Source organism: Lissotriton vulgaris, chromosome 1_1 (genome assembly GCF_964263255.1).
Source record: "Lissotriton vulgaris chromosome 1_1, aLisVul1.2, whole genome shotgun sequence".
Taxonomy (NCBI): domain Eukaryota; kingdom Metazoa; phylum Chordata; class Amphibia; order Caudata; family Salamandridae; genus Lissotriton; species Lissotriton vulgaris.
The window spans coordinates 11,934,126-13,012,699 of record NC_141685.1 but is presented as its reverse complement, the minus strand read 5'-3'; the positions used below and the strand labels follow the sequence as shown (position 1 = coordinate 13,012,699).

The following is a 1,078,574-nucleotide window of genomic DNA, read 5'->3' as shown; positions in this document are numbered from 1 at the left end:
CCAGGTTCTGAGCTGGGATGGTGCAGTGAGCTAAAAAACGGTGTTGGATTAAGCCCTGATCTCTTGACTGGTTGAGAGTATTCTGCTAAATTCAGAAACTCTGTCCATCACCAACCCCTGTTGTTTAATTATTTTGTCCACCAAAAGCATGGAAGGGTATACTCAGACGTGAGTCCCTAGCTCATTGCACCATCAGGATTCAAGCAAGCCGGGCCGAAGACGGCTGAAATGCCAGAAACCGGGACCCGGTAGCTTGTTTCCTTCCCAGTGAAAGAATTGGCTTGGTAGTTTGGTTTGCCCTGTTCCCATGATGCACTGGGCCAGGGACAGACTAATTTGCATATAGCCAGGTTCTGAGCTGGGATGGTGCAGTGAGCTAAAAAACGGTGTTGGATTAAGCCCTGATCTCTTGACTGGGTGAGAGTATTCTGCTTAATTCAGAAACTCTGTCCATCACCAACCCCTGTTGTTTAATTATTTTGTCCACCATAAGCGTGGAAGGGTATACTCAGACGTGAGTCCCTTGCTCATTGCACCATCAGGATTCAAGCAAGCCGGGCCGAAGACGGCTGAAATGCCAGCAACCGGTCCCCGGTAGCTTGTTTCCTTCCCAGTGAAAGAATTGGCTTGGTAGTTTGGTTTGCCCTGTTCCCATGATGCACTGGGACAGGGACAGACTAATTTGCATGTAGCCAGGTTCTGAGCTGGGATGGTGCAGTGAGCTAAAAAACTTAGATGGATCAAACCCTGATCTTTGGACTGGGTAAGAGTGGTCTGCTTAATTCAGACACTCTGTTCATCACCACCCCCTTTTCTGAATCATTTTGTCCACCATAAGCGTGGAAGGGTATACTCAGATGTGATTCCCTTGCTCATTGCACCATCAGGATTCAAGCAAGCCGGGCCGAAGACGGTTATAATGCCAGAAACCGGTCCCCGGAAGCTTGTTTCCTTCCCAGTATAAGAATTGGCTTGGTAGTTTGGTTTGCCCTGTTCCCATGATGCACTGGGACAGGAACAGACTAATTTGCATGTAGCCAGGTTCTGAGCTGGGATGGTGCAGTGAGCTAAAAAACGGAGATGGATCAAGCGCGGATCTGTTGACTGGGTAAGAGTATTCTGCTTAATTCAGAAACTCTGTCCATCACCACCCCCTTTTCTGTATCATTTTGTCCACCATAAGCGTGAAAGTGTATACTCAGATTTGAGTCCCTTGCTCATTGCACCATCAGGATTCAAGCAAGCCGGGCCGAAGACGGCTGAAATGCCAGAAACCGGTCCCCGGTAGCTTGTTTCCTTCCCAGTGAAAGAATTGGCTTGGTAGTTTGGTTTGCCCTGTTCCCATGATGCACTGGGCCAGGGACAGACTAATTTGCATATAGCCAGGTTCTGAGCTGGGATGGTGCAGTGAGCTAAAAACACGGTGATGGATCAAGCCCGGATCTGTTGACTGGGTAAGAGTATTCTGCTTAATTCAGAAACTCTGTCCATCACCACCCCCTTTTCTGAATCATTTTTGTCCACCATAAGCGAGGAATGGTATACTCAGATTTGAGTCCCTAGCTCATTGCACCATCAGGATTCCAGCAAGCCAGGCCGAAGACGGCTGAAATGCTAGAAACCGGTCCCCGGTAGCTTGTTTCCTTCCCAGTGAAAGAATTGGCTTGGTAGTTTGGTTTGCCCTGTTCCCATGATGCACTGGGCCAGGGACAGACTAATTTGCATATAGCCAGGTTCTGAGCTGGGATGGTGCAGTGAGCTAAAAAACCGTGTTGGATTAAGCCCTGATCTCTTGACTGGGTGAGAGTATTCTGCTTAATTCAGAAACTCTGTCCATCACCAACCCCTGCTGTTTAATTATTTTGTCCACCATAAGCGTGGAAGGGTATACTGACACGTGAGTCCCTTGCTCATTGCACCATCAGGATTCAAGCACGCCGGGCCGAAGACGGCTGAAATGCCAGAAACCGGTCCCCGGTAGCTTGTTTCCTTCCCAGTGAAAGAATTGGCTTGGTAGTTTGGTTTGCCCTGTTCCCATGATGCACTGGGACAGGGACAGACTAATTTGCATGTAGCCAGGTTCTGAGCTGGGATGGTGCAGTGAGCTAAAAAACAGAGATGGATTAAGCCCTGATCTTTGGACTGGGTAAGAGTGGTCTGCTTAATTCAGATGCTCTGTTCATCACCACCCCCTTTTCTGAATCGTTTTGTCCACCATAAGCGTGGAAGGGTATACTCAGATGTGAGTCCCTTGCTCATTGCACCATCAGGATTCAAGCAAGCCGGGCCGAAGACGGCTGTAATGCCAGAAACCGGTCCCCGGTAGCTTGTTTCCTTCCCAGTGAAAGAATTGGCTTGGTAGTTTGGTTTGCCCTGTTCTCATGATGCACTGGGCCAGGGACAGACTAATTTGCATATAGCCAGGTTCTGAGCTGGGATGGTGCAGTGAGCTAAAAAACGGTGTTGGATTAAGCCCTGATCTCTTGACTGGGTGAGAGTATTCTGCTAAATTCAGAAACTCTGTCCATCACCAACCCCTGTTGTTTAATTATTTTGTCCACCAAAAGCGTGGAAGGGTATACTCAGACGTGAGTCCCTAGCTCATTGCACCATCAGGATTCAAGCAAGCCGGGCCGAAGACGGCTGAAATGCCAGAAACCGGTCCCCGGTAGCTTGTTTCCTTCCCAGTGAAAGAATTGGCTTGGTAGTTTGGTTTGCCCTGTTCCCATGATGCACTGGGCCAGGGACAGACTAATTTGCATATAGCCAGGTTCTGAGCTGGGATGGTGCAGTGAGCTAAAAAACGGTGTTGGATTAAGCCCTGATCTCTTGACTGGGTGAGAGTATTCTGCTTAATTCAGAAACTCTGTCCATCACCAACCCCTGTTGTTTAATTATTTTGTCCACCATAAGCGTGGAAGGGTATACTCAGACGTGAGTCCCTTGCTCATTGCACCATCAGGATTCAAGCAAGCCGGGCCGAAGACGGCTGAAATGCCAGAAACCGGTCCCCGGTAGCTTGTTTCCTTCCCAGTGAAAGAATTGGCTTGGTAGTTTGGTTTGCCCTGTTCCCATGATGCACTGGGACAGGGACAGACTAATTTGCATGTAGCCAGGTTCTGAGCTGGGATGGTGCAGTGAGCTAAAAAACAGAGATGGATCAAGCCCTTATCTTTGGACTGGGTAAGAGTGGTCTGCTTAATTCAGACGCTCTGTTCATCACCACCCCCTTTTCTGAATCATTTTGTCCACCATAAGCGTGGAAGGGTATACTCAGATGTGATTCCCTTGCTCATTGCACCATCAGGATTCAAGCAAGCCGGGCCGAAGACGGTTATAATGCCAGAAACCGGTCCCCGGAAGCTTGTTTCCTTCCCAGTATAAGAATTGGCTTGGTAGTTTGGTTTGCCCTGTTCCCATGATGCACTGGGACAGGAACAGACTAATTTGCATGTAGCCAGGTTCTGAGCTGGGATGGTGCAGTGAGCTAAAAAACGGAGATGGATCAAGCGTGGATCTGTTGACTGGGTAAGAGTATTCTGCTTAATTCAGAAACTCTGTCCATCACCACCCCCTTTTCTGTATCATTTTGTCCACCAAAAGCGTGAAAGTGTATACTCAGATGTGAGTCCCTTGCTCATTGCACCATCAGGATTCAAGCAAGCCGGGCCGAAGACGGCTGAAATGCCAGAAACCGGTCCCCGGTAGCTTGTTTCCTTCCCAGTGAAAGAATTGGCTTGGTAGTTTGGTTTGCCCTGTTCCCATGATGCACTGGGCCAGGGACAGACTAATTTGCATATAGCCAGGTTCTGAGCTGGGATGGTGCAGTGAGCTAAAAAACGGTGATGGATCAAGCCCGGATCTGTTGACTGGGTAAGAGTATTCTGCTTAATTCAGAAACTCTGTCCATCACCGCCCCCTTTTCTGAATCATTTTTGTCCACCATAAGCGTGGAATGGTATACTCTGATGTGAGTCCCTAGCTCATTGCACCATCAGGATTCCAGCAAGCCAGGCCGAAGACGGCTAAAATGCCAGAAACCGGTCCCCGGTAGCTTGTTTCCTTCCCAGTGAAAGAATTGGCTTGGTAGTTTGGTTTTCCCTGTTCCCATGATGCACTGGGCCAGGGACAGACTAATTTGCATATAGCCAGGTTCTGAGCTGGGATGGTGCAGTGAGCTAAGAAACGGTGTTGGATTAAGCCCTGATCTCTTGACTGGGTGAGAGTATTCTGCTTAATTCAGAAACTCTGTCCATCACCAACCCCTGCTGTTTAATTATTTTGTCCACCATAAGCGTGGAAGGGTATACTCACACGTGAGTCCCTTGCTCATTGCACCATCAGGATTCAAGCACGCCGGGCCGAAGACGGCTGAAATGCCAGAAACCGGTCCCCGGTAGCTTGTTTCCTTCCCAGTGAAAGAATTGGCTTGGTAGTTTGGTTTGCCCTGTTCCCATGATGCACTGGGACAGGGACAGACTAATTTGCATGTAGCCAGGTTCTGAGCTGGGATGGTGCAGTGAGCTAAAAAACAGAGATGGATTAAGCCCTGATCTTTGGACTGGGTAAGAGTGGTCTGCTTAATTCAGATGCTCTGTTCATCACCACCCCCTTTTCTGAATCATTTTGTCCACCATAAGCGTGGAAGGGTATACTCAGATGTGAGTCCCTTGCTCATTGCACCATCAGGATTCAAGCAAGCCGGGCCGAAGACGGCTGTAATGCCAGAAACCGGTCCCCGGTAGCTTGTTTCCTTCCCAGTGAAAGAATTGGCTTGGTAGTTTGGTTTGCCCTGTTCTCATGATGCACTGGGCCAGGGACAGACTAATTTGCATATAGCCAGGTTCTGAGCTGGGATGGTGCAGTGAGCTAAAAAACGGTGTTGGATTAAGCCCTGATCTCTTGACTGGGTGAGAGTATTCTGCTAAATTCAGAAACTCTGTCCATCACCAACCCCTGTTGTTTAATTATTTTGTCCACCAAAAGCGTGGAAGGGAATACTCAGACGTGAGTCCCTAGCTCATTGCACCATCAGGATTCAAGCAAGCCGGGCCGAAGACGGCTGAAATGCCAGAAACCGGTCCCCGGTAGCTTGTTTCCTTCCCAGTGAAAGAATTGGCTTGGTAGTTTGGTTTGCCCTGTTCCCATGATGCACTGGGCCAGGGACAGACTAATTTGCATATAGCCAGGTTCTGAGCTGGGATGGTGCAGTGAGCTAAAAAACGGTGTTGGATTAAGCCCTGATCTCTTGACTGGGTGAGAGTATTCTGCTTAATTCAGAAACTCTGTCCATCACCAACCCCTGTTGTTTAATTATTTTGTCCACCATAAGCGTGGAAGGGTATACTCAGACATGAGTCCCTTGCTCATTGCACCATCAGGATTCAAGCAAGCCGGGCCGAAGACGGCTGAAATGCCAGCAACCGGTCCCCGGTAGCTTGTTTCCTTCCCAGTGAAAGAATTGGCTTGGTAGTTTGGTTTGCCCTGTTCCCATGATGCACTGGGACAGGGACAGACTAATTTGCATGTAGCCAGGTTCTGAGCTGGGATGGTGCAGTGAGCTAAAAAACAGAGATGGATCAAGCCCTTATCTTTGGACTGGGTAAGAGTGGTCTGCTTAATTCAGACGCTCTGTTCATCACCACCCCCTTTTCTGAATCATTTTGTCCACCATAAGCGTGGAAGGGTATACTCAGATGTGATTCCCTTGCTCATTGCACCATCAGGATTCAAGCAAGCCGGGCCGAAGACGGTTATAATGCCAGAAACCGGTCCCCGGAAGCTTGTTTCCTTCCCAGTATAAGAATTGGCTTGGTAGTTTGGTTTGCCCTGTTCCCATGATGCACTGGGACAGGAACAGACTAATTTGCATGTAGCCAGGTTCTGAGCTGGGATGGTGCAGTGAGCTAAAAAACGGAGATGGATCAAGCGCGGATCTGTTGACTGGGTAAGAGTATTCTGCTTAATTCAGAAACTCTGTCCATCACCAACCCCTTTTCTGTATCATTTTGTCCACCATAAGCGTGAAAGTGTATACTCAGATGTGAGTCCCTTGCTCATTGCACCATCAGGATTCAAGCAAGCCGGGCCGAAGACGGCTGAAATGCCAGAAACCGGTCCCCGGTAGCTTGTTTCCTTCCCAGTGAAAGAATTGGCTTGGTAGTTTGGTTTGCCCTGTTCCCATGATGCACTGGGCCAGGGACAGACTAATTTGCATATAGCCAGGTTCTGAGCTGGGATGGTGCAGTGAGCTAAAAAACGGTGATGGATCAAGCCCGGATCTGTTGACTGGGTAAGAGTATTCTGCTTAATTCAGAAACTCTGTCCATCACCACCCCCTTTTCTGAATCATTTTGTCCACCATAAGCGTGGAAGGGTATACTCAGATGTGAGTCCCTTGCTCATTGCACCATCAGGATTCAAGCAAGCCGGGCCGAAGACGGCTGTAATGCCAGAAACCGGTCCCCAGTAGCTTGTTTCCTTCCCAGTGAAAGAATTGGCTTGGTAGTTTGGTTTGCCCTGTTCCCATGATGCACTGGGACAGGGACAGACTAATTTGCATGTAGCCAGGTTCTGAGCTGGGATGGTGCAGTGAGCTAAAAAACAGAGATGGATCAAGCCCTGATCTTTGGACTGGGTAAGAGTGGTCTGCTTAATTCAGATGCTCTGTTCATCACCACCCCCTTTTCTGAATCATTTTGTCCACCATAAGCGTGGAAGGGTATACTCAGATGTGAGTCCCTTGCTCATTGCACCATCAGGATTCAAGCAAGCCGGGCCAAAGACGGCTGTAATGCCAGAAACCGGTCCCCGGAAGCATGTTTCCTTCCCAGTATAAGAATTGGCTTGGTAGTTTGGTTTGCCCTGTTCCCATGATGCACTGGGACAGGAACAGACTAATGTGCATGTAGCCAGGTTCTGAGCTGGGATGGTGCAGTGAGCTAAAAAACGGTGATGAATCAAGCGCGGATCTGTTGACTGGGTAAGAGTATTCTGCTTAATTCAGAAACTCTGTCCATCACCACCCCCTTTTCTGTGTCATTTTGTCCACCATAAGCGTGAAAGTGTATACTCAGATGTGAGTCCCTTGCTCATTGCACCATCAGGATTCAAGCAAGCCGGGCCGAAGACGGCTGAAATGCCAGAAACCGGTCCCCGGTAGCTTGTTTCCTTCCCAGTGAAAGAATTGGCTTGGTAGTTTGGTTTGCCCTGTTCCCATGATGCACTGGGCCAGGGACAGACTAATTTGCATGTAGCCAGGTTCTGAGCTGGGATGGTGCAGTGAGCTAAAAAACGGTGTTGGATTAAGCCCTGATCTCTTGACTGGGTGAGAGTATTCTGCTTAATTCAGAAACTCTGTCCATCACCAACCCCTGTTGTTTAATTATTTTGTCCACCATAAGCGTGGAAGGGTATACTCAGACGTGAGTCCCTTGCTCATTGCACCATCAGGATTCAAGCAAGCCGGGCCGAAGACGGCTGAAATGCCAGAAACCGGTCCCCGGTAGCTTGTTTCCTTCCCAGTGAAAGAATTGGCTTGGTAGTTTGGTTTTCCCTGTTCCCATGATGCACTGGGCCAGGGACAGACTAATTTGCATATAGCCAGGTTCTGAGCTGGGATGGTGCAGTGAGCTAAAAAACGGTGTTGGATTAAGCCCTGATCTCTTGACTGGGTGAGAGTATTTTGCTTAATTCAGAAACTCTGTCCATCACCAACCCCTGTTGTTTAATTATTTTGTCCACCATAAGCGTGGAAGGGTATACTCAGACGTGAGTCCCTTGCTCATTGCACCATCAGGATTCAAGCAAGCCGGGCCGAAGACGGCTGAAATGCCAGAAACCGGTAGCTTGTTTTCTTCCCAGTGAAAGAATTGGCTTGGTAGTTTGGTTTGCCCTGTTCCCATGATGCACTGGGACAGGGACAGACTAATTTGCATGTAGCCAGGTTCTGAGCTGGGATGGTGCAGTGAGCTAAAAAACAGAGATGGATCAAGCCCTGATCTTTGGACTGGGTAAGAGTGGTCTGCTTAATTCAGACGCTCTGTTCATCACCACCCCCTTTTCTGAATCATTTTGTCCACCATAAGCGTGGAAGGGTATACTCAGATGTGAGTCCCTTGCTCATTGCACCATCAGGATTCAAGCAAGCTGGGCCGAAGACGGCTATAATGCATGAAACCGGTCCCCGGAAGCTTGTTTCATTCCCAGTATAAGAATTGGCTTGGTAGTTTGGTTTGCCCTGTTCCCATGATGCACTGGGACAGGAACAGACTAATTTGCATGTAGCCAGGTTCTGAGCTGGGATGGTGCAGTGAGCTAAAAAACGGTGATGGATCAAGCGCGGATCTGTTGACTGGGTAAGAGTATTCTGCTTAATTCAGAAACTCTGTCCATCACCACCCCCTTTTCAGTATCATTTTGTCCACCATAAGCGTGAAAGTGTATACTCAGATGTGAGTCCCTTGCTCATTGCACCATCAGGATTCAAGCAAGCCGGGCCGAAGACGGCTGAAATGCCAGAAACCGGTCTCCGGTAGCTTGTTTCCTTCCCAGTGAAAGAATTGGCTTGGTAGTTTGCTTTGCCCTGTTCCCATGACGCACTGGGCCAGGGACAGACTAATTTGCATATAGCCAGGTTCTGAGCTGGGATGGTGCAGTGAGCTAAAAAACGGTGATGGATCAAGCCCGGATCTGTTGACTGGGTAAGAGTATTATGCTTAATTCAGAAACTCTGTCCATCACCAACCCCTTTTCTGAATCATTTTTGTCCACCATAAGCGTGGAATGGTATACTCTGATGTGAGTCCCTAGCTCATTGCACCATCAGGATTCAAGCAAGCCAGGCCGAAGATGGCTGAAATGCCAGAAACCGGTCCCCGGTAGCTTGTTTCCTTCCCAGTGAAAGAATTGGCTTGGTAGTTTGGTTTGCCCTGTTCCCATGATGCAATGGGCCAGGGACAGACTAATTTGCATGTAGCCAGGTTCTGAGCTGGGATGGTGCAGTGAGCTAAAAAACGGTGTTGGATTAAGCCCTGATCTCTTGACTGGGTGAGAGTATTCTGCTTAATTCAGAAACTCTGTCCATCACCAACCCCTGTTGTTTAATTATTTTGTCCACCATAAGCGTGGAAGGGTATACTCAGATGTGAGTCCCTTGCTCATTGCACCATCAGGATTCAAGCAAGCCGGGCCGAAGACGGCTGTAATGCCAGAAACTGGTCCCCGGAAGCTTGTTTCCTTCCCAGTATAAGAATTGGCTTGGTAGTTTGGTTTGCCCTGTTCCCATGATGCACTGGGACAGGAACAGACTAATTTGCATGTAGCCAGGTTCTGAGCTGGGATGGTGCAGTGAGCTAAAAAACGGTGATGGATCAAGCGCGGATCTGTTGACTGGGTAAGAGTATTCTGCTTAATTCAGAAACTCTGTCCATCACCACCCCCTTTTCTGTATCATTTTGTCCACCATAAGCGTGAAAGTGTATACTCAGATGTGAGTCCCTTGCTCATTGCACCATCAGGATTCAAGCAAGCCGGGCCGAAGACGGCTGAAATGCCAGAAACCGGTCCCCGGTAGCTTGCTTCCTTCCCAGTGAAAGAATTGGCTTGGTAGTTTGGTTTGCCCTGTTCCCATGATGCACTGGGCCAGGGACAGACTAATTTGCATATAGCCAGGTTCTGAGCTGGGATGGTGCAGTGAGCTAAAAAACAGAGATGGATCAAGCCCTGATATTTGGACTGGGTAAGAGTGGTCTGCTTAATTCAGATGCTCTGTTCATCACCACCCCCTTTTCTGAATCATTTTGTCCACCATAAGCGTGGAAGGGTATACTCAGATGTGAGTCCCTTGCTCATTGCACCATCAGGATTCAAGCAAGCCGGGCCGAAGACCGCTGTAATGCCAGAAACCGGTCCAGGGAAGCTTTTTTCCTTCCCAGTATAAGAATTGGCTTGGTAGTTTGGTTTGCCCTGTTCCCATGATGCACTGGGACAGGAACAGACTAATTTGCATGTAGCCAGGTTCTGAGCTGGGATGGTGCAGTGAGCTAAAAAACGGTGATGAATCAAGCGCGGATCTGTTGACTGGGTAAGAGTATTCTGCTTAATTCAGAAACTCTGTCCATCACCAACCCCTGTTGTTTAATTATTTTGTCCACCATAAGCGTGGAAGGGTATACTCAGACGTGAGTCCCTTGCTCATTGCACCATCAGGATTCAAGCAAGCCGGTCCGAAGACGGCTGAAATGCCAGAAACCGGTCCCCGGTAGCTTGTTTCCTTCCCAGTGAAAGAATTGGCTTGGTAGTTTGGTTTTCCCTGTTCCCATGATGCACTGGGCCAGGGACAGACTAATTTGCATATAGTCAGGTTCTGAGCTGGGATGGTGCAGTGAGCTAACAAACGGTGTTGGATTAAGCCCTGATCTCTTGACTGGGTGAGGGTATTCTGCTTAATTCAGAAACTCTGTCCATCACCAACCCCTGTTGTTTAATTATTTTGTCCTCCATAAGCGTGGAAGGGTATACTCAGACGTGAGTCCCTTGCTCATTGCACCATCAGGATTCAAGCAAGCCGGGCCGAAGACGGCTGAAATGCCAGAAACCGGTAGCTTGTTTCCTTCCCAGTGAAAGAATTGGCTTGGTAGTTTGGTTTGCCCTGTTCCCATGATGCACTGGGACAGGGACAGACTAATTTGCATGTAGCCAGGTTCTGAGCTGGGATGGTGCAGTGAGCTAAAAAACAGAGATGGATCAAGCCCTGATCTTTGGACTGGGTAAGAGTGGTCTGCTTAATTCAGACGCTCTGTTCATCACCACCCCCTTTTCTGAATCATTTTGTCCACCATAAGCGTGGAAGGCTATACTCAGATGTGAGTCCCTTGCTCATTGCACCATCAGGATTCAAGCAAGCCGGGCCGAAGACGGCTATAATGCCAGAAACCGGTCCCCGGAAGCTTGTTTCCTTCCCAGTATAAGAATTGGCTTGGTAGTTTGGTTTGCCCTGTTCCCATGATGCACTGGGACAGGAACAGACTAATTTGCATGTAGCCAGGTTCTGAGCTGGGATGGTGCATTGAGCTAAAAAACGGTGATGGATCAAGCGCGGATCTGTTGACTGGGTAAGAGTATTCTGCTTAATTCAGAAACTCTGTCCATCACCACCCCCTTTTCTGTATCATTTTGTCCACCATAAGCGTGAAAGTGTATACTCAGATGTGAGTCTCTTGCTCATTGCACCATCAGGATTCAAGCAAGCCGGGCCGAAGACCGCTGAAATGCCAGAAACCGGTCCCCGGTAGCTTGTTTCCTTCCCAGTGAAAGAATTGGCTTGGTAGTTTGGTTTGCCCTGTTCCCATGATGCACTGGGCCAGGGACAGACTAATTTGCATATAGCCAGGTTCTGAGCTGGGATGGTGCAGTGAGCTAAGAAACGGTGATGGATCAAGCCCGGATCTGTTGACTGGGTAAGAGTATTCTGCTTAATTCAGAAACTCTTTCCATCACCACCCTCTTTTCTGAATCATTTTTGTCCACCATAAGCGTGGAATGGTATACTCTGATGTGAGTCCCTAGCTCATTGCACCATCAGGATTCAAGCAAGCCAGGCCGAAGACGGCTGAAATGCGAGAAACCGGTCCCCGGTAGCTTGTTTCCTTCCCAGTGAAAGAATTGGCTTGGTAGTTTGGTTTGCCCTGTTCCCATGATGCACTGGGCCAGGGACAGGCTAATTTGCATGTAGCCAGGTTCTGAGCTGGGATGGTGCAGTGAGCTAAAAAACGGTGTTGGATTAAGCCCTGATCTCTTGACTGGGTGAGAGTATTCTGCTTAATTCAGAAACTCTGTCCATCACCAACCCCCGTTGTTTAATTATTTTGTCCACCATAAGTGTGGAAGGGTATACTCACACGTGAGTCCCTTGCTCATTGCACCATCAGGATTCAAGCAAGCCGGGCCGAAGACGGCTGAAATGCCAGAAACCGGTCCCCAGTAGCTTGTTTCCTTCCCAGTGAAAGAATTGGCTTGGTAGTTTGGTTTGCCCTGTTCCCATGATGCACTGGGACAGGGACAGACTAATTTGCATGTAGCCAGGTTCTGAGCTGGGATGGTGCAGTGAGCTAAAAAACAGAGATGGTCAAGCCCTGATCTTTGGACTGGGTAAGAGTGGTCTGCTTAATTCAGACGCTCTGTTCATCACCACCCCCTTTTCTGAATCATTTTGTCCACCATAAGCGTGGAAGGGTATACTCAGATGTGAGTCCCTTGCTCATTGCACCATCAGGATTCCAGCAAGCCGGGCCGAAGACGGCTGTAATGCCAGAAACCGGTCCCCGGTAGCTTGTTTCCTTCCCAGTGAAAGAATTGGCTTGGTAGTTTGGTTTGCCCTGTTCCCATGATGCACAGGGCCAGGGACAGACTAATTTGCATATAGGCAGGTTCTGAGCTGGGATGGTGCAGTGAGCTAAAAAACGGTGTTGGATTAAGCCCTGATCTCTTGACTGGGTGAGAGTATTCTGCTTAATTCAGAAACTCTGTCCATCACCAACCCCTGTTGTTTAATTATTTTGTCCACCATAAGCGTGGAAGGGTATACTCAGACGTGAGTCCCTTGCTCATTGCACCATCAGGATTCAAGCAAGCCGGGCCGAAGACGGCTGAAATGCCAGAAACCGGTCCCCGGTAGCTTGTTTCCTTCCCAGTGAAAGAATTGGCTTGGTAGTTTGGTTTGCCCTGTTCCCATGATGCACTGGGACAGGGACAGACTAATTTGCATGTAGCCAGGTTCTGAGCTGGGATGGTGCAGTGAGCTAAAAAACAGAGATGGATCAAGCCCTGATATTTGGACTGGGTAAGAGTGGTCTGCTTAATTCAGAGACTCTGTCCATCACCACCCCCTTTTCGGAATCGTTTTGTCCACCATAAGCGTGGAAGGGTATACTCAGATGTGAGTCCCTTGCTCATTGCACCATCAGGATTCAAGCAAGCCGGGCCGAAGACGGCTGAAATGCCAGAAACCGGTCCCCGGTAGCTTGTTTCCTTCCCAGTGAAAAAATTGGCTTGGTAGTTTGGTTTGCCCTGTTCCCATGATGCACTGGGACAGGGACAGACTAATTTGCATGTAGCCAGGTTCTGAGCTGGGATGGTGCAGTGAGCTAAAAAACGGTGATGGATCAAGCCCGGATCTGTTGACTGGGTAAGAGTATTCTGCTTAATTCAGAGACTCTGTCCATCACCACCCCCTTTTCGGAATCATTTTGTCCACCATAAGCGTGGAAGGGTATACTCAGATGTGAGTCCCTTGCTCATTGCACCATCAGGATTCAAGCAAGCCGGGCCGAAGACGGCTGAAATGCCAGAAACCGGTCCCCGGTAGCTTTCTTCCTTCCCAGTGAAAGAATTGGCTTGGTAGTTTGGTTTGCCCTGTTCCCATGATGCACTGGGCCAGGGACAGACTAATTTGCATGTAGCCAGGTTCTGAGCTGGGATGGTGCAGTGAGCTAAAAAACGGTGTTGGATTAAGCCCTGATCTCTTGACTGGGTGAGAGTATTCTGCTAAATTCAGAAACTCTGTCCATCACCAACCCCTGTTGTTTAATTATTTTGTCCACCAAAAGCGTGGAAGGGTATACTCAGACGTGAGTCCCTAGCTCATTGCACCATCAGGATTCAAGCAAGCCGGGCCGAAGACGGCTGAAATGCCAGAAACCGGTCCCCGGTAGCTTGTTTCCTTCCCAGTGAAAGAATTGGCTTGGTAGTTTGGTTTGCCCTGTTCCCATGATGCACTGGGCCAGGGACAGACTAATTTGCATATAGCCAGGTTCTGAGCTGGGATGGTGCAGTGAGCTAAAAAACGGTGTTGGATTAAGCCCTGATCTCTTGACTGGGTGAGAGTATTCTGCTTAATTCAGAAACTCTGTCCATCACCAACCCCTGTTGTTTAATTATTTTGTCCACCATAAGCGTGGAAGGGTATACTCAGACGTGAGTCCCTTGCTCATTGCACCATCAGGATTCAAGCAAGCCGGGCCGAAGACGGCTGAAATGCCAGCAACCGGTCCCCGGTAGCTTGTTTCCTTCCCAGTGAAAGAATTGGCTTGGTAGTTTGGTTTGCCCTGTTCCCATGATGCACTGGGACAGGGACAGACTAATTTGCATGTAGCCAGGTTCTGAGCTGGGATGTGCAGTGAGCTAAAAAACAGAGATGGATCAAGCCCTTATCTTTGGACTGGGTAAGAGTGGTCAGCTTAATTCAGACGCTCTATTCATCACCACCCCCTTTTCTGAATCATTTTGTCCACCATAAGCGTGGAAGGGTATACTCAGATGTGATTCCCTTGCTCATTGCACCATCAGGATTCAAGCAAGCCGGGCCGAAGACGGTTATAATGCCAGAAACCGGTCCCCGGAAGCTTGTTTCCTTCCCAGTATAAGAATTGGCTTGGTAGTTTGGTTTGCCCTGTTCCCATGATGCACTGGGACAGGAACAGACTAATTTGCATGTAGCCAGGTTCTGAGCTGGGATGGTGCAGTGAGCTAAAAAACGGAGATGGATCAAGCGCGGATCTGTTGACTGGGTAAGAGTATTCTGCTTAATTCAGAAACTCTGTCCATCACCACCCCCTTTTCTGTATCATTTTGTCCACCATAAGCGTGAAAGTGTATACTCAGATGTGAGTCCCTTGCTCATTGCACCATCAGGATTCAAGCAAGCCGGGCCGAAGACGGCTGAAATGCCAGAAACCGGTCCCCGGTAGCTTGTTTCCTTCCCAGTGAAAGAATTGGCTTGGTAGTTTGGTTTGCCCTGTTCCCATGATGCACTGGGACAGGGACAGACTAATTTGCATGTAGCCAGGTTCTGAGCTGGGATGGTGCAGTGAGCTAAAAAACGGTGATGGATCAAGCCCGGATCTGTTGACTGGGTAAGAGTATTCTGCTTAATTCAGAGACTCTGTCCATCACCACCCCCTTTTCGGAATCATTTTGTCCACCATAAGCGTGGAAGGGTATACTCAGACGTGAGTCCCTTGCTCATTGCACCATCAGGATTCAAGCAAGCCGGGCCGAAGACGGCTGAAATGCCAGAAACCGGTCCCCGGTAGCTTGTTTCCTTCCCAGTGAAAGAATTGGCTTGGTAGTTTGGTTTGCCCTGTTCCCATGATGCACTGGGCCAGGGATAGACTAATTTGCATGTAGCCAGGTTCTGAGCTGGGATGGTGCAGTGAGCTAAAAAACGGTGATGGATTAAGCCCTGATCTCTTGACGGGTGAGAGTATTCTGCTTAATTCAGAAACTCTGTCCCTCACCAACCCCTGTTGTTTAACTATTAAAGGAACAGCGCCTTTCCCATACGAAGCCAATTGCTCCTGTGTTAAAAATGTTCAACTCAGAAATTACAGCTTCGGTCCTGTACGGGGCCGAACTATGGGGCTTTAGTAATTTAGGGGCACTGACGACCTCTCAACACAAATTTATGAGGGGCATAACTGGCCTCCCACAATCTACCCCACTATTACCCCTCTACTATGATTTGGGATGTCAGTTCATAGAGGATGTGGCACGTTATAGGGCTGTGGCCTACTGGAGGAGGCTCTGGGCTACCCCCGAGCTCGTCCAGTACGCACAAGCTCTACTTGAGATCAGAGATGCCGATAGTGTGTGTAAAATCTCACGGATCAGGCAGGTAAAAGCACCTACAACGACATGGGCCTTAACTCCTTGTAGCAAAACCCTGTAGAGAATGTGTTTCCATCGAGAAAGGATTTGAAGGAGCTATATTGGAATATGGTCACCTTGAAACGCTTTATGTCATTAACCAGGCCCTCTTTGTCAAGAGATTTTTTGGAGACTAAACAAGCCTCCATCTATGAAGGGTATTGGGATTTTATTACGGTCCCTCAATATCGGAAATCGTACCACCAATTTAGGGTGGGTACCCTCCCGGGTGGGTAACCTCCCAAATAATTCATTCACTGGTAAATGGCGTTGAATGAAATGTCCATTTTGCCCGACTCAGACTGAAACGATAGCTCATATTTTCTTTGTTTGTCCAGTTGGTGTCCACATGGTTGAAGCCCGTCCATTTGATGATGGAGACCAATGCTCGCTTTGGAGCACTAAGGATATCGAAAATGGACAGCAAGGAATCCACTGTAATTGCGGTTGCTTCATTTTTACATGGGATGTGGGTGATCCATGCCCACACGTTGAGCAGGATTTAAATTGTTCTATTGATATACCTGGTCTTTTAAAACAAATTGTTTTTACTTTGGTCACAACCACCTGCTAGTTTACATCGTATTACGCCCTGGCATCTTTTTGGCTCTTTTATTATATTTTAGACTAATTTATTGTATATAGCGATGGAGTAATTGTGGACTTACTTTCTATTATGTCATTTTTCTATTATCACGAGAATGGAATGTTGTTCCTATTTTAAATGTAATGTCTTTCATGATCATGTGCATCGAAATAATGACTTATCGAATCGAATTGAATCGACTCCGAGCTAAACTTTACATCTTGCCTACACAACATGCACGCATGGCGGAAAATAAAACAGATTTGAAACTCAATCCAAAACTGCGATTATCCTTTACAGTTATAACTCCCACCAGGGTGAGAGTTCTGACTAGCTCATCAATGTAGTACTCCTAAATCCAGTCTAAATGGTCTGAAATCTCATAACAATACTGAATAATAGTTAAGGAATCATTTAAAGTATGGTGACTGGACCGCCGGTCAACTAGGTTGGTGAAGGCCAAGGCTTCCATCCCACAGCAGAGGATCACCTGCTGCAGGGCCATAGCCATGGGGCGGGGGCAGTTAAAGGCCGGGCCAACCCATTAAGATCTTTGTCCCTCCAAATGATTGGCAAAGTTGGCCCACTATAGAAGTGCGGGAGTTCAGGAGGTGAATTAGAAATAAAACTTCCTTTAAATGTGGTGGTGTGCGTGTGTTCGGAAGGGTATTGTCCTTGTTTTGTGATGATTTGATTGGGAAGTGTTTCCGTGTCATGCATTATGACCACTGAGGTTCTGTTATCATGCTATCAAATACAGCATATATCAGAGTGGTGCGTAATGAGGTGTGAGAGACACAGACGTACACCTGGTGCTTTTTCAGTGCCCCGGAAGCTTTGAACAGCTCTGCAGGTCCTTTTATGGTATTTTTCATGACTATCGTCTCCTTAGCTGGTTACTGGGCGGGCTTGCCCGATCAATTTTGGGGCAGATGTACTTACATTTCATGCAATGTAAAAACAGCATGGCAACCTGCGGCATTGCTTGCATTAAAGGAAGACACCAGACATGGGCCATATTCACAACGATATTGTGCATGTCTGCTGTAACCTATTGCAGGTACAGTTTGTCATGCCCCGTGCCAATCCGGGCACCCTGAGGAATGGTGCAAGGGTGACTGCATTCTGGGCAAGATTGTTTTGTGCACAAAGGAGCACTTAATGCAGCACACATGGAATGAGGAGGTAACAAGGAGAAATAAACATATTTCCCCTTGTTATGCCTCACTGCATTTTGAAACTTCCCCAGTTTTACTAGCTTTATGAAATCTTGGAATAGATCAAAATCCATGATTGGGTGCATGGAAATGCCAGCGCTTCACAAAGGAATGCATTCACAACGCACGGTAACGCAAGGCACTGATATACACTGGTTCGAGTTACTAAACCACACACAACCATGCAAACTGGCTTTGTATGGCTTAGTAAATATCAAAAATTATTTTGTGCCTGGTATGTGCCACAACAGTGATGCAACCCTGATGCAAATTCTTATTAAATCTGCCCCATACTCTATAGTTCTGGGCCAGAGTTGGCATTGTAGGAGGAAGAGAGAATTGAAGACATCTGCTTTGGGTGTACATTGTTACTTTCATCTCATATCTGAAAGCCACTGAGAGTTGTTAGGAAGCGGCCATGGTGTATACATATTTGAGTCCTACAATCATGGTTTAGAATATAGTTTTCTGATTGACCCGAAGTGTGCAATAAATCTCTTCAGTTATTCCACACCTGTTTATTTAGTGATGGCTGGTTTATTGGCTGCATAGTACTGATGATGGCGAACCCTCCCAGCATTATTGCCTTAATTGAATGTAAGAGGTGTGAGTTGCATTTGGCTGCCGACCACTGAGTATTTTGGTATTGATTTGGGCCAGAAATGTTATGTATGAGGATACAAAACTATTTAATACCCTGGCAAAGAATAGGTCAGCCCTTCATAGCTTACCTGCTTGTTGAAAGTAACTGGTTGGGCTGTTTCCATATGAGGGATTGTAAACTAAAAAATGAGCACGAGGGTGCAACTGGCTTTCCAAGTTCTGTTGCCTGGATCTGTGGTGGTGTTGTTGGCTTGGAAATACCCATGTTTCAACTGTCTTCTGAAGTGTACATGCTTCTGGATGCTTCAAGTGCTGGTTGGTAGTGAGTGCCAGAGTTGTGCTACCTCCTACTGATTTCTTATGATAAGGTGATAAGTGGTGCAAAACTGCAGCACAGTGTCCTGATTTGTTTGTATTGCTTGAACTTAGCTTGAAAGTATAGCAGTCCTTTTCCTTTGAGGCTCTGAGAACAATGCAAAGTGCCTTCAACATTGCCCTTCTTACTTTATGTAACCAGCGGAGTGGTTGCACGACTGGCGTCGAGTCATGTGTTCTCTTGGGTGAAGGGAGTGTAGAGCCGGGCAGCAGCTTTTTCGATGTTATATTTTGCATGTGATGAATGTGGGTGCATCAAGGAATGGGCTGTTGACATAGTCGAGCTTGGAGGTTATGAACGTGAGGAAGGCTCGCAGTTTCTCTTGGTATCGATGGTATGGGAGGCTGAAGCATATGTTTTCATTGTGTAGAAGGGACTCTGTTTCACACTGGTAACATGTGGTATCAAATATAGGTCTGAATTCATGGATATTCATAGGTTTCTGACTTCTCTTGATATTGTTGGAAGGGTCTCATGTTCCTTATGCCATATGGTGGTAGACTGGAATTTTTGGCAATGTACACAGCTCCTAAGCTCTGTCTTGGTGCTATTTAACTTGTGATGGTTTTTCATCATCCATGTGTTTATGGCCCAAAGGCAGTCATAAAGTTTTAAAATGTAGAGGTCTTCCAGAACACTAATTTGTTTTATTATTTCGATGTCATCTCTATGGTTGTAATAGATGAGGTTGAATGATTTAATCAGGTTTGGTAGGAAGTTAGGTAGATGTTGAATTGTAGAGCAAATATGATGGACTCCTGCGGCATGCCACGGAGCTGTGTGTGAGGAGCTGATATGAAAGGTGGTATCAATGCTAGTTTACTGTCACAGTGGAAAGTCCAAGAATTCAATGGGTATTAGCGGAACTTTCTTCTCTTTTTTCACTGACGATATGTCAAACAAGGGATTGATGTGTGAAAAGATTGCTCAACTGTGGAGGACATTGAGTCATGTTGTTGTTCATAAGTCAGCAACCTTCATGATGTTTCCTATTCCTGACACGTGGTCCTTTGTCACAACCTAAACCTACCAATCATTCAGAAGCAATACCCAATCAAGAAACTCCAGATTGTATTATGGCATGGTGCTTTGATCAGTTGTGTATATTTAACAAGGACCCCCTGAGAGTGTGAATCATATGATTCCTAGGTCAGGGAAAACAATATATATGTGAAGTAACAACCTAGGCAATCAACAGTTTTAAATATCTACTTGGTAAAGGATAATAAACAGATAACTACAGCTGGCTAAAAGACATCATATTTTATTCATTAATTAAAACAGAAAACATTTCATTCATTTGACACAAAATTAAAAATCATGCAGTATTGTATTGCAGGTGAAAACACTTTTAAAAAAATACAATGAACAATAAATTCATGAACTAGGTAAGATGAGTGGCGAAATTATTTGACTCTACGCGCGTTTCGGCGGCCAGCGCCTTCTTCCTGGAGTAGCCACGTAATATCTACAAATATAAAAACGTATATCAAACTCACATATTTATATATACATAAAAATTACAGTCTGACATTTATCAGTTTGTCTTTTAGCAGCCGTTTTTAAGACAATATTACATTTAAGAATACATGATTTTATTAAACATATAAATTTATATTTTCCTCTAACGTTGTCATTTCCTTGTTGTTGTTTTTCACAATAAAAAGAATGAGTGATTCAAGATGTGATAGATGGGGAAGTTGGCATAGATATCTATCACGTCAGTTAGGACAAATGAGAATTTTTAGGTTCATGTGCTTGATTTAAATGTATAGTCAGATGTGTTGATTATACCCAAGAGACATATATATATATTTTTTTCTCAATTGGTATTTAATAAGGGTTAACGTTACTTTTTTTGATTACCTAAAGGTTATTGCATTTTGCAGTATTTATACTGGCCATTATCTTGTTGATAGGTACTTACTCCTAAATACAATTCCCCTTTCAAGAAACGATCAAATGCAGTTTAGTTGTCTGCTTCTTTTTGATAATTCTTTGCTGTCAGGAGTCACCTAAGTTATCAAAGAAAAAGCGGAGGAAAAAGGTGCTATTCAATATTATTTTCGGGTAATCCCGCTCTCTTTGGTGTTTGAGATATTTCATTCCTAGTATTTTTACCTAGATAGGGTTGACAAAGGATATTAAGCATCCGCCACCGGAGCCCTTAGTATGATTTCGAGGTCTGTGGAGTTCCCAACTTGGCCTTTCACACAGTATCCTGGGACGCTAGTTTTCCTAGGATATGTCTAAAGAGGAAAGATAAAAGGATATTCCTTTTCAGAAGGTGACAGTGGGCGGATTACTTCTGAGCATGAGACATCTGGGCTTCCATAGTTATACTTCATTTCACTCTTACCTATTCATAATAATACTGTTCTCAAAAACCCGAATTAATCTTCATTGTTTAAAGCGGTGATCAATCGGCAGGATTTTATATTTTTGGTAACTTCCTCCTTGCCTATAAAAGAGGGGGCAATATGACGGTTAATTATCTATTTTTTGTCCCAAGAGTCTAAGTATCTAACTATAATATTCAGCCATCTTACCTATAACGATGGAATCTTTTGTTTCTGAAGCTTCAGTGACTTAATTTTGAGGTACTGGATAAGATGATGAAAATTAAAAGATCTCCCTGTCTGGAAAACAAATATAGAAACAATAGGGTAGGAAAATGTATTATCTAATGATGGGTCGATTTAGGAAAGACTTGTCTCGGGCGTTTTATTCTGCTCTGGAAACTTACCTGAGGATAGTCAGCAGGGCTCGATACGTCCGGTGGCGGGATGATTCGAAACGGCAGCTGCAAGCGCGGGAAAATAATGAGCCTGCGTTTGTTTTAGGTACTGGTATATATATCCGACTTGATTGGTTCTAACTGTCAACACCTGAGCTGTGTTTTGTTTAAGGGGTGGCGATATCTTCGCGGAGTTCGCGTAGTGTTGACGGAGTTTTCTATTTGACTCATTGATTGGTTGAGTATGTCTGCACAGTTTTCTGTGAGGTTGGGCGATTGGTTTAGAAGCAACCAATAGTTTCTTTATGTTTAGTTGGATCGTCTTTTTTCTTTATTAGATATCTTATTACTTTTTGTAATTGCCGAGTGTTAAACAAAAGTATGTTTTTTTGTTTGAGTGATTTATGCGCCCTTTAACAGTTATCGTTCGCCGAATTTCTTTTCAAAAACAGTCGCCTCATTTTGAAAATTGCATGATATTATTTTTCAATCGCGTACTGTTATGGTTCTTTATAACTGAGGGCATCTTATTATATTTTATAAGGGAACAGTAATCTCATTACGTATTTGACAATGAGATTGCCGGATTGTGATTTGACTTTCCTGAGTGGTTACTTTCGTATGTGCTGTTTTGTATATGATCTCGTGGTTGGATAGAACCCTTATATTCAGTTTTATCTAAATCTTAATGTAGAAGTAATATTTCTAGTATGTGAAGGTTGTATATTTTCTTCTGGAGATGTTCTATGTTATACGGGTTGAGCTGCGAATCAAGTTCTCAGATTATTATAATCAGATCTCCCTCCTCCCAAAGTCACTATATATTACTATTCTCACAATGACAGTAACACATATGTGCGTGTTAGCGTAATTGTATTGATAAGTATGCAATCAGCCACCAGTACATACCTTTTCTGTGAACCAACAGGTAGGGATTAAACAGATTTGGAAATTAATATTGTTCTAGACAAGATCCCTTCTAAATTGGAATGCTAGCAATGTATCAACATTACACTAAAGCAAAGAAAATAACAGGGGCTTTAATCTAATTTGGCAAAGAGAAAAATAAACTTTGCTGACCTGTTGCTAAGTCAATGAATGCCACTTGACGGGTCATTCTTTGCACAGTGACATTGTAAACACCTCCAGGGGTCGGTCCCCTCCACTTGACGGGTCATTCTTTGCACAGTGACATTGTAAACACCTCCAGGGGTCGGTCCCCTCCACTTGACGGGTCATTCTTTGCACAGTGACATTGTAAACACCTCCAGGGGTCGGTCCCCTCCACTTGACGAGTCATTCTTTGCGCAGTGACATTGTAAACACCTCCAGGGGTCAGTCCCCTCCACTTGACGGGTCATTCTTTGCACAGTGACATTGTAAACACCTCCAGGGGTCGGTCCCCTCCACTTGACGGGTCATTCTTTGCACAGTGACATTGTAAACACCTCCAGGGGTCAGTCCCCTACACTTGACGGGTCATTCTTTGCACAGTGACATTGTAAACACCTCCAGGGGTCAGTCCCCTCCACTTGACGGGTCATTCTTTGCGCAGTGACATTGTAAACACCTCCAGGGGTCAGTCCCCTCCACTTGACGGGTCATTCTTTGCACAGTGACATTGTAAACACCTCCAGGGGTCAGTCCCCTCCACTTGACGGGTCATTCTTTGCACAGTGACATTGTAAACACCTCCAGGGGTCAGTCCCCTCCACTTGACGGGTCATTCTTTGCACAGTGACATTGTAAACACCTCCAGGGGTCAGTCCCCTCCACTTGACGGGTCATTCTTTGCGCAGTGACATTGTAAACACCTCCAGGGGTCAGTCCCCTCCACTTGACGGGTCATTCTTTGCACAGTGACATTGTAAACACCTCCAGGGGTCAGTCCCCTCCACTTGACGGGTCATTCTTTGCACAGCGACATTGTAAACACCTCCAGGGGTCGGTCCCCTCCACTTGACTGGTCATTCTTTGCACAGTGACATTGTAAACACCTCCAGGGGTCGGTCCCCTCCACTTGACTGGTCATTCTTTGCACAGTGACATTGTAAACACCTCCAGGGGTCGGTCCCCTCCACTTGACGGGGTCATTCTTTGCACAGTGACATTGTAAACACCTCCAGGGGTCGGTCCCCTCCACTTGACGGGGTCATTCTTTGCACGGTGACATTGTAAACACCTCCAGGGGTCAGTCCCCTCCACTTGACGGGTCATTCTTTGCACAGTGACATTGTAAACACCTCCAGGGGTCAGTCCCTGCCACTTGACGGGTCATTCTTTGCACAGTGACATTGTAAACACCTCCAGGGGTCGGTCCCCTCCACTTGACTGGTCATTCTTTGCACAGTGACATTGTAAACACCTCCAGGGGTCGGTCCCCTCCACTTGACGGGTCATTCTTTGCACAGTGACTTGTAAACACCTCCAGGGGTCAGTCCCCTCCACTTGACGGGTCATTCTTTGCACAGTGACTTGTAAACACCTCCAGGGGTCAGTCCCTGACACTTGATGGGTCATTCTTTGCGCAGTGACATTGTAAACACCTCCAGGGGTCAGTCCCCTCCACTTGACGGGTCATTCTTTGCACAGTGACATTGTAAACACCTCCAGGGGTCGGTCCCCTCCACTTGACGGGTCATTCTTTGCACAGTGACATTGTAAACACCTCCAGGGGTCGGTCCCCTCCACTTGACGAGTCATTCTTTGCGCAGTGACATTGTAAACACCTCCAGGGGTCAGTCCCCTCCACTTGACGGGTCATTCTTTGCACAGTGACATTGTAAACACCTCCAGGGGTCGGTCCCCTCCACTTGACGGGTCATTCTTTGCACAGTGACATTGTAAACACCTCCAGGGGTCAGTCCCCTACACTTGACGGGTCATTCTTTGCACAGTGACATTGTAAACACCTCCAGGGGTCAGTCCCCTCCACTTGACGGGTCATTCTTTGCGCAGTGACATTGTAAACACCTCCAGGGGTCAGTCCCCTCCACTTGACGGGTCATTCTTTGCACAGTGACATTGTAAACACCTCCAGGGGTCAGTCCCCTCCACTTGACGGGTCATTCTTTGCACAGTGACATTGTAAACACCTCCAGGGGTCAGTCCCCTCCACTTGACGGGTCATTCTTTGCACAGTGACATTGTAAACACCTCCAGGGGTCAGTCCCCTCCACTTGACGGGTCATTCTTTGCGCAGTGACATTGTAAACACCTCCAGGGGTCAGTCCCCTCCACTTGACGGGTCATTCTTTGCACAGTGACATTGTAAACACCTCCAGGGGTCAGTCCCCTCCACTTGACGGGTCATTCTTTGCACGGCGACATTGTAAACACCTCCAGGGGTCGGTCCCCTCCACTTGACTGGTCATTCTTTGCACAGTGACATTGTAAACACCTCCAGGGGTCGGTCCCCTCCACTTGACTGGTCATTCTTTGCACAGTGACATTGTAAACACCTCCAGGGGTCGGTCCCCTCCACTTGACGGGGTCATTCTTTGCACAGTGACATTGTAAACACCTCCAGGGGTCGGTCCCCTCCACTTGACGGGGTCATTCTTTGCACGGTGACATTGTAAACACCTCCAGGGGTCAGTCCCCTCCACTTGACGGGTCATTCTTTGCACAGTGACATTGTAAACACCTCCAGGGGTCAGTCCCTGCCACTTGACGGGTCATTCTTTGCACAGTGACATTGTAAACACCTCCAGGGGTCGGTCCCCTCCACTTGACTGGTCATTCTTTGCACAGTGACATTGTAAACACCTCCAGGGGTCGGTCCCCTCCACTTGACGGGTCATTCTTTGCACAGTGACTTGTAAACACCTCCAGGGGTCAGTCCCCTCCACTTGACGGGTCATTCTTTGCACAGTGACTTGTAAACACCTCCAGGGGTCAGTCCCTGACACTTGATGGGTCATTCTTTGCGCAGTGACATTGTAAACACCTCCAGGGGTCAGTCCCCTCCACTTGACGGGTCATTCTTTGCACAGTGACTTGTAAACACCTCCAGGGGTCAGTCCCCTCCACTTGACGGGCCATTCTTTGCACAGTGACATTGTAAACACCTCCAGGGGTCGGTCCCCTCCACTTGACGGGTCATTCTTTGCACAGTGACATTGTAAACACCTCCAGGGGTCAGTCCCTGCCACTTGACGGGTCATTCTTTGCACGGTGACATTGTAAACACCTCCAGGGGTCGGTCCCCTCCACTTGACGGGGTCATTCTTTGCACAGTGACATTGTAAACACCTCCAGGGGTCGGTCCCCTCCACTTGACGGGTCATTCTTTGCACAGTGACATTGTAAACACCTCCAGGGGTCGGTCCCCTCCACTTGACGGGTCATTCTTTGCGCAGTGACATTGTAAACACCTCCAGGGGTCAGTCCCCTCCACTTGACGGGTCATTCTTTGCACGGTGACATTGTAAACACCTCCAGGGGTCGGTCCCCTCCACTTGACAAGTCATTCTTTGCATAGTGACATTGTAAACACCTCCAGGGGTCGGTCCCCTCCACTTGACGGGTCATTCTTTGCACAGTGACATTGTAAACACCTCCAGGGGTCGGTCCCCTCCACTTGACGAGTCATTCTTTGCGCAGTGACATTGTAAACACCTCCAGGGGTCAGTCCCCTCCACTTGACGGGTCATTCTTTGCACGGTGACATTGTAAACACCTCCAGGGGTCGGTCCCCTCCACTTGACGGGTCATTCTTTGCACAGTGACATTGTAAACACCTCCAGGGGTCGGTCCCCTCCACTTGACGGGTCATTCTTTGCACAGTGACATTGTAAACACCTCCAGGGGTCGGTCCCCTCCACTTGACGGGTCATTCTTTGCACAGTGACATTGTAAACACCTCCAGGGGTCGGTCCCCTCCACTTGACGGGTCATTCTTTGCACAGTGACATTGTAAACACCTCCAGGGGTCAGTCCCTGCCACTTGACGGGTCATTCTTTGCACGGTGACATTGTAAACACCTCCAGGGGTCGGTCCCCTCGACTTGACGGGTCATTCTTTGCACAGTGACATTGTAAACACCTCCAGGGGTCGGTCCCCTCCACTTGACGGGTCATTCTTTGCACAGTGACATTGTAAACACCTCCAGGGGTCGGTCCCCTCCACTTGATGGGTCATTCTTTGCACAGTGACATTGTAAACACCTCCAGGGGTCGGTCCCCTCCACTTGACGGGTCATTCTTTGAGCAGTGACATTGTAAACACCTCCAGGGGTCAGTCCCCTCCACTTGACGGGTCATTCTTTGCACAGTGACATTGTAAACACCTCCAGGGGTCAGTCCCCTCCACTTGACGGGTCATTCTTTGCGCAGTGACATTGTAAACACCTCCAGGGGTCAGTCCCCTCCTCTTGACGGGTCATTCTTTGCACAGTGACATTGTAAACACCTCCAGGGGTCGGTCCCCTCCACTTGACGGGTCATTCTTTGCACAGTGACATTGTAAACACCTCCAGGGGTCAGTCCCCTCCACTTGACGGGTCGTTCTTTGCACAGTGACATTGTAAACACCTCCAGGGGTCAGCCCCGCCAGTCTGTCGGCTTTCATGTTCTTCTTTGCGCAGTGACATTGTAAACACCTCCAGAGGTCAGCCCCGCAAGTCCGTCGGCTTTCATGTTCTTCTTTGCGCAGTGACATTGTAAACACCTCCAGGGGTCAGTCCCCTCCACTTGACTGGTCATTCTTTGCACAGTGACATTGTAAACACCTCCAGGGGTCAGCCCCGTCAGTCCATCGGCTTTCATGTTCTTCTTTGCACAGTGACATTGTAAACACCTCCAGGGGTCAGTCCCCTCCACTTGACGGGTCATTCTTTGCACAGTGACATTGTAAACACCTCCAGGGGTCAGTCCCTGCCACTTGATGGGTCATTCTTTGCGCAGTGACATTGTAAACACCTCCAGGGGTCAGTCTCCTCCACTTGATGGGTCATTCTTTGCGCAGTGACATTGTAAACACCTCCAGGAGTCAGTCCCCTCCACTTGACGGGTCATTCTTTGCACAGTGACATTGTAAACACCTCCAGGAGTCAGTCCCCTCCACTTGACGGGTCATTCTTTGCACAGTGACATTGTAAACACCTCCAGGGGTCAGTCCCCTCCACTTGACGGGTCATTCTTTGCGCAGTGACATTGTAAACACCTCCAGGGGTCAGTCCCCTCCACTTGACGGGTCATTCTTTGCACAGCGACATTGTAAACACCTCCAGGGGTCGGTCCCCTCCACTTGACGGGTCATTCTTTGCACAGTGACATTGTAAACACCTCCAGGGGTCAGTCCCCTCCACTTGACGGGTCATTCTTTGCACAGTGACATTGTAAACACCTCCAGGGGTCAGCCCCGCCAGTCTGTCGGCTTTCATGTTCTTCTTTGCGCAGTGACATTGTAAACACCTCCAGAGGTCAGCCCCGCAAGTCCGTCGGCTTTCATGTTCTTCTTTGCGCAGTGACATTGTAAACACCTCCAGGGGTCAGTCCCCTCCACTTGACTGGTCATTCTTTGCACAGTGACATTGTAAACACCTCCAGGGGTCATCCCCGTCAGTCCATCGGCTTTCATGTTCTTCTTTGCACAGTGACATTGTAAACACCTCCAGGGGTCCGTCCCCTCCACTTGACGGGTCATTCTTTGCACAGTGACATTGTAAACACCTCCAGGGGTCAGTCCCTGCCACTTGATGGGTCATTCTTTGCGCAGTGACATTGTAAACACCTCCAGGGGTCAGTCCCCTCCACTTGACGGGTCATTCTTTGCGCAGTGACATTGTAAACACCTCCAGGGGTCAGTCCCCTCCACTTGACGGGTCATTCTTTGCGCAGTGACATTGTAAACACCTCCAGGGGTCAGTCCCCTCCACTTGACGGGTCATTCTTTGCACAGTGACATTGTAAACACCTCCAGGGGTCGGTCCCCTCCACTTGACGGGTCATTCTTTGCACAGTGACATTGTAAACACCTCCAGGGGTCAGTCCCCTCCACTTGACGGGTCATTCTTTGCACAGTGACATTGTAAACACCTCCAGGGGTCAGCCCCGCCAGTCTGTCGGCTTTCATGTTCTTCTTTGCGCAGTGACATTGTAAACACCTCCAGAGGTCAGCCTCGCAAGTCCGTCGGCTTTCATGTTCTTCTTTGCGCAGTGACATTGTACACATCTCCAGTGGTCAGTCCCCTCCACTTGACGGGTCATTCTTTGCACAGTGACATTGTAAACACCTCCAGGGGTCAGCCCCGTCAGTCCATCGGCTTTCATGTTCTTCTTTGCACAGTGACATTGTAAACACCTCCAGGGGTCAGCCCCGTCAGTCCATCGGCTTTCATGTTCTTCTTTGCACAGTGACATTGTAAACACCTCCAGGGGTCAATCCCCTCCACTTGACGGGTCATTCTTTGCACAGTGACATTGTAAACACCTCCAGGGGTCAGTCCCTGCCACTTGACGGGTCATTCTTTGCACAGTGACATTGTAAACACCTCCAGGGGTCGGTCCCCTCCACTTGACGGGTCATTCTTTGCACGGTGACATTGTAAACACCTCCAGGGGTCGGTCCCCTCCACTTGACGGGTCATTCTTTGCACAGTGACATTGTAAACACCTCCAGGGGTCGGTCCCCTCCACTTGACGGGTCATTCTTTGCACAGTGACATTGTAAACACCTCCAGGGGTCGGTCCCCTCCACTTGACGGGTCATTCTTTGCGCAGTGACATTGTAAACACCTCCAGGGGTCAGTCCCCTCCACTTGACGGGTCATTCTTTGCACAGTGACATTGTAAACACCTCCAGGGGTCAGTCCCCTCCACTTGACGGGTCATTCTTTGCGCAGTGACATTGTAAACACCTCCAGGGGTCAGTCCCCTCCACTTGACGGGTCATTCTTTGCACAGTGACATTGTAAACACCTCCAGGGGTCGGTCCCCTCCACTTGACGGGTCATTCTTTGCACAGTGACATTGTAAACAACTCCAGGGGTCAGTCCCCTCCACTTGACGGGTCGTTCTTTGCACAGTGACATTGTAAACACCTCCAGGGGTCAGCCCCGCCAGTCTGTCGGCTTTCATGTTCTTCTTTGCGCAGTGACATTGTAAACACCTCCAGAGGTCAGCCCCGCAAGTCCGTCGGCTTTCATGTTCTTCTTTGCGCAGTGACATTGTAAACACCTCCAGGGGTCAGTCCCCTCCACTTGACTGGTCATTCTTTGCACAGTGACATTGTAAACACCTCCAGGGGTCAGCCCCGTCAGTCCATCGGCTTTCATGTTCTTCTTTGCACAGTGACATTGTAAACACCTCCAGGGGTCAGTCCCCTCCACTTGACGGGTCATTCTTTGCACAGTGACATTGTAAACACCTCCAGGGGTCAGTCCCTGCCACTTGATGGGTCATTCTTTGCGCAGTGACATTGTAAACACCTCCAGGGGTCAGTCTCCTCCACTTGATGGGTCATTCTTTGCGCAGTGACATTGTAAACACCTCCAGGAGTCAGTCCCCTCCACTTGACGGGTCATTCTTTGCGCAGTGACATTGTAAACACCTCCAGGAGTCAGTCCCCTCCACTTGACGGGTCATTCTTTGCACAGTGACATTGTAAACACCTCCAGGGGTCAGTCCCCTCCACTTGACGGGTCATTCTTTGCTCAGTGACATTGTAAACACCTCCAGGGGTCAGTCCCCTCCACTTGACGGGTCATTCTTTGCACAGCAACATTGTAAACACCTCCAGGGGTCGGTCCCCTCCACTTGACGGGTCATTCTTTGCACAGTGACATTGTAAACACCTCCAGGGGTCAGTCCTCTCCACTTGACGGGTCGTTCTTTGCACAGTGACATTGTAAACACCTCCAGGGGTCAGCCCCGCCAGTCTGTCGGCTTTCATGTTCTTCTTTGCGCAGTGACATTGTAAACACCTCCAGAGGTCAGCCCCGCAAGTCCGTCGGCTTTCATGTTCTTCTTTGCGCAGTGACATTGTAAACACCTCCAGGGGTCAGTCCCCTCCACTTGACTGGTCATTCTTTGCACAGTGACATTGTAAACACCTCCAGGGGTCAGCCCCGTCAGTCCATCGGCTTTCATGTTCTTCTTTGCACAGTGACATTGTAAACACCTCCAGGGGTCAGTCCCCTCCACTTGACGGGTCATTCTTTGCACAGTGACATTGTAAACACCTCCAGGGGTCAGTCCCTGCCACTTGATGGGTCATTCTTTGCGCAGTGACATTGTAAACACCTCCAGGGGTCAGTCTCCTCCACTTGATGGGTCATTCTTTGCGCAGTGACATTGTAAACACCTCCAGGAGTCAGTCCCCTCCACTTGACGGGTCATTCTTTGCACAGTGACATTGTAAACACCTCCAGGAGTCAGTCCCCTCCACTTGACGTGTCATTCTTTGCACAGTGACATTGTAAACACCTCCAGGGGTCAGTCCCCTCCACTTGACGGGTCATTCTTTGCGCAGTGACATTGTAAACACCTCCAGGGGTCAGTCCCCTCCACTTGACGGGTCATTCTTTGCACAGCGACATTGTAAACACCTCCAGGGGTCGGTCCCCTCCACTTGACGGGTCATTCTTTGCACAGTGACATTGTAAACACCTCCAGGGGTCAGTCCCCTCCACTTGACGGGTCATTCTTTGCACAGTGACATTGTAAAAACCTCCAGGGGTCAGCCCCGCCAGTCTGTCGGCTTTCATGTTCTTCTTTGCGCAGTGACATTGTAAACACCTCCAGAGGTCAGCCCCGCAAGTCCGTCGGCTTTCATGTTCTTCTTTGCGCAGTGACATTGTAAACACCTCCAGGGGTCAGTCCCCTCCACTTGACTGGTCATTCTTTGCACAGTGACATTGTAAACACCTCCAGGGGTCAGCCCCGTCAGTCCATCGGCTTTCATGTTCTTCTTTGCACAGTGACATTGTAAACACCTCCAGGGGTCCGTCCCCTCCACTTGACGGGTCATTCTTTGCACAGTGACATTGTAAACACCTCCAGGGGTCAGTCCCTGCCACTTGATGGGTCATTCTTTGCGCAGTGACATTGTAAACACCTCCAGGGGTCAGTCCCCTCCACTTGACGGGTCATTCTTTGCGCAGTGACATTGTAAACACCTCCAGGGGTCAGTCCCCTCCACTTGACGGGTCATTCTTTTGCGCAGTGACATTGTAAACACCTCCAGGGGTCAGTCCCCTCCACTTGACGGGTCATTCTTTGCACAGTGACATTGTAAACACCTCCAGGGGTCGGTCCCCTCCACTTGACGGGTCATTCTTTGCACAGTGACATTGTAAACACCTCCAGGGGTCAGTCCCCTCCACTTGACGGGTCATTCTTTGCACAGTGACATTGTAAACACCTCCAGGGGTCAGCCCCGCCAGTCTGTCGGCTTTCATGTTCTTCTTTGCGCAGTGACATTGTAAACACCTCCAGAGGTCAGCCCCGCAAGTCCGTCGGCTTTCATGTTCTTCTTTGCGCAGTGACATTGTACACACCTCCAGGGGTCAGTCCCCTCCACTTGACGGGTCATTCTTTGCACAGTGACATTGTAAACACCTCCAGGGGTCAGCCCCGTCAGTCCATCGGCTTTCATGTTCTTCTTTGCACAGTGACATTGTAAACACCTCCAGGGGTCAGCCCCGTCAGTCCATCGGCTTTCATGTTCTTCTTTGCACAGTGACATTGTAAACACCTCCAGGGGTCAGTCCCCTCCACTTGACGGGTCATTCTTTGCACAGTGACATTGTAAACACCTCCAGGGGTCAGTCCCTGCCACTTGACGGGTCATTCTTTGCACAGTGACATTGTAAACACCTCCAGGGGTCGGTCCCCTCCACTTGACGGGTCATTCTTTGCACGGTGACATTGTAAACACCTCCAGGGGTCGGTCCCCTCCACTTGACGGGTCATTCTTTGCACAGTGACATTGTAAACACCTCCAGGGGTCGGTCCCCTCCACTTGACGGGTCATTCTTTGCACAGTGACATTGTAAACACCTCCAGGGGTCGGTCCCCTCCACTTGACGGGTCATTCTTTGCGCAGTGACATTGTAAACACCTCCAGGGGTCAGTCCCCTCCACTTGACGGGTCATTCTTTGCACAGTGACATTGTAAACACCTCCAGGGGTCAGTCCCCTCCACTTGACGGGTCATTCTTTGCGCAGTGACATTGTAAACACCTCCAGGGGTCAGTCCCCTCCACTTGACGGGTCATTCTTTGCACAGTGACATTGTAAACACCTCCAGGGGTCGGTCCCCTCCACTTGACGGGTCATTCTTTGCACAGTGACATTGTAAACACCTCCAGGGGTCAGTCCCCTCCACTTGACGGGTCGTTCTTTGCACAGTGACATTGTAAACACCTCCAGGGGTCAGCCCCGCCAGTCTGTCGGCTTTCATGTTCTTCTTTGCGCAGTGACATTGTAAACACCTCCAGAGGTCAGCCCCGCAAGTCCGTCGGCTTTCATGTTCTTCTTTGCGCAGTGACATTGTAAACACCTCCAGGGGTCAGTCCCCTCCACTTGACTGGTCATTCTTTGCACAGTGACATTGTAAACACCTCCAGGGGTCAGCCCCGTCAGTCCATCGGCTTTCATGTTCTTCTTTGCACAGTGACATTGTAAACACCTCCAGGGGTCAGTCCCCTCCACTTGACGGGTCATTCTTTGCACAGTGACATTGTAAACACCTCCAGGGGTCAGTCCCTGCCACTTGATGGGTCATTCTTTGCGCAGTGACATTGTAAACACCTCCAGGGGTCAGTCTCCTCCACTTGATGGGTCATTCTTTGCGCAGTGACATTGTAAACACCTCCAGGAGTCAGTCCCCTCCACTTGACGGGTCATTCTTTGCGCAGTGACATTGTAAACACCTCCAGGAGTCAGTCCCCTCCACTTGACGGGTCATTCTTTGCACAGTGACATTGTAAACACCTCCAGGGGTCAGTCCCCTCCACTTGACGGGTCATTCTTTGCGCAGTGACATTGTAAACACCTCCAGGGGTCAGTCCCCTCCACTTGACGGGTCATTCTTTGCACAGCGACATTGTAAACACCTCCAGGGGTCGGTCCCCTCCACTTGACGGGTCATTCTTTGCACAGTGACATTGTAAACACCTCCAGGGGTCAGTCCCCTCCACTTGACGGGTCATTCTTTGCACAGTGACATTGTAAACACCTCCAGGGGTCAGCCCCGCCAGTCTGTCGGCTTTCATGTTCTTCTTTGCGCAGTGACATTGTAAACACCTCCAGAGGTCAGCCCCGCAAGTCCGTCGGCTTTCATGTTCTTCTTTGCGCAGTGACATTGTAAACACCTCCAGGGGTCAGTCCCCTCCACTTGACTGGTCATTCTTTGCACAGTGACATTGTAAACACCTCCAGGGGTCAGCCCCGTCAGTCCATCGGCTTTCATGTTCTTCTTTGCACAGTGACATTGTAAACACCTCCAGGGGTCCGTCCCCTCCACTTGACGGGTCATTCTTTGCACAGTGACATTGTAAACACCTCCAGGGGTCAGTCCCTGCCACTTGATGGGTCATTCTTTGCGCAGTGACATTGTAAACACCTCCAGGGGTCAGTCCCCTCCACTTGACGGGTCATTCTTTGCGCAGTGACATTGTAAACACCTCCAGGGGTCAGTCCCCTCCACTTGACGGGTCATTCTTTGCGCAGTGACATTGTAAACACCTCCAGGGGTCAGTCCCCTCCACTTGACGGGTCATTCTTTGCACAGTGACATTGTAAACACCTCCAGGGGTCAGTCCCCTCCACTTGACGGGTCATTCTTTGCACAGTGACATTGTAAACACCTCCAGGGGTCAGCCCCGCCAGTCTGTCGGCTTTCATGTTCTTCTTTGCGCAGTGACATTGTAAACACCTCCAGAGGTCAGCCCCGCAAGTCCGTCGGCTTTCATGTTCTTCTTTGCGCAGTGACATTGTACACACCTCCAGGGGTCAGTCCCCTCCACTTGACGGGTCATTCTTTGCACAGTGACATTGTAAACACCTCCAGGGGTCAGCCCCGTCAGTCCATCGGCTTTCATGTTCTTCTTTGCACAGTGACATTGTAAACACCTCCAGGGGTCAGTCCCCTCCACTTGACGGGTCATTCTTTGCACAGTGACATTGTAAACACCTCCAGGGGTCAGTCCCCTCCACTTGACGGGTCATTCTTTGCACAGTGACATTGTAAACACCTCCAGGGGTCAGTCCCTGCCACTTGACGGGTCATTCTTTGCACAGTGACATTGTAAACACCTCCAGGAGTCAGTCCCCTCCACTTGACGGGTCATTCTTTGCACAGTGACATTGTAAACACCTCCAGGGGTCAGCCCCGTCAGCCCGTCAGGGTGGGTACAGTAGAGCAATGCTAGAACCTAAAATTGATAATTGACAAGTATAGCATTGCTCGATCATCCCCCATCTACCTTGCTTTTATGGATCTTTCATCCGCCTTCGATCTAGTGAATAGATCCAAAATCTGGACCATATTACTGAATTATGGGCTTGACGAGGCTCTTGTTAGCTTCCTGGCTTATCTCCATACTGATCTCAAAGCACAGGTCAGGATTGGGATGGGTGGAGAAGTTTCCGGGGCTATTGATATCGGCAGGGGGGTGAGACAGGGGTGTGTTTTAGCACCCCTGTTGTTCATTATCTACATTAATGGCCTAGCCAGAAGTCTTAAACAAGTTACTAATGACGTCCCGATAATCCTGGGGAAACCTCTACCAGTGCTATTATACGCAGTTGATGCGGTGCTTATGGCCCGCACACCAAATGCCCTCCGCTTACTTGTTCAAAGTTTTGTTCAGTATATGGAGGGATTAGATCTGCGTGTAAATTTAAAAAAATCTTTTATCATGTCATGTGGCCCTGGGAAACGGAAGCTCAATACTATACATATAGGGACAGATAAACTCGAATCTGTTCCTATATTTCCTTACTTAGGATTGGTTTTCGCTGCGAACGGCTCGTGGAGTGGGCACTTGGCCCACTCCACAAGCAAGTTCTCGAAAGCCACCAATTCAATTTTGAGCTTGCCTCGCCCGAAGAAAATAGGTGCCACAAGAGCTATTTAAATTTTTTTTAGATTACAGTGCTTACCAGTAGCCTCATATGGAGCTAAGGTTTGGGGGTTGGGAAGTAGCCCATGCATTCAACGGGAAGAAAGCCGTTTCTACAGGAAAATACTGGGCGCCCCAATCTCTTCCTCTGATTTAATCTGCCATAATGAACTAAACCTTCCCTATGTATGCGATTTTATCAGAGCCAGACCAGCATTATTCTGGATTAGGGTTTGGAGGAACAACTCAGCCACCCTCACACAAAATATTATAAAGGACTGCTGAAATTGTGACCATGGCATGGAGATTCCATGGCTCTCAGGAGTCTTTAAGACACTGAGCGCCGTGGACAGAGGCAATCTATTCTCCGACCCCACCGGGATTGAGCTCAAGGATAATAGTGACGTTAAATATGCACTGTACGCACTTTACAAATCAGAATTGATGGAACGAGAATCATCAAAATCAACTGTTGTAAAATATTTGGGAAACGAACTGTGTAGACACCAACTCCCGCTGTATCTTACTCTACCCGTGACCAGCTGGGAGAGATTACTTTTGTTTCGTTTAAGAGCGGGTTCAGTGAAATTTTTGTTGTCTTTCCCCTTGGGCTACCGACACAGCACAGATTATAATCCATGCCCGTGTGATGGTGTCAGTACACAGGATGATCTGCACTACCGATTCTTCTGCAAATTTTATTTAAGATATATTAAATGGTTTTTAACTCCATATTTTAAGAAACATAGACCCCTTTCGCTTGAGGAGTCTTATATAATGTTGGTTTCCCTGGATTCAGATGAATTAATCTTTCGCACTAGCACTTTTCTGAGACTGATAACACGAGTGAGTAAAACGATGGAAAATCCTTGATGTTAGCCTCACCAGAATTGTATTACATTTTAATCATGAATTTTTGTAATAATGTGTAATGTAAATGAATTGTTTTTATGTGGTACTTTTATGAATTTTATAAATTCGAATAAAGGTCTTTTGAACTTGAACTTTGAACACTCTATGCCACTCCGCTGTACTCTAGACCACTCTACTCTACTCTACACTACTATACAACACTCTACACCACTCTATGCCACTCCAATGTATGCCTGTTTACTCCACTCTCCTCAATACCACTCTGCTCTTCACCACACCACTAACCTTCGGCAATGCTGAACAGCATGGCAAAAAGACATTGGCAAAACTAATATCTCTCACATGTTAAAATAACGTTTTTGACAGGGGAAAAACTTTCCTTTTAAACAAGAATAAGTCCCCTCAAGGTATGCATTTATGGCACAAGGTAGGTAGCAAAGCATTTAAAATTAAAAAATCGGACATATAGAAGTTTAATGTTAACATGTTCCTCCAGCGATAAGCCCCCAAAACCTATTTACATTTTGGAATACTGTCCTATAAGGAAGACTAGAGCTTAGGTTAAAATATTTATATTGTGTCTCAGGATTGGGAGCAGCTAGAAAATAATTTAACCTCTCTTTTTCACTGATTATTAAAAGTTTGATTCAATGGTGAAGTTGGATTTTACATAAAATAAAATAATAATAATAATAATTTATTGTTTTTAGAAAATATACATATACTAAAGAAACCAACAGCGGACCCCACCGAACTCAAGAATTACAGCCCCATCTCGCTCCTCCCGTTTCCAGCCAAAGTCATCGAGAAGACCGTCAACAAACAGCTGGCCGCCTTCCTCGAGACGAATGGATCCCTCGACCCTTCACAGTCTGGCTTCCGAGCCAACCACAGCACCGAGACCGCCCTCATCGCTGCCACCGATGACATCGGAGCCCTGATGGACAACGGAGAAACAGCGGCCCTCATCCTCCTGGACCTCTCCGCGGCATTCGACACTGTCTGCCACCACACCCTAGTGCAGCGCCTCAGCAACGTCGGAATCCAGGAGAAGGCACTGGAATGGATCATCTCCTTCCTCGACGGAAGAACACAGAGAGTCCGTCTACCACCGTACAAGTCAGAGGCCACTGAAGTCATCTGCGGCGTCCCTCAAGGATTCTCGCTGAGCCCCACCCTCTTCAACGTCTACATGAGCCCCCTCGCGGCCATCGCACGCCAACACAACCTCAACATCATCTCCTACGCTGACGACACCCAGCTGATCCTCTCCCTCACCAACGACCCCGCCGCCGCCAGAGCCGACCTTCACGAAGGGATGAAAGACGTAGCCGAGTGGATGACGACCAGCCGCCTGAAACTGAACTCAGACAAGACGGAAGTCCTCATCCTGGGCTCCTCGCCATCCGCCTGGGACGACTCCTGGTGGCCCCCCGCCCTGGGCACCGCACCCAAACCGACAGACCACGCACGCAACCTGGGCTTCATCCTGGTCTCCTTCCTCTCCATGACCAGGCAAGTCAACGCCGTCTGCTCGTTGTGCTTCAACATCCTGCGCATGCTACGTAAGATCTTCCGGTGGATCCCCACCGAGACAAGGAAGACGGTCACCCAGGCCCTTGTCACCAGCCGTCTGGACTCCCTCTACGCCGGAAACACCGCCAAAATCCAGAAACCAGGGTTTGAGGTCAGGTTTAAATTACTGAAACTTTTAACTGGACAGAACGCATTTATGAGTTTCTTACTTTTAGTGAACTTTCATCTAATAATCCACTTTCTTACATTCTTCATTTGTGATTTTAAACTATGAGGCTTTGATTTGCTTGCGTCTTCTCTGCAAATCTGAAATTATTACTTGTGTCTGTTCATGCACATCGGGGGTCTGGGATCCTGCCCCTCGAAGCCGGCACTTTGTTAAATAAGCTGCCGGTCAGTGGTCCTAGAGGAAGTTCCTAAAGCTGTCACTCATGTGTAACAGGATGGCAATGAAGGTTGTAATCATTTCTAGTGTGTTTCTCCTTAGAACTATTGCGTTATTTACTGTGGCTCCCTTTAGAGAAGCTATGGACCAATATTTCCTAATCCTAAATAAAGGTTTGCTTATTGGGGTAGTATATAATGTCCACCAATCTGAATTCACTCCACACACAGGAATGTGAGATAATACATTGGACATAAGAGACACAAGCAAGCAATGCTATCAGTATAATCAATAACCTAATATACCTACTGTTAAGAACTCATCCTGGAATTCCTGCAGTCCTGCTTGGGAGAGTTTCTCCCCCCGCTCTTCCCTATTAATGTTAGTGTATCACTAGCCAGTAGAGTATTCAACAGTTGTTTTCGGACGGAGTTTAGAGATTAGTATCCATACTATGAAGGATTATGGCTCTCATAGACTTCGATGCATTATCGGGTGAGTCACAGATGACCCTAGTCCAGTGACTCCGTAAACAAAGAGGAAGTGGTTCTTTTACTTACATCTTAGCCTAGAAAGGCCTGATCAATTAAATATGGCCTAACCTATTGAGTCAGACACGCAGGAATAATCAAGTGGCATTTTACAACTCAGACTGTTGACTATCATTTTCTATCTTTTCAAGTCCAGACACACAGACACTGGTCATCACTGGGATGTATTTGGGCTGGGTGATACTATCTCACCTGACGAGATCCGTCCCACAACCAGATGAATATACAATAGTTTTTACAGAAAGTCTCTGAATATCAAACCTCAACTGCTTGTTAAGGTGCTCACAGGTTCCCCTGGAGGTGGTGTCCACTGTTTGTAAGCTTTTAAGCTAAAGGGCGCATAGATTCCTCTGTAGGTGACCTCTTTACATAATCTGTATGGACATGTGATGACAATTGTGGATGTGAGCAGGACTCCACTTTGCTCAGCAATTCGAATTTACCAGAGATCAATAATATCTATCAATGTTAGTTTTGTTAAATGTGCTTCTTCACACTGATCAGTGTTGCTTTATTTAAGCACTTTGATTACAATGGAGCCTTTTAATGTTTTGATCAATTCAGCCCATGAGTATTTTGCCTGATGTTGTGAAGTAAGGGCTTCCTCTAAGCTGTGAATGTTTTTTCCCAATAAGAATATGAAAAACAACTTTGAAAAACAAGAAGCACTTCTAGCACTGCACTGTGTATATTTATGGGATTCATACAATCTGTGTGTAAATTACACTAACATACACTCATATAAATATATACCACCACTGGGTAATGCATATAACTGCTTTCTAGTAATTTCGGGGACCATTTTTGAATATTCACAAAACATTCTAAGAAAAGTTAGATTCACCTCTGCTCCTTTCTGGAAAGTTTTGGGCTGAAGCAAGGGCCAAGAAAAACAGGGGCCCAAAACACATTTTCCCAATACATTTTTCCACAGAAATAAATTAATCAGTGATACCAGAAAAACTGCTAAACTGAATTACACCAAATTTGACAGAAAGCCAGACCTTGGTCCAGAAAGACATGTTTAGATAATGCACACCCCAGAAGAGCCATAGAGAAAAACCGATCTAGAGACAAGATCTGATTGGCTGCAACCACATCAACAAAATAGTGGGGGCAGCCATTTAAGGACTCCCCTTTCCTAGAAAAAAATTAAAAAAACATCAAGGGGGTCAGGGTAGAGATACTCTGGCCTCCCGAACCTGGTGAGGAGGGTCCCAAAGGCAAATCTCTGGGCTCAAAAACTGCTTTTTTAGAAGACAGAGCCGCAGAACTGAAAAAAAAGGCAGGGTCCCACCTTTTTTAAAAGAATCCCCCGGATCGGCCAGCGCCTCGGGGGTGGTGTATTGTTTTTTTAGAGGGGGGCATATGGCACTCTTTCTGATAATTCAGAAGGCCCTGGCATCCCATTCCCCAGGGCCCACATTTTTCTAATACAAAGGAGAACGTGCGGCCCCCTTCCCCATGCCTCAAAGATCCCCTAAGGACCCTCATGTCCTGAAGATGAGAGATCAATTATGGGGAAGGTGACGAGCCACCCTCCTCAGCGAGCTAGCATGAGGCCCAGGGAACTCCAGCTCCAGACTTGTATTTTGATAATGGGAAGGAGCATGTGGGTGACCTCACTGAGACGGCATGAGGACCCATGGACCTCACCCCCCAGGGCCACTGGGTATTGTTTGGGGAGAGGTGTGCATGGGGCCTCCCTCCCTGAAGATCAACTTCAGGCACCCACATCCCCCAGAACTTGATTGCAGTGTCTTGGGGAGCCCATTCACTGGGGTACTGCAGTTCCATGCCAAGAAGAGTGTGGCAGGGAGTAGAGAACGGGGTTCTCCCACAGTTCCCAGTGATGAAAACATTGTTGCAGGTGGGCACTGGGGTATCCACCAATAATTAAAATGGCAAAGGGAAGCTGACAAGGGCAGCAAGGTACCTGGGACTCACCTCGTGGCCCCCAACTTAAAAAAAGATGTGGGGGCCCTGAGTGCGCACCAAAGCACCCACCAACTATTTCAAAAATATCACATGAATAATAAATGAGCGGAAGGCCCCCTCATTTATGATTACCTGTCCCAGAGAAGGAGCATCCCATAATGCCCTGCAAGAGCTTTTTTTAAATATTTTTTGGAACTTCTTGGTACCCCAAAAAGGGGCTAGGGCTCCTCAAATATTTTCTTTCAATGTTGAGGGAGGCTGAAGGGAGTGCAGCAGCACCCCGGAAACATGCAAAAACACAGTAACTCATCTGCATCATTGAATCTTGGACTCCAGGAGAGCGTACCATCATTTTTTAAAGTACTCCAACTGGAGCTCTAAGCTCTTTAGATGGGGTGCCGGGACCCCTTGTAGTGGGTTGTTTGACTGCACTTTGTTACCTGAAAAAAGAAAGACTCAAAGACATTTAGATTTTTTTAATAAAGCATCATTAACATTTTTTATGACAATCACTTTTATTAAATAGTATAATTTGTGAATTTATAAAATATATATTTGATAACAACTTTTGATGACTTTTGACAAAAACAATAGGTCTGCTTTATATATGTTGATGTGCTAACCCTTTAATAAAACCAATAGATCCCACATTTTATATTTTGATGTCTGGCCTTTTGACAAAGTCAGTAGGTCTGCCTTACTTAAATAGAGACCCTTTTTTTGTGTGAAATTTTTTAGAGACAGTACGACACAGAAAGCATGTAATACATACACAAATAAAGCTTGAAGGAAAATGCTTAGGTCAATAACGATATACATTGCTTCCGTCTACAACCTTGTACAAAGGGGAATATGATTAAACAGAGTCAGATTTAAAGATGTCAGCGGGCAGAAGGTGATGGGGTGCAGCAGTAGGGGCAACAATGAGTCTCGATAAATAAAGCTTGCAAAAAAGTGATAAGTAGCCCCATCAAATACGAATGTTGGAGCAGGTTATAGTAAGCATACCCAACATAAATAAGGAAGGAGAGGTATAGAAAGAATAGGGAATATGAGGAGACCTCCATGTGGATAACAGACAGTATGAAAAGAGTGATCATGACAGCTTATGTTCGTGGGAGGAATAGAGTGGACCAAGAGGTCATCAACTGATCGTCATAAAGCAATCAAGTGTGTGCCAAATGTACTGAGCAGCGACAGGGTTCCCTATAGGGAGAGATATACTTTTATGTGCGCTTCTAAGGTAAGTGACCCAAGCCCACCATGGCAAACGCTTGCACTTTATCTCATTTTACCATTTTCACTACCTGCGACTCTAACAATCTCTAATATAACATTGCTCCTCTCTAGATGTATATTCAGTGGCACAATAAAGCTCTTCGACTACTAGATAACTATCTATCCTCTAAACTTGCCAAATCTATGACCCTATCAAATGGCTGTTAAAAGGCAGTTATAATGTTTGCATTTTCAGTATGCTGCTGGAGTCTTCCCGGCTTTGCTTGGATAGAAGAGTTTTTTCTCTTCTGTGCCTGAACTATAAAGTGCTCTCTTTTGCTAACTATAGAAATGCATTCATATTTGAGTAGTTTGATCTCTGTCATCTGAGTAGGGTTCTTAGCCTGTCTATAGAGAAATGTCTTCACTGTGATTTATTTTCCCAGCTTGAATAGTGAGTTCTTCATATCCCTGTTCTTCCTAGACATCCAGCTGAAACAAAAGCATCTAGTGGCACACTTTGGAGTGATCCATAATACTACTGGCGATGAGACCAAATTTGTGATCTCCCAGAAAAATTGAGATAATTCTTTGTCTAGCCATATTCTATTTTCGTCAGTGTCTAAGAGCTTGGTATTCATGCACCAGGAACCTTTTTCATTATGCACATGTTGGAAATGGCCCTTTCTGCAAGGTCACCTCCAAACATTTTGCCTTCCTTTTCCCCTTTTTGCTGAATTCGCTTTTGTTGCCTTTAGCACTCGGGGAACTTTACCACTGCTAACAGTGCTAAAGTGTATGTGCTTCTATTTAAAACATGGTAACAGTTGCTTATCCACAATTGGCATATTTAATTTACTTATAAGTACCTAGCAAAGTACACTACATGTACCCAGGGCCTGTAAATAAAATGCTACTAGTGGGCCAGTATCACTGATTGTGCCACCCCCATAAGTAAACCTTAAACCATGTCTCAGGCCTGCATTGCAAAGCCTGTGTGTACAGCTTTAAACTGCCATGTTGACTGGGCAAGTTAACCCTCTTGCCAGACCCAAACCTTCCTGTTTAATACATACGCTACCCCTAATGTAGGCCCCAGGCAGGTAGACGGGCAGGGCGCAGTGTATTTAAAAGTTGGACATGTACTTTTATGTTTTACATGTCTAAGTAATGTAAACCTCCTCAATTAATTTTTCGCTACTGCAAGGCCTATCTCTACCATAGGTTAACATTATAATTTCCAATTGGGAAAAGATGAACATTTTTCTATTTGGTGTCTCTGAATTTAAAATTACAAATATGATAAAGTTAGATTTTAAGTTGCAAGTCCATGAATGCCACTTTTAGAAAGTTGAAAACAACATGGACCTCTATATACAATCAAAAACCAAAACAGTTGATGGTTGGGTTTCTTTCTGTTTTTTGAACTTTTCACACAATATTATTCTATTTAATAAACATGACCTGTAAATCAATTATAACATTGCGCAATATTTAAGAACAGAGAGTGATAACAAAAAGAATCGTAAACCTTTACAAACGTTTTCCATATCCAAAAATAAATCCAACATTAATAAACAAGATGACACATATCAAAAATAGCACCAATCGGTGTTCAACCATTTCAAAGTTATAACCCAGAGCGCCCGCTTTTAATGCTCCTCCTCTTACGTCATATTTGAACATCTAAGGTAGGAGACACTTTTGCCAAAGAAGGGTCCTCTACCTGATTATGATCCTCTTTCTTTGAAAATAATTGTACATATGTAGAAACATTTCTTTTTTCTTTTCTTTAATTTTAGAAATCATCCAGCACTGGTCCTGAGGAGAACCTATTATATATATGTCATGAAACACGTAGACTATTAATTTTGGCATTTTCATGTTCAAACTGCACTAATATGGAGGACGACTAAGAACTTTCTATGAAAAGCAATTCTTTTTCTTTCATCTTCCATATTCGATGATTTTGGAACCCAGTATCGACACCAAGAGCGTTAAAAGGGGGCGCTCTGCACTGGCGCTCCCTAACTTTGACGCTATTGGAAGAGCTGACCTTTGCAAAATGATGGCGCTCCCTAGATTCCTCTACACCCTACAAAATACCCCATTTCCGGTTCCCCCCACCTATTTTAAAGCAATCAAAACTGAAGTAAGCAATATGCCCTGGGACGGAAAACCCGCCCACATAGCGATGCATAAACTGGTAAAGAGTTGGTATGATGGCGGAATCGCCCTTCCAAATATAAAAAACTACTATTGGGCTTCACAGCTAGCTGTGATAAACCAATGGATTCACGCCCAGAAGAGAAGCCGACGTTACGTATGGATAGACATGTACTCAGGGTCGGGGGCGTAATGAGTGTACTCTATAACAAGCATCGGGGGCAACCCTCATAGGACCGGTAGCACACACAGGTCCAATATAGTTCAAGGCACTCCACGCACTTGGCTGGGAGGGGACTTTAACACAAGCCACACCACTCTGGGAAACCCGACGACTGGGCAAATTGTGCAATAGTAAAGGATTTAAACAATGGGACTTAATAGGTATCTTCCCTCACCTGGTCCTGATTAAAGACCCCCACTTTTTTGGGGCTGAAACGTGTAGACCTATTATTGTGACAACTCTGAGCATTTTTCTCCAAAGGTGCCCTCTTTCTTGTTTTAACCTTATCCTGGGCCGCTAAGAATAAAGTGTATTTAGTAAGGACTCCCAAAGATCCTTTTAACTTGCTCCACTTCCCTCACATACACACGAAACCAGCTCTGCCGTAATCAGGCATTGATGCACAACTGGATGGCATTCGGCTCCCCAGTTGGGACCCCAATGATGAAGCATGCCACCAACTAGGTTGGTGGGTGAGGGGTCTTTTAATAAACCTAATGGTTTTCTGGCACCCATTGAAATCTAAATACGAGTGGGTCGCTTTTGCGAGTAGGTCCGTCCACTTTGTTTGATTATACTTTACCTCTGGGGATAAGGACGTACCCCAACATAATCCTCGCTCTCTCCTTTTGTTTACCCATAATTAACAGCGCACATCTGTGACAGCTAATAACTGTTACCATCAGATCGCTAATTCATATTTACCATGGCAGAGAACCCGGGACTTACTTTCACTGAGGATGATGTCACTCTCATCCTCTCAGTTCCACTCCTCCTAGCAGACCTTAATGTAGAAGAAACAATTGCACAGAGTGCAGATTGGGAAAATCTTACTGAGAAAAAGGCCAATCAAATAGGGACTATTCTTCATGGTGCTATCCTCACTGAATACTTGAAAACAACACCGCCCCCAGGGGCTTAATTGCGACCAATGCCCGCGCATTTTCCTCAATGATGCCGTCTTTCATAAGGACTTGGCCCAGATAGCGTGGCACTGTACCAGAGATTGGATGATTCTCATTATACAAACAACAAGAGATTATCCGATGCCATCTTAATTGAGATACAAGCCACGGAGGCCCATTTTAAGACCACACTTATATCATTTAAAAAAAAAGCTTGATGAAGTGAACAGGGAAATGAACGAGTACAAGGAAGGACTCACTCAAGCTAAAATACAAAATTTTTAGAAAGATCTGAAAAAATTCTCATACATGAAGACATATCCAGCAGACGCAGAATACAAACCGACGAGACATTCTGATACATCAGGAGGTTCCTCGGACGAGGATTCTTCCGTGAGCAGTGGCTCAAGTGCAGGGAGCTTCCACAATAGACAACGCAGGAGAGGAAAGAATAGCAACTGGCAACAACCATTGCCCCAATTACCACCAGGGGGCAACTTACTTCATCAGACCTCTTATCCACAGATGAATCCACAACTGATGTACGTTTGGAACCCTCAGTTTGGTCCACCACTGCCCTACATGAATACAAACCAAAGGTTCCCTTTTTTAGGGAGTGGCCGACGCGGAAGAGGCAGACAAAGGCAACAAGCCCAAGTCCCCTGGGAGGAAGACCAAAACCTGGGGCTCAAACAAGGAGCAAGACAAAGGACCATCCACCGGGCCCCAGCAAGAGCTAAGCCTAGTCACATACCTCTCCTCCCACACATTAATGCCCATAGAAGAGACAGTCCTCAACAAAAGCCTGGGCTTTCTCCATCAGCCAAACTCGACCAGTTCCAACTACGCTGTGAACTAGCTGACTTTTTCCACAAACTCAAATTAAAAGCATTTTTTCAAAACATTCCTGACCAGACTAACCCAGAAACAAAGGGGGATAGCCATTCCAAAATCAAATCCAACTTCATTCGCCCCCGTGCCATACCAGTTGAGATCACAGCTTTTGAATAAGCGGTCTTTTACAAAATTGAAACTCTGCAGGAAGACGACCCATTCAAGAACACTAGTGCCAAGGAACACGAACCTCGAAAACGCTCAAGTCCAACGACAGGATTATTATAAAACCAGTGGACAAAGGTGGCAGCATCATCCTTCAGGACAAGGACGACTACCGCACAGAATGTAAACACCTTTTGAATGACACCAAGAACTACCAAAGGCTGGAACCAGACTCCAGTAAAAACATGAAGGCCAAAATCCAGAACCTAGTGGAGGACGCAGAAAACTCAGGCCACATCACCAAACAAGAAGCCCAGTTCCTCACTACTACTGCTGGAAAAATTCCATATTCCTACACAGTCCCCAAAATACACAAAAACAAGACACCACCACCCGAACACCCCATAGTATCGGCCATTGGATCTCTACTAGAGCCTCTCTCACAATACTGTGATTTTTTGCTCCAACCGATAATGCAGTCCACCAGCACTTACTTGAAGGACACCAAGGACTTACTCAGTCACATTAATACCCTTGCATACAATCCTAAGACATCATTCCTAGTCAGTCTTGACGTCGAGAGCCTTTACACCAGCTTACCATAGGATGACACCCTGGCTTTACTACAACTGGCATTGGACACTACCACATGGAATTATAACAAACCCAAATCATTTGTACTTAAATGCGCAGCACTGGTGCTCAAAGACAATTACTTTGAGTTCAAAGGAGATATCTACCTACAAGAGTATGGAACATCTATTGGGAGAGTTTTTGCCCCCAGTGTGGCGGGACTCTATGTCTACAACTTCGAGATGACACAACTTTTTAACCCCAATATGCCGCATGTTGCTAAAACACTACATAGACAATATCCTCCATTGATCCCTGTGCACCCGACTCGACATCCACGCTGCCCTTGGGGCATGATGTGCAGAAGCACCATTGATCACTGTGCACCCCAGACTCGACATCCGCGGTGCCCCTGGGGCATGATGTGCAGAAGCACCATTGATCCCTGTGCACCCCTGACTCGACATCCGCGCTGCCCTTGGGGCGTGATGCGCAGAAGCACCATTGATCCCTGTGCACCCCTGACTCGACATCGGCGGTGCCCCTGGGGCATGCTGTGCAAAAGCACCATTGATCCCTGTGCACCCCTGACTCGACATCCGCGGTGCCCCTGGGGCATGATGTGCAGAAGCACCATTGATCCCTGTGCACCCCTGACTCCACATCCGCGCTGCCCTTGGTGCAAGATGTGCAGAAGCACCATTGATCCCTGTGCACCCCTGACTCGACATCCGCGCTGCCCTTGGGGCATGATGTGCAGAAGCACCCTTGATCACTGTGCACCCCTGACTCGACATCCGCGCTGCCCTCGGGGCGTGATGCGCAGAAGCACCGTTGATCCCTGTGCACCCCTGACTCGACATCCGCGCTGCCCTTGGGGCGTGATGCGCAGAAGCACCATTGATCCCTGTGCACCCCTGACTCGACATCGGCGGTGCCCCTGGGGCATGCTGTGCAGAAGCACCATTGATCCCTGTGCACCCCTGACTCGACATCCGTGGTGCCCTTGGGGCATGATGCGCAGAAGCACCATTGATCCCTGTGCACCCCTGACTCGACATCCGCGCTGCCCTTGGGGCGTGATGCGCAGAAGCACCGTTGATCCCTGTGCACCCCTGACTCGACATCCGCGCTGCCCTTGGGGCATGATGTGCAGAAGCACCATTGATCCCTGTGCACCCCTGACTCCACATCCGCGCTGCCCTTGGAGCATGATGTGTAGAAGCACTATTAATCCCTGTGCACCCCTGACTCCACATCCGCGCTGCCCTTGGGGTATGCTGTGCGGAAGCACCATTGATCCCAGTGCACCCCTGACTCGACATCTGCACTGCCCTTGGGGCATGATGTGCAGAAGCACCATTGATTCCTGCGCACCCCTGACTCCACATCCGCGGTGCTCTTGGGGCGTGATGCGCAGAAGCACCATTGATCCCTGTGCACCCCTGACTCGACATCCGCGCTGCTCTTGGGGCGTGATGCGCAGAAACACCATTGATCCCTGTGCACCCCTGACTCGACATCCGTGGTGCCCTTGGGGCATGATGCGCAGAAGCACCATTGATCCCTGTGCACCCCTGACTCCACATCCGCACTGCCCTTGGGGCGTGATGCGCAGAAACACCATTGATCCCTGTGCACCCCTGACTCGACATCCGTGGTGCCCTTGGGGCATGATGCGCAGAAGCACCATTGATCCCTGTGCACCCCTGACTCGGCATCCGCGCTGCCCTTGGGGCATGATGTGCAGAAGCACCATTGATCCCTGTGCACCCCTGACTCGACATCCGCGCTGCCCTTGGGGCATGATGTGTAGAAGCACCATTGATCCCTGTGCACCCCTGACTCCACATCCGCGCTGCCCTTGGGGTATGCTGTGCGGAAGCACCATTGATCCCAGTGCACCCCTGACTCGACATCTGCACTGCCCTTGGGGCATGATGTGCAGAAGCACCATTGATTCCTGCGCACCCCTGACTCCACATCCGCGGTGCTCTTGGGGCGTGATGCGCAGAAGCACCATTGATCCCTGTGCACCCCTGACTCGACATCCGCACTGCCCTTGGGGCATGATGTGTAGAAGCACCATTGATCCCTGTGCACCCCTGACTCCACATCCGCGCTGCCCTTGGGGTATGCTGTGCGGAAGCACCATTGATCCCAGTGCACCCCTGACTCGACATCTGCACTGCCCTTGGGGCATGATGTGCAGAAGCACCATTGATTCCTGCGCACCCCTGACTCCACATCCGCGGTGCTCTTGGGGCGTGATGCGCAGAAGCACCATTGATCCCTGTGCACCCCTGACTCGACATCTGCACTGCCCTTGGGGCATGATGTGCAGAAGCACCATTGATTCCTGCGCACCCCTGACTCCACATACACGCTGCCCTTGGGGCGTGATGCGCAGAAGCACCATTGATCCCTGTGCACCCCTGACTCGACATCTGCACTGCCCTTGGGGCATGATGTGTAGAAGCACCATTGATCCCTGTGCACCCCTGACTCCACATCCGCGCTGCCCTTGGGGTATGCTGTGCGGAAGCACCATTGATCCCAGTGCACCCCTGACTCGACATCTGCACTGCCCTTGGGGCATGATGTGCAGAAGCACCATTGATTCCTGCGCACCCCTGACTCGACATCCGCGCTGCCCTTGGGGCGTGATGCGCAGAAACACCATTGATCCCTGTGCACCCCTGACTCGACATCCGCGGTGCTCTTGGGGCGTGATGCGCAGAAGCACCATTGATCCCTGTGCACCCCTGACTCGACATCTGCACTGCCCTTGGGGCATGATGTGCAGAAGCACCATTGATTCCTGCGCACCCCTGACTCGACATCTGCACTGCCCTTGGGGCATGATGTGCAGAAGCACCATTGATTCCTGCGCACCCCTGACTCCACATCCGCGCTGCCCTTGGGGCGTGATGCGCAGAAACATCATTGATCCCTGTGCACCCCTGACTCGACATCCGTGGTGCCCTTGGGGCATGATGCGCAGAAGCACCATTGATCCCTGTGCACCCCTGACTCCACATCCGCGCTGCTCTTGGGGCGTGATGCGCAGAAACACCATTGATCCCTGTGCACCCCTGACTCCACATCCGCGCTGCCCTTGGGGCATGATGTGTAGAAGCACCATTGATCCCTGTGCACCCCTGACTCCACATCCGCGCTGCCCTTGGGGTATGCTGTGCGGAAGCACCATTGATCCCTGTGCACCCCTGACTCCACATCCGCGCTGCCCTTGGGGCGTGATGCGCAGAAACACCATTGATCCCTGTGCACCCCTGACTCGACATCCGTGGTGCCCTTGGGGCATGATGCGCAGAAGCACCATTGATCCCTGTGCACCCCTGACTCGACATCCGCGCTGCCCTCGGGGCATGCTGTGCAGAAGCCACATTGATCCCTGTGCACCCCTGACTCGACATCCGTGGTGCCCTTGGGGCATGATGTGCAGAAGCCCCATTGATCCCTGTGCACCCCTGACTCCACATCGGCGGTACCCCTGGGGCGTGATGTGCAGAAGCCCCATTGATCCCTGTGCACCCCTGACTCGAAATCCGCGCTGCCCCTGGGGCATGCTGTGCAGAAGCACCATTGATCCCTGTGCACCCCTGACTCCACATCCGCGCTGCCCCTGGGGCATGCTGTGCGGAAGCACCATTGATCCCAGTGCACCCCTGACTCGACATCCGCGCTGCCCTTGGGGCATGATGTGTAGAAGCACCATTGATCCCTGTGCACCCCTGACTCGACATCCGCGCTGCCCCTGGGGCATGATGTGCAGAAGCACCATTGATCCCTGTGCACCCCTGACTCGACATCCGTGCTGCCCTTGGGGTATGCTGTGCGGAAGCACCATTGATCCCAGTGCACCCCTGACTCGACATCCGCGCTGCCCCTGGGGCATGATGTGCAGAAGCACCATTGATCCCTGCGCACCCCTGACTCGACATCCGCTGCCCCTGGGGCATGATGTGCAGAAGCACCATTGATCCCTGTGCACCCCTGACTCGACATCCGTGCTGCCCTTGGGGTATGCTGTGCGGAAGCACCATTGATCCCTGTGCACCCCTGACTCGACATCCGTGCTGCCCTTGGGGTATGCTGTGCGGAAGCACCATTGATCCCTGTGCACCCCTGACTCGACATCCGTGCTGCCCTTGGGGCATGATGCGCAGAAGCACCATTGATCCCTGTGCACCCCTGACTCGACATCCGCGCTGCCCCTGGGGCATGCTGTGCAGAAGCACCATTGATCCCTGTGCACCCCTGACTCGACATCCGCGCTGCCCCTGGGGCATGATGTGCAGAAGCACCATTGATCCCTGTGCACCCCTGACTCGACATCCGTGCTGCCCTTGGGGCATGATGTGCAGAAGCACCATTGATCCCTGCGCACCCCTGACTCGACATCCACGCTGCCCTTGGGGCATGATGTGCAGAAGCACCATTGATCCCTGCGCACCCCTGACTCGACATCCACGCTGCCCTTGGGGCATGATGTGCAGAAGCACCATTGATCCCTGTGCACCCCTGACTCGACATCCGCGCTGCCCCTGGGGCATGATGTGCAGAAGCACCATTGATCCCTGTGCACCCCTGACTCGACATCCGTGCTGCCCTTGGGGCATGATGTGCAGAAGCACCATTGATCCCTGCGCACCCCTGACTCGACATCCGCTGCCCCTGGGGCATGATGTGCAGAAGCACCATTGATCCCTGTGCACCCCTGACTCGACATCCGTGCTGCCCTTGGGGCATGATGTGCAGAAGCACCATTGATCCCTGCGCACCCCTGACTCGACATCCACGCTGCCCTTGGGGCATGATGTGCAGAAGCACCATTGATCCCTGTGCACCCCTGACTCGACATCCGCGCTGCCCCTGGGGCATGATGTGCAGAAGCACCATTGATCCCTGTGCACCCCTGACTCGACATCCGTGCTGCCCTTGGGGCATGATGTGCAGAAGCACCATTGATCCCTGCGCACCCCTGACTCGACATCCGCTGCCCCTGGGGCATGATGTGCAGAAGCAACATTGATCCCTGTGCACCCCTGACTCGAAATCCGCGCTGCCCCTGGGGCATGATGTGCAGAAGCACCATTGATCCCTGTGCACCCCTGACTCCACATCCGCTGTGCCCCTGGGGCGTGATGTACAGAAGCACCATTGATCCCTGTGCACCCCTGATTCGACATTCGCGGTACTCCTGGGGCGTGCTGTGCAGAAGCACCATTGATCCCTGTGCACCCCTGACTCGACATCCGCGCTGCTTTGTCACTGACCCCCTCTTCCCTGTCACTCACCCCCTCTTCCCTGTCACTCACCCCCTCTTCCCTGTCACTGACCCCCTCTTCCCTGTCACTGACGCCCTCTTTTCTGTCACTCACCCCCTCTAACCTTTCACTGAACCCCCTTCTCTGTCACTCACCCCCTCTTCCCTGTCACTCACCCCCTCTTCCCTGTCACTCACCCCCTCATCCCTGTCACTCACCCCCTCTTCCCTGTCACTCACCCCCTCATCCCTGTCACTGACCCCCTCTTCCCTGTCACTCACCCCCTCTTCCCTGTCACTGACCCCCTCTTCTCTGTCACTCACTCCCTCTTCCCTGTCACTCACCCCCTCTTCCCTGTCACTCACCCCCTCTTCCCTGTCACTCACCCCCTCTTCCCTGTCACTGACCTCCTTTTCCCTGTCACTCACCCCCTCTTCCCTGTCACTCACCCCCTCTTCCCTGTAAGTCACCCCCACTTCCCTGTCACTGACCCTCTCTTCCCTGTCACTCACCCCCTCTTCACTGTCACTGACCCCTCTTCCCTGTCACTCACCCCCTCTTCCCTGTCACTGACCCCCTCTTCCCTGTCACTCACCCCCTCTTCCCTGTCTTCCTTGGCTGCCTGCGCTGGTGCCTCATGCCTAGGGTGACCAACTGGCATAGGTGAAAATTCAGGACGGTGAGTGTAAAAATTCAGGACAAAGTGACAAAAGTCAGGACAAAAATTCAGAACAAAAGGTCAAAATTCAGGACAAAACTTCGGGACAAAAGGTAAGTTTTGCAGACACTTCAGAGGTGGTCGCGCAATAGTATAAAAGTAAGTAAATAGACAACCATCTAAGTGCAAGTCAAAATAAGTTTATATTAGGTTGAGAAAATCGTGCACTTCACGTTTTTTCAGTATGGCCGCAGCTTGCCGCCTTAGACGATTCACAAACTCGCATCTCGCTCCAGCAGGTACATTAATCATCAGACAATGGTGAATCACACCAGAATATAAGTGAGCCCGCTTTTATTGTTGATTGAAAACTACTGGATATACAAGGAACTTTGCAGTGCCAGCCCCCAGTAACAAACCTCCCCCCCCCTTTCCAGCCTCCCAGGAAAACACCTGAGCCCGGTCCGGCCAGTCCTGCCTTGCTACCACCCTTCAATTGTGCCCCTCATCTTCACTTAGACTGTCTCTCATGTGTAGCTAACCTCTTGGATGCTCATGACGAGCTCAGCTCGTCATGAGCCACGGTGCTCCGGTGATCATGACGAGCTCAGCTCGTCATGGCCCGTGGAACGCTCAGGTGCGGGGAGAATTCCCCCGCTGTGCTGAACGTTCCACGGAGTCAATGTACCTGTGACGAGCTGAGCTCATCATGAGCACAGGAGCGCCGTAGCTCATGACGAGCTCAGCTTGTCATGGCCCGTGGAACGCTCAGGTGCGGGGAGAATTCCCCCGCTGTGCTGAACGTTCCACGGAGCCAACGCACCTGTGACGAGCTGAGCTCATCATGAGCACAGGAGCGCCGTAGCTCATGACGAGCTCAGCTTGTCATGGCCCGTGGAACGCTCAGGTGCGGGGAGAATTCCCCCCCTGTGCTGAACGTTCCACGGAGCCAATGCACCTGTGACGAGCTGAGCTCATCATGAGCACAGGAGCGCCGTAGCTCATGACGAGCTCAGCTTGTCATGGCCCGTGGAACGCTCAGGTGCGGGGAGAATTCCCCCGCTGTGCTGAACGTTCCACGGAGTCAATGTACCTGTGACGAGCTGAGCTCACCATGAGCACAGGAGCGCCGTAGCTCATGACGAGCTCAGCTCGTCATGAGCATGGGGGCGCTTTGCCCGCACCCCCTCCCCCCAGCACAGCGGGGGATTAACCCCCACAGCGAAGGGGTTAATTTCTCTGATAGTGTTACTCATCCCAATTATGTAGGGCAGGGTGTCGGAGTGCGTTACATCACACATATATAGACAATGTCTCATATTAATGTGAAAGTCAATGTATAGGAAATGCTACTTAAGATAATGGGTGCCACAAGGTGTAATCATTCTTTCATCCATCATTCAGTCTTTCACCGTTCATTCTGTCCTTCCATTTATGTGCCCATCTATATCCAAACATATTCAACCATTTGCAAACCTATCCAACATATATCCTTCCATCCATCATTTCACTCATCCATCCCTCATCCACCCTTTCACTCATCCATCCATTATTCATCTTCCCACCCTTTCCCCTATCCGTCTGTAGTCATCCATCCACTCTTTCACCCATCCATCTATTCACTCATCCATCCAGCCATTTACCCTTTCAGCCATCTATTCACTTACTCATCCATCCACCCAGTCACGTATCCGTCCATCCATCCATCCACCCTTCCACCTACTCATCCATTCATTAATTCCATCCATTGATCCTATTACTCATCCATCCTTTCACTCTTCCATCCATCCGTTCTCTCATCCATCCACCCTTTCACTTCTTTACTCATCTATCCATTCTTTTGTCCATCTACCCTCTTTCACTCATCCATCCATCCATTCACCCTTTCACTTATCAATTCAATCCATCCATCCTTTCACTCATGTATCCACCCATTCACTCGCCCATCATCTAAGCTTTCACTCATCCATCCATCCTTTCATACACCCATCCACCCTTTTACCCATCCGTCAACCCTTCCACCCATACATCCATCTAGTTACCTTTTCTCTCATCCATACTTCCACTCATTCACTCACTCATCCATCCATCCTTTCATTTATTATCTATCCATTCACCCTCTCATTAATCCATTCAGTAATCCATCCAGCCATTCACACATTCCATCACTTGTTTACTCACCCACCTTTTCACATTATGAGCTGAGCCTTTGTCTGCAGAGTTGCGGACAGAAGAGGCCCATGAAGAACTTCACCCTGCTGTAGTTCCTAAAGCAAGGGGTGGAGTGGGGGAAAGTTCCCTATGCCCCTGCACATAGGCAGTCTGAAAACGCAGAAGTCATGAGTCATGCATGATGCACTATGCCAGGATGTGAGGTGACTGTGACATGGTGTTTCCAGGGCTTGAGTGGTGTACAAAATTGTGGGGGGGGGGGGGGTCTTCAAAGTGGTTGTTTGATGTAATTAATGGCGTGGTTTAAAACAACTAGGCAAAAAATCTGCGCTTAGCGTAGTGTTGCGCCCGACTGGTATTATGTTGTTTCTGTCATTGTATCCAGATATATAATACGCAAGTATCATTGCACCAACAAAAACCAGGACTATTGGCTTTGTCAATGGTTGTTAGTTGCTTAAAATAAAAAAGGCAACAACCATGGCTTTGTTGAATATAATATTGAAAATACTTCCGTTCAAAAATGATGACAGTGCAAGAACGATAACCCGTTCTTTTGAACTTATTTTCCAGTCTTCTTTGTAAGTTGCAGCTTTAGCGTTTTACATTTTATCCGTCAGATGCAGGTGGAGGCCGCCCCATGCTCCACACCCCAGACTGCCCCAGTGTCATTCTGTATGTGGCAATCATCAGCCCCACAAAGAGTGACAGGGGGGGGGGGGGCTGCTCCTGTGCTCCGGGAGGAGTGCTCAGCGCCCCCATCAGGGGGGTGAGGCTTCTCGCAGGGCAGCAGCGCTGCTCCCTGTCAGGCCAAAATTACGGACGGTTGGTCAGCCTACCCATACCCCCCCCCCCCCCACTCCCTTTGGCGCCCTTTCCGCCTCCCACCCCTTGTTCTCTTTGCACCAAACCCCCCTCCCCCCCCCCCCCCCCCACTCGTACATCTCCCCGGGACCCGCCTGATGACGTTCTCTGCATTAATAGCTCCATTTCTCGTCATACACACATTGTTGATAAAATGAAACCCCCCCTCGTGCGCTCTGCTGGGGGCCCCTTTGATGCCACCGAGTTCATTCTCAGATCAATATGATTCATTCACACCAGGAGCAAGAGAATACACCGGGGCCGATTCACAGAACTAATTTAAGACAAAATCCTAACTTCTGTGAATACCAGAAGCAGTAAGTTTAGGATTTTGTCTAAAGTTATTCTGTGAATCGGGGCCCCTGTGTCTGTGAGGCAAAGGGCGGAGCCTGCTTTACCTGCTGCACTGTGGCCTCTCGGACCGAGACATGGATGCTGTCAGGTGTCCGTGTTTGGGGTGGGGGGGGGATGAAGAGTTAAGAATCCGCTTTGAGGCCAAAGGAGCGCAGAAACCTTGAGCACAAATGCAGTGTTTCTGGCTCTCGGGGAGGAATGCGGTCAGACCGGCAGCTCTTCCTGCACCTGCCTTTCACTTTCAGGACCTGCAGAGACCCGCCCGAGTCACCTCTGGGCCCCTGTCATCGGGACGGTCTGTGGACCTCGGGGGTCGTCGAAGCGCTACCCCCCTCCTGTCCCTGCAGGGGCTCTGGACTTCGGGTGTCGTCCCGCTGAGTCGTGTCGGAGTCCACAGGTGAGTGTCCTTCTGTCTCGTCGCCTCTGTGTGTGGCTGGGGTCTCATGGTGTCCGCCCCCTCTGTTCCTCTTTTGTGTCGTCGCCTCTGCCCCCCACCCCCCCCGGGCTCCGACAATCGGTGCTCCGAGGACGGGTGGGGGTGGGGGGGGGGGGGGGTTGGGGGAGGGGGACTCCTCTTTCATGGAGTCTTGGGATAAATGTCCCTCGGATGGGACGGACTTTGGGAACTCTTTACTGCGGGAGCCAGAGGGGTTTATTTATGCAGGGCTGGCTTCAGGGCTGGACCCGACCGCCCGACGGTCTTTTTTGGCTCCCCCTCCCGCCCCCAAGACCTCGAATTCCCTCACTATCTACCCCTCTCCGTCAGTGCCCCTCATGTCTTCATGCTCCCTCTCTGTCGTACGTTTCATATTTTGTAAAGCGCTACTCACAGTGCACTCACACTCAGTTCTGTGAGCTGCATGGTACTTGTTCTCCGCAGCAGGCGCGTTATCCTTTGGCACTACGTTATGAGCAGTCAGAACCGACACCACACAGAAGGCCGATCTCTTACCAGCAGGAACATTAATCACCAGTTATCTTGACTTGTTTATTGCTGCCTGAAACTGCTCCACACACAAGGAAGTTCACCTGCCTTCAAACTCAATTTATTTTTAGAAACAGTGCCCCCACCAAAGCCAGCAGCAGGTGCAGCTGCACCAGTCGCACGCCCCTGAAGCTGGCCCTGAGTTTAAGCACACTCTGCGCACAGCGCCTCTCGCAGCATCAGGCTCCTGCTGTTTCCATGCAAAGGGTATCAATAACAGTCGTTTCTCGCAGAGGTGGGCGAGCCTCTGAAGCCCGAGCCAGGCTCGAGCCAGAAGCCCGGCTCGGGCTCGAGCCTGAAGCCCGGCTCGGGCTCGAGCCTGAAGCCCGGCTCGGGCTCGGCTCGAGGGCCTCTTGGAACCTCGAGCCCATAACGAGCCGAGCTTTCATATGGCTTCTGCCTCCCCCCTCCAAACGGCAGAACTGCCGTCTTTGGAAGTCGGGAAGCAGGCTCGAGTCTCGGTGTCAGCTCAACATCTTGTGGTTCTGGTCAAATCCTTTAATCTCCGATGCCTTCATCAATGCTTGTGACCTTGTGCAACTTAACTGGCGCTGATGTAAAGCGCTCCAATAACTTAGAGTCGAGTTCACACTTTATTTAAAAAAACTGCCAAATAAGGCACTAAGAGGTCAAATCAGATCCTCAACATAAGGAAAGACTAATAGATACCCACTTACTGGCTGACTTGTAGACAGTGAACCCAGGAAACCAGGATAAATCTCAGCTACCCTGCTTATATTGTATGATCCTAGGCCGATATTTTATTTCACCAGCTCTCTTTATTCTTCATTTTCACACATGAAAGCGCTTTTGAGTATGTGAATTCAGAATACCAGCTGTGCAAGACTATCACTTTTAATCAGTGCTTCTCGTGCAGGACTGTAATGCCCCTATTTATGTCAAAACTCCCACATGTAAAATCAATTTATGTTTTTAAAGTTTGAAGATTCTTTATCATATTTTACATGGTTAGTTGCACAAATTATATATTGTAAGGGCTCGGCTCGTGCACAGGCTCTAAGATCCAGACCCTTGGCTCGGCTCTGGTTCGGCTCGTGCACGGCTCTAAGATCCAGACCCTTGGCTGGGCTCTGGCTCGGCTCGTGCACGGCTCTAAGATTCAGACCCTTGGCTCGGCTCTGGCTCAGCTCGTGCACGGCTCTAAGATTCAGACCCTTGGCTCGGCTCTGGCTCGGCTCGTGCTGGGCTCTAAGATCCGCGCAGACCCTTGGCCCGGCTCTGGCTCGGCTCGTGCACAGCTCTAACATCCACGCAGACCCTTGGCTCGGCTCTGGCTCGGCTCGTGCACGGCTCTAAGATCCAGACCCTTGGCTCGGCTGTGGCTCGGCTCGTGCACCGCTCTGAGATCCGTGCAGACCCTTGCTCGGCTCTGGCTCGGCTTGTGCACGGGCTCTAAGATCCGTGCAGACCCTTGGCTCGGCTCTGGCTCGGCTCGTGCACGGGCTCTAAGATCCGTGCAGACCCTTGGCTCGGCTCTGGCTCGGCTCGTGCACGGCTCTAAGATCCGTGCAGACCCTTGGCTCGACTCCGACCCGGCTCGTACACGGCTCTAAGATCCGTGCAGACCCTTGGCTCGGCTCTGGCTCGGCTCTTGCACTTGCTCTAAGATTTAGACCCTTGGCGCGGCTCTGGCTCAGCTCGTGCACGGGCTCTAAGATTCAGACCCTTGGCTCGTCTCTGGCTCGGCTCGTGCACTGCTCTATGATCCACGCCAGACCCTTGGCTCGGCTCTTGCTTAGCTCATGCACGGCTCTAAGATCCGTGCAGACCCTTGGCTGGCCTCTGGCTTGGCTTGTGCACGGCTCTAAGATCCAGACCCTTGGCTCGGCTCTGGCTCGGCTCGTGCTCGGCTCTAAGATCCAGACCCTTGGCTCGGATCTGGCTCAGCTCGTGCATGGGCTCTAAGATCCGTGCAGACCCTTGGCTCGGCTCTGGCTCGGCTCGTGCATGGGCTCTAAGATCAGTGCAGACCCTTGGCTCGGCTCTGGCTCAGCTCATGCACGAATCTAAGATCCGTGCAGACCCTTGGCTCGGTTCTGGCTCAGCTCCTGCACGACTCTAAGATCCGTGCAGACCCATGGCTCGGCTCGTGCACGGCTCTAAGATCAATGCAGACCCTTGGCTCGGCTCTGGCTCAGCTCATGCACGAATCTAAGATCCGTGCAGACCCTTGGCTCGGTTCTGGCTCAGCTTGTGCACAGCTCTAAGATCCGTGCAGACCCATGGCTCGGCTCGTGCACGGCTCTAAGATCAATGCAGACCCTTGGCTCGGCTCTGGCTCGGCTCGTGCATGGCTCTAAGATCCATGCAGACCCTTGGCTCGGCTCTGGCTCTGCTCATGCACGACTCTAAGATCCGTGCAGACCCTTGGCTCGGCTATGGCTCGGCTCGTGCGCGGCTCTAAGATCCGTGCAGACACTTGGCTGGGCTCTGGCTCAGCTCGTGCACGGCTCTAAGATCCGTGCAGACCCTTGGCTGGGCTCTGGCTCAGCTCGTGCGCGGCTCTAAGATCCAGACCCTTGGCGCGGCTCTAGCTCGGCTCGTGCACAGCTCTAAGATCCAGACCCTTGGCTCGGCTCTTGCTCAGCTCATGCATGACTCTATGATCCACGCCAGACCCTTGGCTCGGCTCTGGCTCGGCTTGTGCACGGCTCTAAGATCCGTGCAGACCCTTGGTTCAGCTCTGGCTCGGCTCGTGCACGGCTCTAAGATCCGTGCAGACCCTTGGCTCGGCTCTGGCTCAGCTCGTGCACGGCTCTAAGATTCGTGCAGACCCGTGGCTCGGCTTTGGCTCGGCTCGTGCACGGCTCTAAGATCCGTGCAGACCCTTGGCTGGGCTCTGGCTCAGCTCGTGCACGGCTCTAAGATCCGTGCAGACCCATGGCTCGGCTCTGGCTCGGTTCGTGCACGGCTCTAAGATCCGTGCAGACCCTTGGCTGGGCTCTGGCTTGGCTCGTGCACAGCTCTAACATCCGTGCAGACCCTTGGCTCAGCTCTGGCTCGGCTCGTGCACGGCTCTAAGATCCGTGCAGACCCTTGGCTGGGCTCTGGCTCAGCTCGTGCACGGCTCTAAGATTCGTGCAGACCCGTGGCTCGGCTTTGGCTCGGCTCGTGCACGGCTCTAAGATCCGTGCAGACCCATGGCTCGGCTCTGGCTCAGCTCGTGCATGGCTCTAAGATCTGTGCAGACCCTTGGCTCGGCTCTGGCTCGTGCTCTACTCTAAGATCTGTCCAGACCCTTGGCTGGCCTCTGGCTCATCTCGTGCACGGCTCTAAGATTCGTGCAGACCCTTGGCTCGGCTCTGGCTCAGCTTGTGCACGACTCTAAGATCCGTGCAGACCCTTGGCTCGGCTCTTGCTCGGCTCGTGCACAGCTCTAAGATCTGTCCAGACCCTTGGCTGGGCTCTGGCTCAGCTCGTGCACGGCTCTAAGATCCGTGCAGACCCTTGGCTCGGCTCTGGCTCGGCTCGTACACGGCTCTAAGATCTGTCCAGACCCTTGGCTGGGCTCTGGCTCAGCTCGTGCACGGCTCTAAGATCCGTGCAGACCCTTGGCTCGGTTCTGGCTCAGCTCGTGCACGGTGTTAAGATCCGTGCAGACCCTTGGCGGGGCTCTGGCTCGGCTTGTGCATGGGCTCTAAGATCCGTGCAGACCCTTGGCTCGGCTCTGGCTCGGCTCTTGCTCGGCTCTGGCTGAGCTTGTGCACGGCTCTAAGATCTGAGCCAGACCCTTGGCTCGGCTCTTGCTCAGCTCATGCACGGCTCTAAGATCCGTGCAGACCCTTGGCTCGGCTCTGGCTGAGCTCGTGCACGGCTCTAAGATCCGTGCAGACCCTTGGCTCGGCTCTGGCTCGGCTCGTGCACAGCTCTAAGATCAGTGCAGACCCTTGGCTGGGCTCTGGCTCGGCTCGTGCATGGCTCTAAGATCCGTGCAGACCCTTGGCTGGGCTCTGGCTCGGCTCTTGCACTGCTCTAAGATCCGTGCAGACCCTTGGCTCGGCTCTGGCTCAGCTCGTGCATGGCTCTAGGATCCGTGCAGACCCTTGGCATGGCTCTGGCTCGGCTCGTGCACTGCTCTAAGATCCGTGCAGACCCTTGGCTCGGCTCAGGCACAGCTCGTGCACGGCTCTAAGATCCGTGCAGACCCTTGGCACGGCTCTGTCTCGGCTCATGCACGTCTCTAAGATCCAGACCCTTGGCTCGGCTCTGGCTCGGCTCATGCACGACTCTAAGATCCGTGCAGACCCATGGCTCGGCTCTGCCTCGGATCGTGCATGGCTCTAAGATCAGTGCATACCCTCGGCTCTGGCTCAGCTCATGCACGACTACAAGATCCGTGCAGACCCTTGGCTCGGCTCTGGCTCAGCTCATGCACGACTCTAAGATCCGTGCAGACCCTTGGCTCGGCTCTGGCTCGGCTCGTGCATGGCTCTAAGATCAGTGCATACCCTCGGCTCTGGCTCTGCTCATGCACAACTACAAGATCCGTGCAGACCCTTGGCTCGGCTCTGGCTCGGCTCGTGCACTGCTCTAAGATCCTTGCAGACCCTTGGCTCGGCTCTGGCTCAGCTTGTGCACGGGCTCTATGATCTGTAGTGTAGTTCCTATTTTCCCTATAGGCCCTGCGCATTGGAATAACATAAACAGCAGTGTAGACATAGGACTGTGGTCTTCTAGGTCTCTACTGACTATGTTAGACTTAATTTAGGTTTGCACCCGCTAGCTCAGAGGTCACTGGAAACTTTCTTGAATGAATAGGAAGCGATCAGCTTCCCTGGCTCAGACAAGAAGGGATTCAGCTTCCGACAACCGCATAAACATGACAACTTTGCTCCCCCGAATAAGAGTAAATCTCTTGAGTCGTGTGAAAACAATAGATAATTATTTCACTCAGTCAGACGTGCGTTCTTAGTTTCACCAGAGTGCAGAGAATAGAGAGACGGGCGTTTTCAATAAACGGTATTATTTATTGAGCAGTTTTCCTTCTCATGTAAGAGAAATGAATTGCCACAATTGCAATACTTAATATAAAGTAAAATACGTACAGTAAAAGGAGTATTATGAAATAATACTGTAAAAGCATTGATATGGTTTCTTAGCCATAAGATACTTAAAATGAATAAAATATATACATTCATATATACATTGGCTAACGACTTCAACTGGTGCTTCTAACTACGCCTACCCCGGTGTACCTGACCTAAGCCTAATACGTGGGAGGGAGTAAGTAAGTAGCAGTTTAAGTTAAGTTGGTTTTGCCAAGAGTCTGATCCAAGAATTCTCTCTAAGGGTTTAGTCAGCACCTTACCTTTGGAATAGAATGTAGGAGGTCTAGTATCTCTCTCTCAGGACTCGATATCCCAGTCACCCGCAAGGGTAGGCTGGAAACGCTCGAGCAGGATTTTCTCGGCAGGAGAAAAGACAGCGTCTTTTTCAATGCGTCAAAGAGGAGGGGCAGCGTCCGTGGGCTTCTCGCGTCTGCTGGGCTCTCTGCAAGGGGACAGCTGCTCTGCTCCAGAATTCACCACCGTGTGTTTGCTTAAGGCAACGTTGGCATATTTATACCTGAAAGGTGCCGGGTTTGACGTAAGGTTGGACATAAGACGTCAATAAAAATGTCACTAAGAACTGGCCGTTCTTACTGTGCTTGCAGGAGTTCTATTACAAATCAAAACAAAGCTAACGGGGATTTCCCAGGTTGCTAGAGGTTTGGTATGTTGAAACAACTCGTTGTGCTTTCTAGGAATCTAAGGAAGTAGCTTTCGCCGTGCTTTGGACTGCAAGGGCGATTTACTAATATATGGATCTGATCCTTATGCCGTTATATGGATATTATCGATTATAGTCATGTAAGGGCATAAAAAGGTAATATTGATTATGGTTCCTAGATAAACACACAACACCCACTCCACAATTTTATGTCCATCAATTACTAAAACTAAGCAATAAAGGTGAATGTGTATTTCAACCCACCCCAAAATACATTTTGCATTCGAAATGGTGTATACGAAATACGCGAAAATGATAATAGGTACTGTACGTTTTCAAGCAGTATGATCATTCAGAAAAATTGCTTATGTATATCAGCTGAACGATTTGAGAAAAATTACACATGAAATGTCTCTCAATACAGAAAAGAAGGGGGAGACTATTTCATCACATATAAATATAGTTGCTATAAAATGTGCTAGAGGCTGAAGTAATATTTTGTCTCTAGATCTACTAAAAATAGAAGCTCTGTTCTTTATGAATAGTTCTACTTTAAGCAAAGTACATGTGCCAGAAAAAAGGTAAATATTTTGGAATTTGGAAAACATAATTTCATGAACAAGGGGGGAAAAATAGTTCCAAACGTTTTTCAGTAGCTCTTGTTTATCAAAGCTGAAGGCCGAATTCAGAGTTCATGGGAACGCTGTGTGCCGGATTGTTTTCCAAAAAGTTATTGTTTCTGTTCAGGGGAGAACATCATTTCAGACAGACTCGCAAAAAAATGTTCTACATATTCAGGTGACAGTTTGATCAAGTTTGATAATGCTGTAACCTGTCAGTCGTGAGAAAGATTGCTGTCATCGATTTCAGGATCAGCAATGCTCACAGAGGGTCGTACCTGGGTGATGTTTCTTTCATTTCTTGCTTCACTGCCACCACCTAATCGTAGTGCAGAAGTCTCAACGAATGCCGACATCAGGATTGGTAACCGCTGGGGACAACACGATGCATGAGCCGTTACAGGACTTAGCAAAGTATCGATATCCATTGGTACTGCTGATTGTAGTGCAAGACAGGTGTCTAACACGCATTCTTCTCCGCATAGCATACATCGAAGCACAGGTAAGATGCAGGCCTGCCAAATAGGTCTGAATGAAAGAAACCAGGTCATATTCAGATCTCTTAGCCGGGCTAATCCAAGGACTTTAGTTATGCTGTACCGATAGCGTATAGCTAGGATCGTTTTTTCCATTGTCGCTGGAGTCATGTCTGCATTTTGGCTTGCCATATCGGAGCAGAAGGGTCAAAAATAAAATCCCTGCTACGAGTCCCAAATGTAGTGGTAGGCCGCCAAAGACCGAATGGACAAAATTGGGAAAGATGTCCAGGACTGCTTCAAAGGGTGTTAACAGTCCCGAAAAAATTGTCTTAAATATATATGAGATACCACTGGCATCCGACATATTTAGGATTTGGCTTAACATTTCTATGAAATGCACAGGGCAATTTGTTGATAAAAGTGTATGTATCTCTGCAGTTGTCCTTGCAACTTGGAGATCATACGTCTCTTTTGATGACGTGATGGGCACTGTTGTCTGTAAAAGTACAGACTTCATTCTGCTTAAAGTATCAATTTGTATAGAAGAGATATTCAACGGAGGCCAAAACGGAGCCTCTGAGTCTCCAGGGCCATTTGGATACAATGATTGCATACAGCAAGTGACCATGGAAGTAACTCTTACGAGATATGCTTTCCCTGGCACCATGCCACAACAGCTGTGGTCCGTTATTAGACCGTAACTCCCGTTAGAAAGTTGTATAAAGAGTGGCTCTATCTGTGTTGCAGGTGTGCTGTGCTGGGGGCATGAAAGGTTATTTGAAGTCCTCTCACAGGCCCCATGCAAGTTAATACCTTGGCACAAAAGTATACCGCTTAGTGATTGTTTACAATCATTACCACTAAGAAATACATTTTTGTTATTGTCACTATAACATGTGTGTGTATAAGGTAATTTCCATGATGACTTAATGTACCCTTTACCCAACCTTTCATACTGGCCTGCCGGTATATACTTTTGGCAATTTTTAAATTGGAAAGTTGTTATCGGAATTGTGATTATTCCGTGTATTATCCATTCAATGACAGGTCTTTCTGACATTGTCAATGGTAATCTCTCAAGTTTTTCGATGCTCAGAATTGTATAGTCCGCTCCTTTCTGTGCCAAGCTGATTTCTTTATCAGTAAGGTTAAAGACAGAAAACAATGACGTTATGTTGATTAAACCCCATGGCACATAGCCTGTACGCAGGTTTTGCAACGTCCAGCCTAGCTGTACCATAGAAAGTAATTGGGACTGACCATGTTGTAACATTAGCAAGTCCTGGTCTATTATATCGATAGCAGAGGATACAATACTGTCCAGTGAATATATTCTGGAGGACAGAGTCATTAACCCATTGTCCACAACAGAAAGTGGTTTTTCCAAATATATACGATCAATTTCTCGTATTTTTTCTGCTGTTTCAATTTTCATGACTTTCCATGCCTCGTTGTATGCCGCATATATACTTGCCGCTATGAAACGTTTCTGACGCTGTTTGCGTGGTCCCATTATGAAATCACGCAAGTCAGCACCGTCTTTAAGTAAAGTCAAGTGTTGCTTAATTTCTACCAGTGTGGATGTTTGTAGCCATTCAAGGCATTGTTTCCCTACACTGTATGTTGTTACTATCCCTGGATGTTGTCCCTGGGAGTATCTAGGGTCTGGTCTGGTCATTTTTAACCCCTGTATTTTGTTCAGGAATCTATCTTGACAGTAGTCATGGGCGAATTTTGCGAATCTCGCGTTCGCGAATTTTGCGGATTTGCGAACTCGCAATCCGCAAAATCCGCGAATTCTCGCGAATTTGCGGATTTTTTTTTTTGTGTTCGCGCGGGTTTCTGCCAGGTCGCGAGGGTTTTTGTACAGTTTCGCAAACGCGAACTTACCTGTCGGGTCGCAAGTTTTGCGAACTTGTTGTTTCTACGTGTCCAGCCTGTTTGGGACACTCTTCTTCATCACTGCCACCCTCTGTCACCACATGCCACCGTCTGGCTCACCCATGCCACCCTCTGTTTCATCACAGCACCCTCTGGTTGTCCAGTGTACATTATTGTGGCAAAGCAAAGCACACCTTCCCTGCCTCAAATGACCTGAATTAATTTGGGGCTGATTAATGTGTCACAGAATATTTTTTTAGCTGGCACCTGCTTCCTTAGTGCTTCCTGATTAGTGATCTTTTGCACTTGCTAAGTGCTTTCATTGTTGCAAAATTAGTTACAACACCTGCCCTGCCCCAACTGACAATAATGAATTAGGGGCTGATTAATGTGTCACTGGATTTGAACTTCCAGCCTGGCTCCTGCTTGACTCCCTTAGCTGTAATTCAGGACCTTTGTGGCATATGTGTAACTATTCTGAGGGTCAGAGCAGGGTCACATAATAGTTGCAAGTAGGCAACTGAACTCTGGAGGGGCCCCTCAGGGGGCACTACAGGAAATGGCTACTAATGATGAGCTTGAACTTTTGAACCTGGTAAGTAGTTTCAGTTTTGCTAAGATCGTATTTCTGCAATTTAGCGCTTATTCGCGGGGCGCGAAGTTGAACTGGGAAGCCGCAAACTCACGCGAACAGTGCGAGCAAGCCATAAAATCCGCTGCTCGCGGATTTGCGGATTTTGCGGGAAATTCGCGAATCTAGCGGATTGCGAATTTACCGAAAATCCGCAAAATCTGCAAACGGAACGGATTTTCCGCCCATACTTACTTGACAGTTATTTGTGTCTGTAGGCCAGATTAACCACTTTTTCCAATCAGGATGTGTTCTGTTTTCATGTAAAATTTGGGATACGTCTATCTCAATATCTGTGGTTGCATTATCAGGTATTGGCTTTGGAATAGACGGTTTGTTAAGGTCTTTAATCTTGGCTAGGCCAAGACAGGTAGTTTGTTGAATTGTATCATTCAAGAACATTATTTGTTCTGGGATCATGCAGGCTCGAAATAATGCTTCTAGGCCTTGTACCTGCCACTCTTTTGTACCCCAGATGGTTTTTGTTTTAATGTTATTTTTCCAGAAATCAAAACCAAAAGTAATTATTTTTTCATAAAACATTTCAGAATAAATCAGTTTAGTATTTGTCAGCATTTTTTTCCCTGTCTTATCTAACAGCTTATAATAAAATGTTTCCGCATTACTTGTGTTGAACCCTGAGAAGTATGGAAATTTCTCATAAAATGTTTTTGAACTGCTTTTGGGTGGTGTTGCACAATGTTCCCATTGATTATATTTAAAAACATTCCTAGGTTGTGCAGATTTATGCAAATAGTGGTGTGCATAATGGTTGTAGCAATACATCTGGTCATAGTTTGATGACCCCTGTAAATAATCATGTTCTGTAAATTTTGCTGACAATACTAGATCTGACATCATATTATTAATGCTTTCAAAGTCCCAATCATCAGAAAATGTACTTGGTTTTACAAAGTCACTTAATGAAACCTTGAACTGATGGGGATATTTCAATAGCTCGACCGGGCCATATATTTCATAATCCGTTTTTTCCCAAACTACCCCGCCGGGTATTGGAATGTCTGTGACATTCACTGATGAAAGTTCTCTTTTCTCGATGTGAGATGACTTGTGTGGCTTCAGAACCAAGTTGATGTTCTGACTTGCTGTGTCCATTGTACTGTATTTTCCATCAATGAATTTTCCCAAACATAGAACCATGATGAACCAAAGCAGGAGGAAAAGTACACCTAACACAATCCAAAATTCAATCCATGGAGAAATCAGATATGTTTCTTTGAGTTGAAGCAAGAGTTTTGTTGTTTTTTCTTTAAATGTTTTTATTTTTGGCGTTTCTTTTGGTTCACTTGGATCTTCAGAAAAGTTATCGAAATTGATAAAGTAGCCAGATGCATTTCTGTCAATTTTTGGGCTTGTTTTTCCAATTTGTCTTTCATCAGCACATTCTGATGCTACATCATTGTAGACCGGTGTTTCTCGATGAACTGTTGTAATTTGGGTTTCAAGAGACACAAGTTCCATGGCTTTGTTGCATAGTCCTTTTTTATTCACTGTAGGTTTATCAAATGTGATTAGTCTTTCAGTTTGAACCTCTTGGATTGTAGCAAATTTGGGTATTCTGTTATTTCTTGGGAGTCCACTGGGCCTACTATTTATTATTGGCCACATGATTGTGGTTTTTCCAGGTCGATGGATACAACTCGGTTCTCCTTTTTACCAGCAAGGGGCGGTAGTAATTGTAATTGTAATTGTAACAGTATTTATTGAGCGCGGTTGCTGCCCGCAGGCGTCCAAGCGCTGGGTAGAAGGGAAAGTGACTGGAAAGGAGCTAGGGTACATAGGATTGAGCAAACAGCAGTGTCTTTAGATTTTTCCGGAATGCGAGGAGGTCTGGGTTGGAGCGGAGTGAGATGGGAAGAGCATTACAGAGCCTGGCGGTGTTCAAGGAGAACAACCTGCCTCCAGACCTGGCTCGCTTCACTCTGGGGACAACGGCGAGGAATGCCTCCGTCGACCGAAGGTTCCTCTTGGGGTGATAGGGGGTGACCAGGTCTGTGTTTATGGCAGGGCCCGTTTTCCAAAAGGCGCGGTGCGCCAAGCATAGCGCCTTAAAGGCCACTCTCTGCCTCACTGGCAGCCAGTGGAGACTTTTCAGAGCAGGTTTGGCCGACTGGGTACGCGGAATTTTCAGCAGGGTGCGTGCTGCGCAGTTTTGAACAATTTGCAATTTCCTGAGGGTCATCTCCGGGGCTCCCAAGTATAGCGCATTGTTTGAGTCCAGGCGGGATTGGATAAGACCTTGTACTGCCACCTTTTTGGCCTCTAGGGGAAGTAGCGGGAGCACTTTCCTCAGGATTCTAAGTAGGCCAAAACAGGTGGCGGGCAGCTTTTTGGCCTGGGTGGAGAAGGAGAGTTTGTTGTCCAGCCATACTCCCAGGCTCTTCACACTTTCCTTGTGAGTAGGGGGGGGACCCAGAGCACTGGGCCACAAGGAGGTGAAAGACGCAGGAGAGGCTGGGCCTAGAAGCATGAGCTCCGTCTTGTCTCCGTTTAGTTTAAGGGAGGAGTTGGTCATCCATCCCTTAACGTCCTCTAGGCAGTTTAGCAGGTCTGCTGGGGAATGAGTGTTGTTCTCCGTGGCCAGCGAGACCACAAGCTGGGTGTCGTCGGCATATGACACGATTTTAATGCCATATGGTTCGACAACACCCGCCAGCGGCCTCATGTACACGTTGAACAATACAGGGCTCAGGGAGGAGCCCTGTGGCACTCCGCAGCTCAGGGGTTTCCTGGAGGACACTGTCTTTCTGTCGAAGATCTGAAACGACCTCCCAGACAGAAAGGAGTCAAACCACCTTAAAGCGTCACCTGAAACTCCGGTGTTATAGAGACGGTCCAGCAAGGTGGTATAGCTGACCGTATCGAAGGCGGCACTTAGGTCAAGGAGGATCACTGCCACTGATCCTCCCTGGTCCAGTATCCTTCTAGTTTCTTCGGTGACCGCAAGTAAGGCGGTTTCAGTGCCGTGCTTCGGTCTGAAGCCTGTCTGGGATGTATGTAGTAGAGAGTGGTCCTCCAGGAACTGAACCAGCTGTGCATTTATGTGCTTCTCTAACACCTTGCTAGCCCAAGGGAGGAGTGAGATGTGGCGGTAGCTGGAATGGTCGTCTGGGTCTAGTCTAGGTTTTTTTAACAATGCCCGTACCATGGCCTGTTTCCAAGCCATGGGGACTGAGCAAGCGGATATGGATGTGTTAAGGAGTTCTAGAATTGTAGGCAGGGTGGTTTTGCTAGCCTGCATCAGGATCTCTGGAGGGGCAGGATCACAGGGGGAGCCCGACTTGACTTGTCGTGCCACCTTGTTTAAGGTGTCGAGGTCCAGAGGGTGGAAGTGCTCGAGGGAGGGCTGGTCTGGGTGGAGGGGTGGTCTAGGGGGGAGTGAGTTACTCGAGTCCAGGGATGTGGCTGCAGTTGGGAATGTGGAATACATTTTTTGAACTTTGTCATGAAAAAAGTCCGCGAGCTCGTTGCATTGGTCCTGGGTTTTGTTGGGTGGGGGGACCGTGTTGACATTGGAGCATTGTTTTATAATTTGGAAGATTTCTTTTGGCTTAGATTTTGCTTCTAATATTTTCTCAGAGTAGTGGGTTGCCTGGGCTGATCTGATCCCTTCTTTGTAGCCTTTTTGTCTGGGAGGAAGTCTAAACGCCAGGCTCTCTCTCGTTGCCTGCAAAGGCGTTTTAGCTGTCTTAGAGAGTCGGAGAACCAGGGGGCAGATTTCTGTAGTCTCTTCGAGGAGGACCTACGAAGCGGGAGGATCGCGTCTAGCGAGTGGGTGATCCAAGTCTCATAGTGGGCGTTTGCCACACTAGGGTCTGGGCAGGATAACGGGCGAGTGGAGTCCAGGTTGTGCATCCAGAGCTCCAGTGGGAGTTTTGACCAGTTCCTCCTGGTGGTGGTTTGGGGAGGTAGCTGGGGGGTCTTGTGTTTGACCCAAGTAAATGGGATCAAAAAATGGTCCGACCATGGAAGGGGGATGGGTGGATCCACAGTTAGATTCAGGCAGTTACTGAAAATAGGGTCGAGTAAATTGCCTTTTTCATGGGTCGGGCAGCAACCAGTTGGAGCAGTTGGACAGCTTCCAGGTCCTCTTGTAGTTCTTGAGCAGTGTGGTCTGAGGGGGAGTTAAAGTGAACATTGAGGTCACCTAGGATTGTATGGTTGGCGGAGGAGAGGATTCTTTGCGCTGTAATTTCTGGGAGAGACCTGTGGAATTCTTTTACAGGCTCGGGGGGGGCGATAAATTAGGGTGCCGGAGAAAGTGCTATTGGTGTTAAACTCTATGCAGAATGCTACACTCTCGCATTCAGGGATGGTTTCTGCTGTAATACGGCATCGGTACTGGTTCTTTAAAATGATCGCCAGACCTCCACCTCTCCCTACCGGTCTATCCACTCTGTGGATGTAGTAGCCTACGGGTAGGGCTTTTACCACGTCTGGCTCGGAATGGGCAGTGAGCCACGTTTCTGTCAGGAATGCCGCGTCTGCTTTTTCCTCCTCAATTAGCATGGCGATCTGTGTGCTGTGTTTAGGTAAGGAACGACAGTTTAGCACGAACATGCGATACGTTTGTGTCGCTGTCGACGGGGGTTTGCAGAAGGAGTGTTTGCACCCTGGGCATCGGGCAGGTAGTTCTGTGGGTGCGAAGATATGAGAGCACTGGGGGATAGTCGTCCTCCCTATGCTGTATAAGGTCGCCGAGCTGTAAGTCATGCTCTGGGTGGGGTGGGAGCCAAGGTTTGTGGCCCCGGGTCCCGGCTGGTCGCGGACGGGTGCAGACGGGCTTGCCTTAGGCGCGCCTTCGGCGCGCAAACGGCGCTCCCGCTGCGCTCGTCCGCTGCGCTTCCTGTAGATGCGCATATTTAACCAGAGGGGGGGTGTGGCCTAAGTGGGCGTGGTCAGCGTGCACGCCTCGTCTGATGGCAGCCGCTGGGGCTGGTGAGGAGCGTCAACAGCGTTTTGATCAGCTGTGCGCTCAGTGCAATCAGGTCCTGGCGGTGGTGCAGGTTAAAAGCAACACGTTATGTGACACCACGCAATGTTTAAAAGTAAGCTTGTTTTTTTAAAAATAGATTTTGACAAGTATTTGCCAACACTCGTACCTCCAGCTCCTGGCTTTCCGCCTCAGGAACTGGGTCAGCAGTCTACAGGAGCGCTAGTGCTCAGCGCTTTTGTAGCGCGATCGGGGGGGGCGTGGCCTAAGTGGGCGTGGTCAGCGTGCACGCCTCGTTTGATGGCGGCCGCTGGGGCTGGTGAGGAGCGTCAACAGCGTTTTGATCAGCTGTGCGCTCAGTGCAATCAGGTCCTGGCGGTGGTGCAGGTTAAAAGCAACACGTTATGTGACACCACGCAATGTTTAAAAGTAAGCTTGTTTTTTTAAAAATAGATTTTGACAAGTATTTGCCAACACTCGTACCTCCAGCTCCCGGCTTTCCGCCTCAGGAACTGGGTCAGCAGTCTACAGGAGCGCTAGTGCTCAGCGCTTTTGTAGCGCGATCGGGGGGCGTGGCCTAAGTGGGCGTGGTCAGCGTGCACGCCTCGTCTGATGGCGGCCGCTGGGGCTGGTGAGGAGCGTCAACAGCGTTTGATCAGCTGTGCACTCAGTGCAATCAGGTCCTGGCGGTGGTGCAGGTTAAAAGCAACACGTTATGTGACACCACGCAATGTTTAAAAGTTAGCTTGTTTTTTTAAAATTAGATTTTGACAAGTATTTGCCAACACTCGTACCTCCAGCTCCCGGCTTTCCGCCTCAGGAACTGGGTCAGCAGTCTGATCTGATACAACTGATCTTGTTCCGTTGATGGCTAAGACAGGTACTGCTTTTCTGTAAGAAGGCCCAAATTCCTTCTTCACCGCGATCTTCTCTCTGACCAGATCCCCAATCTTTGGAATCCAGACAGGTCTTGCTGGGACAGGTGGTAGTTCTTCAGTGGTTGTTGCCTCTAGTTTTAATTTTACGTTGCTCAGAGCTTTTCTTGTTTCATTTAAGTCCTGTAAAACAGCCAAACGATCTTTGATGTCAAAGCATTTTTTCTTATCTTCCACCACTGAAGCATGACTATCTAAATCCTGAATATACATTCTAGTTCCGAACAATAGTTCGTACGGGCTGAAACCTTATAGAGAATTTCTTGGCAGGTTATTAAGACTTCGTTGGACACTTATTAAATGCTGGACCCACCCATCACCCGAACCTAATACCTTTGCCGTTATAGATTGCTTTATGTCTCGGTTTTTTCTTTCCACAATCCCGTTTCCCTCAGGATGGAAGGGACAAGAGTATCACAATTCAATACCCATACTTGTCATGGCCTCCTTATAAGCTCGAGAGCTAAAAGCAGGACCCTGGTCAGAATGTAGCATGGCAATTGCGTATGTGCCGATAAAGACTCGCAAATCTTTTATAACAGTTCTGGCGTCAGCCGAGCGCTGGTGTTCTACATTTTTAAATGTGTTTTGTCTTAAAAGAAATTAATTGGATGCCGGATTTTACATAATATTATATGCTATCTACTCGAATGGCCATGGCACTACACCGGTCGGCTCACTGCTACGATCTCTGTTGCAGTTCTGACAGCTCTTTGCAAATTTGTAATGTTACATGCTCATCGCCACCAGTATTCTGATTGTAGTTCTATTAAAGATTCTTTTATCTGTTTGTGCCTTGGACCCAATCCCATGTGTGCGTCTGCTATTAAAAAGATTCTCAATTCGTGTTTGGAATTACCCTATGTGAGAAGGTGGCCTGATATGCAGTGCTCACTATTCTAGTGAACACTATGTATCAGTCCAGCAACCCTTATTGATGATTGGTTGTAAGTCAACCTTATAGACCAGCTATCCTAGTAGCGTGGATACGAGCAGTCTAAGGCTAAAGACTCGAGAGGGCGTGTTAAGCCAGCTGTTTACCACACATATACCCCTTGAATACCAAGTGAAAGGACACCACACAAGTGTTATGAAAATAAACAGTTATTTATTTAAAGATCACAACAGCCCTGTACTCTTTATGAGGACAGGGTACTAAGCACAAACCAAAAACTCTTACAAAATACTTAAGTTAGCACAGTATATACAAATGCCCGAGGGGCACGGAAAACCATATACTCTGGAAGTGGAATGCGAAATTCCTAACAGGTAAGTACAGTACTAATAGCTTTTGGAATCGCTAGGACTTGACTAGGGAATCGTTAGATTACTTCTAGGAGGCCTAGGGGACTCGGGTGCAGTGTGTGCACTCTCACGCGAGATGCGGGACAAAAGTCTATGGTAGCTAGGAATTAGAAAGTTAGTGTTCTCGGGCGAACCCGACCTGGTAGGGAGAAAACGAAAGTAGATTCTGACCCTTGGATAGTGAGGCTATGCTGGGGCACCGAAATGCCGAAGTTACCTAGCCCAGGGGCTGCAGCTGCATAGGTCTGAAAAGACGTCGGGAATCCTCGTAGACGGACCAGGAGCCGGAAGAAAAGATGCTGGCCGGTGACCAGTGAAGAAAGTTCAGTTGGATCCAAGCCTGGATCTCGAAGATAGATGACACCTGAAAGCAGAGGGGACCAAGTTCGAGACTACTAGCCAGTAGTCAGTGGGCACCAGGAGGGCACCGGATGGTAGCCACCTCGACAAGGTGAGTGGGTGACGCTTGACTCGAAGATCTCACGGACCAGGAGGCGTTGTCGGCGACCAGGATGGAGGATCGAGCTGTCCCACGAAGATGGAAGCTGTCGGCGTCGCTGGACCCAGGATTGGGCAACAAAGCCTTGGCAAATTCAAGCCCACGCGGTGGACCTAAAATGGCGTCTGGAGTGGACCAGGAGGGTCCGGGGTGCCTCTCTTGAAAAAGGAAGCAAGGGCCAGCCTGGGGCAACCAGACCAGCAGTCGTGAAGTCGTTGGACGTCGTTCGGAAGGCCACAAGCCAGCCGGCTAGTAGCCAAACAACGCGGTGCACAGCAAACAGCAGAAGGGCCCCACGCCGATCGTGGAGATGCAGGGAGGCTGATCTTGGGTGCTGGAGCTGCGCAGGGTCGGGGCTTCTCGGACCCCAAAGCACTCACCAGTGGAGGACACGGTGGGCTTGCAGTAAAGATGTCGTGCAGTCTTGGCGATCGTCGGTCCCTTGAGGTCTCGTCGCACTCACGGTTCTCAGCTTGGCTGTAGAGGTGAGTAGAGGTCAGAGGTGCCAGGGAAGCCGGGTCTCGTCGAGCTGGGTCGTCGGATTCGTGATGAAGGACTTGCAGCAGACCGCAGTGTTCTTTAGGATGGTGCCTGCTTGATGCAGGGTGACTACTCCTTAGCCACAAGGGAGAATCTTGAAGAAGAAATCGTGAAGTCCTTTCGAAGAAAGTGGTATCTTGATTCCAAAGATGATCTAATTTGAACAGGGGGCCCGCTCCTATCTTTATACTAAAAAAGGGGGCTGACCCGGTGACTAGGTCCTGCCTATGGGTGGGACCAGGAGGGGGGTGGTTACACCCCTCTCCCCTGCCGGACTTCCCCAGGCCAGGGGCTGGTGTGCCCCTGGAACTGGTTCTGACTGGCCTATGCGTAGTGAGCACCGGGGTGCCACTCAGCAGTCACCTTCCTGAAAAGCCCTGCCTACCCAGGATACACAAAACCATGTCTGGGACGGTGCTAGCACCGCCCCTGACAGGAAACCCTTTGTCCAGGCTCCCCTCACTGGGAGGACTCCCAGCTGCAGGGGGTCAGACTCGTGTCTGTGGTGGCAGCATCCATTTTGTGGATCTGAGGCTTCAGTTAACTTTAACCGGGGTTCACAGTTACATACATGTCGTGTCCCTCTAGAAGGGTGGAATGCTAACCCCGTCGCCAGAATTGGCGAGGGGTTAGTATTCCAATTCGTATGACACCTTACTCGACATGTTTTGATAAAGCAATACCAAAGTTAGCATTTAACCGCGAGGATTATAATGCACTTAAGAGTATATGGTATGCGATATCATGGAACAGCTATTAGGACTTGATTCCGCAAGCTGCAGACAGGCTCAGCTCATGCCAGAGCACCATCTCACACGATTCCAAGCACTCTGCCTTCAGGATTGTCAAGGCCTGCCATAGGAGTGACTGATAGGAATCTGTGTGTCCATTTTAGGGTTAGATATAGGTATACTATATCTACAGCAAAGGGTGATTACACGACTTTGCCCCAGCTGTCAAGCAGCCAGTTGTGTCAATTTTAGGAGGCCAGCCAGGGGTGGCATAATACATGCTGCAGCCCCTGGCAGCCCTGGGTACACCCATGCCCTGAGTTACAGGGTCTGATAGGGTGGCCCAGTACCAATTGGAAATGTACCTAGGGTACATGGAATCCATTTTAAAGAGAGAGCAGTAGGCCTGGGGTCCTGATTGGCAGGATCCCAGGTCGACTATGTCCAAAACCAGCTAAAACACAGGGCAAAAAGTTGGGGGCAACCATAGTCAGGATGTACCTTCCTACACAACCCCCCCCCAAACGAAAGGAGATAAGGCTATCCTTGTCCAGGTAAGCCTCTATTACCTAAGTGGCCATATAAGGAAGGACCAGCTCTGGCTTGGTTTCCCCCTGTGCCATGGTCCACTAGGCAACCCCTCACCCTAAGGGTATCTGAGGGTCTCCACCATAGGGAATCTCTGTCTCTGGTGTGTCTTGGGAAAGAAGAAGGCTGATGCTGGGATGGAGTACTGAAGTGAGGCTCCTCTACCTTTGGGCTCAACTTCCTCCAATCACCATCCATCATGTGTGCCTTTCTTTCTTTAGCTGAGATGCACTGAGCTCTCAGGGTCAGCCTCTGGCTACCTAAAGCTGGAGGCTGAGTCCCTCTGTTTGGCTTACTGGAGGGACAGGTCAGGTCTGGGGTTTTTAGGCCCCATGTTTGGCTGTGCCCAACAGTGTCCAGCTGTGGGAGTTCCCTAACTACTTTTAAGGGGGATCCCTCAGGAGTCTGTTCTATTTTCACTTGGCTAGGTTTACCAGCTTCAGTGATCCTAATCTGCTGATTAAGGGGTTCTTTTGGACAGGGGGCCCTTTGGGGTCCACCACTGGCCTCCCTGATCTCTTCAGCCCTGGGCTGACTGAGACAGGGTAGAGAGGTGCAGGTTACCTGCTCCAGACTGGGTCCCACCTGGGAAGGTTCCGCTACCATCAGGGGCTCTGCCAGGCTAGGCCTGACTACCTCTGGGGCAGTTCCTTCAACAGGGGTAGAGTCAGTTCCCTGAGGAGGCTGGCTCTCACCTAGTGTCTGGGAGGGGGAAGACTCTTCTTCCTCCTCAATGCTCTCTGTTTGAGTGGAGTGATCCATTGTTTCAGGCTTCACAACCTCACTATCTGTTTGAGTAGAGGCTGAGACCATTTCAACCTTGCCAACCTTTTCAGGAGGGCACTCAGTTTGTGTTTGGGTTGTGACTGTCACAGCCCTCCTATCCTGTTCTGGAAAGTCTGTCTGAGCCTGGGCAGTGGCTACCACTGCCCTTCCAACCTTTTCAGGGAGGAATGGTGCTTGGACTGGGGCTGTAGCTATTACTGCCCCACTAACCTGTCTGGATAGGCCTATCATCCTGGAGTGAGTTTCTTGCTCCACCTTAGCCCATGCTGAGAGTTCCAGGTCATTCCCCAGTAAGCAATCTACAGGTAGGTTATCTGTCACTGCCACTCTCATGGGCCCTGTGACATTACCCCAGCTGAGCTTGACTACTGCCATGGGATGCCTTCTCTTCACTCCATGAATGTCTGTCACCTGATAAGTAAAACCAGGGGTCAGTTGAGCAGAGGGGACCAGATGGTCACTCACCATGGTGAGGCTGGCCCCTGTGTCTCTGAATGCCTCAACTTTCTGACCATTCACTAAAACTTCTTGTCTATACTTTCCCAAAATGTGGGGTCCAGTAGTGAAGTTGGCAAACCCCATGCCAGTCTCACAGACAAGAGTGTGGTCAGGGAACCTGGCTAGGCCATAGTCCTCCTGATTGCCCAAAGTAATGCCCACCACATTCTTGGGGGCACTCCCACCACCTGGGGGATTACCACTAGTGGTAACAGGAGGTTTAGGAGTATTACCTGGGGGTATGTTTCCCTTATTACCATTTTTAGGGCAACTGACATCACTTTTGTAATGACCCACCTGTTTACAGGTATGGCAATAAGGTTTCTTTTGTTCTGAAGGAGTGTTCTGGGACCCACCACCCTTGTTGGAGTTTTGGGGCCCTTGGGAAGTCTTCTCTGAGGATTTATCCCCACCCTTCTCTTGAGGCTTGGTTGATTCCTTTTTCTGGTCACCACCCTGGTTTTTAGGCCTAACCCTGGTTCTGACCCATTTGTCTGCCCTCTTACCCAATTCCTGTGGAGAGGTCAGATCAGAGTCTACCAGGTGCTGATGTAATAACTGGTTCTGACAATTATTTAAGATTTGCTCCCTCATAATTAGATTATACAATCCTTTAAAATCAGTAACCTTACTACCCAGTAGCCAGCCTTCAAAAGCCTTAGTGGCACAATCAACAAAGTCAGTCCAATCTTGAGACTGAGTTTTCTGGGTGTCTCTGAACAGCATCCTGTATTGTTCAGTGGTTAAACCAAACCCATCAACCAGTACATTCTTCAAGATTTTGTAATTGTTAGCATCCTCCACCCTTGTGGTGAGGAGCTTATCTCTACCTTTACCATCAAAGGAGAGCCACAAGATAGCTGCCCACTGACTTTGGGGAACACCCTGCACAGTGCAGGCTCTCTCCAAAGCAGTAATCCATTTGTGGATGTCATCCCCTTCTTTAAAGGGGGGCACTATCTTATTCAGGTGCTTTTTATCAAAACTCCTTTCCCTATTGCTAGGATTATTGCTGCCACCAGTGGGCTGTAGCCCACATAATTCTTGCTCTCTAGCAAGGGCAAGTCTCTCTTTGGCCAGGGCAAGTTCTTCCCTTTCAATCCTCAGTTTGATTGCCCTTTCTTCAGCTTCATACACTCTCCTCTTAGGGGAAGACATTCCTCTGTGAGAAGAGTTGAGAGAGCCATTGGTTCGAAAGGATCTGTTAGAGCCTCTTGATAGAGACCTAACTCGTCCATTCCCAATGTTAAGCTGACCTGAGAGTGGGCCCAGGGGTCCCCCAGTACCAATCTCATGTCTGCTTAAGTTGGACCTGGTTAGTCTTCTGACTTCTACCTGTCCCTTATCTGCCTCATCCCCAGACAACTCATCCTCCTCCTCAGCATCATCTGCCTCATGGAGGGGATGGATATCAAAGGGACCCTGTAAGGAGGGCAAACTTCCTTCTGGATTAGAAGGGTCTGGGTTACCAGCCCTACTGGCATCATAAGCCTCTAAGAGACCAATCAGAAAGGAAGTGGTGGGGTTAGACCCCTGTTTTAGTTTCCTGAGAGTACACACTTGTCTCATCTCATGGAAGCTAAGAGCAGCATATTTTGAAGTAAGGACCTGTGGAGGGTCCACTGACACAAGGGGATACTCAGAGTTTCCTCCTTTGTCTGACATGCTGATTCTAGTGTGGTGTAAGTGATGCACCTACCTACACTATGTGTTACCTACTGATCCCTTGCTAGAGTTGCAGCCAAGGTGTGCTAAGCCTTGAGGAGCTACAACAGCTGGTTCAGTAGAACTCAGAGTATTCTAAGCTTTAGTTATATGTACCTAACAGTACTTATGTGATCTTTCAACAAGATATTCTTAGGATACGTGTGGTAAAACAACAGCAAGCTCAAATCCCAACCGCTGCTCACCAATGTGAGAAGGTGGCCTGATATGCAGTGCTCACTATTCTAGTGAACACTATGTATCAGTCCAGCAACCCTTATTGATGATTGGTTGTAAGTCAACCTTATAGACCAGCTATCCTAGTAGCGTGGATACGAGCAGTCTAAGGCTAAAGACTCGAGAGGGCGTGTTAAGCCAGCTGTTTACCACACATATACCCCTTGAATACCAAGTGAAAGGACACCACACAAGTGTTATGAAAATAAACAGTTATTTATTTAAAGATCACAACAGCCCTGTACTCTTTATGAGGACAGGGTACTAAGCACAAACCAAAAACTCTTACAAAATACTTAAGTTAGCACAGTATATACAAATGCCCGAGGGGCACGGAAAACCATATACTCTGGAAGTGGAATGCGAAATTCCTAACAGGTAAGTACAGTACTAATAGCTTTTGGAATCGCTAGGACTTGACTAGGGAATCGTTAGATTACTTCTAGGAGGCCTAGGGGACTCGGGTGCAGTGTGTGCACTCTCACGCGAGATGCGGGACAAAAGTCTATGGTAGCTAGGAATTAGAAAGTTAGTGTTCTCGGGCGAACCCGACCTGGTAGGGAGAAAACGAAAGTAGATTCTGACCCTTGGATAGTGAGGCTATGCTGGGGCACCGAAATGCCGAAGTTACCTAGCCCAGGGGCTGCAGCTGCATAGGTCTGAAAAGACGTCGGGAATCCTCGTAGACGGACCAGGAGCCGGAAGAAAAGATGCTGGCCGGTGACCAGTGAAGAAAGTTCAGTTGGATCCAAGCCTGGATCTCGAAGATAGATGACACCTGAAAGCAGAGGGGACCAAGTTCGAGACTACTAGCCAGTAGTCAGTGGGCACCAGGAGGGCACCGGATGGTAGCCACCTCGACAAGGTGAGTGGGTGACGCTTGACTCGAAGATCTCACGGACCAGGAGGCGTTGTCGGCGACCAGGATGGAGGATCGAGCTGTCCCACGAAGATGGAAGCTGTCGGCGTCGCTGGACCCAGGATTGGGCAACAAAGCCTTGGCAAATTCAAGCCCACGCGGTGGACCTAAAATGGCGTCTGGAGTGGACCAGGAGGGTCCGGGGTGCCTCTCTTGAAAAAGGAAGCAAGGGCCAGCCTGGGGCAACCAGACCAGCAGTCGTGAAGTCGTTGGACGTCGTTCGGAAGGCCACAAGCCAGCCGGCTAGTAGCCAAACAACGCGGTGCACAGCAAACAGCAGAAGGGCCCCACGCCGATCGTGGAGATGCAGGGAGGCTGATCTTGGGTGCTGGAGCTGCGCAGGGTCGGGGCTTCTCGGACCCCAAAGCACTCACCAGTGGAGGACACGGTGGGCTTGCAGTAAAGATGTCGTGCAGTCTTGGCGATCGTCGGTCCCTTGAGGTCTCGTCGCACTCACGGTTCTCAGCTTGGCTGTAGAGGTGAGTAGAGGTCAGAGGTGCCAGGGAAGCCGGGTCTCGTCGAGCTGGGTCGTCGGATTCGTGATGAAGGACTTGCAGCAGACCGCAGTGTTCTTTAGGATGGTGCCTGCTTGATGCAGGGTGACTACTCCTTAGCCACAAGGGAGAATCTTGAAGAAGAAATCGTGAAGTCCTTTCGAAGAAAGTGGTATCTTGATTCCAAAGATGATCTAATTTGAACAGGGGGCCCGCTCCTATCTTTATACTAAAAAAGGGGGCTGACCCGGTGACTAGGTCCTGCCTATGGGTGGGACCAGGAGGGGGGTGGTTACACCCCTCTCCCCTGCCGGACTTCCCCAGGCCAGGGGCTGGTGTGCCCCTGGAACTGGTTCTGACTGGCCTATGCGTAGTGAGCACCGGGGTGCCACTCAGCAGTCACCTTCCTGAAAAGCCCTGCCTACCCAGGATACACAAAACCATGTCTGGGACGGTGCTAGCACCGCCCCTGACAGGAAACCCTTTGTCCAGGCTCCCCTCACTGGGAGGACTCCCAGCTGCAGGGGGTCAGACTCGTGTCTGTGGTGGCAGCATCCATTTTGTGGATCTGAGGCTTCAGTTAACTTTAACCGGGGTTCACAGTTACATACATGTCGTGTCCCTCTAGAAGGGTGGAATGCTAACCCCGTCGCCAGAATTGGCGAGGGGTTAGTATTCCAATTCGTATGACACCTTACTCGACATGTTTTGATAAAGCAATACCAAAGTTAGCATTTAACCGCGAGGATTATAATGCACTTAAGAGTATATGGTATGCGATATCATGGAACAGCTATTAGGACTTGATTCCGCAAGCTGCAGACAGGCTCAGCTCATGCCAGAGCACCATCTCACACGATTCCAAGCACTCTGCCTTCAGGATTGTCAAGGCCTGCCATAGGAGTGACTGATAGGAATCTGTGTGTCCATTTTAGGGTTAGATATAGGTATACTATATCTACAGCAAAGGGTGATTACACGACTTTGCCCCAGCTGTCAAGCAGCCAGTTGTGTCAATTTTAGGAGGCCAGCCAGGGGTGGCATAATACATGCTGCAGCCCCTGGCAGCCCTGGGTACACCCATGCCCTGAGTTACAGGGTCTGATAGGGTGGCCCAGTACCAATTGGAAATGTACCTAGGGTACATGGAATCCATTTTAAAGAGAGAGCAGTAGGCCTGGGGTCCTGATTGGCAGGATCCCAGGTCGACTATGTCCAAAACCAGCTAAAACACAGGGCAAAAAGTTGGGGGCAACCATAGTCAGGATGTACCTTCCTACACCCTATCCCCCACTCAGGGATTCGAGCAAAAGGAACGGAGTTTGCATCAATTATGTATGTATAATTGAGTGGATAGTTCATGGGTAGTGCTGCACAGTTGCCTTTTGAAGACGTTTTTACCGCCAGCATGGTTTCTCCGTCTATGTATTTTTCGGAACGCTTTTTTGTGGCTACGGAAGCCGGTTGAGTTGCTTCCGCTGTGGCTGTATTAGCCAATGAATTTCCTGTAACGTGAACGTCATCACGTTGATGACTCGATGTGTGTATCACATGAGTCTTCTGTAGTTCTTTTTGTAAAAGAACTACTTGTTCCCAAAGCAATTTAAGCTTGATTGTGGCACCTGTGTCATCTTTTAACCGTTTTGAACCCATTTCTGCAAATCATTATTGTAAGATTTGACGCAGGAATGTGAATCTCACACTATTAGTGTCGGGAATTCACGATCGGCATTCTCAAGCGCCATCTTTAAAGATCTGATTTCAGCTCGCTTAGCTGAACAATTTGTCAATGATTCAGTTTTCGTTATTTTCGGTCTGAATTTACCGCAGAGCCAGCGACCCTTAACAACCGCGCAGGCTGCATTGTAGGATTTATCATCTACATTGTAATGTTGTAAAAATCTGTCCGCATAGATTATACAAGAGTACTGTTGGAGAGGCAGAATTTCGATTGGCAGAGGATATTCTTCTTCATATTTCAAATCATTCAGTTTTTTCATTTCTGGGACAAAATAGTATGTCACGTCTTCTGCCGCAAGAGAATATTCCTACTATATCCATTTAGGATCTAATGCCACCGTTTTTAGATTGACTGGGCTGAATAGCGCCTCAAAGGCTGATTCTGCTGTAAAAACAGTTATCCCTTTTCCTTGGGCTAGGGCTCTTTCTTTTGCTATAGCAGTTTGTACCGCCTTCACAGTATTTTCTTTAAGACTGAATGTTTTTTCTGTTTGTGTGTACAAATGTGATTTGTAAGCTATTGGTACCGTTTCTCCCTCATTAGAGGTCAGGTACGTGAATCTGCATCTTCCTGGGATGACTCGGATTACACGGTTGCGTGTATTGTCAGGTGTTTCTAATTTTGTTTTCGCTAACATGTCTGTTTGCAGTGATCTTAAAATTTCTGTGTGTGTCTGAGTCCAATGTATTGGTTTGAAATCAGGTTTTATTAATTCGTAGAGAGGTTTAACCCTCTCTGCATAATTTAGAATGTAAGTTCTTCCGAAATTCAGGAAGCCTAGTACTGATTGTAAGTTCTTCAGCGTTTTTGGTGCTTGGAGTACAGCGCACTTCTCTAAAAAGTTGTCTGCTAGGCTCTTCCCTTCACTTGATAATTCGTATCCTAAGAACAGGACCGTCAGATGGGCAATTCGTGACTTTTTAAAGTTGAATTTGTAACCCTCTGCTGCGAACCCAAGTATTATGCTGTTCACTGTTTTTAAGTGAGTATCCAAGTCGTCGTCTGTAAGATAGTTGTCATCGACATAAGACAATGCCTCATCATCATACATTTGTAGTAACTCTGTTACTCTGGCTGAGAATAATCCTGGGCTGTTCTTGAATCCCTGTGGGAGTCGACAGAAATTTTTTCTGCGACCCCATTATTGAGAAAGCGGTTAAATACCTGCTTTCGGGTGCAATGTTTTGACAAAAGAATCCATTAGAAATGTCTAATGTTGTTTTGTATTTTTTGTGAACTATGTTATTCATTAGTGCCGCACTGTGCGAATTTTGTAGCGCAAATGTTTTGCAACACGAGTTAAGGTGTCTGTAGTCCAAGACTAAACGATATGAATTGTCTGGTTTGGAGACAGGAAACAAAGGATTGTTCATTTGAGAGGTGCATGTTTCAATCACCCCCTGGTATTCAAGTTGATCTAAAATCTCCCTGACCTGTTTTTTAGCTTCTTGCTCAATTGGGTACTGCCTTTGTGCAGTTGTTTGACATTTTAACTGGATTTTGTGAGGAGGAGAGTCCTCATCCCATCCTACATGATTCTTATATAATGCAGGAGCTCGGGCTACTGCCCATTTTCTAGCATATACATATTTTCTATGAATTGGAATATGATTCGAGAAGGCAGGCATAATCATTTCTTCGCCATGAGGGCACTCCCTGACAAACTCTGGTGGCCAGTCTTTTTCAGCTAATAAGATGTTATAGCCTTTTGAGAGGTTATCCCAAAACAGACCCCTTATTTTCCTAGTCTTATCTCCCTCTATACGCAGTGTTATTTCGTATATCTTATGAGGTTTGCTAACACTGGTATCTGCAGTTTCCACCTGAATGTATTCATTCGTGTCCACTGTCTCCAGATGATTCATCAGGATCTTGCGAGCTATGCTGATTTCTGCTGCGCTGTCTAGCATTGTCTGTGCCCACTCTCCGTTTTTCAGCTGTGTCCTCAGTATTCTCGGCATGTTCGATTACTCTAATACTGGCTACCTTCTTTCTTGGAAATTGTAATTTTTTACTTTGAGCAGGTTCCTTGTCTTTGGACTTGGAGTGCTCTTTCCTTTGTTCTGACCGTCCTCTTCTTTCTGATTTCTGCGTAAAAGATAGAGAGGGACGTGTTTCATTACTTTGATATCTATCAGGTTTTTTCAAATTATCCCTAATTCTAAGGTTGTATCTTTTCTCAGAGTGCTCCCTTTGGGGAGACTGGTGTTCTCGATTTGGAGTTCTATCTCTCCGCCGAGGAGACCTTCCTCTGGACTGGAATCTTTTTTCTTTGGGACAGGATTGTTTATTTCCATCCCAGCTCTTCTTTGGAGTGTTTAAATAATTTTTAATAAATATTTTTTCAGGATTTTCCAGTAGATGTGGTTTTACCGGTTTACCACCCAAACTATCTCTACCTAGTTCTTCATAGGATTTTTCTATGATTCTGGCAAGTTCAATTGGTTGATCTGTTATATCTGTTTCTTTTAATTTCTGGCGGACCACCACAGATGCTGCTTCTCCCTTTATATTGGCTAATAATATAGCTGAGACCTGCTTAAAGTCTTTTAGCAATTTCATACCAAGAGTTAAAGCAGGCTCTGGACCTTATTCATTTTGAATCTGTCTTAGTACATCTGGTATTACCGCCAGAGACGGAACACCATGCATTTTTGTGTAAATGGAAGCAAAGACTGTACCCCAAGTGTCACAGTCCTCCACATGTGGTGCGACCCCCATTGGAAGGCAGATGGTCAGAATTCTGTGTTTCTCGCTAGGGGTAGTATTTGGGAATACTGCCTCTATCTGAGTTATTTTTTTTGCTAGCCAGAATGGAATTTGTTCCTGTTTTGCAGGTGTTTTACCAAGACATGATTGTATGTTCTGTGGTGTAATTTTATTTGTGTTCCCCTGATGAGGGGTCAGCTGTGGAATGTTAACTGCTGGTTGGACTGTTGCAGTCCTCATTACTTATTGGACTAACTGACTGTGAATTTTAATTAGTAATTTTAGCTCTGCTAAAAGTTCCTTGTCTGTCATTTTTTCAATGTCAGGATGTGATGTGTAGCTGGCTAGAACCGGCCAAGTTGCTCCCGGTCTCCCTAGTGGACCGAGCATGGTGATGTGATCATTATGTTTTAGGGTGCCTTTAAACCAGAGCAGGTGCTCTTGGTATTTTAATGGAATTTCAATCTCCTCGAAAGGAGCGTATTCTTCTGGAGGTTCCTCTATTTTGTAATAGTGGAATTCGTGTGCTATAGCGTTTGCCGCTGGAAAGTTTATCCATGAATAGAATACCTCTCTCTGCCGATATTCGTGTGCCTCTATCACGAAAATGACTGTACCACATGTGCTGTCAGTCCATTTTCTATAAGTTTTAAAGTTATAGTTTTTCTTATGTTGACCGGAATGAGGATATCATTCCGGTTATTCTGTAGGAGACTTGTGTCATCCTCTAGGAGTTGATTTGCTATTCTCAAAGCCTCCGTTTCTTCCGCACTTTCTACCATTTTACTGGAAAAGTTTTTGTTGCAGATCAGGTTTCAAGAAAACAAAAGATTAGGTGCACAATATTTTGGAACACTGTATCCTTCAACGTTGACTAAACCAGAAACTCTACGTAGGAATCTCTTTCTACTAAGTTCCGGCGGATTTTAACCTTTCACCCACTCTAGACGTCTACTGGAGTATTTACGGGAAAAAGGGTCTGTGTGAAAAAGCACGACTGAGTTACTTTAATGTCTTGCGTTAGTTTTATCACCTTACCAAACATTGGGCGCCACGTAGTGTAGTTCCTATTTTCCCTATAGGCCCTGCGCATTGGAATAATATAAACAGCAGTGTAGACGTAGGACTGAGGTCTTCTAGGTCTCTACTGTCTATGTTAGACTTAATTTAGGTTTGCGCCAGCTAGCTCAGAGGTCACTGGAAACTTTCTTGACTGAATAGGAAGTGATCAGCTTCCCTGGCTCAGACAAGAAGGGATTCAGCTTCCGACAACCGCATAAACATGACAACTTTGCTCCCCAGAATAAGAGTAAATCTCTAGAGTCGTGTGAAAACAATAGACAATTATTTCACTCAGTCAGATGTGCGTTCTTAGTTTCACCAGAATGCAGAGAAGAGAGAGACGGGCGTTTTCAATAAACGGTATTATTTATTGAACAGTCTTCCTTCTCATGCAAGAAAAATGGATTGACACAATTGCAATACTTAATATAAAGTAAAATACGTACAGTAAAAGGAGTATTATGAAATAATACTGTAAAAGCATTGATATGGTTTCTTAGCCATAAGATATTTAAAATGAATAAAATATATACAATATATATACATTCAGATATACATTGGCTTACGACCTCAACTGGTGCTTCTAACTACGCCTACCACGGTGTACCTGACCTAAGCCTAATACGTGGAAGGTAGTAAGTAAGTAGCAGTTTAAGTTAAGTTGGTTTTGCCAAGAATCTGATCCAAGAATTCTCTCTAAGGGTTTAGTCAGCACCTTACCTTTGGAATAGAATGTAGGAGGGCTAGTATCTCTCTCTCAGGACTCGATATCCCAGTCACCCGCAAGGGTAGGCTGGAAACGCCAGAGCTGGATTTTCTCGTCAGGAGAAAAGATAGCGCCTTTCTCAGCGCGTCAAAGAGGAGGGGCAGCGTCCGTGGGCTTCTCGCGTCTGCTGGGCTCTCTGCAAGGGGACAGCTGCTCTGCTCCAGAATTCACCACCGTGTGTTTGCTTAAGGCAACGTTGGCATATTTATACCTGAAAGGTGCCGGGTTTGACGTAAGGTTGGATATAAGACGTCAATAAAGATGTCACTAAGAACTGGCCGTTCTTACAGTGCTTGCAGGAGTTCTATTACAAATCAAAACAAAGCTAACGGGGATTTCCCAGGTTGCTAGAGGTTTGGTATGTTGAAACAACTCGTTGTGCTTTCTAGGAATCTAAGGAAGTAGCTTTTGCCGTGCTTTGGACTGCAAGGGCGATTTACTAGAATATGGATCTGATCCTTATGCCGTTATATGGATATTATCGATTGTAGTCATGTAAGGGCATGTGGGCGTGGGAGGTGTGGTGGAGATGGGCGCGGTAACAGAAGGAGGCTGAAAGCCAGTATGTTTTCTCAAACTGGGTTTTATTATCAGGGTACGCCGGGTTCTGAAGGTAAGTCTCTCTCTGGCAAACTCCAGCTTGTCCGTTTTGGCGGAGTCTCTAGGTCGTGGTGGCTCCTGGCAGATATCTTCTCCCTCGTTGCGGATACGCCGTCCCCGGACCCTGGCAGATATCTTCTCCCTCGTAGCGGATACGCCGTCTCCGGACCCCAAGGAAAAAGAAGGCCAACAGAGGGAGCCATTAGTTTACGCCTGATACCGGCTTGCCCGCATTAGGACCGAGTGATTGTGAGGGGGCACCCGTGGTATCTACAAGCCTGACGTGTGCGTGCTCAGGAAGGAGGAGTGGTGTGAGGAACGTGGGAAGGGTAAAGATGGGGGGAGTGGGGAAGGAAAGGACACGGGAAAGGCACACACAGGGGTATTTACAGTATCTACAAAGGGGCGCTCTTTCTCCCCACCCAGGTTGCCCAACGCCGCTGTACCTGGGAAAGCCACACTCCTCCCTCGGCAGCGTGGCACGGCGGATCACGGGGTTGTTGGCCTCCTGGCTCTCCTCCGCTCTCGATTCTCTTGTCCTCTCCGTTCCTCTCTCATGTTCTCCTCGGTCCTTCTTCTCCGGTTCCTTCTCTGCACTCCGGGGTGATGTCACACGCCCTATACAGGACTTCCTGTCCTTTCACCGAATCGGAGCCACCAACGTCAGCCGGGGGCGGGGTCTCGTTGTGGTCATCATACGCCCAGTTAAAGGCGCCGGGGTCGATTTCACCGTCCTGTTCTGAACGGCTGTCCCAATCCGCCCTCGAAGAGTCAGTCTGCGGGTAAGGAGGGGAGTTAGGGTCATGTGTCCACCAGTCCTCGAGGCCTGCCGCCCCGACCCTGTTACACTCCACCCCCCCTGGATTCTCCTGATCGGGGAGAACGGGCACCCTCGACAAATAGTCTGCATTGCCGTTGTCTGTCCCTTTTCCGTGAACTACTCTAAAGGAAAAGGGCTGGAGGAAAAGAAACCATCTAAGAAATCTGGGATTCTGGGCCGTATTCTTTTGCATCCATTGCAGGGGAGCGTGGTCTGAGTATAGAGTAAAAGACCTCCCCTCCAGGTAGTATTGCAGCTTATCCACTGCCCAGCGAATCGCAAGACACTCTTTTTTGACCGTTGGGTATTTGCGCTCCGTAGGGTGGAGCTTCCGACTAATTTAAAGGATGGGGTGCTCTAATCCGTCCTCCCACTCCTGTGACAGTACCGCCCCCACCCCTGTATCAAAGGCGTCTGTTGCCAGAGTGAATGGTTTCTCGTAGTTTGGTGGTATTAACACTGGACTGGACGTGATGGCTCTCTTTAGATCATCGAAAGCCCTTCTGGCTTCTTCGGGTGGGGGTTTTCCCAGGTTGAGTTTGACATTCTTTTTGAGGAGGTCCGTCAAAGGAGCGGCTACGTTTGCGAAGTTCATTATGAACCGCTTGTAATAGCCGATAAGACCCAAGAAGGCCCTTAGTTTTTTCTTGTTGGAGGGAAAAGGGGAGTTAGTTATGGCCCGTATCTTCTCCTCCTGGGGAGCTATCACCCCCTCCCCCAACATGAACCCCTGGTATTTTACCTTGGGATATGCGACCCTTGATTTTTTTGAGTTTACGTGTAGACCTGCATGTAGTAAGGCAGTGAGGATGTGGCCTATGTGTTCTAGGTGTTCCTCCCCAGTCAGACTGAAGATGACTTTGTCATCGAGGTACACTGAACTGTACTCGGTGTGAGGGGCTAATACTGTTTTCATCAATCTCTGGAACGTTGCCGGGGCTCTGTGTAGCCCGAATGGTAATACATTGAATTCGAACAAGCCATCGTCAGTGGCAAAGGCTGTTTTATGCCTGTCTCTTTCTCGCAGCGGCACCTGCCAGTAGCCTTTGGTCAGGTCAAGTGTCGTTATGTATCTGGCTTCTCCTATTCTCTCTATCAGCTCGTTCACTCTGGGTATTGGGACGCATCGAAGGAAGAAATCGCGTTTAATGCACGGAAGTCCATACAAAACCGGGTGGACCCATCTGGTTTTGGGACCATCACGATGGGTGAAGCCCAGTTACTTCGTGATGGACGTATAACTCCGAGCTGATGCATGTCCCTGACCTCTCTCTTTACGTCCGCTCTCCTGGCAGCCAGAATACGATAAGCTCTCTGATTGACCACCTTGCCCTGTTCGGTCTCTATGCAGTGTTCTGCTAAGTGGGTACAACCTGGGGTATCCGAGAACATAGGGGAGAACCATTGCAGCCTTTGCAGGAGGCCCCTTGCTCGGTCGCCGTCAGCTCTGGGTTGATGGGAAGTTGGTCTAGTGTGTTACCTTTGTCCCGTTTTGGCAACACTAGGTGGTTTTTTTGGGCGGGGGGTCCTATCCATTTCTTCAAAAGAATGATATGGAAGGTCTGTTGTCGACTGGGAGTGACCTGTGCCCGGTAGGTCGTTTTGCCTATGGTCTCCATGATCTCATAAGGTCCTTTCCATTCGCTTCTAAACTTTTGTGTGGAAGAGGGGAGAAGTACCAAGGCCCAGTCACCCTTGTTCATCGTCCTCCATTTCTTGCCCTTGTCATAGTATTGTTTCTGTTTGTCCTGGGTTCTCTCCAAGTTGGAGTAGGCCAGGTCTCTCAGTTTGCCTAACTTGGATTTTAACTGTTTGGTATATTCCAAGAGGGATCTTTGATCGGCCGCCTCTTCTCTTTCCCAAGCGTCCTTGGTTATTTCCAATAGCGACCTGGGCCGTCGCCCATATAGGAGTTCAAATGGAGGGAACCCCAGGCTGCTCTGTACTTGTGGCCGCAGAACATAAAGGGCTAGGGGCAACAACTTGTCCCTGTCCTTGTTTTCGGCGGTTAACATTTTCTTGAGGGTTGTTTTGAGCATGCGGTTGTATCTCTCGACCAGACCATCCGTCTGGGGGTGGTAGGCCGAGGTACGAATGGGTCGAAGATCTAGCGTTTTACAGACTTCCGCCATCATTCTGGAAACAAAGGGAGTGCCCTGATCCATGAGGATCTCCCTGGGGAATCCCACCCTCGAAAACAACTCGATCAGATTTTCTGCCACATTCTTGGTAGTAGGGGTGCTAAGAGCAAAGGCCTCCGGGAATCGGGTGTTATAGTCCACCACGACTAGGGCGTAGGTATGTCCCCTGGATGTACGGGGAAGAGGACTAATAAGGTCCATACCCACCCTTTCAAAGGGGTTGCCTATGATAGGTAACAGCTGGAGGGGCACCGCTGGTGGTCTGCTCATATTCTTTTTTTGGCAGACCTCACATTGTTTGCAATAACTCTCTGCCGTCTTGTATATGCCGGGCCAGAAGAAGAGTCTTGTGATGTTCTGAATGGTTTTCTCAGCCCCGCTATGCCCTGCTGTCAGATGGGTGTGGGCATAGAAAAGTATGTGATCCCTGAAAACGTTTGGGACGACTAGTTGTGGGGGATCACCTGCTTTCCCTTCCCTATACAACAGATCGTTTAGGATCCTGAACCTGGGATACCCGTGGGTTGGTGTTGTTTCTGCGATATGGGCTGCTTCCCAGGCGTTCATAAGGGTGGGATCCTTGGCCTACGCAAACTTGAACCCCCGATCCAACTCCCAGGGTTCGGACGTTAAGTATGCTTCCCAGGGCTGTCCTTCTATCTCTCTCCTGAAGAGGGAAAGGAAATCAGGGTTATCTACCCCTATGATCAGGTCCTCGGGGAGGGATTCCACTACTCCCACTTTCACTACACACGGTTCCCCGCCTAGAGGCCGTAGGGTGAGGTGGGCTACGGGGTAGGGTTTCATGTCTCCATGTACACATCTAATGTGCACCACTACGTTGGAGCCTAACTGTGAGGGACGGACCAGTCTTTTCTGTATCACTGATTGTCTACAACCGGAGTCCAAAAGGGCTTTCACACATTTGCTGTTAACGTATACCCTTACGTAAAAGGATGGTCCCATCTCCGCCGTGTACATCACTGCTTTAGGAATATAGCCGACCTCCATCGGCTCTTCTGCTGTTCTTTTTCTTGGACACAGTCTGGCGATGTGTCCCCACTCCCCACTCTCAAAACACTGTGGTCCCCTTGTGGTGGGTATCTCGTATCTCGGTGGTCGTGTTCTTAGGGGTTCAGGGACCGGTTTATTCTTCTTGTCCGGTTTCGCTATCCCTGGGGCCGCTTTGTTTCCCTTGTCGGTTTCCCAAGGGAATGTTCTTGGCATTGCTCGGTTGTAATTGGAGGCCATCTCAATGGCTTGTTCGGCTGTTAAGCCTGAATGTTGCTTCAGCCATCGCTGGGTGCCATAGGGCAGGGCCTCCATGAATTGCTCCAGATAGATGCTGGATATAAGTTCCTCTTTGCTACGGCTCTCAGGCCTCAACCATTTGTCGGCGGCCATTTTCAGCCTCAGGTACAGAGTTTTAGGGTGTTCCCCTGCTATCCCCTTTTCCTTCCTGAACCTGAGTCTATAGGCTTTGGCATCTAGCCCTAAGTGGTCTAGTATCACCGCCTTGATCGTCGGATAGGGGGTTACTCCTGCATGGTTGGCTACTTGGTATGCCGCTTGGGCTTCGCCTGACAACAGGGGGGCTAGAAAGAATGGCCACTTCTCCTCTGGCCATCCGCAGGCTCTGGCCGCCGTTTTGAAGTTGGTGAGGAATGCGTCGGGGTCTTCACCAGGAACGTATTTTTGCAGATGTACACCAGAGGGTTGCGGTCCGTAAGTCCTTCTTTCCATCGGCATAGGCATGCCGGGGCTCTGCAGTACTTTCTGTAGGCCCTCAATCTGGGCTATGATGGTATTCTTAAACATGTCACGGTCAGCATCTGCGGTAGAGATCTGCTGACTGACAGCCCACTCCAGTTTCTACTGTCCCTCTATCAGTTGCTGTATCACCTGTTCCATTGCTGGGTCCGGCAAGGAAGGCGCTGATCATACTTCTGACACCAATGTGGGCGTGGGAGGTGTGGTGGAGATGGGCGCGGTAACAGTAGGAGGCTGAAAACCAGTATGTTTTCTCAAACTGGGTTTTATTATCAGGGTACGCCGGGTTCTGAAGGTAAGTCTCTCTCTGGCAAACTCCAGCTTGTCCGTTTTGGCGGAGTCTCTAGGTCGCGGTGGCTCCTGGCAGATATCTTCTCCCTCGTTGCGGATATGCCGTCTCCGGACCCTGGCAGATATCTTCTCCCTCGTAGCGGATACGCCGTCTCCGGACCCCAAGGAAAAAGGAGACCAACAGAGGGAACCGTTAGTTTACGCCTGATACCGGCTTGCCCGCATTAGGACGGAGTGATTGTGAGGGGGCACCCATGGTATCTACAAGCCTGACGTGTCCGTGCTCAGGAAGGAGGAGTGGTGTGAGGAACGCGGGAAGGGTAAGGATGGGGGGGGGGGAAGGAAAGGACACGGGAAAGGCACACACGGGGGTATTACAGTACCTACAAAGGGGCGCTCTTTCGCCCCACCCAGGTTGCCCAACGCCGCCGTACCTGGGAAAGCCACACTCCTCCCTCTGGAGCGTGGCACGGCGGATCACGGGGTTGTTAGTCTCCTGGCTCTCCCCCGCTCTCGATTCTCTTGTCCTCTCCATTCTTCTCCCGTGTTCTCCTCGGTCCTTCTTCTCCGGTTCCTTCTCCGCACTCCGGGGTGATGTCACACGCCTTATACAGGACTTCCTGCCCTTTCACCGAATCGGAGCCACCGACGTCTGCCGGGGGCGGGGTCTCGTTGTGGTCATCATACGCCCAGTTAAAGGCGCCGGGGTCGATTTCACCGTCCTGTTCTGAACGGCTGTCCCAATCCGCCCTCGAAGAGTCAGTCTGCGGGTAAGGAGGGGAGTTAGGGTCATGTGTCCACCAGTCCTCGAGGCCTCCCGCCCCGACCCTGTTACAGGGCATAAACTGGTAATATTGATTATGGTTCCTAGATAAACACACAACAGATCCACGCCAGACCCTTGGCTCGGCTCTTGCTCAGCTCATGCACGGCTCTATGGTACATGCCGGACCCTTGGCTTGGCTCTGGCTCGGCTCGTGCACGGCTCTAAGATCCAGACCCTTGGCTTGGCTCTTGCTCAGCTCATGCACGGCTCTAAGATCCGTGCAGACCCTTGGCTCGGCTCTGGCTCGGCTCTTGCTCGGCTCTGACTCAGCTCTTGCAGGGCTCTATGATCCACGCCGGACCCTTGGCTCGGCTCTGGCTCAGCTCCTGCACGGCTCTAAGATCCGTGCAGACCCTTGGCTCGGCTCTGGCTCGGCTCGTGCACCGCTCTGAGATCCGTGCAGACCCTTGGCTCAGCTCTGGCTCAGCTCGTGCACGGCTATTAGATCCGTGCAGACCCTTGGCTCGGTTCTGGCTCAGCTTGTGCACAGCTCTAAGATCCGTGCAGACCCATGGCTTGGCTCGTGCACAGCTCTAAGATCAATGCAGACCCTTGGCTCGGCTCTGGCTCGGCTCGTGCATGGCTCTAAGATCCATGCAGACCCTTGGTTCAGCTCTGGCTCGGCTCGTGCACTGCTCTAAGATCCGTGCAGACCCATGGCTCGGCTCTGGCTCGGTTCGTGCACGGCTCTAAGATCTGTGCATACCCTTGGCTCTGCTCTGGCTCAGCTCTCCCTGTCGACTTGTTGGCTCGCACAGGCTTGCAGGATAAGGAATTGAACCCTCCACTCTGGTCGGCGTTGCATACCTGCAAAATCAGGGTGTACTAAGGATGAGAGAGCAGAAGTAAAAATGGGACAGGCACTTGGGACAAACTCAAGGGATCCCTGAAACGATGGGCTGATGGGCTGCACTCCCTTAAGTGTCCACTGGGGGCAGAAGCTCACTCCCTCTTCAGCTTTTGTTATTGTTTCGCTAACAGGATGTTTTATGGCTTTACTACCCCTGTCTGACAGGCAGACACTTTAGAACCATGGTACATCTGACCACAAAGTGCCACAGGGTGCCACAAGTTTCTGGTTTAGCAATGTCTGAGGAATCCCTTAGTAAATGTGTAATTTGTGTGCTTACATGACACTCCAATGATTCATTTCTTACAACACAAACTTTTCATTACCCTTCGCCTGGTGGTAGACAGTCACAGAGTGCGCCTTTCGAGATATCGTCACCTACATATGAAATGCAATATTTGACGTTCAATGATATGATGTTTTATTCCACTGTTCTCAGAAGTAGTGGACACATAACATCATTTAAGTAAGAGGGATTATTGGTTGACGTGTGACAACAACAAGTAATTAGCACTGGATGTTACTTTTTCTGATCAGAAGATAGACAGTTTATTTAGGTATGTGGTATCAGCAACAGTTACTTTTGCTTAATGCTTGAATTTACAAGACAGACAATTCACAGACACTTTGAAACAAACAAATATCTGTGTTACATTTCGGTAAGACAGACCTGGCAACGTAGATTATGTATTTCTGTTAGGAATATGAGTTTAGAGATTTTGGGCCCGATTCACAAAAGTAATCTGAGACTAAATCCTACTTTACAACTTTTGTTATTCACAAAAGGCATTTAGGAGTAGTAAAGTTAGGAATCCTAACTTTACTACTCCTAAATGCCTTTTGTGAATAACAAAAGTCATAAAGTTAGGAATCCGACTTTACTACTCCTAAATGCCTTTTGTGAATAACAAAAGTTGTGAAGTTAGGAATCCGACTTTACTACTCCTAAATGCCTTTTGTGAATAAAAAAAGTTGTAAAGTTAGGAATCCGACTTTAGTAATCCTAAATGCCTTTTGTGAATAACAAAAGTTGTAAAGTTAGGAATCCTAAACTTACTGCTCCTAAATGCCTTTTGTGAATAACAAAAGTCGTAAAGTTAGGAATCCGACTTTACTACTCCTAAATGCATTTTGTGAGTACCAACAGTTGTGAAGTTAGGAATCCGACTTTACTACTCCTAAATGCCTTTTGAGAATAACAAAAGTTGTAAAGTTAGGAATCCGACTTTACTACTCCTAAATGCCTTTTGTGAGTACCAAAAGCCGTAAAGTTAGGAATCCGACTTTACTACTCCTAAATGCCTTTTGTGAATAACAAAAGTTGTAAAGTTAGGAATCCGACTTTAGTAATCCTAAATACCTTTTGTGAGTACCAAAAGCCGTAAAGTTAGGAATCCGACTTTACTACTCCTAAATGCCTTTTGTGAATAACAAAAGTTGTAAAGTTAGGAATCTGACCTTACTACTCCTAAATGCCTTTTGTGGATAAGACAAGTCGTAAAGTTAGGATTTCGACTTTACTACTCCTGAATGCCTTTTGTGAGTACCAAAAGTCGTAAAGTTAGGAATCCGACTTTACTACTCCTAAATGCCTTTTGTGAATAACACAAGTCGTAAAGATAGGAATCCGACTTTACTACTCCTAAATGCCTTTTGTGAATAGCAAATGTATTCAAAGGCCCTTCAAGGCCAATAATCCCCTATGCATACAATACCTAATTACTGTTTTCGTACATGAATCATGAAAACACAATGCCAGGTATATAAAAGAGACATTTAAAGCCCAGCATCCCCATGTAGAAAAGGTATCCCTAGAGGAACAAGTAAAACAACATGCCCTGGAAATGTAAACAGCCGCTTATCACCCATCATCCACCACGTAAAAATGAGCAACCCCCATTTTGATTACTGGAAGCATTAGCTACAGTGGTGTGTGCATTCATCAACCTCTTCATGGCCATAATCTCCAATGAATTTTTGAAACAAAGGGTCTGCTGTTCCGAAGGGGCTGGAAGGGAGGAATAGGGGGGAGGGTACATCACTGGTGGCGGGCGTGGGTAGGTGCTAGAGAGAGCAAAGGAGTTAATGCTCGTCCAGGGATAGCTCCAATTAGGATCAAGGCCCCCTACACACCGAAGGGTGTCATGCTCCATCAATGGGCAGCTCCTCGTTGGTCCGGTGCTGCAATGCCCAATGGGCCTCGCGAGGGGGCTCTTGGCCGGAGGTCTTCTCGGTTTTCCCATCGTGAAGCTGGATGGTTTTATGTTAGGGCAAATCTATGTGAAGTGAGTAGAGGTGGGAATGTGTGTGTTGTTACTGTTCCCCGACAGGAATCATACAAACATGTCGGCATGGATATGTTACACCCATTTAACACCCGTCATTACATGTGTGGGAATCAGGTTTCCTCATTGTCCTAAAAGACCCTGGTAAAGTAGGTAACAGATATATCGAACATCCATTAGAACCATAGCACCCCGTGTTATAAGCATCCCCTGTGCCCTGCAGAAGCATGTACTAACCGGGGCCAGATGTATGATAGAGTCGAGTAACACTCAGAATGTCCCATGAACGAAGGGCCCGATTCACAAAAGTGATCTGAGACAAAATCCTAAAATTACAGCTTTCGGATTCACAAAAGGTATTTAGGAGTAGTAAAGTTAGGATTCCTAACTTTACGACTTTCGGATTCACAAAAGGCATTTAGGAGTAGTAAAGTTAGGATTCCTAACTTTATGACTTTCGGATTCACAAAAGGCATTTAGGAGTAGTAAAGTTAGGATTCCTAAGTGACGCAGGAGCAGCTGAGGTCATCACGGTGTCCTGCAGAGTCTAGGTTCACACATTCCTTCAACAGAGCCTGACCTTGTGAGGCAGGAGCAGCTGACGTCACCATGATATCCTGCACGGTCTAGGTACGCACCTACCTGCAACAGAATCTGACCTCTTCATTTAGGAGCAGCTGACGTCACCTCGATGTCCTGCAGAGTCTAGGTACACACATCCCTGCAACAGAGCCTGACCTCTTCACGCAGGAGCAGCTGACGTCATCACGATGTCCTGCAGAGTCTAGGTACACACATCCCTGCAACAGAGCCTGACCTCTTCACGCAGGAGCAGCTGACGTCATCACGATGTCCTGCAGAGTCTAGGTACACACATCCCTGCAACAGAGCCTGACCTCTTCACGCAGGAGCAGCTGACGTCACCTTGATGTCCTGCAGAGTCTAGATACGCACTTCCCTGCAACGGAGCTTTAACTCTTGATGCAGGAGCAGATGACGTCACCTCGATGTCCTGAAGATCAGTGTTGCCAGACTGGTCGATTTCCGGTACAAATGGCTGCCATTACAATGCATTATACGGTAAGTAATGGAGAATATTAAGTTGTAGGGTGGGTTTGGTTTTTGGGGTAGTTTGGAATAGTAATTTTTACCCCTACGCTATCCAGCACTTTCCCTACTGTTTCATTCACTGGAGTGGATATAGTAATTTTTACTCCTACGCTATCCAACGCTTTCCCTACTGTTGCAATCTCTGGAGTGGGAATAGTAATTTTAACCCCTCCACTATCCAGTACTTTCCGTACTGTTTCATTCACTGGAGTGGGAATAGTAGTTTTTACCCCTACGATATCCAACGCTTTCCAAACTGTTGCACTCTCTGGAGTGGGAATAGTAATTTTGACCCCTAGGCTATCCAATGCTTTCCAAACTGTTGCACTCTCTGGAGTGGGAATAGTAATTTTGACCCCTAGGCTATCCAACGCTTTCCAGACTGTTGCACTCTCTGGAGTGGGTATAGTAATTTTGACCCCTACTCTATCCAAAGCTTTCCCTACTGTTGCACTCTCTGGAGTGGTAATAGTAATTTTGACCCCTACGCTATCCAACACTTTCCCTACTGTTGCACTCTCTGGAGTGGGAATAGTAATGTTTACCCCTCCCCTATCCAGCACTTTCCCTACTGTTGCACTCACTGGAGTGGAAATAGTGGTAGGAAATAAAAGAAATACATTAATGTTTTTACTAGTTTGTGAATATTTGTTTTTTTAAATAAATATTGTTTATAACCGTTTCTCATTATTTTTTTAATATCAAATTTATAGGTTTTTATTATATGTAATTAACATTATAATATGTCTTATTTGTATATGTTTAATATGTTTAATGGCATATTTTTTCAATATTAATTATTTATTTTTAAGAATATATATATATTTTCAACTGTAGAAATGTTATTAGTAATTTTAGTTTTTTTGCTATCCAATACATTCCCTTCTGTTTCAATCACTGGAGCAGGATTAGTCATTTTTTTAACCCCCTCAGCTATACTACGTTTTCCTTACTGTTGTATTTATTGTGTTGCGAAATGTAAAATTTTTTTTTGTCATCCTTCGCCACCAATCCCCCTTCAAATCACACCCTAAATGCCTGTACTCACCCCCAGAGAACTGTAGGGTAAGTGTTGGATAGTGTAAGGGTACTATGCGTTGTAATGGTATGCGTTGTAGTGACATGCGTTGTAATGGTTGCGTTGTAATGCAATGCGTTGTAATGGGTGTTGCTTTGTAAAAGTTTTGTTGTAATGGTAGTGCGTTGTAAAAGTTGCGTTGTAAAGGTTGTTTCCCACTGCTGGCAACTCTGCCTGATAAACTGAGATGATCACTGATGCGGGGCCCTAAATAAAATGTTGCTTTTATGCCGTTATTATTAAAAAACCTGAAATCATAGCTGAGGCCACTTCACATTCACACACAGTTCTAGAACTCTGTTTAAGCTCAGGCCTCCTCACATTGGTGTGCCACTCATTATAATGGTCCAGCCTCACACCTTCGCTCACCCACATTCACTCTGAAGTTCCATACAAACAAACAAGTTAGTATCACTATTCTGTATCACATTGATACACAGGTTAAGGCACATTCCAATATTACAGTTAAAATGGCACATGGCCCAAAACACTTCATATTGAAATATCAGTTTTGCTCACTGCCCACCCTCAAACCGACACACACATTTTCTGGCCAGAAACAACTGATTAATACCTAGGTCAGGATTACTGACCAGGTCTTGAACACTAAGCAGCTTCCTACAGGCATTCACTCACCAGCTTCACACTGGCAAATTCCTAATGGTCACTATCTGACCTCCTAGAAAACATACTAATCTCAGACTTACACACAAGTCCTGATGACAGCATCAAAACCCTGCGCCTGCAAAATAGTGGTAGGAAATAAAAGAAATACATTCATGTTTTTACTAGTTTATGAATATTTGTTTTTAAAATAAATATTGTTTATAACTGTTTCTCATTATTTTTTTAATATCATATTTATAGGTTTTTATTATATGTAATTAACATTATAATATGTCTTATTTTTATATGTTTAATATGTTTAATGGCATCTTTTTTCAATATTAATTAATTATTTTTAAGAATATATATATATTTTCAACTGTAGAAATGTTATTAGTAATTTTAGTTTTTCTGCTATCCAATACTTTCCCTTCTGTTGCACTCACTGGAGCAGGATTAGTAATTTTTTTACCCCCTCTGCTATACTACGTTTTCCCCACTGTTGTATTTATTGTGTTGCGAAATGTACATTTTTTTTTTGTCATCCTTCGCCACCAATCCCCCTTCAAATCACACAGTAAATGCCTGTACTCACCCCCACAGAACTGGGGGGCGTAGGTTGATTGGGGAAAGGGGGACCCACCTACTAGTACCAGAACATCTTGGGGATCAATGAGGTAACCACTGGGATCACTCTTCGGCCGAGCTCTAAGAGCTAGATGACTTCCGTCCGAGAATCTTGCCATGAAATCCGGCAGTCTTCAACCTAGCCCAAAGAGTGTTAATGGCTTAATCATAGGACTCTAGGGGGAAAATAACCAAAACCGCTGTTATTGCAACAACTCGGAACCCCATCGAGCTTGCAAAAGATCCCGACATTCTCTCTTCTTATTGCTGCCTGATCTGTCAAGATCCATTTTGGAAACTGCCAAGACTATGGACTGCCGGTCCATGAAGGTGGGAGGAGATGATTCTGTCCATTTCATGCAAATTTACCTCCTGGCTAGTAAGATAGCATAGAAGAGCAGAACTCCCGGGGGGCCGGGAACATTCTCTGCAGAGCCAAATATGATTAGGTGTAAGTCTATGTTGATGGGGCATCCCAAAGTGTTTGTTAAAAATTCACCCACACTTCCCCAGAAGGCAGCCAGGGATGGACACTCCTTAAACATCTGGATATCCGTGGCAGCAACCTGACCACATTTTTTACCACTCACTGGTGGCCTTTTAGTATGGGGAGTGAAGTAGGCCCTGTGGATGGTGAACAGATGGTTTCTTTTTAAACAAGCTGGTTTGACACAGTTCCTCAGCCAGGCTAAATTCACCATCTACCTCCTCTAACAGAGCTTGGTACCTGAAAGACACTTCCTTCCTCCCTGGGGGTTTTGTTTCGAGCTGGCGTTCTAAAAAACTAGTGCCACCCAATACGTTCTCACAATTTAGTTGTGAGTGAGATTGAGCCCAGCTTGCCAGTTTGAAATATTTAAATCGGAAAAGGCCTGCTTCCACTCTATGTACAAGGTTTTCCCAAGAAACAGAGGTGCCTCCAGGGAGGAGGTCTCCCCAAACCTTCAGACCGGCCTCTCTCAAAGGTTTTGCCAGCATGTCCTTCAGACGCTTTGGGGCTTCAGGAGAATCCCAAAGGGGAGCCAAGCTAGAGAATTACCCCAGTGACACCGAGCCTCTCAGTTTAGCCCAAGATTTAGCCACCCCCTGGAGAACCTTCAGCTTAACTTTTTTTTTAAACGATGGTTTCCCAAATTTAAACAAAAAACCTCTTCTGATAAATGAGCGCCCCTTAGCATAGATAGAAACATCCCTCCGGCACCTGTATTCACGGGCATTCTCAATAGCATGCGGGAATGTGATAGCTGGAAGGCCCAGGCATACAACTGAAGATCTGGTAAAGCTAGGCCACCCTTTTCTCTCCTCCGTCTCAACTTCTTCCAAGCGATCCTAGGTGACTTGAATGCCCAGACAAATGAATTAATTTCACTCTGCAGCTTATCAATCGTAGATTTTTCAAAATACAGAGGAATACCAATAAAGAGGTAACTTTTTCGAAAGGCATGGTGTCAACGTAACCTCTATCCATTCTTCTGCTTCCTCCGCGCTTTCAAAGAAGTGGGCCTTCTGCTCATTTATTAGTTTTAAGCTGATTGGGACGAGGAGAGCATATTTCAAGTTATGGCCTCTTAGTTGCTTTTTAACTTCCTGGAGCGATGCTCCTATTCTATGAACCGTTAATGTAAAGTCGGGCTGCAGAGAGATTTGTTTCTTCTCAAATTGGATCGGGGCCTTTTCATGGGCTGCATGGAGTAGGGTATCCCGGTCTTTAAAATTTAGTATATGTGCTATTATTGGCCTGGGCGGGGCATGAGGGAGAGGGGATCGTGCAGTATTCTGTGGGCTCTCCCCTCACTAAAAACCTTAAGTGAAGCCTTCCGCTGCAATCGTGTCCCGTAACCATTGCCCTATATATTGAGTGGGATTCAGCCCCTCACACCGTTCTGGTAGTCCCGCTATCCGCACGTTATTGCAACGAGCCATCCCCTCAACATCATTCACTCTGTCCTGAAGACTCGAGAGCTGTCGCCGCAATTGACCAAGTTGTTCTGAGTGAGCTTTGTGTTGCGGCATTATCTCTACAATTTTCATTTTATTGGTGCAGGCTGTGTCTGGCAGCGTGCTATGGTCAGCCTATAAAAGCGTGAAACCCGTGGTGAGATCACTCAGTTGCTGCTCAATTGCTTTCCTGGAGTCACGCACCTCTTGCAATATCAAGTCCAGTTTATCAACTTGCCCCTCCGTTGCTGTCAGTGGTATATAATCTGAGTCAGGGGTGCTGCCTGTACCATCTTGATCCATATGGTCAGGTCCTCCTGAGGCCTGGGGCTTTGTTTCCTTCCCCCTGGTGCACCCCATTGTCCACAGTAATTAGTGCGCTGTGTGTGGATTAAAGTATTTATAGACCCCTCTCAGGCAACGCCGCTCCTTCCACGAGAAGCACCCTCAAACCTCTTGCCCCTGTTCTCGGCTCATTTAAATATCCAAACAGGATTTCGCCAGTAAAAAGAATCCCCGCCGCTTTTTTGTCCACCGTATTCAGCCTGGGTGTCTAGGGATAATGTGTACTCAGAAGGCCGTGGTGGAGTGAGGCCCAGGCGGGCACAGTACTCACAGTTCGGTGTGCTCCGAGAGGTAAATAGCCAGTAATAGCCTTCCCGGGCGGGGGCCCTGTGCCAGCCTTTGTTCATTCTGTATTAGACCATTGTAGTTGTCACTGGGACATAGCTGCTCCAATCCTGCTTATTTTCCCCTTGTTGCTCCTCTCGTCTTCTCAGTGAAGTCAGGGCCTTTTCCCGTCTCCACTGCAATCCAGGGCAGGACCAGCTCAGAGTGGCTCACACCGCTGCCAAAGAGTTTTTGCGCATTGGCGGCTGTTGGTCTCTCCAGGTCAGGCCGCCGCTCCTGCCTGTATTGTACCTTCGTTCCAGCAGGGCGGCTCAGCCAGATGGAGTCCGCACTTCTTCCCTGAAGGTAGTCTCCGGCAGGGCTCTCACAGATGAATAGTTAATTAAATGAATTCTATGTCCTTTTGTAAAATGGTTGTGATGAACTTGAAGAAACACAGTAAAAAAGAATAATTTTGTAAAAAAGAATATAAAAAGAGATAATAAAAGCTATAAATATGAAAAAAATATATGCAGTCACCGTGTGTTGAAGGATTTCTCTGAAAGTACAAATGTCGTCAATTGTAAAGTAATTTAGGTCATGAGGGAATCATTTTCTTTGTTGTAGTTGTGTTCCTCTCTTTCCCCTGGCCTTAAAAGTATCTTAAGAGGGGGTCCCGTATATATGTAGATCCGATGTCCACGTATGCGATGATACCGGCAGTAGCAATGTACATATATGCCATAATCTATACCTGCACGACCGCGATGATACCGGCAGTAGCAATGTCCATGTATTCCATAATCTATACCTGCACGACTGCGATGATGCTGGCAGTAGCAATGTCCACGTATGACATAATCTATACCTGCATGACTGCGATGATGCTGGCAGTAGCAATGTCCACGTATGACATAATCTATACCTGCACGACCGCGATGATACCGGCAGTAGCAATGTACACGTATGCCATAATCTATACCTGCACGACTGCGATGATGCCGGCAGTAGCAATGTTCATTGATGTCATAATCTATACCTGCACGACCGCGATGATACCGGCAATAGCAAGGTTTATTGATGCCATAATCTATACCTGGTGCAAATTTAGCATCACAGATTGCTTTAGAATGGGAAGACTGCCTTTAAAGTCATTCTGCATACAAGCTAGCTGCTGAGTGCAAAGCTCTAGAGGCCTCGATTACCCTATGCCAGGAGTCAATAACCAAATATTGAACTCTGTGTCGCCTACATTCACCATGGTTCATACACTGGCTCCTGATTGTTAAAGCTGAGTTCAAATGCCTTTTTATTGGTCCTTGAGACGTCTCAGGGAGGGGTCTGTTGGTCTTTCTCCTTCCTCCCTGCTGCAGACTTGGACAATATTCCCAACTCTCATTCAAACAGAAAACAGTCAACCCTTAATCTACAAATAGATGTCTGTCTTCTGTCGCACTGTGAGACTCCTGGCCTGATTTCAGGCAGGGTCTCGACACACCTTGTTAAGAGTCACACTTTATGCCTCCCAACCAACCTTTACATGGAAGTTTGTAAAGTTTTGCTGCAGAGTTTTTAAGTTTCTGTAATGGCATCTGGGGGTGTTCAACGCAGTATCAAGCCATATTTTTAGAATAACTAAGTAAATAATTTCCTTGTAATTATAATTATTTCCCTTTTCTGGATTTCCTAAAAGTGTAGCACTGATCAAGCCCTTCCGCAGTTACATTGTACTATCTGCTCTAGAATGCACTCTAGATTAGAGTGGACATGATTATATCTAATAGCATGGCAACTACTACAGCTCCAAGATGCCCTACTGGGCTCACAGTAGCGCTATATTAAGTGGAGTTCATCCACTAATTGAAAGACATTGTGCAGATGTGAGGAGTTTGTTGTAATGTGTCTCACTTCTGTGTCTCTTGAGTTTGTGACCAGCCCTCTTTCTTATCCCCCATCTTTGTTTTTCAGACGGAGCCGCCCGTGAGCCATGGGGAACAGAGGGAGCACATCTGGCGACATCCTTCTCCACGCCCTGGAGGATCTCACCGAAGATGAGTTCAAAAGATTTAAAAATAAATTATCAGAAATCAATATCAAAGGAAAGCGAACCATCCCACGAGGATGCCTGGAGAAAGCAGACCCAATTGACACCAAGGACCTCCTTGTACAGTTCTACGGCTCGGACTCGGCCATTGAGGTGACCATCGAAGTCTTCTCCAAGGTCAGCCTGATGGAGGCGGCAGCCAGACTCAGAGAGGCGCGACCGCGAGGTAAGATGGGTGGAATCCATCACCCCAGGGACCACTTTGATGGCCAAATTTAAAGCATTGTCATAGGGTTTTCTTCCTTAAGCATACTACGAAGGATTTTTCTAAGCCAACATTTTTGAGGATTCCACATTGGACCTCCTTGAAAGTGTATTTGGTCTGATTTCAGCAGTAAGCACCTCAGGGAGGCTTCCTTGGAGCCTGCTTTTTGTTGTTTTTGAGTGCTTTTGTGGTGCAGTTGCCCCTCCCATCGCTACCTCTGCTGGGGATTGATCGAACTTCATCAAATATCCTGAGAAGAGTGGGACAACCTGATGCAATCCCAGGTGAAGCGCCGTAAAAGGCCTTGTTGTGCTTTTCCCGCATCCGTAATGTGGTATCGACCTTCATCCAATCCCAGGTGAAGCGCTGTAAAAGGCCTTGTTGTGCTTTTCCCGCATCCGTAAAGTGGTATCGACCTTCATGCAATCCCAGGTGAAGCGCTGTAAAAGGCCTTGTTGTGCTTTTCCCGCATCCGTGAAGTGGTATCGACCTTCATGCAATCCCAGGTGAAGAGCTGTAAAAGGCCTTGTTGAGCTTTTCCCGCATCCGTAAAGTGGTATAGACCTTCATGCAATCCCAGGTGAAGCGCTGTAAAAGGCCTTGTTGTGCTTTTCCTGCATTCGTAAAGTGGTATCGACCCTCATGCAATCCCAGGTGAAGCGCTGTAAAAGGCCTTGTTGTGCTTTTCCCGCATCCGTAAAGTGGTATCGACCTTCATGCACTCCCAGGTGAAGCGCTGTAAAAGGCCTTGTTGTGCTTTTCCCACATCCATAAAGTGGTATCGACCCTCATGCAATTCCAGGTGAAGCGCTGTAAAAGGCCTTGTTGAGCTTTTCCCGCATCCGTAAAGTGGTATCGACCCTCATGCAATCCCAGGTGAAGCGCTGTAAAAGGCCTTGGTGTGCTTTTCCCGCATCCGTAAAGTGGCATCGACCTTCATGCAATCCCAGGTGAAGCGCTGTAAAAGGCCTTGTTGTGCTTTTCCCACATCCGTAAAGTGGTATCAACCTTCATGCAATCCCAGGAGAAGCGCTGTAAAAGGCCTTGTTGTGCTTTTCCCACATCCATAAAGTGGTATCGACCTTCATGCAATCACAGGTGAAGCGCTGTAAAAGGCCTTGTTGTGCTTTTCCCGCATCCGTAAAGTGGTATCGACCCTCATGCAATCACAGGTGAAGCGCTGTAAAAGGCCTTGTTGAGCTTTTCCCGCATCCATAAAGTGGTATCAACCTCATGCAATCCCAGATGAAGAGCTGTAAAAGGCTTTGTTGAGCTTTTCCCGCATCCGTAAAGTGGTATCGACCCTCATGCAATCCCAGGTAAAACGCTGTAAAAGGCATTGTTGAGCTTTTCCCGCATCCGTAAAATGGTATCGGCCCTCATGCAATCCCAGGTGAAGCGCTGTAAAAGGCCTTGTTGTGCTTTTCCCGCATCCGTGAAGTGGTATCGACCTTCATGCAATCCCAGGTGAAGAGCTGTAAAAGGCCTTGTTGAGCTTTTCCCGCATCCGTAAAGTGGTATTGACCTTCATGCAATCCCAGGTGAAGCGCTGTAAAAGGCCTTGTTGTGCTTTTCCTGCATTCGTAAAGTGGTATCGACCCTCATGCAATCCCAGGTGAAGCACTGTAAAAGGCCTTGTTGTGCTTTTCCCGCATCCATAAAGTGGTATCGACCTTCATGCAATCCCAGGTGAAGCGCTGTAAAAGGCCTTGTTGTACTTTTCCCACATCCGTAAAGTGGTATCGACCTTCATGCAATCCAAGGAGAAGCGCTGTAAAAGGCCTTGTTGAGCTTTTCCCGCATCCGTAAAGTGGTATCGACCCTTATGCAATCCCAGGTGAAGCGCTGTAAAAGGCCTTGTTGTGCTTTTCCCACATCCTTAAAGTGGTATCGACCTTCATGCAATCACAGGTGAAGCGCTGTAAAAGGCCTTGTTGTGCTTTTCCCGCATCCGTAAAGTGGTATCGACCCTCATACAATCACAGGTGAAGCGCTGTAAAAGGCCTTGTTGAGCTTTTCCCGCATCCGTAAAGTTGTATCAACCTCATGCAATCCCAGGTGAAGCGCTGTAAAAGGCCTTGTTGAGCTTTTCCCGCATCTGTAAAGTGGTATCAACCTCATGCAATCCCAGGTGAAGAGCTGTAAAAGGCCTTGTTGAGCTTTTCCCGCATCCGTAAAGTGGTATCGACCCTCATGCAATCCCAGGTAAAGCGCTGTAAAAGGCATTGTTGAGCTTTTTCCCGCATCCGTAAAGTGGTATCGACCCTCATGCAATCCCAGGTGAAGCGCTGTAAAAGGCCTTGTTGTGCTTTTCCCGCATCCGTTAAGTGGTATCGACCCTCATGCAATCCCAGGTGAAGCGCTGTAAAAGGCCTTGTTGTGATTTTCCCGCATCTGTAAAGTGGTATCAACCTCATGCAATCCCAGGTGAAGCACTGTAAAAGGCCTTGTTGAGCTTTTCCTGCATCTGTAAAGTGGTATCAACCTCATGCAATCCCAGGTGAAGCGCTGTAAAAGGCCTTGTTGTGCTTTTTTCTGCATCTGAAAAGTGGTATCAACCCTCATGCAATCCCAGCTGAAGCGCTGTAAAAGGCCTTGTTGTGCTTTTCCCACATCCGTAAAGTGGTATCGACCTTCAAGCAATCCCAGGTGAAGAGCTGTAAAAGGCCTTGTTATGCTTTTCCCGCATCCGTAAAGTGGTATCGACCTTCATGCAATCCCAGGTGAAGCGCTGCAAAGGCCTTGTTGTGCTTTTCCTGCATCCGTAAAGTGGTATCGACCCTCATGCAATCCCAGGTGAAGCGCTGTAAAAGGCCTTGTTGTGCTTTTCCTGCATCCGTAAAGTGGTATCGACCTTCAAGCAATCCCAGGTGAAGCGCTGTAAAAGGCCTTGTTGTGCTTTTCCCGCATCCGTAAAGTGGTATAGACCTTCAAGCAATCCCAGGAGAAGCGCTGTAAAAGGCCTTGTTGTGCTTTTCCCGCATCCGTAAAGTGGTATCGACCTTCATTCAATCCCAGGTGAAGCGCTGTAAAAGGCCTTGTTGTGCTTTTCCCGCATCCGTAAAGTGGTATCGACCCATATGCAATCCCAGGTGAAGCGCTGTAAAAGGCCTTGTTGTGGTTTGTGCTTTTCCCGCATCCGTAAAGTGGTATCGACCCTCATGCAGTCCCAGGTGAAGCGCTGTAAAAGGCCTTGTTGTGCTTTTCCCGCATCCGTAAAGTGGTATCGACCTTCATGCAATCCCAGGTGAAGCGCTGTAAAAGTCCTTGTTGAGCTTTTCCCGCATTCGTAAAGTGGTATCGACCCTCATGCAATCCCAGGTGAAGCGCTGTAAAAGGCCTTGTTCTTTTTTTCCCGCATCCGTAAAGTGGTATCGACCCTTATGCAATCCCAGGTGAAGCGCTGTAAAAGGCCTTGTTGTGCTTTTCCCGCATCCGTAAAGTGGTATCGACCTTCATTCAATCCCAGGTGAAGCGCTGTAAAAGGCCTTGTTGTGCTTTTCCTGCATCCGTAAAGTGGTATCGACCCTCATGCAATCCCAGGTGAAGCGCTGTAAAAGGCCATGTTGTGCGTTTCCGGCATCCGTAAAGTAGTATCGACCTTCAAGCAATCCCAGGTGAAGCGCTGTATAAGGCCTTGTTGTGCCTTTCCCGCATCCATAAAGTGGTATGGACCTTCAAGCAATCCCAGGTGAAGCGCTGTAAAAGGCCTTGTTGTGCCTTTCCCGCATCCGTAAAGTGGTATCGACCTTCATGCAATCCCAGGAGAAGCGCTGTAAAAGGCCTTGTTGTGCTTTTCCCGCATCCGTAAAGTGGTATCGACCTTAATGCAATCCCAGGTGAAGCGCTGTAAAAGGCCTTGTTGAGCTTTTCCCGCATCCGTAAAGTGGTATCGACCCTCGTGCAATCCCAGGTGAAGCGCTGTAAAAGGCCTTGTTGTGCTTTTCCCGCATTCATAAAGTGGTATCGACCCTCATGCAATCCCAGGTGAAGCGCTGTAAAAAGCCTTGTTGTGCTTTTCCGGCATCCGTTAAGTGGTATCGACCCTCATGCAATCCCAGGTGAAGCGCTGTAAAAGGCCTTGTGCTTTTCCCGCATCCGTAAAGTGGTATCGACCTTCATGCAATCCCAGGTGAAGCACTGTAAAAGGCCTTGTTGAGCTTTTCCCGCATCCGTAAAGTGGTATCGACCCTCATGCAATCCCAGGTGAAGCGCTGTAAAAGGCCTTGTTGTGCTTTTCCCGCATCCGTCAAGTGGTATCGACCCTCAAGCAATCCCAGGTGAAGCGCTGTAAAAGGCCTTGTTGTGCTTTTCCTGCATCCGTAAAGTGGTATCGACCTTCATGCAATCCCAGGTGAAGCGCTGTAAAAGGCCTTGTTGTGCTTTTCCTGCATCCGTAAAGTGGTATCGACCGTCATGCAATCCCAGGTGAAGCGCTGTAAAAGGCCTTGTTGTGCTTTTCCCGCATCCGTAAAGTGGTATCGACCTTCAAGCAATCCCAGGTGAAGCGCTGTAAAAGGCCTTGTTGTGCTTTTCCCGCCTCCGTAAAGTGGTATCAACCTTCAAGCAATCCCAGGTGAAGCGCTGTAAAGGCATTGTTGTGCTTTTCCCGCCTCCATAAAGTGGTATCAACCTTCAAGCAATCCCAGGTGAAGCGCTGTAAAAGGCCTTGTTGAGCTTTTCCCGCATCCAAAAAGTGGTATCAACCTCATGAAATCCCAGGTGAAGCGCTGTAAAAGGCCTTGTTGTGCTTTTCCCGCATCCGTAAAGTGGTATGGACCTTCATGCAATCCCAGGTGAAGCGCTGTAAAAGGCCTTGTTGAGCTTTTCCCGCATCCGTAAAGTGGTATCGACCTTCATGCAATCCCAGGTGAAGCGCTCTAAAAGGCCTTGTTGAGCTTTTCCCGCATCCGTAAAGTGGTATCGACCTTCATACGCTCCCAGGTGAAGCGCTGTAAAAGGCCTTGTTGAGCCTTTCCCGCATCCGTAAATTGGTATCGACCTTCATGCAATCCCAGGTGAAGCGCTGTAAAAGGCCTTGTTGTGCTTTTTCCGCATCCGTAAAGTGGTATCGACCTTCATGCAATCCCAGGTGAAGCGCTGTAAAAGGCCTTGTTGTGCATTTCCCGCATCCGTAAAGTGGTATCGACCTTCAAGCAATCCCTGGTGAAGCGCTGTAAAAGGCCTTGTTGAGCCTTTCCCGCATCCGTAAAGTGGTATCGACCTTCATGCAATCCCAGGTGAAGCGCTGTAAAAGGCCTTGTTGTGCTTTTCCCGCATCCGTAAAGTGGTATCGACCTTCATGCAATCCCAGGTGAAGCGCTGTAAAAGGCCTTGTTGTGCTTTTCCTGCATCCGTAAAGTGGTATTGACCTTCATGCAATCCCAGGTGAAGCGCTGTAAAAGGCCTTGTTGTACTTTTCCTGCATCCGTAAAGTGGTATTAACCATCATGCAATCCCAGCTGAAGCGCTGTAAAAGGCCTTGTTGTGCTTTTCCCACATCCGTAAAGTGGTATCGACCTTCAAGAAATCCCAGGTGAAGCGCTGTAAAAGGCCTTGTTATGCTTTTCCCGCATCCGTAAAGTGGTATCGACCTTGATGCAATCCCAGGTGAAGCGCTGTAAAAGGCCTTGTTGTGCTTTTCCTGCATCCGTAAAGTGGTATCGACCTTCATGCAATCCCAGGTGAAGCGCTGTAAAACGCCTTGTTGTGCTTTTCCTGCATCCGTAAAGTGGTATCGACCCTCATGCAATCCCAGGTGAAGCGCTGTAAAAGGCCTTGTTGTGCTTTTCCTGCATCCGTAAAGTGGTATTGACCTTCATGCAATCCCAGGTGAAGCGCTGTAAAAGGCCTTGTTGTGCTTTTCCTGCATCCGTAAAGTGGTATCAACCCTCATGCAATCCCAGCTGAAGCGCTGTAAACGGCCTTGTTGTGCTTTTCCCACATCCGTAAAGTAGTATCGACCTTCAAGCAATCCCAGGTGAAGAGCTGTAAAAGGCCTTGTTATGCTTTTCCCGCATCCGTAAAGTGGTATCGACCTTCATGCAATCCCAGGTGAAGCGCTGCAAAGGCCTTGTTGTGCTTTTCCTGCATCCGTAAAGTGGTATCGACACTCATGCAATCCCAGGTGAAGCGCTGTAAAAGGCCTTGTTGTGCTTTTCCTGCATCCGTAAAGTGGTATCGACCTTCAAGCAATCCCAGGTGAAGCGCTGTAAATGGCCTTGTTGTGCTTTTCCCGCATCCGTAAAGTGGTATCGACCTTCAAGCAATCCCAGGAGAAGCGCTGTAAAAGGCCTTGTTGTGCTTTTCCCGCATCCGTAAAGTGGTATCGACCTTCATTCAATCCCAGGTGAAGCGCTGTAAAAGGCCTTGTTGTGCTTTTCCCGCATCCGTAAAGTGGTATCGACCCATATGCAATCCCAGGTGAAGCGCTGTAAAAGGCCTTGTTGTGGTTTGTGCTTTTCCCGCATCCGTAAAGTGGTATCGACCCTCATGCAATCCCAGGTGAAGCGCTGTAAAAGGCCTTGTTGTGCTTTTCCCGCATCCGTAAAGTGGTATCGACCTTCATGCAATCCCAGGTGAAGCGCTGTAAAAGTCTTTGTTGAGCTTTTCCCGCATTCGTAAAGTGGTATCAACCCTCATGCAATCCCAGCTGAAGCGCTGTAAAAGGCCTTGTTGTGCTTTTCCCACATCCGTAAAGTGGTATCGACCTTCAAGCAATCCCAGGTGAAGCGCTGTAAAAGGCCTTGTTATGCTTTTCCCGCATCCGTAAAGTGGTATCGACCTTGATGCAATCCCAGGTGAAGCGCTGTAAAAGGCCTTGTTGTGCTTTTCCTGCATCCGTAAAGTGGTATCGACCTTCATGCAATCCCAGGTGAAGCGCTGTAAAACGCCTTGTTGTGCTTTTCCTGCATCCGTAAAGTGGTATCGACCCTCATGCAATCCCAGGTGAAGCGCTGTAAAAGGCCTTGTTGTGCTTTTCCTGCATCCGTAAAGTGGTATTGACCTTCATGCAATCCCAGGTGAAGCGCTGTAAAAGGCCTTGTTGTGCTTTTCCTGCATCCGTAAAGTGGTATCAACCCTCATGCAATCCCAGCTGAAGCGCTGTAAAAGGCCTTGTTGTGCTTTTCCCACATCCGTAAAGTGGTATCGACCTTCAAGCAATCCCAGGTGAAGAGCTGTAAAAGGCCTTGTTATGCTTTTCCCGCATCCGTAAAGTGGTATCGACCCTCATGCAATCCCAGGTGAAGCGCTGTAAAAGGCCTTGTTGTGCTTTTCCTGCATCCGTAAAGTGGTATCGACCTTCAAGCAATCCCAGGTGAAGCGCTGTAAAAGGCCTTGTTGTGCTTTTCCCGCATCCGTAAAGTGGTATCGACCTTCAAGCAATCCCAGGAGAAGCGCTGTAAAAGGCCTTGTTGTGCTTTTCCCGCATCCGTAAAGTGGTATCGACCTTCATTCAATCCCAGGTGAAGCGCTGTAAAAGGCCTTGTTGTGCTTTTCCCGCATCCGTAAAGTGGTATCGACCCATATGCAATCCCAGGTGAAGCGCTGTAAAAGGCCTTGTTGTGGTTTGTGCTTTTCCCGCATCCGTAAAGTGGTATCGACCCTCATGCAATCCCAGGTGAAGCGCTGTAAAAGGCCTTGTTGTGCTTTTCCCGCATCCGTAAAGTGGTATCGACCTTCATGCAATCCCAGGTGAAGCGCTGTAAAAGTCCTTGTTGAGCTTTTCCCGCATTCGTAAAGTGGTATCGACCCTCATGCAATCCCAGGTGAAGCGCTGTAAAAGGCCTTGTTGTGCTTTTCCCGCATCCGTAAAGTGGTATCGACCCTTATGCAATCCCAGGTGAAGCGCTGTAAAAGGCCTTGTTGTGCATTTCCCGCATCCGTAAAGTGGTATCGACCTTCATTCAATCCCAGGTGAAGTGCTGTAAAAGGCCTTGTTGTGCTTTTCCTGCATCCGTAAAGTGGTATCGACCCTCATGCAATCCCAGGTGAAGCGCTGTAAAAGGCCTTGTTGTGCGTTTCCGGCATCCGTAAAGTAGTATCGACCTTCAAGCAATCCCAGGTGAAGCGCTGTATAAGGCCTTGTTGTGCCTTTCCCGCATCCATAAAGTGGTATGGACCTTCAAGCAATCCCAGGTGAAGCGCTGTAAAAGGCCTTGTTGTGCCTTTCCCGCATCCGTAAAGTGGTATCGACCTTCATGCAATCCCAGGAGAAGCGCTGTAAAAAGCCTTGTTGTGCTTTTCCCGCATCCGTAAAGTGGTATCGACCTTAATGCAATCCCAGGTGAAGCGCTGTAAAAGGCCTTGTTGTGCTTTTCCTGCATCCGTAAAGTGGTATCGACCTTCAAGCAATCCCAGGTGAAGCGCTGTAAAAGGCCTTGTTGTGCTTTTCCCGCATCCGTAAAGTGGTATAGACCTTCAAGCAATCCCAGGAGAAGCGCTGTAAAAGGCCTTGTTGTGCTTTTCCCGCATCCGTAAAGTGGTATCGACCTTCATTCAATCCCAGGTGAAGCGCTGTAAAAGGCCTTGTTGTGCTTTTCCCGCATCCGTAAAGTGGTATCGACCCATATGCAATCCCAGGTGAAGCGCTGTAAAAGGCCTTGTTGTGGTTTGTGCTTTTCCCGCATCCGTAAAGTGGTATCGACCCTCATGCAGTCCCAGGTGAAGCGCTGTAAAAGGCCTTGTTGTGCTTTTCCCGCATCCGTAAAGTGGTATCGACCTTCATGCAATCCCAGGTGAAGCGCTGTAAAAGTCCTTGTTGAGCTTTTCCCGCATTCGTAAAGTGGTATCGACCCTCATGCAATCCCAGGTGAAGCGCTGTAAAAGGCCTTGTTCTTTTTTTCCCGCATCCGTAAAGTGGTATCGACCCTTATGCAATCCCAGGTGAAGCGCTGTAAAAGGCCTTGTTGTGCTTTTCCCGCATCCGTAAAGTGGTATCGACCTTCATTCAATCCCAGGTGAAGCGCTGTAAAAGGCCTTGTTGTGCTTTTCCTGCATCCGTAAAGTGGTATCGACCCTCATGCAATCCCAGGTGAAGCGCTGTAAAAGGCCATGTTGTGCGTTTCCGGCATCCGTAAAGTAGTATCGACCTTCAAGCAATCCCAGGTGAAGCGCTGTATAAGGCCTTGTTGTGCCTTTCCCGCATCCATAAAGTGGTATGGACCTTCAAGCAATCCCAGGTGAAGCGCTGTAAAAGGCCTTGTTGTGCCTTTCCCGCATCCGTAAAGTGGTATCGACCTTCATGCAATCCCAGGAGAAGCGCTGTAAAAGGCCTTGTTGTGCTTTTCCTGCATCCGTAAAGTGGTATCGACCTTAATGCAATCCCAGGTGAAGCGCTGTAAAAGGCCTTGTTGAGCTTTTCCCGCATCCGTAAAGTGGTATCGACCCTCGTGCAATCCCAGGTGAAGCGCTGTAAAAGGCCTTGTTGTGCTTTTCCCGCATTCATAAAGTGGTATCGACCCTCATGCAATCCCAGGTGAAGCGCTGTAAAAAGCCTTGTTGTGCTTTTCCGGCATCCGTTAAGTGGTATCGACCCTCATGCAATCCCAGGTGAAGCGCTGTAAAAGGCCTTGTGCTTTTCCCGCATCCGTAAAGTGGTATCGACCTTCATGCAATCCCAGGTGAAGCACTGTAAAAGGCCTTGTTGAGCTTTTCCCGCATCCGTAAAGTGGTATCGACCCTCATGCAATCCCAGGTGAAGCGCTGTAAAAGGCCTTGTTGTGCTTTTCCCGCATCCGTCAAGTGGTATCGACCCTCAAGCAATCCCAGGTGAAGCGCTGTAAAAGGCCTTGTTGTGCTTTTCCTGCATCCGTAAAGTGGTATCGACCTTCATGCAATCCCAGGTGAAGCGCTGTAAAAGGCCTTGTTGTGCTTTTCCTGCATCCGTAAAGTGGTATCGACCGTCATGCAATCCCAGGTGAAGCGCTGTAAAAGGCCTTGTTGTGCTTTTCCCGCATCCGTAAAGTGGTATCGACCTTCAAGCAATCCCAGGTGAAGCGCTGTAAAAGGCCTTGTTGTGCTTTTCCCGCCTCCGTAAAGTGGTATCAACCTTCAAGCAATCCCAGGTGAAGCGCTGTAAAGGCATTGTTGTGCTTTTCCCGCCTCCATAAAGTGGTATCAACCTTCAAGCAATCCCAGGTGAAGCGCTGTAAAAGGCCTTGTTGAGCTTTTCCCGCATCCAAAAAGTGGTATCAACCTCATGAAATCCCAGGTGAAGCGCTGTAAAAGGCCTTGTTGTGCTTTTCCCGCATCCGTAAAGTGGTATGGACCTTCATGCAATCCCAGGTGAAGCGCTGTAAAAGGCCTTGTTGAGCTTTTCCCGCATCCGTAAAGTGGTATCGACCTTCATGCAATCCCAGGTGAAGCGCTCTAAAAGGCCTTGTTGAGCTTTTCCCGCATCCGTAAAGTGGTATCGACCTTCATACGCTCCCAGGTGAAGCGCTGTAAAAGGCCTTGTTGAGCCTTTCCCGCATCCGTAAATTGGTATCGACCTTCATGCAATCCCAGGTGAAGCGCTGTAAAAGGCCTTGTTGTGCTTTTTCCGCATCCGTAAAGTGGTATCGACCTTCATGCAATCCCAGGTGAAGCGCTGTAAAAGGCCTTGTTGTGCATTTCCCGCATCCGTAAAGTGGTATCGACCTTCAAGCAATCCCTGGTGAAGCGCTGTAAAAGGCCTTGTTGAGCCTTTCCCGCATCCGTAAAGTGGTATCGACCTTCATGCAATCCCAGGTGAAGCGCTGTAAAAGGCCTTGTTGTGCTTTTCCCGCATCCGTAAAGTGGTATCGACCTTCATGCAATCCCAGGTGAAGCGCTGTAAAAGGCCTTGTTGTGCTTTTCCTGCATCCGTAAAGTGGTATTGACCTTCATGCAATCCCAGGTGAAGCGCTGTAAAAGGCCTTGTTGTACTTTTCCTGCATCCGTAAAGTGGTATTAACCATCATGCAATCCCAGCTGAAGCGCTGTAAAAGGCCTTGTTGTGCTTTTCCCACATCCGTAAAGTGGTATCGACCTTCAAGAAATCCCAGGTGAAGCGCTGTAAAAGGCCTTGTTATGCTTTTCCCGCATCCGTAAAGTGGTATCGACCTTGATGCAATCCCAGGTGAAGCGCTGTAAAAGGCCTTGTTGTGCTTTTCCTGCATCCGTAAAGTGGTATCGACCTTCATGCAATCCCAGGTGAAGCGCTGTAAAACGCCTTGTTGTGCTTTTCCTGCATCCGTAAAGTGGTATCGACCCTCATGCAATCCCAGGTGAAGCGCTGTAAAAGGCCTTGTTGTGCTTTTCCTGCATCCGTAAAGTGGTATTGACCTTCATGCAATCCCAGGTGAAGCGCTGTAAAAGGCCTTGTTGTGCTTTTCCTGCATCCGTAAAGTGGTATCAACCCTCATGCAATCCCAGCTGAAGCGCTGTAAACGGCCTTGTTGTGCTTTTCCCACATCCGTAAAGTAGTATCGACCTTCAAGCAATCCCAGGTGAAGAGCTGTAAAAGGCCTTGTTATGCTTTTCCCGCATCCGTAAAGTGGTATCGACCTTCATGCAATCCCAGGTGAAGCGCTGCAAAGGCCTTGTTGTGCTTTTCCTGCATCCGTAAAGTGGTATCGACACTCATGCAATCCCAGGTGAAGCGCTGTAAAAGGCCTTGTTGTGCTTTTCCTGCATCCGTAAAGTGGTATCGACCTTCAAGCAATCCCAGGTGAAGCGCTGTAAATGGCCTTGTTGTGCTTTTCCCGCATCCGTAAAGTGGTATCGACCTTCAAGCAATCCCAGGAGAAGCGCTGTAAAAGGCCTTGTTGTGCTTTTCCCGCATCCGTAAAGTGGTATCGACCTTCATTCAATCCCAGGTGAAGCGCTGTAAAAGGCCTTGTTGTGCTTTTCCCGCATCCGTAAAGTGGTATCGACCCATATGCAATCCCAGGTGAAGCGCTGTAAAAGGCCTTGTTGTGGTTTGTGCTTTTCCCGCATCCGTAAAGTGGTATCGACCCTCATGCAATCCCAGGTGAAGCGCTGTAAAAGGCCTTGTTGTGCTTTTCCCGCATCCGTAAAGTGGTATCGACCTTCATGCAATCCCAGGTGAAGCGCTGTAAAAGTCTTTGTTGAGCTTTTCCCGCATTCGTAAAGTGGTATCAACCCTCATGCAATCCCAGCTGAAGCGCTGTAAAAGGCCTTGTTGTGCTTTTCCCACATCCGTAAAGTGGTATCGACCTTCAAGCAATCCCAGGTGAAGCGCTGTAAAAGGCCTTGTTATGCTTTTCCCGCATCCGTAAAGTGGTATCGACCTTGATGCAATCCCAGGTGAAGCGCTGTAAAAGGCCTTGTTGTGCTTTTCCTGCATCCGTAAAGTGGTATCGACCTTCATGCAATCCCAGGTGAAGCGCTGTAAAACGCCTTGTTGTGCTTTTCCTGCATCCGTAAAGTGGTATCGACCCTCATGCAATCCCAGGTGAAGCGCTGTAAAAGGCCTTGTTGTGCTTTTCCTGCATCCGTAAAGTGGTATTGACCTTCATGCAATCCCAGGTGAAGCGCTGTAAAAGGCCTTGTTGTGCTTTTCCTGCATCCGTAAAGTGGTATCAACCCTCATGCAATCCCAGCTGAAGCGCTGTAAAAGGCCTTGTTGTGCTTTTCCCACATCCGTAAAGTGGTATCGACCTTCAAGCAATCCCAGGTGAAGAGCTGTAAAAGGCCTTAGTTATGCTTTTCCCGCATCCGTAAAGTGGTATCGACCCTCATGCAATCCCAGGTGAAGCGCTGTAAAAGGCCTTGTTGTGCTTTTCCTGCATCCGTAAAGTGGTATCGACCTTCAAGCAATCCCAGGTGAAGCGCTGTAAAAGGCCTTGTTGTGCTTTTCCCGCATCCGTAAAGTGGTATCGACCTTCAAGCAATCCCAGGAGAAGCGCTGTAAAAGGCCTTGTTGTGCTTTTCCCGCATCCGTAAAGTGGTATCGACCTTCATTCAATCCCAGGTGAAGCGCTGTAAAAGGCCTTGTTGTGCTTTTCCCGCATCCGTAAAGTGGTATCGACCCATATGCAATCCCAGGTGAAGCGCTGTAAAAGGCCTTGTTGTGGTTTGTGCTTTTCCCGCATCCGTAAAGTGGTATCGACCCTCATGCAATCCCAGGTGAAGCGCTGTAAAAGGCCTTGTTGTGCTTTTCCCGCATCCGTAAAGTGGTATCGACCTTCATGCAATCCCAGGTGAAGCGCTGTAAAAGTCCTTGTTGAGCTTTTCCCGCATTCGTAAAGTGGTATCGACCCTCATGCAATCCCAGGTGAAGCGCTGTAAAAGGCCTTGTTGTGCTTTTCCCGCATCCGTAAAGTGGTATCGACCCTTATGCAATCCCAGGTGAAGCGCTGTAAAAGGCCTTGTTGTGCATTTCCCGCATCCGTAAAGTGGTATCGACCTTCATTCAATCCCAGGTGAAGTGCTGTAAAAGGCCTTGTTGTGCTTTTCCTGCATCCGTAAAGTGGTATCGACCCTCATGCAATCCCAGGTGAAGCGCTGTAAAAGGCCTTGTTGTGCGTTTCCGGCATCCGTAAAGTAGTATCGACCTTCAAGCAATCCCAGGTGAAGCGCTGTATAAGGCCTTGTTGTGCCTTTCCCGCATCCATAAAGTGGTATGGACCTTCAAGCAATCCCAGGTGAAGCGCTGTAAAAGGCCTTGTTGTGCCTTTCCCGCATCCGTAAAGTGGTATCGACCTTCATGCAATCCCAGGAGAAGCGCTGTAAAAAGCCTTGTTGTGCTTTTCCCGCATCCGTAAAGTGGTATCGACCTTAATGCAATCCCAGGTGAAGCGCTGTAAAAGGCCTTGTTGAGCTTTTCCCGCATCCGTAAAGTGGTATCGACCCTCATGCAATCCCAGGTGAAGCGCTGTAAAAGGCCTTGTTGTGCTTTTCCCGCATCCATAAAGTGGTATCGACCCTCATGCGATCCCAGGTGAAGCGCTGTAGAAAGCCTTGTTGTGCTTTTCGGGCATCCGTTAAGTGGTATCGACCCTCATGCAATCCCAGGTGAAGCGCTGTAAAAGGCCTTGTTGTGCTTTTCCCGCATCCGTAAAGTGGTATCGACCTTCATGCAATCCCAGGTGAAGCACTGTAAAAGGCCTTGTTGAGCTTTTCCCGCATCCGTAAAGTGGTATCGACCCTCATGTAATCCCAGGTGAAGCGCTGTAAAAGGCCTTGTTGTGCTTTTCCCGCATCCGTCAAGTGGTATCGACCCTCAAGCAATCCCAGGTGAAGCGCTGTAAAAGGCCTTGTTGTGCTTTTCCTGCATCCGTAAAGTGGTATCGACCTTCATGCAATCCCAGGTGAAGCGCTGTAAAAGGCCTTGTTGTGCTTTTCCTGCATCCGTAAAGTGGTATCGACCCTCATGCAATCCCAGGTGAAGCGCTGTAAAAGGCCTTGTTGTGCTTTTCCCGCATCTGTAAAGTGGTATCGACCTTCAAGCAATCCCAGGTGAAGCGCTCTAAGAGGCCTTGTTGAGCTTTTCCCGCATCCGTAAAGTGGTATCGACCTTCATACGCTCCAAGGTGAAGCGCTGTAAAAGGCCTTGTTGTGCTTTTCCCGCACCCGTAAAGTGGCTTCAACCTCATGCAATCCCAGGTGAAGCGCTGTAAAAGGCCTTGTTGAGCTTTTCCCGCATCCAAAAAGTGGTATCAACCTCTTGAAATCCCAGGTGAAGCGCTGTAAAAGGCCTTGTTGTGCTTTTCCCGCATCCGTAAAGTGGTATCGACCTTCATGCAATCCCAGGTGAAGCGCTGTAAAAGGCCTTGTTGAGCTTTTCCCGCATCCGTAAAGTGGTATGGACCTTCATGCAATCCCAGGTGAAGCGCTCTAAAAGGCCTTGTTGAGCTTTTCCCGCATCCGTAAAGTGGTATCGAACTTCATACGCTCCCAGGTGAAGCGCTGTAAAAGGCCTTGTTGAGCCTTTCCCGCATCCGTAAAGTGGTATCGACCTTCATGCAATCCCAGGTGAAGCGCTGTAAAAGGCCTTGTTGTGCTTTTCCCGCATCCGTAAAGTGGTATCGACCTTAATGCAATCCCAGGTGAAGCGCTGTAAAAGGCCTTGTTGTGCATTTCCCGCATCCGTAAAGTGGTATCGACCTTCAAGCAATCCCTGGTGAAGCGCTGTAAAACGCCTTGTTGTGCTTTTCCTGCATCCGTAAAGTGGTATCGACCCTCATGCAATCCCAGGTGAAGCGCTGTAAAAGGCCTTGTTGTGCTTTTCCCGCATCCGTAAAGTGGTATCGACCTTCAAGCAATCCCAGGTGAAGCGCTGTAAAAGGCCTTGTTGTGCTTTTCCAGCATCCGTAAAGTGGTATCGACCTTCAAGCAATCCCAGGAGAAGCGCTGTAAAAGGCCTTGTTGTGCTTTTCCCGCATCTGTAAAGTGGTATCGACCTTCATGCAATCCCAGGTGAAGCGCTGTAAAAGGCCTTGTTGTGCTTTTCCCGCATCCGTAAAGTGGTATCGACCCTCATGCAATCCCAGGTGAAGCGCTGTAAAAAGCATTGTTGTGGTTTGTGCTTTTCCCGCATCCGTAAACTGGTATCGACCCTCATGCAATCCCAGGTGAAGCGCTGTAAAAGGCCTTGTTGTGCTTTTCCCGCATCCGTAAAGTGGTATCGACCTTCATGCAATCCCAGGTGAAGCGCTGTAAAAGGCCTTGTTGAGCTTTTCCCGCATTCGTAAAGTGGTATCGACCCTCATGCAATCCCAGGTGAAGCGCTGTAAAAGGCCTTGTTGTGCTTTTCCCGCATCCGTAAAGTGGTATCGACCCTCATGCAATCCTAGGTGAAGCGCTGTAAAAGGGCTTGTTGTGCTTTTCCCGCATCCGTAAAGTGGTATCGACCTTCATTCAATCCCAGGTGAAGCGCTGTAAAAGGCCTTGTTGTGCTTTTCCTGCATCCGTAAAGTGGTATCAACCTTCATGCAATCCCAGGTGAAGCGCTGTAAAAGGCCTTGTTGTGCTTTTCCTGCATCCGTAAAGTGGTATCGACCCTCATGCAATCCTAGGTGAAGCGCTGTAAAAGGCCTTGTTGTGCGTTTCCGGGATCCGTAAAGTATTATCGACCTTCAAGCAATCCCAGGTGAAGCGCTGTATAAGGCCTTGTTGTGCCTTTCCCGCATCCATAAAGTGGTATGGACCTTCAAGCAATCCCAGGTGAAGCGCTGTAAAAGGCCTTGTTGTGCTTTTCCTGCATCCGTAAAGTGGTATCGACCTTCATGCAATCCCCGGAGAAGCGCTGTAAAAGGCCTTGTTGTGCTTTTCCCGCATCCGTAAAGTGGTATCGACCTTAATGCAATCCCAGGTGAAGCGCTGTAAAAGGCCTTGTTGAGCTTTTCCCACATCCGTAAAGTGGTATCGACCCTCATGCAATCCCAGGTGAAGCGCTGTAAAAGGCCTTGTTGTGCTTTTCCCGCATCCGTCAAGTGGTATCGACCCTCAAGCAATCCCAGGAGAAGCGCTGTAAAAGGCCTTGTTGTGCTTTTCCCGCATCCGTAAAGTGGTATCGACCTTCATGCAATCCCAGGTGAAGCGCTGTAAAAGGCCTTGTTGTGCTTTTCCCGCATCCGTAAAGTGGTATCGACCCTCATGCAATCCCAGGTGAAGCGCTGTAAAAAGCCTTGTTGTGGTTTGTGCTTTTCCCGCATCCGTAAACTGGTATCGACCCTCATGCAATCCCAGGTGAAGAGCTGTAAAAGGCCTTGTTGTGCTTTTCCCGCATCCGTAAAGTGGTATCGACCTTCATGCAATCCCAGGTGAAGCGCTGTAAAAGGCCTTGTTGAGCTTTTCCCGCATTCGTAAAGTGGTATCGACCCTCATGCAATCCCAGGTGAAGCGCTGTAAAAGGCCTTGTTGTGCTTTTCCCGCATCCGTAAAGTGGTATCGACCCTCATGCAATCCCAGGTGAAGCGCTGTAAAAGGCCTTGTTGTGCTTTTCCCGCATCCGTAAAGTGGTATCGACCTTCATTCAATCCCAGGTGAAGCGCTGTAAAAGGCCTTGTTGTGCTTTTCCTGCATCCGTAAAGTGGTATCGACCTTCATGCAATCCCAGGTGAAGCGCTGTAAAAGGCCTTGTTGTGCTTTTCCCGCATCCATAAAGTGGTATGGACCTTCAAGCAATCCCAGGTGAAGCGCTGTAAAAGGCCTTGTTGTGCTTTTCCCGCATCCGTAAAGTGGTATCGACCTTCATGCAATCCCCGGAGAAGCGCTGTAAAAGGCCTTGTTGTGCTTTTCCTGCATCCATAAAGTGGTATCGACCTTCATGCAATCCCAGGTGAAGCGCTGTAAAAGGCCTTGTTGTGCTTTTCCTGCATCCGTAAAGTGGTATCGACCCTCATGCAATCCCAAGTGAAGCGCTGTAAAAGGCCTTGTTGTGCTTTTCCCGCATCCGTAAAGTGGTATCGACCCTCATGCAATCCCAGGTGAAGCGCTGTAAAAGGCCTTGTTGTGCTTTTCCTGCATCCATAAAGTGGTATTGACCTTCATGCAATCCCAGGTGAAGCGCTGTAAAAGGCCTTGTTGTGCTTTTCCTGCATCCGTAAAGTGGTATCAACCCTCATGAAATCCCAGCTGAAGCGCTGTAAAAGGCCTTGTTGTGCTTTTCCCACATCCGTAAAGTGGTATCGACCTTCAAGCAATCCCAGGTGAAGCGCTGTAAAAGGCCTTGTTATGCTTTTCCCGCATCCGTAAAGTGGTATCGACCTTCATGCAATCCCAGGTGAAGCGCTGTAAAAGTCCTTGTTGTGCTTTTCCTGCATCCGTAAAGTGGTATCGACCTTCATGCAATCCCAGGTGAAGCGCTGTAAAAGGCCTTGTTGTGCTTTTCCTGCATCCGTAAAGTGGTATCGACCCTCATGCAATCCCAGGTGAAGCGCTGTAAAAGGCCTTGTTGTGCTTTTCCCGCATCCGTTAAGTGGTATCGACCTTCAAGCAATCCTAGGTGAAGCGCTGTAAAAGGCCTTGTTGTGCTTTTCCCGCATCCGTAAAGTGGTATCGACCTTTAAGCAATCCCAGGAGAAGCGCTGTAAAAGGCCTTGTTGTGCTTTTCCCGCATCCGTAAAGTCGAATCGACCTTCATGCAATCCCAGGTGAAGCGCTGTAAAAGGCCTTGTTGTGCTTTTCCCGCATCCGTAAAGTGGTATCGACCCTCATGCAATCCCAGGTGAAGCGCTGTAAAAGGCCTTGTTGTGGTTTGTGCTTTTCCCGCATCCGTAAAGTGGTATCGACCCTCATACAAAAGAATCACCTTCCGCCTCCTCACCCACGCACACAAAGCCCTACACGACCAAGGCCCGAGCTACCTCAACAGCCGAGTCAACTTCTACGCTCCCAAACGCCAACTCCGATCAGCCAACCACGCCCTCGCCGCCGTCCCCCGCATCCGAAGAGCGACTACAGGAGGAAGGTCCTTCTCCTACCTGGCCGCCAAGACCTGGAACTCCCTCCCGACCGACCTGCGCCTGACCCAAGACCACCTCTCCTTCAGGAAGAAGCTGAAGACCTGGCTGTTCGAGCAGTAGCGGCTCCCCCCCCCAGGGCCTTGAGACCCTACGGGTATGTAGCGCGCTTTATAAGTGTCACTGATTGATTGATTGATGCAATCCCAGGTGAAGCGCTGTAAAAGGCCTTGTTGTGCTTTTCCCGCATCCGTAAAGTGGTATCGACCTTCATGCAATCCCTGGTGAAGCGCTGTAAAAGGCCTTGTTGTGCTTTTCCTGCATCCGTAAAGTGGTATCGACCCTCATGCAATCCTAGGTGAAGCGCTGTAAAAGGCCTTGTTGTGCGTTTCCGGCATCCGTAAAGTAGTATCGACCTTCAAGCAATCCCAGGTGAAGCGCTGTATAAGGCCTTGTTGTGCCTTTCCCGCATCCATAAAGTGGTATGGACCTTCAAGCAATCCCAGGTGAAGCTCTGTAAAAGGCCTTGTTGTGCTTTTCCCGCATCCGTAAAGTGGTATCGACCTTCATGCAATCCCAGGAGAAGCGCTGTAAAAGGCCTTGTTGTGCTTATCCCGCATCCGTAAAGTGGTATCGACCTTAATGCAATCCCAGGTGAAGCGCTGTAAAAGGCCTTGTTGAGCTTTTCCCGCATCCGTAAAGTGGTATCGACCCTCATGCAATCCCAGGTGAAGCGCTGTAAAAGGCCTTGTTGTGCTTTTCCCGCATCCGTAAAGTGGTATTGACCCTCATGCAATCCCAGGTGAAGCGCTGTAAAAAGCCTTGTTGTGCTTTTCCGGCATCCGTAAAGTGGTATCGACCTTCATGCAATCCCAGGTGAAGCGCTGTAAAAGGCCTTGTTGTGCTTTTCCTGCATCCGTAAAGTGGTATCGACCTTCATGCAATCCCAGGTGAAGCGCTGTAAAAGGCCTTGTTGTGCTTTTCCTGCATCCGTAAAGTGGTATCGACCTTCATGCAATCCCAGGTGAAGCGCTGTAAAAGGCCTTGTTGTGCTTTTCCTGCATCCGTAAAGTGGTATCGACCCTCATGCAATCCCAGGTGAAGCGCTGTAAAAGGCCTTGTTGTGCTTTTCCCGCATCCGTAAAGTGGTGTCGACCTTCAAGCAATCCCAGGTGAAGCGCGGTAAAAGGCCTTGTTGTGCTTTTCCCGCCTCCGTAAAGTGGTATCAACCTTCAAGCAATCCCAGGTGAAGCGCTGTAAAAGGCATTGTTGTGCTTTTCCCGCATCCGTAAAGTGGTATCGACCTTCAAGCAATCCCAGGTGAAGCGCTGTAAAAGGCATAGTTGTGCTTTTCCCGCATCCGTAAAGTGGTATCGACCTTAATGCAATCCCAGGTGAAGCGCGGTAAAAGGCCTTGTTGTGCTTTTCCCGCCTCCGTAAAGTGGTATCAACCTTCAAGCAATCCCAGGTGAAGTGCTGTAAAAGGCCTTGTTGTGCTTTTCCCGCATCCGTAAAGTGGTATCGACCTTCATGCAATCCCAGGAGAAGCGCTGTAAAAGGCCTTGTTGTGCTTTTCCCGCATCCGTAAAGTGGTATCGACCTTAATGCAATCCCAGGTGAAGCGCTGTAAAAGGCCTTGTTGAGCTTTTCCCGCATCCGTAAAGTGGTATCGACCCTCATGCAATCCCAGGTGAAGCGCTGTAAAAGGCCTTGTTGTGCTTTTCCCGCATCCGTAAAGTGGTATCGACCCTCATGCAATCCCAGGTGAAGCGCTGTAAAAAGCCTTGTTGTGCTTTTCCGGCATCCGTAAAGTGGTATCGACCTTCATGCAATCCCAGGTGAAGCGCTGTAAAAGGCCTTGTTGTGCTTTTCCTGCATCCGTAAAGTGGTATCGACCTTCATGCAATCCCAGGTGAAGCGCTGTAAAAGGCCTTGTTGTGCTTTTCCTGCATCCGTAAAGTGGTATCGACCTTCATGCAATCCCAGGTGAAGCGCTGTAAAAGGCCTTGTTGTGCTTTTCCTGCATCCGTAAAGTGGTATCGACCCTCATGCAATCCCAGGTGAAGCGCTGTAAAAGGCCTTGTTGTGCTTTTCCCGCATCCGTAAAGTGGTGTCGACCTTCAAGCAATCCCAGGTGAAGCGCGGTAAAAGGCCTTGTTGTGCTTTTCCCGCCTCCGTAAAGTGGTCTCAACCTTCAAGCAATCCCAGGTGAAGCGCTGTAAAAGGCATTGTTGTGCTTTTCCCGCATCCGTAAAGTGGTATCGACCTTCAAGCAATCCCAGGTGAAGCGCTGTAAAAGGCATAGTTGTGCTTTTCCCGCATCCGTAAAGTGGTATCGACCTTAATGCAATCCCAGGTGAAGCGCTGTAAAAGGCCTTGTTGTGCTTTTCCCGCATCCGTAAAGTGGTATCGACCCTCATGCAATCCCAGGTGAAGCGCTGTAAAAGGCCTTGTTGTGCTTTTCCCGCATCCGTAAAGTGGTATCGACCCTCAAGCAAACCCAGGTGAAGCGCTGTAAAAGGCCTTGTTGTGCTTTTCCCGCATCCGTAAAGTGGTATCGACCTTCATGCAATCCCACGAGAAGCGCTGTGAATGGCCTTGTTGTGCTTTTCCCGTATCCATAAAGTGGTATCGACCTTCATGCAATCCCAGGTGAAGCGCTGTAAAAGGCCTTGTTGTGCTTTTCCCGCATCCGTCAAGTGGTATCGACCCTCAAGCAATCCCAGGTGAAGCGCTTTAAAAGGCCTTGTTGTGCTTTTCCCGCATCCGTAAAGTGGTATCGACCTTCATGCAATCCCAGGTGAAGCGCTGTAAAAGGCCTTGTTGTGCTTTTCCTGCATCCGTAAAGTGGTATCGACCTGTGGTATTGGGTTCTCCAGGCCTACATACTCCGCAGAATACCCTCTACATCATAACAGATATTGGCACGGAAACTGGAAAATGCAAAAGACAAGTTTATTAAGACCCCATGGGGTGGTGGTACATTCCTACAGCACCCTTCGGCAATGCAAGAAGTATCACACCGAACATCGGTGGGAGCCCTCTTTTATACAGTTTTACAGTAATAAAATGTAGGCGGAACACAGTTACAGAGGTTTAGGTACATATATGGTCATTTTTGGAACACAGCCAACTCATGGGAGGAGTTATGACACCACTGGTCAGTTTGGGGGGACATTCCTAAGCGATGACTGTCCGCTAATACAGAGGGTTTGACTACGCATGTGCAAGCTTGACCAGTACTAAAAATAGCCTGTTGCTGGGCAAACTCGACTGGTCAGTGGTACAGAGGAAGGACAAAGGACATGCTGACCACGAGGCAACGCATTCATATAAGATGGCCTCCGATACATTCAAAATGGCTTCCGTCAACCATAATCAACATAAGGGGAATTCGTGTAGCAAAAGCTTAACGCTAACACGATCACCGTCAAATTACGACAGACGACCCTTTTAGCGTTCAGCTGAAGCTACCTCATAGTGGACGTAATCAGGATATTCATCTTCAATATCAATAGACATAATTTGTACTACTTCTCTATGAATCATTTGTTCATTTTTAGCAATAGCTCGTTTGGATGGAATACAAGCAGAAAGGCACATAGAACATAGCACTGGGCCACACTGGATACAGAGGCATACAAAGAATAATATCCCAATTATTACACATAGAATCGTCAACAACTTCCAACCCCATGTACTAAGTAATGTCCAAAACCATCCCGAGAATGTCCATGTACCATTATCGGGATGTATCTCAGCAGCAATTTTATGTAATTTAGAGATTGCATCATATACAGAAGGTGAATTATCAGGCACGTAAACACAACAACTACTTCCAATAATGCGGCATGCTCCTCCATGATCAGCTAATACTACATCTAACACCATACGGTTTTGGAGCATTACAATTCTAGTAATCTGAAGTTCCTCTGTTATGTTTCCTAAAGCGAAAGCTGTCTCATTAGCAACAGCTTCAACAACACGTGTCAACCGTCTAATTTTTCGACTGTTCAAGGCAGCCCCAACAAATGAAAAGAGGCCTAAATTAAAATCAACATATTGTTGTAACGCAGTGTCCGTTTGGTCGATGTCATCAAGAACTAATGTTCTCTTTACTCTATTCAATATAAAATCGTGATACAAAACATAATTATTATGATACATAGGTGGAGCAATAAACACAGGGGGTAATACAAAGGATATATAGCATGTCCCTAACCATCCTATAGGGAGACGGTGATAACCTTTATTTCCACATATGAAGGACGTATTTCGTGAGGCCACAAATGTAATGCCATTAGGTGTGTCAAAGGTAAGAGTGGTGTTGCATTCACTTCTTCCTTCTGGGATTGTACCTTTATTACGAACGCAAAGATCAGCTTTTGTATCAATAACAGTAATCACATGTAAACTGGACATATTTTGTAGTTCTCTGGTTGCTATAAATTCGTGGTGCAGACACATTGTCTGGGCGGTACTCCTCCCATTCGAACTTAGTTCCTTCAGCTTGCCGATAACCATCTCGATCATTGAAGCAAATTTTATTGAGTCGGAAAAGCAGTCCACCTTTCGTTGGCCATCGCAAAGTGAACAAGAGGGTATACCAAGCATTACAAGAACCATTATGGGAAAACGGGAGTGGGATAAGTGGTGTGCCTCCTTTCTTTTGATGTCCAGGCAACATCCCACATACCCAGCAGTTCGAAGTATTGGTCATATTGTGGGTATGATGCAGAATCTGAATAAAACTGTTATTCAAATTAGTCTGTCTATGTCGTTCTTCATGATAAGGCAGAGTAAAATGAAAATGTTCAGATGGAATCAGGGTAGTTGGCAATAAATGTTCTCTTACTGGCACCAAAAGTTCTACTACCCAAGCTATCACAGCTATCACAACAATTGTCAAAACAAATAGTACTGCTCCAAGAATTCTCTTGTTTCGCATTGCAGAAGATGCCATAGTTCAAAAGTTCAAAAATGTCTCAAGAATAACTAAAAAATAAAAGTATGAGTGCTGAGCTCCGAGGTAGCCGTTGGTTTCTTCTCCGAGATTCAAGACGGGTGTCGCTACACTTGGCACAACAGATCCCCCCCCCTTGATATTCCCGGCTTCCGTTTCACAAACCTGGAGCGGTAACTCAACCAGTCTCGCACAAAACAACTGCTTGTCGTGGTCGTAGGTTGTATCTCTCTCTTCCAGAAACAGTGTGGTCTAGGAAGGCTCCCTCTGATTCAGTAGACGTTACAGCTGGGCTCTTCTCCTCGTCCAAAATGTCTCGATAATCAGACAGCACAGTTGGGTTCACCAGATCCGGAGAGACACAGCGGCAGTGAGTGGAGTGCACCCACCGCTTCCTGTTGGTAACTCGCACAGCCGTACGAGTTGCAAGCAACACCTGCTCGGGGCCACACCACCTCGGCTCGAAGCTGCTTGTTCTCTCAAAGGATTGGACCATTACATAGTCCCCAGGATGAAGATTGTGAGCCTCTCCAATGGAATTGTCGGGGAGCGCTTCTCGAACCTGTTGATGAATGGAAAGTAAATCATTTGTTAATCGTGCCAAATAATTGTTCATCATTATACAAGGCACATCATGTAACAGTCGAGGCTTAGGAACTCCCCATATATTCATAGGCCTTCCAAACACCACTTCATAAGGTGTGAGGCCAGTTCGGGAATGGGGCACTGATCTGATGGATAGCAATGCCAATGGCAGAGCATCCGGCCATTTCAAAGACGTGGATGCCACGATCTTTGCTAGCTTTAATTTCAGAGTAGCATTATACCTTTCCACAAGACCTGCTGACTGTGGATGAAATACAGCATGAAATTTCTGCTGAATTCCCAATCCCTTCATCATGTATTCTACAATTTTCCCAACAAAATGAGGACCATTATCGCTCCACAAAAATTTACAAACACTGTAGCGAGGGAAGTACTCCTTGAGCAAAACCTTAGCTGTTGTCAACGCTGTATTATCCTTCGTGGGGAAGGCCTCAATCCACTTACTGAAAGCACACACCACCACTAAGACATACTTAAGGTTATTGCAACGCTCAAGCTGGATGTAATCCATTTGCAGTACTTCAAATGGTGCAGTAGGTGGAACAAACCCTCCTTTTGGAGTATGAGTCCCTTTTGCAGGATTGTGCTGTAAGCTGTAAGGGGAGAGGTGTGGCGCCGCGGCTAGGGCGACTGACTCTGGAATCTGGGGATCATGGTTCGATCCCCGGCACCGGCGGCAGATTAGCCCAGCACCATGTGACTCTGGGCAATAGCTTGCTTAATCTTCCCGACGGCCCCCAGCGCCTAGAGACCCTTACGGGTGATTGTGCGCTTTACAAATGTGGATTATTATCATTATTATTAAGCATATCAGACAGGTCTGCACTACTCTTTTGGCCGTATTGGCAATCTCCGGATGCTCCCAAACTCGCGTTAGCAATCGAGTAATTGCAAGAGCTCCAACATGTGCCAATCCATGTGTCATCTGGACCATCGCTTGCAAGTAAGCTGCAGGCAACTTCCACCTTTCCATATCTTTGCTTCTCCAACAATCCTCATCATCCAGCACTCCCTCTGCTGCCCAGGTTGCGAGTTCTGCTTCAGACGCTGATCTCTGAATGTCTAGTATCTCCTCTCTAGCATCATGCCATCGCTCAGCCTGTAATTTCACTACATACATTGGCGAGGCATTTCGTAACATAGCAGTTTCTCTCGCTACGCTATCTGCAAAAGCGTTTCCTTGTCCCACTTTGTCAGTGACCTTTTTATGTGCACTGCATTTTATTATCGCCACTTTCTTTGGGCAAAGTAACGCATTCAAAAGATCACGCACTAGTTCTCCGTGCATGATATGTACTCCATGCGAAGTCAAAAACCCACGCTCTCTCCAGAGTAGGCCAAAGTCATGCGCTACTCCGAAGGCATACCGGCTATTCGTGTAGATGTTCACACATAAGCCAGCACTCAATTCACATGCTCTTGTTAAGGCTATCAGTTCTGCTGCCTGAGCCAATTTCTGTGGTATTCGTGCTGCTTCTACCACCGTTTTAAGTGTCGTGATCGCATATGCTGCAGAAGTTGTACCATCTGGCAGCCTCAAACACGATCCATCAACCCACAGTTCCCCATCCACATCTGGAAGTGGCGTATCCTGTAAGTCAACACAACCCTTTGTTTGTTCTTCAGTCAGGAAAACACAGTCATGGTGTTCTTCTTCCTGACCCTCAGCAACCGGATAGGGCAATAAAGTAGCAGGGTTCAGGGTAGCACATCTCTTTAGTGTGATATGTGGCGCCAACAGTGTAAGCTCATATCCTGTTAAACGTGCACTTGTGAGATACTGAGTCTTTGTTTGGTTTAGTAGGGCATCTACCGCATGAGGAACTAACACCAGCAATTTGTGTGGCAAAACTATTCCCTCACTCTGTCGTATGGCCACTGCTGTTGCTGTAACTGCTCTAAAACACCCAGGTAACCCTCGTGCCACAGGGTCAAGTATTGCGGAAAAATATGCGCAGGGCCTCTGCTTATCCCCGTGTGTCTGCACTAGGACTGATAATGCACACCCATCTTTCTCGTGTACATACAATGTGAAAATCTTCATGTAATCTGGTGTACCTAACACTGGTGCAGAACAAAGGGCTTGTCTCAACTGTTCAAAAGCAATCTGACATTCATCTGTCCATTCAAGAGGCATTGATGTAGTTTTGGACAATAATGCTAGCAAAGGTTTTATAATGTGCGAAAACCCCATTATCCACTGTCTACAAAAGGACGTTAAACCTATGAAGGCACGCACATCTCTCTGAGTACGGGGGACTGGTGTATCTAAAATTGCTTGAATTCGATCAGATGTTAATGCACGTCCCTCCTTAGACAAAAGATGACCGAGGTAGGTCACCTTTGGTCTACAGTATTGTAGTTTTTTCCTAGACACTTTGTGATTATTCTGAGCAAGGAAAGAAAGCAAAGCAAGAGTACTCTCCTCACACTGCGCGCACGTGTCTGCAACAAGCAAAATATCATCGACATACTGGATGAGAGCCACTCCAGACTGAAGATCGAAAGCATCGAGTTGTCTTTTCAAAGCCTGGCTATAGATGCTGGGACTTTCTGTATAGCCTTGAGGAACTCGACAAAATCTATATGATTTATTATTTAATGTGAAACCAAATAGATATCTGCTATCGGAATGTATAGTAATGGAAAAGAAGGCGTTTTTAAGATCTATTACAGAAAACGTAGTGGCAGTGGGTGGAATCAAAGTAAGTAAGGTGGTGATGTCAGACACCACCGGGTACTGGGGCACTACAATTTTGTTTATTTCCCTCAAATCAATAATAAATCGGTAGACTTTGTCATCAGTATCTTTCTTTAAGACCGGAAGAATCGGACTATTACAGACATTGTAGAGAACCTCCTCCACTACTCCTGCAATAATCAAATCCTGAACAATGTGAGTGAAGGCAATTTCACCTTCCCTGGAAATTTTTGTATTGTGGTACACGTGGCAAAGACACACCCTCCTTAACAGTTATTCGAATAGGTGGAATGAGCATCTGTCCCACATCCGTTTCCGATGTAGCCCATAACGTATGTGGGAGAGAGGCTAACGCTTCAATTTCTTGCATAGTACATAGTCTTCCTATATCCGGATAATTGTCATTCAAAATAACCTGCACTCCTTCAGGAGCGCAGCGTATTGTTGCTCGAAAGTATTTAAGCAAATCTATGCCCATAATATTGTCTGGAGTATTCGGCGACAATAAAAATGGGCACGGGCCAAAGAATCTGTCAATGTAAAACGTAAGAGGTTGTGACAATGGGCTAAGAGAGGGTGTTCCATCGAACCCTATGGATGTAATCGCTTCGCCAGACAGGGGAGCCCTTGGAACCAAGTTTTTAGACAGAGCACTACGAGTAGCTCCTGTATCAACCAGGAACTGATCAGCAGAACCCAAAACGCCCGCTGATACATATGGACCTCTTTGATCTACTGTAAAAGGCCTTGTTGTGCTTTTCCCGCATCCGTAAAGTGGTATCGACCTTCATGCAATCCCAGGTGAAGCGCTGTAAAAGGCCTTGTTGTGCTTTTCCCACATCCGTAAAGTGGTATCGACCTTCATGCAATCCCAGGTGAAGCGCTGTAAAAGGCCTTGTTGAGCTTTTCCCGCATCCTTAAAGTGGTATCGACCCTCATGCAATCCCAGGTGAAGCGCTGTAAAAGGCCTTGTTGTGCTTTTCCCGCATCCGTAAAGTGGTATCGACCTTCAAGCAATCCCAGGTGAAGCGCTGTAAAAGGCCTTGTTTTGCTTTTCCCGCATTTGTAAAGTGGTATCGACCTTCATGCAATCCCAGGAGAAGCGCTGTGAATGGCCTTGTTGTGCTTTTCCCGCATCCGTAAAGTGGTATCGACCTTAATGCAATCCCAGGTGAAGCGCTGTAAAAGGCATTGTTGAGCTTTTCCCGCATCCGTAAAATGGTATCGACCCTCATGCAATCCCAGGTGAAGCGCTGTAAAAAGCCTTGTTGTGCTTTTCCCGCATCCGTAAAGTGGTATCGACCCTCATGCAATCCCAGGTGAAGCGCTGTAAAAGGCCTTGTTGTGCTTTTCCCGCATCCGTAAAGTGGTATCGACCTTCATGCAATCCCAGGTGAAGCGCTGTAAAAGGCCTTGTTGAGCTTTTCCCGCATCCGTAAAGTGGTATCGACCCTCATGCAGTCCCAGGTGAAGCGCTGTAAAAGGCCTTGTTGTGCTTTTCCCACATCCGTAAAATGGTATCGACCCTCATGCAATCCCAGGTGAAGCGCTGTAAAAAGCCTTGTTGTGCTTTTCCCGCATCCGTAAAGTGGTATCGACCCTCATGCAATCCCAGGTGAAGCGCTGTAAAAGGCCTTGTTGTGCTTTTCCCGCATCCGTAAAGTGGTATCGACCTTCATGCAATCCCAGGTGAAGCGCTGTAAAAGGCCTTGTTGAGCTTTTCCCGCATCCGTAAAGTGGTATCGACCCTCATGCAATCCCAGGTGAAGCGCTGTAAAAGGCCTTGTTGTGCTTTTCCCACATCCGTAAAGTGGTATCGACCCTCATGCAATCCCAGGTGAAGCGCTGTAAAAGGCCTTGTTGTGCTTTTCCCGCATCCGTAAAGTGGTATCGACCTTCATGCAATCCAAGGTGAAGCGCTGTAAAAGGCCTTGTTGTGCTTTTCCCGCATCCGTAAAGTGGTATCGACCCTCATACAATCCCAGGTGAAGCGCTGTAAAAGGCCTGGTTGTGCTTTTCCCGCATCCGTAAAGTGGTATCGACCTTCATGCAATCCCAGGTGAAGCGCTGTAAAAGGCCTTGTTGAGCTTTTCCCGCATCCGTAAAGTGGTATCGACCTTCATGCAATCCAAGGTGAAGCGCTGTAAAAGGCCTTGTTGTGCTTTTCCCGCATCCGTAAAGTGGTATCGACCCTCATACAATCCCAGGTGAAGCGCTGTAAAAGGCCTGGTTGTGCTTTTCCCGCATCCGTAAAGTGGTATCGACCTTCATGCAATCCCAGGTGAAGCGCTGTAAAAGGCCTTGTTGTGTTTTTCCCGCATCCGTAAAGTGATATTGACCTCCCCGCACTATCAGAGGTCACATTGCAGATGCCTCTTAATTACCAAAATTCTGGGTCTTAGTTCTAAGTTGGAAAGTTGGTCTTTTTGACTCTCTGGAGTGTCTTGGATGAGCCTCAAAGACTTGACTCGTAGGAGGCGATGTCAAGATCTAGGCAAAGATTTACAATGCAAACCAGATGAAAAACCTTTCTGGGGATTTACAAACCATTGTACATTGGTATTGCGTTGGTTTGTAAAGAAAAGTAATGCAAACCAGGGCCGAGAGCGGCTTTGTGTTACTTAGAGGCAGAGGGCCGTTCCATTGGTGATACAAGGACATTTCCAGGCAACCCCCCCACACTTGCTTTTAGATGCAAACCCTATCTAGCACCATTAAAAGACAGGGTGCTTTAGCAAAACAGTAAGGCTGCTGGAAAGCAGGCATTGAAGGAGAAATCTTTTAATTTCTCCTTCCTTTCTTCCTGACTTTACATTTGTGTGGCGTGTACAGCACACATACAAAGTAGGAAAAGTTTTAAAACTTGTCTAGTCATTATAGTTTGTACTTGAAGGGGAACCTTCCAGTACAAAACCTAGGCAAGACTCCTGCACACACCTTTGCACTATGGCAGAAAGGTCCGTCAGTGGGAGCCTCAGGACAAGGCCAGAGGTACTGACGGACAGAGCAGGGCCTCTAATTCCTGAGCCGTGGCCAGGAGAGGTGAGGCTTACTCCCAAGCATTATTGGGAAAGAATCCATTGAAAAACTGGAAGTACCGACGCAGTGAGTAACTAGCGGGCGGCACAATATCCAGTATTATTATTTGGTAACAATTCTTTTGTGATTCGTTGATCATATGTACATTTTTGTAGTAGTGTATCTTGATTTGGTCCTGATGAAAGCCTAAGTAGGGGAGATGCCCCTGCATGGCAGAAACATGTTGACCATGACACCAACTATATAGGACAGTCATTATTTCGGACTGTTATACACTTTCTTTTAATCTTGACACCATGGTCTACCCCGAATAACATTTTTCCCTATATCATGGTAGCCAATTTTAACTAGCACTCATTTTTTGATTTTGATTTTGATCACACTTTTTCACTGCAATTTGTTTTCCCACACCATAGACACCCACGTATATTACTCTGGGTCGGATCCATCTGGCTTGGTCTTAGAGAATTGGAGAATTACACACACAATTCAATCAGGTGTGCCTCCTTATCTGGACTTTGACCTCTCCTAATCCCAGATGACGATACTCAGCCACATGGGTGGGCTGATGGGATTCATTTCCTCTTACTCAAACACTTTCAGGTTCCAACACACACACACCTTCTAACAATCAGATTTTTTGCTCTAATCTTGAGGGTTTAACACAGACCGCTACCAGTCTTTTTTCTTTCTGTGATCAGTTAAGTTGGGGGTGTAGACTGGCTTGCATGGTCTCTAAATATAGTTCCCCTTGGACTCTCCCCAATTCTGTTGTGTTACACATACTGTAGTTATCGCCATCATGAATAAAGGAACAGATGGGATGTCTGATGTTAAAGAACATAACTCCTCTCAACCATCTCCTTGAGGTTTGAAGCCTGCTAACATTCATGGCTTGGGTTTGTCCCTCACACCCGTACCCTGACTTTTGACCTTGTGGTAGAGGTACCTTAATACAGCAGAACTGTCTATTCTCACACAAGGTTAGTTTCTTGAAATATAGACAGGATCAAATACATTCTGCAGTAAATTCCCATTTAGCTACTCACAGACACAGGTGAGAGAAGTGACAAATGTGTGTATGTACATGGTATTTCTGTGGCAGAAATCCAGACAAAATGCAGCAGAGCACTATACAAGGTCAAAGTCAGCGAGGGACAGGAGAGGCGGCCGGTGTGGGGATGGGTAATGCTTTGTGATGCAGAGTTCTTTAAAGAGACCCGTCTTCAACTCTTTTCTAAATTGGAGCAGCTTTGGGGCGGTCCTCATAGAGATGGGGATGTTATTCCAGACACCGGGGGCCAAAGCGTCCTTAAAACTCTAAAACTCCAGCCCTGACTTTCCCATAGAGTTGTACGGAGCTCGCGGCTGCGTTCACACACTGCACCCGTCCTCCGTGGGTCCCCTGTGTCACTACTTTGGGTCTTTCCTTGGGGTCCCAGCGATTCTACATGCTCTAGGCATTGTCTAGTTAAGTCGTGGTTGTTATACCACTTTCTTAGTATATGGTTTGGTCTCCCCCTGGAGCCCACTGTTTATTGTGCTATTTACTGGCGTTCTAGTGATTTAATAATGTAAACATATTTTGAGCTTTTTGCTCTAATCTAATAAAGAGGTTAGTAGAGAGTGTTTAGTAATGAATACATTTATTTTATATATCTCTTGGCGGTTCTCCTTTCATTTGGTCATTCACAAGATTATAGACTGGTAAAACAAGCTGCTTTACATTTCTTCAAGACTTAGCCTGAAGGCTGCTCTCCATAGATGCCACTAGGACAGCTTTCAATAAAAGTTGTCTTTAATCTATCATCAATAAGCGTTGTTTGGACTGGTACAAGGTGCCCACTATAACTAGTGGATATCATATGCCAGGCCAACTTCTCACACAAGGTGCTGAGGTTTAGTCCGACCAATAACTTTTACAAAGTTCATAGCAGTGGTTGTAACATATCTCAGAAGGCCAATGATTTTATTTACCCTCTTCTTCATGAGTGGCTCTATAAATATATTTGCAGTCAGGGGCACATCAGTACTTCCTAATAGCCATCTCCACCCTTCACTGCCAGGGTTTATGTGTCAGTCAGAAAAACATCAATTCCTGGTAAAAGCCCCTCCATAGAGTCTGTAGTGAGCAGAGCCCTACAGTAGATCGGCTGTCACTATTGTGCGGTGATTGCAACCCAGCTGTCCAGAAGCTGATGGCCACAGGCCAAGATGTTATGGCTTTACTGACCTTGTCAGTATGCGTTGTTCTACCGCCGTGCAGCTTCACCTAATAGTGGTCTGCCCTCCTGTGCCCAGATCCTTAGTTCCAGGCCCTCCTCCACCCACCGGCTCCTGCCTGTGCATCATCCCTGGTGGTCCAGTGGTGACTATTGTCTGTCTTTCTGTTCTCTGTACTTATTTAGGTTTCCGTTATTTTTTGTATTTCTCTTGTTTTATCTCTCTTTCTGTGCCGTTCTCTGTGCCCCCTTCTCGCTTTCCCCCCTCACTGCTGCCTGCTCCTGCATCTCTGGCCCCTCCCAGCATGGTTTCCCAGCTCCCAGCTGCCAGCACCTCTCGCCTCTCCATCACTACTTAATGCCAGCAGCTGCACGGTCATACCAAAGACAAGCCCACCTTCACCCGTCCAAGCCTGGGCAGCGCCCACCAACAGGGATCTTGGTTCTCGTGGCTCCTACTTCTGCAACACCAATACCCTCGATGTACTCAACCCCAGACGCCCCACCGCTAGTTGCCATCTCACATCTCTGAAGGATACCCAAGGCCCGTTCACCTGTGCAACTGCATCTTATGCTGCCTCCGCACACCAGGCCCACCGACTGCACAACCATCAAGAACTGGATAACTTAAGCTGCATCCTACTCAACACTCGCTCTCTCAGAAAACATGTCGTAGAGATCTGGGATCTCCTCAACTCCATCTTCCCCAATATCGCCTTCTTCATAAAAACATGGATGAACCCTGCCTCAGCCCCAGACGACCACTCATATGACATGGAATACCTCCACTTCCAGATTCAGACCAACCAAACACCACCCTCAATGGCACCCTCTTGAAACAGACCCCCAGGCCCCATCTCCTCCTTCAGCAAAGCCATAGACAACTTCATCGCTCATCGTGCTCTTGCCTAAACAGGCTACATCCTCCTCGGTGACGTCAATTTCCACCTGGACACCTAGTCGACCACAACACCTCTTCCCTACTGGAGAACCTTGCCACCACCGGACTCAAGCAACTGGTCACCTTTCTAACCCACTCAGCAGGACAAATGCTCGACCCCCCATCTTCTCCACAAGCAACAAGTTCTCCGTCAGCCACACCTCTGAGGACCGACCACCACTGCGTCCATACCTCCTTTCCCAGTACCATGCACACCGCCATCCTCACAGAAGCTGAAACAAACTCCCCGAAGACCAGCTCACCACATCCCTCAGCAAAACTCCACCACCAACAATCACGGACGTCAACGCCCCAACACGCAACCTCCACTGCTGGATCGCCAACTGCACCAACACACTGTCTCCCTGCAGGGAACCCTCAGGCATGCAGCCTTCCAAGATAACAAGCTGATTTTCTCCCATCCTCCAAGAATCCGTGCGCGTCTGTAAACGGCTCGATAAAAAATGGAGGAGTAGCAAGATCTTGGCAGACCATGCTGCCTTCAAAACTGCCATCACTGCACACCACCTCATCAGCATCAGCAAATAAATCTGCTATACAGAAACACATCAATTCCAATGCACTCAACAGCAAAAAACTCTTCACCATGTTCATAAAATTCGTCAAACCCAGCACAGAGGCAGCAGACATTCTCCCCTCTCAAGACCTCTGCCACAACCTCGCCACTTTCTTCCTTTGCAAGATCAAGAAGATCTACGACAGTTTTGCACCCAAGATCCATGAATAAGCATTGCACCCAATGGCTCCAAACCCCAGCAGACCCTACCCAACTGGACTATCCTCACCTCTGAAGATACCCTCACTATCATGAAGAGCATCCCCTACGGAGCCTCCTCAGATCACTGCCCTCCCCACATCTCCAACAGAGCCGGCACCTCCATCGCCCCCAAACACTACCGCACCATCAACTGCTCCATCGGGTCCGCCACCTTCTCTGAAGACTGGAAACATGCAGAGATCAACCCCCTGCTGAATAAACCCTCTGCAGACCCGATGGACCTCAAGAACTAGAGACCTATATCTCTGCTCGCCTTCCCAGCCAAAGTCATCGAGAAGGTCATCAACCCCCAACTCTCCGAGTTCATCAAAATGAACCACATCCTAGACTTCTCCAAGTTGGCCACAGAAGCAACCACAGCACCGATACCGCCCTCCTTGCTGCTACAGATGACATCCGCACCCTCCCCGACTGAGGCAAAAGTGCAGCCCTCATTCTACTGGACCTCTTGGCAGCCTTCGACTCCGTCCCCCATCACACCCTCTGCACCAGACTCCACGATGCTGGCATCCGTGACAATACCCTAAAATGGATCCACTCTTTCCTCACTGGCAAGACACAGACTCAGACTTTCACCATTCTACTCAGAACCCACAGAGATCAGCTGCATAGTGCCCCAGGGATCCCCCCTAAGCCCCATCCTCTTCAACATCTACATGGCTTCGCTTGCAGCCATCGTCAGAAGCCATAGACTCAACATCATCTCCTACACAGGCGACAACCTGATGATTCTCTCCCTCAGACAAGTCCACAGCCGCCAAGAGCAACTTCGACAAAGTGCTGAAGGCAGTCGCCACCTGGATGAAGGACCGCTGCCTCAAGCTCAACTCATACAAGACTGAAGTCCTGATCCTGGGCTCCACCCCTTCCGCTTGGAATGACTCGTGGTGGCCCGCTCCGCTCGGAACCCACACCACACCCACAGACAATGCACATAACCTTGGCATCATCCTGGACTCCTCACTCTATGAATCAATGCCGTCTCATCCGCCTGCTTTCACAAGCTCCATATGTTTTGGAAGATTTTCAAGTGGTTCCTCACCGTGCCCAGGACAATGGTCACCCATGCACGTGTCAGCAGCAGACTAGACTACGGCAATGCATTCTATGCCAGTACCAACAAAAAGCTCCTAAAGAAATGACATCAGATCGAGAATGCCTCTGCCAGACTCATCCTGAACATCCCCCATTGCAGTCACATCACCTTTCACCAGAAAAACCCAAACGGGCTCCCGATCCCAAAGATATTTACCTTCAAGCTCCTCACGCACACCTGCAAAGCCCTCCACAATGCTAAACCTGTATACCTCAACCGCCACCTCTCCCTCCACACACCCACCAGACATCTCCACTCCACCCAACTGGCCCTGACTACTATCCCACGAATCTACAAGACCTCGGCTGGTGGAAAATCCTTCTCCTATCTCACTGCAAAGACCTGGAACTCACTGCCTCTGCATATCCGAGTAGTGGATCGTAGTTTTTTTCCTCGCTCACATACGTCAATGTCAAGTTGGCGAGCAAGTCCACCTCCCGGTGTTATTTTTCCTCTTCCATGATCGTCAACATCAAGTTGGCAAGCATGAGCGTGGAAAATCAACCTCCCGGCGAGATTTCGTAACGCGGGGGGTGGTAAGATTTCCCATTGCGAATGGTCGCGTATGCTCGTGACCGCTCGAGTTGAGAAACTGCCAGTTAGAGTAAAAATCTACTTGAGCGGCAGAAGGGAAAGCAGCGTCCGCTTGAGATGTGCATGGTGCCGTTCGTCATGACTACACCGTGCGGACAAGCCTCTGGCACTGAAAAATACTTCAAACTGCATTTTTCTATTGTACTCCGTAGTGTGGCGGAGAATTTTTCGCACTTTGCGGAGTTCCTTGTAGCGGCACTCTGCAAACTCTGGGCAGGCCCAGGCCTACTTGACACCCTAACAGGAGAGTAGTCGCTCTTTAGAAGAACCCTGCTTGATTGATTGATTGACGATGTAAGAGCCATCTGAGACTCATTTGTCAGAAACCCAGTGGTTCCGATTGTAAACCAGACAAGGAACCGCAAGTTCAGTGGGTGGCATCCCCACCATTAGAACATTCTAGAAATAACATACCTCTTGTGATCATTTTGTAGCTGGTCCTCTCATGCAGGTTTGTTTTTAACTGATAAGTTGTATACTATATTGGTATATCTTGTTGTAACTCAAGCATCTGTTCCACAGTGTTCAGGAACGCCTTTCTATTCCATTTACTACATCCTGGCATTGATGTGGTATCTGTCTGATGGCTAATATTCTTTCCTTCCCTCACTGGAGGGTACATCTTGATTAGCCAATGTGTTTTGGCTATTCAAGCGCCCAACCCCCACCCCCTACCATGTTCAATTAATTATCAAAGCCCTGAGTCCATCATAATCAATATCTCCGTAATAAACCCTGGCACATAAATGAATCATTCCTGTGCATTCTGACTAAAATGTTGGTGGCTACTTCACATCCCACATTACGGCAACCTAAGATTAATTCATAAAATCACTTTAAAGTGGAAACTGTTTTTGGGTTACTCTACTTGTCTGTGAAAGCCTTGATAATAATAAGTGTTGTTTCATTTTCAGTTTCGGATCCTCATGAAGCCCAAGAGGTTCCAGGCGAGACTTCAGGTATGTGATGCTTCCACGCAGATGATGAATATGATTCTGAACCCCGGGACGAGACTTCTCACTTCGATGGGACTTGAACTTCACTGTGAAGCACAAAATGCTGCAGTGAACTGTTTTGTGGGCAACTACTGTGGATGTGCAGGCTTTATTTGTGCATGCTGATTATGCAGAAGGATGTGGAGGCTGGGTTTGTGCATGCTGATGATGCAGAAGGATGTGGAGGCTGGGTTTGTCAATGTTGATGATGCAGAAGGATGTGGAGGCTGGGTTTTTTCAATGTTGATGATGGTGAAGGATGTGGAGGCTGGGTTTGTCAATGTTGATGATGGTGAAGGATGTGGAGGCTGGGTTTGTCAATGTTGATGATGGTGAAGGATGTGGAGGCTGGGTTTGTCAATGTTGATGATGGTGAAGGATGTGGAGGCGGGGTTTGTCAATGTTGATGATGCAGAAGGATGTGAAGGATGGGTTTATCAATGTTGATGATGGTGAAGGATGTGGAGGCTGGGTTTGTCAATGTTGATGATGGTGAAGGATGTGGAGGCTGGGTTTGTCAATGTTGATGATGGTGAAGGATGTGGAGGCTGGGTTTATCAATGTTGATGATGGTGAAGGATGTGGAGGCTGGGTTTGTCAATGTTGATGATGCTGAAGGATGTGGAGGCTGGGTTTGTCAATGTTGATGATGCAGAAGGATTTGGAGGCTGGGATTGATGTGATGAGTCTTATCAAAGACTGAATAACCGCACCCCTGTAGCATTAATATTCCACTTCTAGCAGGCTACTTGTACAGCTACTAACAAAACTGTAAACAAAAAACAAAATCCTAAAACAAATAGCAACAACCCCTAAAACTAATAACACATCAAAAAATAATAAAACTTGCAAACGTAATACTCTTCCTATTCTTATTCCTTATAACCCTAACATCACGATCCTAACACTGTGCATGCACAGATAAAGCGCTGATATATATAAGTACCCTGAACAAAATACTCAGTCCTACTAAGAAATACATACCGCCAACTCCCCCAAATAATACCCTAAAATGAATACTCCTCTTACCCTTATTTCCCTGAACCCTATTACCCCGGACCTAACATTGTGTGTTAACAGTTAACCCCCCATTGCCCTGGGTGTGAGGTTTGTGGACTAAGACTACTGGACTAGCCCAAGGGCTATCTGAGGGTTCAATAACTCCAGAATCCAACATCTTCTGGACTTCAGTCCTGATACAGTCACTGACATAGTCTGGCTGCCTGTAAATCTTATTTTTAACAGGCAGACTGTCCCCAGTGTCCACTTCATGAGTGTACCGGGTAGTCTGACTTGGAGTCAGTGAGAACATGTTTCTATACTGATTGAGCACCTGTCTGCAATCAGCTTGCTGCTGGGCAGTGAGGCTGCCTGCCAAGGCTACACCATCAACTGACCCATCATCAGGGTTCTGTGGGAGCAGGTCTGGGAGAGGGTCACTCTCTTCCTTTAGTCCCTCATCAGTAGCCATGAGCAAGCCCATGTCTTCTCTGTCAACATATGGTTTCAGTCTGTTGTCATGGAATACCCTATGGGGGCTTCTGGGAGTTCCAAGGTCTACCAAATAGGTAACATCTCCCTTCTGTTCAACAATTGTATGGGGGCCACTCCACTTGTCCTAGAAGGCTGCTGGGGCCACAGGCTCCAGCGCCCACACTTTCTGCCCTGGCTGGTAAACAGTCAGCACAGCCTTTTAGTCATGCCATGCCTTCTGTAATTCCTGGCGAGCCTCAAGGTTTTTGGTGGCCTTATTCATATACTCTGCCATCCTGGAACGGAGACCAAGTACATAGTCCACAATATCCTGTTTGGGAGGTTTGAGAGGTAACTTCCATCCCTTCTTCACCAGACACAATGGACCTCTTACAGGATTTCCAAACAGAAGTTCAAAAGGGCTGTTGTTAAATGTGAGTCCAGCCACTCACCTGAAAAGCAGGTCCGTCTCCAGAAACGATGAAGTTCCTCAACCCCCACTGAACACCTCTCAGTGCTGCTGACCAAAAAACAGAAGCCCTGGTGTCGTATTGAGTTTCAGTGAGCCTACATAAGCCGCAAGTAACTCTTATTGTCATAGGATAGAAGTTGGCACGGAAACTGGAATACAAAAGATATGTTTATTAGGACCCCATGGGGTGGTGGTACATTCAAACAGCACCCTTCGGTAATGCAAGAAGTGTGCGGAAGAGTAACTTCTAGCTCCCGCGCTACTGTCTCTTTAAATGGTGGCCCGTGGCGTGTGCGTTCCCGCGAGTGCTGAGTCTAAGGCTGGGCTCCGCGGGGGGAAAGAGACTCCGGAGACGGGGGGAGGTCCCCGCCGCTCTCCTCCCCTCCCACGTGCTGAACTAAGCTAGTGCGCCCCCAAACTTAACTCTACGAGCGTCCGACACGCCCTCCAGGTCCTGCGTGTCCCCACCCACAACATGGAGCCCCCTGGGGCCCTGCGGGCTCCATGCACGGCTGCTGGAGTGGAAGGTCACCACTGGTGCCGCAGTGCAGCTGGGCTCAGTCCTTGCTGTTTGTCGTACTATCCCTGCGGACACTAGCAACCAGAGAAGCGAGGAGCCCCCTCGAATCGTCGCTGATCGGAAAGTCAAGTCGGACCGGGCCTGAGTTGTGTTGGAGCTGTGCGCGCAGCCCGGCCAAGTGGTTCCCCCTGGCGGTGTTTTGGTGCGATTGGAAGAATGCAGTCATCCAGTTGTGATGAAAGGCTTGTGTGCAGAATGTGGTCAAGATCTGACACAGTTGCAGAGCAAGAATGAAAAGCAGCAGGTGCCGCGATCTACAGCCACGGTTTCCATGGTTCACAGTGTACCGGAACTGATGATTAGCTCTGAGCAAGCTGAATTACTAGGACGAGAAGACCAGCATCGGCTGCAGCGGGACAAGAAGCTAGTGTTGATGGTTGACTTGGACCAGACCCTAATCCATATGACAGAGCAGCACTGCCAGCAGATGTCCAACAAGGGTATATTCCATTTCCAGTTAGGCCGAGGGGAGCCCATGCTGCACACGCGGTTACATCCCCACTGCAAGGAATTTCTAGAAAAATTGCTAAACTCTACGAGCTACACGTCTTCACATTTGGTAGCCGGCTGTATGCACACACTATAGCAGGTCTATGTTTTTTACTTTGTTCACAAGCAATCATGTAAAGCAGTATTGCTGATTGTCTACGGCAGGCCCTACAAAATTGTTTGACAAATCTAACACACGTCCGAGAACTTTTGCCTTCTACCTCTCAACTACTGTCTCTCCCACTACCTCCTAACTCCGTCTGACTACCGCTTCCTTCGTGCCTATTTACATGACTCATATTCTCATGTCTCTGGCCCCTTTCTCTCATATCATCCTGTGACCACATTCCCTCTCTTTGTTCTTCTCCTCTGCCGAATCCTCCCCTTACCCTTTCCCAACACCGCGTCCTTCCACTCCTCCCTTTCCACGTCTCTCCCTCCACAGCTTCAACACACTGCCCTCCCTTGACTTCTCACGTGACTATCTGATTTACCTCTCTCTCTTTGCCCAATATGCGTCCTCTCAATTTCCCTTCCCCCACCCAGGACCTTTCTCTATCTAAACATGGTCCCAACAATACAGCCCCCAGGCAGGAGATATGTGCCTCTGTCTGTTCAAACTTTATGCACCTTATGCACCTTCCCCCCTCTCCTCTCCTACTCTTTCCAGCAGCCCTCACATGCCCTTGCCCTTTGTTCCCCACCCTGTTTTTCTGTGAACCTTAGACAGACTTCCTTTCGTCTCTATGGTTGTCTCTTCCCTTATCCTCACTCCCTCTCCACCCCTACCCCCACTACTTTCTCTCGCCTTTCACTCCTTCCCTAATTGTATTGCTGATTATTTTATTTAAGGTTTTCTTGTTGATCTTCTTCTAGTATATTGTTGAACCACATTGTTGCACATCCTGTTGTCTCCCCTATTGTCTCCTACCGCATCCTCCCTCAATTTATGTCTCTCCCTCCCTCCTCTCTCAATGTTTTGAGACTGAACTATTTTGTCTCATGCCCGATGGAGCTACTTGGTTTAGCTATAGGGGAGATGGGCCTTGGATTCCCTCCTTGGTCGTCACCTACCCAGTCGGTCTCTAGGCAGACTTCTTTTCGTCTCTCCTTATTGTCTCTTCCCTATTTCCTATCCTCTCTCCCCTGAATATCTCCCCTTGCCTGGTACTCTGCCTACCCCCTGTCCTTTGTGCCCTTTGACTAAGCACTCCTTCTCCCCTTGTTGGGGAAAGATCCAATATTTATACTCTGGAGTCTCAGCGAACCCGCTGAGTGAGTCCACTGCGCCAAGGGAGCCACTCACACTTGAGGTATGGTATGGCACCCCTTGCCAAAGCACTCCCTCTCCCCTTTTTGGGGAAGGATCCAGTATGTAGGCCTTGGAGTCTCAGAGGCCTCTCTGAGAGAGTCCACTGCGTAAAGGGAGCCTCTCGCAATAGAGATAGGGAAGGGATACCACTTCCCCATGGATCACAGCTTACTGGACTTTGGACATTGCCTTGACTCGTCTACCGATTTTTGTCCCCGTCACCCTTCCCCTCCTCTCCCCATGCTGTGACTCTCACCCTCCCCTCCTCTTTCCCACCTTCATTATCTGTCTACTTCCCCTACTCCAACCCCCCCTGAATCTTTCACCTTGCCTTCTTTTCCCCTTACGTATTTTTGCTTATTTTTTATCTCGACCTTATAAGTAACTATGTGCCATGCTCTAAGAACTGTGTAACCTTTGTAACGATGTAACCTGTAACTATGATCTGATGCTCATGTAAAGCGCTCTGATACCTCCGGGTCTAGCCAGCGCTATATAAAACTTTTAAAATAAAAACAATTAAAATAAATGGTTCTTTTATACATACACAAATGTGAAAAATGGGCGGTACAGACATAAGACGGTTTTATGTACATATAAGGACATTTGTTGAACACATCCAGAATGTGGGAGGAGTTTAACAACTTGACCAGTTTGGAAAAACATCTTTCAATGGTGATTGATTAATAACAGATGCGGTTCGATGGCGCATGCGCGGGCCTTGACCACAGGGTAAATATAGCCTGTTGCTGGGTAGACCATGTGGTCAACTGGCAAAGAGGTAGGACAAAGAGCATGGTGACCACAAGGTAGTGCATTTGCTAATAATGGAGGCCGTGAATATAATATGGCCTCCGAAAACCGGTCAACATAACGCTGAAACACTTGTAGCTTCAGCGAATGCTAACCCTACAGCTGCTAATTTACAACAGACGATCCTTTTAGCATTTACCTGAAGCTACCTCCATATCTTGAATATTCCTGGTATACATCATTAATATCAATAAGCATTATTTTAGCTATTTCTTGGTTCATCATTTGCTGAGCTATTATCTCCGTTATATTTCTCTTGGAAGGGATGCAGGCAGTAATACAAATGCAACATAGTGTGGAACTGCACTGCAAACATAAGCAAAGGGTAAAGAATATAGAAATTATTGCACATAGAATTGTCAATAGTCTCCAACCCCGAGTGGTGAGCAATGTCCATATCCAACCCGAAAAAGTCCATGTACCGTTCCCAGGATGAATTTCTGCAGCAATTTTATGTAATTTAGAAATTGCGCCATATACTGAGGTTGAATTATCGGGTACGAATACACAACAACTACTTCCGATAATGCGGCATGCACCTCCTCGATCAGCTAATATGACATCTAGAACCATTCGGGTCTGGAGCTCTACAATCCGAGTAATTTGAAGCTCCTCAGTAATATTCCCTAATGCCATAGCAGTTTGATTAGCAACAGCTTCCACAATACGTGTTAATCGTCTTACTTTCCTACTATTCAAAGCAGCACCCGCAAAAGGAAAAATGCCTAAATTGATATCAACATACTGTTGTAGTGATGTGTCTTTCTGGTCCATATTATCTATGCTTATAGTTCTCTTAACTCTATTTACAACCAATTCCTGTGGCCCCCTATGAAACAGCACCCTCCATGCACCCAACCCTGGACACCCACCGCCTGCTCCCATCTCACATCTCCGAAGGAAACACAAGCCTGTTCACCTGCCACAACTGTGCCTTGTACTACCTTCGCACACCAGACCCACCTACTGTGCGACCATCGAGAACCAGACCCGACCACCTCAGCTGCATTCTACTCAACACTTGCTCCCTCAGAAGACACGCAATAGAGATCTGGTACCTACTCAAATCCATCTCTTCCAACATCACCTTCTTCATGGAAACATAGATGAACCCCACCTCAGCCCGGACATTTGAACCTCCATTCTGATTGCTACACAATCATCTACAAGGACAGCATCAACCAGGTAGGAGGAGGCATTGCCATCGTACACAAAAACATCCTCTGCCTCACAACCAGCTCTGACGACCACTCACCTGACCTGGAACAGCTCCATTTCCAGATCCAGAACAACCCGAATACACCCTCCGCGGCTCCCACCACTATAGGCCCCACCTGCCACCTTCTGCAAAGCCATAGCCGCTTTTATTGCTCCCCACGCTCTCGCCTCAACAGACTACATCCTCCTCGGCGACCTCAATTTCCACCTCGACCACCTACTCAACTGCAACACCTCTTCCTACTGGAGAACATCACCACCATCGGACTCAAGCAACTGGTCACCTTTGCAACCCACTTAGCAGGACACACGCTCTACCCTATCTTCGTATGCAACAACATCTCCGTCAGCCACACATCCGAGCTACATTGGATCGACCACCATCTCCTTTGCAAAACCCACCATACACCACCATGCCCACTGCCATTCTCACAGAAGCTGGAGCAAAGTCACAAAAGATCAGTCCACCACCTCCCTCAGCAAAACCCTACCACCAATACCATGCATGCCAACGCCTCAGCATGCAACCTCCACTGTTCAATCTCCAACTGCACTGACACACTGTCTCTCCTCAGAAAACCCTTAGGCATGCAGCCCTCCAAGAAAGCCAGCTGGTTCTCTCCTGCCCTCCAAAAATCCAGGCATGTATACAGATGGCTCAAGAAAAAATGGAGGAGCAGCAAGATCTTGGCAGACCACGATGCCTTCAAACCGCCGTCACTGCACAACACCACCTATCAGCACAACAAAGAAAGCCTCTATACAGGAACGCATCAATGCCAATGCACATAACAGCAAAGAACTCTTTGCCGTGGTCAAAGCATTCAACAAACCCAGCACAGAGACAACAGACATTCCCCCCTCTGAAGACCTCTGTGGCAACCTTGCCACCTTCTTCCAACGCAAGATCAAGGAGGTCTACAACAGCTTTGCAACCCAAGACCCACCCATAAACATTGCATCTAATGGCTCCAGATCCCAGCAGACCCCGGCCATCTGGGCCACCCTCACCTCTGACGATACCCTCAGGATCATGAAGAGCATCCACAATGAAGCTCCCTCGGATCCCTGCCCTCACCACTTCTTTAACAGAGCCGGCACCTCCATCCCCGGTACTCTGCTACACCATCAACGGCTCATTCGAGTCCACCATGTTCCCCGAAGACTGGAAACATGCAGAGATCAACTCCCTGCTGAAGAAACCCTCTGCTGACCCGATGGACCTCAAGAACTACAGACCCAACTCTCTGCTCCCCTTCCCAGCCAAAGTCATTGAAAGGGCCATCAACACCCAACTCTCTGAGTTCATAGAAATGAACCATATCCTAGACTTCTCCCATTCGGCTACAGAAGCAGCCGCAGCACCAAGACCGCTCTCCTTGCCACTACAGATGACATCTGCACATTCCTCTACCGAGGAAAAACTGCAGCTCTCATCCTACTGTATCTCTCAGCAGCCTCCGACTCCGTATTCCATCACACCCTCCTCACAAGAGTCCACGACGCCGACATCCTCAACAAGACCCGAGAATGGATCCGCTCTTTCCTCACTGACAAAACACAGAGACTCAGACTTTCGCCATTCTACTCAGAACCCACAGAGATCAGCTGCAGAATGCCCCAGGGATCCTACCAAAGCCCAACCCTCTTCAACATCTACATGGCTTCGCTTGCAGCCATCGTCAGAAGCCACAGACTCAACATCATCTCCTACACAGGCGACAACCTGATGATTCTCTCCCTCAGACAAGTCTACAGCCGCCTAGAACAACTTCTATAAAGTGCTGAAGGCAGTCGCCACCTGGAGGAAGGACAGCTTCCTCAAGCTCAACTCAGACAAGACTGAAGTCCTGATCCTGGACTCCAAACCCTGTGCTTGGAACAACTCGTGGTGGCCCTCGGCACTCAGAACCCACCACACACCCATGAACCATGCATGCAACCTTGGCATCATCCAGGACTCCTCACTCTCTATGGATCAATGCTGTCTCGTCGTCCTGCTTCCACACGCTCCGTATGCTTTTTTAAATTTATATTTTTATATTTATTTAGAACAGAGATATCATACAGATCTTATCACATTTTTTACATACACTTACCACGTTTCCAAATTTCATACTGGCCGGGATACCATAATATTAATTGCTGTTTCCACATAGATACATCATTTTTACCAAATATCCAAATCCTATTTCGTCCATAGTTATAAATATCTACCGGATCCCTTGTCGCTCCTTTCTTTCCATCCATGTTGTAAGAGGTTCCCATATATTCTTGCTTTTCCTCATGGCCCTTCCCCCTTTCCACTTATATAGAGAAATTTCCTGACGGCCTACATATAATAGCCTGTACAGCCATTGAGAGTTAGTAGGTGGTTCACTGTCCTTCCATACCGTGGCAATCAATAAGCGTGCTGTCACCATTGTTAAAAACACAAAATCCCTTTCCCTCAAAATTAAATTTAATTGAGCATCAAAGCCTAAAAGCATCAGCGTTGAGGTAATTTTGATCTCTTTGTTTAATAACTGGAGCCAACATTTTTCAATACTCTCTTTTAGCAAGTTCAGCTTTTCGCAGGAATAGAACATGTGTATGCTATCTGCCGGACCCATTTGGCATCTCAGGCATTTGTCAGTCTGCCTCTTCCCCCACCAAAATAATTTGGATGGTGTATAATTAAGATTATATACCGTTTTATATTGCTGGGCTTTGAGGTTGGCTGACATAAGAACTTTTGTCCCAATCTCTAATACCATATCAATATCTATTTCCCCATCCACAAGCTTACTAGCCCACTTAGATTCTATTTTAGCGATATCATCCGGGATCTTTACCAATAGCTCTTCATAGAAATCCTTTATCTTAATTTCTGGGTTTTTCATAGTTTTTAATACAGGGAGCGGATCCATTCTAATAAGACCTGTAGGGAGCCCTTTAATTCGATTATGAATTTGCAGATATTTAAAACCTGAGCTTTTTTGTATACCAAATCCTTGCACTAGTTCTAAAAAATGCTTTTTTCCCCGCATTAGAATAAAGATCTGCCAATACCGTAATCCCCGCCTGTTCCCATTTATTGGCCATTCCATCATATAGTGCTGATGTCAAAAGATCGGAGTGCCAGAGTGATGTATACTTATTATATCTACTGATTTGACAGTTTTTCCCACTTTTTTCCAGATCTTTACCGCGCTCTGAATACATTTATAGCAAGGATTTTTATGCCTTGGGTCTTTTTGTCATTGCAATAATCACACGGCATCACCCCCATGGCAAGTTGATGTATAGTGGGTACTCAGGATTGCTCTGTCTCACCCGTTTGAAGATAATATAGGGTTCCGAATTGTTGCAGGGCCGTAGCCCAGTAATAAAGCTGTATACTGGGGGCTCCCCATCCTCCTGCTCTCTAGGTAGTGTCAGATATTTATAGGCTCGCCGTACCTTTTGGTATCACCAAATAAATTTAGAAAGCATTGCCTCAATTTTGTTTATTTTAGTAGCAGTAAGCTCTAGTGGTATTCCCCGTATTAAAATCAAAATCTTAGGGAATATCTTCATCTTGATTACATTTAACCTACCGATTATGTAAATGTAAATGTAAATGTGCTGGACTTGTAAAGCGCACAGCTGCCCGTAAGCGTCCCGGCGCTTGCTTAGGGAACCCGTCCTGGTATTCCCCTGTGAGAAACCACGGCAGGGTGTCCACAAGGTGAAAGCCAGGCATCCCGCCGCGAGGGGCCGTAGTGGAGATTAAGCAAGCTATTGCCCAGAGTCGCAGAGTGTGACCCCGTGAGTTGAGTAGGCACCAGAGCGAGAATTGTCGAGTCCGTGGAATTTTGAGCCCGAGACCCGCCGAGGCGGGGAATCGAACCCTGGTCCACGGTCGATCTCAGCTTCCGGGTCTGCCGCCTCTAACCACTGAGCCACGCTTCTCCATTATTGTAAGATGTAGATTATTAATGCGTCTCAACTCGCTATTTAATATTTGCAACACTGGGTCAATGTTGATCGCACAAAGTTTATTAATTTCTGCTGTTATTTTGACGCCTAAATACGTAGCTGTCTTAACTACTCGAGGGTTTTGGTATCGGTACTTCGAAGAACAATAATGTGCGTTTTAGTTTTATTTAGAAGATAACCAGATTTCTCCACAAATTTTGCTGCCATAGTTTCAATTTCTTTAATGGCCTTGGTTCTGGCGTAATTATCGCAACATCATCTGCCTATGCTAACATTTTCGTCTCATAAATCTGTTTTGTAACTGGTTTAATCAACTGGTTGTGTAATATACGAATAATAAAAGGATCTAAATAAAATGCAAACAAAATAGGAGAGCAGGGACAACCTTGACGCGTACCTCTGGCAATCTCCTCTCTTCTGTATATTACTTGCCTGTTGCTTTAAGGCCATGGAACCTATGTTCTGTATTCTTTATTAGAATGTAGTAATTTGTGCTTGGTCAGTTGACCAGCTTCCGTTAGTGACTGAGGTTAATAAAACCCACTTACCGGCTTTATGATGTCCAGGGGGCATATTACCAAGCAATAGCGATAATTATCGCTATTGCTTGGTTAGAGACAAAAATTTATCGGCGACCTGCGGCGATTTTTATCGCAGATAAACCTTGGTATTACCAAGGTTTATCGCAAATGCGATAAAAATCGTCCGCAATGCATGAATATCGCTGAAAAGACAGCGATATTCATGCATTACCGAGCTAATGCTCTTAACCATGTTATCCCCCTCCCATTGGATAACATGGCTAAGAACTGCTCAGGGCAGGTGTTGGTAATAGGAGATAGCGATGTTAGCGACTGTTTCCAGTCGCTAACATCTTGGCACACCCACTTTGCATGTCATTAGTGATAAATTTCTCTGACATGCAAAGTGGGGCCCAAGATGGTCGCTATCTCCTACTAGCTGTCGCTAACTGGTCTTAGCGACAGTTAGGTAATAGGAGATCATTTTATCTCCGCTTTCTTGGCTTTTAAAGCCAAAAAAGCGGAGATAATCCCCCTTGATAATATGCCCCCAGATATCTTATTTAATTTGGAGAATACCACATTTATTTGGCGACGATTGGTGAAGTAACCTCAACACGATGAAGAACTTAACTACACCTCTCCTCCAGCGGCAGATCGGAAAAGAAGAGAAGCGTTGACTTCACAGCGGCGGAAAAAGAAAAGAGATCGGTTCTCTCCTTGTGAAGGTTATGGTGAGGAGAGCGGAGGGAGGTTAAATAAAACTTTGATGAAATTAAGGGAAAAATAGAATACAGGAAAATAATTGAGAGCTGTGCGCGAGGAATGAGACTGTTGTTTGCTGACGTAAGAGAAAAATGCTGCATTTCAGCTGAGCATCTCAAACGTTGCGTTCCAGCCTACAATGCGTGCGTGTGAGGTAATTGAAGACTTCCTCAAACGTTGCGGCTCAAGATATAACGCCTGGTTCCAGTCTACAATTGGTGCGTGTGAGTTAATTGAAGACTGCACGACAGTGTTCGAGAGTCTGCGCATAAAGGAACAAAGGCTTTCTTTTCTATGACGTATTCATCTGCAAAGTCAAAGGAAGGAAAGCACGCATTGTGACATATTGATGTTCCTAATAAAGGAAAACACACAAGTGTTTTGAAATCTGCATTGTGACTCACCTGACTATTTTACACGATAAAGCTCCTGTGGTTCAGCATTAATTCAAGTCAGAACAAGTAAAATAAACACTGGAAAAGTTTGTACATTCTGTTTTGGAGATAAAAGTAATAAACTCAAAGAGTTAAATTGAAGAAGAGATATAAAACAAAAGAAGAGGCTTAAAGAATTTAAGGGACTAAAAAAAAGGAGATAAGAGCAAAAAAAAAATTTGAAAAAAAAATGCAGAATGTAACACAACCAGCCTTTTTCTTAACAAGTCCAGGCGAATCAAATGTTAAGTGGAAAAAATGGAAAAAAAAATTTGCAAACTATGCAAGAGTGTGTGGGACGAATTTAAGCGCAGAAAGGAAACATTAACTACTTCTACATTGTCTTGGTGGAGAAGGACAGGATTTTTTGGAACATTTGCCAGATTTAACTGCAGTAGAGCAAAGAAACTTAAATGAGTATGAGATTGCAATTCTTCAACTGGATCGACATTATTTGCCAAGACTCAGCACTATAATGGAGAGGTATCACTTCGGATTAAGAGCAGAAAAAAGATGAAACAGTGGAAGAATATGTATCATCTCTCAGGAAGTTAGCATCATCGTGCAATTTTGGTCAGACTTTGGATAAAAGAATTTGTGATCAGTTTGTTTTGAGGTGTGTGCATGATGATATTAGGAAAGAGCTTTGGCTGAAGGACGAGCCTCCTCTGGAAAAAGTGTTGGTCATTGCAAAACAAGTTGAACACATGACAAAGTGTGTTGGTGAATTAAAGAAAGAGAAAGAGAAACCATCTAGTGCTGATTCAAAATAAGAAGCTAAAGTAGAGGAGGTTGTATATCAGATTAAGAAACAGGAGGGTACAGCAGTACAGGAGAAGCAAAATGTTTTGCCTAATACCTCAAATGCCAGTCAAAGTAACAGATTTTCATGTTTTAGGTGTGGACAATTTAGTCATTTAGCTAATTCACCGATATGTCCTGCCTTAAAAGATTTGTGTAATTTGTGTGGTAAATGAGGGCATTATGCTAAATTTTGTAAAACGAAAATGTATAAAGGAGATAGTTAAAAAAAAAATGGTCACAACCTCAGGTAAGATCTGTGTGTTTTGAGGTGAATTGTAAAAAGACAGATCATCCCTCTCATCTAGTTAGTGTAGAGAATTTGATGATAAATTTTAAATTTGACTCATGTTCTAAAATAACGATGATTGATGAGAAGTTATTCAGTGAAATGTTTTGTAAGAAAGTAAAATTGATGAGATGTGATATTTCCCCGTTGGGGTATGGAGAGAAACCAATTAGAATGCTAGGCTATTTTATTGGTGTAATCGAATTGGGAAGCCGCATTATTGTTGGGAAAATATATGTAGCTAAAAAAGGTGATGTATTGTTGGGGTGGCAACATCAACGTCAACTTGGGGTAAAACTTGATCCTAATGCTTCACCACAAGTACAGATTCAGGAGGTGAATGATTCTGTGCAGGCCAAGAAGAATGATGATTTGTCCAAGGTCTTATCGGAACAGTTTCCAAATGGGTTTAAAGAGAGTTTGGGGTGTTTGTGGGGCTACAAATATCATATTAGATTAAAAGAAAATGCTGTCCTGGTAGTGGCAAAAGTGAGGAGGATTCCTTTAATGGAACAAGTGAAAGTTCAGGAGGAAATTGAGAAACTTGCAAAGAATGATATTATAGAGTCAGTTGAGGCCACAGAATGGCTAGCTCCTGTTGTGATCGCTACGAAACCGACAGGAGAAATTCGTCTATGCATAGACTTGAGGTCTTTAAATAGAGAGGTAGTGGTGGATAGATTTCCTCTGCCAAACATTGATGAGATGGTTGGTACTTTAGAAGGTGCAAGATATTTCACTACTCTTGACCTAGCTTCCGTTTACCATCAGGTGGAGCTAGATGAGTCCTCTCAAGATCTAACCGCCTTCATTACACCCATGGGCACTTTTAAGTTTAAGAGGATGCCCTTTGGCCTTGAATCTGCGGCCTCAGTTTTTCAACGAATTATGTCTAAAATTTTGAAGGGGTTAGTAGGTGTTAAATGTTATCAAGATGATCTATTGATTTATGGTAACAATGTTAAGGAACATGATTGACGTGTGTGTGCTGTGCTAAAACGTTTAAATGAGGCGGGCATGTCTCTTAAAAAAATAAGTGTAAGTTTAGGGTAGAAGACGTTAAATATTTAGGACATCGTATTACAAGTGAAGGTGTTTTTCCAAAGAAAGATTTGGTTGAATCTATTGATAAGGTCAAAGAATCACTTAATAAGGAGGAGTTACTCTCTTTTCTTGGAATGATTGAATTCTATGGGAAGTTTATTACTAATTTTGCAGACAAGACACATAATTTGAGGTAGTTGACGGCCAAGAATGTGGTTTTTGATTGGTCCTCTGAGTGCAAGAGTGAGTTTGTGAGTATCAAGAATGAGTTAAACAAGGCTCCCTCTCTTCATGCATTTGTTCCTGGTCTTCCTACATTTCTGTTTACTGATCCAAGTGACAAAGGCCTCGGTGCAGTTCTTGTTCAGAAGAAGGATGGAAAAGATTCTCTTATTTGTTGTTCATCAAGATGTCTTAGAGGATCGGAATTAAATTACTCTGTGATAGAGAAAGAATCTCTTGCAATTTTTTGGGCATTGAGAAAGTTTAAAAATTTGATTTGGGGTTCTAAAGTGTGTATTCTGTCAGATCACAAACCTTTAAGAGAGGTTTTCTTGAAGAAAGGATTGGATGCTATATCTTCAAGGATCAGGAGATGGGTTGTTTCGCTACAGGAATTTGATTTCGAAGTACAGTATATTCCAGGAGTGGCAAATAAGTCAGCTGATTGTTTATCAAAATTAGTTGATACAGAGAATAATAATGATGAAGACATGAACGAAGTAGATGAGTATATCAATGTGTGTGAGGTCACTGAGGGAGCGGTAGATGAGTGTGAGTGGATGAAAGAGTTGGAGAAGGATGAAGAGATTTGTAGAGTTATTTCTTCTTTGAAGGGTAATTCTCGTTTGGAAAAACTGTGAAAAAACGTGTGCTCGAGCACCTGCTTTATTTTATCTATTAGTGCTTCCTGTTGAAGCTAACTTAGTAACTATTTTAGGATGGCGCTGGCAGCTTGCCGGCGCCATCCTAAAATAGTTAAAAGTTCAACAGGCTTGAACTTTTGCCCCCCAAATCCGCCGCTCGCGGATCTCGCGGATTTTCAGGAAATTCGCGGGAGTTCGCGGATCGCAGATTTACCGAAAATCCGCGAAATTCGCGAGCGGAACGGATTTTCCGCTCATACTTAGAGGTTAGTTAGGGAATGTGTAGAATGCTGTGCGAGCGGCAACATTTTAAAGACAAAACAAATGCCTATGGTTAATAGAGTGTTGCCTAGTCACCCTTGGGATGAGGTTGGGATTGACATCTTGGGATCTCTGTCTGGAGTTTCAGATACTCCGTATTTAATTGTACTAATTGACTTATATTCTAGGTGGATAGAAGTAAGTGCTGTTAGAGAGATTACCTCTGAATCAGTCATCAAGTTTTTGGAAGGTGTTTTCTCAAAAGAAAGCTTTCCTAATAGCTTGTTATTTGATAATGGACCACAATTCTGTTCAAGTGTGTTTAGTGAATACTTAAAAAAATGTGGTATTGTACATAAAAGGTGTTCTTTATATCACCCTGAAACAAATGGTGCCGTAGAAAGGGTCAACAAGACTCTTGAGGAGTCAATACAATTGGCAAGGTGTTCTGGTTTGAATTGGAAGACAACTCTTCAGGACAGGATTAATGTTTATCGTGTTGCTCCTCATTCCTCTACTGGGAGGTCTCCGTTTGAACTATTCAAAGGGAGGGTTCCAAATACTTTGTGGTGTTCAGGGTGGATGAAAAGAAATAAAGGTTTGGTGGATAATGATATAGGTGAATGGAGAAACAAAGAGTTGGACAAACAAATTGCAAGAAAAGAATATTTTGATAACAGAAAATGTGTAAAATATCAAGAGGTCAAAGTGGGTGACTTAGTAAAAATTAAGACACCTGTTGGACGCAAGCCATGGTCAAAATACACTGATGTCAGACCTGTCATAAAGATTTTTAGGATTGCAATCAAGACGAAAGATGAGAGGATATGGAATAAGAGTTGTGTTGTAATGGTCAATTCTAAATTATCTGATCCAGATGTGTGTGTGGATGACAACGGTACAGGTAGTAAATTGCACCACACTAACAACAATTCTGGGTCTGAGGTTCCGTGACAATTTGAACCCGTGTTTTCAAGTTTGTCGGAAATACATAATATTGGTATCAGCGAACCGCAAATGATCCATTTAGTATATCCTGGTGTTTTCGCTACGCTACGAGCAAGAGCACTCCTTTTATAAACACATTTCTGATCTACCCACGGCATCCATTTTAGATCATGGCAGCCATCTTGTGTTTCTTGCCCTCACATATGCAATAGTCTCTGATCACTTCATTTCGATTAAGGACACGTAGCCTTAGCCGGAGATTCACCTCTTACAGGACACGTGCACCTTAAACCAGATCACGCTGTAGCTGCATGACTCGACAAAGGCTACCTCCTCTGCCCGAGGCCAGTCCTACCAAACTGGTCTTCGTGTCCATTGTCCTGATCATGATTAGGCGGCCGAAGCCGGTAGCCTTGCCCATTTACAACCCACAAACATCCCTTATCCCGCTTTCCTATCTTCTGCACCTGGCTCTGCTCCTTTCCTTCTGGGCCTTTATTAGGGGGAGGTAACAAACTTTACGATGAGGCGGTTCGGGTCCTGAATGCAATATTGACAAGGGATTGTGATGAACTAGTGGGAACCCCTCGTTTGTAATGTTTTGTCATCTGATATTATCGACGATTCCTGTGTACGCCAAATATTTATTGTTCATGACACAAAGGTTCGGGAATGTACTAAAATGTGGAGAATTGGCCTGAAGGCCAAAAACTAGTATATAAGGAGAAACCCGCTTTGTACAATTTGAACAGGCTCCTAGATTCTGCCCGTGTGTAGTATCTGTGACTTCTGTGTCCCTGCAGTAATAAACCTTTGGTCTTTGACGCCACCATCGAGAAGCCCGTGTTTCTGTTCATTTGTGCACCAAGGCAGGTGGAACTCCGGGGTCTTTGGGTGTTGTTCCCTGACACCTCTGGACGGAACCAAAAAGTCCAGAACTCCAATTGGCGCCCAACGTCGGGCGACGTCATTCGGTACCGGTCCAAAAGCCTGAAGAGTTCGAGAAGCTTCGTGTGAAGATTCCTGAGGGAGGCGCCCCACTTCATCGATCCCGGCATATCGCAAAAGTGGCCCGACGTTCTCTTCCACGAGGGTTTCCCGTTCAGGACGGCTGCAGTGGGTCGTTGCCTTGACCGTCGCCCTGTCTTGGACCCGAGGTGCAGTCCTTAGTACGGCGAAACGTGACGGGTTTCTCCTTGGTGACGTCTTCAGTGCCTCAGTTAAGTATTTAGTGATAGCTAGCTGGTTATTTTGTGAGGGTTGTTAAAATCCTTGATTGGTTCTTGGTTTGGTTTGGTCTCGTAAGATTATCACTGATTGTTCTAGTTACGATAATCTATTTGGTTTAGTTTGGGTATCGATACATCAGTTCGTTTTGGTAGGCCTAAGTTCTTGGTTCGAGTGCACATATTTGTTTCGTGTTTTGTTTGTTTTGTGTTCCGGACTGAAAATGGTAAGTCGGAAAAACTGTATGTTGTCCTGTTTTAGTTGCAACAGTGACTCACGATTGGAGGACTCCTGTTTGGTTCCTCCGATTGGGACTCCCCTATATGATTTATATTGCAAACATGGTGTGGGTCCTATATCTTATAATGAGGTGTGGGTCCGTTACTGTAAGAAGGATGGTGTCCTTAGTTGGCCACTGCATGGTAGTTTTGAACCCGAGATTCTCGACAACTTGGAAGCGAAATTGTTTAGGAAGAAAGCCCGGCCGGCAATGTTTGATTCTTTCCGTTACTGGCGAAAAGAATCTAAACAGAGAGAAATGAAAAGGTTGAAGAAAGAACAGAAAGAGCAAGAAGAGTTAACTCTAGAACAAGCAGCTAAACAGTTGCAGGTTAACGAGTGTGAGAAGGCCATAGATGTAGCCATTAGAGAGCATAATTTGGCGATTGACAAGTGCTATCCTGCCTTGCCATCGAAAATGGCTAAGATTCTGGAGGATTCTGAAAATGATCCTCTGCTATCTTATTTGTTACGGTCACCTCCACCGTATGCACAGGGTGCTACGGCTCCACTTGTCCCGAATGTTCAATTACCGGTTGCTGGACAACCTGGTGTTCCTGCTCCCGTCCCTCAGAATCAAGTTCCTATACCTCTTGTGATGAATGTGAATGTTCCTACAGCTCCTCCTCTTCCTACACTGCCAGCTTCTATACCTACCTCTGTACCTCCTGTTCCACAAGCTATTTTTCTCGATACTCCTACTGTTCCGTCCTCTATTCCTACCTCTACTGCATTCTCTACGTCTGCGAGTGTACTAACTCCAGTTTCTGTTCGACGAAGAATCACTGATTCTGTTACTAATATCCTGTCTCCTATTTATAAGACTCTAATTAAGACTCCTACTCCTGACTCTGTTCAGAGACGTAGTCAGCTTCCAAGTACTGAGGAACGGGGAATTTTAGATTCCACGGCTCTCAGATGGATTTCGAAGAGTAGGAGATATAGTACGAGAGATATACTAGATACGTTTATGCAGTGGAAAGAGCCAACGCAACGATATGTCTTTGACGAGATGTGCTCGTTGTTACGTGAAGACATGGAAGGAGACGATGATGAATCTAATTTAGAAGATTTAATTAAGGTTCAGAAAGAATTTGCTGCAGGAATGATAGTGGGTGATAATATAGAAGAAGCGATGGAACTGATTTTAAGTTTTAGGAATGATCCATCTCTTCGTTCGTCAAGAACTCTAGAAAAAGGTAAAATGAAGCTAAGTCGCCAATATCCTATGAGGGAGGTTCCTCCGATTTGGCGCGAAGCTATTCAAGCTGATGCGGTTGCTGGTATTGCGGCCGCTCCAGCACAGTTCCAAAGAGTGTGGATACACATTCCGTGGAAGCGAGCTGAAGTGTTAGCGGTGAAACAGGCCTTGCCAGATCCGCGTAAGAATCCTGCTGGATACTATAAGGAATTAACACAGACAGTTGAGGCTTGTATAATGAACTTAGCAGACATCGATATGTTATTTGGCAACGTAGTTCCGCAACCAGTGTGGGCTAAGATTCGTAGAGAGGATCATCAAGCTGCCTTAGGTGGTGACTGGGCAGCAATAACTGCAGCAGATGGTCAGCAAATAGGTGGTGCGAAACCAGAACCCCTAATTGCTAATCTTCCAGGTAGAATAATTGATCTAATGAAGACTCTGATGCCAGCATTGCGTGTGAATTGGGACAAGTTGTCAGCATGCAGGCAGAAGAAAGACGAAAGTGTCTCCGACTTCTTCACGAGGTTTGAAGAGACTTTTGTAGATCATAGTGGTCAGGACATGAGTACAGAAGGAGGACAAAGACTGTTTGTCGACAAATTTGTGCATAATTTGTTACCTGAATTATGCAATAAATTAAAAGACTCAGAAAGTGCGTGGGCTGTATCTACGACAGCGCAAATACTTGCGACTGCACAGTACTACGAAAACAGGGATAAAGAGGAAAAAGAGAAATCAGAAAAGAAAACGAAAGATTTAAAGACTAAAGTTCTTTTACAGCAGGCGTATCCGCCTCGCACGAATCAAAATAGTATGCAACAGGGTTCATATCAAAGGACAGATTATAATACATCAAGGCCTCAATATCAGTGGAACCAGTGTGCGTACTGTAAGAAAGAGGGTCACTACAAAAATGAATGTCCAATCTTAGCGCAAAATAATGCAGCAGCAGCTCAGAGAGGTCGTGGTGGTTTTGTGCAAAATTCTAGAGGTCGAGGACGAGGTGCTATGCCTCCACAAACGAATGATCGTCCTTCAAATCACTTTGATCAACGAAATGGACAGTCTACTCAGCAAAATAGATCTCAACAATACATTGTTGAAGACTATTGTGAAGTAGATGAGGGTTTTCAGCAAAATGGGTACTAGGACAGCCATGGACAGAGAGAGGGAGTAGTATCAGTTCCAGTGGATCAGAGTGGGCCTTATGTCGCAGTAGCAACATCAGGTGTAGTCGAACCGTTTCTGTTGGATACTGGTGCCGCAAAAAGTTCTATCATTCATGCGAAACTCCCTGGCGCACCTTTGTCTGGCTCAACAAATGTTTCTGTAGGTTTTTCAGGCGCCCCTGTTTACAACCCGATATCTGGTCCTTTGTCTATTTCTGTTGGACCATGTCACTTGAAAGCACCTCTGATTTTGACGACAGGGTGTAATGAAAATCTGCTTGGTTTAGATTTGTTAAAGCGACTATATGCGACATTGTACTGTTCTCCGGAAGGGGTACAGCTTACGTTGGGTAAAAATATCACGTCCCCGATGTACTTGTCAATGGATGTACTCCCGCCGGAGCTGCGTTCACTCCCTGATTCTCTTTGGGCGACTGGTCCTAATGATGTAGGCCTTTTGGAAATTCCACCGTATGTAGTAACATTGAAAGCAAATGTAAAATTTCCAAGAATTCCCCAATATAAAATCTCTAGTGAAGGAGAGCGTGCACTTTTATTGATTGTGCAAGATTTGATTAAGAAAGGTGTGGTTGAAGAAACTAGGGGAAATGTCTGTAATAGTCCTGTACTACCGATTTTGAAACAAACTGATCCTACAAAGCCTCCAGTTTATAGGTTTGTTATCGACCTTAGAGAGGTTAATAAGATTGTGGTTCCGCAGTTTCCTGTGGTTCCGGACATTACTGCCTTGTTAACATTAATTCCTGCTACAGCTACATGGTTCTCAGTTATTGATTTAAAGAATGCCTTTTTCAGCATTCCAATAGCCGAGGAAAGCAGAGATATTTTCGGCTTCTGTCTAGGAGGTCGCAGTTTCAGATTTAAACGCGCTCCACAAGGCTATTGTGAGAGTCCATCCATTTACAGTCAAGCATTAAAAAGCCAGTTAGACTCCTTTGTCCTTCCTCCAGGTTCTGCTCTAGTACAGTATGTAGACGATCTTTTAGTGGCTGCCGATGACAAGGAAACTTGCAAAGCAGCTACAATTTTGTTATTGCATCATTTGTCTAATTTGAATCACAAGGTGTCTCCTTCCAAAATGCAATACTGCTGCCAAGAAGTGACCTACTTAGGTCATCTCTTGTCAAAGGAGGGAAGGAAGTTGACCCCAGAAAGAATAAAAGCAATTATACAGATGAGTGTTCCACGCACACAGAGAGAAGTACGTGCCTTTCTAGGTATTACCTCTTACTGTAGGCAGTGGATCCCAAATTTTTCTCTGTTAGCGAAACCATTGGTAGCTTTGACTGGGAAAAATGTTCCGAGTCCAGTGCCATGGTCTGATGAATGTCAGGAGAGTTTTACTGAATTACGAAAAGCCTTGTGTTCAGCTCCTGTGTTGGGTACACCTGATTACAGTAAGCCATTCACGCTCTATGTTCACGAAAGGGAAGGTTGCGCGTTGAGTGTTCTGACACAGAAGTTTGGTGATAAACAACGCCCTTGTGCGTATTTTTCATCAACACTAGATCCGGTAGCTAGAGCGTTACCTAGTTGTTTGAGAGCTACAGCGGCAGCTGCGGCTTCCATTCGACAATCTGCTGGTTTGGTGATGAACAATATGCTAGTGGTCATGGTTCCTCATGCAGTGGATACACTCATGAACCGAACGAAGACACAACACCTTACCAGTGCGAGACTATCTGGTTACGAGCTGACATTACTAGCGAGTCATATTCAGATCAAAAGATGTAATGTATTGAATCCAGCAACATTGTTGCCGACTGATCAAGAGTCGAGTGATTCCGAGCCACATGACTGTTGTTTTAAAACGGAGGAAGAGACAAAAGGACGAATCGACTTAAAGGATACTCCATTATCAGATCCGGATGGTACGCTGTATGTGGACGGGTCATGTTTTAAATTGGAGAATGGTGATGTGACTGCTGCTTACGCAGTAACGACTTTGAAGACGATTGTGGAGACTGCAAGAGTGAGTCAGAATTCTGCCCAAGCTGCAGAATTGATAGCTCTAACGAGAGCGTGTGTTTTAGCTGAGGGAAAGAGAGTGAATGTGTTTACAGATAGTCAGTACGCATTTGGCGTGGCCCATAGTTTTGGCCGCTTGTGGAGAGAAAGAGGTTTCAATACGTCCCATGGGACTAAGATCCAACATGGTCAGCTAGTTAACGACTTGTTGGAATCTCTAACCTTGCCGACTGAAGTTGCGATTGTGAAATGCAGTGCTCATAAAGCAATTACGGATGATGTTGGTCGTGGGAATGCTTTTGCTGATGAAATTGCTAAACAAACAGCTAGAGACACGATGAGCAGAATGTATATTGCCACTTCTGCAAGATGGATTGCTGAGTCTGGAATGTGTGAGGATACTATGGAAAGTGTGAAAGAGATTCAGAAAGAAGCAACTGAGGAAGAGAAACGTGTATGGAGAGAGAGTACGGGCAAGTTGGATTCGAATGGATGTTGGATTGATTTGACAGAACAGCAGCGTTGGATGTTGCCTGATGCGTATGTGCTTGCAGTAGTGACGATGGCACATGGAGTAGCGCATATAAGTTCTAAAGGGATATGTAAGATGTTAGCTCCGGTCTGGAAGAATGAGGGAATCAGTAAATGTGCAGAGAGAGTGGTGAAAAATTGTATGGTGTGCTTGATGCATAATCCTGGCAAGGGAACTCCAACTCCAGCTGGTCATTTCGCTCCTCCTTCCTGCCCTTTTGAAGTGATTCAGTTAGATTTCATACACATGGAACGCTGCAATAATTTGAAATATGTCCTGGTGGTAGTTTGTGCTTTCTCCAGGTGGATAGAAGCATACCCACTAAAGGACAATACTGCCCTATCAACTGCCAAAATTCTTCTCAAGGAATTTTTCCCTAGATATGGAATGCCACGGATTGTATGGTCAGATAACGGAAGTGAGTTTATAGGGAAAGTTATGCAGAGTGTGTGTGCCGGTCTAGGGCTGAAACAGAAATTTCACAGTGCAAACCATCCCCAGTCTGCTGGTTTAGTTGAGGGTTACAATGGCACCCTCAAGCTAAAGCTTGCTAAAATACAGGCATCCACGGGTTTGGCCTGGCCAGACGCACTTCCTTTGGCTTTATTATCCACGAGAGCGACTGTGCATTCTAGAGTAGGGCTTAGTCCATACGAAATTGTTTTCGGCCGCCCGGCAAATATTTGGGGTGTGCCGAGGCCTAAACAGTTTTGCTCCCTCGAATATCCTATGTTGATAGACTACCTTTACGACTTGACTGCTAAATTGAGTCTTATTCATCAACAGGTTTTCGATGCTTTGCCAAAGCCTCCGGAGAGTCCAGGGCATCAGCTGAAACCAGGCGAGTTCGTAGTCATCAGGAACTTTGCGAGGACGAAGAATCTTCAGCCGAGATTTGTCGGCCCCTTCCAGGTCCTGCTGACAACGAGGACAGCGGTTCGTGTGGCTGGACGCAAACACTGGGTGCACGCGTCACATGTAAAGCGTGTACCCTTGCCACTTCCTTACGACGGCTGGGTGAAGAAGGAAATTGGTTCCTCCGAGTTTGAAACTGCACCAAAGTTCATCCCTTTCAGCGATGCCGAATTGATCACTGACACTCCAAGTTCTGACTCTCCACCAGAAAAGACTCTTTTGAACACTGAACATTTGTCTCCTGCATCAGAAAGAACTCTGTCGTCTGCGAACTTGAACACTGCAACAACTACCAGTGATACACTTTTTGCTGATCAGACAGTACCTGCAAAACTGAGATATAACCTGAGAAAACGACACATGGACAAATAAAGCAGGCAACTGCATATTGTGATTTTGATATATTGAACTTTTACCTTCAGCCAGGAAGTTTGCTATTGTTTATTATTTTTTAAAATTGCCTTGCCGTCTGGGTAGCCGTAGGGTCGTGGCTGTGTGCCTAGTTTGAATTTGCAGGGGTCTGACACAAGGTCGATCTTTCTGTTGGTTCTGGGAACTCCCAGGGCTGATAGAGGCTTTTTCATCTACGTACACATCATCAGTGGTCGCGAGCGGATTGTAGAAGATGGAGCTTCCTGCGCTGCAACGAGAAAATGTGATTTACGTTCGCAGAAACAGACTTCATAGAATTCTTCATAGCAAATGCTTTCTGATGCAATGTGCCATTACATTTTTGATTGTTTTAGCAACATTGGTGGGTGGAATCGTCTTTAGCATAAATTTGATTTTTGTGCCAGTTACTACAGTACCTCCCCTTGATCCTGCTACTTCTACTGTTTCTTCTATGCATTCTTTTCACTCGTTTCCTGAACATGAGCAAGCTCGACGCTCAGAATTCATTAATAACACTTTTGTACAGCTCTTGCACCAACACCAACTGGTAGTTAACACTACAGACTGCTGGGTGTGTGGCTTGATACCCCACACTATGGATAAAGGTATTCCCTATCTGGTTTTGCCTTTCAGCTACAATGGATCATTTCAGGCCCTTCAAACCATCTTTGCTTATGCCCTTGAAACCTATCCTCCACGTCCACCGCGTTCCACTAAATATAACTCTGCCAACAAAGCCTTAGTCCAGGGAATTATTGACATGATCAAAGACGTCAATAATACTCCATCATACCCTAGAGACGAATTGCGAGTGTATTTCAATTGGAATACTTCAGAGTATCGCCTTAGTTTAGGAGAAAGCAAGCGTAAAAGCTCAACTCCAATCTGGGTCGTACCTCACCGAGGTCAGGTCTGTTTGCAAGGTAATGGGAGAAATCCGAGAGCTCAGCTAGGGAGGAGTGAGTGCGTAGAGACTTATGTGTTTCCGGCTAACTCTTCCCCTGCTTTTCTTACTGCTAGGGGTACCTACTTCATTTGTCAAGACAGAGCATATACATGGTTACCTGCCGACTTTTCAGGATCATGTTATATTGCTCGATTGTTGCCTCCGACATACACTGCTTCATCTGACTACCACAGAACAAGAGTAGCGAGAGGTGTCTTCAGCAAGGAAGATACCGCTGGTCAGGAAGCTGGAGACTTCTTCAAAGGCTTCCTTCCGTTCTGGGGGCCTATGGCCAATAGTAGAAACATACGTCAGCTAACACGGGTAGTTGAATCTACTATTACCGAAACTGCTGGTGCCCTTAGCAATCTGACAGCTGAGCTTCAGGCGGATAGGCTCATGACGTTGCAGAACCGTATGGTTCTAGATGTTATACTTGCAGATCGAGGTGGGGTATGCAGAATGATCCAATCGAGCTGCTGTGTCTTTATTCCTAATAATGCTCCAACAGTCTATGAGGCGATCTCTAAGCTGCACAAGATTTCCGACTCTATTCACGTAGACAAGGGAAACTGGTCCTTCATGGAGTGGTTTTGGACTCTGATATCAGCGTGGGGATGGAAGGTTCTAATGGTCATTGGTGTCATCTTAGTATTCCTATTCTCATGTTGCCTGATTATCCAGTGTGGTCCTGCTCTGTGTAGTCTTTGTGCTGCAACTTGTCTCAGGAAACCACCTGCGTTTGGAGAAAAGGCACGAGAAAGGATGATGATACAACAGCATGTCACTGACCTGATGAGCATAGAACTAGATTCTGACATAGAGTGAGTAATTGCCTATGTAAGGGCAAAAGGAGGGTCTGAGGTTCCGTGACAATTTGAACCCGTGTTTTCAAGTTTGTCGGAAATACATAATATTGGTATCAGCGAACCGCAAATGATCCATTTAGTATATCCTGGTGTTTTCGCTACGCTACGAGCAAGAGCACTCCTTTTATAAACACATTTCTGATCTACCCACGGCATCCATTTTAGATCATGGCAGCCATCTTGTGTTTCTTGCCCTCACATATGCAATAGTCTCTGATCACTTCATTTCGATTAAGGACACGTAGCCTTAGCCGGAGATTCACCTCTTACAGGACACGTGCACCTTAAACCAGATCACGCTGTAGCTGCATGACTCGACAAAGGCTACCTCCTCTGCCCGAGGCCAGTCCTACCAAACTGGTCTTCGTGTCCATTGTCCTGATCATGATTAGGCGGCCGAAGCTGGTAGCCTTGCCCATTTACAACCCACAAACATCCCTTATCCCGCTTTCCTATCTTCTGCACCTGGCTCTGCTCCTTTCCTTCTGGGCCTTTATTAGGGGGAGGTAACAAACTTTACGATGAGGCGGTTCGGGTCCTGAATGCAATATTGACAAGGGATTGTGATGAACTAGTGGGAACCCCTCGTTTGTAATGTTTTGTCATCTGATATTATCGACGATTCCTGTGTACGCCAAATATTTATTGTTCATGACACAAAGGTTCGGGAATGTACTAAAATGTGGAGAATTGGCCTGAAGGCCAAAAACTAGTATATAAGGAGCAACCCGCTTTGTACAATTTGAACAGGCTCCTAGATTCTGCCCGTGTGTAGTATCTGTGACTTCTGTGTCCCTGCAGTAATAAACCTTTGGTCTTTGACGCCACCATCGAGAAGCCCGTGTTTCTGTTCATTTGTGCACCAAGGCAGGTGGAACTCCGGGGTCTTTGGGTGTTGTTCCCTGACACCTCTGGACGGAACCAAAAAGTCCAGAACTCCAGGTCCAACATGTTGTTAACATATAAAAGGAGTCAAAGAGCACGTAGGGCTCCTGTTTACTTGAAGGATTATGTTTAAATGTTATTGTTTAAGTTTTATTACATGAATATTGTTCTTACTTAGGGTACATTTTTGTCATCTTTCTTTCATTTTTGTTTTGTTAGGAAGGAAGATATGTGATATTATGTGCTCTCTTCTGTATATTACTTGCCTATTGCTTTAAGGCCATGGAACCTATGTTCTGTATTCTTTATTAGAATGTAGTCATTTGTGCTTGGTCAGTTGACCAGCGTCCATTAGTGGCTGAGGTTAATAAAACCCACTTACCGGCTTTATGATGTCCAGATTCCTTATTTAATGTAGAGAATACCACAGAGAGCAGGGACAGCCTTGACGCGTACCTCTGGCAATCTCCATCCTCCTAGAAGTATAACCCATATTTTGAGTCTGAGCATGCGGTTTAAAGTACATTGCCTGGAGAGCTCTTATAATTCCAGAAGTTAATCCTGTATCTACCAGATTCCTCCATAAATATCACCAGGCCACTCGATCAAAGGCTTTCTCCACATCCAGGAGGACCACAGCCATTTCTACCTCATCTACCTCTGCGATATCCAAGATTGAGATAACCCGTCTTGTATGGTCTGTGGTAGTTTGGTTTGCCCTGTTCCCATCATGCACTGGGACAGGAACAGACTAATTTGCATATAGCCAGGTTCTGAGCTGGGATGGTGCAGTTAGCTAAAAAACGGTGATGGATCAAGCCCTGATCTCTTGACTGGGTAGGAGTATTCTGCATCATTCAGAAACTCTGTCCATCACCTTTTCCAAAATTGATTTTATCCACACTAAGTGTGGGAGGGTATACTCAGACGTGTGTCCCTAGCTCATTGCACCATCAGGATTCAAGCAAGCCGGGCCGAAGACGGCTGAAATGCCAGAAACCGGTCCCCGGAAGCTTGTCTCCTTTCCAGTATAAGAATTGGCTTGGTAGTTTGGTTTGCCCTGTTCCCATCATGCACTGGGACAGGAACAGACTAATTTGCATATAGCCAGGTTCTGAGCTGGGATGGTGCAGTGAGCTAAAAAACGGTGATGGATCAAGCCCTGATCTTTGGACTGGGTAAGAGTGGTCTGCTTAATTCAGACACTCTGTTCATCACCGCCCCCTTTTCTGAATTGTAATCGTCACCAATGAATACCTTGCAGATGGTTGCATCATAATCCCTATCGCGGGACCGACGGCTAGTCGGGCAGTCCTGTTTCTGATGCCAGGTGGACATAAGTTCGCCCGCTATCCTAATCGGGTCCTAAGTACCTCATCCACCAAACTCTAAATCCGATGGTTAGTCCTACAACAGATTCAGTATCAAGCTGTGTCTCTGACACTGACGAACCCTCCGTTAGAGGTCTTCCTTGTAGACTTCCTACGGGCTCCCCATTAGCCCACCCTCGTTAACATACATGTTGTTTACTTGGCCAGCTTGGCTTCTCCTCCTCTTTTGCCCTCTACAGGCATGTGTGACTTTGGCACCGGCTCATCTTCAGATCTGACAGTGATTGGGGACTGTTGTAGGCATTGCATGCTGGCAGTTGTTCTATAGATGGGCAATTGAAACCATGATTTTTAAGTGCTTTATCGAAGGGCAGACTGTCAATCAATGTCAATCAATGCCCCTGTCCTGGTCACACCTCAGTTTACAAGCTGGACTTTCCAATCAATGTCCGGCTCTCTCTGGCCCGCGGGTTCCTAGGGCTGCAATGGACTCTTAATGACTGTAGGACTTCTTTAGGAAAATGTGTCCCGTGTAAATAAAAAGCCGATGGGGCTTCAAGGGTCCTCACGAAGGTTCTTGCATACACCACCCTCAACAAACTATAAGTCAATGCACATAAATCCAAAACAATGATAATCGACAAACACCTGGCTCCTAAACAACAGCCAAGCTCAGAAGGTTAGGGGGGGGTACAAATATCTGGGGTGATTATTGACCCCTGCGGCTCACTGCAGAGGCTGTGCCAGGACTTCAGCTCTTATCTTTCTGTATCAAACCTTCAAGGGCCCCATTATTGACCCCTGCGGCTCACTGCAGAGGCAGCGCCAGGACTCCAGCTCTTATCTTTCTGTATCAAACCGTCAAGGGCCCCATTATTGACCCCTGCGGCTCACTGCAGAGGCTGCACCAGGACTTCAGCTCTTATCTTTCTGTATCAAACCTTCAAGGGCCCCATTATTGACCCCCGCGGCTCACTGCAGAGGCTGTGCCAGGACTCCAGCTCTTATCTTTCTGTATCAAACCTTCAAGGGCCCCATTATTGACCCCTGCAGCTCACTGCAGAGGCTGTGCCAGGACTCCAGCTCTTATCTTTCTGTATCAAACCTTCAAGGGCCCCATTATTGACCCCTGCGGCTCACTGCAGAGGCTGTGCCCGGACTCCAGCTCTTATCTTTCTGTATCAAACCTTCAAGGGCCCCATTATTGACCCCTGCGGCTCACTGCAGAGGCTGTGCCCGGACTCCAGCTCTTATCTTTCTGTATCAAACCTTCAAGGGCCCCATTATTGACCCCTGCGGCTCACTGCAGAGGCTGTGCCCGGACTCCAGCTCTTATCTTTCTGTATCAAACCTTCAAGGGCCCCATTATTGACCCCTGCGGATCTCTGCAGAGGCTGTGCCAGGACTCCAGCTCTTATCTTTCTGTATCAAACCTTCAAGGGCCCCATTATTGACCCCTGCGGCTCACTGCAGAGGCTGTGCCCGGACTCCAGCTCTTATCTTTCTGTATCACACCTTCAAGGGCCCCATTATTGACCCCCGCGGCTCACTGCAGAGGCTGTGCCAGGACTCCAGCTCTTATCTTTCTGTATCAAACCTTCAAGGGCCCCATTATTGACCCCTGCGGCTCACTGCAGAGGCTGTGCTAGGACTCCAGCTCTTATCTTTCTGTATCAAACCTTCAAGGGCCCCATTATTGACCCCTGTGGCTGACTGCAGAGGCTGTGCCAGGACTCCAGCTCTTATCTTTCTGTATCAAACCTTCAAGGGGACACCCCCGCGCCGCACGGCCACCAGCTGCTGCGTGTGCCCCTTGACTGCCCTCTGCCTCGCTGCTGCCTCGTCTGCCGGCTGCCGCCGCTGCGAGTGTTGTTTTGCCTTGTTTCTACAATCCTTTGTGCTTGCCTGTTCAAACTCTGTGTATCTGTGGTTTCCCCGCTTTTTACGGTAATTTGTGCCTGCTTTTTGCTTTTTTGACGTGTTCTCTCTCCTTCCTTGTTGGCCGCCCCCCGCCCTCCCTTCCCGCCACCGCCGCTTGTCCCCGCCCCTTTTTTCTTCTGTAACCCTCCCCGCTCCCGCCTCCCAGCTGCCCCGCCCACCCGCGCACTTGGCCTTAAATGGCGACCGTGCGACGCAGGTGAGTGTGACCCACTTGTGGGACACCCCCGCGCCGCACGGCCACCAGCTGCTGCGTGTGCCCCTTGACTGCCCTCTGCCTCCCTGCTGCCTCGTCTGCCGGCTGCCGCCGCAGCGAGTGTTGTTTTGCCTTGTTTTTACAATCCTTTGTGCTTGCCTGTTCAGACTCTGTGTATCTGTGGTTTCCCCGCTTTTTACGGTAATTTGTGCCTGCTTTTGCTTTTTTGACGTGTTCTCTCTCCTTCCTTGTTGGCCGCCCCCCGCCCTCCCTTCCCGCCACCGCCGCTTGTCCCCGCCCCTTTTTTCTTCTGTAACCCTCCCCGCTCCCGCCTCCCAGCTGCCCCGCCCACCCGCGCACTTGGCCTTAAATGGCGACCGTGCGACGCAGGTGAGTGTGACCCACTTGTGGGACACCCCCGCGCCGCACGGCCACCAGCTGCTGCGTGTGCCCCTTGACTGCCCTCTGCCTCGCTGCTGCCTCGTCTGCCGGCTGCCGCCGCTGCGAGTGTTGTTTTGCCTTGTTTTTACAATCCTTTGTGCTTGCCTGTTCAAACTCTGGGTATCTGTGGTTTCCCCGCTTTTTACGGTAATTTGTGCCTGCTTTTTGCTTTTTTGACGTGTTCTCTCTCCTTCCTTGTTGGCCGCCCCCCGCCCTCCCTTCCCGCCACCGCCGCTTGTCCCCGCCCCTTTTTTCTTCTGTAACCCTCCCCGCTCCCGCCTCCCAGCTGCCCCGCCCACCCGCGCACTTGGCCTTAAATGGCGACCGTGCGACGCAGGTGAGTGTGACCCACTTGTGGGACACCCCCGCGCCGCACGGCCACCAGCTGCTGCGTGTGCCCCTTGACTGCCCTCTGCCTCGCTGCTGCCTCGTCTGCCGGCTGCCGCCGCTGCGAGTGTTGTTTTGCCTTGTTTCTACAATCCTTTGTGCTTGCCTGTTCAAACTCTGTGTATCTGTGGTTTCCCCGCTTTTTACGGTAATTTGTGCCTGCTTTTTGCTTTTTTGACGTGTTCTCTCTCCTTCCTTGTTGGCCGCCCCCCGCCCTCCCTTCCCGCCACCGCCGCTTGTCCCCGCCCCTTTTTTCTTCTGTAACCCTCCCCGCTCCCGCCTCCCAGCTGCCCCGCCCACCCGCGCACTTCGCCTTAAATGGCGACCGTGCGAACGCGCAGCGGTCACGCGCAGCGGGCGCGCCGATTGTGCGCCGAAGGCGCGCCAAAGGTAAGCCCGTCTGCGCCCGTCCGCGACCGGATCGCGACCAGCGCCAGGACCCCTGGACCTCGAAGATCTCGACCGACCCGCCTGACGTACTCAGCCGCCACCCTCATCGCTCTCAACACCGGCCGACTCCCAGAATGCCTCCAAGCCACTCCAAGACGCACCCACGGACCGTTCAGCTGCCACGCCTGCAAGTTCTCCTGCATCCGGCCCATCCCCGCACCAGCACCCGCCAAGTCGAACACCAGCAGTACCCACCTCAAGTGCATCCTGCTCAACACCCGATCCGTCCACAGACACGCCATCGAACTCTGGAACCTTCTAGACGCCACAGCCCCTGACGTTGCCTTCCTCACAGAGACCTGGATGAACGCCTCTTCAGCTCCCGACATCGCCATCGCCATCCCAGAGGGCTACAAGATCGTCCGGAGGGACCGAAACGCCAACCAGATGGGAGGAGGCATCGCCATCATCCACAGGAACACCATCCGTCTCACGACCAGCATCGACAACACCCTGACCAGCGCCGAACACCTGCATTTCCAGATCCACACCAACCCGAACACCACCCTCAGAGGCACCCTGATCTACCGACCCCCTGGACCACGCACGCAATTCTGCGAGGACATCGCCGACTTCATCAGCCCGCATGCCCTCCCCTCCGCTGACTACATCCTCCTGGGAGACCTCAACTTCCATCTGGAGAACAACAACGACCACAACACCAGCACCCTGCTCGACAACCTCGCCAACCTGGGACTCAAGCAACTGGTGTCCACCCCCACCCACCTCGCCGGACACACACTCGACGCCGTCTTCTCATCCAGCACAGACATCGACTTCAGCCACGCCACAGAGCTTCAATGGACGGACCACAGCTGCGTCCACTTCACCTTCAAGAGAACAACGACCCACCAACACCAGCAACACACCGCCCGCAGAAGCTGGAACAAGATCACAGCAGACCAGCTCGCCACATCCCTGAGCCAACACCCTCCTGCCAGCTCAGCGAACCCCAGCCAGGCCGCCGATAACATCACGAAGTGGATCAGCAACTGCGCGGACGAACTCGCCCCGCTGAGGACCCCGCCTAGCAGACCCGGCAGCAAAAAGGCCCCTTGGTTCACCGACGAACTCAAGAGCTCCAAGAAGAACTGCCGAGCCCTCGAGAAAGTCTGGAAAAGGGAACCGACACCGGACAACAGGACCTCCTACAAACTTGCCACCCGGAAACACCACCAGCTGATCCGCGCCGCCAAGAGAACAGCATTCAAGGACCGGTTGGACAACAACGCACACAACAGCAAGGAACTCTTCAACATCGTGAAAGAGCTTTCCAACCCCAGCGCAGGAAACAACGACATCTCCCCATCGCAAGACCTCTGCAACTCCCTCGCCTCATACTTCCACAACAAGATCACGGACATACACAGCAGTTTCAACAACCAACCAACGCACACCACGACCGACCAGCCACCCCCCCCCACCAACACCCTCCACGCCTGGACCCCGATCAGCACCGAAGACACCATCCGCACGATGAACTCCATCCACTCCGGATCACCAACCGACCCCTGCCCTCACCACGTCTTCAACAAGGCCGACGCTGTCATCGCACCCCACCTGCGAGACATCATCAACACATCCTTCGACACCGCCATCTTCCCGGAAAGCTGGAAACACGCCGAACTCAGCGCTCTACTCAAGAAACCAACAGCGGACCCCACCGACCTCAAGAATTACCGCCCCATCTCGCTTCTCCCGTTTCCAGCCAAAGTCATCGAGAAGACCGTCAACAAGCAGATGGCCGCCTTCCTCGAGACGAACGGATCCCTCGACCCCTCACAGTCCGGCTTCCGAGCCAAACACAGCACCGAGACCGCCCTCATCGCCGCCACCGATGACATCCGAGCCCTGATGGACAATGGAGAAACAGCGGCCCTCATCCTCCTAGACCTCTCCGCGGCATTCGACACGGTCTGCCACCGCACCCTAATACGGCGCCTCAGCAACATCGGAATCCAGGACAAGGCGCTGGAATGGATCATCTCCTTCCTCGACGGAAGAACACAACGAGTCCGCCTACCACCGTACAAGTCAGAGGCCTCCGAAGTCATCTGCGGAGTCCCCCAAGGATCTTCCCTGAGCCCCACCCTCTTCAACGTCTACATGAGCCCCCTCGCGGCCATCGTACGCAAACACCACCTCAGCATCATCTCCTACGCCGACGACACCCAGCTGATCCTCTCCCTGACCAACGACCCCGCCGCCGCCAGAGCCAACCTGCACGAAGGGATGAAAGAGGTAGCCGAGTGGATGACGACCAGCCGCCTGAAACTGAACTCGGACAAGACGGAGGTCCTCATCCTGGGCTCCTCACCCTCCGCCTGGGACGACTCCTGGTGGCCTCCCGCCCTGGGCACCGCACCCAAACCGACAGACCATGCACGAAACCTGGGCTTCATCCTGGACTCCTCCCTCTCCATGACCAGGCAAGTCAACAGCGTCTCCTCGGCGTGCTTCAACATCCTACGCATGCTACGGAAGATCTTCTGGTGGATCCCCACAGAGACCAGGAAGACCGTCACCCAGGCCCTCGTCACCAGCCGGCTGGACTACGGCAACGCCCTCTACGCCGGGACCACCGCCAAGCTCCAGAAGAGACTCCAGCGGATCCAAAACGCCTCAGCCAGACTCATCCTCGACATCCCACGATCCTGCCACATCTCCGGACATCTGAGAGACCTTCACTGGCTACCCATCAACAAGAGGATCACCTTCCGCCTCCTCACCCACGCACACAAAGCCCTACACGACCAAGGCCCGAGCTACCTCAACAGCCGAGTCAACTTCTACGCTCCCAAACGCCACCTCCGATCAGCCAACCACGCCCTCGCCGCCGTCCCCCGCATCCGAAGAGCGACTACAGGAGGAAGGTCCTTCTCCTACCTGGCCGCCAAGACCTGGAACTCCCTCCCGTCCGACCTGCGCCTGACCCAAGACCACCTCTCCTTCAGGAAGAAGCTGAAGACCTGGCTGTTCGAGCAGTAGCGGCACCCCCACCCCCAGCGCCTTGAGACCCTACGGGTATGTAGCGCGCTTTATAAGTGTCACTGATTGATTGATTGATTGATTGATTGAAGGGCCCCATTATTGACCCCCGCGGCTCACTGCGGAGGCTGCACCAGGACTCCAGCTCTTATCTTTCTGTATCAAACCTTCAAGGGCCCCATTATTGACCCCTGCGGCTCACTGCAGAGGCTGTGCCCGGACTCCGGCTCTTATCTTTCTGTATCAAACCTTCAAGGGCCCCATTATTGACCCCCGCGGCTCACTGCAGAGGCTGTGCCAGGACTCCAGCTCTTATCTTTCTGTATCAAACCTTCAAGGGCCCCATTATTGACCCCCGCGGCTCACTGCAGAGGCTGCGTCAGGACTCCAGCTCTTATCTTTCTGTATCAAACCTTCAAGGGCCCCATTATTGACCCCTGCGGCTCACTGCAGAGGCTGTGCCCGGACTCCAGCTCTTATCTTTCTGTATCAAACCTTCAAGGGCCCCATTATGGACCCCTGCGGCTCACTGCAGAGGCTTTGCCAGGACTCCAGCTCTTATCTTTCTGTATCAAACCTTCAAGGGCCCCATTATTGACCCCTGCGTCTGACTGCAGAGGCTGTGCCAGGACTCCAGCTCTTATCTTTCTGTATCAAACCTTCAAGGGCCCCAATATTGACCCCTGCGGCTCTCTGCAGAGGCTGTGCCAGGACTCCGGCTCTTATCTTTCTGTATCAAACCTTCAGGGGCCCCATTATTGACCCCTGCGGCTCACTGCAGAGGCTGTGCCAGGACTCCAGCTCTTATCTTTCTGTATCAAACCTTCAGGGGCCCCATTATTGACCCCTGCGGCTCACTGCAGAGGCTGTGCCTGGACTCCAGCTCTTATCTTTCTGTATCAAACCTTCAAGGGCCCCATTATTGACCCTTGCGTCTGACTGCAGAGGCTGCGCCAGGACTCCAGCTCTTATCTTTCTGTATCAAACCTTCAAGGGCCCCATTATTGGCCCCTGCGGCTCTCTGCAGAGGCTGTGACAGGACTCCGGCTCTTATCTTTCTTTATCAAACCTTCAAGGGCCCCATTATTGACCCCTGCGGCTCACTGCGGAGGCTGTGCCAGGACTCCGGCTCTTATCTTTCTGTATCAAACCTTCAAGGGCCCCATTATTGACCCCTGCGGCTCTCTGCAGAGGCTGTGCCTGGACTCCAGCTCTTATCTTTCTGTATCAAACCTTCAAGGGCCCCATTATTGGCCCCTGCGGCTCACTGCAGAGGCTGTGCCAGGACTCCGGCTCTTATCTTTCTGTATCAAACCTTCAAGGGCCCCATTATTGGCCCCTGCGGCTCACTGCGGAGGCTGAGCCAGGACTCCAGCTCTTATCTTTCTGTATCACGCCTTCAAGGGCCCCATTATTGACCCCTGCGGCTCTCTGCAGAGGCTGTGCCAGGACTCCGGCTCTTATCTTTCTGTATTAAACCTTCAAGGGCCCCATTATTGACCCCTGCGGCTCACTGCAGAGGCTGTGCCAGGACTCCAGCTCTTATCTTTCTGTTTCAAACCTTCAAGGGCCCCATTATTGACCCCTGCGGCTCACTGCGGAGGCTGTGCCAGGACTCCGGCTCTTATCTTTCTGTATCAAACCTTCAAGGGCCCCATTATTGACCCCTGCGGCTCTCTGCAGAGGCTGTGCCAGGACTCCAGCTCTTATCTTTCTGTATCAAACCTTCAAGGGCCCCATTATGGACCCCTTACTGAAGGTTCTAGCGGTGAAGCTGATCCCACTGTCCCCTCTGGTGTGAAGCTCCCCCAGACGCAGGCAAACACTGGATGAAAGAATTACAAACACTTTCAAGATGTTACTTCTTCTACCAAGATCTGTGTCACCAGCTCAAGTCTGCTTGGAGTTTGGATCATAAAGCAAGATGTACCAAGGGGAGGAGCTTTCTTAAAATGTGGTGTCAAGCTTAGCTCCACACAAGAACAGTCTCGAAACAAACTGTTGTGGGCTGAAATAACCAGCTGTGAAGCACATCTTCCCAGTAACTTTGCAGGTTTTTAAAAAACTCCTGAATAAAACAGGGTCTGTGGAGCTGCCGGTCTCTGCAGGCACTGACGCAACCAGCACACCCCTGATGGTCCTTAATACTCAGGATCAGATTCACAACCTACTTGCGACACTTTTGCACAAACATTGAGTCAATTTTATGATGCAGCAGTGGCGTAAAAAATGCAACAAATTTACAACGTGACGTATCTAGGGACATGTGTCACTTTGTAAACCCTGTGTCATGTTATAACTGCGTCAGGTACAATGTATACAGGGGGGGGGCGTTCCCTCGCTGGAAAGCCTTGTAGAAGTGACGCAGTGAAATCTACATGACTTCACTGCGTCACTTCTAGGACGCCAGTGCGTCAAAACCTTCAAGCAGGCGTAAGGAGTGACTCAGTACAGTAAGAATAGGCCTCAACATGTATTGCTGGACTTGCGTCATGCTTGCGACACGACTCCAGCAATGCGTCACTTTTGGCCCAACAGATGCATCAGAATTTATGAAGCATCTGTCAATCCTTGCGCAATGGTGTGCCGTATTGTAAATACGGTAGAGCCACGGTGGCGCAAGGGTATTGCAGGCTGGCACAGGGAAACGGACGCTTCTCTAGAGATGCGTCAGTTTCTTGTAAATCTGCCCCACACTTTAAAGTCCTGTCACTTCGGCCTCCTGTTGCATCTTGTGGCCCCGTCCGAGGTGGGAAACAGGGGAGGGGGCGGGGTAAACCTCATGCCCAGACTCTGTGACCATGCCGAAGAAACATGGAGACATGTGCTATGCATGTGTCCGGCCTTACTGATTGAAAGAAAGGAATGCCTTAAAAATCTGTTCCATTTACGACGCATAAGAACTCGTCATCGGGCCGTCATTAGTTGCCTAAATCCGCAGGACTAATTTTTAAACACAAAGGGGCTTATTAAAAGCTCCTTGCGCCGCCAGGGCATCACTTTCAACAAGGAAGAAGCCGGCGCCTCAAGGGGCTTGTGAATAAGCCCCCAGTTTCATGAAATCTCAAAATGTTGGCAGTAAGGAAGCTAAGTGAATGAGAAAGAAGCCTTCATAAAGGTTTATACTACAACCAGCTGTGTGTTGGCGCTTTGTCTTTTAATATCAATGCTTTATTGTGTAATGATTGCAAGTATTCAATCACACGTAAGTACATTTGGAGTTTGACATCTCTAGGAAGCTACTTTTATTATCCCCTCTGAGGTCCTAATATCTGTGATCCCGGCAGGTGCATTTGTCCCTTTGGCTCTAGTATTTTCCTCTGCAAGGAGGTTCAGAGTTATCATAACTCACCTGTAGACCAAAGAAAGTTCTGCCACAGATCTATTTCTGGAAACGCCTAAAATACTCATAGTCTTTAGAGGCCAAGAGGTGTTTTCAAGGCTCAGGCCGGGCCTTGCCTTTCTCCAATTAGAACTCAAGTGATGCTCCTGTCCATGTTTACTGAGCCCCTCACATCCTGACCTGCTGATGTTCCCAGAAGCCTCCTTATAATTCCCAGAAGCCTCCTCATGATTCCCAGAAGCCTCCTCATGATTCCCAGAAGCCTTCTCGTGATTTCCAGAACCCTTCTTGTGATTCCCAGAAGCCTTGTCATGATTCCCAGAAACCTCCTCATGATTCCCAGAAGCCTCCTCATGATTCCCAGAAGCCTCCTCATGATTCCCAGAAACCTCCTTATGATTCCCAGAAGCCTTCTCATGATTCCCAGAAGCCTCCTCGTGATTCCTAGAAAGCCTCCTCGTGATTCCCAGAAGCCTTCTCATGATTCCCAGAAGCTTCCTCACGATTCCCAGAAGCCTCCTCATGATTCCCAGAAACCTCCTCGTGATTCCCAGAAACCTCCTCATGATTCCCAGAAGCCTCCTCATGATTCCCAGAAGCCTTCTTATGATTCCCAGAAGCCTTCTCATGATTCCCAGAAGCCTCCTCGTGATTCCTAGAAGCCTCCTCATGATTCCCAGAAGCCTCCTCATGATTCCCAGAAGCCTCCTCCTGTTTCCCAGAAGCCTTCTCATGATTCCCAGAAGCCTCCTCATGATTCCCAGAAGCCTCCTCATGATTCCCAGAAGCCTCCTCATGATTCCCAGAAGCCTCCTCGTGAGTCCCAGAAGCCTCCTCATGATTCCCAGAAGCCTCCTCGTGATTCCCAGAAGCCACCTCATGATTCCCAGAAGCCTCCTCATGATTCCCAGAAGCCTCCTCATGATTCCCAGAAGCCTCCTCATGATTATCAGAAGCCTCCTCATGATTCCCAGAAGCCTCCTCGTGATTCCTAGAAGCCTTCTCGTGATTCCCAGAAGCCTTCTCATGATTCCCAGAAGCCTTCTCATGATTCCCAGAAGCCTTCTCGTGATTCCCAGAAGCCTTCTCATGATTCCCAGAAGCCTTCTCATGATTCCCAGAAGCCTCCTCATGATTCCCAGAAGCCTCCTTATGATTCCCAGAAGCCTTCTCATGATTCCCAGAAGCCTCCTCGTGATTCCTAGAAAGCCTCCTCGTGATTCCCAGAAGCCTTCTCATGATTCCCAGAAGCTTCCTCACGATTCCCAGAAGCCTCCTCATGATTCCCAGAAACCTCCTCGTGATTCCCAGAAACCTCCTCATGATTCCCAGAAGCCTCCTCATGATTCCCAGAAGCCTTCTTATGATTCCCAGAAGCCTTCTCATGATTCCCAGAAGCCTCCTCGTGATTCCTAGAAGCCTCCTCATGATTCCCAGAAGCCTCCTCATGATTCCCAGAAGCCTCCTCCTGTTTCCCAGAAGCCTTCTCATGATTCCCAGAAGCCTCCTCATGATTCCCAGAAGCCTCCTCATGATTCCCAGAAGCCTCCTCATGATTCCCAGAAGCCTCCTCGTGAGTCCCAGAAGCCTCCTCATGATTCCCAGAAGCCTCCTCGTGATTCCCAGAAGCCACCTCATGATTCCCAGAAGCCTCCTCATGATTCCCAGAAGCCTCCTCATGATTCCCAGAAGCCTCCTCATGATTATCAGAAGCCTCCTCATGATTCCCAGAAGCCTCCTCGTGATTCCTAGAAGCCTTCTCGTGATTCCCAGAAGCCTTCTCATGATTCCCAGAAGCCTTCTCATGATTCCCAGAAGCCTTCTCGTGATTCCCAGAAGCCTTCTCATGATTCCCAGAAGCCTTCTCATGATTCCCAGAAGCCTCCTCATGATTCCCAGAAGCCTCCTTATGATTCCCAGAAGACTCCTCGTGATTCCCAGAAGCCTTCTCATGATTCTCAGAAGCCTCCTCATGATTCCTAGAAGCCTCCTCATGATTCCCAGAAGCCTCCTCATGATTCCCAGAAGCCTCCTTATGATTCACAGAAGCCTTCTCATGATTCCCAGAAGCCTCCTCATGATTCCTAGAAGCCTCCTCGTGATTCCCAGAAGCCTTCTCATGATTCCCAGAAGCTTCCTCACGATTCCCAGAAGCCTCCTCATGATTCCCAGAAACCTCCTCATGATTCTCAGAAGCCTCCTCATGATTCCCAGAAGCCTCCTCATGATTCCCAGAAGCCTTCTTATGATTCCCAGAAGCCTTCTCATGATTCCCAGAAGCCTCCTCGTGATTCCTAGAAGCCTTCTTGTGATTCCTAGAAGCCTACTCATGATTCCCAGAAGCCTCCTCATGATTCCCAGAAGCCTCCTCATGATTCCCTGGAGCCTCCTCATGATTCCCAGAACCCTCCTCGTGAGTCCCAGAAGCCTCCTCATTATTCCCAGAAGCCTCCTCGTTATTCCCAGAAGCCTCCTCGTGATTCCTAGAAGCCTCCTTGTGATTCCCAGAAGCCTTCTCATGATTCCCAGAAGCTTCCTCACGATTCCCAGAAGCCTCCTCATGATTCCCAGAAACCTCCTCATGATTCCCAGAAGCCTCCTCGTGATTCCCAGAAGCCTCCTCATGATTCCCAGAAGCCTCCTCATGATTCACAGAAGCCTCCTCATGATTCCCAGAAGCCTCCTCGTGATTCCCAGAAACCTTCTCGTGATTCCTAGAAGCCTCCTCGTGATTCCCAGAAGCCTTCTCATGATTCCCAGAAGCCTACTCATGATTCCCAGAAGCCTTCTCATGATTCCCAGAAGCCTTCTCATGATTCCCAGAAGCCTTCTCATGATTCACAGAAGCCTCCTCGTGATTCCCAGAAGCCTTCTCATGATTCCCAGAAGCCTTCTCATGATTCCCAGAAGCCTCCTTGTGATTCCCAGAAGCCTCCTCATGATTCCCAGAAGCCTCCTCGTGATTCCTAGAAGCCTCCTCGTGATTCCTAGAAGCCTTCTCATGATTCCCAAAAGCTTCCTCACGATTCCCAGAAGCCTCCTCATGATTCCCAGAAACCTCCTCGTGATTCCCAGAAGCCTCCTCGTGATTCCCAGAAGCCTCCTCATGATTCACAGAAGCCTCCTCATGATTCCCAGAAGCCTTCTCATGATTCACAGAAGCCTTCTCATGATTCACAGAAGCCTTCTCATGATTCCCAGAAGCCTCCTCATGATTCTCCCCATGATTCCCAGAAGCCTCCTCATGATTCCCAGAAGCCTTCTCATGATTCCCAGAAGCCTCCTCATGATTCCCAGAAGCCTTCTCGTGATTCCCAGAAGCCTTCTCGTGATTCCCAGAAGCCTTCCCATGATTCCCAGAAGCCTCATGATTACCAGAAGCCTTCTCATGATTCCCAGAAGCCTCCTCATGATTCCCAGAAGCCTTCTCATCATTCCCAGAAGCCTCCTCGTGATTCCCAGAAGTCTCCTCGTGATTCCCAGAAGCCTCCTCATGATTCCCAGAAGCCTCCTCATGGTTGCCGGCCTTGGAGATCTGTCTCATTGGACACCAAAGGCTGGGAGTGTGCTCCCTCCTACATCTGCATCACTTGTAGAACAGTCCCTTGTAAATTGAATTGTTAAACGCTGACCCAGGATGGTTCTGCCTTTTATTTTCTGTCTGCTCTGTCTTTGCTGGCGCCAGGAGTTCCTTTGGGGCAGCAGTTTGTAAATTTCTAAAGACAAAGAAACTGAAATATCCTTCCACAAGTTGCTTTGCTGATGTTTTTGAATTTGAATCTGTGTCCATGAGATAGTGACCATGTTCTGATTCTCAGATTTCAGGAGGAGATACATGGAGCATGTTGTAGAGCGGTACAGATGGATGGAAGACAGGAACGCCCGGGTGGGTGAGAGGGTCCCATTGAAGAAAAGGTACACACAGCTGATGATTGTCCAGAAGCACCGTGATGAGGAGGAGCGTCAGCACGAGATCATGTCCTGTGGAAAGAAGCACGCTAAGATGATGGATGGCCTGGCCTACAAGCACTACATTGGTTTAGACGCTCTCTTCGATCCCATGAAGGACGGGCTCAGACCCAGGACCATAGTCCTGCAGGGACCAGCGGGCATCGGGAAGACCATGACAGCCCAAAAACTCATGCTGGACTGGGCTCAAGGAGAGCTCTACCAGAAACAGTTTGGGTACGCGTTCTACCTCAGATGCAGAGACATCACTGAAGTCAAGAACCACACAAGTCTCATTGATGTGATTGCAGCCGGGTGCCCGGATAGGATGATACCAAGGAGCGCGCTGCCCGCTGACTCCAGCAAGATACTGCTCATCCTTGATGGCTTTGATGAGCTGAAGTTCTCTCTCGACTTGAAGGAGGACCAGCACTGTAGTGATCCGCGTCAGAAGAATCCCATGGAAGTTACTCTGAGTAACCTGTTCAGAAGAAATATCCTGCCGGGGTGCACCATCATCATCACCACACGTCCGACGGCTCTGGAACGGCTCAAGGAGTGCATAAAGGCTGATCTTTGCACTGAGATAATGGGATTTACAGAAAAGGACAGGAAGGCTTACTTCAAGGGTTTCTTTGGCAATGATAAACAGGCATCGCGAGCCCTTGCCGTGGTGAAAGACAACGACACTCTGTACACCATGTGCTTCCTCCCCATCGTCTGCTGGATTGTGTGCACTGTCATGAAGCAGCAGCTGGACAGACGCCAGGACATTGCTAATTCTTCAAAGACCACAACATCAGTCTATTTGTTCTTCTTGTCTACTTTGTTGAGGGACCACAGTGATGCTTCCGTAGAGACCATGCGAAGGAGCCTGAAGAAGCTCTGCTCCCTGGCACTCAATGGCGTCTTTGAGCAGAGAATCCTCTTCGATGAGGAGGACCTTAGAAAGTTTGGCCTCGAAGTGTCAGACATCCAGTCGCTGTTTCTGAATCAGACCATCTTCCCCCAAGACATTGACGTCTACTCAGCCTACAGCTTCATCCACCTCAGCTTTCAGGAGTTTTTTGCAGCCCTGTTCTACATCCTTGACTTGGATGTGGGCTCACTAAACCCTCAGAGAGATTTAAAGCAATTATTGAAGGAATATAGTGAGGAGACAACAGGCCATTTAATGCTAACGGTGCGATTCCTATGTGGCCTGATCAACAAGGACCAAGTGCGCCATGTGGAGAAAATCCTAGGGTGTAAAATATCTCACAGCACCAGAGCTGGCCTGGTAGCGTGGCTTCAACAGCCAAAAGAGGAAAGACTGCTACTGGATGCTTTCCACTGCTTGCATGAGACTCAAGATGAAGAGATCATTTCCAGGGCCATGGACAATATTCAGAGCATTAAAATAGAATCGAACGATTATAGTATAGTCAATTTGAAAGCGATTTCATTTTGCTTAAAGCATTGCCATGGAGACAAGACTCTCGAAATGTCAGGCATATACTTCGGACCAAAAGCTCAAGAAATCATGAGTACCGGGGTGATAAATTGCTCTACTCTCAGGTATGTGCCTCTGTATGTTACCCATAAATGTTTTATGTGTAGGTGTGTGGCTCTGTGTGTTACATGTAAATGTTTGTGTTAAACCTCAGACTCTACATTCATTTTTGTGCCTCTTTGTGTTAAACCTTCAGACTCTACATTCAGTTTTGTGCCTGTGTTTGTTCCCTATTCTATGCCTGTCAAACCCTGTTAGAGGGGCCACGGAACAAGAAGGGGCCCCCTGTCTTCAGCCTTTGAGGGTGGGATTGTTTGCCTGTGATGTCCCCGGGTCTATTCAACAGTGGTTCTACAAACTGAGTCAACTGCAACCCCGTCAGCACTTGACTCTCCATGGTAGTTCTGGCGACAAGTCTCAGGCTCTCCGTTGAGGTATGGTGTGGGTGCTTGAAGATCAGAACTAAAACATCAGCCATCAGCACAATAACTTACTACCCAACCCAGTGCTTTACTTTGATGAAGAAAAGGTACTTTAAGACACATATCAAAGCTAATATTACACACAACAGGTGCAATTACTTTCCTAGCACTTGGCCTACTGTGCTTGTAAGGCCCTGGGCTTCCTTCCTCCTTTTCCACGATGTCCCTCCTTCATTTTACTAAACAGGTCCCCCTCTCAGGTTTGCATTCCAAGGCCGGTATCAAGGTCCGGTTGCAGATTACCCCTTGCAAACATTTGTGCACTTCCAAAATGCTCCCTGTTTCTTAGTTCTCACCCTAGCAGTGTTACTTCAGTCCTTTTTAAGCAGTCAGTGGGGGCCTGCAGCATGCTTCCTTCTTGCACCCTCTTGTGGTAGGGGACATTGGTGAAACAAAATCCCCCACAGGACCACATGGTGCGTGGGGTCCTGAGCTCTGGGGGTCCCCTCCCACACTGGCAGGTTCCTGGCCTAAGAACTCCAGACTGGGTCCAGAGCATAGGTGGCCCACTACATGTACTTTGCAGGGGACCCCCTCAAGTTTCTTTACGTCATTGGTAGGAGACACCCCAGCTGGAGATGCCTCCTCCATTGTGTAGTTCCCTAATTGGAGCCCTGGGTGTGCTTCATTCATTCATTCATTCATTGGGTCGTTCTCTAATTGGAGCCCTGTGTGTGCTTCATTCAGTCATTGGGTCTTTCTCTAATTGGAGCCCTGGGTGTGCTTCATTCAATCATTCATTGGTCCGTTCTCTATTTGGAGCCCTGGGTGTGCTTCATTCAGTCATTGGGTCTTTCTCTAATTGGAGCCTGGGTGGGCTTCATTCATTCATTCATTGGGTCGTTCTCTAATTGGAGCCCTGGGTGTGCTTCATTCATTCATTCATTGGGTCGTTCTCTAATTGGAGCCCTGGGTGTGCTTCATTCATTCATTGGGTCGTTCTCTAATTGGAGCCCTGGGTGGGCTTCATTCATTCATTCATTGGGTCGTTCTCTAATTGGAGCCCTGGGTGGGTGTTCATTCATTCATTCATTGGGTCGTTCTCTAATTGGAGCCCTGGGTGTGCTTCATTCATTCATTCATTGGGTCGTTCTCTAATTGGAGCCCTGGGTGTGCTTCATTCATTCATTCATTGGGTCATTCTCTAATTGGAGCCCTGGGTGTGCTTCATTCATTCATTGGGTCGTTCTCTTACTGGAGCCCTGGGTGTGCTTCATTCATTCATCCATTGGGTCGTTCTCTAATTGGAGCCCTGTGTGTGCTTCATTCATTCATTCATTGGGTCGTTCTCTAATTGGAGCCCTGTGTGTGCTTCATTCATTCATCCATTGGGTCGTTCTCTAATTGGAGCCCTGTGTGTGCTTCATTCATTCATTCATTTGGTCGTTCTCTAATTGGAGCCCTGGGTGAGCTTCATTCATTCATTCATTGGGTCGTTCTCTTACTGGAGCCCTGGGTGTGCTTCATTCATTCATTCATTGGGTCGTTCTCTAATTGGAGATCTGGGTGTGCTTCATTCATTCATTCATTGGGTCATTCTCTAATTGGAGCCCTGGGTGTGCTTCATTCATTCATTGGGTCATTCTCTAATTGGAGCCCTGGGTGTGCTTCATTCATTCATTGGGTCGTTCTCTAATTGCAGCCCTGGGTGTGCTTCATTCATTCATTCATTGGGTCGTTCTCTAATTGCAGCCCTGGGTGTGCTTCATTCATTCATTCATTGGGTCGTTGTCTAATTGCAGCCCTGGGTGTGCTTCATTCATTCATTCATTGGGTCGTTCTCTAATTGGAGATCTGGGTGGGCTTCATTCATTCATTCATTGGGTCATTCTCTTATTGGAGCCCTGTGTGCTTCATTCATTCATTCATTGGGTCATTCTCTAATTGGAGCCCTGTGTGTGCTTCATTCATTCATTCATTGGGTCATTCTCTAATTGGAGCCCTGGGTCTGCTTCATTCAGTCATTGGGTCATTCTCTAATTGGAGCCCTGTGTGTGCTTCATTCATTCATTGGGTCATTCTCTAATTGGAGCCCTGGGTCTGCTTCATTCATTCATTGGGTCATTCTCTAATTGGAGCCCTGTGTGTGCTTCATTCATTCATTCATTGGGTCATTCTCTAATTGGAGCCCTGGGTGTGCTTCATTCATTCATTCATTGGGTCATTCTCTAATTGGAGCCCTGGGTCTGCTTCATTCATTCATTGGGTCATTCTCTAATTGGAGCCCTGGGTCTGCTTCATTCATTCATTGGGTCATTCTCTAATTGGAGCTCTATGTGTGCTTCATTCATTCATTGGGTCGTTCTCTCATTGGAGCCCAGTGAGTGCTTCATTCATTCATTGGGTCGTTCTCTAATTGGAGCCCTGGGTGTGCTTCATTCATTCATTGGGTCGTTCTCTAATTGGAGCCCTGGGTGGGCTTCATTCATTCATTCATTGGGTCATTCTCTTATTGGAGCCCTGTGTGCTTCATTCATTCATTCATTGGGTCATTCTCTAATTGGAGCCCTGTGTGTGCTTCATTCATTCATTCATTGGGTCGTTCTCTAATTGGAGCCCTGGGTGTGCTTCATTCATTCATTCATTGGGTCGTTCTCTAATTGGAGCCCTGGGTGTGCTTCATTCATTCATTGGGTCGTTCTCTTACTGGAGCCCTGGGTGTGCTTCATTCATTCATTCATTGGGTCATTCTCTAATTGGAGCCCTGGGTGGGCTTCATTCATTCATTCATTGGGTCGTTCTCTAATTGGAGCCCTGGGTGGGCTTCATTCATTCATTTATTGGGCCATTCTCTTATTGGAGCCCTGTGTGCTTCATTCATTCATTCATTGGGTCATTCTCTAATTGGAGCCCTGTGTGTGCTTCATTCATTCATTCATTGGGTCATTCTCTTATTGGAGCCCTGTGTGCTTCATTCATTCATTCATTGGGTCATTCTCTAATTGGAGCCCTGTGTGTGCTTCATTCATTCATTCATTGGGTCGTTCTCTAATTGGAGCCCTGTGTGTGCTTCATTAATTCATTCATTGGGTCGTTCTCTAATTGGAGCCCTGGGTGTGCTTCATTCATTCATTGGGTCGTTCTCTTACTGGAGCCCTGGGTGTGCTTCATTCATTCATTCATTGGGTCATTCTCTAATTGGAGCCCTGGGTGTGCTTCATTCATTCATTCATTGGGTCATTCTCTTATTGGATCCCTGTGTGCTTCATTCATTCATTCATTGGGTCATTCTCTAATTGGAGCCCTGTGTGTGCTTCATTCATTCATTCATTCGGTCATTCTCTAATTGGAGCCCTGGGTCTGCTTCATTCAGTCATTGGGTCATTCTCTAATTGGAGCCCTGTGTGTGCTTCATTCATTCATTGGGTCATTCTCTAATTGGAGCCCTGTGTGTGCTTCATTCATTCATTCATTGGGTCATTCTCTAATTGGAGCCCTGTGTGTGCTTCATTCATTCATTCATTGGGTCGTTCTCTAATTGGAGCCCTGTGTGTGCTTCATTCATTCATTCATTGGGTCGTTCTCTAATTGGAGCCCTGGGTGTGCTTCATTCATTCATTGGGTCGTTCTCTTACTGGAGCCCTGGGTGTGCTTCATTCATTCATTCATTGGGTCATTCTCTAATTGGAGCCCTGGGTGTGCTTCATTCATTCATTCATTGGGTCATTCTCTTATTGGAGCCCTGTGTGCTTCATTCATTCATTCATTGGGTCGTTCTCTTACTGGAGCCCTGGGTGTGCTTCATTCATTCATTCATTGGGTCATTCTCTAATTGGAGCCCTGGGTGTGCTTCATTCATTCATTCATTGGGTCATTCTCTTATTGGAGGCCTGTGTGCTTCATTCATTCATTCATTGGGTCATTCTCTAATTGGAGCCCTGTGTGTGCTTCATTCATTCATTCATTGGGTCATTCTCTAATTGGAGCCCTGGGTCTGCTTCATTCAGTCATTGGGTCATTCTCTAATTGGAGCCCTGTGTGTGCTTCATTCATTCATTGGGTCATTCTCTAATTGGAGCCCTGTGTGTGCTTCATTCATTCATTCATTGGGTCATTCTCTAATTGGAGCCCTGTGTGTGCTTCATTCATTCATTCATTGGGTCGTTCTCTAATTGGAGCCCTGTGTGTGCTTCATTCATTCATTCATTGGGTCGTTCTCTAATTGGAGCCCTGGGTGTGCTTCATTCATTCATTGGGTCGTTCTCTTACTGGAGCCCTGGGTGTGCTTCATTCATTCATTCATTGGGTCATTCTCTAATTGGAGCCCTGGGTGTGCTTCATTCATTCATTCATTGGGTCATTCTCTTATTGGAGCCCTGTGTGCTTCATTCATTCATTCATTGGGTCGTTCTCTTACTGGAGCCCTGGGTGTGCTTCATTCATTCATTCATTGGGTCATTCTCTAATTGGAGCCCTGGGTGTGCTTCATTCATTCATTCATTGGGTCATTCTCTTATTGGAGCCCTGTGTGCTTCATTCATTCATTCATTGGGTCATTCTCTAATTGGAGCCCTGTGTGTGCTTCATTCATTCATTCATTGGGTCATTCTCTGATTGGAGCCCTGGGTCTGCTTCATTCAGTCATTGGGTCATTCTCTAATTGGAGCCCTGTGTGTGCTTCATTCATTTATTGGGTCATTCTCTAATTGGAGCCCTGTGTGTGCTTCATTCATTCATTCATTGGGTCGTTCTCTAATTGGAGCCCTGTGTGTGCTTCATTCATTCATTCATTGGGTCGTTCTCTAATTGGAGCACTGGGTGTGCTTCATTCATTCATTGGGTCGTTCTCTTACTGGAGCCCTGGGTGTGCTTCATTCATTGGGTCATTCTCTAATTGGAGCCCTGGGTGTGCTTCATTCATTCATTCATTGGGTCATTCTCTTATTGGAGCCCTGGGTGTGCTTCATTCATTCATTCATTGGGTCGTTCTCTAATTGCAGCCCTGGGTGTGCTTCATTCATTCATTGGGTCGTTCTCTAATTGGAGCCCTGGGTGTGCTTCATTCATTCAGTAACCTCTGCCCTGACCCCTGCCCTGACGCCTGCCCTGACCCCTGAGTTGACCCCTGCACTGACCCCTGCACTGACCCCTGCATTGACCCTGCCCTGACCCTTGCTCTGACCCCTGCCCTGACCCCTGCCCTGACCCCTGACGTGACCCCTGCACTGACCCCTACACTGACCCCTGCACTGACCCCTGCACTGACCCCTGCCCTGACCCCTGACGTGACCCCTGCACTGACCCCTACACTGACCCCTGACCTGACCCCTGACCTGAGCCCTGCCCTGACCCCTGCACTGACCCCTATCCTGACCCCTGCACTGACCCCTGCACCCACCTCTGAGGCTCATGGCTGTTCTTTCCTCCACAGATTCAGGAGCTGTGAGATGAAGGATGAGGTTATTCGATCTTATACTTTCTCCTTTTTCAAGAAGAGGCTAGAGCCAGAGGTGTCCGTGCTGTGCGCGGCGCTGACGGACCCGCGGAGCCGCCTCAAGGAGCTCAGGTGAGTCCAGAGTCTTTCTTCCTTAGGTCCCTGGGGAGGTGGGGGGGTTATGTCATTCTCACCGAGACCATGTTAGGTTCAGACTAACCCTGGGCGTAGTTTGCGTAGCAGCCCTACAGTAGCTTCACGTAGCATACTTTGAACTTCACGTAGTACACGTAGTCTGCGTAGCGTAGCTGATGACACTGTGTACTTGTCTGTTACGATAAAATAAGTATATCTATCTTTATATGCTAAAGTGCATAGTACTTTCACAAAAGTGAAACTGAAAAATTAGCAAGCAGTGAGACAGGTGATGATTTTGGGATCCTCCCTAACCTAGGGGGAGTACCAAACAGATGCCTTGAAAACGCAAGCATTTACAATGCAATAGGTCTCGGGTTAATTAAGTTTGAGCTCTTGGCATTGCTTAATATTGCAACACCAATTGCACCAAAAGCCTTTAAATTGTAGGCCAAGAAAAGTGTATTTATTTTTGTAGCAGGGGTGGCATGCTGCGCTTTTGATGAATATGTTTGAAAGTAAAGTGCGCCATACTGCGATTGCTACAATAGTTATTTGTGGGTGCGTTAACAATTGATGTGTACAATTTGTTCAGACTTACCGCCTGTCTGCCGTCTCCTAGCACCCAGCAGCATCACGCAGCAGTATGTTGAAAGGAAGGAGCTATCTGCTTCTAAATCTAATACCACGTTAAAATGTGCGAATGCCAAAAACAAACGCGGGTTGTGATCTTGTAGGCTAAGGTAAGCATTTTTGCTCTATTGCTTGTTAGCAAATCGGGCTTGTCGTACAGCCTGCACAACAGATGCGTTTTTAGAACAAAGCTGACGGAGCAGTCAGTGCATGACCAGAATAGAAGTAAACTTGCATACAGTTCCGTGATTTCTGCTCTCGCTCTGTGCGGGGATATTTGAAAGGAGAGGCGCTTTCACTGGTGCAGTGTGCGCCTCTGGGTATGCACACAGACACATACTCTCTTGCGCTCTGTCACACACCCATACACATGCACTCTCACATCACATACACACAAACACACACTGACTGTGCTGGGGCAGGGCACAGGACATGCCGCTCTCGCCTTGAGACTCCATAGTGTCAGAGCGCATGTAACCCGGGACAGGAGTGCATGTGTTCCTCGAGCTGGGACTGCTTTTAAATAAAAGGAGAGGCGCGTGCACTGGTGCAGTGTGCGCCTCTGGGTATGCACACAGACACATACTCTCTCGCGGGTGGTAAAACGTACCCTTCTGCAGTGCTGTCAGCTTATTCGTGCTGGATGCTTCCCTGCTTAATTTGTGGAGGTGTGTGTATGAGTATATGCATGCACGTGTGCGCACGTGTGTGTGCCTGCGTGAGTGTGTGTTCATGCTTGCGTGTTTGTGTGTGGGTGTGTGTGCGCGCATGTTTGCATTTGTATGTGTGTGTGTGCGTGAGTATGTGTGTAGGGGGGGTGGTGCTGTTATAAGTGTGGGGGGCACCTCGGCTGTTCCTTGGTTCTGTGGGGGGGCGGTGCTGTTATAAGTGTGGGGGGCACCTCGGCTGTTCCTTGGTTCTGCAAGGGGGCGGTGCTGTTATAAGTGTGGGGGGCACCTCGGCTGTTCCTTGGTTCTGCGGGGGGGGCGGTGCTGTTATAAGTGTGGGGGGCACCTCGGCTGTTCCCTGGTTCTGCGGGGGGGGTGCTGTTATAAGTGTGGGGGGCACCTCAGCTATTCCTTGGTTCTGGGGGGGTGGTGCTGTTATAAGTGTGGGGGGCACCTCGGCTGTTCCTTGGTTCTGCGGGGGGGCGGTGCTGTTATAAGTGTGGGGGGCACCTCGGCTGTTCCTTGGTTCTGCGGGGGGGGTGCTGTTATAAGTGTGGGGGGCACCTCAGCTATTCCTTGGTTCTGGGGGGGTGGTGCTGTTATAAGTGTGGGGGGCACCTCGGCTGTTCCTTGGTTCTGCAGGGGGGCGGTGCTGTTATAAGTGTGGGGGGCACCTCGGCTGTTCCTTGGTTCTGCGGGGGGGGTGCTGTTATAAGTGTGGGGGGCACCTCAGCTATTCCTTGGTTCTGGGGGGGTGGTGCTGTTATAAGTGTGGGGGGCACCTCGGCTGTTCCTTGGTTCTGCGGGGGGCGGTGCTGTTATAAGTGTGGGGGGCACCTCGGCTGTTCCTTGGTTCTGCAGGGGGGCGGTGCTGTTATAAGTGTGGGGGGCACCTCGGCTGTTCCTTGGTTCTGGGGGGGTGGTGCTGTTATAAGTGTGGGGGGCACCTCGGCTGTTCCTTGGTTCTGTGGGGGGGGCGGTGCTGTTATAAGTGTGGGGGGCACCTCGGCTGTTCCTTGGTTCTGCAAGGGGGCGGTGCTGTTATAAGTGTGGGGGGCACCTCGGCTGTTCCTTGGTTCTGCGGGGGGGCGGTGCTGTTATAAGTGTGGGGGGCACCTCGGCTGTTCCCTGGTTCTGCGGGGGGGGTGCTGTTATAAGTGTGGGGGGCACCTCAGCTATTCCTTGGTTCTGGGGGGGTGGTGCTGTTATAAGTGTGGGGGGCACCTCGGCTGTTCCTTGGTTCTGCGGGGGGGCGGTGCTGTTATAAGTGTGGGGGGCACCTCGGCTGTTCCTTTCTTGTTTCTGGCAGGGGAAGGGGCCTCAGTGGGTTCTTGGCTCTGGGGGGTTATTGATATGTGTGTGTTGGGGGGGGCCATTTGAGTCCTGCTGCTACAGGTTGTCGGTTCTGCATGGGGGAGCAGCAGGATCGAGGCTGGGGTGTGGACTGGACGAAGGAGCCTTTCGGGGATACAGGTGCCCGTTCTTCAGCTGGGGGGGGCTGGGTGAGGACGGAGAGCAGTGTGGAGAGGCTCTCATTGCCAGGGGCTGCAGGAAGAGTGCGCCTCCAGGGGTGTGGGGCCTCTTGAAGTGCAACATGTGTTGCTTCTGCGAGAGATACGATTGTATGTAAAGGGGCTTGAATTCACGGCGGAGGGGCGGCTTAATACTCAATGCAGAAAATGTGCTTTATGCGGGACTCGCCAAGAGGAGGCGCTTGCTTTTGGGAAAGGGTGCAATGGGGGGGGGGGTAGGATGGAGGAGAGGTCAGCAGCGGCAGAGTCGCCTTCGGGGGAGGCAGGGCTGGGGGCTCGCCATGGGACAGTGAAAGGATGCCAAGAGGAGGTGCTTTCTTTTGGGAAAGGGTGCAAGGGGAGAGGTGAGGTGGAGGGTAAGGAGAGAGACAGGTGGAGGGTGAGGAGAGAGACAGGTGGAGGGTGAGCAGAGACAGGGGTGGAGGGTGAGGAGAGACAGGGGTGGAGGGTGAGCAGAGACAGGGGTGGAGGGTGAGGAGAGACAGGGGTGGAGGGTGAGGAGAGACAGAGGTGGAGGGTGAGGAGAGACCAAGGTGGAGGGTGAGGTGAGACAGAGGTGGAAGGGAGTCAGAAGTAGAGGTGAGGAGAGACAGAGGTGAGGGGGGGAGACAAGGGGAGAGGTATCACTTTCACCTCCTCTCCTAGTGTAAGGTAACGTCCCCTCTCCACCGGTCCTGGCGGGGCCGAGAGCAGATCCCGAACTGAGTTCCGAGCAGGGGAGGTAGTGTGTGTGAGTTAAGGAGGAGCCCCGCCCCTTAGACTGTCCTAGGGAAGCAGCTGCGGAGAATGGAGGTGCGAGGACTGAGGAGGCGGATGAAGAGATGTAAATAGATTTCTGTCCTGGCTGTACTCACCACCAAAACAATAAGTAAGGGACAGGGCACGGGGAGGCCAGGAGGCAAACTCCACCCACTCCCGCAGGGCAGTACTGTACTCAGTCACCTCCCAGTACAGTAGAAAGACACGGTGTCCGAGCAATGGCCTCTCCGTGTGTCTGCCCTTACCTCTGTACTAGTTCCTCCCCAGCCTACAGTCCAGAGGAGACAAAACACATTTCTAAGAATTCTCCCCGCATGCCCTATTAATGAAAACAAACTGGTCTGGGTCATGCAGCGCTGCAGGGTACAACTGTGCAAACCCAGGCCTCCATTTCTCAACCACGCCCAACTACCTGAGTTACAACACTAGCCCAAAGGTAAGTTACAAAACAGATCTGAAGTCCAAAAGCAACCAGGTGCATTGAGGGATTTGTAGTTTTTCCCTTTCCTTTATTTTGAAAGCTTCGTTAACAGATATTAGAACGAAGAATAAACTGGCAGGTACTGTTAAGGTTGTTAGGATCACTTCACTTCACTACCACACAGCCCATTCATTGAACACCTCCACAAGGCAGGGCACCCTAGTTTCTGCTGTTTACCACCCCTTGCATGTCAGAGCTAGACACTAGTCAGCGTGTTATTTGTTTATTTTGCGGTTTTACTTAGCACGTCCTCGAGCCGGTGGCCATAGCAAACAGGCAACGAAAGGTGCTGGATGAACAAGTGCCAAGCTCGAGGCATCCTGCACTTCCGCGAGATATGAGGGCAATACACAAATCCTGGGGAAGGTGAGCACATGAGTGACATGTTGCAGGCGGGGGCATTTGCATGCGGCGTGCGCTGACAAGCACATAAGCTCCGGCAAGGCAGACGCGCACACGCACTTCTAGAAATATCAGACCGTATGTGCAGTGGCTGAGGTTCTTCACGGCGGCGGCGATGACGAGGAAGCCATGGGGAGCGTGTGCAGTGGCTGAGGTTCTTCACGGCGGCGGCGATGACGAGGAAGCCATGGGGAGCGTGTGCAGTTGCTGAGGATCTTCACGGCGGCGGCGATGACGAGGAAGCCATGGGGAGCGTGTGCAGTGGCTGAGGTTCTTCACGGCGGCGGCGATGACGAGGAAGCCATGGGGAGCGTGTGCAGTTGCTGAGGATCTTCACGGCGGCGGCGATGACGAGGAAGCCATGGGGAGCGTGTGCAGTGGCTGAGGTTCTTCACGGCGGCGGCGATGACGAGGAAGCCATGGGGAGCGTGTGCAGTGGCTGAGGATCTTCACGGCGGCGGTAAAACTGAAAGCACGGTGAGAGCGCACGAGACGCCGTCACCGTGAGTGTGCAGGCGACCAAATCCGCGCGTGGCCAGCTCTTGTCGCTCCCGCTCCCATTCAGAATGCTGGGCGCGTGCCCAGCTCTTGTCTCCCTTTGGCGGCTGAAACTATTGCTATAGTTCTCTGCTGAGAACGCGCTTCGCGTGGCTCTAAGCCAAAACCTAAAAAAGCACATTTTATTGAACGATTAGGTGGTGGTCCCATCCTCTTAGGACCACCCCAAGCACAGTTATTGGCAAAAAAACATTCCCAACCACAGGCCCTGCAAAGCATTATGGGATGAGATTAGCAGTGGGCAGTGAATATTCCACAAAGAGCTGCAGTTCACCTGGTGGTAACTAGATGTCACTCACGAGTCAAATGCAAAACCATTGAAACCCTTTCATCAAGCATTTTTGTTAGAATTGGGGGTCTCTGGTTGGCGCAAGTGTTCACTTGTGACAAGCAGGGACACTCTCCTCTAAGTCAGGGCGAAGGATGACCCCTTAGAATTACCCTTGCTCACCCTCTAGGTGCGTGGCGTGAGAAGCCAAGGCTATTCTTCAGGCGTAACTGAGTTAAGCATTTGTAACAACACACACAGTAAATACACCAATCCCCCCACAAATGGACACCAGGCTGTAGATATATAAAAATACGTTCTCTTTATGTAAAGATATATATGCAGGCAAGTATTTATCACAAGACCATCAATAACGTTTTTTGTAAGCCACAAGATTGCGAATAGGCAAGTGTTCTCTTGGTTGCAGTTCAAATGGTTTCCTTGAGTTCAACTCACTTAAAAATGGTTCTCTTAGTCTCTTTTCCCTTCAACACAGTTCTCTCAGTTCTTTGGTCCTTAAAAATGCTTTTTCTAATTATTTGAGGCCACTCTTGGGCCAGCTGGATGCTTCCTAGCGCTTCTGTGTGCTTTAAACTGGAGAAATTGGCAGGCCCTACCAATACTCACGCATCTCGCATGAGAAACGTACCCGAGGCCCTACCAACTCTCATGCATCTCGCGTGAGCAAGCGTATGTGGCGTACTGCTGTGCAAGGAGGCTCGAAGCGTACAGTTCAATGCTAAAGATGGGAAGCGTACAGGCTAACAAAACAAAGCGTACAGTTAAATCAGGCAATGCGATGCGCACAGTGGTGCGAGATACCCAGCGAACAGTTCAAATACAGTCGAAAGGAGCGAAGCGAAGTGCACAAGTCAATCAGGCCCTACGATGCGCACCGCGGTGCGAGATTCTTAGCGTACAATTCAAAATGAAAGAGACGAAGCGCACAGTGATGAAATGGGGAAATAAGAACATTGCGGGCCCCAAGCCCGTGGTGTGCATTTCGTCCTGGGAAGTGCGTGACGTCCGCTCCTTGGCCAGGCAGGCGGACGCGTCGTAGAGCGCTTCTCAGGTCAGACGTACCTTGGGGGCTGCGAACAGCGGCAGGCTTCCAGGTGGCGGGCGCGGCACTGAGAGCTCCAATACGGGCTGTAGAGGTGGCCAGTCCTTTGATTATGTGGCGCAGCCTCCTCCAGAGGTCAGAGGGCACAGCGGGGCAGCCGGGTGCGATCATAACGCACGGGCGGACGTCCAGGCTATTGATGTGCACTCGGGAAGACCAGGATTCCGGCAGGAGGGGGTAGACGGGCACTCCAAGTCCTCCAGTAACTAACAGTGTCAGAGGAGCAGGCGGCCTGACCCGAGGGGCAGAGATCGGCTCTGGGCAGAGCGAGGCTCTCAACGGGTGAAAGGGCAGACAAGCTCCCGAGTGACACACTTCTAGGAGGGGGTGAGGGGGGCGCAGTCTTGCCTCCGGTGGGAGGGAACACACGGCTCGATCACAGATGAGCCAAGGCACAGAGAACCCACTAGTCCTGGGGTTCAGGTCAGGGGGCAAGCTCAGACAAGCCCTTGGAGAAAGTTTCAAGGACAAGTCTGCAACGTCTTTTTAGTAATTCTTCTCCTCTCCTTCCTCAGCAAGGCAGACAGCAGGCCAGTCCTTCCAGCATCTTCTACTTCTTCCTTCTAGTTGGGCAGAGGTTTGTTGTGGGAAACAGGATCTGATTTACAAGGAGCAGGGCTCCTACTTTTATACAGCATTTTCTTTGTTCTTGCAGGCCAGGGGGGCCTCTGCATAACTTCTTTCAGTCTCTGAGCACTTGGTTGGGTGTACTCTGGTTTATGCTTTCAGCGTGAGGGGCAGGCACATCAGACGCTCCACAGGATGTGGAGCCAGCATTGTGGGGACAGGGGCAGCTAGGAGTACCTTGTTGACAGTGCTTCACTTCTCCTGGGCCAGGTGTCGGCTGAGTCATCAGTCGCTCCCCAGGGGGCGGAGCCAGCATTGTGGTGGCAGAGCAAAGCCCTATTCAGAGTCCAGGGGCACTCCCACCTCCCACCAAGCTGTAATCCTGGCATTCACCATCTGTCATCTCCTAGCCCCGTCACTCACACATCCCAGACAGTCAGATACACATGCTAGCAGAGGCGGGCTGAAATGGCTAGGCAAGCATAGGCTAACTTTCTAAAAGTAGCATTTGCAAACACAGGATATTAAAATAAACTTTACTAAAAGAAGTATTTTATTATTCTGAGTTCAGGCATACTAAACTTTATTTTCTACCATGTTCCCTGAGCCTGCTGGGATTATAGGGTGTAATAATTCCAGCAGCCCACTCTGGCCTAAGAGAACAGGTAGCCTTACAATAGTGAAAAACAAATTTGGCTGTAATTCACTATCAGGACATGCCACATACATCAGAGCATGTCCTACCTTACACTTACAATGCACCCTGCTCTTGGGCCTTCCATAGGGGTGACTAATATGAAGCAAAGGGAAGGTTTGGAGGCTGGCAAGTGTGTGCTCTTGCCCAGCCAGCATGACAGTACCAGACTGCACGCAGGTTCTGCAATGGCAGACCCTAGACACATTTTAAGGCTGCTTCTGTGGGTGGCACAACCAGCGCTGCAGGCCCACTAGCAGTATTGGCATTTACAAGCCCTGGCACTCCTGGTGCACTTTACTGGGGACTGACAGTAAATCCAATGAACCAATCATGAACATCAATCACAGTTACACTTTACATTGGGAGCACTGGCCCTGCGGCACGGATTGGCCGTAGCGCAGTGCCCTGAGCAGTGGACACCAGCAAAATCATCTGAGGCACATCAGCAAAAAGTGGAAGGGAAACTCACGCCAAGGTGCCAGGTCTAACAATTTTCATTTGACTCGTGAGGGACATCTAGTAACCACCAGGTGAACTGCAGCTCTTTGTGGAATTATTTTGACATTGGATACTATAATATTCACTGCCCACTGCTAATCTCCTCCCATAATGCTCTGCAAGGCCTTTGGTTGGGATTGTATTTTTGCCAATAACTGTGCTTGGGGCGGTCCTAGGAGGATGGGTCCACCACCAATCGTTCAGCATGATGTGCTCTTTGTGTTCAAGGCATCTGCTTGGTTCTCTCCCTAGGTTAGGGGGGGGGGGGGAATTATCAGCTCTCTCATTGCCTAATATTTTCATTGAAATATTTCACTTTTGTGAATTGGTTATTTGCTTTTTGGCATGTAAAATTGCTTTTTCAATGGTATTATGCCCAGGGTTATTTCAGACATGGGGGCTCCTCTCATGGGTACGAAGGTATAAGATGCAGTGAGTGTCACCTGTCTGCTCCTGTTGTACCTATCCCAGGGGTCTGTACCCGACCTTTAGCTCTGAGCTCAACGAGCAAATGCACCTATTCCAGGAGACTGCGCCCGACCTTCAGCTCACGGTCTTCTGTTCTAGTGAGATGGCTCAGCGAGCAAATGAACCTATCCTAGGGGACTGTGCTCAACTTTCCGGTCACTGGCTCCTATTCTGGTGAGATGGCTCAGCGATCAAATGCACCTATCCCAGGGGACTGTGCTCAACCTTCCGGTCACTGGCTCCTATTCTGGTGAGATGGCTCAGCGAGCAAATACACCTATCCCAGGGGACTGTGCTCAACCTTCCGGTCACGGGATCCTATTCTGGTGAGATGGCCCAGCGAGCAAATGCACCTATCCTAGGGGACTGTGCTCAACCTTCCGGTCACTGGCTCCTATTATGGTGAGATGGCTCAGTGAGCAAATGCACCTATCCCAGGGGACTGTGCTCAACCTTCCGGTCACTGGCTCCTGTCCTAGTGAGATGGCTCAGCGAACAAATGCACCAATCCTAGGGGACTGTGCTCAACCTTCTGATAAGGGGCTCCTATTCAAGTGAGATGGCTTTGAGCCCTGAGGCCAATGCACACCCTTCTGTATCTTGGGACTTTAGTCCATATAGTGGAGGCCCTTTTGTCGCTGTTTTTGTGGCAGGGGGTCAGGGGGGTGCTACATATTTTTCCTCCAGAGGATATAAGAACCATCAATAAAGCAGGCTCTGAACAGGGCTCACATGTTGTCAGCAGCTTCATCCATGTTCACATGCGGCCCTCCTTTCATGTAATCACTATCAGTTCATGGCAGCCTTTCATCATGTCTCATCTTCAACAAACATACTACTGACATGATGCACATCAACATTTATATCTCACTAGCAGCCCGTCCCGACGTTGTCCGGGTATGAATTGCTGCCGGCCAGTAGTATATTGATTTGTAGGATTTCGTTTTGATAGCATTTCTTATCTGTGACAGGCCTGTGAAACGCTCCGATTCACAGTACACTGCTGATGCACAAAGAGTGCGCGTTCAGTAGTGTGTGAACTCGAGTTTCCCTACTTTATTTTTCCTTGCAATATTATATAGCGCGAACTCGACAACATGGCATGAGCACAATTTACATTACATAAGAACACATTCCTTTGTGGCAGGCACGGGGAGACAAAGCAATTTACCTGGAATCACAGGATGTTGAGCTGATGCCGAGATTCGAACGTAGCTCCCCAGCTCTAAAGTTCACAATTCTAGAACTTGTGGCGGGAGGAGTGTCTAAAAGTGTATGTCGGGGCTGCCCATCAATGAGAGAGACCTGTGCATTTGTCAAATGGGTGGTGAACAAATATGAGTATGTTGTTGGAGATGTGGGCCGCCATGCCACCAATGTACTTACCGGGGGAGGGTAAACACCCATTATTCCGCAACTTTCTTTCAGCATACCATCACTCCGCATACTTTCATTACGAAAGTACCATGACTCCGCAATGCCATTATAACGCATGGCATTACATTTTATATGCTTTTACCACGCATACATTTACAACGAAATTCGTTGCAAATGCATGAACGGTAAAGGCATGTTTTTTTTAATGTTTGGATAAGGTAAGTATGGGTATAGGGGTATATGTTTGGGGGTACTGAGGTATATGTTTTGGGGTGTTTGGGTATTTTAAGGGTTCAGATATAGTTTTGGGTTATGGGGTACAGGGGTAGTTTTAGGGTTTAGGGATAGGTATGGGTTTTGGGGTACAGGGGTGTTTTTTGGGTTCAGGGGTAGGTTTGGGGGTACAGGGGTATTTTAAGGGTTCAGGGCTAGGTTTGAGTTTTGGGGTACAGGGGTATTTTTAGGGTTCAGGGCTAGGTTTGTGTTTTGGGGTACAGGTGTATTTTTAGGGTTCAGGGGTAGGTTTGGGTTTTGAGGTACAGGGTATTTATAGGGTTCAGGTCTAGGTTTGGGTTTTGGGGTACAGGGGTATTTTTCGGGTTTAGGGATAGGTTTGGGTTTTGGGGTACAGGGTATATTTATAGTGTTAAGATGGGTTAGTGTTTAAGGGTGTTGGGGTATTTTGAGGAGTAAGGGTGGGTTATGATTATGGGGTGCAGGGGTATTTAAAGGGAGCAGGGTGGGATTAGCACACGATATGAGACATGGCATGAAGGGCGGAACGTACCACACGCCCCCAGCGTTTGTCACGCCCCCCCAGCACACGCCCACAGCACAACGCAGACACGCCCACAAGGGACTACTTTGCTGGCACGGTTCTTTTACCTTTTAAATGTATATGGTGGCCGTCTGCTTAGCCTATGTCCTTCTGCTGCAACTGCCCTTTCCAACGCTGTATTGGGTGTTGTGATTGGTGCTGTGGTTCCTGAGATTACCCGCCTCAAAGGTTTGGGCTCTCTCTTTATTATATTAGTATGGATGAGAAAGTTAATGCTTAAACAAGCATTGACAAAGCCAAGAGGTGTTCCCTATCATCTAGATACAGTAACTCAAGATCTTGGGACTATATTTTGACAGAGCCAATCAGGGGTACACAATTTGATATAGGCTCTGATAATCTGGCTGAAGAGGTGTTCAAGAATCCATTTTTATGTGGCTGAAATCTCAATGGTCCATAGTATCTGGGCTAGACTGGTCCTGTATTTTAACTTTCCTCTATGCAATGATGTAATTGAGATATTGTGCAATAACTTAACAGGCTTCCAGGTAGGTCGCTCCCCGCCGCACAGCACCATCTATGCCCATTCTCTCCCTTGCTGCCCACGTGTCTCTCTGCCCGGTTTTTCCTTCTGCTCCCCTCGCTGCACCCGTGTCTCTCTGCCCGTTTTGCCTTCTGTTGCTTAATGGCCCTGCATTTCTGTGATCTTTCTGCCCTTTCTTGGGACCTTTCTGCATCCGGGCCACTTGTTTCCCCTGTTTTTTGTGACCTTTTCTGCCCTTTCTTGAGACATTTTACCTTCTGTGCCACTCGTTTCCCCCCAATTTATGTGACCATTCTGCCCTTTCTTGTGATATTTCTGCCTCTCTACCTCTCCACCCCCCGTATTTTGTGACCTTTCTGCCCTTTCTTGTGACCATTCTGCCTCTCTGCCTCTCGTTTCCCCCCATTTTTTGTGACCTTTCTGCCCTTTCTTGGGACCTTTCTGCCTCTGGCCCACTCGTTTCCCCCGTTTTTTGTGACCTTTCTGCCCTTTCTTGGGACCTTTCTGCCTCTGGACCACTCGTTTCCCCCGTTTTTTGTGACCTTTCTGCCCTTTCTTGTGACCTTTCTGCCTCTGTGCCTCTCGTTTCCCTCCGTTTTTTGTGACCTTTTCTGCCCTTTTTTGTGACCTTTCTACCTCTGTGCCACTCGTTTCCCCGTTTTTTGTGACCTTTTCTGCCCTTTTTTGTGACCTTTCTGCCTCTGTGCCTCTTGTGTCCCCATTTTTTGTGACCTTTCTGCCCTTTTTTGTGACCTTTCTGCCTCTGTGCCACTCGTTTCCCCCCATTTTTTGTGACCTTTCTGCCCTTTTTTGTGACCTTTCTGCCTCTGTGCCACTCGTTTCCCCCCGTTTTATGTGACCTTTCTGCTCTTTTTTGTGACCTTTCTGCCTCTGTGCCACTCGTTTCCCCCCATTTTTTGTGACCTTTCTGCCCTTTTCTTGTGACCTTTCTGCCTCTCTGCCTCTCGTTTCACCGTTTTTTGGGACCTTTTCTGTCCTTTTTTGTGACCTTTCTGCCTCTGTGCCACTCGTTTCCCCCGTTTTTTGTGACCTTTCTGCCCTTTTTTGTGACCTTTCTGCCTCTGTGCCACTCGTTCCCCCCCGTTTTTTGTGATCTTTCTGCCCTTTTTTGTGACCTTTCTGCCTCTGTGCCACTCGTTTCCCCCCGTTTTTGTGACCTTTCTGCCCTTTCCTGTGACCTTTCTGCCTCTGTGCCACTCGTTTCCCCCCGTTTTTTTAAATGAAATGAAATGAAATGAAAATGGATTTCTAAAGCGCATGGCTGCCCTTGAGCGTCCCAGCGCTAAATGTACACTCAGACAGAACTCCTCTGATCAGCACCCTGAGATGTTAGTCGTTATGGGGGAAAAGAAAAGTTTTCAGAGTTTTTCGAAATCTGGCCAAGCTGGGTTCTTTCCTCTTTGCTGTTGGGAGGGAGTTCCACAGCTGGCCAGCATTTATTGAGAAACGACGTCCCCCAGTCCTTGCTCTTTTTGCTCTCGGGATTACCACCAGGTTCTCCTCGCCAGAGCGGAGCGTTCTTGATGATTTGTAGGGGCGGATCAGGTCTTTTAGGATCGGAGGACCTGTCCCTTGGAGGTCTCTTTCTTGTGACCTTTCTGCCCTTTCTTGTGACCTTTCTCCATCTCTGCCTCTCGTTTCACCGTTTTTGGGACCTTTTCTGCCCTTTTTTGTGACCTTTCTGCCTCTGTGCCACTCGTTTCCCCCTGTTTTCTATGACCTTTCTGCTCTTTTTTGTGACCTTTCTGCCTCTGTGCCACTCGTTTCCCCCCGTTTTTTGTGACCTTTCTGCCTTTTCTTGGGACCTTTCTGCCTCTGTGCCACTCGTTTCCCCCGTTTTATGTGACCTTTCTGCCCTTTCCGTTTTTGCGACCTTTCTGCCCTTTCTTGTGACCTTTCTGCCTCTCTGCCTCTCGTTTCACAGTTTTTTGGGACCTTTTCTGCCCTTTTTTGTGACCTTTCTGCCTCTGTGCCACTCGTTTCCCCCATTTTTTGTGACCTTTCTGCCCTTTTTTGTGACCTTTCTGCCTCTGTGCCACTCGTTTCCCCCCGTTTTTTGAGACCTTTCTGCCCTTTTTTTGCGACTTTTCTGCCTCTGTGCCACTCGTTTCCCCCCATTTTTTGTGACCTTTCTGCCCTTTCTTGCGACCTTTCTGCCTCTGTGCCACTCGTTTCCCCCGTTCTTTGTGACCTTTCTGCCCTTTCTTGGGACCTTTCTGCCTCTGTGCCACTCGTTTCCCCCGTTTTTTGTGACCTTTCTGCCCTTTCCTGTGACCTTTCTGCCCCTGTGCCACTCGTTTCCCCCCATTTTTTGTGACCTTTCTGCCCTTTCATGTGACCTTTCTGACTCTTTGCCACTCGTTTCCCCCCGTTTTTTGTGACCTTTCTGCCCTTTCCTGTGACCTTTCTGCCTCTGTGCCACTCGTTTCCCCCCGTTTTTTGTGACCTTTCTGCCCTTTCCTGTGACCTTTCTGCCTCTGTGCCACTCGTTTCCCCCCGTTTTTTGTGACCTTTCTGCCCTTTCCTGTGACCTTTCTGCCTCTGTGCCACTCGTTTCCCCCCGTTTTTTTAAATGAAATGAAATGAAATGAAAATGGATTTCTAAAGCGCATGGCTGCCCTTGAGCGTCCCAGCGTGAGCGTCCCAGCGCTAAATGTACACTCAGACAGAACTCCTCTGATCAGCACCCTGAGATGTTAGTCGTTATGGGGGAAAAGAAAAGTTTTCAGAGTTTTCGAAATCTGGCCAAGCTGGGTTCTTTCCTCTTTGCTGTTGGGAGGGAGTTCCACAAGCTGGCCAGCATTATTGAGAAACGACGTCCCCCAGTCCTTGCTCTTTTGCTCTCGGGATTACCACCAGGTTCTCTCGCCAGAGCGGAGCGTTCTTGATGATTTGTAGGGCGGATCAGGTCTTTTAGGATCGGAGGACCTGTCCCTTGGAGGTCTCTTTCTTGTGACCTTTCTGCCCTTTCTTGTGACCTTTCTGCATCTCTGCCTCTCGTTTCACCGTTTTTTGGGACCTTTTCTGCCCTTTTTTGTGACCTTTCTGCCTCTGTGCCACTCATTTCCCCCCGTTTTTTGTGACCTTTCTGCCCTTTTTGTGACCTTTCTGCCTCTGTGCCACTCGTTCCCCCTGTTTTTTGTGACTTTCTGCCCTTTCTTGGGACCTTTCTGCCTCTGTGCCACTCGTTTCCCCCCATTTTTTGTGACCTTTCTGCCCTTTTTTTGTGACCTTTCTGCCCTTTTTTTGTGACCTTTCTCCCTCTGTGCCACTCGTTTCCCCCCGTTTTTGTGACCTTTCTGCCTCTGTGCCACTCGTTTCCCCCCATTTTTTGTGACCTTTCTGCCTTTTCTTGGGACCTTTCTGCCTCTGTGCCACTCGTTTCCCCGTTTTTTGTGACCTTTCTGCCCTTTCCTGTGACCTTTCTGCCTCTGTGCCACTCGTTTCCCCCCGTTTTTTGTGACCTTTCTGCCCTTTCTTGTGACCTTTCTGCCTCTCTGCCTCTCGTTTCACTGTTTTATTGTGACCTTTTCTGCCCTTTTTTGTGACCTTTCTGCCTCTGTGCCACTCGTTTCCCCCCATTTTTTGTGCTCTTTCTGCTCTTTTATGTGACCTTTCTGCCTCTGTGCCACTCATTTCTCCCTGTTTTTTGTGACCTTTCTGCCCTTTTTTGTGACCTTTCTGCCTCTGTGCCACTCATTTCCCTCCGTTTTTTGCGACCTTTCTGCCCTTTCTTGTGACCTTTCTGCCTCTCTGCCTCTCGTTTCACAGTTTTTGGGGACCTTTTCTGCCCTTTTTTGTGACCTTTCTGCCTCTGTGCCACTCGTTTCCCCCCATTTTTTGTGACCTTTCTGCCCTTTCTTGCGACCTTTCTGCCTCTGTGCCACTCGTTTCCCCCGTTTTTTGTGACCTTTCTGCCCTTTCTCGGGACCTTTCTGCCTCTGTGCCACTCGTTTCCCCCGTTTTTTGTGACCTTTCTGCCCTTTCCTGTGACCTTTCTGCCTCTGTGCCACTCGTTTCCCCCATTTTTGGTGACCTTTCTGCCCTTTCTTGTGACCTTTCTGACTCTTTGCCTCTCGTTTCACTGTTTTTTGGGACCTTTTCTGCCCTTTTTTGTGACCTTTCTGCCTCTGTACCACTCGTTTCCCCCCGTTTTTTGTGACCTTTCTGCCCTTTTTTGTGACCTTTCTCCCTCTGTGCCACTCGTTTCCCCCTGTTTTTTGTGACCTTTCTGCCCTTTTTTTGTGACCTTTCTGCCTCTGTGCCACTCGTTTCCCCCCATTTTTTGTGACCTTTCTGCCCTTTCTTGGGACCTTTCTGCCTCTGTGCCACTCGTTTCCCCCCGTTTTATGTGACCTTTCTGCTCTTTTTTGTGACCTTTCTGCCTCTCTGCCACACGTTTCCCCCCATTTTTTGTGACCTTTCTGCCCTTTTCTTGTGACCTTTCTGCCTCTCTGCCTCTCGTTTCACCGTTTTTTGGGACCTTTTCTGTCCTTTTTTGTGACCTTTCTGCCTCTGTGCCACTCGTTTCCCCCGTTTTTTGTGACCTTTCTGCCCTTTTTTGTGACCTTTCTGCCTCTGTGCCACTCGTTCCCCCCCGTTTTTTGTGATCTTTCTGCCCTTTTTTGTGACCTTTCTGCCTCTGTGCCACTCGTTTCCCCCCATTTTTTGTGACCTTTCTGCCCTTTCCTGTGACCTTTCTGCCTCTGTGCCACTCGTTTCCCCCCGATTTTTTAAATGAAATGAAATGAAATGAAAATGGATTTCTAAAGCGCATGGCTGCCCTTGAGCGTCCCAGCGCTAAATGTACACTCAGACAGAACTCCTCTGATCAGCACCCTGAGATGTTAGTCGTTATGGGGGAAAAGAAAAGTTTTCAGAGTTTTTCGAAATCTGGCCAAGCTGGGTTCTTTCCTCTTTGCTGTTGGGAGGGAGTTCCACAGCTGGCCAGCATTTATTGAGAAACGACGTCCCCCAGTCCTTGCTCTTTTTGCTCTCGGGATTACCACCAGGTTCTCCTCGCCAGAGCGGAGCGTTCTTGATGATTTGTAGGGGCGGATCAGGTCTTTTAGGATCGGAGGACCTGTCCCTTGGAGGTCTCTTTCTTGTGACCTTTCTGCCCTTTCTTGTGACCTTTCTCCATCTCTGCCTCTCGTTTCACCGTTTTTTGGGACCTTTTCTGCCCTTTTTTGTGACCTTTCTGCCTCTGTGCCACTCGTTTCCCCCTGTTTTCTATGACCTTTCTGCTCTTTTTTGTGACCTTTCTGCCTCTGTGCCACTCGTTTCCCCCTGTTTTTTGTGACCTTTCTGCCTTTTCTTGGGACCTTTCTGCCTCTGTGCCACTCGTTTCCCCCGTTTTTTGTGACCTTTCTGCCCTTTCCGTTTTTGCGACCTTTCTGCCCTTTCTTGTGACCTTTCTGCCTCTCTGCCTCTCGTTTCACAGTTTTTTGGGACCTTTTCTGGCCTTTTTTGTGACCTTTCTGCCTCTGTGCCACTCGTTTCCCCCATTTTTTGTGACCTTTCTGCCCTTTTTTGTGACCTTTCTGCCTCTGTGCCACTCGTTTCCCCCCGTTTTTTGAGACCTTTCTGCCCTTTTTTTGCGACTTTTCTGCCTCTGTGCCACTCGTTTCCCCCCATTTTTTGTGACCTTTCTGCCCTTTCTTGCAACCTTTCTGCCTCTGTGCCACTCGTTTCCCCGTTCTTTGTGACCTTTCTGCCCTTTCTTGGGACCTTTCTGCCTCTGTGCCACTCGTTTCCCCCTTTTTTTGTGACCTTTCTGCCCTTTCCTGTGACCTTTCTGCCCCTGTGCCACTCGTTTCCCCCCATTTTTTGTGACCTTTCTGCCCTTTCTTGTGACCTTTCTGACTCTTTGCCACTCGTTTCCCCCCGTTTTTTGTGACCTTTCTGCCCTTTCCTGTGACCTTTCTGCCTCTGTGCCACTCGTTTCCCCCCGTTTTTTGTGACCTTTCTGCCCTTTCCTGTGACCTTTCTGCCTCTGTGCCACTCGTTTCCCCCCGTTTTTTGTGACCTTTCTGCCCTTTCCTGTGACCTTTCTGCCTCTGTGCCACTCGTTTCCCCCGTTTTTTAAATGAAATGAAATGAAATGAAAATGGATTTCTAAAGCGCATGGCTGCCCTTGAGCGTCCCAGCGCTAAATGTACACTCAGACAGAACTCCTCTGATCAGCACCCTGAGATGTTAGTCGTTATGGGGGAAAAGAAAAGTTTTCAGAGTTTTTCGAAATCTGGCCAAGCTGGGTTCTTTCCTCTTTGCTGTTGGGAGGGAGTTCCACAGCTGGCCAGCATTTATTGAGAAACGACGTCCCCCAGTCCTTGCTCTTTTTGCTCTCGGGATTACCACCAGGTTCTCCTCGCCAGAGCGGAGCGTTCTTGATGATTTGTAGGGGCGGATCAGGTCTTTTAGGATCGGAGGACCTGTCCCTTGGAGGTCTCTTTCTTGTGACCTTTCTGCCCTTTCTTGTGACCTTTCTGCATCTCTGCCTCTCGTTTCACCGTTTTTTGGGACCTTTTCTGCCCTTTTTTGTGACCTTTCTGCCTCTGTGCCACTCATTTCCCCCCGTTTTTGTGACCTTTCTGCCCTTTTTTTGTGACCTTTCTGCCTCTGTGCCACTCGTTCCCCCTGTTTTTTGTGACCTTTCTGCCCTTTCTTGGGACCTTTCTGCCTCTGTGCCACTCGTTTCCCCCCATTTTTTGTGACCTTTCTGCCCTTTTTTTGTGACCTTTCTGCCCTTTTTTTGTGACCTTTCTCCCTCTGTGCCACTCGTTTCCCCCCATTTTTTGTGACCTTTCTGCCTCTGTGCCACTCGTTTCCCCCATTTTTTGTGACCTTTCTGCCTTTTCTTGGGACCTTTCTGCCTCTGTGCCACTCGTTTCCCCCGTTTTTTGTGACCTTTCTGCCCTTTCCTGTGACCTTTCTGCCTCTGTGCCACTCGTTCCCCCGTTTTTTGTGACCTTTCTGCCCTTTCTTGTGACCTTTCTGCCTCTCTGCCTCTCGTTTCACTGTTTTATTGTGACCTTTTCTGCCCTTTTTTGTGACCTTTCTGCCTCTGTGCCACTCGTTTCCCCCCATTTTTTGTGCTCTTTCTGCTCTTTTATGTGACCTTTCTGCCTCTGTGCCACTCATTTCTCCCTGTTTTTTGTGACCTTTCTGCCCTTTTTTGTGACCTTTCTGCCTCTGTGCCACTCATTTCCCTCCGTTTTTTGCGACCTTTCTGCCCTTTCTTGTGACCTTTCTGCCTCTCTGCCTCTCGTTTCACAGTTTTTGGGGACCTTTTCTGCCCTTTTTTGTGACCTTTCTGCCTCTGTGCCACTCGTTTCCCCCCATTTTTTGTGACCTTTCTGCCCTTTCTTGCGACCTTTCTGCCTCTGTGCCACTCGTTTCCCCCGTTTTTTGTGACCTTTCTGCCCTTTCTTGGGACCTTTCTGCCTCTGTGCCACTCGTTTCCCCCGTTTTTTGTGACCTTTCTGCCCTTTCCTGTGACCTTTCTGCCTCTGTGCCACTCGTTTCCCCCCATTTTTGGTGACCTTTCTGCCCTTTCTTGTGACCTTTCTGACTCTTTGCCTCTCGTTTCACTGTTTTTTGGGACCTTTTCTGCCCTTTTTTGTGACCTTTCTGCCTCTGTACCACTCGTTTCCCCCCGTTTTTTGTGACCTTTCTGCCCTTTTTTGTGACCTTTCTCCCTCTGTGCCACTCGTTTCCCCCTGTTTTTTGTGACCTTTCTGCCCTTTTTTTGTGACCTTTCTGCCTCTGTGCCACTCGTTTCCCCCCATTTTTTGTGACCTTTCTGCCCTTTCTTGGGACCTTTCTGCCTCTGTGCCACTCGTTTCCCCCCGTTTTATGTGACCTTTCTGCTCTTTTTTGTGACCTTTCCGCCTCTGTGCCACACGTTTCCCCCCATTTTTTGTGACCTTTCTGCCCTTTTCTTGTGACCTTTCTGCCTCTCTGCCTCTCGTTTCACCGTTTTTTGGGACCTTTTCTGTCCTTTTTTGTGACCTTTCTGCCTCTGTGCCACTCGTTTCCCCCGTTTTTTGTGACCTTTCTGCCCTTTTTTGTGACCTTTCTGCCTCTGTGCCACTCGTTCCCCCCCGTTTTTTGTGATCTTTCTGCCCTTTTTTGTGACCTTTCTGCCTCTGTGCCACTCGTTTCCCCCCATTTTTTGTGACCTTTCTGCCCTTTCCTGTGACCTTTCTGCCTCTGTGCCACTCGTTTCCCCCCGTTTTTTTAAATGAAATGAAATGAAATGAAAATGGATTTCTAAAGCGCATGGCTGCCCTTGAGCGTCCCAGCGCTAAATGTACACTCAGACAGAACTCCTCTGATCAGCACCCTGAGATGTTAGTCGTTATGGGGGAAAAGAAAAGTTTTCAGAGTTTTTCGAAATCTGGCCAAGCTGGGTTCTTTCCTCTTTGCTGTTGGGAGGGAGTTCCACAGCTGGCCAGCATTTATTGAGAAACGACGTCCCCCAGTCCTTGCTCTTTTTGCTCTCGGGATTACCACCAGGTTCTCCTCGCCAGAGCGGAGCGTTCTTGATGATTTGTAGGGGCGGATCAGGTCTTTTAGGATCGGAGGACCTGTCCCTTGGAGGTCTCTTTCTTGTGACCTTTCTGCCCTTTCTTGTGACCTTTCTCCATCTCTGCCTCTCGTTTCACCGTTTTTTGGGACCTTTTCTGCCCTTTTTTGTGACCTTTCTGCCTCTGTGCCACTCGTTTCCCCTGTTTTCTATGACCTTTCTGCTCTTTTTTGTGACCTTTCTGCCTCTGTGCCACTCGTTTCCCCCTGTTTTTTGTGACCTTTCTGCCTTTTCTTGGGACCTTTCTGCCTCTGTGCCACTCGTTTCCCCCGTTTTTTGTGACCTTTCTGCCCTTTCCGTTTTTGCGACCTTTCTGCCCTTTCTTGTGACCTTTCTGCCTCTCTGCCTCTCGTTTCACAGTTTTTTGGGACCTTTTCTGCCCTTTTTTGTGACCTTTCTGCCTCTGTGCCACTCGTTTCCCCCATTTTTTGTGACCTTTCTGCCCTTTTTTGTGACCTTTCTGCCTCTGTGCCACTCGTTTCCCCCCGTTTTTTGAGACCTTTCTGCCCTTTTTTTGCGACTTTTCTGCCTCTGTGCCACTCGTTTCCCCCCATTTTTTGTGACCTTTCTGCCCTTTCTTGCAACCTTTCTGCCTCTGTGCCACTCGTTTCCCCCGTTCTTTGTGACCTTTCTGCCCTTTCTTGGGACCTTTCTGCCTCTGTGCCACTCGTTTCCCCCGTTTTTTGTGACCTTTCTGCCCTTTCCTGTGACCTTTCTGCCCCTGTGCCACTCGTTTCCCCCCATTTTTTGTGACCTTTCTGCCCTTTCTTGTGACCTTTCTGACTCTTTGCCACTCGTTTCCCCCGTTTTTTGTGACCTTTCTGCCCTTTCCTGTGACCTTTCTGCCTCTGTGCCACTCGTTTCCCCCCGTTTTTTGTGACCTTTCTGCCCTTTCCTGTGACCTTTCTGCCTCTGTGCCACTCGTTTCCCCCGTTTTTTGTGACCTTTCTGCCCTTTCCTGTGACCTTTCTGCCTCTGTGCCACTCGTTTCCCCCCGTTTTTTTAAATGAAATGAAATGAAATGAAAATGGATTTCTAAAGCGCATGGCTGCCCTTGAGCGTCCCAGCGCTAAATGTACACTCAGACAGAACTCCTCTGATCAGCACCCTGAGATGTTAGTCGTTATGGGGGAAAAGAAAAGTTTTCAGAGTTTTTCGAAATCTGGCCAAGCTGGGTTCTTTCCTCTTTGCTGTTGGGAGGGAGTTCCACAGCTGGCCAGCATTTATTGAGAAACGACGTCCCCCAGTCCTTGCTCTTTTTGCTCTCGGGATTACCACCAGGTTCTCCTCGCCAGAGCGGAGCGTTCTTGATGATTTGTAGGGGCGGATCAGGTCTTTTAGGATCGGAGGACCTGTCCCTTGGAGGTCTCTTTCTTGTGACCTTTCTGCCCTTTCTTGTGACCTTTCTGCATCTCTGCCTCTCGTTTCACCGTTTTTTGGGACCTTTTCTGCCCTTTTTTGTGACCTTTCTGCCTCTGTGCCACTCATTTCCCCCCGTTTTTTGTGACCTTTCTGCCCTTTTTTTGTGACCTTTCTGCCTCTGTGCCACTCGTTCCCCCTGTTTTTTGTGACCTTTCTGCCCTTTCTTGGGACCTTTCTGCCTCTGTGCCACTCGTTTCCCCCCATTTTTTGTGACCTTTCTGCCCTTTTTTTGTGACCTTTCTGCCCTTTTTTTGTGACCTTTCTCCCTCTGTGCCACTCGTTTCCCCCCGTTTTTTGTGACCTTTCTGCCTCTGTGCCACTCGTTTCCCCCCATTTTTTGTGACCTTTCTGCCTTTTCTTGGGACCTTTCTGCCTCTGTGCCACTCGTTTCCCCCGTTTTTTGTGACCTTTCTGCCTTTTCCTGTGACCTTTCTGCCTCTGTGCCACTCGTTTCCCTCCGTTTTTTGTGACCTTTCTGCCCTTTCTTGTGACCTTTCTGCCTCTCTGCCTCTCGTTTCACTGTTTTATTGTGACCTTTTCTGCCCTTTTTTGTGACCTTTCTGCCTCTGTGCCACTCGTTTCCCCCCATTTTTTGTGCTCTTTCTGCTCTTTTATGTGACCTTTCTGCCTCTGTGCCACTCATTTCTCCCTGTTTTTTGTGACCTTTCTGCCCTTTTTTGTGACCTTTCTGCCTCTGTGCCACTCATTTCCCTCCGTTTTTTGCGACCTTTCTGCCCTTTCTTGTGACCTTTCTGCCTCTCTGCCTCTCGTTTCACAGTTTTTGGGGACCTTTTCTGCCCTTTTTTGTGACCTTTCTGCCTCTGTGCCACTCGTTTCCCCCCATTTTTTGTGACCTTTCTGCCCTTTCTTGCGACCTTTCTGCCTCTGTGCCACTCGTTTCCCCCGTTTTTTGTGACCTTTCTGCCCTTTCTTGGGACCTTTCTGCCTCTGTGCCACTCGTTTCCCCCGTTTTTTGTGACCTTTCTGCCCTTTCCTGTGACCTTTCTGCCTCTGTGCCACTCGTTTCCCCCCATTTTTGGTGACCTTTCTGCCCTTTCTTGTGACCTTTCTGACTCTTTGCCTCTCGTTTCACTGTTTTTTGGGACCTTTTCTGCCCTTTTTTGTGACCTTTCTGCCTCTGTGCCACTCGTTTCCCCCCGTTTTTTGAGACCTTTCTGCCCTTTTTTTGCGACTTTTCTGCCTCTGTGCCACTCGTTTCCCCCCATTTTTTGTGACCTTTCTGCCCTTTCTTGCGACCTTTCTGCCTCTGTGCCACTCGTTTCCCCCGTTCTTTGTGACCTTTCTGCCCTTTCTTGGGACCTTTCTGCCTCTGTGCCACTCGTTTCCCCCGTTTTTTGTGACCTTTCTGCCCTTTCCTGTGACCTTTCTGCCCCTGTGCCACTCGTTTCCCCCCATTTTTTGTGACCTTTCTGCCCTTTCTTGTGACCTTTCTGACTCTTTGCCACTCGTTTCCCCCCGTTTTTTGTGACCTTTCTGCCCTTTCCTGTGACCTTTCTGCCTCTGTGCCACTCGTTTCCCCCCGTTTTTTGTGACCTTTCTGCCCTTTCCTGTGACCTTTCTGCCTCTGTGCCACTCGTTTCCCCCCGTTTTTTGTGACCTTTCTGCCCTTTCCTGTGACCTTTCTGCCTCTGTGCCACTCGTTTCCCCCCGTTTTTTTAAATGAAATGAAATGAAATGAAAATGGATTTCTAAAGCGCATGGCTGCCCTTGAGCGTCCCAGCGCTAAATGTACACTCAGACAGAACTCCTCTGATCAGCACCCTGAGATGTTAGTCGTTATGGGGGAAAAGAAAAGTTTTCAGAGTTTTTCGAAATCTGGCCAAGCTGGGTTCTTTCCTCTTTGCTGTTGGGAGGGAGTTCCACAGCTGGCCAGCATTTATTGAGAAACGACGTCCCCCAGTCCTTGCTCTTTTTGCTCTCGGGATTACCACCAGGTTCTCCTCGCCAGAGCGGAGCGTTCTTGATGATTTGTAGGGGCGGATCAGGTCTTTTAGGATCGGAGGACCTGTCCCTTGGAGGTCTCTTTCTTGTGACCTTTCTGCCCTTTCTTGTGACCTTTCTGCATCTCTGCCTCTCGTTGCACCGTTTTTTGGGACCTTTTCTGCCCTTTTTTGTGACCTTTCTGCCTCTGTGCCACTCATTTCCCCCCGTTTTTTGTGACCTTTCTGCCCTTTTTTTGTGACCTTTCTGCCTCTGTGCCACTCGTTCCCCCTGTTTTTTGTGACCTTTCTGCCCTTTCTTGGGACCTTTCTGCCTCTGTGCCACTCGTTTCCCCCCATTTTTTGTGACCTTTCTGCCCTTTTTTTGTGACCTTTCTGCCCTTTTTTTGTGACCTTTCTCCCTCTGTGCCACTCGTTTCCCCCCGTTTTTTGTGACCTTTCTGCCTCTGTGCCACTCGTTTCCCCCCATTTTTTGTGACCTTTCTGCCTTTTCTTGGGACCTTTCTGCCTCTGTGCCACTCGTTTCCCCCGTTTTGTGTGACCTTTCTGCCCTTTCCTGTGACCTTTCTGCCTCTGTGCCACTCGTTTCCCCCCGTTTTTTGTGACCTTTCTGCCCTTTCTTGTGACCTTTCTGCCTCTCTGCCTCTCGTTTCACTGTTTTATTGTGACCTTTTCTGCCCTTTTTTGTGACCTTTCTGCCTCTGTGCCACTCGTTTCCCCCCATTTTTTGTGCTCTTTCTGCTCTTTTATGTGACCTTTCTGCCTCTGTGCCACTCATTTCTCCCTGTTTTTTGTGACCTTTCTGCCCTTTTTTGTGACCTTTCTGCCTCTGTGCCACTCATTTCCCTCCGTTTTTTGCGACCTTTCTGCCCTTTCTTGTGACCTTTCTGCCTCTCTGCCTCTCGTTTCACAGTTTTTGGGGACCTTTTCTGCCCTTTTTTGTGACCTTTCTGCCTCTGTGCCACTCGTTTCCCCCCATTTTTTGTGACCTTTCTGCCCTTTCTTGCGACCTTTCTGCCTCTGTGCCACTCGTTTCCCCCGTTTTTTGTGACCTTTCTGCCCTTTCTTGGGACCTTTCTGCCTCTGTGCCACTCGTTTCCCCCGTTTTTTGTGACCTTTCTGCCCTTTTTTGTGACCTTTCTCCCTCTGTGCCACTCGTTTCCCCCTGTTTTTTGTGACCTTTCTGCCCTTTTTTTGTGACCTTTCTGCCTCTGTGCCACTCGTTTCCCCCCATTTTTTGTGACCTTTCTGCCCTTTCTTGGGACCTTTCTGCCTCTGTGCCACTCGTTTCCCCCCGTTTTATGTGACCTTTCTGCTCTTTTTTGTGACCTTTCTGCCTCTGTGCCACACGTTTCCCCCCATTTTTTGTGACCTTTCTGCCCTTTTCTTGTGACCTTTCTGCCTCTCTGCCTCTCGTTTCACCGTTTTTCGGGACCTTTTCTGTCCTTTTTTGTGACCTTTCTGCCTCTGTGCCACTCGTTTCCCCCGTTTTTTGTGACCTTTCTGCCCTTTTTTGTGACCTTTCTGCCTCTGTGCCACTCGTTCCCCCCGTTTTTTGTGATCTTTCTGCCCTTTTTTGTGACCTTTCTGCCTCTGTGCCACTCGTTTCCCCCCGTTTTTTGTGACCTTTCTGCCCTTTCCTGTGACCTTTCTGCCTCTGTGCCACTCGTTTCCCCCGTTTTTTTGAATGAAATGAAATGAAATGAAAATGGATTTCTAAAGCGCATGGCTGCCCTTGAGCGTCCCAGCGCTAAATGTACACTCAGACAGAACTCCTCTGATCAGCACCCTGAGATGTTAGTCGTTATGGGGGAAAAGAAAAGTTTTCAGAGTTTTTCGAAATCTGGCCAAGCTGGGTTCTTTCCTCTTTGCTGTTGGGAGGGAGTTCCACAGCTGGCCAGCATTTATTGAGAAACGACGTCCCCCAGTCCTTGCTCTTTTTGCTCTCGGGATTACCACCAGGTTCTCCTCGCCAGAGCGGAGCGTTCTTGATGATTTGTAGGGGCGGATCAGGTCTTTTAGGATCGGAGGACCTGTCCCTTGGAGGTCTCTTTCTTGTGACCTTTCTGCCCTTTCTTGTGACCTTTCTCCATCTCTGCCTCTCGTTTCACCGTTTTTTGGGACCTTTTCTGCCCTTTTTTGTGACCTTTCTGCCTCTGTGCCACTCGTTTCCCCCTGTTTTCTATGACCTTTCTGCTCTTTTTTGTGACCTTTCTGCCTCTGTGCCACTCGTTTCCCCCCGTTTTTTGTGACCTTTCTGCCTTTTCTTGGGACCTTTCTGCCTCTGTGCCACTCGTTTCCCCCGTTTTTTGTGACCTTTCTGCCCTTTCCGTTTTTGCGACCTTTCTGCCCTTTCTTGTGACCTTTCTGCCTCTCTGCCTCTCGTTTCACAGTTTTTTGGGACCTTTTCTGCCCTTTTTTGTGACCTATCTGCCTCTGTGCCACTCGTTTCTCCCATTTTTTGTGACCTTTCTGCCCTTTTTTGTGACCTTTCTGCCTCTGTGCCACTCGTTTCCCCCCGTTTTTTGAGACCTTTCTGCCCTTTTTTTGCGACTTTTCTGCCTCTGTGCCACTCGTTTCCCCCCATTTTTTGTGACCTTTCTGCCCTTTCTTGCGACCTTTCTGCCTCTGTGCCACTCGTTTCCCCCGTTCTTTGTGACCTTTCTGCCCTTTCTTGGGACCTTTCTGCCTCTGTGCCACTCGTTTCCCCGTTTTTTGTGACCTTTTCTGCCCTTTCCTGTGACCTTTCTGCCCCTGTGCCACTCGTTTCCCCCATTTTTTTGTGACCTTTCCTGCCCCTTTCTTGTGACCTTTCTGACTCTTTGCCACTCGTTTCCCCCCGTTTTTTGTGACCTTTCTGCCCTTTCCTGTGACCTTTCTGCCTCTGTGCCACTCGTTTCCCCCCGTTTTTTGTGACCTTTCTGCCCTTTCCTGTGACCTTTCTGCCTCTGTGCCACTCGTTTCCCCCGTTTTTTGTGACCTTTCTGCCCTTTCCTGTGACCTTTCTGCCTCTGTGCCACTCGTTTCCCCCCGTTTTTTAAATGAAATGAAATGAAATGAAAATGGATTTCAAAAGCGCATGGCTGCCCTTGAGCGTCCCAGCGCTAAATGTACACTCAGACAGAACTCCTCTGATCAGCACCCTGAGATGTTAGTCGTTATGGGGAAAAGAAAAGTTTTCAGAGTTTTTCGAAATCTGGCCAAGCTGGGTTCTTTCCTCTTTGCTGTTGGGAGGGAGTTCCACAGCTGGCCAGCATTTATTGAGAAACGACGTCCCCCAGTCCTTGCTCTTTTTGCTCTCGGGATTACCACCAGGTCTCCTCGCCAGAGCGGAGCGTTCTTGATGATTTGTAGGGGCGGATCAGGTCTTTTAGAATTCGGAGGACCTGTCCCTTGGAGGTCTCTTTCTTGTGACCTTTCTGCCCTTTCTTGTGACCTTTCTGCATCTCTGCCTCTCGTTTCACCGTTTTTTGGGACCTTTTCTGCCCTTTTTTGTGACCTTTCTGCCTCTGTGCCACTCATTTCCCCCCGTTTTTTGTGACCTTTCTGCCCTTTTTTTGTGACCTTTCTGCCTCTGTGCCACTCGTTCCCCCTGTTTTTTGTGACCTTTCTGCCCTTTCTTGGGACCTTTCTGCCTCTGTGCCACTCGTTTCCCCCCATTTTTTGTGACCTTTCTGCCCTTTTTTTGTGACCTTTCTGCCCTTTTTTTGTGACCTATCTCCCTCTGTGCCACTCGTTTCCCCCCGTTTTTTGTGACCTTTCTGCCTCTGTGCCACTCGTTTCCCCCCATTTTTTGTGACCTTTCTGCCTTTTCTTGGGACCTTTCTGCCTCTGTGCCACTCGTTTCCCCCGTTTTTTGTGACCTTTCTGCCCTTTCCTGTGACCTTTCTGCCTCTGTGCCACTCGTTTCCCCCCGTTTTTTGTGACCTTTCTGCCCTTTCTTGTGACCTTTCTGCCTCTCTGCCTCTCGTTTCACTGTTTTATTGTGACCTTTTCTGCCCTTTTTTGTGACCTTTCTGCCTCTGTGCCACTCGTTTCCCCCCATTTTTTGTGCTCTTTCTGCTCTTTTATGTGACCTTTCTGCCTCTGTGCCACTCATTTCTCCCTGTTTTTTGTGACCTTTCTGCCCTTTTTTGTGACCTTTCTGCCTCTGTGCCACTCATTTCCCTCCGTTTTTTGCGACCTTTCTGCCCTTTCTTGTGACCTTTCTGCCTCTCTGCCTCTCGTTTCACAGTTTTTGGGGACCTTTTCTGCCCTTTTTTGTGACCTTTCTGCCTCTGTGCCACTCGTTTCCCCCCATTTTTTGTGACCTTTCTGCCCTTTCTTGCGACCTTTCTGCCTCTGTGCCACTCGTTTCCCCCGTTTTTTGTGACCTTTCTGCCCTTTCTTGGGACCTTTCTGCCTCTGTGCCACTCGTTTCCCCCGTTTTTTGTGACCTTTCTGCCCTTTCCTGTGACCTTTCTGCCTCTGTGCCACTCGTTTCCCCCCATTTTTGGTGACCTTTCTGCCCTTTCTTGTGACCTTTCTGACTCTTTGCCTCTCGTTTCACTGTTTTTTGGGACCTTTTCTGCCCTTTTTTGTGACCTTTCTGCCTCTGTACCACTCGTTTCCCCCCGTTTTTTGTGACCTTTCTGCCCTTTTTTGTGACCTTTCTCCCTCTGTGCCACTCGTTTCCCCCTGTTTTTTGTGACCTTTCTGCCCTTTTTTTGTGACCTTTCTGCCTCTGTGCCACTCGTTTCCCCCCATTTTTTGTGACCTTTCTGCCCTTTCTTGGGACCTTTCTGCCTCTGTGCCACTCGTTTCCCCCCGTTTTATGTGACCTTTCTGCTCTTTTTTGTGACCTTTCTGCCTCTGTGCCACACGTTTCCCCCCATTTTTTGTGACCTTTCTGCCCTTTTCTTGTGACCTTTCTGCCTCTCTGCCTCTCGTTTCACCGTTTTTCGGGACCTTTTCTGTCCTTTTTTGTGACCTTTCTGCCTCTGTGCCACTCGTTTCCCCCGTTTTTTGTGACCTTTCTGCCCTTTTTTGTGACCTTTCTGCCTCTGTGCCACTCGTTCCCCCCCGTTTTTTGTGATCTTTCTGCCCTTTTTTGTGACCTTTCTGCCTCTGTGCCACTCGTTTCCCCCCGTTTTTTGTGACCTTTCTGCCCTTTCCTGTGACCTTTCTGCCTCTGTGCCACTCGTTTCCCCCCGTTTTTTTAAATGAAATGAAATGAAATGAAAATGGATTTCTAAAGCGCATGGTTGCCCTTGAGCGTCCCAGCGCTAAATGTACACTCAGACAGAACTCCTCTGATCAGCACCCTGAGATGTTAGTCGTTATGGGGGAAAAGAAAAGTTTTCAGAGTTTTTCGAAATCTGGCCAAGCTGGGTTCTTTCCTCTTTGCTGTTGGGAGGGAGTTCCACAGCTGGCCAGCATTTATTGAGAAACGACGTCCCCCAGTCCTTGCTCTTTTTGCTCTCGGGATTACCACCAGGTTCTCCTCGCCAGAGCGGAGCGTTCTTGATGATTTGTAGGGGCGGATCAGGTCTTTTAGGATCGGAGGACCTGTCCCTTGGAGGTCTCTTTCTTGTGACCTTTCTGCCCTTTCTTGTGACCTTTCTCCATCTCTGCCTCTCGTTTCACCGTTTTTTGGGACCTTTTCTGCCCTTTTTTGTGACCTTTCTGCCTCTGTGCCACTCGTTTCCCCCTGTTTTCTATGACCTTTCTGCTCTTTTTTGTGACCTTTCTGCCTCTGTGCCACTCGTTTCCCCCCGTTTTTTGTGACCTTTCTGCCTTTTCTTGGGACCTTTCTGCCTCTGTGCCACTCGTTTCCCCCGTTTTATGTGACCTTTCTGCCCTTTCCGTTTTTGCGACCTTTCTGCCCTTTCTTGTGACCTTTCTGCCTCTCTGCCTCTCGTTTCACAGTTTTTTGGGACCTTTTCTGCCCTTTTTTGTGACCTTTCTGCCTCTGTGCCACTCGTTTCCCCCATTTTTTGTGACCTTTCTGCCCTTTTTTGTGACCTTTCTGCCTCTGTGCCACTCGTTTCCCCCCGTTTTTTGAGACCTTTCTGCCCTTTTTTTGCGACTTTTCTGCCTCTGTGCCACTCGTTTCCCCCCATTTTTTGTGACCTTTCTGCCCTTTCTTGCGACCTTTCTGCCTCTGTGCCACTCGTTTCCCCCGTTCTTTGTGACCTTTCTGCCCTTTCTTGGGACCTTTCTGCCTCTGTGCCACTCGTTTCCCCCGTTTTTTGTGACCTTTCTGCCCTTTCCTGTGACCTTTCTGCCCCTGTGCCACTCGTTTCCCCCCATTTTTTGTGACCTTTCTGCCCTTTCATGTGACCTTTCTGACTCTTTGCCACTCGTTTCCCCCCGTTTTTTGTGACCTTTCTGCCCTTTCCTGTGACCTTTCTGCCTCTGTGCCACTCGTTTCCCCCCGTTTTTTGTGACCTTTCTGCCCTTTCCTGTGACCTTTCTGCCTCTGTGCCACTCGTTTCCCCCCGTTTTTTGTGACCTTTCTGCCCTTTCCTGTGACCTTTCTGCCTCTGTGCCACTCGTTTCCCCCCGTTTTTTTAAATGAAATGAAATGAAATGAAAATGGATTTCTAAAGCGCATGGCTGCCCTTGAGCGTCCCAGCGCTAAATGTACACTCAGACAGAACTCCTCTGATCAGCACCCTGAGATGTTAGTCGTTATGGGGGAAAAGAAAAGTTTTCAGAGTTTTTCGAAATCTGGCCAAGCTGGGTTCTTTCCTCTTTGCTGTTGGGAGGGAGTTCCACAGCTGGCCAGCATTTATTGAGAAACGACGTCCCCCAGTCCTTGCTCTTTTTGCTCTCGGGATTACCACCAGGTTCTCCTCGCCAGAGCGGAGCGTTCTTGATGATTTGTAGGGGCGGATCAGGTCTTTTAGGATCGGAGGACCTGTCCCTTGGAGGTCTCTTTCTTGTGACCTTTCTGCCCTTTCTTGTGACCTTTCTGCATCTCTGCCTCTCGTTTCACCGTTTTTTGGGACCTTTTCTGCCCTTTTTTGTGACCTTTCTGCCTCTGTGCCACTCATTTCCCCCCGTTTTTTGTGACCTTTCTGCCCTTTTTTGTGACCTTTCTGCCTCTGTGCCACTCGTTCCCCCTGTTTTTTGTGACCTTTCTGCCCTTTCTTGGGACCTTTCTGCCTCTGTGCCACTCGTTTCCCCCCATTTTTTGTGACCTTTCTGCCCTTTTTTTGTGACCTTTCTGCCCTTTTTTTGTGACCTTTCTCCCTCTGTGCCACTCGTTTCCCCCCGTTTTTTGTGACCTTTCTGCCTCTGTGCCACTCGTTTCCCCCCATTTTTTGTGACCTTTCTGCCTTTTCTTGGGACCTTTCTGCCTCTGTGCCACTCGTTTCCCCCGTTTTTTGTGACCTTTCTGCCCTTTCCTGTGACCTTTCTGCCTCTGTGCCACTCGTTTCCCCCCGTTTTTTGTGACCTTTCTGCCCTTTCTTGTGACCTTTCTGCCTCTCTGCCTCTCGTTTCACTGTTTTATTGTGACCTTTTCTGCCCTTTTTTGTGACCTTTCTGCCTCTGTGCCACTCGTTTCCCCCCATTTTTTGTGCTCTTTCTGCTCTTTTATGTGACCTTTCTGCCTCTGTGCCACTCATTTCTCCCTGTTTTTTGTGACCTTTCTGCCCTTTTTTGTGACCTTTCTGCCTCTGTGCCACTCATTTCCCTCCGTTTTTTGCGACCTTTCTGCCCTTTCTTGTGACCTTTCTGCCTCTCTGCCTCTCGTTTCACAGTTTTTGGGGACCTTTTCTGCCCTTTTTTGTGACCTTTCTGCCTCTGTGCCACTCGTTTCCCCCCATTTTTTGTGACCTTTCTGCCCTTTCTTGCGACCTTTCTGCCTCTGTGCCACTCGTTTCCCCCGTTTTTTGTGACCTTTCTGCCCTTTCTCGGGACCTTTCTGCCTCTGTGCCACTCGTTTCCCCCGTTTTTTGTGACCTTTCTGCCCTTTCCTGTGACCTTTCTGCCTCTGTGCCACTCGTTTCCCCCCATTTTTGGTGACCTTTCTGCCCTTTCTTGTGACCTTTCTGACTCTTTGCCTCTCGTTTCACTGTTTTTTGGGACCTTTTCTGCCCTTTTTTGTGACCTTTCTGCCTCTGTACCACTCGTTTCCCCCCGTTTTTTGTGACCTTTCTGCCCTTTTTTGTGACCTTTCTCCCTCTGTGCCACTCGTTTCCCCCTGTTTTTTGTGACCTTTCTGCCCTTTTTTTGTGACCTTTCTGCCTCTGTGCCACTCGTTTCCCCCCATTTTTTGTGACCTTTCTGCCCTTTCTTGGGACCTTTCTGCCTCTGTGCCACTCGTTTCCCCCCGTTTTATGTGACCTTTCTGCTCTTTTTTGTGACCTTTCTGCCTCTCTGCCACACGTTTCCCCCCATTTTTTGTGACCTTTCTGCCCTTTTCTTGTGACCTTTCTGCCTCTCTGCCTCTCGTTTCACCGTTTTTTGGGACCTTTTCTGTCCTTTTTTGTGACCTTTCTGCCTCTGTGCCACTCGTTTCCCCCGTTTTTTGTGACCTTTCTGCCCTTTTTTGTGACCTTTCTGCCTCTGTGCCACTCGTTCCCCCCCGTTTTTTGTGATCTTTCTGCCCTTTTTTGTGACCTTTCTGCCTCTGTGCCACTCGTTTCCCCCCATTTTTTGTGACCTTTCTGCCCTTTCCTGTGACCTTTCTGCCTCTGTGCCACTCGTTTCCCCCCGTTTTTTTAAATGAAATGAAATGAAATGAAAATGGATTTCTAAAGCGCATGGCTGCCCTTGAGCGTCCCAGCGCTAAATGTACACTCAGACAGAACTCCTCTGATCAGCACCCTGAGATGTTAGTCGTTATGGGGGAAAAGAAAAGTTTTCAGAGTTTTTCGAAATCTGGCCAAGCTGGGTTCTTTCCTCTTTGCTGTTGGGAGGGAGTTCCACAGCTGGCCAGCATTTATTGAGAAACGACGTCCCCCAGTCCTTGCTCTTTTTGCTCTCGGGATTACCACCAGGTTCTCCTCGCCAGAGCGGAGCGTTCTTGATGATTTGTAGGGGCGGATCAGGTCTTTTAGGATCGGAGGACCTGTCCCTTGGAGGTCTCTTTCTTGTGACCTTTCTGCCCTTTCTTGTGACCTTTCTCCATCTCTGCCTCTCGTTTCACCGTTTTTTGGGACCTTTTCTGCCCTTTTTTGTGACCTTTCTGCCTCTGTGCCACTCGTTTCCCCCTGTTTTCTATGACCTTTTTGCTCTTTTTTGTGACCTTTCTGCCTCTGTGCCACTCGTTTCCCCCTGTTTTTTGTGACCTTTCTGCCTTTTCTTGGGACCTTTCTGCCTCTGTGCCACTCGTTTCCCCCGTTTTTTGTGACCTTTCTGCCCTTTCCGTTTTTGCGACCTTTCTGCCCTTTCTTGTGACCTTTCTGCCTCTCTGCCTCTCGTTTCACAGTTTTTTGGGACCTTTTCTGGCCTTTTTTGTGACCTTTCTGCCTCTGTGCCACTCGTTTCCCCCATTTTTTGTGACCTTTCTGCCCTTTTTTGTGACCTTTCTGCCTCTGTGCCACTCGTTTCCCCCCGTTTTTTGAGACCTTTCTGCCCTTTTTTTGCGACTTTTCTGCCTCTGTGCCACTCGTTTCCCCCCATTTTTTGTGACCTTTCTGCCCTTTCTTGCAACCTTTCTGCCTCTGTGCCACTCGTTTCCCCCGTTCTTTGTGACCTTTCTGCCCTTTCTTGGGACCTTTCTGCCTCTGTGCCACTCGTTTCCCCCGTTTTTTGTGACCTTTCTGCCCTTTCCTGTGACCTTTCTGCCCCTGTGCCACTCGTTTCCCCCCATTTTTTGTGACCTTTCTGCCCTTTCTTGTGACCTTTCTGACTCTTTGCCACTCGTTTCCCCCCGTTTTTTGTGACCTTTCTGCCCTTTCCTGTGACCTTTCTGCCTCTGTGCCACTCGTTTCCCCCCGTTTTTTGTGACCTTTCTGCCCTTTCCTGTGACCTTTCTGCCTCTGTGCCACTCGTTTCCCCCCGTTTTTTGTGACCTTTCTGCCCTTTCCTGTGACCTTTCTGCCTCTGTGCCACTCGTTTCCCCCCGTTTTTTTAAATGAAATGAAATGAAATGAAAATGGATTTCTAAAGCGCATGGCTGCCCTTGAGCGTCCCAGCGCTAAATGTACACTCAGACAGAACTCCTCTGATCAGCACCCTGAGATGTTAGTCGTTATGGGGGAAAAGAAAAGTTTTCAGAGTTTTTCGAAATCTGGCCAAGCTGGGTTCTTTCCTCTTTGCTGTTGGGAGGGAGTTCCACAGCTGGCCAGCATTTATTGAGAAACGACGTCCCCCAGTCCTTGCTCTTTTTGCTCTCGGGATTACCACCAGGTTCTCCTCGCCAGAGCGGAGCGTTCTTGATGATTTGTAGGGGCGGATCAGGTCTTTTAGGATCGGAGGACCTGTCCCTTGGAGGTCTCTTTCTTGTGACCTTTCTGCCCTTTCTTGTGACCTTTCTGCATCTCTGCCTCTCGTTTCACCGTTTTTTGGGACCTTTTCTGCCCTTTTTTGTGACCTTTCTGCCTCTGTGCCACTCATTTCCCCCCGTTTTTTGTGACCTTTCTGCCCTTTTTTTGTGACCTTTCTGCCTCTGTGCCACTCGTTCCCCCTGTTTTTTGTGACCTTTCTGCCCTTTCTTGGGACCTTTCTGCCTCTGTGCCACTCGTTTCCCCCCATTTTTTGTGACCTTTCTGCCCTTTTTTTGTGACCTTTCTGCCCTTTTTTTGTGACCTTTCTCCCTCTGTGCCACTCGTTTCCCCCCATTTTTTGTGACCTTTCTGCCTCTGTGCCACTCGTTTCCCCCCATTTTTTGTGACCTTTCTGCCTTTTCTTGGGACCTTTCTGCCTCTGTGCCACTCGTTTCCCCCGTTTTTTGTGACCTTTCTGCCCTTTCCTGTGACCTTTCTGCCTCTGTGCCACTCGTTTCCCCCCGTTTTTTGTGACCTTTCTGCCCTTTCTTGTGACCTTTCTGCCTCTCTGCCTCTCGTTTCACTGTTTTATTGTGACCTTTTCTGCCCTTTTTTGTGACCTTTCTGCCTCTGTGCCACTCGTTTCCCCCCATTTTTTGTGCTCTTTCTGCTCTTTTATGTGACCTTTCTGCCTCTGTGCCACTCATTTCTCCCTGTTTTTTGTGACCTTTCTGCCCTTTTTTGTGACCTTTCTGCCTCTGTGCCACTCATTTCCCTCCGTTTTTTGCGACCTTTCTGCCCTTTCTTGTGACCTTTCTGCCTCTCTGCCTCTCGTTTCACAGTTTTTGGGGACCTTTTCTGCCCTTTTTTGTGACCTTTCTGCCTCTGTGCCACTCGTTTCCCCCCATTTTTTGTGACCTTTCTGCCCTTTCTTGCGACCTTTCTGCCTCTGTGCCACTCGTTTCCCCCGTTTTTTGTGACCTTTCTGCCCTTTCTTGGGACCTTTCTGCCTCTGTGCCACTCGTTTCCCCCGTTTTTTGTGACCTTTCTGCCCTTTCCTGTGACCTTTCTGCCTCTGTGCCACTCGTTTCCCCCCATTTTTGGTGACCTTTCTGCCCTTTCTTGTGACCTTTCTGACTCTTTGCCTCTCGTTTCACTGTTTTTTGGGACCTTTTCTGCCCTTTTTTGTGACCTTTCTGCCTCTGTACCACTCGTTTCCCCCCGTTTTTTGTGACCTTTTTGCCCTTTTTTGTGACCTTTCTCCCTCTGTGCCACTCGTTTCCCCCTGTTTTTTGTGACCTTTCTGCCCTTTTTTTGTGACCTTTCTGCCTCTGTGCCACTCGTTTCCCCCCATTTTTTGTGACCTTTCTGCCCTTTCTTGGGACCTTTCTGCCTCTGTGCCACTCGTTTCCCCCCGTTTTATGTGACCTTTCTGCTCTTTTTTGTGACCTTTCCGCCTCTGTGCCACACGTTTCCCCCCATTTTTTGTGACCTTTCTGCCCTTTTCTTGTGACCTTTCTGCCTCTCTGCCTCTCGTTTCACCGTTTTTTGGGACCTTTTCTGTCCTTTTTTGTGACCTTTCTGCCTCTGTGCCACTCGTTTCCCCCGTTTTTTGTGACCTTTCTGCCCTTTTTTGTGACCTTTCTGCCTCTGTGCCACTCGTTCCCCCCCGTTTTTTGTGATCTTTCTGCCCTTTTTTGTGACCTTTCTGCCTCTGTGCCACTCGTTTCCCCCCATTTTTTGTGACCTTTCTGCCCTTTCCTGTGACCTTTCTGCCTCTGTGCCACTCGTTTCCCCCCGTTTTTTTAAATGAAATGAAATGAAATGAAAATGGATTTCTAAAGCGCATGGCTGCCCTTGAGCGTCCCAGCGCTAAATGTACACTCAGACAGAACTCCTCTGATCAGCACCCTGAGATGTTAGTCGTTATGGGGGAAAAGAAAAGTTTTCAGAGTTTTTCGAAATCTGGCCAAGCTGGGTTCTTTCCTCTTTGCTGTTGGGAGGGAGTTCCACAGCTGGCCAGCATTTATTGAGAAACGACGTCCCCCAGTCCTTGCTCTTTTTGCTCTCGGGATTACCACCAGGTTCTCCTCGCCAGAGCGGAGCGTTCTTGATGATTTGTAGGGGCGGATCAGGTCTTTTAGGATCGGAGGACCTGTCCCTTGGAGGTCTCTTTCTTGTGACCTTTCTGCCCTTTCTTGTGACCTTTCTCCATCTCTGCCTCTCGTTTCACCGTTTTTTGGGACCTTTTCTGCCCTTTTTTGTGACCTTTCTGCCTCTGTGCCACTCGTTTCCCCCTGTTTTCTATGACCTTTCTGCTCTTTTTTGTGACCTTTCTGCCTCTGTGCCACTCGTTTCCCCCTGTTTTTTGTGACCTTTCTGCCTTTTCTTGGGACCTTTCTGCCTCTGTGCCACTCGTTTCCCCCGTTTTTTGTGACCTTTCTGCCCTTTCTTGCAACCTTTCTGCCTCTGTGCCACTCGTTTCCCCCGTTCTTTGTGACCTTTCTGCCCTTTCTTGGGACCTTTCTGCCTCTGTGCCACTCGTTTCCCCCGTTTTTTGTGACCTTTCTGCCCTTTCCTGTGACCTTTCTGCCCCTGTGCCACTCGTTTCCCCCCATTTTTTGTGACCTTTCTGCCCTTTCTTGTGACCTTTCTGACTCTTTGCCACTCGTTTCCCCCCGTTTTTTGTGACCTTTCTGCCCTTTCCTGTGACCTTTCTGCCTCTGTGCCACTCGTTTCCCCCCGTTTTTTGTGACCTTTCTGCCCTTTCCTGTGACCTTTCTGCCTCTGTGCCACTCGTTTCCCCCCGTTTTTTGTGACCTTTCTGCCCTTTCCTGTGACCTTTCTGCCTCTGTGCCACTCGTTTCCCCCTGTTTTCTATGACCTTTCTGCTCTTTTTTGTGACCTTTCTGCCTCTGTGCCACTCGTTTCCCCCTGTTTTTTGTGACCTTTCTGCCTTTTCTTGGGACCTTTCTGCCTCTGTGCCACTCGTTTCCCCCGTTTTTTGTGACCTTTCTGCCCTTTCTTGCAACCTTTCTGCCTCTGTGCCACTCGTTTCCCCCGTTCTTTGTGACCTTTCTGCCCTTTCTTGGGACCTTTCTGCCTCTGTGCCACTCGTTTCCCCCGTTTTTTGTGACCTTTCTGCCCTTTCCTGTGACCTTTCTGCCCCTGTGCCACTCGTTTCCCCCCATTTTTTGTGACCTTTCTGCCCTTTCTTGTGACCTTTCTGACTCTTTGCCACTCGTTTCCCCCCGTTTTTTGTGACCTTTCTGCCCTTTCCTGTGACCTTTCTGCCTCTGTGCCACTCGTTTCCCCCCGTTTTTTGTGACCTTTCTGCCCTTTCCTGTGACCTTTCTGCCTCTGTGCCACTCGTTTCCCCCCGTTTTTTGTGACCTTTCTGCCCTTTCCTGTGACCTTTCTGCCTCTGTGCCACTCGTTTCCCCCCGTTTTTTTAAATGAAATGAAATGAAATGAAAATGGATTTCTAAAGCGCATGGCTGCCCTTGAGCGTCCCAGCGCTAAATGTACACTCAGACAGAACTCCTCTGATCAGCACCCTGAGATGTTAGTCGTTATGGGGGAAAAGAAAAGTTTTCAGAGTTTTTCGAAATCTGGCCAAGCTGGGTTCTTTCCTCTTTGCTGTTGGGAGGGAGTTCCACAGCTGGCCAGCATTTATTGAGAAACGACGTCCCCCAGTCCTTGCTCTTTTTGCTCTCGGGATTACCACCAGGTTCTCCTCGCCAGAGCGGAGCGTTCTTGATGATTTGTAGGGGCGGATCAGGTCTTTTAGGATCGGAGGACCTGTCCCTTGGAGGTCTCTTTCTTGTGACCTTTCTGCCCTTTCTTGTGACCTTTCTGCATCTCTGCCTCTCGTTTCACCGTTTTTTGGGACCTTTTCTGCCCTTTTTTGTGACCTTTCTGCCTCTGTGCCACTCATTTCCCCCCGTTTTTTGTGACCTTTCTGCCCTTTTTTTGTGACCTTTCTGCCTCTGTGCCACTCGTTCCCCCTGTTTTTTGTGACCTTTCTGCCCTTTCTTGGGACCTTTCTGCCTCTGTGCCACTCGTTTCCCCCCATTTTTTGTGACCTTTCTGCCCTTTTTTTGTGACCTTTCTGCCCTTTTTTTGTGACCTTTCTCCCTCTGTGCCACTCGTTTCCCCCCGTTTTTTGTGACCTTTCTGCCTCTGTGCCACTCGTTTCCCCCCATTTTTTGTGACCTTTCTGCCTTTTCTTGGGACCTTTCTGCCTCTGTGCCACTCGTTTCCCCCGTTTTTTGTGACCTTTCTGCCTTTTCCTGTGACCTTTCTGCCTCTGTGCCACTCGTTTCCCCCCGTTTTTTGTGACCTTTCTGCCCTTTCTTGTGACCTTTCTGCCTCTCTGCCTCTCGTTTCACTGTTTTATTGTGACCTTTTCTGCCCTTTTTTGTGACCTTTCTGCCTCTGTGCCACTCGTTTCCCCCCATTTTTTGTGCTCTTTCTGCTCTTTTATGTGACCTTTCTGCCTCTGTGCCACTCATTTCTCCCTGTTTTTTGTGACCTTTCTGCCCTTTTTTGTGACCTTTCTGCCTCTGTGCCACTCATTTCCCTCCGTTTTTTGCGACCTTTCTGCCCTTTCTTGTGACCTTTCTGCCTCTCTGCCTCTCGTTTCACAGTTTTTGGGGACCTTTTCTGCCCTTTTTTGTGACCTTTCTGCCTCTGTGCCACTCGTTTCCCCCCATTTTTTGTGACCTTTCTGCCCTTTCTTGCGACCTTTCTGCCTCTGTGCCACTCGTTTCCCCCGTTTTTTGTGACCTTTCTGCCCTTTCTTGGGACCTTTCTGCCCCTGTGCCACTCGTTTCCCCCGTTTTTTGTGACCTTTCTGCCCTTTCCTGTGACCTTTCTGCCTCTGTGCCACTCGTTTCCCCCCATTTTTGGTGACCTTTCTGCCCTTTCTTGTGACCTTTCTGACTCTTTGCCTCTCGTTTCAGTGTTTTTTGGGACCTTTTCTGCCCTTTTTTGTGACCTTTCTGCCTCTGTGCCACTCGTTTCCCCCCGTTTTTTGAGACCTTTCTGCCCTTTTTTTGCGACTTTTCTGCCTCTGTGCCACTCGTTTCCCCCCATTTTTTGTGACCTTTCTGCCCTTTCTTGCGACCTTTCTGCCTCTGTGCCACTCGTTTCCCCCGTTCTTTGTGACCTTTCTGCCCTTTCTTGGGACCTTTCTGCCTCTGTGCCACTCGTTTCCCCCGTTTTTTGTGACCTTTCTGCCCTTTCCTGTGACCTTTCTGCCCCTGTGCCACTCGTTTCCCCCCATTTTTTGTGACCTTTCTGCCCTTTCTTGTGACCTTTCTGACTCTTTGCCACTCGTTTCCCCCCGTTTTTTGTGACCTTTCTGCCCTTTCCTGTGACCTTTCTGCCTCTGTGCCACTCGTTTCCCCCCGTTTTTTGTGACCTTTCTGCCCTTTCCTGTGACCTTTCTGCCTCTGTGCCACTCGTTTCCCCCCGTTTTTTGTGACCTTTCTGCCCTTTCCTGTGACCTTTCTGCCTCTGTGCCACTCGTTTCCCCCCGTTTTTTTAAATGAAATGAAATGAAATGAAAATGGATTTCTAAAGCGCATGGCTGCCCTTGAGCGTCCCAGCGCTAAATGTACACTCAGACAGAACTCCTCTGATCAGCACCCTGAGATGTTAGTCGTTATGGGGGAAAAGAAAAGTTTTCAGAGTTTTTCGAAATCTGGCCAAGCTGGGTTCTTTCCTCTTTGCTGTTGGGAGGGAGTTCCACAGCTGGCCAGCATTTATTGAGAAACGACGTCCCCCAGTCCTTGCTCTTTTTGCTCTCGGGATTACCACCAGGTTCTCCTCGCCAGAGCGGAGCGTTCTTGATGATTTGTAGGGGCGGATCAGGTCTTTTAGGATCGGAGGACCTGTCCCTTGGAGGTCTCTTTCTTGTGACCTTTCTGCCCTTTCTTGTGACCTTTCTGCATCTCTGCCTCTCGTTGCACCGTTTTTTGGGACCTTTTCTGCCCTTTTTTGTGACCTTTCTGCCTCTGTGCCACTCATTTCCCCCCGTTTTTTGTGACCTTTCTGCCCTTTTTTTGTGACCTTTCTGCCTCTGTGCCACTCGTTCCCCCTGTTTTTTGTGACCTTTCTGCCCTTTCTTGGGACCTTTCTGCCTCGGTGCCACTCGTTTCCCCCCATTTTTTGTGACCTTTCTGCCCTTTTTTTGTGACCTTTCTGCCCTTTTTTTGTGACCTTTCTCCCTCTGTGCCACTCGTTTCCCCCCGTTTTTTGTGACCTTTCTGCCTCTGTGCCACTCGTTTCCCCCCATTTTTTGTGACCTTTCTGCCTTTTCTTGGGACCTTTCTGCCTCTGTGCCACTCGTTTCCCCCGTTTTTTGTGACCTTTCTGCCCTTTCCTGTGACCTTTCTGCCTCTGTGCCACTCGTTTCCCCCCGTTTTTTGTGACCTTTCTGCCCTTTCTTGTGACCTTTCTGCCTCTCTGCCTCTCGTTTCACTGTTTTATTGTGACCTTTTCTGCCCTTTTTTGTGACCTTTCTGCCTCTGTGCCACTCGTTTCCCCCCATTTTTTGTGCTCTTTCTGCTCTTTTATGTGACCTTTCTGCCTCTGTGCCACTCATTTCTCCCTGTTTTTTGTGACCTTTCTGCCCTTTTTTGTGACCTTTCTGCCTCTGTGCCACTCATTTCCCTCCGTTTTTTGCGACCTTTCTGCCCTTTCTTGTGACCTTTCTGCCTCTCTGCCTCTCGTTTCACAGTTTTTGGGGACCTTTTCTGCCCTTTTTTGTGACCTTTCTGCCTCTGTGCCACTCGTTTCCCCCCATTTTTTGTGACCTTTCTGCCCTTTCTTGCGACCTTTCTGCCTCTGTGCCACTCGTTTCCCCCGTTTTTTGTGACCTTTCTGCCCTTTCTTGGGACCTTTCTGCCTCTGTGCCACTCGTTTCCCCCGTTTTTTGTGACCTTTCTGCCCTTTCCTGTGACCTTTCTGCCTCTGTGCCACTCGTTTCCCCCCATTTTTGGTGACCTTTCTGCCCTTTCTTGTGACCTTTCTGACTCTTTGCCTCTCGTTTCACTGTTTTTTGGGACCTTTTCTGCCCTTTTTTGTGACCTTTCTGCCTCTGTACCACTCGTTTCCCCCCGTTTTTTGTGACCTTTCTGCCCTTTTTTGTGACCTTTCTCCCTCTGTGCCACTCGTTTCCCCCTGTTTTTTGTGACCTTTCTGCCCTTTTTTTGTGACCTTTCTGCCTCTGTGCCACTCGTTTCCCCCCATTTTTTGTGACCTTTCTGCCCTTTCTTGGGACCTTTCTGCCTCTGTGCCACTCGTTTCCCCCCGTTTTATGTGACCTTTCTGCTCTTTTTTGTGACCTTTCTGCCTCTGTGCCACACGTTTCCCCCCATTTTTTGTGACCTTTCTGCCCTTTTCTTGTGACCTTTCTGCCTCTCTGCCTCTCGTTTCACCGTTTTTCGGGACCTTTTCTGTCCTTTTTTGTGACCTTTCTGCCTCTGTGCCACTCGTTTCCCCCGTTTTTTGTGACCTTTCTGCCCTTTTTTGTGACCTTTCTGCCTCTGTGCCACTCGTTCCCCCCCGTTTTTTGTGATCTTTCTGCCCTTTTTTGTGACCTTTCTGCCTCTGTGCCACTCGTTTCCCCCCGTTTTTTGTGACCTTTCTGCCCTTTCCTGTGACCTTTCTGCCTCTGTGCCACTCGTTTCCCCCCGTTTTTTTAAATGAAATGAAATGAAATGAAAATGGATTTCTAAAGCGCATGGCTGCCCTTGAGCGTCCCAGCGCTAAATGTACACTCAGACAGAACTCCTCTGATCAGCACCCTGAGATGTTAGTCGTTATGGGGGAAAAGAAAAGTTTTCAGAGTTTTTCGAAATCTGGCCAAGCTGGGTTCTTTCCTCTTTGCTGTTGGGAGGGAGTTCCACAGCTGGCCAGCATTTATTGAGAAACGACGTCCCCCAGTCCTTGCTCTTTTTGCTCTCGGGATTACCACCAGGTTCTCCTCGCCAGAGCGGAGCGTTCTTGATGATTTGTAGGGGCGGATCAGGTCTTTTAGGATCGGAGGACCTGTCCCTTGGAGGTCTCTTTCTTGTGACCTTTCTGCCCTTTCTTGTGACCTTTCTCCATCTCTGCCTCTCGTTTCACCGTTTTTTGGGACCTTTTCTGCCCTTTTTTGTGACCTTTCTGCCTCTGTGCCACTCGTTTCCCCCTGTTTTCTATGACCTTTCTGCTCTTTTTTGTGACCTTTCTGCCTCTGTGCCACTCGTTTCCCCCCGTTTTTTGTGACCTTTCTGCCTTTTCTTGGGACCTTTCTGCCTCTGTGCCACTCGTTTCCCCCGTTTTTTGTGACCTTTCTGCCCTTTCCGTTTTTGCGACCTTTCTGCCCTTTCTTGTGACCTTTCTGCCTCTCTGCCTCTCGTTTCACAGTTTTTTGGGACCTTTTCTGCCCTTTTTTGTGACCTTTCTGCCTCTGTGCCACTCGTTTCTCCCATTTTTTGTGACCTTTCTGCCCTTTTTTGTGACCTTTCTGCCTCTGTGCCACTCGTTTCCCCCCGTTTTTTGAGACCTTTCTGCCCTTTTTTTGCGACTTTTCTGCCTCTGTGCCACTCGTTTCCCCCCATTTTTTGTGACCTTTCTGCCCTTTCTTGCGACCTTTCTGCCTCTGTGCCACTCGTTTCCCCCGTTCTTTGTGACCTTTCTGCCCTTTCTTGGGACCTTTCTGCCTCTGTGCCACTCGTTTCCCCCGTTTTTTGTGACCTTTCTGCCCTTTCCTGTGACCTTTCTGCCCCTGTGCCACTCGTTTCCCCCCATTTTTTGTGACCTTTCTGCCCTTTCTTGTGACCTTTCTGACTCTTTGCCACTCGTTTCCCCCCGTTTTTTGTGACCTTTCTGCCCTTTCCTGTGACCTTTCTGCCTCTGTGCCACTCGTTTCCCCCCGTTTTTTGTGACCTTTCTGCCCTTTCCTGTGACCTTTCTGCCTCTGTGCCACTCGTTTCCCCCCGTTTTTTGTGACCTTTCTGCCCTTTCCTGTGACCTTTCTGCCTCTGTGCCACTCGTTTCCCCCCGTTTTTTTAAATGAAATGAAATGAAATGAAAATGGATTTCAAAAGCGCATGGCTGCCCTTGAGCGTCCCAGCGCTAAATGTACACTCAGACAGAACTCCTCTGATCAGCACCCTGAGATGTTAGTCGTTATGGGGGAAAAGAAAAGTTTTCAGAGTTTTTCGAAATCTGGCCAAGCTGGGTTCTTTCCTCTTTGCTGTTGGGAGGGAGTTCCACAGCTGGCCAGCATTTATTGAGAAACGACGTCCCCCAGTCCTTGCTCTTTTTGCTCTCGGGATTACCACCAGGTTCTCCTCGCCAGAGCGGAGCGTTCTTGATGATTTGTAGGGGCGGATCAGGTCTTTTAGGATCGGAGGACCTGTCCCTTGGAGGTCTCTTTCTTGTGACCTTTCTGCCCTTTCTTGTGACCTTTCTGCATCTCTGCCTCTCGTTTCACCGTTTTTTGGGACCTTTTCTGCCCTTTTTTGTGACCTTTCTGCCTCTGTGCCACTCATTTCCCCCCATTTTTTGTGACCTTTCTGCCCTTTTTTTGTGACCTTTCTGCCTCTGTGCCACTCGTTCCCCCTGTTTTTTGTGACCTTTCTGCCCTTTCTTGGGACCTTTCTGCCTCTGTGCCACTCGTTTCCCCCCATTTTTTGTGACCTTTCTGCCCTTTTTTTGTGACCTTTCTGCCCTTTTTTTGTGACCTATCTCCCTCTGTGCCACTCGTTTCCCCCCGTTTTTTGTGACCTTTCTGCCTCTGTGCCACTCGTTTCCCCCCATTTTTTGTGACCTTTCTGCCTTTTCTTGGGACCTTTCTGCCTCTGTGCCACTCGTTTCCCCCGTTTTTTGTGACCTTTCTGCCCTTTCCTGTGACCTTTCTGCCTCTGTGCCACTCGTTTCCCCCCGTTTTTTGTGACCTTTCTGCCCTTTCTTGTGACCTTTCTGCCTCTCTGCCTCTCGTTTCACTGTTTTATTGTGACCTTTTCTGCCCTTTTTTGTGACCTTTCTGCCTCTGTGCCACTCGTTTCCCCCCATTTTTTGTGCTCTTTCTGCTCTTTTATGTGACCTTTCTGCCTCTGTGCCACTCATTTCTCCCTGTTTTTTGTGACCTTTCTGCCCTTTTTTGTGACCTTTCTGCCTCTGTGCCACTCATTTCCCTCCGTTTTTTGCGACCTTTCTGCCCTTTCTTGTGACCTTTCTGCCTCTCTGCCTCTCGTTTCACAGTTTTTGGGGACCTTTTCTGCCCTTTTTTGTGACCTTTCTGCCTCTGTGCCACTCGTTTCCCCCCATTTTTTGTGACCTTTCTGCCCTTTCTTGCGACCTTTCTGCCTCTGTGCCACTCGTTTCCCCCGTTTTTTGTGACCTTTCTGCCCTTTCTTGGGACCTTTCTGCCTCTGTGCCACTCGTTTCCCCCGTTTTTTGTGACCTTTCTGCCCTTTCCTGTGACCTTTGTGCCTCTGTGCCACTCGTTTCCCCCCATTTTTGGTGACCTTTCTGCCCTTTCTTGTGACCTTTCTGACTCTTTGCCTCTCGTTTCACTGTTTTTTGGGAACTTTTCTGCCCTTTTTTGTGACCTTTCTGCCTCTGTACCACTCGTTTCCCCCCGTTTTTTGTGACCTTTCTGCCCTTTTTTGTGACCTTTCTCCCTCTGTGCCACTCGTTTCCCCCTGTTTTTTGTGACCTTTCTGCCCTTTTTTTGTGACCTTTCTGCCTCTGTGCCACTCGTTTCCCCCCATTTTTTGTGACCTTTCTGCCCTTTCTTGGGACCTTTCTGCCTCTGTGCCACTCGTTTCCCCCGTTTTTTGTGACCTTTCTGTCCTTTCTTGGGACCTCTCTGCCTCTGTGCCACTCGTTTCCCCCGTTTTTTGTGATCTTTCTGTGCTTTTTTGTGACCTTTGACCCTGCTTGTAGGTAAGTCTGCCCCACGCTGCTGCTCGTCACCTGACTGCCTGGTTCCTGCCTCCTTGCTGCCTCCTTGTTTCCTGGGTTTTTTCCCTCCCCTCTGCCCTGTGGGCCAGTTTTCTCCACCCCCCTGCCGCTCCCGATCCGGCCCTTTCCCGCCGCTGCTTCCCTGCGGCCCGCCTCTCCTGCACACCCATTCGCCTCCCCGCTCCCCCCTCCCAGCTGCTCCTCCCTCCCAAGCCACCTCATATGCAGGCCGAGAAGTGGCCGCACAGAAGACGCGCGCAGCGGGCATGCCACTGGCACGCCAAAGTTGCGCCTAAGGCAAGGCCGTCTGCGCCTGTCCGCGCCAGGACCGGACCCAGCACCAGAACCCCTGGACCCCGCGAACGCCACAACACCAGAATCCACTACGATGTCAGCACCCTCCACGCACTGCAACGCCGGCCGAAACCACACCTGCTTCCAGGCCACCCCGAAACGGACCCTTGACCTGCCACACCTGCAGCTTCACCTGCAACAGAATCACCAAACCTCCAAGGACTGGACCCAACCACCTCTGCTGCATACTACTCAACACCCGCTCCGCACGCAAACACGCTAGTCGAGCTGTGGGATCTGCTCAATAAGCATGGGCGAAATTTGCAGATCTGCGATGCGCGAAATCGCAAAAAAGTCCGCCAATTGGCGGACTTCCCGCAAAATTGCGAATTTTTTTGCGATTTGCAAAAAAATGACAGGAGTACTTTCTGTACTCTTCTTCTGCCTTTCTGCCCTCTGTCCCACTTGTTTTTGTGCCCTTCTGCCCTCTGCCCCACTCGTTTTTTGTGCCTTTCTGCCCTCTGCCCCACTCGTTTTTTGCCCTTCTGCCCTCTGCCCTACTCATTTTTGTGCCCTTCTGCCCTTTGCCCCACTCGTTTTTTGTGCCTTTCTACCCTCTGCCCCACTAGTTTTTGTGCTCTTTTGCCCTCTGCCCCAATCGTTTTTGTGCCCTTCTCCCCTCTGCCCACTCATTTTTGTGCCCTTCTGCCCTCTGCCCCACTCGTTTTTGTACCCTTCTGCCCTCTGCCCCTCTCGTTTTTGTGCCCTTCAGCCCTCTGCCCCACTTGTTTTTTGTGCCCTTCTCCCCTCTGCCCCACTCGTTTTTGGTGCCTGTCCAGCCTCGACGTGCTCATGTATTTTATTTTAGAATGGCGCCGGCAAGCTGCCAGTGCCATTCTAAAATAGTTACTAAGTTAGCTTCAACAGGAAGCACTAATAGATAAAATAAAGCAGGTGCTCGAGTTGAAGGTCAAATTCAGTTACACAATCATTAATTACCCCAATCAAACACCTACGACGACTACAACGCATCCAAAACGCCTCCGCCCGACTGATTGTCAACGTCCCCCGCCGCAGCCACATCTCTCCCCACCTGAAAGACCTACACTGGCTCCCCATCGACAAGAGGATCACCTTCAAGCTCCTCACCCACGCACACAAAGCACTCCACAACGCCGGACCAGCCTACCTGAACAGCAGACTCAGCTTCCACACCCCGACTGCCAGCTCTGCTCCGCCAGCCTCGCCCTCGCCGCTGTCCCCCACATCCAAAGAATGACCTCCGGCGGCAGATCCTTCTCCTACCTCGCCGCCAAGACCTGGAACACCCTCCCTACCCACCTACGGCAGACCCAAGACCTGCTCACCTTCAGAAAGCTCCTCAAGACCTGGCTCTTTGAGCAGTAGCTGCACCCCCCTCCCCTCAGCACCTTGAGACCCTCACGGGTAAGTGGCGCTCTACAAGTACTCTGATTGATTGATTGACATAATTGTGTGACGATGGCTACATGATGTAATTATTTAAGATTACTTTTTAGAAGCACATTTTTCTCTCCTTTTCTTGAATTTAGTAGATGTACTGATGTTCTTGTATACTTATTTATTCATAATGATATGAATGTTTTATTTGTTGTATTTGTGGAAGGTGAAAGTGTCTCACATTCCTGTAAGAATTCATTTCTTGGAAATGAAAGGTTTCTGATTCTGATTCAGTAACTCAAGTAAATATTAGATGTCCTTTTTGAGTCGCACCCCCACTCACCGCGGCAGCCCGGGTCCTCGGAGTGCCCCGGTAGTGTGGCCGATTTGCTCCCTAGCCTGGGTGACGACTGGCGCTGCCTCATGCCTCCGTGAAGACCTGCTGCAGCCCTCAGTGTGCTGACGCGGCCCCACAGAGCACCGGAGGCCGTTTTGACGCTGTCGCCACCTCTGTGCTCCCCCGGTGGGGCTGCGCCACCGTCTTTAGCCACCTTGGTGGTCCCCTGAGCCCAGGGGGGGCCGCCGCATCCCGACGCTAGGCCGCGCCCGGCCTGACAGGGCCTGAAGCCTTTGCCCGCATCACATGATGGGGGCGCGTCAGAGACCCCGCCCCGCCACGCTTCCATTGGCCCAGGAGATTGTGCCCCTAGCCGGCCGCGCTGCCATTGGCGGCCGGCTCCACACCCTCACGGGGCCGTGACCTGATTGGTCCTGGGCCCAGTAAGCCTCTGAAACCCCGGACCGGCCCGAGAATCATCATGGAGGGGGCCTGGAGGAGTAGGAGCCCCGCTCCGACTTGCTGCACCCTCAGGGCCGACTGAGCCCTAGGCACGGGGCACCGTGACCGGCCCCCGCAGCAGGAAACAAACCGGAAGGCTCCGAATAGAGTGAGAGCCCTCCCTGAGCCCCCACCAGAAGTCAGAAGCCCCATAAGGCCCAGACATCGCCGTAAATCTCTGCAAGGGCCCGAGGGGGCTGAAGAGTCAGGTAAACCCCGGGGAGGAGGGCGGAAGGCCGGAGAAGGCCCTGAGTTCGCCCCTCCTCGGGGGAAGACTGGTGACGGGGCCCCGTTGGCCCCAATCGGCCCATTCAAGTACTGGAACTGGGCCAGAGCCCCAAAAGGCACCATGGGGGCCTCAATTAATAAAAGTTGATCCCTGGATGGAGAATAGTCCCTCACAAGCTAATGCCAGGCCCTGATTAGGAAATGTGTGTTCTTGCGTTATGAAATGTTCATGCCTGCCCGATGAGCTGGTGATTTTTGAATAAGAAGATCCTGTTGGAGAGGGCTAATACTGCCCAGGTTTGATGGAGTGTTTAATTTGGCCTGATTTGTAAAGATTTGATTATTCTTGATTCATACAATGTTTTACTCTCAATGGAATGGTTGTTTCTGCTTATTGTTGGGTTATGACACACTCCTCTCTTGAATGAAATGTTGATTCCTAATTAGGGAACTGTTTATTCTTTTATCTGAAGAAAGGCTACCCTTGTTAAAGGACATGTTTACCCTTGCCAAAGGAATTGTGGCCCCATCTTTCATGGGATGTCCCTCATCACTTAATGAGATGTTGCCTGGTCTTCAATGAACTGTTTTACTCCTGCATAGGGAAGGGTTATATGTTCCTGCCTAATGCAGCGATCCCTAAGTACCTTTAGCTACTCCCGGAAATGTTTAATGCTGAGTAATGGAGTGGTTATGATTTCCTGCTAAAATGGTTATTTCCTCGTGAAATGTTCATGCCTGCATTTTCCCGTAAGACTGCTGGGGTTTACCATGAAAGGGTGATTTCTTCATGCCTAATGAATGTTTTCGTTTTACCTCAGGAAATGTTAGGCCTGATTAATAGGGGAAATGCACTGCTTATTCAGGCATCAGGTAATTTGATGGTATTTAATGCCTAATGAAATGTTTTACCCTGGTTTATTGCGAAGTAATGGAATGCTAATCCTTTAATGAAATGTTTATTGTGACGTGTTAAATTGGATATTGAACTGCTCCATTTACCCCCCTCGGATGAAATGCTTTGAAGAGTAAATGATACCGTGATTTTTGAGTACCCTGAACCTTGATCTTATATAAAAGCATATTGTTTTAAATCAAACTCACGGGTGTGGTGTCAGTCATTGTGCGTGCATTTATTGTCTCGGTGGATGGGTGTGCTATGTGGTCACTTAACACCTAAGCTTTCGGGTGCCTACCTTCTCGCGCCAGGCTACCCCCGGGGTACTGGTGACCCCAGTTCTTACAGTTCCCTAGGTGTCGCCAGAGCTAGGGTTCAAAATCTTCAGCTAGGTACTTTGCAAACAAAGCTTAAGTTCTCACTGTGAAAATGTGGTGTGTCCACGTAGCGTTTTTAGCCGTTTCCTGTTGCGGGCACAAGTCCTACCCATACAAGTGAGGTACCATTTTTATCGGAAGACTTTGGGGAATGCTGGATGGGTGGAAGTTTTGGATCTGTGCAGATTCCAGAAATTTCTTTCACAGATATGTGAGGAAAATGTTTTTTTGTTTTACAAAGTTTGAGGTTTGCAAGGGATTCTGAGTAATAGAACCATGTGAGAGCCAGGCAAGCCTCCCCATCCTGGATTCCCCTGGAAGTCTAGTTAAAAAAAATGTATAGGTTTGCTAGGTTTCCTTGGGGGCCAGCTGTGCTACGACCCAAAATCCAGAGGTAGGCACATTCTGCAAAAATGTTTGTGCCAAGTGGGCTTTCTGCTGCCCTGGGAAGTGGGTTAATTTAGGGCTATTGCCCTGATACGCCCCCAAGGGGGGGCAGAAAGACTGTGGCTATTTTGTTTGGGGTGGAGGGACATTGGGAAGCCCATTCTGGGGACCCCTACCCATACGTATAAAAAAAGCCAGCAAAATCGCTGCTGCCTCTTGGGCTCTCTGTCCCCCAGGGGGCAGATCAGGGGCTACTGCCCCCATCTTCCTCCTAGGGGGGACAGAAAGACAGTGGCATCTTTTATTGGGGGGTGGGGGCATTGGCATTCCCATTCTGGGCAACCCCCACCCATGAATTCTGAAAAACATTTACCCCTAGGGCCCAGTAGGCTCTCTACACCCCCCATAGGGCAGATTAGTGCTACTGTCTCCTCACCCATCTGCCTCCTGAGAGGGGGGCAGAATGACGGTGGCATGTTTTTTGTGGGTGGGGCATTGGCATGCTCATTCTGGGCAGCCTTCAAAATCAAAAGTAGAGCGCTAGGACTGTAGGACGGCCGTACGTGTCCCTAACTATATTTTTGTAACCAAAGGAAATGGCCAGGAGCAATGGCTGTCTGACGTGTGTGGTGTATGGCACCTCAAAGGTTTGTTAAAAAAACCCTCACACACCAACCTGGTTGGTGTCATGCTTCATCATTGGGTCCCAGCCAGGTAGTCGAATGCTACCCGGCTGTGCTGCGATACCTGTTTACAATGGAGCGGGTTTTGAGGTGATGTGAAATGTGATGAAGTGAGTGAAATTACTATTAAAAATACCTCCAGAATGCTACCCGCTATTTTATTCTTGGAGATCTGGGGTATGGTTAAAAAAGAGCTGGAGAGTAGATAATATATAGCAGATAATATGTGTAGCTGTATTTATCATCAGATGGTCGACATGTTTGTAAATGTAAATGTAAATGTATTGGCATTTATATAGCGCACTACTTACCCGTAGGGTCCCAAGGCGCTTCGACCGCTGCGAAACCCTTCCTGGCTTCCCTGAGAGATGGTCCCTTAATGGGTATCTCCAGGGTGAGACCAGGCATCCCCGGCGGTCTGGTGGGGCCGTTAGTGAAGATGAGGCAAGCTAATGCCCAGAGTTGCCGAGTGTGATCGCTGATCAGAGTGGGCACCGAGGCGAGAGAATTATCGAGTCCGCTGAACCTGGTCCAGAAACCTGCCGCGTCGGGAATCGAACCCTGGTCCCGGGCCGTCCTCTGCTCTCGGGTCTGCCGCCTCTAACCAGTGAGCCACACTACTTCACTGTTTCAGCCCGTGGAAAAAATATAAGGGCTTTCTTCAGGACCTCTCCAATCAAGTGAGTGATGTGAGAAAAAAGTGAGTGGTAAAAGATTACCACGTTTATGGCATTTTTAACACTCACGCTAAGGAGTGCTTTGCATGCACGGAGGACTAACCGTGTATGGGTCCTCTAAAAAATGTAGAATACCTGCAAAGGAAAAAATGCAATAATGACATTTAAAACAGCAGCATTAGGTTCATGTCACTAGAATAGCCAGTGCTCATGCCACACTTATCGCCAGTACTGACAAGTGATATCCGGTGCTCATACAGATTCATTCCGTGGATATCGACAGTACTGGTGGTGAATAACAGGTGCTAAGTACTGGTCATAATATCAGACTTACGTGTATTTCGTATTTGGACATGTCGTCCCATGCACACAGACAAAACAACACAAATGGATACCGTGTGTACTCGAATCTCACGGTGGTGGTAGTGCCTTTCTATTTTATATTTTGTAAAGAAAGTCCTATATTTATCATTGTTTTTGGCAATTGTAGCTCCTATGTGCTCGTTGAGTTTACCTAAACATGCTAAGGTAACAAGTGCACTTACTTCATGCTTAGAAACGAGCGTTAGTGCATGCACCAATGTGAGCTGTATTTACAAATATATTTACATTTGTCCAGTATTAGGCTGTCTGATCTTGTCCGGGGGATGGGGGAAATTTGAACCTCTGTCCTTTCACATACTGTTTTAGAACGGGGTTTAACAAATGCAGAGGAAGAATAAACAAGCATTTGCAATGCAATAGGTCTCACATTAGGAACGTTTGAGCTATTGGTATTGTAAATGACCATTTTTTTATTTATGTTTTGTTTTTGAAAATAGCGAAATTAATAGCTTTTTCATTTACAATGCCAATAGTTATAACTTTCGCAAATGTGACACCTATAGCATTTGTAATGCAATATGTGTTGTATTTAAGTGATTCGCATGTATTGATATTACAAACAACAATGGCTTTTAAGTTTTTTTTCAATAATTAATACTTAAATGAAAGTTATTGTAATTTATAATGGCACTAGCTTAAAGTTTTGTAAATAACTTTTGTGAAGATTATGTTCAGTGTATTTTATTGTGACGAAAATCCAAGCACAGAAGTGAAATATTAACATCTTTTTGTTTCATGTGTAATAAAGCTTGAAACATTGAGAGAACATATGTGAATCTGGTGTTGTTGAATAGTTGCACAGATTGATGCTGTGGTGGCGCTGAAGTTGTGATGGCAAACGAGTGATGCTGTGGCCTTCAGTGATGCTGTGGTAGCGCATAGTGACGTTATGGTGTCCCTGAGTGATGCTGTTGTGGTGAGGAGTGATGCTGTATGCTATGCTATGTTTTGTTTTGCTATGCTATGTTTTGTTTTGTTATGCTATACTATGTTTTGCTATCCTACGCTTTGATTTGTTATGCTATGCTATGTTTTGTTATGCTTTGCTATGTTTTGTTATGCTATGTTTTGCTATGCTATGCTTTGTTATGCTATGCTATGTTTTGTTATGCTATGCTATGTTTTGTTGTGTTTTATTATGCTATGCTTTGTTTTGCTATGCAATTTTTTGTTATGCTATGCTATGCTATGTTTTGTTGTGTTTGGTATGCTATGTTTTGCTATGCTATTATATGTTTTGTTTTGCTATGCTATGTTTTGTTGTGTTTTGCTATGTTTTGTTATGCTATGTGTTTTGTTTTGTTATGCTATGTTTTGTTATGTTATTCTAAGTTTTGTTATGCTATGCTATGTTTTGTTTTGCTATCCTATGCTTTATTTTGCTATCCTATGCTTTGTTTTGTTATGCTATGCTATGTTTAGTTTTGCTATCCTATGCTTTGTTTTGTTATGCAATGCTAAGTTTTGTTGTGTTGTGTTGTGTTATGCTATGCTATATTTTGCTATGCTTTGCTATGATATGTTTTGTTATGATATGCTATGTTTTGTTGTTTTATTATGCTATGCTTTGTTTTGCTATTCTATATTTTGTTGCGTTTTGTTTTGCTATACTATGTTTTGCTATGCTTTGCTATGTTATGTTTTGTTATGCTTTGCTATGTTTTGTTGTGTTTTATTATACTATGCTTTGTTATGCTATGTTTTTTTTGCTATGCTATGTTTTGTTATGCAATGTTTTGTTATGCTAAGCTTTGTTTTGCTATGCTATGCTATGTTGTGTTTTGTTATGCTATGCAATGTTGTGTTTTGTTGTGCTATGCTATGTTTTGTTGTGTTTTGTTATGCTATGCTTTGTTTTGTTGTGTTTTGCTATGTTTTGTTATGCTATGTTTTGTTGTGTTTTGCTATGTTTTGTTATGCTATGCTTTATGTTATGTTATGCTATGTTTTGTTATGTTATGCTATGTTTTGTTCTGCTATGTTTTGTTGTGTTTTGTTATGCTATGCTATGTTTTGTTATACTATGCTATCTTTTGTTTTGCTTTGTTTTGTTATGCTATATTTTGTTTTGTTATGCTATGTTTTGTTATGCTATGCAATGCTTTGTTGTGGTTTTTTATGCTATGCTATGCTTTGTTATGTTATGTTATGCTATGCTTTGTTGTGTTTTGCTATGCTATGTTTTGTTTTGTTTTGTTTTGTTATGCTATGTTTTGTTTTGCTATCCTATGCTTTTTGTTGTTATGCTATGCTATGCTGTATTATGCTATGTTTTGTTATGCTATGCTGGTGATGTGTGAGGGTGAGTGAGTGTAAGTGAGGGCGAGGGGTGTGAGGGTGAGGGGGTGTGAGGGTGAGGAGGTGAGAGGGTGAGAGTGTGAAGGGGTGTGTGAGTGAGGGTGTGTGAGTGAGGGTGTGTGAGTGAGGGTGTGTGAGGGTGTGTAGGGGGTGATGGAGTGAGGGTGAGTGAGGGTGAGAGGGTTGTGAGGGGGTGAGGGTGTGTGAGGGTGTGTGGGGGTGAGGGGGTGTGTGAGTGAGGGTGTGTGGGTGAGGGTGTGTGAGGGTGAGGGGGTGTGAGGGTGAGAGTGTGAAGGGGTGTGTGAGTGAGGGTGTGTGAGTGAGGGTGTGTGAGTAAGGGTGTGTGAGGGTGAGGGGTGTGAGGGTGAGGGTGAGAGTGTGAGACTGGGGGGTGTGAGGGTGAGGGGGTGTGAGGGTGAGGGTGTGAGGGTGAGGGTGTGAGGGGGGTGTTAGGGTGAGGGGGTGAGGGTGAGGGTGAGGGTGTGAGGGGGGTGTGAGGGTGAGAGGGCGAGGGTGTGTAGGGGGTGATGGGGTGAGGGTGAGTGAGGGTGAGAGGGTTGTGAGGGTGAGGGGGTGAGGGTGTGTGAGGGTGTGTGAGGGTGAGTGGGGGTGTGATTGAGGGGGTGTGAGGGTGAGGGGATGTGAGGGTGAGGGTGAGAGTGTGAGGCTGGGGGTGTGTGAGGGTGAGGGTGTGTGAGGGTGAGGGTGTGTGAGGGTGAGTGAGGGTGTGTGAGGGTGAGAGGGGGTGAGGGGGTATGAGGGGGGTGAGGGGGTGTGAGGGTGAGGGGGTGTAAGGGTGAGGATGTGTGAGGGTGAGGGGGTGTGAGGGTGTGTGATGGTGAGTGATGGTGAGAGTGTGAGGGTGAGGGTGAGTGAGGGTGTGCGAATGGTGAGTGAGGGGGTGTGTAGGTGTGTGAGGGTGAGGGTGAGGGTGTGTGAGGGTAAGGGGGTGTGTGGGACTGTGTGAGGGTGAGTGAGGGTGAGGGTGTGTGAGGGTGTGTGACGGTGAGGGTGTGTGAGGGTGAGGGTGTGTGAGGGTGTGTGGGGTGTGAGGGCAAGGGTGTGTGGGGGGTGAGTGGGTGTGAGGGTGTGGGGGGGTGAGGGTGTGGGGTTGTGAGGGTGAGGGGGTGTGAGGGTGTGAGGGTGAGGGTGTGAGGGGGTGTGAGGGTGAGGGGGTGAGGGTGAGGGTGTGTAGGGGGCTGAGGGGGTGAGGGTGAGTGAGGGTGAGAGGGTTGTGAGGGTGAGGGGGGTGAGGGGGTGAGGGTAAGGGTGTGTGAAGGTGAGTGAGGGTGAGTGGGGGTGTGATTGAGGGTGTGTGAGGGTGAGGGTGAGAATGTGAGGCTGGGGATGTGTGAGGGTGAGGGGTGTGAGGGTGTGTGAGGGTGTGTGACGGTGAGTGAGGGTGTGTGAGGGTGAGAGGGGGTGAGGGGGGTGAGGGTGAGGGGGTGTGAGGTTGAGGGGGTGTGAATGTGAGGGGGTGTGAGGGTGAGGATGTGTGAGGGTGAGGGGGTGTGAGGGTGAGGGGGTGTGAGGGTGAGTGAGGGTATGCGAGGGTGAGTGAGGGTATGCGAGGGTGAGTGAGGGTGTGCAAGGGTGAGTGAGGGGGGTGAGGGTGTGTGAAGGTGTGAGGGGGTGTGAGGGTGTGTGACGGTGTGAGGGTGAGTGAGGGTGAGGGTGTGTGAGGGGGAGGGGTGTGAGGGTGAGGGTCTGTGAGGATGAGGGGGTGTGAGGGTGTGTGGGGTGAAGTAGCAAATTTCTCGCTGTAGGCTTGAAATGTGTTTTCGTGACAAGACTCCCATTTTCATGGGTGATGTTTTGGACTTAGACATCACCCATGAAAATGGGAGTCTAGTCACGAAAACACCCTTGAAGGGGTTAAGACTAAGCCTGGGCGTAGTTTGCGTACACGTAGCTTAATGTAGTACAGTAGTCTGCGAGCTGATGACACTGTGTACTTGTCTGAACTGTGAAAAAATTGAAAAATAATTGCATATGGCATACTGCACAGTGCCAGTTATGATAAAATAAGTATCTATATTTTTATATGCTAAAAAGCATATAGTACTTTCACAAAAGTATAACTGAAATATTAGCAAGCAGTGAGACAGGTGAAGATTTTTGGATCCTCCCTAACCTAGGGGGAGTACCAAACAGATGCCTTGAAAACAAAAAAGCACATCTTATTGAACGATTCAGTGGTGGTCTCATCCTCTTAGGACCACCCAAGCACCGTTATTGGCAAAAAAACAATCCCAACCAAAGGCCCTGCAAAGCATTATGGGATGAGATTAGCAGTGGGCAGTGAATATTATATAGTATCCAATATCAAAATAATTCTACATAGAGCTGCAGTTCAACTAGTGGTTACTAGATGTCCCTCACAAGCCAAATGCAAATGCTTCATGAAAGGGTTTCAATGGTTTTGCTTTTGACTTGTGAGGGACATCTAGTAACGACTAGTGGAACTGCAGCTTGATGTAAGAATAATTTCAATGAAAATTTTCTATGTCTAGGACCTCTAGAACCAGAATGCACCTGGTGTTCACAGTCACTTAATATCTGGTAGCATGCTCCTTTTGGGAACCCTACAATAGTAGTACAAAAATGTCCAACAAAAATGTGTGCTTTTGCTCCGTCAAGGGGGCTGCGAAGTAAAAGAGGCAGAATTTACTATCCTCTCCATTGACATATCTAAACGCCAGGATCTTACAAAGTGCTTATGTTGCTTTTGACATAGGAGTTGCATATGTCGGTTATATACTCTTCGGTCTCTTTCCTATGTATGAACGTTTTTTTACTAATTTATCGATACCTGTCCGTTCGTTGTTACTTCTTTTATATCTTCTTCTAACTTTTTACAAGCTTGGTGAGCTGCTTTTCGTATTTCCTTATCTAGTCTAGCTTCGTTTCTTTTCTTTTCGTTGGGTTGCTTCTTTCTGCCACAGACCGAAAGCTATCAAGCATGGCTGGCATAGTTCTCTTGTTGCAAAAGGACTATTCCTAGCATTTTCTATTTTATCGGGGTCGAAAGATCCCGTCAGTGGCCACTGTTTTTCCCGGTCTTTCCGAGCGCATTTTATGCCATTGTTCGCTATATGTTACAGTGGCTAATCCATATTTCACATACCTGTCCTTATTAGGGGTGCCTTCCGACGGTGCCAGATGACTGACCTCTAATAAACGGTCTGGCCAAAACAATCAATCAATTTTTGTAAAGACAGGCATGACGTAACAAGCGGTCAACATAAAATCTCAATAGGTCGTGGACAAAGGTCCGCACTACCTGCCCTTTGCTGCCTGCAAAGAAAGGGAGGATTGCTAATCTCTGTTTGTTTGCACGCAGGGAATGTCTCAACTAAGGGGAATACTAGTATTCGGTCAAATTTATTCAACCAGTCAAACAATCAATAACAAGTAAGAATCGATCTCTCACGACCTTACCCGAACCATTGTCGACAGTTTCTTCGTCGTCCCCTTCCAGCGCCCGTTTGTCCTCTCACTCCAACAATGCAGCGTTCCTGTAAGGTCCCGTAGGTCACTTGAGAGAGAGGTCCGTTCGGAACTGCTGAAGTTCAGGTTGATTGGCAGCCAGACAAGGTTCCTCTCAAGGCAGGTTAACCCCAATCGGTTAGTGGTTCACTCCGTCATTAGGACCTCTATCACTGGACCCACGTGTCTCTGATGGGACCGACGTTGGTGCGCCAATTGATGAAAAGCAGTGTGACTCCCAAGACTTTCGATGCCGCTTGGTGCAAACCACTTCTAATTCACCTTCATATTATTTATTTTATTTATTTATAGCATTTGTAGAGCGCTTCTGCAACCCTACGGGCATCCTGGCGCTGTGTACATATTGCTGAAAATACTGTGCATCAGAGGAGGGGGATAGTATAAAGTTCTGGTGAGATTAAACTTTGGGGAAGAGCCATGTTTTCACCTTTTTACGGAAAGCCATCAGTTCGTCTGTTTTCCTGATGTCGATAGGCAATTTGTTCCACAGATGGGCTGCGGCTATGCTGAAAGCTCTGCCACCATAAGTGGCTTTCCTGATCCTGGGTATGCTTATCAGGTTGGAAGATGAGGAACGGAGGGACCGTGTGGGTTTATACCATTTGAATTTCTTTTGAAGTGGTCGGGGGCCCATTCCGTGTACTGCCCTAAAGACAATGCAGAGGGATTTAAAGCAGATCCTTTGATGTACAGGTAGCCAGTGAAGATCGGCTAGAGCGAGGGTGGTGGAGGATCTTCGCTCTCGGGAGAGTGCCAGCTTCGCTGCTGCCGCCTGGATGCTTTGCAGTCTGGAAATCAAATAGGCCGGGGATTCCAGAAGCAGAGCATTACAGTAATCCAGGCGGCTGAGAATGGTGCTCCTAACTATGGTGGCTCTGACCTGCGCTGGTAAGAGGGGTAACAGCTTTCGCAGTCCTCTCATTAAAGCAAAGCAGCTACTCACCTGCTTATTAACATTGGTCTCTAAGCTCAGACAGTCGTTAAAGCTGACTCCGAGATTCTTCACTGATTTTACTGGGGTTAATGACTCCCCCGAGTCCAAGCGCCAGAAATCGGTGGGTAGACTTCTGGTGATTCTGCCAACTGCGCAGTGCATTATTTCCGTTTTATCACTATTGAATTGTAGTGAGTTCTGGTTTAGCCAGAGTGTCATTTCTGCCATGCAGGTATGGAAAGCCGTGAGTGAGTAGGCCTGGGCACCATCAAGGGAAATCATCAGCTGCGTGTCGTCCGCATAGTTGATCACGCTAATACCGTGGGCCTTGATAATGCCCAACAGGGGTTGCATATATATATTAAAAAGTATCGGACTGATTGCGGACCCTTGTGGGACGCCATGTGGGACTTTAACAAATTCCGACTGATATGGGGGGATGGCTACTGCCTGCCATCTGTCTTTTAAATAGGAGTGAAACCAATCGAGCGCCACTCCGCCGATTCCAATGTTTTTTAGTCTTGTCAGCAGGATGTTGTGGCTCACCGTATCGAATGCGGCGGACAGGTCCAGCAGAATTAGGATTGCTGATTCCCCCCTGTCCGCCCTCATTCGCAGGTCATCCAGAACTGTCAGCAGAGCTGACTCAGTTCCGTGAGCTGGTCTGAAACCGAATTGCTCCTCTTCCAGGATGTTGTTGGTTTCTAGGAAGAGGGCAAGGGATCTGCTGACCCACCGCTCTATGATCTTTATAGGGTATGGCAGGAGCGATATAGGACGGTAGTTTTTTTTGCAGTTCGGGTCTAGATTAGGTTTCTTTAATAGGGGGGTAACAACCGCCAATTTCCATTCTTTTGGTACTGTGCCAGAAAAGAGGGATTGATTGCAGAGCTGTTGCAATACTGGGAAAAGGTCATCCCTGAACTCCTTTACTATTTTGTGAGGCAAAGGGTCCAGAGGGGACCCTGAGGTTGTATTAAGAGCAGTTTTTGTGAAGTCTTGTTCTGTAAGGACTTTAAAATTTTCTAAGGTAGCCTTTGGGTTGGGTCGTCCTATTAGATATCAAAACAACGAGGCAGGCGCTGGGAAACTGGAAAGCGAAGAACAGGTTTATTACTCCAGGAAGAGAACACATCACATCAGACACCGGGGCTATCGTCAGGAGGTGCTCTAACTGCATCTCTGTGGCAGGCCTTTTATATGCTTTTTCGTCAGTTTATTACATGGTCAAACATTCCTGGCATCCGTTTATTGCATAGTCAAACATCCTTGGAATCCCCGCCTCAAGCTAGTTCCCACACAGACCCAGCAGCAATCGTCCCCCACCCAGATCCAACAGATGATCGCTATCTCACAGCTGGACATTCCGACAGGATCTAATAACATGTAGGATCGGTCAGATCTAAGGGTTTGGGTTATTGATTAAGTCAGGCCCCTTTGTTGGTGAAACAAGCCCTGCCGTGTGTGGGTAATAAACAATGTCCACAGGGGTCGGTTAGTGCCTGGGACCGGACTGAGTGGCCAGGTGCGGTGAAGGAGGTTATCAAAGGGGCTTGCCTGTGCATGGAGGATGAAAGGACAAACGGGTTTAGGGTAGGAAGTGGCTCCGGGGCTTTGTCATGATTAGAATGTTTTATGACCTCAGTACATTGGTTCAGGCTTAGTCAGAGCACTGGGGGATGATAGCGAGGTCAGGGTGAAACATAGGTGACCAGCAGAGTATGAAATGGCCGTGATGTCGAAAATGTTTGCCGCTTAAGCGCACGCAGAGGCTCTTGTTAGGCAAGATGGCGCCAGCAATGTTCATGCTTGTTATTTTATTTCTAACATAGAGAGCACATCCACTAGAGCAGTAAAGATGTAGCGCTCCGTAATTTAGGTATACGTGTACTGGACTGTGACGTCATCAGGGTGTTATGATGAAATGTGTCTCTAAGGCATAGAATGTTAACCTTGCTTTCTGTGGACTTGACGAGCCACAATGTTAGTAATAATATTGAACTTGAAAGGGCTCATGTTATTGAACTCAGAAGAATGAAAAACTGATCTGAAGTCAAATGACTTCACTCAACAGCCCAGATCACTCCCTCCTGTCTGTGGTTTTCCCAATGTTAAGATGGGGGTGGAAATGCATAAGAAACAAAACGAAAGAATACCTGCAGTCTCTCTTGAAAGGCACATGGGGTATCTTAATCAATGAAAAAGCACAGGGAAGTCAGGACGTTCATGTTGCTAGCACTAGGTGTGATACTATAGATGGTGGCTACCACTAGTGTGTGCTGTGCCTCTAAGGCCACAGGATGTGGTAGCCAAGTGCTGTGAAAGATGTACCTTAGCAACCATTGTGCGTTAACATCAGCGATTAAATAAGAGCAGACTGCAAGGCAACGACAGGCCGAACATGTGCGTGCGAGCAAAGGTGCCTATGTCCTGAGTCAGCTATAGCCATGGTGAATGGTTCACACTTGTGCTCAATATTGGTAGTTACAGCCATGCTGAAATGTGGTGTTACAGTACAAGCGCTTCTTACAGTGTAATCTAGTCTAGCAACGTGCCTAGCGAGACCCCAAAGAGCATGTAACTCTAGTTGACAAGTAACGTAACTCTGCTCCATAGATATAGTTCTAGCGTAATGCTAAAGCAGTGTATGTATGCAGGCTTATAAAACAAGGCAGCAATCGAGCGCTCTCCTGCTATGAGAACCCGACTCTAATTATACCTTGAGTGCAGGTAGGTGTAGAACAAAGAATCTCCCCAAGGGACTATCCAACCTCATTAACTGGTGGGGGAGACTAAGGGGCACGTCTTGGTCGCAAACTGGACACCTCTCAAAAGATGTCAGGCCGCTGTGTGGTGAAGCCTCACCATGCAGGGACCCCCGGTGTCAGATGAAGTGCCTCCTCAGCTAATCTATCGGGATGCTCATTATAGCAGCCTTGCTATGTATGTTGTAGATTAGCGATGTTATGGACATGTAGATAGCCCTGTCACCCCTGGCAGAACCTGGGAAAGGGTTAAGGGGTAGGGACAGAAATGGGAAGTGAAGGATAGTGCATGAATAAGAGGCATTGATATCAGAGAGGCTTGTTCTGACACAAGCAGAGTAGCGAGAAGGATAGTGGTGAGATGTGCGGCTTCAACAATGCCAGGACATTAATGGTCAATGTTACGTTACAACTTAGACGAGCCTGTATGTTCCTAATCTTCCTGGGGGCCCCACAAATCCTAGAAACTGCACTAATCATGCAGGAATGGAGCAGCAGGGGAGAGGAAAAAACATTAAAAATCTAGAGTGCTGAGCAGAAAGAGGAGAGATAGGCTAGCAATTGAACACAACTCTGCTCCATCCCTCTTTGTAGTTGGAACTAGTTGAAAGGAGAGGCAGGTCCTAGTGCTAGAGCTGGACAGTGTGGGCAGCTGCCCAGGGCCCCACTCCTGCTCACAGCCACAGGGCCCGCACCAGTGGATTTCCTAGTAAATGACTCCATTGTTGCAAGCCTGAGGGGGCACAGGTGGCAGCTGGCCCTCCGTAGACCCCACAGCCATGGGCTGAAAGGCCTTCCTATATCTATAGCTGTGATCTGTTTGTATAATGTAAACTAGGGGCTTGGTGCCAAGACTCATTCCGGACACCCAGTCGGGATGTGTTGGCCTACAGACCACCTAGCTCACAGTGCCACCATAAGCCCCTCTAACCTCAGCAGGAAGTGAATGGTTTCTGGCAACCACTGAACATGACAACTCTGATCACTCTGGTATCGTGGAACCAGTACAGAACCTTTTGCTCAGCCACTCGTGCTCACTTGTTCTCAGAGAAATAGACAGAGAACACACTGTGGGACGTTTTCAAGGTGTTTATTGAACCAACGTTATTCTGGTATAAAATATGTGTGCTGCAATAATCAATAGACAGAACAGATGAACGTGATTACAAGCACCAAGAGCATAAATACTAGATATCGTTCTAGCGTGATGCTAAAGCAGTGTATGTATGCAGGCTTATAAAGCCGATCTAGGAATTGAAGAGCAGGGTTGAGGGACATGGAGCATGAGCACCGAGGGGCAGGCGGGCGGGGCTGGGGCGGAAAGAGGCACGAGAGAGAGAGAGAGAGAGAGAGAGAGAGAGACATTCGATGGACCCATATTATATGTTAATTAGAGCCTCTATTATGAAACATTTGAAAAGTGAAGCACTGTGAGCCCCCTACTTAGCGGGAATGGGATGTTACATATGTACATATATGTACATTAGGGATTATTGATAGAAAACCAGCTTTCACCATTTGTATTCCATATTCAAGTTTTGCAAAAGGTCAGACACAACCCGCACAATCCATGCTGCCTAGAGGAGGTGGACTGGATCACCCTTCACATGCGTCCTACAAAATACACAGACTTCAGAGAAGTTGTGTCAGTTTATGATGGAATGACTGGCGACCTTTATATGGACGTCTCTTCTAAGGAGCTGAGATCTAGATTGGAAGTGAAACTGCACTGTATATTTACAGAGCACAATGAGGCAAGAACAGCGAGCCTTGATGCCACCACAGGGTGGAGGGATCCTTAAAGATAGCACTGTGTGTACTGACTCCATCAGGATCAAATACTGCTGAGCATACGTTACACAAGTACTCATCACCTTCCTGCACAAATGCAGCACTTACCAATGGCTACACTCCATGAAATATAGAGACCGGCGTGATGTGTGTGCAGGAGCTGCCCATGATTGTAGCTGCAGATATGTGCATATCACTCACTCAATGCAATTTACATTACTGATTAAATACCTTTAATCTTTCTTAGCCCCTCCCACCAAGGGAGATGTGCTGACTGAGTTCCTTCTCCCATCCTTCATTCACAGCTCTCACACATGGCAATCTTGGGCAGTCACAGTTTGTGGCATTTGAAACAACGACTTTATTTACCACCTCACAGGACTTCTTGGTGACAGGAATGTGCACAGACATGCATGATAAAGATAGAACTGGGCTCACAGGGTTGGGCCTTTTATTTCCTTTGTGTTTCCAGCGGTGCTGTTAGCCATGTGCTGTTTGAAGCTCTGGTACAAGAAACCATCTCAGCATCTAAGCGCATGAGAGACTTCAAGGCGCTTCTGCGTCATCCTTGGCTGAACCCCAAGACTTCTGTATGTAGATACTCGTCTCATCCATCTCACTGCAGCATCACTGCTCACAACCAGGCACTGTGCCAGCATGGACATTGACTGAATGTTCCCCTTTCCAGGAGGGGTCTCCCCAGCACAAGTCAAATATCCTCATGTCCTGCTGTTCAGGTTTTATCTTCTGTCACAGAAAGATATCAAGGATGCATTAACCCAGACGACTTGTTACTAAGTCTAAATTTGCATCTTGTTCTAGAACACAGGGGGTGACCTGGTCAGTGTCAGTTAAAATATTACAAAAATGTGAAACCATAAGATCCTCTCACTGGAGTGACCCCTTCACCCCCTTGAGACCTCTGACTCGGGCACAGAATAAGAATCAATCTGGCATTAGCAATTAGATTAATAATTCCTGTGTTGTCATCAGCAGTGGGGGGCCTGTCCGTGGCTCACCCTGCCCTGGTGCTGTCCCCTCAACCCCTCATCTCTGTACTTCATGGGGAGACTAAAGAGGGCTGTAATGAGGGGTGCAGAACAGACCCCCCAGGAAAAGAAGACCAGCAGGCACCTTATTTCAGAAGAAGAAGTTACTAGCAGGCTTTGCCTTCCTCTTCCTCATCTGAATATTCAGCTGTGTTTGCAGTGCTGGAGGCGGCTCCTTGAACCGACTCCATGAGGATGACCCTCTGCAAGGCCCAGTACAGCCAGGAAGCGTTGGCCATCTTTGGATTGGGAAGGACCCTTTCTAGGAGTAGGAAAGAGACGAATCCTGCATATCTAAGAGCACCGAGTTCACAAGGACACTCAGGGAAGGTCATGTAGTGATAGCGTTGTTTGTTATTATGTGTGCTGTGATACATTATGTTTAAGTGTCTCTGGGTGGGCTGCCCTGTGAGACCCAGTACTATAACACCAAGCATCCATACTGTACCTGGGTGGGCTGCCCTGTGAGACCCAGTACTATAACAGCAAGTATCCATACTGTACCTGGGTGGGCTACCATTTGTGAGACCCAGTACTGTAACACCAAGCATCCGTACTCTACCTGGGTGGGCTGCCCTGTGAGACCCAGTACTATAACACCAAGCATCCGTACTGTACCTTGGTGGGCTACCATCTGAGACCCAGTACTATAACACCAAGAATCTGTACTGTACCTGGGTGGGCTGCCCTGTGAGTCCCAGTACTATAACACCAAGCATCCGTACTGTACCTGAGTGGGCTGCCCTCTGAGACCCAGTACTATAACACCAAGCATCCATACTGTACCTGAGTGGGCTGCCCTTTGTGAGACCCAGTACTATAACACCAAGCATCCGTTCTGTACCTGGGTGGGCTGCCATCTGAGACCCAGTACTAAAACACCAAGCATCTGTACTGTACCTGGGTGGGCTACCCTATGTGAGACCCAGTACTATAACACCAAGCATCCGTACTGTACCTGGGTGGGCTACCCTCTGAGACCCAGTACTATAACACCAAGAATCTGTACTGTGCCTGGGTGGGCTGCCCTGTGAGTCCCAGTACTATAACACCAAGCATCCGTACTGTACCTTAGTGGGCTGCCCTCTGAGACCCGGTACTATAACACCAAGCATCCGTACTGTACCTGGGTGGGCTGCCCTCTGAGACCCAGTACTATAACACCAAGCATCCGTATTGTACATGGGTGGGCCACCCTCTGTGAGACCCAGTACTATAACACCATGCATCCGTACTGTACCTGGGTTGGCTGCCCTCTGAGACCCAGTACTATAACACCAAGCGTCTGTACTGTACCTGGGTGGGCTGCCCTTTATGAGATCCAGTACTATAACACCAAGCATCCGTACTGTACCTGGGTGGGCTGCCGTAAGAGACCCAGTACTATAACACCAAGCATCCGTACTGTACCTGGGTGGGCTGCCCTCTGTGAGACCCAGTACTATAACACCAAGCATCCGTACTGTACCTGGGTGTGCTGCCCTCTGAGACCCAGTACTATAACACCAAGCATTAGTACTGCACCTGGGTGGGCTGCCCTCCTGGACCCAGTACTATAACACCAAGTATATGTACTGTACCACAGAGAGCTGCCCTGCTGGACCCAGTACTATAACAACAAGCATCCATTCTTAACCTGGCTGGGCTGCCCTCTGAGACCCAGTACTATAACACCAAGTATCCGTACTGTACCTGGATGGGCTGCCCTCTGAGACCCAGTACTATAACACCAAGCATCCATACTCTACCTGGGTGGGCTGCCCTCTGAGACCCAATACTATAACACCAAGCATCCATACTGTACCTGGGTGGGATGCCCTCTGTGACCCAGTACTATAACACCAAGCATCTGTACTGTACCTGGGTGGTCTGCCCTGTGATACTCAGTACTATAACACCAAGCATCTGTACTGTACCTGGGTTGGCCGCCCTCTGAGACCCAGTACTATAACACCAAGCATCTGTACTGTACCTGGGTGGTCTGCCCTGTGATACTCAGTACTATAACACCAAGCATCCGTACTGTACCCGGGGGTGTAACACGGAGGATGTCTTTGCAATGGACCTGATTCACCTTCTATTCTCTCTACTAGAGGAGAAAGTTTGTCAGTCCCTGACTGACCAGCCAGGTGACAGTGGGAGGAGTTAAAGTGTTTCTTGTGCACCTCAGATCTGAGAGTACTGGGCCATGACTGCTGCTGGTCCGATTATTTATACCTTTGTTTTAGTACTTTGAGTAATAAATCTTCAGAATTGTTCATATTTTCATTCCATCACTTTCTTTGTATCGCACCTTCTTAGCCTCAGGAGCTGTTGGATAACCGGTGCTTCCTGTGCAGCTCTGGCCGCCGCCCTTCGCTCCAGCCGCTCTTTACTGGACCTGGACTTGAGTGAGAATAAACTGGGTGACGCTGGTGCGACCCTGATCTGTGATGCCCTGAAGCACCCGGACACCCGGCTGCAGAGGATCGGGTAAGGAGCAGGGGATTGGGTCAGGGGCGGAGGGGCGTGGCTTTTCTCTATCAATAGGATTATGAATTCTCGCTCCTTCTTAGCCTCCATGGGTGTAAGATGACCGGTGCTTCCTGTGCAGCTCTGGCCGCCGCCCTTCGCTCCAACCGCTCTTTGCTGGACCTGGACTTGAGGGACAATAAACTGGGTGACGCTGGTGCGACCCTGCTCTGGGAGGCCTTGAAGCACCCGGACACCCGGCTGCAGAAGATAAAGTAAGGAGCAGGGGGGGAATGGAGGGGGGCTTGTCTGTATCATCTGCATTTCTGTCCTTCTATCTGAGTTGATGGACTTTCATTAAATCCCTTACAGAGCAGAAACAGTAACAGTTTTTGTCTTACATGTGTATTTGAAAGTTAGTTCTCAGAAGACTGTTGGAGGTGGTGTGAGTACTCTGACAGAAGAATGTCCCCAAAAGGATGCATATTTTAAGAAATCTTACCTTCTGCAGGTTTAAATTTGATTTACTGAAGATTACAGGGTGCCCACATCCAGCTGCATCTATTCATTGATAAGGCAAGGAGGATCCACACCTCAGCACAATTTGCTCCCACGATCTGCCGCAGGCTTGGTCCCAGCCCTTTCAGTTGTGCTCACCCCCTCACCTCCCTTGAGGAGTGGGTGGAAGAGAACACAACTGGGTGCTAGGGTTACAAACTTACTCTGGCAATGACCACCCAAATAAGAAGACAAGAAGGATCCATTACTTGGCATAATTTAAAATAATTTGTCAGATCAGCCGCCTGAGGTCAGAAGTTTTAAATTAGTCCTCTGAGAATAATCAATCTGCAGTTTTTCTCTCTCTCTTCGCAACCAAAATCCAAATGAAATAATTGTCTGTTGCGTCGTGGGGATTCCTTTTTCCCATCAGGCCTCACTGTCTAAAATTGGACAGTTTGTTGTACGGTAGACATTGCAGCACCGGGGAAACTAATAGGTAAACTGGTGGGTTTGGCTTCCTAGGAGTTTCTGCTTCAGTTGACACTCAAAGACACCTTCCACTCCCTCAACATTAGTGAAATCTCTACTGAATTTTGTCTTTTGAATTAAAATATGGAACTTGCTAAGATGTTAAGATCACTTTCCAGCTTCAGGATGGTGGCTCCAGTGTTCCTAAGCCAAACTGGAAGAATCCGGTAAAAGAGCGGGTAAGCAAGCAAATGAAACTGCGCAAGGGAAAGAGTAGGTCAAGGAGAAATACAGGGACACTAGAAAACCACTCGAGCCCATCATCCAAAGGTCAGGATTTACAAGAGAATCAAACAGGAGAAGAACAACAAAGGTGAGACCTGAAAAGGAGAACCAACTCTACAGCAAGATAGTCAATTCAACTCAGAAAGTTGCCAGGCAGTGACCATTTGCCTAGCAGATGTATTACCATCGCCAGCCTAGACCTAGAAATGAACAGCTCATAAACGTAGAGGCTTTGTACGTCTCGGCACTGAAGCCTCCAAAATCCAGTCCATCACAGGCTTAGAGCAGAAGGTCTCAAACTCCCCGTCCCCGGCTGCTTCCTGACAGTGCCCCCTCTTTCCCTCAGTGCCCTCTTCTTGGTGCTGGCTTCTTCTGAAACTTTTATGAAATGACTGAGTCTACTAACCTGGGAGCATGGACAAACCAACCTGGTTCGCAAGAATGCACTGCAGAGCGATATCCCTCCCATGCCACCAAACGCTGCAATTGTCCTCTCACTCCTCTAGAGTCTACTGTGGTTCCACCTCAAGCTCTGGAGACTCATCTCTTATGATAGAAGGAGGAGAAACTGCTGAACCGCTGTCAGAATTTTTTCTGTAGAAGTGAATTTCATTTCTGCTTGTGTGTACAAATATGATTTGTAAGCAATTGGTACTTTTTTTTTTTTTTGGTGTAAGATGTTTATTGCACATTTCGCATAGGTAAAATACATATCTGCGCCTACAACCTTTTGAGGCCGGCTACATATAGGTGCAATTCATATAAGACTTTGATTTCTGTACACATCCCATCAGCCGACATCGTTGGGACCGGCAGCGAAACATGTAAAAGCATTCGTACTATCAAACAGTGCTGTATACGCTGCAAAACATGTCCATGTTCTTACATTTTTTTTTATACTCTTTTTTTAAAACAGTTCAGAAACCTTTAACTATAATAAAACAACCTGAGATTTAAAATCTTCAGTCACTGTGTCACAGCATTCTTTCTCTCCATTAAGAACTGTGTATGACTCATCCCTATGCACTATGTTGCAGTTCATCTATTGTGGTATTGGGTTCCCAAGGCCTACATGCTCCGTAGATAACCCACACACACCAAAGAACTGTTGGCACGGAAACTGAAAAGTACAAGAAACAAGTTTATTAAGACCCCATGGGGTGGTGGTACATTCCTACAGCACCCTTCGGCAATGCAAGAAGTATCACCCCGAACGTTGGTGCGAATCCTTCTTTTATACATTTTTACAGGTAATAAAAAGTAGGCAGTACAAGGTTACAGAGCTTTATGTACATATATGGTCATTTTTGGAGCACAGCCAACTCATGGGAGGGGCTATAAGACCACTGGTCAGTTTGGCGGAACATTCCTGAGGGGTGACTGGTCAGTTGGGACTGCGCATGTACAGGCTTGACCGTTACTAAAAATAGCCTGTTGCTGGGCAAACTCGAGTGGTCAACGGCACGGACAACGGACTAAAGGGCATGCTGACCACGAGGCTGCTCATTCTCTACAATGGCCGCCGTAACATACAAAATGGCGTTTCTCTAATATGGCCAAGTTAAGGGAAATAACGTGTAGCAAAGCTAAGCGCTAACCTGGCCATTGTCAAATTACAACAGACGACCCTTTTAGCGTTTAGCTGAAGCTACCTCATAGTGGACGTAATCGGGATACTCATCTTCGATATTGATTAACATTATTTGAGCAACTTCTTTATGAAGCATCATTTCATTCTGAGTCGAAGCTCGTCTGGATGGGATACAAGCTGATAAGCACATGGAACATAAGGCAGGGCCACATTGTATACATGAACATACAAAGAACAGCATCCCAACAATGACACATAAAATCGTCAGCAGTTTCCAACCCCAAGTGGTAATCATTGACCAGAACCACCCCAAAAGAGTCCAAGTACCATTGTCCGGCTGTATTTCAGCAGCTATTTTGTGGAGCTTTGAAATGGCATCATAAACAGAAGGCGAATTATCAGGCACGTACACGCAACAGCTACTTCCGATGATTCTACATGCCCCCCCACGGTCAGCTAGAACCACATCTAGAACCATACGATTCTGGAGCGTAACAATTCTAGAAATCTGGAGTTCTTCCGTTATGTTCCCCAATGCGATAGCAGTATCATTGGCTACAGCCTCGACAATGCGAGTCAGTCGTCGTATTTTCCGACTATTTAAGGCAGCCCCCACAAAGGAAAATAGTCCCAAATTAAAGTCTACATATTGCTGTAAAGTAGTGTCGGTCTGGTCAATGTCGTCCAGAACCGCGGTTCGTTTGACACGATTTAGTACAAAATCATTGTAAAGCACATAATCATTATGGTACATAGGTGGGGCAATGAATACAGGGGGCAATACAAAAGATACGTAACATGTGCCAGACTATCCGAGAGGAAGTTGATGATAACCTCTATTGCCACAGATAAAGTAGGTATTTCGAGAGGCCACAAACGATGTGCCATTCGGACTGTCAAATGTGAGTGTGGTGTTACATTCACTTTTTCCAACCGGGATTGTACCTTTATTACGTATGCAGAGATCAGCCTTAGTATTTATAACATTAATAACATGTGAACTGGACATATTAATATTCCTTTGATTACTGTAGACACGGGGTGCAGACACATTATCGGGGCGGTACTCTTCCCATTCAAACCGAGTACCCTCAGCTCTTGGATACCCATCCCGATCGTGGTAACAAATTTTGTTCAAACGGAAAAGCACCACCCCTTTCGTTGGCCATCGTAAAGTGAATAGAAGAGTATACCAGGCATTGCAGGAACCATTATGGGAAAATGGGAGTGGGATGAGCGGAGTGCCCCCTTTTCTGATGACCAGGCAACATCCCACACACCCAACAATTGGAAGTATTTGTCATTTTATGAGTATGATGTAAAATCTGAATAAAGCTATTGTTCAAGTAAGTCTGTCGGTGCCGTTCTTCATGGTAGGGCAAGGTGAAGTGAAAATGTTCAGATGGAGCCGGGGTAGTCGGCAGCAAATGTTCTCGTACAGGCACCACAAGTTCTACTACCCAGGCTATCACTGCTATCACCACGATTGTCAATACGAACAAAATGGCACCAAGTATTCTTTTGTCTCGTGATGCAGAAAAGGCCATAGTTCAAAGAGTTCGCAATGTCTCAAATGTTTATACCTAAAAAAGAAAAATACAGTGCTGAGCTCCGAGGTAGTCGTTGTTTTCTTCTCCGGGGTCAAGACGGGTGTCGCTACTCTTGGCAGAACTGATCCCCCGCCCCCTTGAGATTCCCGGTCTCCGTTTCACAAACCCCAGAGCGGTAACCAACCAGTCTCGAAAAACAAAAATCTTCTTCCTATCGGGGCTGCAGATTGTAACGCTGTCGTCCAGAAACAGTGTGGTCCGGGAAGGCTCCCTCAACTTCGTCCGATGTCACAGCTGGGCTCTTCTCTTTATCCAGGATCTCCTTGTAGTCGGTCAGTACAGCAGGATTCACCAGGTCCGGAGAAACCCGACGGCAGTGAGTTGAATGCACCCACCGCTTTCTGTTGGTCACTCGCACAGCCGTTCGAGTTGCCAGGAGGACTTGCTCGAGCCACGCCACCTCGGTTCCAAGCTGTTCGCCCTCTCAAACGACTTGACCATCAAAAACTCATTAGGACGAAGATTGTGAGACTCTCCAGTAGAATTGTCAGGGAGCGCTTCTCGAACCTGTTGATGGATAGAAAGCAAATCATTTGTTAATCGTGCCAAATAGTCGTTCATCATTATACAAGGCACATCCTTTAACAATCCCGGCTTAGGTACTCCCCATATATTCATAGGCCTTCCGAACACCACTTCATATGGTGTGAGGCCAGTCCGAGAATGGGGCACTGATCTGATAGAGAGTAATGCTAGCGGCAAGGCATCCGGCCACTTCAATGACGTGGACGCCACAATCTTAGCCAGCTTCAATTTCAACGTAGCATTATACCGCTCGACAAGACCTGTTGACTGGGGGTGGAACACAGCGTGGAATTTGTGCTGAATTCCCAATCCCTTCAGTACGTACTCCACAATTTTCCCAACAAAATGAGGACCATTATCGCTCCACAAAAATTTGCAAACACCGTAACGAGGGAAGTACTCCTTGAGCAACACCTTAGCCGTTGTCAAAGCCGTATTATCTTTCGTGGGGAAGGCCTCAACCCATTTGCTAAAAGCACACACCACCACTAAGACATACTTCAGGTTATTGCAACGCTCAAGCTGGATATAATCCATTTGCAGTACTTCGAACGGTGCAGAAGGTGGAACAAAACCTCCTTTCGGAGTATGCGTCCCTTTTGCAGGATTGTGCTGTAAACATATCAAGCAGGTCTGCACTACTCTCTTGGCAGTGTTGGCAATCTCAGGATGCTCCCAAACTCGTGTTAACAGTCGAGTGATTGCAAGAGCTCCAACATGCGCCAACCCATGTGTCATCTGAACCATCGCTTGCAAGTAAGCTGCAGGCAATTTCCATCTCTCCATATCCTTGCTTCTCCAACAACCCTCATCATCTAGTACCCCTTCTGTTGCCCATACCGCAAGTTCTGCTTCAGTCGCTGATTTTTGGATATCTAGTATCTCCGCTCTAGCATCATACCATCGCTCGGCCTGTGATTTAGTTACATACATGGGGGAGTCAGTTCGAGACATAGCTGTTTGTCTTGCTATGCTGTCTGCAAAGGCATTGCCTTGACCCACGTTATCAGTGATCTTTTTATGTGCACTGCATTTGATTATCGCTACTTTCTTTGGGCAGAGCAACGCGTTTAGGAGATCACGCACCAGTTCTCCATGCATAATATGAACTCCATGAGAAGTCAAAAACCCACGTTCTTTCCAGAGTAGGCCGAAGTCATGCGCTACTCCGAAGGCATACCGGCTGTCTGTATAGATGTTCACACATAGGCCAGCACTCAATTCGCAGGCTCTTGTCAAAGCTATCAGCTCCGCTGCTTGAGCTGATTTCTGGGGTATTCTTGCTGTTTCTACCACTGTCTTAAGTGTCGTGATCGCATATGCTGCAGAAGTCGTACCATCTGGCAACCTCAAACACGATCCATCAACCCACAGTTCCCCATCCACGTCTGAAAGTGGCCTATCCTGTAAGTCGACACGACCCTTTGTCTGTTCCTCAGTCAGGAAAACACAATCATGATGTTTTTCTTCCTGGCCCTCCTCAACCGGATAGGGCAATAAAGTAGCAGGGTTCAGGGTAGCACATCTTTTCAGTGTGATATGTGGCGCCAAAAGTGTGAGCTCATATCCTGTTAAACGTGCACTGGTAAGATATTGAGTCTTTGTTTGGTTTAACGAGGCATCTACTGCATGGGGAACTAGCACCAACAGTTTGTGCGATAATACTATTCCCTCACTCTGCCGTATAGCTACCGCTGTTGCTGCAACTGCTCGAAAACACCCAGGTAACCCTCGTGCTACAGGGTCAAGAACCACTGAGAAGTATGCACATGGTCTCTGCTTATCCCCGTGTACCTGCGCTAACATTGATAATGTGCACCCATCTTTCTCGTGCACGTACAATGTAAAAAGCTTCGTGTAATCTGGTGTACCAAACACGGGTGCAGAGCAAAGGGCCTGCCTCAATTGTTCGAAAGCATTTTGACATTCATCTGTCCATTCAAGGGGCATTGTAGTTTTGGACAGTAACGCTAACAAAGGTTTTATAATGTGCGAGAACCCCATTATCCACTGTCTACAAAAGGACGTTAATCCTATGAAGGCTCGTACATCTCTCTGAGTGCGGGGGACTGGCGTATCTAGAATCGCTTGAATTCGATCTGATGTTAAAGCACGCCCCTCCTTAGACAAAAGATGACCGAGGTAGGTCACCTTGGGTCTACAGTATTGCAGCTTTTTCTTAGAAACTTTATGGTTGTTCTGAGCTAAAAAGGACAGCAAGGCAAGCGTACCTTCCTCACATTGTGTGTAAGTGTCTGCAGCCAACAAGAGGTCATCAACATACTGGATAAGGGCTACTCCGGGTTGCAGTTCAAATGAATCAAGCTGTCGTTTTAGAGCCTGGCTATAAATGCTAGGACTCTCGGTGTAACCTTGGGGAACACGACAAAATCTATACGATTTATTATTTAACGTAAAACCAAATAAATATCTACTGTCAGGATGGATAGGAATTGAAAAGAACGCATTTTTGAGGTCAATGACAGAAAACGTCGTCGCCGTTGGAGGAATTAATGTAAGTAATGTCGTAATATCAGACACCACTGGGTATTGTGGAATGACAATTTTGTTAATTTCTCTCAAATCAATAATAAATCGATAGACTTTGTCATCGGTGTCTTTCTTAAGAATCGGAAGAATAGGGCTGTTACAAACATTGTAAGGAACTTCCTCCACTACTCCTGCAATAATCAAATCCTTAACAATGTTTGTCAGTGCAATTTCACCTTCCTTAGAGATCTTATATTGTGGGACACGTGGCAAGGAGACTCCCTCCTTGACAGTAATTCGAACAGGTGGGATAAGCATCTGTCCTACATCCGTATCCGAAGTCGCCCATAACGTGAGAGGGAGAGAGGCTAGTGCTTCAATATCTTTCATGGTAAAAAAATCTGCATGAGTCTGGGTAATTGTCATTCAGAATAACCCGCACTCCTTCAGGAGCGCAACGTATCGTTGCTCGAAAATATTTAAGCAAATCAATACCCATTATGTTATCAGGAGTGTGAGGTGACAACAAAAACGGAGAAAAACTGAAAAATTTAGCAATGCAAAGTGTAAGAGGCTGTGATAATGGGCTAGGAGAGGGTGTGCCATCAAACCCTATACATGTTATCGTATCGCCAGACAGGGGAGCCCTTGGAACCAAGTTTTTAGACAAAGCACTACGAGTAGCTCCTGTATCAACTAAAAACTGATCAGTAGAACCCAAAATGTCCGCTGATACATATGGACCTCTTTGATCTACTGGCACTTCAACCGATTCCACACCCCATCCTACGCAATCCTATGCATGCACATAATCCTGGTGTTCCACATCCTCACCCTCCGATATCTGATACTGATTCCTTCTATCGAAAACGTTTCGTTCATCCTGACCACGGCCCCTCGCTTCAAACCTACCACGATCACTTCCACTACCTCTCGCTCCTGAATAACTATTCCTCATCCTTCCACTTCCTCGACCACGCTGACTCCGTTGCTCGCGAAGCACCGGACAATCTTCAGCCCAATGCCCAAACTCTTTACAATATGCACATTGGTCCTCAGCAATATCGGTACGACCGTACGATACATTACTCCCTCCTCGCCTGCCACCTTCATTTCCTCTAGACTGAGTACCGCGAACCTGTGCTAACATCACCTTCGTTTTCAACTCTTTCGCTTTCTTATCCACACTTTCTTTTGCCTCTAATTCCTGCCGCTCATAATACTGAGCCATAGTTAACAAAGACGCAGGGGTCGCCGTGGTCCAGGAACTTTCGCTCGTTTTCAATCGCTTTGCAATCTCCGGTAAGAGATTAGCTACATACTTATCGACAAACAAATGTCTACCCGTATCGTCTGTTAATGATTGCCCACTGTAATCATGAAAGGCTTCCTCGAAGCGGGTAAAGAAATCAGATACCGATTCGTCTGGCTTCTGTTTACATGAAGCCAACATAGTCCAATCGATCTTTTTAGAAGGGACAAGTGTTTTTAATTTAGTCAGAATAGCCGTCGGGAGATCTAAAATCAAAGCACACGGTTTGCATGCAGGTTCCCTATCTAAGTCAGCCTGTTCTAAATCCCTCCAAAGTGCCCCAAACATCGCTTGATCATTAGTTTTACGAATCAATCTCCACATATCAGGGGGAAGAATTAATCCAAAGAAAAGATCTATATCAACAAGAGTCATAACACAAGAGGAGATAGCCCCCTCCACCCCTTCATAGAATGCGGCTGGATTTTTACGAAGATCGGGCAAAGAGTTCTTTAATGCCATAACATCTGCTCTATTCCAAGGCGTGTACACCCAATTATATACAAAGTACCCCTTCGCATCCTTTGATGCTTTATCATCATCTGTACCCTCTCCCTTTGGGGGAACATACAAAGGTGCAGCTTCACGCATAGGCATAACATGCACTTTAGAATTCTTATCTGAACCCCGGAGAGAACACTCTTTGGATTTCTCCATCGACCCCGGCAAGGCATCTTTAGTTTTTTCCCTTTCTTCCCGCAGTCTGGTCGCCTCATCCCGCAGCTGGAGCAGTTGTTTGAAAAGGTCATCTACATCTGAAAGAACAAATAAACCTTTATCCAAATTCTCACAATAAACCGACACAGCTTTGGGTTCTAAAGTCTCCGAATGTTTACGAAATCGAGTAACAACTTCATTTGCAAAAGTATTCAAAAAACACAGCAATTCTCGTTCTGACCACTTATTCTTTTCAACTAAAACCGTTGCTAGAGTTATATGGTTCAGGTTTAATTTCCTAGCAAAACTACGTAAATCCGCGGCTCTTTCCGCAGTTAACCTGACACTCGATTTGTCCTTTCCATCCGACTTATCTCGACCTTCATCACCGGAATCCTCGGACGGAGCCATAGGGTGAACATACGGAGGCAGAGAGCGATCTAGTAATGAAAAATCATCAATGTCATTATTAAGGACTGGATAAAGCGGACGACGAATAGGAAATTGACCAGTCGTTTGCAAATTACGTTCCCGTGCCTCCCTCTCTTTCTTCTCCTGCACCTCCTTTTCCTCCAGCTGTAAAGCCTTATCTCGAGCAGCCTTGCGCTGCTCTTTATCCACCAAGGCAACCTCGCGCTTCATACGCTCACGCACTGCTTTCTCCCACATTCGCACACAATCAAACATATCCTGTCTAGACCTGTGCTGAAACAAACACTGCTCCACAAACTGAACCTTTCGCAAATCAAACGACCCATGTAGTGGCCATTGCAACTCGGGATCGGTTCTGGTATACTTATGCCATAATTTACTGTACAGTATAGGGGGAAGGCCGAATTTAACATACATGTCACGATTAGGAGTCCCCTCTGGGGGAGCCGGCTGAGATTCATTTAACCTATACGAAGTTCCGCTTCCAAGACAGCACATTTTTCGAAGTGTGCTTAAAACAGGCATGTTCAGAAAGTACCACTAGGTGATACCGTAAAAATTGGCACTTAACGTACTTCACACAAATTGTGCCGTTCAAAATACGAACAAAATTAGAGAAACATCTCTACATGCCTGCCTATGTGAAGTGCACTACACATAGGATTCAAAGTTCACAAAGTCAAAATGTTAGCTAACTCAAATCATAGTCACAATCATAGAACTTCAGCAAGCGTCCGTAGACTACCTTACCGATCACAAATCTTACCCAAATCTCAAAAGTCCAGATTCCAACTGCCAAGGTCTTTAATCGAATCAGCCAAACAGGCGCTTGCACAGCAACACAGACGAGCAGGATCTCAGTCGGGGACCGGCGCCACCTGGAAGGTCAGATCAGAAGAAAGGAAGAAAACACCGTGGGTGCCAAGACTCGGGTCACTCAGCGGCAGCGTACGCGTCCATGGTGAGTTTCCACTCCTTCGTCACGACCTCTCCTTCGGACATCCGAGTCCTCGATGAGTCCCTTCGTGGTTGCCAATTTGTGGTATTGGGTTCCCAAGGCCTACATGCTCCGTAGATAACCCACACACACCAAAGAACTGTTGGCACGGAAACTGAAAAGTACAAGAAACAAGTTTATTAAGACCCCATGGGGTGGTGGTACATTCCTACAGCACCCTTCGGCAATGCAAGAAGTATCACCCCGAACGTTGGTGCGAATCCTTCTTTTATACATTTTTACAGGTAATAAAAAGTAGGCAGTACAAGGTTACAGAGCTTTATGTACATATATGGTCATTTTTGGAGCACAGCCAACTCATGGGAGGGGCTATAAGACCACTGGTCAGTTTGGCGGAACATTCCTGAGGGGTGACTGGTCAGTTGGGACTGCGCATGTACAGGCTTGACCGTTACTAAAAATAGCCTGTTGCTGGGCAAACTCGAGTGGTCAACGGCACGGACAACGGACTAAAGGGCATGCTGACCACGAGGCTGCTCATTCTCTAAAATGGCCGCCGTAACATACAAAATGGCGTTTCTCTAATATGGCCAAGTTAAGGGAAATAACGTGTAGCAAAGCTAAGCGCTAACCTGGCCATTGTCAAATTACAACACTATGGTCCCTCTATATTGTTTGTTCTGGTATGTGCTTCAATAAGTAGTCACGTAAATACATCCAATAGTCCTTTGGGCGTGAACCTATCGGCAGTTCCTCTTCATAAGTGGCCAGTGTGTCACGGCAGTACGTCAGATCTTCCAGCCAATTTTTCATTTTCGGCCCTATCTTACTGTTCCAGTGTAAGGAAACCCTTCTTCTCGCCATTAAAAGTGCTACCACGCAGAACCTACGCAGCATCGCCCAGAGCTGCGGGACAATACCCAACAAACAGATCTTGGCCTTACATTCCAGAGATACCCCCAGCATGTCACCTATGGCCTTTGTCACCTGCTCCCAGTATCTCGCCACAGAGCGACAATGCCATGCTAAGTGCATGAAGTCTGCATCGTCCTGCCTGCATCTTACACATCTGGAGTCTTCCCTCAACCCGTATCTATGAAGCCTCTGAGGCGTGTAATACATTTGGTGCACGTATTTATAATGGATGATCCTCAGGTTCCCATTTGCAGTTAACATACCAGTGAGTAGGCACGTGGTTGCCCAGTCCTCCTCTGACAATGCTTCATCCAAGACCTCGCTCCATTTACCTCTCATTCTCTCTGTGTTTCCACCAATGTCATTCTGCATGTTTGTGTATAATTTCAACACTAGGTGGGAGGCGGTGGGTGTGGTGAGAACTAGTTGCAAGGAAGTCATGGTCTTAGGTTCTTCCGGGAATGTAGGAAAGTGCTCTTTTACCGCCCTCTGTAACCTGTAGTAGTTAAATCGGAATAGTAGTGTCGGATTGCTAATGTAGTCCAATTTGTCTAGGGATTGAAAGACCCCATCTTTATACAAATCTCCCAACTTATCAATACCAGCTCGTCTCAGTAACTCCATCCCAACCTGCTCTTGTGTAACCGAAAGCGCCGGGTGATGTGCCAGTGGGAGCGCAGGTGCATAGAGCGGGAGGCGATTAGTCACCTTGCCCATCAGCCTCCACGCTTCCGCAGTGGTGTTTACCGGATTTATGTCCCGCTCGTGTAATCTAACTCGTTTATGCGGCAGTATGCTGGACAGCGGGACTAGCTTCCACCGCCACATGTGTCAAGAAAGGAATCTCGTGGTACCAGTAATGCGCGAATTGCGATTGGGCGCATAAATAATACAGATATAGATCTGGCACTTTGAAACCCCCCTCAGCATATGGTAGCGTCATCGTTTGTAATTCCAATCTGGCTTGTTTTCCCGCCCAAATCAGATTTAGTACCATGATTGATATTTCGGAACACCTCCGCAGGAGGTTTAATTGGGATGTTATTAAACAAGTACAGGAACTTGGGCAGGAGCACCATTTTCACAATTGCCACCCTGTCCGCCAGCGACAACGGCAGCTTATTCCATCATTTGATCTTCTCGTCTAGTGATGAGATTACTCTCCCGTAGTTGGTCCGGATAACAATTTCCGGGTCCCTGTGAAACCATACTCCCAAGTATCTGGTCGGCTCATCTTGCCACTCTAGTGGATAATCCATGGCCGTTGGGTGTGTGCCGTCCGTTAACGCCAGGACGAGGTACTTAGCCCAATTGATCTGGAGACCTGAGTGCTGGCCAAATTTGATATACTCAGGTAGTAGTGGGTTAAGGTGCTGTTCCGGATTTTTTACGTAAAGCACCATATCGTCCGCGTACAGGGAGATGTGTATTGGACGTGTCGGCAACTGTATGGCCGAGTAGTGGTGTGTTGTCGAATTTTGCAAGCTAGGGACTCTAGTACCAAAGCAAAAAGCATTGGGGAGAGTGGACACCCCTGCCTAGTGCCACAGCATATAGCAATAGGTTCCGAGACATGCCTGTTCACCCTAATGCGTGCTGTCAAATTGGTGTAGAGCATCGTGATCCATCCTGTGAAGATTGGAGGGAACCCCATACGTATTAGGACTGCGTGCAGAAATGGCCAATCTATTGTGTCAAACGCTTTAGCCGCGTCTAACAGAACCGCCACTGCCTTTACTTCTGGGGCCAGATAATGAGCCAGCGCAAATAAGGTGCGTGTGTTATGTGTCGTCGACCTGTCCGGTATGAAGCCAGATTGGTCGGGTCTTATCAGTAGTGGCATGAGCGGCTTTAGTCTGTCTGCTAATAAACTAGCTATAATTTTAGTGTCTACGTTTATGAGCGACAGTGGGCGGTATGAGTCACAATTTTCCCCATCTTTCCCTGGTTTTAGTAAAGCAATCTACAAGGCCTCCCTCATAGATGTCGGAAGCTCTTGCGCCTCATGCGCCTCTCCATATAACCTCACTAAGTGTGGGGTGAGCAGGTCCGCGAATGTTTTATAAAATTCTATTGTGTAGCCGTAGGGGCCCTGGTGCTTTGCCATTAGGGAGACGTTTGATGGTGTCCACTACCTCTTCTACCGTGATAGGGCAAGCCAGGTATTCTCTATGCCCATCAGATAACCACGCTATTTTTACATCCGCCATGTAATCTAGTAATTCCTCTTGTGGTAGCGAGGGGCGTGCCTCATATAGTGTGCCGTAAGTGTCCATGAATTCACCTAGTATCCCTTTTATGTCATGTGTCATGGTTCCCTCTTTGGTTTTGATAGCTGTGATGTTTTGTGGCTATCGCCCGGTGCATATTTTCTCAGCTAGAGCTCTACCTGGTCTACCCCCCTCACCATACCTCCTAGCCGTTTTCTGTTTGGAGATATATTTAAGTTCATCTTCTGCAAATTGTCGATGTTCTGTTAGGAGGACCTGCATTTCCCCCAATAACGCTGTATCTCTTGTTTGTGTATATCTGTGCTCCAGTGTGTGTATGGCGCTTTCGCGTGTTTTTAGTTGTTGCCTTATGTCTTTTAATATGCCCGTGGTCGTGCTAATGCACACCCCCCGTAATGTAGCCTTGAAGGCTTCCCATAGTAGGCAAGAGTCTTCTGTCGTGGGGCAGTTTAATTCAAAGTAGTCTAGTATTGCTTTATGTATAGTGTCGACGTATAATGGGTCTCGCAATGCTGCTGCATTAAATCTCCATGTAAAAGGAGGGGGCACATAGCGCGGTATGTCAATCTCCAGCAGTACAGGGCTGTGAGCCGAAAGTGTACGTGGGAGATGTTTTATGTGTACGGCCCATGACATCACTTCCTGTGTACCTAGCCAGTAGTCCAGCCTGGACCAACTTTTAGGTGCAGCATTTATGTGCGTTGCCACTAGCTCTCCAGGGTGTTGGACTCTCCATATGTCCCCCATCTGTAGGTCTTGCATAATGTCTTGGAGTGTCGCCCTCGCCTGTACGTGTGGCTCCAGTGTGTTTGGCGATCTGTCAAGCCCCTCCTTCAATGCTATGTTGAAGTCGCCTCTCCATAAAATATGTTCGACTAGGATATCTGCCAATGTGTTCCATATTTTCTCAAAGAAACCCTGGTCATCTATGTTCGGGCCATATGTGTTCACCAATGCCATCTTGTGTTGTCTCACAGTGCCCACCACAATTACACTCCTTCCCCCGGAGTCCCTGTGTGTGTCCGAGATATCGAAATGCACCCCCTTTCTGATTAAAATGCTAACCCCTCTAGAGTAGGAGGAGTAGTTAGAGTTGGTGACCGATTCTGTCCATCTAGCTCCCAATGTGAATGTGTTGGCGGCCGCTATGTGCGTTTCCTGCAGGAAAGCTACATCTATACGCAATCTGTCAAAATATGCAAACATCTGCCGAATTTTCTTCGGATTGCCTAGGCCTCTGACATTCCACGTGATAAATTTCAATATTGTGGTGCGTGTCACGATAGCAATTGTGGATTCTGCTGGTTTTCGTTAGAGCTCCCCTCCCCACACAGTAATATAGCCGTGATCTCCGTCCCGCATGTGTGCGTACCTGTTCTGGCAATGAGCATAACTTTAAATACAGTGCATTTAGTAAATAAAGAGGTCGCAATGCTTCTCAGACACAGTGAATTAATTCGAACAACTCCCAATTTCCCCCTCCTCCCCCCTCCCACTTTAGCACCCCAACTTTGCCAAAGCCATCCCCCTGTGGTAACAAAACTAGTAGCAAAACTTGAATTGGGGCGCACCCGCTTGGGGGTGTCGCCAGGTGCACACATCTCCATCCACATAATGGATGTGGACGGGCGCGTTCACTTAATGGTATAATACGCTACTTTATTTTCACCTCTCTTCCCCACCATAGTCAGTTAGCAATCGAATGCATCACCACTACAAGTGTATAGGGTCCCCTTTTACAGTGGTGTTTCTGAAATCAGGCATGGTACTTGAGTTCACATCGGTTCCCGCCCCTCTGATTTCTTAGTAGTCCTCACCTTCTCAGTTACGCAGGTTGGGCCCTGTGTTCGCCAGCTAGTATGTACAGCGCCGCAACACTGTGCCACCACCATGCGGCCTCGTGCACGTGTCCCGGCACCATGTTTCCTTACTTGTCCCACAGCCTGTTTGGACTGTCAGATTACTCACTGTGCAGAACCTTGGCCCACAACCAAAATGTCGACAGTTCCTGTTTGCGCATCTCCCTCTGTTCCACAGGTGCTGCTATCCCACTCTGTGGATGACGTCCGTATGTCTCTAATTGCCTCATTGTCGACCCGCAAAAGTTCGGTGTGGTCTGAGTTCGATGGCGTCACCTTTGTCATGTAGTGCTTTATACATCGGTGACATATGTCTTTCCAGCGGCTCAATCGTTATCACTTAACTGGCCATCTCTGTCCTGTGCCTTGCGCCATTTGCCCATCTTCTTGACATATTCCTGCGCTGCTTGCACCGTTGGGAGAATCACTGGTTTGCCCGCATTTGTGATTTTGAGCTTCGCCGGATATAACATTGCATATTCAACACCTAGCTCTCGCAGCTTCTTTTTCACTGGTGCGAATTCCTTGCGTGCTAGTTGCACCGCCATTGTATGGTCAGGGTAGAATTCCAGGGTATTGCCTTGATATGTGATTTTACCCTTTTCTCTGGCCAGTCTGAGAACTGTGTCCCTGTCTCGGTAGTTGAGTAAGCGGGCAATTATCATGCGCGGAGTTGCGCCTGGTTTTGGAGTAGGCGCCAGGGAGCAGTGCGCACGTTCGATGAGGAACACAGAAGATAGGTTTTCCGCTCCAAATAGTTCTGCCAGCAAAGTCTCGATGTAGCTTTCCATTCTGCCAGTGTTTGTTGATTCCGGCAGGCCTGATATGCGGACGTTATTCCGTCTCGATCTTGCTTCTTGGTCCTCCACCTTGGCTTTGAGGACCTCCATCGTTTTTTCCATGCCGTCGCACACCTTCGTTGTGGTTCTGGATTCGTCCTCTACTCTGGAAATCCTATGTTCCGCCTCCACAATCCACTCATCGTGTTTTTCTATTTTCGCCGCCATACTGTCTACTCGTTGCACCACATTGTCTACCTTGTTATTCATCTCCTGTAGACTTTGTTGAATCGCCCTTAGGACTGCCTCCATGCCGGTCCCTTCAGTGGCGTCTTGCTCCCCTTCCGCATCTGAAGCGGTCGCATTGGTTTTGTTTTGCTTCCTTGCCTCAAAGGGCAGCTTAGTTTGCTGCTTGTCCGGTTTCCCCATGATATTGGTGCTCTTTAGAGGGCTTTGCCGCGGGTTCCCCGGGCTTACTGGCGTCGTTGCTCTCGTAGTTGTGAGAATGCGTCGTTGGGGTGTTTTCGCCGTCCGCTGCATTGTGGAGTTATGCATCTGCCAATCCGTTCATCCGCATGGTCGCCTACTATTTGTGCTACATTAGGTCAGGGGCTGTGATGGCAGCATAAGAGCCCCTCCTTGGCTGCACAGCGCTTTCTTGTGTCAGCTTTTGTTATGTCCACAGCGCCATGTGGAAGATTCGTTACCCGGGAGCGTTAGGACTATGTTAATTGCTTGTCTGCAACGCCATACTCAGCGCTCACCCACAGTCTGTTTACATGCATGCAGTTCCCTGTGTAGCACCCACCGCGTTAGCAGTCTGTGAAGATTTGTCGTGCAACCCGCCTTTCTGCACGTTTTCCCCCGTGTCTGATGTGTAGGCATTAGCGGGTTACTCACGGTTCCTTTCGACAGTCAGCCAGCTTGGTTGTTCCCTCGGCTCCGTCATTGAGTGATAGGCGCCATTTTTCTTTCAAATCCTTCCCGATTTTGTAGATTGGCAGCTCGTCCTCCGAGCGAGCAGGAGTTCTGTACGATTCCGTGATGCCCTACCCCTTCAGGTCGTTTCATTTGCTCTACTTGCCAGATCATCGGGAGTCGCCTTGCCTTCATGCGGCCCCGTAGCAGCTCATCACCGCCGTGTACGTTTTGCGTTCCATTGTCGCCGCCATTTTGGCCTCCGTGGAACGCAACTTCTTAACTCACTCTGCTGACATCTCCTTCAATATTACACATTACCGTTTTGGCATCACTCGGTCTCGTTGATGCGAGGTCGTAATTTAGTCGGCGCATCTCTCATTTCCTTTTGTGGTTGCCGGTTTATGCACAGCAGAGCCGATCGTCGGGAGCGGCCATCTTAGTTCGCCCTTCGCCTCCACGCCATTTTTCACCTTTTCGTCCAATATCAACCATCAGGCAGGAATTCCACCACTGCTATAGTGTGCGCGGCATGTTCCGATTGCCAATGGTATCCTTTTCGTCGCTCTGGGGGTATTTGCAGAGGTGCAAATCCGCTTTTGTTTGCACCCATCCGGCGGAGCTGACTAACTAGCCAACCATCCCGCAGTGCGCCCTCTAGCGCCCCCCCAATTGGTACTTTTTCACCTACGTTAAAAGTTAAGTACGTGAATCCGCATTGTCCTGGAATGATTCGGATCACTAAGTTGCGTACATTTACGCATGTTTGTAAATTTTCGTTGCTAACATGTCTGTTTGTACCAAACGCAACATTTCTGTGTGCTTTTGTGTTCAATTTACTGTTTTAAAATCAGGGTTAATGAATTTGTAGAGAGGTTTAACCCTTTCTGCGTAATATAGTATGTACGTCCTTACGAAATTCAGTAATCCTACAATCAACTGTAAGTTTTACAGCGTTTTTGGAGGTCGGAGCAGCGCACACTTTTCTAAAAAGTTGGCTGCCAGGCTTTTGCCTTCACTTGATAACTCATATCCTAGGAAAAGGACGTTGAGATGGCCAAATCTTGATTTCTTAAAATTGAATTTGTACTGTTCAGAGGTGAAGCCCAATATAATGGTTTTCACCCTGTTCAAGTGCCTGTTCAAGTCATGACAATGCTTCATCATCATAAGTTTGTAGTAACTCTGTTACTCTCGCTGAGAAAAACCCTGGACTATTCTTGAATCATTGAGGGAGATGACAGAAGTGACTCTTTGTCCCCATGATTGAGAAAGCGGTCAAATACCTACTTTCTGGTGCAATGTTTTGACAGAAGAAACCGTTAAAAATATCTAATGTGGTTTTGTACTTTTTTCGCACAATGTTATTCACTAATGCTGCACTGTGTGCATTTTGCACTGCAAACATTTTGCAACAAGAATTTAGATGTCTGTAATCCAAAATTAGACAATATGTATTGTCTGGTTTGGATACAGGAAACAAACGATTGTTAATTGACAAGGTGCATGTTTCAATTACCCCTTGGTATTCAAGTTGATCTAAGATCTCCCTGACCTGTCTTTTAGCTTCTTGCTTAACTGGGTGCTGCCTTTGTGCAGTTGGTTGTTTTTTTGTTGGATTTTATGATGAGGAGAATCCTCATCCCATCCTACATGATTTTTGTATAATGCTGGGTTTGGCCAACTGTCCATTTCCTGGCATAAGAATATTTTAAATGAATTGGATGTGGTTGGAGAAAGCTGGCAAAATTATGTCTTTGACAAACTACATATATTCGTAACCTGCACTCACGTTTGAATCTTAGTGATACCAATAATTTATCCAATATATTAAAAAATTATTATTCAACAATATGTATTGCGGTGCAGTCCCCACGCTAACCTGGTTAGCCTCTCCCAGGACATAATCAAATTAAAATACTTCAAGCAGTGTCTGTTTAAAGTATTTTCATTCAAAATGATGTCTTTGCCATGTGGGCACTCCCTGACAAACTGTGTTGGCCTGTCTTGTTCAGCTAGAAGAATGTCACAACCCTTAGTAAGTCGCTCCCAAAAGAGTGCTCTAGCTTTTCTTGGTATGTCTCCCTCCATCCGGAGTGTTATTTCATATAACTTATGTGGAACACTAACCCTGGTATCTGCAGTTTCAACTTGAATGTATTCATTCAAGTCCACTGTCTCCAGATGTTCCTTCAAGATCTTGCGAGCTATGGTCACTTCTGCTGCGCTGTCCAACATTGAGCCCACTCCCCGTTCTTGAGTTGTGTCCTCAAGATCCTCGGCATGTCTGATTTTTAGACCTGCTACCTTCTTTTTGGTGAATTGAGATTTCTTGTTTTTCTGAACCTGTTGATTGTCTTTGGACTTCACGCGTTCTTCCTTGTTTTCTGACCGTCCTCTTCTTTCGGATTTCTGTGACAAAGTCTGTAAGGTACGAGAGGAACGTGTATCAGTATCTTGATATCTATCAGGTTTTATCAAATTATCCCATTCCTAGGGTTATACCTCCTTACAGAGGGCTCCTTTTGAGGAGATCTACCTCGGGATTGAGACCGCTTCTATTTGGAAGGTTGTTTGCTATTTTCCCACTTCTTTTTAGAAGAGGTAGAATTGTTTTTAGTAAAGACTTTTTCAGGACTTTTAGACAGTTGGGGTTTCACTGTAGAATTCTACTAATCTAGGGCCGACCATGTCGCTCCGGGTCTACCTAGTGGACCGAGCCTGGTAATGTGATTTAAATGTTTTAGGGTGCCTTTAAACCAGAGCTCGTGCTCTTGGTATGTGAGTGGAATTTCAATATCCTCGAAAGCAATGTATTCCTCTGGTGAATCATCTTCTTTATAGAAGTGAAACACATGTGTTACTGGATTTGCTTCTGGAAAGACTATCCATGAGTAGAATACCTCTGTCTGACGATATTCATGTGCCTCTATCACACAAACCGCTCTACCACCTCTCGATGATAGGCCATGTTTTATAAGTTTTATAGTGCTGGCTTTCCTTAAATTTAGAGGGATTGCTATAGCATCCTCGTCGGTTTCTTGGAAACCTATATAGTTAAGAGCTGGATCGGCTGGATCAGCCGCAGCTCCACCGTTTTCGGTGTTGTTGCCATTATTCGACATTGTTTAATGAAATTCAGCAGGAAACAAAGATAAGGTGCACAATATTTTGGAACACTGTATCCTTCAACGTTGAACAAACCAAAAACTAATACATAGGATTTTCGTTCTACTCAGCTATGGTGGATATTTATCCTTCACCCACTCCAGACGTCTATTGGAGTATTATGGAAAAAGGGGTCTCTGAGAAAAGCACGACTAAGTTACTTCAGTATTTCGCGTTGAATTAGTGCCTTACCAAACCGTTGGGCGCCATGTAATGTAATGTAATGTACAGGAATTTATATAGCGCAAATCACCACTGGTTTCTAAGCGCTTGCTTAGGAAACCCGTCCTGGTATTCCACTGTGAGATAACCCCGGCAGGGTATCCGCAAGGTGAAAGCCAGGCATCCCGCCGCAAGGGGCCGTTGTGGAGATTAAGCAAGCTATTGCCCAGAGTCGCAGAGTGTGAACCCATGAATGGAGTAGGCACCGGAGCGAGAATTGTCGAGTCCATGGACATTTTGGGACTCAAGACCCACCGAGCCGGGAATTGAACCCTGGTCCCGGGCTGACCTCTGCTTCCAGGTCTGCCTGCTCTAACCAGTGAGCCACACTTCTCCTATCGCCATGTATTGTAGTTCCTATATTCCCAATAAGCTCTGCGCATTGGAATAATATACTCTATATATTTGACATAGGACTGAGGTCAGTATGTCGCTATCGAGTATATTAAACTTAACCCCTTCGGGGCTATTGACGAGCTGGGCTCGTCATCGCGCTTACCTGTCCTGCGCGGATGACAAGGCCAGCTCGTCACGTAACGCGGTAATTTTGAAATTGCCGCGCACAGCGGGAAAAGCCGCCGCGGCGAAGCGGTTAATTAAGTGTGCTGACTAACTCAGAGGTCACTAGAAACTTTCTTGACTAAACAAGAAGGGATTAGTTTCTGACAACCGCATAAACATTAAAACTTTGTTTCCGTAGGACTGGAACAAATATCTTTAGAGTCGTGAAAACTATAGATGACTATTTCACTTAGCCAATCGTGAATGCTTCGTTTCTACTGAGTTGCAGAGAAATAGTGAGACTGGCGTTTTCAATAAAAAGGGGTTTATTGAACAGTCTTATTTCTCATGCAAGAGATATGAACTGCTACAATCGTTAGACAGAATGCGTAGTATAATGCGTACAGCGTAAACAGTAATATAAAATAATACTGTAATAGCATTGTCTGTTGCTATAACATATATACAAATGCATACATAAGTAACACAGGCTAAAGTACTCAACTGGTGCTTCTAAAATACGTCTACCCCAATGTACCTAACCTAGGTCTAGTACCAGGGAAGAATTAGGTGCTGTCTTTTAGCTAAGTTTAGTTTTGCCAAGAATTGCCATAGGTTTCTCTAGGTTCTAATCACCTCCATACCTTAGAATGTGAGAGGTCTGGTATCTCTGTCTCGGGACTCGATTTCCCAACACCCCGCAAAGGGAGTCGGAAACACTGAAGCTGGATTCTCGGCAAGAGGATGACAGCTGGTCGGTGCATTAGCTGGAGAGTTGTCTTCCTTCGGCACTTGCTGTTGCGAGCTGCGTTGTGCAAGTAGATAGTCGAACTGCACTGAACCACACTGTGCTTTGCCATAGCAAGTGAAGGTATATTTATAGTTTGAAGGTGTTTAGGAATGCCAGCTTTGACGTAAAGTCAGGCATATGAACTTCATGTCCATGCATAATAAATGAGGTCTTGGAGAAATCAATATCCAAGCAAGGGGAAGTCCCTAACAGCTTAAGAGTCTGGTTTTCCAAGAAATCGTTGTGACGTAGATGAACGGATAGAAGAAGCCATGCCTGTATTTGGGTAGCATGGGCTATGCCTAAATAAGGACGGGATTTATATGCCTATATAAGGGCAATGTGAAATATAACTATATACAGGCATAAATTGGGATAATTCATACAGAATCTAAATCGACATATGACAGCGGGTACTCTAACGCGTCAGGCACAGTGGCCGGAGTTAATGGGAACTCCATTGACTTATTCCAATTAATGCCTAGTCCAGAGTACCATTTGAATTTGATATATTCCCCCACCATAAGTTCTAAGTTTGCTCGTGGCTCTCTGACATACACCACCATCCGCATAGAGTGATATAGCAAGCGGCAGCTGCCGGAATCATGAAGCTGTGGACGAGTGCTTTTGTCTTATAATATAAACAAGGGGTTACAATGCAAGGGCAAACAAGATTGGGGAGAGCAGGCAGCCCTGCTGCGTTCCCGTGCAGATTTGTGCTGGGTCAGTGTAGGAGAGTAGGGTCTGCTATCCTATGGTCACCCCAAATTTTTGCTTTTTGCTTCACTGGTTTCTGACTTAATGTGGCTGTGGGCCTGCTAATCAGACCCACAGCCTGCTGTTCTCTCTCTAAATTGATGCCAATGCACTTTAGGTGTATTACGAATTGGAACTGGTTCACCTTATGAGCCCCTGTAATAGTGCACCCTAGGTGCCCAGGGCATAGGTGTATCCAAGGCCTACCAGGGGCTGCAGCACGTATTGTGCCACCCCTGGCCTGGCCACCATCCTTGACACAACTGGCTGATCACTCAGCTGGGGTAAGTCGGTGTAACCACCTCTTACTTAGGTGCAGTATGTCTGTGCCTAACCCTAAACTGGACACATATGTTCCTATCAGCCACTCCTATGGAAGGCCTCATCAATCCCGGAGGCAGAGTGCTTGGAAATATGTGAGATGGTGCTCTGGCATGAGCTGAGCCTGTCTGCAGCTGTCGGGAACAACTCCCTAAGCTGTTCCGGGATATTGCCATACCATATACTCTTAAGTGCATTATAATCCTCGCGGTTAAATGCTATCTTTGGTTTGGCTTTATCAAAACATGTCGAGTAAGGTGTCATACGAATTGGAATACTATCCCCTCGCCAATTCTGGCGACGGGGATAGCATTCCACCCTTCTAGAGGGACACGACATGTGCGTAGCCTTAACCCCGGTTAAAGTTAAACAGAGCCTCAGCTTCACAAAATGGACGCTGCCACCACAGACACAAGTCTGGCCTCCTGCTGCTGACCGAAACTCGGCAGATGGTGGCCTGGACAAAGGGTTTCCTGCCTTGGGAGGTGCGAGCACCACCCCAGACAGGATTTTGTGTATTAGGTAGGACAGGGCTGAAAAGAATCAGACATGCCCGGGGCACACAAGGTGTCCCCGTGCATAGGCCAGTCCAAACCGGTTCTGGGGCCTTCCAGCCCCAGTCCTGGCGCGGAGCTGGACAAAGGAAAGGGGGTGTAACCGCCCCCCTTCCTGGTTCCTCCCAGAGGAGGGACCTAGTAGGTGATCCACCCCCAGTTGGGAATAAAAGGGGGAGCAGTGCCATTGCACAGCAGATCATCCCGAAATCAACTTAAAACTAAGAAGAAGACTGGACTTCGACATTCTGCTGCACAGAAGACTGAAGAAGAATCTCCCTTGTGGCCAAGGAGTGACCACCCTGTGAACACAGGTACCAACCAGCGACTCGACGTCTGCTTTGCCGCCGCCTCCCGCCGGAGACCGAGCCCAGAGCCCGACAAGAACCAGACTCCCAGACCTCTCAGAGCCCGATCCACAGTCCCTGCGAAGAAGGGACCCGTGGAGGCACCGAGCGACGTGGGACCGGACCTCTTGAAAGACACCCGACAAGCTGACTGCGCAGCTTCTGAGGCATCCTCGACGTTGTGCTTTGGGGATTGAGAACCCTTACCACCGAGCAGCCCTTGCACCGAAGATCAGCCCTCCAGCATCTCCACGATCTGCGTGGGGCCCTTTTGCATTGTGCCACTCGACGCGCCATCCCGGCCACTAGCCACGCGGCCAGCGGCCATCTTGGCGACGAACCCGAAGATTTAAACAGCAGGTCTGGTTGCTCCAGACCTACCCAAGCTCCTGTGAAAAGGAGCACTCGCTCTGACCTTGCTGGTCCGAGTGAACAGCATCTTTCAACTCCTGCGTGGCTTGCATTTGCCAAGGCCTGTTGGCTCCGATCAGGTCGCCGACACCGCCAACAGCGAGAAGCCTACGTGGGACAGCTCGTGACCGACTCCTGGACGTCCTCGACCCCGGGTATCCACGTGGCTGCAGAAAGAAGCTACCCGACAACGCCTGTTTGCACCCGACATCGCCTGGTTCCACTCTGGTTCCACGGTAGTCACTGGCTAGTGACTTTGAACACTGTCCCCTCTGCTTTCAGGTCTTCAACTCTTCAGATCCACCCTTGGATCCACCGGAACTCTTCTCATCGAGCCGCCTGCAGCATCTTCAGCTCCAAGCACCATCGACCAGCGTGACGAAACCCGACACATCTTCGACCCTGTGCACCCGCTTCCTGTGGGTGAGGTAACTCAGCTCCGCCGGTGCTCCTGCACTGGTACACATCCCAAGGGCCTGTGTTTTAAGTTTCAGCTCCGTAGGTCACTCGGAAGGTTCCTAACTTTCTAACTTTGTGCTTTTTACGCACCATAGACTTTGTATTGAGAAGTGCGTGCACTTTGAACACTGCACCCGAGTCCCGTGGGCCTTTCCCGACTTAGTTAACTCCAGTCTCGAATAGCTCCAGCGATTCCCAAGGCCCTAGGCCTCTTCACTTTCCTTTAGGTATCTCTTATACCACTTATTTAGTATATGGTTTAGGTGGCCCCTAGGGCTCATCCATATTGTGCAACTTTTGTGTATTTTAAACTGTCTTGTGATTTTACGCTTGTGCTTCTGTGCTCATAAAGAGTCCAGGGGATTTTAATAGTTAATAAATCAATATATATTTTCAATATATATCTGTGTGGTGTCCCTTTCATTTGGTATTCAAGGGGGTTGTGTATGGTATAACAGCTGGCTTCACATGCCTTTCAGAGTTTAGCCTAAGACTGCTTTGTCCACGTTACCACTAGGATAACTGGTCTACAAGGTTGAATTACAACCATCATCATAAGGGTTGCTTGGCATGGTACAAAGTGATCACTAGAATTAGTGAGCATTATATACCAGGCCAACTTCTCACATTGGTGAGCAGCGGATTGGGATCTGAGCTTGCTGTTGTTTTACCATTACAATCTTTGAGATTATCATTTGAAAGATCATACAGGTACCTGCTAGGTACATATAAAACAAGACTAGTATACTTAAGTTCTACTGAACTTAGTTGTTGTAGAGCAAAGGGAGTAGCACACCCTAGCTACAACTACTAGATAGGTTTAGTAGGTAAACACCAGTGTAGGTAGATTGCAACACATCCACCCACACTAGAGCAATGTCTGGAACAGAGGGGTCCAGTGGACTTACTCCTGTTGAGAGTGACCCTCCAAGGGCACCATCCCAGTTTGCTATTTTTCCCTTTAAGGAATTAAGACAGCTTTGTGTCTTAAGGGGTCTGAAGACAGGGCCTTCCCCTACTACAGACCACCTAAGAGAGCTCTTGGATCAGTCTGAGGCTCTAAAGACCTCTAAAGCAAACCCCACAGGGGATGCTGAAGGAGGCCATCCTTCAGAGGATGACACTGTAGACACCCCTACCCCTATCATCCTAGTAGATGAGGAAGCCTCCACCACTGGAGCTCCTCAGGTAGATGAAGAGGAAGAAGAAGAAGAGGAGGAGGAGGTGGAAAGCAGTGAGTCAGATGATGACAGAGATAGTCAGGTGCTGGTCAGTAGACTGAACCAGGCTAACTTAAGTCAACTTGGGAATGAATCAGGTAACAACCCATTCAGACCCCCAGGTGGACTTAACCAGGGCCATAGGAGGAGAAGGCATCACTCAGGTGAATCCAATACCTCCCATGTCTCTAGAGGCTCTCATGGTCACTCCAGAAAGGAGATGACTAGCCCTCAGAGAAGGGAACATGAGGCCAAGATGAGAGAGGCTGAGCTTAGGATCCAGAGGCAAGAGTTAGAGGTTGCCCTGGCTAAGGAGAAACTTGCTAGAGCAAGACAGCCTAGAGAGAGTGGGGTAATAGAACCCACTGGTGGCAGCAATATCCACAAGGATAAAGACAGGTCTTTTGATAATAGAAACCTGAGTAAGATTGTGCCCCCCTACAAAGCTGGGGATGACATCCATAAATGGATTACTGCAATGGAGAGAGCCTGCAGAGTACAGCAGATCCCTCAGGAGCAGTGGGCAGCAATCTTGTGGCTCTCCTTTGAAGGTAGAGGCCGAGACAGACTCCTCACAGTTAGTGATGGGGATTCTAGAAACTACCTGGTCCTGAAGAGTGCTCTGATTGATGGGTTAGGCTTAACCACTGAACAGTACAGGTTAATGTTCAGAGATACCCAGAAGACACAGACTCAGGACTGGTCTGAATTTGTTGAGTGTGCCACTAAGGCTCTGGAGGGATGGTTGCTGGGAAGCAAGGTTACAGACTATGAAGGATTGTACAATTTGCTGATGAGAGAACAAATTTTAAATAATTGTCAGAACCAGCAGTTGCATCAACATTTGGTTGACTCAGATTTGACCTCTCCCCAAGAATTGGGAAAGAGGGCAGATAAATGGGTAAGAACCAGAGTTAAGCAAAAGAACCAGAACCAGAACCAGGGTGGTGACCAGAAGAAAACAGACCAGAAGGGTGGGGAGCAGAAAGCTAAAGACCAGAAGTCTTCAACAGGGCCCCAAACTGAGACAGAGGGTGGGTCCCAAACTTCCAAGAAGAAGAAGAAAGAAGGTCAGAAGAAACCCTGGTGTAAAACTTGTAAGAACACCTCTCACTGGACAAGTGAGTGTAAAAAGGGTGGAGCCCCCAGCACTGCAGCCCCTAAGGCACCTGCACCCACTAGTACAGTTAGCAGTGTTGGTCCTCAAGCCAAGGGTTTAGTGGGAATCACTTTGGGAACTGAAGGAGATTCTGACCTAGTCAGAACCCTTACACAGGCTGTTCTGGTTTGTGAAGGGGACATAGATTTGACCCCTGACATAAGTCCCAGTAACCTGGGCAAATACAGACAGACACCTTTGATTAACAACAAAGTGGCTCAAGCTTACAGGGACACATGTGCCAGTGTCACTATGGTGACACCTAACTTTGTGGACCCTGGACAATACATGCCAGGCGATGATTACCTGGTGACCAATGCCAGCAATGTCACTACTACACATAGTGTGGCACTTGTTAACTTTTCCTGGGGAGGGGTAACTGGCCTAAAGAAAGTTGTGGTTAGTGCTGATCTCCCAGTAGAATGTTTGTTGGGCAATGACCTGGAGAACTCTCTATGGTCAGAAGTTGAGTACAGGACTCATGCAGAGATGTTAGGGATATCATCACATGTCCTTGCTGTGACCAGGTCACAGGCCAAAAAGTGCCTCTCTGAACCTCAGGTCTTGGATCCTGGAACAATGGACCAAGTACCTCCCAAGAAGAAGAACAGGAGGGTTAAGGCTGCGCCTTCCCAACTGCCTACAAGTGAGGATCAGGCTTCACAGGAAACTGATCTTGAGACCTCTGAAGGAACTGTCCCTGAAGAACTTGAACCTGATCAGGTTGAGTTTCTGGGGACAGGGGGACCTTCTAGGGCAGACTTGGGGCAGGCTCAGTTAACCTGTCCTTCTCTTGAACCCCTCAGACAGCAGGCTGCTGCTGAGGCTGCTGGGAATGCTCAAGGTGCCCATAAAGTATATTGGGACGATGGACTCCTTTATTCAGAGGCTAGAGACCCCAAGCCTGGTGCTACCAGGAGGTTGGTTATACCTCTGCAATTTAGGGGCTTCCTACTCACCTTGGCCCATGATATTCCTTTAGCAGGACACCTAGGCCAGAACAAGACTTGGGACAGGCTTGTCCCTCACTTTCACTGGCCTCACATGTCTGAAGACACCAAGGAGTTTTGTCGCTCCTGTGAAACCTGCCAAGCCAGTGGTAAAGCAGGTGGAACAACAAAGGCCCCCCTGATACCACTACCTGTGGTGGGGGTTCCCTTTGAGAGAGTGGGGATTGATATTGTTGGTCCAATGGATCCCCCTACAGCATCTGGGCACAGATTCATACTGGTGGTAGTGGATCATGCCACCAGGTACCCAGAGGCAATTCCCCTTAGGACCACAACAGCTCCTGTTGTGGCCAGGGCCTTACTTGGAGTTTTCTCCAGAGTGGGGTTTCCTAAGGAGGTAATATCCGATAGAGGTACTAACTTCATGTCTGGATATTTGACAGCTATGTGGAAGGAATGTGGTGTAAACTACAAGTTCACCACTCCTTATCACCCACAATGCAATGGGCTTGTTGAGAGATTTAACAAGACCCTAAAGGGCATGATTAAAGGATTACCTGAAAAGCTCAGGCGAAGATGGGACATCCTTCTGCCCTGCCTTTTGTTCGCTTACAGAGAGGTCCCTCAAAAGGGGGTTGGCTTCAGCCCCTTTGAATTGTTGTTTGGGCACCCTGTAAGAGGACCCCTGTGTCTTGTGAAGGAAGGATGGGAGTTACCTCTCAAAAAGCCTAAACAGGACATAGTGGACTATGTACTTGGTCTCCGCTCCAGGATGGCAGAGTACATGGAAAAGGCATCCAAAAACCTTGAGGCTAGCCAAGAATTACAAAAAGCTTGGCATGACCAAAAGGCTGTCCTTGTTGAGTTTCAGCCTGGACAGAAGGTATGGGTGTTGGAGCCAGTGGCCCCAGCAGCACTCCAAGACAAATGGTCTGGACCCCATACAATTCTGGAAAAGAAGGGAGAGGTTACCTACTTGGTGGACCTAGGAACTCCCAGGAGCCCCCACAGGGTGCTCCATGTGAACAGATTGAAGGCATATGTCAGCAGGGCAGACATGGGCTTGCTCATGGCTACAGATGAGGGACAGGAGGAAGAGAGTGACCCTCTCCCAGACCTGCTCACTCAGAACCCTGAGGATGGCTCAGTTGATGGTGTGGCCTTAGGTGGCAGCCTCACTGAACATCAGCAACATGACTGCAGACAAGTTCTACAGGCATACAGGCATATGTTCTCATTGACACCCAGTCAGACTAACTGGTGTACACATGTGGTGGACACTGGTGACAGTCTTCCTGTAAAGAGCAAAATTTACAGGCAACCTGACCACGTCAGGGACTGTATAAAGACTGAGGTGCAAAAGATGCTGGAATTAGGTGTCATTGAGCCTTCAGAGAGCCCCTGGGCTAGCCCAGTGGTTCTGGTCCCCAAACCTCACACCAAAGATGGCAAGAGAGAGATGAGGTTCTGTGTGGATTACAGAGGACTCAATGCTGTCACCAGGACAGATGCACACCCTATTCCAAGGGCAGATGAGCTCATTGACAAGTTGGCTTCTGCCAAATATTTGAGCACATTTGACTTGACAGCTGGCTACTGGCAAATCAGGTTAGCTGAGGAGTCTAAAGCCAAGACAGCATTTTCTACCCCTAGTGGGCATTATCAGTTTGTGGTGATGCCCTTTGGTTTGAAAAATGCACCTGCCACCTTCCAAAGGTTGGTGAACCAAGTCCTCACTGGGTTGGATGACTTTTGTGCAGCTTATCTGGACGATATTGCTGTCTTTAGCTCCACCTGGGAGGATCACCTGATCCACCTGAAGGAAGTGCTTGAGGCTCTGCAGAAGGCAGGCCTCACTATCAAGGCAACAAAGTGCCAGATAGGGCAGAGCAAGGTTGTATACCTGGGCCACCTTGTAGGTGGAGGCCAAGTTCAACCACTGGAGAGTAAGATCCAGACCATCAAGGACTGGTCCCCTCCAACTACCCAGACTCAGGTCAGAGCTTTCTTGGGCCTGACTGGGTACTACAGGAAGTTTGTTAAGAACTATGGGTCCATTGTGACTCCTCTTAATGATCTGACATCCAAGAAGATGCCCAAAAAGGTTCAGTGGACAGAAATCTGTCAAAAGGCATTTGATGACCTGAAGAAGGCCATGTGCTCTGCACCTATCCTGAAGAGTCCTGACTACTCAAGAGAGTTCATTGTCCAAACAGATGCTTCTGAGTTGGGAGTGGGAGCAGTGCTTTCACAGCTTAATGTAGATGGCCAGGACCAGCCCATTGCTTTCATTAGCAGAAGGCTGACCCCCAGAGAGAAACGTTGGTCAGCTATAGAGAGGGAGGCCTTTGCTGTGGTGTGGGCCCTGAAGAAGTTGAGACCATACTTATTTGGCACTCACTTCAAGATTCAGACCGACCATAAGCCCCTCCTATGGCTTAATCAGATGAAGGGTGAAAACCCCAAACTACTCAGGTGGTCCATTTCCCTACAGGGGATGGACTTTACAGTGGAGCACCGCCCAGGGACTGACCATGGCAACGCAGATGGTCTCTCCAGGTACTTCCACTTAGAACATGAAGACACAACTGGTCAAGGTTAGTCTAATGTCCCTGCGTTTGGGGGGGGGTTATGTAGGAGAGTAGGGTCTGCTATCCTATGGTCACCCCAAATTTTTGCTTTTTGCTTCACTGGTTTCTGACTTAATGTGGCTGTGGGCCTGCTAATCAGACCCACAGCCTGCTGTTCTCTCTCTAAATTGATGCCAATGCACTTTAGGTGTATTACGAATTGGAACTGGTTCACCTTATGAGCCCCTGTAATAGTGCACCCTAGGTGCCCAGGGCATAGGTGTATCCAAGGCCTACCAGGGGCTGCAGCACGTATTGTGCCACCCCTGGCCTGGCCACCATCCTTGACACAACTGGCTGATCACTCAGCTGGGGTAAGTCGGTGTAACCACCTCTTACTTAGGTGCAGTATGTCTGTGCCTAACCCTAAACTGGACACATATGTTCCTATCAGCCACTCCTATGGAAGGCCTCATCAATCCCGGAGGCAGAGTGCTTGGAAATATGTGAGATGGTGCTCTGGCATGAGCTGAGCCTGTCTGCAGCTGTCGGGAACAACTCCCTAAGCTGTTCCGGGATATTGCCATACCATATACTCTTAAGTGCATTATAATCCTCGCGGTTAAATGCTATCTTTGGTTTGGCTTTATCAAAACATGTCGAGTAAGGTGTCATACGAATTGGAATACTATCCCCTCGCCAATTCTGGCGACGGGGATAGCATTCCACCCTTCTAGAGGGACACGACATGTGCGTAGCCTTAACCCCGGTTAAAGTTAAACAGAGCCTCAGCTTCACAAAATGGACGCTGCCACCACAGACACAAGTCTGGCCTCCTGCTGCTGACCGAAACTCGGCAGATGGTGGCCTGGACAAAGGGTTTCCTGCCTTGGGAGGTGCGAGCACCACCCCAGACAGGATTTTGTGTATTAGGTAGGACAGGGCTGAAAAGAATCAGACATGCCCGGGGCACACAAGGTGTCCCCGTGCATAGGCCAGTCCAAACCGGTTCTGGGGCCTTCCAGCCCCAGTCCTGGCGCGGAGCTGGACAAAGGAAAGGGGGTGTAACCGCCCCCCTTCCTGGTTCCTCCCAGAGGAGGGACCTAGTAGGTGATCCACCCCCAGTTGGGAATAAAAGGGGGAGCAGTGCCATTGCACAGCAGATCATCCCGAAATCAACTTAAAACTAAGAAGAAGACTGGACTTCGACATTCTGCTGCACAGAAGACTGAAGAAGAATCTCCCTTGTGGCCAAGGAGTGACCACCCTGTGAACACAGGTACCAACCAGCGACTCGACGTCTGCTTTGCCGCCGCCTCCCGCCGGAGACCGAGCCCAGAGCCCGACAAGAACCAGACTCCCAGACCTCTCAGAGCCCGATCCACAGTCCCTGCGAAGAAGGGACCCGTGGAGGCACCGAGCGACGTGGGACCGGACCTCTTGAAAGACACCCGACAAGCTGACTGCGCAGCTTCTGAGGCATCCTCGACGTTGTGCTTTGGGGATTGAGAACCCCCACCACCGAGCAGCCCTTGCACCGAAGATCAGCCCTCCAGCATCTCCACGATCTGCGTGGGGCCCTTTTGCATTGTGCCACTCGACGCGCCATCCCGGCCACTAGCCACGCGGCCAGCGGCCATCTTGGCGACGAACCCGAAGATTTAAACAGCAGGTCTGGTTGCTCCAGACCTACCCAAGCTCCTGTGAAAAGGAGCACTCGCTCTGACCTTGCTGGTCCGAGTGAACAGCATCTTTCAACTCCTGCGTGGCTTGCATTTGCCAAGGCCTGTTGGCTCCGATCAGGTCGCCGACACCGCCAACAGCGAGAAGCCTACGTGGGACAGCTCGTGACCGACTCCTGGACGTCCTCGACCCCGGGTATCCACGTGGCTGCAGAAAGAAGCTACCCGACAACGCCTGTTTGCACCCGACATCGCCTGGTTCCACTCTGGTTCCACGGTAGTCACTGGCTAGTGACTTTGAACACTGTCCCCTCTGCTTTCAGGTCTTCAACTCTTCAGATCCACCCTTGGATCCACCGGAACTCTTCTCATCGAGCCGCCTGCAGCATCTTCAGCTCCAAGCACCATCGACCAGCGTGACGAAACCCGACACATCTTCGACCCTGTGCACCCGCTTCCTGTGGGTGAGGTAACTCAGCTCCGCCGGTGCTCCTGCACTGGTACACATCCCAAGGGCCTGTGTTTTAAGTTTCAGCTCCGTAGGTCACTCGGAAGGTTCCTAACTTTCTAACTTTGTGCTTTTTACGCACCATAGACTTTGTATTGAGAAGTGCGTGCACTTTGAACACTGCACCCGAGTCCCGTGGGCCTTTCCCGACTTAGTTAACTCCAGTCTCGAATAGCTCCAGCGATTCCCAAGGCCCTAGGCCTCTTCACTTTCCTTTAGGTATCTCTTATACCACTTATTTAGTATATGGTTTAGGTGGCCCCTAGGGCTCATCCATATTGTGCAACTTTTGTGTATTTTAAACTGTCTTGTGATTTTACGCTTGTGCTTCTGTGCTCATAAAGAGTCCAGGGGATTTTAATAGTTAATAAATCAATATATATTTTCAATATATATCTGTGTGGTGTCCCTTTCATTTGGTATTCAAGGGGGTTGTGTATGGTATAACAGCTGGCTTCACATGCCTTTCAGAGTTTAGCCTAAGACTGCTTTGTCCACGTTACCACTAGGATAACTGGTCTACAAGGTTGAATTACAACCATCATCATAAGGGTTGCTTGGCATGGTACAAAGTGATCACTAGAATTAGTGAGCATTATATACCAGGCCAACTTCTCACATTGGTGAGCAGCGGATTGGGATCTGAGCTTGCTGTTGTTTTACCATTACAATCTTTGAGATTATCATTTGAAAGATCATACAGGTACCTGCTAGGTACATATAAAACAAGACTAGTATACTTAAGTTCTACTGAACTTAGTTGTTGTAGAGCAAAGGGAGTAGCACACCCTAGCTACAACTACTAGATAGGTTTAGTAGGTAAACACCAGTGTAGGTAGATTGCAACACATCCACCCACACTAGAGCAATGTCTGGAACAGAGGGGTCCAGTGGACTTACTCCTGTTGAGAGTGACCCTCCAAGGGCACCATCCCAGTTTGCTATTTTTCCCTTTAAGGAATTAAGACAGCTTTGTGTCTTAAGGGGTCTGAAGACAGGGCCTTCCCCTACTACAGACCACCTAAGAGAGCTCTTGGATCAGTCTGAGGCTCTAAAGACCTCTAAAGCAAACCCCACAGGGGATGCTGAAGGAGGCCATCCTTCAGAGGATGACACTGTAGACACCCCTACCCCTATCATCCTAGTAGATGAGGAAGCCTCCACCACTGGAGCTCCTCAGGTAGATGAAGAGGAAGAAGAAGAAGAGGAGGAGGAGGTGGAAAGCAGTGAGTCAGATGATGACAGAGATAGTCAGGTGCTGGTCAGTAGACTGAACCAGGCTAACTTAAGTCAACTTGGGAATGAATCAGGTAACAACCCATTCAGACCCCCAGGTGGACTTAACCAGGGCCATAGGAGGAGAAGGCATCACTCAGGTGAATCCAATACCTCCCATGTCTCTAGAGGCTCTCATGGTCACTCCAGAAAGGAGATGACTAGCCCTCAGAGAAGGGAACATGAGGCCAAGATGAGAGAGGCTGAGCTTAGGATCCAGAGGCAAGAGTTAGAGGTTGCCCTGGCTAAGGAGAAACTTGCTAGAGCAAGACAGCCTAGAGAGAGTGGGGTAATAGAACCCACTGGTGGCAGCAATATCCACAAGGATAAAGACAGGTCTTTTGATAATAGAAACCTGAGTAAGATTGTGCCCCCCTACAAAGCTGGGGATGACATCCATAAATGAATTACTGCAATGGAGAGAGCCTGCAGAGTACAGCAGATCCCTCAGGAGCAGTGGGCAGCAATCTTGTGGCTCTCCTTTGAAGGTAGAGGCCGAGACAGACTCCTCACAGTTAGTGATGGGGATTCTAGAAACTACCTGGTCCTGAAGAGTGCTCTGATTGATGGGTTAGGCTTAACCACTGAACAGTACAGGTTAATGTTCAGAGATACCCAGAAGACACAGACTCAGGACTGGTCTGAATTTGTTGAGTGTGCCACTAAGGCTCTGGAGGGATGGTTGCTGGGAAGCAAGGTTACAGACTATGAAGGATTGTACAATTTGCTGATGAGAGAACAAATTTTAAATAATTGTCAGAACCAGCAGTTGCATCAACATTTGGTTGACTCAGATTTGACCTCTCCCCAAGAATTGGGAAAGAGGGCAGATAAATGGGTAAGAACCAGAGTTAAGCAAAAGAACCAGAACCAGAACCAGGGTGGTGACCAGAAGAAAACAGACCAGAAGGGTGGGGAGCAGAAAGCTAAAGACCAGAAGTCTTCAACAGGGCCCCAAACTGAGACAGAGGGTGGGTCCCAAACTTCCAAGAAGAAGAAGAAAGAAGGTCAGAAGAAACCCTGGTGTAAAACTTGTAAGAACACCTCTCACTGGACAAGTGAGTGTAAAAAGGGTGGAGCCCCCAGCACTGCAGCCCCTAAGGCACCTGCACCCACTAGTACAGTTAGCAGTGTTGGTCCTCAAGCCAAGGGTTTAGTGGGAATCACTTTGGGAACTGAAGGAGATTCTGACCTAGTCAGAACCCTTACACAGGCTGTTCTGGTTTGTGAAGGGGACATAGATTTGACCCCTGACATAAGTCCCAGTAACCTGGGCAAATACAGACAGACACCTTTGATTAACAACAAAGTGGCTCAAGCTTACAGGGACACATGTGCCAGTGTCACTATGGTGACACCTAACTTTGTGGACCCTGGACAATACATGCCAGGCGATGATTACCTGGTGACCAATGCCAGCAATGTCACTACTACACATAGTGTGGCACTTGTTAACTTTTCCTGGGGAGGGGTAACTGGCCTAAAGAAAGTTGTGGTTAGTGCTGATCTCCCAGTAGAATGTTTGTTGGGCAATGACCTGGAGAACTCTCTATGGTCAGAAGTTGAGTACAGGACTCATGCAGAGATGTTAGGGATATCATCACATGTCCTTGCTGTGACCAGGTCACAGGCCAAAAAGTGCCTCTCTGAACCTCAGGTCTTGGATCCTGGAACAATGGACCAAGTACCTCCCAAGAAGAAGAACAGGAGGGTTAAGGCTGCGCCTTCCCAACTGCCTACAAGTGAGGATCAGGCTTCACAGGAAACTGATCTTGAGACCTCTGAAGGAACTGTCCCTGAAGAACTTGAACCTGATCAGGTTGAGTTTCTGGGGACAGGGGGACCTTCTAGGGCAGACTTGGGGCAGGCTCAGTTAACCTGTCCTTCTCTTGAACCCCTCAGACAGCAGGCTGCTGCTGAGGCTGCTGGGAATGCTCAAGGTGCCCATAAAGTATATTGGGACGATGGACTCCTTTATTCAGAGGCTAGAGACCCCAAGCCTGGTGCTACCAGGAGGTTGGTTATACCTCTGCAATTTAGGGGCTTCCTACTCACCTTGGCCCATGATATTCCTTTAGCAGGACACCTAGGCCAGAACAAGACTTGGGACAGGCTTGTCCCTCACTTTCACTGGCCTCACATGTCTGAAGACACCAAGGAGTTTTGTCGCTCCTGTGAAACCTGCCAAGCCAGTGGTAAAGCAGGTGGAACAACAAAGGCCCCCCTGATACCACTACCTGTGGTGGGGGTTCCCTTTGAGAGAGTGGGGATTGATATTGTTGGTCCAATGGATCCCCCTACAGCATCTGGGCACAGATTCATACTGGTGGTAGTGGATCATGCCACCAGGTACCCAGAGGCAATTCCCCTTAGGACCACAACAGCTCCTGTTGTGGCCAGGGCCTTACTTGGAGTTTTCTCCAGAGTGGGGTTTCCTAAGGAGGTAATATCCGATAGAGGTACTAACTTCATGTCTGGATATTTGACAGCTATGTGGAAGGAATGTGGTGTAAACTACAAGTTCACCACTCCTTATCACCCACAATGCAATGGGCTTGTTGAGAGATTTAACAAGACCCTAAAGGGCATGATTAAAGGATTACCTGAAAAGCTCAGGCGAAGATGGGACATCCTTCTGCCCTGCCTTTTGTTCGCTTACAGAGAGGTCCCTCAAAAGGGGGTTGGCTTCAGCCCCTTTGAATTGTTGTTTGGGCACCCTGTAAGAGGACCCCTGTGTCTTGTGAAGGAAGGATGGGAGTTACCTCTCAAAAAGCCTAAACAGGACATAGTGGACTATGTACTTGGTCTCCGCTCCAGGATGGCAGAGTACATGGAAAAGGCATCCAAAAACCTTGAGGCTAGCCAAGAATTACAAAAAGCTTGGCATGACCAAAAGGCTGTCCTTGTTGAGTTTCAGCCTGGACAGAAGGTATGGGTGTTGGAGCCAGTGGCCCCAGCAGCACTCCAAGACAAATGGTCTGGACCCCATACAATTCTGGAAAAGAAGGGAGAGGTTACCTACTTGGTGGACCTAGGAACTCCCAGGAGCCCCCACAGGGTGCTCCATGTGAACAGATTGAAGGCATATGTCAGCAGGGCAGACATGGGCTTGCTCATGGCTACAGATGAGGGACAGGAGGAAGAGAGTGACCCTCTCCCAGACCTGCTCACTCAGAACCCTGAGGATGGCTCAGTTGATGGTGTGGCCTTAGGTGGCAGCCTCACTGAACATCAGCAACATGACTGCAGACAAGTTCTACAGGCATACAGGCATATGTTCTCATTGACACCCAGTCAGACTAACTGGTGTACACATGTGGTGGACACTGGTGACAGTCTTCCTGTAAAGAGCAAAATTTACAGGCAACCTGACCACGTCAGGGACTGTATAAAGACTGAGGTGCAAAAGATGCTGGAATTAGGTGTCATTGAGCCTTCAGAGAGCCCCTGGGCTAGCCCAGTGGTTCTGGTCCCCAAACCTCACACCAAAGATGGCAAGAGAGAGATGAGGTTCTGTGTGGATTACAGAGGACTCAATGCTGTCACCAGGACAGATGCACACCCTATTCCAAGGGCAGATGAGCTCATTGACAAGTTGGCTTCTGCCAAATATTTGAGCACATTTGACTTGACAGCTGGCTACTGGCAAATCAGGTTAGCTGAGGAGTCTAAAGCCAAGACAGCATTTTCTACCCCTAGTGGGCATTATCAGTTTGTGGTGATGCCCTTTGGTTTGAAAAATGCACCTGCCACCTTCCAAAGGTTGGTGAACCAAGTCCTCACTGGGTTGGATGACTTTTGTGCAGCTTATCTGGACGATATTGCTGTCTTTAGCTCCACCTGGGAGGATCACCTGATCCACCTGAAGGAAGTGCTTGAGGCTCTGCAGAAGGCAGGCCTCACTATCAAGGCAACAAAGTGCCAGATAGGGCAGAGCAAGGTTGTATACCTGGGCCACCTTGTAGGTGGAGGCCAAGTTCAACCACTGGAGAGTAAGATCCAGACCATCAAGGACTGGTCCCCTCCAACTACCCAGACTCAGGTCAGAGCTTTCTTGGGCCTGACTGGGTACTACAGGAAGTTTGTTAAGAACTATGGGTCCATTGTGACTCCTCTTAATGATCTGACATCCAAGAAGATGCCCAAAAAGGTTCAGTGGACAGAAATCTGTCAAAAGGCATTTGATGACCTGAAGAAGGCCATGTGCTCTGCACCTATCCTGAAGAGTCCTGACTACTCAAGAGAGTTCATTGTCCAAACAGATGCTTCTGAGTTGGGAGTGGGAGCAGTGCTTTCACAGCTTAATGTAGATGGCCAGGACCAGCCCATTGCTTTCATTAGCAGAAGGCTGACCCCCAGAGAGAAACGTTGGTCAGCTATAGAGAGGGAGGCCTTTGCTGTGGTGTGGGCCCTGAAGAAGTTGAGACCATACTTATTTGGCACTCACTTCAAGATTCAGACCGACCATAAGCCCCTCCTATGGCTTAATCAGATGAAGGGTGAAAACCCCAAACTACTCAGGTGGTCCATTTCCCTACAGGGGATGGACTTTACAGTGGAGCACCGCCCAGGGACTGACCATGGCAACGCAGATGGTCTCTCCAGGTACTTCCACTTAGAACATGAAGACACAACTGGTCAAGGTTAGTCTAATGTCCCTGCGTTTGGGGGGGGGTTATGTAGGAGAGTAGGGTCTGCTATCCTATGGTCACCCCAAATTTTTGCTTTTTGCTTCACTGGTTTCTGACTTAATGTGGCTGTGGGCCTGCTAATCAGACCCACAGCCTGCTGTTCTCTCTCTAAATTGATGCCAATGCACTTTAGGTGTATTACGAATTGGAACTGGTTCACCTTATGAGCCCCTGTAATAGTGCACCCTAGGTGCCCAGGGCATAGGTGTATCCAAGGCCTACCAGGGGCTGCAGCACGTATTGTGCCACCCCTGGCCTGGCCACCATCCTTGACACAACTGGCTGATCACTCAGCTGGGGTAAGTCGGTGTAACCACCTCTTACTTAGGTGCAGTATGTCTGTGCCTAACCCTAAACTGGACACATATGTTCCTATCAGCCACTCCTATGGAAGGCCTCATCAATCCCGGAGGCAGAGTGCTTGGAAATATGTGAGATGGTGCTCTGGCATGAGCTGAGCCTGTCTGCAGCTGTCGGGAACAACTCCCTAAGCTGTTCCGGGATATTGCCATACCATATACTCTTAAGTGCATTATAATCCTCGCGGTTAAATGCTATCTTTGGTTTGGCTTTATCAAAACATGTCGAGTAAGGTGTCATACGAATTGGAATACTATCCCCTCGCCAATTCTGGCGACGGGGATAGCATTCCACCCTTCTAGAGGGACACGACATGTGCGTAGCCTTAACCCCGGTTAAAGTTAAACAGAGCCTCAGCTTCACAAAATGGACGCTGCCACCACAGACACAAGTCTGGCCTCCTGCTGCTGACCGAAACTCGGCAGATGGTGGCCTGGACAAAGGGTTTCCTGCCTTGGGAGGTGCGAGCACCACCCCAGACAGGATTTTGTGTATTAGGTAGGACAGGGCTGAAAAGAATCAGACATGCCCGGGGCACACAAGGTGTCCCCGTGCATAGGCCAGTCCAAACCGGTTCTGGGGCCTTCCAGCCCCAGTCCTGGCGCGGAGCTGGACAAAGGAAAGGGGGTGTAACCGCCCCCCTTCCTGGTTCCTCCCAGAGGAGGGACCTAGTAGGTGATCCACCCCCAGTTGGGAATAAAAGGGGGAGCAGTGCCATTGCACAGCAGATCATCCCGAAATCAACTTAAAACTAAGAAGAAGACTGGACTTCGACATTCTGCTGCACAGAAGACTGAAGAAGAATCTCCCTTGTGGCCAAGGAGTGACCACCCTGTGAACACAGGTACCAACCAGCGACTCGACGTCTGCTTTGCCGCCGCCTCCCGCCGGAGACCGAGCCCAGAGCCCGACAAGAACCAGACTCCCAGACCTCTCAGAGCCCGATCCACAGTCCCTGCGAAGAAGGGACCCGTGGAGGCACCGAGCGACGTGGGACCGGACCTCTTGAAAGACACCCGACAAGCTGACTGCGCAGCTTCTGAGGCATCCTCGACGTTGTGCTTTGGGGATTGAGAACCCCCACCACCGAGCAGCCCTTGCACCGAAGATCAGCCCTCCAGCATCTCCACGATCTGCGTGGGGCCCTTTTGCATTGTGCCACTCGACGCGCCATCCCGGCCACTAGCCACGCGGCCAGCGGCCATCTTGGCGACGAACCCGAAGATTTAAACAGCAGGTCTGGTTGCTCCAGACCTACCCAAGCTCCTGTGAAAAGGAGCACTCGCTCTGACCTTGCTGGTCCGAGTGAACAGCATCTTTCAACTCCTGCGTGGCTTGCATTTGCCAAGGCCTGTTGGCTCCGATCAGGTCGCCGACACCGCCAACAGCGAGAAGCCTACGTGGGACAGCTCGTGACCGACTCCTGGACGTCCTCGACCCCGGGTATCCACGTGGCTGCAGAAAGAAGCTACCCGACAACGCCTGTTTGCACCCGACATCGCCTGGTTCCACTCTGGTTCCACGGTAGTCACTGGCTAGTGACTTTGAACACTGTCCCCTCTGCTTTCAGGTCTTCAACTCTTCAGATCCACCCTTGGATCCACCGGAACTCTTCTCATCGAGCCGCCTGCAGCATCTTCAGCTCCAAGCACCATCGACCAGCGTGACGAAACCCGACACATCTTCGACCCTGTGCACCCGCTTCCTGTGGGTGAGGTAACTCAGCTCCGCCGGTGCTCCTGCACTGGTACACATCCCAAGGGCCTGTGTTTTAAGTTTCAGCTCCGTAGGTCACTCGGAAGGTTCCTAACTTTCTAACTTTGTGCTTTTTACGCACCATAGACTTTGTATTGAGAAGTGCGTGCACTTTGAACACTGCACCCGAGTCCCGTGGGCCTTTCCCGACTTAGTTAACTCCAGTCTCGAATAGCTCCAGCGATTCCCAAGGCCCTAGGCCTCTTCACTTTCCTTTAGGTATCTCTTATACCACTTATTTAGTATATGGTTTAGGTGGCCCCTAGGGCTCATCCATATTGTGCAACTTTTGTGTATTTTAAACTGTCTTGTGATTTTACGCTTGTGCTTCTGTGCTCATAAAGAGTCCAGGGGATTTTAATAGTTAATAAATCAATATATATTTTCAATATATATCTGTGTGGTGTCCCTTTCATTTGGTATTCAAGGGGGTTGTGTATGGTATAACAGCTGGCTTCACATGCCTTTCAGAGTTTAGCCTAAGACTGCTTTGTCCACGTTACCACTAGGATAACTGGTCTACAAGGTTGAATTACAACCATCATCATAAGGGTTGCTTGGCATGGTACAAAGTGATCACTAGAATTAGTGAGCATTATATACCAGGCCAACTTCTCACAGTCAGATATTACACCGTTTACTCAGACGCAGGCAACCGGGTCCGTGTAGAGCAGCCAAATCAAATGTTAAAAAGCTGGTGGCATTCCCATCCGGGCCAGTACAGTGCACATATAAGGCCATTGTATAGAATCAAATGCCTTTATGGCATTCGGAAAGACCACCGCAGCAGACAGCGGAGCATTCAGCTGGCGAATTACAGCAAATATGGTATGAGGGTTATGCGTTGTGGACCTAGAGGTGATAACACCTGCTTGGTATGGCAAATAATAGGGAACACATTAGTGGTTGAAACCGGGATGCAATGATTTTTACCAGATTCTTAACATCAGTATTAATTAGTGATAACTGGCGGTAGGAATCTACTTGTTCGGGCGGTGTCATGGGATTCAACAATGTGATTAGTAGTGCCTCCCGGAGAGTAGGAGGAAGAGATTGTTTGTCATACACCTCCTGATACATTTTTAGTAAGTGAGGTATCAATAAATATTAGAAGGCTTTGTAATATTCACCTGGAATGCCATCGCTTCCAGGCGACATCCCATTGGGTTAGGAGCAGATGGCATCACCAACCTCTTACTCCTTTATTGGTTGAACCAAAAACTCCCTTTGCCCTGGCGAAAGCCATGCAAGCGCCAGGTCATTTAGATACACGTTTGTTTCGCGCGTAAAGTTTGGCGTAAAAGTCAACAAAGCATTTTAGGATTTCCTGGGAGTCATGGTGCCGTGTTCCCTCCTGCATGGTGAGAGTCAGTATCTGTGGAATATCTTGTGGTCCTTTTATTTTTGTCGCTAAACTGCACCCAGGTCTCCCTGCCTCCCCATATGCTCGGGCCACCCAGCGCTTTAACAAATAGCAGATCTCCTGATCCGCCGTCTCACCGTATTTATTGAGATGTGTCCTAATGTGCACCAGCGTCTGAGGCATTGAGTTGATTTAATATGTTCTCTTGAGTGTTTGCTAAGTTTTTCGAGTTGAGATAGGCGAGATCACAAGGATTGTAGTACCCCAGCCCTAAACCCTATACATGAGCTGCAAATCGTGGCCTTGAAAGCATCCCAAAGTATACTCGTTGCATCCACCAACCCATTATTTTCATTAAAGTATTGTATAATAGCTGTCTTTACTCCGTCCCTGAAACCTGCAACCAGCAAGGGCGAAGCCTGAAGTCTCCATTGAAAGGGGCGGAGGCCTCATTCGGCAGTGTCAAAGTTAGCAACACTGGGGAGTGATGCAACAGCTTCGGGGTAGATCTCTCACAGTCTGTGTCCAATTACTGACTTCCCGGGTTACCAGCCCGTAGTGTAAGCGAGACCACATATTATGTGCGATCGAGATAAATGTGCCCTCCCGTTTCCGGATCCACCATATGTCATTGAGCTCCCAGTCACTCATTCCCTCCCTGAGCACCCTGCTTGCTTGTTTAGTCTGTCCCAGCGGTGCCCCTGACCTATCCATGTTTGGATCCAGTGGAAAGTTAAAGGCCCCCAGATGATAGTGGATTGTTGAAGTTTATAGATTCGGCCAAACAACATGGTGTAAAATTCAGGGTTGTCTGTATTAGTCCCATATTCGTTTATTAGGGTTAGCGAAGTACCTAGGGCGTAGGTGCACCAGAAGCCCTCCGTGGGCTGCTGCATGTTTTATGCACCCACAAGAGACCCTCCAAACCCTGACTACCGGCCGGCCATTGCAGCCTCTGTGATTGGTGCTTTCACCTCTCACAACAGACATGTTTCCTTATATCTAGCAGCACTGGACTTAGAACCTATAAGTCACCCCTCTAGTAGGTCTTTCAGTCCCAAAGGTAGAGTGCTCAGTAATAAGTGTGCAGATGCCCTTGTATGAGCAGGACACCCCTACAAACCCCAGACAAGACATAGAGGGGTCATGAGTCATTACACGATGACCATCTCTAACCTGGCTGGAATGAACCTGGGCATGTTTGGCATCAAACCTGTTGGGATCATACCCCTTCACAGTATCTGGAGTTGGAGGTATGATTCCATCCATGGTAGGGCTCCTCCGGGGTGCCCTCCACACTCCTGGGACCGATCTTACAGAGCCTGACCCAACCTAGGACTGCTGCCAACCACACGAGTCTGCCCTCCTGCGGCTGAGCCAAGCTTGAGCAGGGGAAGGTAGAACTATAGGTTTCCTGTCACAGGGAGGTGTAACCACCTCCCAGACAGGAGTTGGTGTATTGAGCCAGGGTTGGGGTGCTTCCCAGCGCCACCAGACTGCTTTGAGAGGGAAATTTGGTGCTCTCCTTGCATACTCCAGTTGGAACCAGTTCTGGGAGCCGTTGGCTTCCACTCTGGTCCAAATCTTAAATAGGAACATGGGAGTATTTTCTTCTCTGCCCAGCCCCTCTCTCTGGGAGGGACCCTGGAATCGTATCAACCCTTTTCTTAGGGTACTTAAGGACTTACATGTGAGTGGCTCTACGGATTCGTCATGGGACAAGATTCAAATCCGAAGCCACTTCATCTTCAACTGTCTGGGCACGTTGGACTTTGCTTTAGGAACCGAGACTGCAACTGGGAAGACTCCTGCTGCTCCTCGTCCCATTTTCATGACGATCTTCTGCCTCGTCTGTGCCTGTGCTCCGTACAGGTTCTTCACAGGGCCTGTGGATATCCAAGACACCTGAAGGAATCTCCAATGGATTGAAGGAGTCACTTCCCTGCATCTGCATCCGCAATGAAGCTGACTGGTCTGCTCTGCCTGAGCTCCTACGGCCTCTGAAAGTTTCAGCAACAAAGTGCTGGTTCTGCAACTCTCTTGAGGCCTGCACTGTCTTCACAGCAAGGTTGAGGCCAGTATTCCTTGTTAGAACTGCTGGAGAAGTACCCCTGTGTGCCACATCGACTTGCAGTTACCAAGGCTTGTTGACTCTCTCCTCCAGAGATCTTCAGGCTCCGAGTTGCTCCAGCCTCCAGCATCTCTTGATACCAAGATCTGTGTCCTCGCTATATCCTCTGCACCGTGGACCTGCGTCATTGGTGAGCTGTTCGAGGTCTTCTTGTGACTCCTGTGTCTCCAGCCTGGGGGTCCTCTTGAGGGTCATCTTTGGCTCTAGTGGGCTTCACTCTTTGTACAGGGCTTACTCTGACTTGCCTGCTCGTGGTGAGTCACTTGGACCTTGCCGGTCCTGACACTGTACCTATTCCATCTGCTTTGTTTGTTGCCGCTGCCAAGGCTTGTTGGTGCTCCAGGGGGTCACCTACTCCCTGGCTCTCGACATCTGACATGGGACAGCTCGTGAACGGCTCTGGGTTTTCCACAGATTCATCTGGTCTGCACAACTGCAGCGCCAAGCTCACAGTCAACACTCTTGCAGCTTTTGACTTCGGTGAAGGTTCGTCTTCCTTGCCTCCTGGTCTCTCCTGAGTGGCACAGACTCTGTCTCCTCTGCTACAGGTACCTCTCTTCCTGAACACACCTTTGGGTTCCACCAGACACTTTCAACTTCTTTGCCAGCGGCATCTTCACTGAAGTCCTCCATAGTGGTCTATGGCGGTTTCTGACGTCACTTCGTACCTATGCACCCGGCTTCCCTGGTGGGGGTATCCTGGTTCCTGGGGTATCGATGGGTGGGGGGACTCTCCAACCTTCCATCTTCAGGGTCCTCTGGGAAGGTTCCTTCTTCTCAAAAACTGCAACCACGACTTACCCCATGACTTGTACTGAGCACGCAGTCGTGTTCCAACTCTGCACACACTTTCCGTGGGGCTCCTGGGTACTTACCTTGGGTGGTTCCTTCGGTCACCGGCTCTTCTGCGACTTCTGGGTCCAGTCTAGACTTAGGCTGTGACTCGCATTCCAGTTTATTAGTATATGGTTTGCTCTCCCCCTGGAGACCACGGCGTATTTTGCTACTCATGTTTTCTATTATTGAAGCACTGTGTGTATTGTGATTATATCTCCAGGTAAGAGATATTGCAATGTGTTAGAGACTGTTTATAATAATTACATATTTTTATCACTACTCTGTGTGGCTCTTTTTCACTTAACCTACACTATATGATTAGTTCTGGTAAAACAAGCTGCGTAACACTCCTCCTGGACTAAGCCGGATTGCTGCTTTCCACAGCTACCACTTAGAGAGCTTTCTAAGGTTGTCTAAGACCACTAAAACCACCGTAAGGGTTGTCTGGATAAGTGCAGGGAGCTTCACTTAAATACAGGGGTGTAACACAGGACCCTGCAGCCCATGCGGTGCGGGGGGGCCCTTGCTCCAAGGGGCCCCCTCGGCACTGAACTCTGGCCGGAAGAGCTCCTGATTGAGCCCGGAGGGGGCCCCCCTAAGTACCGTGCAGGGAGGACCCCTCACTTTTCGTTACGCCAGTGCTTAAATAGGTGTGCACCATATACTAAGCCAGCCTCCTAGAGTAGTCTTCTACGATGGGATTTCACGATTATAAAGTGCTTATAACCATCTTTGGATTGAGCCAGTAGTTGATCTAAAAGCCTCCTCCACCCGCCTCTGTCTGATTTACTAATTAGCTCTGGGGGACTAAACAACTGTGGTTTACCCAACTCCCCCAGAGTTGTTTTACCCAAGGAATGCGATGACTCAGTTCCAAGTTTATCCGATCAGTCCCAATCATCCCGTTAAATTCCAATTCCCTCTTAAGCCGCGTTGAGAGCCACAGAAGTGTTGGACGGAGTCAAACAAAATCAGTTATAAAATCTGCTCCCATTTCTTGATGGACAATTTCCTCTGGGACACTCTGGGGTATTCTTGATCGCTTTCTTTACATTTATTTTCAGGAACTTGAGTTGAACGGCAAGGCTTGTGTCCCCAGATTTCCGCACCAAACGCCACCGCGGGGACGCACTTTGCATTGTAAATGTGTACAACTGATTTAATGTGACTGTGACCGAAACGTCTACTGAAGGGACCTATCCCATGAGCGGCCCCACTAAGAGATGGTATATGTGCTTTTATAAGTGGACCCAAGGTCCCCCATCAATTCATACAGTGGGAGGAGTTAAAGTGTTTCTTGTCCACCTCTGATCAGAGAGTCCTGGGCCAGCACAGCTGCTGGTCTCGGTATTTATACCTTGTTTTTAATACTGTTAGTGATCAATCCTTCGAATCGTTAATGTTTTAATCCCCTCTCTCTCTCTCTCTCTCGCTCCTTCTTAGCCTCCGTGACTGTTCGATAACCGGTGCTTCCTGTGCAGCTCTGGCCGCCGCCCTTCGCTCCAGCCGCTCTTTGCTGGACCTGGACTTGGGTGACAATGAACTGGGTGACGCTGGTGCGACCCTGATCTGGGACACCCTGAAGCACCCGGACACCCGGCTGCAGAAGATCCGGTAAGGAGCAGGAGAGGGTGAGGGGGGGCCTAATCTGTATCATCTGCATTTTGTATTTTCCTCTGTATTCATTGACTCTGGGCGCAGCCTCTCTCCTCCATATCATTGTCTTACATGCAGGTTTGAGGGTCAGCTCTCTGAAGCCTGTTTTAGGCGCTATCAGCACCCCGAGTGCACGGAGTAGGGGAATGTCCCCCGAACAGCGGTAGAAGTGGAGGGGGATCGGTGGGCACGGCGTGCCCCTACTTCTAAAAATAATTTTAGTCCGTTCCCCTACTTCTTTGTTTGAAAAAAGCATCCCGGGACAGAGAGAATAGTCCTACTAAAAACCATAACTTTTTTTCAGCTTCCAGGGGCTGCTCGCACTTCTCTGTTGAACTCCAGAGGCTGCAGCAGCCCCTTCCTGAGCTCGCACCCCCTGTGGGCAGGCCCATTGTCATTCCGATAGAGGCTGATTATCCCCTTTCGAATGACAATGAGCCCGCCCGTTGCCTGCCTTTAGCATATGCCAGCGAGATCTGCATGAGGTGTCTCTGGTATCTGGGTGCAGGCCATGGCTCGTTGTGCAACAAATATACGAGATGGGTCCACAAATGTGAAATCAAAACTTTAAAACAATCCCGCTGGGGCGTGAGGTGCGCTGTGGGCAGTGTAATCTGCTGTTTGGAAAACACAACCCTGACGTAGACGAGGCGGAGGAGGTGAGGAAAAGCATTACATTCGATCAAGCTATTGTTATAGACAGTATACTTGTAAAACCACTTGTGGCTGTCAAAGGCGTGACCGAGGGTGCTTGCTTCTTCTAATGCGATTTATGGAATATATATTTTGCTGAGTGCTCTAAGCTGTGTTTTTATAAGTGTGTTTTGCTGCTCAGTACGTGATGTATTAAAGGGGAAATCCGGCGAATATTACATTAGTCTCAACACCCAGCAGACGTAATTGAACAAGGGAACATCGTGGGATGCCTATTGTTGGGGATTGTTCGAAATACAGGTCTTGATAAAGAGAACAGGGTTTTCCTTTAAACTGCCAGGCCCCTTTAACTGGAGGACAACGTGATCTTAAGCCCTCCTCTGCGATCCTGTGGCCTTTAAGGTGTGAGGCTCTGCTCAGGGGAGAAGCCAGAAAATCAAAATGCCCCGAACTTTGAACTACACTTATAATGGCAAGCAGCACGTGATGAGAGTGTCCTTTGCACTCCCTAAAAGAGCGGCCTTCACTGCTCCATCCAACCAAGGGAGTAGTCAGAAAATTAGAATGCCCCCCATTTTGCAGTAATCCTCTGATGCACACCAAGCAAAATAAGTAAATGTGCCCATCCTCCACTCGAAGAAGTGACGGGGACAGGAGAAGTGACGGGACAGGGGAAGTGAAGTGAAGGGACAGGAGAAGGAGAAATGAAGTGAAGGGACAGGAGAAGGAGAAGTGAAGTGAAGGGACAGGAGAAGGAGAAGTGACGGGGACAGGAGAAGGAGAAGTGACGGGGCAGGAACAGTGAACGGGGCAGAAGTGAAGGGACAGGAGAAGTGAAGGGACAGGAAAAGTGAAGGGACAGTAAAAGTGAAGGGACAGGAGAAGGAAAAGTGATGGGACAGGAGAAGGAGAAGTGACAGGACAGGAGAAGTGACAGGAGAAGTGACGGGACAGGAGAAGTGACGGGACAGGAGAAGTGACGGGGGCAGGAGAAGTGACGGGGGCAGGAGAAGTGACGGGACAGGAGAAGTGACGGGGACAGGAGAAGTGAAGGGACAGAAGAAGTGAAGGGACAGGAGAAGTGACGGGACAGGAGAAGGAGAAGTGACGGGACAGGAGAAGGAGAAGTGACGGGACAGGAGAAGGAGAAGTGACGGGACCAGGAGAAGGAGAAGTGACGGGACAGGAGAAGTGACGGGACAGGAGAAGTAGAAGTGACGGGACAGGAGAAGTGAGGGGACAGGAGAAGTAGAAGTGACGGGACAGGAGAAGTGAGGGGACAGGAGAAGTGATGGGACAGGAGAAGGAGAAGTGATGGGATAGGAGAAGTGATGGGACAGGAGAAGTGACGGGACAGGAGAAGTGACGGGACAGGAGAAGTGACAGGACAGGAGAAGTGACGGGACAGGAAAAGTGACGGGACAGGAGAAGTGACGGGACAGGAGAAGTGACGGGACAGGAGAATTGAAGGGGACAGGAGAAGTGATGGGACAGGAAAAGTGACGGGGCAGGAGATGGAGAAGTGACGGGACAGGAGAAGGAGAAGTGACAGGACAGGAGAAGGAGAAGTGAAGGGACCAGGAGAAGGAGAAGTGATGGGACAGGAGAAGTGATGGGACAGGAGAAGTGACGGGGCAGGAGAAGGAGAAGTGACGGGACAGGAGAAGGAGAAGTGACGGGACAGGAGAAGGAGAAGTGACGGGACAGGAGAAGTGAAGGGACCAGGAGAAGGAGAAGTGACGGGATAGGAGAAGTGACGGGACAGGAGAAGGAGAAGTGATGGGACAGGAGAAGTGATGGGACAGGAGAAGTGACGGGACAGGAGAAGTGACGGGACAGGAAAAGTGACGGGACAGGAGAATTGAAGGGGACAGGAGAATTGAAGGGGACAGGAGAATTGAAGGGGACAGGAGAAGTGATGGGACAGGAAAAGTGACGGGGCAGGAGAAGAGACGTGGGCGGGAGAAGTGACGGGGGCAGGAGAAGTGAAGGGGGCAGGAGAAGTGACGGGGGCAGGAGAAGTGACGGGGGCAGGAGAAGTGACGGGGGCAGGAGAGGTGACGGGGGCAGGAGTGGTGACGGGGGCACGAGAAGGGAGGGGACAGGACTGTTCCCATTGGGAGCAGAATCTAGACTGATTTGCATATGGCTGGGTCCAAACTGGAATGGCATGGTGAGCAAAGAAACAATGGATTTAGGCCCAGATCCCTGTACTGGGGTGAATGTATGATATTGTTCTGCATTCAGTTGTTCTTTTTGCTACATTATGATTGAGCAGCTAGCTGGCGGCATGAATATGAAGGAGCCTTTGTGGGTTTCCGTGAGTCTAGATTCTCCTGAAGAATCCCTTTCTCTTCTGAGCCCTGCTTAACACATGTGTACAGGAGGAGCCCTGTATTCATGACCTCAATGTTTGAGACAAAAAATAATCATGGATTTCTGAACATTGAGTAAAAGCATTAAGGTAACATGCTGTTCCTGCTTATATTTCACACGCTTTACATAAACCTGTATTACCTATGGCTGTTTGCTTTTTCCTGAATTAAACCTCAAACATGTTTATCCGTTGTTTTAATTAAATCACGTTATAAGCTGTAACTGGTCAGTGAAATGCTAAACGTACTAAAAATTGATATGTTTTGCTATTTCTAGCCACGCCCCTGACTCCGCCCACTGATTCAATCTTTGGTTATTCCCGCCCCCTGATTCTCCACCCACAGTTCCCCTACTTTTTTTACCCCACTTCGACCACTGCCCCCGAAGGATGCAGATTTTAAGGAGTCTCCTCTGCTGCCATACGTTTCATTTCCTGTAGATTACGGGTGCCTACATCCAGCTGTGTCTATTCATTGGCTGCAGCGGGGGGGGGGGGGTGAATGTAGGCCAAGATGAAACATTGCTATCAAAACTATCTGCCAGACAGGTCAGTGTAAAACGAGGAGTGAGTGCGGCCCTGCGCTCCAACAAGATCAGGACTGAAACCAGGTGACAGTGGGAGGAGTTAAAGAGTTTCTTGGCACCTCAGATCAGAGAGTGCTGGGCCGTGACAGCTGCTGTTCTGACTATTTTTATCTTGTTTTGAATAGTTTCAGAAATAATTCCTTAGACTCAGGGCTTTAAGTGGGCCGGGTCTTGCTGGTGCTGAGCACAGGCAGTTTTTAAAGGAGGCCCGTGTTTTTCCAGACTCCAGTCACAGCAGGCACATTGATGTGCGCTGCTCACACTGCTCACTGCTCACTAGTGTGCCGTGCTCACACTGCTTACTTCTCACTAGTGTGTGCTGCTCACACTGCTCACTTCCCACTAAGGTGCACTGCTCACACTGCTCACTTCTTGCTAGTGTGCGCTGCTCACACTGCTCACTTCTCACTAGTGTGTGCATTGCTCACGCTGCTCACTTCCCACTAAGGTGCGCTGCTCACACTGCTCACTTCTCGCTAGTATGTTCACTGCTAACACTGCTCACTTCTCACTAGATTGCGCTGCTCACACTGCTCACTTCTCACTAGTGTGCGCTGCTCACACTGCTCACTTCTCACTAGTGTGCGCTGCTCATACTGATCACTTCTCACTAGTGTGCGCTGCTCACACTGCTCACTTCTCGCTAGTGTGCGCTGCTCATACTGATCACTTCTCACTAGTGTGCGCTGCTCACACTGCTCACTTCTCACATCATGTGCGCTGCTCACACTGCTCACTTGTCACTAGTGTGCTCTGCTCATACTGATCACTTCTCACTAGTGTGCACTGCTCACACTGCTCACTTGTCACTAGATTGCGCTGCTCACACTGCTCACTGCTCACTAGTGTGCGCTGCTCACACTGCTCACTTGTCACTAGTGTGAGCTGCTCACACTGCTCACTTCTCACTAGTGTGCGCTGCTCACACTGATCACTTCTCACATCATGTGCGCTGCTCACACTGCTCACTTGTCACTAGTGTGCGCTGCTCACACTGCTCACTTCTCACTAGTGTGCGCTGCTCATACTGATCACTTCTCACTAGTGTGCGCTGCTCACACTGCTCACTTCTCACTAGTGTGCGCGGCTCACACTGCTCACTTCTCACTAGTGTGCGCTGCTCACACTGCTCACTTCTCACTAGTGTGCGCGGCTCACACTGCTCACTTCTCACTAGATTGCGCTGCTCACACTGCTCACTGCTCACTAGTGTGCGCTGCTCACACTGCTCACTTCTCACATCATGTGCGCTGCTCACACTGCTCACTTGTCACTAGTGTGAGCTGCTCACACTGCTCACTTCTCACTAGTGTGCGCTGCTCATACTGATCACTTCTCACATCATGTGCGCTGCTCACACTGCTCACTTGTCACTAGTGTGCGCTGCTCACACTGCTCACTTCTCACTAGTGTGCGCTGCTCATACTGATCACTTCTCACTAGTGTGCGCTGCTCACACTGCTCACTTCTCACTAGTGTGCGCGGCTCACACTGCTCACTTCTCACTAGTGTGTGCTGCTCACACTGCTCACTTCTCACTAGTGTGCGCGGCTCACACTGCTCACTTCTCACTAGATTGCGCTGCTCACACTGCTCACTGCTCACTAGTGTGCGCTGCTCACACTGCTCACTTGTCACTAGTGTGAGCTGCTCACTCTGCTCACTTCTTGCTAGTGGAGAAGCTACGGCATGACGTCACGCCAGGTGAGCGTTGTGGGGGAAGGGAAATCCTTTAAAGAGTCGTTTTCTCTCTGGATTTCCCTTCTCTTTTTGAAACTCAGGAGCAGCAACATTGTCGTGGTGTCACCAGGGCTTTAAGTGGAAGCTTTTTCAACATTATAAACAAGCCATAGTTGCTGCTTATTTATCTTATGCAACTAACAACCATTGACAAAGGCAATAGTCCTGACTTGTTGTAGGTATGATGCTTGTTGTATCTTATATATGGATGCAATGACAGAAACAGCAAAATACAAGTCGGACGGCACACTACGCTAAGCACAGATTTTTACATGACGTGCTTTTAAGCCACACCCTTAATTACATCAGCCACGCCCTTTGAGAGACACCCCCAGTTTTTTCACCCCACTTAAAACCCTGCTTAGAGTTATTGATGTTTTAATTCCCACTCTCTCTCTCTTTCTCGCACCTTCTTAGCCTCCATTGGTGTGAGATAACCGGTGCTTCCTGTGCAGCTCTGGCCGCCGCCCTTCGCTCCAACCGCTCTTTGCTGAAACTGGACTTGAGTAGCAATTATGCCCTGGGTGACGCTGGTGCGACCATGCTCTGGGAGGCCCTGAAGCACCCGGACACCCGGCTGCAGAAGATGAGGTGAGGAGCAGGGGAGGAGGGGGGGGGGCTTTTCTGCATCTTCTGCATTCTGTATTTTCCTCCTTATTCATTGACTCTGAGGGCAGCTTCTCTCCTTCATATGTTTTTCCCAGATGCCTGTTTGAGGCCCTATCAGGTTGGGGGGAGGGAGGGGGGTGAATTTAGCCCAAGATGAAACATTAATATCAAAACCATCTACCAAACAGGTCAGTGAGGAATGAGGAGTGAGGAGATCAAAGAGTACCGGGCCGTGACCGCTGCTGTTCTGATTATTTTTGCCTTCTTTTTAATTTTCTTAGCAATAAATCCTTAGAATTATGAATGTTTTACCTCTCTCTCCTTCTCGCTCCTTCTTAGCCTCGATGGCTGTTCGATAACCGGTGCTTCCTGTGCAGCTCTGGCCGCCGCCCTTCGCTCCAACCGCTCTTTGCTGGAACTGGACTTGAGCTTCAATCCCCTGGGTGACGCTGGTGCGACCCTGATCTGGGAGGCCCTGAATCACCCGGACACCCGGCTGCAGAAGATCAAGTAAGAAACAGGGGGGAGGAGAGGGGAGATTTTCTGCACCATCTGCATTTTCTGTTTTCCTCTATATTTATATTTTACAAGCACAGCCTCTGCCCTCCACATGTTTGTCTTGCAGGAGGATTTGTAGTACCAGCACCCCAAGAATGAAACAGAAGAATGTCTCCAAAGGATGCATGTCTGAGTCATTCCTTGATGATGGTTTGATCCATGACAGGCACACCCTATCAGTGATTCCTTAGGTTCCGGCTCTCTGCTCTTCAGTGACACCACAGGCACATCCTATCAGTGATTCCTTAGGGTCCGGCTCTCTGCTCTTCAGTGACACCACAGGCACACCCTATCAGTGATTCCTTAGGGTCCGGCTCTCTGCTCTTCAGTGACACCACAGGCACATCCTATCAATGATTCCTTAGGGTCCGGCTCTCTGCTCTTCAGTGACACCACAGGGACACCCTATCAGTGATTCCTTAGGGTCCGGCTCTCTGCTCTTCAGTGACACCACAGGCACATCCTATCAGTGATTCCTTAGGGTCCGGCTCTCTGCTCTTCAGTGACACCACAGGCACACCCTATCAGTGATTCCTTAGGGTCCGGCTCTCTGCTCTTCTGTGACACCACAGGCACACCCTATCAGTGATTCCTTAGGGTCCGGCTCTCTGCTCTTCAGTGACACCACAGGCACACCCTATCAGTGATTCCTTAGGGTCCGGCTCTCTGCTCTTCTGTGACACCACAGGGACACCCTATCAGTGATTCCTTAGGGTCCGGCTCTCTGCTCTTCAGTGACACCACAGGCACACCCTATCAATGATTCCTTAGGGTCCGGCTCTCTGCTCTTCAGTGACACCACAGGGACATCCTGAGGAAATATAAATTTTATGGTCAAGTCGTGTTCCCTAACGAGACCCCACCGTCTCCATGTACCAAGTTAAAATGCATGTAACTTCCCTCCTGAACCAGCTATGAAGACGCAAATACATTTGCGTCCAACGTTAACATGTCCTCTTCAATATAAACCCAGAACGAGCTTAATAGTCCGTTCCTAAGTATGCTATGCCAACGTCTTTTTGTAGTATGTTCCACATGTTTTTCCAGCCCTGGCTGAAGTAGGCCCTGAATCTCTGCTACCGAGCCTCTTTTCTGGCTTCTGACTACGAGGGCCTCTGCCCAGGCTGCCCCCCCCGTATCCGTGAACTCTGACTTACTCTCAGCGCGGCCCTCCGTGCTCAGCTCAGCCTGCTTTCTGCCAAGATTGACTATAACCTTCGAGTTATCTGTTTTCCTCCCCGAAAATACATTCCTGCTTGCTAGCTCCAGTAAACATCCTTCCTCAGCTGCAGGGCCAAAGGGCCGACCTGTCTCTATGCAACTAATTCAAGTAATTCATAGCCTCCGTTGCCATGCTTCCATGGAAGGCCCCGTGCCCCACGCTTCTCATGCAGACACTTAGGCGCTTATACACGCACTCACAGTCAGTATAGAATAGCCTCTGCTCTAGAGACCTTTCCGCCCAGATAGCTTAGTTCCTAAACATCAGATATCAGATATGATAGAAGCACAAGTTGATCTGACATGCCAGACTTCTGTCTCTTTCCGTCAGTGTAAATGTCAAGTCCCCTGCACCCCTCCAGTTACACGTCATGCAGCTGCGCGCGCATCCAAGCTTCCGATTTCTGCTGACATTGCAACATTCTCTGTTAGTGCCACCCCTTTGTGACACCTTTCAGTGACGTTTCTAGCACACACCTCTAGTTCACGCCTCTTGACTACGCACTTGTACCACGTGAATACTGTTATCTTGACTTCTCTCAGCTGTTACGCCTCTTGCATTGCGCTACATTATGTATGTTAAGTATATAAGCTGTACACTGTCAATAAAATGTAGCGCGCTCATTCAGCTATCCCTTCTGACACCCTTGGGGTGCTCAGAATCAGATATCTTGTCATGACCATTCCTTTTTAAGGAATAAAACCCCTTAGAACTCTACCACCACGGACTCTGTCTCTTTTCATCCGAACTGAGTTATTATTGATTAAGTACTTACCTGCATAGAAATTAAGAGAGTAAATTATTTTATTTACGTCATTTGGCGCCCGAATAGGGACCCCTCCCCCACCTCACGCGCCGGTTGGTGCGGTGCAATCTCTGCCCCCTGCCATCAGCTAGACGAAGCCTACGCGTATCTGCAGGATTTCCTGTATCTCCCTCTGGCCTACGGAGGTGACGAAGACTGCTATCTGTACCCAGACGAGGCGGTGAGGAGTGCGGAGGATCCCGACCAGAGCCTAGCCGAAAAGAAACAAGGTCCGAGGTGTCAAGAGGCCCACCAGGTTTTCCGAAGTTTTCCGAAGTTTTCCGAAGTCCAGTCCGAAGTTTTCCGAAGTATCGAGTCCAGTCCAGTCGAGTTTTCCGAGGCCTTCTGTTTCCGTGCTTCCCGGTGAGTACCATTGCTGGGTCGTATCAAGACGGGTTTGGGTACGCAAGTCCGGTCTGCATTGTTTTTAGACAGTGTATCTGTACTGTTTAGCAGTATATCTAGTATTCCGAATTTCTGAATTTCTGCACTGTTACACCAGTGTATCTGTACTGTTTAGCAGTACATCCGTTATAGGGGGTAAGCATTTATGTTCAAATGTCTCTTTATGTGATTAATGTCGTGGTATGAATGTGACTGTTTTCATGTGCATTATTGTATTCTCTTATAGAACTAGTTATATTCAGAATCAAGCATCAAGGATCTCGCATTCAGTATTAAGTAGGCACAATGCCGTTTTTTAACAAGTTGAAACAGATAGGAACTAGGAAAGGGATACTAGAGGAAGAAATTCCTATCCCCCCTAAAGATACTCCAGGTAATTTCATGTATAACAAACATGGCTTAGATGCCATATTGTATCTAGAATTATGGACCGATTATACAAAGCACCTAGACGAAAGACACCGATGGCCAGTTAATGGAACATGGGATGCCGAGTGCATCATGAAGGTAGAAGAAGCATTAAGGAAAAAGAAAGCCAGACAATCTCAGAAAGACGCCATAGAATTTTGGCGAAAGGAATCACATAAGCGTGCTGAGAAAGCACTCCGTAGAGAAGACAGACTTAGAGAATCAGAAAAAGCCCAAGAAACCGAATTAGTTATTGAAGGAATCCGAGTAAAATCAGAACAAATAGACCGTATCCGAAATAGTCAAGTGAACGGTATGTATCTTGTGGCCGAGGGTGCACCTGACGCCACTTCAGAAATGCCGAAAAATTTGCCATCCCCATTGGTTCCAACTAAAGTAATGCATAAGACTACTAAAGACATATTCCTAAATTCATATCTAGAGGATGTAGCACCAGCTTACACCAATCTGCCTGTTCGTGCCCTGCCTACTGACGGGGACGGGGGTGGCACTCTGCCCCCAGGTCCTGTTCCGCCAGCTCCGCCACTTCCTGCGCTCAAAACAGATCTACCGAAACCACGTCTACCAGATCCGACTAAAAGACAAATTCAAGTACAGACTCCACGCAGGGAGGATGCGACAGTTTCCGCTTCAGGAGGTGCGACCGCGGGTCCTCAGACCCCACCCTTGACGCACAGGTTATCCCTAGGGGACTTGCGCAGTCCCAGCTTGTACAAATCACCCCGTCTTAATATACTCAAAGGACAACTTACAGTTTGCGGTATCCCCGCCACAGCCCATTGCCGCGTCCCAGCAGGTTTCACAACAAATGTATCAGTATGCCCAGTCCGCTTACCCAGATTATCCACGATACACATGAAACAGCCTAGAGAGGGAATTTGGCTTGCCACTTATTGAAATTCCAGTAGATCAAGAAGGTCCTTATGTACACAGTCAAGTATTGGGAAAAGATAGAAAGTTTTTAATAGACACAGGGGCAAGTCGCACTACAATCAGCCATAATGAAGTTCCAGGGGCACCCCTCTCAGGCTCACAGAATGTTTCCCTTGGTTTTTCAGGACAGCCTATTGTAAATGAAGTATCAGAACCAGTTCCCCTAGCTGTAGGTCCGTTATCACGTGTTACAGACTTGTTACTTACGAAATCATGCCCAGAAAATCTGTTAGGGATTAAAACACTGAAGGCTCTAGGAGCCATCATATGCTGTTCCCCGGAGGGAGTTAGACTCTTTCTGCGGGATTTCAAAGGTCATTACGTTCTGCGTGAATTTGACATCAGATTGAAAAATGTACCAGATTACTTATGGGCAAAAGGCCCAACAGATGTAGGTTGTATGCATATCACACCATACCGTGTTACACTCAAGACAGGGGTTGTATTACCCAGAATCAGACAATACAAGTTACCACCTGATGCTGTAGTGGCTTTACTGAAAATCATTGAAGAGCTCATTGCCCAAGGAGTGGTCGTAGAGACCGACTCCAATATCTGTAATTCCCCTATCATTCCGATTCTTAAACGTACTGATCCCAATGCACCGCCAGTATATCGGTTGGTGATTGATCTTCGAGAATTGAATAAATGTATTGTACCACAGTTCCCTGTGGTTCCCGATATCTCGTCCCTATTGACTGCCATTGATTCAGAAGCAACGTTCTTTACTGTAATTGACCTCAAGAACGCCTTCTTCAGTGTACCTATTGACCCAGAGAGCCAATACTTGTTCGGCTTCAGTTTAAATGGACGAAGTTTCAAATTTTCACGCGCACCTCAAGGATTCACAGAAAGCCCCAGCATTTATAGTCAAGCACTGAAAAGAGAACTCGATTGTATTCAAATGCCAGTTAACACAGCTTTATTGCAATACGTCGATGATCTGCTGATCACCGCACGTAGTGAGCCCGAATGTGAACTAGCATCACTGACAGTTTTACATTTCTTGGCCGACAAGGGACACAAGGTGTCTCCTTCGAAGCTACAATTCTGTGTTCAGCAAGTTGTGTACTTGGGTCACTTGCTGTCCAAAGTGGGGAGACAGCTCACTCCCGATCGCATTCAGTTAATTGCAAGTATGCCGCAACCCGAGACACAAAAGGAAGTGCGGGCCTTCATAGGCCTCACCTCGTACTGCAGACAATGGATTCCCCAGTATGCATTTCTAGCAAAACCACTCATTCAGTTAACGACACAAGAGGCAGCAACTTCGACTGCCCTCCCTTGGACTCAGGAACACACACAAGCTTTTGAAGAGTTAAAGAAAGCATTATGCCAAGCACCAGTTTTAGCGACACCATGTTACAGCAAACCGTTTACACTTTTTGTTACAGAACGTGATGGTACAGCGTTGTCTGTCCTCACTCAGGATCAAGCAGGTTCACATAAGCCTTGCGCTTATTTTTCAAGTACATTGGATTCAGTAGCTCAGGCACTCCCTGCATGCTTAAAGTCAGTAGCAGCAACAGCGTTAGCAATCAGACAAAGCGATTCAATTGTTTTAGGTCATCAGTTAACAGTACAAGTTCCACATTCTGTAGAGGTTTTGTTAAACCGAACCCAGACTCAACACTTAACTATAGCACGACTGACAGGTTATGAACTAACGTTATTCCAGCCACACATAGAAATCAGACGCTGTAGCATCCTGAACCCCGCAACACTGTTACCTACAGTTATGACAGATCAAGCCCCGCATGATTGTATAGAAATCATTAATGCAGTAACAAAGCCACGACGAGACTTGACAGATGTTCCACTGACCAATCCAGACCTGACACTTTATGTGGATGGTTCATGTATGAGAACAAGTACAGGAGAATTAGTGGCCGCGTATGCCGTGACCACTGACACCGAAGTTAAAGAAACATATCGTATTGACACACTGTCTGCTCAAGCAGCAGAGCTCATCGCTCTGACACGAGCTTGTATTCTAGCCAAGAATAGAAATGTTAACATATACACCGATTCCCGTTATGCATTCGGAGTTGTACACGACTTCGGAGTCCTCTGGCAAGAACGAGGTTTCCTGACCTCTCATGGGGCCAAGATTCAACATGGTCCCCTCATTCAAGCACTGTTAGAAGCAATACATCTGCCTTCAGCTATATCAGTCATGAAATGTAAAGCACATACTAAAGCCACAGATTCTGTTTCCCAGGGTAACGACCTGGCAGACCAGACAGCCAAACATACAGCACTGACTCACACCCAGATTACTGATGTGACAAAGACAATAGTACCGACAAAATGTATGACAGTTAGAGATCCCGCCCTAGACGTAATTGATATTCAGACACATGCTACCCCAGATGAAATAAAGAAATGGATTGAACTAGGAGGGATCCAGACAGATCAAGGTTGGATGACGAAGGAAAAATCTATATGGTTTCTTCCTGACTCTATGGTTCAAGCCATGATTAATACAGCACATAGCCCAGCCCATCTAGGAGAGAAAGCAATGTTAAACAGTTTACAGAATCTCTGGTATAATAAACACTTACGAGCAGCAGCAAAACAGAAAGTGCGTACTTGCATGATCTGTTGTCAGTTCAATCCAGGTAAAAGCGTCCCTGTAGAGCAAGGTGGATTTCATCCTCCCGATCACCCTTTTGAAGTCCTCCAGATGGATTATATCCAGATGAACAGTTGTCGAGGATTTAAGTACGTCCTTGTAGTTGTTTGTGCTCTGTCCCGTTGGACCGAAGCATACCCAGTCCCAGACTATACTGCTCCGACCACTGCCCGCCAGTTGGTTCGTGAATTCTTCCCACGGTACGGTTTACCCCGTGTCGTGTATTCAGATAACGGTCAGCCATTCTCGTCCGAGTTAATGAAGCAGGTATCACTCCTGCTAGGGTACCAGTGGAGGTTCCATTGTGTCCGTCACCCCGAAGCCGCAGGTCTGGTAGAGAGGCATAATCAGACATTAAAGACTCGACTTGCCAAGATATGTCAGGAAAAAGGGGTCGACTGGATAGTCGCCCTGCCCGTGGCACTATTCTACATGAGAATGGTCGCCCATTCAAGATCAGGGCTATCTCCGTATGAGGTGGTCTTTGGCAGACCACCGAATATGTGGGGGACGCCCATTCCAAAAAAAATAACTGATGTTGATTGCAATATGTTGACAGATTACCTTGCCTCCTTGATGTCTGCACTCCAATCATGTCGTTCACAGGTTGCCGCAGCCTTTCCTGACAATACTGATGTAAAGCCCCATGATGTCCGCCCAGGTGATACCGTCCTGGTGAGGAATTTTGATCGCAAGAGTCCGCTGGAGCCCCGCTGGACATCGCCGAAGACCGTTCTGCTCACCACAAGGACAGCAGTGAAGATAGAGGGGAGAAAGGGGTGGGTCCATACGAGTCACATCAAACTTTGCAATGAACTAAAAAACGGACTGAAACAGGACTCCGACTCGTCCACCCCCACCAAAGACTGTGTTGAATGGAAAGACTTTACAGTATCCGAACGAGAAAAGACTCCTCAAGAACAATACCGTATGAAACTCCGATCTAGCAAGTCAGACAGTTTAATTGTTTAAGTCCTCCCCTAGGTGAATCGGTTAAATAGTTTCTGACATGTACCCCCTAGATCGAGATAGAGAGAGAGAAAGACAAGTGAAAAGAAATACGTACTGCAAATCACTACGCAGTCACTGTATAGTTGCACTGTTAATAATGTTTTTTCTAAGTATTCTGATCATTATTGCCAGCATATTACTGCCTATTTACTGGCCTATTTTCAGGCGTGAACAATCTGCTTATAATGTCTCTGCTGAACACACTTTTAGTGAATTACCTTTACACGAACTCTCTTACAGACTTGCGCTGCGCAATAACACATTCATTAGTATGTTACACCATTCCCATCAGACAAATAATGCTACCGACTGCTGGATATGTGGTCAACTCCCTCCCTACCAGAATTACAAGGGAGCTCTGCCCCTCTTTCCGTACCCGTTTACTCACAATGGTTCCTGTGGGGCATGGTTTAAAATAATTAATTCTTTGGATCCCGATATTGCTGTTTTCGATGGGGGCTGGGTTTGGGGAAACTTGAACTTAGTCCTGCTCGACGTCTGTTACCCTGACAAGGAGGGACTCCCCACTAGAATAGGTACTGATCTAGAAAATGAAGTATATGGATTAGGTAATTACACAATTAGTCTTATGATCCTCACTGTTGAATCCGAAACTGCCCCAGTTCTGCCACACATGTTAGTATTACCAGTCACTGGTAAATTATGTATCCGAAAGAAAGGTTCAGTGCACGTAGGTCATAGTAAATGCACTACTGTGGTCGAATTCAGTGACCATGGTAAATCGTCCTTCAGAGCTATCAGTCATTCCTATTTTGTTTGTGGTCATACCGCATACATACGTTTGCCTCCAGATTAGGATGGTACCTGTTATATTGCATTCCTTCTGCCACCTGTTTTCCTAGCTCCTCCTGATTACCACAGAAATACGAATCTAGTCAAGAATAGATCCAGAAGAGATATCCCACTTGTCGACTATACAGAAACGGCATGGGAACAGTACACTGATTTTAATAAAGGATTCTTTTTCTTTTTAGGACCCGTTCAAAACAGTAAATTAATACGTAGATTAACTAGAACACTTGAAGCTGTAGTACATGAAACTGCCTCCGCCTTAGGTAACTTAACAGAGGAGCAATCTGCTATGCGGGTTGTTGTCCTTCAGAATCGTCTTGTGATTGACGTCATCTTGGCAGATAGAGGTGGAGCCTGTAAGGTCATCGGGTCAAGTTGCTGTGTTTTCATCCCACAAAACGCACCGTCTGTTTATCAAGCTATTACCCGTCTACATAAAATTGCAAATCAGATACATCAGAATCCAGGCACCTGGACTTGGTCCGGTTGGTTCTGGACAACGTTATCCGCTTGGGGATGGAAGATCCTATCCTTCCTAGGCATTGGCCTAGTCCTAGTATTCAGTTGTTGTCTGTGTCTACAGTGTGGGCCAGCCATATGTGGACTATGCGCCACATCATGTGTTGAAAATTCTAGTTTCCTGTCACAACGTCAAAGAAAGAAAGATGAACATATAATGTTACAAGAACAGACTGATCGATTCATGAGGATCGATATATCATGAAGGGTCCGTAGGGAACAAGGAGGGAATGAGGAAATATAAATTTTATGGTCAAGTCGTGTTCCCTAACGAGACCCCACCGTCTCCATGTACCAAGTTAAAATGCATGTAACTTCCCTCCTGAACCAGCTATGAAGACGCAAATACATTTGCGTCCAACGTTAACATGTCCTCTTCAATATAAACCCAGAACGAGCTTAATAGTCCGTTCCTAAGTATGCTATGCCAACGTCTTTTTGTAGTATGTTCCACATGTTTTTCCAGCCCTGGCTGAAGTAGGCCCTGAATCTCTGCTACCGAGCCTCTTTTCTGGCTTCTGACTACGAGGGCCTCTGCCCAGGCTGCCCCCCCCGTATCCGTGAACTCTGACTTACTCTCAGCGCGGCCCTCCGTGCTCAGCTCAGCCTGCTTTCTGCCAAGATTGACTATAACCTTCGAGTTATCTGTTTTCCTCCCCGAAAATACATTCCTGCTTGCTAGCTCCAGTAAACATCCTTCCTCAGCTGCAGGGCCAAAGGGCCGACCTGTCTCTATGCAACTAATTCAAGTAATTCATAGCCTCCGTTGCCATGCTTCCATGGAAGGCCCCGTGCCCCACGCTTCTCATGCAGACACTTAGGCGCTTATACACGCACTCACAGTCAGTATAGAATAGCCTCTGCTCTAGAGACCTTTCCGCCCAGATAGCTTAGTTCCTAAACATCAGATATCAGATATGATAGAAGCACAAGTTGATCTGACATGCCAGACTTCTGTCTCTTTCCGTCAGTGTAAATGTCAAGTCCCCTGCACCCCTCCAGTTACACGTCATGCAGCTGCGCGCGCATCCAAGCTTCCGATTTCTGCTGACATTGCAACATTCTCTGTTAGTGCCACCCCTTTGTGACACCTTTCAGTGACGTTTCTAGCACACACCTTTAGTTCACGCCTCTTGACTACGCACTTGTACCACGTGAATACTGTTATCTTGACTTCTCTCAGCTGTTACGCCTCTTGCATTGCGCTACATTATGTATGTTAAGTATATAAGCTGTACACTGTCAATAAAATGTAGCGCGCTCATTCAGCTATCCCTTCTGACACCCTTGGGGTGCTCAGAATCAGATATCTTGTCATGACCATTCCTTTTTAAGGAATAAAACCCCTTAGAACTCTACCACCACGGACTCTGTCTCTTTTCATCCGAACTGAGTTATTATTGATTAAGTACTTACCTGCATAGAAATTAAGAGAGTAAATTATTTTATTTACGTCAATCCTATCAGTGATTCCTTAGGGTCCGGCTCTCTGCTCTTCAGTGACACCACAGGCACACCCTATCAATGATTCCTTAGGGTCCGGCTCTCTGCTCTTCAGTGACACCACAGGGACATCCTATCAGTGATTCCCTAGGGTCCGGCTCTCTGCTCTTCAGTGACACCACAGGGACATCCTATCAGTGATTCCTTAGGGTCCGGCTCTCTGCTCTTCAGTGACACCACAGGGACACCCTATCAGTGATTCCTAAGGGTCCGGCTCTCTGCTCTTCAGTGACACCACAGGCACACCCTATCAGTGATTCCTTAGGGTCCGGCTCTCTGCTCTTCAGTGACACCACAGGCACACCCTATCAGTGATTCCTTAGGGTCCGGCTCTCTGCTCTTCAGTGACACCACAGGCACACCCTATCAGTGATTCCTTAGGGTCCGGCTCTCTGCTCTTCAGTGACACCACAGGGACATCCTATCAATGATTCCTTAGGGTCCGGCTCTCTGCTCTTCAGTGACACCACAGGGACATCCTATCAGTGATTCCTTCGGGACCGGCTCTCTGCTCTTCAGTGACACCACAGGCACACCCTATCAGTGATTCCTAAGGGTCCAGCTCTCTGCTCTTCAGTGACACCACAGGCACACCCTATCAGTGATTCCTTAGGGTCCGGCTCTCTGCTCTTCAGTGACACCACAGGCACATCCTATCAGTGATTCCTTAGGGTCCGGCTCTCTGCTCTTCAGTGACACCACAGGCACATCCTATCAGTGATTCCTTAGGGTCCGGCTCTCTGCTCTTCAGTGACACCACAGGCACACCCTATCAGTGATTCCTTAGGGTCCGGCTCTCTGCTCTTCAGTGACACCACCGGCACACCCTATCAGTGATTCCTTAGGGTCCGGCTCTCTGCTCTTCAGTGACACCACAGGGACACCCTATCAGTGATTCCTTAGGGTCCGGCTCTCTGCTCTTCAGTGACACCACAGGCACATCCTATCAGTGATTCCTTAGGGTCCGGCTCTCTGCTCTTCAGTGACACCACAGGCACATCCTATCAGTGATTCCTTAGGGACCGGCTCTCTGCTCTTCAGTGACACCACAGGCACACCCTATCAGTGATTCCTTAGGGTCCGGCTCTCTGCTCTTCAGTGACACCACAGGCACACCCTATCAGTGATTCCTTAGGGTCCGGCTCTCTGCTCTTCAGTGACACCACAGGCACACCCTATCAGTGATTCCTTAGGGACCGGCTCTCTGCTCTTCAGTGACACCACAGGGACATCCTATCAGTGATTCCTTAGGGACCGGCTCTCTGCTCTTCAGTGACACCACAGGCACACCCTATCAGTGATTCCTTAGGGACCGGCTCTCTGCTCTTCAGTGACACCACAGGCACACCCTATCAGTGATTCCTTAGGGTCCGGCTCTCTGCTCTTCAGTGACACCACAGGGACATCCTATCAATGATTCCTTAGGGTCCGGCTCTCTGCTCTTCAGTGACACCACAGGCACACCCTATCAGTGATTCCTTAGGGTCCGGCTCTCTGCTCTTCAGTGACACCACAGGGACATCCTATCAGTGATTCCTTAGGGTCCGGCTCTCTGCTCTTCAGTGACACCACAGGGACATCCTATCAATGATTCCTTAGGGTCCGGCTCTCTGCTCTTCAGTGACACCACAGGGACATCCTATCAATGATTCCTTAGGGTCCGGCTCTCTGCTCTTCAGTGACACCACAGGCACACCCTATCAGTGATTCCCTAGGGTCCGGCTCTCTGCTCTTCAGTGACACCACAGGCACACCCTATCAGTGATTCCTTAGGGTCCGGCTCTCTGCTCTTCAGTGACACCACAGGCACACCCTATCAGTGATTCCTTAGGGTCCGGCTCTCTGCTCTTCAGTGACACCACAGGCACACCCTATCAGTGATTCCTTAGGGTCCGGCTCTCTGCTCTTCAGTGACACCACAGGCACACCCTATCAGTGATTCCTAAGGGTCCGGCTCTCTGCTCTTCAGTGACACCACAGGCACACCCTATCAGTGATTCCTTAGGGTCCGGCTCTCTGCTCTTCAGTGACACCACAGGGACACCCTATCAGTGATTCCTTAGGGTCCGGCTCTCTGCTCTTCAGTGACACCACAGGGACACCGTATCAGTGATTCCTTAGGGTCCGGCTCTCTGCTCTTCAGTGACACCACAGGCACACCCTATCAATGATTCCTTAGGGTCCGGCTCTCTGCTCTTCAGTGACACCACAGGGACATCCTATCAGTGATTCCTTAGGGTCCGGCTCTCTGCTCTTCAGTGACACCACAGGCACACCCTATCAATGATTCCTTAGGGTCCGGCTCTCTGCTCTTCAGTGACACCACAGGCACACCCTATCAGTGATTCCTTAGGGTCCGGCTCTCTGCTCTTCAGTGACACCACAGGGACATCCTATCAATGATTCCTTAGGGTCCGGCTCTCTGCTCTTCAGTGACACCACAGGCACACCCTATCAATGATTCCTTAGGGTCCGGCTCTCTGCTCTTCAGTGAGACCACAGGGACACCCTATCAGTGATTCCTTAGGGTCCGGCTCTCTGCTCTTCAGTGACACCACAGGCACACCCTATCAGTGATTCCTTAGGGTCCGGCTCTCTGCTCTTCAGTGACACCACAGGGACACCCTATCAGTGATTCCTTAGTGTCCGGCTCTCTGCTCTTCAGTGACACCACAGGGACATCCTATCAGTGATTCCTTAGGGTCCGGCTCTCTGCTCTTCAGTGACACCACATGGACACCCTATCAGTGATTCCTTAGGGTCCGGCTCTCTGCTCTTCAGTGACACCACAGGCACATCCTATCAGTGATTCCTTAGGGTCCGGCTCTCTGCTCTTCAGTGACACCACAGGGACATCCTATCAGTGATTCCTTAGGGTCCGGCTCTCTGCTCTTCAGTGACACCACAGGGACATCCTATCAGTGATTCCTTAGGGTCCGGCTCTCTGCTCTTCAGTGACACCACAGGGACACCCTATCAGTGATTCCTTAGGGTCCGGCTCTCTGCTCTTCAGTGACACCACAGGGACACCCTATCAGTGATTCCTTAGGGTCCGGCTCTCTGCTCTTCAGTGACACCACAGGGACATCCTATCAATGATTCCTTAGGGTCCGGCTCTCTGCTCTTCAGTGACACCACAGGGACACCCTATCAGTGATTCCTTAGGGTCCGGCTCTCTGCTCTTCAGTGACACCACAGGGACCTCCTATCAATGATTCCTTAGGGTCCGGCTCTCTGCTCTTCAGTGACACCACAGGGACATCCTATCAGTGATTCCTTAGGGTCCGGCTCTCTGCTCTTCAGTGACACCACAGGGACATCCTATCAATGATTCCTTAGGGTCCGGCTCTCTGCTCTTCAGTGACACCACAGGGACATCCTATCAGTGATTCCTTAGCGACCGTCTCTCTGCTCTTCAGTGACACCACAGGGACACCCTATCAGTGATTCCTTAGGGTCCGGCTCTCTGCTCTTCAGTGACACCACAGGCACACCCTATCAGTGATTCCTTAGGGTCCGGCTCTGTGCTCTTCAGTGACACCACAGGCACACCCTATCAGTGATTCCTTAGCGACCGTCTCTCTGCTCTTCAGTGACACCACAGGGACATCCTATCAATGATTCCTTAGGGTCCGGCTCTCTGCTCTTCAGTGACACCACAGGGACACCCTATCAGTGATTCCTTAGGGTCCGGCTCTCTGCTCTTCAGTGACACCACAGGGACATCCTATCAATGATTCCTTAGGGTCCGGCTCTCTGCTCTTCAGTGACACCACAGGCACACCCTATCAGTGATTCCTTAGGGTCCGGCTCTCTTCTCTTCAGTGACACCACAGGGACATCCTATCAGTGATTCCTTAGGGTCCGGCTCTCTGCTCTTCAGTGACACCACAGGGACATCCTATCAATGATTCCTTAGGGTCCGGCTCTCTGCTCTTCAGTGACACCACAGGGACACCCTATCAGTGATTCCTTAGGGTCCGGCTCTCTGCTCTTCAGTGACACCACAGGCACACCCTATCAATGATTCCTTAGGGTCCGGCTCTCTGCTCTTCAGTGACACCACAGGGACACCCTATCAGTGATTCCTTAGGGTCCGGCTCTCTGCTCTTCAGTGACACCACAGGCACACCCTATCAATGATTCCTTAGGGTCCGGCTCTCTGCTCTTCAGTGACACCACAGGGACACCCTATCAGTGATTCCCTAGGGTCCGACTCTCTGCTCTTCAGTGACACCACAGGGACACCCTATCAGTGATTCCTTAGGGTCCGGCTCTCTGCTCTTCAGTGACACCACAGGCACACCCTATCAGTGATTCCTTAGGGTCCGGCTCTCTGCTCTTCAGTGACACCACAGGCACACCCTATCAGTGATTCCTTAGGGTCCGGCTCTCTGCTCTTCAGTGACACCACAGGGACATCCTATCAGTGATTCCTTAGGGTCCGGCTCTCTGCTCTTCAGTGACACCACAGGCACACCCTATTAGTGATTCCTTAGCGACCGTCTCTCTGCTCTTCAGTGACACCACAGGGACATCCTATCAATGATTCCTTAGGGTCCGGCTCTCTGCTCTTCAGTGACACCACAGGGACACCCTATCAGTGATTCCTTAGGGTCCGGCTCTCTGCTCTTCAGTGACACCACAGGGACATCCTATCAATGATTCCTTAGGGTCCGGCTCTCTGCTCTTCAGTGACACCACAGGCACACCCTATCAGTGATTCCTTAGGGTCCGGCTCTCTTCTCTTCAGTGACACCACAGGGACATCCTATCAGTGATTCCTTAGGGTCCGGCTCTCTGCTCTTCAGTGACACCACAGGGACATCCTATCAATGATTCCTTAGGGTCCGGCTCTCTGCTCTTCAGTGACACCACAGGGACACCCTATCAGTGATTCCTTAGGGTCCGGCTCTCTGCTCTTCAGTGACACCACAGGCACACCCTATCAATGATTCATTAGGGTCCGGCTCTCTGCTCTTCAGTGACACCACAGGGACACCCTATCAGTGATTTCTTAGGGTCCGGCTCTCTGCTCTTCAGTGACACCACAGGCACACCCTATCAGTGATTCCTTAGGGTCCGGCTCTCTGCTCTTCAGTGACACCACAGGCACACCCTATCAGTGATTCCTTAGGGTCCGGCTCTCTGCTCTTCAGTGACACCACAGGCACACCCTATCAGTGATTCCTTAGGGTCCGGCTCTCTGCTCTTCAGTGACACCACAGGCACACCCTATCAATGATTCCTTAGGGTCCGGCTCTCTGCTCTTCAGTGACACCACAGGGACATCCTATCAGTGATTCCTTAGGGTCCGGCTCTCTGCTCTTCAGTGACACCACAGGCACATCCTATCAGTGATTCCTTAGGGTCCGGCTCTCTGCTCTTCAGTGACACCACAGGCACACCCTATCAGTGATTCCTTAGGGTCCGGCTCTCTGCTCTTCAGTGACACCACAGGCACATCCTATCAGTGATTCCTTAGGGTCCGGCTCTCTGCTCTTCAGTGACACCACAGGCACACCCTATCAATGATTCCTTAGGGTCCGGCTCTCTGCTCTTCAGTGACACCACAGGGACATCCTATCAGTGATTCCTTAGGGTCCGGCTCTCTGCTCTTCAGTGACACCACAGGCACACCCAATCAATGATTCCCTAGGGTCCGGCTCTCTGCTCTTCAGTGACACCACAGGGACACCCTATCAGTGATTCCTTAGGGTCCGGCTCTCTGCTCTTCAGTGACACCACAGGCACACCCTATCAGTGATTCCTTAGGGTCCGGCTCTCTGCTCTTCAGTGACACCACAGGGACACCCTATCAGTGATTCCTTAGGGTCCGGCTCTCTGCTCTTCAGTGACACCACAGGGACATCCTATCAATGATTCCTTAGGGTCCAGCTCTCTGCTCTTCAGTGACACCACAGGCACACCCTATCAGTGATTCCTTAGGGTCCGGCTCTCTGCTCTTCAGTGACACCACAGGGACACCCTATCAGTGATTCCTTAGGGTCCGGCTCTCTGCTCTTCAGTGACACCACAGGGACATCCTATCAGTGATTCCTAAGGGTCCGGCTCTCTGCCTTTCAGTGACACCACAGGCACACCCTATCAGTGATTCCTTAGGGTCCGGCTCTCTGCTCTTCAGTGACACCACAGGCACATCCTATCAGTGATTCCTTAGGGTCCTGCTCTCTGCTCTTCAGTGACTCCAAAGGGACATCCTATCAGTGATTCCTAAGGGTCCGGCTCTCTGCTCTTCAGTGACACCACAGGCACACCCTATCAGTGATTCCTTAGCGACCGGCTCTCTGCTCTTCAGTGACGCCACAGGCACACCCTATCAGTGATTCCTTAGGGTCCGGCTCTCTGCTCTTCAGTGACACCACAGGCACACCCTATCAGTGATTCCCTAGGGTCCGGCTCTCTGCTCTTCAGTGACACCACAGGCACACCCTATCAGTGATTCCCTAGGGTCCGGCTCTCTGCTCTTCAGTGACACCACAGGCACACCCTATCAGTGATTCCCTAGGGTCCGGCTCTCTGCTCTTCAGTGACACCACAGGCACACCCTATCAGTGATTCTTTAGGGTCCGGCTCTCTGCTCTTCAGTGACACCACAGGCACACCCTATCAGTGATTCCTAAGGGTCCGGCTCTCTGCTCTTCAGAGACACCACAGGCACACCCTATCAGTGATTCCTTAGGGTCCGGCTCTCTGCTCTTCAGTGACACCACAGGCACACCCTATCAGTGATTCCTTAGGGTCCGGCTCTCTGCTCTTCAGTGACACCACAGGCACACCCTATCAGTGATTCCTTAGGGTCTGGCTCTCTGCTCTTCAGTGACACCACAGGCACATCCTATCAGTGATTCCTTAGGGTCCGGCTCTCTGCTCTTCAGTGACACCACAGGCACACCCTATCAGTGATTCCTTAGGGTCCGGCTCTCTGCTCTTCAGTGACACCACAGGCACACCCTATCAGTGATTCCTTAGGGACCGGCTCTCTGCTCTTCAGTGACACCACAGGCACACCCTATCAGTGATTCCTTAGGGTCCGGCTCTCTGCTCTTCAGTGACACCACAGGCACACCCTATCAGTGATTCCTTAGGGTCCGGCTCTCTGCTCTTCAGTGACACCACAGGCACACCCTATCAATGATTCCTTAGGGTCCGGCTCTCTGCTCTTCAGTGACACCACAGCCACACCCTATCAGTGATTCCTTAGGGTCCGGCTCTCTGCTCTTCAGTGACACCACAGGCACACCCTATCAATGATTCCTTAGGGTCCGGCTCTCTGCTCTTCAGTGACACCACAGGCACACCCTATCAGTGATTCCTTAGGGTCCGGCTCTCTGCTCTTCAGTGACACCACAGGCACATCCTATCAATGATTCCTTAGGGTCCGGCTCTCTGCTCTTCAGTGACACCACAGGCACATCCTATCAGTGATTCCTTAGGGTCCGGCTCTCTGCTCTTCAGTGACACCACAGGCACACCCTATCAATGATTCCTTAGGGTCCGGCTCTCTGCTCTTCAGTGACACCACAGGGACGTCCTTTCAGTGATTACTTAGGGTCCGGCTCTCTGCTCTTCAGTGACACCACAGGCACACCCTATCAGTGATTCCTTAGGGTCCGGCTCTCTGCTCTTCAGTGACACCACAGGCACATCCTATCAATGATTCCTTAGGGTCCGGCTCTCTGCTCTTCAGTGACACCACAGGCACATCCTATCAGTGATTCCCTAGGGTCCGGCTCTCTGCTCTTCAGTGACACCACAGGGACATTCTATCAATGATTCCTTAGGGTCCGGCTCTCTGCTCTTCAGTGACACCACAGGGACATCCTATCAATGATTCCTTAGGGTCCGGCTCTCTGCTCTTCAGTGACACCACAGGCACACCCTATCAGTGATTCCTTAGGGTCCGGCTCTCTGCTCTTCAGTGACACCACAGGCACACCCTATCAGTGATTCCTTAGGGTCCGGCTCTCTGCTCTTCAGTGACACCACAGGGACATCCTATCAATGATTCCTTAGGGTCCGGCTCTCTTCTCTTCAGTGACACCACAGGCACACCCTATCAGTGATTCCTTAGGGTCCGGCTCTCTGCTCTTCAGTGACACCACAGGGACATCCTATCAATGATTCCTTAGGGTCCGGCTCTCTGCTCTTCAGTGACACCACAGGCACACCCTATCAGTGATTCCTAAGGGTCCGGCTCTCTGCTCTTCAGTGACACCACAGGCACACCCTATCAGTGATTCCTTAGGGTCCGGCTCTCTGCTCTTCAGTGACACCACAGGGACATCCTATCAATGATTCCTTAGGGTCCGGCTCTCTGCTCTTCAGTGACACCACAGGCACACCCTATCAGTGATTCCTTAGGGTCCGGCTCTCTGCTCTTCAGTGACACCACAGGCACACCCTATCAGTGATTCCTTGGGTCCGGCTCTCTGCTCTTCAGTGACACCACAGGCACACCCTATCAGTGATTCCTTAGGGCCCGGCTCTCTGCTCTTCAGTGACACCACAGGCACACCCTATCAGTGATTCCTTAGGGTCCGGCTCTCTGCTCTTCAGTGACACCAAAGGGGTCCACCCTATCAGTGATTCCTTAGGGTCCGGCTCTCTGCTCTTCAGTGACACCACAGGCACACCCTATCAGTGATTCCTAAGGGTCCGGCTCTCTTTGCTCTTCAGTGACTCCACAGGCACACCCTATCAGTGATTCCTTAGCGACCGGCTCTCTGCTCTTCAGTGACACCACAGGCACACCCTATCATTGATTCCTTAGGGTCCGGCTCTCTGCTCTTCAGTGACACCACAGGCACACCCTATCAGTGATTCCTTAGGGTCCGGCTCTCTGCTCTTCAGTGACACCACAGGCACACCCTATCAGTGATTCCTTGGGTCCGGCTCTCTGCTCTTCAGTGACACCACAGGGACATCCTATCAGTGATTCCTTAGGGTCCGGCTCTCTGCTCTTCAGTGACACCACAGGCACATCCTATCAGTGATTCCTTAGGGTCCGGCTCTCTGCTCTTCAGTGACACCACAGGGACACCCTATCAGTGATTCCTTAGGGTCCGGCTCTCTGCTCTTCAGTGACACCACAGGCACACCCTATCAGTGATTCCTTAGGGACCGACTCTCTGCTCTTCAGTGACACCACAGGGACATCCTATCAGTGATTCCTTAGGGTCCGGCTCTCTGCTCTTCAGTGACACCACAGGGACATCCTATCAGTGATTCCTTAGGGTCCGGCTCTCTGCTCTTCAGTGACACCACAGGCACACCCTATCAGTGATTCCTTAGCGACCGTCTCTCTGCTCTTCAGTGACACCACAGGGACATCCTATCAGTGATTCCTTAGGGTCCGGCTCTCTGCTCTTCAGTGACACCACAGGGACATCCTATCAATGATTCCTTAGGGTCCGGCTCTTTGCTCTTCAGTGACACCACAGGCACATCCTATCAGTGATTCCTAAGGGTCCGGCTCTCTACTCTTCAGTGACACCACAGGCACACCCTATCAGTGATTCCTTAGCGACCGGCTCTCTGCTCTTCAGTGACACCACAGGGACATCCTATCAGTGATTCCTTAGGGTCCGGCTCTCTGCTCTTCAGTGACACCACAGGGACATCCTATCAGTGATTCCTTAGGGTCCGGCTCTCTGCTCTTCAGTGACACCACAGGGACATCCTATCAGTGATTCCTTAGGGTCCGGCTCTCTGCTCTTCTGTGACACCACAGGCACATCCTATCAATGATTCCTTAGGGTCCGGCTCTCTGCTCTTCAGTGACACCAAAGGGGTCCACCCTATCAGTGATTCCTTAGGGACCGGCTCTCTGCTCTTCAGTGACACCACAGGGACATCCTATCAGTGATTCCTTAGGGTCCGGCTCTCTGCTCTTCAGTGACACCACAGGCACACCCTATCAGTGATTCCTTAGCGACCGTCTCTCTGCTCTTCAGTGACACCACAGGGACACCCTATCAGTGATTCCTTAGGGTCCGGCTCTCTGCTCTTCTGTGACACCACAGGGACACCCTATCAGTGATTCCTTAGGGTCCGGCTCTCTGCTCTTCAGTGACACCACAGGGACATCCTATCAGTGATTCCTTAGGGTCCAGCTCTCTGCTCTTCAGTGACACCACAGGCACACCCTATCAGTGATTCCTTAGCGACCGTCTCTCTGCTCTTCAGTGACACCACAGGGACACCCTATCAGTGATTCCTTAGGGTCCGGCTCTCTGCTCTTCAGTGACACCACAGGGACACCCTATCAGTGATTCCTTAGGGTCCGGCTCTCTGCTCTTCAGTGACACCACAGGCACACCCTATCAGTGATTCCTTAGGGTCCGGCTCTCTGCTCTTCAGTGACACCACAGGCACACCCTATCAGTGATTCCTTAGGGTCCGGCTCTCTGCTCTTCAGTGACACCACAGGCACACCCTATCAGTGATTCCTTAGGGTCCGGCTCTCTGCTCTTCAGTGACACCACAGGCACACCCTATCAGTGATTCCTTAGGGTCCGGCTCTCTGCTCTTCAGTGACACCACAGGGACATCCTATCAGTGATTCCTTAGGGTCCGGCTCTCTGCTCTTCAGTGACACCACAGGCACATCCTATCAGTGATTCCTTAGGGTCCGGCTCTCTGCTCTTCAGTGACACCACAGGCACACCCTATCAGTGATTCCTTAGGGTCCGGCTCTCTGCTCTTCAGTGACACCACAGGCACATCCTATCAGTGATTCCTTAGGGTCCGGCTCTCTGCTCTTCAGTGACACCACAGGCACACCCTATCAATGATTCCTTAGGGTCCGGCTCTCTGCTCTTCAGTGACACCACAGGGACATCCTATCAGTGATTCCTTAGGGTCCGGCTCTCTGCTCTTCAGTGACACCACAGGCACACCCAATCAATGATTCCCTAGGGTCCGGCTCTCTGCTCTTCAGTGACACCACAGGGACACCCTATCAGTGATTCCTTAGGGTCCGGCTCTCTGCTCTTCAGTGACACCACAGGCACACCCTATCAGTGATTCCTTAGGGTCCGGCTCTCTGCTCTTCAGTGACACCACAGGGACACCCTATCAGTGATTCCTTAGGGTCCGGCTCTCTGCTCTTCAGTGACACCACAGGGACATTCTATCAATGATTCCTTAGGGTCCGGCTCTCTGCTCTTCAGTGACACCACAGGCACACCCTATCAGTGATTCCTTAGGGTCCGGCTCTCTGCTCTTCAGTGACACCACAGGGACACCCTATCAGTGATTCCTTAGGGTCCGGCTCTCTGCTCTTCAGTGACACCACAGGGACATCCTATCAGTGATTCCTAAGGGTCCGGCTCTCTGCCTTTCAGTGACACCACAGGCACACCCTATCAGTGATTCCTTAGGGTCCGGCTCTCTGCTCTTCAGTGACACCACAGGCACATCCTATCAGTGATTCCTTAGGGTCCTGCTCTCTGCTCTTCAGTGACTCCAAAGGGACATCCTATCAGTGATTCCTAAGGGTCCGGCTCTCTGCTCTTCAGTGACACCACAGGCACACCCTATCAGTGATTCCTTAGCGACCGGCTCTCTGCTCTTCAGTGACGCCACAGGCACACCCTATCAGTGATTCCTTAGGGTCCGGCTCTCTGCTCTTCAGTGACACCACAGGCACACCCTATCAGTGATTCCCTAGGGTCCGGCTCTCTGCTCTTCAGTGACACCACAGGCACACCCTATCAGTGATTCCCTAGGGTCCGGCTCTCTGCTCTTCAGTGACACCACAGGCACACCCTATCAGTGATTCCCTAGGGTCCGGCTCTCTGCTCTTCAGTGACACCACAGGCACACCCTATCAGTGATTCTTTAGGGTCCGGCTCTCTGCTCTTCAGTGACACCACAGGCACACCCTATCAGTGATTCCTAAGGGTCCGGCTCTCTGCTCTTCAGTGACACCACAGGCACACCCTATCAGTGATTCCTTAGGGTCCGGCTCTCTGCTCTTCAGTGACACCACAGGCACACCCTATCAGTGATTCCTTAGGGTCCGGCTCTCTGCTCTTCAGTGACACCACAGGCACACCCTATCAGTGATTCCTTAGGGTCTGGCTCTCTGCTCTTCAGTGACACCACAGGCACATCCTATCAGTGATTCCTTAGGGTCCGGCTCTCTGCTCTTCAGTGACACCACAGGCACACCCTATCAGTGATTCCTTAGGGTCCGGCTCTCTGCTCTTCAGTGACACCACAGGCACACCCTATCAGTGATTCCTTAGGGACCGGCTCTCTGCTCTTCAGTGACACCACAGGCACACCCTATCAGTGATTCCTTAGGGTCCGGCTCTCTGCTCTTCAGTGACACCACAGGCACACCCTATCAGTGATTCCTTAGGGTCCGGCTCTCTGCTCTTCAGTGACACCACAGGCACACCCTATCAATGATTCCTTAGGGTCCGGCTCTCTGCTCTTCAGTGACACCACAGCCACACCCTATCAGTGATTCCTTAGGGTCCGGCTCTCTGCTCTTCAGTGACACCACAGGCACACCCTATCAATGATTCCTTAGGGTTCCGGCTCTCTGCTCTTCAGTGACACCACAGGCACACCCTATCAGTGATTCCTTAGGGTCCGGCTCTCTGCTCTTCAGTGACACCACAGGCACATCCTATCAATGATTCCTTAGGGTCCGGCTCTCTGCTCTTCAGTGACACCACAGGCACATCCTATCAGTGATTCCTTAGGGTCCGGCTCTCTGCTCTTCAGTGACACCACAGGCACACCCTATCAATGATTCCTTAGGGTCCGGCTCTCTGCTCTTCAGTGACACCACAGGGACGTCCTTTCAGTGATTCCTTAGGGTCCGGCTCTCTGCTCTTCAGTGACACCACAGGCACACCCTATCAGTGATTCCTTGGGTCCGGCTCTCTGCTCTTCAGTGACACCACAGGGACATCCTATCAGTGATTCCTTAGGGTCCGGCTCTCTGCTCTTCAGTGACACCACAGGCACATCCTATCAGTGATTCCTTAGGGTCCGGCTCTCTGCTCTTCAGTGACACCACAGGGACACCCTATCAGTGATTCCTTAGGGTCCGGCTCTCTGCTCTTCAGTGACACCACAGGCACACCCTATCAGTGATTCCTTAGGGACCGACTCTCTGCTCTTCAGTGACACCACAGGGACATCCTATCAGTGATTCCTTAGGGTCCGGCTCTCTGCTCTTCAGTGACACCACAGGGACATCCTATCAGTGATTCCTTAGGGTCCGGCTCTCTGCTCTTCAGTGACACCACAGGCACACCCTATCAGTGATTCCTTAGCGACCGTCTCTCTGCTCTTCAGTGACACCACAGGGACATCCTATCAGTGATTCCTTAGGGTCCGGCTCTCTGCTCTTCAGTGACACCACAGGGACATCCTATCAATGATTCCTTAGGGTCCGGCTCTCTGCTCTTCAGTGACACCACAGGCACATCCTATCAGTGATTCCTAAGGGTCCGGCTCTCTACTCTTCAGTGACACCACAGGCACACCCTATCAGTGATTCCTTAGCGACCGGCTCTCTGCTCTTCAGTGACACCACAGGGACATCCTATCAGTGATTCCTTAGGGTCCGGCTCTCTGCTCTTCAGTGACACCACAGGGACATCCTATCAGTGATTCCTTAGGGTCCGGCTCTCTGCTCTTCAGTGACACCACAGGGACATCCTATCAGTGATTCCTTAGGGTCCGGCTCTCTGCTCTTCTGTGACACCACAGGCACATCCTATCAATGATTCCTTAGGGTCCGGCTCTCTGCTCTTCAGTGACACCAAAGGGGTCCACCCTATCAGTGATTCCTTAGGGACCGGCTCTCTGCTCTTCAGTGACACCACAGGGACATCCTATCAGTGATTCCTTAGGGTCCGGCTCTCTGCTCTTCAGTGACACCACAGGCACACCCTATCAGTGATTCCTTAGCGACCGTCTCTCTGCTCTTCAGTGACACCACAGGGACACCCTATCAGTGATTCCTTAGGGTCCGGCTCTCTGCTCTTCTGTGACACCACAGGGACACCCTATCAGTGATTCCTTAGGGTCCGGCTCTCTGCTCTTCAGTGACACCACAGGGACATCCTATCAGTGATTCCTTAGGGTCCGGCTCTCTGCTCTTCAGTGACACCACAGGCACACCCTATCAGTGATTCCTTAGCGACCGTCTCTCTGCTCTTCAGTGACACCACAGGGACACCCTATCAGTGATTCCTTAGGGTCCGGCTCTCTGCTCTTCAGTGACACCACAGGGACACCCTATCAGTGATTCCTTAGGGTCCGGCTCTCTGCTCTTCAGTGACACCACAGGCACACCCTATCAGTGATTCATTAGGGTCCGGCTCTCTGCTCTTCAGTGACACCACAGGCACACCCTATCAGTGATTCCTTAGGGTCCGGCTCTCTGCTCTTCAGTGACACCACAGGCACACCCTATCAATGATTCCTTAGGGTCCGGCTCTCTGCTCTTCAGTGACACCACAGGGACATCCTATCAGTGATTCCTTAGGGTCCGGCTCTCTGCTCTTCAGTGACACCACAGGCACATCCTATCAGTGATTCCTTAGGGTCCGGCTCTCTGCTCTTCAGTGACACCACAGGCACACCCTATCAGTGATTCCTTAGGGTCCGGCTCTCTGCTCTTCAGTGACACCACAGGCACATCCTATCAGTGATTCCTTAGGGTCCGGCTCTCTGCTCTTCAGTGACACCACAGGCACACCCTATCAATGATTCCTTAGGGTCCGGCTCTCTGCTCTTCAGTGACACCACAGGGACATCCTATCAGTGATTCCTTAGGGTCCGGCTCTCTGCTCTTCAGTGACACCACAGGCACACCCAATCAATGATTCCCTAGGGTCCGGCTCTCTGCTCTTCAGTGACACCACAGGGACACCCTATCAGTGATTCCTTAGGGTCCGGCTCTCTGCTCTTCAGTGACACCACAGGCACACCCTATCAGTGATTCCTTAGGGTCCGGCTCTCTGCTCTTCAGTGACACCACAGGGACACCCTATCAGTGATTCCTTAGGGTCCGGCTCTCTGCTCTTCAGTGACACCACAGGGACATCCTATCAATGATTCCTTAGGGTCCGGCTCTCTGCTCTTCAGTGACACCACAGGCACACCCTATCAGTGATTCCTTAGGGCCCGGCTCTCTGCTCTTCAGTGACACCACAGGCACACCCTATCAATGATTCCTTAGGGTCCGGCTCTCTGCTCTTCAGTGACACCAAAGGGGTCCACCCTATCAGTGATTCCTTAGGGTCCGGCTCTCTGCTCTTCAGTGACACCACAGGCACACCCTATCAGTGATTCCTAAGGGTCCGGCTCTCTTTGCTCTTCAGTGACTCCACAGGCACACCCTATCAGTGATTCCTTAGCGACCGGCTCTCTGCTCTTCAGTGACACCACAGGCACACCCTATCATTGATTCCTTAGGGTCCGGCTCTCTGCTCTTCAGTGACACCACAGGCACACCCTATCAGTGATTCCTTAGGGTCCGGCTCTCTGCTCTTCAGTGACACCACAGGCACACCCTATCAGTGATTCCTTGGGTCCGGCTCTCTGCTCTTCAGTGACACCACAGGGACATCCTATCAGTGATTCCTTAGGGTCCGGCTCTCTGCTCTTCAGTGACACCACAGGCACATCCTATCAGTGATTCCTTAGGGTCCGGCTCTCTGCTCTTCAGTGACACCACAGGGACACCCTATCAGTGATTCCTTAGGGTCCGGCTCTCTGCTCTTCAGTGACACCACAGGCACACCCTATCAGTGATTCCTTAGGGACCGACTCTCTGCTCTTCAGTGACACCACAGGGACATCCTATCAGTGATTCCTTAGGGTCCGGCTCTCTGCTCTTCAGTGACACCACAGGGACATCCTATCAGTGATTCCTTAGGGTCCGGCTCTCTGCTCTTCAGTGACACCACAGGCACACCCTATCAGTGATTCCTTAGCGACCGTCTCTCTGCTCTTCAGTGACACCACAGGGACATCCTATCAGTGATTCCTTAGGGTCCGGCTCTCTGCTCTTCAGTGACACCACAGGGACATCCTATCAATGATTCCTTAGGGTCCGGCTCTTTGCTCTTCAGTGACACCACAGGCACATCCTATCAGTGATTCCTAAGGGTCCGGCTCTCTACTCTTCAGTGACACCACAGGCACACCCTATCAGTGATTCCTTAGCGACCGGCTCTCTGCTCTTCAGTGACACCACAGGGACATCCTATCAGTGATTCCTTAGGGTCCGGCTCTCTGCTCTTCAGTGACACCACAGGGACATCCTATCAGTGATTCCTTAGGGTCCGGCTCTCTGCTCTTCAGTGACACCACAGGGACATCCTATCAGTGATTCCTTAGGGTCCGGCTCTCTGCTCTTCTGTGACACCACAGGCACATCCTATCAATGATTCCTTAGGGTCCGGCTCTCTGCTCTTCAGTGACACCAAAGGGGTCCACCCTATCAGTGATTCCTTAGGGACCGGCTCTCTGCTCTTCAGTGACACCACAGGGACATCCTATCAGTGATTCCTTAGGGTCCGGCTCTCTGCTCTTCAGTGACACCACAGGCACACCCTATCAGTGATTCCTTAGCGACCGTCTCTCTGCTCTTCAGTGACACCACAGGGACACCCTATCAGTGATTCCTTAGGGTCCGGCTCTCTGCTCTTCTGTGACACCACAGGGACACCCTATCAGTGATTCCTTAGGGTCCGGCTCTCTGCTCTTCAGTGACACCACAGGGACATCCTATCAGTGATTCCTTAGGGTCCAGCTCTCTGCTCTTCAGTGACACCACAGGCACACCCTATCAGTGATTCCTTAGCGACCGTCTCTCTGCTCTTCAGTGACACCACAGGGACACCCTATCAGTGATTCCTTAGGGTCCGGCTCTCTGCTCTTCAGTGACACCACAGGGACACCCTATCAGTGATTCCTTAGGGTCCGGCTCTCTGCTCTTCAGTGACACCACAGGCACACCCTATCAGTGATTCCTTAGGGTCCGGCTCTCTGCTCTTCAGTGACACCACAGGCACACCCTATCAGTGATTCCTTAGGGTCCGGCTCTCTGCTCTTCAGTGACACCACAGGCACACCCTATCAGTGATTCCTTAGGGTCCGGCTCTCTGCTCTTCAGTGACACCACAGGCACACCCTATCAGTGATTCCTTAGGGTCCGGCTCTCTGCTCTTCAGTGACACCACAGGGACATCCTATCAGTGATTCCTTAGGGTCCGGCTCTCTGCTCTTCAGTGACACCACAGGCACATCCTATCAGTGATTCCTTAGGGTCCGGCTCTCTGCTCTTCAGTGACACCACAGGCACACCCTATCAGTGATTCCTTAGGGTCCGGCTCTCTGCTCTTCAGTGACACCACAGGCACATCCTATCAGTGATTCCTTAGGGTCCGGCTCTCTGCTCTTCAGTGACACCACAGGCACACCCTATCAATGATTCCTTAGGGTCCGGCTCTCTGCTCTTCAGTGACACCACAGGGACATCCTATCAGTGATTCCTTAGGGTCCGGCTCTCTGCTCTTCAGTGACACCACAGGCACACCCAATCAATGATTCCCTAGGGTCCGGCTCTCTGCTCTTCAGTGACACCACAGGGACACCCTATCAGTGATTCCTTAGGGTCCGGCTCTCTGCTCTTCAGTGACACCACAGGCACACCCTATCAGTGATTCCTTAGGGTCCGGCTCTCTGCTCTTCAGTGACACCACAGGGACACCCTATCAGTGATTCCTTAGGGTCCGGCTCTCTGCTCTTCAGTGACACCACAGGGACATTCTATCAATGATTCCTTAGGGTCCGGCTCTCTGCTCTTCAGTGACACCACAGGCACACCCTATCAGTGATTCCTTAGGGTCCGGCTCTCTGCTCTTCAGTGACACCACAGGGACACCCTATCAGTGATTCCTTAGGGTCCGGCTCTCTGCTCTTCAGTGACACCACAGGGACATCCTATCAGTGATTCCTAAGGGTCCGGCTCTCTGCCTTTCAGTGACACCACAGGCACACCCTATCAGTGATTCCTTAGGGTCCGGCTCTCTGCTCTTCAGTGACACCACAGGCACATCCTATCAGTGATTCCTTAGGGTCCTGCTCTCTGCTCTTCAGTGACTCCAAAGGGACATCCTATCAGTGATTCCTAAGGGTCCGGCTCTCTGCTCTTCAGTGACACCACAGGCACACCCTATCAGTGATTCCTTAGCGACCGGCTCTCTGCTCTTCAGTGACGCCACAGGCACACCCTATCAGTGATTCCTTAGGGTCCGGCTCTCTGCTCTTCAGTGACACCACAGGCACACCCTATCAGTGATTCCCTAGGGTCCGGCTCTCTGCTCTTCAGTGACACCACAGGCACACCCTATCAGTGATTCCCTAGGGTCCGGCTCTCTGCTCTTCAGTGACACCACAGGCACACCCTATCAGTGATTCCCTAGGGTCCGGCTCTCTGCTCTTCAGTGACACCACAGGCACACCCTATCAGTGATTCTTTAGGGTCCGGCTCTCTGCTCTTCAGTGACACCACAGGCACACCCTATCAGTGATTCCTAAGGGTCCGGCTCTCTGCTCTTCAGTGACACCACAGGCACACCCTATCAGTGATTCCTTAGGGTCCGGCTCTCTGCTCTTCAGTGACACCACAGGCACACCCTATCAGTGATTCCTTAGGGTCCGGCTCTCTGCTCTTCAGTGACACCACAGGCACACCCTATCAGTGATTCCTTAGGGTCTGGCTCTCTGCTCTTCAGTGACACCACAGGCACATCCTATCAGTGATTCCTTAGGGTCCGGCTCTCTGCTCTTCAGTGACACCACAGGCACACCCTATCAGTGATTCCTTAGGGTCCGGCTCTCTGCTCTTCAGTGACACCACAGGCACACCCTATCAGTGATTCCTTAGGGACCGGCTCTCTGCTCTTCAGTGACACCACAGGCACACCCTATCAGTGATTCCTTAGGGTCCGGCTCTCTGCTCTTCAGTGACACCACAGGCACACCCTATCAGTGATTCCTTAGGGTCCGGCTCTCTGCTCTTCAGTGACACCACAGGCACACCCTATCAATGATTCCTTAGGGTCCGGCTCTCTGCTCTTCAGTGACACCACAGCCACACCCTATCAGTGATTCCTTAGGGTCCGGCTCTCTGCTCTTCAGTGACACCACAGGCACACCCTATCAATGATTCCTTAGGGTCCGGCTCTCTGCTCTTCAGTGACACCACAGGCACACCCTATCAGTGATTCCTTAGGGTCCGGCTCTCTGCTCTTCAGTGACACCACAGGCACATCCTATCAATGATTCCTTAGGGTCCGGCTCTCTGCTCTTCAGTGACACCACAGGCACATCCTATCAGTGATTCCTTAGGGTCCGGCTCTCTGCTCTTCAGTGACACCACAGGCACACCCTATCAATGATTCCTTAGGGTCCGGCTCTCTGCTCTTCAGTGACACCACAGGGACGTCCTTTCAGTGATTCCTTAGGGTCCGGCTCTCTGCTCTTCAGTGACACCACAGGCACACCCTATCAGTGATTCCTTGGGTCCGGCTCTCTGCTCTTCAGTGACACCACAGGGACATCCTATCAGTGATTCCTTAGGGTCCGGCTCTCTGCTCTTCAGTGACACCACAGGCACATCCTATCAGTGATTCCTTAGGGTCCGGCTCTCTGCTCTTCAGTGACACCACAGGGACACCCTATCAGTGATTCCTTAGGGTCCGGCTCTCTGCTCTTCAGTGACACCACAGGCACACCCTATCAGTGATTCCTTAGGGACCGACTCTCTGCTCTTCAGTGACACCACAGGGACATCCTATCAGTGATTCCTTAGGGTCCGGCTCTCTGCTCTTCAGTGACACCACAGGGACATCCTATCAGTGATTCCTTAGGGTCCGGCTCTCTGCTCTTCAGTGACACCACAGGCACACCCTATCAGTGATTCCTTAGCGACCGTCTCTCTGCTCTTCAGTGACACCACAGGGACATCCTATCAGTGATTCCTTAGGGTCCGGCTCTCTGCTCTTCAGTGACACCACAGGGACATCCTATCAATGATTCCTTAGGGTCCGGCTCTCTGCTCTTCAGTGACACCACAGGCACATCCTATCAGTGATTCCTAAGGGTCCGGCTCTCTACTCTTCAGTGACACCACAGGCACACCCTATCAGTGATTCCTTAGCGACCGGCTCTCTGCTCTTCAGTGACACCACAGGGACATCCTATCAGTGATTCCTTAGGGTCCGGCTCTCTGCTCTTCAGTGACACCACAGGGACATCCTATCAGTGATTCCTTAGGGTCCGGCTCTCTGCTCTTCAGTGACACCACAGGGACATCCTATCAGTGATTCCTTAGGGTCCGGCTCTCTGCTCTTCTGTGACACCACAGGCACATCCTATCAATGATTCCTTAGGGTCCGGCTCTCTGCTCTTCAGTGACACCAAAGGGGTCCACCCTATCAGTGATTCCTTAGGGACCGGCTCTCTGCTCTTCAGTGACACCACAGGGACATCCTATCAGTGATTCCTTAGGGTCCGGCTCTCTGCTCTTCAGTGACACCACAGGCACACCCTATCAGTGATTCCTTAGCGACCGTCTCTCTGCTCTTCAGTGACACCACAGGGACACCCTATCAGTGATTCCTTAGGGTCCGGCTCTCTGCTCTTCTGTGACACCACAGGGACACCCTATCAGTGATTCCTTAGGGTCCGGCTCTCTGCTCTTCAGTGACACCACAGGGACATCCTATCAGTGATTCCTTAGGGTCCGGCTCTCTGCTCTTCAGTGACACCACAGGCACACCCTATCAGTGATTCCTTAGCGACCGTCTCTCTGCTCTTCAGTGACACCACAGGGACACCCTATCAGTGATTCCTTAGGGTCCGGCTCTCTGCTCTTCAGTGACACCACAGGGACACCCTATCAGTGATTCCTTAGGGTCCGGCTCTCTGCTCTTCAGTGACACCACAGGCACACCCTATCAGTGATTCATTAGGGTCCGGCTCTCTGCTCTTCAGTGACACCACAGGCACACCCTATCAGTGATTCCTTAGGGTCCGGCTCTCTGCTCTTCAGTGACACCACAGGCACACCCTATCAATGATTCCTTAGGGTCCGGCTCTCTGCTCTTCAGTGACACCACAGGGACATCCTATCAGTGATTCCTTAGGGTCCGGCTCTCTGCTCTTCAGTGACACCACAGGCACATCCTATCAGTGATTCCTTAGGGTCCGGCTCTCTGCTCTTCAGTGACACCACAGGCACACCCTATCAGTGATTCCTTAGGGTCCGGCTCTCTGCTCTTCAGTGACACCACAGGCACATCCTATCAGTGATTCCTTAGGGTCCGGCTCTCTGCTCTTCAGTGACACCACAGGCACACCCTATCAATGATTCCTTAGGGTCCGGCTCTCTGCTCTTCAGTGACACCACAGGGACATCCTATCAGTGATTCCTTAGGGTCCGGCTCTCTGCTCTTCAGTGACACCACAGGCACACCCAATCAATGATTCCCTAGGGTCCGGCTCTCTGCTCTTCAGTGACACCACAGGGACACCCTATCAGTGATTCCTTAGGGTCCGGCTCTCTGCTCTTCAGTGACACCACAGGCACACCCTATCAGTGATTCCTTAGGGTCCGGCTCTCTGCTCTTCAGTGACACCACAGGGACACCCTATCAGTGATTCCTTAGGGTCCGGCTCTCTGCTCTTCAGTGACACCACAGGGACATCCTATCAATGATTCCTTAGGGTCCGGCTCTCTGCTCTTCAGTGACACCACAGGCACACCCTATCAGTGATTCCTTAGGGTCCGGCTCTCTGCTCTTCAGTGACACCACAGGGACACCCTATCAGTGATTCCTTAGGGTCCGGCTCTCTGCTCTTCAGTGACACCACAGGGACATCCTATCAGTGATTCCTAAGGGTCCGTCTCTCTGCCTTCCAGTGACACCACAGGCACACCCTATCAGTGATTCCTTAGGGTCCGGCTCTCTGCTCTTCAGTGACACCACAGGCACATCCTATCAGTGATTCCTTAGGGTCCTGCTCTCTGCTCTTCAGTGACTCCAAAGGGACATCCTATCAGTGATTCCTAAGGGTCCGGCTCTCTGCTCTTCAGTGACACCACAGGCACACCCTATCAGTGATTCCTTAGCGACCGGCTCTCTGCTCTTCAGTGACGCCACAGGCACACCCTATCAGTGATTCCTTAGGGTCCGGCTCTCTGCTCTTCAGTGACACCACAGGCACACCCTATCAGTGATTCCCTAGGGTCCGGCTCTCTGCTCTTCAGTGACACCACAGGCACACCCTATCAGTGATTCCCTAGGGTCCGGCTCTCTGCTCTTCAGTGACACCACAGGCACACCCTATCAGTGATTCCCTAGGGTCCGGCTCTCTGCTCTTCAGTGACACCACAGGCACACCCTATCAGTGATTCTTTAGGGTCCGGCTCTCTGCTCTTCAGTGACACCACAGGCACACCCTATCAGTGATTCCTAAGGGTCCGGCTCTCTGCTCTTCAGTGACACCACAGGCACACCCTATCAGTGATTCCTTAGGGTCCGGCTCTCTGCTCTTCAGTGACACCACAGGCACACCCTATCAGTGATTCCTTAGGGTCCGGCTCTCTGCTCTTCAGTGACACCACAGGCACACCCTATCAGTGATTCCTTAGGGTCTGGCTCTCTGCTCTTCAGTGACACCACAGGCACATCCTATCAGTGATTCCTTAGGGTCCGGCTCTCTGCTCTTCAGTGACACCACAGGCACACCCTATCAGTGATTCCTTAGGGTCCGGCTCTCTGCTCTTCAGTGACACCACAGGCACACCCTATCAGTGATTCCTTAGGGACCGGCTCTCTGCTCTTCAGTGACACCACAGGCACACCCTATCAGTGATTCCTTAGGGTCCGGCTCTCTGCTCTTCAGTGACACCACAGGCACACCCTATCAGTGATTCCTTAGGGTCCGGCTCTCTGCTCTTCAGTGACACCACAGGCACACCCTATCAATGATTCCTTAGGGTCCGGCTCTCTGCTCTTCAGTGACACCACAGCCACACCCTATCAGTGATTCCTTAGGGTCCGGCTCTCTGCTCTTCAGTGACACCACAGGCACACCCTATCAATGATTCCTTAGGGTCCGGCTCTCTGCTCTTCAGTGACACCACAGGCACACCCTATCAGTGATTCCTTAGGGTCCGGCTCTCTGCTCTTCAGTGACACCACAGGCACATCCTATCAATGATTCCTTAGGGTCCGGCTCTCTGCTCTTCAGTGACACCACAGGCACATCCTATCAGTGATTCCTTAGGGTCCGGCTCTCTGCTCTTCAGTGACACCACAGGCACACCCTATCAATGATTCCTTAGGGTCCGGCTCTCTGCTCTTCAGTGACACCACAGGGACATCCTATCAGTGATTCCTTAGGGTCCGGCTCTCTGCTCTTCAGTGACACCACAGGGACATCCTATCAGTGATTCCTTAGGGTCCGGCTCTCTGCTCTTCTGTGACACCACAGGCACATCCTATCAATGATTCCTTAGGGTCCGGCTCTCTGCTCTTCAGTGACACCAAAGGGGTCCACCCTATCAGTGATTCCTTAGGGACCGGCTCTCTGCTCTTCAGTGACACCACAGGGACATCCTATCAGTGATTCCTTAGGGTCCGGCTCTCTGCTCTTCAGTGACACCACAGGCACACCCTATCAGTGATTCCTTAGCGACCGTCTCTCTGCTCTTCAGTGACACCACAGGGACACCCTATCAGTGATTCCTTAGGGTCCGGCTCTCTGCTCTTCTGTGACACCACAGGGACACCCTATCAGTGATTCCTTAGGGTCCGGCTCTCTGCTCTTCAGTGACACCACAGGGACATCCTATCAGTGATTCCTTAGGGTCCGGCTCTCTGCTCTTCAGTGACACCACAGGCACACCCTATCAGTGATTCCTTAGCGACCGTCTCTCTGCTCTTCAGTGACACCACAGGGACACCCTATCAGTGATTCCTTAGGGTCCGGCTCTCTGCTCTTCAGTGACACCACAGGGACACCCTATCAGTGATTCCTTAGGGTCCGGCTCTCTGCTCTTCAGTGACACCACAGGCACACCCTATCAGTGATTCATTAGGGTCCGGCTCTCTGCTCTTCAGTGACACCACAGGCACACCCTATCAGTGATTCCTTAGGGTCCGGCTCTCTGCTCTTCAGTGACACCACAGGCACACCCTATCAATGATTCCTTAGGGTCCGGCTCTCTGCTCTTCAGTGACACCACAGGGACATCCTATCAGTGATTCCTTAGGGTCCGGCTCTCTGCTCTTCAGTGACACCACAGGCACATCCTATCAGTGATTCCTTAGGGTCCGGCTCTCTGCTCTTCAGTGACACCACAGGCACACCCTATCAGTGATTCCTTAGGGTCCGGCTCTCTGCTCTTCAGTGACACCACAGGCACATCCTATCAGTGATTCCTTAGGGTCCGGCTCTCTGCTCTTCAGTGACACCACAGGCACACCCTATCAATGATTCCTTAGGGTCCGGCTCTCTGCTCTTCAGTGACACCACAGGGACATCCTATCAGTGATTCCTTAGGGTCCGGCTCTCTGCTCTTCAGTGACACCACAGGCACACCCAATCAATGATTCCCTAGGGTCCGGCTCTCTGCTCTTCAGTGACACCACAGGGACACCCTATCAGTGATTCCTTAGGGTCCGGCTCTCTGCTCTTCAGTGACACCACAGGCACACCCTATCAGTGATTCCTTAGGGTCCGGCTCTCTGCTCTTCAGTGACACCACAGGGACACCCTATCAGTGATTCCTTAGGGTCCGGCTCTCTGCTCTTCAGTGACACCACAGGGACATCCTATCAATGATTCCTTAGGGTCCGGCTCTCTGCTCTTCAGTGACACCACAGGCACACCCTATCAGTGATTCCTTAGGGTCCGGCTCTCTGCTCTTCAGTGACACCACAGGGACACCCTATCAGTGATTCCTTAGGGTCCGGCTCTCTGCTCTTCAGTGACACCACAGGGACATCCTATCAGTGATTCCTAAGGGTCCGTCTCTCTGCCTTCCAGTGACACCACAGGCACACCCTATCAGTGATTCCTTAGGGTCCGGCTCTCTGCTCTTCAGTGACACCACAGGCACATCCTATCAGTGATTCCTTAGGGTCCTGCTCTCTGCTCTTCAGTGACTCCAAAGGGACATCCTATCAGTGATTCCTAAGGGTCCGGCTCTCTGCTCTTCAGTGACACCACAGGCACACCCTATCAGTGATTCCTTAGCGACCGGCTCTCTGCTCTTCAGTGACGCCACAGGCACACCCTATCAGTGATTCCTTAGGGTCCGGCTCTCTGCTCTTCAGTGACACCACAGGCACACCCTATCAGTGATTCCCTAGGGTCCGGCTCTCTGCTCTTCAGTGACACCACAGGCACACCCTATCAGTGATTCCCTAGGGTCCGGCTCTCTGCTCTTCAGTGACACCACAGGCACACCCTATCAGTGATTCCCTAGGGTCCGGCTCTCTGCTCTTCAGTGACACCACAGGCACACCCTATCAGTGATTCTTTAGGGTCCGGCTCTCTGCTCTTCAGTGACACCACAGGCACACCCTATCAGTGATTCCTAAGGGTCCGGCTCTCTGCTCTTCAGTGACACCACAGGCACACCCTATCAGTGATTCCTTAGGGTCCGGCTCTCTGCTCTTCAGTGACACCACAGGCACACCCTATCAGTGATTCCTTAGGGTCCGGCTCTCTGCTCTTCAGTGACACCACAGGCACACCCTATCAGTGATTCCTTAGGGTCTGGCTCTCTGCTCTTCAGTGACACCACAGGCACATCCTATCAGTGATTCCTTAGGGTCCGGCTCTCTGCTCTTCAGTGACACCACAGGCACACCCTATCAGTGATTCCTTAGGGTCCGGCTCTCTGCTCTTCAGTGACACCACAGGCACACCCTATCAGTGATTCCTTAGGGACCGGCTCTCTGCTCTTCAGTGACACCACAGGCACACCCTATCAGTGATTCCTTAGGGTCCGGCTCTCTGCTCTTCAGTGACACCACAGGCACACCCTATCAGTGATTCCTTAGGGTCCGGCTCTCTGCTCTTCAGTGACACCACAGGCACACCCTATCAATGATTCCTTAGGGTCCGGCTCTCTGCTCTTCAGTGACACCACAGCCACACCCTATCAGTGATTCCTTAGGGTCCGGCTCTCTGCTCTTCAGTGACACCACAGGCACACCCTATCAATGATTCCTTAGGGTCCGGCTCTCTGCTCTTCAGTGACACCACAGGCACACCCTATCAGTGATTCCTTAGGGTCCGGCTCTCTGCTCTTCAGTGACACCACAGGCACATCCTATCAATGATTCCTTAGGGTCCGGCTCTCTGCTCTTCAGTGACACCACAGGCACATCCTATCAGTGATTCCTTAGGGTCCGGCTCTCTGCTCTTCAGTGACACCACAGGCACACCCTATCAATGATTCCTTAGGGTCCGGCTCTCTGCTCTTCAGTGACACCACAGGGACGTCCTTTCAGTGATTACTTAGGGTCCGGCTCTCTGCTCTTCAGTGACACCACAGGCACACCCTATCAGTGATTCCTTAGGGTCCGGCTCTCTGCTCTTCAGTGACACCACAGGCACATCCTATCAATGATTCCTTAGGGTCCGGCTCTCTGCTCTTCAGTGACACCACAGGCACATCCTATCAGTGATTCCCTAGGGTCCGGCTCTCTGCTCTTCAGTGACACCACAGGGACATCCTATCAATGATTCCTTAGGGTCCGGCTCTCTGCTCTTCAGTGACACCACAGGGACATCCTATCAATGATTCCTTAGGGTCCGGCTCTCTGCTCTTCAGTGACACCACAGGCACACCCTATCAGTGATTCCTTAGGGTCCGGCTCTCTGCTCTTCAGTGACACCACAGGCACACCCTATCAGTGATTCCTTAGGGTCCGGCTCTCTGCTCTTCAGTGACACCACAGGGACATCCTATCAATGATTCCTTAGGGTCCGGCTCTCTTCTCTTCAGTGACACCACAGGCACACCCTATCAGTGATTCCTTAGGGTCCGGCTCTCTGCTCTTCAGTGACACCACAGGGACATCCTATCAATGATTCCTTAGGGTCCGGCTCTCTGCTCTTCAGTGACACCACAGGCACACCCTATCAGTGATTCCTAAGGGTCCGGCTCTCTGCTCTTCAGTGACACCACAGGCACACCCTATCAGTGATTCCTTAGGGTCCGGCTCTCTGCTCTTCAGTGACACCACAGGGACATCCTATCAATGATTCCTTAGGGTCCGGCTCTCTGCTCTTCAGTGACACCACAGGCACACCCTATCAGTGATTCCTTAGGGTCCGGCTCTCTGCTCTTCAGTGACACCACAGGCACACCCTATCAGTGATTCCTTGGGTCCGGCTCTCTGCTCTTCAGTGACACCACAGGCACACCCTATCAGTGATTCCTTAGGGTCCGGCTCTCTGCTCTTCAGTGACACCACAGGCACACCCTATCAGTGATTCCTTAGGGTCCGGCTCTCTGCTCTTCAGTGACACCAAAGGGGTCCACCCTATCAGTGATTCCTTAGGGTCCGGCTCTCTGCTCTTCAGTGACACCACAGGCACACCCTATCAGTGATTCCTAAGGGTCCGGCTCTCTTTGCTCTTCAGTGACTCCACAGGCACACCCTATCAGTGATTCCTTAGCGACCGGCTCTCTGTTCTTCAGTGACACCATTGGCACACCCTATCATTGATTCCTTAGGGTCCGGCTCTCTGCTCTTCAGTGACACCACAGGCACACCCTATCAGTGATTCCTTAGGGTCCGGCTCTCTGCTCTTCAGTGACACCACAGGCACACCCTATCAGTGATTCCTTGGGTCCGGCTCTCTGCTCTTCAGTGACACAACAGGGACATCCTATCAGTGATTCCTTAGGGTCCGGCTCTCTGCTCTTCAGTGACACCACAGGCACATCCTATCAGTGATTCCTTAGGGTCCGGCTCTCTGCTCTTCAGTGACACCACAGGGACACCCTATCAGTGATTCCTTAGGGTCCGGCTCTCTGCTCTTCAGTGACACCACAGGCACACCCTATCAGTGATTCCTTAGGGACCGACTCTCTGCTCTTCAGTGACACCACAGGGACATCCTATCAGTGATTCCTTAGGGTCCGGCTCTCTGCTCTTCAGTGACACCACAGGGACATCCTATCAGTGATTCCTTAGGGTCCGGCTCTCTGCTCTTCAGTGACACCACAGGCACACCCTATCAGTGATTCCTTAGCGACCGTCTCTCTGCTCTTCAGTGACACCACAGGGACATCCTATCAGTGATTCCTTAGGGTCCGGCTCTCTGCTCTTCAGTGACACCACAGGGACATCCTATCAATGATTCCTTAGGGTCCGGCTCTCTGCTCTTCAGTGACACCACAGGCACATCCTATCAGTGATTCCTAAGGGTCCGGCTCTCTACTCTTCAGTGACACCACAGGCACACCCTATCAGTGATTCCTTAGCGACCGGCTCTCTGCTCTTCAGTGACACCACAGGGACATCCTATCAGTGATTCCTTAGGGTCCGGCTCTCTGCTCTTCAGTGACACCACAGGGACATCCTATCAGTGATTCCTTAGGGTCCGGCTCTCTGCTCTTCAGTGACACCACAGGGACATCCTATCAGTGATTCCTTAGGGTCCGGCTCTCTGCTCTTCTGTGACACCACAGGCACATCCTATCAATGATTCCTTAGGGTCCGGCTCTCTGCTCTTCAGTGACACCAAAGGGGTCCACCCTATCAGTGATTCCTTAGGGACCGGCTCTCTGCTCTTCAGTGACACCACAGGGACATCCTATCAGTGATTCCTTAGGGTCCGGCTCTCTGCTCTTCAGTGACACCACAGGCACACCCTATCAGTGATTCCTTAGCGACCGTCTCTCTGCTCTTCAGTGACACCACAGGGACACCCTATCAGTGATTCCTTAGGGTCCGGCTCTCTGCTCTTCTGTGACACCACAGGGACACCCTATCAGTGATTCCTTAGGGTCCGGCTCTCTGCTCTTCAGTGACACCACAGGGACATCCTATCAGTGATTCCTTAGGGTCCAGCTCTCTGCTCTTCAGTGACACCAAAGGGACATCCTATCAGTGATTCCTTAGGGTCCGGCTCTCTGCTCTTCAGTGACACCACAGGGACACCCTATCAGTGATTCCTTAGGGTCCGGCTCTCTGCTCTTCAGTGACACCACAGGCACACCCTATCAGTGATTCCTTAGGTTCCGGCTCTCTGCTCTTCAGTGACACCACAGGGACACCCTATCAGTGATTCCTTAGGGTCCGGCTCTCTGCTCTTCAGTGACACCACAGGCACATCCTATCAGTGATTCCTTAGGGTCCGGCTCTCTGCTCTTCAGTGACACCACAGGCACATCCTATCAGTGATTCCTTAGGGTCCGGCTCTCTGCTCTTCAGCGACACCACAGGGACATCCTATCAATGATTCCTTAGGGTCCGGCTCTCTGCTCTTCAGTGACACCACAGGGACATCCTATCAATGATTCCTTAGGGTCCGGCTCTCTGCTCTTCAGTGACACCACAGGCACACCCTATCAGTGATTCCTTAGGGTCCGGCTCTCTGCTCTTCAGTGACACCACAGGGACATCCTATCAATGATTCCTTAGGGTCCGGCTCTCTGCTCTTCAGTGACACAACAGGGACACCCTATCAGTGATTCCTAAGGGTCCGGCTCTCTGCTCTTCAGTGACACCACAGGCACACCCTATCAGTGATTCCTTAGGGTCCGGCTCTCTGCTCTTCAGTGACACCACAGGCACATCCTATCAGTGATTCCTTAGGGTCCGGCTCTCTGCTCTTCAGTGACACCACAGGCACATCCTATCAATGATTCCTTAGCGTCCGGCTCTCTGCTCTTCAGTGACACCACAGGGACACCCTATCAGTGATTCCCTAGGGTCCGGCTCTCTGCTCTTCAGTCACACCACAGGGACACCCTATCAATGATTCCTTAGGGTCCGGCTCTCTGCTCTTCAGTGACACCACAGGCACACCCTATCAGTGATTCCTTAGGGTCCGGCTCTCTGCTCTTCAGTGACACCACAGGCACACCCTATCAATGATTCCTTAGGGTCCGGCTCTCTGCTCTTCAGTGACACCACAGGGACACCCTATCAATGATTCCTTAGGGTCCGGCTCTCTGCTCTTCAGTGACACCACAGGGACACCCTATCAGTGATTCCTTAGGGTCCGGCTCTCTGCTCTTCAGTGACACCACAGGCACACCCTATCAGTGATTCCTTAGGGTCCGGCTCTCTGCTCTTCTGTGACACCACAGGCACACCCTATCAATGATTCCTTAGGGTCCGGCTCTCTGCTCTTCAGTGACACCACAGGGACACCCTATCAGTGATTCCTTAGGGTCCGGCTCTCTGCTCTTCAGTGACACCACAGGCACACCCTATCAGTGATTCCTTAGGGTCCGGCTCTCTGCTCTTCAGTGACACCACAGGCACATCCTATCAGTGATTCCTAAGGGTCCGGCTCTCTGCTCTTCAGTGACACCACAGGGACATCCTATCAATGATTCCTTAGGGTCCGGCTCTCTGCTCTTCAGTGACACCACAGGGACACCCTATCAATGATTCCTTAGGGTCCGGCTCTCTGCTCTTCAGTGACACCACAGGCACACCCTATCAGTGATTCCTTAGGGTCCGGCTCTCTGCTCTTCTGTGACACCACAGGCACATCCTATCAGTGATTCCTTAGGGTCCGGCTCTCTGCTCTTCAGTGACACCACAGGCACACCCTATCAGTGATTCCTAAGGGTCCGGCTCTCTGCTCTTCTGTGACACCACAGGCACACCCTATCAGTGATTCCCTAGGGTCCGGATCTCTGCTCTTCAGTGACACCACAGGGACATCCTATCAGTGATTCCTTAGGGTCCGGCTCTCTGCTCTTCAGTGACTCCAAAGGGACATCCTATCAGTGATTCCTTAGGGTCCGGCTCTCTGCTCTTCAGTGACACCACAGGCACACCCTATCAGTGATTCCTAAGGGTCCGGCTCTCTGCTCTTCAGTGACACCACAGGCACACCCTATCAGTGATTCCTAAGGGTCCGGCTCTCTGCTCTTCAGTGACACCACAGGCACACCCTATCAGTGATTCCTAAGGGTCCGGCTCTCTGCTCTTTAGTGACACCACAGGCACACCCTATCAGTGATTCCTAAGGGTCCGGCTCTCTGCTCTTCAGTGACACCACAGGGACATCCTATCAATGATTCCTTAGGGTCCGGCTCTCTGCTCTTCAGTGACACCACAGGGACATCCTATCAGTGATTCCTTAGGGTCCGGCTCTCTGCTCTTCAGTGACACCACAGGGACACCCTTTCAGTGATTCCTTAGGGTCCGGCTCTCTGCTCTTCAGTGACACCACAGGCACACCCTATCAGTGATTCCTTAGGGTCCGGCTCTCTGCTCTTCAGTGACTCCAAAGGGACATCCTATCAGTGATTCCTAAGGGTCCGGCTCTCTGCTCTTCAGTGACACCACAGGCACACCCTATCAGTGATTCCTTAGGGTCCGGCTCTCTGCTCTTCAGTGACACCACAGGCACATCCTATCAGTGATTCCTTAGGGTCCGGCTCTCTGCTCTTCAGTGACTCCAAAGGGACATCCTATCAGTGATTCCTTAGGGTCTGGCTCTCTGCTCTTCAGTGACACCACAGGCACACCCTATCAGTGATTCCTTAGGGTCCGGCTCTCTGCTCTTCAGTGACACCACAGGCACATCCTATCAGTGATTCCTTAGGGTCCGGCTCTCTGCTCTTCAGTGACACCACAGGGACATCCTATCAGTGATTCCTAAGGGTCCGGCTCTCTGCTCTTCAGTGACACCACAGGCACACCCTATCAGTGATTCCTAAGGGTCCGGCTCTCTGCTCTTCAGTGACACCACAGGCACACCCTATCAGTGATTCCTTAGGGTCCGGCTCTCTGCTCTTCAGTGACACCACAGGGACATCCTATCAATGATTTCTTAGGGTCCGGCTCTCTGCTCTTCAGTGACACCACAGGGACACCCTATCAGTGATTCCTTAGGGTCCGGCTCTCTGCTCTTCAGTGACACCACAGGGACATCCTATCAATGATTCCTTAGGGTCCGGCTCTCTGCTCTTCAGTGACACCACAGGGACATCCTATCAATGATTCCTTAGGGTCCGGCTCTCTGCTCTTCAGTGACACCACAGGCACACCCTATCAGTGATTCCTTAGGGTCCGGCTCTCTGCTCTTCAGTGACACCACAGGGACACCCTATCAGTGATTCCTTAGGGTCCGGCTCTCTGCTCTTCAGTGACACCACAGGGACATCCTATCAATGATTCCTTAGGGTCCGGCTCTCTGCTCTTCAGTGACACCACAGGGACACCCTATCAATGATTCCTTAGGGTCCGGCTCTCTGCTCTTCAGTGACACCACAGGCACACCCTATCAGTGATTCCTTAGGGTCCGGCTCTCTGCTCTTCAGTGACACCACAGGGACATCCTATCAATGATTCCTTAGGGTCCGGCTTTCTGCTCTTCAGTGACACCACAGGGACATCCTAGCAATGATTCCTTAGGGTCCGGCTCTCTGCTCTTCAGTGACACCACAGGCACACCCTATCAGTGATTCCTAAGGGTCCGGCTCTCTGCTCTTCAGTGACACCACAGGCACACCCTATCAGTGATTCCTAAGGGTCCGGCTCTCTGCTCTTCAGTGACACCACAGGCACATCCTATCAGTGATTCCTTAGGGTCCGGCTCTCTGCTCTTCAGTGACTCCAAAGGGACATCCTATCAGTGATTCCTAAGGGTCCGGCTCTCTGCTCTTCAGTGACACCACAGGCACACCCTATCAGTGATTCCTTAGGGTCCGGCTCTCTGCTCTTCAGTGACACCACAGGCACACCCTATCAGTGATTCATTAGGGTCCGGCTCTCTGCTCTTCAGTGACACCACAGGCACATCCTATCAATGATTCCTTAGGGTCCGGCTCTCTGCTCTTCAGTGACACCACGGGGACACCCTATCAATGATTCCTTAGGGTCCGGCTCTCTGCTCTTCAGTGACACCACAGGGACATCCTATCAGTGATTCCTTAGGGTCCGGCTCTCTGCTCTTCAGTGACACCACAGGGACACCCTATCAATGATTCCCTAGGGTCCGGCTCTCTGCTCTTCAGTGACACCACAGGGACACCCTATCAGTGATTCCCTAGGGTCCGGTTCTCTGCTCTTCAGTGACACCACAGGGACACCCTATCAATGATTCCTTAGGGTCCGGCTCTCTGCTCTTCTGTGACACCACAGGGACATCCTATCAGTGATTCCTTAGGGTCCGGCTCTCTGCTCTTCAGTGACACCACAGGGACATCCTATCAATGATTCCTTAGGGTCCGGCTCTCTGCTCTTCAGTGACACCACAGGCACATCCTATCAGTGATTCCCTAGGGTCCGGCTCTCTGCTCTTCTGTGACACCACAGGCACACCCTATCAGTGATTCCCTAGGGTCCGGCTCTCTGCTCTTCAGTGACACCACAGGGACATCCTATCAGTGATTCCTTAGGGTCCGGCTCTCTGCTCTTCAGTGACACCGCAGGGACATCCTATCAGTGATTCCTTAGCGACCGGCTCTCTGCTCTTCTGTGACACCACAGGGACATCCTATCAATGATTCCTTAGGGTCCGGCTCTCTGCTCTTCAGTGACACAACAGGGACACCCTATCAGTGATTCCTAAGGGTCCGGCTCTCTGCTCTTCAGTGACACCACAGGCACACCCTATCAGTGATTCCTTAGGGTCCGGCTCTCTGCTCTTCAGTGACACCACAGGCACATCCTATCAGTGATTCCTTAGGGTCCGGCTCTCTGCTCTTCAGTGACACCACAGGCACATCCTATCAATGATTCCTTAGCGTCCGGCTCTCTGCTCTTCAGTGACACCACAGGGACACCCTATCAGTGATTCCCTAGGGTCCGGCTCTCTGCTCTTCTGTCACACCACAGGGACACCCTATCAATGATTCCTTAGGGTCCGGCTCTCTGCTCTTCAGTGACACCACAGGCACACCCTATCAGTGATTCCTTAGGGTCCGGCTCTCTGCTCTTCAGTGACACCACAGGCACACCCTATCAATGATTCCTTAGGGTCCGGCTCTCTGCTCTTCAGTGACACCACAGGGACACCCTATCAATGATTCCTTAGGGTCCGGCTCTCTGCTCTTCAGTGACACCACAGGGACACCCTATCAGTGATTCCTTAGGGTCCGGCTCTCTGCTCTTCAGTGACACCACAGGCACACCCTATCAGTGATTCCTTAGGGTCCGGCTCTCTGCTCTTCTGTGACACCACAGGCACACCCTATCAATGATTCCTTAGGGTCCGGCTCTCTGCTCTTCAGTGACACCACAGGGACACCCTATAAGTGATTCCTTAGGGTCCGGCTCTCTGCTCTTCAGTGACACCACAGGCACACCCTATCAGTGATTCCTTAGGGTCCGGCTCTCTGCTCTTCAGTGACACCACAGGCACATCCTATCAGTGATTCCTAAGGGTCCGGCTCTCTGCTCTTCAGTGACACCACAGGGACATCCTATCAATGATTCCTTAGGGTCCGGCTCTCTGCTCTTCAGTGACACCACAGGGACACCCTATCAATGATTCCTTAGGGTCCGGCTCTCTGCTCTTCAGTGACACCACAGGCACACCCTATCAGTGATTCCTTAGGGTCCGGCTCTCTGCTCTTCTGTGACACCACAGGCACATCCTATCAGTGATTCCTTAGGGTCCGGCTCTCTGCTCTTCAGTGACACCACAGGCACACCCTATCAGTGATTCCTAAGGGTCCGGCTCTCTGCTCTTCTGTGACACCACAGGCACACCCTATCAGTGATTCCCTAGGGTCCGGATCTCTGCTCTTCAGTGACACCACAGGGACATCCTATCAGTGATTCCTTAGGGTCCGGCTCTCTGCTCTTCAGTGACTCCAAAGGGACATCCTATCAGTGATTCCTTAGGGTCCGGCTCTCTGCTCTTCAGTGACACCACAGGCACACCCTATCAGTGATTCCTAAGGGTCCGGCTCTCTGCTCTTCAGTGACACCACAGGCACACCCTATCAGTGATTCCTAAGGGTCCGGCTCTCTGCTCTTCAGTGACACCACAGGCACACCCTATCAGTGATTCCTAAGGGTCCGGCTCTCTGCTCTTTAGTGACACCACAGGCACACCCTATCAGTGATTCCTAAGGGTCCGGCTCTCTGCTCTTCAGTGACACCACAGGGACATCCTATCAATGATTCCTTAGGGTCCGGCTCTCTGCTCTTCAGTGACACCACAGGGACATCCTATCAGTGATTCCTTAGGGTCCGGCTCTCTGCTCTTCAGTGACACCACAGGGACACCCTTTCAGTGATTCCTTAGGGTCCGGCTCTCTGCTCTTCAGTGACACCACAGGCACACCCTATCAGTGATTCCTTAGGGTCCGGCTCTCTGCTCTTCAGTGACTCCAAAGGGACATCCTATCAGTGATTCCTAAGGGTCCGGCTCTCTGCTCTTCAGTGACACCACAGGCACACCCTATCAGTGATTCCTTAGGGTCCGGCTCTCTGCTCTTCAGTGACACCACAGGCACATCCTATCAGTGATTCTTTAGGGTCCGGCTCTCTGCTCTTCAGTGACTCCAAAGGGACATCCTATCAGTGATTCCTTAGGGTCTGGCTCTCTGCTCTTCAGTGACACCACAGGCACACCCTATCAGTGATTCCTTAGGGTCCGGCTCTCTGCTCTTCAGTGACACCACAGGCACATCCTATCAGTGATTCCTTAGGGTCCGGCTCTCTGCTCTTCAGTGACACCACAGGGACATCCTATCAGTGATTCCTAAGGGTCCGGCTCTCTGCTCTTCAGTGACACCACAGGCACACCCTATCAGTGATTCCTAAGGGTCCGGCTCTCTGCTCTTCAGTGACACCACAGGCACACCCTATCAGTGATTCCTTAGGGTCCGGCTCTCTGCTCTTCAGTGACACCACAGGGACATCCTATCAATGATTTCTTAGGGTCCGGCTCTCTGCTCTTCAGTGACACCACAGGGACACCCTATCAGTGATTCCTTAGGGTCCGGCTCTCTGCTCTTCAGTGACACCACAGGGACATCCTATCAATGATTCCTTAGAGTCCGGCTCTCTGCTCTTCAGTGACACCACAGGGACATCCTATCAATGATTCCTTAGGGTCCGGCTCTCTGCTCTTCAGTGACACCACAGGCACACCCTATCAGTGATTCCTTAGGGTCCGGCTCTCTGCTCTTCAGTGACACCACAGGGACACCCTATCAGTGATTCCTTAGGGTCCGGCTCTCTGCTCTTCAGTGACACCACAGGGACATCCTATCAATGATTCCTTAGGGTCCGGCTCTCTGCTCTTCAGTGACACCACAGGGACACCCTATCAATGATTCCTTAGGGTCCGGCTCTCTGCTCTTCAGTGACACCACAGGCACACCCTATCAGTGATTCCTTAGGGTCCGGCTCTCTGCTCTTCAGTGACACCACAGGGACATCCTATCAATGATTCCTTAGGGTCCGGCTTTCTGCTCTTCAGTGACACCACAGGGACATCCTAGCAATGATTCCTTAGGGTCCGGCTCTCTGCTCTTCAGTGACACCACAGGCACACCCTATCAGTGATTCCTAAGGGTCCGGCTCTCTGCTCTTCAGTGACACCACAGGCACACCCTATCAGTGATTCCTAAGGGTCCGGCTCTCTGCTCTTCAGTGACACCACAGGCACATCCTATCAGTGATTCCTTAGGGTCCGGCTCTCTGCTCTTCAGTGACTCCAAAGGGACATCCTATCAGTGATTCCTAAGGGTCCGGCTCTCTGCTCTTCAGTGACACCACAGGCACACCCTATCAGTGATTCCTTAGGGTCCGGCTCTCTGCTCTTCAGTGACACCACAGGCACACCCTATCAGTGATTCATTAGGGTCCGGCTCTCTGCTCTTCAGTGACACCACAGGCACATCCTATCAATGATTCCTTAGGGTCCGGCTCTCTGCTCTTCAGTGACACCACGGGGACACCCTATCAATGATTCCTTAGGGTCCGGCTCTCTGCTCTTCAGTGACACCACAGGGACATCCTATCAGTGATTCCTTAGGGTCCGGCTCTCTGCTCTTCAGTGACACCACAGGGACACCCTATCAATGATTCCCTAGGGTCCGGCTCTCTGCTCTTCAGTGACACCACAGGGACACCCTATCAGTGATTCCCTAGGGTCCGGTTCTCTGCTCTTCAGTGACACCACAGGGACACCCTATCAATGATTCCTTAGGGTCCGGCTCTCTGCTCTTCTGTGACACCACAGGGACATCCTATCAGTGATTCCTTAGGGTCCGGCTCTCTGCTCTTCAGTGACACCACAGGGACATCCTATCAATGATTCCTTAGGGTCCGGCTCTCTGCTCTTCAGTGACACCACAGGCACATCCTATCAGTGATTCCCTAGGGTCCGGCTCTCTGCTCTTCTGTGACACCACAGGCACACCCTATCAGTGATTCCCTAGGGTCCGGCTCTCTGCTCTTCAGTGACACCACAGGGACATCCTATCAGTGATTCTTTAGGGTCCGGCTCTCTGCTCTTCAGTGACACCGCAGGGACATCCTATCAGTGATTCCTTAGCGACCGGCTCTCTGCTCTTCTGTGACACCACAGGGACATCCTATCAATGATTCCTTAGGGTCCGGCTCTCTGCTCTTCAGTGACACCACAGGCACACCCTATCAATGATTCCTTAGGGTCCGGCTCTCTGCTCTTCTGTGACACCACAGGGACATCCTATCAGTGATTCCTTAGGGTCCGGCTCTCTGCTCTTCAGTGACACCACAGGGACATCCTATCAATGATTCCTTAGGGTCCGGCTCTCTGCTCTTCAGTGACACCACAGGCACATCCTATCAGTGATTCCCTAGGGTCCGGCTCTCTGCTCTTCAGTGACACCACAGGGACATCCTATCAATGATTCCTTAGGGTCCGGCTCTCTGCTCTTCAGTGACACCACAGGCACACCCTATCAGTGATTCCTTAGGGTCCGGCTCTCTGCTCTTCAGTGACACCACAGGGACATCCTATCAATGATTCCTTAGGGTCCGGCTCTCTTCTCTTCAGTGACACCACAGGCACACCCTATCAGTGATTCCTTAGGGTCCGGCTCTCTGCTCTTCAGTGACACCACAGGGACATCCTATCAATGATTCCTTAGGGTCCGGCTCTCTGCTCTTCAGTGACACCACAGGGACATCCTATCAATGATTCCTTAGGGTCCGGCTCTCTGCTCTTCAGTGACACCACAGGCACACCCTATCAGTGATTCCTTAGGGTCCGGCTCTCTTCTCTTCTGTGGCACCACAGGGACATCCTATCAATGATTCCTTAGGGTCCGGCTCTCTGCTCTTCAGTGACACCACAGGCACACCCTATCAGTGATTCCTTAGGGTCCGGCTCTCTGCTCTTCAGTGACACCACAGGGACATCCTATCAGTGATTCCCTAGGGTCCGGCTCTCTGCTCTTCAGTGACACCACAGGGACACCCTATCAATGATTCCTTAGGGTCCGGCTCTCTGCTCTTCAGTGACACCACAGGGACACCCTATCAATGATTCCTTAGGTTCCGGCTCTCTGCTCTTCAGTGACACCACAGGCACACCCTATCAGTGATTCCTTAGGGTACGGCTCTCTGCTCTTCAGTGACACCACAGGCACACCCTATCAGTGATTCCTTAGGGTCCGGCTCTCTGCTCTTCAGTGACTCCAAAGGGACATCCTATCAGTGATTCCTTAGGTTCCGGCTCTCTGCTCTTCAGTGACACCACAGGGACATCCTATCAATGATTCCTTAGGGTCCGGCTCTCTGCTCTTCAGTGACACCACAGGGACACCCTATCAATGAATCCTTAGGGTCCGGCTCTCTGCTCTTCAGTGACACCACAGGCACACCCTATCAGTGATTCCTTAGGGTCCGGCTCTCTGCTCTTCAGTGACACCACAGGGACACCCTATCAATGATTCCTTAGGGTCCGGCTCTCTGCTCTTCAGTGACACCACAGGCACACCCTATCAGTGATTCCTTAGGGTCCGGCTCTCTGCTCTTCAGTGACACCACAGGGACATCCTATCAATGATTCCTTAGGGTCCGGCTCTCTGCTCTTCAGTGACACCACAGGCACACCCTATCAGTGATTCCTTAGGGTCCGACTCTCTGCTCTTCAGTGACACCACAGGGACATCCTATCAATGATTCCTTAGGGTCCGGCTCTCTGCTCTTCAGTGACACCACAGGGACACCCTATCAATGATTCCTTAGGGTCCGGCTCTCTGCTCTTCAGTGACACCACAGGGACATCCTATCAATGATTCCTTAGGGTCCGGCTCTCTGCTCTTCAATGACACCACAGGGAAATCCTATCAGTGATTCCTTAGGGTCCGGCTCTCTGCTCTTCAGTGACACCACAGGGACATCCTATCAATGATTCCTTAGGGTCCGGCTCTCTGCTCTTCAGTGACACCACAGGCACACCCTATCAGTGATTCCTTAGGGTCCGGCTCTCTGCTCTTCAGTGACACCACAGGCACACCCTATCAGTGATTCCTTAGGGTCCGGCTCTCTGCTCTTCAGTGACTCCAAAGGGACATCCTATCAGTGATTCCTTAGGGTCCGGCTCTCTGCTCTTCAGTGACTCCAAAGGGACACCCTATCAATGATTCCTTAGGGTCCGGCTCTCTGCTCTTCAGTGACACCACAGGGACATCCTATCAATGATTCCTTAGGGTCCGGCTCTCTGCTCTTCAATGACACCACAGGGACATCCTATCAGTGATTCCTTAGGGTCCGGCTCTCTGCTCTTCAGTGACACCACAGGGACATCCTATCAATGATTCCTTAGGGTCCGGCTCTCTGCTCTTCAGTGACACCACACGCACACCCTATCAGTGATTCCTGAGGGTCCGGCTCTCTGCTCTTCAGTGACACCACAGGGACATCCTATCAATGATTCCTTAGGGTCCGGCTCTCTGCTCTTCAATGACACCACAGGGACATCCTATCAGTGATTCCTTAGGGTCCGGCTCTCTGCTCTTCAGTGACACCACAGGGACATCCTATCAATGATTCCTTAGGGTCCGGCTCTCTGCTCTTCAGTGACACCACAGGCACAGCCTATCAGTGATTCCTTTGGGTCCGGCTCTCTGCTCTTCAGTGACACCACAGGGACATCCTATCAGTGATTCCTAAGGGTCCGGCTCTCTGCTCTTCAGTGACACCACAGGCACACCCTATCAGTGATTCCTTAGGGTCCGGCTCTCTGCTCTTCAGTGACACCACAGGCACATCCTATCAGTGATTCCTTAGGGTCCGGCTCTCTGCTCTTCAGTGACACCACAGGGACATCCTATCAATGATTCCTTAGGGTCCGGCTCTCTGCTCTTCAATGACACCACAGGGACATCCTATCAGTGATTCCTTAGGTTCCGGCTCTCTGCTCTTCAGTGACACCACAGGGACACCCTATCAGTGATTCCTTAGGGTCCGGCTCTCTGCTCTTCAGTGACACCACAGGGACATCCTATCAATGATTCCTTAGGGTCCGGCTCTCTGCTCTTCAGTGACACCACAGGCACACCCTATCAGTGATTCCTAAGGGTCCGGCTCTCTGCTCTTCAGTGACACCACAGGGACATCCTATCAGTGATTCCTAAGGGTCCGGCTCTCTGCTCTTCAGTGACACCACAGGGACATCCTATCAATGATTCCTTAGGGTCCGGCTCTCTGCTCTTCAATGACACCACAGGGACATCCTATCAGTGATTCCTTAGGGTCCGGCTCTCTGCTCTTCAGTGACACCACAGGGACACCCTATCAGTGATTCCTTAGGGTCCGGCTCTCTGCTCTTCAGTGACACCACAGGCACACCCTATCAGTGATTCCTTAGGGTCCGGCTCTCTGCTCTTCAGTGACTCCAAAGGGACATCCTATCAGTGATTCCTAAGGGTCCGGCTCTCTGCTCTTCAGTGACACCACAGGGACATCCTATCAATGATTCCTTAGGGTCCGGCTCTCTGCTCTTCAATGACACCACAGGGACATCCTATCAGTGATTCCTTAGGGTCCGGCTCTCTGCTCTTCAGTGACACCACAGGGACACCCTATCAGTGATTCCTTAGGGTCCGGCTCTCTGCTCTTCAGTGACACCACAGGCACACCCTATCAGTGATTCCTTAGGGTCCGGCTCTCTGCTCTTCAGTGACTCCAAAGGGACATCCTATCAGTGATTCCTAAGGGTCCGGCTCTCTGCTCTTCAGTGACACCACAGGCACACCCTATCAGTGATTCCTTAGGGTCCGGCTCTCTGCTCTTCAGTGACACCACAGGCACATCCTATCAGTGATTCCTTAGGGTCCGGCTCTCTGCTCTTCAGTGACTCCAAAGGGACATCCTATCAGTGATTCCTTAGGGTCCGGCTCTCTGCTCTTCAGTGACACCACAGGCACACCCTATCAGTGATTCCTAAGGGTCCGGCTCTCTGCTCTTCAGTGACACCACAGGCACACCCTATCAGTGATTCCTAAGGGTCCGGCTCTCTGCTCTTCAGTGACACCACAGGCACACCCTATCAGTGATTCCTAAGGGTCCGGCTCTCTGCTCTTTAGTGACACCACAGGCACACCCTATCAGTGATTCCTAAGGGTCCGGCTCTCTGCTCTTCAGTGACACCACAGGGACATCCTATCAATGATTCCTTAGGGTCCGGCTCTCTGCTCTTCAGTGACACCACAGGGACATCCTATCAGTGATTCCTTAGGGTGAGGAAATATAAATTTTATGGTCAAGTCGTGTTCCCTAACGAGACCCCACCGTCTCCATGTACCAAGTTAAAGTGCATGTAACTTCCCTCCTGAACCAGCTATGAAGACGCAAATACATTTGCGTCCAACGTTAACATGTCCTCTTCAATATAAACCCAGAACGAGCTTAATAGTCCGTTCCTAAGTATGCTATGCCAACGTCTTTTTGTAGTATGTTCCACATGTTTTTCCAGCCCTGGCTGAAGTAGGCCCTGAATCTCTGCTACCGAGCCTCTTTTCTGGCTTCTGACTACGAGGGCCTCTGCCCAGGCTGCCCCCCGTATCCGTGAACTCTGACTTACTCTCAGCGCGGCCCTCCGTGCTCAGCTCAGCCTGCTTTCTGCCAAGATTGACTATAACCTTCGAGTTATCTGTTTCCCTCCCCGAAAATACATTCCTGCTTGCTAGCTCCAGTAAACATCCTTCCTCAGCTGCAGGGCCAAAGGGCCGACCTGTCTCTATGCAACTAATTCAAGTAATTCATAGCCTCCGTTGCCATGCTTCCATGGAAGGCCCCGTGCCCCACGCTTCTCATGCAGACACTTAGGCGCTTATACACGCACTCACAGTCAGTATAGAATAGCCTCTGCTCTAGAGACCTTTCCGCCCAGATAGCTTAGTTCCTAAACATCAGATATCAGATATGATAGAAGCACAAGTTGATCTGACATGCCAGACTTCTGTCTCTTTCCGTCAGTGTAAATGTCAAGTCCCCTGCACCCCTCCAGTTACACGTCATGCAGCTGCACGCGCATCCAAGCTTCCGATTTCTGCTGACATTGCAACATTCTCTGTTAGTGCCACCCCTTTGTGACACCTTTCAGTGACGTTTCTAGCACACACCTCTAGTTCACGCCTCTTGACTACGCACTTGTACCACGTGAATACTGTTATCTTGACTTCTCTCAGCTGTTACACCTCTTGTATTGCGCTACATTATGTATGTTAAGTATATAAGCTGTACACTGTCAATAAAATGTAGCGCGCTCATTCAGCTATCCCTTCTGACACCCTTGGGGTGCTCAGAATCAGATATCTTGTCATGACCATTCCTTTTTAAGGAGTAAAACCCCTTAGAACTCTACCACCACGGACTCTGTCTTTTTTCATCCGAACTGAGTTATTATTGATTAAGTACTTACCTGCATAGAAATTAAGAGAGTAAATTATTTTATTTACGTCAAGGGTCCGGCTCTCTGCTCTTCAGTGACACCACAGGGACACCCTTTCAGTGATTCCTTAGGGTCCGGCTCTCTGCTCTTCAGTGACACCACAGGCACACCCTATCAGTGATTCCTTAGGGTCCGGCTCTCTGCTCTTCAGTGACACCACAGGGACATCCTATCAGTGATTCCTAAGGGTCCGGCTCTCTGCTCTTCAGTGACACCACAGGCACACCCTATCAGTGATTCCTTAGGGTCCGGCTCTCTGCTCTTCAGTGACACCACAGGGACATCCTATCAATGATTTCTTAGGGTCCGGCTCTCTGCTCTTCAGTGACACCACAGGGACACCCTATCAGTGATTCCTTAGGGTCCGGCTCTCTGCTCTTCAGTGACACCACAGGGACATCCTATCAATGATTCCTTAGGGTCCGGCTCTCTGCTCTTCAGTGACACCACAGGGACATCCTATCAATGATTCCTTAGGGTCCGGCTCTCTGCTCTTCAGTGACACCACAGGCACACCCTATCAGTGATTCCTTAGGGTCCGGCTCTCTGCTCTTCAGTGACACCACAGGGACACCCTATCAGTGATTCCTTAGGGTCCGGCTCTCTGCTCTTCAGTGACACCACAGGGACATCCTATCAATGATTCCTTAGGGTCCGGCTCTCTGCTCTTCAGTGACACCACAGGGACACCCTATCAATGATTCCTTAGGGTCCGGCTCTCTGCTCTTCAGTGACACCACAGGCACACCCTATCAGTGATTCCTTAGGGTCCGGCTCTCTGCTCTTCAGTGACACCACAGGGACATCCTATCAATGATTCCTTAGGGTCCGGCTTTCTGCTCTTCAGTGACACCACAGGGACATCCTAGCAATGATTCCTTAGGGTCCGGCTCTCTGCTCTTCAGTGACACCACAGGCACACCCTATCAGTGATTCCTAAGGGTCCGGCTCTCTGCTCTTCAGTGACACCACAGGCACACCCTATCAGTGATTCCTAAGGGTCCGGCTCTCTGCTCTTCAGTGACACCACAGGCACATCCTATCAGTGATTCCTTAGGGTCCAGCTCTCTGCTCTTCAGTGACTCCAAAGGGACATCCTATCAGTGATTCCTAAGGGTCCGGCTCTCTGCTCTTCAGTGACACCACAGGCACACCCTATCAGTGATTCCTTAGGGTCCGGCTCTCTGCTCTTCAGTGACACCACAGGCACATCCTATCAGTGATTCCTTAGGGTCCGGCTCTCTGCTCTTCAGTGACTCCAAAGGGACATCCTATCAGTGATTCCTTAGGGTCCGGCTCTCTGCTCTTCAGTGACACCACAGGCACACCCTATCAGTGATTCCTTAGGGTCCGGCTCTCTGCTCTTCAGTGACACCACAGGGACACCCTATCAGTGATTCCTAAGGGTCCGGCTCTCTGCTCTTCAGTGACTCCACAGGCACACCCTATCAGTGATTCCTTAGGGTCCGGCTCTCTGCTCTTCAGTGACACCACAGGCACACCCTATCAGTGATTCCTTAGGGTCCGGCTCTCTGCTCTTCAGTGACACCACAGGCACACCCTATCAGTGATTCCTTAGGGTCCGGCTCTCTGCTCTTCAGTGACACCACAGGGACATCCTATCAGTGATTCCTTAGGGTCCGGCTCTCTGCTCTTCAGTGACACCACAGGGACACCCTATCAGTGATTCCTTAGGGTCCGGCTCTCTGCTCTTCTGTGACACCACAGGGACATCCTATCAGTGATTCCTTAGGGTCCGGCTCTCTGCTCTTCAGTGACACCACAGGGACATCCTATCAGTGATTCCTTAGGGTCCGGCTCTCTGCTCTTCAGTGACACCACAGGGACATCCTATCAGTGATTCCTTAGGGTCCGGCTCTCTGCTCTTCAGTGACACCACAGGCACATCCTATCAGTGATTCCTTAGGGTCCGGCTCTCTGCTCTTCAGTGACACCACAGGGACATCCTATCAGTGATTCCTTAGGGTCCGGCTCTCTGCTCTTCAGTGACACCACAGGCACATCCTATCAGTGATTCCTTAGGGTCCGGCTCTCTGCTCTTCAGTGACACCACAGGCACACCCTATCAGTGATTCCTTAGGGTCCGGCTCTCTGCTCTTCAGTGACACCACAGGGACACCCTATCAGTGATTCCTTAGGGTCCGGCTCTCTGCTCTTCAGTGACACCACAGGGACATCCTATCAATGATTCCTTAGGGTCCGGCTCTCTGCTCTTCAGTGACACCACAGGGACACCCTATCAATGATTCCTTAGGGTCCGGCTCTCTGCTCTTCAGTGACACCACAGGCACACCCTATCAGTGATTCCTTAGGGTCCGGCTCTCTGCTCTTCAGTGACACCACAGGGACATCCTATCAATGATTCCTTAGGGTCCGGCTCTCTGCTCTTCAGTGACACCACAGGGACATCCTATCAATGATTCCTTAGGGTCCGGCTCTCTGCTCTTCAGTGACACCACAGGCACATCCTATCAGTGATTCCTAAGGGTCCGGCTCTCTGCTCTTCAGTGACACCACAGGCACACCCTATCAGTGATTCCTAAGGGTCCGGCTCTCTGCTCTTCAGTGACACCACAGGCACATCCTATCAGTGATTCCTTAGGGTCCGGCTCTCTGCTCTTCAGTGACTCCAAAGGGACATCCTATCAGTGATTCCTAACGGTCCGGCTCTCTGCTCTTCAGTGACACCACAGGCACACCCTATCAGTGATTCCTTAGGGTCCGGCTCTCTGCTCTTCAGTGACACCACAGGCACATCCTATCAGTCATTCCTTAGGGTCCGGCTCTCTGCTTTTCAGTGACACCACAGGCACACCCTATCAATGATTCCTTAGGGTCCGGCTCTCTGCTCTTCAGTGACACCACAGGCACATCCTATCAGTGATTCCTTAGGGTCCGGCTCTCTGCTCTTCAGTGACACCACAGGGACATCCTATCAGTGATTCCTTAGGGTCCGGCTCTCTGCTCTTCAGTGACTCCAAAGGGACATCCTATCAGTGATTCCTTAGGGTCCGGCTCTCTGCTCTTCAGTGACACCACAGGCACACCCTATCAGTGATTCCTTAGGGTCCGGCTCTCTGCTCTTCAGTGACACCACAGGGACACCCTATCAGTGATTCCTAAGGGTCCGGCTCTCTGCTCTTCAGTGACACCACAGGCACACCCTATCAGTGATTCCTTAGGGTCCGGCTCTCTGCTCTTCAGTGACACCACAGGCACACCCTATCAGTGATTCCTTAGGGTCCGGCTCTCTGCTCTTCAGTGACACCACAGGCACACCCTATCAGTGATTCCTTAGGGTCCGGCTCTCTGCTCTTCAGTGACACCACAGGGACACCCTATCAGTGATTCCTTAGGGTCCGGCTCTCTGCTCTTCTGTGACACCACAGGGACATCCTATCAGTGATTCCTTAGGGTCCGGCTCTCTGCTCTTCAGTGACACCACAGGGACATCCTATCAGTGATTCCTTAGGGTCCGGCTCTCTGCTCTTCAGTGACACCACAGGGACATCCTATCAGTGATTCCTTAGGGTCCGGCTCTCTGCTCTTCAGTGACACCACAGGCACATCCTATCAGTGATTCCTTAGGGTCCGGCTCTCTGCTCTTCAGTGACACCACAGGGACATCCTATCAGTGATTCCTTAGGGTCCGGCTCTCTGCTCTTCAGTGACACCACAGGCACATCCTATCAGTGATTCCTTAGGGTCCGGCTCTCTGCTCTTCAGTGACACCACAGGCACACCCTATCAGTGATTCCTTAGGGTCCGGCTCTCTGCTCTTCAGTGACACCACAGGGACATCCTATCAATGATTTCTTAGGGTCCGGCTCTCTGCTCTTCAGTGACACCACAGGGACACCCTATCAGTGATTCCTTAGGGTCCGGCTCTCTGCTCTTCAGTGACACCACAGGGACATCCTATCAATGATTCCTTAGGGTCCGGCTCTCTGCTCTTCAGTGACACCACAGGGACATCCTATCAATGATTCCTTAGGGTCCGGCTCTCTGCTCTTCAGTGACACCACAGGCACACCCTATCAGTGATTCCTTAGGGTCCGGCTCTCTGCTCTTCAGTGACACCACAGGGACACCCTATCAGTGATTCCTTAGGGTCCGCCTCTCTGCTCTTCAGTGACACCACAGGGACATCCTATCAATGATTCCTTAGGGTCCGGCTCTCTGCTCTTCAGTGACACCACAGGGACACCCTATCAATGATTCCTTAGGGTCCGGCTCTCTGCTCTTCAGTGACACCACAGGCACACCCTATCAGTGATTCCTTAGGGTCCGGCTCTCTGCTCTTCAGTGACACCACAGGGACATCCTATCAATGATTCCTTAGGGTCCGGCTCTCTGCTCTTCAGTGACACCACAGGGACATCCTATCAATGATTCCTTAGGGTCCGGCTCTCTGCTCTTCAGTGACACCACAGGCACACCCTATCAGTGATTCCTAAGGGTCCGGCTCTCTGCTCTTCAGTGACACCACAGGGACATCCTATCAGTGATTCCTTAGGGTCCGGCTCTCTGCTCTTCAGTGACACCACAGGGACACCCTATCAGTGATTCCTTAGGGTCCGGCTCTCTGCTCTTCAGTGACACCACAGGCACACCCTATCAGTGATTCCTTAGGGTCCGGCTCTCTGCTCTTCAGTGACTCCAAAGGGACATCCTATCAGTGATTCCTAAGGGTCCGGCTCTCTGCTCTTCAGTGACACCACAGGCACACCCTATCAGTGATTCCTTAGGGTCCGGCTCTCTGCTCTTCAGTGACACCACAGGCACATCCTATCAGTGATTCCTTAGGGTCCAGCTCTCTGCTCTTCAGTGACTCCAAAGGGACATCCTATCAGTGATTCCTTAGGGTCTGGCTCTCTGCTCTTCAGTGACACCACAGGCACACCCTATCAGTGATTTCTTAGGGTCCGGCTCTCTGCTCTTCAGTGACACCACAGGCACATCCTATCAGTGATTCCTTAGGGTCCGGCTCTCTGCTCTTCAGTGACACCACAGGGACATCCTATCAGTGATTCCTAAGGGTCCGGCTCTCTGCTCTTCAGTGACACCACAGGCACACCCTATCAGTGATTCCTAAGGGTCCGGCTCTCTGCTCTTCAGTGACACCACAGGCACACCCTATCAGTGATTCCTTAGGGTCCGGCTCTCTGCTCTTCAGTGACACCACAGGGACATCCTATCAATGATTTCTTAGGGTCCGGCTCTCTGCTCTTCAGTGACACCACAGGGACACCCTATCAGTGATTCCTTAGGGTCCGGCTCTCTGCTCTTCAGTGACACCACAGGGACATCCTATCAATGATTCCTTAGGGTCCAGCTCTCTGCTCTTCAGTGACACCACAGGGACATCCTATCAATGATTCCTTAGGGTCCGGCTCTCTGCTCTTCAGTGACACCACAGGCACACCCTATCAGTGATTCCTTAGGGTCCGGCTCTCTGCTCTTCAGTGACACCACAGGGACACCCTATCAGTGATTCCTTAGGGTCCGGCTCTCTGTTCTTCAGTGACACCACAGGGACATCCTATCAATGATTCCTTAGGGTCCGGCTCTCTGCTCTTCAGTGACACCACAGGGACACCCTATCAATGATTCCTTAGGGTCCGGCTCTCTGCTCTTCAGTGACACCACAGGCACACCCTATCAGTGATTCCTTAGGGTCCGGCTCTCTGCTCTTCAGTGACACCACAGGGACATCCTATCAATGATTCCTTAGGGTCCGGCTCTCTGCTCTTCAGTGACACCACAGGGACATCCTATCAATGATTCCTTAGGGTCCGGCTCTCTGCTCTTCAGTGACACCACAGGCACACCCTATCAGTGATTCCTAAGGGTCCGGCTCTCTGCTCTTCAGTGACACCACAGGCACACCCTATCAGTGATTCCTAAGGGTCCGGCTCTCTGCTCTTCAGTGACACCACAGGCACATCCTATCAGTGATTCCTTAGGGTCCGGCTCTCTGCTCTTCAGTGACTCCAAAGGGACATCCTATCAGTGATTCCTAAGGGTCCGGCTCTCTGCTCTTCAGTGACACCACAGGCACACCCTATCAGTGATTCCTTAGGGTCCGGCTCTCTGCTCTTCAGTGACACCACAGGCACATCCTATCAGTGATTCCTTAGGGTCCGGCTCTCTGCTCTTCAGTGACTCCAAAGGGACATCCTATCAGTGATTCCTTAGGGTCCGGCTCTCTGCTCTTCAGTGACACCACAGGCACACCCTATCAGTGATTCCTTAGGGTCCGGCTCTCTGCTCTTCAGTGACACCACAGGGACACCCTATCAGTGATTCCTAAGGGTCCGGCTCTCTGCTCTTCAGTGACTCCACAGGCACACCCTATCAGTGATTCCTTAGGGTCCGGCTCTCTGCTCTTCAGTGACACCACAGGCACACCCTATCAGTGATTCCTAAGGGTCCGGCTCTCTGCTCTTCAGTGACACCACAGGGACATCCTATCAATGATTCCTTAGGGTCCGGCTCTCTGCTCTTCAGTGACACCACAGGGACATCCTATCAATGATTCCTTAGGGTCCGGCTCTCTGCTCTTCAGTGACACCACAGGCACATCCTATCAGTGATTCCTAAGGGTCCGGCTCTCTGCTCTTCAGTGACACCACAGGCACACCCTATCAGTGATTCCTAAGGGTCCGGCTCTCTGCTCTTCAGTGACACCACAGGCACATCCTATCAGTGATTCCTTAGGGTCCGGCTCTCTGCTCTTCAGTGACTCCAAAGGGACATCCTATCAGTGATTCCTAAGGGTCCGGCTCTCTGCTCTTCAGTGACACCACAGGCACACCCTATCAGTGATTCCTTAGGGTCCGGCTCTCTGCTCTTCAGTGACACCACAGGCACATCCTATCAGTGATTCCTTAGGGTCCGGCTCTCTGCTCTTCAGTGACTCCAAAGGGACATCCTATCAGTGATTCCTTAGGGTCCGGCTCTCTGCTCTTCAGTGACACCACAGGCACACCCTATCAGTGATTCCTTAGGGTCCGGCTCTCTGCTCTTCAGTGACACCACAGGGACACCCTATCAGTGATTCCTAAGGGTCCGGCTCTCTGCTCTTCAGTGACACCACAGGCACACCCTATCAGTGATTCCTTAGGGTCCGGCTCTCTGCTCTTCAGTGACACCACAGGCACACCCTATCAGTGATTCCTTAGGGTCCGGCTCTCTGCTCTTCAGTGACACCACAGGCACACCCTATCAGTGATTCCTTAGGGTCCGGCTCTCTGCTCTTCAGTGACACCACAGGGACATCCTATCAGTGATTCCTTAGGGTCCGGCTCTCTGCTCTTCAGTGACACCACAGGGACACCCTATCAGTGATTCCTTAGGGTCCGGCTCTCTGCTCTTCTGTGACACCACAGGGACATCCCATCAGTGATTCCTTAGGGTCCGGCTCTCTGCTCTTCAGTGACACCACAGGGACATCCTATCAGTGATTCCTTAGGGTCCGGCTCTCTGCTCTTCAGTGACACCACAGGGACATCCTATCAGTGATTCCTTAGGGTCCGGCTCTCTGCTCTTCAGTGACACCACAGGCACATCCTATCAGTGATTCCTTAGGGTCCGGCTCTCTGCTCTTCAGTGACACCACAGGGACATCCTATCAGTGATTCCTTAGGGTCCGGCTCTCTGCTCTTCAGTGACACCACAGGCACATCCTATCAGTGATTCCTTAGGGTCCGGCTCTCTGCTCTTCAGTGACACCACAGGCACACCCTATCAGTGATTCCTTAGGGTCCGGCTCTCTGCTCTTCAGTGACACCACAGGGACATCCTATCAATGATTTCTTAGGGTCCGGCTCTCTGCTCTTCAGTGACACCACAGGGACACCCTATCAGTGATTCCTTAGGGTCCGGCTCTCTGCTCTTCAGTGACACCACAGGGACATCCTATCAATGATTCCTTAGGGTCCGGCTCTCTGCTCTTCAGTGACACCACAGGGACATCCTATCAATGATTCCTTAGGGTCCGGCTCTCTGCTCTTCAGTGACACCACAGGCACACCCTATCAGTGATTCCTTAGGGTCCGGCTCTCTGCTCTTCAGTGACACCACAGGGACACCCTATCAGTGATTCCTTAGGGTCCGGCTCTCTGCTCTTCAGTGACACCACAGGGACATCCTATCAATGATTCCTTAGGGTCCGGCTCTCTGCTCTTCAGTGACACCACAGGGACACCCTATCAATGATTCCTTAGGGTCCGGCTCTCTGCTCTTCAGTGACACCACAGGCACACCCTATCAGTGATTCCTTAGGGTCCGGCTCTCTGCTCTTCAGTGACACCACAGGGACATCCTATCAATGATTCCTTAGGGTCCGGCTCTCTGCTCTTCAGTGACACCACAGGGACATCCTATCAATGATTCCTTAGGGTCCGGCTCTCTGCTCTTCAGTGACACCACAGGCACACCCTATCAGTGATTCCTAAGGGTCCGGCTCTCTGCTCTTCAGTGACTCCAAAGGGACATCCTATCAGTGATTCCTAAGGGTCCGGCTCTCTGCTCTTCAGTGACACCACAGGCACACCCTATCAGTGATTCCTTAGGGTCCGGCTCTCTGCTCTTCAGTGACACCACAGGCACATCCTATCAGTGATTCCTTAGGGTCCGGCTCTCTGCTCTTCAGTGACTCCAAAGGGACATCCTATCAGTGATTCCTAAGGGTCCGGCTCTCTGCTCTTCAGTGACACCACAGGCACACCCTATCAGTGAATCCTTAGGGTCCGGCTCTCTGCTCTTCAGTGACACCACAGGCACACCCTATCAGTGATTCCTTAGGGTCCGGCTCTCTGCTCTTCAGTGACACCACAGGCACACCCTATCAGTGATTCCTTAGGGTCCGGCTCTCTGCTCTTCAGTGACACCACAGGGACATCCTATAAGTGATTCCTTAGGGTCCGGCTCTCTGCTCTTCAGTGACACCACAGGGACACCCTATCAGTGATTCCTTAGGGTCCGGCTCTCTGCTCTTCTGTGACACCACAGGGACATCCTATCAGTGATTCCTTAGGGTCCGGCTCTCTGCTCTTCAGTGACACCACAGGGACATCCTATCAGTGATTCCTTAGGGTCCGGCTCTCTGCTCTTCAGTGACACCACAGGGACATCCTATCAGTGATTCCTTAGGGTCCGGCTCTCTGCTCTTCAGTGACACCACAGGCACATCCTATCAGTGATTCCTTAGGGTCCGGCTCTCTGCTCTTCAGTGACACCACAGGGACATCCTATCAGTGATTCCTTAGGGTCCGGCTCTCTGCTCTTCAGTGACACCACAGGCACATCCTATCAGTGATTCCTTAGGGTCCGGCTCTCTGCTCTTCAGTGACACCACAGGCATACCCTATCAGTGATTCCTAAGGGTCCGGCTCTCTGCTCTTCAGTGACTCCAAAGGGACATCCTATCAGTGATTCCTAAGGGTCCGGCTCTCTGCTCTTCAGTGACACCACAGGCACACCCTATCAGTGATTCCTTAGGGTCCGGCTCTCTGCTCTTCAGTGACACCACAGGCACATCCTATCAGTGATTCCTTAGGGTCCGGCTCTCTGCTCTTCAGTGACTCCAAAGGGACATCCTATCAGTGATTCCTTAGGGTCCGGCTCTCTGCTCTTCAGTGACACCACAGGCACACCCTATCAGTGATTCCTTAGGGTCCGGCTCTCTGCTCTTCAGTGACACCACAGGGACACCCTATCAGTGATTCCTAAGGGTCCGGCTCTCTGCTCTTGAGGAAAATTAAATTTTGGTCATGATGTGTTCCCTAGCGAGTACCCCACCGACTCCATGTACCAGCTCAAAGTGCATGTAACTTCCCTCCTGTGTCAGCTATGAAGACGCAAATACATTTGCGTCCACCGTTAACTTGTCCTCTTTCAGATCCACCATGAATGGATTATCGAGTCCGTTCCTAAGTATGCTATGCCACCGTCTTTTTGTAGTACACTTTTCGTATTCTTCCTGCTCTAGCACGAGTAGGCCCTGATTTCCTGCCATCTGAACCTCTTTTGTGGCTCCTGACTCTGCCCAGGCTACCTCTGTACTCGTGAACTCTGTCCCACTTTCAGCGCGGCCCCTCGCGCTCAGCTCAAGCCTGCTTTCTGCCAAGACTGACTATAACCTTCGAGTTATCTGTTCCGCTCCCCGAGAAATGCATTCCTGCCTACTAGATCCTGTAAACATCCTCTCCAGCTGCAGAGCCAAAGGGCCGACCTGTCTTAATGCAAGTAATTCATAGCCTCTGTTGCCAAGCTTCCATGGAAGGCCCCGTGCCCCACGCCTCACATGTAGACACTCAGACGCTTATACACACATCCACAGTTAGCATAGAATAGCTTCTGCCCTAGAGACCTTTCCGCCCAGATAGTATAGTTCCTAAACATCAGATATCAGATATGATAGAAGCACAAGTTGATCTGACATGCCAGACTTCTGTCTCTTTCCGTTAGTGTAAATGTCAAATCCCCTGCACCCCGTCAATCACACGTCATGCAGCTGCGCGCGCATCCAAGCTTCCGATTTCTGCTGACATTGCAACATTCTGTTAACTCCACCCCTTGGTACCACCCACTTGCGTCACCTATCAGTGACGTTTCTAGCACGCACCTCTAGTTCACGCCTAGTTTACGCCTCTTGATGATGTATTAGTACCACGTGTATACTGTTATCTTGTCTTCTCTCAGTTGTTACGCCTCTTACATTATTCTTTATGGTGTAAATCAAGTATATAAGCTATGTACTGTAAATAAAATGCAGCGCGCTCATCTATCCCTTCTGACACCCCTGTGGTGGTCAGAACATGATATCCTGATTCCTTTATGAGGAATAAACCCCTTAGAAACTCTAACACCACGGACTCTGTTTTCTTTCATTCTGATTGAGTTATTATTGATTAAGTACTTACCTGCATAGAAATTAAGAGAGTAAATTAATTATTTACGTCATTTTGGCGCCCGAACAGGGACCCCTCCCCCACCTCACGCGCCGGTTGGTGCGTTGCATACTGTGTCCCCTGCCATCAGTTAGATGGAACACACGTGTACTGGCAGGATTTCCTGCATCTCCCTCTGACCCACGGAGGTGACGAAGACTGCAATCAGTGCCCAGACGAGGCGGTGAGGAGTGCGGAGGATCCCGACCAGAGCCCAGCCGAAAGAAGCAAGGTCCGAGGTGTGAAGAGGCCCACCAGTTTTCCGAAGTTTTCCGAAGTTTTCCGAAGTTTTCCGAAGTTTTCCGAAGTACCGAGTCGAGTCCAGTCGAGTTTTCCGAGGCCTTCTGTTTTCCGTGCTTCCCGGTGAGTACCATTGCTGGGTCGTATCTAGACGGGTTTGGGTACGCAAGTCCGGTCTGCACTGTTTTTAGGCAGTGTATCTGTACTGTTTAGCAGTATATCAAGTATTCCGAATTTTTGCACTGTTACACCAGTGTATCCGTACTGTTGAGCAGTACATTCAGTATAGGGGGGTAATCATCTATGTTTTCAATGTCTTTATGTGATTAATGTTGTGGTATGAATGTGACTGTTTAATTGTGTATTATTGTGTTTCTTTTTTCAACTAGCTGTAAACTCGTATTAGGGAATAAAGATCTAGCGTTCAGTAATAAGTAAGCAAGATGCCGTTTTTCAACAAGTTAAAACAGATAGGAACTAGGAAAGGGTTACTGGAGGAAGAAATTCCTATCCCCCCTAGGGACACTCCAGGCAATTTTATGTATCAGAAACATGGCATAGATGCCATATTATATCTAGATTTATGGGCCGATTACACCAAACACCTAGACGAAAGACACAGATGGCCTGTCACTGGAACGTGGGATGCCGAGTGCATCATGAGGGTAGAAGAAGCATTATGGAAAAAGAAAGCTAGACAATCTCAGAAGGACGCCATAGAATTTTGGCGTAAGGAGTCACGTAAGCGTGCTGACAAAGCACTCCGCAGAGAAGACAGATTTAAAGAATCAGATAAGGCCCAAGAAAACGAATTAGTTATCGAAGGAATCCGAGTAAAAGCAGAACAAGTAGACCGTGCCCGAAACAATCTTGTAAACGGTATGTATCTTGCAGCAGATGACACATCTGAGGCCCAATCCGAGATACCGAAAAACTTACCGACACCATTAGTTCCAACTAAAGTAATGCATAAAACTACTAAAGACATATTCCTGAATTCATACCTAGAGGATGTAGTACCAGCTTATACCAATCTGCCTGTTCGTACCCTGCCTACTGACAGGGACGGGGGTGGTACTCCGCCCCCGGATCCGGTTCCACCGGTATCACGACAGACCCCCACTGTTCCGCCAGCTCCGCCACTTCCCCCACTCAAAACAGATCTACCGAAACCAGTCCTACCTGATCTTACTAAACGACAAATTCAAGTCCAAATCCAGACTCCGCGGAGAGATAATGCTCAAGCATCCGCCTCAGGAGGTGCGACTGCGGGTCTTCAGACCCCGCCACCGACACACAGATTGCGTGTAAGGGATACGCAGAATCCTTTCCAGTCTCCCTACTCATCCCGGCTTGACGCATTTAAAGAAAGGATGTCAGTTTGCCGATATGACCCAGTACCCGGAAAGGACGATTTAATGGTATTAGCATCACTTCGATTAAGATCTGCCGCCGATAGCTTGCTATGCTATGTAGGTATGCAGGATATTCTCGACAGACTGTATAAGTTTGTACTGACAGGAAAAGACCCCGATAGTGTCAAAGCTGCCCTGCATAAACAGAAAGTTGACATTCAAGCACAGATATTACGATTTTTCATAAATTGTGTAATAAGAGAACGAGACAGGCCCGAGACAGATCAAAGTGAATTGGACGCATTAAATAAGTGGGGTCAAAATATAGCCGAGGGAAAGCATGATAAGGGGGCTTGCATAGTCAGTATGTCCCAGAAAATTAGAAAGGCAGTATTGACTGCACACCAGGAAGAGAATGATAAAGCTTCCTCCGAGGAGGAAGATGAACATGAAGCATCAGGAAAATCTACAGATACTATAGCATATGTAGGTAGGGGAGCCTACCTTAGGAAAGGTGTCCGTCCAGAAAGCAAGAGAGTTCTTTTTTCTGAGTTAACAAATCCGAATTCTTCTGAACATCAGTTCCAGGAAACCGATAAAAGGCTTCGAGACCGAATGGGGTACCATGTACTCAATTCTATGGACGAACAGGAATTAGCCCGGTCAGCTGTATTATGGGCCGAGAACCCAGACATCTATAATGATGACACGTTAGTACAGACATTCTTGAACCTTTCCCCGGAAGAACAGAAAATAGCAGGTGAATATATGATTCAGCACCTCCTCATCAAGTCCAGAAACCATCATTCTGATCCAGGTCCCTTACATGAAACATTAGAAGCACTACTCATGGATAGATGGAGAGGTTTCAGTACCAAATTAATACAAATAATTCTAGAACAACGACGTAAGTATTACACCTTCCTAAGTTCTGAATATGTTCCCGCCCCGCCTCCAGAAAGGAAAACGTACCACATGCAATGCGGTGGTGGCATTGAAAGTCAGAATCCCTTACGAGAAGTACATCCAGTTATGGGTGAGGACCAACGCTTGAAGCGTGGATATGTTCATACACCACTGACTAAGTTAGAATTGTTAGAAATGAAGAAATTAGTTCCGTGCCATGATAAAGACCCTGCAGGTTTTCACAGAGAACTTAAAGACATGTTACTGATGGGAGATTACACGTATGATGATATTATGAAAATGTTAAAAGTACTGTTGCCCACGGGCATCTATGAGAAACTAAAGGAAAAAGATTGGGAGGTGGGAGAGTCAAAGATAGCATGGGCAGAAATAGAAGACGAAGAAAGCAAACGAGTCCCAGGGGTAGGCCTTGGGGATAAGACTAAAGCATTACCAGGTTTAATAGTACAGGTTTTGCCAAGATTATTGACAACAAGAAAGGAAGATTGGGACGCAATCTCGTCCTGTAAACAGAAACAAGATGAAGATACTAGTGACTTTTATTCAAGATTTGAGAAATGTTTCATCATAAATAGTGGTCTAAAAACTAGTAGCGAGTCATATCCACACCTTTTTGTAACAAAATTAGTCGAGAACGCCCTACCATTAGTCAAAAATAGAGTATACAAAGTTGAAAGTACTTGGCAAGCAAATACGCCATCCCAGATGTTACAAATGTTACAATATCACCAGAACAGAATTAGGGAAGAACAAGATCAGGAACAGAAACGTATGAAAGACACGAAAATGAAAATGTTAGTAGCTCAAACAATTCCTGCAGACGGTCATAGAAAAGGTGGGGCCCAGACCAATCATTCTGCCGCTCCCGTTAAAGGGACATGTAATTATTGCAAGCAGCCAGGTCACCACGTACATGAATGTTCAGTCCTGAAACATAACATCGCGACAGGTAAAACTAAAGAAAGACCGCATCCGCCTAGACATGAACAGGGTCATCAACAGACCTCACAGAACGAACAGTCAATGCCGAATACACAGCCTATGCATGATCAGTCCCATACAGTACAGACAGTAGCGGTACCACAGCCACAGCATGCTCAGACACAGCCCGCTGCCGCAACTCGGCAAGTCTCACAACAGATGTACCAGTATGCCCAGTCGGCATATCCAGATTATCAGCGATATACATGAAACTGCCTAGAGAGGGAAAGTGATTTGCCTCTTATTGAAATTCCTGTAGATCAAGAAGGTCCTTATGTACACAGTCACGTATTAGGAAAAGACAGAAAGTTCTTAATTGACACAGGGGCAAGTCGCACTACTATAAGTCACAATGAAGTCCCAGGGGCACCCCTCTCAGGCTCACAGAATGTTTCCCTTGGTTTTTCAGGACAGCCTATTGTAAATGAAGTATCAGAACCAGTACCACTAGCTGTGGGTCCATTATCTCGAGTTACAGATTTGTTACTTACGAAATCATGTCCAGAAAATCTGTTAGGAATTAAAACACTGAAAGCTCTAGGAGCTATAATATGCTGCTCCCCAGAGGGAGTCAGACTCTTTCTACGGGATTTCAAGGGTCATTACGTTCTACGTGACTTTGATGTAAGATTGAAAAATGTACCAGATCATTTATGGGCAAAAGGCCCAGCTGATGTAGGTTGTATGCATATCACTCCATATCGTGTTACACTCAAGACAGGAGTTGTTCTACCCAGAATCAGACAATACAAGTTACCACCCGATGCTGTAGTGGCTTTACTGAAAATAATTGAAGAGCTTATTGCCCAGGGAGTGGTCGTAGAGACCGACTCCAATATCTGTAATTCACCCATCATTCCAATTCTTAAACGTACAGACCGCAATGCACCGCCAGTATATCGGCTGGTGATTGACCTTCGAGAACTGAACAAATGTATTGTGCCGCAGTATCCTGTGGTCCCCGATATCTCCTCCCTATTGACTGCTATTGATTCAGAAGCAGCGTTCTTCACTGTAATTGATCTCAAGAACGCCTTCTTCAGCGTGCCTATTGATCCAGAGAGCCAATATCTCTTCGGATTCAGTTTAAATGGACGCAGTTTCAAATTTTCACGCGCACCTCAAGGATTCACAGAAAGCCCCAGCATCTATAGTCAAGCACTGAAAAGACAACTAGATTGTATTCAAATGCCAGTTAATACCGCTTTACTACAATACGTCGATGATCTACTGATCACCGCACGGAGTGAGCCCGAATGTGAACAAGCATCACTGACAGTTTTACATTTTCTGGCCGACAAGGGACACAAGGTGTCTCCTTCGAAGCTACAATTCTGTGTTCAGCAAGTTGTGTACTTGGGTCACTTGCTGTCCAAAGTGGGGAGACAGCTCACTCCCGATCGCATTCAGTTAATTGTAAACATGCCTCGACCCCAGACACAAAAGGAAGTGCGGGCCTTCATAGGCCTCACCTCGTATTGCAGACAATGGATTCCTCAATATGCCTTTCTCGCTAAACCACTCATCCAGTTAACGACACAGGAGGCTGCAACGTCCGTTGCCCTCCCTTGGACTCAGGAACACACACAAGCCTTTGAGGAATTAAAGAAAGCTTTATGCCAAGCACCAGTTTTAGCGACACCATGTTACAGCAAACCGTTTACACTTTTTGTTACAGAACGTGATGGTACAGCATTATCTGTCCTCACTCAAGATCAAGCAGGTTCACATAAGCCTTGCGCTTATTTCTCAAGTACATTGGATTCAGTAGCTCAGGCACTCCCTGCATGTTTAAAGTCAGTAGCAGCAACAGCGTTAGCAATCAGACAAAGCGACTCAATTGTTTTAGGTCATCAGTTAACAGTACAAGTTCCACATTCTGTAGAGGTTCTGTTAAACAGAACCCAGACTCAACACTTGACTATAGCACGATTGACAGGTTATGAATTGACATTATTCCAACCACACATAGAAATCAGACGCTGCAGTATATTGAACCCAGCAACACTGTTACCTACAGTTATGACAGATCCAGCCCCACATGATTGTATAGAGATCATTAATGCAGTAACAAAGCCCAGACGAGATTTAACAGATGTTCCATTGACAAATCCAGACCTGACACTTTATGTGGATGGTTCATGCATGAGAACAAGTACAGGAGAGTTAGTGGCCGCGTATGCAGTGACCACTGAAACTGAAGTTAAAGAAACACATCGTATTGATACATTGTCTGCTCAAGCGGCAGAGCTCATCGCTTTGACCCGAGCCTGTATTCTAGCCAAGAATAGAAATGTCAACATATACACTGATTCCCGTTATGCGTTCGGAGTCGTACACGACTTCGGCATGCTCTGGCAGGAACGAGGTTTCCTGACCTCTCATGGTGCCAAGATACAACATGGTCCTCTCATTCAAGCACTATTAGAAGCAATACATCTGCCTTCAGCCATATCCGTCATGAAGTGTAAAGCACATACTAAAGTCACAGATTCTGTTTCCCAGGGTAACGACCTGGCAGATCAGACAGCAAAACATACAGCACTGACTCACTCTCAGACAACTGACACGACAAAGACAACAGATCCGACAAACTGTATGACAGTCAGAGATCCCACACTAGATGTTATTGACATTCAGACACATGCTACTGCAGACGAAATAAAGAAATGGATCGAACTAGGAGGGATCCAGACAGATCAAGGTTGGATGACGAAGGGAAAATCTACATGGTTTCTCCCGGACTCTATGGTTCAAGTCATGATAAATACAGCACATGGTCCTGCCCACCTAGGAGAAAAGGCAATGCTAGACAGTTTGAAAAATCTCTGGAACAATAAACACTTACGAGCAGCAGCAAAACAGAAAGTGCGTACTTGCATGATCTGTTGTCAGTTCAATCCAGGAAAAAGCGTCCCTGTAGAGCAAGGTGGATTTCATCCTCCCGATCACCCTTTTGAAGTCCTCCAGATGGATTATATCCAGATGGACCGTTGTCGAGGATTTAAATATGTTCTCGTAGTTGTCTGTGCTCTGTCCCGCTGGATAGAAGCATATCCAGTCCCAGATTACACTGCTCCGACCACTGCCAAACAGTTGGTTCGTGAATTCTTCCCACGATACGGCATGCCTCGTGTCGTGTACTCAGATAACGGTCAACCATTCTCGTCTGCCTTAATGAAAGAAGTTTCCTTGTTACTGGGATACCAGTGGAAGTTCCATTGTGTCCGACATCCAGAAGCAGCAGGCCTCGTAGAGAGGCATAATCAGACACTAAAGATTCGCCTTGCCAAAATATGTCAGGAAAAAGGGGTCGACTGGATAGTCGCCCTACCAGTGGCGCTATTCTATATGAGAATGGTCGCCCATTCGAGATCAGGGCTATCCCCGTACGAGGTGGTCTTTGGCAGACCACCAAACATGTGGGGGAAGCCCATTCCTAAAAAGATTACTGATGTTGATTCTAATATGTTGACAGATTACCTTGCCTCCTTGATGTCTGCACTCCAATCATGTCGTTCACAGGTTGCCGCAGCCTTCCCTGACAACACTGACGTGAAGCCGCATGACGTCCGCCCCGGCGATATTGTCCTTGTCCGAAATTTCGACAGAAAAAGTCCGCTGGAGCCCCGCTGGAAGTCTCCGAAAACCGTCCTTCTTACTACAAAGACCGCAGTCAAGTTGGAAGGCAGAAAGGGGTGGGTCCACCTAAGCCATATCAAAACATTCCCAGGACTGAAACCGGAACAAGACACACCCACCCCCACCAAAGACTGTGTTAACAAAGACTTTACCGAAGTCAAACGAGAAAAGACTCCTCAAGAACAATATCGTTTGAAATTGCGATCTAGCAAGTCAGACAGTTTAATTGTTTAAGTCCTCCCCTAGGTGAATCGGTTAAATAGTTTCTGACATGTATCCCCTAGATCGAGTTAGAGAGAGAGAAGCGAAGAAAAGTACATATTGCAAATCACTTCGTAGTCACTGCATAGTGACACTAATAATCATGTTTATTCTCAGCATTTTGATCATTATTGCTAGCATCTTATTATCTATCTACTATCCTATTTTCAAGCGTGAACAATCTGCTTTCAATGTCTCTGCTGAACACACTTTTAGTGAGTTACCACCTCATGAGCTTTCCTACAGACTCGCGCTGCGCAACAATACATTCATTAGTATGTTACATCATTCCCATCAAACTAACAATGCTACAAATTGCTGGATATGTGGCCGACTCCCTCCCTACCAGAATTACAAGGGAGCTCTGCCTCTCTTTCCGTACCCGTTCACCCACAATGGCTCCTGCGGAGCATGGTTTAAGATAATTAATTCTTTAGATCCCGACATTGCTGTTTTCGATGGGGGTTGGGTTTGGGGAAACCTGAACTTGGTCCTGCTCGACGCCTGTTACCCAGATAAGGAGGGACTCCCCACTAGAATAGGAACTGATCTAGAAAATGAAGTATATGGATTAGGTAATTATACAATTAGCCTTATGATTCTCACTGTCGAATCCGAAGCCACACCAGTTCTACCCATTATGTCAGTACTACCAGTCACTGGTGAATTATGTATCAAGAAGAAAGGTTCAGTACACCTAGGTCATAGTAAATGCACTACTGTGGTTGAATTCAGTGATGATGGAAAATCATCTTTCAAAGCTACCAGTCATTCTTACTTTGTTTGTGGTCATACCGCATACATTCGTTTACCTCCAGATTGGGATGGTACCTGTTACATTGCATTCCTCCTGCCACCTGTTTTTCTAGCTCCTCCTGATTACCATAGAAATAGCAATCTAGTAAAGAATAGACTCAGAAGAGATGTCCCACTTGTCGACTACACAGAAACGGCATGGGAACAGTACACTGACTTTAAAAAAGGATTCTTTTTCTTTTTAGGCCCTGTCCAGAATAGTAAATTAATACGCAGATTAACTAGAACACTTGAAGCCGTAGTAAACGAAACTACCTCAGCCCTAGGTAACTTAACAGAAGAGCAGTCCGCTATGCGGGTTGTTGTCCTTCAGAATCGTCTTGTGATTGACGTCATCTTGGCAGATAGAGGTGGAGCCTGTAAGGTCATCGGGTCAAGTTGCTGTGTTTTCATCCCACAAAATGCACCATCTGTATATCAAGCTATCACCCGTCTTCATAAAATTGCAAATCAGATGCATCAGAATCCAGGCACCTGGACTTGGTCCGGTTGGTTCTGGACAACGTTAACAGCTTGGGGATGGAAGATCCTATCCTTCCTAGGCATTGGCCTAGTCCTAGTATTCAGTTGCTGCCTGTGCCTGCAGTGCGGGCCAGCGATTTGTGGACTGTGTGCCACCTCTTGTACTGAACATTCCAGTTTTCACTCAAAACGTAACCGAAAGAAAGAAGAACAAATAATGTTACAAGAACAGACTGATCGATTCATGAGGATCGATATTTCATGAAGGGTCCGTAGGGAACAAGGAGGGAATGAGGAAAATTAAATTTTGGTCATGATGTGTTCCCTAGCGAGTACCCCACCGACTCCATGTACCAGCTCAAAGTGCATGTAACTTCCCTCCTGTGTCAGCTATGAAGACGCAAATACATTTGCGTCCACCGTTAACTTGTCCTCTTTCAGATCCACCATGAATGGATTATCGAGTCCGTTCCTAAGTATGCTATGCCACCGTCTTTTTGTAGTACACTTTTCGTATTCTTCCTGCTCTAGCACGAGTAGGCCCTGATTTCCTGCCATCTGAACCTCTTTTGTGGCTCCTGACTCTGCCCAGGCTACCTCTGTACTCGTGAACTCTGTCCCACTTTCAGCGCGGCCCCTCGCGCTCAGCTCAAGCCTGCTTTCTGCCAAGACTGACTATAACCTTCGAGTTATCTGTTCCGCTCCCCGAGAAATGCATTCCTGCCTACTAGATCCTGTAAACATCCTCTCCAGCTGCAGAGCCAAAGGGCCGACCTGTCTTAATGCAAGTAATTCATAGCCTCTGTTGCCAAGCTTCCATGGAAGGCCCCGTGCCCCACGCCTCACATGTAGACACTCAGACGCTTATACACACATCCACAGTTAGCATAGAATAGCTTCTGCCCTAGAGACCTTTCCGCCCAGATAGTATAGTTCCTAAACATCAGATATCAGATATGATAGAAGCACAAGTTGATCTGACATGCCAGACTTCTGTCTCTTTCCGTTAGTGTAAATGTCAAATCCCCTGCACCCCGTCAATCACACGTCATGCAGCTGCGCGCGCATCCAAGCTTCCGATTTCTGCTGACATTGCAACATTCTGTTAACTCCACCCCTTGGTACCACCCACTTGCGTCACCTATCAGTGACGTTTCTAGCACGCACCTCTAGTTCACGCCTAGTTTACGCCTCTTGATGATGTATTAGTACCACGTGTATACTGTTATCTTGTCTTCTCTCAGTTGTTACGCCTCTTACATTATTCTTTATGGTGTAAATCAAGTATATAAGCTATGTACTGTAAATAAAATGCAGCGCGCTCATCTATCCCTTCTGACACCCCTGTGGTGGTCAGAACATGATATCCTGATTCCTTTATGAGGAATAAACCCCTTAGAAACTCTAACACCACGGACTCTGTTTTCTTTCATTCTGATTGAGTTATTATTGATTAAGTACTTACCTGCATAGAAATTAAGAGAGTAAATTAATTATTTACGTCACTCTTCAGTGACATCACAGGCACACCCTATCAGTGATTCCTTAGGGTCCGGCTCTCTGCTCTTCAGTGACACCACAGGCACACCCTATCAGTGATTCCTTAGGGTCCGGCTCTCTGCTCTTCAGTGACACCACAGGCACACCCTATCAGTGATTCCTTAGGGTCCGGCTCTCTGCTCTTCAGTGACACCACAGGGACATCCTATCAGTGATTCCTTAGGGTCCGGCTCTCTGCTCTTCAGTGACACCACAGGGACACCCTATCAGTGATTCCTTAGGGTCCGGCTCTCTGCTCTTCTGTGACACCACAGGGACATCCTATCAGTGATTCCTTAGGGTCCGGCTCTCTGCTCTTCAGTGACACCACAGGGACATCCTATCAGTGATTCCTTAGGGTCCGGCTCTCTGCTCTTCAGTGACACCACAGGGACATCCTATCAGTGATTCCTTAGGGTCCGGCTCTCTGCTCTTCAGTGACACCACAGGCACATCCTATCAGTGATTCCTTAGGGTCCGGCTCTCTGCTCTTCAGTGACACCACAGGGACATCCTATCAGTGATTCCTTAGGGTCCGGCTCTCTGCTCTTCAGTGACACCACAGGCACATCCTATCAGTGATTCCTTAGGGTCCGGCTCTCTGCTCTTCAGTGACACCACAGGCACACCCTATCAGTGATTCCTTAGCGACCGTCTCTCTGCTATTCAGTGACACCACAGGCACACCCTATCAGTGATTCCTTAGGGTCCGGCTCTCTGCTCTTCAGTGACTCCAAAGGGACATCCTATCAGTGATTCCTAAGGGTCCGGCTCTCTGCTCTTCAGTGACACCACAGGCACACTCTATCAGTGATTCCTTAGGGTCCGGCTCTCTGCTCTTCAGTGACACCACAGGGACATCCTATCAATGATTCCTTAGGGTCCGGCTCTCTGCTCTTCAGTGACACCACAGGCACACCCTATCAGTGATTCCTTAGGGTCCGGCTCTCTGCTCTTCAGTGACACCACAGGCACACCCTATCAGTGATTCCTTAGGGTCCGGCTCTCTGCTCTTCAGTGACACCACAGGGACATCCTATCAGTGATTCCTTAGGGTCCGGCTCTCTGCTCTTCAGTATCACCACAGGGACATCCTATCAGTGATTCCTTAGGGTCCGGCTCTCTGCTCTTCAGTGACACCACAGGGACACCCTATCAGTGATTCCTAAGGGTCCGGCTCTCTGCTCTTCAGTGACACCACAGGGACATCCTATCAGTGATTCCTTAGGGTCCGGCTCTCTGCTCTTCAGTGACACCACAGGGACACCCTATCAGTGACTCCTTAGGGTCCGGCTCTCTGCTCTTCAGTGACACCACAGGCACATCCTATCAGTGATTCCTTAGGGTCCGGCTCTCTGCTCTTCAGTGATCCAAAGGGACATCCTATCAGTGATTCCTAAGGGTCCGGCTCTCTGCTCTTCAGTGACACCACAGGCACATCCTATCAGTGATTCCTTAGGGTCCGGCTCTCTGCTCTTCAGTGACACCACAGGCACACCCTATCAGTGATTCCTTAGGGTCCGGCTCTCTGCTCTTCAGTGACACCACAGGCACATCCTATCAGTGATTCCTTAGGGTCCGGCTCTCTGCTCTTCAGTGACACCACAGGCACACCCTATCAGTGATTCCTTAGGGTCCGGCTCTCTGCTCTTCAGTGACACCACAGGCACACCCTATCAGTGATTCCTTAGGGTCCGGCTCTCTGCTCTTCAGTGACACCACAGGGACACCCTATCAGTGATTCCTTAGGGTCCGGCTCTCTGCTCTTCAGTGACACCACAGGGACATCCTATCAATGATTCCTTAGGGTCCGGCTCTCTGCTCTTCAGTGACACCACAGGGACACCCTATCAATGATTCCTTAGGGTCCGGCTCTCTGCTCTTCAGTGACACCACAGGCACACCCTATCAGTGATTCCTTAGGGTCCGGCTCTCTGCTCTTCAGTGACTCCAAAGGGACACCCTATCAGTGATTCCTTAGGGTCCGGCTCTCTGCTCTTCAGTGACACCACAGGGACATCCTATCAGTGATTCCTTCGGGACCGGCTCTCTGCTCTTCAGTGACACCACAGGCACACCCTATCAGTGATTCCTAAGGGTCCAGCTCTCTGCTCTTCAGTGACACCACAGGCACACCCTATCAGTGATTCCTTAGGGTCCGGCTCTCTGCTCTTCAGTGACACCACAGGCACATCCTATCAGTGATTCCTTAGGGTCCGGCTCTCTGCTCTTCAGTGACTCCAAAGGGACATCCTATCAGTGATTCCTTAGGGTCCGGCTCTCTGCTCTTCAGTGACACCACAGGCACACCCTATCAGTGATTCCTTAGGGTCCGGCTCTCTGCTCTTCAGTGACACCACAGGCACACCCTATCAGTGATTCCTTAGGGTCCGGCTCTCTGCTCTTCAGTGACACCACAGGCACATCCTATCAGTGATTCCTTAGGGTCCGGCTCTCTGCTCTTCAGTGACACCACAGGGACACCCTATCAGTGATTCCTAAGGGTCCGGCTCTCTGCTCTTCAGTGACACCACAGGCACACCCTATCAGTGATTCCTTAGGGTCCGGCTCTCTGCTCTTCAGTGACACCACAGGGACATCCTATCAGTGATTCCTTAGGGTCCGGCTCTCTGCTCTTCAGTGACACCACAGGGACACCCTATCAGTGATTCCTTAGGGTCCGGCTCTCTGCTCTTCAGTGACACCACAGGCACATCCTATCAGTGATTCCTTAGGGTCCGGCTCTCTGCTCTTCAGTGACTCCAAAGGGACATCCTATCAGTGATTCCTAAGGGTCCGGCTCTCTGCTCTTCAGTGACACCACAGGCACATCCTATCAGTGATTCCTTAGGGTCCGGCTCTCTGCTCTTCAGTGACACCACAGGCACACCCTATCAGTGATTCCTTAGGGTCCGGCTCTCTGCTCTTCAGTGACACCACAGGCACACCCTATCAGTGATTCCTAAGGGTCCGGCTCTCTGCTCTTCAGTGACACCACAGGCACACCCTATCAGTGATTCCTAAGGGTCCGGCTCTCTGCTCTTCAGTGACACCACAGGCACACCCTATCAGTGATTCCTAAGGGTCCGGCTCTCTGCTCTTCAGTGACACCACAGGCACACCCTATCAGTGATTCCTTAGGGTCCGGCTCTCTGCTCTTCAGTGACTCCAAAGGGACATCCTATCAGTGATTCCTTAGGGTCCGGCTCTCTGCTCTTCAGTGACTCCAAAGGGACATCCTATCAGTGATTCCTTAGGGTCCGGCTCTCTGCTCTTCAGTGACACCACAGGCACACCCTATCAGTGATTCCTTAGGGTCCGGCTCTCTGCTCTTCAGTGACACCACAGGGACACCCTATCAGTGATTCCTAAGGGTCCGGCTCTCTGCTCTTCAGTGACACCACAGGCACACCCTATCAGTGATTCCTTAGGGTCCGGCTCTCTGCTCTTCAGTGACACCACAGGGACACCCTATCAGTGATTCCTAAGGGTCCGGCTCTCTGCTCTTCAGTGACACCACAGGCACACCCTATCAGTGATTCCTTAGGGTCCGGCTCTCTGCTCTTCAGTGACACCACAGGGACACCCTATCAGTGATTCCTAAGGGTCCGGCTCTCTGCTCTTCAGTGACACCACAGGCACACCCTATCAGTGATTCCTTAGGGTCCGGCTCTCTGCTCTTCAGTGACACCACAGGGACATCCTATCAGTGATTCCTTAGGGTCCGGCTCTCTGCTCTTCAGTGACACCACAGGGACACCCTATCAGTGATTCCTTAGGGTCCGGCTCTCTGCTCTTCAGTGACACCACAGGCACACCCTATCAGTGATTCCTTAGCGACCGGCTCTCTGCTCTTCAGTGACTCCAAAGGGACATCCTATCAGTGATTCCTAAGGGTCCGGCTCTCTGCTCTTCAGTGACACCACAGGCACACCCTATCAGTGATTCCTAAGGGTCCGGCTCTCTGCTCTTCAGTGACACCACAGGCACACCCTATCAGTGATTCCTTAGGGTCCGGCTCTCTGCTCTTCAGTGACACCACAGGGACATCCTATCAGTGATTCCATAGGGTCCGGCTCTCTGCTCTTCAGTGACACCACAGGGACACCCTATCAGTGATTTCTTAGGGTCCGGCTCTCTGCTCTTCAGTGACACCACAGGGACATCCTATCAGTGATTCCTTAGGGTCCGGCTCTCTGCTCTTCAGTGACACCACAGGGACATCCTATCAGTGATTCCTTAGGGTCCGGCTCTCTGCTCTTCAGTGACACCACAGGCACATCCTATCAGTGATTCCTTAGGGTCCGGCTCTCTGCTCTTCAGTGACACCACAGGCACACCCTATCAGTGATTCCTTAGCGACCGTCTCTCTGCTATTCAGTGACACCACAGGCACACCCTATCAGTGATTCCTTAGGGTCCGGCTCTCTGCTCTTCAGTGACTCCAAAGGGACATCCTATCAGTGATTCCTAAGGGTCCGGCTCTCTGCTCTTCAGTGACACCACAGGCACACTCTATCAGTGATTCCTTAGGGTCCGGCTCTCTGCTCTTCAGTGACACCACAGGGACATCCTATCAATGATTCCTTAGGGTCCGGCTCTCTGCTCTTCAGTGACACCACAGGCACACCCTATCAGTGATTCCTTAGGGTCCGGCTCTCTGCTCTTCAGTGACACCACAGGCACACCCTATCAGTGATTCCTTAGGGTCCGGCTCTCTGCTCTTCAGTGACACCACAGGGACATCCTATCAGTGATTCCTTAGGGTCCGGCTCTCTGCTCTTCAGTGACACCACAGGGACATCCTATCAGTGATTCCTTAGGGTCCGGCTCTCTGCTCTTCAGTGACACCACAGGGACACCCTATCAGTGATTCCTAAGGGTCCGGCTCTCTGCTCTTCAGTGACACCACAGGGACATCCTATCAGTGATTCCTTAGGGTCCGGCTCTCTGCTCTTCAGTGACACCACAGGGACACCATATCAGTGATTCCTTAGGGTCCGGCTCTCTGCTCTTCAGTGACACCACAGGCACATCCTATCAGTGATTCCTTAGGGTCCGGCTCTCTGCTCTTCAGTGATCCAAAGGGACATCCTATCAGTGATTCCTAAGGGTCCAGCTCTCTGCTCTTCAGTGACACCACAGGCACATCCTGTCAGTGATTCCTTAGGGTCCGGCTCTCTGCTCTTCAGTGACACCACAGGCACACCCTATCAGTGATTCCTTAGGGTCCGGCTCTCTGCTCTTCAGTGACACCACAGGCACATCCTATCAGTGATTCCTTAGGGTCCGGCTCTCTGCTCTTCAGTGACACCACAGGCACACCCTATCAGTGATTCCTTAGGGTCCGGCTCTCTGCTCTTCAGTGACACCACAGGCACACCCTATCAGTGATTCCTTAGGGTCCGGCTCTCTGCTCTTCAGTGACACCACAGGGACACCCTATCAGTGATTCCTAGGGTCCGGCTCTCTGCTCTTCAGTGACACCACAGGGACATCCTATCAATGATTCCTTAGGGTCCGGCTCTCTGCTCTTCAGTAACACCACAGGGACACCCTATCAATGATTCCTTAGGGTCCGGCTCTCTGCTCTTCAGTGACACCACAGGGACATCCTATCAGTGATTCCTTAGGGTCCGGCTCTCTGCTCTTCAGTGACACCACAGGGACACCCTATCAGTGATTCCCTAGGGTCCGGCTCTCTGCTCTTCAGTGACTCCAAAGGGACATCCTATCAGTGATTCCTAAGGGTCCGGCTCTCTGCTCTTCAGTGACACCACAGGCACACCCTATCAGTGATTCCATAGGGTCCGGCTCTCTGCTCTTCAGTGACACCACAGGCACATCCTATCAGTGATTCCTTAGGGTCCGGCTCTCTGCTCTTCAGGGACTCCAAAGGGAAATCCTATCAGTGATTCCTTAGGGTCCGGCTCTCTGCTCTTCAGTGACACCACAGGCACACCCTATCAGTGATTCCTTAGGGTCCGGCTCTCTGCTCTTCAGTGACACCACAGGCACATCCTATCAGTGATTCCTTAGGGTCCGGCTCTCTGCTCTTCAGTGACTCCAAAGGGACATCCCATCAGTGATTCCTTAGGGTCCGGCTCTCTGCACTTCAGTGACACCACAGGCACACCCTATCAGTGATTCCTTAGGGTCCGGCTCTCTGCTCTTCAGTGACACCACAGGGACACCCTATCAGTGATTCCTAAGGGTCCGGCTCTCTGCTCTTCAGTGACACCACAGGCACACCCTATCAGTGATTCCTTAGGGTCCGGCTCTCTGCTCTTCAGTGACACCACAGGCACACCCTATCAGTGATTCCTTAGGGTCCGGCTCTCTGCTCTTCAGTGACACCACAGGCACACCCTATCAGTGATTCCTTAGGGTCCGGCTCTCTGCTCTTCAGTGACACCACAGGGACATCCTATCAGTCATTCCTTAGGGCCCGGCTCTCTGCTCTTCAGTGACACCACAGGGACACCCAATCAGTGATTCCTTAGGGTCCGGCTCTCTGCTCTTCTGTGACACCACAGGGACATCCTATCAGTGATTCCTTAGGGTCCGGCTCTCTGCTCTTCAGTGACACCACAGGGACATCCTATCAGTGATTCCTTAGGGTCCGGCTCTCTGCTCTTCAGTGACACCACAGGGACATCCTATCAGTGATTCCTTAGGGTCCGGCTCTCTGCTCTTCAGTGACACCACAGGCACATCCTATCAGTGATTCCTTAGGGTCCGGCTCTCTGCTCTTCAGTGACACCACAGGGACATCCTATCAGTGATTCCTTAGGGTCCGGCTCTCTGCTCTTCAGTGACACCACAGGCACATCCTATCAGTGATTCCTTAGGGTCCGGCTCTCTGCTCTTCAGTGACACCACAGGCACACCCTATCAGTGATTCCTTAGGGTCCGGCTCTCTGCTCTTCAGTGACACCACAGGGACACCCTATCAGTGATTCCTTAGGGTCCGGCTCTCTGCTCTTCAGTGACACCACAGGGACATCCTATCAATGATTCCTTAGGGTCCGGCTCTCTGCTCTTCAGTGACACCACAGGGACACCCTATCAATGATTCCTTAGGGTCCGGCTCTCTGCTCTTCAGTGACACCACAGGCACACCCTATCAGTGATTCCTTAGGGTCCGGCTCTCTGCTCTTCAGTGACACCACAGGGACATCCTATCAATGATTCCTTAGGGTCCGGCTCTCTGCTCTTCAGTGACACCACAGGGACATCCTATCAACGATTCCTTAGGGTCCGGCTCTCTGCTCTTCAGTGACACCACAGGCACACCCTATCAGTGATTCCTAAGGGTCCGGCTCTCTGCTCTTCAGTGACACCACAGGCACACCCTATCAGTGATTCCTAAGGGTCCGGCTCTCTGCTCTTCAGTGACACCACAGGCACATCCTATCAGTGATTCCTTAGGGTCCGGCTCTCTGCTCTTCAGTGACAACAAAGGGACATCCTATCAGTGATTCCTAAGGGTCCGGCTCTCTGCTCTTCAGTGACACCACAGGCACACCCTATCAGTGATTCCTTAGGGTCCGGCTCTCTGCTCTTCAGTGACACCACAGGCACATCCTATCAGTGATTCCTTAGGGTCCGGCTCTCTGCTCTTCAGTGACTCCAAAGGGACATCCTATCAGTGATTCCTTAGGGTCCGGCTCTCTGCTCTTCAGTGACACCACAGGCACACCCTATCAGTGATTCCTTAGGGTCCGGCTCTCTGCTCTTCAGTGACACCACAGGGACACCCTATCAGTGATTCCTAAGGGTCCGGCTCTCTGCTCTTCAGTGACACCACAGGCACACCCTATCAGTGATTCCTTAGGGTCCGGCTCTCTGCTCTTCAGTGACACCACAGGCACACCCTATCAGTGATTCCTTAGGGTCCGGCTCTCTGCTCTTCAGTGACACCACAGGCACACCCTATCAGTGATTCCTTAGGGTCCGGCTCTCTGCTCTTCAGTGACACCACAGGGACATCCTATCAGTGATTCCTTAGGGTCCGGCTCTCTGCTCTTCAGTGACACCACAGGGACACCCTATCAGTGATTCCTTAGGGTCCGGCTCTCTGCTCTTCTGTGACACCACAGGGACATCCTATCAGTGATTCCTTAGGGTCCGGCTCTCTGCTCTTCAGTGACACCACAGGGACATCCTATCAGTGATTCCTTAGGGTCCGGCTCTCTGCTCTTCAGTGACACCACAGGGACATCCTATCAGTGATTCCTTAGGGTCCGGCTCTCTGCTCTTCAGTGACACCACAGGCACATCCTATCAGTGATTCCTTAGTGTCCGGCTCTCTGCTCTTCAGTGACACCACAGGGACATCCTATCAGTGATTCCTTAGGGTCCGGCTCTCTGCTCTTCAGTGACACCACAGGCACATCCTATCAGTGATTCCTTAGGGTCCGGCTCTCTGCTCTTCAGTGACACCACAGGCACACCCTATCAGTGATTCCTTAGCGACCGTCTCTCTGCTATTCAGTGACACCACAGGCACACCCTATCAGTGATTCCTTAGGGTCCGGCTCTCTGCTCTTCAGTGACTCCAAAGGGACATCCTATCAGTGATTCCTAAGGGTCCGGCTCTCTGCTCTTCAGTGACACCACAGGCACACTCTATCAGTGATTCCTTAGGGTCCGGCTCTCTGCTCTTCAGTGACACCACAGGGACATCCTATCAATGATTCCTTAGGGTCCGGCTCTCTGCTCTTCAGTGACACCACAGGCACACCCTATCAGTGATTCCTTAGGGTCCGGCTCTCTGCTCTTCAGTGACACCACAGGCACACCCTATCAGTGATTCCATAGGGTCCGGCTCTCTGCTCTTCAGTGACACCATAGGGACATCCTATCAGTGATTCCTTAGGGTCCGGCTCTCTGCTCTTCAGTGACACCACAGGGACATCCTATCAGTGATTCCTTAGGGTCCGGCTCTCTGCTCTTCAGTGACACCACAGGGACATCCTATCAGTGATTCCTTAGGGTCCGGCTCTCTGCTCTTCAGTGACACCACAGGGACACCCTATCAGTGATTCCTTAGGGTCCGGCTCTCTGCTCTTCAGTGACACCACAGGCACATCCTATCAGTGATTCCTTAGGGTCCGGCTCTCTGCTCTTCAGTGATCCAAAGGGACATCCTATCAGTGATTCCTAAGGGTCCGGCTCTCTGCTCTTCAGTGACACCACAGGCACATCCTATCAGTGATTCCTTAGGGTCCGGCTCTCTGCTCTTCAGTGACACCACAGGCACACCCTATCAGTGATTCCTTAGGGTCCGGCTCTCTGCTCTTCAGTGACACCACAGGCACACCCTATCAGTGATTCCTTAGGGTCCGGCTCTCTGCTCTTCAGTGACACCACAGGCACATCCTATCAGTGATTCCTTAGGGTCCGGCTCTCTGCTCTTCAGTGACACCACAGGCACACCCTATCAGTGATTCCTTAGGGTCCGGCTCTCTGCTCTTCAGTGACACCACAGGCACACCCTATCAGTGATTCCTTAGGGTCCGGCTCTCTGCTCTTCAGTGACACCACAGGGACACCCTATCAGTAATTCCTTAGGGTCCGGCTCTCTGCTCTTCAGTGACACCACAGGGACATCCTATCAATGATTTCTTAGGGTCCGGCTCTCTGCTCTTCAGTGACACCACAGGGACACCCTATCAATGATTCCTTAGGATCCGGCTCTCTGCTCTTCAGTGCCACCACAGGCACACCCTATCAGTGATTCCCTAGGGTCCGGCTCTCTGCTCTTCAGTGACTCCAAAGTGACACCCTATCAGTGATTCCTTAGGGTCCGGCTCTCTGCTCTTCAGTGACACCACAGGGACATCCTATCAGTGATTCCTTCGGGACCGGCTCTCTGCTCTTCAGTGACACCACAGGCACACCCTATCAGTGATTCCTAAGGGTCCGGCTCTCTGCTCTTCAGTGACACCAAAGGCACACCCTATCAGTGATTCCTTAGGGTCCGGCTCTCTGCTCTTCAGTGACACCACAGGCACATCCTATCAGTGATTCCTTAGGGTCCGGCTCTCTGCTCTTCAGTGACTCCAAAGGGACATCCTATCAGTGATTCCTTAGGGTCCAGCTCTCTGCTCTTCAGTGACACCACAGGCACACCCTATCAGTGATTCCTTAGGGTCCGGCTCTCTGCTCTTCAGTGACACCACAGGCACACCCTATCAGTGATTCCTTAGGGTCCGGCTCTCTGCTATTCAGTGACACCACAGGCACATCCTATAAGTGATTCCTTAGGGTCCGGCTCTCTGCTCTTCAGTGACACCACAGGGACACCCTATCAGTGATTCCTAAGGGTCCGGCTCTCTGCTCTTCAGTGACACCACAGGCACACCCTATCAGTGATTCCTTAGGGTCCGGCTCTCTGCTCTTCAGTGACACCACAGGGACATCCTATCAGTGATTCCTTAGGGTCCGGCTCTCTGCTCTTCAGTGACACCACAGGGACACCCTATCAGTGATTCCTTAGGGTCCGGCTCTCTGCTCTTCAGTGACACCACAGGCACATCCTATCAGTGATTCCTTAGGGTCCGGCTCTCTGCTCTTCAGTGACTCCAAAGGGACATCCTATCAGTGATTCCTAAGGGTCCGGCTCTCTGCTCTTCAGTGACACCACAGGCACATCCTATCAGTGATTCCTTAGGGTCCGGCTCTCTGCTCTTCAGTGACACCACAGGCACACCCTATCAGTGATTCCTTAGGGTCCGGCTCTCTGCTCTTCAGTGACACCACAGGCACACCCTATCAGTGATTCCTAAGGGTCCGGCTCTCTGCTCTTCAGTGACACCACAGGCACACCCTATCAGTGATTCCTAAGGGTCCGGCTCGCTGCTCTTCAGTGACACCACAGGCACACCCTATCAGTGATTCCTAAGGGTCCGGCTCTCTGCTCTTCAGTGACACCACAGGCACACCCTATCAGTGATTCCTTAGGGTCCGGCTCTCTGCTCTTCAGTGACTCCAAAGGGACATCCTATCAGTGATTCCTTAGGGTCCGGCTCTCTGCTCTTCAGTGACTCCAAAGGGACATCCTATCAGTGATTCCTTAGGGTCCGGCTCTCTGCTCTTCAGTGACACCACAGGCACACCCTATCAGTGATTCCTTAGGGTCCGGCTCTCTGCTCTTCAGTGACACCACAGGGACACCCTATCAGTGATTCCTAAGGGTCCGGCTCTCTGCTCTTCAGTGACACCACAGGCACACCCTATCAGTGATTCCTTAGGGTCCGGCTCTCTGCTCTTCAGTGACACCACAGGGACACCCTATCAGTGATTCCTAAGGGTCCGGCTCTCTGCTCTTCAGTGACACCACAGGCACACCCTATCAGTGATTCCTTAGGGTCCGGCTCTCTGCTCTTCAGTGACACCACAGGGACACCCTATCAGTGATTCCTAAGGGTCCGGCTCTCTGCTCTTCAGTGACACCACAGGCACACCCTATCAGTGATTCCTTAGCGACCGGCTCTCTGCTCTTCAGTGACTCCAAAGGGACATCCTATCAGTGATTCCTAAGGGTCCGGCTCTCTGCTCTTCAGTGACACCACAGGCACACCCTATCAGTGATTCCTAAGGGTCCGGCTCTCTGCTCTTCAGTGACACCACAGGCACACCCTATCAGTGATTCCTTAGGGTCCGGCTCTCTGCTCTTCAGTGACACCACAGGGACATCCTATCAGTGATTCCTTAGGGTCCGGCTCTCTGCTCTTCAGTGACACCACAGGGACATCCTATCAGTGATTCCTTAGGGTCCGGCTCTCTGCTCTTCAGTGACACCACAGGCACATCCTATCAGTGATTCCTTAGGGTCCGGCTCTCTGCTCTTCAGTGACACCACAGGCACACCCTATCAGTGATTCCTTAGCGACCGTCTCTCTGCTATTCAGTGACACCACAGGCACACCCTATCAGTGATTCCTTAGGGTCCGGCTCTCTGCTCTTCAGTGACTCCAAAGGGACATCCTATCAGTGATTCCTAAGGGTCCGGCTCTCTGCTCTTCAGTGACACCACAGGCACACTCTATCAGTGATTCCTTAGGGTCCGGCTCTCTGCTCTTCAGTGACACCACAGGGACATCCTATCAATGATTCCTTAGGGTCCGGCTCTCTGCTCTTCAGTGACACCACAGGCACACCCTATCAGTGATTCCTTAGGGTCCGGCTCTCTGCTCTTCAGTGACACCACAGGCACACCCTATCAGTGATTCCTTAGGGTCCGGCTCTCTGCTCTTCAGTGACACCACAGGGACATCCTATCAGTGATTCCTTAGGGTCCGGCTCTCTGCTCTTCAGTGACACCACAGGGACATCCTATCAGTGATTCCTTAGGGTCCGGCTCTCTGCTCTTGAGTGACACCACAGGGACACCCTATCAGTGATTCCTAAGGGTCCGGCTCTCTGCTCTTCAGTGACACCACAGGGACATCCTATCAGTGATTCCTTAGGGTCTGGCTCTCTGCTCTTCAGTGACACCACAGGGACACCATATCAGTGATTCCTTAGGGTCCGGCTCTCTGCTCTTCAGTGACACCACAGGCACATCCTATCAGTGATTCCTTAGGGTCCGGCTCTCTGCTCTTCAGTGACACCACAGGCACACCCTATCAGTGATTCCTTAGGGTCCGGCTCTCTGCTCTTCAGTGACACCACAGGGACACCCTATCAGTGATTCCTTAGGGTCCGGCTCTCTGCTCTTCAGTGACACCACAGGGACATCCTATCAATGATTCCTTAGGGTCCGGCTCTCTGCTCTTCAGTGACACCACAGGGACACCCTATCAATGATTCCTTGGGGTCCGGCTCTCTGCTCTTCAGTGACACCACAGGGACATCCTATCAGTGATTCCTTAGGGTCCGGCTCTCTGCTCTTCAGTGACACCACAGGGACACCCTATCAGTGATTCCCTAGGGTCCGGCTCTCTGCTCTTCAGTGACTCCAAAGGGACATCCTATCAGTGATTCCTAAGTGTCCGGCTCTCTGCTCTTCAGTGACACCACAGGCACACCCTATCAGTGATTCCTTAGGGTCCGGCTCTCTGCTCTTCAGTGACACCACAGGCACATCCTATCAGTGATTCCTTAGGGTCCGGCTCTCTGCTCTTCAGTGACTCCAAAGGGACATCCTATCAGTGATTCCTTAGGGTCCGGCTCTCTGCTCTTCAGTGACACCACAGGCACACCCTATCAGTGATTCCTTAGGGTCCGGCTCTCTACTCTTCAGTGACACCACAGGCACACCCTATCAGTGATTCCTTAGGGTCCGGCTCTCTGCTCTTCAGTGACACCACAGGCACATCCTATCAGTGATTCCTTAGGGTCCGGCTCTCTGCTCTTCAGTGACACCACAGGGACACCCTATCAGTGATTCCTAAGGGTCCGGCTCTCTGCTCTTCAGTGACACCACAGGCACACCCTATCAGTGATTCCTTAGGGTCCGGCTCTCTGCTCTTCAGTGACACCACAGGGACATCCTATCAGTGATTCCTTAGGGTCCGGCTCTCTGCTCTTCAGTGACACCACAGGGACACCCTATCAGTGATTCCTTAGGGTCCGGCTCTCTGCTCTTCAGTGACACCACAGGCACATCCTATCAGTGATTCCTTAGGGTCCGGCTCTCTGCTCTTCAGTGACTCCAAAGGGACATCCTATCAGTGATTCCTAAGGGTCCGGCTCTCTGCTCTTCAGTGACACCACAGGCACATCCTATCAGTGATTCCTTAGGGTCCGGCTCTCTGCTCTTCAGTGACACCACAGGCACACCCTATCAGTGATTCCTTAGGGTCCGGCTCTCTGCTCTTCAGTGACACCACAGGCACACCCTATCAGTGATTCCTAAGGGTCCGGCTCTCTGCTCTTCAGTGACACCACAGGCACACCCTATCAGTGATTCCTAAGGGTCCGGCTCTCTGCTCTTCAGTGACACCACAGGCACACCCTATCAGTGATTCCTAAGGGTCCGGCTCTCTGCTCTTCAGTGACACCACAGGCACACCCTATCAGTGATTCCTTAGGGTCCGGCTCTCTGCTCTTCAGTGACACCACAGGGACATCCTATCAGTGATTCCTTAGGGTCCGGCTCTCTGCTCTTCAGTGACACCACAGGGACATCCTATCAGTGATTCCTTAGGGTCCGGCTCTCTGCTCTTCAGTGACACCACAGGCACATCCTATCAGTGATTCCTTAGGGTCTGGCTCTCTGCTCTTCAGTGACACCACAGGGACATCCTATCAGTGATTCCCTAGGGTCCGGCTCTCTGCTCTTCAGTGACACCACAGGCACACCCTATCAGTGATTCCTTAGCGACCGGCTCTCTGCTCTTCAGTGACTCCAAAGGGACATCCTATCAGTGATTCCTTAGGGTCCGGCTCTCTGCTCTTCAGTGACTCCAAAGGGACATCCTATCATTGATTCCTTAGGGTCCGGCTCTCTGCTCTTCAGTGACACCACAGGCACACCCTATCAGTGATTCCTTAGGGTCCGGCTCTCTGCTCTTCAGTGACACCACAGGGACACCCTATCAGTGATTCCTAAGGGTCCGGCTCTCTGCTCTTCAGTGACACCACAGGCACACCCTATCAGTGATTCCTTAGGGTCCGGCTCTCTGCTCTTCAGTGACACCACAGGGACACCCTATCAGTGATTCCTAAGGGTCCGGCTCTCTGCTCTTCAGTGACACCACAGGCACACCCTATCAGTGATTCCTTAGGGTCCGGCTCTCTGCTCTTCAGTGACACCACAGGGACACCCTATCAGTGATTCCTAAGGGTCCGGCTCTCTGCTCTTCAGTGACACCACAGGCACACCCTATCAGTGATTCCTTAGGGTCCGGCTCTCTGCTCTTCAGTGACACCACAGGGACATCCTATCAGTGATTCCTTTGGGTCCGGCTCTCTGCTCTTCAGTGATACCACAGGGACACCTTATCAGTGATTCCTTAGGGTCCGGCTCTCTGCTCTTCAGTGACACCACAGGCACACCCTATCAGTGATTCCTTAGCGACCGGCTCTCTGCTCTTCAGTGACTCCAAAGGGACATCCTATCAGTGATTCCTAAGGGTCCGGCTCTCTGCTCTTCAGTGACACCACAGGCACACCCTATCAGTGATTCCTAAGGGTCCGGCTCTCTGCTCTTCAGTGACACCACAGGCACACCCTATCAGTGATTCCTTAGGGTCCGGCTCTCTGCTCTTCAGTGACACCACAGGGACATCCTATCAGTGATTCCTTAGGGTCCGGCTCTCTGCTCTTCAGTGACACCACAGGGACACCCTATCAGTGATTCCTTAGGGTCCGGCTCTCTGCTCTTCAGTGACACCACAGGCACATCCTATCAGTGATTCCTTAGGGTCCGGCTCTCTGCTCTTCAGTGACACCACAGGGACATCCTATCAGTGATTCCTAAGGGTCCGGCTCTCTGCTCTTCAGTGACACCACAGGCACACCCTATCAGTGATTCCTAAGGGTCCGGCTCTCTGCTCTTCAGTGACACCACAGGCACACCCTATCAGTGATTCCTTAGGGTCCGGCTCTCTGCTCTTCAGTGACACCACAGGCACATCCTATCAGTGATTCCTTAGGGTCCGGCTCTCTGCTCTTCAGTGACACCACAGGCACATCCTATCAGTGATTCCTTAGGGTCCGGCTCTCTGCTCTTCAGTGACACCACAGGGACACCCTATCAGTGATTCCTTAGGGTCCGGCTCTCTGCTCTTCAGTGACACCACAGGCACACCCTATCAGTGAATCCTAAGGGTCCGGCTCTCTGCTCTTCAATGACACCACAGGGACATCCTATCAGTGATTCCTTAGGGTCCGGCTCTCTGCTCTTCAGTGACTCCAAAGGGACACCCTATCAGTGATTCCTAAGGGTCCAGCTCTCTGCTCTTCAGTGACACCACAGGCACACCCTATCAGTGATTCCTTAGGGTCCGGCTCTCTGCTCTTCAGTGACACCACAGGCACACCCTATCAGTGATTCCTTAGGGTCCGTCTCTCTGCTCTTCAGTGACACCACAGGCACACCCTATCAGTGATTCCTTAGGGTCCGGCTCTCTGCTCTTCAGTGACACCACAGGCACATCCTATCAGTGATTCCACAGCGACCGGCTCTCTGCTCTTCAGTGACACCACAGGCACATCCTATCAGTGATTCCTTAGGGTCCGGCTCTCTGCTCTTCAGTGACACCACAGGCACACCCTATCAGTGATTCCTTAGGGTCCGGCTCTCTGCTCTTCAGTGACACCACAGGCACATCCTATCAATGATTCCTTAGGGTCCGGCTCTCGGCTCTTCAGTGACACCACAGGCACATCCTATCAGTGATTCCTTAGGGTCCGGCTCTCTGCTCTTCAGTGACACCACAGGCACACCCTATCAGTGATTCCTAAGGGTCCGGCTCTCTGCTCTTCAGTGACACCACAGGCACACCCTATCAGTGATTCCTTAGGGTCCGGTGAGGAGCAGAGGGAGCAGGAGGGGGCGCATTTCTGTCTCATCTGCACTTTGTATTTTCCTCTGTATTCATTGACTCTGAGAGCAGCTTCTCTCCTTCATATGTTTCTTACATGCGACTTTCAAGGTTAGTTCCCAGAAGCCTGTTTGAGGCGGAATCAGATTGGGGGGGGGTGAATTTAGCCCAAGATGAAACATTACCGTCAAACCATCTACCAAACAGGTCAGTGTAAAATGAGAAATGAGGAATGGGGAGTGCGTGGTCCCCACATTAATTTTTTTAATTTGATTTATATTTTGATATCACAGACCAGGCTCTCTGGACATCGGATCACCATACAGAAGATTGTATACATCACCTATTTACGGGAAAAGCTAGAATTCACAACAAGATGGCTTGTGGTAGAGACATGGAGGGAATAAAAACAAGCAACCTTCACTCGGGATGGGAAACAGCGTCAAAGAAACAGAATGTGGAAATTTGGAATAATCAGAGCATTTTCGGGCAGGAAGGAGGGAGAAAAAACAATCATAATGTAATGACTGGTTATCATTTAATGAGCTCCTATTCATGTATCTGTGAATACTGAGGAGGACCTCGGCCCCCCTCGCCCTGCCTTCATCTCTAGTGCTGGAGGTCACCAGCTTAGCTTTGAAAGTGGAGTCCTGGTTTTAAGCAAGGCTCATGGAGGCATCTGTTGATCAGAGTGGGGAGGGTGTGAGCCCTGTGACCGTCCACAAGTGATGTCCAGCGTCTTGGCCACACCTGCCCTATCGCTACCCTGGATTGATGTCAGATAGGATGGAATGAACCCAATTGAATGAACTACATGGTACCACAGCCCAGTGAAGAATGAAGCTGAAAGGAGCAGCAGGGTCACCTCTGTCTCTGTCACTTATATTGAGGATGCAGCAGGGTCACCTCTCACACTTATATTGAGGATGCAGCAGGGTCACCTCTCACACTTATATTGAGGATGCAGCAGGACCACCTCTCACACTTATATTGAGGATGCACCAGGGTCACCTCTCACACTTATATTGAGGATGCTGCAGGATCACCTCTGTCTCTTATATTGAGGATGCATCAGGACTACCTCTGTCACTTATATTGAGGATGCAGCAGGGTCACCTCTGTCACTTATATTGTGGATGCAGCAGGGTCACCTCTGTCTCTTATATTGAGGATGCAGCAGGGTCACCTTAGTCCCTTATATTGACGATGGAGCAGGACCACCCCTGTCACTTATATTGAGGATGTAGCAGGGTCACCTCTGTCACTTATTTTGAGGATGCAGCAGGACCACCTCTGTCACTTATATTGAGGATGCAACAGGGTAACCTGTGTCACCTACATTGAGGATGCCGCAGGGTCACCTCTGTCACTTATATTGAGGATGCAGCATGGTCAGCTCTGTAACTTATGTTGAGGATGCAGCAGGACCACCTCTGTCACTTATATTGAGGATGCAGCAGGACCAACTCTGTCAATTATATTGAGGATGCAGCAGGGTCACCTGTGTCACTTATATTGAGGATGCAGCAGGGCCACATGTGTCTCTTATATTGAGGATGCAGCAGGGTCACCTCTGTCACTTATATTGAGGATGCAGCAGGGTCACCTCTGTCACTTATATTGAGGATACAGCAGGGTCACCTCTGTCCCTTATATTGAGGATGCAGCAGGGTCACCTCTGTCACTTATATTGAGGATGCAGCATGGTCACCTCTGTCACTTATATTTAGAATGTGGCAGGGTCACCTCTGTCACTGATATTTAGGATGCAGCAGGACCACCTTTGTCACTTATATTGAGGATGCTGCAGGGTCACCTCTGACACTTATATTGAGGATACAGCAGGGTCACCTCTGTCCCTTATATTGAGGATGCAGCAGGACCACCTCTGTCACTTATATTGAGGATGCAGCAGGATCACCTCTGTCACTTATATTGAGGATGCAGCAGGGTCAATGCTGTCACTTATATTGAGGATGCAGCAGGGTCACCTCTGTCACTTATATTGAGGATGCAGCAGGGTCACCTCGGTCCCTTATATTGAGGATGGAGCAGGGTCACCTCTGTCACTTATATTGAGGATGCAGCAGGACCACCTCTGTCACTTATATTGAGGATGCAGCAGGGTCACCTTTGTCACTGATATTGAGGATGCAGCAGGGTCACCTCTGTCACTTATATTGAGGATGCAGCAGGGTCACCTCTGTCACTTATATTGAGAATGCAGCAGTCACCTCTGTCACTTATATTGTGGATGCAGCAGGGTCACCTGTGTCACTTATATTGAGGATGCAGCAGGGTCACCTGTGTCACTTTTATTGAGGATGCAGCAGGGTCACCTGTGTCACTTTTATTGAGTATGCAGCAGGGTCACCTTTGTCACTTATATTGAGGATGCAGCAGGGTCACCTCTGTCACTTATATTGAGGATGCAGCAGGGTCACCTTAGTCCCTTATATTGACGATGGAGCAGGACCACCCCTGTCACTTATATTGAGGATGTAGCAGGGTCACCTCTGTTACTCATATTGAGGATGCATCAGGGTCACCTTAGTCCCTTATATTGACGATGGAGCAGGACCACCCCTGTCACTTATATTGAGGATGTAGCAGGATCACCTCTGTCACTCATATTGAGGATGCATCAGGGTCACCTTAGTCCCTTATATTGACGATGGAGCAGGACCACCCCTGTCACTTATATTGAGGATGTAGCAGGGTCACCTCTGTTACTTATATTGAGGATGCAGCAGGACCACCTTTGTCACTTATATTGAGGATGCAGCAGGGTCACCTCTGTCACCTATATTGAGGATGCCGCAGGGTCACTTCTGTCACTTATATTGAGGATGCAGCATGGTCAGCTCTGTCACTTATATTGAGGATGCAGCAGGACCACCTCTGTCACTTATATTGAGGATGCAGCAGGACCAACTCTGTCACTTATATTGAGGATGCAGCAGGGTCACCTGTGTCACTTATATTGAGGATGCAGCAGGGCCACATGTGTCTCCTATATTGAGGATGCAGCAGGGTCACCTCTGTCACTTATATTGAGGATGCAGCAGGGTCACCTCTGTCACTTATATTGAGGATACAGCAGGGTCACCTCTGTCCCTTATATTGAGGATGCAGCAGGGTCACCTCTGTCACTTATATTGAGGATGCAGCATTGTCACCTCTGTCACTTATATTTAGAATGTAGCAGGGTCACCTCTGTCACTGATATTGAGGATGCAGCAGGACCACCTTTGTCACTTATATTGAGGATGCTGCAGGGTCACCTCTGACACTTATATTGAGGATACAGCAGGGTCACCTCTGTCCCTTATATTGAGGATGCAGCGGGACCACCTCTGTCACTTATATTGAGGATGCAGCAGGATCACCTCTGTCACTTATATTGAGGATGCAGCAGGGTCAATGCTGTCACTTATATTGAGGATGCAGCAGGGTCACCTCTGTCACGTCAATTGAAGCTGCAGCAGGACCACCTCTGTCACTTATATTGAGGATGCAGCAGGGTCACCTCTGTCAATTATATTGAGGATGCAGCTGGGTCACCTCTGTCACTTATATTGAGGATGCAGCAGGGTCACCTCTGTCCCTTATATTGAGGATGCAGTAGGGTCACCTCTGTCACTTATATTGAGGATGCAGCATTGTCACCTCTGTCACTTATATTTAGAATGTGGCAGGGTCACCTCTGTCACTGATATTGAAGCTGCAGCAGGACCACCTCTGTCACTTATATTGAGGATGCAGCAGGGTCACCTCTGTCAATTATATTGAGGATGCAGCAGGGTCACCTCTGTCCCTTATATTGAGGATGCAGCAGGGTCTCCCCTGCCACTTATATTGAGGATGCTGCAGGGTCACCTCTGACACTTATATTGAGGATACAGCAGGGTCACCTCTGTCCCTTATATTGAGGATGCAGCAGGACCACCTCTGTCACTTATATTGAGGATGCAGCAGGATTTCCTCGGTCCCTTATATTGAGGATGCAGCAGGGCCACCTCTGTCACTTATATTGAGGATGGAGCAGCACCACCTCTGTCACTTATATTGAAGATGGAGCAGGACCACCCCTGTCACTTATATTGAGGATGTAGCAGGGTCACCTCTGTCACTTATATTGAGGATGCAACGGGACCACCTCTGTCACTTATATTGAGGATGCAGCAGGGTCACCTTTGTCACTGATATTGAGGATGCAGCAGGGTCACCTCTGTCACTTATATTGAGGATGCAGTAGAGTGACCTCTATCACTTATGTTGAGGATGCAGCAGGGTTACCTCTGTCACTTATATTGAGGATGCAGCTGGGTCACCTCTGTCACTGATATTGAGTATGCAGCAGGGTCACCTCTGTCACTTATATTGAGGATGCAGCAGGACCACCTCTGTCACTTATATTGAAGATGAAGCAGGACCACCTCTGTCCCTTATATTGAGGATTCAGCAGGGTCACCTCTGTCACTTATATTGAGGATGGAGCAGGACCACCTCTGTCACTTATATTGAGGATGGAGCAGGACCACCTCTGTCACTTATATTGAGGATGCAGCAGGGTCACCTCTGCCACTTATGTTGAGGATGCAGCAGGGTCACCTCTGTGACATATTGAGGATGCAGCAGGGTCACCTCTGTCACATATGTTGAGGATGTAGCAGGACCACCTCTGTCACTTATATTGAGGATGCAGCAGGACCACCTCTCTCACTTATATTGAGGATGAAGCAGGATCACCTCTGTCACTTATATTGAGGATGCAGCAGGACCACCTCTGTCACTTATATTGAGGATGCAGCAGGACCACCTCTGTCACTTATATTGAGGATGCAGCAGGGTCACCTCTGTCACTTATATTGAGGATGCAGCAGGACCACCTCCGTCCCTTATGTTGAGGATGCAGCAGGACCACCTCTGTCCCTTATATTGAGGATGGAGCAGGGCCACTTCTGTCAATTATGTTGAGGATGCAGCAGGGTCACCTCTGTCACGTATATTGAGGATGCAACAGGGTCACCTCTGTCACTTATATTGAGGATAGAGCAGGACCACCTCTGTCACTTATGTTGAGGATGCAGCAGGGTCACCAATGTCACTTATATTGCGGATGCAGCAGGGCCACCTCTGTCACTTGTGTTGAGGATGCAGCAGGGTCACCTCTGTCACTTATGTTGAGGATGCAGCAAGGTCACCTCTGTGACTTATATTGAGGATGCAGCAGGGTCACCTCTGTCACATATGTTGAGGATGTAGCAGGACCACCTCTGTCACTTATATTGAGGATGCAGCAGGACCACCACTCTCACTTATATTGAGGATGCAGCAGGGTCACCTATGTCACTTATATTAAGGATACAGCAGAGTTACCTGGGTCACTAATATTGAGGATGGAGCAGGGTCACCTCTGTCACTTATATTGAGGATGCAGCAGGGTCACCTCTGTCCCTTATATTGAGGATGGAGCAGGACCACCCCTGTCACCTATATTGAGGGTGTAGCAGGGTCACCTCTGTCACTTATATTGAGGATGCAGCAGGACCACCTCTGTCACTTATATTGAGGATGCAGCAGGGTCACCTTTGTCACTGATATTGAGGATGCAGCAGGGTCACCTCTGTGACTTATATTGAGGATGCAGCAGGGTCACGTCTATCCATTATAATGAGGATGCAGCAGAGTCACCTCTGTCACTTATATTGAGGATGCAGTAGGGTCACCTCTATCACTTATGTTGAGGATGCAGCAGGGTCACCTCGGTCACGTAAATTGAAGCTGCAGCAGGACCACCTCTGTCACTTATATTGAGGATGCAGCAGGGTCACCTCTGTCAATTATATTGAGGATGCAGCTGGGTCACCTCTGTCACTTATATTGAGGATGCAGCAGGGTTACCTCTGTCACTTATATTGAGGATGCAGCAGGACCACCTCTGTCACTGATATTGAGGATGCAGCAGGGTCACCTCTGTCCCTTATATTGAGGATGCAGCAGGGTCTCCCCTGCCACTTATATTGAGGATGCTGCAGGGTCACCTCTGACACTAATATTGAGGATACAGCAGGGTCACCTCTGTCCCTTATATTGAGGATGCAGCAGGACCACCTCTGTCACTTATATTGAGGATGCAGCAGGATCACCTCGGTCCCTTATATTGAGGATGCAGCAGTGCCACCTCTGTCACTTATATTGAGGATGGAGCAGCACCACCTCTGTCACTTATATTGAAGATGGAGCAGGACCACCCCTGTCACTTATATTGAGGATGTAGCAGGGTCACCTCTGTCACTTATATTGAGGATGCAGCGGGACCACCTCTGTCACTTATATTGAGGATGCAGCAGGGTCACCTCTGTCACTGATATTGAGGATGCAGCAGGGTCACCTCTGTCACTTATATTGAGGATGCAGTAGGGTGACCTCTATCACTTATGTTGAGGATGCAGCAGGGTTACCTCTGTCACTTATATTGAGGATGCAGCTGGGTCACCTCTGTCACTGATATTGAGGATGCAGCAGGGTCACCTCTGTCACTTATATTGAGGATGCAGCAGGACCACCTCTGTCACTTATATTGAAGATGCAACAGGACCACCTCTGTCCCTTATATTGAGGATTCAGCAGGGTCACCTCTGGCACTTATATTGAGGATGGAGCAGGACCACCTCTGTCACTTATATTGAGGATGGAGCAGGACCACCTCTGTCACTTATATTGAGGATGCAGCAGGGTCACCTCTGTCACTTATGTTGAGGATGCAGCAGGGTCACCTCTGTGACTTATATTGAGGATGCAGCAGGGTCACCTCTGTCACTTATATTGAGGATGCAGCAGGACCACCTCTGTCACTTATATTGAGGATGCAGCAGGACCACCTCCGTCCCTTATGTTGAGGATGCAGCAGGACCACCTCTGTCCCTTATATTGAGGATGGAGCAGGGCCACCTCTGTCAATTATGTTGAGGATGCAGCAGGGTCACCTCTGTCACGTATATTGAGGATGCAACAGGGTCACCTCTGTCACTTATATTGAGGATAGAGCAGGACCACCTCTGTCACTTATGTTGAGGATGCAGCAGGGTCACCACTGTCACTTATATTGCGGATGCAGCAGGGCCACCTCTGTCACTTATATTGAGGATGCAGCAGGGTCACCTCTGTCACTTATTTTGCGGATGCAGCAGGGTCAGCTCTGTCACTTATATTGAGGATGCAGCAGGGTCACCTGTGTCACTTATATTGAGGATGCAGCAGGGTCACCTATGTCACTTATATTAAGGATACAGCAGAGTCACCTGGGTCACTAATATTGAGGATGGAGCAGGGTCACCTCTGTCACTTATATTGAGGATGCAGCAGGGTCACCTCTGTCCCTTATATTGAGGATGGAGCAGGACCACCCCTGTCACCTATATTGAGGATGTAGCAGGGTCACCTCTGTCACTTATATTGAGGATGCAGCAGGACCACCTCTGTCACTTATATTGAGGATGCAGCAGGGTCACCTTTGTCACTGATATTGAGGATGCAGCAGGGTCACCTCCGTCACTTATATTGAGGATGCAGCAGGGTCAGCTCTGTCACTTATATTGAGGATGCAGCAGGGTCACCTTTGTCACTGATATTGAGGATGCAGCAGGGTCACCTCTGTCACTTATATTGAGGATGCAGCAGGGTCACATCTATCCATTATAATGAGGATGCAGCAGAGTCACCTCTGTCACTTATATTGAGGATGCAGTAGGGTCACCTCTATCACTTATGTTGAGGATGCAGCAGGGTTACCTCTGTCACTTATATTGAGGATGCAGCAGGGTCACCTCTGTCACTGATATTGAGGATGCAGCAGGGTCACCTCTGTCACTTATATTGAGGATGCTGCAGGACCACCTCTGTCACTTATATTGAAGATGCAGCAGGACCACCTCTGTCCGTTATATTGAGGATTCAGCAGGGTCACCTCTGTCACTTATATTGAGGATGGAGCAGGACCACCTCTGTCACTTATATTGAGGATGGAGCAGGACCACCTCTGTCACTTATATTGAGGATGCAGAAGGGTCACCTCTGTCACTTATATTGAGGATGCAGCAGGACCACCTCTGTCACTTATATTGAGGATGCAGCAGGATCACCTCAGTCCCTTATATTGAGGATGCAGCAGGGCCACCTCTGTCACTTATATTGAGGATGGAGCAGGACCACCCCTGTCACTTATATTGAGGATGGAGCAGGGTCACCTCTGTCACTTATATTGAGGATGCAGCGGGACCACCTCTGTCACTTATATTGAGGATGCAGCAGGGTCACCTTTGTCACTTATATTGAGGATGCAGCAGGGTCACCTCTGTCAATTATATTGAGGATGCAGCTGGGTCACCTCTGTCACTTATATTGAGGATGCAGCAGGGTTACCTCTGTCACTTATATTGAGGATGCAGCAGGACCACCTCTGTCACTGATATTGAGGATGCAGCAGGGTCACCTCTGTCCCTTATATTGAGGATGCAGCAGGGTCTCCCCTGCCACTTATATTGAGGATGCTGCAGGGTCACCTCTGACACTTATATTGAGGATACAGCAGGGTCACCTCTGTCCCTTATATTGAGGATGCAGCAGGACCACCTCTGTCACTTAGATTGAGGATGCAGCAGGATCACCTCGGTCCCTTATATTGAGGATGCAGCAGGGCCACCTCTGTCACTTATATTCAGGATGGAGCAGCACCACCTCTGTCACTTATATTGGAGATGGAGCAGGACCACCCCTGTCACTTATATTGAGGATGTAGCAGGGTCACCTCTGTCACTTATATTGAGGATGCAGCAGGACTACCTCTGTCACTTATATTGAGGATGGAGCAGGACCACCTCTTTCACTTATATTGAGGATGCAGCAGGGTCACCTCTGTCACTTATGTTGAGGATGCAGCAGGGTCACCTCTGTGACTTATATTGAGGATGCAGCAGGGTCACCACTGTCACATATGTTGAGGATGTAGCAGGACCACCTCTGTCACTTATATTGAGGATGCAGCAGGACCACCTCCCTCACTTATATTGAGGATGAAGCAGGATCACCTCTGTCACTTATATTGAGGATGCAGCAGGACCACCTCTGTCACTTATATTGAGGATGCAGCAGGACCACCTCCGTCCCTTATGTTGAGGATGCAGCAGGACCACCTCTGTCCCTTATATTGAGGATGGAGCAGGGCCACCTCTGTCAATTATGTTGAGGATGCAGCAGGGTCACCTCTGTCATGTATATTGAGGATGCAACAGGGTCACCTCTGTCACTTATATTGAGGATAGAGCAGGACCACCTCTGTCACTTATGTTGAGGATGCAGCAGGGTCACCACTGTCACTTATATTGCGGATGCAGCAGGGCCACCTCTGTCACTTATATTGAGGATGCAGCAGGGTCACCTCTGTCACTTATTATGTGGATGCAGCAGGGTCAGCTCTGTCACTTATATTGAGGATGCAGCAGGGTCACCTGTGTCACTTATATTGAGGATGCAGCAGGGTCACCTATGTCACTTATATTAATGATACAGCAGAGTCACCTGGGTCACTAATATTGAGGATGGAGCAGGGTCACCTCTGTCACTTATATTGAGGATGCAGCAGGGTCACCTCTGTCCCTTATATTGAGGATGGAGCAGGACCACCCCTGTCACCTATATTGAGGATGTAGCAGGGTCACCTCTGTCACTTATATTGAGGATGCAGCAGGACCACCTCTGTCCATTATATTGAGGATGCAGCAGGGTCTCCCCTGCCACTTATATTGAGGATGCTGCAGGGTCACCTCTGACACTTATATTGAGGATACAGCAGGGTCACCTCTGTCCCTTATATTGAGGATGCAGCAGGACCACCTCTGTCACTTATATTGAGGATGCAGGAGGATTACCTCGGTCCCTTATATTGAGGATGCAGCAGGGCCACCTCTGTCACTTATATTGAGGATGGAGCAGCACCACCTCTGTCACTTTTATTGAAGATGGAGCAGGACCACCCCTGTCACTTATATTGAGGATGTAGCAGGGTCACCTCTGTCACTTATATTGAGGATGCAGCGGGACAACCTCTGTCACTTATATTGAGGATGCAGCAGGGTCACCTTTGTCACTGATATTGAGGATGCAGCAGGGTCACCTCTGTCACTTATATTGAGGATGCAGTAGAGTGACCTCTATCACTTATGTTGAGGATGCAGCAGGGTTACCTCTGTCACTTATATTGAGGATGCAGCTTGGTCACCTCTGTCACTGATATTGAGTATGCAGCAGGGTCACCTCTGTCACTTATATTGAGGATGCAGCAGGACCACCTCTGTCACTTATATTGAAGATGAAGCAGGACCACCTCTGTCCCTTATATTGAGGATTCAGCAGGGTCACCTCTGTCACTTATATTGAGGATGGAGCAGGACCACCTCTGTCACTTATATTGAGGATGGAGCAGGACCACCTCTATCACTTATATTGAGGATGCAGCAGGGTCACCTCTGCCACTTATGTTGAGGATGCAGCAGGGTCACCTCTGTGACATATTGAGGATGCAGCAGGGTCACCTCTGTCACATATGTTGAGGATGTAGCAGGACGACCTCTGTCACTTATATTGAGGATGCAGCAGGACCACCTCTCTCACTTATATTGAGGATGAAGCAGGATCACCTCTGTCACTTATATTGAGGATGCAGCAGGACCACCTCTGTCACTTATATTGAGGATGCAGCAGGACCACCTCTGTCACTTATATTGAGGATGCAGCAGGGTCACCTCTGTCACTTATATTGAGGATGCAGCAGGACCACCTCCGTCCCTTATGTTGAGGATGCAGCAGGACCACCTCTGTCCCTTATATTGAGGAAGGAGCAGGGCCACTTCTGTCAATTATGTTGAGGATGCAGCAGGGTCACCTCTGTCACGTATATTGAGGATGCAACAGGGTCACCTCTGTCACTTATATTGAGGATAGAGCAGGACCACCTCTGTCACTTATGTTGAGGATGCAGCAGGGTCACCACTGTCACTTATATTGCGGATGCAGCAGGGCCACCTCTGTCACTTGTGTTGAGGATGCAGCAGGGTCACCTCTGTCACTTATGTTGAGGATGCAGCAGGGTCACCTCTGTGACTTATATTGAGGATGCAGCAGGGTCACCTCTGTCCCTTATATTGAGGATGGAGCAGGACCACCACTCTCACTTATATTGAGGATGCAGCAGGGTCACCTATGTCACTTATATTAAGGATACAGCAGAGTTACCTGGGTCACTAATATTGAGGATGGAGCAGGGTCACCTCGGTCACTTATATTGAGGATGCAGCAGGGTCACCTCTGTCCCTTATATTGAGGATGGAGCAGGACCACCCCTGTCACCTATATTGAGGGTGTAGCAGGGTCACCTCTGTCACTTATATTGAGGATGCAGCAGGACCACCTCTGTCACTTATATTGAGGATGCAGCAGGGTCACCTTTGTCACTGATATTGAGGATGGAGCAGGGCCACCTCTGTCAATTATGTTGAGGATGCAGCAGGGTCACCTCTGTCACTTATTTTGCGGATGCAGCAGGGTCAGCTCTGTCACTTATATTGAGGATGCAGCAGGGTCACCTGTGTCACTTATATTGAGGATGCAGCAGGGTCACCTATGTCACTTATATTAAGGATACAGCAGAGTCACCTGGGTCACTAATATTGAGGATGGAGCAGGGTCACCTCTGTCACTTATATTGAGGATGCAGCAGGGTCACCTCTGTCCCTTATATTGAGGATGGAGCAGGACCACCCCTGTCACCTATATTGAGGATGTAGCAGGGTCACCTCTGTCACTTATATTGAGGATGCAGCAGGACCACCTCTGTCACTTATATTGAGGATGCAGCAGGGTCACCTTTGTCACTGATATTGAGGATGCAGCAGGGTCACCTCTGTCACTTATATTGAGGATGCAGCAGGGTCACGTCTATCCATTATAATGAGGATGCAGCAGAGTCACCTCTGTCACTTATATTGAGGATGCAGTAGGGTCACCTCTATCACTTATGTTGAGGATGCAGCAGGGTTACCTCTGTCACTTATATTGAGGATGCAGCAGGGTCACCTCTGTCACTGATATTGAGGATGCAGCAGGGTCACCTCTGTCACTTATATTGAGGATGCTGCAGGACCACCTCTGTCACTTATATTGAAGATGCAGCAGGACCACCTCTGTCCCTTATATTGAGGATTCAGCAGGGTCACCTCTGTCACTTATATTGAGGATGGAGCAGGACCACCTCTGTCACTTATATTGAGGATGGAGCAGGACCACCTCTGTCACTTATATTGAGGATGCAGCAGGGTCACCTCTGTCACTTATATTGAGGATGCAGCAGGACCACCTCTGTCACTTATATTGAGGATGCAGCAGGATCACCTCAGTCCCTTATATTGAGGATGCAGCAGGGCCACCTCTGTCACTTATATTGAGGATGGAGCAGGACCACCCCTGTCACTTATATTGAGGATGGAGCAGGGTCACCTCTGTCACTTATATTGAGGATGCAGCGGGACCACCTCTGTCACTTATATTGAGGATGCAGCAGGGTCACCTTTGTCACTTATATTGAGGATGCAGCAGGGTCACCTCTGTCAATTATATTGAGGATGCAGCTGGGTCACCTCTGTCACTTATATTGAGGATGCAGCAGGGTTACCTCTGTCACTTATATTGAGGATGCAGCAGGACCACCTCTGTCACTGATATTGAGGATGCAGCAGGGTCACCTCTGTCCCTTATATTGAGGATGCAGCAGGGTCTCCCCTGCCACTTATATTGAGGATGCTGCAGGGTCACCTCTGACACTTATATTGAGGATACAGCAGGGTCACCTCTGTCCCTTATATTGAGGATGCAGCAGGACCACCTCTGTCACTTATATTGAGGATGCAGCAGGATCACCTCGGTCCCTTATATTGAGGATGCAGCAGGGCCACCTCTGTCACTTATATTCAGGATGGAGCAGCACCACCTCTGTCACTTATATTGGAGATGGAGCAGGACCACCACTGTCACTTATATTGAGGATGTAGCAGGGTCACCTCTGTCACTTATATTGAGGATGCAGCAGGACTACCTCTGTCACTTATATTGAGGATGGAGCAGGACCACCTCTGTCACTTATATTGAGGATGCAGCAGGGTCACCTCTGTCACTTATGTTGAGGATGCAGCAGGGTCACCTCTGTGACTTATATTGGGGATGCAGCAGGGTCACCACTGTCACATATGTTGAGGATGTAGCAGGACCACCTCTGTCACTTATATTGAGGATGCAGCAGGACCACCTCTCTCACTTATATTGAGGATGAAGCAGGATCACCTCTGTCACTTATATTGAGGATGCAGCAGGACCACCTCTGTCACTTATATTGAGGATGCAGCAGGACCACCTCCATCCCTTATGTTGAGGATGCAGCAGGACCACCTCTGTCCCTTATATTGAGGATGGAGCAGGGCCACCTCTGTCAATTATGTTGAGGATGCAGCAGGGTCACCTCTGTCATGTATATTGAGGATGCAACAGGGTCACCTCTGTCACTTATATTGAGGATAGAGCAGGACCACCTCTGTCACTTATGTTGAGGATGCAGCAGGGTCACCACTGTCACTTATATTGCGGATGCAGCAGGGCCACCTCTGTCACTTATATTGAGGATGCAGCAGGGTCACCTCTGTCACTTATTTTGTGGATGCAGCAGGGTCTCCCCTGCCACTTATATTGAGGATGCTGCAGGGTCACCTCTGACACTTATATTGAGGATACAGCAGGGTCACCTCTGTCCCTTATATTGAGGATGCAGCAGGACCACCTCTGTCACTTAGATTGAGGATGCAGCAGGATCACCTCGGTCCCTTATATTGAGGATGCAGCAGGGCCACCTCTGTCACTTATATTCAGGATGGAGCAGCACCACCTCTGTCACTTATATTGGAGATGGAGCAGGACCACCCCTGTCACTTATATTGAGGATGTAGCAGGGTCACCTCTGTCACTTATATTGAGGATGCAGCAGGACTACCTCTGTCACTTATATTGAGGATGGAGCAGGGCCACCTCTGTCAATTATGTTGAGGATGCAGCAGGGTCACCTCTGTCATGTATATTGAGGATGCAACAGGGTCAGCTCTGTCACTTATATTGAGGATAGAGCAGGACCACCTCTGTCACTTATGTTGAGGATGCAGCAGGGTCACCACTGTCACTTATATTGCGGATGCAGCAGGGCCACCTCTGTCACTTATATTGAGGATGCAGCAGGGTCACCTCTGTCACTTATTTTGTGGATGCAGCAGGGTCACCTCTGTCACTTATGTTGAGGATGCAGCAGGGTCACCTCTGTCACTTATATTGAGGATGGAGCAGGACCACCTCTGTCACTTATATTGAGGATGGAGCAGGACCACCTCTGTCACTTATATTGAGGATGCAGCAGGGTCACCTCTGTCACTTATGTTGAGGATGCAGCAGGGTCACCTCTGTGACTTATATTGAGGATGCAGCAGGGTCACCTCTGTCACTTATATTGAGGATGCAGCAGGACCACCTCTGTCACTTATATTGAGGATGCAGCAGGACCACCTCCGTCCCTTATGTTGAGGATGCAGCAGGACCACCTCTGTCCCTTATATTGAGGATGGAGCAGGGCCACCTCTGTCAATTATGTTGAGGATGCAGCAGGGTCACCTCTGTCACGTATATTGAGGATGCAACAGGGTCACCTCTGTCACTTATATTGAGGATAGAGCAGGACCACCTCTGTCACTTATGTTGAGGATGCAGCAGGGTCACCACTGTCACTTATATTGCGGATGCAGCAGGGCCACCTCTGTCACTTATATTGAGGATGCAGCAGGGTCACCTCTGCCACTTATTTTGTGGATGCAGCAGGGTCAGCTCTATCACTTATATTGAGGATGCAGCAGGGTCACCTGTGTCACTTATATTGAGGATGCATCAGGGTCACCTATGTCACTTATATTAAGGATACAGCAGAGTCACCTGGGTCACTAATATTGAGGATGGAGCAGGGTCACCTCTGTCACTTATATTGAGGATGCAGCAGGGTCACCTCTGTCCCTTATATTGAGGATGGAGCAGGACCACCCCTGTCACCTATATTGAGGATGTAGCAGGGTCACCTCTGTCACTTATATTGAGGATGCAGCAGGACCACCTCTGTCACTCATATTGAGGATGCAGCAGGGTCACCTTTGTCACTGATATTGAGGATGCAGCAGGGTCACCTCTATCACTTATGTTGAGGATGCAGCAGGGTTACCTCTGTCACTTATATTGAGGATGCAGCAGGGTCACCTCTGTCACTGACATTGAGGATGCAGCAGGGTCACGTGTATCCATTATAATGAGGATGCAGCAGAGTCACCTCTGTCACTTATATTGAGGATGCAGCAGGGCCACCTCTGTCACTTATGTTGAGGATGCAGCAGGGTTACCTCTGTCACTTATATTGAGGATGCAGCAGGGTCACCTCTGTCACTGATATTGAGGATGCAGCAGGGTCACCTCTGTCACTTATATTGAGGACGCTGCAGGACCACCTCTGTCACTTATATTGAAGATGCAGCAGGACCACCTCTGTCCCTTATATTGAGGATTCAGCAGGGTCACCTCTGTCACTTATATTGAGGATGGAGCAGGACCACCTCTGTCACTTATATTGAGGATGGAGCAGGACCACCTCTGTCACTTATATTGAGGATGCAGCAGGGTCACCTCTGTCACTTATGTTGAGGATGCAGCAGGGTCACCTCTGTGACTTATATTGAGGATGCAGCAGGGTCACCTCTGTCACATATGTTGAGGATGTAGCAGGACCACCTCTGTCACTTATATTGAGGATGCAGCAGGACCACCACTCTCACTTATATTGAGGATGCAGCAGGGTCACCTCTGTTACTTATATTGAGGATACAGCAGGGTCACCCCTGTCACTTATATTGAGGATGGAGCAGGACCACCTCTGTCACTTATATTGAGGATGCAGCAGGGTCACCTCTGTCACTTATGTTGAGGATGCAGCAGGGTCACCTCTGTGACTTATATTGAGGATGCAGCAGGGTCACCTCTGTCACATATGTTGAGGATGTAGCAGGACCACCTCTGTCACTTATATTGAGGATGCAGCAGGGTCACCTCTGTCACCTATATTGAGGATGCCGCAGGGTCACTTCTGTCACTTATATTGAGGATGCAGCATGGTCAGCTCTGTCACTTATATTGAGGATGCAGCAGGACCACCTCTGTCACTTATATTGAGGATGCAGCAGGACCAACTCTGTCACTTATATTGAGGATGCAGCAGGGTCACCTGTGTCACTTATATTGAGGATTTAGCAGGGCCACATGTGTCTCCTATATTGAGGATGCAGCAGGGTCACCTCTTTCACTTATATTGAGGATGCAGCTGGGTCACCTCTGTCACTTATATTGAGGATACAGCAGGGTCACCTCTGTCCCTTATATTGAGGATGCAGCAGGGTCACCTCTGTCACTTATATTGAGGATGCAGCATTGTCACCTCTGTCACTTATATTTAGAATGTGGCAGGGTCACCTCTGTCACTGATATTGAGGATGCAGCAGGGCCACCTTTGTCACTTATATTGAGGATGCTGCAGGGTCACCTCTGACACTTATATTGAGGATACAGCAGGATCACCTCTGTCCCTTATATTGAGGATGCAGCAGGACCACCTCTGTCACTTATATTGAGGATGCAGCAGGATCACCTCTGTCACTTATATTGAGGATGCAGCAGGGTCAACGCTGTCACTTATATTGAGGATGCAGCAGGGTCACCTCTGTCACGTCAATTGAAGCTGCAGCAGGACCACCTCTGTCACTTATATTGAGGATGCAGCAGGGTCACCTCTGTCAATTATATTGAGGATGCAGCTGGGTCACCTCTGTCACTTATATTGAGGATGCAACAGGGTCACCTCTGTCCCTTATATTGAGGATGCAGTAGGGTCACCTCTGTCACTTATATTGAGGATGCAGCATTGTCACCTCTGTCACTTATATTTAGAATGTGGCAGGGTCACCTCTGTCACTGATATTGAAGCTGCAGCAGGACCACCTCTGTCACTTATATTGATGATGCAGCAGGGTCACCTCTGTCAATTATATTGAGGATGCAGCAGGGTCACCTCTGTCCCTTATATTGAGGATGCAGCAGGGTCTCCCCTGCCACTTATATTGAGGATGCTGCAGGGTCACCTCTGACACTTATATTGAGGATACAGCAGGGTCACCTCTGTCCCTTATATTGAGGATGCAGCAGGACCACCTCTGTCACTTATATTGAGGATGCAGCAGGATTACCTCGGTCCCTTACATTGAGGATGCAGCAGGGCCACCTCTGTCACTTATATTGAGGATGGAGCAGCACCACCTCTGTCACTTATATTGAAGATGGAGCAGGACCACCCCTGTCACTTATATTGAGGATGTAGCAGGGTCACCTCTGTCACTTATATTGAGGATGCAGCGGGACCACCTCTGTCACTTATATTGAGGATGCAGCAGGGTCACCTTTGTCACTAATATTGAGGATGCAGCAGGGTCACCTCTGTCACTTATATTGAGGATGCAGTAGGGTGACCTCTATCACTTATGTTGAGGATGCAGCAGGGTTACCTCTGTCACTTATATTGAGGATGCAGCTGGGTCACCTCTGTCACTGATATTGAGTATGCAGCAGGGTCACCTCTGTCACTTATATTGAGGATGCAGCAGGGCCACCTCTGTCCCTTATATTGAAGATGAAGCAGGACCACCTCTGTCCCTTATATTGAGGATTCAGCAGGGTCACCTCTGTCACTTATATTGAGGATGGAGCAGGACCACCTCTGTCACTTATATTGATGATGGAGCAGGACCACCTCTGTCACTTATATTGAGGATGCAGCAGGGTCACCTCTGCCACTTATGTTGGGGATGCAGCAGGGTCACCTCTGTGACATATTGAGGATGCAGCAGGGTCACCTCTGTCACATATGTTGAGGATGTAGCAGGACCACCTCTGTCACTTATATTGAGGATGCAGCAGGACCACCTCTCTCACTTATATTGAGGATGAAGCAGGATCACCTCTGTCACTTATATTGAGGATGCAGCAGGACCACCTCTGTCACTTATATTGAGGATGCAGCAGAACCACCACTGTCACTTATATTGAGGATGCAGCAGGGTCACCTCTGTCACTTATATTGAGGATGCAGCAGGACCACCTCCGTCCCTTATGTTGAGGATGCAGCAGCAGGACCACCTCTGTCCCTTATATTGAGGATGGAGCAGGGCCACCTCTGTCAATTATGTTGAGGATGCAGCAGGGTCACCTCTGTCACGTATATTGAGGATGCAACAGGGTCACCTCTGTCACTTATATTGAGGATAGAGCAGGACCACCTCTGTCACTTATGTTGAGGAAGCAGCAGGGTCACCACTGTCACTTATATTGCGGATGCAGCAGGGCCACCTCTGTCACTTGTGTTGAGGATGCAGCAGGGTCACCTCTGTCACTTATGTTGAGGATGCAGCAGGGTCACCTCTGTGACTTATATTGAGGATGCAGCAGGGTCACCTCTGTCACATATGTTGAGGATGTAGCAGGACCACCTCTGTCACTTATATTGAGGATGCAGCAGGACCACCACTCTCACTTATATTGAGGATGCAGCAGGGTCACCTATGTCACTTATATTAAGGATACAGCAGAGTTACCTGGGTCACTAATATTGAGGATGGAGCAGGGTCACCTCTGTCACTTATATTGAGGATGCAGCAGGGTCACCTCTGTCCCTTATATTGAGGATGGAGCAGGACCACCCCTGTCACCGATATTGAGGGTGTAGCAGGGTCACCTCTGTCACTTATATTGAGGATGCAGCAGGACCACCTCTGTCACTTATATTGAGGATGCAGCAGGGTCACCTTTGTCACTGATATTGAGGATGCAGCAGGGTCACCTCTGTCACTTATATTGAGGATGCAGCAGGGTCACGTCTATCCATTATAATGAGGATGCAGCAGAGTCACCTCTGTCACTTATATTGAGGATGCAGTAGGGTCACCTCTATCACTTATGTTGAGGATGCAGCAGGGTTACCTCTGTCACTTATATTGAGGATGCAGCAGGGTCACCTCTGTCACTGATATTGAGGATGCAGCAGGGTCACCTCTGTCACTTATATTGAGGATGCAGCAGGGTCACCTCGGTCACGTCAATTGAAGCTGCAGCAGGACCACCTCTGTCACTTATATTGAGGATGCAGCAGGGTCACCTCTGTCAATTATATTGAGGATGCAGCTGGGTCACCTCTGTCACTTATATTGAGGATGCAGCAGGGTTACCTCTGTCACTTATATTGAGGATGCAGCAGGACCACCTCTGTCACTGATATTGAGGATGCAGCAGGGTCACCTCTGTCCCTTATATTGAGGATGCAGCAGGGTCTCCCCTGCCACTTATATTGAGGATGCTGCAGGGTCACCTCTGACACTTATATTGAGGATACAGCAGGGTCACCTCTGTCCCTTATATTGAGGATGCAGCAGGACCACCTCTGTCACTTATATTGAGGATGCAGCAGGATCACCTCGGTCCCTTATATTGAGGATGCAGCAGGGCCACCTCTGTCACTTATATTGAGGATGGAGCAGCACCACCTCTGTCACTTATATTGAAGATGGAGCAGGACCACCCCTGTCACTTATATTGAGGATGTAGCAGGGTCACCTCTGTCACTTATATTGAGGATGCAGCGGGACCACCTCTGTCACTTATATTGAGGATGCAGCAGGGTCACCTTTGTCACTGATATTGAGGATGCAGCAGGGTCACCTCTGTCACTTATATTGAGGATGCAGTAGGGTGACCTCTATCACTTATGTTGAGGATGCAGCAGGGTTACCTCCGTCACTTATATTGAGGATGCAGCTGCGTCACCTCTGTCACTTATATTGAGGATGCAGTAGGGTGACCTCTATCACTTATGTTGAGGATGCAGCAGGGTTACCTCTGTCACTGATATTGAGGATGCAGCAGGGTCACCTCTGTCACTTATATTGAGGATGCAGCAGGACCACCTCTGTCACTTATATTGAAGATGCAACAGGACCACCTCTGTCCCTTATATTGAGGATTCAGCAGGGTAACCTCTGTCACTTATATTGAGGATGGAGCAGGACCACCTCTGTCACTTATATTGAGGATGGAGCAGGACCACCTCTGTCACCTATATTGAGGATGCAGCAGGGTCACCTCTGTCACTTATGTTGAGGATGCAGCAGGGTCACCTCTGTGACTTATATTGAGGATGCAGCAGGGTCACCTCTGTCACTTATATTGAGGATGCAGCAGGACCACCTCTGTCACTTATATTGAGGATGCAGCAGGACCACCTCCGTCCCTTATGTTGAGGATGCAGCAGGACCACCTCTGTCCCTTATATTGAGGATGGAGCAGGGCCACCTCTGTCAATTATGTTGAGGATGCAGCAGGGTCACCTCTGTCACGTATATTGAGGATGCAACAGGGTCACCTCTGCCACTTATATTGAGGATAGAGCAGGACCACCTCTGTCACTTATGTTGAGGATGCAGCAGGGTCACCACTGTCACTTATATTGCGGATGCAGCAGGGCCACCTCTGTCACTTATATTGAGGATGCAGCAGGGTCACCTCTGTCACTTATTTTGTGGATGCAGCAGGGTCAGCTCTGTCACTTATATTGAGGATGCAGCAGGGTCACCTGTGTCACTTATATTGAGGATGCAGCAGGGTCACCTATGTCACTTATATTAAGGATACAGCAGAGTCACCTGGGTCACTAATATTGAGGATGGAGCAGGGTCACCTCTGTCACTTATATTGAGGATGCAGCAGGGTCACCTCTGTCCCTTATATTGAGGATGGAGCAGGACCACCCCTGTCACCTATATTGAGGATGTAGCAGGGTCACCTCTGTAACTTACATTGAGGATGCAGCAGGACCACCTCTGTCACTTATATTGAGGATGCAGCAGGGTCACCTTTGTCACTGATATTGAGGATGCAGCAGGGTCACCTCTGTCACTTATATTGAGGATGCAGCAGAGTCACGTCTATCCATTATAATGAGGATGCAGCAGAGTCACCTCTGTCACTTATATTGAGGATGCAGTAGGGTCACCTCTATCACTTATGTTGAGGATGCAGCAGGATTACCTCTGTCACTTATATTGAGGATGCAGCAGGGTCACCTCTGTCACTGATATTGAGGATGCAGCAGGGTCACCTCTGTCACTTATATTGAGGATGCAGCAGGGTCACCTCTGTCCCTTATATTGAGGATGGAGCAGGACCACCCCTGTCACCGATATTGAGGGTGTAGCAGGGTCACCTCTGTCACTTATATTGAGGATGCAGCAGGACCACCTCTGTCACTTATATTGAGTATGCAGCAGGGTCACCTTTGTCACTGATATTGAGGATGCAGCAGGGTCACCTCTGTCACTTATATTGAGGATGCAGCAGGGTCACGTCTATCCATTATAATGAGGATGCAGCAGAGTCACCTCTGTCACTTATATTGAGGATGCAGTAGGGTCACCTCTATCACTTATGTTGAGGATGCAGCAGGGTTACCTCTGTCACTTATATTGAGGATGCAGCAGGGTCACCTCTGTCACTGATATTGAGGATGCAGCAGGGTCACCTCTGTCACTTATATTCAGGATGCAGCAGGGTCACCTCGGTCACGTCAATTGAAGCTGCAGCAGGACCACCTCTGTCACTTATATTGAGGATGCAGCAGGGTCACCTCTGTCAATTATATTGAGGATGCAGCTGGGTCACCTCTGTCACTTATATTGAGGATGCAGCAGGGTTACCTCTGTCACTTATATTGAGGATGCAGCAGGACCACCTCTGTCACTGATATTGAGGATGCAGCAGGGTCACCTCTGTCCCTTATATTGAGGATGCAGCAGGGTCTCCCCTGCCACTTATATTGAGGATGCTGCAGGGTCACCTCTGACACTTATATTGAGGATACAGCAGGGTCACCTCTGTCCCTTATATTGAGGATACAGCAGGACCACCTCTGTCACTTATATTGAGGATGCAGCAGGATCACCTCGGTCCCTTATATTGAGGATGCAGCAGGGCCACCTCTGTCACTTATATTGAGGATGGAGCAGCACCACCTCTGTCACTTATATTGAAGATGGAGCAGGACCACCCCTGTCACTTATATTGAGGATGTAGCAGGGTCACCTCTGTCACTGATATTGAGGATGCAGCAGGGTTTACCTCTGTCACTTATATTGAGGATGCAGTAGGGTGACCTCTATCACTTATGTTGAGGATGCAGCAGGGTTACCTCTGTCACTTATATTGAGGATGCAGCTGGGTCACCTCTGTCACTGATATTGAGGATGCAGCAGGGTCACCTCTGTCACTTATATTGAGGATGCAGCAGGACCACCTCTGTCACTTATATTGAAGATGCAACAGGACCACCTCTGTCCCTTATATTGAGGATGGAGCAGGGCCACCTCTGTCCCTTATATTGAGGATTCAGCAGGGTCACCTCTGTCACTTATATTGAGGATGGAGCAGGACCACCTCTGTCACTTATATTGAGGATGGAGCAGGACCACCTCTGTCACTTATATTGAGGATGCAGCAGGGTCACCTCTGTCACTTATGTTGAGGATGCAGCAGGGTCACCTCTGTGACTTATATTGAGGATGCAGCAGGGTCACCTCTGTCACTTATATTGAGGATGCAGCAGGACCACCTCTGTCACTTATATTGAGGATGCAGCAGGACCACCTCCGTCCCTTATGTTGAGGATGCAGCAGGACCACCTCTGTCCCTTATATTGAGGATGGAGCAGGGCCACCTCTGTCAATTATGTTGAGGATGCAGCAGGGTCACCTCTGTCACGTATATTGAGGATGCAACAGGGTCACCTCTGCCACTTATATTGAGGATAGAGCAGGACCACCTCTGTCACTTATGTTGGGGATGCAGCAGGGTCACCACTGTCACTTATATTGCGGATGCAGCAGGGCCACCTCTGTCACTTATATTACGGATGCAGCAGGGTAACCTCTGTCACTTATTTTGTGGATGCAGCAGGGTCAGCTCTGTCACTTATATTGAGGATGCAGCAGGGTCACCTGTGTCAATTATATTGAGGATGCAGCAGGGTCACCTATGTCACTTATATTAAGGATACAGCAGAGTCACCTGGGTCACTAATATTGAGGATGGAGCAGGGTCACCTCTGTCACTTATATTGAGGATGCAGCAGGGTCACCTCTGTCCCTTATATTGAGGATGGAGCAGGACCACCCCTGTCACCTATATTGAGGATGTAGCAGGGTCACCTCTGTCACTTACATTGAGGATGCAGCAGGACCACCTCTGTCACTTATATTGAGGATGCAGCAGGGTCACCTTTGTCACTGATATTGAGGATGAAGCAGGGTCACCTCTGTCACTTATATTGAGGATGCAGCAGGGTCACGTCTATCCATTATAATGAGGATGCAGCAGAGTCACCTCTGTCACTTATATTGAGGATGCAGTAGGGTCACCTCTATCACTTATGTTGAGGATGCAGCAGGGTTACCTCTGTCACTTATATTGAGGATGCAGCAGGGTCACCTCTGTCACTGATATTGAGGATGCAGCAGGGTCACCTCTGTCACTTATATTGAGGATGCTGCAGGACCACCTCTGTCACTTATATTGAAGATGCAGCAGGACCACCTCTGTCCCTTATATTGAGGATTCAGCAGGGTCGCCTCTGTCACTTATATTGAGGATGGAGCAGGACCACCTCTGTCACTTATATTGAGGATGGAGCAGGACCACCTCTGACACTTATATTGAGGATGCAGCAGGGTCACCTCTGTCACTTATATTGAGGATGCAGCAGGACCACCTCTGTCACTTATATTGAGGATGCAGCAGGATCACCTCAGTCCCTTATATTGAGGATGCAGCAGGGCCACCTCTGTCACTTATATTGAGGATGGAGCAGGACCACCCCTGTCACTTATATTGAGGATGGAGCAGGGTCACCTCTGTCACTTATATTGAGGATGCAGCGGGACCACCTCTGTCACTTATATTGAGGATGCAGCAGGGTCACCTTTGTCACTTATATTGAGGATGCAGCAGGGTCACCTCTGTCAATTATATTGAGGATGCAGCTGGGTCACCTCTGTCACTTATATTGAGGATGCAGCATGGTTACCTCTGTCACTTATATTGAGGATGCAGCAGGACCACCTCTGTCACTGATATTGAGGATGCAGCAGGGTCACCTCTGTCCCTTATATTGAGGATGCAGCAGGGTCTCCCCTGCCACTTATATTGAGGATGCTGCAGGGTCACCTCTGACACTTATATTGAGGATACAGCAGGGTCACCTCTGTCCCTTTTATTGAGGATGCAGCAGGACCACCTCTGTCACTTATATTGAGGATGCAGCAGGATCACCTCGGTCCCTTATATTGAGGATGCAGCAGGGCCACCTCTGTCACTTATATTGAGGATGGAGCAGCACCACCTCTGTCACTTATATTGAAGATGGACCAGGACCACCCCTGTCACTTATATTGAGGATGTAGCAGGGTCACCTCTGTCACTTATATTGAGGATGCAGCGGGACCACCTCTGTCAATTATATTGAGGATGCAGCAGGGTCACCTTTGTCACTGATATTGAGGATGCAGCAGGGTCACCTCTGTCACTTATATTGAGGATGCAGTAGGGTGACCTCTATCACTTATGTTGAGGATGCAGCAGGGTCATCTCTGTGACTTATATTGAGGATGCAGCAGGGTCACCACTGTCACATATGTTGAGGATGTAGCAGGACCACCTCTGTCCCTTATATTGAGGATGGAGCAGGGCCACCTCTGTCAATTATGTTGAGGATGCAGCATGGTCACCTCTGTCATGTATATTGAGGATGCAACAGGGTCACCTCTGTCACTTATATTGAGGATAGAGCAGGACCACCTCTGTCACTTATGTTGAGGATGCAGCAGGGTCACCACTGTCATTTATATTGCGGATGCAGCAGGGCCACCTCTGTCACTTATATTGAGGATAGAGCAGGACCACCTCTGTCACTTATGTTGAGGATGCAGCAGGGTCACCACTGTCATTTATATTGCGGATGCAGCAGGGCCACCTCTGTCCCTTATATTGAGGATGGAGCAGGACCACCCCTGTCACCTATATTGAGGATGTAGCAGGGTCACCTCTGGCACTTATATTGAGGATGCAGCAGGACCACCTCTGTCACTCATATTGAGGATGCAGCAGGGTCACCTTTGTCACTGATATTGAGGATGCAGCAGGGTCACCTCTATCACTTATGTTGAGGATGCAGCAGGGTTACCTCTGTCACTTATATTGAGGATGCAGTAGGGTGACCTCTATCACTTATGTTGAGGATGCAGCAGGGTCATCTCTGTGACTTATATTGAGGATGCAGCAGGGTCACCACTGTCACATATGTTGAGGATGTAGCAGGACCACCTCTGTCCCTTATATTGAGGATGCAGCAGGACCACCTCTCTCACTTATATTGAGGATGAAGCAGGATCACCTCTGTCACTTATATTGAGGATGCAGCAGGACCACCTCTGTCACTTATATTGAGGATGCAGCAGGACCCCCTCCGTCCCTTATGTTGAGGATGCAGCAGGACCACCTCTGTCCCTTATATTGAGGATGGAGCAGGGCCACCTCTGTCAATTATGTTGAGGATGCAGCATGGTCACCTCTGTCATGTATATTGAGGATGCAACAGGGTCACCTCTGTCACTTATATTGAGGATAGAGCAGGACCACCTCTGTCACTTATGTTGAGGATGCAGCAGGGTCACCACTGTCATTTATATTGCGGATGCAGCAGGGCCACCTCTGTCACTTATATTGAGGATGCAGCAGGGTCACCTCTGTCACTTATTTTGTGGATGCAGCGGGGTCAGCTCTGTCACTTATATTGAGGATGCAGCAGGGTCACCTGTGTCACTTATATTGAGGATGCAGCAGGGTCACCTATGTCACTTATATTAAGGATACAGCAGAGTCACCTGGGTCACTAATATTGAGGATGGAGCAGGGTCACCTCTGTCACTTATATTGAGGATGCAGCAGGGTCACCTCTGTCCCTTATATTGAGGATGGAGCAGGACCACCCCTGTCACCTATATTGAGGATGTAGCAGGGTCACCTCTGGCACTTATATTGAGGATGCAGCAGGACCACCTCTGTCACTCATATTGAGGATGCAGCAGGGTCACCTTTGTCACTGATATTGAGGATGCAGCAGGGTCACCTCTATCACTTATGTTGAGGATGCAGCAGGGTTACCTCTGTCACTTATATTGAGGATGCAGCAGGGTCACCTCTGTCACTGACATTGAGGATGCAGCAGGGTCACGTCTATCCATTATAATGAGGATGCAGCAGAGTCACCTCTGTCACTTATATTGAGGATGCAGTAGGGTCACCTCTATCACTTATGTTGAGGATGCAGCAGGGTTACCTCTGTCACTTATATTGAGGATGCAGCAGGGTCACCTCTGTCACTGACATTGAGGATGCAGCAGGGTCACGTCTATCCATTATAATGAGGATGCAGCAGAGTCACCTCTCTCACTTATATTGAGGATGCAGTAGGGTCACCTCTATCACTTATGTTGAGGATGCAGCAGGGTTACCTCTGTCACTTATATTGAGGATACAGCAGGGTCACCTCTGTCACTGATATTGAGGATGCAGCAGGGTCACCTCTGTCACTTATATTGAGGATGGAGCAGGACCACCTCTGTCACTTATATTGAGGATGGAGCAGGACCACCTCTGTCACTTATATTGAGGATGCAGCAGGGTCACCTCTGTCACTTATGTTGAGGATGCAGCAGGGTCACCTCTGTGACTTATATTGAGGATGCAGCAGGGTCACCTCTGTCACATATGTTGAGGATGTAGCAGGACCACCTCTGTCACTTATATTGAGGATGCAGCAGGACCACCACTCTCACTTATATTGAGGATGCAGCAGGGTCACCTCTGTTACTTATATTGAGGATACAGCAGGGTCACCCCTGTCACTTATATTGAGGATGCAGCAGGATCACCTTAGTCACTTATATTGGGGATGCAGCAGTGTCACCTCTGTCACTTATATTGAGGATGCAGCAGGGTCACCTCTGTCACTTATATTGAGTATGCAGCAGTTTCACCTTTGTCACTTATATAGAGGATGCACCCGACCACCTCTGTCCCTTATATTGAGGATGCAGCAGGACCACCTCTGTCACTTATATTGAGGATACAGCAGGGTCACCTCTGTCACTTATATTGAGGATGCAGCAGGAAAACCTTTGACACTTATATTGAGGATGCAGCAGGGTCACCTCTGTCACTTATATTGAGGATGCAGCAGGACCACCTCTGTCACTCATATTGAGGATGCAGCAGGGTCACCTTTGTCACTGATATTGAGGATGCAGCAGGGTCACCTCTATCACTTATGTTGAGGATGCAGCAGGGTTACCTCTGTCACTTATATTGAGGATGCAGCAGGGTCACCTCTGTCACTGACATTGAGGATGCAGCAGGGTCACGTCTATCCATTATAATGAGGATGCAGCAGAGTCACCTCTGTCACTTATATTGAGGATGCAGTAGGGTCACCTCTATCACTTATGTTGAGGATGCAGCAGGGTTACCTCTGTCACTTATATTGAGGATGCAGCAGGGTCACCTCTGTCACTGACATTGAGGATGCAGCAGGGTCACGTCTATCCATTATAATGAGGATGCAGCAGAGTCACCTCTGTCACTTATATTGAGGATGCAGTAGGGTCACCTCTATCACTTATGTTGAGGATGCAGCAGGGTTACCTCTGTCACTTATATTGAGGATGCAGCAGGGTCACCTCTGTCACTGATATTGAGGATGCAGCAGGGTCACCTCTGTCACTTATATTGAGGATGGAGCAGGACCACCTCTGTCACTTATATTGAGGATGGAGCAGGACCACCTCTGTCACTTATATTGAGGATGCAGCAGGGTCACCTCTGTCACTTATGTTGAGGATGCAGCAGGGTCACCTCTGTGACTTATATTGAGGATGCAGCAGGGTCACCTCTGTCACATATGTTGAGGATGTAGCAGGACCACCTCTGTCACTTATATTGAGGAGGCAGCAGGACCACCACTCTCACTTATATTGAGGATGCAGCAGGGTCACCTCTGTTACTTATATTGAGGATACAGCAGGGTCACCCCTGTCACTTATATTGAGGATGCAGCAGGATCACCTTAGTCACCTATATTGGGGATGCAGCAGTGTCACCTCTGTCACTTATATTGAGGATGCAGCAGGGTCACCTCTGTCACTTATATTGAGTATGCAGCAGTTTCACCTTTGTCACTTATCTAGAGGATGCAGCAGGACCACCTCTGTCCCTTATATTGAGGATGCAGCAGGACCACCTCTGTCACTTATATTGAGGATACAGCAGGGTCACCTCTGTCACTTATATTGAGGATGCAGCAGGAAAACCTTTGACACTTATATTGAGGATGCATCAGGGTCACCTCTGTCACCTATATTGAGGATGCCGCAGGGTCACTTCTGTCACTTATATTGAGGATGCAGCATGGTCAGCTCTGTCACTTATATTGAGGATGCAGCAGGACCACCTCTGTCACTTATATTGAGGATGCAGCAGGGTCACCTCTGTCACCTATATTGAGGATGCCGCAGGGTCACCCCTGTCAATTATATTGAGGATGCAGCAGGGTCACCTGTGTCACTTATATTGAGGGTGCAGCAGGGCCACATGTGTCTCTTATATTGAGGATGCAGCAGGGTCACCTCTGTCACTTATATTGAGGATGCAGCAGGGTCACCTCTGTCACTTATATTGAGGATACAGCAGGGTCACCTCTGTCCCTTATATTGAGGATGCAGCAGGGTCACCTCTGTCACTTATATTGAGGATGCAGCATGGTCACCTCTGTCACTTATATTTAGAATGTGGCAGGGTCACCTCTGTCACTGATATTTAGGATGCAGCAGGACCACCTTTGTCACTTATATTGAGGATGCTGCAGGGTCACCTCTGACACTTATATTGAGGATACAGCAGGGTCACCTCTGTCCCTTATTTTGAGGATGCAGCAGGACCACCTCTGTCACTTATATTGAGGATGCAGCAGGATCACCTCTGTCACTTATATTGAGGATGCAGCAGGGTCAACGCTGTCACTTATATTGAGGATGCAGCAGGGTCACCTCTGTCACGTCAATTGAAGATGCAGCAGGACCACCTCTGTCACTTATATTGAGGATGCAGCAGGACCACCTCTGTCACTTATATTGAGGATACAGCAGGGTCACCTCTGTCACTTATATTGAGGATGCAGCAGGAAAACCTTTGACACTTATATTGAGGATGCAGCAGGGTCACCTCTGTCACTTATATTGAGGATGCAGCTGGAACACCTTTGTCACTAATATTGAGGCTGCAGCAGGGTCACCTCTGTCACTTATATTGAGGATGCAGCAGGTCCACCTCTGTCTCTTATATTGAGGATGCACAGGACCACCTTTGTCACTTATATTGAGGATGCTAAAGGGTCACCTCTGTCACTTATATTGAGGATGCAGCAGGACCACCTCTGTCACGTCTATTGAGGATGCAGCAGGGTCACCTCTGTCACTTATATTGAGGATAAAGCAGTGTCTCCCCTGTCACTTATATTGAGGATGCAGCAGTGTCACCTCTGTCATTTACATTGAGGATGCAGCAGGGTCACCTCTGTCACTTATGTTGAGGATGCAGCAGGGTCACCTCTATCACTTATATTGAGGATGCAGCAGGGTCACCTTAGTCCCTTATATTGACGATGGAGCAGGACCACCCCTGTCACTTATATTGAGGATGTAGCAGGGTCACCTCTGTCACTTATATTGAGGATGCAGCAGGACCACCTCTGTCACTTATATTGAGGATGCATCAGGGTCACCTCTGTCACCTATATTGAGGATGCCGCAGGGTCACTTCTGTCACTTATATTGAGGATGCAGCATGGTCAGCTCTGTCACTTATATTGAGGATGCAGCAGGACCACCTCTGTCACTTATATTGAGGATGCAGCAGGGTCACCTCTGTCACCTATATTGAGGATGCCGCAGGGTCACCCCTGTCAATTATATTGAGGATGCAGCAGGGTCACCTGTGTCACTTATATTGAGGGTGCAGCAGGGCCACATGTGTCTCTTATATTGAGGATGCAGCAGGGTCACCTCTGTCACTTATATTGAGGATGCAGCAGGGTCACCTCTGTCACTTATATTGAGGATACAGCAGGGTCACCTCTGTCCCTTATATTGAGGATGCAGCAGGGTCACCTCTGTCACTTATATTGAGGATGCAGCATGGTCACCTCTGTCACTTATATTTAGAATGTGGCAGGGTCACCTCTGTCACTGATATTTAGGATGCAGCAGGACCACCTTTGTCACTTATATTGAGGATGCTGCAGGGTCACCTCTGACACTTATATTGAGGATACAGCAGGGTCACCTCTGTCCCTTATTTTGAGGATGCAGCAGGACCACCTCTGTCACTTATATTGAGGATGCAGCAGGATCACCTCTGTCACTTATATTGAGGATGCAGCAGGGTCAACGCTGTCACTTATATTGAGGATGCAGCAGGGTCACCTCTGTCACGTCAATTGAAGATGCAGCAGGACCACCTCTGTCACTTATATTGAGGATGCAGCAGGGTCACCTCTGTCACTTATGTTGAGGATGCAGCAGGGTCACCTCTGTGACTTATATTGAGGATGCAGCAGGGTCACCTCTGTCACATATGTTGAGGATGTAGCAGGACCACCTCTGTCACTTATATTGAGGATGCAACAGGACCACCACTCTCACTTATATTGAGGATGAAGCAGGGTCACCTCTGTCACTTATATTGAGGATGCAGCAGGGTCACCTCTGTTACTTATATTGAGGATACAGCAGGGTCACCCCTGTCACTTATATTGAGGATGCAGCAGGATCACCTTAGTCACTTATATTGGGGATGCAGCAGTGTCACCTCTGTCACTTATATTGAGGATGCAGCAGGGTCATCTCTGTCACTTATATTGAGTATGCAGCAGTTTCACCTTTGTCACTTATATAGAGGATGCAGCAGGACCACCTCTGTCCCTTATATTGAGGATGCAGCAGGACCACCTCTGTCACTTATATTGAGGATGCAGCAAGGTCACCTCTGTCACTTATATTGAGGATGCAGCAGGATCACCTTTGACATTTATATTGAGGATGCAGCAGGGTCACCTCTGTCACTTATATTGAGGATGCAGCTGGAACACCTTTGTCACTAATATTGAGGCTGCAGCAGGGTCACCTCTGTCACTTATATTGAGGATGCAGCAGGTCCACCTTTGTCTCTTATATTGAGGATGCAGCAGGACCACCTTTGTCACTTATATTGAGGATGCTAAAGGGTCACCTCTGTCACTTATATTGAGGATGCAGCAGGACCACCTCTGTCACGTCTATTGAGGATGCAGCAGGGTCACCTCTGTCACTTATATTGAGGATAAAGCAGGGTCTCCCCTGTCACTTATATTGAGGATGCAGCAGTGTCACCTCTGTCACTTACATTGAGGATGCAGCAGGGTCACCTCTGTCACTTATGTTGAGGATGTAGCAGGACCACCTCTCTCACTTATATTGAGGATGCAGCAGGGTCACCTCTGTCACTTCTATTGAGGATGCAGCAAGGTCACCTCTGTCACCTATATTGAGGGTGCAGCAGGGTCACCTCTGTCACTTATGTTGAGGATGCAGCAGGACCAGCTCTGTCACTTAAATTAAGGATGCAGCAGGACCACCTCTGTCACTTATATTGAGGATGCAACAGGGTCACCTCTGTCACTTATGTTGAGGATGTAGCAGGACCACCTCTCTCACTTATATTGAGGATGCAGCAGGGTCACCTCTGTCACTTCTATTGAGGATGCAGCAAGGTCACCTCTGTCACGTATATTGAGAATGCAGCAGGGTCAACTCTGTCACTTATATTGAGGATGGAGCAGGACCACCTCTGTCACTTATGTTGAGGATGCAGCAGGGTCACCTCTGTCACTTATATTGAGGATGCAGCAGGGTCACCTCTGTCACTTATATTGTGGATGCAGCAGAGTCAGCTCTGTCACTTATATTGAGGATGCAGCAGGGTCACCTGTGTTACTTTTATTGAGGATGCAGCAGGGTCAACTGTGTCACTTTTATTGAGGATGCAGCAGGGTCACCTGTGTCACTTATATTAAGCATGCAGAAGAGTCACCTGAGTCACTTATATTGAGGATGCAGCAGGGTCACCTCTGTCACTTATATTGAGGATGCAGCAGGGTCACCTTAGTCCCTTATATTGACGATGGAGCAGGACCACCCCTGTCACTTATATTGAGGATGTAGCAGGGTCACCTCTGTCACTTATATTGAGGATGCAGCAGGACAACCTCTGTCACTTATATTGAGGATGCAGCAGGGTCACCTCTGTCACCTATATTGAGGATGCCGCAGGGTCACCTCTGTCACTTATATTGAGGATGCAGCATGGTCAGCTCTGTCACTTATATTGAGGATGCAGCAGGACCACCTCTGTCACTTATATTGAGGATGCAGCAGGACCAACTCTGTCACTTATATTGAGGATGCAGCAGGGTCACCTGTGTCACTTATATTGAGGATGCAGCAGGGCCACATGTGTCTCCTATATTGAGGATGCAGCAGGGTCACTTCTGTCACTTATATTGAGGATGCAGCAGGGTCACCTCTGTCACTTATATTGAGGATACAGCAGGGTCACCTCTGTCCCTTATATTGAGGATGCAGCAGGGTCACCTCTGTCACTTATATTGAGGATGCAGCAGGGCCACATGTGTCTCCTATATTGAGGATGCAGCAGGACCACCTCTGTCACTTATATTGAGGATGGAGCAGGACCACCACTGTCACTTATATTGAGGATGCAGCAGGGTCACCTCTGTCACTTATGTTGAGGATGCAGCAGGGTCACCTCTGTGACTTATATTGAGGATGCAGCAGGGTCACCTCTGTCACTTATATTGAGGATGCAGCAGGACCACCTCTGTCACTTATATTGAGGATGCAGCAGGACCACCTCCGTCCCTTATGTTGAGGATGCAGCAGGACCACCTCTGTCCCTTATATTGAGGATGGAGCAGGGCCACCTCTGTCAATTATGTTGAGGATGCAGCAGGGTCACCCCTGTCACGTATATTGAGGATGCAACAGGGTCACCTCTGTCACTTATATTGAGGATAGAGCAGGACCACCTCTGTCACTTATGTTGAGGATGCAGCAGGGTCACCACTGTCACTTATATTGCGGATGCAGCAGGGCCACCTCTGTCACTTATATTGAGGATGCAGCAGGGTCACCTCTGTCACTTATTTTGTGGATGCAGCAGGGTCAGCTCTGTCACTTATATTGAGGATGCAGCAGGGTCACCTGTGTCACTTATATTGAGGATGCAGCAGGGTCACCTATGTCACTTATATTAAGGATACAGCAGAGTCACCTGGGTCACTAATATTGAGGATGGAGCAGGGTCACCTCTGTCACTTATATTGAGGATGCAGCAGGGTCACCTCTGTCCCTTATATTGAGGATGGAGCAGACCACCCCTGTCACTTATATTGAGGATGCAGCAGGACCACCTCTGTCACTTATATTGAGGATGCAGCAGGGTCACCTTTGTCACTGATATTGAGGATGCAGCAGGGTCACCTCTGTCACTTATATTGAGGATGCAGCAGGGTCACGTCTATCCATTATAATGAGGATGCAGCAGAGTCACCTCTGTCACTTATATTGAGGATGCAGTAGGGTCACCTCTATCACTTATGTTGAGGATGCAGCAGGGTTACCTCTGTCACTTATATTGAGGATGCAGCAGGGTCACCTCTGTCACTGATATTGAGGATGCAGCAGGGTCACCTCTGTCACTTATATTGAGGATGCTGCAGGACCACCTCTGTCACTTATATTGAAGATGCAGCAGGACCACCTCTGTCCCTTATATTGAGGATTCAGCAGGGTCACCTCTGTCACTTATATTGAGGATGGAGCAGGACCACATCTGTCACTTATATTGAGGATGGAGCAGGACCACCTCTGTCACTTATATTGAGGATGCAGCAGTGTCACCTCAGTCACTTATGTTGAGGATGCAGCAGGGTCACCTCTGTGACTTATATTGAGGATGCAGCAGGGTCACCTCTGTCACATATGTTGAGGATGTAGCAGGACCACCTCTGTCACTTATATTGAGGATGCAGCAGGACCACCACTTTCACTTATATTGAGGATGAAGCAGGGTCACCTCTGTCACTTATATTGAGGATGCAGCAGGGTCACCTCTGTTACTTATATTGAGGATACAGCAGGGTCACCCCTGTCACTTATATTGAGGATGCAGCAGGATCACCTTAGTCACTTATATTGGGGATGCAGCAGTGTCACCTCTGTCACTTATATTGAGGATGCAGCAGGGTCACCTCTGTCACTTATATTGAGTATGCAGCAGTTTCACCTTTGTCACTTATATAGAGGATGCAGCAGGACCACCTCTGTCCCTTATATTGAGGATGCAGCAGGACCACCTCTGTCACTTATATTGAGGATGCAGCAGGGTCACCTCTGTCACTTATATTGAGGATGCAGCAGGGTCACCTCTGTCACTTATATTGAGTATGCAGCAGTTTCGCCTTTGTCACTTATATAGAGGATGCAGCAGGGTCACCTCTGTCACTTATATTGAGGATGGAGCAGGACCACCTCTGTCACTTATATTGAGGATGGAGCAGGACCACCTCTGTCACTTATATTGAGGATGCAGCAGGGTCACCTCTATCACTTATATTGAGGATGAAGCAGGATCACCTCTGTCACTTATTTTGTGGATGCAGCAGGGCCACCTCTGTCACTTATATTGAGGATGCAGCAGGGTCACCTCTGTCACTTATATTTAGGATGCAGCTGGGTCACCTATGTCACTTATATTAAGGATGCAGCAGAGTCACCTGGGTCACTAATATTGAGGATGGAGCAGGGTCACCTCTGTCACATATATTGAGGATGCAGCAGGGTCACCTCTGTCCCTTATATTGAGGATGGAGCAGGACCACCCCTGTCACTTTTATTGAGGATGCAGCAGGGTCACCTCTATCCATTATAATGAGGATGCAGCAGAGTCACCTCTGTCACTTATGTTGAGGAATCAGCAGGGTTACCTCTGTCACTTATATTGAGGATGCAGCAGGGTCACCTCTGTCACTGATATTGAGGATGCAACAGAGTCACCTCTGTCACTTATATTGAGGATGCAGCAGGGTCACCTCTGTCACTTATATTGAGGATGTAGCAGGACCACCTCTGTCACTTATATTGAGGATGGAGCAGGACCACCTCTGTCACTTATATTGAGGATGCAGCAGGGTCACCTCTGTCACTGATATTGAGGATGCAGCAGAGTCACCTCTGTCACTTATATTGAGGATGCTGCAGGACCACCTCTGTCACTTATTTTGAAGATGCAGCAGGACCACCTCTGTCCCTTATATTGAGGATTCAGCAGGGTCACCTCTGTCACTTATATTGAGGATGGAGCAGGACCACCTCTGTCACTTATATTGAGGATGGAGCAGGACCACCTCTGTCATTTATATTGAGGATGCAGCAGGGTCACCTCTGTCACTTATGTTGAGGATGCAGCAGGGTCACCTCTGTGACTTATATTGAGGATGCAGCAGGGTCACCTCTGTCACATATGTTGAGGATGTAGCAGGACCACCTCTGTCACTTATATTGAAGATGCAGCAGGACCACCACTCTGACTTATATTGAGGATGAAGCAGGGTCACCTCTGTCACTTATATTGAGGATGCAGCAGGGTCACCTCTGTTACTTATATTGAGGATACAGCAGGGTCACCCCTGTCACTTATATTGAGGATGCAGCAGGATCACCTCTGTCACTTATATTGGGGATGCAGCAGTGTCACCTCTGTCACTTATATTGAGGATGCAGCAGGGTCACCTTGTCACTTATATTGAGTATGCAGCAGTTTCACCTTTGTCACTTATATAGAGGATGCAGAAGGACCACCTCTGTCCCTTATATTGAGGATGCAGCAGGACCACCTCTGTCACTTATAATGAGGATGCAGCAGGGTCACCTCTGTCACTTATATTGAGGATGCAGCAGGGTCACCTCTGTCACCTATATTGAGGATGCCGCAGGGTCACCTCTGTCACTTATATTGAGGATGCAGCATGGTCAGCTCTGTCACTTATATTGAGGATGCAGCAGGACCACCTCTGTCACTTATATTGAGGATGCAGCAGGACCAACTCTGTCACTTATATTGAGGATGCAGCAGGGTCACCTGTGTCACTTATATTGAGGATGCAGCAGGGCCACATGTGTCTCCTATATTGAGGATGCAGCAGGGTCACCTCTGTCACTTATATTGAGGATGCAGCAGGGTCACCTCTGTCACTTATATTGAGGATACAGCAGGGTCACCTCTGTCCCTTATATTGAGGATGCAGCAGGGTCACCTCTGTCACTTATATTGAGGATGCAGCAGGGCCACATGTGTCTCCTATATTGAGGATGCAGCAGGACCACCTCTGTCACTTATATTGAGGATGGAGCAGGACCACCACTGTCACTTATATTGAGGATGCAGCAGGGTCACCTCTGTCACTTATGTTGAGGATGCAGCAGGGTCACCTCTGTGACTTATATTGAGGATGCAGCAGGGTCACCTCTGTCACTTATATTGAGGATGCAGCAGGACCACCTCTGTCACTTATATTGAGGATGCAGCAGGACCACCTCCGTCCCTTATGTTGAGGATGCAGCAGGACCACCTCTGTCCCTTATATTGAGGATGGAGCAGGGCCACCTCTGTCAATTATGTTGAGGATGCAGCAGGGTCACCCCTGTCACGTATATTGAGGATGCAACAGGGTCACCTCTGTCACTTATATTGAGGATAGAGCAGGACCACCTCTGTCACTTATGTTGAGGATGCAGCAGGGTCACCACTGTCACTTATATTGCGGATGCAGCAGGGCCACCTCTGTCACTTATATTGAGGATGCAGCAGGGTCACCTCTGTCACTTATTTTGTGGATGCAGCAGGGTCAGCTCTGTCACTTATATTGAGGATGCAGCAGGGTCACCTGTGTCACTTATATTGAGGATGCAGCAGGGTCACCTATGTCACTTATATTAAGGATACAGCAGAGTCACCTGGGTCACTAATATTGAGGATGGAGCAGGGTCACCTCTGTCACTTATATTGAGGATGCAGCAGGGTCACCTCTGTCCCTTATATTGAGGATGGAGCAGACCACCCCTGTCACTTATATTGAGGATGCAGCAGGACCACCTCTGTCACTTATATTGAGGATGCAGCAGGGTCACCTTTGTCACTGATATTGAGGATGCAGCAGGGTCACCTCTGTCACTTATATTGAGGATGCAGCAGGGTCACGTCTATCCATTATAATGAGGATGCAGCAGAGTCACCTCTGTCACTTATATTGAGGATGCAGTAGGGTCACCTCTATCACTTATGTTGAGGATGCAGCAGGGTTACCTCTGTCACTTATATTGAGGATGCAGCAGGGTCACCTCTGTCACTGATATTGAGGATGCAGCAGGGTCACCTCTGTCACTTATATTGAGGATGCTGCAGGACCACCTCTGTCACTTATATTGAAGATGCAGCAGGACCACCTCTGTCCCTTATATTGAGGATTCAGCAGGGTCACCTCTGTCACTTATATTGAGGATGGAGCAGGACCACATCTGTCACTTATATTGAGGATGGAGCAGGACCACCTCTGTCACTTATATTGAGGATGCAGCAGTGTCACCTCAGTCACTTATGTTGAGGATGCAGCAGGGTCACCTCTGTGACTTATATTGAGGATGCAGCAGGGTCACCTCTGTCACATATGTTGAGGATGTAGCAGGACCACCTCTGTCACTTATATTGAGGATGCAGCAGGACCACCACTTTCACTTATATTGAGGATGAAGCAGGGTCACCTCTGTCACTTATATTGAGGATGCAGCAGGGTCACCTCTGTTACTTATATTGAGGATACAGCAGGGTCACCCCTGTCACTTATATTGAGGATGCAGCAGGATCACCTTAGTCACTTATATTGGGGATGCAGCAGTGTCACCTCTGTCACTTATATTGAGGATGCAGCAGGGTCACCTCTGTCACTTATATTGAGTATGCAGCAGTTTCACCTTTGTCACTTATATAGAGGATGCAGCAGGACCACCTCTGTCCCTTATATTGAGGATGCAGCAGGACCACCTCTGTCACTTATATTGAGGATGCAGCAGGGTCACCTCTGTCACTTATATTGAGGATGCAGCAGGGTCACCTCTGTCACTTATATTGAGTATGCAGCAGTTTCGCCTTTGTCACTTATATAGAGGATGCAGCAGGGTCACCTCTGTCACTTATATTGAGGATGGAGCAGGACCACCTCTGTCACTTATATTGAGGATGGAGCAGGACCACCTCTGTCACTTATATTGAGGATGCAGCAGGGTCACCTCTATCACTTATATTGAGGATGAAGCAGGATCACCTCTGTCACTTATTTTGTGGATGCAGCAGGGCCACCTCTGTCACTTATATTGAGGATGCAGCAGGGTCACCTCTGTCACTTATATTTAGGATGCAGCTGGGTCACCTATGTCACTTATATTAAGGATGCAGCAGAGTCACCTGGGTCACTAATATTGAGGATGGAGCAGGGTCACCTCTGTCACATATATTGAGGATGCAGCAGGGTCACCTCTGTCCCTTATATTGAGGATGGAGCAGGACCACCCCTGTCACTTATATTGAGGATGCAGCAGGGTCACCTCTATCCATTATAATGAGGATGCAGCAGAGTCACCTCTGTCACTTATGTTGAGGATGCAGCAGGGTTACCTCTGTCACTTATATTGAGGATGCAGCAGGGTCACCTCTGTCACTGATATTGAGGATGCAACAGAGTCACCTCTGTCACTTATATTGAGGATGCAGCAGGGTCACCTCTGTCACTTATATTGAGGATGGAGCAGGACCACCTCTGTCACTTATATTGAGGATGGAGCAGGACCACCTCTGTCACTTATATTGAGGATGCAGCAGGGTCACCTCTGTCACTGATATTGAGGATGCAGCAGAGTCACCTCTGTCACTTATATTGAGGATGCTGCAGGACCACCTCTGTCACTTATTTTGAAGATGCAGCAGGACCACCTCTGTCCCTTATATTGAGGATTCAGCAGGGTCACCTCTGTCACTTATATTGAGGATGGAGCAGGACCACCTCTGTCACTTATATTGAGGATGGAGCAGGACCACCTCTGTCATTTATATTGAGGATGCAGCAGGGTCACCTCTGTCACTTATGTTGAGGATGCAGCAGGGTCACCTCTGTGACTTATATTGAGGATGCAGCAGGGTCACCTCTGTCACATATGTTGAGGATGTAGCAGGACCACCTCTGTCACTTATATTGAAGATGCAGCAGGACCACCACTCTGACTTATATTGAGGATGAAGCAGGGTCACCTCTGTCACTTATATTGAGGATGCAGCAGGGTCACCTCTGTTACTTATATTGAGGATACAGCAGGGTCACCCCTGTCACTTATATTGAGGATGCAGCAGGATCACCTCTGTCACTTATATTGGGGATGCAGCAGTGTCACCTCTGTCACTTATATTGAGGATGCAGCAGGGTCACCTTGTCACTTATATTGAGTATGCAGCAGTTTCACCTTTGTCACTTATATAGAGGATGCAGAAGGACCACCTCTGTCCCTTATATTGAGGATGCAGCAGGACCACCTCTGTCACTTATAATGAGGATGCAGCAGGGTCACCTCTGTCACTTATATTGAGGATGCAGCAGGGTCACCTCTGTCACCTATATTGAGGATGCCGCAGGGTCACCTCTGTCACTTATATTGAGGATGCAGCATGGTCAGCTCTGTCACTTATATTGAGGATGCAGCAGGACCACCTCTGTCACTTATATTGAGGATGCAGCAGGACCAACTCTGTCACTTATATTGAGGATGCAGCAGGGTCACCTGTGTCACTTATATTGAGGATGCAGCAGGGCCACATGTGTCTCCTATATTGAGGATGCAGCAGGGTCACCTCTGTCACTTATATTGAGGATGCAGCAGGGTCACCTCTGTCACTTATATTGAGGATACAGCAGGGTCACCTCTGTCCCTTATATTGAGGATGCAGCAGGGTCACCTCTGTCACTTATATTGAGGATGCAGCAGGGCCACATGTGTCTCCTATATTGAGGATGCAGCAGGACCACCTCTGTCACTTATATTGAGGATGGAGCAGGACCACCACTGTCACTTATATTGAGGATGCAGCAGGGTCACCTCTGTCACTTATGTTGAGGATGCAGCAGGGTCACCTCTGTGACTTATATTGAGGATGCAGCAGGGTCACCTCTGTCACTTATATTGAGGATGCAGCAGGACCACCTCTGTCACTTATATTGAGGATGCAGCAGGACCACCTCCGTCCCTTATGTTGAGGATGCAGCAGGACCACCTCTGTCCCTTATATTGAGGATGGAGCAGGGCCACCTCTGTCAATTATGTTGAGGATGCAGCAGGGTCACCCCTGTCACGTATATTGAGGATGCAACAGGGTCACCTCTGTCACTTATATTGAGGATAGAGCAGGACCACCTCTGTCACTTATGTTGAGGATGCAGCAGGGTCACCACTGTCACTTATATTGCGGATGCAGCAGGGCCACCTCTGTCACTTATATTGAGGATGCAGCAGGGTCACCTCTGTCACTTATTTTGTGGATGCAGCAGGGTCAGCTCTGTCACTTATATTGAGGATGCAGCAGGGTCACCTGTGTCACTTATATTGAGGATGCAGCAGGGTCACCTATGTCACTTATATTAAGGATACAGCAGAGTCACCTGGGTCACTAATATTGAGGATGGAGCAGGGTCACCTCTGTCACTTATATTGAGGATGCAGCAGGGTCACCTCTGTCCCTTATATTGAGGATGGAGCAGACCACCCCTGTCACTTATATTGAGGATGCAGCAGGACCACCTCTGTCACTTATATTGAGGATGCAGCAGGGTCACCTTTGTCACTGATATTGAGGATGCAGCAGGGTCACCTCTGTCACTTATATTGAGGATGCAGCAGGGTCACGTCTATCCATTATAATGAGGATGCAGCAGAGTCACCTCTGTCACTTATATTGAGGATGCAGTAGGGTCACCTCTATCACTTATGTTGAGGATGCAGCAGGGTTACCTCTGTCACTTATATTGAGGATGCAGCAGGGTCACCTCTGTCACTGATATTGAGGATGCAGCAGGGTCACCTCTGTCACTTATATTGAGGATGCTGCAGGACCACCTCTGTCACTTATATTGAAGATGCAGCAGGACCACCTCTGTCCCTTATATTGAGGATTCAGCAGGGTCACCTCTGTCACTTATATTGAGGATGGAGCAGGACTACATCTGTCACTTATATTGAGGATGGAGCAGGACCACCTCTGTCACTTATATTGAGGATGCAGCAGTGTCACCTCTGTCACTTATGTTGAGGATGCAGCAGGGTCACCTCTGTGACTTATATTGAGGATGCAGCAGGGTCACCTCTGTCACATATGTTGAGGATGTAGCAGGACCACCTCTGTCACTTATATTGAGGATGCAGCAGGACCACCACTTTCACTTATATTGAGGATGAAGCAGGGTCACCTCTGTCACTTATATTGAGGATGCAGCAGGGTCACCTCTGTTACTTATATTGAGGATACAGCAGGGTCACCCCTGTCACTTATATTGAGGATGCAGCAGGATCACCTTAGTCACTTATATTGGGGATGCAGCAGTGTCACCTCTGTCACTTATATTGAGGATGCAGCAGGGTCACCTCTGTCACTTATATTGAGTATGCAGCAGTTTCACCTTTGTCACTTATATAGAGGATGCAGCAGGACCACCTCTGTCCCTTATATTGAGGATGCAGCAGGACCACCTCTGTCACTTATATTGAGGATGCAGCAGGGTCACCTCTGTCACTTATATTGAGGATGCAGCAGGGTCACCTCTGTCACTTATATTGAGTATGCAGCAGTTTCGCCTTTGTCACTTATATAGAGGATGCAGCAGGGTCACCTCTGTGACTTATATTGAGGATGGAGCAGGACCACCTCTGTCACATATGTTGAGGATGTAGCAGGACCACCTCTGTCACTTATATTGAAGATGCAGCAGGACCACCACTCTGACTTATATTGAGGATGAAGCAGGGTCACCTCTGTCACTTATATTGAGGATGCAGCAGGGTCACCTCTGTTACTTATATTGAGGATACAGCAGGGTCACCCCTGTCACTTATATTGAGGATGCAGCAGGATCACCTCTGTCACTTATATTGGGGATGCAGCAGTGTCACCTCTGTCACTTATATTGAGGATGCAGCAGGGTCACCTTGTCACTTATATTGAGTATGCAGCAGTTTCACCTTTGTCACTTATATAGAGGATGCAGAAGGACCACCTCTGTCCCTTATATTGAGGATGCAGCAGGACCACCTCTGTCACTTATAATGAGGATGCAGCAGGGTCACCTCTGTCACTTATATTGAGGATGCAGCAGGGTCACCTCTGTCACCTATATTGAGGATGCCGCAGGGTCACCTCTGTCACTTATATTGAGGATGCAGCATGGTCAGCTCTGTCACTTATATTGAGGATGCAGCAGGACCACCTCTGTCACTTATATTGAGGATGCAGCAGGACCAACTCTGTCACTTATATTGAGGATGCAGCAGGGTCACCTGTGTCACTTATATTGAGGATGCAGCAGGGCCACATGTGTCTCCTATATTGAGGATGCAGCAGGGTCACCTCTGTCACTTATATTGAGGATGCAGCAGGGTCACCTCTGTCACTTATATTGAGGATACAGCAGGGTCACCTCTGTCCCTTATATTGAGGATGCAGCAGGGTCACCTCTGTCACTTATATTGAGGATGCAGCAGGGCCACATGTGTCTCCTATATTGAGGATGCAGCAGGACCACCTCTGTCACTTATATTGAGGATGGAGCAGGACCACCACTGTCACTTATATTGAGGATGCAGCAGGGTCACCTCTGTCACTTATGTTGAGGATGCAGCAGGGTCACCTCTGTGACTTATATTGAGGATGCAGCAGGGTCACCTCTGTCACTTATATTGAGGATGCAGCAGGACCACCTCTGTCACTTATATTGAGGATGCAGCAGGACCACCTCCGTCCCTTATGTTGAGGATGCAGCAGGACCACCTCTGTCCCTTATATTGAGGATGGAGCAGGGCCACCTCTGTCAATTATGTTGAGGATGCAGCAGGGTCACCCCTGTCACGTATATTGAGGATGCAACAGGGTCACCTCTGTCACTTATATTGAGGATAGAGCAGGACCACCTCTGTCACTTATGTTGAGGATGCAGCAGGGTCACCACTGTCACTTATATTGCGGATGCAGCAGGGCCACCTCTGTCACTTATATTGAGGATGCAGCAGGGTCACCTCTGTCACTTATTTTGTGGATGCAGCAGGGTCAGCTCTGTCACTTATATTGAGGATGCAGCAGGGTCACCTGTGTCACTTATATTGAGGATGCAGCAGGGTCACCTATGTCACTTATATTAAGGATACAGCAGAGTCACCTGGGTCACTAATATTGAGGATGGAGCAGGGTCACCTCTGTCACTTATATTGAGGATGCAGCAGGGTCACCTCTGTCCCTTATATTGAGGATGGAGCAGACCACCCCTGTCACTTATATTGAGGATGCAGCAGGACCACCTCTGTCACTTATATTGAGGATGCAGCAGGGTCACCTTTGTCACTGATATTGAGGATGCAGCAGGGTCACCTCTGTCACTTATATTGAGGATGCAGCAGGGTCAGGTCTATCCATTATAATGAGGATGCAGCAGAGTCACCTCTGTCACTTATATTGAGGATGCAGTAGGGTCACCTCTATCACTTATGTTGAGGATGCAGCAGGGTTACCTCTGTCACTTATATTGAGGATGCAGCAGGGTCACCTCTGTCACTGATATTGAGGATGCAGCAGGGTCACCTCTGTCACTTATATTGAGGATGCTGCAGGACCACCTCTGTCACTTATATTGAAGATGCAGCAGGACCACCTCTGTCCCTTATATTGAGGATTCAGCAGGGTCACCTCTGTCACTTATATTGAGGATGGAGCAGGACCACATCTGTCACTTATATTGAGGATGGAGCAGGACCACCTCTGTCACTTATATTGAGGATGCAGCAGTGTCACCTCTGTCACTTATGTTGAGGATGCAGCAGGGTCACCTCTGTGACTTATATTGAGGATGCAGCAGGGTCACCTCTGTCACATATGTTGAGGATGTAGCAGGACCACCTCTGTCACTTATATTGAGGATGCAGCAGGACCACCACTTTCACTTATATTGAGGATGAAGCAGGGTCACCTCTGTCACTTATATTGAGGATGCAGCAGGGTCACCTCTGTTACTTATATTGAGGATACAGCAGGGTCACCCCTGTCACTTATATTGAGGATGCAGCAGGATCACCTTAGTCACTTATATTGGGGATGCAGCAGTGTCACCTCTGTCACTTATATTGAGGATGCAGCAGGGTCACCTCTGTCACTTATATTGAGTATGCAGCAGTTTCACCTTTGTCACTTATATAGAGGATGCAGCAGGACCACCTCTGTCCCTTATATTGAGGATGCAGCAGGACCACCTCTGTCACTTATATTGAGGATGCAGCAGGGTCACCTCTGTCACTTATATTGAGGATGCAGCAGGGTCACCTCTGTCACTTATATTGAGTATGCAGCAGTTTCGCCTTTGTCACTTATATAGAGGATGCAGCAGGGTCACCTCTGTCACTTATATTGAGGATGGAGCAGGACCACCTCTGTCACTTATATTGAGGATGGAGCAGGACCACCTCTGTCACTTATATTGAGGATGCAGCAGGGTCACCTCTATCACTTATATTGAGGATGAAGCAGGATCACCTCTGTCACTTATTTTGTGGATGCAGCAGGGCCACCTCTGTCACTTATATTGAGGATGCAGCAGGGTCACCTCTGTCACTTATATTTAGGATGCAGCTGGGTCACCTATGTCACTTATATTAAGGATGCAGCAGAGTCACCTGGGTCACTAATATTGAGGATGGAGCAGGGTCACCTCTGTCACATATATTGAGGATGCAGCAGGGTCACCTCTGTCCCTTATATTGAGGATGGAGCAGGACCACCCCTGTCACTTATATTGAGGATGCAGCAGGGTCACCTCTATCCATTATAATGAGGATGCAGCAGAGTCACCTCTGTCACTTATGTTGAGGATGCAGCAGGGTTACCTCTGTCACTTATATTGAGGATGCAGCAGGGTCACCTCTGTCACTGATATTGAGGATGCAACAGAGTCACCTCTGTCACTTATATTGAGGATGCAGCAGGGTCACCTCTGTCACTTATATTGAGGATGGAGCAGGACCACCTCTGTCACTTATATTGAGGATGGAGCAGGACCACCTCTGTCACTTATATTGAGGATGCAGCAGGGTCACCTCTGTCACTGATATTGAGGATGCAGCAGAGTCACCTCTGTCACTTATATTGAGGATGCTGCAGGACCACCTCTGTCACTTATTTTGAAGATGCAGCAGGACCACCTCTGTCCCTTATATTGAGGATTCAGCAGGGTCACCTCTGTCACTTATATTGAGGATGGAGCAGGACCACCTCTGTCACTTATATTGAGGATGGAGCAGGACCACCTCTGTCATTTATATTGAGGATGCAGCAGGGTCACCTCTGTCACTTATGTTGAGGATGCAGCAGGGTCACCTCTGTGACTTATATTGAGGATGCAGCAGGGTCACCTCTGTCACATATGTTGAGGATGTAGCAGGACCACCTCTGTCACTTATATTGAAGATGCAGCAGGACCACCACTCTGACTTATATTGAGGATGAAGCAGGGTCACCTCTGTCACTTATATTGAGGATGCAGCAGGGTCACCTCTGTTACTTATATTGAGGATACAGCAGGGTCACCCCTGTCACTTATATTGAGGATGCAGCAGGATCACCTCTGTCACTTATATTGGGGATGCAGCAGTGTCACCTCTGTCACTTATATTGAGGATGCAGCAGGGTCACCTCTGTCACTTATATTGAGTATGCAGCAGTTTCACCTTTGTCACTTATATAGAGGATGCAGAAGGACCACCTCTGTCCCTTATATTGAGGATGCAGCAGGACCACCTCTGTCACTTATAATGAGGATGCAGCAGGGTCACCTCTGTCACTTATATTGAGGATGCAGCAGGATCACCTTTGACACTTATATTGAGAATGCAGCAGGGTCACCTCTGTCACTTATATTGAGGATAAAGCAGAGTCTCCCCTGTCACTTATATTGAGGATGCAGCAGTGTCACCTCTGTCACTTACATTGAGGATGCAGCAGGGTCACCTCTGTCACTTATGTTGAGGATGCAGCAGGGTCACCTCTGTCACCTATATTGAGGGTGCAGCAGGGTCACCTCTGTCACTTATGTTGAGGATGCAGCAGGACCACCTCTGTCACTTATATTGAGGATGCAGCAGGGTCACCTCTGTCACTTATATTGAGGATGCAGCAGGATGACCTTTGACACTTATATTGAGGATGCAGCAGGGTCACCTCTGTCACTTATATTGAGGATGCAGCTGGAACACCTTTGTCCCTTATATTGAGGATGCAGCAGGACCACCTCTGTCACTTATATTGAGGATGCAGCAGGGTCACCTCTGTCACTTATATTGAGGATGCAGCAGGACGACCTTTGACACTTATATTGAGGATGCAGCAGGGTCACCTCTGTCACTTATATTGAGGATGCAGCTGGAACACCTTTGTCACTAATATTGAGGCTGCAGCAGGGTCACCTCTGTCACTTATATTGAGGATGCAGCAGGTCCACCTCTGTCTCTTATATTGAGGATGCAGCAGGACCACCTTTGTCACTTATATTGAGGATGCTAAAGGGTCACCTCTGTCACTTATATTGAGGATGCAGCAGGACCACCTCTGTCACGTCTATTGAGGATGCAGCAGGGTCACCTCTGTCACTTATATTGAGGATAAAGCAGGGTCTCCCCTGTCACTTATATTGAGGATGCAGCAGTGTCACCTCTGTCACTTACATTGAGGATGCAGCAGGGTCACCTCTGTCACTTATGTTGAGGATGCAGCAGGGTCACCTCTGTCACCTATATTGAGGGTGCAGCAGGGTCACCTCTGTCACTTATGTTGAGGATGCAGCAGGACCAGCTCTGTCACTTAAATTAAGGATGCAGCAGGACCACCTCTGTCACTTATATTGAGGATGCAACAGGGTCACCTCTGTCACTTATGTTGAGGATGTAGCGGGACCACCTCTCTCACTTATATTGAGGATGCAGCAGGGTCACCTCTGTCACTTCTATTGAGGATGCAGCAAGGTCACCTCTGTCACGTATATTGAGGATGCAGCAGGGTCACCTCTGTCACTTATATTGAGGATGCAGCAGGGCCACCTCTGTCACTTATATTGAGGATGCAGCAGGGTCACCTCTGTCACTTATATTGTGGATGCAGCAGAGTCAGCTCTGTCACTTATATTGAGGATGCAGCAGGGTCACCTGTGCAACTTTTATTGAGGATGCAGCAGGGTCACCTGTGTAACTTTTATTGAGGATGCAGCAGGGTCACCTGTGTCACTTATATTAAGGATGCAGCAGAGTCACCTGGGTCACTTATATTGAGGATGCAGCAGGGTCACCTCTGTCACTTATATTGAGGATGCAGCAGGGTCACCGTAGTCCCTTATATTGACGATGGAACAGGACCACCCCTGTCACTTATATTGAGGATGTAGCAGGGTCACCTCTGTCACTTATATTGAGGATGCAGCAGGGCCACCTCTGTCACTTATATTGAGGATGCAGCAGGGTCACCTCTGTCACCTATTTTGAGGATGCCGCAGGGTCACCTCTGTCACTTATATTGAGGATGCAGGATGGTCAGCTCTGTCACTTATATTGAGGATGCAGCAAGACCAACTCTGTCACTTATATTGAGGATGCAGCAGGACCAACTCTGTCAATTATATTGAGGATGCAGCAGGGTCACCTGTGTCACTTATATTGAGGATGCAGCAGGGCCACATGTGTCTCTTATATTGAGGATGCAGCAGGGTCACCTTTGTCACTTATATTGAGGATGCAGCAGGGTCACCTCTGTCACTTATATTGAGGATAAAGCAGGTTCACCTCTGTCCCTTATATTGAGGATACAGCATGGTCACCTCTGTCACTTATATTGAGGATGCAGCATGGTCACCTCTGTCACTTATATTTAGAATGTGGCAGGGTCACCTCTGTCACTGATATTTAGGATGCAGCAGGACCACCTTTGTCACTTATATTGAGGATGCTGCAGGGTCACCTCTGACACTTATATTGAGGATACAGCAGGGTCACCTCTGTCCCTTATATTGAGGATGCAGCAGGACCACCTCTGTCACTTATATTGAGGATGCAGCAGGATCACCTCTGTCACTTATATTGAGGATGCAGCAGGGTCTACGCTGTCACTTATATTGAGGATGCAGCAGGGCCACCTTTGTCACGTCAATTGAAGATGCAGCAGGACCACCTCTGTCACTTATATTGAGGATGCAGCAGGGTCACCTCTGTCAATTATATTGAGGATGCAGCAGGGTCACCTCTATCACTTATATTGAGGATGCAGCAGGGTTACCTCTGTCACTTATATTGAGGATGCAGCAGGACCACCTCTGTCACTGATATTGAGGATGCAGCAGGGTCACCTCTGTCCCTTATATTGAGGATGCAGCAGGGTCTCCCCTGTCACTTATATTGAGGATGCAGCAGGGTCACCTCTGTCCTTTATATTGAGGATGCAGCAGGGTCTCCCCTGTCACTTATATTGAGGATGCAGCAGGACCACCTCTGTCACTTATATTGAGGAAGCAGCAAGACCACCTCGGTCCCTTATATTGAGGATGCAGCAGGGCCACCTCATTCACTTATATTGAGGATGGAGCAGCACCACCTCTGTCACTTATATTGAAGATGGAGCAGGACCACCCCTGTCACTTATATTGAGGATGTAGCACTGTCACCTCTGTCACTTATATTGAGGATGCAGCGGGACCACCGCTGTCACTTATATTGAGGATGCAGCAGGGTCACCTTTGTCACTGATATTGAGGATGCAGCAGGGTCACCTCTGTCACTTATATTGAGGATGCAGTAGGGTGACCCCTATCACTTATGTTGAGGTTGCAGCAGGGTTACCTCTGTCACTTATATTGAGGATGCAGCTGGGTCACCTCTGTCACTGATATTGAGGATGCAGCAGGGTCACCTCTGTCACTTATATTGAGGATGCAGCAGGACCACCTCTGTCACTTATATTGAGGATGGAGCAGGACCACCTCTGTCACTTATATTGAGGATGCAGCAGGGTCACCTCTGTCACTTATATTGAGGATGAAGCAGGATCACATCTGTCACTTATTTTGTGGATACAGCAGGGTCAGCTCTGTCACTTATATTGAGGATGCAGCAGGGTCACCTGTGTCTAAGCATGGGCGGAAAATCCGTTACGCTCGCGGATTTTGCGGATTTTCGGGAAATCCGCAATCCGCGAGATTTGCGAATTTCCCGCAAAATCCGCAAATCCGCGAGCAGCGGATTTTGCTCGCGCTGCTCGCACTGTTCGCGTGAGTTCGCGCCCCGCGAATAAGTGCAAAATTGCAGAAATACGATCTTAGCAAAACTGAAAGTAACTACTTACCAGGTTCAAAAGTTCAGGCACATCATTAGTAGCCATTTCCTGTAGTGCTTCCTGAGGGGCCCCTCCAGAGTTCAGTTGCCAGTTGAAACTATTATGTGACCCTGCTCTGAACCTCAGAATAGTTACACATATGCCACAAAGGTCCTGAATTACAGCTAAGGGAGACAAGCAGGAGCCAGGCTGGAAGTTAAAATCCATTAATCAGCCCCTAATTCATTATTGTCAGTTGGGGCAGGGCAGGTGTTGTAACTAATTTTGCAACAATGAAAGCACTTAGCAAGTGCAAAAGATCACTAATCAGGGCGAACTAAGGAAGCAGGTGCCAGCTAAAAAAATATTCTGTGACACATTAATCAGCCCCAAATTAATTCAGGTCACTTGAGGCAGGGAAGGTGTGCTTTGCTTTGCCGAAAATAATGTACACTGGACAACCAGAGGGTGTGGTGATGAAACAGAGGGTGGCATGGGTGGGCCAGAGGGTGGCATGAGTAGTCAGAGAGTGGCAGTGGTGACAGAGAGTGGCAGTGATGAAGAAGAGTGTCCCAAACAGGCTGGACACGTAGAAACAACAAGTTCGCAAAACTTGCGACCCGACAGGTAAGTTCGCAAATTGCGAAATTGTAAAAACCCTCGCGAACTGGCAGAAACACGGGCGAACACAAAAAAAAAAATCCGCAAATTCGCGGGAATTCGCGGATTTTGCGGATTGCGAATCCGCAAATCCGCAAAATTCGCGGATTGCCAATCCGCAAAATCCGCTCATGCTTACCTGTGTCACTTATATTTAGGATGCAGCTGGGTCACCTATGTCACTTATATTAAGGATGCAGCAGAGTCACCTGGGTCACTAATAATAGGATGGAGCAGGGTCACCTCTGTCACGTATATTGAGGATGCAGCAGGGTCACCTCTGTCCCTTATATTGAGGATGGAGCAGGACCACCCTTGTCACTTATATTGAGGATGTAGCAGGGTCACCTCTGTCACCTATATTGAGGATGCAGCAGGACCACCTCTGTCACTTATATTGAGGATGCAGCAGGGTCACCTTTGTCACTCATATTGAGGATGCAGCAGGGTCACCTCTGTCACTTATATTGAGGATGCAGCAGGGTCACCTCTATCCATTATAATGAGGATGCAGCAGAGTCACCTCTGTCACTTATATTGAGGATGCAGTAGGGTCACCTCTATCACTTATGTTGAGGATGCAGCAGGGTTACCTCTGTCACTTATATTGAGGATGCAGCAGGGTAACCTCTGTCACTGATATTGAGGATGCAGCAGAGTCACCTCTGTCACTTATATTGAGGATGCTGCAGGACCACCTCTGTCACTTATATTGAAGATGCAGCAGGACCACCTCTGTCCCTTATATTGAGGATTCAGCAGGGTCACCTCTGTCACTTATATTGAGGATGGAGCAGGACCACCTCTGTCACTTATATTGAGGATGGAGCAGGACCACCTCTGTCACTTATATTGAGGATGCAGCAGGGTCACCTCTGTCAATTATGTTGAGGATGCAGCAGGGTCACCTCTGTGACTTATATTGAGGATGCAGCAGGGTCACCTCTGTCACATATGTTGAGGATGTAGCAGGACCACCTCTGTCACTTATATTGAGGATGCAGCAGGACCACCACTCTGACTTATATTGAGGATGAAGCAGGGTCACCTCTGTCACTTATATTGAGGATGCAGCAGGGTCACCTCTGTTACTTATATTGAGGATACAGCAGGGTCACCCCTGTCACTTATATTGAGGATGCAGCAGGATCACCTTAGTCACTTATATTGGGGATGCAGCAGTGTCACCTCTGTCACTTATATTGAGGATGCAGCAGGATCACCTTTGACACTTATATTGAGGATGCAGCAGGATCACCTTTGACACTTATATTGAGGATGCAACAGGGTCCCTTCTGTCACTTATATTGAGGATAAAGCAGAGTCACCTCTGTCACCTATATTGAGGGTGCAGCAGGGTCACCTCTGTCACTTATGTTGAGGATGCAGCAGGACCACCTCTGTCACTTATATTGAGGATGCAACAGGGTCACCTCTGTCACTTATGTTGAGGATGTAGCAGGACCACCTCTCTCACTTATATTGAGGATGCAGCAGGGTCCTGTGTCACTTATATTAAGGATGCAGCAGAGTCACCTGGGTCACTTATATTGAGGATGCAGCAGGGTCACCTCAGTCCCTTATATTGACGATGGAGCAGGACCACCCCTGTCACTTATACAGAGGATGTAGCAGGGTCACCTATGTCACTGATATTGAGGATTCAGCAGGACCTCCTCTGTCACTTATATTGAGGTTGCAGCAGGGTCACCTCTGTCACTTATATTGAGGATGCCGCAGGGTCACTTCTGTCTCTTATATTGAGGATACAGCAGGGTCAGCTCTGTCACCTATATTGAGGATGCAGCAGGAGCAACTCTGTCACTTATATTGAAGATGCAGCAGGGTCACCTGTGTCACTTATATTGAGGATACAGCAAGAGCAACTCTGTCCCCTATATTGAGGATGCAGCAGGGCCACCTCTGTCACTTATATTGAGGATGCAGCAGGGTCACCTCTGTCACTTATATTGAGGATGGAGCAGCACCACCTCTGTCACTTATATTGAGGATGGAGCAGGACCACCTCTGTCACTTATATTGAGGATGCAGCAGGGTCACCTCTGTCACTTATGTTGAGGATGCAGCAGGGTCACCTCTGTGACTTATATTGAGGATGCAGCAGGGTCACCTCTGTCACATAGCTTGAGGATGTAGCAGGACCACCTCTGTCACTTATATTGAGGATGCAGCAGGACCACCACTCTGACTTATATTGAGGATGAAGCAGGGTCACCTCTGTCACTTATATTGAGGATGCAGCAGGGTCACCTCTGTTACTTATATTGAGGATACAGCAGGGTCACCCCTGTCACTTATATTGAGGATGCAGCAGAATCACCTTAGTCACTTATATTGGGGATGCAGCAGTGTCACCTCTGTCACTTATATTGAGGATGCAACAGGGTCACCTCTGTCACTTATGTTGAGGATGTAGCAGGACCACCTCTCTCACTTATATTGAGGATGCAGCAGGGTCCTGTGTCACTTATATTGAGGATGCAGCAGGATCACCTTAGTCACTTATGTTGAGGATGCAGCAGGGTCACCTCTGTGACTTATATTGAGGATGCAGCAGGGTCACCTCTGTCACATATGTTGAGGATGTAGCAGGACCACCTCTGTCACTTATATTGAGGATGCAGCAGGACCACCACTCTGACTTATATTGAGGATGAAGCAGGGTCACCTCTGTCACTTATATTGAGGATGCAGCAGGGTCACCTCTGTTACTTATATTGAGGATACAGCAGGGTCACCCCTGTCACTTATATTGAGGATGCAGCAGGATCACCTTTGACACTTATATTGAGGATGCAGCAGGATCACCTTTGACACTTATATTGAGGATGCAGCAGGGTCACCTCTGTCACTTATATTGAGAATAAAGCAGAGTCTCCCCTGTCACTTATATTGAGGATGCAGCAGTGTCACCTCTGTCACTTACATTGAGGATGCAGCAGGGTCACCTCTGTCACCTATATTGAGGGTGCAGCAGGGTCACCTCTGTCACTTATGTTGAGGATGCAGCAGGACCACCTCTGTCACTTATATTGAGGATGCAACAGGGTCACCTCTGTCACTTATGTTGAGGATGTAGCAGGACCACCTCTCTCACTTATATTGAGGATGCAGCAGGGTCCTGTGTCACTTATATTAAGGATGCAGCAGAGTCACCTGGGTCACTTATATTGAGGATGCAGCAGGGTCACCTCAGTCCCTTATATTGACGATGGAGCAGGACCACCCCTGTCACTTATATTGAGGATGTAGCAGGGTCACCTATGTCACTGATATTGAGGATTCAGCAGGACCTCCTCTGTCACTTATATTGAGGTTGCAGCAGGGTCACCTCTGTCACTTATATTGAGGATGCCGCAGGGTCACTTCTGTCTCTTATATTGAGGATACAGCAGGGTCAGCTCTGTCACTTATATTGAGGATGCAGCAGGAGCAACTCTATCACTTGCATTGAAGATGCAGCAGGGTCACCTGTGTCACTTATATTGAGGATACAGCAAGACCAACTCTGTCCCCTACATTGAGGATGCAGCAGGGCCACCTCTGTCACTTATATTGAGGATGCAGCAGGGTCACCTCTGTCACTTATATTGAGGATGGAGCAGCACCACCTCTGTCACTTATATTGTAGATGGAGCAGAACCACCTCTGTCACTTATATTGAGGATGCAGCAGGGTCACCTTTGTCACTTATATTGAGGATGCAGCAGGGTCACCTCTGTCACTTATGTTGAGGATGCAGCAGGGTCACCTCTGTCACTTATATTGAGGATGCAGCAGGGTCACCTCTGTCACTTATGTTGAGGATGCAGCAGGTCCAGCTCTGTCACTTATATTGAGGATGCAGCAGGACTACCTCTGTCACTTATATTGAGGATGCAGCAGGGTCATCTCTGTCACTTATGTTGAGGATGTAGCAGGACCACCTCTGTCACTTATATTGAGGATGCAGCAGGACCACCTCTCTCACTTATATTGAGGATGCAGCAGGGTCACCTCTGTCACTTATATTGAGGATGCATCAGAGTCACTTCTCTCACTTATATTGAGGATGCAGCGGGGTCACCTCTGTCACTTATATTGAGGATGCAGCAGGGTCAACTCTGTACGTTATATTGAGGATGCAGCATGGTCTCCCCTGTCACTTATATTGAGGATGCAGCAGGGTCACCTCTGTCACTTACATTGAGGATGCAGCAGGGTCACCTCTGTAACTTATATTGAGGATGCAGCAGGACCACCTCTGTCACTTATATTGAGGATACAGCAAGACCACCTCTGTCCCTTATATTGAGGATGCAGCAGGGCCACCTCTGTCACTTATATTGAGGATGCAGCAGTGTCACCTCAGTCACTTACATTGAGGATGGAGCAGCACCACCTCTGTCACTTATATTGTAGATGGAGCAGAACCACCTCTGTCACTTATATTTAGGATGCAGCAGGGTCACCTCTGTCACTTATATTGAGGATGCAGCAGGGTCACCTCTGTCACTTATGTTGAGGATGCAGCAGGGTCACCTCTGTCACTTATGTTGAGGATGCAGCAGGGTCACCTCTGTCACTTATATTGAGGATGCAGCAGGGTCACCTCTGTCACTTATGTTGAGGATGCAGCAGGACCAGCTCTGTCACTTATATTGAGGATGCAGCAGGACCACCTCTGTCACTTATATTGAGGATGCATCAGGGTCACCTCTGTCACTTATGTTGAGGATGTAGCAGGACCACCTCTGTCACTTATATTGAGGATGCAGCAGGACCACCTCTCTCACTTATATTGAGGATGCAGCAGGGTCACCTCTGTCACTTATATTGAGAATGCCGCAGGGTCACCTCTCTCACTTATATTGAGGATGCAGCAGGGTCACCACTGTCACTTATATTGAGGATGCAGCAGGGTCACCTCTGTCACTTATATTGAGGATGCAGCAGGGCCACCTCTGTCACTTATATTGAGGATGCAGCAGGGTCACCTCTGTCACTTATATTGTGGATGCAGCAGTGTCAGCTCTGTCACTTATATTGAGGATGCAGCAGGGTCACCTGTGTCACTTTTATTGAGGATGCAGCAGGGTCACCTGTGTCACTTATATTAGGGATGCAGCAGAGTCACCTGGATCACTTATATTGAGGATGCAGCAGGGTCATCTCTGTCACTTATATTGAGCATGCAGCAGGGTCACCTCTGTCACTTACATTGGGAATGCAGCAGGGTCAGCTTTGTCACTTATATTGAGGATGCAACAGGGTCACCTCTGGTCCATATATTGAGGATGCAGCAGGGTCACCTCTTTCACTTATATTGAGGATGCAACAGGACAACACTTGTCACTTATATTGAGGATGCAGCAGGGTCACCTCTGTCACATAATTTGAGGATGCAGCAGGGTCACCTCTGTCACTAATATTGAAGATGCAGCAGGACCACCTCTGTCACTTATATTGAGGATGCAGCAGGGTCACCTCTGTCACTTACATTGTGGATGCAGCAGAGTCAGCTCTGTCACTTATATTGAGGATGCAGCAGGGTCACCTGTGTCACTTTTATTGAGGATGCAGCAGGGTCACCTCTGTCACTTATATTGAGGATGCAACCGGACAACATTTGTCACTTATATTGAGGATGCAGCAGGGTCACCTCTGTCACTTATATTGAGGATGCAGCAGGGTCACCTCTGTCACTTATATTGTAGATGCAGCAGGACCACCTCTGTCACTTATATTGAGGATGCAGCAGGGTCACCTCTGTCACTTACATTGTGGATACGGCAGAGTCAGCTCTGTCACTTATATTGAGGATGCAGCAGGGTCACCTGTGTCACTTTTATTGAGGATGCAGCAGGGTCACCTGTGTCACTTATATTGAGGATGCAGCAGGACCCCCTCTGTCACTTATATTGAGGATGCAGCAGGGTCACCTCTGTCACTTATATTGAGGATGCCGCACGGTCATCTCTGTCACTTATATTAAGGATGCAGCAGGGTCAGCTCTGTCACTAATATTGAGGATGCAGCAGGACCACCTCTGTCACTTATATTGAGGATGCAGCAGGGTCACCTCTGTCACTTATATTGAGAATGCAGCAGGGTCAGCTCTGTCACTTATAATGAGGATGCAACAGGGGCACCTCTGTTCCATATATTCAGGATGCAGCAGGGTCACCTCTGTCACTTATATTGAGGATGCAGCAGGACCACCTTTGTCACTTATATTGAGGATGCAGCAGGGTCACCTTGGTCACTTATATTGAAGATGCAGCAGGACCACCTCTGTCACTTATATTGAGGATGCAGCAGGGTCACCTCTGTCACTTATGTTGAGGATGCAGCATTGTCACCTCTGTCAATTATATTGAGGATGCAGCAGGGTCACCTCTGTCACTTATATTGAGGATGCAGCAGGGTTACCTCTTTCACGTATATTGAGGATGCAGCAGGACCACCTCTGTCACTGATATTGAGGATGCAGCAGGGTCACCTCTGTCCCTTATATTAAGGATGCAGCAGTTTCACCTATGTCCCTTATATTGAGGATGCAGCAGGGTCACCTCTGTCACTTATATTGAGGATGCAGCAGGGTCACCTCTGTCACTTATATTGAGGATGCAGCAGGACCACCTCTGTCACTTATATTGAGGATGCAGCAGGGTCACCTCTGGCACTTATATTGAGGATTCAGCTGGGCCACCTCTGTCACTTATATTGAGGATGCAGCAGGGTCACCTCTGTCACTAAGATTGAGGATGGAGCAGGACCACCTCTGTTACTTATATTGAGGATGGAGCAGGACCCCCTCTGTCACTTATATTGAGGATTGAGCAGGACCACCTCTGTCACTTATATTGAGGATGTAGGAGGGTCACATCTGTCACTTATATTGAGGATGCAACAGGGTCACCTCTGTCTCTTATATTGAGGATGCAGCAGGACAGCCTCTGTCACTTATATTTAGGATGCAACAGGGTCACCTCCGTGTCTTATATTGAGAATACAGCAGGACAACCTCTGTCACTTATATTTAGGATGCAACAGGATCACCTCTGTCACTTATATTGAGGATGCAACAGGACCACCTCTCTCACTTATATTGAGGATGCAGCAGGGTCACCTCTGTCACTTATATTGAGGATGCAGCAGAGTCACCTCTCTCACTTATATTGAGGATGCAGCAGGGTCACCTCTCTCACTTATATTGAGGATGCAGCAGGGTCAACTCTGTCACTTATATTGAGGATGCAGCAGGGCCACCTCTGTCACTTATGTTGAGGATGCAGCAGGGTCACCTCTGTCACATATATTGTGGATGCAGCAGAGTCAGCTCTGTCACTTATATTGAGGATGCAGCAGGGTCCCCTGTGTCACTTATATTGAGGATGCAGCAGGGTCACCTTCGTCACGTATATTGATGCAGCAGGACCACCTCTGTCACTGATATTGAGGATGCAGCAGGGTCACCTCTGTCCCTTATATTGAGGATGCAGCATGGTCTCCCCTGTCACTTATATTGAGGATGCAGCAGGGTCACCTCTGTCACTTACATTGAGGATGCAGCAGGGTCACCTCTGTCACTTATATTGAGGATGCAGCAGGACCACCTCTGTCACTTATATTGAGGATACAGCAAGACCACCTCTATCCCTTATATTGAGGATGCAGCAGGGCCACCTCTTTCACTTATATTGAGGATGCAGCAGTGTCACCTCAGTCACTTATATTGAGGATGGAGCAGCACCACCTCTGTCACTTATATTGTAGATGGAGCAGAACCACCTCTGTCACATATATTTAGGATGCAGCAGGGTCACCTCTCTCACTTATATTGAGGATGCAGCAGGGTCACCTCTGTCACTTATGTTGAGGATGCAGCAGGGTCACCTCTGTCACTTATGTTGAGGATGCAGCAGGGTCACCTCTGTCACTTATATTGAGGATGCAGCAGGGTCACCTCTGTCACTTATGTTGAGGATGCAGCAGGACCAGCTCTGTCACTTATATTGAGGATGCAGCAGGACCACCTCTGTCACTTATATTGAGGATGCAGCAGGGTCACCTCTGTCACTTATGTTGATGATGTAGCAGGACCACCTCTGTCACTTATATTGAGGATGCAGCAGGGTCACCTCTGTCACTTATATTGAGGATGCAGCAGGGTCACCTCTGTCACTTATATTGAGGATGCAGCAGGGTCACCTCTCTCACTTATATTGAGGATGCAGCAGGGCCACCTCTGTCACTTATATTGAGGATGCAGCAGGGTCACCTCTGTCACCTATATTGTGGATGCAGCAGAGTCAGCTCTGTCACTTATATTGAGGATGCAGCAGGGTCACCTGTGTCACTTTTATTGAGGATGCAGCAGGGTCACCTGTGTCACTTATATTAAGGATGCAGCAGAGTCACCTGGGTCACTTATATTGAGGATGCAGCAGGGTCATCTCTGTCACTTATATTGAGGATGCAGCAGGGTCACCTCTGTCACTTATATTGAGAATGCAGCAGGGTCAGCTCTGTCACTTATATTGAGGATGCAACAGGGTCACCTCTGGTCCATATATTGAGGATGCAGCAGGGTCACCTCTGTTACTTATATTGAGGATGCAACAGGACAACATTTGTCACTTATATTGAGGATGCAGCAGGGTCACCTATGTCACTAATATTGAAGTTGCAGCAGGACCACCTCTGTCACTTATATTGAGGATGCAGCAGTGTCACCTCTGTCACTTACATTGTGGATGCAGCAGAGTCAGCTCTGTCACTTATATTGAGGATGCAGCAGGGTCACCTGTGTCACTTTTGTTGAGGATGCAGCAGGGTCACCTCTGTCACTTATATTGAGGATGCAACAGGACAACGTTTGTCACTTATATTGAGGATGCAGCAGGGTCACCTCTGTCACTTATATTGAGGATGCAGCAGGGTCACCTCTGTCACTTATATTGAAGATGCAGCAGGACCACCTCTGTCACTTATATTGAGGATGCAGCAGGGTCACCTCTGTCACTTACATTGTGGATGCAGCAGGGTCAGCTCTGTCACTTATATTGAGGATGCAGCAGGGTCACCTATGTCACTTATATTAAGGATACAGCAGGACCACCACTCTCACTTATATTGAGGATGCAGCAGGGTCACCTCTGTTACTTATATTGAGGATACAGCAGGGTCACCCCTGTCACTTATATTGAGGATGCAGCAGGAGCACCTTAGTCACTTATATTGGGGATGCAGCAGTGTCACCTCTGTCACTTATATTGAGGACACAGCAGGGTCACCTCTGTCACTTATATTGAGTATGCAGCAGTTTCACCTTTGTCACTTATATAGAGGATGCAGCAGGACCACCTCTGTCCCTTATATTGAGGATGCAGCAGGACCACCTCTGTCACTTATATTGAAGATGCAGCAGGACCACCTCTGTCCCTTATATTGAGGATTCAGCAGGGTCACCTCTGTCACTTATATTGAGGATGGAGCAGGACCACCTCTGTCACTTATATTGAGGATGGAGCAGGACCACCTCTGTCACTTATATTGAGGATGCAGCAGGGTCACCTCTGTCACTTATGTTGAGGATGCAGCAGGGTCACCTCTGTGACTTATATTGAGGATGCAGCAGGGTAACCTCTGTCACTTATATTGAGGATGCAGCAGGACCACCTCTGTCACTTATATTGAGGATGCAGCAGGACCACCTCCGTCCCTTATGTTGAGGATGCAGCAGGACCACCTCTGTCCCTTATATTGAGGATGGAGCAGGGCCACCTCTGTCAATTATGTTGAGGATGCAGCAGGGTCACCTCTGTCACGTATATTGAGGATGCAACAGGGTCACCTCTGTCACTTATATTGAGGATAGAGCAGGACCACCTCTGTCACTTATGTTGAGGATGCAGCAGGGTCACCACTGTCACTTATATTGCGGATGCAGCAGGGCCACCTCTGTCACTTATATTGAGGATGCAGCAGGGTCACCTCTGTCACTTATTTTGTGGATGCAGCAGGGTCAGCTCTATCACTTATATTGAGGATGCAGCAGGGTCACCTGTGTCACTTATATTGAGGATGCATCAGGGTCACCTATGTCACTTATATTAAGGATACAGCAGAGTCACCTGGGTCACTAATATTGAGGATGGAGCAGGGTCACCTCTGTCACTTATATTGAGGATGCAGCAGGGTCACCTCTGTCCCTTATATTGAGGATGGAGCAGGACCACCCCTGTCACCTATATTGAGGATGTAGCAGGGTCACCTCTGTCACTTATATTGAGGATGCATCAGGACCACCTCTGTCACTCATATTGAGGATGCAGCAGGGTCACCTTTGTCACTGATATTGAGGATGCAGCAGGGTCACCTCTATCACTTATGTTGAGGATGCAGCAGGGTTACCTCTGTCACTTATATTGAGGATGCAGCAGGGTCACCTCTGTCACTGACATTGAGGATGCAGCAGGGTCACGTGTATCCATTATAATGAGGATGCAGCAGAGTCACCTCTGTCACTTATATTGAGGATGCAGCAGGGCCACCTCTGTCACTTATGTTGAGGATGCAGCAGGGTTACCTCTGTCACTTATATTGAGGATGCAGCAGGGTCACCTCTGTCACTGATATTGAGGATGCAGCAGGGTCACCTCTGTCACTTATATTGAGGATGCAGCAGGACCACCTCTGTCCCTTATATTGAGGATTCAGCAGGGTCACCTCTGTCACTTATATTGAGGATGGAGCAGGACCACCTCTGTCACTTATATTGAGGATGGAGCAGGACCACCTCTGTCACTTATATTGAGTATGCAGCAGGGTCACCTCTGTCACTTATGTTGAGGATGCAGCAGGGTCACCTCTGTGACTTATATTGAGGATGCAGCAGGGTCACCTCTGTCACATATGTTGAGGATGTAGCAGGACCACCTCTGTCACTTATATTGAGGATGCAGCAGGACCACCACTCTCACTTATATTGAGGATGCAGCAGGGTCACCTCTGTTACTTATATTGAGGATACAGCAGGGTCACCCCTGTCACTTATATTGAGGATGCAGCAGGATCACCTTAGTCACTTATATTGGGGATGCAGCAGTGTCACCTCTGTCACTTATATTGAGGATGCAGCAGGGTCACCTCTGTCACTTATATTGAGTATGCAGCAGTTTCACCTTTGTCACTTATATAGAGGATGCAGCAGGACCACCTCTGTCCCTTATATTGAGGATGCAGCAGGACCACCTCTGTCACTTATATTGAGGATGCAGCAGGGTCACCTCTGTCACTTATATTGAGGTTGCAGCAGGATGACCTTTGACACTTATATTGAGGATGCAGCAGGGTCACCTCTGTCACTTATATTGAGGATGCAGCTGGAACACCTTTGTCACTAATATTGAGGCTGCAGCAGGGTCACCTCTGTCACTTATATTGAGGATGCAGCAGGTCCACCTCTGTCTCTTATATTGAGGATGCAGCAGGACCACCTTTGTCACTTATATTGAGGATGCTAAAGGGTCACCTCTGTCACTTATATTGAGGATGCAGCAGGACCACCTCTGTCACGTCTATTGAGGATGCAGCAGGGTCACCTCTGTCACTTATATTGAGGATAAAGCAGGGTCTCCCCTGTCACTTATATTGAGGATGCAGCAGTGTCACCTCTGTCACTTACATTGAGGATGCAGCAGGGTCACCTCTGTCACTTATGTTGAGGATGCAGCAGGGTGACCTCTGTCACCTATGTTCAGGGTGCAGCAGGGTCACCTCTGTCACTTATGTTGAGGATGCAGCAGGACCAGCTCTGTCACTTAAATTAAGGATGCAGCAGGACCACCTCTGTCACTTATATTGAGGATGCAACAGAGTCACCTCTGTCATTTATGTTGAGGATGTAGCGGGACCACCTCTCTCACTTATATTGAGGATGCAGCAGGGTCACCTCTGTCACTTCTATTGAGGATGCAGCAAGGTCACCTCTGTCACGTATATTGAGGATGCAACAGGGTCACCTCTGTCACTTATATTGAGGATGCAGCAGGGCCACCTCTATCACTTATATTGAGGATGCAGCAGGGTCACCTCTGTCACTTATATTGTGGATGCAGCAGAGTCAGCTCTGTCACTTATATTGAGGATGCAGCAGGGTCACCTGTGCCACTTTTATTGAGGATGCAGCAGGGTCACCTGTGTTACTTTTATTGAGGATGCAGCAGGGTCACCTGTGTCACTTATATTAAGGATGCAGCAGAGTCACCTGGGTCACTTATATTGAGGATGCAGCAGGGTCACCTCTATCACTTATATTGAGGATGCAGCAGGGTCACCTTAGTCCCTTATATTGACGATGGAGCAGGACCACCCCTGTCACTTATATTGAGGATGTAGCAGGGTCACCTCTGTCACTTATATTGAGGATGCAGCAGGACCACCTCTGTCACTTATATTGAGGATGCAGCAGGGTCACCTCTGTCACCTATATTGAGGATGCCGCAGGGTCACCTCTGTCACTTATATTGAGGATGCAGCATGGTCAGCTCTGTAACTTATGTTGAGGATGCAGCAGGACCACCTCTGTCACTTATATTGAGGATGCAGCAGGACCAACTCTGTCAATTATATTGAGGATGCAGCAGGGTCACCTGTGTCACTTATATTGAGGATGCAGCAGGGCCACATGTGTCTCTTATATTGAGGATGCAGCAGGGTCACCTCTGTCACTTATATTGAGGATGCAGCAGGGTCACCTCTGTCACTTATATTGAGGATACAGCAGGGTCACCTCTGTCCCTTATATTGAGGATGCAGCAGGGTCACCTCTGTCACTTATATTGAGGATGCAGCATGGTCACCTCTGTCACTTATATTTAGAATGTGGCAGGGTCACCTCTGTCACTGATATTTAGGATGCAGCAGGACCACCTTTGTCACTTATATTGAGGATGCAGCAGGAACACCTCTGTCACTTATATTGAGGATGCAGCAGGGTCAATGCTGTCACTTATATTGAGGATGCAGCAGGGTCACCTCTGTCACGTCAATTGAAGATGCAGCAGGACCACCTCTGTCACTTATATTGAGGATGCAGCAGGGTCACCTCTGTCCCTTATATTGAGGATGCAGCAGGACCACCTCTGTCACTTATATTGAGGATGCAGCAGGGTCACCTTTGTCACTGATATTGAGGATGCAGCAGGGTCACCTCTGTCACTTATATTGAGGATGCAGCAGGGTCACCTCTGTCCCTTATATTGAGGATGGAGCAGGGCCACCTCTGTCAATTATGTTGAGGATGCAGCAGGGTCACCTCTGTCACGTATATTGCGGATGCAACAGGGTCACCTCTGTCACTTATATTGAGGATAGAGCAGGACCACCTCTGTCACTTATGTTGAGGATGCAGCAGGGTCACCACTGTCACTTATATTGCGGATGCAGCAGGGCCACCTCTGTCACTTATATTGAGGATGCAGCAGGGTCACCTCTGTCACTTATTTTGTGGATGCAGCATGGTCAGCTCTATCACTTATATTGAGGATGCAGCAGGGTCACCTGTGTCACTTATATTGAGGATGCATCAGGGTCACCTGTGTCACTTATATTGAGGATGCATCAGGGTCACCTATGTCACTTATATTAAGGATGCAGCAGGGTCACCTTAGTCCCTTATATTGACGATGGAGCGGGACCACCCCTGTCACTTATATTGAGGATGTAGCAGGGTCACCTCTGTCACTTATATTGAGGATGCAGCAGGACCACCTCTGTCACTTATATTGAGGATGCAGCAGGGTCACCTCTGTCACCTATATTGAGGATGCCGCAGGGTCACCTCTGTCACTTATATTGAGGATGCAGCATGGTCAGCTCTGTAACTTATGTTGAGGATGCAGCAGGACCACCTCTGTCACTTATATTGAGGATGCAGCAGGACCAACTCTGTCAATTATATTGAGGATGCAACAGGGTCACCTCTGTCATTTATGTTGAGGATGTAGCGGGACCACCTCTCTCACTTATATTGAGGATGCAGCAGGGTCACCTCTGTCACTTCTATTGAGGATGCAGCAAGGTCACCTCTGTCACGTATATTGAGGATGCAGCAGGGTCACCTCTGTCACTTATATTGAGGATGCAGCAGGGCCACCTCTATCACTTATATTGAGGATGCAGCAGGGTCACCTCTGTCACTTATATTGTGGATGCAGCAGAGTCAGCTCTGTCACTTATATTGAGGATGCAGCAGGGTCACCTGTGCCACTTTTATTGAGGATGCAGCAGGGTCACCTGTGTCACTTATATTAAGGATGCAGCAGAGTCACCTGGGTCACTTATATTGAGGATGCAGCAGGGTCACCTCTATCACTTATATTGAGGATGCAGCAGGGTCACCTTAGTCCCTTATATTGACGATGGAGCAGGACCACCCCTGTCACTTATATTGAGGATGTAGCAGGGTCACCTCTGTCACTTATATTGAGGATGCAGCAGGACCACCTCTGTCACTTATATTGAGGATGCAGCAGGGTCACCTCTGTCACCTATATTGAGGATGCCGCAGGGTCACCTCTGTCAATTATATTGAGGATGCAGCATGGTCAGCTCTGTAACTTATGTTGAGGATGCAGCAGGACCACCTCTGTCACTTATATTGAGGATGCAGCAGGACCACCTCTGTCCCTTATATTGAGGATGCAGCAGGACCACCTCTGTCACTTATATTGAGGATGCAGCAGGGTCACCTCTGTCACTTATATTGAGGTTGCAGCAGGATGACCTTTGACACTTATATTGAGGATGCAGCAGGGTCACCTCTGTCACTTATATTGAGGATGCAGCTGGAACACCTTTGTCACTAATATTGAGGCTGCAGCAGGGTCACCTCTGTCACTTATATTGAGGATGCAGCAGGTCCACCTCTGTCTCTTATATTGAGGATGCAGCAGGACCACCTTTGTCACTTATATTGAGGATGCTAAAGGATCACCTCTGTCACTTATATTGAGGATGCAGCAGGACCACCTCTGTCACGTCTATTGAGGATGCAGCAGGGTCACCTCTGTCACTTATATTGAGGATAAAGCAGGGTCTCCCCTGTCACTTATATTGAGGATGCAGCAGTGTCACCTCTGTCACTTACATTGAGGATGCAGCAGGGTCACCTCTGTCACTTATGTTGAGGATGCAGCAGGGTCACCTCTGTCACCTATGTTGAGGGTGCAGCAGGGTCACCTCTGTCACTTATGTTGAGGATGCAGCAGGACCAGCTCTGTCACTTAAATTAAGGATGCAGCAGGACCACCTCTGTCACTTATATTGAGGATGCAACAGGGTCACCTCTGTCATTTATGTTGAGGATGTAGCGGGACCACCTCTCTCACTTATATTGAGGATGCAGCAGGGTCACCTCTGTCACCTATATTGAGGATGCCGCAGGGTCACCTCTGTCACTTATATTGAGGATGCAGCATGGTCAGCTCTGTAACTTATGTTGAGGATGCAGCAGAACCACCTCTGTCACTTATATTGAGGATGCAGCAGGACCAACTCTGTCAATTATATTGAGGATGCAGCAGGGTCACCTGTGTCACTTATATTGAGGATGCAGCAGGGCCACATGTGTCTCTTATATTGAGGATGCAGCAGGGTCACCTCTGTCACTTATATTGAGGATGCAGCAGGGTCACCTCTGTCCCTTATATTGAGGATGCAGCAGGGTCACCTCTGTCACTTATATTGAGGATGCAGCAGGGTCACCTCTGTCACCTATATTGAGGATGCCGCAGGGTCACCTCTGTCACTTATATTGAGGATGCAGCATGGTCAGCTCTGTAACTTATGTTGAGGATGCAGCAGAACCACCTCTGTCACTTATATTGAGGATGCAGCAGGACCAACTCTGTCAATTATATTGAGGATGCAGCAGGGTCACCTGTGTCACTTATATTGAGGATGCAGCAGGGCCACATGTGTCTCTTATATTGAGGATGCAGCAGGGTCACCTCTGTCACTTATATTGAGGATGCAGCAGGGTCACCTCTGTCCCTTATATTGAGGATGCAGCAGGGTCACCTCTGTCACTTATATTGAGGATGCAGCATGGTCACCTCTGTCACTTATATTTAGAATGTGGCAGGGTCACCTCTGTCACTGATATTTAGGATGCAGCAGGACCACCTTTGTCACTTATATTGAGGATGCTGCAGGGTCACCTCTGACACTTATATTGAGGATACAGCAGGGTCACCTCTGTCCCTTATATTGAGGATGCAGCAGGACCACCTCTGTCACTTATATTGAGGATGCAGCAGGAACACCTCTGTCACTTATATTGAGGATGCAGCAGGGTCAATGCTGTCACTTATATTGAGGATGCAGCAGGGTCACCTCTGTCACGTCAATTGAAGATGCAGCAGGACCACCTCTGTCACTTATATTGAGGATGCAGCAGGGTCACCTCTGTCCCTTATATTGAGGATGGAGCAGGACCACCCCTGTCACTTATATTGAGGATGCAGCAGGGTCACCTCTGTCACTTATATTGAGGATGCAGCAGGGTCACCTTTGTCACTGATATTGAGGATGCAGCAGGGTCACCTCTGTCACTTATATTGAGGATGCAGCAGGGTCACCTCTATCCATTATAATGAGAATGCAGCAGAGTCACCTCTGTCACTTATATTGAGGATGCAGCAGGGTCACCTCTGTCACTTATATTGTGGATGCAGCAGAGTCAGCTCTGTCACTTATATTGAGGATGCAGCAGGGTCACCTGTGTCACTTTTATTGAGGATACAGCAGGGTCACCTGTGTCACTTTTATTGAGGATACAGCAGGGTCACCTGTGTCACTTTTATTGAGGATACAGCAGGGTCACCTGTGTCACTTTTATTGAGGATACAGCAGGGTCACCTGTGTCACTTATATTGAGGATGCAGCAGGGTCACCTCTGTCACTTATATTGAGGATGCATCAGGGTCACCTTAGTCCCTTATATTGACGATGGAGCAGGACCACCCCTGTCACTTATATTGAGGATGTAGCAGGGTCACCTCTGTTACTTATATTGAGGATGCAGCAGGACCACCTCTGTCACTTATATTGAGGATGCAGCAGGGTCACCTATGTCACCTATATTGAGGATGCCGCAGGGTCACTTCTGTCACTTATATTGAGGATGCAGCATGGTCAGCTCTGTCACTTATATTGAGGATGCAGCAGGACCACCTCTGTCACTTATATTGAGGATGCAGCAGGACCAACTCTGTCACTTATATTGAGGATGCAGCAGGGTCACCTGTGTCACTTATATTGAGGATGCAGCAGGGCCACATGTGTCTCCTATATTGAGGATGCAGCAGGGTCACCTCTGTCACTTATATTGAGGATGCAGCAGGGTCACCTCTGTCACTTATATTGAGGATACAGCAGGGTCACCTCTGTCCCTTATATTGAGGATGCAGCAGGGTCACCTCTGTCACTTATATTGAGGATGCAGCATTGTCACCTCTGTCACTTATATTTAGAATGTGGCAGGGTCACCTCTGTCACTGATATTGAGGATGCAGCAGGACCACCTTTGTCACTTATATTGAGGATGCTGCAGGGTCACCTCTGACACTTATATTGAGGATACAGCAGGGTCACCTCTGTCCCTTATATTGAGGATGCAGCAGGACCACCTCTGTCACTTATATTGAGGATGCAGCAGGATCACCTCTGTCACTTATATTGAGGATGCAGCAGGGTCAACGCTGTCACTTATATTGAGGATGCAGCAGGGTCACCTCTGTCACGTCAATTGAAGCTGCAGCAGGACCACCTCTGTCACTTATATTGAGGATGCAGCAGGGTCACCTCTGTCAATTATATTGAGGATGCAGCTGGGTCACCTCTGTCACTTATATTGAGGATGCAGCAGGGTCACCTCTGTCCCTTATATTGAGGATGCAGTAGGGTCACCTCTGTCACTTATATTGAGGATGCAGCATTGTCACCTCTGTCACTTATATTTAGAATGTGGCAGGGTCACCTCTGTCACTGATATTGAAGCTGCAGCAGGACCACCTCTGTCACTTATTTTGAGGATGCAGCAGGGTCACCTCTGTCACGTCAATTGAAGCTGCAGCAGGACCACCTCTGTCACTTATATTGAGGATGCAGCAGGGTCACCGCTGTCAATTATATTGAGGATGCAGCAGGGTCACCTCTGTCCCTTATATTGAGGATGCAGCAGGGTCTCCCCTGCCACTTATATTGAGGATGCTGCAGGGTCACCTCTGACACTTATATTGAGGATACAGCAGGGTCACCTCTGTCCCTTATATTGAGGATGCAGCAGGACCACCTCTGTCACTTATATTGAGGATGCAGCAGGATTACCTCGGTCCCTTACATTGAGGATGCAGCAGGGCCACCTCTGTCACTTATATTGAGGATGGAGCAGCACCACCTCTGTCACTTATATTGAAGATGGAGCAGGACCACCCCTGTCACTTATATTGAGGATGTAGCAGGGTCACCTCTGTCACTTATATTGAGGATGCAGCGGGACCACCTCTGTCACTTATATTGAGGATGCAGCAGGGTCACCTTTGTCACTGATATTGAGGATGCAGCAGGGTCACCTCTGTCACTTATATTGAGGATGCAGTAGGGTGACCTCTATCACTTATGTTGAGGATGCAGCAGGGTTACCTCTGTCACTTATATTGAGGATGCAGCTGGGTCACCTCTGTCACTGATATTGAGTATGCAGCAGGGTCACCTCTGTCACTTATATTGAGGATGCAGCAGGACCACCTCTGTCACTTATATTGAAGATGAAGCAGGACCACCTCTGTCCCTTATATTGAGTATTCAGCAGGGTCACCTCTGTCACTTATATTGAGGATGGAGCAGGACCACCTCTGTCACTTATATTGAGGATGCAGCAGGGTCACCTCTGCCACTTATGTTGAGGATGCAGCAGGGTCACCTCTGTGACATATTGAGGATGCAGCAGGGTCACCTCTGTCACATATGTTGAGGATGTAGCAGGACCACCTCTGTCACTTATATTGAGGATGCAGCAGGACCACCTCTCTCACTTATATTGAGGATGAAGCAGGATCACCTCTGTCACTTATATTGAGGATGCAGCAGGACCACCTCTGTCACTTATATTGAGGATGCAGCAGGACCACCTCTGTCACTTATATTGAGGATGCAGCAGGGTCACCTCTGTCACTTATATTGAGGATGCAGCAGGACCACCTCCGTCCCTTATGTTGAGGATGCAGCAGGACCACCTCTGTCCCTTATATTGAGGATGGAGCAGGGCCACCTCTGTCAATTATGTTGAGGATGCAGCAGGGTCACCTCTGTCACGTATATTGAGGATGCAACAGGGTCACCTCTGTCACTTATATTGAGGATAGAGCAGGACCACCTCTGTCACTTATGTTGAGGATGCAGCAGGGTCACCACTGTCACTTATATTGCGGATGCAGCAGGGCCACCTCTGTCACTTGTGTTGAGGATGCAGCAGGGTCACCTCTGTCACTTATGTTGAGGATGCAGCAGGGTCACCTCTGTGACTTATATTGAGGATGCAGCAGGGTCACCTCTGTCACATATGTTGAGGATGTAGCAGGACCACCTCTGTCATTTATATTGAGGATGCAGCAGGACCACCACTCTCACTTATATTGAGGATGCAGCAGGGTCACCTATGTCACTTATATTAAGGATACAGCAGAGTTACCTGGGTCACTAATATTGAGGATGGAGCAGGGTCACCTCTGTCACTTATATTGAGGATGCAGAAGGGTCACCTCTGTCCCTTATATTGAGGATGGAGCAGGACCACCCCTGTCACCGATATTGAGGGTGTAGCAGGGTCACCTCTGTCACTTATATTGAGGATGCAGCAGGACCACCTCTGTCACTTATATTGAGGATGCAGCAGGGTCACCTTTGTCACTGATATTGAGGATGCAGCAGGGTCACCTCTGTCACTTATATTGAGGATGCAGCAGGGTCACGTCTATCCATTATAATGAGGATGCAGCAGAGACACCTCTGTCACTTATATTGAGGATGCAGTAGGGTCACCTCTATCACTTATGTTGAGGATGCAGCAGGGTTACCTCTGTCACTTATATTGAGGATGCAGCAGGGTCACCTCTGTCACTGATATTGAGGATGCAGCAGGGTCACCTCTGTCACTTATATTGAGGATGCAGCAGGGTCACCTCGGTCACGTCAATTGAAGCTGCAGCAGGACCACCTCTGTCACTTATATTGAGGATGCAGCAGGGTCACCTCTGTCAATTATATTGAGGATGCAGCTGGGTCACCTCTGTCACTTATATTGAGGATGCAGCAGGGTTACCTCTGTCACTTATATTGAGGATGCAGCACGGTCACCTCTGTCACTTATATTGAGGATGCAGCGGGACCACCGCTGTCACTTATATTGAGGATGCAGCAGGGTCACCTTTGTCACTGATATTGAGGATGCAGCAGGGTCACCTCTGTCACTTATATTGAGGATGCAGTAGGGTGACCCCTATCACTTATGTTGAGGTTGCAGCAGGGTTACCTCTGTCACTTATATTGAGGATGCAGCAGGGTCACCTCTGTCCCTTATATTGAGGATGCAGCAGGGTCTCCCCTGCCACTTATATTGAGGATGCTGCAGGGTCACCTCTGACACTTATATTGAGGATACAGCAGGGTCACCTCTGTCCCTTATATTGAGGATGCAGCAGGACCACCTCTGTCACTTATATTGAGGATGCAGCAGGATTACCTCGGTCCCTTACATTGAGGATGCAGCAGGGCCACCTCTGTCACTTATATTGAGGATGGAGCAGCACCACCTCTGTCACTTATATTGAAGATGGAGCAGGACCACCCCTGTCACTTATATTGAGGATGTAGCAGGGTCACCTCTGTCACTTATATTGAGGATGCAGCGGGACCACCTCTGTCACTTATATTGAGGATGCAGCAGGGTCACCTTTGTCACTGATATTGAGGATGCAGCAGGGTCACCTCTGTCACTTATATTGAGGATGCAGTAGGGTGACCTCTATCACTTATGTTGAGGATGCAGCAGGGTTACCTCTGTCACTTATATTGAGGATGCAGCTGGGTCACCTCTGTCACTGATATTGAGTATGCAGCAGGGTCACCTCTGTCACTTATATTGAGGATGCAGCAGGACCACCTCTGTCACTTATATTGAAGATGAAGCAGGACCACCTCTGTCCCTTATATTGAGGATTCAGCAGGGTCACCTCTGTCACTTATATTGAGGATGGAGCAGGACCACCTCTGTCACTTATATTGAGGATGGAGCAGGACCACCTCTGTCACTTATATTGAGGATGCAGCAGGGTCACCTCTGCCACTTATGTTGAGGATGCAGCAGGGTCACCTCTGTGACATATTGAGGATGCAGCAGGGTCACCTCTGTCACATATGTTGAGGATGTAGCAGGACCACCTCTGTCTCTTATATTGAGGATGCAGCAGGACCACCTCTCTCACTTATATTGAGGATGAAGCAGGATCACCTCTGTCACTTATATTGAGGATGCAGCAGGACCACCTCTGTCACTTATATTGAGGATGCAGCAGGGTCACCTCTGTCACTTATATTGAGGATGCAGCAGGACCACCTCCGTCCCTAATGTTGAGGATGCAGCAGGACCACCTCTGTCCCTTATATTGAGGATGGAGCAGGGCCACCTCTGTCAATTATGTTGAGGATGCAGCAGGGTCACCTCTGTCACGTATATTGAGGATGCAACAGGGTCACCTCTGTCACTTATATTGAGGATAGAGCAGGACCACCTCTGTCACTTATGTTGAGGATGCAGCAGGGTCACCACTGTCACTTATATTGCGGATGCAGCAGGGCCACCTCTGTCACTTGTGTTGAGGATGCAGCAGGGTCACCTCTGTCACTTATGTTGAGGATGCAGCAGGGTCACCTCTGTGACTTATATTGAGGATGCAGCAGGGTCACCTCTGTCACATATGTTGAGGATGTAGCAGGACCACCTCTGTCATTTATATTGAGGATGCAGCAGGACCACCACTCTCACTTATATTGAGGATGCAGCAGGGTCACCTATGTCACTTATATTAAGGATACAGCAGAGTTACCTGGGTCACTAATATTGAGGATGGAGCAGGGTCACCTCTGTCACTTATATTGAGGATGCAGCAGGGTCACCTCTGTCCCTTATATTGAGGATGGAGCAGGACCACCCCTGTCACCGATATTGAGGGTGTAGCAGGGTCACCTCTGTCACTTATATTGAGGATGCAGCAGGACCACCTCTGTCACTTATATTGAGGATGCAGCAGGGTCACCTTTGTCACTGATATTGAGGATGCAGCAGGGTCACCTCTGTCACTTATATTGAGGATGCAGCAGGGTCACGTCTATCCATTATAATGAGGATGCAGCAGAGTCACCTCTGTCACTTATATTGAGGATGCAGTAGGGTCACCTCTATCACTTATGTTGAGGATGCAGCAGGGTTACCTCTGTCACTTATATTGAGGATGCAGCAGGGTCACCTCTGTCACTGATATTGAGGATGCAGCAGGGTCACCTCTGTCACTTATATTGAGGATGCAGCAGGGTCACCTCGGTCACGTCAATTGAAGCTGCAGCAGGACCACCTCTGTCACTTATATTGAGGATGCAGCAGGGTCACCTCTGTCAATTATATTGAGGATGCAGCTGGGTCACCTCTGTCACTTATATTGAGGATGCAGCAGGGTTACCTCTGTCACTTATATTGAGGACGCAGCAGGACCACCTCTGTCACTGATATTGAGGATGCAGCAGGGTCACCTCTGTCCCTTATATTGAGGATGCAGCAGGGTCTCCCCTGCCACTTATATTGAGGATGCTGCAGGGTCACCTCTGACACTTATATTGAGGATACAGCAGGGTCACCTCTGTCCCTTATATTGAAGATGCAGCAGGACCACCTCTGTCACTTATATTGAGGATGCAGCAGGATCACCTCGGTCCCTTATATTGAGGATGCAGCAGGGCCACCTCTGTCACTTATATTGAGGATGGAGCAGCACCACCTCTGTCACTTATATTGAAGATGGAGCAGGACCACCCCTGTCACTTATATTGAGGATGTAGCAGGGTCACCTCTGTCACTTATATTGAGGATGCAGCGGGACCACCTCTGTCACTTATATTGAGGATGCAGTAGGGTGACCTCTATCACTTATGTTGAGGATGCAGCAGGGTTACCTCTGTCACTTATATTGAGGATGCAGCTGGGTCACCTCTGTCACTGATATTGAGGATGCAGCAGGGTCACCTCTGTCACTTATATTGAGGATGCAGGAGGACCACCTCTGTCACTTATATTGAAGATGCAACAGGACCACCTCTGTCCCTTATATTGAGGATTCAGCAGGGTCACCTCTGTCACTTATATTGAGGATGGAGCAGGACAACCTCTGTCACTTATATTGAGGATGGAGCAGGACCACCTCTGTCACTTATATTGAGGATGCAGCAGGGTCACCTCTGTCACTTATGTTGAGGATGCAGCAGGGTCACCTCTGTGACTTATATTGAGGATGCAGCAGGGTCACCTCTGTCACTTATATTGAGGATGCAGCAGGACCACCTCTGTCACTTATATTGAGGATGCAGCAGGACCACCTCTGTCCCTTATGTTGAGGATGCAGCAGGACCACCTCTGTCCCTTATATTGAGGATGGAGCAGGGCCACCTCTGTCAATTATGTTGAGGATGCAGCAGGGTCACCTCTGTCACGTATATTGGGGATGCAACAGGGTCACCTCTGTCACTTACATTGAGGATAGAGCAGGACCACCTCTGTCACTTATGTTGAGGATGCAGCAGGGTCACCACTGTCACTTATATTGCGGATGCAGCAGGGCCACCTCTGTCACTTATATTGAGGATGCAGCAGGGTCACCTCTGTCACTTATTTTGTGGATGCAGCAGGGTCAGCTCTGTCACTTATATTGAGGATGCAGCAGGGTCACCTGTGTCACTTATATTGAGGATGCAGCAGGGTCACCTATGTCACTTATATTAAGGATACAGCAGAGTCACCTGGGTCACTAATATTGAGGATGGAGCAGGGTCACCTCTGTCACTTATATTGAGGATGCAGCAGGGTCACCTCTGTCCCTTATATTGAGGATGGAGCAGGACCACCCCTGTCACCTATATTGAGGATGTAGCAGGGTCACCTCTGTCACTTACATTGAGGATGCAGCAGGACCACCTCTGTCACTTATATTGAGGATGCAGCAGGGTCACCTTTGTCACTGATATTGAGGATGCAGCAGGGTCACCTCTGTCACTTATATTGAGGATGCAGCAGGGTCACGTCTATCCATTATAATGAGGATGCAGCAGAGTCACCTCTGTCACTTATATTGAGGATGCAGTAGGGTCACCTCTATCACTTATGTTGAGGATGCAGCAGGGTTACCTCTGTCACTTATATTGAGGATGCAGCAGGGTCACCTCTGTCACTGATATTGAGGATGCAGCAGGGTCACCTCTGTCACTTATATTGAGGATGCTGCAGGACCACCTCTGTCACTTATATTGAAGATGCAGCAGGACCACCTCTGTCCCTTATATTGAGGATTCAGCAGGGTCACCTCTGTCACTTATATTGAGGATGGAGCAGGACCACCTCTGTCACTTATATTGAGGATGGAGCAGGACCACCTCTGTCACTTATATTGAGGATGCAGCAGGGTCACCTCTGTCACTTATATTGAGGATGCAGCAGGACCACCTCTGTCACTTATATTGAGGATGCAGCAGGATCACCTCAGTCCCTTATATTGAGGATGCAGCAGGGCCACCTCTGTCACTTATATTGAGGATGGAGCAGGACCACCCCTGTCACTTATATTGAGGATGGAGCAGGGTCACCTCTGTCACTTATATTGAGGATGCAGCGGGGCCACCTCTGTCACTTATATTGAGGATGCAGCAGGGTCACCTTTGTCACTTATATTGAGGATGCAGCACGGTCACCTCTGTCAATTATATTGAGGATGCAGCTGGGTCACCTCTGTCACTTATATTGAGGATGCAGCAGGGTTACCTCTGTCACTTATATTGAGGATGCAGCAGGACCACCTCTGTCACTGATATTGAGGATGCAGCAGGGTCACCTCTGTCCCTTATATTGAGGATGCAGCAGGGTCTCCCCTGCCACTTATATTGAGGATGCTGCAGGGTCACCTCTGACACTTATATTGAGGACACAGCAGGGTCACCTCTGTCCCTTATATTGAGGATGCAGCAGGACCACCTCTGTCACTTATATTGAGGATGCAGCAGGATCACCTCGGTCCCTTATATTGAGGATGCAGCAGGGCCACCTCTGTCACTTATATTGAGGATGGAGCAGCACCACCTCTGTCACTTATATTGAAGATGGATCAGGACCACCCCTGTCTCTTATATTGAGGATGTAGCAGGGTCACCTCTGTCACTTATATTGAGGATGCAGCGGGACCACCTCTGTCACTTATATTGAGGATGCAGCAGGGTCACCTTTGTCACTGATATTGAGGATGCAGCAGGGTCACCTCTGTCACTTATATTGAGGATGCAGTAGGGTGACCTCTATCACTTATGTTGAGGATGCAGCAGGGTTACCTCTGTCACCTATATTGAGGATGCAGCTGGGTCACCTCTGTCACTGATATTGAGGATGCAGCAGGGTCACCTCTGTCATTTATATTGAGGATGCAGCAGGACCACCTCTGTCATTTATATTGAAGATGCAGCAGGACCACCTCTGTCCCTTATATTGAGGATTCAGCAGGGTCACCTCTGTCACTTATATTGAGGATGGAGCAGGACCACCTCTGTCACTTATATTGAGGATGGAGCAGGACCACCTCTGTCACTTATATTGAGGATGCAGCAGGGTCACCTCTGTCACTTATGTTGAGGATGCAGCAGGGTCACCTCTGTGACTTATATTGAGGATGCAGCAGGGTCACCACTGTCACATATGTTGAGGATGTAGCAGGACCACCTCTGTCACTTATATTGAGGATGCAGCAGGACCACCTCTCTCACTTATATTGAGGATGAAGCAGGATCACCTCTGTCACTTATATTGAGGATGCAGCAGGACCACCTCTGTCACTTATATTGAGGATGCAGCAGGACCACCTCCGTCCCTTATGTTGAGGATGCAGCAGGACCACCTCTGTCCCTTATATTGAGGATGGAGGAGGGCCACCTCTGTCAATTATGTTGAGGATGCAGCAGGGTCACCTCTGTCATGTATATTGAGGATGCAACAGGGTCACCTCTTTCACTTATATTGAGGATAGAGCAGGACCACCTCTGTCACTTATGTTGAGGATGCAGCAGGGTCACCACTGTCACTTATATTGCGGATGCAGCAGGGCCACCTCTGTCACTTATATTGAGGATGCAGCAGGGTCACCTCTGTCACTTATTTTGTGGATGCAGCAGGGTCAGCTCTGTCACTTATATTGAGGATGCAGCAGGGTCACCTGTGTCACTTATATTGAGGATGCAGCAGGGTCACCTATGTCACTTATATTAAGGATACAGCAGAGTCACCTGGGTCACTAATATTGAGGATGGAGCAGGGTCACCTCTGTCACTTATATTGAGGATGCAGCAGGGTCACCTCTGTCCCTTATATTGAGGATGGAGCAGGACCACCCCTGTCACCTATATTGAGGATGTAGCAGGGTCACCTCTGTCACTTATATTGAGGATGCAGCAGGACCACCTCTGTCACTCATATTGAGGATGCAGCAGGGTCACCTTTGTCACTGATATTGAGGATGCAGCAGGGTCACCTCTATCACTTATGTTGAGGATGCAGCAGGGTTACCTCTGTCACTTATATTGAGGATGCAGCGGGGCCACCTCTGTCACTTATATTGAGGATGCAGCAGGGTCACCTTTGTCACTTATATTGAGGATGCAGCAGGGTCACCTCTGTCAATTATATTGAGGATGCAGCTGGGTCACCTCTGTCACTTATATTGAGGATGCAGCAGGGTTACCTCTGTCACTTATATTGAGGATGCAGCAGGACCACCTCTGTCACTGATATTGAGGATGCAGCAGGGTCACCTCTGTCCCTTATATTGAGGATGCAGCAGGGTCTCCCCTGCCACTTATATTGAGGATGCTGCAGGGTCACCTCTGACACTTATATTGAGGATACAGCAGGGTCACCTCTGTCCCTTATATTGAGGATGCAGCAGGACCACCTCTGTCACTTATATTGAGGATGCAGCAGGATCACCTCGGTCCCTTATATTGAGGATGCAGCAGGGCCACCTCTGTCACTTATATTGAGGATGGAGCAGCACCACCTCTGTCACTTATATTGAAGATGGATCAGGACCACCCCTGTCTCTTATATTGAGGATGTAGCAGGGTCACCTCTGTCACTTATATTGAGGATGCAGCGGGACCACCTCTGTCACTTATATTGAGGATGCAGCAGGGTCACCTTTGTCACTGATATTGAGGATGCAGCAGGGTCACCTCTGTCACTTATATTGAGGATGCAGTAGGGTGACCTCTATCACTTATGTTGAGGATGCAGCAGGGTTACGTCTGTCACCTATATTGAGGATGCAGCTGGGTCACCTCTGTCACTGATATTGAGGATGCAGCAGGGTCACCTCTGTCATTTATATTGAGGATGCAGCAGGACCACCTCTGTCACTTATATTGAAGATGCAGCAGGACCACCTCTGTCCCTTATATTGAGGATTCAGCAGGGTCACCTCTGTCACTTATATTGAGGATGGAGCAGGACCACCTCTGTCACTTATATTGAGGATGGAGCAGGACCACCTCTGTCACTTATATTGAGGATGCAGCAGGGTCACCTCTGTCACTTATGTTGAGGATGCAGCAGGGTCACCTCTGTGACTTATATTGAGGATGCAGCAGGGTCACCACTGTCACATATGTTGAGGATGTAGCAGGACCACCTCTGTCACTTATATTGAGGATGCAGCAGGACCACCTCTCTCACTTATATTGAGGATGAAGCAGGATCACCTCTGTCACTTATATTGAGGATGCAGCAGGACCACCTCTGTCACTTATATTGAGGATGCAGCAGGACCACCTCCGTCCCTTATGTTGAGGATGCAGCAGGACCACCTCTGTCCCTTATATTGAGGATGGAGGAGGGCCACCTCTGTCAATTATGTTGAGGATGCAGCAGGGTCACCTCTGTCATGTATATTGAGGATGCAACAGGGTCACCTCTTTCACTTATATTGAGGATAGAGCAGGACCACCTCTGTCACTTATGTTGAGGATGCAGCAGGGTCACCACTGTCACTTATATTGCGGATGCAGCAGGGCCACCTCTGTCACTTATATTGAGGATGCAGCAGGGTCACCTCTGTCACTTATTTTGTGGATGCAGCAGGGTCAGCTCTGTCACTTATATTGAGGATGCAGCAGGGTCACCTGTGTCACTTATATTGAGGATGCAGCAGGGTCACCTATGTCACTTATATTAAGGATACAGCAGAGTCACCTGGGTCACTAATATTGAGGATGGAGCAGGGTCACCTCTGTCACTTATATTGAGGATGCAGCAGGGTCACCTCTGTCCCTTATATTGAGGATGGAGCAGGACCACCCCTGTCACCTATATTGAGGATGTAGCAGGGTCACCTCTGTCACTTATATTGAGGATGCAGGAGGACCACCTCTGTCACTCATATTGAGGATGCAGCAGGGTCACCTTTGTCACTGATATTGAGGATGCAGCAGGGTCACCTCTATCACTTATGTTGAGGATGCAGCAGGGTTACCTCTGTCACTTATATTGAGGATGCAGCAGGGTCACCTCTGTCACTGACATTGAGGATGCAGCAGGGTCACGTCTATCCATTATAATGAGGATGCAGCAGAGTCACCTCTGTCACTTATATTGAGGATGCAGTAGGGTCACCTCTATCACTTATGTTGAGGATGCAGCAGGGTTACCTCTGTCACTTATATTGAGGATGCAGCAGGGTCACCTCTGTCACTGACATTGAGGATGCAGCAGGGTCACGTCTATCCATTATAATGAGGAAGCAGCAGAGTCACCTCTGTCACTTATATTGAGGATGCAGTAGGGTCACCTTTATCACTTATGTTGAGGATGCAGCAGGGTTACCTCTGTCACTTATATTGAGGATGCAGCAGGGTCACCTCTGTCACTGATATTGAGGATGCAGCAGGGTCACCTCTGTCACTTATATTGAGGATGGTGCAGGACCACCTCTGTCACTTATATTGAGGATGAAGCAGGACCACCTCTGTCACTTATATTGAGGATGCAGCAGGGTCACCTCTGTCACTTATGTTGAGGATGCAGCAGGGTCACCTCTGTGACTTATATTGAGGATGCAGCAGGGTCACCTCTGTCACATATGTTGAGGATGTAGCAGGACCACCACTGTCACTTATATTGAGGATGCAGCAGGACCACCACTCTCACTTATATTGAGGATGCAGCAGGGTCACCTCTGTTACTTATATTGAGGATACAGCAGGGTCACCCCTGTCACTTATATTGAGGATGCAGCAGGATCACCTTAGTCACTTATATTGGGGATGCAGCAGTGTCACCTCTGTCACTTATATTGAGGATGCAGCAGGGTCACCTCTGTCACTTATATTGAGTATGCAGCAGTTTCACCTTTGTCACTTATATAGAGGATGCAGCAGGACCACCTCTGTCCCTTATATTGAGGATGCAGAAGGACCACCTCTGTCACTTATATTGAGGATACAGCAGGGTCACCTCTGTCACTTATATTGAGGATGCAGCAGGATGACCTTTGACACTTATATTGAGGATGCAGCAGGGTCACCTCTGTCACTTATATTGAGGATGCAGCTGGAACACCTTTGTCACTAATATTGAGGCTGCAGCAGGGTCACCTCTGTCACTTATATTGAGGATGCAGCAGGTCCACCTCTGTCTCTTATATTGAGGATGCAGCAGGACCACCTTTGTCACTTATATTGAGGATGCTAAAGGGTCACCTCTGTCACTTATATTGAGGATGCAGCAGGACCACCTCTGTCACGTCTATTGAGGATGCAGCAGGGTCACCTCTGTCACTTACATTGAGGATAAAGCAGGGTCTCCCCTGTCACTTATATTGAGGATGCAGCAGTGTCACCTCTGTCACTTACATTGAGGATGCAGCAGGGTCACCTCTGTCACTTATGTTGAGGATGCAGCAGGGTCACCTCTATCACTTATATTGAGGATGCAGCAGGGTCACCTTAGTCCCTTATATTGACGATGGAGCAGGACCACCCCTGTCACTTATATTGAGGATGTAGCAGGGTCACCTCTGTCACTTATATTGAGGATGCAGCAGGACCACCTCTGTCACTTATATTGAGGATGCAGCAGGGTCACCTCTGTCACCTATATTGAGGATGCCGCAGGGTCACTTCTGTCACTTATATTGAGGATGCAGCATGGTCAGCTCTGTCACTTATATTGAGGATGCAGCAGGACCACCTCTGTCACTTATATTGAGGATGCAGCACGGTCACCTCTGTCACCTATATTGAGTATGCCGCAGGGTCACCCCTGTCAATTATATTGAGGATGCAGCAGGGTCACCTGTGTCACTTATATTGAGGATGCAGCAGGGCCACATGTGTCTCTTATATTGAGGATGCAGCAGGGTCACCTCTGTCACTTATATTGAGGATGCAGCAGGGTCACCTCTGTCACTTATATTGAGGATACAGCAGGGTCACCTCTGTCCCTTATATTGAGGATGCAGCAGGGTCACCTCTGTCACTTATATTGAGGATGCAGCATGGTCACCTCTGTCACTTATATTTAGAATGTGGCAGAGTCACCTCTGTCACTGATATTTAGGATGCAGCAGGACCACCTTTGTCACTTATATTGAGGATGCTGCAGGGTCACCTCTGACACTTATATTGAGGATACAGCAGGGTCACCTCTGTCCCTTATTTTGAGGATGCAGCAGGACCACCTCTGTCACTTATATTGAGGATGCAGCAGGATCACCTCTGTCACTTATATTGAGGATGCAGCAGGGTCAACGCTGTCACTTATATTGAGGATGCAGCAGGGTCACCTCTGTCACGTCAATTGAAGATGCAGCAGGACCACCTCTGTCACTTATATTGAGGATGCAGCAGGGTCACCTCTGTCACTTATGTTGAGGATGCAGCAGGGTCACCTCTGTGACTTATATTGAGGATGCAGCAGGGTCACCTCTGTCACATATGTTGAGGATGTAGCAGGACCACCTCTGTCACTTATATTGAGGATGCAACAGGACCACCACTCTCACTTATATTGAGGATGCAGCAGGGTCACCTCTGTTACTTATATTGAGGATACAGCAGGGTCACCCCTGTCACTTATATTGAGGATGCAGCAGGACCACCTCTGTCACTTATATTGAGGATGCAGCAGGGTCACCTTTGTCACTGATATTGAGGATGCAGCAGGGTCACCTCTGTCACTTATATTGAGGATGCAGCAGGGTCACGTCTATCCATTATAATGAGGATGCAGCAGAGTCACCTCTGTCACTTATATTGAGGATGCAGTAGGGTCACCTCTATCACTTATGTTGAGGATGCAGCAGGGTTACCTCTGTCACTTATATTGAGGATGCAGCAGGGTCACCTCTGTCACTGATATTGAGGATGCAGCAGGGTCACCTCTGTCACTTATATTGAGGATGCAGCAGGGTCACCTCGGTCACGTCAATTGAAGCTGCAGCAGGACCACCTCTGTCACTTATATTGAGGATGCAGCAGGGTCACCTCTGTCAATTATATTGAGGATGCAGCTGGGTCACCTCTGTCACTTATATTGAGGATGCAGCAGGGTTACCTCTGTCACTTATATTGAGGATGCAGCAGGACCACCTCTGTCACTGATATTGAGGATGCAGCAGGGTCACCTCTGTCCCTTATATTGAGGATGCAGCAGGGTCTCCCCTGCCACTTATATTGAGGATGCTGCAGGGTCACCTCTGACACTTATATTGAGGATACAGCAGGGTCACCTCTGTCCCTTATATTGAGGATGCAGCAGGACCACCTCTGTCACTTATATTGAGGATGCAGCAGGATCACCTCGGTCCCTTATATTGAGGATGCAGCAGGGTCACCTCTGTCACTTATATTGAGGATGCAGCAGGGTCACCTCGGTCACGTCAATTGAAGCTGCAGCAGGACCACCTCTGTCACTTATATTGAGGATGCAGCAGGGTCACCTCTGTCAATTATATTGAGGATGCAGCTGGGTCACCTCTGTCACTTATATTGAGGATGCAGCAGGGCCACCTCTGTCACTTATATTGAGGATGGAGCAGCACCACCTCTGTCACTTATATTGAAGATGGAGCAGGACCACCCCTGTCACTTATATTGAGGATGTAGCAGGGTCACCTCTGTCACTTATATTGAGGATGCAGCGGGACCACCTCTGTCACTTATATTGAGGATGCAGTAGGGTGACCTCTATCACTTATGTTGAGGATGCAGCAGGGTTACCTCTGTCACTTATATTGAGGATGCAGCTGGGTCACCTCTGTCACTGATATTGAGGATGCAGCAGGGTCACCTCTGTCACTTATATTGAGGATGCAGCAGGACCACCTCTGTCACTTATATTGAAGATGCAACAGGACCACCTCTGTCCCTTATATTGAGGATTCAGCAGGGTCACCTCTGTCACTTATATTGAGGATGGAGCAGGACAACCTCTGTCACTTATATTGAGGATGGAGCAGGACCACCTCTGTCACTTATATTGAGGATGCAGCAGGGTCACCTCTGTCACTTATGTTGAGGATGCAGCAGGGTCACCTCTGTGACTTATATTGAGGATGCAGCAGGGTCACCTCTGTCACTTATATTGAGGATGCAGCAGGACCACCTCTGTCACTTATATTGAGGATGCAGCAGGACCACCTCTGTCCCTTATGTTGAGGATGCAGCAGGACCACCTCTGTCCCTTATATTGAGGATGGAGCAGGGCCACCTCTGTCAATTATGTTGAGGATGCAGCAGGGTCACCTCTGTCACATATATTGGGGATGCAACAGGGTCACCTCTGTCACTTACATTGAGGATAGAGCAGGACCACCTCTGTCACTTATGTTGAGGATGCAGCAGGGTCACCACTGTCACTTATATTGCGGATGCAGCAGGGCCACCTCTGTCACTTATATTGAGGATGCAGCAGGGTCACCTCTGTCACTTATTTTGTGGATGCAGCAGGGTCAGCTCTGTCACTTATATTGAGGATGCAGCAGGGTCACCTGTGTCACTTATATTGAGGATGCAGCAGGGTCACCTATGTCACTTATATTAAGGATACAGCAGAGTCACCTGGGTCACTAATATTGAGGATGGAGCAGGGTCACCTCTGTCACTTATATTGAGGATGCAGCAGGGTCACCTCTGTCCCTTATATTGAGGATGGAGCAGGACCACCCCTGTCACCTATATTGAGGATGTAGCAGGGTCACCTCTGTCACTTACATTGAGGATGCAGCAGGACCACCTCTGTCACTTATATTGAGGATGCAGCAGGGTCACCTTTGTCACTGATATTGAGGATGCAGCAGGGTCACCTCTGTCACTTATATTGAGGATGCAGCAGGGTCACGTCTATCCATTATAATGAGGATGCAGCAGAGTCACCTCTGTCACTTATATTGAGGATGCAGTAGGGTCACCTCTATCACTTATGTTGAGGATGCAGCAGGGTTACCTCTGTCACTTATATTGAGGATGCAGCAGGGTCACCTCTGTCACTGATATTGAGGATGCAGCAGGGTCACCTCTGTCACTTATATTGAGGATGCTGCAGGACCACCTCTGTCACTTATATTGAAGATGCAGCAGGACCACCTCTGTCCCTTATATTGAGGATTCAGCAGGGTCACCTCTGTCACTTATATTGAGGATGGAGCAGGACCACCTCTGTCACTTATATTGAGGATGGAGCAGGACCACCTCTGTCACTTATATTGAGGATGCAGCAGGGTCACCTCTGTCACTTATATTGAGGATGCAGCAGGACCACCTCTGTCACTTATATTGAGGATGCAGCAGGATCACCTCAGTCCCTTATATTGAGGATGCAGCAGGGCCACCTCTGTCACTTATATTGAGGATGGAGCAGGACCACCCCTGTCACTTATATTGAGGATGGAGCAGGGTCACCTCTGTCACTTATATTGAGGATGCAGCGGGGCCACCTCTGTCACTTATATTGAGGATGCAGCAGGGTCACCTTTGTCACTTATATTGAGGATGCAGCAGGGTCACCTCTGTCAATTATATTGAGGATGCAGCTGGGTCACCTCTGTCACTTATATTGAGGATGCAGCAGGGTTACCTCTGTCACTTATATTGAGGATGCAGCAGGACCACCTCTGTCCCTTATATTGAGGATGCAGCAGGGTCTCCCCTGCCACTTATATTGAGGATGCTGCAGGGTCACCTCTGACACTTATATTGAGAATACAGCAGGGTCACCTCTGTCCCTTATATTGAGGATGCAGCAGGACCACCTCTGTCACTTATATTGAGGATGCAGCAGGATCACCTCGGTCCCTTATATTGAGGATGCAGCAGGGCCACCTCTGTCACTTATATTGAGGATGGAGCAGCACCACCTCTGTCACTTATATTGAAGATGGATCAGGACCACCCCTGTCTCTTATATTGAGGATGTAGCAGGGTCACCTCTGTCACTTATATTGAGGATGCAGCGGGACCACCTCTGTCACTTATATTGAGGATGCAGCAGGGTCACCTTTGTCACTGATATTGAGGATGCAGCAGGGTCACCTCTGTCACTTATATTGAGGATGCAGTAGGGTGACCTCTATCACTTATGTTGAGGATGCAGCAGGGTTACCTCTGTCACCTATATTGAGGATGCAGCTGGGTCACCTCTGTCACTGATATTGAGGATGCAGCAGGGTCACCTCTGTCATTTATATTGAGGATGCAGCAGGACCACCTCTGTCACTTATATTGAAGATGCAGCAGGACCACCTCTGTCCCTTATATTGAGGATTCAGCAGGTTCACCTCTGTCACTTATATTGAGGATGGAGCAGGACCACCTCTGTCACTTATATTGAGGATGGAGCAGGACCACCTCTGTCACTTATATTGAGGATGCAGCAGGGTCACCTCTGTCACTTATGTTGAGGATGCAGCAGGGTCACCTCTGTGACTTATATTGAGGATGCAGCAGGGTCACCACTGTCACATATGTTGAGGATGTAGCAGGACCACCTCTGTCACTTATATTGAGGATGCAGCAGGACCACCTCTCTCACTTATATTGAGGATGAAGCAGGATCACCTCTGTCACTTATATTGAGGATGCAGCAGGACCACCTCTGTCACTTATATTGAGGATGCAGCAGGACCACCTCCGTCCCTTATGTTGAGGATGCAGCAGGACCACCTCTGTCCCTTATATTGAGGATGGAGGAGGGCCACCTCTGTCAATTATGTTGAGGATGCAGCAGGGTCACCTCTGTCATGTATATTGAGGATGCAACAGGGTCACCTCTTTCACTTATATTGAGGATAGAGCAGGACCACCTCTGTCACTTATGTTGAGGATGCAGCAGGGTCACCACTGTCACTTATATTGCGGATGCAGCAGGGCCACCTCTGTCACTTATATTGAGGATGCAGCAGGGTCACCTCTGTCACTTATTTTGTGGATGCAGCAGGGTCAGCTCTGTCACTTATATTGAGGATGCAGCAGGGTCACCTGTGTCACTTATATTGAGGATGCAGCAGGGTCACCTATGTCACTTATATTAAGGATACAGCAGAGTCACCTGGGTCACTAATATTGAGGATGGAGCAGGGTCACCTCTGTCACTTATATTGAGGATGCAGCAGGGTCACCTCTGTCCCTTATATTGAGGATGGAGCAGGACCACCCCTGTCACCTATATTGAGGATGTAGCAGGGTCACCTCTGTCACTTATATTGAGGATGCAGCAGGACCACCTCTGTCACTCATATTGAGGATGCAGCAGGGTCACCTTTGTCACTGATATTGAGGATGCAGCAGGGTCACCTCTATCACTTATGTTGAGGATGCAGCAGGATTACCTCTGTCACTTATATTGAGGATGCAGCAGGGTCACCTCTGTCACTGACATTGAGGATGCAGTAGGGTCACGTCTATCCATTATAATGAGGATGCAGCAGAGTCACCTCTGTCACTTATATTGAGGATGCAGTAGGGTCACCTCTATCACTTATGTTGAGGATGCAGCAGGGTTACCTCTGTCACTTATATTGAGGATGCAGCAGGGTCACCTCTGTCACTGACATTGAGGATGCAGCAGGGTCACGTCTATCCATTATAATGAGGATGCAGCAGAGTCACCTCTGTCACTTATATTGAGGATGCAGTAGGGTCACCTTTATCACTTATGTTGAGGATGCAGCAGGGTTACCTCTGTCACTTATATTGAGGATGCAGCAGGGTCACCTCTGTCACTGATATTGAGGATGCAGCAGGGTCACCTCTGTCACTTATATTGAGGATGGTGCAGGACCACCTCTGTCACTTATATTGAGGATGAAGCAGGACCACCTCTGTCACTTATATTGAGGATGCAGCAGGGTCACCTCTGTCACTTATGTTGAGGATGCAGCAGGGTCACCTCTGTGACTTATATTGAGGATGCAGCAGGGTCACCTCTGTCACATATGTTGAGAATGTAGCAGGACCACCACTGTCACTTATATTGAGGATGCAGCAGGACCACCACTCTCACTTATATTGAGGATGCAGCAGGGTCACCTCTGTTACTTATATTGAGGATACAGCAGGGTCACCCCTGTCACTTATATTGAGGATGCAGCAGGATCACCTTAGTCACTTATATTGGGGATGCAGCAGTGTCACCTCTGTCACTTATATTGAGGATGCAGCAGGGTCACCTCTGTCACTTATATTGAGTATGCAGCAGTTTCACCTTTGTCACTTATATAGAGGATGCAGCAGGACCACCTCTGTCCCTTATATTGAGGATGCAGAAGGACCACCTCTGTCACTTATATTGAGGATACAGCAGGGTCACCTCTGTCACTTATATTGAGGATGCAGCAGGATGACCTTTGACACTTATATTGAGGATGCAGCAGGGTCACCTCTGTCACTTATATTGAGGATGCAGCTGGAACACCTTTGTCACTAATATTGAGGCTGCAGCAGGGTCACCTCTGTCACTTATATTGAGGATGCAGCAGGTCCACCTCTGTCTCTTATATTGAGGATGCAGCAGGACCACCTTTGTCACTTATATTGAGGATGCTAAAGGGTCACCTCTGTCACTTATATTGAGGATGCAGCAGGACCACCTCTGTCACGTCTATTGAGGATGCAGCAGGGTCACCTCTGTCACTTACATTGAGGATAAAGCAGGGTCTCCCCTGTCACTTATATTGAGGATGCAGCAGTGTCACCTCTGTCACTTACATTGAGGATGCAGCAGGGTCACCTCTGTCACTTATGTTGAGGATGCAGCAGGGTCACCTCTATCACTTATATTGAGGATGCAGCAGGGTCACCTTAGTCCCTTATATTGACGATGGAGCAGGACCACCCCTGTCACTTATATTGAGGATGTAGCAGGGTCACCTCTGTCACTTATATTGAGGATGCAGCAGGACCACCTCTGTCACTTATATTGAGGATGCAGCAGGGTCACCTCTGTCACTTATATTGAGGATGCTGCAGGGTCACCTCTGACACTTATATTGAGGATACAGCAGGGTCACCTCTGTCCCTTATTTTGAGGATGCAGCAGGACCACCTCTGTCACTTATATTGAGGATGCAGCAGGATCACCTCTGTCACTTATATTGAGGATGCAGCAGGGTCAACGCTGTCACTTATATTGAGGATGCAGCAGGGTCACCTCTGTCACGTCAATTGAAGATGCAGCAGGACCACCTCTGTCACTTATATTGAGGATGCAGCAGGGTCACCTCTGTCACTTATGTTGAGGATGCAGCAGGGTCACCTCTGTGACTTATATTGAGGATGCAGCAGGGTCACCTCTGTCACATATGTTGAGGATGTAGCAGGACCACCTCTGTCACTTATATTGAGGATGCAACAGGACCACCACTCTCACTTATATTGAGGATGCAGCAGGGTCACCTCTGTTACTTATATTGAGGATACAGCAGGGTCACCCCTGTCACTTATATTGAGGATGCAGCAGGACCACCTCTGTCACTTATATTGAGGATGCAGCAGGGTCACCTTTGTCACTGATATTGAGGATGCAGCAGGGTCACCTCTGTCACTTATATTGAGGATGCAGCAGGGTCACGTCTATCCATTATAATGAGGATGCAGCAGAGTCACCTCTGTCACTTATATTGAGGATGCAGTAGGGTCACCTCTATCACTTATGTTGAGGATGCAGCAGGGTTACCTCTGTCACTTATATTGAGGATGCAGCAGGGTCACCTCTGTCACTGATATTGAGGATGCAGCAGGGTCACCTCTGTCACTTATATTGAGGATGCAGCAGGGTCACCTCGGTCACGTCAATTGAAGCTGCAGCAGGACATCCTCTGTCACTTATATTGAGGATGCAGCAGGGTCACCTCTGTCAATTATATTGAGGATGCAGCTGGGTCACCTCTGTCACTTATATTGAGGATGCAGCAGGGTTACCTCTGTCACTTATATTGAGGATGCAGCAGGACCACCTCTGTCACTGATATTGAGGATGCAGCAGGGTCACCTCTGTCCCTTATATTGAGGATGCAGCAGGGTCTCCCCTGCCACTTATATTGAGGATGCTGCAGGGTCACCTCTGACACTTATATTGAGGATACAGCAGGGTCACCTCTGTCCCTTATATTGAGGATGCAGTAGGGTCACCTTTATCACTTATGTTGAGGATGCAGCAGGGTTACCTCTGTCACTTATATTGAGGATGCAGCAGGGTCACCTCTGTCACTGATATTGAGGATGCAGCAGGGTCACCTCTGTCACTTATATTGAGGATGGTGCAGGACCACCTCTGTCACTTATATTGAGGATGAAGCAGGACCACCTCTGTCACTTATATTGAGGATGCAGCAGGGTCACCTCTGTCACTTATGTTGAGGATGCAGCAGGGTCACCTCTGTGACTTATATTGAGGATGCAGCAGGGTCACCTCTGTCACATATGTTGAGGATGTAGCAGGACCACCACTGTCACTTATATTGAGGATGCAGCAGGACCACCACTCTCACTTATATTGAGGATGCAGCAGGGTCACCTCTGTTACTTATATTGAGGATACAGCAGGGTCACCCCTGTCACTTATATTGAGGATGCAGCAGGATCACCTTAGTCACTTATATTGGGGATGCAGCAGTGTCACCTCTGTCACTTATATTGAGGATGCAGCAGGGTCACCTCTGTCACTTATATTGAGTATGCAGCAGTTTCACCTTTGTCACTTATATAGAGGATGCAGCAGGACCACCTCTGTCCCTTATATTGAGGATGCAGAAGGACCACCTCTGTCACTTATATTGAGGATACAGCAGGGTCACCTCTGTCACTTATATTGAGGATGCAGCAGGATGACCTTTGACACTTATATTGAGGATGCAGCAGGGTCACCTCTGTCACTTATATTGAGGATGCAGCTGGAACACCTTTGTCACTAATATTGAGGCTGCAGCAGGGTCACCTCTGTCACTTATATTGAGGATGCAGCAGGTCCACCTCTGTCTCTTATATTGAGGATGCAGCAGGACCACCTTTGTCACTTATATTGAGGATGCTAAAGGGTCACCTCTGTCACTTATATTGAGGATGCAGCAGGACCACCTCTGTCACGTCTATTGAGGATGCAGCAGGGTCACCTCTGTCACTTACATTGAGGATAAAGCAGGGTCTCCCCTGTCACTTATATTGAGGATGCAGCAGTGTCACCTCTGTCACTTACATTGAGGATGCAGCAGGGTCACCTCTGTCACTTATGTTGAGGATGCAGCAGGGTCACCTCTATCACTTATATTGAGGATGCAGCAGGGTCACCTTAGTCCCTTATATTGACAATGGAGCAGGACCACCCCTGTCACTTATATTGAGGATGTAGCAGGGTCACCTCTGTCACTTATATTGAGGATGCAGCAGGACCACCTCTGTCACTTATATTGAGGATGCAGCAGGGTCACCTCTGTCACCTATATTGAGGATGCCGCAGGGTCACTTCTGTCACTTATATTGAGGATGCAGCATGGTCAGCTCTGTCACTTATATTGAGGATGCAGCAGGACCACCTCTGTCACTTATATTGAGGATGCAGCACGGTCACCTCTGTCACCTATATTGAGTATGCCGCAGGGTCACCCCTGTCAATTATATTGAGGATGCAGCAGGGTCACCTGTGTCACTTATATTGAGGATGCAGCAGGGCCACATGTGTCTCTTATATTGAGGATACAGCAGGGTCACCTCTGTCACTTATATTGAGGATGCAGCAGGGTCACCTCTGTCACTTATATTGAGGATACAGCAGGGTCACCTCTGTCCCTTATATTGAGGATGCAGCAGGGTCACCTCTGTCACTTATATTGAGGATGCAGCATGGTCACCTCTGTCACTTATATTTAGAATGTGGCAGAGTCACCTCTGTCACTGATATTTAGGATGCAGCAGGACCACCTTTGTCACTTATATTGAGGATGCTGCAGGGTCACCTCTGACACTTATATTGAGGATACAGCAGGGTCACCTCTGTCCCTTATTTTGAGGATGCAGCAGGACCACCTCTGTCACTTATATTGAGGATGCAGCAGGATCACCTCTGTCACTTATATTGAGGATGCAGCAGGGTCAACGCTGTCACTTATATTGAGGATGCAGCAGGGTCACCTCTGTCACGTCAATTGAAGATGCAGCAGGACCACCTCTGTCACTTATATTGAGGATGCAGCAGGGTCACCTCTGTCACTTATGTTGAGGATGCAGCAGGGTCACCTCTGTGACTTATATTGAGGATGCAGCAGGGTCACCTCTGTCACATATGTTGAGGATGTAGCAGGACCACCTCTGTCACTTATATTGAGGATGCAACAGGACCACCACTCTCACTTATATTGAGGATGCAGCAGGGTCACCTCTGTTACTTATATTGAGGATACAGCAGGGTCACCCCTGTCACTTATATTGAGGATGCAGCAGGACCACCTCTGTCACTTATATTGAGGATGCAGCAGGGTCACCTTTGTCACTGATATTGAGGATGCAGCAGGGTCACCTCTGTCACTTATATTGAGGATGCAGCAGGGTCACGTCTATCCATTATAATGAGGATGCAGCAGAGTCACCTCTGTCACTTATATTGAGGATGCAGTAGGGTCACCTCTATCACTTATGTTGAGGATGCAGCAGGGTTACCTCTGTCACTTATATTGAGGATGCAGCAGGGTCACCTCTGTCACTGATATTGAGGATGCAGCAGGGTCACCTCTGTCACTTATATTGAGGATGCAGCAGGGTCACCTCGGTCACGTCAATTGAAGCTGCAGCAGGACCACCTCTGTCACTTATATTGAGGATGCAGCAGGGTCACCTCTGTCAATTATATTGAGGATGCAGCTGGGTCACCTCTGTCACTTATATTGAGGATGCAGCAGGGTTACCTCTGTCACTTATATTGAGGATGCAGCAGGACCACCTCTGTCACTGATATTGAGGATGCAGCAGGGTCACCTCTGTCCCTTATATTGAGGATGCAGCAGGGTCTCCCCTGCCACTTATATTGAGGATGCTGCAGGGTCACCTCTGACACTTATATTGAGGATACAGCAGGGTCACCTCTGTCCCTTATATTGAGGATGCAGCAGGACCACCTCTGTCACTTATATTGAGGATGCAGCAGGATCACCTCGGTCCCTTATATTGAGGATGCAGCAGGGTCACCTCTGTCACTTATATTGAGGATGCAGCAGGGTCACCTCGGTCACGTCAATTGAAGCTGCAGCAGGACCACCTCTGTCACTTATATTGAGGATGCAGCAGGGTCACCTCTGTCAATTATATTGAGGATGCAGCTGGGTCACCTCTGTCACTTATATTGAGGATGCAGCAGGGCCACCTCTGTCACTTATATTGAGGATGGAGCAGCACCACCTCTGTCACTTATATTGAAGATGGAGCAGGACCACCCCTGTCACTTATATTGAGGATGTAGCAGGGTCACCTCTGTCACTTATATTGAGGATGCAGCGGGACCACCTCTGTCACTTATATTGAGGATGCAGTAGGGTGACCTCTATCACTTATGTTGAGGATGCAGCAGGGTTACCTCTGTCACTTATATTGAGGATGCAGCTGGGTCACCTCTGTCACTGATATTGAGGATGCAGCAGGGTCACCTCTGTCACTTATATTGAGGATGCAGCAGGACCACCTCTGTCACTTATATTGAAGATGCAACAGGACCACCTCTGTCCCTTATATTGAGGATTCAGCAGGGTCACCTCTGTCACTTATATTGAGGATGGAGCAGGACAACCTCTGTCACTTATATTGAGGATGGAGCAGGACCACCTCTGTCACTTATATTGAGGATGCAGCAGGGTCACCTCTGTCACTTATGTTGAGGATGCAGCAGGGTCACCTCTGTGACTTATATTGAGGATGCAGCAGGGTCACCTCTGTCACTTATATTGAGGATGCAGCAGGACCACCTCTGTCACTTATATTGAGGATGCAGCAGGACCACCTCTGTCCCTTATGTTGAGGATGCAGCAGGACCACCTCTGTCCCTTATATTGAGGATGGAGCAGGGCCACCTCTGTCAATTATGTTGAGGATGCAGCAGGGTCACCTCTGTCACATATATTGGGGATGCAACAGGGTCACCTCTGTCACTTACATTGAGGATAGAGCAGGACCACCTCTGTCACTTATGTTGAGGATGCAGCAGGGTCACCACTGTCACTTATATTGCGGATGCAGCAGGGCCACCTCTGTCACTTATATTGAGGATGCAGCAGGGTCACCTCTGTCACTTATTTTGTGGATGCAGCAGGGTCAGCTCTGTCACTTATATTGAGGATGCAGCAGGGTCACCTGTGTCACTTATATTGAGGATGCAGCAGGGTCACCTATGTCACTTATATTAAGGATACAGCAGAGTCACCTGGGTCACTAATATTGAGGATGGAGCAGGGTCACCTCTGTCACTTATATTGAGGATGCAGCAGGGTCACCTCTGTCCCTTATATTGAGGATGGAGCAGGACCACCCCTGTCACCTATATTGAGGATGTAGCAGGGTCACCTCTGTCACTTACATTGAGGATGCAGCAGGACCACCTCTGTCACTTATATTGAGGATGCAGCAGGGTCACCTTTGTCACTGATATTGAGGATGCAGCAGGGTCACCTCTGTCACTTATATTGAGGATGCAGCAGGGTCACGTCTATCCATTATAATGAGGATGCAGCAGAGTCACCTCTGTCACTTATATTGAGGATGCAGTAGGGTCACCTCTATCACTTATGTTGAGGATGCAGCAGGGTTACCTCTGTCACTTATATTGAGGATGCAGCAGGGTCACCTCTGTCACTGATATTGAGGATGCAGCAGGGTCACCTCTGTCACTTATATTGAGGATGCTGCAGGACCACCTCTGTCACTTATATTGAAGACGCAGCAGGACCACCTCTGTCCCTTATATTGAGGATTCAGCAGGGTCACCTCTGTCACTTATATTGAGGATGGAGCAGGACCACCTCTGTCACTTATATTGAGGATGGAGCAGGACCACCTCTGTCACTTATATTGAGGATGCAGCAGGGTCACCTCTGTCACTTATATTGAGGATGCAGCAGGACCACCTCTGTCACTTATATTGAGGATGCAGCAGGATCACCTCAGTCCCTTATATTGAGGATGCAGCAGGGCCACCTCTGTCACTTATATTGAGGATGGAGCAGGACCACCCCTGTCACTTATATTGAGGATGGAGCAGGGTCACCTCTGTCACTTATATTGAGGATGCAGCAGGGCCACCTCTGTCACTTATATTGAGGATGCAGCAGGGTCACCTTTGTCACTTATATTGAGGATGCAGCAGGGTCACCTCTGTCAATTATATTGAGGATGCAGCTGGGTCACCTCTGTCACTTATATTGAGGATGCAGCAGGGTTACCTCTGTCACTTATATTGAGGATGCAGCAGGACCACCTCTGTCCCTTATATTGAGGATGCAGCAGGGTCTCCCCTGCCACTTATATTGAGGATGCTGCAGGGTCACCTCTGACACTTATATTGAGAATACAGCAGGGTCACCTCTGTCCCTTATATTGAGGATGCAGCAGGACCACCTCTGTCACTTATATTGAGGATGCAGCAGGATCACCTCGGTCCCTTATATTGAGGATGCAGCAGGGCCACCTCTGTCACTTATATTGAGGATGGAGCAGCACCACCTCTGTCACTTATATTGAAGATGGATCAGGACCACCCCTGTCTCTTATATTGAGGATGTAGCAGGGTCACCTCTGTCACTTATATTGAGGATGCAGCGGGACCACCTCTGTCACTTATATTGAGGATGCAGCAGGGTCACCTTTGTCACTGATATTGAGGATGCAGCAGGGTCACCTCTGTCACTTATATTGAGGATGCAGTAGGGTGACCTCTATCACTTATGTTGAGGATGCAGCAGGGTTACCTCTGTCACCTATATTGAGGATGCAGCTGGGTCACCTCTGTCACTGATATTGAGGATGCAGCAGGGTCACCTCTGTCATTTATATTGAGGATGCAGCAGGACCACCTCTGTCACTTATATTGAAGATGCAGCAGGACCACCTCTGTCCCTTATATTGAGGATTCAGCAGGTTCACCTCTGTCACTTATATTGAGGATGGAGCAGGACCACCTCTGTCACTTATATTGAGGATGGAGCAGGACCACCTCTGTCACTTATATTGAGGATGCAGCAGGGTCACCTCTGTCACTTATGTTGAGGATGCAGCAGGGTCACCTCTGTGACTTATATTGAGGATGCAGCAGGGTCACCACTGTCACATATGTTGAGGATGTAGCAGGACCACCTCTGTCACTTATATTGAGGATGCAGCAGGACCACCTCTCTCACTTATATTGAGGATGAAGCAGGATCACCTCTGTCTCTTATATTGAGGATGCAGCAGGACCACCTCTGTCACTTATATTGAGGATGCAGCAGGACCACCTCCGTCCCTTATGTTGAGGATGCAGCAGGACCACCTCTGTCCCTTATATTGAGGATGGAGGAGGGCCACCTCTGTCAATTATGTTGAGGATGCAGCAGGGTCACCTCTGTCATGTATATTGAGGATGCAACAGGGTCACCTCTTTCACTTATATTGAGGATAGAGCAGGACCACCTCTGTCACTTATGTTGAGGATGCAGCAGGGTCACCACTGTCACTTATATTGCGGATGCAGCAGGGCCACCTCTGTCACTTATATTGAGGATGCAGCAGGGTCACCTCTGTCACTTATTTTGTGGATGCAGCAGGGTCAGCTCTGTCACTTATATTGAGGATGCAGCAGGGTCACCTGTGTCACTTATATTGAGGATGCAGCAGGGTCACCTATGTCACTTATATTAAGGATACAGCAGAGTCACCTGGGTCACTAATATTGAGGATGGAGCAGGGTCACCTCTGTCACTTATATTGAGGATGCAGCAGGGTCACCTCTGTCCCTTATATTGAGGATGGAGCAGGACCACCCCTGTCACCTATATTGAGGATGTAGCAGGGTCACCTCTGTCACTTATATTGAGGATGCAGCAGGACCACCTCTGTCACTCATATTGAGGATGCAGCAGGGTCACCTTTGTCACTGATATTGAGGATGCAGCAGGGTCACCTCTATCACTTATGTTGAGGATGCAGCAGGATTACCTCTGTCACTTATATTGAGGATGCAGCAGGGTCACCTCTGTCACTGACATTGAGGATGCAGTAGGGTCACGTCTATCCATTATAATGAGGATGCAGCAGAGTCACCTCTGTCACTTATATTGAGGATGCAGTAGGGTCACCTCTATCACTTATGTTGAGGATGCAGCAGGGTTACCTCTGTCACTTATATTGAGGATGCAGCAGGGTCACCTCTGTCACTGACATTGAGGATGCAGCAGGGTCACGTCTATCCATTATAATGAGGATGCAGCAGAGTCACCTCTGTCACTTATATTGAGGATGCAGTAGGGTCACCTTTATCACTTATGTTGAGGATGCAGCAGGGTTACCTCTGTCACTTATATTGAGGATGCAGCAGGGTCACCTCTGTCACTGATATTGAGGATGCAGCAGGGTCACCTCTGTCACTTATATTGAGGATGGTGCAGGACCACCTCTGTCACTTATATTGAGGATGAAGCAGGACCACCTCTGTCACTTATATTGAGGATGCAGCAGGGTCACCTCTGTCACTTATGTTGAGGATGCAGCAGGGTCACCTCTGTGACTTATATTGAGGATGCAGCAGGGTCACCTCTGTCACATATGTTGAGAATGTAGCAGGACCACCACTGTCACTTATATTGAGGATGCAGCAGGACCACCACTCTCACTTATATTGAGGATGCAGCAGGGTCACCTCTGTTACTTATATTGAGGATACAGCAGGGTCACCCCTGTCACTTATATTGAGGATGCAGCAGGATCACCTTAGTCACTTATATTGGGGATGCAGCAGTGTCACCTCTGTCACTTATATTGAGGATGCAGCAGGGTCACCTCTGTCACTTATATTGAGTATGCAGCAGTTTCACCTTTGTCACTTATATAGAGGATGCAGCAGGACCACCTCTGTCCCTTATATTGAGGATGCAGAAGGACCACCTCTGTCACTTATATTGAGGATACAGCAGGGTCACCTCTGTCACTTATATTGAGGATGCAGCAGGATGACCTTTGACACTTATATTGAGGATGCAGCAGGGTCACCTCTGTCACTTATATTGAGGATGCAGCTGGAACACCTTTGTCACTAATATTGAGGCTGCAGCAGGGTCACCTCTGTCACTTATATTGAGGATGCAGCAGGTCCACCTCTGTCTCTTATATTGAGGATGCAGCAGGACCACCTTTGTCACTTATATTGAGGATGCTAAAGGGTCACCTCTGTCACTTATATTGAGGATGCAGCAGGACCACCTCTGTCACGTCTATTGAGGATGCAGCAGGGTCACCTCTGTCACTTACATTGAGGATAAAGCAGGGTCTCCCCTGTCACTTATATTGAGGATGCAGCAGTGTCACCTCTGTCACTTACATTGAGGATGCAGCAGGGTCACCTCTGTCACTTATGTTGAGGATGCAGCAGGGTCACCTCTATCACTTATATTGAGGATGCAGCAGGGTCACCTTAGTCCCTTATATTGACGATGGAGCAGGACCACCCCTGTCACTTATATTGAGGATGTAGCAGGGTCACCTCTGTCACTTATATTGAGGATGCAGCAGGACCACCTCTGTCACTTATATTGAGGATGCAGCAGGGTCACCTCTGTCACTTATATTGAGGATGCTGCAGGGTCACCTCTGACACTTATATTGAGGATACAGCAGGGTCACCTCTGTCCCTTATTTTGAGGATGCAGCAGGACCACCTCTGTCACTTATATTGAGGATGCAGCAGGATCACCTCTGTCACTTATATTGAGGATGCAGCAGGGTCAACGCTGTCACTTATATTGAGGATGCAGCAGGGTCACCTCTGTCACGTCAATTGAAGATGCAGCAGGACCACCTCTGTCACTTATATTGAGGATGCAGCAGGGTCACCTCTGTCACTTATGTTGAGGATGCAGCAGGGTCACCTCTGTGACTTATATTGAGGATGCAGCAGGGTCACCTCTGTCACATATGTTGAGGATGTAGCAGGACCACCTCTGTCACTTATATTGAGGATGCAACAGGACCACCACTCTCACTTATATTGAGGATGCAGCAGGGTCACCTCTGTTACTTATATTGAGGATACAGCAGGGTCACCCCTGTCACTTATATTGAGGATGCAGCAGGACCACCTCTGTCACTTATATTGAGGATGCAGCAGGGTCACCTTTGTCACTGATATTGAGGATGCAGCAGGGTCACCTCTGTCACTTATATTGAGGATGCAGCAGGGTCACGTCTATCCATTATAATGAGGATGCAGCAGAGTCACCTCTGTCACTTATATTGAGGATGCAGTAGGGTCACCTCTATCACTTATGTTGAGGATGCAGCAGGGTTACCTCTGTCACTTATATTGAGGATGCAGCAGGGTCACCTCTGTCACTGATATTGAGGATGCAGCAGGGTCACCTCTGTCACTTATATTGAGGATGCAGCAGGGTCACCTCGGTCACGTCAATTGAAGCTGCAGCAGGACCACCTCTGTCACTTATATTGAGGATGCAGCAGGGTCACCTCTGTCAATTATATTGAGGATGCAGCTGGGTCACCTCTGTCACTTATATTGAGGATGCAGCAGGGTTACCTCTGTCACTTATATTGAGGATGCAGCAGGACCACCTCTGTCACTGATATTGAGGATGCAGCAGGGTCACCTCTGTCCCTTATATTGAGGATGCAGCAGGGTCTCCCCTGCCACTTATATTGAGGATGCTGCAGGGTCACCTCTGACACTTATATTGAGGATACAGCAGGGTCACCTCTGTCCCTTATATTGAGGATGCAGCAGGACCACCTCTGTCACTTATATTGAGGATGCAGCAGGATCACCTCGGTCCCTTATATTGAGGATGCAGCAGGGTCACCTCTGTCACTTATATTGAGGATGCAGCAGGGTCACCTCGGTCACGTCAATTGAAGCTGCAGCAGGACCACCTCTGTCACTTATATTGAGGATGCAGCAGGGTCACCTCTGTCAATTATATTGAGGATGCAGCTGGGTCACCTCTGTCACTTATATTGAGGATGCAGCAGGGCCACCTCTGTCACTTATATTGAGGATGGAGCAGCACCACCTCTGTCACTTATATTGAAGATGGAGCAGGACCACCCCTGTCACTTATATTGAGGATGTAGCAGGGTCACCTCTGTCACTTATATTGAGGATGCAGCGGGACCACCTCTGTCACTTATATTGAGGATGCAGTAGGGTGACCTCTATCACTTATGTTGAGGATGCAGCAGGGTTACCTCTGTCACTTATATTGAGGATGCAGCTGGGTCACCTCTGTCACTGATATTGAGGATGCAGCAGGGTCACCTCTGTCACTTATATTGAGGATGCAGCAGGACCACCTCTGTCACTTATATTGAAGATGCAACAGGACCACCTCTGTCCCTTATATTGAGGATTCAGCAGGGTCACCTCTGTCACTTATATTGAGGATGGAGCAGGACAACCTCTGTCACTTATATTGAGGATGGAGCAGGACCACCTCTGTCACTTATATTGAGGATGCAGCAGGGTCACCTCTGTCACTTATGTTGAGGATGCAGCAGGGTCACCTCTGTGACTTATATTGAGGATGCAGCAGGGTCACCTCTGTCACTTATATTGAGGATGCAGCAGGACCACCTCTGTCACTTATATTGAGGATGCAGCAGGACCACCTCTGTCCCTTATGTTGAGGATGCAGCAGGACCACCTCTGTCCCTTATATTGAGGATGGAGCAGGGCCACCTCTGTCAATTATGTTGAGGATGCAGCAGGGTCACCTCTGTCACATATATTGGGGATGCAACAGGGTCACCTCTGTCACTTACATTGAGGATAGAGCAGGACCACCTCTGTCACTTATGTTGAGGATGCAGCAGGGTCACCACTGTCACTTATATTGCGGATGCAGCAGGGCCACCTCTGTCACTTATATTGAGGATGCAGCAGGGTCACCTCTGTCACTTATTTTGTGGATGCAGCAGGGTCAGCTCTGTCACTTATATTGAGGATGCAGCAGGGTCACCTGTGTCACTTATATTGAGGATGCAGCAGGGTCACCTATGTCACTTATATTAAGGATACAGCAGAGTCACCTGGGTCACTAATATTGAGGATGGAGCAGGGTCACCTCTGTCACTTATATTGAGGATGCAGCAGGGTCACCTCTGTCCCTTATATTGAGGATGGAGCAGGACCACCCCTGTCACCTATATTGAGGATGTAGCAGGGTCACCTCTGTCACTTACATTGAGGATGCAGCAGGACCACCTCTGTCACTTATATTGAGGATGCAGCAGGGTCACCTTTGTCACTGATATTGAGGATGCAGCAGGGTCACCTCTGTCACTTATATTGAGGATGCAGCAGGGTCACGTCTATCCATTATAATGAGGATGCAGCAGAGTCACCTCTGTCACTTATATTGAGGATGCAGTAGGGTCACCTCTATCACTTATGTTGAGGATGCAGCAGGGTTACCTCTGTCACTTATATTGAGGATGCAGCAGGGTCACCTCTGTCACTGATATTGAGGATGCAGCAGGGTCACCTCTGTCACTTATATTGAGGATGCTGCAGGACCACCTCTGTCACTTATATTGAAGATGCAGCAGGACCACCTCTGTCCCTTATATTGAGGATTCAGCAGGGTCACCTCTGTCACTTATATTGAGGATGGAGCAGGACCACCTCTGTCACTTATATTGAGGATGGAGCAGGACCACCTCTGTCACTTATATTGAGGATGCAGCAGGGTCACCTCTGTCACTTATATTGAGGATGCAGCAGGACCACCTCTGTCACTTATATTGAGGATGCAGCAGGATCACCTCAGTCCCTTATATTGAGGATGCAGCAGGGCCACCTCTGTCACTTATATTGAGGATGGAGCAGGACCACCCCTGTCACTTATATTGAGGATGGAGCAGGGTCACCTCTGTCACTTATATTGAGGATGCAGCGGGGCCACCTCTGTCACTTATATTGAGGATGCAGCAGGGTCACCTTTGTCACTTATATTGAGGATGCAGCAGGGTCACCTCTGTCAATTATATTGAGGATGCAGCTGGGTCACCTCTGTCACTTATATTGAGGATGCAGCAGGGTTACCTCTGTCACTTATATTGAGGATGCAGCAGGACCACCTCTGTCCCTTATATTGAGGATGCAGCAGGGTCTCCCCTGCCACTTATATTGAGGATGCTGCAGGGTCACCTCTGACACTTATATTGAGAATACAGCAGGGTCACCTCTGTCCCTTATATTGAGGATGCAGCAGGACCACCTCTGTCACTTATATTGAGGATGCAGCAGGATCACCTCGGTCCCTTATATTGAGGATGCAGCAGGGCCACCTCTGTCACTTATATTGAGGATGGAGCAGCACCACCTCTGTCACTTATATTGAAGATGGATCAGGACCACCCCTGTCTCTTATATTGAGGATGTAGCAGGGTCACCTCTGTCACTTATATTGAGGATGCAGCGGGACCACCTCTGTCACTTATATTGAGGATGCAGCAGGGTCACCTTTGTCACTGATATTGAGGATGCAGCAGGGTCACCTCTGTCACTTATATTGAGGATGCAGTAGGGTGACCTCTATCACTTATGTTGAGGATGCAGCAGGGTTACCTCTGTCACCTATATTGAGGATGCAGCTGGGTCACCTCTGTCACTGATATTGAGGATGCAGCAGGGTCACCTCTGTCATTTATATTGAGGATGCAGCAGGACCACCTCTGTCACTTATATTGAAGATGCAGCAGGACCACCTCTGTCCCTTATATTGAGGATTCAGCAGGGTCACCTCTGTCACTTATATTGAGGATGGAGCAGGACCACCTCTGTCACTTATATTGAGGATGGAGCAGGACCACCTCTGTCACTTATATTGAGGATGCAGCAGGGTCACCTCTGTCACTTATGTTGAGGATGCAGCAGGGTCACCTCTGTGACTTATATTGAGGATGCAGCAGGGTCACCACTGTCACATATGTTGAGGATGTAGCAGGACCACCTCTGTCACTTATATTGAGGATGCAGCAGGACCACCTCTCTCACTTATATTGAGGATGAAGCAGGATCACCTCTGTCACTTATATTGAGGATGCAGCAGGACCACCTCTGTCACTTATATTGAGGATGCAGCAGGACCACCTCCGTCCCTTATGTTGAGGATGCAGCAGGACCACCTCTGTCCCTTATATTGAGGATGGAGGAGGGCCACCTCTGTCAATTATGTTGAGGATGCAGCAGGGTCACCTCTGTCATGTATATAGAGGATGCAACAGGGTCACCTCTTTCACTTATATTGAGGATAGAGCAGGACCACCTCTGTCACTTATGTTGAGGATGCAGCAGGGTCACCACTGTCACTTATATTGCGGATGCAGCAGGGCCACCTCTGTCACTTATATTGAGGATGCAGCAGGGTCACCTCTGTCACTTATTTTGTGGATGCAGCAGGGTCAGCTCTGTCACTTATATTGAGGATGCAGCAGGGTCACCTGTGTCACTTATATTGAGGATGCAGCAGGGTCACCTATGTCACTTATATTAAGGATACAGCAGAGTCACCTGGGTCACTAATATTGAGGATGGAGCAGGGTCACCTCTGTCACTTATATTGAGGATGCAGCAGGGTCACCTCTGTCCCTTATATTGAGGATGGAGCAGGACCACCCCTGTCACCTATATTGAGGATGTAGCAGGGTCACCTCTGTCACTTATATTGAGGATGCAGCAGGACCACCTCTGTCACTCATATTGAGGATGCAGCAGGGTCACCTTTGTCACTGATATTGAGGATGCAGCAGGGTCACCTCTATCACTTATGTTGAGGATGCAGCAGGATTACCTCTGTCACTTATATTGAGGATGCAGCAGGGTCACCTCTGTCACTGACATTGAGGATGCAGTAGGGTCACGTCTATCCATTATAATGAGGATGCAGCAGAGTCACCTCTGTCACTTATATTGAGGATGCAGTAGGGTCACCTCTATCACTTATGTTGAGGATGCAGCAGGGTTACCTCTGTCACTTATATTGAGGATGCAGCAGGGTCACCTCTGTCACTGACATTGAGGATGCAGCAGGGTCACGTCTATCCATTATAATGAGGATGCAGCAGAGTCACCTCTGTCACTTATATTGAGGATGCAGTAGGGTCACCTTTATCACTTATGTTGAGGATGCAGCAGGGTTACCTCTGTCACTTATATTGAGGATGCAGCAGGGTCACCTCTGTCACTGATATTGAGGATGCAGCAGGGTCACCTCTGTCACTTATATTGAGGATGGTGCAGGACCACCTCTGTCACTTATATTGAGGATGAAGCAGGACCACCTCTGTCACTTATATTGAGGATGCAGCAGGGTCACCTCTGTCACTTATGTTGAGGATGCAGCAGGGTCACCTCTGTGACTTATATTGAGGATGCAGCAGGGTCACCTCTGTCACATATGTTGAGAATGTAGCAGGACCACTACTGTCACTTATATTGAGGATGCAGCAGGACCACCACTCTCACTTATATTGAGGATGCAGCAGGGTCACCTCTGTTACTTATATTGAGGATACAGCAGGGTCACCCCTGTCACTTATATTGAGGATGCAGCAGGATCACCTTAGTCACTTATATTGGGGATGCAGCAGTGTCACCTCTGTCACTTATATTGAGGATGCAGCAGGGTCACCTCTGTCACTTATATTGAGTATGCAGCAGTTTCACCTTTGTCACTTATATAGAGGATGCAGCAGGACCACCTCTGTCCCTTATATTGAGGATGCAGAAGGACCACCTCTGTCACTTATATTGAGGATACAGCAGGGTCACCTCTGTCACTTATATTGAGGATGCAGCAGGATGACCTTTGACACTTATATTGAGGATGCAGCAGGGTCACCTCTGTCACTTATATTGAGGATGCAGCTGGAACACCTTTGTCACTAATATTGAGGCTGCAGCAGGGTCACCTCTGTCACTTATATTGAGGATGCAGCAGGTCCACCTCTGTCTCTTATATTGAGGATGCAGCAGGACCACCTTTGTCACTTATATTGAGGATGCTAAAGGGTCACCTCTGTCACTTATATTGAGGATGCAGCAGGACCACCTCTGTCACATCTATTGAGGATGCAGCAGGGTCACCTCTGTCACTTACATTGAGGATAAAGCAGGGTCTCCCCTGTCACTTATATTGAGGATGCAGCAGTGTCACCTCTGTCACTTACATTGAGGATGCAGCAGGGTCACCTCTGTCACTTATGTTGAGGATGCAGCAGGGTCACCTCTATCACTTATATTGAGGATGCAGCAGGGTCACCTTAGTCCCTTATATTGACGATGGAGCAGGACCACCCCTGTCACTTATATTGAGGATGTAGCAGGGTCACCTCTGTCACTTATATTGAGGATGCAGCAGGACCACCTCTGTCACTTATATTGAGGATGCAGCAGGGTCACCTCTGTCACCTATATTGAGGATGCCGCAGGGTCACTTCTGTCACTTATATTGAGGATGCAGCATGGTCAGCTCTGTCACTTATATTGAGGATGCAGCAGGACCACCTCTGTCACTTATATTGAGGATGCAGCAGGGTCACCTCTGTCACCTATATTGAGGATGCCGCAGGGTCACCCCTGTCAATTATATTGAGGATGCAGCAGGGTCACCTGTGTCACTTATATTGAGGATGCAGCAGGGCCACATGTGTCTCTTATATTGAGGATGCAGCAGGGTCACCTCTGTCACTTATATTGAGGATGCAGCAGGGTCACCTCTGTCACTTATATTGAGGATACAGCAGGGTCACCTCTGTCCCTTATATTGAGGATGCAGCAGGGTCACCTCTGTCACTTATATTGAGGATGCAGCATGGTCACCTCTGTCACTTATATTTAGAATGTGGCAGGGTCACCTCTGTCACTGATATTTAGGATGCAGCAGGACCACCTTTGTCACTTATATTGAGGATGCTGCAGGGTCACCTCTGACACTTATATTGAGGATACAGCAGGGTCACCTTTGTCCCTTATTTTGAGGATGCAGCAGGACCACCTCTGTCACTTATATTGAGGATGCAGCAGGATCACCTCTGTCACTTATATTGAGGATGCAGCAGGGTCAACGCTGTCACTTATATTGAGGATGCAGCAGGGTCACCTCTGTCACGTCAATTGAAGATGCAGCAGGACCACCTCTGTCACTTATATTGAGGATGCAGCAGGGTCACCTCTGTCACTTATGTTGAGGATGCAGCAGGGTCACCTCTGTGACTTATATTGAGGATGCAGCAGGGTCACCTCTGTCACATATGTTGAGGATGTAGCAGGACCACCTCTGTCACTTATATTGAGGATGCAACAGGACCACCACTCTCACTTATATTGAGGATGCAGCAGGGTCACCTCTGTTACTTATATTGAGGATACTGCAGGGTCACCCCTGTCACTTATATTGAGGATGCAGCAGGATCACCTCAGTCACTTATAACGAGGATGCAGCAGGGTCATCTCTGTCACTTATATTGAGTATGCAGCAGTTTCACCTTTGTCACTTATATAGAGGATGCAGCAGGACCACCTCTGTCCCTAATATTGAGGATGCAGCAGGACCACCTCTGTCACTTATATTGAGGATGCAGCAGGGTCACCTCTGTCACTTATAATGAGGATGCAGCAGGATCACCTTTGACATTTATATTGAGGATGCAGCAGGGTCACCTCTGTCACTTATATTGAGGATGCAGCTGGAACACCTTTGTCACTAATATTGAGGCTGCAGCAGGGTCACCTCTGTCACTTATATTGAGGATGCAGCAGGTCCACCTTTGTCTCTTATATTGAGGATGCAGCAGGACCACCTTTGTCACTTATATTGAGGATGCTAAAGGGTCACCTCTGTCACTTATATTGAGGATGCAGCAGGGCCACCTCTGTCACGTCTATTGAGGATGCAGCAGGGTCACCTCTGTCACTTATATTGAGGATAAAGCAGGGTCTCCCCTGTCACTTATATTGAGGATGCAGCAGTGTCACCTCTGTCACTTACATTGAGGATGCAGCAGGGTCACCTCTGTCACTTATGTTGAGAATGCAGCAGGGTCACCTCTGTCAGCTATATTGAGGGTGCAGCAGGGTCACCTCTGTCACTTATGTTGAGGATGCAGCAGGACCAGCTCTGTCACTTAAATTAAGGATGCAGCAGGACCACCTCTGTCACTTATATTGAGGATGCAGCAGGGTCACCTCTCTCACTTATATTGAGGATGCAGCAGGGTCACCTCTGTCACTTCTATTGAGGATGCAGCAAGGTCACCTCTGTCACGTATATTGAGAATTCAGCAGGGTCAACTCTGTCACTTATATTGAGGATGGAGCAGGACCACCTCTGTCACTTATGTTGAGGATGCAGCAGGGTCACCTCTGTCACTTATATTGAGGATGCAGCAGGGTCACCTCTGTCACTTTTATTGTGGATGCAGCAGAGTCAGCTCTGTCACTTATATTGAGGATGCAGCAGGGTCACCTGTGTTACTTTTATTGAGGATGCAGCAGGGTCAACTGTGTCACTTTTATTGAGGATGCAGCAGGGTCACCTGTGTCACTTATATTAAGCATGCAGCAGAGTCACCTGGGTCACTTATATTGAGGATGCAGCAGGGTCACCTCTGTCACTTATATTGAGGATGCAGCAGGGTCACCTTAGTCCCTTATATTGACGATGGAGCAGGACCACCCCTGTCACTTATATTGAGGATGTAGCAGGGTCACCTCTGTCACTTATATTGAGGATGCAGCAGGACCACCTCTGTCACTTATATTGAGGATGCAGCAGGGTCACCTCTGTCACCTATATTGAGGATGCCGCAGGGTCACCTCTGTCACTTATATTGAGGATGCAGCATGGTCAGCTCTGTCACTTATATTGAGGATGCAGCAGGACCACCTCTGTCACTTATATTGAGGATGCAGCAGGACCAACTCTGTCACTTATATTGAGGATGCAGCAGGGTCACCTGTGTCACTTATATTGAGGATGCAGCAGGGCCACATGTGTCTCCTATATTGAGGATGCAGCAGGGTCACCTCTGTCACTTATATTGAGGATGCAGCAGGGTCACCTCTGTCACTTATATTGAGGATACAGCAGGGTCACCTCTGTCCCTTATATTGAGGATGCAGCAGGGTCACCTCTGTCACTTATATTGAGGATGCAGCATTGTCACCTCTGCCACTTATATTTAGAATGTGGCAGGGTCACCTCTGTCACTGATATTGAGGATGCAGCCGGACCACCTTTGTCACTTATATTGAGGATGCTGCAGGGTCACCTCTGACACTTATATTGAGGATACAGCAGGGTCACCTCTGTCCCTTATATTGAGGATGCAGCAGGACCACCTCTGTCACTTATATTGAGGATGCAGCAGGATCACCTCTGTCACTTATATTGAGGATGCAGCAGGGTCAACGCTGTCACTTATATTGAGGATGCAGCAGGGTCACCTCTGTCACGTCAATTGAAGCTGCAGCAGGTCCACCTCTGTCACTTATATTGAGGATGCAGCAGGGTCACGTCTATCCATTATAATGAGGATGCAGCAGAGTCACCTCTGTCACTTATATTGAGGATGCAGTAGGGTCACCTCTATCACTTATGTTGAGGATGCAGCAGGGTTACCTCTGTCACTTATATTGAGGATGCAGCAGGGTCACCTCTGTCACTGATATTGAGGATGCAGCAGGGTCCCCTCTGTCACTTATATTGAGGATGCTGCAGGACCACCTCTGTCACTTATATTGAAGATGCAGCAGGACCACCTCTGTCCCTAATATTGAGGATTCAGCAGGGTCACCTCTGTCACTTATATTGAGGATGGAGCAGGACCACCTCTGTCACTTATATTGAGGATGGAGCAGGACCTCCTCTGTCACTTATATTGAGGATGCAGCAGGGTCACCTCTGTCACTTATATTGAGGATGCAGCAGGACCACCTCTGTCACTTATATTGAGGATGCAGCAGGATCACCTCAGTCCCTTATATTGAGGATGCAGCAGGGCCACCTCTGTCACTTATATTGAGGATGGAGCAGGACCACCCCTGTCACTTATATTGAGGATGGAGCAGGGTCACCTCTGTCACTTATATTGAGGATGCAGCGGGACCACCTCTGTCACTTATATTGAGGATGCAGCAGGGTCACCTTTGTCACTTATATTGAGGATGCAGCAGGGTCACCTCTGTCAATTATATTGAGGATGCAGCTGGGTCACCTCTGTCACTTATATTGAGGATGCAGCAGGGTTACCTCTGTAACTTATATTGAGGATGCAGCAGGACCACCTCTGTCACTGATATTGAGGATGCAGCAGGGTCACCTCTGTCCCTTATATTGAGGATGCAGCAGGGTCTCCCCTGCCACTTATATTGAGGATGCTGCAAGGTCACCTCTGACACTTATATTGAGGATACAGCAGGGTCACCTCTGTCCCTTATATTGAGGATGCAGCAGGACCACCTCTGTCACTTATATTGAGGATGGAGCAGGGCCACCTCTGTCAATTATGTTGAGGATGCAGCAGGGTCACCTCTGTCATGTATATTGAGGATGCAACAGGGTCACCTCTTTCACTTATATTGAGGATAGAGCAGGACCACCTCTGTCACTTATGTTGAGGATGCAGCAGGGTCACCACTGTCACTTATATTGCGGATGCAGCAGGGCCACCTCTGTCACTTATATTGAGGATGCAGCAGGGTCACCTCTGTCACTTATTTTGTGGATGCAGCAGGGTCAGCTCTGTCACTTATATTGAGGATGCAGCAGGGTCTCCTGTGTCACTTATATTGAGGATGCAGCAGGGTCACCTATGTCACTTATATTAAGGATACAGCAGAGTCACCTGGGTCACTAATATTGAGGATGGAGCAGGGTCACCTCTGTCACTTATATTGAGGATGCAGCAGGGTCACCTCTGTCCCTTATATTGAGGATGGAGCAGGACCACCCCTGTCACCTATATTGAGGATGTAGCAGGGTCACCTCTGTCACTTATATTGAGGATGCAGCAGGACCACCTCTGTCACTCATATTGAGGATGCAGCAGGGTCACCTTTGTCACTGATATTGAGGATGCAGCAGGGTCACCTCTATCACTTATGTTGAGGATGCAGCAGGGTTACCTCTGTCACTTATATTGAGGAAGCAGCAGGGTCACCTCTGTCACTGACATTGAGGATGCAGCAGGGTCACGTCTATCCATTATATTGAGGATGCAGCAGAGTCACCTCTGTCACTTATATTGAGGATGCAGTAGGGTCACCTCTATCACTTATGTTGAGGATGCAGCAGGGTTACCTCTGTCACTTATATTGAGGATGCAGCAGGGTCACCTCTGTCACTGACATTGAGGATGCAGCAGGGTCACGTCTATCCATTATAATGAGGATGCAGCAGAGTCACCTCTGTCACTTATATTGAGGATGCAGTAGGGTCACCTTTATCACTTATGTTGAGGATGCAGCAGGGTTACCTCTGTCACTTATATTGAGGATGCAGCAGGGTCACCTCTGTCACTGATATTGAGGATGCAGCAGGGTCACCTCTGTCACTTATATTGAGGATGGTGCAGGACCACCTCTGTCACTTATATTGAGGATGAAGCAGGACCACCTCTGTCACTTATATTGAGGATGCAGCAGGGTCACCTCTGTCACTTATGTTGAGGATGCAGCAGGGTCACCTCTGTGACTTATATTGAGGATGCAGCAGGGTCACCTCTGTCACATATGTTGAGGATGTAGCAGGACCACCACTGTCACTTATATTGAGGATGCAGCAGGACCACCACTCTCATTTATATTGAGGATGCAGCAGGGTCACCTCTGTTACTTATATTGAGGATACAGCAGGGTCACCCCTGTCACTTATATTGAGGATGCAGCAGGATCACCTTAGTCACTTATATTGGGGATGCAGCAGTGTCACCTCTGTCACTTATATTGAGGATGCAGCAGGGTCACCTCTGTCACTTATATTGAGTATGCAGCAGTTTCACCTTTGTCACTTATATAGAGGATGCAGCAGGACCACCTCTGTCCCTTATATTGAGGATGCAGCAGGACCACCTCTGTCACTTATATTGAGGATACAGCAGGGTCACCTCTGTCACTTATATTGAGGATGCAGCAGGATGACCTTTGACACTTATATTGAGGATGCAGCAGGGTCACCTCTGTCACTTATATTGAGGATGCAGCTGGAACACCTTTGTCACTAATATTGAGGCTGCAGCAGGGTCACCTCTGTCACTTATATTGAGGATGCAGCAGGTCCACCTCTGTCTCTTATATTGAGGATGCAGCAGGACCACCTTTGTCACTTATATTGAGGATGCTAAAGGGTCACCTCTGTCACTTATATTGAGGATGCAGCAGGACCACCTCTGTCACGTCTATTGAGGATGCAGCAGGGTCACCTCTGTCACTTATATTGAGGATAAAGCAGGGTCTCCCCTGTCACTTATATTGAGGATGCAGCAGTGTCACCTCTGTCACTTACATTGAGGATGCAGCAGGGTCACCTCTGTCACTTATGTTGAGGATGCAGCAGGGTCACCTCTATCACTTATATTGAGGATGCAGCAGGGTCACCTTAGTCCCTTATATTGACGATGGAGCAGGACCACCCCTGTCACTTATATTGAGGATGTAGCAGGGTCACCTCTGTCACTTATATTGAGGATGCAGCAGGACCACCTCTGTCACTTATATTGAGGATGCAGCAGGGTCACCTCTGTCACCTATATTGAGGATGCCGTAGGTCACTTCTGTCACTTATATTGAGGATGCAGCATGGTCAGCTCTGTCACTTATATTGAGGATGCAGCAGGACCACCTCTGTCACTTATATTGAGGATGCAGCAGGGTCACCTCTGTCACCTATATTGAGGATGCCGCAGGGTCACCCCTGTCAATTATATTGAGGATGCAGCAGGGTCACCTGTGTCACTTATATTGAGGATGCAGCAGGGCCACATGTGTCTCTTATATTGAGGATGCAGCAGGGTCACCTCTGTCACTTATATTGAGGATGCAGCAGGGTCATCTCTGTCACTTATATTGAGGATACAGCAGGGTCACCTCTGTCCCTTATATTGAGGATGCAGCAGGGTCACCTCTGTCACTTATATTGAGGATGCAGCATGGTCACCTCTGTCACTTATATTTAGAATGTGGCAGGGTCACCTCTGTCACTGATATTTAGGATGCAGCAGGACCACCTTTGTCACTTATATTGAGGATGCTGCAGGGTCACCTCTGACACTTATATTGAGGATACAGCAGGGTCACCTCTGTCCCTTATTTTGAGGATGCAGCAGGACCACCTCTGTCACTTATATTGAGGATGCAGCAGGATCACCTCTGTCACTTATATTGAGGATGCAGCAGGGTCAACGCTGTCACTTATATTGAGGATGCAGCAGGGTCACCTCTGTCACGTCAATTGAAGATGCAGCAGGACCACCTCTGTCACTTATATTGAGGATGCAGCAGGGTCACCTCTGTCACTTATGTTGAGGATGCAGCAGGGTCACCTCTGTGACTTATATTGAGGATGCAGCAGGGTCACCTCTGTCACATATGTTGAGGATGTAGCAGGACCACCTCTGTCACTTATATTGAGGATGCAACAGGACCACCACTCTCACTTATATTGAGGATGAAGCAGGGTCACCTCTGTCACTTATATTGAGGATGCAGCAGGGTCACCTCTGTTACTTATATTGAGGATACAGCAGGGTCACCCCTGTCACTTATATTGAGGATGCAGCAGGATCACCTCAGTCACTTATAACGAGGATGCAGCAGGGTCATCTCTGTCACTTATATTGAGTATGCAGCAGTTTCACCTTTGTCACTTATATAGAGGATGCAGCAGGACCACCTCTGTCCCTTATATTGAGGATGCAGCAGGACCACCTCTGTCACTTATATTGAGGATGCAGCAGGGTCACCTCTGTCACTTATATTGAGGATGCAGCAGGATCACTTTTGACATTTATATTGAGGATGCAGCAGGGTCACCTCTGTCACTTATATTGAGGATGCAGCTGGAACACCTTTGTCACTAATATTGAGGCTGCAGCAGGGTCACCTCTGTCACTTATATTGAGGATGCAGCAGGTCCACCTTTGTCTCTTATATTGAGGATGCAGCAGGACCACCTTTGTCACTTATATTGAGGATGCTAAAGGGTCACCTCTGTCACTTATATTGAGGATGCAGCAGGACCACCTCTGTCACGTCTATTGAGGATGCAGCAGGGTCACCTCTGTCACTTATATTGAGGATAAAGCAGGGTCTCCCCTGTCACTTATATTGAGGATGCAGCAGTGTCACCTCTGTCACTTACATTGAGGATGCAGCAGGGTCACCTCTGTCACTTATGTTGAGAATGCAGCAGGGTCACCTCTGTCAGCTATATTGAGGGTGCAGCAGGGTCACCTCTGTCACTCATGTTGAGGATGCAGCAGGACCAGCTCTGTCACTTAAATTAAGGATGCAGCAGGACCACCTCTGTCACTTATATTGAGGATGCAACAGGGTCACCTCTGTCACTTATGTTGAGGATGTAGCAGGACCACCTCTCTCACTTATATTGAGGATGCAGCAGGGTCACCTCTGTCACTTCTATTGAGGATGCAGCAAGGTCACCTCTGTCACGTATATTGAGAATTCAGCAGGGTCAACTCTGTCACTTATATTGAGGATGGAGCAGGACCACCTCTGTCACTTATGTTGAGGATGCAGCAGGGTCACCTCTGTCACTTATATTGAGGATGCAGCAGGGTCACCTCTGTCACTTATATTGTGGATGCAGCAGAGTCAGCTCTGTCACTTATATTGAGGATGCAGCAGGGTCACCTGTGTTACTTTTATTGAGGATGCAGCAGGGTCAACTGTGTCACTTTTATTGAGGATGCAGCAGGGTCACCTGTGTCACTTATATTAAGCATGCAGCAGAGTCACCTGGGTCACTTATATTGAGGATGCAGCAGGGTCACCTCTGTCACTTATATTGAGGATGCAGCAGGGTCACCTTAGTCCCTTATATTGACGATGGAGCAGGACCACCCCTGTCACTTATATTGGGGATGTAGCAGGGTCACCTCTGTCACTTATATTGAGGATGCAGCAGGACCACCTCTGTCACTTATATTGAGGATGCAGCAGGGTCACCTCTGTCACCTATATTGAGGATGCCGCAGGGTCACCTCTGTCACTTATATTGAGGATGCAGCATGGTCAGCTCTGTCACTTATATTGAGGATGCAGCAGGACCACCTCTGTCACTTATATTGAGGATGCAGCAGGACCAACTCTGTCACTTATATTGAGGATGCAGCAGGGTCACCTGTGTCACTTATATTGAGGATGCAGCAGGGCCACATGTGTCTCCTATATTGAGGATGCAGCAGGGTCACCTCTGTCACTTATATTGAGGATGCAGCAGGGTCACCTCTGTCACTTATATTGAGGATACAGCAGGGTCACCTCTGTCCCTTATATTGAGGATGCAGCAGGGTCACCTCTGTCACTTATATAGAGGATGCAGCATTGTCACCTCTGTCACTTATATTTAGAATGTGGCAGGGTCACCTCTGTCACTGATATTGAGGATGCAGCAGGACCACCTTTGTCACTTATATTGAGGATGCTGCAGGGTCACCTCTGACACTTATATTGAGGATACAGCAGGGTCACCTCTGGCCCTTATATTGAGGATGCAGCAGGACCACCTCTGTCACTTATATTGAGGATGCAGCAGGATCACCTCTGTCACTTATATTGAGGATGCAGCAGGGTCAACGCTGTCACTTATATTGAGGATGCAGCAGGGTCACCTCTGTCACGTCAATTGAAGCTGCAGCAGGACCACCTCTGTCACTTATATTGAGGATGCAGCAGGGTCACGTCTATCCATTATAATGAGGATGCAGCAGAGTCACCTCTGTCACTTATATTGAGGATGCAGTAGGGTCACCTCTATCACTTATGTTGAGGATGCAGCAGGGTTACCTCTGTCACTTATATTGAGGATGCAGCAGGGTCACCTCTGTCACTGATATTGAGGATGCAGCAGGGTCACCTCTGTCACTTATATTGAGGATGCTGCAGGACCACCTCTGTCACTTATATTGAAGATGCAGCAGGACCACCTCTGTCCCTTATATTGAGGATTCAGCAGGGTCACCTCTGTCACTTATATTGAGGATGGAGCAGGACCACCTCTGTCACTTATATTGAGGATGGAGCAGGACCACCTCTGTCACTTATATTGAGGATGCAGCAGGGTCACCTCTGTCACTTTTATTGAGCATGCAGCAGGACCACCTCTGTCACTTATATTGAGGATGCAGCAGGATCACCTCAGTCCCTTATATTGAGGATGCAGCAGGGCCACCTCTGTCACTTATATTGAGGATGGAGCAGGACCACCCTTGTCACTTATATTGAGGATGGAGCAGGGTCACCTCTGTCACTTATATTGAGGATGCAGCGGGACCACCTCTGTCACTTATATTGAGGATGCAGCAGGGTCACCTTTGTCACTTATATTGAGGATGCAGCAGGGTCACCTCTGTCAATTATATTGAGGATGCAGCTGGGTCACCTCTGTCACTTATATTGAGGATGCAGCAGGGTTACCTCTGTCACTTATATTGAGGATGCAGCAGGACCACCTCTGTCACTGATATTGAGGATGCAGCAGGGTCACCTCTGTCCCTTATATTGAGGATGCAGCAGGGTCTCCCCTGCCACTTATATTGAGGATGCTGCAAGGTCACCTCTGACACTTATATTGAGGATACAGCAGGGTCACCTCTGTCCCTTATATTGAGGATGCAGCAGGACCACCTCTGTCACTTATATTGAGGATGCAGCAGGATCACCTCGGTCCCTTATATTGAGGATGCAGCAGGGCCACCTCTGTCACTTATATTGAGGATGGAGCAGCACCACCTCTGTCACTTATATTGAAGATGGATCAGGACCACCCCTGTCACTTATATTGAGGATGTAGCAGGGTCACCTCTGTCACTTATATTGAGGATGCAGCGGGACCACCTCTGTCACTTATATTGAGGATGCAGCAGGGTCACCTTTGTCACTGATATTGAGGATGCAGCAGGGTCACCTATGTCACTTATATTAAGGATACAGCAGAGTCACCTGGGTCACTAATATTGAGGATGGAGCAGGGTCACCTCTGTCACTTATATTGAGGATGGAGCAGGGTCACCTCTGTCCCTTATATTGAGGATGGAGCAGGACCACCCCTGTCACCTATATTGAGGATGTAGCAGGGTCACCTCTGTCACTTATATTGAGGATGCAGCAGGACCACCTCTGTCACTCATATTGAGGATGCAGCAGGGTCACCTTTGTCACTGATATTGAGGATGCAGCAGGGTCACCTCTATCACTTATGTTGAGGATGCAGCAGGGTGACCTCTATCACTTATGTTGAGGATGCAGCAGGGTTACCTCTGTCACCTACATTGAGGATGCAGCTGGGTCACCTCTGTCACTGATATTGAGGATGCAGCAGGGTCACCTCTGTCATTTATATTGAGGATGCAGCAGGACCACCTCTGTCACTTATATTGAAAATGCAGCAGGACCACCTCTGTCCCTTATATTGAGGATTCAGCAGGGTCACCTCTGTCACTTATATTGAGGATGGAGCAGGACCACCTCTGTCACTTATATTGAGGATGGAGCAGGACCACCTCTGTCACTTATATTGAGGATGCAGCAGGGTCACCTCTGTCACTTATGTTGAGGATGCAGCAGGGTCACCTCTGTGACTTATATTGAGGATGCAGCAGGGTCACCACTGTCACATATGTTGAGGATGTAGCAGGACCACCTCTGTCACTTATATTGAGGATGCAGCAGGACCACCTCTCTCACTTATATTGAGGATGAAGCAGGATCACCTCTGTCACTTATATTGAGGATGCAGCAGGACCACCTCTGTCACTTATATTGAGGATGCAGCAGGACCACCTCCGTCCCTTATGTTGAGGATGCAGCAGGACCTCCTCTGTCCCTTATATTGAGGATGGAGCAGGGCCACCTCTGTCAATTATGTTGAGGATGCAGCAGGGTCACCTCTGTCATGTATATTGAGGATGCAACAGGGTCACCTCTTTCACTTATATTGAGGATAGAGCAGGACCACCTCTGTCACTTATGTTGAGGATGCAGCAGGGTCACCACTGTCACTTATATTGCGGATGCAGCAGGGCCACCTCTGTCACTTATATTGAGGATGCAGCAGGGTCACCTCTGTCACTTATTTTGTGGATGCAGCAGGGTCAGCTCTGTCACTTATATTGAGGATGCAGCAGGGTCACCTGTGTCACTTATATTGAGGATGCAGCAGGGTCACCTATGTCACTTATATTAAGGATACAGCAGAGTCACCTGGGTCACTAATATTGAGGATGGAGCAGGGTCACCTCTGTCACTTATATTGAGGATGCAGCAGGGTCACCTCTGTCCCTTATATTGAGGATGGAGCAGGACCACCCCTGTCACCTATATTGAGGATGTAGCAGGGTCACCTCTGTCACTTATATTGAGGATGCAGCAGGACCACCTCTGTCACTCATATTGAGGATGCAGCAGGGTCACCTTTGTCACTGATATTGAGGATGCAGCAGGGTCACCTCTATCACTTATGTTGAGGATGCAGCAGGGTTACCTCTGTCACTTATATTGAGGATGCAGCAGGGTCACCTCTGTCACTGACATTGAGGATGCAGCAGGGTCACGTCTATCCATTATAATGAGGATGCAGCAGAGTCACCTCTGTCACTTATATTGAGGATGCAGTAGGGTCACCTCTATCACTTATGTTGAGGATGCAGCAGGGTTACCTCTGTCACTTATATTGAGGATGCAGCAGGGTCACCTCTGTCACTGACATTGAGGATGCAGCAGGGTCACGTCTATCCATTATAATGAGGATGCAGCAGAGTCACCTCTGTCACTTATATTGAGGATGCAGTAGGGTCACCTCTATCACTTATGTTGAGGATGCAGCAGGGTTACCTCTGTCACTTATATTGAGGATGCAGCAGGGTCACCTCTGTCACTGATATTGAGGATGCAGCAGGGTCACCTCTGTCACTTATATTGAGGATGGAGCAGGACCACCTCTGTCACTTATATTGAGGATGAAGCAGGACCACCTCTGTCACTTATATTGAGGATGCAGCAGGGTCACCTCTGTCACTTATGTTGAGGATGCAGCAGGGTCACCTCTGTGACTTATATTGAGGATGCAGCAGGGTCACCTCTGTCACATATGTTGAGGATGTAGCAGGACCACCACTGTCACTTATATTGAGGATGCAGCAGGACCACCACTCTCACTTATATTGAGGATGCAGCAGGGTCACCCCTGTTACTTATATTGAGGATACAGCAGGGTCCCCCCTGTCACTTATATTGAGGATGCAGCAGGATCACCTTAGTCACTTATATTGGGGATGCAGCAGTGTCACCTCTGTCACTTATATTGAGGATGCAGCAGGGTCACCTCTGTCACTTATATTGAGTATGCAGCAGTTTCACCTTTGTCACTTATATAGAGGATGCAGCAGGACCACCTCTGTCCCTTATATTGAGGATGCAGCAGGACCACCTCTGTCACTTATATTGAGGATACAGCAGGGTCACCTCTGTCACTTATATTGAGGATGCAGCAGGATGACCTTTGACACTTATATTGAGGATGCAGCAGGGTCACCTCTGTCACTTATATTGAGGATGCAGCTGGAACACCTTTGTCACTAATATTGAGGCTGCAGCAGGGTCACCTCTGTCACTTATATTGAGGATGCAGCAGGTCCACCTCTGTCTCTTATATTGAGGATGCAGCAGGACCACCTTTGTCACTTATATTGAGGATGCTAAAGGGTCACCTCTGTCACTTATATTGAGGATGCAGCAGGACCACCTCTGTCACGTCTATTGAGGATGCAGCAGGGTCACCTCTGTCACTTATATTGAGGATAAAGCAGGGTCTCCCCTGTCACTTATATTGAGGATGCAGCAGTGTCACCTCTGTCACTTACATTGAGGATGCAGCAGGGTCACCTCTGTCACTTATGTTGAGGATGCAGCAGGACCACCTCTGTCACTTATATTGAGGATGCAGCAGGGTCACCTCTGTCACCTATATTGAGGATGCCGCAGGGTCACCCCTGTCAATTATATTGAGGATGCAGCAGGGTCACCTGTGTCACTTATATTGAGGATGCAGCAGGGCCACATGTGTCTCTTATATTGAGGATGCAGCAGGGTCACCTCTGTCACTTATATTGAGGATGCAGCAGGGTCACCTCTGTCACTTATATTGAGGATACAGCAGGGTCACCTCTGTCCCTTATATTGAGGATGCAGCAGGGTCACCTCTGTCACTTATATTGAGGATGCAGCATGGTCACCTCTGTCACTTATATTTAGAATGTGGCAGGGTCACCTCTGTCACTGATATTTAGGATGCAGCAGGACCACCTTTGTCACTTATATTGAGGATGCTGCAGGGTCACCTCTGACACTTATATTGAGGATACAGCAGGGTCACCTCTGTCCCTTATTTTGAGGATGCAGCAGGACCACCTCTGTCACTTATATTGAGGATGCAGCAGGATCACCTCTATCACTTATATTGAGGATGCAGCAGGGTCAACGCTGTCACTTATATTGAGGATGCAGCAGGGTCACCTCTGTCACGTCAATTGAAGATGCAGCAGGACCACCTCTGTCACTTATATTGAGGATGCAGCAGGGTCACCTCTGTCACTTATGTTGAGGATGCAGCAGGGTCACCTCTGTGACTTATATTGAGGATGCAGCAGGGTCACCTCTGTCACATATGTTGAGGATGTAGCAGGACCACCTCTGTCACTTATATTGAGGATGCAACAGGACCACCACTCTCACTTATATTGAGGATGAAGCAGGGTCACCTCTGTCACTTATATTGAGGATGCAGCAGGGTCACCTCTGTTACTTATATTGAGGATACAGCAGGGTCACCCCTGTCACTTATATTGAGGATGCAGCAGGATCACCTCAGTCACTTATAACGAGGATGCAGCAGGGTCATCTCTGTCACTTATATTGAGTATGCAGCAGTTTCACCTTTGTCACTTATATAGAGGATGCAGCAGGACCACCTCTGTCCCTTATATTGAGGATGCAGCAGGACCACCTCTGTCACTTATATTGAGGATGCAGCAGGGTCACCTCTGTCACTTATATTGAGGATGCAGCAGGATCACCTTTGACATTTATATTGAGGATGCAGCAGGGTCACCTCTGTCACTTATATTGAGGATGCAGTTGGAACACCTTTGTCACTAATATTGAGGCTGCAGCAGGGTCACCTCTGTCAGTTATATTGAGGATGCAGCAGGTCCACCTTTGTCTCTTATATTGAGGATGCAGCAGGACCACCTTTGTCACTTATATTGAGGATGCTAAAGGGTCACCTCTGTCACTTATATTGAGGATGCAGCAGGACCACCTCTGTCACGTCTATTGAGGATGCAGCAGGGTCACCTCTGTCACTTATATTGAGGATAAAGCAGGGTCTCCCCTGTCACTTATATTGAGGATGCAGCAGTGTCACCTCTGTCACTTACATTGAGGATGCAGCAGGGTCACCTCTGTCACTTATGTTGAGAATGCAGCAGGGTCACCTCTGTCAGCTATATTGAGGGTGCAGCAGGGTCACCTCTGTCACTTATGTTGAGGATGCAGCAGGACCAGCTCTGTCACTTAAATTAAGGATGCAGCAGGACCACCTCTTTCACTTATATTGAGGATGCAACAGGGTCACCTCTGTCACTTATGTTGAGGATGTAGCAGGACCACCTCTCTCACTTATATTGAGGATGCAGCAGGGTCACCTCTGTCACTTCTATTGAGGATGCAGCAAGGTCACCTCTGTCACGTATATTGAGAATTCAGCAGGGTCAACTCTGTCACTTATATTGAGGATGGAGCAGGACCACCTCTGTCACTTATGTTGAGGATGCAGCAGGGTCACCTCTGTCACTTATATTGAGGATACAGCAGGGTCACCTCTGTCACTTATATTGTGGATGCAGCAGAGTCAGCTCTGTCACTTATATTGAGGATGCAGCAGGGTCACCTGTGTTACTTTTATTGAGGATGCAGCAGGGTCAACTGTGTCACTTTTATTGAGGATGCAGCAGGGTCACCTGTGTCACTTATATTAAGCATGCAGCAGAGTCACCTGGGTCACTTATATTGAGGATGCAGCAGGGTCACCTCTGTCACTTATATTGAGGATGCAGCAGGGTCACCTTAGTCCCTTATATTGACGATGGAGCAGGACCACCCCTGTCACTTATATTGGGGATGTAGCAGGGTCACCTCTGTCACTTATATTGAGGATGCAGCAGGACCACCTCTGTCACTTATATTGAGGATGCAGCAGGGTCACCTCTGTCACCTATATTGAGGATGCCGCAGAGTCACCTCTGTCACTTATATTGAGGATGCAGCATGGTCAGCTCTGTCACTTATATTGAGGATGCAGCAGGACCACCTCTGTCACTTATATTGAGGATGCAGCAGGACCAACTCTGTCACTTATATTGAGGATGCAGCAGGGTCACCTGTGTCACTTATATTGAGGATGCAGCAGGGCCACATGTGTCTCCTATATTGAGGATGCAGCAGGGTCACCTCTGCCACTTATATTGAGGATGCAGCAGGGTCACCTCTGTCACTTATATTGAGGATACAGCAGGGTCACCTCTGTCCCTTATATTGAGGATGCAGCAGGGTCACCTCTGTCACTTATATTGAGGATGCAGCATTGTCACCTCTGTCACTTATATTTAGAATGTGGCAGGGTCACCTCTGTCACTGATATTGAGGATGCAGCAGGACCACCTTTGTCACTTATATTGAGGATGCTGCAGGGTCACCTCTGACACTTATGTTGAGGATACAGCAGGGTCACCTCTGGCCCTTATATTGAGGATGCAGCAGGACCACCTCTGTCACTTATATTGAGGATGCAGCAGGATCACCTCTGTCACTTATATTGAGGATGCAGCAGGGTCAACGCTGTCACTTATATTGAGGATGCAGCAGGGTCACCTCTGTCACGTCAATTGAAGCTGCAGCAGGACCACCTCTGTCACTTATATTGAGGATGCAGCAGGGTCACGTCTATCCATTATAATGAGGATGCAGCAGAGTCACCTCTGTCACTTATATTGAGGATGCAGTAGGGTCACCTCTATCACTTATGTTGAGGATGCAGCAGGGTTACCTCTGTCACTTATATTGAGGATGCAGCAGGGTCACCTCTGTCACTGATATTGAGGATGCAGCAGGGTCACCTCTGTCACTTATATTGAGGATGCTGCAGGACCACCTCTGTCACTTATATTGAAGATGCAGCAGGACCACCTCTGTCCCTTATATTGAGGATTCAGCAGGGTCACCTCTGTCACTTATATTGAGGATGGAGCAGGACCACCTCTGTCACTTATATTGAGGATGGAGCAGGACCACCTCTGTCACTTATATTGAGGATGCAGCAGGGTCACCTCTGTCACTTATATTGAGGATGCAGCAGGACCACCTCTGTCACTTATATTGAGGATGCAGCAGGATCACCTCAGTCCCTTATATTGAGGATGCAGCAGGGCCACCTCTGTCACTTATATTGAGGATGGAGCAGGACCACCCCTGTCACTTATATTGAGGATGGAGCAGGGTCACCTCTGTCACTTATATTGAGGATGCAGCGGGACCACCTCTGTCACTTATATTGAGGATGCAGCAGGGTCACCTTTGTCACTTATATTGAGGATGCAGCAGGGTCACCTCTGTCAATTATATTGAGGATGCAGCTGGGTCACCTCTGTCACTTATATTGAGGATGCAGCAGGGTTACCTCTGTCACTTATATTGAGGATGCAGCAGGACCACCTCTGTCACTGATATTGAGGATGCAGCAGGGTCACCTCTGTCCCTTATATTGAGGATGCAGCAGGGTCTCCCCTGCCACTTATATTGAGGATGCTGCAAGGTCACCTCTGACACTTATATTGAGGATACAGCAGGGTCACCTCTGTCCCTTATATTGAGGATGCAGCAGGACCACCTCTGTCACTTATATTGAGGATGCAGCAGGATCACCTCGGTCCCTTATATTGAGGATGCAGCAGGGCCACCTCTGTCACTTATATTGAGGATGGAGCAGCACCACCTCTGTCACTTATATTGAAGATGGATCAGGACCACCCCTGTCACTTATATTGAGGATGTAGCAGGGTCACCTCTGTCACTTATATTGAGGATGCAGCGGGACCACCTCTGTCACTTATATTGAGGATGCAGCAGGGTCACCTTTGTCACTGATATTGAGGATGCAGCAGGGTCACCTCTGTCACTTATATTGAGGATGCAGTAGGGTGACCTCTATCACTTATGTTGAGGATGCAGCAGGGTTACCTCTGTCACCTATATTGAGGATGCAGCTGGGTCACCTCTGTCACTGATATTGAGGATGCAGCAGGGTCACCTCTGTCATTTATATTGAGGATGCAGCAGGACCACCTCTGTCCCTTATATTGAGGATTCAGCAGGGTCACCTCTGTCACTTATATTGAGGATGGAGCAGGACCACCTCTGTCACTTATATTGAGGATGGAGCAGGACCACCTCTGTCACTTATATTGAGGATGCAGCAGGGTCACCTCTGTCACTTATGTTGAGGATGCAGCAGGGTCACCTCTGTGACTTATATTGAGGATGCAGCAGGGTCACCACTGTCACATATGTTGAGGATGTAGCAGGACCACCTCTGTCACTTATATTGAGGATGCAGCAGGACCACCTCTCTCACTTATATTGAGGATGAAGCAGGATCACCTCTGTCACTTATATTGAGGATGCAGCAGGACCACCTCTGTCACTTATATTGAGGATGCAGCAGGACCACCTCAGTCCCTTATGTTGAGGATGCAGCAGGACCACCTCTGTCCCTTATATTGAGGATGGAGCAGGGCCACCTCTGTCAATTATGTTGAGGATGCAGCAGGGTCACCTCTGTCATGTATATTGAGGATGCAACAGGGTCACCTCTTTCACTTATATTGAGGATAGAGCAGGACCACCTCTGTCACTTATGTTGAGGATGCAGCAGGGTCACCACTGTCACTTATATTGCGGATGCAGCAGGGCCACCTCTGTCACTTATATTGAGGATGCAGCAGGGTCACCTCTGTCACTTATTTTGTGGATGCAGCAGGGTCAGCTCTGTCACTTATATTGAGGATGCAGCAGGGTCACCTGTGTCACTTATATTGAGGATGCAGCAGGGTCACCTATGTCACTTATATTAAGGATACAGCAGAGTCACCTGGGTCACTAATATTGAGGATGGAGCAGGGTCACCTCTGTCACTTATATTGAGGATGCAGCAGGGTCACCTCTGTCCCTTATATTGAGGATGGAGCAGGACCACCCCTGTCACCTATATTGAGGATGTAGCAGGGTCACCTCTGTCACTTATATTGAGGATGCAGCAGGACCACCTCTGTCACTCATATTGAGGATGCAGCAGGGTCACCTTTGTCACTGATATTGAGGATGCAGCAGGGTCACCTCTATCACTTATGTTGAGGATGCAGCAGGGTTACCTCTGTCACTTATATTGAGGATGCAGCAGGGTCACCTCTGTCACTGACATTGAGGATGCAGCAGGGTCACGTCTATCCATTATAATGAGGATGCAGCAGAGTCACCTCTGTCACTTATATTGAGGATGCAGTAGGGTCACCTCTATCACTTATGTTGAGGATGCAGCAGGGTTACCTCTGTCACTTATATTGAGGATGCAGCAGGGTCACCTCTGTCACTGATATTGAGGATGCAGCAGGGTCACCTCTGTCACTTATATTGAGGATGGAGCAGGACCACCTCTGTCACTTATATTGAGGATGAAGCAGGACCACCTCTGTCACTTATATTGAGGATGCAGCAGGGTCACCTCTGTCACTTATGTTGAGGATGCAGCAGGGTCACCTCTGTGACTTATATTGAGGATGCAGCAGGGTCACCTCTGTCACATATGTTGAGGATGTAGCAGGACCACCACTGTCACTTATATTGAGGATGCAGCAGGACCACCACTCTCACTTATATTGAGGATGCAGCAGGGTCACCTCTGTTACTTATATTGAGGATACAGCAGGGTCACCCCTGTCACTTATATTGAGGATGCAGCAGGATCACCTTAGTCACTTATATTGGGGATGCAGCAGTGTCACCTCTGTCACTTATATTGAGGATGCAGCAGGGTCACCTCTGTCACTTATATTGAGTATGCAGCAGTTTCACCTTTGTCACTTATATAGAGGATGCAGCAGGACCACCTCTGTCCCTTATATTGAGGATGCAGCAGGACCACCTCTGTCACTTATATTGAGGATACAGCAGGGTCACCTCTGTCACTTATATTGAGGATGCAGCAGGATGACCTTTGACACTTATATTGAGGATGCAGCAGGGTTACCTCTGTCACTTATATTGAGGATGCAGCTGGAACACCTTTGTCACTAATATTGAGGCTGCAGCAGGGTCACCTCTGTCACTTATATTGAGGATGCAGCAGGTCCACCTCTGTCTCTTATATTGAGGATGCAGCAGGACCACCTTTGTCACTTATATTGAGGATGCTAAAGGGTCACCTCTGTCACTTATATTGAGGATGCAGCAGGACCACCTCTGTCACGTCTATTGAGGATGCAGCAGGGTCACCTCTGTCACTTATATTGAGGATAAAGCAGGGTCTCCCCTGTCACTTATATTGAGGATGCAGCAGTGTCACCTCTGTCACTTACATTGAGGATGCAGCAGGTTCACCTCTGTCACTTATGTTGAGGATGCAGCAGGGTCACCTCTATCACTTATATTGAGGATGCAGCAGGGTCACCTTAGTCCCTTATATTGACGATGGAGCAGGACCACCCCTGTCACTTATATTGAGGATGTAGCAGGGTCACCTCTGTCACTTATATTGAGGATGCAGCAGGACCACCTCTGTCACTTATATTGAGGATGCAGCAGGGTCACCTCTGTCACTTATATTGAGGATGCAGCAGGGTCACCTCTGTCACTTATATTGAGGATACAGCAGGGTCACCTCTGTCCCTTATATTGAGGATGCAGCAGGGTCACCTCTGTCACTTATATTGAGGATGCAGCATGGTCACCTCTGTCACTTATATTTAGAATGTGGCAGGGTCACCTCTGTCACTGATATTTAGGATGCAGCAGGACCACCTTTGTCACTTATATTGAGGATGCTGCAGGGTCACCTCTGACACTTATATTGAGGATACAGCAGGGTCACCTCTGTCCCTTATTTTGAGGATGCAGCAGGACCACCTCTGTCACTTATATTGAGGATGCAGCAGGATCACCTCTGTCACTTATATTGAGGATGCAGCAGGGTCAACGCTGTCACTTATATTGAGGATGCAGCAGGGTCACCTCTGTCACGTCAATTGAAGATGCAGCAGGACCACCTCTGTCACTTATATTGAGGATGCAGCAGGGTCACCTCTGTCACTTATGTTGAGGATGCAGCAGGGTCACCTCTGTGACTTATATTGAGGATGCAGCAGGGTCACCTCTGTCACATATGTTGAGGATGCAGCAGGACCACCTCTGTCACTTATATTGAGGATGCAGCAGGATCACCTCTGTCACTTATATTGAGGATGCAGCAGGGTCAACGCTGTCACTTATATTGAGGATGCAGCAGGGTCACCTCTGTCACGTCAATTGAAGATGCAGCAGGACCACCTCTGTCACTTATATTGAGGATGAAGCAGGGTCACCTCTGTCACTTATATTGAGGATGCAGCAGGGTCACCTCTGTTACTTATATTGAGGATACAGCAGGGTCACCCCTGTCACTTATATTGAGGATGCAGCAGGATCACCTCAGTCACTTATAACGAGGATGCAGCAGGGTCATCTCTGTCACTTATATTGAGTATTCAGCAGTTTCACCTTTGTCACTTATATAGAGGATGCAGCAGGACCACCTCTGTCCCTTATATTGAGGATGCAGCAGGACCACCTCTGTCACTTATATTGAGGATGCAGCAGGGTCACCTCTGTCACTTATATTGAGGATGCAGCAGGATCACCTTTGACATTTATATTGAGGATGCAGCAGGGTCACCTCTGTCACTTATATTGAGGATGCAGCTGGAACACCTTTGTCACTAATATTGAGGCTGCAGCAGGGTCACCTCTGTCACTTATATTGAGGATGCAGCAGGTCCACCTTTGTCTCTTATATTGAGGATGCAGCAGGACCACCTTTGTCACTTATATTGAGGATGCTAAAGGGTCACCTCTGTCACTTATATTGAGGATGCAGCAGGACCACCTCTGTCACGTCTATTGAGGATGCAGCAGGGTCACCTCTGTCACTTATATTGAGGATAAAGCAGGGTCTCCCCTGTCACTTATATTGAGGATGCAGCAGTGTCACCTCTGTCACTTACATTGAGGATGCAGCAGGGTCACCTCTGTCACTTATGTTGAGAATGCAGCAGGGTCACCTCTGTCAGCTATATTGAGGGTGCAGCAGGGTCACCTCTGTCACTTATGTTGAGGATGCAGCAGGACCAGCTCTGTCACTTAAATTAAGGATGCAGCAGGACCACCTCTGTCACTTATATTGAGGATGCAACAGGGTCACCTCTGTCACTTATGTTGAGGATGTAGCAGGACCACCTCTCTCACTTATATTGAGGATGCAGCAGGGTCACCTCTGTCACTTCTATTGAGGATGCAGCAAGGTCACCTCTGTCACGTATATTGAGAATTCAGCAGGGTCAACTCTGTCACTTATATTGAGGATGGAGCAGGACCACCTCTGTCACTTATGTTGAGGATGCAGCAGGGTCACCTCTGTCACTTATATTGAGGATGCAGCAGGGTCACCTCTGTCACTTATATTGTGGATGCAGCAGGATGACCTTTGACACTTATATTGAGGATGCAGCAGGGTCACCTCTGTCACTTATATTGAGGATGCAGCTGGAACACCTTTGTCACTAATATTGAGGCTGCAGCAGGGTCACCTCTGTCACTTATATTGAGGATGCAGCAGGTCCACCTCTGTCTCTTATATTGAGGATGCAGCAGGACCACCTTTGTCACTTATATTGAGGATGCTAAAGGGTCACCTCTGTCACTTATATTGAGGATGCAGCAGGACCACCTCTGTCACGTCTATTGAGGATGCAGCAGGGTCACCTCTGTCACTTACATTGAGGATAAAGCAGGGTCTCCCCTGTCACTTATATTGAGGATGCAGCAGTGTCACCTCTGTCACTTACATTGAGGATGCAGCAGGGTCACCTCTGTCACTTATGTTGAGGATGCAGCAGGGTCACCTCTATCACTTATATTGAGGATGCAGCAGGGTCACCTTAGTCCCTTATATTGACGATGGAGCAGGACCACCCCTGTCACTTATATTGAGGATGTAGCAGGGTCACCTCTGTCACTTATATTGAGGATGCAGCAGGACCACCTCTGTCACTTATATTGAGGATGCAGCAGGGTCACCTCTGTCACCTATATTGAGGATGCCGCAGGGTCACTTCTGTCACTTATATTGAGGATGCAGCATGGTCAGCTCTGTCACTTATATTGAGGATGCAGCAGGACCACCTCTGTCACTTATATTGAGGATGCAGCAGGGTCACCTCTGTCACCTATATTGAGGATGCCGCAGGGTCACCCCTGTCAATTATATTGAGGATGCAGCAGGGTCACCTGTGTCACTTATATTGAGGATGCAGCAGGGCCACATGTGTCTCTTATATTGAGGATGCAGCAGGGTCACCTCTGTCACTTATATTGAGGATGCAGCAGGGTCACCTCTGTCACTTATATTGAGGATACAGCAGGGTCACCTCTGTCCCTTATATTGAGGATGCAGCAGGGTCACCTCTGTCACTTATATTGAGGATGCAGCATGGTCACCTCTGTCACTTATATTTAGAATGTGGCAGGGTCACCTCTGTCACTGATATTTAGGATGCAGCAGGACCACCTTTGTCACTTATATTGAGGATGCTGCAGGGTCACCTCTGACACTTATATTGAGGATACAGCAGGGTCACCTTTGTCCCTTATTTTGAGGATGCAGCAGGACCACCTCTGTCACTTATATTGAGGATGCAGCAGGATCACCTCTGTCACTTATATTGAGGATGCAGCAGGGTCAACGCTGTCACTTATATTGAGGATGCAGCAGGGTCACCTCTGTCACGTCAATTGAAGATGCAGCAGGACCACCTCTGTCACTTATATTGAGGATGCAGCAGGGTCACCTCTGTCACTTATGTTGAGGATGCAGCAGGGTCACCTCTGTGACTTATATTGAGGATGCAGCAGGGTCACCTCTGTCACATATGTTGAGGATGTAGCAGGACCACCTCTGTCACTTATATTGAGGATGCAACAGGACCACCACTCTCACTTATATTGAGGATGCAGCAGGGTCACCTCTGTTACTTATATTGAGGATACAGCAGGGTCACCCCTGTCACTTATATTGAGGATGCAGCAGGATCACCTCAGTCACTTATAACGAGTATGCAGCAGGGTCATCTCTGTCACTTATATTGAGTATGCAGCAGTTTCACCTTTGTCACTTATATAGAGGATGCAGCAGGACCACCTCTGTCCCTTATATTGAGGATGCAGCAGGACCACCTCTGTCACTTATATTGAGGATGCAGCAGGGTCACCTCTGTCACTTATAATGAGGATGCAGCAGGATCACCTTTGACATTTATATTGAGGATGCAGCAGGGTCACCTCTGTCACTTATATTGAGGATGCAGCTGGAACACCTTTGTCACTAATATTGAGGCTGCAGCAGGGTCACCTCTGTCACTTATATTGAGGATGCAGCAGGTCCACCTTTGTCTCTTATATTGAGGATGCAGCAGGACCACCTTTGTCACTTATATTGAGGATGCTAAAGGGTCACCTCTGTCACTTATATTGAGGATGCAGCAGGACCACCTCTGTCACGTCTATTGAGGATGCAGCAGGGTCACCTCTGTCACTTATATTGAGGATAAAGCAGGGTCTCCCCTGTCACTTATATTGAGGATGCAGCAGTGTCACCTCTGTCACTTACATTGAGGATGCAGCAGGGTCACCTCTGTCACTTATGTTGAGAATGCAGCAGGGTCACCTCTGTCAGCTATATTGAGGGTGCAGCAGGGTCACCTCTGTCACTTATGTTGAGGATGCAGCAGGACCAGCTCTGTCACTTAAATTAAGGATGCAGCAGGACCACCTCTGTCACTTATATTGAGGATGCAGCAGGGTCACCTCTCTCACTTATATTGAGGATGCAGCAGGGTCACCTCTGTCACTTCTATTGAGGATGCAGCAAGGTCACCTCTGTCACGTATATTGAGAATTCAGCAGGGTCAACTCTGTCACTTATATTGAGGATGGAGCAGGACCACCTCTGTCACTTATGTTGAGGATGCAGCAGGGTCACCTCTGTCACTTATATTGAGGATGCAGCAGGGTCACCTCTGTCACTTTTATTGTGGATGCAGCAGAGTCAGCTCTGTCACTTATATTGAGGATGCAGCAGGGTCACCTGTGTTACTTTTATTGAGGATGCAGCAGGGTCAACTGTGTCACTTTTATTGAGGATGCAGCAGGGTCACCTGTGTCACTTATATTAAGCATGCAGCAGAGTCACCTGGGTCACTTATATTGAGGATGCAGCAGGGTCACCTCTGTCACTTATATTGAGGATGCAGCAGGGTCACCTTAGTCCCTTATATTGACGATGGAGCAGGACCACCCCTGTCACTTATATTGAGGATGTAGCAGGGTCACCTCTGTCACTTATATTGAGGATGCAGCAGGACCACCTCTGTCACTTATATTGAGGATGCAGCAGGGTCACCTCTGTCACCTATATTGAGGATGCCGCAGGGTCACCTCTGTCACTTATATTGAGGATGCAGCATGGTCAGCTCTGTCACTTATATTGAGGATGCAGCAGGACCACCTCTGTCACTTATATTGAGGATGCAGCAGGACCAACTCTGTCACTTATATTGAGGATGCAGCAGGGTCACCTGTGTCACTTATATTGAGGATGCAGCAGGGCCACATGTGTCTCCTATATTGAGGATGCAGCAGGGTCACCTCTGTCACTTATATTGAGGATGCAGCAGGGTCACCTCTGTCACTTATATTGAGGATACAGCAGGGTCACCTCTGTCCCTTATATTGAGGATGCAGCAGGGTCACCTCTGTCACTTATATTGAGGATGCAGCATTGTCACCTCTGCCACTTATATTTAGAATGTGGCAGGGTCACCTCTGTCACTGATATTGAGGATGCAGCCGGACCACCTTTGTCACTTATATTGAGGATGCTGCAGGGTCACCTCTGACACTTATATTGAGGATACAGCAGGGTCACCTCTGTCCCTTATATTGAGGATGCAGCAGGACCACCTCTGTCACTTATATTGAGGATGCAGCAGGATCACCTCTGTCACTTATATTGAGGATGCAGCAGGGTCAACGCTGTCACTTATATTGAGGATGCAGCAGGGTCACCTCTGTCACGTCAATTGAAGCTGCAGCAGGACCACCTCTGTCACTTATATTGAGGATGCAGCAGGGTCACGTCTATCCATTATAATGAGGATGCAGCAGAGTCACCTCTGTCACTTATATTGAGGATGCAGTAGGGTCACCTCTATCACTTATGTTGAGGATGCAGCAGGGTTACCTCTGTCACTTATATTGAGGATGCAGCAGGGTCACCTCTGTCACTGATATTGAGGATGCAGCAGGGTCACCTCTGTCACTTATATTGAGGATGCTGCAGGACCACCTCTGTCACTTATATTGAAGATGCAGCAGGACCACCTCTGTCCCTAATATTGAGGATTCAGCAGGGTCACCTCTGTCACTTATATTGAGGATGGAGCAGGACCACCTCTGTCACTTATATTGAGGATGGAGCAGGACCTCCTCTGTCACTTATATTGAGGATGCAGCAGGGTCACCTCTGTCACTTATATTGAGGATGCAGCAGGACCACCTCTGTCACTTATATTGAGGATGCAGCAGGATCACCTCAGTCCCTTATATTGAGGATGCAGCAGGGCCACCTCTGTCACTTATATTGAGGATGGAGCAGGACCACCCCTGTCACTTATATTGAGGATGGAGCAGGGTCACCTCTGTCACTTATATTGAGGATGCAGCGGGACCACCTCTGTCACTTATATTGAGGATGCAGCAGGGTCACCTTTGTCACTTATATTGAGGATGCAGCAGGGTCACCTCTGTCAATTATATTGAGGATGCAGCTGGGTCACCTCTGTCACTTATATTGAGGATGCAGCAGGGTTACCTCTGTAACTTATATTGAGGATGCAGCAGGACCACCTCTGTCACTGATATTGAGGATGCAGCAGGGTCACCTCTGTCCCTTATATTGAGGATGCAGCAGGGTCTCCCCTGCCACTTATATTGAGGATGCTGCAAGGTCACCTCTGACACTTATATTGAGGATACAGCAGGGTCACCTCTGTCCCTTATATTGAGGATGCAGCAGGACCACCTCTGTCACTTATATTGAGGATGGAGCAGGGCCACCTCTGTCAATTATGTTGAGGATGCAGCAGGGTCACCTCTGTCATGTATATTGAGGATGCAACAGGGTCACCTCTTTCACTTATATTGAGGATAGAGCAGGACCACCTCTGTCACTTATGTTGAGGATGCAGCAGGGTCACCACTGTCACTTATATTGCGGATGCAGCAGGGCCACCTCTGTCACTTATATTGAGGATGCAGCAGGGTCACCTCTGTCACTTATTTTGTGGATGCAGCAGGGTCAGCTCTGTCACTTATATTGAGGATGCAGCAGGGTCTCCTGTGTCACTTATATTGAGGATGCAGCAGGGTCACCTATGTCACTTATATTAAGGATACAGCAGAGTCACCTGGGTCACTAATATTGAGGATGGAGCAGGGTCACCTCTGTCACTTATATTGAGGATGCAGCAGGGTCACCTCTGTCCCTTATATTGAGGATGCAGCAGGGTCTCCTGTGTCACTTATATTGAGGATGCAGCAGGGTTACCTCTGTCACTTATATTGAGGATGCAGCAGGGTCACCTCTGTCACTGACATTGAGGATGCAGCAGGGTCACGTCTATCCATTATAATGAGGATGCAGCAGAGTCACCTCTGTCACTTATATTGAGGATGCAGTAGGGTCACCTCTATCACTTATGTTGAGGATGCAGCAGGGTTACCTCTGTCACTTATATTGAGGATGCAGCAGGGTCACCTCTGTCACTGACATTGAGGATGCAGCAGGGTCACGTCTATCCATTATAATGAGGATGCAGCAGAGTCACCTCTGTCACTTATATTGAGGATGCAGTAGGGTCACCTCTGTCACTGATATTGAGGATGCAGCAGGGTTACCTCTGTCACTTATATTGAGGATGCAGCAGGGTCACCTCTGTCACTGATATTGAGGATGCAGCAGGGTCACCTCTGTCACTTATATTGAGGATGGTGCAGGACCACCACTGTCACTGACATTGAGGATGCAGCAGGGTCACGTCTATCCATTATAATGAGGATGCAGCAGAGTCACCTCTGTCACTTATATTGAGGATGCAGTAGGGTCACCTCTATCACTTATGTTGAGGATGCAGCAGGGTTACCTCTGTCACTTATATTGAGGATGCAGCAGGGTCACCTCTGTCACTGACATTGAGGATGCAGCAGGGTCACGTCTATCCATTATAATGAGGATGCAGCAGAGTCACCTCTGTCACTTATATTGAGGATGCAGTAGGGTCACCTTTATCACTTATGTTGAGGATGCAGCAGGGTTACCTCTGTCACTTATATTGAGGATGCAGCAGGGTCACCTCTGTCACTGATATTGAGGATGCAGCAGGGTCACCTCTGTCACTTATATTGAGGATGGTGCAGGACCACCTCTGTCACTTATATTGAGGATGAAGCAGGACCACCTCTGTCACGTATATTGAGGATGCAGCAGGGTCACCTCTGTCACTTATGTTGAGGATGCAGCAGGGTCACCTCTGTGACTTATATTGAGGATGCAGCAGGGTCACCTCTGTCACATATGTTGAGGATGTAGCAGGACCACCACTGTCACTTATATTGAGGATGCAGCAGGACCACCACTCTCATTTATATTGAGGATGCAGCAGGGTCACCTCTGTTACTTATATTGAGGATACAGCAGGGTCACCCCTCTCACTTATATTGAGGATGCAGCAGGATCACCTTAGTCACTTATATTGGGGATGCAGCAGTGTCACCTCTGTCACTTATATTGAGGATGCAGCAGGGTCACCTCTGTCACTTATATTGAGTATGCAGCAGTTTCACCTTTGTCACTTATATAGAGGATGCAGCAGGACCACCTCTGTCCCTTATATTGAGGATGCAGCAGGACCACCTCTGTCACTTATATTGAGGATACAGCAGGGTCACCTCTGTCACTTATATTGAGGATGCAGCAGGATGACCTTTGACACTTATATTGAGGATGCAGCAGGGTCACCTCTGTCACTTATATTGAGGATGCAGCTGGAACACCTTTGTCACTAATATTGAGGCTGCAGCAGGGTCACCTCTGTCACTTATATTGAGGATGCAACAGGTCCACCTCTGTCTCTTATATTGAGGATGCAGCAGGACCACCTTTGTCACTTATATTGAGGATGCTAAAGGGTCACCTCTGTCACTTATATTGAGGATGCAGCAGGACCACCTCTGTCACGTCTATTGAGGATGCAGCAGGGTCACCTCTGTCACTTATATTGAGGATAAAGCAGGGTCTCCCCTGTCACTTATATTGAGGATGCAGCAGTGTCACCTCTGTCACTTACATTGAGGATGCAGCAGGGTCACCTCTGTCACTTATGTTGAGGATGCAGCAGGGTCACCTCTATCACTTATATTGAGGATGCAGCAGGGTCACCTTAGTCCCTTATATTGACGATGGAGCAGGACCACCCCTGTCACTTATATTGAGGATGTAGCAGGGTCACCTCTGTCACTTATATTGAGGATGCAGCAGGACCACCTCTGTCACTTATATTGAGGATGCAGCAGGGTCACCTCTGTCACCTATATTGAGGATGCCGTAGGTCACTTCTGTCACTTATATTGAGGATGCAGCATGGTCAGCTCTGTCACTTATATTGAGGATGCAGCAGGACCACCTCTGTCACTTATATTGAGGATGCAGCAGGGTCACCTCTGTCACCTATATTGAGGATGCCGCAGGGTCACCCCTGTCAATTATATTGAGGATGCAGCAGGGTCACCTGTGTCACTTATATTGAGGATTCAGCAGGGCCACATGTGTCTCTTATATTGAGGATGCAGCAGGGTCACCTCTGTCACTTATATTGAGGATGCAGCAGGGTCACCTCTGTCACTTATATTGAGGATACAGCAGGGTCACCTCTGTCCCTTATATTGAGGATGCAGCAGGGTCACCTCTGTCACTTATATTGAGGATGCAGCATGGTCACCTCTGTCACTTATATTTAGAATGTGGCAGGGTCACCTCTGTCACTGATATTTAGGATGCAGCAGGACCACCTTTGTCACTTATATTGAGGATGCTGCAGGGTCACCTCTGACACTTATATTGAGGATACAGCAGGGTCACCTCTGTCCCTTATTTTGAGGATGCAGCAGGACCACCTCTGTCACTTATATTGAGGATGCAGCAGGATCACCTCTGTCACTTATATTGAGGATGCAGCAGGGTCAACGCTGTCACTTATATTGAGGATGCAGCAGGGTCACCTCTGTCACGTCAATTGAAGATGCAGCAGGACCACCTCTGTCACTTATATTGAGGATGCAGCAGGGTCACCTCTGTCACTTATGTTGAGGATGCAGCAGGGTCACCTCTGTGACTTGTATTGAGGATGCAGCAGGGTCACCTCTGTCACATATGTTGAGGATGTAGCAGGACCACCTCTGTCACTTATATTGAGGATGCAACAGGACCACCACTCTCACTTATATTGAGGATGAAGCAGGGTCACCTCTGTCACTTATATTGAGGATGCAGCAGGGTCACCTCTGTTACTTATATTGAGGATACAGCAGGGTCACCCCTGTCACTTATATTGAGGATGCAGCAGGATCACCTCAGTCACTTATAACGAGGATGCAGCAGGGTCATCTCTGTCACTTATATTGAGTATGCAGCAGTTTCACCTTTGTCACTTATATAGAGGATGCAGCAGGACCACCTCTGTCCCTTATATTGAGGATGCAGCAGGACCACCTCTGTCACTTATATTGAGGATGCAGCAGGGTCACCTCTGTCACTTATATTGAGGATGCAGCAGGATCACCTTTGACATTTATATTGAGGATGCAGCAGGGTCACCTCTGTCACTTATATTGAGGATGCAGCTGGAACACCTTTGTCACTAATATTGAGGCTGCAGCAGGGTCACCTCTGTCACTTATATTGAGGATGCAGCAGGTCCACATTTGTCTCTTATATTGAGTATGCAGCAGGACCACCTTTGTCACTTATATTGAGGATGCAGCAGGGTCACCTCTGTCCCTTATATTGAGGATGCAGCAGGGTCTCCCCTGCCACTTATATTGAGGATGCTGCAAGGTCACCTCTGACACTTATATTGAGGATACAGCAGGGTCACCTCTGTCCCTTATATTGAGGATGCAGCAGGACCACCTCTGTCACTTATATTGAGGATGCAGCAGGATCACCTCGGTCCCTTATATTGAGGATGCAGCAGGGCCACCTCTGTCACTTATATTGAGGATGGAGCAGCACCACCTCTGTCACTTATATTGAAGATGGATCAGGACCACCCCTGTCACTTATATTGAGGATGTAGCAGGGTCACCTCTGTCACTTATATTGAGGATGCAGCGGGACCACCTCTGTCACTTATATTGAGGATGCAGCAGGGTCACCTTTGGAACTGATATTGAGGATGCAGCAGGGTCACCTATGTCACTTATATTAAGGATACAGCAGAGTCACCTGGGTCACTAATATTGAGGATGGAGCAGGGTCACCTCTGTCACTTATATTGAGGATGGAGCAGGGTCACCTCTGTCCCTTATATTGAGGATGGAGCAGGACCACCCCTGTCACCTATATTGAGGATGTAGCAGGGTCACCTCTGTCACTTATATTGAGGATGCAGCAGGACCACCTCTGTCACTCATATTGAGGATGCAGCAGGGTCACCTTTGTCACTGATATTGAGGATGCAGCAGGGTCACCTCTATCACTTATGTTGAGGATGCAGCAGGGTGACCTCTATCACTTATGTTGAGGATGCAGCAGGGTTACCTCTGTCACCTATATTGAGGATGCAGCTGGGTCACCTCTGTCACTGATATTGAGGATGCAGCAGGGTCACCTCTGTCATTTATATTGAGGATGCAGCAGGACCACCTCTGTCACTTATATTGAAAATGCAGCAGGACCACCTCTGTCCCTTATATTGAGGATTCAGCAGGGTCACCTCTGTCACTTATATTGAGGATGGAGCAGGACCACCTCTGTCACTTATATTGAGGATGGAGCAGGACCACCTCTGTCACTTATATTGAGGATGCAGCAGGGTCACCTCTGTCACTTATGTTGAGGATGCAGCAGGGTCACCTCTGTGACTTATATTGAGGATGCAGCAGGGTCACCACTGTCACATATGTTGAGGATGTAGCAGGACCACCTCTGTCACTTATATTGAGGATGCAGCAGGACCACCTCTCTCACTTATATTGAGGATGAAGCAGGATCACCTCTGTCACTTATATTGAGGATGCAGCAGGACCACCTCTGTCACTTATATTGAGGATGCAGCAGGACCACCTCCGTCCCTTATGTTGAGGATGCAGCAGGACCACCTCTGTCCCTTATATTGAGGATGGAGCAGGGCCACCTCTGTCAATTATGTTGAGGATGCAGCAGGGTCACCTCTGTCATGTATATTGAGGATGCAACAGGGTCACCTCTTTCACTTATATTGAGGATAGAGCAGGACCACCTCTGTCACTTATGTTGAGGATGCAGCAGGGTCACCACTGTCACTTATATTGCGGATGCAGCAGGGCCACCTCTGTCACTTATATTGAGGATGCAGCAGGGTCACCTCTGTCACTTATTTTGTGGATGCAGCAGGGTCAGCTCTGTCACTTATATTGAGGATGCAGCAGGGTCACCTGTGTCACTTATATTGAGGATGCAGCAGGGTCACCTATGTCACTTATATTAAGGATACAGCAGAGTCACCTGGGTCACTAATATTGAGGATGGAGCAGGGTCACCTCTGTCACTTATATTGAGGATGCAGCAGGGTCACCTCTGTCCCTTATATTGAGGATGGAGCAGGACCACCCCTGTCACCTATATTGAGGATGTAGCAGGGTCACCTCTGTCACTTATATTGAGGATGCAGCAGGACCACCTCTGTCACTCATATTGAGGATGCAGCAGGGTCACCTTTGTCACTGATATTGAGGATGCAGCAGGGTCACCTCTATCACTTATGCTGAGGATGCAGCAGGGTTACCTCTGTCACTTATATTGAGGATGCAGCAGGGTCACCTCTGTCACTGACATTGAGGATGCAGCAGGGTCACGTCTATCCATTATAATGAGGATGCAGCAGAGTCACCTCTGTCACTTATATTGAGGATGCAGTAGGGTCACCTCTATCACTTATGTTGAGGATGCAGCAGGGTTACCTCTGTCACTTATATTGAGGATGCAGCAGGGTCACCTCTGTCACTGACATTGAGGATGCAGCAGGGTCACGTCTATCCATTATAATGAGGATGCAGCAGAGTCACCTCTGTCACTTATATTGAGGATGCAGTAGGGTCACCTCTATCACTTATGTTGAGGATGCAGCAGGGTCACCTCTGTCACTGATATTGAGGATGCAGCAGGGTCACCTCTGTCACTTATATTGAGGATGGAGCAGGACCACCTCTGTCACTTATATTGAGGATGAAGCAGGACCACCTCTGTCACTTATATTGAGGATGCAGCAGGGTCACCTCTGTCACTTATGTTGAGGATGCAGCAGGGTCACCTCTGTGACTTATATTGAGGATGCAGCAGGGTCACCTCTGTCACATATGTTGAGGATGTAGCAGGACCACCACTGTCACTTATATTGAGGATGCAGCAGGACCACCACTCTCACTTATATTGAGGATGCAGCAGGGTCACCTCTGTTACTTATATTGAGGATACAGCAGGGTCCCCCCTGTCACTTATATTGAGGATGCAGCAGGATCACCTTAGTCACTTATATTGGGGATGCAGCAGTGTCACCTCTGTCACTTATATTGAGGATGCAGCAGGGTCACCTCTGTCACTTATATTGAGTATGCAGCAGTTTCACCTTTGTCACTTATATAGAGGATGCAGCAGGACCACCTCTGTCCCTTATATTGAGGATGCAGCAGGACCACCTCTGTCACTTATATTGAGGATACAGCAGGGTCACCTCTGTCACTTATATTGAGGATGCAGCAGGATGACCTTTGACACTTATATTGAGGATGCAGCAGGGTCACCTCTGTCACTTATATTGAGGATGCAGCTGGAACACCTTTGTCACTAATATTGAGGCTGCAGCAGGGTCACCTCTGTCACTTATATTGAGGATGCAGCAGGTCCACCTCTGTCTCTTATATTGAGGATGCAGCAGGACCACCTTTGTCACTTATATTGAGGATGCTAAAGGGTCACCTCTGTCACTTATATTGAGGATGCAGCAGGACCACCTCTGTCACGTCTATTGAGGATGCAGCAGGGTCACCTCTGTCACTTATATTGAGGATAAAGCAGGGTCTCCCCTGTCACTTATATTGAGGATGCAGCAGTGTCACCTCTGTCACTTACATTGAGGATGCAGCAGGGTCACCTCTGTCACTTATGTTGAGGATGCAGCAGGACCACCTCTGTCACTTATATTGAGGATGCAGCAGGGTCACCTCTGTCACCTATATTGAGGATGCCGCAGGGTCACCCCTGTCACTTATATTGAGGATGCAACAGGACCACCACTCTCACTTATATTGAGGATGAAGCAGGGTCACCTCTGTCACTTATATTGAGGATGCAGCAGGGTCACCTCTGTTACTTATATTGAGGATACAGCAGGGTCACCCCTGTCACTTATATTGAGGATGCAGCAGGATCACCTCAGTCACTTATAACGAGGATGCAGCAGGGTCATCTCTGTCACTTATATTGAGTATGCAGCAGTTTCACCTTTGTCACTTATATAGAGGATGCAGCAGGACCACCTCTGTCCCTTATATTGAGGATGCAGCAGGACCACCTCTGTCACTTATATTGAGGATGCAGCAGGGTCACCTCTGTCACTTATATTGAGGATGCAGCAGGATCACCTTTGACATTTATATTGAGGATGCAGCAGGGTCACCTCTGTCACTTATATTGAGGATGCAGTTGGAACACCTTTGTCATTAATTTTGAGGCTGCAGCAGGGTCACCTCTGTCACTTATATTGAGGATGCAGCAGGTCCACCTTTGTCTCTTATATTGAGGATGCAGCAGGACCACCTTTGTCACTTATATTGAGGATGCTAAAGGGTCACCTCTGTCACTTATATTGAGGATGCAGCAGGACCACCTCTGTCACGTCTATTGAGGATGCAGCAGGGTCACCTCTGTCACTTATATTGAGGATAAAGCAGGGTCTCCCCTGTCACTTATATTGAGGATGCAGCAGTGTCACCTCTGTCACTTACATTGAGGATGCAGCAGGGTCACCTCTGTCACTTATGTTGAGAATGCAGCAGGGTCACCTCTGTCAGCTATATTGAGGGTGCAGCAGGGTCACCTCTGTCACTTATGTTGAGGATGCAGCAGGACCAGCTCTGTCACTTAAATTAAGGATGCAGCAGGACCACCTCTTTCACTTATATTGAGGATGCAACAGGGTCACCTCTGTCACTTATGTTGAGGATGTAGCAGGACCACCTCTCTCACTTATATTGAGGATGCAGCAGGGTCACCTCTGTCACTTCTATTGAGGATGCAGCAAGGTCACCTCTGTCACGTATATTGAGAATTCAGCAGGGTCAACTCTGTCACTTATATTGAGGATGGAGCAGGACCACCTCTGTCACTTATGTTGAGGATGCAGCAGGGTCACCTCTGTCACTTATATTGAGGATGCAGCAGGGTCACCTCTGTCACTTATATTGTGGATGCAGCAGAGTCAGCTCTGTCACTTATATTGAGGATGCAGCAGGGTCACCTGTGTTACTTTTATTGAGGATGCAGCAGGGTCAACTGTGTCACTTTTATTGAGGATGCAGCAGGGTCACCTGTGTCACTTATATTAAGCATGCAGCAGAGTCACCTGGGTCACTTATATTGAGGATGCAGCAGGGTCACCTCTGTCACTTATATTGAGGATGCAGCAGGGTCACCTTAGTCCCTTATATTGACGATGGAGCAGGACCACCCCTGTCACTTATATTGGGGATGTAGCAGGGTCACCTCTGTCACTTATATTGAGGATGCAGCAGGACCACCTCTGTCACTTATATTGAGGATGCAGCAGGGTCACCTCTGTCACCTATATTGAGGATGCCGCAGGGTCACCTCTGTCACTTATATTGAGGATGCAGCATGGTCAGCTCTGTCACTTATATTGAGGATGCAGCAGGACCACCTCTGTCACTTATATTGAGGATGCAGCAGGACCAACTCTGTCACTTATATTGAGGATGCAGCAGGGTCACCTGTGTCGCTTATATTGAGGATGCAGCAGGGCCACATGTGTCTCCTATATTGAGGATGCAGCAGGGTCACCTCTGCCACTTATATTGAGGATGCAGCAGGGTCACCTCTGTCACTTATATTGAGGATACAGCAGGGTCACCTCTGTCCCTTATATTGAGGATGCAGCAGGGTCACCTCTGTCACTTATATTGAGGATGCAGCATTGTCACCTCTGTCACTTATATTTAGAATGTGGCAGGGTCACCTCTGTCACTGATATTGAGGATGCAGCAGGACCACCTTTGTCACTTATATTGAGGATGCTGCAGGGTCACCTCTGACACTTATGTTGAGGATACAGCAGGGTCACCTCTGGCCCTTATATTGAGGATGCAGCAGGACCACCTCTGTCACTTATATTGAGGATGCAGCAGGATCACCTCTGTCACTTATATTGAGGATGCAGCAGGGTCAACGCTGTCACTTATATTGAGGATGCAGCAGGGTCACCTCTGTCACGTCAATTGAAGCTGCAGCAGGACCACCTCTGTCACTTATATTGAGGATGCAGCAGGGTCACGTCTATCCATTATAATGAGGATGCAGCAGAGTCACCTCTGTCACTTATATTGAGGATGCAGTAGGGTCACCTCTATCACTTATGTTGAGGATGCAGCAGGGTTACCTCTGTCACTTATATTGAGGATGCAGCAGGGTCACCTCTGTCACTGATATTGAGGATGCAGCAGGGTCACCTCTGTCACTTATATTGAGGATGCTGCAGGACCACCTCTGTCACTTATATTGAAGATGCAGCAGGACCACCTCTGTCCCTTATATTGAGGATTCAGCAGGGTCACCTCTGTCACTTATATTGAGGATGGAGCAGGACCACCTCTGTCACTTATATTGAGGATGGAGCAGGACCACCTCTGTCACTTATATTGAGGATGCAGCAGGGTCACCTCTGTCACTTATATTGAGGATGCAGCAGGACCACCTCTGTCACTTATATTGAGGATGCAGCAGGATCACCTCAGTCCCTTATATTGAGGATGCAGCAGGGCCACCTCTGTCACTTATATTGAGGATGCAGCAGGACCACCTCTGTCACTGATATTGAGGATGCAGCAGGGTCACCTCTGTCCCTTATATTGAGGATGCAGCAGGGTCTCCCCTGCCACTTATATTGAGGATGCTGCAAGGTCACCTCTGACACTTATATTGAGGATACAGCAGGGTCACCTCTGTCCCTTATATTGAGGATGCAGCAGGACCACCTCTGTCACTTATATTGAGGATGCAGCAGGATCACCTCGGTCCCTTATATTGAGGATGCAGCAGGGCCACCTCTGTCACTTATATTGAGGATGGAGCAGCACCACCTCTGTCACTTATATTGAAGATGGATCAGGACCACCCCTGTCACTTATATTGAGGATGTAGCAGGGTCACCTCTGTCACTTATATTGAGGATGCAGCGGGACCACCTCTGTCACTTATATTGAGGATGCAGCAGGGTCACCTTTGTCACTGATATTGAGGATGCAGCAGGGTCACCTCTGTCACTTATATTGAGGATGCAGTAGGGTGACCTCTATCACTTATGTTGAGGATGCAGCAGGGTTACCTCTGTCACCTATATTGAGGATGCAGCTGGGTCACCTCTGTCACTGATATTGAGGATGCAGCAGGGTCACCTCTGTCATTTATATTGAGGATGCAGCAGGACCACCTCTGTCCCTTATATTGAGGATTCAGCAGGGTCACCTCTGTCACTTATATTGAGGATGGAGCAGGACCACCTCTGTCACTTATATTGAGGATGGAGCAGGACCACCTCTGTCACTTATATTGAGGATGCAGCAGGGTCACCTCTGTCACTTATGTTGAGGATGCAGCAGGGTCACCTCTGTGACTTATATTGAGGATGCAGCAGGGTCACCACTGTCACATATGTTGAGGATGTAGCAGGACCACCTCTGTCACTTATATTGAGGATGCAGCAGGACCACCTCTCTCACTTATATTGAGGATGAAGCAGGATCACCTCTGTCACTTATATTGAGGATGCAGCAGGACCACCTCTGTCACTTATATTGAGGATGCAGCAGGACCACCTCCGTCCCTTATGTTGAGGATGCAGCAGGACCACCTCTGTCCCTTATATTGAGGATGGAGCAGGGCCACCTCTGTCAATTATGTTGAGGATGCAGCAGGGTCACCTCTGTCATGTATATTGAGGATGCAACAGGGTCACCTCTTTCACTTATATTGAGGATAGAGCAGGACCACCTCTGTCACTTATGTTGAGGATGCAGCAGGGTCACCACTGTCACTTATATTGCGGATGCAGCAGGGCCACCTCTGTCACTTATATTGAGGATGCAGCAGGGTCACCTCTGTCACTTATTTTGTGGATGCAGCAGGGTCAGCTCTGTCACTTATATTGAGGATGCAGCAGGGTCACCTGTGTCACTTATATTGAGGATGCAGCAGGGTCACCTATGTCACTTATATTAAGGATACAGCAGAGTCACCTGGGTCACTAATATTGAGGATGGAGCAGGGTCACCTCTGTCACTTATATTGAGGATGCAGCAGGGTCACCTCTGTCCCTTATATTGAGGATGGAGCAGGACCACCCCTGTCACCTATATTGAGGATGTAGCAGGGTCACCTCTGTCACTTATATTGAGGATGCAGCAGGACCACCTCTGTCACTCATATTGAGGATGCAGCAGGGTCACCTTTGTCACTGATATTGAGGATGCAGCAGGGTCACCTCTATCACTTATGTTGAGGATGCAGCAGGGTTACCTCTGTCACTTATATTGAGGATGCAGCAGGGTCACCTCTGTCACTGACATTGAGGATGCAGCAGGGTCACGTCTATCCATTATAATGAGGATGCAGCAGAGTCACCTCTGTCACTTATATTGAGGATGCAGTAGGGTCACCTCTATCACTTATGTTGAGGATGCAGCAGGGTTACCTCTGTCACTTATATTGAGGATGCAGCAGGGTCACCTCTGTCACTGACATTGAGGATGCAGCAGGGTCACGTCTATCCATTATAATGAGGATGCAGCAGAGTCACCTCTGTCACTTATATTGAGGATGCAGTAGGGTCACCTCTATCACTTATGTTGAGGATGCAGCAGGGTTACCTCTGTCACTTATATTGAGGATGCAGCAGGGTCACCTCTGTCACTGATATTGAGGATGCAGCAGGGTCACCTCTGTCACTTATATTGAGGATGGAGCAGGACCACCTCTGTCACTTATATTGAGGATGAAGCAGGACCACCTCTGTCACTTATATTGAGGATGCAGCAGGGTCACCTCTGTCACTTATGTTGAGGATGCAGCAGGGTCATCTCTGTGACTTATATTGAGGATGCAGCAGGGTCACCTCTGTCACATATGTTGAGGATGTAGCAGGACCACCACTGTCACTTATATTGAGGATGCAGCAGGACCACCACTCTCACTTATATTGAGGATGCAGCAGGGTCACCTCTGTTACTTATATTGAGGATACAGCAGGGTCACCCCTGTCACTTATATTGAGGATGCAGCAGGATCACCTTAGTCACTTATATTGGGGATGCAGCAGTGTCACCTCTGTCACTTATATTGAGGATGCAGCAGGGTCACCTCTGTCACTTATATTGAGTATGCAGCAGTTTCACCTTTGTCACTTATATAGAGGATGCAGCAGGACCACCTCTGTCCCTTATATTGAGGATGCAGCAGGACCACCTCTGTCACTTATATTGAGGATACAGCAGGGTCACCTCTGTCACTTATATTGAGGATGCAGCAGGATGACCTTTGACACTTATATTGAGGATGCAGCAGGGTCACCTCTGTCACTTATATTGAGGATGCAGCTGGAACACCTTTGTCACTAATATTGAGGCTGCAGCAGGGTCACCTCTGTCACTTATATTGAGGATGCAGCAGGTCCACCTCTGTCTCTTATATTGAGGATGCAGCAGGACCACCTTTGTCACTTATATTGAGGATGCTAAAGGGTCACCTCTGTCACTTATATTGAGGATGCAGCAGGACCACCTCTGTCACGTCTATTGAGGATGCAGCAGGGTCACCTCTGTCACTTATATTGAGGATAAAGCAGGGTCTCCCCTGTCACTTATATTGAGGATGCAGCAGTGTCACCTCTGTCACTTACATTGAGGATGCAGCAGGTTCACCTCTGTCACTTATGTTGAGGATGCAGCAGGGTCACCTCTATCACTTATATTGAGGATGCAGCAGGGTCACCTTAGTCCCTTATATTGACGATGGAGCAGGACCACCCCTGTCACTTATATTGAGGATGTAGCAGGGTCACCTCTGTCACTTATATTGAGGATGCAGCAGGACCACCTCTGTCACTTATATTGAGGATGCAGCAGGGTCACCTCTGTCACCTATATTGAGGATGCCGCAGGGTCACTTCTGTCACTTATATTGAGGATGCAGCATGGTCAGCTCTGTCACTTATATTGAGGATGCAGCAGGACCACCTCTGTCACTTATATTGAGGATGCAGCAGGGTCACCTCTGTCACCTATATTGAGGATGGCGCAGGGTCACCCCTGTCAATTATATTGAGGATGCAGCAGGGTCACCTGTGTCACTTATATTGAGGATGCAGCAGGGCCACATGTGTCTCTTATATTGAGGATGCAGCAGGGTCACCTCTGTCACTTATATTGAGGATGCAGCAGGGTCACCTCTGTCACTTATATTGAGGATACAGCAGGGTCACCTCTGTCCCTTATATTGAGGATGCAGCAGGGTCACCTCTGTCACTTATATTGAGGATGCAGCATGGTCACCTCTGTCACTTATATTTAGAATGTGGCAGGGTCACCTCTGTCACTGATATTTAGGATGCAGCAGGACCACCTTTGTCACTTATATTGAGGATGCTGCAGGGTCACCTCTGACACTTATATTGAGGATACAGCAGGGTCACCTCTGTCCCTTATTTTGAGGATGCAGCAGGACCACCTCTGTCACTTATATTGAGGATGCAGCAGGATCACCTCTGTCACTTATATTGAGGATGCAGCAGGGTCAACGCTGTCACTTATATTGAGGATGCAGCAGGGTCACCTCTGTCACGTCAATTGAAGATGCAGCAGGACCACCTCTGTCACTTATATTGAGGATGCAGCAGGGTCACCTCTGTCACTTATGTTGAGGATGCAGCAGGGTCACCTCTGTGACTTATATTGAGGATGCAGCAGGGTCACCTCTGTCACATATGTTGAGGATGCAGCAGGACCACCTCTGTCACTTATATTGAGGATGCAGCAGGATCACCTCTGTCACTTATATTGAGGATGCAGCAGGGTCAACGCTGTCACTTATATTGAGGATGCAGCAGGGTCACCTCTGTCACGTCAATTGAAGATGCAGCAGGACCACCTCTGTCACTTATATTGAGGATGAAGCAGGGTCACCTCTGTCACTTATATTGAGGATGCAGCAGGGTCACCTCTGTTACTTATATTGAGGATACAGCAGGGTCACCCCTGTCACTTATATTGAGGATGCAGCAGGATCACCTCAGTCACTTATAACGAGGATGCAGCAGGGTCATCTCTGTCACTTATATTGAGTATGCAGCAGTTTCACCTTTGTCACTTATATAGAGGATGCAGCAGGACCACCTCTGTCCCTTATATTGAGGATGCAGCAGGACCACCTCTGTCACTTATATTGAGGATGCAGCAGGGTCACCTCTGTCACTTATATTGAGGATGCAGCAGGATCACCTTTGACATTTATATTGAGGATGCAGCAGGGTCACCTCTGTCACTTATATTGAGGATGCAGCTGGAACACCTTTGTCACTAATATTGAGGCTGCAGCAGGGTCACCTCTGTCACTTATATTGAGGATGCAGCAGGTCCACCTTTGTCTCTTATATTGAGGATGCAGCAGGACCACCTTTGTCACTTATATTGAGGATGCTAAAGGGTCACCTCTGTCACTTATATTGAGGATGCAGCAGGACCACCTCTGTCACGTCTATTGAGGATGCAGCAGGGTCACCTCTGTCACTTATATTGAGGATAAAGCAGGGTCTCCCCTGCCACTTATATTGAGGATGCAGCAGTGTCACCTCTGTCACTTACATTGAGGATGCAGCAGGGTCACCTCTGTCACTTATGTTGAGAATGCAGCAGGGTCACCTCTGTCAGCTATATTGAGGGTGCAGCAGGGTCACCTCTGTCACTTATGTTGAGGATGCAGCAGGACCAGCTCTGTCACTTAAATTAAGGATGCAGCAGGACCACCTCTGTCACTTATATTGAGGATGCAACAGGGTCACCTCTGTCACTTATGTTGAGGATGTAGCAGGACCACCTCTCTCACTTATATTGAGGATGCAGCAGGGTCACCTCTGTCACTTCTATTGAGGATGCAGCAAGGTCACCTCTGTCACGTATATTGAGAATTCAGCAGGGTCAACTCTGTCACTTATATTGAGGATGGAGCAGGACCACCTCTGTCACTTATGTTGAGGATGCAGCAGGGTCACCTCTGTCACTTATATTGAGGATGCAGCAGGGTCACCTCTGTCACTTATATTGTGGATGCAGCAGAGTCAGCTCTGTCACTTATATTGAGGATGCAGCAGGGTCACCTGTGTTACTTTTATTGAGGATGCAGCAGGGTCAACTGTGTCACTTTTATTGAGGATGCAGCAGGGTCACCTGTGTCACTTATATTAAGCATGCAGCAGAGTCACCTGGGTCACTTATATTGAGGATGCAGCAGGGTCACCTCTGTCACTTATATTGAGGATGCAGCAGGGTCACCTTAGTCCTTTATATTGACGATGGAGCAGGACCACCCCTGTCACTTATATTGAGGATGTAGCAGGGTCACCTCTGTCACTTATATTGAGGATGCAGCAGGACCACCTCTGTCACTTATATTGAGGATGCAGCAGGGTCACCTCTGTCACCTATATTGAGGATGCCGCAGGGTCACCTCTGTCACTTATATTGAGGATGCAGCATGGTCAGCTCTGTCACTTATATTGAGGATGCAGCAGGACCACCTCTGTCACTTATATTGAGGATGCAGAAGGACCAACTCTGTCACTTATATTGAGGATGCAGCAGGGTCACCTGTGTCACTTATATTGAGGATGCAGCAGGGCCACATGTGTCTCCTATATTGAGGATGCAGCAGGGTCACCTCTGTCACTTATATTGAGGATGCAGCAGGGTCACCTCTGTCACTTATATTGAGGATACAGCAGGGTCACCTCTGTCCCTTATATTGAGGATGCAGCAGGGTCACCTCTGTCACTTATATTGAGGATGCAGCATTGTCACCTCTGTCACTTATATTTAGAATGTGGCAGGGTCACCTCTGTCACTGATATTGAGGATGCAGCAGGACCACCTTTGTCACTTATATTGAGGATGCTGCAGGGTCACCTCTGACACTTATATTGAGGATACAGCAGGGTCACCTCTGTCCCTTATATTGAGGATGCAGCAGGACCACCTCTGTCACTTATATTGAGGATGCAGCAGGATCACCTCTGTCACTTATATTGAGGATGCAGCAGGGTCAACGCTGTCACTTATATTGAGGATGCAGCAGGGTCACCTCTGTCACGTCAATTGAAGCTGCAGCAGGACCACCTCTGTCACTTATATTGAGGATGCAGCTGGGTCACCTCTGTCACTTATATTGAGGATGCAGCAGGGTCACCTCTGTCACTTATATTGAGGATGCAGCATTGTCACCTCTGTCACTTATATTTAGAATGTGGCAGGGTCACCTCTGTCACTGATATTGAAGCTGCAGCAGGGTCACCTCTGTCAATTATATTGAGGATGCAGCAGGGTCACCTCTGTCCCTTATATTGAGGATGCAGCAGGGTCTCCCCTGCCACTTATTTTGAGGATGCTGCAGGGTCACCTCTGAAACTTATATTGAGGATACAGCGGGGTCACCTCTGTCCCTTATATTGAGGATGCAGCAGGACCACCTCTGTCACTTATATTGAGGATGCAGCAGGATTACCTCGGTCCCTTATATTGAGGATGCAGCAGGGCCACCTCAGTCACTTATATTGAGGATGGAGCAGCACCACCTCCGTCACTTATATTGAAGATGGAGCAGGACCACCCCTGTCACTTATATTGAGGATGTAGCAGGGTCACCTCTGTCACTTATATTGAGGATGCAACGGGACCACCTCTGTCACTTATATTGAGGATGCAGCAGGGTCACCTTTGTCACTGATATTGAGGATGCAGCAGGGTCACCTCTGTCACTTATATTGAGGATGCAGTAGGGTGACCTCTATCACTTATGTTGAGGATGCAGCAGGGTTACCTCTGTCACTTATATTGAGGATGCAGCTGGGTCACCTCTGCCACTGATATTGAGTATGCAGCAGGGTCACCTCTGTCACTTATATTGAGGATGCAGCAGGACCACCTCTGTCACCTATATTGAAGATGCAGCAGGACCACCTCTGTCCCTTATATTGAGGATTCAGCAGGGTCACCTCTGTCACTTATATTGAGGATGGAGCAGGACCACCTCTGTCACTTATATTGAGGATGGAGCAGGACCACCTCTGTCACTTATATTGAGGATGCAGCAGGGTCACCTCTGCCACTTATGTTGAGGATGCAGCAGGGTCACCTCTGTGACATATTGAGGATGCAGCAGGGTCACCTCTGTCACATATGTTGAGGATGTAGCAGGGCCACCTCTGTCACTTATATTTAGGATGCAGCAGGACCACCACCCTCACTTATATTGAGGATGAAGCAGGATCACCTCTGTCACTTATATTGAGGATGCAGCAGGACCACCTCTGTCACTTATATTGAGGATGCAGCAGGACCACCTCCGTCCCTTATGTTGAGGATGCAGCAGGACCACCTCTGTCCCTTATATTGAGGATGGAGCAGGGCCACCTCTGTCAATTATGTTGAGGATGCAGCAGGGTCACCTCTGTCACATATATTGAGGATGCAACAGGGTCACCTCTGTCACTTATATTGAGGATAGAGCAGGACCACCTCTGTCACTTATGTTGAGGATGCAGCAGGGTCACCACTGTCACTTATATTGCGGATGTAGCAGGGCCACCTCTGTCACTTATGTTGAGGATGCAGCAGGGTCACCTCTGTCACTTATGTTGAGGATGCAGCAGGGTCACCTCTGTGACTTATATTGAGGATGCAGCAGGGTCACCTCTGTCACATATGTTGAGGATGTAGCAGGACCACCTCTGTCACTTATATTGAGGATGCAGCAGGACCACCACTCTCACTTATATTGAGGATGCAGCAGGGTCACCTATGTCACTTATATTAAGGATACAGCAGAGTCACCTGGGTCACTAATATTGAGGATGGAGCAGGGTCACCTCTTTCCCTTATATTGAGGATGGAGCAGGGTCACCTCTGTCCCTTATATTGAGGATGGAGCAGGACCACCCCTGTCACCTATATTGAGGATGTAGCAGGGTCACCTCTGTCACTTATATTGAGGATGAAGCAGGACCACCTCTGTCACTTATATTGAGGATGCAGCAGGGTCACCTTTGTCACTGATATTGAGGATGCAGCAGGGTCACCTCTGTCACTTATATTGAGGATGCAGCAGGGTCACCTCTATCACTTATGTTGAGGATGCAGCAGGGTTACCTCTGTCACTTATATTGAGGATGCAGCAGGGTCACCTCTGTCACTGATATTGAGGATGCAGCAGGGTCACCTCTGTCACTTATATTGAGGATGCAGCAGGGTCACCTCTGTCACGTCAATTAAAGCTGCAGCAGGACCACCTCTGTCACTTATATTGAGCATGCAGCAGGGTCACCTCTGTCAATTATATTGAGGATGCAGCTGGGTCACCTCTGTCACTTATATTGAGGATGCAGCAGGGTTACCTCTGTCACTTATATTGAGGATGCAGCAGGACCACCTCTGTCACTTATGTTGAGGATGCAGCAGGGTCACCACTGTCACTTATATTGCGGATGTAGCAGGGCCACCTCTGTCACTTATGTTGAGGATGCAGCAGGGTCACCTCTGTCACTTATGTTGAGGATGCAGCAGGGTCACCTCTGTGACTTATATTGAGGATGCAGCAGGGTCACCTCTGTCACATATGTTGAGGATGTAGCAGGACCACCTCTGTCACTTATATTGAGGATGCAGCAGGACCACCACTCTCACTTATATTGAGGATGCAGCAGGGTCACCTATGTCACTTATATTAAGGATACAGCAGAGTCACCTGGGTCACTAATATTGAGGATGGAGCAGGGTCACCTCTTTCCCTTATATTGAGGATGGAGCAGGGTCACCTCTGTCCCTTATATTGAGGATGGAGCAGGACCACCCCTGTCACCTATATTGAGGATGTAGCAGGGTCACCTCTGTCACTTATATTGAGGATGAAGCAGGACCACCTCTGTCACTTATATTGAGGATGCAGCAGGGTCACCTTTGTCACTGATATTGAGGATGCAGCAGGGTCACCTCTGTCACTTATATTGAGGATGCAGCAGGGTCACCTCTATCACTTATGTTGAGGATGCAGCAGGGTTACCTCTGTCACTTATATTGAGGATGCAGCAGGGTCACCTCTGTCACTGATATTGAGGATGCAGCAGGGTCACCTCTGTCACTTATATTGAGGATGCAGCAGGGTCACCTCTGTCACGTCAATTAAAGCTGCAGCAGGACCACCTCTGTCACTTATATTGAGCATGCAGCAGGGTCACCTCTGTCAATTATATTGAGGATGCAGCTGGGTCACCTCTGTCACTTATATTGAGGATGCAGCAGGGTTACCTCTGTCACTTATATTGAGGATGCAGCAGGACCACCTCTGTCACTGATATTGAGGATGCAGCAGGGTCACCTCTGTCCCTTATATTGAGGATGCAGCAGGGTCTCCCCTGCCACTTATATTGAGGATGCTGCAGGGTCACCTCTGACACTTATATTGAGGATACAGCAGGGTCACCTCTGTCCCTTATATTGAGGATGCAGCAGGACCACCTCTGTCACTTATATTGAGGATGCAGCAGGATCACCTCGGTCCCTTATATTGAGGATGCAGCAGGGCCACCTCTGTCACTTATATTGAGGATGGAGCAGCACCACCTCTGTCACTTATATTGAAGATGGCGCAGGACCACCCCTGTCACTTATATTGAGGATGTAGCAGGGTCACCTCTGTCACTTATATTGAGGATGCAGCGGGACCACCTCTGTCACTTATATTGAGGATGCAGCAGGGTCACCTTTGTCACTGATATTGAGGATGCAGCAGGGTCACCTCTGTCACTTATATTGAGGATGCAGTAGGGTGACCTCTATCACTTATGTTGAGGATGCAGCAGGGTTACCTCTGTCACTTATATTGAGGATGCAGCTGGGTCACCTCTGTCACTGATATTGAGGATGCAGCAGGGTCACCTCTGTCACTTATATTGAGGATGCAGCAGGACCACCTCTGTCACTTATATTGAAGATGCAGCAGGACCACCTATGTCCCTTATATTGAGGATTCAGCAGGGTAGTAGTAGTAGTAGTAGTTGAGCTTATATAGCGCACAGCTACCCGCAGTGGGTGTCCCGGCGCTTGCTTAGGGAACCCGTCCTGATATTCCCCTGTGTGATAGCCCCAGCGGGTATCCACAAGGTGAAAGTCAGGCATCCCGCCGCGAGGGGCCGTTGTGGAGATTAAGCAAGCTATTGCCCAGAGTCGCAGAGTGTGAACCAGTGAGTCGAGAAGGCACCAGAGCGAGAATTATCGAGTCCGTGGTATTTTTTAGCCCAAGACCCGCTGAGGCGGGGAATTGAACCCTGGTCCAGGACCGATCTCAGCTTCCGAGTCTGCCGCCTCTAACCCCTGAGCCACACTTCTCCACAGCAGGGTCACCTCTGTCACTTATATTGAGGATGGAGCAGGACCACCTCTGTCACTTATATTGAGGATGGAGCAGGTCCACCACTGTCACTTATATTGAGGATGCAGCAGGGTCACCTCTGTCACTTATGTTGAGGATGCAGCAGGGTCACCTCTGTGACTTATATTGAGGATGCAGCAGGGTCACCTCTGTCACTTATATTGAGGATGCAGCAGGACCACCTCTGTCACTTATATTGAGGATGCAGCAGGACCACCTCCGTACCTTATGTTGAGGATGCAGGAGGACCACCTCTGTCCCTTATATTGAGGATGAATAGGGCCACCTCTGTCAATTATGTTGAGGATGCAGCAGGGTCACCTCTGTCACGTATATTGAGGATGCAACAGGGTCACCTCTGTCACTTATATTGAGGATGCAGCAGGGTCACCTCTGTCACTTATATTGAGGATGCAGCATTGTCACCTCTGTCACTTATATTTAGAATGGGGCAGGGTCACCTCTGTCACTGATATTGAAGCTGCAGCAGGACCACCTCTGTCACTTATATTGAGGATGCAGCAGGGTCACCTCTGTCAATTATATTGAGGATGCAGCAGGGTCACCTCTGTCCCTTATATTGAGGATGCAGCAGGGTCTCCCCTGCCACTTATTTTGAGGATGCTGCAGGGTCACCTCTGAAACTTATATTGAGGATACAGCGGGGTCACCTCTGTCCCTTATATTGAGGATGCAGCAGGACCACCTGTGTCACTTATATTGAGGATGCAGCAGGATTACCTCGGTCCCTTATATTGAGGATGCAGCAGGGCCACCTCAGTCACTTATATTGAGGATGGAGCAGGACCACCCCTGTCACTTATATTGAGGATGTAGCAGGGTCACCTCTGTCACTTATATTGAGGATGCAACGGGACCACCTCTGTCACTTATATTGAGGATGCAGCAGGGTCACCTTTGTCACTGATATTGAGGATGCAGCAGGGTCACCTCTGTCACTTATATTGAGGATGCAGTAGGGTGACCTCTATCACTTATGTTGAGGATGCAGCAGGGTTACCTCTGTCACTTATATTGAGGATGCAGCTGGGTCACCTCTGCCACTGATATTGAGTATGCAGCAGGGTCACCTCTGTCACTTATATTGAGGATGCAGCAGGACCACCTCTGTCACCTATATTGAAGATGCAGCAGGACCACCTCTGTCCCTTATATTGAGGATTCAGCAGGGTCACCTCTGTCACTTATATTGAGGATGGAGCAGGACCACCTCTGTCACTTATATTGAGGATGGAGCAGGACCACCTCTGTCACTTATATTGAGGATGCAGCAGGGTCACCTCTGCCACTTATGTTGAGGATGCAGCAGGGTCACCTCTGTGACATATTGAGGATGCAGCAGGGTCACCTCTGTCACATATGTTGAGGATGTAGCAGGGCCACCTCTGTCACTTATATTGAGGATGCAGCAGGACCACCTCTCTCACTTATATTGAGGATGAAGCAGGATCACCTCTGTCACTTATATTGAGGATGCAGCAGGACCACCTCTGTCACTTATATTGAGGATGCAGCAGGACCACCTCCGTCCCTTATGTTGAGGATGCAGCAGGACCACCTCTGTCCCTTATATTGAGGATGGAGCAGGGCCACCTCTGTCAATTATGTTGAGGATGCAGCAGGGTCACCTCTGTCACATATATTGAGGATGCAACAGGGTCACCTCTGTCACTTATATTGAGGATAGAGCAGGACCACCTCTGTCACTTATGTTGAGGATGCAGCAGGGTCACCACTGTCACTTATATTGAGGATGCAGCAGGATCACCTCTGTCACTTATATTGAGGATGCAGCAGGGTCAACGCTGTCACTTATATTGAGGATGCAGCAGGGTCACCTCTGTCACGTCAATTGAAGATGCAGCAGGACCACCTCTGTCACTTATATTGAGGATGCAGCAGGGTCACCTCTGTCACTTATGTTGAGGATGCAGCAGGGTCACCTCTGTGACTTATATTGAGGATGCAGCAGGGTCACCTCTGTCACATATGTTGAGGATGCAGCAGGACCACCTCTGTCACTTATATTGAGGATGCAGCAGGATCACCTCTGTCACTTATATTGAGGATGCAGCAGGGTCAACGCTGTCACTTATATTGAGGATGCAGCAGGGTCACCTCTGTCACGTCAATTGAAGATGCAGCAGGACCACCTCTGTCACTTATATTGAGGATGAAGCAGGGTCACCTCTGTCACTTATATTGAGGATGCAGCAGGGTCACCTCTGTTACTTATATTGAGGATACAGCAGGGTCACCCCTGTCACTTATATTGAGGATGCAGCAGGATCACCTCAGTCACTTATAACGAGGATGCAGCAGGGTCATCTCTGTCACTTATATTGAGTATGCAGCAGTTTCACCTTTGTCACTTATATAGAGGATGCAGCAGGACCACCTCTGTCCCTTATATTGAGGATGCAGCAGGACCACCTCTGTCACTTATATTGAGGATGCAGCAGGGTCACCTCTGTCACTTATATTGAGGATGCAGCAGGATCACCTTTGACATTTATATTGAGGATGCAGCAGGGTCACCTCTGTCACTTATATTTAGAATGGGGCAGGGTCACCTCTGTCACTGATATTGAAGCTGCAGCAGGACCACCTCTGTCACTTATATTGAGGATGCAGCAGGGTCACCTCTGTCAATTATATTGAGGATGCAGCAGGGTCACCTCTGTCCCTTATATTGAGGATGCAGCAGGGTCTCCCCTGCCACTTATTTTGAGGATGCTGCAGGGTCACCTCTGAAACTTATATTGAGGATACAGCGGGGTCACCTCTGTCCCTTATATTGAGGATGCAGCAGGACCACCTGTGTCACTTATATTGAGGATGCAGCAGGATTACCTCGGTCCCTTATATTGAGGATGCAGCAGGGCCACCTCAGTCACTTATATTGAGGATGGAGCAGGACCACCCCTGTCACTTATATTGAGGATGTAGCAGGGTCACCTCTGTCACTTATATTGAGGATGCAACGGGACCACCTCTGTCACTTATATTGAGGATGCAGCAGGGTCACCTTTGTCACTGATATTGAGGATGCAGCAGGGTCACCTCTGTCACTTATATTGAGGATGCAGTAGGGTGACCTCTATCACTTATGTTGAGGATGCAGCAGGGTTACCTCTGTCACTTATATTGAGGATGCAGCTGGGTCACCTCTGCCACTGATATTGAGTATGCAGCAGGGTCACCTCTGTCACTTATATTGAGGATGCAGCAGGACCACCTCTGTCACCTATATTGAAGATGCAGCAGGACCACCTCTGTCCCTTATATTGAGGATTCAGCAGGGTCACCTCTGTCACTTATATTGAGGATGGAGCAGGACCACCTCTGTCACTTATATTGAGGATGGAGCAGGACCACCTCTGTCACTTATATTGAGGATGCAGCAGGGTCACCTCTGCCACTTATGTTGAGGATGCAGCAGGGTCACCTCTGTGACATATTGAGGATGCAGCAGGGTCACCTCTGTCACATATGTTGAGGATGTAGCAGGGCCACCTCTGTCACTTATATTGAGGATGCAGCAGGACCACCTCTCTCACTTATATTGAGGATGAAGCAGGATCACCTCTGTCACTTATATTGAGGATGCAGCAGGACCACCTCTGTCACTTATATTGAGGATGCAGCAGGACCACCTCCGTCCCTTATGTTGAGGATGCAGCAGGACCACCTCTGTCCCTTATATTGAGGATGGAGCAGGGCCACCTCTGTCAATTATGTTGAGGATGCAGCAGGGTCACCTCTGTCACATATATTGAGGATGCAACAGGGTCACCTCTGTCACTTATATTGAGGATAGAGCAGGACCACCTCTGTCACTTATGTTGAGGATGCAGCAGGGTCACCACTGTCACTTATATTGAGGATGCAGCAGGATCACCTCTGTCACTTATATTGAGGATGCAGCAGGGTCAACGCTGTCACTTATATTGAGGATGCAGCAGGGTCACCTCTGTCACGTCAATTGAAGATGCAGCAGGACCACCTCTGTCACTTATATTGAGGATGCAGCAGGGTCACCTCTGTCACTTATGTTGAGGATGCATCAGGGTCACCTCTGTGACTTATATTGAGGATGCAGCAGGGTCACCTCTGTCACATATGTTGAGGATGCAGCAGGACCACCTCTGTCACTTATATTGAGGATGCAGCAGGATCACCTCTGTCACTTATATTGAGGATGCAGCAGGGTCAACGCTGTCACTTATATTGAGGATGCAGCAGGGTCACCTCTGTCACGTCAATTGAAGATGCAGCAGGACCACCTCTGTCACTTATATTGAGGATGAAGCAGGGTCACCTCTGTCACTTATATTGAGGATGCAGCAGGGTCACCTCTGTTACTTATATTGAGGATACAGCAGGGTCACCCCTGTCACTTATATTGAGGATGCAGCAGGATCACCTCAGTCACTTATAACGAGGATGCAGCAGGGTCATCTCTGTCACTTATATTGAGTATGCAGCAGTTTCACCTTTGTCACTTATATAGAGGATGCAGCAGGACCACCTCTGTCCCTTATATTGAGGATGCAGCAGGACCACCTCTGTCACTTATATTGAGGATGCAGCAGGGTCACCTCTGTCACTTATATTGAGGATGCAGCAGGATCACCTTTGACATTTATATTGAGGATGCAGCAGGGTCACCTCTGTCACTTATATTGAGGATGCAGCTGGAACACCTTTGTCACTAATATTGAGGCTGCAGCAGGGTCACCTCTGTCACTTATATTGAGGATGCAGCAGGTCCACCTTTGTCTCTTATATTGAGGATGCAGCAGGACCACCTTTGTCACTTATATTGAGGATGCTAAAGGGTCACCTCTGTCACTTATATTGAGGATGCAGCAGGACCACCTCTGTCACGTCTATTGAGGATGCAGCAGGGTCACCTCTGTCACTTATATTGAGGATAAAGCAGGGTCTCCCCTGTCACTTATATTGAGGATGCAGCAGTGTCACCTCTGTCACTTACATTGAGGATGCAGCAGGGTCACCTCTGTCACTTATGTTGAGAATGCAGCAGGGTCACCTCTGTCAGCTATATTGAGGGTGCAGCAGGGTCACCTCTGTCACTTATGTTGAGGATGCAGCAGGACCAGCTCTGTCACTTAAATTAAGGATGCAGCAGGACCACCTCTGTCACTTATATTGAGGATGCAACAGGGTCACCTCTGTCACTTATGTTGAGGATGTAGCAGGACCACCTCTCTCACTTATATTGAGGATGCAGCAGGGTCACCTCTGTCACTTCTATTGAGGATGCAGCAAGGTCACCTCTGTCACGTATATTGAGAATTCAGCAGGGTCAACTCTGTCACTTATATTGAGGATGGAGCAGGACCACCTCTGTCACTTATGTTGAGGATGCAGCAGGGTCACCTCTGTCACTTATATTGAGGATGCAGCAGGGTCACCTCTGTCACTTATATTGTGGATGCAGCAGAGTCAGCTCTGTCACTTATATTGAGGATGCAGCAGGGTCACCTGTGTTACTTTTATTGAGGATGCAGCAGGGTCAACTGTGTCACTTTTATTGAGGATGCAGCAGGGTCACCTGTGTCACTTATATTAAGCATGCAGCAGAGTCACCTGGGTCACTTATATTGAGGATGCAGCAGGGTCACCTCTGTCACTTATATTGAGGATGCAGCAGGGTCACCTTAGTCCTTTATATTGACGATGGAGCAGGACCACCCCTGTCACTTATATTGAGGATGTAGCAGGGTCACCTCTGTCACTTATATTGAGGATGCAGCAGGACCACCTCTGTCACTTATATTGAGGATGCAGCAGGGTCACCTCTGTCACCTATATTGAGGATGCCGCAGGGTCACCTCTGTCACTTATATTGAGGATGCAGCATGGTCAGCTCTGTCACTTATATTGAGGATGCAGCAGGACCACCTCTGTCACTTATATTGAGGATGCAGAAGGACCAACTCTGTCACTTATATTGAGGATGCAGCAGGGTCACCTGTGTCACTTATATTGAGGATGCAGCAGGGCCACATGTGTCTCCTATATTGAGGATGCAGCAGGGTCACCTCTGTCACTTATATTGAGGATGCAGCAGGGTCACCTCTGTCACTTATATTGAGGATACAGCAGGGTCACCTCTGTCCCTTATATTGAGGATGCAGCAGGGTCACCTCTGTCACTTATATTGAGGATGCAGCATTGTCACCTCTGTCACTTATATTTAGAATGTGGCAGGGTCACCTCTGTCACTGATATTGAGGATGCAGCAGGACCACCTTTGTCACTTATATTGAGGATGCTGCAGGGTCACCTCTGACACTTATATTGAGGATACAGCAGGGTCACCTCTGTCCCTTATATTGAGGATGCAGCAGGACCACCTCTGTCACTTATATTGAGGATGCAGCAGGATCACCTCTGTCACTTATATTGAGGATGCAGCAGGGTCAACGCTGTCACTTATATTGAGGATGCAGCAGGGTCACCTCTGTCACGTCAATTGAAGCTGCAGCAGGACCACCTCTGTCACTTATATTGAGGATGCAGCTGGGTCACCTCTGTCACTTATATTGAGGATGCAGCAGGGTCACCTCTGTCACTTATATTGAGGATGCAGCATTGTCACCTCTGTCACTTATATTTAGAATGTGGCAGGGTCACCTCTGTCACTGATATTGAAGCTGCAGCAGGGTCACCTCTGTCAATTATATTGAGGATGCAGCAGGGTCACCTCTGTCCCTTATATTGAGGATGCAGCAGGGTCTCCCCTGCCACTTATTTTGAGGATGCTGCAGGGTCACCTCTGAAACTTATATTGAGGATACAGCGGGGTCACCTCTGTCCCTTATATTGAGGATGCAGCAGGACCACCTCTGTCACTTATATTGAGGATGCAGCAGGATTACCTCGGTCCCTTATATTGAGGATGCAGCAGGGCCACCTCAGTCACTTATATTGAGGATGGAGCAGCACCACCTCCGTCACTTATATTGAAGATGGAGCAGGACCACCCCTGTCACTTATATTGAGGATGTAGCAGGGTCACCTCTGTCACTTATATTGAGGATGCAACGGGACCACCTCTGTCACTTATATTGAGGATGCAGCAGGGTCACCTTTGTCACTGATATTGAGGATGCAGCAGGGTCACCTCTGTCACTTATATTGAGGATGCAGTAGGGTGACCTCTATCACTTATGTTGAGGATGCAGCAGGGTTACCTCTGTCACTTATATTGAGGATGCAGCTGGGTCACCTCTGCCACTGATATTGAGTATGCAGCAGGGTCACCTCTGTCACTTATATTGAGGATGCAGCAGGACCACCTCTGTCACCTATATTGAAGATGCAGCAGGACCACCTCTGTCCCTTATATTGAGGATTCAGCAGGGTCACCTCTGTCACTTATATTGAGGATGGAGCAGGACCACCTCTGTCACTTATATTGAGGATGGAGCAGGACCACCTCTGTCACTTATATTGAGGATGCAGCAGGGTCACCTCTGCCACTTATGTTGAGGATGCAGCAGGGTCACCTCTGTGACATATTGAGGATGCAGCAGGGTCACCTCTGTCACATATGTTGAGGATGTAGCAGGGCCACCTCTGTCACTTATATTGAGGATGCAGCAGGACCACCACCCTCACTTATATTGAGGATGAAGCAGGATCACCTCTGTCACTTATATTGAGGATGCAGCAGGACCACCTCTGTCACTTATATTGAGGATGCAGCAGGACCACCTCCGTCCCTTATGTTGAGGATGCAGCAGGACCACCTCTGTCCCTTATATTGAGGATGGAGCAGGGCCACCTCTGTCAATTATGTTGAGGATGCAGCAGGGTCACCTCTGTCACATATATTGAGGATGCAACAGGGTCACCTCTGTCACTTATATTGAGGATAGAGCAGGACCACCTCTGTCACTTATGTTGAGGATGCAGCAGGGTCACCACTGTCACTTATATTGCGGATGTAGCAGGGCCACCTCTGTCACTTATGTTGAGGATGCAGCAGGGTCACCTCTGTCACTTATGTTGAGGATGCAGCAGGGTCACCTCTGTGACTTATATTGAGGATGCAGCAGGGTCACCTCTGTCACATATGTTGAGGATGTAGCAGGACCACCTCTGTCACTTATATTGAGGATGCAGCAGGACCACCACTCTCACTTATATTGAGGATGCAGCAGGGTCACCTATGTCACTTATATTAAGGATACAGCAGAGTCACCTGGGTCACTAATATTGAGGATGGAGCAGGGTCACCTCTTTCCCTTATATTGAGGATGGAGCAGGGTCACCTCTGTCCCTTATATTGAGGATGGAGCAGGACCACCCCTGTCACCTATATTGAGGATGTAGCAGGGTCACCTCTGTCACTTATATTGAGGATGAAGCAGGACCACCTCTGTCACTTATATTGAGGATGCAGCAGGGTCACCTTTGTCACTGATATTGAGGATGCAGCAGGGTCACCTCTGTCACTTATATTGAGGATGCAGCAGGGTCACCTCTATCACTTATGTTGAGGATGCAGCAGGGTTACCTCTGTCACTTATATTGAGGATGCAGCAGGGTCACCTCTGTCACTGATATTGAGGATGCAGCAGGGTCACCTCTGTCACTTATATTGAGGATGCAGCAGGGTCACCTCTGTCACGTCAATTAAAGCTGCAGCAGGACCACCTCTGTCACTTATATTGAGCATGCAGCAGGGTCACCTCTGTCAATTATATTGAGGATGCAGCTGGGTCACCTCTGTCACTTATATTGAGGATGCAGCAGGGTTACCTCTGTCACTTATATTGAGGATGCAGCAGGACCACCTCTGTCACTTATGTTGAGGATGCAGCAGGGTCACCACTGTCACTTATATTGCGGATGTAGCAGGGCCACCTCTGTCACTTATGTTGAGGATGCAGCAGGGTCACCTCTGTCACTTATGTTGAGGATGCAGCAGGGTCACCTCTGTGACTTATATTGAGGATGCAGCAGGGTCACCTCTGTCACATATGTTGAGGATGTAGCAGGACCACCTCTGTCACTTATATTGAGGATGCAGCAGGACCACCACTCTCACTTATATTGAGGATGCAGCAGGGTCACCTATGTCACTTATATTAAGGATACAGCAGAGTCACCTGGGTCACTAATATTGAGGATGGAGCAGGGTCACCTCTTTCCCTTATATTGAGGATGGAGCAGGGTCACCTCTGTCCCTTATATTGAGGATGGAGCAGGACCACCCCTGTCACCTATATTGAGGATGTAGCAGGGTCACCTCTGTCACTTATATTGAGGATGAAGCAGGACCACCTCTGTCACTTATATTGAGGATGCAGCAGGGTCACCTTTGTCACTGATATTGAGGATGCAGCAGGGTCACCTCTGTCACTTATATTGAGGATGCAGCAGGGTCACCTCTATCACTTATGTTGAGGATGCAGCAGGGTTACCTCTGTCACTTATATTGAGGATGCAGCAGGGTCACCTCTGTCACTGATATTGAGGATGCAGCAGGGTCACCTCTGTCACGTCAATTAAAGCTGCAGCAGGACCACCTCTGTCACTTATATTGAGCATGCAGCAGGGTCACCTCTGTCAATTATATTGAGGATGCAGCTGGGTCACCTCTGTCACTTATATTGAGGATGCAGCAGGGTTACCTCTGTCACTTATATTGAGGATGCAGCAGGACCACCTCTGTCACTGATATTGAGGATGCAGCAGGGTCACCTCTGTCCCTTATATTGAGGATGCAGCAGGGTCTCCCCTGCCACTTATATTGAGGATGCTGCAGGGTCACCTCTGACACTTATATTGAGGATACAGCAGGGTCACCTCTGTCCCTTATATTGAGGATGCAGCAGGACCACCTCTGTCACTTATATTGAGGATGCAGCAGGATCACCTCGGTCCCTTATATTGAGGATGCAGCAGGGCCACCTCTGTCACTTATATTGAGGATGGAGCAGCACCACCTCTGTCACTTATATTGAAGATGGCGCAGGACCACCCCTGTCACTTATATTGAGGATGTAGCAGGGTCACCTCTGTCACTTATATTGAGGATGCAGCGGGACCACCTCTGTCACTTATATTGAGGATGCAGCAGGGTCACCTTTGTCACTGATATTGAGGATGCAGCAGGGTCACCTCTGTCACTTATATTGAGGATGCAGTAGGGTGACCTCTATCACTTATGTTGAGGATGCAGCAGGGTTACCTCTGTCACTTATATTGAGGATGCAGCTGGGTCACCTCTGTCACTGATATTGAGGATGCAGCAGGGTCACCTCTGTCACTTATATTGAGGATGCAGCAGGACCACCTCTGTCACTTATATTGAAGATGCAGCAGGACCACCTATGTCCCTTATATTGAGGATTCAGCAGGGTAGTAGTAGTAGTAGTAGTTGAGCTTATATAGCGCACAGCTACCCGCAGTGGGTGTCCCGGCGCTTGCTTAGGGAACCCGTCCTGATATTCCCCTGTGTGATAGCCCCAGCGGGTATCCACAAGGTGAAAGTCAGGCATCCCGCCGCGAGGGGCCGTTGTGGAGATTAAGCAAGCTATTGCCCAGAGTCGCAGAGTGTGAACCAGTGAGTCGAGAAGGCACCAGAGCGAGAATTATCGAGTCCGTGGTATTTTTTAGCCCAAGACCCGCTGAGGCGGGGAATTGAACCCTGGTCCAGGACCGATCTCAGCTTCCGAGTCTGCCGCCTCTAACCCCTGAGCCACACTTCTCCACAGCAGGGTCACCTCTGTCACTTATATTGAGGATGGAGCAGGACCACCTCTGTCACTTATATTGAGGATGGAGCAGGTCCACCACTGTCACTTATATTGAGGATGCAGCAGGGTCACCTCTGTCACTTATGTTGAGGATGCAGCAGGGTCACCTCTGTGACTTATATTGAGGATGCAGCAGGGTCACCTCTGTCACTTATATTGAGGATGCAGCAGGACCACCTCTGTCACTTATATTGAGGATGCAGCAGGACCACCTCCGTACCTTATGTTGAGGATGCAGGAGGACCACCTCTGTCCCTTATATTGAGGATGAATAGGGCCACCTCTGTCAATTATGTTGAGGATGCAGCAGGGTCACCTCTGTCACGTATATTGAGGATGCAACAGGGTCACCTCTGTCACTTATATTGAGGATGCAGCAGGGTCACCTCTGTCACTTATATTGAGGATGCAGCATTGTCACCTCTGTCACTTATATTTAGAATGGGGCAGGGTCACCTCTGTCACTGATATTGAAGCTGCAGCAGGACCACCTCTGTCACTTATATTGAGGATGCAGCAGGGTCACCTCTGTCAATTATATTGAGGATGCAGCAGGGTCACCTCTGTCCCTTATATTGAGGATGCAGCAGGGTCTCCCCTGCCACTTATTTTGAGGATGCTGCAGGGTCACCTCTGAAACTTATATTGAGGATACAGCGGGGTCACCTCTGTCCCTTATATTGAGGATGCAGCAGGACCACCTGTGTCACTTATATTGAGGATGCAGCAGGATTACCTCGGTCCCTTATATTGAGGATGCAGCAGGGCCACCTCAGTCACTTATATTGAGGATGGAGCAGGACCACCCCTGTCACTTATATTGAGGATGTAGCAGGGTCACCTCTGTCACTTATATTGAGGATGCAACGGGACCACCTCTGTCACTTATATTGAGGATGCAGCAGGGTCACCTTTGTCACTGATATTGAGGATGCAGCAGGGTCACCTCTGTCACTTATATTGAGGATGCAGTAGGGTGACCTCTATCACTTATGTTGAGGATGCAGCAGGGTTACCTCTGTCACTTATATTGAGGATGCAGCTGGGTCACCTCTGCCACTGATATTGAGTATGCAGCAGGGTCACCTCTGTCACTTATATTGAGGATGCAGCAGGACCACCTCTGTCACCTATATTGAAGATGCAGCAGGACCACCTCTGTCCCTTATATTGAGGATTCAGCAGGGTCACCTCTGTCACTTATATTGAGGATGGAGCAGGACCACCTCTGTCACTTATATTGAGGATGGAGCAGGACCACCTCTGTCACTTATATTGAGGATGCAGCAGGGTCACCTCTGCCACTTATGTTGAGGATGCAGCAGGGTCACCTCTGTGACATATTGAGGATGCAGCAGGGTCACCTCTGTCACATATGTTGAGGATGTAGCAGGGCCACCTCTGTCACTTATATTGAGGATGCAGCAGGACCACCTCTCTCACTCATATTGAGGATGAAGCAGGATCACCTCTGTCACTTATATTGAGGATGCAGCAGGACCACCTCTGTCACTTATATTGAGGATGCAGCAGGACCACCTCCGTCCCTTATGTTGAGGATGCAGCAGGACCACCTCTGTCCCTTATATTGAGGATGGAGCAGGGCCACCTCTGTCAATTATGTTGAGGATGCAGCAGGGTCACCTCTGTCACATATATTGAGGATGCAACAGGGTCACCTCTGTCACTTATATTGAGGATAGAGCAGGACCACCTCTGTCACTTATGTTGAGGATGCAGCAGGGTCACCACTGTCACTTATATTGCGGATGTAGCAGGGCCACCTCTGTCACTTATGTTGAGGATGCAGCAGGGTCACCTCTGTCACTTATGTTGAGGATGCAGCAGGGTCACCTCTGTGACTTATATTGAGGATGCAGCAGGGTCACCTCTGTCACATATGTTGAGGATGTAGCAGGACCACCTCTGTCACTTATATTGAGGATGCAGCAGGACCACCACTCTCACTTATATTGAGGATGCAGCAGGGTCACCTATGTCACTTATATTAAGGATACAGCAGAGTCACCTGGGTCACTAATATTGAGGATGGAGCAGGGTCACCTCTTTCCCTTATATTGAGGATGGAGCAGGGTCACCTCTGTCCCTTATATTGAGGATGGAGCAGGACCACCCCTGTCACCTATATTGAGGATGTAGCAGGGTCACCTCTGTCACTTATATTGAGGATGAAGCAGGACCACCTCTGTCACTTATATTGAGGATGCAGCAGGGTCACCTTTGTCACTGATATTGAGGATGCAGCAGGGTCACCTCTGTCACTTATATTGAGGATGCAGCAGGGTCACATCTATCCATTATAATGAGGATGCAGCAGAGTCACCTCTGTCACTTATATTGAGGATGCAGTAGGGTCACCTCTATCACTTATGTTGAGGATGCAGCAGGGTTACCTCTGTCACTTATATTGAGGATGCAGCAGGGTCACCTCTGTCACTGATATTGAGGATGCAGCAGGGTCACCTCTGTCACTTATATTGAGGATGCAGCAGGGTCACCTCTGTCACGTCAATTAAAGCTGCAGCAGGACCACCTCTGTCACTTATATTGAGCATGCAGCAGGGTCACCTCTGTCAATTATATTGAGGATGCAGCTGGGTCACCTCTGTCACTTATATTGAGGATGCAGCAGGGTTACCTCTGTCACTTATATTGAGGATGCAGCAGGACCACCTCTGTCACTGATATTGAGGATGCAGCAGGGTCACCTCTGTCCCTTATATTGAGGATGCAGCAGGGTCTCCCCTGCCACTTATATTGAGGATGCTGCAGGGTCACCTCTGACACTTATATTGAGGATACAGCAGGGTCACCTCTGTCCCTTATATTGAGGATGCAGCAGGACCACCTCTGTCACTTATATTGAGGATGCAGCAGGATCACCTCGGTCCCTTATATTGAGGATGCAGCAGGGCCACCTCTGTCACTTATATTGAGGATGGAGCAGCACCACCTCTGTCACTTATATTGAAGATGGCGCAGGACCACCCCTGTCACTTATATTGAGGATGTAGCAGGGTCACCTCTGTCACTTATATTGAGGATGCAGCGGGACCACCTCTGTCACTTATATTGAGGATGCAGCAGGGTCACCTTTGTCACTGATATTGAGGATGCAGCAGGGTCACCTCTGTCACTTATATTGAGGATGCAGTAGGGTGACCTCTATCACTTATGTTGAGGATGCAGCAGGGTTACCTCTGTCACTTATATTGAGGATGCAGCTGGGTCACCTCTGTCACTGATATTGAGGATGCAGCAGGGTCACCTCTGTCACTTATATTGAGGATGCAGCAGGACCACCTCTGTCACTTATATTGAAGATGCAGCAGGACCACCTATGTCCCTTATATTGAGGATTCAGCAGGGTAGTAGTAGTAGTAGTAGTTGAGCTTATATAGCGCACAGCTACCCGCAGTGGGTGTCCCGGCGCTTGCTTAGGGAACCCGTCCTGATATTCCCCTGTGTGATAGCCCCAGCGGGTATCCACAAGGTGAAAGTCAGGCATCCCGCCGCGAGGGGCCGTTGTGGAGATTAAGCAAGCTATTGCCCAGAGTCGCAGAGTGTGAACCCGTGAGTCGAGAAGGCACCAGAGCGAGAATTATCGAGTCCGTGGTATTTTTTAGCCCAAGACCCGCTGAGGCGGGGAATTGAACCCTGGTCCAGGACCGATCTCAGCTTCCGAGTCTGCCGCCTCTAACCCCTGAGCCACACTTCTCCACAGCAGGGTCACCTCTGTCACTTATATTGAGGATGGAGCAGGACCACCTCTGTCACTTATATTGAGGATGGAGCAGGACCACCACTGTCACTTATATTGAGGATGCAGCAGGGTCACCTCTGTCACTTATGTTGAGGATGCAGCAGGGTCACCTCTGTGACTTATATTGAGGATGCAGCAGGGTCACCTCTGTCACTTATATTGAGGATGCAGCAGGACCACCTCTGTCACTTATATTGAGGATGCAGCAGGACCACCTCCGTACCTTATGTTGAGGATGCAGGAGGACCACCTCTGTCCCTTATATTGAGGATGGAGCAGGGCCACCTCTGTCAATTATGTTGAGGATGCAGCAGGGTCACCTCTGTCACGTATATTGAGGATGCAACAGGGTCACCTCTGTCACTTATATTGAGGATAGAGCAGGACCACCTCTGTCACTTATGTTGAGGATGCAGCAGGGTCACCACTGTCACTTATATTGCGGATGCAGCAGGGCCACCTCTGTCACTTATATTGAGGATGCAGCAGGGTCACCTCTGTCACTTATTTTGTGGATGCAGCAGGGTCAGCTCTGTCACTTATATTGAGGATGCAGCAGGGTCACCTATGTCACTGATATTAAGGATACAGCAGAGTCACCTGGGTCACTAATATTGAGGATGGAGCAGGGTCACCTCTGTCACTTATATTGAGGATGCAGCAGGGTCACCTCTGTCCCTTATATTGAGGATGGAGCAGGACCACCCCTGTCACCTATATTGAGGATGTAACAGGGTCACCTCTGTCACTTATATTGAGGATGCAGCAGGACCACCTCTGTCACTTATATTGAGGATGCAGCAGGGTCACCTTTGTCACTGATATTGAGGATGCAGCAGGGTCACCACTGTCACTTATATTGAGGATGCAGCAGGGTCACGTCTATCCATTATAATGAGGATGCAGCAGAGTCACCTCTGTCACTTATATTGAGGATGCAGTAGGGTCACCTCTATCACTTATGTTGAGGATGCAGCAGGGTTACCTCTGTCACTTATATTGAGGATGCAGCAGGGTCACCTCTGTCACTTATATTGAGGATGGAGCAGGACCACCTCTGTCACTTATATTGAGGATGGAGCAGGACCACCTCTGTCACTTATATTGAGGATGCAGCAGGGTCACCTCTGTCACTTATGTTGAGGATGCAGCAGCGTCACCTCTCTGACTTATATTGAGGATGCAGCAGGGTCACCTCTGTCACATATGTTGAGGATGTAGCAGGACCACCTCTGTCACTTATATTGAGGATGCAGCAGGACCACCACTTTCACTTATATTGAGGATGAAGCAGGGTCACCTCTGTCACTTATATTGAGGATGCAGCAGGGTCACCTCTGTTACTTATATTGAGGATACAGCAGGGTCACCCCTGTCACTTATATTGAGGATGCAGCAGGATCACCTTAGTCACTTATATTGGGGATGCAGCAGTGTCACCTCTGTCACTTATATTGAGGATGCAGCAGGGTCACCTCTGTCACTTATATTGAGTATGCAGCAGTTTCACCTTTGTCACTTATATAGAGGATGCAGCAGGACCACCTCTGTCCCTTATATTGAGGATGCAGCAGGACCACCTCTGTCACTTATATTGAGGATGCAGCAGGGTCACCTCTGTCACTTATATTGAGGATGCAGCAGGATGACCTTTGACACTTATATTGAGGATGCAGCAGGGTCACCTCTGTCACTTATATTGAGGATGCAGCTGGAACACCTTTGTCACTAATATTGAGGCTGCAGCAGGGTCACCTCTGTCACTTATATTGAGGATGCAGCAGGTCCACCTCTGTCTCTTATATTGAGGATGCAGCAGGACCACCTTTGTCACTTATATTGAGGATGCTAAAGGGTCACCTCTGTCACTTATATTGAGGATGCTGCAGGACCACCTCTGTCACGTCTATTGAGGATGCAGCAGGGTCACCTCTGTCACTTATATTGAGGATAAAGCAGGGTCTCCCCTGTCACTTATATTGAGGATGCAGCAGTGTCACCTCTGTCACTTACATTGAGGATGCAGCAGGGTCACCTCTGTCACTTATCTTGAGGATGCAGCAGGGTCACCTCTGTCACCTATATTGAGGGTGCAGCAGGGTCACCTCTGTCACTTATGTTGAGGATGCAGCAGGACCAGCTATGTCACTTAAATTAAGGATGCAGCAGGACCACCTCTGTCACTTATATTGAGGATGCAACAGGGTCACCTCTGTCACTTATGTTGAGGATGTAGCGGGACCACCTCTCTCACTTATATTGAGGATGCAGCAGGGTCACCTCTGTCACGTATATTGAGGATGCAGCAGGGTCACCTCTGTCACTTATATTGAGGATGCAGCAGGGCCACCTCTGTCACTTATATTGAGGACGCAGCAGGGTCACCTCTGTCACTTATATTGTGGATGCAGCAGAGTCAGCTCTGTCACTTATATTGAGGATGCAGCAGGGTCACCTGTGCCACTTTTATTGAGGATGCAGCAGGGTCACCTGTGTTACTTTTATTGAGGATGCAGCAGGGTCACCTGTGTCACTTATATTAAGGATGCAGCAGAGTCACCTGGGTCACTTATATTGAGGATGCAGCAGGGTCACCTCTGTCACTTATATTGAGGATGCAGCAGGGTCACCTTAGTCCCTTATATTGACGATGGAGCAGGACCACCCCTGTCACTTATATTGAGGATGCAGCAGGGTCACCTCTGTCACTTATATTGAGGATGCAGCAGGGCCACCTCTGTCACTTATATTTAGGATGCAGCAGGGTCACCTCTGTCACCTATATTGAGGATGCTGCAGGGTCACCTCTGTCACTTATATTGAGGATGCAGCATGGTCAGCTCTGTCACTTATATTGAGGATGCAGCAAGACCAACTCTGTCACTTATATTGAGGATGCAGCAGGACCAACTCTGTCAATTATATTGAGGATGCAGCAGGGTCACCTCTGTCACTTATATTGAGGATGCAGCATGGCCACATGTGTCTCTTATATTGAGGATGCAGCAGGGTCACCTTTGTCACTTATATTGAGGATGCAGCAGGGTCACCTCTGTCACTTATATTGAGGATAAAGCAGGGTCACCTCTGTCCCTTATATTGAGGATACAGCAGGGTCACCTCTGTCACTTATATTGAGGATGCAGCATGGTCACCTCTGTCACTTATATTTAGAATGTGGCAGGGTCACCTCTGTCACTGATATTTAGGATGCAGCAGGACCACCTTTGTCACTTATATTGAGGATGCTGCAGGGTCACCTCTGACACTTATATTGAGGATACAGCAGGGTCACCTCTGTCCCTTATATTGAGGATGCAGCAGGACCACCTCTGTCACTTATATTGAGGATGCAGCAGGATCACCTCTGTCACTTATATTGAGGATGCAGCAGGGTCTACGCTGTCACTTATATTGAGGATGCAGCAGGGCCACCTTTGTCACGTCAATTGAAAATGCAGCAGGACCACCTCTGTCACTTATATTGAGGATGCAGCAGGGTCACCTCTGTCAATTATATTGAGGATGCAGCAGGGTCACCTCTGTCACTTATATTGAGGATGCAGCAGGGTTACCTCTGTCACTTATATTGAGGATGCAGCAGGACCACCTCTGTCACTGATATTGAGGATGCAGCAGGGTCACCTCTGTCCCTTATATTGAGGATGCAGCAGGGTCTCCCCTGTCACTTATATTGAGGATGCAGCAGGACCACCTCTGTCACTTATATTGAGGAAGCAGCAAGACCACCTCGGTCCCTTATATTGAGGATGCAGCAGGGCCACCTCATTGACTTATATTGAGGATGGAGCAGCACCACCTCTGTCACTTATATTGAAGATGGAGCAGGACCACCCCTGTCACTTATATTGAGGATGTAGCACGGTCACCTCTGTCACTTATATTGAGGATGCAGCGGGACCACCGCTGTCACTTATATTGAGGATGCAGCAGGGTCACCTTTGTCACTGATATTGAGGATGCAGCAGGGTCACCTCTGTCACTTATATTGAGGATGCAGTAGGGTGACCCCTATCACTTATGTTGAGGTTGCAGCAGGGTTACCTCTGTCACTTATATTGAGGATGCAGCTAGGTCACCTCTGTCACTTATATTGAGGATGCAGCAGGACCACCTCTGTCACTTATATTGAGGATGCTGCAGGACCACCTCTGTCACTTATATTGAAGATGCAGCAGGACCACCTCTGTCCCTTATATTGAGGATTCAGCAGGGTCACCTCTGTCACTTATATTGAGGATGGAGCAGGACCACCTCTGTCACTTATATTGAGGATGGAGCAGGACCACCTCTGTCACTTATATTGAGGATGCAGCAGGGTCACCTCTGTCACTTATGTTGAGGATGCAGCAGCGTCACCTCTCTGACTTATATTGAGGATGCAGCAGGGTCACCTCTGTCACATATGTTGAGGATGTAGCAGGACCACCTCTGTCACTTATATTGAGGATGCAGCAGGACCACCACTTTCACTTATATTGAGGATGAAGCAGGGTCACCTCTGTCACTTATATTGAGGATGCAGCAGGGTCACCTCTGTTACTTATATTGAGGATACAGCAGGGTCACCCCTGTCACTTATATTGAGGATGCAGCAGGATCACCTTAGTCACTTATATTGGGGATGCAGCAGTGTCACCTCTGTCACTTATATTGAGGATGCAGCAGGGTCACCTCTGTCACTTATATTGAGTATGCAGCAGTTGCACCTTTGTCACTTATATAGAGGATGCAGCAGGACCACCTCTGTCCCTTATATTGAGGATGCAGCAGGACCACCTCTGTCACTTATATTGAGGATGCAGCAGGGTCACCTCTGTCACTTATATTGAGGATGCAGCAGGATGACCTTTGACACTTATATTGAGGATGCAGCAGGGTCACCTCTGTCACTTATATTGAGGATGCAGCTGGAACACCTTTGTCACTAATATTGAGGCTGCAGCAGGGTCACCTCTGTCACTTATATTGAGGATGCAGCAGGTCAACCTCTGTCTCTTATATTGAGGATGCAGCAGGACCACCTTTGTCACTTATATTGAGGATGCTAAAGGGTCACCTCTGTCACTTATATTGAGGATGCAGCAGGACCACCTCTGTCACGTCTATTGAGGATGCAGCAGGGTCACCTCTGTCACTTATATTGAGGATAAAGCAGGGTCTCCCCTGTCACTTATATTGAGGATGCAGCAGTGTCACCTCTGTCACTTACATTGAGGATGCAGCAGGGTCACCTCTGTCACTTATCTTGAGGATGCAGCAGGGTCACCTCTGTCACCTATATTGAGGGTGCAGCAGGGACACCTCTGTCACTTATGTTGAGGATGCAGCAGGACCAGCTATGTCACTTAAATTAAGGATGCAGCAGGACCACCTCTGTCACTTATATTGAGGATGCAACAGGGTCACCTCTGTCACTTATGTTGAGGATGTAGCGGGACCACCTCTCTCACTTATATTGAGGATGCAGCAGGGTCACCTCTGTCACTTCTATTGAGGATGCAGCAAGGTCACCTCTGTCACATATATTGAGGATGCAGCAGGGTCACCTCTGTCACTTATATTGAGGATGCAGCAGGGCCACCTCTGTCACTTATATTGAGGACGCAGCAGGGTCACCTCTGTCACTTATATTGTGGATGCAGCAGAGTCAGCTCTGTCACTTATATTGCGGATGCAGCAGGGCCACCTCTGTCACTTATATTGAGGATGCAGCAGGGTCACCTCTGTCACTTATTTTGTGGATGCAGCAGGGTCAGCTCTGTCACTTATATTGAGGATGCAGCAGGGTCACCTCTGTCACTTATTTTGTGGATGCAGCAGGGTCAGCTCTGTCACTTATATTGAGGATGCAGCAGGGTCACCTGTGTCACTTATATTGAGGATGCAGCAGGGCCACCTCTGTCACTTATATTGAGGATGCAGCAGGGTCACCTCTGTCACTTATTTTGTGGATGCAGCAGGGTCAGCTCTGTCACTTATATTGAGGATGCAGCAGGGTCACCTGTGTCACTTATATTGAGGATGCAGCAGGGTCACCTATGTCACTTATATTAAGGATACAGCAGAGTCACCTGGGTCACTAATATTGAGGATGGAGCAGGGTCACCTCTGTCACTTATATTGAGGATGCAGCAGGGTCACCTCTGTCCCTTATATTGAGGATGGAGCAGGACCACCCCTGTCACCTATATTGAGGATGTAGCAGGGTCACCTCTGTCACTTATATTGAGGATGCAGCAGGACCACCTCTGTCACTCATATTGAGGATGCAGCAGGGTCACCTTTGTCACTGATATTGAGGATGCAGCAGGGTCACCTCTATCACTTATGTTGAGGATGCAGCAGGGTTACCTCTGTCACTTATATTGAGGATGCAGCAGGGTCACCTCTGTCACTGACATTGAGGATGCAGCAGGGTCACGTCTATCCATTATAATGAGGATGCAGCAGAGTCACCTCTGTCACTTATATTGAGGATGCAGTAGGGTCACCTCTATCACTTATGTTGAGGATGCAGCAGGGTTACCTCTGTCACTTATATTGAGGATGCAGCAGGGTCACCTCTGTCACTGACATTGAGGATGCAGCAGGGTCACGTCTATCCATTATAATGAGGATGCAGCAGAGTCACCTCTGTCACTTATATTGAGGATGCAGTAGGGTCACCTCTATCACTTATGTTGAGGATGCAGCAGGGTTACCTCTGTCACTTATATTGAGGATGCAGCAGGGTCACCTCTGTCACTGATATTGAGGATGCAGCAGGGTCACCTCTGTCACTTATATTGAGGATGGAGCAGGACCACCTCTGTCACTTATATTGAGGATGAAGCAGGACCACCTCTGTCACTTATATTGAGGATGCAGCAGGGTCACCTCTGTCACTTATGTTGAGGATGCAGCAGGGTCATCTCTGTGACTTATATTGAGGATGCAGCAGGGTCACCTCTGTCACATATGTTGAGGATGTAGCAGGACCACCACTGTCACTTATATTGAGGATGCAGCAGGACCACCACTCTCACTTATATTGAGGATGCAGCAGGGTCACCTCTGTTACTTATATTGAGGATACAGCAGGGTCACCCCTGTCACTTATATTGAGGATGCAGCAGGATCACCTTAGTCACTTATATTGGGGATGCAGCAGTGTCACCTCTGTCACTTATATTGAGGATGCAGCAGGGTCACCTCTGTCACTTATATTGAGTATGCAGCAGTTTCACCTTTGTCACTTATATAGAGGATGCAGCAGGACCACCTCTGTCCCTTATATTGAGGATGCAGCAGGACCACCTCTGTCACTTATATTGAGGATACAGCAGGGTCACCTCTGTCACTTATATTGAGGATGCAGCAGGATGACCTTTGACACTTATATTGAGGATGCAGCAGGGTCACCTCTGTCACTTATATTGAGGATGCAGCTGGAACACCTTTGTCACTAATATTGAGGCTGCAGCAGGGTCACCTCTGTCACTTATATTGAGGATGCAGCAGGTCCACCTCTGTCTCTTATATTGAGGATGCAGCAGGACCACCTTTGTCACTTATATTGAGGATGCTAAAGGGTCACCTCTGTCACTTATATTGAGGATGCAGCAGGACCACCTCTGTCACGTCTATTGAGGATGCAGCAGGGTCACCTCTGTCACTTATATTGAGGATAAAGCAGGGTCTCCCCTGTCACTTATATTGAGGATGCAGCAGTGTCACCTCTGTCACTTACATTGAGGATGCAGCAGGTTCACCTCTGTCACTTATGTTGAGGATGCAGCAGGGTCACCTCTATCACTTATATTGAGGATGCAGCTGGGTCACCTTAGTCCCTTATATTGACGATGGAGCAGGACCACCCCTGTCACTTATATTGAGGATGTAGCAGGGTCACCTCTGTCACTTACATTGAGGATGCAGCAGGACCACCTCTGTCACTTATATTGAGGATGCAGCAGGGTCACCTCTGTCACCTATATTGAGGATGCCGCAGGGTCACTTCTGTCACTTATATTGAGGATGCAGCATGGTCAGCTCTGTCACTTATATTGAGGATGCAGCAGGACCACCTCTGTCACTTATATTGAGGATGCAGCAGGGTCACCTCTGTCACCTATATTGAGGATGGCGCAGGGTCACCCCTGTCAATTATATTGAGGATGCAGCAGGGTCACCTGTGTCACTTATATTGAGGATGCAGCAGGGCCACATGTGTCTCTTATATTGAGGATGCAGCAGGGTCACCTCTGTCACTTATATTGAGGATGCAGCAGGGTCACCTCTGTCACTTATATTGAGGATAAAGCAGGGTCTCCCCTGTCACTTATATTGAGGATGCAGCAGTGTCACCTCTGTCACTGATATTGAGGATGCAGCAGGGTCACCTCTGTCACTTATATTGAGGATGGAGCAGGACCACCTCTGTCACTTATATTGAGGATGAAGCAGGACCACCTCTGTCACTTATATTGAGGATGCAGCAGGGTCACCTCTGTCACTTATGTTGAGGATGCAGCAGGGTCATCTCTGTGACTTATATTGAGGATGCAGCAGGGTCACCTCTGTCACATATGTTGAGGATGTAGCAGGACCACCTCTGTCACGTCTATTGAGGATGCAGCAGGGTCACCTCTGTCACTTATATTGAGGATAAAGCAGGGTCTCCCCTGTCACTTATATTGAGGATGCAGCAGTGTCACCTCTGTCACTTACATTGAGGATGCAGCAGGGTCACCTCTGTCACTTATCTTGAGGATGCAGCAGGGTCACCTCTGTCACCTATATTGAGGGTGCAGCAGGGTCACCTCTGTCACTTATGTTGAGGATGCAGCAGGACCAGCTATGTCACTTAAATTAAGGATGCAGCAGGACCACCTCTGTCACTTATATTGAGGATGCAACAGGGTCACCTCTGTCACTTATGTTGAGGATGTAGCGGGACCACCTCTCTCACTTATATTGAGGATGCAGCAGGGTCACCTCTGTCACGTATATTGAGGATGCAGCAGGGTCACCTCTGTCACTTATATTGAGGATGCAGCAGGGCCACCTCTGTCACTTATATTGAGGACGCAGCAGGGTCACCTCTGTCACTTATATTGTGGATGCAGCAGAGTCAGCTCTGTCACTTATATTGAGGATGCAGCAGGGTCACCTGTGCCACTTTTATTGAGGATGCAGCAGGGTCACCTGTGTTACTTTTATTGAGGATGCAGCAGGGTCACCTGTGTCACTTATATTAAGGATGCAGCAGAGTCACCTGGGTCACTTATATTGAGGATGCAGCAGGGTCACCTCTGTCACTTATATTGAGGATGCAGCAGGGTCACCTTAGTCCCTTATATTGACGATGGAGCAGGACCACCCCTGTCACTTATATTGAGGATGCAGCAGGGTCACCTCTGTCACTTATATTGAGGATGCAGCAGGGCCACCTCTGTCACTTATATTTAGGATGCAGCAGGGTCACCTCTGTCACCTATATTGAGGATGCTGCAGGGTCACCTCTGTCACTTATATTGAGGATGCAGCATGGTCAGCTCTGTCACTTATATTGAGGATGCAGCAAGACCAACTCTGTCACTTATATTGAGGATGCAGCAGGACCAACTCTGTCAATTATATTGAGGATGCAGCAGGGTCACCTCTGTCACTTATATTGAGGATGCAGCATGGCCACATGTGTCTCTTATATTGAGGATGCAGCAGGGTCACCTTTGTCACTTATATTGAGGATGCAGCAGGGTCACCTCTGTCACTTATATTGAGGATAAAGCAGGGTCACCTCTGTCCCTTATATTGAGGATACAGCAGGGTCACCTCTGTCACTTATATTGAGGATGCAGCATGGTCACCTCTGTCACTTATATTTAGAATGTGGCAGGGTCACCTCTGTCACTGATATTTAGGATGCAGCAGGACCACCTTTGTCACTTATATTGAGGATGCTGCAGGGTCACCTCTGACACTTATATTGAGGATACAGCAGGGTCACCTCTGTCCCTTATATTGAGGATGCAGCAGGACCACCTCTGTCACTTATATTGAGGATGCAGCAGGATCACCTCTGTCACTTATATTGAGGATGCAGCAGGGTCTACGCTGTCACTTATATTGAGGATGCAGCAGGGCCACCTTTGTCACGTCAATTGAAAATGCAGCAGGACCACCTCTGTCACTTATATTGAGGATGCAGCAGGGTCACCTCTGTCAATTATATTGAGGATGCAGCAGGGTCACCTCTGTCACTTATATTGAGGATGCAGCAGGGTTACCTCTGTCACTTATATTGAGGATGCAGCAGGACCACCTCTGTCACTGATATTGAGGATGCAGCAGGGTCACCTCTGTCCCTTATATTGAGGATGCAGCAGGGTCTCCCCTGTCACTTATATTGAGGATGCAGCAGGACCACCTCTGTCACTTATATTGAGGAAGCAGCAAGACCACCTCGGTCCCTTATATTGAGGATGCAGCAGGGCCACCTCATTGACTTATATTGAGGATGGAGCAGCACCACCTCTGTCACTTATATTGAAGATGGAGCAGGACCACCCCTGTCACTTATATTGAGGATGTAGCACGGTCACCTCTGTCACTTATATTGAGGATGCAGCGGGACCACCGCTGTCACTTATATTGAGGATGCAGCAGGGTCACCTTTGTCACTGATATTGAGGATGCAGCAGGGTCACCTCTGTCACTTATATTGAGGATGCAGTAGGGTGACCCCTATCACTTATGTTGAGGTTGCAGCAGGGTTACCTCTGTCACTTATATTGAGGATGCAGCTAGGTCACCTCTGTCACTTATATTGAGGATGCAGCAGGACCACCTCTGTCACTTATATTGAGGATGCTGCAGGACCACCTCTGTCACTTATATTGAAGATGCAGCAGGACCACCTCTGTCCCTTATATTGAGGATTCAGCAGGGTCACCTCTGTCACTTATATTGAGGATGGAGCAGGACCACCTCTGTCACTTATATTGAGGATGGAGCAGGACCACCTCTGTCACTTATATTGAGGATGCAGCAGGGTCACCTCTGTCACTTATGTTGAGGATGCAGCAGCGTCACCTCTCTGACTTATATTGAGGATGCAGCAGGGTCACCTCTGTCACATATGTTGAGGATGTAGCAGGACCACCTCTGTCACTTATATTGAGGATGCAGCAGGACCACCACTTTCACTTATATTGAGGATGAAGCAGGGTCACCTCTGTCACTTATATTGAGGATGCAGCAGGGTCACCTCTGTTACTTATATTGAGGATACAGCAGGGTCACCCCTGTCACTTATATTGAGGATGCAGCAGGATCACCTTAGTCACTTATATTGGGGATGCAGCAGTGTCACCTCTGTCACTTATATTGAGGATGCAGCAGGGTCACCTCTGTCACTTATATTGAGTATGCAGCAGTTGCACCTTTGTCACTTATATAGAGGATGCAGCAGGACCACCTCTGTCCCTTATATTGAGGATGCAGCAGGACCACCTCTGTCACTTATATTGAGGATGCAGCAGGGTCACCTCTGTCACTTATATTGAGGATGCAGCAGGATGACCTTTGACACTTATATTGAGGATGCAGCAGGGTCACCTCTGTCACTTATATTGAGGATGCAGCTGGAACACCTTTGTCACTAATATTGAGGCTGCAGCAGGGTCACCTCTGTCACTTATATTGAGGATGCAGCAGGTCAACCTCTGTCTCTTATATTGAGGATGCAGCAGGACCACCTTTGTCACTTATATTGAGGATGCTAAAGGGTCACCTCTGTCACTTATATTGAGGATGCAGCAGGACCACCTCTGTCACGTCTATTGAGGATGCAGCAGGGTCACCTCTGTCACTTATATTGAGGATAAAGCAGGGTCTCCCCTGTCACTTATATTGAGGATGCAGCAGTGTCACCTCTGTCACTTACATTGAGGATGCAGCAGGGTCACCTCTGTCACTTATCTTGAGGATGCAGCAGGGTCACCTCTGTCACCTATATTGAGGGTGCAGCAGGGACACCTCTGTCACTTATGTTGAGGATGCAGCAGGACCAGCTATGTCACTTAAATTAAGGATGCAGCAGGACCACCTCTGTCACTTATATTGAGGATGCAACAGGGTCACCTCTGTCACTTATGTTGAGGATGTAGCGGGACCACCTCTCTCACTTATATTGAGGATGCAGCAGGGTCACCTCTGTCACTTCTATTGAGGATGCAGCAAGGTCACCTCTGTCACATATATTGAGGATGCAGCAGGGTCACCTCTGTCACTTATATTGAGGATGCAGCAGGGCCACCTCTGTCACTTATATTGAGGACGCAGCAGGGTCACCTCTGTCACTTATATTGTGGATGCAGCAGAGTCAGCTCTGTCACTTATATTGCGGATGCAGCAGGGCCACCTCTGTCACTTATATTGAGGATGCAGCAGGGTCACCTCTGTCACTTATTTTGTGGATGCAGCAGGGTCAGCTCTGTCACTTATATTGAGGATGCAGCAGGGTCACCTCTGTCACTTATTTTGTGGATGCAGCAGGGTCAGCTCTGTCACTTATATTGAGGATGCAGCAGGGTCACCTGTGTCACTTATATTGAGGATGCAGCAGGGCCACCTCTGTCACTTATATTGAGGATGCAGCAGGGTCACCTCTGTCACTTATTTTGTGGATGCAGCAGGGTCAGCTCTGTCACTTATATTGAGGATGCAGCAGGGTCACCTGTGTCACTTATATTGAGGATGCAGCAGGGTCACCTATGTCACTTATATTAAGGATACAGCAGAGTCACCTGGGTCACTAATATTGAGGATGGAGCAGGGTCACCTCTGTCACTTATATTGAGGATGCAGCAGGGTCACCTCTGTCCCTTATATTGAGGATGGAGCAGGACCACCCCTGTCACCTATATTGAGGATGTAGCAGGGTCACCTCTGTCACTTATATTGAGGATGCAGCAGGACCACCTCTGTCACTCATATTGAGGATGCAGCAGGGTCACCTTTGTCACTGATATTGAGGATGCAGCAGGGTCACCTCTATCACTTATGTTGAGGATGCAGCAGGGTTACCTCTGTCACTTATATTGAGGATGCAGCAGGGTCACCTCTGTCACTGACATTGAGGATGCAGCAGGGTCACGTCTATCCATTATAATGAGGATGCAGCAGAGTCACCTCTGTCACTTATATTGAGGATGCAGTAGGGTCACCTCTATCACTTATGTTGAGGATGCAGCAGGGTTACCTCTGTCACTTATATTGAGGATGCAGCAGGGTCACCTCTGTCACTGACATTGAGGATGCAGCAGGGTCACGTCTATCCATTATAATGAGGATGCAGCAGAGTCACCTCTGTCACTTATATTGAGGATGCAGTAGGGTCACCTCTATCACTTATGTTGAGGATGCAGCAGGGTTACCTCTGTCACTTATATTGAGGATGCAGCAGGGTCACCTCTGTCACTGATATTGAGGATGCAGCAGGGTCACCTCTGTCACTTATATTGAGGATGGAGCAGGACCACCTCTGTCACTTATATTGAGGATGAAGCAGGACCACCTCTGTCACTTATATTGAGGATGCAGCAGGGTCACCTCTGTCACTTATGTTGAGGATGCAGCAGGGTCATCTCTGTGACTTATATTGAGGATGCAGCAGGGTCACCTCTGTCACATATGTTGAGGATGTAGCAGGACCACCACTGTCACTTATATTGAGGATGCAGCAGGACCACCACTCTCACTTATATTGAGGATGCAGCAGGGTCACCTCTGTTACTTATATTGAGGATACAGCAGGGTCACCCCTGTCACTTATATTGAGGATGCAGCAGGATCACCTTAGTCACTTATATTGGGGATGCAGCAGTGTCACCTCTGTCACTTATATTGAGGATGCAGCAGGGTCACCTCTGTCACTTATATTGAGTATGCAGCAGTTTCACCTTTGTCACTTATATAGAGGATGCAGCAGGACCACCTCTGTCCCTTATATTGAGGATGCAGCAGGACCACCTCTGTCACTTATATTGAGGATACAGCAGGGTCACCTCTGTCACTTATATTGAGGATGCAGCAGGATGACCTTTGACACTTATATTGAGGATGCAGCAGGGTCACCTCTGTCACTTATATTGAGGATGCAGCTGGAACACCTTTGTCACTAATATTGAGGCTGCAGCAGGGTCACCTCTGTCACTTATATTGAGGATGCAGCAGGTCCACCTCTGTCTCTTATATTGAGGATGCAGCAGGACCACCTTTGTCACTTATATTGAGGATGCTAAAGGGTCACCTCTGTCACTTATATTGAGGATGCAGCAGGACCACCTCTGTCACGTCTATTGAGGATGCAGCAGGGTCACCTCTGTCACTTATATTGAGGATAAAGCAGGGTCTCCCCTGTCACTTATATTGAGGATGCAGCAGTGTCACCTCTGTCACTTACATTGAGGATGCAGCAGGTTCACCTCTGTCACTTATGTTGAGGATGCAGCAGGGTCACCTCTATCACTTATATTGAGGATGCAGCTGGGTCACCTTAGTCCCTTATATTGACGATGGAGCAGGACCACCCCTGTCACTTATATTGAGGATGTAGCAGGGTCACCTCTGTCACTTACATTGAGGATGCAGCAGGACCACCTCTGTCACTTATATTGAGGATGCAGCAGGGTCACCTCTGTCACCTATATTGAGGATGCCGCAGGGTCACTTCTGTCACTTATATTGAGGATGCAGCATGGTCAGCTCTGTCACTTATATTGAGGATGCAGCAGGACCACCTCTGTCACTTATATTGAGGATGCAGCAGGGTCACCTCTGTCACCTATATTGAGGATGGCGCAGGGTCACCCCTGTCAATTATATTGAGGATGCAGCAGGGTCACCTGTGTCACTTATATTGAGGATGCAGCAGGGCCACATGTGTCTCTTATATTGAGGATGCAGCAGGGTCACCTCTGTCACTTATATTGAGGATGCAGCAGGGTCACCTCTGTCACTTATATTGAGGATACAGCAGGGTCACCTCTGTCCCTTATATTGAGGATGCAGCAGGGTCACCTCTGTCACTTATATTGAGGATGCAGCATGGTCACCTCTGTCACTTATATTTAGAATGTGGCAGGGTCACCTCTGTCACTGATATTTAGGATGCAGCAGGACCACCTTTGTCACTTATATTGAGGATGCTGCAGGGTCACCTCTGACACTTATATTGAGGATACAGCAGGGTCACCTCTGTCCCTTATTTTGAGGATGCAGCAGGACCACCTCTGTCACTTATATTGAGGATGCAGCAGGATCACCTCTGTCACTTATATTGAGGATGCAGCAGGGTCAACGCTGTCACTTATATTGAGGATGCAGCAGGGTCACCTCTGTCACGTCAATTGAAGATGCAGCAGGACCACCTCTGTCACTTATATTGAGGATGCAGCAGGGTCACCTCTGTCACTTATGTTGAGGATGCAGCAGGGTCACCTCTGTGACTTATATTGAGGATGCAGCAGGGTCACCTCTGTCACATATGTTGAGGATGCAGCAGGACCACCTCTGTCACTTATATTGAGGATGCAGCAGGATCACCTCTGTCACTTATATTGAGGATGCAGCAGGGTCAACGCTGTCACTTATATTGAGGATGCAGCAGGGTCACCTCTGTCACGTCAATTGAAGATGCAGCAGGACCACCTCTGTCACTTATATTGAGGATGAAGCAGGGTCACCTCTGTCACTTATATTGAGGATGCAGCAGGGTCACCTCTGTTACTTATATTGAGGATACAGCAGGGTCACCCCTGTCACTTATATTGAGGATGCAGCAGGATCACCTCAGTCACTTATAACGAGGATGCAGCAGGGTCATCTCTGTCACTTATATTGAGTATGCAGCAGTTTCACCTTTGTCACTTATATAGAGGATGCAGCAGGACCACCTCTGTCCCTTATATTGAGGATGCAGCAGGACCACCTCTGTCACTTATATTGAGGATGCAGCAGGGTCACCTCTGTCACTTATATTGAGGATGCAGCAGGATCACCTTTGACATTTATATTGAGGATGCAGCAGGGTCACCTCTGTCACTTATATTGAGGATGCAGCTGGAACACCTTTGTCACTAATATTGAGGCTGCAGCAGGGTCACCTCTGTCACTTATATTGAGGATGCAGCAGGTCCACCTTTGTCTCTTATATTGAGGATGCAGCAGGACCACCTTTGTCACTTATATTGAGGATGCTAAAGGGTCACCTCTGTCACTTATATTGAGGATGCAGCAGGACCACCTCTGTCACGTCTATTGAGGATGCAGCAGGGTCACCTCTGTCACTTATATTGAGGATAAAGCAGGGCCTCCCCTGTCACTTATATTGAGGATGCAGCAGTGTCACCTCTGTCACTTACATTGAGGATGCAGCAGGGTCACCTCTGTCACTTATGTTGAGAATGCAGCAGGGTCACCTCTGTCAGCTATATTGAGGGTGCAGCAGGGTCACCTCTGTCACTTATGTTGAGGATGCAGCAGGACCAGCTCTGTCACTTAAATTAAGGATGCAGCAGGACCACCTCTGTCACTTATATTGAGGATGCAACAGGGTCACCTCTGTCACTTATGTTGAGGATGTAGCAGGACCACCTCTCTCACTTATATTGAGGATGCAGCAGGGTCACCTCTGTCACTTCTATTGAGGATGCAGCAAGGTCACCTCTGTCACGTATATTGAGAATTCAGCAGGGTCAACTCTGTCACTTATATTGAGGATGGAGCAGGACCACCTCTGTCACTTATGTTGAGGATGCAGCAGGGTCACCTCTGTCACTTATATTGAGGATGCAGCAGGGTCACCTCTGTCACTTATATTGTGGATGCAGCAGAGTCAGCTCTGTCACTTATATTGAGGATGCAGCAGGGTCACCTGTGTTACTTTTATTGAGGATGCAGCAGGGTCAACTGTGTCACTTTTATTGAGGATGCAGCAGGGTCACCTGTGTCACTTATATTAAGCATGCAGCAGAGTCACCTGGGTCACTTATATTGAGGATGCAGCAGGGTCACCTCTGTCACTTATATTGAGGATGCAGCAGGGTCACCTTAGTCCTTTATATTGACGATGGAGCAGGACCACCCCTGTCACTTATATTGAGGATGTAGCAGGGTCACCTCTGTCACTTATATTGAGGATGCAGCAGGACCACCTCTGTCACTTATATTGAGGATGCAGCAGGGTCACCTCTGTCACCTATATTGAGGATGCCGCAGGGTCACCTCTGTCACTTATATTGAGGATGCAGCATGGTCAGCTCTGTCACTTATATTGAGGATGCAGCAGGACCACCTCTGTCACTTATATTGAGGATGCAGAAGGACCAACTCTGTCACTTATATTGAGGATGCAGCAGGGTCACCTGTGTCACTTATATTGAGGATGCAGCAGGGCCACATGTGTCTCCTATATTGAGGATGCAGCAGGGTCACCTCTGTCACTTATATTGAGGATGCAGCAGGGTCACCTCTGTCACTTATATTGAGGATACAGCAGGGTCACCTCTGTCCCTTATATTGAGGATGCAGCAGGGTCACCTCTGTCACTTATATTGAGGATGCAGCATTGTCACCTCTGTCACTTATATTTAGAATGTGGCAGGGTCACCTCTGTCACTGATATTGAGGATGCAGCAGGACCACCTTTGTCACTTATATTGAGGATGCTGCAGGGTCACCTCTGACACTTATATTGAGGATACAGCAGGGTCACCTCTGTCCCTTATATTGAGGATGCAGCAGGACCACCTCTGTCACTTATATTGAGGATGCAGCAGGATCACCTCTGTCACTTATATTGAGGATGCAGCAGGGTCAACGCTGTCACTTATATTGAGGATGCAGCAGGGTCACCTCTGTCACGTCAATTGAAGCTGCAGCAGGACCACCTCTGTCACTTATATTGAGGATGCAGCTGGGTCACCTCTGTCACTTATATTGAGGATGCAGCAGGGTCACCTCTGTCACTTATATTGAGGATGCAGCATTGTCACCTCTGTCACTTATATTTAGAATGTGGCAGGGTCACCTCTGTCACTGATATTGAAGCTGCAGCAGGGTCACCTCTGTCAATTATATTGAGGATGCAGCAGGGTCACCTCTGTCCCTTATATTGAGGATGCAGCAGGGTCTCCCCTGCCACTTATTTTGAGGATGCTGCAGGGTCACCTCTGAAACTTATATTGAGGATACAGCGGGGTCACCTCTGTCCCTTATATTGAGGATGCAGCAGGACCACCTCTGTCACTTATATTGAGGATGCAGCAGGATTACCTCGGTCCCTTATATTGAGGATGCAGCAGGGCCACCTCAGTCACTTATATTGAGGATGGAGCAGCACCACCTCCGTCACTTATATTGAAGATGGAGCAGGACCACCCCTGTCACTTATATTGAGGATGTAGCAGGGTCACCTCTGTCACTTATATTGAGGATGCAACGGGACCACCTCTGTCACTTATATTGAGGATGCAGCAGGGTCACCTTTGTCACTGATATTGAGGATGCAGCAGGGTCACCTCTGTCACTTATATTGAGGATGCAGTAGGGTGACCTCTATCACTTATGTTGAGGATGCAGCAGGGTTACCTCTGTCACTTATATTGAGGATGCAGCTGGGTCACCTCTGCCACTGATATTGAGTATGCAGCAGGGTCACCTCTGTCACTTATATTGAGGATGCAGCAGGACCACCTCTGTCACCTATATTGAAGATGCAGCAGGACCACCTCTGTCCCTTATATTGAGGATTCAGCAGGGTCACCTCTGTCACTTATATTGAGGATGGAGCAGGACCACCTCTGTCACTTATATTGAGGATGGAGCAGGACCACCTCTGTCACTTATATTGAGGATGCAGCAGGGTCACCTCTGCCACTTATGTTGAGGATGCAGCAGGGTCACCTCTGTGACATATTGAGGATGCAGCAGGGTCACCTCTGTCACATATGTTGAGGATGTAGCAGGGCCACCTCTGTCACTTATATTGAGGATGCAGCAGGACCACCACCCTCACTTATATTGAGGATGAAGCAGGATCACCTCTGTCACTTATATTGAGGATGCAGCAGGACCACCTCTGTCACTTATATTGAGGATGCAGCAGGACCACCTCCGTCCCTTATGTTGAGGATGCAGCAGGACCACCTCTGTCCCTTATATTGAGGATGGAGCAGGGCCACCTCTGTCAATTATGTTGAGGATGCAGCAGGGTCACCTCTGTCACATATATTGAGGATGCAACAGGGTCACCTCTGTCACTTATATTGAGGATAGAGCAGGACCACCTCTGTCACTTATGTTGAGGATGCAGCAGGGTCACCACTGTCACTTATATTGCGGATGTAGCAGGGCCACCTCTGTCACTTATGTTGAGGATGCAGCAGGGTCACCTCTGTCACTTATGTTGAGGACGCAGCAGGGTCACCTCTGTGACTTATATTGAGGATGCAGCAGGGTCACCTCTGTCACATATGTTGAGGATGTAGCAGGACCACCTCTGTCACTTATATTGAGGATGCAGCAGGACCACCACTCTCACTTATATTGAGGATGCAGCAGGGTCACCTATGTCACTTATATTAAGGATACAGCAGAGTCACCTGGGTCACTAATATTGAGGATGGAGCAGGGTCACCTCTTTCCCTTATATTGAGGATGGAGCAGGGTCACCTCTGTCCCTTATATTGAGGATGGAGCAGGACCATCCCTGTCACCTATATTGAGGATGTAGCAGGGTCACCTCTGTCACTTATATTGAGGATGAAGCAGGACCACCTCTGTCACTTATATTGAGGATGCAGCAGGGTCACCTTTGTCACTGATATTGAGGATGCAGCAGGGTCACCTCTGTCACTTATATTGAGGATGCAGCAGGGTCACCTCTATCACTTATGTTGAGGATGCAGCAGGGTTACCTCTGTCACTTATATTGAGGATGCAGCAGGGTCACCTCTGTCACTGATATTGAGGATGCAGCAGGGTCACCTCTGTCACTTATATTGAGGATGCAGCAGGGTCACCTCTGTCACGTCAATTAAAGCTGCAGCAGGACCACCTCTGTCACTTATATTGAGCATGCAGCAGGGTCACCTCTGTCAATTATATTGAGGATGCAGCTGGGTCACCTCTGTCACTTATATTGAGGATGCAGCAGGGTTACCTCTGTCACTTATATTGAGGATGCAGCAGGACCACCTCTGTCACTTATGTTGAGGATGCAGCAGGGTCACCACTGTCACTTATATTGCGGATGTAGCAGGGCCACCTCTGTCACTTATGTTGAGGATGCAGCAGGGTCACCTCTGTCACTTATGTTGAGGATGCAGCAGGGTCACCTCTGTGACTTATATTGAGGATGCAGCAGGGTCACCTCTGTCACATATGTTGAGGATGTAGCAGGACCACCTCTGTCACTTATATTGAGGATGCAGCAGGACCACCACTCTCACTTATATTGAGGATGCAGCAGGGTCACCTATGTCACTTATATTAAGGATACAGCAGAGTCACCTGGGTCACTAATATTGAGGATGGAGCAGGGTCACCTCTTTCCCTTATATTGAGGATGGAGCAGGGTCACCTCTGTCCCTTATATTGAGGATGGAGCAGGACCACCCCTGTCACCTATATTGAGGATGTAGCAGGGTCACCTCTGTCACTTATATTGAGGATGAAGCAGGACCACCTCTGTCACTTATATTGAGGATGCAGCAGGGTCACCTTTGTCACTGATATTGAGGATGCAGCAGGGTCACCTCTGTCACTTATATTGAGGATGCAGCAGGGTCACCTCTATCACTTATGTTGAGGATGCAGCAGGGTTACCTCTGTCACTTATATTGAGGATGCAGCAGGGTCACCTCTGTCACTGATATTGAGGATGCAGCAGGGTCACCTCTGTCACTTATATTGAGGATGCAGCAGGGTCACCTCTGTCACGTCAATTAAAGCTGCAGCAGGACCACCTCTGTCACTTATATTGAGCATGCAGCAGGGTCACCTCTGTCAATTATATTGAGGATGCAGCTGGGTCACCTCTGTCACTTATATTGAGGATGCAGCAGGGTTACCTCTGTCACTTATATTGAGGATGCAGCAGGACCACCTCTGTCACTGATATTGAGGATGCAGCAGGGTCACCTCTGTCCCTTATATTGAGGATGCAGCAGGGTCTCCCCTGCCACTTATATTGAGGATGCTGCAGGGTCACCTCTGACACTTATATTGAGGATACAGCAGGGTCACCTCTGTCCCTTATATTGAGGATGCAGCAGGACCACCTCTGTCACTTATATTGAGGATGCAGCAGGATCACCTCGGTCCCTTATATTGAGGATGCAGCAGGGCCACCTCTGTCACTTATATTGAGGATGGAGCAGCACCACCTCTGTCACTTATATTGAAGATGGCGCAGGACCACCCCTGTCACTTATATTGAGGATGTAGCAGGGTCACCTCTGTCACTTATATTGAGGATGCAGCGGGACCACCTCTGTCACTTATATTGAGGATGCAGCAGGGTCACCTTTGTCACTGATATTGAGGATGCAGCAGGGTCACCTCTGTCACTTATATTGAGGATGCAGTAGGGTGACCTCTATCACTTATGTTGAGGATGCAGCAGGGTTACCTCTGTCACTTATATTGAGGATGCAGCTGGGTCACCTCTGTCACTGATATTGAGGATGCAGCAGGGTCACCTCTGTCACTTATATTGAGGATGCAGCAGGACCACCTCTGTCACTTATATTGAAGATGCAGCAGGACCACCTATGTCCCTTATATTGAGGATTCAGCAGGGTAGTAGTAGTAGTAGTAGTTGAGCTTATATAGCGCACAGCTACCCGCAGTGGGTGTCCCGGCGCTTGCTTAGGGAACCCGTCCTGATATTCCCCTGTGTGATAGCCCCAGCGGGTATCCACAAGGTGAAAGTCAGGCATCCCGCCGCGAGGGGCCGTTGTGGAGATTAAGCAAGCTATTGCCCAGAGTCGCAGAGTGTGAACCAGTGAGTCGAGAAGGCACCAGAGCGAGAATTATCGAGTCCGTGGTATTTTTTAGCCCAAGACCCGCTGAGGCGGGGAATTGAACCCTGGTCCAGGACCGATCTCAGCTTCCGAGTCTGCCGCCTCTAACCCCTGAGCCACACTTCTCCACAGCAGGGTCACCTCTGTCACTTATATTGAGGATGGAGCAGGACCACCTCTGTCACTTATATTGAGGATGGAGCAGGTCCACCACTGTCACTTATATTGAGGATGCAGCAGGGTCACCTCTGTCACTTATGTTGAGGATGCAGCAGGGTCACCTCTGTGACTTATATTGAGGATGCAGCAGGGTCACCTCTGTCACTTATATTGAGGATGCAGCAGGACCACCTCTGTCACTTATATTGAGGATGCAGCAGGACCACCTCCGTACCTTATGTTGAGGATGCAGGAGGACCACCTCTGTCCCTTATATTGAGGATGAATAGGGCCACCTCTGTCAATTATGTTGAGGATGCAGCAGGGTCACCTCTGTCACGTATATTGAGGATGCAACAGGGTCACCTCTGTCACTTATATTGAGGATGCAGCAGGGTCACCTCTGTCACTTATATTGAGGATGCAGCATTGTCACCTCTGTCACTTATATTTAGAATGGGGCAGGGTCACCTCTGTCACTGATATTGAAGCTGCAGCAGGACCACCTCTGTCACTTATATTGAGGATGCAGCAGGGTCACCTCTGTCAATTATATTGAGGATGCAGCAGGGTCACCTCTGTCCCTTATATTGAGGATGCAGCAGGGTCTCCCCTGCCACTTATTTTGAGGATGCTGCAGGGTCACCTCTGAAACTTATATTGAGGATACAGCGGGGTCACCTCTGTCCCTTATATTGAGGATGCAGCAGGACCACCTGTGTCACTTATATTGAGGATGCAGCAGGATTACCTCGGTCCCTTATATTGAGGATGCAGCAGGGCCACCTCAGTCACTTATATTGAGGATGGAGCAGGACCACCCCTGTCACTTATATTGAGGATGTAGCAGGGTCACCTCTGTCACTTATATTGAGGATGCAACGGGACCACCTCTGTCACTTATATTGAGGATGCAGCAGGGTCACCTTTGTCACTGATATTGAGGATGCAGCAGGGTCACCTCTGTCACTTATATTGAGGATGCAGTAGGGTGACCTCTATCACTTATGTTGAGGATGCAGCAGGGTTACCTCTGTCACTTATATTGAGGATGCAGCTGGGTCACCTCTGCCACTGATATTGAGTATGCAGCAGGGTCACCTCTGTCACTTATATTGAGGATGCAGCAGGACCACCTCTGTCACCTATATTGAAGATGCAGCAGGACCACCTCTGTCCCTTATATTGAGGATTCAGCAGGGTCACCTCTGTCACTTATATTGAGGATGGAGCAGGACCACCTCTGTCACTTATATTGAGGATGGAGCAGGACCACCTCTGTCACTTATATTGAGGATGCAGCAGGGTCACCTCTGCCACTTATGTTGAGGATGCAGCAGGGTCACCTCTGTGACATATTGAGGATGCAGCAGGGTCACCTCTGTCACATATGTTGAGGATGTAGCAGGGCCACCTCTGTCACTTATATTGAGGATGCAGCAGGACCACCTCTCTCACTTATATTGAGGATGAAGCAGGATCACCTCTGTCACTTATATTGAGGATGCAGCAGGACCACCTCTGTCACTTATATTGAGGATGCAGCAGGACCACCTCCGTCCCTTATGTTGAGGATGCAGCAGGACCACCTCTGTCCCTTATATTGAGGATGGAGCAGGGCCACCTCTGTCAATTATGTTGAGGATGCAGCAGGGTCACCTCTGTCACATATATTGAGGATGCAACAGGGTCACCTCTGTCACTTATATTGAGGATAGAGCAGGACCATCTCTGTCACTTATGTTGAGGATGCAGCAGGGTCACCACTGTCACTTATATTGCGGATGTAGCAGGGCCACCTCTGTCACTTATGTTGAGGATGCAGCAGGGTCACCTCTGTCACTTATGTTGAGGATGCAGCAGGGTCACCTCTGTGACTTATATTGAGGATGCAGCAGGGTCACCTCTGTCACATATGTTGAGGATGTAGCAGGACCACCTCTGTCACTTATATTGAGGATGCAGCAGGACCACCACTCTCACTTATATTGAGGATGCAGCAGGGTCACCTATGTCACTTATATTAAGGATACAGCAGAGTCACCTGGGTCACTAATATTGAGGATGGAGCAGGGTCACCTCTTTCCCTTATATTGAGGATGGAGCAGGGTCACCTCTGTCCCTTATATTGAGGATGGAGCAGGACCACCCCTGTCACCTATATTGAGGATGTAGCAGGGTCACCTCTGTCACTTATATTGAGGATGAAGCAGGACCACCTCTGTCACTTATATTGAGGATGCAGCAGGGTCACCTTTGTCACTGATATTGAGGATGCAGCAGGGTCACCTCTGTCACTTATATTGAGGATGCAGCAGGGTCACATCTATCCAATATAATGAGGATGCAGCAGAGTCACCTCTGTCACTTATATTGAGGATGCAGTAGGGTCACCTCTATCACTTATGTTGAGGATGCAGCAGGGTTACCTCTGTCACTTATATTGAGGATGCAGCAGGGTCACCTCTGTCACTGATATTGAGGATGCAGCAGGGTCACCTCTGTCACTTATATTGAGGATGCAGCAGGGTCACCTCTGTCACGTCAATTAAAGCTGCAGCAGGACCACCTCTGTCACTTATATTGAGCATGCAGCAGGGTCACCTCTGTCAATTATATTGAGGATGCAGCTGGGTCACCTCTGTCACTTATATTGAGGATGCAGCAGGGTTACCTCTGTCACTTATATTGAGGATGCAGCAGGACCACCTCTGTCACTGATATTGAGGATGCAGCAGGGTCACCTCTGTCCCTTATATTGAGGATGCAGCAGGGTCTCCCCTGCCACTTATATTGAGGATGCTGCAGGGTCACCTCTGACACTTATATTGAGGATACAGCAGGGTCACCTCTGTCCCTTATATTGAGGATGCAGCAGGACCACCTCTGTCACTTATATTGAGGATGCAGCAGGATCACCTCGGTCCCTTATATTGAGGATGCAGCAGGGCCACCTCTGTCACTTATATTGAGGATGGAGCAGCACCACCTCTGTCACTTATATTAAAGATGGCGCAGGACCACCCCTGTCACTTATATTGAGGATGTAGCAGGGTCACCTCTGTCACTTATATTGAGGATGCAGCGGGACCACCTCTGTCACTTATATTGAGGATGCAGCAGGGTCACCTTTGTCACTGATATTGAGGATGCAGCAGGGTCACCTCTGTCACTTATATTGAGGATGCAGTAGGGTGACCTCTATCACTTATGTTGAGGATGCAGCAGGGTTACCTCTGTCACTTATATTGAGGATGCAGCTGGGTCACCTCTGTCACTGATATTGAGGATGTAGCAGGGTCACCTCTGTCACTTATATTGAGGATGCAGCAGGACCACCTCTGTCACTTATATTGAAGATGCAGCAGGACCACCTATGTCCCTTATATTGAGGATTCAGCAGGGTAGTAGTAGTAGTAGTAGTTGAGCTTATATAGCGCACAGCTACCCGCAGTGGGTGTCCCGGCGCTTGCTTAGGGAACCCGTCCTGATATTCCCCTGTGTGATAGCCCCAGCGGGTATCCACAAGGTGAAAGTCAGGCATCCCGCCGCGAGGGGCCGTTGTGGAGATTAAGCAAGCTATTGCCCAGAGTCGCAGAGTGTGAACCCGTGAGTCGAGAAGGCACCAGAGCGAGAATTATCGAGTCCGTGGTATTTTTTAGCCCAAGACCCGCTGAGGCGGGGAATTGAACCCTGGTCCAGGACCGATCTCAGCTTCTGAGTCTGCCGCCTCTAACCCCTGAGCCACACTTCTCCACAGCAGGGTCACCTCTGTCACTTATATTGAGGATGGAGCAGGACCACCTCTGTCACTTATATTGAGGATGGAGCAGGACCACCACTGTCACTTATATTGAGGATGCAGCAGGGTCACCTCTGTCACTTATGTTGAGGATGCAGCAGGGTCACCTCTGTGACTTATATTGAGGATGCAGCAGGGTCACCTCTGTCACTTATATTGAGGATGCAGCAGGACCACCTCTGTCACTTATATTGAGGATGCAGCAGGACCACCTCCGTACCTTATGTTGAGGATGCAGGAGGACCACCTCTGTCCCTTATATTGAGGATGGAGCAGGGCCACCTCTGTCAATTATGTTGAGGATGCAGCAGGGTCACCTCTGTCACGTATATTGAGGATGCAACAGGGTCACCTCTGTCACTTATATTGAGGATAGAGCAGGACCACCTCTGTCACTTATGTTGAGGATGCAGCAGGGTCACCACTGTCACTTATATTGCGGATGCAGCAGGGCCACCTCTGTCACTTATATTGAGGATGCAGCAGGGTCACCTCTGTCACTTATTTTGTGGATGCAGCAGGGTCAGCTCTGTCACTTATATTGAGGATGCAGCAGGGTCACCTATGTCACTGATATTAAGGATACAGCAGAGTCACCTGGGTCACTAATATTGAGGATGGAGCAGGGTCACCTCTGTCACTTATATTGAGGATGCAGCAGGGTCACCTCTGTCCCTTATATTGAGGATGGAGCAGGACCACCCCTGTCACCTATATTGAGGATGTAACAGGGTCACCTCTGTCACTTATATTGAGGATGCAGCAGGACCACCTCTGTCACTTATATTGAGGATGCAGCAGGGTCACCTTTGTCACTGATATTGAGGATGCAGCAGGGTCACCACTGTCACTTATATTGAGGATGCAGCAGGGTCACGTCTATCCATTATAATGAGGATGCAGCAGAGTCACCTCTGTCACTTATATTGAGGATGCAGTAGGGTCACCTCTATCACTTATGTTGAGGATGCAGCAGGGTTACCTCTGTCACTTATATTGAGGATGCAGCAGGGTCACCTCTGTCACTTATATTGAGGATGGAGCAGGACCACCTCTGTCACCTATATTGAGGATGGAGCAGGACCACCTCTGTCACTTATATTGAGGATGCAGCAGGGTCACCTCTGTCACTTATGTTGAGGATGCAGCAGCGTCACCTCTCTGACTTATATTGAGGATGCAGCAGGGTCACCTCTGTCACATATGTTGAGGATGTAGCAGGACCACCTCTGTCACTTATATTGAGGATGCAGCAGGACCACCACTTTCACTTATATTGAGGATGAAGCAGGGTCACCTCTGTCACTTATATTGAGGATGCAGCAGGGTCACCTCTGTTACTTATATTGAGGATACAGCAGGGTCACCCCTGTCACTTATATTGAGGATGCAGCAGGATCACCTTAGTCACTTATATTGGGGATGCAGCAGTGTCACCTCTGTCACTTATATTGAGGATGCAGCAGGGTCACCTCTGTCACTTATATTGAGTATGCAGCAGTTTCACCTTTGTCACTTATATAGAGGATGCAGCAGGACCACCTCTGTCCCTTATATTGAGGATGCAGCAGGACCACCTCTGTCACTTATATTGAGGATGCAGCAGGGTCACCTCTGTCACTTATATTGAGGATGCAGCAGGATGACCTTTGACACTTATATTGAGGATGCAGCAGGGTCACCTCTGTCACTTATATTGAGGATGCAGCTGGAACACCTTTGTCACTAATATTGAGGCTGCAGCAGGGTCACCTCTGTCACTTATATTGAGGATGCAGCAGGTCCACCTCTGTCTCTTATATTGAGGATGCAGCAGGACCACCTTTGTCACTTATATTGAGGATGCTAAAGGGTCACCTCTGTCACTTATATTGAGGATGCTGCAGGACCACCTCTGTCACGTCTATTGAGGATGCAGCAGGGTCACCTCTGTCACTTATATTGAGGATAAAGCAGGGTCTCCCCTGTCACTTATATTGAGGATGCAGCAGTGTCACCTCTGTCACTTACATTGAGGATGCAGCAGGGTCACCTCTGTCACTTATCTTGAGGATGCAGCAGGGTCACCTCTGTCACCTATATTGAGGGTGCAGCAGGGTCACCTCTGTCACTTATGTTGAGGATGCAGCAGGACCAGCTATGTCACTTAAATTAAGGATGCAGCAGGACCACCTCTGTCACTTATATTGAGGATGCAACAGGGTCACCTCTGTCACTTATGTTGAGGATGTAGCGGGACCACCTCTCTCACTTATATTGAGGATGCAGCAGGGTCACCTCTGTCACGTATATTGAGGATGCAGCAGGGTCACCTCTGTCACTTATATTGAGGATGCAGCAGGGCCACCTCTGTCACTTATATTGAGGACGCAGCAGGGTCACCTCTGTCACTTATATTGTGGATGCCGCAGAGTCAGCTCTGTCACTTATATTGAGGATGCAGCAGGGTCACCTGTGCCACTTTTATTGAGGATGCAGCAGGGTCACCTGTGTTACTTTTATTGAGGATGCAGCAGGGTCACCTGTGTCACTTATATTAAGGATGCAGCAGAGTCACCTGGGTCACTTATATTGAGGATGCAGCAGGGTCACCTCTGTCACTTATATTGAGGATGCAGCAGGGTCACCTTAGTCCCTTATATTGACGATGGAGCAGGACCACCCCTGTCACTTATATTGAGGATGCAGCAGGGTCACCTCTGTCACTTATATTGAGGATGCAGCAGGGCCACCTCTGTCACTTATATTTAGGATGCAGCAGGGTCACCTCTGTCACCTATATTGAGGATGCTGCAGGGTCACCTCTGTCACTTATATTGAGGATGCAGCATGGTCAGCTCTGTCACTTATATTGAGGATGCAGCAAGACCAACTCTGTCACTTATATTGAGGATGCAGCAGGACCAACTCTGTCAATTATATTGAGGATGCAGCAGGGTCACCTCTGTCACTTATATTGAGGATGCAGCATGGCCACATGTGTCTCTTATATTGAGGATGCAGCAGGGTCACCTTTGTCACTTATATTGAGGATGCAGCAGGGTCACCTCTGTCACTTATATTGAGGATAAAGCAGGGTCACCTCTGTCCCTTATATTGAGGATACAGCAGGGTCACCTCTGTCACTTATATTGAGGATGCAGCATGGTCACCTCTGTCACTTATATTTAGAATGTGGCAGGGTCACCTCTGTCACTGATATTTAGGATGCAGCAGGACCACCTTTGTCACTTATATTGAGGATGCTGCAGGGTCACCTCTGACACTTATATTGAGGATACAGCAGGGTCACCTCTGTCCCTTATATTGAGGATGCAGCAGGACCACCTCTGTCACTTATATTGAGGATGCAGCAGGATCACCTCTGTCACTTATATTGAGGATGCAGCAGGGTCTACGCTGTCACTTATATTGAGGATGCAGCAGGGCCACCTTTGTCACATCAATTGAAAATGCAGCAGGACCACCTCTGTCACTTATATTGAGGATGCAGCAGGGTCACCTCTGTCAATTATATTGAGGATGCAGCAGGGTCACCTCTGTCACTTATATTGAGGATGCAGCAGGGTTACCTCTGTCACTTATATTGAGGATGCAGCAGGACCACCTCTGTCACTGATATTGAGGATGCAGCAGGGTCACCTCTGTCCCTTATATTGAGGATGCAGCAGGGTCTCCCCTGTCACTTATATTGAGGATGCAGCAGGACCACCTCTGTCACTTATATTGAGGAAGCAGCAAGACCACCTCGGTCCCTTATATTGAGGATGCAGCAGGGCCACCTCATTGACTTATATTGAGGATGGAGCAGCACCACCTCTGTCACTTATATTGAAGATGGAGCAGGACCACCCCTGTCACTTATATTGAGGATGTAGCACGGTCACCTCTGTCACTTATATTGAGGATGCAGCGGGACCACCGCTGTCACTTATATTGAGGATGCAGCAGGGTCACCTTTGTCACTGATATTGAGGATGCAGCAGGGTCACCTCTGTCACTTATATTGAGGATGCAGTAGGGTGACCCCTATCACTTATGTTGAGGTTGCAGCAGGGTTACCTCTGTCACTTATATTGAGGATGCAGCTAGGTCACCTCTGTCACTTATATTGAGGATGCAGCAGGACCACCTCTGTCACTTATATTGAGGATGCTGCAGGACCACCTCTGTCACTTATATTGAAGATGCAGCAGGACCACCTCTGTCCCTTATATTGAGGATTCAGCAGGGTCACCTTGATGTAAATAATTAATTTACTCTCTTAATTTCTATGCAGATAAGTACTTAATCAATAATAACTCAATCGAAATGAAGGAAAACAGAGTCCGTGGTGTAAGAGTTTCTAAGGGTTTTATTCCTCATAAAGGAATCAGGATATCATGTTCTGACCACCACACAGGATGTCAGAAGGGATAGATGAGCGCGCCGTCGTTTATTGACAATACATAGCTTATATACTTGATTTACATCATAAGGTTCAATGTAAGAGGCGTAACAGCTGAGAGAAGACAAGATAACAGTATACACGTGGTGCTAGTACATCATCAAGAGGCGTAAACTAGGCGTGAACTAGGGTGTGTGCTAGAAACGTCACTGATAGGTGACGCAAGTGGGTGGCACCAAGGGGTGGTGCTAACAGAATGTTGCAATGTCAGCAGAAATCGGAAGCTTGGATGCGCGCGCAGCTGCATGACGTGTGATAGACGGGGTGCAGGGGACTTGACATTTACACTGGCGGAAAGAGACAGAAGTCTGGCATGTCAGATCAACTTGTGCTTCTATCATATCTGATATCTGATGTTTAGGAACTAAGCTATCTGGGCAGAAAGGTCTCTAGAGCAGAAGCTATTCTATACTTGCTGTGAGTGCGTGTATAAGCGCCTGAGTGTCTGTATGAGAAGCGTGGGGGCATGGGGCCTTCCATGGAAGCATGGCAACAGAGGCTATGAATTACTTGCATAAAGACAGGTCGGCCCTTTAGCCCTGTAGCTGGGGAGGGATGTTTACTGAAGCTAGCAGGCTGGAATGTATCTTCGGAAAGGAAAACAGATAACTCGAAGGTTATAGTCAATCTTGGCAGGCAGCAGGCTGAGCTGAGCACGGAGGGCCGCGCTAGAAGTAAGTCAGAGTTCACGGGTACGGGGGCTGCTTGGGCAGAGGCCCTCGCAGTCAGAAGCCAGAAAAGAGGCTCGGTGGCAGAGATTCAGGGCCTACTTTCAGCCAGGCTGAAAAACGTAGGAGTACACTTCAAAAAGACGTTGGCATAGCATACTTAGGAACGGACCATCAAACCCATTCATGGTGGGTCTGAAAGAGGACAAGTTAACGTTGGACGCAAATGTATTTGCGTCTTCATAGCTGGTACAGGAGGGAAGTTACATGCACTTTTAACTCGTACATGGAGTCGGTGGGGTACTCGCTAGGGAACACAACATGACCATAAAATTTATATTACCTCATTCCCTCCTTGTTCCCTACGGACCCTTCATGATATATCGATCCTCATAAATCGATCAGTTTGTTCTTGTAACATTATATGTTCGTCTTTCTTTCTTTGACTGTTTGAGAGGCAACTGGAACGCTCAATGCAGGATGTGGCACACAGTCCACATATCGCTGGCCCACACTGCAGGCACAGGCAACAACTGAATACTATAACAAGGCCAATGCCTAGGAAGGATAAGATCTTCCATCCCCAAGCTGTTAACGTAGTCCAGAACCAACCGGACCAAGTCCAGGTGCCTGGATTCTGATGTATCTGATTTGCAATTTTATGTAAACGGGTGATAGCTTGATAGACAGATGGTGCGTTTTGTGGAATGAAAACACAGCAACTTGACCCGATGACCTTACAGGCTCCACCTCTATCTGCCAAGATGACGTCAATCACAAGGCGATTTTGAAGGACAACAGTCCGTATAGCAGACTGCTCCTCTGTTAAGTTACCTAGAGCGGAGGCAGTTTCGTTCACTACTGCTTCAAGAGTTCTCGTTAATCTGCGTATTAATTTACTGTTTTGGACAGGTCCTAGGAAGAAAAAGAATCCTTTATTGAAATCAGTGTACTGTTCCCATGCCGTTTCTGTGTAGTCGACAAGGGGAATATCTCTTTTGGGTCTATTCGGTGCTAGATTCGTATTTCTATGGTAATCAGGAGGAGCTAGGAAAACAGGTGGCAGAAGGAATGCAATGTAACAGGTACCATCCCAATCTGGGGGCAAACGTATGTATGCGGTATGACCACAAACAAAGTAGGAATGACTGGTAGCTTTAAAAGACGATTTACCATGGTCACTGAACTCGACCACAGTAGTGCATTTACTATGACCTACGTGTACTGAACCTTTCTTGCTAACACATAATTCACCTGTGACTGGTAGTACTAACATATGGGGCAGAACTGGAGCAGTTTCAGATTCAACAGTGAGGATCATAAGGCTAATTGTGTAATTACCTAATCCATATACTTCATTTTCTAGATCAGTTCCTATTCGAGTGGGAAGTCCTTCTTGATCAGGATAACAGACGTTGAGCAGGACTAAGTTCAAGTTTCCCCAAACCCAGCCCCCATCGAAAACAGCAATATCAGGATCTAAAGAATTAATTATTTTAAACCATGCTCCACAGGAGCCATTGTGAGTGAATGGGTACGGAAAGAGAGGCAGAGCTCCCTTGTAATTCTGGTAGGGAGGGAGTCGGCCACATATCCAACAGTCTGTAGCATTATTTGTCTGATGGGAATGGTGTAACATACTAATGAATGTATTGTTGCGCAGCGCAAGTCTGTAAGAGAGTTCATGTGCGGGAAGTTCACTAAAAGTGTGTTCAGCAGAGACATTGTAAGCAGATTGTTCACGCCTGAAAATAGGCCAGTACATAGGAAGCAGAATGCTGGCAATAATAATTAGAATACTCAGAATAAACATGATTATTAGTGTCACTATGCAGTGACTACGAAGTGATTTGCAATATGTTCTTCTCTTTTCCTCTCTCTCTCTAACTCGATCTAGGGGATACATGTCAGAAACTATTTAACCGATTCACCTAGGGGAGGACTTAAACAATTAAACTGTCTGACTTGCTAGATCGAAGCTTCATACGGTAAAGTTCTTGAGGAGTCTTTTCTCTTTTAGGCACAGTAACGTCTTGTGCTTCAACACAGTCTTTGGTGGGGGTGGACGAGTCAGAGTCCTGTTTCAGTCCGTTTTTTAGTTCATTGCATAGTTTGATGTGACTCGTGTGGACCCACCCCTTTCTCCCCTCGATTTTCACGGCGGTCCTGGTGGTAAGCAGAACGGTCTTTGGAGACTTCCAGCGGGGCTCCAGCGGACTTTTCCGGTCGAAATTCCGGACGACTACCAGGTCCCCTGGACGGACCTCATGCGCCTTTACATCGGTGTTGTCAGGGAAGGCTGCGGCAACCTGTGAACGACATGATTGGAGTGCAGACATCAAGGAGGCAAGGTAATCTGTCAACATGTTACAATCAATATCAGTGATCTTTTTCGGAACGGGCGTCCCCCACATATTCGGCGGTCTTCCAAAGACCACTTCGTACGGGGATAGCCCTGATCTCGAGTGGGCGACCATTCTCATGTAGAATAGTGCCACGGGCAGGGCGACTATCCAGTCGACCCCTTTTTCCTGACAGATCTTGGCAAGACGGATTTTTAGTGTCTGATTATGCCTTTCTACAAGGCCAGCTGCTTCGGGATGTCGGACACAGTGGAACCTCCACTGATATCCTAGCAAGAGGGAAACTTGTCTCATCAGCTCGGACGAGAACGGCTGTCCGTTATCTGAATACACGACACGGGGCAAACCGTACCGTGGGAAGAATTCACGAACCAACTGTCTGGCAGTGGTCGGAGCAGTGTAGTCTGGGACTGGGTATGCTTCGGTCCAGCGGGACAGAGCACAAACAATTACAAGGACATACTTAAATCCTCTACAGCTATTCATCTGGATATAATCCATCTGGAGGACTTCAAAAGGGTGATCGGGAGGAGGAAATCCACCTTGCTCAACAGGGACGCTTTTACCTGGATTGAACTGACAACAGATCATGCAAGTACGCACTTTCTGTTTTGCTGCTGCTCGTAAGTGTTTGTTGTACCAGAGATTCTGTAAACTGTCTAACATGGCTTTCTCTCCAAGATGGGCAGGACTATGTGCTGTATTTATCATGACTTGAACCATTGAGTCGGGGAGAAACCATATAGATTTTCCCTTCGTCACCCAACCTTGATCTGTCTGAATCCCTCCTAGTTCAGTCCATTTCTTTATCTCCTCTGGAGTAGCATGTGTCTGGATGTCAATTACGTCTAGGGCGGGATCTCTAACTGTCATACACTGTGTTTGTACTATTGTCTTTGTCACATCAGTAGTCTGGGTGTAAGTCAATGCTGTATGTTTTGCTGTCTGGTCTGCCAGGTCGTTACCCTGGGAAACAGAATCTGTGACTTTAGTATGTGCCTTACACTTCATGACTGATATGCCCGAGGGCAAATGTATTGCTTCTAACAGTGCTTGAATGAGGGGGCCATGTTGTATCTTGGCCCCATGAGAAGTCAGAAAACCTCGTTCTTGCCAGAGGACTCCGAAGTCGTGTACAACTCCGAAGGCATAGCGGGAATCTGTGTATATGTTAACATTTCTGTTCTTGGCTAGAATACAAGCTCGGGTCAGAGCGATGAGCTCTGCTGCTTGAGCAGACAGGGTGTCAATACGATGTGTTTCTTTAATTTCAGTTTCAGTGGTCACGGCGTACGCGGCCACTAATTCTCCTGTACTTGTTCTCATGCATGAACCATCCACATAAAGTGTCAGGTCTGGATTTGTCAATGGGACATCTGTTAAGTCTCGTCTAGGCTTAGTTACTGCATTAATTATTTCTATACAATCATGCGGAGCTGGATCTGTCATAACTGTAGGTAACAGTGTTGCGGGGTTCAGGATGCTGCAACGTCTGATTTCTATGTGTGGCTGGAATAGTGTTAATTCATAACCTGTCAGTCGTGCTATAGTTAAGTGTTGAGTCTGGGTTCTGTTTAACAAAACCTCTACAGAATGTGGTACTTGAACTGTTAACTGATGACCTAAAACAATTGAATCACTTTGTCTTATTGCTAACGCTGTTGCTGCTACTGACTTTAAGCACGCAGGGAGTGCTTGAGCTACTGAATCCAATGTACTAGAAAAATAAGCACAAGGCTTATGTGAACCTGCTTGGTCTTGAGTGAGGACAGACAACGCTGTGCCATCACGTTCTGTAACAAAAAGTGTAAACGGTTTGCTGTAACATGGTGTCGCTAAAACTGGTGCTTGGCATAAAACTTTCTTTAATTCTTCAAAAGCTTGTGTGTGTTCCTGAGTCCAAGGGAGGACAGTCGAAGTCGCTGCCTCCTGTGTCGTTAACTGGATGAGTGGTTTAGCTAGAAATGCATACTGGGGAATCCATTGTCTGCAGTACGAGGTGAGGCCTATGAAGGCCCGCACTTCCTTTTGTGTCTTGGGTTGCGGCATGTTCACAATTAACTGAATGCGATCGGGAGTGAGCTGTCTCCCCACTTTGGACAGCAAGTGACCCAAGTACACAACTTGCTGAACACAGAACTGTAGCTTCGAAGGAGACACCTTGTGTCCCTTGTCGGCCAGGAAATGTAAAACTGTCAGTGATGCTTTTTCACATTCGGGCTCACTTCGTGCGGTGATCAGCAGATCATCGACGTATTGTAGTAAAGCGGTGTTAACTGGCATTTGAATACAATCTAGTTGTCTTTTCAGTGCTTGACTATAGATGCTGGGGCTTTCTGTGAATCCTTGAGGTGCGCGCGAAAATTTGAAACTGCGTCCATTTAAACAGAATCCGAAGAGATATTGGCTCTCTGGATCAATAGGCACGCTGAAGAAGGCGTTCTTGAGATCAATTACAGTAAAGAACGTTGCTTCTGAATCAATAGCAGTCAAGAGAGATGATATATCGGGGACCACAGGATACTGTGGGATAATGCATTTATTCAATTCTCGAAGATCAATCACCAGCCGATATACTGGCGGTGCATTGGGATCAGTACGTTTAAGAATCGGAATGATGGGTGAGTTACAGATATTGGAGTCGGTCTCGACGACCACTCCTTGGGCAATGAGCTCTTCAATGATTTTCAGTAAAGCCGCTACAGCATCGGGTGGTAACTTGTATTGTCTGATTCTGGGTAATACAACACCTGCCTTGAGGGTAACGCGGTATGGTGTAATGTGCATACATCCTACATCAGTTGGGCCTTTTGCCCACAAGTAATCAGGTACATTTTTCAATCTGACGTCAAACTCACGAAGGACGTAATGACCCTTGAAATCCCGCAGAAAGAGTCTAACCCCCTCCGGGGAGCAGCATATTATAGCTCCTAGAGCCTTCAGTGTTTTAATTCCTAACAGATTTTCCGGACATGATTTTGTTAGTAACAGGTCTGTAACGCGTGATAATGGACCCACAGCCAGGGGAACTGGTTCTGAGACTTCATTTACAATAGGTTGTCCTGAAAAACCAAGGGAAACATTTTGTGAGCCTGAGAGGGGTGCCCCTGGAACTTCGTCATGACTTATTGTAGTGCGACTTGCCCCTGTGTCAATTAAAAACTTTCTATCTTTCCCCAATACCTGACTGTGTACATAAGGACCTTCTTGATCTACAGGAATCTCGATAAGAGGCAAGCCACCTTCCCTCTCTAGGCTGTTTCATGTATATCGGGAATATTCGGGGTAAGCAGACTGGGCATACTGGTACATCTGTTGTGAGACTTGCTGAGTTGCAGCAATGGGCTGTGGCTGTGGTACTGCTACGGTCTGTGCTGTCTGTGCAGATGCATGCATGGGCTGTGTATTCTGGGTAGACTGATGCTGGTTATGGTCTTGTCTAGGCGGATGCGGTCTCTCTTTAGTTTTACCTGTCGCTATGTTATGTTTCAGAACTGCACATTCGTGTACGTAGTGACCTGGCTGCTTGCAATAATTGCATGTCCCTTTAACAGGAGCTGCAGCGTGACTTGTCTGGGTCGTACCTTTCCTGTGACTGTCGGATGGGACCGTCTGGGCTACTAACATTTTCATTTTCGTGTCTTTCATGCGCTTCTGTTCCTGATCTTGTTCTTCCCTAATTCTATTCTGGTGATATTGTAACATTTGTAACATCTGGGATGGCGTATTTGCTTGCCATGTACTCTCGACTTTATACACTCTATTTTTAACTAACGGTAGGGAATTCTCGACTAACTTTGATACAAAAAGATGTGGGTACGACTCGCTACTTGGCTGGAGGCCACTATTGATAATAAAACATTTCTCGAATCTTGAATAAAAGTCGCTAGTATCTTCATCATGTTTCTGTTTACAGGACGAGATTGCATCCCAATCCTCCTTTCTAGTTGTCAATAATCTGGGCAGGACCTGTACTATCAAACCTGGTAATGCTTTAGTTTTGTCCCCAAGGCCTAACCCTGGAACCCGTTTCTTTTCTTCATCCTCTATTTCTGCCCAGGCAATCTTTGCGTCTCCCACCTCCCAGTCCTTTTCCTTTAATTTCTCGAATATACCCGTAGGCAATAATACTTTCAACATTTTCATGATATCATCATATGTGTAGTCCCCCATCAGTAACATGTCTTTGAGCTCTCTATGAAAACCTGCAGGGTCTTTATCATGGCATGGTACTAATTTCTTCATTTCTAACAGTTCTAATTTAGTTAGAGGCGTGTGTACATACACGCGTTTCAAAATTTTATCCTCACCCATAACAGGGTGCACTTCTCGCAAGGGGTTCTGACTTTCAATACCACCCCCGCACTGCATATGGTACATTTTCCTTTCTGGAGGTGGGGCGGGAACATATTCAGGACTTACAAAGGTGTCATATCTGCGTCGTTGTTCTAGAAATATTTGAACTAATTTAGTGCTTAAGCCTCTCCATCTATCCATCAGTAGTGCTTCTAGTGTCTCATGTAAGGGACCTGGATCGGAATAATGTTTTCTGTACTTAATGAGAAGGTGCTGAATCATATATATACCTGCTAATTTCTGTTCGTCGGGGGAGAGGTTCAGAAATGTCTGTGCTACGGTGTCATCATTATATATGTCTGCATTTTCGGCCCATGATACCGCTGATCGGGCTAATTCTTGTTCATCCATAGAATTGAGTACATGGTACCCAACTCGATCTCGAAGCCGTTTATCAGTTTCCTGGAACTGATGTTCAGCAGAATTCGGATTCGTTAAGGCAGAGAAGAAAACTCTCTTGCTTTCTGGACGGATACCCTTCCTAAGATAAGTTCCCTTACCTACATATGCTATAGTGCTTGTAGTCGGTTCTAGTTCTTCAGATTCTTCTTCCTCCTCGGAGGGAGCCTTTTCTTTCTCTTTCTCGTGTACTGCTATCACTGCTTTCTTAATCTTTTTATACATGGCCTCTATGCAATTTTGTCTGTCATGTTTTCCATCAGCTATATTTTGACCCCACTTGTTCAATGCATCTAATTCACTCTGATCTGTTCCGGGCCTGTCTCGTTCTCTTATTAGACAATTTATGAGAAATCGTAGTATCAGTGCTTGCATGTTAACTTTCTGTTTCTCCAGGGCATCCTTAATACTGTCGGGGTCCTTTCCCGTTTGAACGAACTCATATATTCTATCTAGGTGCTCCTTCATTCCTGCATAACATAACAAACTATCAGTAGCAGATCTTAACCGTAAAGACGCTAATACCATTAAGTCGTCCTGTCCAGGTTCTGGATCATATCTACAAACTGACATATTTTCTTTTAGTGCATCAAGACGGGATGAATTAGAAGAACGGGGGGATCTGTGCGTAAGAGGACTCTGCATACCTCTGAGATTTAATCTGTGAGTCGGTGGCGGGGTCTGGAGACCCGCGGTCGCACCTCCTGAAGCGGAAACTTGGGCATTATCTCTGTGTGTAGTCAGTATCTGAATTTGTCTTTTAGTAGGATCTGATTGAAGTGGTTTCGGCAGATCAGTTTTAGGTGAGGGAAGTGGCGGAGCTGGCGGAACGGAACTAGTCTTTTTCGGTGTCGGCTGAGAGTGATCTTGGGGGGCAGTACCACCCCCGGCCCTGTCAGTAGGCAGGGCACGAACAGGCAGATTGGTGTAAGCTGGCGCTACATCTTCGAGATATGAATTTAGGAATATGTCTTTAGTAGTCTTATGCATTACTTTAGTTGGAACTAATGGTGACGGCAAATTTTTCGGTATTTCTGAAATGGCGTCAGGGGTACCATCGGCCAAAAGATACATGTTGTTCACTTTGCCATTTAGGATACGATCTATTTGTTCTACTTTTACTCGAATTCCCTCAGTAACTAATTCGTTTTCTTGGGCCTTTTCTGATTCTTTAAGCCGGTCTTCTCTACGGAGTGCTCTATCAGCACGCTTACGTGATTCCTTACGCCAAAATTCTATGGCGTCTTTCTGAGATTGTCTAGCTTTCTTTTTCCGTAATATTTCTTCTACCTTTATGATGCACTCGGCATCCCATGTTCCGTTAACTGGCCATCGGTATCTTTCCTCTAGGTGCTTGGTATAATCTGTCCATAACTCTAGATACAAGATGGCGTCTATGCCATGCTTATTATACATGAAATTACCTGGAGTGTCCCTAGGGGGGATTGGAATCTCTTCCTCTAACATCCCTTTCCTAGTTCCTATCTGCTTTAATTTGTTAAAAAACGGCATTGTGCCTACTTGATACTGGAATGCTTGATCCTTGATACTTAATGTCAACTGTAACTATTTAAACAAAAAAACACAATAATGCACAAAAACAATCACATTCATACCACGACATTAATCACATGAAACATTTAAAGACATAGCTAACTTCCCCCTACTCTGAATGTACCGCTCAACGATACAGATACACTGCTGTAACAGTGCAGAAATTCGGAATACTTTATATACTGCTAAACAGTACAGATACACTGCCTAAAAACAGTGCAGACCGGACTTGCGTACCCAAACCCGTCTAGATACGACCCAGCAATGGTACTCACCGGGAAGCACGGAAAACAGAAGGCCTCGGAAAACTCGACTGGACTCGACTCGGAACTTCGGAAAACTTCGGAAAACTTCGGAAAACTTCGGAAAACTTCGGAAAACTTCGGAAAACTGGTGGGCCTCTTCACACCTCGGACCTTGCTTCCTTCGGCTGGGCTCTGGTCGGGATCCTCCGCACTCCTCACCGCCTCGTCTGGGCACTGATCGCAGTCTTCGTCACCTCCGTGTGTCAGAGGGGGATGCAGGAAATCCTGCCAGTACACGTGTGGTCCGTCTAACTGATGGCAGGGGACACGGATTGCAACGCACCTTCCGGCGCGTGAGGTGGGGGAGGGGTCCCTATTCGGGCGCCAAAATGATGTAAATAATTAATTTACTCTCTTAATTTCTATGCAGATAAGTACTTAATCAATAATAACTCAATCGAAATGAAGGAAAACAGAGTCCGTGGTGTAAGAGTTTCTAAGGGTTTTATTCCTCATAAAGGAATCAGGATATCATGTTCTGACCACCACACAGGATGTCAGAAGGGATAGATGAGCGCGCCGTCGTTTATTGACAATACATAGCTTATATACTTGATTTACATCATAAGGTTCAATGTAAGAGGCGTAACAGCTGAGAGAAGACAAGATAACAGTATACACGTGGTGCTAGTACATCATCAAGAGGCGTAAACTAGGCGTGAACTAGGGTGTGTGCTAGAAACGTCACTGATAGGTGACGCAAGTGGGTGGCACCAAGGGGTGGTGCTAACAGAATGTTGCAATGTCAGCAGAAATCGGAAGCTTGGATGCGCGCGCAGCTGCATGACGTGTGATAGACGGGGTGCAGGGGACTTGACATTTACACTGGCGGAAAGAGACAGAAGTCTGGCATGTCAGATCAACTTGTGCTTCTATCATATCTGATATCTGATGTTTAGGAACTAAGCTATCTGGGCAGAAAGGTCTCTAGAGCAGAAGCTATTCTATACTTGCTGTGAGTGCGTGTATAAGCGCCTGAGTGTCTGTATGAGAAGCGTGGGGGCATGGGGCCTTCCATGGAAGCATGGCAACAGAGGCTATGAATTACTTGCATAAAGACAGGTCGGCCCTTTAGCCCTGTAGCTGGGGAGGGATGTTTACTGAAGCTAGCAGGCTGGAATGTATCTTCGGAAAGGAAAACAGATAACTCGAAGGTTATAGTCAATCTTGGCAGGCAGCAGGCTGAGCTGAGCACGGAGGGCCGCGCTAGAAGTAAGTCAGAGTTCACGGGTACGGGGGCTGCTTGGGCAGAGGCCCTCGCAGTCAGAAGCCAGAAAAGAGGCTCGGTGGCAGAGATTCAGGGCCTACTTTCAGCCAGGCTGAAAAACGTAGGAGTACACTTCAAAAAGACGTTGGCATAGCATACTTAGGAACGGACCATCAAACCCATTCATGGTGGGTCTGAAAGAGGACAAGTTAACGTTGGACGCAAATGTATTTGCGTCTTCATAGCTGGTACAGGAGGGAAGTTACATGCACTTTTAACTCGTACATGGAGTCGGTGGGGTACTCGCTAGGGAACACAACATGACCATAAAATTTATATTACCTCAACCTCTGTCACTTATATTGAGGATGGAGCAGGACCACCTCTGTCACTTATATTGAGGATGGAGCAGGACCACCTCTGTCACTTATATTGAGGATGCAGCAGGGTCACCTCTGTCACTTATGTTGAGGATGCAGCAGCGTCACCTCTCTGACTTATATTGAGGATGCAGCAGGGTCACCTCTGTCACATATGTTGAGGATGTAGCAGGACCACCTCTGTCACTTATATTGAGGATGCAGCAGGACCACCACTTTCACTTATATTGAGGATGAAGCAGGGTCACCTCTGTCACTTATATTGAGGATGCAGCAGGGTCACCTCTGTTACTTATATTGAGGATACAGCAGGGTCACCCCTGTCACTTATATTGAGGATGCAGCAGGATCACCTTAGTCACTTATATTGGGGATGCAGCAGTGTCACCTCTGTCACTTATATTGAGGATGCAGCAGGGTCACCTCTGTCACTTATATTGAGTATGCAGCAGTTGCACCTTTGTCACTTATATAGAGGATGCAGCAGGACCACCTCTGTCCCTTATATTGAGGATGCAGCAGGACCACCTCTGTCACTTATATTGAGGATGCAGCAGGGTCACCTCTGTCACTTATATTGAGGATGCAGCAGGATGACCTTTGACACTTATATTGAGGATGCAGCAGGGTCACCTCTGTCACTTATATTGAGGATGCAGCTGGAACACCTTTGTCACTAATATTGAGGCTGCAGCAGGGTCACCTCTGTCACTTATATTGAGGATGCAGCAGGTCAACCTCTGTCTCTTATATTGAGGATGCAGCAGGACCACCTTTGTCACTTATATTGAGGATGCTAAAGGGTCACCTCTGTCACTTATATTGAGGATGCAGCAGGACCACCTCTGTCACGTCTATTGAGGATGCAGCAGGGTCACCTCTGTCACTTATATTGAGGATAAAGCAGGGTCTCCCCTGTCACTTATATTGAGGATGCAGCAGTGTCACCTCTGTCACTTACATTGAGGATGCAGCAGGGTCACCTCTGTCACTTATCTTGAGGATGCAGCAGGGTCACCTCTGTCACCTATATTGAGGGTGCAGCAGGGACACCTCTGTCACTTATGTTGAGGATGCAGCAGGACCAGCTATGTCACTTAAATTAAGGATGCAGCAGGACCACCTCTGTCACTTATATTGAGGATGCAACAGGGTCACCTCTGTCACTTATGTTGAGGATGTAGCGGGACCACCTCTCTCACTTATATTGAGGATGCAGCAGGGTCACCTCTGTCACTTCTATTGAGGATGCAGCAAGGTCACCTCTGTCACATATATTGAGGATGCAGCAGGGTCACCTCTGTCACTTATATTGAGGATGCAGCAGGGCCACCTCTGTCACTTATATTGAGGACGCAGCAGGGTCACCTCTGTCACTTATATTGTGGATGCAGCAGAGTCAGCTCTGTCACTTATATTGAGGATGCAGCAGGGTCACCTGTGCCACTTTTATTGAGGATGCAGCAGGGTCACCTGTGTTACTTTTATTGAGGATGCAGCAGGGTCACCTGTGTCACTTATATTAAGGATGCAGCAGAGTCACCTGGGTCACTTATATTGAGGATGCAGCAGGGTCACCTCTGTCACTTATATTGAGGATGCAGCAGGGTCACCTTAGTCCCTTATATTGACGATGGAGCAGGACCACCCCTGTCACTTATATTGAGGATGTAGCAGGGTCACCTCTGTCATTTATATTGAGGATGCAGCAGGGCCACCTCTGTCACTTATATTTAGGATGCAGCAGGGTCACCTCTGTCACCTATATTGAGGATGCCGCAGGGTCACCTCTGTCACTTATATTGAGGATGCAGCATGGTCAGCTCTGTCACTTATATTGAGGATGCAGCAAGACCAACTCTGTCACTTATATTGAGGATGCAGCAGGACCAACTCTGTCAATTATATTGAGGATGCAGCAGGGTCACCTGTGTCACTTATATTGAGGATGCAGCATGGCCACATGTGTCTCTTATATTGAGGATGCAGCAGGGTCACCTTTGTCACTTATATTGAGGATGCAGCAGGGTCACCTCTGTCACTTATATTGAGGATAAAGCAGGGTCACCTCTGTCCCTTATATTGAGGATACAGCAGGGTCACCTCTGTCACTTATATTGAGGATGCAGCATGGTCACCTCTGTCACTTATATTTAGAATGTGGCAGGGTCACCTCTGTCACTGATATTTAGGATGCAGCAGGACCACCTTTGTCACTTATATTGAGGATGCTGCAGGGTCACCTCTGACACTTATATTGAGGATACAGCAGGGTCACCTCTGTCCCTTATATTGAGGATGCAGCAGGACCACCTCTGTCACTTATATTGAGGATGCAGCAGGATCACCTCTGTCACTTATATTGAGGATGCAGCAGGGTCTACGCTGTCACTTATATTGAGGATGCAGCAGGGCCACCTTTGTCACGTCAATTGAAAATGCAGCAGGACCACCTCTGTCACTTATATTGAGGATGCAGCAGGGTCACCTCTGTCAATTATATTGAGGATGCAGCAGGGTCACCTCTGTCACTTATATTGAGGATGCAGCAGGGTTACCTCTGTCACTTATATTGAGGATGCAGCAGGACCACCTCTGTCACTGATATTGAGGATGCAGCAGGGTCACCCCTGTCTCTTATATTGAGGATGCAGCAGGACCACCTCTGTCACTTATATTGAGGAAGCAGCAGGGTCACCTCTGTCCTTTATATTGAGGATGCAGCAGGGTCTCCCCTGTCACTTATATTGAGGATGCAGCAGGACCACCTCTGTCACTTATATTGAGGAAGCAGCAAGACCACCTCGGTCCCTTATATTGAGGATGCAGCAGGGCCACCTCATTCACTTATATTGAGGATGGAGCAGCACCACCTCTGTCACTTATATTGAAGATGGAGCAGGACCACCCCTGTCACTTATATTGAGGATGTAGCACGGTCACCTCTGTCACTTATATTGAGGATGCAGCGGGACCACCGCTGTCACTTATATTGAGGATGCAGCAGGGTCACCTTTGTCACTGATATTGAGGATGCAGCAGGGTCACCTCTGTCACTTATATTGAGGATGCAGTAGGGTGACCCCTATCACTTATGTTGAGGTTGCAGCAGGGTTACCTCTGTCACTTATATTGAGGATGCAGCTAGGTCACCTCTGTCACTTATATTGAGGATGCAGCAGGACCACCTCTGTCACTTATATTGAAGATGCAGCAGCACCACCTCTGTCCCTTATATTGAGGATTCAGCAGGGTCACCTCTGTCACTTATATTGAGGATGGAGCAGGACCACCTCTGTCACTTATATTGAGGATGGAGCAGGACCACCTCTGTCACTTATATTGAGGATGCAGCAGGGTCACCTCTGTCACTTATATTGAGGATGAAGCAGGATCACCTCTGTCACTTATTTTGTGGATGCAGCAGGGTCAGCTCTGTCACTTATATTGAGGATGCAGCAGGGTCACCTGTGTCACTTATATTTAGGATGCAGCTGGGTCACCTATGTCACTTATATTAAGGATGCAGCAGAGTCACCTGGGTCACTAATATTGAGGATGGAGCAGGGTCACCTCTGTCACATATATTGAGGATGCAGCAGGGTCACCTCTGTCCCTTATATTGAGGATGGAGCAGGACCACCTCTGTCACTTATATTGAGGATGCAGCAGGGTCACCTTAGTCCCTTATATTGACGATGGAGCAGGACCACCCCTGTCACTTATATTGAGTATGTAGCAGGGTCACCTCTGTCACTTATATTGAGGATGCAGCAGGGCCACCTCTGTCACTTATATTTAGGATGCAGCAGGGTCACCTCTGTCACCTATATTGAGGATGCCGCAGGGTCACCTCTGTCACTTATATTGAGGATGCAGCATGGTCAGCTCTGTCACTTATATTGAGGATGCAGCAAGACCAACTCTGTCACTTATATTGAGGATGCAGCAGGACCAACTCTGTCAATTATATTGAGGATGCAGCAGGGTCACCTGTGCCACTTATATTGAGGATGCAGCATGGCCACATGTGTCTCTTATATTGAGGATGCAGCAGGGTCACCTTTGTCACTTATATTGAGGATGCAGCAGGGTCACCTCTGTCACTTATATTGAGGATAAAGCAGGGTCACCTCTGTCCCTTATATTGAGGATACAGCAGGGTCACCTCTGTCACTTATATTGAGGATGCAGCATGGTCACCTCTGTCACTTATATTTAGAATGTGGCAGGGTCACCTCTGTCACTGATATTTAGGATGCAGCAGGACCACCTTTGTCACTTATATTGAGGATGCTGCAGGGTCACCTCTGACACTTATATTGAGGATACAGCAGGGTCACCTCTGTCCCTTATATTGAGGATGCAGCAGGACCACCTCTGTCACTTATATTGAGGATGCAGCAGGATCACCTCTGTCACTTATATTGAGGATGCAGCAGGGTCTACGCTGTCACTTATATTGAGGATGCAGCAGGGCCACCTTTGTCACGTCAATTGAAAATGCAGCAGGACCACCTCTGTCACTTATATTGAGGATGCAGCAGGGTCACCTCTGTCAATTATATTGAGGATGCAGCAGGGTCACCTCTGTCACTTATATTGAGGATGCAGCAGGGTTACCTCTGTCACTTATATTGAGGATGCAGCAGGACCACCTCTGTCACTGATATTGAGGATGCAGCAGGGTCACCTCTGTCCCTTATATTGAGGATGCAGCAGGGTCTCCCCTGTCACTTATATTGAGGATGCAGCAGGGTCACCTCTGTCCTTTATATTGAGGATGCAGCAGGGTCTCCCCTGTCACTTATATTGAGGATGCAGCAGGACCACCTCTGTCACTTATATTGAGGAAGCAGCAAGACCACCTCGGTCCCTTATATTGAGGATGCAGCAGGGCCACCTCATTCACTTATATTGAGGATGGAGCAGCACCACCTCTGTCACTTATATTGAAGATGGAGCAGGACCACCCCTGTCACTTATATTGAGGATGTAGCACGGTCACCTCTGTCACTTATATTGAGGATGCAGCGGGACCACCGCTGTCACTTGTATTGAGGATGCAGCAGGGTCACCTTTGTCACTGATATTGAGGATGCAGCAGGGTCACCTCTGTCACTTATATTGAGGATGCAGTAGGGTGACCCCTATCACTTATGTTGAGGTTGCAGCAGGGTTACCTCTGTCACTTATATTGAGGATGCAGCTGGGTCACCTCTGTCACTGATATTGAGGATGCAGCAGGGTCACCTCTGTCACTTATATTGAGAATGCAGCAGGACCACCTCTGTCACTTATATTGAAGATGCAGCAGCACCACCTCTGTCCCTTATATTGAGGATGCAGCAGGGCCACCTCATTCCCTTATATTGAGGATGGAGCAGCACCACCTCTGTCACTTATATTGAAGATGGAGCAGGACCACCCCTGTCACTTATATTGAGGATGTAGCACGGTCACCTCTGTCACTTATATTGAGGATGCAGCGGGACCACCGCTGTCACTTATATTGAGGATGCAGCAGGGTCACCTTTGTCACTGATATTGAGGATGCAGCAGGGTCACCTCTGTCACTTATATTGAGGATGCAGTAGGGTGACCCCTATCACTTATGTTGAGGTTGCAGCAGGGTTACCTCTGTCACTTATATTGAGGATGCAGCTGGGTCACCTCTGTCACTGATATTGAGGATGCAGCAGGGTCACCTCTGTCACTTATATTGAGGATGCAGCAGGACCACCTCTGTCACTTATATTGAAGATGCAGCAGCACCACCTCTGTCCCTTATATTGAGGATTCAGCAGGGTCACCTCTGTCACTTATATTGAGGATGGAGCAGGACCACCTCTGTCACTTATATTGAGGATGGAGCAGGACCACCTCAGTCACTTATATTGAGGATGCAGCAGGGTCACCTCTGTCACTTATATTGAGGATGAAGCAGGATCACCTCTGTCACTTATTTTGTGGATGCAGCAGGGTCAGCTCTGTCACTTATATTGAGGATGCAGCAGGGTCACCTGTGTCACTTATATTTAGGATGTAGCTGGGTCACCTATGTCACTTATATTAAGGATGCAGCAGAGTCACCTGGGTCACTAATATTGAGGATGGAGCAGGGTCACCTCTGTCACATATATTGAGGATGCAGCAGGGTCACCTCTGTCCCTTATATTGAGGAGGGAGCAGGACCACCCCTGTCACTTATATTGAGGATGTAGCAGGGTCACCTCTGTCACCTATATTGAGGATGCAGCAGGACCACCTCTGTCACTTATATATAGGATGCAGCAGGGTCACCTCTATCCATTATAATGAGGATGCAGCAGAGTCACCTCTGTCACTTATATTGAGGATGCAGTAGGGTCACCTCTATCACTTATGTTGAGGATGCAGCAGGGTTACCTCTGTCACTTATATTGAGGATGCAGCAGGGTCACCTCTGTCACTGATATTGAGGATGCAGCAGAGTCACCTCTGTCACTTATATTGAGGATGCTGCAGGACCACCTCTGTCACTTATTTTGAAGATGCAGCAGGACCACCTCTGTCCCTTATATTGAGGATTCAGCAGGGTCACCTCTGTCACTTATATTGAGGATGGAGCAGGACCACCTCTGTCACTTATATTGAGGATGGAGCAGGACCACCTCTGTCACTTATATTGAGGATGCAGCAGGGTCACCTCTGTCACTTATGTTGAGGATGCAGCAGGGTCACCTCTGTGACTTATATTGAGGATGCAGCAGGGTCACCTCTGTCACATATGTTGAGGATGTAGCAGGACCACCTCTGTCACTTATATTGAAGATGCATCAGGACCACCACTCTGACTTATATTGAGGATGAAGCAGGGTCACCTCTGTCACTTATATTGAGGATGCAGCAGGGTCACCTCTGTTACTTATATTGAGGATACAGCAGGGTCACCCCTGTCACTTATATTGAGGATGCAGCAGGATCACCTTAGTCACTTATATTGGGGATGCAGCAGTGTCACCTCTGTCACTTATATTGAGGATGCAGCAGGGTCACCTCTGTCACTTATATTGAGTATGCAGCAGTTTCACCTTTGTCACTTATATAGAGGATGCAGAAGGACCACCTCTGTCCCTTATATTGAGGATGCAGCAGGACCACCTCTGTCACTTATAATGAGGATGCAGCAGGGTCACCTCTGTCACTTATATTGAGGATGCAGCAGGATCACCTTTGACACTTATATTGAGGATGCAGCAGGGTCTCCTCTGTCACTTATATTGAGGATAAAGCAGAGTCTCCCCTGTCACTTATATTGAGGATGCAGCAGTGTCACCTCTGTCACTTACATTGAGGATGCAGCAGGGTCACCTCTGTTACTTATATTGAGGATACAGCAGGGTCACCCCTGTCACTTATATTGAGGATGCAGCAGGATCACCTTAGTCACTTATATTGGGGATGCAGCAGTGTCACCTCTGTCACTTATATTGAGGATGCAGCAGGGTCATCTCTGTCACTTATGTTGAGGATGCAGCAGGTCCAGCTCTGTCACTTATATTGAGGATGCAGCAGGACTACCTCTGTCACTTATATTGAGGATGCAGCAGGGTCATCTCTGTCACTTATGTTGAGGATGCAGCAGGACCACCTCTCTCACTTATATTGAGGATGCAGCAGGGTCACCTCTGTCACTTATATTGAGGATGCAGCAGAGTCACTTCTCTCACTTATATTGAGGATGCAGCGGGGTCACCTCTGTCACTTATATTGAGGATGCAGCAGGGTCAACTCTGTACGTTATATTGAGGATGCAGCATGGTCTCCCCTGTCACTTATATTGAGGATGCAGCAGGGTCACCTCTGTCACTTACATTGAGGATGCAGCAGGGTCACCTCTGTAACTTATATTGAGGATGCAGCAGGACCACCTCTGTCACTTATATTGAGGATACAGCAAGACCACCTCTGTCCCTTATATTGAGGATGCAGCAGGGCCACCTCTGTCACTTATATTGAGGATGCAGCAGTGTCACCTCAGTCACTTATATTGATGATGGAGCAGCACCACCTCTGTCACTTATATTGTAGATGGAGCAGAACCACCTCTGTCACTTATATTTAGGATGCAGCAGGGTCACCTCTGTCACTTATATTGAGGATGCAGCAGGGTCACCTCTGTCACTTATGTTGAGGATGCAGCTGGGTCACCTCTGTCACTTATGTTGAGGATGCAGCAGGGTCACCTCTGTCACTTATATTGAGGATGCAGCAGGGTCACCTCTGTCACTTATGTTGAGGATGCAGCAGGACCAGCTCTGTCACTTATATTGAGGATGCAGCAGGACCACCTCTGTCACTTATATTGAGGATGCAGCAGGGTCACCTGTCACTTATGTTGAGGATGTAGCAGGACCACCTCTGTCACTTATATTTAGGATGCAGCAGGACCACCTCTCTCACTTATATTGAGGATGCAGCAGGGTCACCTCTGTCACTTATATTGAGAATGCCGCAGGGTCACCTCTCTCACTTATATTGAGGATGCAGCAGGGTCACCACTGTCACTTATATTGAGGATGCAGCAGGGTCACCTCTGTCACTTATATTGAGGATGCAGCAGGGCCACCTCTGTCACTTATATTGAGGATGCAGCAGGGTCACCTCTGTCACTTATATTGTGGATGCAGCAGAGTCAGCTCTGTCACTTATATTGAGGATGCAGCAGGGTCACCTGTGTCACTTTTATTGAGGATGCAGCAGGGTCACCTGTGTCACTTATATTAAGGATGCAGCAGAGTCACCTGGATCACTTATATTGAGGATGCAGCAGGGTCATCTCTGTCACTTATATTGAGCATGCAGCATGGTCACCTCGGTCACTTATATTGGGAATGCAGCAGGGTCAGCTCTGTCACTTATATTGAGGATGCAACAGGGTCACCTCTGGTCCATATATTGAGGATGCAGCAGGGTCACCTCTTTCACTTATATTGAGGATGCAACAGGACAACATTTGTCACTTATATTGAGGATGCAGCAGGGTCACCTCTGTCACATAATTTGAGGATGCAGCAGGGTCACCTCTGTCACTAATATTGAAGATGCAGCAGGACCACGTCTGTCACTTATATTGAGGATGCAGCAGGGTCACCTCTGTCACTTACATTGTGGATGCAGCAGAGTCAGCTCTGTCACTTATATTGAGGATGCAGCAGGGTCACCTGTGTCACTTTTATTGAGGATGCAGCAGGGTCACCTCTGTCACTTATATTGAGGATGCAACAGGACAACATTTGTCACTTATATTGAGGATGCAGCAGGGTCACCTCTGTCACTTATATTGAGGATGCAGCAGTGTCACCTCTGTCACTTATATTGTAGATGCAGCAGGACCACCTCTGTCACTTATATTGAGGATGCAGCAGGGTCACCTCTGTCACTTACATTGTGGATGCGGCAGAGTCACCTCTGTCACTTATATTGAGGATGCAGTAGGGTCACCTCTATCACTTATGTTGAGGATGCAGCAGGGTTACCTCTGTCACTTATATTGAGGATGCAGCAGGGTCACCTCTGTCACTGATATTGAGGATGCAGCAGAGTCACCTCTGTCACTTATATTGAGGATGCCGCAGGACCACCTCTGTCACTTATATTGAAGATGCAGCAGGACCACCTCTGTCCCTTATATTGAGGATTCAGCAGGGTCACCTCTGTCACTTATATTGAGGATGGAGCAGGACCACCTCTGTCACTTATATTGAGGATGGAGCAGGACCACCTCTGTCACTTATATTGAGGATGCAGCAGGGTCACCTCTGTCACTTATGTTGAGGATGCAGCAGGGTCACCTCTGTGACTTATATTGAGGATGCAGCAGGGTCACCTCTGTCACATATGTTGAGGATGTAGCAGGACCACCTCTGTCACTTATATTGAGGATGCAGCAGGACCACCACTCTGACTTATATTGAGGATGAAGCAGGGTCACCTCTGTCACTTATATTGAGGATGCAGCAGGGTCACCTCTGTTACTTATATTGAGGATACAGCAGGGTCACCCCTGTCACTTATATTGAGGATGCAGCAGGATCACCTTAGTCACTTATATTGGGGATGCAGCAGTGTCACCTCTGTCACTTATATTGAGGATGCAGCAGGATCACCTTTGACACTTATATTGAGGATGCAGCAGGATCACCTTTGACACTTATATTGAGGATGCAGCAGGGTCACCTCTGTCACTTATATTGAGGATAAAGCAGAGTCTCCCCTGTCACTTATATTGAGGATGCAGCAGTGTCACCTCTGTCACTTACATTGAGGATGCAGCAGGGTCACCTCTGTCACTTATGTTGAGGATGCAGCAGGGTCACCTCTGTCACCTATATTGAGGGTGCAGCAGGGTCACCTCTGTCACTTATGTTGAGGATGCAGCAGGACCACCTCTGTCACTTATATTGAGGATGCAACAGGGTCACCTCTGTCACTTATGTTGAGGATGTAGCAGGACCACCTCTCTCACTTATATTGAGGATGCAGCAGGGTCCTGTGTCACTTATATTAAGGATGCAGCAGAGTCACCTGGGTCACTTATATTGAGGATGCAGCAGGGTCACCTCAGTCCCTTATATTGACGATGGAGCAGGACCACCCCTGTCACTTATATTGAGGATGTAGCAGGGTCACCTATGTCACTGATATTGAGGATTCAGCAGGACCTCCTCTGTCACTTATATTGAGGTTGCAGCAGGGTCACCTCTGCCACTTATATTGAGGATGCCGCAGGGTCACTTCTGTCTCTTATATTGAGGATACAGCAGGGTCAGCTCTGTCACTTATATTGAGGATGCAGCAGGAGCAACTCTGTCACTTATATTGAAGATGCAGCAGGGTCACCTGTGTCACTTATATTGAGGATACAGCAAGACCAACTCTGTCCCCTATATTGAGGATGCAGCAGGGCCACCTCTGTCACTTATATTGAGGATGCAGCAGGGTCACCTCTGTCACTTATATTGAGGATGGAGCAGCACCACCTCTGTCACTTATATTGTAGATGGAGCAGAACCACCTCTGTCACTTATATTGAGGATGCAGCAGGGTCACCTTTGTCACTTATATTGAGGATGCAGCAGGGTCACCTCTGTCACTTATGTTGAGGATGCAGCAGGGTCACCTCTGTCACTTATATTGAGGATGCAGCAGGGTCACCTCTGTCACTTATGTTGAGAATGCAGCAGGTCCAGCTCTGTCACTTATATTGAGGATGCAGCAGGACTACCTCTGTCACTTATATTGAGGATGCAGCAGGGTCATCTCTGTCACTTATGTTGAGGATGCAGCAGGACCACCTCTCTCACTTATATTGAGGATGCAGCAGGGTCACCTCTGTCACTTATATTGAGGATGCAGCAGAGTCACTTCTCTCACTTATATTGAGGATGCAGCGGGGTCACCTCTGTCACTTATATTGAGGATGCAGCAGGGTCAACTCTGTACGTTATATTGAGGATGCAGCATGGTCTCCCCTGTCACTTATATTGAGGATGCAGCAGGGTCACCTCTGTCACTTACATTGAGGATGCAGCAGGGTCACCTCTGTAACTTATATTGAGGATGCAGCAGGACCACCTCTGTCACTTATATTGAGGATACAGCAAGACCACCTCTGTCCCTTATATTGAGGATGCAGCAGGGCCACCTCTGTCACTTATATTGAGGATGCAGCAGTGTCACCTCAGTCACTTATATTGAGGATGGAGCAGCACCACCTCTGTCACTTATATTGTAGATGGAGCAGAACCACCTCTGTCACTTATATTTAGGATGCAGCAGGGTCACCTCTGTCACTTATATTGAGGATGCAGCAGGGTCACCTCTGTCACTTATGTTGAGGATGCAGCAGGGTCACCTCTGTCACTTATGTTGAGGATGCAGCAGGGTCACCTCTGTCACTTATATTGAGGATGCAGCAGGGTCACCTCTGTCACTTATGTTGAGGATGCAGCAGGACCAGCTCTGTCACTTATATTGAGGATGCAGCAGGACCACCTCTGTCACTTATATTGAGGATGCAGCAGGGTCACCTCTGTCACTTATGTTGAGGATGTAGCAGGACCACCTCTGTCACTTATATTGAGGATGCAGCAGGACCACCTCTCTCACTTATATTGAGGATGCAGCAGGGTCACCTCTGTCACTTATATTGAGAATGCCGCAGGGTCACCTCTCTCACTTATATTGAGGATGCAGCAGGGTCACCACTGTCACTTATATTGAGGATGCAGCAGGGTCACCTCTGTCACTTATATTGAGGATGCAGCAGGGCCACCTCTGTCACTTATATTGAGGATGCAGCAGGGTCACCTCTGTCACTTATATTGTGGATGCAGCAGAGTCAGCTCTGTCACTTATATTGAGGATGCAGCAGGGTCACCTGTGTCACTTTTATTGAGGATGCAGCAGGGTCACCTGTGTCACTTATATTAAGGATGCAGCAGAGTCACCTGGATCACTTATATTGAGGATGCAGCAGGGTCATCTCTGTCACTTATATTGAGCATGCAGCAGGGTCACCTCTGTCACTTATATTGGGAATGCAGCAGGGTCAGCTCTGTCACTTATATTGAGGATGCAACAGGGTCACCTCTGGTCCATATATTGAGGATGCAGCAGGGTCACCTCTTTCACTTATATTGAGGATGCAACAGGACAACATTTGTCACTTATATTGAGGATGCAGCAGGGTCACCTCTGTCACATAATTTGAGGATGCAGCAGGGTCACCTCTGTCACTATTATTGAAGATGCAGCAGGACCACCTCTGTCACTTATATTGAGGATGCAGCAGGGTCACCTCTGTCACTTACATTGTGGATGCAGCAGAGTCAGCTCTGTCACTTATATTGAGGATGCAGCAGGGTCACCTGTGTCACTTTTATTGAGGATGCAGCAGGGTCACCTCTGTCACTTATATTGAGGATGCAACAGGACAACATTTGTCACTTATATTGAGGATGCAGCAGGGTCACCTCTGTCACTTATATTGAGGATGCAGCAGGGTCACCTCTGTCACTTATATTGTAGATGCAGCAGGACCACCTCTGTCACTTATATTGAGGATGCAGCAGGGTCACCTCTGTCACTTACATTGTGGATGCGGCAGAGTCACCTCTGTCACTTATATTGAGGATGCAGTAGGGTCACCTCTATCACTTATGCTGAGGATGCAGCAGGGTTACCTCTGTCACTTATATTGAGGATGCAGCAGGGTCACCTCTGTCACTGATATTGAGGATGCAGCAGAGTCACCTCTGTCACTTATATTGAGGATGCTGCAGGACCACATCTGTCACTTATATTGAAGATGCAGCAGGACCACCTCTGTCCCTTATATTGAGGATTCAGCAGGGTCACCTCTGTCACTTATATTGAGGATGGAGCAGGACCACCTCTGTCACTTATATTGAGGATGGAGCAGGACCACCTCTGTCACTTATATTGAGGATGCAGCAGGGTCACCTCTGTCACTTATGTTGAGGATGCAGCAGGGTCACCTCTGTGACTTATATTGAGGATGCAGCAGGGTCACCTCTGTCACATATGTTGAGGATGTAGCAGGACCACCTCTGTCACTTATATTGAGGATGCAGCAGGACCACCACTCTGACTTATATTGAGGATGAAGCAGGGTCACCTCTGTCACTTATATTGAGGATGCGGCAGGGTCACCTCTGTTACTTATATTGAGGATACAGCAGGGTCACCCCTGTCACTTATATTGAGGATGCAGCAGGATCACCTTAGTCACTTATATTGGGGATGCAGCAGTGTCACCTCTGTCACTTATATTGAGGATGCAGCAGGATCACCTTTGACACTTATATTGAGGATGCAGCAGGATCACCCTTGACACTTATATTGAGGATGCAGCAGGGTCACCTCTGTCACTTATATTGAGGATAAAGCAGAGTCTCCCCTGTCACTTATATTGAGGATGCAGCAGTGTCACCTCTGTCACTTACATTGAGGATGCAGCAGGGTCACCTCTGTCACTTATGTTGAGGATGCAGCAGGGTCACCTCTGTCACCTATATTGAGGGTGCAGCAGGGTCACCTCTGTCACTTATGTTGAGGATGCAGCAGGACCACCTCTGTCACTTATATTGAGGATGCAACAGGGTCACCTCTGTCACTTATGTTGAGGATGTAGCAGGACCACCTCTCTCACTTATATTGAGGATGCAGCAGGGTCCTGTGTCACTTATATTAAGGATGCAGCAGAGTCACCTGGGTCACTTATATTGAGGATGCAGCAGGGTCACCTCAGTCCCTTATATTGACGATGGAGCAGGACCACCCCTGTCACTTATATTGAGGATGTAGCAGGGTCACCTATGTCACTGATATTGAGGATTCAGCAGGACCTCCTCTGTCACTTATATTGAGGTTGCAGCAGGGTCACCTCTGTCACTTATATTGAGGATGCCGCAGGGTCACTTCTGTCTCTTATATTGAGGATACAGCAGGGTCAGCTCTGTCACTTATATTGAGGATGCAGCAGGAGCAACTCTGTCACTTATATTGAAGATGCAGCAGGGTCACCTGTGTCACTTATATTGAGGATACAGCAAGACCAACTCTGTCCCCTATATTGAGGATGCAGCAGGGCCAACTCTGTCACTTATATTGAGGATGCAGCAGGGTCACCTCTGTCACTTATATTGAGGATGGAGCAGCACCACCTCTGTCACTTATATTGTAGATGGAGCAGAACCACCTCTGTCACTTATATTGAGGATGCAGCAGGGTCACCTTTGTCACTTATATTGAGGATGCAGCAGGGTCACCTCTGTCACTTATGTTGAGGATGCAGCAGGGTCACCTCTGTCACTTATATTGAGGATGCAGCAGGGTCACCTCTGTCACTTATGTTGAGGATGCAGCAGGTCCAGCTCTGTCACTTATATTGAGGATGCAGCAGGACTACCTCTGTCACTTATATTGAGGATGCAGCAGGGTCATCTCTGTCACTTATGTTGAGGATGCAGCAGGACCACCTCTCTCACTTATATTGAGGATGCAGCAGGGTCACCTCTGTCACTTATATTGAGGATGCAGCAGAGTCACTTCTCTCACTTATATTGAGGATGCAGCGGGGTCACCTCTGTCACTTATATTGAGGATGCAGCAGGGTCAACTCTGTACGTTATATTGAGGATGCAGCATGGTCTCCCCTGTCACTTATATTGAGGATGCAGCAGGGTCACCTCTGTCACTTACATTGAGGATGCAGCAGTGTCACCTATGTAACTTATATTGATGATGCAGCAGGACCACCTCTGTCACTTATATTGAGGATACAGCAAGACCACCTCTGTCCCTTATATTGAGGATGCAGCAGGGCCACCTCTGTCACTTATATTGAGGATGCAGCAGTGTCACCTCAGTCACTTATATTGAGGATGGAGCAGCACCACCTCTGTCACTTATATTGTAGATGGAGCAGAACCACCTCTGTCACTTATATTTAGGATGCAGCAGGGTCACCTCTGTCACTTATATTGAGGATGCAGCAGGGTCACCTCTGTCACTTATGTTGAGGATGCAGCAGGGTCACCTCTGTCACTTATGTTGAGGATGCAGCAGGGTCACCTCTGTCACTTATATTGAGGATGCAGCAGGGTCACCTCTGTCACTTATGTTGAGGATGCAGCAGGACCAGCTCTGTCACTTATATTGAGGATGCAGCAGGACCACCTCTGTCACTTATATTGAGGGTGCAGCAGGGTCACCTCTGTCACTTATGTTGAGGATGTAGCAGGACCACCTCTGTCACTTATATTGAGGATGCAGCAGGACCACCTCTCTCACTTATATTGAGGATGCAGCAGGGTCACCTCTCTCACTTATATTGAGAATGCCGCAGGGTCACCTCTCTCACTTATATTGAGGACGCAGCAGGGTCACCACTGTCACTTATATTGAGGATGCAGCAGGGTCACCTCTGTCACTTATATTGAGGATGCATCAGGGCCACCTCTGTCACTTATATTGAGGATGCAGCAGGGTCACCTCTGTCACTTATATTGTGGATGCAGCAGAGTCAGCTCTGTCACTTATATTGAGGATGCAGCAGGGTCACCTGTGTCACTTTTATTGAGGATGCAGCAGGGTCACCTGTGTCACTTATATTAAGGATGCAGCAGAGTCACCTGGATCACTTATATTGAGGATGCAGCAGGGTCATCTCTGTCACTTATATTGAGCATGCAGCAGGGTCACCTCTGTCACTTATATTGGGAATGCAGCAGGGTCAGCTCTGTCACTTATATTGAGGATGCAACAGGGTCACCTCTGGTCCATATATTGAGGATGCAGCAGGGTCACCTCTTTCACTTATATTGAGGATGCAACAGGACAACATTTGTCACTTATATTGAGGATGCAGCAGGGTCACCTCTGTCACATAATTTGAGGATGCAGCAGGGTCACCTCTGTCACTAATATTGAAGATGCAGCAGGACCACCTCTGTCACTTATATTGAGGATGCAGCAGGGTCACCTCTGTCACTTACATTGTGGATGCAGCAGAGTCAGCTCTGTCACTTATATTGAGGATGCAGCAGGGTCACCTGTGTCACTTTTATTGAGGATGCAGCAGGGTCACCTCTGTCACTTATATTGAGGATGCAACAGGACAACATTTGTCACTTATATTGAGGATGCAGCAGGGTCACCTCTGTCACTTATATTGAGGATGCAGCAGGGTCACCTCTGTCACTTATATTGTAGATGCAGCAGGACCACCTCTGTCACTTATATTGAGGATGCAGCAGGGTCACCTCTGTCACTTACATTGTGGATGCGGCAGAGTCAGCTCTGTCACTTATATTGAGGATGCAGCAGGGTCACCTGTGTCACTTTTATTGAGGATGCAGCAGGACCCCCTCTGTCACTTATATTGAGGATGCAGCAGGGTCACCTCTGTCACTTATATTGAGGATGCCGCAGGGTCATCTCTGTCACTTATATTGAGGATGCAGCAGGGTCAGCTCTGTCACTAATATTGAGGATGCAGCAGGACCACCTCTGTCACTTATATTGAGGATGCAGCAGGGTCACCTCTGTCACTTATATTGAGAATGCAGCAGGGTCAGCTCTGTCACTTATATTGAGGATGCAACAGGGTCACCTCTGTTCCATATATTCAGGATGCAGCAGGGTCACCTCTGTCACTTATATTGAGGATGCAGCAGGACCACCTTTGTCACTTATATTGAGGATGCAGCAGGGTCACCTTGGTCACTTATATTGAAGATGCAGCAGGACCACCTCTGTCACTTATATTGAGGATGCAGCAGGGTCACCTCTGTCACTTATGTTGAGGATGCAGCATTGTCACCTCTGTCAATTATATTGAGGATGCAGCAGGGTCACCTCTGTCACTTATATTGAGGATGCAGCAGGGTTACCTCTTTCACTTATATTGAGGATGCAGCAGGACCACCTCTGTCACTGATATTGAGGATGCAGCAGGGTCACCTCTGTCCCTTATATTAAGGATGCAGCAGTTTCACCTATGTCCCTTATATTGAGGATGCAGCAGGGTCACCTCTGTCACTTATATTGAGGATGCAGCAGGGTCACCTCTGTCACTTATATTGAGGATGCAGCAGGACCACCTCTGTCACTTATATTGAGGATGCAGCAGGGTCACCTCTGGCACTTATATTGAGGATTCAGCTGGGCCACCTCTGTCACTTATATTGAGGATGCAGCAGGGTCACCTCTGTCACTTAGATTGAGGATGGAGCAGGACCACCTCTGTTACTTATATTGAGGATGGAGCAGGACCACCTCTGTCACTTATATTGAGGATTGAGCAGGACCACCTCTGTCACTTATATTGAGGATGTAGGAGGGTCACATCTGTCACTTATATTGAGGATGCAACAGGGTCACCTCTGTCTCTTATATTGAGGATGCAGCAGGACAGCCTCTGTCACTTATATTTAGGATGCAACAGGGTCACCTCTGTCTCTTATATTGAGAATACAGCAGGACAACCTCTGTCACTTATGTTGAGGATGCAGCAGGGTCACCTCTGTCACTTATATTGAGGATGCAGCAGGGTCACCTCTGTCACTTATGTTGAGGATGCAGCAGGTCCAGCTCTGTCACTTATATTGAGGATGCAGCAGGACTACCTCTGTCACTTATATTGAGGATGCAGCAGGGTCATCTCTGTCACTTATGTTGAGGATGCAGCAGGACCACCTCTCTCACTTATATTGAGGATGCAGCAGGGTCACCTCTGTCACTTATATTGAGGATGCAGCAGAGTCACTTCTCTCACTTATATTGAGGATGCAGCGGGGTCACCTCTGTCACTTATATTGAGGATGCAGCAGGGTCAACTCTGTACGTTATATTGAGGATGCAGCATGGTCTCCCCTGTCACTTATATTGAGGATGCAGCAGGGTCACCTCTGTCACTTACATTGAGGATGCAGCAGTGTCACCTATGTAACTTATATTGATGATGCAGCAGGACCACCTCTGTCACTTATATTGAGGATGCAGCAGGGCCACCTCTGTCACTTATATTGAGGATGCAGCAGTGTCACCTCAGTCACTTATATTGAGGATGGAGCAGCACCACCTCTGTCACTTATATTGAGGATGCAGCAGTGTCACCTCAGTCACTTATATTGAGGATGGAGCAGCACCACCTCTGTCACTTATATTGTAGATGGAGCAGAACCACCTCTGTCACTTATATTTAGGATGCAGCAGGGTCACCTCTGTCACTTATGTTGAGGATGCAGCAGGGTCACCTCTGTCACTTATATTGAGGATGCAGCAGGGTCACCTCTGTCACTTATGTTGAGGATGCAGCAGGACCAGCTCTGTCACTTATATTGAGGATGCAGCAGGACCACCTCTGTCACTTATATTGAGGGTGCAGCAGGGTCACCTCTGTCACTTATGTTGAGGATGTAGCAGGACCACCTCTGTCACTTATATTGAGGATGCAGCAGGACCACCTCTCTCACTTATATTGAGGATGCAGCAGGGTCACCTCTCTCACTTATATTGAGAATGCCGCAGGGTCACCTCTCTCACTTATATTGAGGACGCAGCAGGGTCACCACTGTCACTTATATTGAGGATGCAGCAGGGTCACCTCTGTCACTTATATTGAGGATGCATCAGGGCCACCTCTGTCACTTATATTGAGGATGCAGCAGGGTCACCTCTGTCACTTATATTGTGGATGCAGCAGAGTCAGCTCTGTCACTTATATTGAGGATGCAGCAGGGTCACCTGTGTCACTTTTATTGAGGATGCAGCAGGGTCACCTGTGTCACTTATATTAAGGATGCAGCAGAGTCACCTGGATCACTTATATTGAGGATGCAGCAGGGTCATCTCTGTCACTTATATTGAGCATGCAGCAGGGTCACCTCTGTCACTTATATTGGGAATGCAGCAGGGTCAGCTCTGTCACTTATATTGAGGATGCAACAGGGTCACCTCTGGTCCATATATTGAGGATGCAGCAGGGTCACCTCTTTCACTTATATTGAGGATGCAACAGGACAACATTTGTCACTTATATTGAGGATGCAGCAGGGTCACCTCTGTCACATAATTTGAGGATGCAGCAGGGTCACCTCTGTCACTAATATTGAAGATGCAGCAGGACCACCTCTGTCACTTATATTGAGGATGCAGCAGGGTCACCTCTGTCACTTACATTGTGGATGCAGCAGAGTCAGCTCTGTCACTTATATTGAGGATGCAGCAGGGTCACCTGTGTCACTTTTATTGAGGATGCAGCAGGGTCACCTCTGTCACTTATATTGAGGATGCAACAGGACAACATTTGTCACTTATATTGAGGATGCAGCAGGGTCACCTCTGTCACTTATATTGAGGATGCAGCAGGGTCACCTCTGTCACTTATATTGTAGATGCAGCAGGACCACCTCTGTCACTTATATTGAGGATGCAGCAGGGTCACCTCTGTCACTTACATTGTGGATGCGGCAGAGTCAGCTCTGTCACTTATATTGAGGATGCAGCAGGGTCACCTGTGTCACTTTTATTGAGGATGCAGCAGGACCCCCTCTGTCACTTATATTGAGGATGCAGCAGGGTCACCTCTGTCACTTATATTGAGGATGCAGCAGGGTCATCTCTGTCACTTATATTGAGGATGCAGCAGGGTCAGCTCTGTCACTAATATTGAGGATGCAGCAGGACCACCTCTGTCACTTATATTGAGGATACAGCAAGACCAACTCTGTCCCCTATATTGAGGATGCAGCAGGGCCACCTCTGTCACTTATATTGAGGATGCAGCAGGGTCACCTCTGTCACTTATATTGAGGATGGAGCAGCACCACCTCTGTCACTTATATTGTAGATGGAGCAGAACCACCTCTGTCACTTATATTGAGGATGCAGCAGGGTCACCTCTGTCACTTATATTGAGGATGCAGCAGGGTCACCTCTGTCACTTATGTTGAGGATGCAGCAGGGTCACCTCTGTCACTTATATTGAGGATGCAGCAGGGTCACCTCTGTCACTTATGTTGAGGATGCAGCAGGTCCAGCTCTGTCACTTATATTGAGGATGCAGCAGGACTACCTCTGTCACTTATATTGAGGATGCAGCAGGGTCATCTCTGTCACTTATATTGAGGATGCAGCAGGACCACCTCTCTCACTTATATTGAGGATGCAGCAGGGTCACCTCTGTCACTTATATTGAGGATGCAGCAGAGTCACTTCTCTCACTTATATTGAGGATGCAGCGGGGTCACGTCTGTCACTTATATTGAGGATGCAGCAGGGTCAACTCTGTACGTTATATTGAGGATGCAGCATGGTCTCCCCTGTCACTTATATTGAGGATGCAGCAGGGTCACCTCTGTCACTTACATTGAGGATGCAGCAGGGTCACCTCTGTAACTTATATTGAGGATGCAGCAGGACCACCTCTGTCACTTATATTGAGGATACAGCAAGACCACCTCTGTCCCTTATATTGAGGATGCAGCAGGGCCACCTCTGTCACTTATATTGAGGATGCAGCAGGGTCAGCTCTGTCACTAATATTGAGGATGCAGCAGGACCACCTCTGTCACTTATATTGAGGATGCAGCAGGGTCACCTCTGTCACTTATATTGAGAATGCAGCAGGGTCAGCTCTGTCACTTATATTGAGGATGCAACAGGGTCACCTCTGTTCCATATATTCAGGATGCAGCAGGGTCACCTCTGTCACTTATATTGAGGATGCAGCAGGACCACCTTTGTCACTTATATTGAGGATGCAGCAGAGTCACCTTGGTCACTTATATTGAAGATGCAGCAGGACCACCTCTGTCACTTATATTGAGGATGCAGCAGGGTCACCTCTGTCACTTATGTTGAGGATGCAGCATTGTCACCTCTGTCAATTATATTGAGGATGCAGCAGGGTCACCTCTGTCACTTATATTGAGGATGCAGCAGGGTCAGCTCTGTCACTTATATTGAGGATGCAGCAGGGTCAGCTCTGTCACTTATATTGAAGATGCAGCAGGGTCACCTGTGTCACTTATATTGAGGATGCAGCAGGGTCACCTCTGTCACTTATATTGAGAATGCAGCAGGGTCAGCTCTGTCACTTATATTGAGGATGCAATAGGGTCACCTCTGTTCCATATATTCAGGATGCAGCAGGGTCACCTCTGTCACTTATATTGAGGATGCAGCAGGACCACCTTTGTCACTTATATTGAGGATGCAGCAGGGTCACCTTGGTCACTTATATTGAAGATGCAGCAGGACCACCTCTGTCACTTATATTGAGGATGCAGCAGGGTCACCTCTGTCACTTATGTTGAGGATGCAGCATTGTCACCTCTGTCAATTATATTGAGGATGCAGCAGGGTCACCTCTGTCACTTATATTGAGGATGCAGCAGGGTTACCTCTTTCACTTATATTGAGGATGCAGCAGGACCACCTCTGTCACTGATATTGAGGATGCAGCAGGGTCACCTCTGTCCCTTATATTAAGGATGCAGCAGTTTCACCTATGTCCCTTATATTGAGGATGCAGCAGGGTCACCTCTGTCACTTATATTGAGGATGCAGCAGGGTCACCTCTGTCACTTATATTGAGGATGCAGCAGGACCACCTCTGTCACTTATATTGAGGATGCAGCAGGGTCACCTCTGGCACTTATATTGAGGATTCAGCTGGGCCACCTCTGTCACTTATATTGAGGATGCAGCAGGGTCACCTCTGTCACTTAGATTGAGGATGGAGCAGGACCACCTCTGTTACTTATATTGAGGATGGAGCAGGACCACCTCTGTCACTTATATTGAGGATTGAGCAGGACCACCTCTGTCACTTATATTGAGGATGTAGGAGGGTCACATCTGTCACTTATATTGAGGATGCAACAGGGTCACCTCTGTCTCTTATATTAAGGATGCAGCAGGACAGCCTCTGTCACTTATATTTAGGATGCAACAGGGTCACCTCTGTCTCTTATATTGAGAATACAGCAGGACAACCTCTGTCACTTATATTTAGGATGCAACAGGGTCACCTCTGTCACTTATATTGAGGATGCAACAGGACCACCTCTCTCACTTATATTGAGGATGCAGCAGGGTCACCTCTGTCACTTATATTGAGGATGCAGCAGAGTCACCTCTCTCACTTATATTGAGGATGCAGCGGGGTCACCTCTCTCACTTATATTAAGGATGCAGCAGGGTCAACTCTGTCACTTATATTGAGGATGCAGCAGGGCCACCTCTGTCACTTATGTTGAGGATGCAGCAGGGTCACCTCTGTCACATATATTGTGGATGCAGCAGAGTCAGCTCTGTCACTTATATTGAGGATGCAGCAGGACCTCCTCTGTCACTTATATTGAGGTTGCAGCAGGGTCACCTCTGTCACTTATATTGAGGATGCCGCAGGGTCACTTCTGTCTCTTATATTGAGGATACAGCAGGGTCAGCTCTGTCACTTATATTGAGGATGCAGCAGGAGCAACTCTGTCACTTATATTGAAGATGCAGCAGGGTCACCTGTGTCACTTATATTGAGGATACAGCAAGACCAACTCTGTCCCCTATATTGAGGATGCAGCAGGGCCACCTCTGTCACTTATATTGAGGATGCAGCAGGGTCACCTCTGTCACTTATATTGAGGATGGAGCAGCACCACCTCTGTCACTTATATTGTAGATGGAGCAGAACCACCTCTGTCACTTATATTGAGGATGCAGCAGGGTCACCTTTGTCACTTATATTGAGGATGCAGCAGGGTCACCTCTGTCACTTATGTTGAGGATGCAGCAGGGTCACCTCTGTCACTTATATTGAGGATGCAGCAGGGTCACCTCTGTCACTTATGTTGAGGATGCAGCAGGTCCAGCTCTGTCACTTATATTGAGGATGCAGCAGGACTACCTCTGTCACTTATATTGAGGATGCAGCAGGGTCATCTCTGTCACTTATATTGAGGATGCAGCAGGACCACCTCTCTCACTTATATTGAGGATGCAGCAGGGTCACCTCTGTCACTTATATTGAGGATGCAGCAGAGTCACTTCTCTCACTTATATTGAGGATGCAGCGGGGTCACGTCTGTCACTTATATTGAGGATGCAGCAGGGTCAACTCTGTACGTTATATTGAGGATGCAGCATGGTCTCCCCTGTCACTTATATTGAGGATGCAGCAGGGTCACCTCTGTCACTTACATTGAGGATGCAGCAGGGTCACCTCTGTAACTTATATTGAGGATGCAGCAGGACCACCTCTGTCACTTATATTGAGGATACAGCAAGACCACCTCTGTCCCTTATATTGAGGATGCAGCAGGGCCACCTCTGTCACTTATATTGAGGATGCAGCAGGGTCAGCTCTGTCACTAATATTGAGGATGCAGCAGGACCACCTCTGTCACTTATATTGAGGATGCAGCAGGGTCACCTCTGTCACTTATATTGAGAATGCAGCAGGGTCAGCTCTGTCACTTATATTGAGGATGCAACAGGGTCACCTCTGTTCCATATATTCAGGATGCAGCAGGGTCACCTCTGTCACTTATATTGAGGATGCAGCAGGACCACCTTTGTCACTTATATTGAGGATGCAGCAGAGTCACCTTGGTCACTTATATTGAAGATGCAGCAGGACCACCTCTGTCACTTATATTGAGGATGCAGCAGGGTCACCTCTGTCACTTATGTTGAGGATGCAGCATTGTCACCTCTGTCAATTATATTGAGGATGCAGCAGGGTCACCTCTGTCACTTATATTGAGGATGCAGCAGGGTTACCTCTTTCACTTATATTGAGGATGCAGCAGGACCACCTCTGTCACTGATATTGAGGATGCAGCAGGGTCACCTCTGTCCCTTATATTAAGGATGCAGCAGTTTCACCTATGTCCCTTATATTGAGGATGCAGCAGGGTCACCTCTGTCACTTATATTGAGGATGCAGCAGGGTCACCTCTGTCACTTATATTGAGGATGCAGCAGGACCACCTCTGTCACTTATATTGAGGATGCAGCAGGGTCACCTCTGGCACTTATATTGAGGATTCAGCTGGGCCACCTCTGTCACTTATATTGAGGATGCAGCAGGGTCACCTCTGTCACTTAGATTGAGGATGGAGCAGGACCACCTCTGTTACTTATATTGAGGATGGAGCAGGACCACCTCTGTCACTTATATTGAGGATTGAGCAGGACCACCTCTGTCACTTATATTGAGGATGTAGGAGGGTCACATCTGTCACTTATATTGAGGATGCAACAGGGTCACCTCTGTCTCTTATATTGAGGATGCAGCAGGACAGCCTCTGTCACTTATATTTAGGATGCAACAGGGTCACCTCTGTCTCTTATATTGAGAATACAGCAGGACAACCTCTGTCACTTATATTTAGGATGCAACAGGGTCACCTCTGTCACTTATATTGAGGATGCAACAGGACCACCTCTCTCACTTATATTGAGGATGCAGCAGGGTCACCTCTGTCACTTATATTGAGGATGCAGCAGAGTCACCTCTCTCACTTATATTGAGGATGCAGCGGGGTCACCTCTCTCACTTATATTAAGTATGCAGCAGGGTCAACTCTGTCACTTATATTGAGGATGCAGCAGGGCCACCTCTGTCACTTATGTTGAGGATGCAGCAGGGTCACCTCTGTCACATATATTGTGGATGCAGCAGAGTCAGCTCTGTCACTTATATTGAGGATGCAGCAGGACCTCCTCTGTCACTTATATTGAGGTTGCAGCAGGGTCACCTCTGTCACTTATATTGAGGATGCCGCAGGGTCACTTCTGTCTCTTATATTGAGGATACAGCAGGGTCAGCTCTGTCACTTATATTGAGGATGCAGCAGGAGCAACTCTGTCACTTATATTGAAGATGCAGCAGGGTCACCTGTGTCACTTATATTGAGGATACAGCAAGACCAACTCTGTCCCCTATATTGAGGATGCAGCAGGGCCACCTCTGTCACTTATATTGAGGATGCAGCAGGGTCACCTCTGTCACTTATATTGAGGATGGAGCAGCACCACCTCTGTCACTAATATTGTAGATGGAGCAGAACCACCTCTGTCACTTATATTGAGGATGCAGCAGGGTCACCTTTGTCACTTATATTGAGGATGCAGCAGGGTCACCTCTGTCACTTATGTTGAGGATGCAGCAGGGTCACCTCTGTCACTTATATTGAGGATGCAGCAGGGTCACCTCTGTCACTTATGTTGAGGATGCAGCAGGTCCAGCTCTGTCACTTATATTGAGGATGCAGCAGGACTACCTCTGTCACTTATATTGAGGATGCAGCAGGGTCATCTCTGTCACTTATGTTGAGGATGCAGCAGGACCACCTCTCTCACTTATATTGAGGATGCAGCAGGGTCACCTCTGTCACTTATATTGAGGATGCAGCAGAGTCACTTCTCTCACTTATATTGAGGATGCAGCGGGGTCACCTCTGTCACTTATATTGAGGATGCAGCAGGGTCAACTCTGTACGTTATATTGAGGATGCAGCATGGTCTCCCCTGTCACTTATATTGAGGATGCAGCAGGGTCACCTCTGTCACTTACATTGAGGATGCAGCAGGGTCACCTCTGTAACTTATATTGAGGATGCAGCAGGACCACCTCTGTCACTTATATTGAGGATACAGCAAGACCACCTCTGTCCCTTATATTGAGGATGCAGCAGGGCCACCTCTGTCACTTATATTGAGGATGCAGCAGTGTCACCTCAGTCACTTATATTGAGGATGGAGCAGCACCACCTCTGTCACTTATATTGTAGATGGAGCAGAACCACCTCTGTCACTTATATTTAGGATGCAGCAGGGTCACCTCTGTCACTTATATTGAGGATGCAGCAGGGTCACCTCTGTCACTTATGTTGAGGATGCAGCAGGGTCACCTCTGTCACTTATGTTGAGGATGCAGCAGGGTCACCTCAGTCACTTATATTGAGGATGCAGCAGGGTCACCTCTGTCACTTATGTTGAGGATGCAGCAGGACCAGCTCTGTCACTTATATTGAGGATGCAGCAGGACCACCTCTGTCACTTATATTGAGGATGCAGCAGGGTCACCTCTGTCACTTATGTTGAGGATGTAGCAGGACCACCTCTGTCACTTATATTGAGGATGCAGCAGGACCACCTCTCTCACTTATATTGAGGATGCAGCAGGGTCACCTCTCTCACTTATATTGAGAATGCCGCAGGGTCACCTCTCTCACTTATATTGAGGATGCAGCAGGGCACCACTGTCACTTATATTGAGGATGCAGCAGGGTCACCTCTGTCACTTATATTGAGGATGCAACAGGGTCACCTCTGGTCCATATATTGAGGATGCAGCAGAGTCACCTCTTTCACTTATATTGAGGATGCAACAGGACAACATTTGTCACTTATATTGAGGATGCAGCAGGGTCACCTCTGTCACATAATTTGAGGATGCAGCAGGGTCACCTCTGTCACTAATATTGAAGATGCAGCAGGACCACCTCTGTCACTTATATTGAGGATGCAGCAGGGTCACCTGTGTCACTTTTATTGAGGATGCAGCAGGGTCACCTGTGTCACTTATATTAAGGATGCAGCAGAGTCACCTGGATCACTTATATTGAGGATGCAGCAGGGTCATCTCTGTCACTTATATTGAGCATGCTGCAGGGTCACCTCTGTCACTTATATTGGGAATGCAGCAGGGTCAGCTCTGTCACTTATATTGAGGATGCAACAGGGTCACCTCTGGTCCATATATTGAGGATGCAGCAGAGTCACCTCTTTCACTTATATTGAGGATGCAACAGGACAACATTTGTCACTTATATTGAGGATGCAGCAGGGTCACCTCTGTCACATAATTTGAGGATGCAGCAGGGTCACCTCTGTCACTAATATTGAAGATGCAGCAGGACCACCTCTGTCACTTATATTGAGGATGCAGCAGGGTCACCTCTGTCACTTACATTGTGGATGCAGCAGAGTCAGCTCTGTCACTTATATTGAGGATGCAGCAGGGTCACCTGTGTCACTTTTATTGAGGATGCAGCAGGGTCACCTCTGTCACTTATATTGAGGATGCAACAGGACAACATTTGTCACTTATATTGAGGATGCAGCAGGGTCACCTCTGTCACTTATATTGAGGATGCAGCAGGGTCACCTCTGTCACTTATATTGTAGATGCAGCAGGACCACCTCTGTCACTTATATTGAGGATGCAGCAGGGTCACCTCTGTCACTTACATTGTGGATGCGGCAGAGTCAGCTCTGTCACTTATATTGAGGATGCAGCAGGGTCACCTGTGTCACTTTTATTGAGGATGCAGCAGGGTCACCTGTGTCACTTATATTAAGGATGCAGCAGAGTCACCTGGATCACTTATATTGAGGATGCAGCAGGGTCATCTCTGTCACTTATATTGAGCATGCAGCAGGGTCACCTCTGTCACTTATATTGGGAATGCAGCAGGGTCAGCTCTGTCACTTATATTGAGGATGCAACAGGGTCACCTCTGGTCCATATATTGAGGATGCAGCAGGGTCACCTCTTTCACTTATATTGAGGATGCAACAGGACAACATTTGTCACTTATATTGAGGATGCAGCAGGGTCACCTCTGTCACATAATTTGAGGATGCAGCAGGGTCACCTCTGTCACTAATATTGAAGATGCAGCAGGACCACCTCTGTCACTTATATTGAGGATGCAGCAGGGTCACCTCTGTCACTTACATTGTGGATGCAGCAGAGTCAGCTCTGTCACTTATATTGAGGATGCAGCAGGGTCACCTGTGTCACTTTTATTGAGGATGCAGCAGGGTCACCTCTGTCACTTATATTGAGGATGCAACAGGACAACATTTGTCACTTATATTGAGGATGCAGCAGGGTCACCTCTGTCACTTATATTGAGGATGCAGCAGGGTCACCTCTGTCACTTATATTGTAGATGCAGCAGGACCACCTCTGTCACTTATATTGAGGATGCAGCAGGGTCACCTCTGTCACTTACATTGTGGATGCGGCAGAGTCAGCTCTGTCACTTATATTGAGGATGCAGCAGGGTCACCTGTGTCACTTTTATTGAGGATGCAGCAGGACCCCCTCTGTCACTTATATTGAGGATGCAGCAGGGTCACCTCTGTCACTTATATTGAGGATGCCGCAGGGTCATCTCTGTCACTTATATTGAGGATGCAGCAGGGTCAGCTCTGTCACTAATATTGAGGATGCAGCAGGACCACCTCTGTCACTTATATTGAGGATGCAGCAGGGTCACCTCTGTCACTTATATTGAGAATGCAGCAGGGTCAGCTCTGTCACTTATATTGAGGATGCAACAGGGTCACCTCTGTTCCATATATTCAGGATGCAGCAGGGTCACCTCTGTCACTTATATTGAGGATGCAGCAGGACCACCTTTGTCACTTATATTGAGGATGCAGCAGGGTCACCTTGGTCACTTATATTGAAGATGCAGCAGGACCACCTCTGTCACTTATATTGAGGATGCAGCAGGGTCACCTCTGTCACTTATGTTGAGGATGCAGCATTGTCACCTCTGTCAATTATATTGAGGATGCAGCAGGGTCACCTCTGTCACTTATATTGAGGATGCAGCAGGGTTACCTCTTTCACTTATATTGAGGATGCAGCAGGACCACCTCTGTCACTGATATTGAGGATGCAGCAGGGTCACCTCTGTCCCTTATATTAAGGATGCAGCAGTTTCACCTATGTCCCTTATATTGAGGATGCAGCAGGGTCACCTCTGTCACTTATATTGAGGATGCAGCAGGGTCACCTCTGTCACTTATATTGAGGATGCAGCAGGACCACCTCTGTCACTTATATTGAGGATGCAGCAGGGTCACTCTGGCACTTATATTGAGGATTCAGCTGGGCCACCTCTGTCACTTATATTGAGGATGCAGCAGGGTCACCTCTGTCACTTAGATTGAGGATGGAGCAGGACCACCTCTGTTACTTATATTGAGGATGGAGCAGGACCACCTCTGTCACTTATATTGAGGATTGAGCAGGACCACCTCTGTCACTTATATTGAGGATGTAGGAGGGTCACATCTGTCACTTATATTGAGGATGCAACAGGGTCACCTCTGTCTCTTATATTGAGGATGCAGCAGGACAGCCTCTGTCACTTATATTTAGGATGCAACAGGGTCACCTCTGTCTCTTATATTGAGAATACAGCAGGACAACCTCTGTCACTTATGTTGAGGATGCAGCAGGGTCACCTCTGTCACTTATATTGAGGATGCAGCAGGGTCACCTCTGTCACTTATGTTGAGGATGCAGCAGGTCCAGCTCTGTCACTTATATTGAGGATGCAGCAGGACTACCTCTGTCACTTATATTGAGGATGCAGCAGGGTCATCTCTGTCACTTATGTTGAGGATGCAGCAGGACCACCTCTCTCACTTATATTGAGGATGCAGCAGGGTCACCTCTGTCACTTATATTGAGGATGCAGCAGAGTCACTTCTCTCACTTATATTGAGGATGCAGCGGGGTCACCTCTGTCACTTATATTGAGGATGCAGCAGGGTCAACTCTGTACGTTATATTGAGGATGCAGCATGGTCTCCCCTGTCACTTATATTGAGGATGCAGCAGGGTCACCTCTGTCACTTACATTGAGGATGCAGCAGTGTCACCTATGTAACTTATATTGATGATGCAGCAGGACCACCTCTGTCACTTATATTGAGGATGCAGCAGGGCCACCTCTGTCACTTATATTGAGGATGCAGCAGTGTCACCTCAGTCACTTATATTGAGGATGGAGCAGCACCACCTCTGTCACTTATATTGAGGATGCAGCAGTGTCACCTCAGTCACTTATATTGAGGATGGAGCAGCACCACCTCTGTCACTTATATTGTAGATGGAGCAGAACCACCTCTGTCACTTATATTTAGGATGCAGCAGGGTCACCTCTGTCACTTATGTTGAGGATGCAGCAGGGTCACCTCTGTCACTTATATTGAGGATGCAGCAGGGTCACCTCTGTCACTTATGTTGAGGATGCAGCAGGACCAGCTCTGTCACTTATATTGAGGATGCAGCAGGACCACCTCTGTCACTTATATTGAGGGTGCAGCAGGGTCACCTCTGTCACTTATGTTGAGGATGTAGCAGGACCACCTCTGTCACTTATATTGAGGATGCAGCAGGACCACCTCTCTCACTTATATTGAGGATGCAGCAGGGTCACCTCTCTCACTTATATTGAGAATGCTGCAGGGTCACCTCTCTCACTTATATTGAGGACGCAGCAGGGTCACCACTGTCACTTATATTGAGGATGCAGCAGGGTCACCTCTGTCACTTATATTGAGGATGCATCAGGGCCACCTCTGTCACTTATATTGAGGATGCAGCAGGGTCACCTCTGTCACTTATATTGTGGATGCAGCAGAGTCAGCTCTGTCACTTATATTGAGGATGCAGCAGGGTCACCTGTGTCACTTTTATTGAGGATGCAGCAGGGTCACCTGTGTCACTTATATTAAGGATGCAGCAGAGTCACCTGGATCACTTATATTGAGGATGCAGCAGGGTCATCTCTGTCACTTATATTGAGCATGCAGCAGGGTCACCTCTGTCACTTATATTGGGAATGCAGCAGGGTCAGCTCTGTCACTTATATTGAGGATGCAACAGGGTCACCTCTGGTCCATATATTGAGGATGCAGCAGGGTCACCTCTTTCACTTATATTGAGGATGCAACAGGACAACATTTGTCACTTATATTGAGGATGCAGCAGGGTCACCTCTGTCACATAATTTGAGGATGCAGCAGGGTCACCTCTGTCACTAATATTGAAGATGCAGCAGGACCACCTCTGTCACTTATATTGAGGATGCAGCAGGGTCACCTCTGTCACTTACATTGTGGATGCAGCAGAGTCAGCTCTGTCACTTATATTGAGGATGCAGCAGGGTCACCTGTGTCACTTTTATTGAGGATGCAGCAGGGTCACCTCTGTCACTTATATTGAGGATGCAACAGGACAACATTTGTCACTTATATTGAGGATGCAGCAGGGTCACCTCTGTCACTTATATTGAGGATGCAGCAGGGTCACCTCTGTCACTTATATTGTAGATGCAGCAGGACCACCTCTGTCACTTATATTGAGGATGCAGCAGGGTCACCTCTGTCACTTACATTGTGGATGCGGCAGAGTCAGCTCTGTCACTTATATTGAGGATGCAGCAGGGTCACCTGTGTCACTTTTATTGAGGATGCAGCAGGACCCCCTCTGTCACTTATATTGAGGATGCAGCAGGGTCACCTCTGTCACTTATATTGAGGATGCAGCAGGGTCATCTCTGTCACTTATATTGAGGATGCAGCAGGGTCAGCTCTGTCACTAATATTGAGGATGCAGCAGGACCACCTCTGTCACTTATATTGAGGATGCAGCAGGGTCACCTCTGTCACTTATATTGAGAATGCAGCAGGGTCAGCTCTGTCACTTATATTGAGGATGCAACAGGGTCACCTCTGTTCCATATATTCAGGATGCAGCAGGGTCACCTCTGTCACTTATATTGAGGATGCAGCAGGACCACCTTTGTCACTTATATTGAGGATGCAGCAGGGTCACCTTGGTCACTTATATTGAAGATGCAGCAGGACCACCTCTGTCACTTATATTGAGGATGCAGCAGGGTCACCTCTGTCACTTATGTTGAGGATGCAGCATTGTCACCTCTGTCAATTATATTGAGGATGCAGCAGGGTCACCTCTGTCACTTATATTGAGGATGCAGCAGGGTTACCTCTTTCACTTATATTGAGGATGCAGCAGGACCACCTCTGTCACTGATATTGAGGATGCAGCAGGGTCACCTCTGTCCCTTATATTAAGGATGCAGCAGTTTCACCTATGTCCCTTATATTGAGGATGCAGCAGGGTCACCTCTGTCACTTATATTGAGGATGCAGCAGGGTCACCTCTGTCACTTATATTGAGGATGCAGCAGGACCACCTCTGTCACTTATATTGAGGATGCAGCAGGGTCACCTCTGGCACTTATATTGAGGATTCAGCTGGGCCACCTCTGTCACTTATATTGAGGATGCAGCAGGGTCACCTCTGTCACTTAGATTGAGGATGGAGCAGGACCACCTCTGTTACTTATATTGAGGATGGAGCAGGACCACCTCTGTCACTTATATTGAGGATTGAGCAGGACCACCTCTGTCACTTATATTGAGGATGTAGGAGGGTCACATCTGTCACTTATATTGAGGATGCAACAGGGTCACCTCTGTCTCTTATATTAAGGATGCAGCAGGACAGCCTCTGTCACTTATATTTAGGATGCAACAGGGTCACCTCTGTCTCTTATATTGAGAATACAGCAGGACAACCTCTGTCACTTATATTTAGGATGCAACAGGGTCACCTCTGTCACTTATATTGAGGATGCAACAGGACCACCTCTCTCACTTATATTGAGGATGCAGCAGGGTCACCTCTGTCACTTATATTGAGGATGCAGCAGAGTCACCTCTCTCACTTATATTGAGGATGCAGCGGGGTCACCTCTCTCACTTATATTAAGGATGTAGCAGGGTCAACTCTGTCACTTATATTGAGGATGCAGCAGGGCCACCTCTGTCACTTATGTTGAGGATGCAGCAGGGTCACCTCTGTCACATATATTGTGGATGCAGCAGAGTCAGCTCTGTCACTTATATTGAGGATGCAGCAGGACCTCCTCTGTCACTTATATTGAGGTTGCAGCAGGGTCACCTCTGTCACTTATATTGAGGATGCCGCAGGGTCACTTCTGTCTCTTATATTGAGGATACAGCAGGGTCAGCTCTGTCACTTATATTGAGGATGCAGCAGGAGCAACTCTGTCACTTATATTGAAGATGCAGCAGGGTCACCTGTGTCACTTATATTGAGGATACAGCAAGACCAACTCTGTCCTCTATATTGAGGATGCAGCAGGGCCACCTCTGTCACTTATATTGAGGATGCAGCAGGGTCACCTCTGTCACTTATATTGAGGATGGAGCAGCACCACCTCTGTCACTTATATTGTAGATGGAGCAGAACCACCTCTGTCACTTATATTGAGGATGCAGCAGGGTCACCTTTGTCACTTATATTGAGGATGCAGCAGGGTCACCTCTGTCACTTATGTTGAGGATGCAGCAGGGTCACCTCTGTCACTTATATTGAGGATGCAGCAGGGTCACCTCTGTCACTTATGTTGAGGATGCAGCAGGTCCAGCTCTGTCACTTATATTGAGGATGCAGCAGGACTACCTCTGTCACTTATATTGAGGATGCAGCAGGGTCATCTCTGTCACTTATGTTGAGGATGCAGCAGGACCACCTCTCTCACTTATATTGAGGATGCAGCAGGGTCACCTCTGTCACTTATATTGAGGATGCGCAGAGTCACTTCTCTCACTTATATTGAGGATGCAGCGGGGTCACGTCTGTCACTTATATTGAGGATGCAGCAGGGTCAACTCTGTACGTTATATTGAGGATGCAGCATGGTCTCCCCTGTCACTTATATTGAGGATGCAGCAGGGTCACCTCTGTCACTTACATTGAGGATGCAGCAGGGTCACCTCTGTAACTTATATTGAGGATGCAGCAGGACCACCTCTGTCACTTATATTGAGGATACAGCAAGACCACCTCTGTCCCTTATATTGAGGATGCAGCAGGGCCACCTCTGTCACTTATATTGAGGATGCAGCAGGGTCAGCTCTGTCACTAATATTGAGGATGCAGCAGGACCACCTCTGTCACTTATATTGAGGATGCAGCAGGGTCACCTCTGTCACTTATATTGAGAATGCAGCAGGGTCAGCTCTGTCACTTATATTGAGGATGCAACAGGGTCACCTCTGTTCCATATATTCAGGATGCAGCAGGGTCACCTCTGTCACTTATATTGAGGATGCAGCAGGACCACCTTTGTCGCTTATATTGAGGATGCAGCAGGGTCACCTTGGTCACTTATATTAAAGATGCAGCAGGACCACCTCTGTCACTTATATTGAGGATGCAGCAGGGTCACCTCTGTCACTTATGTTGAGGGTGCAGCATTGTCACCTCTGTCAATTATATTGAGGATGCAGCAGGGTCACCTCTGTCACTTATATTGAGGATGCAGCAGGGTTACCTCTTTCACTTATATTGAGGATGCAGCAGGACCACCTCTGTCACTGATATTGAGGATGCAGCAGGGTCACCTCTGTCCCTTATATTAAGGATGCAGCAGTTTCACCTATGTCCCTTATATTGAGGATGCAGCAGGGTCACCTCTGTCACTTATATTGAGGATGCAGCAGGGTCACCTCTGTCACTTATATTGAGGATGCAGCAGGACCACCTCTGTCACTTATATTGAGGATGCAGCAGGGTCACCTCTGGCACTTATATTGAGGATTCAGCTGGGCCACCTCTGTCACTTATATTGAGGATGCAGCAGGGTCACCTCTGTCACTTAGATTGAGGATGGAGCAGGACCACCTCTGTTACTTATATTGAGGATGGAGCAGGACCACCTCTGTCACTTATATTGAGGATTGAGCAGGACCACCTCTGTCACTTATATTGAGGATGTAGGAGGGTCACATCTGTCACTTATATTGAGGATGCAACAGGGTCACCTCTGTCTCTTATATTGAGGATGCAGCAGGACAGCCTCTGTCACTTATATTTAGGATGCAACAGGGTCACCTCTGTCTCTTATATTGAGAATACAGCAGGACAACCTCTGTCACTTATATTTAGGATGCAACAGGGTCACCTCTGTCACTTATATTGAGGATGCAACAGGACCACCTCTCTCACTTATATTGGGGATGCAGCAGGGTCACCTCTGTCACTTATATTGAGGATGCAGCAGAGTCACCTCTCTCACTTATATTGAGGATGCAGCGGGGTCACCTCTCTCACTTATATTAAGGATGCAGCAGGGTCAACTCTGTCACTTATATTGAGGATGCAGCAGGGCCACCTCTGTCACTTATGTTGAGGATGCAGCAGGGTCACCTCTGTCACATATATTGTGGATGCAGCAGAGTCAGCTCTGTCACTTATATTGAGGATGCAGCAGGACCTCCTCTGTCACTTATATTGAGGTTGCAGCAGGGTCACCTCTGTCACTTATATTGAGGATGCCGCAGGGTCACTTCTGTCTCTTATATTGAGGATACAGCAGGGTCAGCTCTGTCACTTATATTGAGGATGCAGCAGGAGCAACTCTGTCACTTATATTGAAGATGCAGCAGGGTCACCTGTGTCACTTATATTGAGGATACAGCAAGACCAACTCTGTCCCCTATATTGAGGATGCAGCAGGGCCACCTCTGTCACTTATATTGAGGATGCAGCAGGGTCACCTCTGTCACTTATATTGAGGATGGAGCAGCGCCACCTCTGTCACTTATATTGTAGATGGAGCAGAACCACCTCTGTCACTTATATTGAGGATGCAGCAGGGTCACCTTTGTCACTTATATTGAGGATGCAGCAGGGTCACCTCTGTCACTTATGTTGAGGATGCAGCAGGGTCACCTCTGTCACTTATATTGAGGATGCAGCAGGGTCACCTCTGTCACTTATGTTGAGGATGCAGCAGGGTCATCTCTGTCACTTATGTTGAGGATGCAGCAGGACCACCTCTCTCACTTATATTGAGGATGCAGCAGGGTCACCTCTGTCACTTATATTGAGGATGCAGCAGAGTCACTTCTCTCACTTATATTGAGGATGCAGCGGGGTCACCTCTGTCACTTATATTGAGGATGCAGCAGGGTCAACTCTGTACGTTATATTGAGGATGCAGCATGGTCTCCCCTGTCACTTATATTGAGGATGCAGCAGGGTCACCTCTGTCACTTACATTGAGGATGCAGCAGGGTCACCTCTGTAACTTATATTGAGGATGCAGCAGGACCACCTCTGTCACTTATATTGAGGATACAGCAAGACCACCTCTGTCCCTTATATTGAGGATGCAGCAGGGCCACCTCTGTCACTTATATTGAGGATGCAGCAGTGTCACCTCAGTCACTTATATTGAGGATGGAGCAGCACCACCTCTGTCACTTATATTGTAGATGGAGCAGAACCACCTCTGTCACTTATATTTAGGATGCAGCAGGGTCACCTCTGTCACTTATATTGAGGATGCAGCAGGGTCACCTCTGTCACTTATGTTGAGGATGCAGCAGGGTCACCTCTGTCACTTATGTTGAGGATGCAGCAGGGTCACCTCTGTCACTTATATTGAGGATGCAGCAGGGTCACCTCTGTCACTTATGTTGAGGATGCAGCAGGACCAGCTCTGTCACTTATATTGAGGATGCAGCAGGACCACCTCTGTCACTTATATTGAGGATGCAGCAGGGTCACCTCTGTCACTTATGTTGAGGATGTAGCAGGACCACCTCTGTCACTTATATTGAGGATGCAGCAGGACCACCTCTCTCACTTATATTGAGGATGCAGCAGGGTCACCTCTCTCACTTATATTGAGAATGCCGCAGGGTCACCTCTCTCACTTATATTGAGGATGCAGCAGGGTCACCACTGTCACTTATATTGAGGATGCAGCAGGGTCACCTCTGTCACTTATATTGAGGATGCAGCAGGGCCACCTCTGTCACTTATATTGAGGATGCAGCAGGGTCACCTCTGTCACTTATATTGTGGATGCAGCAGAGTCAGCTCTGTCACTTATATTGAGGATGCAGCAGGGTCACCTGTGTCACTTTTATTGAGGATGCAGCAGGGTCACCTGTGTCACTTATATTAAGGATGCAGCAGAGTCACCTGGATCACTTATATTGAGGATGCAGCAGGGTCATCTCTGTCACTTATATTGAGCATGCAGCAGGGTCACCTCTGTCACTTATATTGGGAATGCAGCAGGGTCAGCTCTGTCACTTATATTGAGGATGCAACAGGGTCACCTCTGGTCCATATATTGAGGATGCAGCAGGGTCACCTCTTTCACTTATATTGAGGATGCAGCAGGACAACATTTGTCACTTATATTGAGGATGCAGCAGGGTCACCTCTGTCACATAATTTGAGGATGCAGCAGGGTCACCTCTGTCACTAATATTGAAGATGCAGCAGGACCACCTCTGTCACTTATATTGAGGATGCAGCAGGGTCACCTCTGTCACTTACATTGTGGATGCAGCAGAGTCAGCTCTGTCACTTATATTGAGGATGCAGCAGGGTCACCTGTGTCACTTTTATTGAGGATGCAGCAGGGTCACCTCTGTCACTTATATTGAGGATGCAACAGGACAACATTTGTCACTTATATTGAGGATGCAGCAGGGTCACCTCTGTCACTTATATTGAGGATGCAGCAGGGTCACCTCTGTCACTTATATTGTAGATGCAGCAGGACCACCTCTGTCACTTATATTGAGGATGCAGCAGGGTCACCTCTGTCACTTACATTGTGGATGCGGCAGAGTCAGCTCTGTCACTTATATTGAGGATGCAGCAGGGTCACCTGTGTCACTTTTATTGAGGATGCAGCAGGACCCCCTCTGTCACTTATATTGAGGATGCAGCAGGGTCACCTCTGTCACTTATATTGAGGATGCCGCTGGGTCATCTCTTTCACTTATATTGAGGATGCAGCAGGGTCAGCTCTGTCACTAATATTGAGGATGCAGCAGGACCACCTCTGTCACTTATATTGAGGATGCAGCAGGGTCACCTCTGTCGCTTATATTGAGAATGCAGCAGGGTCAGCTCTGTCACTTATATTGAGGATGCAACAGGGTCACCTCTGTTCCATATATTCAGGATGCAGCAGGGTCACCTCTGTCACTTATATTGAGGATGCAGCAGGACCACCTTTGTCACTTATATTGAGGATGCAGCAGGGTCACCTTGGTCACTTATATTGAAGATGCAGCAGGACCACCTCTGTCACTTATATTGAGGATGCAGCAGGGTCACCTCTGTCACTTATGTTGAGGATGCAGCATTGTCACCTCTGTCAATTATATTGAGGATGCAGCAGGGTCACCTCTGTCACTTATATTGAGGATGCAGCAGGGTTACCTCTTTCACTTATATTGAGGATGCAGCAGGACCACCTCTGTCACTGATATTGAGGATGCAGCAGGGTCACCTCTGTCCCTTATATTAAGGATGCAGCAGTTTCACCTATGTCCCTTATATTGAGGATGCAGCAGGGTCACCTCTGTCACTTATATTGAGGATGCAGCAGGGTCACCTCTGTCACTTATATTGAGGATGCAGCAGGACCACCTCTGTCACTTATATTGAGGATGCAGCAGGGTCACCTCTGGCACTTATATTGAGGATTCAGCTGGGCCACCTCTGTCACTTATATTGAGGATGCAGCAGGGTCACCTCTGTCACTTAGATTGAGGATGGAGCAGGACCACCTCTGTTACTTATATTGAGGATGGAGCAGGACCACCTCTGTCACTTATATTGAGGATTGAGCAGGACCACCTCTGTCACTTATATTGAGGATGTAGGAGGGTCACATCTGTCACTTATATTGAGGATGCAACAGGGTCACCTCTGTCTCTTATATTGAGGATGCAGCAGGACAGCCTCTGTCACTTATATTTAGGATGCAACAGGGTCACCTCTGTCTCTTATATTGAGAATACAGAAGGACAACCTCTGTCACTTATATTTAGGATGCAACAGGGTCATCTCTGTCACTTATATTGAGGATGCAACAGGACCACCTCTCTCACTTATATTGAGGATGCAGCAGGGTCACTTCTGTCACTTATATTGAGGATGCAGCAGAGTCACCTCTCTCACTTATATTGAGGATGCAGCAGAGTCAGCTCTGTCACTAATATTGAGGATGCAGCAGGGTCCCCTGTGTCACTTATATTGAGGATGCAGCAGGGCCACCTCTGTCACTTATGTTGAGGATGCAGCAGGGTCACCTCTGTCACATATATTGTGGATGCAGCAGAGTCAGCTCTGTCACTAATATTGAGGATGCAGCAGGGTCCCCTGTGTCACTTATATTGAGGATGCAGCAGGGTCACCTTCGTCACGTATATTGATGCAGCAGGACCACCTCTGTCATTGATATGGAGGATGCCGCAGGGTCACCTCTGTCCCTTATATTGAGGATGCAGCATGGTCTCCCCTGTCACTTATATTCAGGATGCAGCAGGGTCACCTCTGTCACTTACATTGAGGATGCAGCAGGGTCACCTCTGTCACTTATATTGAGGATGCAGCAGGACCACCTCTGTCACTTATATTGAGGATACAGCAAGACCACCTCTATCCCTTATATTGAGGATGCAGCAGGGCCACCTCTTTCACTTATATTGAGGATGCAGCAGTGTCACCTCAGTCACTTATATTAAGGATGGAGCAGCACCACCTCTGTCACTTATATTGTAGATGGAGCAGAACCACCTCTGTCACATATATTTAGGATGCAGCAGGGTCACCTCTGTCACTTATATTGAGGATGCAGCAGGGTCACCTCTGTCACTTATGTTGAGGATGCAGCAGGGTCACCTCTGTCACTTATGTTGAGGATGCAGCAGGGTCACCTCTGTCACTTATATTGAGGATGCAGCAGGGTCACCTCTGTCACTTATGTTGAGGATGCAGCAGGACCAGCTCTGTCACTTATATTGAGGATGCAGCAGGACCACCTCTGTCACTTATATTGAGGATGCAGCAGGGTCACCTCTGTCACTTATGTTGATGATGTAGCAGGACCACCACTGTCACTTATATTGAGGATGCAGCAGGGTCACCTCTGTCACTTATATTGAGGATGCAGCAGGGTCACCTCTGTCACTTATATTGAGGATGCAGCAGGGTCACCTCTCTCACTTATATTGAGGATGCAGCAGGGTCACCTCTGTCACTTATATTGAGGATGCAGCAGGGCCACCTCTGTCACTTATATTGAGGATGCAGCAGGGTCACCTCTGTCACTTATATTGTGGATGCAGCAGAGTCAGCTCTGTCACTTATATTGAGGATGCAGCAGGGTCACCTGTGTCACTTTTATTGAGGATGCAGCAGGGTCACATGTGTCACTTATATTAAGGATGCAGCAGGACCACCTCTGTCACTTATATTGAGGATGCAGCAGAGTCACCTGGGTCACTTATATTGAGGATGCAGCAGAGTCATCTCTGTCACTTATATTGAGGATGCAGCAGGGTCACCTCTGTCACTTATATTGAGAATGCAGCAGGGTCAGCTCTGTCACTTATATTGAGGATGCAACAGGGTCACCTCTGGTCCATATATTGAGGATGCAGCAGGGTCACCTCTGTCACTTATATTGAGGATGCAACAGGACAACATTTGTCACTTATATTGAGGATGCAGCAGGGTCACCTATGTCACTAATATTGAAGATGCAGCAGGACCACCTCTGTCACTTATATTGAGGATGCAGCAGGGTCACCTCTGTCACTTACATTGTGGATGCAGCAGAGTCAGCTCTGTCACTTATATTGAGGATGCAGCAGGGTCACCTGTGTCACTTTTGTTGAGGATGCAGCAGGGTCACCTCTGTCACTTATATTGAGGATGCAACAGGACAACATTTGTCACTTATATTGAGGATGCAGCAGAGTCACCTCTGTCACTTATATTGAGGATGCAGCAGGGTCACCTCTGTCACTTATATTGAAGATGCAGCAGGACCACCTCGGTCACTTATATTGAGGATGCAGCAGGGTCACCTCTGTCACTTACATTGTGGATGCAGCAGAGTCAGCTCTGTCACTTATATTGAGGATGCAGCAGGGTCACCTGTGTCACTTTTATTGAGGATGCAGCAGGGTCACCTGTGTCACTTATATTGAGGATGCAGCAGGACCACCTCTGTCATGTATATTGAGGATGCCGCAGGGTCAGCTCTGTCACTAATATTGAGGATGCAGCAGGACCACCTCTTTAACTTATATTGAGGATGCAGCAGGACCACCTCTGTCACTTATATTGAGGATGCAGCGGGGTCACCTCTGTCACTTATATTGAGAATGCAGCAGGGTCAGCTCTGTCACTTATATTGAGGATGCAACAGGGTCACCTCTGTTCCATATATTCAGGATGCAGCAGGGTCACCTCTGTCACTTATATTGAGGATGCAGCAGGACCACCTTTGTCACTTATATTGAGGATGCAGCAGGGTCACCTTGGTCACTTATATTGAAGATGCAGCAGGACCACCTCTGTCACTTATATTGAGGATGCAGCAGGGTCACCTCTGTCACTTATGTTGAGGATGCAGCATTGTCACCTCTGTCAATTATATTGAGGATGCAGCAGGGTCACCTCTGTCACTTATATTGAGGATGCAGCAGGGTTACCTCTTTCACTTATATTGAGGATGCAGCAGGACCACCTCTGTCACTGATATTGAGGATGCAGCAGGGTCACCTCTGTCCCTTATATTAAGGATGCAGCAGTTTCACCTATGTCCCTTATATTGAGGATGCAGCAGGGTCACCTCTGTCACTTATATTGAGGATGCAGCAGGGTCACCTCTGTCACTTATATTGAGGATGCAGCAGGACCACCTCTGTCACTTATATTGAGGATGCAGCAGGGTCACCTCTGGCACTTATATTGAGGATTCAGCTGGGCCACCTCTGTCACTTATATTGAGGATGCAGCAGGGTCACCTCTGTCACTTAGATTGAGGATGGAGCAGGACCACCTCTGTTACTTATATTGAGGATGGAGCAGGACCACCTCTGTCACTTATATTGAGGATTGAGCAGGACCACCTCTGTCACTTATATTGAGGATGTAGGAGGGTCACATCTGTCACTTATATTGAGGATGCAACAGGGTCACCTCTGTCTCTTATATTGAGGATGCAGCAGGACAGCCTCTGTCACTTATATTTAGGATGCAACAGGGTCACCTCTGTCTCTTATATTGAGAATACAGAAGGACAACCTCTGTCACTTATATTTAGGATGCAACAGGGTCATCTCTGTCACTTATATTGAGGATGCAACAGGACCACCTCTCTCACTTATATTGAGGATGCAGCAGGGTCACTTCTGTCACTTATATTGAGGATGCAGCAGAGTCACCTCTCTCACTTATATTGAGGATGCAGCGGGGTCACCTCTCTCACTTATATTAAGGATGCAGCAGGGTCAACTCTGTCACTTATATTGAGGATGCAGCAGGGCCACCTCTGTCACTTATGTTGAGGATGCAGCAGGGTCACCTCTGTCACATATATTGTGGATGCAGCAGAGTCAGCTCTGTCACTAATATTGAGGATGCAGCAGGGTCCCCTGTGTCACTTATATTGAGGATGCAGCAGGGTCACCTTCGTCACGTATATTGATGCAGCAGGACCACCTCTGTCATTGATATGGAGGATGCCGCAGGGTCACCTCTGTCCCTTATATTGAGGATGCAGCATGGTCTCCCCTGTCACTTATATTCAGGATGCAGCAGGGTCACCTCTGTCACTTACATTGAGGATGCAGCAGGGTCACCTCTGTCACTTATATTGAGGATGCAGCAGGACCACCTCTGTCACTTATATTGAGGATACAGCAAGACCACCTCTATCCCTTATATTGAGGATGCAGCAGGGCCACCTCTTTCACTTATATTGAGGATGCAGCAGTGTCACCTCAGTCACTTATATTAAGGATGGAGCAGCACCACCTCTGTCACTTATATTGTAGATGGAGCAGAACCACCTCTGTCACATATATTTAGGATGCAGCAGGGTCACCTCTGTCACTTATATTGAGGATGCAGCAGGGTCACCTCTGTCACTTATGTTGAGGATGCAGCAGGGTCACCTCTGTCACTTATGTTGAGGATGCAGCAGGGTCACCTCTGTCACTTATATTGAGGATGCAGCAGGGTCACCTCTGTCACTTATGTTGAGGATGCAGCAGGACCAGCTCTGTCACTTATATTGAGGATGCAGCAGGACCACCTCTGTCACTTATATTGAGGATGCAGCAGGGTCACCTCTGTCACTTATGTTGATGATGTAGCAGGACCACCACTGTCACTTATATTGAGGATGCAGCAGGGTCACCTCTGTCACTTATATTGAGGATGCAGCAGGGTCACCTCTGTCACTTATATTGAGGATGCAGCAGGGTCACCTCTCTCACTTATATTGAGGATGCAGCAGGGTCACCTCTGTCACTTATATTGAGGATGCAGCAGGGCCACCTCTGTCACTTATATTGAGGATGCAGCAGGGTCACCTCTGTCACTTATATTGTGGATGCAGCAGAGTCAGCTCTGTCACTTATATTGAGGATGCAGCAGGGTCACCTGTGTCACTTTTATTGAGGATGCAGCAGGGTCACATGTGTCACTTATATTAAGGATGCAGCAGGACCACCTCTGTCACTTATATTGAGGATGCAGCAGAGTCACCTGGGTCACTTATATTGAGGATGCAGCAGAGTCATCTCTGTCACTTATATTGAGGATGCAGCAGGGTCACCTCTGTCACTTATATTGAGAATGCAGCAGGGTCAGCTCTGTCACTTATATTGAGGATGCAACAGGGTCACCTCTGGTCCATATATTGAGGATGCAGCAGGGTCACCTCTGTCACTTATATTGAGGATGCAACAGGACAACATTTGTCACTTATATTGAGGATGCAGCAGGGTCACCTATGTCACTAATATTGAAGATGCAGCAGGACCACCTCTGTCACTTATATTGAGGATGCAGCAGGGTCACCTCTGTCACTTACATTGTGGATGCAGCAGAGTCAGCTCTGTCACTTATATTGAGGATGCAGCAGGGTCACCTGTGTCACTTTTGTTGAGGATGCAGCAGGGTCACCTCTGTCACTTATATTGAGGATGCAACAGGACAACATTTGTCACTTATATTGAGGATGCAGCAGAGTCACCTCTGTCACTTATATTGAGGATGCAGCAGGGTCACCTCTGTCACTTATATTGAAGATGCAGCAGGACCACCTCGGTCACTTATATTGAGGATGCAGCAGGGTCACCTCTGTCACTTACATTGTGGATGCAGCAGAGTCAGCTCTGTCACTTATATTGAGGATGCAGCAGGGTCACCTGTGTCACTTTTATTGAGGATGCAGCAGGGTCACCTGTGTCACTTATATTGAGGATGCAGCAGGACCACCTCTGTCATGTATATTGAGGATGCCGCAGGGTCAGCTCTGTCACTAATATTGAGGATGCAGCAGGACCACCTCTTTAACTTATATTGAGGATGCAGCAGGACCACCTCTGTCACTTATATTGAGGATGCAGCGGGGTCACCTCTGTCACTTATATTGAGAATGCAGCAGGGTCAGCTCTGTCACTTATATTGAGGATGCAACAGGGTCACCTCTGTTCCATATATTCAGGATGCAGCAGGGTCACCTCTGTCAGTTATATTGAGGATGCAGCAGGACCACCTTTGTCACTTATATTGAGGATGCAGCAGGGTCACCTTGGTCACTTATATTGAAGATGCAGCAGGGCCACCTCTGTCACTTATATTGAGGATGCAGCAGGGTCACCTCTGTCACTTATGTTGAGGATGCAGCATTGTCACCTCTGTCAATTATATTGAGGATGCAGCAGGGTCACCTCTGTCACTTATATTGAGGATGCAACAGGGTCACCTCTGTCTCTTATATTGAAGATGCAGCAGGACAGCCTCTGTCACTTATATTTAGGATGCAACAGGGTCACCTCTGTCTCTTATATTGAGAATGCAGCAGGACAACCTCTGTCACTTATATTTAGGAAGCAACAGGGTCACCTCTGTCACTTATATTGAGGATGCAACAGGACCACCTCTGTCACTTATATTGAGGATGCAACAGGGTCACCTCTGGGTGCTCTACCCTGTGATACTCAGGACTATAACTCCGTGCATCTGTACTGTACCTGGCTGGGCTGCACTTTTTGACCCAATACTATAACAACGAGAATCCATACTGAACCGGGGTGGGCTTCAATCTGTGACCCTGTACTATAACACCAAGCATCCGTACTGTACATAAGTCGGCTGCACTCTGTGACCCATTACTATAACAACAAGCAGCCATACTGTACCTGGGTGGGCTTCACTCTGTGACCCAGTACTATAACACCAAGCATCCATACTGTACCTGGGTAGGCTGCACTCTGTGACCCGGTACTATACACCAAGCATCCGTACTGTACCTGGGTGGGCTGCACTCTGTGACCCAGTACTATAACAACAAGCATCCATACTGTACCTGGGTGGGCTGCACTCTGTGACCTGGTACTATAACACCAATCATCTGTACTGTACCTGGGTGGGCTGCCCTCTATGAGACCCAGTACTATAACAACAAGCATCTGTACTGTACCTGAGTGGGCTGCACTCTGTGACCCAGTACTATAACACCAAGCATCCATACTGTACCTGGGTGGGCTGCACTCTTTTACCCAGTACTATAACATCAAGCATCTGTACTGTACCTCTGTGGGCTGCACTCTGTGACCCAGTACTATAAAACCAAGCATCCGTACTGTACCTGGGTAGGCTGCCCTCTATGAGACCCAGTACTATAACAACAAGCATCCATACTGTACCTGGGTGGGCTGCACTCTGTGACCTAGTACTATAACACCAAGCATCCGTACTGTCCCTGGGTGGGCTGCAATCTGTGACCCAGTACTATAACAACAAGTATCCATACTGTACCTGGGTGGGCTGCACTATGTGACCCGGTACTATAACAACAAGCATCTGTACTGTACCTGGGTGGGTTGGCTGCCCTCTGTGATGCAGTACTATAACACCAAGCATCTGTACCATACCTGGGTGGGCTGCACTCTGTGACCCAGTACTATAACACCAAGAATCTGTACTGTACCTGGGTGGGCTGGCTTCCCTCTGAGACCCAGTACTATAACAGAAAGCATCCATACTGTACCTGGGTGGGCTGCCCTCTGTGACCCTGTACTATAACACCAAGCATCCGTACTGTACCTGGGTGGGCTGCACTTTTTGACCCAGTACTATAACACCAAGCATCTGTACTGTCCCTGGGTGGGTTGGCTGCCCTCTGTGACCCAGTACTATAACACCAGGCATGTGTACTGTACCTGGGTGGGTGCCCTCCGAGACCCAGTACTATAACACCAAGCGTCCGTACTGTGCCTGGGTGGGCTTCCCTCTGTGACCCAGTACTATAACACCAAGCATCCATACTGTACCTGGGTGGGTGCCCTCTGAGACCCAGTACTATAACACCAAGCATCTGTACTGTACCTGGGTGGGCTGCCCTGTGAGACCCTGTACTATAACACCAAGTATCTGTATTGTACCTGGTTGGGCTGCCCTCTGTGACCCAGTACTATAATACCAAGCATCCGTCCGGTGCCTGGGTGGGCGGCACTCTGTGACCCAGTACTATAACACCAAGCATCTGTACTGTACCTGGGTGGGTTGGCTGCCCTCTGTGACCCAGTACTATAACACCAATCATCTGTAATGTACCAGGGTGGTCTACCCTCTGTGACCCAGTACTTCAACACCAAGCATCCGTACTGTACTTCGGTAGGTGCCCTCTGAGACCCAGTACTATAATACTAAGCATCTGTACTGTACCTGAGTGGGTTGGTTGCCCTCTGTGACCCAGTACTATAACACCAAGCATCCGTACTTGACCTGGGTGGGCTGCGCTCTGTGACCCAGTACTATAACACCAAGCATCCGTACTGTACCTGGGTAGGCTGCACTCTGAGACCCAGTACTAAAACACCAAGCATCCGTACTGTACCTAGGTGAGCTGCCCTGTGAGACCCAGTACTATCACACAAACATCTGTACTGTACCTGTGTGGGCTCCCCTCTGTGACCCAGTACTATAACACTAAGCATCCGTACTGTACCTGGGTGGGCTGCCCTCAGTGACCTTGTACTATAACACCAAGCATCCGTACTGTACCTGGGTGAGCTGCCCTGTGAGACCCAGTACTATAACACCAAGCATCCGTACTGTACCTGTGTGGGCTACCCTCTGTGACCCAGTACTATAACACCAAGCATCCATACTGTAGCTGGGTGGGCTGCCCTCTGTTACCCAGTACTATAACAGCAAGCATCCATACTGTACCCAGGTGGTCTTCCTTGTGATACTCAGTACTATTACTCCAAGCATCTGTACTATACCTGGATGGGCTGCCCTGTGATACTCAGTACTATTACTCCAAGCATCCGTACTGTACCTGAGTGTGCTCCCCTCTGTGACCCGGTACTATAACACCAAGCATCCATACTGTACCTCGGTGGGTGCCCTCTGAGATCCACTACAATAACACCAAGCATATGTACTGTACCTGGGTGGCCTACCCTATGGGAGACCCAGTACTATAAAACCATGCATCCGTACTGTACCTGGGTGGTCTGCCCTCTGAGACCCCATACTATAACTCCAAGGATCCATACTGTACCTGGGTGTGTGCCCTCTGAGACCCAGTACTATAACACCAAGCATCTGTACTGCACCTAGATGGGCTGCCCTGTGAAACTCAGTACTATTACTCCAAGCATCCGTACTGTACCTGGGTGGGCTGCACTCTTTGACTCTGTACTATAACACCAAGCATCCATACTGTACCTGGATGGGCTGCCCTGTGATACTCAGTACTGTTACTCCAAGCATCCGTACTGTACCTGGGTGGGCTGCACTCTGTGACTCAGTACTATAACACCAAGCATCCGTACTGTACCTGGGTGGGCTGCACTCTGTGACTCAGTACTATAACACCAAGCATCCATACTGTACCTGGATGGGCTGCCCTGTGATACTCAGTACTATTACTCCAAGCATCTGCACTGTCCCTGGATGGGATGCCCTGTGATACTCAGTACTATCACTCCAAGCATCCGTACTGTACCTGGGTGGGCTGCACTCTGTGAATCAGTACTATAACACCAAGCATCCGTACTGTACCTGGATGGGCTGCCCTGTGATACTCAGTACTATTACTCCAAGCATCTGTACTGTACCTGGATGGGCTGCCCTGGGATACTCAGTACTATTACTCCAAACATCCTTACTGTACCTGGGTGGGCTGCACTGTGTGACTCAGTACTATAACACCAAGCATCTGTACTGTACCTGGGTGGGCTGCACTCTGTGACTCAGTACTATAACACCAAGCATCCGTACTGTACCTGGATGGGCTGCCCTGTGATACTTAGTACTATTACTCCATGCATCTGTACTGTACCTGGATGGGCTGCCCTGTGATACTCAGTACTATTACTCTAAGCATCCATACTGTACCTGGGTGGGCTGCACTCTGTGAATCAGTACTATAACACCAAGCATCCATACTGTACCTGGATGGGCTGCCCTGTGATACTCAGTACTATTAGTCTAGGCATCCGTACTGTACCTAGATGGGCTGCCCCGTGATACTCAGTACTATTACTCCAAACATCCATACTGTACCTGGGTGGGCTGCACTCTGTGACTCATTACTATAACACCAACCATCCGTACTGTGCCTGGATTGGCTGCCCTGTGATACTCAGTACTATTACTCCAAGCATCCGTACTGTACCTGGGTCGGCTCCCCTCTGTGACCCGGTACTATAACACCAAGCATCCATACTGTACCTCGGTGGGTGCCCTCTGAGACCCACTACAATAACACCAAGCATATGTACTGTACCTGGGTGGGCTACCCTATGGGATACCCAGTACTATAAAACCATGCATCTGTACTGTACCTGGGTAGGCTGCACTCTGAGACCCAGTAATAAAACACCAAGCATCTGTACTGTACCTGGATGGGCTGCCCTGTGATACTCAGTACTATTACTCCAAGCATCCGTACTGTACCTGGGTGGGCTGCACTCTTTGACTGAGTACTATAACACCAAGCATCCATACTGTACCTGGATGGGATGCCCTGTGATACTCAGTACTGTTACCCCAAGCATCCGTACAGTACCTGGGTGGTCTGCACTCTGTGACTCAGTACTATAACACCAAGCATCCGTACTGTACCTGGATGGGCTGCCCTGTGATACTCAGTACTATTACTCCAAGCATCTGTACTGTACCTTGGCTGTATGCCTTGTGATACTCAGTATTATAACACCAAGCATCGGTACTGTACCTGGGTGGGCTGTACTGTGTGACCCAGTACTATAACACCAAATGTCCATACTATACCAGGGTGGTCTACCCTGTGATACTCAGTATTATAACTCCAAGCATCCGTACTGTACCTTGGTGGGCTGCACTCTGTGACCCAGTACTATAACACCAAGCATCTGTACTGTACCAGGGTGCTCTACCCTGTGATACTCAGTACTATAACTCCAAGCATCCGTAATGTACCTGGATGGGCTGCCCTCTGTGATACCCAGTACCATAACACCAAGCATCCGTACTGTACCATGGTGGGCTGCACTCTGTGACCCAGTACTATAACACCAAGTGTCCATACTATACCAGGGTGGTCTACCCTGTGTGACTCAGTACTATAACTCCAAGCATCCATATTGTACCTGGATGGGCTGCCCTGTGAAACCCAGTACTATAACACCAAGCATCCGTACGGTACCTGTGTGGGCTACCCTCTGTGACCCAGTACTATAACACCAAGCATCTATACTGTAGCTGGTTGGGCTGCCCTCTGTTACCCAGTACTATAACAGCAAGCATCTGTACTGCACCCAGGTGGTCTTCCTGTGATACTCAGTACTATTACTCCAAGCATCTCTACTGTACCTGGATGGGCTGCCCTGTGATACTCAGTACTATTACTCCAAGCATCCATACTGTACCTGGTAAGCATGGGCGGAAAATCCGTTTCGCTCGCGGATTTTGCGGATTTTCGGTAAATTCGCAATCCGCGAGATTCGCGAATCTCCCGCAAAATCCGCAAATCCGCGAGCAGCGGATTTTATGGCTTGCTCGCACTGTTCGCGTGAGTTCGCGGCTTCCCAGTACAACTTCGCGCCCCGCGAATAAGCGCTAAATTGCAGAAATACGATCTTAGCAAAACTGAAACTACTTACCAGGTTCAAAAGTTCAGGCTCATCATTAGTAGCCATTTCCTGTAGTGCTTCCTGAGGGGCCCCTCCAGAGTTCAGTTGCCAGTTGCAACAATTATGTGACCCTGCTCTGAACCTCAGAATAGTTACACATATGCCACAAAGGTCCTGAATTACAGCTAAGGGAGACAAGCAGGAGCCAGGCTGGAAGTTCAAATCCATTAATCAGCCCCTAATTCATTATTGTCAGTTGGGGCAGGGCAGGTGTTGTAACTAATTTTGCAACAATGAAAGCACTTAGCAAGTGCAAAAGATCACTAATCAGGAAGCACTAAGGAAGCAGGTGCCAGCTAAAAAAATATTCTGTGACACATTAATCAGCCCCAAATTAATTCAGGTCACTTGAGGCAGGGAAGGTGTGCTTTGCTTTGCCACAATAATGTACACTGACTGAACAACCAGAGGGTGCTGTGATGAAACAGAGGGTGGCATGGGTGGGCCAGAGGGTGGCATGAGTAGTCAGAGAGTGGCAGTGGTGACAGAGAGTGGCAGTGATGAAGAAGAGTGTCCCAAACAGGCTGGACACGTAGAAACAACAAGTTCGCAAAACTTGCGACCCGACAGGTAAGTTTGCGTTTGCGAAATTGTACAAAACCCTCGCGAACTGGCAGAAACCCGCCCGAACACAAAAAAAAAATCCGCAAATTCGCGAGAATTTGCGGCTTTTGCGGATTGCGAGTTCGCAAATCTGCAAAATTCGCGAACGCGAGATTCGCAAAATTTGCCCATGCTTAGTACCTGGGTGTGCTCCCCTCTGTGACCCGGTACTATAACACCAAGCATCCATACTGTACCTCGGTGGGTGCCCTCTGAGATCCACTACAATAACACCAAGCATATGTACTGTACCTGGGTGGGATACCCTATGGGAGACCCAGTACTATAAAACCATGCATCCGTACTGTACCTGGGTGGGCTGCCCTCAGAGACCCCATACTATAACTCCAAGGATCCATACTGTACCTGGGTGTGTGCCCTCTGAGACCCAGTACTATAACACCAAGCATCTGTACTGTACCTGGATGGGCTGCCCTGTGAAACTCAGTACTATTACTCCAAGCATCCGTACTGTACCTGGATGGGCTGCACTCTTTGACTCTGTACTATAACACCAAGCATCCATACTGTACCCGGATTGGCTGCCCTGTGATAATCAGTACTGTTACTCCAAGCATCCGTACTGTACCTGGGTGGGCTGCACTCTGTGACTCAGTACTATAACACCAAGCATCCGTACTGTACCTGGGTGCGCTGCACTGTGTGACTCAGTACTATAACACCAACCATCCGTACTGTACCTGGATGGGCTGCCCTGTGATACTCAGTACTATTACTCCAAGCATCTGTACTGTACCTGGATGGGCTGCCCTGTGATACTCAGTACTATAACACCAAGCATCCGTACTTGAACTGGGTAGGCTGCACTCTGTTACCCAGTACTATAACACCAAGCATCCGTACTGTACCTGGGTAGGCTGCACTCTGAGACCCAGTACTAAAACACCAGCATCCGTACTGTACCTGGGTGGGCTGCCCTGTGAGATCCAGTACTTTAGCACACAACACATCTGTACTGTACCTGTGTGGACTACCCTCTGTGACACAGTACTATAACACTAAGCATCCGTACTGTACCTGGGTGGGCTGAGCTCTGTGACCCAGTACTATAACACCAAGCATCCGTACTGTCTCTGGGTAGGCTGCACTCTGAGACCCAGCACTATAACACCAAACATCCATACTGTACCTGGGTGAGCTGCCCTGTGAGACCCAGTACTATAACACCAAACATCCATACTGTACCTGGGTGGGCTGCACTCTGTGACTCAGTACTATAACACCAACCATCCGTACTGTGCCTGGATGGGCTGCCCTAAGATACTCAGTACTATTACTCCAAGCATCCGTACTGTACCTGGGTCGGCTCCCCTCTGTGACCTGGTACTATAACACCAAGCATCCATACTGTACCTCGGTGGGTGCCCTTCGAGACCCACTACAATAACACCAAGCATATGTACTGTACCTGGGTGGGCTACCCTATGGGAGACCCAGTACTATAAAACCATGCATCTGTACTGTACCTGGGTGGGCTGCCCTCTAAAACCCAGTACTAAAACACCAAGCATCTTTACTGTACCTGGATGGGCTGCCCTGTGATACTCAGTACTATTACTCCAAGCATCCGTACTGTACCTGGGTGGGCCACACTCTTTGACTGAGTACTATAACACCAAGCATCCATACTGTACCTGGATGGGCTGCCATGTGATACTCAGTACTGTTACTCCAAGCATCCGTACAGTACCTGGGTGGGCTGCACTCTGTGACTCAGTACTATAACACCAAGCATCCGTACTGTACCTGGGTGGGCTGCACTCTGTGACTCAGTACTATAACACCAAGCATCCGTACTGTACCTGGATGGGCTGCCTTGTGATACTCAGTACTATTACTCCAAGCATCTGTACAGTACCTGGACGGGCTGTACTGTGTGACCCAGTACTATAACACCAAATGTCCATACTATACCAGGGTGGTCTACCCTGTGATACTCAGTATTATAACTCCAAGCATCCGTACTGTACCTGGGCTGTCTGCCTTGTGATACTCAGTATTATAACACCAAGCATCGGTACAGTACCTGGACGGGCTGTACTGTGTGACCCAGTACTATAACACCAAATGTCCATACTATACCAGGGTGGTCTACCCTGTGATACTCAGTATTATAACTCCAAGCATCCGTACTGTACCTTGGTGGGCTGCACTCTGTGACCCAGTACTATAACTCCAAGCATCCGTACTGTACCTGGATGGGCTGCCCTTTGTGGTACCCAGTACCATAACACCAAGCATACGTACTGTACTGTGGTGGGCTGCACTCTGTGACCCAGTACTATAACACCAAGTGTCCATACTATACCAGGGTGGTCTACCCTGTGTGACTCAGTAGTATAACTCCAAGCATCCATACTGAACCTGGATGGGCTGCCCTGTGAAACTCAGTACTATTACTCCAAGCATCCGTACTGTACCTGGATGGGCTGCACTCTTTGACTCTGTACTATAACACCAAGCATCCATACTGTACCCGGATTGGCTGCCCTGTGATACTCAGTACTGTTACTCCAAGCATCCGTACTGTAACTGGGTGGGCTGCACTCTGTGACTCAGTACTATAACACCAAGCATCCGTACTGTACCTGGGTGGGCTGCACTGTGTGACTCAGTACTATAACACCAACCATCCGTACTGTACCTGGATGGGCTGCCCTGTGATACTCAGTACTATTACTCCAAGCATCTGTACTGTACCTGGATGGGCTGCCCTGTGATACTCAGTACTATAACACCAAGCATCCATACTTGAACTGGGTAGGCTGCACTCTGTTACCCAGTACTATAACACCAAGCATCCGTACTGTACCTGGGTAGGCTGCACTCTGAGACCCAGTACTAAAACACCAGCATCCGTACTGTACCTGGGTGGGCTGCCCTGTGAGACCCAGTACTTTAGCACACAAACATCTGTACTGTACCTGTGTGGGCTACCCTCTGTGACACAGTACTATAACACTAAACATCCGTACTGTACCTGGGTGGGCTGAGCTCTGTGACCCAGTACTATACCACCAAGCATCCGTACTATCTCTGGGTAGGCTGCACTCTGAGACCCAGCACTATAACACCAAGCATCCATACTGTACCTGGGTGAGCTGCCCTGTGAGACCCAGTACTATAACACCAAGCATCCGTACTGTACCTGTGTGGGATACCCTTTGTGACCCAGTACTATAACACCAAACATCCATACTGTAGCTGGGTGGGCTGCCCTCTGTTACCCAGTACTATAAAACCAAGCATCCATACTTTACCCCGGTGGTCTTCCTTGTGATACTCAGTACTATTACTCCAAGCATCCGTACTGTACCTGTATGGGCTGCCCTGTGATACTCAGTACTATTACTCCAAGCATCCGTACTGTACCTAGATGGGCTGCCCTGTGATACTCAGTACTATTTCTCCAAACATCTATACTGTACCTGGGTGGGCTGCACTCTGTGACTCAGTACTATAACACCAACCATCCGTACTGTGCCTGGATGGGCTGCCCTAAGATACTCAGTACTATTACTCCAAGCATCCGTACTGTACCTGGGTCGGCTCCCCTCTGTGACCCGGTACTATAACACCAAGCATCCATACTGTACCTCGGTGGGTGCCCTTCGAGACCCACTACAATAACACCAAGCATATGTACTGTACCTGGGTGGGCTACCCTATGGGAGACCCAGTACTATAAAACCATGCATCTGTACTGTACCTGGGTGGGCTGCCCTCTAAAACCCAGTACTAAAACACCAAGCATCTGTACTGTACCTGGATGGGCTGCCCTGTGATACTCAGTACTATTACTCCAAGCATCCGTACTGTACCTCGGTGGGCCACACTCTTTGACTGAGTACTATAACACCAAGCATCCATACTGTACCTGGATGGGCTGCCCTGTGATACTCAGTACTGTTACTCCAAGCATCCGAACAGTACCTGGGTGGGCTGCACTCTGTGACTCAGTACTATAACACCAAGCATCCGTACTGTACCTGGGTGGGCTGCACTCTGTGACTCAGTACTATAACACCAAGCATCCGTACTGTACCTGGATGGGCTGCCTTGTGATACTCAGTATTATAACACCAAGCATCGGTACAGTACCTGGACGGGCTGTACTGTGTGACCCAGTACTATAACACCAAATGTCCATACTATACCAGGGTGGTCTACCCTGTGATACTCAGTATTATAACTCCAAGCATCCGTACTGTACCTTGGTGGGCTGCACTCTGTGACCCAGTACTAGAACTCCAAGCATCCGTACTGTACCTGGATGGGCTGCCCTTTGTGGTACCCAGTACCATAACACCAAGCATCCGTACTGTACTGTGGTGGGCTGCACTCTGTGACCCAGTACTATAACACCAAGTGTCCATACTATACCAGGGTGGTCTACCCTGTGTGACTCAGTACTATAACTCCAAGCATCCATACTGAACCTGGATGGGCTGCCCTGTGAAACCCAGTACTATAACAGCAAGCATCCGTACTGTACCCAGGTGGTCTTCCTTGTGATACTCAGTACTATTACTCCAAGCATCTGTACTGTACCTGGATGGGCTGCCCTGTGATACTCAGTACTATTACTCCAAGCATCCGTACTGTACCTGGGTGTGCTCCCCTCTGTGACCCAGTACTATAACACCAAGCATCCATACTGTACCTCGGTGGGTGCCCTCTGAGATCCACTACAATAACACCAAGCATATGTACTGTACCTGGGTGGGATACCCTATGGGAGACCCAGTACTATAAAACCATGCATCCGTACTGTACCTGGGTGGGCTGCCCTCAGAGACCCCATACCATAGCTCCAAGGATCCATACTGTACCTGGGTGTGTGCCCTCTGAGACCCAGTACTATAACACCAAGCATCTGTACTGTACCTGGATGGGCTGCCCTGTGAAACTCAGTACTATTACTCCATGTATCCGTACTGTACCTGGGTGGGCTGCACTCTGTGACTCAGTACTATAACACCAAGCATCCGTACTGTACCTGGGTGGGCTGCACTCTGTGACTCAGTACTATAACACCAATCATCCGTACTGTACCTGGATGGGCTGCCCTGTGATACTCAGTACTATTACTCCAAGCATCTGTACTGTACCTGGATGGGCTGCCCTGTGATACTCAGTACTATTACTCCAAGCATCCGTACTGTACCTGGGTGGGCTCCCCTCTGTGACCTGGTACTATAACACCAAGCATCCATACTGTACCTCGGTGGGTGCCCTCTGAGACCCACTACAATGACACCAAGCATATGTACTGTACCTGGGTGGGCTACCCTATGGGGGACCCAGTACTATAAAACCATGCATCCGTACTGTACCTGGATGGGCTGCCCTCTGAGACCCAGTACTATAACACCAAGCATCTGTACTGTACCTGGATGGGCTGCCTTGTGATACTCAGTAGTATTACTCCAAGCATCTGTACTTTACCTGGGTGGTCTGCACTCTTTGACTGAGTACTATAACACCAAGCATCCATACTGTACCTGGATGGGCTGCCCTGTGATACTAGGTACTGTTACTCCAAGCATCCGTACAGTACCTGGGTGGGCTGCACTCTGTGACTCAGTACTATAACACCAAGCATCCGTACTGTACCTGGGTGGGCTGCACTCTGTGACTCAGTACTATAACACCAAGCATCCGTACTGTACCTGGATGGGCTGCCCTGTGATACTCAGTACTATTACTCCAAGCATCTGCATTGTACCTGGATGGGCTGCCCTGTGATACTCAGTACTATTACTCCAAGCATCCGTACTGTACCTGGGTGGGCTGCACTCTGTGAATCAGTACTATAACACCAAGCACCCGTACTGTACCTGGTTGGGCTACCCTTTGATACTCAGTACTATTACTCCAAGCATCTGTACTGTACCTGGATGGGCTGCCCTGTTATACTCAGTACTATTACTCCAAACATCCATACTGTACCTGGGTGGGCTGCACTGTGTGACTCAGTACTATAACACCAACCATCCGTACTGTACCTGGATGGGCTGCCCTGTGATACTCAGTACTATTACTCCAAGCATCTGCATTGTACCTGGATGGGCTGCCCTGTGATACTCAGTACTATTACTCCAAGCATCCGTACTGTACCTGGGTGGGCATCACTCTGTGAATCAGTACTATAACACCAAGCATCCGTACTGTACCTGGTTGGGCTACCCTTTGATACTCAGTACTATTACTCCAAGTATCTGTACTGTACCTGGATGGGCTGCCCTGTTATACTCAGTACTATTACTCCAAACATCCATACTGTACCTGGGTGGGCTGCACTGTGTGACTCAGTACTATAACACCAACCATCCGTACTGTACCTGGATGGGCTGCCCTGTGATACTCAGTACTATTACTCCAAGCATCTGTACTGTACCTGGATGAGCTGCCCTGTGATACTCAGTACTATAACACCAAGCATCCGTACTTGACCTGGGTAGGCTGCGCTCTGTGACCCAGTACTATAACACCAAGCATCCGTACTGTACCTGGGTAGGCTGCACTCTGAGACCCAGTACTAAAACACCAAGCATCCGTACTGTACCTGGGTGGGCTGCCCTGTGAGACCCAGTACTTTAGCACACAAACATCTGTACTGTACCTGTGTGGGCTACCCTCTGTGACACAGTACTATAACACTAAGCATCCATACTGTACCTGGATGGGCTGCGCTCTGTGACCCAGTACTATAACACCAAGCATCCGTACTATACCTGGGTGGGCTGCACTCTGTGACTCAGTACTATAACACCAAGCATCCGTACTGTACCTGGGTGGGCTGCACTCTGTGACTCAGTACTATAACACCAATCATCCGTACTGTACCTGGATGGGCTGCCCTGTGATACTCAGTACTATTACTCCAAGCATCTGTACTGTACCTGGATGGGCTGCCCTGTGATACTCAGTACTATTACTCCAAGCATCCGTACTGTACCTGGGTGGGCTCCCCTCTGTGACCTGGTACTATAACACCAAGCATCCATACTGTACCTCGGTGGGTGCCCTCTGAGACCCACTACAATGACACCAAGCATATGTACTGTACCTGGGTGGGCTACCCTATGGGGGACCCAGTACTATAAAACCATGCATCCGTACTGTACCTGGATGGGCTGCCCTCTGAGACCCAGTACTATAACACCAAGCATCTGTACTGTACCTGGATGGGCTGCCTTGTGATACTCAGTAGTATTACTCCAAGCATCTGTACTTTACCTGGGTGGTCTGCACTCTTTGACTGAGTACTATAACACCAAGCATCCATACTGTACCTGGATGGGCTGCCCTGTGATACTAGGTACTGTTACTCCAAGCATCCGTACAGTACCTGGGTGGGCTGCACTCTGTGACTCAGTACTATAACACCAAGCATCCGTACTGTACCTGGGTGGGCTGCACTCTGTGACTCAGTACTATAACACCAAGCATCCGTACTGTACCTGGATGGGCTGCCCTGTGATACTCAGTACTATTACTCCAAGCATCTGCATTGTACCTGGATGGGCTGCCCTGTGATACTCAGTACTATTACTCCAAGCATCCGTACTGTACCTGGGTGGGCTGCACTCTGTGAATCAGTACTATAACACCAAGCACCCGTACTGTACCTGGTTGGGCTACCCTTTGATACTCAGTACTATTACTCCAAGCATCTGTACTGTACCTGGATGGGCTGCCCTGTTATACTCAGTACTATTACTCCAAACATCCATACTGTACCTGGGTGGGCTGCACTGTGTGACTCAGTACTATAACACCAACCATCCGTACTGTACCTGGATGGGCTGCCCTGTGATACTCAGTACTATTACTCCAAGCATCTGCATTGTACCTGGATGGGCTGCCCTGTGATACTCAGTACTATTACTCCAAGCATCCGTACTGTACCTGGGTGGGCATCACTCTGTGAATCAGTACTATAACACCAAGCATCCGTACTGTACCTGGTTGGGCTACCCTTTGATACTCAGTACTATTACTCCAAGTATCTGTACTGTACCTGGATGGGCTGCCCTGTTATACTCAGTACTATTACTCCAAACATCCATACTGTACCTGGGTGGGCTGCACTGTGTGACTCAGTACTATAACACCAACCATCCGTACTGTACCTGGATGGGCTGCCCTGTGATACTCAGTACTATTACTCCAAGCATCTGTACTGTACCTGGATGAGCTGCCCTGTGATACTCAGTACTATAACACCAAGCATCCGTACTTGACCTGGGTAGGCTGCGCTCTGTGACCCAGTACTATAACACCAAGCATCCGTACTGTACCTGGGTAGGCTGCACTCTGAGACCCAGTACTAAAACACCAAGCATCCGTACTGTACCTGGGTGGGCTGCCCTGTGAGACCCAGTACTTTAGCACACAAACATCTGTACTGTACCTGTGTGGGCTACCCTCTGTGACACAGTACTATAACACTAAGCATCCATACTGTACCTGGATGGGCTGCGCTCTGTGACCCAGTACTATAACACCAAGCATCCGTACTATACCTGGGTAGGCTGCACTCTGAGACCCAGTACTATAACACCAAGCATCCATACTGTACCTGGGTGAGCTGCCCCGTGAGACCCAGTACTATAACACCAAGCATCCGTACTGTACCTGTGTGGGTGTTGGACAGGCCACATGAAGGGCCGCTCTCCCCCGGCCCGACCAGGCCCGAGCCCGGTCACGCAAGTACCACACACCACCATTGCACGTCCTCCGTCCCCTCAGGGACCCCTGCCTTCGAACATATCGCCCTCGTGGGCCCGATCCTCTGCTGGCCCGCGCACCCATCCGGGGCGCCATCTTGGACACTCCACCACGAGGCCGCCTGGCCCCAGATCGACCTCAACCCTGGGCCTGGCCAGGCCTCAGACATCTCGGCACCACCATCCACCCAGGAGGTGAGCGGACTACTTGGCAGGTCAATGGGAGAAAGAGGTGTCGATGGCTCTCCCCAGCCAGGTGCCGATCACCCCCAGCTCCCCCGGGCGCTGGCTCCACCCCCCTGCTGGGTGTCTGGACTCCCCCATCCCGGACCGCCCGGCCCCCAAGTGCGAGGGTCCGGACATCAAGGGGCAGCAGCCCTATAACTGGGGCAGCTCCAGAGCAGGAAGGCAGTTGTATCTTGGAGTCGAGAGACGCAAAGAAGAACTCATCCTTGACGGACTACTGGCGCTGCCGTAGCTCTGCCTGTGCACCATCGTCTTGCCTGCTGGCGCTGCCGCAACCTTCGTAACCTTCCTACCCTTCATCGTCGTCGGGACCTGCTGGCGTGGCCGCGGACCGTTTGTAACCATCATCTCTTCGGGACCTGCTGGCTCCGCCGCGGACCGTCGTTTCCTTCGTCCATCTCGGGACCTGCTGGCTCCGCCGCGGCCCGATCATCTAGAACGCCGAGCTCGAGGATTGAGAGCTATTTCCTACCTTTTTGGTAATAAGACTGTCCCGCTACCCTTTTCCCCAAACCAGGGACTAGAATCGAGGGGACCCCTGAGTCCAGACCTCCTTGTACCATTCCATCGTACTTAAAGAATTGCCTATAAAGTCTCGTTGAACTTTACTCTTGTGTGGTGTCCGTCTGTGGGGGGGAAGTTACTTGTCTGTACGATCGCTGGAGACGGCTCTCCCCGGAGACCTCTCCCCTTATCCTCGGCCGACCCTCCCGGTCCGTCTAACATTGGTGGCCAGCGGCGCGATCCGAATCACCGCATAATCGTACAGAGAGTAGCTCACCCCACGACAAAATCACGATGACAACTAAAGAAGGCGGAGCAACCGAGAAATTCCAGATGGAGAAATTGGACGAGTACAGCCATCGTGAACTAAAACAATTCTGCATCGAACTAGGTATCGCTACCACCGGACTAAGTACCAAAGACGATTTTAAACATGCCCTAGAATCTTGGGCAGAAACTGGGGCTGCCGGAACCCCCGATCAAAGCATCGCAGCAAAAACCACCACGGCCCATGAAGAGCGAAGAACGGGCCTCTCGCAAGACGAGATCCAGGAACGAGAAAAAACCCGACTACACGAGATGGAAATGGCCCGGCTCAAAATGGACGTTGAACTTAAGTTGGCCGAACAAAAAATCAACTTAGAGCACCTGCGTCTCCGAGAAGAAAGAGAGGAGAAACAGAGACAAAGGGAGCTCGAGGAAAAGATACTGGCATATGAACACGAGCAAAAACTAGCTGAGATCGACTTACGCAAGCAGAATAAAGAAGTAGGGGTGTCCGAGCAACCCCACACCCCAGGGGCAACAGAGAAAAAGGTACACATCCCCAAGGATGTCGTTCGAGAATACTTCCGAGAGGACGACATCCAGCAATGGTTTAAGGCCTACGAAATCGCTATGACTGCACACCGGATCGATAGAAGCGATTGGGGAGCCGGTCTATGGGGGAGATTCCTCAATGAGGGCCGCGACGCCCTGCTACAGCTCCCGGACCACCAGATGACCTCCTATGACCATATGAAAGCTGCACTCCTCACTCGCTATGGCCTCACACCCGAGATGTACCGTCAGAGGTTCCGAGACTGCACCCGCATCCCGGGTACAACTTGGGTGGACTATGTAAACTACTTTAGCCGAGCCTTCGAGGGCTGGATCAAAGGAAGCAAGGTCACAACCTACGAACAACTGTTCAATCTTATGGTATGGGAGCATCTGTCGAACAATTGCTTTATTGAACTCCGCCAGCACCTCCTCGACAGCAAGTTAACGGATCCCCGGCAGCTCGCAGCCGAAGCTGACCGGTGGGAAATCACCAGAGTAGGCCGGAAGGGGTCCTACGAACAGAACCGGAACAACAATGGTCAGCACCGTCCCCGAGGAGGAGGAGGGGGCCAAGGACGAGGAAGAAACAACGCTCCGGTCGCCCCCGCTACCAGCACCACCCCCCCGGCCAACCGGGGCAGCACCCCGGCGCGACCGGGATACCGAGCCAATGTTACGTGCCATCGATGCCAACGAGTCGGCCACTATGCAAACGACCCAAACTGCCCCCAGTACCAGAGCCCAAGACCCCGCCAAGTAACCGCTGCTGCTCTGGGGGAGGAACGGATCTTAGAGGAACAAGAGGAATATGAACAGGAACATCAAGACTGGGAGCCAGCCGCCATGGCTCTAGCCTGCTTAGGGGGGAGAGACATGGTCCCGCGGGTCCCCCTACCCGCTAACACCCAGAAGTACAGCCAATGGGTGAGCATCAATGGACGCCGGGCCGAAGCCCTTCGTGACACCGGGGCCAGTGTAACCGCCGTCCGCTGTCACCTGGTGACCCCAGAACAGTATCTACCAAACATTCTCTGCCCTGTACGTTCCGCCGATAACTCGGAAAGTCTGTGTCGGATGGCTTGCGTCCCCTTCGAATGGGGAGGGGTCGCCGGCATGTTGAAGGTAACGGTCCGAGACGATGCCCCTGTAGACTGCCTCCTGGGAAATGACCTTGAAAGCTCTCCGTGGGCAGCCGTAGAACGAAGAGAACACCTGGGGATGTTAGGCGTCCCGGACTGGGCGTGTGTCACCACCCGGTCCATGGCCGCCCGTGCCAACCCCCGCCCAGAGGAACCCGAATGGCCGGCGCCGCCGCCTCCGGTCGCCCCGGCCGAAACCACCGACCGTGACGTCCCCCCAGAACCAGCTCAATCTCCAGACCTCGCTAACCTCGACCAGTGGCCTCAAGAGGGGGGGCCCACACAAGAACAATTTCGCCAAGAACAAGAGACCTGTCCCTCCCTCGAGGGACTCCGCCAGCAAGCGCTCGCCCAAAGCGCAGGGGATACCTCCGGAACACACTGGATCTACTGGGACAATGATCTGCTGTACAGTGAGCAAAGAATCGCGGAGCTGGGGGCCAGCCGAGTACTAGTGGTGCCCCTCCGTTTTAGAGACTTCCTGCTAAACCTGGCCCACGATGTCCCCCTGGCGGGACACCTGGGTCAAGATAAAACCTACAGTCGTCTGGTGACCCACTTCTTCTGGCCCAAAATGAGGAACGATGTACACCAGCATTGCCGATCTTGCCCCACGTGCCAAGCCAGTGGAAAGAGCGGCCGCAAACTAAAAGCCCCCCTGCAACCTTTTCCCGTGGTCACCACCCCGTTCGAGAGGGTCGGGATCGACATCGTGGGGCCCCTGGACCCGCGTACAAAACAAGGCCATCGATTCATCCTGGTGCTAGTGGACCACGCCACCCGCTACCCCGAGGCAGTTCCCCTGCGAACTGTGACAGCCCCGGTAGTCGGCCGGGCTCTAATGGGAATCTTCTCCCGTGTGGGCTTCCCCCGGGAAGTCGTCAGCGACAGAGGCACGAACTTTATTTCTAAATATATGAAGTCCCTCTGGCAACAGTGCGGGGTTACCTACCGATTCACGACCCCCTATCACCCTCAAGGAAACGGACTCGTTGAGCGGTTCAACCGCACGCTAAAAGGGATGATCGGGGGGTTGGAAGAGCCCCTCCGTCGCCAGTGGGATGTGCTGCTGCCGTGCCTCCTCTTCGCATATCGAGAGGTCCCCCAGAAGTCCCTGGGCTTCAGCCCGTTTGAACTGCTGTATGGACACCCAGTACGGGGGCCGCTCAGCCTAGTCAAGGAAGGCTGGGAGATGCCCCCTCTCAAAAACCCACCAGATGTCTTCCGGTACCTCCTAACCCTCCGCAACCAGACCCGGCGGTTCAGAGAGCTGGCAAAAGCCAACCTGGAGGCCAGTCAAGAGGACATGAAAAAGTGGTATGACCGGAATGCCTCCTCCATCGAATTTGAACCTGGGCAACAGGTATGGGTAATGTCCCCCACCGAACCCTGCGCCCTGCAAGACAAGTGGACGGGGCCCTTCAAAGTAGTCGAGCGCAAGGGTCCTGCCACCTATCTCATCGACATGGAGTCTTCCCGGAACCCCCTCCGGGTCCTCCACGCTAACCGACTGAAGCCCCACTTTGTGCGTTCAGAACTCAGCCTCCTGATGGCCACAGACAATGGGGCTGAAGAAGACTCCGAGCCCCTCCCTGACCTCCTACGGACTCGGGAGAAAGACGGCTCTGTGGATGGGGTCCGACTCTCAGAAGCCCTCACCCGCGAGCAACGCCAGGAGTGTCGAGTCCTCCTGTCACAGTTCGCCAGCCTGTTCTCCCTCACCCCAGGTGTCACTTCCTGGTGTGTGCACGATGTGGACACGGGGGACAGCCCCCCTATCCGCCACCGGGCCTACCGCGTGCCAGATCGGTAACGGGCCTGCATCCAGGAAGAGGTAGCAAAAATGCTCACACTCGGGGTCATCGAGCCCTCAGACAGCCCCTGGGCCAGCCCTGTAGTACTGGTCCCCAAAGCGACCACCCCGGGCACCACACCGGAACTCCGGTTCTGCGTTGACTACCGGGGCTTGAATGCGGTCACCCGAACAGACGCACATCCCATCCCCCGGGCAGATGAACTAATTGACCGCATGGGAGCTGCCCGCTACCTCAGTATTTTCGACCTGACGGCGGGCTACTGGCAAATCGGCCTCACACCCCGGGCCCAAGAACGTTCTGCCTTTTCCACCCCCGATGGCCATCACCATTTCAAGGTCATGCCCTTCGGCATGAAGAATGCTCCAGCAACATTTCAACGGCTCGTCAATCAGGTCCTGGCGGGGCTCGAAGGGTTCAGCGCCGCCTACCTAGACGACATCGCTGTATACAGCCACCATTGGCCCGAGCACCTCCACCACCTCCGAGCAGTGCTACACGCCCTTCAGCGAGCTGGCCTCACGATCAAGGCCAGCAAATGTCAAATTGGTCAAGGGTCTGTAACCTACCTCGGACACCAGGTGGGAAGCGGCCTGGTGGCCCCTCTGCAGCTCAAAATTGCCGCCATCCAGTCCTGGCAGCCCCCCATCACCCAGACCGAGGTACGAGCCTTCCTGGGCCTCACGGGCTATTACCGAAGGTTTGTGAAAGACTATGGTACTATAGTGGGGCCCCTCACAGAACTCACGTCCAAAAATCAACCCAAGAAAGTCAACTGGACCGCAGATTGTCAAACAGCATTCGAACAATTGAAAGCCGCCATGTGTTCCGCCCCTGTGCTCCAGGCCCCCGACTATAGCCGGGAGTTCGTCGTCCAGACGGATGCCTCCGACCATGGCATTGGGGCAGTCCTGTCGCAAGTGAACACCGAAGGCCTCGATCAGCCCGTGGCCTTCATCAGCAGACGACTCCTACCACGAGAACAACGCTGGAGCACCATAGAGAGGGAGGCCTTCGCTGTGGTATGGGCCCTCAAGAAGCTCCGGCCCTACCTCTTTGGCACCCACTTTCGGGTACAGACCGACCACCGACCCCTGCAGTGGCTGATGCAGATGCGGGGGGAAAACCCGAAGTTACTACGTTGGTCCATCTCCCTACAAGGGATGGACTTCACTGTTGAACACCGGCCTGGGCCAGATCACGCCAACGCGGATGGCCTGTCCCGGTTTTTCCGCCTCGACGAGGAGAGTCCCCAAGAGGATCGGTAACTCTCCCCGCCTTCAGCTTGGGGGGCACACATGTTGGACAGGCCACATGAAGGGCTGCTCTCCCCCGGCCCGACCAGGCCCGAGCCCGGTCACGCAAGTACCACACACCACCATTGCACGTCCTCCGTCCCCTCAGGGACCCCTGCCTTCGAACATATCGCCCTCGTGGGCCCGATCCTCTGCTGGCCCGCGCACCCATCCGGGGCGCCATCTTGGACACTCCACCACGAGGCCGCCTGGCCCCAGATCGACCTCAACCCTGGGCCTGGCCAGGCCTCAGACATCTCGGCACCACCATCCACCCAGGAGGTGAGCGGACTACTTGGCAGGTCAATGGGAGAAAGAGGTGTCGATGGCTCTCCCCCGCCAGGTGCCGATCACCCCCAGCTCCCCCGGGCGCTGGCTCCACCCCCCTGCTGGGTGTCTGGACTCCCCCATCCCGGACCGCCCGGCCCCCAAGTGCGAGGGTCCGGACATCAAGGGGCAGCAGCCCTATAACTGGGGCAGCTCCAGAGCAGGAAGGCAGTTGTATCTTGGAGTCGAGAGACGCAAAGAAGAACTCATCCTTGACGGACTACTGGCGCTGCCGTAGCTCTGCCTGTGCACCATCGTCTTGCCTGCTGGCGCTGCCGCAACCTTCGTAACCTTCCTACCCTTCATCGTCGTCGGGACCTGCTGGCGTGGCCGCGGACCGTTTGTAACCATCATCTCTTCGGGACCTGCTGGCTCCGCCGCGGACCGTCGTTTCCTTCGTCCATCTCGGGACCTGCTGGCTCCGCCGCGGCCCGATCATCTAGAACGCCGAGCTCGAGGATTGAGAGCTATTTCCTACCTTTTTGGTAATAAGACTGTCCCGCTACCCTTTTCCCCAAACCAGGGACTAGAATCGAGGGGACCCCTGAGTCCAGACCTCCTTGTACCATTCCATCGTACTTAAAGAATTGCCTATAAAGTCTCGTTGAACTTTACTCTTGTGTGGTGTCCGTCTGTGGGGGGGAAGTTACTTGTCTGTACGATCGCTGGAGACGGCTCTCCCCGGAGACCTCTCCCCTTATCCTCGGCCGACCCTCCCGGTCCGTCTAACAGTGGGATACCCTTTGTGACCCAGTACTATAACACCAAGCATCCATACTGTAGCTGGGTGGGCTGCCCTCTGTTTCCCAGTACTATAACACCAAGCATCCGTACTTTACCCCGGTGGTCTTCCTTGTGATACTCAGTACTATTACTCCAAGCATCTGTACTGTACCTGCATTGGCTGCCCTGTGATACTCAGTACTATTACTCCAAGCATCCGTACTGTACCTGGGTGGGCTCCCCTCTGTGACCTGGTACCATCATACCAAGCATCCATACTGTACCTCGGTGGGTGCCCTCTGAGACCCACTACAATGACACCAAGCATATGTACTGTACCTGGGTGGGCTACCCTATGGGAGACCCAGTACTATAAAACCATGCATCCGTACTGTACCTGGGTGGGCTGCCCTCTGAGACCCAGTACTATAACACCAAGCATCTGTACTGTACCTGGATGGGCTGCCTTGTGATACTCAGTAGTATTACTCCAAGCATCTGTACTGTACCTGGGTGGTCTGCACTCTTTGACTGAGTACTATAACACCAAGCATCCATACTGTACCTGGATGGGCTGCCCTGTGATACTAGGTACTGTTACTCCAAGCATCCGTACAGTACCTGGGTGGGCTGCACTCTGTGACTCAGTACTATAACACCAAGCATCCGTACTGTACCTGGGTGGGCTGCACTCTGTGACTCAGTACTATAACACCAAGCATCCGTACTGTACCTGGATGGGCTACCCTGTGATACTCAGTACTATTACTCCAAGCATCTGTACTGTACCTGGATGGGCTGCCCTCTGATACTTAGTACTATTACTCCAAGCATCCGTACTGTACCTGGGTGGGCTGCACTCTGTGAATCAGTACTATAACACCAAGCATCCGTACTGTACCTGGATGGGCTGCCCTGTGATACTCAGTACTATTACTCCAAGCATCCGTACTGTACCTAGATGGGCTGCCCTGTGATACTCAGTACTATTACTCCAAACATCCATACTGTACCTGGGTGGGCTGCACTCTGTGACTCAGTACTATAACACCAACCATCCGTACTGTGACTGGATGAGCTGCCCTAGGATACTCAGTACTATTACTCCAAGCATCCGTACTGTACCTGGGTTGGCTCCCCTCTGTGACCCGGTACTAAAACACCAAGCATCCATACTGTACCTCGGTGGGTGCCCTCTGAGACCCACTACAATAACACCAAGCATATGTACTGTACCTGGGTGGGCTACCCTATGGGAGACCCAGTACTATAAAACCATGTATCTGTACTGTACCTGGGTGGGCTGCCCTCTGAGACCCAGTACTAAAACACCAAGCATCTGTACTGTACCTGGATGGGCTGCCCTGTGATACTCAGTACTATTACTCCAAGCATCCGTACTGTACCTGGGTGGGCTACACTCTTTGACTGAGTACTATAACACCAAGCATCCATACTGTACCTGGATGGGCTGCCCTGTGATACTCAGTACTGTTACTCCAAGCATCCGTACAGTACCTGGGTGGGCTGCACTCTGTGACTCTGTACTATAACACCAAGCATCCGTACTGTACCTGGGTGGGCTGCACTCTGTGACTCAGTACTATAACACCAAGCATCCGTACTGTACCTGGATGGGCTGCCTTGTGATACTCAGTACTATTACTCCAAGCATCTGTACTGTACCTGGGCTGTCTGCCTTGTGATACTCAGTATTATAACACCAAGCATCGGTACTGTACCTGGACGGGCTGTACTATGTGACCCAGTACTATAACACCAAATGTCCATACTATACCAGGGTGGTCTACCCTGTGATACTCAGTATTATAACTTCAAGCATCCGTACTGTACCTTGGTGGGCTGCACTCTGTGACCCAGTACTATAACACCAAGCATCCGTACTGTACCAGGGTGCTCTACCCTGTGATACTCAGTACTATAACTCCAAGCATCCGTACTGTACCTGGATGGGCTGCCCTCTGTGATACCCAGTTCCATAACAACAAGCATCCGTACTGTACCGTGGTGGGCTGCCCTCTGTGACCCAGTACTATAACACCAAGTGTCCATACTATACCAGGGTGGTCTACCCTGTGTGACTCAGTACTATAACTCCAAGCATCTGTACTGTACCTGGATGGGCTGCCCTGTGATACTCAGTACTATTACTCCAAGCATCCGTACTGTACCTGGGTGGGCTACACTCTATGACTGAGTACTATAACACCAAGCATCCATACTGTACCTGGATGGGCTGCCCTGTGATACTCAGTACTGTTACTCTAAGCATCCGTACAGGACCTGGGTGGGCTGCACTCTGTGACTCAGTACTATAACACCAAGCATCCATACTGTACCTGGATGGGCTGCCCTGTGATACTCAGTACTGTTACTCCAAGCATCCGTACAGTACCTGGGTGGGCTGCACTCTGTGGCTCAGTACTATAACACCAAGCATCCGTACTGTACCTGGGTGGGCTGCACTCTGTGACTCAGTACTATAACACCAAGCATCCGTACTGTACCTGGATGGGCTGCCTTGTGATACTCAGTACTATTACTCCAAGCATCTGTACTGTACCTGGGCTGTCTGCCTTGTGATACTCAGTATTATAACACCAAGCATCGGTACTGTACCTGGACGGGCTGTACTGTGTGACCCAGTACTATAACACCAAATGTCCATACTATACCAGGGTGGTCTACCCTGTGATACTCAGTATTATAACTTCAAGCATCCGTACTGTACCTTGGTGGGCTGCACTCTGTGACCCAGTACTATAACACCAAGCATCCGTACTGTACCAGGGTGCTCTACCCTGTGATACTCAGTACTATAACTCCAAGCATCCGTACTGTACCTGGATGGGCTGCCCTCTGTGATACCCAGTACCATAACACCAAGCATCCGTACTGTACCGTGATGGGCTGCACTCTGTGACCCAGTACTATAACACCAAGTGTCCATACTATACCAGGGTGGTCTACCCTGTGTGACTCAGTACTATAACTCCAAGCATCTGTACTGTACTCAGGTGGTCTTCCTTGTGATACTCAGTACTATTACTCCAAGCATCTGTACTGTACCTGGATGGGCTGCCCTGTGATACTCAGTACTATTACTCCAAGCATCCGTACTGTACCTGGGTGTGCTCCCCTCTGTGACCCGGTACTATAACACCAAGAATCCATACTGTACCTCGGTGGGTGCCCTCTGAGATCCACTACAATAACACCAAGCATATGTACTGTACCTGGGTGGGCTACCCTATGGGAGACCCAGTCATAAAAAACCATGCATCCGTACTATACCTGGGTGGGCTGCCCTCAGAGACCCCATACTATAACTCCAAGGATCCATACTGTACCTGGGTGTGTGCCCTCTGAGACCCAGTACTATAACACCAAGCATCTGTACTGTACCTGGATGGCCTGCCCTGTGAAACTCAGTACTATTACTCCAAGCATCTGTACTGTACCTTGGAGGGCTGCACTCTTTGACTCTGTACTATAACACCAAGCATCCATACTGTAACTGGATTGGCTGCCCTGTGATACTCAGTACTGTTACTCCAAGCATCCGTACTGTACCTGGGTGGGCTGCACTCAGTGACTCAGTACTATAACACCAAGCATCCGTACTGTACCTGGGTGGGCTGCACTCTGTGACTCAGTACTACAACACCAATCTTCCGTACTGTACCTGGATGGGCTGCCCTGTGATACTCAGTACTATTACTCCAAGCATCTGCACTGTACCTGGATGGGCTGCCCTGTGATACTCAGTACTATTACTCCAAGCATCCGTACTGTACCTGGGTGGGCTGCACTCTGTGAATCAGTACTATAACACCAAGCATCCGTACAGTACCTGGATGGGCTACCCTGTTGTTAGACGGAACCTGGAGGGTCGGCCGAGGACAAGGGGAGAGGTCTCCGGGGAGAGCCGTCTCCAGCGATCGTACAGACAAGTAACTTCCCCCCACAGATGGACACCACACAAAGATAAGGTTTAACGTTCTTTATAAGCAATCTTGAAGTACGGTAGAATGGTACAAGGAGGTCAGGACTCAAGGGTCCCCTCGATTCTAGTCTCTTGGATGGGAAAAGGGGGTAGCGGGACAGTCTTGTTACCAATCTGGTAGTTGCGATGAAATGATGGTTAGCTCACAATCCTTGAGCTCGGCGTTCTAGGAGGACGGGCCGCGGCAGCGCCAGCAGGTCCCGAGGAGATCGTAGGCGGCAACGGGCCGCGGCAGCGCCAGCAGGTCCCGACGAAGATGGTGGTTGCAACGGGCCGCGGCAGCGCCAGCAGGTCCCGACGAGGATGAAGGTTGCAGGCAGGACGACAGTTCACAAGGCAGGGCTGCGGCAGCGCCAGCAGTCCGTCAAGGATGAGTTCTTCACGGTGTCTCTCGACTCTAGGATACAACTGCCTTCCTGCTCTGGAGCTGCCCCAGTTATAGGGCTGGCGCCCTTTGATGTCCGGAACCTCGCACTTGGAGGTCGGAAGGTCCGGGATGAGGGAGTCCAGACACCCAGCAGGGGGGTGGAGCCAGCGCCCGGGGAGGCCGGGGGCGATCGGCACCTGGAGGGGGAGAGCCATCGAAACTCCTTTCTCCCATTGACCTGCCAAGTGGTCCGTTCACCTCACGGGTGGATGGTGGTGCCGGGCTGTCGGGCCTGGCCAGGCCCAGGGTTAGGGTCGAGCTGAGGCCACGCGGCCTCGTGGTGCAGTGTCCAAGATGGCGGCTGGGCCCGGGCGATGGTGCTGGTGTAGGCCCAGGCCGGTGTTACGGAGATGTTCGGGGGCAGGCGTCCCGTGTGGGACGGGTTACGGGTTACTTCTGGGGGTGGCTTCTGGAGAGTCGGTGTCCTGGCTCTGTCATGCGGGGAGGGAGCGAGCCCCCTTCTGGGGCCTGTCCAACATGCGTCCCCCCCAGCTGAAGGCAGGGAGAGTTACCCATCCTCTTGGGGACTCTCTCCGTTGAGGCGGAAAAGGCGGGACAGGCCATCCGCATTGGCGTGATCTTGACCAGGGCGATGCTCTACAGTGAAGTCCATCCCTTGCAGGGAGATGGACCACCGCAGCAGTTTGGGATTCTCCACCCGCATCTGCATTAACCATTGCAGGGGGCGATGGTCTGTTTGTACCCGGAAGTGGGTACCGAAGAGGTAGGGCCGGAGTTTCTTGAGGGCCCACACCACTGCGAAGGCCTCCCGCTCTATGGTACTCCAGCGTTGTTCTCGGGGCCAGTAGGCGTCGGCTGATGAAGGCCACTGGCTGATCGACCCCCTCGGAGTTAAGTTGCGAGAGGACGGCCCCAATGCCATGGTCCGAGGCATCGGTCTGGACTATGAACTCGCGGCTGTAGTCGGGGGCCTGGAGCACCGGGGCGGTGCACATGGCGGCCTTCAGTTTCTCGAAGGCCGCTTGACAGTCTGGAGTCCAGTTGACCGTTTTGGGATGCTTTTTGGATGTGAGTTCCGTGAGGGGCCCCACAATGCTGCCATAGTCCTTCACGAACCTCCGATAGTATCCGGTGAGCCCCAAGAAGGCTCGTACCGCGGTTGGGGTGACGGGGGGCTGCCAGGACTGGATGGCAGCGATCTTGAGCTGGAGAGGGGCCACCAGACCGCTCCCCACTTGGTGTCCAAGGTAGGTCACGGACCCTTGGCCGATTTGGCATTTGCTGGCCTTAATGGTGAGGCCAGCTCGCTGAAGGGCCTGCAGGACCTCTCGGAGGTGGCAGAGGTGGTCGGACCAGTGGCGGCTGTATACTGCGATGTCGTCCAGGTAGGCGGCGCTGAAGTCTTCGAGGCCCGCCAATACCTGGTTCACAAGTCTTTGAAAAGTGTCTCGAGCGTTTTTCATACCGAAGGGCATCACGGTGAACTGGTAGTGCCCATCCGGGGTGGAGAAAGCGGATCGTTCTTGAGCCCTGGGGGTGAGGCCGATCTGCCAGTAGCCCGCTGTCAGGTCGAAGATGCTTAGGTAGCGGGCAGCCCCCATGCGGTCGACCAGTTCATCTGCTCGGGGGATAGGATGAGCGTCGGTTCTGGTGACAGCGTTCAGACCCCGATAGTCGACGCAGAACCGGAGCTCGGGGGTGGTGCCCGGGGCGGCCGCTTTGGGTACCAGTACGACCGGGCTGGCCCAGGGGCTGTCCGAGGGCTCGATGACCCCGAGTGCGAGCATCTTGGTGACCTCTTCTTGGATGCAGGCGCGCACCCGGTCCGGAACTCGGTAGGCTCGGTGTCGAATAGGGGGACTGTCCCCAGTATCTACGTCGTGAAGGCACCAGGGGGTGACCCCGGGGGTGAGGGAGAACAAGTCCGCAAATTGCAACAGGAGGGTCCGACAGCCGTGGCGCTGCTCCGGGGTCAGGGCCTCGGAGAGTCAGACCCCATCCACGGAACCATCTCTCTCACGGGTCCTCAGCAGGTCAGGGAGTGGCTCGGAGTCTTCTTCCGCCCCACTGTCTGTAGCCATCAGGAGGCTGAGCTCTGAGCGCACAAAGTGTGGTTTGAGTCTGTTGGCGTGGAGGACCCGGAGGGGGTTTCGGGGGGACTCCATGTCGATGAGATAGGTGACAGGGCCCTTGCGTTCGACCACCTTGAAGGGTCCTGTCCATTTGTCTTGCAAGGCACAAGGTTCGGTGGGGGACATCACCCACACCTGCTGAATAGGTTCGAACTCAATGGAGGAGGCATGTTGGTCGTACCATTTCTTCATGTCCTCCTGACTGGCCTCTAGGTTGGCTTTAGCGATCTCCCTGAATCGCCTGGTCTGGTTGCGGAGGGTCAGGAGGTACTTGTAGACATCCGGAGGGGTTTTCAGGGGGGCCATCTCCCATTCTTCTTTCACTAGGCTGAGGGGCCCTCAGACAGGGTGCCCGTACAGGAGCTCGAAAGGGCTGAAACTGAGGGACTTCTGGGGGACTTCTCGGTAGGCGAAAAGGAGGCACGGTAGTAGCACGTCCCACTGGCGGCGTAGGGGCTCCTCCAGCCCCATAATCATTCCCTTGAGGGTGCGGTTGAACCGCTCGACCAGTCCGTTTCCTTGCGGGTGATAGGGTGTTGTGAAACGGTAGGTGACCCCGCACTGCTGCCAGAGGGATTTCATATACTTCGAAATAAAGTTCGTGCCCCGGTCACTGACGACCTCCCGGGGGAAGCCCACTCGCGAGAAGATCCCCATCAAGGCTCGGCCTACCACTGGAGCTGTCACTGTTCAAAGGGGGATGGCCTCGGGATAACGGGTGGCGTGGTCCACCAGGACCAGGATGAATCGGTGTCCTTGTGTTGTTCGGGGGTCCAGGGGCCCCACAATGTCTATTCCCACCCGTTCAAATGGGGTGATGACAACCGGGAATGGTTGCAGGGGTGCCTTGAGTTTTCGGCTGCTCTTGCCGCTGGCTTGGCAGGTGGGGCAGGCCCGGCAGTGGTTGGAAACGTCATTTCGCATCTTGGGCCAGTAAAAGTGTGTCACCAGGCGGTTGTAGGTTTTATCTTGCCCCAAGTGCCCAGCCAGGGGGACATCGTGGGCCAAGTTTAAAAGGAAGTCTCTGAAACGGAGGGGTACCACCAGCACCCGACTGGCCCCCAATTCTGCAATTCTTTGCTCGCTGTACAGTAAGTCGTTGTCCCAGTAGATCCAGTGCGCCCCTGCGGTGTCTCCCGCGCTCTGGGCGAGGGCTTGCTGTCGAAGTCCCTCGAGGGAGGGACAGGTCTTTTGCTCCTGCCGAAATTATTCTTGGGTGAGCCCCCCCTCTTGACGCCACTGAGCCAGGTCGGGAAGGTCCTGAGGCTGAGCGGGCTCTTCCGGGGCTTGTTCTGGGGGTCAAGGCGGCCGGCGTCTTCCTCTGGAGTGATCAGGGGAGGAGGTGCTGGCCATTCGGGCTCTTCGGGTCTGGGGATGGCACGGGCGGCCATGGACCGGGTTGTTACACACGCCCAGTCTGGGAGGCCCAGCATCCCCAGGTGTTCTCTTCTCTCAACGGCCGCCCACGCGGAACTCTCGAGATCGTTTCCCAGGAGGCAGTCCACGGGGGCATCATCGCGGACAGTCACCTTCAGCATGCCGGACACTCCTCCCCATTCAAAGGGGACACAAGCCATCCGACAAAGGCTCTCAGAATTGTCAGCTGATCGGACAGGGCAAAGGACGTTTGGCAGGATTTGTTCTGGGGTCACCAGGTGACAGCGGACGGCCGTCACATTGGCTCCGGTGTCACGCAGGGCTTCGGCCTTGCGTCCGTTGATGTTCACCCACTGGCTGTATTTTCGGGTGTTTGCGGGTAGGGGGACCCGCGGGACCATGTCTCTTCCCCCTAAGCAAGCCAGGACCATGGCGGCAGGTTCCCACTCGGGCTGTTCTTGTTCATATTCTTCATGCTCTTCGGAAGTTTGTTCTTCTCCTAGGGCGGCGGCCGCGACCTGGCGAGGCCCGGGAGTCTGGTTCTTGGGGCAGTTCGGGTCGTTGGCATAGTGTCCGACCCGCTGGCACCAATGGCACGTGACATTGACTCGGAACCCTGGGCGCATCGGAGGGTTCCCCCGCCCAGCCGAGGATGGGGTGTTGTTGACGGGAGCTGCCGGGGCGGCATCTCTGCCCCGGCCCTGGCCTCCTCCTCCTCCTCGGGGAAGATGAGGGCCTTGGTTGTTTTGGTTTTGCTCGTTTGGCCCACTCCGGGCCACTCGGGTGCTCTCCCACCGGTCAGCCTCAGCGGCGAGCTGCCGAGGGTCAGTCAATTTACTGTCGAGGAGGTGCTGCCTGAGCTTGACGAAGCAGTTGTTGGAGAGGTGCTCCCATACAATGAGGTTGAAGAGTTGCTCGTAGGTGGTGACTCGGCTACCTTTGATCCACCCTTCAAAGGCTCGGCTAAAGTAGTTTACATATTCCACCCAAGTTGTCCCCGGGATCCGGGTGCAGTCGCGGAACCTCTGGCGGTACATCTCGGGCGTGAGTCCATATCGAGTGAGGAGGGCGGCCTTCATGTGATCATAGGACGTCATCTGATGGTCCGGGAGCTGTAGCAGGGCATCGCGGCCTTCATTGACAAACCTACCCCACAGACCGGCTCCCCAGTCACTTCGATCGATCCGGTGGGACGTCATGGCGATCTCATAGGCCTTGAACCACTGTTGTATGTCGTCGTTCCGATAGTATTCTCGGACGACGTCCTTGGGGATGTGGACTTTTTGTTCCGTAGCGCCCGGGGTGCGCGGTTGCTCGGGCACCCCTAGTTCTTTGTTTTGTTTTCGTAGTTCTATTTCAGCTAGCTTGCGCTCGTGTTCGTATGCCAGTCTCTTTTCTTCGAGTTCTCTTTGTCTTTGCTTTTCTTCCCGCTCTTCTCGGAGCCGTAAGTGTTCTAAGTTCAGTTTTTGTTCCGCTAGTTTTAGCTCACCGTCCAACTTGAGCCGTGCCATCTCTAATTCGTGTAGTCTGTTTTTTTCTCTTTCTGGGATCTCTTCCTATGAGAGACCCGCTCTCCGTTCTTCGGGAGAAGTGGTGTTGATCTCTGATGCTGCGACGTTTTGGTCCGGGGGTCTGACGGCCCCGGTTTCCGCCCAAGATTTGATGGCGTGCTTGAAATCGTCTTTCGTGCTCAGACCGGTGGTAGGAATGCCTAGTTCGATGCAAAATTGTTTTAACTCACGATGGCTGTACTCTTCCAATTTCTCCATCTGGAATTTTTCTGTGGATCCGCTCTCTTTGGTTGTCATTGTGGTTTAGTCGTGGGGTGAGTTACTCTCTGTACTAACACGTTGATTCGGATCGCACCGCTGCCACCAATGTTAGACGGGACCTGGAGGGTCGGCCGAGGACAAGGGGAGAGGTCTCCGGGGAGAGCCGTCTCCAGCGATCGTACAGACAAGTAACTTCCCCCCCACAGATGGACACCACACAAAGATAAGGTTTAACGTTCTTTATAAGCAATCTTGAAGTACGGTAGAATGGTACAAGGAGGTCAGGACTCAAGGGTCCCCTCGATTCTAGTCTCTTGGATGGGAAAAGGGGGTAGCGGGACAATCTTGTTACCAATCTGGTAGTTGCGATGAAATGATGGTTAGCTCACAATCCTTGAGCTCGGCGTTCTAGGAGGACGGGCCGCGGCAGCGCCAGCAGGTCCCGAGGAGATCGTAGGCGGCAACGGGCCGCGGCAGCGCCAGCAGGTCCCGACGAAGATGGTGGTTGCAACGGGCCGCGGCAGCGCCAGCAGGTCCCGACGAGGATGAAGGTTGCAGGCAGGACGACAGTTCACAAGGCAGGGCTGCGGCAGCGCCAGCAGTCCGTCAAGGATGAGTTCTTCACGGTGTCTCTCGACTCCAGGATACAACTGCCTTCCTGCTCTGGAGCTGCCCCAGTTATAGGGCTGGCGCCCTTTGATGTCCGGACCCTCGCACTTGGAGGTCGGAAGGTCCGGGATGAGGGAGTCCAGACACCCAGCAGGGGGGTTTAGCCAGCGCCCGGGGAGGCCGGGGGCGATCGGCACCTGGAGGGGGAGAGCCATCGAAACTCCTTTCTCCCATTGACCTGCCAAGTGGTCCGTTCACCTCCTGGGTGGATGGTGGTGCCGGGCTGTCGGGGCCTGGCCAGGCCCAGGGTTAGGGTCGAGCTGAGGCCACGCGGCCTCGTGGTGCAGTGTCCAAGATGGCGGCTGGGCCCGGGCGTTGGTGCTGGTGTAGGCCCAGGCCGGTGTTACGGAGATGTTCGGGGGCAGGCGTCCCATGTGGGACGGGTTACAGGTTACTTCTGGGGGTGGCTTCTGGAGAGTCAGTGTCCTGGCTCTGTCATGTGGGGAGGGAGCGAGCCCCCTTCTGGGGCCTGTCCAACACCTGTGATTACTCCAAGCATCTGTACTGTACCTGGATGGGCTGCCCTGTGATACTCAGTACTATTACTCCAAACATCCATACTGTACCTGGGTGGGCTGCACTGTGTGATTCAGTACTATAACACCAACCATCCGTACTGAACCTGGATGGGCTGCCCTGTGATACTCAGTACTATTACTCATAAGCATCTGTACTGTACCTGGATGGGCTGCCCTGTGATACTCAGTACTATAACACCAAGCATCCGTACTTGACCTGGGTAGGCTGCGCTCTGTGACCCAGTACTATAACACCAAGCATCCGTACTGTACCTGGGTAGGCTGCACTCTGAGACCCAGTACTAAAACACCAAGCATCCGTACTGTACCTGGGTGGGCTGCCCTGTGAGACCCAGTACTTTAGCACACAAACATCTGTACTGTACCTGTGTGCGCTACCCTCTGTGACACAGTACTATAACACTAAGCATCCGTACTGTACCTGGGTTGGCTGCGCTCTGTGACCCAGTACTATAACACCAAGCATCCACACTATACCTGGGTAGGCTGCAATCTGAGACCCAGTACTATAACACCAAGCATCCATACTGTACCTGGGTGAGCTGCCCTGTGAGACCCAGTACTATAACACCAAGCATCCGTACTGTACCTGTGTGGAATACCCTTTGTGACCCAGTACTATAACACCAAGCATCCATACTGTAGCTGGGTGGGCTGCCCTCTGTTACCCAGTACTATAAGATCAAGCATCCGTACTTTACCCCGGTGGTCTTCCTTGTGATACTCAGTACTATTACTCCTAGCATCTGTACTGTACCTGGATGGGCTGCCCTGTGATACTCAGTACTATTACTCCAAGCATCCGTACTGTACCTGGGTGGGCTCCCCTCTGTGACCCGGTACTATAACACCAAGCATCCATACTGTACCTCGGTGGGTGCCCTCTAAGATCCACTACAATAACACCAAGCATATGTACTGTACCTGGGTGGGCTACCCTATGGGAGACCCAGTACTATAAAACCATGCATCCGTACTGTACCTGGGTGGGCTGCCCTCTGAGACCCAGTACTATAACACCAAGCATCTGTACTGTACCTGGATGGGCTGCCCTGTGATCCTCAGTACTATTACTCCAAGCATCCGTACTGTACCTGGATGGGCTGCACTCTTTGACTGAGTACTATAACACCAAGCATCCATACTGTACCTGGATGGGCTGCCCTGTGATACTCAGTACTGTTACTCCAAGCATCCGTACAGTACCTGGGTGGGCTGCACTCTGGGACTCAGTACTATAACACCAAGCATCCGTACTGTACCTGGGTGGGCTGCACTCTGTGAGTCAGTACTATAACACCAAGCATCCGTACTGTACCTGGATGGGCTGCCCTGTGATACTCAGTACTATTACTCCAAGCATCTGTACTGTGCCTGGATGGGCTGCCCTGTGATACTCAGTACTATTACTCCAAGCATCCGTACTGTACCTGGGTGGGCTGCCCTGTGATACTCAGTACTATTACTCCAAGCATCGTACTGTACCTAGATGGGCTGCCCTGTGATACTCAGTACTATTACTCCAAACATCCATACTGTACCTGGATGGGCTGCACTCTGTGACTCAGTACTATAACACCAACCATCCGTACTGTACCTGGATGGGCTGCCCTGTGATACTCAGTACTATTACTCCAAGCATCCGTACTGTACCTGGGTAAGCTGCACTCTGTGAGTCAGTACTATAACACCAAGCATCCGTACTGTATCCTGCATGGGCTGCCCCCTGTGACCCAGTACTTCAACACCAAGCATCCGTACTGTACCTGGGCTGTCTGCCTTGTGATACTCAGTATTATAACACCAAGCATCGGTACTGTACCTGGGTTGGCTGTACTCTGTGACCCAGTACTATAACACCAAATGTCCATACTATACCAGGGTGGTCTACCCTGTGATACTCAGTACTTGCAGCCCACCAAGCATCTGTACTGTACCTTGGTGGGCTGCACTCTGTGACCCAGTACTATAACACCAAGCATCCGTACTGTACCAGGGTGCTCTACCCTGTGATACTCAGTACTATAACTCCAAGCATCCATACTGAACCTGGATGGGCTGCCCTGTGATACTCAGTACAATTACTCCAAGCATCCATACTGTACCTGGGTGGGCTGCACTCTGTGACTCAGTTATATAGCACCAAGCATCGGTACTGTACCTGGGTGGGCTGCACTCAGTGACCCAGTACTATAATACCAAGTGTCCATACTATAGCAGGGAGTCTACCCTGTGATCCTCAGTACAATAACTCCAAGCATCCGTACTGTACCTGGGTGGGGTGCACTTTTTGACTCAGTACTATAACACCAAGCATCCATACTGTACAAGGTTTGTCTGCCTTGTGATACTCAGTAATATATCACCAAGCATCGGTACTGTACCTGGGAGGGCTGCACTCTGTGACCTAGTACTATAACACCAAGTGTCCATACTATACCAGGGTCGTCTACCCTGTGATACTCAGTACTCTAACTCAAAGCATCTGCACTGTACCTTGGTGGGTTGCACTCTGTGACCAAGTACCATAACACCAAGCATCCGTACTGTACCAGGGTTCTCTACCCTGTGATAGTCAGTACTATAACTATAAGCATCCATACTGTACCAGGGTGCTCTACCCTGTGATACTCAGTACTATAACACCAAGCATCCGTACTGTACCAGGGTGCTCTACCCTGTGATACTCAGTACTATAACACTAAGCATCTGTACTGTACCTGGGTAGGCTGCCCTGTGATGCCCAGTACTATAACACCAAGCATCCACACTCTACCAGGGTGCTCTACCCTGTGATACTCAGTACTATAACTCCAAGCATCCTTACTGTACCTGGATGGGCCGCCCTCTGTAATACCCAGTACTATAACACCAAGCATCCGTACTGTACCTGGGTGGGCTGCCCTCTATGAGACCCAGTACTTTAACACCAAGCATCCATACTGTACCTGGGTGGGCCACCCTCTGTGACTAAGTACTGAAACACCACGCATCTGTAGTGTACCTGGGTGGCCTGCACTCTCTGACCCAGTACTATAACAACAAGAATCCATACTGAACCTGGGTGGGCTTCAATCTGTGACCCAGTACTATAACACCAAGCATCCGTACTGTAGCTAGGTGGGCTGCAATCTGTGACCCAGTACTATTACAACAAGCATCCGTACTGTACCTGGGTGGGCTGCCCTCTGTTACCCAGTACTATAAGACCAAGCATCCGTACTTTACCCCGGTGGTCTTCCTTGTGATACTCAGTACTATTACTCCTAGCATCTGTACTGTACCTGGATGGGCTGCCCTGTGATACTCAGTACTATTTCTCCAAGCATCCGTACTGTACCTGGGTGGGCTCCCTTCTGTGACCCGGTACTATAACACCAAGCATCCATACTGTACCTCGGTGGGTGCCCTCTAAGATCCACTACAATAACACCAAGCATATGTACTGTACCTGGGTGTGCTACCCTATGGGAGACCCAGTACTATAAAACCATGCATCCGTACTGTACCTGGGTGGGCTGCCCTCTGAGACCCAGTACTATAACACCAAGCATCTGTACTGTACCTGGATGGGCTGCCCTGTGATACTCTGTACTATTACTCCAAGCATCCGTACTGTACCTGGGTGGGCTGCACTCTTTGACTGAGTACTATAACACCAAGCATCCATACTTTACCTCGATGGGCTGCCCTGTGATACTCAGTACTGTTACTCCAAGCATCCGTACAGTACCTGGGTGGGCTGCACTCTGGGACTCAGTACTATAACACCAAGCATCCATACTGTACCTGGGTGGGCTGCACTCTGTGAGTCTGTACTATAACACCAAGCATCCGTACTGTACCTGGATGGGCTGCCCTGTGATACTCAGTACTATTACTCCAAGCATCTGTACTGTGCCTGGATGGGCTGCCCTGTGATACTCAGTACTATTACTCCAAGCATCCGTACTGTACCTGGGTGGGCTGCCCTGTGATACTCAGTCCTATTACTCCAAGCATCGTACTGTACCTAGATGGGCTGCCCTGTGATACTCAGTACTATTACTCCAAACATCCATACTGTACCTGGATGGGCTGCACTCTGAGACTCAGTACTATAACACCAACCATCCGTACTGTACCTGGATGGGCTGCCCTGTGATACTCAGTACTATTACTCCAAGCATCTGTACTGTACCTGGATGGGCTGCCCTGTGATACTCAGTACTATTACTCCAAGCATCCGTACTGTACCTGGGTGAGCTGCACTCTGTGAGTCAGTACTATAACACCAAGCATCCGTACTGTATCCTGCATGGGCTGCCCCCTGTGACCCAGTACTTCAACACCAAGCATCCGTACTGTACCTGGGCTGTCTGCCTTGTGATACTCAGTATTATAACACCAAGCATCGGTACTGTACCTGGGTGGGCTGTACTCTGTGACCCAGTACTATAACACCAAATGTCCATACTATACCAGGGTGGTCTACCCTGTGATACTCAGTACTATAACTCCAAGCATCTGTACTGTACCTTGGTGGGCTGCACTCTGTGACCCAGTACTATAACACCAAGCATCCGTACTGTACCAGGGTGCTCTACCCTGTGATACTCAGTACTATAACTCCAAGCATCCATACTGAACCTGGATGGGCTGCCCTGTGATACTCAGTACAATTACTCCAAGCATCCATACTGTACCTGGGTGGGCTGCACTCTGTGACTCAGTTATAGAGCACCAAGCATCGGTACTGTACCTGGGTGGGCTGCACTCAGTGACCCAGTACTATAATACCAAGTGTCCATACTATACCAGGGTGGTCTACCCTGTGATCCTCAGTACAATAACTCCAAGCATCCGTACTGTACCTGGGTGGGGTGCACTTTTTGACTCAGTACTATAACACCAAGCATCCATACTGTACAAGGTTTGTCTGCCTTGTGATACTCAGTAATATAACACCAAGCATCGGTACTGTACCTGGGAGGGCTGCACTCTGTGACCTAGTACTATAACACCAAGTGTCCATACTATACCAGGGTGGTCTACCCTGTGATACTCAGTACTCTAACTCAAAGCATCTGCACTGTACCTTGGTGGGTTGCACTCTGTGACCAGGTACCATAACACCAAGCATCCGTACTGTACCAGGGTGCTCTACCCTGTGATAGTCAGTACTATAACTATAAGCATCCATACTGTACCAGGGTGCTCTACCCTGTGATACTCAGTACTATAACACCAAGCATCCGTACTGTACCAGGGTGCTCTACCCTGTGATACTCAGTACTATAACACTAAGCATCTGTACTGTACCTGGGTGGGCTGCCCTGTGATGCCCAGTACTATAACACCAAGCATCCACACTCTACCAGGGTGCTCTACCCTGTGATTCTCAGTACTATAACTCCAAGCATCCATACTGTACCTGGATGGGCCGCCCTCTGTGATACCCAGTACTATAACACCAAGCATCCGTACTGTACCTGGGTGGGCTGCGCTCTATGAGACCAAGTACTATAACAACAAGCATCCATACTGTACCTGGGTGGCCTGAACTATGTGACCCGATATTATAACAACAAGCATCTGTACTGTACCTGGGTGGGTTGGCTGCCCTCTGTGATGCAGTACTATAACACCAAGCATCTGTACTGTACCGGGGTGGGTGCCCTCTGAGACCCAGTACTATAAAACCAAGCATCCGTATTGTACCTGGGTGGGCTGCCCTGTGAGACCCAGTACTATAACACCAAGCATCTGTACTGCACCAGGGTGGTCTACCTTCTGTGACCAAGTACTATAACACCAAGCATCCGTTAAGTACCTGGGTGGGTGCCCTCTGAGACCCAGTACTATAACACCAAGCATCTGTACTGTACCTTGGTTAGTTGGCTGCCCTCTGTGACCCAGTACTATAACACCAAGCATCTGTACTGTACCTGGGTGGACTGGCTGCCCTCTGAGACCCAGTACTATAACAGCAAGCATTCATACTCTACCTGGGTGGGCTGCCCTCTGTGACCCAGTACTATAACACCAAGCATCCGTATTGTACCTGGGTGGGCTGCCCTGTGAGACCCAGTACTATAACACCAAGCATCTGTACTGTACCTGGGTGGGCTGCCCTTTGTGACCCAGTACTATAACACCACCAAGCATCTGTACTGTACCTGGGTGAACTGCACTCTGTGACCCAGTACTATAACACCAAGCATCTGTACTGTACCTGGGTGGGTTGGCTGCCCTCTGTGACCTAGTACTATACCACCAAGCATCTGTACTATACCAAGGGGGTCTACCCTCTATGACCTAGTACTATAACACCAAGCATCCGTACTGTACCTGGGTGGGATGCCCTCTGTGACCCAGTACTATAACACCAAGCATCCATACTATTCCTGGGTGGGTGCCTTTTGAGACCCAGTACTATAACACCAAGCATCAGTACTGTACCTGGGTGGGTTGGCTGCCCTCTTTGACCTAGCACTATACCACCAAGCAGCTGTACTGTACCAAGGGGGTCTACCCTCTATGACCTAGTACTATAACACCAAGCATCCGTACTGTACCTGGGTGGGATGCCCCCTGTGACCCAGTACTATAACACCAAGCATCCGTACTATACCTGGGTGGTTGCCTTTTGAGACCCAGTACTATAACACCAAGCATCCGTACTGTACCTGGGTGGGTTGGCTGCCCTCTGTGATGCAGTACTATAACACCAAGCATCTGTACTGTACCTGGGTGGGCTGCCCTCTGTGACTCAGTACCATTCCACCATGAATCCGTACTGTACCTGGGTCGGCTGGCTGCTCTCCGAGACCCAGTACTATAACAGCAAGCATCCGTACTGTACCTGGGTGGGCTGCCCTCTGTCACCCAGTACTATAACACCAAGCATCTGTACTGTACCTGGGTGGTCTGCACTCTCTGACCCAGTACTATAACTTCAAACATCTGTACAGTGCCTGGGTGGGTTGACTGCCCTCTCTGACCCAGTACTATAACACCAAGCATCTGTACTGTACCTGGGTGGCCTGCCCTCAGAGACCCAGAACTATAAAACTAAACATGTGTACTGTGCCTGGGTGGGCTTCCCTCTGTAACCGAGTACTATAACACCAGGCATCCATACTGTACCTGGGTGGGTGCCCTCTGAGACCCAGTACTATAACACAAAACATCTGTACTTACCTGGATGGGCTACCCTATGGGAGACCCAGTACTATAACACCAAGCATCTGTACTGTACCTGGGTGGGCTGCACTCTCTGACCCAGTACTATAACTTCAAGCATCTGTACAGTGCCTGGGTGGGTTGACTGCCCTCTGTGACCCAGTACTATAACACCAAGCATCTGTACTGTACCTGGGTGGCCTGCCCTCAGAGACCCAGAACTATAAAACCAAACATGTGTACTGTGCCTGGGTGGGCTTCCCTCTGTAACCCAATACTATAACACCAAGCATCCATACTGTACCTGGGTGGGTGCCTCTGAGTCCCAGTACTATAACACCAAACATCTGTACTTACCTGGATGGGCTACCCTATGGGAGACCCAGTACTATAACACCAAGCATCTGTACTGTACCTGGGTGGGTGCCTCTGAGTCCCAGTACTATAACACCAAACATCTGTGCTTACCTGGATGGGCTACCCTATGGGAGACCCAGTACTATAACACCAAGCATCTGTACTGTACCTGGGTGGGCTGCCCTGTGAAACCCAGTACAATAACACCAAGCATCTGTACTGTACCTGAGTGTGTTGGCTGCCCTCTGTGACCCAGTACTATAACACCAAGCATCCGTACTGTACCTGGGTAGGCTGTACTCTGAGACCCAGTACTATAACACCAAGCATTCGTACTTTACCTGTGTGGGCTACCATCTGTGACCCAGTACTATAACACTAAGCATCCGTACTGTACCTGGGTGGGCTGCCCTCTGTTACCCAGTACTATAACACCAAGCAACCGTACTGTACCCAGGTGGTCTGCCTTGTGATACTCATTACTATAACTCCAAGCATCCGTACTGTACCTGGGTCGGCTGCCCTCTGTGACCCGGTACTATAACACCAAGCATCCATACTGTACTTCGGTGGGTACCCTCTGAGATCCACTACAATAAAACCGAGCATATGTACTGTACCTGGGTGGGCGACCCTATGGGAAACCCAGTACTGTAAAACCATGCATCCGTACTGTACCTGGTTGGGCTGCCCTTTGAGACCCCGTACTATAACACCAAGCATCTGTACTGCACCTGGGTGGGCTACCCTATGGGAGACCCAGTACTATAACACCAAACATCCATACTGTAGCTGGGTGGGCTGCCCTGTGAGACCCAGTACTATAACACCAAACATCTGTACTGCACCTGGGTGGGCTACCCTATGGGAGACCCAGTACTATAACACCAAACATCCATACTGTAGCTGGGTGGGCTACCCTGTGAGACCCAGTACTATAACACCAAACATCTGTACTGCACCAGGGTGGTCTACCCTCTGTGACCGAGTACTATAACACCAAGCTGTACTGTACCTGGGTGGGTGCCCTCTGAGACCCAGTACTCTAACACCAAGCATCTTTACTGTACCTCGGTGAGTTTGCTGCCCTCTGTGACACAGTACTATAACACCAAGCATCTGTACTGTACCTGGGTGGGTGTCCTCTGTGAACCAGTTCTAAAACACCAAACATCCTTACTGTAACTGGGTCAGCTGCCATGTGAGACCCAGTACTATAACACAAAGCATCCTTACTGTACCTGGGTAGGCTGCACTCTGAGTCCCAGTACTATAACACCAAGCATCTGTACTGTACCTGGGTGGGTTAGGTGCCCTCTAGGACCCAGTACTATAATGCCAAGCATCCATACTGTACCTGGGTGGGTTGGCTGCCCTCTGTGACCCAGTCATATAACACCAAGCATCCGTACTGTACCTGGGTGGGTGCCCTCTGTGACCCAGTACTATAACCCAAGCATCCATACTGTACCTGGATGGGCTACCCTCTGAGATCAAGTACTATAACACCAAGCATCTGTACTGTACCTGGGTGGGCTGCCCTCTGATACCCAGTACTATAACACCAAGCATCCGTACTGTACCTGGGTGGGATGCCCTCTGAGACCCAGTACTATAACACCAAACATCAATACTGTACCTAGGTGGGCTGCTCTGTAAGATCCAGTACTATAACACCAAGCATCCGTACTGTACCTGGGTGGGTTGCCCTGTTAGACCCAGTACTATTACACCAAGCATCCGTACTGTACCTGGGTGGGCTGCCCTGTAAGACCCAGTACTATAACACCAAGCATCTGTACTGTACCTGGGTAGGCTGCCCTGTGAGACCCAGTACTATAACACCAAGCATCTGTACTTTACCTGGGTGGGCTGCCCTATAAGACCCCGTACTATAACACCAAGCATCTGTACTGTACCTGGGCGGGCTGCCCTCTGAGACCCAGTACTATAACACCAAGCATCTGTACTGTACATGGGTGGGCTGCCCTGTAAGACCCAGTGCTATAACACCAAGCATCTGTACTGTACCTGGGGGGGCTGCCCTCTGAGACCCAGTACTGTAACACCAAGCATCTGTACAGTACCTGGGTGGGTGCCCTCTGAGACCCAGTACTATAAAACCAAGCATTTGTACTGTACCTGGGGTGTAACAAGGAGGATGTCATTGAAATGGACCTGATTCAACTTCTATTCTCTCTACTCAAAGAGAAAGTTTGTCAGCCCCTGACTGACCAGCCACGTGACAGTGGGAGGAGTTAAAGTGTTTCTTGTGCACCTCAGATCTGAGAGTCTGGGCCATGACATCTGTTGGTCTGATTATTTATACCTTGTTTATAACTGGTTTAGTGTTGGTAATAAATACTTAAAATTAATAATGTTTTAATCTACTCTCTCTCTCTTTCTCGCACCTTCTTAGCCTCGGTCTCTGTGGGATAACCGGTGCTTCCTGTGCAGCTCTGGCCGCCGCCCTTCGCTCCAACCGCTCTTTGCTGGATCTGGACTTGAACTTCAATGAACTGGGTGACGCTGGTGCGACCCTGCTCTGTGACGCCCTGAAGCACCCGGACACCCGGCTGCAGAGGATCAGGTAAGGAATGGGGAGGGGGGGAGAGCTTTTCTGAATCATCTGCATTTCTGTCCTTCACTCTGAGTTGATGGACTTTGATTAAGTCCCTTCCTAAGCAGAAACAGTGTGCTGTCTTGAGGTGGTCTCTGCATCCCGAGTAGAAGAATGTCCCCAAAGGATGCAGATTTTATGGAGTCTCCCCTCCTGCTCGCATAAGTTTAATTTCTTATAGATAATTCGATGCCTACGTTCAGCTGCATCTATTCATTGGTTGCAGTGGCAGCAGAGAGTGGGTGGGGGAGGGGTGTAAATGTAGTCGAAGATACAATATTACCTCGAATGAATGCTGGCCGTGCGTCCCAACAACATTACAACTGAAAGTGGATGAACATTTAGTAAAACTAAGGTTGTACATTCTGTTACTGAATTTGAATAAGTCTATACCCACATTGATTTTTTTGTTGCATTTGCATTTTGAGAATGCTGAACAGGCTCCCTGGATGTCAGAGCACAGCACAGAAGATTGTATGCCTCATCTGTTTACAGGAAGAGCTAGAATTCACAACAAGAGGGCTTGTGGTAAAGACATGGAAGGAATAAAACCAGCCAGCCTTCACACACAATAGAAAACAGAGTCAACAGTAAGAGAAATAAAAAGAGGATCTTTAGAATAATAAGAACATGTTTGGGCAGGCGGGAGGGTGAGAAAGCAAACCCCACAATGTAATGACTGGTTATCATTTGATGGGTGATAAACTGAGCGTCAGGTAGAATAAATTAAACTCAAACAGATTCTATTCATCCATCCATGAATGCTGAAGAAGACCTCGCCCCCTCGCCCTGCCTTCATCTCTAGTGCTGGGGGTCATCACCTCAGCTTTGAAAGTGAAGTCCTGGTTTTAACCAAGGCTCGTGGAGGTATCTGTTGAACAGAGTGGGGAGGGCGTGATCCTTGTGACCCTCCACAAGTGAAGTCGGGGGGTTCTTCCCCAGAAGAAACGCGTGTTGGCTGGGCAATCGTTCGAATTAAAGAGATAATCACAATCGCACTTTTTGATCTCATTTGTATGATACATGTACCTTTTGATTCTGTGAAGAATTTGTACAAATGTCCTTTTGAACATTGGAATATTAGCGCGTGCATAGGCTTGCTGGATTCATGTTTCGACCCTAGGGTCTACTTTGGAGGGCTTAGGGTGTTCTCCCTCACCTGTTTGCACCGATGCACTTGCATCAGACAGATTTTGATTTTGCGCACACTTCATTGGCGCCATCTTCTGCCACACAAGAAACCCTCCTCTTTTGCATTTGTCCACAAGTTATGTCCAGTGTCTTGGCCACTTCTGCCCTATTGATACCCTGGATCAGTGTCAGGCAGAAAGGAATGGACTCCATCAAATGAACTACCTGCTGTGAGAAGTGAGCCTGGCATATGATGTCCACTTTTCTAGTGGGCACCTTGCACCAGTCTAATCGACCCTTATTGATGGTGGTTGTAAAGTCAACCTTATAGAAAGCTATCCTAGTGGTAGCATGGACCAGCAGTCTTGTCGCAGGTAAACTGCTCTGTAGCAGAACTGTGCACAGAGAGACGGAACCTCAGTGAATTAGGCTGATCCAAAACTCACCTTAGTATCCAGTACCCCCTACCTGGCTGGCAATCAGTGTCTTATTTGGTATTACGAATCCCCAATAGTTAGACAACCCAGAACATGATCTCAGTACACATCAGGAAACGTGGAACACATGAAAACTCTTTCGTACTACTCACTACTTAGTCCAAAACAGAGAGTAAACGAGGAAACGTGCAATATGGTAATATGTATTACTAAAGCTGTCCTTGTAGGTATAGTATCTTAGATAATACAAGCAAACATATTATCAGAAGTAAGGTTATTAGCATTGTTACAATTCCATAAAATATGAAGGGAGAAAGCATGATAAATGCTAATTGTCAGAAGATACTTCTTACCCTCCATTGCTAGTATATAGTATTATATCTAAAGAAGGTCTCTTGGGATTACCAGGGCGGCCCCATACCTTTGGTTCTAGTAGAATGAGATCAAATCATATCCTACTCCAGCTCTCAGCATACAACGGTTCGTCAGAAGGCTGCCAGCTGCTCCGTGCAGCGCCATATCAAAACATGTTGGAATCGCGTCACCCACAGCTGCCTATGTGTTATGGCTACAGAGTGCTCCAATCAAACCAGAAAGCAACTACTGTGAGAAAACAACCTTGAGGGTCAGCAGCACTCGCTCTGCAGACATCTCTCACCAAGCTAGATAATAATGTATGAAAAACATAATAGTCTCGAGTAAATTAAAACACTCTGCGGCACTCCAAGGCTCTATAATATCATGTGCCGTGTGCAAAGCAACAGAAAGAATAAAAATGGCGTTTAAGCATCTAAAAGGCCATGCTAACTTAACACAGTAGAAAAGCAAACGTACTCTATATGACAGTATTTAGGCTAAGACTTCAGAAGGCGAGTTAAGCAAGTTGTTTTACCATATATAATCCCTGAATACCAAATGAAAGGATACCACACAAGGTATATATCAAATATATATGTATTTATTTCTAAACACAACCCCTCTGAACTCTTTATGAGGTCAGAGGTAAAAATACAATACAAGTCACAGAGTTAATACACAATAAGTTGCACAGTATACGTTATGCCCTAGGGGCCTCACTAACCATATACTAAGAGAGGGGTATAAGAACAACGTGAGAGTTAGAAAGCAGGCCTAGGGCCTGTAGAATCGCTGGCGCTACACTAAGCAACCAGTTGTTAGGAAGTAGGAGACCCACGGGAGCCATGTGCAGTGTCTAAACACAGGCGCGGGTTCCCATTGACTTTCTATGGTGTTCATAAAAGTTACAAAGTTAAAGATTGAGGACACTTCCATATGGACTTGGATGGAACCTTTTTAAACTAGGACACTAGAAGAGTCAATACCCACGGGTGCATAGATGTCTTTTCGTGTCAGGTTTCGTCGTTTCTCATTACTACTTGGCTGTAATGCCATTTGTTTCCACTCAGTAGGGATGTTGCTCCACGTTCGCCTGCACATTACTTAGTGGAAATGGTGCACCACCTCCGCCAGCACATTAATTGGCAGAAGTGCCTTTTGTTTCCACTTAGTGGAGATTATGCTCCAACTACTCCTGCCCATTAATTGGCAGAAATGCCATTTGTTTCCACTCAGTGGAGATGCTGCTCCACCTCCGGCTGTCCATTAATTGGCAGAAGTGCCATTTGTTTCCACTCAGTTTAGATGCTGCTCCACCTCCGCCGGCACATTAATTGTCAGAAGAGCTATTTGTTTCCACTCAGTGGAGATGCTGCTCCACCTCCGGCTGCCCAATAATTGGCAGAAGTGCTATTTGTTTCCACTCAGTGGAGATGCTGCTCCACCTCCGTCTGCACATTAATTGGCGGAAGTGTCAATTGTTTCCACTCAGTGGACATGCTTCTACAACTCCGCCTGCACATTATTTGGCAGAAGTGCCATTTGTTTCCACTTAGTGGAGATGTTGCTCCACCTCCGCCTGCCCATTAATTGATAGAAGTGCCATTTGTTCCACTCAGTGGAGATGCTCCTTCACCTCCGCTGGTACATTTAGTGGCAGAAGTGCTATTTGTTTCCACTCAGTGGAGATGCTGCTCTACCTCTGCCTGCACATTGAATGGCAGAAGTGCCATTTTTTCCACTCAGTGGAGATGCTGCTCCACCTGCTCCTGCCCATTAATTGGCAAAAGTGCCATTTGTTTCCACTCAGTGGAGATGCTGCTCCACCTCCTCCTCCACATTACTTAGCTGTAATGCATTTGTGTCCACTCTCTGGAGATGCTGCTCCTTCTCCGCCTGCACATTAATTGGCAGAAGTGCCAATTGTTTCCACTCAGTGGAGATGCTGCTCCACCTCCGACTGCCCATTAATTGGCAGAAGAGCTATTTGTTTCCACTCAGTGGAGATGCTGCTCCACCTCCGGCTGCCCATTAATTGGCAGAAGTGCTATTTGTTTCCACTCAGTGGAGCTGCTGCTCCACCTCCGTCTGCACATTAATTGGCAGAAGTGCCAATTGTTTCCACTCAGTGGAGATGCTGCTCCACCCCCGGCTGCCCATTAATTGGCAGAAGTGCTATTTGTTTCCACTCAGTGGAGCTGCTGCTCCACCTCCGTCTGCACATTAATTGGCAGAAGTGCCAATTGTTTCCACTCAGTGGACATGCTTCTACAACTCCGCCTGCACATTAATTGGCAGAAGTGCCAATTGTTTCCACTCAGTGGAGATGCTGCTCCACCTCCGGCTGCCCATTAATTGGCAGAAGTGCTATTTGTTTCCACTCAGTGGAGCTGCTGCTCCACCTCCGTCTGCACATTAATTGGCAGAAGTGTCAATTGTTTTCACTCAGTGGACATGCTTCTACAACTCCGCCTGCACATTTATTGGCAGAAGTGCTATTTGTTTCCACTTAGTGGAGATGCTGCTCCACCTCCGCCTGCACATTTATTGGCAGAAGTGCCATTTGTTTCCACTCAGTGGAGATGCTGCTCCACCTCCGTGTGAGAAGTTGGCCTGGTATATAATGCTCACTAATTCTTAGTGATCACTTTGTACCATGCCAAGCAACCCTTATGATGATGGTTGTAATTCAACCTTGTAGACCAGTTATCCTAGTGGTAACGTGGACAAAGCAGTCTTAGGCTAAACTCTGAAAGGCATGTGAAGCCAGCTGTTATACCATACACAACCCCCTTGAATACCAAATGAAAGGGACACCACACAGATATATATTGAAAATATATATTGATTTATTAACTATAAAATCCCCTGGACTCTTTATGAGCACAGAAGCACAAGCGTTAAATCACAAGACAGTTTAAAATACACAAAAGTTGCACAATGTGGATGAGCCCTAGGGGCCACCTAAACCATATACTAAGAAAGTGGTATAAGAGATACCAATAGGAAAGTGAACAGGCCTAGGGCCTTGGGAATCGCTGGAGCTATTCGAGACTAGCAGTGACTAAGTCGGGAGAGGCCCACGGGACTCGGGTGCAGTGTTCAAAGTGCACGCACTTTCCAATGTAAAGTCTATGGTGCGTAAAAAGTACAAAGTTAGAAAGTTATGAACCTTCCGAGTGACCTACGGAGCTGAAACTTAAGACACAGGCCCTTGAGATGTGTACCAGTGCAGGAGCACTGGCGGAGCTGAGTTACCTCACCCACAGGAAGCGGGTGCACAGGGTCGAAGTAGTGCCGGGTTTCGTCACGCCGGTCGATGGTGCTTGGAGCTGAAGATGCTGCAGGCGGCTCGATGTGAAGAGTTCCGGTGGATCCAAGGGTGGATCTGAAGATGTGAAGACCTGAAAGCAGAGGGGACAGTGTTCAAAGTCACTAGCCAGTGACTACCGTGGAACCAGATTGGAACCAGGCGATGTCGGGTGCAGACAGGCGTTGTTGGGTAGCTTCTTTCGGCAGCCACGTGGATACCCGGGGTCGAGGACCTCCAGGAGTCGGTCACGAGCTGTCACACGTAGGCTTCTCGCTGTTGGCAGTGTCGGCGACCTGATCGGAGCAAACAGGCCTTGGCAAATGCAAGCCACGCAGAAGCTGAAAGATGCTTAACACTCGGACCAGTAAGATCAGAGCGGGTGCTCCTTTTTACAGGAGCTTGGGTAGGTCTGGAGCAACCAGACCTGCTGTGTAAATCGTCGGTTTCGTCGCCAAGATGGCCGCTGACCACGTGGCTAGTGGCCGGGATGGCGCGTCGAGTGGCACAATGCAAAAGGGCCCCACGCAGATCGTGGAGATGCTGGAGGGCTGATCTTCGGTGCAAGGGCTGCTCGGTGGTGGGGGTTCTCAGTCCCCAAAGCACAACGTCGAGGATGCCTCAGAAGCTGCGCAGTCAGCTTTTCGAGTGTCTTCCAAGAGGTCCGGTCCCACATCACTCGGTGCCTCCACGGGTCCCTTCTTTGCAGGGACTGTGGATCGGGCTCTGAGAGGTCTGGGAGTCTGGTTCTTGTTGGGCTTTGGGCTCGGGCTCCGGCGGGAGGCGGCGGCAAAGCAGACGTCGAGTTGCTGGTTGGTACCTGTGTTCACAGGGTGACCACTCCTAGGCCACAAGGGATATTCTCTTCAGTCTTCTGTGCAGCAGAATGTCGAAGTCCAGTCTTCTTCTTCGTGTAAAGTTGATTCAGGATGATCTGCTGTGCAATGGCACTGCTCCCACTCTTATTCCCAATCTGAGGGGTGGATCACCTACTAGGTCCCGCCTCTGGGAGGAACCAGGAAGGGGGGTGGTTACAACCCCTTTCCTTTGTCCCGTTCCGCGCCAAGCCTGGGTCTGGAAAGTCCCAGGACCGGTTTGGACTGGCCTATGCACGGGGACACCTTGTGTGCCCCGGGCATGTCTGATTCTATTCAGCCCTGTCCTACCCAATACACAAAACCCTGTCTGGGGTGGTGCTCGCACCTCCCAAGGCAGGAAACCCTTTGTCCAGGCCACCATCTGCCGAGTTTCGGTCAGCAGCAGGAGGCCAGACTTGTGTCTGTGGTGGCAGCATCCATTTTGTGATGCTGAGGCTCTGTTTAACTTTAACCGGGGTTAAGGCTACACACATGTCGTGTCCCTCTAGAAGGGTGGAATGCTATCCCCGTCGCCAGAATTGGCGAGGGGATAGTATTCCAATTTGTATGACACCTTACTCGACATGTTTTGATAAAGCCAAACCAAAGATAGCATTTAACCGCGAGGATTATAATGCACTTAAGAGTATATGGTATGGCAATATCCCGGAACAGCTTAGGGAGTGGTTCCCGACAGCTGCAGACAGGCTCAGCTCATGCTAGAGCACCATCTCACATATTTCCAAGCACTCTGCCTCCAGGATTGATGAGGCCTTCCATAGGAGTGGCTGATAGGAACATATGTGTCCAGTTTAGGGTTAGGCACAGACATACTGTACCTAAGTAAGAGGTGATTACACCAACTTACCCCAGCTGAGTGATCAGCCAGTTGTGTCAAATATGGAGGCCAGGCCAGGGGTGGCATAATACATGCTGCAGCCCCTGGTAGGCCTTGGATACACCTATGCCCTGGGTACCTAGGTTACACTACTACAGGGGCTCATAAGGTGAACCAGTTCCAATTCGTAATGCACCTAAAGTGCATTGGCAGTAATTTAGAGAGAGAACAGCAGGCTGTGGGTCTGATTAGCAGGCCCACAGCCACATTAAGTCAGAAACCAGTGAAGCAAAAAGCAAAATTTTGGGGTGACCATAGGATAGCAGACCCTACTCTCCTACATAACCCCCCCCCCCCCAAACGCAGGGACATTAGACTAACCTTGACCAGTTGTGTCTTCATGTTCTAAGTGGAAGTACCTGGAGAGACCATCTGTGTTGCCATGGTCAGTCCCTGGGCGGTGCTCCACTGTAAAGTCCATCCCCTGTAGGGAAATGGACCACCTGAGTAGTTTGGGTTTTCACCCTTCATCTGATTAAGCCATAAGAGGGACTTATGGTCGGTCTGAATCTTGAAGTGAGTACCAAACAAGTATGGCCTCAACTTCTTCAGGGCCCACACCACAGCAAAGGCCTCCCTCTCTATAGCTGACCAACGTTTCTCTTTGGGGGTCAGCCTTCTGCTAATGAAAGCAATGGGCTGGTCCTGGCCATCTACATTAAGCTGTGAAAGCACTGCTCCCACTCCCAACTCAGAAGCATCTGTTTGGACAATGAACTCTCTTGAGTAGTCAGGACTCTTCACGATAGGTGCAGAGCACATGGCCTTCTTCAGGTCATCAAATGCCTTTTGACAGATTTCTGTCCACTGAACCTTTTTGGGCATCTTCTTGGATGTCAGATCATTAAGAGGGGTCACAATGGACCCATAGTTCTTAACAAACTTCCTGTAGTACCCAGTCAGGCCCAAGAAAGCTCTGACTTGAGTCTGGGTAGTTGGAGGGGACCAGTCCTTGATGGTCTGGATCTTACTCTCCAGTGGTTGAACTTGGCCTCCACCTACAAGGTGGCCCAGGTACACAACCTTACTCTGCCCTATCTGGCACTTTGTTGCCTTGATAGTGAGGCCTGCCTTCTGCAGAGCCTCAAGCACTTCCTTCAGGTGGACCAGGTGATCCTCCCAGGTGGAGCTAAAGACAGCAATATCATCCAGATAAGCTGCATAAAAGTCATCCAACCCAGTGAGGACTTGATTCACCAACCTTTGGAAGGTGGCAGGTGCATTTTTCAAACCAAAGGGCATCACCACAAACTGATAATGCCCACTAGGGGTAGAAAATGCTGTTTTGGCTTTAGACTCCTCAGCTAACCTGATTTGCCAGTAGCCAGCTGTCAAGTCAAATGTGCTCAAATATTTGGCAGAAGCCAACTTGTCAATGAGCTCATCTGCCCTTGGAATAGGGTGTGCATCTGTCCTGGTGACAGCATTGAGTCCTCTGTAATCCACACAGAACCTCATCTCTCACTTGCCATCTTTGGTGTGAGGTTTGGGGACCAGCACCACTGGGCTAGCCCAGGGGCTCTCTGAAGGCTCAATGACACCTAATTCCAGCATCTTTTGCACCTCAGTCTTTATACAGTCCCTGACGTGGTCACGTTGCCTGTAAATCTTGCTCTTTACAGGAAGACTGTCACAAGTGTCCACCACATGGGTACACCAGTTAGTCTGACTGGGTGTCAATGAGAACATATGCCTGTATGCCTGTAGAACTTGTCTGCAGTCATGTTGCTGATGTTCAGTGAGGCTGCCACCTAAGGCCACACCATCAACTGAGCCATCCTCAGGGTTCTGAGTGAGCAGGTCTGGGAGAGGGTCACTCTCTTCCTCTTGTCCCTCATCTGTAGCCATGAGCAAGCCCATGTCTGCCCTGCTGACATATGCCTTCAATCTGTTCACATGGAGCACCCTGTGGGGGCTCCTGGGAGTTCCTAGGTCCACCAAGTAGGTAACCTCTTCCTTCTTCTCCAGAATTGTATGGGGTCCAGGCCATTTGTCTTGGAGTGCTGCTGGGGCCACTGGCTCCAACACCCATACCTTCTGTCCAGGCTGAAACTCAACAAGGACAGCCTTTTGGTCATGCCAAGCTTTCTGTAATTCTTGGCTAGCCTCAAGGTTTTTGGATGCCTTTTCCATGTACTCTGCCATCCTGGAGCGGAGACCAAGTACATAGTCCACTATGTCTTGCTTAGGCTTTTTGAGAGGTAACTCCCATCCTTCCTTCACTAGACACAGGGGTCCTCTTACAGGGTGCCCAAACAACAATTCAAAGGGGCTGAAGCCAACCCCCTTTTGAGGGACCTCTCTGTAAGCAAACAAAAGGCAGGGCAGTAGGATGTCCCATCTACGCGTGAGCTTTTCAGGAAATCCTTTAATCATGCCCTTCAGGGTCTTGTTAAATCTCTCAACAAGCCCATTGCATTGTGGGTGATAAGGAGTGGTGAACTTGTAGTTGACACCACATTCCTTCCACATAGCTGTCAAATATCCTGACATGAAGTTGGCATCTCTATCAGATATTACCTCCTTAGGAAACCCCACTCTGGAGAAAACTCCAAGTAAGGCCCTGGCCACAACAGGAGCTGTTGTGGTCCTAAGTGGAATTGCCTCTGGGTACCTGGTGGCATGATCCACTACCACCAGTATGAATCTGTGCCCAGATGCTGTAGGGGGATCCATTGGACCAACAATATCAATCCCCACTCTTTCAAAGGGAACCCCCACCACAGGTAGTGGTATCAGGGGGGCCTTTGTTGTTCCACCTGCTTTACCACTGGCTTGGCAGGTTTCACAGGAGCGACAAAACTCCTTGGTGTCTTCAGACATGTGAGGCCAGTGAAAGTGAGGGACAAGCCTGTCCCAGGTCTTGTTCTGGCCTAAGTGTCCTGCTAGAGGAATATCATGGGCTAAGGTGAGAAGGAAACCCCTAAATTGCAGAGGTATAACCAACCTCCTGGTTGCACCAGGCTTGGGGTCTCTACCCTCTGTGTAAAGGAGTCCTTCATCCCAATAAACTTTATGGGCACCTTCAGCATTCCCAGCAGCCTCAGCAGCAGCCTGCTGTCTGAGGGGTTCAAGAGAAGGACAGGTTAACTGAGCCTGCCCCAAGTCTGCCCTAGAAGGTCCCCCTGTCCCCAGAAACTCAACCTGGTCAGGTTCAAGTTCTTCAGAGACAGTTCCTTCAGGGGTCTCAAGATCAGTTTCCTGTGAAGCCTGATCCTCACTTGCAGGCAGTTGGGAAGGCACAGCCTTAACCCTCCTGTTCTTTCTCTTGGAAGGTGCTTGGTCCATTGTTCCAGGATCTAAGACCTGAGGTTCAGAGAGGCACTTTTTGGCCTGTGACCTGGTCACAGCAAGGACATGTGATGATGATAACATCTCCGCATGAGTCCTGTACTCAACTTCTGACCATAGAGAGTTCTCCAGGTCATTGCCGAACAAACATTCTACTGGGAGATCAGCACTAACCACAACTTTCTTTAGGCCTGTTACCCCTCCCCAGGAAAAGTTAACAAGTGCCACACTATGTGTAGTAGTGACATTGCTGGCATTGGTCACCAGGTAATCATCGCCTGGCATGTATTGTCCAGGGTCCACAAAGTTAGGTGTCACCATAGTGACACTGGCACATGTGTCCCTGTAAGCTTGAGCCACTTTATTGTTGATCAAAGGTGTCTGTCTGTATTTGCCCAGGTTACTAGGACTTATGTCAGGGGTCAAATCTATGTCCCCTTCACAAATCAGAACAGCCTGTGTAAGGGTTCTGACTAGGTCAGAATCTCCTTCAGTTCCCAAAGTGATACCCACTAATCCCTTGGTTTGAGGACCAGCACTGCTAACTGTACTAGTGGGTGCAGGTGCCTTAGGGGCTGCAGTGCTGGGGGCTCCACCCTTTTTACACTCACTTGTCCAGTGAGAGGTGTTCTTACAAGTTTTACACCAGGGTTTCTTCTGACCTTCTTTCTTCTTCTTCTTGGAAGTTTGGGACCCACCCTCTGTCTCAGTTTGGGGCCCTGTTGAAGACTTCTGGTCTTTAGCTTTCTGCTCCCCACCCTTCTGGTCTGTTTTCTTCTGGTCACCACCCTGGTTCTGGTTCTTTTGCTTAACTCTGGTTCTTACCCATTTATCTGCCCTCTTTCCCAATTCTTGGGGAGAGGTCAAATCTGAGTCAACCAAATGTTGATGCAACTGCTGGTTCTGACAATTATTTAAAATGTGTTCTCTCATCAGCAAATTATACAATCCTTCATAGTCTGTAACCTTGCTTCCCAGCAACCATCCCTCCAGAGCCTTAGTGGCACACTCAACAAATTCAGACCAGTCCTGAGTCTGTGTCTTCTGGGTATCTCTGAACATTAACCTGTACTGTTCAGTGGTTAAGCCTAACCCATCAATCAGAGCACTCTTCAGGACCAGGTAGTTTCTAGAATCCCCATCACTAACTGTGAGGAGTCTGTCTCGGCCTCTACCTTCAAAGGAGAGCCACAAGATTGCTGCCCACTGCTCCTGAGGGATCTGCTGTACTCTGCAGGCTCTCTCCATTGCAGTAATCAATTTATGGATATCATCCCCAGCTTTGTAGGGGGGCACAATCTTACTCAGGTTTCTGTTATCAAAAGACCTGTCTTTATCCTTGTGGATATTGCTGCCACCAGTGGGTTCTATTACCCCACTCTCTCTAGGCTGTCTTGCTCTAGCAAGTTTCTCCTTGGTCAGGGCAACCTCTAACTCTTGCCTCTGGATCCTAAGCTCAGCCTCTCTCATCTTGGCCTCATGTTCCCTTCTCTGAGGGCTAGTCATCTCCTTTCTGGAGTGACCATGAGAACCTCTAGAAGCATGGGAGTTGTCAGAGTCACCTGAGTGAGTCCTTCTCCTCCTAGGCTTCTGGTTAAGTCCACCTGGGGGTCTGAATGGGTTGTTACCTGATTCATTCCCAAGTAAGCTTAAGTTAGCCTGGTTCAGTCTACTGACCAGCACCTGACTATTTCTGTCATCATCTGACTCACTGCTTTCCACCTCCTCCTCTTTCTCTTCCTCTTCATCTACCTGAGGAGCTCCAGTGGTGGAGGCTTCCTCATCTACCAGGATGATAGGGGCAGGGGTGTCTACAGTGTCATCCTCTGAAGGATGGCCTCCTTCAGCATCCCCTGTGGGGTTTGCCTTGGAGGGCTTTAGAGTCTCAGACTGGTCTAAGAGCTCTCTTAGGTGGTCTGTAGTAGGGGAAGGCCCTGTCTTCAGACCCCTTAAGACACAAAGCTGTCTTAATTCCTTAAAGGAAAAAATAGCAAATTTGGATGGTGCCCTTGGAGGGTCACTCTCAACAGGAGTAAGTCCACTGGACCCCTCTGCTCCAGACATTGCTCTAGTGTGGGTGGATGTGTTGCAATCTACCTACACTGGTGTTTACCTACTAAACCTATCTAGTAGTTGTAGCTAGGGTGTGCTACTCCCTTTGCTCTACAACAACTAAGTTCAGTAGAACTTAAGTATACTAGTCTTGTTTTATATGTACCTAGCAGGTACCTGTGTGATCTTTCAAATGATAATCTCAAAGATTGTAATGGTAAAACAACAGCAAGCTCAGATCCCAATCCGCTGCTCACCAATGTGAGAAGTTGGCCTGGTATATAATGCTCACTAATTCTTAGTGATCACTTTGTACCATGCCAAGCAACCCTTATGATGATGGATGGTTGTAATTCAACCTTGTAGACCAGTTATCCTAGTGGTAACGTGGACAAAGCAGTCTTAGGCTAAACTCTGAAAGGCATGTGAAGCCAGCTGTTATACCATACACAACCCCCTTGAATACCAAATGAAAGGGACACCACACAGATATATATTGAAAATATATATTGATTTATTAACTATAAAATCCCCTGGACTCTTTATGAGCACAGAAGCACAAGCGTTAAATCACAAGACAGTTTAAAATACACAAAAGTTGCACAATATGGATGAGCACTAGGGGCCACCTAAACCATATACTATAAAAGTGGTATAAGAGATACCAATAGGAAAGTGAACAGGCCTAGGGCCTTGGGAATCGCTGGAGCTATTCGAGACTAGCAGTGACTAAGTCGGGAGAGGCCCACGGGACTCGGGTGCAGTGTTAAAAGTGCACGCACTTTCCAATGTAAAGTCTATGGTGCGTAAAAAGTACAAAGTTAGAAAGTTAGGAACCTTCCGAGTGACCTACGGAGCTGAAACTTAAGACACAGGCCCTTGAGATGTGTACCAGTGCAGGAGCACTGGCAGAGCTGAGTTACCTCACCCACAGGAAGCGGGTGCACAGGGTCGAAGTAGTGTCGGGTTTCGTCACGCCGGTCGATGGTGCTTGGAGCTGAAGATGCTGCAGGCGGCTCGATGTGAAGAGTTCCGGTGGATCCAAGGGTGGATCTGAAGATGTGAAGACCTGAAAGCAGAGGGGACAGTGTTCAAAGTCACTAGCCAGTGACTACCGTGGAACCAGATTGGAACCAGGCGATGTCGGGTGCAGACAGGCGTTGTTGGGTAGCTTCTTTCAGCAGCCACGTGGATACCCGGGGTCGAGGACGTCCAGGAGTCGGTCACGAGCTGTCACACGTAGGCTTCTCGCTGTTGGCAGTGTCGGCGACCTGATCGGAGCAAACAGGCCTTGGCAAATGCAAGCCACGCAGAAGTTGAAAGATGCTTAACACTCGGACCAGCAAGGTCAGAGCGGGTGCTCCTTTTTACAGGAGCTTGGGTAGGTCTGGAGCAACCAGACCTGCTGTGTAAATTGTCGGTTTCGTCGCCAAGATGGCCGCTGACCACGTGGCTAGTGGCCAGGATGGCGCGTCGAGTGGCACAATGCAAAAGGGCCCCACGCAGATCGTGGAGATGCTGGAGGGCTGATCTTCGGTGCAAGGGCTGCTCGGTGGTGGGGGTTCTCAGTCCCCAAAGCACAACGTCGAGGATGCCTCAGAAGCTGCGCAGTCAGCTTTTTGAGTGTCTTCCAAGAGGTCCGGTCCCACGTCACTCGGTGCCTCCACGGGTCCCTTCTTTGCAGGGACTGTGGATCGGGCTCTGAGAGGTCTGGGAGTCTGGTTCTTGTTGGGCTCTGGGCTCGGGCTCCGGCGGGAGGCGGCGGCAAAGCAGATGTCGAGTTGCAGGTTGGTACCTGTGTTCACAGGGTGGCCACTCCTAGGCCACAAGGGAGATTCTCTTCAGTCTTCCGTGCAGCAGAATGTCGAAGTCCAGTCTTCTTCTTCGTGTAAAGTTGATTCAGGATGATCTGCTGTGCAATGGCACTGCTCCCACTCTTATTCCCAATCTGAGGGGTGGATCACCTACTAGGTCCCTCCTCTGGGAGGAACCAGGAAGGGGGGCGGTTACAACCCCTTTCCTTTGTCCCGTTCCGCGCCAAGCCTGGGTCTGGAAAGTCCCAGGACCGGTTTGGACTGGCCTATGCACGGGGACACCTTGTGTGCTCCGGGCATGTCTGATTCTATTCAGCCCTGTCCTACCCAATACACAAAACCCTGTCTGGGGTGGTGCTCGCACCTCCCAAGGCAGGAAACCCTTTGTCCAGGCCACCATCTGCCGAGTTTCGGTCAGCAGCAGGAGGCCAGACTCGTGTCTGTGGTGGCAGCATCCATTTTGTGATGCTGAGGCTCTGTTTAACTTTAACCGGGGTTAAGGCTACACACATGTCGTGTCCCTCTAGAAGGGTGGAATGCTATCCCCGTCGCCAGAATTGGCGAGGGGATAGTATTCCAATTCGTATGACACCTTACTCGACATGTTTTGATAAAGCCAACCCAAAGATAGCATTTAACCGCGAGGATTATAATGCACTTAAGGGTATATGGTATAGCAATATCCCGGAACAGCTTAGGGAGTGGTTCCCGACAGCTGCAGACAGGCTCAGCTCATGCTAGAGCACCATCTCACATATTTCTAAGCACTCTGCCTCCAGGATTGATGAGGCCTTCCATAGGAGTGGCTGATAGGAACATATGTGTCCAGTTTAGGGTTAGGCACAGACATACTGTACCTAAGTAAGAGGTGATTACACCAACTTACCCCAGCTGAGTGATCAGACAGTTGTGTCAAATATGGAGGCCAGGCCAGGGGTGGCATAATACATGCTGCAGCCCCTGGTAGGCCTTGGATACACCTATGCCCTGGGTACCTAGGGTACACTACAACAGGGGCTCATAAGGTGAACCAGTTCCAATTCGTAATGCACCTAAAGTGCATTGGCAGTAATTTAGAGAGAGAACAGCAGGCTGTGGGTCTGATTAGCAGGCCCACAACCACATTAAGTCAGAAACCAGTGAAGCAAAAAGCAAAAATTTGGGGTGACCATAGGATAGCAGACCCTACTCTCCTACACTCCGCCTGCACATTAATTGGCAGAAGTGCCATTTGTTTCCACTCAGTGGAGATGCTGCTCCACATCCACCTGCACATTAATTGGCAGAAAGGCCATTTGTTTCCACTCAGTGGAGATGCTGCTCCACCTGCTCCTGCACATTAATTTGCAGAAGTGCCATTTTTTTCCACTCAGTGGAGATGCTGCTCCACCTCCTCCTCCACATTACTTAGCTGTAATGCATTTGTTTCCACTCTCTGGAGATGCTGCTCCTTCTCCGCCTGCTCCTTCTCCGGTGACCCACTTGTGGGACACCCCCGCGCCGCACGGCCACCAGCTGCTGCGTGTGCCCCTTAGCCTTGTCCCTGCCGCGCTGCCTGCCTCGCCGCCGGCTGACTCTGTTGTCGTTTGTTTTGTTTTTGTTTTGTTCGCCATTTGTGCTTGTTAAACTGTATTTCTTGCCCGTGTTAGCGTTTTTTGTTTTCCATTAGTGCCTGTTTATTTTTCAGCTTGTGTCCTTCCTGTTTGCCCGCCTACCTCGCCGCCCTCCGTCTTCCCTCCCCGCTCCCCGCCACCACCGCAGACCCCGCCCCTTTTTTCCTTCTGTTCCCTCCCCGCTCCCGCCTCACAGCTGCTCCGCCCACCCGCGCACTTCGCCTTTATATGGCGACCGTGCGAACGCGCAGCGGTCACGCGCAGCGGGCGCGCCGATTGTGCGCCGAAGGCGCGCCAAAGGTAAGCCCGTCTGCGCCCGTCCGCGACCGGATCGCGACCAGCGCCAGGACCCCTGGCCCCCGAAGACCCCGACCGACCCGCCTGACGTACTCCGCCGCCACCCTCATCGCTCTCAACTCCGGCCGACTCCCAGAATTCCATCAAGCCACACCACGACGCACCCACGGACCTTTCAGCTGCCACGCCTGCAAATTCACCTGCATCCAGACCTGCCTCACACCAGCACCCGCCAAGTCGAACACCAGCAGCACCCACCTCAAGTGCATCCTGCTCAACACCCGCCCCGTCCACAGACACGCCATCGAACTCTGGAACCTCCTAGACGCCACAGCCCCTGACGTTGCCTTCCTCACGGAGACCTGGATGAACGCCTCTTCAGCTCCCGACATCGCCATCGCTATCCCAGAGGGCTACAAGATCGTCCGGAGGGACCGCAACGCCAACCAGATGGGAGGAGGCATCGCCATCATCCACAAGAACACCATCCGTCTCACGACCAGCACCGACAACACCCTGACCACCACCGAACACCTGCATTTCCAGATCCACACCAACCCGAACACCACCCTCAGAGGCACCCTGATCTACCGACCCCCTGGACCACGCACACAATTCAGCGAGGACATCGCCGACTTCGTCAGCCCGCATGCCCTCCCCTCCGCTGACTACATCCTCCTGGGGGACCTCAACTTCCACCTGGAGAACAACAACGACCGCAACACCACCACCCTGCTGGACAACCTCGCCAACCTGGGACTCAAGCAACTGGTGTCCACCCCCACCCACCTCGCCGGACACACACTCGACGCAGTCTTCTCTTCCAGCACAGACATCGACTTCAGCCACGCCACAGAGCTTCAATGGACGGACCACAGCTGCGTCCACTTCACCTTCAAGAGAACGACGACCCACCTCCACCAGCAACAGGCTGCCCGCAGAAGCTGGAACAAGATCACAGCAGACCAGCTCACCACCTCCCTGAGCCAGCACCCTCCTGCCAGCTCAGCGAACCCCAGCCAGGCCGCCGACAACCTCACGAAGTGGATCAGCATCTGCGCGGACGAGCTCGCCCCGCTGAGGACCCCGCCCAGCAGACCCGGAAGCAAGAAAGCCCCGTGGTTCACCGACGAACTCAAGAGCTCCAAGAAGAACTGCCGAGCCCTCGAGAAAGTCTGGAGAAGGGAACCTACACCGGACAACAGGACCTCCTTCAAGCTTGCCACCCGGAAGCACCACCAGCTGATCCGCGCCGCCAAGAAAACAGCATTCAAGGAACGGTTGGACAACAACGCACACAACTGCAAGGAACTCTTCAACATCGTGAAAGAGCTTTCCAACCCCAGCGCAGGAAACAACGACATCACCCCATCGCAAGACCTCTGCAACTCCCTCGCTTCATACTTCCACAACAAGATCGCGGACATACACAACAGCTTCAACAACCAACCAACGCACACCATGACCGAACAATCACCCCCGACCACCACCCTCCTCGCCTGGACCCCGATCAGCACCGAAGACACCATCCGCACGATGAACTCCATCCACTCCGGATCACCGACCGACCCCTGCCCTCACCACGTCTTCAACAAGGCCGACGCTGTCATCGCACCCCACCTGCGAGACATCATCAACACATCATTCGACACCGCCACCTTCCCTGAGAGCTGGAAACACGCCGAACTCAGCGCCCTACTCAAGAAACCAACAGCGGACCCCACCGAACTCAAGAACTACCGCCCCATCTCGCTCCTCCCGTTTCCAGCCAAAGTCATCGAGAAGACCGTCAACAAGCAGATGGCCGCCTTCCTCGAGACGAACGGATCCCTCGACCCCTCACAGTCCGGCTTCCGAGCCAATCACAGCACCGAGACCGCCCTCATCGCCGCCACCGATGACATCCGAGCCCTGATGGACAATGGAGAAACAGCGGCCCTCAACCTCCTAGACCTCTCCGCGGCATTCGACACGGTCTGCCAACGCACCCTAGTACAGCGCCTCAGCAACATCGGAATCCAGGACAAGGCGCTGGAATGGATCATCTCCTTCCTCGACGGAAGAACACAGAGAGTCCGCCTACCACCGTACAAGTCAGAGGCCTCCGAAGTCATCTGCGGCGTCCCTCAAGGATCATCTCTGAGCCCCACCCTCTTCAACGTCTACATGAGCCCCCTCGCGGCCATCGTACGCAAACACAACCTCAGCATAATCTCCTACGCCGACGACACCCAGCTGATCCTCTCCCTGACCAACGACCCCGCCTCCGCCAGAGCCAACCTGCACGAAGGGATGAAAGAGGTAGCCGAGTGGATGACGACCAGCCGCCTGAAACTGAACTCTGACAAGACGGAGGTCCTCATCCTGGGCTCTTCCCCCTCCGCCTGGGACGACTCCTGGTGGCCTCCCGCCCTGGGCACCGCACCCAAACCGACAGACCATGCACGCAACCTGGGCTTCATCCTGGACTCCTCCCTCTCCATGACCAGGCAAGTCAACAACGTCTCCTCGGCGTGCTTCAACATCCTACGCATGCTACGGAAGATCTTCCGGTGGATCCCCACCGAGACCAGGAAGACCGTCACCCAGGCCCTCGTCACCAGCCGACTGGACTACGGCAACGCCCTCTACGCCGGTACCACCGCAAAGCTCCAGAAGAGACTCCAGCGGATCCAGAACGCCTCAGCCAGACTCATCCTCGACATCCCACGAACCAGCCACATCACCGGACATCTGAGAGACCTTCACTGGCTCCCCGTCAACAAAAGAATCACCTTCCGCCTCCTCACCCACGCACACAAAGCCCTACACGACCAAGGCCCGAGCTACCTCAACAGCCGGATCAACTTCTACGCTCCCAAATGCCACCTCCGATCAGCCAACCACGCCCTCGCCGCCGTCCCCCACATCCGAAGAGCGACTACAGGAGGAAGGTCCTTCTCCTACCTGGCCGCCAAGACCTGGAACTCCCTCCCTCCCGACCTGCGCCTGACCCAAGACCACCTCTCCTTCAGGAAGAAGCTGAAGACCTGGCTGCTCGAGCAGTAGCGGCCCCCCCCTCCCCCCCCCGCCCAGCGCCTTGAGACCCTACGGGTATGTAGCGCGCTCTATAAGTGTCACTGATTGATTGATTGATTGACAACGGCTGCCTACACATTAATTGGCAGGAGTGCTATTTCTTTCCACTCAGTGGAGATGCTGCTCAAACCTCCGTCTGGACATTAATTGGCTGTAATGCAATTTTTTCCCACTCAGTGGAGATGCTGCTCCACCTCTGACACTGCCCTCGTTGCAGTGGTCGAAAAAGCGAGAAACATCTTGGACGCAGGGGGATCAGTGGCAGTGATCCTCCTGGACCTTAGTGCGGCATTTGACACGGTGGATCATGCCACTCTTGTCCATCGATTAAGCAGGGTCAGAGTTACTGGCCATGCCCTGGCTTGGCTTACATCTTTTTTGGATCATAGAACTTTTGAGGTGGCTGATGGATGTGTACACTCCAGAGCTATGCCCCTTCAGTGTGGGGTTCCTCAGGGCTCCTCCCTGAGCCCCACACTTTTTAATGTGTACATGTCTCCCTTGGAAGAAATCGTGGCACCTTTCGGCATGAAGGTAGTCATGTATGCCGACGACACTCAACTTGTTGTAGCTTTAACTCAGTCCGCCAAATGCCTGAACAACTTAGCTGCTTGCCTCCAGGACATATCAAAATGGATGAGCGATTCTCTCCTAAAACTTAATGGGGAGAAAACAGAGATTTTACTACTGGATGAGCCTTCCAAAGTCCCCACTAGGCTTTTGTGGCCAACCTGTATGGGAAAACCCCCCTCCCCAAAAAAGGAAATAAAGAGTCTTGGTATATGGCTCGACCAGGACCTTAGTTTCAAGACGCAAGCTAGGAAAACTGCTGGAACATGCCTTGGCCTTCTGCGCATGGCACGCAAAATCCTCCCCCTGATTCCGCCCCAGTCCAAGAAACTTATCATTCAGGGCCTTATCATCTCAAGATTGGACTATGGAAATGCCCTGCTCCTGGGGGCCCCAAAACTGGTCACTAACAAGCTCCAACATGTCCAGAATGAAGCAGTCAGGCTCCTTACCGGGACGAAGCCAAGATGTTCAGCAAAACCCACCCTCAAACTCTTACATTGGCTCCCAATCTAAGAAAGAATTATCTTTAAAACCCTCTGCATTTCTCATCAGATCTTCCAGGGCAAAGGCCCCCCGATTTTGTCCTCTCTTATTATACCACAAAAAGGCAATAGGCAGCTTACATCCAACACCCTTTCCCTGGCCAGCGTCCCCAGAATAAAAAGGGTGCGCTCGGGGGGCCGTCTTTCCTCTTACATTGCCTCTAAGTTATGGAATGCCCTACCCCTCAATACTCGTAGAGAAACTAACCTACTGGTCTTTCGTAAACTTTGCCTGGATCTAGCATAGCGAGTGACAACGCTGGGACGCCTACGGGTAGCTACGCGCTTTTGAAATCAAAATCAAATCAAATCAAATCAGACTGCAAAATAATTTGCATAAGTGACTTTTGTTTCCACTCAGTGGAGATGCTGCTCCACCTGCACATTATTTGGCAGAAGTGCTATTTGTTTCCACTTAGGGGAGATGCTGCTCCACCTCCGTCTGAACATCATTGGCAGAAGTGCCATTTGTTTCCACTCAGTGGAGATGCTGCTCCACCTCCGTCTGAACATTATTGGCAGAAGTGCCATTTGTTTCCACTCAGTGGAGATGCTGCTCCACCTGCACATTATTTGGCAGAAGTACTATTTGTTTCCACTTAGTGGAGATGTTGCTCCACCTCCGCCTGCACATTTAAAGGCAGAAGTGCCATGTGCTTTCACTCAGTGGAGAAGCTGTTCCTGCTCTGCCTGCACAATTATTTGCAGTAATGCCATTTTATTTCCACTTAGTGGAGATGCTGCTCCACCTCCGCCTGCACATTTATTGGCAGAAGTGCCATTTGCTTCCACTCAGTGGGGAAGATGTTCCTGCTCCGCCTGCACAATTATTTGCAGAAGTGTTATTTTTTTTTCCACTCAGTGGAGATGTTGCTCCACCACAGCCTGCACATTAATTGACACAAGTGCCATTTGTTTACACTCAGTGTTGATCCACTCCAACTCCTCCTGCCCATCAATTGGCAGAAGTGCGATTTGTTTCCACTCAGTGGAGGTGCTGCTCCACCTCTGTCTGCACATTAATTTGGGAGAAGTGTCATTTATTTCCCTTCAGTGGAGATGCTGCTCCACCTCCGCCTGCACAATAATTGGCAGAAATGCCATTTGTTTCCACTCAGTGTAGATGCTGCTCCACCTCCATGTGCACATTAATTGGCAGGAGTGCCATTTGTTTCCACTCAGTGGAGATGCTGCTCCACCTGCACATTATTTGGCAGAGGTGCTATTTGTTCCCACTTAGGGGAGATGCTGCTCCACCTCCGTCTGCACATTAATTGGCAGAAGTACCATTTGTTTCCACTCAGTGGAGATGCTGCTCCACCTCCGTCTGCGTATTAATTGGCTATAATGGCGTTTGTTTCCTCTCAGTGGAGATGCTGCTCCACCTCCGTCTGAACATCATTGGCAGAAGTGCCATTTGTTTCCACTCAGTGGAGATGCTGCTCCACCTCCGTCTGAACATTATTGGCAGAAGTGCCATTTGTTTCCACTCAGTGGAGATGCTGCTCCACCTCCGTCTGCACATTAATTGGCTATAATGGCGTTTGTTTCCTCTCAGTGGAGATGCTGCTCCACCTCCGTCTGAACATCATTGGCAGAAGTGCCATTTGTTTCCACTCAGTGGAGATGCTGCTCCACCTCCGTCTGAACATTATTGGCAGAAGTGCCATTTGTTTCCACTCAGTGGAGATGCTGCTCCACCTCCGTCTGCACATTAATTGGCTATAATGGCGTTTGTTTCCTCTCAGTGGAGATGCTGCTCCACCTCCGTCTGAACATCATTGGCAGAAGTGCCATTTGTTTCCACTCAGTGGAGATGCTGCTCCACCTCCGTCTGAACATTATTGGCAGAAGTGCCATTTGTTTCCACTCAGTGGAGATGCTGCTCCACCTCCGTCTGCACATTAATTGGCTGTAATGCCATTTGTTTCCACTCAGTGGAGATGCTGCTCCACCTCCGTCTGAACATTATTGGCAGAAGTGCCATTTGTTTCCACTCAGTGGAGATGCTGCTCCACCTCCGTCTGAACATTATTAGCAGAAGTGCCATTTGTTTCCACTCAGTGGAGATGCTGCTCCACCTGCACATTATTTGGCAGAAGTGCTATTTGTTTCCACTTAGTGGAGATGTTGCTCCACCTCCGCCTGCACATCTAAAGGCAGAAGTGCCATGTGCTTCCACTCAGTGGAGAAGCTGTTCCTGCTCCACCTGCACAATTATTTGCAGTAATGCCATTTTATTTCCACTTAGTGGAGATGCTGCTCCACCTCCGCCTGCACATTTATTGGCAGAAGTGCCATTTGCTTCCACTCAGTGGGGAAGATGTTCCTGCTCCGCCTGCACAATTATTTGCAGAAGTGTTATTTTTTTTCCACTCAGTGGAGATGCTGCTCCACCTTCGCCTGCACATTAATTGGCAGAAATGCCATTTGTTTCCACTCCGTGGAGATGCTGATCCACTCTGCCTGCACATTAATTGGCTGTAATGCAATTTGTTACCATTCAGTGGACATGCTCCTCCACCTCTGCCTACACATTAATTGGCAGATATACCATTTTTTTTCAGTCAGTGGAGATGTTGCTCCACCACAGCCTGCACATTAATTGGCTGTAATGCCATTTGTTCCCACTCAGTGGAGATGTTGCTCCACCTCCGCCTGCAAATTAATTGGCTGTAATGCCATTTGTTTCCACTCAGTGGAGATTCTCCTTCACTTCCGCATGCACATTTATTGGCAGAAGTGCAACTTTATTTCCACTCAGTGGAGATGCTGCTTCACCTCTGCCTCCACATTGAATGGCAGAAGTGCCACTTTATTTCCACTCAGTGGAGATGCTACTCCACCACCGCCTGCCCATTAATTGACACAAGTGCCATTTGTTTACACTCAGTGTTGATCCGCTCCAACTCCTCCTGCCCATTAATTGGCAGAAGTGCGATTTGTTTCCACTCAGTGGAGATGCTGCTCCACCTCTGTCTGCACATTAATTTGGGAGAAGTGTCATTTATTTCCCCTCAGTGGAGATGCTGCTCCACCTCCGCCTGCACAATAATTGGCAGAAATGCCATTTGTTTCCACTCAGTGTAGATGCTGCTCCACCTCCATCTGCACATTAATTGGCAGAAATGCCATTTGTTTCCACTCACTGGAGATGCTGCTCCACCTCCGTCTGAACATTATTGGCAGAAGTGCCTTTAGTTTCCACTCAGTGGAGCTGCTGCTCCACTTCCGTCTGAACATTATTGGCAGAAGTGCCTTTAGTTTCCACTCAGTGGAGATGCTGCTCCACCTCCCCCTGCACATTTTATAGCAGAAGTGCCATTTGTTTCCACTCGGAGGAGATGCTGCTCCACTTCCACCTGTACATTGAATGGCAGAAGTGCAACTTTATTTCCACTCAGTGGAGATGCTGCTTCACCTCTGCCTCCACATTGAATGGCAGAAGTGCCACTTTATTTCCACTTAATGGAGATGCTGCTCCACCTCCACCTTCGTATTATTTGGCAGAAGTGCTATTTGTTTCCACTTATTGGAGATGCTGCTCCACCTCCGCCTGCACATTTAATGGCAGAAGTGCCATTTGCTTCCACTCAGTGGAGAAGCTGTTCCTGCTCCGCCTGCACAATTTTTTGCAGTAGTGCCATTTTATTTCCACTTAGTGGAGATGTTGCTCCACCTCCGCCTGCAAATTTATTGGCAGAAGTGCCATTTGCTTCCACTCAGTGGAGAAGATGTTCCTGCTCCGCCTGCACAATTATTTGCAGAAGTGCCATTTGCTTCCACTCAGTGGAGAAGATGTTCCTGCTCCGTCTGAACATTATTCCAGAAGTGCCATTTGTTTCCTCTCAGCACATTATTTGGCAGAAGTGCTATTTGTGTCCACTTATGGGAGATGCTGCTCCACCTCCGTCTGCACATTAATTGGCAGAAGTGCCATTTGTTTCCACTCAGTGGAGATGCTGCTCCACCTCCGTCTGAACATTATTGGCAGAAGCGCCATTTGTTTCCACTCAGTGGAGATGCTGCTCCACCTGCACATTATTTGGCAGAAGTGCGATTTGTTTCCACTTAGTGGAGATGCTGCTCCACCTACCCCTGCATATTTAATGGCAGATGTGCCATTTGCTTCCACTCAGTGGAGAAGCTGTTCCTGCTCCGCCTGCACAATTATTTGCAGAAGAGCCATTTTTTTCCACTAAGTGGAGATGCTGCTCCACCTTCACCTGCACATTATTTAGCAGAAGTGCCATTTGTTTCCACTTAGTGGAAATGCTGCTTCACCTCCGCCTGCACAATAATTGGCAGAAATGCCATTTGTTTCCACTCAGTGGAGATGCTGCTTAACCACCGTCTGCACATTAATTGGCTATAATGGCGTTTGTTTCCACTCAGTGGAGATACTGCTCCACCTCCGCCTGCACATTAATTGGCAGAAATGCCATTTGTTTCCCCTCCGTGGAGATGCAGCTCCACTCCGCCTGCACATTAATTGGCTGTAATGCAATTTGTTTCCACTCAGTGGACATGCTGCTCCACCTCTGCCTGCACATTAATTGGCAGAATTACCATTTGTTTCGAGTCAGTGGAGATGTTCCTCTACCTCCGCCTGCACATTAATTGGCTGTAATGCCATTGGTTCCCACTCAGTGGAGATGTTGCTCCACCTCTGCCTGCACATTAATTGGCTGCAATGCCATTTGTTCCCACTCAGTGGAGATGCTGCTCCACCTCCGTCTGCACATTAATTGGCAGAAGTGCCAATTGTTTCCACTCAGTGGACATTCTTCTACAACTCCGCCTGCACATTATTTGGCAGAAGTGCCATTTGTTTTCACTCAGTGGAGATGCTGTTCCACCTCCGTCTGCACATTAATTGGCAGAAGTGCCAATTGTTTCCACTCAGTGGAGATGCTGTTCCACCTCCGTCTGCACATTAATTGGCAGAAGTGCCAATTGTTTCCACTCAGTGGACATTCTTCTACAACTCCGCCTGCACATTATTTGGCAGAACTGCCATTTGTTTTCACTCAGTGGAGATGCTGCTCCACCTCCGGCTGCCCATTAATTGGCAGAAAAGCTATTTGTTTCTACTCAGTGGAGATGCTGCTCCACCTTTGGCTGCCCATTAATTGGCAGAAGTGCTATTTGTTTCCACTCAGTGGAGGTGCTGCTCCAACTCCGTCTGCACATTAATTGGCAGAAGTGCCAATTTTTTCCCCTCAGTGGAGATGCTGCTCCACCTTCGCCTGCCCATTAATTGATAGAAGTGCCATTTGTTCCACTCAGTGGAGATGCTCCTTCACCTCCGCCTGCACATTTATTGGCAGAAGTGCTATTTGTTTCCAATCAGTGGAGATGCTGCTCCACCTCCGGCTGCCGATTAATTGGCAGAAGTGCTATTTGTTTCCACTCAGTGGAGATGCTGCTCCACCTCCGGCTGCCCATTAATTGGCAGAAGTGCTATTTGTTTTCACTCAGTGGAGATGCTGCTCCATCTCCACCTTAACATTACTTGGCTGTAATGCCATTTGTTTCCACGTGGGGATGCTCCTTCACCTCCGCCTGCACATTAATTGGCAGAAGTGCTATTTGTTTTCACTCAGTGGAGATGCTGCTCCACCTCCACCTTAACATTACTTGGCTGTAATACCATTTGTTTCCACGTGGGGATGCTCCTTCACCTCCGCCTGCACATTAATTGGCAGAAGTGGCATTTGCTTCCACTCAGTGGAGATGCTGCTCCACATCCACCTGAACATTAATTGTCAGAAGGGCCATTTGTTTCCACTCAGTGGAGATGCTGTTCCTCCTCTTCCTGCCCATTAATTGGCAGAAGTGCAATTTGTTTCCACTCAGTAGAGATGCTGACCAACCTCCTCCTGCACATTAATTGGCAGAAGTGCCATTTGTTTCCACTCAGTAGAGATGCTGCTCCACCTGCTCCTGCACATTAATTGGCAGAAGTGCCATTTGCTTCCACTCAGTGGAGATGCTGCTCCACATCCACCTGCACATTAATTGGCAGAAGGGCCATTTGTTTCCACTCAGTGGAGATGCTGCTCCACCTGCTCCTGCACATTAATTTGCAGAAGTGCCATTTGCTTCCACTCAGTGGAGATGCTGCTCCACATCCACCTGCACATTAATTGGCAGAAGAGCCATTTGTTTCCACTCAGTGGAGATGCTGTTCCTCCTCTTCCTGCCCATAAATTGGCAAAAGTGCAATTTGTTTCCACTCAGTGGAGATGCTGCTCCACCTCCGTCTGCACATTAATTTGGCAGAAGTGTCATTTATTTCCCCTCAGTGGAGATGCTGCTCCTTCTCCTCCTGCACATTAATTGGCAGAAGTGCCATTTATTTCCACTCTCTGGAGATGCTGCTCCTTCTCCGCCTACACATTAATTGGCAGGAGTGCTATTTCTTTCCACTCAGTGGAGATGCTGCTCCTTCTCCGCCTACACATTAATTGGCAGAAGTGCTATTTCTTTCCACTCAGTGGAGATGCTGCTCCACCTCCGCCTGCACAATAATTGGCTGTAATGCCATTTTTTCCCACACAGTGGAGATGCTGCTCCACCTCTGACACTGCCCTTGTTGCAGTGGCCGAAAAAGCGAGAAACATCTTGGATGCAGGGGGATCAGTTGCAGTGATCGTCCTGGACCTTAGTGCGGCATTCGACACGGTGGATCATGCCACTCTTGTCCATCGATTAAGCAGGGTCAGAGTTACTGGCCCTGCCCTGGCTTGGCTTAAATCTTTTTTGGATCATAGAACTTTTGAGGTGGCTGATGGATGTGTACACTCCAGAGCTATGCCCCTTCAGTGTGGGGTTCCTCAGGGCTCCTCCCTGAACCCCACACTTTTTAATGTGTACATGTCTCACTTGTAAGAAATCGTGGCACCTTTCGGCATGAAGGCAGTCATTTATGCCGACGACACTCAACTTGTTGTAGCTTTAAATCAGTCCGCCCAATGCCTGAACAACTTAGCCGCTTGTCTCCAGGACAAATCAAAATGGACGAGCGATTCTCTCCTAAAACTTAATGGGGAGAAAACAGAGAATTTACTACTGGATGAGCCTTCCAAACACCCCACTAGGCTTTTGTGGCCAACCTGTATGGGAAAACCCCCCTCCCAAAAAAGGAAATAAAGAGTCTTGGTATATGGCTTCACCAGGACCTTAGTTTCAAGACGCAAGCAAGAAAAACTGCTGGAACATGTCTTGGCCTTCTGCGCATGGCACACAAAATCCTCCCCCTGATTCCGCTCCAGTCCAAGAAACTCATCATTCAGGGCCTTATCATCTCAAGATTGGACTATGGAAATGCCCTGCTCCTGGGGGCCCCAAAACTGGTCACTAACAAGCTCCAACATGTCCAGAATGAAGCAGCCAGGCTCCTTACCGGGACGAAGCCAAGATGTTCAGCAAAACCCACCCTCAAACTCTTACATTGGCTCCCATTCCAAGAAAGAATTATCTTTAATGGCATGCGCGCTAGCGCAATTCTGCTCCTGTGCTGAGTTTTTCAAAACCGCACTTTACGTGACGAGCTGGGCTCGTGATCAGCTTGCGAGGAGGCTACGCCATGACGAGCCCAGCTCGTCATCAGCATGGAAGGGGTTAAAACCCTCAGCATCTCTCATAAGATCTTCCACGGCAAAGGCCCCCCGATTTTGTCCTCTCTTTTTATACCACAAAAAGGCAATAGGCAGCTTAGATCCAACACCCTTTCCCTGGCCAGCGTCCCCAGAATAATAAGGGCGCGCTCGGGGGGTTGTCTTTCCTCTTACAATGCCTCTAAGTTATGGAATGCCCTACCCCTCAATACTCGTAGAGAAACTAACCTACTGGTCTTTCGTAAACTTTGCCTGGATCTAGCATAGTGAGTGACAGTGCTGGGACGCCTACGGGTAGCTACGCGCTTTAGAAATCAAAATCAAATCAAATCAAATCTGACTGCAAAATAATTTGCATAAGTGACTTTTGTTTCCACTCTGTGGAGATGCTGCTCCACCTCCGCCTGCACATTAATTGGCTATAATGCCATTTGTTTCCACTCAGTGGAGATGCTGCTTCACCTGCACATTATTTGGCAGAAGTGCTATTTGTTTACACTTAGAGGAGATGCTGCTCCACCCCCGCCTGCACATTAATTGGCTATAATGGCATTTTTTCAACTCAGTGGAGATGCTGCTCCACCTCCGTCTGCACATTAATTGGCTATAATGGCATTTGTTTCAACTCAGTGGAGATGCTGCTCCACCTCCGTCTGCACATTAATTGGCTATAATGGCATTTGTTTCCACTCAGTGGAGATGCTGCTCCACCTCCGTCTGAACATTATTGGCAGAAGTGCCATTTGTTTCCACTCAAAGGAGATGCTGCTCCACCTCCGTCTGAACATTATTGGCAGAAGTGCCATTTGTTTCCACTCAGTGGAGATGCTGCTCCACCTCCGTCTGAACATTATTGGCAGAAGTGCCATTTGTTTCCACTCAGCACATTATTTGGCAGAAGTGCTATTTGTTTCCACTTAGGGGAGATGCTGCTCCACCTCCATCTGCACATTAATTGGCAGAAGTGCCATTTGTTTCCATTCATTGGAGATGCTGCTCCACCTCCGTCTGCACATTAATTGGCTATAATGGCATTTGTTTCCACTCAGTGGAGAAGATGTTCCTGCTCCGCCTGCACAATTATTTGCAGAAGTGCCCTTTGTTTCCACTCCGTGGAGATGCTGCTCCACCTCCATCTGAACATTATTGGCAGAAGTGCCATTTGTTTCCACTCAGTGGAGATGCTGCTCCACCTGCACATTATTTGGCAGAAGTGCTATTTGGTTCCACTTAGTGGAGATGCTGCTCCACCTCCGCCTGCACATTTAAAGGCAGAAGTGCCATTTGCTTCCACTCAGTGGAGAAGCTGTTCCTGCTCCGCCTGCACAATTATTTGCAGTAGTGCCATTTTATTTCCACTTAGTGGAGATGCTGCTTCACCTCCGCCTGCACATTTAAAGGCAGAAGTGCCATTTGCTTCCACTCAGTGGAGAAGCTGTTCCTGCTCCGCCTGCACAATTATTTGCAGTAGTGCCATTTTTTTCCCACTCAGTGGAGATGCTGCTCCACCTTCACCTGCACATTATTTGGCAGAAGTGCCATTTGTTTCCACTCCGTGGAGATGCTGATTCACTCCGCCTGCACATTAATTGGCTGTAATGCAATTTGTTTCCACTCAGTGGAGATGCTGCTCCATCTCTGCCTGCACATTAATTGGCAGAAATACCATTTGTTTCCAGTCAGTGGAGATGTTGCTCCACCTCCGCCTGAACATTAATTGGCTGTAATGCCATTTGTTCCCACTCAGTGGAGATGTTGCTCCACCTCCGCCTGCACATTAATTGGCTGTAATGCCATTTGTTCCCACTCAGTGGAGATGCTGCTCCACCTCCGCCTGCAAATTTATTGGCAGAAGTGCCATTTGCTTCCACTCAGTGGAGAAGATGTTCCTGCTCCGCCTGCACAATTATTTGCAGAAGTGCCATTTTATTTCCACTCAGTGGAGATGCTGCTCCACCTTTACCTGCATATTATTTGGCGGAAGTGCCCTTTGTTTTCACTCAGTGGAGATGCTGCTCCACCTCAGTCTGTACATTAATTGGCTAAAATGGCGTTTGTTTCCACTCAGTGAGGATGCTGCTCCACCTCCGTCTGAACATTATTGGCAGAAATGCTATTTGTTTCCACTTATGGGAGATGATGCTCCACCTCCGTCTGCACAATAATTGGCAGAAGTGCCATTTGTTTCCACTCAGTGGAGATGCTGCTCCACTTCCGTCTGCACATTAGTTGGCTATAATGGCGTTTGTTTCCACTCAGTGGAGATGCTGCTCCACCTCCGTCTGAACATTATTGGCAGAAGTGCCATTGGTTTCCACTCAGTGGAGATGCTGCTCCACATGCACATTATTGGCAGAAGTGCTATTTGCTTCCAATCAGTGGAGAAGCTGTTCCTGCTCCGCCTGCACAATGTTTTGCAGAAGTGCCACTTTTTTTCCACTCAGTGGAGATGCTGCTCCACCTTCACCTGTACATTATTTGGCAGAAGTGCCATTTGTTTCCACTTAGTGGAAATGCTGCTCCACCTCTGCCTGCACATTAATTGACAGAAATACCACTTGTTTCCAGTCAGTGGTGATGTTGTTCCACCTCCGCCTGCACATTAATTGGCAGAAATGCCATTTGTTTCCACTCCGTGGAGATGCTGCTCCACTCCACCTGCACATTAATTTGCTGTAATGCAATTTGTTTCCACTCAGTGGACATGCAGCTCCACCTCTGCCTGCACATTAATTGGCAGAAATACTACTTGTTTCCTGTCAGTGGTGATGCTGTTCCACCTCCGCCTGCACATTAATTGGCTGTAATGCCATTTGTTCCCACTCAGTGGAGATGATTCTCCACTTCCGCCTGCCCATTAATTGATAGAAGTGCAATTTATTTCCACTCAGTTGAGATGCTCCTTCACCTCCGCCTGCACTTTTATTGGCAGAAGTGCCATTTGTTTCCACTCGGAGGAGATGCTGCTCCACCTCCGCCTGTACATTGAATGGCAGAAGTGCAACTTTATTTCCACTCAGTGGAGATGCTGCTTCACCTCTGCCTCCACATTGAATGGCAGAAGTGCCACTTTATTTCCACTCTATGGAGATGCTGCTCCACCTCCGCCTGCCCATTAATTGACACAAGTGCCATTTGTTTCCACTCAGTGTTGATCCGCTTCAACTCCTCCTGCCCATTAATTGGCAGAAGTGCCATTTGTTTCCACTCAGTGGAGGTGCTGCTCCACCTTCGTCTGCACATTAATTTGGCAGAAGTGCCATTTGTTTCCATTCAGTGCAGATGCTGCTCCACCTCCATCTGCACATTAATGGGCAGGAGTGCCATTTGTTTCCACTCAGAAAAGATGCTGCTCCACCTCCGTCTTCACATTAATTGGCTATAATGGCATTTGCTTCCACTCAGTGGAGATGCTGCTCCACCTGCACATTATTTGGCAGAAGTGCCATTTGTTTCCACTTAGTGGAAATGCTGCTCCACCTGCACATTATTTGGCCGAAGTGCCATTTGTTTCTACTCAGCGGAGATGCTGCTCCACCTGCACATTATTTGGCCGAAGTGCCATTTGTTTCCACTCATTGGAGATGCTGCTCACCCTCAGCCTGCACATTAATTGACAGAAATGCCATTTATTTCCACTCAGTGGAGATGCTGCTCCACCTCTGCCTGCACATTAATTGGCTGTAATGCCATTTGTTCCCACTCAGTGGAGATATTGCTCCACCTCTGCCCGCACATTAGTTGGCTGTAATGCCATTTGTTCCCTCTCAGTGGGGATGATTCTCCACCTCCGCCGGCCCATTAATTGATAGAAGTGCCATTTGTTTCCACTCAGTGGAGATGCTCCTTCACCTCCGCCTGCACATTTATTGGCAGAAGTGCCATTTGTTTCCACTCAGTGTTGATAGGCTTCAACTCCTCCTGCCCATTAATTGGCAGAAGTGCCATTTGTTTCCACTCAGTGGAGATGCTGCTCCACCTCCGTCTGCACATTAATTTGGCAGAAGTGCCATTTATTTCCACTGAGTGGAGATGGTGCTCCACCTCCGCCTGCACAATAATTGGCAGAAATGCCATTTGTTTCCACTCAGTGTAAATGCTGCTCCACCTCCATCTGCACATTAATTGGCAGGAGTGCCATTTATTTACACTCAGTGGAGATGCTGCTCCACCTCTGCCTGCACATTAATTGGCTATAATGGCATTTGTTTCCACTCAGTGGAGATGCTGCTCCACCTCCGTCTTAACATTATTGGCAGAAGTGCCATTTGTTTCCACTCAGTGGAGATGCTGCTCCACCTCCGTCTGAACATTATTGGCAGAAGTGCCATTTGATTCCACTCAGCACATTATTTGGCAGAAGTGCCATTTGTTTCCACTCAGTGGAGATGCTACTCCACCTCCGTCTGAACATTATTGGCAGAAGTGCCATTTTTTTCCACTCAGTTGAGATGCTGCTCCACCTGCACATTATTTGGCAGAAGTGCTACTTGTTTCCACTTAGTGGAGATGCTGCTCCACCTCCGCCTGCACATTTAATGGCAGAAGTGCCATTTGCTTCCACTCAGTGGAGAAGCTGTTCCTGCTCTGCCTGCACAATTTTTTGCAGTAGTGCCATTTTATTCCCACTTAGTGGAGATGCTGCTCCACCTCCGTCTGCACATTTATTGGCAGAAGTGCCATTTGCTTCCACTCAGTGGAGAAGATGTTCCTGCTCGGCCTGCACAATTATTTGCGGAAGCGCCATTTTTTTCCACTCAGTGGAGATGCTGCTCCACCTCCGTCTGCACATTAATTGGCAGAAGTGCCATTTGTTTCTATTCATTGGAGATGCTGCTTCACCTCCGTCTGCACATTAATTGGCTATAATGGCGTTTGTTTCCACTCAGTGGAGATGCTGCTCCACCTCTGTCTGAACATTATTGGCAGAAGTGCCATTTGTTTCCACTCAGTGGAGATGCTGCTCCACCTGCACATTATTTGGCAGAAGTGCTATTTGTTTCCACTTAGTGGAGATGCTGCTCCACCTCCGCCTGCACATATAAAGGCAGAAGTGCCATTTGCTTCCACTCAGTGGAGAAGCTGTTCCTGCTCCACCTGCACAATTATTTGCAGTAGTGCCATTTTTTTTCCACTCAGTGGAGATTCTGCTCCACCTTCACCTGCACATTATTTGGCAGAAGTGCCATTTGTTTTCAATCCTTGGAGATGCTGATCCACTCAGCCTGCACATTAATTGGCAGAAATACCATTTGTTTCCAGTCCGTGGAGATGCTGCTCCACTCCACCTGCACATTAATTTGCTGTAATGCAATTTGTTTCCACTCAGTGGACATGCAGCTCCACCTCTGCCTGCACATTAATTGGCAGAAATACCACTTGTTTCCAGTCAGTGGTGATGCTGTTCCACCTCCGCCTGCACATTAATTGGCTGTAATGCCATTTGTTCCCACTCAGTGGAGATGATTCTCCACTTCCGCCTGCCCATTAATTGATAGAAGTGCAATTTATTTCCACTCAGTTGAGATGCTCCTTCACCTCCGCCTGCACTTTTATTGGCAGAAGTGCCATTTGTTTCCACTCGGAGGAGATGCTGCTCCACCTCCGCCTGTACATTGAATGGCAGAAGTGCAACTTTATTTCCACTCAGTGGAGATGCTGCTTCACCTCTGCCTCCACATTGAATGGCAGAAGTGCCACTTTATTTCCACTCTATGGAGATGCTGCTCCACCTCCGCCTGCCCATTAATTGACACAAGTGCCATTTGTTTCCACTCAGTGTTGATCCGCTTCAACTCCTCCTGCCCATTAATTGGCAGAAGTGCCATTTGTTTCCACTCAGTGGAGGTGCTGCTCCACCTTCGTCTGCACATTAATTTGGCAGAAGTGCCATTTGTTTCCATTCAGTGCAGATGCTGCTCCACCTCCATCTGCACATTAATGGGCAGGAGTGCCATTTGTTTCCACTCAGAAAAGATGCTGCTCCACCTCCGTCTTCACATTAATTGGCTATAATGGTATTTGTTTCCACTCAGTGGAGATGCTGCTCCACCTGCACATTATTTGGCAGAAGTGCCATTTGTTTCCACTTAGTGGAAATGCTGCTCCACCTGCACATTATTTGGCCGAAGTGCCATTTGTTTCTACTCAGCGGAGATGCTGCTCCACCTGCACATTATTTGGCCGAAGTGCCATTTGTTTCCACTCATTGGAGATGCTGCTCACCCTCAGCCTGCACATTAATTGACAGAAATGCCATTTATTTCCACTCAGTGGAGATGCTGCTCCACCTCTGCCTGCACATTAATTGGCTGTAATGCCATTTGTTCCCACTCAGTGGAGATATTGCTCCACCTCTGCCCGCACATTAGTTGGCTGTAATGCCATTTGTTCCCTCTCAGTGGGGATGATTCTCCACCTCCGCCGGCCCATTAATTGATAGAAGTGCCATTTGTTTCCACTCAGTGGAGATGCTCCTTCACCTCCGCCTGCACATTTATTGGCAGAAGTGCCATTTGTTTCCACTCAGTGTTGATAGGCTTCAACTCCTCCTGCCCATTAATTGGCAGAAGTGCCATTTGTTTCCACTCAGTGGAGATGCTGCTCCACCTCCGTCTGCACATTAATTTGGCAGAAGTGCCATTTATTTCCACTGAGTGGAGATGGTGCTCCACCTCCGCCTGCACAATAATTGGCAGAAATGCCATTTGTTTCCACTCAGTGTAAATGCTGCTCCACCTCCATCTGCACATTAATTGGCAGGAGTGCCATTTATTTACACTCAGTGGAGATGCTGCTCCACCTCTGCCTGCACATTAATTGGCTATAATGGCATTTGTTTCCACTCAGTGGAGATGCTGCTCCACCTCCGTCTTAACATTATTGGCAGAAGTGCCATTTGTTTCCACTCAGTGGAGATGCTGCTCCACCTCCGTCTGAACATTATTGGCAGAAGTGCCATTTGATTCCACTCAGCACATTATTTGGCAGAAGTGCCATTTGTTTCCACTCAGTGGAGATGCTACTCCACCTCCGTCTGAACATTATTGGCAGAAGTGCCATTTTTTTCCACTCAGTTGAGATGCTGCTCCACCTGCACATTATTTGGCAGAAGTGCTACTTGTTTCCACTTAGTGGAGATGCTGCTCCACCTCCGCCTGCACATTTAATGGCAGAAGTGCCATTTGCTTCCACTCAGTGGAGAAGCTGTTCCTGCTCTGCCTGCACAATTTTTTGCAGTAGTGCCATTTTATTCCCACTTAGTGGAGATGCTGCTCCACCTCCGTCTGCACATTTATTGGCAGAAGTGCCATTTGCTTCCACTCAGTGGAGAAGATGTTCCTGCTCGGCCTGCACAATTATTTGCGGAAGCGCCATTTTTTTCCACTCAGTGGAGATGCTGCTCCACCTCCGTCTGCACATTAATTGGCAGAAGTGCCATTTGTTTCTATTCATTGGAGATGCTGCTTCACCTCCGTCTGCACATTAATTGGCTATAATGGCGTTTGTTTCCACTCAGTGGAGATGCTGCTCCACCTCTGTCTGAACATTATTGGCAGAAGTGCCATTTGTTTCCACTCAGTGGAGATGCTGCTCCACCTGCACATTATTTGGCAGAAGTGCTATTTGTTTCCACTTAGTGGAGATGCTGCTCCACCTCCGCCTGCACATTTAAAGGCAGAAGTGCCATTTGCTTCCACTCAGTGGAGAAGCTGTTCCTGCTCCACCTGCACAATTATTTGCAGTAGTGCCATTTTTTTTCCACTCAGTGGAGATTCTGCTCCACCTTCACCTGCACATTATTTGGCAGAAGTGCCATTTGTTTTCAATCCTTGGAGATGCTGATCCACTCAGCCTGCACATTAATTGGCAGAAATACCATTTGTTTCCAGTCATTGGAGATGTTGCTCCAATTCCGCCTGCACATTAATTGGCAGTAATACCATTTGTTCCCACTCAGTGGAGATGATTCTCCACCTCCGCCTGCACATTAATTGACAGAAGTGCCATTTGTTTCCACTCAGTGGAGATTCTCCTTCACCTCCGCCTGCACATTTATTGGCAGAAGTGCCATTTGTTTCCACTCAGTTTAGATGCTGCTTCACCTCTGCCTCCACATTGAATGGCATAAGTGCCATTTGTTTCCACTCAGTGGAGATGCTAATCCAACTCCTCCTGCCCATTAATTGGCAGAAGTGCGATTTGTTTCCACTCATTGGAGATGCTGCTCCACCTCCGTCTGCACATTAATTTGGCAGAAGTGCCATTTATTTTCACTCAGTGGAGATGCTGCTTCACCTCCGCCTTCACAATAATTGGAAGAAATGCCATTTGTTTCCACTCAGTGTAGATACTGCTCCACCTCCATCGCACATTATTTGGCAGGAGTGCCATTTGTTTCCACTCAGTGGAGATGCTGCTCCACCTCCGTCTGAACATTATTGGCATCAGTGCCATTTGTTTCCACTCAGTGGAGATGCTGCTCCACCTGCACATTATTTGGCAGAAGTGCTATTTGTTTCCACTTAGTGGAGATGCTGCTCTACCTCCGCCTGCAAATTTATTGGCAGAAGTGCCATTTGCTTCCACTCAGTGGAGAAGATGTTCCTGCTCCGCTTGCACAATTATTTGCAGAAGTGCCATTTTATTTCCACTCAGTGGAGATGCTGCTCCACCTTCACCTGCACATTATTTGGCAGAAGTGCCCTTTGTTTCCACTCAGTGGAGATGCTGCTCCACCTCAGTCTGCACATTAATTGGCTATATTGGCGTTTGTTTCCACTCAGTGGAGATGCTGCTCCACCTCCATTTGAACAGTATTGGCAGAAGTGCTATTTGTTTCCACTTATGGGAGATGCTGCTCCACCTCCGCCTGCACATTTAATGGCAGAAGTGCCATTTGCTTCCACTCAGTGGAGAAGCTGTTCCTGCTCCGCCTGCACAATTTTTTGCAGAAGTGCCATTTTTTTTCCACTCAGTGGAGGTGCTGCTCCACCTTCACCTGTACATTATTTGGCAGAAGTGCCATTTGTTTCCTCTTAGTGGAAATGCTGCTTCATCTCCACCTGCACATTAATTGGCTGTAATGCAAATTGTTTCCACTCAGTGGACATGCTGCTCCACCTCTGCCTGCACATTAATTGACAGAAATACCACTTGTTTCCAGTCAGTGGTGATGTTGTTCCACCTCCGCCTGCACATTAATTGGCAGAAATGCCATTTGTTTCCACTCCGTGGAGATGCTGCTCCACTCCACCTGCACATTAATTGGCTGTAATGCAATTTGTTTCCACTCAGTGGACATGCTGCTCCACCTCTGCCTGCACATTAATTGGCAGAAATACCACTTGTTTCCAGTCAGTGGTGATGTTGTTCCACCTCCGCCTGCACATTAATTGGCTGTAATGCCATTTGTTCCCACTCAGTGGAGATGATTCTCCACCTCCGCCTGCCCATTAATTGATAGAAGTGCCATTTATTTCCACTCAGTGGAGATGCTCCTTCACCTCCGCCTGCACATTTATTGGCAGAAGTGCCATTTGTTTCCACTCGGAGGAGATGCTGCTCCACCTCCACCTGTACATTGAATGGCAGAAGTGCAACTTTATTTCCACTCAGTGGAGATGCTGCTTCACCTCTGCCTCCACATTGAATGGCAGAAGTGCCACTTTATTTCCACTCAATGGAGATGCTGCTCCACCTCCACCTGCGTATTTTTTGGCAGAAGTGCTATTTGTTTCCACTTATTGGAGATGCTGCTCCACCTCCGCCTGCACATTTAATGGCAGAAGTGCCATTTGCTTCCACTCAGTGGAGAAGCTGTTCCTGCTCCGCCTGCACATTTTTTTACAGTAGTGCCTTTTTATTTCCACTTAGTGGAGATGTTGCTCCACATCCGTCTGCACATTTATTGGCAGAAGTGCCATTTGCTTCCACTCAGTGGAGAAGATGTTCCTGCTCGGCCTGCACAATTATTTGCGGAAGTGCCATTTTTTTCCACTCAGTGGAGATGCTGCTCCACCTCCGTCTGCACATTAATTGGCAGAAGTGCCATTTGTTTCTATTCATTGGAGATGCTGCTTCACCTCCGTCTGCACATTAATTGGCTATAATGGCGTTTGTTTCCACTCAGTGGAGATGCTGCTCCACCTCTGTTTGAACATTATTGGCAGAAGTGCCATTTGTTTCCACTCAGTGGAGATGCTGCTCCACCTGCACATTATTTGGCAGAAGTGCTATTTGTTTCCACTTAGTGGAGATGCTGCTCCACCTCCGCCTGCACATTTAAAGGCAGAAGTGCCATTTGCTTCCACTCAGTGGAGAAGCTGTTCCTGCTCCACCTGCACAATTATTTGCAGTAGTGCCATTTTTTTCCACTCAGTGGAGATTCTGCTCCACCTTCACCTGCACATTATTTGGCAGAAGTGCCATTTGTTTTCAATCCTTGGAGATGCTGATCCACTCAGCCAGCACATTAATTGGCAGAAATACCATTTGTTTCCAGTCATTGGAGATGTTGCTCCAATTCCGCCTGCACATTAATTGGCAGTAATACCATTTGTTCCCACTCAGTGGAGATGATTCTCCACCTCCGCCTGCACATTAATTGACAGAAGTGCCATTTGTTTCCACTCAGTGGAGATTCTCCTTCACCTCCGCCTGCACATTTATTGGCAGAAGTGCCATTTGTTTCCACTCAGTTTAGATGCTGCTTCACCTCTGCCTCCACATTGAATGGCATAAGTGCCATTTGTTTCCACTCAGTGGAGATGCTAATCCAACTCCTCCTGCCCATTAATTGGCAGAAGTGCGATTTGTTTCCACTCATTGGAGATGCTGCTCCACCTCCGTCTGCACATTAATTTGGCAGAAGTGCCATTTATTTTCACTCAGTGGAGATGCTGCTTCACCTCCGCCTTCACAATAATTGGAAGAAATGCCATTTGTTTCCACTCAGTGTAGATGCTGCTCCACCTCCATCGCACATTATTTGGCAGGAGTGCCATTTGTTTCCACTCAGTGGAGATGCTGCTCCACCTCCGTCTGAACATTATTGGCATCAGTGCCATTTGTTTCCACTCAGTGGAGATGCTGCTCCACCTGCACATTATTTGGCAGAAGTGCTATTTGTTTCCACTTAGTGGAGATGCTGCTCTACCTCCGCCTGCAAATTTATTGGCAGAAGTGCCATTTGCTTCCACTCAGTGGAGAAGATGTTCCTGCTCCGCTTGCACAATTATTTGCAGAAGTGCCATTTTATTTCCACTCAGTGGAGATGCTGCTCCACCTTCACCTGCACATTATTTGGCAGAAGTGCCCCTTGTTTCCACTCAGTGGAGATGCTGCTCCACCTCAGTCTGCACATTAATTGGCTATATTGGCGTTTGTTTCCACTCAGTGGAGATGCTGCTCCACCTCCATTTGAACAGTATTGGCAGAAGTGCTATTTGTTTCCACTTATGGGAGATGCTGCTCCACCTCCGCCTGCACATTTAATGGCAGAAGTGCCATTTGCTTCCACTCAGTGGAGAAGCTGTTCCTGCTCCGCCTGCACAATTTTTTGCAGAAGTGCCATTTTTTATCCACTCAGTGGAGGTGCTGCTCCACCTTCACCTGTACATTATTTGGCAGAAGTGCCATTTGTTTCCTCTTAGTGGAAATGCTGCTTCATCTCCACCTGCACATTAATTGGCTGTAATGCAATTTGTTTCCACTCAGTGGACATGCTGCTCCACCTCTGCCTGCACATTAATTGACAGAAATACCACTTGTTTCCAGTCAGTGGTGATGTTGTTCCACCTCCGCCTGCACATTAATTGGCAGAAATGCCATTTGTTTCCACTCCGTGGAGATGCTGCTCCACTCCACCTGCACATTAATTGGCTGTAATGCAATTTGTTTCCACTCAGTGGACATGCTGCTCCACCTCTGCCTGCACATTAATTGGCAGAAATACCACTTGTTTCCAGTCAGTGGTGATGTTGTTCCACCTCCGCCTGCACATTAATTGGCTGTAATGCCATTTGTTCCCACTCAGTGGAGATGATTCTCCACCTCCGCCTGCCCATTAATTGATAGAAGTGCCATTTATTTCCACTCAGTGGAGATCCTCCTTCACCTCCGCCTGCACATTTATTGGCAGAAGTGCCACTTTATTTCCACTCAATGGAGATGCTGCTCCACCTCCACCTGTACATTGAATGGCAGAAGTGCAACTTTATTTTCACTCAGTGGAGATGCTGCTTCACCTCTGCCTCCACATTGAATGGCAGAAGTGCCACTTTATTTCCACTCAATGGAGATGCTGCTCCACCTCCACCTGCGTATTATTTGGCAGAAGTGCTATTTGTTTCCACTTATTGGAGATGCTGCTCCACCTCCGCCTGCACATTTAATGGCAGAAGTGCCATTTGCTTCCACTCAGTGGAGAAGCTGTTCCTGCTCCGCCTGCACATTTTTTTACAGTAGTGCCTTTTTATTTCCACTTAGTGGAGATGTTGCTCCACCTCCGTCTGCACATTTATTGGCAGAAGTGCCATTTGCTTCCACTCAGTGGAGAAGATGTTCCTGCTCGGCCTGCACAACTATTTGCGGAAGTGCCATTTTTTTTCCACTCAGTGGAGATTCTCTTCCACCTCCGTCTGCACAGTAATTGGCAGAAGTGCCATTTGTATCCATCCATTGAAGATGCTGCTCCACCTCCCTCTGAACATTATTGGCAGAAGTGCCATTTGTTTCCACTCAGTGGAGATGCTGCTCCACCTGCACATTATTTGGCAGAAGTGCTATTTGGTTCCACTTAGTGGAGATGCTGATCCACCTCCGCCTGCACATTTAAAGGCAGAAGTGCCATTTGCTACCACTCAGTGGAGAAGCTGTTCCTGCTCCGCCTGCACAATTATTTGCAGTAGTGCCATTTTATTTCCACTTAGTGGAGATGCTGCTCCACCTCCGCCTGCACATTTAAAGGCAGAAGTGCCATTTGCTTCCACTCAGTGGAGAAGCTGTTCCTGCTCCGCCTGAACAATTATTTGCAGTAGTGCCATTTTTTTCCCACTCAGTGGAGATGCTGCTCCACCTTCACCTGCACATTATTTGGCAGAAGTGCCATTTGTTTCCACTCCTTGGAGATGCTGATCCACTCCGCCTGCACATTAATTGGCTGTAATGCAATTTGTTTCCACTCAGTGGAGATGCTGCTCCACCTCCGCCTGCACATTAATTGGTAGAAATACCATTTGTTTCCACTCAGTGGAGATGCTGCTCCACCTCCGCCTGCACATTAATTTGCTGTAATGCCATTTGTTCCCACTCAGTGGAGATGTTGCTCCACCTCCACCAGCACATTAATTGGCAGTAATACCATTTGTTCCCACTCAGTGGAGATGATTCTCCACCTCCGCCTGCCCATTAATGGACAGAAGTGCCATTTGTTTCCACTCAGTGGAGATTCTCCTTCACCTCCGCCTGCACATTTATTGGCAGAAGTGCCATTTGTTTCCACTCAGTTTAGATGCTGCTTCACCTCTGCCTCCACATTGAATAGCAGAAGTGCCACTTTATTTCCACTCAGTGGAGATGCTGTTCCACCTTCGCCTGCCCATTAATTGACACAAGTGCCATTTGTTTCCACTCAGTGTTGATCCGCTCCAACTCCTCCTGCCCATTAATTGGCAGAAGTGCGATTTGTTTCCACTCAGTGGAGATGCTGCTTCACCTCCGCCTGCACAATAATTGGAAGAAATGCCATTTGTTTCCACTCAGTGTAGATGCTGCTCCACCTCCATCGCACATTAATTGGCAGAAGTGCGATTTGTTTCCACTTAGTGGAAATGCTGCGTTACCTCCGTCTGAACATTATTGGCATCAGTGCCATTTGTTTCCACTCAGTGGAGATGCTGCTCCACCTGCACATTATTTGGCAGAAGTGCTATTTGTTTCCACTTAGTGGAGATGCTGCTCTACCTCCGCCTGCAAATTTATTGGCAGAAGTGCCATTTGCTTCCACTCAGTGGAGAAGATGTTCCTGCTCCGCCTGCACAATTATTTGCAGAAGTGCCATTTTATTTCCACGCAGTGGAGATGCTGCTCCACCTTCACCTGCACATTATTTGGCAGAAGTGCCCTTTGTTTCCACTCAGTGGAGATGCTGCTCCACCTCAGTCTGCACATTAATTAGCTATATTGGCGTTTGTTTCCACTCAGTGGAGATTCTGCTCCACCTCCATTTGCACAGTATTGGCAAAAGTGCTATTTGTTTCCACTTATGGGAGATGCTGCTCCACCTCCTTCTGCACAATAATTGGCAGAAGTGCCATTTGTTTCCACTCAGTGGAGATGCTGCTCCACCTCCGTCTGCACATTAGTTGGCTATAATGGCGTTTGTTTCCACTCAGTGGAGATGCTGCTCCACCTCCGTCTGAACATTATTGGCAGAAGTGCCATTTGTTTCCACTCAGTGGAGATGCTGCTCCACATGCACATTATTTGGCAGAAGTGCTATTTGTTTCCACTCAGTGGAGATGCTGCTCCACCTCCGTCTGCACATTAGTTGGCTATAATTGCGTTTGTTTCCACTCAGTGGAGATGCTGCTCCACCTCCGTCTGAACATTATTGGCAGAAGCGCCAGTTGTTTCCACTCAGTGGAGATGCTGCTCCACCTGCACATTATTTGGCAGAAGTGCTATTTATTTACACTCAGTGGAGATGCTGCTCCACCTCCGCCTGCACATTAGTTGGCTATAATTGCGTTTGTTTCCACTCAGTGGAGATGCTGCTCCACCTCCGTCTGAACATTATTGGCAGAAGCGCCATTTGTTTCCACTCAGTGGAGATGCTGCTCCACCTGCACATTATTTGGCAGAAGTGCTATTTGTTTCCACTTAGTGGAGAGGCTGCTCCACCTCCGCCTGCACATTTAATGGCAGAAGTGCCATTTGCTTCCACTCAGTGGAGAAGATGTTCCTGCTCCGCCTGCACAATTATTTGCGGAAGTGCCACTTTTTTTCCACTCAGTGGAGATGCTGCTCCACCTTCACCTGTACATTATTTGGCAGAAGTGCCATTTGTTTCCACTTAGTGGAAATGCTGCTTCATCTCCGCCTGCACATTAATTGGCAGAAATGCCATTTGTTTCCACTCCGTGGAGATGCTGCTCCACTCCACCTGCACATTAATTGGCTGTAATGCAATTTGTTTCCACTCAGTGGACATGCTGCTCCACCTCTGCCTGCACATTAATTGGCAGAAATACCACTTGTTTCCAGTCAGTGGTGATGTTGTTCCACCTCCGCCTGCACATTAATTGGCTGTAATGCCATTTGTTCCCACTCAGTGGAGATGATTCTCCACCTCCGCCTGTCCATTAATTGATAGAAGTGCCATTTATTTCCACTCAGTGGAGATGCTCCTTTACCTCCGCCTGCACATTTATTGGCAGAAGTGCCATTTGTTTCCACTCGGAGGAGATGCTGCTCTACCTCCGCCTGTACATTGAATGGCAGAAATGCCATTTGTTTCCATTCAGTGTAGATGCTGCTCCACCTCCGTCTGCACATTAATTGGCTATAATGGCGTTTTTTTCCACTCAGTGGAGATGCTGCTCCACCTCCGTCTGAACATTATTGGCAGAAGTGCCATTTGTTTCCACTCAGTGGAAATGCTGCTCCACCTGCACATTATTTGGCCGAAGTGCCATTTGTTTCCACTCAGTGGAGATGCTGCTCCACCTCAGCCTGCACATTAATTGACAGAAATACCATTTATTTCAACTCAGTGGAGATGCTGCTCCACCTCCATCTGCACATTAATTGGCTATAATGGCGTTTGTTTCCACTCAGTGGAGATGCTGCACCACCTCCGTCTGAACATTATTGGCAGAAGTGCCATTTGTTTCCACTCCGTGGAGATGCAGCTCCACTCCGCCAGCACATTATTTGGCTGGAATGCAATTTCTTTCCAATCAGTGGACATGCTGCTCCACCTCTGCCTGCACATTATTGGCAGAAGTGCCATTTGCTTCCACTCAGTGGAGAAGATGTTCCTGCTCCGCCTGAACAATTTTTTGCAGAAGTGCCAATTTTTTTCCACTCAGTGGAGATGCTACTCCACCTTCACCTGTATATTGTTTGGCAGAAGTGCCATTTGTTTCCACTTAGTGGAAATGCTGCTTCATCTTCGCCTGCACATTAATTGGCAGAAATGCCATTTGTTTCCACTCTGTGGAGATGCTGCTCCACCTCCGCCTGCACATTAATTGGCAGAAATGCCATTTGTTTCCACTCTGTGGAAATGCTGCTTCATCTCCGCCTGCACATTAATTGGCTGTAATGCAATTTGTTTCCACTCAGTGGACATGCTGCTCCACCTCTGCCTGCACATTAATTGGCAGAAATACCACTTGTTTCCAGTCAGTGGTGATGTTGTTCCACCTCCGCCTGCACATTAATTGGTTGTAATGCCATTTGTTCCCACTCAGTGGAGATGATTCTCCAACTCCGCCTGCCCATTAATTGATAGAAGTGGCATTTATTTCCACTCAGTGGAGATGCTCCTTCACCTCTGCCTGCACATTTATTGGCAGAAGTGCCATTTGTTTCCACTCAGAGGAGATGCTGCTCCACCTCCGCCTGTACATTGAATCGCAGAAGTGCAACTTTATTTCTACTCAGTGGAGATGCTGCTTCACCTCTGCCTCCACATTGAATGGCAGAAGTGCCACTTTATTTCCACTCAATGGAGATGCTCCTTTACCTCCGCCTGCACATTTATTGGCAGAAGTGCCATTTGTTTCCACTCGGAGGAGATGCTGCTCTACCTCCGCCTGTACATTGAATGGCAGAAATGCCATTTGTTTCCATTCAGTGTAGATGCTGCTCCACCTCCGTCTGCACATTAATTGGCTATAATTGCGTTTTTTTCCACTCAGTGGAGATGCTGCTCCACCTGCACATTATTTGGCAGAAGTGCCATTTGTTTCCACTCAGTGGAAATGCTGCTCCACCTGCACATTATTTGGCCGAAGTGCCATTTGTTTCCACTCAGTGGAGATGCTGCTCCACCTCAGCCTGCACATTAATTGACAGAAATACCATTTATTTCAACTCAGTGGAGATGCTGCTCCACCTCCATCTGCACATTAATTGGCTATAATGGCGTTTGTTTCCACTCAGTGGAGATGCTGCACCACCTCCGTCTGAACATTATTGGCAGAAGTGCCATTTGTTTCCACTCCGTGGAGATGCAGCTCCACTCCGCCAGCACATTATTTGGCTGGAATGCAATTTCTTTCCAATCAGTGGACATGCTGCTCCACCTCTGCCTGCACATTATTGGCAGAAGTGCCATTTGCTTCCACTCAGTGGAGAAGATGTTCCTGCTCCGCCTGCACAATTTTTTGCAGAAGTGCCAATTTTTTTCCACTCAGTGGAGATGCTACTCCACCTTCACCTGTATATTGTTTGGCAGAAGTGCCATTTGTTTCCACTTAGTGGAAATGCTGCTTCATCTTCGCCTGCACATTAATTGGCAGAAATGCCATTTGTTTCCACTCTGTGGAAATGCTGCTTCATCTCCGCCTGCACATTAATTGGCTGTAATGCAATTTGTTTCCACTCAGTGGACATGCTGCTCCACCTCTGCCTGCACATTAATTGGCAGAAATACCACTTGTTTCCAGTCAGTGGTGATGTTGTTCCACCTCCGCCTGCACATTAATTGGTTGTAATGCCATTTGTTCCCACTCAGTGGAGATGATTCTCCACCTCCGCCTGCCCATTAATTGATAGAAGTGGCATTTATTTCCACTCAGTGGAGATGCTCCTTCACCTCTGCCTGCACATTTATTGGCAGAAGTGCCATTTGTTTCCACTCAGAGGAGATGCTGCTCCACCTCCGCCTGTACATTGAATCGCAGAAGTGCAACTTTATTTCTACTCAGTGGAGATGCTGCTTCACCTCTGCCTCCACATTGAATGGCAGAAGTGCCACTTTATTTCCACTCAATGGAGATGCTGCTCCACCTCCGTCTGCACATTAATTTGGCAGAAGTGCCATTTATTTCCCCTCAGTGGAGATGCTGCTCCACCTCCGCCTGCACAATAATTGGCAGAAATGCCATTTGTTTCCATTCAGTGGAGATGCTGCTCCACCTCCGTCTGCACATTAATTGGCTATAATGGCGTTTTTTTCCACTCAGTGGAGATGCTGCTCCACCTCAGCCTGCTCATTAATTGGCAGAAATGCCATTTGTTTCCACTCAGTGTAGATGCTGCTCCACCTCCATCTGCACATTAATTGGCTATAATGTCATTTGTTCCACTCAGTGGAGATGCTGCTCCACCTCCGCCTGCACATTAATTGGCCGAAGTGCCATTTGTTGTGTGTTTGAAAAGACAGAATAATTAGGAACTGGTTTAACTAAAGGACAAGACCTGACATGAGACAGCAATAACTATAGATGAACACCGTGCATGGTACAAAAAGGTATAAGTTTTATTTAATTAAATTAAAGCGGTTTCTTTGTGGTTAAAATACAAACATTTTTTCTTTTGTTTTATGTTTTTCTGTGTGTATGCCTCCACTATACATGTGATGGTAAATCTACATATATACAAAAATATACAATTTTGTTCACGGTACAGTTCAATACATTTCGAAGACATTCATTATTTAGGAACTGTATGGAAGCTTGTTTAAACACACTGATCGTTGTAATTTAAAAACACGGCTAAATGTAACAACTACGCGCGTTTCGGCTGAGGGCCTTCATCAGGAAGCCATGCAAATATCCAAATGAACCTATGCACACAAAAAAATAGTAAAGCATGTCAGTGTCAGTATATTGTCCTGAATATTTACATGTTAAAAACAAAGAAAAAACATACGGTGCATTTATACAGTGATGGAAAAGGGACAACAATGTCCTATAAATTCTCATGCCTGTCCTAATATTTACAGTTATATACAATGTGTAACCCATTCTGACTTATATATACATGATTATATACACAATACCTTGAAATTGATCCTAACTGACTGTACACATGGATACACATGGATACACATGGGGGGGGTTGTGGGGTTTTGTTTTTACCAAAAGGAGGGAGGGAGGAAAGAAGGGGGAAAAAGGGAAAAGGAGGGGGGGGGAACAGAAGAGAAGGAAAGAGAAGAGAGGAAAAGGGTTCTGAGGGAGAATAGGAAAGGGAAGCCGGTGGGGGTTTGGGGGGGAGGGGAGAAAAAAGAGAAAGGGGGGGGAAAAGCCGCTGGTTGTCACAGATGCAGTGCTCTCATCGATTAAATAGTATCAGGGGAGCCTGGGTGCAGAGATAAAAATGATGAAGAGACCAGGGTGTGATCGTCTCTTTGCTTAAGTTGGATAAGTTTAACAGGGGGGCCCAAGGTGGATGGTTACCTGTGATAAAGGTTCCGCTTGCCTTTCTGAGGTGGGATTTTCTGATGTCTGTGGATCCGGCCAGGGTTGGGAGCTGCCAGATACAGAAGGGCGTGTGATAAGAGTATAGTTAACAGACTAGCGCCCAGTCGCTGCCTAATTTGTAGGGTTGGATAGAACAGAAAGGTACCTGTCAAATTAGTCCTACGAAGATGGATGAGCTGCAAACTACTGTGCGGATGCCGTCATCGAGGGAATGATACGGAAAAGATCTGCGTGTTAAAAACAATAATGACGGCAAAATTAGTGGAGCTATTCTGAAAAGCGGCTACACATACTAGTGGAAAGGACCGTATCTGAAGTTTAAAGAGCAGGTGGATACCTGTTAAATTATGTCCGCTTGCCTTCCAATTTGGGGTCTGTAGGCGTCTCTAGGAACGCTGGCATTTACTGGACGGATGCCGTCATGGCGGTACTGACATGGAAGGGATCTACAAACCAAAGAGACGGTAGAGTCGGTGGTATAAGTTAGAATATGATGAGAAACGGCTATGCACGCTGTTAAGTAAACAATAACGGCGAGGGTCGGGAACCGATGCATACCTGATACAGAGTTTCCGCTTGCCTTCCGATAGGGGGGTCTGTCGACGTCTCTATGGATGAGACCAGGTGTAAAGGTGGTCAAATGGAATGGGGTGGGTTTTAAGGGAGGTGCTCGCACGGAGGAACCAATGCGGGAACAAGATTTTGATGCTTGAGGTTTTTTCTGATGGAGGTGAAGGACGGACTATATAGAAAAGCATCACTGGACAGTGCTGGAAAACACCAGACATGTTGGAATGGGGAAAAAAAGATAAAACAACACCCACTTGTACCGGGTATTGTTGAAATTCATATCATAATCGGCGGGACATGAAAAATTAGAGATAATTGCTGTAGGCGCTCAACGATTGCATAATATGCCGTTTTTAAGATGGCACACAGTTTCAGCAGTAATTGATGTAGAGAATCGACGAATGCATATTTTTAGCCATAGTTATATTTAAGGACTTGGTCCCACGGTATTTCGTTGTTCATCCCCTTGGTGTAAGTGTCCAAAGTGAAAATCCAGTACACTTCTCGACATTTCCGTACCTGTGTACTTAGTGTACCTGATGATTTCCGTATTTTTTCGAGGATGAACCAACGAATGTCATTAGGTTTGTGTTTGGCCTCTAGATAGTGTTTAACTAGCGGGGCTTGTGTTTTGCCAGTGCGGATAGCTGATCTGTGCTCAGATAAGCAAGTTGACATCATACGTGCTGTTTCTCCTACATATCCCATATTGCATGGGCATAGTAGGAGATAAACCACATTAGTGGTTTTGCAATTGGTCAAAGTTTGAGATCGAAGGATGCTATTATTGAAACTCAATTCTCTAGTTTCGATGGCAAATTCACAAGCAGTACAGTTAAGACACTTGTAATTGCCTACCACTGGTGTCATATCAGTGAGGGCTCTTTGTGTGGTAGAATTCTTCTTGGGTTCCATTCTCGATCTTACAACCAGATCTTTAAGGTTTTTGTTTTTCCTATATGCAAACACCGGCTTAGGAAGCTGACTTTCTTTGGGTTTCTAGGCATTAAGGATATGCCAATTTGAGAATACGATATGTTGAAGTTTTGCATTCATGGTAGAATGTCTGGTCACAAAGACCATCTTGGATCGGGGTTCTTTGATGTGAGGTGTTAATAGGTGTTGTCTGTCAAAGAACCTTGCTCTTTTGTATGAGTCACGAACTAGGCGCTTGGGGTATCCGCGAGATATAAATTTGAGTTTCATCTCGGCTGCTCTTTGATCAAAGTCTGTCACAGAGGAACAATTCCTTCGAACTCGAAGGAACTGACTGAAGGGGATGCTGGATTTTTGGGTTTTCGGGTGATAACTAGTGTAGTGTAGAAGTGTATTGCGAGCAGTGGGCTTCACATACAGATCTACACAAAGATGGTTATTATTGTTGGTGATATTGATGTCTAAAAATTCCACATGTGTCTGGCTAGATGTAGCAGTGAAGTGTATATTCTCATCACATAAATTTAGCCACGACACAAAGGTAGACAAGGGTTCTGTGTCCGAGGTCCAGATGAAGAAAATATCATCAATATAGCGAGCCCATGATGAAATGGACTCGCTAAAGGGGGCAATTTCATTGTAAATGAATTTGGATTCAAATTCAGCCATATATATATTGGCTACCGTAGGTGCACACGAAGCCCCCATACTGACACCCTTTGTCTGTTGATCAAGGGAATCATTAAAATCAAAGGTGTTTTCTGATAAGACTATTTTTAAACAGTCCAAGATAAAGTTTTTGGGGCAATCAATTTCATAGGTATCGATGAACCAGGAGACAGCTGTAATGGCTCCTGGTTGAGGAATGTTGAGGAATCTTGGAATATAGGGCCTCTATGTCCATAGTGGCCAACCATTGTCTGTCAGGATCGAATGTAAGTGATTCCACAATGTTGATAATATCTCTGGTGTCCTTGATGTGGTCAGTCCAAGATAAAGTTTTTGGGGCAATCAATTTCATAGGTATCGATGAACCAGGAGACAGCTGTAATGGCTCCCGGTTGAGGAATGTTGGAATATAGGGCCTCTATGTCCATAGTGGCCAACCATTGTCTGTCAGGATCGAATGTAAGTGATTCCACAATGTTGATAATATCTCTGGTGTCCTTGACGCAGTGGAGATGCTGCTCCACCTTCACCTGCACATTATCTGGCAGAAGTGCCCTTTGTTTCCACTCAGTGGAGATGCTGCTCCACCTCAGTCTGCACATTAATTGGCTATATTGGTGTTTGTTTCCACTCAGTGGAGATGCTGCTCCACCTCCATTTGCACAGTATTGGCAAAAGTGCTATTTGTTTCCACTTATGGGAGATGCTGCTCCACCTCCTTCTGCACTATAATTGGCAGAAGTGCCATTTGTTTCCACTCAGTGGAGATGCTGCTCCACCTCCGTCTGCACATTAGTTGGCTATAATGGCGTTTGTTTCCACTCAGTGGAGATGCTGCTCCACCTCCGTCTGAACATTATTGGCAGAAGTGCCATTTGCTTCCACTAAGTGGAGATGCTGCTCCACCTGCACATTATTTGGCAGAAGTGCTATTTGTTTCCACTTAGTGGAGATGCTGCTCCACCTCCGCCTGCTCATTTAATGGCAGAAGTGCCATTTGCTTCCACTCAGTGGAGAAGATGTTCCTGCTCCGCCTGCACAATTTTTTGCAGAAGTGCCAATTTTTTTCCACTCAGTGGAGATGCTGCTCCACCTTCACCTGTACATTATTTGGCAGAAGTGCTATTTGTTTCCACTTAGTTGAAATGCTGCTTCATCTCCGCCTCCACATTAATTGACAGAAATGCCATTTGTTTCCACTTCGTGGAGATGCTGCTCCACTCTACCTGCAAATTAATTGGCTGTAATGCAATTTGTTTCCACTCAGTGGACATGCTGCTCCACCTCTGCCTGCACATTAATTGGCAGAAATACCACTTGTTTCCAGTCAGTGGTGATGTTGTTCCACCTCCGCCTGTACATTAATTGGCTGTAATGCCATTTGTTACCACTCAGTGGAGATGATTCTCCACCTCCGCCTGCCCATTAATTGATAGAAGTGCCATTTATTTCCACTCAGTGGAGATGCTCCTTCACCTCCGCCTGCACATTTATTGGCAGAAGTGCCATTTGTTTCCACTCGGAGGAGATGCTGCTCCACCTGCGCCTGTACATTGAATGGCAGAAGTGCAACTTTATTTCCACTCAGTGGAGATGCTGCTTCACCTCTGCCTCCACATTGAATGGCAGAAGTGCCACTTTATTTCCACTCAATGGAGATGCTGCTCCACCTCCGCCTGCCCATTAATTGACACAAGTGCCATTTTTTTCCACTCAGTGTTGATCCGCTTCAACTCCTCCTTGCCATTAATTGGCAGAAGTGCCATTTGTTTCCACTCAGTGGAGGTGCTGCTCCACCTCCGTCTGCACAATAATTTGGCAGAAGTGCCATTTATTTCCAATCAGTGGAGATGCTGCTCCACCTCCGCCTGCACAATAATTGGCAGAAATGCCATTTGTTTCCATTCATTGTAGATGCTGCTCCACCTCCGTCTGCACATTAATTGGCTATAATGGCTTTTTTTTCCACTCAGTGGAGATGCTGCTCCACCTCCGTATGAACAGTATAGGCAGAATTGCCATTTGTTTCCACTCAGTGGAGATGCTGCTCCACATGCACATTATTTGGCCGAAGTGCCATTTGTTTCCACTCAGTGGAGATGCTGCTCCACCTCCACCTGCACATTAATTGACAGAAATGCCATTTATTTCAACTTAGTGGAGATGCTGCTCCACCTCCATCTGCACATTAATTGGCTATAATGGCGTTTGTTTCCACTCAGTGGAGATGCTGCTCCACCTCCGCCTGCCATTAATTGGCTGAAGTGCCATTTGTTTCCACTCAGTGGAGGTGCTGCTCCACCTCCGTCTGCACATTAATTTGGCAGAAGTGCCATTTATTTCCAATCAGTGGAGATGCTGCTCCACCTCCGTCTGCACATTAATTGGCTATAATGGCGTTTTTTTCCACTCAGTGGAGATGCTGCTCCACCTCCGTATGAACAGTATTGGCAGAAGTGCCATTTGTTTCCACTCAGTGGAGATGCTGCTCCACCTGCACATTATTTGGCCGAAGTGCCATTTGTTTCCACTCCGTGGAAATGCTGCTCCACCTCTGTCTGCACATTAATTGGCAGAAATACCATTTGTTTCCAGTCAGTGGAGATGTTGCTCCACCTCCGCCTGCACAATAATTGGCTGTAATGCCATTTGTTTCTACTCAGTGGAGATGCTGCTCCACCTCCGCCTGCACATTTAATGGCAGAAGTGCCATTTGCTTCCACTCAGTGGAGAAGCTGTTCCTGCTCCGCCTGCGCAATTTTTTGCAGAAGTGCCATTTTTTTCCACTCAGTGGAGATGCTGCTCCACCTTCACCTGTACATTATTTGGCAGAAGTGCCATTTGTTTCCACTTAATGGAAATGCTGCTTCATCTCCGCCTGCACAATAATTGGCAGAAATGCCATTTGTTTCCACTCCGTGGAGATGCTGCTCCACTCCACCTGCACATTAATTGGCAGAAATGCCATTTGTTTCCACTCCGTGGAGATGCTGCTCCACTCCACCTGCACATTAATTGGCTGTAATGCAATTTGTTTCCACTCAGTGGACATGCTGCTCCACCTCTGCCTGCACATTAATTCGCAGAAATACCACTTGTTTCCAGTCAGTGGTGATGTTTTTCCACCTCCGCCTGCACATTAATTGATAGAAGTGCCATTTATTTCCACTAAGTGGAGATGCTCCTTCACCTCCGCCTGCACATTTATTGGCAGAAGTGCCATTTGTTTCCACTCGGAGGAGATGCTGCTCCACCTCCGCCTGTACATTGAATGGCAGAAGTGCAACTTTATTTCCACTCAGTGGAGATGCTGCTTCACCTCTGCCTCCACATTGAATGGCAGAAGTGCCACTTTATTTCCACTCAATGGAGATGCTGCTCCACCTCCGCCTGCCCATTAATTGACACAAGTGCCATTTTTTTCCACTCAGTGTTGATCCGCTTCAACTCCTCCTGCCCATTAATTGGCAGAAGTGCCATTTGTTTCCACTCAGTGGAGGTGCTGCTCCACCTCCGTCTGCACATTAATTTGGCAGAAGTGCCATTTATTTCCAATCAGTGGAGATGCTGCTCCACCTCCGCCTGCACAATAATTGGCAGAAATGCCATTTGTTTCCATTTAGTGTAGATGCTGCTCCACCTCCGTCGGCACATTAATTGGCAGGAGTGCCATTTATTTCCACTCAGTGGAGACGCTGCTCCACCTCCGCCTGCACATTAATTGGCTATAATGGCATTTGTTTCTACTCAGTGGAGATGCTGCTCCACCTCCGTCTTAACATTATTGGCAGAAGTGCTATTTGTTTCCACTCAGTGGAGATGCTGCTCCACATGCACATTATTTGGCAGAAGTGCTATTTGTTTTCACTTAGTGGAGATGCTGCTCCACCTTCACCTGTACTTTATTTGGCAGAAGTGCCATTTATTTCCAATCAGTGGAGATGCTGCTCCACCTCCGCCTGCACAATAATTGACAGAAGTGCCATTTGTTTCCACTCAGTGGAGATGCTGCTCCACCTCCGTCTGCACATTAATTGGCTATAATGGCGTTTGTTTCCACTCAGTGGAGATGCTACTCGACCTCCGTCAGAACAATATTGGCAGAAGTGCCATTTGTTTCCGCTCAGGTGAGATGCTGCTCCACCTGCACATTATTTGGCAGAAGTGCTATTTGTTTCCACTTAGTGGAGATGCTGCTCCACCTCCGCCTGCACATTTAATGGCAGAAGTGCCATTTGCTTCCACTCAGTAGAGAAGCTGTTCCTGCTCCGCCTGCACAATTTTTTGCAGTAGTGCCATTTTATTTCCACTTAGTGGAGATGCTGCTCCACCTCCGTCTGCACATGTATTGGCAGAAGTGCCATTTGCTTCCACTCAGTGGAGAAGATGTGCCTGCTCCACCTTCTCCGGCACATTATTTGGCAGAAGTGCCATTTGTTTCCACTCAGTGGAGATGCTGCTCCACCTTCACCTGCACATTGTTTGGCAGAAGTTCCATTTTTTTCCACTTAGCGGAAATGCTGCTTCACCTCCGCCTGCACATTAATTGGCAGAAATGCCATTTGTTTCCTCTCCGTGCAGATGCTATTCCACTCCGCCTGCACATTAATTGGCTGTAATGCAATTTGTTTCCACTCAGTGGACATGCTGCTCCACCTATGCCTGCACATTATTGGCAGAAATACCATTTGTTTCCAGTCAGTGGAGATGTTGCTCCACCTCTGCCTGCACATTAATTGGCAGTAATGCCATTTGTTTCCACTCAGTGGAGATGCTGCTCCACCTCCGCCTGCCCATTAATTGACACAAGGGCCATTTGTTTCCACTCAGTGTTGATCCGCTCCAACTCCTCCTGCCCAATAATTGGCAGAAGTGCCATTTGTTTCCACTCAGTGGAGATGCTGCTCCACTTCCGCCTGCACAATATTTGTCAGAAATGCCATTTGTTTCCACTCAGTGTAGATGCTGCTCCACCTCCATCTGCACATTAATTGACAGAAATGCCATTTGTTTCCACTCAGTGGAGATGCTGCTCCACCTCCGCCTGCACATTAATTGGCAGAAGTGCCATTTGTTTCCACTCAGTGGATATGCTGCTTCACCTCTGCCTCCACATTGAATGACAGATGTGCAATTTTTGTTCGACTCAGTGGAGATGCTGCTCAACCTCCGCCTGCCCAATAATTGGCAGAAGTGCCATTTGTTTCCACTCAGTGGACATGCTGCTCCGCCTTTGCCTGCACATTAATTGATAGAAGAACCATTTATTTCCACTCAGTGTTGATCCGCTCCAACTCCTCCTGCCAATTAATTGGCAGGAGTGCCATTTGTTTCCACTCAGTGGACATGCTGCTCCACCTCTGCCTGCACATTAATTGATAGAAGTGCCATTTGTTTCCACTCAGTGGAGATGCTCCTTCACCTCCGCCTGCACATTTATTGGCAGAAGTGCCATTTGTTTCCACTCAGTGGAGATGCTGCTTCACCTCTGCCTCCACATTGAATGGCAGAAGTGCCATTTTATTTCCACTCAGTGGGGATGCTGCTCCACCTCCACCTGCCCATTAATTGACACACGTGCATTTGTTTCCACACAGTGGAGATGCTGCTACCTCCGCCTACACATTCATTGGCTGCAATGCCATTTGTTTTCACTCAGTGGAGATGCTGCTCCACCTCCACCTGCACATTACTTCGCTGTAATGCCATTCATTTCCACTCCATGGAGATGCTGCTCCACCTCCGCCTGTGCATTACTTTCTCTGTAGTGACATTTGTTTCCACTTAGTGGAGGTGCTGCTCCACCTCCACTGGTACATTAATTGGCAGAAGTGCTATTTGTTTCCACTCAGTGGAGATGCGGCTCCACCTCCACATTATTTGGCTGTAATGTATTTTGTTTCCACTTAGTGGAGATGCTGTTCCTCCTCAACCTGCACATTAATTGGCAGAAGTGCCATTTGTTTCCACTCAGTGGAGATGCAGCTCCACCTCCGTCTGAACATTATTGGCAGAAGTGCCATTTGTTTCCACTCAGTGTTGATCCGCTCCAACTCCTCCTGCCCATTACTTTGCAGAAGTGCCATTTTTTTCCACTCAGTGGAGATGCTGCTCCAACTCCTCCTGCCCATTAATTGGCAGAAGTGCTATTTGTTTCCACTCAAAGGAGATGCTGCTTCACCTCCGTCTGCACATTAATTGGCAGAAATGCCATTTGTTTCCACTCAGTGGAGATGCTGCTCCACCTGCACATTATTTGGCAGAAGTGCTATTTGTTTCCACTTGGGGAGATGCTGCTTCACCTCCGTCTGCACATTAATTGGCAGAAGTGCCATTTGTTTCCACTCAGTGGAGATGCTGCTCCACCTGCACATTATTTGGCAGAAGTGCTATTTGTTTCCACTTGGGGAGATGCTGCTCCACCTCCGTCTGAACATTATTGGCTATAATGGCATTTGTTTCCACTCAGTGGAGATGCTGCTCCGACTCCGTCTGAACATTATTGGCAGAAGTGTCATTTTATTTCTGCTTAGTGGAGATGCTGCTCCACCTCCGCCTGCACATTTAATGGCAGAAGTGCCATTTGCTTCCACTCAGTGGAGAAGCTGTTCCTGCTCCGCCTGCACAAATATTTGCAGTAGTGCCATTTTATTTCCACTTAGTGGAGATGCTGCTCCACCTCCGCCTGCACATTTAATGGCAGAAGTGCCATTTGCTTCCACTCAGTGGAGAAGCTGTTCCTGCTCTGCATGCACAAATATTTGCAGTAGTGCCATTATATTTCCACTCAGTGGAGATGCCGCTCCACCTTCCCATTAATTGACACAAGTGCATTTGTTTCCACACAGTGGAGATGATGCTACCTCCACCTACACATTCATTGGCTGTAATGCCATTCGTTTCCACTCCGTGGAGATGCTGCTCCACCTCCGCCTGTGCATTACTTTCTCTTTAGTGACATTTGTTTTCACTTAGTGAAGATGCTGCTCCACCTCCACCGGTACATTAATTGGCAGAAGTGCTATTTGTTTCCACTCAGTGGAGATGCTGCTCCACCTCCGTCTGAACATTATTGGCAGAAATGCCATTTGTTTCCACTCAGTGGAGATGCTGCTCCACCTGCACATTATTTGGCAGAAGTGCTATTTGTTTCCACTTGGGGAGATGCTGCTTCACCTCCGTCTGCACATTAATTGGCAGAAGTGCCATTTGTTTCCACTCAGTGGAGATGCTGCTCCACCTGCACATTATTTGGCAGAAGTGCTATTTGTTTCCACTTGGGGAGATGCTGCTCCACCTCCGTCTGAACATTATTGGCAGAAGTGCCATTTGTTTCCACTCAGTGGAGATGCTGCTCCACCTGCACATTATTTGGCAGAAGTGCTATTTGTTTCCACTTGGGGAGATGATGCTACCTCCACCTACACATTCATTGGCTGTAATGCCATTTGTTTCCACTCCGTGGAGATGCTGCTCCACCTCCACATTAATAAGCAGAAGTGCCATTTTTTTCCAGTCAGTGGAGATGCTGCTCCACCGCTGACTGCAAAATAATTTGCATAAGTGACTTTTGTTTCCATTTAGTGGAGATGCTGCTCCACCTCTGCCTGCACATTAATTGGCAGAAGTGCCATTTGTTTCCACTCAGTGGAGATGCTGCTCCACCTCCGTCTGAACATTATTGGCAGAAATGCCATTTGTTTCCACTCAGTGGAGATGCTGCTCCACCTGCACATTATTTGGCAGAAGTGCTATTTGTTTCCACTTGGGGAGATGATGCTACCTCCACCTACACATTCATTGGCTGTAATGCCATTTGTTTCCACTCCGTGGAGATGCTGCTCCACCTCCACATTAATAAGCAGAAGTGCCATTTTTTTCCAGTCAGTGGAGATGCTGCTCCACCGCTGACTGCAAAATAATTTGCATAAGTGACTTTTGTTTCCATTTAGTGGAGATGCTGCTCCACCTCTGCCTGCACATTAATTGGCAGAAGTGCCATTTGTTTCCACTCAGTGGAGATGCTGCTCCACCTCCGTCTGCACATTAATTGGCTATAATGGCATTTGTTTCCACTCAGTGGAGATGCTGCTCCGACTCCGTCTGAACATTATTGGCAGAAGTGTCATTTTATTTCTGCTTAGTGGAGATGCTGCTCCACCTCCGCCTGCACATTTAATGGCAGAAGTGCCATTTGCTTCCACTCAGTGGAGAAGCTGTTCCTGCTCCGCCTGCACAAATATTTGCAGTAGTGCCATTTTATTTCCACTTAGTGGAGATGCTGCTCCACCTCCGCCTGCACATTTAATGGCAGAAGTGCCATTTGCTTCCACTCAGTGGAGAAGCTGTTCCTGCTCTGCATGCACAAATATTTGCAGTAGTGCCATTATATTTCCACTCAGTGGAGATGCCGCTCCACCTTCCCATTAATTGACACAAGTGCATTTGTTTCCACACAGTGGAGATGATGCTACCTCCACCTACACATTCATTGGCTGTAATGCCATTCGTTTCCACTCCGTGGAGATGCTGCTCCACCTCCGCCTGTGCATTACTTTCTCTTTAGTGACATTTGTTTTCACTTAGTGAAGATGCTGCTCCACCTCCACCGGTACATTAATTGGCAGAAGTGCTATTTGTTTCCACTCAGTGGAGATGCTGCTCCACCGCTGACTGCAAAATAATTTGCATAAGTGACTTTTGTTTCCATTTAGTGGAGATGCTGCTCCACCTCTGCCTGCACATTAATTGGCAGAAGTGCCATTTGTTTCCACTCAGTGGAGATGCTGCTCCACCTCCGTCTGAACATTATTGGCAGAAATGCCATTTGTTTCCACTCAGTGGAGATGCTGCTCCACCTGCACATTATTTGGCAGAAGTGCTATTTGTTTCCACTTGGGGAGATGCTGCTTCACCTCCGTCTGCACATTAATTGGCAGAAGTGCCATTTGTTTCCACTCAGTGGAGATGCTGCTCCACCTGCACATTATTTGGCAGAAGTGCTATTTGTTTCCACTTGGGGAGATGCTGCTCCACCTCCGTCTGAACATTATTGGCAGAAGTGCCATTTGTTTCCACTCAGTGGAGATGCTGCTCCACCTGCACATTATTTGGCAGAAGTGCTATTTGTTTCCACTTGGGGAGATGATGCTACCTCCACCTACACATTCATTGGCTGTAATGCCATTTGTTTCCACTCCGTGGAGATGCTGCTCCACCTCCACATTAATAAGCAGAAGTGCCATTTTTTTCCAGTCAGTGGAGATGCTGCTCCACCGCTGACTGCAAAATAATTTGCATAAGTGACTTTTGTTTCCATTTAGTGGAGATGCTGCTCCACCTCTGCCTGCACATTAATTGGCAGAAGTGCCATTTGTTTCCACTCAGTGGAGATGCTGCTCCACCTCCGTCTGAACATTATTGGCAGAAATGCCATTTGTTTCCACTCAGTGGAGATGCTGCTCCACCTGCACATTATTTGGCAGAAGTGCTATTTGTTTCCACTTGGGGAGATGATGCTACCTCCACCTACACATTCATTGGCTGTAATGCCATTTGTTTCCACTCCGTGGAGATGCTGCTCCACCTCCACATTAATAAGCAGAAGTGCCATTTTTTTCCAGTCAGTGGAGATGCTGCTCCACCGCTGACTGCAAAATAATTTGCATAAGTGACTTTTGTTTCCATTTAGTGGAGATGCTGCTCCACCTCTGCCTGCACATTAATTGGCAGAAGTGCCATTTGTTTCCACTCAGTGGAGATGCTGCTCCACCTCCGTCTGCACATTAATTGGCTATAATGGCATTTGTTTCCACTCAGTGGAGATGCTGCTCCGACTCCGTCTGAACATTATTGGCAGAAGTGTCATTTTATTTCTGCTTAGTGGAGATGCTGCTCCACCTCCGCCTGCACATTTAATGGCAGAAGTGCCATTTGCTTCCACTCAGTGGAGAAGCTGTTCCTGCTCCGCCTGCACAAATATTTGCAGTAGTGCCATTTTATTTCCACTTAGTGGAGATGCTGCTCCACCTCCGCCTGCACATTTAATGGCAGAAGTGCCATTTGCTTCCACTCAGTGGAGAAGCTGTTCCTGCTCTGCATGCACAAATATTTGCAGTAGTGCCATTATATTTCCACTCAGTGGAGATGCCGCTCCACCTTCCCATTAATTGACACAAGTGCATTTGTTTCCACACAGTGGAGATGATGCTACCTCCACCTACACATTCATTGGCTGTAATGCCATTCGTTTCCACTCCGTGGAGATGCTGCTCCACCTCCGCCTGTGCATTACTTTCTCTTTAGTGACATTTGTTTTCACTTAGTGAAGATGCTGCTCCACCTCCACCGGTACATTAATTGGCAGAAGTGCTATTTGTTTCCACTCAGTGGAGATGCTGCTCCACCTCCGTCTGAACATTATTGGCAGAAATGCCATTTGTTTCCACTCAGTGGAGATGCTGCTCCACCTGCACATTATTTGGCAGAAGTGCTATTTGTTTCCACTTGGGGAGATGCTGCTTCACCTCCGTCTGCACATTAATTGGCAGAAGTGCCATTTGTTTCCACTCAGTGGAGATGCTGCTCCACCTGCACATTATTTGGCAGAAGTGCTATTTGTTTCCACTTGGGGAGATGCTGCTCCACCTCCGTCTGAACATTATTGGCAGAAGTGCCATTTGTTTCCACTCAGTGGAGATGCTGCTCCACCTGCACATTATTTGGCAGAAGTGCTATTTGTTTCCACTTGGGGAGATGATGCTACCTCCACCTACACATTCATTGGCTGTAATGCCATTTGTTTCCACTCCGTGGAGATGCTGCTCCACCTCCACATTAATAAGCAGAAGTGCCATTTTTTTCCAGTCAGTGGAGATGCTGCTCCACCGCTGACTGCAAAATAATTTGCATAAGTGACTTTTGTTTCCATTTAGTGGAGATGCTGCTCCACCTCTGCCTGCACATTAATTGGCAGAAGTGCCATTTGTTTCCACTCAGTGGAGATGCTGCTCCACCTCCGTCTGAACATTATTGGCAGAAATGCCATTTGTTTCCACTCAGTGGAGATGCTGCTCCACCTGCACATTATTTGGCAGAAGTGCTATTTGTTTCCACTTGGGGAGATGATGCTACCTCCACCTACACATTCATTGGCTGTAATGCCATTTGTTTCCACTCCGTGGAGATGCTGCTCCACCTCCACATTAATAAGCAGAAGTGCCATTTTTTTCCAGTCAGTGGAGATGCTGCTCCACCGCTGACTGCAAAATAATTTGCATAAGTGACTTTTGTTTCCATTTAGTGGAGATGCTGCTCCACCTCTGCCTGCACATTAATTGGCAGAAGTGCCATTTGTTTCCACTCAGTGGAGATGCTGCTCCACCTCCGTCTGCACATTAATTGGCTATAATGGCATTTGTTTCCACTCAGTGGAGATGCTGCTCCGACTCCGTCTGAACATTATTGGCAGAAGTGTCATTTTATTTCTGCTTAGTGGAGATGCTGCTCCACCTCCGCCTGCACATTTAATGGCAGAAGTGCCATTTGCTTCCACTCAGTGGAGAAGCTGTTCCTGCTCCGCCTGCACAAATATTTGCAGTAGTGCCATTTTATTTCCACTTAGTGGAGATGCTGCTCCACCTCCGCCTGCACATTTAATGGCAGAAGTGCCATTTGCTTCCACTCAGTGGAGAAGCTGTTCCTGCTCTGCATGCACAAATATTTGCAGTAGTGCCATTATATTTCCACTCAGTGGAGATGCCGCTCCACCTTCCCATTAATTGACACAAGTGCATTTGTTTCCACACAGTGGAGATGATGCTACCTCCACCTACACATTCATTGGCTGTAATGCCATTCGTTTCCACTCCGTGGAGATGCTGCTCCACCTCCGCCTGTGCATTACTTTCTCTTTAGTGACATTTGTTTTCACTTAGTGAAGATGCTGCTCCACCTCCACCGGTACATTAATTGGCAGAAGTGCTATTTGTTTCCACTCAGTGGAGATGCTGCTCCACCGCTGACTGCAAAATAATTTGCATAAGTGACTTTTGTTTCCATTTAGTGGAGATGCTGCTCCACCTCTGCCTGCACATTAATTGGCAGAAGTGCCATTTGTTTCCACTCAGTGGAGATGCTGCTCCACCTCCGTCTGAACATTATTGGCAGAAATGCCATTTGTTTCCACTCAGTGGAGATGCTGCTCCACCTGCACATTATTTGGCAGAAGTGCTATTTGTTTCCACTTGGGGAGATGCTGCTTCACCTCCGTCTGCACATTAATTGGCAGAAGTGCCATTTGTTTCCACTCAGTGGAGATGCTGCTCCACCTGCACATTATTTGGCAGAAGTGCTATTTGTTTCCACTTGGGGAGATGCTGCTCCACCTCCGTCTGAACATTATTGGCAGAAGTGCCATTTGTTTCCACTCAGTGGAGATGCTGCTCCACCTGCACATTATTTGGCAGAAGTGCTATTTGTTTCCACTTGGGGAGATGATGCTACCTCCACCTACACATTCATTGGCTGTAATGCCATTTGTTTCCACTCCGTGGAGATGCTGCTCCACCTCCACATTAATAAGCAGAAGTGCCATTTTTTTCCAGTCAGTGGAGATGCTGCTCCACCGCTGACTGCAAAATAATTTGCATAAGTGACTTTTGTTTCCATTTAGTGGAGATGCTGCTCCACCTCTGCCTGCACATTAATTGGCAGAAGTGCCATTTGTTTCCACTCAGTGGAGATGCTGCTCCACCTCCGTCTGAACATTATTGGCAGAAATGCCATTTGTTTCCACTCAGTGGAGATGCTGCTCCACCTGCACATTATTTGGCAGAAGTGCTATTTGTTTCCACTTGGGGAGATGATGCTACCTCCACCTACACATTCATTGGCTGTAATGCCATTTGTTTCCACTCCGTGGAGATGCTGCTCCACCTCCACATTAATAAGCAGAAGTGCCATTTTTTTCCAGTCAGTGGAGATGCTGCTCCACCGCTGACTGCAAAATAATTTGCATAAGTGACTTTTGTTTCCATTTAGTGGAGATGCTGCTCCACCTCTGCCTGCACATTAATTGGCAGAAGTGCCATTTGTTTCCACTCAGTGGAGATGCTGCTCCACCTCCGTCTGCACATTAATTGGCTATAATGGCATTTGTTTCCACTCAGTGGAGATGCTGCTCCGACTCCGTCTGAACATTATTGGCAGAAGTGTCATTTTATTTCTGCTTAGTGGAGATGCTGCTCCACCTCCGCCTGCACATTTAATGGCAGAAGTGCCATTTGCTTCCACTCAGTGGAGAAGCTGTTCCTGCTCCGCCTGCACAAATATTTGCAGTAGTGCCATTTTATTTCCACTTAGTGGAGATGCTGCTCCACCTCCGCCTGCACATTTAATGGCAGAAGTGCCATTTGCTTCCACTCAGTGGAGAAGCTGTTCCTGCTCTGCATGCACAAATATTTGCAGTAGTGCCATTATATTTCCACTCAGTGGAGATGCCGCTCCACCTTCCCATTAATTGACACAAGTGCATTTGTTTCCACACAGTGGAGATGATGCTACCTCCACCTACACATTCATTGGCTGTAATGCCATTCGTTTCCACTCCGTGGAGATGCTGCTCCACCTCCGCCTGTGCATTACTTTCTCTTTAGTGACATTTGTTTTCACTTAGTGAAGATGCTGCTCCACCTCCACCGGTACATTAATTGGCAGAAGTGCTATTTGTTTCCACTCAGTGGAGATGCTGCTCCACCGCTGACTGTAAAATAATTTGCATAAGTGACTTTTGTTTCCACTCAGTGGAGATGCTGCTCCACCTCAATCTGCACATTATTTGGCAGCAGTGCTATTTATTTCCACTTAGTGGTGATGCTGCTCCACCTCCGCCTGCACATTAATTGGCAGAAGTACCATTTGTTTCCACTCAGTGGAGATGCTGCTTCACCTCTGCCTCCACATTGAATGACAGAAGTGCCATTTTATTTCCACTCAGTGGAGATGCTGCTCCCCCTCCGCCTGCCCATTAATTGGCAGAAGTGCCATTTGTTTCCACTCAGTGGAGATGCTGCTCCACCTCCGCCTGCACATTAATTGGCTGTAATGCAATTTGTTTCCAGTTATTGGAGATGTTGCTCCACCACCGCCTGCTCATTAATTGGCTGTAATGCAATTTGTTTCCAGTTATTGGAGATGCTGCTCCACCTCCGTCTGCACATTAATTGACTATAATGGCATTTGTTTCCACTCAGTGGAGATGCTGCTCCACCTCCGCCTGCCCATTAATTTACACAAGTGCCATATGTTTCCACTCGGAGGAGATACTGATCCACCTCCGTCTGCTCATTAATTTGCAGAAATGCCATTTGTTTCCACTCTCTGGAGATGCTGCTCCATCTCTGCCTGCCCAATAATTGGCAGAAATGCCTTTTGTTTCCACTCAGTGGAGATGCTGCTCCGCCTCCACCTGCACATTAATTGGCAGAAGTGCCATATGTTTCCACTCGGAGGAGATACTGATCCACCTCCGTCTGCTCATTAATTTGCAGAAATGCCTTTTGTTTCCACTCTCTGGAGATGCTGCTCCATCTCTGCCTGCCCAATAATTGGCAGAAACGCCTTTTGTTTCCACTCAGTGGAGATGCTGCTTCATGTCCAACTGCCTATTAATTGGTTGTAATGCCATTTGTTTCCACTCAGTGGCATTACTGCTCCACCTCAGAAACTGTGTGGGCCTGCCTGGAGCCCAACCTGCATCAATGTTTAGGTGTTAAAATATATCATAACCAGCAAGATTTAGTAGATGATAATATTGGGTCAGCCATCAGAGCACTTCCAACTAGTATAACGTTTAGGGCGACATTGCTATTACCTGTGGCTGGCAGAATAGCAGTGGCTAAGATGGCATTGCTCCCGAGATTGCTTTAATTCTTCACCACGCTGCCACTGGTGGTGCCTCGCTAGGTTTACCGGGACCTGGAATGGCTAGTTTTTAAACTGATTTGGGGGACATGCAGGCATAAGGTTGCTCTAACAACATTGCTGAACCCTGTGGTGGAGGGTGGGCTGGCGGCTCCTGACCTTGAGCCATATTACTTGGCTGCTCAACTGAAGTGGTTAACTCCTTAACGGCGGCGCAAATTCCATCGCGGTTTTGGAGTTCTAATCAGTGGGTGCTGACGCGTCAGGCAACGGCCGTGCGCAGCACTAGCCAGGTAGTCCTTGTTACGCCCGTTGGCCGATGAGCGCACTGAAAGTGTTAAACAAGTGGGTTTACTGTAGGATGAATCCACACTAAGGTGTCATTGGCTCTCCGCCTGACTTGTGCTATTTAATTGCAGGTTCTCTTGGTTCCCCGGCGGAGACTACCTGTGGCCTCTCAGGAGCTGCTAGTGATACTGTAGTGCTGGTGATGTTGCCTACAGCAAACCCATATCCAAGTGCTCTTTTCGGCCATTCTTCCTCTAAAGTAGATAAAGATAATGCGTTGTGTAGGAGGTTTGGCAGTGATAGAAGGGTGGGCTGACTACATGGTTAATCATTAGGGTTGGGCGTGGTTCGCGTAATCGCGATACGCAAATCTTCGCAAAACTGTAAAAAAATCTCTGCGAACATGCAGAAATTCCGCAAACACGCGGAATTGCTTGTTAGAGCTGCTTTTTTACTGTTCACAATGGGTGTTTGCTTGCTCAGGGAAAAATATCTCGCGAACATGCACCTAGAGAACGCGAACAAGCAAAACATTTTGTGAAGTCGCAGAATGCAGCATTTTGGGCAATTTTGAGTTCTCAGCGGAAAGCGAAATTACTCAAATTCCGCAAATTCCGCAAGCGGAACAGAATTTACTGCCCAGGCCTATTAATCGTGTAATGGATTTGTACCGGAATGGAGTATTTTTCATGTTTGAGCACCTTTCTGAAGAATTGGAATTCTTGGTGGCTGATTCTGGATGCACAGGGCACTGGTCGCCACAATTAGGAATCATTGGGGTAATGGAGGCACTGAGTCTATCACACACCAAGTGGGCCAGCTACTCTGTACAACGACAGGTTGCGTAAAAGCGGTCACTAGCCTATATTGTGTGATTCGTACTAACGGTCTTACTTCCCTTGCTAATCTGAAAGGGAAATGGGAGACAGACCTAGAACTCCAGATAGCATATATACCCTCTTTCTCTTGAAATTACAGGTTCAAATTAATTAAATTTTACATAAACTTAGAGTTTTCTTTCCACCAGTCAAGATCAATAAGTTCTATGCAACTGCTGCTGTGAAATGTCTGAGATTTGGGGAGTTGGGGACAGATATGTTCAATACGGTATAGTCCTGCCGTCCTTAGCGGGGTTCTGGAAGGGAGTAATGAACTGTAATAATGAAATTACTTCACAGGCGATCCCTTGTACACCCTCGGTCTTCCTCCTTGGGGGATACCCTCGGCCCAAAAAGAGCAAAACCACCACCAGATTTATCATTGGCATTGGTTCTCGCAAAATGAGAATTGACAATTCACTGAAAATCTGCGTGTGGGCCTTTGAATGACTGGATGGTAAGAAGAACGGGTCAAATGGGCAGGTTTGTAGAGTGTTGTGTTTTTTCAGGAGCTTAAGAGAGGATGGGGAATGACTGAACTGCTTAAAGCAGGGTAACACCTTGTGATTTGCTTGTTGGCCCTAGGCGTTGACACCTGCATAATATCTTCGTACAAGAGTCATCACACACGCCATCCTCCTATCCAACAATGGCTAATACAAGAAAAAAGGGACAAAACCCTAGTTACTTTCAATATAAATACAGCACCTCTTGCTAGTGTTAGCCAGAGGGAACTGAGACTTCCTGACCGACACACTGACCAAAGACACTGAGGCTCCTGCATGCAGAAGCTCCAGCTGACAGTGTTCTAACACAATCCCTTGCGTGGTGTCCAACCCGAGACGGGATGTTGTCCCACACTCTCTTGCTTCAGGTAATAGGGTTAGACTAAACTTATAGGGATTCTTGGCTTTACACCTACTCCCATGCTAGGTACACTTAGGTACATCTAGATGGGCATCATAGTCTTTCTTTTATCCTGCATTTTATATTCATGTATGTATTTGTGATAATTGCAAGATGGTAGAACTATACTATCCTTTTAAATTCACTGTACTGCTAATCATATATATCTGCTACTGTCTAACGGTTGTTGCAGCACATCTATTTTACACTAGAAGAACAACTGTGCAATTATTCTTATTGTAACCCGCCCAACAGTTTTTTTGTGTAACTCTCTGAGACTGAATAAGTGAGCACGAGTGACTGAGCGAAAGGTAGTACATTGCTTCCACGATCCTGGGGGATCAGGGTTGTCATGTTCTACGGTTGCCAGAAACTATTCTCTCCCCATTAAGTGAAGAGTCTAGTGGCGCAGTGAGCTAGCTAATGCAAACAGGCTAACATGCTCGGTGGGGGTGCTCAAAACCAGTCCGCCACCAAACCTAATTTTATGTTATCCAAACGTGCAGATTCTGTATAGGAATATATAGGAACTACAGAACAACTCCTGCGCTGCGGAGCACTCCACATCTACCTGATGTAGGCCATGGGTGAGTTAAGCAAACAACTGCAGAACTTTCAAAAGTTGACTGAGCCTGTAGACCTCACTCCAGTGACGTAGGATCAAAAGGTCCTGTTTACTACTACTAATCAGTACACTGAATGCTGCCACCACCCCACTCGTGCTGCTTAACTCCTGGTGAAGGCTTTAGCCTTCCATTCTGTGAGGGTAGCAATTTGGGCGCCCCTACTGGTCCGACAAGACCACCATTCATGAGACTGCACTGTATGTTTACAGAGCACAATGAGGCGAACAGAGACCATTCCCAAATAAAGCATCTTCAGGCAAAGTGGGAGAACAGTGACGCTTGATGCCACCACAGGGGGATCCTCAAAGATAACACTGTATGTACTTACTCCATCAGGATCAAAGGCTGCTGAACATATGTTACACAAGTACGTATTACCATCCAACACAGATGCCAGACTAAAAGTGACTACACTTCATGAAATATAGCGACAGGCCTAATGTGTGTACAGGAGCTGCCCATGATTGTAGCTGCAGATATGTACATATCACCCACATACATGTGATTAACATCACTGATGAAATGCGATCACCTTTAATCTTTCTTAGCCCCTTCTACCAAGGGAGATGTGCTGACTGAGTTCCTGCTTCCATCCTTCACGCACAGCTCTCACACATGGCAATCTTGGGCAGTCACAGTCTGTGGAATTTGAAACTACAATTGTGTTCACCCACACACAGGACTTTACAGTGACGCATTAATATGCCCTCCCACACATGACGTAGACAGAGCTGGGCACAGGGGTTGAGCCCATGGTTGACCTTGTGTTTCTAGCAGCGTCGATAGCCATGTGCTGGTCGAAGCTCTGGGGTAAGAAACCCTTTATTTATTGATTTTTGTCATGTGTCTTGTGGTTCGTTATGTTTACGTGTCTCTGGGTAGGCTGCCCTCTGTGAGACCCTGTGTGTGTACACCAGTCATTCGTACTGTACCTGTGTGGGCTGCCCTCTGTGACCCAGTACTATAACACCAAGCATCCGTACTCTACCTGGGTGGGCTGCACTCTGAGACCCAGTACTATAACACCAAGCATCCATACTGTAACTGGGTGGGCTGCCCTCTGAGACCCAGTACTATAATACCAAGCATCCATACTGTACCTGGGTGGGCTGCGCTCTAAGACCCAGTACTATAACACCAATCATCTGTACTGTACCTGGGTGGGCTGCCCTGTGAGACCCAGTACTATAACACTAAGCATCCATACTGTACCTGGGTGGGCTGCCCTCTGAGACCCAGTACTATAACACCAAGCATATGTACTGTACCTGGATGGGCTGCCCTGTAAGACCCAGTACTATAACACCAAGCACCTGTACTGTACCTGGGTGGGCTGTCCTCTGAGGCCCAGTACTATAACACCAAACATCCATACTGGACCTGGATGGGCCGCCCTCTGAGATCCAGTACTATAACAACAAGCATCTGTACTGTACCTGGGTGGGCTGCCCTCTGAGACCCAGTACTATAACACCAAGCATCCGTACTGTACCCAGGGGTGTAACAAGGAGGATGTCTTTGCAATGGACCTGATTCACTTACTATTCTCTCTACTAGAGGAGAAAGCTTTACAGCCCCTGACAGACCAGCCACGTGACAGTGGGAGGAGTTAAAATGTTTCTTGTGCACCTCAGATCTGAGAGTGCTGGGCCATGACAGCTGCTGTTGTGGTTATGTTTATCTTGTTTTGAATACTTTAAGTAATACATCCTTAGAATTGTTAATGTTTTAATCATCTCTCTTTCTCTTTCTTGTGCCTTCTTAGCCTCTATTACTGTGGGTTAACCAGTGCTTCCTGTGCACCTCTGGCTGCTGCCCTTCGCTCCAACCGCTCTTTTCTGGAACTGATCTTGAATAGGAATGAACTGGGTGACGCTGGTGCGACCCGGATCCGTGACACCCTGAAGCACACCGACACCCGGCTGCAGAGGATCGAGTAAGAAACAGGGGGGGGGGGGGATTTTCTGTAACATCTGCATTTTCTGATTTCCTCTATATTTATCGACTATGAGCACAGACTCTGCCCTCCACATGTTTGTCTTGCATGAGGATTTGTAGCACCAGAAACCCAAGAATGAAACAGACTAATGTCCCCAAAGGATGCATGTCTGAGTCATTCCTTGATGATGCTTTGAACCTTGACACCACAGGCACACCCTATCAGTGATTCCTTAGCGACCGGGTCTCTGCTCTTCAGTGACGCCAAAGGGGTCCACCCTGGTACAGAGTCTTCTCAAGATTCCGTTTTCGCTCTCGATCGCTGAACTTTCCCTTCTCATTTGGGTTTACTCTCAACCAGACACTTCGATTGAGGTCTCTACAAAGCCATTCTTTCATTCTTGACCCCAGTTCTCTGTCAATACAGCTGCATTCCATCACCCAGCACTATGTTCCTAGGAATCCCCTTTTCAATTAAAACAATTTCTCAGAAATGATTTGCGCACTTCTGAAGTCCCCTTCCCCACAGACATTCTCACAAAGTACTTTGTGTGATAGTTCACTAATATCATTGAATACTTTGCATGGAGAGAAAATTCTCGCAGGCCCTAAAAATGGTTGTTATTTCCCATACTTGACTGGGTATTGTCACGTGGTTCAGTAGTGGTTGTATGACATCTTGTCCACTTCAGGATTTGCGAGTGTGTATCAATTGATCACTTCCTCGTCCAGGTAAAATAAAGAGTATAAATCAAAACAAACCACTTTTATGTAGTGTAAAACCTGTTAGGGTTACTTTGCAACAAAATGGCTGTGGGATGTGGGATGTGGGATGTTGGATGTGGGATGTTGGATGTGGGATGTGGGATGTTGGATGTGGGATGTTGGATGTGGGATGTTGGATGTTGGATGTGGGATGTGGGATGTGGGATGTGGGATGTGGGATGTTGGATGTGGGATGTGGGATGTGGGATGTGGGATGTTGGATGTGGGATGTGGCATGTGGGATATTGGATGTGGGATGTTGGATGTTGGATGTTGGATGTGGGATGTGGGATTTAGGATGTGGGATGTGGGATGTAGGATGTACGATGCGGGATGTGGGATGTTGGATGTGGGATGTTGGATTTGGGATGATGGATGTGGGATGTTGGATGTTGGATGTCGGATGTGGAATGTGGAATGTGGAATCTAGGATGTGGGATGTGGGATGTGGGATGTGGGATGTGAAATGTGGGATGTGGGATGTGGGATGTTGGGATGTTGGGATGTTGGGATGTTGGATGTTGGTTGTGGTCCTACCTGGACCTTGCAGCAGATTCTTGGCTCTTGTCTTGTGATTGCTGCATCCATGAACGTGAACAAAAGGCATCTAGCAGGGGGTGGTGCACATGCAGTTGGGTGAGAGGGCCCCCACTCTGGGGCCTGCATGGGTCAGTACACTCTCTGTTCCCCGTGAAGGTCGGTGCTCAGAGCTCTCATCAGTGACATCAGACTAGGAGCATCAGCATTCACGTGAGTGTGCTTCTTGGCTCGTGTTCACTCGGCCTCAGTCAGTGGTTGTCAGCCATCTTGTCTGAAATGGCCGTCTCCCACTGCACATGTCCTTTGTTATCATTTCGGCATCACACAGTCAAGCAGAGCTGTATTCCTGAACACTACATACAAGTGTCCAGTAAAGTTACAATTTGGAAGAAGCTTTCAATGACCGCTGCTCCATATGAACACAAACATGTTTGACACTGAGATTTGAGGCTACGAAGGATGCTTAGAACATCTCTGTAGTACCGAGGGGGGCAGCAGATGAGTCTGCAGTCCTGGCTGGAGTTCAGACACTGATAATATTATAGATGTGCCTCCAGCTGGGGGGGTTGGGCAACACTTAGGAGCCCTGACGACCTTCAGAGAGTTTTTAGTGTAAAGGAGTTAGGTCCTTGGGCTGTGGGAAAGGCTGGACCTTATATATACGTTTTTCACACAAAATGCCACCCCACTTTTTTTTGGTTAGCTCTTAGTTATAAGCAACACATCAACCTTAGTTAGATATGTTAGGTATATTTATTTTTACCTTTTCTTTCAAATCTTTTTTCGAAAAATTCTTAGATTACATGTCAGAGAGAGAACACAACAAATATAACATATATGTACATCAACTTAAACACAACATTTACCAAGAAAAGAAAACATCATTACATCAAAATACATTCACTATACACAACAAAGCATCTATATCTAATTCAGACTGTTCCAAAAGGCAAGTCACAATTTCTAGCCTCATTAACCATCAGTGATTCGGAATAGCAGGCACAGTAGTAGACAAAGTCACAGTTAAAAAGGAGATATCACGACACATTAATTCTACGAGTCAGTGATTATTGGTATTGTTAAGTTTTTATCTCCTTTCTTGCCGACGCGTTTCGAACTCCATACAGCAGTTATGGGTTCTCCTCAGGGCCTTGTCACTTCTATCTGCATGTGTGTAAGGGAAAAAAAGAACACTGTTTCAGTGTCGATTCCCAGGGCCTCATTTTATTATTCCGCTTCTAATCTCCTACATTTAAAGTCCATGTTACCTTAATTGTAGCCGTGGTTATCCTATGTCTGCTTCTGGGTCTTTTGAGCTGCAGTCTAAAGGACATTAAAAAATCCCATTTAGAGCCAAACTCAATACTCGCCCTACGGTCACTTCTTGCAAAAACACTGCAGGACGTACCTTAAACTGTCTTTTAGGTCCGTGTATGGGCGTCTCCCTATGGCACGGTGATGCTTTTTGACCTGGGGGAGGGCAAGGAGGGGGTTACTACTAGTGGGCTCATGTCACATCTCAGCCATGTAAGGTGGATTGTTGTAACATTCCTACCTCGTTTGGTGCACCGCGGGCTTCGGGAGCGACTCACTCCATGATCAACTTTTTGCACACGGTCCTGCGGACTCTGGTTGAGTGTACCGCGTAATTACTCTCGTGTTGTCCTCCGGTATCATACACTGTTTGAAAGATAGACCGGAGTGCGTATTAGTTCCCCATTACATGGACCAGTCCTACGTGCACAGGCTCAAACCCTCTTACGGCTCACCTTGCTCTGTACAGCTTGCCTTCACTAATGCTTCGTTCACTGTGGAGGGCAGCGGCCAGGTTGCCTGGTTACTTATGATGGTCTCATGACCGTAGGATTTCTGGGATTTGTAGTTTATTAGTTGAGAGTACGCGAATACCTGTGGACTAGCCCTACACGTTTCGGCAACATAGCTGTTCCACTTGGCCTCCCCAATACTGTACCCTTCAGTCAAGGGGGACTATCAAACCCCCGTGGAGCCCCACACAATTCTTCCACTACAATCTAGACACCTCAGAGAGAGTGTTTAATCCGTTTTGCGTACTATTAAATTTCAGAATCAGGTATGCCTCTTTTCTAAGGAGTGTGTCTTCAATGTCAATCGGACCTTTGTTACCTGTTGGCACAATTGTGCACAATACAGTCCATTTAAAGTCCATTTCACTGTGGTTAGAATCCAAGAAATGTTGGACCATTGGAGCGCTCACAACCCTCTTTTTGATTCTTGACCTATGCTGGGTGATCCGGCTGTTGACCTGTTGTGTCGTTTTACCTATGTACATCTTCTGGCAGGCACAAATGATAGCATAGACCACGTTTCGTGTCTTGCAATTCGAGAAACTGGTGTTTTTGCATTTTACTCCCCTGTGTTCAAACTCAGACCCTTCATTTGTGGAATCACACGATATGCAATTTCCACACTCGCGGTGCCCTTCAATTGGCTTCATGCCCTATATTGAGAGTAGATCACTTTTTGGCTTGGGAGTTAGTACATCCGCTCTAATTACACTTTGGCCGATGCTCTTATTTTTCTTGTAGGCGAACAACGGTCGCGGAAACGAGCATTCAAGTTCCTCTAACAGGTGCCAGTTTTTCAAGACCATTTGTCTTACTCTGTGTGTGTCTGGTCCAAAAGTTGTCACACATACTAACCTGTCCATGTCTTGTTTCACCTTTCTCTCAAGTAAGCACTCCCGAGGGGTGTGGTGTGCCCTCTTCTTAGTATTACTTAGCAGTTTTTTGGGATACCCTCGATTCTTCATCTCTTCGCAAAACCTGGTTGCGAGTTTCTCATATTCAGTTACCTCCGAACAATTCCTTCGAATCCGAAGCAATTGCCCGTACGGCAGGTTATCCCTCAGGCTTCTCGGGTGTGCACTTCGATGGTGAAGGATCGTATTTTTGTCCGTCTTTTTTCGAAAAAGGGAAGACTTCAACTCCCCATCCGTGCACTTTATTTCAAGGTCTAGAAATGTCATCTTCTCATTACTGGACTCCAATGAGAACTTGATGTAACGGTGCCTGCTATTGACCCACAAATGGAAGTCCACCAACTCCGTGTGGCTCCCCTGCCACAGGAGCCACACGTCGTCGATGTATCTCAACCATTGTTTAATGTGTTTGCTGAAGGGATTGTTGGAGTAGATAAATCTATTCTCATACTCCGCCATGTAGAGTATGGACATCTCCGGCGCATACGGACAGCCCATGGCCGTACCTTTGATCTGCATGTAAAATCGGTCATTAAACCTGAAGTAGTTCTTTTTTAGCGTTATTTCAGCTAATTGCAGGATAAACGAGGTGGGGACCTGATGGGGCCTATCCCTCTTCTCAAGGTATAGTTCCAGTACTTCTAGTGCCTCATCTTGAGGAATTTGGGTGTACAAGGACGTGACGTCCATTGTCACCATCAATTCTGTCATTGGGTCAAATTGCATTCCCTCAATTTTTAGTAGGAAGTCGGTGGTGTCCTTCAAATATGATTTTACACCACCCACAAAGGGCTTCAGAAAGAAGTCAATATATTTCGAAAGTGACTCCAAACAAGACTCACACCCGGAGACGATTGGTCGTCCTGGGGGCTCCTCCGGGTTCTTGTGGATTTTAGGTAAAAAATATAAAATGGGCGTTCTTGGAAATTTCTTTATCAAGAACTCACTTTCTTTCTGCCCCACAAATCCATCCTCCACACCACTCTTTATTATTTCACAGATTTGTCCCTGAATGGCCCGGACTGGGTCCTCAGGGAGTTCTCTGTACCACTCGACATTATTCACCTGTGTAGCCCCTTCCTTGAGATATTTATCCTTAGACCAGATAACCACTGCTCCGCCTTTATCCGCGGGCTTGATGACGACCGACGGGTCATCTTTAAGACTTTTGATGGCTGTACGTTGGCCTTTAGTGATGTTTGGTTTGACATATTTTTTGCTCTTCTCTAATTTATTAATTGATGATAGCATGATCTGTTCAAACGCCACAACCTGCTTGGGGATATTTTGGTAAGGAATGAAGGTAGATTTATTCCTCAGACCTGTTACTTCCGCGTCAAGAACAGGTGGTTTGTTTGCAAAAAAGGCTCGTAGGTGAATTTTTCTGCCGAAGGCAATGGTTTCTAGTTTGAGTCTCGTAAAGTCAGTTCGCTGGCTGGGAACAAATTTCAAACCTAGGTTGAGGACAGATTCCTCGTCCCTAGTCAGTACTTTCGTGGAAAGGTTCACTATTGTCGATGGTGTGGGTGCTAGGATTTGTAAAAGTTTCTGCGAGTGCGCATTTCCCACTGGGGTTTGAACCGGGTTTTGGCCTGTTGGCCTTTCTCTAAAAAAGGCCCCTTCTTGTTTGGATTATTCCCTCTTTCCTCTGGTCCTGATGAGTTTGAGGAGGAGGATGTGTCAGAGAAGGTTTTAAATCGGTTTCTCGATCGTCCCTGAAAGTTGTATAGGGCTCCACGTGACTCTGTCTGAGTGTAATAATCCTCCTTGAGGAATGGGTAGGCCCTTTCTAGTGTGAAAGCTTTTGAGTCCCTCTCGTATTGTGCAGATTTAGAATTGATGGTAATGTCTCTAAAGGTTTGGATGTCTTTTTCAATTTTTTCAAGCAGTGTCTTTGCATCAGTGACCGCCGGGCTTTCCTGAAGACTCTTTGTGAGAACCTTAATTTCTTCTAGTTCCTTGACACAAAGTCTCTGGGCTGTTTCAATGGTATGGACCATCAGGTCCCGGCTACATTTGGTGTTTATACAACTAAAACCTTTTTTGTATTCGCTATCCTCCGTAAATATCACAGGGACGTTTTTAACCTGAAGACCCCATGGGATGGTCCCACCCCTGAGGTGTTTCAGGAGAAAGTGTCCGTGGAGCTCTGTCCGGATATGTTTTTTCTTAAGTCTAATAAGTTTATCCGACTCGTTCTGTTGTTGAGCGGAGGTGCTCAGAGTGATGTTATCAAAAGCGGATGAGGCACATAGGTTCTGAATGTGTGCTTCCGAGAAGGACAAAGTGTCTTTCTCTGCCATTAGCTCGGGAGGACCTCAGGATCCCCCCGCGATTTTTATGATAAGTAGTTAGGGCTCAACTTACAATGCCCGTGTTCTACTCTCGCGAGTATGCACCCGCCCTCAACTTTTTAGTGTAAAGGAGTTTGGTCCTTGGGCTGTGGGAAAGGCTGGACCTTATATATACGTTTTTCACACAAAATGCCACCCCACTTTTTTTTGGTTAGCTCTTAGTTATAAGCAACACATCAACCTTAGTTAGATATGTTAGGTATATTTATTTTTACCTTTTCTTTCAAATCTTTTTTCGAAAAATTCTTAGATTACATGTCAGAGAGAGAACACAACAAATATAACATATATGTACATCAACTTAAACACAACATTTACCAAGAAAAGAAAACATCATTACATCAAAATACATTCACTATACACAACAAAGCATCTATATCTAATTCAGACTGTTCCAAAAGGCAAGTCACAATTTCTAGCCTCATTAACCATCAGTGATTCGGAATAGCAGGAACAGTAGTAGACAAAGTCACAGTTAAAAAGGAGATATCACGACACATTAATTCTACGAGTCAGTGATTATTGGTATTTTTAAGTTTTTATCTCCTTTCTTGCCGACGCGTTTCGAACTCCATACAGCAGTTATGGGTTCTCCTCAGGGCCTTGTCACTTCTATCTGCATGTGTGTAAGGGAAAAAAAGAACACTGTTTCAGTACTCGCCCTACGTTCACTTCTTGAGTTTGGCTCTAAATGGGATTTTTTAATGTCCTTTAGACTGCAGCTCAAAAGACCCAGAAGCAGACATAGGATAACCACGGCTACAATTAAGGTAACATGGACTTTAAATGTAGGAGATTAGAAGCGGAATAATAAAATGAGGCCCTGGGAATCGACACTGAAACAGTGTTCTTTTTTTCCCTTACACACATGCAGATAGAAGTGACAAGGCCCTGAGGAGAACCCATATCTGCTGTATGGAGTTCGAAACGCGTCGGCAAGAAAGGAGATAAAAACTTAACAATACCAATAATCACTGACTCGTAGAATTAATGTGTCGTGATATCTCCTTTTTAACTGTGACTTTGTCTACTACTGTTCCTGATATTCCGAATCACTGATGGTTAATGAGGCTAGAAATTGTGACTTGCCTTTTGGAACAGTCTGAATTAGATATAGATGCTTTGTTGTGTATAGTGAATGTATTTTGATGTAATGATGTTTTCTTTTCTTGGTAAATGTTGTGTTTAAGTTGATGTACATATATGTTATATTTGTTGTGTTCTCTCTCTGACATGTAATCTAAGAATTTTTCGAAAAAAGATTTGAAAGAAAAGGTAAAAATAAATATACCTAACATATCTAACTAAGGTTGATGTGTTGCTTATAACTAAGAGCTAACCAAAAAAAAGTGGGGTGGCATTTTGTGTGAAAAACGACCCTCAGAGAGTGGCGTGTATAGACGGTCTCATCCTCATAGTCTGGACAAATCTTTCACCTCTGTGTGGATCGTATAGAAGACATTTTGCCCACAAGTAGCAAGATTTTAGCAATTCCAAAGTATTTTCATTTTTCGCTGAGTTTATTGGTTTTAAAATGGTTTCATGACCTAGTCCTGCTGTGCCTAGGACTATGATGCGTGTTGATGAATTTTGATTTTATAGTTTTTTGTTAAATTAAATGCATGTTTGATTATTTACATTATGTACTCTGGCTGTGTTTTATGGATTTTATCTCAAGTAAACATTGTTATAATACTAAGATATCCAAAGACTAGATATGTGTGGCAGGTAATTCTTAAGAAAGGTGGCAAAAACCACTGTGGTCCAGACACACTCTAGTGATCTCCAAGGCTGTCCTTAGGGACTGACTGCCCCAGGGGGGGATACACGAATAGTACACGATGGAGTAAGAGCAACAGGGAGTGTAGCACTGCTGAAAAAATTCCCAGTTCAGAGTGTGGGTGCGATAGATGCTGATTAAAAATCTGGAGGTCTGAGCAGCAGCAAGTATATCTAATATCCTTGTTATAATCCCAAAAGTTGGCTATTGATAACCACAAGACACAGATTGAGAAATTGAAGACGAGGGGAAGAGAGATGGTTGGAGCACTGCAGACAGGTCAGGAACCAAAATCAAACCAAGAAAGTGACCCACTGTTGGAAATGGGATCCCCGGCTAGCCAAGGCTCGGGCCAAAACCAGTCAGAGACCACCACTCTTACATCAGGGCAAGGGAATCACACGCCAAGATAACCCCTGCTCACCCCCTTGGTAACGTGACACGAGCAGTAAGGCTAAATTCGGAGGCAATGTGAGTTAAGCGTTTGCGCGTGCACCCAGCAACAACACCCAAGGCCCACCACAAAGGAAACTCCACTCAAGGTTATGTATGAAAATAGCCTTTGTATTGTAGCAAACACATTAGATAAAAACACACACTTTACAATGTGCCAACAGGCACGGGCAGAATTTACAGGGGATATGTACAGGACAGGGCCCCGTGGACCACTGTCAGGAAAAGGCACTTTTAGTCCTAGAATACTTGTAGGAATTAGCACTCTGTAGGAATAATAATTACTGTAGCACAAAATAGGAAATAGAGCACACAACCAGTAATCACTGGTAAGAGGTAAGTACCACCTACGCAACCCTAACCACCTTAGGAGAATATTATGCAGGGAACCAACCCAGGACCTCACTAGCAACAACTGCACTAGGAAGAACAACCACCTAAGTATCACTATACATTTAGAGGTGTAGGCATGAAAACAAAACACATGATGCATAAACATATATTCAGCGGTGTAGAGAAAATCACATGACACATTAAAAACACATTCAAAGGTGCAGCAAAGAACAATTGCGCAGAAATCACATAGGCATAAACTCATAAACTGTCCCCAGGCCAACTGGCTTCTCTGGGGCTAGGGCGCCCTGTGTCCCAAATGTCAGGGGGGCCTAAACGGAGCAGCTGCCCACTACGTGCTGGGCAACTGTAGGGATGATGTGGCCAGCACGGTGGAGCCTCGTAGGCCCTGGCCAAAAGCAATCTTGTCCCTGTGAGCCTCGCAGGGCTTGAGAACAACTGTGGGGCAAGTGGGAGTGGCCCTGTGCCTTCCGGGGCTGCTCTACTACGACAGAAGAATGCCCACGGAAGTCGGAGTCCCTCTCAGGGGACTCGAGAATAATTGTGGCACTCAAGAGCCTCTCAGGGCTCGTAGAACAAATATGCCGCCTTGAGCATCTCAGCTCGAACACCAAAATGCCCCTTGAGCCTTGCAGGCTCTAAACACCAATGCCCTCTTGCAGGTGGAGCCTCGGGGGCTCTAAAACAGAAAGGCCCCTGGGATCGTATGCTCTATAATGGGCAAATGTCCCCAATGATGTTGGAGGGGCCCACTGTCACCTGGGGCTGCTCTATGCAACCAGAAACTGCCCCCAAGATCAGCTCACAACACTGGGGGGGCGGGCACAGGCAATGTGCCCCGACGCCCCCCTCTCCCCCGTGCAGATGCACACTCACCGGGTCTTTCCTGCGGCGGCGGCAGAAGAGCTCCCGCTCCTCGGGGCTCTCTCCCTCCGCTATCCTCGCTCGCTCCCCAGGGCTCTCTCTCACTTCTGGGAGCCCGGGGGGGGACGCTGGCTTCTCTGTTGCTTCCTCACAGGGCAGGAGTGTGGGGTGGTCTCCCGTCCGCTTCCTGCCGGGCCCACAGTACTTCCGGGTCATGCTGTTTCCTGGGTGCGCGTGGGGAAGCCCTCGAGGTCAGACCAATCCCTGCGCGGCCCCAGGATGATGCGGCGGGAACCCTGACCAATCACAGCGAGGCACAGTGCTGTATCTTCACGGGCTCAACACGGGGTGGGCATCCATTCTAATAATAAAATAGAGGAAAAATATGCGACGTGGGCAGCCGCTTGGGAGGTTTTAAATATCCAAAGCGGCCAAACCTGCAGGGTGGACTCCTGCGAGGGTAACAAGAAAGCGCTCCCAAGCGCTTAGTAGCAAAATAAAGTGCTCCCAGGCTCTAGTGCAAAATAAAGCGCTCTCAAGCGCTAGGGGCCAAATAAAGCGCTCCCAGGCGCTAGTGCAAAATAAAGCGCTCTAAAGCGCTAGGGCCAAATAAAGCGCTCCCAGGCGCTAGTGGCCCAAAAGTCTAGCAACAAAGTCCTTCAGGAGGTGGGGGGGGGCAAGGCTGGGCCCAGGATCCAGCTCACAGGTTCCTCCTAGGCAGGAAGGAAATCCCCCAGTGGCGATTCTCCTGGCGCCCAGCAGCAGCAGCCCCCCTCAGGAAAGGATTCAAGGAGAGAACCTCTTGTAAGAGGTCACAGCCTCTTTTTATACACTTAATCCCTTTGTCTCAGGGTGCAGGGTGGGGGAAAACCAGTTGCAGCTGGTTTTGGAGCACTCTGTTTTCCTCAGCTACCCTTTCCTTTCACTGGCCAGGCTAGGGACATTAGACGCACCACAGGGGGCCGAGCCAGCATTGTGTGTGGAAAGCCCAGCCCTATTCAGGTCCCAGGTGTGCTCCTCCCTCACATCACTCACGCTAATCTCAACATTCACCACCGTGGCAGACCCATCATGACTCATGGAGCCAGGCCACCAGCCAGCTCCAGCCAATCACAAGCCAGACACAAATTACACAAACATGCCAACTTCTAGAAGTGGCACTTCCTCACTAGACACAATCACGCCGCACACATCATCGCACAGCATTAAATCACATGAGTCCGCACATACCAAACTCGAGCTTGCACTCCCCAAACATCAGGAACTAACATGGACACATACATCCCCCATGCATTCCTATGGGAGGGCAGGCCAACCTCACTACATGCACTCAGAGTACGCACGCACTTTCAACTGGGACACAGTGAAATTGCGCAGAAGCCAAAAATCACTACCACTAGGTCACCATTAAAAGCAAAACGTTCAGGGGTGAACCTGCCAGAGGGGCCAAGTCCAACACCCACTAATTCCCAAATTGTGTATATCCGTGATCAAGGAGAGGAAAACCTGGCTTCTGACCAATGACGTGGGGAGCATGGTCATCAAACTCTACACCGCAATGGATATTGGCATCACTCTTAATGATAGCGGGAACATAGTCATCGCTCTTGGCCCAAGACATCAGGCTTATCCTACAGCCACGTAACACTGCATTAGAGAGTGTGGGCACTGTTGTTTAACTCACCATCTGAGAAGGAGTCTGAGTGTTACCAACTCCCTCCGGCATGAAGCTACTGATGCAACTCTCCAACCACCCACCGTCCAAAAGCATTTGTTTTCCAAGGAAGTCCACTCCTCATCGAGGATCAAGGGCTGCTCGCCTGGCTCCAGACCGATAGCCATAAAAAGTCAGTGTTTCTCCGGTGGCCTCATCCCTCTGGGAGGATCAAGGGCTGCTCTCCAGGCTCCAGACTGATCATCATTAAAAGCCATTGTTTCCAAGGCAGCCCCTTTCCAGTCTTTCACCTTTACACCGCAAGGTTTGCTTGTCTCCTTTCCCATGTCCCTGCAGAGCACCTAGGAATCTTTCTAAAGTGATTACGGTATCATCGGAGCATCCAAAATTGACACCCCTTCTGAACCCCCTAGTCTTAGCCAGCAGATGTTTTTATAGGTCGCCATCTGTTTTATTGCCTTTTAGTAATGTTTGGTCCAAGTTCACTTATTTTCTCCACTAGATGTAGATTTTATGTTTGTTGTGCATGAAAGGCTATGGTCTGGAAATCTTAACCAAACTTATTGGTCTATTAGGATGGGGGTCAGAAAACCACTCCGACCGCCATGGAAGCGGAAAATAACCATCCGCCGGCACCGGGGAAAAATCGGCAGCCAATTTAGGATCAACCGCCAAAAAACACCGACCACAGTGGAACCGGGCCAAGAAAAAACAATCGTTGCTTGCAGAGATGGCCAAAACCCGTCCGCGGCGGTCAGATTTGCATCGGAAGAACACCAACCCACAGCCATTATAGTGGAGACACCGCACGGGAAATTGGGATATCCCTGATGGTCCCACAGTATGTTCCATGGTTTATGACTGCTGCGGTCGCACACAGGGATTAATGGGGAGCCAGCGGAAGAGCTGCAGCACAGCCACCGATGTGGACGATCCGTGAGTGAAATGGCGGATGAATGAAAAAAAACACAATAAGGCAAAAAAGTGCACACAGGAAACTAGTCATGCCATCCAACCCAAACACAAACACACCCCAATGACACCACCACATTGCAAAAATTAAGACAAGTCCCAGGACAGCACACAAAACACACCTGACACCAATACGCCATTTGGACACACGCACATAGCTGAGTATGAGACCAGCCCCTTCCTTGACCACAATCCTTTGCAACAATTCAGAAGTGAAGGGCAAACACCAAAGAGGAGAGGCAAAACAACAAAACACAGCACGCACACATCACCACCAACACCACCATCACTACCACACTTGCACTACTAACCCCCTGCACATCACACACCATACACATCACTACCACACCCACCACTCACACTTCAGCACCCACAATCACTTACCACATCATACACCATGGCATCACATAAAATGCCTAAATTCACTGAGAGTGAGTTGAAGGTCATGGCTGATGGGATAATCAGAGTTGAACCACATTTGTTTGGTAACCAGGTCCAAAAGACACCATTAGCCTCAAATGTGGGGAAGGATAGTCCAAAAGGTCAGTGCAATAGGGACCACCCCGCGCAACAGGAACAAAGTAATGAAGAGGTGGCATGACCTGAAGATCATGCTCAATAAAAAGAGGACCAAGAACCGTGAGCTGGCTGATGGGACTGGCGGTGGCCCTCCCCTTCCACTGAAAACATTCACCACGTGGGAGGAGAAGATGCTTGCCATACTGCATCCAGAGAGTCTCACAGGAATACCCGGGGGTTGCAGGCTGGTAAGTACAAACAATTGTTCACCATCACACTGCCATGTACTGTCATGCACAACTACATGCCCAGGCGAGATGGAGTGGCATATTTATGAACCCCTTGCACTTTTTGTGATGCAACAGCAGCGCAAACCTTTACCTCATACGATGAGGCCACGAAGAGCAGCTTCCTGAGGGGAGGAGCAACGAGGAGAAATATCTTTATTTTTTCTCGTGCAGCACACAGAAAAAGGAAAACTCTTCATCTGATTGTTTTTTTGCGCAGGAAGATGCCCCTTCCTGCACAAAAACAATCCTACCTACAACACAGACACCCTTGCACCATGGTACCAGAGTGCCTGCTTTGGCGCTAGGCTGATGAAACGGCACCAGCGCAGTAGGAAAGGACAAGAATGCGCTGTATGCTAGAAATAGAGCTCACTCCTGCCCGTTCCCTTTGATGCAGGGTCCCTGCACTGAGCTGGATGGTCAGACTTGGGTAGCTTGCCCTTTTCAGGAGCGATGATCCTCTCAGACTCTTTGGGGGTCTCCATTGATCCATTACTTACAGATCTGGCTGGTTTTGAGCAGCTGATTGTTGTGCTCCAGGGGCAGATTAATATGTTCTATCCTTGAGGTTGCCAGTAGTACATTTGCCCACCTTATATCTTCTCCAGGCAGACCAGCGAGAACTAAACAAGTGCATCTTTTCTGTCATATTCTTCGTCCTTTTTCGTCAGCAACAAGGCGGCCATTGGTGAATATTTTCTGTTCCAAACTCTTCACTGATTTGACTCCTGCTAATTTCGGCATGCTTTCCGCCCTACTTCTGCACCTTTGTTATCCTACACATGTGCGTAGTGCAACCTGTCCGCCCTACACCTGTGGATACAGTACCCTGTCTGCCCTGCAGCTGTGGATACTGCACCCTGTACCTTTGGATACTGTGCCCTGACTGCCCTGCACCTGTGGATACTGTGCCCTGTCTGCCCTGCACCTGTGGATTCTGCGCCCTGTACCTTTGGATACTGTGCCCTGTCTGCCCTGCACTTGTGGACATAGTGCCCTGTGTACCTTGCACCTATGTATACTGCGCCCTGTCTGCCCTGCACCTGTGTATACTGTGCCCTGCATGCCCTGCACCTGTGTATACTGCACCCTGCATGCCCTGCACCTGTGTATACTGCACCCTGTCTGCCCTGCACCTGTGTATACTGCACCCTGTCTGCCCTGCACCTGTGTATACTGCACCCTGTCTGCCCTGTACCTGTGTATACTGCACCCTGCTTGCCCTGCACCTATGGATACTGTGCCCTGTCTGCCCTGCTCCTGTGTATAGTGCACCCTGTCTGCCCTGTACCTGTGTATACTGCACCATGTCTGCCCTGTACCTGTGTATACTGCACTCTGTCTACCTGGACCTGTGTATACTGCACCCTGCATGCCCTGCACCTGTGTATACTGCGCCCTGTCTACCTTGCACCTGTGTATACTGTGCCCTGTCTACCTTGCTCCTGTTGATACTGCGCCCTGTCTGCCTTGCACCTGTGTATACTGCACCCTGCATGCCCTGCACCTGTGGATACTGTGCCCTGTCTGCCCTGCACCTGTGGACACACTGCCCTGTGTACCCTGCACCTACGTATCCTGCGTCCTGTCTGCCCTGCACCTGTGTATACTGCACCTTGCATGCCCTGCACCTGTGGATACAGTGCCCTGTCTGCCTTGCACCTGTGGATACTGTGCCCTGTCTGCCCTGCACCTGTGTATACTGCGCCCTGCATGCCCTGCACCTGTGGATACTGTGCCCTGTCTTTCCTGCACCTGTGTATACTGTGCCCTGTATGCCCTGCTCTTGTGTATACTGTGCCCTGTCTGCCCTTCACCTGTGTATACTGCTCCCTGTCTGTCCTGCACCTGTGTATACTGCACCCTGCATGCCCTGCACCTGTGGATACTGTGCCCTGTCTGCTCTGCTCGTGTGTATACTGCGCCCTGCATGCCCTGCACTTGTGTATACTGTGCCCTATCTGCCCTGCACCTGTGTATACTGCACCCTGTCTGCCCTGTACCTGTGTATACTGCGCCCTGTCTGTCCTGCACCTGTGTATACTGCACCCTGCATGCCCTGCACCTGTGGATACTGTGCCCTGTCTCCCTTGCACCTGTGTATACTGTGTCCTGTCTGCCCTGCTCTTGTGTATACTGCGCCCTGCATGCCCTGCACCTGTGGATACTGCACCCTGCATGCCCTGCTCTTGTGTATACTGCACCCTGCCTGCCCTGCACCTGTGTATACTGTGCCCTGTATGCCCCGCTCTTGTGTATACTGCGTCTGCCTGCCCTGCTCCTATGGATATCGTGCCCTGTCTGCCCTGCACCTGTATATACTGCGCCCTGTCTACTTTGCACCTGTGTATACTGCGCCCTGTCTGCCCTGCACCTGTGTATACTGCGCCCTGTCTGCCTTGCACCTGTGTATACTGTGCCCTGTCTGCCCTGCTCTTGTGTATACTGCGCCCTGCATGCCCTGCACCTGTGGATACTGCTCCCTGCATGCCCTGCTCTTGTGTATACTGCGCCCTGCCTGCCCTGCTCCTGTGGATATCGTGCCCTGTCTGCCCTGCACCTGTGTATACTGCGCCCTGCATGCCCTGCACCTGTGTATACTGCGCCCTGCCTGCCCTGCTCCTGTGGATATCGTGCCCTGTCTGCCCTGCACCTGTGTATACTGCACCCTGCATTCCCTGCACCTGTGTATACTGCGCCCTGCCTGCCCTGCTCCTGTGGATATCGTGCCCTGTCTGCCCTGCACCTGTGTATACTGCGCCCTGCATGCCCTGCACCTGTGTATACTGCGCCCTGCCTGCCCTGCTCCTGTGGATATCGTGCCCTGTCTGCCCTGCACCTGTGTATACTGCACCCTGCATTCCCTGCACCTGTGTATACTGCGCCCTGTATGCCCTGCTCCTGTGGATATCGTGCCCTGTCTGTCCTGCACCTGTGTATACTGCGCCCTGCATGCCCTGCACCTGTGTATATTGCGCCCTGCCTGCCCTGCTCCTGTGGATATCGTGCCCTGTCTGCCCTGCACCTGTGTATACTGCGCCCTGCATGCCCTGCACCTGTGTATACTGCACCCTGTCTGCCCTGCTCCTGTGGATATCGTGCCCTGTCTGCCCTGCACCTGTGTATACTGCGCCCTGCATGCCCTGCACCTGTGTATACTGCGCCCTGTCTGCCCTGCACCTGTGTATATTGTGCCCTGTCTGCCCTGCACCTGTGGATACTGCGCCCTGCATGCCCTGCTCTTGTGTATACTGCGCCCTGCCTGCCCTGCTCCTGTGGATATCGTGCCCTGTCTGCCCTGCACCTGTGTATACTGCGCCCTGCATGCCCTGCACCTGTGTATACTGTGCCCTGCCTGCCCTGCTCCTGTGGATATCGTGCCCTGTCTGCCCTGCACCTGTGTATACTGCGCCCTGCATGCCCTGCACCTGTGTATACTGCGCCCTGTTTGCCCCGCTCCTGTGGATATTGTGCCCTGTCAGCCCTGCACCTGTGTATCCTGCGCCCTGTCTGCCCTGCACTTGTATATACTGTGCCCTGCATGCCCTGCACCTGTGTACCCTGCACTTGTGTATACTGCGCCCTGCATGCCTTGCACCTGTGTATACTGCACCCTGCATGCCCTGCACCTATGGACACAGTGTCCTGTGTACCCTGCACCTATGTATGCTGCGCCCTGTCTGCCCTGCACTTGTGTATACTGCACCCGGCATGCCCTGCACCTGTGGACACAGTGCCCTGTCTGTCAATCGCCAAACTGATACTACAGCTCCTGCCGCTACCCAAGCTCCTTGAACAAACTCTTGCATACGTTTTCTTGCTTGCATAGCACCGCCATTTTTAGGTCTCGTATAGAGAGCGCATGCGCTGCCTCGCCGAGGCATCGAGTAATTAGTATTACTACTGAAACTCCACCCATTGCATTTGCCTTTGTTTTGTCGCTTGCCATTGGTGGAATCTGGCATTGCTGTTCTTATCTTGCTCATTGTTGGCTTGTGCCCGATTCTTTGGTTTCTGGAGGAAGCAGCATGGATCAACTACAGTTAACTTAGGCTGCCGCCTGATATCTTTTTATTCAGGGACTACTTTTTTTCTTTGCCGCTGGCATTTTGACATCTGGCAGCTTCCTGCTCTTAGCCAAGGCTGTTTATTTATTGAAGTTTAATTTATTCATAATTAAATCACACATAAATGAAGCAGCTGCACACTCAGCCTCGGGGGCAATTGACTCAGGAGGTAGCGGCAAACAAACTCTCACTCGCCCGGTGGCTGGAGCTGCAAGGTTGGCATACGTTTATTGAAACTATAGTGTGCTTGCCGGCTTTCCTTCTGTCTCGGCTTATCTCTAACTGACATTCTGGAAGGTATGTCATTTTCTCAGAAATGGGGTGTGCAGGGCAGACTCTCAGCATGTCTGAGACTGTACAAGCGACAGACGTGCACAGCGCCGCACCGAGAGGCCTCTTGGCACACGACCATGCGCTGGCATCAGCACTTTTAATTTCACACCCGCCACTAGTGCCACGAGCTGCGCAGCTTGTCCAAAATCTTTTTTTTGTACACATTAAATAATGGCGCCGCAAAAACGGGTCGGAAATTTTTTTCCTTTACGTTGGCCAGTCCCGGACTGGCCGTTGCGGGCACTGGGCAATTCCCCAGTGCGCCTCAGGAGTGGGGGCCGGTTTTGGGCCCTGAGGGCAGTTTTTGTTACAGGGCCGTTTTTGCAGCGGCCCGGGCAAAAAGCTCGGTCGCACCCCCAGGGGGCTGGCCGAGCACTTTGCCAGGGCCGGTTTTAGTTTTCAGTCCGGCACTGATGTTGGCCTGCTGCGCGCTCACCAGCGCCCCCTTTGTGTCCAGCTGATACAACCTGCAGCTGCTGGTCACGACGAGGGCTCCCCGGGCAGACACTGGCTGCTGTCAATATTTAATGATTAATGCACTAGGCTTTGCCTCATTTCAGGAGCACAATTGCTACTTTTATGTGCGTTTCTTTGACAAGCCGTTGTTTTTTTTTTATTCAGACTTTTGTTCTCACTGTAAACTTGTTCCCTGCTGTTATGACAGTGCTTCGCACAGCTCTGTCCACAGCCATAACTCTAGTCTTGTGTTGAGTTCAGAGAGTGCTGGGCGTGTTGAGCTGGAGCATTACCATGACAATGCTCCTTTAGTGGTTCCTGTGCTGCCGAGGACCCCCAGCCGCCACCCCCAGCTGTAGAGATAAGAGGCAGGAACCGCCGGGTTTGAAGTCAAAAACCACTTTATTCGATTTAGTTAAAAATCATAAAAGCATACTACAATCAATTAAAAAAGGGCAATTCAATTTCATAAAAAAATTCATACAGCAATAGCAATATATATACACAGTTTAAAAACAGCTAAAAAAAGTAATTATTAGCTAAAATTTTACAGATACAAAGAACACATTTCATCCTCCAGTACAGACCCCTATATTACATTTGCAATCACCTCCTCCTAATCCTGACAGCAGCAACAAGGTAGTTAGCCATGCTAAACATAACCAAAGGTGATTCTAGCATTTGTAAATACAGGAGAGCTGGTTTTGCCTGAAGAAAAGCTTTGTCCTTCAATAAAGGCACCAAATACGTCTGTCTAGGCATATTGTAGAAATGGCAGACCAGCATTAGGTGCATATTATCTTGCAGTGAAAAATTGTCACAATTACACACAGGTGCATCCTCCTGCTTGTACCAACCATGGCTGTCAAAAAGAACCGTATAAATCTGATTAAACCAAAATTTAACCAGAAGCCACCTGTGAAAAGGGATGTTTACTATGGCAAGATACGGTTGAATAGCTAGGCAAGTAATCGTCAAAAAATGGGCTCTAACCGTGGGCTTTGTAAGTTGATATTCCTCTCTCTCCAAGCTCTTCAGTTTAAAAAAGTTAAGCTTGACCCAATCTAGATCAGCTTTTTTTAAAACCCAGAGGGGAGGAAAATATCTCGGGGCGACCAAGTTCCAGAGAACATTTATAAATATATGATAGCCAAACAATATCTTTAAATTTGTCCAGTTTTAAACAATCCATCAGTATTTTGTGATTCAGACCTAGGTTGTTGTTGATCCAAATCCTAATCCATAAGAGAATAGGTGCCATTAAAAGGATATCGGTAATATACCCTACTCCAAGCTCCTGATGAACTGAAAATGTGGCTGTCGACTGAGGGAGCCCTAGAATAGACCGGAGGAACTTATTCTCCTCCCTTTGGATAGTTTCACTTTTCGCGTAACCCCACAGACCTGCTCCGTACCTTGCTATTGCCAGTGTTTTTGCCCTGTACAAGCTTAATAATGCACCGCTCGGCTTCCCTCCAAGTCTCCTTGAAAAACTTATAATTGCATTTGCCGAGCTCCTCACCGCTTTTGTTTTGGCTGTAATTTGAGGGATCCAGCTACCCTTAGTATCAAGAATTACACCAAGGTAAGTAAAAACTTTGACATAAGTGATCGCTTCACCATTACAATAGAACGATTGTTTTTGACAGCCCCAAATGCCATAACATGGGATTTAGAATTATTTACCACCAAGTCAAGTGAGGACATAAATTCACTAAATGCATTTAAAAGTCTCTGCAGGCCTAAATGTGTCTGAGCTATTAAAGCAGCATCATCCGCGTACAGGAGAACAGGGATGCGAGTATCCCCTGCACGCGGTGTATCCAAAGTAGCAGTTAAAAGATTTTTCTCTAATGAATTTATGTATAAAGTGAACAGCATGGGGGCAAGGATGCAGCCTTGCCGTACACCCCTGCTCGATTTAAACCAAGCTGTGCGATTTCCTTCTTGGTCCATTCTAATCGATGCCTTTAAGTCTTTGTGGAGTTCAGCCAGAAAGTGGACAAGAGATGGGTCAAGTCCCAATTTTAGCAGCATGGACCACAGCCGAGCTCTGTTAACTAAATCAAAGGCCGTGGACAGGTCCATAAACGCAACAAAAATTGACCCTTTTGTTGCCGTTGTATATTTTGAGATTATCAAATGTAGATTTAAACATTGGTCCTCTGTGCCTCTTCCTGAACGGAAACCGTACTGGGCATTAGACAAGATATCATTATCCAATGACCACTTATTAATTCTAGCGAGCAATACTTTACCCAGGACCTTCATGGAAGAATCCAACAAGGATATAGGGCGGTAGCATTTGGGGTCACTTCTTTGGCCTTTTTTAAAAATAGAGACTATGATTGAGCATGCCCAGGTTTTTGGAAAACCCCCTACAAGAACACAGTTAAAAACATTCGCTAGTATCATTGCCCACATCGCTGAATTTAATTTATAAAGATCCAAAGGAACCCCATCCGGACAGGGGGCTTTATTCTCAGCAGAACCTTTTATCGCAGCCTCAACTTCAGTTACACTAAAATCTAATTTGGGTAGCAAATCGGAGTGGCAAGGCATATGAAATGTCTCAACAATTTCATTACTCCCATATATATTAGAGAAATGTTTAAGCCACTCTGCTTCAGGAATATTTACTTCAAGATCTATATTACTTGATTGGGCAAATAAAGGATTATTAATTATAAACCAGAATTTGGAACTTTGTTTGAGGGTAGAAGAATCCATTAAAGAATCCCAGGCTTCTTCTTTAATGACCTTTTTCCGAGTCTTTACCGCCTCAGCATATTTCTTCCTCAATTGAGCTACCAGTGACTTGTCTCTGGGGGAATGTTTAAGCGCTTTTAACAGAGCGGAGTGTGCTTTGGAGCATGTATGATTAAACCAACCATAAGCTGGGGCAGGACCCCTCTTTGGTCTAACTGTGAGCTCTTCTTCCACTCTAGCATAGATAGCCTCAAAGGCGGTGACTACCTCTTTCCCCCCCATGTCTAGATCCCTACATGTCTCAAGTTCCACTGCCATTTTTTGTTCAATTAGACCTAGAAAGTCCTCAGGACAAACTTTACACCATTTTAGGCGCCTTCCCTGGTCTTTGCTCTTTACATCCTTCACAGAGGTGGCCATCAAGGCCCCTTTGCTTAGACCAAAAGAACCATCCGTAACTAGCGACACCGGGTTATGATCACTGAACCCACTTACTATGGCATTATAAAACAATACATAGCGGAGAAGACCCGGGGACATAAAAATATAATCAATAATCGAGCTGAGTTCGCTTTTCCCGGGACAGATCAGTTCTGTCTTGCCCTGGTTAAGTTTGAGGTGGTTCTACTCTACCCCATCAACTCTAACCTACCCTGATCCAGCCTACTCCACTCTGCTCCACCACAAGCTACCACACTTTGCTTTACCCCAATCTACCTTGCTCCAATCTACTCCACTCCAACCTACCCCACTCCAATCCACCCCACTCTACTGCAATCTGCCCAACTTTAATATACCCCTCTCTACCCCACCCTAATGTAATTCACCCCAATCTACCCCACTCCAATCTACCCAAATCGACCCCACTACAACCTACCCAACTCCACTCAAATCTATCCCACTATACCCCTACTCTACCCCACTCTAAGCCAATCTACTCCCCTCTACCCCAGTCCTCCCACTCCAATCTTCTCCACTCTAGTCTACTACAACCTACCCCAATCTACTCCACTCATATTTACCCCAATCTACTCCACTCTACCCCAATCTTCCCTCTTAAACCTACCCCACCCCACTACAATCCACTTAACTCCACCCCAATCTACCTTACTTCACTCCACTACACAATCTACCCCACGACAATCTATCTCAATCTACTCCACTGCAATTAACCTTACTCATTCTCACTTCACACCAAATTAACCCCACTCAAATCTACCTCACTGTACCCCAAGCTGTTTCACTCCAATCTACCCCGTTTACCCCACTCCAATATACTGCAGGCTACTCAACTCTACCTCAGTCTATCCAACTCCACCCCAACCTACCCCACTGCACTCTACACCAATCTACTTGACTCTACCCTTATCTACCCCTTAAATATTCCCCACTCCACAACAATCTACCCCACTCTACACCAACATACTCAACCCTAATCAACCCAATTTCACTCCACTACAATCTACCTCAATCTACTCCATTGCAATCTATCCTACTCCATCCTACTCAATCCCACTCCACCTCACTGTACCCCAGTCTACTCCGCTCCAATCTCCCCAACTACAATCTAGTCCACGGCACCCTAGTCCACACCACACCACTCCAGTCCAGCCCACCCCACCCCATCCCACTCTAATCCATTTCACCTCGTTCAATTAAATCCACCCCCTCCAATCCAGGCCAATCCACCCCACTCCGTCCAGTCTAATTGTCCCCCTCTACGTCACTCTAATTCACCCCACTCCAAACCACCCACCCTGCTCTTATCCAATCCATCCACCCCATCCCAAACCAGTCCATCCTACCCGAGTCCTATAACTCTAACCCACCCACCCTAACCCAATCCAATCCAATACAGTCAGTCCAACCCACTGTACACCAATCCAGTCCACCCCTAGCTAAACTACTCCAATGAATCCCCCTTATTACATCTATCAATTCAAACCCACTCCACTTTATTCCACTCCACTCTACGGCACGCTACAACACTTCACTTGAGAACACACTCTGCCACTGAACTCTAATCCCCTTTACTCAACTCTACACTATACTCCCCATACTTCACTTTAGGACACTCCACTCCACTCCACTAACCTTTAGTCATGCTGAACAGCAGCCACACTGGTGTACAACATAGCAAAACCACATTGCCAAAGGTTACCTTATAACATTTAATAAGTGATAACTTTTGATTTATCACAGACAAGAATCTATTTATTTGTAATTCAAACCCCTCCATCTCCTATGCATGTGGTCCCATATCCTGCCCCTGTGCCCTGATATCCTGCTCCTGGTAGCCTGTCACATGTCCCTGTTTCACCATTTTATGTCCCTCTGTCCCCTTCTCATGCCTCCTAATCTTGTCCCTGTCTCCTTATTTCCTGTCCCCGAGTCTCCATTTCCTGTCCCAGTACTCACATCTCCTGTGCCTCCATATCTCTGTCTTTGGATCCTTAGATGCAGCAGACAGAGCCACTTGTTCCAGTGCTTCTATCTTCTGTGGCCCTATCCAATGCCCCTGTTTACCTGTTCTGTCCCTGTGTCCTGATGTTATATTATGTTATAGGATTTTGTTGGTACATTAAAAAAAAAGTAATCATTTTGAACCTCAGTGTTAAAATTGTTTAAATAAATTCAAATTAAGCAAAAGGTGGCCTAATGATGCTATATATTTTTTTCTAGGCACTATTGAAGTAAAATTGTAATGGATTATCAGTATTGGTATTTCCTTCTGGTTTTGTTATATTAGGTTCGGCATTGGTGATTGGAGCCTGTACCCTCTATATGTTCTTTGATAGGATTTTGTTGAGCGCACATTTCACCCAAAGGTTTTAAAGCGCCAGCCTGTCACAGGGAACAATGGAAAAAAGGAGGACGGCGCAGATTGAAAAGAAGAATGAACTCAGAACAGACAGGTTTTGAGAGCCTTACAAAACCTTCTGTGGTCGGTCTCTGTACGTACATGAAGGGAGAGTGAGTTCCATAGTAGAGGGCAAGATAAGAAAAGGATCTTCCTCCATTCCTGGTGGTATGGATATTGAAAGGGAAGAAAATATGTTTATTAGCAGTTCAGAGGGTTCTGGAGGGGTTGTACCTGATCAGTATATTAGCAAAATAGTGAGAGCCAAGTCCATAGAGGGATTTGTGGATCAGACAGCTTTCTGACCGGGAGCCAGTGGAGAGCTTTCAGGCTTGGTGTAGAGGGAGATCGAGATTGTAAATTTAATACCAGTTGGCCACCGTGTTTTGGAGGACCTGGAGTTTAGTTAGGTGTTCTTTGTTAATGAAGCGGTACAAAAGGGGGTGGTGATGGACGGAGCATCTGAATCAATCAAACACTCACACCCAGTCAAAAGATCTGGGTTTAATCCATCACCGTTCTTTAGCCCACTCTGCCACCCTAGTTCAGACATGGCTATATGCAAATCAGTCTGACCCTGTGCCTCATGGGAACAGTCCAGCCCGAACTGCCAAGCCATGTCTTCCCTGGACCGGAAACAAGCTTCCGAGGACCGGTTTCTGGCATTCCAGCCGTCTTCAGCCCGGCTTGCATGAATCTAGTGGCAAAGTGAGCAAGGGACTTACGTCTGAGCATACCCTGCCACACTTATGGTGGCCAAAAGCGGTACAAAAGGGGGTAGTGATGGACGGAGCATCTGAATCAATCAAACACTCACACCCAGTCAAAAGATCTGAGTTTAATCCATCACCGTTCTTTAGCCCACTCTGCCACCCCAGTTCAGACATGGCTATATGCAAATCAGTCTGACCCTGTGCCTCATGGGAACAGTCCAGCCCGAACTGCCAAGCCATGTCTTCCCTGGACCGGGAACAAGCTTCTGAGGACCGGTTTCTGGCATTCCAGCCGTCTTCAGCCCGGCTTGCTTGAATCCAGTGGCAAAGTGAACAAGGGACTCACGTCTGAGCATACCCTGCCACACTTATGGCGGCCAAAAGCGGTACAAAAGGGGGTGGTGATGGACGGAGCATCTGAATCAATCAAACACTCGGACCCAGTCAAAAGATCTGGGTTTAATCCATCACCGTTCTTTAGCCCACTCTGCCACCCCAGTTCAGACAAGGCTATATGCAAATCAGTCTGACCCTGTGCCTCATGGGAACAGTCCAGCCCGAACTGCCAAGCCATGTCTTTCCCTGGACCGGAAACAAGCTTCGAGGACCGGTTTCTAGCATTCCAGCCGTCTTCAGCCCGGCTTGCTTGAATCCAGTGGCAAAGTGAGCAAGGGACTCACGTCTGAGCATACCCTGCTGAAAACACCATTCTAGAGGGACTTTATCATTGCAGGTTATGACATCATCTGTCTCCAGGAGACATGGTGCAAGGAGCCCATTTATATAGAGGGTTATACCTCACATTGGTTAAATGCGGTTGACTCGGCAGCTGGAAGAGCAAAGGCGGTCTCCTTTTGCTAATATCAAACAAACTAGTTACCTGTATGTTAGACCTGGCATCTTTGGCGTGGTTTTCCTCTATCTTTTTGCCTCTACCCCCTGTATTTTTGATGCTGTGCGGGATTTCGTTTTTGATGGTTTAGATGCTTTGGACACGCTGCCACTGCTGATCAGTGCCAGAGTGTAAGTGCTCCCTATGTAAAGTGTTATTCTGATTGGATGTACCTGTTTGGCATATTTGTATCACCACAAAGTCCCTAGTAAAGTGCACTGGGTGTGCCAGGGCTGGTGATGACAAATGCTACTAGTGGGCCTGCAGCACTGATTGTGCCACCCACATTAGTAGCCCTAAAATGGTGTCTCGGGCCTGCCACTGCAGTGCCTGTGTGCAGTCTGGGAACTGCTGAGTCCTCCTGGTCAATGTTCCCACTGACCATGCCTAACCCTTCCCTTTTTCTGCCCATCAGTCACCCCTATGGAAGGCCCAAGGTACCCCCCTCGGCAGGGTGCAGTGTATGTGAAAGGTAGAACATGTACTAGTGCAGGTGACATGCTCTGATAGTGAATGGCGGCCATTTTTGTTTTCACTATTGTAAGGCTATCTTGCTCCATAGATTAACATGGGGGGTGCTGGCTACAGTGGTTAACAGCATTTCTTCCCATAGGAACAAGATAGGACATAAGTATCTAGTATCCCTGAACTCCTCAGAATTTAATAACACATCTTTTAGGAAAGGTTGTTTTTAAATCCTGTGTTTGAGAAAAGCACTTTTAGAAAGTTGCTGTTCTCTTGTCTGACCCTTCTGTGTGCCTTGGCCTGTTTGTGTATTGACTGTCTGGTTTGAGAGTGACAGGGGCTGGGGATTCCCCAGGAGGCTGGCTGAGTCAGCCCTAGGGTGAATGACTGCATTTGCAACTGGAGTGGTGGGATAAGTTAGCACCTGGGCCTGAATAGGGCTGTGCCTGCCTTCCACAATGCTTGCTCCACCTCCTGCTGGGCGGCTGACGACCCTGCCCCTCACTCTGAAAGGAAAGAAGAAGCCAGCAAAACAAGGTGTTCAGGATCCACCCAGAACTGGTCCAGACTGGGCTCAGGGCCCACATGCACAAAGAGAACAAAGACTTTTAGGGGTATAAGTACAGGACCCCTGACAACAGAAAATTAGATCATTCTGAAATCAAGAAGGAACCTCTGCCAAGGAGAAAGCTGACTCTGAAGAAGGAAGACTGTCCTGCTGTTGCTCTGCTGTCTGCAACTGACCTGTTGCTTTGCTGCCAAGGAGAAGGGAAGGACTTTGCTGTTGAGCTGTGTTCCCTGTCTTGAAGGAATCTCCAAGGGTCTGAGTAGAGCTGGCTCCCTGTTCTGAAGTCCCAGGAACAAAAGGACTTCACCCTTAGCTTTCCTGAACTCTGCTGAGAGGGTTCTGTCCTTCCTAGAGTGCTTGATTCAGTTGTGGGACCTCTGGAAGTTTTACCTGTGCTGGTATCTTGAAACTAAGTTTGAGAGACTTTTGAAATTGAAAAGTGTTGCATCGCTCGCTTGCGGAGCGCATCCCCAACAGTGCAAGAAGTTTCCCGCTGCTACGAAGGCCGAGATCGTCGCAGCGCCTGACGCCACTGCCAGAGCCGTCGCATCCTTCGTTTGCGGGACGCACCAGACCGGTGCGGGACAGTCAAACATGGCTGCGAGTGTCGTCGCAGAGCCTGTCGTCGCTGGGTGAGATCGCCGCACCGCTTGCTTGCGGACCGCATCAAGTCGCAGCGAGCATCGTCGCAGAGCCATTGCATCGAGGAGCTGCAAGAGAGAGGATCACCGCTGGACCGCGCATCATCGCCCCGGAGATCGTCGCAGCCCCTACGAGATCGTCGCATCGTGCCTTTGCGAGAACAAACTTCCTACGGAACCTACGCACCGGAATCCATACAAGTGGCCTTCCTTCCCATACAGACCGGATTCGTCGCAACATGCCCGCTGCTGCAGTGGGGCTGTCGCAAACGCCTCCCCAGGGTCTCAGGAGCAACGCATCGCTTGTTTTCCACCCCATCAGCTTCTGCTTTTGGAACTTTGTCGGAACTAAAAGGTACTGTGAGTAAACATGGCACAACTGTGAACTTTTCACGCTTCTGTGGATTATTTTATCGCAACCTGAAGAACTTTATCGCAAACCTTAAGAACTCTTTTGAAACCATATTCTTGAACTGTGTATGTTGGATTTTTGTCGTTTTGGTCTTGTGTAGTTTAGATTAAATTCCTTTCTTTTTCTAAACTGTTGTGGAGTCAGTTTGTGGTGTTTTCACTGTGTTACTGTGAGTGTTGGTACAAATACTTTACACATTGCCTCTGGTTAGCCTAGACTGCTCGTGCCAAGCTACCTAGAGGGTGAGCAGGGGTTATCTCAGAGGGTTTCCTCCTCACCCTGACTAGAAGCAAGGGTCCCTATTTGGACAGTGCAGGCCCGGACTGGCCATATCGGGCACCGGGCAATCCCCCGGTGGGCCGCAAGGGTGGGGGCCGGTTTTGAGCCCCAGGGGGCCGGTTTTGTTACAGTGCCGTTTTTGCAGCATAGCTGCAAAATCGGCCGTGCAACAAAATCGGCCGAAAACCGGCCCTAGCAAAGCGGGGGGGGGGGGGCAGCCGAGCACTTCCCCAGGGCCGGTTTTGGTTCCCAGTCCGGCCCTGGGACCTACCCCTGCCAACTAGAGACCCCCAGTACTAATACTGTAAAATTAGAAGCTATACTCAGTAGACACAAACAGCCAGGTGCTACGATTAAAATTTAGTAAAGGTAAAGATCTAATATTGATTAAATATTATAATAATATTTTTGATATTAGTAGCGGGAAAATTCTTTACCCATTACAGAACGAAATTATTAAGGCTCTTGCAGTGTCTGGAAAACAGGCCATTATCCTCTGGGCAGGAGATTTTAACATCAAACCCTGCCCTCTGGTCATGAGCAATTCGTGTGGCCTTAGGAAGGAGATTGGTAACGGGGAGGTCAGCGACGACTTCCATTTTCCAAACTCCAACCACGGTACGGTTTTTAATAAATGATTAGCTAAATACAACCTGGATATGTTGAGCTGCAATAAGAATAGGGATAATATTAACAGGCAGGAATGCAAACACTAACATTGATAATATTTTAATCATAATATTATTATGCTGGGGAAATAAACAACCTAATGATAACAACTGTATTAGCAACGTTGTAGCCTCCAGACCAAATGGCATGAGGATCAAATGGCTGCACAAGCCACAGCAGAGATCTGCCACCCCCTCCCCCCCCCCAGAGAGGACACTGAGGGGTCAGAGGTCACTCTTTTGGAGATGGGTCATTCATTGAAGGGATCAGGGCCCGGGGCTTAATCGGGACATTTCTGTCATTCCATCACTTTGAGTGACACCTGTCAGTGTGTAGCGCCTCGTATCTGGAGGGAGCTTTAAACCGAGTGTTTGAACAATGCTGGAGACCCTGGGATTAAAGCGCCTCGAGCCGCAGCTGCATCCGGGGCGCTGGACAGGTCCAGGTAAGCAGTGTCTCTCTTCTGGGCCTGTGCATAGCGCCCCGAGGCTCAGGGTGGAGTCAGAGGTGCTGGATGGGGTGGAAGGAACTCTGGGCTCCTCTGTCCTTAATGAGAATCCTTCACCGAGAGGCCTGTCCAGAGGAGGGGCAGAGGAGGAGAGGCCTGTCCAGAGGAGGGGCAGAGGAGGTGAGGTCTGTCCTGAGGAGGTGAGACCTGTCACTGGTGCAGAGGAGGTGAGGTCTGTCCAGGAGTGCAGAGGAGGTGAGGCCTGTCCAGGGGAGCAGTGTCTCTCTTCGGGGCCTGTGCATAGCGCCCCGAGGCTCAGGGGGAGTCAGAGGCGCTGGATGGGGAGGAATGAACTCTGGGCTCCTCTGTCCTGAATGAGAGGCCTGTCCAGAGGAGGAGAGACCTGTCCAGAGGAGGGGCAGAGGAGGAGAGGCCTGTCCAGAGGAGGGGCAGAGGAGGAGAGGCCTGTTCAGGGTTGAAGAGGAGGTGAGGCCTGTCCAGGGAGCAGAAAAGGAGAGGCCTGTCCAGGGGTGCAGAGGAGGAGAGGCCTGTCCAGAGGAGGGGCAGAGGAGGAGAGACCTGTCAGAAGGAGGGGCAGAGGAGGAGAGACCTGTCTAGAGGAGGGGCAGAGGAGGAGAGGCCTGTCCAGAGGAGGGGCAGAGGAGGAGAGGCCTGTTCAGGGTTGAAGAGGAGGTGAGGCCTGTCCAGGGAGCAGAGGAGGAGAGGCCTGTCCAGGGGTGCAGAGGAGGAGAGGCCTGTCCAGAAGAGGGGCAGAGGAGGAGAGACCTGTCCAGAGGAGGGGCAGAGGAGGAGAGACCTGTCCAGAGGAGGGGCAGAGGAGGAGAGGCCTGTCCAGAGGAGGGGCAGAGGAGGGGAGGCCTGTTCAGGGTTGAAGAGGAGGTGAGGCCTGTCCAGGGAGCAGAGGAGGAGAGGCTTGTCCAGGGGTGCAGAGCAGGTGAGGCCTGTCCAGGGGTGCAGAGGAGGATAGACCTGTCCAGAAGAGGGGCAGAGGAGGAGAGGCCTGTCCAGGGGCAGAGGAGGAGAGGCCTGTCCAGGGGCGGAGGAAGTGAGGCCTGTCCAGGGGTGCAGAGAAGGTGAGACCTGTCCAGGGGTGCAGAGGAGGAGAGGCCTGTCCAGGGGTGCAGAGGAGGAGAGACCTGTCCAGGTGTGCAGAGGAGGAGATGCCTGTCCAGGGGTGCAGAGGAGGAGAGGACTGTCCAGGGGTGCAGAGGAGGAGAGGTCTGTCCAGGGGGCAGAGGAGGAGAGGCCTGTCCAGGGGTGCAGAGGAGGTGAGGCCTGTCCAGGGGTGCAGAGGAGGAGAGGCCTGTCTAGGGGGCAGAGGAGGAGAGGCCTGTCCAAGGGTGCAGAGGAGGTGAGGCCTGTCCAGGGGTGCAGAAGTGGAGAGGAGTAGAGGCCTGTCCAGGGGTGCAGAGGAGCAGAGGCCTGTCCTGGGGTGTAGAGGAGGAGAGGCCTGTCCAGTGGGCAGAGGAGGAGAGGCCTGTCAAGAGGTGCAGAGGAGATGAGGCCTGTCCAGGGGTGCAGAGTAGGAGATGCCTTTCCAGGGGTGCAGAGGAGGAGAGGCCTGTCCAGGGGTGCAGAGGAGTAGAGGCCTGTCCAGGGGTGCAGAGGAGGAGAGGCCTGTCCAGGGGGCAGAGGAGGAGAGGCTTGTCCAGGGGCAGAGGAGGTGAAGCCTGTCCAGGGGTGCAGAGTAGTAGAGGACTGTCCAGGGGTGCAGAGACAGAGAGGCCTGTCCAGGAGTGCAGAGGAGGTGAGGCCTCTCCAGGGGTGCAGAGGAGGTGAGGTCCAGGGGTGCAGAGGAGGTGAGGCCTGTCCTGGCTGTGCAGATAAGGTGAGGCCTGTCCCTGGGGTGCAGAGGAGGTGAGGCCTGTCCAGGGGTGCAGAGGAGTAGAGGACTGTCCAGGGGTGCAGAGACAGAGAGGCCTGTCCAGTAGTGCAGAGGAGGTGAGGCCTCTCCAGGGGTGCAGAGGAGGTGTGGTCCAGGGGTGCAGAGGAGGTGAGGCCTGTCCTGGCTGTGCAGATAAGGTGAGGCCTGTCCCTGGGGTGCAGAGGAGGTGAGGCCTGTCCCTGGGGCGCAGAGGAGGTGAGGCCTGACCAGAGGAGGAGAGGATGAGAGGCCTGTCCAAGGGTGCAGAGGAGGTGAGGCCTGCCCTGAGGGGTGCTGAGGAGATGCCTGTCCAGGAGGAGCGGAGGAGGTGAGGCCTGTCCAGGGGTACAGAGGAGGTGAGGTCTGTCCTGGGGGAGCAGAGGAGGAGAGGCCTGTCCAGGGCAAGCAGTGGAGGTGAAGCCTGTCTAGGGGGAGAAGAGGAGGTGAGGCCTGTCCATGGGTAGCAGAGGAGGTGAGACCTGAACAGTTAAATGCCTGCTGCACACAACAAAAAAAATAGAGTCACTGATTGTGTTGCGATGGACACCTTTATGTTCAAATTCCAGCTGTCAAGGAAATCACAAATGTCTTTTTGGAAAGTATCTTCATTTAATAGTCTTTGTAACCATCCGACACGTGTTTCGTCGCATGGGCATGTAATGCGCCCGACTTCTCAGGGCTGTAGCTTGGAGGTAGCATACACAAGGCTCTGCTCGAGACCCTGTTGTGTAAGAAATTCCGTGTGTAGAAGATGAGAACCTGAATGAAGAAACCTCTATGCCGGTTCTTTGACCTCAATAATTGAATGTTAGGTAGTGTAGACGTTCTCACAGTGTTTGGAAGAATGTTACTCTGAGAGTGTGTTTGTTAGGGTTGAACTTAGGCAGGTCAAGCGTGTGTTTGGTCCGCACACGGAACACGGAGTCTCTCACAGCAACCGGCAGCAGCTACACAAACTGAATTCTCCCCGCATAGGGTCTAACCTACGTCTGGGGGCCCGCGTACTCCCACAAATAGAATCGATTGACCTGCCGGACTTCAACCCTAGCAAACACACTCTCAGAGTAACATTCTTCCGAACACTGTGAGAACGTCTACACTACATAACATTCAGGAATTGAGGACAAAGAACCGGCATAGAGGCATCTTCTACACAAAGAATTTCTTACACAACCTGGTTTCGAGCAGAGCCTGGCCGGAATTATCACCGGCTTAGCGACCTCGTGCATGCTACCTCCAAGCTACAGCCCCGAGGAGTCGCTTAATTACATTCCCATGCGACGAAACACATGTCGGCTGGTTATGTAGACTATTAAATGAAGATACTTTCCAAAAAGCCATTTGTGATTTCCTTGACAGCTGGAATTTGAACATTAAGGTGTCCATTGCGACACCATCAGTGACTCTATTCTTTTTGTTGTGTGCAGCAGGCATTTAACTGTTCATGTCTAGCTTGTTGTCCTGTCAACACATGCTGTTGAGGGGTTATAGGGCTTATCCCCTCGCCTGATTGCACTACCATCCTGAACATAACTTTCACACTACCTAAGCGTTAAACAGGAGCAGAGCGCCCAGTATTTCCCCTAATCCTTGAAACCCTTCTCATTGTGATTAAGAGGTGAGGCCTGTCCGGGGGATAGAGGAGGTGACGATGTCCTGGGGTGCAGAGGAGGAGAGACGTGTCCAGGGGTGCAGAGGATGTGAGGTCTGTCCTGAGGGGTGCAGAGGAGATGCCTCTCCAGTGGGAGTAGAGGAGGTGAGGCCTATCCATGGGCTGCAGAGGAGGTTAGTCCTGTCTAATGGGGTGCAGAGGAGGTGAGTCCTGGCCAGGGGGTGCAGAGGAGGTGAGGCCTGTCCAGGGGTGCAGAGGATGTGAGGTCTGTCCTGAGGGGTGCAGAGGAGATGCCTCTCCAGTGGGAGCAGAGGAGGTGAGGCCTATCCATGGGGTGCAGAGGAGGTTATTCCTGTCCAATTGGGTGCAGAGGAGGTGAGTCCTGTCCAGGGGGTGCAGAGGAAGTGACACCTGTCCAGGGGAGAAGAGGAGGTGAGCCTGTCCAAGGTGTTGCAGAGGAGGTTAGCCCTGTCCAATGGGGTGCAGAAGAGGTGAGTCCTGTCCAAGTGGGTGCAGAGGAGATAAGTCCTGTCCAATGGGGTGCAGAGGCAGTGAGGCCTGTCCAAAGGGGTGCATAGGATGTGAAGCCTGTCCAGGGGGTGCAGAGGAGGTGAGGCCTGTTGTCAAGGGTCGTGTTTACTGACAGTGCCGACACTCCCAGAAGCAGAACAATGATATTTTCCAAATTCCACCATTGGTTTTCCCACAGCCACCAACTGAAGAGTTAACTACTGGCTGTGCGAACCCAGCTGGGGAAAAGCGGAATGGGACAGAGAAGAGGCTGCCTGACCTTCTGGCTCTTCCACTCTACTTCTTCCTTTCTGCCGTACTCCATTTTATGCCGTTCTTACTCCCTCTCTATCCCTAATCATGAGTGGAAATCGCTGTAAAAGAAAAGCACACCATTACTAATTTCCTTCAATTCCTTCTCCACATTCTTACTCTCTCTTTCTATATATTTCCTTACCCAGAGTGCCTATGGCTTTTGGTCCTCTTCTATTCTTCAATATAAGTATTTTATTCTTTGGTAACCTGCATTATAAACAACATTTTAGCACCTTTAACTCTGTGAGTTCATTTATTCTTTTTCACTCATTCGTTCATTCACTCTCCGTCTTACTTTCTTATCTGAATTCTTCTTTCTTCTCCCTTAGGAACCTTCTGGAGCCTCTGGCGTCAACCAAGCAACGAAGAAATCAGGAACTGAAGTATTCAATGGGTAAGTATTAATTCTTCTCTTCATATTTATTTTTTCCTATTTACTTTAAATTGGTATTTCTCCCTAGTTCTAAATTACAGAACTAACTAATCGACGCATCGAAGCGATATAATCTGCGACTAAGCCTGGCACAACATTGCACTATTTTTAGCTAATTAGTCTACAGAAAGAATATGACAAATCTCTGAAAAGTTGTTTGTGAAGTGCCTAGGTTCTAAAATCAACCGGCGCACTTCACAGCTGGTCTAGACCTCGCGCCCGTGTCCAGGAACTCAGGACTAGACCTGCAACTTCCCCCTGTGGTCCTCCCTGTTGGTAGTACAGGGGAGAATGCCCGGTTCCGCAGTATAATCACCCGCGACCTTTTGCAAGCGGGTGATCTTTGCAATGCCGGTTCAATGGCAGATTCTGAGGGACAAAGAAGAGCTTTGATTCCTTTTTCCTGCACCCTGACAGTACCCACTCGCAAAGTTAAGCCTCCGGGCTGAGGTTTGGGAGGATTTTACGAGTGAAAAATCTTAGTTAATCAGAGAGCATGAACATCTGATTGTTCCACCCACAACCTATCCTCTGGGCCAAAACCCTTCCAGTCTACAAGATAGAAGATTTTCCCTCAAATGGACTTTGAAACTAGGATTGTTTTAACTTCAAATTCTTCTCATCCTTCCACTTAAATAGGTACTCTCTTTCTCAATTCTTTCAAATGGGGTGAAACCTTTTTTAAGATGAGAAACATGAAACACTGGGTGTATTTTTAGCTGTGGTGGTAGTTTTAGTTTGAAAGTCATTGGAGTCACTACTTGCTCCACAAGAAATGGACCTATAAATCGGGTTTGAAACTTTCTATTTCCTTTAAGCTTTAGGTTTCTTGTGCTTAACCAAACTCTGTCCCCTGTACTCAAATCTAGTTCAGGGCTTCTTTTTCATCTGCACTTTGCTTGTAGCGTTCCTTAGCTTTCATTAAGTTCTTGGTGGCAGACTCGTTTACCTTGCTAAGATGCTGTACAAAGTTTTGTGCTGCAGGCACCAACACTTCTTGAGAGGAAACCTCAGAATTCGGATGCCTTCCATAATTCAAGTAGAAAGGGGAAAAAAACCAGTAGAGGCACTCTTAGCATTATTATGTGCAAACTCTGCTGTCCAAAGAAGATCAAGCCACTCTCGCTCTTGATCCAAGAGAAACAGTATGAGATACTTTTCTAACTCTTGATTGGCCTTTTCAGTTTGACCATCTGTTTGTCGGGTTATAGTCGCAACAGGAGCCATCATTGTGGCATGTGAATCAACTCGTCACTTACATTAAACAATCTGAGATAAAGCGCTGATGGTCTTTAACCATGGAACACTGTTCCTGGTCTGACTTTGCAACGTTGTGGGTAGCTGTAGAGATACAACAAAGACTACATTGGTAACGGACTGCACGGGAGTGCCTCCCTAATCTAAGGCATACAAGACTCCGTAACATACCTCCGAGGTAAGGACTAATTGGGGAGCCGATCTTCCTTTATTTCGGCAAACGGTGTACTATGTGATAAAATCGTCTCGTACAACACCAGCCCAAGGGTCAAAAGAGGCAAGGGGCGGACCCGATTAAATCCTTGCACATAACTACAAGTCCCACAATTTTTTCAACCCACAGCTCGTGCACATCAATTGCACCTTTGTCCCTCTCGGACAACGACAACTGGGAGTGGAATCCACATTACATTCACCATTCGGCTGATTGGTTGAAGCTTATGTTAGTTGGATCCCGGTTTTTAAATATTGTATGACAGAATATCTCTCAACTGGGGGTACGTTCCCATCCCACACTGTTCCTCCTCTGTGGTTGCGAATTAATATCGCTGAGTTTGACCACGACTACCCATGTGGCTTTACTCATTTCCTACGTTCAGAGGCCGGTTGTGCCCTGACTCCATGGTAAATTAAAGTTAATGTACTCTAGTACTGTCAAATAGGACGACTGTAATCGGGTCTTACAAATGTATTAGTCTGACCTCTTGTTTTAAATTCACAGATAGGATCGCCCCATCCCCCCTTTCCCTGCACATGTCCTGATGAAGACCCCGTTAAAGGATTTAACGTAGCCTACAGACAGGGGTCGAAACGTCGACGGCTCTTTCCTTTTTCTGGACCTCCGGCACATGCCCCTGATAGTTCTGATTTGTGTATGTGACCGTTGAATGTCTCTAGTTTAACAGCTTTTCAATGGATGTCTTAATAATTTTTTGGGCCTTTTGTATTTGATTTGTCTTGATCTTAATTTAAAGACTGCTATATTTGCTACCTTTTGACTGCGCCTCTTCTCTTTTGACTTTACACCTCCCTGAGCACTTTCTTTTCTTCCTCTTCTTTCCCTTCCCCAATTGGGGCTATTTATTAAATGTGAATTAATTTTGATAATAGTCGATATCTGGTATTGCAAAATAAAGGACAATACCTGTAACAAATCTTTTTGATTAATGTTTGTTTAGTCCATAGTAGTGTTATTGTGTGTTTCATACAACACGTTTCCCTTGCCGGGACCCCTGTTCTCACACATACCACATAGCGCCCAGGTCCCCGCGACTGCATGGGTTCAACCCCCTTTTCTGTAACGTATAGAGAATGGGTAGCCTTGCAATAGTGAAAAACACAAATGGCTGTAATTTACTATTAGGACATGCCACACACATCAGGGCTTGTCCTAACCTTATACATACAATGCACCCTTCCCTTGAGCCTACCATAGGGGTGACTGATATGAAGAAAAGGGAAGGTTTAGGGACTGGCAAGTGGGTATACTTGCCCAGTCAGCATGACAGTACCCGACTTCACACAGGCTCTGCAATGGCAGACCTTAGACACATTTTACAAGGCTCCTTCTGTCGGTGGCACAACCAGTGCTGCAAGCCCACCTGCAGCATTTGGATTTACACGCCCTGGGCACACTTAGTGCACTAGACTAGGGACTGATAAGTAAACCAAATAGCCAAACATGGAACCACTGATTAATACATTAATTTATAATAGGGAGAGCATATGCACTTTAGCAGTGATCAGCAGTGATAAAGTGCCCAGAGTTATTAAACCAATAAAAACAGGTCAGCCAAAATACAGGAGGAAGGCAAAAAGTTCAGGGATGACCCTGCAAAAATGGCTAAGTCCAACAATCTCTAATGGGAATCTTTCTTCCATCCGTGTCAATGCGAGACAAGGCATTTACCTTTCCGTTATTTCTTCCTGGCTGATAATTATTACAAAGTCATAATCAGCGAAATATAGGGACCCCCTAAGTTGGCATGGTGTGGGCGTTCTGGCAGAATTTGAAGATTCCGGTGATCGGTAAATACCGTCACCACATATTTTGCTCTGAGAAGGTAATGTCGCCATTCTTGGACGGCATCTTTGAAAGTCAGGAGTTCTTTATCTGAAATAGTATCAGTTATTTCCGCTGGTTGCAATTTTCTAGAGTAATATGCCACCGGATGCAACTGTTTGGTCTCTTAGTGTCTCTGTGAAAGTACTCCTCTGATGGCCTGTTCAGAAGCATCAGTCTCCAGGTAAAACGGTTGCATAGGATCCGCATGCAGCAGAATTGGCGCAGTGGAAAAACTTGTCTTTAATAACTGGAAAGCATCTAACTAGAAAGCATCTTCTGCCTTGGCAGACCATTAAAAAGGTACTCCTTTCCGTAGCAATTTAGTAATAGGAGGTACCTTCAGGGAAAATTCTCGAATGAATCTGCGATAGAAATTAGCAAACGGTTTTTGTTCTGAAAAAAAAGAAATTAGCAAACACGATGAAGCTCTGTATTTTATTCACAGAGGTTGGAGTAGGCCGATTTAAGAATGGCTCATTCATTTTAGCATCCATCGTAAGACCTTCTGGAGCAATTACAAATCCAAGGAAATCCACAGGTTTCACTCCAAAAGCACATTTTTTAAGTTTTACGTAAACCTCGCTTTCCTTCAGGCAATGCAAAACTCTTTTGACCTGTTGCTGATCTTCTTCTGATGAGGAATAAATCAAAATGTTTTTGATGTAAACAATCATGCATTGATCAATGAACTCCTTCAGGACATCATTAATGAAGTACTGGAACGCTGCAGGAGCGTTGCTCAAACTGTAGGGCATCACTTGGTACTCATATAATCATACTTTGTTCTGAATGCTGTTTTCCATTCGCCTCCACTTCTCACTCAAATTAAATGGCACACCCCCTGTAAATCTAACTTCATGAAGATTTGGCATCTTTTAGTTGATCTAGAAGAACTGAAATCAGGGGAAGAGGATAATGATTCGTTATTGTAATCTTGTTCGAGGCACAATAATCTATACACATTTTCAGATCTCCTTCACATTTCGGAACAAAAAATAACGGTGAAGAAACGGGGGACTGTGCTGGTCGTATGAATCCGTTTTCTAAGTATTTCTGAATGTAATCTTTAAGATGCTGGTTTTCAGCTTCAGTAAGCGCATACATTTGGCTACAAGGAAGGTTAGATCCAGGTTCCAAATCGAATTTTGCAGTCATACAACCGATATGAGGGGAACTTCTTTGATTCCAATTCACTGAAAACTTCAGCAAACTCTTGATATTCTACCTGAAGATTCACAGTATGCACCTCACACACCATCCTATTTTGCTCACATAATAAAGCTGCTGGATTTCCATCTTGCTCTTTTTGCTTTTCTCCAAAGCAATTCTCCAAACAATAATTTGAGTTAAACTTCACGGTTCGATCACTCCAGTTAATTGTTGGGTTGTGTTCAGTTAAGCAAGGCAAACCCAGGATGATTCCAAACTGCGGAGCATCGATCAAGTTAAATTGAATCTCTTCCTTTTGACCTTCGACAGAGACAAGTTTCACAACTTACGTGTGACTGGTTATTGGGCCGGAAGATACATTTGTACCCTCAACAGCCCTAACTGCCTCACTTCTCTTTTTAGGTAATGCCTCAGACCAATTTTCGAGGCATATTTAAGGTGACAAAAGTTACCCATAGCACCGGAGTCCAGCATCACGGCCAATCCTGAAAGAAGTCTGTCTCGAAATCTTAGGGTCATCGTCAGAATGAGGTGTGGAGAGGAAGATTGTAGAGTATTGACCACTTGATGAGAAATTGGAGTTGTATCCTTGTAAGCAACCACCAGCCCAACTCCTTCTACTGGTGGTGCACAGAGTTTTCCTTCTTGAAGGTTTTTGGCTTCTTGGGACATTCCTTTACAAAATGTCCGCTGATACCACAATAAAGCCATAGATTATTCTGTTGATGCTTTTCTTTCTCTTCTTTGGAAAGGGGGCCTCTAATAGTTCCAATTTGCATAGGTTTGACTCCATGTTCTTTATCACCAGATTTAACCACCTCTGCCCTGAGCTGGTCAAAATGTGGTACATTGGGCTGAAATTTGCGTTGTCTTTCACCCCTTCTTTCCGTTTGTCAATAACTATCTCTAAAACAAAATCAATCAAAGCTGAAACTTCTGTAGGGCGATTTAGGATCTGTGACAAAATATCCTTTAAGTCATCTTTCAAACACCGATAGAACAAGGTTGCCCTTTTGGCCTTTGGCCATTCAGTTTCTACAACAAGTTTGTTAAATTGGGCCAGGTAAGTGACAAGCTCTCGATTCTCTTGCATCAACTCCAGTAATTCATTATCCTTAGCCTGTGCATCCTTCCGACGATAAAAAATTCACAAAAACTCTTTCTAGAATTTCTCGAAGGTATATAAAATTGGTGAGTCTCGGGTGACATGGGGCATTGACCATGAAGCTGCGTCTCCATTGAGATACGACAAAATGAAAGCTATACGAGATTGTGCTTCTGGGAAGACAGTGTGCCGACACATGGAGTACAATTACACTGAGTTAAGAAAATTTGGGCCTTCATTTCAAATTTGATTACCTTATTTTTCTCCTTGACTCCTATCAACTCTTGTTTAATCTCCTTAAGAATATTTCCTACGTTTTTTAAATTGAACCCTTTAGCCATTCTGCTCGGGTGAGTATTGACATTGGGCACTTCATTCTGTCAAGTGTCGTGGTTACTCACAGTGCCGACAGACCCAGGAGCAGAACGATAATATTTTCTAAATAGCACCACTGGTTTTCCCACAGCCCAGCCACGAACTGAAGAGTAAACTAGTGGCCGTGCGAACCCAGCCGAGGGAAAGGGGAATGGGACAGAGAAGAGACTGCCCGACCTTCTGGCTCTTCCACTCTACTTTATGCCTTTCTTACTCCCTCTCTCTCTTCAAGCATGAGTTGAAATCGATTTAACAGAAAATCACACCATTACTACTTTCCTTCAATTCATTCTCTACTTTCTTACTCTCTCTCTCTCTCTCTCGCTCTCTCTCTCTCTCTATTTCCTTACCCAGAGGGCCTATCAATCAATCAATCAATCAGTGAAACTTGTAAAGCGCACTACTCACCCGCTAGGGTCTCAAGGAGCTGGGGGCTGGGGGAATCACTACTGCTCGAACAGCCAGGTCTTGAGGTGTTTCCTGAAGGAGAGATGATCCTGGGTCCGCCGTAGGTGGGTGGGCAGGGAGTTCCATGTCTTGGCCGCCGGGTAGGAGAAGGATCTTCCACCGGCGGTGGTTCTGCGAATTCGTGGGACGGTGACGAGGGTGAGGCTGGAGGATCGGAGTTGGCGTGTGTGTGTGTAGAATGCGAGGCGGCTGTTGAGGTATTCGGGGCCCATGTCGTGAAGAGCCTTGTGTGCATGGGTGAAGAGTCTAAACGTGATTCTCTTGCTGACGGGGAGCCAATGCAGGTCTCTCAGATGGGCCGAGATGCGGCTGTGATGGGGGATGTCCAGGATGAGTCGTGCAGAAGCGTTCTGTATGCGCTGGAGTCTTTTCTGGAGTTTGGCTGTGGTTCCAGCGTAGAGGGCGTTCCCGTAGTCCAGTTGGTTGGTGACGAGGGCCTGGGTGACCGTCTTCCTGGTTTCGGTGGGGATCCACCTGAAGATCTTTCAGAGCATGCGCAGGGTGTTGAAAAACGATGACATGACGGTGTTGAGTTGCTTGGTCATCGTGAGGGAGGGGTCCAGAATGAAGCCGAGGTTGCGAACATGGTCCGTTGGCTTGGGGCAGCGCCCAGGGCAGGGGGCCACCAGGCAGATGAAGATGGGCCCAGGATGAGGACTTCCATCTTGTCTGAGTGCAGTTTCAGTCGGATGAGCTTCATCCATTCCGCGACGTCCTTCATCCCTTCCTGGAGGCTGGCTTTGGCGGTGGCGGGGTCGCTGGTGAGGGAGAGGATCAGCTGGGTTTCGTCAGCGTAGGAGATGATGGTTAGGTTGTGTTGGCGTGCGATGGCTGTGAGAGGGCTCATGTAGATGTTGAAGAGGGTGGGGCTGAGTGAGGATCCTTGCGGGATGCCGCAGATGACTTCGGTGGCCACGGACCGGAACGGGGGGAAGCGGACTCTTTGCGTTCTTCCAGCGAGGAATGAGATGATCCACTCCAGGGCCTTCCCTTGGATTCCAGTGTTGCTGAGGCACTGTATTAGTGTGCGGTGGCATATGGCGTCGAAGGCTGCTGAGAGGTCCAGGAGGATGAGGGCAGCTGTTTCCCCGTTGTCGAGCAGGGACCTGATGTCGTTGGTGGCTGCAATGAGGGCGTTCTCGGTGCTGTGGTTTGCACAGAAACCGGACTGCGAGGGGTCGAGGGATCCGTTGGTCTCGAGTGTTAGACGGACCGGGAGGGTCGGCCGAGTATAAGGGGAGAGGTCTCCAGGGAGAGCCGTCTCCAGCGATCGTACAGACAAGTAACTTCCCCCCCACAGACGGACATCACACAAGGATAAGGTTAAACGATACTTTATCAGCAATTCTTTGAGTACGGCCAAATGATACAAGGAGGTCTGGACTCAGGGGTCCCCTCGGTTCTAGTCTCTGGTTTGGGAAAGGGGTAGCGGGACAGTCTTGTTACCAAATGGGTGGATGGATAGCTCTCAATCCTCGAGCTCGGCGTTCTAGATGGTCGGGCCGCGGCGGAGCCAGCAGGTCCCGAGATGGTTGAAGGAAGCGACGGTCCGCGGCGGAGCCAGCAGGTCCCGATGAAGATGGAGGTACAAACGGTCCGCGGCCACGCCAGCAGGTCCCGACGACGATGAAGGTTTACGAAGGTTGCGGCAGCGCCAGCAGGCAGGACGATAGTTCACAAAGTAGGGCTACGGCAGCGCCAGTAGTCCGTCAAGGATGAGTTCTTCTCTGCGTCTCTCGACTCCAGGATACAACTGCCTTCCTGCTCTGGAGCTGCCTCAGTTATAGGGCCGTTGCCCTTTGATGTCCGGACCCTCGCACTTGGAGGTCGGGGGGTCCAGGATGAGGGAGTTCAGACACCCAGCAGGGGGGTGGAGCCGGCGCCCGGGGAGGCTGGGGGCGAGCGGTACCTGGCGGGGGAGAGCCATCGACACCTCTTTCTCCCATTGACCTGCCAAGTAGTCCGCTCACCTCCTGGGTGGATGGTGGTGCCAGGATGTCTGAGGCCTGGCCAGGCCCAGGGTTAGGGTCGATCGGAGGCCACGCGGCCTCGTGGTGCATTGTCCAAGATGGCGCCCAGGTCGGCCGCGCGGGCCAGTAGTGGATCGGGCCCAAGAGGTCGAGATGTTCAGAGGCAGGGGTCCCGGAGGGGATGGAAAACGTGAAGTGGTGGTGTGTAACACTTGAGGGACCGGGCTCGGGCCTGGTCGGGCAGAGGGGGAGCGGGCCCTTCATGTGGCCTGTCCAACATGCGTCCCCCCCAGCTGAAGGCGGGGAGAGTCACCCATCCTCTTGGGGACTCTCCTCGTCGAGGCGGAAAAAGCGTGACAGGCCATCTGCGTTGGCGTGGTCTTGTCCAGGTCGATGTTCCACAGTGAAGTCCATCCCCTGTAGGGAGATGGACCAACGTAGTAGTTTTGGGTTCTCCCCCCGCATCTGCATCAGCCACTGCAGGGGTCGATGGTCGGTCTGTACCCGAAAGTGTGTGCCAAAAAGATAGGGCCGGAGCTTTTTGAGGGCCCATACCACGGCGAAGGCCTCCCTCTCGATGGTGCTCCAGCATTGTTCTCGAGGCAGGAGTCGCCGGCTGATGAAGGCCACTGGCTGATCAAGGCCTTCGGGGTTCAATTGAGACAGGACCGCCCCAATGCCGTGGTCGGAGGCATCCGTCTGGACGACGAATTCCCGGCTGTAGTCGGGGGCCTGGAGCACAGGGGCGGAGCACATGGCGGCCTTCAGTTGTTCGAAGGCTGTTTGACAATCTGGGGTCCAGTTGACCTTCTGTGGTTGATTTTTGGACGTGAGTTCTGTGAGGGGCCCCACTATGCTACCATAGTCCTTCACGAACCGTCGGTAATAGCCCGTGAGTCCCAGAAAGGCGCGTACCTCGGTCTGGGTGATGGGGGGCTGCCAGGACTGGATGGCAGCGATCTTGAGCTGTAGAGGGGCCACCAGGCCGCTTCCCACCTGGTGTCCGAGGTAGGTCACGGACCCCTGACCAATCTGGCATTTGCTGGCCTTGATCGTGAGGCCAGCTCGCTGAAGGGCCTGTAGCGCCTCTCGGAGGTGGTGGAGGTGGTCGGACCAGTGGTGGCTGTATACAGCGATGTCGTCTAGGTAGGCGGCACTGAATCCTTCGAGTCCGGCCAAGACCTGATTAACGAGTCGCTGAAACGTTGCTGGGGCATTCTTCATGCCGAAGGGCATGACTTTGAAATGATAATGGCTGTCAGGAGTGGAAAACGCAGATCGTTCTTGGGCCCGGGGTGTGAGGCCGATCTGCCAGTAGCCCGCCGTCAGGTCGAAAATGCTGAGGTAGCGGGCAGCTCCCATGCGGTCGATTAGCTCATCTGCCCGGGGGATGGGATGTGCGTCTGTTCTGGTGACCGCATTCAAGCCCCGGTAGTCGACGCAGAACCGGAGTTCCGGTGTGGTGCCGGGGGTGGCTGCTTTGGGGACCAGTACTACTGGGCTGGCCCAGGGGCTGTCTGAGGGCTCAATGACCCCGAGCGTGAGCATCTTGGTTACTTCTTCTTGAATGCAGGCCCGTACCCGATCTGGTACGCGGTAGACCCGGTGGCGGATAGGGGGGCTGTCCCCCGTGTCCACGTCGTGCACACACCAGGAGGTGACACCTGGGGTGAGGGAGAACAGGCTGGCGAACTGCAGCAGGAGGTCTCGACATTCTTGGCGTTGTTCCAGGGTGAGGGCCTCCGAGAGTCGGACCCCGTCCACGGAGCCGTCTTTCTCCCGAGTCCGTAGGAGGTCAGGGAGGGGTTCGGAGTCTTCTTCGGCTCCATTGTCTGTGGCCATCAGGAGGCTGAGTTCTGAACGCACGAAATGGGGTTTCAGCCTATTAGCGTGGAGGACCCGGAGGGGGTTCCGTGAAGATTCCATGTCGATGAGATAGGTGACAGGGCCCTTGCGCTCAACTACTTTGAAGGGCCCCGTCCACTTGTCTTGCAGGGCACATGGTTCGGTGGGGGACATCACCCATTCTTGTTGGCCGGGTTCAAATTCGATGGAGGAGGCATTTTGGTCATACCACTTTTTCATGTCCTCTTGACTGGCCTCCAAGTTTGCTTTTGCCAGCTCTCTGAACCGTCGGGTCTGGTTGCGGAGGGTTAGGAGGTATTTGAAGACATCTGGAGGGCTCTTTAGAGGGGGCATTTCCCAGCCTTCCTTGACTAGGCTGAGCGGCCCCCGTACGGGGTGTCCGTACAACAGTTCAAACGGGCTGAAGCCGAGGGACTTCTGGGGGACTTCTCGATATGCGAAGAGGAGGCACGGCAGTAGCACATCCCACTGGCGACGGAGGGGCTCTTCCAACCCCCCAATCATCCCTTTGAGCGTGCGGTTGAACCGCTCAACGAGTCCGTTTCCTTGAGGGTGATAGGGGGTCGTGAATCGGTAGGTGACCCCACACTGTTGCCAGAGGGACTTCATATATTTTGAAATAAAGTTCGTGCCTCTGTCGCTGACGACTTCTCGGGGGAAGCCCACACGGGAGAAGATCCCCATCAGGGCCCGGCCGACTACCGGGGCTGTCACAGTTCGCAGGGGAACAGCCTCGGGGTAGCGGGTGGCGTGGTCCACCAGTACCAGGATGAACCGATGTCCTTGTGCTGTGCGGGGGTCCAGGAGCCCCACAATGTCTATCCCGACCCTCTCGAACGGGGTGGTGACCACTGGAAATGGTTGCAGGGGGGCTTTTAGTTTGCGGCCGCTCTTCCCACCGGCTTGGCACGTGGGGCAAGATCGGCAATGCTGGAGTACATCATTCCTCATTTTAGGCCAGAAGAAGTGGGTCACTAGGCGGCTGTAAGTTTTATCCTGACCCAGGTGTCCAGCCAGGGGGACATCGTGGGCCAGATTTAGCAAGAAGTCTCTAAAACGGAGGGGCACTACTAGCACTCGACTGGCCCCCAACTCCGCGATCCTCTGTTCACTGTATAGCAGAACATTGTCCCAATAGACCCATTGTGTTCCGGAGGTATCCCCTGCGTTCTGGGCGAGGGCTTGTTGGCGGAGTCCCTCGAGGGAGGGACAGGTCTTCTGCTCTTGGCGAAACTGCTCCTGTGTGGGCCCCCCCTCTTGATGCCACTGGTCGAGGGCCGAGAGGCCCGGAGGTTGAGCTGGTTCTGGGGGGACGGCACGGTCGGCTTCTTCGACTGGAGCGACCGGGGGAGGAGGCGCCGGCCATTCAGGTTCCTCGGGTCGGAGATTGGCACGGGCGGCCATGGACCGGGTGGTGACGCACGCCCAGTCCGGGATGCCTAACATCCCCAGGTGTTCCCTTCGTTCAACGATGACCTCAAGAAGTCCAAGAAACTGTGCCGCTCCCTTGAAAAGGCCTGGAAAAAAGACCCATCCACCAGCAGCAAGGACGCCTTCAAAAGCGCCATCCGTACTCACCATCAACTGATCCGAAAAGCCAAGAAAACAGCATTCAAGGATCGACTTGACAACAACGCCCACAACAGCAAGGAACTTTTCAACATCGTCAAGGAATTTTCCAATCCCTCAGCCAACTCCAACGACATCACCCCCTCTCAAACCCTCTGCGATTCCCTAGCCTCTTTTTTCCACAACAAGATTGCGGACATCCACAACAGCTTTGACAACCAACCCGGAAGCCAACCCACCCTACCATCAGATGACCATCTTTCCCCCGTTAACACCCTTAACGCCTGGAACCCAATCTCCACTGAGGACACCATCTGCCTGATGAATTCCATCCACTCTGGATCCCCCACAGACCCATGCCCTCACCACATCTTCAACAAAGCAGACTCCGTCATAGCTCCGCACCTCCGAGACGTCATCAACTGCTCCTTCAACTCCGCTACCTTCCCAGAAGACTGGAAACACGCTGAACTCACCGCCCTTCTGAAAAAACCAACAGCAGACCCCACCGAACTCAAAAACTACCGCCCCATCTCGCTTCTTCCATTCCCGGCCAAAGTCATCGAGAAAGCTGTCAACAACCAGCTCGCCGCCTTCCTCGAAGCCAACAATTCACTCGACCCCTCACAATCTGGCTTCCGAGCCAAACACAGCACTGAGACCGCCCTCATCGCAGCAACAGACGACATTCGAACCCTACTGGACAATGGAGACACAGTCGCCCTCATCCTCCTCGACCTCTCTGCAGCCTTCGACACAGTCTGCCACAGCACCCTTTTACAACGCCTCAAAAACATCGGAATCCAAGGAAAGGCACTGGAATGGATCACCTCGTTCCTCACCGGAAGAACCCAGAGAGTCCGCCTCCCACCATTCAAGTCCGAGGCCTCTGAAATCATCTGCGGCGTACCACAAGGATCCTCACTCAGTCCCACCCTCTTCAACGTATACATGAGCCCCCTCGCGGCCATCGCCCGCCAACACAACCTCAACATCATCTCGTACGCGGATGACACGCAGCTGATCCTATCTCTCACCAAGGACCCCAGCACCGCCAAAACTAACCTTCACGAAGGAATGAAAGAAGTCGCAGAATGGATGAAACAAAGCCGTCTGAAACTGAACTCAGACAAAACAGAAGTCCTCATCTTAGGTACATCCCCCTCTGCGTGGGACAACTCCTGGTGGCCGGAAGCCCTCGGAAAAGCACCCACCCCGACAGACCACGCACGGAACCTAGGTGTCATCCTGGACTCCTCACTCTCAATGAACAGACAAGTCAACGCCGTGTCCTCTTCCTGCTTCAACATTCTTCGCATGCTCAGAAAAACATTTCGCTGGATCCCCACTGAGACAAGGAAGACAGTCACCCACGCTCTAGTCACGAGCCGACTGGACTACGGAAACACCCTCTACGCAGGTACCACCGCTAAACTCCAGAAGAAACTACAACGAATCCAAAACGCCTCAGCCAGGCTCATATTAGACATCCCACGCAACGAACACATCTCTGGTCACCTTAAAGACCTCCACTGGCTACCCGTCAATAAGAGGATTACTTTCCGACTGCTTACCCACGCACACAAATCACTCTACGACATCGGACCAAATTGCCTCAACTCTCGACTGTCCTTCTACACCCCCTCCCGCCAACTTCGCTCTTCCAACCAAGCCTTCGCCACTGTACCTCGCATCAACAAGACCACCATGGGAGGCAGATCCTTCTCATACCTGGCTGCCAAGACATGGAACTCACTCCCCGCTTACCTTCGCCTCACCCAGAATCACCTAGCGTTCCGAAAGCAGCTTAAAACGTGGATATTTGACAAATAATCCTCCTCCCCTTCCTAAGCGCCTTGAAACCCTCTGGGTATGTAGTGCGCTATATAAATTTTATGACTTGACTTGACTTGACTTCGTTCTACGGCTGCCCACGGAGAGCTTTCAAGGTCATTCCCCAGGAGGCAGTCTACGGGGGCATCATCTCGGACCGTCACCTTCAACATGCCGGAGACCCCTCCCCATTCGAAAGGGACGCAGGCCATCCGACACAGACTCTCCGAGTTATCGGCTGAACGGACAGGGCAGAGAATATTTGGTAGGAACTGTTCTGGGGTCACCAGGTGACAGCGGACGGCTGTCACACTGGCCCCGGTGTCACGGAGGGCTTCGGCCCGGCGTCCATTGATGCTCACCCATTGGCTGTACTTCCGGGTGTTAGCGGGTAGGGGGACCCGCGGGACCATGTCTTTCCCCCCTAAGCAAGCTAGAGCCATGGCGGCTGGCTCCCATTCTTGATGTTCTTGCTCATATTCTTCTTGTTCCTCGGAGATCTGTTCTTCCCCCAGGGCAGCGGCAGCCACCTGGCGGGGTCTCGGGCTCTGGTTCTGTGGGCAATTTGGGTCGTTTGCGTAGTGGCCGACTCGCTGGCATCGGTGACACGTGACATTGGCCCTATATCCTGGTCGTGCCGGGGTGCTGCCCCGGTTGGCCGGGGGAGGGGTGCTGGCAGCGGGGGCGGCCGGAGTGCTGTCTTTTCCTCTTCCTTGGCCCCCCCCTCCTCCTCCTCGGGGACGGTGCTGACCGTGGTGGTTTCGGTTCTGTTCATAGGACCCATTTCGGCCCACTCTGGTGATTTCCCACCGGTCAGCTTCGGCTGCGAGCTGCCGTGGATCAGACAATTTGCTGTCGAGGAGGTGCTGCCGGAGTTCGATGAAGCAATTGTTTGACAGATGCTCCCACACCATGAGATTGAAGAGCTGTTCGTAAGTTGTGACATTGCTTCCTTTGATCCAACCCTCGAAGGCTCTGCTGAAATAGTTAACGTACTCCACCCAAGTTGTACCCAGGATGCGGGTGCAGTCTCTGAACCTCTGGCGGTACATCTCGGGTGTGAGCCCATAGCGGGTGAGGAGGGCCGCTTTCATATGGTCATAGGAGGTCATCAGATGGTCCGGGAGCTGTAGCAGGGCATCGCGGCCCTCATTGAGGAATCTCCCCCATAGACCGGCTCCCCAGTCGCTTCGATCGATCCGGTGGGAGGTCATAGCTATTTCGTAGGCCTTGAACCATTGTTGGATGTCGTCCTCTCGGAAGTATTCTCGAACGACATCCTTGGGGATGTGTACCTTCTTATCTGTTGCTCCTGGGGTGCGGGGTTGCTCGGTCACCCCGGATTCCTTGTTCTGCTTGCGTAAGTCTATCTCAGCTAATTTGCGCTCATGTTCATATGCCAGTCTTTTTTCCTCGAGCTCTCTTTGTCTCTGTTTTTCCTCTCTTTCTTCTCGGAGCCTCAGATGTTCTAAGTTCAGTTTCTGTTCGGCCAACTTGAGTTCCCCATCCATTTTGAGCCGGGTCATTTCTAGTTCATGTAGTCTTGTTTTTTCTCGTTCCTGGATCTCGTCTTGCGAGAGACCCGTTCTTCGCTCCTCGGGAGCCGCGGTGTCTACTGCTGCGATATTTTGGTCCGGGGGTCTGACGGCCCCGGTTTCTGCCCAGGACTCCAGGGCCTGTTTGAAATCATCTTTGGTACTTAGACCGGTGGTAGCGATACCTAGTTCGATGCAGAATTGTTTTAATTCACGATGGCTGTATTCTTCCAATTTCTCCATCTGAAATTTCTCGGTGGATCCGCTTTCTTTGGTTGTCATCGTGATTTCGTCGTGGGGTGAGCTACTCTCTGTACGATTATGCGGTGATTCGGATCGCGCCGCTGGCCACCAATGTTAGACGGACCGGGAGGGTCGGCCGAGTATAAGGGGAGAGGTCTCCAGGGAGAGCCGTCTCCAGCGATCGTACAGACAAGTAACTTCCCCCCCACAGACGGACACCACACAAGGATAAGGTTAAACGATACTTTATCAGCAATTCTTTGAGTACGGCCAAATGATACAAGGAGGTCTGGACTCAGGGGTCCCCTCGGTTCTAGTCTCTGGTTTGGGAAAGGGGTAGCGGGACAGTCTTGTTACCAAATGGGTGGATGGATAGCTCTCAATCCTCGAGCTCGGCGTTCTAGATGGTCGGGCCGCGGCGGAGCCAGCAGGTCCCGAGATGGTTGAAGGAAGCGACGGTCCGCGGCGGAGCCAGCAGGTCCCGATGAAGATGGAGGTACAAACGGTCCGCGGCCACGCCAGCAGGTCCCGACGACGATGAAGGTTTACGAAGGTTGCGGCAGCGCCAGCAGGCAGGACGATAGTTCACAAAGTAGGGCTACGGCAGCGCCAGTAGTCCGTCAAGGATGAGTTCTTCTCTGCGTCTCTCGACTCCAGGATACAACTGCCTTCCTGCTCTGGAGCTGCCTCAGTTATAGGGCCGTTGCCCTTTGATGTCCGGACCCTCGCACTTGGAGGTCGGGGGGTCCAGGATGAGGGAGTTCAGACACCCAGCAGGGGGGTGGAGCCGGCGCCCGGGGAGGCTGGGGGCGAGCGGTACCTGGCGGGGGAGAGCCATCGACACCTCTTTCTCCCATTGACCTGCCAAGTAGTCCGCTCACCTCCTGGGTGGATGGTGGTGCCAGGATGTCTGAGGCCTGGCCAGGCCCAGGGTTAGGGTCGATCGGAGGCCACGCGGACTCGTGGTGCATTGTCCAAGATGGCGCCCAGGTCGGCCGCGCGGGCCTGTAGTGGATCGGGCCCAAGAGGTCGAGATGTTCAGAGGCAGGGGTCCCGGAGGGGACGGAAAACGTGAAGTGGTGGTGTGTAACACTTGAGGGACCGGGCTCGGGCCTGGTCGGGCAGAGGGGGAGCGGGCCCTTCATGTGGCCTGTCCAACATCGAGGAAGGTGGAGAGTTGCTTGTTGACGGTCTTCTCGATGACTTTTGCAGGAAAAGGGAGGAGCGAGATGGGGCGGAAGTTCTCGAGGTCCGTGGGCTCCGCGGTGGGTTTCTTCAGCAGGGCGCACAGCTCTGCGTGTTTCCAGCTCTCCGGGAAGGTGGCGGAAGTGAAGGAACTGTTGATGACGTCCCGGAGTTGGGGTGCGATGATGGAGTCGGCCTTGTTGCAGACGTGGTGTGTACAGGGGTCAGTGGGGGAACCGGAGTCAATGGTGTTCATCATGCGGATAGTGTCTTCGGTGCTGACCGGGCTCCAGTTGCAAAGGGTGGTGGTGGGCGGCGCTGGTTCGGAGGTTGGGTGCGTGGTCAATGCGCCAAAGCTGTTGTGTATGTCGGCGTTCTTGCAATGAAAGAACGAGGCAAGAGAGTCGCAGAGGTCTTGCAACGGTGTGATGTCGTTGTTGCAAGCGCTGGGGTTGGAGAGTTCTTTAACGATGTTGAAGAGTTCCTTGCTGTTGTGGGTGTTGTTGTCCAGGCGATCCTTGAATGTTGACCTTTTGGTGGTGCGGATCAGCTGGTGGTGTTTGCGGGTGGCGTACTTGTGGGCTGTCATGTTCTCCGTTGTCTGGTCGTGGTGCCAGGCTTTCTCAAGGGTTCGGCAGTTCTTCTTGGAGGGTTTGAGTTCGGTGGTGAATCATGATGCTTGCTGCTGGGTCTGCTGGGGGAGTTCTTCAGGGGCGCGAGGTCATCGGCACAGTTGGTGAGCCACTGTGTGAGGTTGCGGGCTGCTTCGTTGGGGTCCGTTGCGCTGGTGGGAGGGTTCTGGCTGAGGGAGGTGGTGAGCTGGTCGGCGGTGATCTTGCTCTAGCTCCTGCGGGGAACCTGTTGCGGGTGGTGGTGGGTCGTGGTTCTCCTGAAGCTGAAGTGGACGCAGCTGTGATCAGTCCAGTGGAGTCCGGTGGAGTGGCTGAAGGAGATGTGCTTGCTGGAGGAGAAGACAGGGTCAAGCGTGTGTCCGGCGTAGTGGGCAGGGGTGTTCACCAGTTGCTTGAGTCTGATGTTGGCGTGGTTGTCCAGCAGGTTGGTTGTGTTGTTGTCGTTGTACTTTTCCAGGTGGAAGTTGAGGTCTCCCAGGAGGATGTATTCTGAGGAGGTGAGGGCGTGCGGGCTGATGAAGTCTGCGACGACTTCGCTGAATTGTGTGCGTGGTCCCGGGGGTCTGTAGATGAGAGTGCCTCAGAGGGTGGTCCTGGGGTCGGTGTGTATCTGGAAGTGGAGGTGCTCGGCGGCGGTGGGGGTGTCGTCGGAGTTGGTCATGATGCGGATGGCGATGCCTCCTCCGGTCTGGTTGACGCGGTCCCTCCGGGTGATCTTGTATCTGTCCGGGATGGCTATGGCGATATCGGGCTCTGAGGAGGCGTTCATCCAGGTTTCCGTGAGAAAGGCGACGTCTGGTGATGTAGTGTCGAGCAGGTTCCAGAGTTCGACGGCGTGCCTGTGGACGGAGCGGGTGTTGAGCAGGATGCACTTGAGGTGATTGTTGCTGGTGCTCGGCTTGGCGGGTGAGGTGCAGGATCGGATGCAGGAGAATTTGCAGGCTTGGCAGCTGAAGGGTCCGTGGGTACATCTCTGGTTTGCTCGGTAGCAGGCGGGGTTCTGGCCGGCGTTGAGTGCATTGAAGGTGGTGGCGTCGTTCGTTCGTCTCGTGGGCTGGCGTTGTCGGGGGCCAGGGGTCCTGGTGCTGGGCGCGGTCTAGGCGCGGATGGGCGTAGACGGGCTTGCCATTGGCGCGCCTTCGGCGCAAAATCGGCGCACTCGCTGCGCGTGCTCGTTGCGCGTGCTCGCTGCGCGTTCGCGTGGACTCTGCCATTAATGGCAAAGTGGGAGGGAGGAGCAGCTGGGAGGCGGGAGCGGGGAGGCGAATGGGGGTACAGAAAGGAAAAAAGGGGCAGGCCGCAGGGGAACAGCAGCGGGGAGTGGGGGAGAAGAGGCGGGAAAACAGAGGCGAGGTGCAGCAAAATACAACAAAATAACAGTCACAGGCAGTAGAAAACAGAAAGTAAATACAGGCACAAATGCAGAAAACAAGCGTAGGATCCTCAGCTGCAGGAGCAGCGGCGAATCATGGGCAGAACAGACACGGGCTACCAGACCCAGAATCCTCAGCTGGGAGGCAGCGGCGAACTCGCGGCAGTAGCGGGGAGACCTGGGCACACTCACGGGGGTCCATGCAGTGTGTGGAGCGACCGGCCCTGAAGCAGGGTCAAGGGTCACTGCCTATGGTTTTGCTCCTCATCTATTCTTCAATATAAGTATTTTATTCTTTGGTCACCTGCATTATAAACAACATTTTAGTACCCTTTAACTCTGTGAGTTCATTTATTCTTTTTCACTCATTCGTTCATTCACTCTCTGCCTTACTTTCTTATCTTCTGAATTCTTCTTACTTCTCCCTTAGAAATCTTCTTGAGCCACCGCCGTCAACCAAGCAACGAAGAAATCAGGACCTGAAATATTCAATGGGTAAGTATTAATTCTTCTCTTTACATTTCTGTTTTCCTACTTACTTTAAATTAGTATTTCTCCCTAGTTCTAAATTACCGAACTAACTAACAGACGCACTGCAGGGCTCTAACCTGCGCCTAAGCCTGGCACAAAATTGCACTATTTCTATCAAACTAGACTACAGAAAGAAGGTGACTAATCTCTGAAAATCCGTTGGTGAGTGTGTGGTTCTAAAATCAACCGGTGCACTTCACAGCTGGTCTAGACCTCCAGCCCATGTCCAGGAACTCAGGACTAGATGTCAGCTTCCACCACGGTCCTCCCTGTTGGTAGTACAGGGGAGAATGCCCGGTTCCGCGCTTAGATCACCCCCGACATTTTGCGAGCTGGTGATCTTTGGAATGCCGGTTCAATGGCAGATACTGCGAGACAAAGAAGAGCTTTGATTCCTGTTTCCTGCACCATGACACCTGTCCAGGGGGTGCAGAAGAGGTGAGGCGTGTACTGTGCTGAGGAGGTGAGACCTGTTCAGGGGGTGCAGAGGAGTTGAGGCTGTCCTGGGCCAGGGGTGCAGTGGAGGTGCGGCCTATCCAGGAGGTCTATGCAGAGGCATTGAAGGGCGGTGTGTCGCTGGCGTCTATAAGTGACGCAGTCATATCAGTGCCCCCTAAGGTTGGAAAAGACCCTGTAAGTGTACATCTTATCGCCCTCTGCCACTGCGTAACAGTGATAATAAATTCCTGCCTGAGGCGATGCCACTCGGCTATCCCTCCTACTAAAGAAAATAGTCTCGCCTGGGAGTTTGAGATCTCGTATGAAGCTGCTGGACACACAGCCTGTGGCCTGCGTTTACGTAAATGGGCTCAACTCCGATGCCGTTCACATTGCCTGGTGTAGGAAGGTACATCCTGACTATGGTTGCCCCCAACTTTTTGCCCTGTGTTTTAGCTGGTTTTGGACATAGTCGACCTGGGACCCTGCCAATCAGGACCCCAGGCCTACTGCTCTCTCTTTAAAATGGATTCCATGTACCCTAGGTACATTTCCAATTGGTACTGGGCCACCCTATCAGACCCTGTAACTCAGGGCATGGGTGTACCCAGGGCTGCCAGGGGCTGCAGCATGTATTATGCCACCCCTGGCTGGCCTCCTAAATTTGACACAACTGGCTGCATGACAGCTGGGGCAAAGTCGTGTAATCACCCTTTGCTGTAGGTGTAGTATACCTATACCTAACCCTAAAATGGACACACAGATTCCTATCAGTCACTCCTATGGCAGGCCTTGACAATCCTGAAGGCAGAGTGCTTGGAATCGTGTGAGATGGTGCTCTGGCATGAGCTGAGCCTGTCTGCAGCTTGCGGAATCAAGTCCTAATAGCTGTTCCATGATATCGCATACCATGTACTCTTAAGTGCATTATAACCCTCGCGGTTAAATGCTATCTTTGGTATTGCTTTATCAAAACATGTCGAGTAAGGTGTCATACGAATTGGAATACTAACCCCTCGCCAATTCTGGCGACGGGGTTAGCATTCCACCCTTCTAGAGGGACACGACATGTATGTAACTGTGAACCCCGGTTAAAGTTAACTGAAGCCTCAGCTCCACAAAATGGATGCTGCCACCACAGACACGAGTCTGACCCCCTGCAGCTGGGAGTCCTTCCAGCGAGGGGAGCCTGGACAAAGGGTTTCCTGTCAGGGGCGGTGCTAGCACCGTCCCAGACATGGTTTTGTGTATCCTGGGTAGGCAGGGCTTTACAGGAAGGTGACTGCTGAGTGGCACCCCGGTGCTCACTACGCATAGGCCGGTCTGAACCAGTTCCAGGGGCACACCAGCCCCTGGCCTGGGGAAGTCCGGCATGGCTGAGGGGTGTAACCACCCCCCACCTAGTCCCACCCATAGGCAGGACCTAGTCACCGGGTCAGCCCCCTTTTTTAGTATAAAGATGGGAGCGGGCCCCCTGTTAAAATTAGATCATCTTTGGAATCAAGATACCACTTTCTTCGAAAGGACTTCACGATTTCTTCTTCAAGATTCTCCCTTGTGGCTAAGGAGTAGTCACCCTGCATCCGCAGGCACCATCCTAAAGAACACTGCGGTCTGCTGCAAGTCCTTCATCACGAATCCGACGACCCAGCTCGACGAGACCCGGCTTCCCTGGCACCTCTGACCTCTACTCACCTCTACAGCCCAGCTGAGAACCGTGAGTGCGACGAGACCTCAAGGGACCGACGATCGCCAAGACTGCACGACATCTTTACTGCAAGCCCACCGTGTCCTCCACTGGTGAGTGCTTTGGGGTCCGAGAAGCCCCGACCCTGCGCAGCTCCAGCACCCAAGATCAGCCTCCCTGCATCTCCACGATCGGCGTGGGGCCCTTCTGCTGTTTGCTGTGCACCGCGTTGTTTGGCTACTAGCCGGCTGGCTTGTGGCCTTCTGAACGACGCCCGACGACAACTCTTCTGCTGGTCTGGTTGCTCCAGGCTGGCCCTTGCTTCCTTCTTCAAGAGAGGCACCCCGGACCCTCCTGGTCCACTCCAGACGCCATTTTAGGTCCACCGCGTGGGCTTGAATTTGCCAAGGCTTTGTTGCCCAATCCTGGGTCCAGCGACGCCGACAGCTTCTATCTTCGTGGGACAGCTCGATCCTCCATCCTGGTCGCCGACAACGCCTCCTGGTCCGTGAGATCTTCGAGTCAAGCGTCACCCACTCACCTAGTCGAGGTGGCTACCATCCGGTGCCCTCCTGGTGCCCACTGACTACTGGCTAGTAGTCTCGAACTTGGTCCCCTCTGCTTTCAGGTGTCATCTATCTTCAAGATCCAGGCTTGGATCCGACTGAACTTTCTTCACTGGTCACCGGCCAGCATCTTTTCTTCCGGCTCCTGGTCCGTCTACGAGGATTCCCGACGTCTTTTCAGACCTATGCAGCTGCAGCCCCTGGGCTAGGTAACTTCGGCATTTCGGTGCCCCAGCATAGCCTCACTATCCAAGGGTCAGAATCTACTTTCGTTTTCTCCCTACCAGGTCGGGTTCGCCCGAGAACACTAACTTTCTAATTCCTAGCTACCATAGACTTTTGTCCCGCATCTCGCGTGAGAGTGCACACACTGCACCCGAGTCCCCTAGGCCTCCTAGACATAATCTAACGATTCCCTAGTCAAGTCCTAGCGATTCCAAAAGCTATTAGTACTGTACTTACCTGCTAGGAATTTCGCATTCCACTTTCAGAGTATATGGTTTTCCGTGCCCCTCGGGCATTTGTATATACTGTGCTAACTTAAGTATTTTTGTAAGAGTTTTGGTTTGTGCTTAGTACCCTGTCCTCATAAAGAGTACAGGGCTGTTGTGATCTTTAAATAAATAACTGTTTATTTTCATAACACTTGTGTGGTGTCCTTTCACTTGGTATTCAAGGGGTATATGTGTGGTAAACAGCTGGCTTAACGCGCCCTCTCGAGTCTTTAGCCTTAGACTGCTCGTATCCACGCTACTAGGATAGCTGGTCTATAAGGTTGACTTACAACCAATCATCAATAAGGGTTGCTGGACTGATACATAGTGTTCACTAGAATAGTGAGCACTGCATATCAGGCCACCTTCTCACATTGGTGAGCAGCGGTTGGGATTTGAGCTTGCTGTTGTTTTACCACACGTATCCTAAGAATATCTTGTTGAAAGATCACATAAGTACTGTTAGGTACATATAACTAAAGCTTAGAATACTCTGAGTTCGACTGAACCAGCTGTTGTAGCTCCTCAAGGCTTAGCACACCTTGGCTGCAACTCTTAGCAAGGGATCAGTAGGTAACACATAGTGTAGGTAGGTGCATCACTTACACCACACTAGAAGCAGTATGTCGGCCACAGGAGGAAACACTGAGTCTCCCCTTGTGTCAGTTGACCCTCCACAGGTCATCCCTTCAAAATATACTGCTCTTAGCTTCCATGAGATGAGACAAGTGTGTACTCTCAGGAAACTAAAACAGGGGTCTAACCCCACCACTTCCTTTCTGATTGGTCTCTTAGAGGCTTATGATGCCAGTAGGGCTGGTAACCCAGACCCTTCTAATCCAGATGGAAGTTTGCCCTCCTTACAGGGTCCCTTTGATATCCATCCCCTCCTTGAGGCAGATGTTGCTGAGGATGAGGATGAGTTATCAGGGGATGAGGCAGATAAGGGACAGGTAGAAGTCAGCAGACTAAGCAGGTCCAACTTAAGCAGACATGAGCTTGGTACTGGGGAACTCCTGGGCCCACTCTCAGGTCAGCTTAACATTGGGAATGGACGAGTTAGGTCTCTATCAAGAGGCTCTAGCAGATCCTTTCGAACCAATGGCTCTCTCAACTCTTCTCACAGAGGAATGTCTTCCCCTAAGAGGAGAGTGTATGAAGCTGAAGAAAGGGCAGTCAAACTGAGGATTGAAAGGGAAGAACTTGCCCTGGCCAAAGAGAGACTTGCCCTTGCTAGAGAGCAAGAATTATGTGGGCTAGTTCCCACTGGTGGCAGCAATAAACCTAGCAATAGGGAAAGGAGTTTTGATACAAAGCACCTGAATAAGATAGTGCCCCCCTTTAAAGAAGGGGATGACATCCACAAATGGATTACTGCTTTGGAGAGAGCCTGCACTGTGCAGGGTGTTCCCCAAAGTAAGTGGGCAGCTATCTTGTGGCTCTCCTTTGATGGTAAAGGTAGAGATAAGCTCCTCACCACAAGGGTGGAGGATGCTAACAATTACCAAGTCTTGAAAAATGTACTGGTTGATGGGTTTGGTTTAACCACTGAACAATACAGGATGCTGTTCAGAGACACCCAGAAAACTCAGTCTCAAGATTGGACTGACTTTGTTGATTGTGCCACTAAGGCTTTTGAAGGCTGGCTACTGGGTAGTAAGGTTACTGATTTTAAAGGATTGTATAATCTAATTATGAGGGAGCAAATCTTAAATAATTGTCAGAACCAGCTATTACATCAGCACCTGGTAGACTCTGAGTTGACCTCTCCACAGGAATTGGGTAAGAGGGCAGACAAATGGGTCAGAACCAGGGTTAGGCCTAAAAACCAGGGTGGTGACCAGAAAAAGGAATCAACCAAGCCTCAAGAGAAGGGTGGGGATAAATCCACAGAGAAGACTTCCCAAGGGCCCCAAAATTCCAACAAGGGTGGTGGGTCCCAGAACACTCCTTCAGAGCAGAAGAAACCTTATTGCCATACCTGTAAACAGGTGGGTCATTACAAAAGTGATGCCAGTTGCCCTAAAAATGGTAATAAGGGAAATACACCCCCAGGTAATACTCCTAAACCTCCTGTTACCACTAGTGGTAATCCCCCAGGTGGTGGGAGTGCCCCCAAGAATGTGGTGGGCATTACTCTGGGCCAACAGGAGGACTATGGCTTAGCCAGGTTCCCTGACCACACTCTTGTCTGTGAGACTGGCATGGGGTTTGCCAACTTCACTACTGGACCCCACATTTTGGGCAAGTATAGACAAGAAGTTTTAGTGAATGGTCAGAAAGTTGAGGCATTCAGAGACACAGGGGCCAGCCTCACCATGGTGAGTGACCATCTGGTCCCCTCTGCTCAACTGACCCCTGGTTTTACTTATCAGGTGACAGACATTCATGGAATGAAGAGAAGGCATCCCATGGCAGTAGTCAAGCTCAGCTGGGGTAATGTCACAGGGCCCATGAGAGTGGCAGTGACAGATAACCTACCTGTAGATTGCTTACTGGGGAATGACCTGGAACTCTCAGCATGGGCTGAGGTGGAACAAGAAACTCATTCCAGAATGATAGGCCTATCCAGACAGGTTAGTGGGGCAGTAATAGCTACAGCCCCAGTCCAAGCACCAGTCCTCCCTGAAAAGGTTGGAAGGGCAGTGGTAGCCACTGCCCAGGCTCAGACAGACTTTCCAGAACAGGATAGGAGGGCTGTGACAGTCACAGCCCAAACACAAACTGAGTGCCCTCCTGAAAAGGTTGGCAAGGTTGAAATGGTCTCAGCCTCTACTCAGACAGATAGTGAGGTTGTGAAGCCTGAAACCATGGATCACTCCACTCAAACAGAGAGCATTGAGGAGGAAGAAGAGTCTTCCCCCTCCCAGACACTAGGTGAGAGCCAGCCTCCTCAGGGAACTGACTCTACCCCTGCTGAAGGAACTGCCCCAGAGGTAGTCAGGCCTAGCCTGGCAGAGCCCCTGATGTCAGTGGACCCTTCTCAGGTGGGACCCAGTCTGGAGCAGGTAACCTGCACCTCTCTACCCTGCCTCAGTCAGCCCAGGGCTGCAGAGACCAGGGAGGCCAGTGGTGGACCCCAAAGGGCCCCCTGTCCAAAAGAACCCCTTAATCTGCAGATTAGGATCACTGAAGCTGGTAAACCTAGCCAAGTGAAAATAGAGCAGACTCCTGAGGGATCCCCCTTAAAAGTAGTTAGGGAACTCCCACAGCTGGACACTGTTGGGCACAGCCAAACATGGGGCCTAAAAACCCCAGACCTGACCTGTCCCTCCAGTAAGCCAAACAGAGGGACTCAGCCTCCAGCTTTAGGTAGCCAGAGGCTGACCCTGAGAGCTCAGTGCATCTCAGCTAAAGAAAGAAAGGCACATATGATGGATGGTGATTGGAGGAAGTTGAGCCCAAAGGTAGAGGAGCCTCACTTCAGTACTCCATCCCAGCATCAGCCTTCTTCTTTCCCAAGACACACCAGAGACAGAGATTCCCTATGGTGGAGACCCTCAGATACCCTTAGGGTGAGGGGTTGCCTAGTGGACCCTGACACAGGGGGAAACCAAGCCAGAGCTGGTACTTCCTTATATGGCCACTTAGGTAATAGAGGCTTACCTGGACAAGGATAGCCTTATCTCCTTTCGTTTGGGGGGGGGTTGTGTAGGAAGGTACATCCTGACTATGGTTGCCCCCAACTTTTTGCCCTGTGTTTTAGCTGGTTTTGGACATAGTCGACCTGGGACCCTGCCAATCAGGACCCCAGGCCTACTGCTCTCTCTTTAAAATGGATTCCATGTACCCTAGGTACATTTCCAATTGGTACTGGGCCACCCTATCAGACCCTGTAACTCAGGGCATGGGTGTACCCAGGGCTGCCAGGGGCTGCAGCATGTATTATGCCACCCCTGGCTGGCCTCCTAAATTTGACACAACTGGCTGCATGACAGCTGGGGCAAAGTCGTGTAATCACCCTTTGCTGTAGGTGTAGTATACCTATACCTAACCCTAAAATGGACACACAGATTCCTATCAGTCACTCCTATGGCAGGCCTTGACAATCCTGAAGGCAGAGTGCTTGGAATCGTGTGAGATGGTGCTCTGGCATGAGCTGAGCCTGTCTGCAGCTTGCGGAATCAAGTCCTAATAGCTGTTCCATGATATCGCATACCATGTACTCTTAAGTGCATTATAACCCTCGCGGTTAAATGCTATCTTTGGTATTGCTTTATCAAAACATGTCGAGTAAGGTGTCATACGAATTGGAATACTAACCCCTCGCCAATTCTGGCGACGGGGTTAGCATTCCACCCTTCTAGAGGGACACGACATGTATGTAACTGTGAACCCCGGTTAAAGTTAACTGAAGCCTCAGCTCCACAAAATGGATGCTGCCACCACAGACACGAGTCTGACCCCCTGCAGCTGGGAGTCCTTCCAGCGAGGGGAGCCTGGACAAAGGGTTTCCTGTCAGGGGCGGTGCTAGCACCGTCCCAGACATGGTTTTGTGTATCCTGGGTAGGCAGGGCTTTACAGGAAGGTGACTGCTGAGTGGCACCCCGGTGCTCACTACGCATAGGCCGGTCTGAACCAGTTCCAGGGGCACACCAGCCCCTGGCCTGGGGAAGTCCGGCATGGCTGAGGGGTGTAACCACCCCCCACCTAGTCCCACCCATAGGCAGGACCTAGTCACCGGGTCAGCCCCCTTTTTTAGTATAAAGATGGGAGCGGGCCCCCTGTTAAAATTAGATCATCTTTGGAATCAAGATACCACTTTCTTCGAAAGGACTTCACGATTTCTTCTTCAAGATTCTCCCTTGTGGCTAAGGAGTAGTCACCCTGCATCCGCAGGCACCATCCTAAAGAACACTGCGGTCTGCTGCAAGTCCTTCATCACGAATCCGACGACCCAGCTCGACGAGACCCGGCTTCCCTGGCACCTCTGACCTCTACTCACCTCTACAGCCCAGCTGAGAACCGTGAGTGCGACGAGACCTCAAGGGACCGACGATCGCCAAGACTGCACGACATCTTTACTGCAAGCCCACCGTGTCCTCCACTGGTGAGTGCTTTGGGGTCCGAGAAGCCCCGACCCTGCGCAGCTCCAGCACCCAAGATCAGCCTCCCTGCATCTCCACGATCGGCGTGGGGCCCTTCTGCTGTTTGCTGTGCACCGCGTTGTTTGGCTACTAGCCGGCTGGCTTGTGGCCTTCTGAACGACGCCCGACGACAACTCTTCTGCTGGTCTGGTTGCTCCAGGCTGGCCCTTGCTTCCTTCTTCAAGAGAGGCACCCCGGACCCTCCTGGTCCACTCCAGACGCCATTTTAGGTCCACCGCGTGGGCTTGAATTTGCCAAGGCTTTGTTGCCCAATCCTGGGTCCAGCGACGCCGACAGCTTCTATCTTCGTGGGACAGCTCGATCCTCCATCCTGGTCGCCGACAACGCCTCCTGGTCCGTGAGATCTTCGAGTCAAGCGTCACCCACTCACCTAGTCGAGGTGGCTACCATCCGGTGCCCTCCTGGTGCCCACTGACTACTGGCTAGTAGTCTCGAACTTGGTCCCCTCTGCTTTCAGGTGTCATCTATCTTCAAGATCCAGGCTTGGATCCGACTGAACTTTCTTCACTGGTCACCGGCCAGCATCTTTTCTTCCGGCTCCTGGTCCGTCTACGAGGATTCCCGACGTCTTTTCAGACCTATGCAGCTGCAGCCCCTGGGCTAGGTAACTTCGGCATTTCGGTGCCCCAGCATAGCCTCACTATCCAAGGGTCAGAATCTACTTTCGTTTTCTCCCTACCAGGTCGGGTTCGCCCGAGAACACTAACTTTCTAATTCCTAGCTACCATAGACTTTTGTCCCGCATCTCGCGTGAGAGTGCACACACTGCACCCGAGTCCCCTAGGCCTCCTAGACATAATCTAACGATTCCCTAGTCAAGTCCTAGCGATTCCAAAAGCTATTAGTACTGTACTTACCTGCTAGGAATTTCGCATTCCACTTTCAGAGTATATGGTTTTCCGTGCCCCTCGGGCATTTGTATATACTGTGCTAACTTAAGTATTTTTGTAAGAGTTTTGGTTTGTGCTTAGTACCCTGTCCTCATAAAGAGTACAGGGCTGTTGTGATCTTTAAATAAATAACTGTTTATTTTCATAACACTTGTGTGGTGTCCTTTCACTTGGTATTCAAGGGGTATATGTGTGGTAAACAGCTGGCTTAACGCGCCCTCTCGAGTCTTTAGCCTTAGACTGCTCGTATCCACGCTACTAGGATAGCTGGTCTATAAGGTTGACTTACAACCAATCATCAATAAGGGTTGCTGGACTGATACATAGTGTTCACTAGAATAGTGAGCACTGCATATCAGGCCACCTTCTCACACCTGGGAGTTTGAGATCTCGTATGAAGCTGCTGGACACACAGCCTGTGGCCTGCGTTTACGTAAATGGGCTCAACTCTGATGCCGTTCAGATCGCCTGGGAGTTTGAGATCTCGTATGAAGCTGCTGGACACACAGCCTATGGCCTGCATTCACGTAAATGGGCTCAACTCCGATGCCGTTCAGATCGCCTGGGAGTTTGAGATCTCGTATGAAGCTGCTGGACACACAGCCTGTGACCTGAGTTTACGTAAATGGGCTCAACTCCGATGCCATTCAGATCTCCTGGGAGTTTGAGATCTCGTATGAAGCTGCTGGACACACAGCCTGTGGCCTGCATTTGCGTAAATGGGCTCAACTCTGATGCTGTTCAGATCGCCTGGGAGTTTGAGATCTCGTATGAAGCTGCTGGACATACAGCCTGTGGCCCGCATTACGTAAATGGCCTCAACTCCGATGCCGTTCAGATCGCCTGGGAGTTTGAGATCTTGTATGAAGCTGCTGGACACAGCCTATGGCCTGCGTTTACGTAAATGGGCTCAACTCCGATGCCGTTCAGATCGCCTGGGAGTTTAAGATCTCGTTTTAAGCTGCTGGACACACAGCCTGTGGCCTGCATTTACGTAAATGGGCTCAACTCCGATGCCCTTCAGATCGCCTGGGAGTTTAAGATCTCGTATGAAGCTGCTGGACACACAGACTGTGGCCTGCATTTATGTAAATGGGCTCAACTCCGATGCCGTTCAGATCGCCTGGGAGTTTGAGATCTCGTATGAAGCTGCTGGACACACAGCCTGTGGCCTGCGTTTACGTAAATGGGCTCAACTCCGATGCCCTTCAGATCGCCTGGGAGTTTGAGATCTCGTATGAAGCTGCTGGACACACAGCCTGTGGCCTGCGTTTACGTAAATGGGCTCAACTCCGATGCCGTTAAGATCGCCTGGGAGTTTGAGATCTATGAAGCTGCTGGACACACAGCCTGTGGCCTGCATTCACATAAATGGGCTCAACTCCGATGCCGTTCAGATTGCCTGGGAGTTTGAGATCTCGTATAAAGCTGCTGGACACACAGCCTGTGGCCTGCGTTTACGTAAATGGGTTCAACTCCGATGCCGTTCAGATCGCCTGGGAGTTTGAGATCTCATATGAAGCTGCTGGACACACAGCCTGTGGCCTGCATTTACGTAAATGGGCTCCACTCCGATGCCGTTCAGATCGCCTGAGAGTTTGAGATCTCGTATGAAGCTGCTGGACACACAGCACATGGCCTGCGTTTACGTAAATGGGCTCAACTCCGATGTCGTTCAGATCGCCTGGGAGTTTGAGATCTCGTATGAAGCTGCTGGACACACAGCCTGTGGCCTGCATTTACCTAAATGGGCTCAACTCCGATGCCGTTCAGATCGCCTGGGAGTTTGAGATCTTGTATGAAGCTGCTGGACACACAGCCTGTGTCCTGCGTTTACGTAAATGGGCTCAACTCCGATGCCGTTCAGATCGCCTGGGAGTTTGAGATCTCGTATGAAGCTGCTGGACACACAGCCTGTGGCCTGCGTTTACGTAAATGGGCTAAACTCCGATGCCGTTCGGATGGCCTGGGAGTTTGAGATCCCGTATGAAGCTGCTGGACACACAGCCTGTGGCCTGCGTTTACGTAAATGGGCTCAACTCCAATGCCGTTCAGATCGCCTGGGAGTTTGAGATCTCGTATGAAGCTGCTGGACACACAGCCTGTGGCCTGCGTTTGCATAAATGGGCTCAACTCCGATGCCGTTCAGATCGCCTGGGAGTTTGAGATCTCGTATGAAGCTGCTGGACACACAGCCTGTGGCCTGCATTACGTAAATGGGCTCAACTCCGATGCCGTTCAGATCGCCTGGGAGTTTGAGATCTTGTATGAACCTGCTGGACACACAGCCTGTGGCCTGAGTTTACGTGAATGGGCTCAACTCCGATGCCATTCAGATCGCCTGGGAGTTTGAGATCTATGAAACTGCTGGACACACAGCCTGTGGCCTGCATTTATGTAAATGGGCTCAACTCCAATGCCGTTCAGATCGCCTGGGAGTTTGAGATCTATGAAGCTTCTGTACACACAGCCTGTGGCCTGTGTTTACGTAAATGGGCTCAACTCCGATGCCGTTCAGATCGCCTGGGAGTTTGAGATCTATGAAGCTGCTGGACCCACAGCCTGTGGCCTGCATTACGTAAATGGGCTCAACTCTGATGCCGTTCAGATCGCCTGGGAGTTTGAGATCTCGTACAAAGCTGCTGGACACACAGCCTGTGGCCTGCGTTTACGTAAATGGGCTCAACTCCGATGCCCTTCAGATTGCCTGGGAGTTTGAGATCTATGAAGCTGCTGGACACACAGCCTATGGTCTGCGTTTACGTAAATGGGCTCAACTCCGAGGCCGTTCAGATCGCCTGGGGTTTTGAGATCTCATATGAAGCTGCTGGACACACAGCCTGTGGCCTGCGTTTACGTAAATGGGCTCAACTCCGATGCCGTTCAGATCGCCTGGGAGTTTGAGATCTCGTATGAAGCCGCTGGACACACAGCCTGTGGCCTGCGTTTACTTAAATGGGCTCAACTCATATGCCATTTAGATCGCCTGGGAGTTTCAGATCTCGTATGAAGCTGCTGGACACACAGCCTGTGGCCTGCATTACGTAAATGGGCTCAACTCCGATGCCGTTCAGATCGCCTGGGAGTTTGTGATCTCGTATGAACCTGCTGGACACACAGCCTGTGGCCTGAGTTTACGTGAATGGGCTCAACTCCGATGCCGTTCAGATCGCCTGGGAGTTTGAGATCTCGTACAAAGCTGCTGGACACACAGCCTGTGGCCTGCGTTTACGTAAATGGGCTCAACTCCGATGCCCTTCAGATTGCCTGGGAGTTTGAGATCTATGAAGCTGCTGGACACACAGCCTATGGTCTGCGTTTACGTAAATGGGCTCAACTCCGAGGCCGTTCAGATCGCCTGGGGTTTTGAGATCTCATATGAAGCTGCTGGACACACAGCCTGTGGCCTGCGTTTACGTAAATGGGCTCAACTCCGAGGCCGTTCAGATCGCCTGGGAGTTTGAGCTCTCGTATGAAGCTGCTGGACACACAGCCTGTGGCCTGCATTTACGTAAATGGGCTCAACTCCGATGCCGTTCAGATCGCCTGGGAGTTTGAGAACTCGTATGAAGCTGCTGGACACACAGCCTGTGGCCTGCATTACGTAAATGGGCTCAACTCCGAGGCCGTTCAGATCGCCTGGGATTTTGAGATCTCATATGAAGCTGCTGGACACACAGCCTGTGGCCTGCATTTACGTAAATGGGCTCAACTCCAATGCCGTTCAGATCGCCTGGGAGTTTGAGATCTCGTATGAAGCCGCTGGGCACACAGCCTGTGGCCTGCGTTTACGTAAATGGGCTCAACTCCGATGCCCTTCAGATCGCCTGGGAGTTTGAGATCTATGAAGCTGCTGTACACACAGCCTGTGGCCTGCGTTTACGTGAATGGGCTCAACTCCGATGCCCTTCAGATCGGCTGGGAGTTTGAGATCTATGAAGCTGCTGTACACACAGCCTGTGGCCTGCGTTTACGTAAATGGGCTCAACTCCGATGCCGTTCAGATCGCCTGGGAATTTGAGAACTCGTATGAAGCTGCTGGACACACAGCCTGTGGCCTGCATTACGTAAATGGGCACAACTCTGAGGCCGTTCACATCGCCTGGGATTTTGAGATCTCATATGAAGCTGCTGGACACACAGCCTGTGGCCTGTGTTTACGTAAATGGGCTCAACTCCAATGCCGTTCAGATCGCCTGGGAGTTTGAGATCTCGTATGAAGCCGCTGGGCACACAGCCTGTGGCCTGCGTTTACGTAATTGGGCTCAACTCCGATGCCCTTCAGATCGCCTGGGAGTTTGAGATCTATGAAGCTACTGTACACACAGCCTGTGGCCTGCGTTTACGTGAATTGGCTCAACTCCGATGCCCTTCAGATCGGCTGGGAGTTTGAGATCTATGAAGCTGCTGTACACACAGCCTGTGGACTGCGTTTACGTGAATGGGCTCAACTCCAATGCCGTTCAGATCGCCTGGGAGTTTGAGATCTCGTATGAAGCTGCTGGTCACACAGCCTGTGGCCGGCGTTTACGTAAATGGGCTCAACTCCAATGCCGTTCAGATCGCCTGGGAATTTGAGAACTCGTATGAAGCTGCTGGACACACAGCCTGTGGCCTGCATTACGTAAATGGGCTCAACTCCGATGCCGTTCAGATCCCCTGGGAGTTTGAGATCTCGTATGAAGCTGCTGGACACACAGCCTGTGGCCAGCATTTATGTAAATGGGCTCAACTCCAAAGCCGTTTAGATCGCCTGGGAGTTTGAGATCTCGTATGAAGCTGCTGGACACACAGCCTGTGGCCTGCGTTTACGTAAATGGGCTCAACTCCGATGCCGTTCAGATCACCTGGGAGTTTGAGATCTCGTATGAACCTGCTGGACACACAGCCTGTGGCCTGCATTTACGTAAATGGGCTCAACTCCGATGCCCTTTAGATCGCCTGGGAGTTTGAGATCTCGTATGAAGCTGCTGGACACACAGCCTGTGGCCTGCGTTTACGTAAATGGGCTCAACTCCGATGCCTTTTAGATCGCCTGAGAGTTTGAGATCTCGTATGAAGCTGCTGGACACACAGCCTGTGGCCTGCATTTATGTAAATGGGCTCAACTCCGAGGCCGTTCAGATCGCCTGGGATTTTGAGATCTCATATGAAGCTGCTGGACACACAGCCTGTGGCCTGCATTTACCTAAATGGGCTCAACTCCGATGCCGTTCAGATCGCCTGGGAGTTTGAGATCTTGTATGAAGCTGCTGGACACACAGCCTGTGTCCTGCGTTTACGTAAATGGGCTCAACTCCGATGCCGTTCAGATCGCCTGGGAGTTTGAGATCTCGTATGAAGCTGCTGGACACACAGCCTGTGGCCTGCGTTTACGTAAATGGGCTAAACTCCGATGCCGTTCGGATGGCCTGGGAGTTTGAGATCCCGTATGAAGCTGCTGGACACACAGCCTGTGGCCTGCGTTTACGTAAATGGGCTCAACTCCAATGCCGTTCAGATCGCCTGGGAGTTTGAGATCTCGTATGAAGCTGCTGGACACACAGCCTGTGGCCTGCGTTTGCATAAATGGGCTCAACTCCGATGCCGTTCAGATCGCCTGGGAGTTTGAGATCTCGTATGAAGCTGCTGGACACACAGCCTGTGGCCTGCATTACGTAAATGGGCTCAACTCCGATGCCGTTCAGATCGCCTGGGAGTTTGAGATCTTGTATGAACCTGCTGGACACACAGCCTGTGGCCTGAGTTTACGTGAATGGGCTCAACTCCGATGCCATTCAGATCGCCTGGGAGTTTGAGATCTATGAAACTGCTGGACACACAGCCTGTGGCCTGCATTTATGTAAATGGGCTCAACTCCAATGCCGTTCAGATCGCCTGGGAGTTTGAGATCTATGAAGCTTCTGTACACACAGCCTGTGGCCTGTGTTTACGTAAATGGGCTCAACTCCGATGCCGTTCAGATCGCCTGGGAGTTTGAGATCTATGAAGCTGCTGGACCCACAGCCTGTGGCCTGCATTACGTAAATGGGCTCAACTCTGATGCCGTTCAGATCGCCTGGGAGTTTGAGATCTCGTACAAAGCTGCTGGACACACAGCCTGTGGCCTGCGTTTACGTAAATGGGCTCAACTCCGATGCCCTTCAGATTGCCTGGGAGTTTGAGATCTATGAAGCTGCTGGACACACAGCCTATGGTCTGCGTTTACGTAAATGGGCTCAACTCCGAGGCCGTTCAGATCGCCTGGGGTTTTGAGATCTCATATGAAGCTGCTGGACACACAGCCTGTGGCCTGCGTTTACGTAAATGGGCTCAACTCCGATGCCGTTCAGATCGCCTGGGAGTTTGAGATCTCGTATGAAGCCGCTGGACACACAGCCTGTGGCCTGCGTTTACTTAAATGGGCTCAACTCATATGCCATTTAGATCGCCTGGGAGTTTCAGATCTCGTATGAAGCTGCTGGACACACAGCCTGTGGCCTGCATTACGTAAATGGGCTCAACTCCGATGCCGTTCAGATCGCCTGGGAGTTTGTGATCTCGTATGAACCTGCTGGACACACAGCCTGTGGCCTGAGTTTACGTGAATGGGCTCAACTCCGATGCCGTTCAGATCGCCTGGGAGTTTGAGATCTCGTACAAAGCTGCTGGACACACAGCCTGTGGCCTGCGTTTACGTAAATGGGCTCAACTCCGATGCCCTTCAGATTGCCTGGGAGTTTGAGATCTATGAAGCTGCTGGACACACAGCCTATGGTCTGCGTTTACGTAAATGGGCTCAACTCCGAGGCCGTTCAGATCGCCTGGGGTTTTGAGATCTCATATGAAGCTGCTGGACACACAGCCTGTGGCCTGCGTTTACGTAAATGGGCTCAACTCCGAGGCCGTTCAGATCGCCTGGGAGTTTGAGCTCTCGTATGAAGCTGCTGGACACACAGCCTGTGGCCTGCATTTACGTAAATGGGCTCAACTCCGATGCCGTTCAGATCGCCTGGGAGTTTGAGAACTCGTATGAAGCTGCTGGACACACAGCCTGTGGCCTGCATTACGTAAATGGGCTCAACTCCGAGGCCGTTCAGATCGCCTGGGATTTTGAGATCTCATATGAAGCTGCTGGACACACAGCCTGTGGCCTGCATTTACGTAAATGGGCTCAACTCCAATGCCGTTCAGATCGCCTGGGAGTTTGAGATCTCGTATGAAGCCGCTGGGCACACAGCCTGTGGCCTGCGTTTACGTAAATGGGCTCAACTCCGATGCCCTTCAGATCGCCTGGGAGTTTGAGATCTATGAAGCTGCTGTACACACAGCCTGTGGCCTGCGTTTACGTGAATGGGCTCAACTCCGATGCCCTTCAGATCGGCTGGGAGTTTGAGATCTATGAAGCTGCTGTACACACAGCCTGTGGCCTGCGTTTACGTAAATGGGCTCAACTCCGATGCCGTTCAGATCGCCTGGGAATTTGAGAACTCGTATGAAGCTGCTGGACACACAGCCTGTGGCCTGCATTACGTAAATGGGCACAACTCTGAGGCCGTTCACATCGCCTGGGATTTTGAGATCTCATATGAAGCTGCTGGACACACAGCCTGTGGCCTGTGTTTACGTAAATGGGCTCAACTCCAATGCCGTTCAGATCGCCTGGGAGTTTGAGATCTCGTATGAAGCCGCTGGGCACACAGCCTGTGGCCTGCGTTTACGTAATTGGGCTCAACTCCGATGCCCTTCAGATCGCCTGGGAGTTTGAGATCTATGAAGCTACTGTACACACAGCCTGTGGCCTGCGTTTACGTGAATTGGCTCAACTCCGATGCCCTTCAGATCGGCTGGGAGTTTGAGATCTATGAAGCTGCTGTACACACAGCCTGTGGACTGCGTTTACGTGAATGGGCTCAACTCCAATGCCGTTCAGATCGCCTGGGAGTTTGAGATCTCGTATGAAGCTGCTGGTCACACAGCCTGTGGCCGGCGTTTACGTAAATGGGCTCAACTCCAATGCCGTTCAGATCGCCTGGGAATTTGAGAACTCGTATGAAGCTGCTGGACACACAGCCTGTGGCCTGCATTACGTAAATGGGCTCAACTCCGATGCCGTTCAGATCCCCTGGGAGTTTGAGATCTCGTATGAAGCTGCTGGACACACAGCCTGTGGCCAGCATTTATGTAAATGGGCTCAACTCCAAAGCCGTTTAGATCGCCTGGGAGTTTGAGATCTCGTATGAAGCTGCTGGACACACAGCCTGTGGCCTGCGTTTACGTAAATGGGCTCAACTCCGATGCCGTTCAGATCACCTGGGAGTTTGAGATCTCGTATGAACCTGCTGGACACACAGCCTGTGGCCTGCATTTACGTAAATGGGCTCAACTCCGATGCCCTTTAGATCGCCTGGGAGTTTGAGATCTCGTATGAAGCTGCTGGACACACAGCCTGTGGCCTGCGTTTACGTAAATGGGCTCAACTCCGATGCCTTTTAGATCGCCTGAGAGTTTGAGATCTCGTATGAAGCTGCTGGACACACAGCCTGTGGCCTGCATTTATGTAAATGGGCTCAACTCCGAGGCCGTTCAGATCGCCTGGGATTTTGAGATCTCATATGAAGCTGCTGGACACACAGCCTGTGGCCTGCATTTACGTAAATGGGCTCAACTCCGATGCCGTTCAGATCGCCTGGGAGTTTGAGATCTCGGCTGAAGCTGCTGGACACACAGCCTGTGGCCTGCGTTTATGTAAATGGGCTCAACTCCGATGCCGTTCAGATCGCCTGGGAGTTTGAGATCTCGTATGAAGCCGCTGGACACACAGCCTGTGGCCTGCGTTTACTCAAATGGGCTCAACTCCGATGCCATTCAGATCACCTGGGAGTTTGAGATCTCGTATGAAGCTGCTGGACACACAGCCTGTGGCCTGCATTACGTAAATGGGCTCAACTCCGATGCCGTTCAGATCGCCTGGGAGTTTGAGATCTCGTATGAACGTGCTGGACACACAGCCTGTGGCCTGAGTTTACGTGAATGGGCTCAACTCCGATGCCGTTCAGATCGCCTGGGAGTTTGAGATCTATGAAGCTGCTGGACACACAGCCTGTGGCCTGCATTTAGGTGAATGGGCTCAACTCTGATGCCGTTCAGATCGCCTGGGAGTTTGAGATCTCGTATGAAGCTGCTGGACACTCAGCCTGTGGCCTGCGTTTACGTAAATGGGCTCAACTCCGATGCCGTTCAGATCGCCTGGGAGTTTGAGATCTCGTACAAAGCTGCTGGACACACAGCCTGTGGCCTGCGTTTACGTAAATGGGCTCAACTCCGATGCCCTTCAGATCGCCTGGGAGTTTGAGATCTATGAAGCTGATGGACACACAGCCTGTGGCCTGCGTTTACGTAAATGGGCTCAACTCCGAGGCCGTTCAGATCGCCTGGGATTTTGAGATCTCGTATGAAGCCGCTGGACACACAGCCTGTGGCCTGCGTTTACTTAAATGGGCTCAACTCATATGCCATTTAGATCGCCTGGGAGTTTCACATCTCGTATGAAGCTGCTGGACACACAGCCTGTGGCCTGCATTACGTACATGGGCTCAACTCTGATGCCGTTCAGATCGCCTGGGAGTTTGTGATCTCGTATGAACCTGCTGGACACACAGCCTGTGGCCTGAGTTTACGTGAATGGGCTCAACTCCGAGGCCGTTCAGATCGCCTGGGATTTTGAGATCTCATATGAAGCTGCTGGACACACAGCCTGTGGCCTGCATTACGTAAATGGGCTCAACTCCGATGCCGTTCAGATCGCCTGGGAGTTTGTGATCTCGTATGAACCTGCTGGACACACAGCCTGTGGCCTGAGTTTACGTGAATGGGCTCAACTCCGATGCCGTTCAGATCGCCTGGGAGTTTGAGATCTCGTACAAAGCTGCTGGACACACAGCCTGTGGCCTGCGTTTACGTAAATGGGATCAACTCCGATGCCCTTCAGATTGCCTGGGAGTTTGAGATCTATGAAGCTGCTGGACACACAGCCTATGGTCTGCGTTTACGTAAATGGGCTCAACTCCGAGGCCGTTCAGATCGCCTGGGGTTTTGAGATCTCATATGAAGCTGCTGGACACACAGCCTGTGGCCTGCGTTTACGTAAATGGGCTCAACTCCGAGGCCGTTCAGATCGCCTGGGAGTTTGAGCTCTCGTATGAAGCTGCTGGACACACAGCCTGTGGCCTGCATTTACGTAAATGGGCTCAACTCCGATGCCGTTCAGATCGCCTGGGAGTTTGAGAACTCGTATGAAGCTGCTGGACACACAGCCTGTGGCCTGCATTACGTAAATGGGCTCAACTCCGAGGCCGTTCAGATCGCCTGGGATTTTGAGATCTCATATGAAGCTGCTGGACACACAGCCTGTGGCCTGCATTTACGTAAATGGGCTCAACTCCAATGCCGTTCAGATCGCCTGGGAGTTTGAGATCTCGTATGAAGCCGCTGGGCACACAGCCTGTGGCCTGCGTTTACGTAAATGGGCTCAACTCCGATGCCCTTCAGATCGCCTGGGAGTTTGAGATCTATGAAGCTGCTGTACACACAGCCTGTGGCCTGCGTTTACGTGAATGGGCTCAACTCCGATGCCCTTCAGATCGGCTGGGAGTTTGAGATCTATGAAGCTGCTGTACACACAGCCTGTGGCCTGCGTTTACGTAAATGGGCTCAACTCCGATGCCGTTCAGATCGCCTGGGAATTTGAGAACTCGTATGAAGCTGCTGGACACACAGCCTGTGGCCTGCATTACGTAAATGGGCACAACTCTGAGGCCGTTCACATCGCCTGGGATTTTGAGATCTCATATGAAGCTGCTGGACACACAGCCTGTGGCCTGTGTTTACGTAAATGGGCTCAACTCCAATGCCGTTCAGATCGCCTGGGAGTTTGAGATCTCGTATGAAGCCGCTGGGCACACAGCCTGTGGCCTGCGTTTACGTAATTGGGCTCAACTCCGATGCCCTTCAGATCGCCTGGGAGTTTGAGATCTATGAAGCTACTGTACACACAGCCTGTGGCCTGCGTTTACGTGAATTGGCTCAACTCCGATGCCCTTCAGATCGGCTGGGAGTTTGAGATCTATGAAGCTGCTGTACACACAGCCTGTGGACTGCGTTTACGTGAATGGGCTCAACTCCAATGCCGTTCAGATCGCCTGGGAGTTTGAGATCTCGTATGAAGCTGCTGGTCACACAGCCTGTGGCCGGCGTTTACGTAAATGGGCTCAACTCCAATGCCGTTCAGATCGCCTGGGAATTTGAGAACTCGTATGAAGCTGCTGGACACACAGCCTGTGGCCTGCATTACGTAAATGGGCTCAACTCCGATGCCGTTCAGATCCCCTGGGAGTTTGAGATCTCGTATGAAGCTGCTGGACACACAGCCTGTGGCCAGCATTTATGTAAATGGGCTCAACTCCAAAGCCGTTTAGATCGCCTGGGAGTTTGAGATCTCGTATGAAGCTGCTGGACACACAGCCTGTGGCCTGCGTTTACGTAAATGGGCTCAACTCCGATGCCGTTCAGATCACCTGGGAGTTTGAGATCTCGTATGAACCTGCTGGACACACAGCCTGTGGCCTGCATTTACGTAAATGGGCTCAACTCCGATGCCCTTTAGATCGCCTGGGAGTTTGAGATCTCGTATGAAGCTGCTGGACACACAGCCTGTGGCCTGCGTTTACGTAAATGGGCTCAACTCCGATGCCTTTTAGATCGCCTGAGAGTTTGAGATCTCGTATGAAGCTGCTGGACACACAGCCTGTGGCCTGCATTTATGTAAATGGGCTCAACTCCGAGGCCGTTCAGATCGCCTGGGATTTTGAGATCTCATATGAAGCTGCTGGACACACAGCCTGTGGCCTGCATTTACGTAAATGGGCTCAACTCCGATGCCGTTCAGATCGCCTGGGAGTTTGAGATCTCGGCTGAAGCTGCTGGACACACAGCCTGTGGCCTGCGTTTATGTAAATGGGCTCAACTCCGATGCCGTTCAGATCGCCTGGGAGTTTGAGATCTCGTATGAAGCCGCTGGACACACAGCCTGTGGCCTGCGTTTACTCAAATGGGCTCAACTCCGATGCCATTCAGATCACCTGGGAGTTTGAGATCTCGTATGAAGCTGCTGGACACACAGCCTGTGGCCTGCATTACGTAAATGGGCTCAACTCCGATGCCGTTCAGATCGCCTGGGAGTTTGAGATCTCGTATGAACGTGCTGGACACACAGCCTGTGGCCTGAGTTTACGTGAATGGGCTCAACTCCGATGCCGTTCAGATCGCCTGGGAGTTTGAGATCTATGAAGCTGCTGGACACACAGCCTGTGGCCTGCATTTAGGTGAATGGGCTCAACTCTGATGCCGTTCAGATCACCTGGGAGTTTGAGATCTCGTATGAAGCTGCTGGACACTCAGCATGTGGCCTGCGTTTACGTAAATGGGCTCAACTCCGATGCCGTTCAGATCGCCTGGGAGTTTGAGATCTCGTACAAAGCTGCTGGACACACAGCCTGTGGCCTGCGTTTACGTAAATGGGCTCAACTCCGATGCCCTTCAGATCGCCTGGGAGTTTGAGATCTATGAAGCTGATGGACACACAGCCTGTGGCCTGCGTTTACGTAAATGGGCTCAACTCCGAGGCCGTTCAGATCGCCTGGGATTTTGAGATCTCGTATGAAGCCGCTGGACACACAGCCTGTGGCCTGCGTTTACTTAAATGGGCTCAACTCATATGCCATTTAGATCGCCTGGGAGTTTCACATCTCGTATGAAGCTGCTGGACACACAGCCTGTGGCCTGCATTACGTACATGGGCTCAACTCTGATGCCGTTCAGATCGCCTGGGAGTTTGTGATCTCGTATGAACCTGCTGGACACACAGCCTGTGGCCTGAGTTTACGTGAATGGGCTCAACTCCGAGGCCGTTCAGATCGCCTGGGATTTTGAGATCTCATATGAAGCTGCTGGACACACAGCCTGTGGCCTAGGTTTACGTAAATGGGCTCAACTCCGATGCCGTTCAGATCGCCTGGGAGTTTGAGATCTCGTATGAAGCCGCTGGACACACAGCCTGTGGCCTGCGTTTTTTCAAATGGGCTCAACTCCGATGCCATTCAGATCACCTGGGAGTTTGAGATCTCGTATGAAGCTGCTGGACACACAGCCTGTGGCCTGCATTACGTAAATGGGCTCAACTCCGATGCCGTTCAGATCGCCTGGGAGTTTGAGATCTCGTATGAACGTGCTGGACACACAGCCTGTGGCCTGAGTTTACGTGAATGGGCTCAACTCCGATGCCGTTCAGATCGCCTGGGAGTTTGAGATCTATGAAGCTGCTGGACACACAGCCTGTGGCCTACATTTACGTGAATGGGCTCAACTCCGATGCCGTTCAGATCGCCTGGGAGTTTGAGATTCCGTATGAGGCTGCTGGACACACAGCCTGTGGCCTGCGTTTAAGTAAATGGGCTCAACTCCGATGCCGTTCAGATCGCCTGGGAGTTTGAGATCTCGTACAAAGCTGCTGGACACACAGCCTGTGGCCTGCGTTTACGTAAATGGGCTCAACTCCGATGCCCTTCAGATCGCCTGGGCGTTTGAGATCTATGAAGCTGCTGGACACACAGCCTGTGGCCTGCATTTACGTGAATGGGCTCAACTCCGATGCCGTTCAGATCGCCTGGGAGTTTGAGATTCCGTATGAGGCTGCTGGACACACAGCCTGTGGCCTGCGTTTACGTAAATGGGCTCAACTCCGATGCCGTTCAGATCGCCTGGGAGTTTGAGATCTCGTACAAAGCTGCTGGACACACAGCCTGTGGCCTGCGTTTACGAAAATGGGCTCAACTCCGATGCCCTTCAGATCGCCTGGGAGTTTAAGATCTCGTATGAAGCTGCTGGACACACAGACTGTGGCCTGCATTTATGTAAATGGGCTCAACTCCGAGGCCGTTCAGATCGCCTGGGAGTTTGAGATTTCGTATGAACGTGCTGGACACACAGCCTGTGGCCTGAGTTTACGTGAATGGGCTCAACTCCGATGCCGTTCAGATCGCCTGGGAGTTTGAGATCTATGAAGCTGCTGGACACACAGCCTGTGGCCTGCATTTACGTGAATGGGCTCAACTCCGATGCCGTTCAGATCGCCTGGGAGTTTGAGATTCCGTATGAGGCTGCTGGACACACAGCCTGTGGCCTGCGTTTACGTAAATGGGCTCAACTCCGATGCCGTTCAGATCGCCTGGGAGTTTGAGATCTCGTACAAAGCTGCTGGACACACAGCCTGTGGCCTGCGTTTACGTAAATGGGCTCAACTCCGATGCCCTTCAGATCGCCTGGGAGTTTGAGATCTATGAAGCTGCTGGACACACAGCCTGTGGCCTGCATTTACGTGAATGGGCTCAACTCCGATGCCGTTCAGATCGCCTGGGAGTTTGAGATTCCGTATGAGGCTGCTGGACACACAGCCTGTGGCCTGCGTTTACGTAAATGGGCTCAACTCCGATGCCGTTCAGATCGCCTGGGAGTTTGAGATCTCGTACAAAGCTGCTGGACACACAGCCTGTGGCCTGCATTTACGTAAATGGGCTCAACTCCGATGCCCTTCAGATCGCCTGGGAGTTTAAGATCTCGTATGAAGCTGCTGGACACACAGACTGTGGCCTGCATTTATGTAAATGGGCTCAACTCCGATGCCGTTCAGATCGCCTGGGAGTTTGAGATCTCGTATGAAGCTGCTGGACACACAGCCTGTGGCCTGCGTTAACGTAAATGGGCTCAACTCCGATGCCCTTCAGATCGCCTGGGAGTTTGAGATCTCGTATGAAGCTGCTGGACACACAGCCTGTGGCCTGCATTTACGTAAATGGGCTCAACTCCGATGCCGTTCAGATCGCCTGGGAGTTTGAGATCTATGAAGCTGCTGGACACACAGCCTGTGGCCTGCATTCACGTAAATGGGCTCAACTCCGATGCCGTTCAGATTGCCTGGGAGTTTGAGATCTCGTATAAAGCTGCTGGACACACAGCCTGTGGCCTGCGTTTACGTAAATGGGCTCAACTCCGATGCCGTTCAAATCGCCTAAGAGTTTGAGATCTCGTATGAAGCTGCTGGACACACAGCCTGTGGCCTGCGTTTACGTAAATGGGCTCAACTCAGATGCCGTTCAGATCGCCTGGGAGTTTGAGATCTATGAAGCTGCTGGACACACAGCCTGTGGCCTGCGTTTACGTAAATGGGTTCAACTCCGATGCCGTTCAGATCGCCTGGGAGTTTGAGATCTCGTATGAAGCTGCTGGACACACAGCCTGTGGCCTGCATTTACGTAAATGGGCTCCACTCCGATGCCGTTCAGATCGCCTGAGAGTTTGAGATCTCGTATGAAGCTGCTGGACACACAGCACATGGCCTGCGTTTACGTAAATGGGCTCAACTCCGATGCCGTTCGGATGGCCTGGGAGTTTGAGATCTCGTATGAAGCTGCTGGACACACAGCCTGTGGCCTGCATTTACGTAAATGGGCTCCACTCCGATGCCGTTCAGATCGCCTGGGAGTTTGAGATCTCGTATGAAGCTGCTGGACACACAGCCTGTGGCCTGCGTTTACGTAAATGGGCTCAACTCCGATGCCGTTCGGATGGCCTGGGAGTTTGAGATCTCGTATGAAGCTGCTGGACACACAGCCTGTGGCCTGCGTTTACGTAAATGGGCTCAACTCCAATGCCGTTCAGATCGCCTGGGAGTTTGAGATCTCGTATGAAGCTGCTGGACACACAGCCTGTGGCCTGCGTTTGCATAAATGGGCTCAACTCCGATGCCGTTCAGATCGCCTGGGAGTTTGAGATCTCGTATGAAGCTGCTGGACACACAGCCTGTGGCCTGCATTACGTAAATGGGCTCAACTCCGATGCCGTTCAGATCGCCTGGGAATTTGAGATCTTGTATGAACCTGCTGGACACACAGCCTGTGGCCTGAGTTTACGTGAATGGGCTCAACTCCGATGCCATTCAGATCGCCTGGGAGTTTGAGATCTATGAAGCTGCTGGACACACAGACTGTGGCCTGCATTTATGTAAATGGGCTCAACTCCAATGCCGTTCAGATCGCCTGGGAGTTTGAGATCTATGAAGCTTCTGTACACACAGCCTGTGGCCTGTGTTTACGTAAATGGGCTCAACTCCGATGCCGTTCAGATCGCCTGGGAGTTTGAGATCTATGACGCTGCTGGACCCACAGCCTGTGGCCTGCATTACGTAAATGGGCTCAACTCCGATGCCGTTCAGATCGCCTGGGAGTTTGAGATCTCGTACAAAGCTGCTGGACACACAGCCTGTGGCCTGCGTTTACGTAAATGGGCTCAACTCCGATGCCCTTCAGATCGCCTGGGAGTTTGAGATCTATGAAGCTGCTGGACACACAGCCTGTGGCCTGCGTTTACGTAGATGGGCTCAACTCCGAGGCCGTTCAGATCGCCTGGGATTTTGAGATCTCATATGAAGCTGCTGGAAACACAGCCTGTGGCCTGCGTTTACGTAAATGGGCTCAACTCCGATGCCGTTCAGATCGCCTGGGAGTTTGAGATCTCTTATGAAGCCGCTGGACACACAGCCTGTGGCCTGCGTTTACTTAAATGGGCTCAACTCATATGCCATTTAGATCGCCTGGGAGTTTCAGATCTCGTATGAAGCTGCTGGACACACAGCCTGTGGCCTGCATTACGTAAATGGGCTCAACTCCGATGCCGTTCAGATCGCCTGGGAGTTTGTGATCTCGTATGAACCTGCTGGACACACAGCCTGTGGCCTGATTTTACGTGAATGGGCTCAACTCCGATGCCGATCAGATCGCCTGGGAGTTTGAGATCTATGAATCTGCTGGACACACAGCCTGTGGCCTGCATTTACGTAAATGGGCTCAACACCGAGGCCGTTCAGATCGCCTGGGAGTTTGAGCTCTCGTATGAAGCTGCTGGACACACAGCCTGTGGCCTGCATTTACGTAAATGGGCTCAACTCCGATGCCGTTCAGATCGCCTGGGAGTTTGAGAACTCGTATGAAGCTGCTGGACACACAGCCTGTGGCCTGCATTACGTAAATGGGCTCAACTCCGAGGCCGTTCAGATCGCCTGGGATTTTGAGATCTCATATGAAGCTGCTGGACACACAGCCTGTGGCCTGCGTTTACGTAAATGGGCTCAACTCCAATGCCGTTCAGATCGCCTGGGAGTTTGAGATCTCGTATGAAGCCGCTGGGCACACAGCCTGTGGCCTGCGTTTACGTAAATGGGCTCAACTCCGATGCCCTTCAGATCGCCTGGGAGTTTGAGATCTATGAAGCTGCTGTACACACAGCCTGTGGCCTGCATTTACGTGAATGGGCTCAACTCCGATGCCCTTCAGATCGGCTGGGAGTTTGAGATCTATGAAGCTGCTGTACACACAGCCTGTGGCCTGCGTTTACGTAAATGGGCTCAACTCCGATGCCGTTCAGATCGCCTGGGAATTTGAGAACTCGTATGAAGCTGCTGGACACACAGCCTGTGGCCTGCATTACGTAAATGGGCTCAACTCCGAGGCCGTTCAGATCGCCTGGGATTTTGAGATCTCATATGAAGCTGCTGGACACACAGCCTGTGGCCTGCGTTTACGTAAATGGGCTCAACTCCAATGCCGTTCAGATCGCCTGGGAGTTTGAGATCTCGTATGAAGCCGCTGGGCACACAGCCTGTGGCCTGCGTTTACGTAAATGGGCTCAACTCCGATGCCCTTCAGATCACCTGGGAGTTTGAGATCTATGAAGCTACTGTACACACAGCCTGTGGCCTGCGTTTACGTGAATGGGCTCAACTCCGATGCCCTTCAGATCGGCTGGGAGTTTGAGATCTATGAAGCTGCTGTACACACAGCCTGTGGCCTGCGTTTACGTGAATGGGCTCAACTCCAATGCCGTTCAGATCGCCTGGGAGTTTGAGATCTCGTATGAAGCAGCTGGACACACAGCCTGTGGCCGGCGTTTACGTAAATGGGCTCAACTCCAATGCCGTTCAGATCGCCTGGGAATTTGAGAACTCGTATGAAGCTGCTGGACACACAGCCTGTGGCCTGCATTACGTAAATGGGCTCAACTCCGATGCCGTTCAGATCCCCTGGGAGTTTGAGATCTCGTATGAAGCTGCTGGACACACAGCCTGTGGCCAGCATTTATGTAAATGGGCTCAACTCCAAAGCCGTTCAGATCGCCTGGGAGTTTGAGATCTCGTATGAAGCTGCTGGACACACAGCCTGTGGCCTGCGTTTACGTAAATGGGCTCAACTCCGATGCCGTTCAGATCACCTGGGAGTTTGAGATCTCGTATGAACCTGCTGGACACACAGCCTGTGGCCTGCATTTACGTAAATGGGCTCAACTCCGATGCCCTTTAGATCGCCTGGGAGTTTGAGATCTCGTATGAAGCTGCTGGACACACAGCCTGTGGCCTAGGTTTACGTAAATGGGCTCAACTCCGATGCCTTTTAGATCGCCTGAGAGTTTGAGATCTCGTATGAAGCTGCTGGACACACAGCCTGTGGCCTGCATTTATGTAAATGGGCTCAACTCCGAGGCCGTTCAGATCGCCTGGGATTTTGAGATCTCATATGAAGCTGCTGGACACACAGCCTGTGGCCTGCATTTACGTAAATGGGCTCAACTCCGATGCCGTTCAGATCGCCTGGGAGTTTGAGATCTCGTATGAAGCTCCAGGACACACAGCCTGTGGCCTGCATTTACGTAAATGGGCTCAACTCCGATGCCGTTCAGATCGCCTGGGAGTTTGAGATCTCGGCTGAAGCTGCTGGACACACAGCCTGTGGCCTGCGTTTATGTAAATGGGCTCAACTCCGATGCCGTTCAGATCGCCTGGGAGTTTGAGATCTCGTATGAAGCCGCTGGACACACAGCCTGTGGCCTGCGTTTACTCAAATGGGCTCAACTCCGATGCCATTCAGATCACCTGGGAGTTTGATATCTCGTATGAAGCTGCTGGACACACAGCCTGTGGCCTGCATTACGTAAATGGGCTCAACTCCGATGCCGTTCAGAGCGCCTGGGAGTTTGAGATCTCGTATGAACGTGCTGGACACACAGCCTGTGGCCTGAGTTTACGTGAATGGGCTCAACTCCGATGCCGTTCAGATCGCCTGGGAGTTTGAGATCTATGAAGCTGCTGGACACACAGCCTGTGGCCTGCATTTAGGTGAATGGGCTCAGCTCCGATGCCGTTCAGATCGCCTGGGAGTTTGAGATCTCGTATGAAGCTGCTGGACACACAGCCTGTGGCCTGCGTTTACGTAAATGGGCTCAACTCCGATGCCGTTCAGATCGCCTGGGAGTTTGAGATCTCGTACAAAGCTGCTGGACACACAGCCTGTGGCCTGCGTTTACGTAAATGGGCTCAACTCCGATGCCCTTCAGATCGCCTGGGAGTTTGAGATCTATGAAGCTGCTGGACACACAGCCTGTGGCCTGCGTTTACGTAAATGGGCTCAACTCCGAGGCCGTTCAGATCGCCTGGGATTTTGAGATCTCGTATGAAGCCGCTGGACACACAGCCTGTGGCCTGCGTTTACTTAAATGGGCTCAACTCATATGCCATTTAGATCGCCTGGGAGTTTCAGATCTCGTATGAAGCTGCTGGACACACAGCCTGTGGCCTGCATTACGTAAATGGGCTCAACTCTGATGCCGTTCAGATCGCCTGGGAGTTTGTGATCTCGTATGAACCTGCTGGACACACAGCCTGTGGCCTGAGTTTACGTGAATGGGCTCAACTCCGATGCCGTTCAGATCGCCTGGGAGTTTGAGATCTATGAATCTGCTGGACACACAGCCTGTGGCCTGCATTTACGTAAATGGGCTCAACTCCGAGGCCGTTCAGATCGCCTGGGATTTTGAGATCTCATATGAAGCTGCTGGATGTGAGAAGGTGGCCTGATATGCAGTGCTCACTATTCTAGTGAACACTATGTATCAGTCCAGCAACCCTTATTGATGATTGGTTGTAAGTCAACCTTATAGACCAGCTATCCTAGTAGCGTGGATACGAGCAGTCTAAGGCTAAAGACTCGAGAGGGCGCGTTAAGCCAGCTGTTTACCACACATATACCCCTTGAATACCAAGTGAAAGGACACCACACAAGTGTTATGAAAATAAACAGTTATTTATTTAAAGATCACAACAGCCCTGTACTCTTTATGAGGACAGGGTACTAAGCACAAACCAAAACTCTTACAAAAATACTTAAGTTAGCACAGTATATACAAATGCCCGAGGGGCACGGAAAACCATATACTCTGAAAGTGGAATGCGAAATTCCTAGCAGGTAAGTACAGTACTAATAGCTTTTGGAATCGCTAGGACTTGACTAGGGAATCGTTAGATTATGTCTAGGAGGCCTAGGGGACTCGGGTGCAGTGTGTGCACTCTCACGCGAGATGCGGGACAAAAGTCTATGGTAGCTAGGAATTAGAAAGTTAGTGTTCTCGGGCGAACCCGACCTGGTAGGGAGAAAACGAAAGTAGATTCTGACCCTTGGATAGTGAGGCTATGCTGGGGCACCGAAATGCCGAAGTTACCTAGCCCAGGGGCTGCAGCTGCATAGGTCTGAAAAGACGTCGGGAATCCTCGTAGACGGACCAGGAGCCGGAAGAAAAGATGCTGGCCGGTGACCAGTGAAGAAAGTTCAGTCGGATCCAAGCCTGGATCTTGAAGATAGATGACACCTGAAAGCAGAGGGGACCAAGTTCGAGACTACTAGCCAGTAGTCAGTGGGCACCAGGAGGGCACCGGATGGTAGCCACCTCGACTAGGTGAGTGGGTGACGCTTGACTCGAAGATCTCACGGACCAGGAGGCGTTGTCGGCGACCAGGATGGAGGATCGAGCTGTCCCACGAAGATAGAAGCTGTCGGCGTCGCTGGACCCAGGATTGGGCAACAAAGCCTTGGCAAATTCAAGCCCACGCGGTGGACCTAAAATGGCGTCTGGAGTGGACCAGGAGGGTCCGGGGTGCCTCTCTTGAAGAAGGAAGCAAAGGCCAGCCTGGAGCAACCAGACCAGCAGTCGTGAAGTCGTTGGGCGTCGTTCAGAGGGCCACAAGCCAGCCGGCTAGTAGCCAAACAACGCGGTGCACAGCAAACAGCAGAAGGGCCCCACGCAGATCGTGGAGATGCAGGGGGGCTGATCTTGGGTGCTGGAGCTGCGCAGGGTCGGGGCTTCTCGGACCCCAAAGCACTCACCAGTGGAGGACACGGTGGGCTTGCAGTAAAGATGTCGTGCAGTCTTGGCGATCGTCGGTCCCTTGAGGTCTCGTCGCACTCACGGTTCTCAGCTGGGCTGTAGAGGTGAGTAGAGGTCAGAGGTGCCAGGGAAGCCGGGTCTCGTCGAGCTGGGTCGTCGGATTCGTGATGAAGGACTTGCAGCAGACCGCAGTGTTCTTTAGGATGGTGCCTGCGGATGCAGGGTGACTACTCCTTAGCCACAAGGGAGAATCTTGAAGAAGAAATCGTGAAGTCCTTTCGAAGAAAGTGGTATCTTGATTCCAAAGATGATCTAATTTTAACAGGGGGCCCGCTCCCATCTTTATACTAAAAAAGGGGGCTGACCTGGTGACTAGGTCCTGCCTATGGGTGGGACCAGGAGGGGGGTGGTTACACCCCTCTCCCCTGCCGGACTTCCCCAGGCCAGGGGCTGGTGTGCCCCTGGAACTGGTTCTGACTGGCCTATGCGTAGTGAGCACCGGGGTGCCACTCAGCAGTCACCTTCCTGAAAAGCCCTGCCTACCCAGGATACACAAAACCATGTCTGGGACGGTGCTAGCACCTCCCCTGACAGGAAACCCTTTGTCCAGGCTCCCCTCACTGGAAGGACTCCCAGCTGCAGGGGGTCAGACTCGTGTCTGTGGTGGCAGCATCCATTTTGTGGAGCTGAGGCTTCAGTTAACTTTAACCGGGGTTCACAGTTACATACATGTCGTGTCCCTCTAGAAGGGTGGAATGCTAACCCCGTCGCCAGAATTGGCGAGGGGTTAGTATTCCAATTCGTATGACACCTTACTCGACATGTTTTGATAAAGCAATACCAAAGATAGCATTTAACCGCGAGGATTATAATGCACTTAAGAGTATATGGTATGCGATATCATGGAACAGCTATTAGGACTTGATTCCGCAAGCTGCAGACAGGCTCAGCTCATGCCAGAGCACCATCTCACACGATTCCAAGCACTCTGCCTTCAGGATTGTCAAGGCCTGCCATAGGAGTGACTGATAGGAATCTGTGTGTCCATTTTAGGGTTAGGTATAGGTATACTACACCTACAGCAAAGGGTGATTACACGACTTTGCCCCAGCTGTCATGCAGCCAGTTGTGTCAAATTTAAGAGGCCAGCCAGGGGTGGCATAATACATGCTGCAGGCCCTGGCAGCCCTGGGTACACCCATGCCCTGAGTTACAGGGTCTGATAGGGTGGCCCAGTACCAATTGGAAATGTACCTAGGGTACATGGAATCCATTTTAAAGAGAGAGCAGTAGGCCTGGGGTCCTGATTGGCAGGGCCCCAGGTCGACTATGTCCAAAACCAGCTAAAACACAGGGCAAAAAGTTGGGGGCAACCATAGTCAGGATGTACCTTCCTACACAACCCCCCCCCAAACGAAAGGAGATAAGGCTATCCTTGTCCAGGTAAGCCTCTATTACCTAAGTGGCCATATAAGGAAGTACCAGCTCTGGCTTGGTTTCCCCCTGTGTCATGGTCCACTAGGCAACCCCTCACCCTAAGGGTATCTGAGGGTCTCCACCATAGGGAATCTCTGTCTCTGGTGTGTCTTGGGAAAGAAGAAGGCTGATGCTGGGATGGAGTACTGAAGTGAGGCTCCTCTACCTTTGGGCTCAACTTCCTCCAATCACCACTCACCATGTGTGCCTTTCTTTCTTTAGCTGAGATGCACTGAGCTCTCAGGGTCAGCCTCTGGCTACCTAAAGCTGGAGGCTGAGTCCCTCTGTTTGGCTTACTGGAGGGACAGGTCAGGTCTGGGGTTTTTAGGCCCCATGTTTGGCTGTGCCCAGCAGTGTCCAGCTGTGGGAGTTCCCTAACTACTTTTAAGGGGGATCCCTCAGGAGTCTGACTTATTTTCACTTGGCTAGGTTTACCAGCTTCAGTGACCCTAATCTGCTGATTAAGTGGTTCTTTTGGACAGGGGGCCCTTTGGGGTCCACCACTGGCCTCCCTGGTCTCTTCAGCCCTGGGCTGACTGAGGCAGGGTAGAGAGGTGCAGGTTACCTGCTCCAGACTGGGTCCCACCTGTGAAGGGTCCACTGCCATCAGGGGCTCTGCCAGGCTAGGCCTGACTACCTCTGGGGCAGTCCCTTCAACAGGGGTAGAGTCAGTTCCCTGAGGAGGCTGGCTCTCACCTAGTGTCTGGGAGGGGGAAGACTCTTCTTCCTCCTCAATGCTCTCTGTTTGAGTGGAGTGATCCATTGTTTCAGGCTTCACAACCTCACTATCTGTCTGAGTAGAGGCTGAGACCATTTCAACCTTGCCAACCTTTTCAGGAGGGCACTCAGTTTGTGTTTGGGCTGTGACTGTCACAGCCCTCCTATCCTGTTCTGGAAAGTCTGTCTGAGCCTGGGCAGTGGCTACCACTGCCCTTCCAACCTTTTCAGGGAGGACTGGTGCTTGGACTGGGGCTGTAGCTATTACTGCCCCACTAACCTGTCTGGATAGGCCTATCATTCTGGAATGAGTTTCTTGTTCCACCTCAGCCCATGCTGAGAGTTCCAGGTCATTCCCCAGTAAGCAATCTACAGGTAGGTTATCTGTCACTGCCACTCTCATGGGCCCTGTGACATTACCCCAGCTGAGCTTGACTACTGCCATGGGATGCCTTCTCTTCATTCCATGAATGTCTGTCACCTGATAAGTAAAACCAGGGGTCAGTTGAGCAGAGGGGACCAGATGGTCACTCACCATGGTGAGGCTGGCCCCTGTGTCTCTGAATGCCTCAACTTTCTGACCATTCACTAAAACTTCTTGTCTATACTTGCCCAAAATGTGGGGTCCAGTAGTGAAGTTGGCAAACCCCATGCCAGTCTCACAGACAAGAGTGTGGTCAGGGAACCTGGCTAAGCCATAGTCCTCCTGATTGCCCAAAGTAATGCCCACCACATTCTTGGGGGTACTCCCACCACCTGGGGGATTACCACTAGTGGTAACAGGAGGTTTAGGAGTATTACCTGGGGGTACATTTCCCTTATTGCCATTTTTAGGGCAACTGGCATCACTTTTGTAATGGCCCACCTGTTTACAGGTATGACAATAAGGTTTCTTTTGCTCTGAAGGAGTGTTCTGGGACCCACCACCCTTGTTGGAGTTTTGGGGCCCTTGGGAAGTCTTCTCTGTGGATTTATCCCCACCCTTCTCTTGAGGCTTGGTTGATTCCTTTTTCTGGTCACCACCCTGGTTTTTAGGCCTAACCCTGGTTCTGACCCATTTGTCTGCCCTCTTACCCAATTCCTGTGGAGAGGTCAACTCAGAGTCTACCAGGTGCTGATGTAATAGCTGGTTCTGACAATTATTTAAGATTTGCTCCCTCATAATTAGATTATACAATCCTTTAAAATCAGTAACCTTACTACCCAGTAGCCAGCCTTCAAAAGCCTTAGTGGCACAATCAACAAAGTCAGTCCAATCTTGAGACTGAGTTTTCTGGGTGTCTCTGAACAGCATCCTGTATTGTTCAGTGGTTAAACCAAACCCATCAACCAGTACATTTTTCAAGACTTGGTAATTGTTAGCATCCTCCACCCTTGTGGTGAGGAGCTTATCTCTACCTTTACCATCAAAGGAGAGCCACAAGATAGCTGCCCACTGACTTTGGGGAACACCCTGCACAGTGCAGGCTCTCTCCAAAGCAGTAATCCATTTGTGGATGTCATCCCCTTCCCTAAAGGGGGGCACTATCTTATTCAGGTGCTTTTTATCAAAACTCCTTTCCCTATTGCTAGGTTTATTGCTGCCACCAGTGGGAACTAGCCCACATAATTCTTGCTCTCTAGCAAGGGCAAGTCTCTCTTTGGCCAGGGCAAGTTCTTCCCTTTCAATCCTCAGTTTGACTGCCCTTTCTTCAGCTTCATACACTCTCCTCTTAGGGGAAGACATTCCTCTGTGAGAAGAGTTGAGAGAGCCATTGGTTCGAAAGGATCTGCTAGAGCCTCTTGAGAGAGACCTAACTCGTCCATTCCCAATGTTAAGCTGACCTGAGAGTGGGCCCAGGGGTCCCCCAGTACCAAGCTCATGTCTGCTTAAGTTGGACCTGCTTAGTCTACTGACTTCTAGCTGTCCCTTATCTGCCTCATCCCCAGACAACTCATTCTCCTCCTCAGCATCATCTGCCTCAATGAGGGGATGGATATCAAAGGGACCCTGTAAGGAGGGCAAACTTCCATCTGGATTAGAAGGGTCTGGGTTACCAGCCCTACTGGCATCATAAGCCTCTAAGAGACCAATCAGAAAGGAAGTGGTGGGGTTAGACCCCTGTTTTAGTTTCCTGAGAGTACACACTTGTCTCATCTCATGGAAGCTAAGAGCAGTATATTTTGAAGGGATGACCTGTGGAGGGTCAACTGACACAAGGGGAGACTCAGTGTTTCCTCCTGTGACCGACATACTGCTTCTAGTGTGGTGTAAGTGATGCACCTACCTACACTATGTGTTACCTACTGGTCCCTTGCTAGAGTTGTAGCCAAGGTGTGCTAAGCCTTGAGGAGCTACAACAGCTGGTTCAGTAGAACTCAGAGTATTCTAAGCTTTAGTTATATGTACCTAACAGTACTTATGTGATCTTTCAACAAGATATTCTTAGGATACGTGTGGTAAAACAACAGCAAGCTCAAATCCCAACCGCTGCTCACCAATGTGAGAAGGTGGCCTGATATGCAGTGCTCACTATTCTAGTGAACACTATGTATCAGTCCAGCAACCCTTATTGATGATTGGTTGTAAGTCAACCTTATAGACCAGCTATCCTAGTAGCGTGGATACGAGCAGTCTAAGGCTAAAGACTCGAGAGGGCGCGTTAAGCCAGCTGTTTACCACACATATACCCCTTGAATACCAAGTGAAAGGACACCACACAAGTGTTATGAAAATAAACAGTTATTTATTTAAAGATCACAACAGCCCTGTACTCTTTATGAGGACAGGGTACTAAGCACAAACCAAAACTCTTACAAAAATACTTAAGTTAGCACAGTATATACAAATGCCCGAGGGGCACGGAAAACCATATACTCTGAAAGTGGAATGCGAAATTCCTAGCAGGTAAGTACAGTACTAATAGCTTTTGGAATCGCTAGGACTTGACTAGGGAATCGTTAGATTATGTCTAGGAGGCCTAGGGGACTCGGGTGCAGTGTGTGCACTCTCACGCGAGATGCGGGACAAAAGTCTATGGTAGCTAGGAATTAGAAAGTTAGTGTTCTCGGGCGAACCCGACCTGGTAGGGAGAAAACGAAAGTAGATTCTGACCCTTGGATAGTGAGGCTATGCTGGGGCACCGAAATGCCGAAGTTACCTAGCCCAGGGGCTGCAGCTGCATAGGTCTGAAAAGACGTCGGGAATCCTCGTAGACGGACCAGGAGCCGGAAGAAAAGATGCTGGCCGGTGACCAGTGAAGAAAGTTCAGTCGGATCCAAGCCTGGATCTTGAAGATAGATGACACCTGAAAGCAGAGGGGACCAAGTTCGAGACTACTAGCCAGTAGTCAGTGGGCACCAGGAGGGCACCGGATGGTAGCCACCTCGACTAGGTGAGTGGGTGACGCTTGACTCGAAGATCTCACGGACCAGGAGGCGTTGTCGGCGACCAGGATGGAGGATCGAGCTGTCCCACGAAGATAGAAGCTGTCGGCGTCGCTGGACCCAGGATTGGGCAACAAAGCCTTGGCAAATTCAAGCCCACGCGGTGGACCTAAAATGGCGTCTGGAGTGGACCAGGAGGGTCCGGGGTGCCTCTCTTGAAGAAGGAAGCAAAGGCCAGCCTGGAGCAACCAGACCAGCAGTCGTGAAGTCGTTGGGCGTCGTTCAGAGGGCCACAAGCCAGCCGGCTAGTAGCCAAACAACGCGGTGCACAGCAAACAGCAGAAGGGCCCCACGCAGATCGTGGAGATGCAGGGGGGCTGATCTTGGGTGCTGGAGCTGCGCAGGGTCGGGGCTTCTCGGACCCCAAAGCACTCACCAGTGGAGGACACGGTGGGCTTGCAGTAAAGATGTCGTGCAGTCTTGGCGATCGTCGGTCCCTTGAGGTCTCGTCGCACTCACGGTTCTCAGCTGGGCTGTAGAGGTGAGTAGAGGTCAGAGGTGCCAGGGAAGCCGGGTCTCGTCGAGCTGGGTCGTCGGATTCGTGATGAAGGACTTGCAGCAGACCGCAGTGTTCTTTAGGATGGTGCCTGCGGATGCAGGGTGACTACTCCTTAGCCACAAGGGAGAATCTTGAAGAAGAAATCGTGAAGTCCTTTCGAAGAAAGTGGTATCTTGATTCCAAAGATGATCTAATTTTAACAGGGGGCCCGCTCCCATCTTTATACTAAAAAAGGGGGCTGACCCGGTGACTAGGTCCTGCCTATGGGTGGGACCAGGAGGGGGGTGGTTACACCCCTCTCCCCTGCCGGACTTCCCCAGGCCAGGGGCTGGTGTGCCCCTGGAACTGGTTCTGACTGGCCTATGCGTAGTGAGCACCGGGGTGCCACTCAGCAGTCACCTTCCTGAAAAGCCCTGCCTACCCAGGATACACAAAACCATGTCTGGGACGGTGCTAGCACCTCCCCTGACAGGAAACCCTTTGTCCAGGCTCCCCTCACTGGAAGGACTCCCAGCTGCAGGGGGTCAGACTCGTGTCTGTGGTGGCAGCATCCATTTTGTGGAGCTGAGGCTTCAGTTAACTTTAACCGGGGTTCACAGTTACATACATGTCGTGTCCCTCTAGAAGGGTGGAATGCTAACCCCGTCGCCAGAATTGGCGAGGGGTTAGTATTCCAATTCGTATGACACCTTACTCGACATGTTTTGATAAAGCAATACCAAAGATAGCATTTAACCGCGAGGATTATAATGCACTTAAGAGTATATGGTATGCGATATCATGGAACAGCTATTAGGACTTGATTCCGCAAGCTGCAGACAGGCTCAGCTCATGCCAGAGCACCATCTCACACGATTCCAAGCACTCTGCCTTCAGGATTGTCAAGGCCTGCCATAGGAGTGACTGATAGGAATCTGTGTGTCCATTTTAGGGTTAGGTATAGGTATACTACACCTACAGCAAAGGGTGATTACACGACTTTGCCCCAGCTGTCATGCAGCCAGTTGTGTCAAATTTAAGAGGCCAGCCAGGGGTGGCATAATACATGCTGCAGGCCCTGGCAGCCCTGGGTACACCCATGCCCTGAGTTACAGGGTCTGATAGGGTGGCCCAGTACCAATTGGAAATGTACCTAGGGTACATGGAATCCATTTTAAAGAGAGAGCAGTAGGCCTGGGGTCCTGATTGGCAGGGCCCCAGGTCGACTATGTCCAAAACCAGCTAAAACACAGGGCAAAAAGTTGGGGGCAACCATAGTCAGGATGTACCTTCCTACACTGGACACACAGCCTGTGGCCTAGGTTTACGTAAATGGGCTCAACTCCGATACCGTTCAGATCGCCTGGGAGTTTGAGATCTCGTATGAAGCCGCTGGACACACAGCCTGTGGCCTGCGTTTACTCAAATGGGCTCAACTCCGATGCCATTCAGATAACCTGGGAGTTTGAGATCTCGTATGAAGCTGCTGGACACACAGCCTGTGGCCTGCATTACGTAAATGGGCTCAACTCCGATGCCGTTCAGATCGCCTGGGAGTTTGAGATCTCGTATGAACGTGCTGGACACACAGCCTGTGGCCTGAGTTTACGTGAATGGGCTCAACTCCGATGCCGTTCAGATCGCCTGGGAGTTTGAGATCTATGAAGCTGCTGGACACACAGCCTGTGGCCTGCATTTAGGTGAATGGGCTCAACTCATATGCCATTTAGATCGCCTGGGAGTTTCAGATCTCGTATGAAGCTGCTGGACACACAGCCTGTGGCCTGCATTACGTAAATGGGCTCAACTCCGATGCCGTTCAGATCGCCTGGGAGTTTGTGATCTCGTATGAACCTGCTGGACACACAGCCTGTGGCCTGATTTTACGTGAATGGGCTCAACTCCGATGCCGTTCAGATCGCCTGGGAGTTTGAGATCTATGAATCTGCTGGACACACAGCCTGTGGCCTGCATTTACGTAAATGGGCTCAACACCGAGGCCGTTCAGATCGCCTGGGAGTTTGAGCTCTCGTATGAAGCTGCTGGACACACAGCCTGTGGCCTGCATTTACGTAAATGGGCTCAACTCCGATGCCGTTCAGATCGCCTGGGAGTTTGAGAACTCGTATGAAGCTGCTGGACACACAGCCTGTGGCCTGCATTACGTAAATGGGCTCAACTCCGAGGCCGTTCAGATCGCCTGGGATTTTGAGATCTCATATGAAGCTGCTGGACACACAGCCTGTGGCCTGCGTTTACGTAAATGGGCTCAACTCCAATGCCGTTCAGATCGCCTGGGAGTTTGAGATCTCGTATGAAGCCGCTGGGCACACAGCCTGTGGCCTGCGTTTATTTAAATGGGCTCAACTCATATGCCATTTAGATCGCCTGGGAGTTTCAGATCTCGTATGAAGCTGCTGGACACACAGCCTGTGGCCTGCATTACGTAAATGGGCTCAACTCTGATGCCGTTCAGATCGCCTGGGAGTTTGTGATCTCGTATGAACCTGCTGGACACACAGCCTGTGGCCTGAGTTTACGTGAATGGGCTCAACTCCGATGCCGTTCAGATCGCCTGGGAGTTTGAGATCTATGAATCTGCTGGACACACAGCCTGTGGCCTGCATTTACGTAAATGGGCTCAACTCCGAGGCCGTTCAGATCGCCTGGGATTTTGAGATCTCATATGAAGCTGCTGGACACACAGCCTGTGGCCTAGGTTTACGTAAATGGGCTCAACTCCGAAGCCGTTCAGATCGCCTGGGAGTTTGAGATCTCGTATGAAGCCGCTGGACACACAGCCTGTGGCCTGCGTTTACTCAAATGGGCTCAACTCCGATGCCATTCAGATAACCTGGGAGTTTGAGATCTCGTATGAAGCTGCTGGACACACAGCCTGTGGCCTGCATTACGTAAATGGGCTCAACTCCGATGCCGTTCAGATCGCCTGGGTGTTTGAGATCTCGTATGAACGTGCTGGACACACAGCCTGTGGCCTGAGTTTACGTGAATGGGCTCAACTCCGATGCCGTTCAGATCGCCTGGGAGTTTGAGATCTATGAAGCTGCTGGACACACAGCCTGTGGCCTGCATTTACGTAAATGGGCTCAACTCCGATGCCGTTCAGATCGCCTGGGAGTTTGAGATCTCGTACAAAGCTGCTGGACACACAGCCTGTGGCCTGCGTTTACGTAAATGGGCTCAACTCCGATGCCCTTCAGATCGCCTGGGAGTTTGAGATCTATGAAGCTGCTGGACCCACAGCCTGTGGCCTGCATTACGTAAATGGGCTCAACTCCGATGCCGTTCAGATCGCCTGGGAGTTTGAGATCTCGTACAAAGCTGCTGGACACACAGCCTGTGGCCTGCGTTTACGTAAATGGGCTCAACTCCGATGCCCTTCAGATCGCCTGGGAGTTTGAGATCTATGAAGCTGCTGGACACACAGCCTGTGGCCTGCATTTACGTAGATGGGCTCAACTCCGAGGCCGTTCAGATCGCCTGGGATTTTGAGATCTCATATGAAGCTGCTGGACACACAGCCTGTGGCCTGCGTTTACGTAAATGGGCTCAACTCCGATGCCGTTCAGATCGCCTGGGAGTTTGAGATCTCTTTTGAAGCCGCTGGACACACAGCCTGTGGCCTGCGTTTACTTAAATGGGCTCAACTCATATGCCATTTAGATCGCCTGGGAGTTTCAGATCTCGTATGAAGCTGCTGGACACACAGCCTGTGGCCTGCATTACGTAAATGGGCTCAACTCCGATGCCGTTCAGATCGCCTGGGAGTTTGTGATCTCGTATGAACCTGCTGGACACACAGCCTATGGCCTGATTTTACGTGAATGGGCTCAACTCCGATGCCGTTCAGATCGCCTGGGAGTTTGAGATCTATGAATCTGCTGGACACACAGCCTGTGGCCTGCATTTACGTAAATGGGCTCAACACCGAGGCCGTTCAGATCGCCTGGGAGTTTGAGCTCTCGTATGAAGCTGCTGGACACACAGCCTGTGGCCTGCATTTACGTAAATGGGCTCAACTCCGATGCCGTTCAGATCGCCTGGGAGTTTGAGAACTCATATGAAGCTGCTGGACACACAGCCTGTGGCCTGCATTACGTAAATGGGCTCAACTCCGAGGCCGTTCAGATTGCCTGGGATTTTGAGATCTCATATGAAGCTGCTGGACACACAGCCTGTGGCCTGTGTTTACGTAAATGGGCTCAACTCCAATGCCGTTCAGATCGCCTGGGAGTTTGAGATCTCGTATGAAGCCGCTGGGCACACAGCCTGTGGCCTGCGTTTACGTAAATGGGCTCAACTCCGATGCCCTTCAGATCGCCTGGGAGTTTGAGATCTATGAAGCTGCTGTACACACAGCCTGTGGCCTGCGTTTACGTGAATGGGCTCAACTCCGATGCCCTTCAGATCGGCTGGGAGTTTGAGATCTATGAAGCTGCTGTACACACAGCCTGTGGCCTGCGTTTACGTAAATGAGCTCAACTCCGATGCCGTTCAGATCGCCTGGGAGTTTGAGATCTCGTACAAAGCTGCTGGACACACAGCCTGTGGCCTGCGTTTACGTAAATGGGCTCAACTCTGATGCCCTTCAGATCGCCTGGGAGTTTGAGATCTATGAAGCTGCTGGACCCACAGCCTGTGGCCTGCATTACGTAAATGGGCTCAACTCCGATGCCGTTCAGATCGCCTGGGAGTTTGAGATCTCGTACAAAGCTGCTGGACACACAGCCTGTGGCCTGCGTTTACGTAAATGGGCTCAACTCCGATGCCCTTCAGATCGCCTGGGAGTTTGAGATCTATGAAGCTGCTGGACACACAGCCTGTGGCCTGCGTTTACGTAGATGGGCTCAACTCCGAGGCCGTTCAGATCGCCTGGGATTTTGAGATCTCATATAAAGCTGCTGGACACACAGCCTGTGGCCTGCGTTTACGTAAATGGGCTCAACTCCGATGCCGTTCAGATCGCCTGGGAGTTTGAGATCTCTTATGAAGCCGCTGGACACACAGCCTGTGGCCTGCGTTTACTTAAATGGGCTCAACTCATATGCCATTTAGATCGCCTGGGAGTTTCAGATCTCGTATGAAGCTGCTGGACACACAGCCTGTGGCCTGCATTACGTAAATGGGCTCAACTCCGATGCCGTTCAGATCGCCTGGGAGTTTGTGATCTCGTATGAACCTGCTGGACACACAGCCTGTGGCCTGATTTTACGTGAATGGGCTCAACTCCGATGCCGTTCAGATCGCCTGGGAGTTTGAGATCTATGAATCTGCTGGACACACAGCCTGTGGCCTGCATTTACGTAAATGGGCTCAACACCGAGGCCGTTCAGATCGCCTGGGAGTTTGAGCTCTCGTATGAAGCTGCTGGACACACAGCCTGTGGCCTGCATTTACGTAAATGGGCTCAACTCCGATGCCGTTCAGATCGCCTGGGAGTTTGAGAACTCATATGAAGCTGCTGGACACACAGCCTGTGGCCTGCGTTTACGTAAATGGGCTCAACTCCAATGCCGTTCAGATCGCCTGGGAGTTTGAGATCTCGTATGAAGCCGCTGGGCACACAGCCTGTGGCCTGCGTTTACGTAAATGGGCTCAACTCCGATGCCCTTCAGATCGCCTGGGAGTTTGAGATCTATGAAGCTGCTGTACACACAGCCTGTGGCCTGCGTTTACGTGAATGGGCTCAACTCCGATGCCCTTCAGATCGGCTGGGAGTATGAGATCTATGAAGCTGCTGTACACACAGCCTGTCGCCTGCGTTTACGTAAATGGGCTCAACTCCAATGCCGTTCAGATCGCCTGGGAATTTGAGAACTCGTATGAAGCTGCTGGACACACAGCCTGTGGCCTGCATTACGTAAATGGGCTCAACTCCGAGGCCGTTCAGATCGCCTGGGATTTTGAGATCTCATATGAAGCTGCTGGACACACAGCCTGTGGCCTGCGTTTACGTAAATGGGCTCAACTCCAATGCCGTTCAGATCGCCTGGGAGTTTGAGATCTCGTATGAAGCCGCTGGGCACACAGCCTGTGGCCTGCGTTTACGTAAATGGGCTCAACTCCGATGCCCTTCAGATCGCCTGGGAGTTTGAGATCTATGAAGCGACTGTACACACAGCCTGTGGCCTGCGTTTACGTGAATGGGCTCAACTCCGATGCCCTTCAGATCGGCTGGGAGTTTGAGATCTATGAAGCTGCTGTACACACAGCCTGTGGCCTGCGTTTACGTGAATGGGCTCAACTCCAATGCCGTTCAGATCGCCTGGGAGTTTGAGATCTCGTATGAAGCTGCTGGACACACAGCCTGTGGCAGGCGTTTACGTAAATGGGCTCAACTCCAATGCCGTTCAGATCGCCTGGGAATTTGAGAACTCGTATGAAGCTGCTGGACACACAGCCTGTGGCCTGCATTACGTAAATGGGCTCAACTCCGATGCCGTTCAGATCCCCTGGGAGTTTGAGATCTCGTATGAAGCTGCTGGACACACAGCCTGTGGCCAGCATTTATGTAAATGGGCTCAACTCCAAAGCCGTTCAGATCGTCTGGGAGTTTGAGATCTCGTATGAAGCTGCTGGACACACAGCCTGTGGCCTGCGTTTACGTAAATGGGCTCAACTCCGATGCCGTTCAGATCACCTGGGAGTTTGAGATCTCGTATGAACCTGCTGGACACACAGCCTGTGGCCTGCATTTACGTAAATGGGCTCAACTCCGATGCCCTTTAGATCGCCTGGGAGTTTGAGATCTCGTATGAAGCTGCTGGACACACAGCCTGTGGCCTGCATTTACGTAAATGGGCTCAACTCTGATGCCTTTTAGATCGCCTGAGAGTTTGAGATCTCGTATGAAGCTGCTGGACACACAGCCTGTGGCCTGCATTTATGTAAATGGGCTCAACTCCGAGGCCGTTCAGATCGCCTGGGATTTTGTGATCTCATATGAAGCTGCTGGACACACAGCCTGTGGCCTGCATTTACGTAAATGGGCTCAACTCCGATGCCGTTCAGATCGCCTGGGAGTTTGAGATCTCGTATGAAGCTCCAGGACACACAGCCTGTGGCCTGCATTTACGTAAATGGGCTCAACTCCGATGCCGTTCAGATCGCCTGGGAGTTTGAGATCTCGGCTGAAGCTGCTGGACACACAGCCTGTGGCCTGCGTTTATGTAAATGGGCTCAACTCCGATGCCGTTCAGATCGCCTGGGAGTTTGAGATCTCGTACAAAGCTGCTGGACACACAGCCTGTGGCCTGCGTTTACGTAAATGGGCTCAACTCCGATGCCCTTCAGATCGCCTGGGAGTTTGAGATCTATGAAGCTGCTGGACACACAGCCTGTGGCCTGCGTTTACGTAAATGGGCTCAACTCCGAGGCCGTTCAGATCGCCTGGGATTTTGAGATCTCGTATGAAGCCGCTGGACACACAGCCTGGGGCCTGCGTTTACTTAAATGGGCTCAACTCATATGCCATTTAGATCGCCTGGGAGTTTCAGATCTCGTATGAAGCTGCTGGACACACAGCCTGTGGCCTGCATTACGTAAATGGGCTCAACTCTGATGCCGTTCAGATCGCCTGGGAGTTTGTGATCTCGTATGAACCTGCTGGACACACAGCCTGTGGCCTGAGTTTACGTGAATGGGCTCAACTCCGATGCCGTTCAGATCGCCTGGGAGTTTGAGATCTATGAATCTGCTGGACACACAGCCTGTGGCCTGCATTCACGTAAATGGGCTCAACTCCGAGGCCGTTCAGATCTCCTGGGATTTTGAGATCTCATATGAAGCTGCTGGACACACAGCCTGTGGCCTAGGTTTACGTAAATGGGCTCAACTCCGATGCCGTTCAGATCGCCTGGGAGTTTGAGATCTCGTATGAAGCCGCTGGACACACAGCCTGTGGCCTGCGTTTACTTAAATGGGCTCAACTCCGATGCCATTCAGATCACCTGGGAGTTTGAGATCTCGTATGAAGCTGCTGGACACACAGCCTGTGGCCTGCATTACGTAAATGGGCTCAACTCCGATGCCGTTCAGATCGCCTGGGAGTTTGAGATCTCGTATGAACGTGCTGGACACACAGCCTGTAAATATTTACAACAAGGGGTGGTGAGGGACAGAGTCTCTGAATTAAGCAGAAAGCTCTCACCCAGTCAAGAGATAAGGGCTAGATCCAACACTGTTTTTTAGCTCACTGCACCATCCCAGTTTCAGAACCTGGCTGTATGCAAATTAGTCTGTTCCTGTCCCAGTGCATGATGGGAACATGGCAAACCAAACTACCAAGCCAATTCTTACACTGAGAAGGAAACAAGCTTCCGGGGACTGGTTTCTGGCATTTCAGCCGTCGTCGGCCCGGCTTGCTTGAATTCTGATGGTACAATGAGCAAGGGACTCACATCTGAGTATACCCTTCCACGCTCCAAAGCTGCTGGACACACAGCCTGTGGCCTGAGTTTACGTGAATGGGCTCAACTCCGATGCCGTTCAGATCGCCTGGGAGTTTGAGATCTATGAAGCTGCTGGACACACAGCCTGTGGCCTTCATGTACGTGAATGGGCTCAACTCCGATGCTGTTCAGATCGCCTGGGAGTTTGAGATTCCGTATGAGGCTGCTGGACACACAGCCTGTGGCCTGCGTTTACGTAAATGGGCTCAACTCCGATGCCGTTCAGATCGCATGGGAGTTTGAGATCTCGTACAAAGCTGCTGGACACACAGCCTGTGGCCTGCGTTTACGTAAATGGGCTCAACTCCGATGCCCTTCAGATCGCCTGGGAGTTGGAGATCTATGAAGCTGCTGGACACACAGCCTGTGGCCTGCGTTTACGTAAATGGGCTCAACTCCGAGGCCTTTCAGATCGCCTGGGATATTGAGATCTCATATGAAGCTGCTGGACACACAGCCTGTGGCCTGCGTTTACGTAAATGGGCTCAGCTCCGATGCCGTTCAGATCGCCTGGGAGTTTGAGATCTCGTATGAAGCCGCTGGACACACAGCCTGTGGCCTGCATTTACGTAAATGGGCTCAACTCCGATGCCCTTCAGATCGCCTGGGAGTTTGTGATCTCGTATGAACCTGTTGGACACACAGCCTGTGGCCCGAGTTTACGTGAATGGGCTCAACTCCGATGCCGTTCAGATCGCCTGGGAGTTTGAGATCTATGAATCTGCTGGACACACAGCCTGTGGCCTGCATTTACGTGAATGGGCTCAACTCCGATGCCGTTCAGATCGCCTGGGAGTTTGAGATCATGTATGAAGCTGCTGGACACACAGCCTGTGGCCTGCGTTTACATAAATGGGCTCAACTCCGATGCCGTTCAGATCGCCTGGGAGTTTTAGATCTATGAAGCTGCTGGACCCACAGCCTGTGGCCTGCATTTATGTAAATGGGCTCAACTCCGATGCCCTTCAGATCGCCTGGGAGTTTGAGATCTATGAAGCTGCTGGACACACAGCCTGTGGCCTGCGTTTACGTAAATGGGCTCAACTCCGATGCCCTTCAGATCGCCTGGGAGTTTGAGATCTCGTATGAAGCTGCTGGACACACAGCCTGTGGCCTGCATTTACGTAAATGGGCTCAACTCCGATGCCGTTCAGATCGCCTGGGAGTTTGAGATCTCGTATGAAGCTGCTGGACACACAGCCTGTGGCCTGCATTCACGTAAATGGGCTCAACTCCGATGCCCTTCAGATCGCCTGGGAGTTTGAGATCTCGTATGAAGCTGCTGGACACACAGCCTGTGGCCTGCATTTACATAAATGGGCTCAACTCCGATGCCGTTCAGATCGCCTGGGAGTTTGAGATCTCGTATGAAGCTGCTGGACACACAGCCTGTGGCCTTCATTTACGTAAATTGGCTCAACTCCGATGCCGTTCAGATCGCCTGGGAGTTTGAGATCTCGTATGAAGCTGCTGGACACACAGCCTGTGGCCTGCATTTACGTAAATGGGCTCAACTCCGATGCCGTTCAGATCGCCTGGGAGTTTGTGATCTCGTATGAACCTGCTGGACACACAGCCTGTGGCCTGAGTTTACGAGAATGGGCTCAACTCCGATGCCGTTCAGATCGCCTGGGAGTTTGAGATCTATGAATCTGCTGGACACACAGCCTGTGGCCTGCATTTACGTGAATGGGCTCAACTCCGATGCCGTTCAGATCGCCTGGGAGTTTGAGATCTCGTATGAAGCTGCTGGACACACAGCCTGTGGCCTGCGTTTACGTAAATGGGCTCAACTCCGATGCCATTGAGATCGCCTGGGAGTTTGAGATCTATGAAGCTGCTGTACACACAGCCTGTGGCCTGCGTTTACATAAATGGGCTCAACTACGATGCCCTTCAGATCGCCTGGGAGTTTGAGATCTCGTATGAAGCTGCTGGACACACAGCCTGTGGCCTGCGTTTACGTAAATGGGCTCAACTGCGATGCCGTTCAGATCGCCTGGGAGTTTGAGATCTCGTATGAAGCTGCTGGACACACAGCCTGTGGCCTGCGTTTACGTAAATGGGCTCAACTCCGATGCCGTTCAGATCGCCTGGGAGTTTGAGATCTCGTATGAAGCTGCTGGACACACAGCCTGTGGCCTGCATTTATGTAAATGGGCTCAACTCCGATGCCATTCAGATCGCCTGGGAGTTTGAGATCTCGTATGAAGCTGCTGGACACACAGCCTGTGGCCTGCATTACGTAAATGGGCTCAACTCTGATGCCGTTCAGATCCCCTGGGAGTTTGAGATCTCGTATGAAGCTGCTGGACACACAGCCTGTGGCCAGCATTTATGTAAATGGGCTCAACTCCGATGCCGTTCAGATCGCCTGGGAGTTTGAGATCTCGTATGAAGCTGCTGGACACACAGCCTGTGGCCTGCGTTTACGTAAATGGGCTCAACTCCGATGCCGTTCAGATCGCCTGGGAGTTTGAGATCTCGTATGAACCTGCTGGACACACAGCCTGTGGCCTGAGTTTACGTGAATGGGCTCAACTCCGATGCCGTTCAGATCGCCTGGGAGTTTGAGATCTATGAAGCTGCTGGACACACAGCCTGTGGCCTGCATTACGTAAATGGGCTCAACTCCGATGCCGTTCAGATCGCCTGGGAGTTTGAGATCTCGTATGAAGCTGCTGGACACAAAGCCTATGGCCTGCATCACGTAAATGGGCTCAACTCCGATGCCGTTCAGATCGCCTGGGAGTTTGAGATCTATGAAGCTGCTGGACACACAACCTGTGGCCTGCATTACGTAAATGGGCTCAACTCTGATGCCCTTCAGATCGCCTGGGAGTTTGAGATCTATGAAGCTGCTGGACACACAGCCTGTGGCCTGCGTTTACGTAAATGGGCTCAACTCCGATGCATATCAGATCGCCTGGGAGTTTGAGATCTCGTATGAACCTGCTGGACACACAGCCTATGGCCTGCGTTTACGTAAATGGGCTCAACTCCGATGCCCTTCAGATCGCCTGGGAGTTTGAGATCTCGGCTGAAGCTGCTGGACACACAGCCTGTGGCCTGAGTTTACGTAAATGGGCTCAACTCCGATGCCGTTCAGATCGCCTGGGAGTTTGAGATCTCGTATGAAGCTGCTGGACACACAGCCTGTGGCCTGCATTACGTAATTGGGCTCAACTCCAATGCCGTTCAGATCGCCTGGGAGTTTAAGATCTCGTATGAAGCTGCTGGACACTCAGCCTGTGGCCTGCGTTACGTAAATGGGCTCAACTCCGATGGACGTTCAGATCCCCTGGGAGTTTGAGATCTCGTATGAAGCTGCTGGACACACAGCCTGTGGCCAGCATTTATGTAAATGGGCTCAACTCCGATGCCCTTCAGATCGCCTGGGAGTTTGAGATCTCGTATGAAGCTGCTGGACACACAGCCTATGGCCTGCGTTTACGTAAATGGGCTCAACTCCGATGCCATTCAGATCGCCTGGGAGTTTGAGATCTTGTATGAAGCTGCTGGACACACAGCCTGGGGCCTGCATTACGTAAATGGGCTCAACTCAGATGCCGTTCAGATCGCCTGGGGTTTGAGATCTCGTATGAACCTGCTGGACACACAGCCTGTGGCCTGAGTTTACGTGAATGGGCTCAACTCCGATGCCGTTCAGATCGCCTGGGAGTTTGAGATCTATGAAGCTGCTGGACACACAGCCTGTGGCCTGCGTTAACGTAAATGGGCTCAACTCTGATGCCGTTCAGATCGCCTGGGAGTTTGAGATCTCGTAGGAAGCTGCTGGACACACAGCCTGTGGCCTGCATTTACGTGAATGGGCTCAACTCTGATGCCGTTCAGATCGCCTGGGAGTTTGAGATCTCGTATGAAGCTGCTGGACACACAGCCTGTGGCCTGCGTTTACGTAAATGGGCTCAACTCCGATGCCGTTCAGATCGCCTGGGAGTTTGAGATCTCGTATGAAGCTGCTGGACACACAGCCTCTGGCCTGCATTTACGTAAATGGGCTCAACTCCGATGCCCTTCAGATCGCCTGGGAGTTTGAGATCTCGTATGAAGCTGCTGGACACACAGCCTGTGGCCTGCGTTTACGTAAATGGGCTCAACTCCGATGCCGTTCAGATCGCCTGGGAGTTTGAGATCTATGAAGCTGCTGTACACACAGCCTGTGGCCTGCGTTTACATAAATGGGCTCAACTCCGATGCCGTTCTGATCTCCTGGGAGTTTGAGATCTCGTATGAAGCTGCTGGACACACAGCCTGTGGCATGCGTTTATGTAAATGGGCTCAACTCCGATGCCCTACAGATCGCCTGGGAGTTTGAGATTTATGAAGCTGCTCTACACACAGCCTGTGGCCTGCGTTTACATAAATGGGCTCAACTCCGATGCCGTTCAGATCGCCTGGGAGTTTGAGATCTATGAAGCTGCTGGACCCACAGCCTGTGGCCTGCGTTTACGTAAATGGGCTCAACTCCGAAGCCGTTCAGATCGCCTGGGAGTTTGAGATCTCGTATGAAGCTGCTGGACACACAGCCTGTGGCCGGCGTTTACGTAAATGGGCTCAACTCCGATGCCGTTCAGATCGCCTGGGAGTTTGAGATCTCGTATGAAGCTGCTGGACACACAGTCTGTGGCCTGCATGTACGTAAATGGGCTCAACTCCGATGCAGTTCAGATCGCCTGGGAGTTTGAGATCTCGTATGAAGCTAATGGACACACAGCCTGTGACCAGCGTTTACGTAAATGGGCTCAACTCCGATGCCGTTCAGATCGCCTGGGAGTTTTAGATCTCGTATGAAGCTGCTGGACACACAGCCTGTGGCCTGCGTTTATGTAAATGGGCTCAACTCCAATGCCGTTCAGATCGCCTGGGAGTTTGAGATCTCGTATGAATTTGCTGGACACACAGCCTGTGGCCTGCATTACGTAAATGGGCTCAACTCTGATGCCGTTCAGATCGCCTGGGAGTTTGTGATCTCGTATGAACCTGCTGGACACACAGCCTGTGGCCTGAGTTTACGTGAATGGGCTCAACTCCGATGCCGTTCAGATCGCCTGGGAGTTTGAGATCTATGAATCTGCTGGACACACAGCCTGTGGCCTGCATTTACGTAAATGGGCTCAACTCCGAGGCCGTTCAGATCGCCTGGGATTTTGAGATCTCATATGAAGCTGCTGGACACACAGCCTGTGGCCTAGGTTTACGTAAATGGGCTCAACTCCGATGCCGTTCAGATCGCCTGGGAGTTTGAGATCTCGTATGAAGCCGCTGGACACACAGCCTGTGGCCTGCGTTTACTCAAATGGGCTCAACTCCGATGCCATTCAGATCACCTGGGAGTTTGAGATCTCGTATGAAGCTGCTGGACACACAGCCTGTGGCCTGCATTACGTAAATGGGCTCAACTCCGATGCCGTTCAGATCGCCTGGGAGTTTGAGATCTCGTATGAACGTGCTGGACACACAGCCTGTGGCCTGAGTTTACGTGAATGGGCTCAACTCCGATGCCGTTCAGATCGCCTGGGAGTTTGAGATCTATGAAGCTGCTGGACACACAGCCTGTGGCCTGCATTTACGTGAATGGGCTCAACTACGATGCCGTTCAGATCGCCTGGGAGTTTGAGATTCCGTATGAGGCTGCTGGACACACAGCCTGTGGCCTGCGTTTACGTAAATGGGCTCAACTCCGATGCCGTTCAGATCGCCTGGGAGTTTGAGATCTCGTACAAAGCTGCTGGACACACAGCCTGTGGCCTGCGTTTACGTAAATGGGCTCAACTCCGATGCCCTTCAGATCGCCTGGGAGTTTGAGATCTATGAAGCTGCTGGACACACAGCCTGTGGCCTGCGTTTACGTAAATGGGCTCAACTCCGAGGCCGTTCAGATCGCCTGGGATTTTGAGATCTCATATGAAGCTGCTGGACACACAGCCTGTGGCCTGCGTTTACGTAAATGGGCTCAGCTCCGATGCCGTTCAGATCGCCTGGGAGTTTGAGATCTCGTATGAAGCCGCTGGACACACAGCCTGTGGCCTGCATTTACGTAAATGGGCTCAACTCCGATGCCGTTCAGATCACCTGGGAGTTTGTGATCTCGTATGAACCTGCTGGACACACAGCCTGTGGCCTGAGTTTACGTGAATGGGCTCAACTCCGATGCCGTTCAGATCGCCTGGGAGTTTGAGATCTATGAATCTGCTGGACACACAGCCAGTGGCCTGCATTTACGTGAATGGGCTCAACTCCGATGCCGTTCAGATCGCCTGGGAGTTTGAGATCTCGTATGAAGCTGCTGGACACACAGCCTGTGGCCTGCGTTTACATAAATGGGCTCAACTCCGATGCCGTTCAGATCGCCTGGGAGTTTTAGATCTATGAAGCTGCTGGACCCACAGCCTGTGGCCTGCATTTACGTAAATGGGCTCAACTCAGATGCCCTTCAGATCGCCTGGGAGTTTGAGATCTATGAAGCTGCTGGACACACAGCCTGTGGCCTGCGTTTACGTAAATGGGCTCAACTCCGATGCCCTTCAGATCGCCTGGGAGTTTGAGATCTCGTATGAAGCTGCTGGACACACAGCCTGTGGCCTGCATTTACGTAAATGGGCTCAACTCCGATGACGTTCAGATCGCCTGGGAGTTTGAGATCTCGTATGAAGCTGCTGGACACACAGCCTGTGGCCTGCATTCACGTAAATGGGCTCAACTCCGATGACCTTCAGATCGCCTGGGAGTTTGAGATCTCGTATGAAGCTGCTGGACACACAGCCTGTGGCCTGCATTTACATAAATGGGCTCAACTCCGATGCCGTTCAGATCGCCTGGGAGTTTGAGATCTCGTATGAAGCTGCTGGACACACAGCCTGTGGCCTGCATTTACGTAAATGGGCTCAACTCCGATGCCGTTCAGATCGCCTGTGAGTTTGAGATCTCGTATGAAGCTGCTGGACACACAGCCTGTGGCCTGCATTTACGTAAATGGGCTCAACTCCGATGCCGTTCAGATCGCCTGGGAGTTTGTGATCTCGTATGAACCTGCTGGACACACAGCCTGTGGCCTGAGTTTACGTGAATGGGCTCAACTCCGATGCCGTTCAGATCGCATAGGGAGTTTGAGATCTATGAATCTGCTGGACACACAGCCTGTGGCCTGCATTTACGTGAATGGACTCAACTCCGATGCCGTTCAGATCGCCTGGGAGTTTGAGATCTCGTATGAAGCTGCTGGACACACAGCCTGTGGCCTGCGTTTACGTAAATGGGCTCAACTCCGATGCCATTCAGATCGCCTGGGAGTTTGAGATCTATGAAGCTGCTGTACACACAGCCTGTGGCCTGTGTTTACATAAATGGGCTTAACTCCGATGCCCTTCAGATCGCCTGGGAGTTTGAGATCTCGTATGAAGCTGCTGGACACACAGCCTGTGGCCTGCGTTTACGTAAATGGGCTCAACTCCGATGCTGTTCAGATCGCCTGGGAGTTTGAGATCTCGTATGAAGCTGCTGGACACACAGCCTATGGCCTGCATCACGTAAATGGGCTCAACTCTGATGCCGTTCAGATCGCCTGGGAGTTTGAGATCTCGTATGAAGCTGCTGGACACACAGCCTGTGGCCTGCGTTTACGTAAATGGGCTCAACTCCGATGCCGTTCAGATCGCCTGGGAGTTTGAGATCTCGTATGAAGCTGCTGGACACACAGCCTCTGGCCTGCGTTTACGTAAATGGGCTCAACTCCGATGCCCTTCAGATCGCCTGGGAGTTTGAGATCTCGTATGAAGCTGCTGGACACACAGCCTGTGGCCTGCGTTTACGTAAATGGGCTCAACTCCGATGCCGTTCAGATCGCCTGGGAGTTTGAGATCTATGAAGCTGCTGTACACACAGCCTGTGGCCTGCGTTTACATAAATGGGCTCAACTCCGATGCCGTTCTGATCTCCTGGGAGTTTGAGATCTCGTATGAAGCTGCTGGACACACAGCCTGTGGCATGCGTTTATGTAAATGGGCTCAACTCCGATGCCCTACAGATCGCCTGGGAGTTTGAGATTTATGAAGCTGCTCTACACACAGCCTGTGGCCTGCGTTTACATAAATGGGCTCAACTCCGATGCCGTTCAGATCGCCTGGGAGTTTGAGATCTATGAAGCTGCTGGACCCACAGCCTGTGGCCTGCGTTTACGTAAATGGGCTCAACTCCGAAGCCGTTCAGATCGCCTGGGAGTTTGAGATCTCGTATGAAGCTGCTGGACACACAGCCTGTGGCCGGCGTTTACGTAAATGGGCTCAACTCCGATGCCGTTCAGATCGCCTGGGAGTTTGAGATCTCGTATGAAGCTGCTGGACACACAGTCTGTGGCCTGCATGTACGTAAATGGGCTCAACTCCGATGCAGTTCAGATCGCCTGGGAGTTTGAGATCTCGTATGAAGCTAATGGACACACAGCCTGTGGCCAGAGTTTACGTAAATGGGCTCAACTCCGATGCCGTTCAGATCGCCTGGGAGTTTTAGATCTCGTATGAAGCTGCTGGACACACAGCCTGTGGCCTGCGTTTATGTAAATGGGCTCAACTCCAATGCCGTTCAGATCGCCTGGGAGTTTGAGATCTCGTATGAATTTGCTGGACACACAGCCTGTGGCCTGCATTACGTAAATGGGCTCAACTCTGATGCCGTTCAGATCGCCTGGGAGTTTGTGATCTCGTATGAACCTGCTGGACACACAGCCTGTGGCCTGAGTTTACGTGAATGGGCTCAACTCCGATGCCGTTCAGATCGCCTGGGAGTTTGAGATCTATGAATCTGCTGGACACACAGCCTGTGGCCTGCATTTACGTAAATGGGCTCAACTCCGAGGCCGTTCAGATCGCCTGGGATTTTGAGATCTCATATGAAGCTGCTGGACACACAGCCTGTGGCCTAGGTTTACGTAAATGGGCTCAACTCCGATGCCGTTCAGATCGCCTGGGAGTTTGAGATCTCGTATGAAGCCGCTGGACACACAGCCTGTGGCCTGCGTTTACTCAAATGGGCTCAACTCCGATGCCATTCAGATCACCTGGGAGTTTGAGATCTCGTATGAAGCTGCTGGACACACAGCCTGTGGCCTGCATTACGTAAATGGGCTCAACTCCGATGCCGTTCAGATCGCCTGGGAGTTTGAGATCTCGTATGAACGTGCTGGACACACAGCCTGTGGCCTGAGTTTACGTGAATGGGCTCAACTCCGATGCCGTTCAGATTGCCTGGGAGTTTGAGATCTTTGAAGCTGCTGGACACACAGCCTGTGGCCTGCATTTACGTGAATGGGCTCAACTACGATGCCGTTCAGATCGCCTTGGAGTTTGAGATTCCGTATGAGGCTGCTGGACACACAGCCTGTGGCCTGCGTTTACGTAAATGGGCTCAACTCCGATGCCGTTCAGATCGCCTGGGAGTTTGAGATCTCGTACAAAGCTGCTGGACACACAGCCTGTGGCCTGCGTTTACGTAAATGGGCTCAACTCCGATGCCCTTCAGATCGCCTGGGAGTTTGAGATCTATGAAGCTGCTGGACACACAGCCTGTGGCCTGCGTTTACGTAAATGGGCTCAACTCCGAGGCCGTTCAGATCGCCTGGGATTTTGAGATCTCATATGAAGCTGCTGGACACACAGCCTGTGGCCTGCGTTTACGTAAATGGGCTCAGCTCCGATGCCGTTCAGATCGCCTGGGAGTTTGAGATCTCGTATGAAGCTGCTGGACACACAGCCTGTGGCCTGCATGTACGTAAATGGGCTCAACTCCGATGCAGTTCAGATCGCCTGGGAGTTTGAGATCTCGTATGAAGCTGCTGGACTCACAGCCTGTGGCCTAGGTTTACGTAAATGGGCTCAACTCCGATGCCGTTCAGATCGCCTGGGAGTTTGAGATCTCGTATGAAGCCGCTGGACACACAGCCTGTGGCCTGCGTTTACTCAAATGGGCTCAACTCCGATGCCATTCAGATCACCTGGGAGTTTGAGATCTCGTATGAAGCTGCTGGACACACAGCCTGTGGCCTGCATTACGTAAATGGGCTCAACTCCGATGCCGTTCAGATCGCCTGGGAGTTTGAGATCTCGTATGAACGTGCTGGACACACAGCCTGTGGCCTGAGTTTACGTGAATGGGCTCAACTCCGATGCCGTTCAGATTGCCTGGGAGTTTGAGATCTATGAAGCTGCTGGACACACAGCCTGTGGCCTGCATTTACGTGAATGGGCTCAACTACGATGCCGTTCAGATCGCCTTGGAGTTTGAGATTCCGTATGAGGCTGCTGGACACACAGCCTGTGGCCTGCGTTTACGTAAATGGGCTCAACTCCGATGCCGTTCAGATCGCCTGGGAGTTTGAGATCTCGTACAAAGCTGCTGGACACACAGCCTGTGGCCTGCGTTTACGTAAATGGGCTCAACTCCGATGCCCTTCAGATCGCCTGGGAGTTTGAGATCTATGAAGCTGCTGGACACACAGCCTGTGGCCTGCGTTTACGTAAATGGGCTCAACTCCGAGGCCGTTCAGATCGCCTGGGATTTTGAGATCTCATATGAAGCTGCTGGACACACAGCCTGTGGCCTGCGTTTACGTAAATGGGCTCAGCTCCGATGCCGTTCAGATCGCCTGGGAGTTTGAGATCTCGTATGAAGCCGCTGGACACACAGCCTGTGGCCTGCATTTACGTAAATGGGCTCAACTCCGATGCCGTTCAGATCGCCTGGGAGTTTGTGATCTCGTATGAACCTGCTGGACACACAGCCTGTGGCCTGAGTTTACGTGAATGGGCTCAACTCCGATGCCGTTCAGATCGCCTGGGAGTTTGAGATCTATGAATCTGCTGGACACACAGCCAGTGGCCTGCATTTACGTGAATGGGCTCAACTCCGATGCCGTTCAGATCGCCTGGGAGTTTGAGATCTCGTATGAAGCTGCTGGACACACAGCCTGTGGCCTGCGTTTACATAAATGGGCTCAACTCCGATGCCGTTCAGATCGCCTGGGAGTTTTAGATCTATGAAGCTGCTGGACCCACAGCCTGTGGCCTGCATTTACGTAAATGGGCTCAACTCAGATGCCCTTCAGATCGCCTGGGAGTTTGAGATCTATGAAGCTGCTGGACACACAGCCTGTGGCCTGCGTTTACGTAAATGGGCTCAACTCCGATGCCCTTCAGATCGCCTGGGAGTTTGAGATCTCGTATGAAGCTGCTGGACACACAGCCTGTGGCCTGCATTTACGTAAATGGGCTCAACTCCGATGCCGTTCAGATCGCCTGGGAGTTTGAGATCTCGTATGAAGCTGCTGGACACACAGCCTGTGGCCTGCATTCACGTAAATGGGCTCAACTCCGATGACCTTCAGATCGCCTGGGAGTTTGAGATCTCGTATGAAGCTGCTGGACACACAGCCTGTGGCCTGCATTTACATAAATGGGCTCAACTCCGATGCCGTTCAGATCGCCTGGGAGTTTGAGATCTCGTATGAAGCTGCTGGACACACAGCCTGTGGCCTGCATTTACGTAAATGGGCTCAACTCCGATGCCGTTCAGATCGCCTGTGAGTTTGAGATCTCGTATGAAGCTGCTGGACACACAGCCTGTGGCCTGCATTTACGTAAATGGGCTCAACTCCGATGCCGTTCAGATCGCCTGGGAGTTTGTGATCTCGTATGAACCTGCTGGACACACAGCCTGTGGCCTGAGTTTACGTGAATGGGCTCAACTCCGATGCCGTTCAGATCGCATAGGGAGTTTGAGATCTATGAATCTGCTGGACACACAGCCTGTGGCCTGCATTTACGTGAATGGACTCAACTCCGATGCCGTTCAGATCGCCTGGGAGTTTGAGATCTCGTATGAAGCTGCTGGACACACAGCCTGTGGCCTGCGTTTACGTAAATGGGCTCAACTCCGATGCCATTCAGATCGCCTGGGAGTTTGAGATCTATGAAGCTGCTGTACACACAGCCTGTGGCCTGTGTTTACATAAATGGGCTTAACTCCGATGCCCTTCAGATCGCCTGGGAGTTTGAGATCTCGTATGAAGCTGCTGGACACACAGCCTGTGGCCTGCGTTTACGTAAATGGGCTCAACTCCGATGCTGTTCAGATCGCCTGGGAGTTTGAGATCTCGTATGAAGCTGCTGGACACACAGCCTATGGCCTGCATCACGTAAATGGGCTCAACTCTGATGCCGTTCAGATCGCCTGGGAGTTTGAGATCTCGTATGAAGCTGCTGGACACACAGCCTGTGGCCTGCGTTTACGTAAATGGGCTCAACTCCGATGCCGTTCAGATCGCCTGGGAGTTTGAGATCTCGTATGAAGCTGCTGGACACACAGCCTGTGGCCTGCATTTATGTAAATGGGCTCAACTCCGATGCCGTTCAGATCGCCTGGGAGTTTGAGATCTCGTATGAAGCTGCTGGACACACAGCCTGTGGCCTGCATTACGTAATTGGGCTCAACTCCAATGCCGTTCAGATCGCCTGGGAGTTTAAGATCTCGTATGAAGCTGCTGGACACACAGCCTGTGGCCAGCATTTATGTAAATGGGCTCAACTCCGATGCCGTTCAGATCGCCTGGGAGTTTGAGATCTCGTATGAAGCTGCTGGACACACAGCCTGTGGCCTGCGTTTACGTAAATTGGCTCAACTCCGATGCCGTTCAGATCGCCTGGGAGTTTGAGATCTCGTATGAACCTGCTGGACACACAGCCTGTGGCCTGAGTTTACGTGAATGGGCTCAACTCCGATGCCGTTCAGATCGCCTGGGAGTTTGAGATCTATGAAGCTGCTGGACACACAGCCTGTGGCCTGCATTACGTAAATGGGCTCAACTCCGATGCCGTTCAGATCGCCTGGGAGTTTGAGATCTCGTATGAAGCTGCTGGACACACAGCCTATGGCCTGCATCACGTAAATGGGCTCAACTCCGATGCCGTTCAGATCACCTGGGAGTTTGAGATCTATGAAGCTGCTGGACACACAACCTGTGGCCTGCATTACGTAAATGGGCTCAACTCTGATGCCCTTCAGATCGCCTGGGAGTTTGAGATCTATGAAGCTGCTGGACACACAGCCTGTGGCCTGCGTTTACGTAAATGGGCTCAACTCCGATGCATATCAGATCGCCTGGGAGTTTGAGATCTCGTATGAACCTGCTGGACACACAGCCTATGGCCTGCGATTACGTAAATGGGCTCAACTCCGATGCCCTTCAGATCGCCTGGGAGTTTGAGATCTCGGCTGAAGCTGCTGGACACACAGCCTGTGGCCTGCGTTTACATAACTGGGCTCAACTCCGATGCCGTTCAGATCGCTTGGGAGTTTGAGATCTCGTATGAAGCTGCTGGACACACAGCCTGTGGCCTGCATTACGTAAATGGGCTCAACTCCAATGCCGTTCAGATCGCCTGGGAGTTTAAGATCTCGTATGAAGCTGCTGGACACTCAGCCTGTGGCCTGCGTTACGTAAATGGACTCAACTCCGATGCCGTTCAGATCCCCTGGGAGTTTGAGATCTCGTATGAAGCTGCTGGACACACAGCCTGTGGCCAGCATTTATGTAAATGGGCTCAACTCCGATGCCCTTCAGATCGCCTGGGAGTTTGAGATCTCGTATGAAGCTGCTGGACACACAGCCTGTGGCCAGCATTTATGTAAATGGGCTCAACTCCGATGCCCTTCAGATCGCCTGGGAGTTTGAGATCTTGTATGAACCTGCTGGACACACAGCCTGGGGCCTGCATTACGTAAATGGGCTCAACTCAGATGCCGTTCAGATCGCCTGGGAGTTTGAGATCTCGTATGAACCTGCTGGACACACAGCCTGTGGCCTGAGTTTACGTGAATGGGCTAAACTCCGATGCGGTTCAGATCGCCTGGGAGTTTGAGATCTATGAAGCTGCTGGACACACAGCCTGTGGCCTGCATTTACGTGAATGGGCTCAACTCCGATGCCGTTCAGATCACCTGGGAGTTTGAGATCTCGTATGAAGCTGCTGGACACACAGCCTGTGGCCTGCGTTTACGTAAATGGGCTCAACTCCGATGCCGTTCAGATCGCCTGGGAGTTTGAGATCTCGTATGAAGCTGCTGGACACACAGCCTCTGGCCTGCGTTTACGTAAATGGGCTCAACTCCGATGCCCTTCAGATCGCCTGGGAGTTTGAGATCTCGTATGAAGCTGCTGGACACACAGCCTGTTGCCTGCGTTTACGTAAATGGGCTCAACTCCGATGCCGTTCAGATCGCCTGGGAGTTTGAGATCTATGAAGCTGCTGTACACACAGCCTGTGGCCTGCGTTTACATAAATGGGCTCAACTCCGATGCCGTTCAGATCGCCTGGGAGTTTGAGATCTCGTATGAAGCTGCTGGACACACAGCCTGTGGCATGCGTTTATGTAAATGGGCTCAACTCCGATGCCCTACAGATCGCCTGGGAGTTTGAGATCTATGAAGCTGCTCTACACACAGCCTGTGGCCTGCGTTTACATAAATGGGCTCAACTCCGATGCCGTTCAGATCGCCTGGGAGTTTGAGATCTATGAAGCTGCTGGACCCACAGCCTGTGGCCTGCGTTTACGTAAATGGGCTCAACTCCGAAGCCGTTCAGATCGCCTGGGAGTTTGAGATCTCGTATGAAGCTGCTGGACACACAGCCTATGGCCTGCATCACGTAAATGGGCTCAACTCCGATGCCGTTCAGATCGCCTGGGAGTTTGAGATCTCGTATGAAGCTGCTGGACACACAGCCTGTGGCCGGCGTTTACATAAATGGGCTCAACTCCGATGCCGTTCAGATCGCCTGGGAGTTTGAGATCTCGTATGAAGCTGCTGGACACACAGCCTGTGGCCTGCATGTACGTAAATGGGCTCAACTCCGATGCAGTTCAGATCGCCTGGGAGTTTGAGATCTCGTATGAAGCTGCTGGACACACAGCCTGTGGCCGGCGTTTACGTAAATGGGCTCAACTCCGATGCCGTTCAGATCGCCTGGGAGTTTTAGATCTCGTATGAAGCTGCTGGACACACAGCCTGTGGCCTGCGTTTATGTAAATGGGCTCAACTCCGATGCCGTTCAGATCGCCTGGGAGTTTGAGATCTCGTATGAATTTGCTGGACACACAGCCTGTGGCCTGCGTTTACGTAAATGGGCTCAACTCCGATGCCCTTCAGATCGCCTGGGAGTTTGAGATCTATGAAGCTGCTGGACACAGAGCCTGTGGCCTGCGTTTACGTAAATGGGCTCAACTCCGATGCCCTTCAGATCGCCTGGGAGTTTGAGATCTCGTATGAAGCTGCTGGACACACAGCCTGTGGCCCGAGTTTACGTAAATGGGCTCAACTCCAATGCCGTTCAGATCGCCTGGGAGTTTGAGAACTCGTATGAAGCTGCTGGACACACAGCCTGTGGCCTGCGTTTACGTAAATGGGCTCAACTCCGATGCCGTTCAGATCGCCTGGGAGTTTGAGATCTCGTATGAAGCTGCTGGACACACAGCCTCTGGCCTGCGTTTACGTAAATGGGCTCAACTCCGATGCCCTTCAGATCGCCTGGGAGTTTGAGATCTCGTATGAAGCTGCTGGACACACAGCCTGTGGCCTGCGTTTACGTAAATGGGCTCAACTCCGATGCCGTTCAGATCGCCTGGGAGTTTGAGATCTATGAAGCTGCTGTACACACAGCCTGTGGCCTGCGTTTACATAAATGGGCTCAACTCCGATGCCGTTCAGATCGCCTGGGAGTTTGAGATCTCGTATGAAGCTGCTGGACACACAGCCTGTGGCATGCGTTTATGTAAATGGGCTCAACTCCGATGCCCTACAGATCGCCTGGGAGTTTGAGATCTATGAAGCTGCTCTACACACAGCCTGTGGCCTGCGTTTACATAAATGGGCTCAACTCCGATGCCGTTCAGATCGCCTGGGAGTTTGAGATCTATGAAGCTGCTGGACCCACAGCCTGTGGCCTGCGTTTACGTAAATGGGCTCAACTCCGAAGCCGTTCAGATCGCCTGGGAGTTTGAGATCTCGTATGAAGCTGCTGGACACACAGCCTATGGCCTGCATCACGTAAATGGGCTCAACTCCGATGCCGTTCAGATCGCCTGGGAGTTTGAGATCTCGTATGAAGCTGCTGGACACACAGCCTGTGGCCGGCGTTTACATAAATGGGCTCAACTCCGATGCCGTTCAGATCGCCTGGGAGTTTGAGATCTCGTATGAAGCTGCTGGACACACAGCCTGTGGCCTGCATGTACGTAAATGGGCTCAACTCCGATGCAGTTCAGATCGCCTGGGAGTTTGAGATCTCGTATGAAGCTGCTGGACACACAGCCTGTGGCCGGCGTTTACGTAAATGGGCTCAACTCCGATGCCGTTCAGATCGCCTGGGAGTTTTAGATCTCGTATGAAGCTGCTGGACACACAGCCTGTGGCCTGCGTTTATGTAAATGGGCTCAACTCCGATGCCGTTCAGATCGCCTGGGAGTTTGAGATCTCGTATGAATTTGCTGGACACACAGCCTGTGGCCTGCGTTTACGTAAATGGGCTCAACTCCGATGCCCTTCAGATCGCCTGGGAGTTTGAGATCTATGAAGCTGCTGGACACAGAGCCTGTGGCCTGCGTTTACGTAAATGGGCTCAACTCCGATGCCCTTCAGATCGCCTGGGAGTTTGAGATCTCGTATGAAGCTGCTGGACACACAGCCTGTGGCCCGAGTTTACGTAAATGGGCTCAACTCCAATGCCGTTCAGATCGCCTGGGAGTTTGAGAACTCGTATGAAGCTGCTGGACACACAGCCTGTGGCCTGCATTACGTAAATGGGCTCAACTCTGATGCCGTTCAGATCCCCTGGGAGTTTGAGATCTCGTATGAAGCTGCTGGACACACAGCCTGTGGCCAGCATTTATGTAAATGGGCTCAACTCAGATGCCGTTCAGATCGCCTGGGAGTTTGAGATCTCGTATGAAGCTGCTGGACACACAGCCTGTGGCCTGCGTTTACGTAAATGGGCTCAACTCCGATGCCGTTCAGATCGCCTGGGAGTTTGAGATCTCGTATGAACCTGCTGGACACACAGCCTGTGGCCTGAGTTTACGTGAATGGGCTCAACTCCGATGCCGTTCAGATCGCCTGGGAGTTTGAGATCTATGAAGCTGCTGGACACACAGCCTGTGGCCTGCATTACGTAAATGGGCTCAACTCCGATGCCGTTCAGATCGCCTGGGAGTTTTAGATCTCGTATGAAGCTGCTGGACACACAGCCTATGGCCTGCATCACGTAAATGGGCTCAACTCCGATGCCGTTCAGATCGCCTGGGAGTTTGAGATCTATGAAGCTACTGGACACACAACCTGTGGCCTGCATTACGTAAATGGGCTCAACTCCGATGCCCTTCAGATCGCCTGGGAGTTTGAGATCTATGAAGCTGCTTGACACACAGCCTGTGGCCTGCGTTTACGTAAATGGGCTCAACTCCGATGCCCTTCAGATCGCCTGGGAGTTTGAGATCTCGGCTGAAGCTGCTGGACACACAGCCTGTGGCCTGCGTTTACGTAAATGGGCTCAACTCCAATGCCGTTCAGATCGCCTGGGAGTTTGAGATCTCGTATGAAGCTGCTGGACACACAGCCTGTGGCCTGCATTACGTAAATGGGCTCAACTCCAATGCCGTTCAGATCGCCTGGGAGTTTGAGATCTTGTATGAAGCTGCTGGACACGCAGCCTGTGGCCTGCGTTACGTAAATGGGCTCAACTCCGATGCCGTTCAGATCCCCTCGGAGTTTGAGATCTCGTATGAAGCTGCTGGACGCACAGCCAGTGGCCAGCATTTATGTAAATGGGCTCAACTCCGATGACCTTCAGATCGCCTGGGAGTTTGAGATCTCGTATGAAGCTGCTGGACACACAGCCTGTGGCCTGCGTTTACGTAAATGGGCTCAACTCCGATGCCATTCAGATCGCCTGGGAGTTTGAGATCTTGTATGAACCTGCTGGACACACAGCCTGTGGCCTGAGTTCACGTGAATGGGCTCAACTCCGATGCCGTTCAGATCGCCTGGGAGTTTGAGATCTATGAAGCTGCTGGACACACAGCCTATGGCCTGCATTTACGTGAATGGCCTCAACTCCGATGCCGTTCAGATCGCCTGGGAGTTTGAGATCTCGGCTGAAGCTGCTGGACACACAGCCTGTGGCCTGAGTTTACGTAAATGGGCTCAACTCCGATGCCGTTCAGATCGCCTGGGAGTTTGAGATCTCGTATGAAGCTGCTGGACACACAGCCTGTGGCCTGCATTACGTAATTGGGCTCAACTCCAATGCCGTTCAGATCGCCTGGGAGTTTAAGATCTCGTATGAAGCTGCTGGACACTCAGCCTGTGGCCTGCGTTACGTAAATGGGCTCAACTCCGATGGACGTTCAGATCCCCTGGGAGTTTGAGATCTCGTATGAAGCTGCTGGACACACAGCCTGTGGCCAGCATTTATGTAAATGGGCTCAACTCCGATGCCCTTCAGATCGCCTGGGAGTTTGAGATCTCGTATGAAGCTGCTGGACACACAGCCTATGGCCTGCGTTTACGTAAATGGGCTCAACTCCGATGCCATTCAGATCGCCTGGGAGTTTGAGATCTTGTATGAAGCTGCTGGACACACAGCCTGGGGCCTGCATTACGTAAATGGGCTCAACTCAGATGCCGTTCAGATCGCCTGGGAGTTTGAGATCTCGTATGAAGCTGCTGGACACACAGCCTGTGGCCCGCATTTACGTAAATGGGCTCAACTCCGATGCCCTTGAGATCGCTTGGGAGTTTGAGATCTCGTATGAAGCTGCTGGACACACAGCCTGTGGCCTGCGTTTACGTAAATGGGCTCAACTCCGATGCCGTTCAGATCGCCTGGGAGTTTGAGATCACAAATGAAGCTGCTGGACACACAGCCTGTGGCCTGCATTTACGTGAATGGGCTCAACTCTGATGCCGTTCAGATCACCTGGGAGTTTGAGATCTCGTATGAAGCTGCTGGACACACAGCCTGTGGCCTGCGTTTACGTAAATGGGCTCAACTCCGATGCCGTTCAGATCGCCTGGGAGTTTGAGATCTCGTATGAAGCTGCTGGACACACAGCCTCTGGCCTGCGTTTACGTAAATGGGCTCAACTCCGATGCCCTTCAGATCGCCTGGGAGTTTGAGATCTCGTATGAAGCTGCTGGACACACAGCCTGTGGCCTGCGTTTACGTAAATGGGCTCAACTCCGATGCCGTTCAGATCGCCTGGGAGTTTGAGATCTATGAAGCTGCTGTACACACAGCCTGTGGCCTGCGTTTACATAAATGGGCTCAACTCCGATGCCGTTCTGATCTCCTGGGAGTTTGAGATCTCGTATGAAGCTGCTGGACACACAGCCTGTGGCATGCGTTTATGTAAATGGGCTCAACTCCGATGCCCTACAGATCGCCTGGGAGTTTGAGATTTATGAAGCTGCTCTACACACAGCCTGTGGCCTGCGTTTACATAAATGGGCTCAACTCCGATGCCGTTCAGATCGCCTGGGAGTTTGAGATCTATGAAGCTGCTGGACCCACAGCCTGTGGCCTGCGTTTACGTAAATGGGCTCAACTCCGAAGCCGTTCAGATCGCCTGGGAGTTTGAGATCTCGTATGAAGCTGCTGGACACACAGCCTGTGGCCGGCGTTTACGTAAATGGGCTCAACTCCGATGCCGTTCAGATCGCCTGGGAGTTTGAGATCTCGTATGAAGCTGCTGGACACACAGCCTGTGGCCTGCATGTACGTAAATGGGCTCAACTCCGATGCAGTTCAGATCGCCTGGGAGTTTGAGATCTCGTATGAAGCTAATGGACACACAGCCTGTGGCCAGCGTTTACGTAAATGGGCTCAACTCCGATGCCGTTCAGATCGCCTGGGAGTTTGAGATCTCGTATGAAGCTGCTGGACACACAGCCTGTGGCCTGCGTTTATGTAAATCTGCTCAACTCCAATGCCGTTCAGATCGCCTGGGAGTTTGAGATCTCGTATGAATTTGCTGGACACACAGCCTGTGGCCTGCATTACGTAAATGGGCTCAACTCTGATGCTGTTCAGATCGCCTGGGAGTTTGTGATCTCGTATGAACCTGCTGGACACACAGCCTGTGGCCTGAGTTTACGTGAATGGGCTCAACTCCGATGCCGTTCAGATCGCCTGGGAGTTTGAGATCTATGAATCTGCTGGACACACAGCCTGTGGCCTGCATTTACGTAAATGGGCTCAACTCCGAGGCCGTTCAGATCGCCTGGGATTTTGAGATCTCATATGAAGCTGCTGGACACACAGCCTGTGGCCTAGGTTTACGTAAATGGGCTCAACTCCGATGCCGTTCAGATCGCCTGGGAGTTTGAGATCTCGTATGAAGCCGCTGGACACACAGCCTGTGGCCTGCGTTTACTCAAATGGGCTCAACTCCGATGCCATTCAGATCACCTGGGAGTTTGAGATCTCGTATGAAGCTGCTGGACACACAGCCTGTGGCCTGCATTACGTAAATGGGCTCAACTCCGATGCCGTTCAGATCGCCTGGGAGTTTGAGATCTCGTATGAACGTGCTGGACACACAGCCTGTGGCCTGAGTTTACGTGAATGGGCTCAACTCCGATGCCGTTCAGATCGCCTGGGAGTTTGAGATCTATGAAGCTGCTGGACACACAGCCTGTGGCCTGCATTTACGTGAATGGGCTCAACTCCGATGCCGTTCAGATCGCCTGGGAGTTTGAGATTCCGTATGAGGCTGCTGGACACACAGCCTGTGGCCTGCGTTTATGTAAATGGGCTCAACTCCGATGCCGTTCAGATCGCCTGGGAGTTTGAGATCTCATCCAAAGCTGCTGGACACACAGCCTGTGGCCTTCGTTTACCATAATGGGCTCAACTCCGATGCCCTTCAGATCGCCTGGGAGTTTGAGATCTATGAAGCTGCTGGACACACAGCCTGTGGCCTGCGTTTACGTAAATGGGCTCAACTCCGAGGCCGTTCAGATCGCCTGGGATTTTGAGATCTCATATGAAGCTGCTGGACACACAGCCTGTGGCCTGCGTTTACGTAAATGGGCTCAGCTCCGATGCCGTTCAGATCGCCTGGGAGTTTGAGATCTCGTATGAAGCCGCTGGACACACAGCCTGTGGCCTGCATTTACGTAAATGGGCTCAACTCCGATGCCGTTCAGATCGCCTGGGAGTTTGTGATCTCGTATGAACCTGCTGGACACACAGCCTGTGGCCTGAGTTTACGTGAATGGGCTCAACTCCGATGCCGTTCAGATCGCCTGGGAGTTTGAGATCTATGAATCTGCTGGACACACAGCCAGTGGCCTGCATTTACGTGAATGGGCTCAACTCCGATGCCGTTCAGATCGCCTGGGAGTTTGAGATCTCGTATGAAGCTGCTGGACACACAGCCTGTGGCCTGCGTTTACATAAATGGGCTCAACTCCGATGCCGTTCAGATCGCCTGGGAGTTTTAGATCTATGAAGCTGCTGGACCCACAGCCTGTGGCCTGCATTTACGTAAATGGGCTCAACTCAGATGCCCTTCAGATCGCCTGGGAGTTTGAGATCTATGAAGCTGCTGGACACACAGCCTGTGGCCTGCGTTTACGTAAATGGGCTCAACTCCGATGCCCTTCAGATCGCCTGGGAGTTTGACATCTCGTATGAAGCTGCTGGACACACAGCCTGTGGCCTGCATTTACATAAATGGGCTCAACTCCGATGCCGTTCAGATCGCCTGGGAGTTTGAGATCTCGTATGAAGCTGCTGGACACACAGCCTGTGGCCTGCATTCACGTAAATGGGCTCAACTCCGATGACCTTCAGATCGCCTGGGAGTTTGAGATCTCGTATGAAGCTGCTGGACACACAGCCTGTGGCCTGCATTTACATAAATGGGCTCAACTCCGATGCCGTTCAGATCGCCTGGGAGTTTGAGATCTCGTATGAAGCTGCTGGACACACAGCCTGTGGCCTGCATTTACGTAAATGGGCTCAACTCCGATGCCGTTCAGATCGCCTGTGAGTTTGAGATCTCGTATGAAGCTGCTGGACACACAGCCTGTGGCCTGCATTTACGTAAATGGGCTCAACTCCGATGCCGTTCAGATCGCCTGGGAGTTTGTGATCTCGTATGAACCTGCTGGACACACAGCCTGTGGCCTGAGTTTACGTGAATGGGCTCAACTCCGATGCCGTTCAGATCGCATAGGGAGTTTGAGATCTATGAATCTGCTGGACACACAGCCTGTGGCCTGCATTTACGTGAATGGACTCAACTCCGATGCCGTTCAGATCGCCTGGGAGTTTGAGATCTCGTATGAAGCTGCTGGACACACAGCCTGTGGCCTGCGTTTACGTAAATGGGCTCAACTCCGATGCCATTCAGATCGCCTGGGAGTTTGAGATCTATGAAGCTGCTGTACACACAGCCTGTGGCCTGTGTTTACATAAATGGGCTTAACTCCGATGCCCTTCAGATCGCCTGGGAGTTTGAGATCTCGTATGAAGCTGCTGGACACACAGCCTGTGGCCTGCGTTTACGTAAATGGGCTCAACTCCGATGCTGTTCAGATCGCCTGGGAGTTTGAGATCTCGTATGAAGCTGCTGGACACACAGCCTATGGCCTGCATCACGTAAATGGGCTCAACTCTGATGCCGTTCAGATCGCCTGGGAGTTTGAAATCTCGTATGAAGCTGCTGGACACACAGCCTGTGGCCTGCGTTTACGTAAATGGGCTCAACTCCGATGCCGTTCAGATCGCCTGGGAGTTTGAGATCTCGTATGAAGCTGCTGGACACACAGCCTGTGGCCTGCATTTATGTAAATGGGCTCAACTCCGATGCCGTTCAGATCGCCTGGGAGTTTGAGATCTCGTATGAAGCTGCTGGACACACAGCCTGTGGCCTGCATTACGTAAATGGGCTCAACTCTGATGCCGTTCAGATCCCCTGGGAGTTTGAGATCTCGTATGAAGCTGCTGGACACACAGCCTGTGGCCAGCATTTATGTAAATGGGCTCAACTCCGATGCCGTTCAGATCTCCTGGGAGTTTGAGATCTCGTATGAAGCTGCTGGACACACAGCCTGTGGCCTGCGTTTACGTAAATGGGCTCAACTCCGATGCCGTTCAGATCGCCTGGGAGTTTGAGATCTCGTATGAACCTGCTGGACACACAGCCTGTGGCCTGAGTTTACGTGAATGGGCTCAACTCCGATGCCGTTCAGATCGCCTGGGAGTTTGAGATCTATGAAGCTGCTGGACACACAGCCTGTGGCCTGCATTACGTAAATGGGCTCAACTCCGATGCCGTTCAGATCGCCTGGGAGTTTGAGATCTCGTATGAAGCTGCTGGACACACAGCCTATGGCCTGCATCACGTAAATGGGCTCAACTCCGATGCCGTTCAGATCGCCTGGGAGTTTGAGATCTATGAAGCTGCTGGACACACAACCTGTGGCCTGCATTACGTAAATGGGCTCAACTCTGATCCCCTTCAGATCGCCTGGGAGTTTGAGATCTATGAAGCTGCTGGACACACAGCCTGTGGCCTGCGTTTACGTAAATGGGCTCAACTCCGATGCATATCAGATCGCCTGGGAGTTTGAGATCTCGTATGAACCTGCTGGACACACAGCCTATGGCCTGCGTTTACGTAAATGGGCTCAACTCCGATGCCCTTCAGATCGCCTGGGAGTTTGAGATCTCGGCTGAAGCTGCTGGACACACAGCCTGTGGCCTGCGTTTACATAACTGGGCTCAACTCCGATGCCGTTCAGATCGCTTGGGAGTTTGAGATCTCGTATGAAGCTGCTGGACACACAGCCTGTGGCCTGCATTACGTAAATGGGCTCAACTCCAATGCCGTTCAGATCGCCTGGGAGTTTAAGATCTCGTATGAAGCTGCTGGACACTCAGCCTGTGGCCTGCGTTACGTAAATGGACTCAACTCCGATGCCGTTCAGATCCCCTGGGAGTTTGAGATCTCGTATGAAGCTGCTGGACACACAGCCTGTGGCCAGCATTTATGTAAATGGGCTCAACTCCGATGCCCTTCAGATCGCCTGGGAGTTTGAGATCTCGTATGAAGCTGCTGGACACACAGCCTATGGCCTGCGTTTACGTAAATGGGCTCAACTCCGATGCCATTCAGATCGCCTGGGAGTTTGAGATCTTGTATGAACCTGCTGGACACACAGCCTGGGGCCTGCATTACGTAAATGGGCTCAACTCAGATGCCGTTCAGATCGCCTGGGAGTTTGAGATCTCGTATGAACCTGCTGGACACACAGCCTGTGGCCTGAGTTTACGTGAATGGGCTCAACTCCGATGCGGTTCAGATCGCCTGGGAGTTTGAGATCTATGAAGCTGCTGGACACACAGCCTGTGGCCTGCATTTACGTGAATGGGCTCAACTCCGATGCCGTTCAGATCACCTGGGAGTTTGAGATCTCGTATGAAGCTGCTGGACACACAGCCTGTGGCCTGCGTTTACGTAAATGGTCTCAACTCCGATGCCGTTCAGATCGCCTGGGAGTTTGAGATCTCGTATGAAGCTGCTGGACACACAGCCTCTGGCCTGCGTTTACGTAAATGGGCTCAACTCCGATGCCCTTCAGATCGCCTGGGAGTTTGAGATCTCGTATGAAGCTGCTGGACACACAGCCTGTGGCCTGCGTTTACGTAAATGGGCTCAACTCCGATGCCGTTCAGATCGCCTGGGAGTTTGAGATCTATGAAGCTGCTGTACACACAGCCTGTGGCTTGCGTTTACATAAATGGGCTCAACTCCGATGCCGTTCATATCGCCTGGGAGTTTGAGATCTCGTATGAAGCTGCTGGACACACAGCCTGTGGCATGCGTTTATGTAAATGGGCTCAACTCCGATGCCCTACAGATCGCCTGGGAGTTTGAGATCTATGAAGCTGCTCTACACACAGCCTGTGGCCTGCGTTTACATAAATGGGCTCAACTCCGATGCCGTTCAGATCGCCTGGGAGTTTGAGATCTATGAAGCTGCTGGACCCACAGCCTGTGGCCTGCGTTTACGTAAATGGGCTCAACTCCGAAGCCGTTCAGATCGCCTGGGAGTTTGAGATCTCGTATGAAGCTGCTGGACACACAGCCTATGGCCTGCATCACGTAAATGGGCTCAACTCCGATGCCGTTCAGATCGCCTGGGAGTTTGAGATCTCGTATGAAGCTGCTGGACACACAGCCTGTGGCCGGCGTTTACATAAATGGGCTCAACTCCGATGCCGTTCAGATCGCCTGGGAGTTTGAGATCTCGTATGAAGCTGCTGGACACACAGCCTGTGGCCTGCATGTACGTAAATGGGCTCAACTCCGATGCAGTTCAGATCGCCTGGGAGTTTGAGATCTCGTATGAAGCTGCTGGACACACAGCCTGTGGCCGGCGTTTACGTAAATGGGCTCAACTCCGATGCCGTTCAGATCGCCTGGGAGTTTTAGATCTCGGCTGAAGCTGCTGGACACACAGCCTGTGGCCTGCGTTTACGTAAATGGGCTCAACTCCGATGCCGTTCAGATCGCCTGGGAGTTTGAGATCTCGTATGAAGCTGCTGGACACACAGCCTGTGGCCTGCATTACGTAAATGGGCTCAACTCCAATGCCGTTCAGATCGCCTGGGAGTTTGAGATCTCGTATGAAGCTGCTGGACACGCAGCCTGTGGCCTGCGTTACGTAAATGGGCTCAACTCCGATGCCGTTCAGATCCCCTCGGAGTTTGAGATCTCGTATGAAGCTGCTGGACGCACAGCCAGTGGCCAGCATTTATGTAAATGGGCTCAACTCCGATGACCTTCAGATCGCCTGGGAGTTTGAGATCTCGTATGAAGCTGCTGGACACACAGCCTGTGGCCTGCGTTTACGTAAATGGGCTCAACTCCGATGCCATTCAGATCGCCTGGGAGTTTGAGATCTTGTATGAACCTGCTGGACACACAGCCTGTGGCCTGAGTTCACGTGAATGGGCTCAACTCCGATGCCGTTCAGATCGCCTGGGAGTTTGAGATCTATGAAGCTGCTGGACACACAGCCTATGGCCTGCATTTACGTGAATGGCCTCAACTCCGATGCCGTTCAGATCGCCTGGGAGTTTGAGATCTCGGCTGAAGCTGCTGGACACACAGCCTGTGGCCTGAGTTTACGTAAATGGGCTCAACTCCGATGCCGTTCAGATCGCCTGGGAGTTTGAGATCTCGTATGAAGCTGCTGGACACACAGCCTGTGGCCTGCATTACGTAATTGGGCTCAACTCCAATGCCGTTCAGATCGCCTGGGAGTTTAAGATCTCGTATGAAGCTGCTGGACACTCAGCCTGTGGCCTGCGTTACGTAAATTGGCTCAACTCCGATGGACGTTCAGATCCCCTGGGAGTTTGAGATCTCGTATGAAGCTGCTGGACACACAGCCTGTGGCCAGCATTTATGTAAATGGGCTCAACTCCGATGCCCTTCAGATCGCCTGGGAGTTTGAGATCTCGTATGAAGCTGCTGGACACACAGCCTATGGCCTGCGTTTACGTAAATGGGCTCAACTCCGATGCCATTCAGATCGCCTGGGAGTTTGAGATCTTGTATGAAGCTGCTGGACACACAGCCTGGGGCCTGCATTACGTAAATGGGCTCAACTCAGATGCCGTTCAGATCGCCTGGGAGTTTGAGATCTCGTTTGAAGCTGCTGGACACACAGCCTGTGGCCCGCATTTACGTAAATGGGCTCAACTCCGATGCCCTTGAGATCGCTTGGGAGTTTGAGATCTCGTATGAAGCTGCTGGACACACAGCCTGTGGCCTGCGTTTACGTAAATGGGCTCAACTCCGATGCCGTTCAGATCGCCTGGGAGTTTGAGATCACAAATGAAGCTGCTGGACACACAGCCTGTGGCCTGCATTTACGTGAATGGGCTCAACTCTGATGCCGTTCAGATCACCTGGGAGTTTGAGATCTCGTATGAAGCTGCTGGACACACAGCCTGTGGCCTGCGTTTACGTAAATGGGCTCAACTCCGATGCTGTTCAGATCGCCTGGGAGTTTGAGATCTCGTATGAAGCTGCTGGACACACAGCCTCTGGCCTGCGTTTACGTAAATGGGCTCAACTCCGATGCCCTTCAGATCGCCTGGGAGTTTGAGATCTCGTATGAAGCTGCTGGACACACAGCCTGTGGCCTGCGTTTACGTAAATGGGCTCAACTCCGATGCCGTTCAGATCGCCTGGGAGTTTGAGATCTATGAAGCTGCTGTACACACAGCCTGTGGCCTGCGTTTACATAAATGGGCTCAACTCCGATGCCGTTCTGATCTCCTGGGAGTTTGAGATCTCGTATGAAGCTGCTGGACACACAGCCTGTGGCATGCGTTTATGTAAATGGGCTCAACTCCGATGCCCTACAGATCGCCTGGGAGTTTGAGATTTATGAAGCTGCTCTACACACAGCCTGTGGCCTGCGTTTACATAAATGGGCTCAACTCCGATGCCGTTCAGATCGCCTGGGAGTTTGAGATCTATGAAGCTGCTGGACCCACAGCCTGTGGCCTGCGTTTACGTAAATGGGCTCAACTCCGAAGCCGTTCAGATCGCCTGGGAGTTTGAGATCTCGTATGAAGCTGCTGGACACACAGCCTGTGGCCGGCGTTTACGTAAATGGGCTCAACTCCGATGCCGTTCAGATCGCCTGGGAGTTTGAGATCTCGTATGAAGCTGCTGGACACACAGCCTGTGGCCTGCATGTACGTAAATGGGCTCAACTCCGATGCAGTTCAGATCGCCTGGGAGTTTGAGATCTCGTATGAAGCTAATGGACACACAGCCTGTGGCCAGCGTTTACGTAAATGGGCTCAACTCCGATGCCGTTCAGATCGCCTGGGAGTTTGAGATCTCGTATGAAGCTGCTGGACACACAGCCTGTGGCCTGCGTTTATGTAAATCTGCTCAACTCCAATGCCGTTCAGATCGCCTGGGAGTTTGAGATCTCGTATGAATTTGCTGGACACACAGCCTGTGGCCTGCATTACGTAAATGGGCTCAACTCTGATGCCGTTCAGATCGCCTGGGAGTTTGTGATCTCGTATGAACCTGCTGGACACACAGCCTGTGGCCTGAGTTTACGTGAATGGGCTCAACTCCGATGCCGTTCAGATCGCCTGGGAGTTTGAGATCTATGAATCTGCTGGACACACAGCCTGTGGCCTGCATTTACGTAAATGGGCTCAACTCCGAGGCCGTTCAGATCGCCTGGGATTTTGAGATCTCATATGAAGCTGCTGGACACACAGCCTGTGGCCTAGGTTTACGTAAATGGGCTCAACTCCGATGCCGTTCAGATCGCCTGGGAGTTTGAGATCTCGTATGAAGCCGCTGGACACACAGCCTGTGGCCTGCGTTTACTCAAATGGGCTCAACTCCGATGCCATTCAGATCACCTGGGAGTTTGAGATCTCGTATGAAGCTGCTGGACACACAGCCTGTGGCCTGCATTACGTAAATGGGCTCAACTCCGATGCCGTTCAGATCGCCTGGGAGTTTGAGATCTCGTATGAACGTGCTGGACACACAGCCTGTGGCCTGAGTTTACGTGAATGGGCTCAACTCCGATGCCGTTCAGATCGCCTGGGAGTTTGAGATCTATGAAGCTGCTGGACACACAGCCTGTGGCCTGCATTTACGTGAATGGGCTCAACTCCGATGCCGTTCAGATCGCCTGGGAGTTTGAGATTCCGTATGAGGCTGCTGGACACACAGCCTGTGGCCTGCGTTAATGTAAATGGGCTCAACTCCGATGCCATTCAGATCGCCTGGGAGTTTGAGATCTCGTACAAAGCTGCTGGACACACAGCCTGTGGCCTTCGTTTACCATAATGGGCTCAACTCCGATGCCCTTCAGATCGCCTGGGAGTTTGAGATCTATGAAGCTGCTGGACACACAGCCTGTGGCCTGCGTTTACGTAAATGGGCTCAACTCCGAGGCCGTTCAGATCGCCTGGGATTTTGAGATCTCATATGAAGCTGCTGGACACACAGCCTGTGGCCTGCGTTTACGTAAATGGGCTCAGCTCCGATGCCGTTCAGATCGCCTGGGAGTTTGAGATCTCGTATGAAGCCGCTGGACACACAGCCTGTGGCCTGCATTTACGTAAATGGGCTCAACTCCGATGCCGTTCAGATCGCCTGGGAGTTTGTGATCTCGTATGAACCTGCTGGACACACAGCCTGTGGCCTGAGTTTACGTGAATGGGCTCAACTCCGATGCCGTTCAGATCGCCTGGGAGTTTGAGATCTATGAATCTGCTGGACACACAGCCAGTGGCCTGCATTTACGTGAATGGGCTCAACTCCGATGCCGTTCAGATCGCCTGGGAGTTTGAGATCTCGTATGAAGCTGCTGGACACACAGCCTGTGGCCTGCGTTTACATAAATGGGCTCAACTCCGATGCCGTTCAGATCGCCTGGGAGTTTTAGATCTATGAAGCTGCTGGACCCACAGCCTGTGGCCTGCATTTACGTAAATGGGCTCAACTCAGATGCCCTTCAGATCGCCTGGGAGTTTGAGATCTATGAAGCTGCTGGACACACAGCCTGTGGCCTGCGTTTACGTAAATGGGCTCAACTCCGATGCCCTTCAGATCGCCTGGGAGTTTGACATCTCGTATGAAGCTGCTGGACACACAGCCTGTGGCCTGCATTTACGTAAATGGGCTCAACTCCGATGCCGTTCAGATCGCCTGGGAGTTTGAGATCTCGTATGAAGCTGCTGGACACACAGCCTGTGGCCTGCATTCACGTAAATGGGCTCAACTCCGATGACCTTCAGATCGCCTGGGAGTTTGAGATCTCGTATGAAGCTGCTGGACACACAGCCTGTGGCCTGCATTTACATAAATGGGCTCAACTCCGATGCCGTTCAGATCGCCTGGGAGTTTGAGATCTCGTATGAAGCTGCTGGACACACAGCCTGTGGCCTGCATTTACGTAAATGGGCTCAACTCCGATGCCGTTCAGATCGCCTGTGAGTTTGAGATCTCGTATGAAGCTGCTGGACACACAGCCTGTGGCCTGCATTTACGTAAATGGGCTCAACTCCGATGCCGTTCAGATCGCCTGGGAGTTTGTGATCTCGCATGAACCTGCTGGACACACAGCCTGTGGCCTGAGTTTACGTGAATGGGCTCAACTCCGATGCCGTTCAGATCGCATAGGGAGTTTGAGATCTATGAATCTGCTGGACACACAGCCTGTGGCCTGCATTTACGTGAATGGACTCAACTCCGATGCCGTTCAGATCGCCTGGGAGTTTGAGATCTCGTATGAAGCTGCTGGACACACAGCCTGTGGCCTGCGTTTACGTAAATGGGCTCAACTCCGATGCCATTCAGATCGCCTGGGAGTTTGAGATCTATGAAGCTGCTGTACACACAGCCTGTGGCCTGTGTTTACATAAATGGGCTTAACTCCGATGCCCTTCAGATCGCCTGGGAGTTTGAGATCTCGTATGAAGCTGCTGGACACACAGCCTGTGGCCTGCGTTTACGTAAATGGGCTCAACTCCGATGCTGTTCAGATCGCCTGGGAGTTTGAGATCTCGTATGAAGCTGCTGGACACACAGCCTATGGCCTGCATCACGTAAATGGGCTCAACTCTGATGCCGTTCAGATCGCCTGGGAGTTTGAGATCTCGTATGAAGCTGCTGGACACACAGCCTGTGGCCTGCGTTTACGTAAATGGGCTCAACTCCGATGCCGTTCAGATCGCCTGGGAGTTTGAGATCTCGTATGAAGCTGCTGGACACACAGCCTGTGGCCTGCATTTATGTAAATGGGCTCAACTCCGATGCCGTTCAGATCGCCTGGGAGTTTGAGATCTCGTATGAAGCTGCTGGACACACAGCCTGTGGCCTGCATTACGTAAATGGGCTCAACTCTGATGCCGTTCAGATCCCCTGGGAGTTTGAGATCTCGTATGAAGCTGCTGGACACACAGCCTGTGGCCAGCATTTATGTAAATGGGCTCAACTCCGATGCCGTTCATATCGCCTGGGAGTTTGAGATCTCGTATGAAGCTGCTGGACACACAGCCTGTGGCATGCGTTTATGTAAATGGGCTCAACTCCGATGCCCTACAGATCGCCTGGGAGTTTGAGATCTATGAAGCTGCTCTACACACAGCCTGTGGCCTGCGTTTACATAAATGGGCTCAACTCCGATGCCGTTCAGATCGCCTGGGAGTTTGAGATCTATGAAGCTGCTGGACACACAGCCTGTGGCCTGCATTACGTAAATGGGCTCAACTCCGATGCCGTTCAGATCGCCTGGGAGTTTGAGATCTCGTATGAAGCTGCTGGACACACAGCCTATGGCCTGCATCACGTAAATGGGCTCAACTCCGATGCCGTTCAGATCGCCTGGGAGTTTGAGATCTATGAAGCTGCTGGACACACAACCTGTGGCCTGCATTACGTAAATGGGCTCAACTCTGATCCCCTTCAGATCGCCTGGGAGTTTGAGATCTATGAAGCTGCTGGACACACAGCCTGTGGCCTGCGTTTACGTAAATGGGCTCAACTCCGATGCATATCAGATCGCCTGGGAGTTTGAGATCTCGTATGAACCTGCTGGACACACAGCCTATGGCCTGCGTTTACGTAAATGGGCTCAACTCCGATGCCCTTCAGATCGCCTGGGAGTTTGAGATCTCGGCTGAAGCTGCTGGACACACAGCCTGTGGCCTGCGTTTACATAACTGGGCTCAACTCCGATGCCGTTCAGATCGCTTGGGAGTTTGAGATCTCGTATGAAGCTGCTGGACACACAGCCTGTGGCCTGCATTACGTAAATGGGCTCAACTCCAATGCCGTTCAGATCGCCTGGGAGTTTAAGATCTCGTATGAAGCTGCTGGACACTCAGCCTGTGGCCTGCGTTACGTAAATGGACTCAACTCCGATGCCGTTCAGATCCCCTGGGAGTTTGAGATCTCGTATGAAGCTGCTGGACACACAGCCTGTGGCCAGCATTTATGTAAATGGGCTCAACTCCGATGCCCTTCAGATCGCCTGGGAGTTTGAGATCTCGTATGAAGCTGCTGGACACACAGCCTATGGCCTGCGTTTACGTAAATGGGCTCAACTCCGATGCCATTCAGATCGCCTGGGAGTTTGAGATCTTGTATGAACCTGCTGGACACACAGCCTGGGGCCTGCATTACGTAAATGGGCTCAACTCAGATGCCGTTCAGATCGCCTGGGAGTTTGAGATCTCGTATGAACCTGCTGGACACACAGCCTGTGGCCTGAGTTTACGTGAATGGGCTCAACTCCGATGCGGTTCAGATCGCCTGGGAGTTTGAGATCTATGAAGCTGCTGGACACACAGCCTGTGGCCTGCATTTACGTGAATGGGCTCAACTCCGATGCCGTTCAGATCACCTGGGAGTTTGAGATCTCGTATGAAGCTGCTGGACACACAGCCTGTGGCCTGCGTTTACGTAAATGGACTCAACTCCGATGCCGTTCAGATCGCCTGGGAGTTTGAGATCTCGTATGAAGCTGCTGGACACACAGCCTCTGGCCTGCGTTTACGTAAATGGGCTCAACTCCGATGCCCTTCAGATCGCCTGGGAGTTTGAGATCTCGTATGAAGCTGCTGGACACACAGCCTGTGGCCTGCGTTTACGTAAATGGGCTCAACTCCGATGCCGTTCAGATCGCCTGGGAGTTTGAGATCTATGAAGCTGCTGTACACACAGCCTGTGGCTTGCGTTTACATAAATGGGCTCAACTCCGATGCCGTTCATATCGCCTGGGAGTTTGAGATCTCGTATGAAGCTGCTGGACACACAGCCTGTGGCATGCGTTTATGTAAATGGGCTCAACTCCGATGCCCTACAGATCGCCTGGGAGTTTGAGATCTATGAAGCTGCTCTACACACAGCCTGTGGCCTGCGTTTACATAAATGGGCTCAACTCCGATGCCGTTCAGATCGCCTGGGAGTTTGAGATCTATGAAGCTGCTGGACCCACAGCCTGTGGCCTGCGTTTACGTAAATGGGCTCAACTCCGAAGCCGTTCAGATCGCCTGGGAGTTTGAGATCTCGTATGAAGCTGCTGGACACACAGCCTATGGCCTGCATCACGTAAATGGGCTCAACTCCGATGCCGTTCAGATCGCCTGGGAGTTTGAGATCTCGTATGAAGCTGCTGGACACACAGCCTGTGGCCGGCGTTTACATAAATGGGCTCAACTCCGATGCCGTTCAGATCGCCTGGGAGTTTGAGATCTCGTATGAAGCTGCTGGACACACAGCCTGTGGCCTGCATGTACGTAAATGGGCTCAACTCCGATGCAGTTCAGATCGCCTGGGAGTTTGAGATCTCGTATGAAGCTGCTGGACACACAGCCTGTGGCCGGCGTTTACGTAAATGGGCTCAACTCCGATGCCGTTCAGATCGCCTGGGAGTTTTAGATCTCGTATGAAGCTGCTGGACACACAGCCTGTGGCCTGCGTTTATGTAAATGGGCTCAACTCCGATGCCCTTCAGATCGCCTGGGAGTTTGAGATCTATGAAGCTGCTGGACACAGAGCCTGTGGCCTGCGTTTACGTAAATGGGCTCAACTCCGATGCCCTTCAGATCGCCTGGGAGTTTGAGATCTCGTATGAAGCTGCTGGACCCACAGCCTGTGGCCTGCGTTTACGTAAATGGGCTCAACTCCGAAGCCGTTCAGATCGCCTGGGAGTTTGAGATCTCGTATGAAGCTGCTGGACACACAGCCTATGGCCTGCATCACGTAAATGGGCTCAACTCCGATGCCCTTCAGATCGCCTGGGAGTTTGAGATCTATGAAGCTGCTGGACACAGAGCCTGTGGCCTGCGTTTACGTAAATGGGCTCAACTCCGATGCCCTTCAGATCGCCTGGGAGTTTGAGATCTCGTATGAAGCTGCTGGACACACAGCCTGTGGCCGGCGTTTACGTAAATGGTCTCAACTCCAATGCCGTTCAGATCGCCTGGGAGTTTGAGAACTCGTATGAAGCTGCTGGACACACAGCCTGTGGCCTGCATTACGTAAATAGGCTCAACTCTGATGCCGTTCAGATCCCCTGGGAGTTTGAGATCTCGTATGAAGCTGCTGGACACACAGCCTGTGGCCAGCATTTATGTAAATGGGCTCAACTCAGATGCCGTTCAGATCGCCTGGGAGTTTGAGATCTATGAAGCTGCTGGACATACAGCCTGTGGCCTGCATTACGTAAATGGGCTCAACTCCGATGCCGTTCAGATCGCCTGGGAGTTTTAGATCTCGTATGAAGCTGCTGGACACACAGCCTATGGCCTGCATCACGTAAATGGGCTCAACTCCGATGCCGTTCAGATCGCCTGGGAGTTTGAGATCTATGAAGCTACTGGACACACAACCTGTGGCCTGCATTACGTAAATTGGCTCAACTCCGATGCCCTTCAGATCGCCTGGGAGTTTGAGATCTATGAAGCTGCTTGACACACAGCCTGTGGCCTGCATTTACGTAAATGGGCTCAACTCCGATGCCCTTCAGATCGCCTGGGAGTTTGCGATCTCGGCTGAAGCTGCTGGACACACAGCCTGTGGCCTGCGTTTACGTAAATGGGCTCAACTCCGATGCCGTTCAGATCGCCTGGGAGTTTGAGATCTCGTATGAAGCTGCTGGACACACAGCCTGTGGCCTGCATTACGTAAATGGGCTCAACTCCAATGCCGTTCAGATCGCCTGGGAGTTTGAGATCTCGTATGAAGCTGCTGGACACGCAGCCTGTGGCCTGCGTTACGTAAATGGGCTCAACTCCGATGCCGTTCAGATCCCCTCGGAGTTTGAGATCTCGTATGAAGCTGCTGGACGCACAGCCTGTGGCCAGCATTTATGTAAATGGGCTCAACTCCAATGACCTTCAGATCGCCTGGGAGTTTGAGATCTCGTATGAAGCTGCTGGACACACAGCCTGTGGCCTGCGTTTACGTAAATGGGCTCAACTCCGATGCCATTCAGATCGCCTGGGAGTTTGAGATCTTGTATGAACCTGCTGGACACACAGCCTGTGGCCTGAGTTCACGTGAATGGGCTCAACTCCGATGCCGTTCAGATCCCCTCGGAGTTTGAGATCTCGTATGAAGCTGCTGGACGCACAGCCTGTGGCCAGCATTTATGTAAATGGGCTCAACTCCGATGACCTTCAGATCGCCTGGGAGTTTGAGATCTCGTATGAAGCTGCTCGACACACAGCCTGTGGCCTGCGTTTACGTAAATGGGCTCAACTCCGATGCCGTTCAGATCGCCTGGGAGTTTGAGATCTCGTATGAAGCTGCTGGACACAAAGCCTGTGGCCTGCGTTTACGTAAATGGGCTCAACTCCGATGCCGTTCAGATCGCCTGGGAGTTTGAGATCTCGTATGAACCTGCTGGACACACAGCCTGTGGCCTGAGTTTACGTGAATGGGCTCAACTCCGATGCCGTTCAGATCGCCTGGGAGTTTGAGATCTCGTATGAAGCTGCTGGACACACAGCCTGTGGCCTGCGTTTACGTAAATGGGCTCAACTCCGATGCCCTTCAGATCGCCTGGGAGTTTGAGATCTCGTATGAAGCTGCTGGACACACAGCCTGTGGCCTGCGTTTACGTAAATGGGCTCAACTCCGATGCTGTTCAGATCGCCTGGGAGTTTGAGATCTCGTATGAAGCTGCTGGACACACAGCCTATGGCCTGCATCACGTAAATGGGCTCAACTCTGATGCCGTTCAGATCGCCTGGGAGTTTGAGATCTCGTATGAAGCTGCTGGACACACAGCCTGTGGCCTGCGTTTACGTAAATGGGCTCAACTCCGATGCCGTTCAGATCGCCTGGGAGTTTGAGATCTCGTATGAAGCTGCTGGACACACAGCCTGTGGCCTGCATTTATGTAAATGGGCTCAACTCCGATGCCGTTCAGATCGCCTGGGAGTTTGAGATCTCGTATGAAGCTGCTGGACACACAGCCTGTGGCCTGCATTACGTAAATGGGCTCAACTCTGATGCCGTTCAGATCCCCTGGGAGTTTGAGATCTCGTATGAAGCTGCTGGACACACAGCCTGTGGCCAGCATTTATGTAAATGGGCTCAACTCCGATGCCGTTCAGATCGCCTGGGAGTTTGAGATCTCGTATGAAGCTGCTGGACACACAGCCTGTGGCCTGCGTTTACGTAAATGGGCTCAACTCCGATGCCGTTCAGATCGCCTGGGAGTTTGAGATCTCGTATGAACCTGCTGGACACACAGCCTGTGGCCTGAGTTTACGTGAATGGGCTCAACTCCGATGCCGTTCAGATCGCCTGGGAGTTTGAGATCTATGAAGCTGCTGGACACACAGCCTGTGGCCTGCATTACGTAAATGGGCTCAACTCCGATGCCGTTCAGATCGCCTGGGAGTTTGAGATCTCGTATGAAGCTGCTGGACACACAGCCTATGGCCTGCATCACGTAAATGGGCTCAACTCCGATGCCGTTCAGATCGCCTGGGAGTTTGAGATCTATGAAGCTGCTGGACACACAACCTGTGGCCTGCATTACGTAAATGGGCTCAACTCTGATCCCCTTCAGATCGCCTGGGAGTTTGAGATCTATGAAGCTGCTGGACACACAGCCTGTGGCCTGCGTTTACGTAAATGGGCTCAACTCCGATGCATATCAGATCGCCTGGGAGTTTGAGATCTCGTATGAACCTGCTGGACACACAGCCTATGGCCTGCGTTTACGTAAATGGGCTCAACTCCGATGCCCTTCAGATCGCCTGGGAGTTTGAGATCTCGGCTGAAGCTGCTGGACACACAGCCTGTGGCCTGCGTTTACATAACTGGGCTCAACTCCGATGCCGTTCAGATCGCTTGGGAGTTTGAGATCTCGTATGAAGCTGCTGGACACACAGCCTGTGGCCTGCATTACGTAAATGGGCTCAACTCCAATGCCGTTCAGATCGCCTGGGAGTTTAAGATCTCGTATGAAGCTGCTGGACACTCAGCCTGTGGCCTGCGTTTCGTAAATGGACTCAACTCCGATGCCGTTCAGATCCCCTGGGAGTTTGAGATCTCGTATGAAGCTGCTGGACACACAGCCTGTGGCCAGCATTTATGTAAATGGGCTCAACTCCGATGCCCTTCAGATCGCCTGGGAGTTTGAGATCTCGTATGAAGCTGCTGGACACACAGCCTATGGCCTGCGTTTACGTAAATGGGCTCAACTCCGATGCCATTCAGATCGCCTGGGAGTTTGAGATCTTGTATGAACCTGCTGGACACACAGCCGGGGGCCTGCATTACGTAAATGGGCTCAACTCAGATGCCGTTCAGATCGCCTGGGAGTTTGAGATCTCGTATGAACCTGCTGGACACACAGCCTGTGGCCTGAGTTTACGTGAATGGGCTCAACTCCGATGCGGTTCAGATCGCCTGGGAGTTTGAGATCTATGAAGCTGCTGGACACACAGCCTGTGGCCTGCATTTACGTGAATGGGCTCAACTCCGATGCCGTTCAGATCACCTGGGAGTTTGAGATCTCGTATGAAGCTGCTGGACACACAGCCTGTGGCCTGCGTTTACGTAAATGGTCTCAACTCCGATGCCGTTCAGATCGCCTGGGAGTTTGAGATCTCGTATGAAGCTGCTGGACACACAGCCTCTGGCCTGCGTTTACGTAAATGGGCTCAACTCCGATGCCCTTCAGATCGCCTGGGAGTTTGAGATCTCGTATGAAGCTGCTGGACACACAGCCTGTGGCCTGCGTTTACGTAAATGGGCTCAACTCCGATGCCGTTCAGATCGCCTGGGAGTTTGAGATCTATGAAGCTGCTGTACACACAGCCTGTGGCTTGCGTTTACATAAATGGGCTCAACTCCGATGCCGTTCATATCGCCTGGGAGTTTGAGATCTCGTATGAAGCTGCTGGACACACAGCCTGTGGCATGCGTTTATGTAAATGGGCTCAACTCCGATGCCGTTCAGATCGCCTGGGAGTTTGAGATCTATGAAGCTGCTGTACACACAGCCTGTGGCTTGCGTTTACATAAATGGGCTCAACTCCGATGCCGTTCAGATCGCCTGGGAGTTTGAGATCTCGTATGAAGCTGCTGGACACACAGCCTATGGCCTGCATCACGTAAATGGGCTCAACTCCGATGCCGTTCAGATCGCCTGGGAGTTTGAGATCTCGTATGAAGCTGCTGGACACACAGCCTGTGGCCGGCGTTTACATAAATGGGCTCAACTCCGATGCCGTTCAGATCGCCTGGGAGTTTGAGATCTCGTATGAAGCTGCTGGACACACAGCCTGTGGCCTGCATGTACGTAAATGGGCTCAACTCCGATGCAGTTCAGATCGCCTGGGAGTTTGAGATCTCGTATGAAGCTGCTGGACTCACAGCCTGTGGCCGGCGTTTACGTAAATGGGCTCAACTCCGATGCCGTTCAGATCGCCTGGGAGTTTTAGATCTCGGCTGAAGCTGCTGGACACACAGCCTGTGGCCTGCGTTTACGTAAATGGGCTCAACTCCGATGCCGTTCAGATCGCCTGGGAGTTTGAGATCTCGTATGAAGCTGCTGGACACACAGCCTGTGGCCTGCATTACGTAAATGGGCTCAACTCCAATGCCGTTCAGATCGCCTGGGAGTTTGAGATCTCGTATGAAGCTGCTGGACACGCAGCCTGTGGCCTGCGTTACGTAAATGGGCTCAACTCCGATGCCGTTCAGATCCCCTCGGAGTTTGAGATCTCGTATGAAGCTGCTGGACGCACAGCCAGTGGCCAGCATTTATGTAAATGGGCTCAACTCCGATGACCTTCAGATCGCCTGGGAGTTTGAGATCTCGTATGAAGCTGCTGGACACACAGCCTGTGGCCTGCGTTTACGTAAATGGGCTCAACTCCGATGCCATTCAGATCGCCTGGGAGTTTGAGATCTTGTATGAACCTGCTGGACACACAGCCTGTGGCCTGAGTTCACGTGAATGGGCTCAACTCCGATGCCGTTCAGATCGCCTGGGAGTTTGAGATCTATGAAGCTGCTGGACACACAGCCTATGGCCTGCATTTACGTGAATGGCCTCAACTCCGATGCCGTTCAGATCGCCTGGGAGTTTGAGATCTCGGCTGAAGCTGCTGGACACACAGCCTGTGGCCTGAGTTTACGTAAATGGGCTCAACTCCGATGCCGTTCAGATCACCTGGGAGTTTGAGATCTCGTATGAAGCTGCTGGACACACAGCCTGTGGCCTGCATTACGTAATTGGGCTCAACTCCAATGCCGTTCAGATCGCCTGGGAGTTTAAGATCTCGTATGAAGCTGCTGGACACTCAGCCTGTGGCCTGCGTTACGTAAATGGGCTCAACTCCGATGGACGTTCAGATCCCCTGGGAGTTTGAGATCTCGTATGAAGCTGCTGGACACACAGCCTGTGGCCAGCATTTATGTAAATGGGCTCAACTCCGATGCCCTTCAGATCGCCTGGGAGTTTGAGATCTCGTATGAAGCTGCTGGACACACAGCCTATGGCCTGCGTTTACGTAAATGGGCTCAACTCCGATGCCATTCAGATCGCCTGGGAGTTTGAGATCTTGTATGAAGCTGCTGGACACACAGCCTGGGGCCTGCATTACGTAAATGGGCTCAACTCAGATGCCGTTCAGATCGCCTGGGAGTTTGAGATCTCGTTTGAAGCTGCTGGACACACAGCCTGTGGCCCGCATTTACGTAAATGGGCTCAACTCCGATGCCCTTGAGATCGCTTGGGAGTTTGAGATCTCGTATGAAGCTGCTGGACACACAGCCTGTGGCCTGCGTTTACGTAAATGGGCTCAACTCCGATGCCGTTCAGATCGCCTGGGAGTTTGAGATCACAAATGAAGCTGCTGGACACACAGCCTGTGGCCTGCATTTACGTGAATGGGCTCAACTCTGATGCCGTTCAGATCACCTGGGAGTTTGAGATCTCGTATGAAGCTGCTGGACACACAGCCTGTGGCCTGCGTTTACGTAAATGGGCTCAACTCCGATGCCGTTCAGATCGCCTGGGAGTTTGAGATCTCGTATGAAGCTGCTGGACACACAGCCTCTGGCCTGCGTTTACGTAAATGGGCTCAACTCCGATGCCCTTCAGATCGCCTGGGAGTTTGAGATCTCGTATGAAGCTGCTGGACACACAGCCTGTGGCCTGCGTTTACGTAAATGGGCTCAACTCCGATGCCGTTCAGATTGCCTGGGAGTTTGAGATCTATGAAGCTGCTGTACACACAGCCTGTGGCCTGCGTTTACATAAATGGGCTCAACTCCGATGCCGTTCTGATCTCCTGGGAGTTTGAGATCTCGTATGAAGCTGCTGGACACACAGCCTGTGGCATGCGTTTATGTAAATGGGCTCAACTCCGATGCCCTACAGATCGCCTGGGAGTTTGAGATTTATGAAGCTGCTCTACACACAGCCTGTGGCCTGCGTTTACATAAATGGGCTCAACTCCGATGCCGTTCAGATCGCCTGGGAGTTTGAGATCTATGAAGCTGCTGGACCCACAGCCTGTGGCCTGCGTTTACGTAAATGGGCTCAACTCCGAAGCCGTTCAGATCGCCTGGGAGTTTGAGATCTCGTATGAAGCTGCTGGACACACAGCCTGTGGCCGGCGTTTACGTAAATGGGCTCAACTCCGATGCCGTTCAGATCGCCTGGGAGTTTGAGATCTCGTATGAAGCTGCTGGACACACAGCCTGTGGCCTGCATGTACGTAAATGGGCTCAACTCCGATGCAGTTCAGATCGCCTGGGAGTTTGAGATCTCGTATGAAGCTAATGGACACACAGCCTGTGGCCAGCGCTTACGTAAATGGGCTCAACTCCGATGCCGTTCAGATCGCCTGGGAGTTTGAGATCTCGTATGAAGCTGCTGGACACACAGCCTGTGGCCTGCGTTTATGTAAATCTGCTCAACTCCAATGCCGTTTAGATCGCCTGGGAGTTTGAGATCTCGTATGAATTTGCTGGACACACAGCCTGTGGCCTGCATTACGTAAATGGGCTCAACTCTGATGCCGTTCAGATCGCCTGGGAGTTTGTGATCTCGTATGAACCTGCTGGACACACAGCCTGTGGCCTGAGTTTACGTGAATGGGCTCAACTCCGATGCCGTTCAGATCGCCTGGGAGTTTGAGATCTATGAATCTGCTGGACACACAGCCTGTGGCCTGCATTTACGTAAATGGGCTCAACTCCGAGGCCGTTCAGATCGCCTGGGATTTTGAGATCTCATATGAAGCTGCTGGACACACAGCCTGTGGCCTAGGTTTACGTAAATGGGCTCAACTCCGATGCCGTTCAGATCGCCTGGGAGTTTGAGATCTCGTATGAAGCCGCTGGACACACAGCCTGTGGCCTGCGTTTACTCAAATGGGCTCAACTCCGATGCCATTCAGATCACCTGGGAGTTTGAGATCTCGTATGAAGCTGCTGGACACACAGCCTGTGGCCTGCATTACGTAAATGGGCTCAACTCCGATGCCGTTCAGATCGCCTGGGAGTTTGAGATCTCGTATGAACATGCTGGACACACAGCCTGTGGCCTGAGTTTACGTGAATGGGCTCAACTCCGATGCCGTTCAGATCGCCTGGGAGTTTGAGATCTATGAAGCTGCTGGACACACAGCCTGTGGCCTGCATTTACGTGAATGGGCTCAACTCCGATGCCGTTCAGATCGCCTGGGAGTTTGAGATTCCGTATGAGGCTGCTGGACACACAGCCTGTGGCCTGCGTTTATGTAAATGGGCTCAACTCCGATGCCGTTCAGATCGCCTGGGAGTTTGAGATCTCGTACAAAGCTGCTGGACACACAGCCTGTGGCCTTCGTTTACCATAATGGGCTCAACTCCGATGCCCTTCAGATCGCCTGGGAGTTTGAGATCTATGAAGCTGCTGGACACACAGCCTGTGGCCTGCGTTTACGTAAATGGGCTCAACTCCGAGGCCGTTCAGATCGCCTGGGATTTTGAGATCTCATATGAAGCTGCTGGACACACAGCCTGTGGCCTGCGTTTACGTAAATGGGCTCAGCTCCGATGCCGTTCAGATCGCCTGGGAGTTTGAGATCTCGTATGAAGCCGCTGGACACACAGCCTGTGGCCTGCATTTACGTAAATGGGCTCAACTCCGATGCCGTTCAGATCGCCTGGGAGTTTGTGATCTCGTATGAACCTGCTGGACACACAGCCTGTGGCCTGAGTTTACGTGAATGGGCTCAACTCCGATGCCGTTCAGATCGCCTGGGAGTTTGAGATCTATGAATCTGCTGGACACACAGCCAGTGGCCTGCATTTACGTGAATGGGCTCAACTCCGATGCCGTTCAGATTGCCTGGGAGTTTGAGATCTCGTATGAAGCTGCTGGACACACAGCCTGTGGCCTGCGTTTACATAAATGGGCTCAACTCCGATGCCGTTCAGATCGCCTGGGAGTTTTAGATCTATGAAGCTGCTGGACCCACAGCCTGTGGCCTGCATTTACGTAAATGGGCTCAACTCAGATGCCCTTCAGATCGCCTGGGAGTTTGAGATCTATGAAGCTGCTGGACACACAGCCTGTGGCCTGCGTTTACGTAAATGGGCTCAACTCCGATGCCCTTCAGATCGCCTGGGAGTTTGACATCTCGTATGAAGCTGCTGGACACACAGCCTGTGGCCTGCATTTACGTAAATGGGCTCAACTCCGATGCCGTTCAGATCGCCTGGGAGTTTGAGATCTCGTATGAAGCTGCTGGACACACAGCCTGTGGCCTGCATTCACGTAAATGGGCTCAACTCCGATGACCTTCAGATCGCCTGGGAGTTTGAGATCTCGTATGAAGCTGCTGGACACACAGCCTGTGGCCTGCATTTACATAAATGGGCTCAACTCCGATGCCGTTCAGATCGCCTGGGAGTTTGAGATCTCGTATGAAGCTGCTGGACACACAGCCTGTGGCCTGCATTTACGTAAATGGGCTCAACTCCGATGCCGTTCAGATCGCCTGTGAGTTTGAGATCTCGTATGAAGCTGCTGGACACACAGCCTGTGGCCTGCATTTACGTAAATGGGCTCAACTCCGATGCCGTTCAGATCGCCTGGGAGTTTGTGATCTCGCATGAACCTGCTGGACACACAGCCTGTGGCCTGAGTTTACGTGAATGGGCTCAACTCCGATGCCGTTCAGATCGCATAGGGAGTTTGAGATCTATGAATCTGCTGGACACACAGCCTGTGGCCTGCATTTACGTGAATGGACTCAACTCCGATGCCGTTCAGATCGCCTGGGAGTTTGAGATCTCGTATGAAGCTGCTGGACACACAGCCTGTGGCCTGCGTTTACGTAAATGGGCTCAACTCCGATGCCATTCAGATCGCCTGGGAGTTTGAGATCTATGAAGCTGCTGTACACACAGCCTGTGGCCTGTGTTTACATAAATGGGCTTAACTCCGATGCCCTTCAGATCGCCTGGGAGTTTGAGATCTCGTATGAAGCTGCTGGACACACAGCCTGTGGCCTGCGTTTACGTAAATGGGCTCAACTCCGATGCTGTTCAGATCGCCTGGGAGTTTGAGATCTCGTATGAAGCTGCTGGACACACAGCCTATGGCCTGCATCACGTAAATGGGCTCAACTCTGATGCCGTTCAGATCGCCTGGGAGTTTGAGATCTCGTATGAAGCTGCTGGACACACAGCCTGTGGCCTGCGTTTACGTAAATGGGCTCAACTCCGATGCCGTTCAGATCGCCTGGGAGTTTGAGATCTCGTATGAAGCTGCTGGACACACAGCCTGTGGCCTGCATTTATGTAAATGGGCTCAACTCCGATGCCGTTCAGATCGCCTGGGAGTTTGAGATCTCGTATGAAGCTGCTGGACACACAGCCTGTGGCCTGCATTACGTAAATGGGCTCAACTCTGATGCCGTTCAGATCCCCTGGGAGTTTGAGATCTCGTATGAAGCTGCTGGACACACAGCCTGTGGCCAGCATTTATGTAAATGGGCTCAACTCCGATGCCGTTCAGATCGCCTGGGAGTTTGAGATCTCGTATGAACCTGCTGGACACACAGCCTGTGGCCTGAGTTTACGTGAATGGGCTCAACTCCGATGCCGTTCAGATCGCCTGGGAGTTTGAGATCTATGAAGCTGCTGGACACACAGCCTGTGGCCTGCATTACGTAAATGGGCTCAACTCCGATGCCGTTCAGATCGCCTGGGAGTTTGAGATCTCGTATGAAGCTGCTGGACACACAGCCTATGGCCTGCATCACGTAAATGGGCTCAACTCCGATGCCGTTCAGATCGCCTGGGAGTTTGAGATCTATGAAGCTGCTGGACACACAACCTGTGGCCTGCATTACGTAAATGGGCTCAACTCTGATCCCCTTCAGATCGCCTGGGAGTTTGAGATCTATGAAGCTGCTGGACACACAGCCTGTGGCCTGCGTTTACGTAAATGGGCTCAACTCCGATGCATATCAGATCGCCTGGGAGTTTGAGATCTCGTATGAACCTGCTGGACACACAGCCTATGGCCTGCGTTTACGTAAATGGGCTCAACTCCGATGCCCTTCAGATCGCCTGGGAGTTTGAGATCTCGGCTGAAGCTGCTGGACACACAGCCTGTGGCCTGCGTTTACATAACTGGGCTCAACTCCGATGCCGTTCAGATCGCTTGGGAGTTTGAGATCTCGTATGAAGCTGCTGGACACACAGCCTGTGGCCTGCATTACGTAAATGGGCTCAACTCCAATGCCGTTCAGATCGCCTGGGAGTTTAAGATCTCGTATGAAGCTGCTGGACACTCAGCCTGTGGCCTGCGTTACGTAAATGGACTCAACTCCGATGCCGTTCAGATCCCCTGGGAGTTTGAGATCTCGTATGAAGCTGCTGGACACACAGCCTGTGGCCAGCATTTATGTAAATGGGCTCAACTCCGATGCCCTTCAGATCGCCTGGGAGTTTGAGATCTCGTATGAAGCTGCTGGACACACAGCCTATGGCCTGCGTTTACGTAAATGGGCTCAACTCCGATGCCATTCAGATCGCCTGGGAGTTTGAGATCTTGTATGAACCTGCTGGACACACAGCCTGGGGCCTGCATTACGTAAATGGGCTCAACTCAGATGCCGTTCAGATCGCCTGGGAGTTTGAGATCTCGTATGAACCTGCTGGACACACAGCCTGTGGCCTGAGTTTCGTGAATGGGCTCAACTCCGATGCGGTTCAGATCGCCTGGGAGTTTGAGATCTATGAAGCTGCTGGACACACAGCCTGTGGCCTGCATTTACGTGAATGGGCTCAACTCCGATGCCGTTCAGATCACCTGGGAGTTTGAGATCTCGTATGAAGCTGCTGGACACACAGCCTGTGGCCTGCGTTTACGTAAATGGGCTCAACTCCGATGCCGTTCAGATCGCCTGGGAGTTTGAGATCTCGTATGAAGCTGCTGGACACACAGCCTCTGGCCTGCGTTTACGTAAATGGGCTCAACTCCGATGCCCTTCAGATCGCCTGGGAGTTTGAGATCTCGTATGAAGCTGCTGGACACACAGCCTGTGGCCTGCGTTTACGTAAATGGGCTCAACTCCGATGCCGTTCAGATCGCCTGGGAGTTTGAGATCTATGAAGCTGCTGTACACACAGCCTGTGGCTTGCGTTTACATAAATGGGCTCAACTCCGATGCCGTTCATATCGCCTGGGAGTTTGAGATCTCGTATGAAGCTGCTGGACACACAGCCTGTGGCATGCGTTTATGTAAATGGGCTCAACTCCGATGCCCTACAGATCGCCTGGGAGTTTGAGATCTATGAAGCTGCTCTACACACAGCCTGTGGCCTGCGTTTACATAAATGGGCTCAACTCCGATGCCGTTCAGATCGCCTGGTAGTTTGAGATCTATGAAGCTGCTGGACCCACAGCCTGTGGCCTGCGTTTACGTAAATGGGCTCAACTCCGAAGCCGTTCAGATCGCCTGGGAGTTTGAGATCTCGTATGAAGCTGCTGGACACACAGCCTATGGCCTGCATCACGTAAATGGGCTCAACTTTGATGCCGTTCAGATCGCCTGGGAGTTTGAGATCTCGTATGAAGCTGCTGGACACACAGCCTGTGGCCGGCGTTTACATAAATGGGCTCAACTCCGATGCCGTTCAGATCGCCTGGGAGTTTGAGATCTCGTATGAAGCTGCTGGACACACAGCCTGTGGCCTGCATGTACGTAAATGGGCTCAACTCCGATGCAGTTCAGATCGCCTGGGAGTTTGAGATCTCGTATGAAGCTGCTGGACACACAGCCTGTGGCCGGCGTTTACGTAAATGGGCTCAACTCCGATGCCGTTCAGATCGCCTGGGAGTTTTAGATCTCGTATGAAGCTGCTGGACACACAGCCTGTGGCCTGCGTTTATGTAAATGGGCTCAACTCCGATGCCCTTCAGATCGCCTGGGAGTTTGAGATCTATGAAGCTGCTGGACACAGAGCCTGTGGCCTGCGTTTACGTAAATGGGCTCAACTCCGATGCCCTTCAGATCGCCTGGGAGTTTGAGATCTTGTATGAAGCTGCTGGACCCACAGCCTGTGGCCTGCGTTTACGTAAATGGGCTCAACTCCGAAGCCGTTCAGATCGCCTGGGAGTTTGAGATCTCGTATGAAGCTGCTGGACACACAGCCTATGGCCTGCATCACGTAAATGGGCTCAACTCCGATGCCCTTCAGATCGCCTGGGAGTTTGAGATCTATGAAGCTGCTGGACACAGAGCCTGTGGCCTGCGTTTACGTAAATGGGCTCAACTCCGATGCCCTTCAGATCGCCTGGGAGTTTGAGATCTCGTATGAAGCTGCTGGACACACAGCCTGTGGCCGGCGTTTACGTAAATGGGCTCAACTCCAATGCCGTTCAGATCGCCTGGGAGTTTGAGAACTCGTATGAAGCTGCTGGACACACAGCCTGTGGCCTGCATTACGTAAATAGGCTCAACTCTGATGCCGTTCAGATCCCCTGGGAGTTTGAGATCTCGTATGAAGCTGCTGGACACACAGCCTGTGGCCAGCATTTATGTAAATGGGCTCAACTCAGATGCCGTTCAGATCGCCTGGGAGTTTGAGATCTATGAAGCTGCTGGACATACAGCCTGTGGCCTGCATTACGTAAATGGGCTCAACTCCGATGCCGTTCAGATCGCCTGGGAGTTTTAGATCTCGTATGAAGCTGCTGGACACACAGCCTATGGCCTGCATCACGTAAATGGGCTCAACTCCGATGCCGTTCAGATCGCCTGGGAGTTTGAGATCTATGAAGCTACTGGACACACAACCTGTGGCCTGCATTACGTAAATTGGCTCAACTCCGATGCCCTTCAGATCGCCTGGGAGTTTGAGATCTATGAAGCTGCTTGACACACAGCCTGTGGCCTGCGTTTACGTAAATGGGCTCAACTCCGATGCCCTTCAGATCGCCTGGGAGTTTGCGATCTCGGCTGAAGCTGCTGGACACACAGCCTGTGGCCTGCGTTTACGTAAATGGGCTCAACTCCGATGCCGTTCAGATCGCCTGGGAGTTTGAGATCTCGTATGAAGCTGCTGGACACACAGCCTGTGGCCTGCATTACGTAAATGGGCTCAACTCCAATGCCGTTCAGATCGCCTGGGAGTTTGAGATCTCGTATGAAGCTGCTGGACACGCAGCCTGTGGCCTGCGTTACGTAAATGGGCTCAACTCCGATGCCGTTCAGATCCCCTCGGAGTTTGAGATCTCGTATGAAGCTGCTGGACGCACAGCCTGTGGCCAGCATTTATGTAAATGGGCTCAACTCCAATGACCTTCAGATCGCCTGGGAGTTTGAGATCTCGTATGAAGCTGCTGGACACACAGCCTGTGGCCTGCGTTTACGTAAATGGGCTCAACTCCGATGCCATTCAGATCGCCTGGGAGTTTGAGATCTTGTATGAACCTGCTGGACACACAGCCTGTGGCCTGAGTTCACGTGAATGGGCTCAACTCCGATGCCGTTCAGATCCCCTCGGAGTTTGAGATCTCGTATGAAGCTGCTGGACGCACAGCCTGTGGCCAGCATTTATGTAAATGGGCTCAACTCCGATGACCTTCAGATCGCCTGGGAGTTTGAGATCTCGTATGAAGCTGCTCGACACACAGCCTGTGGCCTGTATTTACGTAAATGGGCTCAACTCCGATGCCGTTCAGATCGCCTGGGAGTTTGAGATCTCGTATGAAGCTGCTGGACACAAAGCCTGTGGCCTGCGTTTACGTAAATGGGCTCAACTCCGATGCCGTTCAGATCGCCTGGGAGTTTGAGATCTCGTATGAACCTGCTGGACACACAGCCTGTGGCCTGAGTTTACGTGAATGGGCTCAACTCCGATGCCGTTCAGATCGCCTGGGAGTTTGAGATCTCGTATGAAGCTGCTGGACACACAGCCTGTGGCCTGCGTTTACGTAAATGGGCTCAACTCCGATGCCGTTCAGATCGCCTGGGAGTTTGAGATCTCATATGAAGCTGCTGGACACACAGCCTGTGGCCTGCGTTTACGTAAATGGGCTCAACTCCGATGCCGTTCAGATCGCCTGGGAGTTTGAGATCTATGAAGCTGCTGGACACACAGCCTGTGGCCTGCATTTACGTAAATGGGCTCAACTCCGATGCCGTTCAGATCGCCTGGGAGTTTGAGATCTATGAAGCTGCTGGTACACACAGCCTGTGGCCTGCATTACGTAAATGGGCTCAACTCCGATGCCGTTCAGATCACCTGGGAGTTTGAGATCTCGTATGAAGCTGCTGGACACACAGCCTGTGGCCTTGGTTTAGTAAAATGGGCTCAGCTCCGATGCCGTTCAGATCGCCTGGGAGTTTGAGATCTCGTATGAAGCTGCTGGACACACAGCCTATGGCCTGCATCACGTAAATGGGCTCAACTCCGATGCCGTTCAGATCGCCTGGGAGTTTGAGATCTATGAAGCTGCTGGACACACAACCTGTGGCCTGCATTACGTAAATGGGCTCAACTCCGATGCCCTTCAGATCGCCTGGGAGTTTGAGATCTATGAAGCTGCTTGACACACAGCCTGTGGCCTGTTTTTACGTAAATGGGCTCAACTCCGATGCCCTTCAGATCGCCTGGGAGTTTGAGATCTCGGCTGAAGCTGCTGGACACACAGCCTGTGGCCTGCGTTTACGTAAATGGGCTCAACTCCGATGCGGTTCAGATCGCCTGGGAGTTTGAGATCTCGTATGAAGCTGCTGGACGCACAGCCTGTGGCCTGCATTACGTAAATGGGCTCAACTCCAATGCCGTTCAGATCGCCTGGGAGTTTGAGATCTCGTATGAAGCTGCTGGACACACAGCCTGTGGCCTGCGTTACGTAATGGGCTCAACTCCGATGCCGTTCAGATCCCCTGGGAGTTTGAGATCTCGTATGAAGCTGCTGGACACACAGCCTGTGGCCAGCATTTATGTAAATGGGCTCAACTCAGATGACCTTCAGATCGCCTGGGAGTTTGAGATCTCGTATGAAGCTGCTGGAAACACAGCCTATGGCCTGCGTTTACGTAAATGGGCTCAACTCCGATGCCATTCAGATCGCCTGGGAGTATGAGATCTTGTATGAAGCTGCTGGACACACAGCCTGTGGCCTGCATTACGTAAATGGGCTCAACTCCGATGCGGTTCAGATCGCCTGGGAGTTTGAGATCTCGCATGAACCTGCTGGACACACAGCCTGTGGCCTGAGTTTAAGGAATGGGCTCAACTCCGATGCCGTTCAGATCGCACGGGAGTTTGAGATCTATGAAGCTGCTGGACACACAGCCTGTGGCCTGCATTTACGTGAATGGGCTCAACTCCGATGCTGTTCAGATCGCCTGGGAGTTTGAGATCTCGTATGAACCTGCTGGACTCACAGCCTGTGGCCTGAGTTTACTTGAATGGGCTCAACTCCGATGCCGTTCAGATCGCCTGGGAGTTTGAGATCTATGAAGCTGCTGGACACACAGCCTGTGGCCTGCATTTACGTGAATGGCCTCAACTCCGATGCCGTTCAGATTGCCTGGGAGTTTGAGATCTCGTATGAAGCTGCTGGACACACAGCCTGTGGCCTGCATTTACGTAAATGGGATCAACTCCGATGCCATTCAGACCGCCTAGGAGTTTGAGATCTATGAAGCTGCTATACACACAGCCTGTTGCCTGCGTTTACGTAAATGCGCTCAACTCCGATGCCCTTCAGTTCGCCTGGGAGTTTGAGATCTATGAAGCTGCTGGACCCACAGCTTGGGCCTGGATTTACGTAAATGGGCTCAACTCCGATGCCCTTCAGATCGCCTGGGAGTTTGAGATCTCGTATGAAGCTGCTGGACACGAAGCCTGTGGCCTGCGTTTAGGTAAATGGGCTAAACTCCGATGCCGTTCAGATCGCCTGGGAGTTTGAGATCTCGTATGAAGCTGCTGGACACACAGCCTATGGCCTGTATCACGTAAATGGGCTCAACTCCGATGCCGTTCAGATCGCCTGGGAGTTTGAGATCTCGTATGAAGCTGCTGGACACACAGCCTGTGGCCTGCATTTACGTAAATGGGCTCAACTCCGATGCCGTTCAGATCGCCTGGGAGTTTGAGATCTTGTATGAAGCTGCTGGACACACAGCCTGTGGCCTGCGTTTAAGTAAATGGGCTCAACTCCGATGCATATCAGATCGCCTGGGAGTTTGAGATCTCGTATGAAGCTGCTGGACACACAGCCTGTGGCCTGCGTTTACCTAAATGGGCTCAACTCCGATGCCCTTCAGATCGCCTGGGAGTTTGAGATCTATGAAGCTGCTGGACAGACAGCCTGTGGCCTGCGTTTACGTCAATGGGCTCAACTCCGATGCCATTCAGATCGCCTGGGAGTTTGAGATCTCGTATGAAGCTATTGGACACACAGCCTGTGGCCTGCATTTACGTAAATGGGCTCAACTCCGATGCCGTTCAGATCGCCTGGGAGTTTGAGATCTCCTATGAAGCTGCTGGACACGAAGCCTGTGGCCTGCGTTTACGTAAATGGGCTAAACTCCGATGCCGTTCAGATCGCCTGGGAGTTTGAGATCTCGTATGAAGCTGCTGGACACACAGCCTATGGCCTGTATCACGTAAATGGGCTCAACTCCGATGCCGTTCAGATCGCCTGGGAGTTTGAGATCTCGTATGAAGCTGCTGGACACACAGCCTGTGCCCTGCATTTACGTAAATGGGCTCAACTCCGATGCCGTTCAGATCGCCTGGGAGTTTGAGATCTTGTATGAAGCTGCTGGACACACAGCCTGTGGCCTGCGTTTAAGTAAATGGGCTCAACTCCGATGCATATCAGATCGCCTGGGAGTTTGAGATCTCGTATGAAGCTGCTGGACACACAGCCTGTGGCCTGCGTTTACGTAAATGGGCTCAACTCCGATGCCCTTCAGATCGCCTGGGAGTTTGAGATCTATGAAGCTGCTGGACAGACAGCCTGTGGCCTGCGTTTACGTCAATGGGCTCAACTCCGATGCCATTCAGATCGCCTGGGAGTTTGAGATCTCGTATGAAGCTGCTGGACACACAGCCTGTGGCCTGCATTTACGTAAATGGGCTCAACTCCGATGCCGTTCAGATCGCCTGGGAGTTTGAGAACTCGTATGAAGCTACTGGACACACAGCCTGTGGCCTGCATTACGTAAATGGGCTCAACTCCGATGCCATTCAGATCCCCTGGGAGTTTGAGATCTCGTATGAAGCTGCTTGACTCACAGCCTGTGGCCAGCATTTATGTAAATGGGCTCAACTCCGATGCCGTTCAGATCACCTGGGAGTTTGAGATCTCGTATGAAGCTGCTGGACACACAGACTGTGGCCTGTGTTTACGTAAATGGGCTCAACTCCGATGCCGTTCAGATCGCCTGGGAGTTTGAGATCTCGTATGAACCTGCTGGACACACAGCCTGTGGCCTGAGTTTACGTGAATGGGCTCAACTCCGATGCCGTTCAGATCGCCTGGGAGTTTGAGATCAATGAAGCTGCTGGACACACAGCCTGTGGCCTGCATTACGTAAATGGGCTCAACTCCGATAGCGTTCAGATCACCTGGGAGTTTGAGATCTATGAATCTGCTGGACACACAGCCTGTGGCCTGCATTACGTAAATGGTCTCAACTCCGATGCCGTTCAGATCGCCTGGGAGTTTGAGATCTCCTATGAAGCTGCTGGACACACAGCCTGTGGCCTGTGTTTAGTTAAATGGGCTCAGCTCCGATGCCCTTCCGATGGCCTGGGAGTTTGAGATCTCGTATGAAGCTGCTGGACACACAGCCTATGGCCTGCATCACGTAAATGGGCTCAACTCCGATGCCGTTCAGATCGCCTGGGAGTTTGAGATCTATGAAGCTGCTGGACACACAACCTGTGGCCTACATTACGTAAATGGGCTCAACTCCGATGCCCTTCAGATCGCCTGGGAGTTTGATATCTATGAAGCTGCTTGACACACAGCCTGTGGCCTGCGTTTACGTAAATGGGCTCAACTCCGATGCCCTTCAGATCGCCTGGGAGTTTGAGATCTCGTATGAAGCTGCTGGACACACAGCCTGTGGCCTGCATTTACGTAAATGGGCTCAACTCCGATGCCGTTCAGATCGCCTGGGAGTTTGAGATCTCGTATGAAGGTGCTGGACACACAGCCTGTGGCCTGCATTACGTAAATGGGCTCATCTCCGATGCCGTTCAGATCGCCTGGGAGTTTGAGATCTCGTATGAAGCTGCTGGACACACAGCCTGTGGCCTGCGTTACGTAAATGGGCTCAACTCCGATGCCGTTCAGATCCCAAGGGAGTTTGAGATCTCGTATGAAGCTGCTGGACACACAGCCTGTGGCCAGCATTTAAGTAAATGGGCTCAACTTCGATGCCGTTCAGATCGCCTGGGAGTTTGAGATCTCGTATGAAGCTCCTGGACACACAGCCTGTGGCCTGCATTACGTAAATGGGCTCATCTCCGATGCCGTTCAGATCGCCTGGGAGTTTGAGATCTCGTATGAAGCTGCTGGACACACAGCCTGTGGCCTGCGTTACGTAAATGGGCTCAACTCCGATGCCGTTCAGATCCCCTGGGAGTTTGAGATCTCGTATGAAGCTGCTGGACACACAGCCTGTGGCCAGCATTTATGTAAATGGGCTCAACTCCGATGCCGTTCAGATCGCCTGGGAGTTTGAGATCTCGTATGAAGCGGCAGGACACACAGCCTATGGCCTGCGTTTACGTAAATGGGCTCAACTCCGATGCCGTTCATATTGCCTGGGAGTTTGAGATCTCGTATGAAGCTGCTGGACACACAGCCTGTGGCCTGCGTTCACGTAACTGGGCTCAACTCCGATGCCGTTCAGATCGTCTGGGAGTTTGAGATCTCGTATGAAGCTGCTGGACACACAGCCTGTGGCCTGCATTTACGTAAATGGGCTCAACTCCGATGCCGTTCAGATCGCCTGGGAGTTTAAGATCTCATATGAAGCTGCTGGACACACAGCCTGTGGCCTGCATTCACGTAAATGGGCTCAACTCCGATGCCCTTCAGATCGCCTGGGAGTTTGATATCTATGAAGCTGCTTGACACACAGCCTGTGGCCTGCGTTTACGTAAATGGGCTCAACTCCGATGCCCTTCAGATCGCCTGGGAGTTTGAGATCTATGAAGCTGCTGGACACACAGCCTGCGGCCTGAGTTACGTAAATGGGCTCAACTCCGAAGCCCTTCAGATCGCCTGGGAGTTTGAGATCTCGTATGAAGTTGCTGGACACACAGCCTTTGGCCTGCGTTTACGTAAATGGGCTCAACTCCGATGCCCTTCAGAACGCCTGGGAGTTTGAGATCTCGTATGAAGCTGCTGGACACACAGCCTATGGCCTGCGTTTACGTAAATGGGCTCAACTTCGATGCCGTTCAGATCGCCTGGGAGTTTGAGATCTCGTATGAAGCTCCTGGACACACAGCCTGTGGCCTGCGTTTATGTAAATGGGCTCAACTCCGATGCCGTTCAGATCGCCTGGGAGTTTGAGATCACGTATTAAGCTGCTGGACACACAGCCTGTGGCCTGTATTTACGTAAATGGGCTCAACTCCGATGCTGTTCAGAACGCCTGGGAGTTTGAGATCTCGTATGAAGCTGCTGGACACACAGCCTGTGGCCTGCATTTACGTAAATGGGCTCAACTCCGATGCCGTTCAGATCGCCTGGGAGTTTGAGGTCTCATATAAAGCTGCTGGACACACAGCCTTTGGCCTGCGTTCACGTAAATGGGCTCAACTCCGATGCCGTTCAGATCGCCTGGGAGTTTGAGATCTCGTATGAAGCTGCTGGACACACAGCCTGTGGCCTGCGTTTATGTAAATGGGCTCAACTCCGATGCCGTAGAGATCGCCTGGGAGTTTGAGATCATGTATGAAGCTGCTGTACACACAGACTGTGGCCTGCATTTATGTAAATGGGCTCAACTCCGATGCCCTTCAGATCGCCTGGGAGTTTGAGATCTATGAAGCTGCTGGACACACAGCCTGTGGCCTGCATTTACGTAAATGGGCTCAACTCCGATGCCCTTCAGATCGCCTGGGAGTTTGAGATCTCGTATGAAGGTGCTGGACACACAGCCTGTGGCCTGCATTACGTAAATGGGCTCAACTCCGATGCCGTTCTGGTCGCCTGGGAGTTTGAGATCTATGAAGCTGTTGGACACACAGCCTGGGGCCTGCATTACGTAAATGGGCTCAACTCCGAAGCCCTTCAGATCGCCTGGGAGTTTGAGATCTCGTATGAAGTTGCTGGACACACAGCCTGTGGCCTGCGTTTATGTAAATAGGCTCAACTCCGATGCCGTTCAGATCGCCTGGGAGTTTGAGATCATGTATGAAGCTGCTGGACACACAGCCTGTGGCCTGCGTTTATGTAAATGGGCTCAACTCCGATGCCCTTCAGATCGCCTGGGAGTTTGAGATCTATGAAGCTGCTGGACACACAGCCTGTGGCCTGCGTTTATGTAAATGGGCTCAACTCCGATGCCGTTCAGATCGCCTGGGAGTTTGAGATCTCGTATGAAGCTGCTGGACACACAGCCTGTGGCCTTCATTTACGTAAATGGGCTCAACTCCGATGCCCTTCAGATCGCCTGGGAGTTTGAGATCTCGTATGAAGCTGCTGGACACACAGCCTGTGGCCTGCGTTTACGTAAATGGGCTCAACTCCGATGCCGTTCAGATCGCCTGGGAGTTTGAGATCATGTATGAAGCTGCTGGACACACAGCCTGTTGCCTGCGTTTATGTAAATGGGCTCAACTCCGATGCCCTTCAGATCGTCTGGGAGTTTGAGATCTATGAAGCTGCTGGACACACAGCCTGTGGCCTGCATTTACGTAAATGGGCTCAACTCCGATGCCCTTCAGATCGCCTGGGAGTTTGAGATCTCGTATGAAGCTGCTGGACACACAGCCTGTGGCCTGCGTTTACGTAAATGGGCTCAACTCCGATGCCGTTCAGATCGCCTGGGAGTTTGAGATCTCGTATGAAGCTGCTGGACACACAGCCTGTGGCCTGCATTTACGTAAATGGGCTCAACTCCGATGCCGTTCAGATCGCCTGGGAGTTTGAGATCTCGTATGAAGCTGCTGGACACACAGCCTGTGGCCTGCATTTACGTAAATGGGCTCAACTCCGATGCCGTTCAGATCGCCTGGGAGTTTGAGATCTATGAAGCTGCTGGACACACAGCCTGTGGCCTGCGTTTATGTAAATGGGCTCAACTCCGATGCCGTTCAGATCGCCTGGGAGTTTGAGATTTATGAAGCTGCTGGAGACACAGCCTGTGGCCTGCATTTACGTAAATGGGCTCAACTCGGATGCCGTTCAGATCGCTTGGGGCACTGGGCTTAGTGTTATAATTTCTGATGTCTTCTTCTCAAACTGGAGGGTCGTAAATTTGAATTCCGGTTTAGTGCACTAGAGAATAGTGACTTGTATATTTTTACAGTGCTATGACGTCTTCCCGTGAGAGACAGCACTTTTAATGGGAAAGCCAATAGTTTAAAGAAAGAATTAAACAAAATATAAAATAGGCTACACAAATTATAGGATGGGCTGTACAGAGTGTAAAATCAGTCGAGCATAATTTGTAAAAAGAGAAAAAGTGTAAATTCTTACTGTGCTATCAGATGTTACATTTTTAGTAACCGCAATCATACTGTAGCTAGTGTCAACCTTTTTTTAAGGTTTCCATGAAAATACTGCATTTGAAGAAGTACTGGTAACACCCTCACAGTATTCTTAAAAAGAATTACTCTTTGTCACCACGAACATCCAGGTTTGTTGCGCCCTCTGGTGGTCTGCTCCATTGTCGGCACTCATCTAGTACAGCTCGGTGATGCCAGCACAACTGGAACAGCCTGGCTGGGCACACACATCTCAGCTATAAAGGTCCATCTCGTTGGGTGGCTTGAGCTGCCAGGCAGCAAGGATCCCAAAGTGAGTGCCCACATGCCAGTTTGTGGATCGTGTTCACAACCCAACCCAACCATACCAGCATACTACGACACCAAACAAGCAAACTGACCCAGGAGTTACAAGTTAGCCATGGTGGCTCCGGGCCATTGCTTACATTGATGGCCCCACCCAGGTCTCTAGCCCTCTGGACAGCTATCGAAACAGAGGCCATGCCCTTTTGAGAAGCTGGTAACCCCAGTGCTTCTTCGAACAGTTCTTTTATCATGGCGCTCCATTTTACGCGACCAACTCTCACCCCAGTGGCCTCCTCAACATGGTGCGATATTTGGGTGACATTTGTTCCGCAAATTCCTGAAGCGTGCATAAAGCACAAGCCCGAAACCCTATATCTTCCAGGATCAACACCTAACGAGAAGAACGAATGCAGAATTCAAATGTTTTGATAGAACAATGTCATAGTCACAGTTTGATGCGCTGTAGTCTTTCACCGTATTAGCAGGTCTTTTGTATTTAGGCGCTCCTACCTGGAGACGGTGGGTATGTGGTCATATTAATAAGGGGTTATTGTCCGCCATTGCGGATACACTGACTAACTTGATACTTCGGCTTTTCCTTAATATTTGTGTTGTTCTAAAAGTACCCGTAACCTTTATAAGGCAAGTCGGTAAGCTTTATAATGTTGTCTATCAGTTGTCGCTTTATCCCCTTCTTGTAAAATATGCAAACCAAACTTGATATAAGAACACTTTGTTGGGAGAGTAGCTATTGTTGCTGGTGATTTCTTTTATTGCAGCACAGCAATGCCTCTATTATAAATCGAACATTGATTATTCGAATAGTATTGATTTTATTCCAGAGTGTCTTTTGCACCATTAAGGTGATAAATAATACCTTGACCTCATATTTGAGTTGGATCAGTTTATCCTGTTAGAGTCCTGTCCTTTGTCGTCGTTTTCTAGTGAGCGGCCTAGGCTCTAGGGGGTCATACGGGCTCTTCCCCTCCTTTTGCGTCGACAGTGTTTGCCTTTAGAGATGCTGATATGAAGTGCGGAGACCTGCAATTATGCAGCTCTGAACGAGTGAATAAAATCCATGCTGGTGGTTTGAGCTGGGAACCTGCTTTTCATGTTTATTTTTTCCATCCTGCCTCCTTCGAGGTACATACATTGTCAGATAAGGGGACAGAGACACAGAAAGAGTAGGATTTACCTAGTACTAAACAGTTTAAGCCTGATGAACACAGAACTACTTTTTCCAAAGGTTATAACTTGGCCATGTTACATTTTGGTGAATAGTCCATGAGAGTGGGCGCTGTGTACCCTTCCCCCCCACCAGAGGCAATGTCTATGTGGTAATCAAACTCTCGTGTCATCGGTAGGCTAAGGGTAAGATTTATTCACCACTCACCCAACTGACCAGAAACTTAACTGTCGGGAACACTCCTGGCGAAGCATCAACAACAACATTCCAGGAGCCGTTGGAAGAAATCTTTAGTTAAAGACGCATCACCACAGTCTGAGCCCAATTTTAAAAGCACAGTTTTACTTACAACTTTTGGATGGTTGTAAATACCCCGATCTTGGTAACGTAAGTGATAATCTGCATTCTCTCTTCTCACTGCATGCCCGTTGCTGCTTTTTAGAGTCACTCTTTGTATTGAAATTCTTTGTAAAGCAGATGACCCTTGAAGGGAAGATTATAATATCTCTGACACCCCCTGGTACGTAATATCCTGTACCTGGCCCAAAAATAACGGACTCAGCATTATTTACAATTTGGTAAATACTTCCTTAAAATATTGCTCATTTTGCCCATGTTTCAGTCCATATGAAACAATTCTTTGCCCTCCCACCCACTTGTCCACACAGTACACTAGATCCCGCCAGGTATTAAATGCTCACCTACATCAGATTCTCCTAGCGCCTGGCCCGTGTTATTGCATTGTTTGCTTAAGATTCTCCTCGGCCTGTACTGTGTTATTACATTGTTCGTATCAGATTTTCCTCGTGCCTGGCATGTTTTATTACATTGTTTGTATCAGATTCCCCTCGAGCCTGGCATGTGTTATTGCATTGTTTGCATCAGATTCTATGCGTGCCTGGCCTGTGTTATTGCATTGTTTGCGTCAGATTCTCCTTGTGCCTGGCCAGTGTTATTGCATTATTTGCTTCAGATTCTCCTCGTGCCTGCCATGTGTTATTGCATTGTTTGCTTCAGATTCTCCTCGTGCCTGGCCCGTGTTATTGCATTATTTGCTTCAATCCAAGTGCCTGGCCCCTGTTATTGCATTGTTTGTGTCAGATTCTCCTACTGCTTGGCCCCTGTTATTGCATTATTTGCTTCAACCCGAGTGCCTAGCCCGTGTTATTGCATTGTTTGTGTCAGATTCTCCTACTGCTTGGCCAGTGTTATTGCATTATTTGCTTCAACCCGAGTGCCTAGCCCGTGTTATTGCATTGTTTGTGTCAGATTCTCCTACTGCTTGGACCGTGTCATTGCTTTATTTGCTTCCATCCAAGTGCCTGGCCCGGGTTGTTGCATTGTTTGCATCAGATTCTCATAGTGCTTGGCCTGTATTATTGCATTGTTTGCATCATATTCTTCTAGTGCTTGGCCCATGTTATTGCATTGTTTGCATCAAATTCTCCTCATGCCTGGCATGTGTTATTGTATTGTTTGTGTCAGATTCTCATAATGGTTGGCCCGTGTTATTGCATTATTTGCTTCAATCCAAGTGCCTGGCCCGTGTTATTGCGTTGTTTGTGTCAGACTCTCTTAGTTCTTGGCCCGTGTTATTGCATTGTTTGCATCAGATTCTCCTAGTACCTGATCTGTGTTATTGCACTGTTTGTATCAGATTCTTCTAGTGACCGGACCGTGTTATTGCATTGTTTGCATCAGATTCTCATAGTGCTTTGTCTGTGTTATTGCATTGTTTACATCAGAGTATCCTCTTGCCTGGCCTGTGTTATTGTATTGTGTCCACCGGATTCTTCTAGTCCCTTTCCCATGTTTTTGCAGTATTTGCTTCAACCTTAGTGCCTGGCCCATGTTATTGCATTGTTTGCGTCAGATTCTCCTAGTGCCTCACCTGTGTTATTTCCTTATTTGCTTCAAACCTACTGCCTTGCCCATGTTATTGCAATGTTTGCATCAGATTCTAGTACCTGGTCTGTGTTATTGCACTGTTTGCATCAGATTCTCATAGTGCCTGTTCTGTGTTATTGCATTGTTTGCATCAGATTATCTTGGTGCCTGGCCCGTGTCATTGCATTGTTTGCATCAGATTCTTCTAGTGCCTGTTCTGTGTTATTGTATTGTTTGCATCAGATTTTCTGGTGCCTGGCATGTGTTATTCCATTGTTTGCATCAGCGTTTCTAGTGCCTGGTGTGTGCTATTGCATTGTTTGCATCAAATTCTTCTAGTGCTTGGCATGTGTTATTGCATTCTTTGCATCAGATTCTACTAGTGCCTGGCCTGTGTTATTGCATTGTTTGCATCAGATTTTCTAGTGCCTGGTGTGTGTTATTGCATTGTTTGCATCAGATTCTTCTAGTGCCTGCCCTGTATTATTGCATTGTTTGCATCAGATTCTCCTAGTGCCTGGTCTGTGATATTGCATTGTGTCCACCAGATTCTTCTAGTTCTTACCCATGTTTTTGCAGTATTTGCTTCAACCTTAGTGCCTTGCCCATGTTATTGCACTGTTTGCGTCAGATTCTCCTAGTGCCTCACCCGTGTTATTGCCTTATTTGCTTCAACCCTACTGCCTGGCCCATGTTATTGCATTGTTTGCATCAGATTCTCATAGTGCCTGTTCTGTGTTACTGCATTGTTTGCGTCAGATTCTCTCAGTGCCTCGCCTGTGTTATTGTATTCTTTGCATCAGATTATCTTGGTCCTGGCCCTTGTTATTGCATTCTTTGCATCAGATTCTACTAGTGCCTGGCCTGTGTTATTGCATTGTTTGCATCAGATTTTCTAGTGCCTGGTGTGTGTTATTGCATTGTTTGCATCAGATTCTTCTAGTGCCTGCCCTGTCTTATTGCATTGTTTGCATCAGATTCTCCTAGTGCCTGGTCTGTGATATTGCATTGTGTCCACCAGATTCATCTAGTCCCTTACCCATGTTTTTGCAGTATTTGCTTCAACCTTAGTGCCTTGCCCATGTTATTGCACTGTTTGCGTCAGATTCTCCTAGTGCCTCACCCGTGTTATTGCCTTATTTGCTTCAACCCTACTGCCTGGCCCATGTTATTGCATTGTTTGCATCAGATTCTCATAGTGCCTGTTCTGTGTTATTGCATTGTTTGCGTCAGATTCTCTCAGTGCCTCGCCTGTGTTATTGTATTCTTTGCATCAGATTATCTTGGTGCCTGGCCTGTGTTATTGCATTGTTTGCATCAGATTCTCCTCGTGCCTGGCCTGTGTTATTGCATTGTTTGCATAAGATTCTCCTTGTGCGTAGCCCATGGTATTGCATTGTTTGCATCAGATTCTACTAGTGCCTGGCCTGTGTTATTGCATTGTTTGCATCAGATTTTCTAGTGCCTGGTGTGTGTTATTGCATTGTTTGCATCAGATTCTTCTAGTGCCTGGCCTGTCTTATTGCATTGTTTGCATCAGATTCTCCTAGTGCCTGGCCTGTGATATTGCATTGAGTCCACCAGATTCTTTTAGTCTCTTACCCATGTTTTTGCAGTATTTGCTTCAACCTTAGTGCCTGGCCCATGTTATTGCATTGTTTGCATCAGATTCTCATAGTGCCTGTTCTGTGTTACTGCATTGTTTGCGTCAGATTCTCTCAGTGCCTCGCCTGTGTTATTGTATTCTTTGCATCAGATTATCTTGGTCCTGGCCCTTGTTATTGCATTGTTTGCATCAGATTCTCCTAGTGCCTGGCCTGTGTTATTGCATTGTTTCCATCAGATTCTTCTAGTGCCTGGCCTGTGTTATTGCATTGTTTGCATCAGATTCTCCTGGTGCCTGTACCGTGTAATTGCATTGTTTGCATCTAGTGCACGGCCTGTGTTATTGCATTGTTTGCATCAATCCTACTGCCTGACCTGTGTTATTGCCTTTTTTGCATCTAGTGCCCGGCCTGTGTTATTGCATTGTTTGCATTAGATTCTTCCAGTGCCTGGTCTGTGTTATTGCATTGTTTGCGTCAGGTTGTCGCAACAACTGGCCTGTGTTATTGCATTGTTTGCGTCACGTTTTTCTAGTACCTGGTCTGTTATTGCATTATAAGTGCTTCTTTTAATATGTTATTATTCTAATATTTGCAGCTTTTCTAAAAAACATGATACCTTTTATCCCAATCAAGTACATCTGACTGCAAGGACACTGCCCTCTTCCTGCAGTGTTGTGTGGCGTTTTAGGCTCCGAGTGAATTTTACCGATTCATGCCCTTATATAGGTATGATTCACACTGCCCTTATATAGGCATAGAAATCAAGTCCTTCTTTAGACATATCCCATGGAAACCAAATACAGGCATCACTACTTCCACCCGTACCAAACGTCACAACGATTTCTTTGAAAATTGGCTTAAGCAGTTAGGGAACTTCCCTTTGCTCCAATATTGAGTTGTCCAAGAACTCATGTACTTTGCAAAGGACAACTATTCCCTAGGGCTTCTTTCCTGACATTTTTATGTCTGACTTTATGTCAAACTATGGAATTCCTAGACACCTTCAAGGTATAAATATACCTCCACTTGCTCTAGCAAGACATGGTGGTTCGGAGCAGTTCGACTATCTACTTGCCCGAAGGAGCTCGCTAAAGCAAGTGCCAAAGGAAGCCGACACTTCAGCTGACGCACTGATCAGGAAGCTGTCTCTTCTCCTGCCGAGAATCCAGCTCCAGTGTTTCCGAGCTCCCCTTGCGGGGTGTTGGGAAATCGAGTCCCGACCTCCTTCATTCTAACTAAGGTATGGAGCTGATTAGAACCTAGAGAAATCTTGGATAGATTCTTGGCAAAGAAATCTAAACCTATTCTACACAATACTTACTTCTTCCCTTGTACTAGACTTATGTTAGGTACATCGGGGTAGGCGTATTTTAGAAGCACCAGTTGAGTATTTTAGCCTGTGTATTTATGTATGTATTTTTATATGGCTTAGAAACCATGCAATGCTCTTACAGTATTATTTTAAAATACTATTCTCGCTGTACGCATTATACTTTGAAGTCTGCTTAACGATTGTAGCAGTTCACTTCTCTTGTATGAGAAAGAAGACTGTTCAATAAACCTTTTTATTGAAAATGCCCGTCTCTCTATTGCTCTTCAAACTCTGTTGAAACGAAGCATGCAGGATTGACTGAATTAAGTACTTATCTATCGTTTCCGCCACTCTAGAGATATGTTTGTTATTCTTTGGAAACAAAGTTGTCATGTTTATGCGGTTGTCAGAAACTAATCCCTTCTTGTGAATTCAAGAAAGTTTCTAGTGACCTCTGAGCTAGCTGGCACTCAGTATTAAGTTTAGTATATTCGATAGAGACCTAGTCGACCTCAGTCCTACGTCTAATCTATAGGATATATTATTCCAATGTACAGAGCCTATTGGGAATATAGGAACTACACTACAGCAGTAGCAATCTGCTTCCCATTTATGAAGCAACAGACAGCACAGCATGTCTGCCAGAGATGTTGTAGGGTCAGAAACAGTACATAGGTAAGTAGGTATGATAGAAAACAAACTGATGAGAAAGATCTTAAATGAAGAAGCTGCTGTGATAGACGGCAAAACATCCATGTCGAAACATCAGCAGTAGGACAACGGGTCATGGAATGATAATGGTAGATTTATTTACATGTCTGTGCAGTGCGTGTCACATACTGTTCTTTTCTTCCACTCTCATGAGATGGTTTTACAAGGCAACTCTGAGCTCACTGAGTGTGGAGCTTCCACAAATCCCAGAGACAGGCAATAAAGAAGATGACCTAGACCAGTTCTACCTCTCCCGACCTTTGAACTGATCCTTGAGGAAATAAGCCCTTGTCTAGAAAGCAGATCCACACAAGGAGCAGCTGATAGAAGACCCTGCCTGGGAGGAAGATCTGCACGGTAACAGAGAAGGTTGAAAGATCTGAGTCTTGATCCTGGCAGATGGACGGGTGATCCCTGAGGGGGTGTAGTTGGTCTGTGTGTTGCCATGGCTGTCCAGTGGGTGTAAAAAAATGTCAGCAATTTGTGGAGGGCCCTCTTTTGGGTGAGAACCACCCAGCTTCATGCAATACGGACTAGAGGGTTTGTGTCTGCGCAGGATGAGTTACATTCTGATAACAAAATGGGGGACCTTGTCCAAAGTGGATAGATGTTACCAAGGTTTAACATCTTCAGTTACGACAGATAGAGAAAGTCCATATACCTCCAGGTGCTTGAAAAGCTTTCTGCACTCTGCTGGTGCAGGCAGGATGTTTATTCTCTAGTTGACATTTGCCAGGGAATGTTCAGATACACTGGTTGAATTAAACCTTGGAGCAGCACTTGTAGAGTTGACTCTTGGAGTCTTGTAGTGTGTGCTGGATGTGGTAGAACTGTCTTAATGTTCTACGGAGCTCAGAAAATCCAGACTCTCCTTCATCTCAGAGCGCGAGCTCTGTGGCTTGACCAGTAGAACTGCAATAAAGAAGATGACCTAGACCAGTTCTACCTCTCCCGACCTTTGAACTGATCCTTGAGGAAATAAGCCCTTGTCTGGAAAGCAGATCCACACAAGGAGCAGCTGACAGAAGACCCTGCCTGGGAGGAAGATATGCACGAGGCACAGCTGACAGAAGCCCTGCCTGGAAGGAAGATCTGCACGAGGCACAGCTGACAGAAGTCCACCCTGGAAGGAAGATCTGCACAAAACTCAGCTGACAGAAGCCCTGCCTGGGAGGAAGATTTGCACAAGATGCAAGCAACAGAAGTCCAGCCTGGAAGGAAGATCTGCACAAAGTACGACTGACAGAAGTCCAGCCTGGAATGAAGATCTGCACAGGCCACAGCTGACAGAAGTCCTGCCTAGAAAGGAAGATATGCACAAGGCGCAGCTGACAGAGGTCCTGACTGGGAGGAAGATATGCACAAGTCACAGCTGACAGAAGTCGAGCCTTGAAAGGAATATCTGCAGAAGGTGCAGCTGACAGAGGGCCTGCCTGGAAGGAAGATCTGCACAAGGTGCAGCTGATAGAAGACCCTGCCTGGGAGGAAGATCTACACAAGGTGCAGCTGACAGAAGTCCTGCCTGGAAGGAAGATCTGCACAAAGTACGACTGACAGAAGTCCAGCCTGGAAGAAAGATCTGCACAGGGCACAGCTGACAGAGGTCCACCCTGGAAGGAAGATCTGCACAAGATGCAAGCGACAGAAGTCCACCCTGGAAGGAAGATCTGCACAAAGTACAACTGACAGAAGTCCAGCCTGGAAGGAAGATCTGCACAAAGTACGACTGACAGAAGTCCAGCCTGGAAAGAAGATCTGCACAGGGCACAGCTGACAGAAGTCCTGCCTGGGAGGAAGATCTGCACAAGATGCAAGCGACAGAAGTCCACCCTGGAAGGAAGATCTGCACAAAGTACGACTGACAGAAGTCCAGCCTGGAAGGAAGATCTGCACAGGGCACAGCTGACAGAAGTCCTGCCTAGAAAGGAAGATCTGCAAAAGGCACAACTGACAGAGGTCCTGACTGGGAGGAAGATATGCACAAGTCACAGCTGACAGAAGTCGAGCCTAGAAAGGAATATCTGCAGAAGGCACAGCTGACCGAAGCCCCTGCCTGGAAGGAAGATCTGCACAGGGCACAGCTGAAAGAAGGTCTGCCTGGCGATGACCTCAAAGCAGTGAGAGAGCCACAAACCACAAGATCCGTCAAGCCCAGCTAGCCACACTGGACGCAATGTACATCAAAAGCCTGATTTAGATTTCAGATGATGGTTTATTCTAACACAAACCTGACAGGTATCCTGCCCGACCCATTAAGAATGCATTACATCCAGTGGCAATTATAATAAGGCAGGCAGGATATCTGTCACGGTTTGATAATGCCTTGGCGTCATTTGCAGTGTTTTACTCCGCAGAATTCCACGAAGTGCCAAGGAAACTCCGCCGCACTCTGCAGACTTCCGCTACTGGCAGAGTTTGTTAAGTTGCGCTGCTCTCACTGAATTTTAGTGCCAGGAGTTTAACCCGCACTGTAAAATCAGCACAAACAGCACTACGCGTTGCGCCAGAGGGCGATGCTGCTTTCTGCCGCTCTAATTGATATTCTAATTGAGTGGAAGCTTCATCAATGAGAAAGGCAGATTTGTACACTCGAGTGGTCGCGACCTGCCAGGACCTACCGCAATGAGAAATCTTGCCAGGAGGAGGTCTAGTGCATTATATTTTCTCACAAGCACTCACCACCTTACCGTTGGAGAACTGTTAGAGAAAAAAATCAAAAATCTCAGTTCTGCATTACTTCTTGAAGTTTTTTGGAACTCCGCACTCTGGGCAAACATTTGCGAGCTCCGCCGGCGGAGCTGAATTCTTCGCCTACCCCTAGTTTTGAGGCAATAATCTGTTGGACAAACTCCTAACTAGGCCACAATAAGTGTTGTAGAAGTGAGAACCATGGCCTTGTGAGTATTAAGTATGGGCACAAAATCCGCTCCGCTCAGGAAATGTGCAAATTTACGGCAATTTCGCAATCCGCGAATCTCGTGAAAGTGCAAAAAAATTAGCAAATTTGCAAGCGGGCGGATTTTTTTTTTTTACCTCACAGGAAGCACAGTTAAGGCAGGTGCTTAAGTTGAAGCTAACTTTGTAACCATTTTAGAATGGTGCCGGCAAGCTGCCAGAGTGCTTGCTGGCGCCATTCTAAAATGGTTACAAAGTTAGCTTCAACTCGGGCACCTGCCTTAACTCTGTAAGTGCTTCCTGTGGCCCAAAAATTAAACCTCAACACGAAGCACTTACAGATATACATAAAGCAGGTGCCCGAGTTGAAGCTCAAATTCAGTAATGTTTTATCAGCCCAAAAGCATTAATGAGCACGGTCGAGGCTGGGCAAGTGTGCTTTAACCCCATATCTGCTGTCGAAAATTAGCTTTATTACCCGAGGGAGGTCTTTGCATCCCTGAGTTTCTCGAGTGCAATCCCCGTTCCTGTGACCAGGAGGCTGCTTTCTCCTCACCTGCTGCCCTGCTCGCTCTCTGACCCTTTATACACAAGAGGCATGTTGACACGCATAGAAGCCCCGCACCACACACTAGCGTGTTCCGATGCCGACCAGCCAAACACCGCAGGAGTGAAGAACGTCCCAATCCTCTACCCTCGCCGTGACCCCCAACACTCACGAATAAACCGGGTGGTGGAGAACACGACATTGGGAGAAAGTGGGTAAACAAAACAAGGGAACCCAAGGTCTTGGGGGCCACAGCTCGTCACTTCCGGCTTCTCGGCAGCTAACTGCTTGACTCAGACGAGACCGCTATGTAAGAAAAAAGGGGACAATGATAGACACACCCCACTAGTAATACCAGTAGCAAGTACACACATGAACCACCAACCTCCCTGTTTACCCCAGTTAACAAAGGGGAGTGGCTTGATACGAAACAGGAATACTTCCACTGCAATCGTATTGGTTCCTTCTTGTGTAACCCCAGACCAACCACGCCCCCTCGGGAAACACCGAGAATGTCAAAGGGGGTGGAATTCACAATGAAAAGACAAAAAAAAGGGACCGGGGAAAAAAGGCGTGAAGGGAATTTGAAAGACACCCAAAAAAACCTGGACTTTAAAAGAACACAAAGGTAGCGCAAAAAACGGCCGTTGTTCAGCTCCTTCGTGAAACCACCTAAAAGACACACAAAAAGATGGTTTGAGTACAAAAAAGGGTAAATAACGGGAAGCCAGAACTCATAGGAAATGCAGCCGTTAATCCCAAAACGTCACCGAAAGATCAAAAACAGGTCCCCAATAAGGCTTCAGAGGTGCCCCAAAGGTAAGAAACAGGGGAAAGGGGAAAAAGGGAAATCAAAATCCAGCCCTTAAAATAACCGCTGAAAATGAGCTCAATAGAAAGGGAACAAGGTGGAACAACAGGAACAGGAAACACACGGCAAGGGACCATTCAAGAAACCATTCAGAAAAGGGGGTGGTGATGAAGAGAGTGTCTGAATTAAGCAGACCACTCTTACCCAGTCCAAAGATCAGGGCTTGATCCATCACCGTTATTTAGCTCACTGCACCATCCCAGCTCAGAACCTGGCTATATGCAAATCAGTCAGTCCCTGGCCCAGTGCATCATGGGAACAGGGCAGACTAAACTACCAAGCCAATTCTTCACCAGAAAGGAGACAAGCTTCCGGGGACCGGTTTCTGGCATTTCAGCCGTCGTCGGCCCGGCTTGCTTGAATCCTGATGGTGCAGTGAGAAAGGGACTCATGTCTGAGTATACCCTGCCACACCTATAGTGGCCAAAAACGATTCAGAAAAGGTTCTGAGCTAAAAACGGTGTTGGATCTAGCCCTGATCTCTTGACTGGGTGAGAGTATTCTGCTTAATTCAGAAACTCTTTCCATCACCACCCCTTGTTGTTAAATATTTTGTCCACCCTAAGCGTGGAAGGGTTTACTCAGATGTGAGTCCCTTGCTCATTGCACCATCAGGATTCAAGCAAGCCGGGCCGACGACGGCTGAAATGCCAGAAACCGGTCCCCGGAAGCTTGTTTCCTTCCCAGTGTAAGAATTGGCTTGGTAGTTTGGTTTGCCCTGTTCCCATCATGCACTGGGACAGGAACAGACTAATTTGCATATAGCCAGGTTCTGAGCTGGGATGGTGCAGTGAGCTAAAAAACGGTGTTTGATCTAGCCCTGAACTTTTGAATAGGTGAGAGTATTCTGCTTAATTCAGAAACTCTGTCCATCACCACCCCTTGTTGTTAAATATTTTGTCCACCTTAAGCGTGGAAGGGTATACTCAGATGTGAGTCCCTTGCTCATTGTACCATCAGAATTCAAGCAAGCCGGGCCGACGACGGCTGAAATGCCAGAAACCAGTCCCCGGAAGCTTGTTTCCTTCTCAGTGTAAGAATTGGCTTGGTAGTTTGGTTTGCCATGTTCCCATCATGCACTGGGACAGGAACAAACTAATTTGCATATAGCCAGGTTCTGAGCTGGGATGGTGCAGTGAGCTAAAAAACGGTGTTGGAACTAGCCCTGATCTCTTGACTGGGTGAGAGTATTCTGCTTAATTCAGAAACTCTGTCCATCACCACCCCTTGTTGTTAAATATTTTGTCCACCCTAAGCGTGGAAGGGTATACTCAGATGTGAGTCCCTTGCACATTGCGCCATCAGGATTCAAGCAAGCCGGGCCGACGACGGCTGAAATGCCAGAAACCGGTCCCCGGAAGCTTGTTTCCTTCCCAGTATAAAAATTGGCTTGGTAGTTTGGTTTGCCCTGTTCCCATCATGCACTGGGACAGGAACAGACTAATTTGCATATAGCCAGGTTCTGAGCTGGGATGGTGCAGTGAGCTAAAAAACTGTGTTGGATCTAGCCCTGATCTCTTGACTGGTTGAGAGTATTCTGCTTAATTCAGAAACTCTGTCCATCACCACCCCTTGTTGTTAAACATTCAAGAAACCAAGCACCTGTTTCCTGTAGGCAGGCCCGTTTAAAGCGAGCCCTAGGGAGCGTCCATAAATTTGTATATGCACTTGGCACCTAGAGCTAAAACCAATGAACGGGGAACTAGACAGAAGGCACCGCCCCCCCTGAACCCCAACTGTACACCCCCCCCCCCCCAAAAGCCTTCCTACCGGCCTAGGTTTCCCAGAGTGCAGGCGACGAAACAGACAAACCAACCGTGCAGCAAGCACCCTACTCATGGAACCCAAGAACGGTCCTCTGGGGATATCCCTTCCAGTCAATAAGGTAATACAGGCGCCCCTTCATCCGCTTGGAATCCAATAAAGTCTTAGCCTCATACTCCACGTTATCATCAATCTAAACAGGAGGAGGAGGTGGCAACTCTTGAATGGCTTCAACAAAGAGGTATGAAATACAGGATGAATACCATACTCAACCGGTAAGGTCAACCTAATTGCAACTGGATTCACCACCTTCTGGACAGGAAAGGGACCCACAAACCAAGGCTGTAATTTCCTTGGTCCCGGCAACTTCAGATTTTTTGTTGCGAGCCAAACCCTATCCCCAACTGCATACAGGGGAGCTGGCCGTCTATGCCTGTCTGCATGAACCTTCATGACCTTCTTGGACTCAAATAGATGCTGTTGGGCCTTATTCCAGATTTGAATCAATCCCCTACTAAGGGAATCCACTGCTGGTACCCTCTCAGATGGCTGAATGGGAATTGTCTTGGGATGGAACCCCATTGAACAGTAAAACGGCGACATACCTAGAGCTGAGTGCATACTGTTATTATAGGCGAACTCAGCCACAGGAAGGGATTGTACCCAACTGCCCGTCAGTGACGTTAGCAAACAACGTAAATACTGCTCCATGGTTTGATTGGTGCGTTCTGTTTGCCCCTCACTTTGTGGATGGTAAGCTGTTGACAAACGTACATCCATCTTTAATGACCGGCATAGGGCAGTCCAGAAATGTGATACAAACTGTGCCCCTCTATCTTAAACGATGGCAGTAGGCACCACATGCAATCGGATCACTTGGGCCATAAACACATCAGCCAGTTCTCTAGACGTAGGTAACCCTGGCAAGGGAACGAAGTGTGCCGTTTTAGTGAATAAATCCACTACAACCAAAATGGTCGTAAACCCTGAATCAGGCGGCAAATCGGTCACAAAATCAAGACTGATCATGTGCCAGGGGGAAGGAGGCACTGGCAAAGGGTGCAACAACCCAGATGGAGACATGTGCGAGGACTTACTGACAGCACACACCGGGCATGAGTCCACAAATACCTGCACATCATGGGCCAAAGACTTCCACCAAAACCAACGCATACACAGCTCTTTGGTCTTATTGACCCCAGGATGCCCAACCAAAGACGATGAATGACAATAAGTAAGAACCAGTGTACGCAACTCAGGGGGCACAAACAACTTCTTTGCCTGATACAATAACCCATCCTTTTACGTAAACCCAGGTTCCGACAGTCACTGAGCCAGATCCAACTGTTTCATTTCATCCTGCACTTTGACCAGAAAGTCATCAACGGAGGCACAACCAACAATCTTATTACTTGGAATCATAAATCGGGTCTCCTCTACCCGCCCTCCTTGTGACGGATCTGCATAAATCCGAGATAATGCATCAGACTTCCCCTGTTGAGCTGCTGGCCTATACGTGATGGTAAAATCGTAGTCATTAAAAAACAGCACCCATCACATCTACCTGGGAGTCAAAGCCCTGGCAGACCGGAAAAACTCCAAGTTCTTATGATCCGTATAGATAGTAATGGTGTGACGAGCCCCCCCAAAGATAGTGGCGCCATTCCTCAAAAGACAACTTTATGGCCAATAGCTCCCTCTTGGCCACAGTATAATTCTGCTCAGCAGGTAGTATTTTTTTTTAGAAAAAAACACGATTGGATGCATCAACCCAGTTTCACTGTCACGCTGAGACAACACACCCCCAACTGCTAGCTGGGACGCATCCACCTCTACATACAACGGAAGGGCAGGATCAGGATGCATCAACACAGGAGCAGATGTAAAAAGCCAGATCAATCTTTCCAATGCCAACTGTGCTGCAGGCGTCCAATCAAACACCACTCCCTTCTTCAACAATGAAGTCATAGGCAAAACAATATCAGAGAAATGGCTGATAAAACGCCTGTAGAAGTTGGCGAAACCAAGTAGCACCTGTATATCCTTGACACATGTGGGTATGGGCCAGTTGATAATAGCTTCAATCTTCCGGGGATCCATCTTAATACCATCCACCGAAATCAAGAATCCCAAAAACTCAACATGTGTCGCACCAAACGTGCACTTATCCAGCTTGACAAATAAACGGTGTTCCAACAACTTAGACAAAACTTGCGAAACATGAGCATCATGTTCCTCAAAGGACTGGGAAAAAAACAAAATGTCATCAATGTAAACGATCACACTGACATCCAAAAACTCACGCAAAATCTCATTAATAAAAAACTGAAAAGCGGCAGGGGCGGTACATAAACCAAAAGGCATAACACAATACTCAAACAAACCAAACTTGGTGCGGAACACCGTTTTCCATTTGTCGCCCTCTCGGACGCGAATGAGATGGTATGCACCTCTTAAATCAAGCTTAGTAAACACTTTGGCATGTCGCAGCTGATCTAACAACACCGGAATGAGAGGTAATGGGTACTTGTTCTTAATTGTAACTTTATTCAACGCTCTGTAGTCCACGCAAGATCACCCTCCTTCTTCGGTATAAAAAAGATGGAAGAGGATACAGGCAAAGAAGAAGGCTGGATAAACCCATTCTTCAACATCTCATCCAAATCACCTCTTTTTCAGACATTAATAAGATAGCACCTGATCAACAGAACTTTTAGTTAAATATCTGTGTATGATGAAATATTTCTTGCTAATTTTCAAAGGCAGTAAAGAAGAAAAGGGAGATATACTAATATTTTGCGCCGTGTTTGCATCATAAAAGTGGCACAGAACAGCGCAAAAATCTTTTTTTCCTAATTTACTTTCCAGCGCTAAACTTTTTTAGCGCTGGAAATAATTTAAAAGTAATGTGAAGCATCGCATAGCACTGCTTTGCATTACTTCACACATTGGGACCTACCAAGTGGGGTGCATGGGCGTTCCCGTCCAACCACCTAAGATTTCTCACGCTAAACCCATTTGACCAAAATCAATAGATTGGGTTTAGCGTGAGTAAACTGCACACTTTTAAAGAAGACTCAAGGAAGGAGAAATGATTTAATTTCTTCTTCCTTTTCTGACTTTGCCTGTGTGCTGCACTGCGCAACATGCATACAAAGTGGGAAAAGCCTTCCCTCGTGTCGAGGCATAGTATTTTGTACAGGAAGGGTGTCCTTCCTGTACAAAGCCGATGCTGGACTCACACACACACCCTAGTGCTCTGGTGCTAAGGTGTGTGCTTGATGCAGTGCCGCTGTAATCAGTGCCGACGCAAGGGAAAGGGAAGGAGAGAGCCATATCTTTGTAAATATGGTGCTCTCCTGTTCCCTTCCTGTCGCGCCACGCAACATAGCCTCGCGGGGGAGGGCTGCGCTGCATTGTGTGGAGATTTGGTAAATTTCCCCTGAAATGTCTTTTACAACTAGTTAAACATTGTGAATTCTCATTCCATTATGTTTCAATTTAGTAATTTAAAATATCTTTACATCCAACAGAAACAAGCCTTGAATGTGTGAAATGACCATCAATAATGAAGCTAATGCTGTAAATCTTCAATAATAGCAGAAATAATGAGCTACAGTATTCAGAAAAACACCAGCGCAGTCGGCGACAGAGGAACCTGCACACAAACTGACAGATCCCGGATGAAGTATCAAGGGCAGTTCAGTGATTGTAAGAGTCTGAGCTGTGCACTTCCACGTCACAAGACGAAGAAATGACTTTAGGAAAATTAAGGCAACAACAATAACAAACCGCCTCCTGTATAAACACCAGATTTGATCATGGGAGCGGTATGATGTGATTACCGCAGTGCTCTGTTTTCTAAAATGATGACAACCATCATTCCGTGCTCTACGTGAATTGTAAACTCTTTGTGGCCAAACCACAGTAACCAGAGAAGAGCACAAGGAAAGAGGAGTTCTTATATCTACATTACAACAGACTGTCCCAATTTGCACCGGATGGAAAGGAAGATACATCATTACCCGCAATCGTGCATAGCCATAATCCAATCTAAAGGCACAATCACCTACAAAGACACCTTCTACGTATTAGGAGTGTGGTAAATATTTGGTGGCTATTGTATTTTATTGTTAAAACAGAAATCAAACGTGTAAAATACCGCACACATATTAAATGTGTGCGAAAAACACAAGGGCTTTATCAGCCATGTCGGCCCATCAGGAAATGCATTCATGGGATGTAGACAAATATATACCCGACCCACAGACACTAACCAAGAAAGAAGAATCACACACATGCAGCAAGAGCTTTAGTTTGACATCAAAACACAAGCTTCATCAGCAAACCTACAGAGGAGAAAAAACATTCAAGTGCAGTGAATGTGAAAAGTGCTTTAGTCAGTTATCAAGCCTTCAAAGACATAATCAAACACACCCAGGGGAAAAAACATTCAAGTGCAGTGAATGTGCAAAGTGCTTTAATCAGTTATCAAGCCTTCAAATACATAATCAAACACACCCAGGGGAAAAGCCATTTAACTGCAGTGAATGTGTGCAGAGCTTTAGTTGGTTATCAGACCTAAAACGTCATCAGCGAACACACATGGAGGAAAAACCCTATAATTGTAGTAAATGTGACAGTAGTTTTTGCGACTCTTCAGCATTAAGGAATCATCAGCGAACTCACACAGGAGAAAAACCATTCAAGCGTAATGAATGTGGGAAGAGCTTTAGTTTAAGTTCAAGTTCAAGTTCATAAATTTATATAGCGCACTACTCACCCAGAGGGTCTCAAGGCGCTTGGGGAGGCAGGAGCGTTTACTTATCGAATAACCAAGTTTTTAATTGCTTTCTGAAGGAGAGGTGGTTCTGAGTCATGCGTAGGTGGGTGGGGAGAGAATTCCAGGTCTTGGCTGCTAAGTAGGAGAAGGATCTTCCCCCCATGGTGGATCTGTGGATGCGAGGAATGGCGGTGAGGGCTTGGTTGGATGATCGTAGTTGGCGGGTGGGGGTGTAGAAGGACAGTCTCGTGTTGAGGCATTCGGGTCCTAGGTCGTAGAGGGCTTTGTGTGCGTGGGTGAGGAGACAGATCGTTATTCTCTTGTTGACTGGTGACAAGTGCGTGGGTGACCATCTTTCTTGTTTCCGTGGAGATCCAACAGAAGACTTTTTTGAGCATGCGTAGGATGTTGAAGCAGGATGATGAGACGGCATTGGCTTGTCTGGTCATTGAGAGGGAGGAGTCCAGGATGAAGCCCAGGTTACGTGCGTGATCCTTTGGTATGGGTGTGGTTCCCAGGGCTGTTGGCCACCAAGAGTCATCCCAGTCCGAGGGGGATGATCCTAAGATGAGGACTTCCGTTTTGTCCGAGTTCAGTTTTAAGCGGCTGTACTTCATCCACTTGGCTACTTCTTTCATTCCTTCGTGTAGGTTGGTTTTGGCGGTGTTTGGGTCTTTGGTGAGGGAGAGGATCAACTGGGTGTCATCTGCGTAGGAGATGATGTTGAGGTTGTGTTGGCGCGTGATGGATGCGAGGGACTCATGTAAACGTTGAAGAGGGTGGGACTGAGTGAAGAACCTTGTGGTACGCCGCAGATGACTTCGTTAGCTTCTGATTTGAAGGGGGGAGGCGGATTATCTGGGTTCTTCCGGCGAGGAACGACATGATCCAGTCCAATGCTTTTCTTTGTATTCCGATGCTGCTGAGGCGTTCTATAAGGGTGTTATGACAGACTGTGTTGAAGGCTGCGGAGAGGTCAAGTAAGATGAGGGCAACTGTTTCTCCGTTGTCCAGTAGTGTTCGGATGTCGTCTGTTGCTGCGATGAGGGTGGTTTCGGTGCTGTGTTTGGCTCGGAAGCCGGATTGTGAAGGGTCGAGGGATTTGTTGGATTCGAGGAAGGCGGCGAGCTGACTATTAACAGCTTTCTCGATGACTTTGGCGGGGAAAGGGAGGAGCGAGATGGGGCGATAGTTCTTGAGTTCGGTGGGGTCTGCTGTGGATTTCTTCAGAAGGGCGCTGAGTTCGGCATGTTTCCAGATTTCCGGGAAGGTAGCGGAGTTGAAGGAACAGTTGATGACGTCTCGGAGATGTGGTGTGATGATGGAGTCTGCTTTGTTGAAAATGTGGTGGGGACAAGGGTCGGTTGGCGATCCTGAGTGGATGGAGTTCATCAGGCGGATGGTGTCTTCGGTGGTGATTGGGTTCCAGGTGTAAAGGATGTTAGAGGGCGGTGTTGGATCGGAAATGGGTGGTGTGGACATGTCTTCGGACTGGTTGTCAAAGCTGTTATGTATATCGGCGATTTTGTTGTGGAATAATGAGGATAGAGAGTTGCAGAGGTTTTGGTAGGGAGAGATGTCGTTAGTGCCGGCGGTGGGGTTAGTAAATTCGTTGACGATGTTGAATAGTTCCTTGCTGTTTCGGGCATTGTTGTCAAGTCGATCCTTGAATGCTGATTTTTTGGTGGATCGGATTAGTTGGTGGTGTTTGCGGGTGGCGTTCTTGAAGGTGGCTAGGTTGTCAGTGGTTGGGTTTTTTCTCCAGGTTTTCTCGAGAGTACGACAGAGCTTCTTGGATTTCTTGAGGTCATCGTTGACCCAGGGGGCTTTTCTGCTACCTTGCTTGATTAGATGCTTTTTCAAGGGTGTTAGTTCGTCGGCACTATGGGTGATCCATTGGGTGATGTTAGTGGCTGCTTGGTTAGGGTCCGATGATTTGGTGGAGGGGTTTTAGTGAAGCGATGTGAAGAGTTGTTCGGTGGTGATTTTGTTCCAATTTCTTCGAGGAATAGGTAGTGGGGGATTCTGGGTCATGGGTTTTTTGTAGTCGAAGTGAACGCAACTGTGGTCCGTCCAATGGAGAGCTATGGTGTGATCGAAGGAGATGTGCCTACTGGAGGTGAAGATAGGGTCGAGCGTGTGTCCGGCGTAGTAGGTGTAGGTGTCTACAAGTTGTTTGAGTCCTAGATTGGCAAGGTTATCCAGAAGGGTGGTAGTGTTGTTGTCATTTTTCTTTTCCAGGTGGAAGTTGAGGTCTCCCAGTAGAATGTAGTTCTCAGAGGGGAGGGCATGTGGGCTGATGAAGTCAGCGATGTTTTTGATGAGTTGTGTGCGGGGACCTGGTGGTCTGTAGATGAGGGTGCCTCTGAGTGTAGTTTTGTGGTCGATGTGAATCTGGAAGTGAAGGTGTTCGGCGGAAGCGAGGTTATCGTTGGAACTAGTCGTGATGCGGATGGTGTTCTTATGGACGATGGCGATGCCTCCTCCTGTTTGGTTGGTGCGATCTTTTCGGATGATCTTGTAGGCTTCTGGGATGGCTATGGCGATGTCCGGCGCTGATGAGGCGTTCATCCATGTTTCAGTGAGGAAGGCGACGTCCGGTGATGTAGTGTCGAGTAGGTTCCAAAGTTTAACGGAGTGTCTGTGGACTGAGCGGGTGTTGATCAGGATGCACTTTAGGTGGTTAGTGTCAGAGCTCTGTTTGGAGTTTGTGGATTTGGTGTGGGTCCTGATGCAGTTGAACTTGCAGGAGTGGCAGGCGAAGGGTCCATGGGTGTGACCTGGAGCGGCTTGGTAGCAGTCTGGGAGTCGGCCGGGGTTAAGGGCTGAGAGGGAAGCGGCGTTATAAGTAATGCGGGCGGACTGGGAAGTGCGGGGGCCAGGGGGTATGGCGCTGAGCGCGGTCCAGGCGCGGACGGGTGTAGACGGGCTTACCTTTGGCACACCTTCGGCGCGCATTGGGCGCGACCGCTGCGCGTGAATGCTGCGCGCAAAACCATCTGTCATAAGTGGATAGTGGAGGGGGCGGAGCATGGGAGGAGCAGCTCGGAGGCGGGAGCGGGGCAGAGAGGCCGGCTACGAGGCACAACAAACAAAATGGCTGATGAAAACAAAGCACAAACAGGGCGAGATTGGGGCACACAGATGAAGCACAATCAGGCAATAATTAATGATTTTTAAATTCCAGCAATGCGAGCACCACAAATTAAATGCAAAGGACAATAGCAGGCACAAATCTTAGCGTGTAATCTTCACAAGCGCTACATACCAAGGCAGCAATATTGTAACAGGCAAGCAGTGAGAGCCAAGCACCAAGCAGCGGTATCTAGGCAGGGAGCGTGGGGAGCGACCGACTCTCACAGAGTCACAGAGGTCACAGCGCTGATATCGACCGGACGAGCCTAATCAGTCCGTGGGTGGAAGGAGCAGCTAGGAGGCCAGAGCGGGGCGGAGAGGCCGGCTACGAGGCACAACAAACAAAATGGCTGATGAAAACAAAGCACCAACAGGGTGAGATTGGGGCACACAGATGAAGCACAATCAGGCAATAATCAATCATTTTTAAATTCCAGCAATGCGAGCGCCACAAATTAAATGCAAAGGACAATAGCAGGCACAAATCTTAGCGTGTAATCTTCACAAGCGCTACGATACCAAGGCAGCAATATTTTAGCAGGCAAGCAGTGAGAGCCAAGCGCCAAGCAGCGATATCCAGGCAGGGAGCGTGGGGAGCGACCGACTCTCACAGAGTCAGAGAGGTCGATTATCAAAGCTACCAAGTCATCAGCAAACACACACGGGGGGAATACAATTCAAGTGCAATGAATGTGAAAAGTGCTTTAGTCATTTATCAAGCCTCCAAACACATCTGCGAACACACACAGGGGAAAACCATTCAACTGCAGTGAATATGGGAAGAGCTTTAGTCTATTATCAGCCCGACAAATTCATCGGCAAACACACACAGGAGAAAAACCATTCAAGTGCAGTGAATGTGGGAGGAGCTTTAGTCAATTATCAGACCTACAAAGACATCAGCGAACACACACAGAAGAAAAACCATTCAAGTGCAGTGAATGTGGGAAGAGCTTTAGTCAATTATCAGCCCTAAAAGTCATCTGCGAACACACACAGGACAAAAAACATTCAAGTGCAGTGAATGTGTCAAGAGCTTTATTAGGTTATCAGAACTACAAATTCTTCAGCAAATACACACAGGGGAAAATCCCTTTCATTGTAGTGAATGTGACAGTAGTTTTCGCAGCTCTTCAGCATTAAGGTATCATCAGCGAACTCACACAGGAGAAAACCATTCAAGTGCAATGAATGTGCAAAGTGCTTTAGTCGGTTATCAAACCTTCAAAGTCATCAGCAAACACACACAGGAGGAAAACCATTCAAGTGCACTGAATGTGCAAAGTGCTTTAGTCAGTTATCAAACTGTCAAAGTCATCAGCGAACACACACATGAGAAAAAACATTCAAGTGCACTGAATGTGCAAAGTGCTTTAGTCAGTTATCAAACCGTCAAAGTCATCAGCCAACACACACGGGGGAAAACCATTCACGTGCAATGAATGTGGGAAGAGCTTTAGTCGATTATGAGAGCTACATTGTCATCAGCGATTACACACAGGGGAAAAACCATTCAACTGCTGTGAATGTTTGAAGCGCTTTAGTCAGTTATCAACCCTATGAACACATCAATACACACACTTAGAGGGAAAGCCACTCAAGTGCAATGAATGTGGGAAGAGTTTAGTCTACTATTAGAGCTACAAAGTCATCAGCAAACACACAGGGGGAAAACATAAAAGGGCACTGAAAGTGAGAAGGGCTTTTGTCAATTTTCGATCCCACACAGCCCTCAGTGAATACACTCCTTCATTTAACTCACATGGAAATAATCCTAGAGATACAGAGATTCCGGAAAGGACTTAAGAACATCAAAAATAATATTGACCCTTCTGAAGACATAGAAAAGAGCAGAACAGTGCAGTTATTGTGAGAGGAATTAATTACGGATAAAGATAAAATTCAGATTATGTGGAACATTGAAATACCAGATGATAGAAGACCCGACAAGCATTAGAGAAGAAAAACAGATAACAGTGTTTGCAGAATTATAAAACTGTTTGTTTTCTGTGATTGTTCACTTCCGTTTACATAGCAAAGTAACATGATGCACCAGGATACAAAGTGGGAGCTGAGCACAATATGGACTAAAAGAAAAGAAACATTGTTGATTTTTATTTGGTGAAGAAGAGATGCAAAGAAAAAAATTAAATCGCACCTGACCACACTACCTGCATAAGCGACACAGCAGTATTTTCAGCTAACTTGTCGGATTAGAGATAAAACGAATAAACCCAACACACCCAGAGTGGACATGTTGTCAGGGCTCTGGAGATGGAAGCTTCATTGTTAAAATGTATGTTTTACTATTAACAAAATGCCACTGCAGTATATGTAATGAACTAAAGCAAAGCACAGGTGTTCAAGAAATAACCTATTTTTAGATATAAAAGAGCATATACCTTGTTTTTAAGTAACGTTTCCTGCATCTTTTACACACTGTTATCGGTTGATGGATCAGCTCGTGCCTCTGGCCTTATAACTAAGTGTGACCTGTGGCTCCTCTCCGACTTGGCTCTCCCTATTCATTTTGAGACTTGCCAAACTCTACTTTTGACCAGAATTAAGACATTGTAAGCAGTAGACTCTGTTTAAAGAATGTAGTGAAATAGTAAAATCCCACATCAAAAGCATATCTGTGCTAGGACAATCCGTTGCACTCACACCAACTCGTCTTCCACACTTGATTGTCCCTTGTCCTCAAATGTTCTGAAGGATTTGTCGTAGGAATGCCTGAAGTGGCAGTGACATTCATGAAGCTAACGCTAACAGGAGTGTGTGGGAGATAGAGAGGGGGAGAGATCCAGAGAGCGAAAAAGACAAAGAAAGGGGGAGAAAAAGAAAGAAATGGAAGGAGGGGGAACGGTACGTTATTTGTACTCAAATAAAAATAGAAGAAGCAGCCAAATACATGCTGAGAAACCAGAGAAATGGGCTGAACACCTGTGAATTTATATGTCTATTTTTAATACCTACAGACCCATGTCATGCACATAAACAGGGAACAGGTAAGGTGCAAATCACAGTGACGTCACATGTATTGATGTCACAAGAAGTGATGTCAGGCCCTTATAATAATTTTCACGTGAAAGGTTGACGGCCTGTTCTAAAAACAAGAAACAAGAAACATAAAATGATGTCAAAATAAGTTTTTGGTTTCAGTTTTTAGTCATCATGTGTTTTCCCCACTATCAGTTTGTAACTAAACTCGGAAATGACTGAAAGTGTAAATATTTTTAAACAGATATGTGGCACTTGGAAATTACATTTTTAAACAGTTTTCAGCGAATAAATAAAATGTGCTTTTAATTTGCGTTTGTTTCCTGACATTATTCTTTATCCAGCCCCTAAGCCCCAAAGTGTTTCACATTTACAATGTATTAAGCAATAGAAGGGCTAATTTTGTCAAGTTCTCTGTTCCTCTCTTGCGCCACTCACACAAACAAACCCTCAGAGGCCTGTGTCTGCAGTGCTGGGGAACAAAGTAACAATTACCAGTCGCAGGCTAAGGAGCTAGGTGGAACTGAGTCCCGTTTCTAAATAATAGTGGGGGGACCCCTTCAAACTGTGGCTACCCTCAGACTTGTGCCGTGCTGATAAAGCAATAGTGAATTTGAGTAATTATGATGAATTGAAATGAGAGAAAGCGAAGAACAGAGCGAAGTGCAGGATATATTAAAGAAAAAGAAAAAAGAGACACAAGACTTTAACCTGTTCTGTGTACTAGCACTTTACGTAAACAAGTTGTGCTGTGCGTTGTGAACAGGCTGTCACTTCATTTGTATGCAAATGAGCTTCTGTGACCAGACACCCCAGGCTCCCATCTCTTCTAGCGTGGATGATAATGTGAGCACTGTAAGGTAATCACAAACTAGGGCTTTATTGAGAAATAATCGGCTTCCAGGTCCCACAGCTGTGGGTATGTAGTTATTTATTAGTTTTTTTTTATTTACTTTAATTTGCAGCAAATCTCCAGGTTACTTTTTCTCAGTATTACGCTTCAGGTCGCTCATAGCTCTCCATCAGTTAAACGTGAGGTTTTTAGGATTTGTTGTTAGTGTCCCTAGACAATGTACTAATCCCTGTGTCCTTGATTTTTCGGCATGTATTTTGCCCCTAAACTGGTCTAGGATGGGCCTTCTCAAGGTAGAAGGTGCTGTAATAGGAATAATAAATCAACATATATAAAATTGTATGTAAACAAATGTGTGCCTTTCAGTTATCAGGCACCATCAGACTCACATCTACAAATGGAATTGAGCACCAGACTAAAGTGACTCCTCCCTGTATAAATATGTGTCATCAGTAATCGGGCTGATGGTTCCGCTGATGCGCACAGCAAATACAGTTTCTGTGACTGTACGCATTGGCCTAAAGTTTAATTGCTGAAGTTTCACGTAGTTTCGCTGATGCGCACAGCTTATAAGGTTTGTGGATATTGTGCACTGTACGCAGATCACTGAAGTTCACCCTTAAGAAGTAACTAGGTGAAAACATAGCTCGTACATCATGCAAAATGTCACTGCCCCTCCCTTCTTGTGGACATCTCCAGCAGTTCCTTCTCTCTCGTGCCTGAAGTGAAAGAAGGTTTTCACACATTATGCTCCTGTCTGTGGCATTTCCTTAAGCGCAGACAGGAAAGCCTCATTGTTAATGCATTGTTTGGGCTCTGAGGGACAAGAATTCTTTGAACACCTTCCTGAACTCTCTGATAGCGACTCCGACACTCTTAATGAATACGAGATCTGCTTCAAAACAGTTGGACTTGCACCACGTCCCCAAAGTGAGTACTGTGCTTGAACGATATCACTTCGGGAGAAGGATACAAAGGCAGGATGAGTCGGTCGAACAGTACATGACTACCTTGCGCAAATTGGCTTCCACATGCAATTTTGGTGCAGCTTTAGAGGAGCGATTAAGAGATCAGTCTATGTTGGGATGCCCCCTCGACAAAACGAGAGACGCCCTGTGGCAAAAAGACACGCCATTGCTTCAAGAAGTGCTGACCATAGCCAAAAGTCACGAGCATTCAAAAGTGTGTGTTGATATTATGCAAAAAGACAGTTCAGGTGATAAAAAGGAGAACATTAATGTCAAGGTGCTGGTGGATAGATTAGTTGAACCCAAATTTAGCACCACTTCAAAGCTCTTTAACACAAAGAATTTTCAGGGGAAGATCTTCAGGTGTAGCAACTCTGTCCATATGGCCAACTTTAACCTGTTGCGTACGTCAGACAGCCCCCGGCCATCCGACGTCACAGTGGGCATGCGCGAAAGATGGCTGGGGGCCTTCCGAACCGCGCCCACTAATTAATATGCTTGCACCGTGGCATAATTTGCACCGCGTTCAACAGGTTAAACGCCCGGGCTGGAAGGCCATGTGCAAAACTTATGAGAGAAAAGTTCCCGTCTCCAAATGCTGCAGAACGGGCCACGAGCATAAAAAAGTCAGGGAAGTTGATCTTTATGAAGAAGAATTGGAAGGAATCAATCAATACTCTCCCAGTCACAGGCAATGCTAGTGATGGCCCTCAGTAGTTAGTTTTGATTCATGATGCTCCAGTGAGCATGCTCTTCGACTCTGGGGCCAAGATAACTCTAGTCCCAAAAACATTTTATGAGCGTAAACTGCTGGGCAAAGTCACCCTGTTGAAGCCTCACATTAGACCAAAAGGTTAAGGTGGGGTGACTATTGAGTTGCTGGGTAATTTCTGGGGCACGATTGACTTCAAAGGGAGAGTCGAGCCTGGTAAAATCTATGTCATTATGAAAGGGAATTCTCTCATAAGTTGGTTCCAACAGCATGATCTACATATCTGCCTTGATCACAATGAGATCTGTCTGCGTAAAAGAATTACCACCAGTAAGGGTTGTTAGTAATGCTAATTGAGACTGGATCAAGAAATTCCCCGAGGTCTTTGCTGGTGAGCTGGTTTGTCTCAAAAACAATGTACATTGGATAAAGGTCAAATCTAATGCTGTTCCAAACAAAATTAAAGTCAGGAATACACCTAGGACTGTGCGATATACCGCCCGATTTTGCTTCTCAATGCAGAAGCTAAAATTTTGGCAAAACTGTTAGCCAATACAATAATCTCCCACCTCCTGCAACTGATTCATCCTGACCAATTGGCTTAATGCCCCATAGGAACACTGCCCTCAACCTACGACGTGTACACAGAGTACTGGCCAAAGAGCCCTCGCCGTCGGAACCAGCGGCCATATTATCACTTGATGCGAAAATGGCCTTCTATATGGTGGAGTGGCAGTACCTCTTTGAGACCCTATCCTACATGGAGTTTGGCCCTAAATTTATAGCATGGGTTCGACTACTGTATACCAACCCCGTTGCCCAGGTCAGAGCAAACGGGCATCTTTTCCGTACGTTTGCGCTGGCTCTGGGTACCCGTCAGGGCTGCCCCCTGTCGCCATTATTATTCGCGATCGTCTTAGAACCCCATGCAAAATTAATACGTGCCACACCCCTGTTGAAGGGGATCACCTGGGTGGAGGGCTGGGAAGATCGTCTCTCACTATACGCTGATGACATGTTGGTGTACTTGACGGACCCGGAGAGTGGCATACCGGAGCTCCTGGCTCTCTGCGACATGCAGGGGAAGACCTCAGGCTACACCATAAATTGGACGAAATCGGTGTTATATGTGCTTAGGGGGCCGGCTCCCGCTCTGGGTACTAAATGCCCTTTACGACTGGTTGGGACCTCATTTAAGTACCAGTATTCATGTCACGGGGGACCCAACGGTCTTCTTTGAAATGAATCGGCAACCACCCTTGGAGCGTCTGAAACAAGACGTTAAGCATTGGGCAACATTACCCTTGATGCTGCTAGGCAGAGCAGCACTAAATAAAATGATGGAGCTACCAAGGTTCTTGTATGCTCTTGATAATACACCGTACCCGGTACCACCTAGATATTTCAGGCAGGTGTCAGCACTGGTATCCAATCTGCTATGGAGCAATCTTCCTGCACGTATTGCACACGCTAAACTGAATACGAGTTGGTATGAAGGGGGGATTGCACTACGGAACTTGCAATTCTACTATTGGGTGGCGCAATTCAAGACGATTAATCAATGGATACACGCACCCCAAGATGATCCTGCATATAGGGTGGACAGGGCTCAACTGGGAACTAACAGTTTGCTCGCAGCCATATATGACAAAAGATTGGCCATGACGATGGTGGGGTCCACAAGACATTCGGCCACGCTATGGCATACAGCGCAGGCTAAATTAGGGTGGAAAGGAAAAATCACCAAACTCACCCCACTATGGGACACCAAAGCCCTAGGCCGATTGAGACGTAGTAAGGGCTTCACACGCTGGGACAACATTGGCATCTCCACGGTAGGAGACCTATTGGACAAGGGAACGGCGGTTCCCTTTATCCAACTGCAACAACAGTACGACTTAGGGACGACGGAATCATATAGATACGTACAAATCAGGCATGCCCTATTGACAGCAATACCAACAGACACTGACGTCCCGGAGGCTTCGCCCCTTGAGGACTGCCTCCTCATGGAATACACGCAGCAGCGCGCCACATCCCTTACATACCGGAAGTTGATCAACAACTTGCCAGACCCTACCCTGAAACTAAGAGAGAAATGGTGAACTGAGATAGGGGAGTTGGACGATTCGGAGGGGTACGAGGCCCTGGCTTCTCCCAGGGAGGTGGGCATCTCGGCAAAGTTCCGTCTAGTGCAGCTCAAAATCTTACACTGGGTGTACTATACGAGAGTCATCCTACACAAAATCCATCGGGCCCAACACCCCTACTGTCTTCGCGGGTGCGGCGAGGAGGGAACATTTCTACGCACTATATAGGACTGCCCCCGCATTGCCGAATTCTGGAGACAAGTAATGCGTACCATCTCCCAGGCGTTGGAATTGTCCCTAGTGCCTGAACCATGTAAGTGCCTTTTGAACGTGTGAGAACCGAATGACCTTACTAGACACAGCCAGATCTGGGCTACAGTGGGCATGTTGATAGCGAAGAGAGACATAGCTCAAAAATGGGGCGCAGCAGAACCTCCCACGTTAGCACAATGGTGCAGGAATATGGATGGGGTGATGATTACTGAAAGGGCGGTATATGCAGGAAGAGCGAGCCCACATAGGTGGAATAAGATCTGGACTAACTGGAATGTGTTCAGGGGGAGATATGTGAGCCACTGCAAGAAGACGAAATGTCTGACTCAGAGGGGGAGGATGTCGAGGAGTGAGGGTGGAAAGGTCAGGGGGGATAGTTATAGAACACAAAGCTACAATCGGAGAACGTGAACTCTCTCTTAGAATACGTATTATATGAGCAACCTGACTGTTCAAACCAGTACAGCACTCTGATTGGAATGTAAGCTAAAATGTACGAATCCACCCAAATTTGGCACTTATTGAAATTATGCTCTACTATATTATATGCGCCACGATGTGCCAGCGTGATCGAACCTATAATGTGTAATAAGTGACGTGATGCTACATTGTTTGTTTTCTGTTTTGTTTTTCCATAATAAAATGTTTCTAAAAAAATTTTTTTTAAAAGAATGCCATTTGGACTGACGTCTGCAGCCTCATGAAGGGCATTCTTGGAGGCCTTCAGAGTGTCAAGGTGTATCCAGATAATGTGCTCATCTTTGGTGTGGATTTTGAGGAGCATGATGAGAGGCTGAGGTCAGTATTGGTGATCTCACCCTTAGGGCTGACCAGTGCAAATTTGGTGTCAAAGAAATAGAGAACTTAGGGCATTTTGTGTCTGCTGCAGGCATCAAACCTAAAGACTCATTGCTAATCACCCTTTGTAATTTGTCACCCCTTTGAACAAAGAAGAGTTTGTAAAGTTTCTGGCCATAGCTGAATCTTATCACAAGTTTGTTCTGAACTTTGCAGATAAAAGCTCTTGTTTGACGTCTCTCCTCCAGAAGGGAAGTACATTTGTTTGGTCCAAGTGAGTGCTGTGAGGAAGAGTTTGAGTGCATTAAGAAACAACTGAATGAAACACCTTGTCTATGAAATTTTGACCCCACAAAGGTATCTTATCTCATGACTAATGCCAGCTCGAAGGGGTAAGGAGTAGTTCTTTTGCAGAAGGTTGATGTGGAGGTTAAAACGATTATTTTCTTCTCTAGGCCCTTGAGGGGTGCTAAATGCAACTGTTCTGTTGTGGAGAAAGAAGCTCTGGGTGTTTTCTGGGTGGTGCCCAAGCTGAGAAAGGTTTTGTGGGGGAGAAGGTTCAGAATTCTTTCTGACCTCAAACCTCTTAGGGAGGTCTTCTCCAAGAAAGTCATTGACTTTGTCTCCCATGGGATATGGAAGTGGGTTGTGGCTCCACAGTTCTGGCAGACTCTCTGTCAAGACTCTGGGTGTGGAGTGTGAAACGACAGATGATGTTGAGTGGTTTGGAGGTGAAGAACTTGAAGAAGAAATTAATGTGTGTGATGAGTGAAGGGTTGATTTCCGAGAGAGAGTGAAAGGAACATCACCGATTTAGACTTGCGGAAAGTCCTAACCATGGTCACAGGTGGTTGGTGTGAGAAGAAGGACTGTGAAGAGGTCCTCGAAGGCTTTTAGCGAGTGAGGGAAGTACTGGAATTGGAGGATGGTCTCCTCATGCGTGGTAGTAATTTGGTTGCACCCCTTGCACTAAGGGAGAAGCTAGTAAACAGTGCTCTCACCTCGCACATGGGCATTGCCATGACAAAGGAAAGGATCAGGTAAGCATATTTGGTGGCCTGCCATGGATGTACATGTAGAGAGGTTGGTGCGTGAATGTGCTGAATGTGCGTGTTATGACAGGATATTGAAGTGCAGGACGCAACCCATGGTTATTAGGGAACAGGCTACTGGTCCGTGGTGGACACTTCTATAGATATTTTGGACCTGTGAAGTTGAAAACTCAGGATCTCTATTTGATCGTGTGTATTGATATGTTTTCCCATTGGCCTGATATCAAAGGTGGTTTATTCCGTTGAGTCTGATGAAGTGATAGAGTTTCTAGAAGAGTTATTTGAACGTGAGGGTTTCCAGTTAACACTCTTGTCAGACAATAGTGTTCAGTTCACAACCTTGTCATGGAAGAGTTTCGGAGTTCCAGGGGATCAAGCAAAAGAAGGCGTCCCTGTACCATCCACAAAGCAATGGCATGGTGGAAAGGTTTGTCAAGGTTGTTAAAGAAACTCTGCAACAATCTGTTGCCTGTGGTGAAAGTTTGGTGTTGGCCATGAGGAAGAAGGTTAGCGAGTATAGGTTCACTTCTTGTTCGTTCACTGGTGAAACTCCCTTTCGTGTATTTAAAGGAAGGGTCCCCACCATGGAAGTCACTCCTTTGTGGGTAATGACAAAAAGAACCTTAGTGGATGAAAAGGAGGGTTTTAGAAGTGGGGGTCTCTAGTTGGCAATGGCTTGAACCTTTTTCCAAATAGGGACCCTTGCTCCTAGTCAGAGTAAGGGGTCTACACTACTAAAATAACCCCTGCTCATTCCTGTAGTAGCTTGGCATGAAATTAAATTAAATACCACTATTTGTAAAGCGCACAGCTACCTCAGAAGTGGTGTCCCGGCGCTGGGGGCCCTCGGGAAGATTAAGCGAGCTATTGCCCAGAGTCACATGGTGCTGGGCTAACCGGGGATCGAACCGTGAACCCCGTAGTCCTGAGTTAGGCACCCTGGCCTCTGTGCCACACCTCTTCCACAGCAGGAAGGTGCATCTCAGAGGGAGTGTGTAAAGCATTTGTGAACACATACAGTAATACGGTGAAAACACTACAGATGGACACAGCACATGTTTTATGAAAATAAGTATTCTTTATATAGACTTAACACAAGACTCAAATGGCAAAAATCCACAATACCGTAATCAGATATAGGATGGGAGAAGTAGCTCAAAAATAGGTTATTCACTAAAACGCAGTTTTTAGCAACAGATACCCCCAACTGGAGTTATCAGGACGTCAAGGTCAAAGAAATCCCAAAGTACGGCACGACCGCGAGGTGCGCGGCTTCAGGCGCAGAGTCAAAACCGACCCACAACTTGGAAAAACAAAAACAAAGACAGCTCGCAGTGTCGAGGAGATGCGGCATCGTTGGCACTGGGTGGTGTCGGTTCCTTGCTTCGGGAGAGGCGACGCGTCGGGTCCTCGATGCTTGCGCAAAGCACGGGAGTCATTGGTTCCTTACCGGAGAGGAGGTGATGTCACGATGGCGCCAAAACCACAGTTCCGTATGATGTTGATGGATTCTTGTCCACCCATGTCGAGGATCAGCTCCACATGATGTTCGCTTTGGAGTCGATCCGGCACAGCAGCTGGCATCAGGCCTACTCACAAAGTTGGAGCAGCGCTCAGGGCTTGTGGCAGGATACAATGTCGCTCTCTGGCGTCAATGTGGCACGGCGGCCGACGTCTGGCCTACGTTGAAAGTCGGAGCAGCGCTTATGGCTTCACTGCAAATTACGGCATTGCTCGCTGGGGTCTGTGTTGCAATTTCCTTCTGTAGCAGCCAGAAAAGTAATTTCCAGATGCAGGCAAGCAGAAGGGGTGAAGTCTCTGTATCCCTGAGACTTCAGACAGGAGGCAAACTCAAATTCAAGCCCTTGAATATTTCCTGCAAGATGATGAAAGTTTCAATAAAAGTCTTTTCTCCTTTCCTTGGCAATAAAGAAACCACTGCATGCCAACCCAGTAAACAACGCATTGGCATAGGGGTAGTCAAAAACTCCTGCTGATTGTCTGGTTCTTCTCCTTGGCAAAAGGTCCATCTTGATTTCCAGAAGTGATCTAAAGTTCTGGGGTCTGGGTTCCTCTTTTTATACACACAAATGCCTTGTCTCTGAAGGCAGTGAGTGTCTGTACCTGGTCCAAACCAGTTCTGGGTGCATCCTGCAAGTGCAAAACTTCTTCCTTTGTCAGTGTGGGCTAGGGTCATCAGACACACCACATGAGGTGGAGCCAGCATTGTGGAAGGCAGGCACAGACCTATTCAGACCCAGGTGCCACTCCTCCGACCACTCCCAATGCAGATAGGTCTGTTCAGTCTTGTGCTGACTCACCCTGTTTCCTGGAGCCACCCCAGCCCCTGTCACTCACAAGCCAGACATGAAATACACAACCTAGCAGAGGCAGGCTTGGATGGTTAGGCAAGGAAATACCTATTTTCTAAAAGTGGTAGTTCAAACACAATGTTAAAACCATGTTCACTAAAAGATGTATTTTATCATTCTGAGTTCAGGTATATTAAATTTGTTTTCTACCATGTTCCCTGGGATAGTTAGGATTATAAGGTGTTATAACCAAACTGCCTATTCTGGCCTATGGGAACAGGTAGCCTTGCAATAGTGAAAACCTAAATTGGCTGTTTTTCACTTCCAGGACATGCTACACACATCAGGGCATGCCCTACCTATCACATACAATACACCCTGCCTTAGGGCCTACCTTAGGGGTGGCTAACATGTAGAAAAGGGCAGGTTTAGGGACTGGTCAGTGGGTGCACTTACCAAGTCGACATGGCAGTACTGGACTGCACACAGGCTCTTCAATGGCAGGCCTGAGACACACTTTACAAGCTGCTTCTGCAGGTGGCACCATCAGTGCTGCAAGCCCACGAGCAGCATTTGACTTACAGGCCCTGGGCATATGCAGTGTACTGTACTAGGGACTGACAAGTTAATCAAATAAGCCAATCATGGAGTCACTAATCCATCATATCAATTTACCATCGGGAACACTTGCACGGTGGCACTGAATAGCAGTGGCACAGTGCCCAAAGCATCTAACCAGCAAAAACATATCAAAAACAGAGGAGACAACAGCGAAAAGTGGAAGGGAGACTCACGCCAATGCTACCAGGTCTAACAGTGGGCAGTATTGAGGACTGGAAAGAGAGAAAGAGGTGATGAAAAAAAGAAAGATCTTGAATGATAAAAGGAGGGCTGTGAAGAGAACAGTGGTCGACGTGGGAGACTGGGTCAAGATTAAGTCTCCCGGGAAAGGCAGAGGCAGATCCAAATTTAGTCTTCCGTTTAAAGTAATCATAGTTTTCAAAAATGCAATAATGACGAGTGACCATAGAATTTGGAATCTAAGTCGAGTGGCGAAGTGCCAGGCGAGTGCTAGTTTTGATATCAACACCGCGACTGGTGGGCCTGATTCGGGCTCTGAGGTGGAAGACCCTGTTGCACGAGAAAGGGGCTCTGGGCCACTTCGCTTGAAATGTATTCCCCACCGTTTGCACGATTGTGTTTCTTAAAGTGAGCTCTTTCCCATTTGCCATGCACCCCAGTTTTCTCCTTGCCTATGAATTCGCTTTGTTGAGTTCGTCAAAGATCGTAACTGCATTCTCTATTATGTTCTTAGCATCCTTTGCATTCATAGTTAAGTTTCCTTTTATTTTCTTTAAGTTTAGATTGTGTGAGGGGGAGAAGGTGTGTCGTCCTGTGTCATGATACTCTGGAATGTGGGGATGGGTGCTGGGCCGTGGGCTGGAATTTGTCATTCGGTCTTAGCTTGATGATTGATGGGGTCTCTGTAGCTGTGATACTTAAATAAACCTTTCTTGACCCCCTTATGATCTACTCTGCTTTCTGGGGGGGACACACTTCCACAGACGTCCATGTTAAATCTAGCAGCGCACAACCCACTGAGCATTCCTGCAGGTGCGGTACTTGATGGCAGACGTTTATTGTCAGCAGTTTATGCCATAACGCCTAAAACATTGATGTTTACAGCACGTAATAAAACAATCACAATTCTTGTTTATTTAAAACGACTTAAGCACAGATCATATAAATACTACACTTTGCGCATAATCCATGATCTGATGTAATATGCAAGTGAAAACGGATGTCGTACATCACTATTAAAACCAATCAATTAGATAGAGCGGTCATTATATCTTACAAAACCTACCAGCTAACAAGCGTGTACCAAGGTGCAGATACCGGTGTCTCCGTCTGTTTGTTGCCTACTCAGAGCAGGTAAACCCCTAGCAAGCCTGACAGCGGTCTTATAAACAACAAAAATAAAAGAAGAGCATAAGCCTGCTGCGCAGACGTTACCTAGTGTGTTAAAAAAACCAAGATTGACCAAATAATGACAGTTTTGCTTACAGCCCTATGGAAATTAACCCTCAGATATGGGCCAATAGACGTCCAACACCTAAGCGATCATTTTCTAAAGTGCAGGTGCAAATAGAAATGTGCAACAATACCTCTCGATGCTCTACAGGCAATAAGGGATTCCAGGTCTTCCATTGTGCCCTAGTGCCTTTAATACCGGAGTCTAGCCACACTCCAGTTTATGAGGGCAGATATAAAAAAGGACGACCACAGCCCCCAGAGACAAACGGAAAATGGCAAAACCATCACTACAGTTGGTTTATGGTTTGAACCCACTTCCTTCGCTGCTGTCTATAGCAGGTCTGCATATACGAAGCAACTGCCTGCCAAATCTCCATACGATCAGTTCTATAACAAAAGTAAAGATCTGCACTGCAGCATCTCAGATTACGTTTTAGAAAAAGTGAACATAGGTTTGGATTTTAAGCGACATATGACACAGCAGCATAAAAGGCATATATGACTCAGGGCCCCCTTATGCACTGGGACACATGTTAGATCCGCCTCCAGGGGCTTTACCCATGATTTAGTAAAGGCCCCCACCGGAAGAGTCCAGCATCTGAACATGAGATATAAAACCATTTTCCCAGCAGGGAACAGCAAGTCCTTGAACTGCTCCCAGCGCGGTTCATATTTTACTTTCTGGTAATTAGTCGCAAGGATGCCTATCCTGGCTTCTTGCTTGCGCCACATGAATGGGCAATGTTTATTTTTAACCAGTTCTAGGGTTGCCTTATTCATCAGTTCCAGATTATTCTATTGCTCTACTCAACTAGTGTATGTTAGAATGTTCTCAGCATGCTTGAACCAGGGTAAACTATTGTAATTCCTGCATTATCGCAGTTCCTGCGGGGCCATTCTATATGAGGCAAGAGCTGGAGTCGACCACACTCGCACCCGGTGTCTTACGGGTTGAGATCCTCCAGTGAACCCCAGCTTAGCTGTTAATACTGTCATTGAGGTGATAGGACCCAGGTTCAGTACACGTCACAAGAATATGTTTCCCAGTTTATGGAGGGCCTGAACTTTCGTAAAATCCCGCAGTTCAGCACCATCAGAGCAGGCCAGCCGTGTATTTGTCTTGAATGTGTCAGTGCTAGCTTTATTAGTCTCTAGCAGCTTGAGTTAGCAAAATGTAGAATTGTGGCATCAAGTTTGTTTCCGACTTCGGCAGATGAGCTTTACAACATAAATGTTCATCCATTCATATACCGAGGTAGCCATGTTTTAACTCACTTAGTTGGTTTACCATCAATCAATCAATCAATCATTGACACTTATAAAGCGCGCTACATACCCGTAGGGTCTCAAGGCGCTGGGGGGGGGGGGTGCCGCTACTGCTCGAACAGCCAGGTCTTCAGCTTCTTCCTGAAGGAGAGGTGGTCTTGGGTCAGGCGCAGGTCGGTCGGGAGGGAGTTCCAGGTCTTGGCGGCCAGGTAGGAGAAGGACCTTCCTCCTGTAGTCGCTCTATCAATCCTGAATGTCAACAATAACTTTGATTTAGGAATAATTATCATATATTTTTCTCTTTATTGTTTATTAACTTTTGTACCTTATAGAATAGCTCGAAGCCTTCCAAAAGTTGATGCATTGATTTTTCAGTACGCGCTAATATTACTGTATCATCTGCAACCAGCGGGAGCGGAATATTCTCCTTCTCCAATATCGGAACATGGAGACCAAGATTCCTGAGAGAATCTGTTCCATTGAAGTGAATGTTGAATAAAGATGGGGCAAGTAAACAACCCTGCGCAACGCCAATGTTTATTTCAAACTTCTCTGTGCATTCTCCTTTTACACTGAATCTTACTCTGGAATGATTGCCAGAGGGCAGATCCTGTCGGATACTCAAATAGTTGCTTGGGAACCTCCTTCCTCCAGAAGACTCCGAAGGACGGAGCGGCGACAGAATAGAATCCTGTTTTTAGGTCTCCAAAGACCAAGAAGAGCGGGGAGTTTCCAGGGACACGTACTTCATACAGATCATGTACAATCTCAAATTCTACTTTGGCCTTATCAGGATTCGGCATGAAGGTTAGAGAGGATACTGTTCTCCTCTGTCCAGGTCTCGAGTCGTGACTGTAAGAGTTTCCCAAAGATTTTGCTGATGTTGTCTAATTGTGAAATTAGCCGATAGTTGGAGGGGTCATCTCTCCCCACTTTCTTGTGAATCAGCACAGCTATGGAAGACTTCCATGATTCTGGAACCACACCAAGAGTAATTACGGGGTTAATAACATTGTTACAGAGCCTGACTTTTAGAAATGGGATTTCTGGTTGGCTAAGGCTTGCGCAAAAGTCAGGCAGAAACCACCATTCTACGTCAGGGCAAGGAAGTCACCCGCCAAGATAACCCCTGCTCACCCCCTTGGTAGCTCGGCATGAGCAGTAAGGCTTATCTCGGAAGCAAGGTGTAAAGCGTTTGCGCACGCACCTAGCAACAACACCCAAGGCCCACCACAAAGGAAACACCGCACAAGGTTATATATAAAAATAGCCTTTGTATTGTACAAAACACATTAGATAATAAATATACACTTTACAATGTGCCAACAGGCACAGGCGAAATTTACATGGGAATATGGACATGGGACAGGGCCACGTGCGCCACTGTCAGGAATAAACACTTTTAGAACTAGCACTTGGTAGAATTAGCACTTTGTAGTAATAACACTTTAGAACATAGCACATATAACAACTGTAGCACCAAATAGCAAATGTAGCACACAACCAGTAACCACTGTTGAAAGGTAAGTATCACCTACGCAACCCTAACCACCTTAGGAGAAAATCACGCGGTTAACCATGAACTCACTAGTATTACTATACTAGGCCACACCACCTCCTAAACAGGGAAAACACATTCAGGGGTGTAGGGCAAATAGCATTATACATGACGCAAAACTAACATTAGGCAGGTAAATCACAATTGTGCAAAAAGAATTACATAGGGCATAAAAACATGTACCCCATGCAAGGGCACAGCACAAGAACTGTCCCCAGGCCAACGGGCCTCTCCTCAGCTAAAAAGCCCTGTGCTTATAGGAAAAATTGGAATTTGCACCGGGTTAAGTGCAAAAATTTAAATCACACAGTTAAGACGCTGAAAGAAGATTCAGGTACTAATTAATTTTTGTATGATCGATTTTTTGTTTTAAATTTTATTTATTATATCAAAAAGTTTGTTCACATTTTTGTATCTATATATTTTTGTTAAAAACTTTACATGTTTTTTGACTGTACAAATAGTATCCTGTTACAAGTGACCATGTGCAAATATTAATGAATTACAAACACAGATAAATCACAATAAGTTGATCAGTCTTTTGTTGAAATACAGAACCAATTCCTCCCCAATGCGTTTCTGCGGTTAGCCTTCCTAACAGATTGATACTATAATAGAAAAAAACTTGATTTTAGTTTATCAATCTTACAAATTTGATTTCAATTCACAGCGTCTCACTGATTCCACTATTTACATTCACTTTGATTATCTATTGGACTGATATTTACATAGGGAGCTTCTCTAACACCAAAGGGTCATGTGTCTAATCAAACTAGCTGATTTTAATACTAATACACGCATTTGTATGACTGTACTATACCACTATTCACATTCTAAATGTACATCTCACTGAACATTACTATACATATTTACATTATATACAATATTTACAAAACATTGTGCATCTTGAATTAAAAACTTTTTCATCTTGAATCTCATCTTACGGACTCATCAGCGGATACAATTGAGTATGTGAGTACATCTGCATAAATTATCCTCTCTGGGATTCATAGAGAAAACAATTGATGCGATGTTGTATGAAAACGGAATTATGTAAGGAAGGGAGCAATAGCCTTTCTAATGGGTTGCTAAAGGTGCATATTCTACAGACCTTTACTATTAGCTGGAGAGACTCCGATGATGTAACCGGCAGGATGTTTACTTTGTTATCCTAAGGAGTTGATGTTTCCACAAAAACTATGAATACAAAAATGTAAAATATATTGTTTAATGTGTCTCCAACTAAAGAGGTTTATAACCAATGAAGCAACGTGGAAATTTACCTACTTGATCAGCCGACTGAATAGGACATTCTATGGTGTTCCCGATTTGAATTGTGGAAAGAACTTTCCTGATGATTTCTAGGGCTCGTACTATGCACCAGTGATGATCTGAAACATTACAAATGAAACTGACTCATGTCCTGACTGAAATAGTTATGAATGCTACAAGATGTGATGAGGGTGGCTGCGAGAAGATCATATACCTGCTTATAAAATAAACAAGTGGATAAAACGAATATCCTGTGGGAGATGATTCATAGGGAAACTTAAATTAGATCGATATCTTCCTTTTGCAGGTGGGAAATGATGAAGTCTGTAAATGTTAAAAACGTATCAATTAATAAAAAAGTATTCTAGCCTATATTATTGAACTAGACAGTGTCTGACAAACTAACTAATTTTATTATCAGAGGAAGATTGTAATGAGAATGAAAGGACCTGTATTTAATGGTCAGTTCTCGATGTTGTTCACCAATATATCTATCTGGCAAGTTGTATATGGTCGGGCTCTATAAATATAACATGACCATGCAATGTGTCTGCAGAATGATAATGCTTAAAGACACTGTAAGAATTTCACACATAGGTGCTTTTCCGGTATTTAATCTTAAATAGTGCCTGTGCGAGGGACACTGGCATCTTCCCATCTGGTACAATTCAAACCTTATTTCCCATTATGAGGCGAGGCTTTAGATAAGTTTAATATTAACAAGAACATCTCGGACCAGTACTTACTTGTTTATAGCGAGCGGCGTGCCCTTCTGTGTCCTGTATCTCTTCCGTCTGGGCGAGCGAGAGAGTACAAAACTGAAGTCTCGCAAGATGAGATTTTAAAAAACGCAAGTCAATGCCGGGCCATTTAGGATACGCTGATGTAAGCCGCCATCTTAAACTGGTATGCAAGTACAGAGCACTAATGGGAAAGTGCTTGTTTCCTCCAGCTGTATTACGCTGATGTATTACAGCTAGTTGATATCGCGAGATGAGATTACCAAGCACTAATGCAATTGTGGGCTTTGTACGATACCGTAATGTGAGCCTCCATCTTGAACTAGTATAGGAATGTAGTGCACTAAGTTAAAATAAAGCCGATTGCATACCTATGTCGAGCACCGTCATCTTGGGCTGATGTGTTTCAGCTTATTGATATAATGTACATGAAATACAATTTTTATAACTTTCAAGTGTTGAAAGTTACTACGAGGTTTTAGATGGGAACTCGCGTGTCGTAATTGTATGTCAAAAATTCCTATGCGTACACATGCTTAAGCTGGAAGAGTCTTCCTAACAGATGAATGGTGCAGGCGTAAATGTATTAGGGTGATGAGGAGTGAAAATTAGAAAGTTGTAGAGAAAACCATTTTTCCGCGTAGTTTCTGATGAGTGGATAAGATGAGATATCTGTGTATGCATGCAAATGTTATTTACAGTTAAATTACTAGACACTTTTTCCAACTATTAAAACAAGTTTTAATCAGTAAATAGAAGTGACTATATTGACAAATTTTGACTTACTAGACAGTTCATTTTATACACAATTCTTGTATGTGTTACAATATCGCTTGTTCCCAAGGTATATCTATATTCAATCCATCAGTAGCTGTCCCCAGAGTAAATATCCAATAAACCTCTCTTAGTTTTCTGATTTTATCTGGATCTAACCCTGTCTTGTGGTTTACTCTCTCCAGAATATACCACGACATATTATCTGGTGTATGATTGTTTTGTAGATAGTGAGCGACCAATGGTGCTGTCTGCTTCTTGGTTCGAATCGCTGATATATGTTCTGTCAACCTGACATTCAATGCTCGTCCTGTCTGTCCTACATATCCTTTCTGACAGGGGCAAATTATTAAATAAATGACATTTGTACTTTTGCAGTTATTGAGATCTGTAGGTCTGATTACTTGTTTCTTAAAATTCAGAGTAGGACCTTGTATAACTGTTTTGCACGATTTGCAGTTTGAGCAGCTGTATGTGCCTGTGACTGGTTTCAGATCCACAAGAGATTGTTGACTAGTTGATCCATGGGATGTCATACGTGACCTGACAAAGAGAGCACTCCCCAGCGCTAGGGGGACAAATACAGCGCTCCCAGCGCTGCAAGAAACAAAATCAAAAGTCCAGGCAAAAAGTTCAGGAGAGTCCTTAGGCAGGTAGGCAGGGGGGGCAAGGCTGGGCCCAGGATCCAGCTCACAGGGCCCTCCAGGTAGGGAGGCAGTCCCTAGTGGAGGTATCCTCCTGGTGCCCAGCAGCAGCAGGGCCCCCCTCTTCAGGTCAGGAACAAGAGAACCCTTTTCCAGAGGTCACAGCCTCTTTTTATACATTAACATCCTTTGTCCTTAGGTGCCGGGTGGGGGAAAAACCAGTCACAGCTGGTTTTGGAGCACTTGTTTTTCTCAGCCCCTCTCTCTATTCACTGGCCAGGCTAGGGACATTAGACGCACCACAGGGGGCGGATCCAGCATTGTGTGGTGAAAGCCCAGCCCTATTCAGGTCCCAGGTGCACTCCTTCCCGGCTATCAACATGCAGATCTTCCACTCACCACTGGGGCATACCCATCATGACTCATGGAGCCAGGCTCACCAGCCAGCTCCAGCCAATCACAAGCCAGACATTTCATCTAAAATACACAGACATACCTACTTCGAGAAGTGGCACCATCACACTAGGTACATTCACGCCGCACACATCATCGCGCAGCATTTAATCACACGAGTCTGCACATACCAAACTCGAGTCTGCACACCCCACGCATCAGGAACTACCAGGGACACATACATTCCCCATGCATTCCTATGGGAGGGCAGGCCAATCTCACCACACACACTCAGAGTGCGCACACATTTTCCACTGGGACACAGTGAAAGTGCGCAGAAGCCAAAAATCACCAGCAATAAGTCACATACTAAAAGCAAAAAGTTTAGGGGTGAACCTGCCAGAAGGGCCAAGTCCAACACTGACCCACTGAGTGTCTGAACTGGCCACCCCTCCTCTCCTCTGAATCCATGCACTAACGCTTAGTGAAGGTGTGGAGGAAGGAAGCCCATGTCACCGCACAGTAAATCTCATCCACAGGAACACCCCTGGCAAGTGCTGCTGCAGAGGACTCTGCTCTGGGGGACTGAGCACAGATTCCCTCAGTCAGTTACTTTGTGATGCACAAGATGATGAAATGAGACATGGTCCTCTTCTGGGCAGAGGTGCCCTTCTTGAAGCCTCTACAGTCCACACGTAAGGTCAGTATAAAGAAAGACTTCCTTTTGGGGCTCTTACTGATATGATCTTGCCTCCTTTGGGGGTAGAAGGTGGGAAGGGTGACAGATCCCCTCAGATGGAAAGAGGTCACCACCTTGGGAGGGAGAGGCGATGTAGTTCTGAGGAATAATTCCTTCAAGAAAAAGCATGTGAAGTGCGGCCGCACGTTCGGTGCCTGTAACTCACTGATGCGCCGCAACAAAGTGATGCCATAAAGAGAACAAAGGTATGCCAAAACTGCTAGAATAGGAACTGGATGAAACAGCAGATAACAAGCAACAACGCTTCACTGTAGAGGGATTTCAGAAAAATACCAACTCGATGACTGTGCGGATGCCGCCGCTCTCCACGAGCGGTCAATTAACCATAAATGTACTGTTTTAGCTGATTTGACTTGGACAATTTGGAAAATACAGTTGAAAAGCAAAGATAGAACAATAGCACTTGATTTAATCTATTCACAGAATTTAGCAAAGGAGATCAGAAATAATCATGAAATATAGTGCGCAAGAAGTGGACAGGTGCTCATGTGAATAAAGAAGTCAGCGGTGCATCGAGGCAAAGTGAAGACGAATGACTCGACTCCTCGAGTGACTTCCAGGCGCTATAGACACTCCATTTCATTCTAAGGTATGTAAACTGTCTTAGTTCATAATAAGTCTACAGCAAAGCATTGTTGTTTGTTGTATATCATCAAAATGATGACAACAAAAACAGTGTACAGTATCAGTGACCAAAGCAGGTAATTGTGGAGGGGGCTCAGAAATGTTTGAAAAAGTCTATAAGAAATGGATTTTCTGGTTAGTTAGGGCTTGCGCCTAAGCCAGGCAGAAACCACCACTCTAGTAAGGGCAAGGGAGTTACACAATGAAGATAACCCCGGCTCATCCCATTGTTAGCTTGGCACGAGCAGTCAGGCTTATTCCAGAGGCAATGTGTAAAGCGTTTGCGCAACACACTCACAGCAACAACATACTAGGAACCACACAACAGAAACTCCACACAAGGTTTTATATAAAAAAAAGCCTTTGTATTATCCAAAACACATTAGAATAGTAATCACACCACATACACTTTCCCAACAGGCACTATGCAATATTTACAGGGGATTATATACACATGACAGGGCCAATTGGGCCACTGCCAGAACCATCAAAAAGCACAAATAGTAAATGTAGAACACAACCAGTGATTACTGGCAAAATACTGCGCTCAGCATTATATCCTGCAACATAAATCACATTATGCAATAAGCATCACATTTGGCGTAAAACACATTATGCGCCAACCTCAAAAGCATAAACACAGTATGCCCTAATCATGGGGCATAACACTCTAAAAATTGCCCCCAAGCCGACTGAATTGTGTTGGGGCATGGAGGAGTGTATCTCACTCCTGTCTCCAAAATGCCCCCAAAGAAATGATGGCGCTGGCAAAACAAATGTGCCCCAGGTTGCAGCTACCTGCGGTCCCACTGGGACTCAGAAACAATAGTCCCCAAGAAAGAAAGAAGCACTGGCATTCTCCGTGCTTCAGGAGCACATGAGCACCACTCTGGGACTCTGTCAAAATAAAAGTGCCCCCCTTGGTACAGCTGCCCGCAATGGCGGTGCAGCTGTGGGAAATAGAGGGATGGGCACCACAGTGATTTAGGAGCGACCACAGAGGGAGGGCACCAACAATGGGCCCCAACACCCCCCCCACCGGACTCTCAACTCGGCCCCACTCACCGGGCTCTCTCTCTGGGCTTCGCTTGGGCTGGGGACGGGCACCGGCAGTGTGCTCGGATCGGCCCAGCAATCGGGGCCTCTTCTACCGGTCTCCTCTCTCTGGCGTAGGCTTGGAGGCTTTGTCTCCACTCGGGGCTCCTCTCCTCCTGCTGACGGGACCTCTGCCGATCGGCTCCAGAAGGCAGGGTGGGCTCCCACCGGACTGGAACGACAACGATGTCTCTTGAAGACACCGCCCCATACCAGGAAAGTTGCCTTGCTTCCGGGCCATGGCGGTTCCGGTCTTATCTCGGCCAAGTGCGGGGTGGGTACCGCTTCAGATAAAGCCATTGTGGGGTGGTCACCCACTCTTGAAACTTGGGGTGGGCTCCTGCAGTAAATAAAGGTAATTTTGCGGCGTGCGGCGTTCACATACCGTCATTCAGCGTTTGCCGAGTTGTTTTTCTCGATATTTTGCGAGTGCTGCGCCATTTTGGATCTTGCTGCGGGATCCCGCGGGAGTTAGGCGACCGCGATTACGTAATCGCGGCTTACCACTTTGCACAGCACGCATCGCGAGAGTTCGCAATTGCGAACACGTAGATACGGCGAGCAGCAACAATCTTGCACGCGCGAAATTACAAAATTTTAAATTCTGCACAAGAAATCCACCAGCAAGCAGCATAAACCTTCTGAAAATGATGTTTTTTATCAGAATAACTCATCAGGTTGACATTTGCCTGCATTTTTTTGCAAGGAGTCCATTTTTTGGGGGGGGGGGGTGGGAGGAAGGAAGTGCCCCACAGTCTCCAACTTCTTGTTCCTGTCCAGCAGGCTCCTCCCAGTGCTTTCTTCATGTGCTGGTGACTTTCATTCGGATTCTTGACCTGGAAGGATACTTTTTGTGGATGCTGCTGGATATTTGGATTTGAGGCCTTTTTGACTTTCTATGTATCACTTTTGGATTAGAAATTTCACCAGTAAGTTTGTTTGGGGCATTACAGTTGCTGCAACTACAATTTTGGAATTTTCAATTTTTGGGCTGTTGTTGTGGCCTTTTGACCAGGGGTAGTGAGTGGTGCATGGGCCTACTGTTTCTGTGGGGTGTCTTGAATTTAAACATCATGGATGGCATGGGATTGTGCTGATTTTTCTGTGTTTTTCGTTTTTTTGGGCTGTTGTTGTGGCGTTTTCACCAGGGGTAGTGAGTGGTGCATGGCCCTAGTCTTTCTGTGGGGTGTCTTGAATTTAAACATCATGGAGGGCATGGATGGCATGGGATTGTGCTGATTTTTCTGTGTTTTTCGTTTTTTTGGGGTGTTCATGGGGACAGCCCATGTGGGTGGGGGCCATTTTGAGTGCTGGTACAGGCAGGCCATGTGCTGGGAGGCAGGGGGCCATTTTGAATGCAGGTAGTGTTCTTAGGTCTGCAACCATTTTGCTTAGGTTTCAACCATTATGGCAAGGGGTAGTGAGTGGTGCATGGCCCTAGTCTTTCTGTGGGGTATCTAAATTTAAACATCATGGATGGCATGGGATTGTGCTGATTTTTCTGTGTTTTTCGTTTTTTTGGGCTGTTGTTATGGCCTTTTTACCAGGGGTAGTGAGTGGGGCATTGGGCCTAGTCTTTCTGTGGGGTGTCTTGAATTTACACATCATGGATGGCATGGGATTGTGCTTATTTGCCTGTGTTTTTCGTTTTTCTGGGCTGTTGTTGTGGCCTTTTCACCAGAGGTAGTGAGTGGTACATGGGCCTAGTCTTTCTGTGGGGTGTCTTGAATTCAAACATCATGGAGGGCATGGTTGGCATGGGATTGTGCTGATTTTTCTGTGTTTTTCGATTTTTTGGGGTGTTCATGGAGACAGGCCATGTGGGTGGGGGCCATTTTGAATGCTGGTACAGGCAGGCCATGTGCTGGGAGACAGGGGGGCATTTTGAATGCAGGCAGTGTTCTTAGGTCTGCAACCATTTTGCCTAGGTTTCAACCATTATGGCCAGGGGTAGTGAGTGAGTGGTGCATGGCCCTAGTCTTTCTGTGGGGTGTCTTGAATTTAAACATCATGGATGGCATGGGATTTTGCTGATTTTTCTGTGTTTTTCATTTTTTTTGGGCTGTTGTTGTGGCCTTTTCACCAGGGGTAGTGAGTGGTGCATGGGCCTAGTCTTTCTGTGGGGTGTCTTGAATTTAAACCTCATGGAGGGCATGGATGGCATGGGATTGTGCTGATTTTTTTGTGTTTTTCGATTTTTTGGGGTGTATAACTGAACTGATGTTCCTCTGTCTTCCATTGCTTTTAGGTATACAAGACTCAAGAGAACAACCAGTGCCATGAAGAAGTCCTGTAGCGGTGTGTGAGTGCAGCATAATGTCACGCGACGTCACGTCTGGCCACAGACAACTCTGCAACTCGTGCAACTGCGGCCTGATGTTCTGACCTCTGAAGAAGATGGCCCCAAAAAGAGTTCCCCGTAGCTCCTCTAGCAAGAAAGTCGCCATTAAGGAGCAGAAGAAGCAAGTTACCAAGGAGACTGGTGTGCCGCCCGTCACATTTTTTGGGAGTAAAAAAAAAGTACGCCTGCAGCAGCAGCGGGATCTGCTGGGGACCAAGCTGGGAGCAGCACCCCCGCTCCATTGAGCTCAGTGCCACCATCACCACCACGCCAACTTAAGTCCAAGCTCTTGAGTGCTGCAGAGGCACTTAGTCTAGTTGTTTAATCACCATCGACGAGTGATGTTGGCTCATCGCAAGAAAGTACCAGCAATGTCCCTCAATCACCACAGGTTGTTGTAACTCATCTGACGAGTGTTGAACAACCACAGCCGCAACAACAACCACATGTGCAAGTACAAACCCAAGTACAAGTGTAAGGAGAGGCAGCGCAAGGAGATGCGCAAGCAGAGGTGCATGGAGGGTCACAAGTGCCCACAATAGTTGTTCCTCCCGAAGTAGGGGCACATCAGGAAATCGACAATCAAGGCGAGGTATTATTTGAGGAAGCCACTCCTCCTGATGATCATTTATTGTCTTCCACATCCCTAGCAAGGAAGAGATCAAGGGTGGTATCTACATCTTCAAGCACACCTCCTTCTGATGATACGGATCAAAATTGGGAACCAGCACCACTGCCGTCTGAGAGTGAGGCACACCATGATCTGACAAAGGTAGTTAAGCGTAAAAGGAAGCTCGTCCAAAGTCTCATAGTTATGGAGTGTGATGAGACTCAACAATAAGTGGCGGATACTGCTGCTGATGAAGACTCTCACAACGACGACCCAGTCATCATAAAGGTCACTGCCGCCCCAGCGGGCATGCAGCAAACAGACATTTTGACCCTAGCCCGAGAAGCTGCTGAGCGTGATGATGTTGTCGATGAGGAGGCAATGGAAATACCACAATCATTGGAGTTAACTAGTACACCAACACCTACCGCTTCCATATTTCTTCTTCACCAGAAGGGACCTCCATCCACCTCGACTTCAATTAGTGGTGGTGAAAGTGCACAACGTAGTAAAGTTTGGCAATCCACATCCTCCACTAAATCTGGCATTAGAAGCTTGACCGCCGCCTCTTCCGGCTCCTACAGACATTTCAAGTCCGCAGTTTGGGACTTCTTTAGTGTTTGCCCAAAAAAGGAAAACTTTGCCATTTGTAGCATTTGTAAGCTTGCAGTTAGTCGTGGTAAGCTTGGTACCAACTATGGTACCGGAGGCCAGAGAGGTCATCTTAAGAGACAGCACGCTGTCCAATGGTTTGCGCACCTAAAGGAGATCAAGGAAGCCCGAATTGCAAGTCAAGAAAACGTTGATGTTTCATCTGATGATGACGAGGAGGAAGAAGACGTGTCAAACACTTCACTTACACCCAGTACCCCTGTCAGCAGCACACCCCATGTGAGCCACACTAAGAGTGTGGGAGAGAGTGAGACACCAATGCGAAAAAGTTCATCAGCGAGCGTAACTGGGTCGAAGAAGTCATCATCATCATCATCCCGTAAATGCTTGGTCCAGGGCAACATTAGAAATATGTTGTTTTCAGACGCGCCATATGATCGCAACCACCCACTGACGCGTCTGTGTAACACTAAGCTGGCTAAAATGCTAGCTCTGGACCTTCTCCCTTTTTCTTTTGTAGATGGGGTTGGTTTTCTAGAATTAGTGGCAGCGCTCAGCCCTAAATGGAAGGTTCCTAGCCGGTTCTATTTTGCCAGAGTTGCGGTTCCAGCACTACACGAAGATGTGCTGGAGGTGATTGGGGCAGCTTTGCAGAAGAGTGCTGTTCATACTATACATCTGACAACAGACATGTGAACCAGTGGCGCAGGTGCTGATTACATGTGCATCACTGCACACTGGGTCTCTTTTTCAGGGGTTAAAGCAAAGCTAAACGCAGGTGTTGACCCGGACCAAGTTTTTAAAGCTGCTCGGAAACATGCAACACTAGCCATGTTTGGCTTGGAGAAACGTCACTCAGCAGAAAACATTTTGAATGAGTTTAACACAAAGGTCTTTCACTGGCTGTCCTCCAAAAAACGCCAGATTGGTTATGTTTCCACGGATAATGGCGCCAATGTAGTTAGGGCCATGGAGCTGGGTCAATATTTCAGAGTGCCATGTTTGGCGCACTGTATAAACCTGGTTGTTAAAAAATTCTTGAGTGATGAAGACAGTCCAGCGTGCGAGTTAGTGGCCACCTGCTGAAGAATGTGCAACCATTTCAGCCATTCTTTTAAGGCCCGGAAGCATCTGAGGAGCCTGCTACATGAACGTCGAATGCCAGTGAAAGCACTCATCCAGGAGGTGGCAACACGTTCGAACTCAACCTTCTACATGCTTGAGTGTCGGTATGAGCAGTATACGGTACTCAATCACTATTACTTAACACTGGGTACAGCTCAGAAGGACCTGAGGCTAGATGCGGCGCAATGGAACCTAGTTAAAAGCCTGACAGACATGCTTCGTCATTTTGAGGTCTTCATGTGTGCAGTCAGCAAGGAGGACTGTAACTTGGGAAAAGCTATCCCATTGTTGCGCATGCTGGAGCACCAACTGAAGGCGGTGTCTTCTATGTTTCAAAAAGATGAAAAAAAGCAAGACGCTTTTGTTTTGGCGGAGAAATTATTAGAGCGCCTACTTGGTGATGAACATATTAAAATGATCCACTCAGAACAGCATTACATTTGTGCTACTATTCTGGATCCACGCTACAAAAAGGCGCTTGCAGGCAGAGCATTCTTTCCTTTTGGTGATGAAGATGTTGCAAAGTTTGAACGTTGGCTAGCCTTGTCAGCCAAGAGGTTTGAAAGAGAACGGCAGCAAATTGAAGGAAAAGGCAGTACATCAGCATCAGCAGGCCATCCCCAGTCAAAAGAATCCACTTCTGCACCTGTGGCTGTGGCACAAGTGACCTCTCAGCCGTAAAAGACACCGGCAACCGGATCATCTGCACCAGACACAACAGAAACATTGGATGCAGAAGAGGATTGGCTAACTCGGCTTGGGTTTGGTTCTCAAAAGGTCACAGCAAAAAGTAAGCAAAGTGGAGGAACCTTGGAGGACCTTGAGTCGATAGTGCAGGACTATCTGAATGACTCAACAGAGGTCTATGTTAATGCTGACCCATTGGCGTATTGGCATGGGAAAAAAGAATTGTGGGCACAGATCTCCAACCTGGCTATAACCTACTTGTCTTGCCCACTCGCAAGCGTGTCTTCTGAACGTGTTTTCAGTACTGCTGGTTGCATTGTAACTTCCAAACGGGCCCGCCTCTCGCCCAAAAATGTGGAGAGGTTAACAATGATCAAGATGAATCAGCACCTCATACCACCAGATTACAACGTACGAGAACAAACGCCGGATGAAGACGAGTAGGACAGCAACTTAGATGAGGGAATTTGTTCTCTGTTAGGTGACACTGACCTACTCCTGCCTAAATTCGCAGAGTATGAGAACGAATTCTTATTCTTATTCCCTGACACCGAGCCCTGAAAATGAGCCAATGAATCAATAACGTTCTTTTTCGTCCTTTTTCACTTTTATTCCTGTGTGTCTGTCTTTCTTTGTTTTGCACAGTTAATATAATTAAAACTTTAATCACCTAATCACAAAAACAAGCCCATCAGCAGAACTGTCTTCACTTGTTTGCTTATTGATTTGAAGGTGCCGCAGTCTGCATTCCTCAAGTTCATTAGTTCACAAGAACATGCTCCTCTATCCTCCTCCGCTTTTTTGCGGGTGGGTTGGAGTGTTTTGGGGCATTGCTGGGAAGGTCTAATACCAAAGAGAAGTGGTTTGGACAAAATCCATGCTGAAGTTTTTTTTGCTATTTCTGACATTTTGCTCAATGTAGCATTTTCGGGGGCCTGTTTGGGGGGCTTCCTGGTGTTTGTGGGTGGGTTTCGGGGTCTGGGAGCACTGCTGGGTATGGATAGTTTTGATTGCAAGAGGTTTGAAGCAAATCTATGGTGGCAGAGGGGAGTTAGGGCCTAGCTGCATAGCGCGCGCGGAGTGATTTTGGAAATTGCCATGAAAATGACTAAGTCCCCATTTTTGTACTTTTGCTTTTTGGCTGTTTGGGGGTCTTCTACTAGTTTTCTCCTGGGTTGACGGCTCTGGGGCCATTGCTGGGAAGCTCTAATAGCGGATAAAAGTGGTTTTGACCAAATCGGAGGCGAAATTTTTTTGCGTTTTTGCTGACTTGCTTGCCTTTGAGGTGCTCTTTGGGGGGGGTTACGCATGTTTGTGGGTGAGTTTTGGGGTCTGGGAGCACTGCTGGGACAGTCTAATCTTGATTGCATTTGCTTTTCAGGAAATCCGTGGTGGAAAACGGGAGTTATGACCTAGCTGCACAGCGCGTTTGGACCGAAGGCCGATAAATATTGTAAGTATGATATTTCCCTTTTTGGCTGTTTTGGGGGTGTTGTGCTTTTTTGCGGGTGGGTTGGCGGGTCTTGGGGCATTGCTGGAAAGGTCTAATACTGGATCGAAGTGGTTTGGACAAAATCCTTGCCGAAAAGCCTTTTGGCACTTTTTGTAGCTTAGGGTTCGTTAGGGTTAGCCCTAGCAGCAGGATTGCATGTGTTTCGGGGTGTTCTAGGTTTTTGCAACTGAGTTCTGGGGTCTTCTTAGAGCACTCGTGGGAATGTGTAATTTTGGTTGCAAGTTATTTGAAGAAAATCCATGGTGGGAAAGGGGGGATTTGGCACAGATCAAGAAAGCGTTAGCAGTATTTGTATTGCATGTGTTTGGGTGGGGGGCTGTTTCTGGGGGGGTTTGCGAGTCTTGGAGCGATGCTGGGTATGGATACTTTTGCTTGCTTGCAAGTGGTTTGAATACAATAAGGGGGTATTTGGGCCTACTTTTACTTTCAAAGTATGTTTTCTCACCAGTTTTCTACTATTTTTTTTTTTTTTTAATTTGTTTTTATTGCAGAATTAGAAACCACAGATTACAATTACTCAACCAGTCCACTCAAGGTGTCCCCCCGCTTCAATCGTTAAAACGTGTACCATACACAGCCATTCAGCCCGCATCCCGGAGGCCGGGCGGCGTAGTGCCCTAAATAGCAGGAATGCATCACGGTGAGTGTCCCTACGGGACAATGGTCGAAAAGAACGTTTTACGTATCTGCATTTTACCCCCCCACCCACAACAAATAACAACATCAGCCATCCCACATATGCAGGTCAGTGCTACAAGCCGCTTCCGAAACCCCCCGTGCTCTGTGGGGCCCACCATGCCCGACCCGCTCCCCTCTGCTACCTCCCGCTCACCACCTACGCCCCACAGGCCCTTCTCAGCCCAGAATCGCTACCGCGGCCAATCAACCCCCTGGCTCCCAACCCACCCCGAACTCCCACTAAACAACCCCCCAGTGTCCCCTCCCCGGCAACCGCTATGGTGTGTGTCCTGTTCCTAAGTGTAGTATGGGTCCCGCTACAGTGTCAATGATAACTCTGAGCTAGTATGCCTCGCGGTGTCCACAGGTCCCATCCAATCAGTCCTCATCTTCTACTGATGAATCACGCAAGGCTTGCACCACCAATTCCCACGCACGCGCTGCCTCCAAGGCTTTCTCATTACCAAGCTTGACAGCCTGCTTCATTCGGAGCACACTCTCACATTCAGACCACCGCAGCAATTCATTCTTCCACCTCCTTACTGACGGCCCGCCCCTGGACTTCCAATGCCATGAAATCTCTCTTTGTGCCAGTATCAAACCCAGGTCAATAAATTTGCTCGTCACCTTAGTGTGTTTGGTGTGTGGGAACCAGAGCAACAGGCACGCCGCCATGTCGAAGTCCACCTCCCTGTCAGTCACTTCGTTTAGAAGGTCCCCCACCTCTGCCCAATAGACCTCCAAATGAGGGCAACCCCAAAACAAGTGATCCATGTCCGCCTCCGATGCCGAACACCTCGGGCACCTTGCGTCCTGCACCTGGAAGTACCGCCGTATTTTTTCCGGAGTCAGATAGGCCCTATGTAGCACAAAGAAATGCACTTGCTGGAAACGTGCATTCCTCGTGCCTTTCCATGTGCGCCGTAAAATATGGCTCCATGCCGTGTCCGGAATGGGCCTACCCACACTCTCCTCCCATTTCGCTTTGAGCCCCTGGAGCGGTTCCAGTCCCTCGTGCAACATCCTGTTATGGAGGCAGGTCACCGCCTTAAAGGTGCCCGCTGCCATTACCACATACTGGCATGCCATAGTTGTGTCCGGTTCTATTAGCCCTCCCTTCCAATGCTTCTGTATGGCCGCTACCACCGTCGCATGCAAGAGAAAAACCCCGTCAGATAGCCCGAACTGGTCCTGAAGTACTCCGAAGGGCACCAAAGTCCCATCGACATACAGGTCTCCCAGCACCTGAATTCCCGCCTCCTCCCATTCCAGCAAAGGGGACCAATCGCCCCCGTGTGGTAGGGCTGTCAGCATGCCAATCGGAATTGCCGGTGCATAAGGCCGGGTCGCCCTCGCCCTCTTGAGACTCCTCTGCCAGCATAACCTGAGCGTCCGTTCCTCCATAGTGAGGCCCCGCAGCTCCAGCCTCTGCTGCATAACGATATAGGACAGCACATGGCGCTGTATCCCCAACTCTCGATCACATTCCGGTCCCCTAAACACCCGGGCCACATGCTGCGTGATAACCTGGAGTTGCGCCGCCAAGTAATACAGTTCAAAATCGGAAACAGCCATCCCCCCCTCAATCTTGGGGCATAGCAACGTGCTCAAAGCCACTCTGTGGCGGCCATGTCCCCACAGGAAACCAATAACCATAGTCCTCAGGTCCCTAAAGATCCTCTGAGGAATCCAAATGGGTAGCGTCCGGAAGTAGTATAGGAGTCGGGGGAGCGCCACCATTTTCAAGAGAGCAATCCTACCCAGTACCATCAGCGGGAGGGTCGACCAAAAGGACATACTGCCCCTCAGCGCCCGTATGCACCTTCCAATATTGCCTTCTAATAGGTCCGCGGTCACGTGGTAGATGCGGACTCCCAAATAGGTGAAGCAAGATGGCTCCCAAACCACCCCTAGGTCACGAGCAGGGCAGGGCGTCTCCGCTCTCAGCGGAAACACACAGGTCTTCGCCCAGTTGACCTTAAGGCCCGACAGCAGGCCAAACTCTGACAACAGGTCCATCAATCCTTCCAAGGCTCGCTCCGTATCTTCTAAATACAGCAACAGATCATCTGCATACAGCGAAATGTGATGTAGCCGCCCGCCGCTGTCTATCCCCGCATATCTGTCTCCCGACCTAGCATGGACGGCCAAGGGTTCCATCGCCAGGGCGAACAGGAGGGGGGAAAGGGTGCACCCCTGTCTCGTGCCCCTACCCACCGGGTAAGCCGCAGACACCAAGCCACCGAAACGTACTCGCGCCGTCGCCGAGGAATACAGAACCTTCGTCCACCGGCGGAACCCTTCTCCTATGCCAAACCTCTCCAGCACTCCATCCAGAAAAACCCACTCCAAACTATCGAATCCCTTCTCAATGTCCACTGATAGGACCGCCTGGGTCCCATCCTCATCCAGGGCAGCGTCCATTATCCCAACCAGTCGACGGATATTCGACGCTTGATCCCTGTGCACTAGGCCAGTCATGTGTGGAGCCAGCCTGGTGGCCAGAATCCGGCTCAGGATCTTGTAGTCCACCGTTAACATGGACAACGGGCGATAGGACCTCACATCCGTCGCATCCCTGCCGGGTTTCAGGAGCGGCACAATCAAAGCTTCCCTCATGGATCCGGGCAAACCCCCTGACTCATATGCCTCCGTGTACACCACTAGCAGTCTGGGTGCCAAGCTATCTACAAACTGCTGGTAGAACTCTATTGGTAACCCATCCACACCGGGTGTTTTATTCCGAGCCATATTTTTAATGGCCGCCCTTATTTCAGTAAGCGTGATCGGCCCGCCCAGCTCTTCCGCGACCTCCTCGTCAAGGACCGGAAGCTGCCTCGCCTCTAGGTACTCCGCAATTTCCTGGGCCTCCACTCCCAACTGACTCTGGTACAATTCCTCATAGTACACACGAAAGCACTCCAACACCGCTGCCTAGGAATATACCGTCTCCCCCAGTGCGTTGTTGATGCTAAGGACCGGGCAGCCCCTAATTTCAGGGTTAGCAAGTCTGGCCAGGAGCGTGCCCACCTTATCCCGTTCAGCATGCGCTCTGATGGCGTATTGCCTATAGTCGTAGCTCCGCAACCGTTCCGTTTCGGTGGCGACCACCTCCTTCGCTTCCAGCAACCGGGCCTGCAAGTCCGGTCTGGCCGGCCTGCGCCGCTCTAAATCTCTTAGTGTCTCTTCCGCTTTTGCAAGTGCATTCAACACAGTCGTACGAGCATTCGAAAACCGACCCAGGCATACCCCTCTCACCACCACTTTCATCGCATCCCACTCAGTGGACCTACACGTGGCAGTGCCCTCGTTCTCACCGAAATAATTATCGATGCCCTGTTGGACAGCTTCACTGAACACCGAGTCCTCCAACGTGTCTGGCCGGAGCCGCCATGTTGGAATCGCCGAGCGCTCCCGTTGCCACTGAACATGTACTAGTAGGGGATTATGATCCGATATGGTTTTAGCCAAGTATTCCGTGTGTGAGATCAATGGGGCCAGGGGCCCGCCACAGAGCACTGAATCAATCCTCACGTGTAGTGCATGGAGAGCTGAGTAAAAGGAATAATCCCTGGTGTCCCTGTGCTGTTCCCGCCACACATCCAGCAACCCCCACCTGTCCTGCCAATCCTTCCTGTGCATGGCTAACTTGCGTACCGGGGAATCAACAAGGGGAGGGTGAGACCTGTCCAAGACCACATCCTTAATCGAGTTAAAATCCCCCCCCCAGTATCACCGGGCCCGCTAGGAAAGAGGCCAAGGACCCGGAAAGGCCATTGAAGAATCGGGCCTGATCAGCATTCGGCGCATACACACAGCAGAGAACCACATCCCTACCATACAACCATCCCTCCACCGCCACAAACCTGCACTCAGGATCCACCACTTGGTTCAGCACCTGAAACGGTATCCCCGCTCTCACCCATATCAATACCCCCCTGGCATACGCTGAGTAAGTGGTGCCGAACACCTGACCCCTCCATCTTTTTTGCAACGCAGCACATTCCTTTTTTGTCAGATGGGTCTCCTGTAGCATAGCAATCTGGACCCCCCTTCGCACCAGATATGCGTGCACCTTGTGGCTCTTGACGATTGTTCGTAGCCCCCGGACATTCCACGTTAGGCATTTTAAGCTAGGTAACGTCCCCATACCAGCAGAGAACAGTCCAGGTCAAACAATGCCAGTTCACACCCCCACCAAAGCAGTTGCCCCCCCCGAAACAAACTCCGAAAAGAAAAACACCCCAAACCCCTCTCCCCAGGACAGAGCCTACAAACCCAGTGTCAGCCCCGATCCAAACCTCAAACCAACCACACATTCTCCTAACCTGTGGTCGCCACCACAGAAGGCCTTAAGGGCCCTGGGGGGGTGAGTTATCGCCGACCCAAGCCAGCGGAGCCCACACCCCGCGCTCCCCATCCCATCCTGCCAACGCGGCACCCTACCTGGCAACCCACCCATCGCCAACAGGATACCACCCTACCATCAGAGCTTGTCCAAGTCCCAACACAGCCTCAGCCGTGAAATATCCCATCAGAAGTCTGAGGGGTCACCACCGGCCCCTTCGAGCTCTCCGCTTCCGAAAGGTCCTCTCCCGTCCTGCTGCCTTCGCCGCCAGAGTCCGTTTCAGCCAGTTCACTTTCCTGCTGCGACCTCGTAATGGCCGCCATCGCTGCGAGCGCTTCTCTCTTGTCCGCAGCCATTTGGGCCTCCCGTTTCTCCCGCTGGCGCCTATTGCGGGACCGGATGCGTTGCGATTGTCTGACCTGAGGCGGTTTAGGTCGATCTCGCCTACTTTTGTGAGACCTATCCGTCCCCGCTCTGTATGACTCCAGCCACTGCCATGCTTCATCCGGAGTCTGAAAGAAGTGCGTGGTCTCATCCAGAATGACCCGCAGCTTGGCCGGGAAGAGCAAGGAGTATTGAATGCCCTCCTCCCGCAGCTCCTTCTTCACCGCCAGAAACGATGCTCTATTTTCTTGGACCGCCTGGGTGTAGTCCGGGAAGATTGTAACCCTGCTGTTCTCCACCTCAAATGGGCCCGATGTCCGAGCCCTCTGGATGAGGAGGTCCCGGTCCTTGTAATGGAGGAGCCGCACCACCATCGGTCGGGGGGGGCGACCAAGCCCTGGCGGGCGAGCCGGCACCCTGTGGGCTCGTTCCAGAGTAAAGAAAGGAGTAAGCCCCTCCGGTGCCACCACAGTTCGAAACCAGTCCTCCATGTAGGCCACCGCATCCTCCCCCTCAATTCGTTCCGGCAGGCCTATGACCCGCACGTTATTCCTCCTATTGCGGCCTTCGGCATCCTCCGCACGTCGTTCCAGCGAATCCAACCGGGCTAGGATGTCCGTGATCTTATGCTCTGCGGTCACCACCGACGGTTTCAGGTCCACTAGTAGCTGATCATGGTCCTTGACCCTATCCGCCAGCTTCGCATGGTCCGCACGCAATAGCCACAGCCCCGTGGCTACTTGCGCAATGTCCTGCTGCAACGCCTCCTTAGTCGAGGTGATTGCGTCCAGTATGGCATCCAAGCGCCGATTCAGTCGCTGCTCCTGGTCCAACACCGGCGGGGGGGTCTCGCCCACCTGGGACAGCGCAGATAGGTCACCCTGTCCGCGCTCCACGGCCACCGGCCCTCCCGTAGTCGCCATCTTAGGGTACTGCGTCACAGGCCAAGAAACCCGTCTGGTCCCGGCACTCGTGGAACAGCGCAAACTTCCCAATATTGAGCAGGATCAAGTGCCACCGCCGATGCCGCAGCTCCAAGGGCCAAGTGGGTTAGCACCATCCGACCTGCCCCCTCAGGAGTCTGGAGAAGGAGGGGAAGGAGGAGGGATATCGGCCAGTAATCGTCCCGAGGTCCGGGCGGTGCCGGGTTCCCTGTCCCCCGATCTTCAGGACTGTCGCCACAGTCCCCACAGCACTGATCTCACGGCTGCAGAACCCCCCACCAGTCGGCACCAAGGCTGCTCAATGTCGATGTCCGGAGCTGCCGGTCCGCTCCGCCGCCATTTTCTTCACACTCTCGGCGACACCTCGGCCGTCGTGTATCGGGGTCTCCTCGGGGCCAGCTGTCCCCCAGCAACTTCCTATCGATGCCCAGTAGTCCCCCTACACTTCGTAGGGCAGGAGTGTCGCCCAGGGTGCAGGAATCAGGAGAATTAGCGGGATTCCGCGTGGAGCTGCGAGCTCACGCCGCCATCCCGATCGGCGTCCAAGCCACGCCCCACCAGTTTTCTACTAGGCTTCGTTCATTGAGATCTGATTGGGGGTCTTCTACATTTTTGCGACTGGCTTTAGTAAGGGTCTGTGTGGGAGCACTGCTGGAAGGTCTAATTTTGTTCTAAAACACAGTTTACAGTACACCTAGCTTGAGGGGAAAGATCCGTTAAATTAATTTGCCCATACTTATTTATCCTTCAAAAGGAGACTCAGACAGAGTACGCGTTTTCAAAAATATTGTACTGTCTATTAGGAAACTCAAAGTGCGACTTTTTGCACTATACAGTGTACATACCTTATATTTATTTGTCAGTGGTGTTCTAATATCACTTCCTGTTTTTCCATCAATAATTACAGGCCGGGTTTCAGTCTGTGCAATGGGAAAAAAAGGATGAAGTCAGGCTTCACATTCGCGAGCCGCAATGCAGCATCCGCCAGGCAGGCAGTGGACAGGGTGTCTTCTGGTCACCAACATTGATGGACGGAGCGTCAGCTGGAATGGAGGAGTGCCGCTAATAAGAGGAATGGTTTGATGCGTGCAACTTACTTACCAAATTCAACAGGACAACTACCACAACATACAGATACAGTATCTATTCTTTTGTAATGTTTTTTTAAGTAATGTTATTGCTGTGAACTTCTATGAGTGTGACTCTGCATTTCTTGGATATCTCTCTGGTTCTAAATTGATCCCTACAGCCATTTTATAGGTTTTACTTTGGCTATTTTTTAAACCTAATTTAATGTAAGAAGTGTTTCTCTGAGTGCAGAGATAGGCAAGTGAAAACGCTGCAGCCCTGTACTGTCGCATTCTGTCATTCACGGTTGTCGAAAGTACTACTTACTTTTCAGTAACAATGCATGCAGTAGTGCATGCACTTCCTTTATGTCACTTAAAAGATTTATGGTTAGCTTTGTACCCAAAGATTTCTTTATCTTCAATTATTGTTTGTCAATGCTGTGCTTTTTTTTTCTTCTCTCAACAAAACCTACCCAAAAAGAAACCCCCATTCCCATCCATTTTCCAAACCCTAACCCTCTTCCCCCGGGCTGTGTGGTTTCGATTGATATGTGACTAAATGACATCAATAATTCCACACACTTGCTGGGGAGGATAAGGTCATAGCAACAGGCTGGTGAAGGAATCCGAGGATATATTCTAGACTTACTCAGCTTCAGTACTATTTCTTGTAGTAGTAGCCAATGTCAAAGAAATTCAACGCAAGTAATAGTTATACTTTCAATACTTTACCATTTGTTAGGCTACATTGTGGCACTGTTCTAGTGTACTGTCACCTGCTATATTCTCTATAGTATCGTTGTAATGCTACGGTGAGGACAAACAAGGTTTCATTTTCTTTTTTTTCAGATGCTGCAACTGCCACTGTGTCACACCACTAGTACCACCGCAATGAGGACATTTCATCCGCCCAGGATCTCCAACCTTAATCGCCATTTCCCGTGGAGCCAGCCCTGAGCCTAGCCCTACTTTCAAACATAAATTACAGGTAATATAAGCGTTTGGTGGGAGGTAGTAAAATGGAGTATTAGGAGAGACGAGAGATTGACGGTAGTACTACTAAAGTCCTAGGACTCTTGAATTCACTTACTCTGTGAGAGGCACTTAGTGTTGAAAACATTTAGCCATTTACACTTAAAGGAAGAAAATGACACAGACTTAAGTTTCAGGAAAACAAACTTACTGTTAAACCCCCACCCCCCAGACTCAAAAGCAGTAAAAAACAGGTATGCTCAGATAAAGTTTCAAAAAGTATATTTGTGTAGCCTTAACAAAATAATCTCCCGCAAGACCCTCCCTAACCCCAACGATTGTCCTTCAAAAGTCCCAAAAACAACCCAACTCCCAATTCCCACCCCCCAAAAGTCTCTAAAAAAGGGGCAAGGGTCACTACGGCAGGCTGCTGTTCACTTTAGCGGCCAGGGAATCATACTCCTTGCGGAGGGTGGCATGGTCGGAGTGGAGGCCCTCCACCTAGGTCTTATAAGTTAGGACCTCCTGCTCCAGGTAGGACACTCTGAGGCATAAGCGGTGCTGGTGTGCCTTGCAACTCCTGTGGGGGGCAGCTGCTGTCTTTGCTGCTCAGCGGTGGCGGTTGGCTTTGGTACCCCAGCTCCGTACCGCTGGAGCACTGCGCTGGCTGGCTGCCCGTGGGGGCCCAGAGGAGGATGCAGCTGTCCCAGTGGATGTTGTACCAGTAGACTGCGTGTCCTCCTCCTCCAGGGCCACCAGCCGCCGATATTCGGCGACAGTGGCATCCAGCCTCCGTTGCTGGGCCATTCGAGCCCGCTCCTTCCTTGTTGGTGTTGTTGATTTGGAATGAGCAACTATATGAAGAAAGAAAGACACAGTCTGTAACCAATGCTCCTTAAGATTAACACAAAGTGATTGAGCAGAAAGTTGTGTCACAGTACAACTAGCAACTTGAAAGCACAGCACATAACTATTGAGGCCAGTATCTATCTAACCTCCCACTTCTTCATCCTTGCTCTAACATTAGTGGGAGTTTAAGGAACAAATTCTACGAGCACTATGAACTTCCATTACAGTCGACTATAACAGTACACCAGTCTTATTCTTCTTCTTCTCTCTTGTTTAGGAAAATTGGTACGTTATCTTATGCAAGCCGGCATAATGCCAGCGCAGTGAACTTGCACCCGAGAAAAACAGACGCACACCATGATGACTCAGACAGACTTGCGTTACTGTACCGGTCCAGTAAATACAGGTGGTGAAGCTCTTACTTTTCTATTACGGGTGGCACTGAGAATACTCTGTTAAAAGGGCTACTGCTTAATTAATTTAACTTTCACCCTACAGTGCAAATGAGTACTAGAAAAGGAAGATGAAGTAGCTAAATAATATGATTATCTATCACTTCACATGGGATGTATTTGATTACATATGGGATGACTTTAGGTGCTTTGCTTTTTATTGAGTGAACAGTGATACACCCACACATGAATGACGTACTACTACTAAACTAAACTTATTAAGAGAGGTAGGGAGTGTTCACCGTAATAACCGGATATATGCTGTGCTTGCAGCTGCAATACAAACTCCTGCTACTATTCATGGTAGTATTTGGACAAAATTACAACTTCTTTTCCTTGCCTTTCCTACACTGGAACGGACGTGCGGGTGCGGTGTTACATGCTCTTCAAAGTAACACTTAGTTCATCCAGTGACCGTCTACTCTCTCTAGATACACATATGCTATCTAAGAGTATATGCTATCTAAGAGTCAGATAGTACCATGATCCAGGCATCCATCCATTCAAAGTATATGCACACATACAGTTTCTGTTTCACCCACCCAGGCTGTTCTCCTTCCACCCATCCTTGCTTCATCATTCACCCAGCCATGCACCATACCATATTCTTTCCTTCCCAGCCACCTCAGGGACCAAGCAAACACATATCATTCTTCTTTGCCAGTCATCATGAAATTTCTTGTCCTTCCACACTTACTTACACCCTTCTTTCGCTTTTTGTTCATTCCATCCATCAAGTTCATCTCAGATCTGATTGGGAATCTTCTCGCCAAAAACTACACAGCTAAGTCGAAGTACATTTAGAGGAGTCTACTACCTGGTTGATTTATAATACACCCGTGCAGATAGCGGGCGCAGGCTCCTTGCACTTGCTGGTGCGCCCCCTCCCCCTCCCAGAGCCCCAGATAGCACACTCTGCAGTCTTCAATCTCAATAAGTAAGGAATATATAGCTTACCTCTGCCCGCCACCACCGTGTGAACCCTCACAGTGTAGTACTGAAGATTCTGGACCCGTGTTATAAACATCGTCGTATCAAAACGATTTTGGTATTGGCAGACCGGTAATGATTGAGATACTATGTACAAGCATTTCCATCACATTCGAGTGACGTAGTCACCCCGAATTCAGAGTTTCCGTCCTGAACCCTCGGGGTCCATTTTGTGAGCGGCAGCCATTTTGTGATTGCCCTCACCTAGGCACAATGACTGAAGCTGAGATAGAGTCAGAAGGACACGTATACCTTCGCTGACTCTTCTGTGACCTGGGCGAGCTGAGTCCACTGCCTGAAGCCAAACCTGTTCGGCCAGTTCCTTTCCCAGTGGCCGAATGAGATTAGCATCAAGGCGCACATGTCGTAAACCTTTACATCGCACACCAGCTATGTCTAATCTCATCCACACCTGTCTCTGTTTCTTTCTTTATGACTTGCTTTACGATGAGGAGGTGCCCGTTTTTATTGGGGGTCCATCGATATCTGATGGAAATACTGGGCCTTGCCGGATAATTGATTATGGGTTGGACAAACTGAAATATGGGCTTGTCATCATGACTCTGCTTTTTCTTTGTAGTGGAAATATGTGAATGGTCAACTGAAAATAAGGAATGTTTGCCTAAAGCATAATATTTTGTATAAAAAGGTGTAGTGTAGTTCCTAGTTTCCCACTAGGCCCTGCGCATTGGAATAACATAAACAGTAGTATCGACGTGGAACTGCGGATATTCCAGGCCTCCACTGACTATGCTAAACTTAATTGGGTGTGTTACCAACTAGCTCAGAGGTCACTGGAAACTTTCTTCTCTGCATGGGAAGTGATCAGCTTCCCTGGCACAGACAAGAAGGGATTCAGCTTTCCAACAACCATGCAACATGACAACTTTGCTCCTCAGATCAAGAGTCAATCTCTAGGGTCGTGTGAAACAATAGACAGGTATTTCACTCAGTCAGATTAGTGCAGTTTACATTCACGATATGTAGAGAATAGAGAGACGGGCGTTTGTCAATAAAAGGTTAACATTTATTGAACAGTCTTTCTTCTCGTACAAGAGAAATGTATTGCCTCAATTGCAAGACTTGTTATTATAAAAAGTACGTACAGTAAGATAAGAATTGCGAAATAATACTGTAAAAGCATTGATATGGTTTCTTAGCCATACAATGGTTTAAAAGTAATAAAACATATATACAGTCATATATACTTTAGGCTAAAATACTCAACTGGTGCTTCTAACTAAGCCTACCCCAGTGTGCCTGACCTAAGCCTAACACGTGGAAGGGGAGTAAGTAAGTAGCTTTAAGTTAAGTTGGTTTCGCCAAGGTTTGCTTCAAGAATTCTCGTCTAAGGGTTTAGTCAACACCATACCTCTGAATAGAATGATGGAAGTCTGGTATTTCCTTCAGGGGGCACTCGATATCCCAGTCACCCGCGAGGGCAGACAGGAAACGCCGGAGCTGGATTTCTCTGCAGGAGAAAGGCAGCGGCTCTCTTCTGCGCGTCGGGAGGAGGAGGCGGGGGACAGCGTACGCGGCAGCTGGAATCTGCTGAATGTCTTCGCAGAGGGACGGCTGTTCAGCTCAAAAGCGTACTGCACCATCGTTCGCGCTTTAGCAGCGATAATGGTATCAGTAGCTTCACCACCAAGGGACAGCAGCAGCGTACTGCCTGCAGCAGCAATGGGATGCACACAGGGTGCACGGCAGCACGGCAGCTTGCACAACAGCTCGACAGCTTATTGCTTAAGGCAACGTTGGTAATATTTATACCTGACAGGTACCGGGTTTGAAGCAAGTTTGCTGGACATAAGACGTCAATTAAAGATGTCACTAGGAAGTGATAGCTATCAGTTGCTCATTAGAGTTCCATTACTAATCAAAACACAGCAAGCGGGGATTTCCAGGTTTGCTGAGTTTTTATCTTGTTGAAGAACTCGGAGTGTTAATCTAGGAATATCAGATAGTGACTTCTGCTCTGTCATTGCACTAATTGGTTGCAAAGGAAGTGGCAGAGAACTATGCTGGAATGTGGCTCTGTTCGTGTGAGGCCAGAGATGACTTTCTGAAAATCGCACTTGAACGGTTATGCCAATATAGGGAATAAATGGATTTATAGCCGAATAGGGGCATAAGGTCACAGTATCGATCAGGAACCTAGATAAACACGCAACAAAGGGAAGGCTGGCTTTGTAAGATTGAGCAGTCTCCTGAGAATATACACGTTGTTGTACTTCTAGGATACCTGTTACTGGCTGCAGCCAATAAATACGATCTTTGACTTCACCTAGAAGACTCTGTGTTTCAGTAGTCTGAAACAGGAGAACTCGAAGTCTTTGGGTGTTGTACCCTGGCACCGCTGGGTTCTTAAAACCCGGTACTTCAGTTGGCGCCCACGTGGGGCGATTTCAGCGGTACCGGTCCAAGCCAGAGGTTCGTGAGGAGCTTCGTGTGAAAATTCTGGAGGAAGGCCAGCCACTTCATCGACCCCTGTATGTCGACGTGGTCCGAAAGTCTTTGCTTGCGAGGTTCCCCGCTTCCTGACAGCTACGAAGGACTGCTGCCCTGACTATCGCCCTGTTTTGGACCCTTGATGATTGGTAGAGCAGAACGGTAGACGAGTCTTCTGGTGACGTCATCGATACCTTCAGTTAAGTATGAGTGGAGTGTCTCCCATCCTTAGTTTAATTCTTAGTTTTGGTATCCTTTTAGGATCACTTTGATTTGGAATTTGCAAGTCCCAAAGCCGAGGGACTCGTGTATTCGCGAGACTATCGTATTCGATAATCCTTCGAAGTTTGAACCTAGACTAGAGAGCGTAGATGCCTGGTCTTAGCAGACTTGGAAATATGTTTTGTTTTGGCTGTAATAAGGATTCCCTATTGGAGGACTCGTGTCCGGTTCCTCCGATTGGAACTCCAACGTATGAACTCTATGTGTAGTACTGAAGATTCTGGACCCGTGTTATAAACATCGTCGTATCAAAACGATTTTGGTATTGGCAGACCGGTAATGATTGAGATACTATGTACAAGCATTTCCATCACATTCGAGTGACGTAGTCACCCCGAATTCAGAGTGTCCGTCCTGAACCCTCGGGGTCCATTTTGTGAGCGGCAGCCATTTTGTGATTGCCCTCACCTAGGCACAATGACTGAAGCTGAGATAGAGTCAGAAGGACACGTATACCTTCGATGACTCTTCTGTGACCTGGGCGAGCTGAGTCCACTGCCTGAAGCCAAACCTGTTCGGCCTGTTCCTTTCCCAGTGGCCGAATGAGATTAGCATCAAGGCGCACATGTCGTAAACCTTTACATCGCACACCAGCTATGTCTAATCTCATCCACACCTGTCTCTGTTTCTTTCTTTATGACTTGCTTTACGATGAGGAGGTGCCCGTTTTTATTGGGGGTCCATCGATATCTGATGGAAATACTGGGCCTTGCCGGATAATTGATTATGGGTTGGACAAACTGAAATATGGGCTTGTCATCATGACTCTGCTTTTTCTTTGTAGTGGAAATATGTGAATGGTCAACTGAAAATAAGGAATGTTTGCCTAAAGCATAATATTTTGTATAAAAAGGTGTAGTGTAGTTCCTAGTTTCCCACTAGGCCCTGCGCATTGGAATAACATAAACAGTAGTATCGACGTGGAACTGCGGATATTCCAGGCCTCCACTGACTATGCTAAACTTAATTGGGTGTGTTACCAACTAGCTCAGAGGTCACTGGAAACTTTCTTCTCTGCATGGGAAGTGATCAGCTTCCCTGGCACAGACAAGAAGGGATTCAGCTTTCCAACAACCATGCAACATGACAACTTTGCTCCTCAGATCAAGAGTCAATCTCTAGGGTCGTGTGAAACAATAGACAGGTATTTCACTCAGTCAGATTAGTGCAGTTTACATTCACGATATGTAGAGAATAGAGAGACGGGCGTTTGTCAATAAAAGGTTAACATTTATTGAACAGTCTTTCTTCTCGTACAAGAGAAATGTATTGCCTCAATTGCAAGACTTGTTATTATAAAAAGTACGTACAGTAAGATAAGAATTGCGAAATAATACTGTAAAAGCATTGATATGGTTTCTTAGCCATACAATGGTTTAAAAGTAATAAAACATATATACAGTCATATATACTTTAGGCTAAAATACTCAACTGGTGCTTCTAACTAAGCCTACCCCAGTGTGCCTGACCTAAGCCTAACACGTGGAAGGGGAGTAAGTAAGTAGCTTTAAGTTAAGTTGGTTTCGCCAAGGTTTGCTTCAAGAATTCTCGTCTAAGGGTTTAGTCAACACCATACCTCTGAATAGAATGATGGAAGTCTGGTATTTCCTTCAGGGGGCACTCGATATCCCAGTCACCCGCGAGGGCAGACAGGAAACGCCGGAGCTGGATTTCTCTGCAGGAGAAAGGCAGCGGCTCTCTTCTGCGCGTCGGGAGGAGGAGGCGGGGGACAGCGTACGCGGCAGCTGGAATCTGCTGAATGTCTTCGCAGAGGGACGGCTGTTCAGCTCCTAAGCGTACTGCACCATCGTTCGCGCTTTAGCAGCGATAATGGTATCAGTAGCTTCACCACCAAGGGACAGCAGCAGCGTACTGCCTGCAGCAGCAATGGGATGCACACAGGGTGCACGGCAGCACGGCAGCTTGCACAACAGCTCGACAGCTTATTGCCTAAGGCAACGTTGGTAATATTTATACCTGACAGGTGCCGGGTTTGAAGCAAGTTTGCTGGACATAAGACGTCAATTAAAGATGTCACTAGGAAGTGATAGCTATCAGTTGCTCATTAGAGTTCCATTACTAATCAAAACACAGCAAGCGGGGATTTCCAGGTTTGCTGAGTTTTTATCTTGTTGAAGAACTCGGAGTGTTAATCTAGGAATATCAGATAGTGACTTCTGCTCTGTCATTGCACTAATTGGTTGCAAAGGAAGTGGCAGAGAACTATGCTGGAATGTGGCTCTGTTCGTGTGAGGCCAGAGATGACTTTCTGAAAATCGCACTTGAACGGTTATGCCAATATAGGGAATAAATGGATTTATAGCCGAATAGGGGCATAAGGTCACAGTATCGATCAGGAACCTAGATAAACACGCAACAAAGGGAAGGCTGGCTTTGTAAGATTGAGCAGTCTCCTGAGAATATACACGTTGTTGTACTTCTAGGATACCTGTTACTGGCTGCAGCCAATAAATACGATCTTTGACTTCACCTAGAAGACTCTGTGTTTCAGTAGTCAGAAACAGGAGAACTCGAAGTCTTTGGGTGTTGTACCCTGGCACCGCTGGGTTCTTAAAACCCGGTACTTCAGTTGGCGCCCACGTGGGGCGATTTCAGCGGTACCGGTCCAAGCCAGAGGTTCGTGAGGAGCTTCGTGTGAAAATTCTGGAGGAAGGCCAGCCACTTCATCGACCCCTGTATGTCGACGTGGTCCGAAAGTCTTTGCTTGCGAGGTTCCCCGCTTCCTGACAGCTACGAAGGACTGCTGCCCTGACTATCGCCCTGTTTTGGACCCTTGATGATTGGTAGAGCAGAACGGTAGACGAGTCTTCTGGTGACGTCATCGATACCTTCAGTTAAGTATGAGTGGAGTGTCTCCCATCCTTAGTTTAATTCTTAGTTTTGGTATCCTTTTAGGATCACTTTGATTTGGAATTTGCAAGTCCCAAAGCCGAGGGACTCGTGTATTCGCGAGACTATCGTATTCGATAATCCTTCGAAGTTTGAACCTAGACTAGAGAGCGTAGATGCCTGGTCTTAGCAGACTTGGAAATATGTTTTGTTTTGGCTGTAATAAGGATTCCCTATTGGAGGACTCGTGTCCGGTTCCTCCGATTGGAACTCCAACGTATGAACTCTATGTGAAGCATGGCATAGGCCCTATCGCATATAATGAAGCATGGATCCGATACACCAGGAAAGATGGTGTTTTAAAATGGCCTCAATATGGTAGTTTCGAGACTGAGATTTGGGATAATTTAGAGGTCAAACTTTTTAGGAAGAAAGTCCGGCCGACAATGTTTGACTCTTTTCGCACATGGCGCAAAGAAGCCAAACAGAGAGAAATTAAATTAGCGAAGAGGAATAAACGAGAACGTGGTATGTCTATGGTACAAGCAGCGGTTGCGTTTAGGGATAATGAGGAAGAGCAGGAAAATGAACAAATGCTTAGGATGCACAAATTAGCGGTAGATAGATGCTACCCAGTTTTGCCGCGTAAAGACAAGGAAGGAAGGGAAGATCTTGAGAAAGATCCTTTAATGTCACACCTTTTGAGTTCACCAGCTCCCTATGCACAGAATGCTACAGCACCACCGCCACCAGTTGTGATTGCACAACCTCCAGTTGTTGTGCCACCTGTGATTCCACCACAGCCAGCTCCTTTTCCGTTGGCTACTCTTCCTTTGGCGCAGCCTCCTCAGGGGCCGCCACCTTTGTCTCCTTCTTCGTCTGCTACTTCTACGCCTGTTCTTAATGTTTCCTCTATTCCGACTTTAAATTCTCCTGCTACTGTTCAGTCTTCTCTTATTCTTTCACCTTCTCCTTCTGCTAGAAAACGAATGACTACTGCATTTACTGGTTTCTTTTCTTCTTTTTTCGTGACAATTGGGTATGTACCCTGTTACTGATCGTAGACAGTCACGTAGTCAGTTGACAAATATGGATGAGTGTACAATTTTGGATCATATGTGCGTAGATGGATTATGTATGATACCCGATATGATCTTGAGGGTGTTATGCATGTTTTCCTTCAATGGGAACCACCGAAGCAACGGTACGTTTTGATGTAATGTGTGCTTTCCTTGTTGAGAAATGGGATGAGGAAGTAGGACAAGCTCCTGACAAGTTGTATAGTTTACGTTCCGAATTTGCGAAGGTAACGATTGTGAGTCCATCTGATGTTGAGAAAGCGGTTGTTGTCATTTAGGAGTGAGTCTCCTTCTCAACAGTTGTTTGAGTCCAATTCTTCAGTTGGGAGAAAGGCACGACAATATCCGATGAGGGAAGTTCATCCTGTGTGGAAGGAAGAAGTGCCTACTGGTGTAGGTAATAATCCGCCAGCTGTACCGGCTCATATTCAGCATGTTTGGGTACATGTTCCGTGGAAAAGTGCTGAAGTTTTAGCTATTAAACAGTCTTTGCCTGATCCACGCAAAAATCCAGCAGGGTACTATAAAGAGTTGACTCAAACTGTGAGCTCGTGTATTATGAATTTGGCAGACATCGACATGTTGTTCGGCAATGTTGTTCCGCAACCCATTTGGAGTAAGATTCATCATACGGATCATGCGGATGAATTAGGTGATACATGGGTTCATCTTAGAGACGCCGACATTAGGCAAGTAGGCAGTGCTAAGCTTGAGGATTTGATTACTGAACTTCCTGAGAAAATTATTGCATATATGAAGACTTTAATGCCCGAATTGCGTGTCAATTGGGACAAGTTGTCTGCATGTAAGCAGAAGAAAGACGAAACGGTGTCAGACTTTTTCACAAGGTTCGAAGAGACATTCGTAGATCATAGTGGTCAGGATATGGCTACCGAAGGTGGTCAGAGATTGTTTGTTGACAAGTTTGTACATAATTTGCTTCCTGAATTATGCAATGAGTTGAAGGATTCTGAAAGTGCTTGGGCTGTTTCCACGTCAGCCCAAATTTTGGCTTCTGCCCAGTACTATGAAAATAGGCGCAAAGATGAGTTAGAGAAAGTGGATAAGAAGACTAAGGAATTGAAGACTAAAGTTCTTCTACAGCAAGCTTATCCACCTCGTACTTCTAGTCAGCGTGATTATCAGCAGCCTCAGCAGTATTCGAGAAACTCGCAAAGAAATGAGCCTTCTCAACAGCGTTTCCCGTATGGGCCAAATCAGTGTGCGTATTGCAAAGAAGAGAGTCATTTCAAGAAGAGTTGTCCGGTTTTGTTACAACGCACGAATGGTGCTTCTGGTGTGAGAGGTAGAGGTGCTCAACAAGTGCCTAGACTTAGAGGTTGCGGACAGAATGTACGTCCTTTGCCTCCGCAGAATTCAATGAATTGTTTTGATCAGCAGCAGAGTTCGTCTGGTAGGACAGCACAGTACTATGTGGACGATTACTATGTTGAAGGCGACAAAGCGAATGGTAATGATTGTTAGGACAGCCATGGACAAAGAGAGGGAACTGTTTCAGTTCCAGTAGATCAGAATGGACCTTATGTTGAAGTGATTACATCAGGTGTGTCAGAACCTTTTCTGTTGGATACTGGTGCTACAAAGAGTTCTATTATACATTCTAAGCTCCCTGGCGCACCTTTGTCTGGCTTTGATAATGTTTCTGTAGATTTTTCTGGCGCCCCCGTTATGAATCCGATTTCTGCTCCATTGTCTGTTTCTGTTGGTCTGTGTAAGATCGAAGCACCCCTTATTTTGACTACTGGTTGTAATGAGAATTTGTTGGGATTAGATTTGTTGAAGAGATTGTATGCGACATTGTATTGTTCTCCATCAGGAGTACATCTTACTTCAGGCAAAAGAGTGATTTCTCCGATGTACGTGTCGAAATTCATTGTGGGCTACTGGTCCGAATGATGTGGGTTTATTGGACATTCCTCTATATGTTGTGACGCTGAAGGCGAATGCTAAGTTACCGCGCATTCCGCAATATCGCATCTCGAGTGATGGTGAACGTGCACTTTTAGCGATTATTTATGATCTGATCGTAAAGGGTGTCATCGAGGAAATGAGAGGTAATGTGTGCAATAGTCCTGTCTAGCCTGTTTTGAAGAGAACTGATCCTTTACAGCCTCCTGTATATAGGTTTGTCATCGATCTTCGCAAAGTGAACAAGATTGTTGTTCCACAATTTCCAGTTGTGCCTGACATTACGGCTATGTTGACTCTGATTCCACCTACTGCCACCTGGTTTTCAGTGATTGACTTGAAGAATGCTTTCTTCAGCATCCCGATTGCCATGGAGAGTAGGGACATTTTTGGATTATCTTTAGGAGGTCGCAGTTTTCGCTTTAAACGCGCTCCTCAAGGCTATTGCGAGAGTCCTTCGTCTATAGTCAAGTTTTGAAGACACAACTTGATTTGTTGACTTTACCTGAAGGTGCAGCCCTTATCCAATATGTAGATGATTTGCTAGTCGCCGCTGATACTGAGGAGATTTGCAGGGAAGCCACTTTGTCGTTACTGCATCACTTGTCTGATTGTCATCGTAAAGTTTCTCTCTCGAAGTTGCAATTTTGTCGACAAGAAGTAGCCTACTTAGGTCACCTCTTATCGAAGGAGGGAAGGAAACTGACCCCAGAAAGAATTCAGGCTATTGCGAAAATGAGTGTGCCTACGTCATAGAGAGAAGTGCGTGCGTTTTTGGGTATTACGTCGTACTGTAGATAGTGGATTCCTAATTTTTCGTTGCTAGCGAAGCCTTTGATAGCTCTTACTGTTAAGGATACTCCAAATCCTATTCCTTGGACTGACGAATGTCAAACAAGCTTTTCTGAATTACGCAATGCGTTGTGTTTGGCTCCTGTGTTGGGTACTGCCGACTACAGTAAGCCTTTCACATCATATGTCCACGAGAGAGAGGGATGTGCATTATCAGTCTTGACTCAACAGTTTGGCGATAAGCAACGTCCATGTGCATACTTTTCGTCGACTTTAGATCCGGTAGCTAGAGCGTTGCCGAGTTGCTTGAGAGCTACGGCGGCAGCGGCTGTTTCAATTCGACAGTCTGCTGGTTTGGTTATGGACAATACGTTAGTTGTCATGGTTCCACATGCAGTGGATACCTTGTTGAATCGTATGAAGACACAGCATTTAACTAGTGCTCGGTTGTCAGGTTATGAGCTGACGTTGTTAGCGAGTCATGTGCACATTTAACAATGCAACACGTTGAATCCAGCCACGTTGTTGCCGATTTCAATTGAGACAGATGATGATAGTGAAGAACAGCATGACTGTTTTCTGAGAACTGAGGAAGAAACGAAAGGGAGAATAGACTTGAGGGATACTCCTCTTTCTGAATGTGATGGTACTTTGTGGGTTGATGGTTCGTGCTTTAAGTTGCCCAATGGTGATACGACTGCAGCACATGCTGTTACGACTTTTCATACGATTGTTGAAACTGCACGTATCCCACATAATTCAGCACAAGCAGCAGAATTGATTGCACTTACAAGAGTGTGTGTGTTGTCGAAAGGAAAACGAGTGACCATATATACTGAAAGCCAATACGCTTTTGGCGTGGCTCATAGCTTTGGACGTTTGTGGCATCAACGTGGATTTTTAACTTCGCATGGGACGAAGATTCAGCATGGACAATTGGTGAATGAGCTTCTTGAGTCACTGACCTTACCTTTACAGGTTTCGATTGTGAAATGCAGTGCACACAAAAAGGTTACTGATGATGTTGGTCGTGGTTATGCACTTGCTGATGAGATCGCAAAAGAATCAGCAAAAGATGTAACGAATCGAATGTATGTAGCAGGCCCTGCAAGATGGGTTGGTGATGTTGGAATGTGTAAAGATACAATTGAGAGTGTGAAATCCATTCAAGCTGAAGCTACAGAGAAAGAGTTGAATGAATGGAGAGAAAGCAAGGGTAGATTGGATTCGAATGGTTGTTGGATTGATTTGTCAGAGCATCAGAGATGGTTGTTGACTAACGGGTATGTGCTTCCGGTTGTTACGATGGCTCATGGAATGGCACATATTAGCGTGAAAGGGATTTGTAAGTTGTTGGCTCCAGTATGGCAGAATGCAGGAATTCCAAAATGTGCAAAGAATTTGGTGAAGAACTGTATGGTGTGTCTGAAATACAATCCTGGTAGGGGGACTCCAACTCAAGCTGGTCATTTTGCTCCTCCAAAGTATCCGTTCAAGGTTTTGCAGCTAGATTTCATTCTATGGAAACGTGCAACAATTTGAAATACGTACTCGTTGTTGTTTGCACCTTTTCAAGATGGGTAGAGGCATATCCCCTAAAGGATAATACTGCCCTATCCACAGCCAAAGCCCTTGTCAAGGAATTCTTCCCTAGGTTCGGAATGCCAAAAATGGTCTGGAGTGACAATGGAAGTGAGTTTGTGGGTTGAGTGATGAAGAGAGTGTGTGAGGGGCTAGGCATTCAACAGAAGTTCCACGCTGCAAATCACCCCCAATCAGCTGGTTTAGTAGAATGCTATAATGGCACATTGAAGTTGAAGTTGGCAAAAATTCAAGCGAGTTCTGGCCTTAAATGGCCTGACGCTCTACCTTTAGCACTCCTATCAACGAGAATGACTATTCATTCACGTGTGGGACTTAGTCCCTATGAGATTGTGTTTGGCCGTCCGGCCAATGTATGGGGAGTGCCAAGACCGAAGAAATACAGTGAACTTGAGCGTCCTGTACTGCTTGATTATTTGTACGAATTGACGGCTAAATTGTGTGTTTTACACCAACAGGTCCATAATACTTTGCCTCCGGTCTCTGAAGCTCCAGGACATCCTATGATCCTGGAAGGGTGCTGATCCGGAACTTCCAGCGGACAAAGAATGATCAACCCCATTTGACCGAACCTCATCTTGTTCTTCTCTCAATGAGATCAGCTGTTCGAGTAGAAGTCAAAAAGCATTGGGTCCACGGCGTACATTGTAAGAGGGTCCCACTGCCTCTCCCGTACGAACGTAGGATCCAGGAGAATATCGCTGATTCTGAGACTGAGAGTTTGATTTGTTTTCTGCCTTTTAGCGATGCACGTGTAAAAGGAACAATTTCTGAACAAGAGAGCGATAATATCCTGCAAGAAACTGTGCCACCGTCAAGTCGATTGAACACTACAGAGCCTGAAAAGAACCGCTATAATCTGAGGCCAAGAACTATGGACAAATAAAATTCTTTTTTATTTTTTGATTGTGCAGCTCTCTCATCTGAGAAACTTGCTTATTTTTTTTTTTTAACTGCCATCTGGTTCGGCTGCTAGGGTCGCGGTTGCTTAAGTCTTTGGAGTGCAGCTGAAGATGTTAGGTCGACAGTTCTGGTTGGTCTAAGGGAGTTGCCCTGGACTGACAGAAGCATCCCTTAGCAGAAACACCCTACCACCGCGGGCGCCACTTAGAGAGGATGGAGTTTTTCAAGATGGAGAGACCTGCCAAACAAATTAACTTTAAAGCCAGAATGTGTACAATAATCACAAAGAGAATATTTTTGATAATATGTATTTTAATGTTGCTTAGTGTAATGATGTTTTTGATAGGATATGTTTTATTCTCTTTTCAAGTGACCTTTGCATCCACTACACAGCCCATACCTACTCCTACTATTTCTTTGCATTCTTTTCACCCTCTGCCTGAGCATGAGTCTACTAGAAGATTAGAGTTTATCAATAACTCTTTTATCCAGCTTTTGCACCAACACCAATTAATAGTGAATACGACTAATTGTTGGGTGTGTGGTGTTATGCCACATACGACGGATAAAGGTATCCCATACTCGGTCTTGCCATTTAGCTACGATGGTTCCTTGTGGGCATTTCAGACGATGTTCATATATGCCATCGAACCATATCCTCCGCGTTCCACGAGAAGAAACTCGAGCAACAAAGCATTGGTAATAGGGATTGCAAATATGAGCAGAACAATTGACTCATATAGAACGATTCCTAGAGATGAGTTGCAAGCCTACGTTAGATGGAATATAATGAAATATGGAGTTGCTTTGAGTGAGAACCAGCGAGCAAAGAGATCCTCCTCGATTTGGATCGTACCCCATCAGGGTCACCTATGTCTGCAAGGTAATGGCAAGAATCTAGGAGCTTAGTTAGGGAGAAGCATTTGCACTGAGACATACGTTTTTGTCGTCTCGGACTTCCCCTCTGTTTCTAGCAGCTAAGGGTACCTATTTCATTTGCCATGATAGAGCCTATACATGGTTGCCCCCTGATTTCTCTGGCACATGTTTTGTCTCGTTCCTGTTGCCTCCCACCTACAGGCTACAGCAGATTACCACAGGACAAGGATAGTTAGAGGTGTCATAAGTGAAGAAGACACTGCGGGTCAAGAATTTGGAGATTTTGTGAAGGGTTTTCTGCCGTTTTGGGGACCTATGGTTAACAGCAGGAACATAAGGCAATTGACAAGGGTGGTTGAATCCACCATAGATGAGACTGCTGGTGCCCTTAGTAATTTGACGGCCGAGCTCCAGTCGGATCACCTTATGACTCTTCAGAATAGGGTCGCATTAGATGTCGTACTTGCAGACCGAGGTGGGGTATGTAAAGTGATCCAATCAAGTTGCTGTATTTTCATTCCCGACAACGCTCCGACAGTTTACCAGGCCATTTCCAAATTGCATAAGATCTCTGAATCTAAACATCTGGATAAAGGGGATTGGTCATTGATGGGGTGGTTCTGGGAACTGATATCTGCTTGGGGATGGAAGATTCTGATAGTCATTGGGATGATCTTAGCCATTCTTTTTCTGTTTTGTCTGTGTGTACAGTGTGCTCCTGCAATATGTGGCCTCTGTGCTACATCATGTGTAAGGAAACCTGTATCGAGAAACGAGCTAAGAAATAGGATGATGCTACAGCAACATCTCGATGACTTTATGAATACAGACCTGGACTCAGATTAGCATGAGTATAGGTTATTGCCTATGTAAGGGCAAAAGGAGGGCCTGTAGTACTGAAGATTCTGGACCCGTGTTATAAACATCGTCGTATCATGACGATTTTGGTATTGGCAGACCGGTAATGATTGAGATACTATGTACAAGCATTGCCGTCATATTCAAGTGACGTAGTCACCCAGAATTCAGAGTTTCCGTCCTGAACCCTCGGGGTCCATTTTGTGAGCGGCAGCCATTTTGTGATTGCCCTCACCTAGGCACAATGACTGAAGCTGAGATCGAGTCAGAAGGACTCGTATACCTTCGCTGACTCTTCTGTGACCTGGGCGAGCTGAGTCCACTGCCTGAAGCCAAACCTGTTCGGCCAGTTCCTTTCCCAGTGGCCAAATGAGATTAGCATCAAGGCGCACATGTCGTAAACCTTTTCATCGCACACCAGCTATGTCTAATCTCATCCACACCTGTCTCTGTTTCTTTCTTTATGACTTGCTTTACGATGAGGAGGTGCCCGTTTTTATTGGGGGTCCGTCAATATCTGATGGAAATACTGGGCCTTGCTGGATAATTGATTATGGGTTGGACAAACTGAAATATGGGCTTCTCATCATGACTCTGCTTTTTCTTTGTAGTGGAAATATGTGAATGGTCAACTGTAAAATAAGGAATGTTTGCCTAAAGCATAATATTTTGTATAAAAAGAGAACGCTGGCTTTGAAAGATTGAGCAGTCTCCTGAGAATATACACGTTGTTGTACTTCTAGGATACCTGTTACTGGCTGCAGCCAATAAATATGATCTTTGACTTCACCTAGAAGACTCTGTGTTTCTGTAGTCCGAAACAGGAGAAATCGACGTCTTCGGGTGTTGTACCCTGTCACCGCTGGGTTCTTAAAACCCGGTACTTCAACAGGCACATTGGTGTCGTCTGGCACTTGCACCGCATCCTCCCCAGAAGTGTTCCCCTCATCCAGCACCACCACCTCCGCGCTGGCCTCGCCACCAGATGTTCCACCTACAAGTACATTTAAGAATGTTAGAATACACCACTCACTACTATATAATATTTGGTCTAGGAATAAAGAAATGTTAAAAAAACAGAAAACAATGTAATAATTTGTGACTGTCTACTCTAAAGTAAAAATTTCCCTTTTTCCAGGGAAGGCTATTGTCTTGCTGCACTTTTTGGCACAACTGATGAATGCTTGCTTTTTATTTTTAACACGCACCACTTTTTCTCCTAACAGACAGAAGCTTGACTTCTAAGAACACGAGCAAGATCAAGTTCAAATCAGGTGAGAGTTCGGCTCGACCACAAGAAATGTGTTCAAATAATCGTCAGCACTAAGCACTTGATTTTAAAAAATGTGTTTACTTTTAATAAAGCTTTTAAACTTAAATAGACTCTGTGGTTTTTGGTCCTCCAGACTAGAGTGGCTGAGCTAAAGGTTTTGCAATGTTTGCAACCATGAGTCCGTGCCTCTGACACTTCTTGACTCTGACTCCGTACTCTTGTCCTGCGTTGAATAATCATCATAGGAGATCAAGCATCGGTGACTTTGGGAGCTAAATGACTCTGCCACACTATCTAGTAAGTAAGGAGATTGGGGGTTCAACTACAAAGTCTGTTATCACTGAGGTATGTGGAAAGTCTAACAGCGCCTATTATAATTGATAAGCTAAGCAATGCATTATTTAGTGTCCATAGTTCTGTTTGTGCAGATTTGTCCTAGTAGAATGGATTGTCCTCCTATCCAAACCAAAAGTAAAGTAGTATATTATTCTTTCTTGATCGTCATTCACCTTTCTATTGTTGGCAATTGTCAAAGCATAAACATTTGGAAGACTTGAAAAGACATTATGGACAATCCCAGAGGACTGCACTCTGTGCAAAGAGCTATTGCTGACTAGAATGGGAGTCCAATGGAATTGCCAAATGTGCAATCTTAGTAAGCTACACAGACAGACTAATAAGAATAATCTAGTAATACCACAGGGAGTCATAGTCGAGGCAGGATAAGAATTTAGATACAGTCTACAAGAAGATCAAAGACGATTTAGAAAAAATCGAATGAGGAACGCTAGGAAATAATAGGTACTCTATATTAAAATTAAAACTTACCGGGGCCAGCAAAGGAGCCCTTGCCTGCCCGTTCCTGGCCTGCATCCTGTTGAACAGCAGCCTCCTCCTTCTGTGTCCTCTTGCCCCTGGGGGAGCTGATGTACAACATGAAAGAAAGAAAGACCAGAAAACATGGATGATATTTGTCAACCAAATCAAACATTTCAAAAGAACAATAACAAAATATTTTGGCGAAATAGCAAATAGACAACTATTCCACAGGATATATCGACCGTTCTCATGTGGTCTACTACGTTATTAGTATTGCTTGATTTGCGGACCGTCGACTTGGAAAGTTCTTATGTAACTCACTAAACAAAATACTAAAAAGGTTCGCCTAGGACTGGCAGGCAGCAGTCCACAGCACGCGAAGTGACAGACAAAGTCCATCGTGATTGCAGATCAGCGACAACACTAAAAAGTCTCAAACTTACTAGTTCGATTGAGTGTATTTTTATTTATACTCCACTTAAGTCTTACTGGGAGGCACAATCCTTTATTGAGTTGGAGTAGGGGGAGGGGTCCGGTCACTGGCTGATAGTAATAAAATTTCTGTCCTGGAATGTCAATGGCCTGCGTGTTAAGAGTAGGAGACATAGAATATTGCAATATCTGAGGGACTCACCGGCGCAGGTCATAGTCATCCAGGAAACACATCTTCTCCAACATGAAGTGAAGGAAATCCTGAGTAAAACCAGATGGGTTGACTGTTATATCTGCACTAATCATAATGCGAATATTCGTGGTATATTAATCATCTTCAAAAAGCAAATCAAAGCCCAGATTCTTGCATATGAGGAGGATTTAAGTGGTAGATGGTTATACGCTAGAGTCAGTCTACTTAATAATATATAAAATTTGGTAGGCTACTACGGTCCTAACCAGGATGACCCCTCATATTTGATTAAAATTCAGAACCAGTTATTATCAACACAAGGTCCGATAATCTGGATGGGAGATTTTAACCTGGTACTCAACCCAAGGCTGGATAAATCCCCTAATTCAAGGGCAGTAACCTTTAAAAAATCCAGGCAGGTGTTGGGGGATGTTATGTCGACACTCGGATTGGCAGATACATGGAGGGAGAGAGCGGGTAGGGCACTCAGTGTTTCATACCACAACTATAAATATAATCATAAATCAAGGATTGACTACGCCCTTTTTAGTTACTCACTTAGAGACCACCTTAAGGATGTAACGTATTTACCTTCACACTTATCAGACCATTCCGCTATAATTTTTTGTTTGCAATCGGGCCAGCAACTTTCAGGCTTTGTGGTCATTTGACCGCACTATTCTTCTAGATGAAGAAGAAACAGACCTTCTCATCCACGAAACAAAACTTTTCATTGACACAAATATTAATTCCACACAGTTAAACACAGTATGGGAAGCCTTTAAATCTTATATGAGAGGCTACATAACTAATAGGGCCTCTTACCGAGGGAAAATCTACAGAGCTAAGATCAATAGTATTGAAAGGGACATTGCATTATTGGATCAATATATGGGTACCGGAATTGGAACCAATACAGAGCAAGAACAACGTAAGGGGTTAAAAGAAAAGCTAGAAAACATCCTTCAAGAAAGAGTCGCCCTAAAATGGAAAGTAAGTAAAATCTCCAATTTTGAATATGGTGAGTCTGCAGGTAAAGTCCTGGCGTGGAAAATTAAATCGGACCAGGCAAAAAAACACATAAAACATATCAAAGTAGATGGAGAGGCAAGTGAAAAAACATCTGTTAAAGATATTGGGGATGCATTTTTGGAGTTTTTTCAAAAAATATACAAGGAAGAAATTTTGGAGGACCCCATTTCAAATCTTAGATGGTTGGAGAAGATTACTCTTCCCACTCTCAGTTCTGAACAAAGCGAGCGTCTTGATAGGCCTATCTCAGAAGAAGAAGTGAAGGAAAGCATTAAAAAGGTGATGAGGGGCAAGGCAACAGGCCCGGATGGCCTCCCTGGCGAATTATTACGGGTCATAGCCCCGGAAATAATTTCGGTGCTGACAAGACTCTTTAACGAAATCCTAATAAATGGTGTGGCTCCTCCGAAGTCTTGGGGAGAGGCGATTATTGTCTTGATTCCAAAACCCGGGGAAGACCCAGCCAAATGCGGCTCATATAGGCCGATTTCACTTTTAAACAGCGATTATAAGATCTTTGCGGCGGTGCTGGCAAACAGACTGGGACGTGAGGTTGGGTCAATTATTCATACTGACCAAAAAGGCTTTATAAAGGGTAGACAACTTTCGGACCTAACATACGATTTGATCGGGGCAGTGGACATTGCCTCCACTTTTTCCCTTCCTTTGGCGATTATGACCCTCGACGCAACTAAAGCGTTTGACCGGGTAAATTGGACATACTTAGCAGAAACTATGAAGAAATTTGCATTTGGTCCAAATTTTCAAAGATCAATTGGTCTCTTATATCAAGACCCCAGTGCAAGTATCATGGTGAATGGTGTGTGTACTCAGCCCTTTCAGATCACTAGGGGTACAGGACAGGGCTGCCCCCTGTCCCCTTTATTATTTAATATATACATTGAGCCACTTGCACAATCCTTTAGAGATGACTTAAGAATTCCCTCATTTAAATTCGGTGGATGGGAAAGGAAAGTTGGGCTATATGCAGATGATATCGTAATATACACCAGTGACCCTGCAAATGCTTTCCCTGTAGTGGTCGAAAAAGCCAAAGAATTTGGAGGTATCTCAGGCTACGATATTAACGCCGAAAAGACCGAGTTGATGACATGGAATATTGCCAATCCGGGTGTGGGGGTGACGCCCTCAACACACGCAATACGTTATCTTGGAGTTAAAATCACTCAAGACATAGACGATTTAGCAAAATCAAACCTAGACTTGGTTGCCAAAGAGTGTAGGGCCCTTTTAAGATCCTGGGTAGGTCTTAGACTATCAATATATGGGAGGGTTAATATTGTAAAGATGTCCATCCTCCCGAAATTGACCTTTATTTTTAATGCAATCCCCATTGCATTTGATTCTAAACAACTTCTTAAGTGTCAACAAGAAATAAATTCTTTCATATGGGGGTACAAAGCGAAAAGGTTGGCTTGGAAAAAATTGAGGAGGAGGAGGGGAAAAGGTGGTCTGGCCCTCCCAGATATTCAGTACTATGCGTGGGCGTTCCAGCTTTCCCACTCAAGAATGCTTCTGAAGACACCAGATGTCACCTCAAATGGGAAACTATTTAAAGCAATGTTGGTAGGGGCAAACCTCCCATTGGATGGGTTTCTTTTCAAGTTCGGAGAACAAAAGTTTTTCAAGAAGGTGAGGTTAAAGATTCTATTAACGCAATTAAAGACGTGGGTACAAATTAAGCGCAGAGTGGGGTTGGCGTATTACTCTAATTATGCACCAATTTGGGACTCTCCCGGGCTTCCACCATGCTTACAAGACTCTCGGGCCACCCCTCTAATATCAGCTGGGCTTGCCAGATGGGGGGATTTACTTGATGGTGGCATCCTGATAGCGTGGGAAGCCCTTAGGAAAGAGTAGGGGTGACATTGTCTAGATTTAAATACATACAAATTAGCAGTTGGGCCAGAGAACTGAAAAAAAAAAAAGGAAAAAAAAAAAACACTAAAAAGTTTCCTACTACATTAACCAGTCATTAAAACACTCAAACTATCAGTCCACCACCACTATTTCTTCTTATCGCCATGTATACAAAGGAAGGACTGGACTTGAGTCTGTAGGGGCTGATTTAGAAGCCCCTTGCAGCTCTTTTGCTCCATTGTTGCGTGACTTTTGTGACGCAGCGGCAGAACAAAAGAGGCGCCATGGTGCGGCGTATATTAACAACGTGACGCATATGGGAAATGCATCATGTTGGAAAGCCCTGCGCCATCAGGGGGCGTTCCGGTCCAAAGGAGGGTGTTCCTGCATCGCATCCTAAAAGTGGGTGAGGGAAATCTACAAGATTTCAATCAGTCACTTTAAGGACAATGATGCGTGACTCAAACCCTGCGCCTGCTTGAAACAGACGTACGGCTTGACGCAGCATTGGGGAGATAGGGCACCCCAGAGCATTGCTGGAGCTGCGCCATCGTTGCGACGCAACTCCAGCAATGCGCCGCCTTTACGGCACAGATGCGTAACGCTTTGGTGACGTTTTGGGCCAATGGTGAGCCGCATTGTTTTGCATTGTAAATACGGCGCACCATGGGTGGTGGTGGCGTGGCGCACAATTACTGGCGCATCCCTGCTACTTTGCAGGGATGCGGCGGTAATTAAAAATCTGACCCTTAGTGTCTAGCATTACGCAGTGCTTTAAACTACACTCATACATAATTTCACAGGCAAATGAAATAACACAAATTCGAAAACAAATAAGCATAGTAGCAACGCTACTGAGAAGGAGAGCAGTGCACCTGAAATGCACAGAACATTTTGAAATATAATTTACCTACAATGTAATCAGCAGCATTATTGCTCTTGGTAAAAAACGAAAATTTGCAATATAATAACACACAGAGCAGGAGAAAACAGAGTAGTAAAGAAATAGCTCAAGGCCAAGCAGGTCGAGCAGATCGCGTTCCCGGTCCAGGAGATCCGTCCAACGGCGGGTGGCCTGGTTGTAGGTGCGCCAGACCCGAGAGTGTTGGTACATGGCCCGGCACACCTTCTGCCACCGTTTCCGGCGCTCCTGGATCCCGTACCCGTGAGCGATCTTGCCGCCTGCCATGATGGTCTTGGGGAGGCGGCACTGAACATAATAAACTAGTGCGGCCACCTCCTCCGGGCTGAAGATCTCCCGGGGTGCGACCTGCTCACCCCTCAAAAGCCTGCACGGGAGCCAGGCACGGGGTGCGGGACCCATCCCCTTCTCGGGATGCTTCCCGGCTCCCTTTACCATGATCTGGGCAGAAAGGAAGCTAAATAATAAAGAATATAGAATAGGGAAGAAGAAAAGAAAAGAGTTTAAAAAAGTAGTTTAAAATTAACCAAAAGTAGCAGAAAACACAAAAATATAGAGCTAGAAAAATAGAGGGATAGATAATAAGTAAAATAGATAAAAAAAAACTTCAAACAAGCAAAGGATGGCAGAGATTCAGAGAGGATAGAAAAAGCATGCCCAGAACCATAGCAATGAATGAGAAACAAGATGGCCGCGCCCGTTTACGACCGAGTGGGTAAGTTCGCGCGAGATTTTCCACGGGAACACACACTAAATTGTACTAGCGAGCCGCACACTTTGCGAGATTACACATCGCGCCCGGAAACGGAAATACGTCATGCAAACAAGATGGCCGTGCCCGTGAACGACCGTGAGGGTAACTTTGCGCCGTTGCGCTACAAGCGGCTCGCTAAAACGCACAAAACCTTGCAAACTAACACGCCGCAAAAAAACAAATTGCATATTCGCACGAATTTGCAGCGTCCAAATTCGATCTCGCGCACGTTCGCGCCCCGAGAATTCCGCGAAATTGCAGAAAAATGAGTTTTGCAAAACTGAAAGCACTCAGCAGGTGCAAAAGTTCAAACTCATCATTAGTAACCATTCCCTGTAGTGCTTCCTGACTGGGGCCCCTCCAGAGTTCAGTTGCTAGTTGCAACAATTGTATGACCCTGCTCTGACCCTCACAACAGGCTCATAGAATAGCTACAAGTAGGCCACAAAGGTCCTGGGAAAAAAATTGCACTGCAACAGAAAGCAAATTACAGATAAGGAAGCAGGTGCCAGACTGGAATTTTAAAACAGTGACACATTAATAAATCAACCCCAAATTAATTGCTTTCCCCCCCATAATCCACAGTGATGATGAACCAGAGGGTGGAATTGATGTACCAGAGGGTGGCATGGGTGAAACAGAGGGTGGCAGTGGTGGAGCAGAGGGTGCTGGGAACCTGTGATGATGAACCAGATGTAGAAACAACATAGTCGTGACCGTTGCGAGCCGCCAAGTAAGTACGCAATTGCAAACTGGTACAAAACCCTCCCGAACTGGCAGAAACCCTTGGAACACAAATAAAAAAAGAAATCCGCAAATTCGCGAGAATTCGTGGATTTTGCGGATTGCGAGTTCGCAAATACGCAAATTCGCGAATGCCAGATTCGCAAAATTCGCCCATGCTTAGCAGGGTGTGCTCCCGGTTTTTAAGCATAAATCAGCGGGGTAGGCTCCTGCAAACATCATAAAGGCGGGGGGCTCCCGCCCCTAGACACAAACAAACGCAGGGTGGGCTCCCGCTCTCTTCATGCAGGCAGTCCAGTGCTGCCTGCAACCAAAGGTTCTCCTATCCTGGGAGAATGAAGGTGATCGTCACAGCACTTAAGCCCCCGCAAAGATTTCCTCATGGGACAAAGCTGTGCCCACGCAGGCCAGCACACAGGGCTCTCCAGCAGGGAGGCTGTCCCTTGTGGCATTCCACCTGGGGCCCAGCAGCAACAGGTCCCAAAGAAGCACAAAAAGCACAACTTTTCATGGGGTCACAGCCCCTGTATTTATCCTACACATCTCTTTGTCTGCAAAGCACAGGGCATGGGGGGACCAGCCAGAACTGGTTCTGGAGCACTCTGTTTACAGTGCTCACACTCTTCTTTGGGAGATCGGGGCTCGGCCATCAGACACACCAAACGGGGGGCTGAGCCGGTATTCACTAGGGCAGGCACAATCCTATTCAGGGTCAGGGGACTACTGTTATGTTATGTTAATAGTTGATTTGTATTGCGCTCTGTTAGTCGGGACTGACCTCCCACTACTCCAAATGCTGATGTCCTATTCAGCCCAGTGCTGACTCACCCTGTCCCTCCTGGATCCACACAGACCTCCCAAGCCCTGTCACTCAAAAGCCAAATATGCAATTCATATCAGGCAGGCAGACACATAGCAGCCAGAAATGGCAACTTCTAAAAGTGGCATTTCTAAAATATTTATAATAAATCTGGCCACATTATTGCGTAGCATTTGTTATCCCTATTCCAAATATACCAAACTTGACCACGCTGCTCCTCTCATATCAGGAATTGCCACTGAAACACTTATTAGGGAATCCCCAATGCATTCTTAAGGGAGGGCAACCTCACAGTAGTGAGAAACCAAATTGGCTGTTTGTCACTACCAGCACATGTCACTCACTTAAGATACATGTCCTATCGTTTACCTACAATGCACCCTGCCCACAGGGCTAACTAGGGCCTACCTTTGGGGTGACTGACTGTAGTAAAAGGGGGGTCACAGACATGGCACACACTTTAGGTGCCACGTCACAGCAGCAGTAACACTGTGCGCATAGGCCCTGCAATGGCAGAGGCCTGAGATAGGTTTAAAAGGCTACTTTGGTGGGTGGCGCAATCAGCGCCTCAACCCCACCAGTAGCATTTAACTTACTAGCCCTGGGTATATGAGATACCACTGTACAAGGGACTGACAGGTAAATTAAATAGGCCAAATAGGTATAGACCAATCTTCCCATAGGTAACACAGAGAGCACACGCACTTTACACTAAAGTGCCCAGAGTCCTAAAATCACCAACACCATGTCATCAAAAAGGCTAGGAGAGAGGCAAATAGTTTAGGGATGACCCTGCAAAAAGGGCCAAGTCCAACAAAGACCATTGACACATGAGAAAGGGAATAGGTGCAAAGATATGTGCCAGGCCCTTAAAAATCAGGATATGAATGGAGATTGAATGAGGCATGCTGGACAGGGCAGCACTGTATCCTTTGTCTACTGCTGAGCTCTGCAAGACCAGTGACAGAGCACAATGGAAACTTTCTGAAAGAAGAGCCTTCGAAAGGTCCACGTTATGATCAACACTCCAGACGATGTATGAGTTTTACCTTCCGGAATAGACTGACTAGGTGGGGGGGGGCAATAAGCTAACAAAAACAATCAATCAATCTCTAGAAATTAAGGTGGAGGCCCTGCAGGGTGAGGTGCGGGTCCTGCCATTTTCAATCTCCAGACATGAAGGTGGAGGCTCTGGAGGGTGAGGCTCTGGTCTTGCCTTCTCAATCTACAGACATGAAGGTGGAGGCTCTGCAGGGTGGGGCGTGGGTGCCGCTCCTCTCAATGTACAGACATGAAGGTGGAGGCTCTGGAGGGTGAGGTGCGGGTCCTGCCATTCCCAATCTCCAGACATGAAAGTGGAGGCTCTGCAGGAAGAGCGCGGGTCCCACCCCTCTCGATCTCCAGACATGAAGGTGGAGGCTCTGCAGGGCGAGTGTGGGTCCTGCCCCTCTAAATCTCTAGATATGAAGGTAGAGACTCTGGAGATTGAGGTACATGTCCTGTTTATCTCCATGTCCAGACACGAAGGCTGAGGCTCTGGAGGGTGAGGCACGAGTCCCGCCCCCCGAAATCACCAGACATAAAGGTGGAGGCTCTGCATGTGGAGGCCTGGGTCATGCCGTTCTCAATTGCAAGACATGAAGGTGGAGGCTCTGGTGTTTGAGGTATGGGTATTGCCCCTCTCAATGTTCAGACATGAAGGCGGAGGCTCTGCAGGGCGAGCTCGGGTTCCGCCCCTCTCGATCTCAAGACAGGAAGGTGGAGGCTCTGCAGGTCAAGTGTGGGTCCTTGCCCCTCCCGATCTCCAGACCGGAAGGTGGAGGCTCTGCAGAGTGGGGTGCGGTTCCTGCCCCTCAATTCTCCGTACATAAAGGTGGAGGCTCTGGAGGGTGAGGCATGTGTTCCGCCCCCTCAATCTCTGGACATGAAGGTGGAGGCTCTGCAGGGTGGGGTGCAGGTCCCGCCCCCTCAATCTGCAGACATGAAGGTAGAGGCTTTGCAGGGCGAGCGCGGGTCCTGCACCACTCGATCTCCAGACATGAGGATGGAAGCTCTGCAGGGGGGAGGCCCAGGTCATGCCCTTCTCAATTGCCACACATGAAGGTGGAGGATCTGGAGGTTGAGGTACGGGTATTGCCCCTCTAGATGTCCAGACATGAAGGTGGAGGCTCTCCAGGGTGATGTGTGGGTTCTACCTCTCTCAATTTCCAGACATGAAGGTGGAGGCTCTGCAGGGTGAGTTGTAAGTGCTGCTCCTCTCAAACTCCACACATGAAGGTTGAGGCTCTGTAGGGTGAGCTGCGGGTCCTGCCACTCTCAATCTCCAGATATGAAGGTAGAATCTATGGAGATTGAGGTACACCTCCTGCCTCTCTCAATCTCCAGACATGAAGGATGAGGCTCTAGAGGGTGAAGCGTGATTCCCGGCCCTTTCAATCACCAGACATAAAGGTGGCGGCTCTGTAGGGTGAGGCACTTGTCCCGCCCCCTCAATCTCCGGAGATGAAGGTGGAGACTCTGCAGGGTGAGGTGCGGGTCCCACCCCCTCAATCAGCAGACATCAATGAGGAGGCACAACAGGGCGAGCACGGTTACTGCCCCTCTCGATTTCCAGACATTAAGGTGGAGGCTCTGCAGGGCGAGCACGGGTCCTGCCCCTCTCAATCTCCGGAATGAAGGTGGAGGCTTTGGAGGTTGAGGTATGGATATTGCCCCTCTTGATGTCCAGACATGAAGGTGGAGGCTCTCCAGGCTGAGGTGCGGATCCTGCCACTCTCGATCACCAGACATGAAGGTGGAGGCTCTGCAGGGTGCGGCAAAGGTCCTGCCCCTCTCAATCTCCAGGCCTGAAGGTGGAGGCTCTGGAGATCGAGATATGTTTTCTGCCCCTCTCGATCTCAAGACGTTCCAATTGGGAAATAATGTTTCCCTGAGAGGAAGATGAAGGGGGTGCCACAAGGAGAGGCGCAGAAGGTCCCATGACCACACCCTTCCGACCAGTGATGGGTGGTAAGAATGGCTTCTGACCAGTCATGGTGAATATTCCTGAGAACTGGAGGAATTAATGATATTGGAAGAAAGGTGTAGTGCAGCGTAAAATTCCACCTCAACCGAAATGTGTCCCCCAACATTTCCCATAGTGTAAACTGCAGGCCACACCATAGTGGACAATTAAAAAACATAGACAGAGCACAGCCGACAACCAAGTAAATAGCTGATTGAGCACAACCAGAAAACGTATTTAATGCAGAAACTTAATAAAGTGTATTCTGTTCAGCAATCAATCTTCATTACAGATGTTCTTAGATTATAACATGGGTACAGGTACAGCCGACACGTGTTTCGTCACCATAAATTTTTTTTGCGACTTTTTCAAAGCTGTTAACAAAATCATATAACACATTCCATTAACCATTGTATACCCATCAGTAAATGGAGAGATATGGTTACTTTATTTTAGAGAACAATTTTCATTTAAGAAGAATAAAGGAAGTTAAACGAAGGGGATTTAACAGAACTCTAAAAAGTTATTAAGTTATCGACAGTGCACATGAGATAATTTGACATGAGTTGGAAATTCCTAGATTTAGTTGCGAATTTCCAACTACTCAAGTTTTAACAAGCACTACACAAAATAGTGCAAAGAATTAGTGAGTGAGAAAGCAAAGTATTGTGAAAAGCGACAAAGACATAGACCTCCCAACTAACTCAGTGCCAATAAAAAAGTAGAGAAGAACGAGGGGGGGGGGGTGGTGAAAAAAAAAGGAAGGAGAAAAAATAAGTAACTCCAATAAAATAATTGTTGACACTGATAACAGGCAGTTGTAACAAAGCCCACTCACAGGCCTCAACTCCCTCTTTTAATGGTATCGAAGTATACAATGATGTAACATCAATAGTACACATTAGTCAAGATGTTTGAAGATGGTCTTCATTTTGTCGGAGAAGATTAAAAAAATGGTCTATCAGTTGTCCTGCCGGGGCAAAGATCGATTCGCAGCCGGATACTATCGGGCGAAATTGAGGATCTGTTAAACTTTTGTGCACCTTGGGGAGCATGTAAAACTTAGGTCTTCTAGGGTATTGTACTGTGAGAAAACTACGTAAGGACGTGTTTATCCAAGTCATTTGTTCCGCCTTTACTCGCAGTAACAACTTCAAAGACATTCTCTCATTCCAAGACATATCATGGAATGCGCAAATGTTACAATTGTGTCCACTGCAATAACGTTATAACAGGGAATACCATACATCATCCACATTCAGGCAAAACAATTTCCCTCAAATACAACGGGAATTGTAACTCATCTAACGTCATTTACACAATAAAATGTCTGTGCGGGCTCTTATATGTGGGTAATACTTCACGAAAAATTAAAATCAGAATAAGAGCATAAAAGTACTATCCGCACTAAGTCTATCAAGTCCTATTTCGCTTCCCACTGGTTAGAACATCAGCATACTAATGCGCAATTACAATTCACGATTCTAGAATCACTGATATTACAAACAGGTCAGAACCCGAACACACTTTTAGCTCAAAGAGAAGCATGGTGGATAAAATATTTGCAGACCCTTGCTCCAGGGGGGTTGAATGACAGGATTGAATCGCAATGTTTTCTGTAATAATTGTACCGTATAATTATTTGATGTGCCATTGGCGGTTCTCTGCAGTTTTGTACATGTGCCTCTCTTTAGGTCAAATTACGCCACACTTCTGAGCACTTATGGTTATGGATTTTTTGGCACATTCGGTGTTGGTTTATTGTTCTGGCTACCTCATATTCTCAGTTTTTTCCTTTGAGTCACAAGCAATCATGTTTCTGTATCCTTTTCAGGTTACTCAATTCCACTATTCAAAGCAAGAGCGCTGTCTTTAAAGTGATCACACGTTTCATTCATTGCACAGTTATTCACAGTATTAGGAGATTTGCGGGTTGCATGGTTTTTGTGGATTTTTATGCTCATTTCTTGTGAAGTGAGACAGAGCTTACCAGTAGCAATCCTTTGAAGTATTACATCTTTCCAAGATGTCCGCCATGGATAGTCCCTTTTCTAGCTCTATGCAGTATGTGGTACATTAATTTTCTGAACGCCGCAGGGCTTTTCTGCTCACTCTCACTGCTCACGTGGAGTGGTGTGGCTCACTGGTTAGAGGTGGCAGACCCGGAAGCAGAGAACGGCCCGGGACCAGGGTTCAATTCCCCACGTGGCAGGGTCGTGGACCAGGGTCAGCGGACTCGATAATTCTCGCCTCTGTGCCTACTCTAACCAGGGATCACACTCGGCAACTCTGGGCATTAGCTTGCCTCATCTCTACAACGGCCCCCCACATTCGCCAGGGATGCCTGGTTTCACCTTGGGGATACCCAGTAGGGACCATCTCACAGGGATAGCCAGGACGGGTTCCCCAGCGGTCTACAGCGCCACGACGCCTCAGGGCAGCAGTGCGCTTTACAAGACACATTACATTACTCTGTTTAAGTCGTGACCTCGTCAGCAGATTTTTTACCTCAGTAAGTGGTGTGAGCGAGGTTTCTGGTTTGATATCCCGTCTAGAGGTCGTTAGCATTTTTCTCACTCTTTCTAAAAGTAGGCGCTCGCTTTCTGTAGTTTCAGATTCCATTGCCATCTCAGCGCCTGGTTCACAGGTATTCGTCTGTTACAGCTCCCAGAATAGCCAGGTATTTAGATGGTCATGTCCATGCTGGTCTGTTCTTTGTGCCATTTTTAATGCACTTAAGCAATTGATAGCCTCCGGTCACTTTTTTAAATCTTTCATCTTTCCTTCCATCATCGTGACTGCGATGAGGTAGTTGCTCGAGGAAGTAGGCTTGGTTGGCGCAAATTAAGCATAAATTCTTGGAGTTTGTTCTTCTTTGCTTTCTTCAATTCACATATTGAAGCTTGAGCTGTGTTTTTCCCATGTAGATTCGACATTGACCACTGTTGAGTCTTTAGCAGCAGATAGCGTTCTCTATCATAGGACTCTACTTTCTTTGAATTTCATTCATTGTACGCGTAGTGGTTCAGACTACTCTATACTCTTGTCACCAGCAATACTCTTTTTGTGCACTTTGTGTGTAACACCATTTAACAGTATATGCTTTTCCAGTATACCTCACTAAAGAAACACACGGTGAAAGTATTTCTTACGTGCACTATTCCGTTTTGACCATTTGCAGGCACATCAGGATTAACTTCTTTCTATGTTTACCGCTGGCCTTAGGCCATTGATTTTGTACTGCATCATTATTAAGCTCAACGTGTCATCGTGGTACAATATTGTTTTTAGCGCAGTAGCATTTTAAATACATTTTTCTTTCCATTACTAGTTCCCCTGAAGGATGGATGTGATCCCAAAATGCATTGGGCTCGTCCAAGATGTGATGATCATTAATGTTTATAAAACTAACAGCATTCTTGCTATATCACTTTATTTCATTGTACCCAACAATGTAAAACAATTATTGACTGCTTTTGTTTTTTTCATTGTATCCCTACTACAAAGCAACATTCATCAATCAATCAATCAATCATGGCATTTATATAGCACACTACTCACCCGGAGGGTCTCAAGGCGCTTGGGGAGGGGGGGTCTGCTACTGCTCGAACAGCCAGGTCTTGAGCTGCTTCCTGAAGGCGAGGCGGTCCCGGGTCAGGCGGAAGTGGGTCGGGAGGGAGTTCCATGTCTTGGTGGCGAGGTAGGAGAAGGACCTTCCTCCTGTTGTGGCTATTCGGATGCGGGGAACGGCGGCGAGGGCGTGGCTGGTTGATCGGAGCTGGCGTGTGGGAGTGTAGAAGTTGATGCGGCTGTTGAGGTATCTCGGGCCTTGGTTGTGTAGGGCTTTGTGTGCGTGGGTGAGGAGACGGAAGGTGATTCTCTTGTTGACCGGGAGCCAGTGCAGATCTCTCAGGTGTCCGGAGATGTGGCTGTGTCGGGGGATGTCGAGGATGAGTCTGGCTGAGGCGTTCTGGATTCGCTGGAGTCTCTTCTGGAGCTTGGCGGTGGTTCCGGCATAGAGGGCGTTGCCGTAGTCCAGTCAGCTGGTGACGAGGGCCTGGGTGACCGTCTTCCTGGTCTCGGTGGGGATCCACCGGAAGATCTTACGTAGCATGCGCAGGATATTGAACCAGGACGAGGAGACGGCGTTGACTTGTCTGGTCATGGAGAGGGAGGAGTCCAGGATGAAGCCCAGGTTGCGTGCGTGGTCTGTCGGTTTGAAGGCGGTGCCCAGGGCGGGGGGCCACCAGGAGTCATCCCAGGCGGAGGGCGAGGAGCCCAGGATGAGAACTTCCGTCTTGTCTGAGTTCAGTTTCAGGCGGCTGGTCATCATCCACTCGGTTACGTCTTTCATCCCTTCGTGAAGGTTGGTTCTGGCGGTGGCGGGGTCGTTGGTGAGGGAGAGGATCAGCTGTGTGTTGTTGGCGTAGGAGATGATGTTGAGGTTGTGTTTCGTGCGATGGCCGCAAGGAGGCTCATGTAGACATTGAAGAGGGTGGGGATGAGCGAGGAGCCCTGAGGAAAGCCGCAGATGACTCTGGTGGCCTCTGACCTGAACGGGGGTAGGCTGACTCTCTGTGTCCTTCCAGCGAGGAAGGAGATGATCCACTCCAGTGCCTTCTCTTGGATTCCGACGTTGCTGAGGCGCTGCACTAGGGTGCGGTGGAAGACAGTGTCGAATACTGCGGAGAGGTCTAGGAGGATGAGGGCCGCTGTTTCTCCGTTGTCGAGCAGGGCTCGGATGTCATCGGTGGCAGCGATGGGGGCGGTCTCGGTGCTGTGGTTGGCCCTGAAGCCCGACTGTGAGAGGTCAAGGGATCCATTTGTCTTGAGGAAGGCAGCCAGTTGCTTGTTGACGGTCTTCTCAATGACTTTGGCTGGGTACGGGAGGAGCGAGATGGGGCGGTAGTTTTTGAGTTCGGTGTGGTCCGTTTTTGGTTTCTTTAGTGGAGCGCTGAGTTTGGCGTGCTTCCAGCTCTCCGGGAAGGTGGCGGTGTCGAAGGAGGTGTTGATGATGTCCCGCAGATGGGGTGCGATGACAGCATCGGCCTTGTTGAAGACGTGGTGAGGGCAGGGGTCGGTAGGAGATCCAGAGTAGATGGAGTTCATCGTGCGGATGGTGTCTTCGGTGCTGATCGGGGTCCAGGCACTAAGGGTGGTGGTGGGGGGCGTTGGTGCGGTCATGGGGAGCGTTGGTTGTGTGCTGAAGCTGGCCCTCAGATCCACACGAGTGCCTTGCCTCAAAAGAATTTACCGAATCTCTGTCTTCCCTCAACTTTGTCCCACACATTTCTGTCCCCACTCATTCTCACGGGCACACACTTGATCAGGTCTGGGCTCTTAACCTCCCACTGGCCTCGGTGGCGGTCTCCCCTTGCCCTTGGTCCGATCATGCCCTCATCTCTTTCTCCATCCCCCATAACCCATCCCCCAAAACCCCGCTTGCCAAAAACACCTGGGCGCGGAACTGGAACAGGTTGGATCTTCCCTCCCTGACCTCCCTGCTTCACAATTCCATCCCCCCCCTCTCTGGTTTATCATCGGCCTCACAGGCCAAGGCCATTAACACCTGGCTGGCTGGAGCCTGTGACTCTGAGGCCCCCTTACGACGCATTTCCATCCGCCGGCTTAAGGACTCTAACCGATGGTTTAACGACCATCTAAAAGAACTTAAGCTGAGCGTCCGGAGGGCGGAGAGGCAGTGGAGGAAGAACTACTGCCCGTTATTAAAAACCCACTTTCTGACACTGTTGGCTGATTACAAATCAGCAATTCTAGCTGCAAAGACCGACTACTTCTCCACGAGAATACTGTCGGCCGCCAACAAACCCAGGGCTATCTTTGACATCGTAAACGACCTGGCGTTCTCAGATCGAGCCTCGCCCCAAATCCCTCCCTCCCAGCTTCTCTGCGACCAATTAAACAACTACTTCGTGGATAAGATCACCAATATCAAGGCCAATATCCCTTTACCCTCGCCTACCTTCGTCGATCCTTCCCCCTCCCCAGTACAAAATCATTTCACTGTTATCCCCCCCCTCACTCAGGAATCCTTTCTGTCGATTCTCCCCAAAGTTAAATCTGGGTCCCCGGCGGATGTCTGCCCCGCTCGCATCCTACAGCAAATCTATTCTAGCTGCCCTGATCCCCCGATTGCCTTCCTCAACAGCGTTTTGGCACAGGGTGTGGTGCCCCCGGTACTAAAAGCAGCCACCATAGTACCCCTGTTGAAGAAACCCGGCTCGGACCCTTCTATCTCGTCCAACTTTCGCCCCATCTCCCTGCTGCCCTTTCTGGGCAAGGTGATGGAACGCCATGTTACCGCGGCTCTGAGCACCCACATTGAGGCGAATGGGGGGCTGGCTTCTCGTCAGGCAGGATTCCGCCCCAGGCACTCAACAGAATCGGTCGTAGTCGCCGTCCTAGACAACCTCAGAAAGGGTATGGATGACAACAACCACCAGGCACTGGTCCTCCTCGATCTTTCCGCCGCCTTTGACACGGTGGACCATACCATCTTACTCACCCGTGTCAAGGCGGCTGGCATTGGGGGATCAGCCCTTGTCTGGCTCTCCTCCTTTCTGAGGGACCGCACCCAGGCGGTCCGTCTAGGCGACTTCACCTCCACTCCCCTCCCTGTCACTTGCGGTGTTCCCCAGGGTTCCTCTCTCTCCCCCCTTCTCTTCAACCTCTACATCTTTCCTCTCATCTTTGCTCTCCAGCAGCTGGAGGTCACCGTCTTCAACTACGCGGATGACCTCCAGCTCATCTTTGATCTGTCCCCCTCCTCTCTCTCGGTCTCCAATTTCCAGTCTACTATGACATTCATCAGGGACTGGATGAATCACAACCACCTTAAACTGAACCCTGACAAAACTGAGCTGGTTCTCACTGGTGGTTCGTCCAGTCCCTGGAACTCTCTTTTCTGGCCCTCTTCTCTTGGCCCTGCACCCTCCCCCTCCACCACTGTCAAAACACTGGGTGTTAAAATGAACAATCAGCTCACTCTTCACTCACACATCAGCTCTGTGGTCTCCTCCTGTTTCCTCACTCTTCGAACCATCCGCTCTGTCTCCCGCTTCTTCACCCCTCAGGCCCTCAAGACCATCATGGCCGCCCTGGTAATCTCGCGTTTGGACTACGCCAACGCTCTTTTCCATGGCATCCCTGCCTATAGTTTGCGTAGACTCCAAGCCATCCAGAACCAGGCGGCCAGACTGATATTTGGCCTCCCACGCTATCACCACTCCACCCCCCTCCTAAAGAAACTCCACTGGCTCCCCGTGAAACAGCGTTCCCTCTTCAAAATCGGGTGCATGGTTTTCCAGGCCCGTCAGGGCACTGCCCCCGCTTTCATCACTTCACTTATCAAACCCTACGTCCCCGCAAGAAATCTCCGGTCCTCCTCCAAGTCCCTTCTCCTGATCCCCCGTTTCTCGCGCAAAAAATGGGGTGGATCCAATTTCTCTACTCTGGCCCCTTCCTTCTGGAACTCTCTCCCTGATAACCTCCGCTTCGCAACTCAGTACCTTTCTTTCCGTGGAGACCTGAAAACCTTCCTATTCAGTCAGGCTTTCCCCGCTTAAATTTTCTCCCCGGTCTTCCTTCCCCTCAGTCACTGAACCTTCAGCGCCAAGAAACCGCAAGGTGTATGCTGCGCTTTACAAGCATTTTAAATTAGAAATTAGAATTATTGAAGCTGTTGTGTATGTCCGTGATCTTGTTGTAGAAGTAGGAGGCAAAGGGGTGATGCCGTTGTTTCCGGCGTTGGGGTTGGAGAGATCTTTCACGATGTTGAAGAGTTCCTTGCTGTTGTGTGCGTTGTTGTCCAACCGTTCCTTGAATGCTGTTTTCTTTGTGGCGTGGATCAGTTGATGGTGCTTTCGGGTGGGTATTTTGAGGGTGGTCATGTTGTCCGGTGTTGGGTCTCTTCGCCAGGCTCTCTCGAGGGCTCGGCAGTTCTTCTTGGAGCTCTTGAGTTCGTCGGTGAACCATGGGGCCTTCTTGCTGCCGGGTCTGCTGGGCGGGGTCCTCAGTGGGGCGAGATCGTCTGCGCAGTTGCTGATCCACTTCGTGAGGTTGTCGGCGGCCTGGCTGGGGTTCGCTGAGCTGGCGGGAGGGTGCTGGCTCAGGGATGCAGCGAGTTGGTCGGCTGTGATCTTGTTCCAGCTTCTTCATGCAACCTGTTGCTGGTGGTGGTGGATCGTGGTTCTTCTGAAGCTGAAGTGGATGAAGCTGTGGTCCGTTCAGTGGAGTCCGGTGGCGTGGCTGAAGATGATGTCCTTGCTGGATGAGAAGACGGGGTTGAGTGTGTGTCCGGCGTAGTGGGTGGGGGTGGTCACCAGCTGCTTGAGACCGAGGTTGGCGAGGTTGTCTAGCAGGGTGGTGGTGTTGTGAAAGTTGAGGTCCCTGAGGAGGATGTAGTCAGCGGAGGGGAGGGCGAGCGGGCTGATGAAGTCGGCGATGTCTTCCCTGAATTGTGTGCGTGGTCCCGGGGGTCTGTAGATGAGGGTGCCTCTGAGGGTGGTTTTGGGGTTGGTGTGGATCTGGAAGTGCAGGTGTTTGGCGGTTGTCAGGGTGTCGTCGGTGTTGGTCGTGATGCGAATGGTGTTCCTGTAGATAATAGCGATGCCTCCTCCGGTCTGGTTGGTGCGGTCTCTCTGGGTGATCTTGTAGCCCCCCGGGATGGCGATGGCGATGTCGGGCGCTGAGAAGGCGTTCATCCATGTTTCCGTGAGGAAGGCAACGTCTGGAGATGTGGTGTCGAGGAGGTTCCAGAGTTCGACGGCGTGTCTGTGGACGGAGCGGGTGTTGAGCAGGATACACTTGAGGTGGTTGCTGCTGGTGTTCGGCTTGGTGGGTGCGGGTGCAGTGCAGGTCTGGAAGCAGGTGAACTTGCAGGAGTGGCAGCTGAAGGGTCCGTGGGTGCGTCTCGGGGTGGCTCGGTAGCATCCCGGGATTTGGCCGGTGTTGAGTGCACTGAGGGTGGCGGCGTCCTAAGTCCGGCGGGTGGTCTGTGGTCTGCGGGGGCCAGGGGTCCTGTTGTTGGGAGCGGTCCAGGTGCGGACGGGCGCAGACGGGCTTACCTTTGGCACACCTTCGGCGCTCAATCGGTGCTCCCTCTGCACGCGTCCGCTGCGCGGTCGCTCTGGGGGCGTCATAAGTAAGGAGCCTGGGAGGGCGGGTCAGCTGGGTGGTGGGAGCAGGGCGGCGAATGGGCTGGTGGTGGGCGGGCCGCAGGGAGGCAGCGGCGGGAACACTGGACGGCGGGTTCTACCAGGGGGCAAGCGTGGCAGCAGGAAGGGTGATCCGGGCGGCCCAGCGGCGGCTGGGTTGCTCACCCAGGCAGCAGGACAGCGGCAGGCGTGGGAGGCAGGAGGGGTGATCCGGGCAGCCCAGCGGCGGCTGGGTCGCACTCCAAGCAGGCAGGAGACAGCGGCAGGCGTGGGAGGCAGGAGGGGTGACCCGGCCTCCTCAAAGGCGCAGTGGTCATTCCTGAGTCTACCCCGAGGGCCCCTTAAGTAAGGAGCCTGGGAGGGTGGGTCAGCTGGGTGGCGGGAGCGGGGCGGCAAATGGGCTGGTGGTGGGCGGGGCCGCAGGGAGGCAGCGGCGGGAACACTGGACGGCGGGCTCTACCAGGGGGCAAGCGTGGCAGCTGGAGGGGTGATCCGGGCGGCCCAGCGTCGGCTGGGTCGCTCACCCAGGCAGCAGGACAGCGGCAGGCATGGGAGGCAGGAGGGGTGATCCGGGCGGCCCATCGGCGGCTGGGTCGCTCTCCAAGCAGGCAGGAGACAGCAGCAGGTGTGGGAGGCAGGAGCGGTGACCCGGCCTTGTCAAAGGCGCAGTGGTCACTCCTGAGTCTACCCCATGGGCCCCTTAAGTAAGGAGCCTGGGAGGGCGGGTCAGTTGGGTGGCGGGAGCGGGGCGGCGAATGGGCTGGTGGTGGGCGGGGCCGCAGGGAGGCAGCGGCGGGAACACTGGACGGCGGGCTCTACCAGGGGGCAAGCGTGGCAGCAGGAGGGGTGATCCGGGTGGCCCAGCGGCGGCTGGGTCGCTCACTCAGGCAGCAGGACAGCGGCAGGCATCGGAGGCAGGAGGGGTGATCCGGGCGGCCCAGCGGCGGCTGGGTCGCACTCCACGCAGGCAGGAGACAGCGGCAGGCGTGGGAGTCAGGAGGAGTGACCCGGCCTTGTCAAAGGTGCAGTGGTCACTCACATTCAATAATGAAATGTTTGCAAACTCATTGATTCAGTGACGTTATTCCAGTGATAAATTGATTGTTTTTCTTGTATTACATTTGCAACTAGTACTATTTATTCAAATGTTATACTTTAAACACAGCCGTGCGTTTGGTATACCAGTGGTTTTCCACTAGCTGTTGCTCATTGTACTGGGCTGTCTGCCCACCCACCAAGCAGCACGCTTATCTTGTTTAAGTTTTATATACCATTCTGGTTCATACTTTAGAAACAGGGTGTGCACAGACTACACAATTCATTCCAGACCAGATTACCCCACCCGTAGGAACATGAGACCACCATGATCCAGACCAGATTACATGGGTAGTGGGGAGATGCACACCTTCTTTCTTCTTTGAATTTTACACCTCTACTTGTACTGTCTATTTTAAACATTGTCGGCGTGCTCACTCTCCTTGCTCCGCCCATTTGCACTGCAAACAAGAGAAAAACGCAAAGGAGACACATTTAGTTCTCGATATAGCTGCACAACCTATTATTAATGAATTTAATGAATTAAATTTGTAATCTATTCTTTTTTTTGTTTTTCTTCACTTTTAACACAAGGTTAATGCTAGTTCTTCAGGAATATATATGGTATTTAAAATGATTGCTTTTATAAAACATGTCTGCCATCAAATTGATTAGGTTTTATTCTGTTTGCAATTTAGAAACCCCCGAAGAAGGGAATTTTCCCGAAATGCATTGGGTGATCTGCATTAAAAACGTGGCATCAGGAAACATGGATTCTCTTGTGTTTTTTTGAAAGGCCAATGACCAAAGCAAATGGATATAATGGATTGAAATACAATAGAGTGAAGAAAATATTGAAGACCTTATGTTAAAAGTGAAGAAAAACAAAAAAAGAATAGATTACGAATGTAATTCATTCAATTCATTAATAATAGGTTGTGCAGCTATATGGAGACCTAAATGTGTCTCCTTTGCGTTTTTCCCAGACCAGATTACCCCACCAACCCATAGGCTCATGAGACCACCATAGCGTTTGAGCAAGAAGCAACAGATCCTTGTGGATTAAAGAGCCACGAGGTGGAATCAAGAGTGATATAAATGAGCCGAGAGTGTCTGGGGTGGATTAAAGAGTCACGAGGTGGAATCAGAAGTGAAATACAGGAGAAGAGAGTGTCTGGGGGTGCATTAATGAGCCACAAGGTATAGATAAGAGTGAGATAAAGGAGCCGAGAGTGTCTGGGGTGGATTAAACAACCACGAGGTGGAATCAAGAGTGAGATAAAGGAGCCAAGAGTATCTGGGGTGGATTAAAGAGCCAAGAGGTGGAATCAGAAGTGAGATACAGGAGCCGAGAGTGTCTGGGAGTGGATTAAAGAGCCACAAGGTGGAATCAAGAGTCAGATAAAGGAGCCGAGAGTGTCTGGGGGTGGATTAAAGAGCCATGAGGTGGAATCAAGAGTGAGATAAAGGAGCTGAGAGTGTCTGGGGGTGGATTAAAGAGCCACGAGGTGGAATCAAGAGTGAGATAAAGGAGCCAAGAGTGTCTGGGGTGGATTAAAGAGCCACGAGGTGGAATCAGAAACAAGATACAGAAGTCAAGAGTGTCTGGGAGTGGATTAAAGAGCCACAAGGTGGAATCAAGAGTCAGATAAAGGAGCCGAGAGTGTCTGGGGTGGATTAAAGAGCCATGAGGTGGAATCAAGAGTGAGATAAAGGAGCCGAGAGTGTCTGGGGGTGGATTAAAGAGCCACGAGGTGGAATCAAGAGTGATATAAAGGAGCCAAGAGTGTCTGGTATGAAATAAAGAGCCACGAAGAGGAATCAAGAGTGAGAAAAAAGGAGCAGAGAGTGTCTGGGAGTGGATTAAAGAGCCACAAGGTGGAATCAAGAGTGAGATAAAGGAGCCGAGAGTGTCTGGGGGTGGATTAAAGAGCCACAAGGTGGAATCAAGAGTGAGATAAAGGAGCCAAGAGTTTCTGGGGTGGATTAAAGAGCCACTAGGTGGAATCAAGAGTGAGATAAAGATGCCGAGAGTGTCTGGGGTGGATTAAAGAGCCACAAGGTGGAATCAAGAGTGAGATAAAGGAGCCGAGAGTGTCTGGGCCTGGATTAAAGAGCCACAAGGTGGAATCAAGAGTGAGATAAAGGAGCCAAGAGTCTCTGGGGGTGGACTAAAGAGCCACAAGGTGGAATCAAGAGTGAGATAAAGTAGCCGAGAGAGTCTGCGGTTGATTAAACAGCCACGAGGTGGAATCAAGAGTGAGATAAAGGAGCCGAGAGTGTCTGGGGTGGATTAAAGAGCCACGAGGTGGAATCAGAAACAAGATACAGAAGTCAAGAGTGTCTGGGAGTGGATTAAAGAGCCACAAGGTGGAATCAAGAGTCAGATAAAGGAGCCGAGAGTGTCTGGGGGTGGATTAAAGAGCCATGAGGTGGAATCAAGAGTGAGATAAAGGAGCCAAGAGTGTCTGGGGGTGGATTAAAGAGCCACGAGGTGGAATCAAGAGTGAGATAAAGGAGCCAAGAGTGTCTGGTATGAAATAAAGAGCCACAAAGAGGAATCAAGAGTGAGATGAAGGAGCTGAGAGTGTCTGGGTTGGATTAAAGAGCCACGAGGTGGAATCAAGAGTGAGAAAAAAGGAGCAGAGAGTGTCTGGGAGTGGATTAAAGAGCCACAAGGTGGAATCAAGAGTGAGATAAAGGAGCCGAGAGTTTCTGGGGTGGATTAAAGAGCCACGAGGTGGAATCAAGAGTGAGATAAAGGAGCCGAGAGTGTCTGGGCCTGGATTAAAGAGCCACAAGGTGGAATCAAGAGTGAGATAAAGGAGCCAAGAGTCTCTGGGGGTGGACTAAAGAGCCACAAGGTGGAATCAAGAGTGAGATAAAGTAGCCAAGAGAGTCTGCGGTTGATTAAACAACCACGAGGTGGAATCAAGAGTGAGATAAAGGAGCCAAGAGTATCTGGGGTGGATTAAAGAGCCAAGAGGTGGAATCAGAAGTGAGATACAGGAGCCGAGAGTGTCTGGGAGTGGATTAAAGAGCCACAAGGTGGAATCAAGAGTCAGATAAAGGAGCCGAGAGTGTCTGGGGGTGGATTAAAGAGCCATGAGGTGGAATCAAGAGTGAGATAAAGGAGCTGAGAGTGTCTGGGGGTGGATTAAAGAGCCACGAGGTGGAATCAAGAGTGAGATAAAGGAGCCAAGAGTGTCTGGGGTGGATTAAAGAGCCACGAGGTGGAATCAGAAACAAGATACAGAAGTAAGAGTGTCTGGGAGTGGATTAAAGAGCCACAAGGTGGAATCAAGAGTCAGATAAAGGAGCCGAGAGTGTCTGGGGTGGATTAAAGAGCCATGAGGTGGAATCAAGAGTGAGATAAAGGAGCCGAGAGTGTCTGGGGGTGGATTAAAGAGCCACGAGGTGGAATCAAGAGTGATATAAAGGAGCCAAGAGTGTCTGGTATGAAATAAAGAGCCACGAAGAGGAATCAAGAGTGAGATGAAGGAGCTGAGAGTGTCTGGGTTGGATTAAAGAGCCACGAGGTGGAATCAAGAGTGAGAAAAAAGGAGCAGAGAGTGTCTGGGAGTGGATTAAAGAGCCACAAGGTGGAATCAAGAGTGAGATAAAGGAGCTGAGAGTGTCTGGGGGTGGATTAAAGAGCCACAAGGTGGAATCAAGAGTGAGATAAAGGAGCCAAGAGTTTCTGGGGTGGATTAAAGAGCCACTAGGTGGAATCAAGAGTGAGATAAAGATGCCGAGAGTGTCTGGGGTGGATTAAAGAGCCACGAGGTGGAATCAAGAGTGAGATAAAGGAGCCAGGAGTGTCTGGAGTGGATTAAAGAGTCACGAGGTGGAATCAAGAGTGAGATAAAGGAGCCAGAAGTGTCTGGGGGTGGATTAAAGAGCCACAAGGTGGAATCAAGAGTGAGATAAAGGAGCCAAAAGTGTCTGGGGTGGATTAAAGAGCCACAAGGTGGAATCAAGAGTGAGATAAAGGAGCCGAGAGTGTCTGGGGTGGATTAAAGAGCCACGAGGTGGAATCAAGAGTGAGATAAAGGAGCCAAAAGTGTCTGGGGTGGATTAAAGAGCCACAAGGTGGAATCAAGAGTGAGAAAAAGGAGCCGAGAGTGTCTGGGGGTGGATTAAAGAGCCACGAGGTGGAATCAAGAGTGAGATAAAGGAGCCAAAAGTGTCTGGGGTGGATTAAAGAGCCACAAGGTGGAATCAAGAGTGAGAAAAAGGAGCCAAGAGTGTCTGGGGGTGGATTAAAGAGCCACGAGGTGGAATCAAGAGTGAGATAAAGGAGCTGAGAGTGTCTGGTGTGGATTAAAGAGCCACGAGGTGGAATCAAGAGTGAGATAAAGTGGCTGAGAGTGTCTTGTAAAAGGTAGGCAGATGCAGCCGATAACCTTTAAGTATTGCCCGGCGTTAGTCGCCTCTCATACCATTCGATAAATATCAAACAAAGAGGCAGGCGCTGGAGACTGGAAGGCAGAAAACAGAAGTTTATTCCGTCGGAGCAGAACACATCAAATCAGACAACAGGTATCTTCTCGAGGTGCTCTAACCGCATCTCTGAGATCTGGCCTCTTATACACGGGATTATGGCTTTATTGCATGAAACACATTCCTGTTAATACTTTGATGTACGGAAAGACATCCTCGGAATCCCCGCTTCAAACCTGTTCCCACACATATCTACAGTAGAAGTCCCCTCCCCGATCTCAGTAGGTGATGACTGTCGCGCAGCTGGACATTCCGCCGATTCCCGGTATGTGTGCGGCAGATCGGATCTCATGGGGTGGGGGCTTTGATCAGTCATAGATCCTTTGAAGAGGGGCAACTTTCTACAGTAGGGGGCAATAAACTGCATCCGCAGGACTAGGTGATGGCCTGGGATCGGGTCGGACAGTCGGGCACAGAGGAAGGGGGTGTATCAAAGGATGTGTGATCATGAAAGGAATGGAGGGGGGTGTTAGCCAGGTGCGGGATGTGGCTCTGAGGCAGGGCCGTGCTGAAGAGGTGGTTTATGGCCCAAGCATGTGAGAGCAGGGGCTGTCTGTGCGCGGGGGATGCTTGTGAAGTCAGAGAGAGAGAGAGAGACGCGCTGGCGATCGTCAGTGGGCAGAGAGGCCATGATACTCAAAATGGCTGCTGCTTACGCACACGTTGGAGCCTGAAAAAGGGACAAGATGGCGCCGATAATGTTTACGCCGAAATCTAGATTTTAACAGGCTGGGCATGGACCAAAGAGCCACGAGGTGGAATCAAGAGTGAGATAAAGGAGCCAAGAGTCTCTGGGGGTGGATTAAAGAGCCACAAGGTGGAATCAAGTTTGAGATAAATGAGCCGAGAGTGTCTGGGGGTGGATTAAAGAGCCACAAGGTGGAATCAAGAGTGAGAGAAAGGAGCCAAGAGTGTCTGGGGGTGGATTAAAGAGCCATGAGGTAGAATCAAGAGTGAGATAAAGGAGCCAAGAGTGTCTGGGGGTGGATTAATGAGCCACAAGGTATAGATAAGAGTGAGATAAAGGAGCCGAGAGTGTCTGGGGTGGATTAAACAACCACGAGGTGGAATCAAGAGTGAGATAAAGGAGCCGGTAGTGTCTGAGGGTAGATTAAAGAGGCACGAGTTTTAATCAAGAGTGAGATAAAGGAGCTGAGAGTGTCTGGGGGTGGATTAGAGAGCCACGAGGTGGAATCAAGACTGAGAGAAAGGAGCCAAGAATGTCTGGGGTGGATTAAAGAGCCACGAAGTGGAATCAAGAGTGAGATAAAAGAGCTGCGAGTGTCTGGGGGTGGATTAAAGAGCCACAAGGTGGAATCAAGTTTGAGATAAATGAGCCGAGAGTGTCTGGGGGTGGATTAAAGAGCCACAAGGTGGAATCAAGAGTGAGAGAAAGGAGCCAAGAGTGTCTGGGGGTGGATTAAAGAGCCATGAGGTAGAATCAAGAGTGAGATAAAGGAGCCAAGAGTGTCTGGGGGTGGATTAATGAGCCACAAGGTATAGATAAGAGTGAGATAAAGGAGCCGAGAGTGTCTGGGGTGGATTAAACAACCACGAGGTGGAATCAAGAGTGAGATAAAGGAGCCGGTAGTGTCTGAGGGTAGATTAAAGAGGCACGAGTTTTAATCAAGAGTGAGATAAAGGAGCTGAGAGTGTCTGGGGGTGGATTAGAGAGCCACGAGGTGGAATCAAGACTGAGAGAAAGGAGCCAAGAATGTCTGGGGTGGATTAAAGAGCCACGAAGTGGAATCAAGAGTGAGATAAAAGAGCTGCGAGTGTCTGGGGGTGGATTAAAGAGCCACAAGGTGGAATCAAGAGTGAGATAAAGGAGCTGAGAGTGTCTGGGGTGGATTAAAGAGGCATGAGGTGGAATCAAGAATGAGATACAGGAGCCAAGAGTGTCTGGGGTGGATTAAAGAGGCATGAGGGGGAATCAAGAATGAGATACAGGAGCCAAGAGTGTCTGGGGGTGGATTAAAGAGCCACGAGGTGGAATCAAGAGTGAGATAACGGAGCCAAGAGTGTCTGGGGTGGATTAAAGAGCCACAAGGTGGAATCAAGAGTGAGATAACGGAGCCAAGAGTGTCTGGGGGTGGATTAAAGAGCCATGAGGTGGAATCAAGAGTGAGATAAAGGAGTCGAGAGTGTCTGGGGTGGATTAAAGAGCCACGAGGTGGAATCAAGAGTGAGATAAAGGAGCCGGGAGCGTCTGACGGTGGATTAAAGAGAAATGAGGTGGAATCAAGAGTGAGATAAAGGAGCCAAGAGTGTCTGGTGATGGATTAATGAGCCACGAGGTGGAATCAAGAGTGAGATAACGGAGCCAAGAGTGTCTGGGGTGGATTAAAGAGCCACAAGGTGGAATCAAGAGTGAGATAACGGATCCAAGAGTATCTGGGGCTGCATTAAAGAGCCATGAGGTGGAATCAAGAATGAGATAAGGAACAGAGAGTGTCTGGGGTGGATTAAAGAGCCATGAGGTGGAATCAAGAGTGAGATAAAGGAGTCGAGAGTGTCTGGGGTGGATTAAAGAGCCACGAGGTGGAATCAAGAGTGAGATAAAGGAGCCAGGAGCGTCTGAGGGTGGATTAAAGAGCCACGAGGTGGAATCAGAAACAAGATACAGAAGTAAGAGTGTCTGGGGGTGGATTAAAGAGCCACAAGGTGGAATCAAGAGTGAGAGAAAGGAGCCAAGAGTGTCTGGGGGTGGATTAAAGAGCCATGAGGTAGAATCAAGAGTGAGATAAAGGAGCCAAGAGTGTCTGGGGGTGGATTAATGAGCCACAAGGTATAGATAAGAGTGAGATAAAGGAGCCGAGAGTGTCTGGGGTGGATTAAACAACCACGAGGTGGAATCAAGAGTGAGATAAAGGAGCCGGTAGTGTCTGAGGGTAGATTAAAGAGGCACGAGTTTTAATCAAGAGTGAGATAAAGGAGCTGAGAGTGTCTGGGGGTGGATTAGAGAGCCACGAGGTGGAATCAAGACTGAGAGAAAGGAGCCAAGAATGTCTGGGGTGGATTAAAGAGCCACGAAGTGGAATCAAGAGTGAGATAAAAGAGCTGCGAGTGTCTGGGGGTGGATTAAAGAGCCACAAGGTGGAATCAAGTTTGAGATAAATGAGCCGAGAGTGTCTGGGGGTGGATTAAAGAGCCACAAGGTGGAATCAAGAGTGAGAGAAAGGAGCCAAGAGTGTCTGGGGGTGGATTAAAGAGCCATGAGGTAGAATCAAGAGTGAGATAAAGGAGCCAAGAGTGTCTGGGGGTGGATTAATGAGCCACAAGGTATAGATAAGAGTGAGATAAAGGAGCCGAGAGTGTCTGGGGTGGATTAAACAACCACGAGGTGGAATCAAGAGTGAGATAAAGGAGCCGGTAGTGTCTGAGGGTAGATTAAAGAGGCACGAGTTTTAATCAAGAGTGAGATAAAGGAGCTGAGAGTGTCTGGGGGTGGATTAGAGAGCCACGAGGTGGAATCAAGACTGAGAGAAAGGAGCCAAGAATGTCTGGGGTGGATTAAAGAGCCACGAAGTGGAATCAAGAGTGAGATAAAAGAGCTGCGAGTGTCTGGGGGTGGATTAAAGAGCCACAAGGTGGAATCAAGAGTGAGATAAAGGAGCTGAGAGTGTCTGGGGTGGATTAAAGAGGCATGAGGTGGAATCAAGAATGAGATACAGGAGCCAAGAGTGTCTGGGGTGGATTAAAGAGGCATGAGGGGGAATCAAGAATGAGATACAGGAGCCAAGAGTGTCTGGGGGTGGATTAAAGAGCCACGAGGTGGAATCAAGAGTGAGATAACGGAGCCAAGAGTGTCTGGGGTGGATTAAAGAGCCACAAGGTGGAATCAAGAGTGAGATAACGGAGCCAAGAGTGTCTGGGGGTGGATTAAAGAGCCATGAGGTGGAATCAAGAGTGAGATAAAGGAGTCGAGAGTGTCTGGGGTGGATTAAAGAGCCACGAGGTGGAATCAAGAGTGAGATAAAGGAGCCGGGAGCGTCTGACGGTGGATTAAAGAGAAATGAGGTGGAATCAAGAGTGAGATAAAGGAGCCAAGAGTGTCTGGTGATGGATTAATGAGCCACGAGGTGGAATCAAGAGTGAGATAACGGAGCCAAGAGTGTCTGGGGTGGATTAAAGAGCCACAAGGTGGAATCAAGAGTGAGATAACGGATCCAAGAGTATCTGGGGCTGCATTAAAGAGCCATGAGGTGGAATCAAGAATGAGATAAGGAACAGAGAGTGTCTGGGGTGGATTAAAGAGCCATGAGGTGGAATCAAGAGTGAGATAAAGGAGTCGAGAGTGTCTGGGGTGGATTAAAGAGCCACGAGGTGGAATCAAGAGTGAGATAAAGGAGCCAGGAGCGTCTGAGGGTGGATTAAAGAGAAATGAGGTGGAATCAAGAGTGAGATAAAGGAGCCAAGAGTGTCTGGTGATGGATTAATGAGCCACAAGATGTAATCAAGAGTGAGATAAAGGAGCCAAGAGTGTCTGGGGTGGATTAAACAACCACGAGGTGGAATTAAGAGTGAGATAAAGGAGCCAGGAGTGTCTGGGGTGGATAAAAGAGGATCGAGGTGGAATCAAGAGTGAGATAAAGGAGCCGAGAGTGTCTGGGGTGGACTAAAGAGCCATGAGGTGGAATCAAGAGTGAGATCAAGGAGCCGAGAGTGTCTGGAGGTGGATAAAAGAGCCATGAGATGGAATCAAGAGTGAGATAAAGGAGCCGGGAGTGTCTGGGGGTGGATTAAAGAGCCATGAGGTGGAATCAAGAGTGAGATAAAGGAGCCAGGAGTGTCTGTAGGTGGATTAAAGAGCCAAGAGGTGGAATCAAGAGTGAGATAAAGGAGCTGAGAGTGCCTGGCGATGCATTAAAGAACCATGAGGTGGAATCAATTGTGAGAGAAAGGAGCCAAGAGTGTCTGGGAGTGGATTAAAGAGCCACGAGGTGGAATCAGGAGTGAGATAAAGGAGCCGAGAGTGTCTGGGGGTGGATTAAAGAGCCACAAGGTGGAATCAAGAGTGAGATAAAGGAACCGAGAGTGGCTGGGGTGGATTAAAGAGCCACGAGGTGGAATCAAGACTGAGAGAAAGGAGCCAAGCATGTCTGGGGGTGGATTAAAGAGCCACGAGGTGGAATCAAGAGTGAGATAAAGGAGTCAAGAGTGTCTGGGGTGGATTAAAGAGCCATGAGGTGGAATCAATGTGAGATAAAGGAGCCGAGAGTGGCTGATGGTTGAATAAAGAGCCATGAATCCAGAGTGAGATAAAGGAGCAACCCTTGACCCTGATCCAGGCAGGTCCCTCCCCACGCCACACATCTCTACCTGTCTGTGCCCATGTTCCTGATCTAGATTCTGCCACGAGTTCAAGGTCCTCGTCCACCCACAGGATCCCACCTGCTCCTCATTCCTGGTGGCCCAGTGGTGTGCTGTAAGTATCTGTGGGCTCACTCTGTTCCTGTTATTTGTCTGCTGTTGTATTACTTTTTGCGGAATCTGTTATCCACTGTTGTATTACATTTTAGTATTCTGCGGCTTTATTATTTTGTGCCCACTTTTGTATTCCTATTCTTTGTATTTGTGCTTCCATTCGTTTTTTGCTCTGTGGCCCTCCAGCATTCCAGCTTTCCTCTCCCCTTCCCACCGCTGCGTCCCCTGCAACCCCTACCCCCGCTTGCCCATTGGTCCCGCTCCCGTCTCCCAGCTGCTCCTCCCTCCCACCTCCCCTTCTAATGGCCACCGTGCCGAAAGGGTGCCAAATGCAAACCTGCCTGCACTTGTCCGCGCCTGGACCGCTCCCAGCACCAGACCCCCGTGCCTCCCGAATGCCACGACACCCACCGCCACTACGACACCAGCACCTTCCACGCACTCAACGCCGGCCAATCATACACCTGCTTCCTGGCCACCCCGAAGCGCACCCAAGGACCATTCTCCTCCCCGAGCCGCAGCTTCACCAGCCTCCAAGCTGCCACCTCGCCCTCCGGGGTAGGGTGCACCACCTCAGATGCATACTACTCAACACCCACTCTGCCCAAAAGTGCACCATTGAACTCTGGGACCTACCGGAGTCATCCTCCCCGGACGACGCCTTCCTGACAGAGACCTGGATTAACCCCTCCTCTGTACCCGACATCGCCATAGCCATCCTGGACAGCTAGAAGATCACACACAGGGACCGTACCAAAAGAGCAGGAGGAGGAATCACCATTGTCCACTGGAACACCCTCAGAATCTTGACCAGCACAGACGACACTCTCAGCGCCGCCGAACAGCAGCATTTCCAGATCCACAAAGACCAGAATACCACCCTCAGAGGAACTCTCATCTACAGCCCCCCCCCGGCCACAGTGTAGCAACTCCAGCCGTCAGCATGCACGCCCTTGCATCCACGGACTACATCTGCATCGGAGACCTGAACTTCCACCTCAACAGTAAGTCTACCACTCTACTTGGCAACCTTGGACTCAAACAGCTAGTCACGACTCCTACCCACTCCACCAGACACATGCTCAACAGCATCTTCTCCGCCAGCAACTACTTCACCTTCAACCACACCACCAAACTCCACTGGACCGACCACCACTGCATCCACTTCACCTTCGGGAAACCCACCATGCACCACTGCACACAACGGACTACTCGCTGCAGCTAGAGCAAAGTCACCGAAGACTATCTAATCGCCACCCTTGCCCGAAACCCACCAACTGATACCGCCAACACTGACACTGTGGCCTGCAACCTCAGGCAATGGATCGATGACTGCGCCAACACTCTCTCCCCGATCAAGAAACCCTCAATCAGACGCATCAACAAAAAATCCATCTTGGTCACCGCCGACCTTCAGGCATACGAGCAGACCTGTCGAAGGCTTGAGATGAAGTGGCACCATAAACAGACACCACTGGACAGCAATGCAGCCCAAAAGAGCGCCATCCGCATACTCCACCAACTCATTCGAACTGTCAAAAGGACTATCTGCAGGGAACGCTTTACAACAACGCACACAACAGCAAAGAGCTCATCAACATCATGAAAGAACTCTCCAACCCCAGCTCCAACTCTAACGACATCCTGCCATTGCAAGACTTCTGTGACTCCCAAGCCGCTTTCTTCCACTGTAAGATCTCAGACATCCATGACAGCTTCAACAACCAGGCCCCCCGACACCTCAGACTCACCGCCGTCAGCCACACCAACCCCCTGCTCTCCTCCTGTACCCATGTCAACGACGACAACACCATCAAAATCATGAACACCATCCACTCCAGCATACCATCAGACCCCTGCCAGCACCACATCTTCAACAAAGCAAGCTCCACCATCGCACCCCATCTCATCAAGATCGTAAACAATTCCTTCGAGACCGCCACTTTCCCGGAGAGCTGGAAGCATGCCGAGATCAACGCCCTTCTCAAGAAACCCAAGGTGAACCCTAATGATCTCAAATACTTCCTGTCCATCTCCCTACTCCCGTACCCGCGAAAGTCATCGTGAAGATTGTCAACAGGCAACTGACCCTCTTCCTCGAGGAGAACAACACCCTGGACCCAATCCAATCCAGTTTCTGCAGCAACCACAGCACCGAAACTGCCCTCATTGCCGCCACCGATGACATCAGGAACCTGCTGGACAATGGAGGAACCGCAACCCTCATCCTCCTGTAACTTTTGGCCGCCTTTGACACCGTCTGCCACCACACCCTATGCACATGCCTCCAGAACGCAAGGATCCACGACTAAGCCATGGACTGGACCACCTCCTTCCTCACTAGCAGAACACAGAGCGTCTGCCTCCCTCTGTTACGATCTAAAGCCACCAAGATCATCTGCAGCGTTCCCCAAGGATCATCCCTCAGCCCGACACTCTTCAACGTCTACATGGCACCGCTCACCCACATAGCCCGATCGCATGACCTCAACATCATCTCATATGCTAACGACACCCAGCTGATCCTCTCTTTCACCAAGGCCCCCACCACTGCCAAAACCAACCTCCACGAAGGAATGAAGGCCGTCGCCGAATGGATGAAGAACATCCGCCTGAAACTTCACTCGGACAAGAAGGCTGCACCCCGTCCACCTGGGACGACTCCTGAATGCCGGCCAAACTGGGAGCTGCACCGACTCCCACCGACAACGTACGCAATCTGGGGTCCATCGTGGACTCATCACTGTCAATGACCCAGCAAGTCAACGCCGTAGCCTCTTCCTGCTTCAATACCTTCTGTATGCTCCGCAAGATCTACAGAAGGATCCCCACCGGAACCAGAAGGACAGTCACCCAGGTCCTCGTCACCAGCAGGTAGGACTACGCCAACGCCCTCTATGCAGGAACATCGGCCTAGCTCCAGAAATGACTACAACGCATACAGAATGCCCCTGCAAGCCTCAGCCTTGACACCCCCCCAAGCCACATCACATCCCACCTGGGAGACCTGCACTGCTACCCCGTCAAGAGGATATCCTTCAAGCTCCTCACCCACGCATACAAGGCACTCCACAACACCGGACCAGCGTACCTCAACAGACGACTCAGCTTCTATGCCCCGAACCGCCAGCTTCGGTCCGCTGACCTCGCCCTTGCCACCGTCCCTGTGTGGGTGAAATACCCCCTCCATCCTCAGACCCCATCCACTGAGTAAGAGATTCCTGTGTGGGTGAAATACCCCCTCCAACCTCAGACCCCCTCCACTGGGTGAGAGACTCTGTGTGGGTGAAATACCCCCTCTATCCTCAGACCCCCTCCACGGAGTGGGAGACCCCTGTGTGGGTGAAACACCCCCTCCATCCTCAGACCCCATCCACTGAGTGAGAGACCCTGTGTGGGTGAAATACCCCCTCCATCAGACCCCATCCACTGAGTGAGAGACCCCTGTGTGGGTGAAATACCCCCTCTGTCCTCAGACCACATCCACTGAGTGAGAGACCCCTGTGTGGGTGAAATACCCCCTCCGTCCTCAGACTCCCTCCACTGAGTGAGAGACCCCTGTGTGGGCAAAATACCCCTCTATCCTCAGACCCCATCCACTGACTCAGAGACCCCTGTGTGGGTGAAACACCCCCCATCAGACCCCATCCACTGAGTGAGAGACCCCTGTGTGGGTGAAATACCCCCTCCCTCCATCAGACCCATCCACTGAGTGAGAGACCCCTGTGTGGGTGAAATGCCCCGTCCATCAGACCCATCCACTGAGTCAGAGACCCATGGGTCACACCTGATGGTTCTTTCTCATGACTTTATTGTGACTACAACCTGATTCTTTCCTTGTTTTATGAGTGAGCCCCTGAAGGGGGAGGTGAACAAGAAAGCAGCGGGGAAATGCAAACCCTGATGTAGTGCAAAGCAGCGGGAGAGAGTTGATTGTCGGAGGTAGTCATTGCGGCGATGTCCGGCCCGTACAATTGCTGCTCCTCGAGAGGTATCAGTTTTCTTCAAAGTGTACTTTACATTTTATTAATGGCGCTAGCGCGCTGCCAGTGCTGCCGTTCCTAATACTTTCAGTGCCAGTTTGTGACCTGAGTTATTTGTACTAAATAGTAAAAGGTTGTGCTGCATATTCACAGCAAAACCCTCTTCTACGCAGTCCCGGCTATGTTTTTGCTTACTGGAGTGGTTTCGTTCAATAATAATGTAAAATATCTTCAATTTGTAGCGTTCCTTAAAAAGTAGAAATTTCTTTAATTGCAAATTGTCCTTGATTTATGTGTGGTACGACGTTCCTGTCGTGCACTCTCTTTCATCATGTAACTAGCGTGTGTGGCAGAGCTTTTTTTTTTTACAAGACATGCGAATACATTGTAGGTGTCTTATTCCATTGTTGTAAAGACAGAGGCCTCATTTGTCACAATTGTCTAAGCTATTCAGCTAAGTTGTGCCAATGTAGCTTTGTTTTTAGACTGAATTAATCTATTTAGTAAACAGGTTCCCTTGGTTTCTTCTAGTGAACTTAATTCAGCGCAGCTCACGTGCTCAGTATCTATGTAGTAGCTCTCGGTGACATCAACTTGTGAAAACAAATGTGTGCAGGGCCCTTCTGTTCACCTGGGCAGTGGTCGGGCTCTGCATTCACATCATAATGTTATGCAATTATTTCATAACCTGTTGCAGAAGCCTGCTTGGGAATTGTTTAGCAGTGATACGAGTGTATTTAATACCGAACCCCTCTTGTTTTGAAACATACTCCGGTTCTTAGCTACATGACTGCGTTTTTGTCTAAACGATTGTATTTTATTTTCCGTGGGCTGTTTCTTTAGTATATTGTGGCGTCTCGAGGTCACCTAAAAGCGATCATGTGAGTTCTGTACTTTGTTTTCATGTTACACCTGACCTAGTGCTGTCATCTGTACTGGAGTGTGCACATGCCTTGCTCTCCACATGCGGCCTAAGCAGAATATTGCTTGTAAGACCTGAACTCTTCTGTTTTTATAAATGACAAAAGAAAAACCTTGTTTGAAAAGCAGTATGAAGACGGAAAAGGGAGAAATGGTCCCTTAAAAAAACATGCTTGGACGAGTTACAGTTCACATGTAATGGTTCTAAAAATGATTTCTTAATTACCATGATTGATCATCTGTGTGCAATTAATATATCCCATGAAGTTTTAAAACACACGCCTTTTGCTGGCAGGCCCCTTCCAGTAACATCCATCTTAGAAAGGGGCTGTAGGTTAGTAAGTTTGCAATTCAGGGGCTGTGCAGAAGCTTCAACGTCTTTCCAAAGCTTATTACTGTTTTAAAGAGCTCAAATGTCCGCGGACCCGATAATTCTCGGCACGGTGCCTACTCTAATCATGGGGTCCCACGCTGCAACTCTGGGCAATAGCGTGCTTAGTCTCCACACCGGCCCTAATCGCTAAGGATGCCTGGCTTCACCAGGGGGGTGCCCAGGAGTTGGGCGCCTCACAGGAACACGCCAGGACGGTTTCCTCAGCGGTTTGCTCAGCGTGGGGACACACTGGTAAATGTAACCATGCGCTTTATAAGCTTCAGAATTACAATTACAATTACAATTTCTGATATTTAGCTTTTTCTATGTTTGGTTTTATTTCAGGGGGAAAATGTCTCTGTCTCTGAGAGCTGCAGTCATGCAGTCTGTCTCTGAGAGCTGCAGTCATGCAGTCTGTCTCTGAGAGCTGCAGTCAGGCAGTCTGTCTCTGAGAGCTGCAGTCATGCTGTCTCTGTCTCTTTGAGCTGCAGTCATGCAGTCTGTCTCTGAGAGCTACAGTCATGCAGTCTGTCTCTGAGAGCTGCAGTCATGCTGTCTCTGTCTCTGTGAGCTTCAGTCATGCAGTCTGTCACTGAGAGCTGCAGTCATGCAGTCTGTCTCTGAGAGCTTCAGTCATGCTGCTGTCTCTGAGAGCTGCAGTCATGCAGTCTGTCTCTGGAAGCTGCAGTCATGCTGCTGTCCCTGAGAGCTGCAGTCGTTCGTACAGTCTGTCTCTGAGAGCTGCAGTCATGCAGTCTGTCTCTGAGAGCTGCAGTCATGCAGTCTGTCTCTGAGAGCTGCAGTCATGCAGTCTGTCTCTGAGAGCTGCAGTCAGGCAGTCTGTCTCTGAGAGCTGCAGTCATGCAGTCTGTCTCTGAGAGCTGCAGTCAGGCAGTCTGTCTCTGAGAGCTGCAGTCAGGCAGTCTGTCTCTGAGAGCTGCAGTCATGCTGTCTCTGTCTCTTTGAGCTGCAGTCATGCAGTCTGTCTCTGAGAGCTGCAGTCATGCAGTCTGTCTCTGAGAGCTGCAGTCATGCTGTCTCTGTCTCTGAGAGATGCAGTCATGCAGTCTGTCTCTGAGAGCTGCAGTCATGCAGTCTGTCTCTGAGAGCTGCAGTCATGCAGTCTGTCTCTGAGAGCTGCAGTCATGCTGCTGTCTCTGAGAGCTGCAGTCATGCTACTGTCTCTGAGAGCTGCAGTCATGCAGTCTGTCTCTGAGAGCTGCAGTCATTGCTGCTGTCCCTGAGAGCTGCAGTCGTTCGTACAGTCTGTTTCTGAGAGCTGCAGTAGTGCAGTCTGTCTCTGAGAGTTGCAGTCATGCAGTCTGTCTCTGAGAGCTGCAGTCATGCAGTCTGTGTGTGAGAGCTGCAGTCATGCTGCTGTCTCTGAGAGCTGCAGTCATGCAGTCTGTCTCTGAGAGCTGCAGTCATGCAGTCTGTCTCTGAGAGCTGCAGTCATGCAGTCTGTCTCTGAGAGCTACAGTCATGCTGCTGTCTCTGAGAGCTGCAGTCATGCAGTCTGTCTCTGAGAGCTGCAGTCATGCAGTCTGTCTCTGAGAGCTGCAGTCAGGCAGTCTGTCTCTGAGAGCTGCAGTCATGCTGTCTCTGTCTCTTTGAGCTGCAGTCATGCAGTCTGTCTCTGAGAGCTGCAGTCATGCAGTCTGTCTCTGAGAGCTGCAGTCATGCTGTCTCTGTCTCTGAGAGCTGCAGTCATGCAGTCTGTCTCTGAGAGCTGCAGTCATGCAGTCTGTCTCTGAGAGCTGCAGTCATGCAGTCTGTCTCTGAGAGCTGCAGTCATGCTGCTGTCTCTGAGAGCTGCAGTCATGCTACTGTCTCTGAGAGCTGCAGTCATGCAGTCTGTCTCTGAGAGCTGCAGTCATTGCTGCTGTCCCTGAGAGCTGCAGTCGTTCGTACAGTCTGTTTCTGAGAGCTGCAGCAGTGCAGTCTGTCTCTGAGATTTGCAGTCATGCAGTCTGTCTCTGAGAGCTGCAGTCATGCAGTCTGTGTGTGAGAGCTGCAGTCATGCTGCTGTCTCTGAGAGCTGCAGTTGTGCAGCCTGTCTCTGAGAGCTGCAGTCATGCAGTCTGTCACTGAGAGCTGCAGTCATGCAGTCTGTCTGTGAGCTTCAGTCATGCAGTCTGTCACTGAGAGCTGCAGTCATGCAGTCTGTCTCTGGGAGCTGCAGTCATGCAGTGTGTCTCTGAGAGCTGCAGTCGTGCTGCTGTCCCTGAGAGCTGCAGTCATGCAGTCTGTCTCTGAGAGCTGCAGTCATGCAGTCTTTCTATGAGAGCTGCAGTCATGCAGTCTGTCTCTGAGAGCTGCAGTCGTGCAGCCTGTCTCTGAGAGCTGCAGTCATGCTGCTGTCCCTGAGAGCTGAAATCGTTCGTACAGTCTGTCTCTGAGAGCTGCAGTCATGCAGTCTGTCTCTGAGAGTTGCAGTCATGCTGTCTGTCTCTGAGAGCTGCAGTCATGCAGTCTGTCTCTGAGAGCTGCAGTCATGCTGCTGTCCCTGAGAGCTGCAGTCGTTCGTACAGTCTGTCTCTGAGAGCTGCAGTCATGCAGTCTGTCTCTGAGAGTTGCAGTCATGCTGTCTGTCTCTGAGAGCTGCAGTCATGCAGTCTGTCTCTGAGAGCTGCAGTCGTGCAGCCTGTCTCAGAGAGCTGCAGTCATGCAGTCTGTCTCTGAGAGCTGCAATCATGCAGTCTGTCTGTGAGCTTCAGTCATGCAGTCTGTCACTGAGAGCTGCAGTCATGCAGTCTGTCTCTGAGAGCTTCAGTCATGCTACTGTCTCCGGTTAGTGCCCTTCCTTCCATTTCTGCTGCTTTGCTGCAGTTTTAAGACCTTGTTAGAGTTTCTTGTTGCTCAAATGGGGGTCATTTCTGATATTTATCTGTTTCCTTAATCTTTATTAGTTGATTTTACCCGCCATGAGACAGTGTCACTCATAGTCATTGGAATGTCACTCATACTTGCACTGAATTATGAAAATGTCACACATGCAATCTGAAACCTTGGCAGCTATGGCTTGGGGATTCACGGCCCTGTCAAATATCAAGAATCACCCCCGTGAACAGGAACATTGGAAACGCTGCTCAGCCTCATTGCAGCAGCTGTGTCTACATTGCACACATTGAATGAAATACAAGTCCTCATTTCAATTCACTCCTGAATATCATACCTGTTCCTTTGCAGAAGTGTAAACAATGAACAAATTGCTGGTATTGCACTGAGGGAGGGGGCAGAGCTGGCATGAGGGGCTGAATCTGAGGCTTCTCATGAGCATACCATGCAAGGGTGAGGCCTGCCCTTGGACTGTGAGTGTCTTAAAACATGCATGTCTATGTCTTTACAGGAGCCAATGCTTGTTTCCCATATTACGCATGTCTGTGTGTTTACAGGAGTCATATGTTTGTTTCCCATAACATCCATGTCTGTGTGTTTACAGGCGCCAATGCTTGTTTCCAATAACACCCACGTCTGTGTGTTTACAGGCGCTAATGCTTGTTTCCCATAACACATATGCTATGTCTGTGTCTTTCCCGGAGCCAATGCTTGTTTCCCATAACACCCATGGCTGTGTGTTTACAGGAGCCAATGCTTTTTTTCCGTAACACCCATGTCTGTATGTTTACAGGCACCAATGCTTGTTTCCCATAACACCCATGTCTGTGTCTTTACAGGAGCCAATGCTTGTTTCCCATAACATCCATGTCTGTGTGTTTACAGGCGCCAATGCTTGTTTCCCATAACATCCATGTCTGTGTGTTTACAGGCGCCAATGCTTGTTTCCCATAACACCCACGTCTGTGTCTTTACAATGCTTGTTTCCCATAACATCCATGTCTGTGTGTTTGCAGGCGCCAATGCTTGTTTCCCATAACATCCATGTCTGTGTGTTTGCAGGCGCCAATGCTTGTTTCCAATAACACCCATGTCTGTGTCTTTGCAGGCGCCAATGCTTGTTTCCCTGCTGAAGCCTTGAGGCGGTGGTTCCGTCAGCGGCCACCAGAGGGCGATCCTCGCCTGCTGATGAAACCCACTGAGCTGCACATGGGATGGAAGGAGAAGGGTTTCCTCTTCTGGGTCAGCGGCGGCAGAGACAGCACCAGCAGCTGCAGTGACATCAATTCCTGCCTCTCCTGGTGTGTCCAGCCTGCTGCAGAGTAGGAAGGAGCCTGTCTGTGCAGCTACCTTAATCTACACACCCTCACACACCCCCACAGACCCCAGATCTGCCCCCCTCAGACCCCAGATCTGCCCCTGCCCCCCTCGGACCCCAGATCTGCCTCCCTCAGACCCCAGATCAGCCCCCCTTCAGACCCCAGATCTGACCCCCTCAGACCTCAGATCAGCCCCCCTCAGACCACAGATCTGCCCCCTCAGACCCCAGATCTGCCCCATCTCCCCCTCAGACCCCAGATCAGCCACCCTCAGACCCCAGATCTGCCCCTGCCCCCCTCAGACCCCATATCTGCCCCGCTTCCCCTCAGACCCCAGATCTGCCCTCCTCAAACCCCAGATATGCCCTCCTCAAACCCCATATCTTCCCCCCTCAGACCACACATCTGCCCCCCTCAAACGGCAGATCTGCCCCCCTCAAACCCCAGATCTGCCCCTCTCAGACTCCAGATCAGCCCCTGCTCCCCCTCAGACTCCAGATCTGCCCCCTCAGACCCCAGATCTGCCCCCGCTCAGACCCCAAATCTGCCCCCTCAGACCCCAGATCTTTCCCCCTCAAACGCCAGATCTGCCCCCCTCAGACCCCAGATCAACCTCTGCTCCCCCTCAGACCCTAGATCTGCCCCCCTCAAACCGCGGATCTGCCCTCTCAGACCCCAAATCTGCCCCCATCAGACCCCAGATCTGCCCTCCTCAAACCCCCGATTTGCCCCCTCACACCCCAGATCTGCCCCCTCAAACCCCAGATCTGCCCCCCTCAGACCCCAGATCTGCCCCCTCAGACCCCAGATATGCCCCCCTCAAACCCCACATCTGCCCCCTCAGACCCCACATCAGCCCCTACTCCCCCTCAGACCCCAGCTCTGCCCCCCTCAGACCCCAGATCTGCCCCCCCTCGGACCCCATATCTGCTCCCCTCAGACCCCAGATCTTCCCCCCTCAGACCCCAGATCTGCCCCTGCCCCGCCCCTCAGACCCTAGATCTGCCCCTGCCCCATCTGACCCCAGATCTGCCCCTGCCCCCCCTCAGACCCCAGATCTGCCCTTGCCCCGCCCCTCAGACCCTTGATCTGCCCCCCCATCTGCACTTCAGGAGGAGTTGTGAGTCTGCACAGGTTTCTGCTCAGGTACCCATGGCAAATTTGGCACCCTCTTATTTCTAACATCCTGGGGATTGTAAAGGTACCCAGGGTTTTTGGATTCCCCAGAAAATAGGCAAAATATGGCAAAATGTTTAAATTTTTTGAAAAAATAGGGAAAAAGTGCTCCAGAGGAAACAGTTTTTTTTCCTATAAATGTCATCACCAAACATTTGCTGTGCTAAGATCACCATATCTCCAGCTTGTAGGAACAAAACAACATTTTTTACAACAGTTTTAGCCCATTTTTCCTATTATTTGCTTTCAACTTTCTTCCAGTTTTTGGTGGAATCCACTGTGTAACCCGGGGGGGATCCAGGAAAGCTGCAGATTTCTGAAAGTAGACAAAACTCAGAATTCCGAAAGGGGTCATATGTGTAGATCCCTCAAGATTTTCCCAAAGATGCTGACTGTTGAAATAACAAAATATTGAAAATGAGTAGGACAAAAATGCAATTTGTGACAACATTTTCATCAGTGAATTTCTGTCACAATGGCCAATTTACAAAACTGTTATTTGTACATCTCTAAATTTAAGGGTGCCCATACTAGAATATGATTCAGAGGACGAGTCTGGCTGAGGTGTTCTGGTTGGTCTGGAGTTTGTGTAGCAGGGTTTTGTTGATTCCGGCATCGAGGGCGTTGCCGTAGTCCATTCTGCTCGTTATGAGTGCATGGGTGATGGTCTGTCAACATTCAGTGATGATCCACTTTAACCCTCTCGGTGCTGATGACGAGCTGTGCTCGTCATGGCGCACACCCGTTGTGTGCGGATGACAAGGCCAGCTCGTCATGAGCCCCATCCTCGGGGGAAGCGCTGGCGCTCCCCCCGAGGGTCTCTGATGGCGCTAGTTTTGCTGGGGGCGGCTGCGGAAGAGTTTCTGCTGCTGCCCCTGCCCCTCCCCATAGGAATCCCTGATGACGTCAGAGCGCACAGCGTGCGCTGTCATCATCAGGGATTTCCAGCGCTCGGGAAGCCATTTGCTTCCTGAGCGCCGTGCAGAAAGGTAAGTTTCTAGAGTCCGGCGGGGGTTTGGGGCCGCAAAGAGGAATCAGGGGAGAGGAAAGAGATTTTCCTCTCGCCTGATTTCTCTTTGCAGGGCATTTCCGCCTCACAATCGCGCACAGCGTCGCGATTGTGCGGCGGAAATGCCCCCACTAGCACCAGGGATTTAAATTTAGTTTACAGGAAGCGACCCCTTGGGCAAGGGTCGCTTCCAGGTGGCCTGCAATTATCTTTTCATTTTTCTGCCCCCCCCTGGGGGCAAATCGGCCTGTTTTATCAGCCGTTTTGCCCCCAGGGGTGGGGTAGAAATTCACCACTAGAACCAGGGTTGTTTTTTGGTCGCAATATGGCGGCCATGTTCAATGTTTATGTTTTTCTGTCCCCCCTGAGGGCAAATCGGCCCGTTTTTTTTGCTGTTTTGCCCCCCGGGGGGACAGAAAATGCCCACTAGTAAGGGTGGGCGTAAAATCCGTTTTGCGGGCGAATTTGCGGATTTTCCGCGATTTCGCGATCCGCGAATCTCGCGAAATCGCGGTAAAATCCGCGAATCAGCGGGTACGAATTTTCAGCCAAGCAAGGGTTACAGCAGCAGGTGCAAAAGTTGAACCTAATTTCTTTGTAACCTTTTACAAAAGGGTTACAAACAAATTAACTTCAACTTGGACACCTGCTGCTAATTGCCAAATATAGCTACACTCACCAGCACCTACTCTGCTGAGACACATAAAAAAGAAATGATATCCCACTAGAAAGAAAAAAAGAAATGACAGATTAGAAAACAAAGTGCACATCAAACACTAATGCTGAAAAAGAAAACAAAAAAAAACAAAGAGCCACACAAACTGCTATAAGTACAACCTTTTTCAAAAAGACAAACATCAAGGGAAAGTAGTACAAAATACATTCACTTGCCAAGCACAAGCAACTACACAAGCTGCAAACGGACCCGCAACCTACAACAACCCAAACAGCATAAGCCTGGAACAAGACAAAAATAGAGAAGAAAAAAAAATTACTACCACATTTCACAAACCATATAACAATTAAAAAAACAACACGCAAACTTGCCCCCCAAATTTACATTCGCGCAGATGGGCCATCAAATAGGGCTTAGACCAATTGGGATTAGATGAGGTTTAACATCAAGACACTGGTTAATTTTTTTTATTTTTTTTACTGCCTGACCCCTTTGGTGCCAGTCAGTCTTTTGCTCCTACCAGTACCCCCATCACACAGAGGCAGTAAGGACATTCATACACCTTTCGTACGTGTGACACATACAAAACATTCACACCGCCAGCCACCAGCGCCATTCAAGGGCCCATCACTTTCACACGCCCGCATATATAACACAGCAACCACAGAAAATGATGGACTGTGTGGAGTGTCACTCAACTAGCAGTGTGTGTAGTGACCAACAGTGTCTTCCTGCTGGCGTAGTGCAGCAAGAGACATCTGGGGCTGTTAGGCTTCCCATTGGTGTAGAGCGGCAAGAGGCATCTGGGCCTGCTTGGTTTCCCGGTGGTGTAGTGCAGCAAGAAGCATCTCAGGCTGCTAGGCTTCCCATTGGTGTAGTGCAGGAAGAGCCCTCTGGGGATGCCATGTCTTCTGTTGGTGTTGTACAGCCAGAAGTATCTGTGGCTGTTAGCCTTCCCGTTGTTGAACAGCAGCAAGAGGCTTCTGGGCTGCAGGCTGGGGTGGCTGCTCCCCCCGTTGATAGGGATGGCCTCTGGGTTCCCCCTGGCATGGTGCAGCCGGCATTGCCAGAGTTCATTGGTGTTCCTGGGTGTAGAGTGAATACTGAGAATTTTCTGCCAATACATTTTTTTCAGTTGTTTTTTGACGATGTGTTTTTGCAAGAGATTGTTGATCAAATTAATTTGTATGCAGAACACTTTTTGAGGGCCAACAGTGCCAGCCTTATGCCCTATTCTAGAGCAATCCGGTGGACTCCCACAAATGTTGAAGAGATGAAGAAGTTTTTGGGATTAACTTTTTTGATGGGCTTGCTAAGGAAGCCATCAATGACTTCATATTGGTCCACTAGTCCCTTGATGGCAACAGCTATATTTCCAGCTGTCATAAGTCGTGATCGGTATATGCTTCTTCTTCGGATGATGCATTTTGTTGAAAATGGTTTAGTGTTGCCACGCGATCACCCTGATTGTAACCGTTTGTTTAAAATTCGGCCTGTCCTTGATCACTTTGTTGATCGTTTTTCTGAGATCTTTGCCCATGGTAAAGAAATTGCAGTTGATGAGTCTTTGCTATTGTTCAAGGGCCGCTTGGTTTTTAGGCAATACATTCCTAGTAAGAGGGCACGCTATGGAATCAAGCTGTATATGCTGTGTGACACTGAGACTGGATATGTCTACAATTTCAGGGTGTACACTGGTAAGGAGTCCAGCATTAACCCTCCTGGTTGTCCTTCTACTTTTGGAGTGACTGAGAAAATTGTGTGGGAACTAGGTAGAGGATTATTTAACAAAGGCCACCATTTGTATGTAGATAACTTCTACACTGGTGTGCGGTTGTTCAAGGAGTTGGCCAAAGTGGGCACTGTTGCTTGTGGCACAATGCGCAGTAACCGTAAAGGTTTCCCAAAGGAACTTGTTTGCAAAAGGCTTGTGCGGGGACAGTCTACTTCATTGCGATGTGGGGAGCTTCTAGCTGTGAAGTTTTCAGACAAGAGAGATGTGTACATGCTGACTACTATCCACGATAAAAGTACAGAACCTGTGCCTGTTTGGGGTCAGGGTGCTGAAGTGCGCAAACCAGTGTGCATTTTAGCTTACAGTAAGTTCATGAGTGGTGTTGACAGAGTAGATCAGAGGTTGGAACCTTATGCTGCTGTTCGAAAGGCTTACGTTTGGTACGGAAGCAGCAACAACCCTATTGGTAGGGAAAGGTCTCATGACCATAGAAACCTGAACAAGATTGTCCCTCCCTATCATATTGGGGATGACATAAAAAAAGTGGATAAATGCTTTGGAGAGGGCCTTCAAAGTACAGCAGGTACCCCAGAGTCAGTGGGCAGCAATTTTGTGGCTCTCCTTTTCAGACAAAGGTAGAGACAAGCTCCGCACTGTTAGAGAAGTGGATGCTGACAACTTCAAAGCTCTGAAGAGTGCTCTGATTGATGGGTTTGGCTTAACCACTTAGCAGTACAGGTTGCTGTTCAGAGACACCCAGAAGACACAGACTCAGGACTGGACTGATGTTGTCGATTGTGCTACTAGGCTCTGGAGGGCTGGTTACTGGGCAGCACAGTACAAGACTATACAGTATTGTATAATTTGATTATGAGGGAGCATATCCTTAATAATTGTCAAAACCCCGCTTCTGCACCAGTACCTGGTGGACTCTGATCTGACCTCTCCCCAAAAATTGGGTAAGAAGGCAGACAAATGGGTCAGAACCAGGGTTAGGCCTAAAAATCAGGGTGGTGACCAGAAGAAAGATTCTACCAAACTACAAGAGAAAGGTGGGGATAAATCTAAAGAGAAATCAACAACAGGGCCGCAAAAATCCTCTGAGAGGGGTGGGTCCCAAACTCCTTCCTCTACTGTTAAGAAACCTTATTGCCATGTATGTAAGCAACCTGGCCACTGGAAAACTGACAGCAGTTGCCCAAAAGCCAACAATAAGGAAAATATTCCTCCAAGTAATACTCCGACACCTCCTGTTGCTACTAGTAGTAATCCCCCAGGTGGTGGGAGTGCCCCCAAAAATGTAGTTGGGTTTACTTGGGGAATTCAGGTGGACTCTGGCCTAAACAGGTCCCCTACTACAGCAACTCTAGTGTGTGATGGTGGCATGGGGTTTGGCAACGTCACTGCTTGTCCCAATACCTTGGGCAAGTACAGACAGGAGCCCCACATCAATGGACAGACAGCTGTGGCCTATAGGGACACAGGGACTAGCATCACCATGGTGACAGAGAGGCTAGTCCCCTCAGAACAGCTTTTACCTGGGTTCACATACCAGGTGACTAATACTGATGGAGTCAGGTCAGATCATGCCTTGGCAGTAATAAATCTCAGCTGGTGAGGTGTGACTGGTCCAAAGAGGGTGGCAGTGTCTACAAACTTGCTTTGAGATTGTTTACTGGGCAATGATCTTTAGATCTCAGCCTGGGCTGAGATAGAAAAAGAAACCCATTCTAAAATGGTAGGCCTTCCTGAAAAGGTTGGTAGGACTGTGATGGTCACAGCCCAAACACATACAGATTTTAGTGTTGTGAAGCCTGAAACTATGGATCACTCCACTCAGACAGAGAGCATTGGGGAGGAAGAAAAGTCTCCCTCCCACCAGACTCTAGGTGAGGGTCAACCTCCTCAGGGAACTGACCCTACCCCTTGTGAAGGAAGTGCCCCAGAGGTAGTCAGACCTAGCCTGGCAGAGCCCCTGATGTCAGTGGACCGTTCCAAGGTAGTACCCGTCTGGAGCAGGTAACCTGCCCCTCTCTACCCTGCCTTAGCCAGCCCAGGGCTGTAGAGGTTAGGGAGGCCAGTAGACCCCAAAGGGCCCCCTGTACAAAGGAACCCCCCATCAGCAGATTAGGGGCACCCAGTCTAGTAGCCCTAGCCAGGTGAACATTTCTTATCCCTCTGAGGGATCTCCCTTACCCTTGAGTAGGAACATCCCCCAGATGGACTCTGTTGGGCACAGGCAAACCTGGGACCCAGTGGCCCCAAACCTGACCTGTCCTTCCAGAGGTCCAACCAAAAGGGACCCAGCATCCAGCTGTAGGCAGACAGAGGTTAACCCTGAGAGCACAGTGCAACTCAGTCATGGAAAGTAAGGCATAGATGGTGGATAGTGATGAGAGGAAGCTGAGCCCAACCTTAGGGGAGCCTCACTTCAGTACTCCATCCCAGCACCAGCCTTTTACTTTGCCAAAACACCCCACAGGAAGTCATTCCCAATGGTGGAGACCCTCTGATACCCTTAGGGTGAGGGATTACTTAGTGGATCATAAGAAATAAGACATGGGGTAACCTTGCTTGGCGCTACTCTCTGGGTTCGATGGTGAAAGGCTGAACATCCGTCCGTCCGTCTGAAAACCTGGAGTACCCGTGCCCATTGCAGAGTGTTTAGGATCGTGACGCGGGTCGGGCAGATGGTGAGCCCTGGCTGCGGGGGCATGGGGGCAAGGAAGACAGTTTGAGCCTGCGGTCTAAGGAGACTTAAGTAAGCAACCCCCGGGTGCAGCGCGAACATCTTCCCGCTTGGCGTGTGAGGAGCGAGCCGGCGGGGGTGGGGTGAAGCAAGGGAAAGAAAAGTCAGTGTATGTCCCTGCTCACCATGGCAAACTAAAGAACTTACGGGGCATAGAAGGAGCCCTCCGGTGGTGTCCAATCACCTGTGCGTGTCCTGGGAGGCATTTGTAACCGTGGGGCGGCTTGCTGAGGAGAAAGTCTCGGCTGCATGTGTGAAGTAGAGCAGCCGGAGGTGTCAGTAGCTTTGACCCCCATCCAGCGCAACACACAAACTGAATTTGACCGGAGACATATGGCTGCACGATCCAGTTTCTGCATTTAGGGCAGAATCTGCATATCGGAACACCGGAGCTGCTCGGACCGACTTCGGACACAAAAGTTCTCATTATAGCTCCGATCAGGTACAATATCGGCAGCAACTATGCTTACTGGCTCTCATCTTCGGTGACCATCAGTTTAAATGGGCTAACTCTAAAATGGCAGCGATTTTCGTAATTCACGGGGAGCGCCACAACCGCTACTGCATAATTACGCTGTAACACTGCGGATAAACCCAACATCTAATATAAAAGGCAAAAGCTGAATATTTTGCGAGAGAGAAGCAACCTCATAAAACTTTTTATTTGTTAAGTTACAGGGATCCATTTGAGAGCTGGACATTTCTCCCTTCGCCTCTGCCTGACTCTAATATGGCGGGCGCGTTTTACTTAAATGGCGGCGATCGCCGATACTCCCGTTTTGTGCGCTAGGACTGATGGCTTCTTCCAGGTTGGAGGGCCCACCGCTTGAGGAAATTGACATCCTGCTGTCTCCATACTCTTGAGAACTGACGCATACGGCCTGATTTCCTGAGACCCTCTTGCACATTTCAGCTTTGATGTGTCCCTGCGTGTACACCACCCCTGCTGGGAGATCCAATGCTGCAAACTCATCTAGGCTGAAACATCCCCTGATGGCGACTATGACAGCCCCGGGGATAAAAGCTGAGACTTAGCTACTTTTGTCTGATGCCCGGTAGAGCTACCTCGCGAGCTATGGGGGGGATTGACTTTGGGCTTCGTCCTTTGACAATCACCTACCCAGCCGGACTTCGGGCTAACGCTCCCGCGTCTCTCCTGACCTTATCTTCCCCCTCTCTCTTCCCTTCCCTTCCCTTCCCCCAACCCTCCCCCTCTCCGCTCCTACTCTTTCCAGCTTCTGTCCTCTGCCCTCACATGCCCTTGCCCTTTGTCCTCACCCTGTTTTTCTGTGAACCTCTTCCCCGCCACTTGAGACCAAACTATTTTGTCTGATGCCCGATGGAGCTACCTGGTTTAGCTATAGGGGAGATGGGCCAGGTATTGCCTCCTTGGTCGTTACCTACCCAGTCGGTCTTAAGACAGACTTCCTTTCATCTCTACGGTTGTCTCTTCCCTTATCCTCACTTTCTCTCCTCCCCTTCCCCCCACTACTTTCTCTCTCCTTTCTCTCCTCTCCTAATGTATTGCTGATTGTTTGATATAATGTTTACTTGTTGATCTTTTTCTGGTATATTGTTGAACCACATTGTTGCACTTCCTTTCGTCTCTCCTGTCGTCTCCTCCCACATCCTCCCTCTATTTATGTCTCTCCTTCCCCCCTCTCTCAATGTATTGAGACTGAACTATTGTGTCTGATGCCCGATGGAGCTACTTGGTTTAGCTATAGGGGAGATGGGCCGTGGATTCCCTCCTTGGTCGTCACCTACCCAGTCGGTCTTTAGACAGACTTCTTTTCGTCTCTCCTTATTGTCTCTTCCCTTATTCTCCCTTTCTCACCTCCCCTACCCCCTCCACAACTTTTCTCTCTCCTTTCTCTCCTCCCTAAATTGTATTGCCTATTTTTTTGGGATGTATTGTGTAATTGTTGAACTTTCTCTATTACACTGTTTGATTCTCATGTAAAGCGCTCTGATACCTTCGGGTCTAGCCAGCGCTATATAAAACTCTTTAAAATAAATAAATAAATTAATAAAAAAAATTAAAAATAAAAACATGCTAGTGCACGTACTTCCTTATATGACCACTTAGTCAATATAGGCTTACCTGGACAAGGATAGCCTTATCTCCTTTCACTTGGGGGGTGAGGGGGTTGTGTAGGAAGGTGGATATCTGACTATATGGTTACCCCCACGTTTTTCCTGGTATTTTGCTGGTTTTCGACTTAGTTGGACTTGGACCCTGCTATTCAGGCCCCCAGTCTATCTGCTTTCTCTCCATAAATTGATACCATGTACTTTAGGTACGTAACATATTGGGTATTGGGTCACCTTTGTGAGCCCCATAGGTACCCAGGGCATAGGTGCATCCAAACCTACCAGGGGTTTCAGCATGTATTATGCCACCCCTGGCTGGCCCTCCAAACTGACACCACAGGCTGATCACACAGCCTGGGTAAGGTGGTGTAATCACCCCTTACTTAGATATAGTACACCAACATCTATATACCTATATATACACATATGCACTTATAAGTCACTCCGAGAGGAGCAACGCACCTGCGAGATGAGCCGCAAACGTTGTGGGACTCGCTGGAAGTACGCGCTGGAAAGCGAGCCGAACCGAGCTGAGCGTGCCGGCTATCGGACAATAAGGCCATCAGACCCTCCCGGAACCTCCTGGACCCTCCTGGCCCCCACCCGGACCACCCGTTGCTGGTACCGCTGCCACTGCCTTGTCGCGCTAACGGCTGCCTTCCCTGACGGTTGCTGCTCAGCTGACCGCCCCCCCACCGCATCATGGTAATGTTGCTTCACCTGTTTTGCGGTTGGCGGCTGGCGGGTTTGGCGGATTTTACGGTGGATTTTACGGTTCTCCCCATGCTCTTGGGAGCCGAGCTGAGCTGAGCAAACAGGCCGGGAGGCAAGACGTTGTGGAGTAGCGAATGGCGACGGCGCAGATGAGGCGGAGGTAAGGAGAAGGGGGAGCACGTTCTTTGAAAAGGGGCAAAGGGGGCAAAGAGGAAAATAAGCAAAAGGAGCAAAGGAACAACAGCAACAGGAACAGCAGCAGCTGAGTGGGATGAAGTGAGGTGAGGAGATTACTTCTCAGACCTGTCAGGCTTGTCAGGCTCATCAGACTTATAACCCACAACTGGCCCTTGGAGCTTTACTACGCTGTTCTATACTACTGAGGAAATCCAGTCTGTTGTTGTGGGTACAGAGTCCATTTTTGGAGCTGGTTAGGGCAAGGAGGGAGAAGTACCGAGCACTCTGCGTGTGACTTTGTGTGGGCTACCAGAAGCGATCGAGCCATCAAGTGGCTTTTGTGACTTTGTGTGGGGCTAACTGGAACGATAGAGCGACCAAGTCATCAAGCTACTGCTGTACTGGACGCAGGTTCAAGTCCCCTACTGGGCCTCACTACATTGTTCATTTACACACAGGGGTGTGACGGGCCCGGTGGGGCTGGTGGAGCAGTACGGCTGGCGAGGGATCAAATTTTAAAAACAACTAAAACAACTAAAACACCTAAAACAAGCTACAGGAGGGCGAAAACAGTGGATTGGGGGCTGCGGGGGAAGCGCGATTGGCGATTGGCGGACTTGAGAGGATACTGGATATTGATCTTGGTTTAAAATCCTAAGCAAAATTATCACGGCAAAATTATCACGGCAAGTTGCGTGTGACAAAAAATAAAATAAAAACAAGAGTCAATACAATACAGCTAAAAACAAGCAGAGGGCAGTATGAGGTCAGGTTGCGTCCGGGACAATACAATAGTTAATAGAGAGACAAAAAACAGAAGCGAAAACCCTGATGCTGGAAGGGGAAAGGACTGATTCACCATCAGAAACAGGTCTGGCAACCCAGAAAAACTGTTCCCTCAAAGAAATATCAGCAGACGGAAACATCTCTGGGACAGGAAAGAATGGGCAAACACCAATTTTGGAGACAAGCAACAAAATAACAAAAAGGCAGTTTTCTTATCAACCAAACATTTGTACAAAATTTTGCTTTTTAAAAAACGCGGGGGACGCTTTACTCTCAAACACAAGAGAGGTCCCAGGTCTTCAATCACCTCTTCAGCCTTTACAATTAAATCCATCGTCACAAGTTATCGAAGACCTGAAACCAATTTACGAAAAGGAGAAGTCAAGACACAAAAAGAAATGCTAGCATAGTAGCTACTACCCCTTTACAAAAAACATCAACCCCTGAACACTGCAAAATACAGATAGGCTGTGAAACCACAGGTAGAAAGCCAACTGGAAATACAGAGACAGTCCAAGTAATGAGGAAAACAAGATGCCCAATGATGCCCAAGGAAAAAAACGAGATACACAAGAAACTGGCTACGATTTTAATGGCGACAGTGAACCAAAATATAGCAAAAACAGAATTAGCAACTGTGCCATAATTAATACACCAACAGCCAATTAAGCCTGGGGAAAAACCGCTGCTCATGAGAATTGACCCTAGCCAAATAACGAAGGGTGAGGTGCAGGAAGACACGGGTTTTAAACTGACACTGCCTAACCCATCGTCAAATAAAGAAACACCAAATCATCAATCAGAGATAAACAGGGGGGGGGGAGAAAATCAATGAGCCGATCACAGTAAAAAACCCAGTCGAAGATACAGAAGACATAGAGATCTCCTCATACCTCGGAACAGAAGAATGGAAAGGCCTTATGGCCGCCTACAGGCAAGATCTAAGCAGGAGTGGTCTTAATACCAAAACTCATGGCAATATAACTGAATATACACAGGATTTACTTGAGGGAGGAAAAATAAATGAAGATCGATGGCACAACAATTCCAGCCTGTGTGGAGGATCCACCAAAGAATGCTAGCCAGGGAACGGCGTGGCCCAGCTTGCTAAAAACAATGCAACTATTGGTAGAAGCGCTCCACTATCAGTCAGATAAGATGGACGTCCAGCTGACTCTTTTAGATACTCTGGCTGTTTTTGTGGTCGCTATCGATGAGAAGCTGGGTACACTAAACACACTGCTACAAAATAAGCAGGACCAAGCCCAAAATAAGAACGTGGGATGTGGATGCGGCCCCCTTATTGACAAACTGGCCACACTACAATCAATGTTGAGCGACCTATGTACACAAATAAAAAATCCCTTGCGAAGAAAAGACAGCCATTTGTGGAACAGACAAGCAGATGCTGAAGTGGACAAGCATTCCCTTGATAGCTGTACTGCAAATTCAACTGATAAAACAAAAAGCACAGGAACGTTAATCATTATGAAAAATGAGTGTCCGGGGGCAAGGGACACACAGATTTTCAAAAACCGAAATGAAGAAGCTAAAGATATAATAACAGCAGATGATCGACGGCCTGCAGCTTCAATGGAAGACAAGGCTGAGAAGCAACTGAACGCAAAACAAAGGCGGGCAAAAAAACGCAAAGGTAGAAATCAAAAAACAAACCTAGCTCAAGAGGGATTCAGGCATCTCTTCGGGTCGACGTCACAATCGGACGAATGTGAACCCAAATTCTTAGACGACACTAGTAAAAATGAAGAAGGGGAGCCCAAAAAGGAAACAAATAAAATTGTAAAAGTAGATGTTCTGCATCAAAGAGAGACTAATAGACCGTCTCCGCCAACATTGAATGAAAATAAAATCAAAGAGTCAGCCCAGAACCAGCCAGTAAAGCAGAACTGCACACATCGATCGATCATCATCACTGCAATGCACTCTACTGAAACAAATTGAACAAAGCATAGCAGAGAAAGCGCACAGCATATACAACCGAAAACAACGAAGGGGGAACCTAAAGAGTCAGATGAAAATGGACTGGTATCTAGCAGACGAATATCAAAATCTATTGACTCAAGAGCAAACCAGAGAGACGATACTAAGACACATGTAAGGGGTGCAGGAATTGAATTAGCATTCCACGACCAGGGAGATGTGACTCCAAAGTCAATCTTAGGAGGGCAACAAACTCACCACCAGGAAGGGAGTGATGAAGTAACACCCTTTTCAGACCAAGCATTATTGAAAACACCGCAAGGACATTAATTTTTACAAGGACGAAATGATGACAACAAAAACAACAGCAGCATGGAAACAATAAAAGGTGCAACAAATATTGTATGGTTTAACCCAGATTACACCTCAAAAGGAAAGCATGATATATTGAATAGAGGTAACATCTTACGGCTGCTAACTCACATTCCATCCCTGGCAGGTGTGACAACTCAGGACTTGGCTTCTATTGAATTCATAACATAAGTTGGAATGGAGGCAGAAAAAACAAAAGCAAAATGGATAACACCTTTAGTTGCACAAAATATACTGGAAGAAACTGCAACCTATACAAATTGGGGAATAACAATTGCCCCCTAGGTAAAACCAAAATATCCCAATCTACTAATTCCAGCAGCAACAGATGGAGAACAGAACTCCTCCAATAGGTCTGGATCAACAGTACTTAGAGGGGATAAAGGGACAGACGGAGCAGGAAGTGTGGAAGATCTCAATGTCAGGGGCCGCATTTCAGATGGCGCACCATTAGGTTCATTCATCCTAAGATGGATCTCGAGAACAATAAATAATCAGTCAAATTGACCAACGAAAAATCTCCCAAAAACAAGCAGGCAAAACCAATTTAGAATATGCTCATGGAACATCAACGGTCTTGCCTCTAAAATATCTGATCAAGAATTTGTTAGCTATCTACGATCCTTTGATATTGTGTCCCTGCAAGAAACATGGCCAGTAGAGCCTCCTCTTATCTGCGCGGGAGACAGACCCGTGCAGTGCGGATGTGGAGATCCTCTGGTCACTTTGGCGAGGATCACGCTATCGTTTTATCTTTCTCCAACCCTGGCGGCCGCTTCTATTTTGGTGGATTGGACCTGCGAGTCTCTAGAGCAAATTTAACACGCGCCTGACTTAAGTATGTATTGTGTTCAGTCTACTTCTTGGATCGCCGAAGATTCGTCCCAACACTTCCTTTTTTTAAAAAAAAATGCATTTGGCTATCTGATCCCTCTCCGATTATTCAGATTTTTCTGAAAGTCCCTCGTGTATCCGATATTGACCATTTCATTTCGTAAGGCTGTTCGTCTATTATTCCTTCGTTCCAGCCTTCTGGGGATTTTACTGCTTGATATGCTTTTGCTTGCCCAGAAATTTTGAACAGGAACTTACCTGACTGACCTGGATACTTGGAACTCTGTGCCCTTCCTAATTACTGCGATGAATTGCGCTCTGATGAAGGAATTCCCTTTTGTGGCACTATTCCGAAACGCGCGTCTGTGCTTTTTCTGTCTGGTTGATGAGAGTTTCTTGTTGGTTGAGTCAATATGAATGTATCGGTTTGTGAGCGAGTATGTGATTGGTAGAATGAGTGAGTGATGTATGTACTTCTTTTTATTGTTCTTCCTGTTCTTGGGCTGATGTTACATGAATTATATGCAGTCCTCATTCAATGAAGTATGTATTTTTTTGTATTTTGCACATCTGACAGAGATTTCTCTATAAATATAAATGACAATAAAATATTTTCAATATAATTAGCTGTTCTGTGGGCATTCTATATTCTTGATACCGTGTAGTTCTTTACATTATTGGGAACTGCCCTTTCATGTTGTTCTAATTATATATAGCCCTGGTGGGTTGTTCCCCTTTATCCTTTTTAGGTTCCGGTATCCCTTTTATGTTCTTTATACAATTAGAGCCTCTGCACCTGCATGGATTTCTACGTTTCTTCACCAGTGCGGTGAGAACAGCAAAATATGGCCATCTACAAGGGGGCCTAGTAACCTACGTTTCAACTGCAAGTGTCTATGAGATCAAGGAACTAGGATCAATCACTCCAGATCTAAAGATAATAAATGTATCCACCTCTAAACTAGGCAAGAAGGGCACAAATCTTATACTGATCAACGTCTACATACACCCAAAAAGGAAAGGAAAGGTTGTAAAAGAACTATGTAAAAACCTGGAGGAAATTATAAACGATACTCCGACAACGGACGTTATGATCACTAGGGACTTCAACCTTAATCTGATGGGAACCTCAACAAATGATGAGAATCACTATCAAAACATAGCCTGGAACATACCGTATCAAGAGCCTCCACAAACATCCAAATATTCAAAGTTAGGAGAGGGGGTGTTAGAGAATCTTCAGTGCTATAACCTCAGAGCATTAAATGGGAGATTTATCGGAGATATTCCACCAGCGTGTACATTTCATACAACAAGATTTAGCAAAATATTGGATTACACTCTTATGTCACTATCCTTATTCCGTCACATTGCCTCATTTCAAATAGGGGAAAAAGCTGACAGCGACCACTGTCCTCAGGAAATCATACTTAACATTAGCAAACCTAAATTTGAGCAATCGCTGGTACCGAAAGATCTAATTTATACCACCAACTACAAAAGGATTAAGTATTTGGTAGTAAAAGATGGAGACCTACAAGAAATGGCAAAGCTACACTCTGATGAGAGAATTGGAGTGAGCGAGGTTGGGAAATAGGAGAGTTTTACAACCACCATGGCAGGTTACACTACAACTCCAAAGCTCCAATATGTACAGAAGGACAGCAATATGACTTCTTTCACAAAAGATCACAAAGTAAAGATAAAACGTATAAAAAATGTATCTTTCAAACAATGCGCCAACTTAGGCATCTCCCAAGAGATACGGCAAAACACGACCATCTGTGAGTTTTAATTTCAAATTTGTCTTATTGGTGTTAAGAGCGAAAGTGGGCATTTCAAAACAGCAATTAAGTAGCAGGCATAAATAGCAAGCGAGACAGACAGGCACGTCTTCTCTAAATGTCATCAAGTAAGCAAGAACAATATGCCAACACAGATATGTAGAGCCAGTGCTGCACCTAAGGTGCCATGTAAAAAGGGTCAACCGACCAGAACAAGAAAAGGAACCAAACCCCCCTCCCTCTTCCCAACATCCCTTCCCTCCCACCACCCCGACCAGTATGCCTTCTACTCGGGACCTCTGGTATGACACGTTTAGAGCTGTATGCTGCAGGGTATTCGAGCTCATGGGGGATCTTGTGGTGGTCCTGTAAGCCGTAGAATGCGAAGATATTTCAGGCAAGTGATTTCGTGAAATTCTTTGGACAGGGATAAAAGCGGCTGCCAAACTTTCTGAAATGAATCTGTTGTGTGTGTCAGTGTGGCTTGAATACGTTCCATGCCTAGTGTGAACCATAGTTTATGCAGCCATCCAGTGTGAGTAGGAGTGGTGGTTGATCCCCAGAGTGACAGGATATGTTGTGACGCTGCTCGCATGGCAATGCCCATCTGTTTGCCGTGCGGGGACCTCAGGGGAAATGTAAGCGTGTTGAGCAGTCCAAAGACGGTATATGCGGGGAAGCGTGGAATTTCAGTTTGAAAGGTGGAGTCGATATCATCCAGGACCGCCTTCCAGTAATTTTGGATTGCACGGCAATCCCACAGGAGGTGGGTCAAGGTGCCCTTCTCGCCGCAGGCCCTCCTGAGGTAATAAGAATTTTTATGGTCAATTGTGTCCCCTATCGTAGACCCCACCGGCTCCATGTACGTGCTTCAAGTACATGTATGTTCCCTCCACTTCCAGCTACGAAGACGCAAATACATTTGCGTCCAACGTTCACATGTCCTCTTTCAGATCCATCATGAATGGGTCAGATATTCCGTTCCTAAGTATGCCGTGCCACCGTCTTTACATGGTGCACTTTTCATGTTTTTCTAGCTCTGGCGAGTTAGGCCCTGATTTTTGCCATCGAGCTTTTCCTGCCTTCTGTCTCCGGATGCTACAGCCTGGACCTGCATCTGTATCCATGACCCTTGACTTACTCCCTGCGCGGCTAGCGGTGCCAGGCTCGGCCTGCTTGACTGCCAAGACTGTATTCAACCTTCAAGTTATCTGCTCCGCTCCTCGAAAATACATTCCTGTCTGGTAGTTTAGGAAAATATCCCTCCCAGCTGCAGGGCAAAGGGCCCGGCCTTACTGTCTCCATGCAAGTAATTCATAGCTCCTGTTACCATGGTAGGCCCATGGCCCCCTTGCTTTTACACGTAGACACGTAGTCGCATATACACGCACTAGCAGTCAGTATAGAATAGCCTCTGCCCGAGAGACCTTTCCTTCAGATAATACTGTTCCTCAAACACAAGATATAGATATGATTTGGGATTAGGTTGTTCTGACACCCCAGACTTCTGTCTCCTCATGTAGGGCTAAATGTCAAGTCCCTTTCACTCTCCAGTTCCACGTCAATCGCACGTCATGCTGCTGCGCGCGCATCTCTGCCACATATTTCTGCTGACACTGCAGGATTCTTCTATGGATCCACCCACTTGTGATACGTTTCATATGACGTTGTCTAGCACACACCTCCGTGTACGCCCTCATACACGCCTTCTATTACGTATATGTGTCCTTATCTCGTTTCTCTCAGCTGTTACGCCTTCTGCATCTGCCATTACTGTAATGCATTGACTATATATATGATATCCTGTCAATAAAGTATTGTCTATCCCTTCCTGAACCTTCGTGGTGATGGAACCCGATTGCCTGGTTCGAACCAATTCCTTTTTAAGGAATAAAACCCCCTTTAAAACCTCAAATACCACGGATTCTGTCTCTTATTTGTGACTGAGTTATTCTTATTGAACTTTACCGCATAAATTAAGCATAGGTAATGTAAATTTACCACATAATTGGCGCCCGAATAGGGACCACTCCCCCACCTTACGCGCCGGCGGTGCGTTGCAGGCCCGGTCCCCTGCCACAGCCGGACGGACAACTACGCGTACCCGCAGGATTTCCTGTATCTCCCTCAGGCCAATGGAGGTGACTGAGGCTGCGATCGACACCCAGACGAGGCGGTGAGGAGTGCGGAGGATCCCGACCAGAGCCTAGCTGAGAGAGCAAAGTCCGAGGTATTCAGAGGCCCACCAGATTCCGAAGTTCCGAAATATCTACGTCACGAGTCGAGTCGATTCCAGTCCGGTCCAGTCCAGTGTCGAGTTTCCGAGGCCTTCTGTTCCGTGCTTCCCGGTGAGTACCGTTGCTGGGGACGCATCTAGACGTGCGCATTAATTTGTGCCGGTCAAGACGGGTTTGGGTACACAGACCCGGTCTGCACTGTTTTAGCGGTGTATCTGTACTGTTTAGCAGTATATCGAGTATGAAGGTAGCTAGTTTTATTCTAATTATTATTGTTCGTTTTAAAATGTTTTAATGTGTTTTAATGTCGTGGTATGAGTGATTGTTCGATCTAGTATTGTGTTTATTGTATTAATTGTGTCCAAGTCCAAGTAAGTATCAAGTAGCAAGTAGTACGGCTGAAACATGCCGCTGTTCTCCAAACTAAGACAGATAAAAACTAGAAAAGGGGTACTAGAGGAAGCTGTTCCCATTCCACCTAGGGACACTCCAGGGTACTTTATGTACCATAAGCATGGCCTAGATGCCGTATTATATCTCGATTTATGGGGGGATTACACCAAAGATTTAGCAGAGAATCAGAGATGGCCCGCTGCTGGCACATGGGATGCCGATTGCATCATGAGAGTGGAAGAAGCATTATGGAAAAAGAAAGCCAGACAGTCACAGAAAGATGCCATTGAATTATGGCGTAAAGAATCGCATAGACGTACAGAGAAAGCGCTCAGAAAAGCAGAGAAAAGTAGAGAGGATTCAGACAAGGCCCGAGAAAACGTACTAGTTGAGGAAGGTATACGGGTAAAAGCAGAACAAGTAGACCGACAACGAAACACTCTTATGAATGGTATGTATCCTCTTCTGGCCGAGGGTTTACCTAAGGCCACCCCGGAAGTACCAAAAGACCTGCCACCTCCATTGCTTCCGACTAAATTACACCACAAGACCGCAAAGGACATTTTTCTTTCTTCCTATTTAGACGATGTAGCCCCCGAATATGTTAATGTTCCGCCGCCACGCACACCACCTGCGGACGGCACTCCACCCCGAGATAATCTACCCCCACCTCTGCAACAACATACTCCTCCTCCCGTTCCACACCTTCCGCCTGTTCCTCCTCTCCTTCCTGCACCTATTCTCCCTACCATACACCCGACAAATCCTTTTGGACCTGGCACCTCAGGAGGTGCGACAGGAGGTTTTCAAACACCACCACAAACACATCGATTGACTTATAGGGATTTAGCACAACAACGTACACCTCAAACAGCGAGTTACGACATACTTAAAGAGCCTCTTACAGATTGTAGATATGATCCAGTACCCGGTAAAGACGACAGAATGATGCTGTCATCAGTACGTCTACGACGAGTTGCAAACTATTTAATGATACTACCAGGAATGATTGATCATCTAGACAGAATATATCATTTTGTCCTAACAGGGCAAGGTCCTGGAAGTATTGGTGAGGCCATGGCATACCAGAAAGTAGACACTCAAAAACTGATATTACGTTTCTTCATAAACTGCTTGATAAGAAACCAAGATAGGCCTGGTGTAGACCCGGAAGAAATGAAAGCACTTAACAAATGGGGTCAGAATATAGCAGACGGAAAACATGATAAACAGAGTTGTATAGAAAATATGTACCGAAGGATCCGAAAAGCAGTAGAACAAATACATGAAAGGAGACAGTCTGAAAGAGAAAATGATGCAGATAAAAATGAATCCTCAGAGGAGGAGGAACCACCAGAAACGACAACAGGGACATTGCAGTTACCACCTAGAGAAATTATAGCATATGTAGGTAAGGGAAGACCCTTTAATAATTCGATACGTCCAGTACGTCCAGAAAGTAAGAGACTTTTTCAAGCTGCTATGTCAAATCCGAAAACGCCAGAACACTTATTCCAGGCTACCGATAAAATACTTCAAGAAAGAATGGGGTACCATGTACTCGATTCCATGGATGAACAAGAATTAGCCAGGTCAGCAGTACAATGGGCTGACAGTTCTGATAAATATGGTGATGACGCAGTAGCACAAACGTTTTTGAATCTTTCTCCAGATGAACAGCGTCTAGCTGGTATGTACATGATACAACACCTCCCTATATTGTATAAAAGCCAACACTCTGATCCTGGTCCCCTACCTGATATATTAATAGAACTACTTATGAATAAATGGAGAGGCCTAGGTACCGATTTAATAAAAATAATTCTAGAACATCGGCACAAATATAGTGCCTTCCTGTGTTCACAGTTTGATCCAGCCCCGTCAGTAGACAGAAAAATGTATTACATAGACAGACAGAATCCTTTACGAGAGGTGCATCCAGTTAGGAATAATGATAATACTCTTAGACGCGTGTTTGTGTACACACCCATAACAAAAATAGAACTATTGGAAATGAAGAAATTAGTGCCTAGCCATGACAAAGATCCAGCAGGTTTTCATCGTGAAATAAAAGACATGTTACTCATGGGTGATTACACCTATCCTGACATCATGAAAATACTGAAAGTATTACTGCCTGCCGGTATTTACGAGAAATTGAAAGAAAAAGAATGGGAGGTGGGAGAACAAAAGATTGATTGGGCTGCATTAGAGAATGAAGAAAATACTCGGACCCCAGGCCTGGGGCTTGGGGACAAAACTAAAGCTTTACCAGGATTGTTAGTACAAGTATTGCCACGTTTGTTAGCAACGAAAAAGGAAGACTGGGGTGCAATCTCAGCCTGCAAACAGAAACCAGATGAAGACACTAGTGATTTTTATTCCCGATTTGAGAAATGTTTTGGTATTAATAGTGGCCTGAAAGCAAGTAGCGAATCATATCCACCTCTCTTTGTAACAAAATTAGTCGAGAATTCTCTGCCCCAGGTTAAGAATCGTGTTCTGAAAGTCGAGAGCACATGGCAAGCTAATACCCCTTCACAAATGTTGCAAATGTTACAGTACCACCAGAATAGAATTAGAGAAGAACATGATCACGAACAAAGACGTATGAAAGACACAAAAATGAAAATGCTAGTTGCTCAGTCAGTTCCAGCTGACGGTCTGAAAAAGGGTATGACACATTTCAATAATTCAACAGTTCCTGTTAAAGGGACATGCAACTATTGTAAACAGCCAGGTCACTATATAAACGATTGTGCAGTTTTGAAACATAATATCTCTACAGGTAAAACAAAAGAGAGACCGCGTCCTCCTAGACAGGACCAGGTCCAACAACAAGTACCACAAAACATCCAGCATATGCAAGCTCCACAACAAACAGTACAGACCGTAGCAGTGCCACAGCCGCAGCCCATTGCGGCAACACAAAACACGACACAACAGATGTACCAGTATGCACAAAATGATTATCCCGACTATCAGCGATACACATGAAACAGCCTAGAGAGGAAAGTTGGCTTGCCTCTTATTGAGGTTCCTGTAGATCAAGAAGGTCCTTATGTACATAGTCAAGTATTAGGGAAAGACAGAAAGTTTTTAATTGATACAGGGGCAAGCAGGACAACTATAAGTCACAACGAAGTACCAGGGGCACCCCTCTCAGGCTCACAGAATGTTTCCCTTGGATTTTCAGGAAAGCCTATTATTAATGAAGTATCGCAACCGCTTCCCCTTGCAGTTGGTCCATTGACACGTACGACAGATTTGTTATTAACGAAATCATGTCCAGAAAACTTGTTAGGTATAAAGACACTGAAAGCTCTAGGAGCTGTTATTTGTTGTTCTCCGGAGGGTGTAAGACTGTTTTTGCGTGACTTTAAAGGTCACTATGTGTTGAGAGATATTGATCCCAGATTACGGAATGTTCCTGCACATTTATGGGCACAAGGCCCCACTGATGTAGGTTGTATGCACATTACACCATATCGAGTTACACTCAGACCAGGAGTAGTATTACCACGAATCCGACAATACAAGTTACCTCCAGATGCTGTAGCGGCTTTACTGAAAATTATTGACGAGCTCATTGCACAAGGAGTGGTTGTAGAAACCGACTCGAATCTATGTAATTCCCCTATCATTCCGATTCTTAAACGTACTGATCCAAAAGCACCTCCTATTTATCGATTAGTTATCGATTTGCGCGAATTGAATAAATGCATTATACCACAATACCCCGTGGTCCCAGATATCTCGTCTCTATTGACTGCCATTGATTCTGAAGCAACGTTCTTTACTGTAATTGATCTGAAGAACGCCTTCTTTAGTGTTCCAATTGACCCAGAAAGCCAATACCTTTTCGGATTCTGTTTAAATGGACGAAGCTTCAAATTTGCACGCGCACCTCAAGGATTCACAGAAAGCCCCAGCATCTATAGTCAAGCACTGAAAAGACAACTAGACAGTATACACATGCCTGATAACACTGCCCTGTTACAGTACGTCGATGATCTATTGATCACCGCCCGCAGCGGACCTGAATGTGAACAAGCGTCACTGACGGTTTTGCATTCCCTGGCTGAGAAGGGACACAAGGTGTCCCCTTCGAAGCTGCAATTCTGTGTTCAGCAAGTTGTTTACCTTGGGCACTTGCTGTCCAAAGGGGGGAGACAGCTAACACCTGACCGCATCCAGTTGATTGTAAATATGTCACAACCCAAGACACAAAAGGAGGTACGGGCCTTTATAGGCCTCACTTCTTACTGTAGACAATGGATCCCTCAGTACGCATTTCTAGCAAAACCACTCATACAGTTGACAACCCAGGAGGCAGCGTCTTCGACTGCCCTCCCTTGGACTCAGGAACATACACAAGCTTTTGACGACTTAAAGAAAGCCTTATGCCAAGCACCAGTTTTAGCGACACCATGTTACAGCAAGCCTTTTACAATTTTTGTCACAGAACGCAAAGGTACTGCATTGTCAGTACTCACTCAGGATCAAGCAGGTTCACACAAACCGTGTGCTTATTTTTCTAGTACATTGGATCCAGTAGCCCAGGCTCTGCCTGCGTGCTTGAAATCAGTAGCAGCAACAGCTCTAGCAATCAGACAAAGTGATTCCATAGTGTTAGGACATCAATTGACAGTGCAAGTTCCACACTCCGTGGAAGTTCTTTTAAATCGAACACAGACCCAGCACTTGACTATAGCACGACTGACAGGTTATGAATTGACATTGTTTCAGCCACACATAGAAATCAGACGTTGTAATACATTAAATCCTGCTACACTTTTGCCATTAAGTGAGACAGGTCCATTGGCACATCATTGTATTGAAGTCATTACTATTACGACGAAACCTAGACAAGACTTGACAGACACCGCATTACCAGATCCAGACCTGACACTTTATGTGGATGGTTCATGCATGAGAACAAGTACAGGGGAATTAGTGGCCGCTTACGCAGTCACGACAGTAACTGAAACCATAGAAGCAAATTGTATTGACACCCTGTCAGCTCAAGCAGCAGAGCTCATCGCTCTGACTCAAGCCTGTATTCAAGCAAAGAACAAGAGAGTTAACATATACACGGATTCACGTTATGCATTCGGAGTCGTACACGACTTCGGTGTCCTGTGGCGAGAGAGAGGTTTTTTGACTTCTCGCGGTGCCAAAATACAACACGGTCCGCTCATTCAAACTCTGTTAGATGCAATACATCTGCCTACAGCAATATCCATTATGAAGTGCAAAGCACACACCAAAGTCACAGATACCATTTCCCAGGGTAACGACCTGGCAGACCGAACAGCCAAGCATACAGCTCAGACTCAGACTCACACAATTGATCTGACAAAGACAATAGTCCAGACACCGACACATTGTATGACAGTTAAGGATCCCGCCCTAGATGTAATTGACATACAGACACATGCTACACCAGACGAAATCAAGAAATTGATTGAACTAGGAGGGGTCCAGACAGATCAAGGATGGATGACGAAGGGAAAATCTACATGGTTTCTCCCTGACTCTATGGTCCAAGTTATCATTAATACCGTACACAGTCCTGCACATTTAGGAGAAAAAGCCATGTTAGACAGTATTCAAAACCTTTGGTTCAATAAGCATTTATGAGCAGCAGCCAAACAGAAAGTGCGTACTTGCATGATTTGTTGTCAGTTCAACCCAGGTAAAAGCATTCCCGTAGAGCAAGGTGGATTTCATCCTCCCGATCACCCTTTTGAAGTCCTCCAGATGGATTATATCCAGATGGAACGTTGTCGAGGATTCAAATATGTCCTCGTAGTTGTATGTGCACTCTCCCGTTGGACAGAAGCATATCCAGTCCCAGATTACACTGCTCCGACCACTGCCAAGCAGTTGGTTCGTGAATTTTTCCCCAGATATGGTTTGCCCCACATCGTATACTCCGATAACGGTCAGCCATTCTTGTCCGAGTTAATGAAACAGGTATCTCTCCTGCTCGGCTACCAATGGAGATTCCATTGTGTCCGACATCCCGAGGCAGCAGGCCTCGTGGAGCGCCATAATCAGACTCTGAAAATACGCCTTGCCAAGATCTGTAGAGAGAAAGGAGTCGACTGGATAGTAGCTTTGCCAGTCGCACTCTTTTACTTAAGAATGGTCGCACACTCCAGAACAGGGCTATCCCCGTATGAGGTGGTCTTTGGTAGGCCACCGAATATGTGGGGGACGCCTCTGCCTCGTAAAATAACCGATGTTGACTGTATTATGCTGACCGATTACCTTGCCTCCTTGATGTCTGCACTACAATCATGTCGTTCACAGGTTGCTGCAGCCTTTCCCGACAACACCGAGGTGAAGCCCCATGAAGTGGTTCCAGGAGAATACGTTTTTATAAGGAATTTCGACCGAAGAAGTCCGCTGGAGCCCCGTTGGCAAGCACCAAGACTAGTACTTCTGACCACAAGGACCGCAGTGAAAGTGGAGGGCCGCAAGGGCTGGCTCCACTCGAGTCACATTAAGAAATTTCATGGACTGCCTCCAGATTTGAACTCTCAGCCGCCCGGCCCTCCTCCACAGATTGACTCAAAACTCCCCCTGGCCGAGAAAACTTCTTCCCAGAAATATAAACTGAAATTGAGGTCTAGCAAGTCAGACAGTTTAATTGTTTAAGTCCTCCCCTAGGTGAATCGGTTAGACGAGTTTCTGACATGTATCCCCTAGACCCCAATAGAGAGAGAGATAGACAGAAACAGCTCAAGAAACGTGAACATTGTAAATCTCTTCGCAGCCATTGCATTGTGACACTATTGATTATGTTTTTTCTAAGCCTTCTGATTATTGTTGCGAGTATATTATTGCATATATACTACCCTTTTTTCAAGCGTGCACATTCTTCCTTCAATGTCACTGCCGAACACTCCTTCAGTGAACTGCCCCCGCATGAATTATCTTACCGACTTGCGCTGCGCAAGAACACATTCATTAGTATGTTACATCATTCCCATCAGACCAGCAACGCTACAAATTGTTGGATATGTGGCCGACTCCCTCCCTATCAGAAATACAAGGGAGTTCTGCCCCTCTTCCCGTACCCGTTTACACACAATGGTTCCTGTGGTGCATGGTTTAGATTAATGAACTCCCTAGATTCCAATTCCGTAGTTTACCAGGGCAACTGGGTATGGGGAAATCTGAACACCGTTCTGCATAAAGTATGTTACCCTGACAAGGAGGGTCTACCAAAAAGGACAGGGACTGATCTAGAAAACGAAGTATATGGATTAGGTAACTTTACACTTAACCTCATGATTCTGAATGTTGAATCCGAAGCCGAACCAGTCTTGCCTGCTATGTCCGTATTACCAGTCAAAGGTGAATTATGTGTCAGAAAAAATGGTTCAGTACACCTGGGTCATAGTAAATGTACTACTGTGATTGAATTCAGTGATAAGGGCAAGTCTGCGTTCAAAGCTTCACGTCATTCCTACTTCGTTTGTGGTCATACCGCATATATACGCTTACCTCTAGATTGGGATGGCACCTGTTACATTGCATTCCTTCTGCCACCTGTTTTCCTAGCCCCTCCTGATTATCATAGGGACTCCCATCTAGTACATATCAGACCCCAGAGAGATCTCCCGATTGTCGACTACACTGAAACGGCATGGGAACAATATACAGATTTTAATAAAGGTTTCTTTCCCTACCTAGGCGCTGTCTTTAACAGTAAATTGATACGTAAATTAACCAGAACCCTTGAAGCTGTAGTGAATGAAACTACTTCCGCCCTAGGTAACTTAACAGAGGAGCAGTCTGCTATGCGGATTGTTGTTCTTCAAAATCGTCTCGTCCTTGACGTCATCCTGGCCGATAGGGGCGGAGCTTGTAGAGTCATCGGATCGAGCTGCTGTGTTTTCATTCCAGAAAACGCGCCATCAGTATATAGAGCCATTACCCGTCTTCATAAGATCGCAAGTCAGATACATCAGAATCCAGGCACCTGGACTTGGTCCGGTTGGTTCTGGAGCGTACTGTCAGCCTGGGGATGGAAGGTCCTATCCTTCCTAGGCATTGCCCTTCTCATAGTATTCAGTTGCTGCCTATGTCTGCAATGTGGGCCAGCAATTTGCGGCTTGTGCGCCACATCATGTATTCCTCATTCAAGTCCTCATTCAAAACGCCGTAAGAAGAAAGAAGAGCAAATGATGTTACATGAACAGATTGATAGATTAATGAGGATTGATATATCATGAAGGGTCCGTAGGGGACAAGGAGGGAATGAGGTAATATGAATTTTTATGGTCAATTGTGTCCCCTATTGTAGACCCCACCGGCTCCATGTACGTGCTTTAAGTACATGTATGTTCCCTCCACTTCCAGCTACGAAGACGCAAATACATTTGCGTCCAACGTTCACATGTCCTCTTTCAGATCCATCATGAATGGGTCAGATATTCCGTTCCTAAGTATGCCGTGCCACCGTCTTTACATGGTGCACTTTTCATGTTTTTCTAGCTCTGGTGAGTTAGGCCCTGATTTTTGCCATCGAGCTTTTCCTGCCTTCTGTCTCCGGATGCTACAGCCTGGACCTGCATCTGTATCCATGACCATTGACTTACTCCCTGCGCGGCTAGCGGTGCCAGGCTCGGCCTGCTTGACTGCCAAGACTGTATTCAACCTTCAAGTTATCTGCTCCGCTCCTCGAAAATACATTCCTGTCTGGTAGTTTAGGAAAACATCCCTCCCAGCTGCAGGGCAAAGGGCCCGGCCTTACTGTCTCCATACAAGTAATTCATAGCTCCTGTTACCATGGTAGGCCCATGGCCCCCTTGCTTTTACACGTAGACACGTAGTCGCATATACACGCACTAGCAGTCAGTATAGGATAGCCTCTGCCCGAGAGACCTTTCCTTCAGATAATACTGTTCCTCAAACACAAGATATAGATATGATTTGGGATTAGGTTGTTCTGACACCCCAGACTTCTGTCTCCTCATGTAGGGCTAAATGTCAAGTCCCTTTCACTCTCCAGTTCCACGTCAATCGCACGTCATGCTGCTGCGCGCGCATCTCTGCCACATATTTCTGCTGACACTGCAGGATTCTTCTATGGATCCACCCACTTGTGATACGTTTCATATGACGTTGTCTAGCACACACCTCCGTGTACGCCCTCATACACGCCTTCTATTACGTATATGTGTCCTTATCTCGTTTCTCTCAGCTGTTACGCCTTCTGCATCTGCCATTACTGTAATGCATTGACTATATATATGATATCCTGTCAATAAAGTATTGTCTATCCCTTCCTGAACCTTCGTGGTGATGGAACCCGATTGCCTGGTTCGAACCAATTCCTTTTTAAGGAATAAAACCCCCTTTAAAACCTCAAATACCACGGATTCTGTCTCTTATTTCTGACTGAGTTATTCTTATTGAACTTTACCGCATAAATTAAGCATAGGTAATGTAAATTTACCACACTCCAGCACAACGCGCTTTGAAGTGGATTGCCTCGATTGAGTCTGACCGGGGTAAGGTGCCAATATATGGCCAATTTCACCGCCGCTTCTCTGGCATTAGTGTTACGAGTGGTGTGTGCCGCTCTGTAGTATATAAACCCCCATTCCTTGGGTGACAATGCTCTGCCGAGTTCCGATTCCCATCGCTTCTGTCCCGCCGTCTTACCTTGGCCGACCGCGGGTGATAGCATCTTGTAAAGGTCCGAGATGAGGTGCCGGTCCGAATCTTTCGTGACCAGCCACTTCTCGAATGGTGTCAGTTGCCGACTTACTAGGGGAGCGCATTCCTGACTCGAAAGCCAGTGACGGAGTTGAAAGTACTGGAACATGTGAGGTTTGGTCACCCCATAGTCCTGTACAATATCGATGAGGGGGAGAAAGCCCTCCAAGTCAAAGAAATAGCTGGCAGAGCGGCAGTCCGTTCCACGCCATTGTGGAAAGGCACGAGGGTTATTGCCCGGTGGTAATTCCGGATTATCTAGGATCGGAGTGAGTGGGGAAGGGAAAGTTGTTAAGGCTCTCTTGACCGCTACCGTGTTCCAAGTTTTCATAATGGTTCACGTGATGGGGGACCGAAGAAGATATTGCGGTCTGTGTTGGCGAGCGAGGAATGGTATCTTCCATAGTGATGTTTAGGCCATCGCCCTATCTTGAAACAACCACCTCTTCTCGGATTCTGGCATATACCATTCCACCAAGTAACGGAGTTGTGAGGCCTGAAAATATTGCAGGAGGTTGGGGATTCCGAGACCACCCTCATCTACAGCTCTGTGCGCTATTTGTTTATGCAGGTACGCGCGTTTCTTTTCCCAGATGAACTGGTAAAAGGCAGCTTGTAAGTCAGTCAGTGCACCAGGTGGCGGTGGGATCGGGAGAGTCTGGAAGACATATAGAATCTTAGGTAAGGCTGACATTTTCACTGCCGCTATGCGGCCCAATAAGGAAAGGGGTTGTTTCGACCAACGTGCAAGAGCGGCTCGGATCTGGGAGGTAAGTGTTTTATAGTTAAGGGACGCTGTTGCGTCAGTGGAGGAGGTGAGAGTGATTCCCAAATATGGGAGCTGTGCAGACATGTGCAAATCGCAGCCAAAGTCAGGTGCCGGAGTGCGAGGGTGGGCGTTGCTACCCTGAGGCAGAATTAGGGATTTCCCCCGGTTGATTTTGAAGCCGGACAATGCCCCAAAGCTCTCCAGTTCCTCCAGGAAAGCAGGTATAGAGTGGGATGGTTTGTCAAGGGCAGCAATGATATCATCGGCATACAACCCCACCACGTGAGGTTCATGGCCGAAGGTAATACCGCAGATACGAGGATTGTCTCGGATTTTCTGCGCAAGTGGCTCCACATAAAGGGCGAATAGGAGGGGCGAAAGAGGGCACCCCTGACGTGTTCCTCGCTGTATCTCGAAGGGGTCCGACTTAAGACTTCCCAAGCGAACTCGAGCTTGAGGGTGGTAGTAGCAGCTCGCTATCCAGGCTTGAAAGCGATTGCCCAACTGATATCGTTGTAGGACCTTTTGCAAGTAGGTCCAGTCAACTCAGTCAAACGCTTTCTCTGTGTCGATAGCTAACAGCGCCGAGTCCGAGTCTTGGAAGTGGGTCTTATCCACAAGGTGCAGGAGTTGTCTAGTATTATCGCTGCATTTGCGGTTCGGAACAAAGCCCGATTGATCTGGTTCGAGGATTCCTGGAAGACAAGGGCCCAGACGGGCCTCTAGTACCCCTGTGAACAGTTTTAAATCTAGATTAAGTAACAAGATGGGACGGAACGCTGAGCAATGTGTTGGGCTTTTGCCCGGTTTGGGCAGTACCACTATCTACGCCGCAAGCATATCTGGGGGTATGGAGCTCGGGCCTTCAAACCAGTTAAATAATCTCGTGAGTACCGGTGCTAAGAGTTGGCCGAAGAGTTTATAGAAACCTGATGAAAAGCCGTCAGGACCTGGTGATTTAAGCCGACGCAGGCGAGAGATGGCGGCTAGGACTTTGTCCAGGCGAATAGGAGCGTCTAAGGTCTCTGCGTTCGTTCGAGACAGTGGTGTGATTTCCGCTGATTGCAAGTATGCGTCGATGTCGGCGGGCGGCACTTTATTCTCGCTGTATAGGGAAGCGTAAAACGAGCGGAAGGCATCCGCAACCTGCGCCTCTTCGGTGAGGGCCTCCCCGGAGTCGTTCAAGAGGGTGGTGATTTTAGAGCGCTGGTCTTGGCTTTTAGGGCACTAGCTAGAAGGCGCCCGGTGCGGTTGCCTCCCACGTAGTAAGAATGGCGGAGTCGGAGGGCAGCGAATTCCGCTCTGTTGGTATCAAGGCTGGCCAGTTGGGCCCTAGCGGCCTTCAACTGTCGCCAGATTCTCAGAGCGCCAGTGCGGTTATGAACCCTTTCTAACTCGGCTACTTGTGTTGTGAGATCATCCCTTTTTTCTTTGCGGATTTTGGCGTCTGCACCTGCTGATGCGATCAGTTACCCCCTAACTACAGCTTTCAGGGCTCCCCAGAGGGCCGATATCGAGGTTGCGGAGTTATCATTAGTGGCGAGGTAGTCCGAAATGCATTTATGGATTTGTTTGGCGATGGCCGGTCTCTGAAAAAGGGTCTTGTTAAGCTGCCATGAACCCGGAGTGCGCGTGGATTTGGGCAAAGTAAGCGTCAGTTCTACCGCATCATGGTCAGAGAGGGCCGCTGGGACAATGGAGATATCAGTGATGTGGGTGGTTAATTCTGAGGAGCCTAGGAAGTGATCCAAGCGTGCCTATGTGCGGTGTACATGTGAGTAGAATGTGAAATGTACCGTGTTGGGATGTATCGCCCTCCAAAGGTCCAACAGGCCCCTTTCCTGTAGCCATAACCCACCCGCTTCAGATAGCGCCCCCGCCTCCCCATACCGGTGTCCGGACCTATCTTTGTTCCTGTCCATAACCAGGTTGAGGTCCCCCCCAGTGAGCAGGTGAGAGTTAGAGGGCTGTAGTGCTTCCGAAAGTGCGTTTTTTAGAAGTGGTTCCTGGCCTGTGTTTGGAGCGTAAATGGAGCCGATTGTCATTGTTCTATTCCCTATGAGGAGGGTGTATGCTAGGAGGCGACCTTTAATTTCTCCTACCTTGACCCCCACCCGGCCCCGGAAGCGTCGGGACACGAGCATGGCCACTCCTGCTTTTTTAGTTGGGAGTGATGAAAAAAATTGTTGAAGGAAGGCCCTGGAGCGCATCCTGTGCCAGTCTTTAGGTAGTAGATGAGTCTCCTGCAGTAAGCAGATGTCTGCCCCTGAGTGTTCCAGATATGAAACAACAGCTCTCCTTCTTATTGGATTGTTGAGGCCTTTTACATTGAGAGATAATACCTTAAGTGTTTCAGACATCTTGGAGTGGCACAGGTTCGGCAAAGCGTGGCATCACACCCATCAATGCGTGCAGTGAACAGTGGTCAGTACATGAGATCTGTCGACGTCCCTTGGCATACTGGTCCCCTCCCTCACTCCCACCCTTGTCCCCCCCGCAAAACTGCTCCCCACCCCGGACCCTAACAACACCCCAGGCGGTACACTGTCCGTCCTTCCGCCAGCCCAGAACAGTCCCTGTCCCCCCACCCAACAACACCCCCCTCCCTTTCCCACCCTAACCCCAACTTGTAGCTCCCAAACCAAAGTCATAGTCCCAGGCCTATCCAGAGTCAATTCAGGCCTGCAGGTTGAAAAGGTAAAGGAGACCGTGGCAGTGGTGACCCATGTGGCCCCCCACCCCTCTCCCTCCCCCCCCACTTGAAAAGAGTGCGTCAAGTATGGCTCCCTGTCCGAGACAAGCTTAGGACTTAGTGGCGGTGTCTTTAACGACTACTTCGATGGCTGCGGCTCTGTCTTTGGCGATCGTCCCCGGATCCGGGCGGAGGTGATTTTTAGGTGTGCGGCGTCTCCGTACTTGTTGCCAGCCGCTTCCAGAGCGTTGTGTCCGATTAGCTTGGGAAGACCCCGGGGTGGAGTCCCCGTCTGATGTGTCGTCTGGCAGCTCAAGGCCCAGCAGGGCACAGGTGTCTTGAAGCGAGCAGAGTTGATGTAGGGTACATTCCCATTTGAAGATCAGGCAAAACGGGTGGCCCCAGGAGTAGGGCACCCCTTTTTCCTCCAGAAACATGGTGACTGCTTTGAAATCCTTGCGCTTTTGAAGTGTTATAGCTGAGAGATCCTGGAAGAGTTCAACGGGGCTGTCTCGGAAGCGGATGGGTTTTGCCCGATGTGCTTCCCTTAGTATCCTCTCTTTCAGGGGAAAGTCCGGGAGGAATGCTAAGATGTCCGGAGGGGGGGCGGGAGCTCGGCGGGGTAATCCCACTCGGTGCGCTCGGTCAATGCGAATGGGAAAGTCAGCAGGTTCGTTGAGGATCTCTCGGAATAGGTATTGGAGATACTCCGTGACGCTGTTCCCCTCCGCTTTCGATGGTACTCCTCTAACCCATATGTTGTTCCGCCGAGAGCGGTTTTCAAGGTTCTCCACCTGCTGCTCTTGAAGACGGAGAACTTCTTGCTGGAGGTGTACCAGATCTTCACAGCGTGCTTGGTTAGATTATTCCACCGCCACTACTCTCTCCCCCAATTTGTCCAGGTCCCGGCGCAGTTCCCTCTGCTTACTCACCAGTTCCTGTTTTAAAGTCTGGAAGTCTTCACGCAGCGTATTGAAGAGGGTTTCCAGAAACGACTTTGTAATAGGGGCGTCTTCAGCGTCCCTGTTTGGAGTGGCCGTTGATGCCGATGGTGATGTGGGTGTTTGGGATTTCTCGTTTTTGGTGGACGTTTTCATGAGTAGTTCATTAATTGGTCGGCCCCCTCTGCGATTAGTGTTGGACATTGTGGTGTGATTGGTCCGTCCGTGTAGTGTGGGTTGACTTGCACCGCTGTTCGTTGTCCGGAAGGTCGCCCCCCTGGCCCCGCGGCCGCAAGTGGTTTTGATAATATCCCACTAGGGCACCAAGTCAGTGCAGTGGGCGGGCGCAGCGTCCCTCGCTCTCGTCAAGGTGGTTGCGGGTTCGTGTTCTGTGTTGTTGATACAGCTGAAAGTGGCTGGGCAAGATATTAGCGAGCCGTGTCCACGGGTGTTCTTCAGCTCGCTTTTGTTTTCAGCAGGACAGGTGTGTGACGTTTGGCACTGTCCCAAAACACTGACCAGTGGGGGCCCCTTAGGCCACAACAGCCCCTGATCCGCCTCAGCAAAGCGCCTCGACGCGCATGTGGGAGCCGGCTGTATCAGATTGCACACCGGGGGCTCGATTTGTGCCTCCCGTCGCCAGGTATCAGCAGGAGTGGGGGTAGGGCACCGCCGCTTGGGGCCTACCACGGGACCACGCAGCGCGTCCTTTTGTCGCTCTTTGGATTTGTTTACTGTTTACTCAGTCCCCTCAAGCGGTACCCAGTGGGCGTGGAGGAGGGGTCCAGTAGCGAGTAGGTGTCTATATTCCTCCCGCCGGGGGCACGATCACCAGGCCCCCCGAGTTCCCCCCACCGACACCGCAGTCAACTAGATCCTTAGTGGGACAGCTCGAATACAGTTCCTGGTTGTCGTCAACACCTCCTGGACCTTGTGGCTGCAGAGACAAGCTTCACCTCTTCACCTGAAATCACCCAACATCGCCTGGTTCCTTCCTGGTTCCTTCCCGGGCACTGGCTAGTGACCCAGACTCTGTCCATTCTGCTTTCAGGTTCTTCAGATCTTCGATCCACCCTTGGATCCACCCGGACACTTTTCCTCTGGTCGCCTGCAGCACTTCTTTGCAGCTCTCCATCGAAATCGACGACGGAACCCGACGTCAAAAGGCACCTTTGCACCCGGCTTCCATGGGTGAGGTAACACGAGTACTCTGTTAGTCTCGAGGGTATTGGCCCTCCTAGTGTCAAAGTCTAAAAGGGTTTCATCCTAGTCCATCCGGAAGTATCCTTAAAGTGTATAATTGTAACTTCTTTGTTTCCAATAGAAAGTCAATGGTAACTCGCGACTGTGTTTAGACACTGCACTCGTCTCCTGTGGGCCTCCTGCTTCCTACCCTTTGGTTGTTTAGTGTAGCCCAAGCGATTCCACAGGCCCCAGGCCTGCTTTCTAACACTCACGTGGTTCTTATACCACTATTTTAGTATATGGTTTGTGAGGCCCCTAGGGCAATACGTATACTGTGCAACTTATCGTATGCTAATTGAGTAACTTGTACTGTACATTTACCTCTGACCTCATAAAGAGTGCAGAGGGGTTGTGTTTAGAATACATACATATATATTTGATATATACCTTGTATGGTGTCCTTTCATTTGGTATTCAAGGGATTATAATTGGTAAAACAGCTTGCTTTACATGCTCTCTGAAGTTTTAGCCTGCAGGCTGCTGGCCCATGCTACCACCAGGATAGCTTTCTATAAGGTTGACTTTACAACCACCATCAATAAGGGTCGATTAGACCGGTGCAAGGTGCCCACTAGAACTAGTGGACATCATATGCCAGGCCAACTTCTCACAGTGTATGAATAGAATGAGTTCTGATGTGTTCAGATCAACGGTGGTATCAGTTGTAGTAATGATGGGCCCGCAGTCACAGTGGCAGCTGTGCCCTGTATCCATGAGCTCAAGGCTGTACATTGTGGTTGAGAGCGAGGTGGTTGTTTTCTCTTGGTACTGATAGGTTTCGCCACAGTTCTTTTCCTTTGAGCTCCTGTTACTTTGGGGTCTGGAGCAGCATTTTGGACGGTGTCTTTAACATGAGTCAGAGATTCACAATCCATAGAGTCCTCATTGATCTCGTTTCCCTCAATGGTCGGCAGCTCCTGACCGTCCAGCTGTGTTTGTGAATGACTTACAGTGCTGATAATTACTTTAGGTATCAAAGGAGGGCTGCTGGGGTCCCCCAACTCTTCTGCTTCCAACAAGGTAGGTTGGGGTGCGAGTAACCCCAAGGATTGTTAATTCAATCTCTGTTGAGACGATGCTGACTGCTCTTTCTAGCATACTGTCTATGGTGGCAGTGGACCAGGAGCCTGGTGTAGCAGTACGTTTCCCCATATTTCAATATCGGGTTGCCACTCACATTACGTAAGAAGTGCCGCTCTGGGGGGTGGCCCAGCCAGGCCTCTGACGGGCGCTGACGGGCCTGCCCTTGACCCAGGGTTTTCCCGGTCGTGGCCTGAGCATGCCCGCGGTCTCCTTTTCAGTGCCTCTTGGCACTCAGCGACGCGGTACATGGCGTGCCCGCTGCAAAGGACAGTGGGGGATGAAGTCCCCTGGCCGTTCCGGGTGTCGGCGTGGGCGGAGTTGTGGCAGCTCTCGTGGGCTTCAGCAAAGATGTGGCAGGTAACACAGGCTTCATAGAAACAGCAGCCGCTTGCTCTGAACAATATACACTTTTTTTTTAAAACAACAGGCGAAACCACAACATGCACCACAACATGAGACTCAGGCTGTTCCTCATATTCAAACACTAGCTGAATCTCAGTCCAGGGGTGGAGGGAGGGGGGCTCTGGATGAGAGTTCGGACGAGAAGTAGTCGAGTGCAGAAGGGATGCACCACAATGGCATCCAGGTCGAGGTTGGGGGTGAAGATGGAAAAAGGGGAGGCCTCAAGCAAACAGGGGTGCAGGAATATGCGGGTGATGCAAATTGAAAATGGTGACTTCATGATGATGTTTCTAGATATGTGTCGTAAGCATGGCAAATATGTAATAATGATAAAGGTAAAGGGGAAGGTAAAGAAGGGAATGGAAAATATATAAACCAGTTTAAAATGGAAAAGTATTTAAAAGACACAGATTGCACTATAGGTTATACAATGCACTTTAGGCGATGTCAGGCTATCAGCCAAGGTCTCATTAGAGCCATAGGCAGCTTAATGCACACACTATTTTATTTATACGCAATGCTTGAAATGTTGCGCCGACATCAACAAGTGCTGTAAAGGCCAGAACTTTTTTGTTCTCAAAAACAATAATGGCCTTATAGAATTTTATAAAAAAGTTGGGTAAGAAACCAATAAGAGAAATCCTAACTATATATAATGCCACGTGTACATCAGTAGCTTTGTATGGCTCGGGGCTCGGGGGTATTCCAACATAAATTCAAAAGAAAAAGCCGAAAATAAGTTCATGAGGGATATTCTGGCAGTACCACAAAGTGTTGCGACTTATATCTGTCATACTGAACTTGGACAACCCCATATATCAGATATAATCAGAATACAGCCTATCATCTTGTGGCATAGGGTATGGACAATAAATGAGTGTGCCGTGAACCGGGCTATGTTGCAGGAGGTCTTAAAATTGGAAAATGTGAGTGGATTTAAATGGCTAGATTATGTTAAATGTTTTCTTATAGAAATCAATTGCCAACATTATTATGATGATCCACTCACAATGGTTAATATATCCAGAAAATTGTTGAAAAAACTGTGTATGGAATACCTCGAAGAGAAAAGAAGGCGAGAGGAATTGAAGAAAAAGACAGTTACCTCGCATCTTTTGTTATTAACTGGTGATAAATTACAGCCGTATTTAACTTTGCCGATGACTAATTATGATCGATTTCTCTTGACCCGTTTTAGATTGAATATTGTTTTTAGACTTTTGTCCTTCCCAGAGATGAAATCATGGTTGCGTGATTTGCCTCTGTGCCCGTGTGATGAATTTTCGTCCCAATCTGACATCCATGTTTTATTTTTTTGTAAATTTTATATTCTACCACGTAGGAAATTTATTATCCCAATCCTCAAAGAAATGAACTTAAATAGATGTCGACCAGCATTTTTAGAATTTCAGAGAATGGACACGGTTTTAACTGTTGCAGTAGTTTTAGCCTTTTTTAAACATGCTTTTAAATTACGGAAAACAATTGGTCTTGATGAATTATAATTGCTTTCTTTTAACTATCCCTGTGTAAACTGTAATTTCATGTTGTTGCTTTTATGGTTATTGTCTTTTAACCGAATAAAGTACTTTTTGAACTTTGAACTTATACGCAATGCATTTTATAAGGGAAAATAGAATTATTACAAAGCACGAGTCACTTTACTCACACTTTAAATGTATAATAACATGCTATTTAGGAACACTTCTTTCTTAAATGCAGAGGGAAAGGTACAGCAAATACGAAACACACGAAAGCAGGATGTCTAAAGAAGCCTTGAGGATAATATGATTTAATGCCAATGGCCCTAACAATAAGTGTACATCTCAGGCAGACGACATTTGGCTAAGAGGCCAAACCCCTGATATTGTGTTCTTACAGGAAACACACTTTATGAACAGAAACAAAAACAGTTGTAGTGAAATTCCCCAAGAATGGGCTGGGATGTGCTGTCTGTTGAATGCTAGGGCTGCTCGCAGGGGTGTTGGGATATATACTGGTACGCATATACCCTTCCAGATAGGAACTATGCAGACAGATTCGGAGGGAAGATGGGTGTCCATTATGGAATGATAAACAAAAGATTGTTAACTATAGCCACCACTAAAAACAGTCGCTAACATCGCTAACGCCTATTATCAACGCAGGCTAAGCGCGAATATCTCCGAAAGCTAACGGCTGCTCAGACCACTTCTTAGCCATTATATCCAATGGGAGGTGGATATTCAGGCTAAGATCCTATTGGCGTTAATGCGTGAATATCGCTGTATTCTCAGCGATATTCACGCATTTCGCCGCTATCGCCGGATATTGTATCGCTTTAGAGATAAACGTTGCTAATAGCACGTTATCTCTGTGATAATATCCGGCGATGCTTGGTGATGAAAAAAAACTTGCTAAGCCCATTTAGCGATAAATACCGCTAATTGTTGGTAATATGCCCCTGTATTCTTAAAAAGGCATGAATTGGAAGTTGCTCTGAATCAGGCGAGCATTGCATTACTAAAAACTAGTAATATCGCAACAAAGCAATTACTCAACCAAGCCTAAATAGACATGCAAGAATATTATTACACCTAAGTAAATACTTCCAACACTGCGTATCTCCAAAGGGTTTACGAAGAAAGCGAATATACGGGTTGATTACTGGCATGGCAGGGCAGAGAACGACAAGCTAGTAATAAGATCTTATCATTAGTAGACACAGAAAGTTAGGCGCACTTAACCGAATCATCGGATATTCATCAAAGATATGCAACATTATGAGACAGTTTATAACGCACAGCAGCAGAGTGTCGCCATCGCCTCAGGCTATTTTTAGACAAACTTCCTATCCCATGTCTTTCAAATGAGCAAGGCCAGTGGATGGTCAATAAAATGACCCCCGAAGACATTATCCACCAGTAAATCGGCAGACGAAGATGGCTTCCCAGCAGAATTATATAAGAAATTTGCACCAATTTTAAATAATACAAATTTTAAAGCGGGCTAATCACATATTGGAAGGAGGGCACCTCCACCATCGTTTCATATTGACTGGAATCCAGCTACCCAGGACCCCAGTCCCTGTGCTTCTTCCCTAAATTGGCTATAGTGAGTACCTTGAAACCTTCCTGATTGGCTACTGATGTACCCATATAAGTCCGTAGTACATGGTGCCAAGGTACCAAGGGCATAGGTACACCAGGGGTCTCCCATGGCTGCAGAATGTGTTATGCCACCCACGAGGGACCACTCTAATCGTGACTCCAGGTCTGCCATTGCAGCCTCTGTAAGCTGGTGTTAACACCACTTACGACAGATAGAGCTTTCCCTACATCTGAGATCACTACACTCAAAACCTATAAGCCACCCTTAGGGCAGGCCTTTCAGTCCTGAAGGCAGGGTGCTGGGTCCCTAGTGGGAAGGTACAGCTGCATGAGTAGGACACTGCTACAACCTTCGGAGTCCATTCTCCCGGGCTGTTGGTGCATCAGCCACTAGACATATAGAGGGGCCATGCGTCATTATGCAATGACCAGCTCTAAACTGCCTGTAATGAACCCTGTCATGTCTGGTCTCGTACCCGGTGTGAGAGGTACGATTCCATGCCCTGTAAAGCTCCTTCAGGAGGCCCTCAGTGCTCCTGGTACGTCTTCCCAAACCAGACAGCAAGCTAGGGCTGCTGCCGACCAGAGACATGATTCTGCCCTCCTGCTGTTGAGCCGAGCTCGAGCAGGGGAAGGTAGGACAATAGGTATCCTGGCACAGAGAGGTGTGACCACCTCCCAAACAGGATTTAGTGGATTGGGACAGGGTGGGGCGCCTGCCAGCACCACTAAGACTGATTGAAGGGCCAACTTTGTGCCTTCCTTGCATACCCCAGCTCAAACCAGTTCAAG

General features: G+C 49.1%; 1 protein-coding gene and 1 pseudogene across 1 annotated transcript; one reads left to right on the top strand and one right to left on the bottom strand.

Annotated features, from left to right (window-relative positions):
* The first annotated feature begins 104,334 nt into the window (after positions 1 to 104,334).
* On the top strand, positions 104,335 to 768,098 carry LOC147736957 (NACHT, LRR and PYD domains-containing protein 12-like). Its single transcript, XM_086922399.1, has 11 exons — positions 104,335 to 104,617; positions 140,923 to 140,967; positions 182,550 to 184,252; positions 190,086 to 190,159; positions 255,729 to 255,899; positions 255,983 to 256,153; positions 302,883 to 303,053; positions 308,868 to 309,041; positions 309,399 to 309,569; positions 698,855 to 699,025; positions 767,924 to 768,098. The coding sequence occupies exons 1-11, from the start codon at positions 104,335 to 104,337 to the stop codon at positions 768,096 to 768,098; spliced, it is 3,309 nt and encodes a 1,102-aa protein (XP_086778525.1).
* Positions 169,184 to 182,166, bottom strand: LOC147736958 (uncharacterized; annotated as a pseudogene).
* Positions 768,099 to 1,078,574: the final 310,476 nt, after the last annotated feature.

Bases quoted from the DNA above. Each gene is read 5' to 3' on its own strand.
- LOC147736957 (XM_086922399.1), top strand. From the start codon at position 104,335: ATGGGGAACAGAGGGAGCACATCTGGCGACATCCTTCTCCACGCCCTG. The intron at 309,042-309,398 runs GTGAGGAGCAGG...GCTCCTTCTTAG, and splicing joins ACCCGGCTGCAGAAGATGAG to CCTCGATGGCTGTTCGATAA. The intron at 699,026-767,923 runs GTAAGGAATGGG...GTGCCTTCTTAG, and splicing joins ACCCGGCTGCAGAGGATCAG to CCTCTATTACTGTGGGTTAA.